At 45.8% G+C, this 920,000-nt stretch overlaps 2 protein-coding genes across 3 annotated transcripts in view; both read left to right on the forward strand.

Moving 5' to 3' along the window:
- Positions 1-105,782: 105,782 nt before the first annotated feature.
- myo10 (myosin X) lies at positions 105,783-719,389 on the forward strand. Its single transcript, XM_068058429.1, has 41 exons — positions 105,783-106,155; positions 203,584-203,682; positions 326,056-326,214; positions 366,900-367,087; positions 409,761-409,895; positions 412,096-412,220; positions 412,590-412,603; positions 412,746-412,830; positions 449,102-449,205; positions 462,207-462,336; positions 464,115-464,233; positions 481,543-481,689; positions 481,906-482,006; positions 482,658-482,724; positions 487,856-487,948; positions 493,766-493,834; positions 493,999-494,081; positions 505,830-505,938; positions 516,975-517,055; positions 562,299-562,423; positions 584,014-584,128; positions 586,641-586,747; positions 587,417-587,629; positions 593,978-594,017; positions 604,437-605,336; positions 612,697-612,820; positions 614,802-615,045; positions 615,176-615,271; positions 625,751-625,844; positions 630,048-630,103; positions 631,959-632,101; positions 648,435-648,629; positions 649,429-649,586; positions 653,023-653,146; positions 654,661-654,958; positions 677,266-677,470; positions 677,830-677,966; positions 688,958-689,075; positions 710,344-710,799; positions 711,178-711,369; positions 717,074-719,389. The coding sequence occupies exons 1-41, from the start codon at positions 106,135-106,137 to the stop codon at positions 717,182-717,184; spliced, it is 6,180 nt and encodes a 2,059-aa protein (XP_067914530.1). The 5' UTR covers positions 105,783-106,134; the 3' UTR covers positions 717,185-719,389.
- A 152,698-nt stretch (positions 719,390-872,087) lies between these two features.
- Positions 872,088-920,000, forward strand: part of retreg1 (reticulophagy regulator 1) — a 305,262-nt gene continuing 257,349 nt past the window's right edge. The window contains exons 1-3 of one of the 2 annotated variants that reach the window (XM_068058442.1): positions 872,088-872,414; positions 873,134-873,240; positions 892,897-892,927. In XM_068058442.1, the coding sequence (XP_067914543.1) occupies positions 872,137-872,414; positions 873,134-873,240; positions 892,897-892,927 (416 nt within the window). In that variant the 5' untranslated portion in view covers positions 872,088-872,136. The remainder of the gene's footprint in view (positions 872,415-873,133; positions 873,241-892,896; positions 892,928-920,000) is intronic. The other variant, XM_068058450.1, reaches the window with a different exon arrangement.

Consider the following 920,000-nt stretch of genomic DNA (forward strand, 5'->3'; position numbering starts at 1 on the left):
AGAGAAAGTGTGAGGGGGAGAGAGAGAGAGTGAGGGGGAGAGAGAGAGAGTATGAGAGGGAGAGACAGAGAGAGTGAGGGGGGAGAGAGAGAGAGAGTGAGGGGGGAGAGAGAGAGAGTGAGGGGGGAGAGAGAGAGAGTGAGGGGGGAGAGAGAGAGAGAGTGAGGGGGGAGAGAGAGAGAGAGTGAGGGGGGGGAGAGAGAGAGAGTGAGGGGGGAGAGAGAGAGAGAGTGAGGGGGGAGAGAGAGAGAGAGTGAGTGGGGAGAGAGAGAGAGTGAGGGGGGAGAGAGAGAGAGTGAGGGGGGTGTGAGAGAGTGAGGGCGGTGTGAGAGAGTGAGGGGGTGTGAGAGAGTGAGGGGGGTGTGAGAGAGTGAGGGGGGTTTGAGAGAGTGAGGGGGGTGTGAGAGAGTGAGGGGGGTGTGAGAGAGTGAGGGGGGTGTGAGAGAGTGAGGGGGTGTGAGAGAGTGAGGGGGGTGTGAGAGAGTGAGGGGGGTGTGAGAGAGTGAGGGGGGTGTGAGAGAGTGAGGGGGGTGTGAGAGAGTGAGGGGGGTGTGAGAGAGTGAGGGGGGAGAGAGAGAGAGTGAGGGGGGAGAGAGAGAGAGTGAGGGGGGAGAGAGAGAGAGTGAGGGGGGAGAGAGAGAGAGTGTGGGGGGAGAGAGAGAGAGTGAGGGGGAGAGAGAGAGAGTGAGGGGGAGAGAGAGAGAGTGAGGGGGAGAGAGAGAGAGTGAGGGGGAGAGAGAGTGAGTGAGGGGTAGAGAGAGTGAGTGAGGGGGAGAGAGAGTGAGGGTGGGTGAGAGTGAGAGAGTGGGGGAGAGAGTGAGAGAGTGAGGGGAGAGAGTGATGGGGGAGAGAGAGAGAGTGAGGGGGGAGAGAGAGAGAGTCAGTGAGGGGGAGAGAGAGTGAGGGGGAGAGAGAGAGAGAGTGAGGAGGGGAGAGAGAGAGTGAGGGGGGAGAGAGAGAGTGAGGGGGGAGAGAGAGAGTGAGGGGGAGAGAGAGAGAGTGAGGGGAGAGAGAGAGAGAGTGAGGGGGAGAGAGAGAGAGTGAGGGGGAGAGAGAGAGTGAGGGGGAGAGAGAGAGAGAGTGAGGGGGAGAGAGAGATAGTGAGGGGGAGAGAGAGATAGTGAGGGAGAGTGAGGGAGAGAGATAGTGAGGGGGAGAGAGAGATAGTGAGGGGGAGAGAGAGATAGTGAGGGGGAGAGAGAGAGTGAGGGGGAGAGAGAGAGAGTGAGGGGAGAGAGAGAGAGTGAGGGGGAGAGAGAGAGTGAGGGGAGAGAGAGAGAGTGAGGGGGAGAGAGAGAGTGAGGGGGAGAGAGAGAGTGAGGGGGAGAGAGTGGGAGTGAGGGGGGAGAGAGAGTGTGGGGGAGAGAGAGAGAGAGTGAGGGGGGAGAGAGAGAGAGAGTGAGGGGGGAGAGAGAGAGAGAGTGAGGGGGGAGAGAGAGAGAGAGTGAGGGGGAGAGAGAGAGAGATTGAGGGGGGAGAGAGAGAGAGAGAGTGAGGGGGGAGAGAGAGAGTGAGTGGGGGGTGTGAGAGAGTGAGGGCGGTGTGAGAGAGTGAGGGGGGTGTGAGAGAGTGAGGGGGGTGTGAGAGAGTGAGGGGGGTGTGAGAGAGTGAGGGGGGTGTGAGAGAGTGAGGGGGGTGTGAGAGAGTGAGGGGGGTGTGAGAGAGTGAGGGGGGTGTGAGAGAGTGAGGGGGTGTGTGAGAGAGTGAGGGGGGTGTGAGAGAGTGAGGGGGGAGAGAGAGAGAGTGAGGGGGGAGGGAGAGAGAGTGAGGGGGAGAGAGAGAGAGTGAGGGGAGAGAGAGAGAGTGAGGGGAGAGAGAGAGAGTGAGGGGGAGAGAGAGAGAGTGAGGGGTAGAGAGAGTGAGTGAGGGGGAGAGAGTGAGAGAGTGAGGGGGAGAGAGTGAGAGAGTGAGGGGAGAGAGTGAGAGAGTGATGGGAGAGAGAGAGAGAGTGAGGGGGAGAGAGAGAGAGAGTCAGTGAGGGGGGAGAGAGAGTGAGGGGGAGAGAGAGAGAGAGTGAGGGGGAGAGAGAGAGAGTGAGGGGGAGAGAGAGAGTGAGGGGGAGAGAGAGAGTGAGGGGGAGAGAGTGGGAGTGAGGGGGGAGAGAGAGTGTGGGGGAGAGAAAGAGAGAGTGAGGGGGGAGAGAAAGAGAGAGTGAGGGTGGAGAGAAAGAGAGAGTGAGGGGGCAGAGAGAGTGTGTGTCAGAGAGAGAGTGTGTGTCAGAGAGAGAGTGTGTGTCAGAGAGAGTGTGTGTCAGAGAGAGTGTGTGACAGAGAGAGTGTGTGACAGAGAGAGTGTGTGACAGAGAGAGTGTGTGACAGAGAGAGCGACAGAGAGCATTTGAGAGAGTGACAGAGAGCGACAGAGAGTCTCAGAGAGTGTCAGAGAGCATTTGAGAGAGTGACAGACACGTAAGAGAGCGTCAGAGAGCATTTGAGAGAGTGTCAGAGAGCATTTGAGAGTGTGTCAGAGAGTGTGTCAGAGAGTGTGTCAGAGAGTGTGTCAGAGAGTGTGTCAGAGAGAGAGTGTGTCAGAGAGAGAGTGTGTCAGAGAGAGAGTGTGTCAGAGAGAGAGTGTGTCAGAGAGAGAGTGTGACAGAGAGAGAGTGTGACAGAGAGAGAGTGTGACAGAGAGAGAGTGTGACAGAGAGAGAGTGTGACAGAGAGAGCGACAGAGAGCGACTGAGAGCATTTGAGAGAGTGACAGAGAGTGACAGAGAGTGACAGAGAGTGACAGAGAGTGACAGAGAGTGACAAGGAGTGTCAATGAGTGTCAAAGAGTGACAGAGAGCATTTGAGAGTGACAGAGAGTGTCAGAGTTTGCCAGAGAGTGTCACAGAATGCCAGAGAGTGTCAGTGAGCATTTGAGAGAGTGTCAGAGAGCATTTGAGAGAGTGTCAGAGAGAGTGTCAGAGAGAGTGTCAGAGAGAGTGTCAGAGAGAGTGTCAGAGAGAGTGTCAGAGAGAGTGTCAGAGAGAGTGTCAGAGAGTGTGTCAGAGAGTGTGTCAGAGAGTGTGTCAGAGAGAGTGTCAGAGAGAGTGTCAGAGAGTGTGTCAGAGAGAGTGTCAGAGAGAGTGTCAGAGAGAGTGTCAGAGAGAGTGTGTGACAGAGAGAGAGTGTGACAGAGAGAGAGTGTGACAGAGAGAGAGTGTGACAGAGAGAGAGTGTGACAGAGAGAGCGACAGAGAGCGACTGAGAGCATTTGAGAGAGTGACAGAGAGTGACAGAGAGTGACAGAGAGTGACAGAGAGTGACAAGGAGTGTCAAAGAGTGACAGAGAGCATTTGAGAGTGACAGAGAGTGTCAGCGTTTGCCAGAGAGTGTCACAGAATGCCAGAGAGTGTCAGAGAGTGTCAGTGAGCATTTGAGAGAGTGACAGACAGTGTCAGAGTGTGTCAGAAAGCGTCAGAGAGAGCGTCAGAGAGAGCGTCAGAGAGAGCGACAGAGAGAGCGACAGAGAGAGCGACAGAGAGAGCGACAGAGAGAGCGACAGAGAGTGTCAAAGAGTGACAGAGAGTGTCAAAGAGTGACAGAGAGTGACAGAGAGTGACAGAGAGCATTTGAGTGTGTCAGAGAGAGTGTGAGAGAGAGTGTGAGAGTGTCAGAGAGAGTTTGAGAGTGTGACAGAGAGTGTGACAGAGAGAGTGACAGAGAGAGTGACAGAGAGAGTGACAGAGAGAGTGACAGAGAGAGTGACAGAGAGAGTGACAGAGAGTCTGACAGAGAGTCTGACAGAGAGTCTGACAGAGAGTCTGACAGAGTGTCTGAGAGAGTGTCTGAGAGAGTGTCTGAGAGAGTGTCTGAGAGAGTGTCTGAGAGAGTGTCTGAGAGAGTGTCTGAGAGAGTGTCTGAGGGTTTCAGAGAGCGGCAAACAGTTACAGAGAGTGACAGAGAATGACAGAGAATGACAGAGAATGACAGAGAGTGTCAGAGAGCGTCAGAGAGCGTCAGAGAGCGTCAGAGAGCGTCAGAGAGCGTCAGAGAGCATTTGAGAGAGTGACAGACAGTGTCAGAGAGAGTGACAGAGAGAGTGACAGAGAGAGTGACAGAGAGAGTGACAGAGAGAGTGACAGAGAGAGTGACAGAGAGAGTGACAGAGAGAGTGACAGGGTGTGTCAGAGAGTGACAGAGAGCGACAAAGAGTGTCAGAGAGCATTTGAGAGAGTGGCAGAGAGTGACAGAGAGTGACAAAGAGTGACAAGGAGTGTCAATGAGTGTCAAAGAGTGACAGAGAGCATTTGAGAGTGACAGAGAGTGACAGAGAGTGACAGAGAGTGTCAGAGTTTGCCAGAGAGTGTCATAGAATGCCAGAGAGTGTCATAGAATGCCAGAGAGTGTCAGAGAGTGTCAGTGAGCATTTGAGAGAGTGACAGACAGTGTCAGAGTGTGTCATAGAGCGTCAGAGAGAGCGTCAGAGAGAGCGTCGGAGAGAGCGTCAGAGAGTGACAGAGAGTGACAGAGAGTGACAAAGAGTGACAAAGAGTGACAAAGAGTGACAGAGAGTGACAAAGAGTGACAAAGAGTGACAGAGAGTGACAGAGAGTGACAGAGAGTGACAAAGAGTGTCAAAGTGTGTCAAAGAGTGACAGAGAGCATTTGAGAGTGTCAGAGAGAGTGTGAGAGAGAGTGTGAGAGTGTCAGAGAGAGTGTGAGAGTGTGAGAGTGTGACAGAGAGAGTGACAGAGAGAGTGACAGAGAGAGTGACAGAGAGAGTGACAGAGAGAGTGACAGAGAGAGTGACAGAGTGTCTGAGGGTTTCAGAGAGCGGCAAACAGTTACAGAGAGTGACAGAGAGTGACAGAGAATGACAGAGAATGACAGAGAATGACAGAGAATGACAGAGAATGACAGAGAGTGTCAGAGAGCGTCAGAGAGCGTCAGAGAGTGTCAGAGAGCATTTGAGAGAGTGACAGACAGTGACAGAGAGAGTGACAGAGAGAGTGACAGAGAGAGTGACAGAGAGAGTGACAGAGAGAGTGACAGAGAGAGTGACAGAGAGAGTGACAGAGAGAGTGACAGGGTGTGTCAGGGTGTGTCAGAGAGTGACAGAGAGCGACAAAGAGTGTCAGAGAGCATTTGAGAGAGTGGCAGAGAGTGACAGAGAGGATCAGTGAGGGTCAGAGAGTGACAGAGAGTGTAAGAGGGTGTCGCAGAGGATCAGAGAGTGACAGAGTCTCTAAGAGAGTGTCGCAGAGGGTCACAGAGGGTCACAGAGGGTCACAGAGAGTGTCAAAGAGTGTCAGAGAGCATTTGAGAGAGTGACAGACAGTGTCAGAGTGTGTCAGAGAGCGTCAGAGAGCATTTGAGAGAGTGTCAGAGTGCGTCAGAGAGCGTCAGAGAGCGTCAGAGAGCGTCAGAGAGCGTCAGAGAGCGTCAGAGAGCATTACAGAGAGCATTACAGAGAGCATTACAGAGAGTGACAGAGAGTGACAGAGAGTGTCAGAGAGAGAGTGACCGAGAGAGAGTGACCGAGAGAGAGTGACCGAGAGAGAGTGACCGAGAGAGAGTGACCGAGAGTGACCGACAGAGAGAGTGACACAGAGAGTGACACAGAGAGTGACACAGAGAGTGACACAGAGAGTGACACAGAGAGTGACAAACAGTGACAGAGTGTGACAGAGAGTGTCAGAGAGCATTTGAGTGACAGACAGTGTGAGAGAGAGTGACAGAGAGAGTGACAGAGAGAGTGAGAGAGAGAGTGAGAGAGAGAGTGAGAGAGAGAGTGAGAGAGAGAGTGAGAGAGACAGTGTCAGAGTGTGTCAGAGTGTGTCAGAGAGCATTTGAGAGAGTGACAGACAGTGTCAGAGAGAGTGTGACAGACAATGTCAGAGAGAGTGTGACAGAGAGTGTGACAGAGAGTGTGACAGAGAGAGTGACAGAGAGAGTGACAGAGAGAGTGACAGAGAGAGTGACAGAGACAGTGTCAGAGTGTGTCAGAGTGTGTCAGAGTGTGTCAGAGAGCATTTGAGAGAGTGACAGACAGTGTCAGAGAGAGTGTGACAGAGAGTGTGACAGAGAGAGTGACAGAGAGTGACAGAGAGAGTGACAGAGAGAGTGACAGAGAGAGTGACAGAGAGTGTCAAAGAGTGACAGAGAGTGACAGAGAGTGACAGAGAGCATTTGAGTGTGTCAGAGAGAGTGTGAGAGAGAGTGTGAGAGTGTGAGAGAGAGTGTGAGAGTGTCAGAGAGAGTTTGAGAGAGTTTGAGAGAGTGTGACAGAGAGAGTGACAGAGAGAGTGACAGAGAGAGTGACAGAGAGAGTGACAGAGAGAGTGACAGAGAGAGTGACAGAGAGAGTGACAGAGAGAGTCTGAGAGAGTGTCTGAGAGAGTGTCTGAGAGAGTGTCTGAGAGAGTGTCTGAGAGAGTGTCTGAGGGTTTCAGAGAGCGGCAAACAGTTACAGAGTGTGACAGAGAATGACAGAGAATGACAGAGAATGACAGAGAATGACAGAGAATGACAGAGAGCGTCAGAGAGCGTCAGAGAGCATTTGAGAGAGTGACAGACAGTGTCAGAGAGAGTGTCAGAGAGAGTGACAGAGAGAGTGACAGAGAGAGTGACAGAGAGAGTGACAGAGAGAGTGACAGAGAGAGTGACAGAGAGAGTGACAGAGTGACAGAGAGAGTGACAGAGAGAGTGACAGAGAGAGTGACAGAGAGAGTGACAGGGTGTGTCAGAGAGTGACAGAGAGCGACAAAGAGTGTCAGAGAGCATTTGAGAGAGTGGCAGAGAGTGACAGAGAGTGACAAAGAGTGACAAGGAGTGTCAATGAGTGTCAAAGAGTGACAGAGAGCATTTGAGAGTGACAGAGAGTGACAGAGAGTGTCAGAGAGTGTCAGAGAGTGTCAGAGTTTGCCAGAGAGTGTCATAGAATGCCAGAGAGTGTCATAGAATGCCAGAGAGTGTCATAGAATGCCAGAGAGTGTCATAGAATGCCAGAGAGTCTCATAGAATGCCAGAGAGTGTCAGTGAGCATTTGAGAGAGTGACAGACAGTGTCAGAGTGTGTCATAGAGCGTCAGAGAGAGCGTCAGAGAGAGCGTCAGAGAGAGTGTCAGAGAGTGACAGAGAGTGACAGAGAGTGACAGAGAGTGACAGAGAGTGACAGAGAGTGACAAAGAGTGTCAAAGTGTGTCAAAGAGTGACAGAGAGCATTTGAGAGTGTGAGAGTGTGAGAGAGAGTGTGAGAGTGTGAGAGTGTGAGAGTGTGAGAGTGTGAGAGTGTGAGAGTGTGAGAGTGTGACAGAGAGAGTGACAGAGAGAGTGACAGAGAGAGTGACAGAGAGAGTGACAGAGAGAGTGACAGAGAGAGTGACAGAGAGAGTGACAGAGAGAGTGACAGAGACAGTGTCAGAGTGCGTCAGAGAGCGTCAGAGAGCGTCAGAGAGCATTACAGAGAGTGACAGAGAGTGACAGAGAGTGACAGAGAGTGACAGAGAGTGACAGAGAGCATTTGAGAGTGTCAGAGAGAGAGTGACCAAGAGAGAGTGACCGAGAGAGAGTGACTGAGAGAGAGTGACCGTGAGTGACCGACAGAGAGAGTGACAGAGAGAGTGACACAGAGAGTGACAGAGAGAGTGACAGAGAGAGTGACAGAGAGAGTGACACAGAGAGTGACACAGAGAGTGACACAGAGAGTGACAAACAGTGACAGAGTGTGACAGAGAGTGTCAGAAAGCATTTGAGTGACAGACAGTGTGAGAGAGAGTGACAGAGAGAGTGACAGAGAGAGTGACAGAGAGAGTGACAGAGAGAGTGACAGAGAGAGTGAGAGAGAGAGTGAGAGAGACAGTGTCAGAGTGTGTCAGAGTGTGTCAGAGAGCATTTGAGAGAGTGACAGACAGTGTCAGAGAGAGTGTGACAGACAATGTCAGAGAGAGTGTGACAGAGAGTGTGACAGAGAGAGTGACAGAGAGAGTGACAGAGAGAGTGACAGAGACAGTGTCAGAGTGTGTCAGAGAGCATTTGAGAGAGTGACAGACAGTGTCAGAGAGAGTGTGACAGAGAGTGTGACAGAGAGTGTGACAGAGAGAGTGACAGAGAGAGTGACAGAGAGAGTGACAGAGAGAGTGACAGAGAGAGTGACAGAGAGAGTGACAGAGAGAGTCTGAGGGTTTCAGAGAGCGACAAACAGTGACAGAGAGTGTCAGAGAGTGTCGCAGAGAATCAGAGTGTCAGAGTTTGACAGAGAGTGACAGAGAGTGTCAGAGTTTGCCAGAGAGTGTCATAGAATGCCAGAGAGTGTCATAGAATGCCAGAGAGTGTCATAGAATGCCAGAGAGTGTCAGAGAGCATTTGAGAGAGTGACAGACAATGTCAGAGTGTGTCAGAGAGCGTCAGAGAGCATTTGAGAGAGCGTCAGAGAGTGACAAAGTGTGTCAAAGAGTGTCAAAGAGTGTCAAAGAGTGTCAAAGAGTGTCAAAGAGTGACAGAGGGCATTTGAGAGTGTCAGAGAGAGTGAGAGAGAGAGCGTGAGAGAGAGCGTGAGAGAGAGCGTGAGAGAGAGCGTGAGAGAGAGCGTGAGAGAGAGCGTGAGAGAGGGAGTGAGAGAGGGAGTGAGAGAGGGAGTGAGAGAGGGAGTGACAGAGGGAGTGAGAGAGGGAGTGACAGAGGGAGTGACAGAGGGAGTGACAGAGGGAGTGACAGAGGGAGTGACAGAGGGAGTGTCTGAGGGAGTGTCTGAGGGAGTGTCTGAGGGAGTGTCTGAGGGAGTGTCTGAGGGAGTGTCTGAGGGAGTGTCTGAGAGAGTGTCTGAGAGAGTGTCTGAGAGAGTGTCTGAGAGTTTCAGAGAGCGACAAACAATTACAGAGAGTGACAGAGAGTGTCAGAGAGCATTTGAGAGAGTGACAGAGAGAGTGTGTGTGAGAGTGTGTGTGTGAGAGTGTGTGTGAGAGAGAGAGTGAGAGAGAGAGAGTGAGAGAGAGAGTGAGAGAGAGAGTGAGAGAGAGAGTGAGAGAGAGAGTGAGAGAGTGAGAGAGAGAGTGAGGGAGAGAGTGAGAGAGAGAGTGAGAGAGAGTGTGAGAGAGAGTGTGAGAGAGAGAGTGTGAGAGAGAGAGTGTGAGAGAGAGAGTGAGAGAGAGAGTGAGAGAGAGAGTGAGAGAGAGAGTGAGAGAGAGAGTGAGAGAGAGAGTGAGAGAGAGAGTGTGAGAGTGTGTGACAGAGTGTGTGACAGAGTGTGTGACAGAGTGTGTGACAGAGTGTGTGACAGAGTGAGTGACAGAGAGAGTGACAGAGAGAGTGACAGAGAGAGTGACAGAGAGAGTGACAGGGTGTGTCAGAGAGGAACAGAGAGCGTCAGAGAGTGACAAAGAGTGTCAGAGAGAATTTGACAGAGAGGATCAGTGAGGGTCAGAGAGGATAAGAGAGTGACAGAGAGTGTCAGAGAGTGTCGCAGAGAATCAGAGAGTGTCAGAGTTTGCCAGAGAGTGTCAGAGAGTGTCAGAGAGTGACAGACAGTGTCAGAGAGCGTCAGAGAGCATTTGAGAGAGTAACAGAGTGACAGAGAGTGACAGAGAGTGTCAGAGAGCATTTGAAAGAGTGACAGAGAGTGTCAGAGAGTGCGAGAGAGAGTGCGACAGAGAGAGCGACAGAGAGAGCGACAGAGAGAGCGACAGAGAGAGTGACAGAGAGAGTGACAGAGAGAGTGACAGAGTGTCTGAGAGAGTGTCTGAGGGTTTCAGAGAGCGGCAAACAGTTACAGAGAGTGACAGAGAGTGACAGAGAATGACAGAGAATGACAGAGAGCGTCAGAGAGTGTCAGAGAGCATTTGAGAGAGTGACAGACAGTGTCAGAGAGAGTGACAGAGAGAGTGACAGAGAGAGTGACAGAGAGAGTGACAGAGAGAGTGACAGAGAGTGACAGAGAGTGACAGAGAGCATTTGAGAGAGTGGCAGAGAGTGACAGAGAGGATCAGTGAGGGTCAGAGAGTGACAGAGAGTGTAAGAGAGTGTAAGAGGGTGTCGCAGAGGATCAGAGAGTGTCGCAGAGTGTCGCAGAGTGTCGCAGAGTGTCGCAGAGTGTCGCAGAGGGTCAGAGAGGGACAGAGAGGGACAGAGAGGGACAGAGAGGGACAGAGAGGGACAGAGAGTGACAGAGAGAGACAGAGAGTGACAGAGAGTGTCGCAGAGTGTCAGAGTTTGCCAGAGAGTGTCATAGAGCGTCACAGAGCGTCACAGAGCGTCAGAGAGCGTCAGAGAGTGACAGAGAGTGACAGAGAGCGTGAGAGAGTATTTGAGAGAGTGACAGAGAGTGACAGAGTGACAAAGAGTGACAGAGCGTGTCAGAGAGTGACAGAGCGTGTCAGAGAGTGACAGAGCGTGTCAGAGAGTGACAGAGCGTGTCAGAGAGCATTTGAGAGAGTGACAGACAGTGTCAGAGAGCGACAGAGAGCGACAGAGAGCGTCAGAGAGCGTCAGAGAGCGACAGAGTGTGACAGAGGGCGACAGAGGGCGACAGAGGGCGACAGAGGGCGACAGAGAGCGACAGAGGGCGACAGAGAGCGACAGAGAGCGACAGAGGGCGACAGAGGGTGTCTGAGTGTGACTGAGTGTGACAGTGTCAGCGAGTGTCAGCGAGTGTGGCAGAGTGTGGCAGAGTGTGGCAGAGTGTGGCAGAGTGTGGCAGAGTGTGGCAGAGTGTGGCTGATGGTTTCAGAGAGTTTGAGAGAGCGACAGACAGTTACAGAGAACGACAGACAGTTACAGAGAGTGTCAGAGAGGGACACAGAGGGACAGAGAAGGACAGAGAGGGACAGAGAGGGACAGAGAGGGACAGAGAGGGACAGAGAGGGACAGAGAGGGACAGAGAGGGACAGAGTGTGCAAGAGAGTGTCGCAGAGAATCAGAGAGTGACAGAGTCTATAAAAGAGTGTCGCAGAGTGTCGCAGAGGGTCGCAGAGGGTCACAGAGGGTCACAGAGGGACAGAGAGGGACAGAGAGGGACAGAGAGTGTCGGTGAGCGTCAGAGAGCATTTGAGAGTGTGTCAGAGTGTGTCAGAGAGTGTCAGAGAGTGTCAGAGAGTGTCAGAGAGTGTCAGAGAGTGTCAGAGTGTGTCAGAGTGTGTCAGAGTGTGTCAGAGTGTGTCAGAGTGTGTCAGAGTGCGTCAGAGAGCGTCAGAGAGCATTACAGAGAGTGTCAGAGAGTGTCAGAGAGTGTCAGAGAGTGACAGAGAGTGACAGAGAGTGACAGAGAGTGACAGAGAGCATTTGAGAGTGTCAGAGAGAGAGTGTCAGAGAGAGAGTGTCAGAGAGAGAGTGTCAGAGAGAGAGTGTCAGAGAGAGAGTGACCGAGAGAGAGTGACAGAGAGAGAGTGACAGAGAGAGTGACACAGAGAGTGACACAGAGAGTGACAGAGTGTGACAGAGTGTGACAGAGTGTGACAGAGTGTGACAGAGTGCATTTGAGTGACAGACAGTGTGAGAGAGTGACAGAGAGAGTGACAGAGAGAGTGAGAGAGAGAGTGAGAGAGAGAGTGAGAGAGACAGTGAGAGAGACAGTGTCAGAGTGTGTCAGAGTGTGTCAGAGTGTGTCAGAGTGTGTCAGAGAGCATTTGAGAGAGTAACAGACAGTGTCAGAGAGAGTGTGACAGAGAGTGTGACAGAGAGAGTGACAGAGAGAGTGAGAGAGACAGTGACAGAGTGTGACAGAGTGCATTTGAGTGACAGACAGTGTGAGAGAGTGACAGAGTGACAGAGAGAGTGACAGAGAGAGTGACAGAGAGAGTGACAGAGAGAGTCTGAGGGTTTCAGAGAGCGACAAACAGTGACAGAGAGTGTCAGAGAGTGTCGCAGAGAATCAGAGTGTCAGAGTTTGACAGAGAGTGACAGAGAGTGTCAGAGTTTGCCAGAGAGTGTCAGAGTTTGCCAGAGAGTGTCATAGAATGCCAGAGAGTGTCATAGAATGCCAGAGAGTGTCAGAGAGTGTCAGAGAGCATTTGAGAGAGTGACAGACAATGTCAGAGTGTGTCAGAGAGCGTCAGAGAGCATTTGAGAGAGCGTCAGAGAGAGCGTCGGAGAGAGCGTCAGAGAGCATTTGAGAGAGTGACAGAGAGTGACAGAGAGTGACAAAATGTGTCAAAGAGTGTCAAAGAGTGTCAAAGAGTGACAGAGGGCATTTGAGAGTGTCAGAGTGAGAGAGAGAGCGTGAGAGAGAGCGTGAGAGAGAGCGTGAGAGAGAGCGTGAGAGAGAGCGTGAGAGAGAGCGTGAGAGAGAGAGAGCGTGAGAGAGGGAGTGTCTGAGGGAGTGTCTGAGGGAGTGTCTGAGGGAGTGTCTGAGGGAGTGTCTGAGGGAGTGTCTGAGGGAGTGTCTGAGGGAGTGTCTGAGAGAGTGTCTGAGGGTTTCAGAGAGCGACAAACAATTACAGAGAGTGACAGAGAGTGTCAGAGAGCATTTGAGAGAGTGACAGAGAGAGTGAGAGAGAGAGTGACAGAGAGAGTGACAGAGAGAGTGTGTGTGAGAGTGTGTGTGAGAGTGTGTGTGAGAGTGTGTGTGAGAGTGTGTGTGAGAGTGTGTGTGAGAGTGTGTGTGAGAGTGTGTGTGAGAGTGTGTGTGAGAGTGTCTGAGAGAGTGTCTGAGGGTTTCAGAGAGCGACAAACAATTACAGAGAGTGACAGAGAGTGTCAGAGAGCATTTGAGAGAGTGTGTGTGAGAGTGTGTGTGAGAGTGTGTGTGAGAGTGTGTGTGAGAGTGTGTGTGAGAGTGTGTGTGAGAGTGTGTGTGAGAGTGTGTGTGAGAGTGTGTGTGAGAGTGTGTGTGAGAGAGAGTGAGAGAGAGAGTGAGAGAGAGAGTGAGAGAGAGAGTGAGAGAGAGAGTGAGAGAAAGAGTGAGAGAGAGTGTGAGAGAGAGAGTGAGAGAAAGAGTGAGAGAGAGAGTGAGAGAGAGAGTGAGAGAGAGAGAGAGTGACAGAGAGAGTGTGTGTGAGAGAGTGTGAGAGAGTGAGAGAGAGTGTGTGAGAGAGTGTGTGAGAGAGTGTGTGAGAGAGTGTGTGAGAGAGTGTGTGAGAGAGTGTGTGAGAGAGTGTGTGAGAGAGTGTGTGAGAGAGTGTGTGAGAGAGTGACAGAGAGAGTGACAGAGAGAGTGACAGAGAGAGTGACAGAGAGAGTGACAGGGTGTGTCAGAGAGGGACAGAGAGCGTCAGAGAGTGACAAAGAGTGTCAGAGAGCATTTGACAGAGAGGATCAGTGAGGGTCAGAGAGGATAAGAGAGTGACAGAGAGTCTAAGAGAGTGTCAGAGAGGGTCAGAGAGTCTCAGAGAGTGACAGAGAATGACAGAGAATGACAGAGAGTGACAGAGAGTGACAGAGAGTGACAGAGAGTGACAGAGAGTGACAGAGAGTGTCAGAGAGTGACAGAGAGTGACAGAGAGTGACAGAGAGTGTCAGAGAGTGTCGCAGAGAATCAGAGAGTGCCAGAGTGTGTCAGAGAGTGTCAGAGAGTGTCAGAGAGTGACAGAGAGTGACAGAGAGTGACAGAGAGTGACAGAGAGTGAGAGAGAGTATTTGAGAGAGTGACAGACAGTGTCAGAGAGCATTTGAGAGAGTAACAGAGTGACAGAGAGTGACAGAGAGTGTCAGAGAGCATTTGAAAGAGTGACAGAGAGTGTCAGAGAGAGTGTCAGAGAGAGTGTCAGAGAGAGTGAGAGAGAGAGTGACAGAGAGAGTGACAGAGAGAGTGACAGAGAGAGTGACAGAGAGAGTGACAGAGAGCATTTGAGAGAGTGACAGAGAGGATCAGTGAGGGTCGCAGAGGATCAGAGAGTGACAGAGAGTCTAAGAGAGTGTCGCAGAGGGTCAGAGAGGGTCAGAGAGGGTCAGAGTGTGTCAGAGTTTGCCAGAGAGTGTCAGAGAGTGTCAGAGAGTGTCAGAGAGTGTCAGAGAGTGTCATAGAATGCCAGAGAGTGTCATAGAATGCCAGAGAGTGTCAGAGAGTGTCAGTGAGCATTTGAGAGAGTGACAGACAGTGTCAGAGTGTGTCAGAGAGCGTCAGAGAGAGCGTCAGAGAGAGCGTCAGAGAGAGCGTCAGAGAGAGCGTCAGAGAGAGCGTCAGAGTGACAGAGAGTGACAGAGAGTGACAAAGAGTGTCAAAGAGTGTCAAAGAGTGACAGAGAGCATTTGAGAGTGTCAGAGAGAGTGTGAGAGAGAGTGCGAGAGAGAGTGTGACAGAGTGACAGAGAGAGTGACAGAGAGAGTGACAGAGAGAGTGACAGAGAGAGTGACAGAGAGAGTGACAGAGAGAGTGACAGAGTGTCTGAGAGAGTGTCTGAGGGTTTCAGAGAGCGGCAAACAGTTACAGAGAGTGACAGAGAGTGACAGAGAGTGACAGAGAATGACAGAGAATGACAGAGAGCGTCAGAGAGTGTCAGAGAGCATTTGAGAGAGTGACAGACAGTGTCAGAGAGTGACAGAGAGAGTGACAGACAGTGTCAGAGAGTGACAGAGAGAGTGACAGAGAGAGTGACAGAGAGAGTGACAGAGAGTGACAGAGAGTGACAGAGAGTGACAGAGAGTGTCAGAGAGCATTTGAGAGAGTGGCAGAGAGTGACAGAGAGGATCAGTGAGGGTCAGAGAGTGACAGAGAGTGTAAGAGGGTGTCGCAGAGGATCAGAGAGTGACAGAGAGTGTCGCAGAGTGTCGCAGAGGGTCAGAGAGGGTCAGAGAGTGACAGAGAGTGACAGAGAGGGACAGAGAGGGACAGAGAGTGACAGAGAGTGACAGAGAGTGACAGAGAGTGACAGAGAGTGTCGCAGAGAATCAGAGAGTGTCAGAGTTTGCCAGAGAGAGACAGAGAGTGACAGAGAGTGTCGCAGAGTGTCAGAGTTTGCCAGAGAGTGTCACAGAGCGTCACAGAGCGTCAGAGAGTGACAGAGAGCGTCAGAGAGTATTTGAGAGAGTGACAGAGAGTGACAGAGTGACAAAGAGTGACAGAGCGTGTCAGAGAGTGACAGAGCGTGTCAGAGAGCATTTGAGAGAGTGACAGACAGTGTCAGAGAGCGACAGAGAGCGACAGAGAGCGTCAGAGAGCGACAGAGTGTGACAGAGGGCAACAGAGAGCGACAGAGGGTGACAGAGGGTGTCTGAGTGTGACTGAGTGTGACAGTGTCAGCGAGTGTGAGAGAGTGTGAGAGACTGGCAGAGTGTGGCAGAGTGTGGCAGAGTGTGGCAGAGTGTGGCAGAGTGTGGCAGAGTGTGGCAGAGTGTGGCTGATGGTTTCAGAGAGTTTGAGAGAGCGACAGACAGTTACAGAGAACGACAGACAGTTACAGAGAGTGTCAGAGAGGGACACAGAGGGACAGAGAGGGACAGAGTGTGCAAGAGAGTGTCGCAGAGAATCAGAGAGTGTCAGAGTTTGCCAGAGAGTGTCATAGAATGACAGAGAGTGACAGAGAGCATTTGAGAGAGTGACAGACAGTGTCAGAGAGTGACAGAGAGTGACTGAGAGCGTCAGAGAGCGTCAGAGAGCGTCAGGGACGTCAGAGAGCGACTGAGCTTCTCTTAGCTTCTCTTACCCTCGCTGAAACATCTTGAGCTTCATTTACAATCTCTGATGAATCTTGAGCCTCGCTGACAATCTCAGATACATCTTGAGCATCCCTTACCCTCTCTGATACATCCTGAGCATCTCTCACAGTCTGGTACATCTCGATGCCCTGTACCATGACAGATAAAGGCTGATCGCTCCTTTCACTGTCTGATGCATCCCGACTATCTCTAACACTCTCACATACATCCTGATCATGCCTGCTACCCTCTCTCATACATTCTGAGTTTCTCTCACCTTCTCTGAGATACTGACTGCCCCTTTCCCTCTGATGCATCCTGAGCATTCCTTGCCCTCTCTGATACTTTCCGTTCGCCCATTAATGTCTCTGATATATCATGAATGCCCTTTCCCTATGATACATCCTGATCATCCCTCACCTACTCTCAAACATCAGGAGTTTACCTTAACCTCTCTGATACATCCTTACCGTCCCTACACTCTCTGACACATCCTGAGAGTCCATTACCATCTCTGATTATCCTAAGCACCCCTTAAACTCCCTGACCCAAGTCCGACCAGGCCCGAGTCCTTCCATTTTTCTCCGCGCCCGACCCGATCATAGTGTACTCACTGTACTTACCACTTTGGATGGATGGAATGGAAGGAAGCTGCACTGATGTCACAGAGACACTCGTTCGCTCACTGTGCAGACTCAGAGTCCGCAGAGTACCGTGTCCCCGGCCCGGACCCAAGCCCGAAAGCCGAACCCAGAACAGCAACCCGACCTGAACATGTCGTCGGGTCCCGTCAGGTTTGGGTCGGGTGGCAGCCTTTATTCTGATCCCTCTGATACATTCTGAGTGCTCTTTCTGATCTCTGATTCTTCTGAGCAGCCATCACCCACTCAGATACATGCGGAGCGCTCCTTTCCCTCTCTTGTACATGTTGCACCTCACTTAGACTTTCCGAGCTGGGTGACACAATTTATGTGACTCATCCAGTTCAGTTTCTGGTCAATGAGAACTCCCAGGATGTTGATAGCGGGGGATTCAGTGATGGTAATGCCATTGAACCCACTGCCTTGTGGGCATCTCAGGAGAGACCAAGGCTAAGGGAGTAAACCCTAACAGAAAATCCGGAGCAGAACCCTGAAGGCGGTCATGTGTCACCTTTGGCATGTCTCCGGCAGTTCCTGCAGCCGTACCGGTGCCAAACGCCGTGCTCTACACTCCTTTGGACCCCACCAGAAAGGCCAAGAGGCGGGTTTTGACGCTTGGGCAACTCACAACCTCCATACATCGCCCAGGCATGCACCATGGAGAGGTCACTCCATAGTCGCCATGGAGGCAGCAGTTACAGGTGATAAGTCCAGCTCAATTGGCGTAGAGATTGGGCGCCACAGGTTGCCTTTGTCGGTGGGAGAGGTTATCGCATCTCACTGGACAGCTACCGCCTGCCTCAAACCGGGCAGCCCCCGGTCAGTAAGGTTCTATCCCGCCATAGTCCACCTGCTTCAATGGGTGCTTGAAGCTCAGGGTCATTGCCCGACAAGTGGACTGTAACACCGCACCAAACAGCACGACAAAAAAAGGAAAGAAAGTACCAGCCCTTCGCTTTGCAAGCTGGAATGTCAGAACTCGGTGTCCTGGCCTGTCGGAAGACCTTACACAAATCAACGATTCTCGGAAGACCGCCATCATTAACAACGGGCTCAGCAGACTCAATGTGGACATTGCAGCACTTCAGGAGACACGTCTCCCTGCGAGCGGATCTCTAAGAGAGCAATACTACACCTTCTTCTGGCAGGACAGGGATCCTGAAGAACCAAGACAGCATGGAGTGGGCTTCGCCATCAGAAACTCTTTGCTCAGCATGATAGAGCCACCCTCAAATGGCTCAGAACGCATCCTGTCCATCCGACTATTCACCGCCTCTAGTCCAGTACACCTACTCAGCATCTTTGCTCCAACACTCTGCTCCCCACCTGAAGCCTTACCAGTCTTTACCAGTTCTACGAGGAACTCCATAATATCATTAGTAGCATCCTCCATACCAAACACCTGTTCCTGCTGGGGGACTTCAATGCCAAGGTTGGGGCCGATCATGACTCATGGCCCTCCTGCCTTGGGCGCTGTGGCATTGGAAGGATAAATGAGAATGGACAGAGACTGCTTGAGTTGTGCACCTATCATAACCTCTGCATCACCAACTCGTTCTTTCACACTCAACCCTGTCACCAGGTTTCTTGGAGGCATTCTAGATCACATCGTTGGCACCAGTTGGACCTCAGCGTCACAAAGCGAGCCTCTTTTTAGCAGCGTTCAAATCACACGCAGCTTCCACAGTGCAGACTGCGACACCGACCACTCCCTGGTGTGCAGCAAGGTTAGACTCAAACCAAAGAAGCTGCATCACTCCAAGCAGAAGGGCCGCCCGCGCATCAACACTAGCAGAATCTCTCATCCACAGCTGTTACACAGGTTTCTAAATTCACTTGAAAAAGCCCTTCAAAACACTCCTACAGAGGATGCAGAGACCAAGTGGGCCCACATCAGACGTCATCTATGACTCAGCAATGACCACTTATGGCAAACGTGTGAAGCGGAATGTAGACTGGTTTCAATCTCACTTTGAAGAGCTGGAACCTGTCATAGCCGCATTGCACTGCTGAACTACAAGAAAGCCCCCAGCGAGTTAACATCCGTAGCACTGAAAGCAGCCAAAAGCGCTGCACAAAGAACAGCCAGGCGCTGCGCAAATGACTACTGGCAACACCTATGCAGTCGCATTCAGTTGGCCTCTGACACCGGAAACATCAGAGGAATGTATGACGGCATTGAGAGCTTTTGGGCCAACCATCAAGAAGATCGTCCCCCTCAAATCTAAATCAGGAGACACAATCACTGACCAACGCAAGAAAATGGACCGCTGGGTGGAACACTACCTAGAACTGTACTCCAGGGAAAATGTTTTCACTGAGACTGCCCTCAATGCAGCCCTGTCTCTGCCAGTCATGGACAAGCTGGATGTTCAGCCTTCCCCCTGGGAAGGAGGGCATTACCCCTGAAATAATCAAGAGTGCCAAGCCTGCTATACTCTCAGCACTCCATGAACTGCTTTGCCTGGGCTGGGGCGAGGGAGCAGTACCACAAGACATGCACGATGCCAATATCATCACCCTCTGTAAGAGCAAGGGTGACCACGGTGACTGCAACAACGACCTTGGAATCTCCCTGCTCAGCATAGGGTGGAAAGTCTTCACTCGAGTCACTTTAAACAGGCTCCAGAAGCTGGCTGAGTGTGTCTACCCTGAGGCACAGTGTGGCTTTCGAGCAGAGAGATCCACCATTGACATGCTGTTCTCCCTTCGCCAGCTACAGGAGAAATGCCATGAACAGCAAATGCCCCTCTATATTGCTTTCATTGACCTCACCAAAGCCTTTGACCTCGTCAGCAGACATGGTCTCTTCAGACTCCAAGAAAAGATCGGATGTCCACCAAAGCTACTAAGTATCATCACCTCATTCCATGACAATATGAAAGGCACAATTCAGCATAGCGGTGCCTCATCAGACCCCTTTCCTATCCTGAGTCGCATGAAACAGGGCTGTGTTCTTGCACCTACACTGTTTGGGATCTTCTTCTCCCTGCTGCTCTCACATGGTTTCAAGTCTTCTGAAGAAGGCATTTTCCTCGACACAAATCTGGTGGCAGGTTGTTCAACCTTGCCCGTCTAAGAGCGAAGACAAAAGTACAGAAAGTCCTCATCAGGGAACTCCTCTTTGCTGATGCTGCTGCATTAACATCTCACACTGAAGAGTGTCTGCAGAGACTCATCGATAGGATTGCAGCTGCCTGCAACGAATTTGGCCTAACCATCAGCCTCAAGAAAACGAACATCATGGGAAACGACGTCAGAAATGCTCCATCCATCAATATTGGCGACCACGCTCTGGAAGTGGTTCAAGAGTTCACCTACCTAGGCTCAAATATCACCAGTAACCTGACTCTCGATGCAGAAATCAACAAGCGCATGGGAAAGTCTTCCACTGCTATGTCCAGACTGGCCAAGAGAGTGTGGGAAAATGGCGCACTGACAGGGAACACTAAAGTCCAAGTGTATCAACCCTGTGTCCTCAGTACCTTGCTCTATGGCAGCGAGGTCTGAACAACGTATGTCAGCCAAGAGCGACGTCGCAATTCATTCCATCTTCACTGCCTCCAGAGAATCCTTGGCATTAGGGCGGCACAGTGGGGCAGTGGTTAGCACCGCAGCCTCACAGCTCCAGCGACCCGGGTTCAATTCTGGGTACTGCCTGTGTGGAGTTTGCAAGTTCTCCCTGTGTCTGCATGGGTTTCCTCCCACATGCCAAAGACTTGCTGGTTGATAGGTAAATTGGTCATTATAAATTGCCCCTAGTATAGGTAGGTGGTAGGGAAATATCGGGACAGGTGGGGATGTGGTAGGAATATGGAATTAGTGTAGGATTAGTGTAAATGAGTGGTTGATGGTTGGCACAGACTCGGTGGGCCGAAGGGCCTGTTTCAGTGCTGTATCTCTAAACTAAACTAAGGTGGCAGGACCGTATCTCCTGCTTCACAAACCACTGACCACCTCCAGGTGCTTACCCATTGTCATTCGAGACAAGGAGGCCAAAGAAGAAGAAGAAGAATGCCATTGAACATTAAGGGTTACATTCTCTGTTGTTTGAGATGGTCATTACCTGGTTCTTGCATGGCATGAATGTTACTTGCCACTTATCAGCCCAAGCCTGGATGTGGTTCAGGTCTTGCTGCATCTGGTCATGGGCTGCTTCAGTATCTCAGGAGTCGCAAATGGTGAACACTGTGCAATCATCAGCAAACATCCCAGTTCTGACCATATGATAGAGGGAAAGTCATTGATGAAGCAGCTGAAAATGGTTGGGCCTAGGTTGTTGTGCAGTGTGGAGAAAACACGCCATTTTTTAATATGCCTATAATCATTTTCCTGGGTTGCTTGCATTTACATCTGGGAGATTAATCTTTCATTCTTGAAGACTCAAGCACAATCCTAGGGGATAGGCAACTCTCCCATCTAGTCTCCCGAACTGGACCTTGTTCCACTTAGTGCACCTGCTTCCCACATTGTGCACAAGTCATTTTTCCCCCCCTCTTTTTAATTGATTTTTTTTTGGTCTTGCAACAACAAACTAATAGAAAGTGGCCTACCCTGCTGACAGTATTAGTATATGGCAGCAGATCCATTTATCTGCCTTTGCAATTTCAGCATATCGGAGCCTGGATTATGATGTCTATATCATAAATGGTAATGAATGCACTTACACATAACATATGAAATTCCCCAAATGAATGTGTCGAATAAAAACGTTAATACCTAATCGTATTTTAAATTAGGTTCAATAGGATTCTTGTTGATGGAGACGTTCATAATTATCGAAAATTGTAGAATAAAATGTAGGTATAACATACAAATATCATTCATGTTTATTCTTTTCACCGCCTTTTGCATTGCACCATCATACCTTCTGTCATTTAATCTCTCCTGTTTAACCTGTCAGATCTCTAACCTTTTCCAGTTCTGATGAAAGGTCACGGTCCTAAAACGTTGGGCAGGATTTTCCTGCGGGCTTTAGGACATCGATTTCAGGACCAAATGGGAATCATAATTTTACCAGAGGTGGACTCCTAATTGGCCGTCTTCATGCTTGCAGTCCGATTCAGGATGGCTGGTGGGGTCCCGATGCTGCCAGCCTAAATACAAGGCTCTGCAGCCAGGTCTGCTATCGCGAGGGCGCCTCAAAATGGAGGTCCCCTCGAGGGGTGGGGTGGGTAAAAATAATTAAATATTTTAAAAAGGGGAAAGGAACTGGCTCCACAGAATGGAGGAGAAAGCACGCCAGGGGAATTGTTGGGACCACAAGGTGACCCTTCTTCCTGCGGCCCCGTCAATGGGACTCGGATCCTCCGACTCCGATACACTTCTCGGCTGCTGCAGGGACAATGGTTTCCAATGAGCTGGCAGCCTCCCCACACAGTGAATGGGGGTTGTTCCGTCACTGGCAAAATGCCGGCTAGTCCGAAACTTCACCTCCAATTGGGGCCTTAATTATTTAAAATAAAAACAGCAAGTGCTGGAAATACTCAGCAGGTCATGCAGTATCTGTGGGGAAAAAAGCAGAGTTAACGTTTGAAGTCAGTGAACTTTCACCTTTAATTATTTAAATTGCTTCCCACTGCCGTGGAGCTCACAGCTGATACGCATCCTGGGAAATTTTCCTGGCAGTGAGACTGCATCAGGGAGTCATCCCGATCTGGCCCCCCGACCCCCAGCATTTTCCCGACCAACTCTCCGCCGCCTCCGCCCCATCTGCAAAGGACCAAGAAAATTTTGCCTATTAACTTTGTTTCTCTCTCCATAAATGCTGAGTACATCCAGCATTTTCTGTTTTTATTTCATTTTTTTCAGCAGAACATTTGTTTTGCATTCATGTTTATTCTTTTTAAAATAACACTGGCAATATTCCAATATCTCCCTGTTATGACTGTTAATTGATGCCCTTCAGATAATAGGCAACAGCTTTTCCTGCAGTTGTGCAAGCAACCATGGGCTGAATTTTGTTACGCTCCCGATATTGGGCTCCATGGAAGAGGCGGGCCAGAAGATCAGAGTGGCAGCGGCCCGTCATGGAGCACGACGCCGGGATCGGTTGTGGTGAGGCTCCGTGGTGCCCTCTCCGCCACTCAGCGACAGGACCCAAATTTAAATGTTTAAATAAACTCTATGAATACATTAGCATTTAGTTATCCAAGATCTTGCCATTGGATCCGGATCTTCCATGTGATGGTCAGCACTCACTTTCCCGTCCAGGGAAAGCTGGCACCACCGTGATGACGAAGGGGGCATCTCAGGATTTTTAGTGTAGTGGGGGGAGGGTCAACTCTGCATTTGTTATGTGGTGTGGGGAGAAGTGGTGATCTCTGCACTTTGTTCATTTGGCGGGGGCGGGAGGGAGAGGGGTGATCTCTGCGCTGTGTGCAATTGAGGGGCGAAGGAACTCTGCAGTCCAAGTGTTTTGATGGAGGGGAATGGGGTCAACATTTAATTTCAGTGTTGTTGGGGAGGGTGCAGGGTCCAACTCTGTGTTCTCTGAGCAAGACTGGCACCCCTTTAAAAATGGCGGCAGCAACTGCGCAGAGACAGCTGATGCTGTTCACGGTGTTGCTGTGGCCGTCCCCTCCATGCGATTGGGGGGCAGCATGGTGGTGCATGACCCGTGCATGACAGCCACAAGGAACCATGCCATGCCCAGTTTATTCTTTCCCCTCCTGAGCAAGTGAAGATGGGCTGGATTTTGTAACCCCACCTCTGCCGTTTCGTGCCCCCCACCCCCTGCGGTCTTTTTAAACAAAGTTTCAAGAGCCAGGATCCGCATCCTTTAAAGACGGGGATCCCACCTCCAAGCGCTGCCAACCAAACAGAGGGCTGGCAGCTCAGCAGTATTGGCAGCGCCACGAGGAGCAGTGGCTGTTGCCAGTACTATAGAACCCCAGACCCAGGTCCAGTGCTGGAACCCCAGCCCAGAGATAGATGAAGCGGGGTCGCCAGGGCCAGTCTGGAAGGTCCCAGCAAAGGGGGAGAGAGTGCGGGGGTGTGATCGTGCACTCCAGGTGATCCCGGTGCTGGTCTTCCCGCCCTCGGGAAGATCGCTGGGCGACAGGAAGGCGACGGGTCCTTCGCACCCCCACCACACCCCCACCCCACCACACATCTCGATAGTTCATGTACCCCCGCCTCAGAAGGCCACACAAAATCCTAGCCGATATGTGGCCTTTAGATCAGCAGTTGTTTATCAGCAGCAGTTACTGGAACCTGGATTTCTGTTGCAATGCTTTTATGTACTGTGAAAAAGATGTTGGTATTACTAGTTTACAAAAGAGATGAAATTCCTCATGATACTGTTTTTATGTAAACTTGTGCATGCAATGTCAGACAGATTTCTATGATAAAACATCGATGAGGTCAATTTTCATCTTCATCACATTGCAGAACCTGCCAGATTTTCATTCCATAGGGGGAACAAACATTGATTGCCCAGATGGTGAATACAAAAAAAATTACCTCAATGTATTTGACTACCTTGGCACTGAAGTCTCGCAGCCACTTTAAATTAAAAAAAACAAAGAAAATTACAGCACAGGAACAGGCTCTTCGGCCCTCCAAGCCTACGCCGATGCAAATCCTCTATCTAAACCTGTCGCCTATTTACTAAGGGTCTGTATCTCTTTACTTCCTGCCCATTCATGTATCTGTCCAGATACATCTTAAAAGACGCTATCGTGCCCGCGTCTACCACCTCCGCTGGCAACACGTTCCAGGCACCCACCACCCTCTGCGTAAAGAACTTTTCACGCATATCCCCCCTAAACTTTTCCCCTTTCACTTTGAACTCGTGTCCCCTAGTAATTGAATCCCCCACTCTGGGGAAAAGCTTCTTGCTATCCACCCTGTCTATACCTCTCATGATTTTGTACACCTCAATCAGGTCCCCCCTCAACCTCCGTCTTTCTAATGAAAATAATCCTAATCTACTCAACCTCTCTTCATAGCTAGCGCCTTCCATACCAGGCAACATCCTGGTGAACCTCCTCTGCACCCTCTCCAAAGCATCCACATCCTTTTGGTAATGTGGCGAAAAGAATTGCACGCAGTATTCCAAATGTGGCCGAACCAAAGTCCTATACAACTGTAGCATGACCTGCCAACTCTTGTACCCAATACCCCGTCCGATGAAGGAAAGCATGCCGTATGCCTTCTTGACCACTCTATTGACCTGCGTTGCCACCTTCAGGGAACAATGGACCTGAACACCCAAATCTCTCTGTACATCAATTTTCCCCAGGACTTTTCCATTTACTGTGTAGTTCACTCTTGAATTAGATCTTCCAAAATGCATCACCTCGCATTTGCCCTGATTGAACTCCATCTGCCATTTCTCTGCCCAACTCTCCAGTCTATCTATATTCTGCTGTATTCTCTGACAGTCCCCTTCACTATCTGCTACTCCACCAATCTTAGTGTCGTCTGCAAACTTGCTAATCAGACCACCTATACTTTCCTCCAAATCATTTATGTATATCACAAACAACAGTGGTCCCAGCACGGATCCCTGTGGAACACCACTGGTCACACGTCTCCATTTTGAGAAACTCCCTTCCACTGCTACTCCCTGTCTCCTGTTGCCCAGCCAGTTCTTTATCCATCTAGCTAGTACACCTTGGACCCCATGCGCCTTCACTTTCTCCATCAGCCTGCCATGGGGAACCTTATCAAACGCCTTACTGAAGTCCATGTATACGACATCTACAGCCCTTCCCTCATCAACCAACTTTGTCACTTCCTCAAAGAATTCTATTAAGTTGGTAATGTTAGGATTTGCTGTCTGCTTCCTTAAGCTGCAAGGAATCCACATTCTCGTCTGGTATGCCTTATACCATTTGCATTGATATGTCATTGTTTACTTGCCTTCCATGATTGGAAACATCATTTTTTATTATTTAGAGATACAGCACTGACAGAGGCCCTTCGGCCCACTGAGTCTGTGCCGACCATCAACCACCCATTTATACTAATCCTACACTAATCCCATATTCCTACCACATTCCCACCCGTCCCTATATTCACCTACCAATACTCGGGGCAATTTATAATGGCCAATTTACCTATCAACCTGCAAGTCTTTGGCTGTGGGAGGAAACCGGAGCACCTGGCGAAAACCCACACAGACACAGGGAGAACTTGCAAACTCCACACAGGCAGTACCCAGAATTGAAGTTCCGAAGAAGGGTCACTAACCCGAAACGTTAACTCTGCTTCTCTTTCCACAGATGCTGCCTGACCTGCTGAGTGATTCCAGCATTTCTTGTTTTTGTTTCAGATTTCCAGCATCCGCAGTATTTTGCTTTTATTACCCAGAATTGAACCCGGGTCGCCGGAGCTGTGAGGCTGCAGTGCTAACCACTGTGCCACTGTGCCGCCCATCATCTGGGGTGAGACTATGCATATTCAATTTACTTTGATCTGTGCAATCTTTCAAGGAATATCTTTGCTTGTATTGCACCAAATTAGCAGTCGTTCTGAAACCAACAGGGCAAGTCAGAGATTCTTTTGTGGCATCTATAATGTAAGGAGCTATGTGGTTGAATTTCCAACAGGCTCTCCCAATTGTCTGTGATGACTTCTCTGGGATTTCTATTGATTTTCTGTCAAAAGTGTGGTAGGAAATTGGGGACAAAAACTCTGGAAATTCAACCCCCTTTTTCAAGACTCTCATTTATGTTGAAGGTCAGCAATGAAGAACTGACCTTGTTATTTTCAATAGCACAAGGAGAATAGTAAAACCTTTAAATTACTGTCAGACTAGCTTGGATTTAGCTATGTACCTGTTTCATAGAGTCATAGAGAGATACAGCACTGAAAACAGGCCCTTCGGCCCAACAAGTCCATACTGACCATCAAACACCCATTTATACTAATCCTACATTAATCCCATTTTCCCTCCCACATCCCCACCTTCCCTTAATTCTCCTACCACCTACCTTACACTAGGGGCAATTTTTACAATGGCCAATTTACCGACCTACCAAGTCTTTTGCATGTGGGAAGAAACTGGAACAGCCGGAGGAAACCCACGCGGTCACAGGGAGAACTTGTAAACTCTGCACAGGGAGTACCCAGAACTGAACCCGGATTGCTGGAGCTGTGAGGCTGTGGTGATAGCCACTGTGCCACCCAGTTCAACAAGCCTGTCCAGCAGTTTTTAGCTTAAGCCATTGTATGAAAACTTATTTATTCTTTTGCCTACTGTCATGATAACCCACATGCCAAATGGGAAATATTAATTTCATTGGTTGGACTTTTGCTGGAAATTCTTACAAATAACCTATTTAAAAAAGAGTAACCTGGCAGCCAAGATGGCCACTGAAATTTACATTTGAAACACCAAAGGATTAGATGGGAAACAACATGACTGATTCAATCTAGCCAGAACAGTGGGTGCTGTCTGATTAAATTACCTGAAATGGCTTTATCAACATGGTCATCAAGAGCCATCGACACTTTGAAAGAGCCAACTCCCTCAAAGTGTGATTGAACAGCTTAAGGTGTGGCATCTTGAATCTCAGAGAAGATTCCCAAAGAGGTTTGGGAATGACTTGTGACTGCTGTACAGATCTGGAGAGGCGAAGCTTTGTCAGTGAGAAAGCAGAGGAGTAACTGAAAGCCATCATAGAGGCAGCTCTCTCTCTCTCTCTCTCTGTCTCCAGTAAAGATCCAGAGAGGTCTCGGCTGCAACTGCTAAAGCCTCAAGCCTACAGACCAGCACAACCGGCAATGAGGGAACAAGGATCAAACCCCCTCTTCTGCCATCCGGAGCCTGAGAAGCAAGATAGCAACTGTGCATGTGGCCCAGCGAGGACTTTGGGACCACAATTTCAACTAAGGACCCTGGGATTGATATTCAGTATTTAAATTCCATTTATTCCAGACTCTACTTCAACCACCCTACTCTGTTTTTTCCTCTGTAATCTATTTGTATGTGTATGAGACTCTTGTGTGAATGTATGCGTGGATGTGTAGCATATTTTAGTAATTTTAATCAGTTTAGAGTGTTAAGGATAATAAACTTAGACCTTTCTTATTGATTGATTCTTTGGCAATTATATATTCGAGGAACAGAAGTAAGCACTCACTGAAGTGATAAGTTCAATCACTGTGTAAAAAGGATAAACCCTGTTGTGGTCAAACCAGAGAAGGAGCGAAAGGAGGAGCCTGGGACCCCTTCCTCACCTGGCCGTAACAGAAAGTTGAGGGCTCTAGTCCGTGATTGTAATCCACAGACAAACAAGAAATTGGAAGTGGGAAACCAAATTGATCCCGAGCAAAAAAAACCTTCAATTTTCTTGTGGTTTTGTTGCTCGAATACTAACCTGTCTGCATCTGAGGCCAGTACCTTCCCAAGCCAGGGTGAAGTAACTTGGGATAAATTAAAGGCCCTATCTTTGGAAGAGTTGGAAGAATGTAGCGGGGCAGTTTAAGATTACTTTCCATGCAAAAGCTAAGAAATCCGAAATCTTAAGACTTGAAGCCTACCATTTTTCACTTAACCCTGAAGATTCAGAGACAGGGTTGGAATCAGACGAAGACAGGGTAATATTAGCAAAAATACAATTAGAACAGAGGAAACTTGAATTGGAAGAGAGAGAGAGAGAGAGAGAGAGAGAATTTTCCAGAAGGAGCAGGAGGAAAGGGAGCTAAAGTACTTTGAATTATCTAGGGGGCAACATGGTAACCCCAGTGAAAGCATGGCCAATATGGAAGCTACACCTATCTTAGGGACATGTGCTGAGCTCTTAAAGTTCTCCCAGTTGATTCCAAAGTTCAATGAGGGAGATGTGGAAGCATTTTTTGGCACATTTGGAAAGCTCGCAAGACAATTAAAATGGCTGGCTGAAAGCTGGACCTTACTGCTGCAAAGCAAGCTAACAGGAAAAGTCCATGAAATTTATTTACTGGTGTCAGATTCATCGGACTATGAGTTGACTAAAAGTGCCATCCTCAGGGCATATGAGCTACTACTAGAAGCATACTGCCAGAAATTCTGAACCCTCCAGAAACAGTCTGATCAAACTTACCGCTAGTTTAAAAGACGTAAACAGCTGGCTTTTGACCAGTGGTTAAGAGCCCTTACAGTATAGGCCACATATGAAAACCTCAGAGCAGTGATTCTTCTTGAGGAATTTAGAAACTCGCTTCCCCTTCTATAAAAACCCATATGGAGGAACAAAAAGTTCAAAGAGCCAGGCAAGCCGCAGTTTTGGCTGAGTTCACTCTCATATACAAGTCCGTACCCCAAGGGAAACCCTTCCCTGGTCATCCCACCATGATCTCTACCATGGTCAGCCATTGTTGAATATTCCGCAGCACTTTTGAAAATAATCCCAGCACCCATGCCAGCCACAATGCTCCTCCCATTTAAGAGGTGCAAGTTGGCTTTAAATAGTGTGAGTCCCTTGGGATATCGGGCCACTGCTGATGTGTGCAACCAATAAACAGCACAGCGAGCACTGACTGTAGGCAGCAATAATTTAGAACAGCAGTCATCACAAGTTTCACTTCCTGCCATCATCGCAGAAAACAGATGCGGGTTCATCAGGCATCACGAACCCTGTAACCATTTTCATGGATTCTCCATTTTGACGCCCTAAGTATTTCAGTGAGGATTCTTCAATTTGTTTGGTTAAAGAGCCTCGTTTTTGCTTGCCCTGCTTTCAGTTGCCACAGATTCCGTCCAGAGGCTGTCGTGCTGGATGAGATTACCAATGACAGCAAATTTACACTGTGAAAACTCAGTGGGCGGGTGTCAGCATGGCTTCCATGTTATCTGACATTGTTAAAGATTCTCAGTTTCATCTCTCTCTCTTTCAAATCTGCCATCATCATCTGGTTCCATTCTGATCGAACCAATTGTAGCCACAGAATCCATCAATGGCTTCTCTTCCCATTCCCACAAACTTACCTCTGGAGTCCCCAAAGGATCTATCCTTAGACCCCTCCTATTTCTCATCTGCATGCTGCCCCTCAGTGACATTATCCAAGAACACAATGTCAGTTTCCAAAGGTATGCTGACGACAGCCAGCTTTGTCTCACCATCTCTCTCAACCCCTCCACTGTCTCTAAACTGTTTGTCCCACATCCAGTACTGGATGAGCAGAAATTTCCTCCAATTAAATATTGGGAAGACTGAAGATATTGGCTGAATTTTCCCAGCCCCGTGGAAACAGGTTTGCAGGTGGTGGAGGTGGCTGCTGGGAAAGTAGCAGGAAACCCCAAAAGGACAGCTACCTGCTGCTGTCCCATCTCTGGTCAATTTTCCCAGGGGCAGGCTGCCACAGGAATCGGCAGCCTGCTCCACGGAAACAGGCAGCCAATAGCTCCAATACGGGCCCCAATCAAGGGCCATTATCCCACATTGATGGAACTTCCCCAGCATCGGACAGGCCCCAGCTGAGTTTGGAACCTGTAAACTGCATAGAAGTGGTCTCCTGGAGGGATATGCCTGCTACCCGACCCAAACCCAACGGGACCTGACGATATGTGTCGGGTTCAGGTCGGGTCGCACTTCCGGGTCCGGCATTTGGGCTCGGGTCAGGCCGGATCGGACTCGCTCTGTCACCACCTCGGGGAAGTGACTTTTCTGCTAATTTACTATTTGGATTTTCAAGGTATTTTTGCTACAGTTATTTTAAGCTTGTGCAGGTAAGGAACAAAGTGAAAAACCGAAGGTAGGTTAACTGATGGTTGGGTTGGGTCGGGTCAGGCGTGGGAAAAAATGGAAGGATTCGGGCCGGGTCGGACTCGGGGTCGGATGGGGTTCTGTTCGGCTCGGGTCGGGTCTTATTTGCAGACCTCTAAAATAACCAATAATAGAGCCACAAGGCTGAAATGGCCGCAGCTGCGGCCACAATCATTCCCATCAAGGGCCTCCCCCTCCACACTGAGGACCTTAAAACATCTGGGCTTTTTTTCAGAAAACATGTTCAGCAGACATCAGAAAGCATCTCCATTTTGAAGCCTCACAACTTGCTTACCTCCCTCAGCAGCACCCACCTCTCCTGATGAGACTGCTGGCTGTCCAGTCCTTCAGGCTCTCTCACTGGTCCTCCCGTAACGTGTTCCTGTCCACCGTCCTTAATTGGATGGCGAATGCAGAGGCAGCCAATTAGGGGACTGCCTCACCTAAGGTTGCTCCAGCGGGCCATGTGTGGGCTTGGGACCAGCATATGGCCCCGATGTCGGGATTCCAAAGCCCATGGGAGAATTCAACCAATTATATATACCAGGAATATAAAGAAAGTAGGAAGGAACTTAAGCAACTTAGTCCGGCACAGTGGCGCAGTGGTTAGCACCGCAGCCTCACAGCTCCAGCGACCCAGGTTCAGTTCTGGGTACTGCCTGTGTGGAGTTTGCAAGTTCTCCCTGTGTCTGCGTGGGTTTCTGCCAGGTGCTGCGGTTTTCTCCCACAGCCAAAAACTTGCAGGTTGATAGGTAAATTGGCCATTGTAAATTGCCCCTAGTGTAGGTAGATGGTGGGGATATGGTAGAGAATATGGGGTTAATGTAGGATTAGTATGAATGAGTGGTTGTTGGTCGGCACAGACTCGGTGGGCCGAAGGGCCTGTTTCAGTGCTGTATCTCTACAAAAAAACAAGGCTAAAGTCAGGAGGGTAAAAGGGGTCATGAAAAGTCATTGGGAAACATGATTAAGGAGAATCCCAATCCTTTTTATACGTATATAAAGAGCAACAGGGTAACCAGGGAAAGGGTTGGCCCACTCAAGGACAAAGGAGGGAATCTATGCGTGGAGCCAGAGGATATGGGCGAGGTACTAAATGAGTACTTTGCATCAGCAATCACCAAAGAGAAGGGAGTTTCGACAGCCTGGGACATGTCGTTATCAAAAGGAGGAGGTGTTCGGCATCTTGCAAAGCATTCAGGTAGATAGGTCGCCAGGGCCTGATGGGATCTACCCCAGAATACTGAGGGAGGCGAGGGAAGAAATTGCTGGGGCCTTGACAGAAATCTTTGTATCCTCATTGGCGACAGGCGAGGTCCCAGAGGTCTGGAGAATAGCCAATGTTGTTCCTTTGTTTAAGAAGGGTAGCAAGGATAATCCAGGAAATTATAGGCCGGTGAGCCTTACGTCAGTGGTAGGGAAATTATTAGAGAGGATTCTTCGGGACAGGATTTACTCCCATTTGGAAACAAATGAACTTATTAGCGAGAGGCAGCATGGTTTTGTGAAGGGGAGGTCGTGTCTGACGAACTTGATTGAGTTTTTTGAGGAAGTGACGAAGATGATTGATGAAGGAAGGGCAGTGGATGTTGTCCAGGTGGACTTCAGTAAAGCCTTTGACAAGGTCCCTCATGGCAGACTGGTACAAAAGGTGAAGTCACATAGGATCAGAGGTGAATTGGCAAGATGGATACAGAACTGGCTTGGTCATAGAAGACAGAGGGTAGCAGTGGAAGGGTGCTTTTCTGAATGGAGGATTGTGACTAGTGGTGCTCCGCAGGGATCAGTGCTGGGACCTTTGCTGTTTGCAGTATATATAAATGATTTGGATGAAAATGTAGCTGGTCTGATTAGTAAGTTTGCGGACGACACAAAGGTTGGTGGAGTTGCGGATAGTGATGAGGATTGTCAGAGGATACAGCAGGATATAGATCGGTTGGAGACTTGGGCAGAGAAATGGCAGATGGAGTTTAATCTGGACAAATGTGAGGTAATGCATTTTGGAAGAACTAATACAGGTGGGAAGTATACAGTAAATGGCAGAACCCTGAGGAGTATTGACAGGCAGAGATATCTGGGCGTACAGGTCCACAGGTCACTGAAAGTGGCAACACAAGTGGATAAGGTAGTCAAGAAGGCATACGGCATGCTTGCCTTCATCGGTCAGGGCAGAGAGTATAAAAATTGGCAAGTCATGCTGCAGCTGTACAGAACCTTGGGTAGGCCACACTTGGAATATTGCATCCAATTCGGGTCGCCACACTAGCAGAAGGACATGGAGGCTTTGGAGAGGGTACAGAAGAGGTTTACCAGCATGTTGCCTCGTCTGGAGGGCATTAGCTATGAGGAGAGGTTGGATAAACTCTGATTGTTTTCACTGGAATGACGGAGGTGGAGGGGTGACATGATAGAAGCTTACAAAGTTATGAGTGGCATGGACAGAGTGGATAGTCAGAAGCTTTTTCCCAGGGTGGAAGCGTCAGTTACGAGGGGACATAGGTTTAAGGTGCGAGGGACAAAGTTTAGAGGTAATGTGCGAGGCACACAGAGGGTGGTGAGTGCCTGGAACCTGCTGCCAGGGGAGGTGGTGGAAGCAGGTACGATAGCGACGTTTAAGAGGTATCTTGACAAATACATAAATAGGATGGGAATAGAGGGATACATTCCCCGGAAGTGCATAAGGTTTTAGTTTAGACAGGCATCAAGATCGGCGCAGGCTTGGATGGCCGGATGGCCTGTTCCTGTGCTGTACTGTTCTTTGTTCTTTGTTCAATTGTCTTCAATCCTCACCACAAACTCTGCTTCCTCACCACCGATTCCATCCCCCTCCCTGACAACTGTCTGAGGCCGATCTATACTCTTCACAACCTCAGTGTCAGATCTGACCCCGAGATGAGCTTTCAACCACATATCCACACCATCACTAAGGCCACTTATTTCCACCAACTCTGCCTGTGCCTCAGCTCAGCTGCGTAAGAAAACTTCATCCATGCCTTTGTTAACTCCAAACTTCTAACATACTCCTGGCCTGTTTCTCACCTCTTACCCTCTGTAAACTTGAGGTAATCCAAAACTCTGCTGCCCATTTCAAGTCCTGTTCACCATTATTCCTGTGCTCACTGACACACAAGGGCACCCTGTTATGCAACTTCTTGATGCTAAAATTCTCATCCTTATTTTCAAATCCCTCCATGTCCTAGCTCCTCCCTATCTCTGCAATCTCCTTTAATTCTAGAACCTTCCAAGATATCTGTGCTCCACAAAGAACAGCCAGGCGCTGTGCAACCCTATGCAGTTGTATTCAGCTGGCCTCCGACACCGGAAACATCAGAAGAATGTATAATGGCATTAAGAGAGCTTTTGGGCCAACCATCAAGAAGATCGCCCCTCTTAAGTCTAAATCAGGGGACACGATCACTGACCAACGCAAGCAAATGGACCGTTGGGTGGAGCACTACCTGGAACTGTACTCCAGGGAAAATGTTGTCACTGAGACTGCCATCAATGCAGCCCAGTCTCTCCCAGTCATGGATGAGCTGGATGAACAGCCAACAAAATTGGAACTCAGTGATGCCATTGATTCTCTAGCCAGTGGAAAAGCCCTTGGGAAGGATGGCATTACCCCTGAAATAGAACAAAGACAAAGAACAAAGAAAATTACAGCACAGGAACAGGCCCTTTGGCCCTCCAAGCCTACGCCGATCCAAATCCTCTATCTAAACCTGTCGCCTATTTTCTAAGGGTCTGTATCTCTTTACTTCCTGCCCATTCATGTATCTGTCCAGATACATCTTAAAAGACGCTATCGTGCCCGCGTCTACCACCTCTGCTGGCAAAGCGTTCCAGGCACCCACCACCCTCTGCGTAAAGAACTTGCCACGCATATCCCCCCTAAACTTTTCCCCTTTCACTTTGAACTCGTGTCCCCTTGTAATTGAATCCCCCACTCTGGGAAAAAGCTTCTTGCTATCCACCCTGTCTATACCTCTCATGATTTTGTACACCTCAATCAGGTCCCCCCTCAACCTCCGTCTTTCTAATGAAAATAATCCTAATCTACTCAACCTCTCTTCATAGCTAGCGCCCTCCATACCAGGCAACATCCTGGTGAACCTCCTCTGCACCCTCTCCAAAGCATCCACATCCTTTTGGTAATGTGGCGACCAGAACTGCACGCAGTATTCCAAATGTGGCCGAACCAAAGTCCTATACAACTGTAACATGACCTGCCAACTCTTGTACTCAATACCCCGTCCGATGAAGGAAAGCATGCCGTATGCCTTCTTGACCACTCTATTGACCTGCGTTGCCACCTTCAGGGAAACAATGGACCTGAACACCCAAATCTCTCTGTACATCAATTTTCCCCAGGACTTTTCCATTTACTGTATAGTTTACTCTTGAATTGGATCTTCCAAAATGCATCACCTCGCATTTGCCCTGATTGAACTCCATCTGCCATTTCTCTGCCCAACTCTCCAATCTATCTATATTCTGCTGTATTCTCTGACAGTCCCCTTCACTATCTGCTACTCCACCAATCTTAGTGTCGTCTGCAAACTTGCTAATCAGACCACCTATACTTTCCTCCAAATCATTTATGTATATCACAAACAACAGTGGTCCCAGCACGGATCCCTGTGGAACACCACTGGTCACACGTCTCCATTTTGAGAAACTCCCTTCCACTGCTACTCTCTGTCTCCTGTTGCCCAGCCAGTTCTTTATCCATCTAGCTAGTACACCTTGGACCCCATGCGCCTTCACTTTCTCCATCAGCCTACCATGGGGAACCTTATCAAACGCCTTACTGAAGTCCATGAAAATGACATCTACAGCCCTTCCCTCATCAATCAACGTTGTCACTTCCTCAAAGAATTCTATTAAGTTGGTAAGACATGACCTTCCCTGCACAAAACCATGTTGCCTATCACTGATAAGCCCATTTTCTTCCAAATGGGAATAGATCCTATCCCTCAGTATCTTCTCCAGCAGCTTCCCTACCACTGACGTCAGGCTCACCGGTCTATAATTACCTGGATTATCCCTGCTACCCTTCTTAAACAAGGGGACAACATTAGAAATTCTCCAGTCCTCCGGGACCTTACCCGTGTTTAAGGATGTTGCAAAGATATCTGTTAAGGCCCCAGCTATTTCCTCTCTCGCTTCCCTCAGTAACCTGGGATAGATCCCATCCGGACCTGGGGACTTGTCCACCTTAATGCCTTTTAGAATACCCAACACTTCCTCCCTCCTTATGCCGACTTGACCAAGAGTAATCAAACATCTCTCCCTAACCTTAACATCCGTCATGTCCCTCTCCTCGGTGAATACCGATGCAAAGTACTCGTTTAGAATCTCACCCATTTTCTCTCACTCCACGCATAACTTTCCTCCTTTGTCCTTGAGTGGGCCAATCCTTTCTCTAGTTACCCTCTTGCTCCTTATATATGAATAAAAGGCTTTGGGATTTTCCTTAACCCTGTTTGCTAAAGATATTTCATGACCCCTTTGAGCCCTCTTAATTCCTCGTTTCAGATTGCGCCTACAATCCAGATATTCTTTCAAAGCTTCGTCTTTCTTCAGCCGCCTAGACCTTATGTATGCTTCCTTTTTCCTCTTAGCTCGTCTCACAATTTCACCTGTCATCCATGGTTCCCTCATCTTGCCATTTCTACCCCTCATTTTCACAGGAACATGTCTCTCCTGCACGCTAAAATAATCAAGAGTGCCAAGCCTGCTATACTCTCAGCACTCCATGAACTGCTTTGCCTGTGCTGGGACGAGGGAGCAGTACCACAGGACATGCGCGATGCCAATATCAACACCCTCTATAAGAACAAGGGTGGCCGCGGTGACTGCAACAACTACCGTGGAATCTCCCTGCTCAGCATAGTGGGGGAAATCTTCACTCGAGTCATTTTAAACAGGCTCCAGAAGCTGGCTGAGCATGTGTACCCTGAGGCACAGTGCGGCTTTCGAGCAGAGAGATCCACCAGTGACACGCTGTTCTCCCTTCGCCAGCTACAGGAGAAATGCTGCGAACAGCAGATGCCCCTCTACGTTGCTTTCATAGATCTCACCAAAGCCTTTGACCTTGTCAGCAGATATGGTCTCTTCAGACTACTAGCAAAGATCGGATGTCCACCAAAGCTACTAAGTATCATCACCTCATTCCATGACAATATGAAAGGCACAATTCAGCATAGCGGTGCCTCATCAGACCCCTTTCCTATCCTGAGTGGTTTGAAACAGGGCTGTGTTCTCACACCTACAGTGTTTGGGATCTTCTTCTCACTGCTGCTCTCACATGCGTTCAAGTCTTCAGAAGAAGGAATTTTCCTCCACACAAGATCAGATGGCAAGTTGTTCAACATTGCCCGTCTAAGAGCGAAGACCAAAGTACGGAAGGTCCTCATCAGGGAACTCCTCTTTGCCGACGATGCTGCATTAACATCCCACACAGAAGAGTGTCTGCAGAGACTCATTGACAGGAATGCGGCTGCCGGCAACAAATTTGGCCTAACCATCAGCTTCAAGAAAACGAACATCACAGGACAGGATGTCAGAAATGCTCCATCCATCAACATCAGCGACCACGCTCTGGAAGTGGTTCAAGAGTTCACCTACCTAGGCTCAACTATCAACAGTAACCTGTCTCTCAATGCAGAAATCAACAAGTGCATGGGAAAGGCGTCCGCTGCTGTGTCCACACTAGCCAAGAGTGTGGGACTGACACGGAACACAAAAGTCCAAGTGTATCAAGCCTGTGTCCTCAGTACCTTGCTCTACGGCAGCAAGGCCTGGACAACGTATGTCAGCCAAGAGCAACGTCCCAATTCATTCCATCTTCGCTGCCTCCGGAGAATCCTTGGCATCAGGTGTCAGGACTGTATCTCCAACACAGAAGTCCTCGAGGCGGCTAACATCCCCAGCATATACACCCTACTGAGCCAGCGACTCTTGAGATGGCTTGGCCATGTGAGCCGCATGGAAGATGGCAGGATCCCCAAGGACTCATTGTACAGAGAGCTTGTCACCGGTATCAGACCCACTGGCCGTCCATGTTTCCGCTTTAAAGACGTCTGCAAACGCGACATGAAGTTTTAGTTTGGTTTAGTTTAGTTTAGAGATGCAGCACTGAAACAGGCCCTTCGGCCCACCGAGTCTGTGCTGACCATCAACCTCCCATTTCTACTAATCCTACACTAATTCAATATTCCTACCACATCCCCACCTGTCCCTATATTTCTCTGCTCGAAAGCCACACTGTGCCTCAGGGTAGACACGCTCAGCCAGCTTCTGGAGCCTGTTTAAAGTGACTCGAGCGAAGACTTTCCACCCTATGCTGAGCAGGGAGATTCGACGGTAGTTGTTGCAGTCACCGCGGTCACCTTTGTTTTTATAGAGGGTGATGATATTGGCATCGCGCATGTCCTGAGGTACTGCTCTCTCGTCCCAGCACAGGCATAGCAGTTCATGTAGTGCTGAGAGTATAGCAGGCTTGGCACTCTTGATTATTTCAGGGGTAATGCTGTCCTTCCCAGGCACATGGAAAGCATAAATGGAATTGGACAAAGTCAGCATGGGTTTACGAAAGGGAAATCATGCTTAACAAATCTACTGGAGTTTTTTGAGGATGTAACTGGTAGAATAGATAAGGGAGAACCAGTGGATGTGTTGTATTTGGATTTTCAGAAGGCTTTTGATAAGGTCCCACAATAAGAGGTTAGTGTGCAAAATTAAAGCACATGGGATTGGGGGTAATATACTGGCATGGATTGAGAATTGGTTGACAGACAGGAACCAGAGAGTAGGAATAAAGAGGTCTTTTTCTGGGTGGCAGGCAGTGACTAGTGGGGTACCGCAGGGATCAGTGCTTGGGCCCCAGCTATTCACAATATATATTAATAACTTGGGTGAGGGAACTAAATGTAACATTTCTAAGTTTGCAGAAGACACAAAGCTGGGGGGGAATGTGAGCTGTGAGGAGGATGCAAAGAGGCTCCAATGTGATTTGGACAAGCTAAGTGATGGGCAAATGCATGGCAGATGCAGTATAACGTGGATAAATGTGAGGTTATCCACTTTGGTTGTAAAAACAGAAAGGCCGATTATTATCTGAATGGTGATAGATTGGGAAAGGGGGAGGTGCAACGAGACCTGGGTGTCCTTGTACACCAGTCGCTAAAAACAGGCATTCAGGTGCAGCAGTTAGGAAGACGAATGGTATGTTGGCCATCATTGCAAGAAGATTTGAATACAGGAGCAAGGATGTCTTCCGGCAATTATGCAGGGCCTTAGTGAGACCACATCTGGAGTATTGTGTGCAGTTTAGGACTCCTTATCTGAGGAAGGATGTTCTTGCCATGGAGGGAGTGCAAAGAAGATTTACTAGACTGATCCCTGAGTTGGCATATGAGGAGAGATTGGGTCGACTAGGCCTATATTCACTAGGGTTCAGATGAATGAGAGGGGATCTCATAGAAACCTATAAGATTCAAACAGGACTGGACAGGCTAGATGCAGGGAGGATGTTCCTGATGGCTGGGGAGTCCAGAGCCAGGGGTCACAGTCTCAGGATACGTGGTATGCCATTTAGAACCGAGATGAGGAGAAATTTCTTCACTCAGAGGGTGGCGAACCTGTGGAATTCTCTACCGCAGAAGGTAGTGGAGGACAAATCATTGAATATATTCAAGAAGGAGATAGATATATTTCTTAATGCCAAAGGGATCAAGGGATATGGGGAGAAAGCGGGAACAGGGTACTGAATTAGATGATCAGCCACGATCTTTTTTGAATGGCGGAGCAGGCCCGAAGGCACGCAATTTTCTATGTTTCTATGCTTAATTTTCTATGATTCAGTCTGTGTTGCAAGAACTGGAGGGCATGCTGAATATCAACAATGATCTTCTCATCAACGGTCGCATTGAAATTGAACTCGAGATATGCCTACATGCATGCCTGCAATGTCTTAGAGAATGCAACCTCATCCTGAACAAAGAAAAGTGCCTGTTCAATGAAAGCAGAATTGAATTCTTTGGTCATGTATTCAGTGGTGAAGGAGCACCACCTGATCCACAGAAAGTTAAAGCCAGTGCAAATGCTGCAGATCCGACAAACACACGAAGTCTGGAGTTGGCTTGGGTTCATCGCGTACTGTAGTCGTTTAATTCCTGACCTCGTTACACTGTCTGCCCCCCTATACGATCTGACAAAAGAGACCATCAAGGACAAGCAAGGAACAAAATAAGGTAGAATGTCTAGATTGGAAGTGGGCTAATTTCAACATAATGAGAAGGGATCTAGCCAGGGTAGAATGGAACCAAAAACTGGCAGGAAGAGCTGTATCAGAACAATGGGTTATCTTGAAGGAGGAGATACTTCAGGTACAGACTAGGAACATTCCAACAAGGGTGAAAGGTCAGGAACCAAGAACAGGGCCCCTCAGTTGACGAGGGAGAAAGAGATGATGATGAAATTAAAAAAAAGAGGGTGTATGATGCATGTCAAGTGAGCTCATCAAGTGAGAACCAAGCCGTATGCAATACATACAAACATATAGATTAGGAGCAAAAGCAGGCCACTTGGCCCCTCGAGCCTGCTCTGCCATTCAACAAGATCATGGCTGATCTAATTGTAACCTCAGCTCCACATTCCCATCTACTGTCGATAACCATTCAGCCTCTTGCTCATCAAGAATCTATCTCGGCCTTAAAAATATTCAAAAACTTTTGAGGAAGAGAGTTCCAAAGACTCACAACCCTCTGAGAAAAATAAATTGTCCTCATCTCTGTCTTAAATGGGCAACGCCTTATTTTTAAACAGTGACCACTAGTTTAGATTTTTGAGATACAGCACTGAAACAGGCCCTTCGGCCCACCGAGTCTGTGCCGGCCATCAACCACCCATTTATACTAATCCTACACTAATCCCATATTCCTACCACATCCCCACCTGTCCCTATATTTCCCTCCCACTGACCTATACTAGGGGCAATTTATAATGGCCAATTAACCTATCAACCTGCAAGTCTTTTGGCTGTGGGAGGAAACTGGAGCACCCGGAGGAAACCCACGCAGACACAGGGAGAACTTGCAAACTCCACACAGGCAGTACCCAGAATTGAACCCGGGTTGCTGGAGCTGTGAGGCTGCGGTGCTAACCACTGCGCCACTGTGCCGCCCAAGTCCTGTGACATTGATCACAAGTCGTGGGAGTCGTGGGTGCCAGTGATCGCTAGAGCTGGCGGACAGCCATAAAGGCAGGGCTAAACAGTGGCGAGTCGAAGAGACTTAGCTGTTGGCAGGAAAAAAGACTTATGGAGAAAGTCAGGAGGCATGGGATAGTGGGGAATGTGGCCAGTTGGATTAAGAATTGGCTAACTGATAGAAGGCAGAGAGTGGTCTTAGATGGTAAATACTCAGCCTGGAGCCCAGTTACCAGTGGCGTGCCACAGGGATCAGTTCTGGGTCCTCTCCTGTTTGTGATTTTTATTAACGACTTGGATGAGGAAGTCGAAGGGTGGGTCAGTAAATTTGCAGATGATACAAAGGTTGGTGGAGTTGTGGATACCGAGGAGGGCTATTGTCGTCTGCAAAGGGACTTGGATAGGTTGCAGTGCTGGGCTGAAAAGTGGCAGATGGAGTTTAACCCTGAAAAGTGTGAGGTCGTCCATTTTGGAAGGACAAACACGAATGCAAAATACTGGGTTAACGGTAGGGTTCTTGGGCATGTGGAGGAGCAGAGAGACCTTGGGGTCTATGTGCATAGATCGTTGAAAGTTGCAACTCAAGTGGATAGGGCTGTGAAGAAGGCATATGGGGTGTTAGCGTTCATTAGCAGAGGGATTGAATTTAAGAGCCGTGAGGTGATGATGCAGCTGTACAGGACCTTGGTAAGGCCTCATTTGGAGTACTGTGTGCAGTTCTGGTCGCCTCATTTTAGGAAGGATGTGGAAGCCTTGGAGAGGGTGCAGAGGAGATTTACCAGGATGTTGCCTGGAATGGAGAATAAGTCTTACGAGGAAAGGCTGAACATTCTAGGCCTCTTCTCATTAGAACGGAGAAGGATGAGGGGTGACATGATAGAGGTTTATAAGATGATCAGGGGAATAGATAGGGTAGACAGTCAGAAACTTTTTCCCCGGGTGGAGCAAAGCGTTACAAGGGGTCATAAATTTAAGGTGAAGGGTGGGAGATATAAGGGGGATGTCAGGGGAAGGTTCTTTACCCAGAGAGTGGTCGGGGCATGGAATGCCTTGCCTGGGGAAGTTGTTGAGTCAGAAACTTTAGGGACTTTCAAACGGCTTTTAGATAGGTATATGGATAAAGGAGAATGATGGGGTATAGATTAAATTGTCCTTGACAGAGGACAAAGGATCGGCACAACATCGTGGGCCGAAGGGCCTGTTCTGTGCTGTATTTTTCTATGTTCTATGTTCTAAGCGCAAGGAGAGAGCCAACTGTGTAACAGCCCCGACAACCAATTTTATCTGCAGTGCCTGTGGAACAGTCTGTCACTCTAGAATTGGCCCTTATAGTCACTCCAGGCGCTGCTTCACAAACTACTGACCACCTCCAGGCGCTTACCCATTGTCTCTCGAGACTAGGAGGCCAAAGAAGAAGACTAATTCCAGCCTCTTGAACATCCCTGATTTTAATAGCTCAATCATTGGCGGCTTTGCCTTCAACTGCCCAGACACTCTGGAATTCCTCCCTTAACCTCTCCGCCTCTCTACCTCATGTATTATTTTATTTTTTACAGCCTCTGTTACGTTTAAGGCTTTATAAAATTACAAGTTGTTTTTGTTTTGAATGACGAATGTCATTCCTTCACCGGTGACTGTGAAATCTGGCCCATTATGTCGTACACATGACCATGATTTGTGTGCAGTAATGAGACTCCTGTGTGGTTCAGGCCAGAGAATGTGGGGCCACCTACAACCTACTGTTGGTTAAAGATAAGTTAAAAGGGGAATTTAAAATTGGAAGTCAGGCGTCGGGTGCCTTTAAATATATCAGGTTAGTCATTAATCAGAACAGGTCAGGATTAATCTTGAATCAACAATCATATCTAGAAAGTGTTAACTGCATCTCTAAACTCGGGCATCTGTAGAAATTAAGAGCTGGGAAATTAAAATTTTCAATTGGGTAGGTCTTTAATAAGATTGTTAGCACAGTGCAGGTCTAGAGGCATTAGTTAAACTTAATATTTGAAACAAGATACTAATTAGAATGCAAAGAAGAGAATAGGGATTTTTTCATCTTGGATGTGCATCTGAGACCTCTTGCTGCAATTCCTGCGCCATGTGGGAACTGCAGGATACTTCTCGGAAGAGTCTGCAGTTGCTTGATTTCGAGCTCAGGATTTCCAATCTTGAGGACTTCAGTAAAGCCTTTGACAAGGTCCTTCATGGCAGCCTGGTACAAAAGGTGAAGTCACACAGGATCAGAGGTGAGCTGGCAAGACGAATACAGAACTGGCTTGGTCATAGAAGACAGAGGGTAGCAGTAGAAGGGTGCTTTTCTGAATGGAGGCTGAGATTAGTGGTGTTCCGCAGGGATCAGTGCTGGGACCTTTGCTGTTTGTAGTATATATAAATGATTTGGAGGAAAATGTAGCTGGTCTGATTAGTAAGTTTGTGGGCAACACAAAGGTTGGTGGAGTTGCAGATAGTGATGAGGATTGTCAGAGGATAGAGCAGGATATAGATCGGTTGGAGAAATGGCAGATGGAGTTTAATTCAGACAAATGTGAGGTAATGCATTTTGGAAGATCTAATACAGGTGGGAAGTATACAGTAAATGGCAGATCCATGAGGAGTATTGACAGGCAGAGAGATCTGGGCGTACGGGTCCACAGGTCACTGAAAGTGGCAACGCAGGTGGATAAGGTAGTCAAGAAGGCATACAGCATGCTTGCCTTCATCGGTCAGGGCATCGAGAATAAAAATTGGCAAGTCATGCCGCAGCTGCACAGAACCTTAGTTAGTCCACACTTGGAATATTGCATGCAATTCTGGTCACCACACTACCAGAAGGATGTGGAGGCTTTGGAGAGGGTACAGAAGAGGTTTACCAGGATGTTGCCTGGTCTGGAGGGCATTAGCTATGAGGAGAGGTTGGATAAACTCAGATTGTTTTCACTGGAACGACGGAGGTGGAGGGGTGACATGATAGAGCTTTACAAAGTTATGAGTGGTATGGACAGAGTGGATAGTCAGAAGCTTTTTCCCAGGGTGGAAGAGTCAGTTGCGAGGGGACATAGGTTTAAGATGCGAGGGGCAAAGTTTAGAGGGGATGTGCGAGGCAAGTTCTTTATACAGAGGGTGGTGAGTGCCTGGAACATGCTGTTGAGGGAGGTGGTGGAAGCAGGTACGATAACAACGTTTAAGAGGCATCCTAACAAATCCATGAATAGGATGGGAAGAGAGGGATAGGGACCCCAGAAGTGCAGAAGGTTTTCGTATAGACAGGCATCAAGATTGGCGCTGGCCTGGAGGGCCGAATGGCCTGTTCCTGTGCTGTATTGTTCTTTGTTCTTTGAGGGGCAATTGGCATCGCTGCAGTGCATCAGGGAGGATAAGAGTTTCATGGATCATGTATTCCAGGAGGTGACCACCCCACAGGTCATATGACTTCAGAGTCGTAGATGGGTGGCCATCTGGAAAATTAGGAAGAAACAGGAAGTGCAGGAGTATTCAGGGTGTGTGCCACTCTCAAACCGATACTCAGCATTGGAGACTGCTGGGAGTGACAACACCTTGAAGGAGTGCAGTCCAGACCATGGCGCCAATGAGCAAGGGCTGCACAAGGGGAAACAGCAAAGAGCAGAAATGCAGTCATTATAGGAGAATCCATAGTAACAGGGGGACAGACAGACACTTCTGTATCCATCATCGTGAGTCCCGTATAGTGTGCTGCCTCCCTAGTGCCAGGGCAAAGGACATCAGGAGAAGGTGGAGAATATTCTGCAGGGAGAACGAAGTGAGCCAGAAGTTGTGGTACACATCAGTACCTATGACATAGAGAGCAGATATTGATGATGTCCTACAGTCAGATTTTCAGGGGCGATGGAGGAAGTTAAAAAGTAAGACCTCCAAGGTATTAATCTCTGGATTACTACCACTGCCACGCATCAGCGAGAGTAGAAATAGGAAGATAGGGGGGATCAATGAGTGGCTTGAGGCACGGTGCAGGAGGGAGGGCTTCAGATTCTTGGGGCATTGGGACCAGTTCTGGGGTCGGAGGCACCTATTCAAAAGGTACAGTCGCACCTAAACAGGACAGGGACCAATGTCCCCATGGCGAGGTTCACTGGTGTGGCTGGAGACAGTTTAAACCAAATTGGCGGGGAGTTAAGCAGCAGTATATCGAAGTAGAAAAACGGAATAAAGTGCATAAAGTGGGAGTTTTGGAACGGAGTAGTACCATATTAGATAGGAGCAGCTAAGATGGACGAGTAATAGAAAGACAGGTTTACAACGTTGTGTGTAAACGCACAAAGTGTGGTGAATAGGTTGGTGAGCTACATGCACAAATCGCTGAGTGAGAATATGATGTGCTGGCGATAACGGTAACATGGTTTAAAATGATGGGGACTGGATGCTTAATATTCAAGGATATAAAGTGTTCAGAAAAGATAGGGAAGGGAAAAAGGGAGGTGGGCTGGCAGTACTGATTAGGGAAGACATTGTAGTGTTGGAAAGAGAAGAGGTCCTTGAGGGGGCAAGGACAGAATCCATTTGGTGAGAGTTGAGAAGCAAGAAGGGTATGATCACGCCACTGAGGGTATTCTGTCGGCGTCCAAATCGTGAAGGAGATAGAGGAGCAAATCTGCAGGGAAATCACAGAGCAGTGCTAGAGTGGTGATATTGGGGGACTTTAATTTTCCAAATACCAATTGGGGGTATTGTCAGTGTCAAGGGTAAGGTGTTCAGGACAACTTCCTTGACCAGTATGTTCTCGGTCCAACTGGGAACGAAGCATTGCTGGATCTGTTGCTGGGGAATGAGGTGTGTCAAGCGGACCAACTGTCTGTGGGGGAACACTTGGGTAAGAGTGATCATTGTCTCATAAGGTTCAGACTGGTAATGGAGGAGAACAAGGAACAGTCGAAAATAGAACGTCTACATTTTAGAATGTGAGGGGACCTAGGCAGGGTACAATGGAACAGAAGACAGACAGAAAAATTTGTAACATAACAATGGGCAACCTTTAAGGAAGAGATGCTTCAGGTACAGGCTAGATATGTTCCAACAAGAGCAAAAGGTATGGGAACCTTGGATGATGAAGGAAATAGATAATATAATGAAACAAAAAAGAGAGTGCATGATACATGTCAATTAAATTCTTCAATCGAGAACCAGACCAAATATAACACGTTGAGAGAGGAAGTGAAAAGGAAACTAAGACTGGCAAAGGCAGAATATGGGAATAGAATGTCAGTTAACATTAAAAGGGAAGCCAAAAATCTTCTACCAGCATATGAATAGTAAGATAAAAGCAAAATACTGCAGATGCTGGAAATCTGAAACAAAAACAAGAAACGCTGGAGTCACTCAGCAGGTCTGGCAGCATCTGTGGAAAGAGAAGCAGAGTTAACGTTTCGGGTCAGTGACCCTTCTTCGGAACTGACAAATATTAGAAAAGTCACAGATTATAAACAAGTGAGGTGGGGGTGGGGCAAGAGATAACAAAGGAGAAGGTGCAGATTGGACCAGGCCACATAGCTGACCAAAAGGTCACGGAGCAAAGGCAAACAATATGTTGATGGTGTGTTGAAAGACAAAGCATTAGTACAGATTAGGTGTGAATACACTGAATATTGAACAGCAGCAAGTGCAAACCTGAAGAAAAACAACCTGAAAAAAACAGTGGGTAAGCAAACTGAACAAACTAAGATGAAATGAAATAAATGCAAAAAAAGATTGTAAAAAATGTAAAAAGGAATGTAAAAAAAAAAGGAAGAAAAAATAACTAAAAATGAAAGTAAAATGGGGGGCTGTCATGCTCTGAAATTATTGAACTCAATGTTCAGTCCGGCAGGCTGTAGTGTGCCGAATCAGTAGATGAGATGCTGTTCCTCGAGCTTGCGTTGATGTTCACTGGAACACTGCAGCAATCCCAGGACAGAGATGTGAGCATGAGAGCAGGGGGGAGTGTTGAAATGGCAAGCAACCGGAAGCTCAGGGTCCTGCTTGCGGACTGAGCGGAGATGTTCCGCAAAGCGGTCACCCAGTCTGCGCTTGGTCTCCCCAATGTAGAGGAGACCACACTGTGAGCAGCGAATACAGTATACTACATTGAAAGAAGTACAAGTAAATCGCTGCTTCACCTGAAAGAAGTGTTTGGGGCCTGGGATAGTGAGGAGAGAGGAGGTAAATGGGCAGGTATTACACCTCCTGCGATTGCAGGGGAAGGTGCCCTGGGACGGGGACGAGGTGGTGGGGGTAATGGAGGAGTGGACCAGGGTGTCGCGGAGGGAACGATCCCTTCGGAATGCTGACAGGGGAAGGGAGGGGAAGATGCGACTGGTAGTGGCATCACGCTGGAGGTGGCGAAAATGGCGGAGGATGATCCTTTGGATATGGAGGCTGGTGGGATGAAAAGTGAGGACAAGGGGAACCCTGTCACGGTTCTGGGAGGGAGGGGAAGGGGTGAGGGTAGAGGTGCGGGGAATGGGTCGGACACGGTTGAGGGCCCTGTCAACCACAGTGGGGGGAAATCCTCGGTTGAGGAAAAAGGAGGTCATATCAGAAGCACCGTCATGGAAGGTAGCATCATCAGAGCAGATGCGTCGGAGACGGAGAAACTGGGAGAATGGAATGGAGTCCTTACAGGAGGTAGGGTGTGAAGAAGTGTAGTCGAGGTAGCTGTGGGAGTCAGTGGGCTTATAATGGATATTGGTAGACAACCTATCCCCAGAGATGGAGACAGAGAAGTCGAGGAAGGGAAGGGAAGTGTCAGAGATGGACCATGTAAAGGTGAGAGAAGGGTGGAAATTGGAAGCAAAGTTGATAAAGTTTTCTAGTTTGGGACGGGAGCAGGAAACGCCACCGATACAGTCATCAATGTACCGGAAAAAGAGTTGGGGGAGGGGGCCTGAGTAGGACTGGAACAAAGAATGCTCGACATATCCCACAAAAAGACAGGCATAACTAGGACCCATGCGGGTACCCATAGCGACACCTTTTACTTGAAGGAAGTGCATGGAGTTGAAGGAGAAGTTGTTCAATGTGAGAACAAGTTCAGCCAGGCGGAGGAGGGTGGTGGTGGATGGGGACTGGTTGGGCCTCCGTTCCAGGAAGAAGCGGAGAGCCCTCAAACCATCCTGGTGGGGGATGGAGGTGTAGAGCGATTGGACGTCCATAGTGAAGAGGAGGCGGTTGGGACCAGGAAACTGGAAATTGTCAAAATGACGTAGGGCGTCAGAAGAGTCACGGATGTAGGTGGGAAGAGACTGGACAAGCGGAGAAAAGATAGAGTCTAGATAGGAAGAAATAAGTTCAGTGGGGCAGGAGCAGGCTGACACAATGGGTCTGCCGGGACAGTCCCGTTTGTGGATTTTGGGAAGGAGGTAGAAGCGGGCTGTCCGGGGTTGTGGGACTATGAGGTTGGAAGCCGTAGAGGGAAGATCTCCAGAGGAGATGAGGTCAGTGACAGTCCTTTGGACGGTGGCTTGATGTTCGGTGGTGGGGTCATGGTCCAGAGGGAGGTAGGAAGAGGTGTCTGTGAGTTGGCGTTGAGCTTCTGCAAGGTAGAGGTCGGTACGCCATCCAACAACAGCACCACCCTTGTCTGCAGGTATGAATAGTAAGAGATGGGTTGAGTCCTATTAGGGCCCAAAGAGGGCGAGAAATGCTTGGTGACACAATGCGAGGCGACAATACCTAATGCATACTTGTGTCAGTATTTACTAAGGAAGAGGATGCTGACAAAATATTGGTAGAAGCGGAGATGGTAGAGGGAATGGATGCGGTGAAAATTGAGAGACAGAAGATACTAGAAAGGCTGACCATGCTTGGAGTGGATATGTTGCCTGGTCTGGATGACTTGTTTCCCAGGTTGCCCAAGGAAGTTGGGGTGGAGAGAGGAGAAGGGCTTGCTATAATCTTCCAATGTTCCCTGGATACAGGGGAGGTGTCAGAGGATGGAGAGTGGTAAATGTAAAACTCTAATCAAGAAAGGGTGCAAGGGCAGTCCCAGTAACTACAGGCCAGTCAGTTTAACATCAGTGGTGAGTAAGGTTTTAAAAATAATAATCAGAGATTAAAAATCAACAGGCATTTGGAGAGGTGTGAGTTAATTAAGGATAGCCAACATGGATTTTTAAAAGGAACATCATGCTTCGCTAACATAATTGAATTTTTTGATGAAGTAACAGAGAAAGTTGATGAAGGAAATGCAATGGATGTTGTCTGTATGAATTTTAAGAAAGTGTTTGATAAAGTACCGCATAAAAGGCTGGTTAATAAAATTGAGGTTCATGGAATAGGAGGGTCAGTGTTAGCGTGGATCAAAAATTGGCCTCAGGAGAGAAAACAGCGATTTATGGGAAATGATTATTTTTCTGACTGGAGGATGTAGACAGTGTGTTCCCCAAGGATCAGTACTTGGACCACTCCTTTTTTGAGATATATAAATGATTTTGATGTTGGAATACAGAGTAAAATTTCAAAATTTGCCGATGATACCAAAATTTGTGCGTAGATCTTTGAAAGTGGCAGGAAATATTGAGAGAGTGGTTCACAAAGCATATGGAATCTTGGGCTTCATCAATAGAGGGGTTGAGTATAAAAGCAGGGAAGTTATGCTGAACCTTTATAAAGCTCTAGTTCGGCCAAAACAAGAATGTTGTGTTCAGTTCTGGTCACCATACTTTAAGAAGGATGTGAAGGTGTTTGAGAGGGTGCAGAGGAAATTTACCAGAATAGTTCCAGGGGGTGAAGGATTTTAGCTACAAGGTTAGATTGCAGAAGCTGGAGTTGTTCTCCTTGGAACAAAGGAGATTGAGGGGAGATTTGATAGAAGTGTACAAGATTTTTACAGGTTTTGCTAAAGTAGTCAAGGAAAAACTGTTCCGATTACTTTACAGTACAAGGACTAGGGGACACAATTAAATTTTTGGACACGAGATGCAGGGTGAATGTGTGGAAGAACTTTTTTAAGCAGTAAATGGTAATGACCTGGAACTTGTTGCCTACATGGGTGGCAGATTTCAATGATTTCAAAAATAAATTGAATGGGCACTTGAAGGAAGTAAACTTGCAGTGCTACAGGGATAGAGCTGGGGAGTGGGACCGACTGGATTGCTCTAGGGAAAGCCAGCATAGACTTGATGGGCCAAATGGCCTCCTTCTCTGCTGTAAATGACTCTATGATTCTATGATTTTATCTCATTCCTCTGAACCAGATCCAGCAATGGCTTCTTCCTTGTTGGCCTACTCCTGCTCCTATGTTACACAGAAACATAGAAAATAGGAGCAGGAGTAGGCTCGTCGGCCCTTCGAGCCTGCACAGCCATTCAATACGATCATGGCTGATCATCCAAAGACAGTACTCTGTTCCCGCTTTCTCCCCATATCCATTGATTCCTTTAGCCCTAAGAACTATATCTAACTCTTGACGATATTTAATGATTTGGCCTCAACTGCTTTCTGTGGTAGAGCCCTCCACAGGTTCACCACTCTCTGGGTGAAGAAATCCCTTCTCATCTCAGTCCTAAATGGCTTACCCATTATCTGTGACTCCTGGTCCTGGACTGCCCCACCAGCAGGAACATCCTTCCTGCATCTAGTCTGTCCAGTCCTGTTAGTATTTTGTAGGTTTGTATGAGATCCCCTCTCATTCTTCGAAACTCTGGTGCATACAAGCCTAATCGACCCAATTTCTCTTCATACGTCAGTCCCGCCATTCCAGGAATCAGTCTGGTGAACCTTCGCTACACTCCCTCCATCGCAAGAACATCTTTCCTCAGATAAGGAGACCAAAACTGCACACAATACTCCAGATGTGGTCTCACCAAGGCCTTGTATAATTGCAGCAAAATATCCTTGCTCCTGTTCTCGAATCCTCTTGCTTTGAAGGCCAACATACCATTTGCCTTCTTAACTGCCTGCTGCACTTGCATGCTTACTTTCAGCGACTGGTGCACAAGGACACCCAGGTCTCGCTGCCCCTTCCCCTTTCTCAAACTATCGCCATTCAGATAATAATCTTCCTTTCTGTTTTTGCCACCAAAGTGGATAACCTCACATTTATCCACATTATACTGCATCTGCCATGTATTTGCCCACTCCCTCAACCTGTCCAAATCACACTGGAGCTTCTCTGCATCCTCCTCACAGCTCCCACTCCCACCCAGCTTTGTGTCATCTGCAAACTTGGATATATTACATTTATTCCCTCATCTATATCATTAATATATATTGTGAATAACTGGGGTACAAGCACTGATCCCTGTGGTACCCCACTAGTCACTGCCTGCCACTCAGAAAAAGACCCATTTATTCCTACTCTTTGTTTCCTGTCTGCGTCCCAGTTCTCTATCCATGTCAGTACCTTATCCCCAATCCCATGTGCTTTAATTTTGCATGCTAATCTCTTATGTGGGACCTTATCGAAAGCCTTCTAAAAGTCCAAATACACCACATCCACTGGTTCTCTCATCTATTCTAGTAATTAAATCCTCAAAAAATTCCAGCAGATTTGTAAATTTTGTAAACTCATGTTGACTTTGTCCAATCCTGTCACTGTTTTCCAAGTGCTCTGCTATTACATCTTTTATAATGGATTCCAACATTTTCCCCACAACTGATGTCAGGCTATAATTCCCTGTTTACTCTCTACCTCCTTTTTTAAATAGCAGGGCTACATTAGCTACCCTCCAATCTGTTGGAACTGTTCCAGAGTCTATAGGATTTTTGAAAAATGACCAGCAATGCATCTACTATTTCTTGGGCCACTTACTTCAGTAATCTGGGATGTAGATTATCAGGCCCTGGGGATTTATCGGCCTTCAATCCCATCACTTTCCCTGACACCATTTCCCTACAAATACTGATTTTGTACAGTTCCTCCTTCTCACTAGACCCGATGTTCCCAACATTTCTGGGAGGTAATTTGTATCCTCCTTTGTGAAGACAGAACCAAAGTCTGTATTTAATTGGTCTTCCATTACTTTGTTCCCCATTATAAATTCCCCCATTTCTGATTGTAAGGGACCTATATTTGTCTTCACGAATCTTTTTCTCTTCACATTTCTATAGAAGCCTTTACAGTCAGTTTTTATGTTCTCTGCAAGCTTACTCTCATACTCTATTTTCCCCTTCTTTATCAATCCCTTTGTCCTCCTTTGCTGAATTCTAAACTGCTCCCAATCCTCAGGTTTGCTGCTTGTTCTGGCCATTTTATATTTTTCCTCCTTGATCTAATACTATCACTAATTTCTTTTGTAAGCCACGGTTGAGCCTGTTTTATTTTTGTCGCAGATGGGGATGAACAATTGTTGTAATTCATCCATGCACTCTTTGAATGCTAGCCATCGCCTTTCCACTGTCAACCCTTTCCCTTTCACTGTCAAACCTTCCCCAATCTATCAAAGAACAACAAAGAACAGTACAGCACAGGAACAGGCCATTCGCCGATATTGATGCATGTCTAAACTAAAACCTTCTGCACTTCCAGGGTCCGCATCCCTCTATTCCCAACCTATTCATGTATTTGTCAAGATACCTCTTAAACGTCGCTATCGTACCTGCTTCCACCACCTCCCCCAGCAGCAGGTTCCAGGCACTCAGCACCCTTTGTGTAAAAAACTTGCCTCACACATCCCCTCTAAACTTTTCCCCTCGTACCTTAAACCTATGTCCCCTAGTAACTGACTCTTCCACCCTGGGAAAAAGCTTCTGACTATCCACTCTGACTATGCCACTCATAACTTTGTAAACTTCTATCATGTCACCCCTCCACCTCCGTTGTTCCAGTGAAAACAATCCGAGTTTATCCAACCTCTCCTCATAGTTAATACCCTCCAGACCAGGCAGCATCCTGGTAAACCTTTTCTGTACCCTCTCCAAAGCCTCCACATCCTTCTGGTAGTGTGGCGACCAGAATTGTAAGCAATATTCCAAGTGTGGCCTAACTAAGGTTCTGTACAATTGCAGCATGACTAACCTGTTGCCTATTTTCTAAGGGTCTGTATCTCTTTACTTCCTGCCCATTCATGTATCTGTCTCGATACATCTTAAAAGACGCTATCGTGCCCGCGTCTACCACCTCCGCTGGCAATGCATTCCAGGCACCCACCACCCTCTGCGTAAAGAACTTTCCACGCATATCCCTCCTAAACATTTCCCCTCTCACTTTGAACTCGTGTCACCCTGTAATTGAATCCCCCACTCTGGGAAAAAGCTTCTTGCTATCCACCCTGTCTATACCTCTCATGATTTTGTACACCTCAATCATCTCCCCCCTCAACCTCCATCTTTCTAATGAAAATAATTCTAATCTACTCAACCTCTCTTCATAGCTAGCGCCCTCCATACCAGGCAACATCCTGGTGAACCTCCTCTGCACCCTCTCCAAAGCATCCACATCCTTTTGGTAATGTGGCGACCAGAACTGCACGCAGTATTCCAAATGTGGCCGAACCAAAGTCCTATACAACTGTAACATGACCTGCCAACTCTTGTACTCAATACCCCGTCCGATGAAGGAAAGCATGCCGTATGCCTTCTTGACCACTCTATTGACCTGCGTTGCCACCTTCAGGAAACAATGGACCTGAACACCCAAATCTCTCTGTACATCAATTTTCCCCAGGACTTTTCCATTTACTGTATAGTTCACTCTTGAATTGGATCTTCCAAAATGCATCACCTCGCATTTGCCCTGATTGAACTCCATCTGCCATTTCTCTGCCCAACTCTCCAGTCTATCTATATTCTGCTGTATTCTCTGACAGTCCCCTTCACTATCTGCTGCTCCACCAATCTTAGTGTCGTCTGCAAACTTGCTAATCAGACCACCTATACTTTCCTCCAAATCATTTATGTATATCACAAACAACAGTGGTCCCAGCACGGATCCCTGTGGAACACCACTGGTCACACGTCTCCATTTTGAGAAACTCCCTTCCACTGCTACTCTCTGTCTCCTGTTGCCCAGCCACGTCTTTATCCATCGAGCTAGTACCCCTTGGACCCCATGCGCCTTCACTTTCTCCATCAGCCTACCATGGGGAACCTTATCAAACGCCTTACTGAAGTCCATGTATACGACATGTACAGCCCTTCCCTCATCAATCAACGTTGTCACTTCCTCAAAGAATTCTATTAAGTTGGTAAGACATGACCTTCCCTGCACAAAACCATGTTGCCTATCACTGATCAGCCCATTTTCTTCCAAATGGGAATAGATCCTATCCCTCAGTATCTTCTCCAGCAGCTTCCCTACCACTGACGTCAGGCTCACCGGTCTATAATTACCTGGATTATCCCTGCTACCCTTCTTAAACAAGGGGACAACATTAGCAATTCTCCAGTCCTCCGGGACCTCACCCGTGTTTAAGGATGCTGCAAAGATATCTGTTAAGGCCCCAGCTATTTCCTCTCTCGCTTCCCTCAGTAACCTGGGATAGATCCCATCCGGACCTGGGGACTTGTCCACCTTAATGCCTTTTAGAATACCCAACACTTCCTCCCTCCTTATGCCGACTTGACCTGGAGTAATCAAACATCTGTTCGTAACCTCAACATCCGTCATGTCCCTCTCCTCGGTGAATACCGATGCAAAGTATTCGTTTAGAATCTCACCCATTTTCTCTCACTCCACGCATAACTTTCCTCCTTTGTCCTTGAGTGGGCCAATCCTTTCTCTAGTTACCCTCTTGCTCCTTATATATGAATAAAAGGCTTTGGGATTTTCCTTAACCCTGTTTGCTAAAGATATTTCATGACCCCTTTTAGCCCTCTTAATTCCTCGTTTCAGATTGGTCCTACATTCCCGATATTCTTCCAAAGCTTCGTCTTTCTTCAGCCTCCTAGACCTTATGTATGCTTCCTTTTTCCTCTTAGCTAGTCTCACAATTTCACCCGTCATCCATGGTTCCCTAATCTTGCCATTTCTACCCCTCATTTTCACGGGAACATGTCTCTCCTGCACGCTAATCAACCTCTCTTTAAAAGCCTCCCACATATCAAATGGGGATTTACCTTCAAACAGCTGTTCCCAATCTACATTCCCCAGCTCCTGCCGAATTTTGGTATAGTTGGCCTTCCCCCAATTTAGCACTCTTCCTTTCGGACCACTCTCATCTTTGTCCATGAGTATTCTAAAACTTACGGAATTGTAATCACTATTCCCAAAGTAGTCCCCTACTGAAACTTCAACCACCTGGCCGGGCTCATTCCCCAACACCAGGTCCAGTATGGCCCCTTCCCGAGTTGGACTATTTACATACTGCTCTAGAAAACCCTCCTGGATGCTCCTTACAAATTCTGCTCCATCTAGACCTCTAACACGAAGTGAATCCCAGTCAATGTTGGGAAAATTAAAATCTCCTATCACCACCACCCTGTTGCTCCTACATCTTTCCATAATCTGTTTACATATTTGTACCTCTATCTCACGCTCGCTTTTGGGAGGCCTGTAGTACAGCCCCAACATTGTTACCGCACCCTTCCTATTTCTGAGTTCTGCCCATATTGCCTCACTGCTCGAGTCCTCCATAGTGCCTTCCTTCAGCACAGCTGTGATATCCTCTTTGACCAGTAATGCAACTCCTCCACCCCTTTTTCCTCCCTCTCTATCCCACCTGAAGCATCGATATCGTGGGATATTTAGTTGCCAATCATGCCCTTCCCTTAACCAAGGCTCAGTAATAGCAATAACATCATACTCCCAGGTACTAATCCAAGCCCTAAGTTCATCTGCCTTACCTACTACACTTCTTGCATTAAAACAAATGCACCTCAGACCACCAATCCCTTTGCATTCATCATCTGCTCCCTGTCTACTGTTTCCCTTAGTCACGCTGAATAGGATGGGAATAGAGGGATGTGGTCCCTGGAAGTGCAGAAGGTTTCAGTTTAGACTGGCATCAAGATTGGCGCAGGCTTGGAGGGCTGAATGGCCTGTTCCTCTGCTGTACTGTTCTTTGTTCTTTGACTGTCCACTCTGTCCCTGCCATTCATAACTTTGTAAACCTCGATCATGTCGCCCCTCCAGCTCCGTCGTTCCAGTTAAAACAATCTGAGTTTACTGAGTACTAAGTCATCAGCTGAAGGAGGGCAGTCTGAGGTAATCAGTAGGAGGTTACCTTGCCCATGTTTGACCTGATGCCATGAGACTTCATGGGGTCCGGAGTTGATGTTGAGGACTCCCAGGGCAACTCCCTCCCTACTGCATAGTACTGTGCCACCACCTCTGGTGGGTCAGTCCAGCCGGTGGGACAGGATATACCTGGGGATGGTGATGGCAGTGTCTGGGACATTGTCTGTAAGGTATAAGAATGAAGAACAAAGAAAATTACAGCACAGGAACAGGCCCTTCGGCCCTCCATGCCTGCACCGATCCAGATCCTCTACCTAAACATGTCGCCTATTTTCTAAGGGTCTGTATCTCTTTGCTTCCTGCCCATTCATGTATCTGTCTAGATACATCTTAAAAGACGCTAGCGTGTTCGCATCGACCACCTCCGCTGGCAACGCGTTCCCTCAATCCTTCTTCGTAAGACATGCCCTCCATCCAGGCAGCATCCTGGTAAATCTCCTCTGCACCCTCTCTAATGCTTCCACATCCTTCCTATAATGAGGCGACCAGAACTGAACACAATATTCCAAGTGTGGTCGAACCAGGGCCTTATAGAGCTGCAGCATAACCTCACGGCTCTTAAACTCAATCCCCCTGTTAATGAAAGCCAACACACCATACGCCTTCTTAACAACCCGATCAACTTAGTGGGCGGCACAGTGGCGCAGTGGTTAGCACCGCAGCCTCACAGCTCCAGCGACCCGGGTTCAATTCCGGGTACTGTCTGTGTGGAGTTTGCAAGTTCTCCCTGTGTCTGCGTGGGTTTCCTCCGGGTGCTCCGGTTTCCTCCCACATGCCAAAGACTTGCAGGTTGATAGGTAAATTGGCCATTAGCAATTGCCCCTAGTATAGGGAAATATAGGGACAGGTGGGGATGTGGTAGGAATATGGAATTAGTGTCGGATTAGTATCAATGGGTGGTTGATGCTCGGCACAGACTCGGTGGGCCGAAGGGCCTGTTTCAGTGCTGTATCTCTAAAACTAAAAAACTAAAAAAACTAACTTGGGTGGCAACTTTGAGCGATCTGTGGACATGGACCCCAAGATCCCTCTGTTCCTCCACACTTCCAAGAATCCTGTCTTTAAGCCTGTATTGTGCATTCAAATTCGACCTTCCAAAATGAATCACTTCACACTTTTCCAGGTTGAACTCCATCTGTCACTTCTCAGCCCAGCTCTGCATCCTGTCAATGTCCTGTTGCAACCTACAACAGCCTTCCACACCATCCACAACTCCAGCAACCTTCGTGTCATCGGCAAACTTGCTAACCCAGCCTTCCACTTCCTCATCCAAGTCATTTATAAAAATCACCAAGAGCAGAGGTCCCAGAACAGATCCTTGCGGAACACCAGTGGTCACCGAGCTCCAGGCTGAATACTTTCCATCTACTACCACCCTCTGTCTTCTATGGGCTAGCCAATTTTGTATCCAGACAGCCAACCTCCCCTGTATCCCATGCTTCCTCACTTTCTGAATGAGCCTACCATGGGGAACCTTATTAAACGCCTTGCTAAAATCCACATACTCCACATCCACTGCTCTTCCTTCATCAATGTGTTTTGTCACATCTTCAAAGAATTCAATTAGACTTGTGAGGCATGACTTGCCTCTCACAAAGCCATGCTGACTGTCTCTAATCAAACCATGCTTTTCCAAATAATCATAAATCCTGTCTCTCAGAATCCTCTCCAATAATTTGCCCACTACCGACGTAAGACTGACTGGTCTATAATTCCCAGGGTTATCCCTATTCCCTTTCCTGAACAAGGGAACAACATTGGCACCCTCCAATCATCTGGTACTACTCCAGTGGACAGTGAGGATTCAAAGATCATCGCTAAAGGCGCAGCAATCTCTTTCCTCGCTTCCCCTAATATCTTTGGTTATATCCCGTCTGGCACCGGGGACTTATCTGTCCTCCTATCATTCAAAATTTCCAGCACATCCTCCCTCTTAACCTCAACCTGTTCGAGCATATCAGCCTGTTCCACGCTGTCCTCACAAACGACCAGGTCCCTCTCACTAGTGAATACTGAAGCAAAGTATTCATTTAGGACCTCCCCTACCTACTCCGACTCCAGGCACAAGTTCCCTCCACTATCCCTGATCAGTCCTACCCTCACTCTGGCCATCATTTTGTTCCTCACATAAGTGTAGAACGCCTTGGGATTTTGCTTAATCCTACTCGCCAAGACTTTTTCATGTCCCCTTCTCGCTCTCCTAAGTCCATTCTTCAGTTCCTTCCTGGCGACCTTGTAACCCTCTGGAGCCCTGTCTGATCCTTGCTTCCTCAACCTTAAGTAAGCTTCCTTCTTCCTCTTGACGAGCTGTTCCACATCTTTAGATTTAGATTTAGATTTAGATATACAGCACTGAAACAGGCCCTTCGGCCCACCGAGTCTGCGCCGACCATCAACCACCCATCTATACTAATCCTACACTAATCCCATATTCCTACCACATCCTCATCTGTCCCAATATTCCCCTACCACCTACCTATACTAGTGATAATTTTATAATGGCCAATTTACCTATCAACCTGCAAGTCTTTTTTCGGCTGTGGGAGGAAACCGGAGCACCCGGAGGAAACCCACGCAGACACAGAATTAGAATTAGAATTAGAATATTACAGCGCAGTACAGGCCCTTCGGCCCTCGATGTTGCGCCGAGCTGTGAAACCATCTGACCTACACTATTCCATTTTCATCCGTGTGTCTATCCAATGTCCACTTAAACGCCCTTAATGTTGGCGAATCTACTACTGCTGCAGGCAGGGCATTCCACGCCCTTACTACTCTCTGAGTAAAGAAACTACCTCTCACATCTGTCCTATATCTATCACCCCTCAACTTGAAGCTATGTCCCCTCGTGTTTGCCATCACCATCCGAGGAAAAAGACGCTCACTATCCACCCTATCTAACCCTCTGATTATCTTATATGTCTCTATTAAGTCACCTCTCCTCCTCCTTCTCTCCAATGAAAACAACCTCAAGTCCCTCAGCCTTTCCTCGTAAGACCTTCCCTCCATACCAGGCAACATCCTAGTAAATCTCCTCTGCACCCTTTCCGTAGCTTCCACATCCTTCCTATAATGCGGTGACCAGAACTGCACGCAATACTCCAGGTGCGGTCTCACCAGAGTCTTGTACAGCTGCAGCATGACCTCGTGGCTCCGAAACTCGACCCCCCTACTAATAAAAGTTAACACACCATATGCCTTCCTGACAGCCCTATTAACCTGGTTAGCAACCTTCAGGGATTTATGCACCTGGACACCAAGATCTCTCTGCTCATCTACACTAACAAGAATCTTCCCATTAGCCCAGTACTCTGCATTCCTGTTACTCCTTCCAAAGTGAATCACCTCACACTTTTCCGCATTAAACTCCATTTGCCATCTCTCAGCCCAGCTCTGCAGCCTATCTATGTCTCTCTGTACCCTACAACATCCTTCGGCACTATCCACAACTCCACCGACCTTAGTGTCATCTGCAAATTTACTAACCCACCCTTCTACACCCTCTTCCAGGTCATTTATAAAAATGACAAACAGCAATGGCCCCAAAACAGATCCTTGCGGTACACCACTAGTAACTAAACTCCAGGATGAACATTTGCCATCAACCACCACCCTCTGTCTTCTTTCAGCTAGCCAATTTCTGATCCAAAGCTCTAAATCACCTTCAACCCCATACTTCCGTATTTTCTGCAATAGCCTACCGTGGGGAACCTTATCAAACGCCTTACTGAAATCCATATACACCACATCCACTGCTTTACCCTCATCCACCTGTTTGGTCACCTTCTCGAAAAACTCAATAAGGTTTGTGAGGCACGACCTACCCTTCACAAAACCGTGCTGACTATCTCCAATGTACTTATACAGGAGAACTTGCAAACTCCACACAGGCAGTACCCAGAATTGAACCCGGGTCGCTGGAGCTGTGAGGATGCGGTGCTAAACACTGCGCCACTGTGCCGCCCTCGCCATCATCCAAGGTTCCTTCACCCTACCATCCCTTCCTTGCCTCATCGGGACAAACCTATCCAGCAGTCGCAGCAAGTGCTCCCTAAACAACCTCCACATTTCTTTCGTGCATTTCCCTGAGAACATCTGTTCCTAATTTATGCTCAGCTCCCCAGTTCCTGCCTAATAGCATTGTAATTCCCCCTCCCCTAATTAAATATTTTCCCATCCCGTCTGCTCCTGCCCCTCTCAATGACTATAGTAAAGGTCAGGGAGTTGTGATCACTATCACCGAAATGCTCTCCCACCAAGAGATCTGCCATCTGGCCTGGTTCGTTGCCAAACACAAGTCCAACATAGCCTCCCCTCTTGGGGAGCATTAGAGTGCTAAAGTGGGAGTTTTGTGACTGAGGGTAATTAAGGGTTAGTTTTATTTAGCAAATTAACTTAACAGTTGCTGTTTGGTTTGGAGAAAGTGAGTTTTAGACCAGCTTTCAAAGAACAAAGAACAAAGAACAAAGATAATTACAGCACAGGAACAGGCCCTCCAGCCCTCCAAGCCTGCGCCGATCCAGATCCTCTCTCTAAACATGTCGCCTATTTTCTAAGGTTCTGTATCTCTTTTCTTCCTGCCCATTCATGTATCTGTCTAGATACATCTTAAAAGACTCCATTGTGCCCGCGTCTACCACCTCCGCTGGCAACGCGTTCCAGGTGCCCACCACCCTCTGCGTAAAGAACTTTCCACGCATATCCCCCCTAAACATTTCCCCTTTCACTTTGAACTCGTGTCCTCTCGTAATTGAAACCCCCACTCTGGGAAAAAGCCTCTTGCTGTCCCCCCTGTCTATACCTCTCATGATTTTGTACACCTCAATCAGGTCCCCCCTCAACCTCCGTTGTTCTAATGAAAATAATCCTAATCTACTCAACCTCTCTTCACAGCTAGCGCCCTCCATACCAGGCAACATCCTGGTGAACCTCCTCTGCACCCTCTCCAAAGCATCCACATCCTTTTGGTAATGTGGCGACCAGAACTGCACGCAGTATTCCAAATGTGGCCGAACCAAAGTCCTGTACAACTGTAACATGACCTGCCAACTCTTGTACTCAATGCCCCGTCCGATGAAGGAAAGCATGCCGTATGCCTTCTTGACCACTCTATTTACCTGCGTTGCCACCTTCAGGGAACAGTGGACCTGAACACCCAAATCTCTCTGGACATCAATTTTCCCCAGGACTTTTCCATTTACTGTATAGTTCACTCTTGAATTGGATCTTCCAAAATGCATCACCTCGCATTTGCCCTGATTGAACTCCATCTGCCATTTCTCTGCCCAACTCTCTAATCTATCTATATTCTGCTGTATTCTCTGACAGTCCCCTTCACTATCTGCTACTCCACCAATCTTAGTGTCGTCTGCAAACTTGCTAATCAGTCCACCTATACTTTCCTCCAAATCATTACAACAGAGTTTACTCAGGCTCTGCTTGCAGCTGCACCTTTTTAATTCGCTAATTGGCTTAAACCAGTTTTCAGGGGCTAGAGTCAGACAGTATAAAAGTAGACAGTGCTGACTTGGGTTGCACTGGAGTGCTGACTTGGGAGTTTGGTGACTGAGGGAGCGAGGAGCTCCTTTCATTTCTTACTTGTCCTCAAAGAGCGTGAGGGGAGCCGAGAGTTTCCACAGAGCATAGCTGACTGGTGAGTAAGTCCTGGTGGGTATTTTTCAAGCTGGATTGAATTGTAAGTCATTGTTTGAGCAAGACTTAATTGATTTATTTTTTTACTATAATAGTCTTCTAAAGTTTTAAATTTAAAGGGTTTAGTCATGCAGGAGAGTGTAAAGCCGTGGTTTGCTCCTCTTGCTGCATGTGGGAATCTGGGAACATTTCCAGTCCTTGGGACCAGCATGTGTGCAGGAAGTGTGTCCAGCTGGAGCTCCTGGAACCTCGGGTTTCAGAGCTGAAACGGCGGCTGGAAACACTGTGGAGCATCTGTGAGTCTGAGAGCATCATGGATAGCACGTTTCGAGAGGTAGTCACACCGCAGCTGAAGGGACTTGAAGGAAGGGAATGGGTGACCACCATGCAGTCCAACAGCATCAGGCAGATAGTTCAAGAGTCCCCTGGGGTCCCCCTTGCAAATCGATATTCCATTTTGGAGGCTGATGAGGCAGGTTCCTCCTGGGAGTGCGGACAGAGCCAAGCTTCTGGCACCACAAGCAGCCTGTCTGCACAGGAAGGGGGAAAGAGAGGAAGAGCAATCGTAATAGGGGGTTCTATAGTCAGGGGAACAGATAGGCGCTACTGTGGCCATCAACGTGACTCCAGAATGGTGTGTTGCCTCCATGGTGCCAGGGTCCGGGATGTCACTGAACGGCTGCAGGGAATCCTGAAGGGGGAGGGTGATAAGGCAGAGGTCATGGTACATGTTGGTACCAATGACATTAGTAGAAAGAGGGATGAGGTCTTGCATCAAGAATTCAGGGAGCTAGGCAGCAGACTAAAAAGCAGGACCTCTCGGGTTGTAATCTCTGGATTACTCCCAGTGCACGTGCGAGCGAGTATAGAAATAGGAGAACAGCACAGATGAATGCGTGGCTGAAGAGTTGGTGCTGGAGGGAGGGTTTTAGATTCATGGACCACTGGGACCATTTCTGGGGAAGGTGGGACCTGTACAAGAGGGATGGTCTACATCTGAACCAGAGGGGGACTAACATCCTTGCTGGCGGATTTGCTAGTGCTGTTGGGAGGAGTTTAAACTAATTTGGCAGGGGGAGGGGACGCAGGCTCCTAGCAGAATAGGGACACAGCGAAACACAGGAAAGCAAACAAGTCAGAGGGAATACAATGGAAGTAAGTTTCAAGGGAGAAAGACCAGGATGGACGTGGCGTCTACTTTAATGTCAGGAGTATTACAGGTAAAACGGATGAGTTAAGGGCAAGGATTGACACATGGAATTGTGATATAGTAGCCATCACGGAGACAAGGTTGAGGGAGGGGCAGGATTGGCAGCTCAATATCCCGGGATATCGAATCTTCAGGCAAGACAGAGGAGGGGGTAAAAGAGGAGGGGGCATTGCAATATTAGTTAAGGAGTCAGTTACTGCAGTAGGAGAGATGATATCTTGGATGGGGCATCAAATGAAGCTTTATGGGTTGAGTTTAGGAATAAACAAGGGACAGCCACATTGCTAGGTGTTTATTATAGACCCCCAGATAGTCAGCGGGAAATTGAGGAGCAAATATGTGTGCAATTCACAGAGCTGTGTAAAAATAATAGGGTAATTATATCAGGTGATCTCAACTTTCCCAACATTAATTGGGATAGTCATCGTGTTAAGGGCTTAGATGGAGTGGAGTTCTTAAAATGTATACAGGAGAACTTTTTAGCTCAATATGTAGAGGATCCAACAAGGGAGGGTGCAGTGCTGGACCTAATTCCGGGGAATGAAACCGAACAGGTGGTTGATGTGTTGGTGGGGGCGCATTTTGGTGAGAGCGACCACAACATGGTCCAATTTAAGCTTGTTATGGAGAAAGAAATAGACAAGTTGCAAAAAAAGGTTTTGGATTGGGGGAGAGTCAATTTTAGTCAAATAAGGCAGGATCTGGCTAAGGTAGACTGGAAAGAGTTACTTTTCGGGAAATCTACAAAAGAGCAGTGGGGGGCATTCAAAAAGGAAATGGGGAGGGTACAGGCCCAACATGTTCCCTCTAGGGTAACAGGTAGGAGAAACATGCCCAGAGAACCATGGATGACCAGAAACATTCAGGGTACGATGAGAAGGCGGCACAGTGGCACAGTGGTTAGCACCACAGCCTCACAGCTCCAGCGACCCGGGTTCAATTCTGGGTACTGCCTGTGTGGAGTTTGCAAGTTCTCCCTGTGTCTGCGTGGGTTTCCTCCGGGTGCTCCGGTTTCCTCCCACATGCCAAATGACTTGCAGGTTGATAGGTAAATTGGCCATTATAAATTGCCCCTAGTATAGGTAGGTGGAAGGGAAATATAGGGACAGGTGGGGATGTGGTAGGAATATGGGTAGTGTGGGACTAATATAAATGGGTGGTTGATGGTCGGCACAGACTCGGTGGGCCGAAGGGCCTGTTTCAGTGCTGTATCTCTAACTAAAAAAAAAAGAAGTAAAAGAGAGGCTTTTGGCAAATACAAGGAGAGCAAATCAACGGAAGCATTAGTGGTGTACAGAAAGTGTAGGATTGAGCTTAAGAAAGCAATTAGGAGAGCAAAGAGGGGATATGAGAAAGCTCTGGCTGGTAAAAGTAGGAAAATTCCCAAGATATTCAATAAGAATATCAATGGGAAGAGGATAACCAGGGAAAAACCAGGACCCATTAGAAACCAAGGGGGAAATCTGTGGGTGGAGCCAGAGGACATTGGTTGGGTGTTGAACGAACACTTCACATCTGTCTTCACCCAAGAGAATGAGGATGTAGATCTGAGCAAATTGTCACAGTGAGTGACAAGGTATTGGGGGTTTTGGAAGGCTTAAAAGTGGACAAATCTCAAGGTCTGGATTTGTGTCCCAGGATGCTGTGGGAGGCGAGGGCGGAGTTTGCAGCGGCTCTGACCCTAATTTTTAATTACTCTCTGGCCACGGGGGAGGTGCCAGAGGACTGTAGAACAGCTAATGTGGTCCCACTATTTAAGAAAGGTTGTAGAGATAAGCCAGGGAACTATAGACCAGTGAGTCTCATGTCGGTGGTAGGGAAACTATTGGAGAAAATTCTGAAGGAGAGAATCTATCTCCACTTGGAGAGGCAAAGTTTGATTAGGAATATCAGCATGGCTTTGTCAGAGGGAGGTCATGCCTAACAAATTTGATTCAATTTTTTGAGCATGTGACCAGGTGTGTAGATGAGGGTAGTGCAGTTGATGTAGTTTCCATGGATTTCAGCAAAGCCTTTGACAAGGTCCCACATGGGAGACTTATCAAGAAAGCAAATGCACATGGGATACAAGGTAACTTGATAAGGTGGATTCAAAATTGGCTTAGCTGTGGGAGACAGAGTGATGACAGATGGCTGTTTTAGTTACTTGTCGCCAGTGTCCAGTGGCGTACCACAGGGATCTCTGCTGGGTCCCCTATTGTTTGTCATTTATATAAACGACATAGATGACTATGTGGGGGGTAGGATCAGTAAGTTCGCGGATGACACAAAGATTGGCCGAGTGGTTAACAGTGAGGTTGAGTGTCTTGGGTTCCAGGAAGATATAGACGGGATGGTGAAATGGGCAGAAAAGTGGCAGATGGAATTTAACCCTGAAAAGTGTGAGGTGATGCACTTTGGAAGGAGTGATGTGACATTCAATGAATGGCCTGACACTAAAAAGTTCAGAGGAACAAAGGGACCTTGGCGTGTTTGTCCATAGACCTCTGAAGGCAGAAGGGCAGGTTAATAGGGTGATGAGAAAGGCATATGGGACACTTGCCTTTTTAAATCAAGGCATAGATTACAAAGAAAGAACAAAGAACAAAACAGCACATGAACAGGCCATTCAGCCCTCCAAGCCTGCGCCGATCTTGATGCCTGCAGAAACTAACACCTTCTGCACTTCCAGGGCCCATATCCCTTTATTCCCTTTCTATTCATATATTTGTCAAGATGTCTCTTAAACGTCGCTATCATATCTGCTTCCACCACCTCCCCCGGCAGGATCAGTAGTGGTACTACTGAGCCACACTTGGTGATGGACATTGAAATCCCCCACCCAGAGTCCATTCTGCACCCTTGCCACTGTCCTCCAAATGTGATCAACATGGAGGAGTACTGATTCATCAGCTGAGGGATAGCAGTAGGTGGTAATCAGCAGGAAGTTTCCTTGCCCATGTTTGACCTGATTCCCATGAGACTTCATGGGGTCCGGAGTTGATATTGAGGACTCCCAGAGCAACTCCCTCCTGACTGTATACCACTGTGCCACCACCACTGCTGGGTCTGTCCTGCCGGTGGGACAGGACATATCCGGGTATGGTGATGGCAGTGTCTGGGACATTGTCTGGAAGGTATGATTCCGTGAGTATGACTATGTCAGGCTGTTGCTTGAATAGTCTGTGGGACAGTTCTCCCAAATTTGGCACAAGCCCCAGATTTTTATAAGGAGGACTTTGCAGGGTCGACAGGGCTGGGTTTGCCATTGTCGTTTCCGGTGCCGAGGTCGATGCCGAGTGGTCTGTCCGGTTTCAAAGAACAAAGAACAGTACAGCACAGGAACAGGCCATCCAGCCCTCCAAGCCTGCACCGATCTTGATGCCTGCCTAAACTAAAACCTTCTGCACTTCCGGGGACCGTATCCCTCTATTCCCATCCTATTCATGTATTTGTCAAGATGCCTCTTAAGTGTCGCTATCGTACCTGCTTCCACCACCTCCCCGGCAGCAAGTTCCAGGCACTCACCACCCTCTGTGTAATGAACTTGCCTTGCACATCCCCTCTAAACTTTGCCCCTCTCACCTTAAACCTATGTCCCCTCGTAATTGACTCTTTCACCCTGGGGACTACCACTCTGTCCATGCCACTCATAACTTTGTAAACCTCTATCATGTCGCCCCTCCACCTCCGTTGTTCCAGTGAAAACAATCCGAGTTTATCCAACCTCTCCTCATAGCTAATGCCATCCAGACCATGCAACATCTTGGTAAACCTCTTCTGTACCCTCTCCAAAGCCTCCGCATCCTTCTGGTAGTGTGGCGACCAGAATTGAATGCAATATTCTAAGTGTGGCCTAACTAAGGTTCTGTACAGCTGCAGTATGACTTACCAATTTTTATATTCTATGCCCCGACCGATGAAGGCAAGCATGCCATATGCCGCCTTTACTACCTTATCCACCTGCGAAGCCACTTTCAGTGACCTGTGGACCTGTACGCCCAGATCTCTCTGCCTGTCAATACTCCTAAGGGCTCTGCCATTTACTGAATACTTCCCACCTGTATGAGATCTTCCAAAATGCATTACCTCATGTTTTTCCAGATTAAACTCCATCTGCCATTTCTCCGCCCATGTCTCCGACCGATCTATATCCTGCTCTATCCTCTGACAATCCTCATCACTATCTGCAACTCCACCAATCTTTGTGTCATCCGCAAACTTACTATTCAGAGCAGCTACATTTTCCTCCAAATCATTTATATATACTACAAACAGCAAAGATCCCAGCACTGATCCCTGCGGAACACCACTAGTCACAGACCTCCATTCAGAAAAGCACCACTGCTACCCTCTGTCTTCTATGACAGAGCCAGTTCTGTATCCATCTTGCCAGCTCACCTCTGATCCCGTGTGACTTCACCTTCAAGTTAGTGAGACACGACCTCCCCTTCACAAAACCATGCTGCCTCTCGCTAATAAGTTCATTTGTTTCCAAGTGGGAGTAAATCCTGTCCTGAAGAATCTTCTCTGATAATTTAAGGGCGGCACAGTGGCGCAGTGGTTAGCACTGCAGCCTCACAGCTCCAGTGATCCGGGTTCAGTTCTGGGTATTGCCTGTGTGGACTTTGCAAGTTCTCCCTGTGACCGTGTGGGTTTCCACCAGGCGCTCCGGTTTCCTCCCACAGCCAAACACTTGCAGGTTGATAGGTAAATTGGCCATTTTAAATTGCCCCTAGTGTAGGTAGGTGGTAGGAGAATGGTGGGGATGTGGTCGGGAATATGGGGTTAATGTAGGATTCGTATAAATGGGTGGTTGTTAGTCGGCACAGATTTGGTGGGCCGAAGGGCCTGTTTCAGTGCTGTATCTCTAAATAAATAAATAAATTTCCCTACCACTGACGTAAGGCTCACCAGCCTATAATTTCTTGGATTACCCTTGCTCCCCTTCTTAAACAAAGGAACAACATTGGATATTCTCCATTCCTCTGGGACCACAATCGACAATGGTTTCATGGCCATCATTAGACTAGCTTTTAATTCCAGAATTTTTTCTTAATTGAATTCAAATTCCACCTTCTGCTGTGGCGGGATTCAAACCCATTTCCCCACAGAAATACCCTGGGTCTCTGGGTTATTAGTCAAGTGACAATACCACTATGCCACCGCCTCCCCGAGGGGGAATTTTATGTAGTCCGCCACAGCAGATATATTGGCGTGCGGGGAGATACAATTAGGCGGGATATTTTAGAGGAATGAAGTCGTGGCGGTTTGTGGCGTTCAGGGGTGGCGCATTGCAACTTTGTATTCATTTACATGCCATGAATGCTCATTACCCTTGGAATAGTCAAGATTTAGTCCTACCTGCCAGATTAACTGAATGGCGAGCGATATTCCCGTGCCACCAGGTTCACGAATGTTTCAACTTGGCATGCAACAATCAGGGATCAGTGCTGGGCCCTCTGTTGTTTGTCATATATATCAATGACTTGGATGTGAATGTAAGATGATTAGTAGGTTTGCAGATGACACCGAAATTGGTGGTATAGTGGACAGTAAAGAAGGTTGTCTAAGGTTACAACAGAATATAGATCAACTGGGAAAGTGGACAAGGGATTGGGCAAATGGAATTTAATGCAGACAAGTGTGAAGTGATGCATTTTGGGAAGTTAAACCAGGGCAGGACATTTTCAGTGGATGCCAGGGCCCTGGGGAGTGTTGTTGAGCAGAGACACCTTGGGGTGCAAGTACATAGTTCCCTGAAAGTGGCAACACAGGCAGACAGGGTGGTGAAGAAGGCGTATGGCATGCTTGCCTTCATTGGCCAAGGCATTGAGTACAAGAGTTGGGACGTCATGTTACAGTTGTACATGACGTTGGTTGGGCCGTATTTGGAGTATTGTGTGCAGTTCTGGTCGCTGCACTACAGGAAAGATGTGATTAAGCTAGAGAGGGTGCAGAAAGGATTCACAAGGATGTTGCCTGGTTTGGCGGGCTTGAGTTATAAAGAGAGATTGGATAGGCTGGGTCTGTTTTCCCTGGAGCGAAGGAGGCTGAGATGGGACATGATAGAGGTATATAAAATTATGAGATAGGGTAGATAGCCAGAGTCTGTTTCCCATGGTAGGGGTGACTAAAACTAGAGGGCATAGATTTAAGGTGAGAGGGAGGAGGTTTAAAAGGGATCAAAGGGATAAATTTTTAACGCAAAGAACAGTGGGTCTCTGGAATGAGCTGCCTGAGGAGGTGGTGGAGGCAGGAATAGTAGCGAATTTTAAGAGGTATCTGGACAGGTACTTGAATGAGCAAGGCATTAATGCAGGCAGGTGGGATTAGTATAGATAGGCATTATGGTCGGCATGGACGCGGTGGGCCCAGATGAGATGTATGCCAGGCTGTTATGTGAGTCAAGGGAGGAGATTGCAGGGGCTCTGACACAAAATTTTCAAATCCTCTCTGGCCACAGGATAGGTGCCAGAGGACTGGAGGACAGCGAATGTGGTGCAAGAAGGGTAGCAGGGATAAACCAGGTAATTACAGGCCAGTGAGTCTAACATCAGTGGTAGGGAAACAATTGGAAAAGATTCTGAGGGACAGGATTAACCTCCACTTGGAGAGGCAGGGATTAATCAAGGCTTTCAGTGCAGCAGCTTTTTCGGGAGCAGCGTGTGAGCGAGTGAGCAGCTGGGAAAGTCAGTTTGAAAGTAAATTTAATTTCCTTTTGTTTTTCGGCGGAGGCCAGGGGGCTGCTGGGTAAGTAAAACACTATATATTTGGGCGGTTTAAAATAACCTTCCTTTCAGTGCAGCAGCTTTTTCGGGAGCAGCGTGTGAGCGAGTGAGCAGCTGGGAAAGTCAGTTTGAAAGTAAATTTAATTTCCTTTTGTTTTTCAGCGGAGGCCGGGGGCTGCTGGGTAAGTAAAACACTATATATTTGGGCGGTTTAAAATAACTTTCCTTTCAGTGCAGCAGCTTTTTCGGGAGCAGCGTGTGAGCGAGTGAGCAGCTGGGAAAGTCAGTTTGAAAGTAAATGTAATTTCCTTTTGTTTTTCGGCGGAGGCCAGGGGGCTGCTGGGTAAGTAAAACACTATATATTTGGGCGGTTTAAAATAACTTTCCTTTCAGTGCAGCAGCTTTTTCGGGAGCAGCGTGTGAGCGAGTGAGCAGCTGGGAACGTCAGTTTGAAAGTAAATTTAATTTCCTTTTGTTTTTCGGCGGAGGCCAGGGGGCTGCTGGGTAAGTAAAACACTATATATTTGGGCGGTTTAAAATAACTTTCCTTTCAGTGCAGCAGCTTTTTCGGGAGCAGCGTGTGAGCGAGTGAGCAGCTGGGAAAGTCAGTTTGAAAGTAAATTTAATTTCCTTTTGTTTTTCGGCGGAGGCCAGGGGGCTGCTGGGTAAGTAAAACACTATATATTTGGGCGGTTTAAAATAACTTTCCTTTCAGTGCAGCAGCTTTTTCGGGAGCAGCGTGTGAGCGAGTGAGCAGCTGGGAAAGTCAGTTTGAAAGTAAATTTAATTTCCTTTTGTTTTTCGGCGGAGGCCAGGGGGCTGCTGGGTAAGTAAAACACTATATATTTGGGCGGTTTAAAATAACTTTCCTTTCAGTGCAGCAGCTTTTTCGGGAGCAGCGTGTGAGCGAGTGAGCAGCTGGGAAAGTCAGTTTGAAAGTAAATTTAATTTCCTTTTGTTTTTCGGCGGAGGCCAGGGGGCTGCTGGGTAAGTAAAACACTATATATTTGGGCAGTTTAAAATAACTTTCCTTTCAGTGCAGCAGCTTTTTCGGGAGCAGCGTGTGAGCGAGTGAGCAGCTGGGAAAGTCAGTTTGAAAGTAAATTTAATTTCCTTTTGTTTTTCGGCGGAGGCCAGGGGGCTGCTGGGTAAGTAAAACACTATATATTTGGGCGGTTTAAAATAACTTTCCTTTCAGTGCAGCAGCTTTTTCGGGAGCAGCGTGTGAGCGAGTGAGCAGCTGGGAAAGTCAGTTTGAAAGTAAATTTAATTTCCTTTTGTTTTTCGGCGGAGGCCAGGGGGCTGCTGGGTAAGTAAAACACTATATATTTGGGCGGTTTAAAATAACTTTCCTTTCAGTGCAGCAGCTTTTTCGGGAGCAGCGTGTGAGCGAGTGAGCAGCTGGGAAAGTCAGTTTGAAAGTAAATGTAATTTCCTTTTGTTTTTCGGCGGAGGCCAGGGGGCTGCTGGGTAAGTAAAACACTATATATTTGGGCGGTTTAAAATAACTTTCCTTTCAGTGCAGCAGCTTTTTCGGGAGCAGCGTGTGAGCGAGTGAGCAGCTGGGAAAGTCAGTTTGAAAGTAAATTTAATTTCCTTTTGTTTTTCGGCGGAGGCCAGGGGGCTGCTGGGTAAGTAAAACACTATATATTTGGGCGGTTTAAAATAACTTTCCTTTCAGTGCAGCAGCTTTTTCGGGAGCAGCGTGTGAGCGAGTGAGCAGCTGGGAAAGTCAGTTTGAAAGTAAATTTAATTTCCTTTTGTTGTTCGGCGGAGGCCAGGGGGCTGCTGGGTAAGTAAAACACTATATATTTGGGCGGTTTAAAATAACTTTCCTTTCAGTGCAGCAGCTTTTTCGGGAGCAGCGTGTGAGCGAGTGAGCAGCTGGGAAAGTCAGTTTGAAAGTAAATTTAATTTCCTTTTGTTTTTCGGCGGAGGCCAGGGGGCTGCTGGGTAAGTAAAACACTATATATTTGGGCGGTTTAAAATAACTTTCCTTTCAGTGCAGCAGCTTTTTCGGGAGCAGCGTGTGAGCGAGTGAGCAGCTGGGAAAGTCAGTTTGAAAGTAAATTTAATTTCCTTTTGTTTTTCGGCGGAGGCCAGGGGGCTGCTGGGTAAGTAAAACACTATGTATTTGGGCGGTTTAAAATAACTTTCCTTTCAGTGCAGCAGCTTTTTCGGGAGCAGCGTGTGAGCGAGTGAGCAGCTGGGAAAGTCAGTTTGAAAGTAAATTTAATTTCCTTTTGTTTTTCGGCGGAGGCCAGGGGGCTGCTGGGTAAGTAAAACACTATATATTTGGGCGGTTTAAAATAACTTTCCTTTCAGTGCAGCAGCTTTTTCGGGAGCAGCGTGTGAGCGAGTGAGCAGCTGGGAAAGTCAGTTTGAAAGTAAATTTAATTTCCTTTTGTTTTTCGGCGGAGGCCAGGGGGCTGCTGGGTAAGTAAAACACTATATATTTGGGCGGTTTAAAATAACTTTCCTTTCAGTGCAGCAGCTTTTTCGGGAGCAGCGTGTGAGCGAGTGAGCAGCTGGGAAAGTCAGTTTGAAAGTAAATTTAATTTCCTTTTGTTTTTCGGCGGAGGCCAGGGGGCTGCTGGGTAAGTAAAACACTATATATTTGGGCGGTTTAAAATAACTTTCCTTTCAGTGCAGCAGCTTTTTCGGGAGCAGTGTGTGAGCGAGTGAGCAGCTGGGAAAGTCAGTTTGAAAGTAAATTTAATTTCCTTTTGTTTTTCGGCGGAGGCCAGGGGGCTGCTGGGTAAGTAAAACACTATATATTTGGGCGGTTTAAAATAACTTTCCTTTCAGTGCAGCAGCTTTTTCGGGAGCAGCGTGTGAGCGAGTGAGCAGCTGGGAAAGTCAGTTTGAAAGTAAATTTAATTTCCTTTTGTTTTTCGGCGGAGGCCAGGGGACTGCTGGGTAAGTAAAACACTATATATTTGGGCGGTTTAAAATAACTTTCCTTTCAGTGCAGCAGCTTTTTCGGGAGCAGCGTGTGAGCGAGTGAGCAGCTGGGAAAGTCAGTTTGAAAGTAAATTTAATTTCCTTTTGTTTTTCGGCGGAGGCCAGGGGGCTGCTGGGTAAGTAAAACACTATATATTTGGGCGGTTTAAAATAACTTTCCTTTCAGTGCAGCAGCTTTTTCGGGAGCAGCGTGTGAGCGAGTGAGCAGCTGGGAAAGTCAGTTTGAAAGTAAATTTAATTTCCTTTTGATTTTCGGCGGAGGCCAGGGGGCTGCTGGGTAAGTAAAACACTATATATTTGGGCAGTTTAAAATAACTTTCCTTTCAGTGCAGCAGCTTTTTCGGGAGCAGCGTTTGAGCGAGTGAGCAGCTGGGAAAGTTAGTTTGAAAGTAAATTTAATTTCCTTTTGTTTTTCGGCGGAGGCCAGGGGGCTGCTGGGTAAGTAAAACACTATATATTTGGGCGGTTTAAAATAACTTTCCTTTCAGTGCAGCAGCTTTTTCGGGAGCAGCGTGTGAGCGAGTGAGCAGCTGGGAAAGTCAGTTTGAAAGTAAATTTAATTTCCTTTTGTTTTTCGGCGGAGGCCAGGGGGCTGCTGGGTAAGTGAAACACTATATATTTGGGCGGTTTAAAATAACTTTCCTTTCAGTGCAGCAGCTTTTTCGGGAGCAGCGTGTGAGCGAGTGAGCAGCTGGGAAAGTCAGTTTGAAAGTAAATTTAATTTCCTTTTGTTTTTCGGCGGAGGCCAGGGGCTGCTGGGGAAGTAAAACACGATATATTTGGGCGGTTTAAAATAACTTTCCTTTCAGTGCAGCAGCTTTTTCGGGAGCAGCGTGTGAGCGAGTGAGCAGCTGGGAAAGTCAGTTTGAAAGTAAATTTAATTTCCTTTTGTTTTTCGGCGGAGGCCAGGGGGCTGCTGGGTAAGTAAAACACTATATATTTGGGCGGTTTCTGAACCCGAGACACCACACTTGTAGTGTCTCCCACCCGCCCTCCTCCTCTAACCAAAAAAAAAAGGACTCTGGTTTTATTGTGATTGGTAAAAACTTTTCGTTCCTTTTTCATTTAACTAAGTTTAAACTTAAGATTAAAAATGGCAGGAGATCTCAGACCCGTATCATGCTCCTCTTGCTCAATGTGGGAGCTCAGGGACATGGCTGATGACCCTGTCTCCTTCACGTGCAGGAAGTGTGTCCAGCTGCAGCTCTTGTTAGACCGCATGACGGCTCTCGAGCTGCGGATGGACTCACTTTGGAGCCTGCGCGATACTGAGGAGGTCGTGGATAGCACGTTTAGTGAATTGGTCACACCGCAGATTGGGATTGCTGAGGGAGAAAGGGAATGGGTGACCTAAAGGCAGAGAAAGAGCAGGAAGGCAGCGCAGGAGTCCCCTGCGGTCATCTCCCTCCAAAACAAGTATACCGTTTTGGATACTGTTGAGAGAGATGGCTCACCAGGGGAAGGCAGCAGTAGCCAGGTCCATGGCACCGTGGCTGGCTCTGCTGCTCAGAAGGGCGGGAAAAAGAGTGGAAAGGCTATAGTCGTAGGGGATTCGATTGTAAGGGGAGTAGACAGGCGGTTCTTTGGTCGAAAACGAGGCTCCCGAATGGTATGTTGCCTCCCAGGTGCACGGGTCAGGGATGTCTCAGATCGGCTGCAGAACATTCTAAAGAGGGAGGGTGAACAGCCAGTTGTCATTGTGCACATAGGCACTAATGATATAGGTAAAAAACAGGATGAGGTCCTACAAGCAGAGTTTAGGGAGTTAGGAGCCAAGTTAAAAAGTAGGACCTCAGAGGTAGTAATCTCAGGATTACTACCAGTGCCACGTGATAGTCAGAGTAAAAATGAAAGAATCGTCAGGATGAATGCGTGGCTTGAGAGATGGTGCAGGAAGGAGGGGTTCAGATTTTTGGGACATTGGGACCGGTTCTGGGGGAGGTGGGACTATTACAAATTGGACAGTCTACACCTGGGCCGGACTGGAACCAATGTCCTTGGAGGTGCTTTTGCTAACGCTGTTGGGGAGGGTTTAAACTAATGTGGCAGGGGGATGGGAACCAATTGAGGTCAGTTGACAGTGAGGAGGTAGTAACAAAAGCCTGTAAGAAACTAGATAATGAAGTCAGTGTGACTAAGGGGAAGAGCAGGCAGGGAGCAGATGATGAATATAAAGGGACTGGTGGTCTGAGGTGCATTTGCTTTAATGCAAGAAGTGTAGTTGGTAAGGCAGATGAACTTAGGGCTTGGATTAGTACCTGGGAGTATGATGTTATTGCTATTACTGAGACTTGGTTGAGGGAAGGGCATGATTGGCAACTAAATATCCCAGGATATCGATGCTTCAGGCGGGATAGAGAGGGAGGTAAAAGGGGTGGAGGAGTTGCATTACTGGTCAAAGAGGATATCACAGCTGTGCTGAAGGAGGGCACTATGGAGGACTCGAGCAGTGAGGCAATATGGACAGAACTCAGAAATAGGAAGGGTGCGGTAACAATGTTGGGGCTGTACTACAGGCCTCCCAACAGCGAGCGTGAGATAGAGGTACAAATATGTAAACAGATTATGGAAAGATGTAGGAGCAACAGGGTGGTGGTGATAGGAGATTTTAATTTTCCCAACATTGACTGGGATTCGCTTAATGTTAGAGGTCCAGATGGAGCAGAATTTGTAAGGAGCATCCAGGAGAGTTTTCTAGAGCAGTATGTAAATAGTCCAACTCGGGAAGGGGCCATACTGGACCTGGTGTTGGGGAATGAGCCCGGCCAGGTTGTTGAAGTTTCAGTAGGGGACTACTTTGGGAATAGTGATCACAATTCCGTAAGCTTTAAAATACTCATGGACAAAGACGACAGTGGTCCTAAAGGAAGAGTGCTAAATTGGGGGAAGGCCAACTATACCAAAATTCGGCAGGAGCTGGGGAATGTAGATTGGGAGCAGCTGTTTGAAGGTAAATCCACATGTGATATGTGGGAGGCTTTTAAAGAGAGGTTGATTAGCGTGCAGGAGAGACATGTTCCTGTGAAAATGAGGGATAGAAATGGCAAGATTAGGGAACCATGGATGACAGGTGAAATTGTGAGACTAGCTAAGAGGAAAAAGGAAGCATACATAAGGTCTAGGCGGCTGATGAAAGACGAAGCTTTGAAAGAATATCGGGAATGTAGGACCAATCTGAAACGAGGAATTAAGAGGGCTAAAAGGGGTCATGAAATATCTTTAGCAAACAGGGTTAAGGAAAATCCCAAAGCCTTTTATTCATATATAAGGAGAAAGAGGGTAACTAGAGAAAGGATTGGCCCACTAAAGGACAAAGGAGGAATGTTATGCTTGGACTCAGAGAAAATGGGTGAGATTCTAAATGAGTACTTTGCATCGGTATTCACCGAGGAGAGGGACATGACGGATGTTGAGGTTAGGAACAGATGTTTGATTACTCTTGGTCAAGTCGGCATAAGGAGGGAGGAAGTGTTGGGTATTCTAAAGGGCATTAAGGTGGACAAGTCCCCAGGTCCGGATGGGATCTATCCCAGGTTACTGAGGGAAGCGAGAGAGGAAATAGCTGGGGCCTTAACAGATATCTTTGCAGCATCCTTAAACACGGGTGAGGTCCCGGAGGACTGGAGAATTGCTAATGTTGTCCCCTTGTTTAAGAAGGGTAGCAGGGATAATCCAGGTAATTATAGACCGGTGAGCCTGACGTCAGTGGTAGGGAAGCTGCTGGAGAAGATACTGAGGGATAGGATCTATTCCCATTTGGAAGAAAATGGGCTCATAAGTGATAGGCAACATGGTTTTGTGCAGGGAAGGTCATGTCTAACCAACTTAATAGAATTCTTTGAGGAAGTGACAAAGTTGATTGATGACGGAAGGGCTGTCGATGTCATATACATGGACTTCAGTAAGGCGTTTGATAAGGTTCCCCATGGCAGGCTGATGGAGAAAGTGAAGGCGCTTGGGGTCCAAGGTGTACTAGCTAGATGGATAAAGAACTGGCTGGGCAACAGGAGACAGAGAGTAGCAGTAGAAGGGAGTTTCTCAAAATGGAGACGTGTGACCAGTGGTGTTCCACAGGGATCCGTGCTGGGACCACTGTTGTTTGTGATATACATTAATGATTTGGAGGAAAGTATAGGTGGACTGATTAGCAAATTTGCAGACGACACTAAGATTGGTGGAGTAGCAGATAGTGAAGGGGACTGTCAGAGAATACAGCAGAATATAGATAGATTGGAGAGTTGGGCAGAGAAATGGCAGATGGAGTTCAATCAGGGCAAATGCGAGGTGACGCATTTTGGAAGATCCAATTCAAGAGTGAACTATACAGTAAATGGAAAAGTCCTGGGGAAAATTGATGTCCAGAGAGATTTGGGTGTTCAGGTCCACTGTTCCCTGAAGGTGGCAACGCAGGTAAATAGAGTGGTCAAGAAGGCATACGGCATGCTTTCCTTCATCGGACGGGGCATTGAGTACAAGAGTTGGCAGGTCATGTTACAGTTGTATAGGACTTTGGTTCGGCCACATTTGGAATACTGCGTACAGTTCTGGTCGCCACATTATCAAAAGGATGTGGATGCTTTGGAAAGGGTGCAGAGGAGGTTCACCAGGATGTTGCCTGGTATGGAGGGTGCTAGCTATGAAGAGAGGTTGAGTAGATTAGGATTATTTTCATTAGAAAGACGGAGGTTGAGGGGGGACCTGATTGAGGTGTACAAAATCATGAGAGGTATAGACAGGGTGGATAGCAAGAAGCTTTTTCCCAGAGTGGGGGTTTCAATTACTAGAGGACACGAGTTCAAAGTGAAAGGGGAAAAGTTTAGGGGGGATATGCGTGGAAAGTTCTTTACGCAGAGGGTGGTGGGCACCTGGAACGCATTGCCAGCGGAGGTGGTAGATGCGGGCACGATGGAGTCTTTTAAGATGTATCTAGACAGATACATGAATGGGCAGGAAGAAAAGAGATACAGAAGCTTAGAAAATAGGCGACATGTTTAGAGAGAGGATCTGGATCGGCGCAGGCTTGGAGGGCCGAAGGGCCTGTTCCTGTGCTGTAATTATCTTTGTTCTTTGTTCTTTGATAGTCAGCCTGGCTTTGTGGGGGGGGGGAGATCATGTCTAACAAATGTAATTGAGTTTTTCGAGGAGGTGACGAGGTGTGTAGATGAGGGTAAGGCCGTTGATGTAGTCTACATGGACTTCAGTAAGGCTTTTGATAAGGTCCCGCATGGGAGATTGGTCAAGAAGGTAAGAGCACATGGGATCCAGAGCAATTTGGCAAATTGGATCCAAAATTGGCTTAGTGGTCGGAGTATTAGGTTGATGGTTGAGGGTTGTTTTTGCAATTAGAATCCCGTGACCAGTGGTGTACCACAGGGATCAGTGCTGGGTTCCTTGAGGTTTGTAGTGTACATTAATGACTTAGACGTGAATATAGGAGGTATGATCAGTAACTTGGCAGATGACATGAAAATTGGTGGTGTCGTAAATAGTGAAGAGAAAAGCCTTAGATTACAGGACGATATAGATGGGCTGGTAAAATGGGCAGAGCTGTGGCAAATGGAATTTAATCCTGAGAAGTGTGAGATGATGCATTTTGGGAGGACTAACAAGGCAAGAGAACATACAAGGGATAATAGGACCCTAGGAAGTACAGAGGGTCAGAGGGACCTTGGTGTACTTGTCCATAGATTACTGAAGGCAGCAGCACAGGTAGATAAGGTGGTTAGGAAGGCATATGGGATACTTGCCTTTTTTAGCCACGGCATAGAATATAAGAGCAGGGAGGTTGTGATGGAACTGCATAAAACGCTAGTTGGATCACAGCCGGAGCACTGTGTACAGTTCTGGTCGCCACACTATAGGAAGGATGTGATTGCACTGGAGAGGGTGCAGAGGAGATTCACCAGGATGTTGCCTGGGCTGGAGCATTTCAGCTATGAAGAGAGACTAAAAAGGCTCTGGTTGTTTTCCTGAGAGCAGAGAAGGATGAGGGGGGACCTGATTGAGGTATACAAAATTATGAGGGGCATAGATAGGGTAGATAGGAAGAAACTTTTTCCCTTAGCGGTGGGGTCAATAACCAGGGGGCATAGATTTAAGGTAAGGGGCAGGAGGTTTAGAGGGGATTTGAGGAAAAACAATTTCACCCAGAGGGTGGTTGGAATCTGGAGCACACTGCCTGAAGGGCTGGTAGAGGCAGGAACCCTCAATGTTTAAGAAGTATTTAGATGAGCACTTGAAACGCCATTGCTTATAAGGCTGAGGCCAAGCGCTGGAAAATGGGATTAGAATAGCTTGATGGCTGGCACGGACACCTTGGACCCAAGGGCTTGTTTCTGTGGTGTATAACTCTATGACTCTATGACGTCAGGGAGCTGTGGGGAAAATTGAGGGTACTGGCTAGCAGACGGAATGGTCACAGTCAATGGATGCAAATTGATTCTGTAAGGGAGGAAGGTCAAAACAAATAGGTAGGTATTCGACAACTTCATATGGAAGGGAAAGGGACTTGGCAACAATGGTCAGTTCAATGTAAGGAGGGTCAAGGATAAGAGTCAGCATGATGATGGTAACAGGAGTAGGAACCAGGGGAGGGATGGCATGAATACATTGATGATTACACTGTGCATGGCAATGGGGGGAGGCTCAGTGGTAATGGAGGGAAGGGTAACAGTAACATTGGGTGGGCCAAGAGTGAGAGGTTCAAGCTGAAAGGTTGCAGGAGGAGGCCGGAAGGTGGGGAGACTTGCCCTGAATTCCACGCGCACCATTTTCTCCAATAATGCAAACCATGTGACCAGACAGAGTCAACATGGTTTTACGAAAGCAAAATTGTGTTTGACAAATTTATGAAGAGCTTTTTGACGATGTAACTATTAGGGTAGATAAAGGGAACCAGTCGATGTAGTATTTTTGGATTTCCAAAAGGCATTCGATAAAGTGCCACACAAAAGGTTAATGGACAAGATAAAGGCTCAGAATTGGGGGTAATACATTATCATGGATAGAGGATTAATTAATGGACAGGAAGCAAAGAATAGGGATAAATGGAGCATTTTCAAATTGGCAGGCTGTGACTAGTGGAATGCTGCAAGAAGCAGTGCTGGGGCCTCAGCTATTAACAATCTATATTAATGACTTAGATGAAGAGACAGACAGTAATGTGTCTAAATTTGCTGACATTACCAAGCTTCGCTGGGAATGTAAACTGTGAGGAGGACACAAAGAGGCTGCAAAAAGGTACAGACAGATTAAGTCAGTCGGCAGCAACGTGGCAGATGGAGTATAATGTGATGAAGTGAGTTTATTCACTTTGGTCGAACAAAAAGAAAAGCAGAATATTTTTGAAAGGCATGAAACTTGTAAATATTGATGTTTAGCATGCAGGTACAGCAAGCACTTATGAAGGCAAATGGCATGTTGGCATTTGTTGCAAGAGGATTGGAGTATAAGAAGAAGGAAGTCTTGCTGCAATTATACAGTGCTTTGGTGAGACCACACCTGCACCTGTGCACAGTTTTGTTCTCCATATTTTAAGTCCCTATGCCCATTGCCACTTCGCTAATTTTCATACAAAATCACTTGGGAAACAAGATTTGTGGCAGAAGCGGGAGTTACAACAACTTTCGGTCCCGCCATCAGGAATGCCACGGCACTTATAAGATTCCACCTATGGTTACAAGGTGACCAAGGTTGAGAAATAAATATTTCAAGAAGACAGACGGAATGGAAAAGGAGGAGCAGTATCCCTAATATTAAAAGATGACAGAAGGGTAGTAGTGAGAAAGGATCTTGACTCAGAAGATCAGGAAGTAGAACCAGTATGGGTAGAGATTAGGAACAGAAAAGGTCAGAACATGCTGGTGGGAGTAATTTGTAGGCCCCCTATACTGTTGGAAAGAGCATTAAGCAAGAAATTATTGGAGTGTGTAACAAAGGCAATGTAATAATTATGGGGGACATTAATCTTTATATTGACTGGACCAATCAAATTGGCAAGGGTGGTCTGAAAGATGAGTTTGTAGAATGCTTTTTAGTTTAGTTTAGTTTAGAGATACAGCACTGAAACTGGCCCTTCGGCCCACTGCCGACCATCAACCACCCATTTATACTAATCCTACACTAATCCCATATTCCTACCACATCCCCACCTCTCCCTATATTTCCCTACCACCTACCTATACTAGGGGCAATTTATAATGGCCAATTTACCTATCAACCTGCAAGTCTTTTGGCATGTGGGAGGAAACCGGAGCACCCGGAGGAAACCCACACAGACACAGGGAGAACTTGCAAACTCCACACAGGCAGTACCCAGAATTGAACCCGGCTCGCTGGAGCTGTGAGGCTGCAGTGCTAACCACTGCGCCACTGTGCCGCTTTTGTGACAGTTTTCTGGGACAATGCATTGTGGAACCAACTAGGGATAAAGCTATTTGAGATCCAGCATTGTGCAATGAGGCAGGGTTAATTAGTAATCTCATAGTAAAGGATCCACTGAGAAAAATGAATCATATTACAATTGAATTCCACATTAACTTTGAAAGCAGTCCCAAACACAAATCTTAAAATTAAACAAAGCCAATTCCTTCGGTATGAGGGGAAAGCTGCCTAAGGTTGACTGGGTCGATAGACTAAAAGGTATGGCAGTAAATCAACAGTGGGAAACATTAAAAGAAACAATTCAAAATGTTCAACAAAAGCACATTCCATTAAAATACAAAAACTCAGCAAGAAAGATCCATCCATGGTTTACTAAGGAAATTAAAGATAGTATTGTCATGAAGGTGTTTCCATTATTAATATTTTTTGAAGACTTGTGTTTAAAAGACTGTGAAATACCTGCGGAGATCCAGCGATCTGCTTTTTTTTAAAAGTGTCACCGGAAGGACATTTAGGACTTTGTTTAAAAACACTTACTGGAAGTCACATGACTTAAGCTACGTTAACAGCCAGAGCCTTATGGACTGTGGAACTATTTGGAGTTGTTTGCAGAGAAGTCACATGTCTAGATTTATGGAGTTAAGGAATTTTGGTTTCATTTTTGAACTGTTTGAATGGTCAGTTGGTGTGTATCCTGCTAAGAAAGAAGCCACCCAACTCATCATTTGCCACTTGTGTTGAAAATTCTTCTGAGAATCCAGTGTGATAGCTGAACCCACTGATGCAGTAATTCTCCCAAAAAGCCTGCAAAACTTACTCTCAACATCTCCTGAATGAACTGCTTCAGAAAAGATCCCAGTGACAACCGCATGTATTTAATGACTTCCATCTACATGTACCAGGACGCCAGACCGAAAGTCATATTAAACATTTCATATCTTATCCTTTTTTCTGCAAGAATTACCAATTATTTGGCCAAAGTATTTTTTGGTTTTGTAAAGTTGATCTCTTTATTTTTTCTTTAATCGGTGTGTGTGTGTTGGGTTATTTGAAAGGGAATGTATGTATACTTTCATATTTCAACCTGTGTGTTAATAAGCTTTACAACTTTATTGAATAAGTATTATTTTATAATAAATTAATAATTTTGTTGTTTATTGAAGAAACCTGTCCAGTGGGGTGGGGTGGTTGAAATTTGTTTTCTGAATAGATAGATAAAAGTATATAATTGGCCATATCCATAACTGGTTAAAATATTTTTAAATATATGTTGCGACCAGTGGAGTAGTGGGACTGGAGGGAGACATTGCACCCCTCCAACATCGGTCGTAACATTATTTGATTAAAAGAGGCGTAGAATGTTGCAAAGAATAGGAGTAAGTCTGAAGATTGGGAGGGTTTTAGAAACCAGCAAAGCGCTACCAAAAAGTTGATAAAAAGGGAAAAAATAGAATGAGGGTAAATTAGCCAAGGATATAAAAACAGATTGTAAGAGCTTTTAAAAGTATGGAAAAAGGAGAGCAGCTGAAGTAAATGTTTGTCCTTTGGAGCAGAGACAGGAGAAAATATTATGGAAAATGAGGAAATGTCAGACATTTAACAAATATTTTATGTCTGCCTTCACAGTCGAAGAAACCAGTTACATACCAAAAATAGAGGGTAACCTAGGGGCTAATAAGAGAAATTAAGGTACTTGATCTCAGCAGACAAAAGGTATTGGAGAAACTTAAGCAACTAAAATCTGAGGCCTACATCCCAGGGTTCTAGAAGAGGTAGCTGCAGAGACAGTGGATGCACTAGTTATGATTTTCCAAAATTCCCGAGCTTTTAGAATGGTTCCATCAGATTGGAAGTTAGCAAATATAACACCGCTATTCAAGACAGGAGGGAGAGAGAAAACGGAACCACAGGTCAGATAGCCTGACATCATCATCATCGGGAAAGTGCTGGAAGGCACTTAGGAAATCATAGTATGGAAGTCAACATGGTTTTACGAAAGTGTTTTACAAATTTATTACAGTTTTTGAAGATGTAACAAGGAGAGTAGATAGAGGTGAACCAGGAAATGTAGTACACATGTATTTCCAAAAGACATTCGATAAGGTGTCATACTAAAGGCAAGATAAGAGCTCATGGAGTTGGGGGTAATATATTAGCATGTATGGAGGATTGGTTAATGAACAGGAAGCAAAGAATATGGATAAATGGGGCATTCTCAAGGTGTCAGGCTGTAACTAGTGGACTGCCAAAGGATCGCTGCTGGGGCCTTAGCTATTTGCTATCTATATTAATGACTTCGACGAAGAGGGTAACAAAGAACAAAGAACAGTACAGCACAAGAACAGGCCACGCCGATCTTGATGCCTGCCTAAACTTAACACCTTCTGCACTTCCGGGGCCCATATCCCTCTATTCCCTTCCTATTCATGTATTTGTCAAGATGTCTCTAATGTATCTATGTTTGCTGATGATACAAAGGTAGGTGGGAATGCAAGCTCTGAGAAGGACACAAAGATGCTGCAGAGATACAGACAGTTTAAGTGAGTGGGCAACAAGGTAGCAGTTGGAGTATAATGTATGGAAGTGTGAGGTTCTTCACTTTGATCGTAACAATAGAAAAGCAGAATATTTTTTGAAAGGTTGATGTACAGAGAGACTTGGATGGACTTGTACCAGGAACTCAGAAAGTTAACATGCAGGTACTACAAACAAATAAGACCTTTATTGCAAAGTAATTGAAGTACAAGAATAAGGAAGTCTTGCTGAAAATGATATCGTGCTCTGGTGAGACCACACCTGGAATACTGTGCGCAGTTTTATTCTCCATATTTAAGGAAGATATACTTATCTTGGAGGTGGTATAGCAAAGGTCGACTGGATTGGTTCCTAGGACGAGAGGGTTTTCCTGTGATGAGAGGCTATGTAAATTGAGCCGATACTCTCTGGAGTTTAGAAGAATGAGAGATGATCTCATTGAAACATCAAGATTCTAAAGGAGCTGATAGGGTAGACACTGAGAGGTTGTTTCCCCTGGCTGGGGAATCTAGAACACGGGGGCACTGTCTCAGGATAAGGGTGTGATCATTTAGATGAAGATGATGAAGAACAATTTCTTCACTCAAAGGGTTGTGAATCTTTGGAATTCTCTACTCCAGAGGGTTGTGGATGCTCTACCGTTGAATATATTTAAGGCTGAGGTAGACAGACTTTTAGTCTCTCAGGGGATCAAGGGATATGGGGAGTAGGCGAGAAAGTGGAGTTGAAGCCGAAGATCAGCCATGATCATATTGAATGGCAGAGCAGGCTCGACAGGCTGCATGGGCTACTTCTGCTCCTATATCTTATGTTTGTATGTGTGCATGGCCTGCAAAAAAATTTGCAGGGACTGTACACTGAGAAAACAGACTGCGCACAGTAACTAAATTTTAAAAGAAATATTGTTCCTGAGCACTGGAAAATCTGTGTAGCAGCAGTGAATTGTAATCGGGATTCCAATTGCACTGTTTTTCTCACCATAAATGCTGCCTGACCTGCTGAATATTTCCAGCACTTTTGTTGCTCTGTCGGAGCACAATTTAAATATGCAATGAAGTATTGGCCAGTCCATGGTGGAACAGACAGAAGACCTGATATCCGCTGCTGAAAAAAGATAGAAAATACATGTGCAACGTGCTGGGAATGCTTTTTCCATATTTAAGTTTGAATTGAACCGCTTCCATCCGTAAATGCTGTCCTAGCCAGTGATCCCCACATTCCATGAATGAGTTTTTAAAAAATTTTATGGGGTGTCAATATTAAGGTAAATGCTTACAAATGAAATTGCAGCGGGATAAAATGTAATTAGTGAAGAGTTATGATTGCAGAACCAAACTAGAGTTGATTATATGGGGTGCGTGGGTGAGAGAGGGCTGTGTGCCATTTGAGGCACTTTAAGACTATCATTTTAGATTTACTAGAAAGATACAAGAACACAGGTTAGCACCACAGCCTCACAGCTCCAGCGACCCAGGTTCAATTCTGGGTTCTACCTGTGTGGAGTTTGCAAGTTCTCCCTGTGTCTGCGTGGGTTTCCTCCGTGTGCTCCGGTTTCCTCCCACATGTCAAAGACTTGCAAGTTGATAGGTAAATTGGCCATTATAAATTGCCCCTAGTACAGGTAGGTGGTAGGGAAATGTAGGGACAGGTGGGGATGTGGTAGGGAATATGGGATTAGTGTAGGATGAGTATAAATGGGTGGTTGATGGTCGGCACAGACTCGATGGGCTGAAGGGCCTGTTTCAGTGCTGTATCTCTAAATAAAATAAAAATAAATAAAAAATAAACTGAGAAGTGGGTTTCCACCACGTGCTCTGGTTTCCCCCCACAGCCAAAGACTTGCAGGTTGATAGGTAAATTGGCCTTTGTAAATTGCCCCTAGTATAGGTAGGTAGAAGGAGAATTGCGGGAAGGTGGGGATGTGGTAGGGAATATGGGATTAATGTAGGATTAGTATAACATGTTGGTCAGCACAGACTCGGTGGGCTGAAGGGCCTGTTTCAATACTGTATCTCTCTATGACTCTAAGTTATAACTACCAGGAAAGTTTTATTTTTTTTACAGACCAATCATAAAATTTCTCAATTGGAGAACGGCTAACTTTACTCAGCTGAGATGTGATTTAGCTCGAGTGGACTGGAAACAGTTACTTGAAGGTAAATCTGTGCCAGATCAGTGGAGGCATTCAAGGAAGAGATAGTGATGGTTCAGAACCTGTTCCATTAAAGAAAAAGGGTGAGACTAACAAACCAAGAGCCCCCTGGTGTCAAGGAGCTTAAAGGATTGAGCAAAAAAGCAAAGCTGATGACAGATACTGAGGCCTCAATACCACAGAAAACCTAGAAGAATATAAAAAGTGTAGGGGTGAAATTCAAAAGAAATTTGGGAAAGCAAAGACATGAAAAATATTGGCAAATAAAATTAAAGATAACACAAAGATTTTTTATAAATATATAAAGAGCAAGAGGATAACTAAAGAAAGAGTCGAGCCTATTCGGGCCCAAAAGGGTAACTGGTATGGGGAGGCGGAGGATGTTGGTCTGCTTCTTCATAAATACTTTGGCTGAGATATATGCTGGTGATGAGGATCTCGACATCCAGAAAAGGCGACGCTGAGAACCCCGTGTCACCTCTTCTCTGGAAGGCCTGCCGAATCGAGTGCCAATCTGGCACTTAATTGTACAGTGGTGGGACTTCAAGAACTCCATAGCCGGAAGTCTGGCCCTTGGAGAGCTGACAGCCAATTACAGGTTGGCAGCTGTTCTACTGCACAGAGCCACCATGCAGGTAGTGGCTGCTTCCGCAGGAGCACCTACCAGAGGCGCAGGAGTGGCACTGGACCTAGGCCACAGGTAGGTCAGGACAGGAGGGGTTTCACGGGATGGGGGTCATGGGGGAGGGTGGTCGGTAGCAAGGGCAGGTGTGTGGCTCTTAGTGGGCTCCCCCCACCCCAGAGCTGGGAAGCAGCCTGCATGGTTTATCATGCCGTGCTCCTTGTGTGGGGACCAGGCCACCCACTGCATGGCTAATTGCGGTGGCGACGGGATGAGGACCTTAATTGGGGATTAATTGCCCAGTTAAGAGCCTCAATGAACAGTGGGGTGGGAAGGCTATTCACAGGCTTCCCTGCCCCAGACTAGATTTTGGTGGAGGCGGAATGGTGGCGAGAATCCCCCCTCCTCCCCCCACCTACCATCCCACCCAATTTTATGCTCTCCCTGCCTCCAAACCCGCCACAGGGTAGACCTAAAATTCCCCAGTTTGCATTGGTTTTCACAAAAGAGAGGGACGATACAGACATTGCTACTAGGGAGGAGGAGTGTGAAATATTAACACAGTGAGAGAGGATGTATTAAGGAGTTTGACATCATTGAAAGTGGATAAATCCCCAGGCCTGGAGGAAATGTATCCTAGGCTGTTAAAAAAAGCCACAAATAGTGGTGGCTCTGACCAATACTCTCTGGATACAGGTGTGGTGCCAGAGGACTGGAGAACAGCTAACATTATACCATTGTTTAAAAAGGGAGAAAGGGATAGACTGAGTAATTAAAGGCCAATCAGCCTAACCTCAGTGATGGAAAAATTACTGGAAAAATTCTGAGGAAAAGGATAAATCTTCATTTAGAAAGACGAGGATGAATCAAAGACAGCCAGCATAGATCTGTCAAGAGAAGATTGTGTCTGACTTTCATTAGAAACACGGAGGTTGAGGGGGGACCTGATTGAGGTGTACAAAATCATGAGAGGTATAGACAGGGTGGATAGCAAGAAGCTTTTTCCCAGAGTGGGGGATTCAATTACTAGGGGTCACGAGTTCAAAGTGAGATGGGAAAGGTTTAGGGGGGATATGCATGGAAAGTTCTTTACGCAGAGGGTGGTGGGTGTGAGTGTGAGTGTGAGAATGCATTTGTGGAAGGCTAACAAGGCAAGGGATACACAATAAGTGGGAGGATACTGAGAAGTGTAGAGGAACAGAGGGATCTTCGAGTGCACGCCCACAAATCCCTGAAGGTGACAGGACAGGGAGATAAAGTGGTCAAGGAGGCATCCGGGATACTTGCCTCTATTAGCTGAGGCATAGAATATAAGAGCTGGGAAGTTATGCTGGAACTGTATAAAACATGAATTGGGCCTCAGCTGGAATACTGCGTGCAGTTCTGGTCACTGCACTATAGGAAAGATGCGATTGCACTAGAGAGGGTGGACAGGAGAGAATGTTGCCTGGACTGGAGAGTTTTAGTTATAAGGAAAGATTAGATTAGGCGAGGGTTGTTTTCTTTGAAACAGAGGAGGCTGAGGGGAGACCTAATTGAAATATATAAAATTATGTTGGGTCGAGATAGAGTGGATAGGAAGGCCCTTTTCCCATTGTTTGAGAGGTCCAGAACAAGGGGGCATAGATTTAGGGTAAGAGGCAGGAGTTATAGAGGGGCTTCAAGGAAAGATTTATTTCATCCGGAGGATGGTGGGGTTCGAGAACTCACTGCCTGAAAGGATTGCAAAGGCAGACACCCTCATAACATTTAAAAAGTACTTGGATATGCACTTGATATGCCGTAACCTACAAAGCTATGGACGAAGAGCTGGAATGTGGGATTAGGCTGGATGGCTATTCGTCAGCCGGTGTGGACACTATGGGTCGAATGGCCTCCTTCTGTGCTGTACATTTCTAGGCTTCTATGAATGTGGGCATTCTGGCAAGACCAGCATTTATTACCCATCGCAAATTGCCCTTGAGAAGATTGTGATGAAGGTTGGCTTCTTGAACCGCTGCAGTCCATATGGTGTGGATCCACCCATCGTGCTGTTCAGGAGGGAGTTCCAGGAGTTTGAATCAGCAATGGAGATATAGTTCCAAGTCAGGATGCTGTGACTTGGAGGAGGACTTTCAGGTGGTGGTGTTCCCATGTGTATTGAGGATACAAGTAACATCCCAATATTAGCTGTAAGTCAGGAAATGGAAGGGAGGGAGGAACTCAAGAAAATGTCAATCACCAGGGAAGTGGTGCTGAACAAACTGTTGGAGCTGCGGGCTAACAAGTCATGATGGACTTCATCCTAGGGTGTGAAAAGAAGTGCTAGTGAGATAGTTGATGCGTTATTTTTAATTTTCCAAAATTCCCTAGATTCGGGCAGGTTCCTTTAGATTGGAAAAAAGCAAATGTAACTCCTTTATTCAAAAAGGGGTGGAGACAGAAAACAGGAAACTACAGGCCAGTTAGCTTAACATCTGTCTGAGGAAAAATGTTAGAAGCTATTATTAAAGATGTTATAGCAAGGCATTTAGAAAAATTCAAGGTAATCAGGCAGAGTCAACATGGTTTTGTGAAAGGGAAATCGTGTTTCACCAATTTATTGGAGTTCTTTGAGGGAGTTACATGTGCTGTGGATAAAGGGGAACCGGTGGATGTTTTGTACTTAGATTTCCAGAAGGCATTTGATAAGGTGCCACATCAAAGGTTATTGTAGAAAATAAAAGCTCATGGTATAGTGGGTAACATATTGGCATGGATAGAAGATTGGTTAGTTAAGGGCAGCACAGTGACACAGTGGTTAGCACCGCAGCCTCACAGCTCCAATGACCCAGGTTCAATTCTGGGTACTGCCTATGTGGAGTTTGCAAGTTCTCTGTGTGTCTGCGTGGGTTTCCTCCGGGTGCTCCGGTTTCCTCCCACAACCAAAAGACTTGCAGGTTGATAGGTAAATTGGCCATTATAAATTGCCCTTAGTACAGGTAGGGGAATATAGGGACAGGTGAGGATGTGGTAGGAATATGGGATTCGTGTAGGATTAGTATCAATGGCATTAAGAGAGCTCTTGGGCCAACCATCAAGAAGATCGCCCCCCTCAAATCTGAATCAGGGGACATAATCACTGACCAACGCAAACAAATGGACCGCTGGGTTGAGCACTACCTAGAACTGTACTCCAGGGAGAATGTTGTCACTGAGACTGCCCTCAATGCAGCCCAGCCTCTACCAGTCATGGATGAGCTGGACATACAGCCAACAAAATCGGAACTCAGTGATGCCATTGATTCTCGAGCCAACGGAAAAGCCCCTGGGAAGGACAGCATTACCCCTGAAATAATCAAGAGTGCCAAGCTTGCTATACTCTCAGCACTGCATGAACTGCTATGCCTGTGCTGGGATGAGGGAGCAGTACCTCAGGACATAGAACATAGAACAGAGAACAGTACAGCACAGTACAGGCCCTTCGGCCCACGATGTTGTGCCGAACCTTTAACCTACTCAAGATCTAAGTAACTACCGACCCTTCATTCTACTGTCATCCATGTACCTATCCAAGAGTCGCTTAAATGCCCCTAATGTATCTGCTTCTACTACCACCGCTGGCAGCGCATTCCACGCACCCACCACTCTCTGTGTAAAGAACCTACCTCTGACATCTCCCCGAAACCTTCCTCCAATCACCCTAAAATTATGCCCCCTGGTGAATGCCCTTTCCGCCCTGGGAAAAAGTCTCTGACTATCCAAACTATCTATGCCTCTCTATCTATGCCTCTCATCATCTTGTACCCCTCTATCAAGTCACCTCTCATTCTTCTTCGCTCCAATGAGAAAAGCCCAAGCTCCCTCAATCTTTGTTCGTAGGACATGCCCTCCAGTCCAGGCGGCATCCTGGTAAATCTCCTCTGCACTCTCTCTAAAGCTTCCACATCCTTCCGATAATGAGGCGACCAGAACTGAACACAATATTCTAAGTGTGGTCGAACCAGGGCCTCATAGAGCTGCAGCATAACCTCGTGGCTCTGAAACTCAATCCCCCTGTTAATGAAAGCCAACACACCATACGCCTTCTTAACAACCCGATCAACTTGGGTGGCAACTTTGAGCGATCAGTGGACATGGACCCCAAGATCCCTCTGTTCCTCCACACTACCAAGAATCCTGTCTTGAAGCCTGTATTCTGCATTCAAATTCGACCTTCCAAAATGAATCACTTCACACTTTTCCAGGTTAAAATCCATCTGCCACTTCTCAGCCCAGCTCTGCATCCTGTCAATGACCCGTTGCAACCTACAACAGCCTTCCACACTATCCACAACTCCAGCAAAGTTCGTATCATCGGAAAACTTGCTAACCCAGCCTTCCACTTCCTCATCCAAGTCATTTATAAAAATCACAAAGAGCAGAGGTCCCAGAACAGATCCTTGTGAAACACCACTGGTCCATGCTGAATACTTTCCATCTACTACCACCCTCTGACTTCTATGGGCCTGCCAATTTTGTATCCAGACAGCCAACTTTCCCTGTACCCCATGCCACCTTACTTTCTGAATGAGCCTACCATGGGGAACCTTATCAAACGCCTTGCTAAAAGCCATATACACCACATCCACTGCTCTTCCTTCATCAATGTGTTTTGTCACATCCTCAAAGAATTCAATAAGGCTTGTGAGGCATGACCTGCCCCTCACAAAGCCATGCTGACTGTCTCTAATCAAACCATACTTTTCCAAGTAATCATAAATCCTGTCTCTCAGAATCCTCTCCAATAATTTGCCTACTACCGATGTAAGACTGACTGGTCTATAATTCCCAGGGTTATCCCTATTCCCTTTATTGAACAAGGGAACAACATTTGCCACCCTCCAATCATCTGGTACTACTCCAGTGGACAGTGAAGACGCAAAGATCATCGCCAAAGGCGCGGCAATCTCTTCCCTTGCCTTGGGTATATCCCGTCTGGCCCCGGGGACTTATCTGTCCTCATATCATTCAAAATTTCCAGCACATCCTCCCTCTTAACCTCAACCTGTTCGAGCATATCAGCCTGTTCCATGCTTTCCTCACAAACGACCAGGTCCCTCTCACTAGTGAATACTGAAGCAAAGTATTCATTTAGGACCTCCCCTACCTCCTCCGACTCCAGGCACAAGTTCCCTCCACTATCCCTGATCGGCCTTACCCTCACTCTGGCCATCCTCTTGTTCCTCACATAAGTGTAGAACGCCTTGGGATTTTCCTTAATCCTAATTCATTGCAGCAGCTTATTCGGGAGCAGAGAGTGCGAGCGAGTGAGCAGCTGGGAAGCTTATTCGGGAGCAGAGAGTGCGAGCGAGTGAGCAGCTGGGAAGGTCAGTTTCAGCTTAAACATAATTTCCTTTTGTTTTCAGCGGACCAAGGGGCTGCTGGGGAAGTAAAACCCTATATATTTGGGCCGTTTCTGAACCCGAGACACTACACGGGTAGTGTCTCCCACCCGCCCTCCTCCTCTAACCAAAAAAAAAAGGACTCGGTGGTGTGTAGATAAGGTAAGGTTTTTTCTACTTAGTTTTTTATCGTGTGATTGGTAAAAACTTTTCGTTCCTTTTTCATTTATCTAAGTTAAGCTTAAGATTAAAAATGGCAGGAGATCTCAGACCCGTGTTATGCTCCTCTTGCTCAATGTGGGAGCTCAGAGACATGGCTGATGTCCCTGACTCCTTCACGTGCAGGAAGTGTGTCCAGCTGTAGCTCTTGTTAGACCGCATGATGGCGCTAGAGCTGCGGATGGACTCACTTTGGAGCATCCGCGATGCTGAGGAGGTCGTGGATAGCACGTTTAGCGAATTGGTCACACCGCAGATTAGGGTTGCTGAGGGAGAAAGGGAATGGTTGAACAAAAGGCAGAGAAAGAGCAGGAAGGCAGCGCAGGTGTCCCCTGCGGTCATCTCCCTCCACAACAGGTATACTGTTTGGGATACTGTTGAGGGAGATGGCTCACCAGGGGAAGGCAGCAGTAGCCAGGGGTTCATGGCACCGTGGCTGGCTCTGCTGTACAGAAGGGCGGGAAAAAGAGTGGAAGGGCGATAGTCATCGGGGATTCGATTGTAAGGGGAGTAGATAGGCGGTTCTGTGGTCGAAAACGAGACTCCCGAATGGTATGTTGCCTCCCAGGTGCACGGGTCAGGGATGTCTGAGATCGGCTGCAGAACATTCTGAAGGTGAACAGCCAGTTGTCGTTGTGCACATAGGCACCAAAATGATATAGGGAAAAAACGGGATGAGGTCCTACAAGCAGAATTTAGGGAGTAAAGAGCCAAGTTAAAAAGTAGGACCTCAGAGGTAGTAATCTCAGGATTGCTACCGGTGCCACGTGATAGTCAGAGTAGAAATGAAAGAATAGTCAGGATGAATGCGTGGCTTGAGAGATGGTGCAGGAGGGAGGGGTTCAGATTTTTGGGACATTGGGACCGGTTCTGGGGGAGGTGGGACTATTACAAATTGGACGGTCTACACTTGGGCCGGACTGGAACCAATGTCCTTGGGGGTGCTTTTGCTAATGCTGTTGGGGAGGGTTTAAGCTAATGTGGCAGGGGGACGGAAACCAAATGAGGAGGTCAGTGGACAGTAAGGAGGTAGTAATTAAAGCCTGTAAGGAACGAGATAATGAAGTCAGCGTGACTAAGGGACAGAGTAGGCAGGGAGCAGATGATGAAAGCAAAGGGACTGGTGGTCTGAGGTGCATTTGTTTTAATGCAAGAAGTGTAGTAGGTAAGGCAGATGAACTTAGGGCTTGGATTAGTACCTGGGAGTATGATATTGCTATTACTGAGACTTGGTTAAGGGAAGGGCATGATTGGCAACTAAATATCCCAGGATATCGATGCTTCAGGCGGGATAGAGGGGGAGGAAAAAGGGGTGGAGGAGTTGCATTACTGGTCAAAGAGGATATCACAGCTGTGCTGAAGAAAGGCACTATGGAGCACTCGAGCTGTGAGGCAAGATGGGCAGAACTCAGAAATAGGAAGGGTGTGGTAACAACGTTGGGGCTGTACGACAGGCCTCCCAACAGCGAGCGTGAGATAGAGGTACAAATATGTAAACAGATTATGGAAAGATGTAGGAGCAACAGGGTGGTGGTGATAGGAGATTTTAATTTTCCCAACATTGACTGGGATTCACTTAGTGTTCGAGGTCCAGATGGAGCAGAATTTGTAAGGAGCATCCAGGAGGGTTTTCTAGAGCAGTATGTAAATAGTCCAACTCGGGAAGGGGCCATACTGGACCTGGTGTTGGGGAATGAGCCCGGCCAGGTGGTTGAAGTTTCAGTAGGAGACTACATTGGGAATAGTGATCACAATTCCGTAAGTTTTAGAATATTCATGGACAAAGACGACAGTGGTCCTGAAGGAAGAGTGCTAAATTGGGGGAAGGCCAACTATATCAAAATTCGGCAGGAGCTGGGGAATGTAGATTGGAAGCAGCTGTTTGAAGGTAAATCCACATTTGATATGTGGGAGGCTTTTGAAGAGAGGTTGATTAGCGTGCAGGAGAGACATGTTCCTGTGAAAATGAGGGGTAGAAATGGCAAGATTAGGGAACCATGGATGACAGGTGAAATTGTGAGACTAGCTAAGAGGAAAAAGGAAGCATACATAAGGTCTAGGCGGCTGAAGAAAGAGGAAGCTTTGAAAGAATATCTGGATTGTAGGCGCAATCTGAAACGAGGAATTAAGAGGGCTAAAAGGGGTCATGAACTATCTTTAGCAAACAGGGTTAAGGAAAATCCCAAAACCTTTTATTCATGTATCAGGAGCAAGAGGGTAACTAGAGAAAGGATTGGCCCACTCAAGGACAAAGGAGGAATGTTATGCGTGGAGTCAGAGAAAATGAGTGAGATTCTAAATGAGTACTTTGCATCGGTATTCACCGAGGAGAGGGACATGACGGATGTTGAGGTTAGGGACAGATGTTTGATTACTCTAGGTCAAGTCGGCATAAGGAGGGAGGAAGTGTTGGGTATTCTAAAAGGCATTAAGGTGGACAAGTCCCCAGGTCCGGATGGGATCTATCCCAGGTTACTGAGGGAAGCGAGAGAGGAAATAGCTGGGGCCTTAACAGATATCTTTGCAGCATCCTGAAACACGGGTGAGGTCCCGGAGGACTGGAGAATTGCTAATGTTGTCCCCTTGTTTAAGAAGGGTAGCAGGGAAAATCCAGGTAACTATAGACCGGTGAGCCTGACGTCAGTGGTAGGGAAGTTGCTGGAGAAGATACTGAGGGATAGGATCTATTCCCATTTGGAAGAAAATCAGTGATAGGCAACATGGTTTTGTGCAGGGAAGGTCATGTCTTACCAACTTAATCGAATTCTTTGAAGAAGTGACAAAGTTGATTGATGAGGGAAGGGCTGTAGATGTCATATACATGGACTTCAGTAAGGCGTTTGATAAGGTTCCCCATGGTAGGCTGATGGAGAAAGTGAAGTCGCATGGGGTCCAGGGTGTACTAGCTAGATGGATAAAGAAGTGGCTGGGCAACAGGAGACAGAGAGTAGCAGTGGAAGGGAGTTTCTCAAAATGTACACGTGAGACCAGTGGTGTTCCACAGGGATCCGTGCTGGGACCACTGTTTGTGATATACATAAATGATTTGGAGGAAAGTATAGGTGGTCTGATTAGCAAGTTTGCAGACGACACTAAGATTGGTGGAGTAGCAGATAGTGAAGGGGACTGTCAGAATATAGATAGATTGGAGAGTTGGGCAGAGAAATGGCAGATGGAGTTCAATCAGGGCAAATGCGAGGTGACGCATTTTGGAGGATCCAATTCAAGAGTGAACTATACAGTAAATGGAAAAGTCCTGGAGAAAATTGATGTCCAGAGAGATTTGGGTGTTCAGGTCCATTGTTCCCTGAAGGTGGCAACGCAGGTCAATAGAGTGGTCAAGAAGGCATACGGCATGCTTTCCTTCATCGGACGGGGTATTGAGTACAAGAATTGGCAGGTCATGTTACAGTTGTATAGGACTTTGGTTCGGCCACATTTGGAATACTGCGTGCAGTTCTGATCGCCACATTACCAAAAGGATGTGGATGCTTTGGAGAGGGTGCAGAGGAGGTTCACCAGGATGTTGCCTGGTATGGAGGGCGCTAGCTATGAAGAGAGGTTGAGTAGATTAGGATTATTTTCATTAGAAAGACGGAGGTTGAGGGGGGACCTGATTGAGGTGTACAAAATCATGAGAGGTATAGACAGGTTGGATAGCAAGAAGCTTTTTCCCAGAGTGGGGGATTCAATTACAAGGGGACACGAGTTCAAAGTGAAAGGGGAAAAGTTTAGGGGGGATATGCGTGGAAAGTTCTTTACGCAGAGGGTGGTGGGTGCCTGGAAGGCGTTGCCAGCGGAGGTGGTAGACGCGGGCACGATAGCGTCTTTTAAGATGTATCTAGACAGATACATGAATGGGCAGGAAGTAAAGAGATACAGACCCTTAGAAAATAGGCGACATGTTTAGATAGAGGATTTGGATCGGCGTAGGCTTGGAGGGCCGAAGGGCCTGTTCCTGTGCTGTAATTTTCTTTGTTCTTTGTTCTTTAAACCTTCTCTGTACTGCCTCCAATGCATTTACATCCTTCCTTAAATGAGGAGACCAGTACTGTACACAGTACTCCAGATGTGGTCTCACCAATGCCCTACTTTTGTATTCAATTCCCCTCGCGATAAACGATAAGATTGTTTAGAGATACAGCACTGAAACAGGCCCTTCGGCCCACTGACCATCAACCACCCATTTTTACTAAGCCTACACTAATCCCATATTCCTACCACATCCCCACCTGTCCCTATATTTCCCTGCCACCTACCTATACTAGTGGCAATTTATAATGGCCAATTTACCTACCAACCTGCAAGTCTTTTGGCTTGTGGGAGGAAACCGGAGCACCCGGAGAAAACCCACACAGACACAGGGAGAACTTGCAAACTCCACACAGGCAGTACCCAGAATTGAACCTGGGTCGCTGGAGCTGTGAGGCTGCGGTGCTAACCACTGCACCACTGTGCCGCTGTTAGCATTCCTAATTATGTGCTGTACCTGCATACTAACCTTTTGCGATTCATGCACTAGGACACTCAGATCCCTCTGCATCTCAGAATTCTGCAATCTCTCACCATTTAGATAATATGCTACTTTGTGAGGCAAAGGAAGTGATAGCAGGGGCACTGACACAAATTTTCAGATCCTCTCTGGCCACGGGAGAGGTGCCAGAGGACTGGAGGACAGTGAATGTGGTACCATTATTCAAGAAGGCTAGCAAGGATAGACCAGGTAATTACAGGCCATTGAGTCTAACATCAATGGTTGGGAAACTATTGGAAAAAATTCTGAGGGACAGAATTAATCTCCACTTGGAGAGGTAGGGAATAATCATGGATAGTCAGCAAGGCTTTGTCAGGGGGAGATCCTGTCTAACTAACTTGATTGAATTTTTCAAGGAGGTGACTAGAAGTGTAGATGAGGGTAAAGCAATTGATGTCGTCTGCATGGACTTCAGTAAGACTTTTGATGAGGTCCCACATGGGAGACTGGTCAAGAAGGTAAGAGTCCATGGGATCCAGGGCAATTTGGCAAATTGGATCCAAAATTGGCTTGATGGCAGGAAACAGAGGGTAATGGTCGAGGGTTGTTTTTGCGAGTGGAAGCCTGTGACCAGTGGTGTACCACAGGGATCGGTGCTGGGACCCTTGCTGTTTGTAGTGTACATTAATGATTTAGAACAAAGAAAATTACAGCACAGGAACAGGCCCTTCGGCCCTCCAAGCCTGCGCCAATCCAGATCCTCTATCTAAACATGTCGCCTATTTTCTATTTAGACGTGAATATGGGAGGTATGATCAGTAAGTTCGCAGATGACACGAAAATTGGTGGTGTCGTAAATAGTGAGGAGGAAAGCCTTAGATTGCAGGATGATATAGATGGGCTGGTAAGATGGGCGGAGCAGTGGCAAATGGAAGTTAATCCTGAGAAGTGTGAGGTGATGCATTTTGGGAGGACTAACAAGGCAAGGGAATATGCAATGGATGGTAGGACCCTCGGAAGTACAGAGTGTCAGAGGGACTTTGGTGTACTTGTCCAAAGATAACTGAAGGCAGCAGCACAGGTAGATAAGGTGGTTAGGAAGGCATATGGGATACTTGCCTTTATTAGCCGAGGCATGGAATATAAGAGCAGGGAGGTTATGATGGAGCTGTATAAAACGCTTGTTGGGCCACAGCTGGAGTGCTGTGTACAGTTCTGGGCACCATACTATCGGAAGGATGTGATTGCATTGGAGAGGATGCAGAAGAGATTCATCAGGATGTTGCCTGGGCTGGAGCATTTCAGCTATGAAGAGAGACTGAAAAGGCAGTGGGTTGTTTTCCTCAGAACAGAGAAGGATGAGGGGGGACATAATTGAGGTATACAAAATTATGAGGGGCATTGATAGGTTAGATAGGAAGAGACTTTTTCCCTTAGCGGAGGGGTCAATAACCAGGGGGCATAGATTTAAGGTAAGGGGCAGAAGGTTTAGAGGAGATTTGAAGAAAATTTTTTAAAACATTTTTTTAGACAGGGTGGATAGCAAGAGGCTTTTTCCCAGAGTGGGGGATTCAATTACTAGAGGACACGAGTTCAAAGTGAAAGGGGAAAAGTTTAGGGGGGATATGCGTGGTACGTTCTTTACGCAGAGGGTGGTGGGTGCCTGGAATGCGTTGCCAGCGGAGGTGATAGATGTGGGCACGATGGCGTCTTTTAAGATGTATCTAGACAGATACATGAATGGGCAGGAAGAAAAGAGATACAGACCCTTAGAAAATAGGCGACATGTTTAGATAGAGGATCTGGATCGGCGCAGGCTTGGAGGGCCGAAGGGCCTGTTCCTGTGCTGTAATTTTCTTTGTTCTTTGTTCTTTTGTTCACCCAGAGGGTGGTTGGAATCTGGAATACACTGATGTGGTAGAGGCAGGAACCCTCACAACATTTAAGAAGTATTTAGATGACCACTTGAAACGCCATAGCATACAAGGCTATGGGCCAAGTGCTGGAAAATGGGACCAGAATAGCTAGGTGCTTGATGGCTGGCAGAGACACGATAGGCAGAAGGGCCTGTTTCTGTGCTGTATGTATCTATGACTGTATGATGGGCTGCCTTATGAGGAAAGATTGGACAGGCTTGGCATGTATCTGCTGGAAATTAGAAGAGTAAGAGGTGACTTGATTGAGACATATAAGATCCTGAGGGTCTTGACAGGGTGGATGTGGAAAGGATTTTTTTTTGATTTAGAGATACAGCACTGAAACAGGCCCTTCGGCCCACCGAGTCTGTGCCGACCATTAACCACCCATTTATGCTAACCCAACACTAATCCCATATTCCTACCACATCTTCACCTCTCCCTATATTCCCCTACCACCTACCTATACTAGGGGCAATTTATAATGGCCAATTTACCTATCAACCTGCAAGTCTTTTGGCTGTGGGAGGAAACCGGAGCACCCAGAGGAAACCCACGCAGTCACAGGGAGAACTTGCAAACTCCATACAGGCAGTACCCAGAATTGAACCCGGGTCGCTGGAGCTGTGAGGCTGCGGTGCCAACCACTGCGCCACTGTGAGGATGTTTCCTCTTGTGGGAGAATGAGAACTAGGGGTTTCTGTTTAAAAATAAGTGGTCACCCATTTAAGACAGAGATGAGGAGAAATTTTTTTTTCAGATGGTCATGAATCTTTGGAATTCTCTTCCTCAAAAAGCAGTAGAAGCAGAGTCTTTGAATATTTTTAAGGCAGGGGTAGATAGATTCTTGATAAGCAAGGGGGTGGAAGGTTATCGGGGATAGATGGAAATGTGGAGTAATCAGTTCAGCCATGAACTTATTGAATGGCGGAGCAGGCTCGAGGGGTCGAGTGGCCTACTCCTGCTCCTAATTCGTATGTTCGTCTGTTGCCTATTCTCCTCGGTGGTCGAGGTCACATGTTTGGAAGATGCCTTAAAGGAACCTTGACGAGTTGCTGCAGTGCATCTTGTAGTTGGTACACACTGCGGGCACTGTGGACCACTTGTGGAGGCAGTGAATGTTCAAGTTGATGGATGGGGTGCTGAAAAAGTGGGCTGCTTTGTCCTGGATGGTGTTGAGCTTCTTGAGTGTTGCTGGAGCTGCACTTATCCAGGCAAGTGAGAGTATTCCAACAAATTTCTAACTGGCGCCTCGTAGATGGTGGACAGGCTTTGGAGAGTCAGGAGGTGAGTTACTTGCCACAGAATACCCATGACTTGACTTTGAACCACCACCAGGGCCAAGATCGGAGGTGGGCAGCAGATGCTAAAAATAGTGCCGCTGGCTCGTGTGCCAATTCCCTGGCTCCATCCTATCCCCTGGGCTATTTTCATGGAGGCAGCATGTAGTGGGTGGGGGTGGCAGAGCTACCTGCCCACACGTATCGTGTAGCCAATCCGGCTCTTTAAGCGCCACTTAAGGTCAATTAAAGGAGGCTGACTGGCCCTCCCTGCCTGCCTTGGTGCTGCAGCAGCCACAGGCTACCCTGTAGAGGGGCTACCCCCAAACGCCACCCCCCACCATTTTTGACTGGCTGCAAAAGCCAGTTTTAATTTAAACTTTTATAAAGTTAGAGAGAGGGCACTTCCATTTTGAAGTGTCCTCTCCCTCACTTACCTTCTGCATCCTGCAGTTGCTTACGATCTGGAAGGCCTCTGATTGGCCCTCCAGCATCTAGAGCCCACCCACCATCTTTAATTGGGCATCGAGCCTGCCACCTGGCCATTATTTGGCTGCTCTGGTGAAAATCACATTCGGTAATTGTTTCCCACACGGTGTGGGCTTCTGACACCGATTGGAGCCTGCCGGCGGGGCTCAGAAGCCCAAAGGGAAAATCCTGCCCCCAGTCTCTGACCTGCTAGGTCAGAGGGTAACTAGAGAAAGGATTGGCCCACTCAAGGACAAAGGAGGAAAGTTATGCGTGGAGTCAGGGAAAATGGGTGAGATTCTAAATGAGTACTTTGCATCGGTATTCACCGAGGAGAGGGACATGACGGATGTTGAGTTTAGGGACAGATGTTTGATTACTCTAAGTCAAGTCAGCATAAGGAGGGAGGAAGTGTTGTGTATTCTAAAAGGCATTAAGGTGGACAAGTCCCCAGGTCCGGATGGGATCTATCCCAGGTTACTGAGGGAAGCGAGAGGGGAAATAGCTGGGGCCTTAACAGATATCTTTGCAGCATCCTTAAACACGGGTGAGGTCCCGGAGGACTGGAGAATTGCTAATGTTGTCCCCTTGTTTAAGAAGGGTAGCAGGGATAATCCAGGTAATTATAGTGAGCCTGACGTCAGTGGTAGGGAAGCTACTGGAGAAGATCCTGAGGGATAGGATCTATTCCCATTTGGAAGAAAATGGGCTTATCAGTGATAGGCAACATGGTTTTGTGCAGGGAAGGTCATGTCTTACCAACTTAATAGAATTTTTTGAGGAAGTGACAAAGTTGATTGATGAGGGAAGGGCTGTAGATGTCATATACATGGACTTCAGTAAGGCGTTTGATAAGGTTCCCCATGGTAGGCTGATGGAGAAAGTGAAGTCGCATGGGGTCCAGGGTGTACTAGCTAGATGGATAAAGAAGTGGCTGGGCAACAGGAGACAGAGAGTAGCAGTGGAAGGGAGTTTCTCAAAATGGAGACGTGTGACCAGTGGTGTTCCACAGGGATCCGTGCTGGGACCACTGTTGTTTGTGATATACATAAATGATTTGGAGGAAAGTATAGGTGGTCTGATTAGCAAGTTTGCAGACGACACTAAGATTGGTGGAGTAGCAGATAGTGAAGGGGACTGTCAGAGAATACAGCAGAATATAAATAGATTGAAGAGTTGGGCAGAAAAATGGCAGATGGAGTTCAATCAGGGCAACTGCGAGGTGATGCATTTTGGAAGATCCAATTCAAGAGTGAATTATACAGTAAATGGAAAAGTCCTGGGGAAAATTGATGTACAGAGAGATTTGGGTGTTCAGGTCCATTGTTCCCTGAAGGTGGCAACGCAGGTCAATAGAGTGGTCAAGAAGGCATACGGCATGCTTTCCTTCATAGGACGGGGAATTGAGTACAAGGGTTGGCAGGTCATGTTACAGTTGTATCAGACTTTGGTTCGGCCACATTTGGAATACTGCGTGCAGTTCTGGTCGCCACATTACCAAAAGGATGTGGATGCTTTGGAGAGGGTGCAGAGGAGGTTCACCAGGATGTTGCCTGGTATGGAGGGCGCTAGCTATGAAGAGAGGTTGAGTAGATTAGGATTATTTTCATTAGAAAGACGTAGGTTGAGGGGGGACCTGATTGAGGTGTACAAAATCATGAGAAGGATAGACAGGGTGGATAGCAAGAAGCTTTTTCCCCAGAGTGGGGGATTCAATTACTAGGGGTCACGAGTTCAAAGTGAGAGGGGAAAAGTTTAGGGGGGATATGCGTGGAAAGTTCTTTACGCAGAGGGTGGTGGGTGCCTGGAACGTGTTGCCAGCGGAGGTGGTAGACGCGGGCACGATAGCGTCTTTTAAGATGTATCTAGACAGATACATGAATGGGCAGGAAGCAAAGAGATACAGACCCTTAGAAAATAGGCGACATTTTTAAATAGAGGATCTGGATCGGCGCAGGCTTGGAGGGCCGAAGGGCCTGTTCCTGTGCTGTAATTTTCTTTGTTCTTTGTTCCTTGCTCTTGTAGCCACAGTATTTATATGGCTAGGCCATGTAAGTTTCTGGTCAATGGTAACCCCCAGAATGTTGATGGTGGGGTAATTCAGCAATGGTAATGCCATTGAACATCAAGATGGTTAGTTTCTCTCTTATTGGAGATGATCATTGCCTGGCACTTGTGTGGTGCGAATGTTACTTTCCAATTATGAGCCCAAGCCTGAATGTAGTCCAGGTCGGGCTGCATGTGAGCATAAACTGCTTTAGTGTCTGAGGAGTCGTGAATGGTACTGAGCACAGTGCAATCACCAGCAAACAACTCCAAATCTGACCTTATGATAGAGGGAAGGCCATTGATGAAGCAGGTGAAGATGTTTCGGTTTAGAACATGACCCTGAAGAACTGCTGCAGCCTTGTCCTGTGGCCTCCAACAACCACAATCATCTTCCTTTATGCTAGGCATGATTCCAACCAGTGGAGAATTTTCCCCCTGACTCCCATTGACTTCAATTTTGCTTGGGCTCTTTGATGCCACACTCAGTATGCTGGGGCACGTTTTTCTAGAAAAGATTGGACTGAGGGGAGATTTGACGGAGGTGTCTAAGATTATGAACGCATTTGATAAAGCAGTCATAAAGAAGGTGTTTCTACTTGCGGGTTAGACCAGAACTAGGGTACATAAATATAAGACTAAATCCAACAGGGAATTCAAGAAAAATTTAATTACTTAAAGAGTGGTGCTACAGCCACATGGTAAGGGGTGTATGTGGTTTCCACTGTTCAACTCTCAACTGACTACAGCTATTGTTTTTGTTGCAAGGGTTTATACGCCTTTCGTTTTATTTGTCAAATAAACAGATAGCAGCAGGTTTTCTTGTAGGTTTAAAACTTAAGATTAACTATTTATTGAGCGATATGCATTCCTGAAATAGTCACAACCGCACCCACACATAGAACATGGAACAGTACAGCACAGTACAGGCCCTTCGGCCCACAATGTTGTGCCAAACCTTTAACCTACTCTAGGATCAAACTATCTACATACCCTTCATACTATTATCGTCGCTTAAATGTCCCTAATGTATCTGCTTCTACTACCACTGCTGGCAGTGCATTCCACGCACCCACCACTCTCTGTGTAAAGAACCTACCTCTGATATCTCCCCGAAACCATGCTCAAATCACCTTAAAATTATGCCCCCTGGTGATAGCCCTTTCCGCCCTGGGAAAAAGTCTCTGGCTATCCACTCTATCTATGCCTCTCATCACTTGCACACACACGTACACACACATGCATAAGAACAGACAGATAGACAGGAAAAGGAGTAGGTGGTTTGAATTGAGGTAGGTTTTTGGGGTTCATGGTAAACCTGTTGAATCTTCTCGGAGGTCAATTTCTCTCTTAAAGTTGCAGGCCTGGGTTTTGTAGATTTTTCTGGTAGCTGAGATTTCAATCTAGAGATGGGGAATCACTTTCAAGTGCGCAAGCTGAAGTGTAGAACTCACAGCAGGGCATGTTGTTTGGCTTTTGCTGAATTTCTTCCAGCTCTCAGCTGGACAGGCTTTCACGATGTTTGTCTTGGTTCTCTCTGTCTCTGTCAGTGTCTCCCTTCAGAGAGCTACTTTTTAAGGTCAAAATGGTACCTCTGTTGGGAGATGCAGAGCTCTTTCCCTGTAATGATCGGCAATGGCCCAGGCTGTGGTTACTTCACACCTTCTTTGTTTGAGAAGAACTCATTCAATTGTAAAATGTGTCTTGATGGGTTCAGGATGGGTGTCATAGACCACCCCCTCCCCCCCCTCTTAATTTGTAATGTATACTTTTGTCCTTACTGGACAGTAAGACAGTTTGAATGTACAGCTGGACCTTTGGTGGCCATTTTGCAGCACCTCGTCCACTTTTTAAAGGGAAAGCCAATTTGCATAATTCTAGAGAATGGGTTCTGTATTTCAATTGCTGCACGTCACATGAGCCTAACACCTCCCCCAAAAGGGAAAAAATTAAATTCTTTGGATTTCATTTTTATGGTGTTTGGTTTTCTTTGGGAAAGGAAGGAAGGATGTATGTATATATGAATGGGGTCACACCACTGCACACATGACACCCGCACTTCAATCTTAAAACTGCCACAGCTGGCATTGTCTGTAACAGCCATTTCTTGTTCAATTCTGAGTTTTACATCATTCTTTCTTTGAATGAGGAACAATTATAATGGAATTTCCTTTTTGGGCATTGAAGGTTTGCCCAGGAAAGCTTAAATCTTTAATTTAAATTTTTTTGCCCAGTCGTGCTGTAATTTAAAGGGGCCAACTTCTGGAGTTGGAATGCACTGGGCCCTTTGCTACTGCCAGTGTTTCAGAGCTGGGGAGTTTTCTGTCTTTTTTACCTCTAGCATTTTGCCACTGTTTCTGTTTGTGGTGGCTGTTTTTTCTTGCCCACCTGCATTTCATGAAGGGCAGCTGTTATTGTTTGTTTGAGGTATGAGCTGTCTCTTGCCATTAGTTTTGGTGGGAGCTTTTACCAATTTTTTGGTCTTGTTCTTTGCTCTTAACCATCTACCAGTCTCCCAGTTGTTCCCCTGCTGCTGCCTCGTACATCAACAACCTCTTCAATCGAAGAAGCTGAGGGCTAGTATTCAGAGTTTGGCAATTTGGTGCAAAAATTTTCCCTTTCTTATTGCTTGCCATGTCTTCCTTCTTGTTGCCTTGGTAGGGGTACGAGTGCTGGTCTCCTGTTTACTGCTCCTTCTTTAATCGCCTGTGCATTGGTGACACCACATTTTATGGAGACCTTATAGAGATATCCAATGTCAATATACAGGTTGCATTGCTTACTCTCCTTGCTATCCTTTGGTGGCCTTCCTGTTTGCAATTCCTGCAGAAGGTTGCGCTGCAATTTGTCGCTACGTTTACAGACTTGCCACAGGTATGACACACTCTGATTGTCCTACATACACGAAGTACACTCTACTTCCTCCAACGGCAAAGCTGCATGCGGGGGGAGGGGGCGGGTGGGTGAAAGATGCCTCCCTTGGCGTCCACTTTCAGGGCCACCTTCATCTGTTGCTTGGTGATCCAGATCCTAAGCAGATTGTTCACCATGATGCTGTTTCCAGACACCTCAATGTACCAGGTGAGGAACATTAGTGTGTCCACAACAGAGATCTGGGAGTTATACATATGTATTGTCACAATATGATTCCTTTGCATCAACAGGGTAAATAGCAGCTCTGCAGTTAGGATTGACAACAACGCCTTGTTCCCTTTCTCTTTGCCTGCAAAAACTTCAGGCATCCCATCATAACAGTTTTACATGTTGCATCGAAATATCCACTGCTGGGAAAATCCTGTTTAGAAGATGTCTGCAGCTTGAAAACGGCAGCAGTCGAACAGAACCATTTTCAGGAAGAAGATGTGGTCTACAGGTGTACCTTCTTCTGCTTTCTTCACTGTCACTCTGACAGTGTACCCCCTGGCTTGCTGCTTGGGTTTTGTTTCTCATCATATTGCTGCATTTGAACCTTCTTCTGTAACTGATATTAGGCCAGAGCCAGCATAGAGATCTACCGATCACAGAGAAGCTTGCAAGACGGAAGGGCATTAGGCTAAAGCCAGCATTGAGATCCACCCAACTAAAAAAGATTGAAGATTCACAACTCAGAATCAACTAAGAACAACAGATACTGCACTTGATCTTAGAAACAATCCGACTGAGTCTTTTGTTTGTTGTTCAAAAACAGTAGCCAAAACCTGTGGTCCAAAGATCTCTTTGGACTCAGAAAGCAAAAGGTTCCGCTTACCTTTTTCAATCTCCAGGGGATGAATGCCTATCCCTCCCAGGTAGTCCAATCTTACAGGGCATGCCATCAGGCCTAATGCCTGCTACTCCTGGGCACCCTTCCATATGGGCACTCACTTAAGAGGAAAACAAGACTGAAAATTCAGTTAGGGACCTCCCATTTCACGTACATAGCTGCAGACTTTCAGATTAATGACCCAACACGAGTCAACACTTTCTTGGAAAGCCCTACTGCATGAAGAAATAAAACGAAAGTTCTGGAAATGCACAGCAGTGCGGCAGCATCTGCGGAGAGAGAAGCACAGCCTATGAGAACAAAGATCTATTAACCAGAACTTGAGATCTGAAACGTTAATCTGAAACATTAACTCTGTCTCTCACTCTCTACAAATGCTGCCAGACCTGCTGAGTATTTCCAGCATTTTCTGTTTTTTATTCAGATTTCCACCATCTATAATATTCTGCTTTTGCATGAAGAAATACTTACATAATTCCACTTTATGTTTAAATATTTGAAAAAAATTACCAGAATTTGGGGAAATATCGTCATCATTTATCTGTAAATCCAATCTCAAATGACTCAGCTTCCAATGACTGTTGTTATAATCAAACAAATGTATTTTAAATATTTGTGTTCAATATTTTAAACTCAACATAACAGCAGTGCTCGTATTGTCAGATTTACTGCTCAATACTTTACAATGGCTGTTAAACTATACGGCAGAATTTGCATGAGCTGATAAACTCCTGAAGTTAAAACATGGCCCTTCTCAGGCACACGAATGTGGTTTACATTTTAATCTCTGAAGTGATGAGGAACCAATTCCCTTATATGGTTCAGTGCTGGGGGCTGGGCTGTCGGAACTGGGTGGAGTTTTATTAGTCACCAGGGAGTGTAAGTCTTTTAGGTCAGTGTGCGTGTGTTGGACAAAGTAGATGAGTTTTAATAGAAGTAAAACTTTTTCATTGTGAAGGAGTTGAGCTTTTTTCCACCTTCACTTTAAGAGGATTGTACATCAAGTAAACAGCCATGAATGAGTGCCTGTTTCACAATCTGCTCGATTTAAGGAAACACTAAAACAAAGGATTCAGTGTGAATGCGTCCTGATCTAAAGACTGGTGGGAACGTGGAGTAACTGAAACCTGAGAAGTGGAATACCTCCTTTATTTGTTGCAAATATTAACACATGGTTAGCCTGTGTGTTTTGTCGGCAGTAAACTTTTACACGCTGGATTACAATTAAAAAATGGACAACTACTTTACTGAGGTGAGTACACTTTATTATCTTTTTAAATTTTTTATCTGGTTGAATAGTTTAATTATTATCTTTAACTCGACTGTATGTAATGTGAAGTGGGGTGGGGGTGGTGGCGGCGGCGGCGAATGTAACAACGATTAAAAACCCTTTATATATCGAAGCATACTTGTCTTTCATGTTAACCAGGATATGGCGAGATGCCTGGATTCTCACTGAGAGGTCTGGTATTTCCTTTCAAAAGTTCGAGGCTTCCTGCAAGAGACAGCACTTTTTGCGCAGAACTGGACTCAGCAAGGAAATGAATTGCACTTAAAACATGTTACATGAAAATATTTAGATAAACCGACACAATTCTATCTGAAAACTTAAATCTAACATTGCTTGAGGATTCTGGGCGATATTAAGTCGATAATCACAAGTGCAGACTTGTGTCTTTGCTAAGTAGAATAACACAGAGGCTGATTCCAGGTAACCGTTTACTTTTGTCCAATTGTGTTCCTGTATTTACAAACTAAAAATGGTTGCAAGCAGGTATGATAAATAGAACTGCGATCTAATTTCAAGAAAACTCTCGGCTGTTTATACAGTTGTTGTTGTAAAACAAAGGTGTGGTCTCCTTATGAAGGGTCGGGGTAGTTTTTCTTTTCTCCAGGAGTAATTTGTTTTAAATGCTATGATAGTGTGCAGAAATCTCGGATGTTGGGTTACAATGACTAGGAAAGTACTGACCGGTAATATTTATTTAGCTATATAAAAGTCTGTGATACTAAATTAAATTATTTAGTTATTTCTCCATTGATTGCTTTGTTTTAGCGGTTAAAACAAAGAAACTGATATTGAAAACAACTTTGATCCTGGTCGTCAAAAGGAAGAATTTTAAATGTGAGCCAAAATATAATTGAATTTTACCCCCTACTGTCCCCTGTACGTGTACTGAACTTTTAGTAGCTCTTTTGAACCCTTTAGTGAGCACTTTGTGCTGATCAGGAAATTTTATGCTAATTATTTGACAACAATCTATGCAGACAGTACAGTAGATTGGTGTTGGCTGGAGACAGACTGAAACTGGTTGCACCAGAACTGGCAAGGTTTGTTTCCGGCTCCTGAACACATTAATCGGTCTCTCCCTCCTGTGTGTTAATAGTATAATTGACTGTGATTCATTAAAGGAGTAGATCAGTTGTTTTGAAATGCATAATCTCATTCGGGGCTATTCCCTTGATGAAGCATTTTTCCTCCACTAATTATATCCAATCAGGGCAGCGCAGTGGTTAGCACCGCAACCTCGCAGCTCCAGCGACCCGGGTTCAATTCTGGGTACTGCCTGTGCGGAGTTTGCAAGTTCTCCCTGTGACTGCGTGGGTTTTCGCCAGGTGCTCCAGTTTCCTCCCACAGCCGAAGACTTGCAGGTTGATAGGTAAATTGGCCATTATAAATTGCCCCTAGTATAGGTAGATGGCAGGGGAATTGTGGGGATGTGGTAGGAATATGGGATTAATGTAGGATTAGTATAAATGGGTGGTTGATGGTTGGCACCGACTCGGTGGGCCGAAGGGCCTGTTTCAGTGCTGTATCTCTTAAAAAAAAAATTGTGTAAATTATCTAGATTTCATGAATGCTGTAAGGGTGGATAGAAGTAGAGGCAGTCAGAATTCTCTGAACAAAAATTGCACTTTCAGTTAATTAAAAGATTAGTTATTTAAAATCATTTAAAAGTTATTTAAAATCTCATTAGTGTTTGTTTATCCCAATCTTTCTATTTAAACACAAAAGAGGGTTTACTTTTTTTTTATTGTGGGCTTTGGTCTTCAAAAATATAAATAAATTCAGATGTTGCAATTACTAAGTTTTCACATACAGTTTCAATATAAAAAGGAAATTATGCTGACCATTAAGTTGACATTCACATAAAATAAAATGTTAATCAAATCACATTGCCTTTCCTTATTTATTGCATCAAAAGTGGATCATGTTATTCTGCAGTATGCATATGTGATTATTTTTTTCAAAAAAACTTAAAAAATATAATGCAAGTTGTAAGAAATCTGACATTTGAACACATTTAAAAAATCATACTAACCCATGGATGCCCATTAGAAACTGGATTTAGAAAAACATTTCTAAGGTATGTGTTTCTCCCGCATTGTCAGTGAATGATTTCCATTTTCAAGCTATATATTAATTACTTGTGTTGGTAGCTGGCCCAGTCACAAGAGCTGCACTGAGCTAATGAGAATACATGCTTACCCATGTCTGTGTGTGTTGGTTGAAAGGAGGGAATTTTGGATATGTGTAGGGAAAGTTAATAGTGAGAATGTTATTTTATATCTCTGCACAATTGTCCTGTAGTTTCTACTTTTTCTTTGCTGCTTACATAAAGCTAAGAGTGGTCTTCAAATTCAAATTTTTGGGGAGTAGCTAACATTATGGAACATTTTTTGAGTACTTTTTAGCTGTTGCCTACCTCAAAGTTATGGCTCTAATTGGCGGTGAAGACGATGTCAGAGGGGCAAGTGCACAAATTAGTCATTCCAGAAGGTGTCATCCTTCACTTCCCCCAGCCCAAATAAATAATTTGAATAACTGAAAAAGGACAGAACTTTCAAGACTGAGATTTTTGTAAGGTATTAGGGATATGGAGCAAAAATGAGTAAATGGAGTTGTTGTGCAATTCAGCCATGATCTAATTAAATAGTGGTGCAGGCTTGAAGGACTGGGGGGGGAAGGGGGAGATGTTACTGAATGGCAGTATACCAACACCATGGTTCTTTTTTTTTACCTTTTTACACCTCTTAGCTGCTTACAGACTCTCTGTGCCTTGCATGTGATTTTAATATGTTTTATGTTCCTATCATGACTGGCATTTATCTATCTCCTTTCCCCATGTTGGCGCAGGCCATTCTGTTGTCTTTTTTTGGGTTTGTGTAATTGTTTCCACCTCCCACTTTCTGTTGTTTCTCTTCCTTCTTAAGTACTGTTCAACTGACAGTTCTGAAGGAGGGTTTTCACCCAAAACATCAACTCTTGACCTCTTGACAGATGCCACCTGACCATTCAAGCATTCTCTGTTTTTGTTGCAGAAGTGTATTGCCCTCATTCTGGTAAATCAGGGAATCTGAGATCTGCTGATGTGTACTTAAAGAGGCTTTACTCACTGGTCTCAAACTGCTTTTTTAGATTTTAGATTTAGAGATACAGCACTGAAACAGGCCCTTCAGCCCACTGAGTCTGTGCTGACCATCAACCACCCATTTATACTAATCCTACATTAATTCCATATTCCTACCACATCCCCACCTATCCCTATATTTCCCTACCACCTACCTATACTGGGGGCAATTTATAAAGGCCAATTTACCTATCAACCTGCAGGTCTTTGGCATGTGGTTGTTTCTGATTGTTCAGAAGAAAGCTGACTACCTCTTTACTACCATGAAGAAGGTGGTCAAGTTTAAAACATTGGCTTTGTCCCAGTTGCTGCATTTGATGCACCGCTGACATGATGTGAGATTGCCTTTAGCACTCGATATGAAATGTTGAATTGATGTCAGTTTGGCTGCAGTTATACTTGCGCTGTGGTGTTGCAAGGTTTGCAATGTACAATCAACATTGGGGGTTTCTATGTGTAAATTGTAAACAGCGGCTGTATGTTGGTAAATCATTTTTGTTCCCCTTCATCTCAAAAATTAAATGTAGCTCCTCCTCATTTTTCACACTGCCATTTGGGAGTTTGGGACTGTTCCATACCTCTGCAGTCTGACCCATTTTGCTTCCCCACACCCCAATCCATTTAACATCACTTATCTTTTGATATGAATTGACCTGAAATAGTAATGGGTAACACTGGGAGCGAGGACATTGAGGCTGAACTCTCTTGATTCTTTGCTCTAAACTTAAAACTTCCAAAGGTTAGACTAAGTAAACTACCACTTTCATTTGCGCAATCAGGTGGTTTCAATCACGAAGGAACTCTGCCCCGATCTGACTAGGGAATACCCAAGTGATAAGACCCCTTGAGAAGGCCACACGACTTAAGTCTTGTATAACTCCAATACAGTGTTGAATCTATTTAAAAAAAAATGTTCAGCCAATTTGTTGAAACTTCTGAGCAATTTATGTATTTAATTTGAATGTTTTCAGGAAGTTGACAATTCTGCCCATGTTCTTAAAACATTAACATTTACCAAACAGGGAGCAGAGTTTTGCACGTATGGTGAATGCACCTTACATTCTCTGACAGCTGCTGCAGTAAACTGAAGGCAAAAACAAAATTATGCTGTGGCATTAATGCAGTTTTTTTTGGACCCTATCTCCCCAGTTCAACCAGCAAGCTATCCTTCTGGAATACACCGTGATCACTATTTTGTCAATACTGGAATAGAAAATCCAATTTTTCCAAACATTTTGGAGAACATATTTCTTTTTTTGAGTAGAAAATAAACATTGTCCTTGAGTTTACATTTTTTTCTTTGATAATCAATGCTAATTTTACACCATTTGTTTGTTTGCTAGCTGAAACCTGTGCAGTGGGACAAACTAATGCTTTTTGTGGGTTGCTTTGGCATGAGTAAATGGCTAACAGCAGTAAAATTTTGTTGTTGACCTGTATACTTGTAAATTTTATGTAATTAATTAGAGATACTCTTAATACATTCTTATGCTGGTATGCATCCAATGAGATATCAGTGCTTCAATTAGATATCTGGAAGCTGACTTTGCAAAACATTGTCAAAACATATATTAATCATGTGGCACTCAAATTATAAAAAGATTATTACTTGCACTGTCACCACTCCCGCAACCGAACCAAGAAAACCTTGAGTGAAAAGCAGTAATTCCTCTAAATTTTCTTTCTTGTGTGTGTTCTGTTGACTTCAGTCGGTGGCTTCTTTAAATTTGTTTGCAGTGACCACATGGTATCTTAAAGGGGACAGTTTGTGAGCAGCCTACAGGTTACCTTCACGATTGCTGCACAGCCAAGCAGGTGCGAAGCAGAGAGGGGCATTGGTGAAGAGATAAAAGTAATTGAAAGTTTTTTTTTGCATTTTATTATGTTCTAAACTGTAACTCTGAGGTTATATTGTGCAAAAAATTGAGGTCAATATGTCATGTTGTGATATGTTTATAGGATTTTCATTCCCATTGAGTGTTTTTGCTTTGTAGCCTAATTGTAATCCCTTTACCTTAAAATAATCATAGGATAGCCCCTAATAGCAGTGTGGTTGACCCTTACATGCCCTCTGAAATGGCCTAGCAAGCCACTCAGTTGTATCTAACCGCTACGAAGTCAATAAAAAGGAATGAAACTGGACGGACCACCTGGCATCGACCTAGGCACCGGAAACGACAACGGCAAATCCAGCCCTGTTGACCCTGCAAAGTCCTCCTTACTAACGTCTCGGGCTTGTGTCAAAGTTGGGAGAGCTGTCCCACAGACTAGTCAAGCAACAGCCTGATATAGTCATACTCACGGAATCATACCTTACAGACAATGTCTCAGACACTGCCATCACCATCCCCGGGTATGTCCTGTCCCACCCGCAGGACAGACCCACCAGAGGTGGTGGCACAGTGGTATACAGTAGGGAGGGAGTTGCCCTGGGAGTCTTCAATATTGACTCTTCAATATTGAAGTCTCATGGCATCGGGTCAAACATGGACAAGGAAACCTCCTGCTGATTACCACCTACCGCCCTCCCTCCCTCAGCTGATGACTCAGTACTCCTCCATGTTGAACAGCACTTGGAGGAAGTACTGAGGGTGGCGAGGGCACAAAATGTTCTCTGGGTGGGGGACTTCAATGTCCGTCACCAAGAGTGGCTCGGTAGCACTACTACTGACCGAGCTGGCCGAGTCCTGAAGGATATAGCTGCGAGACTGGGTAAGCGGCAGGTGGTGAGGGAACCAACAAGAGGGGACAACATACTTGACCTCGTCCTCGCCAATCTGCCTGCCGCAGATGCATCTGTCCATGACAGTATTGGCAGGAGTGACCACTGCACAGTCCTTGTGGAGACGAAGTCCCGTCTTCACATTGAGGAGACCCTCCATCGTGTTGTCTGGCACTACCACTGTGCGAAATGGGATTGATTTCGAACAGATCGAGCAATGCAAAACTGGGCATCCATGAGGCACTGTGGGTCATCAGCAGCAGCATTGTACTCAACCACAATCTGTAACCTCATGGCCTGGCATAACCCCCACTCTACCATTACCATCAAGCCAGGAGACCAAACCTGCTTCAATGAAGAGTGCAGGAGGGCATGCCAGGAGTAGCACCAGGCATACCTCAAAATGAGGTGTCAACCTGGTGAAGCTACAACACAGGACTATCTGCGTGCCAAACTGCTTACGCAGCATGCGATAGACAGAGATAAGTGATCCCATAACCAAAGGATCAGATCTAAGCTTTGCAGTCCTGTCACATCCAGCCATGAATGCTGGTAGATAATTAAACAACTAACGAGAGGAGGTGGCTCCACAAATATCCCCATCCTCAATGAGGGGGGAGCCCAGCACATCAGTGCGAAAGATAAGGCTGAAGCATTTGCAACAATCTTCAGCCAGAAGTGCTGAGTTAATCCATTTCGGCCTCCTCCTGAAGTCCCCAGCATCACAGATGCCAGACTTCAGCCAATTCGATTCACTCCACCTGATCAGAAGGCACTGGATACTGCAAAAGCTATGGGCCCTGACAATATTCTGGCAATAGTACTGAAGACCTGTGCTCCAGAACTTGCCGTGCCCCTAGCCAAGCTGTTCCAGTACAGCTACAATACTGGCATCTACCCTGCAATGTGGAAAATTGCCCAAGTATGTCCTGTACACAAAAAGCAGGACACGTCCAACCCGGCCAATTACCACTCCATCAGCCTACTCTCAATCATCAGTCAAGTGATGGAAGATGTCATCCACAGTGCCATCAAGCGGCACTTGCTTAGCAATAACCTGCTCAGTGACGCTCAGTTTGGGTTCCGCCAGGGCCACTCAGCTACTGACTTCATTACAGCCTTGGTTCAAACATGGACAAAAGAGCTGAATTCAAGAGGTGAGGTGAGAGTGACTCCCCTTGACATCAAGACAGCATTTGACTGAGGATGGCATCAAGGAGCCCGAGCAAAACTGAGGTCAGTGGGAATCAGGGGGAAATCCCTCTGCTGGTTGGAGTCATACCTAGCGCAAAGGAAGATGGTTGTGGTTGTTGGAGGTCAATCATTGAGCTCCAGGACATCACTGCAGGAGTTCCTCAGGGTAGTGTCCTAGGCCCAACCATCTTCAGCGACCTCATCAATGACCTTCCTTCAATCATAAGGTCAGAAGTGGGGATGTTTGCTGATGATTGCACAATGTTCAGCACCATTCGTGACTCCTCAGATACTGAAGTAGTCCGTGTCGAAATGCAGCAAGACCTGGACAGTATCCAGGCTTGGGCTGATAAGTGGCAAGTAACATTCGCGCCACACAAGTGCCAGGCAATGACCGTCTCCAGCAAGAGAGAATCTAACCATCTCCCCGTGACATTCAACGGCATTACCATCACTGAATCCCCCACTATCAACATCCTAGGGGCTACCATTGACCAGAAACTGAACTGGAGTAGCCATATAAATACCGTGGCTACAAGAACAGGTCAGTGGCTGGGAATCCTGAGGTGCGTAACTCACCTCCTGACTCCCCAAAGCTTGTCCACCATCTACAAGGCACAAGTCAGGAGCGTGATGGAATACTCTCCACTTGCCTGGATGGGTGTAGCTCCAACAACATTCAAGAAGCTCAACACCATCCAGGACAAAGCAGCCCGTTTGATTGGCATCCCATCTGCAAACATTCACGCGCTCCACCACCAACGCACAGTGGCAGCAGTGTGTACCATCTACAAGATGCATTGCAGCAATGCACCAAGGCTCCTGAGACAGCACCTTCCAAACCCGTGACCTCTACCAACTGGAAGGACAAGGGCAGCGAATACATGGGAACACCACCACCTGCAAGTTCCGCTCCAAGTCACAGACCATCCTGACTTGGAACTATATCACCGTTCCTTCACTGTCGCTGGGTCAAAATCTTGGAACTCCCTTCCTAACAGCACTGCGGGTATACCTTCCCCAAATGGACTGCAGCGGTTCAAGAAGGCAGCTCGCCACCACCTTCTCGAGGGCAATTAGGGATGGGCCGTAAATGTTGGCCTGGCCAGCGACGCCCACATCCCATGAATGATTTTTTAAAAATGACCATATGTTCGATTAGTTGTCAATCTAGTTCTCAACTTGCCTGTCAGTAGATGTCATAATCTTTTCAGATGGAACTTCAAATTTGCTGTGGTTGCAGAAAAATGCTAAATTTGGGATAACAATAGTTTACTTTCGTAACAAAATTTTCTTGTCTTGCCTTCTTACATTTGTTGATTTTTAAACTTGGCCCTAAGCTAGAGTTTTATTTTTGCAAATATTTATGTCAATCCTTTCTAAATTAAGGGGTCTTCTAACTTTGAAACTATGGGTGGCACAGTGGCGCAGTGGTTAACACCGCAGCCTCACAGCTACAGCGACCCGGGTTCAATTCTGGGTACTGCCTGTGTGGAGTTTGCAAGTTCTCCCTGTGTTTGCGTGGGTTTCCTCCGGCTGCTCCGGTTTCCTCCCACATGCCAAAGACTTGCAGGTTGATAGGTAAATTGGCCATTAGCAATTGCCCCTGGTATAGGTAGGTGGTTCGGGAAATATAGGGACAGGTGGGGATGTGGTAGGAATATAGGATTAGTTTAAATGATGGTCGGCACAGACACGGTGGGCCGAAGGGCCTATTTCAGTGCTGTATCTCTAAACTAAACTACACTAAAATTATGCCCCAATTTCAATGGAAGTGGTGTATTTTGGTTTCATCTGTCATTTTGGACATTTAGATACGAATATCCTTGGCTCAGTTGTATCTTGGGTTTTATTTTTAGAATTTCTGCAATTTTCTTTGTTTTCATTTCCAAGAAGTTAATTATTAATTTTAGGAAAGGAAGTCTTCCTTGTTGTATCTTTTCTTTGAGGTACAGAAATTGTAGAAGTTGTATGCCTGAAAGATAATTTCCTTTTATAATCCTGTGTAGTATTGTTTCCTTGGACTGCTTTGTCTATCATTAACTACTGTTGGTATACTTCTTTCCCATGTGCTCTTTATTGTTAGTGGGGTAAATGGAACAATAAATATCCAAATACTCAGCCAGTGTTTTTGGATTTACAAACCAAAAATGCCAAGGAAATAATTGGTAATCAAATTTTTTTGGGAACTGCAACAGAATTTTGTATCTGAGTTTGTAATAAAATGAAATTGAAATAAAGCGGCAAATGAAAGGCAATTGGATTTAAACTAAACCAGAACAATTATGGACAAAATCCCATAAAGTTAGATTAAAAAAATCTGCAGATAAAGCCCAAATAAAGTTGGATGAGCCAGATACCTGGATGCATGACATTTTCCAGATGATCAAAATCCAAACTTTTCCCAATGGTGAGTCTGCTGTTCATGGAGAGAAGGAGACTTTACCATTGATGCAGTGTGAGAATTAGAACAAAATTCCGAAACCAGAGTTTGCTAAACAAATCTGATTTGAATTAAATACTATGTCTTCCTCTGGTTTCCCCCATCCGAAATAATTATAGGAATGATGTTCCAAGTGAATTGAATGATGTTCTGCAGTCATGTCTAGGGAATAACTAGCGGTGTCTGATGCAATTTTTCCCAAGTGTTTTATTTACTGCCTGTTTAGGCTGGATTGCAGGGAATGTTGCCCAATCAAATTAGTAAGTTGCAAACTATTTGAAATCAGTTTAAACAGCGTTTTCTTCAACTGTTGGACTGAAATTAGTTACTTGAAATAAAATTGTCATATCCAAGACTTGGATGCTGTTGATTTTATGTAATTTGCTTTTGATCATTGTGTTGAGGCTGGAGTCTTGTTCTGCGATTAGTGGCGGTGTCATTTTATTTCAGTATTTTTTTAGCGTATTAGCCCCAGGACACACAAGAACATTGCTCTTTCTGCTGGTGGGTGGTAATGGGGGAAGAATTAAATCAGGCTGTTAGTCCCATCCTACAGGTCAACAATGTTAAAGCATATTGGGCATAATAAGTACTGCAGGAGGAGGTGACTGTGTTAGACTCTTGAAGGGAGGAGTGCTGTATTCTTTGTGCATGCATCTTGATCTTTCACAGGAAATAGCAGTACCTGGAGTCTGGCTTTGGATTCTGGACTGTAATTGCAGTGATTAGCCAGAATTGCACTTTTTGTTGCACACTTATAACTATACTTAACCAGTTAATAGTAGAGGGAGAGATGGGGTACCATATCGGAAAGACGGTTTAAAAATTATAGTTGGATATCATGATGATTTATTGAATGAAGACATTTTAGTTCTTTTATGGGATGTGGATGTCACTGGCAGGCAAGCATTTGTTGCCCATCCATAATTGCCCTTGAAATGAGTGGCTTGTTAGGCCATTAAGAGTCAACCACATTGCTGTGCATCTGGAGTCACATGTATGACAGACCAGGTAAGAACAGCAGATTTCCTTCCCTAAAGGGCATGAGGAAAGCAGATGGGTTTTTACGACAAGTGATAGTTTCATGACGTTGCTTTTAATTCCACATTTTTTTTTACTAATTAGTTGAATTTACATTCCACCAGCTGCTGTGGTGGGTTTTGAATCCATGTCCTCAGAGTATTAGACTGGGACTCTGGATTAGTATTCCAGTGACGTTACCACTACACCACTGTTTTCCCCCTCAGATGCAGCACTAAGCAATAGAAAGTCATTGTCGACAGGAATAGTGCCGGAAGACTGGAGGATAGCAAATGTTGTCCCCTTGTTCAAGAAGGGGAATAGAGACAGCCCTGGTAATTATCGACCTGTGAGCCTTACTTCGGTTGTGGGTAAAATGTTGGAAAAGGTTATAAGAGATAGGATTTATAATCATCTTGAAAAGAATAAGTTCATTAGAGATAGTCAGCACGGTTTTGTGAAGGGTAGGTCGTGCCTCACAAACCTTATTGAGTTTTTTGAGAAGGTGACCAAACAGGTGGATAAGGGTAAAGCCGTGGATGTGGTGTATATGGATTTCAGTAAGGCGTTTGATAAGGTTCCCCACGGTAGGCTATTGCAGAAAATACAGAAATATGGGATTGAAGGTGATTTAGAGCTTTGGATCAGAAATTGGCTAGCTGAAAGAAGACAGAGGGTGGTGGTTGATGGTAAATGTTCATCCTGGAGTTTGGTTACTAGTGGTGTACCGCAAGGATCTGTTTTGGGGCCACTGCTGTTTGTCATTTTTATAAATGACTTGGATGAGGGTGTAGAAGGGTGGGTTAGTAAATTTGCGGATGACACGAAGGTCGGTGGAGTTGTGGATAGTGCCGAAGGGTGTTGTAGGGTACAGAGGGACATAGATAGGCTGCAGAGCTGGGCTGAGAGATGGCAAATGGCGTTTAATGCGGAAAAGTGTGAGGTGATTCACTTTGGAAGGAGTAACAGGAATGCAGAGTCCTGGGCTAATGGGAAGATTCTTGGTAGTGCAGATGAGCAGAGAGATCTTGGTGTCCAGGTATATAAATCCCTGAAAGTTGCTACCCAGGTTAATAGGGCTGTTAAGAAGGCATATGGTGTGTTAGCTTTTATTAGTAGGGGGATTGAGTTTCGGAGCCACGAGGTCATGCTGCAGCTGTACGAAACTCTGGTGCGGCTGCACCTGGAGTATTGCGTGCAGTTCTGGTCACCGCATTATAGGAAGGATGTGGAAGCTTTGGAAAGGGTGCAGAGGAGATTTACTAGTATGTTGCCTGGTATGGAGGGAAGGTCTTACGAGGAAAGGCTGAGGGACTTGAGGTTGTTTTCGTTGGAGAAGGAGGAGGAGAGGTGACTTAATAGAGACATATAAGATAATCAGAGGGTTAGATAGGGTGGATAGTGAGAGTCTTTTTCCTCGGATGGCGATGGCAAACACGAGGGGACATAGCTTTAAGTTGAGGGGTGATAGATATAAAAGAACAAAGAACAAAGAAAATTACAGCACAGGAACAGGCCCTTCGGCCCTCCAAGCCTACGCCGATCCAAATCCTCTATCTAAACCTGTCTCCTATTTTCTCAGGGTCTGTACCTCTTTACTTCCTGCCCATTCATGTATCTGTCTAGATACATCTTAAAAGACGCTATCGTGCCCGCGTCTACCACCTCCGCTGGCAAAGCGTTCCATGCACCCACCACCCTCTGCGTAAAGAAATTTCCACGCATATCCCCCCTAAACTTTTCCTCTTTCACTTTGAACTCATGTCCCCTTGTAATTGAATCCCCCACTCTGGGGGAAAAAGCTTCTTGCAATCCACTCTGTCTATACCTCTCATGATTTTGTACACCTCAATCAGGTCCCCCCTCAACCTCCGTCTTTCTAATGAAAATAATCCTAATCTACTCAACCTCTCTTCATAGCTAGCGCCCTCCATACCAGGCAACATCCTGGTGAATCTCCTCTGCACCCTCTCCAAAGCATCCAGAACTGCGACCAGAACTGCACGCAGTATTCCAAATGTGGCCGAACCAAAGTCCTATACAACTGTAACATGACCTGCCAACTCTTGTACTCAATACCCCGTCCGATGAAGGAAAGCATGCCGTATGCCTTTTTGACCACTCTATTGACCTGCATTGCCACCTTCAGGGAACAATGGACCTGAACACCCAAATCTCTCTGTACATCAATTTTCCCCAGGACTTTTCCATTTACTGTCCAGTTCACTCTTGAATTGGATCTTCCAAAATGCTTCACCTCGCATTTGCCCTGATTGAACTCCATCTGCCATTTCTCTGCCCAAATCTCCAGTCTATCTATATTCTGCTGTATTCTGTGACAGTCCCCTTCAGTATCTGCTACTCCACCAATCTTAGTGTCGTCTGCAAACTTGCTAATCAGACCACCTATACTTTCCTCCAAATCATTTATGTATATCACAAACAACAGTCGTCCCAGCACGGATCCCTTTGGAACACCACTGGTCACACATCTCCATTTTGAGAAACTCCCTTCCACTGCTACTCTCTGTCTCCTGTTGCCCAGCCAGTTCTTTATCCATCTAGCTAGTACACCTTGGATCCCATGCGCCTTCACTTTCTCCATCAGCCTACCATGGGGATCCTTATCAGAAGCCTTACTGAAGTCCATGTATATGACATCGACAGCCCTTCCCTCATCAATCAACTTTGTCACTTCCTCAAAGAATTCTATTAAGTTGGTAAGACATGATCTTCCCTGCACAAAACCATGTTGCCCATCACTGATAAGCCCATTTTCTTCCAGATGGGAATAGATCCTATCCCTCAGTATCTTCACCAGCAGCTTCCCTACCACTGACGTCAGGCTCACCGGTCTATAATTACCTGGATTATCCCTGCTACCCTTCTTAAACAAGGGGACAACATTAGCAATTCTCCAGTCCTCCGGGACCTCACCCGTGTTTAAGGATGTTGCAAAGATATCTGTTAAGGCCCCAACTATTTCCTCTCTCGCTTCCCACAGTAACCTGGGATAGATTCCATCCGGACCTGGGGACTTGTCCAGCTTAATGGATATACGAATATAGGACAGATGTCAGAGGTAGTTTCTTTACGCAGAGAGTAGTAGGGGCGTGGAACGCCCTGCCTGCAACAGTAGTAGACTCGCCAACTTTAAGGGCATTTAAGTGGTCATTGGATAGACATATGGATGAAAATGGAATAGTGTCGGTCAGATGGTTTCACAGGTCAGCGCAACATCGAGGGCCGAAGGGCCTGTACTGCGCTGTAATGTTCTATGTTCTAAAGTTCGAGGTTTGATTCCTATTCCGTGTTGCATTGCTGGCCCTAGCTAGGGCACCAATTTGCTTCTATAAATTGGCTTTATTACCCTGGGCATAGTAGGAGAAAACTTGGCCAGGGTTCCTGCTCCTGATCACTATCCAGTTATTAGAAAACCTGCAGTTTAGGTTGTTGGGTGAGAGAGGGATTACTCTCCATTGTAATCCCCTTCCCTTTCCATAGACGATCAGGATGGTGTCACTGATCGTGTGAGCTCAGACATTCTTTTTTAAAATTGCCTGTTTTGCAAGGCATCAAAGAACTGTGGATGTCTGTTGAGCTGAACCCATATCTATGTAGGAAGGTAGGAATGTACAGACCACCCTCCCTTTTCTATATTGGGGGGAGTTGGGATTTCAAATTGGAAAAGGGGGAAATGTAAGCAGTTGATCCATTGATAAAACTGTATTTACAACAGGATGACTAAAGGATAATGTACAACTCTGATGAGAATTGCAAAAGCCAGTGACATAGATTGAAATCAAAACCTCTATTTCAACTTTGTGATCACTTAGAAAATCAACATTCCACATCCGATTATCGAAGATTTAATGGATAAAAGCCAATAGAACATAGAACAGTGCAGCACAGTACAGGCCCTTCGGCCCACAATGTTGTGCCGAACCTTTAATCTACTCTTAAGATCAAACTACATACATACCCTTCATTCTACTATCATCCATGTACCTATCCAAGAGTCGCTTAAATGTCCCTAATGTATCTGCTTCTACTACCACCGCTGGCAGTGCATTCCACGCACCCACCACTCTGTGTAAAGAACATCCCTCTGACATCTCCCCGAAACCTTCCTCCAATCGCCTTAAAACTATGCCTCCTGGTGATAGCCCTTTCCACCGTGGGAAAAAGTCTCTGGCTATCCACTCTATCTATGCCTCTAATCATCTTGTACCCCTCTATCAAGTCACCTCTCATCCTTCTTCGCTCCAATGAGAAAAGCCCTAGCTCCCTCAATCTTTCTTCGTGGGACATGCCCTCCAGTCCAGGCAGCATCCTGGTAAATCTCTTCTGCACCCTCTCTAAAGCTTCCACATCCTTCCTATAATGAGGCGACCAGAACTGAACACAATATTCCAAGTGTGGTCGAACCAGGGCTTTATAGAGCTGCAGCATAACCTCGCGGCTCGAAAACTCAATCCCCCTGTTTTAGTTTTAGTTTAGAGATACAGCACTGAAACAATGCTGAAACAGTTAATGAAAGCCAACACACCATACGCCTTCTTAACAACCCGATCAACTTGGGTGGCAACTTTGAGCGATCTATGGACATGGACCCCAAGATCCCTCTGTTCCTCCACACTACCAAGAATCCTGTCTTTAAGCCTGTATTCTGCATTCAAATTCGACCTTCCAAAATGAATCACTTCACACTTTTTCAGGTTGAACTCCATCTGCCACTTCTCAGCCCAGCATCCTGTCAATATCCCGTTGCAACCTACAACAGCTTTCCACACTCTCCACAACTCCAGCAACCTTCGTGTCATCGGCAAACTTGCTAACCCAGCCTTCCACTTCCTCATCCAAGTCATTTATAAAAATCACAAAGAGCAGAGGTCCCAGAACAGATCCCTGCGGAACACCACTGGTCACCGAGCTCCAGGCTGAATACTTTCCATCAACTCCCACCCTCTGTCTTCTCTGGGCCAGCCAATTTTGTATCCAGACAGCCAACTTTCCCTGTATCCCATGCCTCCTTACTTTCTGAATGAGCCTACCATGGGGAACCTTATACGTCTGGAACAATAAGCTAGCATGAGTAAGGATGAAAATACCATACTGTTGCCTTGCTAAAATCCATATACACCACATCCACTGCTCTTCCTTCATCAATGTGTTTTGTCACATCTTCAAAGAATTCAATAAGGTTTGTGAGGCATGACCTGCCCCTCACAAAGCCATGCTGAATGTCTCTAATCAAACTATTCTTTTCCAAATAATCATAAATCCTGTCTCTCAGAATCCTCTCCAATAATTTGCCCACGACCGACGTACGACTGACTGGTCTATAATTCCCAGGGTTATCCCTATTCCCTTTCTTGAACAAGGGAATAACATTTGCCACCCTCCGATCATCCGGTACTCCTCCAGTGGACAGTGAGGATGCAAAGATCATCGCCAAAGGCGCGGCAATCTCTTCCCTCACTTCCCGTAATATCCTTGGGTATATCCCGTCTGGCCCCGGTAACTTATATGTCCTCATATCATTCAAAATTACCAGCACATCCTCCCTCTTAACCTCAACCTGTTTGAGCATATCAGCCTGCTATCCAGCAGTCGCAGCAAGTGCTCCCTAAACAACCTCCACATTTCTGTTGTGCATTTCCCTGAGAACATCTGTTCCCAATTTATGCTCCCCAGTTCCTGCCTGATAGCATTGTAATTCCCCCTCCCCCAATTAAATATTTTCCCATCCCGTCTGCTCCTGTCCCTCTCCATGACTATAGTAAAGGTCAGGGAGTTGTGATCACTTTCATGGAAATGCCCTTCCACCGAGAGATCTGCCACCTGGCCTGGCCAATTATCAAGTAGTATGCTGCTGCTGGATGTGGTGGTGTTCCCATGTGCTTGCTACATTGACCTTCTAAGTGGGAGAGGTCATGTGTTTGGCGGGTGCTGTCAAAGAAGCTTTGGTGAGTTGCTGCAGTGCGTCTTGTAGATGGTACACACTGCTTCCTCTGTGTGCCAGTGGTGGAGGAAGTGAACGTTTAAGGAAATGGATGGGATACCAATCAAGCGAGTTGCTTAGTCTTGGATGGTGTTGAGCTTCTTGTGTTGTTGGAGCTGCACTCTTCCAGGCAAGTGCACACTTGTAGGCGTTGTAAAGACTTTGGGGAGCCAGGAGGTCAGTTACTCTCTGCAGAATACGCAGCCTCTGACCTGCTCTTGGAGAGGATTTATGTAGCTAGTACAGTTGAGTTTCTGGTTGATGATGGCCCCAGGACAATTGATAGTGGAAGCTTTGACAGTAGGAATGTTGCTGAATGTCAATGAGAGGAGGTGATGAGACTGTCCTTTGTTGGAGATGGTCATTGCCTGGCATTTGTTTTTCTTTATTCATGGGATGTGGGCATCGCTGGTATGACCAACATTTATTGCCCATCCCTTATTGCACTTGAGGAAGTGGTGATGAGCTGTTTTCTTGAATGGCTTGCTGGGCCATTTCAGGGGCAGTTAAGAGTCAATCACATTGCTGTAGGTCTGGAGTCACATATAGGCCAGATTGGGAAAGGATGTTGGAGTTCCTTCCTTAAAGAAGATTAGTTAACCAAATTGGTTTTTGCAACAGTATGGTATTTTCATCCTGACTCATGCCAGCTTATTGTTCTAGACGTATTTAATTAACTAAATTTAAAGTTCCCAGCTACTGTAGTGGGGTTTGAACTCGTCTTTGGATCATTAGTTCAGTATTGTAATGACTGTGCTACCGTACCTCATACAAATATGTTCATGTCCACTGAATAATTTGATCAAGGCTCTGATGATGTCCATGAAACTGAATCTTAATCAGTTTTTATCAGTAAAACCCAAAGTTCAAATTATTGCTCTAAACTTGATGAGCTTTTTTTAGTCTTTTTAAAATTTTTTTTTGAATAACATGTCATTGTGCTAAGGGCTATTATCCTCAATATGAAGATTTATTTTCCCATTTTGATTGCCTACGCAGTGCCTCAACAAACGCTAAATCTTCCAGCAATCCATATCTTTTAAAGTTATATTACATTGTCTTTTGCAGAGTTAATTTTATTAAAAATAAATAGAGCTGTGAGAATGCATTTAAGTTGGGAAAGGTGATGTCTGAAAGTAAAGATGGTCAAATATTTGAAACATTTTCAGTAGATGCATTTGATGAGTATGAACATTATTTTTTCTTTTCAAATGAATTTAATTGTCCCAGCTAATGATATGAAATAGTGTTACTTAAGTATGTATTTGGTGAGGTCTAGTCATAATTATTGTCATGACTGTATGTGTTCTTGCAATCCCTACATGTTCTTTCATGTCATATGGATGGCAGTGTTTTTGGTAATCATAGGCGTATACAATTCTACTGTCTTAGAAAAAAATCTTGAGTGGAACTTGTCTGCTGGAGGTTGTCTCGGTTTAAAGCCACAATATAATTGGGTGCCTTTTATTAAACTGACTTTTTTTGTTCTCCGCTCTTTCTTTTGAAGACAACCATTTCTTGATGGAAGTTGATGTTTATGACTATTGCTGTTTTCAATTTTAATGCATAATTTTTCATATTAAATGGTGTCTAAATTGAGCTTTTTAAAAAAAGAATAAAAACTTCTGTAATGTATCCTTATGCTATCACGTGTTGTAAGAAGAGGTTGCTACCTCTGGGTCAGTAGGATGCAGGTTCAAGTCCCACTCCAGGACTTGAACACACACGTCAAGGATGACACTCCCTCCACTGATGGAATGCTGCACAGTCAAAGGTGCCATCCATCAGATGAGATGTTAAACCGAGGCCCCACCTGCCCTCTCAGGTGGATGCGAAAGGTTCCATGTCACTAATTCAAAGACGAGCAGGCAAGTTATCCCAGGTGTCTTGGCCAATATTCTTGAACCAACGTCACCAAAACAGATTATCTGATCATGATCACATTGCTGTAAGTGGTAACTTGCTGTGCGCAAATTGGCTGTCATGTTTCCTACATTTCAAAAGAACTTCATTGGCTGTAAAGTACTATGGGACATCCGAAGGTTGCAAAAGGTGCTGCACAAATGCAAATTTTATCCAGTCTGAAAGGAACAGTGGTACATTAAAGAAACAAAATAGTTAAAACTAAGAATGCCATTAAATGTCAGGGCCAGGAGTTTCCATTTTAGGCGCAATTAACGATCTGGCTGCAAATTGCACTTACACTTTGCAAAATGAGTACTTTTTTGATGTATTTTTTTTACTCAAGTTTCCACTGAAATCATTTGTATATTGGTGAATATAATATCTTCCATGAACCAGCACAATCAGGCTGTGTTAGAATTAGAATTAGAACATTACAGCGCAGTACAGGCCCTTCGGCCCTCGATGTTGCGCCGACCTGTGAAACCATCTGACCTACACTATTCCATTTTCATCCATATGTCTATCCAATGACCACTTAAATGCCCTTAAAGTTGGCGAATCTACTACTGTTCCACGCCCTTACTACTCTCTGAGTAAAGAAACTACCTCTCACATCTGTCCTATATCTATCACCCCTCAACTTGAAGCTATGTCCCCTCGTGTTTGCCATCACCATCCGAGGAAAAAGACGCTCACTATCCACCCTATCTAACCCTCTGATTATCTTATATGTCTCTATTAAGTCACCTCTCCTCCTCCTTCTCTCCAACGAAAACAACCTCAAGTCCCTCAGCTTTTCCTCGTAAGACCTTCCCTCCATACCAGGCAACATCCTAGTAAATCTCCTCTGCACCCTTTCCATAGCTTCCACATCCTTCCTATAATGCGGTGACCAGAACTGCACGCAATACTCCAGGTGCGGTCTCACCAGAGTTTTGTACAGCTGCAGCATGACCTCGTGGCTCCGAAACTCGATCCCCCTACTAATAAAAGCTAACACACCATATGCCTTCTTAACAGCCCTATTAACCTGGGTAGCAACCTTCAGGGATTTATGCACCTGGACACCAAGATCTCTCTGCTCATCTACACTACCAAGAATCTTCCCATTAGCCCAGTACTCTGCATTCCTGTTACTCCTTCCAAAGTGAATCACCTCACACTTTTCCGCATTAAACTCCATTTGCCATCTCTCAGCCCAGCTCTGCAGCCTATCTATGTCCCTCTGTACCCTACAACATTCTTCGGCACTATCCACAACTCCACCGACCTTAGTGTCATATGCAAATATACTAACCCACCCTTCTACACCCTCTACCAGGTCATTTATAAAAATGACAAACAGCAATGGCCCCAAAACAGATCCTTGCGGTACACCACTAGTAACTAAACTCCAGGATGAACATTTGCCATCAATCACCACCCTCTGTCTTCTTTCAGCTAGCCAATTTCTGATCCAAAGCTCTAAATCACCTTCAACCCCATGCTTCCGTATTTTCTGCAATCGCCTACCGTGGGGAACCTTATCAAACGCCTTACTGAAATCCATATAGACCACATCCACGGCTTTACCCTTATCCACCTGTTTGGTCACCTTCTCGAAAAGCTCAATAAGGTTTGTGAGGCACGACCTACCCTTGACAAAACCGTGCTGACTATCTCTGGATCGGCGCAGGCTTGGAGGGCCGAAGGGCCTGTTCCTGTGCTGTAATTTTCTTTGTTCTTTGTTCTAATGAACTTATTCTTTTCAAGATGATTATAAATCCTATCTCTTATAACCTTTTCCAACATTTTACCCACAACCGAAGTAAGGCTCACAGGTCTATAATTACCAGGGCTGTCTCTACTCCCCTTCTTGAACAAGGGGACAACATTTGCTATCCTCCAGTCTTCCGGCACTATTCCTGTCGACAATGACGACATAAAGATCAAGGACAAAGGCTCTGCAATCTCCTCCCTAGCTTCCCAGAGAATCCTAGGATAAATCCCATCTGGCCCAGGGGACTTATCTATTTTCACACTTTTTTAGACTAATTTAAAAAAATGTATTTTTGCCTTAATAAATATTTCTCTACGTTTAAGATCGGTAGCCTAGTGCAGTTTCATTGCAGGTGAAAATGGGTTTTGGACAAAACAATAAGCATTTTCAAATTGTTGTGTCAGGACAGAAGGTAAAATTCAAAAAATTTGAAATGGGACCTGTGGAGAGAGAAGCAGAATTAACGTTTCAAGTCAGTGACCTTTCATCAGAACTGGCAAAGTTTGATAATTTAATAGGTTTTAAACAAGTAAAGCGGGGTGGTGCAAAAGAGAACAAAAGGGACGGTATATGATCGGACAGAGGGCCGGAGAGACAAGGAGATCATGGGGCAAAGACACTGTGCTCACGGTGTGATGGAAAACAAAGCATTAGTGCAGAGGGAGTGTAAATGACCGAATAATGAGCCAAAAGCATGAAAAAACAGTCGGCAGGCACATGGTAAAAAGAAAAGATGGAACAAAATAAAATAAAAATAAAAAAGGGCCAGAAATGCTCTGAAATTATTGAACTCAATGTTCAGTCTGGTAGGCTATAGCGTGCCTAATCAGAAAATGAGGTGCTGTTCCTTGAGTTTGCTTTGATGCTCACTGGAACACTGCAGCAGGCCCAGGACAGAGATGTGGGCATGAGAGCAGGGGGCGGCGGCAGTGTTGAAATGGCAAGCGACCAGAAGTTGATGTCATGTTTTCAGACTGAACAGAGGTGTTCTGCAAAGCGGTCACCAGGTCTGCATTTGGTGTCTGCAGTGTATCGGAGACCTCATTATGAGCAGCAAATACAGTATACTAAATTGAAAGAAGTACAAGAAAATCGCTTCTTTACCTGAAAGGAGTGTTTGGGGCCTTGGATAGTGAGGAGAGAGAAGGTAAAAGGGCAGGTATTACACCTCCTGCAATTGCATGGGAAGGTGCCGTGGGAAGGGGACAAGGTATTGGGTAATGAAGGAGTGGACAAGGGTGTCGCGAAGGGAACGATCCCTTCAGAATGCTGACGGGAGGGGAAGGGAAGATACGTTTGGTGGTGGCATCACGCTGGAGGTGGCGGTAATGGTGGAGGATGATCCTCTGGATGTGTTGGCTGGGAGGGTGCAAAGTGAAGACAAGGGGAACCCTGTCACAGTTCTGGGAGGGAGGGGACGGGGTGAGGGCAGAAATGCAGGAAATGGGTCGGACACAGATCAGATTTCCAGCATCCACAGTATTTTGCTTTTATTTTAGTTATAAATTCATTGCGACTTCTCTTCCAATAATGCCAACCTTGAAGAAATACTGCTCTTCTCTCTGACGGGATTTTCATTTGTCTTTTTTACCTTATTCACAGTGGCGGCACAGTGACGCAGTGGTTAGCACCGCAGCCTCACAGCTCCAGGGGCTCGGTTCCAGGGACCCGGGTTTGATTCTAGGTACTGCCTGTGTGGAGTTTGCAAGTTCTCCCTGTGTCTGCGTGGGTTTTCGCCGGGTGCTCCGGTTTCCTCCCACATCCAAAAGACTCGCAGGTGATAGGTAAATTGGCCGTTGTAAATTGCCCCTAGTGTAAGGAGGTGATAGGGAATATGGGATTACTGTAGGGTTAGTTTAGTTTAGTTCAGAGATGCAGCACTGAAACAGGCGCTTCGGCCCACCGAGTCTGTGCCTACCATCAACCACCCATTTATACTAATCCGACACTAATCCTATATTCCTACCACATCCCCACCTGTCCCTATATTTCCCTACCACCTACCTGTATGAGGGGCAATTTATAATGGTCAATTTACCTACCAACCTGCAAGTCTTTTGGCTTGTGGGAGGAAACCGGAGCACCCGGAGAAAACCCACGCAGACACAGGGAGAACTTGCAAACTCCACACAGGCAGTACCCAGAATTGAACCCTGGTCGCTGGAGCTGTGAGGCTGCGGTGCTAACCACTGCGCCACTGTGCTGCCCAGAAATGGGTGGTTGTTGGTTGGCACAGACTCGGTGGGCCGAAGGGCCTGTTTAAGTGCTGTATCTCTAATAAATAAAAAATAAAATAAATAAATAAACTATTCATCTTCATTTTTCCTTCCTGGTGTAAAGGTGCCCATCAAAACCCATTTTCACAGCCACATCTCCTTCCTCAGCAACTGTCTCTGACTCTGGCTTACTCCCCGTGGATTCCAATTGAAGTTCCATCCTTCATGTTTTCAATCCACTCGGGATTACAGGTATCTCCGAGAAATACAACGTTCCTCGGACTGCTGTTCTTGCCGCATCCTGAGATCCAAACTTAGTACCATGCATCGCACTTGTACACACTCGACTTGACTATCCAGAAGCACCTTATCTCAAAGCTGTTCTATTCCGCAGTTTTATTTCATCCTTCATCTTGCCCCTCAAAATCTTGTATGTTTCATTGATGTCACCTCTTATTCTTCTAAACTCAAAAGAACAAAGAACAAAGAAAATTACAGCACAGGAACAGGCCCTTCGGCCCTCCAAGCCTGCGCCGATCCAGATCCTCTATCTAAACATGTCGCCTATTTTCTAAGGGTCTGTATCTCTTACACCAGGAAGGAAAAATGAAGATGAATAGTTTATTTATTTATTATTTATATTATTTTTATTGATTAGAGATATAGCACTTAAACAGGCCCTTCGGCCCACCGAGTCTGTGCCAACCAACAACCACCCATTTATGGGCAGCACAGTGGCGCAGTGGTTAGCACCGCAGCCTCACAGCTCCAGAGAGTTTAGGCCCAATTTACTCAGCCTTTCATCATAGGACTACCCTTTCATCCAGAAGCCAATCTAGTGAACCTTTACTGTACAGCCTCCAAGGCACGTATATCCTTCCTTTAAATATGGAGACCAAAACTGCACCGGGTGTGGTGTCACCAAAGCCCTATACAATTACATAGAACATAGAACAGTACAGCACAGTGCAGGCCCTTCGGCCCATGATGTTGTGCCGAACCTTTAACCTACTCGAAGATCAAACTACCTACATACCCTTCATTCTACTATCATCCATGTACCTATCCAAGAGTCGCTTAAATGTCCCTAATGTATCTGTTTCTACTACCACCGCTGGCAGCGCATTCCACGCACCCACCACTCTCTGTGTAAAGAACCTACCTCTGACATTTCCCCGAAACCTTCCTCCAATCACCTTAAAATTATGCCCCCTGGTGATGGCCCTTTCCACCCTGGGAAAAAGTCTCTGGCTATCCACTCTATCTATGCCTCTCATCATCTTGTACCCCTCTATCAAGTCACCTCTCATCCTTCTTCGCTCCAATGAGAAAAGCCCTAGTTCCCTCAATCTTTCTTCATAGGACATGCCCTCCAGTCCAGGCAGCATCCTGGTAAATCTGCTCTGCACCCTCTCTAAAGCTTCCACATCCTTCCTATAATGAGGCGACCAGAACTGAACACAATATTCCAAGTGTGGTCTAACCAGGGCCTTATAGAGCTGCAGCATAACCTCGCGGCTCTTAAACTCAATCCCCCTGTTAATGAAAGCCAGCACACCATACGCCTTCTTAACAACCCGATCAACTTGGGTGGCAACTTTGAGCGATCTATGGACATGGACCCCAAGATCCCTCTGTTCCTCCACACTACCAAGAATCCTGTCTTTAAGCCTGTATTCCGCATTCAAATTTGACCTTCCAAAATGAATCACTTCACACTTTTCTGGTTTGAACTCCATCTGCCACTTCTCAGCCCAGCTCTGCATCCTGTCAATGTCCCGTTGCAACCTACAACAGCCTTCCACACTATCCACAACTCCAGCAACCTTCGTGTCATCGGCAAACTTGCTAACCCAGCCTTCCACTTCCTCATCCAAGTCATTTATAAAAATCACAAAGACCAGAGATCCCAGAACAGATCCTTGTGGAACACCACTGGTCACCGAGCTCCATGCTGAACACTTTCCATCTACTACCACCCTCTGACTTCTATGGGCCAGCCAATTTTGTGTCCAGACAGCCAACTTTCCCTGAATCCCATGCCTCCTTACTTTCTGAATGAGCCTACCATGGGGAACCTTATCAAACGCCTTGCTAAAATCCATATACACCACATCCACTGCTTTTCCTTCATCAATGTGTTTTGTCACATCTTCAAAGAATTCAATTAGGCTTGTGAGGCATGACCTGCCCCTCACAAAGCCATGCTGACTGTCTCTAATCAAACTATGCTTTTCCAAATAATCATAAATCCTGTCTCTCAGAATCCTCTCCAATAATTTGCCCACTACCGACGTAAGACTGACTGGTCTATAATTCCCAGGGTTATCCCTATTCCCTTTTTTGAACAAGGGAACAACATTTGCCACCCTCCAATCATCCGGTACTACTTCAGTGGACAGTGAAGACGCAAAGATCATCGCCAAAGGCGCGGCAATCTCTTCCCTCGCTTCCCGTAATATCCTTGGGTATATCCCGTCTGGCCCCGGGGACTTATCTGTCCTCATATCATTCAAAATTTCCAGCACATCATCCCTCTTAACCTCAACCTGTTCGAGCATATCAGCCTGTTCCACACTGTCCTCACAAACGACCAGGTCCCTCTCACTAGTGAATACTGAAGCAAAGTATTCATTTAGGACCACCCCTACCTCCTCCCACTCCAGGCACAAGTTCCCTCCACTATCCCTGATCGGCCCTACCCTCACTCTGGCCATCCTCTTGTTCCTCTCATAAGTGTAGACCGCCTTGGGATTTTCCTTAATCCTACCCACCAAGACTTTTTCATGTCCCCATGTTTAGAGACTTTCTTATTCTTGTCCTTTTGCAATAAAGGCCAATATGACATTTGTGTTCATAATTACTTGATGTAGTTGCATGGTAACTTTCGATGTCCCTTGTTCGAGTATACCTCTCTCTGAATGTCAACATTTTAAAGCTTCACACCTTTTAAAAATATTCTGCTTTCCTACTTTTGGTACCAAAATGAATAATGTCACACTTCCCCACATTCTACTCCATCTGTCACCTTGTTGTCCACTCACTTAACCAGTCTATATCTCTTTGTCGCCGCTTTGTTCCCTCCTCACAGCTTACCTTTCCCACCTAGCTTTCTATCATCAGCAAACTTGTATACATTACTCTTGGTCTCTTCATCTAAGTCATCAATATAGATTGTAAATAGCTGAGGCCCCAACACTGATCCTTGTGGCACTCCACGAGTTAAGGCCTGCCAACTTGAAAATGCTTATTTATCCCTGCTCTCTGCTTCCTGTCCATGCTAATATATTACCCCACTAATCCGTGATCCCTTAACTTGTGTGTTAACCTTTTGTGTGGCACCTTAGAACCATAGAAAAATTATGGCACAGAAGGAGGCCATTCAGCCCACCATGTCTGTGCCAGCTGAAAAAACTAGCCACCCAATCTAATCCCACCTTCCAGCACCTGGTCCATAGCCTTGCAGGTTACAGCACTTCAGGTACAGGCCCAGGTACCTTTTAAAAGAATTGAGGGTTTCTGCCTCCACCACTGTTGCTGGCAGCGAATTCTGGACACCCACCCTCTGGGTGAAAAAGTTTCTGCTCCTGTCCCCTCTAATCCTTCTACCAATCACCTTAAGTCTGTGTCCCCTGGTAACTGACCTCCCCACCAGGGGAAACAGGTCCTTCCTGTCCACTCCATCTAGGCCCCTCATAACTTTGTACACCTCAATTTAGTCTTCACTCAGCCTCCTCAGTTCCAGGGAAAACAATCCGAGCCTATTCAATCTTTCTTGAAAGCTGTAACTTTCAAGTCCTAGGAACATTCTTGTAAATCTCCTCTGTGCTCTCTCCAGAGCAATTATGTCCTTTCTGTAATGTGATGACCAGAACTGCACACAATACTCAATTTGTGGCCGAACCAGTTTTTTAAACAGTTCCAGCGTCACATCCCTGTGTTTATATTTATTTGTTTAGAAACACAGCACCAAGTCTGTGCCGACCATCAACCACCCATCCTACCTTAATCCCATATTCCTACCACATCCCCACCTGTCCCTATATTTCCCTACCACCTACCTATACTAGGGGCAATTTATAATGGCCAATTTACCTATCAACCTGCAAGTCTTTGTCTGTGGGAGGAAACCGGAGCACACGGTGACAACCCACACAGTCACAGGGAGAATTTGCAAACTCCGCACAGGCAGTACCCAGAATTGAACCCGGGTCGCTGGAGCTGTGAGGCTGCGGTGCTAACCACTGCGCCACTGTGCTGCCCAATTCTATATCTCAACCAATAAATGAAAGAAATCCATATGCCTTCTTCGCTCTATCTACCTCACATTCCCCTGTATCCCATGGGCTTTCATTTTACTGACCAGTCTGCCATGTGGGACCTTGTCAAATGCCTTACTAAAATCCATGTAGACCACATCCACTGCACTATCCTCATCAATCCTCCTTGTCACTTCCTCGAAAAACTCTATAAAGTTAGTAAGACATGACCTTCCTCTGACTAGCCCTGATTAATCCGTGCCTTTCTAAGTGGCAGTTTATCCTGTCCCTCAGAATTGATTCTAATACTTTACCCAGACTGACTGGCCTATAATTATTTGGCCTATCCCTCGTGCCATTTTTTAAACAATGGTATAATGTTCGCAGACCTCCAATCATCTGATATCTCACCTGCACCTAGTGAGGATTTGAAGATGATCCTCAGCGCATCCTCTTTGGCTTCCTTTAACAACCTGGGATGCAATCCATCCGGTCCTGGTGATTTATCCACTTTCAAGGATGTCAGACCCTCGAGTACTACTTTTCTCATTATGCTTATTGTATCTAATATTTCACACTCCTCTTCAACTACCATGTCTGCATCAACCCTCTCCTTTGTGAAGACAGAGACAAAAAACTCATTAAGAACCCTGTCCACATCTTCTGCATCCACGCATGAGTTCCCTCGTTCTTCTCTGATAGGCCCTACCCTTTCCTTAGTTATCCTGTTGTCGAATTCTTTTTGGAAATGCAAGGTCCCCTTGGCCTAGCTGTAGCCCACTCGTGCCTGGTGATTCACCATGTGCAGAGCCCAATTCTTACTGGCCTTTAAAGTACGTGCAGTGTCAATATCTGAGCTGGTGGCTGTGAGTGTCTGATCAAGTGACCGGGCCTCTTCATGAATGCTGTGGTGTTGCTCTCTCCTCCTCCTCGATGTGCTGTAGCTGGGCAGATAGCAGCTCTTGGGTGTCTGAAAGCAGAAAATCAGAAGGGGGAAGGTTGTGGTGAGGAAAGGGGGTTGGGGTGGAAATCAAGCTGTCCATGGACACACAGTCAACAGCTTGCACATCATGCCAAATAGGTTGAGGGTGAACTGACAGTTGAGAAGGGGCATAATATCATCCTCAATGTTCTCAGCGAGACCAGGTGCCACAGGTTATGTCGCAGCCAGTCCTTTGATGCAATGAACCAACTCCATTGGGCTCAGGTGATGCAAGCATCCTTTGTCCCCTTTTGGTTCTGCTCTGTTCCCAGCAGTTATGGGAAAATTCGTTCTACAAGAGAGAGAACAATGTCTGATTGTATTATACTGTGTTTGGGTGATGTATCTGCCACAGCTGAATAGCTGGAGGTAGATGGGTGCTGTGTGAGAGTCTGGCATCATTGGAATCTGTGTGAGGGTGAGATGGAGTATTTCAATGTTAGGCATGTGCCCTCAGTGCCAGGGATTTCTGCTGGGTGATTGATGAGGGTGTTGTGCATTGAACAGCATGAGGGGTTGATAAAGTTTTGGTTAGGAGATGTCATGTGAAGATACAGTCATTCATCGTGACCACACACAAGTTTATTCAACTTGTTGTGGCACTGCTGCCGTGTCCTCGGGGCCAGATTCCTTGCATTGACCATCCCAGCACCACCTGCTCCCATTCACTCTGGAGGGTGATTCCTGAGGGGTTCCTGCACCACCTGCTTCCCCCGTGGAAACATGACCTCTCTCTCTTCCTGCCAAACTTCCATGCCTAAAGCCTCCAGCGCCACATCTGTCGCCACAGTGAGAAAACATTTCTGTTTTTCCTGGTGGGTCATTGTGCGGCTCCGACGTGCAGCCATTTTCCGTATAGGCAGTCAGAAACACCTCCCTTTCATTGTGTGCAGCTCCCCTTTGAGAGTGGCAGACTGCCTTAAATAGGAGCGATCAGCACACGCTGCTCAGTCCCCTGCTGAGCACTCGGGCAGCCAACAATGCAGGCCCTGCTTGGACCAATGCTTCAGTCAGGTAAGTTTTATATGCTGCCTGACTCAATGACAATGGCGTGGGCAGGTCTTTAACTGTGGTCCCTGCACCTGAAAATGGACCTGATTGAATTTTTAGCCCATTTATTTCTATCTGTACTATTAATTCATCTATTTTGTTGAATTTCTTTGCACATGATTTGGATATTGGAAGACAGAGTTAAATTTCAAAATTTGCCAATGATACTTGGAGGAGTGGCAAACAGTGAGGATGATCCCAATCAACTGCAGCAGGACATGGAAAGCAGAAAGGGCAGACACGTGGCAGATGAAATTTTGTACAGAGAAGTGTGAGGTGATGCATTTTTCTTATTTAGAGATACAGCACTGAAACAGGCCCTTCGGCCCACCGAGTCTGTGCCGACGATCAACCACCCATTTATACTAATCCTACATTAATCCCATATTCCTACCACATCCCCACCTTCCCTCAATTCTCCTACCTATACTAGGGGCAATTTATAATGGCCAATTTACCTATCAACCTGCAAGTCTTTGGCTGCAGAAGAGTTTGGGAGAGGCAATATAGACTAAATGGTGCAGTTCTAAAGAGGGACCTGGGGGTTTGTGTGCATAAATCTTTGAAGGTGGCAGGACATTTAAGAGTAGTTAGCAAAACATATGGCATATTGGGTATAGTCAGGTTCGGTTGGGTAGCCAGGCTTTCCCCTGGACTCCTGCTCAACATTCTGAGCTCATGTTCCTCAAGATGCAGACAGTTACTGCAGATGTGGTTGTCCAGGATCACGATCCTCTCCACACCACCTGCACTGCCATCTCTATGTAACTTTGTTTTATCTTACTAAAATTTTAAAATTAGGGGCTCTTTTTAAAAAAAAACTGCTCCAGATCCTGCTCTTCTATTTTGCTCTGCTCCTTGTTTTTGTTTATCACCACCTTATTATTTTCTTAAAATCTGACAAATAAGTAAAAATTAATTTAATGAAAATTTAGGACTGTTAATTTTAATTTTAAATGCCTAGACCTGATTAGTTAAAGTTTAAACATGCCTGTCTAAACTAAAACCTTCTGCACTTCTGGGGACCGTATTCCCATCCTATTCATGTATTTGTCAAGATACCTGTTAAACTTCATTATCGTACCTGCTTCCACCACCTCCCCTGGCAGCAAGTTCCAGGCACTCACCACCCTCTGTGTAAAGAACTTGCCTCGCACATCCCCTCTAAACTTTGCCCCTCTCAGCTTAAACCTATGTCCCCTAGTAACTGACTCTTCCACCCTGGGAAAAAGCTTCTGACTATCCACTCTGTCCATGCCACTCATAACTTTGTAAACCTCTATCATGTCGCCCCTCCACCTCCATCGTTCCAGTGAAAACAATCTGAGTTTATCCAATATAAAATAAAAACGAGAAATGCTGGAACCACTCAGCAGGTCTGGCAGAATCTGTGGAAAGAGAAGCAGAGTTAATGTTTCGGGTCAGTGACCCTTCATCGGAACTGACAAATATTAGAAAAGTCACAGATTATAAACAAGTGAGGTGGGGGTGGGGCAAGAGATAACGAAGGTGGACCAGGCCACATAGCTGACCAAAAGGTCACGGAGCAAAGGCAAACAATATGTTAATGTGTGTTGAAAGACAAAGCATTAGTACAGATTAGATTAGAGATACAGCACTGAAACAGGCCCTTCGGCCCACCGAGTCTGTGCCGACCATCAACCACCCATTTAAACTAATCCTACACTAATCCCATATTCCTACCAAACATCCCCACCTGTCCCTATATTCCCCTTCCACCTACCTATACTAGTGACAATTTATAATGGCCAATTTACCTATCAACCTGCAAGTCTTTTGGCTTGTGGGAGGAAACCGGAGCACCCGGAGAAAACCCACGCAGACACAGGGAGAACTTGCAAACTCCACACAGGCAGTACCCAGAATCGAACCCTGGTCCCTGGAGCTGTGAGGCTGCGGTGCTAACCACTGCGCCATTGTACCGCCCTAAGCTGTTAATACACTGAATATTAAGCAGCAGCAAGTGCAAACCTGAAAAAAACAGTGGGTAAGCAAACTGAACAAACTAAGATGAAATGAACTAAATGCAAAAAAAAAAAAATTGTAAAAAAGAATGTAAAAAAAAAAGGAAGAAAAAAATAACTAAAAATGAAAGTAAAATGGGGGGCTGTCATGCTCTGAAATTATTGATCTCAATGTTCAGTCCGGCAGGCTGTAGTGTGCCTAATCGGTAGATGAGATGCTGTTCCTCGAGCTTGCGTTGATGTTCACTGGAACACTGCAGCAATCCCAAGACAGAGATGTGAGCATGAGAGCAGGACTGAGTTTATCCAACCTCTCCTCATCGCTAATGCCCTCCAGACCAGGCAACATCATGGGAAACCTCTTCTGTACCCTCTCCAAAGCCTCCACGTCCTTCTGGTAGTGTCGCGACCAGAATTGCACGCAATATTCTAAGTGTGGCCTAACTAAAGTTCTGTACAGCTGCAGCATGACTTGCCAATTTTTATACTCTATGCCCCGAACAATGAAGGCAAGCATGCCACATGTCTTCTTGACTACCTTGTCCACCTGCGTTGCCACTTTCAGTGACCTGTGGACCTGTATGCCCAGATCTCTCTGCCTGTCAATACTCCTAAGGGTTCTGCCATTTACTGTATACTTCCCACCTGTATTAGATCTTCCAAAATGCATTACCTCACATTTGTCCGAATTGAACTCCATCTGCCATTTCTCCGCCCAAGTCTCCAACCGATCTATATCCTGCTGTATCCTCCTACAATCTTCATCACTATCCGCAACTCCACCAACCTTTGTGTCGTCCACAAACGGCACAGTGGCGCAGTGGTTAGCACTGCAGCCTCACAGCTCCAGCGACCCGGGTTCGATTCTGGGTACTGCCTGTGTGGAGTTTGCAAGTTCTCCCTGTGTCTGCGTGGGTTTTCTCCGGGTGCTCTGGTTTCCTCCCACAAGCCAAAAGACTTGCAGGTTGATAGGTAAATTGGCCATGAGCAATTGCCCCTAGTATAGGTAGGTGGTAGGGAAATAGAGGGACAGGTGGGGATGTGGTAGAAATATGGAATTAGTGTAGAATTAGTATAAATGGGTGGTTGATGGTCGGCACAGACTCAGTGGGCTGAAGGGCCTGTTTCAGTGCTGTATCTCTGAACTAAACTAAACAAAACAAACTGAATAGTCAGACCAGCTACATTTTCCTCCAAATCATTTATATATACAACAAACAGCAAAGGTCCCGGCACTGATCCCTGCAGAACACCACTAGTCACATCCCTCCATTCAGAAAAGCACCCTTCCACTGCTACCCTCTGTCTTCTATGACCGAGCCAGTTCTGTATCCATCTTGCCAGCTCACCTCTGATCCCATGTGACTTCACCTTTTGTACCAGTCTGCCATGAGGGACCTTGTCAAAGGCTTTACTGAAGTCCATATAGACAACATCCACTGCCCTTCCTTCATCAATCATCTTCGTCACTTCCTCAAAAAACTCAATCAAATTAGTGAGACACAACCTCCCCTTCACAAAACCATGCTGCCTCTCGCTAATCAGTTCATTTGTTTCCAAATGGGAGTAAATCCTGTCCCTAAGGATCCTCTCTAATAATTTCCCTACCACTGACATAAGGCTCACCGGCTCACCACCTGCTTTTGCTTGCCACCGCACCAAAAAACCTCAGAGTTAATGGGAAGAATGTTGCTGCTTTTGATAAGACACAATAGGGTGATGTCTGATTTCCAAGCTGGAGAGCTTCAGTTTCCTATCTAGATCCACATTCAGCTGGTTACTCTTTTTTTTTTGGTTTTCAACTCCACAAGTGTTGAAAATCCAATCTGATAGTTGTAGGTTATAACAGTAATATACATTTTTTTAAATCAAAAAACATTGTTGTTGCACACAGGAGCTGGTCTGCTTGTGTGACGTCACGCAAGTGGTGGTTTGAGGGTTCTGGCCTGTTCTCTTGTATGGCCTTGGCTGTAGTGTTGCGCGTCAGTGACTTGAATTTTGCACCAGCCTGCGGACCACTGGTAGTTGAGAACCATTGCTCTAAGGTGTACGCATGCGTGGCTGTTCAGCGAACTAGAATATACCGTGCATTGAAATAAATAGGCTGCTCAGAACTTAGTGACAGTTCACTGCCTTTTAAAATGTAAGTTGCCTATGGACAAAAAAAAAGTGTTCAGAGGAGTTTGTAGCCTCTCCAGTAAAAAGAATTTGGAGGGTACCTTGCTTAGCAGGTTAGGCAGTATTCTGAGCAAACTAGGGAAAGGTTTTTTGTATGTAAAAAGTCAATTCTTGTGTTCGCTCAGTGGATGCTGCCTGACCTGCTGAATGTCTCCAGTGTTTTCAGCATCATGATTCTGATTGACCTGAGGACCTATTTAGACCACAGAGGGAACCTAAGAGGTGACTTTGAAGGGACAAGGCCTGCTTATCAGCGAAATGTCACAACCATGTTCTGGGCCCTAAACCAATCTGTGAGTAATATGCAAGAGGTTAATGAATAGATTAGTCCAAGAGTCAATACGGCACAGGATGAGGCTATTCAGCCCATCGAGTCCATGCCAGCTCACTGGAGAGCAATCTGACCAGTCCCGTTTTCCCTGTTGTATTTCCATAGCCCTGCAAGCTTATTTCCCTCAAGTGCCCATCTGATTTTCTTTTGCAATCATTGATCGTCTCCACTTCCACCACTCTCGTAAACAGCAAGTTCTTACCACTCACAGCATAACAAGGTTCTTTCTCAGTCCTCCCCATGCATCTCTTGGCTAAATCCTTCAATCTGTGTCCCTTCGTCCTTGTATGATCAGCTAATGGGAACAGCTTTTCTTTGTCTACCTTATCTAAGCCTGTAAATGTTGTGCACCTTTATCAAATCTCCACTCAATCTCCTTTGCTCTAAGGATAATAACCCCAGCTTCTCCACCCTAACCTGGTAGCTAAAATCCCCCATCCCTGGAACCATTCAGGTAAATCTGCTCCTCTGCACACTCTCAAGGACCCCCTCATCCTTCCTAAAGTGTGGTGACCAGAAGTGGCTGCAAGTAAATTCATTGCAAACAGCCTTCGAACTTGAGTAGGGAAACCCCATTGGATTTTGCATCCAATGCCTTAACCACTCAACCATCAGAGCTGGATTAAAAAGACTATTAATGCTGGATGTAACTCTTTTGGTATTTGACAGTTTCAACGTTCTGTAGAGGAAAATAACAACACAAGCACACAATTAGTGTAAGGAAATGACAGTCAAATGTTAAGCTTGAGTTTTGTTGCCTTAATCAACAGCTGCATGCCTCTGCCCTCCCAGAAACATGCACACAACTTGGAAAAAATTTGAGGAAGGCAATGCGATTACATTGGACATGATTGAAATGAACTAACATTGTTGGAAGGACAAAAACATCAATGTCCTCCCGAGTCTCCTGTAGCCAAACTTTAACTGTGGCTGATCCCAAATCCGTACCATTGTTGCTCCAAGACAGCTGCAAGGCAGGAGCAGGGACTGTGGGAAAGGGAGTCCATCAAAGCTTTTTTTCAGCTTTGAGTTTTTTCTGAACAGCTGCGTGTTTTTTGATGTAGAATTCACCTTGGATTGTTTTGGATATAATTCTGTTTATTCCTAACATCGAGAATTATTGTAAGGAAATTGTAGTAAAATATTGTCTTGGTGCTACACTGTTGTAACCATTGGGGAATGTACCTTATTATTTGAGATTATGTTAAAATACTTCAGGGGAATGGTAGCATAATGGTAATGTTCACAGGGGTGGCGACCTTTTTGCTTGGTGGGGGCCATGTTACAATTTTTGTCTTAAATATAGGGCTGGTGAGACAATTTTGGAAAGATAATGGCATTACAAAATTTATTTTACCTTTAAGCAAAACAACAAATGTGCATTTTTGTGACGAGGCTTTCGATGAGAAGACTGATCTATTGACTTAGAATCGTGTCAGTATGTTGGACACCAACTTGGTGAGATACCTGGCATTTTTGCCTCCACAGTAGTCGATGTTTATCTGCACACTTGTAGCGATGCAGAGTATTCCGGATAGATGTCCATTTGTCAGGAGTGATCTTGATCTCTGTGGGCCATCAGCAGCAGCAGAATTGTATTCAGACACAATTTGTAACCTCATGGCCTGGCATAGCCCTCACTCTACCATTACCATCAAGCCAGGGACCAACTGTGGTTCAATGAGGAGTGTAGGAGAGCATGGCAAGAGCAGCACCAGGCAAGCCTAAACATCAGATGCCAGCCTGGTGAAGCTAGAACACAGGCCGATATGCGTGCTGGAAGTGAAAGTGGCATGCCACAGACAAAGCTAAGTGATCCTACAAGCAATGGATCGGATTAAAGACAAAGAACAAAAGAACAAAGAAAATTACAGCACAGGAACAGGCCCTTCGGCCCTCCAAGCTTGCACCGATCCAGATCCTCTATCTAAACATGTCGCCTATTTTCTAAGGGTCTGTATCTCTTTGCTTCCTGCCCATTCATGTATCTGTCTAGATACATCTTAAAAGACGCTATCGTGCCCGAGTCTACCACCTCCGCTGGCAACGCGTTCCAGGCACCCACCACCCTCTGCGTAAAGAACTTTCCACGCATATCCCCCCCCTAAACTTTTCCCCTCTCACTTTGAGCTCGTGACCCCTAGTAATTGAATCCCCCACTCTGGGGGAAAAAGCTTCTTGCTATCCACCCTGTCTATACCTCTCATGATTTTGTACACCTCAATCAGGTCCCCCCTCAACCTCCGTCTTTCTAATGAAAATAATCCTAATCTACTCAACCTCTCTTCATAGCTAGCGCCCTCCATACCAGGCAACATCCTGGTGAACCTCCTCTGCACCCTCTCCAAAGCATCCTTTTGGTAATGTGGCGACCAGAACTGCACGCAGTATTCCAAATGTGGCCGAACCAAAGTCTTATACAACTGTAACATGACCTGCCAACCCTTGTACTCAATACCCCGTCCGATCAAGGAAAGCATGCCGTATGCCTTCTTGACCACTCTATTGACCTGCGTTGCCACCTTCAGGGAACAATGGACCTGAACACCCAAATCTCTATGGACATCAATTTTCCCCAGGACTTTTCCATTTACTGTATAGTTCACTCTTGAATTGGATCTTCCAAAATGAATCACCTCGCATTTGCCCTGATTGAACTCCATCTGCCATTTCTCTGCCCAACTCTCCAATCTGTCTATATTCTGCTGTATTCTCTGACAGTCCCCTTCACTATCTGCTACTCCACCAATCTTCGTGTCGTCTGCAAACTTGCTAATCAGACCACCTATACTTTCCTCCAAATCATTTATGTCTATCACAAACAACAGTGGTCCCAGCACGGATCCCTGTGGAACACCACTGGTCACACGTCTCCATTTTGAGAAACTCCCTTCCACTGCTACTCTCTGTCTCCTGTTGCCCAGCCAGTTCTTTATCCATCTAGCTAGTACACCCTGGACCCCATGCGACATCACTTTCTCCACCAGCCTACCATGGGGAACCTTATCAAACGCCTTACTGAAGTCCATGTATATGACATCTACAGCCCTTCCCTCATCAATCAACTTTGTCACTTCCTCAAAGAATTCTATTAAGTTGGTAAGACATGACCTTCCCTGCACAAAACCATGTTGCCTATCACTGATGAGCCCATTTTCTTCCAAATGGGAATAGATCCTATCCCTCAGTATCTTCTCCAGCAGATTCCCTACCACTGACGTCAGGCTCACCGGTCTATAATTACCTGGATTTTCCCTGCTACCCTTCTTAAACAAGGGGACAACAGCAGCCTGAAAGAGTGCTCCTTCCACTGATGGAGTGAAGAAACCCCATCATTTTCGACCCAGTACTGTGGCCTTGCGTGAAATTTGGTGATATCAGAAGTCCACAGAGTTGCTGATCAGAAAGCTGCCTTTCCAGTGTCTCGTGTGCGAGATTGCGCAGGACTTCAAAACTGATCTGAGGTTCCAGAGTGCTGCCATTGGGGTGGTGCAGGAAGCCAATGAGGCCTACCTGGTTGGTCTGTTTGAAGACACCATGCTGAAGGACATATAGCTGACCTGTCATATTCAAGGGGAGCGCGCTTAAAAGCGAAAGAGAAGAGAAAAATCGTACTTTACCATGGGTCTTCTATTATTAGTGTCACTACCAGGTGAAAAAGAGGTCTCGAGTTCGCTTTCAGCCTTTACTTGGTATTGCTGCAACAGGGTTTTATTTTTAAACACACCGTGTTTTTCGCTCCCCCTTGGTGAATCCCTGTTCACTGCTTTCCAATTGTAATGCAAATAAACCAGCACAAATGAGCTTTCTTGGGTTTAAAGAGGAAAAGTTGAAATTTATTAAACTTGAACTTCAAGTCTAATTCGGTTGAAGCCTACGGATACACGGCGCGTTCACGCGAGCATGCATACCAATACACATCTACAAATAGAGCCAGAAAAGAGCAGAAGAAAAATCAAGTGGAAAAGTTTGAGGCAGTCTCTGACGAGTTTTTGTTACAGATCTTCGAGCGCACTGTGGAGTCCTTGATTGTAGGTAGATCTTGTTTTTCGTTGGGGCCCAGTATTCTTCTTAAACCTTGTTCGCTGTAGGAGACTTTTCTCTCTTGGTTCGTGTGTCTTCAGTGGATTCAGAGCTTGTGAGAAAGAGATGGGAGCAGACAGGAGAGAGATCTTCTCAGTCCAGGAGCAAACAGACACTGAGTTCAAACTGTTTGTACAATTCAGAAAAACCCAAGTTGCCAAGCTGCTTAGTCATATGACAGCTTGGTTTGTATCACCTTAGCAGTCTCTGGAATGCTTCTCTTACACACAATGTCTGGTGATCAAGTTCCGTTGTGGGTTGAATGTGTCAGGAAATGGTCCTTTGTCCTTCCAAGCACTATCTGCCAATATGCAAATGTCTTTTCCAACCATGGCTGATCTGTTTAACAAGTCCTTTCTTCATTCCAGTAACAGTTTAAAATCAATGTTCATGACAAAATTAATGTGCCTCATTCTTCGCAGGTGGGTGCCTAGTAGGACATTAGTAAAAGGTTATCTTTTTTTAATTCTTATTCATAGGCTGCAACATAAGCATATAATCTTGATTGTTTTGACAAGAAGTTTTAGGTCTTTGGTATTTTTAATGTCCCGGGGGAGGAAAAATAAATCTTTGTGACATTACCTAACTTGCAGTGGTTTTTTTTGTAACATTTGTTTTTTTTCATAACAACCATTTCAAAACAGGGGGAGAATTTATACAGTACATGGTTTTGTAACAAAACCTAATTTATCCTTCAGTACACCAAGCAGGGAACACTCAGACCATCAGGCAATCTGCAACATGCATACAGATCACAATGCATTTTATTTTTGTGTGTTTTCACTTATGTTTGATAATGCTGCATTCTAGGGGAAGGCATGATTTTCTGTTGCAATCTTAAATGTCACAATATGTTTCTTTCTGATTTTTGTCATTTCAAAGTTTTCCCGCGAAAGGTAATATAGACATGAAAAAAGAAGAGTTCCTCATGTCATGTCCTCGGCCCAATCATCTTCAGCTGTTTCATCAATGATATGTCAGAAGTGGGGATGTTGACTGATGATTTCACGGTGTTCAGCACCATTCGCAACTCTTCAGATAATGAAGCAATTCTTAACTTGGACAACATGTTGGCTTGAGCTGATAAGTGGCAAGTAACATTTGCACCTCAAGTGTTAGGCAATGACCATCTACACAAAGAAGAATCTAATCATCTCCCCTTGACATTCGACATGCTTTCACTGAATTCCCCATCATCGACATCCCGGCAGTTACCATTGACCAAAGACTTAATTGTCCCAGCTCCATTATTGAGTACATTCAAGGCTGGGATAGATCGATCTTTGATCTGTCAGGAAATCAAGGGATTTGGGGAGCGAGTGGGAAAGTGGAGTTGAGGCGAAAGGTCAGCCTGATTGTATTAAATGGCAGAGCAGGCTCGAGGGCTATATAGTCTATTCTTGCTCCTGTTTCTTATGTCCTTTTATAATATAATATAACATAAATATATATAAATACTGTGGCTACAAGAGCAGGTCAGAGGCTGAGAATTTTGTGGTGAGTAACTCACTTCCTGTCTCTGTAAAGTCTGTCCACCTTTTACAATGCACAAGACGTGGCTGGATGAGTGCAGCTCAAAAAGCACTGCAGAAGCTGGACCTTATGCAGGATAAAGCAGCCCACTTGATTTGTTTATGGTGCTGGATAGGGGGCCATTGACGCCCTCCACCACCATCTACAAGATACATTGCAGCAACTCCCCAAGGCTTCTTCGACAGTACCTTCCAAACTCACGACCTGTATCACCTCAAGGAACAAGAGCAGCACATGTATGAGAACACCACCACCTGCAATTTCCCCTCCAAGTCACACATCATCCTGAAATTGGCAATATATTGGCATTCCTTCATTGTAGCTGGATCAAAATCCAGGAACTCTCTCCCTAACACCACTGTGGGGATCGGAGCGGTTCAAGAGGGGGCTCACCACCACCTTCTCGAGCAAGTATTTATCAGCAATGAATGCTGATCTTGCCAGAGATGCTCGCATCGCATTAATGAATTAAAAAAAATCATTCCTGAAAACTGTAGAATCATAGTAAGCTTAAGGCACAGAAAGAGGCCACTTGGCCCATCATGTTTGTGCCTGCCGAAAAACAATCCACCTGCTCTCATCCCACCTTCCAGCATTTGGTCCGCAGCCCAGCGGCTCCCGGCACTTGAGGTGCACATCCAAACTCCTTTTGTGTGAGTTGAGGGTCTCTGCCACAACTACCCTTTCAGGCAATGAGTTTCAGACCATCACCACCCTCTGGGTAAAGAGGTTTTTCCTCATCTCCCCTCTAATTTTTCTACCAATCACTTTAAATCTATGCCCCCTTGTCACTGACCTCTCTGCTGAGGTGAATAGACCCTTCACCTCCATTCTGTCCAGGCCCCCTCAAAATATTGCACCATGTTTACATCTTTTCACCTCAGAACATAAGAACAGGAATTTAGCCATTCAGCCCCTTGCTATTCAATGAGACCATGACTGAACTGCACTCTAATTCCATCTACCCACCCCGGCTGTATATCCCTTTATACTCTTGGCTAGCAAAAATCTATCAATCTCAGATTTAAGGTTGAGTTACAAATCTCTGCTACCCTTTGCACTGAAAGCTGTGTCCTAACTTCTGTCCTGAGATGGCCTGATTCTTTGTTATTTTAAGATCTTTTTTTCCTTTTCCCTTGACTGCACCAGCAGAAAAGGTTTATTTTAATCCACCCGATCAATTCCTTCCAAAATCAAATTAAAACCTCAAATCAAATCAACCCAGAGCTGTCGAAATTCCATGGCATAGAAGCCTAGTTGATGTAATCTTGCGCTGTTTTGAAGCTCTTGGACTGCTCCCCTCTCGTGCTGTCCCTTCATCAATCTTCTCTGTTACTTCATCAAAAAATTCAGTTAGATTAGACAAGCTCGATCTGCCTTTTACAAATTCATGCTGGCTCTCCTTAATTAACTCAAGCCTCTCCAAGTGCCCGTTGCTTTACTTTCCCCTGCTTATTGTTGATAAAAAACCTTACCCACCACTGATAAACTGACCGGCCTGTAGTTCCTAAGAATGTCCTTTCACCCTTTCTTGAATAAGGGTGTCACATTCTCCACTTTCCAATCCTCTGGCACCTCCCCTTTATTTAGAAGATTGGAAGATTATGGCAAGCCCCTCTGCTATCTCCACCCCATTTCTGAAGACTTTCTATCCTTGAATTTTAAGTGTCCAGTCCTCACCATTTTTAAGCCGTGTTATCATTATTGTCACCACATCATATTCCCACACCACTACTTGTGCTCATAGCTCACCAAACTTATTCAGCACACATTGTGTATGTAGATACATGCATTCTGAAGCTGTCTTTTTTATTAGTCTACTTCTATCTAATATGGTACTTCTCTAGTACTATCCAACACTCACCTTCTTTAGGTACTTGTATTGCTTGCTTCTACTTCGATATGCCAGTGCTCTAACCCATGCCAATTTAGTGTCAACCTTCTTCAACCAGACTAGTGAACCTCCTCAGTCATGTTGAGATGCAACCAGTCCCTTTCAAATAGGTGTAGCCTGTCCCAGAACTGTCCCAATGCCCCAAGATCCTGAAGCCCTCCCTCCTGCACCATGCCTCAAGCCACGTGTTGATTCTTCCGATTATTGTATCTCTACTAAGAACATAACATAGGAAATAGGAGCAGGAGTAGGCCATACGGCCCCTTGAGCCTGCTCCCCCATTCGATACAATTGTGGTGTCAGCCTCAACTCCACCTTCCTAACCATTCCTCATATCCCATGATTCCCTGAGAGACCAAAAATCTGTCCATCTCTGGGTTAAATGTATTCAGCGATGGAGCATCTACAACCCTCCGGGATAGAGAATTCCAAAGATTCACAACCCTCTTAGTGAATAAGTTTCTTCTCAATCTCGGTCCTAAATGAATGGCCCCTTATCCTGAGACTGTGCCCTCATTTTCTAGATTCCCCACCTAGGGGACCAAACTCTCAGTGCTTGCCCTGTCAGATTTTAGTCCCATAAGTTTCCGAAATACTTTTTCTCTGCTGATATTAATTACCTTACTCTCGCTGGTGCAGGGCACGGGGAGTAATTCAGAGATTGCTGCCTTTTGAGGTCCTACTTTCTAACTTCCACCCCAGCTCCTGAAAATAAGCGCAGGACCACAGTACATGCCCTCTCCACGTTATTGGTACTGAGGTGAACTGGTTTGCGAGTGGCACACATCCTGAAGACACTTCCTACTCTTCCGGTTGGCCATCCTTGTACTACCCTGAACACACTCTCTGTGGAATGACCACCTCCTGAACATACGGTCCAAGAAACTCATCCTCCCTGATGACTCCAGCTGCCTCTCAAGCTTGGAAATCCTGAGTTTGAGCTCCAGCAGCTGGAGATGGTACCTCAAGATACATAGGAACAGAGGAGCAGGAGTAGGCCATTGAGCCTGCCCCGCCATTCAATACGATCATGACTGATCATCCACTTCAATGCCTTTTTCCCACACTATCCTCATATCCCTTTATATCATTGGTACTTAGAAATCTGTCCATCTCTGCTTTAAACATACTTAATGACAGAGCTTCCACAGCCCTCTGGGGTAGAAAATTCCAAAGATTCACAACCCTGAGTTAAGAAATGTCTCCTCATCTCTGTCCTAAGTGGCTTCCCCCTTATTTTGAAATTGTCTGCCCTGGTTCTAGACTCCTCAACCAGCGGAAACATCTTAGCTGCATCTACCCTGTCTATCCCTTTCAGGATTTTGTACGTTTCAATGAGATCACCTCTCATTCTTCAAAACTCTAGAGAATACAGGCCCAGTTTCCCCAATCTCTCTTCATAGAACAATACCGCCATCCAGGGAACAAATCAGGTGAACCTTCGTTGTGCACCTCCTCTCTGGCAATAATAATCTTCCGAAAGTAAGGGGACCAAAACTGCACACAGTACTCCAGGTGCAGTCTAACCAAGGTTCAATACAATTGAAGCAAGGCTTCACTACTCCTGTACTCAAATCCTCTTGCGAAAAAGGGTAACATACCATTAGCCACTTTAATTGCTTGCTGCACCTGCATGTTAGCTAATTATTTATTTTATTTATTTAGAGATACAGCACTGAAACAGGCCCTTCAGCCCACCGAGTCTGTGCCGACCATCAACCACCCACTTTATACTAATCCTACATTAATCCCATATTCCTACCCCATCCCCACCTTCCCTCAATTCCCCTGCCACCTACCTACACTAGGGGCAATTTACAATGGCCAATTTACCTATCAACCTGCAAGTCTTTGGCTGTGGGAGGAAACCGGAGCGCCCGGCGAAAACCCACGTGGTCACAGGGAGAACTTGCAAACTCCGCACAGGCAGTACCCAGAATTGAACCCAGGTTGCTGGAGCTGTGCTGCTAACCACTGCGCCACTGTGCCGCCCTATTGACAAGGACACCCTGTCCCTGTGTCCACTTTCTAATCTCTTACCATTTAAGAAATACTCTGCAGATCTGTTCCTCCTACCAAAGTAGATAACCTCACATTTTTCAACATTATATTCCATTTGCCATGTTTTTGTCTGTCCAAACCCCCTTGAAGCCACTTTTCATCTTCCTCAAAACACACATTCCCACCTAATTTTGTGTCAACCGCGAACTTGGAAATATTACATTTGGTCTCCACATCCAAATCATTGATGTATATTGTGAACAGCTGGAACCCAAGCACTGATCCCTGCGGTACCCAATAGTCACAGCCTGCCAACGCGAGAATGACCCGTTTATTCCTACCCTCTGTTTTCTGCCTGTTTACCAATCCTTAATCCATGCCAGTATATGACCTCCTATCCCATGTGCTTGAATTTTGCAAACCAACCTCCTGTGTGGGACTTTATCAAAAGCCTTCTGAAAATCTATACTATGTCCACCGACTCCCCTTTATCAATTCTGTTAGTAACATCCTCAAAAAAAACACCAACAGGTTCGTCAAAAAAGATTTCCCATTCATAAATTCATGTTGTCCATGCCCAATCAGATCATTATTATCCAAGTGCCCATTTATCGCATTCTTTAGAATAGATTCTAGCATTTTCCCAACGACTGGTGTAAGGCTAACAGGTCTGTAATTCCCTGTTTTCTCTCTCCCTCCCTTCTTAAATAGTGGGGTGACATTTGCAACCTTCCAATCTGCAGGAAACATTCCAGAATCTATAGAATTTTGGAAGATGATCACTAATGCATCCACGATCTCCATAGCTACGACTTTCAACACTCTGGGATGTAGAATATCAGGTCCTGGGGACTTATCAGCCATTAATTTTTCCAATACAACCTTCTTAGTAATACTAATTTCCTTCAATTCCTCATTCCCCCTAATCCCTTGGATCTCTAATTCTGGGAGATTTCTTGTATCTTCCTCAGTGAAGACAGACACAAAGTAATCATTTAGCTTCTCTGCCATTTCTCTATTCTCCATTATAAATTCTCCTGAAATAAAAGCAAAATACTGCGGATGCTGGAAATCTGAAACAAAAACAAGAAATGATGGAAATTCGCAGCAGTTCTGGCGGCATCTGTGGAGAGAGAAGCAGAGTTAACGTTTCAGGTCTGTGACTTCTGATGAAAGGTCACTGACCTGAAACGTTAACTCTGCTTCTCTCTCCATAGATGCTGCCAGACCTGCTGAGTATTTCCAGCATTACTTGTTCGTGCTTCATAAATTCTCCTGACTCTGCCTGTAATGGACCCACATTTGTCTTAGCCAAATGTTTTCCTTTTTACAGTCTGTTTTTCTATTTTTTGCTAGCTCACATTTATATTCTATTCTGGCAGCATCTGTGAAAAGAGAAGCAGAGTTAACGTTTCGGGTCAGTGACCCTTCTTCGGAACAAATGTTCTGAAGAAGGGTCACTGACCCGAAAGGTTAACTCTGCTTCTCTTTCCACAGATGCTGCCAGACCTGCTGAGTGAATCCAGCATTTCTTGTTTTTGTTTCAGATTTCCAGCATCCGCAGTATTTTGCTTTTATATTCTATTCTGCCTTTCTTTATCAGTTTCTTCTTCCTCCTTTTGCTGTATTCTAAAATCCTCCCAATCCTCAGGTTTACTACTATTTCTGGTAACTTTATATGCCTTTTCTTTTATTCTTATACAATCCTTAACTTCCTTTGTTATCCTTTACTTTTGGGATTTTTATGCATTGAGGAATGTATAATTGCTGTAAACTATGTAATATTTGTTTACAAGACCATTCATTGCTTCTGTACTGTCATACCTTTTAATGTATTTCCCAATCCACCTCAGCCAATTTGCCCCTCATACCTTCACAATTTCCTTTGTTCAGATTTAACACTCTGGTTTCAGACTGAACTGCGTCACTTTCAAACATAGAATTTTATGTTATCATATTCTGGTCACTCATCCCTTTTACAACCAGATTATTAATTAGCCCTTTCTCATTACATAATGCCACATCTAAAATAGGCTGGGCATGCAAGCCCCCACCTGCCAATAATGAGGCGCATAAATTTCACCGCACGGACATTACATTTTAAAATTGTTGCTGGGAAAGGAGGTGGGTTGTCAAGCCCCTGGCTGGTAAGACATTTTTTTTCATACCAGCAGACAGTGTTGGAACAAAGCAAACAGTCCCTGCCCCAATACGCAGAAGAGACCTGGTCAAACTAGTCAGTCACGTGACCACCTGCTGGCCAACTAGGGGAGTTTTAAATTGGAAAAACAGAATTTGAACTCAGAAAGCTGTTTGCTCCTGGACTGGAAAAGACCTTTCTCCTGTCTGCTCCTATCTCTCTCACCAGCTTCGGAAACCACGTACGACCTTTGAACCCCCAAGAGAGCAAAGTCTGCTACAGTGCACAAGGTTCAAGAAGAATACTGGGCCCCAACGAAAAGCAAGATCTTCCTGCAAGGAAGGACTACAGCGAGCTCCAAGCACAGTGACAAAAAAAAATCCTCTTCAGAGATTGTCTCAAACCCCTCCGCTATTTTTCTTTTGCTCTTTTCTGTCTCTATTTGCATGTGCGTATCACGTATGCATGCTAGCATGGGGCGCAGCGTGTATCTGTCGGCGTTAACCGAATTAGAGTTAATAAATTTCACTTTTCTTCTTTAAAGCTAAGAAAGCCTGTTTGTGCTCACTTCTTGGCCTTATAATTGGAAAGCGGTGAACAAGGATTCACCAAAGGGAGAGCTCAAAACACTGTGTGTTTAAAAATTAAATCCTGTTACATTAGGACCAGGTGAAGGCTGAAAGAGACCCCTAGACACCTTTCTCACCTGGTCCGAACAGCCTGTTCTCCAGTCAGTTCCTCAACATACCGCTCTCGAAAGCCATCCCTAACACACTCCAGAAACTCATTCTCCACAGCATTAGAGCTCATTAGATTTACCCAATCCAAATGCAGATTGAAGTCATCCATGATTACTGTATTACCCATGTTTCATGCTTCTCTAATCTCCTGATTAATCCCATTCCCCATACTACCACTACTGTTTGGCCTACTTTGCTGTTCCTTAGCTCCACCCAACCAGATTCCACGTTTTCTTCCGATCTGAGATCCTCCCTTACTAATGGACTGATACCATAGCTTATTATCAGTGCAACACCACCTCCTTTTCCTTTTTGTTTTTCCTTCCTAAAAGTCGAACATCCTTGAATTTTCAGTTCCCAGTCTTGGTCACTCTGTAGCCACATTTCCGTTATGGCAATTAGATCATACCCATTTACCACTATTTGGGCCTTTAAATCATCTACCTTGTTGTGAATGCTGTGTGCAGTTAGCTAGAGTGCCCTTAACCTTGTTTTCTTGACATTCTGCTTTCTGAGCCTAGTTGATTCTTGCCTTTGTTTTACCTGCCTTCTAATGTCACTTGCTACTTTTTTACCTCCTGTTACCAGCTTTACTTCCTTCCAATTTGAGCTACCCTTCAGGTTCCCACCCCCCGATAAGCTAGTTTAAACTATCCCCAACAGCGCTAGCAAATCTCCCTGTGAGGATGTTAGTTCCGGTCCTGTTAAGGTGTAGCCCATCTATCTTGTACAGGTCCCACCTGCCCCAGAACTGGTCCCAATGCCTCAGAAATCTGATGCCCTCCCTCCTACACCAATTCTCCAGCCATGTGTTCAATCGAGAAATCCTCCTATTCCAATGCTCATAAGTCCGTAGCACGGGGAGTAATCCTGAGATTACTGCTTTGGAGGTCCTGCTTTTTAATTTCCTTCCTAACTCCCTAAAATCTGCTTTCTGGACTTCATCCCTCTTCCAACTTATGTCATTGGTACCATGACCTCTGGCTTTTCACCCTCCCCTGAAGGATGTCCTGCAGCTGCTTCGTGACATCCTTGACCCTGGCACCAGGGAGGCAACACAGTATCCTGGAGTCTCATTTACTGCAGCAGAAATGCCTGTCTGATCCCCCTGACTATCAAATCCCCGATCACAATTGCTCTTCCACTCTTCTTCCTCCCCTCCAGCGCAGCTGAGTCACCCTTGGTGCCATGGACTTTGCTCTCACCAGTATCCAAGATGGAAAACCAATTAGCAAGCAAGATAGACTAAGGGGACTCCTGCACTGGCTGCCTGGTTGTCTTCAACTATCTGGCAGTCACCCATTCCCTCTCTGCCTGCATGCTCCTAACCTGTGGTGTGACCTCCTCCCTAAACATGCTGTCCACGTAGTGCTCTGCCTCGCAGATGCACAAGAGTGACTCTAGCCACCGCTGGAATTCTGAAAGCTCAAGCTGCTGTAGCCGGTGACACTTCCTGCAGATGTGTTAGTGTCGGGTACGTGGTATATCCTTGACTTTCCACATACCGCAGGACAAAGATTTCACTTGGCTGAGCTGACCTGCCATAACATAACTTCAAAAACTTTTTATTACAGTGAGAAGTAAAATAATTTACCAGTTACTCACCAATCAGCTTCTTCCCCTGTAGCAAAGAGAGAGGCAGCTACTGGAGGCTGAAAAAAGGTGGAAGAAAGAAAGGGCCCCTCCCTCACACACCAAACTCCCACTTAACACTGTGCACTGAGAGTTTCCTGAATTTATATCTGAAAACAATGCTGTGTCAGCTCTGCTTGAGCTCTGCTGGAGTGCAGAAACCAGTTTAAGCTAGCTACCTAATTAACTAGCTACAGCTACTCTCGGACTGTTAAACCCCTGTTTAAAACAGCAAGAAACCTAACTTACCTCTTAACTGAAACAGGAATTTAAATTAATTGCTAGATGTAAACAGAACAAAAACTAGTCTTGAGAGATTAACCCTTAAATTTCACTCACTTACCAAACTCTCATCTTCACACTCTGTGTTCTACAGAAGCACTGTGTGTTCTGAAGTTCTCACATGGTACAGGATTTTAACCAATAGATCTCCGCTGCCTATTCATGATCTAAACAAATCTCTGCCCTCTGGAATCTGGTTAGTACTTTGTTTAAACTATTAATTTTACTTCATGCCTCTAGACCTGCTCTGTGCCGATACACCGACTATTAATTCACTTTCTGTTATACTTACTTGCTCGCTCTGACGCTTTTAGGTTGTTTCTTTAACCTTGCTTCCTGATCCTCTCAGTCTGCTGCTCTGTCCCCGAGCTCCTTCAGCTATGTGCTCCTCACCTAGGGGCTCTCTGAACAGGCAGTTGTCTACCTGCTGTCCTGTGATTTTCACTCCTTGATTTTTTTTTCCCCTGTTGATTTGTTCTCACAGTGGTCTCTCTGACTCCCACCGGTGTGTTTTCTCTCTCTCTCTATCTCTCTATCTCTCTATCTCTCTATCTCTCTATCTCTCTATCTCTTTCTCTTTCTCCTTTCTCCTTTCTCTTTCTCCTTTCTCCTTTCTCTTTCTCTTTCTCTTTCCCTTTCCCTTTCCCTTTCCCTTTCCCTTTCCCTTTCCCTTTCCCTTTCCCTTTCCCTTTCCCTTTCCCTTTCCCTTTCCCTTTCTCTCTCTCTCTCTCTCTCTCTCTCTCTTTCTCTTTCTCTTTCTCTTTCTCTTTCTCTTTCTCTTTTTCTCTCTCTCTCTCTTTTTCTCTCTCTCTCTCTCTCTTTTTCTCTCTCTCTCTCTCTCTCTTTTTCTCTCTCTCTTTCTGCCCTGCTGACTCCCTGCCACCACTTTTATCTTTAGGTCTGCAGAACTGTTTTCCCTCAGTTTCACTTTCTCTGTCTCAAGTTTACAGAATAGTTGTTGGATTATTTCTTGTGGCAATGATGTGCTTTTTAGAAGCTTTTCCATACTGGTTGAAAGTTTCAATAATCTACAGGGAGTGGTCTGGCTGGTATTGAAGTACTTTTTTGTGATTTAAAGGCTTGTGCAGAAACCAGTTACTTTCAGACATGAGTGGCCGAGTGGGCCTTCTTCAGGGAATTGAAATGACTGGGAGAATGAAGAGAGGCTACTCAGAGCAGGAGAATGGAAGGGGGGGGGGGGAAGAAAGGCTTTCTGCTGGACGCCATATCCAAGAGGGTCTTTTGGGAGCAAGTCTTTTATCTGAACTTCATTGACAACCAATGCTCGAGATGTTTGCAATTCACAGAAGGTTGTGTCCGAAATCTACCAACTACTGAAGTTACAACTCCTTGAGAAGGGCAAGGCCTGCATTGTCTGTGGCTGTCAAGATGACCATGGCTCTGAATTTTTATCCATCTGGTTTCTTCCAGGTGGCTGCTGCTGGAGATCTAGGCAATATCTCACAGTGTGCAGTACACTGCTGCATAGGGAGGCCACTGAGGCTCTCTGTATAAAGAGAGATAGCTTCATCTCATTCCCTGTTGCCAGAGTTGTGCAGGTGGAGCAAGCGTTTGTTCGGATTGCAGCTTCCCAATGGTGAGGGTGCAACTGATTGCATGCACCTTGCTTTGTGTGCATCTCATGCCAACTCTGCCATTTTCCCAAACCGAAAGGGATTTCACTCCCTCAATGTGCAGCTCATCATGCCCAGTATCCTGCCAGTAGGCATGATTTGTTCATTCTGCATCAGTCCTTTGGCCAGCTGTATTTGAACCACTGTAAAGTTCATCTCTGCTCTGTTTATCATCAGCGACAAATGTATGAAATTGGAATTGGCAGCCTAATATAACAATTTATGCATGTAGCCTCGAATGTCTGTTTTCAGTCTGTGCTGTGTTTGTTTGTTTTGTACACTTCTAGCATGCTGTTGTACAGCAAAATAGACCCTTACTGAATTTGATCTTGTGGAATATAGTTGTCATTAGTTATTCAATGGAGTTTTAAATAACTTATATTTAAAATAATATATTGCATTGTTTTGTTCTTTCCCACCTTATCCTTATTCTGAAATATGCTAAAAGCAATCAATTGCAATTACATTGACCAGTTGCTATGCCATGTGTCTATGTGTGTGTCTGTGTGTGTGTCTGTGTGTGTGCACTCTGCAGTCCTGCCAATAGGATCTGGACTTTAATTGGCCATCCTGGCTGTGGGTGTAGTTACAGTAAGTGAGAGATTGAACCCATTTATGAGGTCACATCTTTCACAAACAGAATGCTTGTTACATTAAGCCATTAATTGTCTAACAACTAGGAAGCCAAAGTAAATTGTCCTTGGAAGGATTTATCGTTTAAAACCTATTTATCCAGATTGTATAATTTGTGGATACAATGAGAGCATTGCACACTTTTTTATAAATGAGCAAGAGAAGAACATCAGTTCTGGGAAAAAGTATTTTTTGTTTGTGGTACTCCAAGCCCCCGGTCAATAAGGTTCCGTCCCGCCACAGTCCACCTGCTTCAATGGGTGCTTGGAGCTCAGGCTCATTGCTCGAAAAGTGGACTGCAACACCGCACAAAACAACATGAAAAAAGGAAAGAAGGTACCTTCGCTTTGCAAGCTGGAATGTCAGAACTATGTGTCCTGGCCTGTCGGAAGACCTTACACAAATCAACGATTCTCGGAAGACTGCCATCATTAACAACGAGCTCAGTAGACTCAATGTAGACATTGCAGCACTTCAGGAGACATGCCTCCCTGCGAGTGGATCTCTAGCAGAGCAAGACTACACCTTCTGGCAGGGCAGGGATCCTGAAGAACCAAGACAGCATGGAGTGGGCTTCGCCATCAGAAACTCCTTGCTCATCATGATAGAGCCTCCCTCAAATGGCTTGGAACGCATACTGTCCATCCGACTGCTCACCACCTCTGGTCCAGTACACCTACTCAGCATCTATGCTCCAACACTCTGCTCCACACCTGAAGTGAAAGACCAGTTCTACGAGGAACTCCATAATACCATTAGTTAGCATCCCCAACACCGAACACCTGTTCCTGCTGGGGGACTTTAATGCCAGGGCTGGGGCCGACCATGACTCCCTCCTGCCTTGGGCGCTATGGCATTGGAAGGATGAATGAGAATGGGCAGAGACTGCTTGAGTTGTGTACCTATCATAACCTCTGCATCACCAACTCGTTCTTTCTGTCACCAGGTTTCATGGAGGCACCCAAGATCGCGTCGTTGGCACCAGCTAGACCTCATTGTCACAAGGCGAGCCTCCTTAAACAGTGTTCAAATCACACGCAGCTTCCACAGTGCGGACTGCGACACCGACCACTCCCTGGTGTACAGCAAGGTTAGACTCAGTCAAAGAACTTGCCGCGCATCAATATGGGCAGAATTTCTCATCCACAGCTGTTACAAAAATTTCTAAATTCACTTGTAACAGCCCTTCAAAACACTCCCACAGGGGATGCTGGGACCAAGTGGGCCGACATCAGAGACGCCATCTATCTTTGACCACCTACGGCAAACGTGCGAAGAGGAATGCAGACTGGTTTCAATCTCATAATGAAGAGCTGGAACCTGTCATAGCCACTAAGTGCATTGCACTGTTGAACTGCAAGAAAGCCCCCAGTGAGTTAACATCTATAGCCCTGAAAGCAGCCAGAAGCACTGCACAAAGAACAGCCAGGCGCTGCGTAAATGACGACTGGCAACACCTATGCAGTCATATTCAGCTGGCCTCAGACACCGGAAACATCAGAGGAATGTATGATGGCATTAAGAGAGCTTTTGGGCCAACCATCAAGAAGGTCGCCCCCCTCAAATCTAAATCAGGGGACATAATCACTGACCAACGCAAGCAAATGAACCGCTGGGTTGAGCACTACCTAGAACTGTACTCCAGGGAGAATGTTGTCACTGAGACTGCCCTCAATGCAGCCCAGCCTCTACTAGTCATAGATGAGCTGGACGTACACCCAACAAAATTGGAACTCAGTGATGCCATTGATTCTCCAGCCAGCGGAAAAGCCCCTGGGAAGGACAGCATTACTCCTGAAATAATCAAGAGTGCCAAGCCTGCTATACTCTCAGCACTACATGAACTGCTTTGCCTGTGCTGGGACGAGGGAGCAGTACCCCAGGACATGCGCGATGCCAACATCATCACCCTCTATAAAAACAAAGGTGACCGCGGTGACTGCAACAACTACCGTGGAATCTCCCTGCTCAGCATAGTGGGGAAAGTCTTTGCTCGAGTCGCTTTAAACAGGCTCCAGAAGCTGGCCGAGCGCGTCTACCCTGAGGCACAGTGTGGCTTTCGTGCAGAGAGATCGACCATTGACATGCTGTTCTCCCTTCGTCAAATACAAGAGAAATACCGCGAACAACAGATGCCCCTCTACATTGTTTTCATTGATCTCACCAAAGCCTTTGACCTCGTCAGCAGATGTGGTCTCTTCAGACTACTAGAAAAGATTGGATGTCCACCAAAGCTACTAAGTATCATCACCTCATTCCATGACAATACGAAAGGCACAATTCAACATAGCGGCACCTCATCAGACCCCTTTTCCTATCCTGAGTGGCATGAAACAAGGCTGTGTTCTCGCACCCACACTTTTTGGGATTTTTTTCTCCCTGCTGCTCTCACATGTGTTCAAGTGTTCAGAAGAAGGAATTTTCCTCCACACAAGATCAGGGGGCAGGTTGTTCAACCTTGCCCGTCTAAGAGCCAAGTCCAAAGTACGGAAAGTCCTCATCAGAGAACTCCTCTTTGCTGACGATGCTGGTTTAACATCTCACACTGAAGAGTGTCTGCAGAGTCTCATCGACAGGTTTGCGGCTGTCTGCAACGAATTTGGCCTAAACATCAGCCTCAAGAAAACGAACATCATGGGACACGACGTCAGAAATGCTCCACCCATCAATATTGGCGACCACGCTCTGGAAGTGGTTCGAGAGTTCACCTACCTAGGCTCAACTATCACCAGTAACCTGTCTCTAGATACAGAAATCAACAAGTGCGTGGGGAAAGGCTTCCACTGCTATGTCCAGACTGGCCAAGAGAGTGTGGGAAAATGGCGCACTGACACGGAACGCAAAAGTCCGAGTGTATCAAGCCTGTGTCCTCAGTACCTTGCTCTATGGCAGTGAGGCCTGGATAACGTATGTCAGCCAGGAGCGACGTCTCAATTCATTCCATCTTCGCTGCATCCGGAGAATCCTTGGCATCAGGTGGCAGGACCGTATCTCCAACACAGAAGTCCTCGAGGCGGCCAACATCCCCATCTTATACACACTACTGAGTCAGCGGCGCTTGAGATGGCTTGGCCATGTGAGCCGCATGGAAGATGGCAGGATCCCCAAAGACACATTGTCCAGCGAGCTCGCCACTGTTATCAGACCCACCGGCCGTCCATGTCTCCGCTATAAAGACGTCTGCAAACGCGACATGAAATCGTGTGACATTGATCACAAGTCGTGGGAGTCATTTGCCAGCATTCGCCAGAGCTGGCGGGCAGTCATAAAGACAGGGCTAAATTGTGGCGAGTCGAAGAGACTATGTAGTTGGCAGGAAAAAAGACAGAGGCGCAAGGGGAGAGCCAACTGTGCAACAGTCCCGACAAACAAATTTCTCTGCAGCACCTGTGGAAGAGCCTGTCACTCCAGAATTGGCCTTTATAGCCACTCCAGGCGCTGCTTCACAAACCACTGACCACCTCCAGGCGCATATCCATTGTCTCTCGAGATAAGGAGGCCCAAAAGGAGGAGTGTGAATTGTGAAGAAATTGCCTTGCTTTTGTTAAGTGCAGCTGCTGGTATTCCAGAGAAACAAGATGAAGCTGAATTCAGTACTGACTGGAGTTGGTATTTATGCTCTGAGTTCTTCAGCCTTGATCTTTCCTCTCAACCTTTAGTCTCCATTTTTCGAATAAATAACAAAAGAATGCTTGTAGTGCTAATTTAACTGTTCTTATTATTGAACTTGCCACCTGCTGCACTAATGTTGGGCTGAGATTTAACTTTTGCCACCAGTGATGAGCTAGCTCGTGGTCAGTGAAATACCAAACAATATTAGCTTCCTGACTATAGAGTAATTCTGAAAAAATATTTTTTAATAAGCTCCTCTAGCACTGTTCTATATATAGCACTGACCTACAGAATAAAGTTGCCAAGTTTGATCCACAGTTTGTCGAGTTAGCTACTCATTGCTCAGTTGGAGCATTACAGGTGGCCTCTGTACCCATTAGCTATGGAGGGGATATGCAGTGAGTTTCTGGTCTTGTACACAGAGAAAGACTTTATGACATCATTAAAATGTCCCAAAGTACTTCACAATTTGTGAACTGCCAGTATGCCAGTTTGCCGGAGGTTGTGGTAGCACTCGAGCTCTGTTGCAGAGGACTCAGATGAAGATTTCGATGGGGCTGCCTCCAGCATAAGGCTGATGTGTAGTCCACCACTGTGTGGTGCAGTGGCAGGCCTATCAGCCTTTGGTCGCTGTCGAGGAGCATGGAGCAGTCAGAAACCAAAGTGGCTTTGCACAGAGTTTGGAACTATCTGTTCAGCTTTCATTGTAGCACAAGCAGAAGCTACCCAATATCTGGCTGCTGCAGTGGAAGCTCAGATAAAAGTCGTGGAAGTTCAGACAAAAGTCATGTAAGCTCAGCTTGCTGCCATGCAGGCTCAAACTGCTGCCATCATTTGCTGCAGCTACAAGAGTGCAAAGAGGTTTGCAGCATCTCGCCACAGTCCAGCAATCTGCCTGGAGCGCATTGTTAGATGTCATGGTAGGTGCCACCTTGGGTGAATAGCAGTGACACAGTGGAGCACAACCTGCTGTCATCTCTCAGGATGACAGCATTCATCCTCCCACCACTGTCACTGTGCTAGTGCCCTTGCTGTTGCATGCCAGACAGCTAGCGCAGACGGCTGCCACTCATGCCAAGGTGGTGCTGTCTGAAGCCAGGTCTTATTGGCTTGGAGCTGCTTGAAGTTGTCTTGCATGGCAATCTGCAGTTTCCCTCAACGAAAGTTGGCAGCTTTCTGCCAGCCATGTTGTAGCCACTGGGGTAGCACTGAGTATCGCACTACGACAATCAATGGAAGCACATGTCAGACAGGCACTGACAGATTGCAGAAGGGTCATTTGGGCGGCACAGTGGTTAGCACCGCAGCCTCACAGCTCCAGAGACCTGGGTTCCATTCTGGGTCCTGCCTGTGCGGAGTTTGCAAGTTCTCCCTGTGTCTGCGTGGGTTTCTGCCGGGTGCTCCGGTTTCCTCCCACCTCCAAAAAGACTTGCAGGTTGATAGGTAAATTGGCCGTTGTAAATTTCCCCTAGTGTAGGTAGGTGGTAGGAGAATGGTGGGGATGTGGTCGAGAATATGGGGTTAGTGTAGGGTTAGTATAAATGGGTGGTTGTTGGTCGGCACAGACTCTGTGGGCCGAATGGCCTGTTTCAGTGCTGTATCTCTTAAAAGAATTTTTTTTTAAAAAGTTGACTTTGATATGGAATATTGGATGGTTTCATTTTCAAAGTTGGTTTGGAATGTTTTGTGGTGGTTATTATTTCAGCATTGTGGTTAAGAGGACGCATTGATGGTCAGTAACAGATGGGAAGGGAAGATGGGGGCAGGTAGTGAAACTGGAAATGAGGTTGCATTCACAGGTACCACAGTTGAATGAGTTCTTCACGGACTGAAAGGGGATGTGTTGATTCCCTTCTCTTCCTCCTCCTTCTCCTTAGCTGTGTGCTGTATACCTGGGTCAAAGGCTCATGATAAGATTATGCAGCATGCTGCAAATCACTGAATCATGACATGCACTCTGGCAAATACTGCAGGGTTCCTCCAGAGTGGTCACAACAACAGAAGTGTTGTTTAAATAAACTATTGGGATGCTTCATCACATTTTGTGTGGCAGCATGGCTTTCATTACATGAAGCTGCGATGTGTGCATGGATTGGACACTGGAGTCGTGAATCAGGTGGTCAGCGGCTCGCCCTTGTTGCCCATTCTCCCCCCTCTGGTTTGTCAAATGCAGAAGGTACAACAGACTGTTGAGTATTGAAGGCACAGTAATTGCTGCCAAGGAACCAGCTATTGAGGGGCATGATGTGCTGAATATGGTCACATACCAGATGAACTTTGAGCGGTTGGAATCCCTTTCGATTGCAGTACATCTCAGAATTGGCATGTACCACCTTCAATGCAACGTGTACAATTAATGGCACCCAATGCCAAAGGGAAGCCTGCAATCCGAGTGAAGCCGTTTGCTCACTTTGCATGCTTCTCTCTGGCAAGAGAGAATCAAGTGTATTCAGCTCGTTTTGCATACAGAGCCTCAGTGACCTCTCTTATGTTACAGTGAACCATGAACTGGAAGATAGTGCAAATATCGTCTGCTCCAGCCTGAAAGGAATTATGGCCATAATCAACTTCACAGCCACTGGCAATGCCATCCTCATCTTGCTCTGAGACTGCTGTTCGAACTGCAACAGGTGGCAGATTTCATTGGGCATGCAACCTTTGTGAAGCGGATATATCTAATGCACTGTTCTTCATGAAGGTTGAGTTAGGAGAATTATTCCGTGAAGACCCTGGGCCAATATGGCCCCTTGCTGAGAGACCTTCTTCCCTCTTCCTTGTCCCTCTTTGAGCAGCTGTTCCTCTTCTGTGTTGCCTTTGCTCACTCTCCCTGTCACGCTGGAGGCCAAGGGGGATACGAACGACTGCACCCATAACTGAGATTAAGTAGTTTGAGCAGGCCCTTGAAGTCAGAATTGAGGCCTTCAGCGTGGGCCACGCCACTCCCTGTCAACTTAAGGAAACTTTAAATAGCAGTACTAACCATTAAACGCCCCGAACAAACTCAGCAGCAGCTGCAAGAAATCATCAGCAACTAGATGCACTGGTTATGATTTTCCAAAGTTCACTAGATTCTAGAATCTATAAAAGACTTATTAGTGAGGGAGCCACCTGGTTCCAGTGGATTGAAAGTTCGGCAGTATAATTCTGGCTATCAAGAAAGGAGGAAGAAAGAAAACTGGGAATGCGGACCGGTTAGCCTGACATCAGTGATCGGGAAAATGCTGGAATCTGTTATTAAGGAAGTTTTAACAATGCACTTAGAAAATCATAATATGATCAGACAAAGTCAACATGGTTTTACGAAGGCGAAATTGTGTTTGACAAATTTATTGGAGTTTTTTGAGGATGTAATGAGTAAGATAGATAAAGGGAAGCCAGTAGATGTAGTATACTTGGATTTCCAAATGACCTTCAATAAGGTGCCACTGAAAAGGTCAATACACAAAATAAGGGCTCATGGAGTTGGAGGTAATAGATTAGCATGGATAGAGTTATTTTTTATTCATTCACGGGATGTGGGCGCCGCTGGCCAGGCCTTTATTGCCCATCCCTAATTGCCCTTGAGAAGGTGGTGGTGAGCTGCCTTCTTGAACCGCTGCAGTCCATGTGAGGTAGGTACACCCACAGTGCTGTTAGGAAGGGAGTTCCAGGATTTTGACCCAGCGACAGTGAAGAAACGGCGATATAGTTCCAAGTCAGGATGGTGTGTTACTTGGAGGGGAGCTTGCAGGTGGTGGTGTTCCCATGTATTTGCTGCCCTTGTCCTTCTAGTTGGTACAGGTTGCGGGTTTGGAAGGTGCTGTCTAAGGAGCCTTGGTGCATTTCTGCAGTGCATCTTGTAGATGGTACACACTGCTGCCACTGTGCGTTGGTGGTGGAGGGAGTGTATGTTTGTAGATGGAGTGCCAATAAAGTGGGCTGCTTTGTCCTGGATGGTGTCGAGCTTCTTGAGTGTTGTTGGAGCTGCACCCATCCAGGCAAGTGGAGAGTATTCCATCACACTCCTGACTTGTGCCTTGTAGATTGTGGACTGACTTTGGGGAGTCAGGAGGTGAGTTACTCGCCTCAGATTCCTAGCCTCTGACCTGCTTTTGTAGCCACGGTATTTATATGGCTACGCCAGTTCAGTTTTCGGTCAAGGGTAGCCCCTAGGATGTTGATAGTGGGGGATTCAGCAATGGTAATGCCATTGAATTTCAAGGGGAGATGGTTAGATTCTCCCTTGTTGGAGATGGTCATTGCCTGGCACTTGTGTGACGCGAATGTTACTTGCCACTTATCAGCCCAAGCCTGGATATTGTCCAGGTCTTGCTGCATTTCTACACGGACTGCTTCAGTATCTGAGGAGTCGCGAATGGTGCTGAACATTGTGCAATCATCAGCGAACATCCCGACTTCTGACCTTATAGTTTAGTTGAGTTTAGTTTTGAGATACAGCACTGAAACAGGCCCTTCGGCCCACCGAGTCTGTGCCGACCATCAACCACCCATTTATACTAATCCTACACTAATTCCATATTCCTACCACATCCCCACCTGTCCCTATATTTCCCGAACCACCTAACTATACCAGGGGCAATTGCTAATGGCCAATTTACCTATCAACCTGCAAGTCTTTGGCATGTGGGAGGAAACCGGAGCACCCGGAGGAAACCCACGCAGACACAGGGAGAACTTGCAAACTCCACACAGGCAGTACCCAGAATTGAACCCGGGTCGCTGGAGCTGTGAGGCTGCGGTGCTAACCACTGCGCCACTGTGCCGCCCATATGATTGAAGGAAGGTCATTGATGAGCAGCTGAAGATGGATGGGCCTAGGACACTACCCTGAGGTACTCCTGCAGTGATCTCCTGGAGCTCAGATGATTGACCTCCAACAACCACAACCATCTTCCTTTGCGCTAGGTATGACTCCAGCCAGCGGAGGATTTTCCCCCTGATTCCCATTGACTTCACTTTTGCTAGGGCTGCTTGATGCCATACTCGGTCAAATGCTGCCTTGATGTCAAAGGCAGTCACTCTCACCTCACCTCTTGAGTTCAGCTCTTTTGTCCATGTTTGAACCAAGCTGTAATGAGGTCAGGAGCTGAGTGGCCCTGGCTGAACCCAAACTGAGCATCACTGAGCAGGTTGTTGCTAAGCAAGTGCCACTTGATGGCACTGTTGATGACACCTTACATCACTTTACTGATGATTGAGAGTAGGCTAATGGGGCGGTAGTTGGCCGGGTTGGATTTGTCCTGCTTTTTGTGTACAGGACATACCTGGGCAATTTTCCACATTGCAGGGTAGATGCCAGTATTGTAGCTGTACTGGAACAGCTTGGCTAGCGGCACGGCAAGTTCTGTAGCACAGGTTTTCAGTACTATTGCCGGAATATTGTCAGGCCCCATAGCTTTTGCAGTATCCAGTGCCTTCAGTCGTTTCTTGATATCACGCAGAGTGAATCGAATTGGCTGAGGTTTGGCATCTGTGATGCTGGGGACTTCAGGAGGAGGCCGAGATGGATCATCAACTCGGCACTTCTGGCTGAAGATTGTTGCAAACGCACTGATGTGCGGGGCTCCCCCATCATTGAGGATGGGGATATTTGTGAAGCCACCTCCTCCAGTTAGTTGTTTAATTGTCCACCACCATTCACGGCTGGATGTGGCAGGGCTGCAGAGCTTAGATCTGATCCGTTGGTTATGGGATCGCTTAGCTCTGTCTATCGCATGCTGCTTACGCAGTTTGGCATGCAAGTAGTCCTGGGTTGTAGCTTCACCAGGTTGACACCTCATTTTGAGGTATGCCTGGTGCTGCTCCTGGCATGCCCTCCTGCACTCTTCATTGAACCAGGGTTGGTCTCCTGGCTTGATGGTAATGGTAGAGTGGGGGGTATGCCGGGCCATGAAGTTACAGATTGTGGTTGAGTACAATTCTGCTGCTGCTGAGGGCCCGCAGCGCCTCATGGATGCCCAGTTTTGCATTGCTAGATCCGTTCAAAATCTATCCCATTTAGCACGGTGATAGTGACACACAACACGATGGACTGTGTCCTCAATGTGAAGGTGGGACTTGGTCTCCACAAGGACTGTGCTGTGGTCACTCCTACCAGTACTGTCATGGACAGATGCATCTGCGGCAGGCAGATTGGTGAGGACGAGGTCGAGTATGTTGTTCCCTCGTGTTGGTTGCCCCACCACCTGCCGCTTACCCAGTCTAGCAGCCATGTCCATTAGGACTCTGCCAGCTCGGTCAGTAGTGGTGCTATCGAGCCACTCATGGTGATGGATATTGATGTCCCCCACCCAGAGTACATTTTGTGCCCTTGCCACCCTCAGTGCTTCCTCCAAGTGCTGTTCAACATGGAGGAGTACTGAGTCATCAGCTGAGGGAGGGCAGTCGATGGTAATCAGTAGGAGGTTACCTTGCCGATATTTGACCTGATGCCATGAGACTTCATGAGGTCCGGAGTCGATGTTGAGGACTCCCAGGGCAACTCCCTCCCTACTGTATACCACTGTGCCACCACCTCTGCTGGGTCTATCCTGCCGGTGGGACAGGACGTACCTGGGGATGGTGATGACAATGTCTGGGATATTGTCTGTTAGGTATGATTCCATGAGTACGACTATGTCAGGCTGTTGCTTGACGAGTCTGTGGGATAGCTCTCCCAACTTTGGCACAAGCCCCCAGACGTTAGTAAGGAGGACTTTGCAGGGTCGGCAAGGCTGGGTTTGCCGTTATCGTTTCCGGTGCCTTGGTCGATGCCGGGTGGTCCGTCTGGTTTCATTCCTTTTTATCGACTTTGTAGTGGTTAGTTACAACTGAGTGGCTTGCTCGGCCATTTCAAAGGGCATGTAAGAGTTAACCACATTGCTGTGGGTCTGGAGTCACATGTCGGCCAGACCAGTTAAGTACAGCAGATTTCCTTCCCTGAAGGACATTAGTGAACCAGATGGGTTTTTACAATGATCGACAACGGTTTCATGGCCATCATTAGACTAGCTTTTTAATTCCAGATTTTTTTTTTATTCAGTTCAAATTCCACCTTCTGCTGTGGTGGGATTCGAACCCATGTCCCCAGAGGAATACCTGGGGCTCTGGGTTACTAGTCCAGTGATAATACCACTACGTCACCGCCTACCCCCTACCACAAAGAACAGTACAGCACAGGAACAGGCTATTCGGCCCTCCAAGCCTGCGCCGATCTTGATGCCGGCTGAAACTAGCACCTTCTGCACTTCCGGGGCCCATATCCCTCTATTCCCTTCCTATTCATATATTTGTCAAGATCTCTCTTAAACGTCACGATCGTATCTGCTTCCACCACCTCCCCTGGCAGCAAGTTCCAGCCACTCACCACCCTCTGTGTAAAAAAAAAAACTTGCCTCGCACATCCCCTCTAAACTTTGCCCCTCACACCTTAAACCTATGTCCCCTAGTAACTGACTTCCACCCTGGGAAAAAGCTTCTGACTATCCACTCTGTCCATGCCACTCATAACTTTGTAAACCTCTATCATGTCGACCCGCCACCTCCGTCGTTCCAGTGAAAACAATCTGAGTTTTTCCAACCTCTCCTCATAGCTAATGCCCTCCAGACTAGGCAACATCCTGGTAAACCGCCTCTGTACCCTCTCCAAAGCCCCCATGTCCTTCTGGTAGTGTGTCGACCAGAATTGCACGCAATATTCTAAGTGTGGCCTAACTATCAGGTTCTGTACAGTTGCAACATGACCTGCCAATTTTTATACTCTATGCCCCGACCGATGAAGGCAAGCATGCCGTATGCCTTCTTGACTACCTTATCCACCTGCGTTGCCACTTTCAGTGACCTGTGGACCTGTATGCCCAGATCTCTCTGCCTGTCAATACTCCTAAGGGTTCTGCCATTTACTGTATACCTCCCGCCTGCATTAGACCTTCCAAAATGCATTACCTCACATTTGTCCGGATTAAACTCCATCTGCCGTTTCTCCGCCCAAGTCTCCAACCGATCTATATCCTGCTGTATCCTCTGACAATCCTCATCATTCTCCGCAACTCCACCAACCTTTGTGTCTTCCACAAACTTACTAATCAGACCAGCTACATTTTCCTCCAAATCATTTATATATACTACAAACAGCAAAGGTCCCAGCACTGATCCCCGCGGAACACCACTAGTCACATCCCTCCATTCAGAAAAACACCCATCCACTGATACCTTCTGTCTTCTATGACCGAGCCAGTTCTGTATCCATCTTGCCAGCTCACCTCTGAACCCGTGTGACTTCACCTTTTGTACCAGTCTGCCATGCGGGACCTTGTCAAAGTCCATATGGATAACATCCACTGCCCTTCCTTCATCAATCATCTTCGTCACTTCCTCAAAAAAACTCAATCAAATTAGTGAGACACGACCTCCCCTTCACAAAACCATGCTGTCTCTCGCTAATAAGTTTGTTTGTTTCCAAATGGGAGTAAATCCTGTCCCGAAGAATCCTCTCTAATAGTTTCCCTACCACTGACGTAAGGCTCACCGGCCTATAATTTCCTGGATTATCCTTGCCACCCTTCTTAAACAAAGGCACAACATTGGCTATTCTCCAGTCCTCTGGGACCTCACCTGTAGCCAATGAGGATGCAAAGATTTCTGTCAAGGCCCCAGCAATTTCTTCCCTTGCCTCCCTCAGTATTCTAGGATAGATCCCATCAGGCCCTGGGGACCTATCTGCCTTAATGCTTTGCAAGACACCAACACCACCTCCTTTTTGATGATGAGATGACTGAGACTATCTGCACTCCCTTCCCTAAGCTCATCATCCACCAAGTCCTTCTCTTTGGTGAATACTGATGCAAAGTACTCATTTCGCACCTCGCCCATTTCCTCTGGCTCCACACATAGATTCCCATCTCTGTCCTTGAGTGGGCCAACCCTTTCCCTGGTTACCCTCTTGCTCTTTATATATGTATAAAAAGCCTTGGGATTTTCCTTAATCCTGTTTGCCAATAAATTTTCATGACCCCTTTTAGCCCTCCTAACTCCTTGCTTAAGTTCCTTCCGACTGTCTTCATATTCCGCAAGGGATTCGTCTGTTCCCAGCCTTCCAGCCGTTAGAAATGCTTCCTTTTTCTTTTTAGTTTTAGTTTTAGAGATACAGCACTGAAATAGGCCCTTCGGCCCACCGAGTCTGTGCCGACCATCAACCACCCATTTATACTAATCCTACACTAATCCCATATTCCTACCACATCCCCACCTGTCCCTATATTTCCCTACCACGTACCTATACTAGGGACAATTGCCAATGGCCAATTTACCTATCAACCTGCAAGTCTTTGGCATGTGGGAGGAAACCGGAGCACCCGGAGGAAACCCACGCAAACACAGGGAGAACTTGCAAACTCCACACAGGCAGTACCCAGAATTGAACCCGGATCACTGGAGCTGTGAGGCTGCGGTGCTAACCACTGCGCCACTGTGCCAACCTTTTGACGAGGCTCACAATATCCCGCGTTGTCCAAGCTTCCCGAAACTTGCTAAACTTGTCTTTCTTCCTCACAGGAACATGCTGGTCCTGGATTCTAATCAGCTGACGTTTGAAAGACTCCCACATGTCAGATGTTGATTTACCCTCAAACAGCTGCCCCCTATCTAAATTCTTCAGTTCCTGCCTAATATTGTTATAATTAGCCTTCCGCCAATTTAGCACCTTCACCCGAGGACTACGCTTATCCTTATCCACAAGTACCTTAAAACTTACGGAATTATGGTCACTGCTCCCGAAATGCTTCCCCACTGAAACTTCGATCACCTGGCCGGGCTCATTCCCCAATACCAGGTCCAGTACGGCCCCATCCCTCGTTGGACTCTCTACATACTGTTTCAAGAAGCCCTCCTGGATGCTCCTCACAAATTCTGCCCCATCCAAGCCCCTGGCACTAAGTGAGTCCCAGTCAATATAGGGGAAGTTAAAATCACCTACCACCACAAGCCTGTTAGCTTTACATCTTTCCAAAATCTGTCTACATATCTGCTCCTCTACCTCCCGCTGGCTGTTGGGAGGCCTGTAGAAAACCCCTTTCTTTGAGTAAGTAACAAAGTTGATTGATGAGGGAAGGGCTGTCGATGTCATATACATGGACTTCATTAAGGCATTTGATAAGGTTCCCCATGGTAGGCTGATGGAGAAAGTGAAGTCGCATGGGATCCAGGGTGTACTAGCTAGATGGATAAAGAACTGGCTGGGCAACAGGAGACAGAGAGTAGCAGTGGAAGGGAGTTTCTCAAAATGGAGACGTGTGACCAGTGGTGTTCCACAGGGATCTGTGCTAGGACCACTGTTGTTTGTGATATACATAAATGATTTGGAGGAAAGTATAGGTGGTCTGATTAGCAAGTTTGCAGACGACACGAAAATTGGTGGAGTAGCAGATAGTGATGGGGACTGTCAGAGAATACAGCAGAATATAGATAGATTGGAGAGTTGGGCGGAGAAATGGCAGATGGAGTTCAATCAGGGTAAATGCGAGGTGATGCATTTTAGAAGATCCAATTCAAGAGTGAACTATACAGTAAATGGAAAAGTCCTGGGGAAAACTTGATGTCCAGAGAGATTTGGGTGTTCAGGTCCATTGTTCCCTGAAGGTGGCAACGCAGGTCAATAGAGTGGTCAAGAAGGCATACGGCATGCTTTCCTTCATCGGACGGGGTATTGAGTACAAGAGTTGGCAGGTCATGTTACAGTTGTATAGGACTTTGGTTCGGCCACATTTGGAATACTGCGTGCAGTTCTGGTCGCCACATTACCAAAAGGATGTGGATGCTTTGGAGAGGGTGCAGAGGAGGTTCACCAGGATGTTGCCTGGTATGGAGGGCGCAGGCTATGAAGAGAGGTTGAGTAGATTAGGATTATTTTCATTAGAAAAACGGAGGTTGAGGGGGGACCTGATTGAGGTGTACAAAATCATGAGAGGTATAGACAGGGTGGATCGCAAGAAGCTTTTTCCCAGAGTGGGGGATTCAATTACAAGGGGTCACAAATTCAAAGTGAGAGGGGAAAAGTTTAGGGGGGATATGCGTGGAAAGTTCTTTACGCAGAGGGTGGTGGGTGCCTGGAGCGCGTTGCCAACGGAGGTGGTAGATGTGAACACGATAGCGTCTTTAAAGATTTATCAAGACAGATACATGAATGGGCAGGAAGCAAAGAGATACAGACCCTTCGAAAATAGGCGACATGTTTAGGTAGAGGATCTGGATCGGCGCAGGCCTGGAGGGCCGAAGGGCCTGTTCCTGTGCTGTAATTTTCTTTGTTCTTTGTGACTGCACCCTTCCTATTTCTGTGCTCCACCCATATTGCCTCGCTGCATGAGCCCTTTGAGGTATCCTCCCGCAGTACTGCTGTGATATTCTCCTTAACCAGTAATGCAACTCCCCCACCCCTTTTACATCCCCCTCTATCCCGCCTGAAGTTTCTAAAGCCTGGAACATTTAGCTGCCAATCCTGCCCTTCCCTCAACCAAGTCTCTGTAATAGCAACAACATCATATTTCCAAGTACTAATCCAAGCTCTAAGTTCATCTGCCTTACCTGTTATACTTCTCGCATTGGAACAAATGCACTTCAGACCACCAGTCCCGCTGTGCTCAGCAACATCTCCCTGCCTGCTCTTCCTCTTAGTCCTACTGGCCTTATTTACTATGTCCTCCTCATTTATTTCACTAGCTGTCCTACTGCTCTGGTTCCCACCCCCCTGCCACACTAGTTTAAACCCTCCTGAGTGACGCTCGCAAACCTTGCAGCCAGGATATTAGTGCCCTTCCAGTTTAGATGCAACCCGTCCTTCTTGTACAGGTCTGATCTGTCCCTGAAGAGAGCCCAATGGTCCAGATATCTGAAACCCTCCCTTCTACACCAGCTGCTCAGCCACGTGTTTAGCTGCACTATCTTCGTATTTCTAGCCTCACTGGCACATGGCAGAGGGAGTAATCCAGAGATTACAACCCTAGAGGTCCTCTTTTTTTAACTTGCTACCTAACACCCTAAACTCCCCCTGCAGGACTGCATCACTCTTCCTGCCTATGTCATTGGTACCGTTGTGTACCACAACCTCTGGCTGTTAACCCTCCCCCTTCAGAATGCCCCCTGTCCGTTCAGAGACATCCTTGACCCTGGCACCAGGGAGGCAACATACCATCCTGGAGTCTCTTTCACGTCCACAGAAGCGCCTATCTGTGCCCCTGATTATAGAGTCCCCTATAACTATTGCTCTTCTGCGCTTTGTCCCTCCCTGCTGAACAACAGTGCCAGCCGTGGTGCTTCTGCTCTGGCTTCTGCTGTTGTTTTCCCCTGATAGGCCATCCTCCTGAACAGTATCCAAAACGGTATACTTGTTGGAGAGGGGGGTAGCCACAGGGGATTCCTGCACTGACTGCCTGCCCCTTCTAGTGGTCACCCATCTATCCGCCTGCACCTTGGGTGTAACCACTTCTCTAAAACTCCTGTCTATGATGCTTTCTGCCACCTGCATGCTCCAAAATGCATCCAGTTGCCGCTCCAACCAATCCATGCGGTCTGTGAGGAGCTGCAACTGGGTACACTTCCTGCACATGTAGTCGCCCGGAACGCTGGAAGTGTCATGGACCTCCCACATCTCACAGGTGAAGCTCTTCACCCCTCTAACTGTCATTTCTGGCACAAATAGTTAATTAATATAAAATAAATAAATACTTATTAAATCCTTACTAAATTATGATACACTTAACTATATGGTCCCGCGTGCTAGATTTCTGCAATAAATACTAAATGCTAACTAAATGCAGTAATCTCTTCCCTCTGGTTTAGTTACTGGACTTATTAATTAGTTAATTAGTGCTTTATCAATTTTTATCAATTTTATTTTCAAATTCGGTACAGATTCCCTCCCAGCCAATCAGATCACAGCTTTCCTGTGACGTCACTCTTTCAGTTTTTTTTCCCCACCCAAGGTAACTTACCGGTCTGGAACTCCGCCCTCCGAATCTTGAGGAAAGGTTGGACTGGTTGGATTTGTATTCATTGGAAAGATGAGAGGTGATCTTATTGAAACTTAGAAAATTCTGAGGGGACTTGACAGGGTGGATGTTGAAAGGATGTTTCTCCTTGTGGGAGAGACTAAAACTAGGGGGCACAGTTTAAAAATAAGGGGTCTCCCATTTAAAACACAGATGAGAATTTTTTTCTCTGACGGTCGTGGTTCTGTGGAACTCTCTTCCCTGGTGTTTGGTGGAGGCAGGGTCATTGAATGTTTTTGAGGCAGAGGTAGACAGATTCTTGACAAACAAGGGAGTCAAAGGAGGTAGGAAGGAAAGTGGAGTTGAGTCCAGAAACAGATAGTCCATGATCTTATAAAATGGTGCAGCAGCTTCAACGGGCAGAATGGCCTACTCCTGCTGCTAGTTCACATGTTCATATGTAAAGTAAATGTTGGTTCCTTGGAGGATGAGACTGGGGAATTAATAATGGGAAACAAGTATTTTGTATCCCACTTGATGGGAGAAGACACTAAAAGCATCCCAAGAATATTAGAAAATTAGGGCATAAGGGACGTAGAAACTTGACTAATGCGGTTATGATACCACTTCATAACTCTTTGTTTCAGTAGAACCCATTCAATGCAGAATATTTCCGGATGAGTGTAATTGAAAGTTCTCAACCTGCTTCGGCATTTTTGTTCTGAAAGGAGGTGCGTGACAATGTTTGAATACACATGCAGCCATCTTTTGCAACTTTGTCCATTTTTTAAAAAGGTCGTGAGTCTCACGTCAGTGGTAGGGAAACTATTGGAGAAAATTCTGAAGGAGAGAATCTATCACCATTTGGGGAGGCAAAATTTGATTGGGAATAGTCAGCATGGCTTTGTCAGAGGGAGGTCATGCCGAACAAATTTGATTGAATTTTTTGAGCATGTGACCAGGTGTGTGGATGAGGGTAGTGCAGTTGATGTATTTTACATGGATTTCAGCAAAGCCTTTGACAAGGTCCCACATGGGAGACTTATCAAGAAAGCAAATGCACATGGGATACAAGGTGACTTGGTAAGGTGGATTCAAAATTGGCTTAGCTGCAGGAGATAGAGAGTGATGACAGACGGCTGTTTTAGTGACTGGAAGCCAGTGTCCCGTGGCGTACCACAGGGATCTGTGCTGGGTCTCCTATTGTTTGTCATTTATATAAACGGGGGTAGGATCAGTAAGTTCGCGGATGACACAAAGATTGGCCGAGTGGTTAACAGTGAGGTGGAGTGTCTTTGGTTACAGGAAGATATAGACGGGATGGTCAAATGGGCAGACAAGTGGCAGATGGAATTTAACCCTGAAATGTGTGAGGTGATGCACTTTGGAAGGAGTAATGTGACACGGAAGTATTCAGTGACTGGCCTGACACTGGGAAGTTCCGAGGAACAAAGGGACCTTGGCGTGTGTGTCCATAGATCTCTGAAGGCAGAAGGGCAGGTTAATAGGGTGGTGAGAAAGGCATATGGGACACTTGCCTTTATCAATCGAGGCATAGATTACAAAAGCAGAGAGGTCATGTTGGAGTTGTACAGAACTTTGGTAAGGCCACAGCTGGAGTACTGTGTGCAATTCTGGTCGCCACATTATAGGAAGGATGTGATTGCATTGGAGGGAGTGCAGAGGCGATTCACCAGAATGTTGCCTGGGATGGAACATTTAAGCTGTGAAGAGAGGTTGGATAGGCTTGGGTTGTTTTCACTGGAGCAGAGAAGACTGAGGGGTGACCTGATGGAGGTGTACAAGATTATGAGGGGCATGGACAGGGTGGATAGGGAGCAGCTGTTCCCCTCAGTTGAAGGGTCAGTTACGAGGGGACACAAGTTTAAGGTCAGGGGCGGGAGGTTTAAGGGGGATTTGAGGAAGAACTTTTTTACCCAGAGGGTGGCGACGGTCTGGAATGCACTGCCTGGGAGGGTGGTAGAGGCAGGTAGCTTCACATCCTGTAAAAAGTACCTGGATGAGCACTTGGCATGTCATAACATTCAAGGCTATGGGCCAAGTGCTGGCATATGGGATTAGATAGACAGGTCATGTGTTTTAATGCATTGGTGCAGACTCAATGGGCCGAAGGGCCTTTTCTACACTGTGTGATTCTGTGGGAAAGTCAATTTTTTATAACTCTTCCGTTTGAGTCAGTATTTTTTCATCCTCGCACTCCTCGTAAGCGCGATAGTGGGGAGTAAACTTTCTGTGCAGCTTGGATAACATGAAATACTTCACTGGCACACACAGAAGGACAAGGAGGTAAAGGCAGCAGCGACACCAGGAAAAATCAGCAAAAATATCCTGAAACTGCATCAAAGTTGGCTGGCTTAAAAGCTGCTTTCAAACACATGAAAAAAATCCAATTCCGGAAGCAATCTGTTTTCCATTCCCCTGCAATAGGCTTGGAGACGTGGTCTACAAGTCTGCCACCAGGCTGTAGAAAATGGATTCAACAGTAAAAATAATGAGGGCCAGCTTATTAGTGCCAAACAGTATAAGAGCAGATGAGAAGGGAGTGGTTTACAAAATACATGAGACTAGCCTACGAAATACACATCAATAGTGAACGTGAGGTTTCACCTTGCTCAGATGCTTCAGATTACTGTTATTAAAATAACATTATTAACACCTCTTAACAGTTATAAAATATAAATTGAGGCATACCATTCTTAAATAATTATTAGATTCTCTGCGCAAGGTGATCGAAATACTCCATTTTTTTCCCACCCAATCTCTACACCAAATGAGAATTAGCAACAAATAAAGTCTGAGTGATCAGATTTTTGTAATTTGTCTATAATAGAATGAGATTTGGCAAATCAGAACCATCTGTAGTTTGTGGTCTACATTTACAGTTCAAAATTTCTCCAATATCCCCTTCAGGTGAAGTTTCTTTCTCTGACAGGCTAATTAAGACCAGGAACTTGTTGCACAAGAAAGCATAAGGGAGCTTGGGCTTCATAAATAGAGGCATTGTGTACAAAAGCAGGGAAGTTATGCTGAAACTTTATAAAGCTCGTGTTAGGCTAAAGCTAGAGTATTGAGTCCAGTATTGGTCACCACACTTCAGGAAGGTTGTGAAGCTTCTTGAGAGGATGCAGAAGAAATTTACCGAAATGATTCCAGGGATGAGGGATTTTAGCTACAAGGTTAGGATGGAAAAGCTAGGATTGTTCTCCTTGGGGCAAAGGAGGCTGAGAGGAGATCTGGTACAAAATTATGGCAGGTTCAGATAAGATAGACAAAGACAAGGTGTTATGAAAGCAAAATACTGCAGATGCTGGAAATCTGAAATAAAAACAAAGTGCTGGAAATACTCAGCAGGTCAGGCAGCATCTGTGAAGAGAGAAACAGAGTTAACATTTCAGAACTGATGAAAGGTCACAGACAAAGAACAAAGAACAGTGCAGCACAGGAACAGGCCATTCGGCCCTCCAAGCCTGCGCTGTTCTTGATGCCTGCCTAAACTAACACGTTCTGCACTTCTGGGGCCCATATCCATCTATTTCCTTCCTATTCATGCATTTGTCAAGATGTCTCTTAAACGTCGCTATCGTATCTGCTTCCACCACCTCCCCTGGCAGCAAGTTCCAGGCACTCACCACCCTCTGTTTAAAAAAAAAGACCTGAAACATTAACTCTGCTTCCCTCTCCAGAGATGCTGCCTGACCGGCTGAGTATTTCCACACTTTCTGTTTTTATTCAAGAAAAGGTGTTGTTATTAGCTGATGGAACAAGGAAGAGGATGCAGATTTAAGGCTTTGGGCAAGAGGTACAGAGGGGATGCGAGAGAGAAATTTTTGCTGCAGTGACTGGTATTAACCTGGAATTTGCTGGCATTGAAGGTGGTGGAAGCAGAGATGATCAATGATTTCAAAAGGGCATTGGATGGGCGCTTGAGGGAAATAAATTTGCAGGGCTATGGGTTTGGATCGTGGGAATGGGACTGACTGGATTGCTTTACAGAGAGCCAGCACGGACTCGATGGGCCAAATGGCCTTCTGTGCTGTAATGTTTCTAGGACTCCAAATTCTCGGGCCTTGGGCAGCAGCACATTAGCAGTCCCCTTTACTCTTCACTGCAATAGAGAAGAAAATCGGCTGGAGTATGAAACGGTTTGCTGATTTGCAGTTGCCATATTTGCGCATTCAGTCAAAATAGCCCTGAACGGCTTCAGCTTGGGCCCTATTAATCTTGTGCAACTCTTTAGACGAGTTACAGCATGATACTGTGGGTGATTTCGACTGGGTGGGGGAGGGTGGTGTTCTAAGATACTCATAAGCTATGCTGTTGTGAAATTTCAAATAGAAAAACAGTATGACTGTGACTGTTTGAATCTGTTCACTCTAACCGTGCTCAGTTACTGTTTGTGTTTAGAATTACAAAATTGTCACATTGCCTCAGTTTACCTTTATCTCATTCAAATATTGATTGGAAGCAGCAGTACAAATTGTACTCAAAGCCTTTTGCTTCCTAATGCATCACACTCGGTGGGTGTTTTGTATTTCATTTTTCACCAGCTGTGGCAACTGGCAAAAGCTCAAGTTAACTTGTAGCTGTCATTTCATGTTGAGATACACAGTAGCCAAGAATCTGGACATTGATCTTCCCGAGGCACTTGTGATCATTTGTATAGGTAAACTGTATTTGTATCTGTTCGACAAAAGTACCTCATTGCTTTACAATTTTTTACTCAGTTAATATGCTGCTTTTTCTGGCCCACAAGGGTTCGTAACAACATTTTAAAATGACACTGCTAAATCCTGCTAGGCTTCGTTGGACACTTTCCAGGCCTTCTGATTCTGGGAGTTAAAATTGTGTTGTAGCTCCAAGGCCATCCTCACACCATGACTTCTGCATCTTATGTAGGGCCCTGCTTAACTGGAGCAGGCTGCTCTTAACTCCATTTTGCACAGTGGCAGCGAGTGGGCTGCAGTGAGATTTTCCCATTTGCCATTTTAACAACCTACCTGATCCATCTGCATCAGGTGGGCTGAGTTAAAATCCAGGCTACTATTCTTTTTTATTGCTCAGCAATAAGTTTTTATTGTCAGCTGCAGTGGACCTTTGTGCAATTGAGTTTAGGCATTCTCAACCTAGTTTCTCGTGAATATTTTTAAAAAATTCTTTCATGGGATGTGAATGTTGCTGGCAGGGCCAGCATTTGTGGCCCATCCCTAATTGCCGTTGAAAAGGTTGTGGTGAGCCACCTTCTTGAATCACTGCAGCCTATCTGCTGTAGGTACACTGACAGTGCTACTAAGAAGGGAATTCCAGGTTTTTGACCCAGCAATAATGAAGGAACGGCAGTACAGATCCAAGGCAGGATAATGTGACTTGGAGGGGAACTTGCATGTGTCTGCTGCCCGAGGTGGTAGAGGTCACAGGTTTGGAAAGTGCTCTTGAAAGAAGCTTGGCAAGTTGCTGAATTTTATGAATCTTGTGTTGGTCAATTTGTGTGATGAAAACCTTTTGACATCAGTCATAAAGCTTTCTTTTACTATTATTTGTATCCTCTGCCCTTTGGATCTTACTTCCTTGGTAGAGCTTGAAGTCCTGTTTTAAATTGTTTTATCATCATGTATATCTCTATAAAATCCCAGCACTTTCATCTTTCAAGGCCAAGAAGCCCAAGCTCTTGCAGACTTTGTTCCTAACTCATTCTTTGTCTTCTCTGAATACCTTGTGTATGTGGATGTGTTTGTGACTAAAACTTATCACTGTGTTCAAGTTGTGCTCTGACCAGCAGACTATACAATTTGTGCCCACCTTCCTCTAACTTGCATTCACTGTTTTGGCTAGAAGTTTAACATTCTATTTACGTTGCTGGTTTCTTAGAGCATGTTGAGTTTAGTAAAACCCTTATATTTCTGTCTATTTCATCTTGAGCTATTCTGGCACAATTCACGGAGTTACATCGAAATTATAATACAGAAATTTGGTCCAAATGCTCCATTTTGATTTTAATCTTCCACATGAGCGGAGTATTATGTAATATTATGAACCTGTCCAGTAATATCTCTCTTATTTCATTTTCACTCAACCACTTAGCTAATCGCTCCTTATACGTTGCTTTGTTTCAATGACTAATTCTGGTGCTGCATTCCGCTGTATTTATTTAAAGAATAAGTTTCTCCTACTCTCTGTTCTAAATCTATTATATTTAATCTTGTGCCTATGTCCCCTCATTCTATTGCCTCAAATAGTCTATTTCTATTGACTCTGTCCCATCGTTTTCAGGTTCATTGCCATTAATCGCAGCTGTAAGTGGTCTGAGCACCTTGTTTTTATGGTGGTTGATTTTTTAAAAATTCATTCGGAGATGTGGGCGTCACTGGTTCGGCCAGCTTTTATTGCCCATCCCCAATTGCCCTTGAGAAGGTGGTGATGAGCTGCCTTCTTGAACTGCTGTAGTCGTTTGGGTGTAGGTACACCACAGTGTTAGGAAGGGAGTTCCAGGATTTTGACCCAGTGACAGTGAAGGAACGGTGATATAGTTTCAAGTCAGGATAGTGTGTGGCATGGAGGGGAACTTGCAGGGGGTGGTGTTCTCATGCATCTGCGGCCCTCCTCCTCCTAGATGGAAGAGGTCACTGGTTTGGAAGGTGCTGTTGAAGGAGCCTTGGTGCGTTGCTGCAGTGCATGTTGTATATGGTACACACTGCTGCCACTGTGCATCGGTGGTGGAGGGAATGAATGTTAAGGTAGTGAATGGGGTGCCAGTCAAGCCGGCTGCTTTGTCCGAGATGGTGTCGAGCTTCTTGAGTGTTGTTGGAGCTGCACCCATCCAGGCAAGTGGAGAGTATTCCATCACACACCTGACTTGTGCCTTGTAGATGGTGGACAGGCACAGGGGAGACGGGAGGTGAGTTACTCGCCATAGAATTCCCAGCCTCTGATCTGCTCTTGTTGCCACAGCATTTCTGTGGCTGGTCCAATTCAGTTTCTGGTCAATGGTGACCGCTCCAGGATGTTGATTAGGGAGGGTTTCAGTGATGGTAATGCTATTGAATGTCATGGGGAGATGGTTAAATTCTCTGTTGTTTGAGATGGTCATTGCCTGGCACTTGTGTGGCGCGAATGTTACTTTCCACTCATCAGCCCAAGCCTGGATATTGTCCAGGTCTTGCTGCATCTGTCTGCTTCAGTCTCTGAGGGGTTGCGAATCGTGCTGAACTTTGTGCAATCATCAGCCAATATCCCCACTCATGACCTTATGACGGAGGGAAAGTCATTGATGAAGCAGGTGGGCCTAAGACACTATGCTGAGGAACTCCTGCAGTGATGTCCTGGGACTAAGATGATTGACCTCCAACTACCACAATCATCTTCCTTTGCGCTAGGTATGACTCCATCCAGTGGAGAGTTTTCCCCCGCATTCCCATTGACTCCAATTTTATTTATTTATTTAGAGATACAACACTGAAACAGGCCCTTCGGCCCAGCAAGTCTGTGCCGACCAATAGCCTCCCATTTATATTAAATTAAAAGCCAAATACTGCGGATGCTGGAAATCTGAAACAAAAACAAGAAATGCTGGAATCACTCAGCAGGTCTGGCAGCATCTGTGGAAAGAGAAGCAGAGTTAACGTTTCGGGTCAGTGACCCTTCTTCGGAACTGACAAATATTAGAAAAGTCACAGATTATAAGCAAGTGAGGTGGGGTTGGGGCAAGAGATAACAAAGGAGAAGGTGCAGATTGGACCAGGCCACCTAGCTGACCAAAAGGTCACGGAGCAAAGGTCCTCCCATTTATACTAATCCTACATTAACCCCATATTCTCTACCACATCCCCACCATTCTCCGACCACCTACCTACACTAGGGGCAATTTACAATGGCCACTTTACCTATCAACCAGCAAGTCTTTGGCTGTGGGAGGAAACCGGATCACCCGGTGGAAACTCACGCAGACACAGGGAAAACTTGCAAACTCCGCACAGGCAGTACCCAGAACTGAACCCGGGTCGCTGGAGCTGTGAGGCTGCAGTGCTAACCACTGCGCCACTGTGCCGCCCATTTTGTTGTGTCTCCTTGATGCTTCACTCGTTCAAATGCTGCCTTGATGTCAAGGACACCCACTGTCACCTAACCTCTGGAATTTCGCTCTTTTGTCCATGTTTGAACCAAAGGTCAGGAGCTGAGTGGCCCTGGCGGAATCCAAACTGAGTGTCACTCAGCAGGTTATTGCCAATTAAGTGACACTTGATAGAACTGTTGACGAACCCTTCCATCACTTTGCTCATGATCGGGAGTAGACTGATGATTGGTGATTGGCTGGGTCGGATTTACCCTGCTTTTTGTGCGCAGGGCATGCCTGGGCAATTTTCCACATTGCTGGGTAGATGCCAGTGTTGGAGCTGTAGTGGAACAGCTTGGCTCGGGCGCGCGGCTCGTTCTGGAGCACTGTTCTTCAGTACTATTTCCGGAATGTTGTCAGGGCTCATAGCCTTTGCAGAATCCAGTGCTTTCAGTCGTTCCTGGATGTCGCGTGGAGTGAATCGAATTGGCTGGGGACCTCAGGAGGAGGCCGAGATGGATCATCTACTTGGCACTTCTGGCTGAAGATGGATGAAAATGCATCAGCCTTGTCTTTTGCACTGATGTGCGGGGCTCCTCCATCCTTGAGGATGGGGATGTTTGTGGAGCCGTCTCCTCCTGTCAGTTGTTTAAATGTCCACCACCATTCACGACTGGATGTGACACGGTTGCAGAGCTTAGATCTGATCCATTGGTTATGGGATCGCTTAGCCCTATCGATTGCATGCTGCTTCCGCTGTTTGGCATACAAGTATTCCTGTGTTGTAGCTTCACTAGGCTGACACCTTAAATGTCCAGGGCTGCATGCAGAATGATTGCTGATTTCAACCTACGTTTGTATTGGACCGCAATTGTTGACAACGCGATCGGTAGGTGGCGCTGTTTTGGCACATGCGCAGATACATCATGTGCCACGAAAACGTCACAGCCTGCGACTGTTGCAGCTGCCAGGACGAAAGATGGTGCAGCTCAAAAAATCACAGAGATGAAACCTAACAAACACGTGGCAGAATACAATGGCCGGAGTGAGAGAGTGGAGCGGGCCGGGGAGATCAGCGCGGGGGCCGGGGAGATCAGCGCGGGGAGACCAGCGGTCGTGGTGCCGGGGAGGGGGGGGAGAAAGAGGGAGAGGGAGGGGGGGAGGAGAAAGAGGGAGAGAAAGAGGGAGGGGAGGGGGGAGAAAGAGGGAGAGGTAAGGAAGGGGGGAGGGGGAGAGAGAGGGAGGGGGGGAGAAAGAGGGAGAGAAAGGGGGAGGGGGGTGAAAGAGGGAGAGGGAGGGGTAAGGAAGGGGGGAGGGGGAGAGCTGGGGGGAGAGGGAGGGAGGAAGGGGAGAGAGTGGGGGGGGGGGAGCAGCGGAACGGAAGAGGAGTGCCTTTTTCTGTGCATGCGCCATAAACACAACAGCAAAAGACTTACTGGCCAGTCCCTGGACCCGGTGACACCAAGGTCTTCGCACGCTCGCTCCCCGCGGCTCTCTACGGCCTCTCGCTTCCGGCCCCCTCCATTCAGCCGTTCCCTCCAGCTGCGGATGCCCAATCCAGTTGCTTTCTCCCCTACCCAGTTGCTTTCTCTACTTCTCCTCAGTACTTCAGGCATTGCAACTGTTTGGTCCCTGCATTTTGCATGCTCCCTCTCCCCACCCCTCCCCGCACTCCCCACCCCTCCCCCTCTTGACCCACCAAAGTTGAATATCTGAAGTGCAGTTGCAAAGTCGGGGAAATAACATGCAAAACAAAACCTCAACAATTCTGGGTTTAATTATTGAAAAGTTTTATTAAGTTCATTAAGTATCCGAGGAACTGCTGTGCATGGATACATGAGTGTTGTGTCCAGCATTCCCGTTAGACAGACAGGCTGAGTCTCTGCTATGCACAGCTAAAGAGATTGTTCCTGGAGAGTCTTGTGGTGAATAAAAGCTTGGCTCTCTATTCCACTACTGCATTGTCCATGTGAAGAAGGCAAAGTCACAAGTGTCTGAGCTCAGTCTATTCTTGGTGAATGTTCCCCAAGCGCATCCCAATGTGCATTCCCAATTCATCCATAAATACAATGTTCCTTTCCACATCGTGATGAGCTCCGCAGCATGATCCAGTTGCCTTCGTTGCTTGAATGCTGACCTTAAGTCTCAAGGATTGATTTCTCGACGGCATGTTTTACATGAAAAGAAATAAAGCAAATCAGAGTCAGAGCTGCCTCCCTCCATCCACTGAAATTACTGTTGCGCACACCTTTTTAAGTTCTGCAGTGAAGGCACCAATTGATAACGTCGCCAATGAAGCACTTATTACCCACCTCAGATGCAGGAATCATCACATCCTTGCGTCATCTCCTGCACTGCCTCCTTTGCTTGAATGCCGTCCTTAAGTGTCAAGGATGGTTTTCTCAAGGGCACGTTTTACATGAAAGAAAATAAGGAAAGAACATCAGTGTCAGAGCTTCCCTCCCTCCAATGGAATTACTGTTGAGCATGCTTTGTATTCTGCGGTAAAGGCATGTACTGATAACACCGCCAATGAATCACTTAGTACCTACCTCAGCTGTAGGAGGCAGGATGATGTTATTGCCCCTATCTCGTGATGGTTCAATGCTGCTCTCAGGGAAAACATGAATGATGTGAGGGTGCTTGAAAAGAAGCACATTTCTTTTGGGCTATGAACATAAAGCTGTCCATTTAGCCCAGCAGTTCCCTGCTAGTGGTTATGTTAGTCGTGCATCTTCCCATCCATTCCCATTTAATCCTGCCTACTACTATCACCAGTTGTGTTCACAGCAAGAGCATTCACATTTCTGCTACCACTGGACACTGCATGCTTGTTTCTTTTAGTGCTCAGTCTCTTCTTGCTGAATGTTCCCCAGGTGCTTGACCCCTTTGGACGCCCTCTCTGCTTGACAGGCAGCAACTGGCAATTGCGGAGTCTCACAAGGCTCTGCATGGTTGTTTAAACGTTGGATGGGGAAACAGGTAACTGCGTGTCCATGTGCACTGCCCTGATGGGTGTAGGAGCAGGTAACTGTGTGTCCATGTGCACTGCCCTGATGGGTGTAGGAGCAGGTGACTGTGTAACTGAGCAGCAAGGAGAGGATACCGCAGGTAGGGGAAGTGGAGATTTGAACAGGCAGGCATATGTATGGTCCATCAGATCATTAGGCCAGGGGGTGAGACGCTCAGGATCCAGGGTTTGTGACACGTGACTGATGTCCAGCGCGCGGCCACCCTCATCCGAAGGTGTTTCCGGGCAATTGTTGGGCATAGTAAATGGCTCCATCTCATCAGCCAGTCCTTGCTGCCAGCGGAGAGTCTGTTGCCGCAGCCAGTCCAGTCTCCTCATGAATGCTCCCGTTCCACTCTGCAGAACGGCCTGTTGTAGCTGGTACAATTGATCTGAAAGCAAGCGGTATTTTTCATTGTGGCTGTGGCTGAGGGGCCTTGGCTGTTCCTCTGTGATCACAATGGCAGCAGCCATGCCTGTCGTCGTTGGTGTCTGAGATGCACGCCAGAGACAATTGGGGGCGAGCCTGTCCAAAGGCAGACCCAGATGCCTCTGCACAACAAGAGCATGTATGCAGGGCAACAAAGTCTGAATGGAGAAGATGCAGCTGCACGTAGCCTGGCCATCATGTATCTGCAGTGTGTGCTGTTTGGCGCCAGAAATCACAGTCACTGTGCCTTCATGCTGCTACATGCGGTGGCCCAGACAATGGAAATGTTTTCAGAGCAACTTACAACAGGGACTGGAGAACATGCGGTGGCCCAGACAATGGAAATGTTTTCAGAGCAACTTACAACAGGGACTGGAGAACATGCAGTGGCCCAGACAATGGAAATGTTTTCAGAGCAACTTGCAAAGGCAGAGCAACTTACCTTGGAACAATCTCCTGTGTCAAATAAAAATGAAGCAAGTCTCCAAAACGAATAAATAATTCAGATAAAATGCCCGACGAAACCTCCCCTCCTTCCACTTTCAAAAAGTCGCGCCGAAGCTTTGACGCATGCGCAGAGGCCAAACTGGCGCGTCGGCGAGCAAGACGAAATAACGCGATGACGTCATCTGCGCATGCGCACAACCTTACCGGCAGGTCGGACCACAGCGCATGCGCAGAGATGAGGAGACTGTGTGCGCATGCGCGTACCGTGTCGTCTGCGCATGCGCAAAGTGGTCCTGGTAAGCCGGACCGCAGCGCATGCGCAGGGGGCATGAGACCGTCTGCGCATGTGCGCACCGCGGCGCATCCTGATGACGTTGTCCGATGAAGTAGCGTTGTCATGAATAACTTTGTTTGTATTGCTATCCAGATTGGAGCGGGAAGTGACTGTAGACCATTAGCCTTGCTATGCTGTTCCAATTGCGGCAAGTGGCAAAAGAAAATCCAGTCCTATTTTTCTTTCCATGTTGTCTACCTCTACATGAACTATGACCACAGTGTTTCTTCCTGTCTCCTTCAATATAGTCAGGGGCACAGATAGGCGCTTCTGTGGACGTGAAAGAGACTCCAGGATGTTATGTTGCCTCCCAGGTGCCAGGGGCAAGGATGTCTCTGAACGGACAGGGGGCATTCTGAAGGGGGAGGGTGAACAGCCAGAGGTTGTGGTACACATCGGTACCAACGACATAGGCAGGAAGAGTGATGAGGTCCTGCAGGGGGAGTTTAAGGAGTTAGGTAGAAAGTTAAAAGTCAGGACCTCTAGGGTTGTAATCTCTGGATTACTCCCTGTGCCACGTGCCAGTGAGGCTGGAAATAGGAAGATAGTGCAGTTAAACACGTGGCTGAGCAGCTGGTGTAGAAGGGAGGGTTTCAGCTCTGCATCCTGTCAATGTCCCGTTGCAACCAACACCAGCCCTCCACACTATCCACAACTCCAGCAATCTTCGTGTCATCGGCAAACTTACTAACCCAGCCTTCCACTTCCTCATCCAAGTCATTTATAAAAATCACAAAGACCAGAGATCCTAGAACAGATCCCTGCGGAACACCACTGGTCACCAAGCTCCAGGCTGAATACTTTCCATCTACTACCACCCTCTGTCTTCTATGGGCCAGCCAATTCTGTATCCAGACAGCCAACTTTCCCTGTATCCCATGCCTCCTTATTTTCTGAATGAGTCTACCATGGGGAACCTTATCAAACGCCTTGCTAAAATCCATATACACCACATCCACTGCTCTTCTTTCATCAATGTGTTTTGTCACATCCTCAAAGAATTCAATAAGGCTTGTGAGGCATGACTTGCCCCTCACAAAGCCATGCTGACTATCTCTAATCAAACTTTGCTTTTCCAAATAATCATAAATCCTGTCTCTCAGAATCCTCTCCAATAATTTGCCCACCACCGACGTAAGGCTGACTGGTCTGTATTTCCCAGGGTTATCCCTATTCCCTTTCTTGAACAAGGGAATAACATTTGCTGCCCTCCAATCATCTGGTACGACTCCAGTGGACAGTGAGGGCGCAAAGATCATCGCCAAAGGCGTGGCAATCTCTTCCCTCGCTTCCCGTAATAACCTTGGGTATATCCCGTCTGGCCCCGGGGACTTATCTGTCCTCATGTCTTTCAAAATTTCCAGCACATCCTCCTTCTTAACATCAACCTGTTCGAGCATATCAGCCTGTTTCATGCTGTCCTCACAAACGGCAAGGCCCCTCTCACTTGTGAATACTGAAGCAAAGTATTCATTTCGGACCTTCCCTCCCTCCTCCGACTCCAGGCACAAGTTCCCTCCACTATCCCTGATCGGCTCTACCCTCACTCTGGCCATCCTCTTGTTCCTCACATAAGTGTAGAAAGCCTTGGGATTTTCCTTTAATCCTACCCGCCAAGACTTTTTCATGTCCCCTTCTAGCTCTCCTAAGTCCATTCTTCAGTTCCTTCCTGGCTACCTTGTAACCCTCTGGAGCCCTGTCTGATCCTTGCTTCCTCAACCTTGCATAAGCTTCCTTCTTCCTCTTGACAAGCTGTTCCACATCTCTTGTCATCCAAGGTTCCTTCACCCTACCATCCCTTCCTTGCCTCATCGGGACAAACCTATCCAGCAGTCACAGCAAGTGCTCCCTAAACAACCTCCACATTTCTGTCGTGCATTTCCCTGAGAACATCTGTTCCCAATTTAATTAGAATTAGAACATTAAGATCCCCAGTTCCTGCCTAATCGCATTGTAATTCCACCCCCCCCCCCAATTAAATATTTTCCCATCCTGTCTGCTCCTATCCCTCTCCATGACCATAGTAAAGATCAAGGAGTTGTGATCACTTTCAATGCGAGAAGTATAACAGGTAAGGCAGATGAGCTTGGATTAGTACTTGGAAATGTGATGTTTCAATTACAGAGACTTGGTTGAGGGAAGGACAGGATTGGCAGCTAAATGTTCCAGCATTTAGAAGCTTCAGGCGGGATAGAGGGGGATGTACAAGGGGTGGGGGAGTTGCGTTACTGGTTAAGGAGAATATCACAGCTGTACTGCGGGAGGACACCTCGGAGGGGTCATGCAGCGAGGCAATATGGGTGGGGCTAAGGAGTAGGAAGGGTGCAGTCACGATGATGGGGGTTTACTACAGGCCTCCCAACAGCCAGCGGGAGATAGAGGAGCAGATATGTAGACAGATTTTGGAAAGATGTAAAGCTAACAGGGTTGTAGTGGTGGGTGATTTTAACTTCCCCGATATTGACTGGGACTCACTTAGTGCTAGGGGCTTGGATGAGGCAGAATTTGTAAGGAGCATCCAGGAGGGCTTCTTGAAACAATATGTAGATAGTCCAACTAGGGATGGGGCCGTAGTGGACCTGGTATTGGGGAATGAGCCTGGCCAGGTGGTCGAAGATTCAGTAGGGGAGCATTTTGGGAACCGTGACCATAATTCCATAAGTTTTAAGGTACTTGTGGATAAGGATAAGCGTAGTCCTCGGGTGAAGGTGCTAAATTGGGGGAAGGCTAATTATAACACTATTAGGCAGGAACTGAAGAATTTAGATTGGGGGCGGCTGTTTGAGGGTAAATCAACAATTGACATGTGGGAGTCTTTCAAACGTCAGTTGATTAGAATCCAGGACAGGCATGTTTCTTTGAGGAAGAAGGATAAGTTTGGCAAGTTTCGGGAAGCTTGGATAACGCGGGATATTGTGAGCTTCGTCAAAAAGAAAAAGGATGCATTCGTAAGGGCTGTAAGGCTGGGAACAGACTAATCCCTTGAGGAATATAAAGACAATAGGAAGGAACTTAAGCAAGGAGTCAGCAGGGCTAAAAGGGGTCATGAGAAGTCATTGGCAAACAGGATTAAGGAAAATCCCAAGGCTTTTTATACGGATATAAAGAGCAAGAGGGTAACCAGGGAAAGGGTTGGCCCATTCAAGGACAGAGATGGGAATCTCCGTGTGGAGCCAGAGGAAATGGGCGAGGTAATAAATGAGTACTTTGCATCAGTATTCACCAAGGAGAATGACTTGGTGGATGATGAGCCGAGGGAATCTTCTCATTATCAAAAAGGAGGTGGTGTTGGGTGTCTTGCAAAGCATTAAGGTAGATATGTCCCCAGGGCCTGATGGGATCTACCCCAGAATACTGAGGGAGGCAAGGGAAGAAATTGCTGGGGCCTTGACAGAAATCTTTGCATCCTCATTGGCTACAGGTGAGGTCCCAGAGGACTGCAGAATAGCCAATGTTGTTCCTTTGTTTAAGAAGGGTAGCAAGGATAATCCAGGAAATTATAGGCCGGTGAGCCTCACATCAGTGGTAGGGAAATTATTAGAGAGGATTCTTTGGGACAGGATTTACTCCCATTTGGAAACAAATGGACCAATTAGCGAGAGGCAGCATAGTTTTGTGAAGGGGAGGTCGTGTCTCACTAATTTGATTGCGTTTTTTGAGGAAGTGACGAAGATGATTGATGAAGGAAGGGCAGTGGATGTTATCCATATGGACTTCAGTAAAGCCTTTGGCAAGGTCCCTCATGGCAGACTGATACAAAAGGTGAAGTCACATGGGATCAGAGGTGAGCTGGCAAGATGGATACAGAACTGGCTCGGTCATTGAAGACAGAGGGTAGCAGTGGAAGGGTGCTTTTCTGAATGGAGAGATGTGACTAGTGGTGTCCTGCAGGGATCAGTGCTGGGACCTTTGCTGTTTGTAGTATATATAAATGATTTGGAGGAAAATGTAGCTGGTCTGATTAGTAAGTTTGCGGATGACACAAAGGTTGGTGGAGTTGCGGATAGTGATGAGGATTGTCAGAGGAGACAGCAGGATATAGATCGGTTGGAGACTTGGGCGGAGAAATGGCAGATGGAGTTTAATCCGGACAAATGGGAGGTAATGCGTTTTGGCAAGTCTAATGCAGGTGAGAAGTATACAGTAAATGGCAGAACCCTTAGGAGTATTGACAGGCAGACAGATCTGGGCTTACAGGTCCACAGGTCACTGAAAGTGGCGACGCAGGTGGTTAAGATAGTCATGAAGGCATACGGCATGCTTGCCTTCATCGGTCGGGGCATAGAGTATAAAAATAGGCAAGTCATGCTGCAGCTGTCCAGAACTTTGGTTAGGCTACACTTGGAATATTGCGTGCAATTCTGGTCGCCCCACTACCAGAAGGAAGTGGAGGCTTTGGAGAGGGTGCAGAGGAGGTTTACCAGGATGTTGCCTGGTCTGGAGGGCATTAGCTATGAGGAGAGGTTGGATAAACTCGGATTGTTTTCTTAACAGTTCTTAAGAATATTGAGATTGACGGAGTTGGAGGGGCAACATGATAGAAGTTTACAAAGTTATTAGCGGCATGGACAGAGTGGATAGTCAGAAGCTTTTTCCCAGGGTGGACGAGTCAGTTACTAAGGGACATAGGTTTAAGGTGAGAGGTGCAAAGTTTAGAGGGGATGTGCGAGGCAAGTTCTTTACACAGAGGGTGGTGAGTGCCTGGAACTTGTTGCCGTGGGAGGTGGTGGAAGCAGGTACCGTAGAGATGTTTCAGAGGCATCTTGACAAATACTTGAATAGGATGGGAATAGAGGGATAGGACCCCGGAAGTGCAGAAGGTTTTAGTTTAGGCAGGCATCAGGTTCGGCGCAGGCTTGGATGGCCGAATGGCCTGTTCTTTGTTTGTTCTAATAGCTCTTCTAATCTTTCAGCGTGTGCATAATTCTACCTTAAAGCAAATGATTTGTCATCTTCCTGAGGCAAAAGTTCAACACAACTGCAACCTCATTGTATCTTTGTTTGCATTTTCATTCTGATCAGCTTTTCTTGTTTTCTCACGACCTGCTTTCATGGCCTGTTTTCATTCTGATTTTGGAACATTAATGTTGTATCCTATTTCAGGCTTTTTTTTGGATTTCCTATTATTTTTCCTGTCTTATATCATTGAATAACATTCCTTTTTCCAGTGTACCTGTTTGTATTGGCTGTCGGCTATGGTTTCTGATGGCTCAGTCTTACCGTTCAGTAATCGTCTGGCCACTTCACTGAACTTTGGGTAGATCCGAGTATGCTTGGTTTGCTTTGAACAAATCCTTCTGATCTGAGCCCTGCTCTGATGTTGAGCATGTGTTAATCTCAAGAGAATAGCCTAAATTATGCTTGTGCACTTGCCCTCCACTTGGGTGAACAGTTCTTAAGAATATTGAGGTAGAGTTTCTGCTTGGCAAATTGGGCGCTAATTGCGCTTAAAATTATGCTAGTATTTGTAAGTGAGGATGGTGTTCAAGTTCCAACTAAATCATTTGTATAATCTCAAATGTAAGATCTTTCCCATGAACCAGCGCAACCAGGCAGTGTCAGCTTTTGTTATCGTTTCTTGCACTAAGATATATTCTTTCGTACATTTGAGTGGTAACCTGGTGCAGTTTCATTGCAGCTGAAATAAATTTATCTTTAAAGAATAAACATTTTTAATTGAGGGGAGGTGGTCTAGTGGTAATGCCACTGGGCTAGTAATCCAGAGCCTAGGCTAATGCTCTTGGGACATGGGTTCGAATCCCACCATGGCAGATGGTGAAATTTGAATTCAATTAATTTTTTAAAAAGTCTGGAATTAAAATACTAGCCAAATGGTGACCATGAAACCACTTTCGATTGTTGTAAAAACTCATCTGGTTCACAAATGTCCTTTTCGGGAAGGAAATCTGCTGTCCCAACCTGATCTGGCCTACATGTGACTCGAGAGCCACAGCAATGCGTTTGACTCTTAACTGTCCTCTGAAATGGCCTAGCAAGCCACTCTGTTCAAGGGCAATTTGGGATGGGCAATAAATGCTGGCCTAGCCAGCGACGCCCACATCCCACAAACGAATATAAAAAACATTGGAGTATCTAGTCCAGCACCTGTAAGTAACTCAAAGAACAGTACAGCACAGGAACAGGCCCTCCAAGCCTGCACCAATCATGATGCCTGTCTAAATTGAGACCTTCTGCACTGCTGGGGTCTGTATCCCTCTATTCCCATCCTATTCATGTATTTGTCAAGATGCCTCTTCAACGTCGCTATCGTACCTGCTTCCAGCACCTTCCCCGGCAGCAGGTTCCTTGACCTCCCCTTCACAAAACGATGCTGCCTCTCGCTAATAAGTCAATTTGTTTCCAAATGGGAGTAAATCCTGTCCTGAAGAATCCTCTCTAATAATTTCCATACCCTTGCTACCCTTCTTAAACAAAGGAACAACATTGGCTATTCTCCAGTCTTCTGGGACCTCACCTGTAGCCAATGAGGAATCAAAGATTTCTCTCAAGGCCCCAGCAATTTTCTCCCTTGCCTCCCTCAGTATTCTGGGGTAGATCCCATCAGGCCCTGGGGACTGATCTACCTTAATGCTTTGCAAGACACCCAACACCACCTCCTTTTTGATAATGAGATGACTGAGACTATCTGCACTCTCTTCCCTAAGCTCATCATCCACCAAGTCCTTCTCTTTGGTGAATACTGATGCAAAGTACTCATTTAGTACCTCGCCCATTTCCTCTGGCTCCATGCATAGATTCCCTCCTCCGTCCTTGAGTGGGCCAACCCTTTCCCTGGCTACCCTTTTGCTGTTTATATACATATAAAAAGCCTTGGGATTCTTCTTAATCCTGTTTGCCAATGACTTTTCATGACCCCTTTTAGCCCTCCTAACTCCTTGCTTAAGTTCCTTCCTACTTTCTTTATATTCCTCAAGGGCTTCGTCTGTTCCTAGCCTTCCAGCCCTTATGTGTGCTTCCTTTTTCTTTTTGACTAGGCTCACAATATCCCTCACTATCCAAGGTTCCCGAAACTTGCCAAACTTATCCTTCATCCTCACAGGAACATGCCGGTCCTGGATTCTAATCAACTGACGTTTGTCAGATGTTGATTTACCCTCAAACAGCCGCCCCCAATCTAAATTCTTCAGTTCCTGCCTAATATTGTTATAATTAGCCTTTCCCCAATTTAGCACCTTCACCCGAGGACTACTCTTATCCTCATCCACAAGTACCTTAAAACTTATGGAATTATGGTCACTGTTCCCGAAATGCTCCCCTACTGAAACTTCGACCACCTGGCCGGGCTCATTCCCCAATACCAGGTCCAGCATGGCCCCTTCCCTAGTTGGACTATCTACATATTGTTTCAAGAAGCCCTCCTTACAAATTCTGCCCCATCCAAGCCCCGAGCACTAAGTGAGTCCCAGTCAATGTAGGGGAAGATAAAATCACCCACCACTGCAACCTCGTTACATTTACATCTTTCCAAAATCAGTCTACATATCTGCTCCTCTGCCTTCCGCTGGCTGTTGGGAGGCCTGTAGTAAACCCCCAACATCGTGACTGCACCCTTCCTATTCCTGAGCTCTACCCATATTGCCTCGCTGCATGACCCCTCCGAGGTGCATTCCTGCAGTACAGGTGTGATATTCTCCTTAACCAGTAATGCAACACCCCCACCCCCTCTATCCCGCCTGAAGCAACCAAATCCCGGAACATTTAGCTGCCAGTCCTGTCCTTCCCTCAACCAAGTCTCTGTAATAGCAACAACATCATAGTTCCAAGTACTAATCCAAGCTCTAAGTTCAACTGCCTTACCTGTTATACTTCTCACATTGAAACAAATGCACTTCAGACCACCAGTCCCGCTGTGCTCAGCAACATCTCCCTGCCTGCTCTTCCTCTCAGTCTTACTGGCCTTATTCACTAGTTCCCCCTCAGTTCTTTCACTTGCTGACCTACTTCTCTGGTTCCCACCCTCCTGCCACACTAGTTTAAACCCTCCCAAGTGACGCTAGCAAACCTCACAGCCAGGATATTTCAGCCCCTCCAGTTTCGATGCAACCCGTCCTTCTTGTACAGGTCCCTCCTGTCCTGGAAGAGATCCCAATGATCCAGTTATCTGAAACTCTCCCTCCTACACCAGCTGTTTAGCCACGTGTTTAACTGCACTATCTTCCTATTTCTAGCCTCACTGGCACGTGAAACAGGGAGTAATCCCGAGATTACAACCCTAGAGGTCCTGTTTTTTAACTGACTACCTAACTCCCTGAACTCCCCTTGCAGGACCCAGTCACTCTTCCTGCCTTTGTCGTTAGTACCAATGTGTACCACAACCTCTGGCTGTTCACCCTCCCCCTTCAGAATGCCCCCTGTCCGTTCAGAGACATCCTTGACTCTGGCACCAGGGAGGCAACGTACCATCCTGCAGTCTCTTTCACGTCCACAGAAGCGCCTATCTGTACCCCTGATTATAGAGTCCCCTATAACTATTGCTCTTCTGCGCTTTGTCCCTCCCTGCTGAACAACAGTGCCAGCCATGGTGCCACTGCTCTGGCTGCTGCTGTTGTTTTCCCCTGATAGGCCATCCTCCCCAACAGTATCCAAAACGGTATGCTTGTGAGAGAGGGGGACAGCCACAGGGGATTCCTGCGCTGACCACCTGCCCCTTCTAGCGGTCACCCATCTATCTGCCTGCACCTTGCGTGTAACCACTTCTCTAAAACTCCTGTCTATGATGCTTTCTGCCACCTGCATGCTCCGAAGTGCATCCAATTGCTGCTCCAACCGATCCATGCTGTCTGTGTGGAGCTGCAATTGGGTACACTTCCTGCAGATGTTGTTGTCCTGAACGCTGGCAGTGTCATGGACCTCCCACATCTCACAGGTGAAGCACTTTACACCTTGAACTGACATTTCTAATAAATATTTATTAAATCCTTACTAAATTAAGCTACAATTAACAATATTGTCCCTAGCGCTAGATTTCTACTATAAATATTAAATGCTAAATACAGTAATCTCCTCCCTCCGGTTTAGTTACTCATCTACTTATTAAACTAATTAACCCTAACTAACTAATTAATTATCAATGTTTTATTTTCAAATTCAGTGCTGATTCCCTACCAGCCAATCAGTTCACAGCTTTCCTGTGACGTCACTTTTTCAGTTTTTTTTTTCCACCCGAGGAACTTCGTCTCCATCCTCTCTGCGCTCTGCCCTCCAAGTCTTCTCCCAACCAATCACCTTGCAGCTCCCCTCTGACATCACTGTTGGTTTTTTTTTTCAAAACTCCGGTGCACTGGAAGAGCTCCTCTCCGCTCCGCTCCCGGAAATCAATTTGAAATAACTGCAAATTACTTTTAAAACATATGCTATTTTTATTGGCGGACAGTAGTCAATATCATAGTAGATTAAATATATTTTCATAGCTTTTTCAAGGTGCGTAATAGAGCCCTTGCACCTCAAAAAAAAAGCTCAACTTTAACAGTCCCATTGAAGACCCACATACAGGCGCAAGTTGTGGAAACTCCCAATGGTGACTCGTTCCGTCTCGGGGCATGCCCAGTTTGGCTTCCTGCATGATATTTTTTAAAGGTTAAATTTTCTCCAGTTTTTGCACTTGTTTGGCTGACTTCTGGCTAATTAAACTCGTTTAAATATTGGCAAGACTTAAGCCATCATTTTGGTCCCAGCTCCAAACTCTGTTCCCTCTGCCTGGCAATGGTCTGAGACTAAATCAGTCTGTTCACAACCTTGCTACCACATTTGACCTGAGTAAAACTTCTGACCACATAATCATGCCATCAATAAGACCACCTATTTCCATCTCCATAACATAACTCGATTCACCCCTGTCTCAGCTCATCTGCTGCTAAAATACTCGTTCATGCATTTTTTTCACATCGAGACTTGACTATTGCACTGCACTCCTGGCTGGTCTCCCACGTTCTCCCCTTTGTAAACTTGAGGTCATCCAAAACTCTGCTGCCTGTGTCTGAACTTGCACCAAGTCCCGCTCACCTGTCACCCCTTTGTTCGCCGACATACATTGGCTCCCAGTCAAGTATTGTCTTTATTTTAAAATTCCCATCCTTGTTTTTAAACCTCTCCATAGGCTCCCTCCATATCTCTGTAGTCACCTCCAGCACCACAACCCTTCAAGATATCTGTGCCCATCAAATTCTGGTCTCTCGGGCATCCCCGATTTTAGTCGCTCCACCATTGATGGTCATGCCTTCAGTTGCCTAGGCTCTCAGCTCTGGAATTTTCTCCCCATGCTTCTCTGCCTCTCTTCATCACTTCCCTCCTTTAAAACACTCCTTAAAACCTACCTCTTTGACCAGGTATTTCCTTCCGTGGCTCAGTGTCATATTTTATTTTATAATGCTCCGGTGAAATGCCTTTGAATATTTTATTATGTTAAAGGTGTTATACAAATCTAAGTTGTTGAAGAAAAATCCAACACAACCCAGCAAAAGGTTCACCCCTCTATCTTTTGCGTGCATTCTCATCTTTGTTTTCAAACCTTTCCCATGTCCTGGCTGCTCCATTTCTCTGTGATAACCTCCAGGCCTGTCGCCCTCTGAGATATCTGCCTTCCTCCAATTCTGGCCTCTTGAGCATCCCTGATTTTAATCGCTGTACTATTGGTGGCTGTGCCTTCAATTGCCATGGCCCTAAACTCTAGAATTCCTTCCCTAAACTTCTCTACCTCTCTTTGCTCTTTTAAGTTGACCAAGCCTTTGGTCATCTGCCCTAATATCTCCTCATCAAAGCACCCTATAGTTTTTTTCTTGTAGCGCACAGGCCCTTGAAAATTTTCTGCGTGGCCGTGCACACATGCTAACTTAAAGGGGCCATCCTGTGTGCGGCCTGTGTGGGAACTTACAGGTTGCTCCGCAGCCGCACAGCTTAGCGGGAATGTTATTCCATATGTGACTTGGTGTTATATTTTGTTTGATAACACTCTTGTGAAATGCCTTGGAAAGTTTTTTTTTTATTGCGTTAAAGGCACTATATAAATAGAAGTTGTTGTTGAATAGTGTGCACTTAACCTGAAATCTGCAAGAAAACCTATTTTAAGGATGTGTGGTACTAGAACATAGAACATTACAGCGCAGTACAGGCCCTTCGGCCCTCGATGTTGCGCCGACCTGTGAAACCATCTGACCTGAACTATTCCATTTTCATCCATATGTCTATCCAATGACCACTTAAATGCCCTTAAAGTTGGCGAGTCTACGACTGTTCCACGCCCCTACTACTCTGAGTACAGAAACTACCTCTGACATCTGTCCTATATCTATCACCCCTCAACTTAAAGCTATGTCCCCTCGTGTTTGCCATCACCATCCGAGAAAAAAGACTCTCACTATCCACCCTATCTAACCCTCTGATTATCTTGTATGTCTCTATTAAGTCACCTCTCCTCCTCCTCCTCTCTAACGAAAACAACCTCAAGTCCCTCAGCCTTTCCTCGTCAGACCTTCCCTCCATACCAGGCAACATCCTAGTAAATCTCTTCTGCACCCTTTCCAAAGCTTCCACATCCTTCCGAAAATGCGGTGACCAGAACTGCACGCAATATTCCAGGTGTGGCCGCACCAGAGTTTTGTACAGCTGCAGCATGACCTCGTGGCTCCGAAACTCGATCCCCCTACTAATAAAAGCTAACGCACCATATGCCTTCTTAACAGCCCTATTAACCTGGTGGCAACTTTCAGGGATTTATGTACCTGTACACCAAGATCTCTCTGCTCATCTACACTACCAAGAATCTTCCCATTAGCCCAGTACTCTGCGTTCCTGTTACTCCTTCCAAAGTGAATCACCTCACACTTTTCCGCATTAAACTCCATTTGCCATCTCTCAGCCCAGCTCTGCAGCCTATCTATGTCCCTCTGTAACCTACAACATCCTTTGGCACTATCCACAACTCCACTGACCTTCGTGTCATCCGCAAATTTACTAACCCACCCTTCGACACCCTCATCCAGGTCATTTATAAAAATGACAAACAGCAGTGGCCCCAAAACAGATCCTTGCGGTACACCACAAGTAACTAAACTCGAGGATGAACATTTGCCATCAACCACCACCCTCTGTCTTCTTTCAGCTAGCCAATTTCTGATCCAAAGCACTAAATCACCTTCAAACCCATACTTCCGTATTTTCTGCAATAGCCTACCGTGGGGAACCTTCTCAAACGCCTTACTGAAATCCATATACACCACATCCACGGCTTTACCCTCATCCACCTGTTTGGTCACCTTCTCAAAAAACTCAATAAGGTTTGTGAGGCACGACCCTACCCTTCACAAAACTGTGCTGACTATCGCTAATGAACTTATTCTTTTCAAGATGATTATAAATCCTATCTCTTATAACATTTTCCAACATTTTACCCACAACCGAAGTAAGGCTCACAGGTCTATAATTACCAGGGCTGTCTCTACTCCCCTTCTTGAACAAGGGGACAACATTTGCTATCCTCCAGTCTTCCGGCACTATTCCTGTTGACAATGACGACATAAAGATCAAGGACAAAGGCTCTGCAATCTCCTCCCTGGCTTCCCAGAGAATCCTAGGATAAATCCCATCTGGCCCAGGGGACTTATCTATTTTCACACTTTCCAAAATTGCTAAACCTCCTCCTTGTGAACCTCAATCCCATCTAGCCTAGTAGTCTGTATCTCAGTATCCTCGACAACATTTTCTTTCTCTACTGTAAATACTGATGAAAAATATTCATTTAACGCTTCCCCTATCTCCTCTGATTCCACACACAACTTCCCACTACTATCTTTGTTTGGCCCTAACCTATCTCTAGTCATTCTTTTATTCCTGATATACCTATAGAAAGCCTTAGGGTTTTCCTTGATCCTATCCGCCAATGACTTCTCATGTCCTCTCCTCGCTCTTCTTAGCTCTCCCTTTAGATCCTTCCTGGCTAGCTTGTAACTCTCAAGCGCCCTAACTGAGCCTTCACGTCTCATCCTAACATAAGCCGCCTTCTTCCTCTTGACAAGCGCTTCAACTTCTTTAGTAAACCACGGCTCCCTCGCTCGACAACTTCCTCCCTGCCTCACAGGTACATACTTATCAAGGACACGCAGTAGCTGCTCCTTGAATAAGCTCCACATTTCGATTGTTCCCATCCCCTGCAGTTTCCTTCCCCATCCTACGCATCCTAAATCTTGCCTAATCGCATCATCATTTCCTTTCCCCCAGCTTTTATTCTTGCCCTGCGGTATATACCTGTCCCTGCCCATCGCGAAGGTAAACCTAACCGAATTGTGATCACTATCACCAAAGTGCTCACCTTCATCTAAATCTAACACCTGGCCGGGTTCATTACCCAGTACCAAATCCAATGTGGCATCGCCCCTGGTTGGCCTGTCTCCATACTGTGTCAGAAAACCCTCCTGCACACACTGGACAAAAACTGACCCATCTAAAGTACTCGAACTATAGTATTTCCAGTCAATATTTGGAAAGTTAAAGTCCCCCATAACAACTACCCTGTTACTCTCGCTCCTGTCGAGAATCATCTTCGCTGTCCTTTCCTCTACATCTCTGGAACTATTCGGAGGTCTATAGAAAACTCCCAACAGAGTGACCTCTCCTCTCCTGTTTCTAACCTCGGCCCAGACTACCTCAGTAGACGAGTCCTCAAACGTCCTTTCTGCCGCCGTAATACTCTCCTTGATTAACAATGCCACCCCCCCCCCTCTTTTACCATCTTCTCTGTTCTTACTGAAACATCTAAATCCCGGAACCTGCAACATCCATTCCTGTCCCTGCTTTACCCATGTCTCCGAAATGGTACTGTTTAATAAACTCATCCATTTTTGTCCTCTGACCTTAGTGAGTGGGGGGAAAAAAACACAACAATATGGACTTTGTTAAATTCCTCTTTTGCAATGCTGTTACAAAAATGTATTTACAAATCTAGTTATGATTGTTGACGATGTAATAATTTTGCTGCCTGTGACCTGTTCTAGACTTGGCATAACTTGAGCAACCTTCTTTGCATAATAATTGATCTATTTAGTATTTCAGAGTTTGAACCTTTAATCAGGTTGGCTACTTTTTAAAACACGTAATTACTTCAGAGGCGGTACTTTGGATTGATATAATAGTCAGACTTTGCTGAAGCCCAAGTTCTGTGACTTGGAAATTCTCTTGATTACTGATCCTTTTCAGCTTGGAATAATGTTTCGAAGTAGCAATAAGAATTAGGCACCAATTACATGTCAGAAGACATGTACTCAAACAGAAGGTTTTTTTTCTTCAGCTCGTTTTACTGAAACTCATCTTTGAATTCTGTAGAGAAACCTGATGGCATAGGATAATTAATTTAGAACCAATGGTAATAAAAGTTTGCAGTGTGTTGGCTAACTGGCAGTTAGGTTTTTGTTTTCACTATGTACAGTTAAATGGTTGATGTGCAAAGATATGCTTTTTTTTAGAAAAAAAGATCTTTGTATCTGGCAAGGTGTTCAAGGGTCACATTTTATTTAAAAATGTTCACAGCCAATGGCTGTGAACATCATTGCTGATGTACAGTTTAACTGATCAATGATTCATGACAGCTGCAGAAGTGACCTTTGGAACAAAGGCTCTGTTTCTGAACTGTTAATTAGCTGTGACATAATTTTAGACTATACTGTATGTATGGACTGCTGCTTAATTGGAGAGCATTGGGGAGGCATTGGAATTTGGAAGCTGACCAGAAAAAAGGTTTATGCAGAAATCTGAATGTGAGCATGAGTTTATAGTGTATAGTTTTGTGGTAAATACCCTAAGCTATGCATGTGGAAAATAATGAACTGCTTTTGTAGATTGTTACCGGGAGTAAACTTTAAAAACATTCCAAATAGAAAAGTTCCCTCCGCGACACCCTGGTCCACTCCTCCATTACCCCCACCACCTCGTCCCCGTCCCATGGCACCTTCCCCTGCAATCGCAGGAGGTGTAATACCTGCCCATTTACCTCCTCTCTCCTCACTATCCCAGGCCCCAAACACTCCTTTCAGGTGAAGCAGAGATTTACTTGTACTTCTTTCAATGTAGTATACTGTATTCGCTGCTCACAATGTGGTCTCATCTACACTGGGGAGACCAAACGCAGAGTGGGTGAGCGCTTTGCGGAACACCTCTGCTCAGTCCGCGAGCAGGACCCTGAGCTTCCGGTTGCTTGCCATTTCAACACAATCTCCCCCCCCCCCCCTGCGTGCTCTCATGCTCACATCTCTGTCCTGGGATTGCTGCAATGTTCCAGTGAACATCAACAGCATTTCATCTACCGATTAGGCACACGACAGCCTGCCGGACTGAACATTGAATTCAATAATTTCAGAGCATGACAGCCCCCAATTTTACTTTCATTTTTAGTTCTTATTTCTTTTTTGCTTTTTTACATTTTTTACAATCTTTTTTTTTGCATTTATTTCATTTCATCTTAGTTTGTTCAGTTTGCTTACTCACTGTTTTTTTTCATGTTTGCACTTGCTGCTGTTCAATATTCAGTCCGTTAACACCTTATCTGCACTAATACTTTGTCTTTCAACACACCATTAACATATTGTTTGCCTTTGCTCCATGACCTTTTTTTTTATGGCTTTGGTAATGTTTATGTTTAGAGATACAGCACTGAAACAGGCCCTTCGGCCCACCGAGTCTGTGCCGACCATCAACCACCCATTTATACTAATCCTACACTAATCCCATATTCCTACCACATCCCCACCTGTCCCTATATTTCCCTACCACCTACTTATACTAGTGGCAATTTATAATGGCCAATTTACCTACCAACCTGCAAGTCTTTTGGCTTGTGGGAGGAAACCGGAGCACCCGGAGAAAACCCACGCAGACACAGGGGGAACTTGCAAACTCCACACAGGCAGTACCCAGAATTGAACCCCAGTCGCTGGAGCTGTGAGGCTGCGGTGCAAACCACTGCGTCACTGTGCAGCTATGTGGCCTTGTCCAATCTACACCTTCTCCTTTGTTATCTCTTGCCCCACCCCCACCTCACTTGCTTATAACCTGTGACATTTTTAATATTTGTCAGTTCCGAAGAAGGATCACTGACCCGAAACGTTAACTCTGCTTCTCTTTCCACAGATGCTGTCAGACCTGCTGAGTGGTTCCAGCATTTCTTGTTTTTATTTCAAGTAAAAAAGGATTGTATGAAAATCCTAATTGGGGCATCGCCTACAACACAACATTACCAAAAGTTCAGAAAACTGTTCATTAATTGCTTTCATGCTAACTGGATGGTGCTATTTTGACGATGAGCAGGGGAATTATCCCTTGTGTCCAGGACAATATCTTTCAATCAACATCACAAAATCAGAGAATCTGGTCACTATCATATTGTTGCTTATGGGAGCTTGCTGTGTGCAGATTGGCTGCCTCATTTCTTGCATTATCACAGTGACTACAGTTCAAAAAGTGCTTCATTGGCTTCAAAGCACTTTGGGATGTACTGAGTACATGAAAGACGCTATACTTTAAATGCAAGTTTTTGTTTCACAAAATGTTTGGGTTCTTGCTTTAGTCTACCAAGTGAGGGCTTCTGTAAACTGTCTTAGTTTTTGTGATAGAAGAATTTCATTTTGGAAAAATATACATATTTTCTGTCTAATTTTTTTTTGTTTAGCTATCTCATCGTAGCTTTGTGGGCCATCTATCATAGATAGACTTTTGAAGAGGGCACTACATATTTAGGACCAGGCTAAACCAAAACTCATAGGCTGTGGGCAATGCTCCCTGTAAGATGCACGGCTTTGCAATCTGGAAGTTTGTGCGCAGGCTGCACACAAGTCAGCCCCTTCAAGTTACTACGCGTGTGCGGCTAGACAAAAATAATTTAAAGGGCGTGTGCACTTAAACAAATTGCCCACGCACTTTATAAAGGAGAAGTTGGATGTGGCACCTGTACATGCAGAATCAGTACTGGGCCGGAGAAAGACAATGGTAGCCCATCTAAGAGAAATAGGAATCAACAATAAATCTTCTTCAAACTTGATAAAGCTTTGGTACTGCTCTTGAATCAAACGTAGTGGCAGTTTCTTCCTATTGACTTCTAAATCATTGAAATTTTTAACATTTTGTAAAAAAGGTTAAAGAAAACCGACTAATAGCCAGTAGCAGGTCGGAGGCAGTGGTTGCTTGTGATAACAGTTAAAGAGCTGAATAACACAAGCAGGTAAAAATGTAGAATATCTTGGTATTTAATAACCTCTTTCATTGTATTTTTGTCAATCTGTTCTGTTTGCCATAGTGAATGAGCAATTGAAAATGAAATAAAGAAACTAGTATCATTTTGCTTTTAAAGACATGTTGGAGACTACAGCTTTTTCATACTAAACATTGAGTCTACTGAAATTGTTCAAGAATACCATGTTGGTACACGACCTGACTGTAAAATTGATAAAACTAGGACTAGTCAGCATTAAAGGCACGAGTTTACAAAAGCCTTCACATGGTAACTCCAGACGGGACCAAAAAAGACGCTTCAGCGTTTCAGTCAAATTGATATTGCAATCCAATATATTTTTGGTGGTGAAGGCGAGGAAAATTCTCCATATTTTCACTCCTTTTGCTGGTTGCCAAGTGCCAACATTTAGTACCTTGCTTAAAAAGGTTCAACTGATATGAAATTTCACTTCCATTACCTTGAGGATTTTCTGGAAAACGTTTAAAATGCTTCCAACTAACATATATCTGATTTCAGCTGTGGCTCAATTAGTCGCACCCTCACTTCTGAGTTAGAAAGTTTTGGGTTCAAGCCCCACTCCAGGGCTTGAGCACAGCAATCTAGTCTGACAGTCCAGTGTCGTACTAAGGGAGCGCTGTCCTGTCAGCGGTGCAGTGTGGTCTTTTGGATGAGACATTAAACTGAGGCCCTGTCTGGCCTCTCAGATAAATGTAAAAGATCCCATGGTAGTATTTCAAACAAGAGTGGCGAGTTATCCCTGGTGTCATTGCCAATATTTATCCCTCAATCAACATCACAAAAACAGATTATCTGGTCATTATCACATTGTTGTTTGTGGGGGTTTGCTGTGCTCAAATTAGCAGTCATGTCTCCTACATTATGACAGTAACTACACTTCGAAAAAACTTCACTGAGCACTTTGGGACATCTGGTGATTATGAAATGCACAGTGCAATTCCAAGTCTTTCCCTTTTTCTTTTTATTTGCTGACTGCCTTTTTACATGCAGATTGCAACAAATAGTGAATGCAGTTCCTATACATTTTCACTCCCAACATTTAAAAATACAGATTTATCTACCTAACTTTTACATAGTTATTTGATTCGTAAAAGCTGCTACTGGCACTCCTTTTTCTCTCCTCCAGTGTCTCACCATTTTTCTCCCTTTAATTATCCTGTTGTGAAGGTAGAAACTCTTGCTGGGGTTAGAACTGCTTTCTGATATCTACTAAATGGGCATACATAGATGTTTGAGCATTTGTGATCAAAGTCAAGCGCAATCTGGTCCAGTATCCAAATGTGCCCAACTCTAGCAGTTCATGTAGGTTTGCAGAACAGACATAGCCAAGATCTTTCTTGTCTGTGTGGCTTAGTGGCATGCTCTGTCCCCCAAACTGCCACCCAAAAAACCTCACCGTGACTGGAGAATGGTACATTTTACATTTAGTTTGTTACTTAGGATTTTTGGGTTAAATCACAATTGTCAAGTTACCTGGAACAAATGCAAGTTTTTCGTACCCTTTGATTTCCCTTCTTTTCCCCTTCCTTTGCTGCAGGGAACACTGGTCTGGTTACAAGAAAACGAACAGCACCTTCCAACTATTGTTTCAAGTTGTGCAGGTGGAGTGATCAACTTCACTACAGACTATGGTCAGGTGAGTGAAACTGGACAAAGGGTTGACCTGGATCTCTGAATTGGAAACTTTTTTTGTGCTGGATAGTGTTCAATAATAAAGTATGAAAAAACTTTTTCCCCCTCCTTTCAAATCACTAATCATCAGTTTTTGAATACTGCATGAGACATTGAAAATTACCTGTTGTGAAAATGTCTCAGCTGAGACACTAATTTTCAAGCAATGCCATTATACAGAGGGAGGGTGACGGAAGGCAAGCCTCAAAAAGGGGAAGCCTATAGTTTCTTTGTGGGTCTCAGAGGACACAGTTTCAATGCCCTGGGGGCACAGTTTCAAATTCCACCAGGGCCTGGTAATCTACATCCCAGAGTACTTAAGGAAGTGGCCCTAGAAATAGTGGATGCATTGGCGGTCATCTTCCAAGGTTCTATGGACTCTGGAACAGTTCCTACAGATTGGAGGGTAGCTAATGTATCGCCACTATTTAAAAAGGGAGGGAGAGAGAAAACAGGGAATTTTCGACCAGTCAGCCTGACGTCGGTAGTGGGGAAAATTCTAGAGTCCATTATCAAAGATTTTACAGCAGAGCACTTGGAGAACATTGGTAGAATCGGACAGAGTCAGCATGGATTTACGGAAGGGAAATCATGCTTGACAAATCTACTGGAATTCTTCGAGGATGTAACTCGTAGAGTTGATGAGGGGGAGGCAGTGGATGTGGTTTATTTGGACTTTCAGAAGGCTTTTGACAAAGTCCCAAATAAGAGATTAGCGTGTAAAATGAAAGCGCATGGGATTGAGGGTAGTGTATTGCGATGGACAGAAAATTGGTTGGCAGACAGGAAACAAAGAGTAGGAATAAAATGGTCTTTTTCCGAATGACAGGCAGTGACCAGTGGGGTACCGCAGGGATCGGTGCTAGGACCCCAGCTATTCACAATATATATTAATGATTTAGATGAGGGAACTAAATGTAATATCTCCAGATTTGCAGATGAGACAAAACTGGGTGGGAAGGTGAGTTGTGAGGAGGATGCAGAGAGGCTTCAGGGTGATTTGGACAAGTTGAGTGAGTGGGCAAATGCATGGCAGATGCAGTATAATGTGGATAAATGTGAGGTTATCCACTTTGGTAGCAAAAACAGGAAAGCAGATTATTATCTGAACAGCTATAAACTGAGAGAGGGGAATATGCAACGAGACCTGGGTGTTCTCGTACACAAGTCGCTGAAGGTAAGCATGCAGGTGCAACAGGTGGTAAAAATGGCAAATGGTATGTTGGCCTTCATAGCAAGAGGATTCGAGTACAGGAGCAGGGATGTCTTGCTGCAATTATACAGGGCCATGGTGAGGCCATACCTGGGATATTGTGTGCTGTTTTGGTCTCCTTATCTGAGGAAGGATGTTCTTGCTATCGAGGGAGTGCAGCGAAGGTTTACCAGACTGATTCCTGGGATGGCGAGACTGACATATGAGGAGAGATTGAGTTGGTTAGGATTATATTCGCTGGAGTTGAGAAGAGTGAGGGGGGATCTCATGGAAACCTATAAAATTCTGACAGGACTTGACAGGGGAGATGCAGGAAGGATGTTCCCGATGGTGCGGGAGTCCAGAACTAGGGGTCATCGTCCAAGGATCCGGGCTAAGCCTTTCAGGACTGAGATGAGGAGAAATTTCTTCACCCAGAGAGTGGTGAGCCTGTGGAATTCACGACCACAGAAATCAGTTGAGGCCAAAACATTAAATATATTCAAGAAAGAGTTAGATTCTCGGGGACAAAGGGATACGGGGAGAAAGCGGGAACAGGGTACTGAGTTTGGATGATCAGCCATGATTGTATTGAATGGCGGAGCAGGCTTGAAGGGCCAAATCACCTCCTCCTGCTCCTATTTTTCTATGTTTCTATATCTGCCGGACTGGGCTGGTGGCAGGTGGTGAGGGAAAAAACTACTAGACCTTGTGTTCATCAATCTATCTGTTGCAGATGCATCTGTCTGTGACTGTTGTGTTCTCGGGACTCGACTTAGATTAAACGGGTTTAGTAAAAGATATGAGTCTGCATGCTGTTGAAAAGAATGGATTCTTCTTTATTCTTTTAGTTTCACTTTTTCTAGTTAGTTCTGCTGGCATGCGTGCAGATAGTAACTTCAAGTGAACAAAATGCACAATGCAATTTTCGAAACAGTGCAGTGACCTTCCATTAGTAAATGAGAGACATAACAATTTTCAGTGGTTTGTTTCAAAAATAAACAAACATAAATAGGTCACTTCAGAACAGAGTCACTGAAGTATGGTGGATGTTTTCTCTAACGGATAGGATATCATCTGACATCAGGTGTAGTCTCATTTTACTCATGTTCTTCATCAGAGATGTCAATGTCGGAATCAACTTGATGTTAATGAGTGATGTTTTTGGTGCTTTGAAGAATAACTCGTTTCCTGTGATGCTTTGTGAACCATGCTTTTTGTGTAGTCACAACAAATGGTGGATGCCATTAGGGGTTGTTTGCTTTACCGTCCTGTTTCACAAGTACTTTTATCCAAGCTTTAGTGGTGTAGCTCCAAATTTCATGTTTTGCTCTGCGTTTACCTTCATTCAATCCTTCTTTTCTCGATTACATTTGATTACATGTTAATCATTCGCTCCGCAGGGTAAGTCAGGAAGATGTGTACATATAGAGTCAGAGAGTTGTACAGCGTAGAAACAGGCCCTTCGGCCCACCGCGTCCATGCAGACCATAATGCCTTTCTATACTGATACCACCTGCCTTCATTTATTCCATATCCCTTTATGCCTTGCTCATTCAAGTACCTGTCCAGATGCCTCTTAAATGTTCCCACTGTTCCTGCCTCCACCACCTCCTCAAGCAGCCCATTCCAGATAGGATATGCAAAGATGAGTGCAACTGGAAGTTTTCCAGTCGTCGAATGGGGAGTCACTTGTCATTATGGAGAAAGTGTCCCAGCTCTTGCTTCTGTGACTTGTTTTCAGCTGTAGCTGTACGTATCGCTTTATTCAAGGTTCACATAAATCTCTCAACTTCTCCATTAGCTCTTGGCCAACGGATTTTTCTATGAGTGGACAATAGGTACTTGGTGAATTTGCTGAACTCATGGCTGTTGAATGGGGCTCCATGGTGACTTCTTACCGTTTGAGGGATTCCAAACAAGGCGAAGATCTGGTCAAGCTTTGGGATGACTGCTTTTGTTGAAGTTGACACAATTAATTCCACAATTGTGAATCTGCTGTAGTCAGTGACCACAAGCAGGTGTTCACCACGAGGCAAATCTGTGAAGTCAGTGCAAACTTCACTCGATGGTCCTGGAGGTAGTTCAGACTTCTGCAGAGGATCTCAAGGATTTGACATTATGGTTGCGTGACATGGCAAACACTGATTTTGTGTTCCACCATGCGGTCTATTCCTGGGAACCATACCTTTTCATGAAGGCATTCTTTGATTTTTGGCAATTCCCTCATGTCCTTCATGTGCTGTATCGACAGCACATTCCCTCAATGAGTGTGGAATGACAATACAGTTGTTGTGTAATACGAGTTCAGATGTGGTTGTAACGGTGAGCTTATTTTGGACATTGTGAAGACCTTGTGTGTAACGATTTGATTTGCAGACGCTCTCTATTACATCTTTTCAGTTTCGTAATTCCAAGCCTTCATTCGTAGTTGAAAAGCCTCATCTTGTTTCGTTGCTGCTTTGATTTCAGCTAGCTTTAGCAACTTTAGCACCGCATTTATGCTTGCATAGTAAAGATGATGTTCAGCAACCTTTTCCTTGATTAGTAGGACCACCTGTCAGCAACGGATGTCGCGAAAGGTAGTCTGCTGGGTTGAGCTTGCCTGACTGATTATCAACATGGAACTCATACTCTTGCAGTTTGAGTATCCATTGTTCTATTCGAGTGGATTGTTGAACAAGCTCACGAGTGTTTTTTTTTATTCATTCATGGGATGTGGACATTGCTGGCCAGGCCAGCATTTATTGCCCATCCCTAATTGCCCTTGAGAAGGTGGTGGTGAGCTGCCTTCTTGAACCGCTGCAGTGCATGTGGGGTAGGTATACCCACAGTGCTGTTAGAACAAACAACAGTACAGCACAGAAACAGGCCATTCAGCCCTCCAAGCCTGCGCCGATCTTGATGCCTGCCTAAACTAAAAACTTCTGCACTTCCGGGGTCTGTATCCCTCTATTCCCATCCTATTCATGTATTTGTCAAGATGCCTCTTCAACATCTCTATGGTACCAGCTTCCACCACCTCCCTCGGCAACAGGTTCCAGGCACTCACCACCCTCTGTGCAAAGAACTTGCCTCGCACATCCCCTCTAAACTTTGTCCCTCTCACCTTAAACCTATGTCCCCTAGGAACTGACTCTTCCACCCTGGGAAAAAGCTACTGACTATCCACTCTGTCCATGCCGCTTCCACCTCCGTCGTTCCAGTGAAAACAATCCGAGTTTATCCAACCTCTCCTCATAGCTAATGCCCTCCAGACCAGGCAACATCCTGGTAAACCTCTTCTGTACCCTCTCCAAAGCCTCCACGTCCTTCTGGTAGTGTGGCGACCAGAATTGCACGCAATATTCTAAGTGTGGCCAAACTAAGGTTCTGTGCAGCTGCAGCATGACTTGCCTATTTTTATACTCTATGCCCCGACCGATAAAGGCAAGCATGCCGTATGCCTTCTTGACTACCTTATCTACCTGCGTTGCCACTTTCAGTGACCTGTGGACCTATAAGTCCAAATCTCTGCCTGTCAATACTCCTAAGGGTTCTGCCATTTACTGTATACTTCCCACCTGCATTAGATCTTCCAAAATGCATTACGTCACATTTGTCCGGATTAAACTCCATCTGCCATTTCTCCGCCCAAGTCTCCAACCGATCTATCTCCTGCTGCATCCTCCTACAATCCTCATCACTATCTGCAACTCCACCAACCTTTGTGTCGTCCGCAAACTTAAAAATCAGACCAGCCACATTTTCCTCCAAATCATTTATATATACTACAAACAGCAAACGTCCCAGCACTGATCCCTGCAGAACACCACTAGTCACATCCCTCCATTCAGAAAAGCACCCTTCCACTGCTACCCTTTGTCTTCTGTGACCGAGCCAGTTCTGTATCCATCTTGCCAGCTCACCCTTGATCCCATCTGACTTCACCTTTTGTACCAGTATGCCATGCGGGATCTTGTCAAAGACTTTACTAAAGTCCATATAGATAACATCCACTGCCCTTCCTTCATCAATCATCTTTGTCACTTCCTCAAAAAACTCAATCAAATTAGTAAGACACGACCTCCTCTTCACAAAACCATGCTGTCTCTCGCTAATAAGTTCGTTTGTTTCCAAATGGGAGTAAATCCTGTCCCGAATAATCCTGTCTAATAGTTTCCCTGCCACTGACGTAAGGCTCACCAACCTATAATTTCCTGGATTCTCCTTGCTACTCTTCTTAAACAAAGGAACAAAATTGGCTATTCTCCAGTCCTCTGGGACCTCACCTAGAGCCAATTAGGATGCAAAGATTTCTGTCAAGGCCCCAGCAATTTCTTCCCTTGCCTCCCTCAGTATTCTGGGATAGATCCCATCAGGCCCTGGGGACAGATCTACTTTAATGCTTTGCAAGACACCCAGCACCACCTCCTTTTTGATGATGAGATGACTGAGACTATCTGCACTCCCTTCCCTCGGCTCATCATCCACCAAGTCCTTCTCCTTGGTGAATACTGATGTAAAGTACTCATTTAGTACCTCACCCATTTCCTCTGGCTCCACACATAGTCTCCCTTCTCTGTCCTTGAGTGGGCCAACCCTTTCCCTGGTTACCCTCCTGCTCTTTATAGACATATAAAAAGCCTTAGGATTTTCCTTAATCCTGTTTGCCAATGACTTCTCATCACCCCTTTTAGCCCTCCTGACCCCTTGCTTAAGTTCCTTCCTACTGTCTTTATATTCCTCAAGGGATTCGTCTGTTCCTCGCCTTGCAGCCCTTACGAATGCTTCCTTTTTCTTTTTGGCGAAGCTCACAATATCCCTCATTATTCAAGGTTCCCGAAACTTGCCAAACTTATCCTTCTTCCTCACAGGAACATGCTGGTCCTGGATTCAGATCAACTGACGTTTGAAAGACTCCCACATGTCAGATGTTGATTTACCCTCAAACAGCCGCTCCCAGTCTAAATTCTTCAGTTCCTGCCTTATATTGCTATAATTAGCCTTACCCCAATTTAGCACCTTCACCCGAGGACTACTCTTATCCTTATCCACAAGTACCTTAAAACTTATGGAATTATGGTCACTGTTCCCGAAATGCTCCCCCACTAAAACTTCGACCACCTGGCCAGGCTCATTCCCCAATACCAGGTCCAGCATGACCCCATCCCTAGTTGGACTATCTACATACTGTTTCAAGATGCCCTCCTGGATGCTCCTTACATATTCTGCCCCATCCAAGCCCCTAGCACTAAGTGAGTCCCAGTCAATATAGGGGAAGTTAAAATCACCCACCACTACAGCCCTGTTACAAAGAACAAAGAACAAAGATAATTACAGCACAGGAACAGGCCCTTCGGCCCTCCAAGCCTGCGCCGATCCAGATTCTCTATCTAAACATGTCGCCTATTTTCTAAGGTTCTGTATCTCTTTTCTTCCTGCCCATTCATGTATCTGTCTAGATACATCTTAAAAGACGCCATCGTGCCCGCATCTACCACCTCTGCTGGCAATGCGTTCCAGGCACACACCACCCTCTGCGTAAAGAACTTTCCACGCATATCCCCCCTAAACTTTTCCCATTTCACTTTGAACTCGTGTCCTCTAGTAATTGAATCCCCCACTCTGGGGAAAAAGCTTCTTGCTATCCACCCTGTCTATACCTCTCCTGATTTTGTACACCTCAATCAGGTCCCCCCTCAACCTCCGTCTTTCTAATGAAAATAATCCTAATCTACTCAACCTCTCTTCATAGCCTGCGCCCTCCATACCAGGCAACATCCTGGTGAACCTCCTCTGCACCCTCTCCAAAGCATCCACATCCTTTTGGTAATGTGGCGACCAGAACTGCACGCAGTATTCCAAATGTGGCCGAACCAAAGTCCTATACAACTGTAACATGACCTGCCAACTCTTGTACTCAATACCCCGTCCGATGAAGGAAAGCATGCCGTATGCCTTCTTGACCACTCTATTTACCTGCGTTGCCACCTTCAGGGAAGAGTGGACCTGAACACCCAAATCTCTCTGGACATCAATTTTCCCCAGGACTTTTCCATTTACTGTATAGTTCACTCTTGAATTGGATCTTCCAAAATGCATCACCTCGCATTTGCCCTGATTGAACTCCATCTGCCATTTCTCTGCCCAACTCTCCAATCTATCTATATTCTGCTGTATTCTCTGATAGTCCCCTTCACTATCTGCTACTCCACCAATCTTAGTGTCGTCTGCAAATTTGCTAATCAGTCCACCTATACTTTCCTCCAAATCATTAATGTATATCACAAACAACAGTGGTCCCAGCACGGATCCCTGTGGAACACCACTGGTCACACGTCTCCATTTTGAGAAACTCCCTTCTACTGCTACTCTCTGTCTCCTGTTGCCCAGCCAGTTCTTTATCCATCGAGCTAGTACACCTTGGACCCCATGCGCCTTCACTTTCTCCATCAGCCTGCCATGGGGAACCTTATCAAACGCCTTACTGAAGTCTATGCATATGACATCGACAGCCCTTCCCTCATCAATCAACTTTGTCACTTCCTCAAAGAATTCTATTAAGTTGGTAAGACATGACCTTCCCTGCACAAAACCATGTTGCCTATCACTGATAAGCCCATTTTCTTCCAAATGGGAATAGATCCTATCCCTCAGTATCTTCTCCAGCAGCTTCCCTACCACTGACGTCAGGCTCACCGGTCTATAATTACCTGGATTATCCCTGCTACCCTTCTTAAACAAGGGGACAACATTAGCAATTCTCCAGTCCTCCGGGACCTCACCCGTGTTTAAGGATGCTGCAAAGATATCTGTTAAGGCCCCAGCTATTTCCTCTCTCGCTTCCCTCAGTAACCTGGGATAGATCCCATCCGGACCTGGGGACTTGTCCACCTTAATGCCTTTTAGAATACCCAACACTTCCTCCATCCTTATGCCGACTTGACCTAGTGTAATCAAACATCTGTTCGTAACCTCAACATCCGTCATGTCCCTCTCCTCGGTGAATACCGATGCAAAGTACACGTTTAGAATCTCACCCATTTTCTCTGAGTCCAAGCATAACATTCCTCCTTTGTCCTTGAGTGGGCCAATCCTTTCTCTAGTTACCCTCTTTCTCCTTATATATGAATAAAAGGCTTTGGGATTTTCCTTAACCCTGTTTGCTAAAGATATTTCATGACCCCTTTTAGCCCTCTTAATTCCTCGTTTCAGATTGGTCCTACATTCCCGATATTCTTTCAAAGCTTCGTCTTTCATCAGCCGCCTAGACCTTATGTATGCTTCCTTTTTCCTCTTAGCTAGTCTCACAATTTCACCTGTCATCCATGGTTCCCTAATCTTGCCATTTCTATCCCTCATTTTCACAGGAACATGTCTCTCCTGCACGCTAATCAACCTCTCTTTAAAAGCCTCCCACATATCACATGTGGATTTACCTTCAAACAGCTGCTCCCAATCTACATTCCCCAGCTCCTGCCGAATTTTGGTATAGTTGGCCTTCCCCCAATTTAGCACTCTTCCTTTAGGACCACTCTCGTCTTTGTCCATGAGTATTTTGAAGCTTACGGAATTGTGATGACTATTCCCAAAGTAGTCCCCTACTGAAACTTTAAACACCTGGCCGGGCTCATTCCCCAACACCAGGTCCAGTATGGCCCCTTCCCGAGTTGGACTATTTACATACTGCTCTAGAAAACCCTCCTGGATGCTCCTTACAAATTCTGCTCCATCTAGACCTCTAACACGAAGTGAATCCCAGTCAATGTTGGGAAAATTAAAATCTCCTATCACCACCACCCTGTTGCTCCTACATCTTTCCATAATCTGTTTACATATTTGTACCTCTATCTCACGCTCGCTGTTGGGAGGCCTGTAGTACAGCCCCAACATTGTTACCGCACCCTTCCTATTTCTGAGTTCTGTCCATATTGCCTCACTGCTCGAGTCCTCCATAGTGCCCTCCTTCAGCACAGCTGTGATATCCTCTTTGACCAGTAATGCAACTCCTCCACCCCTTTTACCTCCCTCTCTATCCTGCCTGAAGCATAGATATCCTGGGATATTTAGTTGCCAATCATGCCCTTCCCTAAACCAAGTCTCAGTAATAGCAATAACATCATACTCCCAGGTACTAATCCAAGCCCTAAGTTCATCTGCCTTACCTACTACACTTCTTGCATTAAAACAAATGCACCTCAGACCACCAGTCCCTTTACATTCATCATCTGCTCCCTGCCTGCTCTTCCCCTTAGTCACACTGACTTCATTATCTAGTTCCTTACAGGCTTTTGTTACTACCTCCTTACTGTCAACTGACCTCCTCAATTGGTTCCCATCCCCCTGCCACATTAGTTTAAACCCTCCCCAACAGCGTTAGCAAAAGCACCCCCAAGGACATTGGTTCCAGTCCGGCCCAGGTGTAGACCGTCCAATTTGTAATAGTCCCACCTCCCCCAGAACCGGTCCCAATGTCCCAAAAATCTGAACCCCTCCTTCCTGCACCATCTCTCAAGCCACGCATTCATCCTGACTATTCTTTCATTTCTACTCTGACTATCACGTGGCACTGGTAGCAATCCTGAGATTACTACCTCTGAGGTCCTACTTTTTAACTTGGCTCCTAACTCCCTAAACTCTGCTTGTAGGACCTCATCCCATTTTTTACCTATATCATTGGTGCCTATGTGCACAACGACAACTGGCTGTTCACCCTCCCCCTTTAGAATGTTCTGCAGCCGATCTGAGACATCCCTGACCCGTGCACCTGGGAGGCAACATACCATTCGGGAGCCTCGTTTTCGACCACAGAACCGCCTATCTACTCCCCTTACAATCGAATCCCCTACGACTATAGCCCTTCCACTCTTTTTCCCGCCCTTCTGAACAGCAGAGCCAGCCACGGTGCCATGGACCTGGCTACTGCTGCCTTCCCCTGGTGAGCCATCTCCCTCAACAGTATCCAAAACGGTATACTTGTTTTGGAGGGAGATGACCGCAGGGGACTCCTGCGCTGCCTTCCTGCTCTTTCTCTGCCTTTTGGTCACCCATTCCCTTTCTCCCTCAGCAATCCTAATCTGCGGTGTGACCAATTCACTAAACGTGATATCCACGACCTCCTCAGCATCGCGCATGCTCCAAAGTGAGTCCATCCGCAGCTCGAGAGCCGTCATGCGGTCTAACAAGAGCTGCAGCTGGACACAGTTCCTGCACGTGAAGGAGTCAGGGACATCAGCCATGTCCCTGAGCTCCCACATTGAGCAAGAGGAGCATGACACGGGTCTGAGATCTCCTGCCATTTTTAATCTTAAGCTTAACTTAGTTAAATGAAAAAGGAACAAAAAGTTTACATAATTACCTTTACATAATTTCAAAATGTGTCTTTTTATCTGCTCCTCGACCTCTCGCTGGCTGTTGGGAGGCCTGTAGTAAACCCCCAACATCGTGACTGCACCCTTCCTATTCCTGAGCTCCACCCATATTGCCTCGCTGCATGACCCCTCCGAGGTGTCCTCTCGCAGTCCAGCTGTGATATTCTCCTGAACCAGTAATGCAACTCCCCCACCCCTTTTACAAACCCCCTCTATCCCACCTGAAGCTTCTAAATCCTGGAATATTTCGCTGCCAATCCTGTCCTTCCCTCAAAGGAAGGGAGTTCCAGGATTTTGACCCAGCGACAGTGAAGGAACGGCGATATAGTTCCAAGTCAGGATGGTGTGTGACTTGGAGGGGAACTTGCACGTGGTGGTGTTCCCATGCATTTGCTGCCCTTGTCCTTCCGGTTGGTAGAGGTCGCGGGTTTGGAAGGTGCTGTCTGAGGAGCCTTGGTGCATTGCTGCAGTGCATCTTGTATTTGGTACACACTTCTGCCACTGTACATCAGTGGTGGAGGGAGTGAATGTTTGTAGATGGGGTGCCAATCAAGCGGGCTGCTTTGTCCTGGACGGTGTTGAGCTTCTTGACTGTTGTTGGAGCTGCACCCATCCCAGCAAGTGGAGAGTATTCCATCACACTCCTGACTTGTGCCTTGTAGATGGTGGACAGGCTTTGGGGAGTCAGGAGGTGAGTTACTCACCGCATGATTCCTAGCCTCTGACCTGCTCTTGTAGCCACTGTATTTATTTGGCTACTCCAGTTCAGTTTCTGGTCAATGGTAGCCCCTAGGATGTTGATAGTGGGGGATTCAGCAATGGTAATGCCATTGAATGTCAAGGGGAGATGGTTAGATTCTCTCTTGTTGGAGATGGTCAATGCCTGCCACTTGTGTGGCATGAATGTTACTTGCCACTTATCAGCCCAGCCTGGTTATTGTCCAAGTCTTGCTGCATTTCCACACGGACTGCTTCAGTATCTGAAGAGTCACGAATGGTGCTGAACACTGTGCAATCATCAGCGAACATCCCCATGTCTGACCTTATGTTTGAAGGAAGGTTATTGATGAAGCAGCTGAAGATGGTTGGGCTCGGACACTACCCTGAGGAACTCCTGCAGTGATGTCCTGGAGCTCAGATGATTGACCTCCAACAACCACAACCATCTCCCTTTGCGCTCGGCATGACTCCAGCCAGCGGAGGGTTTTCCCCCTGATTTCCATTGACCTTAGTTTTGCTTGGGCTCCTTGATGCCATCCTCGCTTAAATGCTGCCGTGAACTCAAGGGCAGTCACTCTCACCTCACCTCTTGAGTTCAGCTCTTTTGTCCCTGGTTGAACCAAGGCTGTAATGAGCTCAGGAGCTGAGTGGCTCTGGCGGAACCCAAACTGAGTGACACTGAGCAGGTTATTGCGAAGCAAGTGCCGCTTGATGGCACTCTTGATGACATCTTCCATCACTTTATTGATTGAGTGTAGGTTGATGAGTTGGACTTGTCCTGCTTTTTGTGTACAGGACATACCTGGGCAATTTTCCACATTGCCGGGTAGATGCCAATGTTGTAGCTGCATTGGAACAGCTTGGCTGGCGGCACGGCAAGTTCTGGAGCACACGTCTTCAGTACCATTGCCGGAATATTGTCAGGGCCCATAGCCTTTGCAGTATCCAGTGCCTTCAGTCGTTTCTTGATATCACGCGGAGTGAATCTAATTGGCTGAAGTCTGGCATCTGTGGGACTTCAGGAGGAGGCCAAGATGGATCATCAACTCGGCACTTCTGGCTGAAGATTGTTGCAAATGCCTCAGCCTTGTCTTTCGCACTGATGTGCTGGGCTTCTCCATCATTGAGGATGGGGATGTTTGTGGAGCCACCTCCTCCAGTTCGTTGTTTCATTGTCCACCCCCATTCACGGCTGGATGTGTCAGGACTGCAGAGCTTATATCTGATCTGTTGGTTACGGGATCGCTTAGCTCTGTCTATCGCATGCTGCTTACGCAGTTTGGCACGCAGATAATCCTGTGTTGTAGCTTCACCAGGTTGACGTCTCATTTTGAGGTATGCCTGGTGCTGCTCCTGGCATGCCCTCCTGCACTCTTCATTGAACCAGGGTTGGTCTCCTGGCTTGATGGTAATGGTAGAGTGGGGGATATGCTGGGCCATGAGGTTACAGATTGTGGTTGAGTACAATTCTGCTGCTGCTGATGGCCCACAGCGCCTCATGGATGCCCAATTTTGCATTGCGAGATCTGTTCGAAATCTATTCCATTTAGCACGGCGGTAGTGCCACACAACACGAAGGAGGGTATCCTCAGTGTGAAGGCGGGACTTCATCTCCACAACGACTGTGCGGTAGTCACTTCTACCAATACTATCATGGACAGATGCATCTGCGGCAGGCAGATTGGTGAGGACGAGGTCAAGTATGTTTTCCCCTCTTGTTGGTTCCCTCACCACCTGCCGCATACCCAGTCTAGCAGATACGTACTTTTGGACTCAGCCAGTTCCGTCAGTAGTGGTGCTGCCGAGCCACTCTTGGTGATGAACATTCAAGTCCCCCACCCAGGGTACATTCTGTGCCCTTGCCACCCTCAGTGCTTCCTCCAAGTGCTGTTCAACATGGAGGAGTACTGACTCATCAGCTGAGGGAGGGCGGTAGGTGGTAATCAGCAGGAGGTTCCCTCGTCCATGTTTGACCTGATGCCATGAGACTTCATGGAATCCAGAGTCGATGTTGAGGACTCCCAGCGCAACTCCCTCCCTACTGTGTTGCATAGTGCCGCCACCTTTGCTGGGTCTGTCCTGCCGGTGTGTCAGGACATACCTGGGGATGGTGATGGCAGTTTCTGGGACATTGTTTGTCAGGTATGATTCCGTGAGTATGACTATGTGAGGCTGTTGTTTGACTAGTCTGTGGGACAGCTCTCCCAACTTTGGCACAAGCCCCCAGATGTTGGTAAGGAGGACTTTGCAGGGTCGACAGGGCTGGGTTTGCCATTGTTGTTTCCGGTGCCTCGGTCGATGCCAGGTGGTCCGTCCAGTTTCATTCCTTTTTATTGACTTTGTAGCAGTTAGATACAACTGAGTGACTTGCTAGACCATTTCAGAGGGCATGTAAGAGTCAACCACATTGCTGTGGATCTGGAGTCACATGTAGGCCAGACCAGGTAAGGACAGCAGATTTCCTTCCCTAAAGGACTTTAGTCACCAGTGATCTATGATCGGTTATACTTTAAACTCGCTTCCATACACAGAGAGATGAAAGTTTAAGATACCCCATGTGCTTGAGAGTCCTCCTCTTTCTGTTGCAAATAACATTGCTCGACAGGCGTTAACATAGAACAGTACAGCACAGTACAGGCCCTTCAGACCACGATGTTGTGCCGAACCTTTAACCTACTCTAAGATCTAAGTAACTACCTACCCTTCATTCTACTATCATCCATGTACCTATCCAAGAGTTGCTTAAATGTCCCTAATGTATCTGCTTCTACTACCACCGCTGGCAGCGCATTCCACGCACCCACCACTCTCTGTGTAAAGAACCTACCTCTGACATCTCCCCTAAACCTTCCTCCAATCACCTTAAAATTATGCCCCCTGGTGATAGCCCTTTCCACCCTGGGAAAAAGTCTCTCGCTATCCACTCTATCTATGCCTCTCATCATCTTGTACCCCTCTATCAAGTCACCTCTCATCCTTCTTCACTCCAATGAGAAAAGCCCTAGCTCGCTCAACCTTTCTTCGTAAGACATGCCCTCCAGTCCAAGCAGCATCCTGGTAAATCTCCTCTGCACCCTCTCTAAAGCTTCCACATCCTTCCTATAATGAGGCGACCAGAACTGAACACAATATTCCAAGTGTGGTCTAACCAGGGCTTTAGAGAGCTGCAGCATAACCTCGCGGCTCTTAAACTCAATCCCTCTGTTAATGAAAGCCAACACCCCAACGATCTGTTTGCCATCACAACATTTGATGTCTTGTCTTTCTGTACACGAATGCAGCTAAGCCAACCGGGCTTTCATCCACAACTAGCTGGGTGGTTTTCTCAGGGTCAAAATAGGCATTTGTGCAACTTATTGTCAAACGTCCTTTGATTTGGTGTACTGCCTGTTTGTGTGATTTAGTCCATTCCCACTTGGTCTCTTTTGTCAGATCGCATAAAGGGGCAGATAGCCTAGCGAGGTCAGGTATGAAATGGCTGCAGTCTCCAGACTTCTTGCACGTTTATAGGATCCACAACATTTGCAACGGCTTCAACCTTCTGTGGATCAGGTAATACTCCTTCTCCAATGAACACATAGCATACAAGGCTACGGGCCAAGTGCTGGAAAATGGGATTAGAGTAGGTAGGCTTGATGGCCAATGCGGACACGGTGGGCCGAAGGGCCTGTTTCTGTGTTGTATAACTCTCTAACTCGATGATGTGACCAAAGAATTCAATTCTGCTTTCATTAAACACTTGTCTTTGTTTAAGGTGGGGCTACATTCTCTGAAATGTTGTAGGCATGCATGCAGGGGTGTCTTGAGCACCCTTTCAGTGTGACCTTAAATGAGGATGTCTTCACTGATGTTCGGCATGCCTTCAAGTCTTTGAAGTGCAGACTGAATCATGTGCTGAAATACCTCAGCTGCTGAATTGACTCCAAAGTTGAGCCGCTTGTATTGAAACAGTCGCTGTGAGTGGAGAATACAGTAAAATATTTCGATTTGATGGTTGCCTGCATTTAAGTCAAGTTTACCGAAGTGTTTAGCATCATTCACTTTCTCTATATGATCATCGATTATTGGTGTCAAATGTCTTTCTCGTTGTATGGCTCGGGTTGGTCATTGCATGTCAGTGTAGATTCTAATCTGGTTCGTGCTCTTGAGTTTCTTGATGACTTGCATAGGTGAGACCCAAGGGGTAGGCTCATTCCCAACTTTTTCAATGATGTCAAGGTTAGGGAGGTGTTGAAGTTCCTTCTCTGTCTGCTTACTGACATGAAATGGTATTCATTGCTTTTGATGCACAACTGGTGCCACATTAGGGTCTACTTGCAGCTTGCATGTAACACCTTCAGTTTGCCGATATCAGTGAAGCAATGAACATACAGTTCGAGAATGTTTTTGTTCTGCGTATGAATCACATATGTAACTGAAATTATGTGCAGATCTGTTGATGTGTGGAAACTGATGAGCGTCACATTCTCCAGAAATGACATAGAATAGAGCATTCATTGAAACTGGCGTTTCACAAGTCCTGAGAATTCTCATTGCTTTGCCACTGTTAGAAGAGAAAATTTTCGTATTCCCTGGTTTGCAGAGAATGGGGCAGTCCTTAAGTTTGTTGAATGTTTTGTCTCCCATGACATTGACAGAGGCTTTTGTATCAAGGAAAGCATCTACGTCTGAGCAGCCAATGGTCACCATTATATGTTGCTGTTTGTTGTGTCTGAGAGAGAGGGAAAAAGTATGTCGAGGGTCATCCACCTCTAAGTTGGCTACATTCTCTCGCCTTTTGCTATGGTACACATATGTGGCATTCTTTTGTTGGTATTGGTCTTGGTAGTTGATTTTGATGATGGGCAACAAACACAAACAAAGTTTTTCACAAGCTTTACACTGTTTACCAGCAGCAGGACATTCTGGCTGGTGTGGGTAAGCACTACCACTGTGGAAACATTCTTTGGACAAGTCGCAACTCTGTTTGTGGGACAGCTGTTGTTGTTTTGCAGATGGCTTCCTGGCACATGAGCGATGAACAATGTTAACAGCAGTTGAAATTGGAGTGTGGTAGTTACTGTTAGCAGCTCTCGACTCTGAAAGTGACAGTGATCTTGCAATCTCTGACCGCTTTCTGTCCTCGAGTGCTTTTAGGCGTAGTTGGCTAGAGAGACAATCTTCGATTATTTGTGTTTTGATTTCCCATTCAAAATCAGTGAAGTCACATTTGGTTGCTGGATGCCTCAATCACATGCAATATTGTTGCATTTGCTGCTTGCTTAGAGTGTCGAAATACAATAGTTCTGTATATGGTCTATTTTTTGGCTGTAAAGTGGGTTGTCAGCACATTTATTTGCAGAGTCATAGTCACTTTGCTCAGGCGTAAGTGTTTCAAAGATTCTCTAATTCTACACCTCCATAGTGGAGAAGTAAAGCCTTTTTCCTTTTGTTATCTGTGATTGCAAAACCTGCTATCGCACCTTCGAATCGTCACAGCCACTATGCCAAATTGGCAATACAGATGACTGCTCCGAATGCATATCAAAAGGTTGGGCATACATAACGCCATATTGATCAGCAACGCAGTGATAATGCATGATTCAGGACCTTGTTCCTTTCAGAGGGAACTTCTCTGCAATGATCAGAGATTAAAATATTTTTGGATTGGATATTTTGCAGAGATCACTGTCTGCTTCCTGTGTGTGTCAAACACAGTCTCCAACCTAAAATGCTGTCTTCAGAGAGCAGGCAAAAACTTATCAAAAGTTTCATACCTGAAAGCAATGTTTTTCACCATACATTTTCCATTTACCTCGGCGTTATTGTGTTTTTTTCGGGACTGAAATAAGATTTGGCCACATTTAGTGAAGATATGAGACTGCATGCTGTTGAAAACAACGGATTCTTCTTTATTCTTTTACTTTTTCCAGATCCTTCTGCTGGCATGTGTGTGTATAATAGCCTCAAGAAGAGCCATAGTGATAGGTGATTCAATGGTCAGGGGAACAGACAGGTGTTTCTGTGGCCGCAGATGTGAATCTAGGATGGTGTGTTGCCTCCCTGGGATATCACTGAGTGGCTGCAGAGCATCCTGAAGGGGGTGGGTGAACAGCCAACAGTCGTGGCGCACATCGGAACCAACAACATAGGCAGAAAAAGGGATGTGGTCTTGCAGTCAGAATTTAGGGAGCTAGATAAGAAATTGGCAAGCAGGACCTCAAAAGTAGTAATCTCCAGAGTACTCCCAGTGCCATGTGCAAGTGAGTGTCGAAATAGAAGGATAAGACAAATGAATGCGTGGCTATAAAGATCGTGCAGGAGGGAGGGCTTTAGATTCCTGGGACATTGGTACCGGCTCTGGGGGAGATGGGCCAGACGGGTTTCACCTGAACAGAGCTGGGACTGAGTTCCTTGCGGGACGTTTTGCTAGTGCTGTTGGGGAGGGTTTAAACTAGTTTGGCAGGGGGATGGGGACCTGATGGTAGACTCAGCTGGGACAAAATCAGAAATGAAAATGGAAGGCGGAAAATTAATGGATGAGTCTGGAAGACAGAGCAAACAAGGGTTATAAAATATCCTTGAACAGTATGATATCATAGCTATTGCAAAAACATGGCTTAAAGAGGGACAGGAATAGCAGCTTAACATTCCTTGTTACAGGGTTTTCAGACGCAATAGGGAGGGGGATTTGAAAGGAGGGGAAGTGGCAATTTTGGTCAAGGAAACTATTACAGCTGTGAGGAGGGATGATATGTTTGAAGGTTCATCAAATGAGGCCATATGGATTGAGCTAAGGAACAAAAAAGGGGCAATCATACTGCTGGGAGTGTACTATTGACCCCCAAACAGTCAGAGGGAGATAGAAGAGCAGGTATGTAGGCAAATCTCTGAGAAGTGCAAGAACAATAGGGCAGTAATAGTGGGGGATTTTAATTACCCCATTATTAACTGGGATAGTTTTAATGTGAGCAGAATTCTTGAGGTGCATTCAGGAGAATGTTCTTGCCCAGTCTGCAGCAAGTCCAACAAGAGAGGGTGCAGTTTTCGACTTAGTTTTAGGAAATGAGGATGAGCAGGTGGAAGGAGTGGCAGTGGGAGAGCTTTTTGGTGATAATAATTCAGTCAGTTTTAACATAATTAAGGAAAAGGACAGAGATGGAACATGAGTTAGAGTTCTCAATTAGAGCAAGGCCAATTTTACTAAACTGAGGAGTGATTTAGCGAAAGTGGACTGGAAACAGCTACTTGAAGGTAAATCAGTGTCAGAGCAGTGGGAGACATTCAAAGGGGAGATTCAAGGGGTTCAGAGTAAACATGTTCCCACAAAGAAAAAGGGTGAGGCAGCCAAATCTAGATGCGCATGGTTGTCCAGGAGCCTACAGAGTCAGATAAGGCTTACGTCTGACACCGAGAACTCAATACTAGAGAAAGCTGAGAGGAATATAGAAAGTGGAAGAATGAAATTAAAAAGGAAATTAGGAAAGCAAAGAGAGGGTGTGAAAGAATATTGGCAAGCAAAATCAAGATGAACCCAAAGATGTTTTATCGATACATTAAGAGTAAGAGTATAACTAAAGAGAGAGTAGAGCCCATAAAAGACTTAAAAGGTAATCTGTGTCGGAGTGGAAAATATTGATATTGTTCTTAATGAATACTTTGCGTCTGTCTTCACAAAAGAGGGGGACGATGCAGATGTTATAGTTAAGGAGGAAGAGTGTGAAGTATTGGATGTGATGAACATAGTGAGAGAGCAAGTATTAATGGGATTAGCACCCTTGAAAGTTGATAAAACACCAGGGCCAGATGAAATGTATCCTAGGCGTGTCTGCGTGGGTTTCCTCCGGGTGCTCCGGCTTCCTCCCACATGCCAAAAGACTTGCAGGTTGATAGGTTAATTGGTCATTATAAATTGCCCCTAGTATAGGTAAGTGGTAGAGGAATATAGGGACAGGTGGGGATGTGGTAGGAATATGGGGTTAGTGTAGGATTAGTCTAAATGGGTGGTTGATGGTTGGCACAGACTCGGTGGGCTGAAGGGCCAGTTTCAGTGCTGTATCGCTAAACTAAACTAAAAAGAAACGAGAGGAAATAGAATTAGGTCTGACCATCATTTTCCAGTCCTCACTGGATACAGGTGTGGTGCTGGAGGATTGGAGAATTGCTAACGTTGTATCTCTGTTTAAAAAGGGAGCGAAGGATAGACCGAATAATTACAGGCCAGTCGGTCTAACCTTAGTAGTGGGCAAATTATTGGAATCTATTCTGAGAGACAGGATAAACTGTCGCTTAGGAAGGCACAGGTTAATCAAGGATAGTCAGCCAGGAATTAAAACAAGAAATGCTGGAACCACTGAGCAGGTCTGGCAGCATCTGTGGAAAGAGAAGCAGAGTTAACGTTTCGGGTCAGTGACCCTTCTTCGGAACTGACAAATATTAAAAATGTCACAGGTTATAAGCAAGTGAGGTGCGGGTGAGGCAAGAGATAACAAAGGAGAAGGTGTAGATTGGACAAGGCCACATAGCTGACCGGGATTTGTTAAGGGAAGATCTTGTTTGACCAACTTGATCGAATTTTTTGAAGAAGTAACAATAAAGATACATGAGGGTAATGTAGTTGATGTGGTTTACATGGATTTTTGAAAGGCTTTTGACAAGGTCCCACAGGGTAGAATGGGTTAAAAAGAAAATCCCATGGGATCCAGGGAAATGCAGCAAGGTGGATACAAAATTGGCTCAGTGGTATTAAACAAAGGGTAATTGTTGGCTGTTTTTACGACTGGAGGGTTGTTTCCAGTGGCATTCCGCAGAGCTCAGTGCTGGGTACCCTGATTTTTGTGGTCATAGAGTAGTACAGCATAGTAACAGGCCCTTCGGCCCACTGCGTCCATGCCGACCATAATGCCTATCTATACTAATCCAACCTGCCTGCATTAATTCTATATCCCTCTATGCCTTGCTCATTCAAGTACCTGTCCAGGTGCCTCTTAAATGTCGCCTCTGTTCCTGCCTCCACCACCTCCTCAGGCAGCTCATTCCAGGTACCCACTATTTTTTGTGTGAAAATATGCCCCTTTGGTCCCCTTTAAACCTCCTCCCTCACCTTAAATCTATGCCCTCTAGTTTTAGTCACCCCTACCATGGGAAACAGACTCTGGCTATCTACCCTATCTATGCCTCTCATAATTTTATATTCCTCTATCATGTCCCCTCTCAGCCTCCTTCGCTGCAGGGAAAACAGACCCAGCCTATCCAGTCTCTCTTTATACCTCAAGCCCTCCAAACCAGGCAACATCCTTGTGAATCATTTCTGCACCCTCCCTAGCTTAATCACATCTTTCCTGTAGTGCAGCGACCGGAACTACACACAGTACTCCAAATGCGGCCTAACAAACGTTATGTCCAACTGTAACATGACATCCCAACTCTTGTACTCAGTGCCTCGGCCATGAAGGCAAGCATGCCATACGCCTTCTTCACCACCCTGTCTACCTGTGTTGCTACTTTCAGGGAACTATGTACTTGCACCCCAAGGTGTCTCTGCTCAACAACACTCACCAGGGCCCTGCCATTCACTGTATATGTCCTGCCCTGGTTTAACTTCCCAAAATGCATCACTGCACACTTGTCTGCTTTAAATTCCATTTGCCACTCCCTCGGGATCGTATCCCACAGGCTTTCATTTTACTGACCAGTCTGCCATATGGGACCTTGTCAAATGTCTTTCTAAAATCCATGTAGACCACATTTACTGCTCTACCTTCATCAATCCTTCTTGTTACTTCCTCAAAAAGTTACTAAGACATGACCTTCCCTTCACAAATCCATGCTGACTGTCCTTGATTAATCTGTGCCTTTCTAAGTGGCAGTTTATCCTGTCCCTCAGAATAGATTCGAAGAATTTACCCACTGCTGAGGTCAGACTGACTGGCTTCTAATTATTTGGCCTATCCCTCGCACCCTTTTTAAGCAATGGTACAAAGATCGCAGACCTCCAATCGTCTGGTACCTCTCCTGTATCTAGTGAGGATTTGAAGATGATCCTCAGCGCATCTGCTATTTCCTCCCTGGCTTCCTTTAACAACCTGGGATGCAATCCATTTGGCCCTGGTGATTTATCCACTTTCAAGGTTGTCAGACCCTCTCGTACTTCCTCTCTCATTCTGCTTATCATATGATATTGTTTAAACATATTGATGTGACACAGCCGATTCTTTTTCTGGCAATCTGGGGTGTCAATCAAATAATTACTTTACCAATCCTTTTGACTACGCTATATGGTCCATTGAACCATACTTTCAGTGGTTCACCATGTAAAGGCAGTAATACGAACACCTCATCCCCTGGTTGAAAATTTTGGGTCTTGGTATGCTTGTCTGCCCATTTCTTCATGGTTGTTTGGGAAACTTGAAAGTGTTCCTGAGCCACTTTGCAGGCTCTTGTGAGTTGCTCCCAGAACACGGATACATAATCGAACATGCAAGACCCGTCCCTCTGTTCTAAAAACATTGCTTTGATTAGTTTTATAGGACCTCTTACCTCATGTCCATAAATTAATTCAAAAAGACGAAAACTGGTAGACTCATTAGGTGAATCAAACAAAAGAAATTCCAACCCGTTGTCCCAATCATGGGGATATTCATGACAGTATGCCCTGATCATCGTTTTGAGGGTCTGATGGTACTGTTCTAAAGCCCCTTGTGTCTCGAGGCAGAAAACTTCAACTCTGCTATACCCAGATTACTCATAACTTCTTGGAAAATTTTAGACATAAAATGGGACTGAATCTCAATTGGTAATCCAAATCGAGTGAAGGACTGGGTTAACTTTTCTGCCTTAGCAGAAACTGTTCTCAAGGAAATGGCCTCTGGGAACCGAGTAGCCATATCCATAATAGTGAGTATATATTGATGTCCTGCTTTTGTTTTCGGTAAAGGTTCCACACAGTCTACCAACACCCTACTAAATGGTTCCCCAAAAACTGGTATAGAAATTAGAATCATAGAAACTTTAAGGCACAGAAAGCAGCCACTTCACCCATCATGTCCGTGTCAGTCGAAAAACGATCCACCTGTTCTAATCCCACCATCCAGCATTTGGTCCGTTGCCTGCAGATTACGGCACTTGAGGTGCACATGCAGACTCCTTTTGAATGAGTTGAGGGTTTCTGCCTCAACTACCCTTTCAGGCAGTGAGTTCCAGACCCCCACCACCCTCTGGGTGAAAAGGTTTTTCCTCATCTCCCCAGTAATTTTTCTGCCAATCACTTTCAACCAATGCTCCCTAGTCACTGACCTCTCTGCTAAGGTAAATAGACCCTTCACCTCTACTGTATCCAGGTTCCTCAAAATTTTGTACATTTCAATCAGATCTCCCCTCAACCTTCTCTGTTCCAAGGAGAACAACCCCAGCCTATCTAATCAAAGAACAAAGAAAATTACAGCACAGGAACAGGCCCTTCGGCCCTCCAAGCCTGCGCCGATCCAGATCCTCTATCTAAACATGACGCCTATTTTCTCAACCTCTGTCTTTCTAATGAAAATAATCCTAATCTACTCAACCTCTCTTCATAGCTAGCGCCCTCCATACCAGGCAACATCCTGGTGAACCTCCTCTGCACCCTCTCTTGTGCAGTTGCATCCTTTCTGCAATGAGGTGACCAGAACTGCACACAGTACTCAAGTTGTGGGCTAACCAATGAGTTATACAGTTCCAGCATTACCTTCCCGTTCTTGTATTCTATACCTCGGCTAATAAAGGAGAGGATTCCATATCAACCACTTTATCGACCCGTCCTGCTACCTTCAGGGATCTGTCACATTCACTCCAAGGTCCCTCACTTCCTCTGCACTTCTCAGTATTTTCCCATTAATTGGGTATTCCCTTGCTTTGTTTGCCCTCCCCAAATGCATGACCTCACACTTCTCCGGTTTGAATTTCATTTGCCACTTTTCTGCCCATCTGACCAGACCATCAATATCTTCCTGCAGCCTACAGCTATCCTCCTCAGTATCTATCGCGCAGTCAATCTTTGTGGAAGCGGGGGGCGATCGGAAGCCACCTGCTTTTCCTGTGCGGCTTTTGCCGACTTCAGGATGCCCACTTGCCACATGTAAAATCCGTGTGGAGGCTGGCGAAGGCCCTTCAGTAGCTGTTAAATGGCCACTTAAGGGCCTTGATTGGCCAGGGGCGAGCGGACGGTTTTTTCGCCCCACCCCCACCGTACGTAAAGTGGGGTGGAGGTGGGAGCGGGTCCGGAAAGCCTCACGGAGCATCCTGCTCCATTTTATGCCACCCCCTCAGCTTTGTGCTGTAATTCAAGATAGCTTTCGATGTTGACCATGTGGTTGGAGAGAGACCAGGCTGATGTTGATGACTTGATGGCTGAACTGCAAAACAGCAAAGGAGTGGCGCAGTGGTTAGCACTGCAGCCTCACAGCTCCAGCGACCCGAGTTCAATTCTGGGTACTGCCTGTGTGGAGTTTGCAAGTTCTCCCTGTGTCTGCGTGGGTTTCCTCCGGGTGCTCCGGTTTCCTCCCACAAGCCAAAAGACTTGCAGGTTGGTAGGTAAATTGACCATTATAAATTGCCCCTCATACAGATAGGTGGTAGGGAAATATAGGGACAGGTGGGGATGTGGTAGGAATATGGGATTAGTGTAGGATTAGTATAAATGGGTGGTTGATGGTCGGCACAGACTCGGTGGGCCGAAGGGCCTGTTTCAGTGCTGTATCTCTAAACATCTAAACATAAACTCCTTTGTTCTTCAAAATGATTACCTTTCAAGGTGAACTCATTAAATGTTTGTCTTGCCCATGTGAATTTAGGTCTCCGTTCTTGATGGGTTTTTGATGGCCCCATTTTGATAATATGAGGGCTGTTCACACTCTGTTGTGGCAAAGGGTAGTTGGAGATGTAGAGCCTGGGAGTGTCTTTGTTTTAGCTCATTTTGTTTACAGCTCACATCCATGTGTGATGAGTTGTCTCATTTCCATGTAGACAGGGTTCACGAGTCGACATGGATGTGTATTGTAGTGCAGAGGGTGGCATTTGTCATATGACTGTGTTCTTGTTGAAGATAAATGGTACCAATCTTTTAAAATGGTTGTTTTTTAACTCTTCAGTTTATCGTCTATATTTTCATCACTGCACTTCTTGTCAGCATGACACCCTCCATAACCTTAACCTGATCCAAAATGTTGCTGCCTGTATAATAATTCGCACCATGTCCTATTCACCCGTTACCCCTGTGCTTGCTGACCTGTATTGGTTACCGGTTGAGTAATGCTTTGATTTTTAAGTTCTCATTTTTGTTTTCAAATCCCTACATGGCTTCACCCCTCCTTATCTCTGTAACCTCCTCCAGTCTTGCAACCCTCTGAGATATCTACTCCTCCAATTCTGACCTCTTGCACTTTCGCAATTTTAATTGCTCCATGATGGTCTGGCATGCCTTCAGCTGCTGAGGCCTTAAGCTTTGAAATTCCCTCCCTAAAGGGTGCAGAGGAGGTTCACCAGGATGTTGCCTGGTATGGAGGGCGCAAGCTATGAAGAGAGGTTGAGTAGATTAGGATTATTTTCATTAGAAAGACGGAGGTTGAGGGGGGTCCTGATTGAGCTGTACAAAATCATGAGAGGTATAGACAGAGTGGATAGCAAGAAGCTTTTTCCCTAGAGTGGGGGATTCAATTACTAGGGGTCTCGAGTTCAAAGTGAAAGGGGAAAAGTTTAGGGGGGATATGCGTGGAAAGTTCTTGACGCAGAGGGTGGTGGGTGCCTGGAACACGTTGCCAGCGGAGGTGGTAGACGCGGGCACGATAGCGTCTTTTAAGATGTATCTAGACAGATACATGAATGGGCAGGAAGCAAAGAGATACAGACCCTTAGAAAATAAGCGACATGTTTAGATCGAGGATCTGGATCGGCGCAGGCTTGGAGGGCCGAAGGGCCTGTTCCTGTGCTGTAATTTTCTTTGTTCTTTGGAAATCTCTCCGCTGCTCTACCTCTCTTTCCTCCTTAGTCAGCGTGACTAAGGGGAAGACTCGGCAGGGAGCAGATGATGAACACAAAGGGACTGGTGGTCTGAGGTGCATTTGTTTTAATGCAAGAAGTGTAGTAGGTAAGGCAGATGAACTTAGGGCTTGAATTAGTACCTGGGAGTATGATGTTATTGCTATTACTGAGACTTGGTTGAAGGAAGGGCACGATTGGCAACTAAATATCCCAGGATATCGATGCTTCAGGCGGGATAGAGAGGGAGGTAAAAGGGGTGGAGGAGTTGCATTACTGGTCAAAGAGGATATCACAGCTGTGCTGAAGGAGGGCACTATGGAGGACTCGAGCAGTGAGGCAATATGGGCAGAACTCGGAAATAGGAAGGGTGCGGTAACAATGTTGAGGCTGTACTACAGGCCTCCCAACAGCGAGTGTGAGATAGAGGTACAAATATGTAAACAGATTTAGATTAGATTAGAGATACAGCACTGAAACAGGCCCTTCGGCCCACCGAGTCTGTGCCGAACATCAACCACCCATTTATACTAATCCTACACTAATCCCATATTCCTACCAAACATCCCCACCTGTCCCTATATTTCCCTACCACCTACCTATACTAGTGACAATTTATAATGGCCAATTTACCTATCAACCTGCAAGTCTTTTGGCTTGTGGGAGGAAACCGGAGCACCTGGAGAAAACCCACGCAGACACAGGGAGAACTTGCAAACTCCACACGGGCAGTACCCGGAATCAAACCCGGGTCCTTGGAGCTGTGAGGCTGCGGTGCTAACCACTGCGCCACTGTGCTGCCCTTATGTATGGGAAGATGTAGGAGCAACAGGGTGGTGGTGATAGGAGATTTTAATTTTCCCAACATTGACTGGGATTCACTTAGTGTTAGAGGTCTAGATGGAGCAGAATTTGTAAGGAGCATCCAGGAGGGTTTTCTAGAGCAGTATGTAAATCGTCCAACTCGGGAAGGGGCCATACTGGACCTGGTGTTGGGGAATGAGCCTGGCCAGGTGGTTGAAGTTTCAGTAGGGGGCTACTTTGGGAATAGTGATCACAATTCCGTAAGTTTTAGAATACTCATGGACAAAGACGAGAGTGGTCCGAAAGGAAGAGTGCTAAATTGGGAGAAGGCCAACTATACCAAAATTCGGCAGGAGCTGGGGAATGTAGATTGGGAGCAGCTGTTTGAAAATAAATCTACATTTGATAAGTTGGAGGCTTTTAAAGAGAGGTTGATTAGCGTGCAGGAGAGACATGTTCCTGTGAAAATGAGGGATAGAAATGGCAAGATTAGGGAACCATGGATGACAGGTGAAATTGTGAAACTAGCTAAGAGGAAAAAGGAAGCATACATAAGGTCTAGGTGGCTGAAGAAAGACCAAGCTTTGGAAGAATATCGGGAATGTAGGACCAATCTGAAACGAGGAATTAAGAGGGCTAAAAGGGGTCATGAAATATCTTTAGCAAACAGGGTTAAGGAAAATCCCAATGCCTTTTATTCATATATAAGGAGCAAGAGGGTAACTAGAGAAAGGATTGGCCCACTCAAGGACAAAGGAGGAAAGTTATGCGTGGAGTCAGAGAAAATGGGTGAGATTCTAAACGAGTACTTTGCATCGGTATTCACCGAGGAGAGGGACATGACGGATGTTGAGGTTAGGGATAGATGTTTGATTACTCTAGGTCAAGTCGGCATAAGGAGGGAGGAAGTGTTGGGTATTCTAAAAGGCATTAAGGTGGACAAGTCCCCAGGTCCGGATGGGATCTATCCCAGGTTACTGAGGGAAGCGAGAGAGGAAATAGCTGGGGCCTTAACAGATATCTTTGCAGCATCCTTAAACACGGGTGAGGTCCCGGAGTACTGGAGAATTGCTAATGTTGTCCCCTTGTTTAAGAAGGGTAGCAGGGATAATCCAGGTAATTATAGACCGGTGAACCTGACGTCAGTGGGAGGGAAGCTGCTGGAGAAGATACTGAGGGATAGGATCTATTCCCATTTGGAAGAAAATGGGCTTATCAGTGATGGGCAACATGGTTTTGTGCAGGGAAGGTCATGTCTTACCAACTTAATAGAATTCTTTGAGGAAGTGACAAAGTTGATTAATGAGGGAAGGGCTGTAGATGTCATATACATGGACTTCAGTAAGGCATTTGATAAGGTTCCCCATGGTAGGCTGATGGAGAAAGTGAAGTCGCATGGGGTCCAGGGTGTACTAGCTAGATGGATAAAGAACTGGCTGGGCAACAGGAGACAGAGAGTAGCAGTGGAAGGGAGTTTCTCAAAATGGAGACGTGTGACCAGTGGTGTTCCACAGGGATCCGTGCTGGGATCACTGTTGTTTGTGATAAGGTGGTCTGATTAGCAAGTTTGCAGATGACACTAAGATTGGTGGAGTAGCAGATAGTGAAGTGGACTGTCAGAGAATACAGCAGAATATAGATAGACTGGAGAGTTGGGCAGAGAAGTGGCAGATGGAGTTCAATCCGGGCAAATGTGAGGTGATGCATTTTGGAAGATCCAATTCAAGAGTGAAATATACAATAAATGGAAAAGTCCTGGGGAAAATTGATGTCCAGAGAGATTTGGGTGTTCAGGTCCATTGTTCCCTGAAGGTGGCAACGCAGGTCAATAGAGTGGTCAAGAAGGCATACGGCATGCTTTCCTTCATCGGACGGGGTATTGAGTACAAGAGTTGGCAGGTCATGTTACAGTTGTATAAGACTTTGGTTCGGCCACATTTGGAATACTGCGTGCAGTTCTGGTCGCCACATTACCAAAAGGATGTAGATGCTTTGGAGAGGGCGCAGAGGAGGTTCACCAGGATGTTGCCTGGTATGGAGGGCGCTAGCTATGAAGAGAGGTTGAGCAGATTAGGATTATTTTCATTAGAAAGACTGATGTTGAGGAGGGACCTGATTGAGGTGTACAAAATCATGAGAGGTCTCGACAGGGTAGATAGCCTGTTCCTGTGCTGTAATTTTCTTTGTTCTTTGTTCTCTTTAAGAGACTCCTTTAAAGTCTATCTCTTTGGTAAAGCTTTTGGTCATCTGACCAAATATCTCCTTATGTGGCTCACTGTCACATTTTGTTTGCTGCTGTGAAATGCCTTGAGATGCTCCACTCTGTTAAAGGCACTAGATAAATGCAAGTTGTTATTGATGGTGCAAAATATTATTTTTTTGGATTTCTGAAAAGACTGTATAACTGGGAGTGACACAAGAATATTATATATCATTATCGCATTTGGAGATTCAGTTTTTGCAATCTTTAGTGTTAGTACACTCACTCATTGTGCATCCCACCTACTCCTCCCTTCACCTCACTTTTAGTACCTGTGCCTTCAGCAATCTAAACCCCACCTTCTCGAATTTCCTTCTTGAACCCTTCTGCACCTGCATCTTTCTCTGCTTCTTTAAGATCCTTTAACCAAGCTTTTTGGTCGCCCCTCCTTAATCTATCCATTTTAGGCTTGATATCTATTTTTGTCAGTTATTCTACATTAAAAGCACTACATAAATGTAAGTTGCTGATTTTGAAGACATTTTTTTCTGGGCTGGTTTGTGAATCATGTTACAATTGTCCAAAATAAATTATCACCTTGAGTGGAAAAAAAACAATTCTGATGTACAGATCAGTGCAAGGGAATGACTCCTTTCGCCGGTGCTTTTGGGAAATTGGGTTTAGGGCTAGCTGTTTGACACGTAATGAAATTCAGTGATGTTCCATATGTAAAAAGACTCGAGGGAAATCTGTTCAACTTTGCTAATGAAGGATACACTGATATATGCAAGAACATGACAACACGATGACTTACACCATATAAATTGTTGTATATGTAATTGCATGCACAGTTGCAGAGGTAGTTCATTAGCCTACACTGTCAAGTTGTGAGAAGCAAAAAAACCTAAGCATTGAATTGGATATTTTGAATCTAACCAGAAGCTTCTGGTGTGATGTGATTAACTGGTGTAGAATGCCAATAGGCTGTTTTCTCATCTCCCCAAAGAAGCGTAGTATCATCGAAATTTGCAGCATGGAAGGAGGCCATTCAGCCCATTGTGTCCATGCAGGCCGACAAGTAACCATCCAGCCTCATCCCATTTTCCAGCTCTTGGTCCATAGCCTTGTCGGTTATGGCACTTCAAGTGCATATCCAAGTACTTTTTAAATGGTATGTGGTTTTTGCCTCGATCATCATTTCAGGCAGTGAGTTCCAGATCCCCACCAACCTCTGGGTAAAAAAAGGTTTGGTTGAATCCCCTCTAAACCTCCAACCTCTTAGCCAAAATATAAACCTCCTGGTTATGAACCCCTCAACCAAGGGGAATAGGGAATCTACTCTATCTGGACCTCTCAATTTTATACACTTCAATTAGGTCTCCCCTAGCCTCTCCAAACTTTCTCAGAACTAAAATTCTCCAGTCCAGGCATCATCCTTGTAAATCTCTGGTGCAATCACATCATTCCTCCAGTATGGTGACATAAACTGCATGCAGTGCTCCAGCAGCAGCCTAACCCGTGTTTATATAGTTCCTGTGTAACCTCTCAGCTCTTATTAGCCAAGGCATAGAAATATGAAGGCAAGTATCCCGTATGCCTTCCTGACCACCTTCTCTACCTGTCCAGCCATCTTCAGGGATCTGTGGATATGTACTCCAAGGTTCCTCTGTTCTTCTACACTTCTCAGTATCCTACCATTTATTGTCGGCCTGTCCCAAATGCATTACTTTACACTTCTCTGAATTGTACTTCAATTTCCACTGTTTGCCCACCTGACTAGTCCATTGATCTCTTCTCGGAACAGAAATAGGCCATTCAACCCACCAAGCCTGCCCCACCATTCAACATAATAATGGCTGATCCTCCACTTCACATTGGCGGCACATTGGCGCAGTGGTTAGCACCGCAGCCTCACAGCTCCAGGGACCCGGGTTCGATTCCGGGTACTGCCTGTGTGGAGTTTGCAAGTTCTCCCTGTGTCTGCGTGGGTTTTCTCCGGGTGCTGCGGTTTCATCCCACATGTCAAAGACTTGCAGGTTGATAGATAAATTGGCCATTATAAATTGTCACTAGTATAGGTAGGTGGTAGGGAAGTGTAGGGACAGGTGGGGATGATTGGCAGGAATATGGGATTAGTGTAGGATTAGTATAAATGGGTGGTTGATGTTCGGCGCAGACTCGGTGGGCCGAAGGGCCTGTTTCAGTGCTGTATCTCTAATCTAATCTAATCTAAAAATCATTCAATGCCTTTTTCCCCACACTATCCTCATATCCCCTTATGTCATTTGTATTTCGAAATCTGTCAGTCTCTGCTTTAAACATATTTAATGACTGAGCTTCCACAGCTCTGGGATAGAGAATTCCAAAGATTCACAACCTGCTGAGTAAAGAAATTTTTCCTCGTCTCTGTCCTAAGTAGCTTCCCCCTTATTTTGAAATTGTGTCCCTTGGTTCTCGACTCCCCAACCAGGGGAAGCATCTTACCTGCATCAACCCTGTCTACCCCTTTAAGTATTTTGTAGGTTTCAATTATATCACTTCCCATTCTTCGAAACTCTCGAGAATACAGGCCCAGTTTCCCCAATATCTCTTCATAGGACAAAACAGCCATCCCAGGAACAAATCTGGTGAATCTTTGTTGCACTCCCTCTTTGGCAATAATATCCTCCCAAGGTAAGGGGACCAAAACTGCACACAGTACTCCAAGTGCGGCCTACCCAAGGTTCTATCCAATTGAAGCAAGACTTTATTACTCCTGTACTCAAATCCTCTTGCGATAAAGGCTAACATACCATTAGCCTTCCTAATTGCTTGCTGCACCTGCAAGTTAGCTTTCAGTGACTTATTGACTAGGACACCCAGGTCCCTTTGTACATTTACACTTTCTAATCTCTTACCATTTAAGAAATACTCTGCACGTTTATTCCTCCTACCAAAGTGGATAATCTCTCATTTTTCCACATTATATTCTATCTGCCACGTTCTTGCCCACTCACAGTCTAAATCCCCTTGAAACTGCTTTGCATCTTCCTCACAACACACATTCTCATTTAGTTTTGTCATCCGCGAACTTTGAAATATTACATTTGGTCCCCACATCCAAATCATTGAAATATATTGTGACCAGCTGGGGCCCAAGCACTGATCCTTGCGGTACCCAATAGTCGCAGCCTGCCTACACGAGAATGACCCGTTTATTCCTACTCTCTGCTTTCTGCCTGTTAACCAATCCTTAATTCATGCCAGTATGTTACCTCCTATCTCTTGTGCTTTAATTTAGCTAACCAATCACTGTGGGGAACGTTATCAGAAGCCTTCTGAAAATCCAATTGTGCCATGTTCACTGATTCCCCTTTATTAATTCTGTTCGTAATATCCTCAAAAAACTCCAACAGGTTCATCAAACATGTTTTCCCATTCATAAATCCATGCTGACTTTGTCCAATCAGATCATTATTATCCAAGTGTCCATTTATCACATCCTTTCGAATAGATCCTAGCATTTTCCCAATAACTGATGTAAGGCTAACAGGTTTGTAATTCCCTATTTTCTCTCTCCCTCCCTTCTCAAATAGTGGGGTGACATTTGCGACCTTCCAATCTGCAGGAACCACTCCAGAATCGAGAGCATTTTGGAAGATGATCACCAATGCATCCACTCTCTCCATAGCTATCTCTCTCAACATTTTTGGATGTAGAATATCAGGTTTTGGGGACTTATCTACCTTCAGCCCCATTAATTTCTCCAGTACAACCTTCTTACTAATACTAATTTCCTTCAATTCTTCATTCCCCCGAATCCCTTGGATCTCTAATTCTGGGAGAGTTCTTGTATCTTCCTCAGTGAAGACAGAACAAAGTAATCATTTAGCTTCTCTGCCATTTCTCTGTTCCCCTTTATAAATTCTCCTGACTCTGCCTGTAATGAATCCACATTTGTCTGAACCAAACGTTTCCTTTTTCCTATCTGTAGAAGCTTTTACAGTCCATTTTTATGCCTTTGGCTAGCTTACATTCACATTCTGTTCTCCCTTTCTTTATCAGTTCTTTGTTCTCCTTTGCTGTATTCTAAAATCCTCCCAATCCTCAGGTTTACTCCTATTTCTGGCAACTTTATAGGCCTTTTCTTTTAATCCTATCCAATTCTTAACTTCCTTTGTTATCCACGGTTGACTGCCTTTACTTTTGGGGTTTTTGTGCCTTGAAGGAATGTATAGTTGCTGTAAACTATGTAATATTTATTTAGAGAAGCCAGTGTCCAGTGGCGTACCACAGGGATCTGTGCTGGGTCCCCTATTGTTTGTCAATTATATAAATGACATAGATGACTATGTGGGAGGTAGGATCAGTAAGTTCGCGGATGACACAAAGATTGGCCGAGTGGTTAACAGTGAGGTGGAGTGTCTTAGGTTACAGGAAGATATAGACGGGATGGTCAAATGGGCAGAAAAATGGCAGATGGAATTTAACCCTGAAAAGTGTGAGGTGATGCACTTTGGAAGGAGTTTTGTGACACGGAAGTATTCAATGAATGGCCTGACACTGGGCAGTTCTGAGGGACAAAGGGACCTTGGCGTGTTTGTCCATAGATCTCTGAAGGCAGAAGGGCAGTTTAATAGGGTGGTGAAAAGGGCATATGGGACACTTGCCTTTATCAATCGAGGCATAGATTACAAAAGCAGGGAGGTCATGTTGGAGTTGTACAGAACTTTGATAAGGCCACAGCTGGAGTACTGTGTGCAATTCTGGTTGCCACATTATAGGAAGGATGTGATTGCATTGGAGGGGGTGCAGAGATGATTCACCAGGATGTTGCCTGGGATGGAACATTTAAGCTATGAAGAGAGGTTGGATAGGCTTGGGTTGTTTTCACTGGAACAGAGAAGACTGAGGGGTGACCTGATGGAGGTGTCCAAGATTATGAGGGGCATGGACAGGGTGGATAGGGAGCAGCTGTTCTCGTTAGTTGAAGGGTCAGTTACGAGGGGTCACAAGTTTCAGGTGAGGGGCGGGAGGTTTAAGGGGGATTTGAGGAAGAACTTTTTTACCCAGAGGGTGGTGACGGTCTGGAATGCCCTGTCTGGATGGTGTTCGAGGCAGGTTGCCTCACATCCTTTAAAAAGTACCTGGATGAGTACTTGGCACGTCATAACATTCAAGGCTATGGGCCAAGTGCTGGAAAATGGGATTAGGTAGACAGGTCAGGTGTTTTAATGCATCGGTGCAGACTCGATGGGCCGAAGGGCCTCTTCTGCAATGTATTATTTTGTGATTCTGTGATTATCCATTGCCTATCTACTGTCATACCTTTTAATGTATTTTCCGAATCTACCTCAGCCAATTTGCGCCTCATACCTTCATAATTTCTTTTGTTCAAATTTAACACCCTGGCTTCAGATTAAACTACCTCACTTTCAAACATAATGTCAAGTTCTATCATATTATGGTTACTCATCTCTAAAGGTTCTTTTACAACAAGATTGTTAATTAGCTCTTTCTCATTACATAATACTAGACCTAAAATAGCCTGTTCTGTAATCGGTTCCTCAACAAACTGCTCGAGAAAACCATCCCAAACACACTCCAGAAACTCGTCCTCCGCAGCGTTAGTGCTCATTAGGTTTATCCAGTCTATATGCAGATTGAAGTCATCCATGATTACTGTATTACCCATGCTACATGCTTCTCTAATCTCCTGATTACTACCATGCCCTACCCTACCACTACTGTTTGGTGGCCTATAATCAACTCCTGCCAATGTTTGCTGTCCCTTGCTGTTTCTGAGCTCCACCCAAACAGATTCCACATTTTGTTCTTCTGATCTGAGATCCTCCCTTACTAATGTACTGACCCCATCCCTTATTATCAGCGCAACACCACCTCCTTTTCCTTTTTGCCTGTCCTTCCTAAATATCGAATTTCTTTGAATATTCAGTTCCCAGTCTTGGTCACCCTGTAGCCACATTTCTGTTATGGCAATTAGATCATACCCATTTACCTCTGTTTGGGCCCTTAAATCATCTACCTTGTTGCAAATGCTGCGTGCATTCAGCTATAGTGCCCTTAACCTTGCCTTCTTGACATCCTGTTTTCTAAGCCTAGTTGATGCACGCGTTTGTTTCACCTGCCTTCTAATGTCACTTGCTACTTTTCTACCTCCTGTTACCAGCTTTACTTCCTTCCAATTTGAGCTACCCGTCAGGTTCCCATCCCTCTGACAAGCTAGTTTAAACCCTCCCCAACAGCACTAGCAAATCTCCCTGCGAGAATATTAGTTCCGGTCCTGTTAAGGTGTAGCCCATCCATCTTGTACAGGTCCCACCTGTCCCAGAACCAGTCCCAATGCCTCAGAAATCTGATGCCCTCCCTCCTACACCAATTCTCCAGCCACGTGTTCAATCGATCAATCCTCCTATTCCTGTACTCACGTGGCACTGGGAGTAATCCTGAGATTACTGCTTAGGAGGTCCTGCTTTTTGATTTCTTTCCTAACTCCCTAAAATCTGCTTTCAGGACCTCATCCCTCCTCCAACCTATGTCATTGGTACCAATGGAGACCACAACCTTTGGCTGTTCACCCTCCCCCGAAGGATGTCCTGCAGCGGCTCCATCACATCCGTGACCCTGGCACCAGGGAGGCAACACACCATCCTGGAGTCATGTTTAGAATTAGAATTATAACATTACAGCGCAGTGCAGGCCCTTCGGCCCTTGATGTTGCGCTGACCTGTGAAACCATCTGACCTACACTATTCCATTTTCATCCATATGTCTATCCAATGACCACTTAAATGCCCTTAAAGTTGGCGAGTCTACTACTGTTGCAGGCAGGGCGTTCCACGCCCCTACTACTCTCTGAGTAAAGAAACTACCTCTGACATCTGTCCTATATCTATCACCCCTCAACTTAAAGCTATGTCCCCTCGTGTTTGCCATCACCGAGGAAAAAGACTCTCACTATCCACCCTATCCAACCCTCTGATTATCTTATATGTCTCTATTAAGTCACCTCTCCTCCTCCTCCTCTCCAACGAAAACAACCTCAAGTCCCTCAGCCTTTCCTCGTAAGACCTTCCCTCCATAAAAGGCAACATCCTAGTAAATCTCCTCTGCACCCTTTCCATAGCTTCCGCATCCTTCCTATAATGCGGTGACCAGCTGCAGCTGCAGAAACCCCTGTCCGATCCCCCTGACTATTGGATGACCAATCAGTGTTGCTCTTCCACTCTTCCTTCTCCCCTCTTGTGCAGCTGAGCCCCCTGTGGTGCCACGGACTTTGTTTTGGCTGCCCTCCCCCCATGAACCATACCTGTCACCAATATTCAAAATGGAAAACCGATTGGCAAGCAAGGTAGACTCAGGGGACTCATGCATTGCCTGCCTGGTTCCCTTAGCCTGCCTGGCGGTCACCCATTCCCCCTCTGCCTGCATGCTCCTAACCTGCGCTGTGACCACCTCCCTAAACATGCTATCCACATAATGCTCTACCTCGCGGAAGCACAATAGTGACTCCAGCCGCCGCTCGAGTTCCGAAACCCGCAGCTCAAGCTTCTGCAGCCTGTAACACTTCCTGCAGATGTGTTCATCTGGGACACGTGGTGTATCCATGACTTCCCACATACCGCAGGTCGTACATTCCACTTGGCCGAGCTGACCTCCCATAATGTAACTTTAAAAACTTTTTATTACAATGAGAAGTAAAGTAACTTACCAGTTACTCACCATTCAACTTCTTCCCCTGTACAAAAGAGAGAAGCAGCAACTGGAGGCTGAAATAGGATAGAGGAAAGAAAGAAAGAAAGGAGCCCCTCCCTCATGCACCAACTCCCACTTTACATTCAAATTTATTTTCTTAATTTATAGTTCCCCTCCTGACCGAACTCCCTCAATTACCAAACTCCCTTAACACTCTGTGCCCTCCAGCAGCACTCAATATAGAAAAGCGGCACTGAGAATCCCCGCAGTTTATACTCTGAAAACAACGTTGTGTCAGCTCTGCTACAGCTCAGAAGCCAGTTTAAGTTAGCTATCTGATTAACTAGCGACAGCTATGCCGAGAGTGTTAGTATACCCCTGTTTAAAACTTCAAGTAACCTAACTTACCTCTTAACTATAACAGGAATTTCAGTTCATTGCTAGATGTAAACAAAACAAAAATTAGCCTTGAGAGATTAACCCTTAAAACTCACTCACTTACCAAACTCCCTTCTTCATACTTAGTGCAGATCATCTTGTTGTCTACAGATTTCTTCTTCATTATGAACTACACAGCCAATTTTTGAACCATCGGCAAATTTCTTAATCATTCATTGAATCATAGAAAGTTTAAGGCACAGAAAGAGACCACTTGGCCCATCGTGTCTGTGCCGGCTGAAAAACGATCCACCTTCCAGCACTTGGTCCGTCGCCTGCAGCTTATGGCACTTGAAGTGCATATCCAGACTCCTTTTGAATGAGTTGAGGGTCTCTGCCTCACCTACCCTTTTTCAGGCAGTGAGTTCCAGACCCCCACCACCCTCTGGGTGAAAATTGTTTCCTCATTTCCCTTCTAGTTTTTCCACCAATCACTTTAAATCTATGCCCCCTTGTTACTGACCTCTCTGCTAAGATGAATAGACCCTTCACCTCCACTCTATCCAAGCTCCTCAAAATTTTGTACATTTCAATCAGATCTCCCCTCAGCCTTCTCTGTTCCAAGGAGAAGAACCCCAGCCTATCCAATCTTTGCTCATAGCTGTATTTTTCCAGTCCTGGCAACATTCTCGTAAATCTCCTCTGTACTCTCTCTAGTGCAATTACATCCTTTTTGTAATCAGGTGACTAGAACAGCTCACAGTACTCAAGTTGTGGCCTCACAAATGAGTTTTCTTTCCAGTTCCAGCATAACCTCTCTGCTCTTGTACTTTATACCTCAGCTAATAAAGGAAAGGATTCCATATGCCTTCTTAACCACCTTATCGACATGTCCTGCGACCTTCAAGGATCTGCGGACATTCACTTCAAGGTCCCTTACTACCTCTACACTTCTCAGTAGTTTTCCAAGAATCGTGTATTCCTTTGCCTTGTTTGACCTCCCCAAATGATCACCTCACACTTCTCCAAGTTGAGTTCTATTTGCCACTTTTCTGCCCATCTGACCAGACCATCAATATCTTACTGCAGCCGACAGCTATCCTCCTCACTATCGATCACACCGCCAATCTTTGTGTTGTCCGTAAATCTCTTGATCATGCCCCCTACATTTACGTCCAAATCGTTAATATACACCACAAAAAGCAGGGGACCCAGTACTGGGCCCTGCGGAATGCCACTGGAAACAGCCCTCTAGTCGTAAAAACAGCCGTCAACCATGACCCTTTGTTTCCTACCACTGAGCCAATATTGTATGCACCTTGTTGCATTTCCCTGGATCCCATGGGATTTTATTTTTTTAACCAGTCTGCAATGTGGGACCTTGTCAAATGCCTTCCTAAAATCCATGTAGACCACCTCAACAGCACTACCCTCATCTACCTTCCTTGTCACTTCTTCAAAAAATTTGATCAACTTGGTCAAACAAGATCTTTCCTTAACTTATCCATGCTGACCAACCTTGATCAACCTGGGCCTTTCTAAGTGACAGTTCATCCTGTCTCTCAGAATAGATTCCAATAATTTGCACACTACTGAGGTTAGACTGTAATTATTTGGTCTATTCTTTGATCCCTTTTTAAACAGGGGTGTATAAGAACAGAAGAACGTAAGAAATGGGAGCAGGAGTAGACCATTCGGCCCTTCAAGCCTGCCCCGTCATTCAATAAGATCATGGCTGATCATGGCCCCAGACCTCAGCTCCTCTTTCGTGCCAGCTCCTCGTAGCCTTCAACTCGCTGATATTTCAAAAATCTATGTCCCACCTCTTTAAATACTTTGTGATCTAGCCTCCACAACTCTCTAGGCTGGAGAATTCCAAACAATCACTACCCTCTGAGAGAAGAAATTCCTTTGCATCTCATTTTTAAATGAGTGTCCCCTTATTCTGTAACTATGTCCCCTAGTTTGAGATTCCCCCACTCGTGGAAACATCATCTCAACAGCTACCCTGTCAAGCCCCCTCAGAATCTTGTACATTTCAATAAGATCACCCCTCATTCTTCTGAACTCTAAGGAATAAAGGCCTAGCCTGTTTAGCCATTCTTGATAAGTCAACCCCTTCATCCCTGGAATCATCCCAGTGAATCTCTTTTGAACTGCCCTCCAATGCCAGTTTATCCTTTCTTAAATACGGAGACCAAAATTGTGCACAGAACTCCAGGTGCGGCCTCACCAAAACCCTGTACAGTTTTAACAAGACTTCCCTATTTTTAAACTCCAACCCCCTAGCAATAAAGGCCAAAATTCCATTTGCGTCCTTAATTACTTGCTGCACCTGCAAGCTAACTTTTTGAGTTTCTTGCACAAGAACACCCATGTCCCTCTGTACTGCACTTTTTTGGAGTCTCTCTCCATTTAAATAATAGCAATTCTCCAATCCTCTAGCACCAGCCTGCATCCAGTGAGGACTGGAAAATGATGGTCAGACCCATGGAGCCACGGGAAATGGGCGAGGTCTTAAATGAATATTTCTCATCCGTATTTACCGTGGAGAAGGTCATGGAAGCTAGTGAGTTAAAGGGAGGGAACACTGATATCCTGAAGGTTTTGAAGCGCATTAAGGTGGATAAATCCCCAGGGCCTGACCAGCTTTATTCACGGATGCTATGGGAAATAAGGGAGGAGATTGCTGGGGCCCCGGCAGAGATTTTTGTATCATGGTTAGCCATGGGTGAGGTACCGGAAGACTGGAGGATAGCTAATGTTGTGTCTTTATTTAAGAAGGGCAGCAAGGATAAACCAGGGAACTACAGGCCGCTGAGCCTGACATCAGTGGTGGGAAATTTATTGGAAGGGATTCTGAGAGACAGGATTTATATGCATCTGGAAAGGCATGGTCTGATTAGGGATAATCAGCATGGCTTTGTGCGTGGGAAATCATGTCTCATGAATTTGATTGAGTTTTACGAGGAGGTGACCAAGAGGATTGACGAGGGCAGGACGATGGGCGTTTTCTACATGGACTTTAGCAAGGCCTTTGACAAGGTCCCGCATGGTAGGCTGGTCCAGAAGGTTTGAACACATGGGATCCAGGGTGAGCTAGCAAATTGGATACAAAATTGGCTTGGTGATGGGAGGCAGAGGGTGGTAGTGGAGGGTTGTTTTTCAGATTGGAGGCCGGTGACCAGTGATGTGCCGCCGTGATCGGTGCTGGGCCCTCTGTTGTTTGTCATATATATTAATGACTTGGATGTGAATGTAAGGGGTATGATTAGTAAGTTTGCAGATGACACCAAAATTGGTGGTATAGTGGACAGTGAAGAAGGTTGCCTAAGGTTACAACAGGATATAGATCAACTGGGAAAGTGGGCAAGGAAGTGGCAAATGGAATTTAATGCGGACAAGTGTGAAGTGATGCATTTTGGGAATTTAAACCAGGGCACGACGTATACAGTGAATGGCAGGGCCCTGATGAGTGTTCTTGAGCAGAGAGACCTTGGGGTGCTGGTACATAGTTCCCTGAAAGTGGCAACACAGGTTGACAGGGTGGTGAAGAAGATGTATGGTATGCTTGCCTTTATCAGCCGAGGCATTCAGTACAAGAGTTGGGACGTCATGTTACAGTTGTACATAATGTTGGTTCGGCCACATTTGGAGTACTGTGTGCAGCTCTGGTCGCCGCACTACAGCAAAGATGTGATTAAGCTAGAGAGGGTGCGGAAAAGATTCACAAGGATGTTGCCTGGTTTGGAGGGATTGAGTTATAAAGAGAGATTGGATAGGCTGGGTCTGTTTTCCCTGGAGCGAAGGAGGCTGAGAGGGGACATGATCGAGGTAGATAAAATTATGAGAGGCATAGATAGGGGAGATAGCCAGAGTCTGTTTCCCATGGTAGGGGTGACTAAAACTAGAGGGCAAAGATTTAAGGTGAGAGGGAGGAGGTTTAAAGGGGATCAAAGGGGTAAATGTTTCACACAAAGAATAGTAGGTATCTGGAGTGAGCTGCCTAAGGAGGTGGTGGAGGCAGGAACAGTAGTGACATTTAAGAGGCATCTGAACAGGTATTTGAATGAGCAAGGCATAGAGGGATATGGAATTAACGCAGGCATGTGAGATTAGTATAGATGGGCATTGTGGTTGGCATGGACGTGGTGGGCTGAAGGGCCTGCTTCTGTGCTGTGCGACTCTGACCCTTTGCTGTTTCCCCCCTTGCTTCTGTTAACAGCTTAGGATACATTTCATCCAGCTCTGGTGATTTATCAACTTTCAGGGATGCTAATCCCATTAATACTTCCTCACTCACTATGTACATCACATCCAATACTTCAAACTCTTCCTTCTTAACTACAATATCTGCATCGTCCCCCTCTTTTGCGAAGACAGACGCAAGTATTCATTAAGAGCCATACCAATACCTTCCGCTCCTCGGTGTCGGACATAAGCTTTCCTTTTCTGCCTTATCTTACCCTTTAGACTCCTTGACATCCATGAGGCTCCAGATTTGGCTGCCTCACCCTTTTTCTTTGTGGGAACATGTTTACCCTGAACCCCTTGACTCTCCCCTTTGCATCCCACTGATTTACCTTCAATGTTTCTAGTCCACTTTAGCTAAATCACTCCTCAGTTTAGTAAAATTGGCCTTGCCCCAATTGAGAACTCTAACTCCTGTTTTATCTCTGTCCTTTTACATAATTATGTTAAAACTGACTGAATTATGATCACTACCACCAAAATGCTCTCCCACTGCCACTCCTTCCACCTGTCCATCTTTATTTCCTAAACTAAGTCTAAAACTGCGCTCTCTCTTGTTGGACTTGCTACATACTGGACAAAAAATTCTCCTGAATGCACCTCAAGAATTCTGCTCCCTCAATTCCTTTCACACTAAAACTATCCCAGTTAATATTGGGGTAATTAAGATCCCTTACTATTCGTGCACTTCTCAGAGATTTGCCTATATATCTGCTCTTCTATCTCCATGTGATTGTTTTGGGGACAATAGTACACTCCCAGCAGTGTGATTGCCCCTTTTTGTTCCTTAGCTCAATCCATATGGCCTCATTTGATAAACCTTCCAACATATCATCCCACCTACATTCAAGTCAAAATCATTGCTATATACCACAGAAGGCAGGGGACCTCGTACTGAGCTCTGTGGAAACCCCACTGGAAATAGCCTTCCAGTCACTGAAACAACCTTTTACTTCCTGCCTCTGAGCCAATTTTGGATCCATTTTGACACTTTTCCTTGGATCCCATCGGCATTTACTTTTGTGACCAGTCTGCCATGTGGGACCTTATCAAAAGCGTTTCTAAAATCCCTACAGAATGTATCAAATGCACTACCCTCATTGACCTCCCTTGTTATCTCCTCAAAATATTCAATCATGTCAGTCAGACACAATGTTCCCTGAACAAACTCTGTCTTTGATTAATCTGCCTTTCTAAATGAAGATTTATCCTGTTCTACAGAATTTTTTACAGTAATTTTCCCACCACTTTTGGCTGACTGGCCTGTAATTACTTGATCTATCTTTTTCTCCCTTTTTAAACAATGGCACAATGTTAGCCGTCCTCCAGTCCTCTGGCACCACACCTGTAGCCAGGGTGGAATCAAAATGATGGTCAGAGCCTCCACTAATTCTTCTCTTGCTTCCCTAAATCGCCTAGGATATATTTCGTCCGGGCCTGGGGATTTATCCACTTTGAGATGTTAAACCCCTTCATACATCCATGAGAATTCGATTAACATTTTTTTCTGACTACGTAAATCAGTTTTGTTAACTAACAGGATTAACAAGTGTATTGGAATTAATTACAGTTTTAAGAGCAAATGAGCATTCAGTGATGCCTTTACAAATTTAATTTCTGATGCCTCTGTCCGAAACTTCGTTCATATTGGTATCCAAAATAACTCCACTAGCTTTGTAACCAAGATAATAGCTTAGTTGCTCTTTTTAGAATGGAGCATCTCAATTAAGATAAAACTAAGATTTATCAGATTTGTTGAAAAAAGTAATTAAGTGCAAATGCTGGGAAGGAACCAGCATTCTTATCTAAGACATTGTGGACAATGATTGTTTTATGGCTGTAGTGAAATGTTATTCTCTGCTGGAGTTAAGACTCCACTTGACTGCTTGCAAAAGGAATGTCAAACTTGTGCACAGTGGCGCAGTGGTTAGCACCACAGCCTCACAGCTCCAGGGACCCGGGTTCAATTCTGGGTACTGCTTGTGCAAAGTTTGCAAGTTCTCCCTGTGACCGCGTGGGTTTTCCCTGGTGCTCCGGTTTCCTCTCGCCGCCAAAGACTTGCGGGTGATAGGTAAATTGACCATTGTAAATTGCCCCTAGTGTAGGTAGGTGGTAGGGAATACGGGATTACTGTCGGGTTAGTATAAATGGGTGGTTCTTGGTCGGCACAGACTCGATGGGCTGAAGGGCCTGTTTCAGTGATGTATCTCTCAATAAATTGAGAGTCACTTTGGTGGATGTCGGCATAACTTTTTTTTTGTAAGGAATATCTTCTATCCATTATATTTATGCAGACATTACCTTGCTTATTTTTAAGAAATGAACATCCCCAACAGCAGTGACCAAAGAAGTTTCACGTTAGCAGAGTAACCATTTGGCTGTTAAAACATTATTAGCAGTAATTTCTAAGCTATAGATCTCCAAGCAAGTGCCTGTCAGATTTTATAGTTACTTCTGTACTGTAGCTCTTGTTCAAGCATTGCTGTAAGTCTTTTGAGGAATTGGATCCTCTATTTAATACTATGCTTTGTAAATACTGCAAGCTATCACTTCAGGATACTTCATGAGGAAAATATCTCTCTTGGCACACTCTCCTCTCCAAAATGGTAAAGCCAATGTTATATTTGCCAATAATAAAGTTTCTACCTGAAACTGGGATCTAACCAGTTACCAGAAGTAACTGACAGGGTAACATGCCCACTAGAAAAACTGCTACGAGCTCTATCATATGACAGAATGTAGCGGGTGACAGAATGATCCTTTCATTCTCCTTTCTTACTGTTACCTGAAAGGGCGCCCATTATCCTCGAGTCAGGCAAAGGATAGTTTTGTCACTGGTCCAGCCAAAAGTGGAAAATGGAGCTTGTGACATCTGTTGAGTGCTAGTCACACAATGAAGTTGGAGCAGATGTTTCCCATTGTCTGGATAGTGACCAACTGTTCCTGCTCCGAACTATCATTGTCCTTCATTTTTTTGGGTCTCAGACACGTGACCTGTTGGAACAGAAACAATTGAATGAGTTCATGCTTTGAGGATGAACAATAACTGTTCACTGGTATTTATTCTGTTTATTTCCGCCATTTGAAATTCTCTTGAACTGGAATGATTTACATATTAAGAAAAAGAACTTATTTTAAGAAGTATGCATGTAGTGAAAAGGTAGGCAGATTTCCGTAGGCAGGGATGTTTTTGCTAATTTCAGGTTGACTAAAAATTATACAGTAACGATTACTTGCAGAAATTTTGAGCTAACTGTGGCCCTCTTTAAGTAGGCTGTATGCTCGCTTTTGAATTCTTTTGCCAGGATTTTCAGTAGATGACATGGACACAGAATGTGATAATTTCAGCAACATTCTTGTATTGTTTCTATTCATTCCTGATCAAATGAACATGAAATTTTTCAAATGAAAATCTATGTTTGGAAAAATACCATACGAATTCAAATGTGCTGTTTTGAACTGGGCTACTCCTTGTACAACTGAGTTAATTATTTACTAATAACTGTTGATTCACTTCAAATTTTGGGCACGGAGACCATGATTGATGGCGTGCTTGCACCCATTCAGATTGAGATGGATAAGACGCACACTTTCTCCCCACCTCATCTGAATCATTTCACCGCAAGTTCCTAAACCTGCAGCACTGCATTCTTCTCAATGCTGCTCGTGAGGTCTGCACACAGCAGGAAGCCCAAAGAGCATTGCTGCAAACCACATGGTACGGGGAGACTGCTGCTCTTAAAGGCAGACTGTCTCTTCAAGGGAAGCTGCACAAAAAGATTGCTGCAATGGAAATTCTTACATACTGAACACCAAGGCAGACAGGAATCCAGACTGATGGATGTGGTGCTGGAGGCACGGGTGGTGCCAGTAGGCAGGAGGAAATACGCCATTATCCCACAAGGACCAAGAGACCCTCAAGGTCCAACCTCAGAAGAGAGTTGGGAGCAGGTGGCAAGGAAGGTCAACCCCCCCCCCCCCCCCCCCCCCCCGAGTCTGAATCTGATGACCTAACAGCACTGCCACAAGAAGTCTAATGAACTCAAGGGGATGTTCACATGCCATCCCACATACCCACAATACCACCGACTTCTCAATCTGCTCAATGCACCTCACCCTATTCAGTCACCCAGCAGCATTCCCTGACATTCAGGACTCAGATCCAACTTCCAGAAATTCACCCTCACCCTCACACATCTAACAATGCAGCCAACCTCAAACCCACCTCTCACTGCCTCCACATACATCCAGCTTATTCAGCTATGGCAGGCACATCACCCAAACATGATGATTTATAATTGCAAACATTCTGCCTGCTCTGTTGCATGACCAGGTGCAACATTACAGAAGAGAGCAGAGCTGAGCCAAGCCAGAAGGGCCAAGGACATCTGCATCTCCTGAGCTGGACAGAGAGATGGCTCTCAACATCATGGGGGCCAGCTGCGATGGGGCCTGCGGAATTCTGTGTAAATGAGAACATAGAGGATGACTGTGTCTTTATGTTTTATGCTCCTTCTCAACTCCTAGCTCACTCTCATCCTGCTATCTGGCATGATGAGCAAGCTGCAGATGGTGTGATCATGGACTTCTTTCTTCCCATCCCACCCCGCTTCTCTCACCCCAACCTTTCCCTTCTGAGTTTCTGCTTTCAGACAGCCAAGAACTACTGCCTGCACAGGAGCCCCAGGAGGAGAAAAGACAGCAACAGCACAGCACTGACGAAAACGCCGCGTCACTTAATCTGACACTCGCAACCCCCAGTTCGGACACTGGCATTGCACACAGCTTGCGGGCTAGTGTAGAGTTGGGATCTACACATGGTGAATCACTGGCACGAATGGGCTACATCCAAGGCAGGGTCTAAGAATAGTTCATTTGCCAGCCCACCAGAGGTTGAGGTGGCAGATGAGTACTGCTGCAGAGGACTCGAATGAAGACCTTGATGGGCCATTATACAGGAGTGTGTTGAATGGGTATGCCGCCATTGTTGGGAGCTTTGGCTGGCATGCCAGGCAGTTTCCTGTCACTGTCAAGGAGCATGGAGCAATCTGCCTCCAACTTGGCAGAGGGCATGGTGCAAAGTTTGCCCTCTGTGCAGCCTCTGATCTATCTCCCTGTCATGCTGCAGACAAGATCCAGAGGCACTGGCACTGCTGCCCCCATACCTTTTTGTGTGGATAGGACACATACTCCTCTGCCATACCTGTAAGAATGTGGCAATGCTCTCTTGCACATGCCAACAGAACACCCCCAAAAACACTCCCGAGTATTTTCAAATGCTTTCCAATCGAAAATGTTACAAAATTTAACTTGCCTGCAATCACGGTGCCTGGTCCTTTAAATTACACGACTGCAAGGCCCATTTTGCTGTTGCATGCTCCTTTTTCCAGAAGTTATCAAGGCAGCCATTGCCAGGACCTTCGTTGTCCAAATTTGGACTCCTGACATTGCATCAACTGGTTGGGCAGTGTGACATCAAGATAGCACCAATTTAATGTGTTTGGGCACATGCAGTGGATGTAGCTACATACACCCATATCAATGACTGCCGGCCCCTGGAAAAGCAAGCGGCCTGGTACAATGCACTCTGATAAAAATGAGCTCCAAGCTCTACACAAAGCCATGTGCAAGGTTGGTGCCTATCGATACACCAAGCATTTCTGTTGGCACACCCGTCAATCCTACGCAGCAGAGCTCATGTGCAACCTTGCCCTCTGATGAGCTGGCATCTGGGCTACCCTTTTCCCCTGTGCTAGCTTTCGGCTGCTTGTGCCTGGTGTCTCATCATGTGCAGATCCCACCTCTAAACCCTTGTCTAAAGTGCTTCTTTTTTTTACTGTTCTTGGGATATGAGCGTCACTGGCAAGGCCAGTATTTATTGCCCATCCCTAATTGCCCTTGAGAAGATGAGCTGCAGTACATGTGGTGTTGGTACACAGTGCGATAAAGGAGTGAGTTCCACATTTCTGACCCAGGGACAGTGAAGGAATGGTTCTAAATCAGGATGGCGTGAGACTTGGAGGGGATCTTTCAGCTGGTGGCGTTCCCATGTCTGCTGCCCTTGTTCTGGTGGTAGAAGTCATGGGTTTGAAGGTGCTGTCAAAGGAACCTCGGCGAGTTGCTGGTACACACTGCTGCACTGTGCGCCAGTGCTGGAGGGAGTCGATGTTTAATGTGATGGATGGGGTGCCGATCAAGCGGGCTGCTTTGCCTTGGATGGTGTGGAGCTTCTTGAGTGTTGTTGGAGATGCAGTCATTGAGACAAGTGGAGAACATTTCATCACACTCCTGCCTCATGCCTTGTAGATGGTGGGCAGACTTTGGGGAGTCAAGAGATGAGTTACTCACCGCAGAATTCCCTGCCCTTGTAGTCTGGGTCCAGTTAAGGTTCTAGTCGCTGGTAATCACTGGTAACCCCCTAGATGTTGATTGTGGAGGATTCAGCGATGGTAATGGGAGATGGTTTGAGTCTCTCTTGTTGGAGATGGTCATTGCCTGGCACTTGTGTAGCATGAATCTTACTTCCCACTGAACAGCCCGAGTCTGAATGTTGTCCAGGTCTTGCATGCGGGCACGGACTGCTTCAGTAGATGAGGAGTTTGTGAATGGTACTGTAACGCAGTGAACATCAGCGAATGTTGCCACTTCTGACCTTGTTTTGGAAAGAAGGTGATTGCTGTTTTGGGACTGAGATGATTGGCCTCCAACAGCCACAATCTTCTTCATTTGTGCTTGGTCATAGAGTCATAGAGTCGGATATCATAGAAACAGGCCCTTCGGCCCACCGCGTCCATGCCGACCATAATGCCTATCATCCCACCTGCCTGCATTAATTCCATGTCCCTCTACGCCTTGCTCATTCAAGTACCTGTCCAGATGCCTCTCAAATGTCGCCACTGTTCCTGCCTCCACCACCTCCTCTGGCAGCTCATTCCAGAAACCCACAATTCTTTGTGTGAAGAATTTACCCCTTTGATCCCCTTTAAACCTCCTCCCTCTCACCTTAAATCTATGCCCTCTAGTTTTAGTCACCCCTACCATGGGAATCAGACTCTGGCTATCTACCCTATCTATGCCTCTCATAATTTTATATACCTCTATCATGTCCCATCTCAGCCTCCTTCGCTCCAGGGAAAACAGACCCAGCCTATCCAATCTCTCTTTATAACTCAAGGCCTCCAAACCAGGCAACATCCTTGTGAATCTTTTCTGCACCCTCTCTAGCTTAATCACATCTTTCCTGTAGTGCAGAGACCAGAACTGCACAGTTCTCCAAATGTGGCCTAACCAACGTTATCTACAACTGTAACATGACATCCCAACTCTTGTACTCCATGCCTCGGCCGATGAAGGCAAGCATGCCATACACATTCTTCACCACCCTGTCGACCTGTGTTGTCACTTTCAGGGAACTATGTACTTGCACCCCAAGGTCTATCTGCTCAAGAACACTCCCCTGTGCCCTGCCATTTACTGCATATGTCCTGCCCCGGTTTAACTTCCCAAAATGCATCACTTCACACTTGTCTGCATTAAATTCCATTTGCCACTCCCTTGCCCACTTTCCCAGTTGATCTATATCCTGTTGTAACCTTAGACAACCTTCTTCGCTGTCCACTATACCACCAATTTTGGTGTCATCCGCAAACTTACAAAATACCCCTTACATTCACATCCAAGACATTAATATATATGACAAACAACAGAAGGCCCAGCACCGATCCCTATGGCACACCACTGGTCACTGGCCTCCAATCTGAAAAACAAATGGTCATAATTTCTCTTTTTTTTTAGGGGCGGCGCAGTGGTTAGCACCGCAGCCTCACAGCTCCAGGGACCCGGGTTCGATTCCGGGTACTGCCTGTGTGGAGTTTGCAAGTTCTCCCTGTGTCTGCGTAGGTTTTCTCCGGGTGCTCCGGTTTCCTCCCACAAGCTAAAAGACTTGCAGGTTGATAGGTAAATTGGCCATTATAAATTGTCACTAGTATAGGTAGGTGGTAGGGAAATATATAGGGACAGGTGGGGATGTTTGGTAGGAATATGGGATTAGTGTAGGATTAGTATAAATGGGTGGTTGATGTTCGGCACAGAATCGGTGGGCCGAAGGGCCTGTTTCAGTGCTGTATCTCTAATCTAATCTAAACCCTCCACTACCACCCTCTGCCTCCTATCACCAAGCCAATTTTGTATCCAATTTGTTAGCTCACCCTGGATCCCATGTGTTCGAACCTTCTGGACCAGCCTATCATGTGGGACCTTGTCAAAGGCCTTGCTAAAGTCCATGTAGACAACGTCCATCGCCCTACCCTCGTCAATCCTCTTGGTCACCTCCTCGAAAAACTCAATCAAATTCATGAGACATGAATTCCCACGCACAAAGCCATGCTGACTATCCCTCATCAGACCATGCCTTTTCAGATGCATATAAATCCTGTCTCTCAGAATCCCTTCCAATAACTTTCGCACCACTGATGTAAGGCTCAGCGGTCTGTAGTTCCCTGGCTTATCCTTGCTGCCATTCTTAAATAAAGGCACAACATTAGCTATCCTCCAGTCTTCCGGTACCTCACCCATGGCTAACGATGCTACAAAAATCTCTGCCGGAGCCGCAGCAATCTCCTCCCTTACTTCCCAGAGCATCCGTGGATACAGCTGGTCAGGCCCTGGGGATTTATCCACCTTAAGCGCTTCAAAACCTCCAACACCTCCTCCTTTGTAATGTTGATATGCTCCAGGATATCAGTGTTCCCTCCCTTGAACTCACTAGCCTCCATGACCTTCTCCACAGTAAATACAGAAAAGAAATATTCGTTTACGACCTCGCCCATTTCCCGTGGCTCCACACATAGATTGCCACACTGTTCCTTAAGGAGACCTCCTCTCTCCCTAGCTACCCTTTTACTCTTAATATACTTATAGAATCTTTTAGGATTCTCCTTTATCTTATCTGCCAGAGAACTCTCATGGCCCCTTTTTGCCCTCCTAATTTCCTTCTTAAGTGTAGTCCTACATGCCCTATACTCCTTGAGGGACTCACTCGATCCCAGCTGCCTATACCTGCCATATGCCGCCTCCTTTGTCCTGACCAGACCCTCAATATCCCTCATCAACCAAGGTTCCCTAAACTTGCCAGCCTTGCCCTTCCATCTAACAGGAACATGCCGGCCCTGAACTCTTCCTATCTCAGTTTTAAAAGCCTCCCACTTGCCAGACATCTCTTTACCTGTAAACAGCCTCTCCCATTCAATTTTTGAGAGTTCCTGTCTGATGCCATCAAAATTAGCCTTTCCCCAATTTAGGACTTCAACCTGAGGACCAGTCCTATCCTTTTCCATAACTATCTTGAAGCTAATAGAGTTATGATCACTGGTCCCAAAGTGCTCCCCCACTGACACATGAACCACCTGCCCATCCTCATTTCCGAAGAGGAGGTCGAGTGTAGCCCCTTCTCTCGTAGGGCCATCCACATACTGCTTCAGAAAACTATCCTGGACACCCTTAACAAATTCTTCCCTATCTGATCCCTTTGCACGAAGGCAGTCCCAGTCAATATTAGGGAAGTTAAAATCACCTACTATTACAACCCTATAATTCCTACACCTATCTGTGATTTCCCTACATATATGCTCCTCCACTTCCCTCTGACTATTGGGGGGGCCGATAATATAATCCCATTAAAGTGATCACCCCTTTCTTATTTCTAAGTTCTACCCATATGGCCTCGCTGGACATTCCCCCTGGGATATCCTCTCTATGTACTGCCGTGATGTCCTCCATAATCAGTAGTGTAATTCCCCCTCCTCTCTTACCTCCACCTCTGTCAAAGAACAAAGAACAGTACAGCACAGGAACAGCCATTCGGCCCTCCAAGCCTGCGCCGATCTTGATGCCTGCCTAAACTAACACCTTCTGCACTTCCGGGGCCCATTTCCCTCTATTCCCTTCCTATTCATCTATTTGTCAAGATGTCTCTTAAACGTTGCTATCGTATCTGCTTCCACCACCTCCCCTGGCAGCAAGTTCCAGGCACTCACCACCCTCTGTGTAAAAAAACTTGCCTCGCACATCCCCTCTAAACTTTGCCCCTCGCACCTTAAACCTATGTCCCCTCGTAACTGACTCTTCCACCCTGGGAAAAAGCTTCTGACTATCCACTCTGTCCATGCCGCTCATAACTTTGTAAACCTCATCATGTCACGCCTCCACCTCCGTCGATCCAGTGAAAACAATCCGAGTTTATCCAACCTCTCCTCATAGCTAATGCCCTCCAGACCTGGCAATATCCTAGTAAACCTTCTCTGTACCCTCTCCAAAGCCTCCACGTACTTCTGGTAGTGTAGCGACCAGAATTGCACGCAATATTCTAAGTGTGGCCTAACTAAGGTTCTGTGCAGCTGCAACATGACTTGCCAATTTTTATACTCTATACCCTGACCGATGAAGGCAAGCATGCCTTCTTGACTACCTTATCCACCTGCGTTGCCACTTTCAGTGACCTGTGGACCTGTGCACCCAGATCTCTCTGCCTGTCAATACTCCTAAGGGTTCTGCCATTTACTGTATACCTGTCACGCCGGAAGCATTGGTACCCGGAACATTGAACTGCCAGTCCTGCTCATCCCTCAATCACGTTTCCATAATAGCTATAATATCACAATCACTTGTACCGATCCATGCTCTGAGTTCATCTGCCTTACCTGTAAGGCTTCTTGCATTGAAGTAAATGCACTTTAGCCTACCAGACCTTCAATGCTCCTTGTCCTGCCCAGCCTGCCTACTGGACTTGCTTGCTTTAACCTCTACATTTGCCTTAATTATCTCATCAGAGAGACTACTACTTTGGGTCCCATTCCCCTGCAAGACTAGTTTAAACCCTCCCGAGTAGTGCTAGCAAACCTCCCCGCAAGGATATTGGTCTCCCTCCAGTTTAGATGCAACCCGTCCTTCTTGTACAGGTCACCTCTGCACCAGAAGAGATTCCAATGATCCAAGTAGCTGAAGCCCTCCTGCCTACACCAGCTCTTCAGCCACGTATTCATTTGCCTAATCCTCCTATTCCTACCCTCACTAGCACGTGGCACACAGAGTAATCCTGAGATTACAACCCTGGAGGCCCTGCTTTTTAACCTTCTGCCTAACTCCCTATGTTCACTTTGCAGGACCTCATCTCTTTTCTTGCCTATGTCGTTAGTACCAATATGGACCACGACCTCTGGCTGCTCACCCTCCCCTTTCAGAATGTCCTGCAGCTGCACCAAGACATCCTTCACCCTAGCACCAGGGAGGCAACATACCATCCTAGAGTCTCGTTTGTGGCCACAGGAACGCCTATCTGCACCTCTTACGATAGAATCCCCTATCACTATAGCTCTTCCAACCTTTTTCCTGCCCTGTTGTGCAGCAGAGCCCTCCGTGGTGCCACGAACTTCCCCTGGGAGGTCATTCCGCCCTAACAGTATCCAAAGCGGTATATTTGTTTGAGAGGGGGATGGCCACAGGGGACTCCTGCACTACCTGCCTGCGCTTACTACTCCGTCTGGTGGTCTCGCGTCTCTTTTCTGCCTGTGCATCCATTACCTGCGGTGTGACCACCTCACTAAATATGCTATCCACGACTTCCTCAGCATCACAGATGCTCCACAGTGAATCCACCCGCAGCTCCAGCTCCGTAATGCAGGTAGCCAGTAGCTGCAGCTGGATGCACTTCCTGCACACATGGTTATCAGGGACACTGGAAGCGTCCCTGATTTCCCACATGGCGCAGGAGGAGCCTATCACAGGGCTGAGCTCTCCTGCCATGACTTACCCTTAGGTTAATTAGTTACTCCCTCAATTAAAAAATACTAATTACACGAGGGGCCTCATTCTACCCACTTAAATCTAAAGTCCTTAAAAAAAAACACTTTAGTAGTACTCACCTTATCACCAGAGGTTTTATTTTCAACAAACAAAACTTACCCCTTATTTTTTTAAGATATTTTAACAGCTGCTACTCACCAACCTATCACCTTGCAGCTCTCCTGTGATGTCACTGTTGGCTTTATTTTCAAAACTCGGGCGTGCTGTCGCTGGTCTCACTCAGTCTCCTTCTTTCCCGCTGTCGCTGCTTTTTTTAAACACCGCCAGTCTCACTCAATGGAGGAGAAATTTCCTCCTGATTCCCATTTATTTCAATTTTACCGAGCTCCCCAATGCCACTCAGTCAATTACTGCCTTTATGGCAAGGACAGTCACATAAGAACAAGGAGAAGGAGTTGGCTATTCAGCCCTTTGAGCCGACTTCGCCATTCAGTGAGATCATGGCAGATTCTACTTCAACACCATTTTTCTGTACTATTCCCGTAACATTTGATGTTTTTAATATGTAGAAATCTATCAATCTCAGTCTTGAACGTGCTCTGCCCTCTAGGGCAGAGAATTCCAAAGATTCACCACCCTCTGAGTGAAGAAATTCCTCCTCATCTCAGTCCTAAATGGAACGTTCCCTGGATCTGGACTCCCCAGCCAGGGGAAAATCCTTCCTGCACCAACCCTGTCGAGCCCTTTTAGAATCTCACCTCACCTCACCTCACCTCTGAAATTCAGCTGTTTGTGCTGTTATGACCCCCAGGAGACTACCAACAAACTAAAACTACTGAATCTACCAACTGACCCCAATTTAGGAAACAAAAACCAAACGGACAAGATTTCACTTTTATACATGTTACATTAACACTCAAACCAAAACCAACAGCTCATTTCCCGGCGGAGCAGCAGGAGAAGGTAGCGACTCTTCGGTGGGTGAGTGAAGGCATCAGGAGCTGTGTTTTAAAAGTAAGTACTTACTGTTTTACTTACTGTTTTCCTTGTCTTTGAGTTTCTTTTGGCGCCGGAGGAACCGGAAGCTGGTCGGCAGCGAGGACTCCTGGGTAGGTATTTTCCTTAAAGGTGCGGAGCTCCGTGGACTCTGCCTCATTTCCCGGCGGAGCAGCAGGAGAAGGTAGCGACTCTTTGGTGGGTGAGTGAAGGCATCAGGAGCTGTGTTTTAAAAGTAAGTACTTACTGTTTTACTTACTGTTTTCCTTGTCTTTGAGTTTCTTTTGGCGCCGGAGGAACCGGAAGCTGGTCGGCAGCGAGGACTCCTGGGTAGGTATTTTCCTTAAAGGTGCGGAGCTCAGTAAACCCGAGCCACTACAAATGTAGTGTCTCCCACCCATCCTCCTCCTCTAACCTAATAATAAGACCCTTTTTACCCTCCTCCTCTAACCAAAAAGGACTGAGCAGGTAAGCTATTTACTGTTTTTGTTAATATCTATAGTTGTACTTAACTAAGGGGTAATTGAATAAAAGAAATGGCAGCCAGTGTAGTGTATTGCTCCTCCTGCAGAATGTTCGAGGTGAGGGAAACCTCCCGACTTCACCTGCTGGAAGTGCATCCGTCTCCAGCTCCTATCAGACCGTGTTAGGGAATTGGAGCTGGAGCTGGATGAACTGAGGATCATTCGGGAAGCTGAGGGGTTGATAGATAGAAGCTACACGGAGGTCGCTACTCCACAAATCAAAGGCAGCTGGGTAACAGTTAGAGGTGGGAAGAGGTCAGTGCAGGGATCTCCTGTGGTCGTTCCCCTCAACAACAAGTATACAGTTTTAGATACTGTTGGGGGGGACGGCCTATCGGGGGCAGGCTGCAGTGACCGGGCCTCTGGCACGGGGTCCTGCACTGTGGCTCAGAAGGGAAGGAGGGAGAATGGGAGAGCACTAGTCATCGGGGACTCGATGGTGAGGAGTACGGACAGACGGTTCTGTGGGCGCAGGCGAGACGCACGGATGGTTTGTTGCCTCCCTGGTGCCAGGGTCCGTGATGTTTGTGATCGCGTCTTCAGGATCCTTAAAGGGGAGGGGGAGCAGCCAGAGGTCGTGGTGCACATTGGCACCAACGACGTAGGAAGGAAGGGTGGCACAGATGTTAGAAGTGAGTTTAGGGAGTTAGGCTGGAAGCTGAAAGCTCGGACGGACAGAGTTGTTATCTCTGGTTTGTTGCCGGCGCCACGTGATAGTGAGGCTAGGAATAGGGAGAGAGCACAGCTGAACACGTGGCTGCAGGAATGGTGTAGGAGGGAGGGCTTCCAGTTCTTGGATAATTGGACTGCATTCTGGGGAAGATGGGACCTGTTCAAACAGGACGGGCTGCATCTGAACCAGAGGGGCACCAATATCCTGGGAGGGAGGTTTGCTAGTACTGTTCGGGAGGGTTTAAACTAGTTTGGGAGGGGGTTGGGAACCGGACTTGTAATCCAGGGACCAGTGGGTCCACTCAGAAAGACAAAGAGTGTAGTGAGGTATTGGGGAAGGTAGCACTGTCGCAGAGGACAGATGGGCACGGAGAAGGGTTAAAGTGCGTATACTTCAACGCAAGAAGCATCAGGAATAAGGTGAGTGAATTGAAGGCGTGGATGGGCACTTGGGACTACGATGTTGTGGCCATCACTGAAACGTGGATAGGTGAGGGGGAGGAATGGTTTTTGGAGGTACCTGGTTATAGATGTTTTCATAAGATTAGGAATGGTGGTAAAAGAGGTGGGGGGGTGGCATTGTTAGTTAGAAATAGTGTAACAACTGCTGAAAGAATTTTCGAGGAGGATCTGCCGACTGAGGCACTGTGGGTTGAGGTCAGGAACAGGAAAGGAGCAGTCACCTTGATGGGAGTTTTCTATAGGCCCCCCAATAGCAGCAGGGAGGTGGAAGAGCAGATTGGGAAACAGATTTTGGAAAGGAGCAGAAGTCACAGGGTAGTAATTATGGGGGATTTCAACTTCCCAAATATTGATTGGCAACTCTTTAGATCGAATAGTTTGGATGGGGTAGTGTTTGTGCAGTATGTCCAGGAAGCTTTTCTGACTCAGTATGTAGACTGCCCGACCAGAGGGGAGGCAATATTGGATTTGGTACTAGGTAATGAACCAGGGCAAGTGATAGAGCTGTTGGTGGGCGAGCACTTTGGAGATAGTGATCACAATTCTGTAGCATTCACTGTGGTAATGGAGAGGGATAGGTATGTGCAACAGGGCAAGGTTTACAATTGGGGGAAGGGTAGATATGATGCTGTCAGGCAGGAACTGAGGAGCATAAGTTGGGAGCATATGCTGGCAGGGAAGGGCACGGTCGAAATGTGGAACTTTTTCAAGGAGCAGATAGTAGGGGCCATTGATAAGCATGTCCCTGTCAGACAGGGAAGGGATGGTCATGTGAGGGAACCGTGGTTGACAAGAGAGGTTGAGAGTCTTGTTAGGAAGAAGAAGGATGCGTATATAAAGTTGAGGAAAAAGGGCACAGGCATAGCTCTGGAGGGATACAAGATGGCCAGGAAGGATCTGAAGAAAGGGATTAGGAGAGCTAAGAGAGGGCATGAAAAATGCTTGGCGGGTAGGATAAAAGAAAACCCCAAGGCCTTTTACGCGTATGTCAGAAATATGAGGATGACTAGGGGGACCGTAGGTCCGGTTAAGGACAATAGCGGGAGACTGTGTGTTGAGCCGGAAGAGATAAGTGAGGTTTTGAATGAGTACTTCTCTTCGGTATTTACGAATGAGAAGGGGTGTATTACTGAAGAGGACGGTGGGAAGCAGACTGGTAAGCTCGAGGAAGTGCTCGTTAGGAGGGAAGATGTGTTGGGGTTTTTGAATAACTTGAAGGTAGACAAGTCTCCCGGGCCTGACGGGGTATATCCAAGGATGTTATGGGAAGCAAGGGATGAAATTGCAGAGCCGCTGGCAATGATCTTTTCATCTTCTCTGCTGACGGGGGTGGTACCAGGTGATTGGAGGGTGGCAAATGTTGTGCCCCTGTTCAAGAAAGGGAATAGGAACAACCCTGGGAATTACAGGCCAGTTAGTCTTACTTCGGTGGTAGGCAAGTTGATGGAAAAGGTGCTGAGGGATAGGATTTCTGAGCATCTGGAAAGACACTGCTTGATTCGGGACAGTCAGCACGGTTTTGTGAGGGGTAGGTCTTGCCTCACAAGCCTGATTGAATTCTTTGAGCAGGTGACCAAGCAAGTGGATGAGGGTAAACCAGTGGATGTGGTGTACATGGATTTTAGTAAGGCATTTGATAAGGTCCCCCATGGTAGACTTATGGAGAAAGTCAGGAGGCATGGGATAGTGGGGAATGTGGCCAGTTGGATTAAGAATTGGCTAACTGATAGAAGGCAGAGAGTGGTCTTAGATGGTAAATACTCAGCCTGGAGCCCAGTTACCAGTGGCGTGCCGCAGGGATCAGTTCTGGGTCCTCTCCTGTTTGTGATTTTTATTAACGACTTGGATGAGGAAGTCGAAGGGTGGGTCAGTAAATTTGCAGATGATACAAAGGTTGGTGGAGTTGTGGATACCGAGGAGGGCTATTGTCGTCTGCAAAGGGACTTGGATAGGTTGCAGTGCTGGGCTGAAAAGTGGCAGATGGAGTTTAACCCTGAAAAGTGTGAGGTCGTCCATTTTGGAAGGACAAACATGAATGCAAAATACTGGGTTAACGGTAGGGTTCTTGGGCATGTGGAGGAGCAGAGAGACCTTGGGGTCTATGTGCATAGATCATTGAAAGTTGCAACTCAAGTGGATAGGGCTGTGAAGAAGGCATATGGGGTGTTAGCGTTCATTAGCAGAGGGATTGAATTTAAGAGCCGTGAGGTGATGATGCAGCTGTACAGGACCTTGGTAAGGCCTCATTTGGAGTACTGTGTGCAGTTCTGGTCGCCTCATTTTAGGAAGGATGTGGAAGCCTTGGAGAGGGTGCAGAGGAGATTTACCAGGATGTTGCCTGGAATGGAGAATAAGTCTTACGAGGAAAGGCTGAACATTCTAGGCCTCTTCTCATTAGAACGGAGAAGGATGAGGGGTGACATGATAGAGGTTTATAAGATGATCAGGGGAATAGATAGGGTAGACAGTCAGAAACTTTTTCCCCGGGTGGAGCAAAGCGTTACAAGGGGTCATAAATTTAAGGTGAAGGGTGGGAGATATAAGGGGGATGTCAGGGGAAGGTTCTTTACCCAGAGAGTGGTCGAGGCATGGAATGCCTTGCCCGGGGAAGTTGTTGAGTCAGAAACTTTAGGGACTTTCAAAAGGCTTTTGGATAGGTATATGGATAAAGGAGAATGATGGGGTATAGATTAAATTGTCCTTGACAGAGGACAAAGGATCGGCACAACATTGTGGGCCGAAGGGCCTGTTCTGTGCTGTATGTTCTATGTTCTATATGTTCTATGTTCTAACATAGTTCATGTTTAATTTAACGGTTAAATCATGGTTGACATACATATCTTGAAGGTTGCATGTTAATTATCATATGCGGCAAAAATAGTGATTACAAATTCTCTTCGCAGTCCTGTCAGCAAGAGGGTGCCAAGCAGTCCCAAAGTACAACAAAATCAGGAACTTCCTCAGGTAGTTTTCCAGGTCTTGTCCTGCAGAATGCAAACACAGAAGTAATGATGTCCTATCAATAGTGAGTGATGCAGTCTTCCCGTTACTGGTTCAGTCTTGTCACCTCTCAAACAATCTCAGACTTGCCCACAACCGCCCTGATGGTGTGGTTCCACTGATAACTGTTTAAGTCACCGAATTCAGCTGCCTTAAGTCATATTCACTAATTGTCAGCTCTGAGTCCAGGCTCCAATGCCTGCAGCCAGTCTTTTTAAAACAACCAACAACTCCCAGCTTGTCTGTTTAAAACAAGGGCAGGTTGTTTTGCCTCCGTCTACTGCAGAATGTTCTTTTAAAACTCAAACCTGAGCTCCAATTTAGTTTAGTTTAGTTTTGAGATACAGCACTGAAACAGGCCCTTCGGCCCACCGACTCTGTGCTGACCATCAACCACCCATTTAGAATTAGAATTAGAACATTACAGCGCAGTACAGGCCCTTCAGCCCTCGATGTTGCGCCGACCATCTGACCTACACTATTCCATTTTCATCCATATGTCTATCCAATGACCACTTAAATGCCCTTAAAGTTGGCGAGTCTACTACTGTTGCAGGCAGGGCGTTCCACGCCCCTACTACTCTCTGCGTAAAGAAACTACCTCTGACATCTGTCCTATATCTTTCACCCCTCAACTTAAAGCTATGTCCCCTCGTGTTTGCCATCATCATCCGAGGAAAAAGACTCTCACTATCCACCCTATCTAACCCTCTGATTATCTTATATGTCTCTATTAAGTCACCTCTCCTCCTCCTTCTCTCTAACGAAAACAACCCCAAGTCCCTCAGCCTTTCCTCGTAAGACCTTCCTTCCATACCAGGCAACATCCGAGTAAATCACCTCTGCACCCTTTCCAAAGCTTCCACATCCTTCCTCTAATGCGGTGACCAGAACTGCACGCAATACTCAAGGTGCGGCCTCACCAGAGTTTTGTACAGCTGCATCATGACCTCGTGGCTCCGAAACTCGATCCCCCTACTAATAAAAGCTAACACACCATATGCCTTCTTAACAGCCCTATTAACCTGGGTAGCAACCTTCAGGGATTTATGTACCTGGACACCAAGATCTCTCTGCTCATCTGCACTACCAAGAATCTTCCCATTAGCCCAGTACTCTGCATTGCTGTTACTCCTTCCAAAGTGAATCACCTCACACTTCTCCGCATTAAACTCCATTTGCCATCTCTCAGCCCAGCTCTGCAGCCTATCTATGTCCCTCTGTAACCTACAACATCCTTCAGCACTATCCACAACTCCACCGACCTTCGTGTCATCCGCAAATTTACTAACCCACCCTTCTACACCCTCATCCAGGTCATTTATAAAAATGACAAACAGCAGTGGCCCCAAAACAGAACCTTGCGGTACACCACTAGCAACTATACTCCAGGATGAACATTTGCCATCAACCACCACCCTCTGTCTTCTTTCAGCTAGCCAATTTCTGATCCAAAGCTCTAAATCACCTTCAACCCCATACTTCCGTATTTTCTGCAATAGCCTACCGTGGGGAACCTTTATACTAATCCTACACTAATTCTATATTCCTACCACATCCCCACCTGTCTCTATATTTCCGTACCACCTACCTATACTAGGGGCAACTTATAATGGCCAATTAACCTATCAACCAGCAAGTCTTTGGCATGTGGGAGGAAACTGGAGCACCCAGAGGAAACCCACGCAGACACAGGGAGAACTTGCAAACTCCACACAGGCAGTACCCAGAATTGAACCCGGGTCGCTGGAGCTGTGAGGCTGCGGTGCTAACCACTGCGCTACTGTGGTTACACCTCTGATCACAAGACTGTGTGTTTCAAACTGCTTGGGACCAATTTTGCCTTTCCCAAAACTCTCTGGAGCTTTCAGTCTCATTTCCAGTAAATAAATGACTCACTCAGGGAAAAAAAACACAAGCTATAAATCCAAAGTCATAGCACCTAACAGTCTATTCAACATGTCAGCTATATAGAATGCAGTCTGCACACAAGGACTCCATCACAGCCCATTTTCAGACCAAAGCTGTAAGAGATCTGGAACCACGTGGCTCTGGCAGAACCCAAACTGAGCTTAGTTAGCAGGCTGTTATTGAATAGGTGCTGCTTGATAGCATTGTTGACAACACCTTCCATCACTTTGCTGATGATTGAGAGTAGACTGATGGGGATAGTAATTGACTGGATTGAATTTGCCCTGCTGTTTGTGGACGTGACGGGCCTGGGTACTTTTGACATTGTTGGGCTGATGCCAGTGATGTAGCTGTACTGGAACATCTTGGCTAAGGGTGCAGCTAGTTCTGGAGCACAAGTCTTCAGTACTATTGCCGGGATATTGTTAGGGCCCTTAGTCTTTTCTGTATCCAGTACCTTCAGCTGTTTCTTAATATCATGCAGTGCAAGTGTTTGTGCCAATTTTCCATTTCTTGCTATTCCATCCCTGCAGTTCTTCTGTATCTGAAAGGAGAAAGGTGCAAGGTGAAGGGAGGAGGAAAGGAAAAGTTGCATCCTTAAAACATCTGCAGCTCGTAAGTCAGAAAAGATTGTGGGATTTGAGCAGGAGGATATGTGTCGTCATACTGTCATCTTTGAAGTTTTCAGCGCTGCCTCAGTCTTGGCTGCCCCAGTGATGGAAAGCACGATCTCCTCCATTGAGATAAGGACCTGTGACTGTATCCATCCCCTGCTGGTTAGGTGATACTATCTGTGGTTGTGTACCACCTTGACCTGCAAGAGAGATGGAAGTGTGCAGTGAGTATGGTGCAATGTATTTAAGTGCCTGTCAAGGTTGAATAACTGACGGTCTTTTGCAAGCTGTGAGATGTGAATGTGAGGCTTGCAGCAAATCTTAAGAGTGTGAAGGTGAGGTGAGGCTATGAATATGAGATATGAGCTGCGGTTGATGGAGAATCTTGGTAGGTGAGTGGAGGGGTAGCGGTGAATTGAGCAGTGTGTGTGATTGGTAGAGCATTTATAAGAATATGCATTCACTGACCTTGATCACTTCTGTGAGATCATTGGACTTCTTCGGGGACTGTATCAAGGACCTCGGGGCTACACTGCTGGCATTGACCGTGAAGGCTACTGGCTCCCACTACCTTCGCAGTGTCTGTTTAGAAGGTTTTCTGGTCCCTTGTGGATAGAGCACCTCCTTTCTCCTGTTCACCTGTTCACCTCCTGCACCAAGTCCTTCAGTGCTGCGTTGGAGAATCTTGGAGTATGCACTCTGCCCTGATGTGCCATATTCTAGTGTTTTTCTTGCTCAGTCTCTCTTACCCAGCCATTTCCAGCACTTGGTACAACCAGAATGCTGCTCCCTTTTAAGAGATGCAGGCAGACTTTAAGCAGCACAGGCTAGCTTTAAGTGACGGTAGCTTCTCAGAATTTCGCACAACCTACTCAGGTGTGCAGACAATCGCACGCTTAGTGTTGGTTGCACAATTATTTAAATAAGCAGGCAGCGCAAAGTTTGCATGCTGTTACATTGGAAGTAATGTGTGTGGGATAATCGTGCATCGTGATCTTCACATCCATTTTCGGGCTTTACTGAGTTTTGTGGCTTAGGAGTTTGCAAAGGGATATAGACAGGTTAAATGAGTGAGTAAGAAGGTGGCAGTTGGAGTATGATGTTGTGGAAATGTGTAGCTATTCACTTTGGTAGGAAGAATAGTGGATCATACATACTGAAGACTTGTGCTGTAGAACTAGCCGCACTCCTAGCCAAACTGTTCTTGTATCGTGGTGTTAGAATTTTCCAGGATTTTGATCCAGTAACAGTGAAGTAACGGCAATATAGTTCCAAGTCAGGATGGTGTGTGGCTTGGAGGGGAACTTGCAGGTGGTGGTGTTCCCATGCATCAGCTGCCCTTGTTCTTCTAGGCGGTAGAGGTTGCAGATTTGGAAGGTGCTTTCGAATGAGCCTTGGTGAATTGTTGCAGTGCATCTTGTATATGGTACACACTGCTACCACTGTGTGTCAGTGGTGGATGGGGTGCCAATCAAGCAGGCTGCATTGTCCTGGATGGTGTCGAGCTTCTTGAGAGTTGTTGGAGCCTCACCCATCCAGTCAAGTGGAGAGTATTCCATCACACTCCTGACTTGTGCCTTGTAGATGGTGGACTGGCATTGGGGAGACATGAGGTAAGTTACTTGCCCCAGAATTCCCAGTCTCTGACCTGCTGTTGCAGCCGCGGCATTTATGTGGCCTCTCCAGTTCAGTTTATGGTCAGTGGTAACCCCTGAGATGTTGTTAGTGGGAGACTAAGCAATGCTAGTGCCAAGGGGAGATGGTTTGATTCTCTCTGGTTGGAGATGGTCATGGCACTTCTGTGGCATGAATGTTACTCGTCACTTAGCAGCTCAAGCCTGGATGTTGTCCTTGATATCAAAGCAGCATTTGACCAAGTGTGGCATAAAGGAGCCGCAGCCAAATGGGAATCAGAGGGAAAACTCTCCACTGGTTGGAGTCATACTTAACACAAAGGAAGATGGTTGTAGTTGTGAGTAGCGAATCATCTCAACCCCAGGACATTGCTGCAGGAGTTCCTCAGGGTAGTATCCAAAGCCCAACCATCTTCAGCTGATTTTTCAATGACGTTCCCTCTCTCATTAGGTCAGAAGTTCAGATGTTCACCAATGGTTGTATGATGTTCAGTACCATTCACAACTCCTCAGATCCTAAAGCAGTCCGTGTTGATATGCAGCAAGACCTGGACAATATTCAGGCTTGTGCTGATAAATGGCAAGTAATATTTGTGTTGCAGAGGTGCCAGGCAATGACGCTGTCCAATAAGGGAGCATCTTGCTATCTCCCCTTGACATCAGCAGCATTACCATTGCTGAATCTCACACTATAAACTCCTCGGGGCTTTCATTGACCAGAAACCAGGGGTCAGCAATGTGTCCATTCACAGACACCAGTGTCCGTGATAAAAGATTTTGAGATCCATGACTGGTAATTTCAGGGACGAGAAATTTCCCATTGGCTTCTTCTTGCCGACCAGAGCAACTGTAAAAAAAAAAAAAATCACCGTCAGTTTCACAGCTGATAGGTGTTGGGTGCAGGAACGGCACTTCCGAACTGTGGGCAGATTTGGGATTTTCCAGCGGGTTCTGATTTTTTTTTTCAAAAGCCTGCCAAAAAACTGTCGAAAGTTTGGAAGCACCATTCCTGCTCTCAGCAACAGTCAGAGAGAGAAGTTGGGGGGCAGTGGGCAGAGATAGGGGGAAAAAAAGGTTGGGGGAGGGAGAGGGTGGGGGGGAGAGAGAGACAGAGAGGGGCCGCGGGGGGCACAGAGATATGGGTGGGACAGAGAGACAGGGAACGCATGGACTGGGGGAACGACATGGGGGGGAAAATGATACAGAGAGGGGAGGGAACATAGAGGGGGAGAGAGAGAGAGGAGGGAGAGTGATCAAGATTACTTGTGGCAGATGAACATCTTTCCAGAATACTCTGCATTGCGACAACAAGTGGCAAGCATTGACAACTTGTGCAAGCAAAAAAGAATGCTCGGTATCTCACTAAAATCGTGTCCAATGTAGTGGTGAGAAAGTAAGTCTTCTCATTTAAAGCTTCTTCACAAAATGCACATTTGTTGTTTTAATTAATAGTAAGATAAATTTTTAATGCCTTTATCTTTCCAAAATTGTCTCAGCTAGCCCCTCTGCAAGACAAACGAAAACACACGAAAAGGTTGGACACCCCCTGCTCTCTCTCTCACTCTCCATTGTTGGGCCAATGTGTTTTGTTGAATGATAATTTTCTTTGGTCCGCTGACTGGAGATCTGCATTTATATATTTTTTGAAGAAATTTAAAAAGAAGATTTAAAACCGGCGCAGTGGTTGGCACTGCAGCCTCACAGTTCCAGTGACCCGGGTTCAATTCTGGGTACTGCCTGTGTGGAGTTTGCAAGTTCTCCCTGTGTCTGCGTGGGTTTCCTCCGGGTGCTCCGGTTTCATCCCACATGCCAAAGACTTGCAGGTTGATAGGTAAATTGGCCATTATAAATTGCCTCCAGTATAGCTAGGTGGTAGGGAAATATAGGGACAGGTGGGGATGTGGTAGGAATATGGAATTAGTGTAGGATTAGTATAAATGGGTGGTTGATGGTCGGCACAGACTTGGTGGGCCGAATGGCCTGTTTCAGTGCTGTATCTCTAAACTAAAACTAAAACTAAACCGGATGACTGCTGCAATCTATCTCATGATTGTCACCATTTGAAGTTTACTACATTGTATCCTACATAGCAAAGGACTGTGAGGAAGGAGACAAAATGTCTGTGCATTTCCCAGCAAGAACCAAGACCCAGGAAATTTCAAGGAACTATCTGTTCTTCTCAGCAAGCAGAGAAATACAGCTAACTGCTCTGTTTGAATCAGAGTGACTGTCATGTGACAAGCCCCTCCCCATCTGTGATGTTAAGCTGGTGTTTTCTCTGCAGCAGAGGAGAAGCAACTGGAATCTGACATGAGCAGACATTAGGTGGGGGGTCTCTCTCTCTCTCGATCTCTCTCTGTCTCTCTCCCACTCCCACTCCCGAGCAGCTAGGTTATTTTAAAACACTAGTTTCAAGGTTGGTGATATGTAAACTCATTTTTAAATGGCAAAAGTCACTTGGGAAATGTTTTGGTTTCTACACACTGGCACACATTACTTTCACTTGGGACACAAGCTCAGTGACATGTTGAAAGTTGCTGGACTGTCACGATTCCGCTGCTATCCATTTGGAATCATATTATTCCAGAATTTGTATTTAGGGGAAAGCGGGCAAGAAAATTCAAGGAATCTCCAGATGTTAGCACAGCAAATTCCACAAGAATACAAGAGTACGGTGTAATGGAGCTGGGTGATATTGGCAAAAACAGGATGCTGCTGACCTGAATACGATAGTTCGTAAAAGCAATGTCACAGATAGCTTTAATAAACCTGATCTATGAAGAACCGTCTATGATTCCTGAACAAAATCCATGCTGCATTTACAGTTTTAAAAACGGTCAGGGATGATATGGTAAAAATTTATTTTTCAATGACCATATTAGAAACATATTAACAGTTTTTTCTTTGAGAATTGGATTAAAGGACAAGTTTTATAAGTATGTCAAAGATCAGTAACTGCAATGTGCATCATTTACTATCCAGTTTGAGGGTAGATAACCTGACTGGACAATGTCATTTGAAAGTTGTCTGTATCATATAATTACATTAAATTAAAAGTGCATTTTTGCTAATAGGTTTGGCTTGGACATAGATTGCACTCCAGACTAACCAATTTTATAGATAGTGACAAAACAGTTTATAAATGGATAATACATGCAGTAATAACTGCTCAATATTTTGGCAGAAAAGCTTTTTGTTAATTATCTGGTCAAAGTTGAATCGGAATTGACAATGATAGACTGAGATATAGACGTAAGTGAATTTAAGATAAACGCTTTATTAGAGGAACTGAAGGGTGCTCTTTATTTGTAATTGTGTTTATCTAACTTTGTCACTAGCTTTGGTGAGCAAATTATGTTTTGTCCATGAGAGATTTTGTTGTTTCCGTATTTTAGAATCCAGGACCTAGTTTAATAGCCTGTCTTTGCTACCTACTGTTGATCTCTCTGTCCCTTCCTGGCCCACTCTGCTTTTTCTGGACATGACTCGACTGAAGTACTATCTGCTCCATCCTATAACACATTCTGCCACATTCTCCTGATTTGGAAATCACTGCCCTTTTGTTGGATGCTCTGTCTTCAGACACGTATTACAAGCGGGTGGAGAAGTTACACATTGACCATCAAGGGTTAAATTGTCTTGTGACAACAGTAGTGTGAGAAATAGTCTGTCTTCCTATTGCTGGTTTTTCTACTGCCTCACCTCAGTAGCCACAATAACAATCCTCTCCTTCAGTTTCATGGTTTATTGAATGAATTTGCATTCCTGACACATGTGAAACCACCGAGATCATCTGATAAAGTCCATCTCCCACCCTGTGGCTTGGTGTAGCTAGCTCTATTCTGTCAACAAAAGTAATTTGTATTGGCATTTTATACTATTTTGCCTGCTAGCTAGCTAATCCAGGTGTGCTGCTCTCCATTGATATTTGATCAGCGATAGTGCGAGCCAGGGGGCAGCTGGGAAGGTAAGTTTCAGTATAAAGTACTTACCTTGCGATTCGGCGGACATGGGGACTGCTGGGTAAGTAAACTTATATATTCGGGCAGTGGCTAAACCCGAAACACTACACGTGTAGTTCTCCCACCCATCCTCCTCCTCTAACCAAAAAAAAAGGACTCTTGTGTGGAGGGTTTGGTAAGGTAAGGTTTTCCTTTATTTATTTTTTAATCTCTGTTGTCAATTTAGAGCAGAGGGGATGGAAGCTAGGGCAGTTGCATGCTCCTCTTGCAGGATGTGGGAGGTAAGGGTCACCACCTGTGACTTCACCTGTGAGAGGTGCACCCAACTCCAGCTCCTCACAGACCGCGTTAGGGAACTGGAGCTGGATGAACTTTGGATCATTCAGGAGGCTGAGGAGGTGATAGAGAGCAGTTATAGGGAAGGACTGACACCTAAGTTCCAGGATAAAGGTAGCTGGGGTGACGGTCAGGGGAGGGAAAGGGAATAGGCGCACAGTGCAGGGATCCCCTGTGGCCGTTCCCCTCAATAATAAGTATACCGTTTTGGATACGGTTGGGGGGGGGGACGACCTACCAGGGGAAAGCCACAGCGGCCAGGTCTCTGGCACTGAGCCTGCCTCTGCGGCTCAGAAGGGAAGGGGGAGAATAGGAGAGCGATAGTGATAAGAGATTCAATGGTTAGAGGAACTGACAGGAGATTCTGTGGTCGCGAGCGAGACTCCTGGATGGCATGTTGCCTCCCGGGTGCCAGGGTCAGGGATGTCTCGAGCAGAGTAGTAATCTCAGGATTGATACCGGTGCCACGTGCTAGTGAGGCTAGAAACGGAGCGAGTGCAGCTGAACACGTGGCTACAGAGCTGGTGTAGGAGGGAGGGCTTCAGATATGTGGATCATTGGGATACCTTCTGGGGAAGGTGGGACCTGTACAAGAAGGACGGGTTGCATCTGAACTGGAGGGGCACCAATATCCTGGGCGGGAGGATTGCTAGTGCTCTTCGGGAGGGTTTAGAATAGTTTGGCAGGGGGATGGGAACCGGAGCTACGGATCAGTGGATGGGGTAGCTGTTGAACAGGCAGATACAGAGTGCAGAGAGTATGTGAGGAAGGTTAGACAGTTGACAGGGCAAAGTTGCAGCCAGTTTGATGGGATGAAGTGTGTCTATTTTAACGCAAGAAGTGTCAGGAATAAGGGTGATGAATTAGAGCATGGATCAGTACTTGGAGCTACGATGTTGTGGCCATTACAGAGACTTGGATATCACGGGCAGGAATGGATTTTGGATGTTCCGGGGTTTAGATGTTTCAAAAGGAATAGGGAGGGAGGTAAAAGAGGTGGGGGAGTGGCATTGCTAATCAGGGATAGTATCACAGCTGCAGAAAGGGAGGTCGTCGAGGAGGGTTTGTCTACTGAGTCATTTTGGGTGGAAGTCAGAAACAGGAAAGGAGCAGTCACTTTATTGGGAGTTTTTTATAGACCCCCCAATAGCAACAGAGACACGGAGGAACAGATTGGGATGCAGATTTTGGAAAGGTGCAGAAGTAACAGGGTTGTTGTCATGGGTGACTTCAACTTCCCTAATATTGATTGGAACCTCCTTAGTGCAAATCGTTTGGATGGAGCAGTTTTTGTCAGGTGTGTCCAGGAATGTTTCCTGACAATATGTAGATAGGCCGACAAGAGGGGAGGCTATGTTGGATTTGGTGCTTGGCAATGAACCAGGCCAGTTGGCAGATCTCTCGATGGAAGAGCATTTCGGTGATAGTGATCACAGCTCCCTGACCTTTACTATAGTCATGGAGAGGGACAGGAGCAGACGGGATGGGAAAATATTTAATTGGGGGAGGGGGAATTACAATGCTATTAGGCAGGAACTGGGGAGCATAAATTGGGAACAGATGTTCTCGGAAATGCACGACAGAAATGTGGAGGTTGTTTAGGGAGCACTTGCTGCGACTGCTGGATAGCTTTGTCCCGATGAGGCAAGGAAGGGATGGTAGGGTGAAGGAACCTTGGATGACAAGAGATGTGGAACAGCTAGTCAAGAGGAAGAAGGAAGCTTACTTAAGGTTGAGGAAGCAAGGATCAGACAGGGCTCTGGAGGGTTACAAGGTAGCCAGGAAGGAACTGAGAAATGGACTTAGGATAGCTAGAAGGGGACATGCAAAAGTCTTGGCGGGTAGGATTAAGGAAAATCCCAAGGCGTTCTACACTTATGTGAGGAACAAGAGGATGGCCAGAATGAGGGTAGGGTCGATCAGGGATAGTGGAGGGAACTTGTGCCTGGAGTCGGAGGAGGTAGGGGAGGTCCTAAATGAATACTTTGCTACAGTATTCACTAGTGAGAGGGACCTGGTCGTTTGTGAGGACAGCGTGAAACAGGCAGATATGCTCGAACAGGTTGATGTTAAGAGGGAGGATGTGCTGGAAATTTTGAACGATATGAGGACAGATAAGTCCCCGGGGCCAGACGGGATATACCCAAGGATATTACGGGAAGTGAGGGATGAGATTGCCGTGCCTTTGGCGATGAACTTTGCGTCCTCGCTGTCCACTGGAGTGGTACCAGATGATTGGAGGGTGGCAAATGTTATTCCCTTGTTCAAGAAAGGGAATAGGGATAACCCTGGGAATTATAGACCAGTCAGTCTTCGGTCAGTAGTGGGCAAATTATTGGAGAGGATTCTGAGAGACAGGATTTATGATTATTTGGAAAAGCATGGTTTGATTAGAGACAGTCAGCATGGCTTTGTGAGGGGCCGGTCATGCCTCATAAGCCTTATTGAATTCTTTGAAGATGTGACAAAACACATTGATGAAGGAAGAGCAGTGGATGTGGTGTATATGGATTTTAGGTTTGATAAGGTTCCCCATGGTAGGCTCATTCAGAAAGTGAGGAGGCATGGGATACAGGGAAAGTTGGCTGCCTGGATACAGAATTGGCTGGCCCATAGAAGACAGAGGGTGGTAGTAGATGGAAAGTATTCAGCCTGGAGCTCGGTGACCAGTGGTGTTCCGCAGGGATCTGTTCTGGGACTTCTGCCCTTTGTGATTTTTATAAATGACTTGGATGAGGAAGGAGAAGGCTGGATTAGCAAGTTTGCCGATGGCACGAAGATTGCTGGAGTTGTGGATAGTGTGGAAGGCTGTTGTAGATTTTTAAAAATTTTTTTTTATTAGAGATACAGTACTGAAACAGGCCCTTCGGCCCACCGAGTCTGTGCCGACCATTAACCACCCATTTATACTAATCCTACACATGCTCACCTGTCCCTATATTCCCCTACCACCTACCTATCCTAGGGGTAATTTATAATGGCCAATTTACCTATCAACCTGCAAGTCTTTTGGCTGTGGGAGGAAACCGGAGCACCCGGAGAAAACCCAGGTTGCAACGGGATATTGATAGGATGCAGAGCTGGGCTGAGAAGTGGCAGATGGAGTTCAACCTGGAAAAGTGTGAAGTGATACAATTTGGAAGGTCGAATTTGAATGCAGAATACAGGCTTAAAGACAGGATTCTTGGTAGTGTGGAGGAACAGAGGGATCTTGGGGTCCATGTCCATAGATCGCTCAAAGTTGCCACCCAAGTTGATAGGGTTGTTAAGAAGGCGTATGGGGTGTTGGTTTTCATTAACAGGGAGATTGAGTTTTTGAGCCGCGAGGTTATGCTGCAGCTCTCTAAAGCCCTGGTTAGACCACACTTGGAATATTGTGTTCAGTTCTGGTCGCCTCATTATCGGAAGGATGTGGAAGCTTTAGAGAGGGTGCAGAGGAGATTTACCAGGATGCTGCCTGGACTGGAGGACATGTCTTACGAAGAAAGGTTGAGGGAACTAGGGCTTTTCTCATTGGAGCGAAGAAGGATGAGAGGTGACTTGATAGAGGGGTACAAGATGATGAGAGGCATAGATAGAGTGGATAGCCAGAGACTTTTTCCCAGGGTGGAAAGGGCTATCACCAGGGGGCATAATTTTAAGGTGATTGGAGGAAGGTTTCGGGGAGATGTCAGAGGTAGGTTCTTTACACAGAGAGTGGTGGATGCGTGGAATGCACTGCCAGCAGCGGTAGTAGAGCAGATACATTAGGGATATTTAAGCGACTCTTGGATAGCAACATGGATGATAGTGGAATGAAGGGTATCTAGGTAGTTTGATCTTGGAGTCGGTTCAAGGTTCGGCACAACATCGTGGGCTGAAGGGCCTGTACTGTGCTGTACTGTTCTATGTTCTATGTATGCTTAACTACTTTATTTATAGGGGGAAATATGTTTTAAATCGGTCATTGTTTTGATGTTATTAGATTAGCTATACGCTTTGTATGCAGATTAATTGCCCCCATGTCCGTGGCTGAATCAATAATTGTGTCAGATGTTCATGGTGCCTGTCCCTGCCAGAACTGGACTAGCCATAGAAATGTCATGGCTACAGGAGCAGGTCAGAGTCTGGGAATTCTGTGGCGAATAACCCACCTCATGATAACCCCCTGTGCCTGTCAGCCATCTACAAGTAACAAGTTAGGAGTATGTCATGCTCACACAAGAAACAATTGTAAACTATATAATGAACTTATAAAAAAAAAACAAATACTTGAGGCGCGCAATTGAAGTGGCAGCGTGGCATGGAACAATCTGAGCAGAATCTGTGTCGGTTTTAGTTCAGTTGAGTTCAAAAGTTAGGATACCATCTTTTACCAATGAAGAGGAAGGAATCTGCTTAAGATCTCCATCTAAAACTACATGTAGGCAGTGACTGGAACTGGCCTACTCTCCCTACCTGAGATATCGAACCACACTTCCGCAATTGAACTGTAACTGAGAGATAACCAGAGAAGACTACAAGAACAGAACCATCCTCTTGAAACTTGAGTTATTTTTCTTCGAACAAATTTTACAGCGACTTCTTTTTAAAAGAATTAGACCCTAACGCATGTTATCTTTTATCTCTCACTCTTGTGTGCAAGTCTATCCGTTTGTAAGAGAGAGGGTAAAGTTGCATATATTCTTTCAGGTATTTGATAAACATTTATCTTTCTTTTAAACATTAGGGAAAACCCATCATTTGTCTGTTTGTGGACGATTAAAATCTTCAGGGGTTAAAACACTTCTTGAAGGAAAAAAACACTGTCTTAGGTCAGGTTGAGACTTGAAAAAGGGGAAGCCATCCCTGTCATCTCCCACCTGTCCGTAACAGGTGTAATGGAATACTCTCCATTTGCTTGGAGGAGATTGGCTGCAACAATACTCGGGAAGCTCAACAGTCAAAAGGACAACTCAGCCCATTTGATTGGCACCCCAATAACCACCTTAAACAATCACTCCCTCCACCACCACCACCGATGCATTGTGGGAGCAGTGTGTCCCATCTACTAGATGCACTGCAGCAACTCCTTTGACAGCACGTTCCAAACCCATGACCTCTTCCACCTCGAAGAACGGGAGAAGCAGACGCTTGGGAACAACACCATTTGCAAGTTCTCCTCCAAGCCACACACCATCCTGACTTGGAAATGTTTCACCATTCTATCACTGTCGCTGGATCAAAGTACTGGAATTCCCTCCCGAATAATGCTGTGGGTGTAACTGCACCAGATGGCCTGCAGCAGTTCAAGAAGGCAACACACCACCACCTTCTCAAGGGCAATTGGGGATGGGCAACAAATACTGGCCTTGCCAGCGACGCTCATGAAACTCATGTAATAAAAAAAATGATATCATGGCATAAGACATGATTAGCAACCCTCTGACAACGAGGACACTAGATAAGGGAGGAAGAGAGAGAGACGTTAATTGTCAGTCAAATTTTTCAATGCTTGTTTACTGGTTTTATGGTTGGGACAAATTAGAGAACCGTAAGAATATAAATATGGATGCATAGTCACTGTTGGTAAAATAGGTCACCTTTTGAGTTTATTTTAGAGTACAAGATGCAATATTATGGAATAAAGCACATTTAAGGGCACTATCGAGGAAGAGTTTGCAAAATGGCAACTGGCTGTGGAAAGGGACTTCACAGGTTTTCTGTTAAGATTCTCAGCGGCAAAGTCTTAAACTTCTCCAAGTTCAGAGGAATGGTGGTGTTAATTGTAAACTTTGCCTTCCTATGAAGCACACCAACAAGGATTTCCACCACCTGAACGGGCTCTAGAAATGTTACAGCAACCAGGGGTTTGTGATTCTGGGTTTTCCCTGGAATCATTTCTGTTTCCAAGGAAATAAAAACAATAATGAGATTCTTAATGCCTTGGAGTATATCCATCCAGGCAACGGCTTTGAGCCAAATTTTCCTCAGATTGAAAAGACCCTGGTGAATGCAGAAGACACGAATCCAATCTTCACTTTTCTGAAAGAAGTTGCTTGAAACTTACGATGAACCATGCACCTTAATGAATGACCCCAAGTTTATAGTTTCGAGCCCAGTTCATTGGGCTGATATCTCTTGGAACTTCAAAAAATTTCTTTTTTTTCCCCTCTGTTCAGAAATGCGTTCTTGGTAAATGGAAAGGACCCAGATGTTCGCCATATTCCAGAAAGAAGATTCCACAACTATTCTAATGAGCTAAGCTAGTTTGATATGAAGAGTTTTACTGTCTGCTTTTTGAAAAGTCAGCCATCGAGTAGATGATGCAGCCTGTAAAAAATCTAGCTTCTTACAATGCAACTTAAAGTTCGAATAAGGGGCGGCGCAGTGGTTAGCACTGCAGCCTAACAGCTCCAGCGACCCGGGTTCAATTCTGGGTACTGCCTGTGTGGAGTTTGCAAGTTCTCCCTGTGTCTGCGTGGGTTTTCTCCGGGTGCTCCGGTTTCCTCCCACAAGCCAAAAGACTTGCAGGTTGGTAGGTAAATTGGCCATTATAAATTGCCCCTAGTATAGGTAGGTGGTAGGGAAATATCGGGACAGGTGGGGATGTAGTACAGAACATGGGTTTAGTGTAGGATTAGTATGAATGGGTGGTTGATGGTCGGCATAGACTCGGTGGGCCGAAGGGCCTGTTTCAGTGCTGTATCTCTAAACTAAACTAAATCTGTTTTGATAAAGTGAAGAAATCACACTCATCGCAAGACCAAGTACATGGATGTGTTATGGAGGACTGGTGCCACTTCTGTATTGCAGAACATTCCATAACTGCACTGCCCCATTTCAAATTTGAGGCAGTTTCCACAGAAAAATAACTAAAACCACTCTGTATATGCAACCTAATGTATGCAGTAAGCCATTTACAAGTACACCGGCTACTTCTTTGGTCCTCAGACTCTCTGGATGCAGGAGCCCCACATGTTTTCTTAATCTATGCTCCTGCTCTTGGCAGTATTCGGGTAAAATTCGTATGAGGTGCTCAGTTATTTCTTCAACTGTAATTCTGCTGATCTGAACTTCTGCACGAGAAACAAAAGACCTGTTGTCAAAACAATGCCGTACCAAGTTATGATTTTGCGCAAGGTGGCACACCTTTAGACCTGGAGGGAAAACTGCAAGTTGTGACTTGCTGATATGTCTTTTTCTTATTTGATCAGAACCTGTCAAATTCCAATAATCAAAAAACCTTTATTTTGTAAAATTCTCGAATGTTTGGCAAACATTTAATCTTATTTTAGCATAGCAAAGATAATCTTTGTTCTGAGTTTAAAAATGACAATGCAATTAATGTAACCAAAGCAGCAGCACAGCCCAGTCAAATCAGTATATACAGTTCACGCCCAGGAAGGTACACTACACATTCACTGAACCTAACAATGGCCACTCATGTTTGCTCACAAAAAAGTATGAAATAGTTCTACCCTTTGAGTTAATAGTCAAGTCTGGGCAGCACCTTAGTTCTGCTTTCATTTGATAAGTTTGAACAGCTCACAAAAATCAAAAATAACAGCCAAACACGGAAAATGCTGGAAATCTGAAATAAAAACAATACTTTTTCCAGCACTTTGTGTTTTTATTTCACAAAAACCAAATTGTTTTTCCCTTTAATTAGAGAGAAAAAAGAAAACATATGGGTTGGGGGAACTGAGCCATTGGGGTGAATTTTATTTTGTAGGAACAAGTATGGGTGAAAAGCATGGAAATTGACAGTGTGGGGGAAGCTGGCTCCAATCTGTTGACTTCCACATTTAACTGTACCGCGTTAGGCTGCATGCAAGCAAGTCCCTCGGGCGAGGCAGATTGTCCATTTCAATATGTTAATTGCACAATATTAACATGGCTTTTGGAATTTAACTGAGTGCATGCGTTTCCCGGGCGTCCTGAAGCTCGCCAGTGAAATTAAGGTGAGAATGCAACAGCAGTTGAGGAGACTGAAATCATGACAAGGAAGTATGCCAATCAGTACTGAAAACTTCTAGCTGCTCTCTTTCCTGATTGCATGAAAGGTTTTGTTCATAGAAACAATACTGAGAGGTTACTTTCACTACTTTGGAGGTTTGTATGTCTGATCTCCTCTTTGCAGCTCAGATCTGTTAGATCAGCGTGGATGCCACATATATTGTTTTTCTTTGGATTTCAGATGAGGACCAAGATGATAAACAGCATTGGTAAGAGCAGCAGTAACAGTCCCAACATCACCAGCAGGAGCAGCAACAACCTACTCCTTGTAGACCTGCTGCTCCACACAAGAGAGGGAGTCAGCAGAGAGATGCAGCTCGCAAGAGACCATACCAAAACAGGCAGAGGATAAGCTTCCTCAACATTGCTGGCCGTGCAGTGGTTAGCACCGGAACCTCACAACTCTAACGACCTGGGTTCAGTTCTGGTCCTGCCTGTGCGGAGTTTGCAAGTTCCCCCTGTGACCACGTGGGTTTCTGCCAGGTGCTCCTGTTTCCTCCCACAGCCAAAGACTTGCAGGCTAATAGGTAAATTGGCCATTTCCCCTCGTGTAGGTAGGTGGTAGGAGAATGGTGGGGATGTGGTAGGGAATGTGGGATTAATGTAGGATTCGTATAAAATGGGCGTTTGTTGGTCGGCACAGGCTTGGTGGGCCAAATGGTCTGTTTCAGTGCTGTATCTCGAAGATTGCCAATTGCTGGAACAAGACCCGCTGTCAAGTCAGCCTGGTGGCCATGCTTTCCCAGCGCCTGTCGAAATCATAACTGTCCTCAATTTGTTTGCGTCTGCTCCTTCCAGGGTTCTGCCAGAGACACTTGCAGGAGCTTGCAGTTGATGGCACATAAATGCTTGTTTGCCAGGGCAGACAATTATGTTAACTTTGCCACCGATGCCAATCAGTTGGCACTTGGGTTTGTGGCTCTTGCTGGCTTCTCACAGATGCAGGGCATCTTCGACTGCATGCTTGTGGCTGTTAAGGCACCTGAGATCATTCAGGAGTATTCATCAACTCCATCATGGAACCACAAAAAAGATGTTTATGCGGATGTGCACAAGATAATTGGTAGCTGCCAAGATGCTTACATCCAGTGACAGTCCACCCTCCCTAATCTCTTTTCACCTCAGTGCAGATTTACCGGCTGGCAGCTCGGAGACCAGGGATACCTATTTAAAACGTGGCTGATGACATCTATGAGGAACCCAACCAATGAGGTTCAGGAGTAATACAGTGAAACTGTGACAACAAATTGGGACATTGAGCACACCTATCACTTCAGATGCCTGGACAGATGCCTTCTATATGCACCAGCTAGGGACTCCAGAATGATTGTGGTCTGCTGCACTCTGCACAACATAGCACGGCAGTGAAGTTTGAAGTTTGGAAACTGCAGGAGGAACCAAGGCACAGAGCCTTTTCAGGCCAGTCAAGAAGGAGGAGATGAAGTGTGATGTGGCCAAGGCACCACCAGCGGCACACATTTTTATTATTATTGCGAGGTTCAGTTAGGTTCCACCAGTGCACCCATCTGACAACAACACTCTTTTACTACCCGCCCCCCCCCCCCCCCCCGCCACCTCCCAACCCCCAACCCAGAGTAATCCTGCAAACAACCAAGTGTCCCTTTCACAGCCCCCATTCCTTGGCATCAATTCTTGTCTTACCGTTCATCACAAGCAAAAAGGCCACTTGTCAGGCAAAAACCAAAAATGGGCAACATGGAATCATATTAATAATTATCTGGCTCAAAAGTTAAACAGAAACTGAACATTCTAACATTTTGTATCGTATCTATGTGCATACCCTTGTGCAACTACAAATCTTCACTATTCCTCGTCCTAACACGTGTACATGGTGCAATGCCTGTGGCTTCAGTAGAGGTAGACATCAGCTGCTTGCATCCCTGCTCTGACTGCAAAAATGCTTTTGGTTGATGTCCTTTGAATTTCAGAGCCTGTGAAGGCCCTTCTGAAAAATGCTGCACCTGCACCATTGGAACATTGAGATATGTTGCAGCATCTGAGGTATTGACGAAGGTGAGGGCAAGTGAGCAATGGGTGAGAAGTGGAAGCACTTTGAGCCAAGTACCCACTTCCATGTCCGCTTTCACCATTATACCTCACATGGCTCACCTGCACTTCCCTGCTCGCAGTAAGCTGAAAAGTACTTTGCTGTTAATCAGTGATGTGATGAACAGCTAAGGCTGGCTTTCATGAATCCTTTGGTAGAATTCATAGTGTGCAAGCCATCAGTGGGCGGCGCAGTGGCTAGCACCGCAGCCTCACAGCTCCAGCGACCCGGGTTCAATTCTGGGTACTGTTTGTGTGGAGTTTGCAAGTTCTCCCTGTGTCTGCGTGGGTTTTCTCCGGGTGCTCCGTTTTCCTCCCACAAGCCAAAAGACTTGCAGGTTGGTCGGTAAATTGGCCATTATAAATTGCTCCTAGCATAGGTAGGTGGTAGGGAAATATAGGGACAGGTGGGGATGTGGTAGGAATATGGGATTAGTGTAGGATTAGTATAAATGGGTGGTTGATGGTCGGCACAGACTCGGTGGGCCGAAGGGCCTGTTTCAGTGCTGTATCTCTAAAAACTAAAAAAAAAAATCAGTGAGGGCCTGCAAGCCCTTGTTTGTTTGTCGCATTTGATGCTCCATGCACGTGACCATTTTTTCCCTGGATGAAGACGTCATGGCAAAGGCCAGCAACATCAAGCCACTTATGCTTGAGATGAACTCCTCCTGCAATCATGCAAGTGCAGATGGAATTCCTGCCAGTACATCGCACATTGTTGATACTGCTCCAGAGTATCCTCTTTATCGATGGTCCCTGAGGTTCGGTATCTACATCCAACTGAGCAGAGCTTGGAGCCTGCAGCCTCCACCACAGACCCTCAACAGTTGTCCCTCTCTCTCCCATCAACTCTTGCTTACTTAGGATGTGTGATTCACGAGGTGAAAGCCCAATTATCTTCCTTACCAGTCCCACTGAAGTGTGAGTATCTGAGCTGGTTCACGATCTGCATGAGTCTGGCGATGGTGCATCCTCAGAGTGAGTGACGTCCTCTGAGAGGCGTGGTTGATGTCCTCCTGCACCACCTCCTGCTGGGTGCTTGAGGGCATTATGGGAGAATAAAGCAAGAATTAGAACTGATAAATTAAGAATTTCACCGGCGACTGACATCAAGTCAACATGAGTGAATGTTGTATGCGATGTGATTGTGCAATATTTGATTCTGTCGAGGTAGCTGGGAGGCCCCTATCTTTCCATCTCCAATGCGCCACCTCCTCTGCAGCTGTCATTTGTGAGATGGCTGGAGGACCACCTCTGGTTCTCTGCTTTTCCCTTGTGAGGAGTGATGTACTTGACTAGGCTTGAGAAGGCAGAGTAAGGGTGTTGGAGCGATGTACACATCACAATATGGTCGAATGTGCCACGATACTCACCTTTCCTGCCCTGCTTATGTCATTAAACCACTTTCAGTATTAACTTCATAGGCAACCTGCAACCATGCCACCTTGGCTTCTTCCTTCCTGCAGGCTCTTAGTCAAAAGAACAAAGAACAAAGAAAATTACAGCACAGGAACAGGCCCTTCGGCCCTCCAAGCCTACGCCGATCCAAATCCTCTATCTAAACCTGTCGCCTATTTTCTCAGGGTCTGTATCTCTTTACTTCCTGCCCATTCATGTATCTGTCTCGATACATCTTAAAAGACGCTATCGTGCCTGCGTCTACCACCTCCGCTGGCAACACGTTCCAGGCACCCACCACCCTCTGCGTAAAGAACTTTCCACGCATATCCCCCCTAAACTTTTCCCCTTTCACTTTGAACTCGTGTCCCCTAGTAATTGAATCCCCCACTCTGGGGGAAAAAGCTTCTTGCTATCCAACCTGTCTATACCTCTCCTGATTTTGTACACCTCAATCAGGTCCCCCCTCAACCTCCGTCTTTCTAATGAAAATAATCCTAATCTACTCAATCTCTCTTCATAGCTAGCGCCCTCCATACCAGGCAACATCCTGGTGAATCTCCTCTGCACCCTCTCCAAAGCATCCACATCCTTTTGGTAATGTGGCGACCAGAACTGCACGCAGTATTCCAAATGTGGCCGAACCAAAGTCCTATACAACTGTAACATGACCTGCCAACTCTTGTACTCAATACCCCGTCCGATGAAGGAAAGCATGCCGTATGCCTTCTTGACCACTCTATTGACCTGCGTTGCCACCTTCAGGGAACAATGGACCTGAACACCCAAATCTCTCTGTACATCAATTTTCCCCAGGACTTTTCCATTTACTGTATAGTTCACTCTTGAATTGGATCTTCCAAAATGCATCACCTTGCATTTGCCCTGATTGAACTCCATCTGCCATTTCTCTGCCCAACTCTCCAGTCTATCTATATTCTGCTGTATTCTCTGACAGCCCCCTTCACTATCTGCTACTCCACCAATCTTCGTGTCGTCTGCAAACTTGCTAATCAGACCACCTATACGTTCCTCCAAATCATTTATGTATATCACAAACAACAGTGGTCCCAGCACGGATCCCTGTGGAACACCACTGGTCACACATCTCCATTTTGAGAAACTCCCTTCCACTGCTACTCTCTGTCTCCTGTTGCCCAGCCAGTTCTCTATCCATCTAGCTAGTACACCTTGGACCCCATGCGCCTTCACTTTCTCCATCAGCTTACCATGGGGAACCTTATCAAACGCCTTACTGAAGTCCATGTATATGACATCTACAGCCCTTCCCTCATCAATCAACTTTGTCACTTACTCAAAGAATTCTATTAAGTTGGTAAGACATGACCTTCCCTGCACAAAACCATGTTGCCTATCACTGATAAGCAGTCGCCAATATCGTATCCAGGGAGGTGTTAATAAAACAAAACGCAGTCTTTCAGCATGTGCACTCTATTCTGTCACTTCCTTGTGTTCTGCACCCAACCCCAGAATCCATCAAATTGAATATTTGTAATGAAATTGATTCATGTGGGTTGTCGTCATGCCTGCTCAAGCTAATTGGTTGGGAACCCAAAAATAATGTGATAATGCTGGGTTTAAAGAAGCAATGAAAGACATACTTCACTTCCCTCCAGGTTTCCTACGTGCTGCCGGACACCCCTGCACCAGTGTGTTGGCAACTTTAAAAAAAAAGGTCTATTATATGAGGAGCTGGACAGTGTTTCTGTTGGTTCTTGGGGATGAGGGTGAGCAGGAACTGGGAACTAGCTTAGCAATATTTGTCATGATCCACATTGCAATTTGAAGAAAAGAAAGAATTTGTGATTATAATACCACCTTTCACAGCCACAGGATATTCCAAAGTGCTTCGTAGTCAATGAAGTACTTTTGGAATATAGTCACTGTTATAATTGTAGGGAATTACAGCAGCCAATTAGGGCACAACAAGGCACCACGAACAGTAATGACATACATGGCCGGAAAAGCTCTTAAATTATTCTTGCTTTAAAATGTGTTTAAGGTCATATTTTATTCTTGCAACAATGAAATAAGTGTGCTCAGTATTCTAACTATATTGCAGGAAAAACTGTTTTTTTTAGTAGAACTGGGGCTCAAAATGGTACTGTGATTATCATATGTTGCTATATATCTGTTAACATTTAAAGGAAACTAATAATCTGTTAGAGTTTTCAGCTAGGCAAATTTCCCAAAAAGACTTATGGGACGTTTGTTCAACATCCAAAATCTACAAAACCTATATCTATTGCAGTATGAACATTGATGCAGTGTGAAGATTTACTTATTTCTTCATTTACAGATTGTATACATTTTATAAATTCTCAGGTTTTACACTAAATTATTGTAAAAATGTACTCACTGGTCACCCCAAAATTGGACCATATGTCTCCAACAATTCACAGTACACCTTTTACTGCTCAATATCTAATTCGACAACAGTGGAACCAGAGGATTCTTCTGTTTGAAGGCTAATGTGATCTTGCATTTGTTGCCATTTTCTTGTATTTGCATGGAGGGTGGTTAAGACATGGTTGTGAACTCAAAAACGGATTTATTTCATAAACATAACTTGAATGAATTGATTACAGCTTTCAAAGTAAGATCAGTCAATTTCTTACCACTCCTCAATGCATGAAAATTAGCTCAGTTGCCATCATGGGCAAAAGCCTACTTTCAAGACAGCTAATGCCAAGATCCTGCCATATTGGTTACAAACAGCATAGGTTCATTCACCCTTTCTGGTATCTCGGGGAGAGAGAGAAAAGAGTCTCCTCACAGCTACTTTAACTCTGTTTGGTGTTTGGCCTGGCTATCGATCTATACTGATTGTAAAGCTTCCTGTTTGACATTGGAACCTAAGTTGTGTGATTGATTGTTCACTAAGATTATTGTTGGACATAGTAAAGGAACAGGGCCTGATCATCTAGGTATCTGAAAGAATGGGTAGAGCAGGGACAGGAATGGATGTTGCGGGTTCCGGGATTTAGATGTTTCACTAAGAACAGAGAAGAGGGTAAAAGAGGGGGGGGGGGGTGTGGCATTGTTAATCAAGGAAAGTATTACAGCGGCAGAAAGGACGTTTGAGGACTCGTCTACTGAGGTAGTCTGGGCCGAGGTTAGAAACAGGATAGGAGAGGTCACCCTGTTGGGAGTTTTCTATAGACCTCCAAATAGTTACAGACATTTAGAGGAAAGGATAGCGAAGATGATTCTTGACAGGAGCGAGAGTAACATGGGAAGTGGTTATGGGGGACTTTAACTTTCCAAATATTGACTGGAAATACTATAGTTCGAGTACTTTAGATGGGTCTGTTTTTGTCCAGTGTGTGCAGGAGGGTTTTCTGACACAGTATGTAGACAGGCCAACCAGGAGCGATGCCACATTGGATTTGGTACTGGGTAATGAACCCGGCCAGGTGTTAGATTTAGAAGTTGGTGAGCACTTTGGTGATAGTGATCACAACTCAGTTAGGTTTACCTTAGCGATGGGCAGACAGGCATATACAGCAGGGCAAGAATTATAGCTGGGGGAAAGGAAATTATGATGCGATTAGGCAAGATTTAGGATGCGTAGGATGGGGAAGGAAACTGCAGGGGATGGGCACAATCGAAATGTGGAGCTTATTCAAGGAGCAACTACTGCGTGTCCTTGATAAGTATGTACCTGTGAGGCAGGGAGGAAGTTGTCGAGCGAGGGAGCCGTGGTTTACTCAAGAAGTTGAAGCGCTTGTCAAGAGGAAGAAGAAGGCTCATGTTAGGATGAGACGTGAAGGCTCAGTTAGGGCGCTTGAGAGTTACAAGCTAGCCAGGAAGGATCTAAAGGGAGAGATAAGAAGAGCAAGGAGAGGACACGAGAAGTCATTGGCGGATAGGATCAAGGAAAACCCTAAGGCTTTCTATAGGTATATCAGGAATAAAAGAATGACCAGAGATAGGTTAGGGCCAATCAAGGATAGTAGTGGGAAGTTGTGTGTGGAATCGGAGGAGATAGGGGAAGTGTTAAATGAATATTTTTCGTCAGTATTTACAGTGGAGAAAGAAAATGTTGTCGAGGAGAATACTGAGATACAGACTACTAGGCTAGATGGGATTGAGGTTCACAAGGAGGAGGTGTTAGTAATTTTGGAAAGTGTGAAAATAGATAAGTCCCCTGGGCCAGATGGGATTTATCCTAGGATTCTCTGGGAAGCCAGGGAGGAGATTGCAGAGCCTTTGTCCTTGATTTTTATGTCATCATTGTCGACCGGAATAGTGCTGGAAGACTGGAGGATAGCAAATGTTGTCCCCTTGTTCAAGAAGGGGAGTAGAGACAGCCCTGGTAATTATAGACCTGTGAGCCTTACTTCGGTTGTGGGTAAAATGTTGGAAAAGGTTATAAGAGATAGGATTTATAATCATCTTGAAAAGAATAAGTTCATTAGAGATAGTCAGCACGGTTTTGTGAAGGGTAGGTCGTGCCTCACAAACCTTATTGAGTTTTTTGAGAAGGTGACCAAACAGGTGGATGAGGGTAAAGCCGTGGATGTGGTCTATATGGATTTCAGTAAGGCGTTTGATAAAGTTCCCCACGGTAGGCTATTGCAGAAAATACGGAAGTATGGGATTGAAGGTGAATTAGTGCTTTGGATCAGAAATTGGCTAGCTGAAAGAAGACAGAGGGTGGTGGTTGATGGTAAATGTTCATCCTTGAGTATAGTTTCTAGTGGTGTACCGCAAGGATCTGTTTTGGGGCCACTGCTGTTTGTCATTTTTATAAATGACCTGGATGAGGGTGTAGAAGGGTGGGTTAGTAAATTTGCGGATGACACGAAGGTCGGTGGAGTTGTGGATAGTGCCGAAGGATGTTGTAGGTTACAGAGGGACATAGATAGGCTGCAGAGCTGGGCTGAGAGATGGCAAATGGAGTTTAATGCGAAAAAGTGTGAGGTGATTCACTTCGGAAGGAGTAACAGGATTGCAGAATACTGGGCTAATGGGAAGATTCTTGGTAGTGTAGATGAGCAGAGAGATCTTGGTGTCCAGGTACAGAAATCCCTGAAAGTTGCCACCCAGGTTAATAGAGCTGTTAAGAAGGCATATGGTGTGTTAGCTTTTATTAGTAGGGGGATCGAGTTTAGGAGCCACGAGGTCATGCTGCAGCTGTACAGAACTCTGGTGCGGCCGCACCTGGAGTATTGCGTGCAGTTCTGGTCACCGCATTATAGGAAGGATGTGGAAGCTTTGGAAAAGGTGCAGAGGAGATTTACTAGGATGTTGCCTGGTATGGAAGGAAGGTCTTACGAGGAAAGGCTGAGGGACTTGAGGTTGTTTTCGTTAGAGAGAAGGAGGAGAAGAGGTGACTTAATAGAGACATATAAGATAATCAGAGGGCTGGACAGGGTGGATAGTGAGAGCCTTTTTCCTCGGATGGGGATGGCAAACACGAGGGGACATAGCTTTAAGTTGAGGGGTGATAGATATAGGACAGATGTCGGAGGTAGTTTCTTTACTCAGAGAGTAGTCGGGGCGTGGAACGCCCTGCCTGCAACAGTAGTAGACTCGCCAACTTTAAGGGCATTTAAGTGGTCATTGGATAGACACATGGATGAAAATGGAATAGTGTAGGTCAGATGGTTTCACAGGTCGGCGCAACATCGAGGGCTGAAGGGCCTGTACTGCGCTGTAATGTTCTATGTTCTAAAATATTTAATCACAATGGTGTGCACTGCTTAAATTTCTACACAATGATCCTCTTGGGACATTTTATTACATTAAAGGTGCTATATTAATATAAGTTGTTTCTTAATTAACATTCCCAATTTTTATAGTAACTGCTTGGATTCCTTGATGTTCATCTTAAGAAAAGGTGACCTCAGAATCAGGGATAGGCCATTTAAGACTGAGATGAGGAGGAATATTTTCAGACAGAGGGTGGTGAATCTTTGGAATTCTGTACCTTAGAGAGCTGAGGAAGCTCAATCATTGAGCATGTTCAATTCAGAATTCGATCGATATCTGGATACTAATGAGATCAAGGGATATGGAAATAGTGTGGAAAAGTGGCATTGAAGTAGATGGTCAGCCATGATCCAATTGAATGGCGGAGCAGGCTTGACTGGCTGAGTGACTTACTCCTGCTCCTATGTTTCTGTGTGTCAAGACCTTAGAGAGGCTGCAGAGGAGATTTAACAGAATTATACCAGGGCTGAAGGACTTCAGTTATCTGGAGAGACTGAAGAAGTTGGGATTGTTCTCGTAGAGCAGAAAGGGTTAAGGAAAGATTTAATAGAAGTATTCAAAATTATGAGGGATTTTGATAGGGTAAATAAGGAGACATTGTTTCTACTGAAAGGAGGCTGAGTAACTAAAAGAGACAGAAGAACCAGAAGGGGCATGAGAATTTTTTTTTAATCATGCTGGAACAGGTGGCGGAAGCTGATTCAAGAGTAACTTTCAAAATTAAATCGGATATATACCTGAAAAGGAAAAATGTGCAGGCTATGGGGAAAGAGTCGGGCAATGGGACTCAGTCTGTAAGACTCTGATTCGAGAACAAAATGCTGCATGTCCTGGGAATTGGCCCTTAAAAGCTTAAAGTAATACTCTATCAATATCATAACTTTAAAAAAAAAGACCTATATGGGATTACTTGGTTGGATCTCTTGCACAGCCTCTGATTGGAGTGCTTTCTGAAGGTGTTGGCTTGATCTCCCCTCTCTCCAGAGGGCTTCCTTTTTAAAGTAGTTTAGTTTAGTTTAGAGATACAGCACTGAAACAGGCCCTTCGGCCCACCGAGTCTGTGCCGACCATCAACCAGCCATTTATACTAATCCTACACTAATCCCATATTCCTACCGCATCCCCACCTGTCCCTATATTTCTCTACCACCTACCTATACTAGGGGCAATTTATAATGGCCAATTAACCTATCAACCTGCAAGTCTTTGGCATGTGGGAGGAAACCGGAGCACCCGGAGGAAACCCACGCAGACACAGGGAGAACTTGCAAACTCCACACAGGCAGTACCCAGAATTGAACCCTGGTCGCTGGAGCCGTGAGGCTGCGGTGCTAGCCACTGCGCCACTGTGCCGCCCCACAGTGGTAAAGATGGTAAAGATCCATCACATTAGAGTTTCTGTTAGAAGACCACATGGTCCTCTCCCCTCATGTGACCATACAATGGACCAGGATGTGGCGACCATGGCTATTGATTAATGTCTGAAGGGAGACTATTCTGTTAATATGGTGTTACTTCACGCCTGTTCATCTTGGTTTGGGCCAGAGTCAGTCTGTCTGCAGAATCCTTTGTTAGTTCATTATGTCGATAAGAGTCTTTAATATGTAATAGTCCTCCTTTCAATTTCAAAAGAGGTTCTCCCCCAGAAATATTTCAGATGAGGTTAACAAGTTCCATCTTTGCAGACCAGTTTATACAGAAGGGTTACGTGACCGCTACTCCATTTTGACTTTGGTACAAGTGTCCATATTCTTGTGGTTTTGTTTAACAGTTGAGGTTTTAAATTCATAATTCTTCCATCTCATTGTTTATTTCATCACAGCTCCTTCCATGCATGACACTTGCCTTTGAAAAGTGGCAGACTTATAGTCTTAAGTATTTTTACACCTGTATAAAGAAATCTGATGCACTGTTAATCACACTGCCAGATCGTCTTCATTTATGTTGTGCATTAATTTACAGTACTGTCACCCTGGTGAAGATGCTGTAATGAAGTGGCATCTCTGACATGACATTGAGCCGACAGCTCTCCCAGGCTGGCAGTGGTAGCATAAACCATACCCCAGTTTTGTATTGTTGTCCCAGTCTCCATATTCCTCCTGCTTTGTAAAATAGCATGAATTTGGCACAATGGAACTTTATCACATATTCTCAAACTACAACTAGTGCACAGATTCACAATGATGGTATGTTGCCTCCCTGGTGCCCGGGTCAAGGATGTCTCTGAACAGACAGGGGGCATTCTGAATGGGGAGGGTGAACAGCCAGAGGTTGTAGTACACATCGGTACCAATGACAGAGGCAGGAAGAGTGATGAGGTCCTGCAGGGGGAGTTTAGGGAGTTAGGCGGTAAGTTTAAAAAAACAGGACCTCTCGGGTTGTAATCTTTGGATTACTCCCTGTGCCACGTGCTAGTGAGGCTCGACATAGGAAGATAGTGCAGCTAAACACGTGGCTGAGTAGCTGGTGCAGAAGGGAGGGTTTCAGATATCTGGACCATTGGGCTCTCTTCAGGGACAGATGGGACCTGTATAAGAAGGACGGGTTGCATCTAAACTGGAGGAGCACTAATATCCTGGCTGCAAGGTTTGCTAGCGTCACTCGGGAGGGTTTAAACTAGTGTGGCAGGGGGGAAGGAACCAGAGCAGTAGGACAGCTAGTGAAATAAATGAGGAAAACAGAGTAAATAAGGCCAGTAGGACTAAGAGGAAGAGCAGGCAGGGAGATGTTGCTGATCACAGTGGGACTGGTGGTCTGAAGTGCATTTGTTCCAATGCGAGAAGTATAACAGGTAAGGCAGATGAAACAAAAACAAGAAATGCTGGAATCACTCAGCAGGTCTGGCAGCATCTGTGGACAGAGAAGCAGAGTTAACGTTTCGGGTCAGTGACCCTTCTTCCGAAGAAGGGTCACTGACCCGAAACGTTAACTCTGCTTCTCTTTCCACAGATGCTGCCAGACCTGCTGAGTGATTCCAGCATTTCTTGTTTGTGTTTCAGATTTCCAGCATCCGCAGTATTTTGCTTTTAGGTAAGGCAGATGAACTTAGAGCTTGGATTAGTACTTGGAAATATGATGTTGCTATTACAGAGACTTGGTTGAGGGAAGGGCAGGATTGGCAGCTAAATGTTCCAGGCTTTAGAAGCTTCAGGCGGGATAGAGGGGGATGTAAAAGGGGTGGGGGAGTTGCATTACTGGTTCAGGAGAATATCGCAGCTGCACTGCGGGAGGACACCTCAGACATATGGGTGGAGCTCCGGAATAGGAAGGGTGCAGTCACAACGTTGGGGGTTTACTACAGGCCTCCCAACAGCCAGCGGGAGATAGAGGAGCAGATATGTAGACAGATTTTGGAAAGATGTAAAGGTAACAGGGTTGTGGTGGTGGGTGATTTTAACTTCCCCTATATTGACTGGGACTCACTTAGTGCTAGGGGCTTGGATGGGGCAGAATTTGTGAGGAGCATCCAGGAAGGCTTCTTGAAACAGTATGTAAATTGTCCAACTAGGGATGGGGCCATTCTGGACCTGGTATTGGGGAATGAGCCCGGTCAGGTGGTCGAAGTTTCAGTGGGGGAGCATTTCGGGAGCAGTGACCATAATTCCATAAGTTTTAAGGTACTTGTGGATAAGAATAAGAGTAGTCCTCGGGTGAAGGTGCGAAATTGGGGGAAGGCTAATTCTAACAATATTAGGCAGGAACTGAAGAATTTAGCTTTGGGGCGGCTGCTTGAGGGTAAATCAACATCTGATGTGGGAGTCTTGCAAACGTCAGCTGATTAGAATCCAGGACCAGCATGTTCCTGTGAGGAAGAAAGACAAGCTTGGCAAGTTTCGGGAAGCTTGGATAACACGAGATATTGTGAGCCTAGTCAAAAAGAAAAAGGAAGCATTTGTAAGGGCTGGAAGGCTAGGAACAGATGAATCCCTTGCGGAATATAAAGACAGTAGGAAGGAACTTGAGCAAGGAGTTAGGAGGGCTAAAAGGGGTCATGAAAAGTCATTGGCAAACAGGATTAAGGAAAATCCCAAGGCTTTTTACACATATGTAAAGAGCAAGAGGGTACCAGGGAAAGGGTTTGCCCACTCGAGGACAGAGATGGGAATCTATGTGCGGAGCCAGAGGAAATGGGCAAGGTGCTAAATGAGTACTTTTGCATCAGTATTTACCAACGAGAAGGACTTGGTGGATGATGAGCCGAGGGAAGGGAGTGCAGATAGTCTCAGTCATCTCATTATCAAAAAGGAGGAGGTGTTGGGTGTCTTGCAAAGCATTAAGGTAGATAAATTCCCAGGGCCTGATGGGATCTACCCCAGAATACTGAGGGAGGCAAGGGAAGAAATTGCTGGGGCCTTGACAGAAATCTTTGTATCCTCATTGGTGACAGGTGAGGTCCCAGAGGACTGGAGAATAGCCAATGTTGTGCCTTTGTTTAAGAAGAGTGGCAAGGATAATCCAGGAAATTATAGGCTGGTGAGCCTTCCGTCAGTGGTAGGGAAACTATTAGAGAGGATTATTCGGGACAGGATTTACTCCCATTTGGAAACAGAGGAACTTATTAGTGAGAGACAGCATGGTTTTGTGAAGGGGAGGTCGTGTCTTACTAATTTGATTGGGTTTTTTGAGGAAGTGACGAAGATGATTGATGAAGGAAGGGCAGTGGATGTTATCTATATGGACTTCAGTAAAACCTTTGACAAGGTCCCGCATGGCAGACTGGTACAAAAGGTGAAGTCACACGGGATCAGAGGTGAGCTGGCAAGATGGATACAGAACTGGCTCGCTCATAGAAGACAGAAGGTATCAGTGGATGGGTGTTTTTCTGAATGGAGGGATGTCACTAGTGGTGTTCCGCAGGGATCAGTGCTGGGACCTTTGCTGTTTGTAGTAGATATAAATGATTTGGAGGAAAATGTAGCTGGTCTGATTACTAAGTTTGCGGACGACACAAAGGTTGGTGGAGTTGCGGATAATGATGAGGATTGTCAGAGGATACAGCAGGATACAGATCGGTTGGAGACTTGGGCGGAGAAATGGCAGATGGACTTTAATCCGGACAAATGTGAGGTAATGCATTTTGGAAGGTCTAATGCAGGTGGGAGGTATACAGTAATTGGCAGAACCCTTAGGAGTATTGACAGGCAGAGAGATCTGGGCGTACAGGTCCACAGGTTACTGAAAGTGGCAACGCAGATGGATAAGCTAGTCAAGAAGGCATACGGCATGCTTGCCTTCGGTCGGGGCATAGAGTATAAAAATTGGCAAGTCATGTTGCAGCTGTACAGAACCTTAGTTAGGCCACACTTAGAATATTGCGTGCAATTCTAGTCGCCACACTACCAGAAGGACGTGGAGGCTTTGGAGAGGGTACAGAAGAGGTTTACCAGGATGTTGCCTGGTCTGGAGGGCATTAGCGATGAGGAGAGGTTGGAAAAACTTGGATTGTTTTCACTGGAATGACGGAGGTGGAGGGGTGACATGATAGAGGTTTACAAAGTTATGAGCGGCATGGACAGAGTGGATAGTCAGAAGCTTTTTCCCAGTGTGGAAGAGTCAGTTACTAGGGGACATAGGTTTAAGGTGAGAGGGGCAAAGTTTAGAGGGATGTGCGAGGCAAGTTTTTTACACAGAGGGTGGTGAGTGCCTGGAACTTGCTGCCAGGGGAGGTGGTGGAAGCAGATACAATAGCGACGTTTAAGAGACATCTTGACAAATGCATGAATAGGAAGGGAATAGAGGGATATGGACCCCAGAAGTGCCGAAGGTGTTAGTTTAGGCAGGCATCAAGATCGGCGCAGGCTTGGAGGGCCAAATGGCCTGTTCCTGTGCTGTACTGTTCTTTGTTCTTTGATATTCATTGTACCCATCAGACATCAGTAGCTAATGTGGTTTGTCGATCATAATCATGTGAGACATCTGTCTCAGTTGAATTTTTTTTGCCAAGACTACTCCTGTGTCCATTTCGAAGGATACAAGTGTTTTTTTTTATTTCAGACAAATTTGGCAACGGACAAAGAACCAAGAACAGTGCAGCACAGGAACAGGCCATTCGGTTCTCCAAGCCTGCACCGATCATGATGCCTGTCTAAACTAAAACCTTCCGGGGTCCGTATCCCTCTATTCCCATCCTGTTCATGTATTTGTCAAGATGCCTCTTAAACGTCGCTATTGTACCAACTTCCACCACCTCCCCCGGCAGCATGTTCCAGGCACTCACCACCCTCTGTTAAAAAAAAAACTTGCCTCGCACATCCCCTCTAAACTTTGTCCCACGCACCTTAAACCTATGTCCCCTCGTAACTGACTCTTACATCCTGGGAAAAAGCTTCTGACTATCGACTCTGTCCATGCCACTCATAACTTTGTAAACCTTTGTCAGGTCGCCCCTCCACCTCCGTCGTTCTAGTGAAAACAATCTGAGTTTATCCAACCTCTCCTCATAGCTAATACCCTCCAGACCAGGCAACATCCTGGTAAACCTCTTCTGTACCCTCTCCAAAGCCGCCTCATCTTTCCGGGAGTGTGGCGACCATAATTGTACGCAATATTTGAAGTGTGGCCTAATTAAGGTTCTGTTCAGCTGCAGCATGACTTGCCAATTCATATACTCAATGCCCCGACCGATGAAGGCAAGCATGCCGTATGCCTTCTCGACTACTTTATCCACATGCGTTGCCACTTTCAGTGATATGTGGACCTGTACGCCCAGATCTCTCTGCCTGTCAATACTCCTAAGGGTTCTGCCATTTACTGTATACCTCCCACCTGTATTAGACCTTCCAAAATGCATTGCCTCACATTTCTCCAGATTAAACTCCATCTGCCATTTCTCCGCCCAAGTCTCCAACCAATCTATATCCTGTTGTATCCTCTGACAATGCTCATCACCATCCGCAACTCCACCAACCTTTGTGTCGTCAGCAAACTTACTAATCAGACCAATTACTAATGCTTTGAGATACTTGGATTGTTTTCGTACGAGTGCATTAGCTCATCTGGCACAGTTTGTTTATACTGGTGAACTTTAGATCACTCTCAGGCACAGGGAAGTGCATGATGTTTATTTTTAAAATTTTTTTTGTTCATTCATGGGATGTGGGCGTCGCTGGCCAGGCCAGCATTCATTGCCCATCCCTAATCGCCCTTGAGAAGGTGGTGGTGAGCTGCCTTCTTGAACCGCTGCAGTCCATGTGGGGTAGGTACAGCCACAGCTCTGTTCGGAAGGGAGTTCCAGGATTTTGACCCAGCGACAGTGAAGGAACGGCGATATAGTTTCAAGTCAGGATGGTGTGTTATTTGGAGGGGAACTTGCATATGGTGGTGTTCCCATGCATTTGTTGCCCTTGTCCTTCTAGTTGGTACAGGTCGTGGGTTTGAAAGGTGCTGTCTCATGAGAAAAAGCTACTTTAATTAGAGCAATACTCAAAACATGTCACACTAGATTGTATTTTATTTGTGTAAGGAAGAAGTCTTATTTTCAGCCAATAGGTCACTGGGAAATATTTCAGCACCGATGGGCTGAGTTTTATGGGCCCCCCGAGAAGGGTTGGGAGGTGGGAGGGCCCATAGCAATGCGACTTTTGTCATGGGCAGGATAGGCCGATGACAGCCTTCCCAGCCAGAGGCAATTGAGGCCCTTAAGTGGACTATTAAGGGCCACATAAAGGTCTCTTCCTGCTGCCGCTGGGATTAATCAGTGGCGGGGCCGGGCATTCCTCCGCCTTGCAAGAAGGTCACCCAGTAAAATGAGGCAATCTCCCTGTGGGCTTCGGGTGGGGGCCCTCCTCCATCGGCAATCTGTGCCCCACGGAGGGCCTCGCTGGGAAAAAGTGTACCCCTGTACTTTCCCCCTGCCCCCCCCCCTGTTTTCCCTTTCACTTAGCTTGGATCCTGGCTTCAGCACTGGGCCTGAGTCCAAGGCCTCTTGCAATACTGGCCACTGCTTCCAGTGGCGCTGCTGATACCACTGAGCTGCCAGCCCTGTGATTAGCCAGCAGCTCTTGGAGGCACATCTCCATCTTTAAAAGGGATGGGGATCCCATGTGATTGGACTGCAGATCTTGGAGACAGGATACCCACCTATTAAAAGGATGGGAATCCCGGGTCCGAGATGTTACTTGCCCAGCGCCGTTAAATCACTCCCGGGGGGACGGCTCCAGCTGGCTGAGGCAGGATTCCCCCTGCCATTTTGGCCCAGCGCTGGGAGCCCCACTGTGGGCACAAAACCCAGCCCAATGTGTTTGATATTTTTATATAAGCTGACTGCTGCAGCAAAGGTGTTATTGCTGCACATTAGGAACATAGGAGTATAGGAACATGGGAGCAGCAGTAGGCCATTCAGACCATCGAGCTTGCCCTGCCATTCAATATGATCATGGCTGATCTTCCACCTCAGTGCCTTTTTCCCACACTATACTCATTATTGTCTTTTGTATTTAGAAATCTGTCAATCTCAGCTTTAATAACTGAGCTTCCACAGCCTTCTGAGGTAGAGAATTCCAAAGATTCACAACCCTCTGAGTATAAAAATTTCTCCTCACCTCTGTCCTAAGTGGCTTCCCCCTTATTTTGAAATTTTGTCCCCTGGTTCTAGACTCCCCAACCGGAGGAAACATCTTAGCTGCATCTACCCTGTCTATCCCTTTCAGTATTTTCTAAGTTTCAATGAGATCATCTCTCATTCTTCAAAACTCCAGAGAATGCAGGCCCAGTTTCCCCAATCTCTCTTCATAGGACAGTCCTGCCATCCTGGAGCAAGTCTGGTGAACCTTCATTGCACTCCCTCTGTGGCAAGGTAAGGGGACCAAAACTGCACACAGTACTCCAGGTGCAGTCTAACCAAGGTTCTATACAATTGAACCAAGACTTCGCTACTCCTGTACTCAAATCCTCTTGTGATAAAAGCTGACATACCATAATTGTTTGCTGCACCTGCATGTTGGCTTTCAGTGACTTATTGACAAGGACACCCAGGTGCCTTTGTACATCTACACTTTCTAATCTCTTACCATTTAAGAAATACTCTGCACATCTATTCCTCCTTCCAAAGTGGATAACCTCACACTTTTCCACATTATGTTCCATTTGCCACATTCTTGCCTACTCACTCAGTCTTTCCAAATCCCCTTGAAGCCACTTTTCATCTTCCTCACAACACACATTCCCACCTAATTTTGTGTCACCCGTGAACTTGGAAATATTACGTTTGGTACCCCCATCCAAATCATTAATGTATATTGTGAACAGCTGGGGTCCAAGCACTGATCCCTGCGGGACTAGTGAGGTCCCGCAGGGATCAGTGCTTGGACCCCAGCTGTTCACAATATACATTAATAATTGCGAGAATGACTTGTTAATTCCTACTCTGTTTTCTGCTTGTTAACCAATCCTTAATCCATGCCAGTATATTACCTCCTATCCCATTTAGTTCAGAGATACAGCACTGAAACAGGCCCTTCGGCCCACCGAGTCTGTGCCGACCATCAACACCCATTTTTACTAATCCTACACTAATCCCATATTCCTACCACATCCCCACCTGTCCCTATATTTCCCTACCACCTACCTATCCTCGAGGCAATTTGTAATGACCAATTTACCTACCAACCTGCAAGTCTTTTGGCTTGTGGGAGGAAACCGGAGCACCCGGAGAAAACCCACGCAGACACAGGGAGAACTTGCAAACTCCACACAGATTGAACCCGGGTCGCTGGAGCTATGAGGCTGCGGTGCTAACCACTGCGCCATGTGATTTAATTTTGCTAACCAACCTCCTGTGAGGAGCTTTATCAATGGCCTCTTGAAGATCTAAGTATACCATGTCCACCGACTCCCATTTATCAATTTTGTTAGTAACATGCTCAAAAAAACACCAACAGTTTCATCAAACATGATTTCCCATTCATAAATCCATGTTGACTATGCCCAATCAGATCATTATTATCCAAGTGCCTATTTATCACTTCCTTTAGAATAGATTCCAGCATTTTCCCAATGACTGATTTCAGGCTAACAGGTCTGTAGTTCCCTGTTTGCTCTCTCCCTCCCTTCTTAAATAGTTGGGTGACGTTTATAACCTTCCAATCTGCAGGAACCGCTCCAGAATCTATAGAATTTTGTAAGATAATCACCAATGCATCCACTGTTTCCATAACTACAAGAGATTCGAAAGACTGGCAGGGAACTTAAAGGGAAATGGTAAAGAATTTTTTTTTAAAATGGGCGGCGTAGTGGTTAGCACCGCAGCCTCACAGCTCCAGGGACCCGGGTTCAATTCTGGGTACTGCTTGTGTGGAGTTTGCAAGTTCTCCCTGTAACCGCATGGGTTTTCGCCGGGTGCTCCGGTTTCCTCCCACCGTCAAAGACTTGCAGGTGATAGGTAAATTGGCCATTGTAAATTGCCCCTAGTGTAGGTAGGTGGTAGGGAATATGGGATTACTGTAGGGTTAGTATAAATGGGTAGTTCTTGGTCGGCACAGACTCGGTGGGCTGAAGGGCGTGTTTCAGTGCTGTATCTCTAAATAAAATTAAAATAAAAAATAAAACTACCTCTTTCAACACTTGGCAATGTAGAATATCAGGTCCTGGGGACTTATCAACCTTCAGCCCCATTAATTTCTCCAATACAACCTTCTTACCAATGCTAATTTCCTTCAGTTCCTCATTCCCCCTAATCCCTTGGATCTCTAATTCTGGGAGAGTTTTTGTATCTTCCTCTTTTAGCTTCTCTGCCATTTCTCTATTGGCCATTATAAATTCTCCTGACTCTGCCTGTAATGGACCCACATTTGTCTTGGCCAAACGTTTCCTTTTTCCGTTCCTTTAGAATCTTTTACAGTCTGTTTTTATATATTTTGCGAGCTTACATACATATTCTGTTCTCCCTCTCTTTATCTGTTTCTTTGTCCTCCTTTGCTGAATTCTAAAATCCTCCCAATCCTCAGAATTACTACTATTTCTGGCAACTTTATAGGCCTTTTCTTTTATTCCTTAACTTCTTTTGTTATCTACAGTTGACTGCTTTTACTTTTGGGGTTTTTGTGCCTTGAAGGAATGTATAGTTGCTGTAAACTATGTAATATTTATTTCAAGAAAATCCATTGCTTATGTACTGTCATAACTTTTAATATATTTTCCTAGTCCACCTCAGCCAATTTGCCCCTCATAACTTCAAAATTTCCTTTGTTCAAATTTAACACCCTGGCTTCAGATAGAACTACCTCGCTTTCAAACATAATGTAAAATTCTATCATAGTATGGTCACTCATCCCTAAAGGTTCTTTGACAACAAGATTATTAATTAGCCTTTTCTAATTGCATTATATTAGATCTAAAATAACCTGTTCTGTAGTCAGTTCCTCAACATACTGCTCTAGAAAACCATCCCAAACACACTTCAGAAACTCGTCCTCCACAGCATTAGTGCTCCTTAGGTTTACCCAGTCTATATGCAGATTGAAGACATCCATGATTACTGTATTGCCCATGCTATATGTTTCTCTAATCTGATTAATGCCGCGCCCCACTCTACCACAGCAGTTTGTCCTATAAACAACTCCTACCAATGTTTTCTGCCATTTGCTGTTTCTTAGCTCCACCCAAACAGATTCCACATTCTGTTCTTCCGATCTGAGATCCTCCCTTACTCATGTACTGATCCCATCCCTTATTATCAGCGCAATACCACCTCCTTTTCCTTTTTGTCTGTGCTTCCTAAATGTTTTGGTTATGGCAATTTGGTCATCTGCATTTGCCTCTATTTGGGCTTTTAAGTCATCTACCTTGCTGTGAATGCTGCGTGCTTTCAGGTAGAGTACCCTTAACCTTGTCGTCTTGACATTCTGCATTCTAAGCCTCGTTGATGGTCGCCTTTGTTTCGCCTGCTTTCTAATGTCACTTGCAACTTTTCTACCTTCTGTTACCAGCTTTACTTCCTTCCAACTTGAGCTACCCCTCAAGTTCCCATCGCCCGACAAGCTAGTTTAAACCCTCCCCAACAGCACTAGCAAATCTCCCTGCGTGGAGAGGGTACAGAAGAGGTTTACTAGGATGTTGCCTGGTCTGGAGGGTATTAGCTATGAGGAGAGGTTGGATATACTCGGATTGTTTTCACTGGAACGACGGAGGTGGAGGGGCGTCATGATAGAGGTTTACAAAGCTTTGAGTGGCATGGACTGAGTGGATAGTCAGAAGCTTTTTCCCAGGGTGGAAGAGTCAGTTACTAGGGGACATAGGTTTAAGGTGCGAGGGGCAAAATTTAGAGGGGATGTGCGAGGCAAGTTTTTTTACACAGAGGGTGGTGAGTGCCTGGAACTTGCTGCCGGGGGAGGTGGTGGAAGCAGGTACGATAGCGACATTTAGGAGGCATCTTGACAAATACATGAATAGGATGGGAATAGAGGGATACGGTCCCCGGAAGTGCAGAAGGTTTTAGTTTAGACAGGCATCAAGATCGGCGCTGGCTTGGAGGGTTGAATGGCCTGTTCCTGTGTTATACTGTTCTTTGTTCTTTGAAGATATTAGTTCCGGTCCTGTTAAGGTGTAGCCCGTCCATCTTGTACAGGTCTCACTTGCCCCAGAACTGGTCCCAGTGCCTCAGAAATCTGATTGCCTCTCTCTTACACCAATTCTCCAGCCACATGTTCAATCGATCAATCCTCCTATTCCTGTACTCACTAGCACGTGGCACTGGGAGTAATCCTGAGATTACGGCTTTGGAGGTCCTGCTTTTTAATTTCCTTCCTAACTTCCTAAAATCCGCTTTCAGGACTTCATTTCTCTTCCTACCTATGTCATTGGTACCAATGTTGACCACGACCCCTAGCTGTTCACCCTCCTCCAGAAGGATGTCCTGCAGCCGCTCCTTGACATCCGTGACACTGGCACCAGGGAGGCAACACCCTATCCTGGAGTCATGCTTACTGCCGCAGAAACGCCTGTCTAATCCCCTGACTATCGAATCCCCTATCACGATTGCTCTTACACTCTTCTTTCTCCTCTCCTGTGCAGCTGAGCCACCCCTGGTGCCACGGACCTTGCTGTGGCTGCAATCCACTGAGGAATCATTGCTCTTGTCAGTATCCAAAATTCAAAACCGATTAGCAAACAAGATAGACTCAGGGGACTCGTGCATTGCCTGCCTGGATATCTTCGACCGCTTGGCGGTCACCCATCGCCTCTCTGCCTGCATGCTCCTAACCTGCCGAGTGACCACCTCCCTAAATGTGCTATCCATGTAGTCCTCCACCTCGCAGATGCCTAACAATGACTCCAACTTGGAATTGTTGGAATTCTGGCAACAAATCTGCCACTCAATCTCCTGGTAGCAGAGTTCAATGCCAAAATTCAGGATAGAGTTCAATTTTTGAGAAGAGATAGATATAAGTGTGAAAGCAAAATTGAGAAGTAGCTCCTTAAAAAAAAAATCTGATATGACAAAACTCTTAACTACTCTGCACTGAGTGTGAAGAAGGGAGTTTGCGAAGTGAGTAAATTTTAAAGATTAATCTCTCAAGATTAGTTTTTGTTTTGTTTACATCCAGAGTTCCGAAACCAAGAACTCAAGCTTCTGCAGCAGGTAACACTTTCTGCAGATGTGTTCGTCTAGGACACATGGTGTGTCCATGACTTCACACATACCGCAGGATGTACATTCCACTTGGCTGAGCTGACCTGCCATAATGGAACGGAGGTGGAGGGGCGACATGATAGAGGTTTACAAAGTTATGAGCGGCATGGACAGAGTGGATAGTCAGAAGCTTTTTCCTAGGGTGGAAGAGTCAGTTACTAGGGGGGCATAGGTTCAAGGTTGAGGGGAAAAGTTTAGAGAGGATGTGCGAGGCAAGTTCTTTACACTTAGGGTGGTGAGTGCTTGGAACTTGCTGCCAGGGGAGGTGGTGGAAGCAGGTACGATAGTGACGTTTAAGAGGCATCTTGACAAATACATGAATAAAGAACAAAGAAAATTACAGCACAGGAACAGGCCCTTCGGCCCTTCAAGCCTGTGCCGATCCAGATCCTCTATCTAAACATGTCGCCTATTTTCTAAGGGTCTGTATCTCTTTGCTTCCTACCCATTCATGTATCTGTCTAGATACATCTTAAAAGACGCTATCGTGCCCGCGTCTACCACCTCCGCTGGCAACACGTTCCAGGCACCCACCACCCTCTGCGTAAAGAACTTTCCACACATATGCCCCCTAAACTTTTCGCCCCTCACTTTGAATTCGTGAGCCCTAGTAATTGAATCCCCCACTCTGGGGAAAAGCTTCTTGCTATGCACCCTGTCTGTACCTCTCATGATTTTGTACACCTCAATCAGGTCCCCCCTCAACCTCCGTCTTTCTAATGAAAATAATCCTAATCTACTCAACCTCTCTTCATAGCTAGCGCCCTCCATACCAGGCAACATCCTGGTGAACCTCCTCTGCACCCTCTCCAAAGCATCTACATCCTTTTGGTAATGTGGCGACCAGAACTGCACGCAGCATTCCAAATGTGGCCGAACCAAAGTCCTATACAACTGTAACATGACCTGCCAACTCTTGTACTCAATACCCCGTCCGATGAAGGAAAGCATGCCGTATGCCTTCTTGACCACTCTATTGCCCTGCGTTGCCACCTTCAGGGAACAGTGGACCTGAACACCCAAATCTCTCTGTACATCAATTTTCCCCAGGACTTTTCCATAGGAAGGGAATAGAGGGATATGGTCCCCGGAAGTGCAGAAGGTTTTAGTTTAGGCAGGCATCAAGATCAGCGCAGGCTTGGAGGGCCGAATGGCCTGTTCCTGTGCTGTACTGTTCTTTGTTCTTTAAAAACTTTTTGTTACAATGAGAAGTAAAATAACTTACCAGTTACTCACCAATCAACTTTTTTCATTGTACCGGAGAGGCAGCTACTGGAGGCTGTAAAATGCCGAAAGAAAGCAAGAATGGAACCCCCTCCCTCTTGCACCAAACTCCCACTTTACACTCTGTGCACTTAAATTTATTTTCCTAATTTATTGTTCCCCTCCTTACCAAACTCCCTCAATGACCAAACTCCTTTCTTCACACTCTGTGCCCTCTAGCAGCACTCAGTGCAGAGAAGCAGTACTGAGAGTCCTCTGAATTCATATTCTGAAAACAATGCTGGGTCAGCTCTGCTAGAATTCAGAAACCAGTTTAAGCTAGCTAGCTAATTAACTAGCTACAGCTACTCTGAGTGTTACTATGCTCCTGTTTAAAACTGCAAGAAACCTAGCTTATCTCTTAATTGAAACAGGAATTTCAATTAATTGCTGGATGTAAACAAAAAAAAAACTAGTCTTGAGAGATTAACCCTTAAAATTCACTCACTTATCAAACTCCCTTCTTCACACTCAGTGCACAGTACTTAAGAGTTTTGTCATATCAGAGTATTATTTTAAGGAGCTACTTCTCAATTTTGCTTTTACACCTATTTCTATTTCTTCTCAAAAATTGAACTCTTTCCTGAATTTTGGCATCCAAAATTCTGGGTACTGCCTGTGTGGAGTTTGCAAGTTCTCCCTGTGTCTGCATGGGTTTTCTCCGGGTGCTCCGGTTTCCTCCCACAAACCAAAAGACTTGCAGGTTGGTAGGTAAATTGGCCATTATAAATTGCCACTAGTATAGGTTGGTGGTAGGGAAATATAGGGACAGGTGGGGATGTGGTAGGACTATGGGATTAGTGTAGGATTAGTATAAATGGGTGGTTGATGGTCGGCACAGACTCGGTGGGCCGAAGGGCCTGTTTCAGTGCTGTATCTCTAAACTAAACTAAAACTAAAATCGAACTCTGCTTCTAGGAGCTTGAGTGGCAGACCTTTTGCCAGAATTCCAACAATGATTTGAGTAACTGGCGTCGGGCTGGATTTTGTGCCCACAGTGGGGCTCCCTGCGCTGGGCCGAAATGGCAGTTGGGGGCGGGGGGAGCCTGCCTCGGCCTGCTGGAGCCCCCCTGGAGTGATTCAGTGACACAGGAATGTATCCTCTGATTTTTTTTTTCTTTTTCCTCCAGAAGATGCTGTGGCCCTTGCTCAGTGTAACTCAAAAAAGGGTACTGAACACCAGAGCGCTGAAATCCATCCTCATTCTAAGCAATAGTGTCCCAGGGGTCCCTAACCCCTGCTTTTCTGATTCCATTAACAGTTGAACTGATTAATTGCTGTCATGATGTTTTTCCAAATGCATTGCATTATTCATGTCACTTTTAAAAAAAAATGCTTTGTCATTACTTTTCTTCTCACTAAGTCACTATGTATTAGTTTGCATGATTATAAATAATTCAATAAATGTTGCAACTTTTCTTGTCGAAGTGCCTCAGAGAACTTCACACATCGAATTGTTTCAGAGGTACAGCAAACGTTGTTTTGTAGGCAAATTCAGCAATACTATTGTTTCAATGAGGAATGTTGCCCTGTACGCTTAGTGCCAAGGTCTTTAATATCCACTTGAATCATAAACAAGCAAATGGTGGTGGTGGGGGGAGAGCTCAGTTTAACATCCTTATACAAAGATGGCACCTGCATAAAATGGCATCACTTTCAGTAATGTAGTGCACACTCAGCACTGAATTGGAGTGCTGGTCTAGATTGTGCTCAAAGCCAGAAGTACAAATGATAACAATTAAGTTAAACTTGCAATGCACAATGTCTGGGTAAACCAATTTCTAACTAAATTTTGGGTGTTACTGACCTCTTACTATTGTGCTTCACAGTGAAACATTTTATATGTATTTTATAACTATACATCATTTTTTGTGGTGGAAGATAATGACAGGAGATGAAATTATATTGTGCCAGATATCAAATCACCATTTAACTGCTTAGAGTTGAAGGATAAATTGTCTTTAAATTATTCTCTGTGCAAACAGTTATAATAAATTTTCCAGTAAGTGTTTCATTTAAAATGAACAAATTTCCTTTAACCGAACACAAAGTGGGACCATTCGAAGGTTGTGAAATCCTCTAGTTAGCTGCATGGTGAAATTGCTAGACTTTTCTGAACCACCCAGTGAGAAGTTTGCTACTTTTTAAAATTCAAAATACATTGGACTACTACAGCTTGGCACTTGTACTGGACATAGTTAAAGGGAAAAAAACGTCATGGCATGAGTACAATGTCTCAGTAAAGAGGAGACGTAAAACTGCTTAGGAAAAATTGCTTGCATTGTGGCCTACATTGTATTTATCTCCCAGTCCTTCCTGGAGATTTGTGGTGAGGAAGCCACTGAAGATACAACATGATTAATAATAAATGGGGAAAAATAAAGAAATATTCACCTTGAATAAATTTATATGAACTGCAGACTTCCAAAAAACTTATTTACATTATATACAATTGAAGCTATCGAGTGAATTCCATGAATTTGAAATATATACCTAACCATGGAGCAATGCATAGTTACATATATATACTCCACGACCATTGTCACTTCTTAAAAATATATATATGAATTAGTAACAAGAAATGCTGGAACCACTCAGCAGGTCTGGCAGCATCTGTGAAAAGAGAAGCAGAGTTAACGTTTCGGGTCAGTGACCCTTCTTTGGAACTGACAAATATTAGAAAAGTCACAGGTTATAACCTGCATTTCTTGTTTTTATTTCAGATTTCCAGCATCCGCAGTATTTTGCTTTTATATAAATTAGTAATCTGGTAAAATGCAACTTCAGGAATGGCATGTGTCTCAACACTCAGACACACATTGCATTTAATCTAATATTGGGTCCTCTGAATAGCCCTTTTCAATACCCTATCAGTCCACAGTGCAATGTTAGTGCTTGCATAAACCGATTCCCAATTTTAGGCAACCTTGCTCATTGTGTATGGGGTGTGCTTCATAGAGGAAAAGTCAGAAAGGTTTGCCAAACTGAAGACTTAACACTAATTACTTATGAGAAGCAGTCAATTTTTAGAATTTAAATTAGTCACAGCAAAGCTGCTATTTATCATTCTGAATATTTCTTTCTGAATGGCCAAGGTATCACTTACTACTCCTTCTGGAGCACTTCGTTGGAGCACCAATTGGGAATGCAAAGGTCATTTTGCAAGTGTTGTATAAACAGCACTTCAATTTATGCAGAATAATGACCACCTTTGTTGAAGTGTCAAACTAGTAATTTCTTCAACTAGAAAGACTATGTAGATAAAGCTGTCTGACTGTGCAACAGAACAGCTGCAATGAGCATCTATTGAAGCAAATTGGGTTCTAATCAGGGCATCCTAGGTGCACACATTATCAAATCAGCTTAATTAAAGAATTGCTTCTGGGTTTATGCTACATCTATCAGATATGGATGTAGTGTCAAGTAAACAGTAGCACAGTACATATTTTTTAACCACAACGTTTTTTTTTACAAGAGCAAATAATTTTCTTCCCCAAATTGCCCATTTCAATGTGGTTGGCATGCATAAAATCAGTCACTGAGCTGTTGCACAATATTACCCAGAAGTGTCTCCTCTTTGAAAAATATTTTGTTCAGAACTTAGCCTCACCATGTCTACTTTTTTTACCAAAGGTTTTCAGTTTTTCGATTTTATTTGCTCATATGCACTGGTTTTCGGATTAGTCAGTTATCTTCATACTTTTGTTATTTCTCAAATTAGATCAGTGATAATGAGGCACAGTTGGGAGTATTATAGATGTCACCATTGTTAAGATCAGGTGAGGAGGGCTCCACTCTTGTCCTTCTCCTTGTTTGACCACAACAGGGTTTGTTCATTTTTAAAACAGTGGATGTTTAACCTTTGTTGTGATCATAAGAACCAATCGGACAGGATTTTCTTGAGTTGAACCAAGAAAGAGATGAGTTTATTGTATTTAACCAGAAATCCGATGTCAGTAAAAGAATAAACTACGCTATACTTTCATTCACACACGCACACACACACGAAAATCATACACACAAATAGATTAGAGTGGAGAGGAATAGTGATTGGCATAGTGTTTGGATCAAATAAAAAGAATATACAGTCTGTGTCTGTTAATTCAGTTGTCTTCCGGCTGAATCTGGAGTCCTGAAGTTCTTGGTAGACATTGGAGCAGGTGGTATTCTTCCCACGGGTCTTTGTCTTGGATTTTTTCAGCCAGCAGGCAAACTTCAAATGCCCCAAGTTCACCTAGAGAGACACACACACACACACACACACACACACACCCCCTTTGGGTTCTGCACATTTCAAAGTCTCAAAAGCTTGTCCCTTTGTAGTAAAAGACTGCTAGTTTTTCACAGATGGAAGGTGATCGTGTGATTGTCCAGTGACTTCATTTGCAATTTAATTAGATTCAAGTCTAGGAATTCCCAATCTCTCCTGGGTCTCATTGTTTCAATGTTTACCCCTGGAGGGGTTTATCTTCCACTGTTAATGTTGCAAGATGGCTTTGAGTGTTTTGCCATTAGAAGTGCAGCTGGTCGCTCATTCTAAATTCATGAGTTCTCATGGTGTCCAGCTCAGACATCTGTCTCTCCTTTGATACCTTGATGGGTAAGGTATTCAGATGCAACTGGTGGCAACCATTTTTAGATATTTAGCAGTGACATTTATCAGTTTCTTTCTGTCTCTTGTTTTTAAAAGATTTATCTAAGTTTTCAACTGATGGATTAAAAATCCTCATTTGGCACAGCATGTTTTCTTGCTAGCATCCTTTCAAGAAGTCCAGACACATGCAATTCTTGGAACAGTCTTCTTCGAAAACCTCAAAGACATTACTGTGGCTGCTGCAATGAATATGATACATTTTGCCATTCTGTTTTAATTTTATTGAACAACGTATAATACATAAATGAAGTGGTTATTTTTAGCAGGAAACATAAAACCATGGATACTGGAAGTCTGAAACAAAAACAAACTGCTGGAAACTTCAATTCATTAAACGCCTGCGGAGAAAGCAGATGAATTCAAGTCTTGGGTGTGAGTCCTTTAAAGGGTCCATATCTGGAATGTTAACTCATCTGTTCTCTCCACAGTTACTGAACATGACATTTTTTGTCCTCATGAATGAATTGTAGAATGTTTCCAGTATTCGCTCTTTTTGCTCCTCATTTTTAACATTTATTCAATGAGTCATATACACTCCACATAACATAGTTCAAGAGGGAAAGTTTAATTATCTATTACAATCTATTCATGAGCAAGATGGTTTCCCATTTGAACTTTGTTGCTTGTGGGTTTGTTTTTATTTAGTTTTGTTTATTAGAAACCCTTGGATTCGGTATTTGTTGACTGCAGAAGGGACAAGGATATTTTATTTATTTTAGAGATACAGCACTGAAACAGGCCCTTCGGCCCACCGAGTCTGTGCCAACCATCAACCACTCATTTATACTAATCCCATATTCCTACCACATCCCCACCTTCCCTATATTCCCCTACCACCTGCCTATACGAGGGGCAAATTATAATGGCCAATTTACCTATCAACCTGCAAGTCTTTGGGTGTGGGAGGAAACCGGAGCACCCGGTGAAGTTCTCGCTGGAGCTGTGAGGCTGCGGTGCTAGCCACTGTGCCACCCTCTGGTCAGTTGGTAGTATAGTCCAGCATTGTAACTCTTGGCTGAATTTTGTTATGTGCTTGGAGGTGGGGGAGGGCACAGAAAATGACAGAGGGTGCCATTCCCGACGTTGTCCGGGCCTCCAGCCATTTTGTTCAGGACAGGGAAGGCCGTGGATGGCCTTCCCACCCCAGCCAACCGAGATCCTTAAGTGGCCAAGTAATGGCCACTTCAAAGTCCTTTTCCCATTTCAAATTTGCGGAAGGCGGAGGGGCATAGTGCCACATGGAGATGCTGCCAGGTCAAGCCTGGTGGCCTCCTCATGGGTCAGGGGGCTGTTACTCCCGGCCCAATCCAGAGCCCCCGGAGGAACCCTGCTGGCAGTGATTGCTGGCCCACCCACCGGGAAGACCTCACCACCCTACCCAAACTGTCACCAAGGCCTGCCCGAATGGCCCTGGCGACCCAACCCCACTTCCCTCTCCCGGAGTCGTCTTCACTCTTCTCTGCAGAGCCTCCTGCAGTACCGGCAGTGGTCAATGCTCCCAGTGGCACTGCCTGTACTGCAGAGTTTTGAGCTTTCTGATTGCTCAGCAGCCCAGGAGGCGGGAGCTTGTCCCTTAATGGGATGTCGTCCTGGATGGCAGGCAGTTAATTGGCTGGCTGCTGATATATAGCTTCAGGAGTCCGATGGAGGGCCGAGGCAGGTTCTCCCCCCCCCTCCCCCCCTCCCCCCGCCCTCTCAACCACGCACCACCCACCCTCAACCTCTGGCCCGCAACCGGGACACCCGTTGCCGGATTAAAATCCGTCCCTATATTTTCTAATACATCCTGTCTGATGGAAGGCAGCTAGTGCAAGGGCTAGAGTGGCATGCAGTTGTAGATCCAGTGGTCTATTGACTTGTTAGTGTAACAAAGGTGCAAAGTCGACTCCAAGTGGAGCTGGATCTAAGATTGTAAGAAATGCAGATGCACAAATGTCTATAATTGAGATTTATTCTGAGATCGAAGCCCCTCTTCCTTCTCTCTCTTCACTCTTCCCCCACTCGTCTATTTCAACTGGCTGCTCAAAAATGTGTTCTTTCTAAAAACAACAAACAGAAACTTGTTTCTTCTAGGAGTAGCCTTAAGCTGTCCTTTGAAGGACCACTAGTTAACGCCACTCAACATCTAATACCAGTGAATGGAGCACGTGTGGTGCACATTCTACACACTGGCATGTCAAAATTGAGTTGAGGTCATTTTCACCAGGCTTCTGCCTGAAGCTGGTGGCCAACTGGGCTGAAATAAAAACAAAATGCATGAAAGTCAGGCATCATGTCCAGAATGAAGAAGGTAGAATTAATGGTTTTAGCGAGAAGTCTTCAACCTGAACCATGAACAGCTTGAGAGACACAAATGAAAATCACATCAAAGAGAAGAGCAGAACTTCAAGGTGAGGCCTGACAGAAACCTGAAACATGAAGCCAACTTTACCCCCTCCGCAAGTGCTGCCTGACTGCCTGAGTGCTTCCAGCATTTGTTTTTATTTCAGATTTCCAGCATCTGCCAGAGTTAGCTTTTATCCTGGCCGCCTCAACTCACCACATGGATTACCCAATGAACATGCCAGCGGGCAGATTGTGAGTGGGAACAAGGTACTATGTTCAGCCCCCTCATTGTTTTGGAGCCTTGTTCCTGGCAGAAAGTAGAGACGAAAATTGCTCCTATTATCTCATGCTGATACAACAATTATCTGATCCCATAGTTTAAATGATTTGTTCAGTTTTTTTTCATTGTTTGAATTGATAACAAGGCACAACACGCAAAACTTGCTCAAAACCTATTGCATTTCTAACTTTTCCCAGTTCTGATGAAAGGTCACAGACCTGAAACATTAGGCAGGATTTTCCCATTGGGACCTCAACATCCAGATCAAATGCGGGTCCCCACCCTGTACTGTGTCAGGAGGAACCCGACAATTAGTTTTGCAGGATTGGCCAATTAGACGCCAGAAGGTCTTCTCGCCGCCCAATTAAGGACGGCGAGAGGACTCTCCAAGGTGGAGGGCCAATAGGAGGCCCTCCAGCACCGAAGGAGCTGCAGCCGGCCATTGCAGGTAAGGGAGAGAGAGGGCACCCCCACCTTGAGGCGGTGTCTCAGCATTTTCAAAATATTTGAAATTGACGATGGCCACAGCTACAGGGCCACCATTGTGGAGGAGAAACCCCTCCACAGTGCGGTCAGTGGTTGCAGTTGTGGCTCAGTAGGTATGGTGACTGCAAGGTGGGGGGGTCCTCAAATTTACTTTGGAGCGCTGCACCACCCTCCTCCCCCACTCCCCCCCCCCCCCCCCAAACCCCGGTCTGCCATCGGGAGGTCACCTCCAGGCATCTGCCATGCTCCTGAGTCCCTGGGTGGCTCGCAGGTTGACTGGAAAATTTCTCTGATCAATGGCCTTAATTGGCCTTTCAATGGCATTAATAAGCTCCCTGCTGCTTGCAGGTGGGTAGCCATTCCTTGCCTGATCTCCTGATCTGGACTCCAGGAAAATCATTGGGAGTTGGGACCGTGGGGGTGAACCGACATGCTGGCCAGCACCGGGAAATTCGTGCCTGCCCACCTCCGTTCCTACCCCCATATCAGCACCAAAATCCTTTCCGTTAACTCTGCTTCTCTCTCCACAGATGCTTCCTGACCGGCTGAGAATTTCCAACATTTTCTGTTTTTATTTCAGGCATCAGCAGTATTTTACTTCTTTATTAGTTTTTAATTCACTGCCTCTTCTCTTCCAGTAATGCTCACTTTAAAGGTTGCTTCTGCGAGTAGAAGCCTGGGACCACTGGTGTAGCACAGGGATCGGTGCTGGGACCCTTGCTGTTTGCAGTGTACATTAATGATTTTGACATGAATATAGGAGATATGTTCAGTAAGTTCGCGGATGACACGAAAATTGGTGGTGTCGTAAATAGTGAGGAGGAAAGCCTTAGATTACAGGACGATATAGATGGGCTGGTAAGATAGGCAGAGCAGTGGCAAATGGAATTTAATCCTGAGAAGTGTGAGGTGATGCATTTTGGGAGGACTAACAAGGCCAGGGAATATACAATGGGTGGTAGGATCCTAGGAAGTACAGAGTGTCAGAGGGACCTTGGTAATTCAGGTAATTATAGACCAGTGAGCCTGACGTCAGTGGTAGGGAAGCTGCTGAAGAAGATACTGAGGGATAGAATCTATTCCCATCTGGAAGAAAATGGGCTTATCCGTGATAGGCAACATGGTTTTGTGCAGGGAAGGTCATGTCTTACCAACTTAATAGAACTCTTTGAGGAAGTGACAAAGTTGATTGATGAGGGAAGGGCTGTAGATGTCATATACATGGACTTCAGTAAGGCGTTTGATAAGGTTCCCCATGGTAGGCTGATGGAGAAAGTGAAGGCGCATGGGGTCCAAGGTGTACTAGCTAGATGGATAAAGAAGTGGCTGGGCAACAGGAGACAGAGAGTAGCAGTGGAAGGGAGTTTCTCAAAATGGAGAGGTGTGACCAGTGGTGTTCCACAGGGGTCCGTGCTGGGACCACTGTTGTTTGTGATATACATAAATGATTTGGAGGAAAGTATAGGTGGTCTGATTAGCAAGTTTGCAGACGACACTAAGATTGGTGGAGTAGCAGATACTGAAGGGGACTGTCAGAGAATACAGCAGAATATAGATAGACTGGAGAGTTGGGCAGAGAAATGGCAGATGGAGTTCAATCAGGGCAAATGCGAGGTGATGCATTTTGGAAGATCCAATTCAAGAGTGAACTATACAGTAAATGGAAAAGTCCTGGGGAAAATTGATGTACAGAGAGATTTGGGTGTTCAGGTCCATTGTTCCCTGAAGGTGGCAACGCAGGTCAATAGAGTGGTCAAGAAGGCATACGGCATGCTTTCCTTCATCGGACGGGGTATTGAGTACAAGAGTTGGCAGGTCATGTTACAGTTGTATAGGACTTTGGTTCGGCCACATTTGGAATACTGCGTGCAGTTCTGGTTGCCACATTACCAAAAGGATGTGGATGCTTTGGAGAGGGTGCAGAGGAGGTTCACCAGGATGTTGCCTGGTATGGAGGGCGCTAGCTATGAAGAGAGGTTGAGTAGATTAGGATTATTTTCATTAGAAAGACGGAGGTTGAGGGGGGACCTGATTGAGGTGTACAAAATCATGAGAGGCATAGATAGGGTGGATAGCAAGAGGCTTTTTCCCAGAGTGGGGGATTCAATTACGGGAGGACACGAGTTCAAAGTGAAAGGGGAAAAGTTTAGGGGGGATATGCGTGGAAAGTTCTTTACGCAGAAGGTGGAGGGTGCATGGAACGCATTGCCAGCGGAGGTGGTAGACGCGGGCACGATAGCATCTTTTAAGATGTATCTAGACAGATACATGAATGGGCAGGAAGTAAAGAGATACAGACCCTTAGAAAATAGGCGACAGGTTTAGATAGAGGATTTGGATCGGCGTACGCTTGGAGGGCCGAAGGGCCTGTTACTGTGCTGTAATTTTCTTCTTTTTACTTTGGTGAACTTGTCCATAGATCACCGAAGGCAGCATCACAGGGAGATAAGGTGGTTAGGAAGGCATTTGGGATACTTGCCTTTATTAGCCGAGGCATAGAATATAAGAGCAGGGAGGTTATGATGGAGCTGTAAACAACGCTAGTTAGGCCACAGCTGGAGTACTGTGTACAGTTCTGGGCAGCACACTATAGGAGGGATGTGATTGCACTGGAGAGGGTGCGGAGGAGATTCACCAGGATGTTACCTGGGCTGGAGCATTTCAGCTATGAAGAGAGACTGAAAAGGCTAGGGTTGTTTTCCTTGGAGCAGAGAAGGCCTAGGGGAGACATGATTCAAGTATACAAAATTATGAGGGACATTGATAGATTAGATAGGAAGAAACTTTTTCCCTTAGCGGAGGGCTCAATAACAGGGGGGGCATAGAACGAAGATATGAGGTTTAGAGGGGATTTGAGGAAAACGTTTTCACTCAGAGGGTGGTTGGAATCTGGAACGCACTGCCTGAAGAGGTGGTAGAGGCAGGAATCCTGACAACATTTAAGAAATATTTAGATGAGCACTTGAAATGCCATAGCATACAAGGCTACGGGCCAAGTGCTGGAAAATGGGATTCGAATAGGTTGGTGCTTGATAGTTGGCACGGACATGATGGGCCGAAGGGCCTGTTCCTGTGCTGTATGTATCTATGACTTTAAGAAGTTCTGCTTTTCTGTTCAATGGATTTCTGTTTGTCTCTTTTATCTTGTTCAACTTCATCTGTCATCCAAAAACAACAAAAAATGGGAGCAGATATTATGATATGAATTGTTGAACTCAATGTTGAGTCCAGAAGACAGCAAAGTGCTGAATTGAAAGATTGAGGAGCTTAATTGAAACAGTGTGGGAGACCAAGATCAGAGTGAGAGAGAAGCCGAGAATTAAAATAAGTGATTGGAAGCTCAGGGTCACGTGGTCATGCTTGCGAACTAAACACAAGTGTTCCACAAAATGTCACCCAATCGACGTTCAGTTTCTGCAATGTAGAGGAGACTACATTGTGAACAGTGAATACAGTACTACTTTCAGTTTGGTGTACAAGTAAATCACTGTTTAACATGGAAAGAGAAGGGAGGAGGTGAAGGGCTTGCATGGGAAGATGCCATGGGATGAGGTGAAGTTGTTTCGTGTGAAAGAGGAGTAGACTAGGGTATCGCAGAGGGAACGATCCCTTCGGGATGCTGAAAGGGGAAAGATATGCTTGGTAGTGCCATCATGCTGGAGGTGTTGGAAATAGTGGAGTGTGATGTATTGAATGTGGAGCCTGGTAGGGTGGAAGGTGAGGACAAGGGGAATCCTATTCTGGTTTTGGGTATTGGGGGAAGGGGTGAGCGCAAAAGTGTGGGAATTAGAATGAATACAGTCCAGGGCTATCACACATGGTGACAGGGTGTGGGTGAGTCCTCGCTTTACGAAAAAGGAAGACATATTGGAAGCGATGGATGGAATTTTACATGGTCAGAACAGATGTGACAGAGAAACTGGGAGCTTGGAATAGAGTAGGGTGTGAGAAAGTGTAGTTGAGGTAGCTGTCAGAGTCAGTGGGCTTATAGTGAATATTGATCAATAGCCTGTCCCCAGAAATGAAGACAGAGAAGTCGAGGAAGGGAAGGGTCAGAGATGGGCTGTGTGAAGGCGATTGAAGGGTGAAAACTGGAAGCAAATTAGATGAAATTTTCCAGTTTAGGGTGAGAACAGGAAACAGCATCTATGCAGTCATCAGTGCCATCAAAGGGGCATGGGAGGTGGCTGAGTAGGACTGGAACAAAGAATGTTCCACATATCCCACAAAAAGGTAGGCATAGCTGTAATGAGTAGCTTTTTATGTTGTCTGATGCAACATAAATAAGATGCATGGAGTTCAGTTGATTGAAGATCTCAAACAGGTTTATTAACAGCTAACTAATCTATACAGTGTAGAGCTATCTATTTACAGGACTTGCCCCTTGGTGTTACAGTTAAGAGCATGACTGGCTTGTAGTCACATGATTGCATCCTGGTACTCAGCTCATTAGCATACCAAGATCTTAAAGGTACATTACTCTTAAAGGCAATACACACAATTATAGCTAGGACCTATATGGGTTCCTATAGCAACACCTTTAATTGGAGGAAGTGAGTGGAGTTGAAGAAGTTGATGTTCAATGTGAGGATAAGTGTAACCAGGCAGAGGAGGGCGGTGGTGGATTGGGACAATGCCAGAACAAGACTGTCAGTGGTGCAGTGGTTAGCACCGCAGCCTCATAGCTCCAGAAACCCGGGTTCAGTTCTGGGTACTGCCTGTGTGGAGTTGGCAAGTTTTCCATGTGACTGCATGGGTTTCCGCCCCGTGCTCCGGTTTCCTCCCACAGCCAAAGACTTGCAGGTTGATAGGTAAATTGGCCATTGTAAATTGCCCCTAGTGAAGGTAGGTGGGAGGAGAATGGTGGGGATGTGGTAGGGAATATGGGATTAATGTAGGGTTAGTATAAATGGGTGGTTGTTAGTCGGCACAGACTTGGTGGGCCGAAGGGCCTGATTCAGTGCTGTATCTCTCTCTGACTATTACAGAGAGAGCAAGTGGAAACTATAAAGAATTGTTCAACTCGGTAACAATGTAAATGAGAATGCATTTATTTTTAAAATGTTGGCAGTTACTCTTGAATGCTGCAGAACACATTTCATTGCTATGTTTTAAAAGATTGGCCAGGAAATATTAGCCAAATGATTCAGGCCAAATTTCTCAACAAGGCTAGTTCAGAGCAGAAGGGAAATGAGGAGACTGATGAAGATCTAATTATTGTTAGCATTAGTTGATTGATTTGAAGCCCTTATTTACCAGAAACAGTACATATTTAGTTAATTAAGGTTTCTGAGCACTGTTTCTGCAAGGCACAGAAGATATACTTTTCATAAAAGCAAAATACTGCAGATGCTGGAAATCTGAAATAAAAACAAGAAATGCTGGAAATACTCAGCAGGTCTGGCAGCATCTGTGGAAAGAGAAGCAGAGTTAACGTTTCGGGTCAGTGACCCTTCTTCGGAACTGGGGAAGAAGGGTCACTGACCCGAAACGTTAACTCTGCTTCTCTTTCCACAGATGCTGCCAGACCTGCTGAGTATTTCCAGATATGCTTTTCACTATGGCAGATGAAGGACAAATAATGGCTGGGAGTTTATGCCAGTGACGGAGGTCTCTATGTTGGACAAAGCAATGCTGAGAACCCTGTAAAGCCTCTTCTCGGGAAGGCCTGCCAAATCTAGTGCCAATCAGGCAGTTAAATGGACAGTGGCAGGCCTTCCACGGAATCAAGGACCCCTCGCCTGAAGTCCCACTCTTGGAGAGCTACCAGTTAATCAGGGGCGGTGGCTGCTCCTGGGGGAGCACTTACCCACAGGCCCAGGAGAGCACTGGACCCAGGTCACAGATAGGTCAGGGTGGGAGGAGTCTCGTGAGGTGGTGGTCACAGAGGAGGGGGTCGGGAGCAAGGGCTACCTCAGCAACCCCTCTTTCCTGATGCTGGGTCCCTCGTTCAGGCACCAAGTGCCTTTTAGGGAGGGAGCGGCACCCACCCATCAACGAGTGCTGGCAGCCCTTTAAATATGGTACCTGCACCTCCAGCAGCATCATTTGACGCTGCATTTGTTGCCTCACTGACGGCCTCCTCTCCCTGACTAGTCAGCTGTCCGTGCCTGCTGGCAGTTAATTGGCTGGATGCCTCAAGATTGTTTCCTCCCAGTCGCTCACTTTGCAAGTGGCACCGGCACCTGATTCCAGTCCTGCTCTTGGGCCTACCCACAAAATCCAGCCCCAGGTAACGGACTCCTTCATTCTGTATGACTCATATCCATAATGTTGTCAATTTAGTGCGGAGGGGATGGAAGCTAGGGCAGTTGCATGCTCCTCTTGCAGGATGTGGGAGGTAAGGGTCAGCACTTGTGTCCCTACTGACTTCACCTGTGAGAAGTGCACCCAACTCCAGCTCCTCGCAGAGCGCGTTTGGGAACTGGAGCTGGATGAACTTCGGGTCATTCAGGATGCTGAGTGGGTGATAGCGAGCAGTTATAGGGAAGTAGTGACACCTAAGTTACAGGATAAAGGTAGCTGGGTGACCGTCAGGGGAGGGAAAGGGAATAGGCGCACAGTGCAGGGATCCCCTGTGGCCGTTCCCCTTAATACGTATACCGTTTTGGATACGGTTGAGGGGGACGACCTACCAGAGGAAAGCCACAGTGGCCAGGTCTCTGGCACTGAGCCTGGCTCTGCGGCTCAGAAGGGAAGGGGGGAGCATAGGAGAGCGATAGTGATAGGAGATTCAATGGTTAGAGGAACAGACAGGAGATTCTGTGGTCACGAACGAGACTCCCGGATGGTATGTTGTCTCCCGGGTGCCAGGTTCAGGGATGTCTCGGATCGAGTCTACAGGATTCTTAAGGGGGAGGGGGAGCAGCCAGAGGTCGTGGTACATATCGCAACCAATGTCATAGCGAGGAAAAGGGATGAGGACCTGAAAAGCGAATATAGGGAGTTAGGTTGGAAGCTGAAAGGCAGGACGAGCAGAGTAGTAATCTCAGGATTGTTACCGGTGCCACGTGCTAGTGAGGCTAGAAACAGGGAGTGAGTGCAGCTGAACACGTGGCTACAGAACTGGTGTAGGAGGGAGGGATTCAGATATGGGATATCTTCTGGGGAAGGTGGGACCTGTACAAGAAGGACGGGTTGCATCTGAACTGGAGGGGCACCAATATCCTGGGCGGGAGGTTTGCTTGAGCTCTTCGCGAGTGTTTAAACTAGTTTGGCAGGGGGATGGGAACTGGAGCCACGGATCAGTGGATGGGGTAGCTGTTGACCAGGCAGATCGAGTGCAGAGAGTCTGTGAGGAAGGTTAGACAGTTGACAGGGCAAAGTTGCAGCCAGTATGATGGGTTGAAGTGTGTCTATTTTAACGCAAGAAGTGTCAGGAATAAGGGTGATGAATTAGAGCATGGATCAGTACTTGGAGCTACTATGTTGTGGCCATTACGGAGACGTGGATATCACAGGGGCAGGAATGGATGTTGGATGTTCCGGGGTTTAGATGTTTGAAAAGGAATAGGGAGGGAGGTAAAAGAGGTGGGGGAGTGGCATTGCTAATCAGGGATAGTATCACAGCTGCAGAAAGGGAGGTCGTCGAGGAGGGTTTGTCTACTGATTCATTATGGGTGGAAGTCAGAAACAGGAAAGGAGCAGTCACTTTGTTGGGAGTTTTCTATAGACCCCCCAAGAACAGAAGAGACCAGGAGGAACAGATTGGGAGGCAGATTTTGGAAAGGTGCAGAAGTAACAGGGTTGTTGTCATGGGTGACTTCAAGTTCCCTACTAAAACAAAGAACAAAGAAAATTACAGCACAGGAACAGGCCCTTCGGCCCTCCAAGCCTACGCCGATCCAAATCCTCTATCTAAACCTGTCGCCTATTTTCTAAGGGTCTGTATCTCTTTACTTCCTGCCCGTTCATGTATCTGTCTAGATACATCTTAAAAGACGCTATCATGCCCGCGTCTACCACCTCTGCTGGCAAAGCGTTCCATGCACCCACCACCCTCTGCGTAAAGAAATTTCCACGCATATCCCCCCTAAACATTTCCCCTTTCACTTCGAACTCGTGTCCCCTAGTAATTGAATCCCCCACTCTGGGGAAAAAGCTTCTTGCTATCCACTCTGTCTATACCTCTCATGATTTTGGACACCTCAATCAGGATCCCCCTCAACCTCAGTCTTTCTAATGAAAATAATCCGAATCTACTCAACCTCTCTTCATAGCTAGCGCCCTCCATACCAGGCAACATCCTGGTGAATCTCCTCTGCCCCCTCTCCAAAGCATCCACATCCTTTTGGTAATGTGGCGACCAGAACTGCACGCAGTATTCCAAATGTGGCCGAACCAAAGTCCTATACAACTGTAACATGACCTGCCAACTCTTGTACTCAATACCCCGTCCGATGAAGGAAAGCATGCCGTATGCCTTCTTGACCACTCTATTGACCTGCGTTGCCACCTTCGGGGAACAATGGACCTGAACACCCAAATCTCTCTGTTCATCAATTTTCCCCAGGACTTTTCCATTTACTGTGTAATTCACTCTTGAATTGGATCTTCCAAAATGCATCACCTCGCATTTACCCTGATTGAACTCCATCTGCCATTTTTCTGCCCAACTCTCCAATCTATCTATATTCTGCTGTATTCTCTGACAGTCCCCTTCAGTATCTGCTACTCCACCAATCTTAGTGTCGTCTGCAAACTTGCTAATCAGACCACCTATACTTTCCTCCAAATCATTTATGTATATCACAAACAACAGTGGTCCCAGCACGGATCCCTGTGGAACACCACTGGTCACACCTCTCCATTTTGAGAAACTCCCTTCCACTGCTACTCTCTGTCTCCTGTTGCCCAGCCACTTCTTTATCCATCTAGCTAGTACACCTTGGACCCCATGCGCCTTCACTTTCTCCATCAGCCTACCATGGGGAACCTTATCAAACGCCTTACTGAAGTCCATGTATATGACATCTACAGCCCTTCCCTCATCAATCAACTTTGTCACTTCCTCAAAGAATTCTATTAAGTTGGTAAGACATGACCTTCCCTGCACAAAACCATGTTGCCTATCACGGATAAGCCCATTTTCTTCCAGATGGGAATAGATCCTATCCCTTAGTATCTTCTCCAGCAGCTTCCCTGCCACTGACGTCAGGCTCACCGGTCTATAATTACCTGGATTATCCCTGCTACCCTTCTTAAACAAGGGGACAACATTAGCAATGCTCCAGTTCTCCGGGACCTCACCCGTGTTTAAGGATGTTGCAAAGATATCTGTTAAGGCCCCAACTATTTCCTCTCTCGCTTCCCACAGTAACCTGGGATAGATTCCATCCGGACCTGGGGACTTGTTCACCTTATTATTGTCCACCTTATACTATTGATTGGAACCTCCTTAGTGCAAATAGTTTGGATGGAGCAGTTTTTGTCAGGTGTGTCCAGGAAGGTTTCCTGACTCAATATGTAGATAGGCCGACCAGAGGGGAGGCTATGTTGGACTTGGTTCTTGGCAATGACCCAGGCCAGGTGGCAGATCTATAGGTGGGAGAGCATTTCGGTGATAGTGATCACAACTCCCTGACCTTTACTATCGTCATGGAGAGGGACAGGAGCAGTTGGGATGGGAAAATATTTAATTGGGGGAGGGGGAATTACAATGCTATTAGGCAGGAACTGGGGAGCATAAATTGGGAACACATGTTCTCAGGGCACGACAGAAATGTGGAGGTTGTTCAGGGAGCACTTGCTGCGACTGCTGGATAGGTTTGTCCCGATGAGGCAGGGAAGGGATGGTAGGGTGAAGGAACCTTGGATGACGAGAGATGTGGAACAGCTAGTCAAGAGGCAGAAGGAAGCTTACTTAAGGTTGAGGAAGCAAGGATCAGACAGGGCTCTAGAGGGTTACAAGGTAGCCAGGAAGGAACTGAAAAATGGACTTAGGAGAGCAAGAAGGGGACATGAAAAAGTCTTGGCTAAGATTAGGGAAAATCCCAAGGCGTTCTACACTTATATGAGGAACAAGAGGATGGCCAGAGTGAGGGTAGGGCCGATCAGGGATAGTGGAGGGAACTTGTGCCTGGAGTCGAAGGAGGTAGGGGAGGTCCTAAATGAATACTTTGCTTCAGTATTCACCAGTGAGAGGAACCTGGTCGTTTGTGAGGACAGCGTGGAACAGGCTGATATGCTTGAACAGGTTGAGGTTAAGAGGGAGGATGTGCTGGAAATTTTGAATGATATGAGGACAGATAAGTCCCCGGGGCCAGACGGGATATATCCAAGGATATTACGGGAAGCGAGGGAGGAGATTGCTGCGCCTTTGGCGATGATCTTTGCGTCTTCACTGTCCACTGGAGTGGTACCGGATGATTGGAGGGTGGCAAATGTTCCCTTGTTCAAGAAAAGGAATAGGGATAACCCTGGGAATTATAGACCAGCCATTCTTACGTTGGTAGTGGGCAAATTATTGGAGAGGATTCTGAGAGACAGGATTTATTATTACTTGGAAAAGCATGGTTTGATTAGAGACAGTCAGCATAGCTTTGTGAGGGGCAGGTCATGCCTCACAAGCCTTATTGAATTCTTTGAAGATGTGACAAAACACATTGATGAAGGAAGAGCAGTGGATGTGGTGTATATGGATTTTAGCAAGGCGTTTAATAAGGTTCCCCATGGTAGGCTCATTCAGAAAGTGAGGAGGCATGGGATACAGGGGAAGTTGGCTGTCGGGATACAAAATTGGCTGGCCCATAGAAGACAGAGGGTGGTAGTAGATGGAAAGTATTCCGCCTGGAGCTCGGTGACCAGTGGTGTTCCACAAGGATCTGTTCTGGGACCTCTGCTCTTTGTGATTTTTATAAATGACTTGGATGAGGAAGTGGAAGGCTGGGTTAGCAAGTTTGCCGATGACACGAAGGTTGCTGGAGTTGTGGATAGTGTGGAGGGCTGTTGTAGGTTGCAACGGGACATTGACAGGATGCAGAGCTGGGCTGAGAAGTGGCAGATGGAGTTCAACCTGGAAAAGTGTGAAGTGATTCATTTTGGAAGGTCAAATTTGAATGCGGAATACAGGTTTAAAACAGGATTCTTGGTAGTGTGGAGGAACAGAGGGATCTTGGGGTCCATGTCCATCGATCGCTCAAAGTTGCCACCCAAGTTGATAGGGTTGTTAAGAAGGCGTATGGTGTGTTGGCTTTCATTAACAGGGGGATTGAGTTTAAGAGCCGCGAGGTTATGCTGCAGCTCTATAAGGTCCTGGTTCGACCACACTTGGAATATTGTGTTCAGTTCTGGTCGCCTCATTATAGGAAGGATGTGGAAGCTTTAGAGAGGGTGCAGAGGAGATTTACCAGGATGCTGCCTGGATTGGAGGGCACGTCCTGCAAAGAAAGATTGAGGGAGCTTGGGCTTTCCTCATTGGAGCGAAGAAGGATGAGAGGTGACTTGATAGAGGGGTACAAGATGATGAGAGGCATAGATAGAATGGATAGCCAGAGACTTTTTCCCAGGGTGGAAAGGGCTATCACTAGGGTGCATAATTTTAAGGTGATTGGAGGAAGGTTTCGGGGAGATGTCAGAGGTAGGTTCTTTACACAGAGAGTGGTGGGTGCGTGGAATGCGCTGCCAGCGGTGGTAGTAGAAGCAGATACATTAGGGGCATTTAAGCGACTCTTGGATAGGTCCATGGATGATAGTAGAATGAAGGGTAGGTAGTTACTTAGATCTTAGAGTAGGTTAAAGGTTCGGCACAACATCGTGTGCTGTACTGTTCTATGTTCTATAACATAGAATTGAAAAATTTGAGGATGAAAAAGGCATTCTTTGTACATTTGAATTTAATTCTATACTTGAATTTATCGTGCGTTTAGAATCTCAAAACTATCTGAAGTGAAAAGGGTTCCGTATGACCTTTCAGCTTGCTCATTTTCCCAGTGCAGGCTAAAGCACTTGCTAACTAATTTGTTTTCAATTCCTGTTGTTGCTAACATAATCCTGCTCTTTGACCTTCCCTGTAAATCTTCCCAAAGTTCAGGCACCTTTCTGGAGCAGGAAATTAGGTTTGTAACTCACATTTGAGACCTGGCAAATATAAAAACATTTTTGGTGTTTGGAGACTGAGGCTGACATTGGAAAGTATTTTGCAATACACATCCTGTAAATTGTGCAGTGCTTACAAACCCATTTTACATTTGCCTTTTATTGCTTGTTTTAAACGATCAAATGCCTTTAGTTATAAAGTGAAACTTCAGGAGCAGCAGTCAGGCGAGTGATGACTCAGCTGGAACATTATTAGTAATTCCTACCTCATGTTTGGTATAATTTCAAGAGCACAAAAGACCATTATGTTCAGAACCAAGGCTGCTGGTTATTTTAAAGCAGTTTTAATTTATTCCATGTAATGCCACCTTGTTAGGTTGTCTGGTACAAATGTAAAATATGAGCCAAGTTGAGGATAGGTTTTGATGAAAGGTCACTGACCTGAAACATTAACTTTGCTTCTCTCTCCACTGATGCTGCCAGACCTGCTGAGTATTTCAAGAATTTTTTGGTTTTATTGAGGATAAGACTGTTTACCAAAAGTCTCAGCACTGTCAGCAGCAGTGTTGAAATCAAAATTCTGCTCCTGGTTAAAAGTTGCAAATGATTCGATTGTATGCTTACAAAATCGTAGGATTTTGCTCAACCACTGATTTGTTGATGCTTTTGAGACCTAGCTGTTGAGCTTGCTCTGCCCCTCACGGAGTTTTGCTTTGTTGTCGGCAAATTCAAGTTAGTACAAGATGAGCAAGTTTGCAGCTACTTTACCTGTGTCATTATGAACTATACATCTTGTATGTTTTGAGTTGAGGTTACATTAGTTCTTGAATTAGTTGTTGAGTAGTACAGTATTGAGTAAATTGAATCATTGCACTTTGACAGTTATGGAATGCCACATTCCAAAGCCTGCGAGGGACCTTTTCATACTTAGATCTGCACTCTCTTGGATGGTGTTTAGCCGCCTTTCATGAGTTGGACATGCAAATTCTAAACTTTTTTGGTGAATGCATACAAATTTTATTCAAAAGAAAACCTCTGTAATGCCAATATTGAAATTAAAACCGTTGATATACCAGAAATCATCAGGAGCTATCTGCAGAAACTTTGTAATAATTCAGATAGGCAGGCAGCTTCAAGATTATTGGCATGTTAGCCAAATAGTTGCAATTTAAATGCTAATTCTGTTTATTTGTTTAGTTTAGAGATACAGCATTGAAACAGGCCCTTCGGCCCACCGAGCCTGTGCCGACCATCAACCACCCATTTATACTAATCCTACACTAATTCCATATTCCTACCACATCCCCTCCTGTCCCTATATTTCCCTACCACCTACCTATACTAGGGGCAATTTATAATGGCCAATTTACCTATCAACCTGCAAATCCTTGGCATGTGGGAGGAAACCGGAGCACCCGGAGGAAACCCACGCAGACACAGGGAGAACTTGCAAACTCCACACAGGCAGTACCCAGAATTGAACCCGGGTCGCTGGAGCTGTGAGGCTGCGGTGGGCCCCTTTCAGAGATACAGCACTGAAACAGGCCCTTCGGCCCACCGAGTCTGTGCCGACCATCAACCACCCACCCATTTATGCTAATCCTTTTCGCCAGGTGCTCCGGTTTCCTCCCTCAGCCAAAGACTTGCAGGTTGATAGGTAAATTGGCCGTTGTAAATTGCCCCTAGTATAGGTAGGTGGTAGGGAAATAAACGGACAGGTGGGGATGTGGTAGGAATATGGAATTAGTGTAGGATTAGTATAAAAGTGTGGTTGATGGTCGGCACAGGCTCGGTGGGCTGAAGGGCCTGTTTCAGTGCTGTATCTCTTTAAAAAAAAAAGAAATAAAAAGTAAGGGTCAAATGAACAAGGCTCATTGTAAAATGTGTGAACTCATTTGAGAACATAGGAATGGAGGAAGCAGACAATGTAAAGCTGGTTTCAGAATCCGAAGTATATTTTCGGTGTGTTTTCACTATATGGAAGTGCAAGCTTCTGATCTTGATCATGGAATTTTTCCCTAGTTTAAAATTGGTGACTAAAATCCGCATGATGCTGTTTATGTATGTTTGGTATTAAAAATCCCACAATGTCTCAAAGGAAAAGGAAAGTCTGAGGGACTACTTAGTACTAATAGCAGTTCCTCCTCTCCCCTGAGGTTTTCTTCAATTGAAACAAACTGTCACTCAATATCCAGCAAGGTTTGATTTCACTTAAAATTCCAAGAACATTTTGAACAGCTTGGAAATTTTTCTCTTTCTTTCTCTTCTTTTGATGATCATCTTGAGATGGTGGTGGGCAGGTTAGCTGCCCCCATGCTCTGTGGGTGAGGGGGTGTCTTTTTATGCTCTGCTCTGTCTAACATTCATAAAACTAATCTAAGATTGTACATGAAGGCATGCAATTTTTTCGACTGTGATCCCAGCAATTACGCTAAGCTAGTGCTTTCTGGTGGCCTCTGCCATTGTCCCATGCCACTAATGGCACATCTTTGGTGCCTACCTATATAAATGCTAGAAAACGTGGCATTGGTATCTGCGCTGGGGGAGTTGGAGGACCACCCCTGCTGCTGTAACAGGAGCTTTCAAGACTGAGATCAATAGGTCTTTGTTAGGTAAGGATACCGAGGAGTATCGAGCAAAGGTGGGAAATGGAGTTGAGATCATCCATGATCTAATTGAATGGCAGAATAGGCTTGAAGGACTGAATGACCTACACCTGCTGCTATATTACTAAGCACTTAAAAAAAAAAGTTGGCCCTCTGTGAGGGGCTCCAGACACGGAACCAACAAGCCTGAGAGACTGGGAAGCAGGGAACTCCTTATGTAAGGAGTCCCTTGGACTAGACTTTGCTATGTCTGACACCACAGGCCTTCGAAGGATCTGGTGGAGGATTTGCCATTACAAAACCTATGGGAACTCTGACATTTAAGTCAGGCTGTTTTTGGACTTTCTCCAGTTTATTTGGATCTTTCTGAGTAAAATAACTAAGCTACTATTTATGAACGTGGGAGTGCAACATCAACAAGGGGCGGCGCAGTGGTTAGTACCGCAGCCTCACAGCTCCAGCGACCCGGGTTCAATTCTGGGTACTGCCTGTGTGGAGTTTGCAAGTTCTCCATGTGTCTGCGTGGGTTTTCTCTGGGTGCTCCGGTTTCCTCCCACAAGCCAAAAGATTAGATTAGATTAGAGATACAGCACTGAAACAGGCCCTTCGGCCCACCGAGTCTGTGCCGAACATCAACCACCCATTTATACTAATCCTACACTAATCCCATATTCCTACCAAACATCCCCACCGTCCCTATATTTCCCTACCACCCTACCACCTACCTATACTAGTGACAATTTATAATGGCCAATTTACCTATCACCCTGCAAGTCTTTTGGCTTGTGGGAGGAAACCGGAGCACCCGGAGAAAACCCACGCAGACACAGGGAGAACTTGCAAACTCCACACAGGCAGTACCCAGAATCGAACCCGGGTCCCTGGAGCTGTGAGGCTGCAGTGCTAACCACTGCGCCACTGTGCCGCCCTGGGTTGCAGGTTGGTAGGTAAATTGACCATTACAAATTGTCCCTGGTATAGGTAGGTGGTAGGGAAATATAGGGACAGGTGGGGATGTGGTAGGAATATGGGATTAGTGTCGGATTAGTATAAATGGGTGGTTGATGGTTGGCACAGACTCGGTGGGCCGAAGGGCCTGTTTCAGTGCTGTATCTCTAAACTAAACTAAACTAAACTGCAACTGTCTCAAAACATCTTTACGGATGGTGAGAGAGAGGCAGATGTCATGCTTTGAAGTAATGAAAAATTATATTAAATAAATAATGCATTGCTTGTGAGATCACCATTTTCATTTCAAATTGATGGCATAGAAGGTTAACTTTCATCAAGCCAATTCAGCACTGTCATTTTTGAATGCATTTATGTTTCCACCATGCTCACATTTTTGATTTGTTTACATAATTTTGTTTTTTCTTTCTTTTGAACAGGTGTACACTTATAAACTAAACGCCTTAACCAGGGAAAAAGTGGTGGCCATGCATCCAACCAGTATTGAGGGTGTTGAGGATATGGCAACACTGGCAGAGCTGCACGAAGGGGCAATCATGCATAATTTACACATTCGCTATAAACAGGACAATATCTACGTAAGTTCAAAGTAGCACATTGGTGTTGAAATACAGTTTCTGCTGTACAGCCATTTTTTGATTGTCACTTTTGATCAATAATGTTAAAATCTCAAAATAGACATGAGCATGTATGTGACCAGGTCATACTTATGAAATGCATCATCTAGACTGGACAGATTGCCTTGGCAGCTCCTGGAAAAGAATTGCACCTGACAAGGGAGCTTGTTTGTAGAATTAATACTTCAAGGACTGGCACTCCTAAACAGTAAAAGGACTTGTTTTTATATCGTGCCTTTCACAACCTCAGGACGTACCAAAGCACTTTACGGCCAACAAAATACTAGTCACTGGTGTAATGGAGGAAATGTGGCAGCAAATTTGTCCGCAGCAAGCTCCCAGAAATAGCATTGTGAAAATGACCAGATAATCCATGTTTCGTGGTGTTGGTTGTGGGGTAAATATTGCCCAGGATACCAGGGATAAGTTACCTGCTTTGAAATACTTTTACATCAACCTGAACGAGCAGATGGGGCCTTGGTTTAACATCTCACCTGAAAGTCAGCACCTCTAACATTGCAGCACTCCCTCAGTACTGCCCTGGAGTGTCAGCCTAGATTTTTGTGCTCAAGTCTCTGCAGTAGACTTTTGACTTAGAGGTGAGAGCGTGCTACGGCTCTCTCAGGACTATAGTGGAGTAATTTTACATTGTTGTGTCACAAATTAAGTTTATCAAATAGCACATTTCTCTGCAGAGAGAGATCTTTGAGAGATCAGAATTACAAAACAAAATCTTTCTCTGAACACTTCTATTTTAGCATCAATGAAGATCAATTGCAAATTGGGTACTCGGTTGTGTTCATAGGAGAATTCACTACAAAACTAAACTTATCTTTCTTTCCTGATTTGAAATTTGTGTCCAGTTTTGGTCTGTACACACAGTGGCGAATATTGAAGCTTTGAAAATGGTGTAGAGGAGGGCCACTGGATTACTTCTTAGTTTGCAGTACCTGAGCAGCTCATGATTCAAGAGTTAGGTCTGTACGGTTTAGAGAAGTATAGAACCTGGGACAATTTGATTGAGACTTACATAATAATAAAGGATTAGATTGTTTACATGTGTACAAATTATTTCAAATGGATAGGTTCGGGAGGACCAGGGATCACGTTTACAAGTTACATAATGGCAGGACTAGGTTGGATGTTCGGTGGTTCTTTTCTCAGAGAATAGTAGACCCTTGGAACAGGTGGGACACTGATTTGCTGTACAACTTCAAGGATATGCTGGTCCTGTTTCTGGTTGGGACAGAAATCACCTTATATAGGAGTTAGATACCCTGTAATATAACTGAGTCCATCTCGTCTCCTGAGCAAGTTTCTAAAGGACACAGAGAGGAATTTTCCTGATTATTCGTCCTAAACCTTCCGAGTATCATAAAGTTTCGGTTGGCAATGGAAAATAGCAAGGAGCAAGCCAGGTTAAAAATACTTAATTGGGGGAGGGTCAACTTCAATGGGTTGAGAACGGATTTGGCCCAGGTAAATTGGAATCAATGCTCAGCAGGCAAAACTATAACAGAACAATGGGCTGCCTTTAAAGAGGAGATAGTTCAGGTACAGTCAAGGTACATTCCCACAAGGGGAAAGGTCGGGCAAACTAAGCCGGAGCTCCCTGGATGATGAAAGAGAGTAAGGTGAAGCAGAAAAAGAGTGCATGTGACGGATATCATGTTGATGATCCAATTGAGAACCAGACTGAATATAGAAAGTTTAGAGGGGAAGTGAAAAAACTAATGAGAGCAGCAAACAGAGAGTATGAGAAGAGATTGGTAGTGAACATAAAGGGAAATCAAAAACTCTTCGATAGGCATATGAATAGTACAAGGGTGGTAAAAGGAGGAGTGGGATTAATTAGGGACCTAAAAAGAGATTTACACATGGATGTAGGGCCAGAGGTACTAAATGAGTGCTTTGCAAGTGTCTTTACCGAGGAAGATGCTGCCCAAGTCATAGTGAAAAAGGAGGTACTTGCGACACTGGATGAGCTAAAAATTGATAAAGAGGAGGGATTAGAAATGCTGGCTTTATGAAAAGTTGATATGTCACCAGGACCAGATGAGATGCATCCTAGAATACTGAGGGAAGTAAGTGTGGAAATTGCAGAGGCACTGGCCATAGTCTTCCAATCCTCCTTAGATACAAGGTTGTTACACCCTTGTTCAAAAATAGTGTGTAAGGAAGAGCTCAGCAACTACATGTCAGTCTATTTAACCTTGGTGGTGGCAATGCTTTGAGAAATGATAATTCGGGACAAAATTAACAGTCACTTGGCCAAATGTGGATTAATTAAGAAAGTCAGGTTGGATTTGTTGAGGCCAAATCATGTTTAACTAAATTGCTGGGGCCTTGACAGAAATCTTTGTATCCTCATTGGCTACAGGTGAGGTCTCAGAGGACTAGAGAAGAGCCAATGTTGTTCCTTTGTTTAAGAAGGGTAGCCAGGATAATCCAGCAAATTACAGGCTGGTGAGCCTTACATCAGTGGTAGGGAAATTATTGGCGAGGATTCTTCGGGACAGGATTTACTCCCATTTGGAAACAAATGGACTTATTAGCGAGAGGCAGCATGGTTTTGTGAAGGGGAGGTCATGTCTCACTAACTTGATCGAGTTTTTTGAGGAAGTGACGAAGATGATTGATGAAGGAAGGGCAGTGGATGTTGTCAACATGGACTTCAGTAAAGCCTTTGACAAGATCCCTCATGGCAGACTGGTACAAAAGGTTTATTTTAGTGAGTTCAGTGATGCAGCACTGAAACGGGCCCTTCGGCCCACCAAGTCTGTGCCGACCATCAACCACCCATTTATACGAATCCTACACTAATTCCATATTCCTACCACATCCCCACCTGTCCCTATATTTCCCTACCACCTACCTATACTTGGGGCAATTGCTGCTGGCCAATTTACCAATCAACCTGCAATTCTTTGGCATGTGGGAGGAAACCGGAGCACCCGGAGGAAACCCACGCAGACACAGGGAGAACTTGCAAACTCCACACAGGCAGTACCCAGAATTGAACCTAGGTAGCTGGAACTGTGAGGCTGCGGTGCGAACATGGTGAATTCACATGGGATCAGAGGTGAGCTGGCAAGATGGATACAGAACTGGCTCGGTCATAGAAGACAGAGGGTAACAGTGGAAGGGTGCTTTTCTGAATGGAGGGCTGTGACTAGTGGTGTTCCGCAGGGATCAGTGTTGGGACCTTTGCTGTTGGTAGTAATTATAAATAATTTGGAGGAAAATGTAGCTGGTCTGATTAGTAAGTTTGCGGACGACACAAAGGTTAGTGGAGTTGCGGATAGTGATGAGGATTGTCAGAGGATACAGCAGGATACAGATCGGTTGGAGACTTGGGCGGAGAAATGGCAGATAGAGTTTAATATTCACAAATGTGAGGTACTGCATTTTGGAAGATCTAATAAAGGTGGGAAGTATACAGTAAATGGCAGAACCTTTAGGAGTACTGACAGGCAGAGAGATAGAACATAGAACAGTACAGCACAGTACAGGCCCTTCGGCCCACGATGTTGTGCCGAACCTTTAACCTACTCTAAGATCTAAGTAACTACCTACCCTTCATTCTACTATCATCCATGTACCTCTCCAAGAGTCACTTAAATGCCCCGAATGTATCTGCTTCTACTACCACCGCTGGCAGCGCATTCCACGCACCCACCACTCTCTGTGTAAAGAACCTACCTCTGACATCTCCCCGAAACCTTCCTCCAATCACCTTAAAATTATGCCCCCTGGTGATAGCCCTTTCCACCCTGGGAAAAAGTCTCTGGCTATCCACAGATCTGGGCGTACAGGTCCACAGATCACTGAAAGTGGCAACACAGGTGGATAAGGTAGTCAAGAAGGCATAGGCATACAAAGAACAAAGAAAATTACAGCACAGGAACAGGCCCTTCGGCCCTCCAAGCCTACGCCGATCCAAATCCTCTATCTAAACCTGTCGCCTATTTTCTGAAGGTCTGTATCTCTTTACTTCCTGCCCATTCATGCATCTGTCCAGATACATCTTAAAAGACGCTATCGTGCCTGCGTCTACCACCTCCGCTGGCATGCTTGCCTTCATCGGTCGGGGCATTCAGTATAAAAATTGACAAGTCATGCTGCAGCTGTACAGAACCTTAGTTAGGCCACACTTAGAATAGTGCGTACAATTCTGGTCGCCACACCACCAGAAGGATGTGGAGGCATAAGAGAGGGTACAGAAGAGGTTTACCAGGATGTTGCCTCGTCTGGAGGGTATTAGCTATGAGCGGAGGTTGGATAAACTCGGATTGTTTTCACTGGAACGACGGAGGTGGAGGGGCGACATGATAGAGGTTTACAAAGTTATGAGCGGCATGGACAGAGTGGATAGTCAGAAGCTTTTTCCCAGGGTGGAAGAGTCAGTTACTAGGGGACATAGGTTTAAGGTGCGAGGGGCAAAGTTTAGAGGGGATGTGCGAGGCAAGTTTTTTTTTTTTTTACACAGAGGGTGGTGAGTGCCTGGAACTTGCTGCCGGGGGAGGTGGTGGAAGCAGGTACGATAGCAACGTTTAAGAGGAATTTTGACAAATACATAAATGGGATGGGAATAGAGGGATATGGACCCCGGAAGTGCAGAAGGTTTTAGTTTAGACAGGCATCATGATCGGTGCAGGCTTGGAGGGCCAAATGGCCTATTCCTGTGCTGTACTGTTCTTTGTTCTTTGTACTTGAGTTTTTTGATGAGGTGGTAGAGAGTAATGCAGTTGACGTGAAATACATAGACTTTCAACAGGCATTTGATAAAGTGACACTTAACAGCTTTGTTGGCAGAGTTAGAGCCCATGGAATAACAAGGCAGCACGGATATGAAATTGGCTGAGTGACAGGCAAGAGGGTAATAGTGAAGTAATTGATTTGAAGTCTGGAGGAAGTTATACAGTGGTGTTCCCCAGGGGTCAGTATTAGGATTCCTGCTTTTCTTGATATATATTAATGACCTGGACTTGGGTGTACAGGGCACAATTTCAAAATTTGCGAATTACACAAAATTTGGAAGTGTTGTGAACTGTGATGAAAATGGTGATAGAACAAAGAACAAAGAAAATTACAGCACAGGAACAGGCCCTTCGGCCCTCCAAGCCTGCGCCGATACAGATCCTCTATCTATACCTGTCGCCTATTTTCTAAGGGTCTGTATCTCTTTGCTTCCTGCCCATTCATGTATCTGTCTAGATACATCTTAAAAGACGCTATCGTGCCCGCATCTACCACCTCCGCTGCCAACGCGTTCCAGGCACCCACCACCCTCTGTGTAAAGAACTTTCCACGCATGTCCCCCCTAAACTTTTCCCCTCTCACTTTGAACTCGTGACCCCGAGTAATTGAATCCCCCACTCTGGGGAAAAAGCTTCTTGCTATCCACCCTGTCTATACCTCTCATGATTTTGTACACCTCAGGGCGGCACTGTGGCGCAGTGGTTAGCACCGCAGCCTCACAGCTCCAGCGACCCGGGTTCAATTCTGGGTACTGCCTGTGTGGAGTTTGCAAGTTCTCCCTGTGTCTGCGTGGGTTTCCTCCGGGTGCTCTGGTTTCCTCCCACAGCCAAAAGACTTGCAGGTTGATAGGTAAATTGGCCATTATAAATTGCCCCTAGTATAGGTAGGTGGTAGGGGAATATAGGGACGGGTGAGGATGTGGTAGAAATATGGGATTAGTGTAGGATTAGTATAAATGGGTGGTTGATGGTCGGCACAGACTCGGTGGGCCGAAGGGCCTGTTTCAGTGCTGTATATCTAAATCTAATCAGGTCCCCCTTCAACCTCCGTCTTTCTAATGAAAATAATCCTAATCTACTCAACCTCTCTTCATAGCTAGCGCCCTCCATACCAGGCAACATCCTGGTGAACCTCCTCTGCACCCTCTCCAAAGCATCTACATCCTTTTGGTAATGTGGCGACCAGAACTGCACGCAGTATTCCAAATGTGGCCGAACCAAAGTCTTATACAACTGTAACATGACCTGCCAACTCTTGTACTCAATACCCTGTCCGATGAAGGAAAGCATGCCATATGCCTTCTTGACCACTCAATTGACCTGCGTTGCCGCCTTCAGGGAACAATGGACCTGAACACCCAAATCTCTCTGTCCATCAATTTTCCCCAGGACTTTTCCATTTATTGTATAGTTCACTCTTGAATTGGATCTTCCAAAATGCATCACCTCGCATTTGCCCGGATTGAACTCCATCTGCTATTTCTCTGCCCAACTCCAATCTATCTATATTCTGCTGTATTCTCTGACAGTCCCCTTCACTATCTGCTACTCCACCAATCTTAGTGTCGTCTGCAAACTTGCTAATCAGACCACCTATACTTTCCTCCAAATCATTTATGTATATCACAAACAACAGTGGTCCCAGCACGGATCCCTGTGGAACACCACTGGTCACATGTCTCCATTTTGAGAAACTCTCTTCCACTGCTACTCTCTGTCTCCTGTTGCCCAGCCACTTCTTTATCCATCTAGCTTGTACACCCTGGACCCCATGCAACTTCACTTTCTCTATCAACCTACCATGGGGAACCTTATCAAACGCCTTACTGAAGTCCATGTATATGACATCTACAGCCCTTCCCTCATCAATCAACTTTGTCACTTCCTCAAAGAATTCTATTAAGTTGGTAAGACATGACCTTGCCTGCACAAAACCATGTTGCCTATCACTGATAAGCAGTCGCCAATTTTCTTCCAAATGGGAATAGATCCTATCCCTCAGTATCTTCTCCAGCAGCTTCCCTACCACTGACGTCAGGCTCACCGGTCTATAATTACCTGGATTATCCCTGCTACCCTTCTTAAACATTAGCAACTCTCCAGTCCTCTGGGACCTCACCCGTGTTTGAGGATGCTGCAAAGATCTGTTAAGGCCCCAGCTGCTTCCTCTCTCGCTTCCCTCAGTAACCTGGGATAGATCCCATCCGGACCTGGGGACTTGTCCACCTTAATGCCTTTTAGAATACCCAACACTTCCTCCCTTCTTATGCCGACTTGACCTGGAGTAATCAAACATCTATCCCTAACCTCAACATCCGTCATGTCCCTCTCCTCGGTGAATACCGATGCAAAGTACTCGTTTAGAATCTCACCAATTTTCTCTGACTCCACGCATAATTTTCCTCCTTTGTCCTTGAGTGGGCCAATCCTTTCTCTGGTTACCCTCTTGCTCCTTATATATGAATAAAAGGCTTTGGGATTTTCCTTAACCCTGTTTGCTAAAGATATTTCATGACCCCTTTTAGCCCTCTTAATTCCTCGTTTCAGATTGGTCCTCCATTCCCGATATTCTTCCAAAGCTTCGTCTTTCTTCAGCCGCCTAGACCTTATGTATGCTTCCTTTTTCCTCTTAGCTAGTCTCACAATTTCACCTGTCATCCATGGTTCCCTAATCTTGCCATTTCTATCCCTCATTTTCACAGGAACATGTCTCTCCTGCACGCTAATCAACCTCTCTTTAAAAGCCTCCCACATATCACATGTGGATTTATCTTCAAACAGCTGCTCCCAATCTACATTCCCCAGCTCCTGCCGAATTTTGGTATAGTTGGCCTTCTCCCAATTTAGGACCACTCTCGTCTTTGTCCATGAGTATTCTAAAACTTACGGAATTGTGATCACTATTCCCAAAATAGCCCCCTACTGAAACTTCAACCACCAGGCCGGGCTCATTCCCCAACACCAGTTCCAGTATGGCCCCTTCCCGAGTTGGACTATTTACATACTGCTCCAGAAAACCCTCCTGGATGCTCCTTACAAATTCTGCTCCATCTCGACCTCTGACACAAAGTGAATCCCAGTCAATGTTGGGAAAATTAAAATCTCCTATCACCACCACCCTGTTGCTCCAACATCTTTCCATAATCTGTTTACATATTTGTACCTCTATCTCACGCTCACTGTTGGGAGGCCTGTAGTACAGCCCCAACTTTGTTACCGCACCCTTCCTATTTCTGAGGACATAGACAGGCTGGTGGAATGGGTGGACAATTGGCAGAGGAAATTTAATGCAGAGAATTGTGAAGTGATACGTTTTGACTGGAAGAAGGAGGCGATGCAATTGGAAACAGACAGTACAATTCTCCAAGTGATGCAGGAGCAGAGGGACCTGGGGGTCTATGCGCACAAATGATTGAAGGTGGCAGGGCTGGTTGAGAAAGCAGTTCATAAAGCATTTGGTTGTTAGAAGTAGGGACATAGAGTACAAAAGCTGTGTAAAACCCTGGTTCGACCTCAGCTGGAGTATTGTGTCTAATTCTGGGCACCACACTTTAGGAAGGATGTGAGGGTGCTGAAGAGATTCACAAAAATGGTTCCAAGGATGAGCAACTTCAGTGATGTGGATAGATTGGAGAAGCTGAGGCTGTTCTCGGAGAAGAGAGGATTAAGAGGAGATTTGATAGAGGTGCTCGAAATCATGAGGGTTCTTGACAGAATAGATAGGGAGAAACATTGGTAGAAGGATCAACCAGAGGGTACCAATTTAAGGTGATTAGCAAAAGAAGCAACGGTGACAAGAGGACATTTTTTTTAACCCAGCCAGTAGTTAGGATCCTGAGTGCCCTGCCTGACAGTGTGGCGGAGGCAGATTAAATTGTGGCTTTCCAAAGAGAACTGGATAATTATCTGAATCGAAAAAATTTGAGGGGCTGCAGGGAAAGGGAGAGTGGGAGTCGGTGAGTTGCTCTTGCAGCGAGCTGGCACAGACATGATGGGCCAAATGGCTGCTTTCTGTGCAGTCACCATTCTATGATTGGGCTGGTATTGTTCACTGCTCTTTCCCTTTCCCAAGAGATTACATGGCTGTGGATGGGTATGGAGTGTTTGTATCATGAGATATACATCATTAACAACAACGACCTGCCTCTATAGAGCACCTTTAATGCAGTAAAACATCCGAAGTTGTTCCACAGGAATGTTATGGGAAAACAAATTGACACTGAGCTAAAGAAAGGTACCTAAACAATTGGTTAAAGAGGTAAGTTTTTTGCGGTTTGTTAAAGGAGGAAACAAAGGCAGAGACGTTTGGAAAGGAATTCCAGAGCTTCGGGCCTCGACAGCTAAAGGCACAGCTGCCAATGTTGGGGGCAAAGGAAGTGTCAGATGCACAGGAGGACAGAGTTGTAGGAATACAGAGTTGTAGGAACGCAGAGGTCTACAGAGGGTTATAAGATTAGCGAGGTTACAACATGGAGAGGTCATGGAGAGATTTGAACACAAGGATGCGAATTTTAAAATGCAGGTGTTGGTGGGCTGAGACTCAATGTCGGTTAGTGAGTGCAGGGGCATGGGTGAACAGAACTTCCCAAGGTCAGAGGGCATCATGATTGTACAGAACAGGCTGAATAGACCAGTTGGCCTTTTCTTGGCTGCAACTTCAGGGTGTCCATGTGTTTATATTGCAGTTTATTTTATTTCTTCCTGAAAACATCTCCCAACAAAAAATGAAAGAATTACTATATCAAAATTGCTGGTGTAAATGTGCAAATTATTTTATTTTCATGGAAAATATCTTCTAGTGTTATTTATTAACATACTTGCATAGATCCTGCGTTAGATATTAAATAAAATGGCTTTTAAACTTAATAAAAGTATTAACGCAATTTTATTGTTTGTTGCTGTACATTTTGTTTGTAGCAAGGTATGGCTTGCTATTGTTGATGATTAGGAATATTGCTTGAAGCTGGCGCAGTTTTCAGTCACTTTATTGGCATGCTAGGGTTCTAGTAAACAGACTAATTTGCTACTGATTCTTGATCTTATCTCGTATTGCACCGCATCTAACGAAGCATCTTACTCGTGATCAATCATTTTAAATAGTATGTTCTTATTTCAGTGAATGTGAATGCAGGGGGCATGATTATTAAGTTTGCAGATGACACCAAAATTGGTGGTTATAATGGACAGTGAAGAAGGTTGTCTAAGGTTACAACAGGATATAGATAAACTGGGAAAGTGGGCAAGGGATTGGCAAATAGAATTTAACGCAGACAAGTGCGAAGTGATGCATTTTGGGAAGTTAAACCAGGGCAGGACATTTACAGTGAATGGCAGGGCCCTGGGGAATGTTCTTGAGCAGAGAGACCTTGGGGTGCAAGTACATAGTTGCCTGAAAGTGGCAACACAGGTAGGCAGGGTGGTGAAGAAGGCATATGGCATACTTGCCTTCATCGGCCGAGGCATTGAGTACAAGAGTTGGGACGTCATGTAACAGTTCCTTGACCTTTCCTGACAACTCACTGACCTTTACTATAGTCATGGAGAGGGATAGGAGCAGACGGGATGGGAAAATATTTAATTGGGGGAGGGGGAATTACAATGCTATTAGGCAGGAACTGGGGAGTTCAAATTGGGAACAGATGTTCTCAGGGAAATGCACGACAGAAATGTGGAGGTTGTTTAGGGAGCACTTGCTGCGACTGCTGGATAGGTTTGTCCTGATGAGGCAAGGAAGGGATGGTAGGGTGAAGGAACCTTGGATGACAAGAGATGTGGAACAGCTAGTCAAGAGGAAGAAGGAAGCTTATGTAAGGTTGAGGAAGCAAGGATCAGACAGGGCTCTAGAGGGTTACAAGGTAGCCAGGAAGGAACTGAAGAATGGACTTAGGAGAGCTAGAAGGGGACATGAACAAGTCTTGGCGGGTAGGATTAAAGGAAAATCCCAAGGCGTTCTACACTTATATGAGGAACAAGAGGATGGCCAGAGTGAGGGTAGGGCCGATCAGGGATAGTGGAGGGAACTTGTGCCTGGAGTCGGAGCAGGTAGGGGAGGTCCTGAATGAATACTTTGCTTTAGTATTCACCAGTGAGAGGGACCTTGCCGTTTGTGAGGACAGTGTGAAACAGGCTGATATGCTCAAACAGGTTGAGGTTAAGAAGGAGGATATGCTGGAAATTTTGAAAGACATGAGAATAGATGAGTCCCCGGGGCCAGACGGGATATACCCAAGGTTATTAAAGGAAGCGAGGTAAGAGATTGCCGTGCCTTTGGCAATGATCTTTGCGTCCTCACTGTCCACTGGAGTAGTACCAGATGATTGGAGGGTGGCAAATGTTATTCCCTTGTTCAAGAAAGGGAATAGGGATAACCCTGGGAATTATAGACCAGTCAGTCTTCGGTCGGTGGTGGGCAAATTATTGGAGAGGATTCTGAGAGACAGGATTTATGATTACTTGGAAAAGCATGGTTTCATTAGAGACAGTCAGCATAGCTTTGTGAGGGGCAGGTCATGCCTCACAAGCCTTATTGAATTCTTTGAAGATGTGACAAAACACATTGATGAAGGAAGAGCAGTGGATGTGGTGTATATGGATTTTAGCAAGGCGTTTGATAAGGTTCCCCATGGTAGGCTCATTCAGAAAGTGAGGAGGCATGGGATACAGGGATATTTGGCTGTCTGGATACGGAATTGGCTGGCCCATAGAAGTCAGAGGGTGGTAGTAGATGGAAAGTATTCAGCCTGGAGCTCGGTGACCAGTGGTTTTCCGCAGGAATCTGTTCTGGGACCTCTGCTCTTTGTGATTTTTATAAATGACTTGGATGAGGAAGTGGAAGGCTGGGTTAGTAGGTTTGCCGATGACACAAAGGTTGCTGGAGTTGTGGATAGTGTGGAGGGCTGTTGTCGCGGGACATTGACAGGATGCAGAGCTGGGCTGAGCAGTGGCAGTTGGAGTTCAAGCTGGAAAAGTGTGAAGTAACAAAGAACAAAGAAATTTACAGCACAGGAACAGGCCCTTCGGCCCTCCAAGCCTACGCCGATCCAAATTCTCTATCTAAACCTGTCGCCTATTTTCTAAGGGTCTGTATCTCTTTACTTCCTGCCCATTCATGTATCTGTCTAGATACATCTTAAAAGACGCTATCGTGCCCGCGTCGAATTTGAAAGCGGAATACAGGCTTCAAGACAGGATTCTTGGCAGTGTGGAGGAACAGAGGGATCTTGGGGTCCATATCCATAGATCGCTCAAAGTTGCCACCCAAGTTGATAGGGTTGTTAAGAAGGCGTATGGTGTGTTCGCTTTCATTAACAGGGCGATTGGGTTTAAGAGCCGTGAGGTTATGCTGCAGCTCTATAAGGCCCTGGTTAGACCACACTTGGAATATTGTGTTCAGTTCTGGTCGCCTCATTATAGGAAGGATGTGGAAGCTTTAGAGAGGGTGAGGAGGAGATTTACCAGGATGCTATCTGGATTGGAGGGCATGTCTTATGAAGAAAGATTGAGGGAGCTGGGGCTTTTCTCATTGGAGCGAAGTAGGATGAGAGGTGACTTGATAGAGGTGTACAAGATGATAGGCATAGATAGAGCGGATAGCCAGAGACTTTTTCCCAGGGCGGAAAGGGCTATCACCAGGGGGCATAATTTCAAGGTGATTGGAGGAAGGTTTCGGGGAGATGTCAGAGGTAGGTTCTTTACACAGAGACTGGTGGGTGCATGGAATGCACTGCCAGCGGTGGTAGCAGAAGCAGATACATTAGGGACATTTAAGCGACTCTTGAATGGGTACATGGATGATAGCAGAATGATGCATTTTGGAAGATCCAATTCAAGAGTGAACTACACAGTAAATGGAAAAGTCCTGGGGGAAATTGATGTACAGAGAGATTTGGGTGTTCAGGTCCATTGTTCCCTGAAGGTGGCAACGCAGGTCAATAGAGTGGTCAAGAAGGCATACGGCATGCTTTCCTTCATCGGATGGGGTGTTGAGTACAAGAGTTGGCAGGTCATGTTACAGTTGTATAGGACTTTGGTTCGGCCACATTTGGAATACTGCGTGCAGTTCTGGTCGCCACATTACCAAAAGGATGTGGATGCTTTGGAGAGGGTGCAGAGGAGATTCACCAGGATGTTGCCTGGTATGGAGGGCGCAAGCTATGAAGAGAGGTTGAGTAGATTAGGATTATTTTCATTAGAAAGACGGAGGTTGAGGGGGGACCTGATTGAGGTGTACAAAATCATGAGAGGTATAGACAGAGTGGATAGCAAGAAGCTTTTTCCCAGAGTGGGGGATTCAATTACAAGGGGACACGAGTTCAAAGTGAAAGGGGAAAAGTTTATGGGGGATATGCGTGGAAATTTCTTTACGCAGAGGGTGGTGGGTGCATGGAACGCTTTGCCAGCGGAGGTGGTAGACGCGGGCACGATAGCGTCTTTTAAGATGTATCTAGACAGATACATGAATGGGCAGGAAGTAAAGAGATACAGACCCTTAGAAAATAGGCGACAGGTTTAGATAGAGAATTTGGATCGGCGTAGGCTTGGAGGTCCGAAGGGCTTGTTCCTGTGCTGTAATTTTCTTTGTTCTTTGTTCTTTTGTTTTTGAGACCTGGTGAGACCGCACCTGGACTATTGCGTGCAGTTCTGGTCACCGCATTATAGGAAGGATGTGGAAGCTTTGGAAAGGGTGCAGAGGTGATTTACAAGGATGTTGCCTGGTATGGAGGGAAGGTCTTACGAGGAAAGGCTGAGGGACTTGAGGTTGTTTTCGTTGGAGAGAAGGAGGAGGAGAGGTGACTTAATAGAGACATATAAGATAATCAGAGGGTTAGGTAGGGTGGATAGTGAGAGTCTTTTTCCTCGGATGGTGATGGCAAACACGAGGGGACATAGCTTTAAGTTGAGGGGTGATAGATATCGTACAGATGTGAGAGGTAGTTTCTTTACTCAGAGAGTAGTCGGGGCATGGAACGCCCTGCCTGCAACAGTGGTAGACTCGCCAACTTTAAGGGCATTTAAGTGGTCATTGGATAGACATATGGATGAAAATGGAATAGTGTAGGTCAGATGGTTTCACAGGTCGGTGCAACATTGAGGGCCGAAGGGCCTGTACTGCGCATCACAAAACCGTGCTGACTTTCGCTAATGAACTTATTCTTTTCAAGATGATTATAAATCCTATCTCTTATAACCTTTTCCAACATTTTACCCACAGGCTCACAGGTCTATAATTACCAGGGCTGTCTCTACTCCCCTTCTTAAATGAGGGGACAACATTTGCTATCCTCCAGTCTTCCGGCACTATTCCTGTCGACAATGACGACATAAAGATCAAGGACTAAGGCTCTGCAATCTCCTCCCTGGCTTCCCAGAGAATCCTAGGATAAATCCCATCTGGTCCAGGGGACTTATCTATTTTCACACTTTCCAAAATTGCTAACACCTCCTCCTTGTGAACCTCAATCACATCTCGCCTAGTAGTCTGTATCTCAGTATTCTCCTCGACAACATTTTCTTTCTCTACTGTAAATACTGACGAAAAATATTCATTTAACGCTTCCCCTATCTCTTCTGATTCCACACACAACTGCCCACTACTATCCTTGATTGGCCCTAATCTAACTCTAGTCATTCTTTTATTCCTGATATACCTCTAGGGTTTTCCTTGATCCTATCCGCCAATGACTTCTCGTGTCCTCTCCTTGCTCTTCTTCGCTCTCCCTTTCGATCCTTCCTGGCTAGCTTGTAACTCGCAAGCGCCCTAACTGAGCCTTCACGTCTCATCCTAACATAAGCCGCCGCCTTCCTCTTGACAAGCGCTTCAACTTCTTTAGTAAACCACGGCTCCCTCGCTCGACAACTTCCTCCCTGCCTCACAGGTACATACTTATCAAGGACACGCAGTAGCTGCTCCTTGAATAAGCTCCACATTTCGATTGTTCCCATTCCCTGCAGTTTCCTTCCCCATCCTACGCATCCTAAATCTTGCCTAATCACATCAGAATTTCCTTTCCCCCAGCTATAATTCTTGCCCTGCGGTATATACCTGTCCCTGCCCATTGCTATGGTAAACCTCACTGAATTGTGATCACTATCACCAAAGTGCTCACCTACATCTAAATCTAACACCTGGCCGGGTTCATTCCCTAGTACCAATTCCAATGTGGCATCGCCCCTGGTTGGCCTGTCTACATACTGTGTCAGAAAACCCTCCTGCACACACAAAAATTGACCCATCTAAAGTACTCGAACTATAGTATTTCCAGTCAATATTTGGAAAGTTAAAGTCCCCCATAACAACTACCCTGTTACTCTTGCTCCTGTTGAGAATCATCTTCGCTATCCTTTCCTCTACATCTCTGGAACTATTCGGAGGTCTCTCGAAAACTCCCAACAGGGTGACCTCTCCTCTCCTGTTTCTAACCTCGGCCCAGACTACCTCAAACGTCCTTCCTGCCGCTGTAATACTCTCCTTGATTAACAATGCCACCCCCCCCCCCTCTTTTACCATCTTCTCTGTTCTTACTGAAACATCTAAATCCCGGAACCTGCAACATCCATTCCTGTCCCTGCTCTACCCATGTCTCCGAAATGGCCACAACATCGAGATCCCAGGTACCAACCCATGCTGCAAGCTCACCCACCTTATTCCGGATGCTCCTGGCGTTGAAGTAGGCACATTTTAAACCAAGTTCTTGCTTGCCAGTGCCCTCTTGCGTCCTTGTAACCTTATCCCTGACCTCACTACTCTCAACATCCTGTACACTGGAGCTACAATTTATGTTCCCATCCCCCTGCTGAATTAGTTTAAACCCCCCCCCCCCCTGAAGAGCACTAGCAAATCTCCCCCCCCAGGATATTGGTACTCCTCTGGTTCAGGTGAAGACCATCCTTTTTAATAGTTTATTGTTGCCAGGTTTAAAAAGATTCCAAGATGCTTATCAGCATTAAAGGAATTTACTTCATGTAGAAAGCCATGCTTTGATGTCATTTACTGAGTTACTGTTTTGGAAGTTAGATTCAAGTGACACAGGTTAAGATATGAAAACAAGAAATACTGGAAATACTCAGCAGATCTGGCTGTATCTGTGGAGAGAGATACAGAGTTAACGTTTCAGGTCAGTGACCCTTCAATAGAAAGCATTTCTGATGTAGGGTCACTGACCTGAAATGTTAACTCTGCTTCTCGCTCTACAGATGCTGCCAGACCTGCTGAATATTTCCAACATTTCTTGTTTTTATTTCAGATTTCCAGCATCTGCAGTATTTTGTTTTTATATTATTATGCCACAGGTTAAGACATGTTTTGGAATGTACCATAGAACCAAAGAACCATAGATAAGTTACGGCACAGAAAGAGGCCATTCAGTCCATCGCCTCTGCACCAGCTGAAAAAACTAGCAGCCCAATCTAATCCCCCGCTCCCCTCCAGCACCTGGTCTGTAGCTTTGCAATGTAAAATGATTATTTAAAAATCAGTTCCCATAATCACAATATATAATTTGAATTGAGTGCAACATGTTCATCACACAGCTCATGTATTTAATATGTTTAATAAAGGCTTAACCATTGATTTAAAAAAAGACTTTTAAGTAAGCTGAAATTTCTTAAGTTTTATTACGCATAAAGATTAGTTATAATTTCAAAATATTTTATTTGCACATAGATCCGAGGAATTTTCATTCTCTTTCGTGCTGCTGTTTTTCTTTATATATGGTTGTCGCCAGGATCTTAGTGAAGCATAATGTTGGGCATTGTCTTCTGGTGGCACCATCTAATAGTGTACGTCAGTGCTGAGTATTGCACAGAAGACCACTTCAGAAGTGGGCTGTTTTAATCATTATTGGATTTGAGAATAATGCCGGAGGACTGCAGGGTTGCTAATGGTGTATCGCTATTCAAGAAAGAGGAGAGGGATAAACCAGGAAATTACAGGCCCGTCAGCCATGGTGAATTCAATGGAAACCAATGTCAGGGACAAAATAAGCTTTCATTTGGAAAAGCGTGGGTGAACCAAAGAGAGCCAACATGGATTTGTTAAAGGCTAATTGATTTCTTTGATTAGTTAACAGTGCAAATTGGTGAAGGTAGGCAGCAAATGCAGGCATTTTGGCAAAAGGATTGGGAAATGCAATATAGACATAATGGCACCATTTTAAAGAGGAAGTACAGGGAAAGTGAGACCTGGGGCTTCATTTGCGTCGATCTCTAAAGGTGAGAGTAGTTAGCAAAGCATATGGGATCTTGGCGTTCATAAATAGACAGATTTGAGTAAAAAGCAGTACAAAATCACAATCTACTGTCCTCCCTCAGTTGATGAATCAGTATTTCTTCATGTTCAGCACCACTTGGAAGGAGCACTGAACGGTGACAAGGACCCAGAATGAACTCTGGGTGGGGAACTTCAATGTCCATCACCAAGGTTGGCTCAGTAGAACCGCGATTGACCGGGCGGACAGAGACCTGAAGGAATTTTCTGCCAAACTGCGCCTGCGGCAGGTGGTGAGGGAATTTACTCGACCTTATCCTCACAATCTACTTGTTGTCGTATTGGTAGGAGTGACCATAATAATAAAGGCATGCAGCATTGCCGACAGTGCGCTGCAGATGCTCTCCGAGCCATCTCCCGCGGGCGCTTTGAAGTTGCGGCCGGGGGGCCGTTCGTGGATTTTTTGGGTGTTCGGGGCACCTTTTCTCAAGACTTCCCTAGGGTCCCGCTGCTCCTTCTTCACCTTTACCGCACGCCGTGGCTGCAGACACTCTGGCCGGTGAAGACAGCAGGATCAGAGATTAAGGTATCGACAGCTGTGCTCTTCAGTTTCGTCCGGATCAGTTTCGTTGAGAAAACAAAGAGCAGGTGTGGCTGGGGGAGGGCAGTGGATCCAGGTAAAATACACTAAACTAACTGTTAGCTTTTGGTTAGGGCTAAAGTGAACTGATTTCAAGAGCCAGGGGAGTTTAAACAGTTTAAGAGGGTAGATTGGGGGAGAAAACACTAGGAATGGGAGCAGATGGCCATGGATATCGTTGAACAGCAAGGGAGCTTCCGAGGGAGCTTACAGCCCAGGAGCCATCTTGAAAGATGGTGGGCACTGAGGAAATGGCTTATTACCTGCACCCGCTTTTCCCCCACCCCCATTTTCCCCCCCTTCCACCCCCCCGTCCCCTTCCCTGCTCCACCCTCTCAGCTCACCCCCTCACAACCCCGTCCCAGCACCCTTCTCGCACCATCTTCCCCCTGCACCCCCCCCCCCACCCCCTTCGAGCCCCCTTCCCAGCTCCCCCTCGCACCCCCCTCGCTCGCATCCCCTCCTCCCACCGGCACCATCCTACACCTGTGTAGGGGCCCTAACAACCCCACTGCCTTGTGGGCGTCTCTGGAGAGACCAAGGCTAAGGGAGTAAACCCTAACAGATAATCCGGAACGGAACCCCGTAGGCGGTCATGTGTCAACTTTGGCATGTTTCCGGCAGTCCCTGCAGTCATACCGGTGCCAAACGTCGTGCCCTGCACTCCTTTGGACCCCACCAGAAAGGCCGAGAGGGGGGTTTTGACGACTGGGCAACTCTCAACCTCCATAAATTTGCCCAGGCATGCGCCATGGAGAGGTCACTCCATAGTTGCCTCACAGCGACTGAAACAACACGGAAGGCAGCAGTTACGGGTTATAATTCCAGATAAATTGGCGTAGAAACTGGGCGCCACGGGTTGCCTTTGTCGGTGGGAGAGGTCATTGCACCTCACTGGACAGCTACCGCCTGCCTCAAACCAGGCAGCCCCCGGTCAATAAGATTCTGTCCCACCACAGTCTACCTGCTTCAATGGGTGCTTGGAGCTCAGGGTCATTGCCCGAAAGGTGGACTGATACACCGCACCAAACAACACGAAAAAAGGAAAGAAGGTACCAGCCCTTCGCTTTGCAAGCTGGAACGTCAGAACTATGTGTCCTGGCCTGTCGGAAGACCTTACACAAATCAACGATTCTCGGAAGACCGCCATCATTAACAACGAGCTCAGTAGACTCAATGTTGACATTGCAGCACTTAAGGAGACTCGCCTCCCCGCGAGTGGATCTCTAGCAGAGCAAGACTACACCTTCTTCTGGCAGGGCAGGGATCCTGAAGAACCAAGACAGCATGGAGTGGGCTTCGCCATCAGAAACTCCTTGCTCAGCATGATAGAGCCTCTCTCAAATGGCTCGGAACGCATACTGTCCATCCGACTGTTCACCACCTCTGGTCCAGTACACCTACTCGGCATCTATGCTCCAACACTCTGCTCCCCACCTGAAGCGAAAGATCAGTTCTACGAGGGACTCCATAACATCTTTTGCAGCATCCCCAACACCAAACACCTATTCCTGCTGGGGGACTTTAATGCCAGCGTTGAGGCCGAACATGACTCATGGCCCTCCTGCCTTGGGCGCTATGGCGTTGGAAGGATGAATGAGAATGGGCAGAGACTGCTTGAGTTGTGTACCTATCATAACCTCTGCATCACCAACTCGTTCTTTCACAATAAACCCTGTCATCAGGTTTCATGGAGGCACCCAAGATCGCGTCGTTGGCACCAGCTAGACCTCATTGTCACAAGGCGAGCCGCCTTAAACAGTATTCAAATCACACGCAGCTTCCACAGTGCGGACTGCGACACCGACCACTCACTGGTGTGCAGCAAGGTTAGACTCAGAACAATGAAGTTGCATCATTCCAAGCAGAAGGGCCACCCGTACATCAACACAAGCAGAATTTCTCACCCACAGCTGTAACAAAAATTTCTAAATTCACTTGTAACAGCCCTTCAAAACACTCCCACAGGGGATGCTGAGACCAAGTGGGCCCACATCAGAGACGCCATCTATGAGTCAGCTTTGACCATCTACGTCAAAAGTGCGAAGAGAAATGCAGACTGGTTTCAATCTCATAATGAAGAGCTGGAACCTGTCATAGCCGCTAAGCGCATTGCACTGTTGAACTACAAGAAAGCCCCCAGCGATTTAACATGCGCAGCACTTAAAGCAGCCAGAAGCACTGCACAAAAAACAGCCAGGCGCTGCGCAAACGACTACTGGCAACACCTATGCAGTCATATTCAGCTGGCCTCAGACACCGGAAACATCAGAGGAATGTATGATGGCATGAAGAGAGCTCTTGGGCCAACCATCAAGAAGATCGCCCCCTCTCAAATCTAAATCAGGGGACATAATCACTGACCAACGCAAGCAAATGGACCGCTGGGTTGAGCACTACCTGGAACTGTACTCCAGGGAGAATGCTGTCACTGAGACTGCCCTCAATGCAGCCCAGCCTCCACTAGCTGAGGATGAGCTGGACATACAGCCAACCAAATCGGAACTCAGTGATGCCATTGATTCTCGAGCCAGCGGAAAAGCCCCTGGGAAGGACAGCATTACCCCTGAAATAATCAAGAGTGCCAAGCCTGCTATACTCTCTGCACTACATGAACTGCTATGCCTGTGCTGGGACGAGGGAGCAGTACCCCAGGACCTGCGCGATGCCAATATCATCACCCTCTATAAAAACAAAGGTGACCGCGGTGACTGCAACAACTACCGTGGAATCTCCCTGCTCAGCATAGTGGGGAAAGTCTTTGCTCGAGTCGCTCTGAATAGTCTCCAGAAGCTGGCCGAGCGCGTCTACCCTGAGGCACAGTGTGGCTTTCGTGCAGAGAGATCGACCGTTGACATGCTGTTCTCCCTTCGTTAGATACAGGAGAAATGCCGTGAACAACAGGTGCCCCTCTACATTGCTTTCATTGATCTCACCAAAGCCTTTGACCTCGTCAGCAGACGTGGTCTCTTCAGACTACTAGAAAAGATTGGATGCCCACCAAAGCTACTAAGTATCATCACCTCATTCCATGACAATATGAAAGGCACAATTCAACATGGTGGCTCGTCATCAGAGCCCTTTCCTGTCCTGAGTGGCGTGAAACAGGGCTGTGTTCTCGCACCCACACTTTTTGGGATTTTTTTCTCCCTGCTGCTCTCACATGTGTTCAAGTGTTCAGAAGAAGGAATTTTCCTCCACACAAGATCAGGGGGCTGGTTGTTCAACCTTGCCCTTTCAAAGGCGAAGTCCAAAGTACGGAAAGTCCTCATCAGGGAACTCCTGTTTGCTGACGATGCTGCTTTAACATCTCACACTGAAGAGTGCCTGCAGAGTCTCATCGACAGGTTTGCGGCTGCCTGCAACGAATTTGGCCTAACCATCAGCCTCAAGAAAACAAACATCATGGGGCAGGACGTCAGAAATGCTCCATCCATCAATATTGGCGACCACGCTCTGGAAGTGGTTCGAGAGTTCACCTACCTAGTCCAAACTATCACCAGTAACCAGATGCAGAAATCAACAAGCACATGGGAAAGGCTTCCACTGCTATGTCCAGACTAGCCAAGAGAGTGTGGGAAAATGGCACACTGACACGGAACACAAAAGTCCGAGTGTATCAGGCCTGTGTCCTCAGTACCTTGCTCTATGGCAGCGAGGCCTGGACAACGTATGTCAGCCAAGAGCGACGTCTCAATTCATTCCATCTTCGCTGCCTCCGGAGAATACTTGGCATCAGGTGGCAGGACCGTATCTCCAACACAGAAGTCCTCGATGCGGCCAACATCCCCAGCTTATACACACTACTGAGTCAGCGGCGCTTGAGATGGCTTGGCCATGTGAGCCGCATGGAAGATGGCAGAATCCCCAAAGACACATTGTACAGCGAGCTCGCCACTGGTATCAGACCCACCGGCCGTCCATGTCTCCGCTTTAAAGACGTCTGCAAACGCGACATGAATTCCTGTGACATTGATCACAAGTCGTGGGAGTCAGTTGCCAGCGTTCGCCAGAGCTGGCGGGCAGCCAAAAGGATGGGGCTAAAATGTGGCGAGTCGAAGAGACTTAGTAGTTGGCAGGAAATAAGACAGAGGCGCAAGGGGAGAGCCAACTGTGCAACAGCCCCGGCAAACAAATTTCTCTGCAGCACCTGTGGAAGAGCCTGTCACTCTAGAATTGGCCTTTATAGCCACTCCAGGCGCTGCTTCACAAACCACTGACCACCTCCAGGTGCATATCCATTGTCTCTTGATATAAGGAGGCCAAAGAAGAAGAGGAGTGACCACCGCATAATCGTTGTGAAAATGAAGTCCCATCTTCACACTGAGGATTACTTCCACCGTGTTGTGCGGCACTATCACCGTGCTAAATGGGATAGATTCAGAACAGATCTGGCAGTTCAAAATTAGCATCCATGAGGCACTGTGGATCATCATCAGCAGCAGAACTGTATTCAAAGGCTATCTGTAACCTCATGACCGGGAATATCCCTCATTCTACCATTACCATCAAGGCAGGGGATCAACCTTGGTTCGATGAAGAGCACAGGAGAGAATGCCAGGAGCAGCACCAGTCATATCTAAAAATGAGGTTTCAACCCGTTGAAGCTACAACACAGTACTTGCATGCCACACAGCAGAAACAACATGCAATAGACAGAACTAAGCAGGTCCACAATCAACGGATCAGATCAAAGTTCTGCAGTCCTGCCACATCCAGTCGTGAATGGTGGTGCACATTAACAACGAACAAGAGGAGGTGGCTCCACTAATATCCCCATTAATGATGGGGTGCCCAGCAAATCAGTGCGAAAGACCAAGGCCAAAGCATTCGCAACCATCTTCGGCTAGTGGTGCGGAGTGGATGATCCATCTTGGCCAACTCCTGAGATCCCCAGCATCATAGAAGCCAGTCTTTAGCCAATCCGATTCACTCCACGTGATATCAAGAAAAGGCTGAAGGCGCGGGGTACTACAAAGGCTGTAGGTCCTGACAACGTCCCAGCTGTAGTACTGAAGACTTGTGCTGCAGAACTAGCCCTGCCCCTAGCCAAGCTCTTGCAGTACAGCTCCAACACTGGCATCCACCTGACAATGTGCGGGATTGTCCAGCTATGTCCTATCCACAAAACGACAAATCCAATCTGGCCATCAGTCTACTCTTGATCATCAACAAAGTGATGGAAGATGCTGTCGACAGTGCTATTGAGTGCCACTTAAAAAGCAATAACCTTCTCACTGACCTCAGTTTGGATACTGCAAGGGCCACTCGGCTCCTGACCTTATTACAGCCTTGGGCCAAACATGGACAAAAGAGCTGAACTCTCGAGGTGAGGTGTGAGTGATTGCCTTCGATATCAAGGCAGTATTTGACCAAGTGTGGCATCAAGGAGCCCTAGCCAAATTGAAGTCAATAGGAATCAGGGAGAACACTCTCCACTGGTTGGAGCCGTGCCTAGCACAAAGTAAGATGGTTGTGGTTGTTGGAGGCCAATTATCTCAGCCCCAGGACATCGCTGCAGGAGTTGCTCAGGGTAATGTCCTAGCCCATCTTCAGCTGCTTCATAAATGATCTTCCCTCCATCATAAGATCAGAAGTGAGGATGTTCGCTGATTGTACGATGTTCAGTACCATTCGCAACTCCTCAGAAACTGAAGTAGTCTGTGTCCATATGCAGCAAGACCTGGACAAAATTCAGGTTTGGGCTGATAAGTGGCAAGTAACATTCGTGCCACACAAGTGCCAGGCAATGACTATCTCCACTCAGAGAGAGTCTAACCATCTCCCCTTGACATTCAGCGACATTAACATTGCTGAATCCCCCACTATCAACATCCTGGGGGTTTACCGTTGACCAGAAACTGAACTGGAGCAGCCATATAAATACTGTGACTACAGGAGCAGGTCAGGTGCTGGGAATTCTGTGGCCAGTAATCCTCCACCTGACTCCCCAAAACTTTTCCACCATCTACAGGCACAATTCAGGAGTGTGATGGAATACTCTCCACTTGCCTGGAAAAGTGCAGCTCAACAGCGCTTAAGAAGCTCGATACCATCCAGGACAAAGCAACCCACCTGATCGGCACCCCATCCATCACCTTAAATATTCACTGCTTCCACCACTGATGCACAGTGGTAGCTGCAGCAACTCACCAAGGCTCCTTCAACAGCATCTTCCAAACCCGCGACCTCTTCCACCTGGAACGACAAGGGCAACAGACGCATGGCACACCACCACTTGCATGTTCCCCTCCAAGCCACACACCATACTGACATGGAAATATATCACCGTTCCTTCACTGTCGCTGGATCAAAGTCCTGGAACTCCCTCCCTAACAGCAAAGTGGGTGCACCCCACCCCAAATGGACTGCAGAAGTTCAAGAAGGCAGCTCACCACCACCTTCTCGAGGGCAGTTGGGGATGAGCAATAAATGATGGCCTAGCCAGCAATGCCCACATCTCATGAAAAGAATTTTAAAAATGATTGTTATCATCATCATCAATATTATAATTTATTTACATCAGTAAATGTCACAGAAGACATAAAAACAGACATAAAGGTAGGAAAGCATGGTGGGGGGTGATCAAAAGCTTGGTCGAAAACAGGTGGAAAGGCAGAGAAGTTTCGAGAGAGAATTCCAAAGTGTAGTCAGTTGAAGACTCTGCCGCCAATGGTGGGGTGACAAGGCTAGTGTCGGACTGCCAAGATAGGATGAGGTGAGGCCATGCAGGTGTGGTATAGAATCATAGAAATTGTATGGAACAGAAAGAGGCCATTTGGCCCATCGTGTCAGTGCTGGCTGAAAAAGGGTCCACCTATTCTAATCCCACCATCCAGCATTTGGTCCGTAGCCCTGCAGATTACTGCACTTGAGGTGCATATCCAGACTCATTTTGAATGAGTTCAGGGTTTCTGTCTCAACTACCCTTTCAGAAGTGAGTTCTGGACCCCCACCACCCTCTGGGTCAAATCCTACACTAATTCCATTTTCCTACCACCTACCTATACTCGGGGCAATTGCTAATGGCCAATTTACCTATCAACCTGCAAGTCTTTGGCATGTGGGAGGAAACCGGAGCACCCGGAGGAAACCCACGCAGACACGGGGAGAACTTGCAAACTCCACACAGGCAGTACCCAGAATTGAACCTGGGTCGCTGGAGCTGTGAGGCTGCGGTGCTAACCACTGCGCCACTGTGCCGCCCTAGTGCACCTTCTCTAGTGCAATTACATCCTTTCTGTAATGAGGTGACCAGAATTGCACACAGTACTCCAAGTGTGGCCTAACCAATGATTTATACTGTTCCAGCATAACCTCCCTGCTCTTATATTCTATACCTCAGCTTATAAAGGAAAGGATGCCTTCTTAACCACCTTTATCGACCTGTCCTGCTGCTGTCAAGGATCATGGTGTATTGTCATATCATTTGTATAGTGCCTCTCTGCTGCCCTCTCTATTGTCAAGTATAACTAAAAGTTTCCAACATGGCTGCTCTCAGTGAAGACCTCGTGTTAGTATTCTTTGATAAATACACAACACAGGGTTTTAAAATTGGGCATTAAGGAAAATGAGCAATGTAGGTCAGCAGTAACCACAATTATGGACAACTGGGATTAAGTGCATGGCAAGGTACATACAGTACCGAAGAAGTTCCGAAGAAGGGTCACTGACCCGAAACGTTAACTCTGCTTCTCTTTCCACAGATGCTGCCAGACCTGCTGAGTGAATCCAGCATTTCTTGTTTTTGTTTCAGATTTCCAGCATCCGCAGTATTTTGCTTTTATTAAGGTACATACAGCACAGTTTTAGATGAACGTGAGTTAGTGGCGGGGAGGCGGGGGTGAGTTGGAGGGGAACAAGGAGAGCATAGGAGCAGTTGAATTTTGAGGTGAAGGCAGACTGACTGAAGTGAAGCAAAATGAGACTACCTCATCGAGGGAGTCTTGTTTCTTGATCCTTGATCCCCTTTTCAGGCTTGATTTACAGTTTAGGCAGTGTCTGTGCAAAGTTGAATCACTTTGCAGCAATGCTGTAGTTGACGTATGAATCAACCCTAAATGTTTTACATGGTTTCTTTGTTTGGGTTAGTTACATACAATGTAGTCATATTTGTCCCCATAATTTGAAACACTGTTGTCGTTATCTTGTTACTTGCACTTTCCATTGGTTTCCTTGAAGGTTTGTAACATTTCTGTACTTTGCAGATCTGACTATCATAAAAAAAAACCAGGAAGTGAGTTGCATTTAAAGGACACTAGATTGCTAACTATCTTCATTCTAATGTAGCAAACACAATATATCGTGGGGTGCTTTAAGTGCCTGGTGACAGCCCTGTTTTAGCTATTTTTGTTTTTGATCAATTAAATGTCAGGCACACATAAATTCATCATCAGGGTTAAAGAGAATCCCCACCAAGGGCTGGATTTTCAATCTGGGGTCCTGATCCCGCACTGCATCAGCGTCACTGATGCAACGCAATTTGTAAAGGAAAAGCTCTATTTGGCCTGCAGCTGGAGTTTGGTGCCCAATTAGTGGCATCCGGCATGGGCTGCAGGTGGGAACTGGTGACGGAGGGTGGTTTTAAAAGGCAAATAGCAGTTATGACTGGGCTTGCTGTTGCCTTTGAAAATGAAGCAGCCGGGTGAGTAGAGGGCCAGCAGTGACCTGGCAGGTGACCCCACGTTTCTGTTATCCTCCCTTGAGGCATTGACTGATGCTGTTGCAGAGAGGAGATCTGTGCTCTTCCCTCCTTCTGGAAGAAGAAATCATCCCAAACAGACCAAAAAGGCATGGATAGAGGTGGCTGCGGAGGTCAGCAGCCGGAAAGTCATTAGGAGGATGTGGATCCAGTGCTGAGAGCGCTTTAATGATTTTCTTAGGTCTGGCAAGGCGAGTAGCAAGCCACATCCGGGTGATTGGCCTCTAACTCTGTGTACACTTGAGCTGAGCAGACTGAATGCCCAAAGTTCTCCATAACATTGACAGATCAAGTGGCCAGTGGCATCACTGAGGCTTCAGCAACCATCACATATTGAGCACGAATGAGCGGGGAGTATCACTGAGGAAGGCAACATCTCATGTGAATGTCATGCTGGAATTGGTGAGGGAGGGCAGCTTTGTCGTAAATCACTCTCTCTTCATCCTGTTGTTGAAGACAGTGCATAATTTTCAAGAAATATCTTGGATGGGTGGTGATGTGCCACAGCTCATCATACTGAGCGCCATGGAGGAGGCAGCCCTGGAGATGGTGAAGGTGCCATCACGTCAAGCTGTGGGCAATGGCGAGATGGGAGGTTGTGCAGGACAGGTTTTTTGATATCTCAATCTGCAAATGCAGGGCATGGAGGTCACTCCTGCCCAATGCATACTATGGCTATACAACCACTGTCATCTATTGGGTTGGTTGCGCTGAAGAACCTGCTGAGTAGGCAGAGTTCTCATGTCTACCTTCTTGTCTTTCCCACGCAGAGCCAGTTGCAGTGGGGTAGCAAGCTGCACCAGTTCAGTCGTCACCTATTCCTTGGTGGGGAAAGATGTCCCTGAAACTGCACCATCACATCATTCCTGAGCATCTTCTACCAACACAGACACACTCACCTTGGTTGGGCCTCAGTCAAGCTGAGAACAGGTGTCACTAGATGAAGTGCATCTCACGCATGAGCAGGAGGAGGAGAGTGAGGCAGAATGAGCTGTGGTTAGTCCCCCTCAGAGGACAGATGCCACCATGCTCTGCTGGACAGAGATGCTGGGCCTTGGTTGGCGAACACAAGGAGGGTCTTTCTGGAGAAGTAGAGGCAACTGTGTTCCCATGTGTCGGAGACCCCTGAGGCATTGCAGAGCCATGGGCAGGCAATGGAGGAGTCCATTCACCACATGTGCTCCATGATGTCTCGGGGCTTTGAGTGTATGAGCTCCTCCATTGAGAGAGTGGCCAACCTCTTGAAGAACCATATGCAGCACCACTCTGAATGCATGTACGATCAGCGCACTAACATGCACAGAAAGTGATGCTCTCTGTCGCATTGACCACTCATTGTTGCTGATGGTGCAGAAATGCATGGAGTGGATGCCAGTTGTGTCTCAGCTGGTGGCCTCATCCAGCATGCAAGGACACTGTGAAAGGACTGAGGCAGTCGAGGAGGAAGATGAGGAGCCACTCCTCAGGGGGCACCAGCATCATCCTTCACTTCCTCTGCCTCTCTGACTGAGGAACCATCCATGCAGTAAGACCCTGTGACAGAGGCTGTTCCTGCAATGATGCAGGCGGAGCAGCCCGTGGAGGAGCCCCCACAGAGATGTGCATGATGAGGACGGAATCCACAGAAATCTCGGCCGCATGCAGAGATGAGGGAGCAGGTTGCCTCCACCTCATCCTCAGGGTAAGTACCCCATAGGAGTGGTTGTGAATGCAAGGCACCACTTCATTAAATGCACTTAATGGGTCACTTGGGTGATGTTTTTTGAGTTTGTTTGTTCATTATCTTACACTTCATTGTATTATTGATTATGTCAACGAACAGACTTGTTTGTTATCATTGCTTGATGTCTATAAGGCCGTAGAGTGAGGGGCCGGGGTGGGGTGTTAGGTTTCATGTCAAGGTATGTGTTGAGCGAGACTGTTGGCCGTGGAGACTCAAGTTTCATTCAGTGTGGGTGGCAGTGGGATTATTCAGATAGATGTGCTTCTTGGATAATTTTTTTCCTCTGATGTAAGGTGAGTGACAGTGTCATCTGTCATATGGGCTGAGAGTTGCTTCAGTGAAATGTTGCTGAATTAGTCTGGCCCTTGCATCCCTCCTGGCCTTGCTGATCGCTGTGAGCCCTGGGACAGTCTCGGTAGAGTTCCTCCAATGCCTGGGCACAAGGATCCTCTGGGACAATCCCTTCATTCTCCTCTTACTTGATCTCCTCTAAGGAAGGGTGGCATTCCAGGTCTTCCTCTTCATTTATCATTGTCGTGTTGTACAACGTGCGGCAGACGACTTCAATACAAGACACGCTGGCTGGCTTGTACTAGCTGACCGGTCAAGGCAATGGTCTGTTCAGTGCTGGTACATTTTAGTAGATGATGCTGGTTGTACACAAGAACACAATATTTAGGAGCAGGAGTACACCATATGGCCCATCAAGCCTGCTCCACCATTCATTAAGATCATGGCTAATGGTAAAGGATAGGACTGGTCCTCGGGTTGAAGTCCTAAATTGGGGGAAGGCTAATTTCGATGGCATCAGACAGGAACTCTCAAAAGTTGAATGGGAGCAGCTGTTTACAGGTAAAGGGACATCTGGCAAGTGGGAGGCTTTTAAAAGTGAGATAGGAAGAGTTCAGGGATGGCATGTTCCTGTTAGATGGAAGGACAAGGCTGGCAAGTATAGGGAACCTTGGTTGACTAGGGCTATTGAGGGTCTGGTCAGGACAAAAAAGGAGGCATATGTCAGGTATAGGCAGCTGGGATCGAGCGAGTCCCTCGAGAAGTATAGGGGATGTAGGACTATGCTTAAGAAGGAAATTAGGAGGGCGAAAAGAGGCCATTCGATTTCCCTGGCAGATAAGATAAAGGAGAATCCTAAAAGATTCTATAAGTATATTAAGAGTAAAAGGGTAGCTAGGGAGAGAGTAGGTCCCCTTAAGGATCAGTGTGGCAATCTATGTATGGAGCCACGGGAAATGGGCAAGGTCTTAAATGAATATTTCTCGTCCGTATTTACCTTGGAGAAGGTCATGGAAGCTAGTGAGTTCAAGGGAGTGAACAGCGATATCCTGGAGCATATCAACATTACATAGGAAGAGGTGTTGGAGGTTTTGAAGCGCATTAAGGTGGATAAATCCCCAGGGCCTGAACAGATGTATCCCAGGATGCTATGGGAAGCAAGGGAGGAGTTTTCTGGGGCCCTGGCAGAGATTTTTGTATCATTGTTAGCCACGGGTGAGGTACCAGAAGACTGGAGGATAGCTAATGTTGTGCCTTTATTTAAGAAGGGCAGCAGGGATAAGCCAGGGAACTACAGGCCGATGAGCCTTACATCAGTGGTGGGAAAGTTATTGGAAGGGATTCTGAGAGACAGGATTTATATGCATCTGGAAAGGCATGGTCTGATTAGGGATAGTCAGCATGGGAAATCATGTCTCACGAATTTGATTGACTTTTTCGAGGAGGTGACCAAGAGGATTGACGAGTGCAGGGCGATGGATGTTGTCTACATGGATTTTAGCAAGGCCTTTGACAAGGTCCCGCATGGTAGGCTGGTCCAGAAAGTTCGAACACATGGAATCCAGGGTGAGCTCGCAAATTGGATACAAAATTGGCTTGGTGGTAGGAGGCAGAGGGTGGTAGTGGAGGGTTGTTTTTCAGATTGGAGGCCGGTGACCAGTGGTGTGCCGCAGTGATCGGTGCTGGGCCCTCTGTTGTTTGTCATATATATTAATGACTTGGATGTGAATGTAGGGGGCATGATTAGTAAGTTTGCAGATGACTCCAAAATTGGTGGCATAGTGGACAGTGAAGAAGGTTGTCTAGGTTATAACAGGATATAGATCAACTGGGAAAGTGGGCAAGGGGGCGTATGGCATGCTTGCCTTCATTGGCCGATGCATTGAGTACAAGAGTTGGGACGTCATGTTACAGTTGTACATAACGTTGGTTAGGTCGCATTTGGAGTACTGTGTGCCGTTCTGGTCGCCGCACTACAGGAAAGATGTGGTTAAGCTGGAGAGGGTGCAGAAAAGATTCACAAGGATGTTGCCTGGTTTGGAGGGCTTGAGTTATAAAGAGAGATTGGATAGGCTGGGTCTGTTTTCCCTGGAGCGAAGGGGGCTGAGAGGGGACATGATAGAGACATATAAAATTATGAGAGGCATAGATAGGGTAGATAGCCAGAGTATGTTTCCCATGGTAGGGGTGACTAAAACTAGAGGGCATAGATTTAAGGTGAGAGGGGATCAAAGGGGTAAATTTTTCACACCAAGAATAGTGGGTATCTGGAATGAGCTGCCTGAGGAGGTGGTGGAGGCAGGTACAGTAGCGACATTTAAGAGGCATCTGGACAGGTAATTGAATGAGCAAGGCATAGAGGGATATGGAATTAATGCAGGCAGGTGGGATTAGTATAGATAGGCATTATGGTCGGCATGGACGCGGTGGGCCGAAGGCCCTGTTTCTATGCTGTGCGACTCGATGACTCTATGGCTGATCTTGGGCTTCAATTCCACTTTCCTGCCCACAACCCATATCCCTTGATTCCCTGCAAGACCAAAAATCGATCCAGCCTTAAATGTATTCAATGATGGAGCATCCACAACCCTCTGGGGTAGAGAATTCCAAAGATTCACAACCCTTTGAGTGTAATAATTTCTCCTCATCTCAATCCTGAATGATTGGACCCCTTATCCTTATCCTGGACTGCCTTTCTGCATCCGTGTCTGGATACCGGATGGGCATCAGGAGCCATTCATCAGGGGATAACCGTCATCGCCCAACAGCCACCCACAGAGTCTAGATGTTGGCTTGAAGATGGGTCTCTTGGAGGATAAAGGAGTCATTACAGCTCCCTGGGAACTGAGTGCACAACTGCCAGATGTGCTTTATATGGTCATAGACCAGCTGGACATTCATTGAGTGGAAGCCTTTTCTGTTCAGGAATCTGGCTGGCTAGTTTGTAATGGCTTTGATGGCTACATGAGTATAATCGTTGACCCTCTAGATCTGAGGGAAGCCATCGATGGCGGCAAAGCCCATCTGTGTCCTAATGGATGTCATTCCCCCGACCTCTGGAATAGGGCATCTATAACTTCCCTGATAGCGTGATGAGCTGCCACCAGTGAAATGCCATCCAGGTCTGCAGCAGATTCTGGAACAACCCAGAAGCTTAAAAAATCAGCACCACAGTGACCTTGACAGCTGCAGGCAAGGCACTGCCATGGTTACAGCGAGGCCTCTCAGGTTATTGTGTGCAAGAGCACAAATGTCAGCGACCATCTGCCTGGAGTCTCGTACAGCACTGGTGCTCTCATTTGTAGGTAGCTGACTCTTGAGAGGTACACCTGATGTTGTGGGCAGCACCTTCTTCCCCTTGTAGCCCCTCGCTCTGCTGCACTGGCCTCCTCCTGACTAGGAGGATGCATCTGCTGATGCTGCTCCTTGCTACTCACTCCAATGTCAGAGTAGCCTGCTCCCATTTCACAGCTTCACCTGTTGCTCATTGGTTTACCAGGGTTTCCTTAACCCACCTCTGATGCCCAAGTGATGCCAGCAGCCTCATGTACCTCTCAAGCGTCCAAACGCTCACTCCTCACAAAGGCAAGCCTCTCCGTACCAGTGATGGCAACTCTGTACCACTGCATGAGCAACTGAATTTAAATCTCCCATTTCCTACAACTTGTAAACACTGCAGTCATGAGGACTCATGGCTCCCTGTTGTGTTCCCAACAGCTATGCCCTAACATGTCCCAAACCTTCCGTTATCCCCATAATTCTCAATTGAAAATTCAAACTTTTGCTCCCCGGGGGCGGCGCAGTGGTTAGCACCGCAGCCTCACAGCTCCAGCAACCTGGGTTCAATTCTGGGTACTGCCTGTGTGGAGTTTGCAAGTTCTCCCTGTGTCTGCGTGGGTTTTCACCAGGTACTCTGGTTTCCTCCCACCACCAAAAGACTTGCAGGTTGATCGGTAAATTGGCCATTATAAATTGCCCCTAGTATAGTTAGGTGGTAGGAGAATATAGGGACAGGTGGGGATGTGGTAGGAATATGGGATTAGTGTAGGATTAGTATAAATGGGTGGTTGATGGTCGGCACAGACTCGGTGGGCCGAAGGGCCTGTTTCAGTGCCGTATCTCTGAATTAAAAAAAAATTAAAAATTAAAAAAAAACTTCTAATGAGCTCAACAAACAATTAATCGGATGCTTGTGGGTTGCTGGCTCTCCTTTCCTCCCCTCCCTGTGAAAATTGCATCGCATTCCTGAGGCATTGGGAACCAGTGACACTTTCGGAGTACAAGGTTTTCTGGACCTTTCTGTACCTGAACCCCCAATGGACGGTTGAAAATTCAGCCCCAATTTATTAAGAAATCCATGCAGATAGAGTTTCTACTTGCCAAATATGCAGTGCACACAGTTTCCCTGTAGGGACACATAGGGTGCTAATTGGCAAGAGCCAAGGCCTAGGGATCTCAAGTGCTATATGAGTGCAGTTGAAGTTTAACTGGCAGATAGCACTGGCAAACTTCCTGCTGCTTGTCCATCCAGGACCACCCTACCAGGTAAAGGCATTGGTTTGCAGACTTATCTGAGACTAAGTAGAGACAATCTAAGTGACAAGCTTACCCTTCCAAATACCGTTAATAAGTCAGCTGGCTAGTCAATAAACTGTGCCTTAAAATAGTGCAGCCCTGCTTGTCTCAACGTTGGATTACCAGTTTGCCACAAGTTTGACTTGATTCCAGTTTTCTATCATTGGGCATATTGCCTTCAAGCCATCTTGACTCCAATGATGCCCTTACCATTAGTTGGTTATTGAATAGCTGAAAAGTGCAAATTTCAGCTATCGTTATGTGGTTCGTTATGTAAATACCAGGAGCTTCTCACAAATAAGATGGTGATCAGCACAATTGACCACAAAATGAACACAATTCGGTTATAATAGATGAAAATAAAGTTCAACTGGGGAAGAATTAATTTAATTAGCACTTTAATGGGGCCAAGCCTGACTGGTATTTGGAAGGGTAGAAATGAACCAGACTTTGCATTGCTGGAAACTGTGGCCAGTGTTTTACGAGGACACAGCAGCCCCACCCACTGACTGGAAAGCTGGGGGCTGAGCCCGCCTCCACCTGTCCTAAAAGCCATGACCATATGTTTTGATGACAGTCATGGTTTCCACCCCTCTGAAGCAGGATGTCCCGCCTCCTAGAGCTACTAGCTCTAATCAGAGGGTCAGCAGCTCTTCAGTCCCAGCAGCACCACCAGGAGCAGTGGCCACTGCTGGGATTGCACCAGCAAGCAGAGGAACTGTGGATGTCTGCCTCAGAAGCAGGTAAATGGGGTCAGGTCTCACGGAGCCAATCAGCTAGATCCCCGCAAGGGGGAGGGGGGTCGATGGAGAGGGTGGGGTCGGGGAGCCTCCCAGTGGGTACAGCCTGTGCCGCAGGGGTGGGTGGGGCCTTCCGTGGGACACAGTGCCTGATTAGGAGGTCACCCCCACCCCCCCCCCCCCCTCCCCCAGCCTGCAGAGAGGCTGCCAGGTTTAACTGGGCAGCCTCCCAGGTGCCAAAGTGCCCATCTGCTGCTGGTAAAATACAAGTGGCAGCAGGAAGAGGCCCTCATATGTCCATTAATTGGTCACTTAAGGGCCTCAGTTAGCCTAACGGCAGGCCGCCTTTCACCCTCCCCTCCCCCCACCCCACCGCCACTGGCAAAATACCAGCGGGGTGGGTAGGCAATGAGAATGGCACCCTACCATCCCACCTAATTTTACGCTCCCCTTCCTCTTAGACGCTCCTACCCCTCTCCCGGGATACGGAGGGCATAAAATTCTGGCCTATACTTGTATTTATGTCTGGTGAGAACATATTTGAGCTCTGAGTCAGAAGATTGTGGATTCAAGTTCCACTCCAGAGACTTAAGCACAAAAATGTCGGCTGATACTCCAATGCAGTACTGAGGGAATGTTGCAACGACGGAGGTGCGATCTTTCAGATGTCATTTCATTTTCCTTGATCCATTTTAAATGGGCTTGGCTATATAAATCAAATTCGCTTGAGGTTAGCTTGGGATTTACATCAACACTCAGCATTTTAAACACATCATGTTAGAAAAATATGCAGTTTGTACTGATTCTTAAGCTTGTCCTGTCCACTGTATCTGTCTAATTTTCTAACCCCGTGGGAGCCTCATGTTTTGAAATAATGAGTGCTCAGTAGCAGATAGTCATGATATTAATGCTGGGGTATCAAGACCATCGACTGTTGTCTTGCAGAAAAGGCTGGATTCATATTTGTGCTTGGCAGCCAGTCAGCGTTAAGAAAATGGTCAATGGGGAGAGGAAGTTATTGATATTTTGCAGAGGCCATTTCATAGCCTTACTACATGGTACTGATTATAGCCATCTGCTTGTCATTAATCAACCAAGTAAGCTTTCAAATTATCCAGCCTTTTGTACTAGCACCTAAACAAGGCCTCAAAATCAGCTGTTAACAGTAGCAATTCTGGAATAAGCTTTCAATTTTTTCTCTTACTCCTTGGAATTCTGCTCTGTAATCTGAGGAATTTGGCAGAACTCTTTATTTTAATGTAAAGCAACTTATTCAACAGCTGTAATTCAAAATTGCACATTTTGATAGTTATGAATAGTTTTAACTGTAAAATACATAATTTTTAGTAACAGTAACATAGGAGCAGGAGCATAGGCCACTGAGCCCTTCAATGAGATCTTGACCGATCTGTGACCTACCTCCATATATTTAAACATATACATATGTATAAATACACACACAAGTATTTTGTGTAAACAAACCTACTTACAGGAGTTTAAAATCCTTGTCTGTTCATCTTCAGCATCCACAAATATTTAACCAACTTGTTAATGTTTGTTACATTTCATGATGAATTCCTGTTTTGAAAGACTTCGGGGTAAAAATTAGAATATGATGCACCCATTTTTCAGGCATAAAACAGGCACAAAGCTGTGCAATCTGCGCAGATGTTGATCCAACTGCCAAATTCAGGGGCCCATTTTAATAGGCATCCCGGGCAGGCATCTAAAACAGGTGTTGGGCTCCTTGAGTATATAGATTAGGAGCCCAACGCCTGTTAAAGGATCCAGTTGCTTTCCCCATTCATGATTCTTCAGTGCCCCACCCCCCGCCAAAACACATTTTACAAATTTTTTTCCTAAAAATACCTACCTCTGGAGTGCCACCCAACTCTACATGAGTTGCAATTGCTCACTGAGTGTAATTTCTTAACTCCTGCAGAGAATCATAGAATTTTACAGCACTGACAATTCCCATTGAGCTTAATATGCCTATGCCAAACTTCAGACATGTCATCTCGAGCATCTTGCAAGAGGGTGCTGAAAATTTCGGTTTTTCATAAGTCCTTTCGCAGATGTACACCCGATTCGTCATGTTCAAGCATGCGCCTATACTCCAGAGTGCTGACTGCAGAGAAAATTGGAACTGCGGACTGGTGAAGCATCTTGGAGCATGAGTGCAACTGCCTGTCATACAGATTTCCATAGAATCACAGAAAGTTTAAGGCACAGAAAGTGGTCTCTTGGCCCATCGTGTCTGCGTGGGCCAAAAAGCGATCCATCCATTCTAATCACACCTTCCAGCATTTGGTCTGTAGCCCTGCAGATTACAGCACTTGAGGTGCATATCCAGACTCCTCTTGAATGAGTTGAGGGTTTCTACATCAACTACCCTTTCAAGTAGTGAGTTCCAAACCCCCACCAACCTCTGGGTGAAAAAGTTTTCCTCATTTCCCCTCCAATTTTTCTACCAATCACTTTAAATCTATGCCGCCTCGTCACTGACCTCTCTGCTAAGGTGAATAGACCCTGCACCTCCACTCTTTCCAGGTCCCTCAAAATTTTGTACATTTTAATCAGATTTCCCCTCAGCCTTCTCTGTTCCAAGGAGAACAACCCCAATCTTTTCAATCTTTGTTCATAGCTGCATTTTTACAGTCCTGGCAACATCCTTGTAAATCTCCTCTGTACCCTCTCTAGTGCAATTACATGCTTTCTGTAATGAGGTGACCAGGACTGCACACAGTACTCAAGTTGTGGCCAAACCAATGATTTATACAGTTCCAGCATAAACCTCCCTGCTTTTATATTCTATACCTCGGCTAATAAAGGAAAGGATTCCATATGCCTTCTTAACCACCTTATCGACTTGTCCTGCTATCTTCAGGGATCTTTGGACACTCCCTCCAAGGTCCCTCACTTCCTCTACACTTCTCAGTATTTTCATAGAGTCACAGAGTTATCCAGCACAGAAACAGGCCCTTCGGCCCATCGTGTCCATGCCGGCTACCAAGCACCTAACTATTCTAATCTCATTTTCTGCCACTTTTTTCCCATTAATCCTATATTCCTCTGCCTTGTTTGACCTTCCAAAATGCATCAGCTCACACTTCTCTGGGTTGAATTCCATTTGTCACTTTTCTGCCCATCTGACCAGACCATCAATATTTTCCTGCAGCCTACAGCTGTCCTCCTTGCGATCTACCATGCGGCCAATCTTTGTGTTGTCCACAAACTTCTTGATCATGCCCCCTAAATTTGAGTCCAAATACATAAATAAAAAGCAGGGGCCCCAGTACTGAGCCCTGCGGAATGTCAGTGGAAACAGCCCTCCAGTCATAAAAACACCCGTCATCAAATTACCCTTTGTTTCCTGCCACTGGGCCAATTTTGTATCCAACTTGCTGCATTTCCCTGGATCCCATGGAATTTTACTTTTTTTAACTAGTCTATCATGTGGGACCTTGTCAAAAGCCTTGCTAAAATCTATGTAGACCAGATCAACTGCACTAGCCTCATCTATCTTCCTTTTTACTTTTTCAAAAAATTTGATCAAGTTGATCAAACAAGATCTTCCTTTCACAAATCCCTGCTTACTATCCTTGATTAATCCGTGCCTTTCTATGTGACAGTTTATCCTATCTCTCAGAATAGATTCCAATAATTTGCCCACGACTGAGGTTAGACTGACTGGTCTGTAATTATTCGGTCTATCCCTCACTCCCTTTTTAAACATAAGTACAATGTTAGCAGTTTTTTTTAATTTTATAGATACAGCACTGAAACAGGCCCTTCGGCCCACCGAGTCTGTGCCAACCATCAACCACCCATTTATACTAATCCTACATTAATCCCATATTCCTACCACATCCCCACCTTCCCTCAATTCCCCTAGTGGATAGTCAGAAGCTTTTTCCCAGGGTGGAAGAGTCAGTTACTAGGGGACATAGATTTACGGTGCAAGGGGCAAAGCTTAGAGGGGATGTGCGAGGCAAGTTCTTTACACAGAGGGTGGTGAGGGCCTGGAACTTGCCGCCAGGGGAGGTGGTAGATGCAGATACGATAGCGACGTTGAAGAGGCATCTTGACAAATACATGAATAGGAAGGGAATAGAGGGATATGGGCCCCGGAAGTGCAGAAGGTGTTAGTTTAGGCAGGCATGGAGGTCCGAATGGCCTGTTCCTGTGCTGTACTGTTCTTTGTTCTTTGTTTGAAACTTGTGTATTACTCTCCACCCCATCCAAAAACCATATGATCTCTTGGGAAAGGTGAAAAACCAGAAAAAAAAACCAGGCCAATTTGGGGGAGAAATAGCTGAGAAATTCCTCTCTAGCCCCCATAGGTGATTGAAACTAGTCTTGGAGATCACTGTGGCCCTGATAATGCTGTGCAGTACCCACGTTTTGTTAGAGATGATTTCCACTCTAGCCAGAAATGGGTCCAGCTCTCACTTGAAGGAATTCAGTGAATCAGTATCCACCACACAGGCTTGTTCCAGAGATCCACTATTCTCTTGGAAAAGAACACTGAGATATAGAAACATAGAAAATAGGAGCAGGAGTAGGCCATTCGGCTCTTTGAGCCTGCTCGCCATTCATTATGATCATGGCTGATCATCCAACTCAGTAACCTGTTCCCGCTTTCCCCCCATATTCTTTGATCCCTTTAAACCCAAGAGCTATATCTAATTCCTTCTTAAAAACATACAATGTTTTGGCCTCAGCTGCTTTCTGTGGTAGCGAATTCCACAGGTTCACCACTCTCTGGGTGAAGAAGTTTCTACCCATCTCAGTCCTGAATGGTTTACCCTGTAAACTTAGGTTCTGGACTCCCCACCATCAGGAACATCCTTCTGTCAAGTCCTGTTAGAATTTTATAGGTTTCTATGAGATCTCCCCTCATTCTTCTCAACTCCAGTGAATGTAATCCGAACCAACTTGATCTCTCCTCATATGTCAGTCCTGCCATCCCAGGAATCAGTCTGGTAAACCTTTGCTGCACTCCCTCTCTAGCAGGAACATCCTTCCTCAGATGAGGAGACCAAAACTGCACACAATATTCCAGGTATGGCCTCACTAAGGCCCTGTATAACTGCAGCAAGACATCCTAGCTCCTGTACTCGAATACTCTCGCTATGAAGGCCAACATACCATTTGCCTTTTTTGCTGCCTGTTGCACCTACATGCTTACCTTCAGTGACTGGTGTACGAGAACACCCAGGTCTCGTTGCATATTCCCCTCTCTCAGTTTATAGCTGTTCAGATAATAATCTGCCTTCCTGTTTTTGCTACCAAAGTGGATAACTTCACATTTATCCACATTATACTGCATTTTCCCACTCACTCAACTTGTCCAAATCACCCTGAAGCCTCTCTGCGTCCTCCTCACAACTCACCCTCCCACCCAGTTTTGTGTCATCTGCAAATTTGGAGATATTACATTTCGTTCCCTCATCTAAATCATTAATATATATTGTGAACAGTTGGGATCCTAGCACCGATCCCTGCGGTACCCCACTAGTCACTGCCTGCCATTCGGAAAAAGATCCATTTATCCCTACTCTTTGTTTCCTGTCTGCCAACCAATTTTCTATGGCCGTATACAACTTGAAGTTGTGATCACTGGTCCTCTCAAACCTATTTAATTGGAGCAAACTGTCAACTTGAAAACAATCTCTTCCCTTCATTATCGTAAACCTCAATGAAATCACCCCTCAAAAGTGCAGAGTCCCAGTTATTTGAGCCTATCTTGATAACTAAGATGTTTTAAACTGGGAATTCTGCACCCTTTCCAAAACCTGAGTATGACCACCATGTGAGGAACCCAAAGCAATATTCCAAGTAAAGCCTGACAAAGGTATTGTACAACAACAAAATGGTATGCATAGTCTTACCAATTGTCTTATGAATGCAGCCCAACACACTATTCGCTGCAGCTATTGGTTCATGAAATTTTTCAGGAGCCTTTAGCGATCTATGCATCAGAGCACCCAGATTTATTTCTTTGTCCACTTTTTTTAATGCTAATCCCTGAAGGATATATGAATTTTGAGCATTCGCCCTATCCTCATGGATAATACTGCGCTTTTCCAAATTAAAAATCATTTGCCAGTCAAGAACTAAATCCCCAAGGTCTGCTTGAAGCAGTAGAGCATTGTTTACAGTCCTAACACTCTCAGAGCTCTTAGTCATCTACAAATTTTCAAATTATGTCCCCAACACTTGCATCTAGGTCATTTTTTTTAAAGGTGAAGCAACAATCCCAATATCAATCGCTGTGGGACACCATTGGCGGCTGGTCTCTAAACAGGTGCAAATACACGTATAACTACTTTCTGCCGATGTCCTTGCAGCCAATTCTCAATCCAGCTCAATACATCACCCTTGCACCATAAGCTTCAATCTTGTAGAGTAGCCTTATCAAAGGTGTGGGACCTTATCAAAACTTTTTGGAGTGTTTGTAATATCAACAGGGTATCCATCATCCACCAGGCTGGTGACTTCTTCAAAAAATCAAATTTGTGAGCCATTTTTTTTTTTTTTTGAAGCCTGTTGGGTGTCCCTAATATGTCATCTGTTATCCAAGTAATCATATCATGCATCCTGAATGATTCCCCCAAGTATCTTTCCAACTGTTTATGCCAATTAATGGGTCCGTGGTTATCTGGGTCCATCTTGTCACCTTTTTAAAAGATGGGGACTATTTTGGTTCCCAGAAACTGGAAGGAAGCTAGGGGACAGTGAGCTATTAAAAATAAGGGCAACAGATTTGCACAACACGTGTCCCATTGCTCTGAGGACTTTTGGGTTGATATCAGCCCAGCCTGACTCTTCTCTCTACTTTCAGGTTCTTAATTCTATCTAAAACAATATGTTAATCTATGTTAATAAGATTAGCTTTATTATTATCTAATCATCATTAGATTTTAACAATCGAGCATTGTCTTGCAGAGTGAATGCATTAGGATGTGTAACAGAATATAACCAGTTCTTTTTTTGATTCATTTCTAGACATATATAGGCTCCATCTTGGTCTCGGTGAATCCCTACAAACTGATTTCTGGACTTTATGATAAAACTACCATGGAGCAATACAGCAGTTATCACCTGGGTGAAACAACACCTCATATTTTTGCCATTGCAAACGAGTGTTATCGCTGCCTTTGGAAACGCAACGACAATCAATGTGTCCTTATAAGGTAAGATGCCACTATTTGAAAATAAATGGAGTTGCCTTTTTGAGTGGAGGTTCAATCATTGTTGAGTACGTCCTTTGCAGATTCATAAAACTGCTCATCTAGTATGATGTGAATTGCACCAGCTAGTGTGGTGCACACAAAGCCTTTGACATTGACACTTCTTTAATAGTACTAATATATGAAATATAAATATACTCATTGGTTAATGGGAGCCTTGAATTGCAATGATGTGGGAAGAGTTTTCTTTTTCTCAAAAGTCAAACTAAACATCCATTTGGTTAAATTGCAGAGAGGAATGGATATCTAAGAGTAATTACGAGGACGTGTTCTAATTAGGAGTTTGAATGACATTGCTCCAAAACAAAGCTCCAATATTAGATTAATGCCTTGAAATCCCTTCCTGCTTTAGTATACAGTATATACCAATCCCATTTAATGTGTGGGCTTCAATCAGCTTCTCTGCAACCAGTAAGTGTTGGTGCAAATGGTGACTGTGCTTCAAGTCATGATATGCAATGACACTTTTTTTATTCTTTCACGGGATATGAGCATTACTGGCACCCTAATTGTTGGCCACCCTCATTGCCCTTGAGAAGGTGGTGATGAGCCGCCTTCTTGAACTGCTGCAGTCCATCTGATGCATGGACTTCCACAGTGCTGTTCGGAAGGGAGTTCCAGGTTTTTGACTCAGCAACAGTGAAGGAACAGCAATACAGATCCAAGTCGGGATGGTGTGTGACTTGGAGGGGAACTTGCAGATGGTGGTGTTCGCATGTGTCTGCTGCCCTTGTACTGCTCGATGGCAGAGGTCGGGGGGTTTGGAAGGTGCTGTTGAAGGAGTCTTGGCGAGTTGCTGCAGTGCATCTTGTAGATGGTACACACTGGTGCCACTGTCTGCAGATGGTAGAAGGAGTGAATGTTTAAGGTGCTGGATTTGGTGCCGGTCAAGTGGGCTGCTTTGTCTTGGATGGTGTTGAGCCTCTTGAGTGTACCTATCATAACCTCTGCATCACCAACTCATTCTGTCACACTAAACCCCGTCACCAGGTTTCTTGGAGGCACCCAAGATCATGTCGTTGGCACCAGCTGGACCTCATCGTTACAAGGTTGGTGGAGTTGCAGACAGTGATGAGAATTGTCAGAGGATACAGCAGGATATAGATCGGTTGGAGACTTGCGCGAAGAAATGGCAGATGGAGTTTAATTCGGACAAATGTGAGGTAATGCATTTTGCAAGATCTAATGCAGGTGGGAAGTATACAGTAAATGGCAGAACCCTTATTAGTATTAACAGGCAGAGAGATCTGGGCGCACAGGTCCACAGGTCACTGAAAGTGGCAAAGCAGGTGGATAAGATGGTCATGAAGGCATACGGCATGCTTGCCTTCATCGGTCGGGGCATAGCGTATAAAAATAGGCAAGTCATGCTGCAGCTGTACAGAACCTTAATTAGGCCACACTTAGAATATTGCATGCAATTCTGGTAGCCACACTCCCAGAAGGACGTGGAGGCTTTGTAGAGGGTACAGAAGATGTTTACCAGGATGTTGCCTCGTCTGGAGGGCATTACCTATGAGGAGAGGTTGGATAAATTCGGATTGTTTTCACTGGAACGACGGAGTGGTTGGAGCTGCACTCATCTAGGGAATTGAACAAAGAACAGTACAGCACAGGAACAGGCCATTCGGCCCTCCAAGCCTGCGCCGATCTTGATGCCTGCCTAAACTGAAACCTTCTGCACTTCCGGGGACCATATCCGTCTATTCCCATCCTATGCATGTATTTGTCAAGATGCCTCTGAAACGTCATTATCGTACCTGCTTCCACCACCTCCCCCGGCAACAGGTTCCAGGCACTCACCACCCTCTGTGTAAAGAACTTGCCTTGCACATCCCCTCTAAACTTTGCCCCTCTCGCCTTAAACCTATGTCCCCTAGTAACTGACTCTTCCACCCTGGGAAAAAGCTTCTGACTATCCACTCTGTCCATGCCGCTAATAACTTTGTAAACCTCAATCATGTCGCCCCTCCACCTCCGTCGTTCCAGTGAAAACAATCCGAATTTATCCAACCTCTCCTCATAGGTAATGCCCTCCAGACGAGGCAACATCCTGGTAAACATCTTCTGTACCCTCTACAAAGCCTCCACGTCCTTCTGGGAGTGTGGCTACCAGAATTGCATGCAATATTCTAAGTGTGGCCTAATTAAGGTTCTGTACAGCTGCAGCATGACTTGCCTATTTTTATACGCTATGCCCCGACCGATGAAGGCAAGCATGCCGTATGCCTTCATGACCATCTTATCCACCTGCTTTGCCACTTTCAGTGACCTGTGGACCTGTGCGCCCAGATCTCTCTGCCTGTTAATACTAATAAGGGTTCTGCCATTTACTGTATACTTCCCACCTGCATTAGATCTTGCAAAATGCATTACCTCACATTTGTCCGAATTAAACTCCATCTGCCATTTCTTCGCGCAAGTCTCCAACCGATCTATATCCTGCTGTATCCTCTGACAATTCTCATCACTGTCTGCAACTCCACCAACCTTGTAACGATGAGGTCCAGCTGGTGCCAACGACATGATCTTGGGTGCCTCCAAGAAACCTGGTGACGGGGTTTAGTGTGACAGAATGAGTTGGTGATGCAGAGGTTATGATAGGTACACAACTCAAGCAGTCTCTGTCCATTCTCATTCATCCTTCCAATGTCAAAGCGCCCAAGGCAGGAAGGCCATGAGTCATGTTCGGCCCCAACCCTGGCATTAAAATCCCCTAGCAGGAATAGGTGTTAGGTGTTGGGGATGCTACGAATTATATTATGGAGTTCCTCATAGAACTGGTCTTTAGCTTCAGGTGGGGAGCAGAGTGTTGGAGCATAGATGCTGATTAGGTGTACTAGAACAGAGGCGGTGAACAGTCGGATGGACAGTATGCGTTCCGAGCCATTTGAGCGTGGTTCTATCATGCTGAGCAAAGAGTTTCTGATGGCGAAGCCCACTCCATGATGTCTTGGTTCTTCAGGGTCCCTGCCCTGCCAGAAGAAGGTGTAGTCTTGCTCTCTTAGAGATCCGCTCGCAGGGAGGCGTGTCTCCTGAAGTGCTGCAATGTCCACATTGAGTCTACTGAGCTCTTCGTTGATGATGGCGGTCTTGCGAGAATCGTTGATTTGTGTAAAGTCTTCCGACAGGCCAGGACACACAGTTCTGATGTTCCAGCTTGCAAAACGAAGGGCTGGTACCAAAAGGTAACCTATGTGTAGAGGCAGAAGATGTTGGTGGTGTTCTTAATGAATACTTTGTGTCTGTCTTCGCAAAAGAGGGGGACGATGCAGATCTTGTAGTTGAGGAAGAGGGGTGTGAAGTATTGGATGTGATAAACATAAGAAGAGAGGAAGTATTATTGGGATTAGCATCCTTGAAAGTTGATAAATCACCAGAGCTGGATGAAATGTACCCCAGGCTTTGAAAAGAAGCAAGAGAGGAAATAGCGTAAGGTCTGGCGATCATTTTCCAGTCCTCACTGGATACAGGTGTGGCGCTGGAGGATTAGACGACTGCTAATGTTGTACCTCTGTTTAAACAGGGAGCGAGGGCTAGACCAAATAATTACAGGTCAGTCAGTCTAACCTCAGTAGTGGGAAAATTAGTGGAATCAATTCTGAGAGACAGGATAAACTGTCTCTTAGAAAGGCACAGATTAATCAAGGATAGTCAGCATGGATTTGTTAAGGGAAGATCTTGTCTGACCAACTTGAGCGAATTTTTTGAAGTAACAAGTAGATAGATGAGGATAGTGCAGTTGATGTGGTCTGCATGGATTTTAGCAAGGCTTTTGACAAGGTCCCACATGGCAGACTGATTAAACAACTAAAATGCCATGGGATCCAAGGAAAAGCAGCAAGGTGGATACAAAATTGGCTCAGTGGCAGGAAACAAAGGGTAATTGTTGACGGGTGTATATGTGACTGGCGGGCTGTTTCCAGTGGCATTCCGCAGGGCTCAGTGCTGGGTCCCCTGCTTTTTGTGGTATATATTAACAATTTTGGACGTACATGTAGGGGGCATGATCAAGACGTTTGCAGACGACACAAAGGTTGGCCATGTGGTAGATAGTGAGGAGGATAGCTGTTGGCTGCAGAAAGATATTGATGGACTGGTGTGATGGGCAGAAAAGTGACAAATGGAATTCAACCCGGAGAAGTGTGAGGTGATGCTTTTGGGGAGGTCAAACAAGGCAATACATGATTAATGGGAAAAAACTGAGAAGTGTAGAGGAAGTGACGGACCTTGGAGTTCACAGATCCCTGAAGGTGGTAGAACAAGTTGATAAGGTGGTTAAGTAGGCATATGGAATCCTTTCCTTTATTGGCTGAGATGTAGAATATAAGAGCAGCGAGGTTATGCTGGAACTGTTTAAATCATTGGTTCAGCCACAACTTGAGTACTGCGTGCTGTTCTGGTCACCTCATTACAGAAAGCACTAGAGATGGTACAAAGGAAATTTACGAGGATGTTGCTGGGACTGGAAAAATGCAGCTTTGAGGAAAGATTGGATAGACTGGGTTTGTTCTCCTTCGAACAGAGAAAGCTGGGGGGAGATCTGATTGAAATGTAAAAATTTTGAGGAGCAGTGACTCGGAGGCATAGATTTAAAGTGCTTGGTAGAAGGATTTAGAGGGGAGATGAGGAAAAAATGTTTTCACCCAGACCAAAGTGCTGGAAGGTGGGGTTAGAATGGGTGGATCTTTTTTCAGCCATCACAGACACGATGGGCCAAGTGGCCTTTTTCTGTGCCGTAAACGTGCTTTGATTCTATGACTTCGCTCTGTCTTTTCCTTCCTGCTGCCTCTCATTTGATTTCATCATCTGAACACCTGTGCTTTTCCACCTTGCTTCCTGTATGGAAAGCTTAGAGCGATAAGAAGTTAAACTGTTTCTGGAGTCATGGCTAGGAATGCCATAGGCCTTACTTGTGCTGGAGTTTGCATCGAGATGGAAGGGCAAGGCTGGCTTGGTTGACGAGGGATATTGAGGGTCTGGTCAGGACAAAGAAGGAGGCATATGTCAGGTATAGGCAGCTGGGATCGAGCGAGTCCCTTGAGGAGTATAGGGGATGAAGGACTACACTTAAGAAGGAAATTAGCAGAGCGAAAAGGGGCCATTAGATTTCCCTGGCAGATAAGAGAATCTTTTAGGATTCTCCTTTATATCAGTATATTAAGAGTAAAAGGGTAGCTAGGGAGAGAGTAGGTCCCATTAAGGATCAGTGTGGCAATCTATGTGTGGAGCCATGGGAAATGAGCAGAGATTTTTGTATCATCGTTAGCCACAGGTGAGGTACTGGCAGACTGGAAGATAGCTAATGTTGTGCCTTTATTTAAGAAGGGCAGCAGGGATAAGCCAGGGAACTACACCCAGGTCGGTGAGCTTTGCATCAGTGGTGGAAAAGTTATTGGAAGGGATTCTGAGAAACAGGATTTATATGCATCTGGAAAGGCATGGTCTGATTAGGGATAGTCAGCATGGCTTTGTGCGTGGGAAATCATGTCTCACGAATTTGATTGAGTTTTTCAAGGAGGTGACCAAGAGGATTGACGAGGGCAGGGCGATGGACGTTGTCTACATGGACTTTAGCAAGGCCTTTGACAAGTTCCACATGGTGGGCTGGTCCAGAAAGTTCGAACACATGGGATCCAGGGTGAGCTAGCAAATTGGATACAAAATTGGCTTGGTGATAGGAGGCAGAGGGTGGTAATGGAGGGTTGTTTTTCAGATTGGAGGCCGGTGACCAGTGATGTGCCGCAGTGATCGGTGCTGGGCCCTCTGTTGTTTGTCATGTATATTAATGACTTGGATGTGAATGTAGGGGGCATGATTAGTAAGTTTGCAGATGACTCCAAAATTGGTGGCATAGTGGACAGTGAAGAAGGTTGTCTAGGTTATAACAGGATATAGATCAACTGGGAAAGTGGGCAAGGGAGTGGCAAATGGAATTTAAGGCAGACAGTTGTGAATTGATGCATTTTGGGTAGTTAAACCAGGGCAGAACATGTACTGTGAATGGCAGGGCCCTGGGGAGTGTTCTTGAACAGTGAGACCTTGGGGTGCAAGTACATAGTTCCCTGAAAGTGGCAACACAGGTAGACAGGGTGGTGAAGAAGGCGTATGGCATGCTTGCCTTCATTGGCCGATGCATTGAGTACAAGAGTTGGGACGTCATGTTACAGTTGTACATAACGTTGGTTAGGTTGCATTTGGAGTACTGTGTGCAGTTCTGGTCGCCACACTGCAGGAAAGATGTGATTAAGCTAGAGAGGGTGCAGAAAAGATTCACAAGGATGTTGCCTGGTTTGGAGGGCTTGAGTTATGAAGAGAGATTGGATAGGCTGGGTCTGTTTTCCCTGGAGCGAAGGAGGCTGAGAGGGGACATGATAGAGTTATATAAAATTATGAGAGGCATAGATAGGGTAGATAGCCAGAGTATGTTTCCCATGGTAGGGGTGACTAAAACTAGAGGGCAAAGATTTAAGGTGAGAGGGAGGAGGTTTAAAGGGGATCAAAGGGGTAAATGTTTCACACAAAGAATAGTGGGTATCTGGAATGAGCTGCCTGAGGAGGTGGTGGAGGCAGGAACAGTCGCGACATTTAAGAGGCATCTGGTCAGGTACTTGAATGAGCAAGGCATAGAGGGATATGGAATTAATGCAGGCAGGTGGGATTAGTATAGATAGGCATTATGGTTGGCATGGAAGCGGTGGGCTGGAGGGCCTGTTTCTGTGCTGTACGTCTCTATGACTCTATGACTTTCACAGACTTGAGTTGGTAAGGGTGTCTTAATTTCAAAATATGCACTTTAAACAGGATAACTATAACAGGATTCTCAGCACAATGCATCAAAAGCACTTCTGTTAAATTTCTTGTGTGTGCTAATGGTGGGGGAAGACAGGAAATTTATGAACTTTACAGCCTTCATTCTCCTTCACCCCTCCCCTTGACCTCTCCAAAAATACTGTGAACATCCCAAGATTACGACAGTTGAGCACCCCTCCCCCTATAGTTCCGTACTCTGCTCTTCTGATCCTTCTGTACCTCTCAGACTTCTCCCAATGATTCCACATCCTTGTACTACTTGCAGTGCATGACCTCTCTTCCTCCACCAACAATTGTGCCAAACCATAAGATCACTCTCCCACCTCTTCTGGTCCCTCAACCCCGAGCCCTCCAGCCCCCTCCCATTGTTCCCACCCTCAGGATCCCAATCATAGGAACAGGAGTAGCTTTTCCCCAATTGAGAACTTTCATTCCTTGTCTATCTTTGTCCTTTTCAATAACTACCCTAAATCTAATTGAAACGGATCACTTCCTCCAAAGTACTCCCCAACTGATACCCCTTCCACCTACCCAGCTTCATTCTCTAAAACTAAGTCCAGAACTGCCCCTCTCTTGTCAGGCTTGCTCCGTACTGGCTTAAAAAGTTCTCATGAGAGCATTTCAAGAATTTTGCTCCCTCTTTGCCTTTCACACTAATTCTATCCCAGTTAATATTAGGATAGTTGAAATCCCCCACTAAAACTGCCCTATTGTTTTTGCACTTCCCGGAGATTTGCTTACATATTTGTTATTCTCTGTCTCTTTGCGGATCACTGCCAGTAATGTGATTGCCCCTTTTTGTATTCTTTAGTTAAACCCATAAGGTCTCATTGATGATCGTTCTAATATGTCATCCCCCTTCACAGCTGTACTTGCTTTTGAAATCAATATTGCAACTCCCCCCTGCTTTTTTATCTCAATGTCTGTCTTGTCTAAAAATCCTGTAACCAGGAATATTGAACTGCCATTCTTGCAACAAGATGGCAGATGGAGTGTAATGTCAGGAGGTCACTTTGAATATTCACTTTTTAAGGAAAGCAGAAAGTTAGCATGCAGGTCCAGCAAGCAATTAGGAAGGCAAATAGCTTGTTAGCCTTTATTGCAAAGAGATTGGAGTACAGGAATAAAGAAGTCTTGCTGCAATTATGCAGGGTTTTGGTGAGACCACATCTGGACAACTGTGTGCAGTTTTGGTCTCCACATTTCAGAAAGGCGTTACATTGCATTGGAGGTGATACAGTGAAAGTTCACTAAGTTGGTCCCTGGGATGAGGGCATTGTCCGATGAGAGGCTGAGGAAATTAGTCCAAGACGCTGGAGTTCAGAAGAATGAGAGACGATCTCATTGAAACAAAGAAGATTCTGAAGGGGCTGGATAGAGTGACACTGAGAGATTGATTCCGCTGGCTGGGGAATCTAACACATGGGGGCACAGCCTCAGGATAAGTTAGGATAATTTAGTTGAAGAGACTTAGTAGTTGGCAGGAAAAAAGACAGAGGTGCAAGGGGAGAGCCAACTGTGCAACAGCCCCGACAAACAAATTTCTCTGCAGCACCTGTGGAAGAGCCTGTCACTCTAGAATTGGCCTTTATAGCCACTCCAGGCGCTGCTTCACAAACCACTGACCACCTCCAGGCGCGTATCCATTGTCCCTCGAGATAAGGAGGCCCAAAAGAAAAAGAAGAATTTAGGACTGTGATGAGGCGAAATTACTTCACTCAAACGGATGTGATTCTTTGGAATTCTCCACCGCAGAGGGTTGTGAATGCTCCCTTGTTGAATACATTTCAGACTGAGATAGAACAAAGAACAAAGATAATTACAGCACAGGAACAGGCCCTTCGGCCCTCCAAGCCTGCGCCGATCCAGATCCTCTCTCTAAACATGTCGCCTATTTTCTAAGGTTCTGTATCTCTTTTCTTCCTGCCCATTCATGTATCTGTCTAGATACATCTTAAAAGACGCCATCGTGCCCGCATCTACCACCTCCGCTGGCAACGCGTTCCAGGCACCCACCACCCTCTGCGTAAAGAACTTTCCACGCATATCCCCCCCTAAACTTTTCCCTCGTTGTTCCCACTTTGAACTCGTGTCCTCTAGTATTTGAATCCCCCACTCTGGGGAAAAAGCCTCTTGCTATCCACCCTGTCTATACCTCTCATGATTTTGTACACCTCAATCAGGTCCCCCCTCAACCTCCGTCTTTCTAATGAAAATAATCCTAATCTACTCAACCTCTCTTCATAGCTAGCGCCCTCCATACCAGGCAACATCCTGGTGAACCTCCTCTGCACCCTCTCCAAAGCATCCACATCCTTTTGGTAATGTGGCGACCAGAACTGTACACAGTATTCCAAATGTGGCCGAACCAAAGTCCTATACAACTGTAACATGACCTGCCAACCCTTGTACTCAATACCCCGTCCGATGAAGGAAAGCATGCCGTATGCCTTCTTGACCACTCTATTTACCTGCGTTGCCACCTTCAGGGAACAGTGGATCTGAACACCCAAATCTCTCTGGACATCAATTTTCCCCAGGACTTTTCCATTTACTGTATAGTTCACTCTTGAATTGGATCTTCCAAAATGCATCACCTCGCATTTGCCCTGATTGAACTCCATCTGCCATTTCTCTGCCCAACTCTCCAATCTATCTATATTCTGCTGTATTCTCTGACAGTCCCCTTCACTATCTGCTACTCCACCAATCTTAGTGTCGTCTGCAAACTTGCTAATCAGTCCACCTATACTTTCCTCCAAATCATTAATGTATATCACAAACAACAGTGGTCCCAGCACGGATCCCTGTGGAACACCACTGGTCACACGTCTCCATTTTGAGAAACTCCCTTCTACTGCTACTCTCTGTCTCCTGTTGCCCAGCCAGTTCTTTATCCATCTAGCTAGTACACCCTGGACCCCATGCGACATCACTTTCTCCATCAGCCTGCCATGGGGAACCTTATCAAACGCCTTACTGAAGTCCATGTATATGACATCGACAGCCCTTCCCTCATCAATCAACTTTGTCACTTCCTCAAAGAATTCTATTAAGTTGGTAAGACATGACCTTCCCTGCACAAAACCATGTTGCCTATCACTGCTAAGCCCATTTTCTTCCAAATGGGAATAGATCCTATCCCTCAGTATCTTCTCCAGCAGCTTCCCTACCACTGACGTCAGGCTCACCGGTCTATAATTACCTGGATTATCCCTGCTACCCTTCTTAAACAAGGGGACAACATTAGCAATTCTCCAGTCCTCCGGGACCTCACCCGTGTTTAAGGATGCTGCAAAGATATCTGTTAAGGCCCCAGCTATTTCCTCTCTCGCTTCCCTCAGTAACCTGGGATAGATCCCATCCGGACCTGGGGACTTGTCCACCTCAATGCCCTTTAGAATACCCAACACTTCCTCCCTCCTTATGCCGACTTGACCTAGTGTAATCAAACATCTGTCCCTAACCTCAACATCCGTCATGTCCCTCTCCTCGGCGAATACCGATGCAAAGTATTCGTTTAGAATCTCACCCATTTTCTCTGAGTCCAAGCATAACATTCCTCCTTTGTCCTTTAGTGGGCCAATCCTTTCTCTAGTTACCCTCTTTCTCCTTATATATGAATAAAAGGCTTTGGGATTTTCTTTAACCCTGTTTGCTAAAGATATTTCATGACCCCTTTTAGCCCTCTTAATTCCTCGTTTCAGATTGGTCCTACATTCCCGATATTCTTTCAAAGTTTCGTCTTTCATCAGCCGCCTAGACCTTATGTATGCTTCCTTTTTCCTCTTTGCTAGTCTCACAATTTCACCTGTCATCCATGGTTCCCTAATCTTGCCATTTCTATCCTTCATTTTTGCAGGAACATGTCTCTCCTGCACGCTAATCAACCTCTCTTTAAAAGCCTCCCACATATCACATGTGGATTTACCTTCAAACAGCTGCTCCCAATCTACATTCCCCAGCTCCTGCCGAATTTTGGTATAGTTGGCCTTCCCCCAATTTAGCACTCTTCCTTTAGGACCACTCTCGTCTTTGTCCAAGACTTTTGGTCTCTTGGAATTGAGGGCTATGGCAAGTGGGTGGGAAAATGGAGTTGAAGCCTAAGATCAGCCATGATCGTATTGAATGACGGAGCAGACTCGACGGGCCATATGGTCGACTCCTGCTCTTAGTTCTTGTGTTCTGCCCTTCTTTCAGCTATACCTCAGTAATAGCGATATCATACTCCCACTTGTCAATCTTTGCTCTCAGCTCATCTGCTTTATCCCCTAGACATCTTGCATTGGAGTACATACCTTTTAACACTGACAAATTCCCTTGTTGCCTAGTTTCTAGGCTTTATTTCCTCTGCCTTCTAAACATGTTTATTAATTTTCTGCCTTACATTTCCAACTTTTCTTCTCTCCATTATAAATCTACTCTCAGGTTTTCAGCCCTTACCAACAGCACTAGCAACCCCCCCCTGCGAGGATTCTGGTCCTAGCCTGTTTCGATGCACCCCATCTGGCTTGTCCAGGCCCCACTTCCCCCAGAAGTGGTCCCAATACCTCAGGAATCTAAAGCCCACCATCTCTCATCATCATGTACCATCGCTCCACCCATGTATTCATCAGCTTTATCTTTCTATGGCACTGGAAGAAATCAGGAGATTGTTACCTTCGAGTTCCTGCTTTTCAGTCTCTCACCTCGTTTCCTAAACTCTGCTTTCGCGACTTCATCCTCTTTCTGCCTATGTAATTGGTGCTGATATGGACATGCACTGCTGGCTGTTGATCCTCCCCACTCAGAATGTCCTGTAGCTGCTCAGAAACATCCTTGACCCTGGCACCAGGGATGAAACATACCATCCTAGAGTCTGCAGCTACAGGTATCCCTGGCCCTATCGAATATCCTACCACTATTGCTTTCCTCCTACTCTTCTTCCTCCCCCTCCCCACCCCAACCCCACACCTTTCAACTGAGCCACCCAAGGTGTCATGGACTTGGGTCTTCCTGCACTCCCCAGAGGAACCATCACTCATCCATTTTCAGTACGAAATACAAGTTGGAGAGCGAGATGCACTCAGAGGATCCCTGCCCTGTCTACTTGGTCCTCCTCATCCTTCTGGCGGTCTCCCATTCCCTCTCTGCCTGCAGATTTTTAAGTTGCAGGGTGACCACCTCCAGAAACACGTTATCCAAGAAGCTCCCTGCCTCGTGGATGCCCCACAGCAACTCCAGATGCTGGTCAGAAACCTGGAGCTTGAACTGCCCTCGCTGGCGATTCTTCCTGCACATGTGGTCGTCCAGGCCATGAGAAGCATCCAGGATTTCCCACATGGCACAGGATGTGCATTCCACAGGGCTGAGGTACCCTGCCATGCCTTTACTTTCTAGACTATTAACTAGAAACACTTTCCAGCTATTCACCAACCGGCTCCTTCCCTGGTTGTGATGCCACTGTTTTGCAGATGTTGCTTTTGTTGTTGGTGATGTCGCTGGAGACTTTCTCCCCTGCTTTAACTCCTCAGTTGCTGTGCTCAGCCTTCACTTACATCTGCTGCCACTGCTGCTGCCTCTGAGTCTCTGGGCTGCCTCTCTCTCCGTTGCTTTTCTATAGCTAACCTAAACCTTATGAAACTCTTATCATTGTCCTTTAAATGTTCCCCTACTGACACTTGATGCACATCATTCGCTAGTACCAGGTCCAGCAATGCCTCCTTCCTCATTGGGACAGAAATGTACTGATCTGGAAAATTGTCCTGAAACCACACAGAAACTCTTGTCCCTCTCTGTCCTTTACACTGGTACTATCTCAGTCTATATTAGGCTAATTCAAGTGCCCCATTATAACTACTACATAGCTATTGCACCTCTCTGTAACTTCCTTGCAAATTTGTTCCTCTATATCTTTCCCATGAGTTTTTTTTTTATTCGTTCATGGGATGTGGGTGTCACTGGCTAGGCCAGCATTTATTGCCCATCCCTAATTGCCCTTGAGAAGGTGGTGGTGAGCCGCCTTCTTGAAACGCTGCAGTCCTTGAGATGTAGTAGGTACACCAATAGTGCAGTTAGGGTTCCAGCATTTTGACCCAGCGACAGTGAAGGAATAGCAATATAGTTCCAAGTCAGGATGGTGTGTGTCTAGGTGGGGAACTTGGGTGGTGTTCCCATGCATCTGCTGCCCTTGTCCTTCTAGGTGGTAGAGGTCGCGGGTTTGTAAGGCGATGTCGAAGGAGACTTGGTGAGTTGCTGCAGTGCATCTTGTAGATGGTACACACTGCTGCCACTGTGCGTTGGTGATGGAGGGAGTGAATGTTGAAGGTGGTGGATGGGATGCCAATCAAGCGGGCTGCTTTATCTGGATGGTGTCGAGCTTCTTGAGTGTTGTTCGAATTGCATCCATCCAGGCAAGTGGAGAGTATTCCATCACACTCCTGACTTGTGCCTTGCAGATGGTAGACAGGCATTGGGGAGTCAGGAGATGAGTTACTCGGTGCTTAATTCCCAGCCCCTGACCTGCTCTTGTAGCTGCAGTATTTATGTGGCTGGTCCAGTTCGGTTTCTGGTCAGTGGTAACCCCCAGGATGTTGGTAGTGGGGGATTCAGTGATGATAAAGCCATTGAACATCAAGGGGAGATGGTTACATTCTCTCTTGTTTGAGATGGTCATTGCCTGGCACTTGTATGGCATGAATGTTACTTTCCACTGATCAGCCCAAGCCTGGGTGTTGCCCAGGTCTTGCTGCATCTCGACCTGGGCTGCTTCAGTATCCGAGGAATCGCGAATGGTACTGAAAATTGTGCAATCATCAGCAAACATACCCACTTCTGACCTTATGATGGAGGGAAGGTCATTGATGAAGCAGCTGAAGATGGTTGGCCCTAGGAACTGCTGCAGTGATGTCCTGAGACTGAGATGATTGACCTCCAGCAACCACAGCCATCTCCTTTTGTGTGAAGTATAACTCCAACCAGCGCAAAGTTTTCTCCCTGATTCCCATTGACTCCAGCTTTGCTAAGGCTTTTTGATGCTGTACTTGGTCAAATGCTGCCTTGATTTTCAGGGCAGTCATTCTCACTTCACTTCTGGAGCTCAGCCTTTTTGTCCATGTTTGGACGAAGGCTGTAATGAGGTCAGGAGCCAAGTGCCCCGGCGGAACCCAAACTGAGCGTCAGTGAGCAGGTTGTTGCTGAGCAAGTGCCACTTGATAACAGTTTTGATGACCCCGTCCGTCACTTTGCTGATGATCGAGAGTCGACTGATAGGGCGGTAATTAGCCAGGTTGGATTTGTCCTGCTTTTTGTGTACGGGACATACTTGGGCAATTTTCCACATTGCCGGGTAGATGCCAGGGTTGCAGCTGTTCTGGAACAGCTTGGCTAGGGACGCGGCAAGTTCTGGAGCACAAGTCTTCAGTACAATTGCTGGAATGTTGTCAGGGCCCATAGCCTTTGCAGTATCCAGTGCCTTCAGTCATTTCTTGATATCATGTGGAGTGAATCGGATTGGCTGAAGACTGGCATCTGTGATGCTAGGGACCTGAAAAGGACACCAATTTGGATCATCCACTCGGCACTTCTGGCTGTAGATGGATGCAAATGCTTCAGCCTTGTCTTTTGCACTGATGTACTGGGCTCCCCCGTCATTGAGGATGGGGATATTTGTGGAGCCTCCTCCTCCCGTTAGTTGTTTAATTGTACACCACCATTCCTGACTGGATGTGGTCGGACTGCAGAGTTTAGAGTGGGATTGCTTCGCCCTGTCTATCACATGCTGCTTCTGCTGTTTGGCATGCCTATAGAATACACACAGTAGTGTAATGGTACCTTTATTGTTTCTTAGCTCTAACTAAATAGATTCTGTCCTTGACCCTTGTGTCTCCAGCACTGTAATATTATTCATAATCAAAACCGCCACCTGCCTAATCAATACCACCTTTCTTTCCTTCCCTATCTTTCCTGAATACCTTGTATCTAAGGAATATTTAGTACCCAGCCCTGCTTTTTTTTGAGCCAGGTCTCTGTTATCAGCACAACATCATATTCCAATATGGCTGTCTGTGCCTGGAGCTCATCAACCTTATTCACCACACTCTGTGTGATCACATACGCGTGTTGTAAACCTAATTTAGATTAGCTACTTACCATTCAGCTGCTTTCCTTGTTCTGATGTCACTTTATTTTATAGGGAGTTAACGTAAATGTTTTAATTAACATTAATTTAATGTGGACGGCACAGTGGTGCAGTGGTTAGCACCACAGCCTCACTGTTCCAGGGACCCGGGTCCGATTCTGGGTAGTGCCTGTGTGGAGTTTGCAAGTTCCCCCTGTGTCTGCGTGGGTTTTTGCCAGGCGCTCTGGTTTCCTCCCATATCCAAAGACTTGCAGGTGATAGGTAAATTGGCTGCTGTAAATTGCCCCTCGTGTAGGTAGGTGATAGGGAATATGGGATTACTGTAGGGTTAGTATAAATGGGTGGTTGTTTGTCGGCACAGACTCGGTGGGCCGAAGGGCCTGTTTCAGTGCTGTATCTCTAAATAAATAAATAAACTCCATATACCTGCCTTCAGCCCATTTCCCTAAACACCTTTGGATAACAGAAATTTATCAATCGCAAAATTTAGATTAGCAATTGCCTTTTGTGTAAGACAGTTCCAAATTTCTACCACCCTTTCTATGCAGAAGTATTTTTAAATTTCACTTTTGAAAGGTTTGAATCTAGATTTTACGCTAGACTCATCAATCAGCAAAAATAGTTTCCACCTATCGACTGTATTTGTTCCCCTTAGTATCTTGAAAACTTGTATCAAATCACCCCTTAACATTCTAAATACCAGGGAATACTCTCCCAGTGCTCCCATACCCCAGCATCCATCCGTTTCTCCCATAACTCCTCCACTCCTTACATGACCCTGTTGCATTGCTCCCAGACCTTTTTACAGCCCCTCCCGATACGAACAAAGAACAGTACAGCACAGGAACAGGCCATTCGGCCCTCCAAGCCTGCGCCGATCTTGATGCCTGCCGACACTAAAACCTTCTGCACTTCCGGGGCCCATATCCCTCTATTCCCATCCTATTCTTGTATTTGTCAAGATGTCTCTTAAACGTCGCTATCGTATCTGCTTCCACCCCCTCCCCCGGCAGCAAGTTCCAGGCAGTCACCACCCTCTGTGTAAAAAAAACTGGCCTCACACATCCCCTCTAAACTTTGCCCCTCTCACCTTAAACCTATGTCCCCTAGTAACTGACTCTTCCACCCTGGGAAAAAGCTTCTGACTATCCACTCAGTCCATGCCGCTCATAACTTTGTAAACCTCTATCATGTCGCCCCTCCACCTCCGCCGTTCCAGTGAAAACAATCTGAGTTTTTCCAACCTCTCCTCATAGCTAATGCCCTCCAGACCAGGCAACATCCTGGTAAACCTCCTCTGTACCCTCTCCAAAGCCTCTACATCCTTTTGGTAGTGTGGCGACCAGAATTGCACGCAATATTCTAAGTGTGGCCTAACTAAGGTTCTGTACAGCTGCAGCATGACTTGCCTTTTTTATACTCTATGCCCCGACCGATGGAAGGCAAGCATGCCTTATGCCTTCTTGACTACCTTATCCACCTGCGTTGCCACTTTCAGTGACCTGTGGACCTGTACACCCAGATCTCTCTGCCTGTCAATACTCCTAAGGGTTCTGCCATTTACTGTATACCTCCCACCTGCATTAGACCTTCCAAAAATTTTCCTTTTACTAACAATGTACATAATCCTCCTCCCACCCCAATATCTCTGCGCACCTACACCGACTTGCAGGATTGCAACCTGGATCATCATCCTTATGACCTTGGAGGATCCTGGACTTTTTTTTTAAAAAAGGAAAGTAAGCTGTAAATTGAGTACATAGCCAAGCAAGTATAAATATTGCAAGATTTATGTTTTCCAAGAAAATGTGCACAAATTTTATTTTATTTTTTATTTTATTTAGAGATACAGCGCTGAAACAGGCCCTTCGGCCCACCGAGTCTGTGCCGACCATCAACCACCCATTTATACTAATCCTACACTAATTCCATATTCCTACCACATCCCCACCTGTCCCGATATTTCCCTACCACTTACCTACACGAGGGGCAATTTATAATGGCCAATTTACCTATCAAACTGCAAGTCTTTGGCTGTGGGAGGAAACTGGAGCACCCGGAAGAAACCCACGCAGACACAGGGAGAACTTGCAAACTCCACACAGGCAGTACCCAGAATCGAACCCGAGTCGCTGGAGCTGTGAGGCTGCGGTGCTAACCACTGCGCTACTGTGCCGCCCCCTGTGCCATTATGGTGCAATATAAGTACAATTTCATTTTGTGGCATAAATTGCTGGTCTGATATCATATTGTACATTACATTGCATTAGGTGGACAATCTAGTAATACATAGTTTTTATTGCTTTATTATGAAATCCACCATTAATAATTAACAGTTGAATAATTGTGCCACTCAAAGATAACCCTGTTAATAGGTGCTAACATAACCTGTTGGGTAGAACTACTTTAATGTCGGTAGACACTGGAATGTTTTAATTTAAACTTGGATAAACTGCAGCCCTCTGAGAAGAATCTGTTGAAATTAAATGCTGCTGTTTATCAAGTAAATGAAAAGTATCCCTTAAGCTTCTCCCTGCCCTAGTCCTCAATCTGCTTCTCCAGTTTCTTCTCATCTCCCTACATCACCTCTCTCAGCTCATCTCATTCATGAGAGGTATCTCATAATCAAATAATCCCATTCGATTTGAACTGCAACACCAAACCCTGCACATCCATATTTCTTGTGCTCACCGAATCACAAGGCACTTGGTTTCTTAATGCTTCCAATATAAAACTTTTTTCCTGGCCTCACCCCTCCCTATCTCCAGCTTGACAATCTTATTACCTGAACTCACCATTCCTCTTCATCTGGCCTCTTGTGCTTCCTTCCCTCCGTTCACTCTACCGCTCTGGAATTCTCACCTAAACACCTCTCCTCTCCGCATCACTTCCTCCCAGAACATCCTTCTTAAAACTACCTCTGTTGCAAAGGCTTTGGACACTTCTAATATAACCACATTTAGCTTGGCATCCATTTTTTTTTGAGTATGTCTTTGGGACATTTTTCTCCAAGTTATGCTGGTGATGTAATTGATAACCATTTAGTCCACAGAAAGTAGGCATGGACTTGATGGGCTGAATGGCCTCCTTCTGTGCCGGAATGACCCAATGACTCTTCCAACCTACCCCTTTGACCAAACCTTTGGTTGCCTGTCCTAATATCTTAGGAGAGCTAGAAGGGGACATGAAAAAGTCTTGGCAGGTAGGATTAAGGAAAATCCCAAGGCGTTCTACACTTATGTGAGGAACAAGAGGATGGCCAGAGTGAGGATAGGGCCGATCAGGGATAGTGGAGGGGACTTGTGCCTGGAGTCGGAGGAGGTAGGGGAGGTCCTAAATGAATACTTTGCTTCAGTATTCACTAGTGAGAGGAACCTGGTCGTTTGTGAGGACAGCGTGGAACAGGCTGATATGCTTGAACAGGTTGATGTTAAGAGGGAGGATGTGCTGGAAATTTTGAATGATATGAGGACAGATAAGTCCCCGGGGCCAGATGGGATATACCCAAGGATATTACAGGAAGCGAGGGAAGAGATTGCCGCGCCTTTGGCGATGATCTTTGCGTCTTCACTGTCCACTGGAGTAGTACCGGATGATTGGAGGGTGGCAAATGTTATTCCCTTGTTCAAGAAAGGGAATAGGGATAACCCTGGGAATTATAGACCAGTTAGTCTTACGTCGGTAGTGGGCAAATTATTGGAGAGGATTCTGAGAGACAGGATTTATGATTACTTGGAAAAGCGTGGTTTGATTAGAGACAGTCAGCATGGCTTTGTGAGGGGCAGGTCATGCCTCACAAGCCTTATTGAATTCTTTGAAGATGTGACAAAACACATTGATGAAGGAAGAGCAGTGGATGTGGTGTATATGGATTTTAGCAAGGCATTTGATAAGGTTCCCCATGGTAGGCTCATTCAGAAAGTAAGGAGGCATGGGATACAGGGAAAGTTGGCTGTCTGGATACAAAATTGGCTGGCCCATAGAAGGTGGTAGTAGATGAAAAGTATTCAGCATGGAGCTCGGTGACCAGTGGTGTTCCACAAGGATCTGTTCTGGGACCTCTGGTCTTTGTGATTTTTATAAATGTCTTGGATGAGGAAGTGGAAGGCTGGGTTAGCAAGTTTGCCGATGACACGAAGGTTGCTGGAGTGGTGGATAGTGTGGAAGGCTGTTGGTTGCAACGGGACATTGACAGGATGCAGAGCTGGGCTGAGAAGTGGCAGATGGAGTTTAACCTGGAAAAGTGTGAAGTGATTCATTTTGGAAGGTCGAATTTGAATGCGGAATCCAGGCTTAAAGACAGGATTCTTGGTAGTGTGGAGGAACAGAGGAATCTTGGGGTCCATGTCCATAGATCGCTCAAAGTTGCCACCAAAGTTGATAGGGTTGTTAAGAAGGCGTGGGCTTTCATTAACAGGGGGATTGGGTTTAAGAGCCACGAAGGTTATGCTGTAGCTCTATAAGGCCCTGGTTCGACCACACTTGGAATATTGTGTTCAGTTCTGGTCGCCTCATTATAGGAAGGATGTGGAAGCTTTAGAGAGGGTGCAGAGGAGATTTACCAGGATGCTGCCTTTACTGGAGGGCATATCTTACAAAGAAAGGTTGAGGGAGCTAGGGCTTTTCTCATTGGAACGAAGAAGGATGAGAGGTGACTTGATGGAGGGGTACAAGATGATGAGAGGCATAGATAGAGTGGATAGCCAGAGACTTTTTCCCAGGGTGGAAAGGGCTATCACCAGGGGGCATAATTTTAGGGTGATTGGAGGAAGGTTTCGGGGAGATGTCAGAGGTAGGTTCTTTACACAGAGAGTGGTGGGTGCGTGGAATGCGCTGCCAGCGGTGGTAGTAGAAGCAGATACATTAGGGGCATTTAAGCGACTCTTGGATAGGTACATGGATGATAGTAGAATGAAGGGTAGGTAGTTACTTAAATCTTGAGTAGGTTAAAGGTTCGGCACAACATCGTGGGCCGAAGGGCCTGTACTGTGCTGTACTGTTCTATGTTCTATCTACTTATGTGGTTCGGTGTCAAATTTTGTTTGCGTACGCTCCTGTCAAGCATCTTGGGATGTTGTACTGCATTCTTCTACTGCATTAAGGGTGCTGTATAAATGCAACTTGCTGTTGTTGTCAATGCCTGCTCTAACCTATTTGTGAGTCTGGCCCAACATGATGGTTTATTCTTAACTTCATTCTGAAGTTGCCTTGCACAGTTGAATCAAACCACTTGCAGCAGTTCAAGAAGGCGGCCTGCTGGTACATTCTTAGCGGAATTGTTGTCCTAGCTAGCGAAGTCTGTATGCTGAGAATTAATTAAGTTTTGAAAATTGCAGTTCTGCTGATTTTTCACTAAATTAAAAATTTGAGGTGTGTACTGCCGTTACATCGCTAATTGCTATTCAGTTATATTAATCTGAAAAAGCTACACGCGCTTGGTTGAATTCTAACTCCTGGTTCAGAAATTAGGGTGCTAATCAAGAGAAAATTGACCAAAACTGGCAACAGGTGCAGTCGGTAGGGGAATGGCAGCATAGTGGTAATGTTACTGAACTGCTAATTCAGAGGCTCATATTAATGCTCTGGAGACATGTGTTCAAATTCTATCACAGCAGCTGGGGCAATTTAAATGCAATTAATAAATCTGGAATAAAATGTTAGTCTTATCAATATTGATCTCATGAAATTACTGAATTGTCATAAAACCCCATCTGGTTCACTAATGTCCATCGGGGGAAAGACTGCCATCCTTACGCGGATGTGAAGTCTTTGGAGAGGGTACAGAGGAGGTTTACCAGGATGTTGCCAGGTCTGGAGGGCATTAGCTTTGAGGAGAGGTTGGAAAAACTTGGATTGTTTTCAATGGAACGACGGAGGTGGAGGGGCGACATGATAGAGGTTGACAAAGTTATGAGCGGCATGGACAGAGTGGATAGTCAGAAGCTTTTTCCCAGGGTGGAAGAGTTAGTTACTAGGGGACATAGGTTTAAGGTGCAAAGTTGAGAGGGGATGTGCGAGGCAAGTTTTTTACACAGAGGGTGGTGAGTGCCTGGAACTTGCTGCCGGGGGAGGTGGTGGAAGCAGATACGATAGCGACGTTTAAGAGACATCTTGACAAATACATGAATAGGAAGGGAATAGAGGGATATGGGCCCCGGAAGTGCTGAAGGTTTTAGTTTAGGCAGGCATCAAGATCGGCACAGGCTTGGAGGGCCGAATGGCCTGTTCCTGTGCTGTACTGTTCTTTGTTCTTTGTTTGTTTTGTTCTTACCCACGTCTCGCAGACGTACGGCAATGTGGTTGACTGTCAACTGTCCTCTGAAATGGCCTAGCAAGTTACTCAGTTTTATCAAAGCACTAACTTAATAGAATTCTTTGAGGAAGTGACAAAGTTGATTGATGAGGGAAGGGCTGTCGATGTCATATACATGGACTTCAGTAAGGCGTTTGATAAGGTTCCCCATGGCAGGCTGATGGAGAAAGTGAAGGCGCTTGGGGTCCAAGGTGTACTAGCTAGATGGATAAAGAACTGGCTGGGCAACAGGAGACAGAGAGTAGCAGTAGAAGGGAGTTTCTCAAAATGGAGACGTGTGACCAGTGGTGTTCCACAGGGATCCGTGCTGGGACCACTGTTGTTTGTGATATACATTAATGATTTGGAGGAAAGTATAGGTGGACTGATTAGCAAATTTGCAGACGACACTAAGATTGGTGGAGTAGCAGATAGTGAAGGGGACTGTCAGAGAATACAGCAGAATATAGATAGATTGGAGAGTTGGGCAGAGAAATGGCAGATGGAGTTCAATCAGGGCAAATGCGAGGTGATGCATTTTGGAAGATCCAATTCAAGAGTGAACTATACAGTAAATGGAAAAGTCCTGGGGAAAATTGATGTCCAGAGAGATTTGGGTGTTCAGGTCCACTGTTCCCTGAAGGTGGCAATGCAGGTAAATAGAGTGGTCAAGAAGGCATACGGCATGCTTTCCTTCATCGGACGGGGCATTGAGTACAAGAGTTGGCAGGTCATGTTACAGTTGTATAGGACTTTGGTTCGGCCACATTTGGAATACTGTGTACAGTTCTGGTCGCCACATTATCAAAAGGATGTGGATGCTTTGGAGAGGGTGCAGAGGAGGTTCACCAGGATGTTGCCTGGTATGGAGGGCGCTAGCTATGAAGAGAGGTTGAGCAGATTAGGATTATTTTCATTAGAAAGACGGAGGTTGAGGGGGGACCTGATTGAGGTGTACAAAATCATGAGAGGTATAGACAGGGTGGATAGCAAGAGGCTTTTTCCCAGAGTGGGGGTTTCAATTACTAGAGGACACGAGTTCAAAGTGAAAGGGGAAAAGTTTAGGGGGGATATGCGTGGAAAGTTCTTTACGCAGAGGGTGGTGGGCACCTGGAACGCATTGCCAGCGGAGGTGGTAGATGCGGGCACGATGGAGTCTTTTAAGATGTATCTAGACAGATACATGAATGGGCAGGAAGAAAAGAGATACAGAAGCTTAGAAAATAGGCGACATGTTTAGAGAGAGGATCTGGATCGGCGCAGGCTTGGAGGGCCGAAGGGCCTGTTCCTGTGCTGTAATTATCTTTGTTCTTTGTTCACTACAGAAAAATCAAATAAGAATAAAACTGGACCGATAACCTGGCATCAACTAGATACCAGAAACGATAAAGGCATATTCTGCTCAGTCGACCATGCAAAATCCTCCTCACTAACATCTGGGGCCAAAATTGGGAGAGCTGTCCCATAGATTAGTCAAGTAACAGCCTGGCATAGTCATACTCGCCGAATCATACCTCACCGTCAGTGTCCCAGACTCCTCCATCACCATCCCTGGGCATGTCCTGTCCCACCTGGAGGACAGAGCCACCAAAGGTGGAGAGAGTGACTCTGGGAGTCCTCAATGTTGACTACTGTTCCTATGAAGTCTCATGGCATCAGTCCAAACAATGGCAAGAAGTGCTCCTACTGATTACCACCTACTACTGCTTTCTGTCAGCTGATGAATCAGTCTTCCTCCATGTCGAACGCCATTTGGAAGGAGCACTGAGGATAGCAAGGGCACAGAATGTACTCTGGGTGGGGAACTTCAATATCAATCACCAAGAATAACTCGGTAGCACCACTACTGACCGAGGCCAAGCCTGAAGGATGTATCTGCCAGACTTCGTAAGAGAAACAACAAGAAGGAATAACCTACTTGAACTCATCCTCACCAATCTACCTGTTCCATGACAGAATTGGTAGGAATGACCACCACAAAGCTCTTGTGGAGGCCATGGAGAGTCATAGAGAATCATAGAGTTATACAGCACAGAAACAGGCCCTTCAGCCCATCGTGTCTGTGCTGGCCGTCAAGCACCTAACTATTCTAATCCCATTTTCCAGCACTTGGCTCGTAGCCTTGTATGCTATGGCATTTCAAGTGCTCATCTAAATACTACTTAAATATTGTGAGGGTTCCTGCCTCTACCACCTCTTCATTCAGTGCGCTCCAGATTCCAACCACCTTCTGGGTGAAAACATTTTTCCTCAAATTACTTTAAATCTATGCCCCCTGGTTATTGAACCCTCCGCTAAGGAAAAAAATTTCTTCCTATCTAACCTCTCAATGCCCCTCATAATTTTGTATCCCTCAATCATATCTTCCCTTAATCTTCTGTCCTCTGAGGAAAACAACTCTCGCCTTTTCAGTCTCTTTTCATAGCTGAAATGCTCCAGCCCAGGCAACATTTTGGTGAATCTCCTCTGCACCCTCTCCTGTGCAATCACATCCTCCTTGTGTGGTGCCCAGAACTCTACACAGTACTCCAGCTGTGGCTTAACTAGCCGAGTCCTGTCATCACACTGAGGACACCATCCATCGTGTTGTGTGGCACTTCAGCATGCTAAATGAAATAGATTCAGAACAGATCTAGCAGCTTAAAACTGGGCATCCCTGTGGCGCTGTGGGTCATCAGCAGCAGCAAAATTGTATTCAGCCACAATCTGTAACGGCGTGCTTTCCTTCATCGGACGGGGTATTGAGTATAAGAGTTGGCAGGTCATGTTACAGTTGTATAAGACTTTGGTTCGGCCACATTTGGAATACTGTGTGCAGTTCTTGTCGCCACATTACCAAAAGGATGTAGATGCTTTGGAGAGGGTGCAGAGGAGATTCACCAGGATGTTGCCTGGTATGGAGGGCGCTAGCTATGAAGAGAGGTTGAGTAGATTAGGATTATTTTCATTAGAAAGACGGAGGTTGAAGGGGGAACCTGATTGAGGTGTACAAAATCATGAGAGGTATAGACAGGGTGGATAGCAAGAAGCTTTTTCCCAGAGTGGGAATTACTAGGGGTCACGAGTTCAAAGTGAGAGGGGAAAAGTTTAGGGGGGATATGCGTGGAAAGTTCTTTACGCAGAGGGTGGTGGGTCCCTGGAACGCGTTGCCAGCGGAGGTGGTAGACGCGGGCACGATAGCGTCTTTTAAGATGTATCTAGACAGATACATGAATGGGCAGGAAGCAAAGAGCTACAGACCCTTAAAAAAATAGGCGACATGTTTAGATAGAGGATCTGGATCGGCGCAGGCTTGGAGGGCCGAAGGGCCTGTTCCTGTGCTGTTATTTTCTTTGTTCTTTGTCACCTCATGGTCCAGCATGTCCCTCACTCTACCATTACCATCAAGCCAGTGGACCAACCATGGTTCCATGAGGGGTGTAGGAGGGCATGCCAGCAGCAGCACCAGGCATACCTCAATATGAGGTGCCAAACTGATGAAGCTGCAACACAGGGCGACATGTATGCAAAAAAGCAAAAGCAGCATTCTATGCGATCCCAAAACTAACAGATCAGATCAAAGCTCGGCAGTCCTGCCCAGTCCAGTCATGAATCGTGGTGGACAATTGAACAACTAATGGGAGAAGGCAGCTGCAAAAACATTCCCATCCTCATTGATGGGGGAGCCCAGCATGTTGGTGCAAAAGTCAAGGCATTTGCAGCCAGAATTACCGAGTTGTTGATCCATCTTGACGTTTAAGAGGCATCTTGACAAATACATGAATAGGATGGAAATAGAGGGATACGGACCCTGGAAGTGCAGAAGGTTTTAGTTGAGACAGGCATCATGATCGGCGCGGGCTTGGAGGGCCGAATGGCCTGTTCCTGTATTGCACTGTTCTTTGTTCCTCCTGAGGTCCCCACCATCATAGATGCCAGTTTTCATCTATTCGATTCACTCCACATGATATCAATAAAAGGCTGCAGGTACAAGATACAGCAAAAGCTATGGGCTCTGACAACATCCTGGCTGTAGGACTGAAGACATGTGCTGCAGAATTAGCTGCGCCCTTCGCCAAGCTATTCCTGTATAGCTACAAAATTGGCATCTACCAGACAATGTGGAAAATTGCCTAGGAATGTCCTGTTCACAAAAAGCAGGACAAATCAAATCTGGACAATTACCGCCCAATAAGTCTACTCTCAATCATCAGCAAAGTGATGGAAGGTGTTGTGGACAGAGCTCTCAAGCGACACTTACTCAGCAACAACCTGGAACAACCAACATTGATGTGCAGTTTGGGTTCCAGCAAGGCCACTCAGATCCAGACCATATTACAGCCTTGGCCCAAACATGGCCAAAAGTGCTGAATTCATAGCTGAGATGAAAGTGATTGCCCTTGACAGCAAGGAAGCATTTGACCAAGGTTCGCATCAAGGAGCTCTGGAAAAATTTAATTCCATGGAAATTAGCAGGTGGTGGAGGGGGGTGGGGGGTGCGAGATCGGAGGGGAGCGGGGAGGAGTCTTCGATGGTCGGAGTCATACCTGGCACAGAGTAAGATGGTTGTTGGTTTTGGAGGCCAATCATCTCAGCCCCAAGTCATTGATGCAGGAGTTCCTGAGGGTAGTGTAGTTCCAACCATCTTCAACTGCTCCACCAATGACCTTCCCTCCAACACAAGGTCAGCAGTGGGGATTCTTGTTGATGATTGCAGTCTTCAGTTCCGTTGGCTATTCCTCAGATACTGAAGCAGTCTGTAGCCACATGAAGCAAGATCTGGACAAAGTTCAGGCTTGGGCTGGTATGTGGCAAGTAATATTTGTGTCATACAAGTGCAAGGCAGTGACCACCTCCAACAAGAGAGAATCTAACCATCTCCCCTTGACATTCAGTACCATTGCTGAATTTCCCAGCATCAACATCTGGGGGTTACCATTGACCAAAAACATAACTGGACCAGCCATATAAATACTGTGGCTATAAGAGCAGGTCAGAGGCTGGGAATTCTGTGGTGAGTAACTCACCTCTGGACTTCTCAAAGCCTGTCCACTATTGTAAGGAGTGTTATGGAATACTCTCCACTTGCCTGGATGAATGCAGCTCCAACAACATTCAAGAAGTTCTGATCAGCACCCCATCCACTACCTGAAACATTCATTCCCTCCACCACCAGCGCACATTGGCAGCAGTGTGTACCATCTACCATTTGCAAAGGCTGCTTCAACAGCACCTTCCAAACCTACACCTGGAAGGACAAGGACAACAGACACATGCAAACAATACCACCTGCCAGTTCCTCTTCAAGCCACACACCATCCTGACATGTAACTGTATCATTGTTCCTTCACTGTCGCTGGATCAAAATCCTGGAACTCCCACCCTAACAGCATTGTGGGTCTACCTGCACCATATGGACTGCAGCGGTTCAGGAAGGCGGCTCACCACTGCCTTCTCAAGGGCAATTAAGGATGGACAATAAATGCTGGCCTTGCCAGCAATGTTCAGATCCCAAGAATGAATAAAGTAAAAGAAAATTTCAAATGGGACATTCTTGTATACACGAGAATCTGTGTGTCAAGGGGCGGCACAATGGCGCAGTGGTTAGCACCGCAGCCTCACAGCTCCAGCGACCCGGGTTCAATTCTGGGTACTGCCTGTGTGGAGTTTGCAAGTTCTCCCTGTGTCTGCGTGGGTTTCCTCCGGGTGCTCCGGTTTCCTCCCACATGCCAAAGACTTGCAGTTTGATAGGTAAATTGGCCATTATAAATTGCCCCTAGTATTGGTAGGTGGTAGGGAAATATAGTGGGGATGTAGCAGGAATATGGAATTAGTGTAGGATTAGTATAAATGGGTGGTTGATGGTCAGCACAGACTCGGTGGGCCGAAGGGCCTGTTTCAATGCTGTATCTCTTAAAAACTAAAAACTAAACTGAAAAAAATCTGAAATATTTGTAAATTTGTTTTGGCAGCTGATGCTAAATAATACTGAACGAATGCCAAAAACCCTTGAGGTTGCCCAATTTTCCTCCTTTGAGGATTTGCCAAGAAGGAAGTTAATAAAATGAAGCTTTTCACCAATTTAACAAGAAGCTAATTGGGCACTCTACATAATCACATTTAGAAATGTTGTAAAAACTGTTGCAAATCTGAGATTTTAGTAGTAATATTTTGGTAGGCTGGAGCAAATTAAAATTTTATTTCAAGGATGGCTATAAAGCAACCAGATGCACAATTTTTAAAAAATAAAAACAAGAAATGCTGGACCCACTCAGCAGGTCTGGCAGCATCTATGGAAAGAGAAGCAGAGTTAATGTTTCGGGTCAGTGACCCTTCTTTGGAACTGACAAATATTAGAAAATTTTTATTTCAGATTTCCAGCATCCGCAGTATTTTGCTTGCACAATTTTTTTTGTTGTCAGGGGAGCTGACCTTTGGGTCACATAACAGTAATTCAGAGATAGAGCCTCCACATAGTCCTGATGTGTGTTGTCAGTGGGATAAGGCTCCTGACTTCACAAAACTTCTGATATCTTGGATTTTGACACTTTGGAGACACAAATAAGAAAGAATATGTGGAGCAACATGCTGACTGAAGATTAGGTACTGTAATGTGCTGGTGAGAGAAGTGTCCTTTCTGATATAAAAACCAGAAATGCTGGAAATGCTCAGCAGGTCTGGCAGCATCTGTGGAGAGAGAAGCAGAGTTAATGTTTCAGGTCAGTGACCCTTCTTTAGAACTGACAAATATTAGAAATGTAAAAGATATTAAGCAAGTAAAGCGGGGTTGGGTGGGGGTGGGGCAAGAGACAACAAAAGAGGTGTTGATAGGACAGGCTCACAGAGAATCAAACGGCACAGTGGCGCAGTGGTTAGCGCTGCAGTCTCACAGCTCCAGCGACCTGGGTTCAATTCTGGGTACTGCCTGTGTGGAGTTTGCAAGTTCTTCCTGTGACCGTGTGGGTTTCTGCCGGGTACTCTGGTTTCCTCCCACAGCCAAAGACTTGCAAGTTGATAGGTAAATTGGCCATTGTAAATTGCCCCTAGTGTAGGTCGGTGGTGGGAGAATTTGGGGAAGATGGGGATGTGGTAGGGAATATGGGATTAATGTAGGATTAGTATAAATGGGTTGGCACAGACCCGGTGGACTGAAAGGCCTGTTTCAGTGCTGTATCTCTCTAACTCTAACCAGGAGGGAAATAGAAAGCAATGAAGGTGAACAAGGTAAAAGAGACAAATGAAAATCCTGTTCGAGAGCAGAGCAAAACTTCTTCAAGGTAGGCATTCCTGGAAGAGAAGTGGCAGTGCATTAAGCACTAAAATAAAAGCAAAATACTGCATTGTTTCTTTTACCTTGTTCACCTTCATTGCTTTCTATTTCCCTTCTGGTGTTTGATTCTCTGTGACCCTGTCCTATCAACACCTCTTTTGTTATCTTTTGCCCGATCCCCCCGCTTTACTTGCTTAAAATGTTTTACATTTCTAATATTTGTCAGTTCTGAAGAATGGTCACTGACCTGAAATGTTAACTCTGCTTTTCTATCCACAGATACTGCCAGACCTGCTGAGTATTTCCAGCATTTCTTGTTTTTATTTCAGATTTCCAGCATCTGCAGTATTGTGCTTTTATTTTTGTCCTTTCTGATGGTCGTATTAAGGTGTAGCAAATATTTGCTGCCATTCCAGTACAATTGATTAGAGATACAGCACTGAAACAGGCCCTTCGGCCCACCGAGTCTGTGCCGACCATCAACCACCCATTATACTAATCCTACACTAATCCCATATTCCTACCACATCCCCACCTGTCCCTATATTTCCCTGCGACCTACCTATACTAGGGGCAATTTATAATGGCCAATTTACCTACCAACCTGCAAGTCTTTTGGCTTGTGGGAGGAAACCGGAGCACCCGGAGGAAACCCACGCAGACACAGGGAGAACTTGCAAACTCCACACAGGCAGTACCCAGAATTGAACCCGGGTCACTGGAGCTGTGAGGCTCCGGTGCTAACCACTGTGCCACTGTGCAGAACAAGAATAGGAAGTATTTAATTCAACAAAGGGTGGTCAGCAACTGAAGTCAGGAAGGTGATTGAGGCCAGGATTCCAGACTCATTCTAGAAAAAAAATGTAGATACAGTACTGGAAAGATGTTACTGTTAGTTTTCTGGAAGGATGAAATTAAATGGGCTGAATGCCTATCTTTATCATCTTGATCTCTGAAAGTGTGAGGCAAAATTACTGTTGCAAAATCAGTTTTAGGTAAAGTTGTGAAAATTCTCAGATTGAAGCAGATGCATTCAGATGTTACAGAGTTACATCAATCGTTGGTTTTAAGCTACAGTTTGTGGTTGCCATGAGATCCAGAAAGAGGCTATCAAGGTCATCAGCTCTCTTGACGTATCCTGTATTTGCTGACATACCAGAATGTTATTTATGTTGCTGGATACAAATAAAGCTCATATACTGTAATGATGGAGCTGTTTACCTTTGGGTTTCTGCTTTGGTCTTTTGGAAATTAGGATAAGGGATCAATATTTGCAGTGGTTCTTTACACACTAAAGCTTGAAAACTACAGGCATAAAGCGATGATTTGCAATGATTTCTTCAGTATAGATAGTTTTTCTTGTTGGACAAGCAATTCATAGCCATGTAGCAGCCCAACTGGACTGGTTAGCAGTATGTTGTGCATTAATAAAGCAATTTAATTCATTAACAGGTATTATGTTTCATATTTGCTTTGATGCTTGCCTGAATGGAAGGAACAGTGTAATTTTACTGTCACTTTTATGAGTTTTATAACAGTTAATGAGAACACTTCTGTGTTTGGGAAGTGCACAAGTGTCTTAGTGATTTTATTTTTAATAACTAGAACAGTATGACAAAGAAGGAAAACATGATCATATGACAGGACCTACAGTGTACCTTTCAACTACTGAAAGGTTGTATCAGAGTTGAGCTTTAGAATTTGGCACTTGATCTATAATTCCAAATTAGAACAATAATTATTAAATAAACATAGCCAACATTTAACAACTAAATGAGACAATGTAATTAGAATAGTTATCATACATTGTTTTCCATTTAGCCTCTCTCCATGTATCAACAGAATTTGAAGTTTTCATATTTATTTCAGGATGGAGTCTTGATAATTCCAGATCCAGATCCGGTTTTTGGGCTTTTTCTGCTCTCCTTTCACTGGTGTCCAATATTGTGTTATTGCAAGACTGTCGAGATATGAATGCATTAATTACTTGCCATGTTAATTTTACTTCCTGGTCACCGCATTGTGTCGGGTGGAATTTTCAACTTTGTTCGGGGCATAAAATGGCAGTAGTGAATTGACTGACCATTCTGTATCCCACTCAATTTTCCTGGAAAATTGTAGCTAAAATCTTTGCATTTGTTTGGTGCCTGTACTTTGCTTTTGTGTTTACTGTTTTATATAAAAAAAATTTTACGAAATATTCTTACTGGTACAGCTCAGAAGAAGATTTCTAAACAACTCCTGGCTGATGGATGTTTGCAAGGAAAACTTTGAGAGTGAAATTAAAACACTATATCGAAATTAGTGAAGTATAGATTTTCAGTTCTACAACTAAAATGGGCAGAGCTCAAATCACTTATGAGTTGTCTACATTGAAAATTTAAATGAGTTGCATTCTGCATGCCAATCCTTCATAAGGGTTATTGCTCTCTTGTTCCTGATTTTGTAAAATTAAAATGATAAGAGTCATTGCTGTGCCTCTGTGTTGCAGGAACTATATATGACTCGGGGGCTGGGAGAATTTCTGCGGCATCATGGTGAAGAAGTTGATGGTTGTTTTCAGTGGGTCACTGCACCCTTTCTAGTAAAAAACCAGTTGAGAAGATCACATCAGGTGCAATTAGTAATAGAGGAGAAAAAAGGCATGGAAAGGTTGAAAGAAATCATGAGTGATTACATTAGACCAGTGAGAGCATTGGTGGAAGACAGCTGTTTGCAAATGTCTGGTGTGCTTGGACCACCCTCTGTTACTGAAACAAATGAAATACCTCTGGCACTGCTCATGTTTCAAATATATTTCCTAGAAATAACTTATATTTTTAACTAGAATGTTTAGTGACTAAATTTGATATGATTATTTCTTCCTCCGTATTCTAGCTCTGTTAAGCGATACACATTCAAAGATATTTAAATAGATTAGCTGTACTCATTTTCCTGAAAACAGATTTGCTGAGTACAACCAATGATCATTTGAAATGCAGTTCAGTGCAGCACATCCCTGATGGTGGTATGGATAAAGTTTGTATCTTTTAAAGTTGCTGAACCTGTGATTATGTTGGATGCAATGTTCACTTTAAAACAGTAGGTTTCAATAGTTTTGTGGACCAAATGTACTGGAACTATCACAACTTTACCTTTTCTATTCCCTAAATTAAAAAAAATAGCCACAGGGAATGCTTTATAATAATGCCAGGTTTGGAGAAAACTTAAAAGTACACGGTAGCAAGAGGTACATTTTGCAAGCATTGGCATTAAAATTATTACCAGCACTTTCAAATGGGGATTTGTGAATGTTGTTACTTTGTGCATGTGGATTTCCATCTTCCCACTTCAGATTGTGGTTATCAATTCTCAGCACTCAAGCAAGTAAACCAGAGTGAAATTAGTTTATTTTATGGTGATGTCTTATTCTGAGAGATGTTAATCCTAAATCATTTTATCATAACATCTGGTATTACTGTTGGAAAAGCTGAGCACCTGCATCTGATAAAAATGATGAAGTATATGCATGTGTGAACTTTGTGTGAAGTAGCACTTCGCTGACATTGACAAAAAGTAGCCGTGCCTTTACGATATCTATTGGAAAAAGTTGTAATTTCAGTAATAAGCAGGAAGTGAGAAAAAACGGTTTTTAAAAAAATCATTAGATGTTACAAGTGTTTCCAAAGAATAAGAAAGAGTATTCTTTTAAACAGTTTTTCCCATTTTAATAACATCAGCTCTCTGTTAAATGCAGTGCGGAGTTGACTTGGAAGCAAAGTAAAGCAAACCAGTTCAAGGCATTCCTAAGTGAATTTATTTCTTTTAGAAATTGGATGTGAAATGATCATTTATTTTTGGCAACCTTATTGCAACGTGGAAATAAAGCACAGCGAGAAAATGTGTAATGGGAAACAGATTTGAATTTTCTGCACCAAACTAAAGGAAAGTTTGCTCTGAATCTGGTAATGAGCGTTAAGACAGAAACTTGGCTAATCGAAGTGCAAGCGGAAGAATCACAAGATATGAAGTGATTGTAATGTCGTACCTTGGTCTTTTGATAGATGTTCTCTGGTCTTTGCAAGCCGAACGCACCATCAAGTAGAAGTGGTTAACATTCTTAATATGCAGCAGCATTCTTTCAGATTCATATAAGAAAAGGATCTGAATATGTTTCAGATTTTGGGAGGAAGGGAGAGGGGCAAGAACTGGGTTATGAACTTTAAAAGTACTTTGGAGAGCATAAGTATTATAGAAGTGCCAAGTGTAAAACATTCCAACTTTGCAAATGGTTATTGGCAATGAAAAATGTCTGTTGTTAGACAAGTGCCAGCAGATAATGACTATTCTTGGAACTTTTAAATTAAAATGACAATCCCCAGCATTTATTAGTCATCCCTAATTGCCCTTCAGAAGGTGGGGGTGAGCCAGCTTTTTGAACCACTGCAGTCCATGTGAGGTAGGTACACTCACAGTGCTGTTAGGAACGGAGTTCCAGGATTTTAACCCAGTGACAGTAAAGGAACAGTGATATAGTTACAAGTCAGGGTGGTGTGGGGCTTGGAGGGGAACTTGCAGATGGTGGTTTTTGCATGCGTCTGTTGCCCTTGTTCTTCTAAGTGGTAGAGAACGCGTGTTTGGAAGGTGCTTTCGAAGGAGCCTTGGTGCGTTGCTGCAGTGCATCTTGTAGATGCTACACTTTGCTGCGACTGTGCACTGGTGGTGGAGGGAGTGAATGTTGAAGGTGGTGGATGGGGTGTCGATCATGCTGACTGCTTTGTTCTAAATCGTGTTGAGCTTTTTGAGTGATGTTGAAGCTGCACCCATCCAGGCATTCCATCACACTCCTGTCTTGTGCCTTGTGGTGGACAGGCTTTGGGAAGTCAGGAGGTGAGTTACTTGCCACAGCCTCTGAGCTGCTCCTGACGTCACAGTATTTATCTGGCTGGTCTAGTTAAGTTTCTGGTCAATGGTAATGATGTTGGTGGGGAATTCAGCGGTGATAATGCTGTTGAACGTCAAGGGGAGATGGTTTAGATTCTTTCGTGTTGGAGAATGTCATTGACTGCCACTTGTGTGGCGTGAATGTTTAGTTTAGTTTAGAGATACAGCACTGAAACAGGCCCTTCGGCCCACCGAGTCTGTGCCGACCATCAACCACCCATTTATACTAATCCTACACTAATCCCATATTCCCACCTGTCCCTATATTTCCCTACCACCTACCTATACTAGGGGCAATTTATAATGGCCAATTAACCTATCAACCTGCAAGTCTTTGGCATGTGGGAGGAAACCGGAGCACCCGGAGGAAACCCACGCAGACACAGGGAGAACTTGCAAACTCCACACAGGCAGTACCCAGAATTGAACCCGGGTCGCTGGAGCTGTGAGGCTGCGGTGCTAACCACTGCGCCACTGTGCCGCCCTAGTTTCTTGCCACTTATCAGCCAAAGCCTGAATGTTGGTCAGGTCTTGCTGCACGTGGGCATGGACTGCTTCAGTTTCTGAGGACTTGCAAATGGTACTGAACACTGTGCAATTGTCAGCGAACATCCCCACAAAAACAGCTGCTTTTACGGTCACTTGGAAATTACCGGATTTATCAAATTCAATTTCGCAATTTGCTATGAACTCATGACCTCTGGGTTTGTTAGTCCCATGCCCTAACCAGTAAAAGCATTCCTGGATATCGCAGTAGGATTTAAGTCTTGGAGAAACTTGAACTTTGTTTCCTTCTCTTATAGATTTAAAATATATCGTTACTTTCCTCCCTTCACCCGATCCAAGAAAGTTAGAGAGGCCTTGCCTTTGCAATCCAGACTGAATGCCACAAATTTAACTCTTAACAGTTGACATTAGGAATGCTAAATAATAAAAGCAAAACACTGCAGATGCTGGAAATCTGAAATAAAAACAAGAAATGCTTGGAATGCTAAATTTTGACTTCACCTTAAAATGATTGTTGTATAGTGCTCCACCTAGTGCTGAGACAACATGATGACACTCGGCACAATTGCTTGAATGCTGGACAGCATGTGAGGAAAACGTTTTACTTTTATTTATTTATTTTATTTTTTTGGAATAAGATTTTTAAATTATGTGTGAAATATAAGTTAGACATATTTTAAAAACCTTTTATTGGCTCATCATCTCCCATATTTTCGTGAAAATCTTGAACCAGGAAGCCGTGTAAATACTGTGACGATAAGAGCAGGTCAGAGGCTGGGAATTCTGCGGTGAGCAACTCACCTCCTGACTCCCCAAAAATTCCACTTGCTTGGATGAATGCAAAACCAGTAACACTCAAGAAGCTCAATACCATCCAGGACAAAACCGCCTGCTTGATCAGCACCCTAACCAATACTTTAAATCTTCACTCCCTCCACCACTGGTGCAACATGGTAGCAGTGTGTACCATCTACAAGATGCAGCAGTTCAAGAAGGCAGCTCACCACCACCTTCTCAAGGGCAATAAATGGCAATAAATAGTGACCTTGCCAGTGATGCTCACATCCCAGGAATGTATAGACAAAAGTGGTCAGATGACCTGATCTCACTACTTTATAAATGGAATCTGGCAGTGGTTTTGCACTTTTTAAGGCTAGATGGTGAGTGTGCTCACTGCCTAGTGCAAATGGGTGTGAATTTAAGCAATCTCCATCCATTTACTAGCCCAAGCAGACCTTAAATGTCAATGGGGCAACAGAGGTGACCATTTCCCCCCTCCCCACCCCCTCCAAAACACAGATTTTTCAATTGTTAGTTTGTCTGTTTTTCATGCCAGAAATGAGCAGCCAGCAGTTGAAAATCATGACCATCATTTCAGTCTGCAATTTATTTTTCCCCAAATGCGGCTGTTATTCAAGTAAATTCTTTTACATGAGCTGGCAGTACGGCAACAAGTACCTCTTCTTCAATCCTTCCAATGTTAACATCACCTAAGATGCTATTTTAGTATCTTTTTCTTGTGTACTTAGAAACTTGAAAATAAATAATTTTCTTACTTGGAGATATAGTTATGTTACTAGGTAGATGAGCAAAAATTATATAACCTTGCAAATTTCAGGTGCACTGAACCAGCTAATGCTGCTGAGTATCCACCCTAAATTATCAGACTGCTTGTCTGACATCCAATACTGGATGAGCAGAAATTTTTTCCAGTTAAATATTGGAAAGATGAATTCTCTTCAGTGCCCGGCACAAACTCCAATGTCTCTCCCTGCTAACTGTCTGAGACTGAACCAGACTTTTTGCATGTTTGAGCCTGAGATGAGCTTTGGGCACATACTCGTGCCATAACTAAGGCCACCTATTTCTACCTCCATAAAATTGTCTGACACTGCCTATCTCAGCTCTTCTGCTGTTAAAACCCTTTGTTACCCCTAGACTTGACTATTCCAAGGAACTCCTGGATGACCTCCCACATTCTGCTCGCTTTCAACTTGAAGTGATCCTTAACTCTGCTGCCTGTGACCTTACTCACACTAAGTCCCATTCACCCATCACCCCTGTGCTCACTGACCTATATTGGCTCCGGGCTAAGAAATGCCTTAGTTTAAAATTCTCATTCTTGTTTTCACATCCCTCCATCGCCTCACCCCTCCTTATCACTGTAACCCTCTGCAGTCCAACAACTCTCAGATACCTACAGTCCTCTAAATCTGGGCTTCTTGAACATTCCTGATTTTAATTTCTCCATCATAGGTGGCCATTCCATCAGCTGCCAAGGCCCTAAGCTTTGGAATTCCCTCCCTAAACCATCCACCTCTATTTTCTCTTTGTCTTCATCTGGCTTAATACTTCCTTATGTGGCTCGGTGTCAGATTTTGCTTAATAACATTCTATTGAAGTACCTTGGGATGTTTTATTCCGATAAAGGTGCCATTTGTATGCAAGTTGTTATTTGAAGAAACTGATGCTCGGATTGCATGTGGGTGGGGGCGAGTTGCATTTGTCCTCTTGGAGCCTGACATAATAAAAGACCAGAGGAATGGTGTCACCTGCTGGAATTCCACTAGTCTTAACTCCTGTACCCCAGCATTCCAAATGATGTCAATTTAGAGGTGCACAGCACCTGCTGTTGGTGGGGCCCACAAAAACGGTCCAAGGTGTGTCTGTGGTCTGGAACATTGAGGAACCATTCTTCTGGCTCTGGAGCAATTTATAGTCCTGTAAAGGGGCCAACTTCAATCTTTGTTCAAAAAAAATCCTCTTTGCAATCAGGTGCCACATTTCAATGGTATCCCAGCCTGGCAGCTGTTCACGGTACACTGATACTGGCACTCGTGTGTGCCAGCATTATGCACGTGAGATCAGGCATTTGATTACCATGGGGTGCAACTTGTATCGCACCATAATAATGGCTGAGGACCGGGTCGCTGGTTTTTGATGCCAAAATATTGTAAGCTAACTCAGTTTGTGAAGTTGAGCAGGTTCTGTTTAATGTAAATAATAATGAAGGACAAGGGTGTGACTGCAAAATAGTTGTCAGGGTGGGGTAAAACAACATCATTAATTCTCAGAATGATGCTCAAGAACCTTCAAGACTAAATTTTCCATCACGTAGTTCTGTTTGTATTATTTTTAACATTTTGAGGTTTGTTTTATGGGTATTTGTGGGTTATTGGTATTTTATCGTATTTGTGGGTTGTTTTTTGCCATTGATTTCAATCTGCTTGATGATCACTTTGGAAGATTAATAGTTGCAACATCATCACTGCAAATTAATAGAAAACTAACCTGCATTCAACCAGGAGCATGACAGTGTATTTTTAACTGATTTTATTTTTAATATTGCTTTTAATGTATGATAATGGAGAATATTTATTAGATGATCTATACAATTGTGATTGATACAGTTATCCTTCCTGGAAAGTTTGAGCTGTATTTAAATGCTACATTTAAACCAGACAAATTCAATTTAGACATATTTATGGCACAGAAGGAGGACATTCAGCCGACTCTCCACAGAATTGTGCTGTCAGTTCCACTCCACGGCTCGATCCCCATCTTTCTCTCAGGTGGCCACCCAACTTCCTCTTGAAGTCATTGATCATTGTTTCCACCACCCTTGTGGACAGTGAGTTCCAGCTCATTACCACTCGCTGTGTAAAAAAGTGCTTCCTCATATTCCCTCTGCATCTTTTGCCCAAAACATTCAATTTGTGTACTCTAGTCTTTGTGTCATTTGTTAATAGGAACAGCTTTTCCTTGTCTAATATTCTAAGCCTGTCATAATCTTGTACAGTGGCGCAGTGGTTAGGGCGGCAGCCTCACAGCTCCAGCGACCCAGGTTCAATTCTGGGTACTGCCTGTGTGGAGTTTGCAAGTTCTCCCTGTGTCTGCGTGGGTTTTCTCCGGGTGCTCCGGTTTCCTCCCACAGCCAAAAGACTTGCAGGTTGATAGGTAAATTGGCCATTATAAATTGCCACTAGAATAGGTAGGTGGTAGGGGAATATAGGGACAGGTGAGGATGTGGTAGGAATATGGGATTAGTGTAGGATTAGTATAAAGAGGGTGTTGAATGGTCGGCATAGACTCGGTGGGCCGAAGGGCCTGTTTCAGTGCTGTATCTCGAAATCTAAATCTCCCCTCAATCTCCTTTGATCAAAGCAGAACAAACCCAACTTTTCCAACCTAACCTTGGAACTAAAGTCCTGCATCCCTGGAACCATTCTGGGAAATCTCCCCTGTACCCTCTCAAGGACCCTCACATCCTTCCTGAAGTCTGGTGACCAGAACTGGACGCAACACTCTAGTTGGGGCCTAACCAGAGCTTTATTAATGTTCAGCATAACTTCCCTGCTTTTCTACTCGATGCCGACGGATATACGACGCTCCCACGTTAGCCTGCACATATGATACATGCATGCAGATAGGGACAGAAAAGAGGAGAAGAAAATATAAGGTTTGAGGCAGTGTCTGAAGGGTGTTTCCAGTTGCTTTTTCTGTGGTTCCAACTTTCTGTATAGTCTTTGATTGTAGGCAGCTCTTACTTTTCATTGGGGCACAGTATTCTACTTAAATGTTGTTCACCGTAGGAGACTTTTCTCTCTTTTGAGGTTCTCATGTCCTCAATGGTTTCCAAAGCTGGTGTGAGCGAAATGAGAGCAGACAGGAGAGAGATGTTCTCGAGCCAGGAGTTTTCTGAGTTCAGATCCCTTGTTGGAATTTCAAATCTCAACAGCCAGCTGGTCTTGTGACTGAAACTGGTCTGACCACTTCTTCTGTGTTTGTGGATTCTGCTATCATAGCAGTCAACCTGGAATACTAGCTCATCCCACCTTCAATGTCTGGTAATCAAAAGTTCATTGTTGGTTGAATGGGTCAGGGCATGGTCCTTTGTCCCTTGTTCCAACTTTGCTAGTTATTATGCAAATGTCTTTCCAGTGAGGGGCTTGCAATTTTAAGTTTTAATGTTCATGTGGCGAAATCATGTGTGCCTCAGTCTTGGCAGGTGGGGGGCTTGCCTGACACACTTATCAGGTGAAGAATGTCTCAGAAATGAGAACTGAAAGTGCCAGAAATACTCAGCAGGTGTGGCAGCATCTGTGCAGAGAGAAACAGAGTTAACGTTTTGGGTCTGTGACCCTTCATCAGAACTGGCGAAAGTTAGAAATCTTAACAATCTTTGAACAAATGAAAGGGGGGAGCGGGGAAGAAGAACAAGAAGGAAGGACTGTGATAGGATGGAGGGGGGAGAGATTAAATGACAGATGTCATGGATCAGAGTGCAAATAGTTGTAGCAAAAGACAAAGCATGAGTCCAGAGAGAATGTTAATGGCAGAATAATGAACAACAGCAAAAACGTGAAAAATAGGTTTAAAACTAGCACATGGTTAAAACATAAATAAAATCTATAAAAATAATAAATAAACAAAAAATAATGGGGCTCATGGTCTGAAATTGCTGAACTCAATGTTCAGTCCGGCAGGCTGCAGAGTGCCTAATTGGTAGATGAGGTGCTGTTCCTCGAGCTTGCATTGATGTTCACTGGAACAATGCAGCAGACCCAGGACAGAAATGTGATCATGAAAACAAGGTGGTGAATTAAAATGGCAAGCAACTGGAAGCTTGGATCACATTTGTGAACCGAGCAGAGATGTTCCCCAGTGTAGAGGAGACCACATTGTGATCAGCGAATACAGTGTACTAAATTGAAAGAAGTAAATCAATGCTTTACCTGGAAGGCGTGTTTGTGGCCTTGAATGGTCAGGAGAGAGGAGGTAAAAGGGCAGGTATAACACCTTCTGCGATTGCATGGGAAGGTGCTGTGGAAAGGGAAGAGGTGTGGACCAGGGTGTCTCAGAAGGAACGATCCCTTCGGAATGCTGACGGGGAGGGGAGGGGAAGATGCGTTTGGTGGTGGAATCACGTTGGAGGTGGCGGAAATGGTGGAGGATGGTCCTTTGGGTGTGGAGGCTGGTGGGGTGGAAAGTGAGAATAAGGGGAAGCTTGTGGTTCAGGGAGGGAGGGGAAGGGGTGTGGGCAGAAGTGCGGAAGTGGGTCGGACACGGTTGAGGGCCCCGTCAACCACAGTGCGGAGGTACCCTCAGATGAGGAAAAAGAAGTCATATCAGAGGCGCTGTTGTGGAAGGTGGCATCATCAGAACAGATACTTTGGAGATGGAGAAACTGGGAGAATGGAATGGAATCCTTACAGGAGGCAGGGTGTGAGGAAGTGTAGTCAAGGTAGCTGTGGGAGTCGGTGGGCTGATAAATACTACAGGACAGCCTATCCCCAAAGAAGCTTTAGAGAGGTTGCAGAGGAGATTTACCAGGATGCTGCCTGGACTGGAGGGCATGTCCTACGAAGAAAGATTGAGGGAGCTAGGGCTTTTCTCATTGGAGCGAAGAAGGATGAGAGGTGACTTGATAGAGGGGTACAAGATGATGAGAGGCATAGATAGAGTGGATAGTCAGAGACTTTTTTCCCAGCGTGGAAAGGGCTATCACCAGGGGGTATAATTTTAGGGTGATTGGAGGAAGGTTTCGGGGAGATGTCAGAGGTAGGTTCTTTACACAGAGAGTGGTGGGTGCGTGGAATGCACTGCCAGCGGTGGTAGTAGAAGCAGATACATTAGGGGCATTTAAGCAACTCTTGGATAGGTACATGGATGATAGTAGAATGAAGGGTAGGTAGTGTTACTTAGATCTCAGAGTAGGTTAAAGGTTCGGCACAACATCTTGGGCCGAAGGGCCTGTACTGTGCTGTACTGTTCTATGGTGGTAGAGAAGTTGAGGAAGGGAAGTATCAGAGATAGACCATGTGAAGGTGAGAGAAGTGGGGGAAATTGGAAGCAAAGTTGATGAAGTTTTCCAGTTTGGGGCGAGAGCAGGAAGCGGCACCAATACAATCATTAGTGTACCGGAAAAAGAGTTGGGGAAGGGGGATGTCTCACAGAATCACAGAATAATACAGTGCAGAAGAGGCCCTTCGGCCCATCGAGTCTGCACCAATGCATTAAAGACCCCTGACCTGTCTACCTAATCCCATTTGCCAGCACTTGGCCCATAGCCTTGAATGTTATGACGTGCCAAGTGCTCATCCAGGTACGTTTTAAAGGATGTGAGGCAACCCGCCTCTACCACTCTCCCAGGCAGTGCATTCCAGACCGTCACCACCCTCTGGGTAAAAAAGTTCTTCCTCAAATCCCCCTTCAACCTCCTGCCCCTCACCTTAAACGTGTGTTCCCTCGTAACTGACCCTTCAACTGACGGGAGCAGCTGCTCCCTGTCCATGCCCCTCATAATCTTGTACATCTCGATCAGGTCACCCCTCAGCTTTCTCTACTCCAGCGAAAACAACCCAAGCCTATCCAACCTCTCTTCATAGCTTAAATGTTCCATCCCAGGCACCATCCTGGTGAATCGCCTCTGCACCCCTCCAGTGCAATCACATCCTTCCTATAATGTGGTGACCAGAATTGCACACAGTACTCCAGCTGTGGCCTTACCAAAGTTCTGTACAACTCCAACATGACCTCCCTGCTTTTGTAATCTATGCCTCGATTGATAAAGGCAAGTGTCCCATATGCCTTTTTCACCACCCTATTAACCTGCCCTTCTGCCTTCCGAGATCTATGGACAAACACGCCAAAGTCCCTTTGTTCCTCAGAACTTCCCAGTGTCAGGCCATTCATTGAATACTTCCATGTCACGTTACTCCTTCCAAAGCGTATCACCTCACAATTTTCAGGGTTAAATTCCATCTGCCACTTTTCTGCCCATTTGACCATCCCGTCTATATCTTCCTGGAACCCAAGACCCTCAACCTCACTGTTAACCACTCGGCCAATCCCCCCACGTAGTCATCTATGTCATTTATATAATTGACAAACAATAGGGGACCCAGCACAGATCCCTATGGTATGACACTGGACACTGGCTTCCAGTCACTAAATCTCAGGATGGATTGTCGGGTTTGGGCAATTAGTGTTTGCACAGGAAGCCAGAGTCAGAGGACTTGAGCTGGCTTGTATTTATTTATTTAGAGATACAGCACCGAAACAGGCCCTTTGGCCCACCGAGTCTGTGCTGACCAACAACCACCCATTTATACTAATCCTACATTAATCCCATATTCCCTACCACATCCCCATCATTCTCCTACCATCTACCTACACGAGAGGCAATTTAACAGTGGCCAATTTACCTATCAATCTGCAAGTCTTTGGCTGTGGGAGGAAACCGGAACATCCGGCAGAAACCCACGCAGTCACAGGGAGAACTTGCAAACTCCACACAGGCAGTACCCAGAAGCGAACCCATGTTGTTGGAGTGTGCGGCTGCGGTGCTAACCACTGCGCCACTGTGCCGCCCTGTAGAGTAGAAATTTCAGAGGCCCTGGGGAATTTGCAACAGAGGACAAGGGTTTTGGATTCTGTGAACAGGGTAATAGGATGTTGGTGCAGGCCGATGACGGCAGGGCTGTTGGATGAATAGGATTTGTTGCAGGACAAGATGCAGGCAATGGCATCTTGACCAAGTTGGGGTTTGTGTAAGGAAGAGTTTGGAAGCTGTATCTTGGGGTAATGAAATTATGGGAAATGGTTCCAATGGCATTGGGAATGAAGTGGGTCAAAATGTTAAAGTAATAGTTTATTGAACATTCCTGTCATGTTTTATTAGTGTTAACCTTATCTATTGTTCTGCTCTCAGTGGAGAAAGTGGTGCCGGAAAAACAGAAAGCACAAAACTTATCCTGAAATATTTATCAGCAATGAGCCAACATTCCCTTGATGCACCCGCAAAGGAAAATATCTCTTATGTTGAACAGGCTATTTTGGAAAGCAGGTAAAATGATAAGTGATGAAATGTTATTTCATTGAAAGTTTGCAAATTAGTAAATTTGTTGTAACTATATTGTTTTGATGCTTTTTAAAATTAAGCCCTCCCATCCTTGTGCTTTTTTAGCCTTTTCTTCTGCCAGGAGGAGCAAATTGTCCAAATGCAGAGTATTTTTTATGACCATTCCATTAAATGCAGCCTTTTCTTTTTGCACCACTCCCCTCTTCCCCCCTCCCCCCCCTACTTTATCCCTCCTCTTCTGAAACTAATGACTCAAGTTAGGATATGGTCCCATGTGCCCCAGAACCCTTCCAGTACCTTGTTCAAATTACCATTTTTTTTAACCTGTGAGTCTTGACATTGAGTTTTAGTGTATTATTCTACCATGTGGAAAGGCATAAAAGCTGAGTCCCCTTAACCTAATATGAGGCTGGGAAGGTCACAGGCTAGCAGTCTGGAGCTGAAGTTCTATCCAATGTATTTCCTCTCTCTCAGCCCTAGGACCACTAAGACCAATGGTAGTGTTCACATTCCCAACCAAAATATGAACATACGAAAATCTGCTTAATCACAGATTAGGGATGAAACCTGGGATCTTCCTGATCAATAAAGTTGATGCTTACGTGAGTTAGCTGCTTTTTTGCTTGCTTCTGCAAATGTTGTCCACTACTGGTATATATTGGCCAGTTGAAAGCAGACAAAGCAAAGCTGTAAATACCTCTTCATATTTCCACCACTAAATTTGTTTTTTTCTTCCAGAGGCAAAGTTATAGATCTGAAAGAATTGAGTTCTATAATTCTACTGCTTGGTCTAGGGTCCTTAATCAATCAGTGTAAAGGCTGGCAACTGGATTACAGCTGCTAATCTCACAGCCTCGGAATAAACATAACTCCAGTCTATGGAGGCTACATTTCACCCTTGTGGGTTGGTGACTGTGCCTATACTGGATTTCGTCTGTAGTTAGAAATTATTACTTTTACTACTGAGGTCAATCATCTCAGCTCCAGGACATCACTGCAGGAGTTCCTCAGGGTAGTGTCCTAGGCCCAACCAGCTTCAGCTGCTTCATCAATGACCTTCCTTCAATCATAAGGTCAGAAGTGGGGATGTTCGCTGATGATTGCACAGTGTTCAGGACTCCGCAGATACTGAAGCAGTCCATGTAGAAATGCAGCAAGACCTGGACAATATCCAGGCTTGGGCTGATAAGTGGCAAGTAATATTTGCAGCACACAAGTTCCAGGCAATGATCATCTCCAACAAGAGAGAATCTAACCATCTCCCCTTGAGGTTCAATGGCATTACAGTCACTGAATTCCCTACTATCAACATCCTGGGGGTTAACATTGACCAGAAACTGAACTGGTGTAGCCATATAAATACCGTGGCTACAAGAGCGGTCAGAGGGTAGGACTCCTGTGGCGAGTAACTTACCTCCTGACTCCCCAAAGCCTGTCCACCATCTACAAGGCACAAGTCAGAAGTATGATAGAATACTCTCCACTTGCCTAGATGGGTGCAGCTCCAACAACACTCAAGAAGCTCGACACCATCCAGGACAAAGCAGCCCACTTAATTGGCACCCCATCCATAAACATTCACTCCCTTCACCAGCGACGCATAGTGGCAGCAGTGTATGCCATCTACAAGATGCACTTCAGCAAAGCACCAAGGCTCCTTAGACAGCACCTTCCAAACCTGTGACCTCTACCACCTAGAAGGACAAGGGCAGCAGATGCATGGGAACACCACCACCTGCAAGTTCTCCTCCAAGCCACACACCATCCTGACTTGGAACTGTATCGCCGTTCCTTCAGTGTCGCTGGATCAAAATCCTGGAACCCCCTTCCTAACAGCACTGTGAGTGTACCTACTCCAAATGGACTGCAGTGGTTCAAGAAGGCAGCTCACCACCACCTTCTCAAGGGCAATTAGGGATAGGCAATAAATGCTCGCCTAGCCAGTGACACCCACATACCAAGAATAAAAAAAAAATCACAATTATTATGCTTGGTAATTGTACTAAACTTCTCACAAGCAATTTGACTCCATGTATTTTAGATATTTTAACTAGTTTTTTTCTTATACCTCATTCTAAAAAAAAAGGATTAAAAGCAAGTCATTAATTAGTCTGTGTGTGTCATTATTTTATGTCGTGTCTCAACTTTTACTGCATTGAGTTTTGATCGATCTTTGAATCAACAGCCCCATCATGGAAGCATTTGGTAATGCGAAGACTGTCCACAACAACAACTCCAGTCGATTTGGAAAGTTCATTCAGCTGAACTTCTGTCAGAAAGGCAATATTCAGGGAGGCAGAATCATAGATTGTATCCTTTACTGTGATGAGCTTCAGAATGCAACTTCACTAACAATTTTTAACAACATGCCCTAGTTTAAAGACTGTTTATTTTGTGAAAACACTTTGCAAATACTTACTTTTCTCCAATCTTTAAGAGCAATGAAAAAATATTTATAAAAGCCAAACCAAATATGGTCTACTCGAAGAAAATTGAGACTTGTATTCCATTTAGAGGAAAAATGGCACTCTGAAGGGACTAAGAGCACTGTTTTGTCAATTGCCATAAACGTCAGATATTTCATATTTAATTTTATTGGAATTTAATTATCTGTTTTCGTACAACAATAAAGGAGCTGTGCCATAAACTGTTTTTCTTAACTAATCTTTCTAAATAAAGATTTATTAGAAAAGGTAAGGACATTTCATGATTGAAGCACTGAACTATCATTGCTTTTCATGCAGTTTTAATTTTCCTAGCAACAAAATGCTAGTTGTTCATTCCATAGTGTGCCAAGATTCAGGCAATGAAAATGTTCCTTTTACTTTTTTGTAGAACCGTGTAGTCAGACAGAACCCCGGGGAGAGGAATTATCACATTTTCTATGCACTACTGGCTGGAACAGATGCAGAGCAGAAAGGTGAATAATGAACCAACTCCTTGTAAGCAGAGTTTGAAAGTAGGTGTAATCGCTTAGTAAAATCACAGCAAAGATTTTACACAAGATACTCTGCTCCAGCTTTTCTTAACCACTGCAACCCTGTTGATTTCCAGTGATGTCTGTGCATTTGTCACTCTGATGCGTTTGCACGGATAAAGTTTTGGTTTTTACCATTTCCCATTGCTAAACACAGTGAAATTTCTCTCAAGAGCAAGGGTGCAAGATGAAATGATTAGGTCAATTCACCAATGATCTTATTGAATGGCGGAGCAGGCTCGAGGGCCAGACGGCCTACTCCTGCTCCTAGTTCTTATGATCTTATGACCAATCCTGCACTCCCAGTTGAGAGCCATGTTTGAAGGGCATGAAGATCAGCAAATTGGTGTTGCACTGCTGTAGCTTTTTCTCTAACTTGTACTTCTTCAAATACCACGTGCTGCTGGCAACATGGGATCATATGAAAACAGAAGTTTGTTGAGCACAGTTAGGTTTTGGGATTTGCTATGGCCAGCTTTCTTTATGGAAAGGATTTGGAATTTTTAGATGAAGTTTATTCTAGTGATTTAAAAAAAAAATTAAACAAACTTGATGAAATGTGGTTAATATGCTTTATGGAAGTTGTTTTTCCCAGAGACTAAACAATAAACACTTTATAGCATGTCAAAAACTCCTCAAGTCAGTTGTGTTGAAAAGTCAAGCAAAAACAAGAAATGCTGGATTCACTCAGCAGGTCTGGCAGCATCTGTGGAAAGAGAAGCAGAGTTAACGTTTCGGGTCAGTGACCCTTCTTCGGATCTGCTTCTCTTTACACAGATGCTGCCAGACCTGCTGAGTGAATCCAGCATTTCTTGTTTTTGTTTCAGATTTCCAGCATCCGCAGTATTTTGCTTTTATTTTTGTGTTGACAAGTCCTTTGGTCCTGTCTGTCGGAGGTTAAAAAAGAGGAGCTTTTATGTGGAGATAGGCAAAAACTGTCAAGCTTTTAAACAGAGTTATGAAAGATTTAGAATGAGAAATGCTGGAGGAACAGTTAATAATTCATTCATGGGATATGGCCGTCGCTGGCTCGGACAGCATTTATTGCCCATCCCTAATTGCCCTTGAGAAGGTGCTGGTTCGCCACCGCCTTGAACCGCTGCAGAAAACATCAGCCTGGATTTTGTTGCAATAATAACGGTGAGGCTATCGGCGCTCGCTGCTATTACAGGATAAATCTGACAGAAACTTCTGGTTGCCACACATGCGCAGTCAGACACAAAAACACAGAAGCTGCTGTCAGATACCCTGCCCCTCCATAGGGTGCAATGATGTAGTGCTCACTGATAGACTAGACATTGAAAGATTGACCCACTAGTTCTTACTAAGGACAGCTGAAAAAATTAGGACAAGTGCATTCAGGAGTAAGTGAGTTTTTGACAGTGTAATAAGTGATAATTACTGCTGAGCAACCTCTCTGGCCCTAAAATATTAATATGGAGTCTGATTTCTTCAGAAGAAAATTAACATTACAGATTTTTTAAAAAAAATTAAAATCAAAATACATTATTTTTTCTGTTTTTCTCCTTTAATTCCATCTGTGTGTCCTCATTTTTATTTTGATCCCTGTACATGATTTGCTTTTTTTTATTTCTTGATATGCAGTCTGCATGTCTATGAGGATCTTTCAAACTGATTGGTTGAAGAGCCTCACTATTATTTGTCAGGTCATAGATGCCACAGATCCCAAATAGGGGGCAGCATGAAAGATCAGGCACCCAATTAGTGGGCAGTCCCACTGACTCCAGTTAATGGAAATTTTCACTGACCAATCGCACCAAGTCTCTGGCCAACAGTACTTGAGATGAATGTAGAAAGTAGTTCCTTCGCCGCTGAGAGCAGAATCTGAGCCATATTATAAAAGCAAAATACTGCAGATATTGGAAATCTGAAATTAAAACAGAGTGCTGGAAATACTCAACAGGTCTGGCAGTATCTGTGGAAAGAGAAACCGCGTTAACATTTCAGGTCTGTGACTTTTCATCAGAACAGGCAAAGGTTAGAAAGGTTACAGGCTTTGAGCAGTGAAACGTGGGGTGCGGGGGGGGGCGGGGAAGAAGAATAAAAGGGAAGGTGTGTGATGAGGCAGAGGGCAGGAGAGATTAAATGACAGAGATGTCATGGAACGAAGGCAAAGGGAGTGCTAACAGTTCTAGTAAAAGATAAAGCATTCGTCCAGGGAGAGTGTTAATGGCAGAATAGTGAACAGGTCTGTGCAAAAGCAAAAACATGAAAAACAAGGTTAAGGCAAGCACATGGTTAAAATATGAAATAAAATAAATTAAAGGCAGTCATGTTCTGAAACTGTTGAACTCACTGTTGAGTCCAGAAGGCTGTAGAGTGCCTAATTGGAAGACAAAGTTCTGTTCTTCGAGCTTGCGTTGAGATTCACTGGAACACTGCAGCACGCCAAGGACAGAAATGTGGGCATGAGAACAGGGTGCTGAATTAAAATGGCATGCAACCGGAAGCTTGGAGTCATGCTTGCAGACTAAGCAGAGGTGTTCCGCAAAGCAGTTACCCAATCTGCTTTTGGTCTCCCCATTGTGGAGGCGACCACATTGTGAGCAATGAGAATACAGTACACTAAATTGAAAAAACTACAAATAAAATCACTGCTTCACCTGGATGGAGTGTTTGGGGCCTTGGTTGGTGAGGAAGGAGGAGGTAAAGGGCAGGTATTACACATCGTGTGATTGCATGGGAAAGTGTCGTGGGAAGGGGGTGAGGTGTCAGGGGTGATGGAGAAGTGGACCAGGGTGTCATGGAGGGAATGATCCCTTCGGAATGCTGACTGGAGGAAATGGGAAGATGTGTTTGACAGTGACATCACACTGGAGGTCCCGGAAATGGCGGAGGGTGATCCTTTGGATGTGGAGGCTGATGGGGTGAAAAGTGAGGACAAGGGGAACGCTGTCACAGTTCTGGGAGGGATGGGAAGGAGTGAAGGCAGAAGTGCGAGAAATGGGTCAGATACGGTTAAGGGCCTGTTAACCACAGTGGGGGAGGGCTCCTCAGTTGAGGAAAAAGGAAGACATATCAGAAGCGCTGTTGTGGAAGGTTGCCTCGTCAGAACAGTTGCATTGAGACTGAGAAACTTGGAGAATGGAATGGAGTCCTTACAGGAGGCAGGGTGTGAGGAAGTGTAGCCGAGGTAGCTGTGGGAGTCGGTGGGCTAATAATGAATATTAATAGACAGCCTATTCCCAGAGATGGGGAAACAGAATTTGGGGAAGGGATGTATCGGAGATGGACATGTGAAGGTGAGAGAAGGGTGGAAATTGGAAGCAAAGTTGATGAAGTTTTCCAGTTTGGAGCGGGAGCAGGAAGCAGCACCGATTATAGTCATCAATGGACAAGAGAAAGAGTTGGGGGAAAGGGAGTAGGACTGGAACAAGGAATGTTCGACATACCCCACAAAAAGACATGAAGTATGCCCCTAACTGGAAAACCTCATCAACTTTGCATCCAATTACCACTCTTCTCTGATATTCACATGGTCCATCTCTGACACTTGCCTTCCCTTCCTCAAAATCAGCCATGAAATTATGCTGATCTGCAATCTAACTCCATATTGACCCATATTCATGAATAACTTTGGATAATTTTTAGACTATGCCCTTATTCCTGGACTCACCAACTAGTGGAAGTGGTTGCTCCCTATCAACCCTATCTGTTTCCCTTAATATCTTGAAAACTTTAAGCAAATCACCACTTACCTTCTAAATTCAAGGGAGTACAATTCTAGTTCGTTTATTCTCTCCTCATAGCTTAACCTTTGCAGTCCAGGTGTCATTCCAGCAAATCTACGCTGCACTCCTTCCAAGGCCGATATTTTTGTATTTGTTTTTTGTGGGATGTGTACATAAACCACATTGCTGTGGGTCTGGAGTCGCATGTAGGCCAGACCAGGTGAAGACGACAGATTTCCTTCCCTAAAGGACATTAGTGAACCAGATGGATTTTTACAATTAATCGGCAAAGGTTTGATGGTCAAACTACGGCAGTTGCATGCTCCTCTTGCAGGATGTGGGAGGTAAGGGTCCCTGCTGACTTCACCTGTGAGATGTGCACCCAACTCCAGCTCCTCACAGACCGTGTTAGGGAACTGGAGCTGGATGAACTTCGGATCATGCGGGAGGCTGAAGGGGTGATCGAGAGCAGTTATAGGGAAGGACTGACACCTAAGTCACAAGATAAAGGTAGCTGGGTGACCGTCAGGGGAAAGAAAGGGAATAGGCGCACAGTGCATGGATCCCCTGTGGCCGTTCCCCTCAATAATAAGTATACCGTTTTGGATACGGTTGGGAGGGACGTCCTACTGGGGAAAGCCACAGCGGCCAGGTCTCTGGCACTGAGCCTGGCTCTGCGGCTCAGAAGGGAAGGGGGGATAATAGGTGAGCGATAGTGATAGGAGATTCAATGGTTAGAGGAACAGACAGGAGATTCTGTGGTCACGAACGAGACTCCCGGATAGTATGTTGCCTCCCGGGTGCCAGGGTCAGGGATGTCTCGGATCGAGTCTACGGGATTCTTAATGGGGAGGGGAGCAGCCAGAAGTCGTGGTACACATCAGTACCAATGACATAGCTAGGAAAAGGGATGAGGACCTGAAAAGCGAATATAGGGAGTTAGGTTGGAAGCCAAAAGGCAGGACGAGCAGAGTAGTAATCTCAGGATTGATACCGGTGCCACGTGCTAGTGAGGCTAGAAACAGAGAGCGAGTGCAGCTGAACATGTGGCTGCAGAGCTGGTGTAGGAGGGAGGGCTAGTTATGTGGATCATTGGGATAGCTTCTGGGGAAGGTGGGACCTGTACAAGAAGGACGGGTTGCATCTGAACTGGAGGGGCACCAATATCCTGGGCGGGAGGTTTGCTAGAGCTCTTCGGGAGGGTTTAAACTAGTTTGGCAGGGGGATGGGAACTGGAGCTACGGATCAGTGGATGGGGTAGCTGTTGACTAGGCAGATACAGAGTGCAGAGAGTCTGTGAGGAAGGTTAGACAGTTGACAGGGCAAAGTTGCAGCCAGTATGATGGGATGAAGTGTGTCTATTTCAACGCAAGAAGTGTCAGGAATAAGGCTGATGAACTTAGAGCATGGATCAGTACTTGGAGCTACGACGTTGTGGCCATTACGGAGACTTGGATATCACAGGGGAAGGAATTGATGTTGGATGTTCCGGGGTTTAGATGTTTCAAAAGGAGTAGGGAGGGAGGTAAAAGAGGTGGGGGAGTGGCATTGTTAATCAGGGATAGAAACACAGCTGCAGAAAGGGAGGTCGTCGAGGAGGGTTTGTCTACTGAGTCATTATGGGTGGAAGTCAGAAACAGGAAAGGAGCAGTCACTTTATCGGGAGTTTTCTATAGACCCCCCACAAGCAACAGAGACACGGAGGCACAGATTGGGAGGCAGATTTTGGAAAGGTGCAGAAGTAAAAGTGTTGTTGTCATGGGTGACTTCAACTTCCCTAATATTGATTGGAACCTCCTTAGTGCAAATCGTTTGGATGGAGCAGTTTTTGTCAGGTGTGTCCAGGAATGTTTCCTGTCTCAATATGTAGATAGGCCGACAAGAGGGGAGGCTATGTTGGATTTGGTGCTTGGCAACGAACCAGGCCAGTTGGCAGATCTCTCGATGGAAGAGCATTTCGGTGATAGTGATCACAGCTCCCTGACCTTTACTATAGTCATGGAGAGGGACAGGAGCAGACGGGATGGGAAAATATTTAATTGGGGGAGGGGGAATTACAATGCTATTAGGCAGGAACTGGGGAGCATAAATTGGGAACAGATGTTCTCAGGGAAATGCACGACAGAAATGTGGAGGTTGTTTAGGGAGCACTTGCTACGACTGCTGGATAGGTTTGTCCCAATGAGGCAAGGAAGGGATGGTAGGGTGAAGGAACCTTGGATGACAAGAGATGTGGAACAGCCAGTCAAGAGGAAGAAGGAAGCTTACTTAAGGTTGAGGAAGCAAGGATCAGACAGGGCTCTAGAGGATTACAAGGTAGTAGCCAGGAAGGAACTGAAAAATGAGAGCTAGAAGGGGACATGAAAAAGTCTTGGTGGGTAGGATTAAGGAAAATCCCAAGGCGTTCTACACTTATGTGAGGAACAAGCGGGTGGCCAGAGTGAGGGTAGGGCCGATCAGGGATAGTGGAGGGAACTTGTGCCTGGAGTCGGAGGAGGTAGGGGAGGTCCTAAGTGAATAATTTGCTTCAGTATTCACTAGTGAGAAGGACCTGGTCGTTTGTGAGGACAGCGTGAAACAGGCTGATATGCTCGAACAGGTTGATGTTAAGAGGGAGGATGTGCTGGAAATTTTGAAAGACTTGAGGACAGATAAGTCCCCGGGACCAGACGGGATATACCCAAGGATATTAAGGGAAGCGAGGGAAGAGATTGCGCGCCTTTGGCGATGATCTTTGCGTCCTCACTGTCCACTGGAGTAGTACCAGATGATTGGAGGGTGGCAAATGTTATTCCCTTGTTCAAGAAAGGGAAGAGGGATAACCCTGGCAATTATAGACCAGTCAGTCTTAAGTCGGTAGTGGGCAAATTATTGGAGAGGATTCTGAGAGACAGGATTTATGATTATTTGGAAAAGCATAGTTTGATTAGAGACAGTCAGCATGGCTTTGTGAGGGGCAGGTCATGCCTCACAGGCCTTATTGAATTCTTTGAAGATGTGACAAAACACATTGATGAAGGAAGAGCAGTGGATGTGGTGTACATGGATTTTAGCAAGGCGTTTGATAAGGTTCCGCATGGTAGGCTCATTCAGAAAGTAAGGAGACATGGGATACAGGGTAAGTTGGCTGTCTGGATACAGAACTGGCTGGCCCATAGAAGACGGAGGGTGGTAGTAGATGGAAAGTATTCAGCCTGGAGCTCGGTGACCAGTGGTGTTCCACAGGGATCTGTTCTGGGACCTCTGCTCTTTGTGATTTTTATAAATGACTTGGATGAGGAAGTGGAAGGCTGGGTTAGCAAGTTTGCCTATGACACGAAGGTTGCTGGAGATGTGGATAGTGTGGAAGGCTGTTCAACCTGGAAAAGTGTGAAGTGATTCATTTTGGAAGGTCGAATTTGAATGCAGAATACAGGCTTAAAGACAGGATTCTTGGTACTGTGGAGGAACAGAGGGATCTTGGGGTCCATGTCCATAGATCGCTCAAAGTTGCCACCAAAGTTGATAGGGCTGTTAAGAAGGCGTATGGGGTGTTGGCTTTCATTAACAGGGGGATTGAGTTTAAGAGCCGTGAGGTTATGCTGCAGCTCTATAAAGACCTGGTTCGACCACACTTGGAATATTGTGTTCAGTTCTGGTCGCCTCATTATAGGAAGGATGTGGAAGCTTTAGAGAGGGTGCAGAGGAGATTTACCAGGATGCTGCCTTTACTGGAGGGCATGTCTTACAAAGAAAGGTTGAGGGAGCTAGGGCTTTTCTCATTGGAGCGAAGAAGGATGAGAGGTGACTTGATAGAGGGGTACAAGATGATGAGAGGCATAGATAGAGTGGATAGCCAGAGACTTTTTCCCAGCGTGGAAAGGGCGATCACCAGGGGGCATAATTTTAGGGTGATTGGAGGAAGGTTTCGGGGAGATGCAAGAGGTAGGTTCTTTACACAGAGAGTGGTGGGTGCGTGGAATGCACTGCCAGCGGTGGTAGTCGAAGCAGATACATTAGGGACATTTAAGCGACTCTTGGATAGGTACATGGATGATAGTAGAATGAAGGGTATGTAGGTAGTTTTATCTTGGAGTAGGTTAAAGGTTCGGCACAACATCGTGGGCCAAAGAGCCTGTACTGTACTGTTCTATGTTCTATACTCCCTAAGGTGTGCCCAGAATTGCTCACGGTTCTCCAGGTGTGGTCTCACTAAGCTTTTGTACAGCTGAAGCATGACTTCTATTCTATTTCTGAAATGTGTTCAGGAGAACTTGATCAATATGTTCTCGGTCCAGCTAGGAAGAAGGCATTGCTCGATCTGGTGCTGGAGTATGAGGTGCATCAAGTGTCTGTGGGGGAACATTTGGGGAAGAATAATCATTGTATCATAAGGTTTAGATAAGCAATGGAGAAGAGCAAGGAACAATCTAAAGCATAAGCTCTAAATTGGAAGAGGGCTAGCTAACTTCAATCGGACGAGAGGGGATCTTGACAGAGTAAAATGGAACCAAGGGTTGACAGGAAAATCTGTAACGGAGCAATGGGTGATCTTTAAGGAAGAGATGTTTCAGGTACTTTCTAACAAGGGCGAAAGGTGGAGGAACCAAAGTCAGAACTCCTCGGATGATGAGGGTAATAGAGAATATGATGAAACAAAAAAAGATGATGTACGATGCATATCAGATGAAATCTACAAGCGCGAACCAGGCCAAATACAATAGGTTTCGAGTAGAAGTGAAGAAGAAGTACTACTGGCAAAGAGAGAATACGAGAATAGATTGGCAGTTAACATAAAAGGGAAGCCAAAAATCTTCTCCTGACATATAAATAGTAAGCAGGCAGTAAGAGCTGGAGTGGGGCCTGTTAGGACAAAGAGGATGATATATGCTTTGAGGCAGAGGACAAGGCTAGAATACTTAACCAGTACTTAGTATTGGTGTTTACGAAGGAAACAGATGCTGACAAAATATCGGTCGAAGAACAGATGGTAGAGGTAATGGATGAGGTGAAAATTGATGGGGGGATGTTCTGAAAAGGCTAGCTATGCTTAGAGTGGATAAATTGCCTGGTCCGGATGCTTTGCATCCCAGGTTGCAAAAGGAAGTGGGAGTGGAGATAGCGGAAGGGCTTGCCATAATTTTCCAAAGTCTCTAGATATGGGGAAGGTGCCAGCGGATTGGAGAGTGGGAAATGTGCCATCGTTATTCAAGAAAGGGTATAAGGGCATTCCTAGTAATTACAGGCTGTCAGTTTAACATCTGTGTTGGGTAAGGTTTTAGAAACAATAATTAAGGGGAAAAATCAGCAGGCACTTGGAGAGTTAGTTAGTTAGTTCGAGATACAGCACTGAAACAGGCCCTTCGGCCCACCGAGTCTGTGCCGACCATCAACCACCCATTTGTACTAATCCTACACTAATTCCATATTCCTACCACATCCCCACCTGTTCCTATATTTCCCTACCACCTACCTATACTAGTGGCAATTTATAATGGCCAATTTACCGATCAACCTGTAAGTAAAAGCAAAATACTGCGGATGCTGGAAATCTGAAACAAAAACAAGAAATGCTTTTATCACTCAGCAGGTCTGGCAGCATCTGTGGAAAGAGAAGCAGAGTTAACGTTTCGGGTCAGTGACCCTTCTTCGGAACTGACAAATATTAGAAAAGTCACGGATTATAAACAAGTGAGGTGGGGGTGGGGCAAGAGATAACAAAGGAGAAGGTGCAGATTGGACCAGGCCACATAGCTGACCAAAAGGTCACGGAGCAAAGGCAAACAATATGTTGATGGTATGTTGAAAGACAAAGCATCAGTACAGATTAGGTGTGAATACACTGAATATTGAACAGCAGCAAGTGCAAACCTGAAGAAAAACAACCTGAAAAAAACAGTGGGTAAGCAAACTGAACAAATTAAGATGAAATGAAATAAATGCAAAAAAAGATTGTAAAAAATGTAAAAAGGAATGTAAAAGAAAAGGAAGAAAAAATAACTAAAAATGAAAGTAAAATGGGGGGCTGTCATGCTCTGAAATTATTGAACTCAATGTTCAGTCCGGCAGGCTGTAGTGTGCCTAATCGGTAGATGAGATGCTGTTCCTCGAGCTTGCGTTGATGTTCACTGGAACACTGCAGCAATCCCAGGACAGAGATGTGAGCATGAGAGCAGGGGGGAGTGTTGAAATGGCAGGCAACCGGAAGCTCAGGGTCCTGCTTGCGGACTGAGCGGAGATGTTCCGCAAAACGGTCACCCGGTCTGCGCTTGGTCTCCCCAATGTAGAGGAGACCACACTGTGAGCAGCGAATACAGTATACTACATTGAAAGAAGTACAAGTAAATCGCTGCTTCACCTGAAAGGAGTGTTTGGGGCCTGGGATAGTGAGGAGAGAGGAGGTAAATGGGCAGGTATTACACCTCCTGCGATTGCAGGGGAAGGTGCCCTGGGACGGGGACGAGGTGGTGGGGGTAGATTAGATTAGATTAGAGATACAGCACTGAAACAGGCCCTTCGGCCCCACCGAGTCTGTGCCGAACATCAACCACCCATTTATACTAATCCGACACTCATCCCATATTCCTACCACACATCCCCACCTGTCCCTATATATTTCCCTGCCACCTACCTATACTAGTGACAATTTATAATGGCCAATTTACCTATCAACCTGCAAGTCTTTTGGCTTGTGGGAGGAAACCGGAGCACCCGGAGAAAACCCACGCAGACACAGGGAGAACTTGCAAACTCCACACAGGCAGTACCCGGAATCGAACCCGGGTCGCTGGAGCTGTGAGGCTGCGGTGCTATCCACTGCGCCACTGTGCCGCCCACCTTTTTTTTTTTTTTTAGTGTTTGCCCCCTGCCTCTCACTGCTACTTCCAGTGTTTGCCCCTCCCTCTCACTGCTGCCCCCAGTGTTTGCTCCCCTCCCTGGAGGAGTGGACCAGGGTGTCGCGGAGGGAACGATCCCTTCGGAATGCTGACAGGGGAAGGGAGGGGAAGATGCGACTGGTAATGGCATCACGCTGGAGGTGGCGAAAATGGCGGAGGATGATCCTTTGAATATGGAGGCTGGTGCGATGAGAAGTGAGGACGAGGGGAGCCCTGTCACGGTTCTGGGAGGGAGGGGAAGGGGTGTGGGTAGAGGTGCAGGGAATGGGTCAGACACGGTTGAGGGCCCTGTCAACCACAGTGTGGGGAAATCCTCGGTTGAGGAAAAAGGAGGTCATATCAGAAGCACCGTCATGGAAGGTAGCATCATCAGAGCAGATGCGTCGGAGACGGAGAAACTGAGAGAATGGAATGGAGTCCTTACAGGAGGTAGGGTGTGAAGAAGTGTAGTCGAGGTAGCTGTGGGAGTCAGTGGGCTTTTAATGGATATTGGTAGACAATCTATCCCCAGAGATGGAGACAGAGAAGTCGAGGAAGGGAAGGGAAGTGTCAGAGATGGACCATGTAAAGGTGAGAGAAGGGTGGAAATTGGAAGCAAAGTTGATTAAGTTTTCTAGTTCGGGGCGGGAGCAGGAAACGGCACCGATACAGTCATCAATGTACCGGAAAAAGAGTTGGGGGAGGGGGCCTGAGTAGGACTGGAACAAAGAATGCTCGACATATCCCACAAAAAGGCAGGCATAACTAGGACCCATGCGGGTACCCATAGCGACACCTTTTACTTGAAGGAAGTGCATGGAGTTGAAGGAGAAGTTGTTCAACGTGAGAACAAGTTCAGCCAGGCGGAGGAGGGTGGTGGTGGATGGGGACTGGTTGGGCCTCTGTTCCAGGAAGAAGCGGAGAGCCCTCAAACCATCCTGGTGGATGATGGAGAGCCCTCAAACCTGCAGACAAGGGTGGTGCTGTTGTTGTATGGCGTACCGACCTCTACCTTGCAGAAGCTCAACGCCAACTCACAGACACTTCTTCCTACCTCCCTCTGGACCATGACCCCACCACCGAACATCAAGCCACCGTCCAAAGGACTGTCACTGACCTCATCTCCTCTGGAGATCTTCCCTCTACGGCTTCCAACCTCATAGTCCCACAACCCCGGACAGCCCGCTTCTACCTCCTTCCCAAAATCCACAAACAGGACTGTCCCGGCAGACCCATTGTGTCAGCCTGCTCCTGCCCCACTGAACTTATTTCTTCCTATCTAGACTCTATCTTTTCTCCGCTGGTCCAGTCTCTTCCCACCTGCATCCGTGACTCTTCTGACGCCCTACGTCATTTTGACAATTTCCAGTTTCCTGGTCCCAACCGCCGCCTCTTCACTATGGACGTCTAATCGCTCTACGCCTCCATCCCCCACCAGGATGGTTTGAGGGCTCTCCGCTTCTTCCTGGAACAGAGGCCCAACCAGTCCCCATCCACCACCACCCTCTTCCGCCTGGCTGAACTTGTTCTCACATTGAACAACTTCTCCTTCAACTCCATGCACTTCCTTCAAGTAAAAGGTGTCGCTATGGGTACCCGCATGGGTCCTAGTTATGCTTGCCTTTTTGTGGGATATGTCGAGCATTCTTTGTTCCAGTCCTACTCAGGCCCCCTCCCCCAACTCTTTTTCCGGTACATTGATGACTGTATCGGTGCCGTTTCCTGCTCCCGCCCCGAACTAGAAAACTTAATCAACTTTGCTTCCAATTTCCACCCTTCTCTCACCTTTACATGGTCCATCTCTGACACGTCCCTTCCCTTCCTCGACTTCTGGATCGGCGCAGGCTTGGAGGGCCGAAGGGCCTGTTCCTGTGCTGTAATTTTCTTTGTTCTTTGTTCTCTGTCTCCATCTCTGGGGATAGGTTGTCTACCAATATCCATTATAAGCCCACTGACTCCCACAGCTACCTCGATTACACTTCTTCACACCCTACCTCCTGTAAGGACTCCATTCCATTCTCCCAGTTTCTCCGTCTCCGACGCATCTGCTCTGATGATGCTACCTTCCATGACGGTGCTTCTGATATGACCTTTTTCCTCAACCGAAGATTTCCCCCCACTGTGGTTGACAGGGCCCTCAACCGTGTCCGACCCATTCCCCGCACCTCTCCCCTCACCCCTTCCCCTCCCTCCCAGAACCGTGACAGGGTTCCCCTTGTCCTCACTTTTCATCCCACCAGCCTCCATATCCAAAGGATCATCCTCCGCCATTTTCGCCACCTCCAGCGTGATGCCACTACCAGTCGCATCTTCCCCTCCCTTCCCCTGTCAGCATTCCGAAGGGATCGTTCCCTCCGCGACACCCTGGTCCACTCCTCCATTACCCCCACCACCTCGTCCCCGTCCCAGGGCACCTTCCCCTGCAATCGCAGGAGGTGTAATACCTACCCATTTACCTCCTCTCCTCACTATCCCAGGCCCCAAACACTCCTTTCAGGTGAAGCAGCGATTTACTTGTACTTCTTTCCATGTAGTATACTGTATTCGCTGCTCACAGTGTGGTCTCCTCTACATTGGGGAGACCAAGCGCAGACTGGGTGACCGCTTTGCGGAACATCTCCGCTCAGTCCGCAAGCAGGACCCTGAGCTTCCGGTTGCTTGCCATTTCATGCTCACATTGCCATTGCCCTGCTGTCATGCTCACATCTCTGTCCTGGGATTGCTGCAGTGTTCCAGTGAACATCAACGCAAGCTCGAGGAACAGCATCTCATCTACCGATTAGGCACACTACAGCCTGCCGGACTGAACATTGAGTTCAATAATTTCAGAGCATGACAGCCCCCCATTTTACTTGCATTTTTAGTTATTTTTTCTTCCTTTTTTTTACATGCCTTTTTACATTTTTTACAATCTTTTTTTGCATTTATTTCATTTCATCTTAGTTTGTTCAGTTTGCTTACCCACTGTTTTTTTCAGGTTGTTTTTCTTCAGGTTTACACTTGCTGCTCAATATTCAGTGTATTCACACCTAATCTGTACTAATGCTTTGTCTTTCAACACACCATCAACATATTGTTTGCCTTTGCTCCGTGACCTTTTGGTCAGCTATGTGGCCTGGTCCAATCTGCACCTTCTCCTTTGTTATCTCTTGCCCCACCCCCACCTCACTGCTTTATAATCTGTGACTTTTCTAATATTTGTCAGTTCCGAAGAAGGGTCACTGACCCGAAACGTTAACTCTGCTTCTCTTTCCACAGATGCTGCCAGACCTGCTGAGTGATTCCAGCATTTCTTGTTTTTGTATCAACCTGTAAGTCTTTGGCATGTAGGAGAGGTTTGAGTTAATTCCGAAGAGCCAGCACGGATTTGTAAAAGGCAGCTTGTGCTTGACTATTTGATTTTTTTGATGAAGTAACAGAGAAGGTTGATGAAGGGAAAGCAATGGAAGTTGTACATATGGATTTTGAGAACGCCTTTGACAAAGTACCACATAAAAGGCAGGTTACCAAAAGTGAGGATCATAGAATAGGAGGGTCTGTGTCAGCTTGGATAAACCAATTAGTTTAAGGACACAAAACAGCCAGTTGTGGTAAATTAGAACAGAACGTGTTGGAAATACTCAGCAGGTGCAGAGAGAACCAGAGTTCATGAATGAAGAACAGTATAGCACAGCAACAGGCCATTCGGCCCTCCAAGCCTACGCCGATCTTGATGCCTCTCTAAACTAAAATCTTCTGCATTTCCGGGATCCGTATCCCTCTATTCCCATCCTATTCATGTATTTGTCAAGATGCCTCTTAAATGTCGCTATTGTTCCTGCTTCCACCACCTCCCTCGGCAGCAAGTTCCAGGCACTCACCAACCTCTGTGTAAAGAACTTGCCTTGCACATCCCCTCTGAACTTTGCCCCTCTCACCTTAAACCTATGGCCCCAAGTAACTGACTCTTCCACCCTGGGAAGAAGCTTCTGACTATCCACTCTGTCCATGCCACTCAAAACTTTGTAAACCTCTATCATGTCGCCCCTCCACCTCCGTCGTTCCAGTGAAAACAATCCGAGATAATCCAACCTCTGCTCATAGCTAATGCCCTCCAGACCAAGGAACATCCTGGTAAACTTCCTCTGTACCATCTCCAAAGCCTCCACGTCCTTCTGGTAGTGTGGCGACCAGAATTGCACGCAATATTCTAAGTGTGGCCTAACTAAGGTTCTGTACAGCTGCAGCAGGACTTGCCAATTTTTATACTGTATGCCCCGACCGATGAAGGCAAGCATGTCACATGCCTTCTTGACTACCTTATCCACGTGTTGCCACTTTCAAATGACTTGTGGACCTGTACGCCCAGACCTCTCAGTCTGTCAATACTCCTAAGGGTTGTGCCATTTACTGTATACATCCCACCTGCATTAGATCTTCCAAAATGCATTACCTCACATTTGTCCGGATTAAACTCCATCTGCCATTTCTCCGCCCAAGTCTCCAACCGATCTATATCCTGCTGTATCCTCTGACAATCCTCATCACTATCCGCAACTCCACCAACCTTTGTGTCGTCCGCAAACTTCCTAATCAGACCAGCTGCATTTTCCTCCAAATCGTATATCTATCCTCCAAACAGCAAAGGCCCCAACACTGATCCCTGCGGAACACCACTAGTCACATCCCTCCATTCAGAAAAGAACCCTTCCACTGCTACCCTCTGTCTTCTGTGACCGAGCCAGTTCTGTATCCATCTTGCCAGCTCACCTCTGATCCCGTGTGACTTCACCTTTTGTACCAGTCTGCCATGAGGGACCTTGTCAAGGGCTTTACTGAAGTCCATACAGACAACATCCACTGCCCTTCCTTCATCAATCATCTTCATCACTTCCTCAAAAAACTCAATCAGGTTAGTGAGACACGATCTCCCTTTCATGAAACCATGCTGCCTCTCGCTAATCAATTCATTTGTTTCCAAGTGGGAGTAAATCCTGTCCCGAAGAATCCTCTCTAATAATTTCCCTACCACTGACGTAAGGCTCACCGGCCTACAATTTCCTGGATTATCCTTGCTACCCTTCTTAAACAAAGGAACATCATTGGCTATTCTCCAGTCCTCTGGGACCTCACTTGTAGCCAATGAGGATACAAAGATTTCTGTCAAGGCCCCAGCAATTTCTTCCCTTGCCTCCCTCAGTATTCTAGGGTAGGTCCCATCAGGCCCTGGGGACTTATCTACCTTACTGCTTTGCAAAACGCCAAACACCTCCCCTTTTTGATAACGAAATGTCCCAGACTATCCACATTCCCTTCCCTAGACTCATCATCTCCCAAGTCCTTCTCTTTGGTGAATACTGATGCAAAGTACTCATTTAGTACCTCGCACATTTCCTCTGGCTCCACATATAGATTCTCTCCTCTGTCCTTGAGTGGGCCAACCCTTTCCCTGGTTACCCTCTTGCTCTTTATATACGTATAAAAAGCCTTGGGATTCTCCTTAATCCTGTTTGCCAATGACTTTTCATGACCCCTTTTAGCCCTCCTGACTCCTTGCTTAAGTTCCTTCCTACTTTCTTTATATTCCTCAAGGGCTTCATCTGTTCCCAGCCTTCTAGCTCTTACGAATGCTTCCTTTTTCTTTTTGACTCGGCTCACAATATCCTTCGTTATCCAAAATTCCCAAAACTTGCCAAACTTATCCTTCTTCCTCACAGGAACTTGCTGGTCCTGGATTCTAATCAACTGACGTTTGAAAGACTCCCACATGTCAGATGTTGATTTACCCTCAAACAGCCGCCCCCAATCTAAATTCTTCAGTTCCTGCCTAATATTGTTATAATTAGCCTTCCCCCAATTTAGCACCTCCACCCGAGGACTCCTCTTATCCTTATCCACAAGAACCTTAAAACTTATGGAATTCTGGTCACTGTTCCCGAAATGCTCCCCGACTGAGACTTCGACCACTTGGCCGGGCTCATTCCCCAATACTAGGTCCAGTACGGCCCCTTCCCTAGTTGGACTATCTACATATTGTGTCAAGAAGCTGTCCTGGATGCTCCTTACAAATTCTGCCCCATCCAAGCCCCTAGCACTAAGTGAGTCGCAGTCAATATAGGGGAAGTTAAAATCACCCACCACTACAACCCTGTTACTTTTTCATCTTTCCAAAATCTGTCTACATATCTGTTCCTCTCCCTCCTGCTGGCTGTCGGGAGGCCTGTAGTAAACCCCCAACATCGTGACTGCACCCTTCCTATTCCTGAGCTCCACCCATATTGCCTCGCTGCATGACCCCTCTGAGGTGTCCTCCTGCAGTACAGCTGTGATATTCTCTTTTACCAGTAATGCTGCTCCCCCACCCCTTTTACATCCCCCTCTATCACAGAATAATAGTGTAGAAGAGGCCCTTCGGCCCATCGAGTCTGCACCGATGCATTAAAGACACCTGACCTGTCTACCAAATCCTATTTGCCAGCACTTGGCCCATAGCCTTATTTATTTATTTATTTTTATTTATTTATTTAGAGATACAGCACTGAAACAGGCCCTTCAGCCCACCGACCATCAACCACCCACAATCCTACACTAATTCCATATTCCGACCACATCCCCACCTGTTCCTATATTTCCCTACCACCTACCTATACTCGGGGCAATTTATAATGGCCAATTTACCTATCAACGTCCAAGTCTTTGGCATGTGGGAGGAAACTGGAGCACCCGGAGGAAACCCACGCAGACACAGGGAGAACTTGCAAACTCCACACAGGCAGTACCCAGAATTGAACCCGGGTCGCTGCAGCTGTGAGGCTGCGGTGCTAACCACTGCGCCACTCTCAATATCCTCCTGTTTATTGTGTATTCCCTCACTTTATTTGCCGTTCACAAGTGCATTACCTCACACTTTTCAGGACTGAATTCCATTTGCCATAGCCTTGAATGTTATGACGTGCCAAGTGCTCATCCAGGTACTTTTTAAAGGATGTGAGGCAACCTGCCTCTTACCACCCTCCCAGGCAGTGCATTCCAGACCGTCACCACCCTCTCGGTAAACATGTTCTTCCTCAAATCCCCCTTAAACCTCCTGCCCATCACCTTAAACTTGTGTCCCCTTGTAACTGACCCTTCAACTAATGGGACAGCTGCTCCCTATCCACCCTGTCCATGCCCCTCATAATCCTGTACACCTCGATCAGGTCACCCCTCAGTCTTCTCTGCTCCAGCGAAAACAACCCAAGCCTATCCAACCTCTCTTCATCGCCTAAATGTTCCATCCCAGGCAACATCCTGGTGAATCGCCTCTGCACCCCCTCCAGTGCAATCACATCCTTCAAAAATGTGGTGACCAGAATTGCACACAGTACTGCAGCTATGGCCTTACCAAAGTTCTATACAATTCCAACATAACCTCCCTGCTTTTGTAATCTATGCCTCGATTGATAAAGGCAAGTGTCCCATATGCCTTTTTCACCACCCTATTAACCTGCCCTTCTGCCTTCAGAGATCTATGGACAAACACGCCAAGGTCCCTTTGTTCCTCGGAACTTCCCAGTGTCAGGCCACTCATTGAATACTTCCATGTCACATTACTCCTTCCAAAGTGTATCACCTCACACTTTTCAGGGTTAAATTCCATCTGCCACTTTTCTGCCCATTTGACCATCCCGTCGATATCTTCCTGTAACCTAAGACACTCCACCTCACTGTTAACCACTTGGCCAATCTTTGTGTCATCCGCGATTTTACTGATCCTACCTCCCACATAGTCATCTATGTCATTTATATAATTGACAAACAATAGGGGACCCAGCACAGATCCCTGTGGTACGCCACTGGACACTGGCTTCTCTAAATAAATATTACACAGTTTACAGCAACTATACATTCCTTCAAGGCACAAAAACCCCAAAAGTAAAGGCAGTCAACCGTGGATAACAAAGGAAGTTAAGAATTGGATAGGATTAAAAGAAAAGGCCTATAAAGTTGCCAGAAATAGGAGTAAACCTGAGGATTGGGAGGATTTTAGAATACAGCAAAGGAGAACAAAGAACTGATAAAGAAAGGGAGAACAGAATGTGAATGTAAGCTAGCCAAAGGTATAAAAATGGACTGTAAAAGCTTCTATAGATAGGAAAAAGGAAACGACCCAGCACAGATCCCTGTGGTATGCCACTGGACACTGACTTCCAGTCACTAAAACAGCCGTCTGTCATCACTCTCTGTCTCCTACAGCTGAGCCAATTTTGAATCCACCTTACCAAGTTACCCTGTATCCCATGTGCATTTGCTTTGTTGATAAGTCTCCTATGTGGGACCTTGTCAAAGGCTTTGCTGAAATCCATGTAAAATACATCAACTGCACTACCCTCATCTACACGCCTCAAAAAATTCAATCAAATTTGTCAGGCATGACATCCCTCTGACAAAGCCATGCTGCCTATTCCTAATCAAATTTTGCCTCTCCAAGTGGAGATAGGTTCTCTCCTTCAGAATTTTCTCCAATAGTTTCCCTACCACTGACGTGAGACTCACTGGTCTATAGTTCCCTGGCTTATATCTACAACCGTTCTTAAATAGTGGGACCATATTAGCTGTTCTCCAGTCCTCTGGCACCTCCCTAGTGGCCAGACAGGAATTAAAAATTTGGGTCAGAGCCCCTGCAATCACCACCCTCTTCTCCTCCCACAGCATCCTGGAATACAAATCGTCCAGACCTGGAGATTTGTCCACTTTTAAGCCTGCCAAAACCTCCAATACCTTGTCACTCCCTTTGACAATTTGCTGAAGAACCTCACAGTCTCTCTCTCTGAGTTCCATATCTACTTCCTCATTCTGTTGGGTGAAGACAGATGTGAAGTATTCATTCAACACCCTACCAATGTCCCCTAGCTCCAACCACAGATTTCTCCCTTGGTCCCAAATGGGTCCGACTCTTTCCCTGGTTATCCTCTTCCCATTGATATTCTTATTGAATATCTTGGGATTTTCCCTACTTTTACCAGCCAGAGCTTTCTCATGTCCCCTCTTTGCTCTCCTAATTGCTTTCTTAAGCTCCATCCTACACTTTCTGTATTCCACTAATGCTTCCATTGATTTGCTCTCTTTGCATTTGCTAAAAGCCTCTCTTTTCCTACTCATCGTACCCTGAATGTTTCTGGTCATCCATGGTTCTCTGGGCTTGTTGCTCCTACCTATTATCCTAGAGGGAACATGTTGGGCCTGTACCCTCCCCATTTCCTTTTTGAATGCCCCCCACTGCTCTTTTGTAGATTTCCCGACAAGTAACTCTTTCCAGTCTACCTTGGCTTGATCCTGCCTTATTTTACTAAAATTTGCTCTCCCCGAATGCAAAACCTTTTTTTGCAACTTGTCGATTTCTTTCTCCATAACCAGCTTAAATTGTACCATGTTGTGGTCGCTCTCACCAAAATGCGCCCCCACCAACACATCAACCACCTGTCCGGCTTCATTCCCCAGAATTAGGTCCAGCACTGCACCCTCCCTTGTTGGATCCTCTACATATTGAGCTTAAAAGTTCTCCTGTATACATTTTAGTAACTCCACTCCATCTAAGCCCTTAACACGATGACTATCCTAATTAATGTTGGGAAAGTTGAAATCACCTAATATAATTACCCTATTATTATTTTTACACACCTCTGCGAATTGCACACATATTTGCTCCTCAATTTCCCGCTGACTGTCTGGGGGTCTCTTGTAAAAAAAAACCTAGCAATGTGGCGGTCCCTTTTTTATTCCTAAACTCTACCCATAAAGCTTCATTTGATGCCCCCTGCAGGATATCACCTCTCCTTACTGCAGTAACTGATTCCTTAACGAATGTTGCAATGCCCCCTCCTCTTTTACCCCCTCCTCTGCGTCGCCTGAAGTTTCGATATCCTGGGATATTGAGCTGCCAATCCTGCTCCTCCCTCAACCATGTCTCCATGATGGCTACTATTTCACAATTCCACGTGTCAATCCTTGCCCTTAACTCATCCGTTTTACCTGTAATACTCCTGGCATTAAAGTAGAGGTCATCCATCCTGGTCTTCCTTCCTTGAAACTTACTTCCGTTCTTTTCCCTCTGACTTGTTTGCTTTCCTGTGTTTAGCTGTGTCCCTATTCTGCTAGGAGTCTGCGTCCCCTCCCCCTGCCAAATTAGTTTAAACTCCTCCCAACAGCACGTGCAAACCGGCCAGCAAGGATGTTAGTCCCCCTCTGGTTCAGATGTAGACCGTCCCACTTGTACAGGTCCCACCTTCCCCTGAAACGGTCCCAGTGGTCCAGGAATCTAAAACCCTTCCTCCTGCACCAACTCTTAAGCCACGCATTCATCTGTGCTATTCTCCTATTTCTATACACTCTAGCACGTGGATCCAGAGATTACATCCCGAGAGGTCCTGCTTGTTCGTCTGCTGCCTAACTCCCTGAATTCTTGATGCAAGACCTCATCCCTCTTTCTGCCTATGTCATTGGTACCAACATGTACCATGACCTCTGCCTTATCACCCTCCCCCTTCAGGATGCCCTGCAGCCGTTCAGTGACCTGGAGCTTCTAAATCCCGGAATATTTAGCTCTGGCTGCTTCTGTTGTTTTCCCCTGATAGGCCATCCCCCCCAACAGTATCCAAAATGGTATACTTGTTAGAGAGGGGGACAGCCAGAGGAGATTCCTGCACTGACCGCCTGCCCCTTCTCGCGGTCACCCATCTGTCTGCCTGCACCTTGGGTGTAACCACTTCTCTAAAACTCCTGTCTGACGCTTTCTGCCACCTACATGCTCCTAAGTGCATCCAATTGCTGCTCCAACCAATCCATGCACTCTGTGAGGAGCTGTAACTGGGTACACTTCCTGCAGATGTAGTTGTCCGGAACGCTGGAAGTGTCATGGACCTCCCACATCTCTCAGGTGAAGCACTTTACCCCTCTAACTGACCTTTCTAGCACTAATTAATACATTAATTTAAAATAAATAATTAAATACTTTTTAAATCCTTAGTAAATTAAGTTACAATTAACTATATGGTCACTAGTGCTAGATTTCTGCTATAAATATTAAAAGGGGCGGCACAGTGGCGCAGTGGTTAGCACTGCAGCCTCACAGCTCCAGCGACCCGGGTTCAATTCTGAGTCCTGCCTGTGTGGAGTTTGCAAGTTCTCCCTGTGTCTGCGTGGGTTTTCTCCGGGTGCTCCGGTTTCCTCCCACAAGCCAAAAGACTTGCAGGTTGGTCGGTAAATTGGCCATTATAAATTGCGCCTAGCATAGGTAGGTGGTAGGGAAATATAGGGACAGGTGGGGATGTGGTAGGAATATGGGATTAGTGCAGGATTAGTATAAATGGGTGGTTGATGGTCGGCACAGACTCGGTGGGCCGAAGGGCCTGTTTCAGTGCTGTATCTCTAAACTAAACTGAACTAAATACAGTAATCTCCTCCCCCCGGTTTAGTTACTCCTCTACTTATTAATTAATTAGCTCATTAGGGTTTTAACCAATTTTGATCAATGTTTTATTTTCAAATTCAGTACAGATTCCCTACCAGCCAATCCGGTCACAGCTTTCCTGTGCCCTCCCTTTTTCAGTTTTTTTTTTAGGTTTTTTTTCCACCTGAGGTAACTTACCGGCCCGGAACTCCGCCCTCTGAGTCTTCTCCCTGGATGCAGGCCGCGAATCCCCGAGGTAAGTTTTTTATACTTACTGGTCCAGAACTCCGCCCTCCGAGTCTTCTCCCTGGATGCCGGCCGCGAATCCCCGAGATAGGTTTTTTATACTTACTGGTCTGAACTCCGCCCTCCGAGTCTTCTCCCTGGATGTAGGGCTAGATTTAATGGGCTAGATTTTATGGGCCGCCCTGAGGTTGGCGTGGCGGGGGGGGGGGGCCGCCCATTATCAAGTGATTTTGTTGGAGGTGGGATCAGCCGATGATGGCCTTCCCATCCAAAGGCTAATTGAAGCCTCTTCTCCCCGCTGCTGGGATTTAGCCTCACCCAGTAATACAAGGTGCCCTCCTTGTTGGTTTGTGGCGGGGGGTAGGATCCTCCTCTGTGGGAAATCTGTGGCCCCTAGAGGACCCCCACGGGAAAAGCTCCACCTCCTTAGACCTCCCTCCCCTTGCACTACACGTCCACCCTCCCACCCCAGCTTGCCCGAGAGTTCCGGACTGGCCCCAGCAACCACAACTCATTTACGTGAGGTCAAAGTCTCCAACGCTGAGCCAGGTTCCAAGGCCTCTGCAGCACCAGCATTGGTCACCGCTCCACGTGACGCTGCCGAAACTGCTTAGCTGCCAGCCCTGTGATTGGCTGGCAGCTCTTGAAGGCAGGATCCCCGTCTTTAAAGGGAGCCACGCCAGCGCCACAAAATCCAGCCCAACGTTCGGTCGTAAGACTGAGTCATATCCGACTCAAAACCTTAACTCTGTTCCTCTTTGCATAGATGCTGCCAGACCTGCTGAGTATTTCTAGTACTTTGTTTTTATTTCGGATTTCCAGCATCTGTGGTATTTTGCTTTTCTTTGATTTGTGGTAAATGAATGTTTTTCAGACCGGAGGCTGGTCGGCTGTGATGTTGCCCAGGGTCCAGTGCTAGGACCACGGCTTTTTTGATAACATAAATGACTTGGATCTTGGAATGCAGAGTAAAATTTAAAAATTTGCCAGCGATACAAAACTTGACATTGAGGCAGACAGTGTAAACGACACCAATCAACTGCAACAGGACATGGATAGACTACAGAACGGGCAGATAAGTGGCAGATGGAGCTTCGTACAGGGAAATGTGACTTGATGCATTTTGATGTAAAGTGTTAGGGAGAGGCAATATAGACTAAATGGTACAGTTCTTAAGAGTGTACAGGGACAGAGGGACCTGGGGGTTCACGTGCATAGATCTTTGAAGGTGGCAGGACATTTTGAGAGAGTAGTTAGCAAAGCATGTGGGATCTTCGGCTTCTTAAATAGAGGCATTGAGTACAAAAGCAGGGAAGTTCTGCAGAACATCTATAAATTTCTGGTTAGGCCCCAACTGGGGTCGAGTCCTGGTCACACTTTAGGAAGGATGTGAAGGTCCTTGAGAGGGTGCAGAGAAGATCTACCAGAATGGTTGCAGGGATAGGGGTTTTAGTTACAAGGTCAGGTTGGGAAAGCTGGAGTTTTTCTCCTGGAAGCAAAGGAGAATGAGGGGAGATTTGGTAGAGGTGTACAAGATTATGATGGGTTTAGATAAGTTAGACAAGGAAAAACTGTTCCCATTAACTAATGGTCCAAGGAATGGGGGACATGAGATGCAGGGAGATGAGAGGAAGAACTTTTTCACGCAGCAGATGCTAATGACCTGGAACTCGCTGCCCACGAGGGTGGTGCAAGCAGAGACAGTCAATGATTTTGAAAGGAAAGTGGATAGCCACATGTAGGAAATAAATTTGCAGGGCGACTGGGATCAGGTGGAGGAGTGAGACTGACTGGACTGGACTCTTTCTGTGCCATAAATGACTCCCAAGGTTCCAAAGAGATATTGTTAGATTTATTGAATGGGTAAAATAGTGGCAAATGAATTTCAATGTAGGCAAATGTAAGGTCATCCACTTTGGACCTAAAATGGATACAACAGTCTACTTTATAAATGGTGAAAAGCTCCAAACACTGGAGGTCCAAAGTGACTCAGGTGCCCAGGTTCATAGATCATTAAAAAGTCTTAAAAGAAGTGACAAAGTTGATTGATGAGGGAAGGGCTGTAGATGTCATATACATGGACTTCAGTAAGGCGTTTGATAAGGTTCCCCATGGTCGACTGATGGAGAAAGTGAAGGCGCATGGGGTCCAAGGTGTACTAGCTAGATGGATAAAGAACTGACTGGGCAACAGGAGACAGAGAGTAGCAGTCGAAGGAAGTTTCTCAAAATGGAGACGTGTGACCAGTGGTGTTCCACAGGGATCCGTGCTGGGACCACTGTTGTTTGTGATATACATAAATGATTTGGAGGAAAGTATAGGTGGTCTGATTAGCAAGTTTGGAGACGACACTAAGATTGGTGGAGTAACAGATATTGAAGGGGACTGTCAGAGAATACAGCAGAATATAGATAGACTGGAGAGTTGGGCAGAGAAATGGCAGATGGAGTTCAATCAGGGCAAATGCGAGGTGATGCATTTTGGAAGATCCAATTCAAGAGTGAACTATACAGTAAATGAAAAAGTCCTGGGGAAAATTGATGTCCAGAGAGATTTGGGTGTTCAGGTCCATTGTTCCCTGAAGGTGGCAACGCAGGTCAATAGAGTGGTCAAGAAGGCATACGGCATGCTTTCCTTCATCGGACGGGGTATTGAGTACAAGAGTTGGCAGGTCATGTTACAGTTGTATAGGACTTTGGTTCGGCCACATTTGGAATACTGCGTGCAGTTCTGGTCGCCACATTACCAAAAGGATGTGGATGCTTTGGAGAGGGTGCAGAGGAGATTCACCAGGATGTTGCCTGGTATGGAGGGCGCTAGCTATGAAGAGAGGTTGAGTAGATTAGGATTATTTTCATTAGAAAGACTGAGGTTGAGGGGGGACCTGATTGAGGTGTACAAAATCATGAGAGGTATAGACAGAGTGGATAGCAAGAAGCTTTTTCCCAGAGTGGGGGATTCAATTACAAGGGGACACGAGTTCAAAGTGAAAGGGGAAAAGTTTAGGGGGGATTGGTGGAAGTTTCTTTACGCAGAGGGTGGTGGGTGCATGGAACGCTTTGCCAGCGGAGGTGGTAGACGTGGGCACGATAGCGTCTTTTAAGATGTATCTAGACAGATACATGAATGGGCAGTAAGTAAAGAGATACAGACCCTTAGAAAATAGGCGACAGGTTTAAATAGAGGAATTGGATCGGCGTAGGCTTGGAGGGCCGAAGGGCCTGATCCTGTGCTGTAATTTTCTTTGTTCTTTATTCTTTAATGAATGCCATGAATAGTTGATGCCCCAACAGGGATCATTGCAGAATTCTAATTGACAAGATGTTCCTGCACATTATCCCTACTCTCTGTCTCCTTCCACGCAGCCAGTTTCCTAACCAGGTCAGTCATTTGCTTTCAGTTCCATGGGTTTCGACTTTAGCTCACAGTCCCTTATCAAATGCCTTCTGGAGATCTATTTAAGTAACATCCATAGGCATTCCCCTGTCCACTATTCATCAGGTATGATCTCCCCTTTACAAATCCATGTTGGCTCTCTCTGACAACTGGAGATTTTCAAGCTTGTTCACCTTTAATCTTGTAAAAATTTCCTGATAGCCATTAGGCTAACTGATTTCTAATTCCCTGGATCCACACTCTCTCCTTGGTGACATGCATCATTTTTCAATATAAAAAGGAATGGTTCAAAAATCGAGAAAACTTTGGAAGATTATAGTTAAGGTATCTGCAATGTCCTACTTCCTTGAAAATCCTGGGATGAAAACCATCTGATCCTTGGGATTTGTCGCTCTTTAGTGCCATTAATTTCTCCATTGCTGTTATCTTGCTTATGTTAATTTTGTTGAGTTCCTTTCCCTGATTCAGTAATAGTTTCCTTGGGTGGTTTGGCATTCTGATCTCTTCCTCCACTATAAATATTGATGCAAAGTAATTGTTCAGCCATTTCCTTATTTTCATTGACAACATCACCATTATCAGTTCTTCATGGGGCTCTCATTGCTTCTGACCACCCTCTTTTCTCGTAATGCAATTGTAAGAGTTGTATGAGTGTTGATTTTGATATCGCTTGCAAGTTGCCTTTCATATTCCCTTTGCAGTCGCTCTTATAAGCTTTTTCACTGCTTGGTGTTCTTTGTGTCTTTTCCATTTGCCAAGACCTGTGTGGATTTTTTTTTTGTACAGTCTTCTTTCTCTGACTCTCTCTTTCTCTCTTGCTTTCTTTTGTTGCCTGTCTGTCTGCTTTCTTTCGTTCTTTTATTCTTTCTCCTCAGTCTGCCTTCAGATATTGAAGGAACACATGTGCAAAAGATTCAACTTTCCAGTCCATGTCACAGGTGTTGATATTATTTAATGTCTAGGTTCCACCATTGTACAAGTAAATTCCCACTGTGTGAGCCAAATTCCAGAACAATATGCTCGGGCTGCTTATGAGACACCATTGAGCTTGAGAAGTTAACTACAGCAGACTTGAAATATTTGAAGTATCCTGGTTACATTATGTTCATATGCATATCAAATAACTTAAAAAGCTACTGTAGAATAAAGTCCTCACTCATTTGACTGGCATGTACACCCCATCAACTCATTAAACAAGCATGACTCCCTGTGTGGTGGGAGGGGGGGTGGGGGGGTGGGGGTGGATGGGGATGGGGGAGGAGCTGACATGTTTCATGTCTTTCCTAGGCTCAGTCATGATGTTCTATCACTTGGCCTTTATTTCAAGTGTCCTACCTACATTGCTATCATTGAACAGCGTGGTGTTGGCTTTCTGCTCCTGAACTTGAAGAAATAATAGTAGGAAGATTATGGACCTGATCAGTTGGCAGCATCCTTATCATTTGTTTGGACATTTTAAAAATGTCTTTTGAAAATAGTCCAAAGGGTGCATTTGTCAGATGAAGAGCCAAGAAGAAGATTATTTTTGGGCCCAAAAACAAGGGCTTTTTGAATATCAGTATTGTTTCAAGTATTTGAGAAGGCATTCAAGCTCTACATACCAGTTGTGCAGCGATCTTTGGTCTACTTTTGACATAAAGTATAAAAGCGGAAATATATTTGCATATTGTAAGCCAATTAACTTTGAAATATCAGAGTATTACAGTTGCTACTATTTGTGATGGCCTGGAGTTTTTGCTCAATTGCATTGTTTTTATTCCACAAAATTTCCCTTGATAGAGTAACCAGTGCAAACGTTTGTGAAGCTTTAAACACCAATGGTGTTCAGGGAAACTTTAGTTTCCAAGATCTTTTCCACTAGTTTTAAAACCATTGCACTAAAAACAGGCCCCCCACCCATAAAACTGGCCCAGTTCACCAAGGGTGAATTAATCGCCATTATGAGTTTCTGTTAATTGCACTCATTTACAGGCCTTTGAGGAGACTCCAAAAATTAAGCAGCATCTTTTGGGTGCAAGGACACCAATAGGTCTGTTAGGAAAAGTTTTGAAGGAATTTGTTTTAAAATTTACGAAGCAACTGATTACTGTACCCCAGTCTTAGTAGAAGAAAGACATTTTTCAGTATTTTAAAATCGGGTTACTCAAATTGGGCATTTGACGATGTGATTTAAAATGTTTACTTTTTGTGATAAATACTTGAATTTTAGCAAGTAATCACTTTTGAATATATCAAGAAATATTTTTAAGCAAAAATTTGCATTGGTCATGGTGGATTTTGCTTTCAGTGATATGCGAATGAGTTTGAGCAAAAAACTGGGGTGGGTGGGGGAGGAATTCCACTCTTCAAAATGGGTGGAATTTACATTGGAATTGCCAATTTGCACCCAAAGCAGAAAGTCTACCCCATGATCTATAATAAGACTGTTGACATTGACACAAATCCATGTTTACAAGGGAATGATGGTGTACTGGACTAGCAATAGAACCATAGAAAAATTGCAGCACAGAAGGAGGCCATTCAGCTCATCGTGCCTGTGCCAGCTGAAAAAGCTAACCGGCAATTTAATCCCACCTTCCAGCACCTGGTCCGTAGCCTTACAGGTTACAGCACTTCAGGTGCATGACCCGGTATCTTTTAAATGAGTTGAGGTTTTCTGCCTCGACTACCGTTCCTGGCAGTGAATTCCAGACACCCATCACCCTCTGGGTGAAAAGGTTTTTCCTCATGTCCCCTCTAATCCTTCTACCAATCACCTTAGATCTGTGCCCCCTGGTAATTGACCTCTCCACTAGGGGAAGCACGTCCTTCCTGTCTACTCTATCTAGGCCCCTCACAACTTTGTATGCCTCAATTAAGTCACCCCTCAGCCTCCTCTGTTCTAAGGAAAACATCCCTAGCCAATCCAGTCTTTCCTCATAGCTGCAACTTTCAAGCCGTGGCAACATTCTTGTAAATCTCCTCTGTACTCTCTCCAGAGCAATTATGTCCTTCCTGCAATGTGGTGACCAGAACTGTACGCAATACTCCAGCTGTGGCCTAACCAGTGTTTTATACAGTACCAGCATTACATCCCTGCTTTTGTATTCTATATCTCGGCCAATAAAGGAAAGCATTCCATATGCCTTCTTCACCCCTCTATCTACCTGTCCTGCCACATTCAGGGACCTGCGGACATGCACTCCAAGTTCCCTCACTTCTTCTACCCTCTCAATATCCTCCCATTTATTGTGTATTCCCTTGCTTTGTTTGCCCTCTCCAAATGCATTACCTCACACCTCTCCGGATTGAATTTGATAGGTCACCTTTCTGCCCATTCAACCAAAATATTGATGATATTCTGCAGTCTGCAGCCATCTTCTTAACTGTCATGGCCAATTTTTGTGTCATCAGCAAATTCCTCAATCATGCCTCCCAAATCAGCCTCCCAAGTCCAAATCATTAATATATACAACAGAAAGGAAGGGACTCAACACTGATCCCAGTGGAACGCCACTGGAAACTGCTTTCCATTCGCAAAAACATTCGTCGACTACTACCCTTTGTTTCCTGTCACTGAGCCAATTCTGGATCGAACCTGCCGCATTCCCCTGTATCCCATGGGCTTTCATTTTTCTAACCAGTCTGCCATGCGGGACCTTGTCAAATGTCTTACTAAAAGCCATGTAGACCACATGCACTGCACTACCCTCATCAATCCTCCTTGTTTCTTCCTCAAAAAAATCAAATCAAGTTTGTGAGACATGACCTACCTTTAACAAATCCATGCTGACTATCCTTGATTAATCCATGCCTTTCTAAGTGGCAGTTTATCCTGTCCCTCAGAATTTATTCTAATAATTTACCCACCATCGAGATCAGAGTGACATAATTATTTAGCCTATCCCTCGCACTATTCCAGAGGCCTGGATTGGTGCACCAGAGAAACGAGTTAAAATCCTACCACGGCAGCTTAGGGAATTTGTGTTCAATTAGGAATAAAATGCTGGTCTCAGTAATGGTGTCCCATGAAATTACCAGATTGTCTTAAAAACCGATCTGATTCACAAATGCACTTTAGGGAAGGAAATCTGCCGTCCTTACCTGGTCTGGCCTACTTGTGACTCCAGATCCACAGCAATCTGATTTGATTCTTAACTGCCCACTAAAATGGCCTAGCAAGCCACTCAGTTGTATGAAACTGCTACAGGAAAGTTGAAAAAGAATAAAACTGGATGGACCACCTGGCATTGACCTAGGCACTGGAAATGACAAAGGCACACACTGCCCAGTCAACCTTGCAAAGTCTTCCTTACTAAAATCTGGAGACTTATGCACAAATTGCAAGAGCTGTCCTGCAGGCTGATCAAGCAACAGCATGACATGGTGGCACAGTGGTATACAGTCGGGCGGGAGTGGCTTTAGAGTGTTCAACATTGACTCCATTGCCCATGAAGTCCCGTGGCATCAGGACAACCATGGGCAAGGGAACCTCCTGCTGATTACTGCTACTAACCTCCCTCAGCTGATGAATCAGTACTCCTCCATGTTTAATATCACTTGGAAGAAGCACAGAGGGTAGCAAGGGTACAGAATGTACTCTGGGTGGGGGATTTCAATGTCCATCACCAAGAGTGTTTCAGTAGCACCATTACTGATCAAGCTGGCCAAATGCTGAAACACACAGCTGCCAGACTGGGCTTGAGGTAGGTGTGAGAGAACCAACATGGGGGAAAAACATGCTTGACCTCACCAATCTACCTGTTGCAGGTGCATTTGTCCATGACAGTATTGGTAGAAGCGACCACCCCACAGTTCTCCATCATGCCATGTGGGACTCCCATTGTGCTAAATGGGTTAGATTCAGAACTGATCGAGCAGCTCAAAACTGGGCATCCATGACGCAATATGGGCCATCAGCAGCAGCAGATTTGTACTCGAGCACAATCTGCAACCTCATGGCCTGGCATATCCCTCACTCTGCCATAACTATCAAGCCAGGGGATCAGCCCTGGTTCAATGAGAAGTGCAGGAGAGCATGTCAGGAGCAGCAGTGGCATACCTAAAAATGAGGTGCCAACCTTGTGAAGCTACAGCACAGGACTGCATACATGCTAAACAGCAGAAGCAGCATGCGATACTACTATGATAAGAGCTAAGCAATCCCACAACAAATGGATCAGAACAAACCTCTGCGATCTGCCACATCCAGTTGTGTATGGTGGTGGACAATTAAATAACTAAGCGGAGGAGGAGGTTCCACAAATATCCCCATTCTCAATGATGGGGGAGCCCAGTACGTCAGTTCAAAAGGTAGGGCTGAAGCATTTGCAAACATCTTCAGCCAAAAGTGTCAAGTGGATGTTCTGACTTGGCCTCCTCCTAAGGTCCCCAACATCACAGATGCCAGTCTTTAGCCAATTCGACGTGATATCAAGAAACAACTGAAGGCACTGGATACAGCAAAGTCTATGGGGCCTGACAACATTCTGGCTAACGTACTAGTGATCCAGAACTAGCCACGTCCCTAGCCAAGCTGTTCTGGTGTAGCTGCAACACTGGCATCTACCCAACAAAAAGTGGACAAGTCCAATCTGGGCAATTACTGCCCCATCAGTTTACTCTCGATCATCAGCAAAGAGATGGAATGCGTCACCAACAGTACGATCAAGAGGCACTTAGACAGCAATAATCAGCTCATCGATGCTCAGTTTGGGTTCCAATCAGGGCCACTTGGCTCCAGATCTCATTACAGCCTAGGTCCAAACATGCACAAAAGAGCTGAATTTCAAAGGTGATATGAGAGTGACTGCCCTTGACCTCATGGCAACACCTGATTGAGTGTGACATCAAGAAGCCCTAGCAAAATTGAAGTCAATGGGAATCAAGAGGAAAACTCTGCACTGGTTGGAGTCATACCTAGCATACCTAGTCGAGTGGTTAAAAAAAAAACAAAGAACAAAGATAATTACAGCACAGGAACAGGCCCTTCGGCCCTCCAAGCCTGCGCCGATCCAGATCCTCTCTCTAAACATGTCGCCTATTTTCTAAGCTTCTGTATCTCTTTTCTTCCTGCCCATTCATGTATCTGTCGAGATACATCTTAAAAGACTCCATCGTGCCCGCATCTACCACCTCCGCTGGCAATGCGTTCCAGGTGCCCACCACCCTCTGCGTAAAGAACTTTCCACGCATATCCCCCCTAAACTTTTCCCCTTTCACTTTGAACTCGTGTCCTCTAGTAATTGAAACCCCCACTCTGGGGAAAAAGCTTCTTGCTATCCACCCTGTCTATACCTCTCATGATTTTGTACACCTCAATCAGGTCCCGCCTCAACCTCCGTCTTTCTAATGAAAATAATCCTAATCTACTCAACCTCTCTTCATAGCTAGCGCCCTCCATACCAGGCAACATCCTGGTGAACCTCCTCTGCACCCTTTCCAAAGCATCCACATCCTTTTGATAATGTGGCGACCAGAACTGTACGCAGTATTCCAAATGTGGCCGAACCAAAGTCCTATACAACTGTAACATGACCTGCCAACTCTTGTACTCAATGCCCCGTCCGATGAAGGAAAGCATGCCTTCTTGACCACTCTATTTACCTGTGTTGCCACCTTCAGGGAACAGTGGACCTGAACACCCAAATCTCTCTGGACATCAATTTTCCCCAGGACTTTTCCATTTACTGTATAGTTCACTCTTGAATTGGATCTTCCAAAATGCATCACCTCGCATTTGCCCTGATTGAACTCCATCTGCCATTTCTCTGCCCAACTCTCCAATCTATCTATATTCTGCTGTATTCTCTGACAGTCCCCTTCACTATCTGCTACTCCACCAATCTTAGTGTCGTCTGCAAATTTGCCAATCAGTCCACCTATGCTTTCCTCCAAATCATTAATGTATATCACAAACAACAGTGGTCCCAGCACGGATCCCTGTGGAACACCACTGGTCACACATCTCCATTTTGAGAAACTCCCTTCTACTGCTACTCTCTGTCTCCTGTTGCCCAGCCAGTTCTTTATCCATCTAGCTAGTACACCTTGGACCCCAAGCGCCTTCACTTTCTCCATCAGCCTGCCATGGGGAACCTTATCAAACGCCTTACTGAAGTCCATGTATATGACATCGACAGCCCTTCCCTCATCAATCAACTTTGTCACTTCCTCAAAGAATTCTATTAAGTTGGTAAGACATGACCTTCCCTGCACAAAACCATGTTGCCCATCACTGATAAGCCCATTTTCTTCCAAATGGGAATAGATCCTATCCCTCAGTATCTTCTCCAGCAGCTTCCCTACCACTGACGTCAGGCTCACCGGTCTATAATTACCTGGATTATCCCTGCTACCCTTCTTAAACAAGGGGACAACATTAGCAATTCTCCAGTCCTCCGGGACCTCACCCGTGTTTAAGGATGCTGCAAAGATATCTGTTAAGGCCCCAGCTATTTCCTCTCTCGCTTCCCTCAGTAACCTGGGATAGATCCCATCCGGACCTGGGGACTTGTCCACCTTAATGCCCTTTAGAATACCCAACACTTCCTCCCTCCTTATGCCGACTTGACCTAGAGTTATCAAACATCTGTTCCTAACCTCAACATCCGTCATGTCCCTCTCCTCGGTGAATACCGATGCAAAGTATTCGTTTAGAATCTCACCCATTTTCTCTGAGTCCAAGCATAACATTCCTCCTTTGTCCTTTAGTGGGCCAATCCTTTCTCTAGATACCCTCTTTCTCCTTATATATGAATAAAAGGCTTTGGGATTTTCCTTAACCCTGTTTGCTAAAGATATTTCATGACCCCTTTTAGCCCTCTTAATTCCTCGTTTCAGATTGGTCCTACATTCCCGATATTCTTTCAAAGCTTCGTCTTTCATCAGCCGCCTAGACCTTATGTATGCTTCCTTTTTCCTCTTAGCTAGTCTCACAATTTCACCTGTCATCCATGGTTCCCTAATCTTGCCATTTCTATCCCTCATTTTCACAGGAACATGTCTCTCCTGCACGCTAATCAACCTCTCTTTAAAAGCCTCCCACATTTCACATGTGGATTTACCTTCAAACAGCTGCTCCCAATCTACATTCCCCAGCTCCTGCCGAATTTTGGTATAGTTGGCCTTCCCCCAATTTAGCACTCTTCCTTTAGGACCACTCTCGTCTTTGTCCATGAGTATTTTAAAGCTTACGGAATTGTGATCACTATTCCCAAAGTAGTCCCCTACTGAAACTTCAACAACCTGGCCGGGCTCATTCCCCAACACCAGGTCCAGTATGGCCCCTTCCCGAGTTGGACTATTTACATACTGCTCTAGAAAACCCTCCTGGATGCTCCTTACAAATTCTGCTCCATCTGGACCTCTAACATTAAGCGAATCCCAGTCAATGTTGGGAAAATTAAAATCTCCTATCACCACCACCCTGTTGCTCCTACATCTTTCCATAATCTGTTTACATATTTGTACCTCTATCTCACGCTCGCTGTTGGGAGGCCTGTAGTACAGCCCCAACATTGTTACCGCACCCTTCCTATTTCTGAGTTCTGTCCATATTGCCTCACTGCTCGAGTTTGTTGGAGGTCAATCCTCTCGGCCCCAGGACATTGCTGTAGGAGTTACTGGGGGTCACGAGTTCAAAGTGAGAGGGGAAAAGTTTAGGGGGGATATGCGTGGAAAGTTCTTTACGCAGAGGGTGGTGGGTGCCTGGAACGCGTTGCCAGCGGAGGTGGTAGACGCGGGCACGATAGCGTCTTTTAAGATGTATCTAGACAGATACATGAATGGGCAGGAAGCAAAGAGATACAGACCCTTAGAAAATAGGCGACATGTTTAGATAGAGGATCTGGATCGGCGCAGGCTTGGAGGGCGAAGGGCCTGTTCCTGTGCTGTAATTTTCTTTGTTCTTTGAGTTCCTCAGGGTATTGTAAGGTCTGAAGTGGGGATGTTTGCTGATGATTGCACAGTGTTCAGTACCATTTGCGACTCCTCAGATACTGAAGCAGTCTGTGCCTGCATGCAGCAAGAACTGGACAACATTCAGGCTTGGGCGAATATGTGGCAAGTAACATTTGCGCTACACAAGTGCCAGATAATGTCAATTCCAACAAGAGAGAATCTAACCATCTTCCCTTGACATTCAACATCCTGGATGTTACCATTGACTAGAAACCTAACATGACCAGCCATATAAAAACTGTGGCTGCCAGAGCAGGTCAGAGGCTAGGCATTCTCTGGTGAGTAACTCACCTCCTGACACCCCAAATCTACAAGGCACAAGTCAGAAGTGTGATCGAATACTCTCCACTGCCTGGATGAGGGCAGCTGCAACAGCACTCAAGAAGCTCAACACCATCCAAGAGAAAGCAGCCCTCTTAATTGGCACCCCATCCACCATCTTAAGCATTCAGCCCTTCCACCATAGTGGCAACTGTGTGTTGCATCTATAAGATACACTGCAGCAACTCGCCAAGCTTTCTGACAGCACCTTCCAAACCCATGACCTCTACCACCTAGCAGGATAAGGACAGCAGTCGCATAGGAACACCCCTATTTACAAGTTCCCCTCCAAGTCATACAACATCCTGACTTGGAAATATATCACCCTTCATTGTCGCTGGGACAAAAACTTGGAACTCCCTTCCGAACAGCACTGTGGTGTACCGACACCACATAGATGAGATTAGAGATACAGCACTGAAACAGGCCCTTCGGCCCACCGAGTCTGTGCCGACCATCAACCACCCATTTATACTAATCCTACACTAATCCCATATTCCTACCAAACATCCCCACCTGTCTCTATATTTCCCTACCACCTACCTATACTAGTGACAATTTATAATGGCCAATTTACCTATCAACCTGCAAGTCTTTTGGCTTGTGGGAGGAAACCGGAGCACCCGGAGAAAACCCACGCAGACACAGGGAGAACTTGCAAACTCCACACAGGCAGTACCCGGAATCGAACCCGGGTCCCTGGAGCTGTGAGGCTGCGGTGCGAACCACTGCGCCACTGTGCCGCCCGACATAGACTGCAGGGGTTCAAGAAGGCGGCTCACTACCACCTTCTCAAGGACAGTTAGGGATGGGAAACAAACGATGGCCTTGACAATGAGGCTGATATCCCATGAAAGAATAAATAAAAACTTGTTAACTGCAGCTGGGCATGCTGGTCTGGCCTTGTAGAAACAACATTTTATAGTTGGGGTTCTTTTAAACCCCTCATTACAGGGACTAAAAATGATGGAAATACACAGCAGGTCAGTCAGTATCTGTGGAGAGTACTTTGGTTCACATTTCAGTAAACTGTCTCTTCAGAATTTTTTGTTCTGCGGGAAGAATTTGCCAGGAATATTGAGTTGTCTTTTCGATGCACAACTGCTGACTAGTCCATATATTTTCAACAGTTACAGTTTTTTCTTCTCACAAATTAATTCACTGGTACTTTGAAGCAGGGATGTGTTCTTAATTTTCCAGTGCTATCACGAGTAACATGAACTTATAAGAAATATATTTCCAACTGTGGAGAGGACAATTAAATCACAATACATTTGGAAAAATACAAAGATACTTGATAATTGAGGAAATCATCAGTACTAATCAGAGTTCAATGCATTCTATTTTTTATTCTGCAGAGATGTGTTATTTATCAGAAGCAGAGAATTACTGTTACTTGAGACAGTCTGGATGTAGCATGGACAGTACAATTAATGACCAACAGACCTTTCAGGAAGTCATGGTAAGATGTTGAAGATTCTTGGTGAAAAAACTATATATTAATGACTATTCTTAGTCACCTTACTGCAGAATAATAAAGATTCTATTTACTACCAGAATTGTAAATGAAGTTCCAAGTTCCTTTTAATCAGAAGAACCACTCAGGAAGCTTTGGTTCACTGTTTGGATTGAAGTGTCACTCAGATTTATTGTTGTGCACATTTAGCTTCTGCTTTTCAATAGTAGCTGAGATTTCAATTAAGAATTTCAAGTCTAACTCTTACTATTGCTTGCCATGACTGCTTAATAAAGTAGTTAGCACCGCAGCCTCACAGCTCCAGTGACCCGGGTTCAGTTCTGGGTACTGCCTGTGTGGAGTTTGCAAGTTCTCCCTGTGACTGCGTGGGTTTCCGCCGGGTGCTCCGGTCTCCTCTCTCAGCCAAAGACTTGCAGGTTGATAGGTGAATTGGCCATTGTAAATTGCCCCTAGTATAAATCCCTGAAAGTTGCCACCCAGGTTAATAGAGCTGTTAAGAAGGCATATGGTGTGTTTGCTTTTATTAGTCGGGGGATCGAGTTTAGGAGCCACGAGGTCATGCTGCAGCTGTACAGAACTCTGGTGCGGCCGCACCTGGAGTATTGCGTGCAGTTCTGGTCACCGCATTATAGGAAGGATGTGGAAGCTTTGGAAAAGGTGCAGAGGAGATTTACTAGGATGTTGCCTGGTATGGAGGGAAGGTCTTACGAGGAAAGGCTGAGGGACTTGAGGTTGTTTTCGTTAGAGAGGAGGAGGAGAAGAGGTGACTTAATAGAGACATATAAGATAATCAGAGGGTTAGATAGGGTGGATAGTGATAGCCTTTTTCCTCAGATGGTGATGGCAAACACGAGGGGACATAGCTTTAAGTTGAGGGGTGATAGATATAGGACAGATGTCAGAGGTAGTTTCTTTACACAGAGAGTAGTAGGGGCGTGGAACGCCCTGCCTGCAACAGTAGTGGACTCGCCAACTTTAAGGGCATTTAAGTGGTCATTGGATAGACATATGGATGAAAATGGAATAGTGTAGGTCAGATGGTCGGCGCAACATCGAGGGCTGAAAGGCCTGTACTGCGCTGTAATGTTCTATGTTCTATGTAGGTAGAAGAATGGTGGGGATGTGGTAGGGAATATGGGGGTTAATGTGGGATTAGTAATAATGGGTGGTTGTTGGTCGGCACAGACTCGGTGGGCCGAAGGACCTGTTTCAGTGCTGTATCTCTTAAAAAAAAAAGAGTTCAGATACAATACAGGGAGTACAGATAATGCATTTTTTCTGGGTCTTAAATGATTCATTGTTTGATGAGACTTTGTTTTAAAAAAATCACTTGTCCTAAAGTTTTTTTTTTAATTACTTTTTTGCATAGTTTGCTTTCAAGCACAGTAGTGATGCTGACGCATCAGAGTCAAGGGATTGGCTTATACAGCTGTGGAAGGTGGGCATAAGGCACAGTGATGATTCACACTATAGCACAGTTCAACTGCATGGTGCTTTCTCTCTCTCAATTTTCCTTTATTTATACCAATGCTGAAAATTAAACTCACGCTTTGAGGGCGGCAGCACGGTGGCGCAGTGGTTAGCACTGCAGCCTCACAGCTCCAGGGACCCGGGTTCGATTCCGGGTACTGCCTGTGTGGAGTTTGCAAGTTCTCCCTGTGTCTGCGTGGGTTTCCTCCGGGTGCTCCGGTTTCCTCCCACAAGCCAAAAGACTTGCAGGTTGACAGGTAAATTGGCCATTATAAATTGTCACTAGTGTAGGTAGGTGGTAGGGAAATATAGGGACAGGTGGGGATCTTTGGTAGGAATATAGGATTGGTATAAATGGGTGGTTGATGTTCGGCACGGACTCGGTGGGCCGGGGGGCCTGTTTCAGTGCTGTATCTCTGATCTGATTGGTTCTTTTTACTTTGAATTTTCATGGAGATCCAATAGATCACATCCATCTCCAATGAAATGAGTTCTCACCAGACTGCATCTGAAACCTAGAAATACAAATACTAAAGGGAGGAGCTGGTCCAAAATTGCTGCACAACCCTCCCTTTCCAATTGTGCTACTCTGACAGTCTGGAAATACTTCACCGTGGCTCTTTGCTGAACAAGTGGCTCCAGTTGAGATAGTGAGCAACTAACTAACCTTGTCTTTGACAAGGTCCCTCATGGCAGACTGGTACAAAAGGTGAAGTCACATGGGATCAGAGGTGAGCTGGCAAGATGGATACAGAACTGGCTCAGTCATAGAAGACAGAGGGTAGCAGTGGAAGGGTGCTTTTCTGAATGGAGGGATGTGACTAGTGGTGTTCTGCAGGGATCAGTGCTGGGACCTTCGCTGTTTGTAGTATACATAAATGATTTGGAGGAAAATGTAGCTGGTCTGATTAGTAAGTTTGTGGACAACACAAAGGTTGGTGGAGTTGCGGATAGTGTTGAGGATTGTCAGAGGATACAGCAGGATATAGATCGGTTGGAGACTTGGGCGGAGAAATGGCAGATGGAGTTTAATCCGGACAAATCTGAGGTAATGCATTTTGGAAGGTCTTATGCAGGTGTGAAGTATACAGTAAATGGCACAACCCTTAGGAGTATTGACAGGCAGAGAGATCTGGGCGTACAGGTCCACAGGTCACTGAAAGTGGCAACGCAGGTGGATAAGGTAGTCAAGAAGGCATACGGCATGCTTGGCTTCATCGGTCGGGGCATAGAGTATAAAAATTGGCAAGTCATGCTGCAGCTGGACAGAACTTTAGTTAGGCCACACTTAGAATATTGTGTGCAATTCTGGTCGCCACACTACCAGAAGGACATGGAGGCTTTGGAGAGGGTACAGAAGAGGTTTATCAGGATGTTGCCTGGTCTGGAGGGCATTAGCTATGAGGAGAGGTTGGATAAACTCTGATTGTTTTCACTGGAATGACGGAGCTGGAGGGGCGACATGATAGAGGTTTACAAAGTTATGAGCGGCATGGACAGAGTGGATAGTCAGAAGCTTTTTCCCAGGGTGAACAAAGAACAAAGAAAATTACAGCACAGGAACAGGCCCTTCGGCCCTCCAAGCCTACGCCGATCCAGATCCTCTATCTAAACCTGTCGCCTATTTTCTAAGGGTCTGTATCTCTTTACTTCCTGCCCATTCATGTATCTGTCTAGATACATCTTAAAAGACGCTATCGTGCCCGCGTCTACCACCTCCGCTGGCAACGCATTCCAGGCACCCACCACCCTCTGCGTAAAGAACTTTCCACGCATATCCCCCCTAAACTTTTCCCCTTTCACTTTGAACTCGTGAACTAGTAGGGGCGTGGAACGCCCTGCCTGCAACAGGAGTAGACTCGCCAACTTTAAGGGCATTTAAGTGGTCATTGGATAGACATATGGATGAAAATGGAATAGTGTAGGTCAGATGGTTTTACAGGTCGGCGCAACATCGAGGGCCGAAGGGCCTGTACTGCGCTGTAATATTCTAATTCCCCTAGTAATTGAATCCCCCACTCTGGGGAAAAAACTTCTTGCCATCCACTCTGTCTATACCTCTCATGATTTTGTACACCTCAATCAGGTCCCCCCTCAACCTCCGTCTTTCTAATGAAAATAATCCTAATCTACTCAACCTCTCTTCATAGCTAGCGCCCTCTGTTCCAGGCAACATCCTGGTGAACCTCCTCTGCACCCTCTCCAAAGCATCCACATCCTTTTGGTAATGTGGCGACCAGAACTGCACGCAGTATTCCAAATGTGGCCGAACCAAAGTCCTATACAACTGCAACATGACCTGCCAACTCTTGTACTCAATACCCCGTCCGATGAAGGAAAGCATGCCGTATGCCTTCTTGACCACTCTATTGACCTGCGTTGCCACCTTCAGGGAACAATGGACCTGAACACCCAAATCTCTCTGCACATCAATTTTCCCCAGGACTTTTCCATTTACTGTATAGTTCACTCTTGAATTGGATCTTCCAAAATGCATCACCTCGCATTTGCCCTGATTGAACTCCATCTGCCATTTCTCTGCCCAACTCTCCAGTCTATCTATATTCTGCTGTATTCTCTGACAGTCCCCTTCACTATCTGCTACTCCACCAATCTTAGTGTCGTCTGCAAACTTGCTAATCAGACCACCTATACTTTCCTCCAAATCATTTATGTATATCACAAACAACAGTGGTCCCAGCACGGATCCCTGTGGAACACCACTGGTCACACTTCTCCGTTTTGAGAAACTCCCTTCCACTGCTACTCTCTGTCTCCTGTTGCCCAGTCAGTTATTTATCCATCTAGCTACTACACCTTGGACCCCATGCACCTTCACTTTCTCCATCAGCCTACCATGGGGAACCTTATCAAACGCCTTACTGAAGTCCATGTATATGACATCTACAGCCCTTCCCTCATCAATCAACAGGCCCTTTGGCCCACCGAGTCTGTGCCAACCATTAACCACCCATTTATACTATTCCTACACTAATCCCATATTCCACCACATCCTCACCTGTCCCTATATATTCCCCTACCACCTACCTATACTGGGGGCAATTTATAATGGCCAATTTACCTATCAACCTGCAAGTCTTTGGCTGTGGGAGGAAACCGGAGCACCCGGAGGAAACCCATGCAGACACAGGGGGAACTTGCAAACTCCACACAGGCAGTACCCAGAATTGAACCCGGGTCGCTGGAGCTGTGAGGCTGCGGTGCTAACCACTGCGCCACTGTGCCGCCCAAAGCGAGAGGATTCGAGTACAGGAGCAGGGATGTCTTGCTGCAATTATCCAGGGCCTTGGTGAGGCCACACCTGGAATATTGTGTGCAGTTTTCGTCTCCTTATCTGAGGAAGGGGTAGGCAATGAGATACAGGTCTCTGGTGCAGAGTCTGTCCCTGTTGCTCAGAAGGGAAGGGGTAAGAGGAGCAGAGCATTAGTCATTGGGGACTCCATAGTTAGGGGAACAGATAGGAGGTTTTGTGGGAACGAGAGAGACTCACGGTTTGTGTGTTGCCTCCCAGGTGCCAGGGTACGTGATGTCTCGGATCGTGTTTTTGGGATCCTCAAGTGGGAGGGGGAGCAGCCCCAAGTCGTGGTACACATAGGCACCAACGACATAGGTAGGAAGACAGATGGGGATTTCAGGCAGAAATTCAGGGAGCTAGGGTGGAAGCTTCGAGCGAGAACAAACAGAGTTGTTATCTCTGGGTTGTTGCCCGTGCCATGTGCCAGCGAAGTGAGGAATAGGGGGAGAGAGGAGTTGAACACGTGGCTGCAGGGATGGTGTAGGAGGGAGGGTTTTGGTTTCCTGGATAATTGGGGCTCTTTCTGGTGTAGGTGGGACCTCAACAAACAGGATGGTCTTCACCTGAACCAGAGGGGTACCAATATCCTGGGGGGGAGATTTGCTAGTGCTCTTCGGGGGGGGGTTTAAACTAATTCAGCAAGCAGGGGGATGGGAACCTAAATTGTAGTTCCAGTGTGCAGGATGTTGAGAGTAGTGAGGGCAGAGATAAGGTTATAAGGACACAAGAGGGCACTGGCAAGCAAGAGCTTGGTTTAAAATGTGTCTACTTCAATGCCAGGAGCATCCGGAATAAGGTGGGTGAGCTTGCAGCATGGGTTGGTACCTGGGATCTCGATGTTGTGGCCATTTCAGAGACATGGGTAGAGCAGGGACAGGAATGGATGTTGCGGGTTCCGGGATTTGGATGTTTCACTAAGAACAGAGAAGATGGTAAAAGAGGGGGGGGGTGTGGCATTGTTAATCAAGGAAAGTATTACAGCGGCAGAAAGGACGTTTGAGGACTCATCTACTGAGGTAGTCTGGGCCGAGGTTAGAAACAGGAGAGGAGAGGTCACCCTGTTGGGAGTTTTCTATAGACCTCCAAATAGTTCCAGAGATGCAGAGGAAAGGATAGCAAAGATGATTCTTGACAGGAGCGAGAGTAACAGGGTAGTGGTTATGGGGGACTTTAACTTTCCAAATATTGACTGGAAATACTATAGTTCGAGTACTTTAGATGGGTCTGTTTTTGTCCAGTGTGTGCAGGAGGGTTTTCTGACACAGTATGTAGACAGGCCAACCAGGGGCGATGCCACATTGGATTTGGTACTGGGTAATGAACCCGGCCAGGTGCTCGATTTAGATGTAGGTGAGCACTTTGGTGATAGTGATCACAATTCGGTTAGGTTTACCTTAGCGATGGGCAGGGACAGGCATATACAGCAGGGCAAGAATTATAGCTGGGGGAAAGGAAATTATGATGCGATTAGGCAAGATTTAGGATGCGTAGGATGGGGAAGGAAACTGCAGGGGATGGGCACAATCGAAATGTGGAGCTTATTCAAGGAGCAGCTACTGCGTGTCCTTGATAAGTATGTACCTGTGAGGCAGGGAGGAAGTTGTCGAGCGAGGGAGCCGTGGTTTACTAAAGAAGTTGAAGCGCTTGTCAAGAGGAAGAAGAAGGCTCATGTTAGGATGAGACGTGAAGGCTCAGTTAGGGCGCTTGAGAGTTACAAGCTAGCCAGGAAGGATCGAAAGGGAGAGATAAGAAGAGCAAGGAGAGGACACGAGAAGTCATTGGCGGATAGGATCAAAGAAAACCCTAAGGCTTTCTATAGGTATATCAGGAATAAAAGAATGACGAGAGATAGGTTAGGGCCAATCAAGGATAGTAGTGGGAAGTTGTGTGTCGAATCGGAGGAGATAGGGGAAGTGTTAAATGAATATTTTTCGTCAGTATTTACAGTGGAGAAAGAAAATTTTGTCGAGGAGAATACTGAGATTCAGGCTACTAGGCTAGATGGGATTGAGGTTCACAAGGAGGAGGTGTTAGCAATTTTGGAAAGTGTGAAAATAGATAAGTCCCCTGGGCCAGATGGGATTTATCCTAGGATTCTCTGGGAAGCCAGGGAGGAGATTGCAGAGCCTTTGTCCTTGATTTTTATGTCGTCATTGTCGACAGGATTAGTGCCTGAAGACTGGAGGATAGCAAATGTTGTCCCCTTGTTCAAGAAGGGGAGTAGAGACAGCCCTGGTAATTATAGACCTGTGAGCCTTACTTCGGTTGTGGGTAAAATGTTGGAAAAGGTTATAAGAGATAGGATTTATAATCATCTTGAAAAGAATAAGTTCATTAGAGATAGTCAGCACGGTTTTGTGAAGGGTAGGTCGTGCCTCACAAACCTTATTGAGTTTTTTGACAAGGTGACCAAACAGGTGGATGAGGGTAAAGCCGTGGATGTGGTCTATATGGATTTCAGTAAGGCGTTTGATAAAGTTCCCCACGGTAGGCTATTGCAGAAAATACGGAAGTATGGGATTGAAGGTGAATTAGTGCTTTGGATCAGAAATTGGCTAGCTGAAAGAAGACAGAGGGTGGTGGTTGATGGTAAATGTTCATCCTGGAGTATAGTTTCTAGTGGTGTACCGCAAGGATCTGTTTTGGGGCCACTGCTGTTTGTCATTTTTATAAATGACCTGGAAGAGGGTGTAGAAGGGTGGGTTAGTAAATTTGCGGATGACACGAAGGTCGGTGGAGTTGTGGATAGTGCCGAAGGATGTTGTAGGTTACAGAGGGACATAGATAGGCTGCAGAGCTGGGCTGAGAGATGGCAAATGGAGTTTAATGCGAAAAAGTGTGAGGTGATTCACTTCGGAAGGAGTAACAGGATTGCAGAATACTGGGCTAATGGGAAGATTGTTGGTAGTGTAGATGAGCAGAGAGATCTTGGTGTCCACGTACATAAATCCCTGAAAGTTGCCACCCAGGTTAATTGAGCTGTTGAGAAGGCATATGGTGTGTTAGCTTTTATTAGTAGGGGGATCGAGTTTAGGAGCCACGAGGTCATGCTGCAGCTGTACAGAACTCTGGTGAGGCCGCACCTGGAGTATTGCGTGCAGTTCTGGTCACCGCATTGTAGGAAGGATGTGGAAGCTTTGGAAAAGGTGCAGAGGAGATTTACTAGGATGTTGCCTGGTATGGAGGGAAGGTCTTAAGAGGAAAGGCTGAGCGACTTGAGGTTGTTTTCGTTAGAGAGAAGGAGGAGAAGAGGTGACTTAATAGAGACATATAAGATAATCAGAGGGCTGGACAGGGTGGATAGTGAGAGCCTTTTTCCTCGGATGGTGATGGCAAACACGAGGGGACATAGCTTTAAGTTGAGGGGTGATAGATATAGGACAGATGTCAGAGGTAGTTTCTTTACACAGAGAGTAGTAGGGGCGTGGAACGCCCTGCCTGCAACAGTAGTAGACTCGCCAACTTTAAGGGCATTTAAGTGGTCATTGGATAGACATATGGATGAAAATGGAATAGTGTAGGTCAGATGGTTTCACAGGTCGGCGCAACATCGAGGGCTGAAGGGCCTGTACTGCGCTGTAATGTTCTATGTTCTATGTTCTTGCTATAGAGGGAGTGTAGCAAAGTTTTACCAGACTGATTCCTAGGATGGCGGGACTGACGTATGAGGAGAGATTGAGTTGGTTCGGATTATATTCGCTGGAGTTGACGAGTGAGGGGGGGAATCTCATAGAACCCAGAGTCTACAAGGTTATGAGTGGCATGCACACGGTGGATAGTCTGAAGCTTTTTCCCAGGGTGGAAGAGTCAGTTACTCGGGGTTAAGGTGCAAGGGGCAAAATTTAGAGGGGATGTGAGAGGCAAGTTCTTTACACAGAGGGTGGTGAGTGCCTGGAACTTGCTGTCGGGGGAGGTGGTGGAAGCAGGTACGATAGCGACGTTTATGAGGCATCTTGACAAATACATGAATAGGATGGGAATAGAGGGATACGGTCCCCGGAAGTGCAGAAGGTTTGAGTTTAGACAGGCATCAAGATCAGCGCAGGCTTGGAGGGCCAAATGACCTGTTGCTGTGCTGTACTGTTCTTCTTTTGTTCTTTGTAAACCCATAAAATTCTAACAGGACTTGACAGGGCAGATGCAGGAAGGATGTTCCCGATGGTGGGGGAGTTCAAAACCAGGGATCATAGTCTAAGGATATGGGTAAACCTTTCAGGACTGAGATGAAGAGAAATTTCTGCACCCAAAGAGTGGTGAGCCTGTGGGATTCGCTACCACAGAAAGCAGTTGAGGCCAAAACATTGTATGTTTTCCAGAAGGAGTTAGATATTGCTCTTGGGTGTAAAGGGATCAAGTGACTTCAACTTCCCTAATATTGATTGGAACCTCCGTAGTGCATATAGTTTGGATGGAGCAGTTTTTGTCAGGTGTGTCCAGGAAGGTTTCCTGACTCAATATGTAGATAGGCCGACTGGAGGGGAGGCTATGTTGGACTTGGTGCTTGGCAACGAACCAGGCCAGGTGGCAGATCTCTCGGTGGGAGAGCATTTCGGTGATAGTGATCACAACTCCCTGACCTTTACTCATGGAGAGGGACAGGAGCAGACGGGATGGGAAAATATTTAATTGGGAGAGGGGGAATTACAATGCTATTAGGCAGGAACTGGGGAGCATAAATTGGGAACAGATGTTCTCAGGGAAATGCACGACAGAAATGTGGAGGTTGTTTAGGGAGCACTTGCTGCGACTGCTGGATAGGGTTGTCCCGATGAGGCAAGGAAGGGATGGTAGGGTGAAGGAACCTTGGATGACAAGAGATGTGGAACAGCTAGTCAAGAGGAAGAAGGAAGCTTATGTCAGGTTGAGGAAGCAAGGATCAGACAGGGCTCTAGAGGGTTACAAGGTAGCCAGGAAGGAACTGAAAAATGAGAGCTAGAAGGGGACATGAAAAAGTCTTGGCGGGTAGGATTAAGGAAAATCCCAAGGCGTTCTACACTAATGTGAGGAACAAGTGGATGGCCAGAGTGAGGGTAGGGCCGATCAGGGATAGTGGAGGGAACTTGTGCCTGGAGTGGGAGGAGGTAGGGGAGGTCCTAAATGAATACTTTGCTTCAGTATTCACTAGTAAGAGGGACCTGGTCGTTTGTGAGGACAGCGTGAAACAGGCTGATATGCTTGAACAGGTTGATGTTAAGAGGGAGGATGTGCTGGAAATTTTGGAAGACGTGAGGACAGATAAGTCCCTGGGGCCAGACGGGATATACCCAAGGATATTACGGGAAGCGAGGGAAGAGATTGCCGTGCCTTTGGCGATGATCTTTGCATCCTCACTGTCCACTGGAGTAGTACCAGATGATTGGAGGGTGGCAAATGTTATTCCCTTGTTCAAGAAAGGGAATAGGGATAACCCTGGGAATTATAGACCAGCCAGTCTTACGTCGGTAGTGGGCAAATTATTGGAGAGGATTCTGAGAGACAGGATTTATGATTATTTGGAAAAGCATAGTTTGATTAGAGACAGTTAGCATGGCTTTGTGAGGGGCAGGTCATGCCTCACAAACCTTATTGAATTCTTTGAAGATGTGACAAAACACATTGATGAAGGAAGAGCAGTGGATGTGGTGTATATGGATTTTAGCAAGGCGTTTGATAAGGTAGGCTCATTCAGAAAGTAAGGAGGCATGGGATACAGGGAAAGTTGGCTGTCTGTATATAGAATTGGCTAGCCCATAGAAGACAGAGGGTAGTAGTAGATGGAAAGTATTCAGCCTGGAGCTCTGTGACCGGCGGTGTTCCGCAGGGATCTGTTTTGGGACCTCTGGTCTTTGTGATTTTTATAAATGACTTGGATGAGGAAGTGGAAGGCTGGGTTAGCAAGTTTGCCGATGACACGAAGGTTGCTGGAGTTGTGGATAGTGTGGAAGGCTGTTGTAGGTTGCAACGGGACATTGACAGGATGCAGAGCTGGGCTGAGAAGTGGCAGATGGAGTTCAACCTGGAAAAGTGTGAAGTGATTCATTTTGGAATGTCGAATTTGAATGCAGAATACAGGCTTAAAGACAGGATTCTTGGTGGTGTGGAGGAACAGAGGGATCTTGGGGTCCATGTCCATAGATCGTTCAAAGTTGCCACCCAGGTTGATCGGGTTGTTGAGAAGGCGTATGGTGTGTTGGCTTTCATTAATAGGGGGATTGAGTTTAAGAGCCATGAGGTTATGCTGCAGCTCTATAAGGCCCTGGTTAGACCACACTTGGAATATTGTGTTCAGTTCTGGTTGCCACATTATAGGAAGGATGTGGAAGCTTTAGAGAGGGTGCAGAGGAGATTTACCAGGATGCTGCCTGGACTGGAGGGCATGTCTTATGAAGAAAGGTTGAGGGAGCTAGGGCTTTTCTCATTGGAGCGAAGAAGGATGAGAGGTGACTTGATAGAGGGGTACAAGATGATGAGAGGCATAGAGAGAGTGGTTAGCCAGAGACTTTTTCCCAGCGTGGAAAGGGCTATCACCAGGGGGCATAATTTTAAGGTGATTGGAGGAAGGTTTAGGGGAGATGTCAGAGGTCAGTTTTTTACACAGAGCGTGGTGGGTGCGTGGAATGCACTGCCAGCGGTGGTAGTAGAAGCAGATACATTAGGGACATTTAAGCGACTCTTGGATAGGTACATGGATGATAGTAGTATGCAGGGTATGTAGGTAGTTTGATCCTAGAGTAGGTTAAAGGTTCGGCACAACATCGTGGGCCGAAGGGCCTGTACTGTGCTGTACTGTTCTATGTTCCATGAAAGCGGGAACAGGTTACTGAGTTGGATGATCAGCCATGATCATAATGAATGGCGGAGCAGGCTCAAAGGGCTCCTCCTGCTCTAGATTTTCTCTGTTTCTATGTTGATGTCAAGGGCAGTCACTCTTGCTTCAATATAGAGTTAATGGCACAGTTATTAAGAGTTTGCTAGGACAGCGGGACCTGGGGGTTTAGTTTAGAGATACAGCACTGAAACAGGCCCTTCGGCCCACCGAGTCTGTGCCGACCATCAACCACCCGTTGACACTAATCCTACACTAATTCCATATTCCTATCACATCCTCACCTGTCCCTATATTTCCCTACCACCTACCTATACTAGGGGCAATTTCTAATGGTCAATTTACCTATCAACCTGCAAGTCTTTGGCATTCATATGCATTTGTCGTTGAAGGTGGTAGGACATACTGAGAGAGTAATTAGCAAAGCATATGGGACCTTGTGCTTCATAAATAGAGGGAGTGAGTACAAAAGCTGGGAAGTTATGCGAAAAATTTATAAAGCTATGGTGAGGCCACAACTAGAGTATTGTGTCCACTTCTGGTCACCACACTTTAGCAAGGATATGAAGGTCCATGAGACGGTACAGAGGAGATTTATCAGAATCATTCCAGGAATGAAGGATTTTAGCTACAAGGTTAGGTTGGAGAAGCTGGTGGTGTTTGCCTTGGAGCAAAGAAGATTGAGGGGTGATTTGATAGTGGTGTACCAGATTGTGACTGGTAGGCAAAAAAAAGCTGTTCCCATCAGCTGATGGCACAAGGATTCGGAGACACAGATTTATGGCTTTGGGCAAGAGATGCAAGCGGGATGTGAGGAAGAACTCTTTTGTGCAGCAAGTGTTAAGTGCCTGGAACTCTCTGCCTTCAAGGGCGGTGGAAGTGGAGACAATGAATGATGTCAAAAGGAAATTGAATGGGTGCTTGAGGGAAATAAATTTGCAGGGCTATGAGGAAAGAGAAGGGGAATGGGACTGATTGAATTGCTCTACTTCGAGCCAGCATGGACTTGATGGGCCAAATGGCAGCCTCCTGTGCCCTAATGATTCTCCCACTGTTTTCTATTTGCACATAGTTAGAATCGAATATTGTGAAGAAATTGACTGGGTAACTCCTGGAATTCATTAGATGATAAAATGCAGTATTTGTCTCCTGATCGTGTCATTTTTTCTACCCTTACAGTAAATTAATTTGTGGTACAGAATAATGTGCATTTGGCTGCATGAATATTTCATAAATCAGCCACGCATACTGTGAGGTGGAGCGGAAAATATTTAGGGTATGATTATGAAACAGCTGTATATGTATATTTACTAACACTGAATTGTTTAAACCCCAGCACAATTTGTTTGATATTGATTTTCTTTTAATTGCATACATCTTTGTGCCCCATTCCAGACTGCCATGAGAGTAATGAAGTTCAGTGCTGAAGAGACTCAGGAGGTGCTGAAGCTACTCGCTGGTGTCCTACATCTCGGGAATATCAAATTTGTAATTGCTGGAGGGGCACAGGTTTCCTCAAAAATGGGTAAGTATTATTTCTAAATAGATTCCTGCAAGAGGAAAAGGAAATGTCAGCTAGCTCAATGTGGTGATGGTGTGTTATGAATATTTCAGAAGTATAGATGATCTGTAATTTATGAGTATTAGCACACAGCAGATCTAGAGGCATTTTCATTAAAATTAATAGCTGATACAAGGGACTAACTAGATTACAAAAGAGGGAAGAGAGATATTTTTCTTCGATCATGGATGGGCAGCTGAGAACTGTCGCATGCAATTCTTGTGCTATCTGGGAACTTCTGGACACTTCATGTGTCTCGGAGGTCCACGTGGGTAGGAAATGTCTCCAGCTGCTTGATCTTGACTCAGGATTTCCGAGCTTGAGGGGCAGATGCAGTCACTACAGAAAGCATCAGTGAGCAGGAGCATTTCCTGGTTTGTACATTCCAGGAGGTGCTCACCGCACAGGCAGAGAGAGTTCAGGAGAGTAGATGGATGGCCATCCGGAAGAGTAGGAAGAGGTTCAGTGCTCGGACTGCTGCTTTTTTTGATAAACCCAAATGACTTGGATATTGGAATGCAGATAAAATTTTAAAATTTGTGAATGATACCAAACTCTGAGCTGTGGCAGACAGTGAGGATGATACCAATCAACTACAGCAGGAAATAGATGGTCTAGGAGAACGGGCAGATAAGTGGCAGGTGGAATTTAATACAGAGAAGTGTGAGATGTAGTATTTTGGCAAAAAGGATGGGGAAAGGCAATACAGAATAAATGGCACAGTTCTAAAGAGCATACAGGGACAGAGGGCCCTGAGGGTTCATGTGCATAGATCTTTAAAGGTGATCAGACATATTGAGAGAATTTTAATAAAGCATATTGGATCTTGAGCTTCATAAATAGACGTATTGAGTATAAAAGCAGGGAGGTTATGCTGAACCTTTATAAAGCTCTGGTTCGGCCGCAACTAGAGTATTGTGTCCAATTCTAGTCACCACACTTTAGGAAGGGTGCAGAGGAGATTAAGTGGAATGGTTCCAGGGTGAGGGATTTTTATCCACAAGATTAGGTTGGAGAAGGGGTTGTTCTCCTTGGAGCAAAGGAGATTGAGGTGAAATTTGATAGAGGTGTAAAAGATTTTGACAAGTTTGGATAGGATAGACAAAGAAAAGCTGTTCCCATTAGCTGATGGTACAAGGTACAGATTTAAGGTTTTGGGCAAAAGATGCAGGGGGGATGTGAGGAAGAACTTTATTTGCGCGGTGAGTGGTAATGACCTGGAACTCGCTGCTTACGAGGGTGGTGAAAGTGGACATGATGAATGATTTCAAAAGGAAATTAGATGGGCATTTGAGGGAAATAAAGCTACAGGTATAGAGTGGGACTGATTGGATTGCTCTGCAGGTGGCTGGCACGGACTGAATGGGCCAGTTGGCCTCCTTCTGTGCTGTTATGACTCTGTGACTATGACGCTATGTGAGAAAAACATCTTGTGAATGTGATGGGTTTTGTATTACAATTTGAAAATTTTAGAAAAGTCTGTAGAAATATTCTGGAACATGATTTTTCATTCCTGCAGTGAGTTATGATATGGCTGAGCAGGCAAATTACATATCATATATAATGGGTTCTGTTTGAAACCAAAACCTTCTTGACAAAGTAATTGTAATATTGTGTAACTGTATATTCTGATTGATTATAGATTAGAAAAAATAAATGAAGATATACCCTGCCAAATGGGAATGATGCATAAATCAAATTTATTGAACTCTCATAATTCTTATGTATTTTTTCCTCTTTAGCATTGGGGAACGCAGCAGAGTTGCTTGGGCTGGACTCCTTGCAGCTCACAGAAGTGCTTACTCACCGGTCCATGATTCTCAGAGGTGAGGAGATTAGCACACCACTCACAGTAGAACAGGTAAGAATGGAGAATCCATTGATGTCATAACTTAATTTTCAAATCTTCTATATAAGCCTTGTTACATTGGCAGATATACAAACCAGTCTGAAAAGACAAATGAAATTAGCTTTAGAATCACAAAGCTATTGGTAACCTAAACTAGTTTTAAGCTCCATAGTTAGATGGATGTCTCAGTTGAAATATAGATATAATTGTATTTCACACATGTGAAGCTTCATGCAGCTTGTGAATCTATTACATTGGAGAGTACCATTGTGAGCTGCAAATACAATTTAAAACTTACATTCTCAAGTTTCAAATGTGAGTCCAATAGAAACAGCTGACTCGCCACAGGTGTGGCTACAGTGACACCTTTGTAGCCACATTTTAGTGGAAAATGTCTTACACACATTGCGGCTAAATATACTTCACTTGTATGTTTATTTAATAAATGTCGGTCACCATACAGTGTAAAATTTGCAGTCTTTCCAGCCTAAGGTAGCAAATGTTTCCCCACTGTTTAAGAAGGGAGGGAGAGAGAAGATGGGGAACTACAGATCTGTTAGCCTTACATCAGTAGAGTCATAGAGTTATACAGCACAGAAACAGGCCCTTCGGCCCATTGTGTCTGTGCCGGCCATCAAGCACCTGTCCTAATCCCATTTTCCAGCACTTGGTCTGTAGCCTTGTATGCTATGGCGTTTCAAGTGCTCTTCTAAATACTGCTTAACTGTTAAAGTCATAGCGTTATCAGAACAAAAACGGGCCCTTCAGCCATCGTGTTCATGCCAGCCATCAAGCACCTATCTATTCTAATCCTATTTTCCAGCACTTGGCCCATAGCCTTGTATTCTATGGCGTTTCAAGTGCTCATCTAGATACTTCTTAAATGTTGTGAGGGTTCCTGCCTCTACCATCCCTTCAGGCAGCGTGTTCCAGATTCCAACCACCCTCTGGGTGAAAAAATTTTCTTCAAGTCCACTCTAAACCTCCTGCCCCTTAGCTTAAATCTGTGCCTCCTGGTTATTGACATCTACCCTAAGGGAAAAAGTTTCTTCCCATCTATGCCCCTCATAATTTTTTATACCTCTGTCAAGTCTCCCCTGAGCCTTCTCTGCTCTAAGGAAAACAACCCTAGCCTATCTGGTAGTAGGGAAAATGTTAGAATCTATTCTGAAGGATGTGATAAATGGACACTTGGATAATAATGATCTGATTGGGCATAGTCAACATGGATTTATGAATGGGAAATCATGTTTGATGAGCTTGCTGGAGTTTTTTGAGGATGTTGGCGGCACAGTGGCGCAGTGGTTAGCATCACAGCTCCAGCGACCTGGGTTTGATTCTGGGTACTGCCTGTGCGGAGTTTGCAAGTTCTCCCTATGACCGCGTGGGTTTCCGCCAGGTGCTCCGGTTTCCTCCCACAGCCAAAGACTTGCAGGTTGATAGGTAAATTGGCCATTGTAAATTGGCGCTAGTGCAGGTAGGTGGTAGGAGAATGGTGGGGACGTGGTAGGGAATGTAGGATGAGTATAAATGGGTGGTTGTTGGTCGGCACAGACTCAGTGGACCGAAGGGCTTGTTTCAGTGCTGTATCTCTATGACTATGACTATGAGAATTAATAATCGTTGGATGTAGAATATTTGGATTTTCAGAAGGCTTTTGATAAAGTCCCCCACTGGAGGTTGGTTAACAAAATTAAAGCACATGGGATAGGAGATAATATACTGGGATGAATTAAGGATGGGTTAACAGGCAGAAAACAGAGAGTAGGAATAAACGGGTCATTCTCGCGTTGGCAGACCGTGACTGGTGGGGTAGCACAAGGATCAGTGCTTGGACCCCAGCTGTTCACAATATATATCAATGATTTGGATGTGGGGACCAAATGTAGTATTTCCAAGTTTGCCTTTGACACAAAACTAGGTGGGAATGTGTATTATGAGGAAGATACAAAGTGGCTTCAAGGCGATTTGGACAGACTTAGTGAGTGGGCAAGAACATGGCAGATGGAATATAGCGTGGAAAAATGTGAGGTTATCCATTTTGGTAGGAGAAACAGATGTGCAGAGTATTTCTTAAATGGTAAGAGATTAGAAAGTGTAAATATACAAAGGAACCTGGGTATCCTCATCAATAAGTCACTGAAAGCTAACATGCAGGTGCAGCAAGCAATAAGGAAGGCTAATGGTATGTTAGCCTTTATCGCAAGAGGATTTGAGTACAGGAGTAATGAAGTCTTACTTCAGTTGTATGGAAGCTGAGTTGGACTGCACCTGGAGTACTGTGTGCAGTTTTAGCCCCCTTACCTTAGGAAGGATATTATTGCCATCGAGGGAGTGCAAAGAAGGTTCACCAGACTTATTCATGGGATGGTGGGACTGTCCTATGAAGAGCAATTGGGGGAATTGGGCCTGTAATCTCTAGAGTTTCGAAGAATGAGAAGTGTTTAGTTTAGTTTAGAGATACAGCACTGAAACAGGCCCTTCGGCCCACCGAGTCTGTGCCGACCATCAACCACCCATTTATACTAATGCTACACTAATCCCATATTCCTACCACATCCCCACCTGTCCCTATATTTCCCTACCACCTACCTACACTGGGGGCAATTGCTAATGGCCAATTTACCTATCAACCTGCAAGTCTTTGGCATATAGGAGGAAACCGGAGCACCCGGAGGAAACCCACGCAAACACAGGGAGAACTTGCAAACTCCACACAGGCAATACCCAGAATTGAACCCGGGTCACTGGAGGTGTGAGGCTGCGCTACTAACCACTGCGCCACTGTGCCGCCCAAGTGCTCTTATTGAAACCTATAAAATACTATAAGGGATAGACAGTGTAGATGCAGGTAAGATGTTCCCTCTGGTTGAGGAGTCTAGAACCAGGGGACACAATTTCAAAATAATGGGGAAGCTACTTAGGACCGAAATGAGGAGAAATTTCTTTACTTAGATGTTTATGAATCTTTGGAATTTTCTACCCCAGAGGGCTGTGGAAGCTCAGTCATTAAGTATGTTTAAAGTAGCGATTGACAGATTTCTAAATACCGATGACATAAAGGGATATGGGGATAGTGTGGGAAAAATGGCAGAGCCGGCTCAACGGGCTGAATGGCTTAATCCTGCTCCTATGTTCCTCCCAAATATGTGTGATCCCAAATTTCTGGGCCCAGGTTTATGTCCAACTGTTTTGAGTGGTAATTTGACTTCATCAGAGTGATTGCTGAGAATGTTGACTCGTACAATGATACGTGCCAGACCAGCCCCTGCTCTCCATCCAGAACAGTTGGACACTTCTTTGCTTTCATCTTTGGTTGGGCTTGCTTTCTTCTGCTGGCGAGGATCAGCTATTCTGATTTGTTGAGGTGGCCACGATGCGCTTCCCCTCTAAGAGGTGATCTCACTGAAACCTATAAAATACTTAAAGGGATAGACAGTGTCGATGAAGGTAAGATGTTCCCTCTGGTTGGGGAGTCTAGAACCAGGAGACACAATTTCAAAGTAAGGGGGAAGCCACTGAAGACAGAGATGAGGAGAAAGTTCTTTACTCAGAGGATTGTGAATGTTTGAAATTCTCTACCTCAGAGGGCTGTGGAAGCTCCGTCATTGAGTATGTTTATAGAGTCATAGAGAAATACAGCACTGAAACAGGCCTTTCGGCCCACCGAGTCTGTGCCGACCATCAACCACCCATGTTATACTAATCCTACATTAATCCCATATTCCCTACCACATCCCCACCTTCCCTCAATTCTCCTACCACCTACCTACACTAGGGGCAATTTACAATGGCCAATTTACCTATCAATCTGCAAGTCTTCGGCTGTGAGAGGAGTCCGGAGCACCCGGCGGAAATAACGCGGTCACAGGGAGAACTTGCAAACTCCACACAGACAGCACCCAGAACCAAACCCGGGTCACTGGAGCTGTGAGGCTGCGGTGCTAACAATAGAGATTGACAGATTTCTAAATACAAATGACATAAGGGGATATGAGGATAGTGTGGGAAAAAGGCATTGAAGTGGATGATCAGCCATGATGGTATTGAATGGTGGAGTAGGCTTGATGGGCTGAATGGCCAACTCCTGCTCCTATGTTCCTATGACTCCCTCTAGTGGCTACACCAAACATGTACAGTGGCCTCAAATGAACAATAAACTGCATATCAAATGAACAATAAATGAACATTACACGCCATTAGTAATTAATGACTGCTAGAAAGAAAGATGTTAGTTTTGTTCAAGAGGAAGAGAGGTAGAATATTGTACAGTTATCAATGAATTATTGGATAGTTTTTATGCATTCGTGCAATGCCCTGTACACACATTAACGATTGTTTATAGAAATCTATATTGGAGGTGCTAATTAAATCTAACACATTTTTGTCACAAAATTTGGTTCCATAGCGCCTGTATTTTCGGCGCCATAGGTGCTGTTTCGCATCCAAAATAGCATCTGTGGTTGCGCTCATACATTTCTACTATGGGCAGTTGCAGATGCTATTTTTGGTAGGTCAGTAGTGCCGGCACCAGAAGTATATGTGTAGAGTAGACAGATTGTGACGTCAGTAACACTGATTTGACTCCAGCAGTGTCATTCTTTGACCTCAGTGCTGCAGGTAGCGCTCTCTCTAAACCTCACACAGCTGAGCATGCATTCAACAGCAGAAAGGACTGCACCTCCCATCTCCCCTAACCAGCGCTGTTTAAAGAGATCTCTCAGGTTAGTAGCTGATTGATTTCTACTGGCTACTGCTGAGTGAGTAGAATCAATTGGTGGTTTGCACTGTCATTTAAGCTTGGTGGAGTCCAAAGGGGTATGTGGTAAAGCTGCTGCATGTGGTAAAGACCTTGATTCTGACTTAGAACAACAAAGAACAGTACAGCACAGGAACAGGCCATTCGGCCCTCCAAGCCTGGGCCGATCTTGATGCCTGCCTAAACTGAAACCTTCTGCCCTTCCGGGGTCCGTATCCCTCTATTCCCATCCTATTCATGCATTTGTCAAGATGCCTCTTAAACGTCTCCATGGTACCTGCTTCCACCACTTCCCCCGGCAACAAGTTCCAGGCACTCGCCACGCTCTGTGTAAAGAACTTGCCACGCACATCCCCTCTAAACTTTGCTTCTTTCACCTTAAACCTATGTCCCCTAGTAACTGACTCTTACACCCTGGGAAAAAGTTTCTGACTATCCACTCTGTCCATGCCGCTCATAACTTTGTAAACCTCTATCATGTCGCTCCTCCACCTCCGTCGTTCCAGTGAAAACAATCCGGGTTTATCCAACCTCTCCTCATAGCTAATGCCCTCCAGACCAGGCAACATGATGGTAAACCTCTTCTGTACCCTCTCCAAAGCCTCCACGTCCTTCTGGTAGTGTGGCGACTAGAATTGCACGCAATATTCTAAGTGTGGCCTAACTAAGGTTCTGTCCAGCTGCAACATGACTTGCCAATTTTTATACTCTATGCCCCGACTGATGAAGACAAGCATGCCGTATGCCTTCTTGACTACCTTATCCACCTGCGTTGCCACTTTCAGTGACCTGTGGACCTGTACGCCCAGATCTCTCTGCCTGTCAATACTCCTAAGGGTTGTGCCATTTACTGTATACTTCCCACCTGCATTAGATCTTCCAAAATGCATAACCTCACATTTGTCCGGATTAAACTCCATTTGCCATTTCTCCGCCCAAGTCTCCAACCAATCTATATCCTGCTGTATCCTCTGACAATCCTCATCACTGTCCACAACTCCACCAACCTTTGTGTTGTCCGCAAACTTACTGATCAGGCCAGCTACATTTTCCTCCAAATCATTTATATATACTACAAACAGCAAAGGTCCCAGCACTGATCCCTGCGGAACACCACTCGTCACATCCCTCCATTCAGAAAAGCACCCTTCCACTGCTACCCTCTGTCTTCAATGACCGAGCCAGTTCTGTATCCATCTTGCCAGCTCACCTCTGATCCCATGTGACTTCACCTTTTGTATCAGTCTGCCATGAGGGACCTTGTCAAAGGCTTTACTGAAGTCCATATAGATAACATCCACTGCCCTTTCTTCGTCACTTCCTCAAAAAACTCAATCAAATTAGTGAGACAGACCTCCCCTTCACAAAACCATGCTGCCTCTTGCTAATAAGTCCATTTGTTTCCAAATGGGAGTAAATCCTGTCCCAAAGAATCCTCTCTAATAATTTCCCTACCACTGACGTAAGGTTCACCGGCCTATAATTTCCTGGATTATCCTTGCTCCCCTTCTTAAAGAAAGGAACATCATTGGCTATTCTCCAGTCCTCTGGGACCTCACCTGTAGCCAATGAGTATGCAAAGATTTCTGTCAAGGCCCCAGCAATTTCTTCCCTTGCCTCCCTCAGTATTCTGGGGTAGATCCCATCAGGCCCTGGGGACTTATCTACCTTAATGCTTTGCAAGACACCCAACACCACCTCCTTTTTGATAATGAGATGACTGAGACTATCTGCACTCCCTTCCCTAGGCTCATCATCCACCAAGTCCTTCTCCTTGGTGAATACTGATGCAAAGTACTCATTTAGTACCTCGCCCATTTCCTCTTGCTCCACACATCGATTCCCTTCTCTGTCCTTGAGCGGGCCAACCCTTTCCCTGGTTACCCTCTTGCTCTTTATATATGTATAAAAAGCCTTGGGATTTTCCTTAATCCTGTTTGCCAATGACTTCTCATAACCCCTTTTAGCCCACCTGACTCCTTGCTTAAGTTCCTTCCTACTGTCTTTATATTCTTCAAGTGCTTCGTCTGTTCCTCGCCTTCCAGCTCTTACGAATGCTTTTTTCATTTTGACTCGGCTCACAATATCCCGTGTTATCCAAGGTTCAAGGTTTCTGCTCAGACACATGCTCCCAGTTATAGGTGCTGTAGTTTTCATCCCCTTGGCTTGCAGCGTGGCAGGCAGAATGAACAGAGTTGACAAAGGAGGATGGGGGGAAGGGATCTCAGCAGGAGGCCATATCCAGTTAGGATCTTTTGGGATCAAATCTCCTACCTCAACCTCAGTGAGGGGCAGTGCGCTAGACAACTCTGTTTCACTATGGAAATGCTCACTGAAATCTGCCACTTGTTGCAGGCAGACCTGCAGACTCAACACGGTGAGGATAGCACTGTCAGTGGCTGTGAAGATGAATTTCTTCACATCAGGCTTCTTCCAGGCTAGACAGAAGACATCGTGGGTTGTCGTCCACTGTTGTATAAAGGAAGTGACTGAAGCACTGTATGCGAAAAGAGGGGAATAAGTTGCCTTCTATCTTTCCAGAGAGAAGCTGGTGGAGGGTGCCATTGATTGCACTAACATTGTTTTGCGGGTGCTGCATCTAAATTCAGAGATGTACCAAATCTGCAAAGTGTTCCAATCCCTCAATATGCAGCTGGTCCAAGCTCAATGCATTATGCAGGTCAATGCCTGCTTTCTTGGTGGCAATCATGATGCTTTTATTCTGTGCCTGTTCATTAGCATTTGATCCACTATGAAAGACCAGATGGTGGCTATGAAATGACAAGGGCTCACCACCTGACTCATGACTCTGGTGCGCAACACACGCACACATAGGTGTCATGCTGCCCTGTCATCGAGCAGGCCATTGGAGGTGTTTAAGCAAAGCTTCCACTGCCTGAACCACTCTGGAGGAACCCTGCAGTACCTGCCAGAATGCATCTCATGCTCTATTGTGGTCTGCTGCATCCTGCACAGCTTCACCATCATGGGGGTGCAGCCCTTGCCATCAAGTATATAGTGAGCAGCGAAGGAGAAGAAAGAGAAGGAGGAAACCATTCCCTTTCTAGGCGGGCTGTCAATGATCGGCTCATCTGACTGCTGTGGTACCAGTGACACAACCCCAATTTCCCCATTCAACAACAGTCCCAAACATTACCATGTCCCATCACAGTGTCCTCTTGGCTGGAATGCTGAAGTAAAAGGCATTACGAAACAAAGATTGCAAACTAATGTGACGACCGAGGTGGGAGGCGTGCACTGTCTTTTGTAATTCCACTTCTCCACAAGTCACAACATATATTTAAATGTTTACCCAGTTACTGATACGGTCAATCACTATCCCTGAATAAGATATACCTACCAGGTTTCTTCAATAAACAACAAAACTATCAGTTTATTGTAACACAAGACCTATCCGGTAATGAAGCAAAGCATCAACACACAGATTGAAATATGAAATTCCACACACACACTGGTTAACTGAAAAATAGAGATTTTCTCTGCACAGCTCTTTTTAAAAAAAAAAACTTAAAAAAGGAATTTTTGGCCAAATACTTGTTGATTCTTGCAGAAAAAAGAAAAGATATGAAAAGATAAGGGGCGGCACAGTGGCGCAGTGGTTAGCACCGCAGCCTCACAGCTCCAGGGACCCGGGTTCGATTCCGGGTACTGCCTGTGTGGAGTTTGCAAGTTCTCCCTGTGTCTGCGTGGGTTTTCTCCGGGTGCTCCGGTTTCCTCCCACAAGCCAAAAGACTTGCAGGTTGGTAGGTAAATTGGCCATTATAAATTGTCACTAGTATAGGTAGGTGGTAGGGAAATATAGGGACAGGTGGGGATGTTTGGTAGGAATATGGGATTAGTGTAGGATTAGTATAAATGGGTGGTTGATGTTCGGCACAGACTCGGTGGGCCGAAGGGCCTGTTTCAGTGCTGTATCTCTAATCTAATCTAATCTATGATGTCAGTTGTCTCTTTTGGTCTGGCGTCTGGGTAGATGGGTCACTGGGATCTTTTCTGAATTTGTTCTTTTCAGGCGGTGTCAAGGATTAATATGGCAAGCTTTCGAGAAGAAATGTGGCATCAGGGGTTTCAGTTATCCCACTTTGGATTCTCAGATTTTTCAAAGAGGTAGAGATAGAGGAGCTGACACACTGGATTTCTCCGGATCTCTTGGAGAGGTGCAGGGAAGATGAGCTGGGTATTTCTCTCTTGGCAGGTTGATCGCTAACTGCTTTCAAACACAGTCCAGACCCCAACCAGAAAGTCAAAACAATATCCCAAATCCGACCTCCTGGCCATCATAAATTGTGACATGTCACTTCTCTGTAAACATCGCCCCCTAAGTCACCAATGTTTCTGTTTGTTGAACTTAAGGCATGTGACAGCCAGTAAAGATTTGTTTTCACACAAGACCTCTCAGTGATCCTTGTAAAAAAAAAAAATCCATGGAGTCTTTTCCGTTTTCCCAAATAAACCAAAGTCCATAATTCTAAAATAGAAATCCTTGAACAAAATTTAAAATAGAAGCACTTTCATAACACCAACTTTATCAAACAAACAATCCACTATTTCATATATGAGTCAAAGAACAAAGAACAGGACAGCACAGGAACAGGCCATTCGGCCCTCTAAGCCTGCGCCGATCTTGATGCCTGCCTAAACTAACACCTTCTGCACTTCCGGGGCCCGTATCCCTCTATTCCCTTCCTATTCATATATTTGTCAAGATGTCTCTTAAACATCGCTATCGTATCTGCTTCCATCACCTCCCCTGGCAGCAAGTTCCAGGCACTCACCACCCTCTGTGTAAAGAACTTGCCTCGCACATCCCCTCTAAACTTTGCCTCTCGCACCTTAAACCTATGTCCCCTAGTAACTGACTCTTCCACCCTGGGAAAAAGCTTCTGACTATCCACTCTGTCCATGCCGCTCATAACTTTGTAAACCTTTATCATGTCGCCCCTCCACCTCCGTCGTTCCAGTGAAAACAATCAAATAATGCATTCCCTTCGTGCCGATTTTCTGTGCCGTTTGCCTGGCCGAGTGCTGTAGCATGACTGGCGGAAAACTGCTGTCTTTCAGTGGAGGAGACTGCAAATGGCTTTGTAGGATGACCTCACACAGCTCTGGCCCCAGAAGGCCCAGCTTGTGACTACGCCACCTTGGCATGGGCAGCAGCAGTCTGGGTAGTCTAGCTGATAGGCAACAGTAGGAGCACTTGTGGGGGCGGGGGGCAGTGCAGTGGTGGGAGGTTGATTGCTGTCATCCTGAAAGAGAGCAGCAGATTCATGTTGCATTGCGCCACTGCTGCTCTCCCGGGGCGGCAACTCAACAATCCTAGTAAGGTGTTGGAGAAGAGATTGCTGAACCTATGAGAGACCCTGCAAGCTCTTTTGGAGACTCGTCATGATGGCTACAGTTGGAGCTTAAATGATTTTCAGTCTGAGATTCTCCAGTAGCATTCAGATGTTGGGTGGAATCTGAGACATCAATGATCAGACCCATGATGTGCTAATGGAGTTGGCCACCACTTCCACGCTGGAAAGGACGGGCTCCAAAGTCTGTGCAAAATCATGTGCCAAGTTGGTGCTGGACTCCTCCATACATCTAGACAGTGAAAGCAGGCTTTCTGGCAGGCTTACCAACACACAAGGCATTTCTGTGTGCATATCCATTAGCCTTTTCCTGTACACCACTCCATCGAAGTCCTCATCTAAGTTCAAAGCACCAGAACTCATGTGCAGCCTTGCCCTCCAGCAAACTGACACCTGTACTACCTTTTCTCCCTGCCCTGGCTGCTGGCTATTCATTTCTGATGTCTCACCACATCCAGATCCTGCCTTGACACTGCCCTGTAAAGAGTCACTATCTGAGCTGATAGCTGTGAGTGTGAAATTGAGTGATGGTGTTCCATCAACATCAGCCTCTTCTTCCTCTTGTACTTAAACCATATGCAGTTTGTCATTCAGTTGAGGTTTTGGGATGAGGGGGAAATGGGATTTAAAAAGGAGAATTAGGTAGAAGCATACTTTCATCTTCAATGCTTTCAGCCCTGCTGCTGATCACGACCTCAGTCATGGCCACTTCAATGTTGGCAAGCATGATCTCCTCCATAGGAGTAAGGACAGGCAGCCATGCCTGTCTACCGCTACCTGTAGTTGTACACTACCTTGTCCTGCAAGTGAAAGGGAGGTGTGTCAGTGAGTGTGGTGTAATGGGTGATGTGGCTGTCTTGGTTGAATAACTGGCAATATGTACGAGTGGTAGGGTGTTGGTGTGAAGCTTGCAGCACTGCTGAGTGTGTGAGGGTGAGGTGAAGCTATGAATGTGAAGTATGATTTGTGATTGATAGATTTTTAGTAGGTGAGTGATGGAGGTTTATTTATTTATTTAGAGATACAGCATTGAAACAGGCCCTTCGGCCCACCGAGTCTGTGCCAACCATCAGCCACCCATTTTGTGGTGTGGTGAATTAAGCAGAGTGTGAGGCTAGTGGTGCAGTTGGTGACGAATAGCATTTGAAAATGCCTTCACTGATCTTGACAACTCGCATGAGATCATTGAACTTCTTTTGGCATTGCATCCAGGTCCTCCAGATTATACTGCCTGCATTGACCTCCATGGCTATCTGATCCCACTGCCTTCTCAGAGTTTGTCTGGAGGGCCTCCTGGTCCCTTGTGGATAGAGGACCTCTCTCCTCCTGTCCACCTGGACTACTGCATCAGAGAACCTTTGAGCATGCTGTCTGCCATATTATGCCATTCCTGTGTGTTTTGCCAGGTCAAACTGACTTCTAGAATGACTTCCAGCACCTGCTCAAGCCAAAATGCACCCCTCCTTTAAGAGGGAGGCATTAAGTAGTGCAGGCTAGATTGAACTTGTGCTAACATCTCCATTTTGCAGTCCCTGCTTAGGAATGGTGCCACTCAACAGTGCACTTAGCTTTGCTGGCTGCACAATGAAATGAAACATGAAGTTTGCATGTTGCCTGCATTGGAAGCAACGGACATGGGTTAATTGCATATGGTGATCCTGTGCATATTTTCGGGTGCTATCAGGTTTTGCTGCTTTTGATCAGATTTAAATTTGAACTGTAGAGTTCAGGAAAATGGAATTTATAGTTCTTCTATAAATCCCTGAAAGTTGCTACCCAGGTTAATAGGGCTGTTAAGAAGGCATATGGTGCGTTAGCTTTTATTAGTAGGGGGATCGAGTTTCGGAGCCACGAGGTCATGATGCAGCTGTACAAAACTCTGGTGAGGCCGCACCTTGAGTATTGCGTGCAGTTCTGGTCATCGCATTATAGGAAGGATGTGGAAGCTTTGGAAAGGGTGCAGAGGAGATTTACTAGGATGTTGCCTGGTATGGAAGGAAGGTCTTACGAGGAAAGGCTGAGGGACTTGGGGTTTTTTTCGTTAGAGAGAAGGAGGAGGAGAGGTGACTTAATAGAGACATACAAGATAATCAGAGGGTTAGATAGGGTGGATAGTGAGAGTCTTTTTCCTCGGATGATGATGGCAAACACGAGGGGACATAGCTTTAAGTTGAGGGGTGAAAGATATAGGACAGATGTCAGAGGTAGTTTCTTTACGCAGAGAGTAGTAGGGGCGTGGAACGCCCTGCCTGCAACAGTAGTAGACTCGTCAACTTTAAGGGCATTTAAGTGGTCATTGGATAGACATATGGATGAAAATGGAATAGTGTAGGTCAGATGGTCGGCGCAACATCGAGGGCCGAAGGGCCTGTACTGCACTGTAATGTTCTAATTCTAATTCTTCTTTGGCCTCCTTGTCTCGAGAGACAATGGGTAAGTGCCTGGAGGTGGTCAGTGGTTTGTGGAGCAGCGCCTGGAGTGGCTATAAAGGCCAATTCCAGAGTGACAGACTCTTCCACAGGTGCTGCAGAAAAATTTGTTTGTAGGGGCTGTTACACAGTTGGCTCTCCCCTTGCGCTTCTGTCTTTTTTCCTGACAACTGCTAAGTCTCTTCGACTTGCCACACTTTAGCCCCGCCTTTATGTCTGCCCGCCAGCTCTGGCGATCGCTGGCAACTGACTCCCACGACTTGTCATCAATGTCACAGGACTTCATATCGCGTTTGCAGACGTCTTTGAAGCGGAGACATGGACGGCCGGTGGGTCTGATACCAGTGGTGAGCTCACTGTACAATGTGCCTTTGGGCACATCTTCCATCTTCGATGCGGCTCACATGGCCAAGCCATCTCAAGCACCGCTGACTCAGTAATGTGTATAAGCTGGGGATGTTGGCCACCTCGAGAGCTTCTGTGTTGGAGGTACTGCCACCTGATGCCAAGTATTCTCCGGAGGCAGCGAAGATGGAATGAATTGAGACGTCGCTCTTGGCTGACATACGTTGTCCAGGCCTCACTGCCATAGAGCAAGACACTGAGGACACAGACTTGATACACTCGGACTTTTGTGTTCCGTGTCAGTGCACCATTTTCCCACACTCTCTTGGCCAGTCTGGACATAGCAGTGAAAGCCATTCCCATGCACTTGTTGATTTCTGCATCTAGAGACAGGTTACTGGTGATAGTTGAGCCTAGGTAGGTGAACTCTTGAACCACTTCCAGAGCGTGGTTGCCGATATTGATGAATGGAGCATTTCTGACGTCCTGTCCCATGATGTTAGTTTTCTTGAGGCTGATGGTTAGGCCAAATTCGTTGCAGGCAGCCGCAAACCTGTCGATGAGACTCTGCAGACACTCTTCAGTGTGAGATGTTAAACCAGCATCGTCAGCAAAGAGGAGTTCTCTGATGAGGACTTTCCGTACTTTGGTCTTCGCTCTTAGACGGGCAAGGTTGAACAACCTGCCCCCTGATCTTGTGTGGAGGAAAATTCCTTCTTAAGTCTTGAATGCATGTGAGAACAGCAGGGAGAAGAACATCCAAAACAGTGTGGGTGCGAGAACACAGCCCTGTTTCACGCCACTCAGGATAGGAAAGGGGTCTGATGAGGTCCCGCTATGCTGAATTGTGCCTTTCATATTGTCATGGAATGAGGTGATGATACTTCGTAGCTTTGGTGGCAATCCGATCTTTTCTAGTAGACTGAAGAGACCACGTCTGCTGACGAGGTCAAAGGCTTTGGTGAGATCAATGAAAGCAATGTAGAGGGGCATCTGTTGTTCGCAGCATTTCTCCTGGGTCTGATGAAGGGAGAACAGCATGTCAATGGTCGATCTCTCTGCTTGAAAGCCACACTGTGCCTCAGGGTAGATGTGCTCGGCCAGCTTCTGGAGCCTGTTTAAAGCGACTCGAGCAAAGACTTTCCCCACTATGCTGAGCAGGGAGATTCCACGGTAGTTGTTGCGGTCACCGCGGTCACCTTTATTTTTATAGAGGGTGATGATATTGGCATCGCGCATGTCCTGAGGTACTGCTCCCTCGTCCCAGCACAGGCAAAGCAGTTCATGTAGTGCTGAGAGTATAGCAGGCTTGGCACTCTTGATTATTTCAGGAGTAATGCTGTCCTTCCCAGGGGCTTTTCCGCTGGCTAGAGAATCAATGGCAGCACTGAGTTCCGATTTTGTTGGCTGTATGTCCAGCTCATCCATGACTGGTAGAGGTTGGGCTGCATTGAGGGCTGTCTCAGTGACAACATTCTCCCTGGAGTACAGTTCGAGGTAGTGCTCAACCCAGCGGTCCATTTTCTTGCGTTGGTTAGTGATTTTGTCCCCTGATTCAGATTTGAGGGGGGCGATCTTCTTGATGGTTGGCCCAAAAGCTTTCCTAATGCCATCATACATTCCTCTGATGTTTCCGGTGTCTGAGGCCAGCTGAATATGACTGCATAGGTGTTGCCAGTAGTCATTTGCGCAGCGCCTGGCTGTTTTTTGTGCAGTGCTTCTGGCTGCTTTAAGTGCTACGGATGTTAACTCGCTGGGGGCTTTCTTGTAGTTCGACAGTGCAATGCGCTTAGCGGCTATGACAGGTTCCAGCTCATGTTGTCATGGGTGACTTCAACTTCCCTACTATTGATTGGAACCTCCTTAGTGCAAATAGTTTGGATGGAGCAGTTTTTGTCAGGTGTGTCCAGGAAGGTTTTCTGATTCGATATGTAGATGGGCCAACTAGAGGGGAGACTATGTTGGACTTGGTGCTTTGCAACGAACCAGGCCAGGTGGCAGATCTCTCAGTGGGAGAGCATTTCGGTGATAGTGATCACAACTCCCTGACCTTTACTATAGTCATGGAGAGGGACAGGAGCAGATGGGATTGTTCAGGGAGCACTTACTGAGACTGCTGGATAGGTTTGTCCGGATGAGGCAGGGAAGGGATGGTAGGGTGAAGGAACCTTGGATGACAAGAGATGTGGAACAGCTAGTCAAGAGGAATAAGGAAGCTCACTTAAGGTTGAGGAAGCAAGGATCAGACAGGGTTCTAGAGGGTTACAAGGTAGCCAGGAAGGAACTGAAGAATGGACTTAGGAGAGCTAGAAGGGGACATGAAAAAGTCTTAGCGGGTAGGATTAAGGAAACTCCCAAGGCGTTCTACACTTATGTGAGGAACAAGAGGATGGCCAGAGTGAGGGTAGGGCCGATGAGGGATAGTGGAGGGTACTTGTGCCTGGAGTCGGAGGAGGTAAGGGAGGTCCTTAATGAATACTTGGCTTCAGTATTCACTAGTGAGAGAAACCTGGTCGTTTGTGAGGACAGCGTAGAATAGGCTGATATGCTTGAACAGGTTGAGGTTAAGAGGGAGGATGTGCTGGTAATTTTGAATGATATGAGGACAGATAAGTCCCCGGGGCCAGACGGGATATACCCAAGGATATTACGGGAAGCGAGGGAAGAGATTGCCGCGCCTTTGGCGATGATCTTTGCGTCTTCACTGTCCACTGGAGTAGTACCAGATGATTGGAGAGTGGCAAATGTTATTCCCTTGTTCCAGAAAGGGAATAGGGATAACCCTGGGAATTATAGACCAGCCAGTCTTACGTCGGTAGTGGGCAAATTATTGGAGAGGATTTTGAGAGACAGAATTTATGATTACTTGGAAAAGCATGGTTTGATTAGAGACAGTCAGCATGGCTTTGTGAGGGGCAGGTCATGCCTCACAAGCCTTATTGAATTCTTTGAAGATGTGACAAAACACATTGATGAAGGAAGAGCAGTGGATGTGGTGTATATGGATTTTAGCAAGGCGTTTGATAAGGTTCCCCATGGTAGGCTCATTCAGAAAGTAAGGAGGCATGGGATACAGGGAAAGTTGGCTGTCTGGATACAAAATTGGCTGGCCCATAGAAGTCAGAGGGTGGGAGTAGATGGAAAGTATTCAGCCTGGAGCTCGGTGACCAGTGGTGTTCCACAAGGATCTGTTCTGGGACCTCTGCTCTTTGTGATTTTTATAAATGACTTGGATGAGGAAGTGGAAGGCTGGGTTAGCAAGTTTGCCGATGACACGATGGTTGCTGGAGTGGTGGATAGTGTGGAAGGCTGTTGTAGGTTGCAACGGGACATTGACAGGATGCAGAGCTGGGCTGAGAAGTGGCAGATGGAGTTCAACCTGGAAAAGTGTGAAGTGATTCATTTTGGAAGGTCGAATTTGAATGCGGGATACAGGCTTAAAGACAGGATTCTTGGTAGTGTGGAGGAACAGAGGGATCTTGGGGTCCATGTCCATCGATCGCTCAAAGTTGCCACCCAAGTTGATAGGGTTGTTAAGAAGGTGTATGGTGTGTTGGCTTTCATTAACAGGGGGATTGAGTTTAAGAGCCGCGAGGTTATGCTGCAGCTCTATAAGGCCCTGGTTCGACCACACTTGGAATATTGTGTTCAGTTCTGGTCGCCTCATTATAGGAAGGATGTGGAAGCTTTAGAGAGGGTGCAGAGGAGATTTACCAGAATGCTGCCTGGACTGGAGGGCATGTCCTACGAAGAAAGATTGAGGGAGCTAGGGCTTTTCTCATTGGAGCGAAGAAGGATGAGAGGTGACATGATAGAGGGGTACAAGATGATGAGAGGCATAGATAGAGTGGATAGCCAGAGACTTTTTCCCAGGGTGGAAAGGGCTAATACCAGGGGGCATAATTTTAAGGTGATTGGAGGAAGGTTTCGGGGAGATGTCAGAGGTAGGTTCTTTACACAGAGAGTGGTGGGTGCGTGGAATGCGCTGCCAGCGGTGTTAGTAGAAGCAGATACATTAGGGGCATTTAAGCGACTCTTAGATAGGTACATGGATGATAGTAGAATGAAGGGTGGGTAGTTACTTAGATCTTAGAGTAGGTTAAAGGTTCGGCACAACATCGTAGGCAGAAGGGCCTGTACTGTGCTGTACTGTTCTATGTTCTATTTTCAAAATGAGATTGAAACCAGTCTGCATTCCTCTTCGCACGTTTGCCATAGGTGGTCAAATGTGACTCATAGATGGCGTCTCTGATGTGGGCACACTTGGTCTCTGCATCCCCTGTGGGAGTGTTTTGAAGGGCTTTTGCAAGTGAATTTATAAATTTTTGTAACAGCTGTGGATGAGAAATTCTGCTCGAGTTGATGCGCGGGTGGCCCTTCTGTTTGGTTTATATGATATTGCTTACTCCACAGGCAGTAGATTCCAGAGATTCAATGGCCATGGCACTTTACTCCCAATGTTTTGCTTGGATCATTAGAAAAATCAACAAGAGAGTTAAAGGAAAGGAGGACTACAAATCTGTAGGCGTCCTTGATATATTTGGATTTGAAAACTTTGAGGTATAGTAGATAGAAGTATATTTTATTCACAATGCTGTTGTGAAAAATTATTTCTTCACTTTCTCTTTTTATTGCTCTTTATACTTATCTCGTAATCACTCGCTTACTTTCTGGCTTGCTTTCTTGCTTTCTTCACTTTTTCTGTACTTTTTGAACATTTTCTTTTTCTCTTTTTTTTATTTAATTTGTATTTGATGACTACATACTTGTCAACAGGTAAATCGGTTTGAACAATTCAATATCAATTATGCAAATGAAAAACTTCAGGAGTATTTCAACAAGCACATATTTTCCTTGGAGCAGCTAGAATACAACAGGTAAACAACATGTGTTAGTTGCACTTCAAAAATAAATGATTAAAGTTGAACCATGGTTAAGACTGGATTCATGCTTTACTCAGTGGATACTCCAAACAGTGTGATGCTGCCTCCTAACATGTGTCCCACACCCCTAGAACTTTAGTGTCTTCTGTTGTCTCCTGGGTTGAACTGCCATTTGAGCATTGATGCACACCAAAAATCACAATATATATATATATACACATGTAAAAATGGCAGGAGAGCTGTGCCTTAAAGAGACGTAGTCGCAAGAAAGAGTTAGATTCTGAAATGCATCTTATCATTTCACCACCATTTTAATCGCTTCTGTTAGGCATCATTGCTCATTTTTGCTGTGACATATTCAGAATTTAAAAAAGTATATATTGTTTTCAATCTTTTGCTGAGTGGTTTCAAATTAAGGGCTAGCGGGCCACTTTGCCCAAAAATCTGGAGAGAAATTCTCAAGAACTGGCTAGTGGAGAATGCCATTGGCAAAATATGTTACAGAAGTTCAGCAGCTAATCGGAGCCTTTTAAAAATCTTGCACTGTTAATACTTTAATATTTGCAGTAATAATCAGCCCTGTTAGCAAATTGCAAACCTTGTGTGGATGTGTTTATTTCATTGATCAAGATTTTTTTTCACTAGAGATGGATTGGTCTGGGAAGACATTGATTGGATGGACAATGGGGAGTGCTTAGATCTCATTGAAAAGGTAACATCTACATTTTATTGATATCACTACATGGGAGTCATGTAGATACGAGAGTAACTCTGTGAGGCCGAGAAACCTTGCTCGGTGAGAGTGCGAATTGGAGATTGAACTGCAAATCTAAAAGAACTGATTAATGGTCGGAAGTGATTGGTTGGAGCCAGGTTGTCTGATCACTGTTCTAGTTTCACTGTCTGGTCATGTACTGCCACTGAAGCTTGAGTGTTTATTATACTGAGTTTCGCTTATGTTAAAAATATTTAAATGCTCTTCAATGTTTCATTAGCATATTGATTTTTCTGGTCATGAAAGGCACCAGATAAATGCAATTCTGTCATTCTTCCTATTAACGGTTCAGAAGATTTCAGAAAGGGCTATAATGTCTTAAAACTATGTGTGCATGTGTGTGGCACAGATCTTCACCCACCAAAGGAAATTACAGGAATGCGACCCATCATTTTCCTTCCATTCATTTTAATGGCTGGAAAATCATGGGTTGTCTGTTCAGCATTTCCTGATCTGTACTCTTGACGATGGAGGCTTCACACCACGAGTGCACAATGTGAACTCAGGCCCTTCTACCTCTTCTGAGTAGATGAAATTCAGCAGATTAATGAGTAAAAGTTAAAATGAGAGCTCAAATTTTAGAACATGCAGTAAACCTGAACTTCAGATCTTCAATGTAATCTTCAAATCAGATGAATTTAGAGGATAGATGATAATTGGACAAGGGTGTACTGACATAATTCAGTCCTCATGTTCCAAAGACAGGTGGGTTGGGGTTAGTTGGGAGCTGAAAAATTTTAAATCTCAAAATTGACTGCAACTTCTGGTTTTAACAGAGGTGGTTGGTTGGGGTAGGGCAACCAACTTGGTCTCAGGGCGCAGGTCAGTCATTAAAAGCTTTTAAGGAGGCTACCTGCCTCCACTTTAACAAATGGAACGTCATGTTACAGTTGTACATAACATTGGTTAGGCCACATTTGGAGTACTGTGTGCAGTTCTGGTCGCCGCACTACAGGAAAGATGTGATTAAGCCAGAGAGGGTGCAGCGAAGATTCACAAGGATGTTGCCTGGTTTGGAGGGCTTGAGTTATAAAGAGAGATTGGATAGGCTGGGTCTGTTTTCCCTGAAGTGAAGGAGGCTGAGAGGGGACATGATAGAGGTATATAAAATTATGAGAGGCATAAACAGGGTAGATAGCCAGAGTCTGTTTCCCATGATAAGAGTGAGTAAAACTAGAGGGCACAGATTTAAGGTGAGAGGGAGGAGGTTTAAAGGGGATCAAAGGGGTAAATTTTTCACACCAAGAATAGTGGGTATCTGGAAAGAGGTGGCGGAGGCAGGAACAGTAGCGACATTTAAGAGGCATCTGGACAGGTACTTGAATGAGCAAGGCATCGAGGGATATCGAATTAATGCAGGCAGATGGGATTAGTATAGATAGGCATTATGGTTGGCATGGACGCAGTGGGCTGAAGGGCCGGTTTCTATGCTGTAAGGCTCTGTCACTCTGACTCCAAGATATTTCTTTTTATCCCATGGGGGCTGGGTTTCTGGGGCTCGGAGGGGAGCAGGTAAGGGCATACACAGCACTGTTTGGGGCCAGGAAGAGCAGCAGTACTACTCTAACCCCCCAGTCTTAGCTCTTTTGAGACCTCACATTTCTAACCCCTGCCTGCCCTCTTAGTGACGTCTGGCTACCCCCACATCTGCCCCCCTCCTCCTTTTCACCCCCCCCCCCCCCCGATCACAATCTCTGAGTTCCCCCAGTCTGTCAATAGCTGGCTGTCAGACAGAAAACCTGTTGAGAAAATTTCAGCAGGACTTGCGGGAAACCTGCACTTCTGGGTCTCCCATCCAGGAATCTTCCTGCCTTACCCACCTCTCCCCAACTCTCTTTAACACCCCAAGCAAATATCAGGGCCAAACCTTCTGCTTTTATTTTGATATAACACCTTGATTTTATGTTGCTGCTTATTGTTCAAAGCAAAACGTATTGCAGTTTGGGGAAGAGCAAAGCAGTTATTTGGAGCATAGCTTTTTTCTCTTCAATGCAGATTAAGAAACACCCAAAATACAGGCACTTACAGTGCTACCAGAAGCTGGAGGTGCACTTAAATTGTGATAAGTTTACATAGGTAGTTTCCATTATATTTGGACATGTGAATTAATATATGACTAAAATGTGACAAGAAATGGGGTTTTGTAGACTGTGTATGCAGCCATCATATCTGTTAATAAATTAGAGATTTTTGTGAGCTTTTAATGATCAATGGCCATAACCACATTCAAAGACCCAAACTTTGTCATCATGCTCTATAAGTAGTTAATCTTCTTAAGGACCTGCAATGCTAGAAATTCTGAATCTGTAAATGGATGTAACTAATAGAGTTGATGAGGGGGAGCCAGTGGATGTGGTTTATTTGGACTTTCAGAAGCCTTTCGACAAAGTCCCACAAAAGAGATTGACATGTAAACATAGAAACATAGAAAACAGGAGCAGGAGTAGGCCATTCGGCCCTTCGAGCCTGCTCCGCCATTCATTTTTCTCATGGCTGATTATCCAACTCAGTAGCCTGTACCCGCTTTCGCCCATACCCTTTGATCCCTTTAGACCCAAGAGCTATATCTAACTCCTTCTTGAAAACATACAATGTTTTGGCCTCAACTGCTTTCTGTGGTAGCGAGTTCCACAGGCTCACCACTCTCTGGGTGAAGAAATTTCTCCTCATCTCAGTCCTGAAAGGTTTACCTGCCTCATACTATGACCCCTGGTTCTGGACTCCCCCACCATCGGGAACATCCTTCCTGCATCTACCCTGTCAAGTCCTGTTAGTGTATTGTGATGGATAGAAAATTGGTTGGCGGACAGGAGACCAAGAGTAGGGATAAATGGGTCTTTTTCTGAATGGCAGGCAGTGACTAGTGAGGTACCGCAGGGATTGATGCTAGAACCCCAGCTATTCACATTATATATTAATGATTTAGATGAGGGAACTAAATGTAATATCTCCAAATTTGCAGATGACACAAAACTGGGAGGGAGGGTGAGTTGTGAGGAGGATGCAGAGAGGCTTCAAGGTGATTTGGACAAGTTGAGTGAGTGGGCAAATGCATTGCAGATGCAGTATAATGTGGATAAATGTAAGGTTATCCACTTTGGTAGCAAAAACAGGAAGGCAGATTATTATCTGAACAGCTATAAACTGAGAGAGGGGAATATGCAACGAGACCTGGGTGTTTTTGTACACCAGTCGCTGAAGGTAAGTATGCAGGTGCAATAGGCGGTAAAAAAGGCGAATGGTATGTTGGCCTTCGCAGTGAGAGGATTCGAGTACAGGGATGTCTTGCTGCAATTATACAGGGCCTTGGTGAGGCCACACCTGGAATATTGTGTGCAGTTTTGGTCTCCTTATCTGAGGGAGGATGTTCTTGCTATAGAGAGAGTGCAACGAAGGTTTACCAGACTGATTCCTGGGATGGTGGGACTGACTTATGAGGAGAGATTGAATCGTTTAGGATTATATTCGCTGGAGTTCAGAAGAGTGAGGGGGATCTCCTAGAAACCTATAAAATTCTAACAGGACTTGACAGGGTAGGTGCAGGAAGGATGTTCCCGATGGTGGGGGAGTCCAGAACCAGGGGTCATAGTCTCAGGATACAGGGTAAACCTTGCAGGACTGAGATGAGGAGAAATGTCTTCACCCAGAGAGTGGTGAGCCTGTGGAATTCGCTACCACAGAAAACAGTTAAGGCCAAAACATTGTATGTTTTCAAGAAGGAGTTAGATATCGCTCTTGGGTCTAAAGGGATTAAAGGGTATGGGGCGAAAGCGGGAACAGGCTACTGAGTTGGATGATCATCCATGATCATAATGAATGGCGGAGCAGGCCAAAGGGCCGAATGGCCTACTCCTGCTCCTATTTTCTATGTTTCTATGGATGAAGGGCAGCAATTTAGTCATCATACGTATGCCCCATGTAAAAGGGTATATCAGGACATGTGCATGGGCACACGATCACCTAGGCTCAACTATCACCAGTAACCTGTCTCTAGATGCAGAAATCAACAAGCGCATGGGTAAGGCTTCCACTGCTATGTTCAGACTGGCCAAGAGAGTGTGGGAAAATGGCGCACTGACACGGAACACAAAAGTCCGAGTGTATCAGGCCTGTGTCCTCAGTACCTTGCTCTACGGCAGCGAGGCCTGGACAACGTATGCCAGCCAAGAGCGACGTCTCAATTCATTCCATCTTCGCTGCCTTCGGAGAATACTTGGCATCAGGTGGCAGGACTATATCTCCAACACAGAAGTCCTTGAAGCGGCCAACATCCCCAGCTTATACACACTACTGAGTCAGCGGCGCTTGAGATGGCTTGGCCATGTGAGCCGCATGGAAGATGGCAGGATCCCCAAAGACACATTGTACAGCGAGCTCGCCACTGGTATCAGACCCACCGGCCGTCCATGTCTCCGTTATAAAGACGTCTGCAAACGCGACATGAAATCGTGTGACATTGATCACAAGTCGTGGGAGTCAGTTGCCAGCATTCGCCAGAGCTGGCGGGCAGCCATAAAGACAGGGCTAAATTGTGGCGAGTCGAAGAGACTTAGTAGTTGGCAGGAAAAAAGACAGAGGCGCAAGGGGAGAGCCAACTGTGCAACAGCCCCAACAAACAAATTTCTCTGCAGCACCTGTGGAAGAGCCTGTCACTCCAGAATTGGCCTTTATAGCCACTCCAGGCGCTGCTTCACAAACCACTGACCACCTCCAGGCGCGTATCCATTGTCTCTCGAGATAAGGAGGCCCAAAAGAAAGAAGAAGAAGAAAGAACGTATGCCCCATGTAAAAGGGTATATCAGGACATGTGCATGGGCAGCATCTTACTATCTGGCCATTGGAAATGCAACTGCTAAAGGTAGAAGCAATTTTCCAGAAATAGAAATTTTATTGACTTGGTTGGTCTACTGATTGATTAACTGAGGAGAGAAAAATTTGGCTGTGCATTTGCTGAAATAGTTTAATGTTTTTCTGTGCATTCAAGAAAATATTTATTTTTCATCAAATAAGGCTTTTGACGTGTAAAACGTAATTATATATAAGTCCTAATTTTAATATTTTTTTCTAGAAAATGGGCATTCTGGCCCTTATCAATGAGGAGAGCCATTTTCCAAAGGGGACGGACAGTACTCTACTGGCAAAGTTGCACAGTCAGCATTCGGTAAGTGTTATGCTGACATAACAAAAGTTTCAATGAAAATCAGGACTGAATAAATTACATGACTCTATATTTTTTTTTAGAATTAGAACATTACAGCGCAGTACAGGCCCTTCGGCCCTCGATGTTGCGCCGATCATCTGACCTACACTATTCCATTTTCATCCATATGTCTATCCAATGACCACTTAAATGCCCTTAAAGTTGGCGAGTCTACTACTGTTGCAGGCAGGGCGTTCCACGCCCCTACTACTCTCTGCGTAAAGAAACTACCTCTGACATCTGTCCTATATCTTTCACCCCTCAACTTAAAGCTATGTCCCCTCGTGTTTGCCATCATCATCCGAGGAAAAAGACTCTCACTATCCACCCTATCTAACCCTCTGATTATCTTGTATGTCTCTATTAAGTCACCTCTCCTCCTCCTTCTCTCTAACGAAAACAACCCCAAGTCCCTCAGCCTTTCCTCGTAAGACCTTCCTTCCATACCAGGCAACATCCTAGTAAATCTCCTCTGCACCCTTTCCAAAGCTTCCACATCCTTCCTATAATGCGGTGACCAGAACTGCACGCAATACTCAAGGTGCGGCCTCACCAGAGTTTTGTACAGCTGCATCATGACCTCGTGGCTCCGAAACTCGATCCCCCTACTAATAAAAGCTAACACACCATATGCCTTCTTAACAGCCCTATTAACCTGGGTGGCAACTTTCAGGGATTTCTGTACCTGGACACCAAGATCTCTCTGCTCATCTACACTACCAAGAATCTTCCCATTAGCCCAGTACTCTGCATTGCTGTTACTCCTTCCAAAGTGAATCACCTCACACTTCTCCGCATTAAACTCCATTTGCCATCTCTCAGCCCAGCTCTGCAACCTATCTATGTCCCTCTGTACCCTACAACACCCTTCGACACTATCCACAACTCCACCGACCTTCGTGTCATCCGCAAATTTACTAACCCACCCTTCCACACCCTCATCCAGGTCATTTATAAAAATGACAAACAGCAGTGGCCCCAAAACAGAACCTTGCGGTACACCACTAGTAACTAAACTCCAGGATGAACATTTGCCATCAACCACCACCCTCTGTCTTCTTTCAGCTAGCCAATTTCTGATCCAAAGCTCTAAATCACCTTCAACCCCATACTTCCGTATTTTCTGCAATAGCCTACCGTGGGGAACCTTATCAAACGCCTTACTGAAATCCATATACACCACATCCATGGCTTTACCCTCATCCACCTGTTTGGTCACCTTCTCAAAAAACTCAATAAGGTTTGTGAGGCACGACCCTACCCTTCACAAAACCATGCTGACTATCGCAAATGAACTTATTCTTTTCAAGATGATTATAAATCCTATCTCTTATAACACTTTCCAACATTTTACCCACAACCGAAGTAAGGCTCACAGGTCTATAATTACCAGGGCTGTCTCTACTCCCCTTCTTGAACAAGGGGACAACATTTGCTATCCTCCAGTCCTCCGGCACTACTCCTGTCGACAATGACGACATAAAGATCAACAACAACGGCTCTGCAATCTCCTCCCTGGCTTCCCAGAGAATCCTAGGATAAATCCCATCTGGCCCAGGGGACTTATCTATTTTCACTCTTTCCAAAATTGCTAACACCTCCTCCTTGTGAATCTCAATCCCATCTAGCCTAGTAGGCTGTATCTCAGTAATCTCCTCGGCAACATTTTCTTTCTCTACTGTAAATACTGACGAAAAATATTCATTTAACGCTTCCCCTATCTCCTCTGATTCCGCACACAACTTCCCACTACTATCCTTGATTGGCCCTGTTCTAACTCTTATCATTCTTTTATTCCTGATATACCTATAGAAAGCCTTAGGGTTTTCTTTGATCCTATCCGCCAATGACTTCTCGTGTCCTCTCCTTGCTCTTCTTAGCCCTCCCTTTAGATCCTTCCTGGCTAGCTTGTAACTCTCAAGCGCCCTAACTGAGCCTTCACGTCTCATCCTAACATGAGCCTTCTTCTTCCTCTTGACAAGCGCTTCAACTTCTTGAGTAAACCACGGCTCCCTCGCTCGACAACTTCCTCCCTGCCTGACAGGTACATACTTATCAAGGACACGCAGTAGCTGCTCCTTGAATAAGCTCCACATTTCGTTTGTGCCCATCCCCTGCAGTTTCCTTCCCCATCTACACATCCTAAATCTTGCCTAATCGCGTCATAATTTCCTTTCCCCCAGCTATAATTCTTGCCCTGCGGTATATACCTGTCCCTGCCCATCGCTAAGGTAAACCTAACCGAATTGTGATCACCATCACCAAAGTGCTCACCTACATCTAAATCGAACACCTGGCCGGGTTCATTACCCAGTACCAAATCCAATGTGGCATCGCCCCTGGTTGGCCTGTCCACATACTGTGTCAGAAAACCCTCCTGCACACACTGGACAAAAACAGACCCATCTAAAGTACTCGAACTATAGTATTTCCAGTCAATATTTGGAAAGTTAAAGTCCCCCATAACCACTACCCTGTTACTCTCGCTCCTGTCGAGAATCATCTTCGCTATCCTTTCCTCTACATCTCTGGAACTATTTGGAGGTCGATAGAAAACTCCCAACAGGGTGACCTCTCCTCTCCTGTTTCTAACCTCGGCCCATACTACCTCAGTAGACGAGTCCTCAAACGTCCTTTCTGCCGCTGTAATACTTTCCTTGATTAACAATGCCACACCCCCCCCCCCCCTTTTACCCTCTTCTCTGTTCTTACTGAAACATCTAAATCCCGGAACCTGCAACATCCATTCCTGCCCCTGCTCTACCCATGTCTCTGAAATGGCCACAACATCAGGATCCCAGGTACCAACCCATGCTGCAAGCTCACCCACCTTATTCCGGATGCTCCTGGCGTTGAAGTAGACACACTTTGAACCAAGTTCTTGCTTGCCAGTGCCCTCTTGCGTCCCTGTAACCTTATCCCCTACCTCACTACTCTCAACAGCCTGTACACTGGAACTACAATTTAGGTTCCCATTCCCTTGCTGATTTAGTTTAAACCCCCCCGAAGAGCACTAACAAATCTCCCCCCCCAGGATATTGGTACCCCTCTGGTTCAGGTGAAGACCATCCTGTTTGTAGAGGTCCCACCTACCCCAGAAAGAGCCCCCATTATTTCTGTCACTTCTGTCAGTTGTCCATTTGTGTTCACTAACATCTGTGGTTTATTAGAACCCATTGTTTAGACTGCAATGAGTCAAAATCCAAGTGGCATCGTATGCAACAACCTTGCTACTATTAGTTTTGAGTGGGGCTTACCTGATTGTTGGATGGCAACCATTGGCAGAATTCAGTGAGTAAGGATTGGGAAATTGGATGATTAGTGCTTTGGCTGAGTTTTCCTGAAATGCAGCCTGGGCAAGTGTAAAGTCATGTAATTTATTCAGTCCTGATTTTCATTGAAACTTTTGTTGATTATGCATTGCTGATACAAATGGTGGCCTTCAGCAGGCCTTTTGATATTTATGATGTTTGGGTGGAAGACCAATGGCATTCAAGCCATTAAAAACAGGCATAAAAGGCAAAGGAGCTTAAAGTCTCAATTTACAAAGATAGAAACTATCAATTTATGATGCATTACCTTTTAGATGTTATATCCTATATAAAGTTTAAAATGTATTGAATTGTACAGGTAATTTACAGTGCAGTAGTTTTTGTTTTGCAGGCTGAAGTTTTGCACCATAAAGCCTTTTAAAGGCATACCTGCATTTATAGTTTAGTTTAATTTAGAGATACAGCACTGAAACAGGCCCTTCGGCCCACCGAGTCTGTGCCGACCATCAACCACCCATTTATACTAATCCTACACTAATCCCACATTCCTACCACATCCCCACCTGTCCCTATATTTCCCTGCCATCTACCTATACTAGGGGCAATTTATAATGGCCAATTTACCTACCAACCTGCAAGTCTTTTGGCTGTGGGAGGAAACCGGAGCACCCGGAGAAAACCCACGCAGACACAGGGAGAATTTGCAAACTCCACACAGGCAGTTCCTAGAATTGAACCCGGGTCGCTGGAGCTGTGAGGCTGCGGTGCTAACCACTGTGCCGCCCATATAATAAATCGAACCTTTGTAAAAGAGTACCTAAATATGTGTCCTGATATATCTGGTTGCTTGGCATTAAATTTGCCCATAATACCTTTGTGCAACTTCAAGATTGCACTTGTGCTCACTTTGTCCCTCCCACCCCCAACACTTGGCCAAGTCTACCACCATGCCAGTCCCGGCCGGACCATGGAAATTGAAGGACGCATATGTTTCATCTTATGGTTCTGTCTTCTGATTAAAGAATTCATCAGGAGTTTGGTTCCTTGTTATTAAGCCATCAGATTAAATAAAAATAAAAAGTGCATAATAAAAAAAAGCTACAGTTTTAAACTTTTGCATTAATATTGTTTGAACTGTCTGTCACATCTCTGAATGTGGTTTGTAGAATCCGGTTCCACTACAGCAGGTAAATGATATGTACATCTGTTGATTTTGATTTGATATGCTCAAATTGCATTTGTGGATCTGTGATGTGAGGAGCTCTTTGAGGAGCTTGTTGACGTGCTGGGGAGGGCTAGAAGAGCATTTTCAAAGAGGAGAGCGAGAGGAGCGAATGGTTTGGTGCAAATTAGTGATTAGCTATCAGGAGCAATGCGGTTGGACATTGTTTGATAATTATTCAAAGAAATCAAATAAAATTTGATTGAAATATAGCACCTTCCTGTTCACTGTTTGGCCATTTGTCTGCACTGTAATGTTGTTAGCCCTCTGAGCTGCTGCCTGCACCATTCTGCGAGCCCTGACATGCTGCCATCTGCCTTTCAACATTGCAATCTGGAGACGCTTCTCGACTCCATACTTAACCTGGCACCGCTGATTGTGTGCCACACTCACCCCCGGCCCAAGTTAGTTTGCATTTGAAGATTGCGTTGTGCCAGCCATGCTGATGCAGTACAGGGTGGGGACCCGGAAATTATCCAGGAGTTGGGGTCTCGACCCTGGAATGAAAATCTTGTCATTTGGGTTAGATGACCAAAAGCTTAGTCCAAGAGGTAGATTCCAAGTAGTGTTTTAAAGGAGGAAAGTAAGGTGAAGAGGTGCAGTGAGGAAATTCCGAGCTTGGGGCCTAGGCAACTGAAGGCATGGCCACCACTGGTGTAAAAAATAAAATCAGGGATGCTCAAGAGGATGGAATTAGATGAGTGCAGAAATTTTGGAGGCTTGTGGGGTTTTGGAGCTTACAGAGACTGGGAGGGGTCAGGTCATGGAGGGATTTGAAACAAGGATGAGAATTTGAAGATCAAGGCATTGCTTGACTGGGAGCCAATGTAGGTCATCAAGCACAGGGGTGATAGGGGGACGGGACTTGGTGCAAGTAAGGATACGGGCAGCAGAGTTTCACGTTTACGGAGGGTAGAATATGGGAGACCAGCCAGGTGTATGATGGAATAGTTAAGTCTAGAGGAAACAAAGGTTTGGATGAGGGTTTAAGCAGCTCATGAACTGAGGCAGGGCGAAGTCAGGAGATGTTACAGACATAGAAATAGGTGGCCTTAGTGATGGTGTGGATATGTAGTCAGAAGCTCATCTTTGGTTCAAATATGACACCAAAATTGCCAACAGTGGTCTAGTCTCAGACAGTTGCCAAGGAGTTGGATGGAGTCGGTCGCTTGGGAACAGTGTTTGGAGCGGGGACCACAAACAATTGCTTTTGTCTTCCCAATATTTAATTGGACTACTTAATTCCATCAGTAACTTAATCAATGTTGCACTTTTTTTTCCTAGAACAATCCCTTTTATGTGAAGCCCAGAGTCATTGACCATTATTTTGGAGTGAAACACTATGCTGGAGAGGTATTTATGCTGTATCACATCAAATTTTCATCTTGTTTTCAACAGCAGTTTTCATGTGACGATTAGTAATTGACTGAGGAAAGCTTCACAAATCTCTTAACAGCTTTGTTCTATCAATTGTCCTCTTCCTTCTCAGTTATAAACAGACTGTATTTTTTCCTAAGGTTTTATATCATGTAAAGGGGATTCTAGAGAAGAACAGAAACACATTCAGGCATGATGTACTAAACTTGTTACGCGAAAGCAGGTACTTTGAATCAAATATATTTTACTGTTGACTTTTTTGGTGGGGTTATGGGGAGGGAGTAAACCTAAACCATGTATGGGATTTTTTTGGTGAAGTGTGGGGGAGGGGAGGACAGGAACATGGAAAGAATGTAAGATAAGAGTAATCCCAAACCATGTATTGGATTTTTTTCTCCATTCATTTCTACACAAGCAGAAATTGTTTTCACTGCAGTTATATTCTAAAATAGTTTTAATCTTTTGGTTTAATGAAACCACAGTGAGATAGTTTGCTTATGGACAGACTCATTTTCATTCAATTTCTTGGATGCAGTTCGAATCATTGCAGCACAGGAGGCCATTCGACCTGTCAAGTCTCTGCGGCTCTTTGCAAGAGCAATCCAACTAATTCCACTTTCCCACCCTTTCCCTGTAGCCCTGCAATTTTTTTCCTTTCAAGTACTTATCTAATTCCCTTTTGAAAGCCATGACTGAATCTTCCTGCACCAGTCTTTCAGGCAGTTGAATGCTGGATCATAACCACTCACTGCGTAAAAAGTTTTTCATCATGTTGACTTTGCTTCTTTTACCAATTGCCGTAAACCTGTGCCCTCTGGTTCTAGGTGCTTCCACCAATGGGAACAATTTCTCTCTATCTACTCTGTCTTTTGAACACCGTTATCAAATCTCCTCTCAACATTCTCTGCTGTAAGGAAAACAACCCCAGATTCTCCAATCTATCCACATAATTGAAGTTCCTCATCCCTGGAACCATTCTTGTAAATCTTTTCTGCACTCTCTCTAAGGCACTCATCCTTCCGAAAGTGCAGTTCCCAGAATTGGGCACAGTGCTCCAGTTATGGCCAAACCAGTGTTTTCTAAAGACTCATTGTATTCTATGCCACGATATGTAAAGCCCAGGATCCCATATGCTTTTTAAACCACTTTCTCAACCTGCCTTGCCGCCTTGAACGATTCCTAAGATTCGCAGCCCTTTGAGTGAAGAAATTTCTCCTCATCGCTGTCCTAAATGATTGAACCCTTATCCTGAGGCTGTGCCCCACATGTTCTAGATTCTCCAGCCAGAGGAAACAACCTCTCAATGTCTACCCTGTCAAGCACCCTCAGAATCTTGTACATATCTCATCAGAACATAAGGAGGGCAGTGGAGGGGGATGAGGGACAAGAAGGCAACGGAGGCGATAACCTCAGCATAGGATCTATCACCAAAAATGGAGTTACCTGGATATGTCAGAGAACCAGTGCTGCAGGAGATTGCGCCTATCCAGGCAGATGGTCACTGCGATTTGTGCCCTCGTTATGGAAGCCCTCTCACCTCACAGCACTGCCTTCCATGCCCTGCTGTCAGAGTCACTGTGGTCTTGAGCTTCTTCACCTCTAGCTGCTTCCAAAGATCAACTGAGGACTTTGGTGGCGTCTCATGAACAGCTGCACAACATTGCATCTCGCAGGTCACTGATGCCCTATTTGTAAGAGCTGGGCTGTACATTCAATTCCAGAGAAATGGGGCCTCCCTGGCACAAAGAACAGTGGGTTTCGCTGCCATCACTGGATTCTCGCAGGTGCAGGGTGTCATCAATTACACCCATGTGGCCACCAAGGCGCCGAGTGATAGGCCAGTGAGATCCATCAACAGGAAGGGCTTCCATTCCCTCAACATTCAACTAGTCTACAACCACAACAAGAGCTTCCTGCATGTGTGCGCTTGCTTTCCTGGCAGCTGCATGATTCCTTCATCCTTCGACAGTTCAGGGTGCTGCAGCTCTTCATTCTACTCCCCAAACTCTGCAGATGAATTCTAGGGGACAAAGGTTATCTCTTGAAGTGACGGCTATTCACCCCTTTACATGAACCCAAGACAGAGTCTCAGAGATGCTGCACAAGGACCACCATTGGGCTTCTGAAGATATGCTTGACTGGTCAGTTGGCGGAGTACACTCCTGTAAGGGTCTCCTGTGTTGTGGCGGTCTACTGTGCTCTCCATAACATGGTCCTTCAAAAAGGTGTGAATCTTGAAGAGGATGAGGCCTTGGAATGACAAAGTTTATCAGAAGAAGAGGAGCAGCAGGACTTGGAAGAGGACTCAGAAGATACAGAACACAGAGGAGCCCCGGCTGCACAGGTCGGTGGCCGGGTCAGGCGCAGGACTCGAGGGTCTCCTCAGGATGCCATCAACGTCAGGGATCATCTGATCCAGGCACATTTCAGTTGAGCACTTCTAATCCAGGTCTGGAATTTACTTTGGGCTGCCTTTGAGAACACTTTCTTTGAAGATTAAGCCTGGAGTATTTGAACTCTTAGTACCAATGAATGATTCAGGTCTTTCCATTGCTTTCATGTCCGCTTCATGGACCCTTACTTCCCTTTACCACCTCTTCCCTCTTTTCCAGTGTCACCATTAAAGGTTTGGCATCATGTGAAAATATTTACATGGTGTCAAATAAGAAACAAGTACACATTTACAGGTGAAAGAAACCCCAGTGAACCATGCATAGCTCTGCCAGACATGGTCGCCTCCACTGTCAGCCACTTCTACATGGTGCTTCTCTTGTGGCCTTGAATGAGGTGGAGGCAGCCTGCTCGCTTGTGTCTGCTTGCGGCTGAGATGCAAGTGGCAGTTGTTCTCATCGTGGAGGTGCCAGTGGGAGCACCTCCAGAGGCTGCTGCACTGGCGTCACTGCCGGGGCAGCTTCTGTCACAGGTCCCTGCTGCATTGATGGTCCTCAATCAGTTGTGGCACCCATAACGTCTTTGGCGACTGCCTCTGCCCGTGGATGGTGCTCCGGATAGCTGAAGGGGAGCAGCAACTGAGACGCAACATATCTGTGCCGTCAATGCTACAGAGCGTTGCATGCATTCTGTGCATGTCAGTGCACTGCTCCTGCATCCACTCCGAGTGTTGCCACAAAGGGCTCTCCATGAGATTGACCACTCTCTCAGTGGAGGTGCTCATGCACTCAAAGCCTTGAGCCACTGTGGGGATGCACAAGCTGGATGGACTCCTCCATTCTCAGCCCATGACCTTGCACTGTCTCAGGGAATTCTGACATGTGGGAACTCATCTGTTGCTGATCTAGAAGATACCCATTTCTTCTAATTCCCGAAGCCCTGCATCTGCGCACAGCTGCGCAAGGCTGTGTAGAGCATGGCTACCCGAACCCAACGGGACCCAATGACGTGTCGGGTTCGGGTTGGGTTGGACCGCTGTTCCGGGTCTGGCATTTGGGCTGGGTCAGACACACTCTATCACCACCTCCGGTACTTGACTCCAATCTTAATGTAGTTTTTAAACAACCTTTCAAGTCCAGTTCCAGTTTTTGTTGCTTATCAGCACAAGCTTAAAAAGTGAAAAAACGGAAGCTAGGTTAACTGAACATTCCGGTGGTCAGGTTGGGCCTGGGAAAAAATGAAAGGACTCGGGCCAGGTCGGGCTTGGGCCAGATGCGGTTCTGTCGGGCTCAGGTCAGGTTTTATTTGCAGACCCAAGCAGGCCTTTATGGCTGTGTCTGTCCTGCATCCTCCAAGGGGGAACTGCCCATAGCTGCTTCTGCCTCTCTCACCACCTCCTGCTCACTAGTACCATGCTGTTCACCCAGTGCCACCCTATCTGATCGCATGCAAGAACTCACCAATCTGTGCTGGCAGAACCTGCGTTTGTATGATGTAATGGTGCTTGCTCTGATATGCCTCTGCTTCCAGCACTTGCCCTGGTGCCATCACAGGACTCTGTCCTTCTCCCTCCATGTCAGAACCGGTGGGAGACACAAGAAGAGATCATGAGAACTAGCCTTGGAAAGCAGATGTTTTTGCAGTGCTGAGGCCTCCCAATGTAGCTGAGTCTTTGACATGCTGTTGGATGGGGAGGAGTGCACTGCACCCCTTCATCTACAGATAGCAATATATTTTCAGGAATTCCCATCTCGCCTCCCCAACCTGCTCCTCGGGGCCACCCTGGTGACCTCCATGGCTCCCTTCTAAATGGCAGTGACGATGTGTAGATGGGGCACTCCTCCTCTTGTCAGCACCTTTCTCGGGCATTATGAACCCTTTCTTCCTGCAAGGACAAAAGAGAGAGAGAGATAAGGCACTGCTGGTCTCAGTGGCCTATGCCAGCGACTCATTAATGTAGGAAGCTGCAAGTATCCTCTTCTTAGGAAATGAGGCTGGGCAGTTGGTTGATGTATCAGTGGGGGAGCACTTTGGGACCAGTGACCATAACTCAGCTTCAAGATAAAGAACAAAGAACAGTACAGCACAGCACAGGAACAGGCCATTCGGCCCTGCAAGCCTGCGCCGATCTTGATGCCTGCCTAAACTAACACCTTCTGCACTTCCGGGGCCCATATCCCTCTATTCCCTTCCTATTCATGTATTTGTCAAGATGTCTCTTAAACGTCGCTATCGTATCTGCTTCCACCACCTCCCCTGGCAGCAAGTTCCAGGCACTCACCACCCTCTGTAAAAAAAAAAAAACTTGCCTCGCACATCCCCTCTAAACTTTGCCCCTCGCACCTTAAACCTATGTCCCCTAGTAACTGACGCTTCCACCCTGGGAAAAAGCTTCTGACCATCCACTCTGTCCATGCCGTTCATAACTTTGTAAACCTCTATCATGTCGCCCCTCCACCTCCATCATTCCAGTGAAAACAATCCGAGTTTTTCCAACCTCTCCTCATAGCTAATGCCCTCCAGACCAGGCAACATCCTGGCAAACCTCCTCTGTACCCTCTCCAAAGCCTCCACGTCCTTCTGGTAGTGTGGCGACCAGAATTGCACGCAATATTCTAAGTGTGGCCTAACTAAGGTTCTGTACAGCTGCAACATGACTTGCCAATTTTTATACTCTATGCCCCGACCAATGAAGGCAAGCATGCCATATGCCTTCTTGACTACCTTATCCACCTGCTTTGCCACTTTCAGTGACCTGTGGACCTGTACGCCCAGATCTCTCTTCCTGTCAATACTCCTAAGGGTTCTGCCATTTACTGTATACTTCCCACCTGCATTGACCTTCCAAAATGCATTACCTCAGATTTGTCCGGATTAAACTCCATCTGCCATTTCTCCGCCCAAGTCTCCAACCGATCTATATCCTGCTGTATCCTCATACAATCCTCATCATTATCCACAACTCCACCAACCTTTGTGTCGTCCGCAAACTTACTAATCAGACCAGCTACATTTTCCTCCAAATCATTTATATATACTACAAACAGCAAAGGTCCCAGCACTGATCCCTGCGGAGCACCACTAGTCACATTCCCCCATTCAGAAAAACACCATCCACTGATACCCTCTGTCTTCTATGACTGAGCCAGTTCTGTATCCATCTTTCCAGCTCACCTCTGATCCCGTGTGACTTCACCTTTTGTACCAGTCTGCCATGCGGGACCTTGTCAAAGGCTTTACTAAAGTCCATAGAGATAACATCCACTGCCCTCCCTTCATCAATCCACTGAACTATTTCTTACTCCAGTCCTATCTGCATCTCCCAATCCTTTGTGCACCTTGTTTCTCCTTTTTAATGGCACCTCTTGGTTCCCATCCTCCTGCTAAATTTGTTGACACCCTCCACAACAGCACTAGTGAATCTCCCTGTGTGGACCTTGCTCTGTTGAGGTGCAAACCGTCTGGCCTGCACAGATCCCACCTTCCCCAGAACTGGTTCTAATAGGCCAGGAATCTAAAGCCCTCCCTTTTGCATCATCTCTCCAGCTATGCATTCACCTTCTCTGTCCCCTTATTTCTGAACCCACTAGCACGTGGCACCAGGAGCAATCTGAAGATTACTACCTTTGAGGTCCTTATTATTTCCTACCTATCTCCCTAAAATCTACTGGCGGGACCTCATACCTCTTTGTACCCATGTCGTTGTTACCAATATGGACCACAATCTCTGGCTGTTCATCCTCCCCCCTTCGGAATGTTCTGCAGCCACTCGGTGACATCTTGGACCCTGATATAAGGGAGGCAACATACCATCCTGGATTCATGTCTGCAGCTGCAGAAACTCCTGACTATTGAATCCCCTATCATTATTGCATTCCCAATCTTCCTCCAGAGACCATTCAGCCCGTCATCTCTGCGCTAGCTCTTCGAAAGTGAAATTTATCTAGTGCCGTTCCCCCACCTTTCCCCGTAGTGCGACATATTCTTCCTTTTCAGGTAACAATCTAATTCCCTCTTGAATGCCTCAATTGAACCTGCCTCCACCAGACTGTCAAGTGGTGCAATCCAGGTCCTAACCACTTGCTACGCGAAAAGGTTTTTCCTCAGGTCAGCATTGCTTCTTTTGCCAACTGTCTTAAATCTGTGCTCTCTTGTTTGCAATCCTACCACTAATGGGAACAGTTTTTCCAAAAGAAAAGAACAAAGAAAATTACAGCACAGGAACAGGCCCTTCGGCCCTCCAAGCCTGCGCCGATCCAGATCCTCGACCTAAACATGTCGCCTATTTTCTAAGGGTCTGTATCTCTTTGCTTCCTGCCCATTCATGTATCTGTCTAGATACATCTTAAAAGACGCTATCGTGTTCGCATCTACCACCTCCGCTGGCAACGCGTTCCAGGCACCCACCACCCTCTGCGTAAAGACCTTTCCACGCATATCCCCCCTAAACTTCTCCCCTCTCACTTTGAACTCGTGACCCCTAGTATTTGAATCCCCCACTCTGGGAAAAAGCTTCTTGCTATCCACCCTGTCTATACCTCTCATGATTTTGTACACCTCAATCAGGTCCCCCCTCAACCTCCGCCTTTCTAATGAAAATAATCCTAATCTACTCAACCTCTCTTCATAGCTAGCGCCCTCCATACCAGGCAACATCCTGGTGAACTTCCTCTGCACCCTCTCCAAAGCATCCACATCCTTTTGGTAATGTGGCGACCAGAACTGCACGCAGTATTCCAAATGTGGCCGAACCAAAGTCCTATACAACTGGAACATGACCTGCCAACTCTTGTACTCAATACCCCGTCCGATGAAGGAAAGCATTCCCTATCTACTCTGTCCAGACAACTCATGATTTTGAGGGTGCTATAGGCTTGGCTCTAACTGTACTCCCTAGGAGAATCAACAGAACTGAATGCCAGTTAGAGAGCAAGATGCAACCAGGGAACTCTTGCACGACCTGCCTGGTCTTCCTTGTCTGTCTGGCAGTCACCCATTCCCTCTCTGCCTGTGTACTGCAAGATGACCACCGCCTGAAGCTGCATGTAGCTCTCAGCCTTGTGGATGTACTGCAGTGACACCAGCTGCTGTTCAAGTTCCGAAACCCGGAGCTTGAGCTCCTCTAGCTGATGACAGGTACTGCACATGTGGTTGGCCAGGATGTGAGAAGCACCCTGGAGTTCGTACATGGCACATGGCTGTGCTCTCTCTCCTTTTATCCCAGCCACCCTCAGTCACTGTTCCTGCTCTCGCTGTACTCTTGCTCCTTTTATTCCTCCTGCTCTCAGTCACAGTTCCTGCTCTCGCTCCTCTTATCCCAGCATCTCCCAATCATTGGTTAAACTCTCACTGTGCTCTCGCTCCTTTCATCCCAGCTACTTTCGGTCACTGTTCCTACTCTCACTGTGGTCCTGCTTCCTTTATTCCAGCAGCTCTTGGTCTCTGGTCCCGCCCTTGCTCTTTTTATCCCAGCCATTCACGGTCACTGGTTGCGCTATCGCTGTGCTCTCCCTCCTTTTATCCCAGTCGCTCTCGGTCACTGCTCCTGCTCTCGCTATGTTCTTGCTCCTTTTATCGCAGCCGCTGTCATTCACTTCCTAAGAATAGAACCATGCAGGATAGGAGGCAGCCATCCAGCCCATCAACTGTGTGCTGCTTCATTGAAAGCGCTACCCAATTAATCCCACGCCTGCTCTTTTGCCATAGCCTTCCAAATTTACCTGTTACAAGTATACGTTCAATTCCATTTTGGAAGTTACTTTTGCATCTGCTTCTGCTATGCTTTCACAGAATAATAAAGTGCAGAAGAGGCCCTTCGGCCCATCGCTTCTGCGCCGATGCATTAAAGACACCTGATCTGTCTACCTAATCCCTTTCAGGTGGTACATTTCACATCAGCATAACACGCTGCATAAAAAATAATCTTCGCCTCTCCCTGGCTGTTTTGCTGTTTAACTTAAGTCTGTGTCCTATGGTTTTTGATCATCTTGCCAGTGAAAAGAGTTTCTCCTTATTTATTGTATCAAAACACTCCATAATTTTGAACACCTTCATCAAAGCTTCCCTAAAACTTCTCTGTGTGAAGGAGAGTAATGATTTGGTAAGCAGAACGTTTGCCCTTTTGGGATATGAACTGGTTAAATTTTTATTGAACATGTCCCTCTGACATTTTCCCATTAATGGATTTGCCCAGTTGACTGTGGACAGTCTCTGTCTCATCCCATTACAGGTAGCCTTACCTAAAGCTAGAATCTTGGAATCTGTTTCACATTTCTTCCTTTTAAATGCTTTGTTGAACGTGATCATATTATGATCGCTGTTTGATAAATGTTTACACACTGTTAAGCTCTTAACTAAACCTAATATGTCCTGCCCCCTTGTTGGTTCTAGGACATATTGTTGCACAAAACTATCACATTCAAGAAATTCACTAACTTTCTGACTTGTGCTAATCTGCTTATCCCAATATCTACGAAAGTTAAAAATTCCCAACTAAAACCACTCTGCCTTTCCTACATGTTAGTCTAATTACAGCATTTATACAAGCTGCCACTTCTCAGCTGCTATCAGAGGGACCTATACACAACTCCCACTGCAGTCTTAAATCCTTTTCAATTTCTTAATCCTACCCATAAATTTTCCACTCTCTCATTGTATCCTCTCTTGTCATTGATGTGATTTCATTCTTAATCTCCTCCCCCTTCACCATTTTTCTGTAGACCATATAAGCTGGCGTATTTAGTTCCTAGTTCTGACTGTCTTGTAGTTAAGTGTTAGCATGACTACCATGTCATACTCTCCAGTTGAACTTATGCCTGCAATTCATTCAATTTTTCACTTATACTCTGTGTATTTATATGAAGGATGCTTATTTGGGCCACCCTAACTTTTCCTTCTGCTCCGTTTTACTCACATGTTTCCTATTTGTTACGACCAAGTGAGGAGGGGGTCACAGTCTCTCCCCTCTTGCCCTTCCTTTTATTTGACCAGAACAGGGTTTATTTCTTTTTAAACAGTGGCCATGTTCGCCACCTCCATGAGTGTTTTACCTTTTCCCTTCACTGTGATCATGAAAGAACCAATCGGATAGATTTTCTTGAGTTTAAACAACAGAGAGGTAAGTTTATTATACTTAACACTCTAACCCTGATTTAAAAATACTGAAGAATATGCTACACATTCGCACACACATTCACATGAGAATCACACACACACAAATAGATTACAGAGAAAAAAACAGATTTGGTGGTTGGATTTGGCGGCGCAGTGGTTAGCACCGCAGCCTCACAGCTCCAGGGACCCAGGTTCGATTCTGGGTACTGCCTGTGTGGAGTTTGCAAGTTCTCCCTGTGTCTGCGTGGGTTTTCGCCGGGTGCTCCGGTTTCCTCCCACATCTAAAAGACTTGCAGGTGATAGGTAAAATTGGCTGTTGTAAATTGCCCCTAGTGTAGGTAGGTGGTAGGGAATATGGGATTACTGTAGGGTTAGTATAAATGGGTGGTTGTTGGTCGGCACAGACTCGGTGGGCCGAAGGGCCTGTTTCAGTGCTGTATCTCTAAATAAAAAAAATAAATAAATAAAATCCAGAATAAATGGAACTCTTCCATTGTTTTTGTGGACGGCACAGTGGCGCAGTGGTTAGCACCGCAGCCTCACAGCTCCAGCGACCCGGGTTCAATTCTGGGGACTGCCTGTGTGAAGTTTGCAAGTTCTCCCTGTGTCTGCGTGGGTTTCCTCCCACATGCCAAAGACTTGCTGGTTGATAGGTTAATTGGCCTTTATAAATTGCCCCTAGTATAGGTAGGTGGTAGGGAAATATAGAGACAGGTGGGGATGTGGTAGTAATGTGGAATTAGTGTAGGATTAGTATAAAATGGGTGGTTGATGGTCGGCACAGACTCAGTGGGCCGAAGGGCCTGTTTCAGTGCTGTATCTCTAAACTAAACTCAAGTAACTTTTGAACTATCATCAATTCTACCATTTCCACCTGTGGCTTCCCCTACTTATGAATTTAAAGTCCTTGTGACTGCCTTATTTATCCTTTCCACTTTACCCTGGACTCAGCCTGTTCACATGAACCCCTTCCCAGCAGTAGAGTTCCTTCCTTTCCCAGTACTGAAGTGGACCCCCTCTTTCCCACACCACTCCTTCAGCCACCTATTCACCTCTCCAATCTTCTTATCTCTATGCCAGTTTGCATGTGACTCTTAAACAGATCCTCTGTGACTCACTCTCTCTTCCAGAGTTTATAACCCTTGAGGTCCTATCCTTTACTTTAGCTCTTAGTTCCTGTACTCTGCAGAGAGAACCTCTTGCCTATTCTTTCCTATGTTATTGGTCTCAACATGGATCACCATGACCGAATCCACCCCCTCCCTCGCCAATATCATTTCAAGCCAGTTTGAAATGTCCAGCACCTTGACAAAGGTAGGCAACATGCCACTTGGCACTCGATCCTGCTTACAAAGGATGCTATCTATCCCCCTAATTATTGAATCCTTTACAACTACCACGTTAGGCTTTCCTTCTTCCTCCCCTTTGGGCAACCTCCTGCTCCAAAGCTGCCGTAGTCTGTGTTCTAGTTGTCTTTCTGACAGTCTTTATCCTTATCCTCACAGGTAGCATGGACATTGTACCTGTTGGATAGGATCAGTTTCTGTGGTTCCTTGTTCTTTATCTCACCAGGGTTACCTATACTCTGTACACTAATGGTCACACCAACCCTGTTCTGAACCTGTACCTCTCTTTGAGATGTGACGGAAGTCTGGAGCAAACTGTTCAGATACTGCTCCGCTTCATGTGTGTGTCAGAGTGCCTCCAACTCCCAATGACTCTGAGTCAGAGAGATTTGTGATGGAGACATCTACTGCAGATGTCTTCACTCAATGTCCATAAACACTCTCATACTGAAATGACATTACCTCCTCTGCCATATCTTGGTCTAAATTATAAATATCTAGATTTTAGTTTGTTGTATGTTTCTTTTTTCTTTTCCTACGCCCTAACTTGCACTAAGCATTGGACAAAAACATTAAATAGTCACTGCCTCAAACTTAGAATTATAGAATGGTTATAACTTACACAGACCACTGCAGGTATTGGAGGTAAGAAAAAAAGCAACACTTCCTTTCCCCTCTGCACTGAGTTTCCACTTGCACCACACTCCTGACTTTAGCACTCTATTAATGCTGCACTCTTTTCACAACCACTCTGTGCTACCACTCTCAGTTTTTATCTCCCAGAACATTATTTTTTTATGTAAAGGTGACTGATTTATTTTGATCTTGCATGGCATTTTTATTACTTCAACATCAATTTACATGTGTTTCTTCAATTTTATTGATAATGTTTGTCATGTGATGGTTTCAAGTGTTAGATTGGGTGCTCGTTAAATTGAATCTACACTTCCTCCATTAGAATCCCACATCCCATGAATGAATAATAAAAAAAATTTTAGAAACCATGCTACAGCTAACTGGAGCTGCTTTCCATTCAGAATAGCATTATTGTAGCGATGATCACCCCGTCCAAAGTATAGGTATTCCCAGTCATTGGCATTAATTTATATTCATGGTTTCAGACTGGATTTCATCTATGACTTATTTGAGCATGCATCAAACAAGAACAATGAAGAGATGCTTAAATCTGGAACCAAACATTGGAAGCCAACTGTAAGCTCTCAGTTCAAGGTCAGTATCATCCCTTGCAGTGTTTGAATTGCTGTTTTTTACAGATTGTTTTTGAATGAAGATACAGAATGTTACAGTTGCTACCTAGTCATTCTTATGAATCATGGGTGATTATTAGTGCCAGCCTGTCAACATCCCATTTAAACTGCACCTTTGAGTTGAGCTGAGCAAAAATTAGATCTTTTATCACCATAGGTTTCCACGGTGTCAGTTCTGTTGAATTGTTTCTTGAATCCTGCATCTTTCATGTTCCATCATTCTACTTTTCTCTTCCACTTCATCTGAAACAGCTCTGAAGGGGGCATCTTGTGTTTGTATATCTGCGTATGCATGTTTGTATGTATGGGTGTATGTATGTGTGTATACACACTCATATAAATATAGTTAGTATTATATATTCGGGTAGCTACTCTGGTTCAGTGGTGTTAGTCAGTATTTGAAGCAGTCTGGTTCTTTTCTCTTTACAGAAGTTGACTTCCACTGCTATATATTTTACTGGTAGTAGTGGAACCCTTGTGCTGTTGACTGGATTTTAGTGTCTTATGCACATACACTCCTTCAATCTCTCTGAAGGCAGAACAGGTTAACACGAGGGAGACAACATTCGGTTCTATTTGTAAGCTGTTCTATTCCACAATAGGCAAGACATATAGCTCTTTTTCCTCTCCAAGGGACCTACAGTCTTCATTGTATGAGAGGGATCTAACCAAGGTAAAATGGAACCCAAGACTGATGGGGGGAAAAGCTTTCATAGAACAAAGGGTGATCTTTAAGGAGGAGATGTTTCAGGTACTTTCCAAAATGAAAGTAGGGGGAACCAAAGCCAGGGCTCCTTGGATGAGGAAGGAGACAGAGGATTTGATGGAACAAAAAAAAAAGTGTGTATGATGCATGAAATTGTGGACAGTTGCCTTCGACCTGAGGTAGTGATAGAGAGGGGGAATGAATCAGTGCCAAGTATATGAATGTGTAGCAGAGACTGATGATGATGACTTTGGTCTTTCCATTGTCTAACTAGAGAAATTTGCAGCTCATCCAGGACTGGATTTGGACAAGCAAGTTGACAACAAAGAACAGCACAGCACAGGAACAGGCCATTCGGCCCTCCAAGCCTGCGCCAATCTTGATGCCTGTCCAAACTAAAACCTTCAGCACTTCCGGGGACCGTATCCCTCCATTCCCATCCTATTCATGCATTTGTCAAGATGCCTCTTAAACGTCGCTATCGTACCTGCTTCCACCACCTCCCCCGGCAGCAAGTTCCAGTCAGTTTACACTCTGTGTAAAGAACTTGCCTCACACATTCCCTCTAAACTTTGCCCCTCTCACCTTAAACCTATGTCCCCTAGTAACTGACGCTTCCACCCTGGGAAAAAGCTTCCGACTATCCACTCTGTCCATGCCGCTCATAACTTTGTAAACCTCTATCATGTCACCCCTCCACCTCCGTCGTTCCAGTGAAAACAATCCGAGTTTATCCAACCTCTCCTCATAGCTAATGCCCTCCAGACCAGGCAACATCCTGGTAAACCTCTTCTGTACCCTCTCCAAAGCCTCCACGTCCTTCTGGTAGTGTGGCGACCAGAATTGCACGCAATATTGTAAGTGTGGCCTAACTAAAGTTCTGTACACCTGCAGCATGACTTGCCAATTTTTATACTCTATGCCCTGACCGATGAAGGCAATCATGCCGTATGCCTTCTTGACTACCTTATCCACCTGCATTGCCACTTTCAGTGACCTGTGGACCTGTATGCCCAGATCTCTCTGCCTGTCAATACTCCTAAGGGTTCTGCCATTTACTGTATACTTCCCACCTGTATTAGACCTTCCAAAATGCATTACCTCACATTTGTCCGGATTACACTCCATCTGCCATTTTTCCGCCCAAGTCTCCAACCGATCTTTATCCTGCTGGGCAGCACAGTGGCGCAGTGGTTAGCACCGCGGCCTCACAGCTTCAGCGACCAGGGATCAGTTCTGGGTACTGCCTGTGCGGAGTTTGCAAGTTCTCCCTGTGACCGCGTGTGTTTTCGCCGGGTGCTCCGGTTTCCTCCCACAGCCAAAGACTTGCAGGTTGATAGGTAGATTGGCCATTATAAATAGTATAGGTAGGTGGTAGGGGAAGGTGGGGATGTGGTAGGAATATGGGATTAGTGTTCTTCTTTGGCCTCCTTATCTCGAGAGACAATGGGTAAGCGCCTGGAGGTGGTCAGTGGTGTGTGGAGCGGCGCCTGGAGTGGCGATAAAGGCCAATTCCAGAGTGACATGCTCTTCCACAGGTGCTGCAGAAAAATGTGTTTGTCGGGGCTGTTACACAGTTGGCTCTCCCCTTGCGCTCTTGTCTTTTTTCCTGCCAACTGCTAAGTCTCTTCGACTCGCCACACTTTAGCCCCACCTTTATGGCTGCCCGCCAGCTCTGGCGATCGCTGGTAACTGACTCCCACGACTTGTCATCAATGTCACAGGACTTCATATCGCGTTTGCAGACGTCTTTGAAGCGGAGACATGGATGGCCGGTGGGTCTGATACCAGTGGCGAGCTCGCTGTACAATGTGTCTTTTGGGGATCCTGCCATCTTCCATGCAGCTCACATGGCCAAGCCATCTCCAGTGCCGCTCACTCAGTAGTGTGTATAAGATGGGGATGTTGGCCGCCTCGAGGACTTCTGTGTTGGAGATACGGTCCTGCCACCTGATGCCAAGTATTCTCCGAAGGCAGCGAAGATGGAATGAATTGAGACGTCGCTCTTGGCTGACATACGTTGTCCAGGCCTCGCTGCCGTGGAGCAAGGTACTGAGGACACAGGATTGATACACTCGGACTTTTGTGTTCCGTGTCAGTGCGCCATTTTCCCACACTCCCTTGGCCAGTCTGGACATAGCAGTGGAAGCCTTTCCCATGCACTTGTTGATACTGGTGATAGTTGAGCCGAGGTAGGTGAACTCTTGAACCACTTCCAGAGCATTTTTGACGTCCTGTCCCATGATGTTCGTTTTCTTGAGGCTGATGGTTAGACCAAATTCGTTGCAGGCAGCCGCAAACCTGTCGATGAGACTCTGCAGGCACTCTTCAGTGTGAGATGTTAAAGCAGCATCGTCAGCAAAGAGGAGTTCCCTGATGAGGACTTTCGGTACTTTGGACTTCGCTCTTAGACGGGATTAGTGTAGGATTAGTATAAATGGGTGGTTGATGGTCGGCACAGACTCGGTGGGCCGAAGGGCCTGTTTCAGTGCTGTATCTCTAAATAAATAAATAAAGTATCCTCTGACAATCCTCATCACTATCCGCAACTCCACCAACCTTTGTGTCGTCCGCAAACATACTAATCAGACCAGCTACATTTTCCTCCAAATCATTTATATATACTACAAACAGCAAACGTCCCAACACTGATCCCTGCGGAACACCACTAGTCACATCCCTCCATTCAGAAAAGCACCCTTCCACTGCTACCCTCTGTCTTCTATGACCGAGCCAGTTCTGTATCCATCTTGCCAGCTCACCTCTGATCCCGTGTGACTTCACCTTTTGTACCAGTCTGCCATGATGGACCTTGTCAAAGGCTTTGCTGAAGTCCATTTAGATAACATCCACTGCCCTTCCTTCATGAATCATCTTTGTCACTTCCTCAAAAAACTCAATCAAATTAGTGAGACACAACCTCCCCTTCACAAAACCATGCTGCCTCTCGCTAATAAGTCCATTTGTTTCCAAATGGGAGTAAATCCTGTCCCGAAGAATCCTCTCTAATAATTTCCCTACCACTGACGTAAGGCTCACCGGCCTAGAATTTCCTGGATTATCCTTGCTACCGTTCTTAAACAAAGGAACAGCATTGGCTATTCTCCAGTCCTCTGGGACCTCACCTGTAGCCAATGAGGATGCAAAGATTTCTGTCAAGGCCCCAGCAATTTCTTCCCTTGCCTCCCTCAGTATTCTCGGGTAGATCCCATCAGGCCCTGGGGACTTATCTACCTTAATGCTTTGCAAGACTCCCAACACCTCCTCCTTTTTGATAATGGGATGACTGAGACTATCTGCACTCCCTTCCCTAGGCTCATCATCCACCAAGTCCTTCTCTTTGGTGAATACTGATGCAAAGTACTCATGCAAAGTACATTGACGCAGTGAAGGGATGTGGAGAGGTAGAGCTAGGTATCATCAATGTACATGTAGAACATGAAACCAAGGTTTCACAAGGTATATTTGAGCCTGGGCATAAAGGCACTCCTATGGAATTAGACGAGGTGAGGCAATGGAGAAGGATGGAATGTTTAATTATATCAAACTGCACAGTAAGCTGGAGGAGAGTAATGATGGTTAATACACTGTGACCAAGTTTTGAAGTCTTGATACTGTGAGCAGGTTGAAAGCTGGACTGAAGAGATTTGAATAGAGCCCCTTGGGAGAAATGGCCGTGGACCATTTGAGGACCTTGAGCACTAAAGGAAGTTAGAAATGGGACAGTAGTTGGAAAGTATGGATGGGTTGTTTGAGGATGTGTGATGGTAGTTTTGGAAGGGAGAGGGAACATGCTGAATGAAGGGTATAATTAACAATGTTGGCAGCTTTGGAAGCTAGTTGAGTGGGGAGGGTTTGAGTGAGTAGAATATGGGTCTCCTAGAAGAGATGAGCTTGGAGAGCACAATGAGGGGGAAGATTGGTCAGTAGATACAGAACAATGTGGGAGATCAAATGTCGAGAGGAGACTGAAGGGAAGGTAGCAGCAGAGGCAAGATAGCTTCAGTATTTGTGACAGTGAAATTCTTGAGGTCTTCTACTTGGTATTGCCAAGCGAGAGTGAAAAGGCAAGGTAAGAGGTTAGAGCAATCAATTTGTCATGAAGAAAATTACATTTTCATGGTGATTCTGGAATAGTAGGAAGATTTGACCATGAAAAGAGTGAAGCACAGTACATCTGATTTTTCAAGATCTGCTGATGAATGGTTAGATCAGTGTGCAGCAGATACAGTCAGGTTTCTGGATTGAGAAGGGGTTCCCTGGCTGCTTATTCACTAACTATCCTGGGACACTGAGGCCAATTGTAATGTTCTATCGCTGCTCTATCTGATTCCCGATTAAACGATGACTTTGGGGAAATTTTATGCTGTCCTCCACAGTGGGTTTGGAGGTTGGGAGAGCATAAAATCGGATGGGATGGTGGCAGGGGGGGACGCCGTCACTTTCCTGCCTCCGCAGAAATTAAGTCCAGGGCGGGGAGGCCAGTGAATAGCCTTCCCGTCACACTGCCAATTGAAGCCCTTCAGTGGCAATTAAGGGCCACATCCCGCCACCACAATTAGCCGAACGACGGACGGGCCTGTCACCGCACAGGAAGCACGGCAAGAAAAACTGTGTGGGTTGCTTGCCAGCTCCAAGGAGGGTGGGGGGGGGTGGGGACCCTCATTAAAAGGCACTTAGTGACTGGACGAAGCATGTGGCATCAGGAAGGGGGGGCCCACTAGAGCCCTTGCTGCTGGTTCCCCTACAATCTTCTCCCCAGCGACCCACACCTCCCGAGACTCCTCCCGCCCTGACCTACCTGTGGCCTGAGTCCAGCATCGTTCCTTGGCTTCGGTTGGGTGCTCCATCCGCGGTGGCGCTGCTCAGTTAAAGAGCTGTCTGGCCGGCAGCTCTCAGAGGGCGGGACTTTTGTTGCTGGGGTCCTTGATCCTGTGGAAGGCCCACCGTTGTCCAGTTAAGTGCCTAATTGGCCTCCCACAGAAGGGGCGACACGGAGTTCTCGTGGCACTTTTGCTGGACATAGAGACCCCCATCACCCAGATAAAATCCCGACCTTTATGTTCTGTACCAGTCTTGTGCTTCGTGCTGCATTTACCCACTAAGAAACCAGCTGTTGTGATATACATAAATGATTTGGAAGAAAATATACGTGGTCTGATTAGCAAGTTTGCAGACGACACTAAGATTGGTGGAGTAGCAGATAGTGAAGGGGACTGTCAGAGAATACAGCAGAATATAGATAGATTGGAGAGTTGGGCAGAGAAATGGCAGATGGAGTTCAATCAGGGCAAATGCGAGGTGATGCATTTTGGAAGATCCAATTCAAGAGTGAACTATACAGTAAATGGAAAAGTCCTGGGGAAAATTCATGTCCAGAGAGATTTGGGTGTTCAGGTCCACTGTTCCCTGAAGGTGGCAACGCAGGTCAATAGAGTGGTCAAGAAGGCATACGGCATGCTTTCCTTCATCGGACGGGGTATTGAGTACAAGAGTTGGCAGGTCATGTTACAGTTGTATAGGACTTTGGTTCGGCCACATTTGGAATACTGCATGCAGTTCTGGTCACCACATTACCAAAAGGATGTGGATGCTTTGGAGAGGGTGCAGAGGAGGTTCACCAGGATGTTGCCTGGTATGGAGGGCGCTAGCTATGAAGAGAGGTTGAGTAGATTAGGATTATTTTCATTAGAAAGACAGAGGTTGAGGGGGGACCTGATTGAGGTGTACCAAATCATGAGAGGTATAGACAGGGTGGATAGCAAGAGGCTTTTTCCCAGAGTGGGGGATTCAATTACTAGAGGACACGAGTTCAAAGTGAAAGGGGAAAAGTTTAGGGGGGACATGCGTGGAAAGTTCTTTACGCAGAGGGTGGTGGGTGCCTGGAACGCGTTGCCAGCGGAGGTGGTAGATGCGGGCACGATGGCGTCTTTTAAGATGTATCTAGACAGATACATGAATGGGCAGGAAGAAAAGAGATACAGAACCTTAGAAAATAGGCGACATGTTTAGAGAGAGGATCTGGATCGGCGCAGGCTTGGAGGGCCGAAGGGCCTGTTCCCGTGCTGTAATTATCTTTGTTCTTTGTTGTTCTATAGATAGACTGGAGAGTTGGGCAGAGAAATGGCAGATGGAGTTCAATCAGGGCAAATGCGAGGTGATGCATTTTGGAAGATCCAATTCAGGAGTGAACTATACAGTACAGGGCGGCACAGTGGCGCAGTGGTTAGCACTGCAGCCTCACTGCTCCAGGGACCCGGGTTCGATTCTGGGTACTGCCTGTGTGGAGTTTGCAAGTTCTCCCTGTGTCTGCGTGGGTTTTCTCCGGGTGCTCCGGTTTCCTCCCACAAGCCATTATAAATTGTCACGAGTATAGGTAGGTGGTAGGGAAATATAGGGACAGGTGGGGATGTTTGGTAGGAATATGGGATTAGTGTTGGATTAGTATAGATGGGTGGTTGATGGTCGGCACAGACTCGGTGGGCCGAAGGGCCTGTTTCAGTGCTGTATCTCTAATCTAATCTAAAAAAAATCTAATCTAAATGGAAAAGTCCTGGGGAAAATTGATGTACAGAGAGATTTGGGTGTTCAGGTCCGTTGTTCCCTGAAGGTGGCAACGCAGGTCAATAGAGTGGTCAAGAAGGCATACGGCATGCTTTCCTTCGTCGGACGGGGTATTGAGTACAAGAGTTGGCAGGTCATGTTACAGTTGTATTGGACTTTGGTTCGGCCACATTTGGAATACTGCGTGCAGTTCTGGTCTCCACATTACCAAAAGGATGTAGATGCTTTGGAGAGGGTGCAGAGGAGGTTCACCAGGATGTTGCCTGGTATGGAGGGCACTAGCTATGAAGAGAGGTTGAGTCGATTAGGATTATTTTCATGAGAAACACGGAGGTTGAGGGGGGACCTGATTGAGGTGTACAAAATCATGAGAGGTATAGACAGGTTGGATAGCAAGAAGCTTTTTCCCAGAGTGGGGGATTCAGTTACTCGGGGTCACGAGTTCAAAGTGAAAGGGGAAAAGTTTGGAATTAGAATTAGAACATTACAGCGCAGTACAGGCCCTTCGGCCCTCGATGTTCCGCCGACCTGTGAAACCATCTGACCTACACTATTCCATTTTCATCCACATGTCTATCCAATGACCACTTAAATGCCCTTAAAGTTGGCGCGTCTACTACTGTTGCAGGCAGGGCGTTCCACGCCCCTACTACTCTCTGCGTAAAGAAACTACCTCTGACATCTGTCCGATATCTTTCACCCCTCAACTTAAAGCTATGTCCCCTCGTGTTTGCCATCATCATCCGAGGAAAAAGACTCTCACTATCCACCCTATCTAACCCTCTGATTATTTTGTATGTCTCTATTAAGTCACCTCTCCTCCTCCTTCTCTCTAACGAAAACAACCCCAAGTCCCTCAGCCTTTCCTCGTAAGACCTTCCCTCCATACCAGGCAACATCCTAGTAAATCTCCTCTGCACCCTTTCCAAAGCTTCCACATCCTTCCTATAATGCGGTGACCAGAACTGCACGCAATACTCAAGGTGCGGCCTCACCAGAGTTTTGTACAGCTGCATCATGACCTCGTGGCTCTGAAACTCGATCCCCCTACTAATAAAAGCTAACACACCATATGCCTTCTTAACAGCCCTATTAACCTGGGTAGTAACCTTCAGGGATTTATGTACCTGGACACCAAGAACTCTCTGCTCATCTACACTACCAAGAATCTTCCCATTAGCCCAGTACTCTGCATTGCTGTTACTCCTTCCAAAGTGAATCACCTCACACTTCTCCGCATTAAACTCCATTTGCCATCTCTCAGCCCAGCTCTGCAGCCTATCTATGTCCCTCTGTACCCTACAACACCCTTCGACACTATCCACAACTCCACCGACCTTCGTGTCATCCGCAAATTTACTAACCCACCCTTCTACACCCTCATCCAGGTCATTTATAAAAATGACAAACAGCAGTGGCCCCAAAACAGAACCTTGCGGTACACCACTAGTAACTAAACTCCAGGATGAACATTTGCCATCAACCACCACCCTCTGTCTTCTTTCAGCTAGCCAATTTCTGATCCAAAGCTCTAAATCACCTTCAGCCCCATACTTCCGTATTTTCTGCAATAGCCTACCGTGGGGAACCTTATCAAACGCCTTACTGAAATCCATATGCACCACATCCATGGCTTTACCCTCATCCACCTGTTTGGTCACCTTCTCGAAAAACTCAATAAGGTTTGTGAGGCACGACCTACCTTTCAAAAAACCGTGCTGACTATCGCAAATGAACTTATTCTTTTCAAGATGATTATAAATCCTATCTCTTATAACCTTTTCCAACATTTTACCCACAACCGAAGTAAGGCTCACAGGTCTATAATTACCAGGGCTGTCTCTACTCCCCTTCTTGAACAAGGGGACAACATTTGCTATCCTCCAGTCTTCCGGCACTACTCCTGTCGACAATGACGACATAAAGATCAACAACAACGGCTCTGCAATCTCTTCCCTGGCTTCCCAGAGAATCCTAGGATAAATCCCATCTGGCCCAGGGGACTTATCTATTTTCACACTTTCCAAAATTGCTAACACCTCCTCCTTGTGAATCTCAATCCCATCTAGCCTAGTAGGCTGTATCTCAGTAATCTCCTCGACAACATTTTCTTTCTCTACTGTAAATACTGACGAAAAATATTCATTTAACGCTTCCCCGATCTCCTCTGATTCCACACACAACTTCCCACTACTCCGAAGAAGGGTCACTGACCCGAAACGTTAACTCTGCTTCTCTTTCCACAGATGCTGCCAGACCTGCTGAGTGAATCCAGCATTTCTTGTTTTTGTTTCCCACTACTATCCTTGATTGGCCCTGTTCTAACTCTAGTCATTCTTTTATTCCTGATATACCTATAGAAAGCCTTAGGGTTTTCTTTGATCCTATCCGCCAATGACTTCTCGTGTCCTCTCCTTGCTCTTCTTAGCCCTCCCTTTAGATCCTTCCTGGCTAGCTTGTAACTCTCAAGCGCCCTAACTGAGCCTTCACGTCTCATCCTAACATAAGCCGCCTTCTTCCTCTTGACAAGCGCTTCAACTTCTTTAGTAAACCACGGCTCCCTCACTCGACAACTTCCTCCCTGCCTGACAGGTACATACTTATCAAGGACACGCATTAGCTGCTCCTTGAATAAGCTCCACATTTCGTTTGTGCCCATCCCCTGCAGTTTCCTTCCCCATCCTACACATCCTAAATCTTGCCTAATCGCGTCATAATTTCCTTTCCCCCAGCTATAATTCTTGCCCTGCTGTATATGCCTGTCCCTGCCCATCGCTAAGGTAAACCTAACCGAATTGTGATCACTATCACCAAAGTGCTCACCTACATCTAAATCGAGCACCTGGCCGGGTTCATTACCCAGTACCAAATCCAATGTGGCATCGCCCCTGGTTGGCCTGTCCACATACTGTGTCAGAAAACCCTCCTGCACACACTGGACAAAAACAGACCCATCTGTTTAGGGGGGATATGCGTGGACCGTTCTTTACGCAGAGGGTGGTGGGTGCCTGGAACGCGTTGCCAGCGGAGGTGGTAGACGCGGGCACGATAGCGTCTTTAAAGATGTATCTAGACAGATACATGAATGGGCAGGAAGTAAAGAGATACAGACCCTTAGAAAATAGGCGACATGTTTAGATAGAGGATCTGGATCGGCGCAGGCTTGGAGGGCCGAAGGGCCTGTTCCTGTGCTGTAATTTTTTTTGTTCTTTGGTGTGATCTTTTTCAGATAAAATCTAGTGCTCTGACTATTATCCTGATTCATTCAAATCAGGTAGAGTTTACTAAAATGATTCTTGATTCCACTGGAAACATAAATAGAACTCATGCCAAACTGAATGGGGAAAGAGAGGGATAATTTCAGCATCTAAGTGTGCTAAACCATAGATATGGAAACTGCATTTATATTGTGTGTCAAATGAAAAATCACATCCATTATTCTTTAAGCTCCAGGCTATTGCCCCCCGCAACTGGTCTCCTCTGTGGGCTCGCCATATGCTTTGCCATGTTTCTGCCTGGCGGTTAACATCAAGGTGCAGCAGTTAAATATTTTTGAGGGAACAAATTTTAATGCAAATGCACAGCCCAGAAAGGTGTCTCGGAGAATACTTTTTGAAGGAAATGCATAGCAAATTTTAAGTTATTTTTTAATGATTAACTTTGTGAAATCTGCAAGACAAATTAATTATGTTGAAAACCATAACTGCATTTTCTTCTAATTTTTCCAGAACTCCCTTCATTCCTTAATGGCAACATTAAGCAAGTCAAATCCATTCTTTGTCCGATGCATCAAACCCAATACTCAGAAGGTAAGTTTAAATTGAACTTGATCCCAACCAGTATTTGTGAGTTCCGTGTTCACACATCTATCATAACTTGTAATGGTTTATGTGAAACATTTAACACAATATTCATCCCTCAGAAATAACAGTATTCTTCACGGTAGCCATTATTGAAAAAATGAACCAATTTCAGTCATTCTATAGTCAGGTGACAGTGACTGCCCTTGACTTCAAGGCAGCATTTGACAGAGAGTGTCATCGAGGGGCCCCAGTAGAATTGAAATCAATGGGAAAGCTCTCAAATGGTCGGAGTCATACCGAGGAGAAAGAAAGATGGGTTTGGTTTTTGGAGGCCAGTCATCTCAGGATCAGAACATCACTGCAAGAGTTCCTCAGGATGTTTGTTGATGATGGCAGTGTTCAGTATCAGAGAGTAGTAAGGGCGTGGAACGCCCTGCCTGCAGCAGTAGTAGATTCGCCAACTTTAAGGGCATTTAAGTGGTCATTGGATAGACATATGGATGAAAATGGAATAGTGTAGGTCAGATAGTTTCACAGGTCGGCGCAACATCGAGGGTCGAAGGGTCTGTACTGCGCTGTAATATTCTAATTCTAATTTGGAACTCCTCAGAAACTTAAGCAGTCCATGCCCACATCAGGCAAGACCTGGACAACATTTGGGCTGATAAGTGGCAAGTAACAGTCACACCACATAAGTGCTCGTCAAATGACCATATCTGACAGAGAATCTAACCATGTCCACTTGACGTTCAATAGCATTACTGTCACTGAATGCTGCCCCATCAACTTCCTGGGGATTACCGTTGACCAGAAACTTAACTGAACCAGCCATATGAATACTGTAGCTCCAAGAGCAGGCCAGAGACTGGGAATTCTGTGATGAGTAACTCACCTCTTGACTCCCCAAAACCTATCCACCATCTGCAAGGCACAAGTCAGAAGTGTGATGGAATATTCTCCACTTGCCTGGATAAGGGCAGTTCCAACACTACTCGAGAAGCTCGACCCTGTCCAGGACTAAGCGTGCATGATCGGCACCCAAACCACCACCTTAAGCAATCATTTCCTCCACCACTGGCACACAGTAGCAGCAGCGTGTACCGTCTACAAGAGGCACTGCAGCAACTTTCCATGGCTTCTTCAGCAGCACCTTCCAGACTTGTGGCCTCTACCACCTAGAAGGACAAGTGCAGCAGAAGCATGGGAACAACTGACTTGTAACTATAAGGCTGTTCCTTCACTGTCGCTGGATCAAAAACCTGGAACTCCCTCCCTAAGCGCTGTGGGCATACCTACACCACATGGACTGCAGTGGTTCAAGAAGGCGGTTCATCGCCATCTTCTCAAGGGCAATTAAGGAAAGGTGATAAATGCTGTCCTTGCCAGCAATGCTCACATCCCGTGAATGGATAAAAAATGTATGTTAACCAATTCCTCAGAGCAAGTAATAAGTTTTATATTTTTAATATCTCCTGAGAACATTACTTTTTAATTGTATGGTATAACTTTATGAAAGCTGCCTATTTGGTGTTGCTTCATTACATTGGACAAGTCCTATTTTAATAACTCTGACAAAATAATAATCGGGTGGAGGGGAGCCCATCTCTCACATCCAGTTGATCGGATGTAATAAGTTTGCAGGTTTATACAAATTCCAAATTCCTTCCAGTCACAAGTTTTACCAGAATTAGGGTTTCAGTGGCATGGTGCAGCCTCTGTCAATTCATCCCCAAACAGCTCAACAGATGTTGAGGTCCAATGAGCTTTGTAAGGGCTGACGCCACATGAAATATCCTCAACTCCTGGCTTGTTTGTTTGCTGTATTGTGGGAAGAACTCTTGTACTGCTGTGATTGTGTGGACAGAAAAATAGCAATAGCCTGGAGCACAGGCTTTTTTGTTTGATGCTTTGCCATTCTCATAATATATAGGTAATTGTTAAAAATGAAACCACAGATGCTGGAACTGGAAATAAATGCAGAAAATGCTGACGATGCAAAACGTGTCAAATTATGTATGAAATGGAAGGAAAGACAAATGCTTTTGGTGTGGCTGTTAGTCAAAAATCTGATTTGATATACAGTGCAGCAGCTTTGCCTGGCATTTGCTCTGTTAACTTTTGTACAGCTGTGACGACCTCAACATTTACATGTGTAAACTTTTTAACAGTTTTTTTTAATTGGATATGAAAGTTTAATGAGATTGCAATTAACATTCAATCTGGGAGGAAACACTGCTAAAGTTCTATCTCCAACAGCCAAATAAGTTTCTGCAGAAGTTTCTTCCACTGTCTTAACTTATTAAAAAAATATTTTTTCGATCTTTGCTGAAGAGGCACCATCTGAACCCAGTAGCACATTATAAAAATGAGAAATAGGAGTAGGTTATAACGTCATCAGTTCTGCTGCACCATAGGGATATGGTAATAAATGCCAGCCCATCCAGCGACGCCCACATCCCTGAATGAATAAAAAATTCAATAAGATCATGCTGAACTTCAACTTCATCTCCACTTTCCAGCCCTATCCCCGTAACCTATGATTTGTAGGAACAAGAGTAGGCCATTTAGCCCTTAAGCTTGTTTGGCCATTCACTGAGATCATACTGATCTGCAACCTAACTCCACATACCAACTTTCTCCCTATAATCCTTTGGATAACAAACACCTATCAATCACATTGATCTAGCATCAGTTGGCATTTTCAGAAGAGTTCCAAAATTCCTTTAGTCTCCAAAAATCTACCAATCTCATTCTTGAATATAATCAACAACTGAGCATCCACAGCATTCAGGGTAGAGAATTATGACGATTTGCAACCATCTGAAATGTCTCCTCATCCCAGTCCTAAATTGCCAAACCCTTATCCTGAGACAATGGGCTGGATTTTAGGTTGGGTGGACGGGAACTGGCTGCCGATGTAAAAGTTGGTGGAGGACTCACTTCCGCTTAGCCTGGGCATCCGTCCCGTATTTTACGGGTCCCCAAGCTATAATTGTTCCGAGGCACAACCTCCACCCGCTTGAGGGAGGAAGTCCTGCCTCATTGAGCTGCTGGCCAATCATCGGGCCGGTAGCTCTTAGTCCCAGCAGCGCTACCGGGAGCGGTGGTCACTGCTGGGACTGCAGCCCAGCCGGGGACACGGAGCCAGGACTGCCGTAAGTTTGGGTTGCCTCACGGCGGGTAATCGGTTGTGCCCCGGCAAGGCAAGGGTGGTTATTTGGCGGGTTCGGGGGGTGGGGTGCGTCTTGGGTCCTTGGGGTGGTTGGGGCAGCTGATTGAGGGCCTCCCCCTCCCCACCTTCTGCCGGGGCACGGAGAGGCCGACAACTTTCACCAGGCGGCCTTTCCTGTACAGCTGCAGCATGACTTGCCAATTTTTATACTCTATGCCCCGACCAATGAAGGCAAGCATGCCACATGCCTTCTTGACTACCTTATCCACCTACGTTGCCACTTTCAGTGACCTGTGGACCTGTACACCCAGATCTCTCTGCCTGTCAATACTCCTAATGGTTCTGCCATTTACTGTATACTTCCCACCTGCATTAGATCTTCCAAAATGCATTACCTCACATTTGTCCGGATTAAACTCCATCTGCCATTTCTCCACCCAAGTCTTCGACCGATCTATATCCTGCTGACCGAGCCAGTTCTGTATCCATCTTGCCAGCTCACCTCTGATCCCTTGTGACTTCACCTTTTGTACCAGTCTGCCATGAGGGACCTTGTCAAAGGCTTTAATGAAGTCCATCTTGACAATATCCACTGCCCTTCCTTCATCAATCATCTTCGTCCCAGCTCTCGGACGCCCACTTGCCACGGGTAAAATCCACGTGGAGGTGGGCAAAGGCCCTTAAGTGGCCATTAATTGGCCACTTAAGAGCCTTGATTGGCCTGGGGTGGGCGGCCCATTTTCCTCCCGCTCCATTTTCCCTGATAATAATTGGACAGCAGAGATAAGTAAAGGGGATAAGGGAATGGAGTTTCTAAAATGTGTACAGGACACCTTTCTAGCCCAATACATAAAAAGCCCAGCAAGGGAAGATTTGGTATTGGATCTGGCAATGGGAAATGAACTAGAGCAAATAAGAGAAGTAGAAGTTCCAAAGAAGGGTCACTGACCCGAAACGTTAACTCTGCTTCTCTTTCCACAGATGCTGCCAGACCTGCTGAATGGTTCCAGCATTTCTTGTTTTTATTTCAGATTTCCAGCATCCGCAGTATTTTGCTTATATAGAAGTAGGGGAATATCTAGGTAATAGTGACCATAATAGTGATAGAGTCATAATGGCACAGATTCTTTCCATTGAGTTCATGCTGGCTCACTGTAGAGCAATGCAATCAGTCCCGTTCCCCAGCTCTAACCCTGTAAGTTTATTTCCCTCAACTGCCCATCCAATTTCCTTCTAAATCATCCATTATCTCCACTTCCACCACCCTCATAGGCAGTGAGTTCCAGGTCATTACCACTCGCTGTGTAAAAAAGTTCTTCCTCACATCCCTTGCCCAAGAACTCAGATCAGCTAATGGGATCAGCTTTTCTTTGTCTGCCCTATCCAAACCTTTCAGAATCTTGTACACCTCTATAAAATCTGCCTCAACCTTCTTTGCTCCAAGGAGAACAGCCCCAGCTTTTCCCACCTTGCCTTGTAGCTAAAAACTCTCAACCCTGGAACCATTCTGGTACATCTCATCTGCACCCTTTCAAGGATCCTCACACCGTTCCTAAAATGTGACCAGACTGGATGTGATACTCTAGTTGTGGCCCAATCGTTCAGCATAAACTCCCTGCTTTTATACTTAACACCTCTATTTATGAAGTTTAAGACCCTGTATGCTTTCCTCACAATTCTGTCAATATGTCCTGCCACCTTTACACATCTCTGCATATGAACCTCAGGTCCCTCTGTCCCTGTACACTCTTCAGAACTATACTATTTAGCTTATATTACCACTCCCTATCCCTTTCTCCAAAATGCAGCACCTCACATTTCTCTGTATTAAATTCCATCTGCTGTTTGTCTGCCCACTCTGCTAGCCTATTGATGTCCTGTTGCAGTTCATTGGTATCATCCTCACTGCCACACCTCCCAGTTTGGTATCATCAGCAAATTTTGAAATTATGTTCTGTTTTCCAATGTCCAAATCAATTATGTATATCAAAAAAAAAACTGTGGTCCAAGCATTGAACCTGGAGGAACACTGCTGTCATATCAGCTTCCATTCTAAAAAAAATAACCATTTACCATGACTCGCTCTTTTCTGTCCTTCAGCCAATTTTTTTATCCAGGCTGACACTGACCCTCCTATTCCATGAGCCTCAATTTTGTTAACCAGCCTTTTAATCCTTCTTAAAATCCATATAGACAAGCACCCATTGCTTTCCCTTCTCTGTTACATCAAAAAAATCCATTCGATTAGTCAAGCACGATCTGCCTTTTACAGTTGTGTGCTGACTCTCCATAATTAGTTCAAACTTCTCCATGTGCCTTTTGATTTTTTTTCCTCTGATTAGTGTTTCTAAAACCTTACCCGACCACGGATGTTAAACTGGCCTGCAGTTATTAGGAACTCTTTCTTGAATAAGGGTGCCAGATTTTCCACTCTCCAATCCTCTGGCACCTTCCCCCTATTTGGGGTAGATTATGGCAAGCCCTTCCACTACCTCCACTCCCACTTCCTTTAGCAACCTGGGATGCAAGCCATCCGGACCAAGCAACTTCTCCACTCTAACTTTACAGACCTGTCATTCTAACCTCAATAGTGGGCAAATTATTAGTATCTATTCTGAGAGACAGGATAAACTGTCACTTTGAAAGGCACAAGGATAGTCAGCACGGATTTGTTAAGGGAAGATCTTGTTTGACCAACTTGATCGAATTTTTTGGAGAAGTAGCAAGAGAGATAGATGAGGGTAGTGCAGTTGATGTGGTCTACATGGATTTTAGCAAGGCTTTTGACAAGGTTCCACATGGCAGATTGGTTACGAAAATAAAATCCCATGGGATCCAGTGTAATGCAGCAAGGTGGATACAAAATTGGCTCAGTGGCAGGAAACAAAGGGTAATTGTTGATGGGTATTTTTGCGACTGGAGGGCTGTTTCCAGTGATGTTCCGCAGGGCTCAGTACTGGGTCCCCTGCTTGTTGTGGTATATATTAACGATTTGGATGTAAATGTAGGGCGCATGATCAAGACGTTTGTAGACGACTCAAAGATTGGCCGTGTAGTAGATAGTGAGGAGGATAGCTGTCGGCTGCAGGAAGATATTGATGGTCTGGTAAGATGGGCAGAAAAGTGGCAAATGAAATTCAACCTGGAGAAGTGTGAGGTGATGCATTTGGGGAGGTCAAACAAGGCAAAGAAATAGACGATTAATGGGAAAATACTGACGTGTAGAGGAAGTGAGGGACCTTGGAGTGGATGTCCGCAGATCCCTGAAGGTAACAGGACAGGTCGATAAGGTGGTTAAGAAGGCATATGGAATCCTTTCCTTTATTAACTGAGGTGTAGAATACAAAAGCAGGGAGGTTATGTTCTGAAGAAGGGTCACTGACCTGAAAAGTTAACTCTGCTTCTCTCTCCACAGATGCTGCCAGACCTGCTGAGTATTTCCAGCATTTTTTGTTTTTATTTCCGATTTCCAGCATTCGCAGTATTTTGCTTTTATTTTAGGTTATGCTGGAACTGTATAACTCATTGGTTAGGCCACAACTTGAGTACTGTGTGCAGTTCTGGTCACCTCATTACAGAAAGGATGTAACTGCACTAGAGAGGATGCAGAGGAGATTTACGAGGATGTTGCCAGGACTGGAAAGATGCAGCTGTGAGGAAAGATTAGATTGGTTGGGGTTCTTCTTGGAAGAGAGAAGGCTGAGGGGAGATCTGATTGAAGTGTACAAAAGTTTGAGGGACCTGGATAGAGTGGAGGTGAAGAGTCTGTTCACCTTAGCAGAGAAGTCCGTGACAAGGGGGCATAGATTTAAAGTGATTGGTAGAAAAATTAAAGGGGAGATGAGGAAAAACCTTTTCACCCAGAGGGTGGTGGGGGTCTGGAACTCATTGCCTGAAGGGGTAGTTGAGGCAGAGACACTCAACTTATTCAAAAAGGAGTCTGGATATGCACCTGAAGTGCTGTAATCTGCAGGGCTACAGACCAAATGCTGGAAGGTGGGATTAGAATAGGTGGATTGTTTTTTGGCTGGCACAGACACAATGGATCAAGTGGCCTCTTTCTGTGCCTTAAACTTTCTATGATTCTAAGGACAGTCAGGCTTTCCAATACATCCTGCCTATCAATTTTCACCCATTCCATTACTTCTACCGTCTCCACTTCTACTGATATTCTGTCAGCATCCTCTTCCTTACTAAACACTGATACAAAATACTCATTAAGTTTTCTAGCCTTGTCCTGTGCCTCTAAGCATATATCATCCCCTTTGTCCCTAATAGGCCCCGCCCCACCTCTTACTTGACAGTATAACATTTTTGGCTTCCCTTTTATGTTAATTGCCATCCTAGTTTCATATTTTCTCTTTGCCAGTCATATTTTCCTCTTCACTTACCCTCAATTTATTGTATTTGGCCTAGTTCTCACTGAAGAATTCACCTAAAATGCATCATACACCTTTTTTGTTTCATCATATTCTCTAGCGCCCTCAGCATCCATGGAATGTACCTGAAACAATATCTTCTTAAAGATCACGCATTGCTCTGTGACAGTTTTTCCTGTCATTCTTAGGTTCCATTTTTCCCCGACTAGATCCTCTCTCATCCCATTGAAGTTATCCCTCTTCCAATTTAGAAGTTCTACTTTAGATTGTTCCTTGCTCTTCTCCATTGCCGATCGAATCCTTATGATACAATTTTTTTAGATTAGATTAGAGATACAGCACTGAAACAGGCCCTTCGGCCCACCGAGTCTGTGCCGAACATCAACCACCCATTTATACTAATCCTACACTAATCCCATATTCCCAACAAACATCCCCACCTGTCCCTATATTTCCCTACCACCTACCTATACTGGTGACAATTTATAATGGCCAATTTACCTATCAACCTGCAAGTCTTTTGGCTTGTGGGAGGAAACCGGAGCACCCGGAGAAAACCCACGCAGACACAGGGAGAACTTGCAAACTCCACACAGGCAGTACCCGGAATCAAACCCGGGTCCCTGGAGCTGTGAGGCTGCGGTGCTAACCACTGCGCCACTGTGCAGTGCACTGATCACTCTTACCCAAGTGTTACCCTACAAACACGAGGTCCACTTGGCGCACCTCATTCCCCCACGACAGACCCCAGCAATGTTTCATTCCCTAGTTGTTCCAAGAACATACTGGTCAAGGAAGTTCTCCTGAACACATTTCAGAAATTCCTCCCCATCTTTTTCCTTTACTGTAACATTATCCCAATTGATATTCGGGTAACTTTAGTCCCCCAGTATCACCACTTTATAGTTCTTGTATATCTCTGTCACTTTCCTGCAGATTTGCTGCTCTATCTCTCGCCCACTATTTGGAGGCCTATAGAATGACCCTGTAGCGTGATCATCCCCTTTTTGTTTCTCAACTCTAACCAAATAGATTCTGTCCTTGCCCCCTCAAGGACATCCTCTCTATCCAATAATGCAATGTCTTCCCTAATCAGTATTGTCACCTCACCACCCTTTTTTCCTTCCCTATCTTGTCTGAACACTTTGTATTATTCGATATTAAGTGCCCAGACGTCACCATTTTTAAGCCACGTTTCCATTATTGCCACGACATCATCTTCCCACATGGCTATTGATGCTTGTAGCTCACCAATCTTATTCACCACACTGTGTGTTTACATACTTGCATTATAAACCTGTCATTGTATTCTCGTAGTCCTTCGTAGTCTGCTCCTATCTAATCTGGTAATACTTCCTTCTCTCGTACTCCTTAATGCACCTTATTCCTCTCCTCTTTTCTTCTATATGCTGGTGCCCATCCCCCTGCCAATTTAGTTTAAACCCTCCCCAACTACACTAGTGAACTTCCCCATGAATAGCTGCCTCCTGCCCAGAACTAGTCCCAATGACCGAAGAATCTGAAGTCTTCCCTCCTGTACCATGCCTCAAGCCACATATTGATCCTCCCTATCTTCCTATTTCTACTCTTACTGGAGCGCTGCACTGGGAGTAATCCAGAGATTGCAACCTTTTGAGATCCTACTTTTTAACTTCCTTTCTAACTCTTGTAAATCTGACCGTAGGACCTCAATACCTGCCCTTTCGATATCGTTGGTACCAGAAGAATGTGATTATGACTTGGAAGGTGTGAGTCTAGGTGGGGTAGAGGGATAAAGGGATCTCAGAATACAAATAACCAATCAATAAAAGTTGCACCACTGACTAGCGAGGCCATAAAAAAGCAAATCAAATACTAGGCTTTATATCTACAGGGATAAAATTGAGAAGTAGGGAAGTTATGCTAAAATTGCATCGAACCTTAGTTAGACCACACTTGTAGTTCTGTGTGCAGTCTGGTCACCATATTATGAATAGGATGTATATGTACTGGAGAGGGTGCAGAGAAGATTTATCAGGATGATACCAGAAATACGTGGGTATACAGATCAGCAAGAGGATAAACCGGCTGCATCTCTTTTCTCTTGAATAAAGAAGGCTGAGAGGGTGATCTACTGGAGGTCTTTAAAATTAGCAAAGGTTTTGATAGAGTAGATACAGAGAGAATGTTTCCACTTGTGGGGAATAGCATAACTAGATGTCATCCCCAAGAAATCCAATAGAGTATTCAGAAGAAACTTCTTTACCCAAAGAGTGGTGAGAATGTGGAACTCGCTACCACAGGCAGTGGTTGAAGTGAAAAGTATAGATGCATTTAAGAAGAAACTAGGCAAGCATATGAGGGAGAAAGGAACAGAGGGTTATGATGATAGATTTAGTTGAGGAAAGATGGGAGGAGACTCAAGTGGAGCATAAAGGCTGGCATGGACTGGTTGGACCGAATGGCCTGCTTCTGTGCCATATATCCTATGTAACCTCTCATCCCAGCAATCAATGTAGTGAACCTTCAATGCATTGCCTCCAAGGTAGGTATAGGGATCAAAACTGTGCTCTAGGTCTGACCAAAGCCCTATATACTTGCAGCAAGAATTTCTTAGACTTGTGCTCCAATCCCCTTGCAATAAATACTAACTACCATTTCCCTTCCTTACTGATAGCCATACCTGCATGTTAACTTTCAGTGATTTGTGTACTAGGACACCCAAATCATTCTGAATACCAACATTTACTAGTCTCTCACCTTCTAATAAATAATTTGCTTTTCCATTCTCCTACTAAAGTGGACAGTTTTACATTTCCCCATGGTAGCATAGTGGTTGTGTTCGTGGACTAGTAATCCAGAAGTAATTAAAACAGAAAGTGCTGGAAATACTCAGCAGATCTAGCAGTATCTGTGGAGAGAGAAACCGAGTTAAAGTTGATGACCCTTCATCAGAACTGGTAAAGGTTAGAAATGTTGTAGGTCTTGAGTAAATGAAAGGGGGGAGGAAGAACCAAAGGGAAGGTCTATGTTGGCATGGAGGGCGGGTAGAGATTAAATGGAATAAAAGGCAAAAGCAGTGCTATTAGTTGTAGTAAAAAAAGTAAAGCATTTGTCCACAGAGAGTGTTAATGGCAGAATAATGAACAATTCTGTCTGAAAGCAAAAGCTTGAAAACAATTTTAAGACCGGCACATGACTTAAAAAAAAAATTGACAGGAGCCATGGTCTGAAATTATTGAACTCAATGTTGAGTCCAGCAGGCTGTAAAGTTCCTAATTGGAAGATGAGGTGCTGTTCCTTGAACTTGCGTTGAGCTTTAGTGGAACACTGGAGCAGGCCGAGGTCAGATATGTGGGCATTAGAGCAAGGTGACGAATTAAAATGGCAAGCAACTGGAAGATCAGAGTCAGCCTTGTGGACTGAGCGGAGGTGTTCCACAAAGGGGTCACCCGATCTACGTTTGGTCTCCCCAATGTAGAGGAGAGTGCATTGTGAGCAGCAAGTAATCCAGAGGCTTGGGCTTCGGCGACATAAGCTCAAATCCCACTACTGAAGTTGATCAATTTAAATTCAATTAATTAAATAAATCTGGATTGGAAAGCTAATATCATTAAGTGGTGACCCTGAAACTACTGGATTGTCAAAAAACCTAGTGTTATAGTCCAGAAAACCAGTTGGTGAAGGATATAACTGGAGCCAATCTTTGCAAATGTTTATAAACATTTATTTACAAATTAAAGATTACAAGCAAGCACCTCCTAACCTAACAATCACAATTTAAGTCTTTGTCTATTTATAGGGGCACAAGTTAACATGCACTACCTGCCTACAAGTAAACACAATTATATGGAATTAACAGATTTCCTTCTATCGAGCCAAAAATGTAAAACAAATTAAATCAAAAACCTCCATATTCTGTACTTAGTGTTACATTGCAAGACTCCATTCTTCGAGGACCACCAACAATTTTTTCGTACATGCATTTCTTTTTGGTAAAACAATCTGACAGTTGATGATTTGCATCCACCCATTTAAGTTTAGAGAATTCCTTTTTCTACAGCATTTGTTTTAAGCCAGCAAGGTCAATTCCTATCTTTTTCTCACCCACAATTTTTGAAGCATGTGCATTCCACAAGAAACGATTATCTACCTAACTGTTATTGGATATGCTATATTCAGTATGCCCATTGTGCAGAATCTCACTTAAAATATTTCAACATTTGGAGAGTGTGAAGAAGAGATTTACTAGAATGCTTGCCGGGATGAGGGGTTACAGTTACGTAGAAAAGCTGGACTTGTTTTCCTTCAAGCAGAGAAGGCTAAAAGGAGATTTAATCGAAGTGTTTAAAATCATGAGTTAAGGTAGAGTAAATAAAGTAAAACTTTTACCAATGACTGAAGAACACAGATTTAAGGTGATTGACAAAAGAACCAAGGTGACATGAAGAAAAATTATTTTAATGCAACAAGTGTTTGGATTTGGAATGCACTTCCTAATACAAATTCAGTTGTGGCCTTCAAAAGGGAATTGGACAAATACCTGAAGGAGAAAAAAAAATTGCAGGAATATGTCTCACTGCTTCTTTACATCATCCTTCATTTTCAGGGCTTTACACTCTCTTTTGCAATTTTGCCTATGTTTTCTAAAAGGTATTTAGTTTCTAACCTAGGTCATCTGCAATTATGGGGGGAATTTTAATCCCACACATGATAGACATGATAGAGGTATAAAAAATTATGAGAGGAATAGATAGGTAGATAGCCAGCGTCTGTTCCCATGGTAGGGGTGACTAAAACTAGAGGGCATAGATTTAAGGTGAGAGGGAGGAGGTTTAAAGGGGATCAAAGGGGTAATTTTTTCACACAAAGAATAGTGGGTATCTGGAATGAGCTGCCTGAGGAGGTGGTGGAGGCAGGAACAGTAGCAATGTTTAAGAGGCATCTGGACAGGTACTTGAATGAGAAAGGCATAGAGGGATATGGAATTAATGCAGGCAGGTGGGATTAGTATACATAGGCATTATGGTCAGCATGGACACGGTGGGCCGAAGGGCCTGTTTCTATGCTGTACTGTTCTGTGCTGTATGACTGTGACATCATGAATTTGGATTGTGTTCATAAATAAACTCAGCACCGATTCTAATACCCACAACATCTCAAGCTTATTAAGAATCTCAATCCCAATCATTACTCATCATTAATGGTTTTAATTTGTGTGGTTTTCGCTGAACAATTCTTAGTATGAAGCTTGACCTCTGGTCATCAGGAGTTCATTAATGTCCAATATCTATCTTTCGTCAACCGCACGTCAGAAGCTTTCTCCCAGGGTGGAAGAGTCAGTTGCTAGGGGATATGGGTTTAAGGTGAGAGGGGCAAAGTTTAGAGGAGATGTGCGAGGCAAGTTCTTTACACAGAGGGGGTGAGTGCCTGGAACTTGTTGCCGGGAGAGGTGGTGGAAGCAGGTACCATCGAGACGTTTAAGAGGCATCTTGACAAATACATGAATAGGATGGGAATAGATGGATACGGACCCCGGAAGTGCAGAAGGTTTTAGTTTAGGCAGGCATCAAGATCGGCGCAGGCTTGGAGGGCCAAATGGCCTGTTCCTGTGCTGTACTGTTCTTTGTTCTATATGTTTTTTGGCTCAGCATCAATTTTTGTCAGATTACGCTTCTTGGTGCATTGCTTGTACATTAAAGGCACTATATCAATACAAATTGTTATAAACATAGCTTTAACTAGAAGCAAACACTTTAGTTACATTAGGGTGGGGGACTAGTTTACAATTCATTTTACCCTTTGATTTTCTCTTCTAATTAGCAATCTAATTTCCTCTTCCTTTCTGGCCTTACACTTTTGGAATGCCACCATTAATGACATGTACATCAACATCTGACATGTGGGAGTCTTTCAATCGTCAGTTGATTATAATCCAGGACCAGCATGTTCCTGTGAGGAAGAAGGATAAGTTTGGCAAGTTTCGGGAACCTTGGATAACACGGGATATTGTGAGCCTAGTCAAAAAGAAAAAGGAAACATTCGTAAGGGCTGGAAGGCGAGGAACAGACCAATCCCTTGAGGAATAGAAAGACAGTAGGAAGGAACTTAAGCAAGGAGTCAGGAGGGCTAAAAGGGGTCATGAAAAGTCATTGGCAAACAGGATTAAGGAAAATCCCAAGGCTTTTTATACGTATATAAAGAGCAAGAGGGTAACCAGGGAAAGGGTTGGCCCACTCAAGGAAAGAGAAGGGAATCTATGTGTGGAGCCAGAGGAAATGGGCGAGGTACTAAATGATTACTTTGCATCAGTATTTACCAAAGAGAAGGACTTGGTGGATGAGGAGCCTAGGGAAGAGAGTGTAGATAGTCTCAGTCATCTCATTACCAAAAAGGAGGAGGTGTTGGGTGTCTTGCAAAGCATTAAGGTAGATAAGTCCCCAGGGCCTGATGGGATATACCCCAGAATACTGAGGGAGGCAAGGGAAGAAATTTCTGGGGCCTTGACAGAAATCTTTGTATCCTCATTGGCTACAATGGTGAGGTCCCAGAGGACTGGAGAACAGCCAATGTTTTTCCTTTGTTTAATCCAGGAAATGATAGGCCGGTGAGCCTTACGTCAGTGGTAGGGAAACTATTAGAGAGGATTCTTTGGGACAGGATTTACTCCCATTTGGAAACAAACAAACCTATTAGCGAGAGGCAGCATGGTTTTGTGAAGGGGAGGTCATGTCTCACTAATTTGATTGAGTTTTTTGAGGAAGTGACGAAGATGATTGATGAAGGAAGGGCAGTGGATGTTATCTATATGGACTTCAGTAAAGCCTTTGACAATGTCCCTCATGGCAGACTGGTACAAAAGGTGAAGTCACACGGGATCAGAGGTGAGCTGGCAAGATGGATTCAGAACTGGCACAGTCATAGAAGACAGAGGGTAGCAGTGGAAGGGTGCTTTTCTGAATGGAGGGATGTGACTAGTGGTGTTCCGCAGGGATCAGTGCTGGGACCGTTGCTGTTTGTAGTATACATAAATGATTTGGAGGAAAATGTAGCTGGTCTGATTAGTAAGTTTGCGGACGACACAAAGGTTGGTGGAGTTGCGGATAGTGTTGAGGATTGTCAGAGGATACAGCAGGATATAGATTGGTTGGAGATTTGGGCGGAGAAATGGCAGTTGGAGTTTAATCTGGACAAATGTGAGGTAATGCATTTTGGAAGGTCTAATGCAGGTGGGAAGTATACAGTAAATGGCAGAACCCTTAGGAGTATTGACAGGCAGAGAGATCTGGGCGTACAGGTCCACAGGTCACTGAAAGTGGCAACGCAGGTGGATAAGGTAGTCAAGAAGGCATACGGCATGCTTGCCTTCATTGGTCGGGGCATAGAGTATACAAATAGGCAAGTCATGCTGCAGCTGTACAGAACTTTAGTTAGGCCACACTTAGAATATTGCGTGCAATTCTGGTCGCCACACTACCAGAAGGACGTGGAGGCTTTGGAGAGGGTACAGAGGAGGTTGACCAGGATGTTGCCTGGTCTGGAGGGCATTAGCTATGAGGAGAGGTTGGATAAACTCGGGTTATTTTCACTGGAACAACGGAGGAGGAGGGGCGACATGATAAAGGTTTATAAAGTTATGAGTGGCATGGACAGAGTGGATAGTCAGAAGCTTTTTCCCAGGGTGGAAGAGTCAGTTACGAGGGGACATAGGTTTAAGGTGAGAGGGGCAAAGTTTAGAGGGGATGTGCGAGGCAAGTTCTTTACACAGAGGGTGGTGAGTGCCTGGCACCTGCTGCCGGGGGAGGTGGTGGAAGCAGGTACAATAGCGACGTTTAAGAGGCATCTTGACAAATACATGAATACGATGGGAACAGAGGGATACGGTCCCCGAAAGTGCAGAACAAAGAACAAAGAAAATTACAGCACAGGAACAGGCCCTTCGGCCCTCCAAGCCTGCGCCGATCCAGATCCTCTATCTAAACATGTTGCCTATTTTCTAAGGGTCTGTATCTCTTTGCTTCCTGCCCATTCATGTATCTGTCCAGATACATCTTAAAAGACGCTATCGTGCCCGCGTCTACCACCTCCGCTGGCAACGCGTTCCAGGCACCCACCACCCTCTGCGTAAAGAACTTTCCACGCATATGCCCCCTAAACTTTTCCCCTTTCACTTTGAACTCGTGACCCCTCGTAATTGAATCCCCCACTCTGGGAAAAAGCTTCTTGCTATCCACCCTGTCTATACTTCTCATGATTTTGTACACCTCAATCAGGTCCCCCCTCAACCTCCGTCTTTCTAATGAAAATAATCCTAATATACTCAACCTCTCTTCATAGCTAGCGCCCTCCATACCAGGCAACATCCTGGTGAACCTCCTCTGCACCCTCTCCAAAGCATCTACATCCTTTTGGTAATGTGGCGACCAGAACTGCACGCAGTATTCCAAATGTGGCCGAACCAAAGTCCTATACAACTGTAACATGACCTGCCAACTCTTGTACTCACTACCCCGTCCGATGAAGGAAAGCATGCTGTATGCCTTCTTGACCACTCTATTGACCTGCGTTGCCACCTTCAGGGAACAATGGACCTGAACACCCAAATCTCTCTGGACATCAATTTTCCCCAGGACTTTTCCATTTACTGTATAATTCACTCTTGAATTGGATCTTCCAAAATGCATCACCTCGCATTTGCCCTGATTGAACTCCATCTGCCATTTCTCTGCCCAACTCTCCAATCTATTTATATTCTGCTGTATTCTCTGACAGTCCCCTTCACTATCTGCTACTCCACCAATCTTAGTGTCGTCTGCAAACTTGCTAATCAGACCACCTATACTTTCCTCCAAATCATTTATGTATATCACAACAGTGGTCCCAGCACGGATCCCTGTGGAACACCACTGGTCACACGTCTCCATTTTGAGAAACTCCCTTCCACTGCTACTCTCTGTCTCCTGTTGCCCAGCCAGTTCTTTATCCATCTAGCTAGTACACCCTGGACCCCATGCGACTTCACTTTCTCCATCAGCCTACCATGGGGAACCTTATCAAACGCCTTACTGAAGTCCATGTATATGACATCGACAGCCCTTCCCTCATCAATCAACTTTGTCACTTCCTCAAAGAATTCTATTAAGTTGGTAAGACATGACCTTCCCTACACAAAACCATGTTGCCTATCACTGATAAGCCCATTTTCTTCCAGATGGGAATAGATCCTATCCCTCAGTATCTTCTCCAGCAGCTTCCCTACCACTGACGTCAGGCTCACCGGTGTATAATTACCTGGATTTTCCTTGCGACCCTTCTTAAGCAAGGGGACAACATTAGCAATTCTCCAGTCCTCCGGGACCTCACCCGTGTTTAAGGATGCTGCAAAGATATCTGTTAAGGCCCCAGCTATTTCCCCTCTCGCTTCCCTCAGTAACCTGGGATAGATCCCATCCGGACCTGGGGACTTGTCCACCTTAATGCCTTTTAGAATACCCAACACTTCCTCCCTCCTTATGCCGACTTGACCTAGAGTAATCAAACATCTGTTCCTAACCTCAACATCCGTCATGTCCCTCTCCTCGGTGAATACCGATGCAAAGTACTCATTTAGAATCTCACCCATTTTCTCTGACTCCACGCATAAGGTTTTAGTTTAGGCAGGTATCAAGATCGGCGCAGGCTTGGAGGGCCGAATGGCCTGTTCCTGTGCTGTACTGTTCTTTGTTCTTTGTACATCAAATTCCCTCTGTTTCTCTGCTTCCTTTTTAATCCTTACCATTTGAGATGTGTTTCTGCATCCTCTTGTTCCTGGAAGCAGGCATAAGTATGGAAGAAATATGGAATGGAAAAGTTAATGACAGGAGGAATGAGGATGAAAGCACCTTTAGCAGGTCTGACTAATTACAGTGGAAGACAGAATTGGAACAGCAATCATAGGTGAATGACTCCCAGGAATGCCCAAGGAACAGTTAATAGGTGCGTCAGATGTGACTCAAGGTATCATTATGCAGTGAACTGCCCAAAGCGGAGGGGCAGAGTCCTCAAAATAACACACGAAGCAGAGGACTTTGAGGCAGAAGAGGAAGATACTGACGAATCTAAACGAATTGTGCTTGTTCCAAGGAGTGTTAGTTTTGGATTCATTCAGCTGTGCTATATTAGATAATTAGACAGTATATGGAACTGATTGATGATAACTGGATTCACTTCGTAGTGAGGATTGACACAAGGTTAAGGAGTATAAAAGTACTATCAGCTTTAGGTTTGGTGATGACAACACATTGAAGTCACTGAAGAGAGTCGTAATTCCATGTAAAATAGTTGGAGTAAGCCACTTTATCCGTACTGATGTAGTCTCAAGTGAGATACCTATACTGTTGAGTAAGCCTTCAATGAAAAAGGCTCAAATTAAACTTCATATGGAGCATGATAAGGAAGTTGGTTTTGGAAAGTCAGTGAATTTGCAGTTTACCCAGTCAGAGCATTATTGTATCCCCTTAACAAAACATGATGTTTCTCGTCAGAGAGTTAGAAGAGTAGTAATGGTATCAGGTATTAAGAATCAGAGAGATAGAAAGCAAATTGTCTCAAAGTTACACAGACAATTTGCTCACCCTTCTTGTCAGAGATTAAAAACCTGCTAAAGGATGCAGGTGTGATTGATGAAGAGTATACGAGGATAATGGAGATTAGTGAAAAGTGTAAAATGCGTAAAAAGTGTCGGAGGACACCATCACATCCTTTGTCAGCCTTCCATTGGCACATGACTTTAACGAGGTAGTTGCCATGGATTGAAAGGTGTGGGACAAAGACAAGAATATTTTTATTCTACATTTTATAGACCTAGCAACTAGATTTAATCTTTCTACAATACTACATAGCAAAGACAAAAGGGTGATTATGGACAAAATTATAGAGAAATGGACTGGAGGGACTGGACTTGGGCCACCAGCTAGCTTTCTGACTGATGATGGAGGGGAATTTGCCAATGACCAGTTCAGAGACATGTGTAAAATGAACATTATGGTTATGAATACTGCAGCTGAAAGTCCTTTCAGCAACGGGCTCTGTGAAAGGAATCACGCAGTGGTTGATGAGATGCTGCATAAAATCTTAGCTGACCAGCCAAACTGCAAGTTGATAACTGCCCTGGCATGGCAGGGCACACAGTGAGATGGGCTGTCATCAAGACTGAGGTCTCTGAGAAAATTCAGAGAGCTCTGAGGCATCGAACAAGGCAGAATTTAATTCAGGAGAGTGGGTGTACTATAAAAGAGAGGTCCTGAGGAACAAAATGAGGTAGATCAAGAGTTGGATAGCAATGTGAGGGATCATAATGCTCAAGAAAGAGCTACTGCATCCAAAGGGCAATTGCCCCAAGTAGGTACTCGGGTGACATATTTTCCAGAGGGGTGCAACAATTGTGGGATGTGCAGGAAGATCTACAGGCAAGTTTAAATATTGGTTAAATGTTCAAAATGATGGCCAAGAAGCCAGAGCCATGGACTGGCAGAATGGGGTGAAAGAGTGGAGTGTAAGAAAGCACAGTGCAAGTTCTAATAATGGGTCTGGAAGTAACTCTTGCGTAAGGAAGTGATTACGTACTGGAGAAAGAGCCTCCGATAATGTGCGAGGGAGATCTTCCAGCAGTAGTCCTGAAAGACATCAATGTGCTAATAGAGGCCATAGTTTGAGCAGGTTCCACGATGAAACTAAGGCTAGAGAGCAGTCTCGGAATAGAACTAGAAGCAGAAGTCCTATTGACTGTGAAGTTTTCGTGGCCACTGATAAACTTGAGGATTAAGTAAAAAAAGAAGCAAAACATAAGGAATTAGAGAGTTTGGAGTTTATTCTGAGGTACCAGTTAGGGGACAGCCAGCCTTGTCACATGGAAGGATTTGTACTGAAAAGGTCCTTCCCGATGTAACTTGTAAGGCGAAAGCAAGGCTCGTTGCAAGGGATTTTGAAGAATGACTGGGTGATACCGATGTCAGAGTGGACACTCCTACAGCTGGAAAAGTAATCTTGAAAGTCTTTTCAGCTCTTGTGGCCACATATTCATGGGAGTGTAGATCCATTGACAGAAAAGCCACATTTCTGCAGGGTAATACTTTTCAGAGAGAATTCATAGAGTCTTACAGCATCGAAACAGGCCCTTCTGCCCACCGCGTCCATGCAGACCATAATGCCTATCTATACTAATCCCACCTGCCTGCATTAATTCCATATCACTCTATGCCTTTCTCATTCAAGTACCTGTCCAGCTGCCTCTTAAATGTTGCTACTGTTCCTGCCTCCACCACCTCCTCAGGCAGCTCATTCCAGATACCCACTATTCTTTGTGTGAAAAAACTACCCCTTTGATCCCCTTTAAACCTCCTCCCTCTCACCTTAAATCTATGCCCTCTAGACCCAGCCTATCCAATCTCTCTTTATAACTCAAGCCCTCCAAACCAGGCAACATCCTCGTGAGTCTTTTCTGCACCCTCTCCAGCTTAATCACATCTTTCCTGTAGTGCGGCGACCAGAACTGCACACAGTACTCCAAATGCAGCCCAACCAACGTTTTGTACAACTGTAACATGACGTCCTAACTCTTGTACTCAATGCCTTGGCCGATGAAGGCAAGCATGCCATACGCCTTCTTCACCACTCTGTCTACCTGTGTTGCCACTTTCAGTACTTGCACCCCGACGTCTCTCTGCTCAACAACACTCCGATGGGCTCTGCCATTCACTGTATATGTCCTGCCCTGGTTTAACTTCCCAAAATGCATCACTTCGCACTTGTCTGCGTTAAATTCCATTTGCCAATCCTTTGCCCACTTTCCCAGTTTATCTATATTCTGTTGTAACCTTCGGCAACCACCTTCGCTATCCACTATACCACTAATTTTGGTGTCATCTGCAAACTTACTAATCATGCCCCTGACATTCACATCCAAGTCATTAATATATATGACAAGCAACAGAGGGCCCAGCACCGATGCCTGCAGCACACCACTGGTCACCGGCCTCCAATCTGAAAAACAAACCTGCACTACCACCCTCTGCCTCTTGTCACCAAGCCAATTTTGTATCCAATTTGCTAGCTCACCATGGATCCCATGTGTTCGAAACTTTCTGGACCAGCCTACCATGCGGGACCTTGTCAAAGAACAAAGATACTTACAGCACAGGAACAGGCCCTTCAGCCCTCCAAGCCTGCGCCGATCCAGATCCTCTCTCTAAACATGTCGCCTATTTTCTAAGGTTCTGTATCTCTTTTCTTCCTGCCCATTCATGTATCTGTCTAGATACATCTTAAAAGACGCCATCGTGCCCGCATCTACCACCTCCGCTGGCAACGCGTTCCAGGCACCCACCACCCTCTGCGTAAAGAACCTTCCACGCATATCCCCCCTAAACTTTTCCCCTTTCACTTTGAACTCGTGTCCTCGAGTAATTGAATCCCCCACTCTGGGAAAAAGCCTCTTGCTATCCACCCTGTCTATACCTCTCATGATTTGGTACACCTCAATCAGGTCCCCCCTCAACCTCCGTCTTTCTAATGAAAATAATCCTAATCTACTCAACCTCTCTTCATAGCTAGCGCCCTCCATACCAGGCAACATCCTGGTGAACCTCCTCTGCACCCTCTCCAAAGCATCCACATCCTTTTGGTAATGTGGCGACCAGAACTGTACGCAGTATTCCAAGTGTGGCCGAACCAAAGTCCTATACAACTGTAACATGACCTGCCAACTCTTGTACTCAATACCCCGTCCGATGAAGGAAAGCATGCCGTATGCCTTCTTGACCACTCTATTTACCTGCGTTGCCACCTTCAGGGAACAGTGGACCTGAACACCCAAATCTCTCTGGACATCAATTTTCCCCAGGACTTTTCCATTTACTGTATAGTTCACTCTTGAATTGGATCTTCCAAAATGCATCACCTCGCATTTGCCCTGATTGAACTCCATCTGCCATTTCTCTGCCCAACTCTCCAGTCTATCTATATTCTGCTGTATTCTCTGACAGTCCCCTTCACTATCTGCTACTCCACCAATCTTAGTGTCGTCTGCAAACTTGCTAATCAGACCACCTATACTTTCCTCCAAATCATTAATGTATATCACAAACAACAGTGGTCCCAGCACGGATCCCTGTGGAACACCACTGGTCACACGTCTCCATTTTGAGAAACTCCCTTCTACTGCTACTCTCTGTCTCCTGTTGCCCAGCCAGTTCTTTATCCATCTAGCTAGTACACCTTGGACCCCATGCGCCTTCACTTTCTCCATCAGCCTGCCATGGGGAACCTTATCAAACGCCTTACTGAAGTCCATGTATATGACATCGACAGCCCTTCCCTCATAAATCCTCTTGGTCACCTCCTCAAAAAAACTCAATCAAATTCGTGAGACATGATTTCCCACGCACAAAGCCATGCTGACTACCCCTAATCAGACCATGCCTTTCCAATTGCATATAAACCCTGTCTCTCAGAATCCCTTCCAATAACTTTCCCACCACTGATTTAAGGCTCACTGGCCTGTAGCTCCCTGGCTTATCCTTGCTGCCCTTCTTAAATAAAGGCACAACATTAGCTATCCTCCAGTCTTCCGGTACCTCACCCGTGGCTAACAATGATACAAAAATCTCTGCCAGGGCCCCAGCAATCTCCTCCCTTGCTTCCCATAGCATCCTAGGATACACCTGGTTAGGCCCTGGGGATTTATCCACCTTAATGCGCTTCAAAACATCCAGCACCTCCTCCTTTATAATGTTGATATGCTCCAGCATATCACTGTTCCCTCCCTTGAGCTCCCTAGCTTCCATGACTTTCTCCATGGTAAATACAGAGGAGAAGTATTCATTTAAGACCTTGCCCATTTCCCGTGGCTCCACACATAGATTACCATACTGATCCTGAAGGGGACCTTCTCTCTCCCTGGCAACCCTTTTACTCTTAATATACTTATAGAATCTTTTAGGATTCTCCTTTATCTTATCTGCCAGGGAAATCTCCTGGCCCCTTTTCACCCTCCTAATTTCCTTCTTAAGTGTACTCCTACATCCCCTATACTCCTCGAGGGACTCGCTTGATCCCAGCTGCCTATACCTGACATATGCCTCCTTCTTTGTCCTGACCAGACCCTCAATATCCCTCATCAACCAAGGTTCCCTAAACATGCCAGCCTTGCCCTTCCATCTAATAGGAACATGCCGTCCCTGAACTCTTCCGATCTCACTTTTAAAAGCCTCCCACTTGCCAGACGTCCCTTTACCTGTAAACAGCCTCTCCCATTCAACCTTTGAGAGTTCTTGTCTAATGGCATCGAAATTAGCCTTCCCCCAATTTAGGACTTCAACCTGAGGACCAGTCCTATCCTTTTCCATAACTATCTTGAAGCTAATGGAGTTATGGTCACTGGTCCCAAACTGCTCCCCCACTGACACATCAACCACCTGCCGGTCCTCATTTCGGAAGAGGAGTTCGTGTGTAGCCCCTTCTCTAGTCAGGCCATCTACATACTGCTTCAGAAATGTATCCTGGACACACTTAACAAATTCTTCCCCATTTGATCCCTTAGCACTGAGTCCCAGTCAATATTAGGGAAGTTAAAATCACCTACTATTTCAACCCTATAATTCCTACACCTATCTGTGATTTCCGTACATATATGCTCCTCAAATTCCTTCTGACTTTTGGGGGGACTATAGTATCATCCCATCAAAGTGATCACCCCTTTCTTATTTCTAAGTTCTACCCATATGGCCTCGCTGGACATTTCCCCCAGGATATCCTCTCTAAGTACTGCTTTGATGTCCTCCCTAATCAGTAGTGCAACTCCCCCTCCTCTCTTACTTCCACCTCTGTCACACTGGAAGCTTTGGTACCCCGGAACATTGAGCTGCCAGTCCTGCCCATCTCTCAACCACGTTTCCGTAATAGCTATAATATCACAATCCCATGTATCGATCCATGCTCTGAGTTCATCTGCCTTACCTGTAAGGCTTCTTGCATTGAAGTAAATGCAGTTTAGCATACCAGACCTTCCACACTCCCTGTCCTGCTCCTGTCCGGCTGCCTACTGGACTTGCTTGCTTTAACCTCTACATTTGCCTCAACTATCTCATCGGAGAGACCACTTCTTTGGGTCCCACCCCCCTGCAAGACTAGTTTAAACCCTCCTGAGTATTACTAGCAAACCTCCCTGCAAGGATATTGGTCCCCTTCCAGTTCAGATGCAACCCGTCCCTCTTGTACAGGTCACCTCTGCACCAGAAGAGATCCCAATGATCCAAGTCGCTGAAGCCCTCTCACCTACACCAGCTCTTCAGCCACGCATTCATTTGCCTTATCCTCCTATTCCTACCCTCACTAGCACGTGGCACAGGGAGTAATCCTGAGATTACAACCCTAGAGGTCCTGCTTTTTAACCTTCTGCCTCACTCCCTATATTCACTTTGCAGGACTTCATCTCTCTTCCTGCCTATGTTGTTAGCACCAGCATGGACCATGACCTCTGGCTGCTCACCCTCCTCTTTCTGAAACCACCCAAATAGGCAGCACATGGAAACTGAACAAATGCATCTGTGGCCTGAATGATGCTTCTTGGGTGTGCTATTTCTTGGTGTGATCGATTTTGTTGAAAATAGGTTGTGTTCAACTAAAAGCAGATCCTGCAATGTTTTGTTGGTTTCATAAAGGAAAACCTTCAGGCATCTTCACAATGCATGTTGATGATTTCTTATGGGGTGGTACTGCGGATTTTGAGTAATATATTATCAGTAAGATTAGGGCAGAAATTAAGATTGGGAGTCAGGTATTGGGGCCTTTAAAGATATTGGTTTAGATATTAAGCAGACTAAGTCTGGAATAACTTTAAATCAACAATCCTATTTAGAGAGTGTTACTCCCATCCCAGTTAATCGTGTTATGTCATCACAGAAAGATGATATATTTAAAGCAGAGACTGAGCAATTGTGAGCTTGATTGGTCAATTAAACAGGTTGTGCTCTCAAACTAGGCCTGATGTAGTTTTGATGTGCTGGAGTTAAACATGATGATGAAACATCCAAAAGTTGAGAATGTTTTAAAGGCAAATAAAACATTGAAAAAACTAAATCTGGAGAAATGTGTACTGAAGTTCTCATACTTAGGTGACCCAAAGAACATGAAGCTAATAATTTTTAGTGATGCTTCACATGCTAATCTTGCTAACAGATATTTGAGTGCAGCTGATTTCATAATATTTCTGATGGGTGAAAATGGGAAATGTTGTCCTTTAGCTTGGGAGGCTAAGAAAATAAAATGGGTCGTTAAAAGCACTTTAGCTGTGGAATTACTGGGGCTTGTGGAGGCAGTGAATGTGGGGTTCTATTTGTCAAATATTGTGGGTGAAATTCTGATCAAGGGACAGACTGAAGGGAGGATACCCATTGAATGCTATGTGAATAATTGTTCTTTCTGGGACAATGTACACCCTACTAAAAGTGTGTGTGAGAAAAGACTATGGCCGGAATTTTACGCCACCCCAGTGAGCCGGAGGCTCTGGGAGGCCTTCCTGACCCGCTCCCACTAACCTTACGGAGATCGGGGTTGGGGGGGACCAGAAACGGGTCGCCCGTCCCAGGCCAAACAAGGCCCTTACTTGGCCATTTAACGGCCACTTAAGGGCCTTCACCCACCTTCACGGGTATTTTGCCTGTGGCAAGCGGGTGTGCTGGGGACGTGAAGGGCCGACCAGTGAGAGCTGCTGGCCTCTCCGTGCCCCGGGATGCCCTGGCAATCGGGTACAGGATGCCCGATTGAGGGCCACCCCTGCCTCCTAACCCACTCCCAGGACCCAAGATGCCCCCCCCCCACGCTTGCCTCACTGGGGCATGACCCATCCCCCTGGAGTCCTGGCTCCATGTCCTCGGCTGAGCGGCAGTCCCAGCAGTGGCCACCGCTCCCGGTGGCGCTGCTGAGTCTAATAGCCGCCAGCCCGATGATTGGCTGGCAGTTCAATGAGGCAGGACTTCCTCCCTCAAGCGTGTGGAGGTCCTGCCTTGGGGCATTTAAAGCCCGGGGACCCATAAAATGCAGCGTCTTCCTGTCGGCATTTCAATTTTACACGGCGGTGGCGTGAAACAGCCTGCCTGCTGCAGGCCAATCAACGCCCTTAAGTTGCCAATTAACCGGTACTTAAAGGTCTTCTCCCGCTGCTGCGAGTATTTTACTGGCAGCGGCCGGATGCAAAGGCCCCAAGAACACCGCCAGGTAAAACCTGGTGGCCTTCCTGCGGACTGGGGTGGGGTGGGTGGGGGGCCTCCTGATCGGGCACTCTGTTTGCCCCATGGAAGGCCATTCCCAAAGCCCCAACTGCCCCCACCATACACCACTCTGTCCACTAACGTCCCCCCTACCACAACCGATGCCCCTTGCCTCGCTGGCACCTGGCCGATCGTCCCTGGCGAGGCCCCAGAAGCCTACTTGGTTCTGGGCCTGCCTTGCTCTTGCTTCTGTTGGCTGGGTGTAGTTCCAGCAGTGGCCACCACTCCCAGTGGCACTGCTGGGAATAAGAGCTGCCGTCCCACTGATTGGCTGGCAGCTCCATTAGGTGGGACCTCCTGCCTCAAGGAGGTGGAAGTCCCGTCCTAGGCCAATTAAGGCCCTGGGGAGTGAAAAATTTGGGCATGGCTTTCCAGGCCCAGTGTTTCGGCTGGTGGTCGGGGCCTCCTGCCCAATGTAAAATTCCAGCCTCGGAGAGTGAAACCCATTGTTCTTCAGGTGTTACAAACATGCCTTCTGCTTTTAAAAGGGTCTTTGATCTGTGTTCCTGGTTTGCATGGCTTGATTTTGGGCAGATTTGATGTGAGGTCACTAGTAAAGATCACAATTTTTAAAAACATAATCATGCCACAAATTCGAACGCTCATAACACACCCGAAGAATGCCTTCATTTTTGAATTCACACAGTGCAAATTTATAGTATCATAAAAGAATCATGTTTTGTACTTCCTCCCCATGTTATAAACTATCCTTCTTATTTTTCTTCCAGTATCCCTTATGCTATACACTGAGGTCTGGCAGTCCTCTCCTTAGGCTATATTCCATATTTAGCCACCTTCCAGGAGACAATTTATTTTTCTTTTAATACCTATGGACTATGGGAATTGACCAACTGGTTACATTGGAATCGCACCCATTTGTGCCATCCAGCACTGACCCATTAGTGTTTTCAGGTTCAGTTGGTGGGCACCAAATTTGCGTGGAGCAGATTGGCACAGGTGCTATTGCAAGCACATCTTCTGCAACTGTCTGTCCCTTATGGTCAGGAACTTGGGCACCCACCCACCATTTGGGGTTGGATTGGTGCCCATGCTGAACACCCTACTCTCCTTTCTCGCCCCAAATCATGTTCCTCTTTGCCCTTTGGGTAGGGGGATCAGTTAGTAATAAAATCTTCAGGGATCCAGGATAACACTGGTGGGGCCAACATTTACATCTGGAATTTAGTACAAGGAAAGTAGGAAACTCTTGGAAATGGCAGAAGCCCAAAGCAACTGGATTTTCGGCAAGGATTTGGTGCGAAACCGCCAATGTCCTGAGGAATTTCTACCCCAGTAAGTTAATTTCAGGATTCGGGTTTTATTGTGTAGTTATCTGGTATTGAGAACTGGCACATAGAGCAATGTATTTGGGATGGAAATAGCGTTGAAACTTGCATTATATTTCCAATTTTTGCTGGTGCATGACCCATATAATGGTGAATGGGTGAAATGGAATGGGAAATGCAACAATTTATTATTCAGATTTTGAGGTGCTGAGGTACATGTGTTGAAGGACCAGGCTGCAGTAAAGGTGCAACTTATATATTGTATTTCTGTGTCATTTCATGCACATCTTTCTTTTGGCTTAAAAAAAAATTTAATTACATTTTCAATTTCTTTTCATTCCCGAACTTAAACAAATTCAGAGAGCACTGAACCTTCCATTTTTCATGACATAGGACTAATGAGGCTAAAGCTACAGACCAAAAGTAACACTTTTTTTTGTTCTGAAGTCCCCAAACTTTAGCTGAATTTCTAGACATCAGAAATGCTAATGATCACATAAATTAAATTGCTCTTTCCCCTGTTGCCTTGGAAACTGGAGACAGAAAACTATGCAAGCCCATGACAATACCTTCATTGGAAAGCGAAATACAACAGAGCGGAAGAGTCCACTCATTGCGTGTGTTTGCAGTTTGCTGCAAAATCTTTAGCTCAGTATTCCTTTTTTAAAATTTTGATTTTTGAAAATGTTGTCTTGTTACTTTATCAGGAAATTATTTGGCACTAGAAATCAGGTGTTTATATTGACAGTATGAAGCGTGAGAGATTCAAAGGCAATTCTGGCATGTTAGAAAAGGCAACTTCAGTTATCATTGAGCCAGTCCACATTGACTTCCTTTCAGCAGGAAAAGGAATGAAATAAAGACGATCTAGGCAGGAAATCGTATGAAAGAGCTGAAATACCAGCTCCTGATGGATTTTTAGAACCGGTCTGTCGTGCTGTAACGTTATAGACAGCAAATACTGATGGAAGAAAGGGTATGTGTGTGTTGGTGCCATAGAAAGTGTAATGTTAATATTTACAAATAATGTGAAGTTTTGGCTTTGTTTGAGGCAGGTGGGGTGTTGGTGTTCGGGGGGCTTGGCAGAATTGTAGTTTTATTGCAGCCTGTTAGCCTATGTGAAGATGCCTGTTGATGTAACTTGATAATATTTGGTGAAGGCACTGTTGTTCTGACATTGTTCACGTTTTCTTTCAAAATTCTTAACCACTTTATTTATGACCCTGTAGAAATTTTGCAGAAATACTTTGTCATTGAACTGTATCACTGATACATTGACTAAATACCTTCTTCACTACAAGATGATTCCTATCTTTTGTTAGCTGGTGCTTCCCTTTTGTAAATTGCAGAATACAAACTTTTTTTTTACATTTGCTCTGTAACCACTGGACCACTACAATGCCTGGTTAAAGGAAAATTAAATTTGAAGCACTAACTTTTGGCTACTGGTACATTTGAGTATCAAAGTTTAAATAAATTATTGAAGGTTTTGTTGCAACTTTTGACGAGTGAAAAAGGTAATTTAGTTAAGTGACATAAGGTAGATTTCTAAAATAGATTACCACATGTTGCAAAAGTAAAAAAGTCCATAGGAAAGTAAATTTATTTCATAATTTTACTAGGTTTAATGAATGGATTTATTCTCCATGTTTGCTATTTATTTATTTTTCCTTGTTCAGTTTTCTCCTCTTGAAGGCAGTGATTCGGAAGGTTCCATGACAGTGGCTGCCCACTGGCACTTTTCCATTTCATGTATGAGACTGCACAGTAAGCAACGATGTGCTAATAGACAATAGTGGTTATCGTACTTTAAGCTACTGTCACCAATCAAGTTTGCATGTAAACTTTGCAAGAATTGCTGAATAGCAATCAGAGTCGGGAGCTGCATGAGTTGTGTCATTTGTTCTCTTACCAGGGACAATGAGGCCAAATATAGTAACTTCACTGCAAGCTGAGAGATCAAGCTAGGTCCTCCAGTCTCAGTCACACAGAACTGCAAAGTTACCCACTCATGCACAGGGGAGGTACATGTCTACTGATCAATCATATTGCAAATCAATAATTAAACGCACAAAAATCTATTTTAGCTGAGTCTTTATCACATTTTGAACAGGGTTGCAAATGTGGAGATGAAAAACGATCTGCTATTCCTATTAAGTGATGTTAAAAGGCGCTGTAAGAACTTAGATTGAAGAATTTAGATTGGGGGCGGCTATTTGAGGGAAAAATTTAGATTGGGGGCGGCTGTTTGAGGGTAAATCAACATCTGACAATTGGGAGTCTTTCAAACATCAGCTGATTAGAATCCAGGACCAGCATGTTCCTGTGAGGAAGAAAGACAAGTTTCGGGAAGCTTGGATAACACTGGATATTGTGAGCCTAGTCAAAAAGAAATAGGAAGCATTTGTAAGGGCTGGAAGGCTAGGAACAGACGAAGAACTTGAGGACTATAAAGACAGTAGGAAGGAACTTAAGCAAGGAGTCAAGAGGGCTAAAAGGGGTCATGAAAAGTCATTGGCAAACAGGATTAAGGAAAATCCCAAGGCATTTTATACATACATTTCGAGCAAGAGGGTAACCAGGGAAAGGGTTAGCCCTTTCGAGGACAGAGATGGGAATCGATGTGTGGAGCCAGAGGAAATGGGCCAGGTGCTAAATGAGTACTTTGCATCAGTATTCACCAAAGAGAAGGACTTGGTGGATGATGAACCTAGGGAAGGGAGTGCAGATAGTCTCAGTCATCTCATTATCAAAAAGGAGGAGCTGTTCGGTGTCTTGCAAAACATTAAGGTAGATAAGTCCCCAGGGCCTGATGGGACCTACCCTAGAATACTGAGGGAGGCAAGGGAAGAAATTGCTGGGGTCTTGACAGAAATCTTTGCATCCTCATTGGCTACAGGTGAGGTCCCAGAGGACTGGAGAATAGCCAATGTTGTTCCTTTGTTTAAGAAAGGTGGCAAGGATAATCCAGGAAATTATAGGCTGGTGAGCCTTACGTCAGTGGTAGGGAAACTATTAGAGAGGATTCTTTGGGACAGGATTTACTCCCATTTGGAAAGAAACGAACTTATCAGCGAGAGACAGCATGGTTTTGTGAAGGGGAGGTCGTGTCTTAGTAATTTGATTGAGTTTTTTGAGGGAGTGACGAAGATGATTGATGAAGGAAGGGCAGTGGATGTTATCTATATGGACTTCAGTAAAGCCTTTGACAAGGTCCATCATGGCAGACTGGTACAAAAGGTGAAGTCACATGGGATCAGAGGTGAGCTGGCAAGATGGATACAGAACTGGCTTGGTCATAGAAGACAGAAGGTATCAGTGGATGGGTGTTTTTCTGAATGGAGGGATGTGACTAGTGGTGTTCCGCAGGGATCAGTGCTGGGACCTTTGCTGTTTGTAGTATATATAAATGATTTGGAGGAAAATGTAGCTGGTCTGATTAGTAAGTTTGCGGACGACACAAAGGTTGGTGGAGTTGTGGATAATGATGAGGATTGTCAGAGGATACAGCAGGATATAGATCGGTTGGAGACTTGGGCAGAGAAATGGCAGTTGGAGTTTAATCTGGACAAATGTGAGGTAATGCATTTTGGAAGGTCTAATGCAGGTGGGAAGTATACAGTAAATGGCAGAACCCTTAGGAGTATTGACAGGCAGAGAGATCTGGGCGTACAGGTTCACAGGTCACTGAAAATGGCAACACAGGTGGATAAGGTAGTCAAGAAGGCATACGGCATGCTTGCCTTCATCGGTCGGGGCATATAGAGTATAAAAATTAGCAAGTCATGTTGCAGCTGTACAGAACCTTAGTTAGGCCACATTGAGAATATTGTGTGCAATTCTGGTCTCCACACTACCAGAAGGACGTGAAGGCTTTGGAGAGGGTACAGAGGTGGTTTACCAGGATGTTGCCTGGTCTGGAGGGCATTAGCTATGAGGAGAGGTTGGAAAAACTTGGATTGTTTTCACTGGAACGACGGAGGTGGAGGGGTGACATGATAGAGGTTTACAAAGTTATGAGCGGCATGGATAGAGTGGATAGTCAGAAGCTTTTTCCCAGGGTGGAAGAGTCAGTTACTCGGGGACATATGTTTAAGGTGCGAGGGGCAAAGTTTAGAGGGGATGTGCGAGGCAAATGTTTTACACAGAGGGTGGTGAGTGCCTGGAACTTGCTGCCAGGAGAGGTGGTGGAAGCAGATACGATAGCGATGTTTAAGAGACATCTTGACAAATACATGAATAGGAGTGGAATAGAGGGATGTGGGCCCCAGAAGTGCAGAAGGTGTTAGTTTCGGCAGGCATCAAGATCGGCGCAGGCTTGGAGGGCCGAATGGCCTGTTCCTGTGCTGTACTGTTCTTTGTTGTAATTGGGGGCAATCCTGTGCTATCTGTTTTCATGGCTGACAGAATATCAAATATGAAGGGAGTTGTAATCTTATACCATGCAATACAAGATATTCCCTCTTGTGGTAGAAGCAATATTTTTATAGATGCATGAAGATATTTTGGATAAACCCTTGACCAAAAGACCAACCCTTCACCACACTGTACTTGGAAACTACTGCCCCATCTCAATCTCCATTTTATTTCCAAAGTCCTTGAACATTGCCTTCCAAATTCATGCCCATCTTTCTTGGAACCCCTCCAATCAGGTTTCTACCCCTGTAAAGAACCGAAACTGTGCTTACCAAACTCACAAATGACATTGTATGTGATAGTGGCAAAGATAACTATCCCTCCTCATCCTTCTCGATCTGCCTGCAGCCCATGATTGGGTTGGCCACACAGCTTAGTTCCTGCTGCTTAGAGATTTGATTTTTCAATAGCATAATTATCATAAGATTACAAATGAAACACAAACAAATTATAACTTTTTAATTAGTTATTGTCCTGATAGGAAACATGATACCTGCTTCCTCCAGCTAATGCTCAGCAGCTCCAATGCATATCCTATAAATTAACCAGTAACAGAATACTTCTGTTATGAAAAATTTGTGGATGAAATGTCTTCCAACATCATGCAGAGTAAATTGTTAATGAAAAATTACTATTTTTCACCTTCCAGTTCATATTTATGCATTAAAGACCAGTAATTAATGGTTCTCATGATGTAGGCCTTTTTTTCTTACTCTTCCTTGATTTTTAGAAACTTAATGCCACTGATAAGTTTCCATAAGATACTTAAATGAAATGTGTAGTGTCTTCATAAACTTAGCATTCAAAGGCTTGAAATGTAAATTCATCAGTGTTTATGCACCTCACCTGCATTTTTTTGTACTTCTATGATTTCACCTTAGTTTAGTTGAAAATCTGGATTGAACAAATAGGAGAGAACAGTAAACCAAGAGTTCTATCATTTATATAATTCCAACACAAGGGAACATGAAGGTGCTTCTGAAATATGATTCTTTGGATTTTCATTTTCAGTGTTGTTGAAGGTGTTGAGTAGAAACATGATCATTCTTTGATATATTTTGTTGCTGAATGTTTATTTTGAGTGTTTTTCATCTAAAGGCAATCTGTTTTGGGTTTGTATAAGGTAACAGCAATTTCTAAAATCTGTGTCTCTGAAGTGGGTGGAGCAGTAACTAATCTTAGTAGTTTTTGTGTAAATCTTGAAGAATTTCAGTGTAAGTAGGTGGTGACACTTACATTTCAAAGGGTAGCCTGAAAATTGATTTTACTTTTACCCTTTCATCATATGCAGTTTCCCAAGGGTGGGAATATTCTGGACTCAGTGCTGCTTGACCTCTGGTTTCCTAGGAACATGAGGCAGTTCAGGAGAGTATTTTAAAAGCTGTCTTACATTACACATATCTCTCATTGGCTCTGAGGGTGAAGATGATAGTATTCCCATGACGACTTCCAGTCATTTTCCCATTGACGATGTTAAGCTAACGAAAGGTCTTTGTGGACATGAAGGATGTTTCAACCATAATGCAATTAACTTTTAGATTTATTCTATTTATTTTAGAAAGGCACCCTAGATACTCTAAACGTTGTCATGATTCATTGCAGTTGATAGTCAGTTAAGGGAACAAAACTGTTCATTAAAATGAATAGCTAAAATGTCTGATTCCTGTGGGATAGAGTTTTGAAGAGAGAAGAGAAGTGCGGCAATTTTTTTGGAGTATCTTTTTCCCACAGGCCCCACATCATGCTTCAATGTTTGTTACAGATGCAAAGTAATGGTGCAGATGCAAAACAATGGTTGTAGATATAATCTGGGTGCAATTCCGGGGCTTGTTAAGCCAATGGCAGGAACAGGGAAAATTGGTCTACCAGCTTTAATTGTTTATTATTGGTGGCAGCTGGCTGGTTAGATTCCTGAGGGCATCAGTAGAGTCCAGAGTGGAGAGGGCTTATGGGATTACATGGTAAATAGCTCCTCTCATATGAACAAACAAATTACGAGCAGAAGTAGGCCATTCGGCCAGTTGAGCCTGCTCCACCATTGAACAAAATCATGGCTGATCTGTTTGTGTCTCGAATTCCACACTCCCATCTACTCCCGATAATCTTAGATTCCCTTGCCTAACAAGAATCTATCTACCTCAGCCTTCAAAATATTCAATCTCTATCACCTTCTGAGGCAGAGAATTCCAAAATTGCACAACCCTCTGAGAGAGAAAATTTCTCCTCGTCTCTGTCCTAAAAGGGCGACCCCTAATTTTAAAACAGTGCCCCCTAGTTCTGGACTCACCCACAAGAGGAAACATCCTTTCCACATCCACCTTGTCAAGACCGTTCAGGATCTTATATACTTCAATCAGGTCTCCCCTCACTCTTCCAAACTCCAATGAAAACAACCCCCAGACTGTCCAACCTTTCCTCATAAGACAACCTGCTCATTCCAGGTATCAATTTAGTAAACCTCCTCTGAACTGCCTCCAATGCATTCGCATCCTTCCTTAAATAAGGAGACCAAAACTGCACAGTATTCAAGATGTGGTCACACCCTCTATAACTGAAGCATAACATCCTTACTTTTATTTTCAATGCCTCTCATTAAGGATAGAATTCCATTAGCCTTCTTTATTACTTGCTGTGTTTACATACTTACTTTGTGACTCATGCACGAGAATACCGAGATCCCTCTGCACCTTGGAATTTTGCCGTTTAAGAAATACTCTGCTTTTTTTATTCTTCCTGCCAAAGTGAACAACTTTACATTTTCCCACATTATACTCCATCTGACAGATTTTTGCCCACTCACTCAACCTATCTATATCGGTCTACACCCTGCTCATGTCCTCTCCACAACATACTTTCCTGCCTATCTTTGTGTCATTTGCAAATTTTGCTACCATGCCATCGCTCCCCTCATCTAAGTCATTGATGTAAATTGTAAAAAGTTGAAGCCCCAGCATAGACCCCAACGGGACTCCACTCATCACATCCTGCCTATCAGAATTAGAATTAGAACATTACAGCGCAGTACAGGCCCTTCGGCCCTCGATGTTGCGCCGACCTGTGAAACCATCTGACCTACACTATTCCATTTTCATCCATATGTCTATCCAATGACCACTTAAATGCCCTTAAAGTTGGCGAATCTACTACTGCTGCAGGCAGGGCGTTCCACGCCCTTACTACTCTCTGAGTAAAGAAACTACCTCTCACATCTGTCCTATATCTATCACCCCTCAACTTGAAGCTATGTCCCCTCGTGTTTGCCATCACCATCCGAGGAAAAAGACGCTCACTATCCACCCTATCTAACCCTCTGATTATCTTATATGTCTCTATTAAGTCACCTCTCCTCCTCCTTCTCTCCAACGAAAACAACCTCAAGTCCCTCAGCCTTTCCTCGTAAGACCTTCCCTTCATACCAGGCAACATCCTAGTAAATCTCCTCTGCACCCTTTCCATAGCTTCCACATCCTTCCTATAATGCGGTGACCAGAACTGCACGCAATACTCCAGGTGCGGTCTCACCAGAGTTTTGTACAGCTGCAGCATGACCTCGTGGCTCCGAAACTCGATCCCCCTACTAATAAAAGCTAACACACCATATGCCTTCTTAACAGCCCTATTAACCTGGGTAGCAACTTTTCAGGGATTTATGCACCTGGACACCAAGATCTCTCTGTTCATCTACACTACCAAGCATCTTCCCATTAGCCCAGTACTCTGCATTGCTGTTACTCCTTCCAAAGTGAATCACCTCACACTTTTCCACATTAAACTCCATTTGCCATCTCTCAGCCCAGCTCTGCAGCCTATCTATGTCCCTCTGTACCCTACAACATCCTTCGGCACTATCCACAACTCCACCGACCTTAGTGTCATCTGCAAATTTACTAACCCACCCTTCTACTCCCTCATCCAGGTCATTTATAAAAATGACAAACAGCAATGGCCCCAAAACAGATCCTTGCGGTACACCACTAGTAACTCAACTCCAGGATGAACATTTGCCATCAACCACCACCCTCTGTCTTCTTTCAGCTAGCCAATTTCTGATCCAAAGCTCTAAATCACCTTCAACCCCATACTTCCGTATTTTCTGCAATAGCCTACCGTGGGGAACCTTATCAAACGCCTTACTGAAATCCATATACACCACATCCACTGCTTTACCCTCATCCACCTGTTTGATCACCTTCTCGAAAAACTCAATAAGGTTTGTGAGGCACGACCTACCCGTCACAAAACCGTGCTGACTATCTCTAATGAACTTATTCTTTTCAAGATGATTATAAATCCTGTCTCTTATAACCTTTTCCAACATTTTACCCACAACCGAAGTAAGGCTCACAGGTCTATGATTACCAGGGCTGTCTCTACTCCCCTTCTTGAACAAGGGGACAACATTTGCTATCCTCCAGTCTTCCGGCACTATTCCTGTCGACAATGACGACATAAAGATCAAGGACAAAGGCTCTGCAATCTCCTCCCTAGCTTCCCAGAGCATGTTAGGATAAATCCCATCTGGCCCAGGGGACTTATCTATTTTCACACTTTCCAAAATTGATAACACCTCCTCCTTGTGAACCTCAATCCCATCTAGTCTAGTAGCCTGAATCTCAGTATTCTCCTCAACGACATTTTCTTTCTCTACTGTAAATACTGACGCAAAATATTCATTTAACACTTCCCCTATCTCCTCTGATTCCACACACAACTTCCCACTACAATCCTTGATTGGCCCTAATCTAACTCTAGTCATTCTTTTATTCCTGATATACCTATAGAAAGACTTAGGGTTTTCTCTGATCCTATCCGCCAATGGCTTCTCGTGTCCTCTCCTTGCTCTTCTTAGCTCTCCCTTTAGATCCTTCCTGGCTAGCTTGTAGCTCTCAAGCGCCCTAACTGAGCCTTCACGTCTCATTCTAACATAAGCCGCCTTCTTCCTCTTGACAAGCGCTTCAACTTCTTTAGTAAACCACGGCTCCCTCGCTCGACAACTTCCTCCCTGCCTCACAGGTACATACTTATCAAGGACACACAGTAGCTGCTCCTTGAATAAACTCCACATTTCGATTGTTCCCATCCCCTGCAGTTTCCTTCCCCATCCTACGCATCCTAAATCTTGCCTAATCGCATCATAATTTCCTTTCCCCCAGCTATAATTTTTGCCCTGCGGTATATACCTGTCCCTGCCCATCGCTAAGGTAAACCTAACCGAATTGTGATCACTATCACCAAAGTGCTCACCTACATCTAAATCTAACACCTGGCCGGGTTCATTTCCCAGTACCAAATCCAATATGGCATCGCCCCTGGTTGGCCTGTCTACATACTGTGTCAGAAAACCTTCCTGCACACACTGGACAAAAACTGACCCATCTAAAGTACTCGAACTATAGTATTTCCAGTCGATATTTGGAAAGTTAAAGTCCCCCATAACAACTACCCTGTTACTCTCGCCCCTGTCGAGAATCATCTTCGCTATCCTTTCCTCTACATCTCTGGAACTATTCGGAGGTCTATAGAAAACTCCCAACAGGGTAACCTCACCTCTCCCGTTTCTAACCTCTGCCCATACTACCTCAGTAGACGAGTCCTCAAACGTCCTTTCTGTCGCTGTAATACTCTCCTTGATTAACAATGCCACACCCCCCCCTCTTTTACCATCTTCTCTGTTCTTACTGAAACATCTAAATCCCGGAACCTGCAACATCCACTCCTGCCCCTGCTCTACCCATGTCTCCGAAATGGCCACTACATCGAGATCCCAGGTACCAACCCATGCTGCAAGCTCACCCACCTTATTCCGGATGCTCCTGGCGTTGAAGTAGACACACTTTAAACCAGGTTCTTGCTTGCCAGTGCCCTCTTGCGTCCTTGTAACCATATCCCTGACCTCACTACTCTCAATATCCTGTACACTGGCACTACAATTTAGGTTCCCATTCCCCTGCTGAATTAGTTTAAACCCCCCCGAAGAGCACTAGCAAATCTCCCCCCCAGGATATTGGTACCCCTCTGGTTCAGGTGAAGACCATCCTGTTTGTAGAGGTCCCACCTACCCCAGAAAGAGCCCCAATTATCCAGGAAACCAAATCCCTCCCTCCTGCACTATCCCTGCAGCCACGTGTTCAACTCCTCTCTCTCCCTATTCCTCGCTTCGCTATTACGTGGCACGGGCAACAACCCAGAGATAACAACTCTGTTTGTTCTCGCTCTAAGCTTCCACCCTAGCTCCCTGAATTTCTGTCTTAAATCCCCATCTCTCTTCCTACCTATGTCGTTGGTGCCTATGTGGACCACGACTTGGGGCTGCTCCCCCTCCCCCTTAAGGATCCCAAAAGCACGATCCGAGACATGACGAACCCTGGCACCTGGGAGGCAACATACCAACCGTGAGTCTCTCTCGTTCCCACAGAACCTCCTATCTGTTCCCCTAACTATGGAGTCCCCAATGACTAATGTTCTGCTCCTCTTCCCCCTTCCCTTCTGAGCAACAGGGACAGACTCTGTGCCAGATACCTGTACCCCATTCCTTACCCCTGGTAAGTCGTCCCCCGCAACAGTATCCAAAACGGTATACCTGTTGTTGAGGGAAACGGCCACAGGGGATCCCTGCACTGCCTGCTGGTTCCCTCTCCTTCCCCTGACGGTAACCCATCTACCTACTTCTTTTACCTGAGGTGTGACTACCTCCCCATAACTCCTCTCAATAACCCCCTCCGCCTCCCGAATGATCCGAAGTTCATCCAGCTCCAGCTCCAGTTCCCTAACGCGGTTCTCGAGGAGCTGGAGTTGGGTGCACTTCCCACAGATGCAGTCAGCAGGGACACTCTTGGCGACCCTTACCTCCCACATTCTGCAGGAGGAACATACAACTGCCTTAACCTCCATTCCCACTATTCTAAATTCCCAACAAATCTACTGAAAAAACAAAAAGTCAAAACTTGTTCGCAAAAGAGGTTAGCAATCCAACGGACAGAACTTCTTAAAAAAAAAAGCTTACCTTATCAACACACCAGAGTCCTTTTTTTTTGGTTAGAGGAGGAGGGTGGGTGGGAGACACTATACGTGTAGTGTCTCGGGTACAGCCACCACACAAATATATACTTTTTACTTACCCAGCAGTCCCCTGGTCCTCCGAAAACAAAAGGGAATTCACTTTTAAACTTACACTGAAATTGACTTCACAGCTGTAAGCCCGCTCCCGCACCTCCGTTACTATCAAAGCTGCAGTCACCGAAACTAAAACAGAAAAGGACTCATTTATGCATACTCTGTTTTCTGCCAGTCAGCCAGTCTTATATCCATGCTAAGATGTTACCCCTTACACCATGAGATCCTACTTTGCGCAATAACCTTTTATATGGCACCTTGTCAAATGCCTTCTGGAAATCCAAGTACAGTACAGTGGCGCAGTGGTTAGCACCGCAGCCTCACAGCTCCAGCGACCCGGGTTCAATTCCGGGTACTGCCTGTGTGGAGTTTGCAAGTTCTCCCTGTGTCTGCGTGGGTTTCCTCCGGGTGCTCCGGTTTCCTCCCACATGCCAAAGACTTGCAGGTTGATAGGTAAATTGGCCATTAGAAATTGCCCCTAGTATAGGTAGGTGGTAGGGAAAATATAGGGACAGGTGGGGATGTGGTAGGAATATGGGATTAGTGTAGGATTAGTATAAATGGGTGGTTGATGGTCGGCACAGACTCGGTGGGCCGAAGGGCCTGTTTCAGTGCTGTATCTCTAAACTAAACTAGTACATCAACGGGCTCCCCTTTATCCACAGTGCATGTTATTCCTTCAAAGAACTCCAATAAATTGGTTAAATATGATTTCCCTTTCACAAAAGCATGCTGACTATTCCTGATTACCTTGAGTTTTTCTAAATGCCAAGCTATAGCATCCTTAATGATCGATTCTAACACAATTGTTTTCACTGGAACGACGGAGGTGGAGGGGCGACATGATAGAGGTTTACAAAGTTATAAGTGGCATGGACAGAGTGGATAGTCAGAAGATTTTTTCCGGGGGGGCGGGGAGGAAGAGTCAGTTACTAAGGGACATAGGTTTAAGGTGAGAGGGGCAAAGTTTAGAGGGGATGTGCGAGGCAAGTTCTTTACACAGTGGGTGGTGAGTGCCTGGAACTTGTTGCCGGGAGAGGTGGTGGAAGCAGGTACCATAGAGACGTTTAAGAGGCATCTTGACAAATGCATGAATAGGATGGGAATAGAGCAATATGGACCCCGGAAGTGCAGAAGGTTTTAGTTTAGGCAGGCATCAAGATCGGCGCAGGCTTGGAGGGCCGAATGGCCTGTTCTTGTGCTGTACTGTTCTTTGTTCCCACGACAGACGTCAAGCTAACTGGCCAAAGTTACCTGCTTTCTGACTGTTCCCCCTTCTTGAATAGAGGGGTTATATTTGCTACTTTCCAGTCTGATGGAACCTTTCCAGAATCTAGCGAATTTTGAAAAATTAACACCAATACATTAGCCACCTCTTTTAAGACCCGAGGATGAAGCCCATCAGGACCTGGGGACTTGTCAGCCCACAGCTCCATCAGTTTGCTCAGTACTGCTTCCCTGATGATCGTAATTTCACCAAGTTCCTCTCTTCCTTCCACGTCCTGATTTACAGCTATAACTGGAATGTTTTTGTATCCTCTATAGTGAAGACAGAAGCAAAATATTTGTCATTTCATCCGCCTTTTCTTTATTTATTTAGAGATACAGCACTGAAACAGGCCCTTCGGCCCACCGAGTCTGTGCCGACCATCAACCACCCACAATCCTACACTAATTCCATATTCCTACCACATCCCCACCTGTCCCTATATTTCCCTACCACCTACCTATACTAGGGGCAATTTATAATGGCCAATTTACCTATCAACCTGCAAGTCTTTGGCATGTGGGAGGAAACCGGAGCACCCGGAGGAAACCCACGCAGACACAGGGAGAACTTGCAAACTCCACACAGGCAGTACCCAGAATTGAACCCGGGTCGCTGGAGCTGTGAGGCTGCGGTGCTAACCACTGCGCCACTGTGCCGCCCTTATCTACTATTACCTTCCCATTCTCAATCAGTAGAGGACCCATACTCACTTTATTTACTCTTTTCCTTTTTAAATTTCTGTTGAAACTCTTGCTATCCATTTTTACATTTCTAGCTAGCATCCACTCCATGCTTCATTGTGCCATTTACGCCCCTAGCTGGTCAATGCTGCAGACTGTGGCATGCATGTCAGTGCGCTATTCCTGCATCCACATGAAGCCGCACTCTCTCATTGGAGGAGCTCATGTGCTCAAAACACTGAAACATTGTGAAGCACATAAGATGAATAGTCTCCTCCATTTTCATCCCATCACTCTGCAGTGCCTCAGGTAACTCCAAGACGTCGGCACACATCACACTCTGATTTTCCAGGTCGAGCCACCTGTCCTCCATCCTCCGAGAGGAACTGCCCACAGCTGATTGTGCCTCCCCTGTCTCTTCCTGCTCTTATTTTTTATTTAGAGATACAGCACTGAAACAGGCCCTTTGACCCACCGAGTCAGTGCCGACCATCAACCACCCATTGGTACTAATCCTACATGAATCCCATATTCCTACCACATCCCCACCTTCCCTCAATTCCCCTACCTACTTGCACTAGGGGCAATTTATAATGGCCAATTTACCTATCAACCTGCAAGTCTTTGGCTGTGGGAGGAAACAGGAGCACCCGGCGAAAACCCACGCAGACACAGGGAGAACTTGCAAACTCCACACAGGCAGTACCCAGAATTGAACCCGGGTCGCTGGAGCTGTGAGGCTGCGGTGCTAACCACTGCGTCACTGTGCTGCTCTGAAGTACCATCATCCTGTGCCACCATTTCTAATACTGCACAAAGACCCACCAAGGTGCGAGTGTCTGCGCTGGTGGAGGGTGCGCAAGTAAGATGTGATGGTGCAAGCTCTGATGTATCTTCCTCCTCGGACTCCTTCAGAACACGTTGGCAGTGTGTCAACTCTTACTCTCTGTCCCTGACCCTGTGGGTGACATCATAAGAAAAGGCGGTCATGAGAAATCATCACAATCAATAGATGCTTCTGCTGCTTGTTCCATGAGGAGGATTGCCATGTATCCCCTGAACCTGAGGATGTTGAGATATTTTCATCCTGTCTATGCTGAACTCTCGTTTCTCTGTCTCCAATGTCCTGGTGGCTTGCCATTCTGGCCAGATCACGGGCCAGCTCCTCCAAATGTGTTAGTGACATGAGCTGGGAGACCTTGCCATCCAAACGTTGCCCTCTTGCTCTCCCTCGCCATTGTTCTCCTATTTGGCTTGCGAGGTGAAGAAAAATACCATTAGGACAATGCCTCTCTCTCTCACCACCTGCAGCTTTTCATTCACATAAGATGTTGCAGTCTTTACTGTAACCTGCTGTCCAATTGGATTATGAACTATGCTTATGGGGCATTAATGCTGCAGTGCATATATCTCCTATGGCCAGGAGAATTCTATGCGCCCTAAAGATGCCCCTCTCTTTTGTATTCTGGTGACTACTGGCCAAGAGGCATGCCATCTGCGTGTATCTTTGACTCACCTGCCAAACCTAAGCAAGTCATTGAAACATTTGCTGCAGTGGACCGAGTTCCTCCTCTGCGAATGACCTCATGAGCCACCTCCAGCTCTGCCACCTTAGTCTGCTTTGCAGGCTTTCTCATACCACTGGCAGTGAAAAGGATATTTCTCTATGATGCCACTGCCTCCAGCAGCACCTTAAGTGAAGTGTCAGAAAAGCGAGGGACGGTTGCCCTGGCACGGGGCCTCTCCTTGCCCACTGCCCTCTGCTCAGCTTCTCCTTTCATTATTGAGGCAAACAACAGCTACAGCAATGGTTGCTGTTGGCCCTTTAAGTGAGGCTCACTGCTTTATGTGTCCTGTACCTGTGGCAGCTAATTGAACAGTGAATGTGGTGTGGGGTCGAGAACTGGAAATGAACACGACATCAGGGTCCTGACTTCTGAATTGAAATTCTGCCCAATGCATCTTCATGGTAAAATTAACTGCCTGTACCAGCCTGTTTATTCTGCCCAAAATGTACAACTTTTTAAATGTCCTTATAACTATTATTGCATTCTATAATCATGCAACATACATAGAGTCATGGAGTTGTACAGCCTAGAAACAGGCTCTTTGGCCCACCGTGTCTATGCTGACCATAATGCCTATCTATACTAATCCCACCTGCCTGCATTAGTTCCATAGCCCTCTATGCTTTGCTCATTCAAGAACTTGTTCAGATGCCTCTTAAATGTTGATACTGTTCCTGCCTGGCACCACCTCCTCTGGCAGCTCATTCCAGATACCCACTATTCTTTGTGTGAAAAATTTACCCCTTTGATGACCGTTACTTTTCATAATAAATTTTTGAAATGTAGAAAATCATGGAGATCTGGGTAATGATTGGAGATGAAATGCTAGAGCAAATCATTTATTTGGTAAGCTTGCTAGAAGAAGCAGTCAGCTAGATCTCACTCGATCTTTCTCTCTCCCTAAAATTGGTGTGAACACCATAGTAGGTTTGTCTCAGTAGGTGACTTGTTGAGGTTCAGCCTTTCAGTGGTTGAGTATTGGCCACTGCTGCTCTTGTTGCAGTCCACTGGCCCTCTCAGTACATGGCACCAATTAGCCTCAGCATAGAAAGTGTTGCCATAGAAACTGGCCACTTTTAACTTGCTAGACTGACTTTGGTATTGTTCAGTTTATCTGCATCTCTGAATGAGGTCAAGATAGTCACTCCCTAAGCCTTTCTGTGTGGAGTTCACTTTAACCTTTAAAGGAAAAGGAATGGTGAAGAATTTATGCTAGGTCCGCAACATGGTAAGGTTTTAAATTTGTTTCATAAAACCAATAGAATTTCACATTATTTTGTTGGCAAATTCTGTTGACAGTTGTTCTTTTTTAAAAAAAGAGAGATTTGTTGGCACAATAAGTTCCTAAAAAGTATGTGTTGTACTCTTCCCTTCTAGCAGTAGTCAAACAAACTTAAAACTTTAAACTATTTAAATGATGGAAGGGTAGATCTGGTAGCTTAAGCTTTTCGCAACCCAGTGGGTTTTATTCACTGTCGAGTGCCAGGGCTCTCGGTCATTCTAGTTTATTTGTCTCTTGAGAGTGTTCCAGCATTTCTTCCAGGCTAGTGGATGGAATATTAGATGCCAAGAAGTGAGACATTCCTTTTTTGGTGATGGGGGCTGGGAGAAGAGAGAGAGAGAGAGGTAAGTTGTTACAATGATCAGTTCGCCCAGTTGAAGAGTCAGCTTCTGCAGTGGGTAATTGATGGTAGGTGTGTAAATCTGCATCCAAACCATCTTACTATCACAGGTAGGAAAGAGGCTCTTGCGAATGCAGTTTAGGGAAGGCATTCATTGTAACGTGACCTCTGTCTTCTGGGTTGCAGTATGTTAGAAGACTGAATGCTTCATTTTGAGATTGAGTTCAGATTTTAATGTTCTGTTAAATAATTGCAACTAAATAAAAAATCGAGGATGATGCTACCACTAGCTGCTGACTAACCGAAGTATGTTCAGGTGCCCATTAATGAGTTTACACATGTGACTTTGGGTGCTCGAAGGTAGGTCAGAGGATTCACTATTTCTGTAGTGAAAATGTGGAGAGAAAATGCACAGCAACAGCCGGATTATCAATCTGAATGTATTGTTACCCAAACAGGCAAAAGAGTTAAGAAAATTAAAATCTTGTGAAAAATTTGAGATTTGTTAGATTTTGTGTGCAAGGTGTTGTTGAATTACATGAGCTTTCATTATGCTGCCAGGCTTATTGTGTACTTAAGTTATCTTTCTTAGTGAGCAGTAATGGCACATCTATTGACAGAGAAATTATTTTTTTCCCCTCTGAGGCACTGTGTGCACAGCAGAGCTTTGGACAATGGTTTGTTTTCCTGGCACAGTCACTTACTATAAGCAGGTTCAAGTCCTTTGTTTGTCTGATTGATTGCATTGGTCAATGAATAATGGAATGCTAATCGGGTACAGAAGGGAGAATGATGGATAAATGGCTGTGAAACAGTGAAGAGAGAAAAAAATTCCAATTGTTTATTACCATTAACATTTGCAAATTTAAAAGCTATTGCTGTGCGGCTAGTGCCTAGTTTCTCTTTCCCGATGCAAACGGGCTTTTTGTTTATTTTTGCATCCGTTCAAGCATCTTAATTTACATTTCTAAAGTTCATACTGAACATGCGTGACTTCTTCGAAGAATCTTCAATCTACCACAAATAACTTGCACATTTTAAAGGGATAATGCACCCTATTGGGATGTTTTACCAATCCTGCTTTTGTTTGTTTTGATATCTGCTCTGGTGCAAATTTTATAGGTCAATTATCTGAATTTGTTTTTAATATCATTAAAAGCATTAAATTCTGATTTGAAAGCAAATTGTAACGTCATGATGTAGAATTTAGTGACACAGTAACATTGCCATTCCTTCCTCTGTATACCAGCATAATGAAGTGTCATGTTCTCATTTCCATGTCAACACTGCCCTTTTACACAATGTGTGGTTGGCTAAGGAAGTAAAAATCCTTTAGTAGCCGGCATACTTCAAATTACAGGAGATTGATGGACAATTATTATTTCCTATTGCTGTTAGTGTTACTGCACTATTTCTGCCAAATATGATAATCCTCTGTTCTCACTTTCTCTGAATTCAGATGCCAGATCAGTTTGACCAAACAGTGGTGCTAAACCAATTGAGATATTCAGGAATGTTGGAAACTGTGAAAATACGACGAGCAGGATTCCCAGTCAGGAGGCACTTCCAGAACTTCTATGCAAGGTATTATTTGTAGATCAAGATTTATACACAGGACCGTTTGATCACTCCATATGTTTTGGAGATTAATTCTATACATACTTATCTCAGTTGAGCCTGAAAAAAGTCACTTGTTTCACAGTGAACCAAACTGACTTGATTCCATACATAATACAACAACTTGCATTTATATATTTAGAGATACAGCACTGAAACAGGCCCTTTGGCCCACTGAGTCTGTGCCAACTAACAACCACCCATTTATACTAATCCTACATTAACCCCATATTCCCTACCACATCCCCACCATTCTCCTACCACCTACACTAGGGGCAATTTACAATGGCCAATTTACCTATCAACCTGCAAGTCTTTAGCTGTGGGAGGAAACCGGAGCACCCGGTGGAAACCCACGCAGTCACAGGAAGAACTTGTAAACTCCGCACAGGCAGTACCCAGAACTGAACCCGGGTCGCTGGAGCAGTGAGGCTGCGGTGCTAACCACTGCGCCACTGTGCCGCCCTTTAAACATTAGCACCTTTTAACATAATAAAACATCCCAAGGCGCTACACGGAAAATATATCAGACAGAATTTGACACAGGTACTTAGAGATATTAGAAAAAGTAATAAAAAGCTTGGTAAAAGAGGCAGATTTTAAGGAACGACTTAAAGGAAGAGAAAAATAGTAGAAAGGCCTGAATTGGAAGAACCGTAGAAAGCTCAAAGGGTTGTAGTGCTGGAAGGGGGGTCACAGAGATCAGGAAGGGTGATGCTATGGAGGGTTATAATTTGAGAATTTTAATTTTGGATGAGTACTGTGAACATCCCGTAAAACAGCTCTGCTACCGAGTCCCCATGCTACTGGTTAGCTATGAGTGAAGGTACTCCAAGTACACTTACATGTATGTTAAATTTTGGTATTCATTTTATATTTAAGAAAATAATCCTTAAAGCTTGAGAGACGAGTGTTGCTAGAGTTTGTAATTAATGATATTTGCATATAATGAAAATATTGATCCAGAGTGTACCTGTTACAAGTCCATTCACCAAAGTCGACCACCAGCAGCAACAAAGAACAGAAATTGGCAGACATGGTTCATATGTGGCTTGAGGCCTGTATAAAAGGACTAATGCCATTGCCGACAGGCCCTGCAAGCACAGCTTTCCTGCTGGAATTGCAGAATAATTCAACTATATTTAGATATGTGTGTGGAACAATCATGGGATTTGCTATTTTCAAAATGCTACAATAGCTTTAAATGAGACCTCTCCAGATCATTAACTCTGAGGAGTCATAGAGTCATTATGGCACAGAAAGAGGTGCTTTGGCCCATCGAGTCCATGCTGGCTCTCTGTAGAGCAATCCAATCAGTCCCATTCACCTGCTCTATCCTCATTGCCCTGCAAGTTTCTTTCCCTCAATTGTCCATCCAATTTCCTTTTGAAATCATTGATCATCTTTGCTTCCATCATAGTTAAGCAACAGCCTGACATAGTCATACTCAAGGAATCATACCTTACAGACAATGTCCCAGACACTGCCATCACCATCCCCAGGTATGTCCTGTCACACCGGCAGGACAGGCACAGCAGAGGTAGCGGCACAGTGGTATACAGTCGGGAGGGAGTTGCCCTGGGAGTTCTCAACATCGACTCCAGACCCCATGAAGTCTAATGGCATCTGGTCAAACATGGGCAAGGAAACCTCCTGCTGATCACCAGCTACCGCCTCCCTCAGCTGATGAATCAGTACTCCTCTATGTTAATCACCACTTGGAGGAAGCACTGAGAGTGGCAAAGGCGCAGAATGTACTCTGGGTGGGCGACTTCAATGTCCATCACCAGGAGTGGCTCGGTAGCACCACTACTGACCGAGCTAGCTGAGTCCTAAAGGATATAGCTGCTAGACTGGTTATGCAGCAGGTGGTGACGGAACCAACAACAGGGAAAAACATACTTGACCTCGTCCTCGCCAATCTGCCTGCTGCAGATGCATCTGTCCATGACAATATTGGTAGGAGTGACCACTGCACAATCCTTGTAGAGACGAAGTCCTGCCTTCACATTGAGGATACCCTCCATCGTGTTGTGTGGCATTACCACTGTGCTAAATGGGATAGATTTCAAACAGATCTAGCAATGCAAAACTGGGCATCCATGAGGCGCTGTGGACGATCAGCAGCAGCAGAATTGTACTCAACCACAGTCTGTAACCTCAGGGCCTGGCATATCCCCCACTCTACCATTACCATCAAGCCAGGAGACCAACCCTGGTTCAATGAAGAGTGCAGGAGGGCATGCCAGGAGCAGCAACAGGCATACCTCAAAATGAGGTGTCAACCTGGTGAAGCTACAACACAGAATTATTTGCGGGTCAAACTGCAGAGGCAACATGCGATAGACAGAGCTAAGTGATCCCATAACCAACGGATCAGATCTAAGCTCTGCAGTCCTGCCACATCCAGTCGTGAATGGTGGTGGACAATTAAACAACTAAGTGGAGGAAGTGGCTCCACAAATATCCCCATTCTCAATGATGGGGGAGCCCAGCACATCAGTGCGAAAGATAAGGCTGAAGCATTTGCAACGATCTTCAGCCAGAAGTGCAGAGTTAATGATCCATCTCGGCCTCCTCCTGAAGTCCCCAGCATCACAGATGCCAGACTTCAGCCAATTCGATTCACTCCGCGTGATATCAAGTAACGACTGAAGGCACTGGATACTGCAAAGGCTATGGGTCCTGACAATATTTCGGCAATAGTACTGAAGACTTGTGCTCCAGAACTTGCTGCGCCCCTAGCCAAGCTGTTCCAGCACAGCTACAACACTGGCATCTACCTGGCAATGTGGAAAATTGCCCAGGTATGTCCTGTACTCAAAATGCAGGACAAGTGGGGCGGCACAGTGGCGCAGTGGTTAGCACCGCAGCCTCACAGCTCCAGGGACCCGGGTTCGATTCCGGGTACTGCCTGTGTGGAGTTTGCAAGTTCTCCCTGTGTCTGCGTGGGTTTTCTCCGGGTGCTCCGGTTTCCTCCCACAAGCCAAAAGACTTGTAGGTTGATAGGTAAATCGGCCATTATAAATTGTCACTAGTATAGGTAAGTGGTAGGGAAATATAGGGATAGGTGGGGATGTTTGGTAGGAATATGGGATTAGTATAGGATTAGTATAAATGGGTGGTTGATGTTCGGCACAGACTCGGAGGGCCGAAGGATCTGTTTCAGTGCTGTATCTCTAATCTAATCTAATCTAAAGTCAACCCGGCCAATTACTGCCCCATCAGTCTACTTTGAATCATCAGTAAAGTGATGGTAGGTGTCATCGACAGTGCTATCAAGCAGCACTTGCTTAGCAATAACCTGCTTAGTGACACTCAGTTTGGGTTCCGCCAGAGCCACTCAGCTCCTGACCTCATTACAGCATTGGTTCAAACATGGAAAAAAGAGCTGAGCTCAAGAGGTGAGGTGAGAGTGACTGCCCTGGACATCAAGGCAGCATTTGACCATCAAGGAGCCCTAGCAAAACTGAAGTCAATGGGAATCATGGGGAAAATTCTCTGCTGGTTGGAGTCGCACCTATTACAAAGGAAGATGGTTGTGGCAGGTCGATCGTCTGAGCTCCAGGACATCGCTGCAGGAGTTCCTCAGGGTAGTGTCCTAGGCCCAAGCAGCTTCAGCTGCTTCATCAATGACCTTCCTTCAGTCATAAGATCAGAAGTGGGGATGTTCACTGATGATTGCACAATGTTCAGCACCTCCTCAGATACTGAAGCAGTCCATGTATAAATGCTGCAAGACCTGGACAATATCCAGGCTTGGGCTGATAAGTGGCAAGTAACATTCACGCCACACAAGTGCCAGGCAATGTCATCTCCAACAAGAGAGAATCTAACCATCTCCCCTTGACATACAATGGCATTACGATCGCTGAACTCCCCCACTATCAACATCCTGGGGGTTACCATTGACCAGAAACTGAATTGGACCGGCCTTATAAATACTGTGGTTACTAGAGCAGGTCAGAGGCTAGGAATCCTCCGGAGAGTAACTCACCACCTGACTCCCCAAAGCCTGTCCACCATCTACAAGGCACAAGTCAGGAGTGTGATGGAATATTCTCCACTTGCCTAGATGGGTGCAGCTCCAGCAACACTCAAGAAGCTCGACACCATCCAGGACAAAGCAGCCCGCTTGAATGGCACCCCATCCACAAACATTTATTCCTCCACCACCGACACACAGTGGCAGCAGTGTGTACCATCTCAAAGATGCACTGCAACAATGCACCAAGGCGCCTTCGACAGCACCTTCCAAAACCATGACCTCTACCAACTAGAAGGACAAGGGCAGCAAATGCACGGGAACATCACCACCTGCAAGTTCCCCTCCAAGTCACACACCATCCTGACTTGGAACCATATTGCTGTTCCTTCACTGTCGCTGGGTCAAAATCCTGGAACTCCCTTTCTCACAGCACTGTGGGTGTACCTACCTCACATGGACTGCAGCAATTCAAGAAGGCTGCTCACCACCGCCTTTTCAAGGGTAAATAGGGATGACAATAAATGCTGGCCTGGCCAGCAATGCCCACATCCCATGAATGAATAAATTTAAAAAGAGTTCCAAGTCATTATCACTCTCTGTGTAAAAATAAAAGGTTCTCTCTCACATCTCCCTTGCATATCTTGCTGAAAACTTAAATCTGTATGCCTCGGTCCTTGTACGATCAGCTAATGGGAACAGCTTTTTTTTGTTTACCTCATCTAAACTTGTCATAATCTTGTACACCTCGATCAACTCTCCCCTCAATCTCCTTTGCTCCAAGGAGCACAATCGCAGTTTCTGCAACATAACCTTGTAGCTAAAATCCCTCATCCCTGGAACCATTCTGATAAATCTCCTCTGCACCCTCTCAAGGACCCTCACAACCTTCCTAAAGCGTGGTGACTAAAACTGGACACAGTACTCTGGTTGTGGCCTAACCAGAGCTTTGTCAGGGGGCAGCATAACTTCCCTCCTTTTGTACTCTGTGCCTCTATTTATGAAGCTCAAGATCGCATACGCCTTGCGAATTAATCTTTCAATATGTCCTATCACCTTCAAAGATCTATGCACATGAACCTCCAGGTTCCTCTGTTCCTCTACTCTGTTTAGAACTGTGCCATTAGTCTAAACTGTCTTTCCCTATCCCTTCTGCCAAATACATCACCTCACACTTCTCTCTAATAAATTCCACCTGTCACTTGTCTGCCCATTCTGCTAGCCTAGTCCTGCTGAAGTCGAGTTGTATCATCTTCACTGTTTTCCAGACCTCCAAATTTTGTATTTTTCTATCTTCCAATATCCAAATCATTCATATATATATCAAAAAAAAAGCAGTGGTCCCAGCATTAAACCTTGGGGAACACTCCTGTCTACCATCCTTCAGTCTGATAAACAACCCCAAAGTTCTGCTCTTCTCTCTGACGGGATTTCCGTTTGTCTCTTTTATCTTGTTCATCTTCATTGCTTTCTATTTCTCTCCTGGTGTTTGATCAGGTGTTTACCAAACCTTGTTTCACAGCCACATCTCCTTAAGTGACTGTCTCCGGCTCCGACTTAATCCACGTGGATTCCAACTGAAGGTCCATCTTTCATGTTTCGAATTCACCCAGGATTACTGGTATCTCCAAGACATACAACGTTTCTCGGACTGCTGTTCTCACCGCATCCTGAGATCCACACTCAGTGCCATGCGCCACCGCATGTACACACTCAACCTCTCTCCAGCCGCACCGGCTCACCCTATCTCAAAGCTGTCCTGCTCCGTAGTTGCATTTCAACCTTCGTCTTATCCAACGCATTAGCAAAAAACTTTTTCTCTTCCTTTTAGGTAGTAAGGAACACGAGCTCCAGAAGCTCATGGGTAACAATGCCCTTCCAGATCCTTCTTCCCCTGCACTTCACTCTGACCCCTTGCCGTGTATTCACTATACCCATGACCTTCCCCTCTGATGCTGAATGATCTGTACTCAGCAAAGGACTTGCTTTTATCCCCTTACGCCCCCACTTCAATGAATTTCGCGCTCGGTATGATATTGAGCTCCTCTTCTGTTGCCTTCACCTCGGGGCTCACTTCTTTGACCAGGAGTCCTCCCCCCAACCAGCAGACCTATTTACCCGCCTCCAGCATTCGCCCTCCGCCTGGTCCCTTCCCTCTGGCCTCTTACCCATTCTTAAGCTTTTCCTTGTGAACTGTCAGCATGACATTGGCCACCTTAATTTCTCTGCTCCCTTCACTCACTCTAACCTGTCTCGCTCTGAACATGCTGCACTCCGTTCTCTCAGGACTAACCCTGATATTGTGATCAAACCTGTTGACGGGTGGTGGTGTTATTGTATGGCGTACTGACCTCTACCGTGCAGAGGCTGAATGCCAACTCTCAGACACTCCTTCCTACCCACCCCTGGATCATGACCTCACCACCGAACATCAAGCCACTGTCTCCAGAACTGTCATTAACCTCTGGAATTCTTCCCTCTACAGCTTCCCACCTCAGAGTCCAACAACCCCAAACAGCCTGCTTCTACCTCCTTCCCAAAATCCACAAACAGGACTGTCCTGGTCGATGCATCGCTTTGGCCTGTTCCTGCCCCACTGAACTTATTTCTTCCTGTCTTGACTCTATTTTTTCTCCCCTTGCCCAGTCCCTTCCCACCTATAACCGTGACTCTTCTGCTGCCCTGTGCCATTTTGACCATTTCCAGTTTCCTTCCCCTAACCGCCGCCTCTTCGCTATGGACGTCCAATCTCTCTACACCACCATCCCCCACTGGGACGGTCTGAGGGCTCTCCATTTCTCCTTTGAACAGTGGCCCAACGTGTCTCCATCCACCACCACCCTCCTCCGCCTAGCTGAACTTGTTCTGATATTGACAACTTTTCCTTCAATTCCACTCACTTCCTCCAAATAAAAGGCATCGCTATGGGTACCTGCCTGCCTTTTTGTGGGGTATGTCAAACATTCCTTGTACCAGTCCTACTCAGGCCCCCTCCTCCAACTCTTTTTCTGGTACATTGACGACTGTATTGGTGCCGCTTCCTGCTCTCGCCCCGAACTGGAAAACATCATCAACTTTGCGTCCAATTTCCACCCTCCTCTCACATTCACTTGGTCCATCTCCGACATTTCCCTTCCCTTCTTCGACTTCTCTGTCTTCATTTCTGGGGTTAGGCTGTTATTCATTCGAAGTCCACTGACCCCCTCACAGCTACCTTAACTACACGTCCTCACACTGCATTCCATTCTCTGTTTCCGTTGCATCTGTTCTGACGATGCAACCTTCCATAACAGAGTTTCTGATATTTTTTCCTCAACCGAGGATTCCGCCCCACTGTGGCTGACAAGGCCCCTCAACCGTGCCCGACCCATTTCCTGCACTTGTGCACTCACCCCTTCCACTTCCTCCCAGAACTGTGACAGGGTTCCCCTTGTCCTCCCTTTCTACCTCACCAGCCTCCACATCCAAAGGATCATCCTCCCTAATATCCGCCACCTCCAGCATAATGCCACCACCAAACACATCTCCCCCTCCTCTCCCCGTCAGCATTCCAAAGGGACTGTACCCTTTGCCACACCCTGGTCCATTCCTCCAACACCCCCGTCACCTTGCCCCTTCACAAGGCATCTGCCCATGCAGTCGCAGGAGGTGTAACACCAAGGAACGTAAGAAATAGGAGCAGGAATAGGTCATTCGGCCCATCGAGCCCGCTCCGCCATTCAAACTGATCATGGCTGATCAATCTCTATGCCATTTTCCCCCACTATCCCCACATCCCTTGATGTCATTAGTATCCAGAAATCTATCGATTTCTGTCTTGAACATGCTCAATGATTGAGCTTCCACAGCCCTCTGAGGCAGAGAATTCCACAGATTCACCAACCTCTGAGTAAAGAAATTTCTCCTCATCTCAGTCTTAAATGGCCTGCCCGTTATTCTGAGACTGTGTCTTCTGGTTCTAGGCTCACCAGACAGAGGAAACATCCTATCCACATCTACCCTGTCATGCCCTGTAAGAATTTTGTAAGTTTCAATGAGATCACTTCTCATTCTTTGAACTCTGGAGAATACAGGCCCAGTTTCTGCAAACTCTCCCCATAAGACAATCAATCCCCCCATCCCAGGGATTAGTCTGGTGAACCTCGCTGCACTTCCTCTATGGCAAGCATATCCTTCCTTAGATAAGGAGCCCAAAACTGTGCACAGTACTTCAGGTGTGGGTCTCACCGTGGCTCTATACAATTGGAGCAAGACATCTTTACTCCTGTACTCAAATCCCCTTGCAATGAAGGCCAACATACCATTTGCCTTCCTAATTGCTTGCTGAACCTGCATACTAGCTTTTCGTGACTTTTAGGACACCCAGGTCCCTTTGGACATCAACACTTCTCAACCTCTCACTGTTTAAGAAATACTCTGCCTTTCTGTGTTCTTTTAATCAAAGTGGATCACCTCACAGTTATTCACATTATATTTCATTTGCCATGTTCTTGCTCATTCACTTAGCCTGTCCAAGTCTCCCTGAAGCCTCTTTGCATCCTTTTCACAACTTACATTCCCACCTTGTTTGTGTCATCAATAAATTTGTAAATGTGGTCCCCACATCCAAATCATTTATATAGATTGTGAACAGCTGTGGCACCAGCACTGATCCTTGCGGTAACCCACTAGTAACAGCCTGACATTCTGAGAATGACCCATTTATTTCTACACTCTGCTTTCTGTCTGTTAACCAATTATCAATCCATAGCAGTATATTACCCTTGGTGGCTGCTATGAGTATATTACCCATGTGATGTAATTTTGTTCACTAACCTCCTGTGTGGGACCTTGCCAAAAACATTCTGAAAATCCAAATACACCATATCCACTGCTTTTCCGTTGTCTATGCTACAAGTAACATCCTCAAAAAACTCCAACAGGTTTGTCAAACATGATTTCCCTTTCATAAATCCATGTTGACTCTGCCCAATCGTATCATTATTCTCCAAGTGTACAGTTATCACATCCTTTATCATAGATTCTAACATTTTACCTATTACTGACATCAAACTAACAGGTTTCTCCATTTTCTCTCTCGCTCCCTTCTTAAATAGTGGGGTTACATTTGCTCCTTTCCAGTCTGCAGGAACCCTTCCAGAATCTATAGAATTTTGAAAGATAACCACCAATGCATCCAGTATCTTTATAGCCACCTCCTTCAATACTCTGTGATGCAGTTCATCTGGTCCAAGGGATTTATCAACTTTCAATCCAGTTCACTTTTTGAGTACTACTTCGTTATTGATACTAATTTCTCTCAGTTCCTCATTTTTGCAAGTCCCTTTCTTCCCTAATATTTCTGGGACATTTTCTACATCTCCCTCCTTGAAGACAGACACAAAGTAATTGGGCGGCACAGTGGCGCAGTGGTTAGCACCGCAGCCTCACAGCTCCAGGGACCCGGGTTCGATTCCGGGTACTGCCTGTGTGGAGTTTCTGCGTGGGTTTTCTCCGGGTGCTCCGGTTTCCTCCCACAAGCCAAAAGACTTGCAGGTTGATAGGTAAATTGGCCATTATAAATTGTCACTAGTATAGGTAGGTGGTAGGGAAATGTAGGGACAGGTGGGGATGTTTGGTAGGAATATGCGATTAGTGTAGGATTAGTATAAATGGGTTGTTGATGTTCGGCACAGACTCGGTGGGCCGAAGGGCCTGTTTCAGTGCTGTATCTCTAATCTAATCTAATTGAGTAGTCTCTCTGTCATTTCCCCATTCTCCACCACAAATTCTGCTGTCTCCGCCTGCAATGGACCTACATTTGTCCTTGCTATTCTTTTCCTTTTCACATACCTAAAGAAGCTTTTACAGTCCACCTTTATGTTTCTCGCCAGCATGCATTCATATTCTCTTTTCCCTTTCTTTATCAGTTTCTTGGTCCTCCTTTGCTCGATTCGAAATTGTTCCCAATCCTCGGGTTTACCACTTTTTCTGGCAACCTTACAAGCCACTTTCTTCAATCTAATGCAATCTTTAACTTCTATTGTTAGCTGCTGTTGATTCACCTTTCTTGTTGGGTTTTTGTATAACAAAGAACAAAGAATATTACACCACAGGAACAGGCCCTTCGGCCCTCCAAGCCTACGCCGATCCAGATCCTCTATCTAAACCTGTCGCCTATTTTCGAAGGGTCTGTATCTCTTTACTATCTTGGAGAAATGCACCTTTTTTGTAAACCGGATAATGCTTCTTTAAATATGAGCCCTTGCCTGTCCACCTTAGCCAACTTGTCCCTCATCACAGAATCACAGAATAATACAGTGCAGAAGAGGCCCTTCGGCCCATCGAGTCTGCACCGATGCATTAAAGACATCTGACCTGTCTATCTAATCCCATTTTCCAACACTTGGCCCATAGCCTTGAATGTTATGACGTGCCAAGTGCTCATCCAGGTACTTTTTAAAGGATGTGAGGCAACCTACATCGACTACCCTCCCAGGCAGGGCATTCCAGACCGTCACCACCCTCTGGGTAAAAAAGTTCTTCCTCAAGTCCCCCTTAAACCTCCCGCCCCTCACCTTAAACTTATGACCCCTCGTAACTGACCCTTCAACTGACGGGAACAGCTGCTCCCTATCCACCCTGTCCATGCCCCTCATAATCTTGTACACCTCCATCAGGTCACCCTTCAGTCTTCTCTGCTCCAGTGAAAACAACCCAAGCCTATCCAACCTCTCTTCATAGCTTAAATGTTCCATCCCAGACAACATCCTGGTGAATCGCCTCTGCACCCCCTCCAATGCAATCACATCCTTCCTATAATGTGGCGACCAGAATTGCACACAGTACTCCAGCTGTGGCCCTACCAGAGTTCTGTACAACTCCAACATGACCTCTCTGCTTTTGTAATCTGTGCCTCGATTGATAAAGGCAAGTGTCCCGTATGCCTTTTTCACCACCCTATTAACCTGCCCTTCTCCCTTCAGAGATCTATGGACAAACACGCCAAGGTCCCTTTGTTCCTTGGAACTTCCCAGTGTCAGGCCATTCATTGAATACTTCGGTGTCACATTACTCCTTCCAAAGTGTATCACCTCACACTTTTCAGCGTTAAATTCCATCTGCCACTTTTCTGCCCATTTGACCATCCCGTCTATATCTTCCTGTAACCCAAGACACTTCACCTCACTGTTAACCACTCGGCCAATCTTTGTGTCATTCGCGAACTGACTGATCCTACCCCCCACATAGTCATCTATGTCGTTTATATAAATGACAAACAATAGGGGACCCAGAACAGATCCCTGTGGTACACCACTGGACACTGGCTTCCAGTCACTAAAACAGCCGTCTGTCATCACTCTCTGTCTCCTACAGCTAAGCCAATTTTGAATCCACCTTATCAAGTTATCTTGTATCCCATGTGCATTTGCTTTCTTGATAAGTCTCCCATGTGGGACCTTGTCAAAGGCTTTGCTGAAATCCATGGAAACTACATCAACTGCACTACCCTCATCTACACACCTGGTCACATGCTCAAAAAATTCAATCAAATTTGTTAGGCATGACCTCCCTCTGACAAAGCCATGCTGACTATTCCTAATCAAATTTTGCCTCCCCAAATGGTGATAGATTCTCTCCTTCAGAATTTTCTCCAATAGTTTCCCTACCACTGACGGGAGACTCACTGGTCTATAGTTCCCTGGCTTATCTCTACACCCTTTCTTAAATAGTGGGACCACATTAGCTGTTCTCCAGTCCTCTGGCATCTCCCCTGTGGCCAGAGAGGAGTTAAAAATTAGGGTCAGAGCCCCTGCAATCTCCACCTTCACCTCCCACAGCATCCTGGGACACAAATCGTCCGGACCTGGAGATTTGTCCACTTTTAAGCCTTCCAAAACCTCCAATACCTTGTCACTCCCTATGACAATTTGCTCAAGAACCTCACAGTCTCTCTCTCTACGTTCCATATCTACATCCTCATTCTCTTGGGTGAAGACAGATGTGAAGTATTCATTCAACACCCTACCAATGTCCTTTGGCTCCACCCACAAATTTCCCCCTTGGTCCCTAATGGGTCCTACTCTTTCCCTGGTTATCCTCTTCCCATTGATATACTTATAGAATATCTTGGGATTTTCCCTACTTTTACCAGCCAGAGCTTTCTCATATCCCCTCTTTGCTCTCCTAATTGCTTTCTTAAGCTCCATCCTACACTTTCTGTATTCCACTAATGCTTCCATTGATTTGCTCTCCTTGTATTTGCTAAAAGCCTCTCTTTTCCTTCTCATCATACCCTGGTCATCCATGGTTCTCTGGGCTTGTTGCTCCTACCTATTACCCTAGAGGGAACATGTTGGGCCTGTACCCTCCCCATTTCCTTTTTGAATGCCCCCCACTGCTCTTCTGTAGATTACCCGACAAGTAACTCTTTCCAGTCTACCTTGGCCAGATCCTGCCTTATTTTACTAAAGTTCGCTCTCCCCCAATCCAAAACCTTTTTTTGCAACTCATACTTTCATAGTTTCCTTTGTTCAGATTTAGGACCCTGGATTCAGAATGAACTATATCTCTTTCAGACTTAATGTTAAGTTTGTCATCTTGTGATCACTATTTCCTAATGGCTCCTTTACAGCAAGATTATTAATTATCCCTTTATTATTACATAATACTAAATCTAAAATAGCCCGATTTCTAGTTGGTTCCTCAACATACTGCTCTGGAAACCCATCTCACACATACTCCAGGAATTCATTTTGCACAGCATTAATGCTAATTAGCTTTACCCAGTCTTTATGTATATAAATTGAAGACATCCATTAATTCTATATTGCCCAGGCTCTAATTTTCTGATTTGTACCGTGCCCAACATTACCACCACTGTTTGGCCTTTCAACAGCTCCCACCAATGTCTGCTACCCCCTGCTGTTTCTTAGCTCCACCCAAACTGATTCTACATCTTGCTGCTTCGATCTAAGATCCTCTCTCACTAATGTACTCGTCTCTTATTAACAGTGCTCCCCCACCTCCTTTTCCCCTCCGCCTATCCTTCCGAAATGACGAATATCCCTGAATATTCAGTTCCAAGTCCTGGTCACCCTGTAACCACGTCTCCGTAATAGCAATTAAATCATACCCATTTACCTCTATTTGTGACTTAAAATCATCTACCTTGTTGTGAATGCTGCGTGCATTCAGATAGAGTGCCCTTAACTTTGTCTGAACATTATTCCTCATTTTGTTCCTATTTGATGTTTACCATCATTTTGTCTGCCTTCTAATTTTGTTTACTGCTTTTCTGCTTCCTGTACCACTTTTGCTTCTCTCCAATCTGAGCTCCCTGTCAGGTTCCCATCCCCCTGCCAATCTAATTTCAACCCTCCCCAACAGCACTGGCAGATCTCCTTGGTTAGTCCCAGTCCTGCTAAGGTGCAACCCTTGTATAGGTCCCACCAACCCCAGGACAGGCCCTTTTTACCTTCTCTCCTCACCACCCAAGGCTCCAAATGCTCCTTCCAGGTAAAGCAGCGATTGACTTGTACTTCTTTCAATTTAATATATTGTATTTGCCGCTCACAATGTGATCTCCTCTACACTGGGGAGACAAACGCAGATTGGGTGACTGCTTTGCGGAACAGCTCCATTGAATCAGCAAACATGACTCGAGCTTCCGGTTGCTTGCCGTTTTAATTCACCATCTTGGTCTCATGCCTACATTTCTGTCCTCTGCCTGCTGCAGTATTCCAGTGAAGTTCAATGCAAGCTTGAGGAACAGCACCTTATCTTCAGATTAGGCACTCTCGCCCTCTGAACTCAACATTGAGTTCAACAACTTTAGACCATGACCAACATTTTAATTGTGTTTTTTTTTACCATGTACCAGTCGTAAGCTTGTTTTTCATGTTTTTGCTTTCGGACAAAGCTGTTCATTATTCTGTTATTAACACGCTGTCTGGACAAATGCTTTGTCTTTTACTATGGCTATTACTACTCCTTTTGCCTTTTATTGCATGGCATCTTTGTCATTTAATCTCACCTGCCCTCCGCCCTATCTCAGATCTTCCCTTTTGTTCTTCTTCCCCCCGCCACCGCCCCCCACTTTCAGTTGCTGAAAGCCTATTACATTTCAAACTTTTGCCAGTTCTGATCAAAAGGTCACAGACCTGGAACGTTAACTCTGTTTCTCTCCTCACAGATGTTGCCAGACCTGCTGAATATTTCCAGCATTTGGTTCTTATTTAACCATTTACCCCGGCTCACTGTTTTCTGTCCTTAAGCCAATTTTTTTTATCCAAGCTGACATTTACCCTCCTATTTCGTAAGCCTCAATTTTGTTAACCAGCCTTTGATGTGGCACTTTGTCAAATGCTTTCTTAGTTTTTAGTTTTAGTTTTAGAGATACAGCACTGAAACAGGCCCTTCGGCCCACCGAGTCTGTGCCGACCATCAACCACCCATTTATATACTAATCCTACACTAATTCCATATTCCTACCACATCCCCACCTGTCCTTATATTTCCCGACCACCTACCTATACTAGGGACAATTTATAGTGGCCAGTTTACCTATCAACCCGCAAGTCTTTGGCATGTGGGAGGAAACCGGAGCACCCGGAGGAAACCCACGCAGACACAGGGAGAACTTGCAAACTCCACACAGGCAGTACCCAGAATTGAACCCGGATCGCTGGAGCTGTGAGGCTGCGGTGCTAACCACTGCGCCACTAGAATCCATATAGATAGCATCTATTGCATTCCCTGCATCGACTTTCTCTGTTAGTTTGTTCTTACCCCCTTTCTTGAATAAGGGTGTCACATTTACCCTTCTCCAATCCTCTGACACCTTCCTCTTATCTAAGGAAGACTGGAAGATTATGGTAAGCTTTCTGCTATCTCCACCCCCACTTCATTTAGCAATCTGCGATGCAAGCCATCTGGACAATGTAACTTATCCTCTCGAAGCATAGCCAGCCTTGGTAGTAAATCCTGCCTCTCGATTTTCACCCCATCCATTGCCTCCACCATCTCTGCTTCTGCCCTATTTTGTCAGCATCCTCTCCCTTAGTAAACACCAATACTCATTAAGTATTCTCATCTTGTTCTGCACCTTTAAGCATATATCACCCTCTTTGTCCCAAATAGGTCTGACCTTGCCACTTACTATTTACAGGCCAGTAGAAGATTTTTGGGTTCTCTTTTATGTTCACTGCTATTCTATTTTCATATTCTCTCTTTGCCAGTCTTATTTTCCTCTTCACTTCCCCTCTCAACTTATTGTATTTTGGCCTGGTTCTCGCTTAAAGAATTCACCTGACATGCATAATACACCCTCTTTTTTTTTTTGGTTTCATCATATTTTCTATCTCCCCCATTATCCACATTCCTGGCTTTGGTTCCCCGACCTTTCACCTTTGTTGGAATGTACCTAGCCTGTACCTGAAACATCTCTTCAATGATCACCTGTTCTGTGACAGCTTCTCCTGTCAAACTTTATTTCCATTTTACCCTGGATAGAATCCCTCTGATCCCATTGAAGTTAATTCTCTTCCCTTTAGATTAGATTAGATTAGAGATACAGCACTGAAACAGGCCCTTCGGCCCACCGAGTCTGTGCCGAACATCAACCACCCATTTATACTAATCCTACATTCCCTCCAAACATCCCCAGCTGTCCCTATATTTCCCTACCACCTACCTATACTAGTGACAATTTTTTTTTTTCTAATGGCCAATTTACCTATCAACCTGCAAGTCTTTTGGCTTGTGGGAGGAAACCGGAGCACCCGGAGAAAACCCACGCAGGCACAGGGAGAACTTGCAAACTCCACACAGGCAGTACCCGGAATCGAACCCGGGTCCCTGTAGCTATGAGGCTGCGGTGCTAACCACTGCGCCACTGTGCCGTTCTACTTTAGATTGTTCCTTGCTGTTCTCCATTACTAATCTAAACCTCATTCCCCAGCACCAGATCCAACAATACCTCCTTCAGAGAACAAAGAACAGTACAGCACAGGAACAGGCCATTCGGCCCTACAAGCCTGCGCCGATCTTGATGCCTGTCTAAACTAAAACCTTCTGCACTTCCGGGGACCGTATCCCTCTATTCCCATCCTATTCATGTATTTGTCAAGATGCCTCTTAAACCTCACTATCGTACCTGCTTCCACCACCTCCCCCGGCAGCAGGTGCCAGGCACTCACCACCCTCTGTGTAAAGAATTTGCCTCGCACATCCCCTCTAAACTTTGCCCCTCGCACCTTAAACCTATGTCCCCTAGTAACTGACTCTTCCACCCTAGGAAAAATCTTCTGACTATCCACTCAGTCCATGCCACTCATAACTTTGTAAACCTCTATCATGTCACCCCTCCACCTCCGATTGAGTTTTTTGAGGAAGTGACGAAGATGATTGATGAGGGAAGGGCGGTGGATGTTGTCTATATGGACTTTAGTAAAGCCTTTGACAAGGTCTCGCATGGCAGACTGGTGCAAAAGGTGAAGTCACACGGGATCAGAGGTGAGCTGGCAAGATGGATACAGAACTGGCTCGGTCACAGAAGATAGAGGGTATCAGTGGATGGGTGTTTTTCTGAATGGAGGGATGTGACTAGTGGTGTTCCGCAGGGATCAGTGTTGGGACCTTTGCTGTTTGTAGTATATATAAATGATTTGGAGGAAAATGTAGCTGGTCTGATTAGTAAGTTTGCGGACGACACAAAGGTTGGTGGAGTTGCGGATAATGATGAGGATTGTCAGAGGATACAACAGGATATAGATCGGTTGGAGACTTGGGCGGAGAAATGGCAGATGGAGTTTAATCCGGACAAATGTGAGGTAATGCATTTTGGAAGATCGAATGCAGGTGGGAGGTATACAGTAAATGGCAGAACCCTTAGAAGTATTGACAGGCAGAGAGATCTGGGCGTACAGGTCCACAGGTCACTGAAAGTGGCAACGCAGGTAGATAAGGTAGTCGAGAAGGCATTCTGCATGCTTGCCTTCATCGGTCAGGGCATAGAGTATAAAAATTGGCAAGTCATGTTGCAGCTGTACAGAACCTTAGTTAGGCCACACTTAGAATATTGCGTTCAATTCTGGTCGCCACACTACCAGAAGGACATGGAGGCTTTGGAGAGGGTATAGAGGAGGTTTACCAGGCTGTTGCCTGGTCTGGAGGGCATTAGCTATGAGGAGAGGTTGGAAAAACTCGGATTGTGTTCACTGGAACGACGGAGGTGGAGGGGCGACATGATAGAGGTTTACAAAGTTATGAGCGACATGGACAGAGTGGATAGTCAGAAGCTTTTTCCCAGGGTGGAAGAGTCAGTTACTAGGGGACATAGGTTTAAGGTGCGAGGGACAAAGTTTAGAGGGGATGTGCGAGGCAGGTTTTTTACACAAAGGGTGGTGAGTGCCTGGCACCTGCTGCCAGGGGAGGTGGTGGAAGCAGATACGATAGTGACATTTAAGAGACATCTTGACAAATATATGAATAGGAAGGGAATAGAGGGATATGGGCCCGGAAGTGCAGAAAGTGTTAGTTTCGGCAGGCATTAAGATCGGCGCAGGCTTGGAGGGCCAAATGGCCTGTTCCTGTGCTGTACTGTTCTTTGTCGTTCCAGTGAAAAGAATCCGAGTTTATCCAACCTCTCCTCATAGCTAATGCGCTCCAGACCAAACAACATCCTGGTCAACGTCTTCTGTACCCTCTCCAAAGCCTCCACGTCCTTCTGGTAGTGTGGCGACCTGAATTGCACGCAATATTCTAAGTGTGGCCTAACTAAAGTTCTGTACAGCTGCAACATGACTTGCCAATTTTTTATACTCGACTTCCCGCTGGCTTTTGGGAGGCTGTAGTAAGCCCCCAACATCGTGACTGCACCCTTCCTATTCCTGAGCTCCACCCATATTGCCTCGCAGTACAGCTGTGATATTCTCCTTAACCAGTAATGCAACTCCCCCACCCCTTTTACATCCCCCTCTATCCCGCCTGAAGCTTCTAAATCCCGGAGCATTGAGCTGCCAATCCTGTCCTTCCCTCAACCAAGTCTCTGTAATAGCAACAACATCATAGTTCCAAGTACTAATCCCAGCTCTAAGTTCATCTGCCTTACCTGTTATGCTTCTCGCATTGAAACAAATGCACTTCAGACCACCAGTCCCGCTGTGCTCAGCAATATTTCCTTGCCTGCTCTTCCTCTCAGTCTTACTGGCCTTATTTACTGGTTCCCCCTCATTTATTTCACCTGCTGTCCTACTGCTTTGGTTCCCACCCCCCGTCACACTAGTTTAAACCCTCCCGAGTGATGGTAGCAAACCTTGCAGCCAGGATATTTGTGCCCCTCCAGTTTAAATTCAACCTGTCCTCCTTGTACAGGTCCCACCTGTCCCTGAAGAGATCCCAATGATCCAGATATCTGAAACCCTCCCTCCTTCACCAGCTGTTCAGCCACGTGTTTAGTTGCACTATCTTCCTATTTCTAGCCTCACTGACACGTGGCACAGGGAGTAATCCAGAGATTACAACCCCAGAGGTCCTGTCTTTTAACTTTCTACTTAACTCCCTAAACTCCTCCTGCAGGACCTCGTCACTCTTCCTGCCTATGTTGTTGGTACCGATGTGTACCACAACCTCTGGCTGTTCACCCTCCCCCTTCAGAATGCCCCTTGTCCGTTCAGAGACATCCTTGACCCTGGCACCAGGGAGGCAACATACCTTCCTGGAGTTTCTGTCATGTCCACAGAAGCACCTATCTGTGCCCCTGATTATAGAGTCCCCTATAACTATTGCTCTTCTGCGCTTTGTCCCTCCCTACTGAACAACAGTGCCAGCCATGGTGCCACTGCTCTGGCTGCTGCTGTTTTCCCCTGATAGGCCATCCCCCCCAACAGTATCCAAAATGGTATACTTGTTTGAGAGGGGGACAGCCACAGGGGATTCCTGCACTGACTGCCTGCCCCTTCTAGCGGTCACCCATCTATCTGCCTGCACCTTGGGTGTAACCACTTCTCTAATACTCCTGTCTATGACACTTTCTGCCACCTGCATGCTCCTAAGTGCCTCCAATTGCTGCTCCAATCGATCCATGCGTTCTGTGAGGAGCTGCAACTGGGTACACTTCCTGTGGATGTAGTCGTTCGGAACGCTGGAGGCGTCACGGACCTCCCACATCTCACAGGTGAAGCATTTTACCCCTCTAACTGACATTTCTGGCACTAATTAATAAATTAATTTAAAATAAATAAATACTTATTAAATCCTTACTAAATTAAGTTACAATTAACTATATGGTCCCTAGTGCTAGATTTCTACTGTAAATATTAAATGTTAACTAAATAACATCTCCTCCCTCTGGTTTAGTTACTCTACTTATTAATTAGTTAATTAGGGTTTTAATCAATTTTTATCAATGTTTTATTTTCAAATTCGGTACAGATTCCCCACCAGCCAATCAGGTCACAGCTTTCCTGTGACGTCACTTTTTCAGTTTTTTTCAGGTTTTTTTTCACCAGAGGTAAGTTTTTTTTCATACTTACCGGTCCGGATCTCCACCCTCCGAGTCTTCTTCCTGGAGTAGGCCATATGGCCCCTCGAGCCTGCTCCACCCTTCAATATGATTATGTTTGAACTTCAATATCAACACCATTTTCCCTCTTTATCCCCATATCCCTTGATTGCCTTAAAGATATTGGTCAGTTTTGAATATAGAAAATAGGAGTAGGCTATTTGGCCTCTCGAGCCTGCTCCGCCTTTCAACTTGATCATGGCTGATGATCTACCTCAATGCCATCTTCCTGCACTGGGCTGGTATACTGATCAACAGAGCATCCACAGCCCTCTGGGGTGGAGAATTGCAAAGATTCCCAACCTTATGAGTGAAGCGATTTCTCCTCATCTCAGTCCTAAATGGTTGACCCCTCATCCTAAGACTATGATCCCTAGTTTTAGACTCTCCATCCAGGTGAAACAACCTCACAGCATCTATTCTATCAAGTCCTCTAAGTATTTTATATGCTCATTCTTCTGAACTCCAGCAAATATAGACCCATTCTAGTCAATCTCTCCTCGTAGGACAGCCAGCTTATCACAGGCAATCAATCTGGTGAACCTTTATTGCAACTTCAAAGCAAGTATAATGTTCCTTAAATAAGAAGACCAAAATTGTACACAATGTTCCAGGTATGGTCTCACCAAAATCCTATTGCAGCAAGACTTCCTTACTCTTGTGTTCCATCTTACCCTTGCAATAAAGGCTAACAAACCATTTGCCTTCCTAATTGCTTGCTGTACTTGCATGTAATCTTTCTGTGATTCTTGTAATCGTACTCCCAAATCCCTTTACATACCAACATTTACTAGTCTCTCATCTTCTGATAGATATTCTGCTTTTCCATTCTTCTTTCCACTCCCCTCATTATGCACCATCTTGCCCAAACACTTCACCAATCTGTATCCCTTTGCAGTCTGTTTATGTCCTTCTCACAGCTTACTTTCCCACTTAGCTTTTTATCAACAGTAAACTTCAATATATTGCATTTAATCCCTTCATCTAAGTTGCTAGATAACTGAGGCCCAAGCACTGATCTTTGCAGTATTCAACTAGTTACACCCTGCCATCCTAAATATGACCCTGTTTACTCCTGCTCTTTTTTCTGTCCGTTAAGCAATTCTCAATCCATGCTAATGTATTACCTACAATCCCATGAGCCCTAATCTTGTGTAACAATCTCGTGTGGCACCTTATCAAATGCCTTCTGAAAATCTAAGTACATTCCCCCTTATCTATCCTGCTAGTTGTACCATCAAAAACTCCATTGGATCTATCGAGCACAACTTCTCTATCATAAATAAAAACAGAAAGTGCTGGAATTACTCAGCAGGTCAGGCAGCATCTGTGAGTTAACGTGTCAGGTCTGTGACCTTTCATCACTTCTCGTTCATAAAACTGTGTTGATTCTGTGTAATCATAATTGCCAATGTGTGTATTGTTTTTATTTATTTATTTAGAGATACAGCACTGAAACAGGCCCTTCGGCCCACCGAGTCTGTGCCGACCAACATTATAAACCACTATAAACCACCCATTTATAGTAATCCGACTACTATTCTACTAATCCTACTATTCCCTACCACATCCCCATCTTCCCTCAATTCTCCTACCACCTACCTACATTAGGGGCAATTTACAATGGCCAATTTACCTATCACTTGCAAGTCTTTGGCAGTGGGAGGAAACCAGAGCACCCGGCGAAAACCCACACGGTTACAGGGAGAACTTGCAAACTCCGCACAAGCAGTACCCAGAATTGAACCCGGGTCCCTGGAGCTGTGAGGCTGCGGTGCTAACCACTGCGCCACTGTGTAAATTGTGAAAGCAGCATAAAAAAAACCCTGAGATGTCTGGGGCTCTGCCAATCATTTGCCATAAATTTGATGGAAACCCTGGAGAAATCGTGTAAATGGCCATCTACATCATTTCTCTGCAGTAACTGCTGAAGTTACAATGGATGATCAAGAGTTCCCTGTGGAAGTTCCAAGTGATACAAGATGATGTAATAGAAAAAAAAAATTATTTGTTGGTTTCTCTCCTCAGATATAAAGTCTTGATGAGGAATCTCTCTCTACCTGATGATTTAAGGGGAAAGTGTGCTGCATTACTTTATTTCTATGACAACACGAATACAGACTGGCAGCTGGGGAAAACAAAGGTAAATTTGGTTGGGGACATCTTTTTTCCTGTGAATTGTGTTCTGCCATCCAGTGAACAACAGTAAAATTAATATCTAGCTTCCATTTTTAAAAATTATTGACACTCAACTTTCCAAGCAAAACACCTCCTCTTAACTCCTTCACAAATGCATGTTTGCCTTGCAACACGGTCTGTCTTTTATGATAAATTATTTGCCCACAATTAAAATCTGACGTAGCTGAACTTTGGTTCAGTATTTCAGTAAATTTAAAAACACTTTTTGTCACCACACCTTTTTTATACTTCTACTCATCTTGAGGAGTTACACTTGGTTAATCTAAAATACAGGAACCAGACAAATTTCAGAGAAATTCTGCTGTTATTTGACATTTATCCAACTGATTCGTTTTAATTAATATTGGCAAGACTTGGGGAAAGCTGGAGGTGGCTGCTATCACTGGACAGTTAAATTTATTTGCAATTTATGTGATCCATCCCAATATACTGATGCCAAGCTCAGCTCACAAAAGTTTTCAAATGCTTGGCTTACTGGATAAACCTAGATCTTCGTGTGTAACTCAACATGTTCTATTCCCAGTCCATGCTGTTAGTTGAATTTAGTGTAGGTTATTTTTATTTTATTTTTGGAGATACAGCACTGAAACAGGCCCTTCGGCCCACCGAGTCTGTGCCGACCATCAGCCACCCATTTTTTCTAATCCTACACTAATCCCATATTCTTACCACATCCCCACCTGTCCCTATATTTCCCTACCACCTACCTATACTAGGGGCAATTTATAATGGCCAATTTATCTATCAACCTGCAAGTCTTTGGCTGTGGGAGGAAACCGTAAGCACCCGGCAAAAACCCACTCAGTCACAGGGAGAACTTACAAACTCTGCACAGGCAGTACCCAGACTTGAACCCGGGTCACTGGAGCTGTGAGGCTGCGGTGCTAACCACTGTGCCACTGTTCACTTCACTATTCCAGTTTGGGAGGGAAAAAAAATCAGCCAAGGTCTGTTTTGCTGCTCTTAAAATGCATACACGTAGAGGTGAATTATAGAATCATAGAAATTTGCAGCACAGAAGGAGGCCATTCAGTCCATCGTGCCTGTGCTGACTCTTTGAAAGAGCAGTTGGTGCTTAGTCCCACATTCCCACTTTTTGTCCGTGAACTGAAAATTACTTATCCTCAAGTACCCAAGGTGTGACAAGTCTGGCCTCAGTGGTGATGCCACCTGTGGACCTGGTTACACTGACTAAGCTCAAACATGTGTGAGACATGGGAGGGTACTGCCTCATTATGAAATTTCAAGACCTTCAAGGGTGGAGGGGGAGAAAACATTGTTGCGATACTCACCAATCTTCAAACATTCTGCCGATCAGAATACCTTCAACAAATTAGTGCATATTTTTAAGGCAACCTTAAATCACTTTTTTGGCTTTCAGTCTATGAGAATTGTATGAAAGCAAACTCTTAAACCGACTGAAATGTTTAGATGTCAGCTGCACCCAGCCCTGGACCAGCCATTGAGGAGACCCCGGAATGCAGATAAGTGGAGTCGGGGTTCGCTGGGCCCTGGCGAGGGAAAAGGGGTTGATGGTGAGGGCAGGGTGGATTTTACAGCAGGGCTGGCCCATGCCATTGGGGAGTCCCTCCATGGTGCACACGGTACCGTAACAGGAGGCCTCTATACCCCCACCAAGTCGCTAGGACGCCGCCAGGTTTAACTGGGTGGGCCTCCCAAAGTACCACTAATTAGCTTCTTAAGGGCCTCAGTTGGCCTTAGGGTGGCAGGGCACCTTCTACCTCCCCCACCGCTCGTAAAATACCAGCGGGGGCGGTTAGGCAACAAGCACGGCAACCCCATCATCCCACGCGATTTTATGCCCACCAAACCCCCACCTCCTCCCAGCCTGCTGCTGGGCAGGACATAAAATTCCGACCATTGTGTAAAAAGGCAATAACTGAGAGATCCCATGTGGTTTGTCATCATATAGAATATGACATGTATTTCTGTCATGAACCAATCCCCTCTGTTTTTTTTAAACTCCTTCATGGTATATATTTATTTTATTTAGAGATATAGCACTGAAACAGGCTCTTCGGCACACCGAGTCTTTGCTGACCAGCAACCACCCATTTATACTAATTATGCAATAATCCCATATTCCCTACCACCTACCTACACTAGGGGCAATTTACAATGGCCAATTTACCTATCAACCTGCAAGTCTTTGGCTGCGGGAGGAAACCAGAACACCCAGTGAAAACCCACGCAGTCACAGGGAGAACTTGCAAACTCCACACAGGCAGTACCCAGAATTGAACCCAGGTCCCTGGAGCTGTGAGGCTGCGGTGCTCACCACTATGCTACCCTCAGCGCCACATATTATGAAACTTAGGACTGGAGTGATCCATCAGTCAAAGAAAATGAACATTTTTCCACCTGCTTAAACCGTAATGACAGGAAGGTCTTTTGGTGGGGAGTAACATGTCCTGCATATACTCCACTCTGCACAGGTTTTCATACGGGAGTCCCTTGAACACAGGCTAGAGAAACAGCGTGAAGTTGAGGTTTGCAAAGCTGCTATGATCATACGGGCTCATGTCCTTGGCTATCAGGCAAGGTAAGCATAAAAATGTTGCATGCTGAAACATGCTTTATTTAGTAATATCTGGATGGCCTGAACTTGTTTACGTTTTATCGGCAATTTAAGTCCATGTTCTAACCAGATGATACAATATAACTTTATTTATTTTTTATTTTTTTATTTTTATTTAGCGATACAGCACTGAAACAGGCCCTTCGGCCCACCGAGTCTGTGCCGACCATCAACCACCCATTTATACTAATCCTACACTAATCCCATATTCCTATCACATCCCCACCTGTCCCTATATTCTCCTACCACCTACCTATACTAGGGGCAATTTATAATGGCCAATTTACCTATCAACCTGCAAGTCTTTTGGAGGTGGGAGGAAACCAGAGCACCCGGCGAAAACCCACGCAGACACAGGGAGAACTTGCAAACTCCACGCAGGCAGTACCCAGAACTGAACCTGGGTCGCTGGAGCTGTGAGGCTGCGGTGCGAACCACTGCGCCACTGTGCCGCCCGTTTGATCCTTTCTTCTATAGTAAGATGGGAGTCAATGCATCATTCAGATATATCAATATTGCAAAATATATTTCCAGTAACTTTGTTTATAACTTTTTTTTTTACAAATTAAGTTTACTCTGTGAACTGGTGTACTTACATATTTTTTAAGCAAAAGGTTTTCTCACCCCAAACAGGAAACAATACAGGAAGGTTCTTGCCATGGTTGTCATAATTCAGAAAAATTATCGAGCTTTCTTCTGGAGAAAAAGGTTCCATCGTGTGCGGAAGTCCACAATAATATTACAGACACACCGACGAGGTCAGCTGGCACGCAGACACTATAAACAACTACTTGAACACAAAAGACAGGAAGAAGAGGAGCAGCGAAGGAAAGAGCAGGAAGAAAGGTTAGCACTTTGATGTATGCCTTCTTGCCTCAGCAGCCAACAGATTTTTCAAATTTACTTTTAAAAATAATATTTGAAAAGGAAAAGTAGTGAAACTTCAGTGTGTGATTGTCAATGCTTTATGATGATTGAATAAGTTAACCTCTGTTTCAATTGCATGGGATTCTGGGATCTTTATCACATTCCATAGTTCAGTTATTCTTGCGTGAGAGGCATAAGCCTTGATAATTACACATTACACACCTGCAGGAGTTCCTCAGGGTAGTGAACCATCTTCAGCAGCTTCATCAATGACCTTCCTTTAATAATGTCAGAAGTGGGGATGTTCACTGATGATTGCACAATGTTCAGCACCATTTGCGCCTCCTCAGATACTGAAGCAGTCTGTGTAGAAATGCAGCAAGACCTGGACAATATCCAGGCTTGGGCTGATAAGTGACAAGTAACATTGGCGCCACACAATCAATGACCATTTCAAACAAGAGAGAATCTAACCATCTCCCCTTGACATTCAGTGGCATATTGATCGCTGAATCCCCACTATCAACATCCTGGGGGTTACCATTGACCAGAAACTGAACTAGAGTAGCCATACAAATACAGTGGCTATAAGAGCAGGTCAGACACTAGGAATCCTGCGGCGAGTAACTCCCCTCCTGACTCCCCAAAGCCTGTCCACAAGGCACAAGTCAGGAATGTGATGGAATACTCTCCACTTTCCTGGATGGGTGCAGCTCCAACAACACTCAAGAAGCTCGACACCATCCAGGACAAAGTAGCCCACTTGATTGGCACCCCATCCACAAACATTCACTCCCTCCACCACCGATGCACAGTGGCAGCAGTGTGCACAAGATGCACTGCAGCAATGTACCAAGGCTCCTTAGACAGCACCTTCCAAATCCACGACCTCTATGACCTAGAAGCACAAGGATAGCAAATGCATGGGAACATCACCACCCACAAGTTCCCCTCCAAGTCACACACCAGCCTGACTTGGAACTATATCACCATTCCTTCACTGTCGCTGGGTCAAATCCTGGAACTCACTTCCTAACAGCACTGTGGGTGTACCTACCCCATATGGACTGTAGCGGTTCAAGGTGGCAGCTCACCACCACCTTCTCAAGGTCAATTAGGGATGGGCAATAAATACTGGCCTAGTCAGCGATGCCCACATCCCATGAATGAATAAAAAATAATAGTATAAGCATTTTAAGTCCATTGTAGCATAGGTCCTGTAGAAGATATCCTTAAATATACTTATAGTTTGTCGAATAATGCCACCATATTTGGTGAGGCTTAAAAAAACAACTATACTTATATTGTGAAATGTGTATTTATTATTCACATGGTGATGTACATTGAAAGCATTAATTTCTCACAGTAATTCTCCTGTGATTTAAGAGGCTGGTTTCCCTGATGGTTCACTAGCTGGTTACAATCACTGCCATGAGGACCTTTGCCACAAAATTCTGTTCTGTAGTACAGGCATTTTCAGTGCTTTGGGTGCTGCTTCAGTTCCAAAATAGTGTCTGGTGCTGGCTGCGCCGGATGCCATTTTGGTGCGGGCGTTAGTGCAGGTGTAGGGAGCATGTGCCAAAAGGATGCAGAGTAGGCAGATTGTGATGTCATTCACGTGACATAGCCAGCTGTGCCATTTTTGTCCTCAACACTCCAGCTAATGCCCGATCTTAACCTTACACAGCTGAACATGTGTTCAGCAGCAGAAAAGATTCCCCACCAGCGCCATTTAAAGGGGTCATCAACTACTTTCAGGTTAGTTGCTGATTAGTATCTGCCGGCTACTGTTATGTTTATAGCAATGTTTGTTGGTTTGTACTGCTGTTTAACGTTGCTCAAATCTACATGTGCTGAAGGACTTGATCCTGACTTCAGGTATTCTGCAAGGACCACTTGATCCTAGACATAGATAGGGGCATTAGTTTGTATCCACCTTGGCCTAATAGGGAGCATGGGCAGAAGTGACACATCTGCTCATAGAGGGAGGAGGAAGGAGAGAAGGGCTCTCGGATGGTTGCCATGCATCCTCAGGATCTTAGGGAGCTATTCTCCTACCTCAACCTTAGCAAGGAATGTTGCGACAGCTATCTCCACTTCACTGAAAAGGTGCTCGCTGATATCTGCCACCTGGTGCAGCCAGAACTACAGCCTCAGAGCAGGGCAAGGAGTCATTGCCAATGGTTGTGAAGTGATTGTGCCCATGAACTATCATGTGCCAGGCTCCTTCCAGGTTGCAGTATGCGATATTTGCAACATCTTCTAGTTCACTGTCTACTGTTATGTAAGGTCATTGAGGCTGTACATGCAAAGAGAACTAAATACATTTCATTCTCTCGTCAGAGAGAAGCAGGTGGAGCGAGCATGTGGCTTTGTCAGGATAGCAGGCTTTCCCCATGGTGCAGGGTGCCATTGGCTGCCCATTTATGGGCGGCACAGTGGCCCAGTGGTTAGCACCACAGCCTCACAGCTCCAGCGACCCAGGTGCGATTCTGGGTACTGCCTGTGCGGAGTTTGCAAGTTCTCCCTGTGAACGCGTCGGGTTCCTCCCACTGCCAAAGACTTGCAGGTGATAGATAAATTGGCCATTGTAAATTGCCCCTAGTGTAGGTAGGTGGTAGGGAATATGGGGTTACTGTAGGGTGAGTATAAATGGGTGGTTCTTGGTCGGCACAGACTCGGTGGGCCGGAAGGCCTGTTTCAGTGCTGTATCTCTAAATAATAAAAATAAAAATAATATGTCACTTTGCATGTAAATGCCATATGTAAATTCTGACATGAACCACAACCGAGAGGAATTCCACTCCCCAATGTGAAGCTGGCATGTCATGCAGGTCAACGCTCAGTATCCTGGCAATCATGATGCCTTCATTTCTGAGGAGAACCGCTTTCTGGCAGGATTGCCTGTGATTGACTCATTCAACTGCAGTGCCAGTAACCCCTATTCCCCATTTACCAACAGTCCCACACCTTACTAGCTTGGCTAGCTGAAAGAAGACAGAGGGTGGTGGTTGATGGCAAATGTTCATCCTGGAGTTTAGTTACTAGTGGTGTACCGCAAGGATCTGTTTTGGGGCCACTTCCATTTGTCATTTTTATAAATGACCTGGAAGAGGGTGTAGAAGGGTGGGTTAGTAAATTTGCGGATGACACTAAGGTCGGTGGACTTGTGGATAGTGCCGAAGGATGTTGTAGGGTACAGAGGGACATAGATAGGCTGCAGAGCTGGGCTAAGAGATGGCAAATGGAGTTTAATGCAGAAAAGTGCGAGGTGATTCACTTTGGAAGGAGTAACAGGAATGCAGAGTACTGGACTAATGGGAAGATTCTTGGTAGTGTAGATGAACAGAGAGATCTTGGTGTCCAGGTGCATAAATCCCTGTAGGTTGCTCCCCAGGTTAATAGGGCTGTTAAGAAGGCATATGGTGTGTTAGCTTTTATTAGTAGGGGGATCGAGTTTCGGAGCCAAGAGGTCATGCTGCAGCTGTACAAAACTCTGGTGAGACCGCACTTGGAGTATTGCGTGCAGTTCTGGTCACCGCATTATAGGAAGGATGTGGAAGCTATGGAAATGGTGCAGAGGAGATTTACTAGGATGTTGCCTGGTATGGAGGGAAGGTCTTATGAGGAAAGGCTGAGGGACTTGAGGTTGTTTTCGTTGGAGAGAAGGAGGAGGAGAGGTGACTTAATAGAGACATATAAGATAATCAGAGTGTTAGATAGGGTGGATAGTGAGAGTCTTTTTCCTCGGATGGTGATGGCAAACACGAGGGGACATAGCTTTAAGTTGAGGGGTGATAGATATAGGACAGATGTCAGAGGTAGTTTCTTTACACAGAGAGTAGTAGGGGCGTGGAACGCCCTGCCTGCAACAGTAGTAGACTCGCCAACTTTAAGGGCATTTAAGTGGTCATTGGATAGACATATGGATGAAAATGGAATAGTGTAGGTCAGATGGTTTCACAGGTCAGCGCAACATTGAGGGCCGAAGGGCCTGTACTGCGCTGTAATGTTCTAATTCTAATTCTTACCTTGCCTGTTAGTGACCGTCATAACACTCAAACAAAAATCACCCCAAAGCAAACACCCCAAACCAACTTTATAAATCAAACCATTTAATTATCAATATAAAAGTCAACTAATCACCCTTGTGCATTCCTTTGAGACCTGTCTTCCAAGTATCTTTGCCTTACCTAGTGCTCCTACACAGTGCTACCTCCAGTGGCGACTACGTGGCCGGTAGAAGGCTGCTGACTTTCTGTGGGGATGACTGCAAATGGCCTTGCAGGTTGACCTCGAGCAGCTCTGGGTCTAGAAGGCCCAGCCCCAGATTACACACCTCTGTCTGGGCAGCAGCAGCCTGAGGGATTGGAAGCACAAAGGACATCCTGAGATAGTACAGCAGGTTCATGCTCCACAACCTCACTGCCTCCCCTGTGTGGGTGTCGGGGGGTGTGTCGCCTCAGCACTCTTTGAAGAACAGATTGCCCAACTAGTGTGAGACACTACAAGCTGCTTTGCACACTGGTATCTACAACTATGATGCAACAGCAAGGCGTGGCAGCAAACTGACCTTACAAGACTTCAGTCTGAACCTCCATTTCAGCACCCAGACTCTGGGTGGCTTCTGCTTGTGCTGCAATGGAAGCAGGGACATTGACTATATGATATTACATCATTGTTGAGTTCTTGTGGAGTTAGTCACCACTTCCACACTGGAAATAATGCGCTCCAAGCATCACACAAATCCTTGTGTCAAGTTGGTGCCAGTCTCCTCCATGCTTCTTGGCATTGACTACAAATTTTCCTGCCAATGCACCAAGCATTAAATTGTGCATATCCATCAGTCTTCCCATCAAAGTCCTCATTTGAGTTCTCTGCAACAGAGCCTGTGTCAGCCTCGCCCTCTGGTGAGCTGGCAAACACGCTACCCTTGTCCCCTGCCCTGGCTATAGGCCACTCGTGCCCGGTGTCTCCCCATGTGCTGATCCTGCCTCCAGTGCCCTCTAACATTGGTGCAGTGTCAGTATCTGATCTGGTGGCTACGAGTGTTAAGAGCAAGTGATGGTGTTTCTTCTTCACTTGCTTCCTGCTCTTCTACCTCTTTTCCATGATTGCCTGGTCAGGTGACAGTTCTTGTGTATTTGAAAGGAGAAAGGTAAGTGTAAGATTTTCCTGAGATGAGAGGGTGAGCAAACATAGGGTTGTGTTGAGGGGAGGGGTGAAATCAAGAGCTGCACACTATGTGCAGCTTGTAAATCAGAAGCGATTGGGGGCTGAAGGAAGTGAGATGTGAGAAGGACAATTAGGTATGAGTATATCATCATCTTCCATGGTTTCAACTCTGCCGCTGGCCACAGCCATGGCGACTCCATTGATGGTGAGCACCATCTCATAAGGACGTGCAGCCGTGCCTGTCCCCCGCCTGTGAGGTGCTGCTGCCGATGGTCATGCCCCACTTTGTCCTGAAAAAGAGGGGGAAGTGTGTCAGCGAGTGAGGTAGAATGGATTTGTTTCAATAGCTGGCAGCGGGTACAAGCTGTGAGAAGCAGCTGTGAGGCTTGCAGCAGTGCTAAGTGGGCGAGGGTAAGGTGGAGATTTGAATGTCAGGTATGAGTCGTGATCGCTAGAGATTGTTGGGTGAGTGAAGGGGTGTGGTGCATTGAGCAGTGTCGAAGGCGAATGGTTCATGAATTTACTGACCTTGACCACTCACGTGAAATCATGAAAATTCTTGTGGCACGGCATCCAGCTCCTCGGGGCTACACTGCTTGCATTGGCCAAGCTGGCTATCTGCTTCCATTGCCTTCTCAGAGTTTGTGGATAGAAGGACCTCCCTCGTGCTGTCCAACTCCTGCACTAAGACCTCTGATGCTGTATCTGAGAAACTTGGAGCCCATTTTCTGCCCTATTGTGCCACTTTTCAGTGTTCTTCCTGCTCAGAATGTCTTCCCCAGCCACTTGCAGCACCTGCTGCAGCCAGAATGCACCTCCCCTTTAAGAAGTGCAGTCTTATTTTAAGTAGTGCAGGCTGGCCTTGCACGAATTTGGACACCTGCTGAAGCATGCAGCTGCTCAACAACACATTTGGCACGAGGCTGCATGCTACCATCATTGAAGTTAGCAGACAGCATGGCGCTTGCATCAGAAAGAATTGGCATTTTAGGGTGCTCGGGAATTTTGTCCCCCTTCATTTTCCATCCATTTAATTGAACTGACACAAAATCAGAGTTTTGGGTTCACAAGTTACCAACCAGCAAGCACCATAATCAGTCTTTATATGTTTTGCTAATGCCTTGTTAAATTTTAAAAACCTTTCTTTTGCAGGGAAAGGCAAAAGCAAGAAGCAGACCTCCTCATACAACAGGTAACAAATAATATATTGCTTCATTTTCCATGATGAATTTCCAAACTTCAAGTTCATTTTCTTCTGACCTTTTGATATGTGTGGATGGGGTAGCTGTTGAACAGGCAGATACCGAGTGCAGAGAGTCTGTGAGGAAGGTTAGACAATTGACACGACAAAGTTGCAGCCTGTATGATGCGTTGAAGTGAGTGTATTTTAACGCAACAAGTGTCAGAAATAAGGGTGATGAACTTAGAGCATGGATCAGTACTTGGAGCTACGATGTTGTGGCCATTACGGAGATGTGGATATCACAGGGGCAGGAATGGATGTTGGATGTTCCGGGGTTTAGATGTTTCAAAAGGAATAGGGAGGGAGGTAAAAGAGGTGGGGGAGTGGCATTGTTAATCAGGGATAGTATCACAGCTGCAGAAAGGGAGGTCGTCGAGGAGGGTTTGTCTACTGAGTCATTATGGGTGGAAGTCAGAAACAGGAAAGGAGCAGTCACTTTATTGGGAGTTTTCTATAGAAACCCCAATAGCAACAGAGACACGGAGGAACAGATTGGGAGGCAGATTTTGGAAAGGTGCAGAAGTAACAGGGTTGTGGTCATGGGTGACTTCAACTTCCCTAATATTGATTGGAACCTCCTTAGTGCAAATAGTTTGGATGGAGCAGTTTTTGTCAGGTTTCCTGACTCAATATGTAGATAGGCTGACTGGAGGGGAGGCTATGTTGGACGTGGTGCTTGGCAACGAACCAGGCCAGGTGGCAGATCTCTCGGTGGGAGAGCATTTCGGTGATAGTGATCACAACTCCCTAACCTTTACTATAGTCATGGAGAGGGACAGGAGCAGACGGGATGGGAAAATATTTAATTGGGGCAGGGGGAATTACAATGCTATTAGGCAGAAACTGGGGAGCATAAACTGGGAACAAATGTTCTCCGGGAAATGCATGACAGAAATGTGGAGGTTGTTCAGGGAGCACTTGCTGCGACTGCTGGATAGGTTTGTCCTGATGAGGCAAGGAAGGGATGGTAGGGTGAAGGAATCTTGGATGACGAGATGTGGAACAGCTAGCCAAGAGGAAGAAGGAAGCTTACTTAAGGTTGAGGAAGCAAGGATCAGACAGGGCTCTAGAGGGTTACAAGGTAGCCAGGAAGGAACTGAAGAATGGACTTAGGAGAGCTAGAAGGGGACATGAAAAAGTCTTGGCGGGTAGGATTAAGGAAAATCTCAAGGCGTTCTACACTTATGTGAGGAACAAGAGGATGGCCAGAGTGAGGGTAGGGCCGATCAGGGATAGTGGAGTGAACTTGTGCCTGGAGTTGGAGGAGGTAGGGGAGGTCCTAAATGAATACTTTGCTTCAGTATTCACTAGTGAGAGGGACCTGGTCGTTTGAGAGGACAGCGTGGAACAGGCTGATATGCTCGAACAGGTTGAGGTTAAGAGGGAGGATGTGCTGGAAATTTTGAATGAAATGAGGACAGATAAGTCCCTGGGGTCAGACGGGATATACCCAAGGATATTACGGGAAGCGAGGGAAGAGATTGCTGCGTCTTTGGCGATGGTCTTAGCCTCCTCACTGTCCACTGGAGTAGTACCGGATGATTGGGGGGTGGCAAATTAGAGAAACAGCACTGAAACAGGCCCTTCGGCCCACCGAGTCTGTGCCGAACATCAACCACCCATTTATACTAATCCTACACTAATCCCATATTCCTACCAAACATCCCCACCTGTCCCTATATTTCCCTACCACCTACCTATACTAGTGACAATTTATAATGGCCAATTTACCTATCAACCTGCAAGTCTTTAGGCTTGTGGGTGGAAACCGGAGCACCCGGAGAAAACCCACGCAGACACAGGGAGAACTTGCAAACTCCACACAGGCAGTACCCGGAATCGAACCCGGGTCCCTGGAGCTGTGAGGCTGCGGTGCCAACCACTGCGCCACTGTGCCGCCCACGAAGGAAATGTTATTCCCTTGTTCAAGAAAGGGAATAAGGATAACCCTGGGAATTATAGGCCAGTCAGTCTTAGGTCGGTAGTGGGCAAATTATTGGAGAGGATTCTGAGAGACAGGATTTATGATTATTTGGAAAAGCATGGTTTCATGAGAGACAGTCAGCATGGCTTTGTGAGGGGCAGGTCATGCCTCACAAGCCTTATTGAATTCTTTGAAGATGTGACAAAACACATTGATGAAGGAAGAGCAGTGGGGATGTGGTGTACATGGATTTTGACAAGGCGTTTGATAAGGTTCCCCATGGTAGGCTCATTCAGAAAGTGAGGAGGCATGGGATACAGGGGAAGTTGGCTGTCTGGATACAAAATTGGCTGGCCCATAGAAGACAGAGGGTGGTAGTAGATGGAAAGTATTCAGCATGGAGCTCGGTGACCAGTGGTGTTCCGCAGGGATCTGTTCTGGGACCTCTGCTCTTTGTGATTTTTATAAATGACTTGGATGTGGAAGTGGAAGGCTAGGTTAGCAAGTTTGCCGATGACACGAAGGTAGCTGGTGTTGTGGATAGTGTGGAAGGCTGTTGTTGGTTGCAACGGGACAGGGACAGGATGCAGAGCTGGGCTGAGAAGTGGCAGATGGAGTTCAACCTGGAAAAGTGTGAAGTGATTCATTTTGGAAGGTCGAATTTGAAAGCAGAATACAGGCTTAAAGACAGGATTCTTGGTAGTGTGGAGGAACAGAGGGATCTTGGGGTCCATGTCCATAGATTGCTCAAAGTTGCCACCCAAGTTGACAGGGTTGTTAAGAAGGCGTATGGTGTGTTGGCTTTCATATACAGGGGGATTGAGTTTAAGAGCCGCGAGGTTATGCTGCAGCTCTATAAGGCCCTGGTTCGACCACACTTGGAATATTGTGTTCAGTTCTGGTCGCCTCATTATAGGAAGGATGTGGAAGCTTTAGAGAGGGTGCAGAGGAGATTTACCAGGATGCTGCCTGGACAGGAGGGCATGTCTTACGAAGAAAGATTGAGGGAGCTCGGGCTTTTCTCATTGGAGCGAAGAAGGATGAGAGGTGACTTGATAGAGGGGTACAAGATGATGAGAGGCATAGAGTGGATAGCCAGAGACTTTTTCCCAGGGCGGAAAGGGCTATCACCAGGGAGCATAATTTTAAGGTGATTGGAGGAAGGTTTCGGGGAGATGTCAGAGGTAGGTTCTTTACACAGAGAGTGGTGGGTGCGTGGAATGCGCTGCCAGCGGTGGTAGTAGAAACAGATACATTAGGGACATTTAAGCGACTCTTGGATCGGTACATGGATGATAGGAGAATGAAGGGTAGGTAGTTAGTTTGATCTTAGAGTAGGTTAAAGGTTCGGCACAACATCGTGGGCCGAAGGGCCTGTACTATGCTGAACTGTTCTATGTTATCTGTTAAACGTGGGAGTAATTTTCTCACCTTAATGTGCATTTTCCCACATTCGTTGTTGTGAAACTTTTTCAATGTAATTTGTTTTGGAAATTGGCTTTGCTGAAACTCTACAGGATAAGACAGCAAAGATAAATTAAGGGGCTGTGTATGCCTTTTAAAAGAATATTGCTGATGACACCTTAATTGTCTATCCATTAGAATTAGAATTAGAATATTACAGCGCAGTGCAGGCCCTTCGGCCCTCGATGTTGCGCCGACCTGTGAAACCATCTGACCTACACTATTCATTTTTCATCCATATGTCTATCCAATGACCACTTAAATGCCCTTAAAGTTGGTGAGTCTACTGCTGCTGCAGGCAGAGCGTTCCACGCCCCCACTACTCTCTGAGTAAAGAAACTACCTCTGACATCTGTCCTATATCTATCACCCCTCAACTTAAAGCTGTGTCCCCTCATGTTTGCCATCACCATCCGAGGAAAAAGACTCTCACTATCCACCCTATCTAACCCTCTGATTATCTTATATGTCTCTATTAAGTCACCTCTCCTCCTCCTTCTCTCCAACGAAAACAACCTCAAGTCCCTCAGCCTTTCCTCGTAAGACCTTCCCTCCATACCAGGCAACATCCTAGTAAATCACTTCTGCACCCTTTCCAAAGCTTCCACATCCTTCCTATAATGGGGTGACCAGAACTGCACGCAATAGTCCAGGTGCGGTCTCACCAGAGTTTCGTACAGCTGCAGCATGACCTCGTGGCTCCGAAACTCGATCCCCCTACTAATAAAAGCTAACACACCATATGCCTTCTTAACAGCCCTATTAACCTGGGTAGCAACCTTCAGGGATTTATGTACCTGGACACCAAGATCTCTCTGTTCATCTACACTACCAAGAATCTTCCCATTAGCCCAGTACTCTGCATTCCTGTTACTCCTTCCAAAGTGAATCACCTCGCACTTTTCTGCATTAAACTCCATTTGCCATCTCTCAGCCCAGCTCTGCAGCCTATCTATGTCCCTCTGTACCCTACAACATCCTTCGGCACTATCCACAACTCCACCGACCTTAGTGTCATCCGCAAATTTACTAACCCACCCTTCTGCACCCTCTTCCAGGTCATTTATAAAAATGACAAACAGCAGTGGCCCCAAAACAGATCCTTGCGGTACACCACTAAGTAACTAAACTCCAGGATGAACATTTGCCATCAACCACCACCCTCTGTCTTCTTTCAACTGGCCAATTTCTGATCCAAAGCTCTAAATCACCTTCAACCCCATACTTCTGTATTTTCTGCAATAGCCTACCGTGGGGAACCTTATCAAACGCCTTACTGAAATCCATATACACCACATCCACTGCTTTACCCTCATCCACCTGTTTGGTCACCTTCTTGAAAAACTCGATAAGGTTTGTGAGGCACGACCTACCCTTCACAAAACCGTGCTGACTATCGCTAATGAACTTATTCTTTTCTAGATGATTATAAATCCTGTCTCTTATAACCTTTTCCAACATTTTACCCACAACCAAAGTAAGGCTCACAGGTCTATAATTACCAGGGCTGTCTCTACTCCCCTTCTTGAACAAGGGGACAACATTTGCTATCCTCCAGTCTTCCGGCACTATTCCTGTCGACAATGACGACATAAAGATCAAGGACAAAGGCTCTGCAATCGCCTCCCTAGCTTCCCAGAGAATCCTAGGATAAATCCCATCTGGCCCAGGGGACTTATCTATTTTCATACTTTCCAAAATTGCTAACACCTCCTCCTTGTGAACCTCAATCCCATCTAGCCTAGTAGCCTGAATCTCAGTATTCTCCTCGACAACATTTTCTTTCTCCACTGTAAATACTGATGCAAAATATTCATTTAACGCTTCCCCTATCTCCTCTGATTCCACACACAACTTCCCACTATTATCCTTGATTGGCCCTAATCTAACTCTAGTCATTCTTTTATTCCTGATATACCAATAGAAAGCCTTCGGGTTTTCCCTTATCCTATCCGCCAATGACTTCTCGTGTCCTCTCCTTGCTCTTCTTATCTCTCCCTTTAGATCCTTCCTGGCTAGCTTGTAACTCTCAAGCGCCCTAACTGAGCCTTCACGTCTCATCCTAACATAAGCCGCCTTCTTCCTCTTGACAAGCGCTTCAACTTCTTTAGTAAACCACGGCTCCCTCGCTCGACAACTTCCTCCCTGCCTGACAGGTACATACTTATCAAGGACACGCAGTAGCTGCTCCTTGAATAAGCTCCACATTTCGATTGTTCCCATCCCCTGCAGTTTCCTTCCCCATCCTATGCATCCTAAATCTTGCCTAATCGCATCATAATTTCCTTTCCCCCAGCTATAATTCTTGCCCTGCGGTATATACCTGTCCCTGCCCATCGCTAAGGTAAACCTAACCGAATTGTGATCACCATCACCAAAGTGCTCACCTACATCTAAATCTAACACCTGGCCGGGTTCATTACCCAGTACCAAATCCAATGTGGCATCGCTCCTGGTTGGCCTGTCTACATACTGTGTCAGAAAACCCTCCTGCACACAGGACGAAAACTGACCCATCTAAAGTACTCGAACTATAGTATTTCCAGTCAATATTTGGAAAGTTAAAGTCCCCCAAAACAACTACCCTGTTACTCTCGCCCCTGTCGAGAATCATCTTCGCTATCCTTTCCTCTACATCTCTGGAACTATTCGGAGGTCTATAAAAGACTCCCAACAGGGTGACCTCACCTCTCCTGTTTCTAACCTCTGCCCATACTACCTCAGTAGACGAGTCCTCAAATGTCCTTTCGGTCGCTGTAATACTCTCCTTGATTAACAGTGCCACACCCCCCCCCCCCTCTTTTACCATCTTCTCTGTTCTTACTGAAACATCTAAATCCTGGAACCTGCAACATCCATTCCTGCCCCTGCTCTACCCATGTCTCCGAAATGGCCACTACATCGAGATCCCAGGTACCAATCCATGCTGCAAGCTCACCCACCTTATTCCGGATGCTCCTGGCGTTGAAGTAGACACACTTTAAACCAGGTTCTTGCTTGCCAGTGCCCTCTTGCGTCCTTGTAACCTTATCCCTGAGCTCACTGCTCTCAACATCCTGCACAGTGGAACTACAATTTAGGTTCTCATTCCCCTGCTGAAATAGTTTAAACGCCCCCCGAAGAGCACTAGCAAATCTCCCCCCCAGGATATTGGTACCCCTCTGGTTCAGGTGAAGACCATCCTGTTTGGAGAGGTCCCACCTACCGCAGAAAGAGCCCCAATTATCCAGGAAACCCAAACCCTCCCTCCTGCACTATTCCTGCAGCCACGTGTTCAACTCCTCTCTCTCCCTATTCCTCGCTTCGCTATCACGTGGCACGGGCAACAACCCAGAGATAACAACTCTGTTTGTTCTCGCTCTAAGCTTCCACCCTAGCTCCCTGAATTTCTGTCTTAAATCCCCATCTCTCTTCCTACCTATGTCGTTGGTGCCTATGTGGACCACGACTTGGGGCTGCACCCCCTCCCCCCTAAGGATCCCAAAAACACGATCCGAGACATCACAAACCCTGGCACCTGGGAGGCAACACGCCAACCGTGAGTCTCTCTCGTTCCCACAGAACCTCCTGTCTGTTCCCCTAACTGTGGAGTCCCCAATGACAAATGCTCTGCTCCTCTTCCCCTCAAATGTTTGTGGTCAATTTTTTTTTAAACAGTACTGTTTGTTTTTTAACTGTGAAATAGTTGTCTCCCACTTGTCACCTTTGCAGCACTCCTATGTAAACACACTTTGGCACTTCTTCGCTGTGGCGCTCCTTGCTGCTCACGAATTTCAGTGGACCAAGAAGCTGGTAGGCATGTGATTTGGAAAGAAATATATAGATACAGGGGTGTTTTCCCAAAGCAATAGTAGGGCCTCAAAGCATTGTCCTTTGTTGGATAGTCATTGCAAGCAGAATGTGGAGATTTGAGTTTGGTGAATGGCAAGTTGGATGAAGGAGGAGGAGGTGCTCCTTTTTTCTACTTTTATCACCCTTCAGTATTTGTTTCTTGCTTTGGTGAAGTGGAAGGAGCTGATTGGTGAGTAACTGGTAAGCTATTCTACTTATAATAAATAGTCCGTAAAGTTAAGGTATGGCCGGGCAGCTCAGCCGTGTGGAATGTACAGCCTGTGGCATGCGGGAGGTCATGGACGCACCATTTTTCCCAGACAAACATATCTGCAGGAAGGCAGGGATTAAGAACAAAGAACAGTACAGTACAGGAACAGGCCATTCGGCCCTCCAAGCCTGCGCCGATCTTGATGCCTGCCTAAACTAACACCTTCTGCACTTCCGGGGCCCATATCCCTCTATTTCCATCCTATTCATGTATTTGTCAGGATGCCTCTTAAACGTCTCTATGGTAACTGCTTCCACCACCTCCCCCGGCAACAAGTTCCAGGCACACACCACCCTCTGTGTAAAGAACTTGCCTCGCACATCCCCTCTGAACTTTGCCCCTCTCAGATTAAACCTATGTCCCCTAGTAACTGACTCTTCCACCCTGGGAAAAAGCTTCTGACTATCCACTCTGTCCACGCCGCTCATAACTTTGTAAACCTCTATCATGTCGCCCCTCCACCTCCGTCGTTCCTGTGAAAACAATCCGAGTTTATCCAACCTCTCTTCATAGCTATTGCCCTCCAGACCAGGCAACATCCTGGTAAACCTCTTCTGTGCCCTCTCCAAAGCCTCCATGTCCTTCTGGTCGTGTGGAGACCAGAATTGCACGCAATATTCTAAGTGTGGCCTAACTAAAGTTCTGTACAGCTGCAACATGACTTGCCAATTTTTATACTCTATGCCCTGACCGATGAAGGCAAGCATGCCGTATGTCTTCTTGACTACCTTATCCCTCTGCGTTGCCACTTTCAGTGACCTGTGGACCTGTATGCCCAGATCTCTCTGCCTGTCAATACTCCTAAGGGTTCTGCCATTTACTGTATACTTCCCACCTGTATTAGACCTTCCAAAATGCATTGCTTCACATTTGTCCGGATTAAACTCCATCTGCCATTTCTCCGCCCAAGTCTCCAACCGATCTATATCCTGCTGTATCCTCTGACAATCCTCATCACTGTCCGCCACTCCACCAACCTTTGTGTCGTTCGCAAACTTACTAATCAGACTAGCCTGCTGGAGGAGCGTGAACAGCCACATTGTCACCAATTACATAGGTAGGAAGAGGGATGAGGTCCAGAAAGCAAATTTTAGGGAGCTAGGAAGGAGATTAAAAAGCAGAACATCAAAAGCAGCAATCTCAGGATTACTCCCAGTCCCACGTGCGGCTGAGCATTGGAATCGGAGAATTGAGCAATTGAACACGTGACTGGAGAACTGGTGTAGGAGGGAGAGCATCGGAGTTCTGGGGCAGGTGGGACCTGTACAAGATGAAAGGGTTGCACTTTAGCAGGACTGGGTCTAATAACCGTGCAGGGAAATAAAGGGTACAATTCTAAAGCGGGTGCAGGAGCAGAGGGACCCGTGTGTATATGTGCATAAGTCATTGAAGGTGGCAGGACAGGTAGAGAAGCGGTTAATAAAGCATACAGTAATAATAGGGGCATCGAGTACAAGAGCAAGGAGGTTATGTTGAACTTATTTAAGACACTAGTTTGGCCTCAGCTGGAGTAATGTGTCCAGTTCTGGGCACCGCACATTAGCAAAGACGTACATGGCCAACTGGCCTCAATCTGTCCATTACAATTTGTATACTGCAGTCCTTACTGATATTCAGTGCTGTGAAAAGATGAAACATTGTTCTACCAATGGCTTTGTCAACATAGGACTCAAACTTTCCAAAGCTATCCTCACTTGGCTCCCAAGCTCCACCCTGCATGTTTAGCTCTTCCAGGATTCCCCATCTGCATCCTACCTGTTCATGTTTGGCCATTGTTCTTGTCGGCCTCCGCTGGTTTCTTATTCCTTGCCTAATTGATTTCAAAACTCTAGTCCTCTTCTACATATCCTTGAGCTTGAGTGCTTCACTTCCTCTGCAGTCTCTTCCACTCACACCGTTAACTCTTCTAACTATTGTCCATTGTGCATTTCCCTATTCCCTACACATTACCATTTTGACTGATCAGTAATCTTCGACCACATTTTGAAATTCTCCTCCCAAACCGCTTCATCTCTCTCCACCTTCAAAATCTTCCTTAAAACCTACCTCTTTAATAGTACCTACAAAAGCACATAAGATAAAAATAGGAGTAGGATTATGCCATACAGCCCCTTAAGCTTGCTCTGCCATTCACTAAGATCATGGTTAAACTTCTGTATCAATTCCACTTTCCTGCCTTATTCCCATATCCCTTGTTTCTCTTAATACCCAAAAATCTATTAATCTCAGTCTTGAATATACTCGTCATCTGAGCATCCACAGCCCTCTCAGGTAGAGAATTCCAAAGATTCACAACCCTCTGAGGGAAGAAAGTTTGTCTCATCTCAGTCATAAATTGCTGACCCCTGTCCTAAGACTAGACCCCTAGTTCTAGACTCTCCAGAAGAAACAGTCTCTAGCATCTATCCTGTCACACCCTGTAAGAATTTTATGCATTGCGATGTGATCACCTCTTATTCTTCTAAACTTCAAATAATATAAACGCTTTCTACTCAGTTTTTCCTCATAGGCCAGCCCTGTCACCCAGGAATCAATCTAGTGAACCTTTGTTGCACCCCCTCTAAGAAAAGTATATCCTTCCTTAAGTAAGGAGACGAAAATTGTACACAGTACTCCAGATATGGTGTCACCAAAGGCCTAGATAATTGCAGCAAAACTTGCTCACTCTTATACTCCAACCCCCTTGCATAAAAAGCTAACATAGCATTTGCCTTCCTAATTGTTTGCTGTACCTATAAAACTACTTTCCCTTAAAAAGAATACTTCGAAGGAGATCATGAGATATTGTTCCTGTTTCAATTATTTGGCCTTCCACTTTTTTGGCGTTTCTATTTATTTAACCAAACATCTAACTTTATAATTCATTTTGGAATTACAGGCTAAGGAAGCCCAGAGGCAACAAGAGCAAGCAACCATTCTGGAGGCTCAGAAGAAAGCAGTACAAAATATCCAGCTGGAAAAACAAGAGAATAGGCAAGTGGAGGAGATTCTGCGGCTCGAGAGAGAGATTGAAGAGCTTCAACGTCAGAAAGAGCGTCATGAATCAACACTCACCCAGAGGTCACTTACACAACTCCAGCAACTTCGAGATGAGGAGTTGAAGCGACTGGAGGATGAAGCATGCAAAGCAGCTCAGGAGTTTCTGGAATCCCTGAACTTTGATGAAATTGACGAATGTGTCCGTAATATTGAAAGGTCTCTTTCTGTCGACGGCAAATACAAGCTGAATACCTCAACTGTACCGGATCCTGTTGGAAAGCCTACCTTTAACTTTAGTCAGCCTTATCCTGAAGAAGAGGAAGATGAGGGCTTTGATGCAGATGATGATGCATTTAAGGACTCACCAAATCCAAGTGAGCATGGCCATTTTGATCAGCGTACTAGTGGAATCCGGACAAGTGATGACTCTTCAGAAGAAGACCCTTACATGAATGATGTGGTGGTGCCTGTCATTACAAATGATGTGAGTTCTGCTCTGCCTATCATTGCTCCAGATCCAATAAGTAACAGCAAATCAACAAGTGATGACTCTACCTATTGCATACCGGAACAGGTAGATGATGGACAGGAGAACCCTGTGGACCTTATTCCTCCAGATGAAGAATCTGATTATGATCAGGATGATTATGAAGACGAAGCCATTACCTCTGGCAGCAGTCTAGCTTTTTCGAATCCTCGCAGCAGCCAGTGGTCACCAGACTGTCCATATCGTTATTCTGTGGGGACCTACAATAGCTCTGGAGCATACAGGTTAAGCTCTGAAGGACCACAATCATCAGTGAGTAATTTATACATCCTACTCTAGTTGTGAATAACCTCAATGTGATATCAATAAAACCAAGGGGGGAATTTTATGCTGTCCTCCACAATGGGTTTAAAGGCGGGAAGAGCATAAAATCAGTTGAATAGGTGGCTGGGAGGGTTCCCGCCATCATCCTGCCTCCACCAAAATGTAGTCCGGGGCAGGACAGGCTTGTCCTGCCCCGTCACCAATTGAGGCCTTTAACTGGGCACTTAACCCCAATTAAGGGCCTCTTCCCGGCGCAGCCGCAATTAACCATGCGCCCGGCAGCCTGTCGCCGCAGGGAAGCATGGCATGATAAACCTTGTGGTCTGCTTCCTTGCTCCGGTGGTGGGGTCCCTCATTAAAAGGCAGTTACTGCCTGAATGAGGGACCCAGCATCGGGAAGGCAGGGGGTCTGCTGAGAGCCATCTCCCTGCCCTTGCTAGTGATCCCCCTACACCACCCTCCCCAGCTAGACCCCTCCTGCCCTGACATACCTGTGGCCTGGGTCCCGTGACACTCCTCGGCCTCTGGCCAGTGCTCCTCCAGCAGCAGTCACCCCCTCGGCAATGGGGCCCTTGATGCTGTGGAAGGCCCGCCGCTGTCCACTTAAGTGTCTGATTGGCACTAAATTCAGCGGGTATTCCAGAGAAGAGGCGACACGGGGATCTCAGCGTTGCTTGTTCTGGATGTCAAGACCCCTGTCGCCAGAATAATATCCTGGCCCAGGAATCTTAACTTTGAAAAACTCCTGACTGTTCCACTACATGATATAATTGAAATTTTTTTTGTTGCTTTCAGTGTGCATGCAACTATTTGAAATAGTCATATGTCTGCAGCTAATGCATATGATATAGACCACAGGGATTTAACCTTTTCGCTTGAGGGGCCACATTACAATTTTTGTCCTGCGTAGCGGGCTGGTGAGGAAATGTTGGAAAGGTGAAGGCCTTATAATTGCGAACCTCTTTCCAACAATTCCTCCTTCGCCCACCATGTACCAGGAGTGGAAGCACACTGCTGCTCAGCACCGTCCCGCACTCTGAATAGTGTAGCACTGCCCCCGTGTCAGCATGCTCAACCACCGCCCCCCTATCTCTTTGTGGTCACCCGCTCCCCCACAGTGTCTTGTGCACACCAGCCTCCGCCCCCTGATGCCCCCCATTGATCAGCACCCCTCATCGATGGTACCAGTCTTCCCAGCAAGACTCGCATCCCCTATTTGATTAAGGTCCACATGCAGGAAAATTTCACACTTTTGATTGGTGAGCTTCCACGTCAGTCGCAAGAGCATTCTCTCCCCATCAACCCATTTACTGCCGCTCGCTACAGGAAGTGAAGACAGGTGACTGCTCAGGTACAGACTGCACTGCACCAACTCTCCGCTCACTTACTGCTAACAACTGGGGGACACAAATGGAACAGAATCAATCTCGCCCCTTTCTGCACACAAGTTAGGAAGGATTGGTGGGCCAGATTGAAAACTTTGGTGGACTGGATTCTGGCCCGCAGGCCATATGTTGGATAACCCTGATATAGACAGATAGACAGTGTGCATACCAGTCACTGTGACACCTACTTCATCATAAAAAAGTAGAGAGCATCCAGTGATGTACTGTAAAAGGCACTTGCCAACCAAGGAGTGATAAAGTACTGTTTTACTCAGACCTCCACTCAAACAAAAAAACCACTTCGCCACCAGGAAGTATCTCCGAGAACAGCATGATGTGCTTTGAACGATGCCCTGGTAATTTAGTTTATGAGTACTTGAAAATGGTGGGAATTTACCATATCTCTGTCCAACAGCCCAAACCCTTAGAACCTGGTTGCCTCAGGATTTCCTCAACTTGGTTGAACTGTTACTAAGCATGACCTGGGCAGAAAGATAGGTCAGTAGCAATGAGTGTGTCTCAAGGAAGCCTTGAGCACATCATACAATCCTTGATACTGGTTGGCTTTGTTCCAATTAGATTAGTTTTGTCTTTTACGTAAGAACATAAGAAATAGGAGTAGGCCATTCAGCCCCTTGAGCCCACTCCACTATTCAATCAGATCATGGCTGATCTGATTGTGGCCTTGACTGCACTTTCCTGTTTATGCCTCTTAACCTTTTACAATCCAAATGCAATTCGAAGAACATAGGAACTGGAGTAGGCCATTTAACCCCTGGAGCCTGTTCCATCATTCAATGAAACTGAACTCCATATCCATATGCAGTGGATGTGGTCTACATGGATCTTAGTGAGGTTCTTGACAAGGTCCCGCATGGCAGACTGGTCAGTAAAATGAAAGCCCTTGGGATAAAGGGGAATGTGGCAGGTTGGATCCAAAATTGGTCCAGTGACAGGAAACAAAGGGTAGTGGTCGACGGATGCTTCTTCCAGTGGCGTTCCACAGGGCTCAATGTTGGGTCCCTTGCTGTTTGTGGTATATATTAATGATTTGGACTTAAATGTGGGAGGCATGATTGAGGAATTTGCTGATGACACAAAAATTGGCCGTGACAGTGATAGCTGTAGACTCTAGAATGATATCAATGGTTTGGTTGAGTGGGCGGAAAAGTGGCAAATGGAATTCAGTCCAGAAAAGTGTGAGGTAATGCACTTGGGAAGGGCAAATAAAGTGAGGGAATACACAATAAACAGGAGGATATTGAGAGTGGCGCAGTGGTTAGCACCGCAGCCTCACAGCTCCAGCGACCCGGGTTCAATTCTGGGGACTGCCTGTGTGGAGTTTGCAAGTTCCCCGTGTGTCTGTGTGGGTTTTCTCCGGGTGCTCTGGTTTCCTGTCTCATGCCAAAGACTTGCAGGTTGATAGGTAAATTGGCCATTATAAATTGCCCCTAGTATAGGTAGGTGGTCGGGAAATATAGGGACAGGTGGGGATGTGGTAGAAATATGTAATTAATGTAGGATTAGTATAAATGGGTGGTTGATGGTCGGCACAGACTCGGTGGGCCGAAGGGTCTGTTTCAGTGCTGTATCCCTAAATAAAATAAAATAAAGGGGTAGAAGAAGTGAGAGACCTTGGAGTGCCTGTCCACAGGTCCCTAAAGGTGGCAGGACAGGTAGATAAGAGTGGTGAAGCAGGCATATTGAATGCTTTCCTTTTATTGGCCGAGATATAGAATACAAAAGCAGGGATGTAATGCTGGAACTGTATAAAACACTGGTTAGGCCACAGCTGGAGTATTGCATACAGTTCTGGTCACCACATTACAGGAAGGACATAATTGCTCTGGAGAGAGTACAGAGGAGATTTACAAGAATGTTGACAGGGCTTGAAAGTTGCAACTATGAAGAAAGATTGGATTGCTAGGGTTGTTTTTCCTTGGAAGAGGAGGCTGAGGGGTGACTTAATTGAGGTGTACAAAATTATGAGCGGCCTAGATAGAGTAGACAGGAAGGACGTGTTTCCCCCATTGGAGAGATCAATTCCCAGGGGGCACGGATTTAAGGTGATTGGTAGAAGGATTAGAGGGGACATGAGGAATAACTTTTTCACCCAGAGGGTGGTGGGTGACTGGAATTCACTGCCAGGAATGGTGGTGGAGACAGAAACCCTCAGTTCTTTTAAAAGGTACCTGGACATGCACCTGAAGGCTGTAGACCTTAAAGTGGGATTAAATTGGGCGGCTAGTTTTTTTGGCTGGCACGGATATTGGGCTGGCTGAATTATCTCCTTCTGTGCCATAAATTTTCTGTGCTTCTATCCCTTAATACCTTTTGCTAACAAAAATCTATCAATCCCAGTTTTAAAATTAACAATTGATCTAACATAAATTAGAGAGTCATAGAGTCGTACAGCATAGAAACAGGCCCTTCGGCCCACCGCGTCCATGCCAACCATAATGCCTATCTATACTAATCCCATCTTCCTGCATTAAATCCATATCCCTCTATGCCTTGCTCATTCAAGTACCTGTCCAGATGCCTCTTAAATGCCGCTACTGTTCCTGCCTCCACTACCTCCTCAGGCAGCTCATTGCAGATGCCCACTATTCTTTGTGTGAAAAATTTACCCCTTTGATCCCCTTTAAACCTCCTCCCTCTCACCTTAAATCTATGCCCTCTAATTTTACTCACTCTTACCATGGGAAACAGACTCTGGCAATCTACCCTATCTATGCCTCTCATAATTTTATGTACCTCTATCATGTCCCCTCTCAGCCTCCTTTGCTCCAGGAAAACAGACCCAGCCTATCCAATCTCTTATAGCTCAAGCCCTCCAAACCAGGCAACATCCTTGTGAATCTTTTCTGCACCCTCTCTAGCTTAATCACATCTTTCCTGTAGTGCGGCGAACAGAACTGCACACTGTACTCCAAATGCAGCCTAACCAACGTTATGTACAACTGTAACATGACGTCCCAACCCTTGTACTCAGTGTCTCGGCCGATGAAGGCAAGCATGCCATACGCCATTTTCACCACCCTGTGTTGTCACTTTCAGGGAAATATGTACTTGCACCCCAAGGTCTCTCTGCTCAAGAACACTCCCCAGGGCCCTGCCATTCACTGTATATGTCCTGCCCTGGTTTAACTTCCCAAAATGCATCACTTCACACTTGTCTACGTTAAATTCCATTTGCCACTCCCTTGCCCACTTTCCCAGTTGATCTATATCCTGTTGTAACCTTAGACAATCTTCTTCACTGTCCACTTTCCCACCAATTTTGGTGTCATCTGCAAACTTACTAATCATGCCCCCTACATTCACATCCAAGTCATTAATATATATGACAAACAACAGAGGGCCCAGCACCGATCCCTGCAGCACACCACTGGTCACTGGCCTCCAATCTGAAAAACAACCCTCCACTACCACCCTCTGCCTCCTATCACCAAGCCAATTTTGTATCCAATTTGCTAGCTCACCCTGGATCCCATGTGTTTGAACCTTCTGGACCAGCCTACCATGCGGGACCTTGTCAAAGGCCTATCATTTGTGGAAGTGAATTGCAGACCTCTACCACCCTTTGCGTGAAGACGTGTTCCCTAATTTCACTCCTGAAAGGTCTGACTACAATTTTTTGACTATTCCCCCTAGTTCTAGACTCCACAACCAGCAGAGCTAGTTTCTCCCAATCTACCCCTATCTGTTCCACTTAATTCTTGAAAACTTTGATGAAAAATCACCCCGTATCCTTCTAAATTCAAGGGAGTACAACTCTATTCGTTAGCCGTGGCTCAGTTGGTAGCCCTTTCGCCTCTGAGCCAGAAGGTTTGGGTTCAAATCCCACTCCAGGACTTGAGCACAACAACCTCAGTTGGCACTCCAGTGCAGTACTGAGGGAGTGTTGCCCTGTCAGAGATGCTATCTTTTGGATGAGGCATTAAACTGAAGCCCAATCTGCCCTCTCAGGTAGATGTAAAATGATCACTATTTTGAAGAAGAGCAGGGGAGTTGTCCCTGGTGTCCTGGCCAATATTTATCCCTCAATCAACATCACAAAAACAGCTTATCTGATCATTATCACATTGCTGTTTGTGGGAGTTTGCTGTGTGCAAATTAGCTGCTTCAAAAGTATTCATTGGTTGTAAATCCTTTGGGACGTCCAGTGGTCATGAAAGCCACTATATCAATGCAACTCTTCTTTTTTTCCAGTTTGTTTAGTCTCTCCTCGTAGCTTCACCCGGAGTCTAGGTATCATTCTAGTAAATCTATGCTGTACTCCCTCCAGGGTTAATATATTCTTCCTAAGATGTGGTGCCCAGAATTATTCTCAATACTCCAGATATGGTCTTACCAGTGCTTTGTATTGCTGAAGCATGACTTTTACCCTCTTGTATTCTATTTCTCTAGATATAAAGGACAGCATTCCATTAGCCTTTTTGATTATTTTCGGTACCTGTTCATGTCATTTTAATGATCTGTGTACCTGGACCACCAGTGGCTTCTTTGGACCTCCACTGTTTCATGATTTAGAAAGTACCCTGTTCTATTCTTTTTCGGCCCAAAGTGCGTGACATCACATTTTTCGGCGTGGCAATTCATTTATCACAATTTTGCCCATTCACTTAATCTATCAATATCTCTTTGTAATTTTACGCCTCTATTTACACTACTTTCAATGCCACCTATCTTTGTGCCATTGGCAATTTTGGATATGTAGCTTTCCACCCCATCATCTAAGTTGTTAATGAAAACATTGAATAGTTAAAGCCCCAACACAGATACTGGAGAATCACCTACTAGTCATTAATTCTGCTAATGATGCCTAGCTCCTTTTATTTAGATAAATATTTAGAATATGAGAATTTCTTGCTGTACCTGTCACGCAGGTAGGAGACTCTTGAAGGGGAGCTGCCAAGGGGAAAATTTAATAATATATGGGGTTGGAAAACAAACTGAAGTAATCTAAAATTGAATGTTTTTTTTTAAAAAAAAGACTTTCTTTCCAAGTGCTGGGTGTGTGTTTAAGTTAATCTCTTCAAATAATAGCATGGCCTAGTGAACATATTTGTGTGTTTGTGTACACGTTTTACCCTACAGGTGAGTGTTGCATCTTTTATCACTATGTCAGATTCTGCATTCAGGCTCTGATCAGATATGGGATTGAACACCACTTTGAGATCAATTCAGAAGTATTCCAACACTTGAAGTGGACCAAAAAGTACCTATCAGTGACATAGTGATGGAAGGTTAAATCACCACATACTCCACACATTGCTCTGGTAGTTTAGTTTAGTTTAGAGATACAGCACTGAAACAGGCCCTTGGGCCCGCCGAGTCTGTGCCGACCATCAACCACCCACTTATACTAATCCTACACTAATCCCATATTCCTACCACATCCCCACCTGTCCCTATATGTTCCCTACCACCTACCTACACTAGGGGCAATTTATAATGGCCAATTAACCTATCAACCTGCAAGTCTTTGGCATGTGGGAGGAAACCGGAGCACCCGGAGGAAACCCACGCAGACACAGGGAGAACTTGCAAACTCCACACAGGCAGTACCCAGAATCGAACCCGGGTCCCTGGAAGCTGTGAGGCTGCGGTGCTAACCACTGCGCCACTGTGCAGTTTTGTGTGCCTGTAAAAGTGCCAGTCCTTGATGTCTGCAAGAGCAGCAGTGGTTCATTTTGACAATGCAGATGGCAGCTGTGCCTCTTCTTGACCAATCTCACTTGAATGAAGTCAGACACTTTTATCCCAGCTAATTGTAACACTGTCCCAACCCACCAAGTCCCAAATGACAGGTCCCTAAATTGCAGTCAGGTAGTCTGAAATGCAGATTATCAGTATTACCTTTTAACAAACATATTCAAATAATAAAATATTTCGTTTTAGAAAAATCCTGTTGCTATTATCATCTATTATTAACAATTTCTTCTCCTTCGCTGTAGTTTGACGAGAGCGATGATGATTTGGATTCCAGATTTGACACAGACGATGAGCTGGCTTACCGACGAGATTCAGTCTACAGCTGTGTCAGTCTGCCATATTTTCACAGTTTCCTATTTATGAAAGGTAAAATCAAATTTGCCAATAGTGTGAAATAAGCAAAAGCTATTTATAACAACCTAAACCACCTTCTGAACTATTGACCTGCTGTTTTCATCATTCTCGTGTTTTTTAAAAAGTGAGCAGTAATGCTGCTTATGCCAGTGTGGATTCAAGCCCAACTCCAGAGTCTTGAATACATAAATCTCTATTTTAACTTATTCAGTGTGGAGTCAAGTTTGCCAACATGAGTCCTGGTCCATTTTAACTTGTGGATTTCATTAACATGGTTTAGGCCCAATTCCTGCCTGAGCCCAGAAGGAGCTGGTGAGTGGCAGTGGGGTCAGAATGGTAGAAGGTTGCCATTGGTGACCTGTGGGAATGGTCCCCGGTAGTCAGCTAACTGAATCGAAGACACTCCAATCAGTACTGAGAGAGTGCCATCTTATGGATAAGTCGTTAAACCAAGGCCTTGTCTGCATTCTCGGATAGATGTAAAAGACCTGATTCAACAATTTGAAAAACAGCAGAAATGTTCTTCTGTTATTCTACCCAACATCATTAAAACAAACCATCATGCTATTTATCACAGCTATTTCTGGGATTTTGTTAAATATAAATATCCCATTTTTCAATACATTGAAACAGCAATTAAACTTCAAAATTATTTCAATCATTTTTAAGTACCTCAAGTGTCAGCTGTGGCTCAGTTATTTATGTATTTATTTATTTTATTTAGAGATACAGCACTGAAACAGGCCCTTCGGCCCACCGAGTCTGTGCCGACCAACAACCACCCATTTATACTAACCCTACATTAATCCCATATTCTCTACCACATCCCCACAATTCTCCTACCACTTACCTACAGTAGGGGCAATTTACAATGGCCAATTTACTATCAACCTGCAAGTCTTTTGGAGGTGGGAGGAAACCGGAGCACCCGGCGGAAACCCAGTTGGTAGCACTCTCACCTATGAATCAGATGGTTGTGGGTTTAAGTCCTACTCCAGGACTTGAGCACAAAAATCAAGACTGCTAGTGCAGTGGAGGTGCAATCTTTCAGTAGCAATGCTAAACTGATGCCCTGCCCGCCCTCGCAAGTGGCCGTAAAAGATCCCATGGCACTATTTTGAAGAACAGGAGAGTTACCGCTGGTGTTCTGACCAATGTTTATCCTACAATCAACATTTTTAAGACAGGTTATCTGCTCATTATCATATTGCTGCTTGTAGGACCTTGCAGTATATTACACCAGTGACTACACTTCAAAAATACAATACAGCACTTTGGGATGTCCTATGGTTGTGATAGGCACTTAACAATTGCAGTCTTTTTTTTGGGATGTTCTGAAGATGTGAAAAGTGCTATAACTTTCTATTTACTGTGATTATTTTAAAGAAAAGTTCACATGGTTGAAGATCTCAGTGTGAAGAATTGCACATGGAATACTTAAGACCCTAACTTGCCCCAAGTCCCGTTCACCATCATCCACATGCTCGCGGACCTTGCTTTCAAATTTCTCCATGACTTTGCCCCCTCCCTATCTCTATAACCGGCAATCGCCCGACAAACCTCCAAGATCTCTGTGCTCCTCCAGATCTGGCCCCTTGCACATCCCTGATTTTTATTGCTCCACCATTTGCAGCCATGCTTTTAACTGCCTAAGCTATGGAATTCTCTTCCTAAATCTCTTGGGCCTTCACTCCTCCTTTAAAACTCTCCTTAAATCTGCTTCTTCAGCCAAGCTTTTGATCACCTGTTATCTCCTTATGTGGTTTGATGTCAAATGTGAAGCACCTTAGAATGTTTTGCTACATATTAAAGGTGTTATAGAAATGCAAGTTATTGTGTTTATATAAAAATTGCACAGTGGAAAGTATATTCAAGTTAACTATACCCCTCTGAGATATTGTACCTTTTTGTTCAAGTTGAAGAGTTTCTATTTCTTGGTTTTGAGTCAATTCCTTTACAAAGTTGGGTAGAAGTTCCTGTATTTGTTTCTCAGGAGGCCTGATGAATACATGGAAACGCCGATGGTGTGTTTTAAAGGACGAAACCTTCATGTGGTTCCGTTCAAAACAGGAAGCCTTGAAGCTAGGCTGGTTGCACAAGAAAGGTGGCGGCACATCAACCTTATCAAGACGCAACTGGAAAAGACGCTGGTTTGTTCTGAGAGAGAGCAAACTAATGTATTTTGAGAATGACAGTGAAGAGAAGCTAAAAGGAACCATTGATATCAGATCTGCAAGGTAATGTTCAATTTAATAAAGTCATACTGTTAAAGCTGCTGGTAACAACGTACCTTAAGTGACCTGTTCCTCTGCACCAGCACTGTTAAAATAATTGCATAACATTCTGTAGTTTTGTTTTCATTTTTAGAGAGATTATTGATGACGCTGGCAAGGAGAATGGCATTAATATAGTAATAGAAGATCGTATCTTCTACCTTATTGCGGAGACAGCGGAAGATGCCAGGTAATTGTTTTGTTGTCAGATTCAATTAGCATTGATGGACCATGTTTTTTTCGTTCATTCATGGGATGTGAGCATCACTGGCAATGCCAGCATTTGTTGCCCATCCTTGAGAGGTGGTGGTGAGCTCCCTTCTTGAACCGCTGCTGCCTACGTGGTGTAGGAACACTCGCAGTCCTATTGGGAAGGAAGTTCCAGGTCTTTAACCCAACTACAGTGAAGGAACGGTGATGTTGTTGTAAGTCAGGATGGTGAGTGACTTGGAGGGGAACTTGCAGGTGGTGGTGTTCTCATGCATCTGTTGCCTTTGTCCTTCTAGGTGGTAGAGGTTGCAGACTTGGAAGGTGCTGTCCAAGGAACTTTGGCGAGTTGCTGCCATGCATCTTGCAGATGGTACACTCTGCTGCCACAGTGTGCTGGTGGTTGAGGGGGTGAATGTTTAAGGTGGTGGATGGAGTGCCGATCAAGTGGGCTGCTCTGTCCTGGATGGTGTTGAGCTTCTTAAGTGTTGTGGTCGCTGCACTCATCCAAGCAAGTGAAGAGAATTCCCTCACACTCCTGACTTGTGCCTTGTATATGGTAGAAAGTCAGGGGGCGAGTTACTTGACTCAGAATTCCCAGTCTCTGACCTGCTCTTGTCGTCACAGTATTTATATGGCTGTTCCAGTTAAGTTTCTGGTAAATGGTGACCCTCAGGATATTGTTGGTGGGGAATTCAGTGACAGTAATATTATTGAATGTCAAGGGGAGATGGTGAGATTCTCTCTTGTTGGAAATGGTCATTGACCGCCACTTGTTATTTGCCACTTATCAGTCCAAGCATGAATGATGTCCTGGTCTGGCTGCCATGTGGGCATCTCAGGTGTTGCGAATGGTACTGAACGCTGTGTAATCATCAGCAAAATACCCACTTCTGACCTCATGTTGGTGGGAAGGTCATTGATGAAGTGGCTGAAGATTGTTGGGCCTCGGACACTACACTGAGGAACTCCTGCAGTGATTTCTTTTTAAGAGATACAGCACTGAAACAGGCCCTTCGGCCCACCGAGTCTGTGCCGACCATCAACCACCCATTTATACTAATCCTACACTAATCCCATATTCCTACCACATCCCCACCTGGCCCTGTATTTCCCTACCACCTACCTATACTAGGGGCGATTTATAATGGCCAATTTACCTGCCAACCTGCAAGTCTTTTGGCTTGTGGGAGGAAACCAGAGCACCCGGAGAAAACCCACGCAGACACAGGGAGAACTTGCAAACTCCAGACAGGCAGTACCCAGAATTGAACCCGGGTCGCTGGAGCTGTGAGGCTGCGGTGCTAACCACTGCGCCACTGTGCCGCCCTGATGTCCTGGGCCTGAGATGATTGGCCTCCGGCAACCACAACCATCTTCCTTTGTGCTAGGAATGACTCCAATCAGTGGAGAGTTTCCCCGCTTCCCGTTGACTTCAATTTTGTTAAGGCTCCTGATGCCACATAATGTTGCCTTCATGTTAAGGGCAGTCACTCTTGGCTCACCTCTGGAATTCAGCTCTTTTGTCCATGTTTGGACCAAGAATGTAATGAGGTCTGGAGCCAATTTTGGGTAGACTGATGAGGTGATAATTGGCTGGATTGGATTTGCCCTGTTTATGTGGACGGGACATACCTGGGCAATTTTCTACATTGTTGGGCAGATGCCAGTGTCATAGCTGTACTTGAGCAGCTTGGCTAGGGTGCACAGCTGGTTCTGGAGCGGCACAAGTCTTCAGTACTACAGGGCCTGTAGCCTTTTCTGTATCATGTGTTACATATCATACCAGGTTCATTGTATTAACAAAATAATTTCTAACATTAGAAGTGGTTTAGACTTTGTACCTTAATAACCTGAAATGGACAGGCACAGTGTTCTCCTTGTGTCAGTGCCAATACAAAGTGGAATTCAGGGCTTGATGGCATATTAAAAAAAAAAACTTCTTGTTTTGCCTATTTGAAAAATGTTCTGCTGCCTATTGTTATGGCCAGATGAGGAGGGGTCTCAGGCTCCCCTTTCGCTGTTCCTCTTATTCGCACAACAGGGTTTATTCCTTTTAAACTGTGGTTGTGCTTACCACTTCCGTGAGTGTTTTACCTTTTTCCTTTACTGTGACTGTGAAAGAACCAATCAGACAGGTTTTCTTGAGTGTAAACAAGAAAGAGGTAAATTTATTATACTTAACACTTTAATCCCAATTTAAAAATACTAAACAAATACGCTACACGTTCCCGTGCATGCTCACGCGAGAATTACGCACACACAAATAGATTAGAGAGGGAAAAATGGTTGAATTAAAATCCAGAATAAGTGGAACTTAAATATAGTCTGTGAAGTGGATGATCCGGTAGTCCTCGGCTGAGCTGTATTCTTGAAGTGTTCGCTGATCAAAGTTCACTTTGGCTGGCTTGCTTTGCTCAGGGTTTCCCTGAAGGCTGAATTGTAGTCAGCTGTCTTCCCCTGTTTGCTGGCTGTAGCAAAGGAGGGTCCCGCAGTCGCAGACGGTTTTCAAACTTGATGATTTCTGGGGGGAGAGAGAGAGAGAGAAAGGGAAACCTGCAATCTTCCCTGCTGCTGCACACTCAGTTACTGCTTGTCTCTTTGGCTGTAGAACAACTCCCAGTTTCTTCTGAGATGGACAGACGGTCACATGGTACTCTAAATCCCCTTTGTTTTAATAAGGTCCCAAGTCTAAAACCCAAAACATTTCTCAGGTGGGGCTTGTCAAGGTTTACCCACTGAAGGCCTTCACCGTTTATGAATGCCTCAAGATGGTTTGGAATGTCCCGCTAATGAGGGTGATCTGGCTAATTACTTAGTTTTTTAAATTCATTCGGGGGATGGGGGCAACGCTGGCTATGCCAGCATTTATTTCCCAAAACTAATTGCTCTTGAGAAGGTGGTGATGAGCTGCCTTCTTGAACCACTGCAGTCCTTGGGGTGTAGCCCACAGTGCTGTTAGGAAGGGAATGCCAGGATTTTGACACAGCGACAGTGAAGTAACAGCGATATAGTTCCAAGTCAAGATGGTGTGTGGCTTGGGGGAGAACTTGCAGGTGGTGATGTTCCCATGCATCTGCTGCCCTTGTCCTTCCAGTAATCCAGCCCTAGGCTAATGCTCTGGGAACATGGATTCGAATCCCACCATTGTAGATGTTGAAATTTGAATTCAATAAATAAAAATCTGGAATTAAAAAAGCTAGTCTAATGATGACCATGAAACTATTCGTCGATTGTTGTTTAAAAACCCATCTGGTTCACTAATGCCCTTTAGGGAAGGAAATCTGCCATCCTTACCTGGTCTGGCATATATGTGACTCCAGACCCACAGCAGTGCGGTTGATTCTTAAAGTGGCCTAGCAAGGGCAATGAGGGATGGGCAGTAAATGTTGGTCTAGTCAGAGATGCCCACGCCCTATAAATAAATAAAATATAAATGACGTGGATATTGGAATATTAAGTAAAATTTCAAAATTAGCTGATAATACCAAACTTGGAGGTGTGGCCAACAGTGAGGATGATATCAATCGATTGCAACAGGACATAGATAGGCTAGCGGATTTGGGCAAACAAGTGATGGAATTTAGTACCAAGTGTGAGGTGATGCATCTTAACAGAAGAGATAGAGAGAGGCAATAGAGACTTAAAGACAGTGTTAAAGAGTGTGCAGGGATGGTGAGACCTGGGGCTCATGTGCATAGGTCTTTGAAGGTGTCAGAAAATATTGAGAGAGTAGGTAACAAAGCAAGAGGGATCTTGGGCTTCATAAATAGAGGAACGAGTACAAGAGCAGGGAAGTTATGCTGAATCTTTATAATTAGAATTAGAATTAGAATATTACAGCGCAGTACAGGCCCTTCGGCCCTCGATGTTGCGCCGAGCTGTGAAACCATCTGACCTACACTATTCCATTTTCATCCATGTGTCTATCCAATGACCACTTAAATGCCCTTAAAGTTGGCGAATCTACTACTGCTACAGGCAGGGCATTCCACGCCCTTACTACTCTCTGAGTAAAGAAACTACCTCTCACATCTGTCCTATATCTATCACCCCTCAACTTGAAGCTATGTCCCCTCGTGTTTGCCATCACCATCCGAGGAAAAAGACGCTCACTATCCACCCTATCTAACCCTCTGATTATCTTATATGTCTCTATTACGTCACCTCTCCTCCTCCTTCTCTCCAACGAAAACAACCTCAAGTCCCTCAGCCTTTCCTCGTAAGACCTTCTCTCCATACCAGGCAACATCCTAGTAAATCTCCTCTGCACCCTTTCCATAGCTTCCACATCCTTTCTGTAATGCGGTGACCAGAACTGCACGCAATACTCCAGGTGCGGTCTCACCAGAGTCTTGTACAGCTGCAGCATGACCTCGTGGCTCCGAAACTCGACCCCCCTACTAATAAAAGCTAACACACCATATGCCTTCTTGACAGCCCTATTAACCTGGTTAGCAACCTTCAGTGATTTATGCACCTGGACACCAAGATCTCTCTGCTCATCTACACTGACAAGAATCTTCCCATTAGCCCAGTACTCTGCATTCCTGTTACTCCTTCCAAAGTGAATCACCTCACACTTTTCCACATTAAACTCCATTTGCCATCTCTCAGCCCAGCTCTGCAGCCTATCTATGTCTCTCTGTACCCTACAACATCCTTCGGCACTATCCACAACTCCACCGACCTTAGTGTCATCTGCAAATTTACTAACCCACCCTTCTACACCCTCTTCCAGGTCATTTATAAAAATGACAAACAGCAATGGCCCCAAAACAGATCCTTGCGGTACACCACTAGTAACTAAACTCCAGGATGAACATTTGCCATCAACCACCACCCTCTGTCTTCTTTCAGCTAGCCAATTTCTGATCCAAAGCTCTAAATCACCTTCAACCCCATACTTCCATATTTTCTGCAATAGCCTACCGTGGGGAACCTTATCAAACGCCTTACTGAAATCCATATACACCACATCCACTGCTTTACCCTCATCCACCTGTTTGGTCACCTTCTCGAAAAACTCAATAAGGTTTGTGAGGCACGACCTACCCGTCACAAAACCGTGCTGACTATCTCTAATGTACTTATTCTTTTCAAGATGATTATAAATCCTGTCTCTTATAACCTTTTTCCAACATTTTACCCACAACCGAAGTGAGGCTCACAGGTCTATAATTACCAGGGCTGTCTCTACTCCCCTTCTTGAACAAGGGGACAACATTTGCAATCCTCCAGTCTTCCGGCACTATTCCTGTCGACAATGACGACATAAAGATCAAGGACAAAGGCTCTGCAATCTCCTCCCTAGCTTCCCAGAGAATCCTAGGATAAATCCCATCTGGCCCAGGGGACTTATCTATTTTCACACTTTCCAAAATTGCTAACACCTCCTCCTTGTGAACCTCAATCCCATCTAGCCTCGTAGCCTGAATCTCAGTATTCTCAACAACATTTTCTTTCTCTACTGTAAATACTGACGCAAAATATTCATTTAACACTTCCCCTATCTCCTCTGATTCCACACACAACTTCCCACTACTATCCTTGATTGGCCCTAATCTAACTCTAGTCATTCTTTTATTCCTGATATACCTATAGAAAGCCTTAGGGTTTTCCCTGATCCGATCCACCAATGACTTCTCGTGTCCTCTCCTTGCTCTTCTTAGCTCTCCCTTTAGATCCTTCCTGGCTAGCTTGTAGCTCTCAAGCGCCCTAACTGAGCCTTCACGTCTCATCCTAACATAAGCCTTCTTCTTCCTCTTGACAAGCGCTTCAACTTCTTTAGTAAACCACGGCTCCCTCGCTCGACAACTTCCTCCCTGCCTGACAGGTACATACTTATCAAGGACACGCAGTAGCTGCTCCTTGAATAAGCTCCACATTTCGATTGTTCCCATCCCCTGCAGTTTCCTTCCCCATCCTACGCATCCTAAATCTTGCCTAATCGCATCATAATTTCCTTTCCCCCAGTTATAATTCTTGCCCTGAGGTATATACCTGTCCCTGCCCATCGCTAAGGTAAACCTAACCGAATTGTGATCACTGTCACCAAAGTGCTCACCTACATCTAAATCTAACACCTGGCCGGGTTCATTTCCCAGTACCAAATCCAATGTGGCATCGCCCCTGGTTGGCCTGTCGACATACTGTGTCAGAAAACCCTCCTGCACACACTGGACAAAAACTGACCCATCTAAAGTACTCGAACTATAGTATTTCCAGTCGATATTTGGAAAGTTAACGTCCCCCATAACAACTACCCTGTTACTCTCACCCCTGTCGAGAATCATCTTCGCTATCCTTTCCTCTACATCTCTGGAACTATTCGGAGGTCTATAAAAGACTCCCAACAGGGTAACCTCACCTCTCCTGTTTCTAACCTCAGCCCATACTACCTCAGTTGACGAGTCCTCAAACGTCCTTTCTGTCGCTGTAATACTCTCCTTGATTAACAATGCCACACCCCCCCCTCTTTTACCATCTTCTCTGTTCTTACTGAAACATCTAAATCCCGGAATCTGCAACATCCATTCCTGCCCCTGCTCTACCCATGTCTCCGAAATGGCCACTACATCGAGATCCCAGGTACCAACCCATGCTGCAAGCTCACCCACCTTATTCCGGATGCTCCTGGCGTTGAAATAGACACACTTTAAACCAGGTTCTTGCTTGCCAGCGCCCTCTTGCTTCCTTGTAACCATATCCCTGACCTCACTACTCTCAACATCCTGTACACTGGCACTACAATTTGGGTTCCCATTCCCCTGCTGAATTAGTTTAAACCCCCCCGAAGAGCACTAGCAAACCTCCCCCCCAGGATATTGGTACCCCTCTGGTTCAGGTGAAGACCATCCTGTTTGTAGAGGTCCCACCTACCCCAGAAAGAGCCCCAATTATCCAGGAAACCAAATCCCTCCCTCCTGCACCATCCCTGCAGCCACGTGTTCAACTCCTCTCTCTCCCTATTCCTCGCTTCGCTATCACGTGGCACGGGCAACAACCCAGAGATAACAATTCTGTTTGTTCTTGCTCTAAGCTTCCACCCTAGCTCCCTAAATTTCTGTCTTAAATCCCCATCTCTCTTCCTACCTATGTCGTTGGTGCCTATGTGGACCACGACTTGGGGCTGCTCCCCCTCCCCATTAAGGATCCCAAAAACACGATCCGAGACATCACGAACCCTGGCACCTGGGAGGCAACATACCAACCGTGAGTCTCTCTCGTTCCCACAGAACCTCCTATCTGTTCCCCTAACTATGGAGTCCCCAATGACTAATATTCTATTCCTCTTCCCCCTTCCCTTCTGAGCAACAGGGACAGACTCTGTGCCAGATATCTGTACCCCATTGCTTACCCCTGGTAAGTCGTCCCCCGCAACAGTATCCAAAACGGTATACCTGTCGTTGAGGGAAACAGCCACAGGGGATCCCTGCACTGCCTGCTGGTTCCCTCTCCTTCCCCTGACGGTAACCCATCTACCTACTTCTTTTACCTGAGGTGTGACTACCTCCCCATAACTCCTCTCAATAACCTCCTCCGCCTCCCGAAGAAAGCTCTGGTTAGGTCACAACTAGAGTATTGCATCCATTTCTGGTCACCACACTTCAGGAAGGATGTGAGGGTTCGGAGGAGATCATGGAATGGATATTAAATGAAAGGAAGCCATTTGGCCCTTCTTGTTCATGCCGGCTCTCTGCAACAGCAACTTGTCTAGTTCCGCTACCCTGCCTTTTCCCCGCAGCCTGCAGTTTTTTTCTATTCAGGTAATTATCCAATTCTCTTTGGAAAGCCACTATTTAATCTGCCTCCACCATATCCTCAGGCAGTGCATTCCGGATCCTGACCACTCATCGCGTAAAAAAGTTTTTCTTCATGTCACTGTGGCTTCTTTTGCCAATCACCTTAAATTAGCGCCCTCTAGTTCTTGATCCTTCCACCAATGGGAACAGTTTCTCCCTATCTACTCTGTCCAGACTCCTCATGATTTTGAACACCTCTATCAAATTGCCTCTTAATCTTCTCTTCTCCAAGGAGAACAGACCCAGCTTCTCCAATCTATCTACATAACTGAAATTGCTCTTCCTTGGAACCATTCTCATGAATTCTTTCTGCACCCTCTCTAATGTTTTCACATCCTTCCTAAAGTGTGGTGCCCAGAACTGAACACAAGACTCCAGTTGAGGCCGAACCAGGGTTTGTTACAGGTTTATCATAACTTCCTTGCTTTTGTATTCTATGTCCCTCCCTCTAATGCCCAGGATTTCATATGCTTTATTATCTGCTTTCTGAACCTGCTCTGCCACCTTCAATTATTTGTGCACATATAACCCCTGGTCCCTCTGCTGCTGCACTCCCTTGTCATGAAAACCCTAAATGCCAAATGGGAAATATAAATTTCATTGGTTGGAATCTCGCAATTGACTTTTACTGGAAATTCTTACAAGTAACATTTTTAAAAAGTAAACTGGCAGCCAAGATGGCCGCTGCAATTTACATTTGAAATGTCAAAAGATCAGTCTGGCGATGACATGCCTGACTCAACCTAGCCAGGATAATGAGGTGCTCTTGCTGATTAAATTACCTGGAATGGCATTATCAGCACGGTCGTCAAGGGCCATCTACCCCCATTGACTATGAAAGAGCCAACCCCCTCCAAGTGTGACTGGACAGCTTGAGGTGTAGCAACCTGAATCTCAGAAAAGATTCCAGAAAGACCTCATTCAAACAACAAAGGGGCTTGATAATGTCATGTGACTGCCTGCGCAGCTCTGGAGAGACTGTAAGCTTTTTCACATAGAAAGCAGACAGGAGTAACTGAAGAGCCATCAACGGTCTCTCTCTCTTTCCAGTAAATATCAAGAGAAAACCCAGCTGCAACTGGAAACAGGCTCCCTCAACCAGCAACTAGGGGACAAGAATCGAACCCCTGTCCTGCCTTCAGGAGCCCTGAGAAAAGCAAGCTCACCAACGAGGACTTCAGGAATACAACTTCAGCTTAGGACTTGAGAATTAAAACTGTATTTAAATTCCATTTATTCTGGATTTTACTCCAACCACCAAATCTGTTTTCCCTCTGTAATCTATTTGCATGTGTGTGACTTTTGTGTGAAGGTGTACGTGAATGCTTAGTGTATTTTGGTAATTTTAACTGGTTTAGAGTGTTTAGAGTAATAAACTTACATTTTTCTTGTTTAAACTGAAGAAAACCTGTCTTGACTGATTATTTTGCAATTACATTAGAGGAACAAGAGCAAGCGCTCACTGAGGTGATAAATTTACTGTGTTAAAAAAGGATAAACCCTGTTGTGGTCAACCCAGAGAAAGGGTGAAAGAGGAGCCTTAGACCTCCTAGTCACCTGGTCGTAACACCCTTTAAAATTGTAAATTAAAGTAACGTTTATTTTCTATTGCCTCTCCTCCACCTCCCCACCAAAATAAGTCACTTCACAATCCTCTGCATTAAATTTCCTCTGCCGGTTGTCTGCCTATGTCCTCTTGAAGGCTAACACCATCCTTGTCACAGTTCACAATACTTCCAAGTTTTATGTCATTCATAAATTTTGAAATTGTGCCCTGTTCACCCAAGTCTAGTTCATTTATATATAAGGAAAAGCAGGAGTCATAATACTGACCCCTGGAGAACCCCACTGTATATGTTCTTCCAGTCTAAAAAACAACCGTTCGCTACTACTCTGTTTCCTGCCACTGAGCCAAGTTCATATCCATGCTTTTATTCCATGGGCTCTAACTTTAACAACAAAGCTGTTATGTGGCACTTTATCAAGTGCATTTTGGATGTTCATGTATGCTGCATCAACTTAACAGAATGGTTCCAGGGATGAGGGATTTTAGCTACAAGGTTAGGTTGGAGAAGCTGGTGTTGTTCACCTTGGAGCAAAGGAGATTGAGGGGTGATTTAATAGAGGTGTACAAGATTATGGCAAGTTTAGGTAAGTAGACAAAGAAAGGCTGTTCCTATTAGCTGATGGTACTTTGACTAAGGGACACAGGTTTTCGGCAAGAGACGCAGGGGGAAATGTGAGGAAGAACATTTTTACAGTGCGAGTGGTAATGATCTGGAATTCACTGCCTGCGAGTGTGGTGGAAGCAGAGATGATGAATGATTTCAAAAGGAAACTGGATGGCACTTGAGGGAAATAAACTTGCAGGGTCATGCGGACAGAGCAGGGGAATGGGACTGACTGGATTGCTCTGCATGGACTTGATAGATGAAATGGTCTCCTTCTGCATAGAATAAATCTATGACTGAATCAACAAAGGCCTGAAGCACAAGATTAGAGAACTTTTTCTTGAGTAAAGCAGTTTGACAGTGGAAAGTTTGTCCAACTGTGTCTAAAATTTTCAAGCAAATCTAATCTAACCTAATGAACTTATTACACTGGAACAGAAATTTCTTTTAGCTAGCATGGTTCCATCTCTCATTTTTGTGATGCAGCCAGTGGTTCAGCATCCTAAGCCAAGTTCATGGATCAACTGAGCAAGAGATTAGAGAAATGCATGATGAGCAAGCAAACCCACATAATGCAGTGGTGAGTTATTTGTTCTTTTCTGACATTGATGATAAAGTGTTGTCATTTGTTTTGTCGTGTGTTTTAAAAGGATGAGTTATCTGACACAAAGAAGGAGTTTTTTCTGTCCACTGTTTCACATTGTATTTGTAAAATATTGCACTTTCACTTTAAAGGACAAAAAGTCATTTTGTCAATATGTTTAGCAATGACATAAATGTACCTATGAAGATTGCTTTTGCTTAGTTTTTGGGGCAAATTGTCAACCTGATTTTTTAACAAATCACATTTTCGATTTCACTATAAATACAGAGCAGGCTCATTTACAGAGTGACCGGAGGATTCCCTAAGCATTTTGGGTGCTCTTGCACACTGTTTTGGAAATTTAAGGAAAGTTTATTCAACATTGGTGCTCCCTTTTCAAAGCAGGATAAGTGCTTCCATTAAATGTTTACATGAGTAAAATACCGTACATGCTGGAAATCTGAAATAAAAACAGAAAATGCTGGAGATAGTCTGTCTGCCAGCATCTGTGGAGAGAGAAACAGTTAACATTTCAGGTTGGTGATCCTTCATCAGATCTGGGAGTACTTAGAAATGTAACAGTTCTGAAGCAGGGAGAGGGGAGGTAAGAGCAAAAGGGAAGATTTGATATGGGGGGAAGGCAGGAGAGATGAAATGGCAAAAGGGATGATTGTGCAAGGCTAAAGCTGATGGTAATGGAACAAATAAAGAAATAAAAGATGTGTCCAAAGGGGGTGTAAATGGAATATCAGAATCATCATGAATGGATGTTGTCCAAAAAAACACTAAAAGTGGGGGGCAGTGGTTACAATCTGAAATTATTGAACTCATTGTTGAATCCAGAAGGCTGTCAATTATCTCGGTGAAAGATGAGGTGCTGTTTCTCAAGCTTACATTGAGCTTCATTGGAACAGTATAGAAGGCCAAAGATGGGGAGTTCAAAGTGTGAGTGGAGTGGAAAATTTAAATGACCGGTGACTGGAAGCTCAGGATCACACTTACTGACTTAACGGAGATGTTCTGCAAAGCAGTCAACCAGTCTGCGTTTGGGCTGCTTGGTGTAGAGGAGACTGCGTGAGCAGCAAATACAGTATTCTAATTCAAAAGAAGTACAGTAAATCGCTGTTTGGGGCCTTGTACGTTAAGAAGGGAGGAAATAAAAGGATAGGTGTGCATCTCCTGCACTTGCATGGGAAGGTGTCATGGAAAGGGGAGGGGGTGTTTTTAGAATTAGAATTAGAACATTACAGCGCAGTACAGGCCCTTCGGCCCTCGATGTTGCGCCGATCATCTCTGACCTACACTATTCCATTTTCATCCATATGTCTATCCAATGACCACTTAAATGCCCTTAAAGTTGGCGAGTCTACTACTGTTGCAGGCAGGGCGTTCCACGCCCCTACTACTCTCTGCGTAAAGAAACTACCTCTGACATCTGTCCTATATCTTTCACCCCTCAACTTAAAGCTATGTCCCCTCGTGTTTGCCATCATCATCCGAGGATGTTGGGGGTAACTGAAGAGCAGACGTGTATTAAGCAGGGGACATTCCCTTTGAAAGGCTCGGAGGGGAGGGGAAGATGTGTTTGGTGGTGGCATCACACTGGAGGTGGCAGAAATGGCAGAGGATGATCTGTTGAATGCAGAGCCTGGCGGGTAGGTATGTGAGCACAAAGGTATCATGGTTTTGGGAAGGGGTGAAAGCAGAGGTGTGGGAAATGTAATGAACACAGTCGAGCACCCTGTCAACAATGATGAGAGGGAATCTCGGTTGAGAAGCACTGGTATGGAAAGTTACATTGTCAGAACTGCTGTAACAGAGACAGAGAAACTGGAAGAATGAAATGGTCTTGCAGGACACTGGGTGTGAGTAAGTGTAGTCAAAGTAGCTGTAAGGGTCAGTCGGCTTCTAATGAAAATGAGTCGATAGCCTATCCCCAGAAATGGACACAGATAAGTCAAGGAAGGAAAGAGGGGCGGCACAGTGGCGCAGTGCTTAGCACCGCAGCCTCACAGCTCCAGGGACCCGGGTTCGATTCTGGGTACTGCCTGTGCGGAGTTTGCAAGTTCTCCCTGTGTCTGCGTGGGTTTCCTCCGGGTGTTCCGGTTTCCTCCCACATGCCAAAGACTTGCAGGTTGATAGGTTAATTGGCCATTATAAATTGCCCCTAGTATAGGTAGGTGGTAGGGAAATATATAGGGACAGGTGGGGATGTGATAGGAATATGGGATTAGTGTAGGATTAGTATAAATGGGTGGTTGTTGGTCGGCACAGACTCGGTGGGCCGAAGGGCCTGTTTCAGTGCTGTATCTCTAAAACTAAAAAAAAACTAAGAAGAGTCAGAAATGGACTACGTGAAGGCAATAGTCGGTTGGAATTTGGAAGCTAAGTTTTAATTTTTTATTTATTTAGAGATACAGCACTGAAACAGGCCCTTCGGCCCACCGAGTCTGTGCCGACCATCAACCACCCATTTATACTAATCCTACATTAATCCCATATTCCTATCACATCCCCACCTGTGCCGATCACCTACCTATACTAGGGTTAATTTATAATGGCCAATTTACCTATCAACCTGCAAGTCTTTGCCATGTGGGAGGAAACCGGAGCTCCCGGAGAAAACCCACGCAAACACGGAGAACTTGCAAACTCTGCACAGGCAGTACCCAGAATTGAACCCCCGGGTCCCTGGAGCTGTGAGGCTGCGGTGCTAACCACTGCACCACTGTGCCGCAGTTGATGTAGTTTTCTAGTTCAAGGTGAAAGCAAGAAATGGCACCGCTACAGTCATCAAAGTACCGCAATCTCTGTTTGCCTTGAACCATCATCCCTTTTGTCATTTAATCTCTCCTGCCTTCCAACCTCTCACAGAATCTCTCAGACCTTCCTGTTTCTTCTTTCCTCCCCTCTCCCCAAATTTTCCTGCCTTGCATAAAAGCTGTTACATCTCTAAGTACTCACAGTTCTGACAAAGGGTCATCAAATTGAAATGTTGGACTGGATTTTATGGAAGAAGCAGGGGTCCCCCACTGAAAGCGAGGGGGAAAAGCCGCTTTGGTGGTCAGCGGGACCGGAGCCACTGCTGGGGCCGCGCCTGCAGGATAAGGGTGGCAGTGTGCCCTCCAAGGCACGTAAATGGGATCTGGGGGTGCTGGAGCCAGTCAGGCAGGCCCTGGGATTTGTGGGGGGGGGGGGTGCATGGGAGGGGTGATAGTGGGGGGTGATTGTGGTGTAGGGTGTTGCTGAGGGCAGGTGGTGCCAGTGCCAGTGGGAGGCCGTTGCTGCCAGGGGGCCCCTCATGGGCCAAAGAGTGCCTGAAAAGGAGATCCTTCTCGCAGATCCCACCAGTGGCCGCCAGGGTTTACCTGGTCATCATGGCAACAGGAAGATGACGGGTATGCCACCTGCTGCCTTCCTGCACCATTTTGCCAGCCTTCCCGCCTCCCCAGCCGGTCCTCAAAGGGCTGGTAAAATCCAGCGTGTTAACTCTGTTGCTCTCTCCACAGATGCTGACAGATCTGCTGAGTATTTCCAAAATTTTCAGTTTTTATTTCAAATGTTTACATGAGTTTTATTTCTGGATGAGTAAGCTGCAGGAGCAACAATTAATCAAACTATAATTCATTGAAGTATAGTATTTCTGACACTATTTTCTTAACAAACAACTGAGCTAAAGGGCGGCACAGTGGCGCAGTGATTAGCACCGCAGCCTCACAGCTCCAGGGACCCGGGTTCGATTCCGGGTACTGCCTGTGTGGAGTTTGCAAGTTCTCCCTGTGTCTGCGTGGGTTTTCTCCGGGTGCTCCGGTTTCCTCCCACAAGCCAAAAAGACTTGCAGGTTGATAGGTAAATTGGCCATTATAAATTGTCACTAGTATAGGTAGGTGGCAGGGAAAATATCGGGACAGGTGGGCATGTTTGGTAGGAATATGGGATTAGTGTAGGATTAGTATAAGTGGGTGGTTGATGTTCGGCACAGACTCGGTGGGCCGAAGGGCCTGTTTCAGTGCTGTAAAGCTTTTACTAATTTATTTGTGTTTTTAAAGTCTGTATATAATGAAAGATTTTGATGCAAATTGTAAAAATGTTTGAATTTGTAGTTACAAAAGCTTTGTTCAGAATGTTCCTATCCATACAATATTAGGTCAACTTATGGTCAGTCTATTTATATTAAAACAAATCTTTTTTTTGGTTTAGGGTACATTGGATGTAGGTCTGATCGACTCAGTCTGTGCTTCTGATTGTCCTGACAGGTAATTGTTTAATTTTTTTTCTAGCAAACTTGGGGGAAGGGATGCTGTTGAAGGGAGGCCACCTCCAGCCATCTGCTGAGATTCTGCCTCAGTGGGAGCCCGTCCACCACCACTAACTTGCTACCCACTGCTGCCGGATGAGTAGCTGTTGTTAGTATAACCCCCGCCTCAAGCAAGATCGCTCAGAGGCAGGAATGCGTCAGGCCACCGACCCAATGCCTTCATGGTGAAGTTTGCTCCCGGTCCCGCCTTCAAACCTGCCTCGGCGAAACCAGGGAGACTCCACTCATTATGTCCAATATTCCTCACCCCATTGGAGGGAAGACCTCCTGCATTTTTGCACTGTGTTTACCTAATGTCAAAAGATTTTAAAATAATATAAAAAGGTGCTTAATGCCAACTGAACTGATCTCCATCAGCCCCTTCTCACTTCGGAGGTGTTGGTTGTAAATCTGTAATATATAATAATGATGATGAAAATTAAAAGGTCTCTAAATGCGACAGCACGTTTTACCAGAATATTTGTTGGCTGTTTTCATAGAAAAGTTTACACATTTTATCTGCCTAAAGTTGATAATGTAGTATGTACGTGTTCAACTACAATACATACTATCTATAAACACACAGTCGGCAGGTTTGGAACCTTAACAGTTGTGGCGTAGATTAATGCAATACACACACATTGTGGGTAATTGTAACTTGCATCACTGGCATCAAATGAGCAATAGTTCATTCGCAGTCCATTTCACAGCTTATCCAATTTTCTGCAACGGAAAAGAAAGTCAGGCAAGGTGTAAGACAGAAACAAAAACAAGAAATGCTGGATTCACTCAGCAGGTCTGGCAGCATCTGTGGAAAGAGAAGCAGAGTTAACGTTTCGGGTCAGTGACCCTTCTTCGGAACCCTTCCGAAGAAGGGTCACTGACCCGAAACGTTAACTCTGCTTCTCTTTCCACAGATGCTGCCAGACCTGCTGAGTGAATCCAGCATTTCTTGTTTTTGTTTCAGATTTCCAGCATCCGCAGTATTTTGCTTTTAATTAAGGTGTAAGACAGGCTGCTTATTGACTATCAATACTTGCTCACCAAGTTATAAAAGATAATACCCCTTTTTTTAAAGAAAGAAATATCCAAGATTAAGTATATATTGAAAGGGGGTTAGTGTTTATTTCTGATTAAATTTCTAAGATAAAAATGTTACTGACCTAGTAGCAAAGTTTAATGGCTGTCTCCTTAATGGGGGAAAATTGGTTGTGGCAGATTTCATTCGTGAGCACCTTTCACAGCACCATGGTACAGCTGAGTATCCTTATTGTGCTGTAGTATTAGTCTCAGAGTCTGGTAACATTTCATAATTCATCTGAAACCACAGAATGGAAAGTGATACCCAGCGGCTAAACCATTAAAATTAATCTGTGATTGTGATGTGTCCTTTGCATTGGTTCACAGGCAGATTAGTCTTTGTATATTTATGCACACTACTGTGAATGGGGAATTATTCAAGAACATAGAAAGTGTCAATTAATCTTAGTTTTATCCTTGTAATCAGTATTGAAGGACAGTGGGAATTCTAACAGTTAGCAGTTGAACCAAAAATCTGTTACATTTGTAAACTTTATTATACAGTCAAATTGATTTCAGTGTGTTTCAAGGATTATTTAGGAAAACAATCATAAACGTGGATTTCTAAATTCAAAATATCGATTGACATTTAATAGTAAAGGGGCATGGAAAGAATTGTTTCCGTGAAATAGCAAGGTGGAAATAAGTACATTTTTAAAACCTCACCACATTGTTTTATTTCATATAACTTATCCAAAATATCATCATACATAACCAGTGAATTTTTATTTTAGACCCAATTCATTCGTGATTATTACTGCAAACCGCATCTTGCACTGCAACGCAGATACACCAGAGGAGATGCATCACTGGATAACATTACTGCAAAGAATCAAGGGAGACACAAGAGTGGAAGGTCAGGAATTCATTGTCAGAGGTAAGGGTGTGTGAACAGCTAACATTTTGAAGGAAAGTAATCATCAGCCATCACTTTAAACTACAAATTTATCTTGCTCTTGTGAATCAAATTTGTAACATAATTTAACCTGATTTTCCCAAATCACAGTTAGCACTGCCAGTTAATGGAGTTCTCTCACCATCAGATGTGCTTACTAGATATGCTTTTTGTGGCTGCGATGCGATTTTCAAATTATACAAACATAAACTATGGTATAACTGCATTTCCCTGCGAACAAACTGGAAACAATGTTGACTTGCTGAAGTAATGTCAAGCTATCTGGAAATGGCAGTCTCTTGTAGCCTTGGTTGTATAAATTAAATGGTTTTTTTTAGTTATTCCTGTTAGGAGATGACATTTCTCCCAAAACCTTTAGCTGTGTTCACTGCAAAAAGACAGTTTCCATGAATTGACAAACACTCCTATGGACACTACAGTACAGAAACAAGCCTTTCAGCCCAACCAGTCCATGCCAGTGTATTTGCTCCATTCACGTCTCCTCCTTTTCCTCATCTAACTCTTTTCCCTTCTCCCTCATATGCTTCATCTTCAATACTTCTATGCTATTTGCTTCAACCACTCCCTGTTGTACCAACTTCCACATTCTCACCACTCTTTTTGTGCAGACGTTTCTTCTGAATTCCTAATTAATTTCTTGATGACAATCTGACAACAGCTGCCGAGCGGTCCATTCACCGCGCCCGCCCGGCTTCCCACAACCTCCCCCAGAGCTGGGGCCCTCTCCACATGTTGAACTCAGCCCCAGGTCCCAGCTCAGGGTTACAGCCTGTTCCAAGTGGTATGTAAAATGACTACCACCAAAAGCCTTTATTTACATATCATGACATCAGAGGTCACGTGTATGGCAAGCCCAGGTACTTATACAAACATTCCCCTTTTCATAAAAAAATATCGTCATTCTTGTCCTTTCAAATTTGTCTGTCCCGACACACATGTTTGACACATAATCTTTAAAGCGTTCAGGTTGTTTTATGATAAGTGTGAATTGTTGGCTGTTCATCTGGTGTCTGGTGGTTGCTTGGGTGATGTTGCTGGTGTTCCTTCTCTGGGGAATGTTGTTGCTGTGGTGATTGTTGCTGCTTATCTGTTGCATTGACTGGAGTATGTTTGACCTCTGGGACTGATGGTTGTTCAGTTCCTTGTTCAGTTGGCGAACTCAGATCTATCACATCAACCATTTGCTGTGAAGGAGCAGGTTCTCCAATTGAGCATAGATGTCTGCGGTTGCAAGGATAAAGCTGGTCATTCACCTTCATCTGATATGATCGAGGTGACAACTTCTTCATGCAAGTTTCACGTTGTCAAGTGGGTTCATTTTTCTTGAGTGTGGTGAATGTTTGCACTCTGGCCGGCTCTCCAACTCTCAACTCTGGCAACAATTTGGCAGTGTTACCAAAGTGACATTTGACTTTCTGTCATTTCACTCTGATCTTGTCCCTCACACCTGTTACTACTTCTAGCTTCAGTGGTTTCTTATCTGTTGGAAGCGTTGTCTGGGTGCAGTGTGATATTAGTCACATCTGGACTACTTTCCATGCCTTCAATGGGTGTGTTTCTCCAAATTGCCTTGTACACATCTGTGCCGGATCTAGTAGATTTCTTTATTATCCTTTTGGCAATTTTCACCATTGTCTCAGCCTTTCCGTTTGACTGGGGATAGTGCGAAGATCTTGCATAGTGCTGAATTTCCCAATGGTTCATGAAGCGTCTGAATTCTTCACTCGTGAACTGAAGGCCGTTGTCACTCATCACAATGTCGGGAATGCTGCAATGACTGCGTGCTTTCAAGCATTCTACGATCTCATAGGTAGTTGTTGATGACAGCTGGTCTAACTCTCAATAGTCTGAATAGTAGAATACTGTGTCAAGATAATCAGTTCTAATGAGAGTGAAGAAGTCTACTCCAAGCTTCATCCATGGTCTGTCTGGCATGTCATGCATAATGAGGGGCTCTTTAACTTGCTCAGCTGGATGTTCATTTCAAGCACTGCACTGGCTGATGTCCTTAATCTCATTGCTCATGTTTGGCCAGTGGATCACTTCTCTTTTGTTCCTCAGACTAGCCTCGATTCTTTGGTAGCTTGCATGGACACACTTCAGCATCTCTTCTGTCATCCCTTAAGGGATGATAACCCTTGTCCCTTTGTACAAGATGCCATCTTGGGTGGTCACTTCATCTCTGTATATTCTGTTACAGCAACAGGTGTGTCCTTGATTGCTTTAGGCCATCCTTTCATCGCAACTTCCTGTAGCACTTGAAGAGTTGCATCGCGTTGTGTAGTTTGCTTTATCTAAGCAAGATGCTTGTCTGTCAGATTCAGTGTCTCTGCTGGGTTGATGACATCCAGAGCATGTTGTGCTGATGCTTCTTGTTGAATCTGGAAGATTTTTCACTCTGTACCAGCATCATCAGCTTCCTTCAAAGGGAGGCGCAGCTCTCAACAGCATGTTGACGATGTATATCTGCTTCTCTTGCTTGTACTTCACTTCCGAGTGATATCTCTGCAAATGATATCTTTGTAAACGCTTTGGAGCAGACAGTAGCGGTTTGAGAAAGATGCTTTGAAGTGGCTTGTGGTCAAACTCTACCATCACTTTCTCTCTCTGAAACAAATACTGTTTGAAATGCTCACAAGCAAAGACTTGCTAGGCAAGGCACTCTTAATCTGTGTATAGCATGGTTCAATTTGTGTTAACTCTTTGGATGCAAATAAAACTGCCTTTACTTCATGAGGGTGGCTCCAGGTCCTGTTCACTGGCATCACACTTAGGGTGCCTTCCTCATTGACATATTAGTACGTCAGCATTGGCATTGTAGTCACTGTTTGATGTGAGTGAAAGCTGCTTGTTCTGTGCGCCAATACCATTGAACATCCTTTGCAGTGAGAAACAGTTTGGGCAGAAACTTGGCTAGGTAGTTCACAGATCCACCCAGTCATTGAACTGCCATCACATTTGTTGGTTGTTACATCTCTGCGACAGCTCACACTTTATCAGGATCAGGGCGAAGTCCTTTAGCTGTCAGTACATGCGCTATGTGCTTGACTTCAGTCATCTTCAGCTGCAAATTTTTCTTGTTCAGTTTCAGGTTGATCTGGCGAGTTCTCTTCAGCAATCTCACGAGATTCTGATAGTCTGCAATGGCATCTTCCATCGTATTTCCACATCCATTGACTAGAAGATCATCCACAATCAGTTCCACTCCTGCTAGACCATTTGACTATCTCATCCTGTCTGTGTTGGTACTCTTCTGAGCAGTAGAAATGCCAAACAGCATGCACAACCATCTGTAGCTCCCAAATGGCGCCAGGAAGTAGTCAGAAAGCTGCTGCCTTCATCCAACTTCACTTGTCAGTATCCATCCTTAGCATTTAGGGTGATAAAGACCTTTGCTTTGGCAAGTTGGTATGGGGTAGTGAGATCTCTTCACAGCTTTATTGAGGTCCTTTGGATCTAAACACACTCTCAACTTTCCAGATTTTTTCACTGCTGTCATGCTGCTAATCCAGTCTGTAGGAGTTATCACTTCCTTGTTATACTCCCATGTTTTCAAGCTCCTCTATCTTGTCTTTCAGGCTGAACTTGAGGGCAGCTGGATCTCTCCTTGGAAGATGATGAGTTGGCCTCACTCTTATCTACCTCGAGAAGATAGTCACCAGAAAGGCATCCAAGACCTCTGAAAACACCTTTGTAATATGTCAGGATTTGTTCAGCAGTTAATAGTTTGGTTTCATGTGAAACACTGAAAATCTCTTCTGGTATGTGGAGATTTACCAGTTCAGGCTTTTGACTTGTTTCAGCCGAGATGAGGGGAGTTTGCGTAGTGACCACAATCTGGAACAGAATTTCTTTCTTCCCTTTGCATTGGACTTAGCATTCCATCACAGAGCCTCACCTTTTCCTTCGACGGCTTCATATTCAGGTCACCATCTTGAACTATTTCACACAAGTCTGCGAAGCTCATGATATTGTACATAGAACAAGACAGCTTGTTATTTAATCTCTCCTGCCTTCTGCCCTATCACACACCTTCCCATTAGTTCTCTTCCCCAGCTTCACTTGCTTAAAACCGAATTATTTTCTAACCTTTGCCAGTTCTGATGAAAGATCTGAAACATTAACTCTGTTCCTCTCTCCACAGATGCTGCCAGATCTGCTGAGTATTTCCAGCACTTTCTGTTTTTACTTTGCTTTCTTTCTTCTTGACACTAAGCTCAGTCACTCCTTTCAGCTGCACCACTTGGTACTTGGCCATCTTCCCGGAGATGTATAGTGACATCTATAAGGCTGAAGCAGGTTTTGATTCGGGGGTTAGTTATTGAGGGGGTTTAGTGCTGAGGTGGGGTTTATCTGAGGGGGATTAGTGCTGAGATTGTTGAGTTTTCGGGCATGAACTGGTGCTTTGAGACGGCGACAGAGGAGGAAGAAAGTATGCGGCTGCTGCTGTAGGTAGCCTGTGTCACGGAGGACACCACCACCCAACCCACCCCACCACCCAACCCACCCCATCATCCAGCAGCAACGAATGACCAAGTAGCCATCTTTAGGGATAGCACTGCTTGCTCCGAATGGAGATGGGCCTAGTAAAGGTGGCCCAAACATTGCTTATCTCAACTCACATGGTTGGCTTACATGGCCAATGGGTATCTCCTACACTGGTGTAAAAGAAAGAAAAAAAGAGACAAAACATCTTAACTTGCATGCTGGAATGTGCACACAATGTCAGATCAGATAACCACAGACATCTTGAAAGATGTTCTGCACTCATCGCCAGAGAGCTTGCCTGGCTGGACTTTGACATTGCAGCACTCAGTGGAGTTCATTTCGCAGAGCAAGGATCATTGACAGCATGGAGCAGTTTATACACTTTTCTGGTCAAGGAAAGGTAAAGATGAACAACGTCTCTCAGGTTTTGGATTTATAATTAAGAACCCCAGTGCAAGAGGCTTCAGAACCTCCCCATTGGTTTTTCTGATTGACTCATATCCCTACAACTACCAATCCAGAACAACCAGTTCTCCATCATTATCAGCATTTATGCTCGTACCCTACAAGCCAATATAGTAACCAAAGAAGGCTTCTACCATGACCTGCACAATGTTTTACTGGAGGTTGACTCCATCATACTTGGAGATTTCAATGCAAGAGTTGGGTGTGACCAAGAGCAATTGACAAGGTGTCTTGGGCAGACATGGCATTGGCTGCTGTAATGCCAATGGCCAGCTTCTGCTGGAATTCTGCATGGAACTTAACATCGCTAATTCTCTACTCCAGCAGAAAGCCATATTTAAGACCAACTGGAGGCACCTTTTGGATGTACTAGTGGGACGTACTACACACCAGAGTTATGCCCAGTGCTGATTGTTACAGGGTCAAGCTAATCTTGCCTTCAGAATCAAACCATCACCCAAAAAGGAAAGGCCCACAAATAAGGAAACTACAAGTCCACAGACTTTATTTACCAGAAGTAAAAGCAGTTTTCCAGAGCAAGCTTGAAGTCAGACTCCACAGTGACCCGACTGCAGACAGTGATATGAACCCAGCAGTGCAATGGCAACGATTGAAATCCATCCTACAAGAAACAGCTGCAGAAGTGGTTGGCTTCTCAACCAGAAGAAATCTAGATTAGTTTGATGAAAATGACATGGAAATCCAAGATCTTTTTCGAAAAGAAACACTCCTGCCACAATACTTACATGCCCTGATGACCAGGCTACAAAAACTGCATGTAAGGAAGCCTGCAGCACTCTGCAAACCACCCTCTGAATCATCCAAAACTATAGCCAGAGAGGATTGGAAAATGATGGTTAGAGCCTTCGTTATTTCCTCCCTTGTTTCTCGTAATAGCCTGCGATACATTTCATCCAGGCTTGGTGACACATCTACTTTCAAAGCTGCTAAACCCCTTAATATATCTTCTTTCACTATGTTTATACCCTCCAATATTTCACATTCCTCCTCAACTGTAATTTTTTAGAACATTACAGCGCAGTACAGGCCCTTCGGCCCTCGATGTTGCGCCGACCTGTGAAATCATCTGACCTACACTATTCCATTTTCATCCATATGTCTATCCAATGACCACTTAAATGCCCTTAAAGTTGGCGAGTCGACTACTGTTGCAGGCAGGGCGTTCCACGCCCCTACTACTCTCTGAGTAAAGAAACTACCTCTGACATCTGTCCTATATCTATCACCCCTCAGCTTAAAGCTATGTCCCCTCGTGTTTGCCATCACCATCCGAGGAAAAAGACTCTCACTATCCACCCTATCTAACCCTCTGATTATCTTATATGTCTCTATTAAGTCACCTCTCCTCCTCCTCCTCCTCCTCTCCAACGAAAACAACCTCAAGTCCCTCAGCCTTTCCTCGTAAGACCTTCCCTCCATACCAGGCAACATCCTAGTAAATCTCCTCTGCACCCTTTCCAAAGCTTCCACATCCTTCCTATAATGCGGTGACCAGAACTGCACGCAATACTCCAGGTGCGGCCTCACCAGAGTTTTGTACAGCTGCAGCATGACCTCGTGGCTCCGAAACTCGATCCCCCTACTAATAAAAGCTAACACACCATATGCCTAATGTCTGAACAAAGAACAAAGAAAATTACAGCACAGGAACAGGCCCTTCGGCCCTCCAAGCCTGCGCCGATCCAGATCCTCTATCTAAACATGTCGCCTATTTTCTAAGGGTCTGTATCTCTTTTCTTCCTGCCCATTCATGTATCTGTCTAGATACATCTTAAAAGACGCCATCGTGCCCGCATCTACCACCTCCGCTGGCAATGCGTTCCAGGCACCCACCACCCTCTGCGTAAAGAACTTTCCACGCATATCCCCCCTAAACTTTTCCCCTTTCACTTTGAACTCGTGTCCTCTAGTAATTGAATCCCCCACTCTGGGAAAAAGCCTCTTGCTATCCACCCTGTCTATACCTCTCATGATTTTGTACACCTCAATCAGGTCCCCCATCGTCCCCATCTTTTTTGAAGACAGATACAAAGAGCAGGATTTTTGGGCCCCACTAGGGGTGGGAACGGAGGCGGACAGAACCCAATGATACTGGCACTGACCATGTTTGAGGAGGCAGGATCAGGGCCAGCAGGGCTACCTGCCCCACCACTCCCCCTCCCCCCAGGTAACTGATTAGGCTTGTTAAGGCCAATTAAAGGAAGCCAACTAGAATTTTCCAGTTGGCCTCTAGTTTTCCACACCGGAGTGGGCCAGGTTAGATGCCTGGAGGTGAGCAACAGGCAAAGGGGCTTCGAGCCCAGACTGCCTGTCTGGGTGTGAGAGCAGCCACATTGCTGCCCGATAGAGAGGCTCCCTGCAACCTTCCAACAGTGGTGGGCTGGCTGAAAGATCCATTTCATAATTACAGTTTTAGAAAGGATGGTGAGAGAGCACCACCATGTTCAAGCACCTTCTCTGTTACTTACCTGCCATCACAGTCTGCTGCTCCTCTCAAGCTGGAAGGCCTCTAATTGGCCCTCCAGTTTTGAGGGCCCACCCACTGCCCTTAATTGGCCAGGAAACCTGTCTCCATGACAATTAAGGGAGCACCAACATGAAAATCTCAATGAGTGACTGTTCCCCACCACCCCACGGGGGTGAGTTCGGGACCCAAAAACAGTACCAACTCCTATTTCCTGCACCCATAGGGAAAATTCAGCCTAAAGTATTCTTTAGAGAACCATGCCCAAATCTTCCATCTCCACACACAGGTTACCTTTTTTGATCTCCAATAGGCCCTATTAGGAAACCCTTGCTCTTTATGCATTTATAAAACATCTTTGGGTTTTCTTTGGTTTTATTTGCCAATATTTTTTCCTGCCCTCTCTTTCCTACCTTCCTTTTTAATTTTTCCCCCACACTTGCTATATTTCTCTTGGCTTTCTGCTATTTAAGGTTTCAGTATCTGACATAAACTTCCCTTTTTTGCCTTATCATACCCTGTATACTCCTTTAAACCAGCAACCTCTGGACTTGGGAGCCACAACCTTTTGCTTTGGGGGAACATATTTGTTCTGAGCTTTCACTATCTCTTCCTTGAATGCCTCCCACTGTTCTGATACTGGTTTACCTTCTAGTCGTTACTTCCAGCCCACTGTTGCTAAAGCACATTTCAGCTTAGTAAAATTGGTCTTTCCCCAATTGAGAACTTCTATTCCTGATCTATCTTCATCCTTTTCCATATCTATGCTAAATCCAACTTGAATTATGGTCCTTACCAACAAAATGCTCTCCCACTGATACTCCTTTCACCTGCCTTATTTCATTCACTAAAATTAAGACCAGTACAGTACAGTATCTGCATTCTAAAATAATGGCTCTTCCCATTAACATTCAGTGTTTAATTCAACAAAGATATGCATTAAGTGACTTGTTTGAGTTCATTAATTGTGTACCAAAACATAATACCAAGTAGGAAGTTAGTCTGTAGGAAATTGAAGGAAAATTAAGAGATCAGATTCAGAAACGTTTAGAACTGGTTAACATAATGTTACAACCAGGTGAGAAAGGTGTCCAGGGGTCTCCCTCAGCCTTCACCTGGTCTTGTTGTAACAGGGTTTGTATTGTAAACACACTGTGTTTTAGCTCCCCCTTGGTGAATCTTTGATCACCGCTTTCTAATTATAAGACAGGGTGGCGCAGTGGTTAGCACTGCAGCCTCACAGCTCCAGCGACCCGGGTTCAATTCCAGATACTGCCTGTGTGGAGTTTGCAAGTTCTCCCTGTGTCTGTGTGGGTTTCCTTCGGGTGCTCCGGTTTCCTCCCACATGCCAAAGACTTGCAGGTTGATAGGTAAATTGGCCATTAGCAATTGCCCCTAGTATAGGTAGGGAAATATAGGGACAGGTGGGGATGTGGTAGGAATATGGAATTAGTGTAGGATTAGTATAAATGGGTGGTTGATGGTCGGCACAGACTCGGTGGGCCGAAGGGCCTGTTTCAGTGCTGTATCTCTAAACTAAACTAAATGAGCACGAACAGGCTTCCTTAAGTTTAAAGAAGAAAAATGAAATTTATTAAAACTTAAACTCTTATTCCGTTAATGCCTACGGATACATGCCGTGCCCCACGCTAGCATGCACACGCGATACGCACATGCAAATAGAGACAGAAAAGAGCAGAAGAAAAATAAAGTGAAAAAGTTTGAGGCAATCTCTGAAGGGGGTTTGTTACTGTGCTTCAAGCTTGCTGTAGAATCCTTGATTGTAGGTAGGCTTGCTTTTTGTAGGGGCCCAGTATTCTTCTTAAACCTTGTTCACTTTAGGAGACTTTTCTCTCTTGGGGTTCATGTGTCTTCAGTGGGTCTTCAGTTCCGTGAGAAAGAGATAGAAGCAGACAGGAAAGAGATGTTCTCAATCCAGGAGTCAGGTGCTTTCTGCCAGTTTAAAACTCTGTGGCAAGTTCAAATTCAAAAAACTCCTACAGTCAGTTAGTCATGTGACTAAACTGGTCTGACCACATCTGTTTGTGTATTGGGGCAAACACTGTCTACGAGTATAAAACAAATGTTTTTCTAACCAAGGGCTTGGCAACCCTTTGTAACAGGCCCTCTTTTCTTCCCAGCAACAGTTTTAAAATTTAATGTCCATGTGGCGAAATATATGTGCCTCAGTCTTGGCAGGAGGGGGCTTGCATGACACCTCCACAGCCAGGGCAATGAAATGCGATTTGGGAAAAAAAGGTGCATTTAATTAAAATGTTTGAAATATAAAATACAGAAAGAAAACCCATGCATTTCTATTCATTCATAAATTTTTAAAGCTTATTAAAATTGTCTTTTCTGGGTGCCAGTGCTGCTTTAATTTCCCCTTTGTGGCATCCCAGTAACCATGTGGTTCTTTGGGAAAGCTTGCCCATTGCCATAACTGCCTAGGCCTGCTGAGGTAATGTTTTTTCAGGAGAGTTAGTAGTGGGCGGGTCTACCTGAATTCTCTTTCAGTGCTTTGCTGAGTCATGCAAAGGCTTGTTACTTCAGGTGGTTCCCTTTTCCTCTGACGCTAGGGGAGGATACTTTGTTAATCTCCCCTTTGTTCTCTGGGACATTACTGCCTGCAGGTATTTGTGCAGATTTGACTGCACTCTCCTGTGGCACTTCGACTACGTGAGGCATCGCCCTCACAGTTTCTGTGCCCCCTAGAGGTCTCTCTTTGTCTCTGCATGTTCCTGTAAATGCTGTTAGCAACTCTGGTGAGGTGTTTCTGGAATATGCATTTACATAGGAGGATGTGGGGTCTAACCTTTCACATTTTTTGGGGTTGGCTGACTGGACACGAGGGGTTTTCTTCCAGGATTCCTCCCTGGCTTCCTTTAACCTGCCCTCTTGGACACTTTTTCCCCTTCTCTTTGTAAACTTTTGCCAGCCGTGTGCCTGCCTGTCCCTTTTTGTTCTCGGCGGGGGTCCCTTACAGTTCACCAGCCCTCAGCTGGATGGTCCTCCTCACACCAGTACAGGACTTAGGGGTGCAGGTTTCACTGTAGGTTGGGGTTTCCCCTCAACTTGGCACATGTGGCAACTCCTGCAGTACTTCACCACATCTTTGTGGAGTTTTGGCCAGCCAAACTGCTGTCTTATGCGGGCTTTGGTCTTTCGTATACTGCCATGTACGGCCACTGTAGTATCGTGGGCCCTTCTAAATATTTCTCCCAGGTACATCTGTGGCACCACTAACTGGTGAACTACTGTCCACTCCTTGCCTTCAGGTCTGTGAGGAGAACTCTACTTCCTCATCAGTACCTCATTCTTTAAATAGTAGCAGTCAGGGACTCCCTCTGCTTCACTTTCAGACTGGGCAGTCTGTGCTAACTTTTGCAATACTGGGTCGGCTCGCTGAGCCTCAGCTAGGGAAAATCCATTTAATTCATTCCCTAGGTCTCCTAACTTTCCAAAGAAAGTCTCAGACAGACAGACCTCATGGTCATCTGCCTGCAGTGCTAATTCAGTCCCCTCTGGGGGAGCTGGTTTGATCATGGCCTGATCCACTACACATTCAGGGAAACTGCAGTGAACCGTCTCCGGCCACTGGCCTGTTTCTCTGACCTCCTGCAGTCCTTCTTTCACTACTGGTGGTGCTACTACCTTCACCCCCGCCAGATCATTACCGAGGAGCAGGTCAACCCCGTCCACAGGCAAACTAGGGACAACCCTTACCGTCAACGGTCCCAAAATTAGGTCGCACTCCCGGTGCACCCGGTGTGCAGATACAGGCATACACTGCCCTCCAATACCATTCACCACCATTTTGGTGTTTACTCCACTCTCTGGGGAAAAGGTCAGGCCTTTTCCCAGTGAAAGGGATCGAGTGGCCCCTGTGTCCCTGAGAATCACTATGGGCTTTTGGTCAGCTATGTGGCCTTGTCCAAACTGCACCTTCTCCTTTGTTATCTCTTGCCCCACCCCCACCTCACTTGCTTATAACCTGTGACATTTTTAATATTCGTCAGTTCCGAAGAAGGGTCACTGACCCGAAACGTTAACTCTGCTTCTCTTTCCACAGATGCTGCCAGACCTGCTGAGTGGTTCCAGCATTTCTTGTTTTTATTTTAATCACTATGGGCTTGCTTGTCCCACTCGAGGGGTATGGGGTTACTTTCCCTTCAGACACAAAACCATGATGACCTTCAGGAACAAAGAACAGTACAGCACAGGAACAGGCCATTCGGCCCTCCAAGCCTGCGCTGATCTTGATGCCTGCCTAAACTAAAACCTTCTGCACTTCCGGGGTCCGTATCCCCCTATTCCCATTCTATTCATGTATTTGTCAAGATGCCTCTTAAACGTCTCTATGGTACCTGCTTCCACCACCTCCCCCGGCAACAAGTTCTAGGCACTCACCACCCTCTGTGTAAAGAACTTGCCTCGCACATCCCCTCTAAACTTTGCCCCTCTCACCTTAAACCTATGTCCCCTAGTAACTGACTCTTCCACCCGGGAAAAAGCTTCTGACTATCCACTCTGTCCATGCCGCTCATAACTTTGTAAACCTCTATCATGTCGCCCCTCCACCTCTGTCGTTCCAGTGAAAACAATCCGAGTTTATCCAACCTCTCCTCATAGCTAATGCCCTCCAGACCAGGCAACATCCTGTACCCTCTTCTGTACCCTCTCCAAAGCCTCCACGTCCTTCTGGTAGTGTGGCGACCAGAATTGCACGCAATATTCTAAGTGTGGCCTAACTAAAGTTGTGTACAGCTGCAGCATGACTTGCCTATTTTTATACTCTATGCCCCGACCGATGAAGGCAAGCATGCCGTATGCCTTCTTGACTACCTTATCCACCTGCGTTGCCACTTTCAGTGACCTGTGGACCTGTACGCCCAGATCTCTTTGCCTGTCAATACTCCTAAGGGTTCTGTCATTGACTGTATACTTCCCACCTGCATTCCAAAATGCATTACCTCACATTTGTCTGAATTAAACTCCATCTGCCATTTCTCCGCCCAAGTCTCCAACCGATCTGTATCCTGCTGTATCCTCTGACAATCCTCGTCACTGTTAGCTTTTCCTGCACTGGCCATAGTAAGCTTCCTGGGTTGCACTCACTGCAGTTAAAGCCACAGCTTGTTCTGCTGGGCTTTCCATCAGGGTTCCATCTTCACTGAGCGGGTGTGCCATAGAAACATAAAAAATAGGAACAGGAGTAGGCCATGCGGTCCTTCGAGCCTGCTCCGCCATTCATTATGATCATGGCTGACCATCCAACTCAGTAACCTGTTCCCGCTTTCACCCCAAACCCTTTGATCCCTTTAGACTCGAGCTATATCTAACTCCTTTTTGAAAACATACAATGTTTTGGCCTCAGCTGCTTTCTGTGGTAGCGAATTCCACAGGCTCACTGCTCTCTGGGTGAAGAAATTTCTCCTCATCTCAGTCCTGAAAGGTTTACCCTGTATTCTTAGACTATGACCCCTGGTTCTGGACTCCCCCACAATCGGGAACATCCCTCCTGCATCTACCCTGTCAAGTCCTGTTAGAATTTTATAGGTTCCTCACTCTTCTCAACCCAAGCAAATATCATCCTAACGGACTCAATCTCTCTTCATACGTCAGTCCCGCCATCCCAGGAATCAGTGTGGCAAACCTTTGCTGCACTCCCTCTATAGCAAGAACATCCTTCCTCAGATAAGGAGACCAAAACTGCACACAATATTCTAGGTGTGGCCTCACCAAGGCCCTGTATAATTGCAGCAAGACATCCTGTTCCTGTACTCGAATCCTCTCGCTATGAAGGCCAGCATACAATTTGCCTTTTTTACCACCTGTTGCACCTACATGCTTAGCTTCAGCGACTGGTGTACGAGAACATTCAGGTCTCGCTGCATATTCCCCTCTCTCAGTTTATAGCCGTTCAGATAATCTGCTTTCCTGTTTTTGCTACCAAAGTGGATAACCTCACATTTATCCGCATTATACTGCATCTGCCATGCATTTGCCCACTCACTTAACTTGTCCAAATCACCCTGAAGCCTCTCTGCATCCTCCTCACAGCTCGCCCTCCCACCCAGCTTTGTGTCATCTGCAAATCTGGAGATATTACATTTAGTTCCCTCATCTAAATCATTAATATATATTGTGAATAGCACCGATCCCTGTGGTACCCCACTAGCCTGCCATTCGGAACAAGACCCATTTATCCCTGCTGTTTGTTTCCTGTCTGCCAACCAATATTCTATCCATTGCAATACACTACCCCCAAACCCATGCGCTTTAATTTTACATGCTAATCTCTGATGTGTGGGACTTTGTCGAAAGCTTTCTGAAAGTCCAAATAAACTGCATCCACTGGATCCTCCTCATCAACTCTACTAGTCACATCCTCGAAGTCACATGCCCTGATTAACCCCACCGGTTTTCCCTTTGGTTTCCAGCAGTCAGCCTTTAAATGCCCTGCCTTATTGCAATGGAAGCACACAGGTCTCTGGGACTCACTCTTGCTCACAGCAACTTCTATTTGGCTGGAGGAGGGCCCTGTGTCTCCTGCTTTCCTTTCTCTCCCAGGACTGCCTGGGCGGAGATCACCTTAACACCCTTTGTCCTTTTCCGATTTGTGGGGGTCATTAGGAAAGGTTCTCCCCTGGGAAACTGACATAAATCAAAGCAAACTCATCGGCCAGAAGGGCTGCTTGCCGGGCTCCCTGAAACCGCTGCTCCTCTACGTGGGTCTTTATTGGGAATGGGAGAGAGTTTTTAAATTCCTCTAACAGAATTACGTCTCTGACACTCTCATAGCTGAGCTGTATTTTTAAAGCCCTCAGCCAGGTCAAAAGCCAGCTACTTACTTTCAAACTCCAGATAAGTTTGATTGGCTTGCTTTTTGAGGGTTCTAAACTTTTGGCAGTAGACTTCGGGTACCCAAGGATGGCATTTTTGGTCAGTTCATAATTTGATGAACTGGCAACAAGGCATAAACCTCATGGGCTTTTCCAGTTAGCTTGCATTGTATTAAGAGACCAAGTCTCAGCTGCCTTGCCAGTTTCTCAAAAGACACAAAAAACTCTTCACATCTTTCTCATTGAATTTTGGAACTAGTTGGGTGAGTTTTCGCAATTTTGTACCCAACCCTGAATTATGCTCCTCCATATTGGCCATGCTTTCACTAGGGTTACTCTGTTGCCCCCTAGTTAACTGAAGCTGCTTCAACTCTCTTTCTTCACATTCTTTCTGGAAGCTTCTTTCTCTCCTGCCTCTCTCTTTCTTTCTCCTGTCTTTGTTTTTCTTCGCATTCCATCTGGAAGGCTCTCTCTCCCTCTCCTGCCTCTGTCTCTCTTTTTCTCTTTCTTCGAATTCAAGTTTCCTCTGTTCCAGTTGTATCTTTGCTAACAGTATGCTGTCTGATTCTGCTTCTAACCCTGATTCTGCGTCTTCTAATTCAAGGGAAAAATGGTTGGCCACTAGCCTTAGGAGTTCAGACTTCCTAGCCTTGCCACGTACAGTGATCCCACACTGCTCAGCCACTTTCCTCAACTCCTCCATACTTTTAACTTGTCCCAAGTTACCTCACCCTGGTTTGGAGAGCTACTAGTTTCAGTTGCAGACATGTTAGTATTCAATCACAAACAACCACAAGAAAACCTGTATTAATCGTGCTCTTTATTAATTGGGAACAATTTGGCTTCACACTTTCAATTGCTCTTGTTTGTCTGTGGGTAAAATTCCAAACACCAGCACCCAAATTTCTCTAACAACCAGGAGAGAAAGATGTCTAGGGGTCTTTCTCAGCCTTCACCTGGTCTTATTGTAACAGGGTTTATGTTTTAAACACACTGTGTTTTAGCTCCCCCTTGGTGAATCCTTGTTCACTGCTTTCCAATTATAAGGCAAAGAAATGAGCACAAACAGGCTTCCTTAGCTTTAAAGAAGAAAAGTGAAATTTATTAACTCTAATTCGGTTATTGCCTATGGAGACACGCCGTGCCCCACGCTAGCATGCACACGCGATACGCACATGCAAATAGAGACAGAAAAGAGCAGAAGAAAAATAAAGTGAAACGGTTTGAGGCATTCTGTGAAGGGGGTTTGTTACTGTGCTTCGAGCTCACTGCAGAGTCCTTGATTGTAGGTCGATCTTGCTTTTCGTTGGGGCCCAATATTCTTCTTAAACCTTGTTCACTGGAGGAGACTTTTCTCTCTTGGGGTTCATGTGTCTTCAGTGAGTCTTCAGTTCCCTGAGAAAGAGATGGAAGCAGACAGGAGAGCGATGTTCTCAATCCAGGAGTCAGGAGCTTTCTGCCAGTTTAAAACTCTATGGCAAGTTCAAATTCAAAAAACTCCTACAGTCAGTTAGTCATGCGACTAAACTGGTCTGACCATGTTTGTTTGTGTATTGGGGCAAACACTGTCTGTTAGTATATTTTTTAAAAAGTCTTTCCAGCCAGGGGCTTTTTGTTTCTTCCCAACAATAATTTTAAAATTTCATGTCTATGTGGCGAAATATATGTGCCACATTCTTGGCAGATGGGGGCCTGCATGACAATAATGAAAGTAATGTTTGGCCATGTACTTGCAATCTTTGAAAGCAGTTGTAATCATTGGAATATTCCACTTTTAGTGAATTACGTGTTGGAGAATCTTACAAGTTAGAGGATGATTATTGGTCACCTCTGCCTTTATTGATTTTCTTTTCCTTCAAAATGGAATAGTGTAGGTCAGATGGTTTCACAGGTCGGCGCAACATCGAGGGCTGAAGGGCCTGTACTGCGCTGTAATGTTCTATGTTCTAATGAACTGTACTTCGTATCTCATTCTGTGAAAGTATAAAACAGTTTTTCTGTATTTGGAAAGGATGGCTGCATAAAGAAGTAAAAAATGGTGGGAAATCCAATTCCTTGAAGTTGAAGAAGCGTTGGTTTGTACTGACCTATAACTCACTAGACTACTACAAGAACTCTGAAAGGAATATGGTCAAGCTGGGAACCCTGGTAGTGAATAGTCTCTGCTCTGTTGTGCAGCCTGATGAAAAGATTTTCAAAGAAACTGGTAGGCAACTATTGTCCCAGTCATTTCTATTGTGAATTTAATAGATTATTTTAGTATGCAGATTTTAATTAAATTTATATTTTTAGAGTTGTGGTATATTAAGTACTGTGGTTGAATCCATGTCTTGCGACATCTTAAATTACATGTATGATAACATAATTAACAACATCACAAGGTTCTGCATTATTGTTTACAGTAAAATAATTGCGTATTTACGATTAATCAGAGTCTAAATCATCGTAGGCACAGCAGTATTTTAAATGTATCACAGTGGGGGTAATTTTAACCTCATTTGCCCAGAGGTGAATCCAAGGGATCAGGCGTAATGCCAGATTTACACCACCACCAGCGTTACTTTGTTGACTTCAAAACTCTGGCAGGATGTAATATTAGCATTGAACCCAATCCTGCCATTTTCCCAATGGGTGGATCAGAAAAACATTTCTCCCAATGTCTCAGCATTGTTGGGTACTGCTTCATAATTTTTACCCCAGTATGTCCAAATAACTTTTTTGCCAAATGTGGACATCCCAGGTTCAAGGATATCAAATCACATAAAATATGTTTGACACCTGGCTTACACAGAAATTCATGATGAATTCTAGCAAATTACAGTGCTTTTGGTATCAAGTTCGTTCAAACTTACTCATGTCCAAAACACTTGAGGAATAGGTATTTCCTCACATGAATTGCTTCTATGTGATCTGAATAAAACCCCAGTTCGTTACATCTCTGTTTTGCTGCTGTACATGTCCGATTATATCTTTAATATCATTTATTTGTTGTTGTTGTTTGACAGGTTATTGGAATGTCACCATATATGGTCGTAAACATTGCTATCATCTTTATACAAAGTTGCTGAATGAGGCGACAAGGTGGGCAAATGCCATCCAAAATGTTATTGACACCAAAGCACCCATTGATACACCCACACAGCAACTTATTCAGGACATCAAGGTAAAGAAACAGCTGAAAAATCACTCAACGTAACAATATATAAATGTGTGCAATTTACGCTGTCTTACTATAGGGAGTATCATAAATATTATACTATATATTATGGAATTGAAACTAAGCAAAAGTTACAGAAATTAGTATGTATAATTTTGAGTTCTGACATTTTATGTGCTTAAATATATTGCCAATAAAATTAAGTGTATTTCCTCTGGGAACTAATGTTGACTGAAAGTTGTTTCCCCCATTACTATCTATTTGCTAATTCAAGCAATAAGTAATATACCCCATTCAATTACATGATGATACGATTGTCGTTGATTTTTGGGTATCCTTCTTCACTTTTTCACTGTCGTAATTTCTTAGTGGATGGAGTATGTTTTCATAGTGCTTCTTCCCCTCTGGACTGGGTGTGTTTTCATAGTGCAGTTTCCCCTTTGGAATGGGGTATCTTCTAAAGTGCTGTTTCCCATCTGGGCTGAGTGTGTTTTCATGGTGTTGTTTCCCCTCTGGGCTGGGTATGTTTCCATAGTACTGTTACCCTCTGGAATGTGGTATGTTTTCATATTCCTGTTTTCCCTCTGGAGTGTGTGTGTTTTCATAGTGTTGTTTCTCCTTTGGAATGTGGTATATTCCATAGTGCAGTTTCCCATCCGGGGACTGAGTATGTTTCCATCGTACTGTTTTCTGTCTGGACTGGGTGTGGCTTCATCGTGCCATTTCCCCACTGGGCTGGGTATGTTTTCCTCGTGCTGTTTCTGGTATGGGTTGGTTGTGTTCCTATAATGCCTTTTCCCCATTGGGCTGTGTGTGTTTTCATTGTGCAGTTTCCCCTCTGTACTGGCTTTATGATCCTAGTGCTGTTTTCCCATATGGCTGGCTATGTTTTGAGAATGCTTTTTCCCCACTGGTGCCTCACCCTAGTGGTGAGTCGTCATTTAAATGCCAATTTTTTTTAGTGGTGGCTGGAATCATAATTGAACCAAATCGAGTTTGCACACAACTTTCACATGTGCATGGTTTCCAGCATGGATCACCAGATACTACACAGGAGCAACAACCCGATGAATGCCAAGTGTACTTTTACTGTCTTGGCGGACATTAACCAACTCTGTATAGACTAGGGTTTGAACTTTGCAATTTCTGGATTGCAAGGCACAGCTACTTACTACCTACGGAAGAACATGGATAAGGCATTAGGCCTTTCGAGGCTAGTCTGTCATTCAATTAAGTCTATGTTGACCTCTATCTTAACTCCATTTACACGTCCTGGGAGAAATTGTCTGCTCTCGCTCGCAGTGGATTTGGAGGCGGGGAGAGCATTTAATCAGGCAACATTGTGCTGGAGGGGGGACCCTGCCACCTTCCCATCTCCACCCAAATTAAGTCCTGGGCGGGAAGGCCTGAAAATAGTCTGCCCCCCATGCCACCAATTGAGGCCCTTATGTGGGCAATTAATGACAAATTAAGGGCCTCAGCCCACCTCCACCAATATTATCCCTGTGACAAGCGGGCCTGTCGCTGCAAGGGGAGCACGCCAAGCAAAACAGTGCGGGTTGCTTGCTGACTCCGGGGGGTGGGGGTGCTCGTTAAAAGGCACCTAGGGCCTGATTGAGTGACCAGCATCGGAAAGGGGTGGGCCCTTGCTGCTGACCCCCCCACGCCTCTCTCCCCTGTGACCCCCACCTTGCAAAACCCCTCCCGCCCTGACTCACCTGTGTCCTGTGTCCCTTGGCAATCCACAATATTGGTGAGTCCAGTACCGGCAGCAGCCACTGTCTCTGTGGCGGTGCTGCTCTGGAAAAAAGCTGCAGGCCTCTGGTTAGCTGGCAGCTCTCAGCAGGCGGGCCTTCCGTTGCTGGAGTCCTTGATCCCAGGGAAGGCCCACTTTTCTTTGGCCTCCTTATCTCGAGAGACAATGGGTAAGCGCCTGGAGGTGGTCAGTGGTGTGTGGAGCAGCGCCTGGAGTGGCTATAAAGGCCAATTCTAGAGTGACAGGCTCTTCCACAGGTGCTGCAGAAAAGTTTGATTGTCGGGGCTGTTACACAGTTGGCTCTTCCCTTGCGCCTCTGTCTTTTTTCCTGCCAACTGCTAAGTCTCTTCGACTTGCCACATTTTAGCCCCCTCTTTATGGCTGTCCGCCAGCTCTGGCGAACGCTGGCAACTGACTCCCACAACTTGGGATCAATGTCACAGGATTTCATGTCGCGTTTGCAGACGTCTTTAAAGTGGAGACATGGACGGCCGATGGGTCTGATACCAGTGGCGAGCTCGCTTTACAATGTGTCTTTGGGGATCCTGCCATCTTCCATGCGGCTCACATAGCCAAGCCATCTCAAGCGCCGCTGACTCAGTAGTGTGTATAAGCTGGGGATGTTGGCCGCCTCGAGGATTTCTGTGTTGGAGATACGGTCCTGCCACCTGATGCCAAGTATTCTCCGGAGGCAGCGAAGATGGAATGAATTGAGACGTCGCTCTTGGCTGACATACGTTGTCCAGGCCTCGCTGCCATAGAGGTACTGAGGACACAGGCTTGATGCACTCGGACTTTTGTGTTGCTCCTGCCCACTTAAGTGCCTAATTGGCATGTAATGTGGCAGGCCTTCCGCAGAGGAGGCAATGTGGGGCTCTCACTGGCACCTTTGCAGGTGGCTGAGACCCCCATAGCCCAGATAAAATCCCGGCCTTGATTCCCGTATCTCTTAACTCTCTTACCTAACCAAAATCTATCGATCTCAGTCTTTAAATTGCCAATTGCCAAAACATATTTTTGGGATGAGATTTTGTGGGCAGTGAGGGTGAAGAATTACAATGCTTAGTAGCATTTCCCTGAACAGCCTACCTCAATTTTATGGTTCTGGATGCCCCTCACCAGAGGGGCATCTACCCTACAAATGCTTCAATCATTTTTAACACCTCTGTCAGATCACTTTTTAATCTGTGGGAAAATCCAAAGCTAGTCTGTACAACCAGCCCTCATAATTTAATCCTTTTAGCCCAGATATTTTGGTTAATCTATGCTGCACCCTCTCCAAGGCCTTTATAAAGCCTTTCTGAGTTGCGGTGACCAGAACTGAATGCATTACTCCAGATGCGGTCTAACCAAAGGTTTGTGCAACTGTAGCGTAACTTCCATCCCTCATCATAAAGGAATTCAAAATGTTAAATGTGAATTTGTCTTTTAATTTTTCATTGCTCAAAACATTGCAAGAACTGTTAGAACAATTTCAGTGATTCTGCATTTTCAGCAGGAAACCTTCCTGGATAGGAGCACAGTTCGGAGATAGTGCTCCCATCCTGTAGTATTGCATCTCTGAACCACATTACTGTCAAGCAAGGTTCTGTAATAATAGTATAAGAGAAAACATAGTACGAGTCATCTGGTATATTTTTGATAACTGGAGAAAGACATTTAATTTGTCTGCATTCTGTACATTAGGAAAATTGCCTGAATATCGAAGTTGTGGAACAAATCTACAAAAGGAACCCAATTCTACGTTATACATATCACCCTCTGCACTCCCCACTTCTTCCACTGCCATATGGAGACATCAATTTAAATTGTGAGTAGGGTAACTTTATTGTATTATAAAGCTCACAACAATTTTCATTCGGTATAGCATCTTTAATATAGCAAAATGTCCCAAATGCTTCAAAGAACAAAACAAGAAAAAAGAACAGTACAGCACAGTACGGCCCTCCAAGCTTGCGCCGATCTTGATGCCTGCCGAAACTACCACCTTCTGCACTTCCGGGGCCCATATCCCTCTATTCCCTTCCTATTCATATATTTGTCAAGATGTCTCTTAAACGTCGCTATCGTATCTGCTTCCACCACCTTCCCTGGCAGCAAGTTCCAGGCACTCACCACCCTCTGTCTCAAGAACTTGCCTCGCACATCCCCTCTAAACTTTGCCCCTCGCACCTTAAACCTATGTCCCCTAGTAACTGACTCTTCCACCCTGGGAAAAAGCTTCTGACTATCCACTCTGTCCATGCGGCTCATAACTTTGTAAACCTCTATCATGTCACCCCTCCACCTCCGTTGTTCCAGTGAAAACAATCAGAGTTTTTCCAACCTCTCCTCATAGCTAATGCCCTCCAGACCAGGCAACATCCTGGTAAACCTCCTCTGTACCCGCTCCAAAGCCTCCACGTCCTTCTGGTAGTGTGGCGACCAGAATTGCACTCAATATTCTAAGTGTGGCCTAACTAAGGTTCTGTACAGCTGCAACATGACTTGCCAATTTTTATACTCTATGCCCCGACCGATGAAGGCAAGCATGCCATATGCCTTGACTACCTTATCCACCTGCGTTGCCACTTTCAGTGACCTGTGGACCTGTACGCCCAGATCTCTCTGCCTGTCAATACTCCTAAGGGTTGTGCCATTTACTGTATACTTCCCACCTGTATTAGACCTTCCAAAACGCATTACCTCACATTTGTCCAGATTAAACTCCATCTGCCATTTCTCCGCCCAAGTCTCCAAGTGACCTTTAATTTGATTTGCTCATCAGTGTGCTGAATGCAGTTGTACTCTTCCCTTTGATATGACATGGGTTTTTGAAGTTTATTTTTACCCATGTTTATTGTTCAGTAGCTTATTGGTATGGGAGGTGGAATCCTGAAAATTACATAGGTGCTAGTGTATATTTCTCTCACCCAGAGTTTACTTTAAGGTACATATAATTCAAATTACACTAAGGGGGGGATGACTTTACAATTTTTAGCTCTGGTGTGGCACTGCAGCCACCAACTAACCCTAATAATTAATTGTTGCCACACCACCCGTGATATTCTATTTATATTAACACCAAGAAAATTGAGGAGATTCCTTAATAGGTGTGTTTACTGATCCATTCAATTCTCCAATATCCAGTCCGTCTATATTGTCCAGTGCAACTGGGCACAAACCTAAGAAACTCTCCCGATGGCCTCGGACCATGACATTAGTGTAGAGCCAGTATACCTCCCTGTACAATTATATTTGTGGCTAATGTCTCCAACATCTGTTACCTATATTGGCTTCTACAAAAATTAACCCTACCTTTCTGTTCCATGTTTTTCTTTCTAGTGTTGAAAGAAAAAGGCTACACAAATCTACAGGATGAAGCCATCAAGCTCTTCAATTCTTTACACCAGATGGAGTCTGTCTCTGATCCGATTCCCATCATACAAGGCATTCTGCAGACTGGGCAAGATCTGCGACCTCTACGGGATGAACTCTACTGCCAGCTTGTCAAACAGACAAACAAAGTGCCTCAGCCAGGGAGTGAGTGCAGCTTGCGCAATTGGCAACTACTTACCTGTATGAGTTGTACATTTGTGCCAAGCCGCACGATCCTGAGATATCTCAAATTCCACCTCAAAAGGTACAATCCATATTCTCTATTCAGTTAACATAAGATAAGAACATAACATAAGAAATAGAAGCAGGAGTAGGCCATATGGCCCCTTGAGCCTGCTCCACCATTCAGTAAGATCATGGCTGATCTGATCTTGGCCTCAGCTCCACTTGCCTGCCTGTACTTCATAACCCTTGATTCACCTGTAGTTCAAAAATCTGTCTACCTCACCCTTGAGAATATCCTTTAGGAATGGGGATCATGCCTCCAAGACCTGCCAGCCAATCAGAGGGCCAGGAGCTCCACCAGCACTGGTGCCCACTGCCAGTATCACACCAGATCTGGGACTAGGCCCATTGCTGGAGCGCCAGACCCCAGGTGAGTGTGGTGGGGTGGGTGGGGCCAGTCCGGCAGGCCTCAGTGAGAGGGTGGGGGAGAGTGGTCTTTGAGGGTGGGGGAGGTTGCGGAGGGGCAGCCTTTTCTTCTGGGGGCCCTCTATGTGCCACAGATGCCCCATGGTGGAGGCCACCCCCTTGCCCCACCCGCAGGTAGGTGACCTTGTTTTACTGGGTGAGCTCCCCACGTGGTGGAGGCTCCCCCCACGCCACTGATGTAATTCCAGTGCTGGCGGGAAGAGGCCCTTAAGTGGCTAGTGATTGGTCACTTAAAGGCCTCAATTGGCTTCTGGGCTGGAAGGCTGCCTTTGGCCTTTCCCATCTCCAACTTAATTGCAGTGCAATGGGAAGGCAACGGGCCCTTCCCCCCCCGCCCCCTCCTGCCTTCTGTCGCAATTCTATGGGCCCCCCTGCCTCCTAGCCCATCCCCCGGTGGGCCATTACATTCCCCCCATTAGTTTCCTGCTTTCTGTCTCCCATCTTTCTTGAATAGAGGTATCACATTTGGAGTTTTCCAATCCACTAGGATTTCCAGAATCTGAGGAATTTTGGAAGATTACAAACAATGCATTCACTATCTCTGCAGCCAATTCTTTTAAGATCCCAGGCAGCAAGCCATCAGGTCCAGGGGACTTGTCAGCCATTATAGAATCATAGAGTCATAGAATCGTATGGCATAGAAACAGGCCCTTCGGCCCACCACGCCCATGCCGAACATAATGCCGATCTATACTAATCCCACCTGCCTGCATTAACTCCATATCCCTCTGTGCCTTGCTTGTTCAAGTACCTGTCCAGATGCCTCTTAAATGTCGCTACTGTTCCTGCCTCCACCACCTCCTCTGGCAGCTCATTCCAGATACCCACTATTCTTTGTGTGAAAAATGTACCCCTTTGATCCCCTTTAAACCTCCTCCCTCTCACCTTAAATCTATGCCCTCTAGTTTTAGTCACTCCTACCATGGGAAACAGACTCTGGCTATCTACCCTATCTATGCCTCTCATAAATTTTTATACCTCTATCATGTCCCCTCTCAGCCTCCTTCGCTCCAGGGAAAACAGACCCAGCCTTTCCAATCTCTCTTTATAACTCAAGCCCTATAAACCAGGCAACATCCTTGTGAATCTTTTCTGCACCCTCTCTCGCTTAATCACATCTTTCCTGTAGTGCGGCGACCAGAACTACACACAGTACTCCAAATGCGGCCTAACCAACGTTATGTACAACTGTAACATGACATCGCATCTCTTGTACTCAGTGCCTTGGCGGATGAAGGCAAGCATGCCATACGCCTTCTTTACTACCCTGTCTACCTGTGTTGCCACTTTCAGGGAACTATGTACTTGCACCCCAAGGTCTCTCTGCTCAACAGCACTCCCCAGGGCCCTGCCATTCACTGTATATGTCCTGCCCTGGTTTAACTTCCCAAAATGCATCACTTCACACCTGTCTGCATTAAATTCCATTTGCCAATCTCTTGCCCACTTTCCCAGTTGATCTATATCCTGTTGTAACCTTAGACAACCTTCTTCACTGTCCACTATACCACCAATTTTGCTGTCATCTGTAACCTTACTAATCATGCCCCCTACATCCAAGTCATTAATATATATGACAAACAACAGAGGGCCCAGCACCGATCCCTGAGGCACACCGCTGGTCACTGGCCTCCAATCTGAAAAACAACCCTCCAGTACCACCCTCTGCCTCCTATCACCAAGCCAATTTTGTATCCAATTGGCTAGCTCACCCTGGATCCCATGTGTTCGAACCGTCTGGACCAGCCTACCATACGGGACATTGTCAAAGGCCTTGCTAAAGTCCATATAGACAACGTCCACAGCCCTGCCCTCGTCAATCCTCTTGGTCACCGCCTCAAAAAACTCAATCAAATTCGTGAGACATGATTTCGCACGCACAAAGCCATGCTGACTATCCCTAAACAGACCTTGCCTTTCCAAATGCATATAAATCCTGTCTCTCAGAATCCCTTCCAATAACTTTCCCACCACTGATGTAAGGCCTGTAGTTCCCTGGCTTATCCCTGCTGCCCTTCTTAAATCAAGGCACAATATTAGCTTTCCTCCAGTCTTCTGGGTCCTCACCCATGGCTAACGATGAAACAAAAACCTCTGCCACTCGTCCCATTAGTTTGCCTCGTACTTTTTCTCTCGTGATAGTGATTATTTCAAGTTTATCCCTTCCTTTTTCCCCCTGATTTTCTACTATTATTGGGATCCTTTTAGTATCTTCTATCTTGAAAATAGATACAAAATAGTTGTTTAAAGTCTCAGCCATTTCATTGTTCCCCATTATTATTTCCCCAGTCCCATCCTCTAAAGGACCAAAGTTTTCTTTACCTACTTGTTACGACCAGGTGAGGAAGGAGTCTCAGGCTGCCCTCTTGTCACTCTCCTAGTTTGGCTGCAACAGGGTTTATCTTTTTAAACACAGTGGGGGGGGTGTGGCATTGTTAATCAAGGAAAGTATTACAGCGGCAGAAAGGACGTTTGAGGACTCGTCTACTGAGGTAGTCTGGGCTGAGGTTAGAAACATGAGAGGAGAGGTCACCCTGTTGGGAGTTTTCTATAGACCTCCAAATAGTTCCAGAGATGCAGAGGAAAGGATAGCAAAGATGATTCTTGACAGGAGCGAGAGTAACAGGGTAGTGGTTATGGGGGACTTTAACTGTCCAAATATTGACTGGAAATACTATAGTTCGAGTACTTTAGATGGGTCAGTTTTTGTCCAGTGTGTGCAGGAGGATTTTCTGACACAGTATATGGACAGGCCAACCAGGGGCGATGCCACATTGGATTTGGTACTGGGTAATGAACCCGGCCAGATGTTAGATTGAGACAAAAACAAGAAATGCTGGATTCACTCAGCAGGTCTGGCAGCATCTGTGGAAAGAGAAGCAGAGTTAACGTTTCGGGTCAGTGACCCTTCTTCGGAACTGAGATGTTGGTGATTGAGATGTTGGTGAGCACTTTGGTGATAGTGATCACAATTCGGTTAGGTTTACCTTAGCGATGGGCAGGGACAGGCATATACAGCAGGGCAAGAATTATAGCTGGGGGAAAGGAAATTATGATGCGATTAGGCAAGATTTAGGATGCGTAGGATGGGGAAGGAAACTGCAGGGGATGGGCACAATCGAAATGTGGAGCTTATTCAAGGAGCAGCTACTGCATGTCCTTGATAAGTATGTACCTGTCAGGCAGGGAGGAAGTTGTCGAGCGAGGGAGCCGTGGTTTACTAAAGATGTTGAAGAGCTTGTCAAGAGGAAGAAGGCGGCTTATGTTCGGATGAGACGTGAAGGCTCAGTTAGGGCGCTTGAGAGTTACAAGCGAGCCAGGAAGGATCTAAAGGGAGAGATAGGAAGAGCAAGGAGAGGACACGAGAAGTCATTGGCGGATAGGATCAAAGAAAACCCTAAGGCTTTCTATAGGTATATCAGGAATAAAAGAATGACTAGAGATAGGTTAGGGCCAATCAAGGATAGTAGTGGGAAGTTGTGTGTGGAATCGGAGGATATAGGGGAAGTGTTAAATGAATATTTTTCGTCAGTATTTACAGTGGAGAAAGAAAATGTTGTCGAGGAGAATACTGAGATACAGACTACTAGGCTAGATGGGATTGAGGTTCACAAGGAGGAGGTGTTAGCAATTTTGGAAAGTGTGAAAATAGATAAGTCCCCTGGGCCAGATGGGATTTATCCTAGGATTCTCTGGGAAGCCAGGGAGGAGATTGCAGAGCCTTTGTCCTTGATCTTTATGTCGTCATTGTCGACAGGAATAGTGCCGGAAGACTGGAGGATAGCAAATGTTGTCCTCTTGTTCAAGAAGGGGAGTAGAGACAGCCCTGGTAATTATAGACCTGTGAGCCTTACTTCGGTTGTGGGTAAAATGTTGGAAAAGGTTATAAGAGATAGGATTTATAATCATCTTGAAAAGAATAAGTTCATTAGAGATAGTCAGCACGGTTTTGTCAAGGATAGGTCGTGCCTCACAAACCTTATTGAGTTTTTTGACAAGGTGACCAAACAGGTGGATGAGGGTAAAGCCGTGGATGTGGTCTATATGGATTTCAGTAAGGCGTTTGATAAAGTTCCCCACGGTAGGCCATTGCAGAAAATACAGAAGTATGGGATTGAAGGTGAATTAGTGCTTTGGATCAGAAATTGGCTAGCTGAAAGAAGACAGAGGGTGGTGGTTGATGGTAAATGTTCATCCTGGAGTTTAGTTACTAGTGGTGTACCGCAAGGATCTGTTTTGGGGCCACTGCTGTTTGTCATTTTTATAAATGACCTGGATGAGGGTGTAGAAGGGTGGGTTAATAAATTTGCGGATGACACGAAGGTCGGTGGAGTTGTGGATAGTGCCGAAGGATGTTGTAGGTTACAGAGGGACATAGATAGGCTGCAGAGCTGGGCTGAGAGATGGCAAATGGAGTTTAATGCGGAAAAGTGTGAGATGATTCACTTCGGAAGGAGTAACAGTATTGCAGAATACTGGGCTAATGGGAAGATTCTTGGTAGTGTAGATGAGCAGAGAGATCTTGGTGTCCAGGTACATAAATCCCTGAAAGTTGCCACCCAGGTTAATAGAGCTGTTAAGAAGGCATATGGTGTGTTAGCTTTTATTAGTAGGGAGATCGAGTTTAGGAGCCACGAGGTCATGCTGCAGCTGTACAGAACTCTGGTGCGGCCGCACCTGGAGTATTGCGTGCAGTTCTGGTTAGCGCATTATAGGAAGGATGTGGAAGCTTTGGAAAAGGTGCAGAGGAGATTTACTAGGATGTTGCCTGGTATGGAGGGAAGGTCTTGCGAGGAAAGGCTGAGGGACTTGAGGTTGTTTTCGTTAGAGAGAAGGAGGAGAAGAGGTGACTTAATAGAGACATATAAGATAATCAGAGGGTTGGACAGGGTGGATAGTGAGAGCCTTTTTCCTCGGATGGTGATGGCAAACACGAGGGGACATAGCTTTAAGTTGAGGGGTGATAGATATAGGACAGATGTCAGAGGTAGTTTCTTTAATCAGAGTAGTAGGGGCGTGGAACGCCCTGCCTGCAACAGTAGTAGACTCGCCAACTTTAAGGGCATTTAAGTGGTCATTGGATAGACATATGGATGAAAATGGAATAGTGTAGGTCAGATGGTTTCACAGGTCGGCGCAACATCGAGGGCTGAAGGGCCTGTACTGCGCTGTAATGTTCTATGTTCTAATGTTCTATGTTCTATTTTAGCTTACCACCTCAGTGAGCCCTTGCTCACTGCACTCTAATTACAATTGCAAATGAACCAATCAGACAGGTTTTCTTAAGTTTAAACAAGAAAGATGTAAGTTTATTAGCCTTATCACTCTACCCAGTTAAAATTACTAAAATATGCGATGCAGCCACACCCGCATACATACGAGAGGCACGCACACACAAATCGATACAGAGGGGAAGAAAGAATTGGGGGGTTGGTGGTGGTTGAAGCAGAGGTTGTAATAAATGGAATACAGGTACAGTTCTTAGTGTCCTTGCGGTGGTGTGCTTGATTGAGGGGATGGTCTTGGAGTCTTCGCTGGGGCCAGATGCACAATTCCAGGCTTCATACTCTGGTACCAGAAAGCTAAAGAGGGGTTTTGTCTGTAGCCTTGAAGTTTATCCTGCCACCGTGGGTTCCCTGGGACTTTGCTGGAGAGAGAGACTTTTCTTCTGCCAGTCCAATTGCCATCTGTACCTTTCGGTGTGGCACAATTCAAAAACTCCAGTCTGGCCAGCAGCTAGGTCATGTGACCATCTCTTTATTTGAAACAGCCACTTCTTGGAGGGTTGTTGGATTTCAAAGCTTTCCAGACACACACTGTGAAGGGTGGAGTTCTGGCTCTTACACAGTCGAAGGATGTTGAACACCAGTATTGATAAAACCCATCTCACTAATTGAATCAGTGAACACTCCCATGTTCTCTCTATTCGGCTGTCTCTCAGCTATTCCTTGTCTTCTCAGAATGCAAATGTGCAACCATGTTTTCAGCTGGTCCGTCTGCTTTTTTTAAACAAGCTATTTGCAATGTGCGGTAAAAAGCTTGAAGCAGTGTCCCAGATGATGAAATTATATTTTCCTTTCTTCCTATCCTCACAAAATGTCAAGTACCCTGGATATTCAGTTCCCAGCCTTGATCACCCTGCAACCATGTCTCTGTAATGGCTGTCAGATCATACCATTTATTCCTATTTGTCATAGAGTTATACAGCACAAAAACAGGCCCATCGACTCCATGCTGGCCATCAAGCACCTGTCTATTCTAATCCCATTTTCCAGCACTTGGCCTGTAACCTTGTATGCTATGGTGTTTCAATTGCTCATCTAAATACTTCTTAAATATTGTGAGGGTACTGGCCTCTACCACCCCTTCAGGAAGTGTGTTCCAGATTCCAACCACCCTCTGAGTGAAAAGAGTTTTCCTCAAATCCCCTCCAAACCTCCTGCCCCTTACCTTAAATCTATGCCCCCTGGTTATTGACACCTCCACTAAAGAAAAAGGTTTCTTCCTATCTCACCTATCAATGCCCCTCAATCATATTTCCCCTCAGCCTTCTCTAATCTAAGGAAAACAACCCTCGCCTTTTCAGTCTCTCTTCATAGCTGAAATGCTCCAGCCCAGGCAACATCCTGGTGAATCTCCTCTGCACCCTCTCCAGGGTAATCATATCCTTCCTATAGTGTGGTGCCCAGAACTGTACACAGTACTCTAGCTGTGGCCTTGAGTTTTATGCAGCTCCATCATAACCTCCCTGTTCTTATATTCTGTGCCTCGGCTAATAAAGGCAAGTATCCCATATGCCTTCCTAACCACCTTATCGACCTGTGCTGCTGCCTTCAGTGATCTACGGACAGGTACACCAAGATCCCTCTGACCCTCTGTACTTCCGAGGGTTCTACCATCCATTGTATATTCCCTTGCCTTGTTCGTCTTCACAAAATGCATCATCTCGCACTTCTCAGGATTAAATTCCATTTGCCACTGCTCTGCCCATCTTACCAGCCCATCTATATCGTCCTGTAATCTAAGGCTTTCCTCCTCACTATTTACAACACCGCCAATTTTCGTGTCATCTGCGAACTTACTGATCATACCTCCTATATTCACATCTAAATCATTAATGTACACTACGAACAGCAAGGGGCCCAGCACTGATCCCTGCTGTACACCACTGGTCACAGGCTTCCACTCGCAAAAAAAACCCTCGACCATCACCCTCTGCCTCCATCAATTCATCTATCTTGTTATGGATGCTGGGTACATTCAGATAAAGAGCCTTTAATTTTGTCTTTTACCATTTTCCCTCCTCTGATCCTATTTGCTGGTGCACTGTTACGTTTGTATGCTCTGTTCCTTCCTGTCACACTTTAGGGGAATTTTATCCTGGCAGCGGGGGTCTCGATGTCCAGAGACACCTGAGATCCCTGCGTCGCCTCTTCTACGGAAGGGTCATCGAATTTAGTGCCAATCAGGCACTTGTTTGGAAAGTGGTGGGCCTTTCATGGGATCAAGGCACCTGCGCTGGACGTCCCAACCTTGTGGAACCAGGCCACTGCGGGAGGAGTCCCATGCGGTGGGGTTCGCGGGGGACGAGTGGGGAGGGGTTCTCGGCAGCAAGGGCAGTGTGGTGGCCCTTAGTGGGCTCCCCCTTCCCGATGCCATGACCCACATTTAGGCACTGTGCCTTTTCATGAGAGACCCCACCCCAATGCACCCCCTCCCCCACCCTCGGGAGCCGGGAAGTAGCCCGCACGGTTTTCTGTGGTGTGCTTCCATTTGGCGACAGGTCCGCCAGCCACGTGGCTAATTGAGGCTGCGGCAGGAAGAGGCCCTCAATTGGGCAATAATTGCCCACTTAAGGGCTTCAATTGGTAGCAAGGCGGTAAGGCTATTCACAGGCCTTCCCTACCCGGACTGAATTTCGGTGGGGGTGGGAACCCCCTGCCACCATCCTACCCAATTTTATGCACGCCCTGCCTCCAAACCTGCCGTGGGGGAGAGCGTAAAATTCCCCCTCTGGTTTTCATTACCTGTATCACTATGCTGCATTATTGCCTTATCCTTTCTCGTTAACTTTCTAAATTTCGGCTCACCTGAATCCTCCCCGCCCCCCACCATTTAGTTTAAAGTGCTACCTCCAGCATTAGTTACTCGATTCACCAGGACACTGGTTTAAGTGAAGCCTGTCCGAACAGAACAACTCCCTCTTTCCCCAGTATTGGTGCCAGTGCCCCATGAGTTGAAACCCATATCTCCCACGCCAGTTTGCTCCAGGCTCAGGTAGTAATCCAGAGACTATTATCATTGTGGTTCTGTTCTTTAATTTAGCCCCTAGCTACTCATATGCCCACAGCAGAACTCTTTCTTCATCCTACCTCTGTCATTGGTACCTATGTGGACCACGAAAACTGGATCGTCCCCTCCAAGATCCTCTCCAGCTTGTGTGTCAGACTGGTGTCCGTCAGCTCACACATGCTGCAGCTGCCACACATCACCTGCTCTGCCATCTCTATTGTATTTTATTTAACTAATTAGGTTTTCACATTTTGAAAACTGCAGTTTTTAATCGAAGTAAGAACCCTTCTAATTTATTATAATTGGTTATATGCTTTAGGTCTTCACTGTAACTTAGTCTGCAGTCCTAATTTAACCCGATGTGTTTTTTTTATATATCAAGCAGCACCTCTTACCACCCCCCCCCCCCCCCCCCACCTCACCAAATTCCTGCACTCGCTCATTTCCCTTGCCCTCTGGTGAAATCTGCACTCAAGTGAAACAGCTTTGTGCTAGCATTCATTATTAATTTGCTTACGGTTTTGTTTACCTTGGTTGATATTTTTAATTTCTTGGCTGAGTTTAAACTAATGCTCTAATTTAGTGAGAGAACAAGAGAGTGGGCGGCACAGTGGCACAGTGGTTAGCACCGCAGCCTCACAGCTCCAGCGACTCGGGTTCAATTCTGGGTACTGCCTGTGTGGAGTTTGCAAGTTCTCCCTGTGTCTGCGTGGGTTTCCTCCGGGTGCTCCGGTTTCCTCCCACAAGCCAAAAGACTTGCAGGTTGGAAGGTAAATTGGCCATTATAAATTGCCCCTAGGTTAGGTAGGTGGTAGGGAAATATAGGGACAGGTGGGGATTGGGGGAAGGCAAATGATAACAATATTAGACAGGAACTGAAGAATTTAGATTGGAGGCGGCTGTTGAGGGTAAATCAACATCTGACATGTGGGGGTCTTTCAAACGTCAGTTGATTAGAATCCAGGACCAGCATGTTCCTGTGAGGAAGAAGGATAAGTTTGGCAAGTTTCGGGACCCTTGGATAACGCGAGATATTGTGAGCCTAGTCAAAAAGAAAAAGGAAGCATTCGTAAGGGCTGGAAGGCTAGGAACAGATGAAGCACTTGAGGAATATAAAGACAGTAGGAAGGAACTTAAGCAAGGAGTCAGGAGGGCTAAAAGGGGTCATGAAAAATCATTGGCAAACGGGATTAAGGAAAATCCCAAGGCTTTTTATACGTATATAAAGAGCAAGAGGGTAACTAGGGAAAGGGTTGGCCCACTCAAGGGCAGAGAAGGGAATCTGTGTGTGGAGCCAGAGAAAATGGGCGATTTACTAAATGAGTACTTTGCATCAGTATTTACCAAAGAGAAGGACTTGGTGGATGATAAGCCTCGGGAAGGGAGTGTAGATAGTCTCAGTCATCTCATTATCAAAAAGGAGGAGGTGTTGGGTGTCTTGCAAAGCATTAAGGTAGATAAGTCCCCAGGGCCTGATGGGATCTACCCCAGAATACTGAGGGAGGCAAGGGAAGAAATTGCTGGGGCCTTGACAGAAATCTTTTCATCCTCATTGGTTACAGGTGAGGTCCCAGAGGACTGGAGAACAGCCAATGTTGTTCCTTTGCTTAAGAAGGGTAGCAAGGATAATCCAGGAAATTATAGGCCGGTGAGCCTTATGTCAGTGGTAGGGAAATTATTAGAGAGGATTCTTTGGGACAGGATTTATTCCCATTTGGAAAAAAACAAACTTATTAGTGAGAGGCAGCATGGTTTTGTGAAGGGGAGGTCGTGTCTCACTAATTTGATTGAGTTTTTTGAGGAAGTGACAAAAATGATTGATGAAGGAAGGGCAGTGGATGTTATCTATATGGACTTTAGTAAAGCCTTTGACAAGGTCCCTCATGGCAGACTGGTACAAAAGGTGAAGCCACACGGGATCAGAGGTGAGCTGGCAAGATGGATACAGAACTGGCTCAGTCATAGAAGACAGAGGGTAGCAGTGGAAGGGTGCTTTTCTGAATGGAGGGATGTGACTAGTGGTGTTCCGCAGGGATCAGTGCTGGGACCTTTGCTGTTTGTAGTATATATAAATGATTTGGAGGAAAATGTAGCTGGTCTGATTAGTAAGTTTGCGGACGACACAAAGGTTGGTGGAGTTGCGGATAGTGTTGAGGATTGTCAGAGGATACAGCAGGATATAGATCGGTTGGAGACTTGGGTGGAGAAATGGCAGATGGAGTTTAATCCGGACAAATGTGAGGTAATGCATTTTGGAAGGTCTAATGCAGGTGGGACGTATACAGTAAATGGCAGAACCCTTAGGAGTATTGACAGGCAGAGAGATCTGGGCGTACAGGTCCAGAGGTCACTGAAAGTGGCAACGCAGGTGGATAAGGTAGTCAAGAAGGCATACAGCATGCTTGCCTTCATCGGTCGGGGCACAGAGTATAAAAATTGGCAAGTCATGCTGCAGCTGTACAGAACCTTAGATAGGCCACACTTAGAATATTGCGTGCAATTCTGGTCGCCACACTACCAGAAGGACGTGGAGGCTTTGGAGAGGGTACAGAAGAGGTTTAGCAGGATGTTGCCTGGTCTGGAGGGCATTAGCTATGAGGAGAGGTTGGATAAACTCGGATTGTTTTCACTGGAATGACGGAGGCGGAGGGGCGACAGGATAGAGTTTTACTAAGTTATGAGCGGCATGGACAGAGTGGATAGTCAGAAGCTTTTTCCCAGGGTGGAAGAGTCAGTTACTAGGGGACATAGGCTTAAGGTGAGAGGGGCAATGTTTAGATGGGATGTGCGAGGCAAGTTCTTGAGACAGAGGGTGGTGAGTGCCTGGAACTTGCTGCTGGCGAAGGTGGTGGAAGCAGGTACAATAGCGACGTTTCAGAGGCATCTTGACAAATACATGAATAGGATGGGAATAGAGGGATACGGTCCCCGGAAGTGCAGAAGGTTTTAGTTTAGGCAGGCATCAAGATCGGCACAGGATTGGAGGGCCGAATGGCCTGTTCCTGTGCTGTACTGTTCTTTGTTCTTTGCTCCTCAATGGCATTTGGGGATTGGCAATAAATGCTGGCCTTGCCAACAATGCCAACATGCCATGACTGAATAAAAACAAGTATAAAATCTAATGATCTTCATCTTCACTGTCTTCTGTAGTTTGTGTGTCAGAAGAGCTTGGGATGAGGGAGAAGTGAGATGAGGGAAGAATTAGATATGCATATACCCTTATCATTGATCTCTCTAGCCCCACCAGTGGCCACAACTTCAGTGATGGGCAGCACTATGCACTCTATGGTGGTTAAAACAGGCAAGCACGCTTGTCCTCCTCCAGTTCTTGCCTGCTCTTATGGGTCACCGACTGGATGAAAGTGGGAAGTGTGTCAGTGAGTGTCGTGCAGTGCGTTTGGTTGAATGGCGTGAACTGTGGGTGCGAGGCTTGCAACAGTGCTAAATATATGAGGATGAAGTAAAGCACAGGACTTTTAATGTTGAGAACTAATTGACAGCAGTTGATAATATTGTTCACGGTTCTCTCTCCTCATGTTCTGTCCCCCTTTCCTTCAAATCTGCTGTCATCACATCTCTCTTCAAAAAAATGAGCATTGACCCCCTCCATATTTGCAAGTTTCTACCCCATCTCTGACCTCCCTTTCCTCTCCAAAGTCCTTAAATGTATTGACACCTCCCAATTTTGTGCATGGCTTTCCTGGAACTAGGTGCTTGAATCCTTCCAATCAGGTTTCCACTCCTACCACAGTACCTAGACAGCTCTTATCAAAGTCACAAATGACATCCTGTGTAATTGTGACAAAGGCAAACTAACTCTCCTCATTATTCTCAACCTGTCTGCAGCCTTTGATACAGTTGGTCATACCATCCTCCTCCAATGTCTCTCCACCATCGTCTAGCTGGGTGGGACTGCATTCGACTGGTTCTATTCTTATCTGTTGAATCATAGCCAGAGAATCACCATCAATGATTTCATTTCCCATTCCCCCACAATTACCTTTGGTGTCCCACAAGGATCTATCCTTCGACCCTTCCTATTTCTCAGCTGCATGCGACCCCTCTGCAACATCATTTGAAAATACAGCATCAGTTTCCACGTGTATGCTGATGACACCCAGCTCCACCTCACCACCACCTCTCTCGACCCTTCCACTGTCTCTGAATTATCAGACTGCTTATCTGACGTCCAGTACTGGACAAACAGAAATGTCCTCCAATTAAATACTGGGAAGACTGAAGTTATTGTCTTAAGTCCCTGCCACAACTTCCACTCCCTCACCGCTGGTACCATCCCTCTCCATGGCAACTGTATACTGCTAAACCAGACTGTTCCCAACCTCAGTGCTGAGATGAACTATTAAACACATATCCGCACTGTCGCTAAGACTGCCTATTTCCACCTGCGTAATATCACCTGTTTCTGCCCCTGCCTCAGCTCTTCTGCTGCTGAAACTCTAATCTATGCCTTTGTTATTTCCAGACTCGACTATTCAACGCATTCCTGGTCGGACTCCCACAATCGACCCTCCGTAAACTTGAGGTCATTCAAAGCTCTGCTGTTTGTGTCCTAACTTGCACAAAATGCTGTTCATCCATCAGCCCTATGCTCACTGACTTGCAGTTATACAATGCTTCGATTTTAAATAACATAGAACAGTACAGCACAGTACAGGCCCTTCGGCCCACGATGTTGTGCCAAACCTTTAACCTACTCTAAGATCAAGCTACCTTCATTCTACTATCATCCATGTGCCTATCCAAGAGTCGCTTAAATGTCCCTAATGTATCTGCTTCTACTACCACCGTTGGCAGTGCATTCCATGCACCCACCACTCTCTGTGTAAAGAACCTACCTCTGACATCTCCCCTAAACCTTCCTCCAATCACCTTAAAATTATGCCCCCTGGTGATAGCCCTTTCCACCCTGGGAAAAAGTCTCTGGCTATCCACTCTATCTATGCCTCTCATCATCTTGTACCCCTCTATCAAGTCACCTCTCATCCTTCTTCGCTCCAATGAGAAAAGCCCTAGCTCCCTCAATCTTTCCTCGTTAGACATGTCCTCCAGTCCAGGCAGCATCCTGGTAAATCTCCTCTGCACCCTCTCTAAAGCTTCCACATCCTTCCTATAATGAGGCGACCAGAACTGAACACAATATTCCAAGTGTGGTCGAACCAGGTCTTTATAGAGCTGCAGCATAACTTCGCGGCTCTGAAACTCAATCCCCCTGTTAATGAAAGCCAACACACCATACGCCTTCTTAACAACCCTATCAACTTGGGTGGCAACTTTGAGGGATCTATGGACATGGACCCCAAGGGTGGCGCAGTGGTTAGCACCGCAGCCTCACAGCTCCAGGGACCCGGGTTCGATTCCGGGTACTGCCTGTGTGGAGTTTGCAAGTTCTCCCTGTGTCTGCGTGGGTTTTCTCCGGGTGCTCCGGTTTCCTCCCACAAGCCAAAAGACTTGCAGGTTGACAGGTAAATTGGCCATTATAAATTGTCACCAGTATAGGTAGGTGGTAGGGAAATATAGAGACAGGTGGGGATGTTTGTTGGGAATATGGGATTAGTGTAGGATTAGTATAAATGGGTGGTTGATGTTCGGCACAGACTCGGTGGGCCGAAGGGCCTGTTTCAGTGCTGTATCTCTAATCTAATCTAATCCCTCTGTTCCTCCACACTACCAAGAATCCTGTCTTTAATCCTGTATTCTGCATTCAAATTCGACCTTCCAAAATAAATCACTTCACACTTTTCCAGGTTGAACTCCATCTGCCACTTCTCAGCCCAGCTCTGCATCCTGTCAATGTCCCATTGCAACCTACAACAGCCCTCCACACTATCCACAACTCCAGCAGCATTCGTGTCATCGGCAAACTTGCCAACCCAGCCTTCCACTTCCTCATCCAAGTCATTTATAAAAATCACAAAGAGCAGAGGTCCCAGAACAGATCCCTGCGGAACACCACTGGTCACCGAGCTCCAGGCTGAATACTTTCCATCTACTACCACCCTCTATCTTCTATGGGCCAGCCAATTCTGTATCCAGACAGCCAACTTTCCCTGTATCCCATGCCTCCTTACTTTCTGAATGAGTCTACCATGGGAAACCTTATCAAACGCCTTGCTAAAATCCATATACACCACATCCACTGCTCCTCCTTCATCAATGTGTTTTGTCACATCTTCAAAGAGTTCAATAAGGTTTGTGAGGCATGACCTGCCCCTCTCAAAGCCATGTTGACTGTCGCTAATCAAACCATGCTTTTCCAAATAATCATAAATCCTGTCTCTCAGAATCCTCTCCAATAATTTGCCCACTACCGACGTAAGACTGACTGGTCTATAATTCCCAGGGTTATCCCTATTCCCTTTCTTGAACAAGGCAATAACATTTGCCACCCTTCAATCATCTGGTACTACTCCAGTGGACAGTGAGGATGCAAAGATCATCGCCAAAGGCGTGGCAATCTCTTCCCTCGCTTCCCGTAATAACCTTGGGTATATCCCGTCTGGCCCCGGGGACTTATCTGTCCTCATGTCTTTCAAAATTTCCAGCACATCCTCCCTCTTAACATCAACCTGTTCGAGCATATCAGCCTGTTTCACGCTGTCCTCACAAACGACAAGGTCCCTCTCACTAGTGAATACTGAAGCAAAGTATTCATTTAGGACCTCCCCTACCTCCTTTGACTCCAGGCACAAGTTCCCTCCACTATCCCTGATCGGCCCTACCCTCACTCTGGCCATCCTCTTGTTCCTCACATAAGTGTAGAACGCCTTGGAATTTTCCTTAATCCTACCCGCCAAGACTTGTTCATGTCCCCTTCTAGCTCTCCTAAGTCCATTCTTCAGTTCCTTCCTGGCTCCCTTGTAACCCTCTAGAGCCCTGTCTGATCCTTGCTTCCTCAACCTTAAGTAAGCTTCCTTCTTCCTCTTGACTAGCTGTTCCACATCTCTTGTCATCCAAGGTTCCTTCACCCTACCATCCCTTCCTTGCCTCATCGGGCCAAACCTATCCAGCAGTCGCAGCAAGTGCTCCTTAAACAACCTCCACATTTCTGTCGTGCATTTCCCTGAGAACATCTGTTCCCAATTTATGCTCCCCAGTTCCTGCCTGATAGCATTGTAATTCCTCCTCCCCCAATTAAATATTTTCCCATCCCGTCTGCTCCTGTCCCTCTCCATGACTATAGCAAAGGTCAGGGAGTTGTGATCAATATCACCGAAATGCTCTCCCACTGAGAGATCTGCCACCTGGCCTGGTTCGTTGCCAAGCACCAAATCCAACATAGCCTCCCCTCTCGTCGGCCTATCTACATATTGAGTCAGGAAACCTTCCTGGACACACCTGACAAAATCCGCTCCATCCAAACTATTTGCACTAAGGAGGTTCCAATCAATATTAGGGAAGTTGAAGTCACCCATGACAACAACCCTGTTACTTCTGCAACTTTCCAAAATCTTCCTCCCAATCTGTTCCTCCGTGTCTCTGTTGCCTGTGGGGGGTCTATAGAAAACTCCCAAAAAAGTGACTGCTCCTTTCCTGTTTCTGACTTCCACCCATAATGACTCAGTAGACAAACACTCCTCGACGACCTCCCTTTCTGCAGCTGTGATACTATCCCTGATTAGCAATGCCACTCCCCCACCTCTTTTACCTCCCTCCCTATTCCTTTTGAAACATCTAAACCCCGGAACATCCAACATCCATTCCTGCCCCTGTGATATCCAAGTCTCCGTAATGGCCACAACATCGTAGCTCCAAGTACTGATCCATGCTCTAAGTTCATCACCCTTATTCCTGACACTTCTTGCGTTAAAGTAGACACACTTCAACCCATCATACTGGCTGCAACTTCGCCCTGTCAACTGTCTAACCTTCCTCACAGACTCTCTGCACTCTGTATCTTCCTGTTCAACAGCTATCCCATCCACTGATCCGTAGCCCCGGTTCCCATCCCCCTGCCAAACTAGTTTAAACCCTCTCGAAGAGCTCTAGCAAACCTCCCGCCCAGGATATTGGTGCCCCTCCAGTTCAGATGCAACCCGTCCTTCTTGTACAGGTCCCACCTTCCCCAGAAGGTATCCCAATGATCCACATATCTGAAGCCCTCCCTCCTGCACCAGCTCTGTAGCCACGTGTTCAGCTGCACTCGCTCTCTGTTTCTTGCCTCACTAGCACGTGGCACCGGTATCAATCCTGAGATTACTATTCTGCTCGTCCTGCCTTTTAGCTTCCAACCTAACTCCCTATATTCGCTTTTCAGGTCCTCATCCCTTTTCCTAGCTATGTCATTGGCACCGATGTGTACCACGACTTCTGGCTGCTCCCCCTCCCCTTTAAGAATCCTGTGGACTTGATCCGAGACATCCCTGACCCTGGCACCCGGGAGGCAACATACCATCCGGGAGTCTCGTTCGCGACCAAAGAATCTCCTGTCTGTTCCTCTTACCATTGAATCTCCTATCACTATCACTCTCCTATTCACCCCCCTTCCCTTCTGAGCCACAGAGCCAGGCTCAGTGCCAGAGACCTGGCCATTGCGGTTTTCCCCTGGTCGGTCGTCTCCCCACCCCCCCCCCCCCCAACCGCATCCAAAACGGTATACTTATTATTGAGGGGAACCCTCCACTGTGCACCTATTCCCTTTCCCTCCCCTGACGGTCGCCCAGCTACCTTTATCCTGCAACTTAGTTTAGTTTAGTTTAGAGATACAGCACTGAAACAGGCCCTTCGGCCCACCGGGTCTGTGCTGACCATCAACCACCCATTTATACTAATCCTACACTAATCCCATATTCCTACCACATCCCCACTTGTCCCGATATTTTCCTACCACCTACCTATACTAGTGGCAATTTATAATGGCCAATTTACCTACCAACCTGCAAGTCTTTTGGCTTGTGGGAGGAAACCAGAGCACCTGGAGAAAACCCACGCAGACACAGGGAGAACTTGCAAACTCCACACAGGCAGTACCCAGAATTGAACCCGGGTCGCTGGAGCTGTGAGGCTGCGGTGCTAACCACTGCGCCACTGTGTCACTACTTCCCTATAACTGCTCTCTATCACCCCCTCAGCCTCCTGAATGATCCGAAGTTCCTCCAGCTCCAGTTACCTAATGCGGTCTGTGAGGAGCTGGAGCTGGGTGCACGTCTCACAAGTGAAGTCAGCAGGGACACAAGTGGTGACCCTTACCTCCCACATCCTGCAAGAGGAGCATGCAACTGCCCTTACTTCCATCCCCTCTGCTCTAAATTGACAACAGAGATTTAAAAAAAAAATAAAGGAAAACCTTACCTTACCAAACCCTCCACACAAGAGTCCTTTTTTCCCTTATTTTCAGATCCCTCCATGGCCTTATCCCTCCCTGTCTCTGTGAACTGATCCAGCCCTATAACCCTGCAGGATATTTCCACTTCTCTAATTCCGGCTTCTTGAGCATCCCCAATTTTTGGCTGTGCCATCAGCTGCCTAGGCCCTAACCTCCGGAATTCCCTCTCTGCCTCTCTACTCCTTTAAGACACTCAACAAAAGCTACTTCTTTGACCATGTTTCGATTACCTGCCCTAATATCTCCTTATGTGGCTCGGTGTCATATTTTGCTTCATATTGCTCCTGTGAAGTGCCTTTTATAACATTTTATTACATTAACAGTGCTATATAAATACAATGTTGGTAAAGGTTGTTGGTAGTTGAATAAATGGACTGGAGTAAATTGAGCAGTGGATGAAGGTAATGATGCAGTTGATAGGATGTGCCATTTGAAGATGAACTCACTCACCTTGACACTTTGGGCTGAATTTTATAGAGGCCTCAACATCGAGATCTGTGGGGGGAGGGGCATGAAGATCAGCCTGGATGAGGCGCACCACCAACCTAGCGCCGGCAGGGCCTGTCCCGTTCTTGACAGCGGCAGTGAGGCCTCGTGGCAGCCCTCTGCTGCTCGGCAACAGGACCTCAATTTACATATTAAAATAAATTAACTTACCTGCATTAATGAAGTTCCCATCGCCTCCCGATGAGCCACCGCGATCTTCATCCCATCCAGGGATATGAGGCGCGATGCCTGTGGGGACGGGGGAGGAGGTAATTTTCGCAGGGGGGAGGGGGTGGAGCGGGGTCAAACTTACCTGATTGGTCGAGGAGGTGATTTTTTTTTAATTCATTCATGGGATGTGGGCATCGCTGGCCAGGCCAGCTTTATTGCCCATCCCTAATTGCCCTTGAGAAGGTGGTGGTGAGCTGCCTTCTTGAACCGCTGCAGTCCATTTGGGGTAGGTATATCCACAGTGCTGTTAGGAAGGCAGTTCCAGGATTTTGACCCAGTGACAGTGAAGGAACGGCGATATAGTTCCAAGTCAGGATGGTTTGTGACTTGGAGGGGAACTTGCAGGTGGTGGTGTTTCCATGCATTTGCTGCCCTTGTCCTTCTAGTTGGTAGAAGTCGTGGGTTTTGAAGGTGCTGTCTAAGGAGCTTTGGTGCATTGCTGCAGTGCATCTTGTAGATGATACACATTGCTGCCACTGTGCGTTTGTGGTGGAGGGAGTGAATATTTGTAGATGGGGTGCCAATCAAGCGGGCTGCTTTGTCCTGGATGGTATTGAGCTTCTTGAGTGTTGTTGGAGCTGCACCCATCCAGGCAAGTGGAGAGTATTCCATCACACTCAGGTGGGGATGTGGCAGGGATATGGAAATAGTGTAGGATTAGTATCAATGGGTGGTTGATGGTCGGCACAGACTCAGTGGGCCAAAGGGCCTGTTTCAGTGCTGTATCTCTAAACTAAACTAAACTCCTGACTTGTGCCTTGTAGATGGTGGACAGGCTTTGGGGAATGAGGAGGTGAGTTACTCACCTCAGGATTCCTAGCCTCTGACCTGCTCTTGTAGCCACTGTATTTATATGGCTACTCCAGTTCAGTTTCTGGTCAATGGTAGCCCTTAGGATGTTGATAGTGGGGGATTCAGTGATGGTAATGCCATTGAATGTCAAGGGGAGATGGTTAGATTCTCTCTTGTTGGAGATGGTCATTGCCTGGCACTTGTGTGGCACAAATGTTACTTGCCACTTATCAGCCTAAGCCTGGATATTGTCCAGGTCTTGCTACGTTTCTACACGGACTGCTTCAGTATCTGAGGAGTCACGAATGGTGCTGAACATCCCCACTTCTGACCTTATGATTGAGGGAAGGGGTAAAGGACAAAGGCTTTGAATTTTGTGGGGGGGTGGTGGCGGTAAGGTCAGGTACTGAAGGTAAGCATTTTTGTGGGGGAGAGGGCAGGAATGGGGGTGGGAGAGGGGCTGGAAAGATTTTTTAAATTGTTTTTAATACTTTTAAAAATGCAAACTGTTATTTAGGGCTCTAAGCTCTAAACCCTTTACAAATGGTGCCTGCCCCCTCCACGCCATCAGGCGGGGTGATCCACCCAGGTCATGTTAATGAGCCGCTGTGTTTAAGATCACGGCAGCACCGCGGAGTGAATGTCGTGCGAGCAGGTCGCCATCTTTTACGGCTGCCGCCACACTCGGCAACAGCCACATAAAATCCAGCCCCTCATGTCAAATCATTAAACTTCTTCACATTGATGTGACGGTTGCACTAAAAAAGGAGAGGCAAGTTATGGATGGGATAGTAATAGATAGAGAAGACATACTAAAAAGATTAGCATGAATTTTCAGTGAGCAACATTGCTGGTATTGACCTTGTTCCCACTGCCTCCTGGGCATTTGGAGGGCCTCCTACCTTCTCTTGGATACAGAACATCTCTCTTTTCCACCAGTACATTCTCTAAAAACCTTGGTGCTCACTCTCTCGCATGTTCAGCCATTGTCTAAATTATCAGAGCCCAGACTGACTTTTGAAAAAACTGGCACCACGTCTTGTAGCCATGGTGCACTTCTGCTTTAAGAGGTGCAGGCTGCCATTAAGTAGAGCTAGCCATTCGCAATAGCATGCCCCCTGCTGATGGGTGCAGCAATGAAATGCTGGCTGCATGCCGCAATAATTTAAAAGTGTGAGCAGCACCAATTTAACATGCTGCCTGCAACTCAGTGAATGGCCACGGGTAATTCGCGTGTCCATTTTCAGGGGTTAGCCAACTTCTGCCCCTAAAGAACTTCATAAGTGAAATAGATGATGTGATGGTTACACTAAAAAAGGAGAGGTAAGTTAGAGATGGGATAGTAATAGAGGAGACATACTGAAAAGATTAGCATTACTGAAAGTTGATGTTACTGATGGAATGCATCTTGGTTTTCTGAAAGAAGCCAGGGCCTAGTTGGTAGCACTCCCATCCTGAGTCACCAAGGTTGTGGGTTCAAAGATTTGAGGACAAAAAAAATCTAGGCTGACACACCAATGCAGTACTGAAGGAATGCTGCACTGTTGGAAGTGGTGTCTTTCAGATGATAATTTAAACGGAGACCCTGTTTGCCATCAGGTGGATGTGTAAGCTTCAGGATGACATAGATAGGATAATGAAATTGGCAGGTGGGCTTCAATGCAGAGTAATGTGAAGTGATACACTTTGGATGGACTAAAATGTAGGGAGAGAATACTATAAATGGCATGATTTGTAAAGGGTCAACAAGCAGAGAGATCTTGGTGTGATATGCACCAATCCTTGAAGGTGGCAGGGCAAGTTGAAAAGGTCGTTAAAAAGCCTATAGAATTAGAACATTACAGCGCAGTACAGACCCTTCAGCCCTCGATGTTGCGCCGACCTGTGAAACCATCTGACCTACACTATTCCATTTTCATCCATATGTCTATCCAATGACCACTTAAATGCCCTTATAAATAGAGGAATAGAGTGTAAAAGTAAAGAGATCTTACTGGAACTTTATAAATCATAGGTTAGTCTGCAGCTGGAGTATTGTGGACAATTTTGGGCACTGCATACAGGAAATATGTAGAAAGGATGCAGAGGGCAGAGCATGGGATGAGGGACTTCAGTCATGAGGAAAAGTTGGAAAAGTTAGGACTGCTTTTCTTGGAACAGAGAAGGTGAAAAGATGACTGAATAGAGGTTCTTTAGATAATGAGAGGTTTTGATAGAGTAGGTAGAAAAAAATTATTCGCTGTGGCGAGTGTGTCAATAACTAGAGGTCATAGATTCAAAAACATAGGCAAAAACTTTCGAGGGAAGATGAGAATTTTTTTCACTCAAAGTTGTCAGGATCTGGAATGTACTACCTGAAAAAGTGGTGGAAGCTGGTTACATATATAATTTTAAAAAGGAGTTGGACAGGCACTTGGAGAGGAACTTACAGGGTTACAGGTAAGAAGTGTGGATGTGGGATTAAGCATGACTGGTCTTTCAAAGAACCAGCACAGGCACGATGGGCTGAACAGCCTCCTGTGCTGTAAGTTTCTATAATTCTAAATATGGAATAAGGATACAAAATGTTGAATTTGTACGAACTGATTAATATCATATAAATCTTCATACTTTTTTTTACAAATTGTAAGTGCTGAACATTTCAGTTATTTTAATGTATCTTGATTGTGATTTGTGTACAGCTCACCTCTGTAAACAGTGCCATAATGATATCTGCACAAGATGACGCAACTATTACAATTTGTTTTCGCATCTAGGATACGAGACCAATTTCCAGGACAGTTGGAGAAGTATGCAGTATTCATATATGAATCACTAAAGAAAACTAAAACCAGGGAGCGTGTGCCTTCTCGGGAAGAAATAATAGCCTTGATCAACAGGCAAGAAATGACCTCTACAGTTTATTGCCACGGAGGAGGTTCCTGCAAAATCACAATTAATTCTCATACCACTGCAGGGGAGGTAAGGTTTCACAACAGAAGAGGGCTTGTCAGGTTCATTTTTTGTGTTGAGGTCCACAGTAGTCCTAGACAGATTGGAGCATGAATCAACCTTACCACAAATTGGTAGAATGGGGTCTTTCTTGTCTGCAGTGTGCCTAATGTCTGAATCTTAGCAATTGTGGTAGGGGTGTTTCTGCAGGCTGTGCAAAGTAAATGTGAGCCCACTGTAAAATGCTCTTGTGTAAACCTCATGGTCGTAGACGATAGGGAGGCTTGCCCCCTCTTTGGGGGCCATGTGTCGTAATGGCAAGAAGTAAAAATGCAAAATAATGCAAAAATGGGAAAGAAGAAAGTAAACCTTATTTTTTGTCATTGTAGGTTGTTGAGAAATTGATGCGTGGACTGTCTATGGAGGACAGTAGAAATATGTTTTCTCTCTTTGAACATAAGGGTGCTATTGATAAAGCAATTGAAAGCAGAACAGTTGTGGCTGATGTTTTGGCAAAATTTGAAAAGTAAGTGCAAGCTCCCTTTGGATTATCCTGTTGCATTATAATTTCCTTCTGATCTCTTTTGGCTAATGTACAAGGCATATTTCATGTCAATTAGTTTTTATTTGGAATGTAATATATTAATCCGACAATGTGCTGCTTGTGCTGGTACTGCACTGCAAGCTTTAGACATTCCCATCTTTGTCTTTGTGCTGAAAGAACCATCATATAAACCAGCAGAGTTCTTGGCCCTGATATTTACTGGGTCAGGATTTCAGGGCGGTGGCAGGGTGGGAAGGGAGGGTAGTTTTAACTCCACGACATGTGTTTTTTTTTCTTTTTAAGACCCAATTCCCCACCCAGAAGCAAGTCTGATTGATAGACTTGTATGTCTGTCAGCAGGGAATGTTTCAAATATGGCTGCAGCCCAAGAGCAGGCAAATTTAGTGGCCGTTGGAGGTAGAGACTGTGGGATAAGTATACCATCATTGGGAGGGTCTGAGGCAATGTTGCATCTAACTTTTTTTTGTTTTGTGCTGCCTTCCCATTTAAGTGCACAGTGTTATAAATTTTTTTGCGCACAACTTAAAGGGACCAACTTGTGCTTACCTGCGTGGGAACTTCCAGATTGCTACGCAGCTGAGTGGGAACATTGATGTGTGGTAATCATGAAGGGGGAGAAGATCGTGGGGGGTGGGGAGAAAAGAGTAGGGGTCTGAGATCAAGGACAAAGATGGAGTGGATCAGGGGTGATTGTGGAGGTTGGGGATGGTTTACAGGGTAAGTTTGTTGGGGCTAGAGTAAACATTCCTGCTCCTCCTGGCCCACAAGCAGTTCTGTAAATGCATTTGTCTCAGGAATTCTGCCCTTATTGCTCCTTTTACCTGAGGTGATGGAAACTCAGCCAACATGGGATAAAAATAGAAATCCTGTTAAAATGAAGGTGCGTAGCCTTCTTAAAAGGTTTCGAGAACCAGTCCACTCCTGAGTAGGGGTAGATTGCTCACCCTTCAATCCGCAGAATTGTTTAAGAGGCATCTTGACAAATACATGAATATGATGGGAATAGAGGGATACGGACCCCGGAAGTGCAGAAGGTTTTAGTTTAGACAGGCATCAAGATCGGCACAGGTTTGGAGGGCTGAATGGCCTGTTCCTGTGCTGTACTGTTCTTTGTTCTTTTTTGTTATTGTGCAGAAGGAGGCCATTCGACCCATCGTGTCTGCACTGGCTCTCTGAAAGAGCAATTTACTCCGTTCCATTCCCCCGCCTTCTCCCTGTGGCCCTGCACATTCTTCATTTTTATATCACAGTCTAATTCCCTTTTGAATGCTTCAATTGAACTTGCCTCCACCACATTCTCAGGCAGTGCATTCTAGACCTCAACCGCTCTCTGCGTGAAAAGTTTTTCCTCATGTCACTTTTGCATCTCTTACCAAATACTTTAAATCTGTGCCCTCTCGTTCTTGATCCTTTCATGAGTGGGAACATTTCTCTCTATCTACTCTGTCCAGACCCGTCATGATTTTGAATACCTCTATCAAATCACCTCTCGGCCTTCTCCAAGAAAAACAGTCCTAACTTCTCCAATCTGTCTTCATAACTGAAGTTCCTCATCCCTGGAACCATTCTTGTGAATCTTTTCTGTACTTTCTCCAATGCCATCGCAGGTTTCCTAAAGTGTTGTGCCCAGAACTGGACGCAATACTCCAGCTGAAGCTGAACTAGTGTCTTATACAAGTTCAACATAACTTGCTTGCTCTTGTTCTCTATGCCCCTATTAATGAAGCCAAGGACACTGTATGCTTTATTAACTGCTCTGTCAACCTGGCCTGCCACCTTTAATGACTTATCCACATCGATACCTAGGTGCCTCTGCTCCTGCACCCCTTTTAGAATTGTACCCTTTATTTTATATTATCTGTCCATGTTCTTCCTACCAAAATGAATCACTTCACATTTCTCTGCATTGGACTTCATCTGCCACCTGTCTGCCCATTCCACCAACTTGTCTATGTCCTTTTGGAGTTCCACACTATCCTTCTCACAGTTCACAACGCTCCCAAGTTTCGTATCATCTGCAGACTTTGAAATTGTGCCCTGTACACCAAGGTCTCGGTCATTAATATATATCAGGAAAAGCAAGGGTCTCAACACTGACCCCTGGGGAACTCCAATACAAACTCCAGCCTGAAAAACATCCATTAACCAGTACTCTTTGTTTCTTGTCGCACAGTCAATTTCATATCCATGTTGCTCCTGCCCTTTTTATTCCATGAGCTATAAGTTTTCTCAGCAGTCTGTTTTGTGCACTGTATCAAATGCCTTTTGAAAGTCCATGCACACATCCACCCTCTCTGTTCCCTCCTCAAAAATAACTCCAGCAAGTTAGTTAAACATGATTTTCCCTTAGGAAATCCATGCTGGCTTTCCTTAATTAACCTGCATTGGTCCATGTGACTATTAATTTTGTCCCGAATTATTTTTTCTAGACGTTTCCCCACCACTGAAGTTAAACTGACTGGCCTGTAGTTGCTGGGCTTATCTTTACACCCTTCTTTGAACAAGGGTGTAATGTTTGCAATTCTCCAGTCCTCTGGCACCACCCTCGAGTCTAAGGAAGACAGAAAAAATATGTCCAGTGCCTCTGAGATTTCCACCCTCACTTCCCTCAGTATCCTTGGATGCATCTCATCTGGTTCTGGTGCTTTATTCACTTTAAGTACAGACAGCCTATCTAATACATCCTCTTAATCAATTTTAAACCCCTCTGTTGTCTTAAATTCCATCTCTTTCACCATTGCCTGGGTTGTATCATCTTCCTTGGTAAAGACAGATGCAGAATATTCATTTAATACCTCAGCTATGCCCTCTGCCTCCATGTATAAATCCCCTTTTTGATCCCTAATCGGCTCCAAGCTTCCTTTCAGCAACCTTTTGCTATATATATGTCTATAGAAAACTTTGGAATTTCCTTTAATGCTAGCTGCCAGTCTCTTTTCGTGCTCTCTCTTTGCTTCTCTTATTTGCTTTTTCACTTCCCCTCTGGGCCTTCTATATTCAGCCTGGTTCTTAATAGTATTTATTTATTTAGAGCTACAGCACTGAAACAGGCCCTTCGGCCCACCGAGTCTGTGCCGACCAACAACCACCCATTCATACTAACCCCATATTCTCTACCACATCCCCACCATTCTCCTACCACCTACCTACACTAGGGACAATTTTTACAATTGCCAATTTACCTATCAACCTGCAAGTCTTTTGGAGGTGGGGGGAAACCGGAGCACCCGGTGGAAACCCACGCAGACACAGGGAGAACTTGCAAACTCCGCACAGGCAGTACCCAGAATCGAACCCAGGTCACTGGAGCTGTGAGGCTGCAGTGCTAACCACTGTGCCGCCCAGTATTTTCTACCTGGCATCTATCATGAGCACAGTTTTACTTCTTTATCTTAATCTCCACCTCTTTTGTCATCCAAGGAGCTCTGGATTTGTTTGTCCTACATTTCCCCTTTGAGGGAATGTACCTTGACTGTGCCGGAACTATCTCCTCTTTGAAGGTAGCCCATTGTTCAGCTACCGGTTTTCCTGCCAACTTTTGACTCCAGTTTATTCGCCCCAGCTTAATTCTTACCCATTGAAGTTGGCTTTCCCCCAGTTAATTATTCTTACTCTGGATTGCTCTTCGTCCTTTTCCATAGTCAGCCTAAACCTTATGCTACAATGATCACTGTCCCCTAAATGTTCTCCTACTGGTACTTGATCTACTCGGCCCACCTCATCCCCAAGCACCCTGTCTAGCTGTTGCTCCTTTCTTGTTGGACGAGAAACATACTGCTGTAGAAAATATTCCTGAAAACACTCTAGGAACTCTTGCTCCTCACTGCCCTTTATACTACTAATATCCCAGTCTATGTTTGGATAATTAAAGTCCCCCAATGTAACTACCCTATAATTGTTGTACGTCTCTGTAATTTCCTTGCAAATTTGTTACTCCACATCCTTCCCACTAGCTGGTGGCCTATAGACAATACTGAGCAATGTAACTGCACCTTTTTTGTTCCTTAGCTCTAGCCTAATTGATTCTGTCAAAGAATCGTTACAGTGTAGAAGGAGGCCATTCGGCCCATCGTGTCTGCACCGGCTCTCTGAAAGAGCAACTCCCTCAGTTCCATTTCTCTGCCTTCTCCCCATTCTTCCTTTTCACATAACTGTCTAGTTCCCTTTTGAATGTTTCAATTGAACCTGCCTCCACCACATTCTCAGGCAGCACTTTCCAGACCTCCTCGACCCCTCTGTGACATCCTTTTTCTCCAGCACTGCAATGCTCTCCTTAATCAAATGTGCCACCCCTCCTTTTTTTCCCTTTCATATCTTGCCTGAACACCTTGTATCCAGGAATATTTAACACCCAGTCTGGTCCTTCTTTGAGCCAGGTCTAGCCACAACATCATATTTCCACATGACAATCAGCGCCTGTACCTCACCAATCTTATTAACCACACTCCATGCATTCACATACATTAACCCTAGTTTAGATTAGATTAGAGATACAGCACTGAAACAGGCCCTTCGGCCCACCGAGTCTGTGCCGAACATCAACCACCCATTTATACTAATCCTACACTAATCCCATATTCCCAACAAACACCCCACCTGTCCCTATATTTCCCTACCACCTACCTATACTGGTGACAATTTATAATGGCCAATTTACCTATCAACCTGCAAGTCTTTTGGCTTGTGGAAGGAAACCGGAGCACCCGGAGAAAACCCACGCAGACACAGGGAGAACTTGCAAACTCCACACAGGCAGTACCCGGAATCGAACCCGGGTCCCTGGAGCTGTGAGGCTGCGGTGCTAACCACTGCGCCACTGTGCCGCCCTTTTATTACTTTCTCCCTTACTCTGACCCCACCTAATAATGTACTATTCCCTACTCTAGCGCTATCTATCTCCCCCCAGTATTCTGTGGACCTTGGTATTCCTCTCTGATTTCTGCTCCTTGTTCCCACGCCCTTGAAAGGTTACCAGTTTTGGTTCCCTCCAATCAGAGCTCCCTCTTAGATTCCCATCCCCAAGCCATCTAGTTTAAATCCTCCCCAACAGCATTAGCAAATCTCCCTGCAAGGATATTAGTCCCAGTCCTGCTCAAATGCAAACCATCCATCTTGTACATGTCCCATAGCCTCAGAAATCTGATGCCCTCCTTCATACACTAGTTCTGCAGCCACATGTTCAATCCCTCAATTCTCCTATTCCTATGCTCACTGCACGTGGGACTGGGAGTATTCCTGAGATTACTGCTTTTGAGGTCCTGCTTTTTAATTTTCTTCTTAGCTCCCTAAAGTCTGCTTTCAGGACCTCATCCCTCTTCCTACCTATGACCTCTGACTGTTCGCCCTTTCCCAGAAGAATGTCCTGTAGCCATTCCATGAAATCCTTGACCCTGGCATTGGGGAGGCAACATACCATCCTGGAGTCCATCTACAGCTGCAGAAACGCCTGTCTATGCCCCTAACTAACGAATCCCCTACCGCTACTGCTCTTTCACTCTTCTTCCTCCCCTCCTGTGCAGCTGAGCCACTTGTGGTGCCACAAACTTGGCTCTGACTGCACTCCTCTGAGGAATTATCACCCTCACCAGTATCCAAAACGGAAAACCGATTAGCGAGCAAGATTGTCTCAGGGGTACTCCTGCACTACCTTCCTGGTTCTCTTAGACTGCCTGGCGGTCACCCATTCCCTCTCTGCCTGCACCGCCATTAAAACAGAAAGTGGGTGGGTTCAAGGCGGCACAGTGGCGCAGTGGTTAGCACCGCAGCCTCACAGCTCCAGTGACCCGGGTTCAATTCTGGGTACTGCCTGTGTGGAGTTTGCAAGTTCTCCCTGTGTCTGCGTGGGTTTTCTCCGGGTGCTCCGGTTTCCTCCCACAAGCCAAAAGACTTGCAGGTTGATAGGTAAATTGGCCATTAGCAATTGCCCCTAGTTTAGGTAGGTGGTAGGGAAATATAGGGGCAGGTGGGGATGTCGTAGGAAAAAAAATGGGATTAGTGTAGGATTAGTATAAATGGGTGGTTGATGGTCGGCACAGACTCGGTGGGCCGAAGGGCCTGTTTCAGTGCTGTATCTCTAAACTAAAGACGATTGGATTCTTGTTTCAGATGTTTTAAAACTTAACTCTCCACTCAGCCTTGAACCCACCCATATTTGGGTGATTAAAATGACCCCCTTTGTGTCTATGGAGCACATTCAGTCATGGGATATGGATATAATTCATGCTTTCGTTTAGATTGCGATATGGTAGTCAAAACTATAATGGAACAATGGGCTGCCTTTAAAGAGGAGATAGCTCAGGTACAGTCAAAATGCATTGCCACGAGGGGAAAGATAGGACAAACAGAGGCGGAGTTCCCTGGATGACGAAAGAGATAGAGAGTAAGATGAAGCAGTAAAAGGATGAGTATGATTAATGTAAGTTTGATAATACAAGTGAGAACCAGGCTGAATCGAGAAAATTCAGAGAGAAAATAAAAGAATAAGAGCAGCAAAAAGAAATTATACAAAGAGACTGGTAGTCAACATAAAGGGAATCAAAAAGTCTTCCATAGCCATATAAATATAAAGGGGTGGCAAAAGGAGGAGTAGGGCCAAATAGGGAGCAAAAAGGGGATTTACGCATGGAGGCAGAGGGCATGGCTGAGGTGCTAAATGAGTACTTTGCATCTGTCTTCACCAAGGAAGAAGATGCTGCCAAAGTTGTGAAAGAGGAGGTAGTTGAGATGCTGGATGGACTAAAAATTGATAAAGCAAAGAGGTATTAGAAGAATTGGCTGTACTTAAAGTTTGTAAGTCAGCAGGACCAGTTCAGATTCTTCTGAGGATACTGAGGGAAGGATGAGCCCAGTCGGTTTAACCTTGGTGGTGGGAAAGCTTTTAGAAATGACTTTCTGGCACAAAATTAACAGTCACTTGGAAAAATGTGGATTAATTGAAGAAGACCAACACGGATTTGTTAACGGCAAATCATGTTTAACGAATTTGATTGAGTGTTTTGATGAGGTAACAAAAAGTGTTCATGAGGGTGATGTGGTTGATGTGATGTGCATGGACTTCCAAAAGGCATCTGATAAAGTGCCACAAAGCAGGCTGTCAGCAAAGTTGAAGCCCATGGAAGAAAAGGGAAAAATATGAATGGATACAAAGTTGGCTGAGTGACAAGAAACAGAGAGTGGTAGTGAACGGTTGTTTTTTGGACTGGAGGAAGGTAGGGTTCCCCAAGGGTCAGAATTAGGACCACTGCTTTTCTTGATCTACATTAATGACCTAGACTTGGGTGTGCAGGGAACAATTTCAAAATTTGCAGATGACAACAAAACCTGGAAGCATTGTGAACTGTGAGGAGGATAGCGATAGACTGTAAGAGAGCATAGACAAGCTGGTGGAATTGCTAGAAATATGTCGGATGAAATTTAATGCAGAGAAGTGTGAGTGATGTATTTTCACAGGAAGAGCAAGAAAAGGTAATAAAAAATAAAGGGTACAATTCTAAAGGGGATGCAGGAGCAGAGGGACCTGGGAGTATATGTGCATAAATAATTGAAGGCAGCAGGGCAGTTTGAGAAAGCGTGTAATAAAGCATAGGGGATCCAGGGCTTTATAAATAGAGGCATAGAGTACAAAAGCAAGGAAGCTATGGTGAACCTTTATATAAAACACTGGTTCAGCCTCAACAGGAAGACTGTGTCCAATTCTGGGCACCGCACTTAAGGAAGGATGTGAAGGCATTGGAAAGGGTGTGGATAAGATTTATGAGAATGGTTCCGGGAATGAGGGACTTCAGTTTCAAGGATAGATTGGAGAAGCTGGGGTTGTTCTCCTTAGAGAAGTGAAGGTTGAGTAGAGGTGTTCAAAATCATGAGGGGTCCAGACAGAGTAAATAGGGAGAAACTGTTCCCATTGGTGGAAGGGTCGAGAACCAGAGAACACCAATTTAAAGTGATTGGCAAAAGAACCAGAGGCAACATGAGGAAAAACGTTTTTTTACGCAGGGAGTGATTAGGATCTAGAATGCTCTGCCTGAGAGTGAGGTGGAGGCCGATTCAGTCGTAGCTTTCAAGGGAATTGGATAATTATCTGAAGAGAAAATATTTGCGGGGCTACAGAGAAAAGGCAGGGGAGTGGGACTAGCTGAGTTGTTCTTGCAGAGAGCCAGCATGCACATGATGGGCCGAATGACGACCTCCTGTTCTATAACCATTCTATGATTGTATGATTTTGGAGGTTAATTTAGTATCAGTATCATGACTATGTCAGTCAAGCCTCAACCATAATACAATGGAGCCCAAATTCCACAGGCGTTTAGACTTTCTTCCACTGTACCTCCGGTGGTAAAATTGCAGTGTTGGATCTCCACTGTTTGTGGTAGTTTCTTTCACAGAGTCAGAGTCATAGACTGATGGATAGAAATTCTGAAGTAAATAACTGCAGTGGGAGGTGTTGTGGGCACCCTCAGCCAGGAGTTCTTATCTTGAGCCTGGAGGGGACCCAGTACATCAGTGGAGTCCTATATGCTAAATGAATGGAAGGCATACCGACCTTCACAATGGCATTTTCCAGGTCTAAGCCAGGCAAGCAACCTTTGACCACCCCACTCCCCCATCAAATAGGCAGCATTGTCAGGTGGGTGATCGAGATGCACCCCAAGTGGCTCATGCATCCACCTGACCTATGCAAAGTAGGTGCCTACCCACTGACCCCTCAAACTCATGCCAGGTTAGCACCTTAGTGTAACCAGTGGGATCACAACCTGATTAATTTTAGGGCCAGTATGTATGTTATAGCTTGCAATGCATAAGCTAGTTTGAACAGCATTTTTTTAGTATTCAAATTTTTCTGATGGACTGTTGAATAATCTGAGTCATAGGGCTGAATTTTGCATGCATGGGCCACGCACTGCCATATTCTTGCGTGCGGCGGCTCATTTAAATATGCAGGGCAGCCGCCCACCCTGATCACGTGGTGGGGGTGGCCTCAGCAAAGCCGTGAACGGTGCCAGCTGTCTCTGCGCCAGTGCTGGCGCCATTTTTAAAGCGCTGTCAGCCCTGTTCAGTGAATGCAGCGTTGAACCTTGCACCCACCTCCCCCCGGTGCCCCCCCTCCACCCCCCCCACACTAACCGAAAATAAATGTTGGCCCCGTTCGCCCCCTCCCCAATACATTGAAATTGAAGAATTGACCCCTTCACCCCAACAATTGCACAAAGTGCAGAAATCACCCCTCTCACCCTACAACTGAACAAAATGCAGAGGTCACCTCTCCCCCTCCCCGCCCCGCATTACAAATGCAGAGTTGACCCTGTCCAACCCCCACTACACTTAAAAATCCTGAGTTTCCCCCCTTCCCCCCCGCCCCCCCTTTCGATGGCACCAGCTTTCCCTGGACGGGAAAGTGAAGGCGCATGAGTGCCGCCTGTCGCACATAAGATCCGGATCCAATGGTACGATCGCGGTTAATTCAATTTACATGAATTCATAGAGTTTATTTAAATATTTAAAGTCAGGTCCCATTGCCGACTGGCAGAGGGGCCACCATAGAGCCTCGCCACCACCGGAAAGATCGGGCCCGGCAATGCCGGCATTGGGCTCCGTGGCGGGTCGCTGCCGCTCTGAACTTCCAGCCCCCCTACCCCCAACCATGGAGCCCGACGTCGGGAACTGAACAAAATTCAGCCCATTGAGTATAACAGCGCGAAGGAGGCCATTCGGCCCATCGAGTCCATGCTGGCTCTGTAATATAATGCAATCAGTTCTATCCCTGTTGCCCTCAAGTGCAAATCAAATTTCCTTTTGAAATCATTCATTGTCTCCACTTCCACCACCCTCGTAGGCAGTGAGTTCCAGCTCATTACCACTCACTGTGCAAAAATAGTTCTACCTCACATCCCCCCCTGCATTACATGTTCTCTAGTCCTTGTACCATCAGCTAATAGGAACAGCTTTTCTTTGTCTACCCTATCCAAACCTTTTATCTTGTACCCCTTTATCAAATCTCCCCAAAAATGCATCACTTCATATTTCTCTGTGTTAAATTTCATTTGCCACTTTTCTGCCCATTCTGTTAGCCTATCTATGTACTGTTGCCATTAATTGGTATCATCCTTGCTGTCTGCCACACCTCCAAGTGTATATCACTGTCAAATTTTGGAATTTTACTCTGCATTCCAATATCATAGTCATTTATATATAATCAAAAAAAGCAATGGTCCTAGTACTGAACCTTGGGGAACACCACTGTCTACAATCCTTCAGTCTGAAAAACAACCCTTTACCACGATTCTGCTATTAACATTCCCTCTGGACTAATGTTTTGTCTTTCACCACAAGCGTTAACACACTCTTTGCCTTTGTCCCAGGACAGCTTTGTTGTTTAATCTCTCCTGCCTTCTGCCCTATCAAACACCTTCCCCTTTGTTCTCTTCCCCTCCCCTCCACCCACTTAAAACCTAATTCTTTTCTAACCTTGGCCAGTTGAGAGGAAAGGACACAGACCTGACACGTTAACTCTGCTTCTCTCTCCACAGATGCTGCCAGACCAGCTGAGTATTTCCAGCCCTTTTTGTTTTTATTTCAGATTTCCAGCATCTGCAGTATTTTGCTTTTAATTTACCATGACTCGTTGTTTTCTGATCTTAAGCCAATTTTTATCCAAACTGACACTGACTATTCCAGGAGCCTCAGTTTTGGTATCCAACCTTTTATGTGGTACTTTGTCAAATGCTTTCTTAAAATCCATATGGACAACATCCATTGCTTTCCCTTCATCAACAATTTCTGTTACTTTATCAAAAAAATCAATTAAATTAGTCAAGCACAATATGCCTTTTACAAATCCGTGCGTGCTGGCTCTCCTTAATTACCTCAAACATCTCCAAGTGCCTGTTGATTATTTTCCCTGATTATTGTTTCTAAAAGATTACTCACCAATTGTGCTCACTTTTCTTTGTACACAGAATTGCTGCCACTTCAGAAGACAATAACTCATGGAAATTCTACTTCAAACTCTACTGTTTCCTTGACACCGATAATGTTCCCAAAGACAGCGTGGAATTTGCTTTCATGTTTGAACAGGTACGGCAGAAGGAATCTTTAAAATATTAGATTAACAGAAAAGCAAAGAATTGTTTGAAAGTTTTCTTCTCCAGATATAAAATTACTGCAAGAATGTGTAACTATGTTAATGCTACTTAAGAAATGGATATAACTGCTTAGTACTTAACTGTTGTGGACACTTCTTAAATACTTTACATAGACGATTCAGATACATGAGCAGGAATTTTAACTCACCTCACCTGGCAGGCAAAGGAATGCAGGAGTAGTTAAAATAGCTGCACAAAGACTTCCCACTCAATTCGAATCTGCCAGCACCTTTACTGGACTCCAATTTAAGGCAGCTGGTGTAAGCTTTTAACCCATTACTAACTCAGGATTGACATGATTTAGTAATCTGGCTAGTTCTAAAACAGATTTAATAAAAGAGAGTGAAAAGAAGTTCACGCAATCAATTGTTACAAACTTGGGCAGTGATCTACAGAGCAACCCGAGCTATATACTTCCTGTGCTGTAGCTAAATGGCAGAGCGCACTTTCTCTTCTCGTAACTTTTTTATTTTATTTTATTTTATTTAGAGATACAGCACTGAAACAGGCCCTTCGGCCCACTGAGTCTGTGCTGACCAACAACCACCCATTTATACTAACCCTACAGTAATCTCATATTCCCTACCTACACTAGGGGCAATTTACAATGGCCAATTTACCTATCACCTGCAAGTCTTTGGCTGTGGAATGAAACAGGAGCACCCCACGAAAACCCACGCGGTCACAGGGAGAACTTGCAAACTCCACACAAGCAGTACCCAGAATTGAAACCGGGTCTCTGGACCTGTGAGGCTGCGGTGCTAACCACTGCACTTGTCTTCCCTTCCTCTTTCTGGCTTGCTTCTCTGATGGTTCTGCTCCTCTGTACAGATCCAGAATGGACAGCCCCATATTATGTCTGTGCTCTGCTGGCCACTCCTTTTGTGGCCACTCAAAACTTTCCAGATGTATATTACAAGTGTAACCTGCAATCCTTAGCCAATCAGGAAGTTGTGCATGTGAACAATGCCTACGCATCAGCTTGACAAATCGGAAATGCAGCAAGTCATGATCCTTAACAACACATCTTGAGCAGGTCATCCTGCTTCTTGTTTTTCCCCAAATCTTGTGGTCTTCTAATCTCACGCCATTTTCTAATTTAATCAGCCTGACTTCACAGTTTGTCTTAAACAACGGCAGCTGTAGTTCTAAAACTATGTAGGCAGTAAAACAATCACAAAAGAAATCACTAAAGGGACTATGCGGCGCAGTGGTTAGCACCGCAGCCTCACAGCTCCAGCACCCGGGTTCAATTCTGGGTACTGCCTGTGTGGAGTTTGCAAGTTCTCCCTGTGTCTGCGTGGGTTTCCTCCGGGTGCTCCGGTTTCCTCCCACATGCCAAAGACTTGCAGGTTGATAGGTAAATTGGCCATTAGCAATTGCCCCTAGTATAGGTAAGTGGTAGGGAAATATAGGGACAGGTGGGGATGTGGTAGGAATATGGAATTAGTGTAGGATTAGTATAAATGGGTGGTTGATGGTTGGCACAGACTCGGTGGGCCAAAGGGTCTGTTTCAGTGCTGTATCTCTAAACTAAACTAAACTAGTTTAAGCAGTACAGTGAGCAGGCAGAATACTAAGGTAGTATGTCAAGCATTGTGCCAGTTTAGCCCCTTCCACTACAAATTCCCACTTTGAGCAGGAGTAATCTTTTCCAACCCCTTGGGCAGCGATCTACAGAGCAACCCGAGCGAGATACTTCCTGTGCTGTTGCTAAATGGCAGAGTGCACTTTCTCTTCTCGTAACTTTTATTTTATTTTATTTAGAGATACAGCACCGCAACAGTCCCTTCAGCCCAACAATTCCGTGCTGGCCCTCAACCACCCATTTATACTAATCCTACATTAATCTCATTTTTTCCCGTCACATCCCCACCTTCCCTCAATTCTCCCACCACCTACCTACACTAGGGGCAATTTTTACAATGGCCAGTTTACCTATCAACCTGCAAGTCTTGGCATGTGGGAGGAAACTGGAGCACCCAGAGGAAACCCACGCAGTTACATGGAGAACTTGCAAATTCTCCACAGGCAGTAATCAGAACCGAATCCGGGTCACTGGAGTTGTGAGGCTGCGGTGCTAGCCACTGTGCCACTGTACTGCCCATTTTTATTTCTGTTTAAGCAAGGTGACCAACTCTAGGGCTTTCATCTTCCACTTCAACCCCTATACTAAACATTTTAAGTAACGCAAAGTAATACTATTTATGATAACCGTGATAGCCTACATTCGGATTGCCAGCATAGACGCTCTCTTAAGCCATGGTTGCTGGCCTACATTGTATACCGTTTCCCACCATAGATGCTTTCCGAGTTCTTCTATCTCCTCCCTCCATCTAGTATTATCCTGCCACATTTTGATCAGATGTTTCTGGGCCATAGTGGTCCTTTCTGATGGACCGGAGACTCAGGTGGGGTTCGATGGGATGTTTGAATTTTGCTACAGTTCGAAAGGCCTCGTTACGCGCAGAGAGATTTACCCTTAATTCTGTGATGTGTACCGGTATGGGGAACAGGATGTGGCTTCTTAACGTTATGGTCTGAGTGGGCTTAAAGCAAAAGGTAGGGTTCAAAATGGGTTATAGTTTGTTTCTATGCCTCGTTGCACGGGCATTAGTGATAATGCAATGCATCTCCAGGTGTAGGCAGATGTACTTAGCACTATCTTCTCCTCACCTGTGGACACTCATATCACACGTGAAGGAGTCCTGGTCTAGGGTAAAGTCAAAGGCTGCCTGTCCCAGGTTTCTTGCATCACCACGGCACAGGTAAGCTACTCCTCTGTCGAGCAGCATTCAGTCTTAGGGCTATGCCAGGTCTGAATTTGGCTGATCAAAAGTGGTGGTTGAGTTACAAATGATGTATGTATGTTCTCATCCATCATTCCAATGGACTACACCTTGAACTCTTCCCATTCATCTTCATCCTGCAGGCAAGGCAACCATAGCACTATTGGTACAAAATCTGCCTTTCCAGGTCTTGGTCGCCGGTTACCAAATAGGGAACCCATGCTGTCGTGCCCCCTTTGTGTCCTAATGATCTGTAAACCATTTGCTAATCATACTATCATTCACAAAGGATGGGGTTTGGTTATTCTTACTGTCGTTAAGCCCGGCCATTATTTGATCAAGCATATAACACCCAGAGATAGAACAGGCAATAGCCTTGGATATATTCTTATCAGCCTGATATCGAGGACACGGCCCCTTAGGTGGAGCGCGACAGTCGCGCACCATATGGCCTGCTTTTTCAGAGTTATAACAGAAGCCTGGTGAGCCCCTTGGCCAGGGACCCCTACATCTGGGTCCTTCTACCACTTTTTTGGGTTCCCCTTTTGATTATTCAGGCTTCCCTTCATGTGTTCGTATGCACATTGGCAGTTTTCTAACATATCATCCCACGGGGTATCCTTGTGAGTGGTGAACTCTAAGGCTGTCCTCATCAAGCTCTGTAAATGGTGCTAAAAATATTTGTTTAAAAACATCATGATCTTTACCATAATAATAAAAGCAAAATACTGCGGATGCTGGAAATCTGAAATAAAAACAAGAAATGCTGGAACCACTCAGCAGGTCTGGCAGCATCTGTGAAAAGAGAAGCAGAGTTAATGTTTCGGGTCAGTGACCCTTCTGATCTTTACCATTCTCGTCTGGGGTCGTTCACGGGGTCGCTCATACAGGTCATATAACCTATTGACAAAGGCACAGGGGTCTCATCATTTCTTTGGAAGATCTAGCTACAGAGTAACATCAAGTTAACGCTATCTAATCCCGGATGATCTCGGCTCGCTTGTATCACTATGTCGGGGCCCAGATGTGTGTGGCATATGGTCTCATCAAAATCGGCCTTAATGTTAGTGGCCAAAGCGCCAAGAAGGACTCTCTTCAAATATTCATCCTTCAGTTCTGAGTGGGCTCACTTAAAATATGCCCACTGTTGGTTTACTGCAATGGGATCATCCCAGTCTTTAATAATTCTTTGCTAATTCTCTAGCAAAGAAGTCCACTTCAGGGTTGGTCAGTGGCTTGCGCTTGATCCTATCACCAATCCGGTGACTCTGGTTGTCATAACTGGAGTAGGTAATCATGACATTTACAGGGGCTGGGCCACCTTGTGGTGGAGGGAAAGCATAATTATTGTTACTGTGAGAGTGGGATGCTTCCCATTCTAGCCGCCCTCAATCTACGCTGTGACCAATACGGATCATGGATGTCTGACTGATTTCCCCTGTAATTCATATATCTTAAGCTGACACTGTGAGTGGTCAGCCTTATCACAGTTCATGATTTCTCTAATGGCACCCCTCACGTCCTCTAACCCTTGTTTGAGATGTTCATTCGCTTCAGTTTTATGTTTCAATTTTTTTTTTCTTTTTGTTTCTTGAGCATCAATCATAGTTGCGCCGACGCTCAAGTTAGAGATATGTTGTTGCTGGAGCATTGATGTGGCATTCTGACAGCGATCCTTTGATCTTTAAAGAAATGCTTCATTTGTTCGGTCTCTTGTTTGGCCAAATGACTTGTTTCCAACTTCTAATTCTATATACGTAATGTTTATTCAAAATGTTAGTTTTCTGCACTACAGGATACCACATACTGTATGTTAAATGCATACTTTGAATCGTGAATGTTTTTAACAGGTCCTATTATATATAGCTAACTGATCTATTACCTTGTCATCACACTGGGCATGGAAATGCACAGCGTATATTAATACATTCTTGCTTTATTTGCCTTAAGTTTCTTAATGTCTACCTTCCCTTTGTTCGGGGAAATTGTTTCACCCAGAGGGTGGTAGGAATCCGGAACTCACTGCCTGAAAGGGTGGTAAAGGCAGAAACCATCATAACATTGAAAAAGTACTTGGATTTGCACTTGAAGTACCATAACCTACAAGGCTGTGGACCAAGAGCTGGAAAATGGGATTAGGCTGAATGGCTGCTTGTCTTTTGGCATGGGCCAAATGGCCCCCTTCCATACTGTAAACTTCAATGATTCTATGAATGAATAAAGAACAAACTCACATTTAAACCCACGCCCAATCAGTGCTTTACTTAACCTTTGGCCTCTCCTCCTGATGCTCAATTGTCTTCCCTATTCCACCAACCTCCTTTTTTTTATTCTTTCATAGGATGTGGGTGTTGCTGGCAAGGCCAGCATTTGTTGCCCATCCCTAATTGCCCTTGAACTGAGTGGTTTGCTGGGCCATTTCAGAGGTCAGTTAAGAGTCAACCACATTGCTGTGGGTCTAGAGTCATGTGTAGGCCAGACCAGGTAAAGACAGCAGAGTCCTTCCCGGAAGAACTTTAGTGAACGAGATCATCACATCATCAGTGGGAATGGTGATTAAAAACCTCTACCTACCCATAGTGCAAATTAAAAAGTGCAAAGAACATCTTAAAACTATGTACAGCGGCTCGAATGTCGTTATTTCAGTCCAGTTTCTAATACATAAATCCACACCATTTTTTATGACAATCGATGGTAGTTTCATGACTGAGACTAGCTTTCAATTCCAGATTTTAAAAAATTAATTAATTGAATTTAAATTCCACCAGCTGTTGTGGTAGGATTTGAACCCAGGGCATTATTTTGAGCCTCTGGATTAATAAGCTAGTGACATTGCCACTGTGCCACCGTCTCTCCTCAAGAGTCCAAATGGCTCTCTCAACCCCTGGCCTAGACCGCCCCCCACCCCCTTACCCTCCCATTTGCCATGCCGACAATCCCCAACTCAGTTCTGGACCCACTTATCTCAGGGTACAAGCAGTAGCCTGGTTTTTCCATGATTCTTTCCAGCTCCATTATGATGTTAGCCCCTTGCCCAATATCTAAGGACCCTCTAACTTCATCGCTCTGAGACATGGTATGTACCCTGTGCCCCATCCTGCCCACACAAAACTTGGCACTCATGAATTTCTGGGTTACTCGGTCAACATTTAGATAGTTGAAGGAAAAGGGATATGGGGACAGGGCATGCATATTAGATTAGGACCAGTGCTTGTGTGGAGGATAAACACCAATATGAACTTGTTTGGCCAAATGACTTGTTTCCAACTTCTAATTCTATATACGTAATGTTTATTCAAAATGTTAGTTTTCTGCACTACAGGATATGTTATATGCACGCTTTGAATCGTGAACATTTTTAACAGGTCCTATTATATATAGCTAACTGATCAGAGGTTCATTTTCATTGAGTTCTGACCTCTTTTTGAAAGAGTGCAGTTGTTTTAGAGATAGCTAGCAAGAGACTTGTACTGGCAGAAATTATTACAATGACATTTAATAAAATTCAAAGAGAAAATTTTCATTGGTTTATGTTGTCTGACTAGTTGCAATCCCAAACAAGGGATGCTTCGCACACCGATTAACTACATGTGCAACTTAATAAAGTGCTTATAGATTCTCACAGTTCTGTACTGTTTACTTTCCCTAAATCATTCAGTGAATTTATTTGTCTCCTGCGACTAGTAAACTTTGGGTGCCATTCTCCATTTTGCCCAGGAGACAAAATAGGTCAAATCAGTAAATCAATGCTGCGAGTTTTTCTTGGTTTGTATTGAATTCAGCGGGATCAGCAGTAGAATTAGAGTGCATAAATAAGATTGTGATATAATTGATATGTGATGATGTAAAAAGTTGGAAATTAAAATTTAAGATTTACTCATTTTTATGAATAAGGAAATTCCACTTAGATTTTTGCAGTTGAATAAAGAACGAACAAAGAACAGTACAGCACAGGAACAGGCCATTCGGCCCTCCAAGCCTGCGCCGATCTTGATGCCTGCCGAAACTAACACCTGCACTTCCGGGGCCCATATCTCTCTATTCTCTTCCTATTCATATATTTGTCAAGATGTCTCTTAAACGTCGCTATCGTATCTGCATCCACCACCTCCCCTGGCAGCAAGTTCCAGGCACTCACCACCCTCTGTGTAAAAAAACTTGCCTTGCACATCCCCTCTAAACTTTGCCCCTCGCACCTGAAACCTATGTCCCCTAGTAACTGACTCTTCCACCCTAGGAAAAAGCTTCTGACTATCCACTCTGTCCATGTCACTCATAACTTTGTAAACCTCTATCATGTCGCCCCTCCACCTCCATCGTTGCAGTGAAAACAACCCGAGTTTTTCCAACCTCTCCTCATAGCTAATGCCCTCCAGACCAGGCAACATCATGGTAAACCTCTTCTGTGCCCTCTCCAAAGCCTCCACGTCCTTCTGGTAGTGTGGAGACCAGAATTGCACGCAGTATTCTAAGTGTGGCCTAACTAAGGTTCTGTACAGCTGCAACATGACTTGCCAATTTTTATACTCTAAGCCCCGACCGATGAAGGCAAGCACGCCGTATGCCTTCTTGACTACCTTATCCACCTGCGTTGCCACCTTCAGTGACCTGTGGACCTGTACGCCCAGATCTCTCTGCCTGTCAATACTCCTAAGGGTTCTGCCATTTACTGTATACCTCCCACCTGCATTAGACCTTCCAAAATGCATTACCTCACATTTGTCCGGATTAAACTCCATCTGCCATTTCTCCGCCCAAGTCTCCAACCAATCTATATCCTGCTGTATCCTCTGACAATCCTCAATCGTGTTTTTGGGATCCTTAAGGGGGAGGGGGAGCAGCCCCAAGTCGTGGTCCACATAGGCACCAACGACATAGGTAGGAAGAGAGATGGGGATTTAAGACAGAAATTCAGGGAGCTAGGGTGGAAGCTTAGAGCGAGAACAGAGTTGTTATCTCTGGGTTGTTGCCCGTGCCACGTGATAGCGAAGCGAGGAATAGGGAGAGAGAGGAGTTGAACATGTGGCTGCAGGGATGGTGCAGGAGGGAGGGTTTTGGTTTCCTGGATAATTGGGGCTCTTTCTGGGGTAGGTGGGACCTCTACAAACAGGATGGTCTTCACCTGAAACAGAGGGGTACCAATATCCTGGGGGGGAGATTTGCTAGTGCTCTTCGGGGGGGTTTAAACTAATTCAGCAGGGGAATGGGAACCTAAAATGTAGTGCCAGTGTACAGGATGTTGTGAGTAGTGAGGTCAGGGATAAGGTTACAAGGACGCAAGTGGGCACTGGCAAGCAAGAACCTGGTTTAAAGTGTGTCTACTTCAACGCCAGGAGCATCCGGAATAAGGTGGGTGAGCTTGCAGCATGGGTTGGTACCTGGGATCTCGATGTAGTGGCCATTTCGGAGACATGGGTAGAGCAGGGGCAGGAATGGATGTTGCGGGTTCCGGGATTTAGATGTTTCAGTAAGAACAGAGAAGATGGTAAAAGAGTGGGGGGTGTGGCATTGTTAATCAAGGAGAGTATTACAGCGACAGAAAGGACGTTTGAGGACTCGTCTACTGAGGTAGTATGGGCCGAGGTTAGAAACAGGAGAGGTGAGGTCACCCTGTTGGGAGTCTTTTATAGACCTCCAAATAGTTCCAGAGATGTAGAGGAAAGGATAGCGAAAATGATTCTCGACAGGGGTGAGAGTAACAGGGTAGTTGTTATGGGGGACTTTAACTTTCCAAATATCGACTGGAAATACTATAGTTCGAGTACTTTAGATGGGTCAGTTTTTGTCCAGTGTGTGCAGGAGGGTTTTCTGACACAGTATGTAGACAGGCCAACCAGGGGCGATGCCACATTGGATTTGGTACTGGGTAATGAACCCGGCCAGGTGTTATATTTAGATGTAGGTGAGCACTTTGGTGATAGTGATCACAATTCGGTTAGGTTTACCTTAGCGATGGGCAGGGACAGGTATATACCGCAGGGCAAAAATTATAGCTGGGGGAAAGGAAATTATGATGCGATTAGGCAAGATTTAGGATGCGTAGGATGGGGAAGGAAACTGCAGGGGATGGGAACAATCGAAATGTGGAGCTTATTCACGCAGCTACTGCGTGTCCTTGATAAGTATGTACCTGTGAGGCAGGGAGGAAGTTGTCGAGCGAGGGAGCCGTGGTTTACTAAAGAAGTTGAAGAGCTTGTCAAGAGGAAGAAGAAGGCGTATGTTAGGATGAGACGTGAAGGCTCAGTTAGGGCGCTTGAGAGTTACAAGCCAGCCAGGAAGGATCTAAAGGGAGAGCTAAGAAGAGCAAGGAGAGGACACGAGAAGTCATTGGCGGAGAGGATCAGGGAAAACCCTAAGGCTTTCTATAGGTCTATCAGGAATAAAAGAATGACTAGAGTTCGATTAAGGCCAATCAAGGATAGTAGTGGGAAGTTGTGTGAGGAATCAGAGGAGATAGGGGAAGTGTTAAATGAATATTTTGCGTCAGTATTTACAGTAGAGAAAGAAAATGTTGTCGAGGAGAATACTGAGATTCAGGCTACTAGGCTAGATGGGATTGAGGTTCGCAAGGAGGAAGTGTTATCAGTTTTGGAAAATGTGAAAATAGATAAGTCCCCTGGGCCAGATGGGATTTATCCTAGGATTCTCTGGGAAGCTAGGGAGGAGATTGCAGAGCCTTTGTCCTTGATCTTTATGTCGTCATTGTCGACAGGAATAGTGCCGGAAGACTGGAGGATAGCAAATGTTGTCCCCTTGTTCAAGAAGGGGAGTAGAGACAGCCCTGGTAATTATAGACCTGTGAGCCTTACTTCGGTTGTGGGTAAAATGTTGGAAAAGGTTATAAGAGACAGGATTTATAATCAGCTTGAAAAGAATAAGTTTAATAGCGATAGTCAGCACGGTTTTGTGACGGGTAGGTCGTGCCTCACAAACTTTATTGAGTTTTTTGAGAAGGTGACCAAACAGGTGGATAAGGGTAAAGCAGTGGATGTGGTGTATATGGATTTCAGTAAGGCGTTTGATAAGGTAGGCTATTGCAGAAAATACGGAAGTATGGGGTTGAAGGTGATTTAGAGCTTTGGATCAGAAATTGGCTAGCTGAAAGAAGACAGAGGGTGGTGGTTGATGGCAAATGTTCATCCTGGAGTTTAGTTACTAGTGGTGAACCGCAAGGATCTGTTTTGGGGCCACTGCTGTTTGTCATTTTTATAAATGACCTGGAAGAGGGTGTAGAAGGGTGGGTTAGTAAATTTGCGGATGACACTAAGGTCGGTGGAGTTGTGGATAGTGCCGAAGGATGTTGTAGGGTACAGAGGGACATAGATAGGCTGCAGAGCTGGGCTGAGAGATGGCAAATGGAGTTTAATGCGGAAAAGTGCGAGGTAATTCACTTTGGAAGGAGTAACAGGAATGCAGAGTACTGGGCTAATGGGAAGATTCTTGGTAGTGTAGATGAACAGAGAGATCTTGGTGTCCAGGTGCATAAATCCCTGTAGGTTGCTCCCCAGGTTAATAGGGCTGTTAAGAAGGCATATGGTGTGTTAGCTTTTATTAGTAGGGGGATCGAGTTTCGGAGCCAAGAGGTCATGCTGCAGCTGTACAAAACTCTGGTGAGACCGCACTTGGAGTATTGCGTGCAGTTCTGGTCACCGCATTATAGGAAGGATGTGGAAGCTATGGAAATGGTGCAGAGGAGATTTACTAGGATGTTGCCTGGTATGGAGGGAAGGTCTTATGAGGAAAGGCTGAGGGACTTGAGGTTGTTTTCGTTGGAGAGAAGGAGGAGGAGAGGTGACTTAATAGAGACATATAAGATAATCAGAGGGTTAGATAGGGTGGATAGTGAGAGTCTTTTTCCTCGGATGGTGATGGCAAACACGAGGGGACATAGCTTTAAGTTGAGGGGTGATAGATATAGGACAGATGTCAGAGGTAGTTTCTTTACTCAGAGAGTAGTAGGGGCGTGGAACGCCCTGCCTGCAACAGTAGTCGACTCGCCAACTTTAAGGGCATTTAAGTGGTCATTGGATAGACATATGGATGAAAATGGAATAGTGTAGGTCAGATGATTTCACAGGTCGGCGCAACATCGAGGGCCGAAGGGCCTGTACTGCGCTGTAATGTTCTAATTCTAATTCATCATTATCCGCAACTCCACCAACCAGTATTATTGGTAATAAAAACTGAAACTGCAGTATTACTGCAAATTTCATATAGCACATTCGAAAAATGAGAAGGTGAGTTGTTCAATATTCCCAGACCTTAGTCAGTGATGCCTTGAGTTAGCCATCAGGTTGTACTTTATAGGGGTCCAGGGATGACCTTCCCTTCATCTTCGTTCCTGCATCTCTTTCTGTTATGAGAAGAAGTGTGGCTCCTCCATTTAGTACTTTTCCAGAGCATCTTTTTCGGCATCTTGAGGTATCAAACCCATGTTTCCCACTACTGTAGTGCAATGTGTCTTTCCCGTAATGCAGCATGTCAATTCAGACTATGCCACTGCAGATGGACAAGTTCCATCCTCATCTGCTATCTACACAATTGGACAATGCACGAGGAGTCACCAGGTAGTAATCAGGAGCAGCAACTCTGGTAGACTTTTTATCCTTCAGTAGGCCCGTAGGAGCTAGGATGGCGGGTGGACTCTCTGAACTAGAGAGCCCTCCAGCACGGAAGGAGCTGCAGCTGGCTGCTGCAGGTAAGGGAGAAAGAGGGCACCTCCATCTTGAGGCACCCTCTCAGAGCTTTTAAAAGATTTGAGGTGAAAAAAATGGCCACAGCTACCAGACCACCAGTGTGGAGAGGAAAGCCCTCCACAGGGCGGCCTGCGCTACAGCTGTGGCCAGGGAGGCGGAGGGGCCTTGGAATCATCCTGGAGTGCTGGCCCCCCCCCAGCCTGCCACTGGGAGACCGCCTCCAGGCAGCTGTCGCACTCCCGATGCCCCAAGCAGTTGTCCTTTAATGGAGTTAATTGTGTTACTACCTCAGTAGAAACTGTTAACTTTTAAACAAGAGATATAAACTCCCCAGATGGATTAAAGAATTACACAACAAGGTTTCATGTTTCAAGACTTTTACGATAACAACTAAACTAAGAGTCAAAATTAACAAAACAGTACTTCGTATGTCGCCAATACATTAAATTACAGAAAAAGGTATTTCCCATTAACTTAATAACACACTTAAAAACTCCACACCACATTTATGCGTTACACAGTGTTCCCATTGAAAAGGTATCCTTGTGAACTCCTCCCAGTTACAATGGGTTGGATTTCCCAGTCCTTCTCAAAATCAATGTCCTCTTCGCTCACTTCTCCCGAGCATATTTGACTGGTCTTCCGTTAATAAGTTCTGGTGATCCCGTTGGTCTTTTCTCCTCCACAAACCTCAAATTTCGAATCGTGTTCAAGTTCTATCAGCTTTTTTCTGTATCAGTAAGCTGAGAGGAGCTGTTTCTCTCTCTCTCTCTCTTTCTCTTAGGCTGCACAGCTCTGCTTGCTGGTCTTCCTTTCTTCCTTTCAGCCTGCCTTCTGACCTTGGAAAGCCTGTTGAATTTATCCAGATCAAAAAGTCAATAGCCTTTTACAATTCTCAGAGACCATAAGTCTAACCATAGCAAAAACACCATTGTTTCCAGGTGTTAATAATTGCAACTCGAATTTGCATTTCAGAATCCCTGGCTCCCTGTTTACAGTCTGAGACTCTGGGAGAACGAAACCCGTTGTCCTTTAGGTGTTCCAATCTTGCACCCTGCTTTCAAAGGGGTCTTTTATTTGGCTTCCTTGTTTCCATGGTAGCCAAGATCCCTGGCTTGTCTCTGAGAATAGTTGTGAATGAGGTCACATGTTTCCTCTGAATCTCCATTTTACACTGCATTAAAGATCACATAACCATAATACAAAGACCAGCATTCAGAACAATAGCTGATTTGGCCCTAAGCTTTCGATTTCCCTCCCGAAACCTCTCTGTGTCTCTGATCCTTTGAGATGCCCCTTTAAAACCTACTTCTTTGACGAAGCTTTTGGTCATCAGTTCTAACATTTCTGTAGCTCGGTGTCAAATTTTTTATTGTAACAATCTTTTTAAGTACCTTGGGACGATTTGCCATATTAGAGGTGCTATATAAATGCAAGTTTTCATTGTTGTCTTTGGGCTGATTTTAGTATCCATATTGTGTTGGAAATCCTGAATTTTACAATTCTCAAAGACCATAAGTCTAACCATAGCAAAAACACCTTTGTTTCCTGGTGTTAACAATTGCAACTCGAATTTGCATTTCAGAATCCCTGGCTCCCTGTTTACAGTCTGAGACTCTGGGAGAACGAAACCCGTTGTCCTTGAGGTGTTACAATCTTGCACAGATGATGAGAACAAAGAGCAAAATATAGCAAATCCTACAAATCTGAAACAAAAACAGAAAATACCAGAAATATTCAGCTGGTCCGGCAGTATTAAACAGTACAAAGAACAAAGAAAATTACAGCACAGGAACAGGCCCTTCGGCCTTCCAAGCCTGCGCCGATCCAGATCCTCTATCTAAACATGTCGCCTATTTTCTAAGGGTCTGTATCTCTTTGCTTCCTGCCCATTCATGTATCTGTCTAGATACATCTTAAAAGACGCTATTGTGCCCGCGTCTACCACCTCCGCTGGCAACGCGTTCCAGGCACCCACCACCCTCTGCGTAAAGCACTTTCCACGCATATCCCCCCTAAACATTTCCCCTCTCACTTTGAACTCGTGACCCCTAGTAATTGAATCCCCCACTCTGGGGAAAAAGCTTCTTGCTATCCACCCTGTCTATACCTCTCATGATTTTGTACACCTCAATCAGGTCCCCCCTCAACCTCCATCTTTCTAATGAAAATAATCCTAATCTACTCAACCTTTCTTCATAGCTAGCGCCCTCCATACCAGGCAACATCCTGGTGAACCTCCTCTGCACCCTCTCCAAAGCATCGACATCCTTTTGGTAATGTGGCGACCAGAACTGCATGCAGTATTCCAAATGTGGCCGAACCAAAGTCTTATACAACTGTAACATGACCTGCCAACCCTTGTACTCAATACCCCGTCCGATGAAGGAAAGCATGCCGTATGCCTTCTTGACCACTCTATTGACCTGCGTTGCCACCTTCAGGGGACAATGGACCTGAACACCCAAATCTCTCTGGACATCAATTTTCCCCAGGACTTTTCCATTTACTGTATAGTTCACTCTTGAATTGGATCTTCCAAAATGCATCACCTCGCATTTGCCCTGATTGAACTCCATCTACCATTTCTCTGCCCAACTCTCCAATCTATCTATATTCTGCTGTATTCTCTGACAGTCCACTTCACTATTTGCTACTTCACCAATCTTAGTGTCGTCTGCAAACTTGCTAATCAGACCACCTATATTTTCCTCCAAATCATTTATGTATATCACAAACAACAGTGGTCCCAGCACGGATCCCTGTGGAACACCACTGGTCACACGTCTCCATTTTGAGAAACTCCCTTCCACTGCTACTCTCTGTCTCCTGTTGCCCAACCAGTTCTTTATCCATCTAGTTAGTACACCCTGGACCCCATTCGACTTCACTTTCTCCATCAGCCTACCTTGGGGAACCTTATCAAACGCCTTACTGAAGTCCATGTATATGACATCTACAGCCCTTCCCTCATCAATCAACTTTGTCACTTCCTCAAAGAATTCTATTAAGTTGGTAAGACATGACCTTCCCTGCACAAAACCATGTTGCCTATCACTGATAAGCCCATTTTCTTCCAAATGGGAATAGATCCTATCCCTCAGTATCTTCTCCAGCAGCTTCCCTACCACTGACGTCAGGCTCACCGGTCTATAATTACCTGGATTATCCCTGCTACCCTTCTTAAACAAGGGGACAACATTAGCAATTCTCCAGTCCTCCGGGACCTCACCGGTGTTTAAGGATGCTGCAAAGATATCTGTTAAGGCCCCAGCTATTTCCTCTCTCACTTCCCACAGTAACCTGGGACAGATCCCATCCGGACCTGGGGACTTGTCCACCTTAATGCCTTTTAGAATACCCATCACTTCCTCCCTCCTTATGCCGACTTGACCTAGAGTAATCAAACATCTGTCCCTAACCTCAACATCCGTCATGTCTCTCTCCTCGGTGAATACCGATGCAAAGTACTCGTTTAGAATCTCACCCATTTTCCCTGACTCCACGCATAACTTTCCTCCTTTGTCCTTGAGTGGGCCAATCCTTTCTCTAGTTACCCTCTTGCTCCTTATATATGAATAAAAGGCTTTGGGATTTTCCTTAACCCTGTTTGCTAAAGATATTTCATGACCCCTTTTAGCCCTCTTAATTCCTCGTTTCAGATTGATCCTACATTCCCGATATTCTTTCAAAGCTTCGTCTTTCTTCAGCCTTCTAGACCTTATGTATGCTTCCTTTTTCCTCTTTGCTAGTCTCACAATAAACTTGGTATTTACAGCACAGAATCCAGCCATTCAGTCCCACAGGTGCATGTCAGTGTTTATGCTCCACATGAGCCTACTCTCACCTTTCTTAAGTAACTTTATCAGCATACCACCCTTCTCCTCCCCTCTCTCTCATGTGTTTACCCAGCTTCCCCTTAAATGCATCTAGGCTATTCACCTCAAGTATTCCTTGAGTTAGCACATTTTATATTCTAACCGCTCTCTCGGGAAAGAAGATTCTCCTGAATTTCCTATTGCATTTGTTAGTAACTGTCTTGTTTTATGGCTCCTCATTCTGGTGTTCCCTGCAAATGGAAACATCATCTTTACATCTACTCCATCAAACCCTTTCATATTCTTAAATCTAAACAGCCATTTCAACCTTTCCTGATCGGAATAACCTCTCAGATCTGGTATTATCCTAATAAATCCTTTTTGCACCTTCTCCACCTTATTCCTTTCTCTAATATAGAGACCAGACCTGTTCCAAGTTCTCCAAATGTGGTCTAACCAATGTTGTATATAAATTTTACATAACTTCTTTGCTTTTCAATTCTACCGCTCTAGAAATGAACTCCAGTATTTTGTTTGCTTTTTGATGGCTTTACTAACTAACGTCACCACTTTTAGTGATTTGTGTAGCTGTACCCCTATATCCCTTTGCTTCTCTACCCCATTTAGACCCATTATCCAAGAAGTATGTGGCCTCCTAATTCTTATTTTGAAAATGCACCACCTCACATTTAATTATATTGAAATTAATTTTCCAATGACATGTCCATCCTGCAAGTTTATTAATGTCTTCCTGTATTTTGCAACAGTCCTCCACTGCACCAGCTATATCACACAATTTGGTGTCATCTACAAATTTTGAAATTGTGCTTTAGCAACTTAAGAACGTGACTAGTCACAAAACTTTGGTAAATGAATTTCAATATAGGAACAAAAAGACTTGGGGATCTCTTCTTTTTTTTCTTTTTGGGCCTCCTTATCTCGAGAGACAATGGATACGCGCCTGGAGGTGGTCAGTGGTTTGTGAAGCAGCGCCTGGAGTGGCTATAAAGGCCAATTCTGGAGTGACAGGCTCTTCCACAGGTGCTGCAGAGAAATTTGTTTGTTGGGGCTGTTGCACAGTTGGCTCTCCCCTTGCGCCTCTGTCTTTTTTCCTGCCAACTACTAAGTCTCTTCGACTCGCCACAATTTAGCCCTGTCTTTATGGCTGCCCGCCAGCTCTGGCGAATGCTGGCAACTGACTCCCACGACTTGTGATCAATGTCACACGATTTCATGTCGCGTTTGCAGACATCTTTATAACGGAGACATGGACGGCCGGTGGGTCTGATACCAGTGGCGAGCTCGCTGTACAATGTGTCTTTGGGGATCCTGCCATCTTCCATGCGGCTCACATGGCCAAGCCATCTCAAGCGCCGCTGACTCAGTAGTGTGTATAAGCTGGGGATGTTGGCCGCTTCAAGGACTTCTGTGTTGGAGATATAGTCCTGCCACCTGATGCCAAGTATTCTCCGAAGGCAGCGAAGATGGAATGAATTGAGACGTCGCTCTTGGCTGGCATACGTTGTCCAGGCCTCGCTGCCGTAGAGCAAGGTACTGAGGACACAGGCCTGTGGGATCAATGACTTGGGGATCAATGTCTATAGATCATTAAAATATCATGGACAAGGACAAGACAAATCAAAAAGGCTAATGGAATGCTGACCTTTATATCTACAATGTTAGAGTATAGCATAGAAACATAGAAAATAGGAGCAGGGGTAGGCCATTCGGCCTTTCGGGCCTGCTCCGCCATTCTAAAAAGGTCATGGCAGATCATCTAATTCAGTACCCTGTTCTTGCTTTCTCCCCATATCTCTTGATCCCTTTGGCATTAAGAAACATATCTATCTCCTTCTTGAATATATTTAATGACTTGGCCTCCACTGCCTTCTGGGGTAGAGAATTCCACAGGTTCTCCACCCTCTGAGTGAAGAAATTTCTCCTCATCTTGCTTCTAAATGGCAAAACCTGTATCCTGAGACTGTGACCCCTGGTTCTGGACTCCCCAGCCATTGGGAACATACTCCCTACATCTAGCCTATCAAGTCCTGTTAGAATTTCATAGGTTTCTATGAGATCCCCTCTCATTCTTCTAAACTCTAGTGAATACAGGCCTAGTCGACCCAATCTCTCTTCATACGTCAATCCTGCCATCCCAGGAATCAGCCCAGTAAGTCTTCTTTGCACTCCCTCCATTGGAAAGAACATCCTTCCTCAGATAAGGAGACCAAAACTGCACACTATACTCCAGATGTGATCTCACCAAGACCCTGTATAACTGCAGTAAGGGGTTAGAAGTCATACGACAGTTATTCAAAGCACCGGTTAGACCATAACTGGCATACTGTCCTCAGTTCCGGGTCTTGGCAAAACACTTTCTCCTTTCAACTCATACTTACTGAACTCAGAAAATACAATGTTACGCCCACCAATATGCTGGAAAACACTTGCTATTCTATTTCATTTTGTTACTTTAAATGCCAGCATACGCGGACATCCATTGTAACAAGCTCAAAAATGAATATTTAACAAGCTCATGTTACACAATCTAACATGTGTATTTGGGTAAATTATGCTACATGATTCCACTAGGGTTACATGATTCTTTACTGACCTCACGATTCACTATGATAACTCAGGTACATCCTGTTCAGTGATTCCAGCATAACTATAACATAAAATGGTGCACTCAAAACTCTTACACCAATTCTTCCTCTGATCGCTCCATTTCTTACATAATACCAATAAACTACAACACATCAAAACGGAGTCACATCAAACAAACAACATGGAGCTAGGATGATGCATCTCAAACTTTCCTAATGATTCTGTTACCATGGTTATATGGTCCACTTAAGTGCTTTATTACTATAAAAACAGTGACCAGAACATCTTCCCAGACCCTCAGGACATGGAAGAATGACCTTCACACTTTCCTTAAATTCCTCATCCTTGCTTCACAAAGCATCCCTGTTAAGCAAAGCTGAAAGCTGTTTGAACTCATCGGCTGCTGAACCCACATTTACACATGGGAGACGGGACACATGAGCAGACGGGATGGGAAAATATTTAGTTGGGGGAGGGGGAATTACAATGCTATTAGGCAGGAACTGGGGAGCATAAATTGGGAACAGATGTTCTCAGGGAAATGCACGACAGAAATGTGGAGGTTGTTTAGGGAGCACTTGCTGCGGCTGCTGGATAGGTTTGTCCCGATGAGGCAAGGAAGGGATGGTAGGGTGAAGGAACCTTGGATGACAAGAGATGTGGAACAGCTAGTCAAGAGGAAGAAGGAAGCTTACTTAAGGTTGAGGAAGCAAGGATCAGACAGGGCTCTAGAAGGTTACAAGGGAGCCAGGAAGGAACTGAAGAATGGACTTAGGAGAGCTAGAAGGGGACATGAACAAGTCTTGGCGGGTAGGATTAAGGAAAATCCCAAGGCGTTCTACACTTATGTGAGGAACAAGAGGATGGCCAGAGTGAGGGTAGGGCCGATCAGGGATAGTGGAGGGAATTTGTGCCTGGAGTCAGAGGAGGTAGGGGAGGTCCTAAATGAATACTTTGCTTCAGTATTCACTAGTGAGAGGAACCTGGTCGTTTGTGAGGACAGCGTGGAACAGGCTGATATGCTCGAACAGGTTGATGTTAAGAGGGAGGATGTACTGGAAATTCTGAAAGACATGAGGACAGATAAGTCCCCGGGGCCAAACGGGATATACCCAAGGATATTACGGGAAGCGAGGGAAGAGATTGCCGCGCCTTTGGCGATGATCTTTGCGTCCTCACTGTCCACTGGAGTAGTACCAGATGATTGGAGGGTGGCAAATGTTATTCCCTTGTTCAAGAAAGGGAATAGGGATAACCCTGGGAATTATAGACCAGTCAGTCTTACGCCGGTAGTGGGCAAATTATTGGAGTGGATTCTGAGAGACAGGATTTATGATTATTTGGAAAAGCAGAGTTTGATTAGAGACAATCAGCATGGCTTTGTGAGGGGCAGGTCATGCCTCACGAGCCTTATTGAATTCTTTGAAGATGTGACAAAACACATTGATGAAGGAAGAGCAGTGGATGTGGTGTATATGGAGTTTAGCAAGGCATTTGATAAGGTTCCCCATGGTAGGCTCATTCAGAAAGTAAGGAGGCATGGGATACAGGGAAAGTTGGCTGTCTAGATACAGAATTGGCTGGCCCATAGAAGATAGAGGGTGGTAGTAGATGGAAAGTATTCAGCATGGAGCTCGGTGACCAGTGGTGTTCCGCAGGGATCTGTTCTGGGACCTCTGCTCTTTGTGATTTTTATAAATGACTTGGATGAGAAAGTGGAAGGCTGGGTTAGCAAGTTTGCCGATGACATGAAGGTTGCTGGAGTTGTGGATAGTGTGGAAGGCTGTTGTAGGTTGCAACGGGACATTGACAGGATGCAGAGCTGGGCTGAGAAGTGGCAGATGGAGCTCAACCTGGAAAAGTGTGAAGTGATTCATTTTGGAAGGTCGAATTTGAATGCGGAATACAGGCTTAAAACAGGATTCTTGGTAGTGTGGAGGAACAGAGGGATCTTGGGGTCCGTGTCCATAGATCGCTCAAAGTTGCCACCCAAGTTGATAGGGTTGTTAAGAAGGCGTATGGTGTGTTGGCTTTCATTAACAGGGGGATTGAGTTTAAGAGCCGCGAGGTTATGCTGCAGCTCTCTCAGGCCCTGTTTTGACCACACTTGGAATATTGTGTTCAGTTCTGGTCGCCTCATTATAGGAAGGATGTGGAAGCTTTAGAGAGGGTGCAGAGGAGATTTACCAGGATGCTGCCTGGACTGGAGGGCATGTCCTACGAAGAAAGATTGAGGGAGCTAGGGCTTTTCTCATTGGAGCGAAGAAGGATGAGAGGTGACTTGATCGAGGGGTACAAGATGATGAGAGGCATAGATAGAGTGGATAGCCAGAGACTTTTTCCCAGCGTGGAAAGGACTGTCACCAGGGGGCATAATTTTAAGGTGATTGGAGGAAGGTTTCGGGGAGATGTCAGAGGTAGGTTCTTTACACAGAGAGTGGTGGGTGCGTGGAATGCACTGCCAGCGGTGGTAGTAGAAGCAGATACGTTAGGGGCATTTAAGCGACTCTTGGATCAGTACATGGATGATAGTCGAATGAAGGGTAGGTAGTTAGTTTGATCTTAGAGTAGGTTAAAGGTTCGGCACAACATCGTGGGCAGAAGGGCCTGTACTGTGCTGTCCTGTTCTATGTTCGAATGACATATTTTGTACAGTTTGTGATACTGTAATTGATTAATCCTAATAATTGACCAAATCTCGCATCTGATTACTGCTTGATCATCTCAAGATTTATTGTGTGCATGTGTATCACACTGATAGACTCCAACTTGTAAGAGACAGCTTAAGGCACTTACTCCTCTGTCTAATATGGTCCTGTGCAGGATGGAAATTGCAAACAGGAAGTTGTGCCATGCTCTGTGAATAGCCAGTCCTTCTGTCAATCAAATGTAAAAATTCTGGTGCTTTAAACAAACATTCTGCTTTTTAGATTGAACAACAATGATAAGTTCTCTCAGATTCCCCCAAAAATTCCCTCAACAGTGTCATCACAGTTTTCCACTTCCTCGGCATTGTTAAACAGGTAAGTCCTCACTTCTTTCAGAGTGTGGTTTTCATTTTTAAATTTGTATTCTCCTTAGCTGGAAGTGAAACCACACTAAACATGACATTTTCCACGTCAAACCCCAAACTGTCCATGAGCAATGCCAAAGGAGGTGATGGAATGTTGAATCATTCCTTCAAAATGAGCAGGAACAGAAATCTGAGAAAAGAATGTATTAATTACCAACTAATAGGCATTACAGAATGTTTTTGATTTTAATTTTCTTTTGTTTATTTTGATTGTTAGGCTCACGAGGCTGTCATTCACGGTCACTATCCTGCCCCTGAAGACACTCTTCAGTATTTTGCTGCCTTGCGACTTCAGTTCCTGCAGGGAGATTACAACTCACATGTTACCACACCAGAAATGGAAGAGGTATTTCCAACAGAGAGATTAAAGGCACGAATCATGCAATCAACCAAGATCTTTGCTCCTTCTGGTGACAGGAATGACAAAAAACGATCCAGCTTCTTGGAAGGAACATTGAGACGGAGCTTCCGGGGTGGCTCTGTCAGTCGGATGAAATCTGAGGATGAGCAGATGATCGACATGTGGGTTAAGGAGGAGATTTCATCAGTTAAAACCAATATTATTGATAAGTGGAAAAGGATGCAAGGAATGACCCAAGAACAGGCCATGGTAAAGTACATGGCTCTGATCAAAGAATGGCCTGGATATGGCTCAACTCTGTTTGATGTGGAGGTGAGTACAAACAATTGACAGCTCATTTATTAAGATGAAGCATACATATACATAATGAATTACAGATAAAGGTTGTTTTAGATGAAGCACAGTAAACAAATGCAAGACAAGATTTCTGAAAATGGAGTTCTTCGAGCAAGCTAATTTATCTCCGCACACTTAAATTAATGTGGTTTGCTGCGAATAATAGATATTGGCCACACATTCTCTGGACCCAATGCATTCAGCATGTAACTCTGGCATTGGCGAATTAACTGTGCTTCAAATACTCAGATATTTTTGTACCTTTTTTACACTTCTGTTAGCTAACTTAAAAGGACCCTTTCCTGGAATTTGAGAGAGAACTAATGGATTTATGCATATAATCTTTTTTTGCAGTGCAGAGAAGGTGGTTTCCCACAAGAACTCTGGCTGGGAGTCTGTGCTGAATCTGTCTCTGTGTACAAGCGCAGAGAGGCCCGACCACTGGAGATATTCCCATATGAAAGCATCCGGTCATTTGGAGCTCCTCAGTCAACCATGTATAAAATTGTGGTGGATGAGAGGGAGTTGCTATTTGACACTGCAGAGGTAAGCAGCTCCTGGAATGTTAATGAACCAAATTGGCTGTTGTTGTATTTGCAGATATTGTTTAAGGACATTTTTTTAAAATTTATTTTATTTAGAGATACAGCACTGAAACAGGCCCTTCGACCCACCGAGTCTGTGCTGACCATCAACCACCCAATTAACTCAGTTTTTACACAGCAAAATTGGCTGGCCCATAGATGGAAAGTATTCAGCATGGAGCTCGGTGACCAGTGGTGTTCCACAAGGATCTGTTCTGGGACCTCTGCTCTTTGTGATTTTTATATTGGATGCAGAAGTGGAAGGCTGGGTTAGCAAGTTTGCCGATGACACAAAGGTTGCTGGAGTTGTGGATAGTGTGGAAGGCTGTTGTAGGTTGCAACGGGACATTGACTGGATGCAGAGCTGGGCTGAGAAGTGGCAGATGGAGTTCAACCTGGAAAAGTGTGAAGTGATTCATTTTGGAAGGTCGAATTTGAATGCGGGATACAGGCTTAAAGACAGGATTCTTGGTAGTGTGGAGGAACAGAGGGATCTTGGGGTCCGTGTCCATAGATCGCTCAAAGTTGCCACCCAAGTTGATAGGGTTGTTAAGAAGGCGTATGATGTGTTGGCTTTCATTAACAGGGGGATTGAGTTTAAGAGCCGCGAGGTTATGCTGCAGCTCTATAAGGCCCTGGTTCGACCACACTTGGAATATTGTGTTCAGTTCTGGTCGCCTCATTATAGGAAGGATGTGGAAGCTTTAGAGAGGGTGCAGAGAAGATTTACCAGGATGCTGCCTGGACTGGAGGGCATGTCTTACGAAGAAAGATTGAGGGAGCTAGGGCTTTTCTCATTGGAGAGAAGAAGGATGAGAGGTGACTTGATCGAGGGGTACAAGATGATGAGAGGCATAGATAGAGTGGATAGCCAGAGACTTTTTCCCAGGGTGGAAAGGGCTATTACCAGGGGGCATAATTTTAAGGTGATTGGAGGAAGGTTTCGGGGAGATGTCAGAGGTAGGTTCTTTACACAGACAGTGGTGGGTGCGTGGAATGCACTGCCAGCGGTGGTAGTAGAAGCAGATACATTAGGGGCATTTAAGCGACTCTTGGATAGGTACATGGATGATAGTAGAATGAAGGGTATGTAGGTAGTTTGATCCTAGAGTAGGTTAAAGGTTCGGCACAACATCGTGGGCCGAAGGGCCTGTACTGTGCTGTACTGTTCTATGACAGAAATGAACATAGAACATAGAACATTACAGTGCAGTACAGGCCCTTCAGCCCTCGATGTTGCGCCGACCTGTGAAACCATCTGACCTACACTATTTCATTTTCATCCATATGTCTATCCAATGACCACTTAAATGCCCTTAAAGTTGGCGAGTCTACTACTGTTGCAGGCAGGGCGTTCCACGCCCCTACTACTCTCTGTGTAAAGAAACTACCTCTGACATCTGTCCTATATCTATCACCCCTCAACTTAAAGCTATGTCCGCTCGTGTTTGCCATCACCATCCGAGGAAAAAGGCTCTCACTATCCACCCTGTCCAACCCTCTGATTATCTTATATGTCTCTATTCAGTCACCTCTTCTCCTCCTTCTCTCTAACAAAAACAACCTCAAGTCCCTCAGCCTTTCCTCGTAAGACCTTTCCTCCATACCAGGCAACATCCTCGTAAATCTCCTCTGCACCTTTTCCAAAGCTTCCACATCCTTCCTATAATGCGGTGACCAGAACTGCACGCAATACTCCAGGTGCAGCCGCACCAGAGTTCTGTACAGCTGCAGCATGACCTCGTGGCTCCTAAACTCGATTCCCCTACTAATAAAAGCTAACACGCCTTCTTAACAGCTCTATTACCTGGGTGGCAACTTTCAGGGATTTATGTACCTGGACACCAAGATCTCTCTGCTCATCTACACTACCAAGAATCTTCCCATTAGCCCAGTATTCTGCAATCCTGTTACTCCTTCCGAAGTGAATCACCTCACACTTTTCCGCATTAAACTCCATTTGCCATCTCTCAGCCCAGCTCTGCAGCCTATCTATGTCCCTCTGTAACCTACAACATCCTTCGGCACTATCCACAACTCCACCGACCTTCGTGTCATCCGCAAATTTACTAACCCACCCTTCTACACCCTCATCCAGGTCATTTATAAAAATGACAAACAGCAGTAGCCCCAGAACAGATCCTTGAAGTAAATGAATACATGTTCAAGGCATTTTTCAGCGTCTTTCTGAATTGGGCGCAAGCAAATTCGTAGCATGAGTGGTTCTTGTTGTCTCAATCTGCACTCCTTTGTGGCAAAAAAAATTTCAAACATAGAAAGCTAATGTTCCATAAGCTGCTAGCACAAGAGCAATCTAGAGATATAGGGAACAAGAAAGAGGTGACTATACTGGAGCTGGATGCACCACAAATTCACCCTCACGTTCTTCTTGCCATTTTATGAGTTATGGAGTTTGTTGAATTCCATCAGACCTTAGGCCTATAATCATTATTTTGTTTTTGGATTAGTAAATATGAGAGTTTTCTCTTCTATCTTTAAAAGCTCAACAGGCACATTGCTCATTAGTACAAAACAATAGACAGGTTATTATGTTAACTTAAGTAAGATAGTTGATTAAAAATAGGGAATGCTGGAATATTCAGCAGGTCAGGCAGCATCTGTGGAGCGAGCAACAGAGTTAACGTTTCAGGTTGATTGACCTTTCATCAGAAGAAAGATAGGTGCTTTTTATACTTGGTGTTTTTGTAGTTCAGGTCATGGGAAAGTGATGTTCAGGTTTACATGGCTGAAACCACCATCTTGGCTCCAGATAACTAGGCCCAGGTGGAGACACTGAGTAGTTGCACCACTCGGATTTCCAGTCGCAGCTGACATTTTGATCTCAGCCATGGCAGTGACACACGTGCAATGATTGATTCTAGCATTCCTGGGTTCCCATTCCTGATAACTGGAAGTATGTGTCTGAAAAGGGGAAAAGCTAATGAACAAGTAAAATATCCTGGAGATTTAGATTTAAAATCAATTTTTAAAATATATATTCGAAGGTCACAACTTTGATTGCCATAGCTGTGGATCTCAGCCATGACTGCAGTTGTTGCACAACATTTGGTCTCATTTGGCCTTGCCATCAAAGCATTAGGGCGGCGCAGTGGTTAGCACTGCAGCCTCACAGCTCCAGGGACCCGGGTTCGATTCCGGGTACTGCCTGTGTGGAGTTTGCAAGTTCTCCCTGTGTCTGCGTGGGTTTTCTCCGGGTGCTCCGGTTTCCTCCCACAAGCCAAAAGACTTGCAGGTTGATAGGTAAATTGGCCATTATAAATTGTCACTAGTATAGGTAGGTGGTAGGGAAATATAGGGACAGGTGGGGATGTTTGGTAGGAATATGGGATTAGTGTAGGATTAATATAAATGGGTGGTTGATGTTCGGCACAGACTCGGTGGGCCGAAGGGCCTGTTTCAGTGCTGTATCTCTAATCATAATCATTTCATGTTGTTCTGAGAGCAGTCCTATTATTGTTGGAGGTCAGCACTGTCCAGATCCCGAGCATGAATGGGATCAGAAGTGTCGTCTGCTGGAGGACCTGGAGCTCTGGGCTTTGGAGCTTGAGCAACAAACAGCTGACATCATTGCAGTCCATCGGTGAGGATGTGTGTTTTGTGGAGACTAGGTGATTGTAGAAAAAAAAGAGCAGTCATGTAGTTCAGGGGACCCCTAAAGCATTTTGCTTTCGAACCAGCATTTGGTTCTGAATACTGATGGAGGCGTGCAGCCAGAGCCAAGACCTTCGCACCATGAGTGGCTCAGCTATACAGGGAGGGAGGCAAAAGGTATAGGGGATTCCATAGTTGGGGGAGCAGACAGGCATTTCTTTGGTAACAGATGATTCCAGGGTGATATGTTGCCTCCCTAATGCCAGGGTCAAGGATATCATCAAGCAGCTGTAGGACATTCTGGAGGAGGCAGGTGAACAACCAGAGGTAATGGTCCATACTGGTACCAATGACATAGGTAGAAAAAGGTTAGAGGTTTTAAGAAGTTAGGGAAAAGATTAAGAAGCAGGGCCTCAAAGGTAGTAATCCCAGTGCCACACGCTAGTGAGTACAAAAATGGGATAGCTGGGGAGATGGTGCAGGAGGGAGGGCTTTAGGTTCTTGAGACTTTGGGACCGGCACTGGGGAAGGTGGCATCTGTACAGGCTGGACAGGTTGTGCCTCAACCAGCCCGAGGCCAATACGCTCGCAGGCAGGTTTGCTAGAGCAGGCCAGAGGCTGGGAATTTGGCGGTGAGTAACCTGTTTCCCTAAAGCTTGCCCACTATCTACAAGCCGCAAGTCAGGAATGTGATGGAATACTCTCCACTTTCCTGGATGAGTGCGGCTCCAACAACCCTCAGGAAGCTCAACACCATCCAGCACAAAACAGCCTGCTTGATTGGCACCCCATCCACAATCTTAAACATTCACCCCCTCCACCACTGGCGCACAGTGGCAGCAGTGTGTACCATCAACATGATGCACTACCACAATGTACCAAGAGTCCTGCGACTGCACCCTCCAAACCCACACCTCTAACGCATGGAAGGACAAGGGCAGCAGACGCATGCAACCACCACCACAACCTGCAAGTTCCCCGCTAAGCCACATGCTATCCTAACCTGGAACTGTTCGTTCACTGTCGCTGGGTCAAAATCCTGGAACTCCCTCCCGAACAACACTGTGGGAGTACCTATCCCACATGGACTGCAGCGGTTCAAGAAGGCGGCTCACCACCACTTTCTCAAGGGCAATTATGGATGGAAAATAAGTGCTGGCCTAGCCAGCAATGCTCACAACCCATGAATGAATAAAAAAAAAGTGGGTAATAACTTACATTTGGTCGGTAACCAGAGGTCGTAGATGTAAAATAATTGGTAAAAGCCTGAGACAGGAAATGAGATTTTTTTCACATGGAGGATGGTTGAGATCTAAAACATGATATCTGAAAGGGTGGTGAAATTAGATTCCGTAGGAACTTTTTAAAAAAAAAAGGACATGTATTTGAAAAGAATTGATTTGCACAGTTATGGGGAAAAAGCTGGAGTGTTGAACCAAATTGGACAGCTCTTTCAAAGAGCTGACACGGGCACAGTGGGCCAAATGGCCTCCCTCTGTGCTGTAAGATTTCTATACTTTATTTCATTTGATTTGGGGAAGTGTTTGGATGGAATCTGATCAACCATGTCTGTTATAAGTGGAATACGTTTTACTAATATAAACACCAAACTTGAAAATTTAAGTGACAAAATCTATACTTCTCAAAACTGAATCAAGGTTTTACTACTTCTGTCCAGGTTTTTAAACAAATTTCATCAAAATGAAGTTTGTGTTGGGTTGGGGGAGGGGAGACAGTTTCTGGTTTTGTGTTGACATTAAGAGTTAAGTTTACGTTTTCTGTACATTAGTGGTTAAAAGCAGTGGAACGCTAACTATTCCTCTTCCAACCAAAGGCTTTGACGCCAATTGTAGTGTCCTCAATGTACTCAACACAGAGACTCCCAACCTTCAACGTCTGATCTGTAATACTCTTACTGACTTTACGGATGGAGTCATGGGGAGCTAGAAATAGCTTCTTAAATAATGTGTTTGAAAATAGGAGAGTTCTGGCAAAAATACAGTTTTAAATCTATGCCTTCAGCAAGTTTTTAATTGCATTTTTTTGTTACACAGGTGGTGGAGCTTGCTAAACTCATGAAAGCTTATATCAATATGATTGTAAAAAAGCGGTACAGTACTTCATGTTCAGCAAGCAGTCGGGGAAGTCAGTGTGGCAGCAGGTGAAATCAATTCTACCAATGATGTTCCTTCTATGAATTGTTTCCTATTCCTGTGCGCTTCAATCACAGACTTATCATTGAAAGTACTCTATACAAGCCATAGTGGTGGAATAGAATAGCGAATTCTGTTTAAGGCCAACAAGCATTCAACCTGCTACCATGAGAAATACTGGGATCTTCAACAAGGACTTTTCTATTCCAAAAGAGTATTATATTTTTGTCATAGTTTCTCAGGCCTCCAAGCCTTAATCTGTGTTCATACTTTACGCCTTAACATGCACTATCTTTAAGCAGAAAAGTGCCTTACTGTAAAAACTCATCTTGCTATTAAAGGGCTGCTTTAAACAACGAGTGCTGGAATGAAAAAAATGAGGTTGGAGGGAGAGCAGCTTTATATGTTAAATTGCTCGAGTGTTAAGTGGCTAAAAGGGTCTCTATGTGTTACAATTATCACTCAGGCAATCATGTGCTCAGTAAGACTTTGCCTGAGGAATAAAGTTGATGCATGGAGCAACTTCTGGCTAAAAGTGTTAGCTATTTTTGTGCACTAAAATAATACCTTGTCCTGAGAATAATAATAAAAGGTAAATAATTGGAATGCTGCTGGCAGCCTTCCTCAAAGACTACAGTGACACTTCCCATTGGTAATCCATATTTTCACAGCATTATCTTGCTGAGGGAAATTTAATGTCCAATGTCGTTTACAATGTATGTCAACATTTTTAGTAGCAAGATTAGTTTGTACTTTAATCTGGACTGTTAATTTTAATCAAGCATTTGTTCCTGAACTAATTCAAAGTATGTGACTTTTTAATTGGATTTTTATGAATTTTGGGCTACATTCATCCTGCAGTATGCTATACCTGTTGTAGCTAGCTCAGCCTTCAGTTTAGACCAGATGTTCTCGGAAGTTGTACTTAACCTAAATAAAATATTTATACAGTTGCAAACAATTTTACATGTTAAGGTTAAATATAATAGAGGATATGTTTGTCTTTTATGTTTTTTTCCAAGTACCATGAGCAATGATCCAAAAAGACCTGTTACAACAGGAGCAACAACTTGAATTCATATAGCACCTTTTACTTAGATAAACATCCCATCATGCTTCATGGAGCCATTAAAGAAAAAGAAATGCCAAGCCAAAGAAAGAGAGATTAGGAGGGGTGCCCAAAAGCTTGGTCAAGGAGGACGTAGATTTTAAGGAAGGTCTTGGAAGAGAGAGAAGTTGAAAGGATCAAGGAGGGAACTCCAGAGACTCTGGGGCCTGGGTAATTGAAGACATGGTCTATATTGGTGGAACGATGGGAAGGAGGTATGTCCAAGAGGTTGGAGTCAGAGGAGTGGCGAGTCTGGTGGGAATTTGCATCCAAAAGTACAAAAAGACTGACCGGAAAAGACCAGCTGGTCCATGGAGCCTGTCCCAAACAGTCATTTTTAATGAAGTGGATAAAAACGCTGGACCAATTAAGAAAAAAAGAATATGGGAAATTCCTTTCCAACCTGGTATGGTTTTAGAGCTGAAGAAAGTTATAAAGAGAACAGTGAGGCCCTACGAGGTTTTAAACATGAGTATGAGGATTTTAAATTTGAGCTGAAGGTGACTCTTACTCCACATAAGTCAGCAAGAAAAGGAATGATGGATGAGCAGAACTTGGTAGGCAATAAGACATGGGGAGCAAAGTTTTGGCTGAGCTGAGGTTTACTTAGGGAAGCCAGTCAGGAAAGCAGTCGAGTTGTTGAAGCTGCAGGAGATAAAGATGAGAATGAGCATTTCAGTTGACTAAGGAAGGGGCAGAGAGAGGCAATATTACAAAGGTGGATGCAGGTGGTCTTAAAATCACAGAAGAAGGCCATTTGGCCCATCAAGTATGTGCCAGCTCTTTCGAAGACCAATCCAGTTAGTCCCAGTGCCTCACATTTTCCAGAAATCCTGGCTGTTTCCCTATATCCATGCTATTCTCCAAGTACTCATCCAATGCCCTTTTGAAGGCTACACTGGAAATTGTATCCACCACCCTGACAGGTAGTGCATTCCAAATCCTAACCATCGTGTTAAAGTGTTTTTCCTCATGTCGCCTCTTTTTTTCCCCCCAATCACCTTAAATCTGAGACCTCTGGTTATTGACCCTTCAGCCATGAGCAACAGTTTCTCTTTATGATCGAGATGATATAGAGTCATAAATGTTACTTGGAGTCAAACAAGGCAGTAAGTTTGCAAATGGTTCCTTTAAGGACATATTTTGTTGTTCCATGATGCAATCTCATATGCCCCTTTAACTTTTTAGTTCCTTTTTAACTTTTCATTGACGTGTATTTATGTTGTTTTCTCACGTCCTGAGACTGCTTTTGACTAAGGGTGTGAGATGATATACACTTATCTTCATCTATCAGTCTCCGCAGTTAAATGAGATCATTTGCATCTTCACAGGCAAAAGCACATGAGTTCATTGTACCTTTAAGAATTTTGTGTCCATTATCATCAGACCTAGGGTTGTCTATTAGTTTGTGCATTAGCACAAATCCAAAAGGTTTCGTTGGGTCGAGAACCTGATGTGATCCTATCCACTTCCGGATTTAACCTGAGTGGGTTTGCAGATGAGCAGGGAACCCCCATAGAGCTGTAAGGTAACTAATTAAAATATTCAATGAGGTAACTAACTGAGAATTTAGCTCAGCATTCTGGCTTTACCAGCCAGCGCACAGGCTTCCTGAGCTGCGTGGAACTTGCCAGGGTCAACAAGATGAAAGCGCAGCAGAGAGTTGTTGAACAATGAAACTAACAGGTGAAATCTTTAAAGAGTGAAATCGCAAAGCTTATGGCCAGCCTCAGTGACAACCCTGTGCTTACAGGATTTGTTCTGAGAGCTTGATTTCACTGCTTTAAGGGTCATTTCAAGTTTTTGGAAGTATTTTCACCTACCTTCGAGTTTACTCACCTTCATCTTAACTTCCCTACTGTCAGCCTTTGCTGCAGCATGGGAGTAACGTATGCAGCAGTACTTTGAATCCCTGATGAGGAGCAACAGGAGCAGCCACACCAACAGCTGCAGCACGAGGAGAATCAATAACACCAACAGGAATTTCCTTCTGTACAACCACATGCAACTCCACGGGACAGAGGGGATGGACACAGAGGCCCAGCTTGAAGGAGGGTGAGCTTCTTCAACATGACGGAGCAACAGTGTCTCAGGAGGCTAAGGCTTGCACAGCAGGTGTCTTACACACGATGTCCCAGACACAACCATCAGGATCCCTGGATATGTCCTGCCCCACCGGCAGGACAGATCCAGCAGAGGGGGCGCCACAGTGGTATGTCAGGAGGGAGTTGCCCTGGGAGTCCTCAACATCGACTCCAAACCCGATGAAGTCTCATGGCATCAGGTCAAATATGGGCAAGGAAACCTCCTGCTGATTACCACCTACCGCTCTCCCTCAGCTGATGAATCAGTATTCCTCCATGCTGAACTCCACTTGGAGGAAGCGCTGAGGGTGGCAAGGGCGCAGAATGTACTCTGGGTAGGGGACTTCAGTGCCCATCACCAAGAGTGGCTTGGTAGCACCACTACTGACCGACCTGGCCGAGCTCTAAAGGACATATTTGCTGGGACTGGGTCTGCGGCAGGTGGTGAGAGAATGAACAAGAGGGAAAACCATACTTGACCTCATCCTCACCAATATAGCTGTCACAGATGCATCTGTCCATGACAGTATTGGTAGGAGAGACCACCGCACAGTCCTTGTGGAGACGAAGTCCCGCCTTCACATTGCGGATACCCTCCATCGTGTTTGTGTGGCACCAATACCGTACTAAATGGGATGGATTTCAAACAGATCTAGGAATGCAAAACTGGGCATCCATGTGGACCATCAGTAGCAGCAGAATTGTACTCAACCAGAATCTGTAACCTCATGGCCCGGCATATCCCCCACTCTACCAAGCCAGGGGATCAATCCTGGTTTAAGGAAGAGTGCAGGATGCCATGTCAGGAGCAGCACCAGGCATACCTCAAAATGAGGTGACAACCTGGTGAAGCTACAACCCAGGAGTACTTGCATGCCAAACAGCGTAAGCAGCATGTGATGGAGCTAAGCGAACCCACAACCAACGGATCAGATCTAAGCTCTGAAGTCCTGCCACATCCAGTTGTGAATTGTGGTGCACAATTAAATAACTAACAGGAGGAGGTGGCTCCACAAATATCCCCATCCTCAATGATGGGGGAGCCCAGCACATCAGTACAAAAGATAAGGCTGAAGCATTTGCAACAATCTTCAGCCAGAAGTGCTGAGTGGATGATCTATCTCAGCCTCCTCCTGAAGTCCCCAGCATCACAGATGTCAGTCTTCAGCCAATTCGATTCACTCTGCGTGATATCAAGAAACTGCTGAAGGCACTGGATACTGCAAAGGCTATGGGCCCTGACAACAGTCCAGCAATAGTACTGAAGACCTGTGCTCCAGAATTTGCTGCGTCCCTAGCCAAGCTGTGCCAGTACAGCTACAACATTGGCATCTACCCGGCAAGGTGGAAAATTGCCCAGGTATGTCCTGTACACAAAATACAGGACAAATCCAACCCAGCCAATTACCCATCAGTCTACTCTCGATCATCTGTAAAGTGATGGAAGGTGTCATTGACAGTGCTATCAAGTGGTACTTGCTGAGCAATAACCTGCTCAGTGACGTTCAGTTTGGGTTCCGCCAGGGCCACTCAGCTTCTGACCTCATTACAGCCTTGTTTCAAACATGAACAAAAGAACTGAACTCAAGAGGTGAGGTGAGAGTGACTGCCCTGGACATCAAGGCGGTAGTTGACCGAGTATGGCATCAAGGAGTCCTAGCAAAACTGGAGTCAATGGGAATCGGGGGAAAACTCTCTGCTGGTTGGAATCGTACCTAGCGCAAAAGAAGATAGAATCATAGAAAGTTTAAGGCACAGAAAAAGGCCTCTTGGCCTATCATGCCTGTGCCGGCTGAAAAACGATCCACCTATTCTAATCCCACCTTCCAGCATTTGGTCCGTAGCCCTGCAGCCTACAGCACTTGAGGTGCATATCCAGACTCCTTTTGAATGAGTTGTGGGTCTCTGCCTCAACTACTCTTTCAGGCAGTGAGTTTCAGACATAAAAGCAAAATACTGCGGATGCTGGAAATCCGAAGAAGGGTCACTGACCCGAAACGTTAACTCTGCTTCTCTTTTCACAGATGCTGCCAGACCTGCTGAGTGGTTCCAGCATTTCTTGTTTTTATTAGTGAGTTTCAGACCATCACCACCCTCTGGGTGGAAAGGTTTTTCCTCATCTCCCCTCTAATTTTTCTGCCAATCACTTTAAATCTATGCCCCCTCATTGCTGACCTCTCTGCTAAAGTGAATAGACCCTTCACCTCCACTCTATCCAGGCCCCTCAAAATGTTGTACATTTCAATCAGATCTCCCCTCAGCCTTCTCTGTTCCAAGGAGAACAACCCTAGCCTATCCAATCTTTCCTCCTAACTGCATTTTTCCAGTCCTGGCAACATCCTCGTAAATCTCCTCTGTACCCTCTCTAGTGCAATTACATCCTTTGTGATGAGGTGACCAGAACTGCACACAGTATTCATGTTGTGGCCCAACCAATGAGTTATACAGTTCCAGCCTTTCTCTTGTATTCTATACCTCAGCTAAGAAAGGAAAGGATTCCATATGCCTTCTTAACCACCTTATCGACCTGTCCTGCTACCTTCAGGGATCTGTGGACATTCACTCCAAGGTCCCTCATTTCCTCTACCCTTCTCAGTATTTTCCCATTAATAGTGTATTCCTCTGCCTTGTTTGACCTCCCCATATGCATCACCTCACACTTCTCCAAGTTGAATTCTATTTGCCACTTTTCTGCCCATCTGACCAGACCATCAATATCTTCCTACAGCTATCCTCCTCGCTATCTACCACACAGACAATCTTTGTGTCATCTGCAAACTTCTTGATCATACCCCCTACATTTACGTCCAAATCATTAATATACATCACAAAAAGCAGGGGACCCAGTACTGAGCCCTGCGGAACGTCACTGGAAACAGCCAGGTAGTTGTGGTTGTTGGAGGTCAATCCTCTTAGCTCCAGGACATCACTGCAAGAGTTCCTCAGGGTAATGTCCTAGGCCCAACCATCTTTAGCTGCTTCATCAATGACCTTCCTTCAATCAAAAGGTCAGAAGTGGGGATGTTTGCTGATGATTGCACAATGTTCAGCACCATTCGCGACTCCTCACATTCTGAACCAGTCCGTGTAGAAATGCAGCAAGACCTGGACAATATCCAGGCTTGGGCTGATAAGTGACAAGTAATATTCACGGCACACAAGAGCCAGAAACTAACCATCTTCAACAAGAGAGAATCTAATCATCTCCCCTTGACATTCAACGGCATGACAATCACTGAATTCCCCACTATCAACATCCCGTGGGTTACCATGGACCAGAAACTGAACTGGGGTATCCATATAAATATCGTGGCTGCAAGAGCAGGTCAGAGGCTAGGAATCATGCGGCGAGTAACTCACCTCCTGACTTTCCAAAGCATGTCCACCATCTACAAGGCACAAGTCAGGGGTGTGATGGAATATGCTCCATGTGCCTGGATGGGTGCAGCTCCAACACTCAAAAAGCTCGACACTATCCAAGACAAAGCAACCTGCTTGATTGGCACCCTGTCCACAAATATTCACTTGCTCCACCACAGTGGCTGCAGTGTGCATCATCTACAAGATGCACTGCAGCAACACACCAAGGCTACTCAGGCAGCACCTTCCAAACCCACGACCTCTACCACCGAGAAGGACAAGTCGATGCGTGGGAACACCACCACCTGCTAGTTCCCCTCTAAGCCACACACCATCCTAACTTGGAACTATATTGTTGTTCCTTCACTGTTGCAGGGTCAAATTCCTGGAACTCCCTTCCTAATAGCACTGTAGGTGTACCTACCCACCATGGACTGCAGCAGTTCCAGAAGGCAGCTCACCACCACCTTCTCATGGCAATTAGGAATGGGCAATGAATGCTGACCTGGCCAGCGACGCCCACATCCCATGAAATGAAAAAAAAGGTTGTTGCAGACATCTGCAACCTCCTAAAACAAGACCTCTTTCCAACAGGGCCAGATGCACGTTCATTAACAGTGGTCATCAAGATCACCACAGGCTGATTTTTTTTTTGCCTCCTCCTTCCAGGGATCTGCTGATGACATCACCAGGATTTCACATCTTGTTGCCCACAAGTACATACGATCATAAGAATTGGGAACAGGAGTAGGGCATTTGGCTCCTTTGACCCTGCTCTGCCATTTAGTAAGATCATGGATGATCTGATTGTGGCCTCAACTCTCCTTTCCCGCCTACCCCGACACCCTTTGACTCCTTTGTTAGTCAAGAATTTATCTACATCTGCCTTAAAAATATTCAATGTCCCTGCCTCCATCGCTTTCTGGGGAAGGGGTCTAAAGACTCTCACCCATCTGAGAGAAAAGAAATGTCCCTCATCTCTATCTTAAATGAGTGACCCCTTATTTTTAAACTCTGTATTTTTAGTCTCTCCCACAAGAGGAAACATCCTTTCAGCATCCACCCTGTCAAGTCCCCTGTCAAGTGATCATGAGAGGCTGAGTAAATTGGGCCTATAAGTCTCTGGAGTTTAGAGGAATGAGATGTGATCTCATTGAAACATGCAATGTTCTGAAGGGGCTTGACAGGGTAGACACTGAGAGGTTGTTTCCCCTGGCTGGGGAATCTAGACCACGGGCACATCCTCAGGATCAGGGGTCGAATATTTCAGACTGAAATGAGGAGAAATTCCTTTACTCAAAAGGTTGTGAACCTTTGCAGTTCTTTGGCATGGAGGGTTATGGATGGTCCATCATTGAGTTTATTCAAGGCTCCGATAGATTGATTTTTGATCTCTCAGGGAATCAAGGGATATGTGGAGCAGGTGGGAAAGTGGAGTTGGGACAAAAGATCAGCCGTATCGTATTGGATAGCGTAGCAGGCTCGAGAGACCAAATGGTCCACTCTTGCTTCTGTTGTCTTCTTAATTACATCTCCCAGGTCACTTATGCCTTGTTTTCCAAGGGTCCCACTTATGCCACCTTTGCCATGGATGAAACCAACCAAACACAGAGGGCTATTGGTTTCACTGCAGTGGCTGAGTTCTCCCGCAGGTTTTCACTGCTCCACACAATATCAATAGCTGTCACCTGGAGACTAGGGCTATCATCTCAAGACCTGGCAGCTGACTCCTGTAACGTAAGAACCTAAGAAATAGGAGCAGGAGTGAGCCATTTGGACCCTCGAACCTGCTCCGCCATTCAATAAGTTTATGGCTGTTTGGATTCTGGCTTTTACTGCCTGCCACCATAACCTTTTACTCCCCTGTAGATCAAAAGTCTGTCAAACTCAGCCTTGAATATATTCAATGACCCAGCCTCCACTGCTGTCTGGGTAGAGAATTCCAAAGATTAACTACCCTCAGAGAAGAAATTCATCCTCACCTCCATCTTAAATGGAAGATCCTTATTTTGAAACTGTGCACCCTGGTTCTAGATTCCCCCATGGGGGCAAACATTCTCTCAGCATATACCCTGTCAAGTCCCCTCACAATCTGAGATGAAAAAGAACAACGAACAGCACAGCACAGGAACAGGCCATTCAGCCCTCCAAGCCTGCGCCGATCTTGATGCCTGTCTAAACTAAAACCTTCTGCACTTCCGGGGTCCGTATCCCTCTATTCCCATCCTATTCATGTATTTGTCAAGATGCCTCTTAAATGTCACTATCGTACCTGCTTGCACCACCTCCCCCGGCAGCAAGTTCCAAGCACTCAGCACCCTCTGTGTAAAAAACTTGCCTCGCACATCCCCTCTAAACGTTGCCTCTCGCACCTTAAACCTATGTCCCCTAGTAACTGACTCTTCCACCCTGGGAAAAAGCTTCTGACTATCCACTCTGTCGATGCCACTCATAACTTTGTAAACCTCTATCATGTCGCCCCTCCACCTCTGTCGTTCCAGTGAAAACAATCCGAGTTTATCCAACCTCTCCTCATAGCTAATGCCCTCCAGACCAGGCAACATCCTGGTAAACCTCTTCTGTACCCTCTCCAAAGCCTCCACATCCTTCTGGTAGTGTGGCAACCAGTAAGGTTCAAAAAGGTCTCCTTGTGTAGTAACCTTTTATATAGTACCTTATCAAATGCCTTTTGGAAATGCATGTACACTACATCTACTGGTTCCCGTTTATCGAACCTGCTTGTTACATCCTCAAGGAACTCTAATAAAGTTGTAAAACACGATTTTCCATTCACTAAACCATGTTGCCTCTGCTTGATTGTATTATGATTTTCTAAATGTCGTGTTACTACTACTTTAATAATGGATTCCAGCATTTTCCCAATGATAGATGTAAGGCTAACTGGCCAATAGTTTCCTGCTTTCTGTCTCCCTCCTTTCTTAATAGAGCTGTTATATTTGAAGTTTAAGGAACCTGACCAGCGAAGAGATATGACAGAAGCCACAAGGACAATGATAGAGCAATCGGTTGCTCAAGATGCGCTTCAGATTTGCAACAGATCTGATGGTGTCCTTCAATATGCCCTATTAAGGCCTCCAGAATGATAATGTTCTGCTGTGCCCTACACAGCATCACACTGCAGAGAGGAGTGAAGCTGCAGGAAGAGGAAAGTGCAAAACGTTCGGCATCCTCCAAGGCAGAGGAGGAGGAGCAGGGGTCACATGTGGCCATGGTGCCTGCATTCACTCACCTGGCTAGCAGAGAAGCCTGTGACGCCTCCTGCAGGTACGCTTTACCGAACCTGAGTGCCTGAGGGCATCTGGCAGTGTAATCATAAACCCTAGACCCTCCACCTCAACTGCCTCTGCCCCCGAACCCCACATCACCTCACCAACCACAATTCAGTCCAACAATCAAAAATCCAACCATCACATTCAAACCCTTTCCTTCTCATAAAACCTGGTTGTATCATTCACCTGAAGGCTATTGTCCAGGGTGACTCACGGATACAAGAATGTAGATGCCAGGAGAATGAGGAATCAAATAAAGTCTTTCATTCACTGAAATAAATATTATCATACCACCATAATCATTGCTACGCACGCCCAAGTGAATTCCCTTGTGCAACCAATAAATCTTTCTTAACCGCTTCCTCTTACATGGTTTGACCCCTTCTTCACCAGTGCTGGAGGCTGGCTGCTCGTTCCCCAGCTCTGACAGATGAGATGCCCATAGCAGACATTCCATGGGTTTAGGAGCCCATGAAGGCCTGCCAAAGACTGCCCTGCCTGCACCTGTGCATGGTCAAATTTGATCATGGGGCAAGAGGCAGAATGTGCAGTTCTGTCTTTGGGAAGCAAGGGATGAGAAGTGGAAGTGCCTTGAGAAAAGCCCCCTTTCTCCATCTTTCCTCTCATGCCCCACCTGTACTTCCCTGCTAGTCAAGAGCTGGAGAGCAGTTGGTTGCATTTCAGTGAGGCGTTGAGCCACCAATGTGAGGCTTGCTCCATCCTATGAAAAGTGACAAACTGGGCTGTATTTAGTGCCACCGGTGGGGCTCCCAGCGCTGGGCCGACAAAGCAGGGGGAATCCTGCCTCGGCCCTTTGGGACATCAGAGGGCCAGCAGCTCAGTAGCAGCGGCAGTGCCACCAAGAGCAGTAGCCACGACTAGTACTGCACCAGTCTTGGACTCAGGCCCATTGCTGCAGACTCAGCCCTGAGGTAAGTGAGATGGGGTCGCTGGGGCCAGTACAGCAGGTCCCAGCGATGAGGGGGTTGGGAGGGTATTGTACAGGGGGAGGGGTGTCCAGGGAGGTGAGATGTTTACTGGCAGGGGCCCTCCATAAGACCACAGATTTTCCATGGAGGAGGGCACCGCTCTCCCAAGCCCACAAGGACGTTGTCTCGTTTTACTGGGCAACCTCCTTGCGTGGCGGAGGCCGCCCCCCACCTGCAATTCTCTGGGACCCCTGCCTTCCAGTCTGTTTCCGGGGGGCCCATAAATTTCAGCCTACAGGCCAATGGTCTGGGCCAGCATACACACAGTGGTCTACTGCGTTTGATTCTCCATGCAGGTGGCCACTCTTTACATGGAGGTGGATATCAGCACAAATACTACTTGTGCTAGAGATAGACTCCTCCAATCTCACTCCATGGGAGATTTCCTCTGGAAATGCTGACAGAAGCACACACATTTCCCATTGCTGCTCCACAAGTTCCCTTTTCATGGATATCTCTTGGTGTCCAGCTGAGCAGAAGTTGGAGCATCCTGTGCCCTCCAACAGGGTCTCTCCACTGCTGTCCCTGTCTCGAGCATCTGCCCCTCAAGCATCTGCCTTCTCACATTATGTACCCCTCACTATGTGACAATCTAGCTATCTCTACTCCACCGAGGTGTGTTTATCTGTACTGACGGAGGGTGTGCATGTGTCATGCAACAGTGCAACCTCAGAGGACTTCCTCGCCTTCCTCTGAGGACTTCTCTGCCTCCTCCCTCATCAATTCCTCGATCAGCCTTGAAGGACCTGTGGGAGATCAAAGACAGGAGTTAGTGCAGACCTGGGGAAAGAAACATGTCAGATGACACAAAATTGGAAGTATTGTGAACTGTCAGGAACGTAGTGGTAAATGTAAAGCAGACATAGACAGGCTGGTAGAATGGGTGTACAAGTGGTAGATGAAATTTAATTCAAGAAGGTGTGAAGTGATGCATTTTGATAGGAAGAATGAGGAGAGACAATGTAAACTGAAAGGAACAATTCTAAAGGGTGTTGCAGGAACAGAGACACCTGGGGTATATATGTGCACAATTCATTGAAGGTGGTAGGACAGTGTCATGTTCAGAAGGAGCAGTGATGAAATAAACAATAAACGGGAAGAATTATGAAATAAAAGTCAACTGTTGAACTGAACCACAAGAAAATGGGCACGTTTGTACCACAGACAAAGTGGAGTAGAGGTCAGGTGACTCCCTCCCGGACTGTCAATAAACAAGCCTGTCAGCAAAGTCAAAACTCATTGTGTCTGAATTAGCTCCGGGGAGCGCCCAATGATATTGAAAGGAGCTCATTATATTTTGATGACTTCTATCGACAGGAATGAACTAACAAGGGTTCTGTGGACAGACTAACTCCACAGCCCAAACCAAGTGAATTGGAGTGAATTAGCACCATTGTACCAAAATGGTTCCCATCCAGACGCCAACAGATAGCAATGATTTCCGTATCCTGGACCATTGCATGGCTATACCATGGAAGAGGGCTCTTTGTCACCTGACAGAGACTCAAATGTAATGGATTTTTACCTAAAAGGTAGCCCTCTGGAGAGAGAGGGGTGATCAGCCAAAGAAGACACTGAAAGCCGCTTTCCAGCAAAAGGCTGTGAGATCAGTCCCGCTAACTTCCGCTATATTGACCGGGACTCACTTAGTGTTAGGGGCTTGGATGGGGCAGAATTTGAAAGGAGCATCCAGGAGAGCCTCTTGAAATAATATGTAGATAGTCCAACCAGGGAAGGGGCCGTACTGGACCTGGTATTGGGGAATGAGCCCGGCCAGGTGGTCAAAGTGTCAGTCGGGGAGTATTTCGGGAACAGTGACCATAATTCCATAAGTTTTGAGGTACTTGTGGATAAGGATAAGAATAGTCCTCGGGTGAAGATGCTAAATTGGGGGAAGACTAATTATAACAATATTAGGCAGGAACTGAAGAATTTAGATTGGGGGCAGCTGTTTGAGGGTAAATCAACATCTGACATGTGGGAGTCTTTCAAACGTCAGTTGATTAGAATCCAGGACCGGCATGTTCCTGTGAGGAAGAAGGGTACGTTTGGCAAGTTTCGGGACCCTTGGATAACGAAGGACATTGTGAGCCTAGTCAAAAAGAAAAAGGAAGCATTCGTAAGGGCGAGAAGATTGGGAACGGATGAAGCCCTTGAGCAATATAAAGAAAGTAGGAAGGAACTTAAGCAAGGAGTCAGGAGGGCTAAAAGGGGTCATGAAAAGTCATTGGCAAACATGATTAAGGAGAATCCCAAGGCTTTTTATACGTTTATAAAAAGCAAGCGGGTAACCAGTGGAAGGGTTGGCCCACTCAAGGGCAGAGGAGGGAATCTATGTGTGGAGCCAGAGGAAATGGGCGAGGTATTAAATGAGTGCCTTGTATCAGTATTCACCAAAGAGAAGGACTTGGTGGATGATGAGTCTAGGGAAGGGAGTGTAGACAGTCTGGGTCATGTCGTTATCAAAAAGGAGGAGGTGTTGGGCGTCTTGCAAAGCATTAAGGTAGATAAGTCCCCAGGGCCTGATGGGATATACCCCAGAATACTGAGGGAGGCAAGGGAAGAAATTGCTGGGGCCTTGACAGAAATCTTTGTATCCTCATTGGCTACAGGTGAGGTCCCAGAGGACTGGAGAATAGCCAATGTTGTTCCGTTGTTTACGAAGAGTAGCAAGGATAATCCAGGACATTATAGGCCTGTGAGCCTTATGTCAGTGGAAGGGAAATTATGAGAGAGGATTCTTCAGGACAGGATTTACTCCCATTTGGAAACAAATGAACTTATTAGTGAGAGGCAGCATGGTTTTGTGAAGGGGAGGTCGTGTCTCACTAACTTGATTGAGTTTTTTGAGGAAGTGATGAAGATGATTGCTGAAGGAAGGGCAGTGGATGTTGTCTATATGGACTTCAGTAAAGCCTTTGGCAAGGTCTCTCATGGCAGACTGGTACAAAAGGTGGAGTCACACGGGCTCAGAGGTGAGCTAGCAAGATGGATACAGAACTGGCTTGGTCATAGAAGACAGAGGGTAGCAGTGGAAGGGTGCTTTTCTGAATGGAGAGCTGTGACTAGTGGTGTTCCGCAGGGATCAGTGCTGGGACCTTTGCTGTTCGTAGTATATATAAATGATTTGGAGGAAAATGTAGCTGGTCTGATTAGTAAGTTAGCGGACGACACAAAGGTTGGAGTTGCAGATAGTGATGAGGATTGTCAGAGGATACAGCAGGATATAGATCGGTTGGAGACTTGGGCGGAGAAATGGCAGATGGAGTTTAATCCAGACAAATGTGAGGTAATGCATTTTCACCATTCAGGTCCATTGTTCCCTGAAGGTGGCAACGCAGGTCAATAGAGTGGTCAAGAAGGCATACGGCATGCTTTCCTTCATCGGACGGGGTATTGAGTACAAGAGTTGGCAGGTCATGTTACAGTTGTATAAGACTTTGGTTCGGCCACATTTGGAATACTGCATGCAGTTCTGGTCGCCACATTACCAAAAGGGTGTAGATGCTTTGGAGAGGGTGCAGAGGAGATTCACCAGGATGTTGCCTGGTATGGAGGGCGCTAGTTATGAAGAGAGGTTGAGTAGATGAGGATTATTTTCATTTGAAAGACGGAGGTTGAGGGGGGACCTGATTGAGGTGTACAAAATCATGAGAGGTATAACATAGAACATAGAACATTACAGCACAGTACAGGCCCTTCAGCCCTCGATGTTGCACCGACCTGTGAAACCATCTGACCTACACTATTCCATTTTCATCCATATGTCTATCCAATGACCACTTAAATGCCCTTGAAGTTGGCGAGTCTACTACTGTTGCAGGCAGGGCGTTCCACGCCCCTACTACTCTCTGTGTAAAGAAACTACGTCTGACATCTGTCCTATATCTATCACCCCTCAACTTAAAGCTATGTCCCCTCGTGTTTGCCATCACCATCCGAGGAAAAAGGCTCTCACTATCCACCCTGTCCAACCCTCTGATTATCTTATATGTCTCTATTAAGTCACCTCTTCTCCTCCTTCTCTCTAACGAAAACAACCTCAAGTCTCTCAGCCTTTCCTCGTAAGACCTTCCCTCCATACCAGGCAACATCCTAGTAAATCTCCTCTGCACCTTTTCCAAAGCTTCCACATCCTTCCTATAATGCGGTGACCAGAACTGCACGCAATACTCCAGGTGCGGCCGCACCAGAGTTCTGTACAGCTGCAGCATGACATCGTGGCTCCTAAACTCGATCCCCCTACTAATAAAAGCTAACACACCATATGCCTTCTCAACAGCTCTATTAACCTGGGTGGCAACTTTCAGGGATTTATGTACCTGGACACCAAGATCTCTCTGCTCATCTACACTACCAAGAATCTTCCCATTAGCCCAGTATTCTGCAATCCTGTTACTCCTTCCGAAGTGAATCACCTCACACTTTTCCGCATTAAACTCCATTTGCCATCTCTCAGCCCAGCTCTGCAGCCTATCTATGTCCCTCTGTAACCTACAACATCCTTCGGCACTATCCACAACTCCACCGACCTTCGTGTCATCCGCAAATTTACTAACCCACCCTTCTACACCCTCATCCAGGTCATTTATAAAAATGACAAACAGCAGTGGCCCCAAAACAGATCCTTGCGGTACACCACTAGAAACTATACTCCAGGATGAACATTTACCATCAACCACCACCCTCTGTCTTCTTTCAGCTAGCCAATTTCTGATCCAAAGCACTAATTCACCTTCAATCCCATACTTCTGTATTTTCTGCAATAGCCTACCGTGGGGAACTTTATCAAACGCCTTACTGAAATCCATATAGACCACGTCCACGGCTTTACCCTCATCCACCTGTTTGGTCACCTTGTCAAAAAACTCAATAAGGTTTGTGAGGCACGACCTACCCTTGACAAAACCGTGCTGACTATCTCTGGATCGGCGCAGGCTTGGAGGGCCGAAGGGCCTGTTCCTGTGCTGTAATTTTCTTTGTTCTTTGTTCTAATGAACTTATTCTTTTCAAGATGATTATAAATCCTATCTCTTATAACCTTTTCCAACATTTTACCCACAACCGAAGTAAGGCTCACAGGTCTATAATTACCAGGGCTGTCTCTACTCCCCTTCTTGAACAAGGGGACAACATTTGCTATCCTCCAGTCTTCCGGCACTATTCCTGTCGACAATGACAAAATAAAGATCAAGGACAAAGGCTCTGCAATCTCCTCCCTGGCTTCCCAGAAAATCCTTGGATAAATCCCATCTGGCCCAGGGGACTTATCTATTTTCACACTTTCCAAAATTGCTAACACCTCCTCCTTGTGAACCTCAATCCCATCTGGCATACTAGTCTGTATCTCAGTATTCTCCTCGACAACATTTTCTTTCTCCACTGTAAATACTGACGAAAAATATTCATTTAACACTTCCCCTATCTCCTCCGATTCCACACACAACTTCCCACTACTATCCTTGATTGGCCCTAACCTATCTCTAGTCATTCTTTTATTCCTGATATACCTATAGAAAGCCTTAGGGTTTTCTTTGATCCTATCCGCCAATGACTTCTCGTGTCCTCTCCTTGCTCTTCTTATCTCTCCCTTTCGATCCTTCCTGGCTAGCTTGTAACTCTCAAGCGCCCTAACTGAGCCTTCACGTCTCATCCTAACATAAGCCTTCTTCTTCCTCTTGACAAGCTCTTCAACTTCTTGAGTAAACCACGGCTCCCTCGCTCGACAACTTCCTCCCTGCCTCACAGGTACATACTTATCAAGGACACGCAGTAGCTGCTCCTTGAATAAGTTCCACATTTCGATTGTGCCCATCCCCTGCAGTTTCCTTCCCCATCCTACGCATCCTAAATCTTGCCTAATCGCATCATAATTTCCTTTCCCCCAGCTATAATTCCTGCCCTGCTGTATATGCCTGTCCCTGTCCATCGCTAAGGTAAACCTAACCGAATTGTGATCACTATCACCAAAGTGCTCACCAACTTCTAAATCTAACACCTGGCCGGGTTCATTACCCAGTACCAAATCCAATGTGGCATCGCCCCTGGTTGGCCTGTCTACATACTGTGTCAGAAAACCCTCCTGCACACACTGGACAAAAACAGACCCATCTAAAGTACTCGAACTATAGTATTTCCAGTCAATATTTGGAAAGTTAAAGTCCCCCATAACCACTGCCCTGTTACTCTCGCTCCTGTCAAGAATCATCTTTGCTATCCTTTCCTCTACATCTCTGGAACTATTTGGAGGTCTATAGAAAACTCCCAACAGGATGACCTCTCCTCTCCTGTTTCTAACCTCGGCCCAGACTACCTCAGTAGACGAGTCCTCAAACGTCCTTTCTGCCGCTGTAATACTTTCCTTGATTAACAATGCCACACCCCCCCCCTCTTTTACCCTCTTCTCTGTTCTTAGTGAAACATCTAAATCCCGGAACCCGCAACATCCATTCCTGTCCCTGCTCTACCCATGTCTCTGAAATGGCCACAACATCGAGATCCCAGGTACCAACCCATGCTGCAAGCTCACCCACCTTATTCCAGATGCTCCTGGCGTTGAAGTAGACACATTTTAAACCAAGCTCTTGCTTGCCAGTGCCCTCTTGTGTCCTTATAACCTTATCCCTGACCTCACTACTCTCAACATCCTGCACACTGGAACTACAATTTAGGTTCCCATCCCCCTGCTGAATTAGTTTAAACCCCCCCGAAGAGCACTAGCAAATCTCCCCCCCAGGATATTGGTACCCCTCTGGTTCAGGTGAAGACCATCCTGTTTGTAGAGGTCCCACCTACCCCAGAAAGAGCCCCAATTATCCAGGAAACCAAAACCCTCCCTCCTACACCATCCCTGCAGCCACGTGTTCAACTCCTCTCTCTCTCTATTCCTCACTTCACTAGCACGTGGCACGGGCAACAACCCAGAGATAACAACTCTGTTTGTTCTCGCTCTAAGCTTCCACCCTAGCTCCCTGAATTTCTGCCTTAAATCCCCATCTGTCTTCCTACCTATGTCGTTGGTGCCTATGTGGACCACGACTTGGGGCTGCTCCCCCTCCCCCTTGAGGATCCCAAAAACACGATCCGAGACATCACGTACCCTGGCACCTGGGAGGCAACACACCAACCGTGAGTCTCTCTCGTTCCCACAAAACCTCCTATCTGTTCCCCTAACTATGGAGTCCCCAATGACTAATGCTCTGCTCCTCTTGCCCCTTCCCTTCTGAGCAACAGGGACAGACTCTGCGCCAGAGACCTGTATCCCATTGCCTACCCCTGGTAAGTCATCTCCCCCAACAGTATCCAAAACGGTATACCTGTTGTTGAGGGAAACGGCCACAGGGGATCCCTGCACTGCCTGCTGGTTCCCTCTCCTTCCCCTGACGGTAACCCATCTACCTTCTTCTTTTACCTGAGGTGTGACTGCCTCCCGATAACTCCTCTCAATAATCCCCTCCGGTATAGACAGGGTGAATAGCAAGAAGCTTTTTCCCAGAGTGGGGGATTCAATTACTCGGGGTCACGAGTTCAAAGTGAGAGGGGAAAAGTTTAGGGGGGATATGCGTGGAAAGTTCTTTACGCAGAGGGTGGTGGGTGCCTGGAACGCGTTGCCAGCGGAGGTGGTAGATGCGGGCACGATAGCGTCTATTAAGAAGTATCATAGAACATAGAACATTACAGCGCAGTACAGGCCCTTCAGCCCTCGGTGTTGCGCCGACCTGTGAAACCATCTGACCTACACTATACCATTTTCATCCATATGTCGATCCAATGACCACTTAAATGCCCTTAACGTTGGCGAGTCTACTACTGTTGCAGGCAGGGCGTTCCACGCCCCTACTACTCTCTGTGTAAAGAAACTACCTCTGATCTGTCCTATATCTATCACCCCTCAACTTAAAGCTATGTCCCCTCGTGTTTGCCATCACCATCCGAGGAAAAAGGCTCTCACTATCCACCCTGTCCAACCCTCTGATTATCTTATATGTCTCTATTAAGTCACCTCTTCTCCTCCTTCTCTCTAACGAAAACAACCTCAAGTCCCTCAGCCCTTCCTCGTAAGACCTTCCCTCCATACCAGACAACATCCCAGTAAATCTCCTCTGCACCTTTTCCAAAGCTTCCACATCCTTCCGATAATGCGGTGACCAGAACTGCACGCAATACTCCAGGTGCGGCCGCACCAGAGTTTTGTACAGCTGCAGCATGACCTCGTGGCTCCTAAACTCGATTCCCCTACTAATAAAAGCTAACACACCATATGCCTTCTTCACAGCTCTATTAACCTGGGTGGCAACTTTCAGGGATTTATGTACCTGGACACCAAGATCTCTCTGCTCATCTACACTACCAAGAATCTTCCCATTAGCCCAGTATTCTGCAATCCTGTTACTCCTTCCGAAGTGAATCACCTCACACTTTTCCGCATTAAACTCCATTTGCCATCTCTCAGCCCAGCTCTGCAGCCTATCTATGTCCCTCTGTAACCTACAACATCCTTCGGCACTATCCACAACTCCACCGACCTTCGTGTCATCCGCAAATTTACTAACCCACCCTTCTACACCATCATCCAGGTCATTTATAAAAATGACAAACAGCAGTGGCCCCAAAACAGATCCTTGCGGTACACCACTAGAAACTATACTCCAGGATGAACATTTACCATCAACCACCACCCTCTGTCTTCTTTCAGCTAGCCAATTTCTGATCCAAAGCACTAATTCACCTTCAATCCCATACTTCTGTATTTTCTGCAATAGCCTACTGTGGGGAACTTTATCAAACGCCTTACTGAAATCCATATAGACCACATCCACGGCTTTGCCCTCATCCACCTGTTTGGTCACCTTGTCAAAAAACTCAATAAGGTTTGTGAGGCACGACCTACCCTTGACAAAACCGTGCTGACTATCTCTGGATCGGCGCAGGCTTGGAGGGCCGAAGGGCCTGTTCCTGTGCTGTAATTTTCTTTGTTCTTTGTTCTAATGAACTTATTCTTTTCAAGATGATTATAAATCCTATCTCTTATAACCTTTTCCAACATTTTACCCACAACCGAAGTAAGGCTCACAGGTCTATAATTACCAGGGCTGTCTCTACTCCCCTTCTTGAACAAGGGGACAACATTTGCTATCCTCCAGTCTTCCGGCACTATTCCTGTCGACAATGACGACATAAAGATCAAGAACAAAGGCTCTGCAATCTCCTCCCTGGCTTCCCAGAGAATCCTAGGATAAATCCCATCTGGCCCAGGGGACTTATCTATTTTCACACTTTCCAAAATTGCTAACACCTCCTCCTTGAGAACCTCAATCCCATCTAGCCGAGTAGCCTGAATCTCAGTATTCTCCTCAACAACATTTTCTTTCTCTACTGTAAATACTGACGCAAAATATTCATTTAACACTTCCCCTATCTCCTCTGATTCCACACACAACTTCCCACTACTATCCTTGATTGGCCCTAATCTAACTCTAGTCATTCTTTTATTCCTGATATACCTATAGAAAGCCTTAGGGTTTTCCCTGATCCTATCCGCCAATGACTTCTCGTGTCCTCTCCTTGCTCTTCTTAGCTCTCCCTTTCGATCCTTCCTGGCTAGCTTGTAACTCTCAAGCGCCCTAACTGAGCCTTCACGTCTCATCCTAACATAAGCCTTCTTCTTCCTCTTGACAAGCGCTTCAACTTCTTTAGTAAACCACGGCTCCCTCGCTCGACAACTTCCTCCCTGCCTCACAGGTACATACTTATCAAGGACACGCAGTAGCTGCTTTTTGAATAAGCTCCACATTTCGATTGTTCCCATCCCCTGCAGTTTCCTTCCCCATCCTACGCATCCTAAATCTTGCCTAATCGCATCATAATTTCCTTTCCCCCAGCTATAATTCTTGCCCTGCGGTATATACCTGTCCCTGCCCATCGCTAAGGTAAACCTAACCGAATTGTGATCACTATCACCAAAGTGCTCACCTACATCTAAATCTTAACACCTGGCCGGGTTCATTACCCAGTACCAAATCCAATGTGGCATCGCCCCTGGTTGGCCTGTCTACATACTGTGTCAGAAAACCCTCCTGCACACACTGGACAAAAACTGACCCATCTAAAGTACTCGAACTATAGTATTTCCAGTCGATATTTGGAAAGTAAAAGTCCCCCATAACAACTACCCTGTTACTCTCGCCCCTGTCAAGAATCATCTTCGCTATCCTTTCCTCTACATCTCTGGAACTATTTGGAGGTCTATAAAAGACTCCCAACAGGGTAACCTCACCTCTCCTGTTTCTAACCTCGGCCCATACTACCTCAGTAGACGAGTCCTCAAACGTCCTTTCTGTCGCTGTAATACTCTCCTTGATTAACAATGCCACACCCCCCCTCTTTTACCATCTTCTCTGTTCTTACTGAAACATCTAAATCCCGGAACCTGCAACATCCATTCCTGCCCCTGCTCTACCCATGTCTCCGAAATGGCCACTACATCGAGATCCCAGGTACCAACCCATGCTGCAAGCTCACCCACCTTATTCCGGATGCTCCTGGCGTTGAAGTAGACACACTTTAAACCAGGTTCTTGCTTGCCAGTGCCCTCTTGCGGCCTTGTAACCTTTACCCTGACCTCATTACTCTCAACATCCTGTCCACTGGAACTACAATTTAGGTTCCCATCCCCCTGCTGAATTAGTTTAAACCCCCCCGAAGAGCACTAGCAAATCTCCCCCCCAGGATATTGGTACCCCTCTGGTTCAGGTGAAGACCATCCTGTTTGTAGAGGTCCCACCTACCCCAGAAAGAGCCCCAGTTATCCAGGAAACCAAAACCCTCCCTCCTGCACCATCCCTGCAGCCACGTGTTCAACTCCTCTCTCTCCCTATTCCTCACTTCGCTATCACGTGGCACGGGCAACAACCCAGAGATAACAACTCTGTTTGTTCTCGCTCTAAGCTTCCACCCTAGCTCCCTGAATTTCTGTCTTAAATCCCCATCTCGCTTCCTACCTATGTCGTTGGTGCCTATGTGGACCACGACGTGGGGCTGCTCCCCCTCCCCCTTGAGGATCCCAAAAACACGATCCGAGACATCACGAACCCTGGCACCTGGGAGGCAACATACCAACCGTGAGTCTCTCTCGTTCCCACAGAACCTCCTATCTGTTCCCCTAACAATGGAGTCCCCGATGACTAATGCTCTGCATTAGAAACCACCCAAGTATATAGTTTTTACTTACCCAGCAGTCCCCTGGTCCTCCGAAAACAAAAGGGAATTAACTTCTAAACTTCCACTGAAATTGACTTCCCAGCTGTTAGCTCGCTCTCGCATTTATAAGGAGCAACTAAGGGAAAGAGTAGGCAGGGAGCAGATGATGAACGCAAAGGGACTGGTGATCTGAGGTGCATTTGTTTTAATGCAAGAAGTGTAGTAGGTAAGGCAGATGAACTTAGGGCTTGGATTAGTACCTGGGAGTATGATGTTATTGCTATTACTGAGACTTGGTTGAGGGAAGGGCATGATTGGCAACTAAATATCCCAGGATATCGATGCTTCAGGCGGGATAGAGAGGGAGGTAAAAGGGGTGGAGGAGTTGCATTCCTGGTCAAAGAGGATATCACAGCTGTGCTGAAGGAGGGCAACATGGCGGACTCGAGCAGTGAGGCAATATGGGCAGAACTCAGAAATAGGAAGGGTGCGGTAACATTGTTGGGGCTGTACCACAGACCTCCCAACAGCAAGCGTGAGATAGAGGTACAAATATGTAAACAGATTATGGAAAGATGTAGGAGCAACAGGGTGGTGGTGATGGGAGATTTTAATTTTTGCAACATTGACTGGGGTTCACTGAGTGTTAGAGGTCCAGATGGAGCAGAATTTGTAAGGAGCATCCAGGAGGGTTTTCTGGAGCAGTATGTAAATAGTCCAACTCGGAAAGGGGCCATACTGGACCTGGTGTTGGGGAATGAGCCCGGCCAGGTGTTTGAAGTTTCAGTAGGGGACTACTTTGGGAATAGTCATCACAATTCCGTAAGCTTTAAAATACTCATGGACAAAGACGAGAGTGGTCCTAAAGGAAGAGTGCTAAATTGGGGGAAGGCCAACTATACCAAAATTCGGCAGGAGCCGGGGAATGTAGGTTGGGAGCAGCTGTTTGAAGATAAATCCACATTTGATATGTGGGAGGCTTTTAAAGAGAGGTTGATTAGCGTGCAGGAGAGACATGTTCCTGTGAAAATGAGGGATAGAAAGGGCAAGATTAGGGAACCATGGATGACAGGTGAAATTGTGAGACTGGCTAAGAGGAAAAAGGAAGCATCCATAAGGTCTCGGTGGCTGAAAAAAGACGAAGCTTTGAAAGCATATCGGGAATGTAGGACCAATCTGAAACGAGGAATTAAGAGGGCTAAAAGGGGTCATGAAATATCTTTAGCAAACAGGGTGAAGGAAAATCCCAAAGCCTTTTATTCATATATAAGGAGCAAGAGGGTAACTAGAGAAAGGATTGGCCCACTCAAGGACAAAGGAGGAAAGTTATGCGTGGAGTCAGAGAAAATGGGTGAGATTTTAAATGAGTACTTTGCATCGGTATTCACCGAGGAGAGGGACATGAAGGATGTTGAGGTTAGGAACAGATGTTTGATTACTCTCGGTCAAGTCGGCATAAGGAGGGAGGAAGTGTTGGGTATTCTAAAATGTACTAAGGTGGACAAGTCCCCAGGTCCAGATGGGATCTATCCCAGGTTACTGAGGGAAGCGAGAGAGGAAATAGCTGGGGCCTTAACAGATATCTTTGCAGCATCCTTAAACACGGGTGAGGTCCCGGAGGACTGGAGAATTGCTAATGTTGTCCCCTTGTTTAAGAAGGGTAGCAGGGATAATCCAGGTAATTATAGACCGGTGAGCCTGACGTCAGTGGTAGGGAAGCTGCTGGAGAAGATACTGAGGGATAGGATCTATTCCCATTTGGAAGAAAATGGGCTTATCAGTGATAGGCAACATGGTTTTGTGCAGGGAAGGTCATGTCTTACCAACTTAATAGAATTCTTTGAGGAAGTGACAAAGTTGATTGATGAGGGAAGGGCTGTAGATGTCATGGACATGGACTTCAGTAAGGCGTTTGATAAGGTTCCCCATGGTAGGCTGATGGAGAAAGTGAAGGCGCATGGGGTCCAAGGTGTACTAGCTAGATGGATAAAGAACTGGCTGGGTAACAGGAGACAGAGAGTAGCAGTGGAAGGGAGTTTCTCAAAATGGAGACGTGTGACCAGTGGTGTTCCACAGGGATCCGTGCTGGGACCACTGTTGTTTGTGATATACATAAATGATTTGGAGGAAAGTATAGGTGGTCTGATTAGCAAATTTGCAGACGACACTAAGATTGGTGGAGTAGCAGATAGTGAAGGGGACTGTCAGAGAATACAGCAGAATATGGATAGACTGGAGAGTTGGGCAGAGAAATGGCAGATGGAGTTCAATCAGGGCAAATGCGAGGTGATGCATTTTGGAAGATCTAATTCAAGAGTGAACTATACAGTAAATGGAAAAGTCCTGGGGAAAATTGATGTACAGAGAGATTTGGGTGTTCAGGTCCATTGTTCCCTGAAGGTGGCAACGCAGGTCAATAGAGTGGTCAAGAAGGCATACGGCATGCTTCCCTTCATCGGACGGAGTATTGAGTACAAGAGTTGGCAGGTCATGTTACAGTTGTATAGGACTTTGGGTCGGCCACATTTGGAATACTGCGTGCATTTCTGGTCGCCACATTACCAAAAGGATGTGGATGCTTTGGAGAGGGTGCAGAGGAGGTTCACCAGGATGTTGCCTGGTATGGAGGGCGCTAGCTATGAAGAGAGGTTGAGTAGATTAGGATTATTTTCATTCGAAAGATGGAGGTTGAGGGGGGACCTGATTGAGGTGTACAAAATCCTGAGAGGTATGGACAGGTTGGATAGCAAGAAGCTTTTTCCCAGAGTGGGGGATTCAATTACTAGGGGTCACGAGTTCAAAGTGAGAGGGGAAAAGCTTAGGGGGGCATATGCGTGGAAAGTTCTTTACACAGAGGGTGGTGGGTGCCTGGAACGCGTTGCCAGCGGAGGTGGTAGACGCGGGCACGATAGCGTCTTTTAAGATGTATCTAGACAGATACATGAATGGGCAGGAAGTAAAGAGATACAGACCCTCAGAAAATAGGCGACATGTTTAGATAGAGGATCTGGATCGGCGCAGGCTTGGAGGGCCGAAGGACCTGTTCCTGTGCTGTAATTTTCTTTGTTCTTTGTTCTTTGTTCTTTATCTCCTGCAGAGCAGGTTTAAATAATTTCACCAGCAGGGATTAGCCCCATGTTGTTTCCCAGGTAATGACTGTTATTTCTTAGTTAAATATTTAATCAAAGCACCAGTGTGATCATGCATTTATTTTTCTCACAGTACATTAGTCTCTATTGTAAAGGTTGAATTCATCCCAGCCTGTAAATATGTTGCACTGTTTTTGACATTTAAGGTACAGAATTTAATTGTATCAATGAAGCACTTTTAAAACATTTTAAAGGGCTATGTTTGTATCAGTAGCTGAAACATTACTTTAACTTAGCTTGGCCCTCTTGCCTCTTTTCAGATCATTGCAACAGGTGTGATGGTGAATTATTCTGCCTATGGCAGCCCATGAAATGGGAGTCAGGTTGTTGAGGGGCAGGAATACACAGCTACAGTCATCTCAACGAATCCATTTGAAAATGACAGATTATTGGTAACTTCTCCAGTGACGAGTGAATCCATTTATATGTGATTCTGTTTCAAACAGCTCCATTTAGGGAATATTCGTGTAGGAATTGATATAATAATGAATCCATAACAAATTTATTCGCGTATTGCTTAAAAAAGCAACATGCTACTGAAGCTTTTCTGTCTTGTGAATGGACAGATGCAAGAATGCCAAATTTCAAAGGGAGCAAGAATTTATACTGCATGAAAAAAGGGGTGGCTAACTGGTTGGCAAGTCGACTCTGGTTGTGGCATTGCCATGGAGAATGCAGCTGGGAACCTTTGTTCCCCACGCTTTCTTTAATTCAAAAAAGGTGCAATGATTGGGCATGTTCCTTTTGCCTGCAGAGGATAGGTTCCTGCATATGAATATATGTAGCTTCTAGTAAGTGTTAAGTGAGCCACATTGTGAACCCAAACTGATAATCTTAAATAGGTTGTTGGTGTAATTCTTAGCACACTCGGGATTGTTCAGTAAGTGCTGTCCAATTGTGGAATCACATCTAACGTTAGACATCGTGTTCTGAGTTTTGCAAGTGCGGGCTTGTTGAGTATGGTCAATACTCTGCCTATTGCGAACAGCTAAAGGGACGTAAAAATAAGAAATGCTGGAAATACTCAGCAGGTCTGGCAGCATCTGTGGAGAGAGAAGCAGAGTTAACGTTTTGGGTCAGTTCCGGAACCAGTTCCGAAGAAGGGTCACTGACCCGAAACATTAACTCTGCTTCTCTCTCCACAGATGCTGACAGAACTGCTGAGTATTTCTAGCATTTCTTGTTTTTATTTCAGATTTCCAGCATCCTCAGTATTGTGCTTTTATTTTAGCCAAAGGGACATGCTGTTTGACATGATCCACCAGTCGTTGAGACGTATGGCCTCCGTGCCTGGCATTGCATTGAATTCATATACAACATTATTCATTTGTGTGGTAGACAGAACAACGGCAGCCAAAAGGCTGTCAAGATGCTGGTTTAAAACAAAAATGTGTATTTGGAGTAACAGCAATTAATGATAAATGATAGGTGTGTTTCACTCATTATTGCAAAGTATCAATGTCTAATACTGTGACACCAATTTATATGTATTTAGATTGCATCTTATTGTCTAATATTTCAATACAATGTCAGGTCATGTTTTTTGGCAGTTAATAGCTAGCTGGATTTTATTGTGTACAATGGAATCCAGGGGCTGAATTTTATTCGCGCGCTGCATATTACATGGGGAGAGGTGGGACATACAGCGCAATTAGGGACCTTTTGTCATCTGTGTCGCATGTGCTGGGGCCCTATTTAAAGCGCCCCAGCACCTGCTTCCTGACAGTTGCCAAAGAAGTATTTACCTCACTGTTCAAGAGTGGGGCTGCTGTCAATCTGGACCAAGTTCACTGATCTAAAAGTTAACTCTGCTTCTCTCTCCACAAATGCTGTCTGACCTGCTGAGTTACCCCAGCACTTTCTGCTTTGCTGCTACATACTTGCCTTGCTGCGTCCCAGTGTCTTGTGAAGTTGCGATCATCTTCTTCCACTGAAGTGTAACATTCCTTCTTGTAGGCGTGCCACACCTGGGTGAATAATCTTAATTTCGCACATTCCAGGACGTGAGACTTAAATGTACCATCAAAGGCAAATACACAACAGAAATAAAACCGTAATTGAAGAATATCTACATACTGTGAGCTTCTAATTATCTGACAGTGAAAAGCCGCAGACTAATATGCATTTGGAATCTGTATTCATTTCTCTGCTAACGGTCTTGCGAAAATACATGTAATTGCAATTAAATGATCTTTGTAAAAACCTGGAAAATATGTTCATATTCTCGCTGCATTGCCAACTAGAAATATTACACCAATAATTATGATCAGCTGCTGCAGAAGCGTTGATGTGTAATAGATGAAAAACCATGACAACAGCACAGATTTCCTCACTAGTCCTGTACTCGTTATCAAACGTGCAAGACAAACCTTGCAGCCAGAAGTTAGAGCAGTTACATGGTAGAGTCACCTTTGCATTTGAAGGACCACACCAAAAACTGAGGATGGCAGAGGGGTGCTCTAGGGTGGCCCCACAGTTCAGCGAAGCCTCCCTGGTCAATCTCCTTCCAGGCTGTGCGGGCAAGGCGGGAGGTTCTTTTCCCCAGCCATGGTAAGAAGAGGCCCTCCCGCCTGACCAAGGCAGCCTGGCTGGAGGTGGCAGAGGAGGTCAGTAGCTGTGGGGCCATCTGGAAGCGTTTGAATGATCAGTCTCCCAGCCAGCCGGGCCCTCTAGGCCTCATGCGCACAGGGTATGACTGCCAAAGTCAACCACAGCCAAAGGCCAACCATATCAGCAGCTTTCCTACAGTCATGCTGCTAGCGCAGAAGTAGCACTGCGTAGGAGCATCCACGAGCATTTCCAAAAAGCGCCGGACCTGCATGGGTGACACAACAATGTAGAAAGACCGAAATCAAAATCATCTTCACTAACAGAACAGTGGGTATCTGGAATGAGCTGCCTGAGGAGGTGGTGGAGGCAGAAACAGTAGCAACATTTAAGAGGCATTTGGACAGGCATTTGAATGAGCGAGGCATAGAGGGAGATGGAATTAATGCAGGCAGGTGGGATTAGCATAAATAGGCATTATGGTCGGCATGGACGCATTGGGCTGAAGGGCCTGTTTCTATGCTGTACGACTCTATGACTCTATAACATGTGCGTTGCTTTTACTGTGTGAATGAAATGTGCCAGCATGTACCGACTGTGTCTCCACCCATTATATCATTGGCCTTTCAGAACTGCCAATGTATGGAATAACGTCATTGCCATGCCAGTATCACCCATGTACGTCTCTGTGGATGCAGTAACATGGACAGTGGTTCAGTCTGCTGCTGCCAGTAACGGTGGATGCAAAGATGTTGCATATACGGACTGCTGCACAACAGGTGAACAAGGCTGCTGTGTGGCTTGCAGAGCCCATGGTGGTTCCTATGGTGTGGAGAACCTTTGATCAATGAGGTGCTGCTGTGCATCCATAGCTCACTTCTCGCCCTGCATGCAGTGCCTGGATGCTCTCTGTCCTCCCATGTGCCTTTCCTGCTGTAAGTTCTCAGCATCCTCATCGTCCGCGGATGAGTCCTGCTCATGTCTCTCCTCGTCCTGCAAGGCATCCCCCCTTTTGAGTGTGTAGTTGTGCAGAGCACAGAAGACAGCAACGATATGAGCTACCCTTTCTGGCTCATACTGCAGGGCACCACTCGATCTATCCAGGCAGCATTTTTAGCATGCCAATCGCCTGCTTAATGGTGGCTCTTGTAGCTCCGAGGCTGGCATTGTATCTTTCTTCTGTAACAGTGGTGGGGTGTCTCACTGGTGTCAGGAGCCATGTATGCAAAGGGTAGCCCTTATCTCCAAGAAGCCACCCCTCCATCTGAACCACTTCAGCGAACAGCAATGGCAGCTGGGATTGGCGCAGGATGAAGGCTTCATGGCAGCTGCCTGGAAAGTGGGCACAAATTTGCATGAATTGTTTCTGTAGCACATACGAACTGCACGTTGATTGAGTGGAAGCCCTTACAGTTTACTTATGTAGCTGTTCGCTAAGCAGGAGCCTTGATGACCACATGGGTGCAATCTATGACCCCTTGCACCTGTGGGAATCCCACGATGGAGCTGAAACAGGTGGCCCTCTGGGCCTGGCTTTTAGGGTCCATCGTGAAGTGGATATAGTCACCAGTCCTGCAGAACAGGGCATCGGTGACCTCCCTGATGCAGCGGTGCACTGCTGACTGTGTGACCCCACAAAGGTCTCTGGTGGGCCCCTGAAATGATGCAAAGGTGTAAAAATTGAGAGCCGCTGTCACTTTGAGGGACACAGGCATAGGATGTCCCTCGAAAGGGCACAGAGATGTGTCACCGTCTCTCTTGACATCCACAGTCGCCTCTGACACTGGCCATCTGACATCTGCAAGTATGTCATGCGGGACCTGTAGATGAGCGGCAATCTGTAGTGGTGAGCTCTCCTTAGGTACTGCTGCTCACGACCGAGGGCCTCTTATGTGGGCTGCAACTGCCTGTTGGTTTTGCCTGTGGCTCATACGGATCCTCACAAGAAGCGCATCAATGAATATAGGGTGAACCATCCCCATCTCCAAGTTACAATTCAACTCGGTTCCTTCACTTCTTCGAAGGTTCCTGACAGATGTTGAGTGTACATCAGCTGCTTTCATGCAGGCATTGCCCATCTTGGCTCCCACTAAGAGTGGCACCACATGACCACATAAAGATTGTACAAGCTGCATCGATTGGCCCACCAGAAATATAAGCTTCACACACCTACCATTTCTGGCACTCTCCCTACATACAGGGTGACTCGAGTGCCATTGCTCCTTCACTCACAGAGGCAATCACTGGCACAGAGCTCACAACCTTTACGAAGGGCGGAATCGCAGTGGTTCCCTGCACGTCTGCAGACGTGGCCCCTGTAATCCCATCCCCCTCCCTCCTCCCTTCCAGCATGCAGAGTTCAGACACCTGTAATACTCCCTCCCTCTTCCCTTCCAGTTTGCAGAGTTCAGACACCTGTAATCCCCCCCCTCCCTCTTCCCTTCCAGTATGCAGAGTTCAGACCCCTGTAATCTCCTCCTCCTTCCTCCCTTCCAGTATGCAGAGTTCAGACCCCTGTATATCTGGACCTACCATCACTGTTCAGTACTCCTGCTTCCGATGTCCCGTCGGCTGAGTGGTTCCAGCATTTCTTGTTTTTATTTCAGATTTCCAGCATCCGCAGTATTTTGCTTTTATCTGAAAGACTATAGTTAGGGCATCTACAATGTGCTCCCCTACTTCCTTTAACACCCTCCGATGGAAACCATCAGGTCCTGGGGATTTCTCACTCTTTAGTTCCATTAATTTCCTTGTTACTGATGTTTTACTTACATTAATTGTATTAAGTCCCTGTCCCCTATCGGCTATTAATTTTTTCGGGATTTCCGGCAAGTTATCCTCCTTTTCGACTGTAAATATTGAGGCAAAGTAATTGTTCAACATGTCTGCCATTTCCCCATTATCAATGACAATATCTCCAATTTCAGCTTTTAGTGGGTCTACATTGCTCTTTACCACCCGCTTTCCCTTTATGTAACTATAAAATTTCTTCTTATTGATTTTGATGTCCCTTGCAAGTTTCCTTTCATAATCTCTTTTAGTAGCTCTTATAAGCTGCTTTGTGACCCTTTGCTGGTCTTCGTATCGATCCCATTCGGCTGGATCTGTGCTGCGTTTTGCATTTTTGTAAGCCCTTTCTTTCAGTTTTATACTATCTCTAATCTCTTTAGTTGTCCATGGCTGTTTTTTCTGTGAAGTGGAGCTTTTTCCTCTTGCTCTGTATTTCGTTAAATGTTTCTTTAAATATTCTCCACTGTTCTTCAGTCGTTTGACCCATTAACAGATCTTCCCAGTTTACCGTGGACAGTCTCTGTCTCATCCCGGTAAAGTCAGCCCTATCCAAGTCTAAAGTTCCAGTAGCTGATTCATGCTTTTCACTTTCAAACGCTACCTTGAATTCGATCATGTTGTGATCACTATTTGATAAATGTTCACGCACAGTTAGGCTACTAATTAAATTTGGCTCATTACTCATAACTAAATCGAATATTGCCTGTCCCCTTGTTACATCTAGGACATATTGTTGTTGGAAACTATCACGGACACATTCCAGAAATTCACTACATTTCTGGCAGGTTCTCGTCTGCCTCTCCCAATCTACGTGTAAGTTAAAATCCCCCATTAATACTACTCTGCCTTTGTTACACACTTGCCTAATTTGTGCATTTATACAATTGAACAGTGCAGAACTGCTACCAGGGGGTCTATACACAACACCCATTACAGTTTTAGATCCTTTCCTGTTCCTCAATTCCACCCATAAGGTCTCCACTGGATGCTTTCCCCTCATTATATCCTCCCTCACCAATGAGGTGATATTATTTCTAATCAGTAAGGCTACTCCACCCCCTCTGCCATTTTCCCTGTCCCTCCTGTAAACTTTATAACTTTATGTTCATGAATGGGACGGCACGTGATGGCCGCCCATTCAATGTAAACTGCAGAAGTGTGGAGCGAGAGGCATAATCAGGAGAGGTAAGTAGCGTATGGTAATTGGGGTACCGCTGGCGAGTAGCAGGGGGGCTACACTGAGGTCCCCCCTCCACTGGTAATATGCGACGGGCCCTTCTCAAAGTCAGGGGTCAAGGCGGGCCTCTCCTGGCAGAATTTTAGCTATGAGGAGAGGTTGGATAAACTCGGATTGTTTTCACTGGAACGACGGAGGTGGAGGGGCGACATGATAGAGGTTTACAAAGTTATGAGCGGCATGGACAGAGTGGATAGTCAGAAGCTTTTTCCCAGGGTGGAAGAGTCAGTTACTAGGGGCATAGGTTTAAGGTGTGAGGGGCAAAGTTTAGAGGGGATGTGCGAGGCAAGGTTTTTACACAGACGGTGGTGAGTGTGTTGTGGAATAAACAGCACAGTGAGTACTCGCAACCTACTTTATTAACTTGTGCACAAGGAGAACAAACACAGTGGAGCTCACATTGAGACTCAGTGCAATGTTCTGAAGAATTTCAGTAAAACAATGGCAATTATACTATTCTGCAACCAATAATCTTACAACAATAGTTCAATCCTTAATTTGCATTCTAAAGCACCAATATTACAATTCAGTTTTTGCTCTAAACGAATAAGATACAGTAATTTTCAATCCTTCGTTTACATATCTATCTCACCATTGGCCTTGCAGCTGGTACAGCGCAATAACAGAAAGAGACATTATGCTTCAACAACACTCTTCTTATCTCATCACCCAGACATGGCACATTCCTAAGGAACAGTTAGTGTGAGATACATACTGACCAGGCAAACCCACACTCCTTGTCCAAGGATGGCTCACTTCAGGTTTCACACTTCCCCCCTTTTGTCCTAAAAGGACAACTTCCAGTCCTCACTCAAGTTCTATGTTTGCTAGCCGCTGGGCTTCATCCTTAGTGGGGTCATGGTTCTTGAGGAGAGGGAGGAGATGGGTTGTTGGACTGCCACCAGGACCCTGGAGGTTCTGTGACCAAAAAACGGAGTGGACGCAAAAGGGGAGAATTCGGATAACAATATATAGGATGAGGAGCAAGACAAGACCCAGGACAAGATATTTGAGGACAGTTTTAAAAAGGCTCCCAAACCACCCACCGACATCGGGAAGCCACCCCCACCAGTCAAAGGGCTTTTCTTGAGCCACCGAGTGAAGGAGGCGTACTCCGTCTTGAATGGCATGCACATTTGTCTCAATCCTCTGATCCTCATTGAAGTAGAAACAACATGTCTCATTAATAGCTGCACAAACTCCCCCCTGTGCCGCCAACAAAAAATCAAGAGCCATTCGGTTCTGGAGCACTACCTTAGACAGAGATGTAACTTCCGACTGCAGACCCTGAATAACATCCACAGTTTTATTCTCAATAAATTCCATGGTAGCGGAGATATTAACAATGGCCTTTTCCAGCTCTGACACCCCTAGGCCCGGGATGAGGTCCCGGACAAACTGGTGGAACCAGGAACTATGGGTAACTTAAAAGCAAAATACTGCGGATGCTGGAAATCTGAAACAAAAACAAGAAATGCTGGATTCACTCAGCAGGTCTGGCAGCATCTGTGGAAAGAGAAGCAGAGTTAACGTTTCGGGTCAGTGACCCTTCTTCGGAACTCCGAGAACTCCGGAACCAGGAACTATGGGTAACTAATGGGTTCGGGGCCGATCGTTTACGACGCTCTGCAGGTCCTAGGTGGTTATGACGGGAGTGGATGGTAAGGTGCTTAACTCCAAAGGCCTCAGGAACAATATTGCCAAGGATGCCCAGTCGACGGGGAGGGTCTTGTATGCCCTGTCCCCGCAAAGCCAGAACGAGGCATTGCGAACAAGGTTTGGGTACCAGTACGTAAAATTCTGGCAAAAGTTACGCCACTTCCAGACAGGAGAAGAATTCACCTGGGCATACCAGCGGGTGCGACAGGTCCGGCTGAGCTGCAACGCCCTCAGCGCCAGCAAGTCGGGGCACCCGGACTGGTTCTTGTAATTGCAAGGACTAGACCCACCAGCATCGTAGCCATTAGAGGTCCATGTGGAGGTGTAATTATTTAAGCTGAGATTGTATGATTGCTGACAGTCACACCCGCTCTTACTAGAATATGTGAGATTGACCTCAGAGCTAGGGGCTTGCGAGAGACATGCTAACTCATTACCCTTACACTCCCAAAAGGAGGCCATAGGGCCAGATTGATTGTGGAACCAGAATCGAGCTTCCCGGTAGTCGTAATCTGCAAGGTAGGCACAGGAACCCAAAGGCAACTCACCCACCCAAGTACTATCCCCAGTGTAGTTCCTTCTGACACATAACCAGGCTGGTCCCTTAACGGCCACCAGAGTGGGTTGTCGCCTCCAAGTGGGCGCATGGCAAACGAGAGCTCCCGTATTACCTTGGGAGAATGTGGAAGCTGAGGGGAGAGCCAGAAAACGCATCTCTGAAGAGGAGGGGTTAGTGGGACCGCAGAATTGTCAGTCCATGCTCTTACAAAGGCCACACAGAATAAGGTCAAGATCACAGTCCACATTCTGACGACGTAGTCAAAGTTCTTGCGCCCTCTCCTCCGTCCACAGTCGGCGCCCGCTTCACGTGTGAGGCATGGATCCACAAAGGTCGCCCCTCGACTTTCACGGCCGTGTGCATGGTCAGTAGCACTTAGTAAGGGCCTTCCCAGCGAGGTTCCAGGCAGTGCTTCCTTCGAAAGACCTTTACGAGGACCAAATCTCCTGGCTGGTACTGGTGGCACCCTTCAGTGGTAGTCCCCTTCTGTGCCTCAGCAACCTGGGAATGCAAACTTTTGATAGACCTAGTCAACGCTATGCAATAACCCAACATTCCCTCATCCATCAAGTGGATGTCCATTTGCTGAACAGTAAGGGGTGGAGAAACGGAGGCGCATGGGATGTCCCATAACTATCTCATAAGGTAACAGGAAGGTAATACGGGATGTGAGCGCATGGTCATAAGGGCCAAAGGGAGAGCCTTAGGCCACTTCAGACCCGTTTCTTCACACAACTTTGCTAGCTTGTTCTTCAGTATCCCATTCTGTCTCTCCACTGCCCCCGTAGACTGAGGATGGTAAGGGCAGGAGAGGTGGTCTGTACACTGTAATGCCTTCAATAATTCTCGTACCACCTTCCCCGTGAAATGGGGACCAATTGTCACTCGACATGATTTCAGGAATTCCAAACCTAGGCACATATTCACGTAACAGCAACTTAGCTACAGTCACAGCATCATTTCTTCTGGTCGGGTATGCTTCTACCCATCGTGAAAACAAAAGCACAACAACAAGCACATAGTTGTATCCCATACATTTAGGCATTTGCATAAAGTCCATTTATAAATGCACAATAGGGCCCCATGGCTGTGGGCCCACTGCTGCAGTCATTGGAGGTACCTTTCCGGGATTATGGCGTTGGCAGAGCAGGCACTCAGCGGCCACCCTTTCTGCCATGGTGGAAAATCCTGGTGCAAACCAGGTCTGCTGCGCCATCCTGGTCATCCCCCCTCTGCCTGCATGGGTAAACGCATGTAACATGCGGGCAAGCCAGGGCAGGAGTGAAACAGGGGCCACAGCACGCCCATCAGGGGAACACCAGAGACCGTCGGAACGCTGGACACGTTGAGCTTGCCGCCATGCATCCTGTTCTGAATGAGAAGCTTGTGATTGTAAACAAATAACATCAGACAATTCAGTAAATGGGGGAGGGGTGGCAGCCTGATAACAAAGGGGAACCACGCACCCGGAAGGATCGGCCGCTGCTGCCCGTGCGGCACGGTCCGCCCGATCATTACCTTGAGAAATTTAAGTCATTACTGTTGGTATGGGCCGCACATTTAATAACGGCGAGAGAGGATGGTAGTTGAATAGCCGAAAGGAGGTTAGCAATCAATTGTCCATGTCGAATCGGGGTACCAGACGAAGTAAGGAAGCCACGGAGCTTCCACAACTGTCCAAAGTCATGGGCGACTCCAAAAGCATAGCGAGAGTCAGTGTAGATATCAACAGATTGTCCCGAAGCCAGGACGCATGCTCGCGTGAGGGCAAATAGTTCGGCAGCTTGTGCAGAACAAGTAGCTGGTAGTCTGGCAGATTTAACGACAGAGTGGGGGTCACAGACGGCGTATCCCATCTGGGGCTGGCCATTTGGAGCTCGAATAGAGGAGCCATCAACGAAGAGGACAAATTCGGGGTTCGACAATGGGTGATCCTGCAAATCTGGTTGAGGGAGGGTGGAAAAGTGGACAACTTTCTCGCAATCGTGAGAGTCACCGTCATTCCCCCGTAGGCAGGAGGGTCGCAGGGCTGAGAGTAGCGCAGCGGACAATGGTCAGGGAGGGGTCCCCCAAGAGCGCGGTCTCATATCTGGTGTCCCCGAATGCCACACGTAAAACAAGTACCTAAATAACTGCCCCGAGAGACCTGCTCGTCTCTACCGTGTCCACCATTCCGACCCCATCGCGGCTGACGCCTACCAGGCCCTGATGAACCGGCATATAAGACCATGCCGGCGCCTTTATCTCCCGGCTTAGGCTTCTGATACTGAAGTTGACGCTCACAATGCTGAAGAGCACTAACAATTTCAGGCAAATTCTGCTTGCCCTCCCACCCAACACAGGTCAGGGTGAACATTTTCCGAAGGTCAGGCTGCAACCCCTGTACAAGAGCATTAACAAGTGCTGGCATACCAGCGTCAGTAGCAATACCGGAACATTTAATGAAAACCGAGTGAAAGCGTTCAACATAATCCCGCACACCTTCATCAGACTTTTGAGTAGTACTGTGGATCTTATGCCAGTCCACAGCATCAGGGAATGACTTATGTAAAGCCTCACAAAGACGCACCCAGAGTTGGCTCAGACCGTCTGCATCAATGTCCCCTGCGGGCCACTGAGCCTGGTCACGAATCGGCCTCCACTTGTGCGTACCCAAACACTCATCTAGAACAACATCCATATCATCTTTAGTAGGACTGTGACATTTCCTAAGAATTTCGGATTTCTGAAAAAATCTTTCAACACCCTCCTTAGGGTCGGGGGTGGCCTCAACAATAGCCCGTAGTTCTGAGGGCGTCCAAGGACGATAAACATGCACAGGTTCTCCCTGAGGTCCGGGGAAGGCACGGAGGGGCATTTACCTAACATAAGCCCGAGACCTGGTGCCCTGCGAGGGCCCCGTGCTGCCCGAAGTACTGTCAGGGGAGGGCAAGTTCGATGGGGGGGCTGAGGGCAAGGTGGCATTTCCCGGGTGGGAAGTGGTGACCAATCCTCTTCCACCTACTCCTGCTCAACAGGAGGTTCAGACTTCTTAGGAGCCGGCCCCTTTTGTGTTTGCGCGACCAGGATCCTGGCTTTGGATGCTTGTCTCACTTCCTCAGACCTTCGTGCACTTTCCTGACTCTTCTTCCACGAGTCATCTAAGCGCTTCTGCATTTCCCTTTGCCACGTAAGATACGCAGACCAACCTATGCCCTTTTTGCCACTTTTCTCCATCTCCCCCAAAACGCATCCCAAACTCTCAATTTGGTCCTTATTAAAGGGACCGTCGGGCGGGAACATCTTTTCCCTACCCTGCGTCCACTTCACCCATCTCGGGACATATATAATGCTTTCAGGCTCATAACGTATGTACATATATGCATTAGGTGTTCCCTTGGGGGGGGGAACCCCAGTCCCCTTTGTTAACGAATTTCCCATAATTACAACAAAAGCTAATCAGACTTTACCTTGCTGGCCGGCTTCCGAATTACCTACCAATCTCGTCGACCTGGTTCTGACAAACAAAGAACAAGAACAAAGAACAGTACAGCACAGGAACAGGCCATTCGGCCCTCCAAGCCTGCGCCGATCTTGATGCCTGCCTAAACTAACACCTTCTGCACTTCCGGGGCCCATATCCCTTTATTCCCTTCCTATTCATGTATTTGTCAAGATGTCTCTGAAACATCGCTATCGTATCTGCTTCCACCACCTCCCCCGGCAGCAAGTTCCAGGCACTCACCACCCGCTGTGTAAAAAACCTGCCTCGCACATCCCCTCTAAACTTTGCCCCTCGCACCTAAAACCTATGTCCCCTAGTAACTGACACTTGCACCCTGGGAAAAAGCTTCTGACTATCCACTCTGTCCATGCCGCTCATATCTTTGTAAACCTCTATCATGTCGCCCCTCCACCTCCGTCGTTCCAGTGAAAACAATCCGTGTTTTTCCAACCTCTCCTCATAGCTAATGCCCTCCAGACCAGGCAACATCCTGGTAAACCTCCTCTGTACCCTCTCCAAAGCCTCCACGTCCTTCTGGTAGTGTGGCGACCAGAATTGCACGCAATATTCTAAGTGTGGCCTAACTAAGGTTCTGTACAGCTGCAACATGACTTGCCAATTTTTATACTCTATGCCCCGACCGATGAAGGCAAGCATGCCGAATGCCTTCTTGACTACCTTATCCACCTGCGTTGCCACTTTCAGTGACCTGTGGACCTGTACGCCCAAATCTCTCTGTCTGTCAATACTCCTAAGGGTTCTGCCATTTATTGTATACCTCCCACCTGCATTAGACCTTCCAAAATGCATTACCTCACATTTTTCCGGATTAAACTCCATCTGCCATTTCTCCAACCGATCTATATCCTGCTGTATCCTCTGACAATCCTCATCATTATCCGCAACTCCACCAACCTTTGTGTCGTCCGCAAACTTACTATTCAGACCAGCTACATTTTCCTCCAAATCATTTATATATACTACAAACAGCAAAGGTCCCAGCACTGATCCCTGTGGAACACCATTAGTCACATCCCTCCATTCAGAAAAACACCCATCCACTAATACCTTCTGTCTTCTATGACCGAGCCAGTTCTGTATCCTTCTTGCCAGCTCACCACTGATCCCTTGTGACTTCACCTTTTGTACCAGTCTGCCATGCGTGACCTTGTCAAAGGCTTTACTAAAGTCTATATAGATAAAATCCACTGCCCTTCCTTCATCAATCATCTTCGTCACTTCCTCAAAAAACTCAATCAAATTAGTGAGACACGACCTCCCCTTCACAAAACCATGCTGTCTCTCACTAATAAGTTTGTTTGTTTCCAAATGGGAGTAAATCCTGTCTCGAATAATCCTCTCTAATAGTTTCCCTACCACTGACGTAAGGCTCACCGGCCTATAATTTCCTGGATTATCCTTGCCACCCTTCTTAAACAAAGGCACAACATTGGCTATTCTCCAGTCCACTGGGACCTCACCTGTAGCCAATGAGGATGCAAAGATTTCTGTCAAGGCCCCAGCAATTTCTTCCCTTGCCTCCCTCAGTATTCTAGGGTAGATCCCATCAGGCCCTGGGGACTGATCTACCTTAATGCTTTGCAAGACACCCAACACCTCCTCCTTTTTGATAATGAGATGACTGGGAGTATCAGCACTCCCTTCCCTCGGCCCATCATCCACCAAGTCCTCCTCTTTGGTGAATACTGATGCAAAGTACTCATTTAGCACCTTGCCCATTTCCTCTGGCTCCACACATAGATTCCCATCTCTGTCCTTGAGTGGGCCAACCCTTTCCCTGGTTACCCTCTTGCTCTTTATATATGTATAAAAAGCCTTGGGATTTTCCTAATCCTGTTTGCCAATGACTTTTCATGACCCCTTTTAGCCCTCCTAACTCCTTGCTGAAGTTCCTTCCTACTGTTTTTATATTCCTCAAGTGCTTCATCTGTTCCTAGCCTTCCAGCCCTTACAAATGCTTCCTTTTTCTTTTTGACTAGGCTCACAATATCCTTCGTTATCCAAGCTTCCCGAAACTTGCCAAACTTGTCTTTCTTCCTCACAGGAACATGCTGGTCCTGGATTCTAATCAGCTGATGTTTGAAAGATTCCCACATGTCAGATGTTGATTTACCCTCAAACAGCCGCCCCCAATCTAAATTCTTCAGTTCTTGAATAATATTGTTATAATTAGCCTTCCCCCAATTTAGCACCTTCACCCTCGGACTACTCTTATCCTGATCCACAAGTACCTTAAAACTTATGGAATTATGGTCACTGCTCCCGAAATGCTCCCCCACTGAAACTTCCTGGCCGGGCTCATTCCCCAATACCAGGTCCAGAATGGCCCCATCCCTAGTACTGTTTCAAGAAGCCCTCCTGGATGCTCCTTACAAATTCTGCCCCATCCAAGCCCCTAGCACAAAGTGAGTCCCAGTCAATATTGGGGAAGTTAAAATCACCCACCACCACAACCCTGTTACCTTTACATCTTTCCAAAATCTGTCTACATATCTGCTCCTCTATCTCCCGCTGGCTGTTGGGAGGCCTGTAGTAAACCCTCAACATCGTGACTGCACCCTTCCTATTCCTGAGCTCCACCCATATTGCCTCGCTGCATGACCCCTCTGAGGTGTCGTCCCGCAGTACAGCTGTGATATTCTCCTTAACCAGTAATGCAACTCCCCCACCCCTTTTACATCCCCCTCTACCCCGCCTGAAGCTTCTAAAGCCTGGAACATTTAGCTGCCAATCCTGCCCTTCCCTCAACCAAGTCTCTGTAATAGTAACAACATCATATTTCCAAGTACTAATCCAAGCTCTAAGTTCATCTGCCTTACCTGTTATACTTCTCGCATTGAAACAAATGCACTTCAGACCACCAGTCCCGCTCTGTGCTCAGCAACATCTTCCTGCCTGCTCTTCCTCTTAGTCCTACTGGCCTTATTTACGATGTCCTCCTCATTTATTTCACTAGCTGTCCTACTGCTCTGATTCCCTCCCACCTGCCACACTAGTTTAAACCCTCCCGAGTGACGCTAGTAAACCTTGCAGCCAGGATATTAGTACCCCTCCAGTTTAGATGCAAACCGTCCTTCTTGTACAGGTCCCATCTGTCCCTGAAGAGAGCCCAATGGTCCAGATATCTGAAACCCTCCCTTCTACACCAGCTGCTCAGCCACGTGTTTAGCTGCTCTATCTTCCTATTTCTAGCCTCACTGGCACGTGGCACAGGGAGTAATCCAAAGATTACAACCCCAGAGGTCCTGTTTTTTAACTTACCACCTAACTCCCTAAACTCCTCCTGCAGGACCTCATCACTCTTCCTGCCTATGTCATTGGTACCGATGTGTACCACAACCTCTGGCTGTTCACCCTCCCCATTCAGAATGCCCCCTGTCCGTTCAGAGACATACTTGACCCGGGCACCAGGGAGGCAACATACCATCCTGGAGTCTCTTTCACGTCCACAGAAGCACCTATCTGTGCCCCTGATTATAGAGTCCCCGATAACTATTGTTCTTCTGCTCTTTGCCCCACCCTGCTGAACAACAGTGCCAGCCGTGGTGCCACTGCTCTGGCTGCTGCTGTTTTCCCCTGATAGGTCATCCCCCCCAACAGTATCCAAAACGGTATACTTGTTAGAGAGGGGGATAGCCACAGGGGATTCCTGCATTGACTGCCTGCCCCTTCTGGCGGTCACCCATCTATCTGCCTGCACCTTGGGTGTAACCACTGCTCTAAAACTCCTGTCTATGACGCTTTCCGCCACCTGCATGCTCCTAAGTGCATCCAGTTGCCGCTCCAACCGATCCATGCGGTCTGTGAGGAGGTGCAACTGGGTACACTTCCTGCAGATGTAGTCGCCCGGAATGCTAGAAGCTTCACGGACCTCCCACATCTCACAGGTGGAGCACCTCACCCCTCTAACTGACATTCCTAGCACTAATTAGTTAATTAATATAAAATAAATAAATACTTATTAAATCCTTACTAAATTGTTACAATTCACTATATGGTCCCCAGTGCTAGATTTCTACAATAAATACTAAATGCTGTCGAAATACAGTAATCTCCTCCCTCTGGTTTAGTTATTCTACTTATTAATTAGTTAATTAGTGTTTTAATCAATTTTTATCAGTTTTATTTTCAAATTCAGTACAGATTCCCTGCCAGCCAATCAGGTCACAGCTTTCCTGTGACGTCACTTTTTCAGTTTTGTTTCCCCCACCCGAGGTAACATACTAGTCTGGAACTCCGCCCTCCGAGTCTGCTCCGAGAATCCCCGAGGTAAGTTTTTTATACTTACCGGTCCGGAACTCCGCCCTCCGAGTCTGCTCTGAGAATCCCCGAGGTAAGTTTTTTATACTTACCGGTCTGGAACTTTGCCCTCTGAGTCTGCTCTGAGAATCCCCGAGGTAAGATTTTTATACTTACCGCTCTGGAACTCCGCCCTCCGAGTCTGCTCCGAAAATCCCCGAGGTAAGTTTTTTATACTTACTCTTCTGGAACTCCGGCCTCCGAGTCTGCCAGTGTGAGAGCATTTAGGGGACAGTGATCATTGTAGCATAAGATTTAGGCTGACAATAGAAATGGACAAAGAACAATTTAGAGTAAGAATAATTAACTGGGGGAAAGCCAACTTCAATGGGGTAAGAATGGAACTGGGGCAAATAAATTGGAGTCAAAGGTTGGCAGGAAAACCAGTGGCTGAACAATGGGCTACCTTCAAAGAAGAGATAGTTCTGGCACAGTCAAGGTAGGTTCCCTTGAAGGGAAAAGGTAGAGCAAATAAATCCAGAGCTCCTTGGATGACAAAAGAGGTAGAGATTAAGATAAAGAAGAAAAAGTGTGCTTCTGACAGATGTCAGGTCGAAAATACTATTGAGAACCAGGCCAAATAAGAAGGTCCAGAGGGGAAGTGAAAAAGAAAATAAGAGAAGCAAAGAGAAAGCATGAGAAGAGACTGGCAGCTAGTATTAAAGGAAATCCCAAAGTTTTCTATGGACATATAAATAGTAAAAGGGTTGTAAAAGGAGGGGTGGGGCCAAATAGGGACCATAAAGGGGATTTACACATGGTGGCAGAGGGCACAGCTGAGCTATTAAATAAGTACTTTGCATCTGTCTTTAACAAGGAAGAAGATGCAACCCAGACAATGAGGAAAGAGGAGGTAATTCAGCCACTAGAAGGGTTCACAATTAGCAAAGAGGATGTATTGGATAGGCTGTCTGAACTATAAATGGTTAAAGCACCAGGACGAGATGCATTCAAGGATACTGAGGGAAGTGAGGATGTAAATCGCGGAGGCACTGCCCATAATTTTTCAGTCTTCCTTAGACTCAGGGCTGGGGCCAGAGGACTGGAGAATTGCAAACGTTACACCCTTGTTCAAAAAGGGTTCAAAAATAAGCCCAGCAACTACAGGACAGTCAGTTTAACTACGGTCATGGGGAAACTTCTAGGAAAAATAATTCGGGATAAAATTAGTCACTTGGACAAATGAGGGTTAATTAAGGAAAGCCAGCGTGGATTTCTTAAGGGAAAATCATGTTTAACTAACTTGCTGGAGTTTTTTGAGGAGTTAACAGAGATGGTTGATGAGGGCAATGCTCTTGATGTGGTTTACATGGACTTTCAAAAGGCATTTGATACAGTGCCACACAACAGACTTGTGAGCAAACTTATAGCTCATGGAATAAACGGGACAGTAGCAACATGGATATGGAATTGGCTGAGTGACAGGAGACAAAGAGTATGAATTAGAACATTACAGCGCAGTACAGGCCCTTCGGCCCTCGATGTTGCGCCGACCTGTGAAACCATCTGACCTACACTATTCCATTTTCATCCAAATGTCTATCCAATGACCACTTAAATGCCTTTAAAGTTGGCGAGTCTACTACTGTTGCAGGCAGGGCGTTCCACGCCCCTACTACTCTCTGAGTAAAGAAACTACCTCTAACATCTGTCATAGATCTATCACCCCTCAACTTAAAGCTATGTCCCCTCGTGTTTGCCATCACCATCCGAGGAAAAAGACTCTCACTATCCACCCTATCTAACCCTCTGATTATCTTATATGTCTCTATTAAGTCACCTCTCCTCCTTCTCTCCAACGAAAACAACCTCAAGTCCCTCAGCCTTTCCTCGTAAGACCTTCCCTCCATACCAGGCAACATCCTAGTAAATCTCCTCTGCACCCTTTCCAAAGCTTCCACATCCTTCCTATAATGCGGTGACCAGAACTGCACGCAATACTCCAGGTGCGGCCTCACCAGAGTTTTGTACAGCTGCAGCATGACCTCGTGGCTCCGAAACTCGATCCCCCTACTAATGAAAGCTAACACACCATATGCCTTCTTAACAGCCCTATTAACCTGGGTAGCAACTTTCAGGGATTTATGTACCTGGACACCAAGATCTCTCTGTTCATCTACACTACCAAAAATCTTCCCATTAGCCCAGTATTCTGCATTCCTGTTACTCCTTCCAAAGTGAATCACCTCACACTTTTCCGCATTAAACTCCATTTGCCATCTCTCAGCCCAGCTCTGCAGCCTATCTATGTCCCTCTGTACCCTACAACATCCTTCGGCACAATCCACAACTCCACCGACCTTCGTGTCATCCGTAAATTTACTAACCCACCCTTCTACACCCTCATCCAGGTCATTTATAAAAATGACAAACAGCAGTGGCCCCAAAACAGATCCTTGCGGTACACCACTAGTAACTAAACTCCAGGATGAACATTTGCCATCAACCACCACCCTCTGTCTTCTTTCAGCCAATTTCTGATCCAAAGCTCTAAATCACCTTCAACCCCATACTTCCGTATTTTCTGCAATAGCCTACCGTGGGGAACCTTATCAAACGCCTTACTGAAATCCATATACACCACATCCACTGCTTTACCCTCATCCACCTGTTTGGTCACCTTCTCGAAAAACTCAATAAGGTTTGTGAGGCACGATCTACCCTTCACAAAACCGTGCTGACTATCGCTAATGAACATATTCTTTTCAAGATGATTATAAATCCTGTCTCTTATCACCTTTTCCACATTTTACCCACAACCGAAGTAAGGCTCACAGGTCTATAATTACCAGGGCTTCCTACTCCCCTTCTTGAACAAGGGGACAACATTTGCTATCCTCCAGTCTTCCGGCACTATTCCTGTCGACAATGACGACATAAAGATAAAGTAGTGGTTAATGGATGTTTTTCAAGCTGGAGGAAGGTTTGCAGTGGGGTTCCCTAGGGATCAGTGTTGGGAATCTTGCTTTTCCTGATATATATGTTAATGTCCTAGATCTTGGTGCACAGGGCACAATTTCAAAGTTTTCAGATGATACGAAACTTGGAAGCATTGTGAACTGTGACAAGGATAGTGTAGAACTTCAAAAGGACAAGTTGGTGGACTGGGCAGACAGGTGGCAGATGAAGTTCAATGCAGAGAAATGTGAGGTGATTCATTTTAGTAGGAAGAACATGGAGAGACAATATAAAATAAAGGGTGCAATTCTAAAGTGGGTGCAGGAGCAGAGGGACCGAGCTGTATCTGTGCATTGAAGGTGGCAAGACAGGTTGAGAGAGCGGTTAATAAAACATACAGTATCCTGGGCTTTATTAATAGGGGAATAGAGTACAAGAGCAAGGAAGTTGTGTTGAACTTGTATAAGACACTAGTTCGGCCTCAGCTGGAATATTGCATCCAGTTCTGGGCGCCGCATTTTAGGAAAGACATGAGGATATTAGAGACAATACAGATTCTTCGGGACAGGATTTACTCCCATTTGGAAACAAAAGAACTTATTAGCGAGATGCAGCATGGTTTTGTGAAGGCGAGGTCGTGTCTCACTAACTTGATCGAGTTTTTTGAGGAAGTGACGAAGATGATTGATGAAGGAAGGGCAGTGGATGTTATCTATATCGACTTCAGTAAAGTCTTTGACAAGGTCCCTCATGGCAGACTGGTACAAAAGGTGAAGTCACACGGGATCAGAGGTGAGCTGCAAGATGGATACAGAACTGGCTCAGTCATAGTAGACAGAGGGTAGCAGTGGAAGGGTGCTTTTCTGAATGGAGGGATATGACTAGTGGTGCTCCGCAGGGATCAGTGCTGGGACCTCTGCTGTTGTAGCATATATAAATAATTTGGAGGAAAATGTAGCTGGTCTGATTAGTAAGTTTGCGGATGACACAAAGGTTGGTGGAGTTGCGGACAGTGATGAGGATTGTCAGAGGATACAGCAGGATATAGATCGGTTGGAGACTTGGGCAGAGAAATGGCAGATGGAGTTTAATCCAGACAAATGTGAGGTAATGCATTTTGGAAGATCTAATGCAGGTGGGAAGTATACAGTAAATGGCAGAACCCTTTGGAGTATTGACAGGCAGAGAGATCTGGGTGTACAGGTCCACAGGTCACTGAAAGTGGCAACGCAGGTGGATAAGGTAGTCAAGAAGGCATAATGGCATGCTTGCCTTCATCGGTCGGGGCATAGAGTATAAAAATTGGCAAGTCATGCTGCAGCTGTACAGAACTTTAGTTCGGCCACACTTAGAATATTGCGTGCCATTCTGGTCGCCCCACTACCAGAAGGACGTGGAGGCTTTGGAGAGGGTACAGAAGAGGTTTACCAGGATGTTGCCTGGTCTGGAGGGCATTGGCTATGAGGAGAGGTTGGAAAAACTCGGATTGTTTTCACTGGAACGACGGAGATGGAGGGGCGACATGATAGAGGTTTACAAATTTATGAGTGGCATGGAGAGAGTGGATAGTCAGAAGCTTTTTCCCAGGGTGGAAGAGTCAGTTACTCGGGGACATAGGTTTAAGGTGAGAGGGGCAAAGTTTAGAGGGGATGTGCGAGGCAAGTTCTTGACACAGAGGGTGGTGAGTGCCTGGAACTTGCTGCCAGGGGAGGTGGTGGAAGCAGGTACGATAGCGACGTTTAAGATGCATCTTGACAAATACATGAATAGGATGGGAATAGAGGGATACAGTCCCCGGAAGTGCAGAAGGTTTTAGTTTAGGCAGGCATCAAGATCGGCGCAGGCTTGGAGGGCCGAATGGCCTGATCCTGTGCTGCACTGTTCTTTGTTCTTTGTACAGAAAAAGTGCTGGAAAATGAGATTAGAATAGTTCGGTGCTTGATGGCTGGCACAGACACAATGGGCCGAAGAGCCTGTTCCTGTGCTGTATAACTCTTTGAGAAAAGATTCGCGAGAATGGTTCCAGGGATGAAGATCTTCAGTTATGAAGGTAGATTGAGAAGTTAGGACTGTTTTCCTTGGAGAAGAGAAGGCTGAAAATTGATTTGTTACAGGTATTCAAAATCATGAGGGATCTGGACAGAGTAAACAGAGGGTTACTGTTCCCACTCGTGAAAGGATCGAGAATGAGATTTAAAACAGATTTAAAGTATTTGGTAAGAGATAAAAAAGTGGCATGAAGAAAAGATTTTTCACGTACAGTGGTTACGGTCTGGAATGCACTGCCTGAGAATGTGGTGGAGGCAGGTTCAATTGAAGCATTCAAAAGGGTTATATGAAAAGGAAGAATGTGCAGGGTTACAGGGAGAAGGCGGGGGAATGGAACTGAGTGAATTGCTCTTTCCGAGAGCCGGTGCAGTCACGATGGGCCAAATGGCCTCCTTCTGCACTGTAACAATTCTGTGATTCTGTAATATTTCAACCTGTGTGTTAATAAGATTTGCATCTTTATTCAATAAGTCTTATTTTATAATAAATTAATAATTATGTTGTTTATTAAAGAAACCTGGTGGGTGGATTTTATTCTGAAACTAAAATGGATAAAATATATAACTGCCCGTATTGGTAACTGGGTATAACATTTAAATTTATATAACAACCCATGAAGAAGTGGAACTAGAGAAAGACAGTGCACTTCTCCAGCCTCGATCGTAACACTCTAAATGGTCACATTGCTTGTCCAATATCCAGCACTGGATGACCAGGAATTTCCTCCAGTTTAATATTGGGAAGACTGAAGCCATTGCCCAGGATGTTATCTGGGCGACAGGGGTCTCGACCTCTGGCAAAAGCACCATCGAGAACCTCGTGTCATGCTTCTTAACTAGAGGGCGGTGGGCCTTCCACAGGATCAAGGACCCTGGCGATGGAAGTCCCGTGCTTTGAGAGCTGCCGGACAATCAGAGGCCGGCAGCTCTTTAACTGAGCAGCACCACTGGGGAGGCGGTGGTTGCTGCCAGTGGAAAACGCACCCAAGACCAAGGAGTGGTGCTGGACCCAGGCCACAAGTAGGTCAGGGCAGGGTGCCGGTCATGGGAGATGGGGATCGGCAGCAAGGGCAGCGATGTGGCTCTGAGTGGGCCCCCCTTTTCAGATGCTGGGTCCCTTGTTCAGGTACTGTGTGCTTTTTAACGAGCGATCCCCACCGGAGCTTTAATTGTCCCTTAAGGGCCCCAATTGGCGGTGGAGGCGGAAAGATGGCAGGGCCCCTCCCACTCTGCCAACATCCCACCCAATTATATGCTCTCCCTGCCTCTAAATCCATCATGGAGGAAAGCATAAAATTTCCCTGATCGTCTTTGGTTCCCACAACAATCTTTGTTCCCCAGCTACTGACTCAATCCCTCTTCCTGAAACCTGTCTGATACTAAACCAAACTGTTCTCAACCTTAGTGTCATATTTGACCCCAAGATGAGTTTCCAAACATAGTTTTTGATTGGATACTCTCCTTGACTGCCTTTGTTAACCACCGGTGGTTCATCCTTCTCATCGAGTCCTTCTTTTTGACTGGGATAAATCTTTGCTGAGCATTAAGAAATATCTGTTTAAATGTCTGCCACTGCTCATCTCCTTGGTCTATTTTCCCAGCCCGCCTTAGACAACTCTTTCTTCATACCTCCGTAATTGCCCTTGTTTAAGTTGAGGACACTGGTTTGAGACACGAGTTGCTCGCCCTCAAACTGAATTTGAAATTCTACCATGTTGTGGTCGCTACCCCATAGAGGATCCTTAACGACAATATCTCTTATTAATCCTCGTTCATTACACATTACTAGATCCAAAATTGCCTGTTCCTGGATAGGTTCTGCAACATATCGCTCTAAGTAATAATCCCTGATGTATTTTTTGTTTAGTTTAGAGATACAGCACTGAAACAGGCCCTTCGGCCCACTGAGTCTGTGCCGACCATCAACCACCCATTTATACTTATCCTACACTAATCCCATATTCCTACCACATCCCCACCTGACCCTATATTTCCCTACCACCTACCTATACTAGGGACAATTTATAATGGCCAATTTACCTACCAACCTGCAAGTCTTTTTGGCTTGTGGGAGGAAACCGGAGCACCCAGAGGAAACCCACGCAGACACAGGGAGAACTTGCAAACTCCACACAGGCAGTACCCAGAATTGAACCCGGGTCGCTGGAGCTGTGAGGCTGCGATGCTAACCACTGCGCTACTGTGCCGCCCACAAATTCATCTTCCATGTTACCTGTGCCAATCTGATTTGTCCAGTTAATCAGCAGATTGAAATCACCCATGACAATTGTAGCACCCTTCTTACACACCTCCATTATTTCCAATTATTATTTGTCCTACAGTCAGACAACTCTTCGGGGGCCTATAGACAACTCTCACCCATGATGTCTTCCCCTTGCTATTCCTTATTTCCACCCAAACTGATTCCACATCACAATCTATTACACCTATATCACTACTCACCACTACCTTCCTTTGTTAACAAAGCTCCTTTTTGACTATTTTTCCAGAATGTTGAAGACCCTTGAATATTGAGTTCCCAGTCTTGGTCACCCTGCAACCACATCTCTGTAATCGCTATCAAGTCATATTCATTTATTCCTATTTGTGCCATCAACTCATTGAAGTCATGGAGAGATACAACACTGAAACAGGCCCTTTGGCCTACCAAGTCTGTGCTGACCATCAAACACCCATTTATACTAATCCTACATTAATCCCATATTCCCTACCACATCCCCACCATTCTCCTACCACCTACCTGCACTCGGGGCAATTTACAATGGCCAATTTACCTATCAACCTGCAAGTCTTTGGCTGTGGGAGGAAACCAGAGCACCTGCCAGAAACCCACAGTCACAGAGAGAAGTTACAAACTCTGCACAGGCAGTAACCAGAACTGAACCCAGGTTGCTGGAGCTGTGAGGTTGCAGTGCTAACCACCACACCACCCTATCTTGTTATAAATGCTGTGTGCATTTAGATAAAGAGCCTTAAGCTTTGATTTTTTTTTGCCATTATTACTCATTCTGGTTCTAATTTCTGCTGCACTGTTCTGCTTATATTTTCTGACCCTTCCTGTCATTACCATTCACCTCTTCACGACCCTGCACCTCTGCTCTCTCGTTTCTTTTTGATTTTTTAAACGTCCCTTCAATTGAACCCTCCTCCCACTAATTAGTTTAAAGTCCCATCTACAACCTTAATTATACGATTCGACAGGACACTGGTCCCAGCATGGTTCAAATGAAGCCTGTCCCAACGGAACAGCTCTCTCCTTCCCCAGTACTGGTGTCACTGCCCCATAAATCAGAACCCATTTCTTCCACACCAATCTTTGAGCCACGCGTTTACTTCTCGAATCTTATTTACCCTATGCCAATTTGCAGGTGGCTCAGGTAATAATCTGGAAAGTATTACCTTTGAGGTTCTGCTTTTTAATTTAGCGTTGAGCTGCTCATAGTCCCTCAGCAGAACCTCTTTCCTAGTCCTATCTATGTCATTGGTACCCTCGTGGACCACAACAACTGGATCCTTCCCCTCCCACTCCAAGTTCCTCTCCAGCCCAGAAGAGATGTCCTTGGCACCAGGTAGGCAACACAGCCTTCGGGACTCCCTGTCTTTGCTGCAGAGAACAGTATCTATTCCCCTAACTATGTTATCCCTATTACTACGACATTTCTCTTTTCTCCCACCACTTGAATGACGCTCTGAACCACGGTGCCGTCTGTGCCCTCATCCACACCGGCAGCAAGAACCTTGTACCGAGTGGCTTAGGCTCCTCAAAAGCTAAATTCTGGATCCCCTTACCTGCCTCACTCGCGGTCACACCTTCCTGTCCCTGACCACGGTCCAAATTTGATGTAATTAAGGGGTGTGACTGCCTCCTGAAACACAGTGTCCAGGTAACTCCCCACCTCCCTGATGTGTCACAGTGTCCACAGTTCAGACTCCAGCTCATCAACTCTGAGCGGAAGGTCCTCAAGCAGCCAACACTTGCTGCAGATGTGGATCGCACTGGTGTCTACCAGCACCCAGGTACTGCAGCTGCAACACATCGCCTGCCCAGCCATCTCTATTCTATTTGATTAATTAAATTGTATGTTAAATGTTTGGTTGTTTGATGCTATGTTTGATTTAAATTAAATTAAATTAAAAGTACCTGTTGAAACAATCGGCTGTAATTAATACTGGGTGGCACAGTGGCGCAGTGGATAGCACCGCAGCCTCACAGCTCCAGGGACACGGGTTCAATTCTGGGTACTGCCTGTGCGGAGTTTGCAAGTTCTCCCTGTGTCTGCGTGGGTTTCCTCTGGGTGCTCCGGTTTCCTCCCACATGCCAAAGACTTGCAGTTTAATAGGTTAATTGGCCATTATAAATTGCCCCTAGTATAGGTAGGTGGTAGGGAAATATATAGGGACAGGTGGGGATGTAATAGGGATATGGGATTAGTGTAGGATTAGTATAAATGGGTGGTTGATGGTTGGCACAGACTCGGTGGGCCGAAGGGCCTGTTTCAGTGCTGTATCTAAAAACTAAACTTCTAGTCTTGCTCTGTGTTTATACTCTTATTGTATCACTTACTGTTACCCTACCATGACTGAAAACATTTTAATTACCCAGCTCCTAATTTGAACCAATATCCTCCCTGCTAGTCCCTCTCTCTCGCTATATAGATATATGTCCATTATATGGTAAATTATAAAATCCGCCTTAGTTATTTGTTTTTATACTAATGAATCAATCAAGTCTTATTTTGTATTTGATTAACTTAGATTAAATTAAAAGCTTACTCACCCCGGTCTGCTTTCTGTTTCGCCGCAACTCCCTGTTGATTGTGACGTCACTTTTGCCTCCGAACTTCCCACTCCTCTCCCGCTGCTTCTCTCTGAATCTCCGAGGTTCTGCCATGCTTTTTAAATGCTCTCCTCTCCCGCTGCTTCTCTCCAGGTTGCGTTTTTTCTGAAGCGCTTCTCTCTCGCTGCATTCTGCTTCTGTTGCTCTGCCTTCAGCCTGCAAATATACTCTGTTGCATTTCTCAAGATTACCACTTTTGAGGCCATGTCATTCTTGGGAAGTTCCAACAGCTCGTCTCAAAGAACCAATGAGCAATACTTCAACTCATTCCTCCTCTGCCTCTTCAGGACTTTGCCTGTCCTTCAGCTCTCCTCATCCTCCACATCTGAAGGCCTGGGGCTCAAGGCCGAGGACTGGTTGGGGGAGGAGTGACTTGGCCTCTTGGAGATACCTGTCCATTTCAGCTCGTTGTGGTGCTGGCAGTTCTCTCGAGAGCAGAAGTGAAGGTGCGGCATAGATGTGATGTTGTTGGGTTTCCAGACTGCACTATTTGATGTTGTCAGAGATTGTGAGCGGTTCCAGTCCTTGTAGATTTCACCTTGGCAATGCTCCCCACTTGGCTTTGCTTCTCAGTAGTTACAGCGTGAATCTGTTAGTCATAGAGTCATAGAGTCATACGACATAGAAATAGGCCCTTTGGCCCACCGCATCCATGCCGACCATAATGCCTATCTATACTAATCCCACCTGCCTGCATTAATTCCATATCCCTCTATGCCTTGCTCATTCAAATACCTGTCCAGATGCCTCTTAAATGTTGCTACTGTCCCTGCCTCCACCATCTCCTCTGGCAGCTCATTCCAGATACCCACTATTCTTTGTGTGAAAAATTTACCCCTTTGATCCCCTTGAAACCTCTTCCCTCTCACCTTAAATCTATGCCCTCTAGTTTTAGTCACCCCTACCATGGGAAACAGACTCTGGCTATCTACCCTATCTATGCCTCTCATAATTTTACGTACATCTGTCATGTCCCCTCTCAGCCTCCTTCGCTCCAGGGAAAACAGACCCAGCCTATTCAATCTCTCTTTATAACTCAAGCCCTCCAAACCATGCAACATCCTTGTGAATCTTTTCTGCACCCTCTCTAGCTTAATCACATCTTTCCTGTAGTGCGGCGACCAGAACTGCACACAGTACTCCAAACGCCGCCTGACCAACGTTATGTACGACTGTAGCATGACGTCCCAACTCTTGTACTCAATGCCTCGGCCGATGAAGGCAAGCATGCCATACGCCTTTGTCACCACCCTGTCTACTTGTGTTGCCACTTTCAGGGAACTATGTACTTGCACCCCAAGGTCTCACTGCTCAACAACACTCCCCAGGGCCCTGCCATTCACTGTATATGTCCTGCCCTGGTTTAACTTCCCAAAATGCATCACTTCGCACTTGTCTGCATTAAATTCCATTTGCCAATCCCTTGCCCACTTTCCCAGTTTATCTGTATCCTGTTGTAATCTTAGTCAACCTTCTTCACTGTCCACTATACCACCAATTCTTCTTCTGAGTCGCTGGAGTGTGAGGAAATACTACCTGTTGACAAAGAACTTTCACCATCTGAGTTTGAATCTTCATTCTTTTTGTGTGGCTTCTCTGAGAAGGGGCTGATACTATCCAAACCAGAACTACTGAGATCCTGGAGGAGCTGTGACTCAATGCGGGTACCCTTGGTCTCCTGCTGTAATTGGTACCTTGGTGACCTCGTGGATAGTTATGATGTTGAGGTCCTTACATGATGGTAATCCTGCCACTGCTGGTCCGCTCGTGTCTACCAGGTAGAATCTTTCTGGTTTCCATGCTGACTTGCCATCGCTGCATTGCATTATTAGTGTGCCACAGAGGGTGACCATGCAGATAACTTTGCATTTGTCGGTTGTACCGAGGATTTCCAATGACTCTGGTACATATACTTCAGGAAATTGAATTGGTAAGATATTTACACTAGCTCCGGTGTCAATCTTAACTCTGAGTGTATGTTTGCCAGCTTTCTTTGGGCACATGATGTTAACAGTGGTGAAAGCTTCCAGTTGTTTGAGTTCATCAACATGATGTGTCAGGTCCGCAATGTGAAGCACCAGCTCATCTTCTGGCTGAGAATCACTCTTCTCTGAGTTTTGTCTCAGGTTTGTTTCCCTATGGACTTCATATGGCTTGCGTTTATGCAGGTCTCTGGTGCTTTCCTTGCTGCTGTTGCTCTGTTGCTGTACCTATCTCCTGTTTGCTTGTGTCCTACTGTGACATCTGGCTGCTTCTTTGGGACCATCTTTCTTGCATAGGCGGGCCCAATGTGCTTTGCATTACACGACTTGCACAGGTTGTGAAATACAGGACAACTTCATGGTGGGTGGGAACAACCACACCGACCAGACAGCTTGCCTACTGTTTTTGACCTGGTTATCATGCCAATACTGTTGGCTGCACCGAGTGCTTGCAGAGGCTGTTGTCCAGCTACAATGGCATCGTATTTCCTGCCATCTTCTAGCAGCACATCAATGCCGCGACCTTTTTCCCCAAGAGGTCTTTCTGAAATGCTTCTTTGGGTGCTGAGACAATCACCAGCTCCATTATTCAGTCTGACAGCTCAGTTTCTGAAAAATTGCATTTGTTGCCCTTACTACGGCATCTGCTGATGAACTGATCTATTGATTCCTGTGGCTTCCAGGCGGTGAGTTCAAAATTCACTCTTAACTGGAGCTCATCTTCCAGCACTTTCCACATCTTTGTGGGATCTTTCTGGTCCTCTTCAGATAATCCAGAGGTATTGATTCTATGTAATCCCTCATTTCGAAATGCTATCAGTATCTTAAAGCCCGTTTTTCTGGTTCTGCAATCACTTGGTCTGTGAAGCATAACTGCAATCTTTGTTTGGAAAATTGGAACTTGGATAAGATATCCATGGCCATCCAATTCATGCTGGGAAACTTGGTATCCATCTTTCTGTTGTTCTTTTGCTTAAAACTTGCTTTAAGATTTGTTCTATGACTCTGCACTGTTTCCCTTTTAAGAAACTCTGTTATTTAGACTAGCTGCTTGGATTGAGAGGGGCAGGTGTTTGACAGTGATCTGTGTTTATCTTGCTTGCAGCACTTAAGCTGTCAGTTTGCACAGCTGTTCACTCAGCAGTTCAATTGCATTAAACTTGCTAGAGTTTGTTTGTGTCCTTCACAATCAAGTGGTTTAATTATTTTTATAGCTGTGGCTGCATGAATGGAAGCTCTTCTTCACGTTCGAGTGGTTTAATTACTTTTTTTAAACTTTGGCTGCGTGAATAGAGACTCTGCAGTGACCAGGCTTTTCCCATGTTTTTTGCAATCGGACACCTCCTGTAATGGCACCGACCTCGATCAGCCAGGGAAAAGAGTTGGGTGAGGAGGGGGCCTAGTGATTGGTTGTGTGTGGTGCCTGTTTGTGTTGTGAGGAGAGAGCGGGATGTGAGTTTCAGTTGGCCGTGAGGCGGCGGCGGCGTTTAATAGTCGGCAGGGATTGCAAGGGCAGCGCCGCCAGGTTATTTATTTGCTTACTTAAGGTTGAGGAAGCAAGGATCAGACAGGGCTCTAGAAGGTTACAAGGTAGCCAGGAAGGAACTGAAGAATGGACTTAGGAGAGCTAGAAGGGGACATGAAAAAGTCTTGGCGGTAAGGATTAAGGAAAATCCCAAGGCGTTCTACACTTACGTGAGGAAGAAGAGGATAGCCAGAGTGAGGGTAGGGCCGATCAGGGATAGTGGAGGGAACTTGTGCCTGGAGTCGGAGGAGGTAGGGGAGGTCCTAAATGAATACTTTGCTTCAGTATTCACTAGTGAGAGGGACCTGGTCGTTTGCGAGGACAGCGTGGAACAGGCTGATATGCTCGAACAGGTTGAGGTTAAGAGGGAGGATGTACTGGAAATTTTGAATGATATTAGGACAGATAAGTCCCCGGGGCCAGATGGGATATACCCAAAGATATTACGGGAAGCGAGAGAAGCGATTGCTGCGCCTTTGGCGATGATCTTTGCGTCCTCACTGTCCACTGGAGCAGTACCGGATGATTGGAGGGTGGCAAATGTTGTTCCCTTGTTCAAGAAAGGGAATAGGGATAACCATGGGAATTATAGACCATTCAGGATTTATGATTATTTGGAAAAGCATGGTTTGATTTGAGACAGTCAGCATGGCTTTGTGAGGGGCAGGTCATGCCTCACAAGCCTTATTGAATTCTTTGAAGATGTGACAAAACACATTGATGAAGGAAGAGCAGTGGATGTGGTGTATATGGATTTTAGCAAGGCGTTTGATAAGGTTCCCCATGGTAGGCTCATATAGAAAGTGAGGAGGCATGGGATACAGGGAAAGTTGGCTGTCTGGATACAAAATTGGCTGGCCCATAGAAGACAGAGGGTGGTAGTAGATGGAAAGTATTCAGCCTGGAGCTCGGTGACCAGTGGTGTTCCACAAGGATCTGTTCTAGGACCTCTGCTCTTTGTGATTTTTATAAATGACTTGGATGAGGAAGTGGAAGGCTGGGTTAGCAAGTTTGCCGATGACACGAAGGTTGCTGGAGTTGTGGATAGTGTGGAAAGCTATTGTAGGATGCAACGGGACATTGACAGGATGCAGAGCTGGTCTGAGAAGTGGCAGATGCAGTTCAACTGGAAAAGTGTGAAGTGATTCATTTTGGAAGGTCGAATTTGAATGCAGAATACAGGCTTCAAGACAGGATTCTTGGTAGTGTGGAGGAACAGAGGGATCTTGGGGTCCATGTCCAGAGATCGCTCAAAGTTGCCACCCAAGTTGATCGGGTTGTTAAGAAGGCGTATGGTGTGTTGGCTTTCATTAACAGGGGGATTGAGTTTAAGAGCTGTGAGGTTATGCTGCAGCTCTATAAGGCCCTGGTTCGACCACACTTGGAATACTGTGTTTAGTTCTGGTGGCTTCATGAGAGGAAGGATGTGGAAGCTTTAGAGAGGGTGCAGAGGAGATTTACCAGGATGCTGCCTGGACTGGAGGGCATGCATGTCTGAACAAAGAAAGATTGAGGGAGCTAGGGCTTTTCTCATTGGAGCGAAGAAGGATGAGAGGTGACTTGATAGAGGGGTACAAGATGATGAGAGGCATAGATAGAGTGGATAGCCAGAGACTTTTTCCCAGGGCGGAAAGGGTCACTGACCCGAAACGTTAACTCTGCTTCTCTTTTCACATAAACTATTTATGGAACCTTCCTCCAGGTGTTACAGTTGCAGAGTGACTCTGGCTTGTCGTCACAATGCCTGCCTCAGCTCATCTGCTGCTGAATGCCTTTGTTACCTCCAGACTTGACTATTCCAATGCATTCCTGGCTAGCCTCCCACATGCTACCCTCTGTAAACTTGTGGTCATCCAAAACTTATTCTAACTCGCCCCAAGTCCCGTTCATCTATCACTTATGAGTACACTGACCTATATTGACTTCCCATTAAGCAATGCCTCAATTTTAAAAAATTCATTTTTGTTTTCAAAACCCCCAATGGTCTCGCACCTCTCGACCTCGGTAATCTCCTCCAGGCCCACAAGTCTCTGAGATATCTACACTCCTTTAATTCTGGCTTCTTGAGCATCCCCAAATTTAATCACTTCAGTATTGGTGGCTGTGCCCTAACTGGAATTTTCTCTCCAGATCTCTCCACCTCTTTACTTTGCTTTACTCCATTAAGCCGCTCCTTAAAACCTACCTCTTTGATCATTTTTTTGGTCATTTGCCCCAATATCTCGTTATATTGGTGGCAAATGCTTCTCCTGTTGCTAATGTTCTTCCCTCTGTCACTCTCTGTGTCAAACCACTTTCAGTTTAGTTCAGCCTCCCTGGCATTAAATGAAATTTAGTGCAGAGAAGTGTTTCAAGTTTTGCATCTTGCAGGAAAAATGAGGAGATCGAAGCAACATAAACTAAATAGTACACCAACAGATGTAACTCGCCATATATTCCTGTTTAGCTAATTCATAGCATTTGGAAAGTTTGTTTCTCACACTATCTCAAATTCTCTGGACTCCTCTGCTGCTTCACAGCCTTTTCTTATTCTGATTGGTTTGATGGTATGTCTGTGTCCAATCAGTATGGAGATGTCTGAGTAACCAGGAGCATCTGCTGTTTTAATTTTTTTTTAAAATCCAATAGCTGGATCATTTCTGCTGCTAAAGTGGAATGCCCATCTCTTACCAGTCACGATACCAACTAGGGAGCACCTGGATACAAGTAACATCCCAGTATTAGCTGTAAGTCAGGAAATGGAAGGGAGGGAGGAGCTCAAGAAAATTAAAATCACCAGGGAAGTGGTACTGAACAAATTGTTGGAGCTGCGGGCTGACAAGTCCCCGAATCCTGAAGGACTGCATCCTAGGGTGTTAAAAGAAATGGCTAGTGAGATAGTTGCTGCGTTAGTTTTAATTTTCCAAGACTCCCTAGATTCGGGGAAGGTTCCTTTAGATTGGAAAATAGTGAATGTAACTCCTTTACTCAAAAAGGTAGGGAGACAGAAAGCAGGAAACTACAGGCCAGATAGCTTAACATCTGTCTTAAGGAAAATGTTAGAACAAAGAACAGCACAGGAACAGGACATTCGGCCCTCCGAGCCTGCGCCGATTTTGATGCCTGCCTAAACTAACACCTTCTGCACTTCCGGGGCCCAATTCCCTCTATTCCCTTCCTATTCATGTATTTGTCAAGATGTCTCTTAAACGTCGCTATCGTATCTGCTTCCACCACCTCCCCTGGCAGCATGTTCCAGGCACTCACCACCCTCTGTAAAAAACGTGCTTCGCACATCCCCTCTAAACTTTGCCCCTCGCACCTAAAACCTATGTCCCCTAGTAACTGACTCTTCCACCCTGGGAAAAAGCTTCTGACTATCCACTCTGTCCATGCCGCTCATAACTTTGTAAACCTCTATCATGTCGCCCCTCCACCTCCGTCGTTCCAGTGAAAACAATCCGAGTTTTTCCTACCTCTTCTCATAGCTAATGCCCTCCAGACCAGGCAACATCCTGGTAAACCTCCTCTGTACCCTCTCCAAAGCCTTCTGGTAGTGTGGCGACCAGAATTGCACGCAATATTCTAAGTGTGGCCTAACTAAGGTTCTGTACAGCTGCAACATGACTTGCCAATTTTTATACTCTATGCCCCGACCGATGAAGGCAAGCATGCCGTATGCCTTCTTGACTACCTTATCCACCTGCGTTGCCACTTTCAGTGACCTGTGGACCTGTACGCCCAGATCTCTCTGCCTGTCAATACTCCTAAGGGTTCTGCCATTTACTGTATACCTCCCACCTGCATTAGACCTTCCAAAATGCATTACCTCACATTTGTCTGGATTAAACTCCATCTGCCATTTCTCCGCCCAAGTCTCCAACCGATCTATATCCTGCTGTATCCTCTGACAATCCTCATCATTATCCGCAACTCCACCAACCTTTGTGTCGTCCGCAAACTTACTAATCAGACCAGTTACATTTTCCTCCAAATCATTTATATATACTACAAACAGCAAAGGTCCCAGCACTGATCCCTGCGGAACACCACTAGTCACATCCCTCCATTCAGAAAAACACCCATCCACTGATACCCTCTGTCTTCGATGACTGAGCCAGCTCTGTATCCATCTTGCCAGCTCACCTCTGATCCCGTGTGACTTCACCTTTTGTACCAGTCTGCCATGCGTGACCTTGTCAAAGGTTTTACTAAAGTCCAGATAGATAACATCCACTGCCCTTACTTCATCAATCATCTTCGTCACTTCCTCAAAAAACTCAATCAAATTAGTGAGACACGACCTCCCCTTCACAAAACCATGCTGTCTCTCACCATGTTCCTGTTTCCAAATGGGAGTAAATCCTGTCCCGAATAATCCTCTCTAATAGTTTCCCTACCACTGACGTAAGGCTCACCGGCCTATAATTTCCTGGATTATCCTTGCCACCCTTCTTAAACAAAGGCACAACATTGGCTATTCTCCAGTCCTCTGGGACCTCACCTGTAGCCAATGATGATGCAAAGATTTCTGTCAAGGCCCCAGCAATTTCTTCCCTTGCCTCCCTCAGTATTCTTGGGTAGATCCCATCAGGCCCTGGGGACTTATCTATCTTAATGCTTTGCAAGACACCTTTTTGATAATGAGATGACTGAGACTATCTGCACTCCCTTCCCTAGGCTCATCATCCACCAAGTCCTTCTCTTTGGTGAATACTAATGCAAAGTATTCATTTAGCACCTCGCCCATTTCCTCTGGCTGCCTGCACAGATTCCCATCTCTGTACTTGAGTGGGCCAACCCTTTCCCTGGTTACCCTCTTGCTCTTTATATATGTATAAAAAGCCTTGGGATTTTCCTTAATCCTGTTTGCCAATGACTTTTCATGACCCCTTTTAGCCCTCCTAACTCCTTGCTAAAGTTCCTTCTTACTGTCTTTATATTCCTCAAGTGCTTCATCTGTTCTTAGCCTTCCAGCCCTTTACAAATGCTTCCTTTTTCTTTTTGACTAGGCTCACAATATCCTTCGTTATCCAAGCTTCCCGAAACTTGTCAAACTTGTCTTTCTTCCTCACAGGAACATGCTGGTCCTGGATTCTAATCAGCTGACGTTTGAAAGACTCCCACATGTCAGATGTTGAGTTACCCTCAAACAGCCGCCCCCAATCTAAATTCTTCAGTTCCTGCCTAATATTGTTATAATTAGACTTCCCCCAATTTAGCACCTTCACCCGAGGACTACTCTTATCCTTATCCACAAGTACCTTAAAACTTATGGAATTATGGTTACTGCTCCCGAAATGCTCCCCCACTGAAACTTCGACCACCTGGCCGGGCTCATTCCCCAATACCAGGTCCAGAATGGCCCCATCCCTAGTTGGACTATCTACATACTGTTTCAAGAAGCCCGCCTGGATGCTCCTCACAAATTCTACCCCATCTAAGCCCCTAGCACTAAGTGAGTCCCAGTTAATATAGGTTAGAAGCTATTATTAAAATTATTATAGCAGAGCATTTAGAAAAATTCAAGGTAATAAGGCAGAGTCAACATGGTTTTATGAAAGGGAAATCATGTTTAACCAATTTATTGGAGTTCTTTGAGGGTGTTACATGTGCTGTGGATAAGGGGGAACCGGTGGATGTATTGTACTTGGATTTCCAGAAGGCATTTGATAAGGTGTCACATCAAAGGTTATTGCAGAAAATAAAAGCTCATGGTGTAGGGGGTAACATATTGGCATGGATAGAAGATTGGTTAGCTAACAGGAAACAGAGAGTATGCATAAATGAGTCATTTTCTACTTGGCAAGATGTAACGAGTGGTGTGCCACAGGGATCTGTGCTGGGGCCTCAACTTTTTAATTTATATAAATGACTTGGATGAAGGGACCAACGATATGCTTGCTAAATTTGCTGATGACACAAAGATAGGTCGGAAAGTAACTTGTGAAGAGGACATAAGGAGGCTACGAAGTGATATAGATAGGTTAAGTGAGTGGGCAAAGACCCGGCAAATGGAGTATAATGTGGGAAAGTGGGAAATTGTCCACTTTGGCAGGAAGAATAAAAAAGAAGCATATTATGTAAATGGTGAGAGATTGCAGAGCTCTGAGATGCAGAGGGATCTGGGTGTTCTGGTGCATGAATTGCAGAAGGTTAGTATGCAGGTACAGCACGTAATTAGGAATGCTAATAGAATATTATCATTTATCACGAGGGGAATTGAATACAAAATTAGGGACGTTATGCTTCAGCTAAACAGGGCATTGGTACATCTGCAGTATTGTGTACAGTACTGGTCTCCTTATTTGAGGAAGGATTTAGATTTAGATTTTTGATTTGGAGATACAGCACTGAAACAGGCCCTTTGGCCCACCGAGTCTGTGCCGACTATTAACCACCCATTTAGACTAATCCTATATTAATCTCATATTCCTACCACATCCTCACATATCCCTATATTCCCCTACCACCTACCTATACTAGGGGCAATTTATAATGGCCAATTTATCTATCAACCTGCAAGTCTTTTGGCTGTGGGAGGAAACCAGAGCACCCGGAGGAAACCCACACAGACACAGGGAGAACTTGCAAACTCCACACAGGCAGTACCACAGAATTGAACCCGGGTCGCTGGAGCTGTGCGGCTGCGGTGCTAACCACTACGCTACTGTGCCACCCATGTAAATGCTTTGGAGGCAGAACAGAGAAGGTTTACTAGACTAATACCTGGAATGGGCGGCTGTCTCATGAGGAAAGATTGGACAGGCTAGGCATGTATCCGCTGGAATTTAGAAGAGTAAGAGGTGACTTGATTGAAACATGTAAGATCCTGAGGGGTCCTGACAGGGTGGATGTGGAAAGGATGTTTCCCCTTGTGGGAGAATCTAGAACTGGAGGTCACTGTTTAAAAATAAGGGTTTGCCTATTTAAGACAGAGTTGAGGAGAAATTCTTTCTCTCAGAGGGTCGTGAGTCTTTGGAATTCTCTTCCTCAAAAGGCAGTGGAAACAGAGTCTTTGAATATTTTTAAGGCAGAGGTAGATAGATTCTTGATAAGCAAGGAGCTGGAAGGTTATTGGGGTAGGTGGAAATGTGGAGTAATCAGTTCAGCCATGAACATATTGAATGGCGGAGCAGGCTCAAGAGGCCGAGTGGCCTACTCCTGCTCCTAATTCGTATGTTCGTCAAGAAGTGCCCTCCCCTCTCAGTCCTCCGAGCTCCTTTGTGCAGGCCTGGAAGGACTCTGTGAAGATCTACACTATGTTTAACACAGTCAGCTGACTAGGATGTTTGGTTTCTAACCTTTGCCAGTTCTGATGAAAGACTTGAAACATTAACTCTGCTTCAATCTCCACAGATGCTGCCAGATCTGCTGAGTATTTCCAGTACTTTCTGTTTGTATTTCAGATTTCCAGCATGCACAGTATTTTGCTTTTATTTTGGTGCCTAGGAAGTTGCTGGTTGTGACGTCACAGGCACTGCAACTGCGCATGTGTGGGAAGTGCACCCTCTGCAGTTGCAGCATCAGTAATACAGCCATACAGACATCCCCCTTCCGCCAGGACCTCCAGTGTTATTTCCGAGAAACTGTGAGCCCATTTGCTCGATCCTTGAGCTATCATGATATGTGCTGTTGCATATATGAGTGGCGCAGTGGTTAGCACCGCAGCCTCACAGCTCAGCGACCCGGGTTCAATTCTTGGTCCTGCCTGTGTGGATTGTGCAAGTTCTCCCTGTGTCTGCGTCGGTTTCCTCCCACAGCCAAAAGACTTGCAGGTTGATAGGTGAATTGGCCATTATATAAATTGCCACTAGTATAGGTAGGTGGTAGGGGAATATAGGAACGGGTGAGGATGTGGTAGAAATATGGGATTAGTGTAGGATTAGTATAAATGGGTGGTTAATGGTCAGCACAGACTTGGTGGGCCGAAGGGCCTGTTTCAGTGCTGTATCTCTAAATCTAAATAAAAAATCCCATACCTTCAGTGGAAGGTTTGCAAAAATAACAACTTTATTCAAGAAAGGGTGTACGGACATTCCGAGTAACTACAGGCCAGTCAGTTTAACATCAGTAGTGCGTAAGGTTTTACAAACAATAATCAAGGAAAAAATCAATAGGCACTTGGAGAGGTTTGAGTTTATTAAGGAGAGCCAGCATGGATTTGTAAAAGGCAGATCGTGCTTGACTAATCTAATTGAATTTTTTGATGATATAACAGAGAAGATTGATAAAGGGAAAGCAATGATGTTGCCTATAAGAATTTTAAGGAAGCATTTGACAAAGTGCCACTTAAAAGGCTGGTAAAACAAATTGAGACTCATGGAACACGAGGGTCAGTGTCAGCTTGGATAAAAAAATTGGCTGAAGGACAGAAAACAGTGAGTCATGGTAAATAGTTGTTTTTCAGACCAGAGGATGGTAGACAGTGATGTTCCCCGGGGTTCAGTGTGAGGATAATTTTTTTGATATATATAAATGACTTGGATATTGGAATACAGAGTCCAATTTCAAAATTTGCCCATCATACCAAACTTGGAGGTGTGGTAGACAGTGAAGATGATACCAATTGACGGCAACAGGACATATATAGACTAGCAAAATGGGCAGACAAGTGGCAGATGGAATTTTATACAGAGTAGCGTGTCATAGAGCACTGAAACAGGCCCTTTGGCCCACCTAGTCTGTGCTGACCAACAACAACCCATTTATACTAATCCTACATTAATCCCATATTCCCTACCACATCCCCACCATTCTCCTACCACCTACCTACACTAGGGACAATTTACAATGGCCATTTACCTATCAACCTGCAAGTCTTTGGCTGTGGGAGGAAACTGGAGCACCTGGCAGAAACCCACATGGTCACAGGGAGAACATGCAAACTCCACACAGGCAGTGCCCAGAACCGAACCCGGGTTGCTGGAGCTGTGAGGCTGCGTTGCTAACCACTGCACTGCCCCTATGAGGTGATGCAATTTGGTTAAAGGGAGAGGGAGAGGCAATATAGACTTACTAGCACAGTTCAAAGTAGTGTACAGGGACAGAAAGACCTTGAAATCCATGTACACAGTTCCTTGAAGATGACAGGACTATTGCGAGAGTAGTGAGCAAAACACTTGGAATATTGGGCTTCATGAATAGAAGTATTGAGTACAAAAGCACTGAGGTTATGCTGAACCTTTATAAAGTTCTGGTTAGGCCAGAACTAGAGTATTGCATCCTGTTCTGGTCACTTTAGAAAGGATGTGTGGGTCCTTGAGAGGTGCATAGAAGATTTACTAGAATGGTTCCAGGAATGAGGGATTTTAGCTACAAGGTTGGGTTGGAGAAGCTGGGGTTGTTCTCCTTGGAGCAAAGGAGGTTGAGAGGATATTTGATAGAGGTGTACAAAATTATGAAAGGTTTAGATAAGGTAGACAAAGAAAAGCTGTTCCCATGAACTGATGGTCTAAGGACCAAGGGACACAGATTTAAGGTTTTGGCCAAGACTGGGGCAGCACAGTGGCGCAGTGGTTAGCACCGCAGCCTCACAGCTCCAGTGACTCTGTGGGCCAAAGGGCCTGTTTCAGTGCTGTATCAATAAATAAAATAAAAAGATGCAGGGAGGATGTGAAGAAGATGTTTTAAAGCAGCGACTGGTAATGGCCTGGAACTCGCTGCCTATAAGCATGGCAAAAGTGTAGCCGATGAATAATTTCAAACTTGCAGGGCTATGGGGATAGTGTGGGGTAATGGGACTGACTGGATTGATCTACAGAGAGCTGGCATGGACTTAATGGGCTAAATTTACAATTTAGATTAACGATTTGCACTCAGGAATCAAAAGTACAATTTCAAAATTTGCGGATGACACCAAATTGTGGGGTGCAGTTAATACAAAGGAAAAATGTGACAAAATACAAGATAATATAGTTGAAGAATAGGCGCATAATTGACCAACTAATTTCAATATAAATAAGTGTGAGTCAATGTATTTTGGTAGGATGAATAAGGAGGTCACATAGTGCTTAGATAATAAGAGTCTAAGTGCGGTAGAGAGGCAGAGGCATCTGTAGTGTTGTGCTGTGTTCTTAAGTCTTCATTAAATGATAACTGCAAACTTTACAATTGGATTCAACACACAGTTTATTTTCTTACTTGTCTACATTGCATGATCTCAGGTCCAGGTCTTTTCCTCACTGGTATGTGATTGCTCTTTGCAAACCATATGTTAAGTGGGTCTCTCAAAATGGTTGTCTCCTCCTGATACATGTATGATGATGTCCTCAGTCGCATCAGTAGCCTGGTCTCTTAAAGGTAAAGTTTCTTTGAGATGAAGTCACCACTGCACTATTATACAGGATCTGGGTTACAGATACACAAATCACAGTGTCACAGGTTAATAAGGCCATAGCAATAGCAAAGCAAGCATTAGGGTTAATTTTTAAAGGGCCTCTTTCTGTGCTGTATCATTCTACAATTCTATATTAAACTTGTAAAGAACCTTGCTTAGACTACACTTGGAGTACTGTGCAGAGTTGCATTTCCTTACCACAGAAAGGATATAGAGGCATTGGTGACGGTATGAAAAAGATTCACAAGGATGTTATCAGTACTTAGAGGTTATAAACTCTCAGACATCACTGAATAGAGTGGGGCTCTTTTTTCTGCTGACCGTCTGCAGTACCTCATGGCTGGCTAGTTTTGAGCTGACAGATCTGTTCTGAATCTATCCCATGTGGGAACATAGGAACAGGAGTACGCCATTCAGCCCATTGAGCCTGTTCCACCATTCAATATGATCATGGCTGATCATCACTTGATCATCAATGATGATATGAACATCACTTCAATGCCTTTTTCCTACACTATCCTCATATCCCCTTATGTCATTTGGAACAGGAACATTTAGCACTGTGGTAGTGCCACACAAAATGATGGAGTTGCAATGATCCTCTGTGTGAGGATTGTGCGGTGGTCACTAACACTGTCATGGACAGATGCATCCGCAACAGGTAGATTGGCGAGGACATGGTCTAGTAGGTTTTTCCCTCCTGTTGGTTCCCTCACCATCTGCCGCAGGCCCAATGTGGCAAATATGTCCTTCAGGACTCAGCCCGTTCGGTCAGTAGTGGTGCCACCGAGCCACTCTTGGTGATGGACATTGAAATCCCCCACCCAGAGTACATTCTGTGCCCATGCCACCCTCAGTGCTTCTTCCAAGTGCTGTTCAACATGGAGGAGTACTGATTCATCAGCTGAAGGAGGACAGTAATCAGTAGATTACACCACCAATGCTCAGTGGCAGCAGTGTGTACCATATACAAGATGCACACCAGCTACTCACCATGCCTCCTTTGACAGCACCTTCCAAACCTACAACCTCTTCCACCTAGAAGGACAAGGACAGCAGACGTATAGAAACATCAACACCTGCAAGTTCCCCTCCAAGTCACACACCATCCTGACTTGGAAATATATCGCTGTTCCTTCACTATCGCTGGTCAAGATCTTGTAACTCCCATCTTCACAACACTGTGAGTGTACCCGCACCTTCTCAAGGTCAATTAGGGATGGGCAACAAATGCTGGCCGAGACCAAATGCCCACATCCCATGAAAGAATTAAAAATTGTCATGAATAAAGCCAAAAGGGAATTCAGGAGAAACTTCTTGATCCAAAGAGCGGTAAGAATGTGGCACTCCCGACCATAAGCATGATCCACTTTTTACAAACCTGCGCTAGCTCTCCTTAATTAACTCAAACCTCTAAATATCTTAAAAAAGTAAGGGGAAAGTGTTTTTTGTTGAAAAAATAACCTCTGGTGATAAGGTGAGTACTACTATGGTGTTTTTTTTAAGGACTTCAGATTGAAGTGGGTAGAACAAGGCCCCTAGTATAATTAGTATTTTTTAATTAAGGGAGTAACTAATTAACCTAAGGGTAAGTCATGGCAGGAGAGCTCAGCCCCGTGATATGCTCCTCCTGCGCTATGTGGGAAATCAGGGACACTGGAAGTGTCCCTGATGACCATGTGTGCAGGAAGTAAAAAGCGGGATGAGGTCCTACAAGCAGAATTTAGGGAGTTAGGAGCCAAGTTAAAAAGTAGGACCTCAGAGGTAGTAATCTCAGGATTGCTACCAGTGCCACGTGATAGTCAGAGTAGAAATGAAAGAATAGTCAGGATGAATGCGTGGCTTGAGAGATGGTGCAGGAGGGAGGGGTTCAGATTTTTGGGACATTGGGACCGGTTCTGGGGGAGGTGGGACTATTACAAATTGGACGGTCTACACCTGGGCCGGACTGGAACCAATGTCCTTGGGGGTGCTTTTGCTAACGCTGTTGGGGAGGGTTTAAACTAATGTGGCAGGGGGATGGGAACCAAATGAGGAGGTCAGTGGACAGTAAGGAGGTAGTAACTAAAGCCTGTAAGGAACTAGATAATGAAGTCAGCGTGACTAAGGGGAAGAGAAGGCAGGGAGCAGATGATGAACGCAAAGGGACTGGTGGTCTGAGGTGCATTTGTTTTAATGTAAGAAGTGTAGTAGGTAAGGCAGATGAACTTAGGGCTTGGATTAGTACCTGGGAGTATGATATTGCTATTACTGAGACTTGGTTGAGGGAAGGGCATGATTGGCAACACAGTGGGCGGCACAGTGGCGCAGTGGTTAGGAGATTTTAATTTTCCCAACATTGACTGGGATTCACTTTGTGTTAGAGGTCTGGATGGAGCAGAATTTGAAAGGAGCATCCAGGAGGGTTTTCTACAGCAGTATGTAAATAGTCCAACTCGGGAAGGGGCCATACTGGACCTGGTGTTGGGGAATGAGACCGGCCAGGTGGTTGAAGTTTCAGTAGGGGACTACTTTGGGAATAGTGATCACAATTCCGTAAGTTTTAGAATACTCATGGACAAAGGCGAGAGTGGTCCGAAAGGAAGAGTGCTAAATTGGAGGAAGGCCAACTATACCAAAATTCGGCAGGAGCTGGAGAAGGTAGATTGGGAGCAGCTGTTTGAAGGTAAATCCATATGTGGGAGGCTTTTAAGGAGAGGTTGTTTAGCGTGCAGGAGAGACATGTTCCTGTGAAAATGAGGGATAGAAATGGCAAGATTAGGGTACCATGGATGACAGGTGAAATTGTGAGACTAGCTAAGAGGAAAAAGGAAGCATACATAAGGTCTAGGAGGCTGAAGAAAGATGAAATTTTGAAAGAATATCGGGAATGTCGGACCAATCTGAAACGAGGAATTAAGAGGGCTAAAAGGGGTCATGAAATATCTTTCGCAAACAGGGTTAAGGAAAATCCCAAAGCCTTTTATTCATATATAAGGAGCAAGAGGGTAACGAGAGAAAGGATTGGCCCACTCAAGGACAAAGGAGGAAAGTTATGCGTGGAGTCAGAGAAAATGGGTGAGATTCTAAACGACTACTTTGCATTGGTATTCACCGAGGAGAGGGACATGACGGATGTTGAGGTTAGGGACAGATGTTTGATCACTCCAGGTCAAGTCGGCATAAGGAGGGAGGAAGTGTTGGGTATTCTAAAAGGCATTAAGGTGGACAAGTCCCCAGGTCCGGATGGGATCTATCCCAGGTTACTGAGGGAAGCGAGAGAGGAAATAGCTGGGGCCTTAACAGATATCTTTGCAGCATCCTTAAACACGGGTGAGGTCCCGGAGTACTGGAGAATTGCTAATGTTGTCCCCTTGTTTAAGAAGGGTAGCAGGGATAATCCAGGTAATTATAGACCGGTGAGCCTGACGTCAGTGGTAGGGAAGCTGCTGGAGAAGATATTGAGGGATAGGATCTATTCCCATTTGGAAGAAAATGGGCTTATCAGTGATGGGCAACATGGTTTTGTGCAGGGAAGGTCATGTCTTACCAACTTAACAGAATTCTTTGAGGAAGTGACAAAGTTGATTGATGAGGGAAGGGCTGTAGATGTCATATACATGGACTTCAGTAAGGCGCTTGATAAGGTTCCCCAAGGTAGGCTGATGGAGAAAGTGAAGTCACATGGGGTCCAGGGTGTACTAGCTAGATGGATAAAGAACTGGCTGGGCAACAGGAGACAGAGAGTAGTAGTGGAAGGGAGTTTCTCAAAATGGAGACGTGTGACCAGTGGTGTTCCACAGGGATCCGTGCTGGGACCACTGTTGTTTGTGATACACATAAATGATTTGGAGGAAAGTATAGGTGGTCTGATTGGCAAGTTTGCAGACGACACTTAGATTGGTGGAGTAGCAGATAGTGAAGGGGACTGTCAGAGAATACAGCAGAATATAGATAGATTGGAGAGTTGGGCAGAGAAATGGCAGATGGAGTTCAATCAAGGCAAATGCAAGGTGATGCATTTTGGAAGATCCAATTCAAGAGTGAACTATACAGTAAATGGAAAAGTCCTGGGGAAAATTGATGTACAGAGAGATTTGGGTGTTCAGGTCCATTGTTCCTTGAAGGTGGCAACGCAGGTCAATAGAGTGGTCAAGAAGGCATACGGCATGCTTTCCTTCATCGGACGGGGTATTGAGTACAAGGGTTGGCAGGTCATGTTCCAGTTGTATAAGACTTTGGTTCGGCCACATTTGGAATACTGCGTGCAGTTCTGGTCGCCACATTACCAAAAGGATGTAGATGCTTTGGAGAGGGTGCAGAGGAAGTTCACCAGGATGTTGCCTGATATGGAGGGCGCTAGCTATGAAGAGAGGTTGAGTAGATTAGGATTATTTTCATTAGAAAGATGGAGGTTGAGGGGGGACCTGATTGAGGTGTACAAAATCATGAGAGGTATAGACAGGGTGGATAGCAAGAAGCTTTTTCCCAGAGTGGGGGATTCAATTACTAGGGGTCACGAGTTCAAAGTGAGAGGGGATAAGCTTAGGGGGGATATGCGTGGAAAGTTCTTTACGCAGAGGGTGGTGGGTGCCTGGAACGCGTTGCCAGCGGAGGTGGTAGACGCGGGCACGATAGCGTCTTTTAAGATGTATCTAGACAGATACATGAATGGGCAGGAAGCAAAGAGATACAGACCCTTAGAAAATAGGCGACATGTTTAGATCGAGGATCTGGATCGGCGCAGGCTTGGAGGGCCGAAGGGCCTGTTCCTGTGCTGTAATTTACTTTGTTCTACTTTGTTCTAAGTGTATCCATCTGCATCCACTGGCTACCCGCATTACGGAGTTGGAGCTGCGGGTGGATTCACTGTGGAGCATCCGCGATGCTGAGGAAGTCATGGATGGCATGTTTAGTGAGGTGGTCACACTGCAGGTAATGGCAGAAAAGGGATGGGTGACCACCAGATGGAGAAGTAGGCATAAGCAGGTAGTGCAGGTGTCTCCTGTAGCCATCCCCCTCTCAAACAGATATACCGCTTTGGATACTGTTGGGGGGGGATGGCCTCCCAGGGGAAAGCAGCAACAGCCAAGTTCGTGGCACCATGGAGGGCTCTGCTGCACAGGAGGGGAGGAAAAGGGGTGGAAGAGCTATCGTGATAGGGGATTCTATCGTAAAGGGTGCAGATAGGCGTTTCTGTGGCCGTAAACGAGACTCCAGGATGTTATGTTGCCTCCCTGGTGCTAGGGTCGAGGATGTCTCGGAGCGGCTGCAGGACATTCTGAAAGGGGAAGGTGAGCAGCCAGAGGTCGTGGTTCATATTGGTACTAAAGACACAGGCAGGAAGAGAGATGAGGTCCTGCAATGTGATTATAGGGAGTTAGGCAGAAGGTTAAAAAGCAGGACCTCTAGGGTTGTAATCTCAGGATTACTCCCTGTGCCACGTGCAAGTGAGGGTAGGAATAGGAGGATAAGGCAAATGACACAAAGGTTGGTGGAGTTGCAGATAGTGATGAGGATTGTCAGAAGATACAGCAGGATATAGATCGGTTGGAGACTTGGGCGGAGAAATGGCAGATGGAGTTTAATCCGGACAAATGTGAGGTAATGCATTTTGGAAGGTCTAATGCAGGTGGGAAGTATACAGTAAATGGCAGAACCCTTAGGAATATTGACAGGCAGAGAGATCTGGGCGTACAGGTCCACAGGTCACTGAAAGTGGCAACGCAGGTGGATAAGGTAGTCAAGAAGGCATATGGCATGCTTGCCTTCATCAGTCGGGGCATAGAGTATAAAAATTGGCAAGTCATGCTGCAGCTGTACAGAACTTTAGTTAGGCCACACTTGGAATATTGCGTGCAATTCTGGTCGCCACACTACCAGAAGGACGTGGAGGCTTTGGAGAGGATACAGAAGAGGTTTACCAGGATGTTGCCTGGTCTGGAGGGCATTAGCTATGAGGAGAGGTTGGATAAACCCAGATTGTTTTCACTGGAACAACGGAGGTGGAGGGGCGACATGATAGAGGTTTACAAAGTTATGAGCGGCATGGACAGAGTGGATAGTCAGAAGCTTTTTCCCAGGGTGGAAGAGTCAGTTACTCGGGGACATAGGTTTAAGGTGAGAGGGGCAAAGTTTAGAGGGGATGTGCGAGGCAAGTTCTTTACACAGAGGGTGGTGAGTGCCTGGAACTTGTTGCCTGGAGGTGGTGGAAGCAGGTACCATAGAGACGTTTAAGAGGCATCTTGACAAATACATGAATAGGATGGGAATGGAGGGAAACGGACCCCGGAAGTGCAGAAGGTTTTAGTTTAGGCAGGCATCAAGATCGGCGCAGGTTTGGAGGGCCAAATGGCCTGTTCTTGTGCTGTACTGTTCTTTGTTCTTTTGTTCTTTTTGAATGCATGGCTGAAGAGCTGGTGTGGGCAGGAGGGCTTCGAGTGCAGAAGTGACCTGGACAAGAAGGACAGGTTGCATCTGAACTGGAAGGGGACCAATATCCTTGCAGGGTGTTTTGATCGTACTGCTCGGGAGGGTTGAAACTAGTCTTGCTGGGGGGTGGGACATAAAGTAGTAGTCTCTCCGATAAGATAGTTGAGGCAAATGTAGAGGTAAAAGCAAGCAAGTCCAGTCGGCAGGCCAGGCAGGGGCAGGACAGGGAACGTAGAAGGTCTGGTAGGCTAAACTGCATTTACTTTAATGCAAGAAGCTTTACAGGTAAGGCACATGAACTCAGAGCATTGATCGGTACATGGGATTGTGATATTATAGCTATTACGGAAACGTGGTTGAGGGATGGGCAGGACTGGCAGCTCAATGATCCGGGGTACCGATGCTTCCGGCGTGACACAAGTGCAGGTAAGAGAGGAGGGGGAGTTACACTATTGATTATGGAGGACATCACGGCAGTACTTAGAGAGTATATCCTGGGGGGAAGGTCCAGCCAGGCCATATAAAGAACAAAGAAAATTACAGCACAGGAACAGGCCCTTCAGCCCTCCAAGCCTGCGCCGATCCAGATCCTCTATCGAAACATGTCGCCTATTTTCTAAGGGTCTGTATCTCTTTGCTTCCTGCCCATTCATGTATCTGTCTAGATACATCTTAAAAGACGCTATCGTGCCCGCGTCTACCACCTCCGCTAGCAACGCGTTCCAGGCACCCACCACCCTATGCGTAAAGAACTTTCCACGCATATCCCCCCTAAACTTTTCCCCGAGAAAACCTAGAAATAAAAAAGGGGTGATCCCTTTGATGGGCCCCCCAATAGTCAGAGGGAATTGGAGGAGCATATATGAACAAAGAACAAAGAACAAAGAAAATTACAGCACAGGAACAGGCCCTTCGGCCCTCCAAGCCTACGCCGATCCAAATCCTCTATCTAAACCTGTCGCCTATTTAGGGAAATCACAGATAGGTGGAGGAATTATTGGGTTGTAATAGCAGATGATTTTAACTTCCCTAATATTGACTGGAACTGCCTTCGTGCTGAGGGATCAGATGCGGAAGAATTTGTTAAGTGTGTCCAGGATAGTTTTCTGAAGCAGTATGTGGATTGCCCATACGAGAGAAGGGGCTACACTCGACCTCCTCTTAGTAAATGAGGCTGGGCAGGTGATTGATGCGTCAGTGGGGGAGCACTTTGGGACCAGTGACCATAACTCTATTAGCTTCAAGATAGTTATGGAAAAGGATCGGACTGGTCCTCAGTTTGAAGTCCTAAATTGGGGGAAGGCTAATTTCGATGGCATCAGACAGGAACTCTCAAAAGTTGAATGGGAGAGGCTGTTTACAGGTCAAGGGTCGTCTCGCAAGTGGGAGGCTTTTAAAAGTGAGATGGGAAGAATTCAGGGCCGACATATTCCTGTGAGATGGAAGGGCAAGGCTGGCAAGTTTAGGGAACCTTGGTTGACGAGGGATTTTGAGAATCTGGTCAGGACAAAGAAGGAGGCATATGTCAGGTCTCGGCAGCTGGGATCAAGCGAGTCCATCATGGAGTATAGGGGATGTAGGAGTACACTTAAGAAGGAAATGAGGAGGGCGAAAAGGGGCCATGAGATTTCCCTGGCAGATAAGATAAAGGAGAATCTGAAAAGATTCTATAAGGGCGGCATCGTGGCACAGTGGTTAGCACCGCAGCCTCACAGCTCCAGGGACCCGGGTTCGATTCCGGGTACTGCCTGTGTGGAGTTTGCAAGTTCTCCCTGTGTCTGTGTGGGTTTTCTCCGGGTGCTCCGGTTTCCTCCCACAAGCCAAAAGACTTGCAGGTTGATAGGTAAATTGGCCATTATAAATTGTCACTAGTATAGGTAGGTGGTAGGGAAATGTAGGGACAGGTGGGGATGTTTGGTAGGAATATGCGATTAGTGTAGGATTAGTATAAATGGGTGGTTGATGTTCGGCACAGACTCGGTGGGCCGAAGGGCCTGTTTCAGTGCTGTATCTCTAAATAGTATATTAAAAGTAAAAAGGTAGGCAGGGAGCAAGTAGTTCCCCTTAAGGATCAGTGTGGTAATCAATGTGTGGAGCCACGGGAAATGGGCGAGGTCTTAAATGATTATTTCTCGTCCGTATTTACCGTGGAGAAGGTCATGGAAGCTAGTGAGTTCAAGGGAGGGAACAGTGATATCCTGGAGCATATCAACATTACAAAGGAGGAGGTGTTGGAGGTCTTGAAGCGTATTAAGGTGGATAAATCCCCAGGGCCTGACCAAGTATATCCTAGGATGCTATGGGAAGCAAGGGAGGGTTTTTTTTTGCACTGGAGTGCTGACTTGGGTTTCATTAGAGTGCTGCAGTGGAAGTTTGGTAACTGAGGAAAATTAAGGGTTAATTTTATCTTAAATGGTTAATTTTAGGTTAAAGGGTTAATTTTATCTGCTTGCACCTTGTTAATTAGAGAAGTGGCTTAAAGCAGTTTTCAGGGGGCGAGAGTCAGTCAGTATAAAAGTGAGCCATCTTACAGTGCTGACTTTGTTTGCACCAGAGTGCTAATTTGGGAGGTTTGGTAACTGAAGAAGTTTGGTAAGGAGGCTGCGAGGAGCTCCTTTCATTTCCTACCTGTCCTCAGTGGGGGGAGCTTCGAGCTTCCAAACAGCACAGCTGACTGGGAGAAGACTCGGAGGGCGGAGTTCCGGACCGGTAAGTATAAAAAACATACCTCCGGTAAAAAAGCTGAAAGTGATGTCACAGGAAAGCTGTGACCTGATTGGCTGGTAGGGAATTTTTTTCCTGAATTTGGAAATAAAACTGATGAAAATTGAATAAAACCCTAATTAACTAATTAATAAGTAGAGTAACTAAACCAGAGGGAGGAGATTACTGTATTTAGTTGGCATTTAATATTTATATGTAAGTCCATTGAGGTGAAGAAGGAGCTGCGGGACCCGAGAGAAGTCCTGTGAAAAGGTGCCCCGAACACCCAAAACATCCACGAACGGCCCCCCCGGCCGCAACTTCAAAGCGCCCGCGGGAGATGGCTCGGAGAGCATCTGCAGCGCACTGTCGGCAATGCTGCATGCCTTTATTTAAACCACTGCAAAAAAAAAACCCTTAGCAAATGTAATCACCTCTAAGTCTGCCAAATGATGCTTCACCTCCCGAAGGACGTGGATGAGCTTTCCGGACGTCGATGGTGGGCACTGAGGAAATGGCTTATTACCTGCACCAGATTCCACCCCCCCTCCCCCCCCTTTACCCCCCTTCCACCCCCCCCACCCCCGTCCCCTTCCCTGCTCCACCCTCTCAGCTCACCCCCTCACAACCCCGTCCCAGCCCACCCCCCCCTCGCACCATCTTCACCCCGCACCCCCTTCCCCTGCACCCCTCCCTCTACCCCTCCCCCTTGCATCCCCTCCTCCCACCGGCACCATCCTACACCTGTGTAGGGGCCCCAACAACCCCACTGCCTTGTGGGCGTCTCGGGAGAGACCAAGGCTAAGGGAGTAAACCCTAACAGAAAATCCGGAGCGGAACCCCGTAGGCGGTCATGTGTCACCTTTGGCATGTTTCCGGCAGTTCCTGCAGCCATACTGGTGCCAAACGTCGTGTCCTGCACTCCTTTGGACCCCACCAGAAAGGCCGAGAGGGGGGTTTTGACGACTGGGCAACTCTCAACCTCCATAAATTTGCCCAGGCATGCGCCATGGAGAGGTCACTCCATAGTTGCCTCACAGCGACTGAAACAACACGGAAGGCAGCAGTTACGGGTTATAAGTCCAGAGAAGAGCCTGTCACTCCAGAATTGGCCTTTATAGCCACTCCAGGCGCTGCTTCACAAACCACTGACCACCTCCAGGCGCGTATCCATTGTCTCTCGAGATAAGGAGGCCCAAAAGAAAAAAGAAAAAAAGAATATTTATAGTAGGAATCCAGCACTTGGGACCATATAGTTAATTATAACAATTTAGGAAGGATTTAATGAGTATTTATTTATTTTTAATTAATTAATTAATTCGTGCTAGAAATGTCAGTTAGAGGGGTGAAGTGCTTCACCTGTGAGATGTGGGAGGTCCATGACACTTCCAGCGTTCCGGACAACTATATCTGCAGGAAGTGTACCTAGTTGCAGCTCCTCACAGACCACGTGGATCGGTTGGAGAGGCAACTGGATGCACTTAGGAGCATGCAGGTGGCAGAAAGTGTCATAGACAGGAGTTTTAGAGAAGTGGTTTAGAGAACTGCCAAGGTGCAGGCAGATAGATGGGTGACTGCTGAAAGGGGCAGGCAGTCAGTGCAGGAATCCCCTGTGGCTATCCCCCTCTCGAACAAGTATACTGTTTTGGATACTGTTGGTGGGGGGGATGGCCTATCAGGGAAAACAGCAGCAGCCAGAGCAGTGGCACCATGGCACTGTTGTTCAGCAGGGAGGGACAAAGCGCAGAAGAGCAATAGTTATCGGAGACTGTATAGTCAGAGGCACAGATAGGCGCTTCTGTGGACGTGAAAGAGACTCCAGGATGGTATGTTGCCTCCCTGGTGCCAGAGTCAAGGATGTCTCTGAACGGACAGGGGGCATTCTGAAGGGGGAGGGTGAACAGCCAGAGGTTGTGGTACACATTGGTACTAACGACATAGGCAGGAAGAGTGACGAGGTTCTGCAGGGGGAATTTAGGGAGTTAGGTAGAAAGTTAAAAGACAGGACCTCTAGGGTTGTAATCTCGGGATTACTCCCTATGCCACGTGCCAGTGAGGCTAGAAATAGGAAGATAGTGCAGCTAAACACGTGGATGAACAGCTGGTATAGAAGGGAGGGTTTCAGATATCTGGACCATTGGGATCTCTTCAGGGACAGATGGGACCTTTACAAGAAGGACGGGTTGCATCTAAACTGGAGGGGCACAAATATCCTGGCTGCGAGGTTTGCTAGTGTCACTCGGGAGGGTTTAAAATAGTGTGGCAGAGGGGTGGGAACCAGAGCAGTAGGACAGCAAGTGAAATAAATGAGGGGGAACTAGTAAATAAGGCCAGTAAGACTAAGAGGAAGAGCAGTCAGGGAGATGTTGCTGAACACAGTGGGACTGGTGGTCTGAAGTGCATTTGTTTCAATGCGAGAAGTATAACAGGTAAGGCAGATGAACTTAGAGCTTGGATTAGTACTTGGAACTATGATGTTGTTGCTATCACAGAGACTTGGTTGAGGGAAGGACAGGATTGGCAGCTAAATGTTCCAGGATTTAGAAGCTTCAGGCGGGATAGAGGGGGATGTAAAAGGGGTGGGGGAGTTGCATTACTTGTTAAGGAGAATATCACAGCTGTACTGCGGGAAGACACCTCGGAGGGGTCGTGCAGCGAGGCAATATGGGTGGAGCTCAGGAATAGGAAGGGTGCAGTCAGGATGTTGGGAGTTTTCTACAGGCCTCCCAACAGCCAGCAGGAGGTAGAGGAGCAGATGTGTAGACAGATTTTGGAAAGATGTAAAGGTAACAGGGTTGTAGTGGTGGGTGATTTTAACTTCCCCTATATTGACTGGGACTCACTTAGTGCTAGGGGCTTGGATGGGGCAGAATTTGTAAGGAGCATCCAGGAGGGCTTCTTAAAACAATATGTAGATAGTCCAACTGGGGATGGGGCCGTACTGGACCTGGTATTGGGGAATAAGCCCGGCCAGGTGGTCGAAGTTTCAGTAGGGAAGCATTTCGGGAGCAGTGACCATAATTCCATAAGTTTTAAGGTACTTCTTGATAAGAATAAGAGTAGTCCTTGGGTGAAGGTGCTAAATTGGGGGAAGGCTAATTATAATGATATTAGGCAGGAACTGAAGAATTTAGATTGGGGGCGGCTGTTTGAGGGTAAATCAACATCTGACATGTGGGAGTCTTTCAAACGTCAGTTGATTAGAATCCAGGACCAGCGCGTTCCTGTGAGGAAGAAGGATAAGTTTGGCATGTTTCGGGAACCTTGGATAACGCGGGATATTGTGAGCCTAGTCAAAAAGAAAAAAGAAGCATTCTTAAGGGCTGGAAGGCTAGGAACAGACAAATCCCTTGAGGAATATCAAGACAGAACAAAGAACAGTACAGCACAGGAACAGTCCATTCGGCCCTCCAAGCCTGCGCCGATCTTGATGCCTGCCGAAACTAACAGCTTCTGCACTTCCAGGGCCCATATCCCTCTATTCCCTTCCAAAAAAAAAAGGAACTTAAGCAAGGAGTCAGGAGGGCTAAAAGGGGTCATGAAAATTCATTGGCAAACAGGATTAAGGAAAATCCCAAGGCTTTTTATACGTACATAAAGAGCAAGAGGGGAACGAGGGAAAGGGTTGGCCCACTCAAGGACAGAGAAGGGAATCTATGTGTGGAGCCAGAGAAAATGGGCAAGGTACTAAATTAGTACTTTGCATCAGTAGTCACCAAAGAGAAGGACTTGGTGGATGATGAGCCTAGGGAAGGGAGTGCAGATAGTCTGTCATCTCATCAAAAAGGAGGAGGTGTTGGGTGTCTTGCAAAGCATTAAGGTAGATAAGTTCCCAGGGCCTGATGGGATCTACCCCAGAATACTGAGGGAGGCAAGGGAAGAAATTGCTGGGGCCGTGACAGAAATCTTTGCATCCTCATTGGCTACACGTGAGGTCCCAGAGGAATGGAGAATATCCAATGTTGTTCCTTTGTTTAAGAAGGGTAGCAAGGATAATCCAGGAAATTATAGGCCGGTGAGCCTTACGTCAGTGGTAGGGAAATTATTGGAGAGGATTCTTCAGGACAGGATTTACTCCCATTTGGAAACAAATGGACTTATTAGTGAGAGATAGCATGGTTTTGTGAAGGGGAGGTCGTGTCTCACTAACTTGATTGAGTTTTTTAATGAAGTGATGAAGATGATTGATGAAGGAAGGGCAGTGGAAGTTGTCTACATGGACTTCAGTAAAGCCTTTGACAAGGTCCCTCATGGCAGACTGGTACAAAAGGTGAAGTCACATGGGATCAGAGGTGAGCTGGCAAGATGGATACAGAACTGGCTCTGTCATAGAAGACAGAGGGTAGCAGTGGAGGGTGCTTTTCTGAATGGAAGGATGCGACTAGTGGTGTTCTGCAGGGATCAGTGCTGGGACCTTTGCTGTTTGTACTATATTTAAATGATTTGGAGGAAAATGTAGCTGGTCTGATTAGTAAGTTTGCGGATGCCACAAAGGTTGGTGGAGTTGCGGATAGTGATGAGGATTGTCAGAAGATACAGCAGGATATAGATCAGTTGGAGACTTGGGTGGAGAAATGGCAGATGGAGTTTAATCCGGATAAATGTGAGGTAATGCACTTTGGAAGGTCTAATGCAGGTATACAGTAAATGGCAGAACCCTTAGGAGTATTGACAGGCAGAGAGATCTGGGCGTACAGGTCCACAGGTCACTGAAAGTGGCAACGCAGGTGGATAAGGTAGTCAAGAAGGCATACGGCATGCTTGCCTTCATCGGTCGGGGCATAGAGTATAAAAATTGGCAAGTCATGCTGCAGCTGTACAGAACTTTAGTTAGGCCACACTTAGAATATTGCGTGCAATTCTGGTCGCCACACTACCAGAAGGACGTGGAGGCTTTGGAGAGGGTACAGAAGAGGTTTACCAGGATGTTGCCTGGTCTGGAGGGCATTAGCTATGAGGAGAGGTTGGATAAACTCGGATTGTTTTCACTGGAACAACGGAGGTGGAGGGGCGACATGATAGAGGTTTACAAAGTTATGAGCGGCATGGACAGAGTGGATAGTCAGAAGCTTTTTCCCAGGGTGCAAGAGTCAGTTACTAGGGGGCACAGGATGAAGGTGCGAGGAGCAAAGTTTAGAGGGGATGTGCGAGGCAAGTTCTTTACACAGAGGGTGGTGAATTCCTGGAACTTGCTGCCGGGGGAGGTGGTGGAAGCAGGTACGATAGCGACGTTTAAGATGCATCTTGACAAATACATGAATGGGATGGGAATAGAGGGATACTGACCCCAGAAGTGCAGAAGGTTTTAGTTTAGGCAGGCATCATGATCGGCGCAGGCTTGGAGGGCCGAATGGCCTGTTCCTGTGCTGTACTGTTCTTTGTTCTTTGAGATTGCTGGGGCCTTGGTAGAGATTTTTGTATCATCATTAGCCACGGGTGAGGTACCGAAAGACTGGAAGATAGCTAATGTTGTGCCTTTATTTAAGAAGGGCAGCAGGGATAAGCCAGGGAACTACAGGCCGGTGAGCCTTACATTTGTGGTGTGCAAGTTATTGAAAGGGATTCTGAGCGACAGGATTTATATTGTTGGCCAAGGGCTGCGAGAAGTACAGAATCTGTTCCAAAGTGCTGGATAGTTCATCAACTAAAGTAACCTGAGCTCAGACACTGGCCTGTGCTGGTAAAGACCAGTTTGAACTCATTAAGTTATGTGACAAGACAAGGGAGAGATCACAGGAATAGAGCCTTATTTGGACATGGTGTGATATCGGAGTCTTTGGGCCTGGGCCAATAAGGAGAAGATACGAACGAGGTGAGCAGGCCTAAAACCAACTGGAAAGAAACAGCACAGCTTGAAGAGATAAGAAAGAGAATAAGTATGGAGAATCTCAGGCATAGAGGCAGCGAGAAACTCCGGAGACCAACCATTGCGGAAGTGGAAGACCCTGCGTGAGCATCGCGGCGACGACGTAAAAGAGAGAGAACTGAACGCTTGGCCAGCATCAGCTCTCCCCTTTTTCGGGTATTATCCTTTTTTTTTCTGTGACTAGGTCAGGGAAAGGTCAGAGGAATCTAGTGGGTGTGCTTATCGATTCTAGCTAGCTTTGTTATTAACTGTATAACCCAGTTTGAGTTGCATGCTTTTGTCTAACCAAGTGTATAAGCCTTATTCTTACATTGTACAATAACGTGAATAAAGTAAATTGATAGTTAAAGAAAGGACTGAGTTTCCTCTTCTTTGTACCAAGCCATTAACTGTAGCCTGTGGATTAGGTGGAGGGTGGCTGTCCTGTAACGCCAATATCCTGAACACCCAGCCTGAACCTGAATTAAGAGGACTTAGTCCTACGTGACGGCCAGGATCAAGTGGGTGAAGGGAATAAAGGGGCCAAGGGGGAGTTGACTCCGCGCCACGGTTTACAAAATTGGTGTCCCTGGGTGGGCACGAGTATCAAATTCTCCATTGAATCAGCGGGAGACTCGAGCCGAACCAAATTGGCAAAGTCCAGAGAGAACAGAAACTTAGGGGTTAATTTGTAGCTACTAACATAAGATGACAAATCAAAGGGAATCTCCAAGCCCTGCAGACTTGGATTGTTTTGATTGGAAGGGATTCCTCCAAAGATACATAATAGGGAAGTGGCTGCAATACGGGGAATATGCAGGTCACACTAGCGACAAGGGAAAACCCGTAGGAGAAGCCCTTTGGAAGATTGCACAAGCAAAGATGTCAGCTAGGAAATTTAAAAAAAAAATACAGAAGTCAGTAGCTATCGGCTGTTTATTTGATGAATGGATAGAATGCCAACAGCAGGCTAAAAAAGAGCAGAACAGACTCGAGGAAGAGATTAAAAAACTCCGTGAGGAGGCAGCCCGCCTTAATGAAAAAGTAACTGATTTGCAGGGACAGAGAAGTGCGGATTTGATGCATATGAACCAATATCAGTTGGTGTGAAAAACTAGTTACGGATAAAAGTAGGCGAGAGGGAGAAGCCCAAGTAGCTAAAGCGGAGATGGAAGAATGGAAACAACAATGTAGTGATTTAAAAACTGCCATGAATGTGATTCAGAAAGCAGCTCAGGAAAAGAGAAGTAATGCAGGTGATCACACAAAGTGTCAAAAATACATAGCGAGGCTGCAAGAGCAGCTAGCCGCACAGAGGTATAATCTATGCTTTTGCACCCGAAGGAAGTGAGGAGAACGGTGAAGGGGACATAAATTGGAACGAGTTAGCAGACGAAGCGGCTAGATATGGCCATGATGACGGAGACCCTTTACCCGAGGATCCTCCGCCAGCATATGAGCCAGAGCCAAAGGAGCCGTCTGCCCCCATGGCCCCCCCTTGTGACCATTAGGGCAGCGATAGGGGCAGATGGCCAGGTGGCAGCTGGCCCGCGTATGACATATTCCACTCCAATGGGGGTACAGCAATTGAGGGATATTGCGAAAGACATTGGGACGTGCGCACCCGGGGATGATCCTAGGGAGCTGTTCCAAGCGGTCAGTCAACAGAGCGGAATACACGGCTTAGATGATGCTGAAGAAAGAAAATTAATTATAATGTGCCTACACCCACACATACACTCCGCACTACCAGAGGAGCAAAAATTCGGTAGAGGCACAAATGAGGCTTTAAAAGATCAAGTATTAAACGTCATGGGTGCTAACAGGGGACCCAGTGGAGGCACTAACAAAATGCTATCAAAGAAAAGGTGAACACCCTGTCGCGTTTGCGGCCCGCATCTGGGCGGTGTTTCAAGGGGTATATGGCGCAAACCTAGATAGAGCCAACCCAACGCCAGAGATTAGAAACCGATGGCTGAGAACGTTGGTGTCGCATGGCACTGAGGAGTCAAGAAGGGCACTGAATCAATTTGATCTCTCTGATGACACGCACACAGAGGCTTGGGTACTCAGGAGGATGGTTTTGGGTCCTGAGGAATAAAGGCCCCCTCGACATAAAATATTTTTAAAAAGGTTACACTGAAAAAAAAAGAAAAAAAAAACGGGGTTAGATACAAAGTAAAGCTACACTGTCCCCATCAAAAAGAAAGAAAAAAAAAAGAATTTAAAAAAAAAAAGGATGGGAGAAGGAAACAACAAAATTTTCCAAGGCCCCTGGGGGAAAAGGCGATGCCTGTCAAAGATCAGACAATAACCTGGAGAAATGAAGGGAGGGGAACTACACAGGGGGCATCCCACCCAGTCTTTCAGACAGGAGGAAGGGGTAGAGGTATCTGGAGAGGAACCGTCCCAGGAACGGGGAGAACTCCGGGTGGGCCGACCCACTGCTATAACTGTGGCCAGGAGGGACATTTCAAAAGAGAATGCCCAAAACCGAGACGAGAAAATGTAGGTCGGGGAGGAGGCCAGAACAAACCCCAGAGCCTACCTGTGGAAGGACAGAATAGGTCAAATCCTCAATGTGATATACTAGAGATAGCACCGTCTTCGGGGTTGTACCCCGAACCACAATGACGGTCGCAGGCCTCTCCATTATGGGTATGTGACACGCGGTGGGATAACACAGGGAGACACCTAGTGAATGGTCGGGTTGGAAGCCACCCTGTCACGTTCCTTTGGGACACTGGAGGATCCCGAACCACCGTAAACACCACCAATGTTGGTAAAGTAGATTGGAAAATTCAAAGTAAACTTGTTTTAAGCGGATTCACAGGACATTCACAAGTGGGATATGTGAGCGTACCGTTGGAAGTCAGTGTGGGGGAGGTAGCAATAGAGCACTCAGTGGTTCTCATTAAGTTACCCAGAGAACATATGATTATATGTGTGATTATATGGCTAAAGCAGGACTCTGTTTTGACCCTGTTAATTGTGCGATTTGGCAAATGCCCTTGGGCATGGGTAGTATAGATCACACATCCATCCCGGTGGGGGAATACCAGGATAGGATATGCACGTTCGGGGAAATGTGGACAAGACCAGAAGAAATGAGTAGCGATCGTGAAGTACAACAAATTATCACACGGAATTCAATAGTATTTGCTTAACATAAACATGATAGTGGGAAAATGACCGGGAGTGTGTGTTTTCAGGGTTCAGACCCCAAACCACAGAAGCAGTATGGTTTTCTGAAACAGGCAGAAGAGAAGGTGGGAAAGGTGATAGGTTTTGCTGCTGCAAGGGATACTAAGACCGTTAGCCTCCACCAACAACTCGCCTATTTGGCTGGTGACGGTAGCTGATGATTAATGATAGACTACTGAGAATTAAATAAGGTAACCCCGTTAACGGCCCCCACTGTAGCAACTAGCCCAGAGACGGTAATTAAACAAAATGAGGATGCACAGTGGTTCACGGTTTTAGACATAAGTAACGGTTTTTGGTCTATTCCATTGGAGAAAGAATGCCAATATAAATTTGCATTTACCTTCCAAGAATAACAATATATATGGACCATCCTGCCACAGGGATTTCATAATTCCCCATCTATATTTCACCAACGTTTAAGGGAAGGGTTAAAAGGGTTCTCAAAACCTGAATGTCTGGTGCAGTATGTAGACGACTTACTTCTACCAACTGAAATGGAAAAGGAACATTGTCAGCTACTAAGTGAATTACTACAATTGTTACACGAATTGGGACTAAAAGTAAACCCTAAAAAAGTGCAGGTAATGAAACAGAAGGTGACTTACTTGGGAATGATCTTGATACCGGGAAAGAGAAATTGACCAACGAAGGGTAGTAGCGGTTGGCAGACTCCCTGTCCCATGGGATGTAAAAGGGTTGAGATCCTTCCTGGGTTTGGTGGGATATTGCAGGGACCACATTGACGGTTTTGCTACAAAAGCGGCCCCATTAATGGAGCTATTGAAAAAGAATGTGGTGTGGGAGTGGAAAACTGAACACACACAGGCCATTTCAGATTTAAAGCAGGTACTAGCTGCTGCGCCTGCTCTGAAAACCCCAAATCAAACTGAGTCGTTTTCATTGGAGGTAGCTACCACAGACACCACCCTCTCGGCAGTTCTGTTACAGGAGACACATGGGAAAATGAGACCAGTAGCGTACGCCTCGCGTATGCTTTCACCGGTAGAGCAGGGGTATACGATGTGCGAGAAACATTTGTGAGCAGTTTTTTGGGCAGTACAGTATTTTACTTACACAGTGGGACTGAACCCACTTACAATATTGACAGAACACACCCCCGTACAGTTACTATTAGACGGTAGGATCGAAGACTGGTCAGTAAGTCAGAACCGAATTGCTAGGTGTACACTATTGTTGCGAGGAAGAAACATAAGCGTAAAAGGGGTAAAAACTACCACTATGTTGGCAGACAACCTAGTGTATCAAGGAGAGAAACATGAGTGTCATGTCATGATAGCAAATGATCCCAAGGGACCATTTGTATCAAAACAAAGAGGAGGGGAGAAGGAGTGGATTGGAGAAAGCAACGGGGCCCGAAAACAAAGATGCACAGGGAAAAGAAGAACCCCACTTAAAATTTTTGTGGATGGTTCCTCATCAGTACAGGATGGCGAGAGGAAAACTGGGTGCGGGATATATTTAGAAGACGAACACGGTCAGGAAAAATTTAGCGCAGCCTTAAAATTGCCTAAAACTATGAGCGCGCAGGCGGCAGAATTAGCAGCCATCGCATATGTGGTTGGCCACCCGGAATACTTCCCGCCCAGATCAGTTATATATTCTGATAGCATGTATGTCTGTAATAGCCTCACGGAACATTTGCCCTTATGGGAGGCAAGAGGTTTTGTCTCAGCAGATGGGAAGCCCCTTCCATCGGCCCCATTATTAAGATACATCTTTGAAGGAGCACAGGGGAAAGGATATGGGATCACGAAGGTAAAAGCTCATTCAAAACTTACTCCGGAAGGGAACAGGAAAGCGGATGAGCTAGCCAAACCAGGTGCTTTTAGTGGGCAGGAATGGCAGCCACCGATTGAGGACATTGGGGAACAGAAAGGGAAACAGGTTAAGGTAATGGATTTAACAGAGGAGCGGAAGAAAGATGGAGAATTGAAAAAACTGATAGAAGGAGTAGCGTCAGACACATACAAAGAGTACAAGGGGGTCTATATTCAGGATGGAGTGGTTTTATGTTAAAGAAACTTCGTAGTGCCAGAGGGGGGACGAAACCAAATAATCCACTGGTACCATGATTTATGAGGACATAAAGGGACAGAGTACCCTGGAAAGGATAAAGGAGGTGTGCTGGTGGCCTGGGATGAAAGGTGACATGGAACACTACTTCAAGAATTGTTTAATCTGTGCACAACACAACCCCGAATGGAACCCCCTGATGGGCGGCACAGTGGTTAGCACCGCAGCCTCACAGTTCAATTCTGGGTACTGCCTGTGTGGAGTTTGCAAGTTCTCCCTGTGTCTTCGTGAGTTTTCGCCGGGTGCTCCGGTTTCCTCCCACCACCAAAGACTTGCAGGTTGATAGGTAAATTGGCCATTATAAATTGCCCCTAGTATAGGTAGGTGGTAGGGGAATATAGGGACAGGTGGGGATGTGGTAGAAATGTGGGATTAGTGTAGGATTAGTATAACTGGGTGGTTGATGGTCGGCACAGACTCGGTGGGCCGAAGGGCCTGTTTCAGTGCTGTATCTCTAAATAAAATAAAAAGAATGTCAAGAAAGGGGCCCTCCGACATACTAGACCAGTAGAAGGGCCTTGGACTAATTTACAGATAGACTATGTAGGACCCTTATCCCCCACTCCAGGAGGCTTCAAGTACATTCTAGTCATAGTAGATACGTTTACCAAATGGGTGGAAGCTTTTCCAACCAGAACAAATACAGCCAAAATCATCGCACAAATTCTCTTAGAAAGGGTATTCACTTGGTGGGGTTTACCCCGAAGCATAGAATCAGATCAGGGAACACATTTTACAGCCCAAGTAATGCAAAATGTAATGACCCTCTTCGGGGTCAAACAGAAATTCCACATACCCTATAGACCACAGTCCAGTGGAATTGTGGAAAGGATGAATCGGACATTGAAAAACATAGAACATAGAACAGTACAGCACAGTACAGGCCCTTTGGCCCACGATGTTATGCCGAACCTTTAACCTACTCTGAGATCAAAAATGGTACAGCAGCACAAGACGACCTGGCAGGTTGTTCTGCCCTACGTGTTGATGGTAATCAGGAATACCACAGCTTCATCAACAGGCTATACTCCCTATAAACTCATGACGGGAAGGGACATGAGAGGAATGGAGGGGTTGGTAGGTTTGGACTTGTCCGAACCCGAGGTGGACAGTATTATATCAGAAAAATGGGTGCAACAACTAGTAGAAGCAGTGAGAGAAGCAAATTACGTAGCAGCTCACCAACAAGGAAAGAAGAGACAGCAAAGCAAGGCTTATTTCGATGCGAAAGCCAGCCTGATAGAGTTGGACCCCGGACAAAGGGTAATGATCAGAATATACCAGCCCACCTCATTCTTGAGTCCAAAGTTCACCGGTCCCTATGAAATAGTAGATAAAGCTAGTCCATCTGTATACAAATTATTGACTGCACCAGATAAGTGTGGCTGGGATCACATTAATCAGTTGAAGTTAGCAGGAGAAAAACAAGATAATCACAGTTGGCATGTGATGCCAACTGTTTCAACCGAAGGTCAGGGAGATCAAGAGCAGGATCAACTGCGGATTCAAGCGGAAGTGTTTGAAAGACAACCTGATGTTGTACATCCAAAAGAGAGAAATCGAGGGAAAAAAACGAAAGAAAAATAAAGAAAACAGGGGAAGTAAGTGGGCAAGAAGAAATGGATGGTTAGAATCAGAAACAAATTGGGAACAAGATATAGACAGTCTGGCTCAGTGTATGGAGAGATTGGACCTGCCACGAGGTCATGCTGCAGCTGTACAAAACTCTGGTGCGGTATGGAGGGAAGGTCTTACGAGGAAAGGCTGAGGGACTTGAGGTTGTTTTCGTTGGAGAGAAGGAGGAGGAGAGGTGACTTAATAGAGACATATAAGATAATCAGAGGGTTAGATAGGGTGGATAGTGAGAGTCTTTTTCCTCGGATGGTGATGGCAAACACGAGGGGACATAGCTTTAAGTTGAGGGGTGATAGATATAGGACAGATGTCAGAGGTAGTTTCTTTAATCAGAGTAGTAGGGGCGTGGAACGCCCTGCCTGCAACAGTAGTAGACTCGCCAAGTTTAAGGGCATTTAAGTGGTCATTGGATAGACATATGGATGAAAATGGAATAGTGTAGGTCAGATGGTTTCACAGGTCGGCGCAACATCGAGGGCCGAAGGGCCTGTACTGCGCTGTAATGTTCTATGTTCCAAAAGAAAGAAACAGTAAATAAGAGCAGAAATTACACTTGTATATTACAGGTCCAGCCCACAATGAACAGGGTGATACATTTCATTGCTATTGGATTGACCATATTTGGGACGATAGGTGAACCCGCATCGGAGCTGTCACGACGAATGAACGCACCTGAAGCAGTGTCAATGCGGGAAGACTATCCCGTGGCCAGAAACAACTTTGCTCCGCAGATCAAGATAGTTAGAATTTGCTACAACTCAATACACAAAGTTCCAGACTTGGAGTCGGATGAACAGTTAAAGAAGTGGGTTGGAGAAGAGATACCCCTGTGTCACCTCAGAAGTTTGACCTTAACGAACAGAGTGTTAGGTACCTGTGATGAGGATAGAGGAAGATATTATGTTTCAGTGTTTCATATTCCCTGACTCTGTTTAAAGAGAGTCCATAACGTGGGCAAGTACCGAGAGGGTATTTGGATATCTTTCAGTAACCCATCATCTCATGCTATTGTAATGGATTAGATTAGAGATACAGCACTGAAACAGGCCCTTCGGCCCACCGAGTCTGTGCCGAACATCAACCACCCATTTATACTAATCCTACACTAATCCCATATTCCTACCAAACATCCCCACCTGTCCCTATATTTCCCTACCACCTACCTATACTAGTGACAATTTATAATGGCCAATTTACCTATCAACCTGCAAGTCTTTTGGCTCGTGGGAGGAAACCGGAGCACCCGGAGAAAACCCACGCAGACACAGGGAGAATTTGCAAACTCCACACAGGCAGTACCCGGAATCGAACCCGGGTCCCTGGAGCTGTGAGGCTGCGGTGCTAACCACTGCGCCACTGTGCCGCCCCATGGTGTTGAGAAACGGGTAGATTTGTCAAAATGTCATCAAGGGGGGAATCACTGGGCCTGTCGGGAAGAGATAAGGAGACAGAAACTTACAAATTGCGGGCTCAGCACTTATGAAAATTGTTCATTGTCCATTCTGACTGTTAATAACCAGACCTTTTTACAATATGCCCTTGTGGGGCAAACGTATTACATAGCCACGGCTGCTATGAACTACAACAAGGGATGGAAACAGTGCCCTCTGGAGGGACACAATGTAGCCATTCACAATGTAACCCTAGACTTGGTTGTTGGTGGACAAGTCCTGCCTTTCATTGCAGCAGCTTATTCGAAAGCAGAGAGTGCTGAGCGAGTGATCAGCTGGGAAGGTCAGTTTCAACTTAAACTTAATTTTCCTTTTGTTTTCGGTGGACCAGGGGGCTGCTGGGTAAGTAAAAACCTATATATAGGTAAAAAACGGGATGAGGTCCAACAAGCAGAATTTAGGGAGTTAGGAGCCAAGTTAAAAAGTAGGACCTCAGAGGTAGTAATCTCAGGATTGCTACCAGTGCCACGTGATAGTCAGAGTAGAAATGAAAGAATAGTCAGGATGAATGCGTGGCTTGAGAGATGGTGCAGGAAGGAGGGGTTCAGATTTTTGGGACATTGGGACCGGTTCTGGGGGAGGTGGGACTATTACAAATTGGACGGTCTACACCTGGGCTGGACTGGAACCAATGTCCTTGGGAGTGCTTTTGCTCACGCTGTTGGGGAGGGTTTAAACTAATGTGGCAGGGGGATGGGAACCAAATGAGGAGGTCAGTGGACAGTAAGGAGGTAGTAACGAAAGCCTGTAAGGAACTAGATAATGAAGTCAGCGTGACTAAGGGAAAGAGTAGGCAGGGAGCAGATGATGAACGCAAAGGGACTGGTGGTCTGAGGTGCATTCGTTTTAATGCAAGAAGTGTAGTAGGTAAGGCAGATGAACTTAGGGCTTGGATTAGTACCTGGGAGTATGATGTTATTGCTATTACTGAGACTTGGTTGAGGGAAGGGCATAATTGGCAACTAAATATCCCAGGATATCGATGTTTCAGGCGGGATAGAGAGGGAGGTAAAAGGGGTGGAGGAGTTGCATTACTGGTCAAAGAGGATATCACAGCTGTGCTGAAGGAGGGCACTATGGAGGACTCGAGCAGTGAGGCAATATGGGCAGAACTCAGAAATAGGAAGGGTGCGGTAACAATGTTGGGGCTGTACTGCAGGCCTCCCAACAGCGAGCGTGAGATAGAGGTACAAATATGTAAACAGATTATGGAAAGATGTAGGAGCAACAGGGTGGTGGTGATAGGAGATTTTAATTTTCCCAACATTGACTGGGATTCACTTAGTCTTAGAGGTCTAGATGGAGCAGAAATTGTAAGGAGCATCCAGGAGGGTTTTCCAGAGCAGTATGTAAATAGTCCAACTCGGGAAGGGGCCATACTGGACCTGGTGTTGGGGAATGAGCCCGGCCAGGTGGTTGAAGTTTCAGTAGGGGACTACTTTGGGAATAGTGATCACAATTCCGTAAGTTTTAGAATACTCATGGACAAAGACGAGAGTGGTCCTAAAGGAAGAGTGCTAAATTGGGGGAAGGCCAACTATACCAAAATTCGGCAGGAGCTGGGGAATGTAGATTGGGAGCAGCTGTTTGAAGGTAAATCCACATTTGATTTGTGGGAGGCTTTTAAAGAGAGGTTGATTAGCGTGCAGGAGAGGCATGTTCCTGTGAAAATGAGGGATAGAAATGGCAAGATTAGGGAACCATGGATGACAGGTGAAATTGTGAGACTAGCTAAGAGGAAAAAGGAAGCATACATAAGGTCTAGGAGGCTGAAGAAAGACGAAGTTTTGAAAGCATATCGGGAATGTAAGACCAATCTGAAACGAGGAATTAAGAGGGCTAAAAGGGGTCATGAAATATCTTTAGCAAACAGGGTTAAGGAAAATCCCAAAGCCTTTTGTTCATATATAAGGAGCAAGAGGGTAACTAGAGAAAGGATTGGCCCACTCAAGGACAAAGGAGGAAAGTTGTTGAAGAAAATCCAGATTGTTCCCAATTGTTGAACAAATTCTCCGGACTCAGACGTTCAGAATCAAACCCTTTATTGCATGATATCATGGGGGAGCACACCTTACCTAAATGCGGTCCAGCGCTACTCCCAAAGAGCTACAGATCGCCGTGGACTTATATAGTATAAAAAAGGCAGAGCTAACAGTTTCACAATTAGAGAAGCACCCACAAGACTGCCTACGTAACGGTGCACCATGCAGGGTCCGAGGTCAGCGAAACATCAGTTTCAACAATAACAAGCTACTTCCTGAATTCAATGCCCACTCCAGACACCATATCTGGCCGTAATTAGAATTAGAATTAGAACATTACAGCGCAGTACAGGCCCTTCGGCCCTCGTCTGATTGTGGTTAGCTGCTCTGTCTACAATTTATGACCGTTGGTTGTGGTTAGATTAGCTACAAGCTGTGTCCTGCTTTTCTGCTTCCACAAAGTTATGTAATAATTAGCAAAGCTCAGAAAGTTTCTCCAACAAAAGTTATGCGTGGAGTCAGAGAAAATGGGTGAGATTCGAAACGAGTACTTTGTATCGGTATTCACCGAGGAGAGGGACATGACAGATGTTGAGGTGAGGGACAGATGTTTGATTACTCTAGGTCAAGTCGGCATAAGGAGGGAGGAAGTGTTGGGTATTCTAAAAGGCATTAAGGTGGACAAGTCCCCAGGTCCGGATGGGATCTATCCCAGGTTACTGAGGGAAGCGAGAGAGGAAATAGCTGGGGCCTGAACAGATATCTTTGCAGCATCCTTAAACACGGTTGAGGTCCCGGAGGACCGGAGAATTGCTAGGGCGGCACAGTGGCGCAGTGGTTAGCACCGCAGCCTCACAGCTCCAGGGACCCGGGTTCGATTCCGGGTACTGTCTGTGTGGAGTTTGCAAGTTCTCCCTGTGTCTGCGTGGGTTTTCTCCGGGTGCTCCGGTTTCCTCCCACAAGACAAAAGACTTGCAGGTTGATAGGTAAATTGGCCATTATAAATTGTCACCAGTATAGGTAGGTGGTAGGGAAATATAGGGACAGGTGGGGATGTTTGATAGGAATATGGGATTAGTGTAGCATTAGTATAAATGGGTGGTTGATGTTCGGCACAGACTCGGGTCGAAGGGCCTGTTTCAGTGCTGTATCTCTAATCTATGTCATCTAATAATGTTGTCCCCTTGTTTAAGAAGGGTAGCAGGGATAATCCAGGTAATTATAGACCGGTGAGCCTGACGTCAGTGGTAGGGAAGCTGCTGGAGAAGATATTGAGGGATAGGATCTATTCCCATTTGGAAGAAAATGGGCTTATCAGTGATGGGCAACATGGTTTTGTGCAGGGAAGGTCATGTCTTACCAACTTGATAGAATTCTTTGAGGAAGTGACAAAGTTGATTGATGAGGGAAGGGCTGTAGATGTCATATACATGGACTTCAGTAAGGCATTTGATAAGGTTCCCCATGGTAGGCTGATGGAGAAAGTGAAGTCGCATGGGGTTCAGGATGTACTAGCTAGATGGATAACAGGAGCAACAGGAGACAGAGAGTAGCAGTGGAAGGGAGTTTCTCAAAATGGAGACGTGTGACCAGTGGTGTTCCACAGGGATCTGTGCTGGGACCACTGTTGTTTGTGATATACATAAATGATTTGGAGGAAAGTATAGGTGGTCTGATTAGCAAGTTTGCAGATGACACTAAGATTGGTGGAGTAGCAGATAGTGAAAGGGACTGTCAGAGACTAGAGCAGAATATAGATAGACTGGAGAGTTGGGCAGAGAAATGGCAGATGGAGTTCAATCAGGGCAAATGCGAGGTGATGCATTTTGGAAGATCCAATTCAAGAGTGAACTATACAGTAAATGAAAAAGTCCTGGGGAAAATTGATGTACAGAGAGATTTGGGTGTTCAGGTCCATAGTTCCCTGAAGGTGGCAACGCAGGTCAATAGAGTGGTCAAGAAGGCAAACGGCATGCTTTCCTTCATCGGACGGGGTATTGAGTACAAGAGTTGGCAGGTCATGTTACAGTTGTATAGGACTTTGGTTCAGCCACATTTGGAATACTGCGTGCAGTTCTGGTCGCCACATTACCAAAAGGATGTGGATGCTTTGGAGAGGGTGCAGAGGAGGTACACCAGGATGTTGCCTGGTATGGAGGGCGCTAGCTATGAAGAGAGGTTGAGTAGATTAGGATTATTTTCATTAGAAAGACGGAGGTTGAGGGGGGACCTGATTGAGGTGTACAAAATCATGAGAGGTATAGACAGGTTGGATAGAAAGAAGCTTTTTCCCAGAGTGGGGGATTCAATTACTCGGGGTCACGAGCTCAAAGTGAAAGGGGAAAAGTTTAGGGGGGATATGCGTGGAAAGTTCTTTACACAGAGGGTGGTGGGTGCCTGGAACGCGTTGCCAGCGGAGGTGGTAGACGCGGGCACGATAGCGTCTTTTAAGATGTGTCTAGACAGATATATGAATGGGCAGGAAGTACAGAGATACAGACCCTGAGAAAATAGGCGTCATGTTTAGATAGAGGATCTGGATTGGTGCAGGCTTGGAGGGCCGAAGGGCCTGTTCCTGTGCTGTAATTTTCTTTGTTCTTTGAACCAGGGCCTTATGGAGCTGCAGCATAACCTCATGGCTCTTAAACTCAATCCCCCTATTAATGAAAGCCAACACGCCATACGCCTTCTTAACAACCCTATCAACTTGGGTGGCAACTTTGAGCGATCTATGGACATGGACCCCAAGATCCCTCTGTTCTTCCACACTACCAAGAATCCTGTCTTTAAGCCTGTATTCCGCATTCAAATTCGACCTTCCAAAATGAATCACTTCACACTTTTCCAGGTTGAACTCCATCTGTCACTTCTCAGCCCAGCTCTGCATCCTGTCAATGTCCCGTTGCAACCGACAACAGCCTTCCACACTATCCACAACTCCAGCAACCTTCGTGTCATCGGCAAACTTGCTAACCCAGCATTCCACTTCCTCATCCAAGTCATTTATAAAAATCACAAAGAGCAGAGGTCCCAGAACAGATCCTTGTGGAACACCACTGGTCACCGAGCTCCATGCTGAATACTTTCCATCTACTACCACCCTCTGACTTCTATGTTATCCTTCACTATTATCCTATGTTTTCTGTGACTAGGTCAGGGAATGGTCAGAGGAACCTAGTGGGTGTGCTTATCGATTCTAGCTAGCTTTGTTATTAACTGTATAAACCAGTTTGAGTTGCATGCTTTTGTCTAACCAAGTGTATAAGCCTTATTCTTACATTGTACAACAACGTGAATAAAGTAAATTGATAGTTAAAGAAAGGACTGAGTTTCCTCCACTTTGTACTAAGCCATTAACCGTATCCGGTGGATTAGGTGGAGGGTGGCTCTCCTGTAACCCCGATATCCCGAACACCCAGCCTGAGCCTAAATTAAGAGGACTTAGTCCCACGTGACGGCCAGGATCAAGTGGGTGAAGGGAAGAAAGGGGCCAAGGGGAAGTTGACTCCGCGCCACGGTTTACAATATGCATTTGGAAAGGCTTGGTCCGATTAGGGATAGTCAGCATGGCTTTGTGCGTGGGAAATCATGTCTCACGTGTTTGAAGGAGTTTTTCGAGGATGTGACCAAGAGGATTGATGAGGGCAGGGTGATGGACTTCAGCAAGGCCTTTGACAAGGTTCCCTCCTGGTAGGCCGGTCCAGGATCCAGGGTGAGCTAGCCAATTGGATACAAAATTGGCTTGATGATAGGAGGCAGAGGGTGGTCGCGGAGGGTTGTTTTTCAGATTGGAGGCCGGTGACCAATGGTGTGCCGCAGGGATTGGTGCTGGGCCCTCTGTTGTTTGTCATGTATATTAATGAACAAAGAACAAAGAACAAAGAAAATTACAGCACAGGAACAGGCCCTTCGGCCCTCCAAGCCTACGCTGATCCAAATCCTCTATCTAAACCTGTCGCCTATTATCTAAGGGTCTGTATCTCTTTACTTCCTGCCCTTCATGTATCTGTCGCGATACATCTTAAAAGAGCAGTGGCCCCAAAACAGATCCTTGCGGTACACCACTAGTAATTAAACTCCAGGATGAACATTTACCATCAACCACCACCCTCTGTCTTCTTTCAGCTAGCCAATTTCTGATCCAAAGCACTAATTCACCTTCAATCCCATACTTCTGTATTTTCTGCAATAGCCTACCGTGGGGAGCTTTATCAAACGCCTTACTGAAATCCATATAGACCACATCCACGGCTTTTCCCTCATCCACCTGTTTGGTCACCTTGTCAAAAAACTCAAGGTTTGTGAGGCACGACCTACCCTTCACAAAACCGTGCTGACTATCTCTAATGAACTTATTCTTTTCAAGATGATTATAAATCCTATCTCTTATAACCTTTTCCAACATTTTACCCACAATCGAAGTAAGGCTCACAGGTCTATAATTACCAGGGCTGTCTCTACTCCCCTTCTTGAACAAGGGGACAACATTTGCTATCCTCCAGTCTTCCGGCACTATTCATGTCGACAATGACAACATAAAAATCAAGGACAAAGGCTCTGCAATCTCCTCCCTGGCTTCCCAGAGAATCCTAGGATAAATCCCATCTGGCCCAGGGGACTTATCTATTTTCACACTTTCCAAAATTGCTAACACCTCCTCCTTGTGAACCTCAATCCCATCTAGCCTAGTAATCTGTATCTCAGTATTCTCCTCGACAACATTTTCTTTCTCCACTGTAAATACTGACGAAAAATATTCATTTAACACTTCCCCTATCTCCTCCGATTCCACACACAACTTCCCACTACTATCCTTGATTGGCCCTAACCTATCTCTAGTCATTCTTTTATTCCTGATATACCTATAGAAAGCCTTAGGGTTTTCTTTGATCCTGTCCGCCAATGACTTCTCGTGTCCTCTCCTTGCTCTTCTTATCTCTCCCTTTCGATCCTTCCTGGCTAGCTTGTAACTCTCAAGCGCCCTAACTGAGCCTTCACGTCTCATCCGAACATAAGCCTTCTTCCTCTTGACAAGCTCTTCAACTTCTTTAGTAAACCACGGCTCCCTCGCTCGACAACTTCCTCCCTGCCTCACAGGTACATACTTATCAAGGACACGCAGTAGCTGCTCCTTGAATAAGCTCCACATTTCGATTGTGCCCATCCCCTGCAGTTTCCTTCCCCATCCTACGCATCCTAAATCTTGCCTAATCGCATCATAATTTCCTTTCCCCCAGCTATAATTTTTGCCCTGCGGTATATACCTGTCCCTGCCCATCGCTAAGGTAAACCTAACCGAATTGTGATCACTATCACCAAAGTGCTCACCAACTTCTAAATCTAACACCTGGCCGGGTTCATTACCCAGTACCAAATCCAATGTGGCATCGCCCCTGGTTGGCCTGTCTACATACTGTGTCAGAAAACCCTCCTGCACACACTGGACAAAAACAGACCCATCTAAAGTACTCGAACTATAGTATTTCCAGTCAATATTTGGAAAGTTAAAGTCCCCCATAACCACTGCCCTGTTACTCTCGCTCCTGTCAAGAATCATCTTTGCTATCCTTTCCTCTACATCTCTGGAACTATTTGGAGGTCGATAGAAAACTCCCAACAGGGTGACCTATCCTCTCCTGTTTCTAACCTCGGCCCAGACTACCTCAGTAGACGAGTCCTCAAACGTCCTTTCTGCCGCTGTAATACTTTCCTTGATTAACAATGCCACACCCCCCCCCCCCCCCCTCTTTTACCCTCTTCTCTGTTCTTAGTGAAACATCTAAATCCCGGAACCCGCAACATCCATTCCTGTCCCTGCTTTACCCATGTCTCTGAAATGGCCACAACATCGAGATCCCAGGTACCAACCCATGCTGCAAGCTCACCCACCTTATTCCAGATGCTCCTGGCGTTGAAGTAGACACATTTTAAACCAAGCTCTTGCTTGCCAGTGCCCTCTTGTGTCCTTATAACCTTATCTCTGCCCTCACTACTCTCAACATCCTGCTCACTGGAACTACTGAATTAGTTTAAACCCCCCCGAAGAGCACTAGCAAATCTCCCCCCCAGGATATTGGTACCCCTCTGGTCCAGGTGAAGACCATCCTGTTTGTAGAGGTCCCACCTACCCCAGAAAGAGCCCCAATTATCCAGGAAACCAAAACCCTCCCTCCTACACCATCCCTGCAGCCACGTGTTCAACTCCTCTCTCTCCCTATTCCTCACTTCGCTAGCACGTGGCACGGGCAACAACCCAGAGATAACAACTCTGTTTGTTCTCGCTCTAAGCTTCCACCCTGAATTTCTGCCTTAAATCCCCATCTGTCTTCCTACCTATGTCGTTGGTGCCTATGTGTACCACGACTTGGGGCTGCTCCCCCTCCCCCTTGAGGATCCCAAAAACACGATCCGAGACATCACGTACCCTGGCACCTGGGAGGCAACACACCAACCGTGAGTCTCTCTCGTTCCCACAAAACCTCCTATCTGTTCCCCTAACTATGGAGTCCCCAATGACTAATGCTCTGCTCCTCTTACCCCTTCCCTTCTGAGCAACAGGGACAGACTCTGCGCCAGAGACCTGTATCCCATTGCCTACCCCTGGTCAGTCGTCTCCCCCAACAGTATCCAAAACGGTATACCTGTTGTTGAGGGAAACGGCCACAGGGGATCCCTGCACTGCCTGCTGGTTCCCTCTCCTTCCCCTGACGGTAACCCATCTACCTTCTTCTTTTACCTGAGGTGTGACTGCCTCCCGATAACTCCTCTCAAAGATCCCCTCCGCCTCCCGAATGATCCGAAGTTCCTCCAGCTCCAGCTCCAGTTCCCTAACGTGGTCCTCGAGGAGCTGGAGCTGGGTGCACTTCCCGCAGATGCAGTCAGCAGGGACACCCTTGGCGACCCTTACCTCCCACATTCTGCAGGAGGAACATTCAACTGCCTTAACCTCCATTCCCACTATTCTAAATTCCCAAGTTTTTAACCAATCCCACGATAAAACAAGAAGAGAAATAGAAAAAGCCTTACCTTACCTACACACAACCGAGTCCTTTTTTTTTGGTAAGAGGAGGAGGGCGGGTGGGAGACACTACAAGAGTAGTGTCTCGGGTTCAGAAACAGCCCAAATATATAGGTTTCTACTTACCCAGCAGTCCCGGCTCCACCGAAACTCCCGATGAAATTGACTTCCCAGCTGTTCACTCCTCGCTCGCAATGCCTGTGCTCCTGGAAAAGCTGCACAACGAAATCATCAATATACCAGAAAAAGATTTGGTGCAGGGTGGGGAGCCTGAGTAGGACTGAAACAAGGAATGTTTGACATACCCCACAAAAGGACAGGCATAACTAGGACCCATGTGGGTCCCCATCACAATGCCTTTTATTTGAAGGAAGTGAGTGGAGTTGAAGGAGAAGTTGTTCAATGTGAGAACAAGTTCAGCCAGGCGGAGGAGAGTGGTGGTGGATGGGGACTGGTTGGGGGCCTCTGTTCAAGGAAGAAGTAAAGTGCCCTCTGGCTGTCCTGGTGGGGGATAGAGGTGTAGAGAGATTGGACGTCCATAGTGAAGAGGAGACGGTTAGGGCCAGGAAACTGGGAATTGTTGAAATGACGTAGGGCGTCAGTAGAGTCACAGATGTAGGTGGGAAGAGACTAAATCAGGGGAGAAAAGATAGTGACTGGAATTTTATGGCTGCCGGCGGCTCCAGGGCGGGTGGGTTGATAGCAGCTGAGAAAACTGAATCCGCTCCGCGCCACCCGCACACCGGCATCACATGTGGGGCTGCCAATTAGTGGCCTCTCGGCATATTCGGCACCCCACAGGGTGCGCGTGGCCGGCTGAATATGTGGATTTGGGGGCAGGGCTAATATCAGCCGTGTAAAAAGGCAGGCAGCAATACATAGATGTGGGGGTGGGGCCAATGTCAGCACTTTATGAAGGCAAACAGCAGTACAATGGAGCATATGCTCAGGGGAATACAGCGGAGGAGAAGTTGTCAGAGTAACTGCCGAGGTGACCAGCTGACTCGAAAGTGAAGAAGTCAAGGAAGACTGACAGTGCCCAGGGGCAGGAAAGGGGCCAACATTTGCAGACAAAATCCAGAGCGATGGAGGGGAGAATGTTCACCACAGCCCCCGGATTCTCAGAGGAATCTCTGCAGGTCGATGGGCGGAGGAAGACCCGCAGAAGTGACCAAGAGGGCTGGAGGTCACCGAGGAGGTCAGCAGCCACTGTGTGGTACGGAGGACATGGCTCCAGTGTCGCAAGCGGCTCAATGACCTGCTTCGCTGTACACAGGTAAGGGGTACTTCTCATTAATCTCATTGTGAAGGGTCAGTCTGTCCTAACGATGCAAGGTGGAAACCAGCAATGAGCAGTCCTTGCCTGCTGCATTGTATTGGGACGCAGCATGGGCAGGTCTGGGATGCATGGTGATCCAATAGTGTTTATATTGGGCACTGCATTGCAGTCGCGCTGAAATGCAACAAATCCAATGGGTGAGGGCGTGAGAGACCAAATCATATGTCTAAACTTGTTTAAGTAGGAAAAGAGGGCTCACAATGCCCGAGAGAGGTTCCGGACCAGTGGTGGCCAGAGTAATCAGGCATACCTGACCAGTATGGAGGAGGATGCCTTGATGCTGACAGGGGAGGATGGAGGATGCGCCGTGGCAGATAGCAAGGTTAGCGGCCCTGGTCGTCAGAGTTAGTGACCCATAATGTGGTGGGAGGGTATGGTGGGGTGTTGGGGGTCAGTTGAAGTGATGATTGTCTCATGCCCTTAGCTGTGCTAATTAGGGGTGATTCACACAAATGTGTGCAAACTGCAGTTAGGGACATGTGCTGCAATCTGTGGTGCTGATCAAACTGATCAATCTGGTTTTCCCTGCAGGTGAAACACATCAGCGGCCAGGAGGGGTCGGGGCTCAACAGTCCACTTCTGATGATGAGGGGATCGCCTCAGAGGGTGCACCATCACACCTCACCAAGCGCCAGCGCAGATACTTCCACCAAGGTTGGGATTAATGTCTCCGCGGAAACAATGTCACTTACGGTGTCAGCACAGCACAGTCACTGGGCCAGCCACCAGAAGCAGAACCGGCCGATGCCTCACACACTCAGAGTAGTGTGGGAGGCCAGGCCAGTGCAGAGCCGCAAGCTGATAGCACACCTCTGAGAACATCCAGTCGGTGGGAGATTATTTTTTATTTTTTTAAGATTATTTAGAGATACAGCACTGAAACAGGCCCTTTGGCCCACCGAGTCTGTGCCGACCAACAACCACCCATTTATACTAACCCTACACTACCCCCATATTTTCTCCCACATCCCCATCATTCTCCCACACTAGGGGCAAATTACAATGGCCAATTTACCTATCAACTTGCAAGTCTTTTGGAGGTGGGAGGAAACTGGAGCACCCAGCGGAAACCCACGCAGACACAGGGAGAACTTGCAAACTCCGCACAAGCAGTACCCAGAATCGAACCCGGGTCGCTGGAGCTGTGAGGCTGCGGTGTTAACCACTGCGCCACTGTGCCGCCCATGTTGCAGGTTCAACATGCATTGCATGTAGGCGCGTCTCCTAGCATGTGTTCGCTCTCGCCCGACTCTGCCACTTGCACTCCCTCCCACATAACGGGGAGCCACTTGACCAGCTGCTTGCGCCTGCCCATGCCCAGTTGTCCTCTGTCCCTGATTGGGGCATGGTCCTCCTCCTCTAAAGTACTGCCTCCAGAATGCACAATTCCCATTGTTGGACTAGTTACCAGATGCAATGATTAAATCTCTTAAGCTCCAGGCACACAACCCCTTTCCTTCCACTCACTGACTCAGGACAGATAGTTCCGGAGCTGCAGTGAGTCAGACTCAGATGGAGCCCTCTGCACAAGCTACAAATGGCACACATTTATATGGCACACAAAAACTCTCACAGATAAGCAACACCAAAAACTTTACCTCCAACACCAACACTGATTGCCTGCCTTCCGCCCTTTTATAGCTGTCGGGTCCCCGACATGATCTGCGACACGATTTATGGCCGTAAAATCAAATGGCCACGTAAATTTCCAGTCAATTGGCTTCTCAATTGCTTTAAGTGCCTTGAAATTACTTGCGGTTGGGCATGCGAGCAGCGACTCATTCGCCCGACTTCCTGGATTGTGAAATGGCGTCTGTGTGTGATGACACCGGGGACCCCATCCGGCCCATCGACATCGGATGCCATTTTACCATCCGGTTGCCTCCGAACAGACCCGATTAAGGTAGGTAAAATTCCAGCCAGAGTCAAGGTAGGAAGAAATAAGTTTAGTGGGGCAGGAACAAGCTGAAACGTCTCTTCCAGGAATGCCTACCTTGAAGAAGTTTTGCTCTTCTCTCCGACGGGATTTTGGTTTGTCTCTTTTACCTTGTACGCCTTCATTGCTTTCCATTTCCCTCCTGGTGTTTGACAAAGTGTCTACTAAACCTCGTTTTCACATCTCCTTCCTCAGCGCCTGTCTCCAGCTCCGACTTATTCCACGTCGATTCCAACTGAAGGTCCATCCTTCATGTTTCGAATCCACCCAGGATTATTGGTATCTCTGAGACATACATTTCTCGGACTGCTGTTCTTGCCGCATCCTGAGATCCACACTCAGTGCCTCGTGCCACCACATGTACACACGCGACCTCTCTCTCCAGCAGCACCAATTCATCCTATCTCAAAGGTGTTTTTTTTTAGAGTTACAGCACTGAAACAGGCCCTTCGGCCCACCGAGTCTGTGCCGACCATCAACCACCCACTTATACTAATCCTACACTAATCCCATATTCCTACCACATCCCCACCTGTCCCTATATGTTCCCTACCACCTACCTACACTAGGGGCAACTTCTAATGGCCAATTTACTTATCAACCTGCAAGTCTTTGGCATGTGGGAGGAAACCGGAGCACCCGGAGGAAACCCACGCAGACACAGGGAGAACTTGCAAACTCCACACAGGCAGTGCCCGGAATTGAACCCGGGTCGCTGGAGCTGTGAGGCTGCGGTGCTAACCACTGCGCCACTGTGCCGCCCCACTGCTTCAAAGCAGTGCTCCACTGCTTCATTTCATCCTTCATCTTAGCCGACACATTAACAAAAAACCTTTTCTCTTCCTTTCAGGTGTTAAGGACTGCAAACCCCAACAGCTCATGGATACTAATGCCCCTCCAGAACCTTCTTCCTTTTCGCTTCCTTCTGACCCCATCCCTTCTGCTAATCTGACCCTTTGCTGTGTATTCACAATAACCACTGACCTTCCCGTCTCTGATGCTGAACAATCTTACTTAACAAAGGACACAGTTTAATCGCTTTACGCCCCCACTTCAATGAATTTCACACTCGGCATGACGCTGAGCTCTTCTTCCATCGCCTTCTCATCCGGGCTCACTTCTTTGACCAGGAGTCTTCCCTCTGACCAGCGGACCCATTCACCCGCCTCCAGTATTTTCCCTTCACCTGGACCCCTCCCTCTGGTCTGTTACCCGCTCTTGATCTTTTTATTGAGAATTGTTGGTGTGACATCCATGGTCTCAATTTCTCTGCTCCTCTCACTCACTCTGACCCAGGGTTGTCCAACCTTTTCCCATGGGGGTCCACATTATAATTTTTGTTTTACATGGGGGGCGGGGGGCAGTGAGACAATTTCAGAAGGATAAAGGCATTAAAAATTTATTTTACCATTAATCAACACAACAACAAATATGCATTTTTGTGAAGAAGCTTTAAATGAGAAAATTAATTTATTGACTTACTTTCTCATCACTATGTAGGACACTGATTTAGTGAGTTATGTGGAGTTTTTTTTGCTTGCACAAGTAGTTAGTGTTTGCCGGCGTATTTGTTGTCGCGATGCGGAATATGACAGATAGATGTCATCTATCAGGAGTGATCTTGATCTCTCTCTCTGTATCTCTCACTGTCTCTCTCTCTCTGACTCTCTCTTTCCTTGTTCCCCCCTTTCTGTGTTGTTTCCCCCATCTCTATGTTGTTCCCCCCATGTTGTCCTCGCTCTCTGCATCCGCCTTTTTCTCTCTCTGTCCCCACTGTTTGCTCCCTCTCTCTCTCTCTGACTGCTGCAGTGAGCGGGAGCGCTCAGCACAGCAGCTTTATGGTTGGTCAGTGTTTTTAAAAATCGCAGAGTTTCAGAGCTGACAGCTGCTGGGAGCGGGAACAGCAGTTTCCCAGCTTCGGACAATTCAAGGTTTACCGGCAATCTTTTAAAAAAAAAAGTTGGGAAAGCCCAAATCTGTCCGAAGTTGGGAAACTGCTGCTACTACTCTCATGAAGGCAACATGGGAATGGTGTAGTGTAAGCTCAGAACCATGTCAACTGTGCACTGGATAGGCATATACAAAGATATCAAAAATATGGTGTCTACATGCAATGTATGCCAGAAGTACAGCAGAAAGAGGAGATGATAGCAACTGAAGTACCACCCAGACCATGGCATACCAATTTATTCACACACAGTCAAGAATGATATCTCATAGTTGTAGATTACTACTCAAAGTTCCCTTTTATCTGGAAGGTGAAAGACAACAATCCACTCAGCAGTACGAGTTCTGTTTGCTGAGCAAGGGATTCCTGAAAGATTTATATGTGACAATGGCACCCAGAGAATTTAATGAATTCACTGAACATTATGGGTTCAACACCATCATCTCATCAGCATGGGGAAACGGGTTTATAGAAAGACATATCCAGACAGTCAAACGAACCTTGCAAAATGCAGAGAGACAAAAGAAGATGCAAACCTTGCCTTATCGTCACTCTGATCCACACTTCTCAAGGCTCTAATGAAATCACCTGCAGAGCTGTTGAATGGAAGAAGGTACAAGGCAACTCTGCCGAGCAAAATACATCCTCCAAGTGACCAGGGGTAAGTGAGACAACAACTCAGTAAAGCACATGCTAAATCCCAACTTGAGCTGTTGAAAAAACAAACTGTACATGTATAGGATCCAATCATGAAAACCTGGAGCCCAGCAAAAGTTTTTGGTGAAGCTGAGACTCCATCATTGAGACTGAAACCGGAAAGCAAATGGGAAGGAACAGAATCCATATTCGACATACACCTGAGCTGGACAAACAGAAAAGACCATCAACACCACTGGAAACATCACTATCCAGTGAGACAACAATAATGTCAATAGCAAGTGACACAACAGCAAGCACGACACCTGCAACTCCAGGAGCAACAAGCACAACATCGCCTGTGCAGTGTGCCAACTCACCACTGAGAGCAGCAAATGCTTAGATGGAAGCGCACCATCTTTTCACCTAAGCGATACGTGAATAATATTTTTCGAAAAGAATACATACTATAAAAGACTTGAAAAGGGGTTTAGTTTATTTCTAAAATTCAATTGTTAATTTTCTTTAGTTAGAAAAAAACGTTAATGATTGGAACAGTTATATTCATGTAGAGGCATTGTATTTTTTAAAAGAGGGATGTTATATATTGTTATATTATCTGTAAAGAGCTAGGAACTCGTTGTTCTGTGTAAGTAGGTGGTGGCGTAGTGGTATTATCACTGGACTAGTAACCCAGAGACCCAGGGTATTTCTCTGGGGACATGGGTTCGAAACCCGCCACAGCAGAAGGTGGAATTTGAATTTAATTAATAAATCTGGAATTAAAAGCTAGTCTAATGATGGCCATGAAACTATTGTCGATTGTTGTAAAAACCCATCTGGTTCACTAATGTCCTTTATGGAAGGAAATCTGCTGTCCTTACCTGGTCTGGCCTACATGTGACTCCAGACCCACAGCAATGTGGTTAACTCTTACATGCCCTCTGAAATGGCCTAGCATGCCACTCAGTTGTACCTAACTGCTACAACGTCAATAAAAAGGAATGAAACCGGACGGACCACCCGGCATCGACCTACGCACCGGAAACGACAACAGCAAACCCAGCCCTGTCGACCCTGCAAAGTCCTCCTTACTAACATCTGGGGGCTTGTGCCAAAGTTGGGAGAGCTGTCCCACAGACTAGTCAAGCAACAACCTGACATAATCATACTCACAGAATCATACCTCACAGAAAATGTCCCAGACACTGCCATCACAATCCCAGGGTCTATCCTGTCCCAGCGGCAGGACAGACCCACCAGAGGTGTTGGCACAGTAGTATACAGTAAGGAGGGAGTTGCCCTGGGAGTCCTCAACATTGACTCCGGACCCCATGAACATAGCATCAAGCATCTCATAGCATCAGGTCAAACACGGGCAAGGTAGCCTCCTACTGATTACCGCCCTCCCTCAGCTGATGAGTCAGTACTCCACCATGTTGAACATTACTTGGAGGAAGCACTGAGGGTGGCAAGGGCACAAAATGTACTCTGGGTGGGGGACTTCAATGTCCATCACCAAGAGTGGCTCAGTAGCACCACTACTGACCGAGCAGGCCAAGTCCTAAAGGACAGAGCTGCTAGACTGGGTCTGCGGCAGGTGGTGGGGGAACCAACACAAGGGAAAAACATACTTGACCTCGTCCTCACCAATCTGCTGGCTGCAGATGTTTCTGTCTATGTCTGTATTGGTAGGAGTGACCACCGCACAGTCCTTGTGGAGACAAAGTCCCACCTTCACATTGAGGATACCGTCCATTGTGTTGTGTGGCACTATCACCGTGCTAAATGGGATAGATTTCGAACAGATCTAGCAATGCAAAACTGGGCATCCATGAGGCGCTGTGGGCCATCAGCAGCAGCAGAATTGTACTCAACCACAATCTGTAACCTGGCATATCCCCCACTCTACCATTACCATCAAGCCAGGAGACCAACCCTGGTTCAATGAAGAGTGCAGGAGGGCATGCCAGGAGCAGCACCAGACATACCTCAAAATGAGGTGTCAACCTGGTGCAGCTACAACACAGGACTATCTGCATGCCAAACTGCGTAAGCAGCATGCGATAGACAGAGCTAAGCGATCCCATAACCAACGGATCAGATCTAAGCTCTGCAGTCCTGACACATCCAGCTGTGAATGGTGGTGGACAATTAAACAACTAACTGGAGGAGGTGGCTCCACAAATATCCCCATCCTCAATGATGGGGGAGCCCAGCACATCAGTGCGAAAGATAAGGCTGAAGCATTTGCAACAATCATCAGCCAGAAGTGCCGAGTTGATGATCCATCTCGGCCTCCTCCTGAAATCCCCAGCATCACAGATGCCAGACTTCAGCCAATTCAATTCACTCTGCGTGATGTCAAGAAACGACTGACGACACTGGATACAGCAAAAGCTATGGGCCCTGACAATATTCCGGCAATAGTACTGAAGACCTGTGCTCCAGAACTGGCCGCGCCCCTAGTCAAGCTGTTCCAGTACAGCTACAACACTGGCATCTACCCTGCAATGTGGAAAATTGCCCAGGTATGTCCTGTACACAAAAAGCAGGACAAGTCCAACCCGGCCAATTTCCGCCCCATCAGCCTACTCTCAATCATCAGTAAAGTGATGGAAGGTGTCATCCACAGTGCCATCAGCGGCATTTGCTTAGCAATAACCTGCTCAGTGACGCTCAGTTTGGGTTCCGCCAGGGCCACTCAGCTCCTGACCTCATTACGGCCTTGGTTTAAACATGGACAAAAGAGCTGAACTCAAGAGGTGAGGTGAGAGTGACTCCCCTTGACATCAAGGCAGCAGTTGACTGAGTATGGCATCAAGGAGCCCTAGCAAAGCTGAGGTCAATGGGAATCAGGGGGAAAGCCCTCCGCTGGCTGGAGTCATACCTAGCGCAAAGGAAGATGGTTGTGGTTGTTGGAGGTCAATCATCTGAGCTCCAGGACATCACTGCAGGAGTACCTCAGGGTAGTGCCCTAGGCCCAACCATCTTCAGCTGCTTCATCAATGACCTTCCTTCAATCATAAGGTCAGAAGTGGGGATGTTCACTGATGATTGCACAATGCTCAGCACCATTCGTGACTCCTCAGATACTGAAGCAGTCCGTGTAAAAATGCAGCAAGACCTGGACAATATCCAGGCTTGGGCTGATAAGTGGAAAGTAACATTTGTGCCACACAAATGCCAGGCAATGACCATCTCCAACAAGAGAGAATCGAACCATTTCCCCTTGACATTCAAATGCATTACCATCGCTGAATGCCCCACTATCAACATCCTAGGGGCTACCATTGACCAGAAACTGAACTGGAGTAGCCATAAAATACCGTGGCGACAACACCTTCCAAACCCGCGACCTCTACCAACTAGAAAGACAAGGTCAGCAAATACATGGGAACACCACCAGCTGCAAGTTCCCCTCCAAGTCACACACCATCCTGACTTGGAACTAAATTGCCATTCCTTCACTGTTACTGGGTCAAAATCCTGGAACTCCCTTCCTAAAAGCACTGTGGGTATACCTACCCCAAATGGACTGCAGCGGTTCAAGAAGGCAGCTCACCTTCTCAAGGGGAATTAGGGATGGGCAATAAATGCTGGCCTGGCCTGCGTCACCCACATCCCGTGAATGAATAAAAAGTGTTCCAGGGGATATATTCACACTGCACTTGAGAGTCACTTGACACATAACACAACACCAGTCTACAGGCAGTCCTTATCAGGCAGCACGGAAGCTGAATGAAATAAACAAAGAGCTCCAGTATTTTTAAGCTTAAAGTGTCTAACTAAGGGGAACCAAAAGACAACCAGAAGATATAACAGGCGGGCTCAACAGAGTCAAACAGACAGGCCCTGACGAGGGATTGGAGGTATGGGTTGGTGAGAGCAGGGGATTGGTGTTGACACAGGGGGACCTCTGAAGGGCTCTCACTCCCCCCTCCGCCACCCCAGCTCATACAAAGACTGCCTGATGTTATTGCGCAACCTCCCTACATGGCAGGGTAAAATACCAGTCGTGGAAGTAAGAGGTCCTTAAGTGGCCATTGGCCTCTGACAAAATTGGATAGCATCAAAGAACAAAGAACAAAGAACAAAGATAATTACAGCACAGGAACAGGCCCTTCGGCCCTCCAAGCCTGCGCCGATCCAGATCCTCTCTCTAAACATGTCGCCTATTTTCTAAGGTTCTGTATCTCTTTTCTTCCTGCCCATTCATGTATCTGTCTAGATACATCTTAAAAGACGCCATCGTGCCCGCATCTACCACCTCCGCTGGCAACGCGTTCCAGGCACCCACCACCCTCTGCGTAAAGAACTTTCCACGCATATCCCCCCTAAACTTTTCCCCTTTCACTTTGAACTCGTGTCCTCTAGTAATTGAATCCCCCACTCTGGGAAAAAGCCTCTTGCTATCCACCCTGTCTATACCTCTCATGATTTTGTACACCTCAATCAGGTCCCCCCTCAACCTCCGTCTTTCTAATGAAAATAATCCTAATCTACTCAACCTCTCTCCATAGCTAGCGCCCTCCATACCAGGCAACATCCTGGTGAACCTCCTCTGCACCCTCTCCAAAGCATCCACATCCTTTTGGTAATGTGGCGACCAGAACTGGACGCAGTATTCCAAATGTGGCCGAACCAAAGTCCTATACAACTGTAACATGACCTGCCAACTCTTGTACTCAATACCCCGTCCGATGAAGGAAAGCATGCCGTATGCCTTCTTGACCACTCTATTTACCTGCGTTGCCACCTTCAGGGAACAGTGGACCTGAACACCCAAATCTCTCTGGACATCAATTTTCCCCAGGACTTTTCCATTTACTGTATAGTTTACTCTTGAATTGGATCTTCCAAAATGCATCACCTCGCATTTGCCCTGATTGAACTCCATCTGCCATTTCTCTGCCCAACTCTCCAATCTATCTATATTCTGCTGTATTCTCTGACAGTCCCCTTCACTATCTGCTACTCCACCAATCTTAGTGTCGTCTGCAAACTTGCTAATCAGTCCACCTATACTTTCCTCCAAATCATTAATGTATATCACAAACAACAGTGGTCCCAGCACGGATCCCTGTGGAACACCACTGGTCACACGTCTCCATTTTGAGAAACTCCCTTCTACTGCTACTCTCTGTCTCCTGTTGCCCAGCCAGTTCTTTATCCATCTAGCTAGTACACCTTGGACCCCATGCGCCTTCACTTTCTCCATCAGCCTGCCATGGGGAACCTTATCAAACGCCTTACTGAAGTCCATGTATATGACATCGACAGCCCTTCCCTCATCAATCAACTTTGTCACTTCCTCAAAGAATTCTATTAAGTTGGTAAGACATGACCTTCCCTGCACAAAACCATGTTGCCTATCACTGATAAGCCCATTGTCTTCCAAATGGGAATAGATCCTATCCCTCAGTATCTTCTCCAGCAGCTTCCCTACCACTGACGTCAGGCTCACCGGTCTATAATTACCTGGATTATCCCTGCTACCCTTCTTAAACAAAGGGACAACATTAGCAATTCTCCAGTCCTCCGGGACCTCACCCGTGTTTAAGGATGCTGCAAAGATATCTGTTAAGGCCCCAGCTATTTCCTCTCTCGCTTCCCACAGTAACCTGGGATAGATCCCATCCGGACCTGGGGACTTGTCCACCTTAATGCCCTTTAGAATACCCAACACTTCCTCCCTCCTTATGCCGACTTGACCTAGAGTAATCAAACATCTGTTCCTAACCTCAACATCCGTCATGTCCCTCTCCTCGGTGAATACCGATGCAAAGTACGCGTTTAGAATCTCACCCATTTTCTCTGAGTCCAAGCATAACATTCCTCCTTTGTCCTTCAGTGGGCCAATCCTTTCTCTAGTTACCCTCTTTCTCCTTATATATGAATAAAAGGCTTTGGGATTTTCTTTAACCCTGTTTGCTAAAGATATTTCATGACCCCTTTTAGCCCTCTTAATTCCTCGTTTCAGATTGGTTCCCGATATTCTTTCAAAGCTTCGTCTTTCATCAGCCGCCTAGTCCTTATGTATGCTTCCTTTTTCCTCTTAGCTCGTCTCACAATTTCACCTGTCATCCATGGTTCCCTAATCTTGCCATTTCCATCCCTCATTTTCACAGGAACATGTCTCTCCTGCACGCTAATCAACCTCTCTTTAAAAGCCTCCCACATATCACATGTGGATTTACCTTCAAACAGCTGCTCCCAATCTACATTCCCCAGCTCCTGCCGAATTTTGGTATAGTTGGCCTTCCCCCAATTTCGCACTCTTCCTTTAGGACCACTCTCGTCTTTGTCCATGAGTATTTTAAAGCTTACGGAATTGTGATCACTATTCCCAAAGTAGTCCCCTGCTGAAACTTCAACCACCTGGCCGGGCTCATTCCCCAACACCAGGTCCAGTATGGCCCCTTCCCGAGTTGGACTATCTACATACTGCTCTAGAAAACCCTCCTGGATGCTCCTTACAAATTCTGCTCCATCTAGACCTTTAACACTAAGTGAATCCCAGTCAATGTTGGGAAAATTAAAATCTCCTATCACCACCACCCTGTTGCTCCTACATCTTTCCATAATCTGTTTACATATTTGTACCTCTATCTCACGCTCGCTGTTGGGAGGCCTGTAGTACAGCCCCAACATTGTTACCGCACCCTTCCTATTTCTGAGTTCTGTCCATATTGCCTCACTCCTCGAGTCCTCCATAGTGCCCTCCTTCAGCACAGCTGTGATATCCTCTTTGACCAGTAATGCAACTCCTCCACCCCTTTTACCTCCCTCTCTATCCCGCCTGAAGCATCGATATCCTGGGATATTTAGTTGCCAATCATGCCCTTCCCTCAACCAAGTCTCAGTTATAGCAATATCATACTCCCAGGTACAAATCCAAGCCCTAAGTTCATCTGCCTTACCTACTACACTTCTTGCATTAAAACAAATGCACCTCAGACCACCAGTCCCTTTATATTCATCAACTGCTCCCTGCCTGCTCTTCCCCTTAGTCACACTGACTTCATTATCTAGTTCCTTACAGGCTTTTGTTACTACCTCCTTACTGTCAACTGACCTCCTCAATTGGTTCCCATCCCCCTGCCACATTAGTTTAAACCCTCCCCAACAGTGTTAGCAAAAGCACCCCCAAGGACATTGGTTCCAGTCCGGCCCAGGTGTAGACCGTCCAATTTGTAATAGTCCCACCTCCCCCAGAACCGGTCCCAATGTCCCAAAAATCTGAACCCCTCCTTCCTGCACCATCTCTCAAGCCACGCATTCATCCTGACTATTCTTTCATTTTTACTCTGACTATCACGTGGCACTGGTAGCAATCCTGAGATTACTACCTCTGAGGTCCTACTTTTTAACTTGGCTCCTAACTCCCTAAACTCTGCTTGTAGGACCTCATCCCGTTTTTTACCTATATCATTGGTGCTTATGTGCACAATGACAACTGGCTGTTCACCCTCCCCCTTTAGAATGTTCTGCAGCCGATCTGAGATATCCCTGACCCGTGCACCTGGGAGGCAACATACCATTCGGGAGCCTCGTTTTCGACCACAGAACCGCCTATCTACTCCCCTTACAATCGAATCCCCTACGACTATAGCCCTTCCACTCTTTTTCCCGCCCTTCTGAACAGCAGAGCCAGCCACGGTGCCATGGACCTGGCTACTGCTGCCTTCCCCTGGTGAGCCATCTCCCTCAACAGTATCCAAAACGGTATACTTGTTTTGGAGGGAGATGACCGCAGGGGACTCCTGCGCTGCCTTCCTGCTCTTTCTCTGCCTTTTGGTCACCCATTTCCTTTCTCCCTCAGCAATCCTAATCTGCGGTGTGACCAATTCACTAAACGTGCTATCCACGACCTCCTCAGCATCGCGCATGCTCCAAAGTGAGTCCATCCGCAGCTCGAGAGCCGTCAGGATGGCAATGGGCACTCCACCCCTGCCTTCTCTCATTATTTTATGGGCCCCCACGCCACCCTGCCCAACTCTAGAGGACTGATAAAATTCAGCCCTTAAATTTAAAGGTGCTATATTTGAATGCATGAAGACCGATGAATTAATGACACAAATAGAGGTTAATGGGTTTGATATAGCAGCCATTACTGAGACGTGGTTAGAGTCATAGAGTCATAGAGTTTTACAGCACACAAACAGGCCCTTCGGCCCAATGCTCCTGAGCTGACCATCAAGCACCTGTCAAATCTAATCCCATTTTCCAGCACTTGGCATGCAGTCTTGAATGCTATGGCGTTTCAAGTGCTCATCTAAATACTTCTTAAATGTTGTGAGGGTTCCTGCCTCCACCACCCCTTCAGGCAGTGTGTTCCAGATTCCAATCACCCTCTGGGTGAAAATGTTTTTCCTCAAATCCCCTCTAAACCTCCTGCCCCTTACCTTCAATCTATGTCCCTTGGTTATTGACCCCTCTGCTAAGGGAAAAAGTTTCTTCCTATCTATCCTATCAATGCCCCTCATAATTTTGTATACCTCAATCAGGTCCCCCCTCAGCCTTCTCCACTCCCAGGAAAACAACCCCAGCCTATCTAGTCTCTCTTCATAACTGGAACTAAATCTTTCAGGGTACTTGACTTTTAGAAAAGATAGTCAAAAATAGAAAAGGAAATGGGGTAGCCCTGACAATAAAGGATGAGACAGGCAGTAGTGAGAAATGAACTTAACCCAGAAAATCAGGCTTTAGAAACAGCATGGGTAGAGCTGAGAAATGAAAAAGGGTAGAAAACACTGGTGGGAGTAGTTAATTCCTCTACCCACCCCCATCCTCGCCACCCCAACAATAATCATAGTGTTGGACAGCGTATAACACAGGATATTAGAGGAATACATAGCAAGGGCAATGCAATAATTGTGAGGGACACTGATCTTCACATAAACTGGGCAAACAAAATTGGCAAAACTAGATTGGAGAATGAGCTCATGGAATGCACTGGAATGAACCAACCAGAGAACAGGTTATTTTATATGTAGTTCAATCAGACCCCTTTCCGAAGAAGGGTCACTGACCCGAAACGTTAACTCTGCTTCTCTTTCCACAGATGCTGCCAGACCTGCTGAGTGGTTCCAGCATTTCTTGTTTTTATTTCAGACCCCTTTCCTATCCTGAGTGGTGTGAAACAGGGCTGTGTTCTCGCACCTACACTGTTTGGGATCTTCTTCTCCCTGCTGCTCTCACATGCGTTCAAGTCTACAGAAGAAGGAATTTTCCTCCACACAGGATCAGGTGGCAGGTTGTTCAACCTTGCCCGTCTAAGAGCGAAGACCAAAGTACAGAAAGTCCTCATCAGGGAATTCCTCTTTGCTGACAATGCTGCATTAACATCTCACACTGAAGAGTGTCTGCAGAGACTCATCGACAGGATTGCGGCTGCCTGCAATGAATTTAGCCTAACCATCAGCCTCAAGAAAACGAACATCATGGGACAGGACGTCAGAAATGCTCCATCCATCAATATCGGCGACCACGCTCTGGAAGTGGTTCAAGAGTTCACCTACCTAGGCTCAACTATCACCAGTAACCTATCTCTCGATGCAGAAATCAACAAGTGCATGGGAAAGGCTTCCACTGCTATGTCCAGACTGGCCAAGAGAGTGTGGGAAAATGGCGCACTGACACGGAACACAAAAGTCCGAGTGTATCAAGCCTGCGTCCTCAGTACCTTCCTCTATGGCAGCGAGGCCTGGACAACGTATGTCAGCCAAGAGCGACTTCTCGATTCATTCCATCTTCACTGCCTCCGGAGAATCCTTGGCATCAGGCGGCAGGACCGTATCTCCAACACAGAAGTCTTCGAGGCGGCCAACATCCCAAGCATATACACCCTACTGAGCCAGCAGCGCTTGAGATGGCTTGGCCATGTGAACCACATGGAAGATGGCAGGATCCCCAAGGACACATTGTACAGCGAGCTCGTCACTGGTATCAGACCCACCGGCCGTCCATGTCTCCGCTTTAAAGAGGTCTGCAAACGCGACATGAAGTCCTGTGACATTGATCACAAGTCGTGGGAGTCAGTTGCCAGCGATCGCCAGAGCTTGCGGGCAGCCAGAAAGGTGGGGCTAAAGTGTGGCGAGTCGAAGAGACTTAGCAGTTGGCAGGAAAAAAGACAGAAGCTCAAGGGCAGAGCCAACTGTGTAACAGCCTCAACAACCAACCTTATCTGTAGCACCTGTGGAAGAGTCTGTCACTCTAGAATTGGCCTTTATAGCCACTCCAGGCGCTGCTTCACAAACCACTGACCACCTCCAGGCGCTTACCCATTGTCTCCCGAGACAAGGAGGCCAAAGATTGTGTAATGAGATAGTATTAAATGGTAATCCTATGGTAAAGGATCCTCTTATGGTAATGTGATCATAATATAATAGAATTTCATAATATGTTTCGGAGTGAAGTGGTTAAGTGCGAAACTAGAGTCTTAATTCGAAACAAAGCCAATTACACAGGTATGAGGGGTGAGTTGGCTTTGGCAGATTGGGAAATTAGATTAAAAGATATACCATGATAGATGAGCAATGGCAAACATTCAAAGACATAATTAATTTTCTTGGGGAATAAAAACTCCACTGGATGACAAAAGAAATAGAGATTAAGATAAAGAAAAAGTGTGTTGATGACAGATCCCAGGTAGAAAATACTATCGAGAACCAGGCTGAATATAGAAGGTCCAGAGAGGAAGTGAAAAAGCAAATAAGAGAAGCAAAGAGAGAGCATGAGAAGAGAATGGCAGCTAGCATTAACGGAAATCCCAAAGTTTTCTATAGGCATATAAGTAGTAAAAGGAGGAGTGGGGCTGGTTAGAGACCAGAAAGGGGATTTATACATGGAGGCAGCGGGCGTAGCTGAGGTATTAAATGAATACTTTGTATCTGTCTTTACCAAGGAAGAAGATGCAACCCAGGCAATGTTGAAAGGGGAGATAAGTCAGACATTAGAGGGGTTTAAAATTGATAAAGAGGAAGTATTAGGCAGGCTGTCTGTACTTAAAGTGAATAAAACACCAGGACCAGATAAGATGCATCCAAGGATACTGAGGGAAGTGAGAATTGTAATAGCAGAGGCACTGGCCATAATTTTTCAGTCTTCCTTGGACTCGGGTGGTGCCAGAGGATTGGAGAATTGCAAACGTTACACCCTTGTTCAAAAAAGTGTGTAAAGATAAGACCAGCAAGTACAGGCCAGTAAGTTTAACTTCAGTGGTGGGAAAACTTCAAGAAAAAATAATTCAGGACAAAATCAATAGTCACATGGACAAATGCAAGTTAATTAAGGAAAGCCAGCATGGATTTCATCAGGGAAAATCATGTTTAACTAAGAGAGGGTTGATGAGGCCAATGCTGTTGATGTGGTGTACATGGACTTTTCAAAGATAAAGTGCCACACAACAGACTTGTGAGCAAACTTGCAGCTGAACACGTGGCTAGAGAACTGGTGCAGGAGGGAGGGATTCAGATATGTAGATCATTGGGATACCTTCTGGGGAAGGTGGGACCTGTACAAGAAGGACGGGTTGCATCTGAACTGGAGGGGCACCAATATCCTGGGCGGGAGGTTTGCTAGAGCTCTTCGGGAGGGTTTAAACTAGTTTGGCAGGGGGATGGGAACTGGAGCTACGGATGAGTGGATGGGGTAGCTGTTGAACAGGCAGATACAGAGTGCAGAGAGTCTGTGAGGAAGGTTAGACAGGTGACAGGGCAAAGTTGCAGCCAGTATGATGGGTTGAAGTGTGTCTATTTTAAGGCAAGAAGTGTCAGGAATAAGGGTGATGAACTTAGAGCATGGATCAGTACTTGGAGCTACGATGTTGTGGCCGTTACGGAGACGTGGATATCACAGGGGCAGGAATGGAAGTTGGATGTTCCGGGGTTCAGATGTTTCAAAAGGAATAGGGAGGGAGGTAAAAGAGGTGGCGGAGTGGCATTGTTAATCAGGGATAGTATCACAGCTGCAGAAAGGGAGGTCGTCGAGGAGGGTTTGTCTACTGAGTCATTATGGGTGGAAGTCAGAAACAGGAAAGGAGCAGTCACTTTGTTGGGAGTTTTCTATAGACCCCTCAATAGCAACAGAGACATGGAGGAACAGATTGGGAGGCAGATTTTGGAAAGTTGCAGAAGTAACAGGGTTGTTGTCATGGGTGACTTCAACTTCCCTAATATTGATTGGAACCTCCTTAGTGCAAATAGTTTGGATGGAGCAGTTTTTGTCAGGTGTGTCCAGGAAGGTTTCCTGACTCAATATGTAGATAGGCCGACTAGAGGGGAGACTATGTTGGACTTGGTGCTTGGCAACGAACCAGGCCAGGTGGCAGATCTATTGGTGGGAGAGCATTTCGGTGATAGTGATCACAACTCCCTGACCTTTACTATAGTCATGGAGAGGGACAGGAGCAGACGGGATGGGAAAATATTTAATTGGGGGAGGGGGAATTACAATGCTATTAGGCAGGAACTGGGGAGCATAAATTGGGAACAGATGTTCTCAGGGAAATGCACGACAGAAATGTGGAGGTTGTTTAGGGAGCACTTGCTGCGACTGCTGGATAGGTTTGTCCCAATGAGGCAGGGAAGGGATGGTAGGGTGAAGGAACCTTGGATGACAAGAGATGTGGAACAGCTAGTCAAGAGGAAGAAGGAAGCTTACTTAAGGTTGAGGAAGCAAGGATCAGACAGGGCTCCAGAGGGTTACAAGGTAGCCAGGAAGGAACTGAAAAATGGACTTAGGAGAGCTAGAAGGGGACATGAAAAAGTCTTGGCGGGTAGGATATCAGGAAAATCCCAAGGCGTTCGACACTTATGTGAGGAACAAGAGGATGGCCAGAGTGAGGGTAGGGCCGATCAGGGATAGTGGAGGGAACTTGTGCCTGGAGTCGGAGGAGGTAGGGGAGGTCCTAAATGAATACTTGGCTTCAGTATTCACTAGTGAGAGGGACCTGGTGGTTTGTGAGGACAGCGTGGAACAGGCTGATATGCTTGAACAGGTTGAGGTTAAGAGGGAGGATGTGCTGGAAATTTTGAATGATATTGAGGACAGATAAGTCCCCGGGGCCAGACGGGATATAGAACATATAGAACATAGAACATAGAACAGTACAGCACAGTACAGGCCCTTCGGCCCACGATGTTGTGCCGAAACTTTAACCTACTCGAAGATCTAAGTAACTACCTACCCTTCATTCCACTATCATCCATGTACCTATCGAACAGTCGCTTAAATGCCCCTAATGTATCTGCTTCTACTAGCACCGCTGGCAGCGCATTCCACGCACCTTCCTCCAATCACCTTAAAATTATGCCCCCTGGTGATAGCCCTTTCCACCCTGGGAAAAAGTCTCTGACTATCCACTCTATCTGTGCCTCTCATCATCTTGTACCCCTCTATCAAGTCACCTCTCATCCTTCTTCGCTCTAATGAGAAAAGCCCTAGCTCCCTCAATCTTTCTTCGTAGGACATGCCCTCCAGTCCAGGCAGCATCCTGCTAAATCTCCTCTGCACCCTCTCTAAAGCTTCCACATCCTTCCTATAATGAGGCGACCAGAACTGAACACAATATTCCAAGTGTGGTCGAACCAGGGCCTCAGAGAGCTGCAGCATAACCTCGCGGCTCTTAAACTCAATCCCCCTGTTAATGAAAGCCAACACACCATACGCCTTCTTAACAACCCTATCAACTTGGGTGGCAACTTTGAGCGATCTGTGGACATGGACCCCAAGATCCCTCTGTTCCTCCACACTACCAAGAATCCTGTCTTTAAGCCTGTATTCCGCATTTAAATTCGACCTTCCAAAATGAATCACTTCACACTTTTCCAGGTTGAACTCCATCTGCCACTTCTCAGCCCAGCTCTGCATCCTGCCAATGTGCCGTAGCAGCATGGATACAAAATTGGCTGAGTGACAAGAAACAAAGACTAGGGGTGAATGGATGTTTTTTGGGCTAGAGGAAGGTTTGTAGTTGAGTTCCCCAGGGATCAGTGTTGGGACTCTTTCTTTTCCTGATATATATTAATGACCTAGATCTTGGTGGACAGGGCACAATTTCAAAGTTTGCAGATGATATGAAACTCGGAAGCATTGTGAACTGTGAGGAGGATAGTGTGGAACCTCAAAAGGACATAGTTAGGTTGGTGGAAAGGGTGGCAGATGAAGTTCAATGCAGAGAAATATGAAGTAATTCATTTTGGTAGGAAGAACATGGAGAGACAATGTAAAATAAAGGGCACACATTCTAAAGGGGTGCAGGAGCAGAGGGACCGAGCTGTATATGTGCATAAGTCATTGAAGGTGCAGGACAGGTTGAGAGAGCAGTAAATAAAGCATAGAGTATCCTGGGCTTTATTAATAGGGGCTTAGAGCACAAGAGCAAGGAAGTTCTGTTGAACTTGTATAAGACACTAGGTTGGCCTCAGCTGGAGTATTGCGTCCAATTCTGGACGCCACACGTTAGGAAAGAAGTGAGGGCATTGGAGGGAGTACAGAAAAGATTCATGAGAATGGTTCCAGGAAGGGTCTGGACAGAGTATATAGAGAGAAACTGTTCCCACTCGTGAAATGATCGAAAACGAGAGGGCACAGATTTAAAGTATTTGGTAAGTAAAGCAAAAGTGACATGAGGAAAAAATTTTTTACGCAGCAAGTGATTACGGCCTGGAATGTGCTGCCTGACAAAGTGGTGGAGGCAGGTTCAACTGAAGCATTCAAAAGGGAATTAGAAGGTTATATGAAAAGGAAGAATTTGCAGATGACACCAAAATTGGTGGTATAGTGGACAGTGAAGAAGGTTGTCTAAGGTTACAACTGGGAAAGTGGGCAAGGGATTGGCAAATGGAATTTAATGCAGACAAGTGCAAAGTGATGCATTTTGCGAAGTTAAACCAGGGCAGGACATATACAGTGAATGGCAGGGCTCTGGGGAGTGTTGTTGAGCAGAGAGACCTTGGGGTGCAAGTACATAGTTCCCTGAAAGTAGCAACACAGGTAGACAGGGTGGTGAAGAAGGCGTATGGCATGCTTGCCTTCATTGGCCGAGGCATTGAGTACAAGAGTTGGGACGTCATGTTACAGTTGTACATAACGTTGGTTAGGCCACATTTGGAGTACTGTGTGCAGTTCTGGTCGCTGCACTACAGGAAAGATGTGATTAAGCTAGAGAGGGTGCAGAAAAGATTCACAAGGATGTTGCCTGTTTTGGAGGGCTTGAGTTACAAAGAGAGATTGGATAGGCTGGGTCTGTTTTGCTTGGAGCGAAGGAGGCTGAGAGGGAACATAATAGAGGTATATAAAATTATGAGAGACATAGATAGGGTAGATAGCCAGAGTCTGTTTCCTATGGTAGGGGTGACTAAAACGAGAGGGCATAGATTTAAAGTGAGAAGGAGGAGGTTTAAAGGGGATCAAAGGGGTACATTTTTAGCACATAGAATAGTGGATAACTGGAATGAGCTGCCTGAGGAGGTAGTGGAGGCAGGAACTGTGGCAACATTTAAGAGGCATCTGGACAGGTACTTAAATGAGCAAAGCATAGAGGGATATGGAATTAATGCAGGCAGGTGGGATTAGTATAGATAGACATTATGGTCGGCATGGACGCGGTGGGCCGAAGGGCCTGTTTCTATGCTGTACGACTCCATGACTGGACTGAGGAAAGCCAGAGCGGATACGATGGGCTGTATGGCCTCCTTCTGCGCTGTAACAATTCTGTGATTCTGTGGAATAGTTATACAAGAGCACCTTGAGAAGAGTCCCCACTGCTATGTGTCCTTTCTCCATCTTCTGTCTCATGGTCCATCTTCCCTGATACCTAACAGCTCTGACAGATGAGATGCCCATGGCATTCATCCTCTGGATTTTGAAGCCTGTGAGAGCCCTGCCAAAAACTGCCCTACCTGCACCCATTGGGTGTGCGCTGGCTGTTAAAGTCAGAATACTGAACTAAATCCTAAGTATCCTCAGTGGATTTATATATTTTATTTCTATATGTATATTATTTATATATATCTTTTATATACAAATATATATTTTATAGATATATATATTTTATTTATATATTTTAATTACTTACTGGACAGCTCCATGGCGGCTTCCCGCTCGCCTGCAAACCTGTCTGGGTTAAACCCGGAAGTGGGCGGGATCATGTCAGGTTCCTGTCCTGATGCCACTTTTTGGGGCCTTAATCCTCTGCCCGCATCTGAACCCACCCCATGGCAGTTAAAATTCTGCCCGTTGGTTCTGCTTCCAGAATTCCCTAAGTTACAGAATGGTTCCTGTGAATTGAAAGGTAGTAAATGTAACCTTGCTGTTCAAGAAAGGAAACAGAGAGAAAACAGGAACCTGTAGGCCAGTTTGTAGGTGGAGTAGACAATGGGTGAACCAGTAGATTTTTTTTTATTGGCATCCTTCCATCTATGAAAGATGATGGACACACAGCAAACGATCCATTTAGGTGGGGTGTCGTCTCTTGTGCATCTTTGCTGATGGCTGTGAAGGCCAATCCTTCAGATGCAGGTTCTGCCACAAGTGCTGCATGTGACGCTGCCAAGTAACACTGTGAGTTGTTGTTTTAGGCGTTGGCGCCTGTTGCCAAACTGCTGTAGCTGCTGGTCGTTGTGATAATGCATGCCAGTCCAAAGGATGTGTCGCCATTTCCCTCCTTTGCCAGCTAGTGACTCCCAGGTGCAATAGTCAACATTTAGGGCCTCATGTCACACTTGCAAGCATCCCTGAAGCAGAGCTTTGGGCGCTGCACTGGTCATCTGGCCCTGGCTACCTCACCATATAGAAGGTCCTTGGGTATGCGACCATCTTCCATCCTGCAGACGTGTCCACTCCACCGAACTCGTGCCAACACACTTGGGAGCTTTGTCTTTGAGAAGACTGTTGCATTTGTTATTTTGTGCTGCCAGGATATACCCATAATGCACCACAGACAGCAAAGATGGAAATTATTGAGCTTCTTTTCCTGGCAGCTGTAATTTGCCCATGTTTCACAGCCATACAGCAAGGTGCTGAGAACACAGGCCTTAGAAATTATCAGCTTGGTCCTAAGGGTCAGCCTAGTGTTATCCCATGTGCCTTTCACAAATCTGCCAAAGGTGGTGTCTGCTTACCCCTATGCGTGTATTGAGCTCTGCATCGAAGGACAGATTGAACCCAAGGCAGCTGAATTTGATGACCACTTCCAGTGGGGTGTTATTTAGTGTGATCAGGTGCAGAGATGCAACACCTTGTCCCATGACTACAGTTTTCTTGATGTTTATAGTCAAGGAGAACAAGTTACAGGCATGGGAGAGACTGTTCATGAATCTTTGTAGCTGAGTGTCTCCGTGTGAATGACCAATGTACCATCATCAGCATAGAGGAGTTCTTTGATCAGGATGCAACGTGTTTTTGTCTTCGCTTTCAGCCTTGATAGATTGTAGAGCTTGCTATCTGACCTAGTGTGCAAGTAGACTCCTTCCATATCTGCAGGGAAGGCAAAGGTCAGGAGCATGGAGAAGATGCCAAACAGAGTGGGAGCTAGGAAACAACCCTGTTTCACTCCATTCTTTACTCCAAAACTGTCAGAAGTGGAGCCATTAAATTGTACATTGCACTGCATGTTGTCATGGAAGGAGTATATTTGGATTTTCAGAAAGCATTCACGAAGGTATCACACTAAGGTTGTAGAAGATTAGGGCTCATGGATGTTTGAGCATGGATTGAGGATTTGTTAATGGACAGAAATCATGGAGTAGGAATAAATGGGAAATTTTCAGGATGGTAGGATTTAATGGAACGCCACAAGGATAGGTGCTTGGGTCTTAGCTGTTAACAATCTACATCAATTACTTAGATGAGGGGAATGGGTGTAATATAAACAAGTCTGATGATTGGTGGGAAAGTAAGTTATGAGAAGGACGCAAAGGGGCTGCAAAGGGATCCAGACTGGTTCATTGATTGGTTAAGAAGGTGGCACATGGAATATAATGTGGGGAAGTGTGAAGGTGGATACCTTGGTAGGAAGAATAGAAAAGCAGAAAATTTGTTTACGGGTGAGAGACTAGTAAATATCAAGGATAGTAGTGGGAAGTTGTGTGTGGAATCGGAGAAGATAGGGGAAGTGTTAAATGAATATTTTTCGTCAGTATTTACAGTGGAGAAAGAAAATGTTGTCGAGGAGAATACTGAGATACGGACTACTAGGCTAGATGGGATTGAGGTTCACAAGGAGGAGGTGTTAGCAATTTTGGAAAGTGTGAAAATGGATAAGTCCCCTGGGCCAGATGGGATTTATCCTAGGATTCTCTGGGAAGCCAGGGAGGAGATTTCAGAGCCTTTGTCCTTGATCTTTATGTCGTCATTGTCGACAGGAATAGTGCCGGAAGACTGGAGGATAGCAAATGTTGTCCCCTTGTTCAAGAAGGGGAGTAGAGACAGTCCTGGTAATTATAGACCTGTGAGCCTTACTTCGGTTGTGGGTAAAATGTTGGAAAAGGTTATAAGAGATAGGATTTATAATCATCTTGAAAAGAATAAGTTCATTAGAGATAGTCAGCACGGTTTTGTGAAGGGTAGGTCGTGCCTCACAAACCTTATTGAGTTTTTTGACAAGGTGACCAAACAGGTGGATGAGGGTAAAGCTGTGGATGTGGTCTATATGGATTTCAGTAAGGCGTTTGATAAAGTTCCCCACGGTAGGCTATTGCAGAAAATACAGAAGTATGGGATTGAAGGTGAATTAGTGCTTTGGATCAGAAATTGGCTAGCTGAAAGAAGACAGAGGGTGGTGGTTGATGGTAAATGTTCATCCTGGAGTATAGTTTCTAGTGGTGTACCGCAAGGATCTGTTTTGGGGCCACTGCTGTTTGTCATTTTTATAAATGACCTGGATGAGGGTGTAGAAGGGTGGGTTAGTAAATTTGCGGATGACACGAAGGTCGGTGGAGTTGTGGATAGTGCCGAAGGATGTTGTAGGTTACAGAGGGACACAGATAGGCTGCAGAGCTGGGCTGAGAGATGGCAAATGGAGTTTAATGTGGAAAAGTGTGAGGTGATTCACTTCGGAAGGAGTAACAGGATTGCAGAATACTGGGCTAATGGGAAGATTCTTGGTAGTGTAGATGAGCAGAGAGATCTTGGTGTCCAGGTACATAAATCCCTGAAAGTTGCCACCCAGGTTAATAGAGCTGTTAAGAAGGCATATGGTGTGTTAGCTTTTATTAGTAGGGGGATCGAGTTTAGGAGCCACGAGGTCATGCTGCAGCTGTACAGAACTCTGGTGCGGCCGCATCTGGAGTATTGCGTGCAGTTCTGGTCACCGCATTATAGGAAGGATGTGGAAGCTTTGGAAAAGGTGCAGAGGAGATTTACTAGGATGTTGCCTGGTATGGAGGGAAGGTCTTACGAGGAAAGGCTGAGGGACTTGAGGTTGTTTTCGTTAGAGAGAAGGAGGAGAAGAGGTGACTTAATAGAGACATATAAGATAATCAGAGGGCTGGACAGGGTGGATAGTGAGAGCCTTTTTCCTCGGATGGTGATGGCAAACACGAGGGGACATAGCTTTAAGTTGAGGGGTGATAGATATAGGACAGATGTCAGAGGTAGTTTCTTTGCACAGAGAGTAGTAGGGGCGTGGAACGCCCTGCCTGCAACGGTAGTAGACTCGCCAACTTTAAGGGCATTTAAGTGGTCATTGGATAGACATATGGATGAAAATGGAATAGTGTAGGTCAGATGGTTTCACAGGTCGGCACAACATCGAGGGCTGAAGGGCCTGTACTGCGCTGTAATGTTCTATGTTCTATGTTCTATTTGTAGTCAGAGGGATGTGGGAGTCCTTGCACATGAATCACAGAAAGTTAACATGCAGGTAGAGAAAGCAATTAGGAAGGCATATGATATGTTAGCCTTTATTGCAAGGCAGTTGGAATATAAGAGTAAGGAGGTCTTGCTGCAATTATATAGGGCTATGGTGAGACCACACTTGGAGTACTGTGCACAGTTTTGGTCTCCTTATCTAAGGAAGGCTATGCTTGCCCTATAGGTGGTACAACGAATGTTCATTAGATTAACATAGAAATATAGAAAATAAGAGCAGGAGTAGGACATTTGGCCCTTTGAGACTGCTCTGCCATTCATTATGATCATGGCTGATCATCCAACTCAGTAGCCTGTTCCCGCTTTCACCCTTTAGACCCAAGAGCTGTATCTAACTCCTTCTTGAAAACATACAATGTTTTGGCCTCAACTGCTTTCTGTGGTAGTGAATTCCACTAGCTCACCACTCTCTGGGTGAAGAAATTTCTCCTCATCTCAGTTCTGAAAGGTTTACCCCATATCCTTAGACTATGACCCCTGGATCTGGACTCCCCCACCATTGGGAACATCCTTCCTGCATCTACCCTGTCAAGTCCTGTTAGAATTTTATAAGTTGATTCCTGTGATGAGAGGGCTTCCCTATGAGGAGAAATTGAGTAGAATGGGCCTATATTCTTGAGAGTTTGGGAGAATGAGAGATGATCTCACTGAAAGGTGTAAAATTCTGAGAGGGCTTGACGGGGTAGATGCTGACAGGCTGTTTCCTACGGTTGCAGAGTCTTGGACAAGGGGTCATAGGCTCTCAGGACAGGGGTTGGCCATTTAGGACTAAGATGAGGAGGAATTTCCTCACTCAGAGGGTTGTGAATTTTTAGAATTCTCTACCCCAAGGGCTGTGGATGCTTAGTCAATGAGCGTATTCAAGGCTGTGATCAATGGATTTTTGGGCGATAAGGGGATCAAAGGATATGGGGATAGGATGGGAAAGTGGACTGATGTAGACGTTTGCCCATGATCTTAGTAAATGGCAGAGTAGGCTCCTATTTCTGTTGATTCATCAATTGCCGCATTCTTTGGGTTCTCGACATTTGCTTCACCTGAAAGAGGAGAGTCAGGGATTAGTATTCAGTGTGAAAGAGAGGCTGAGGTAAATGAGTAGCTGATGAAAGTGGCTGCACTTTGTCATACATAGTGTGTGAGGGTGAGATTTCAGTAAGATGAGACAATGTGTAAGATAGCCAAGAACCCTGCTGGTCCTATCCTCAATCTTCCACATTGCTACATCCCTGATGCAACTCATTCCCACAATCTCCATGATGTCCTCCTTAACTTGGGAGAGAACTTCAATGGTGCTGTATCTCCTTCTGTCCTTGCCTCATCTGTACTATGGCTTGTGAGCTTTCCCTGCAAGACAGAAGGCACAGTGTCAGTGGGAGCCCAGTGAGATGCTTCGAGGCAATGCATGTGAGGGGAATTTATTATGGGGAAATGGCTGACCAACGAAATGCATACTTTGGTTCTGTCTTCACAAAGGAGGACACAAATATCATACCAGAAATGTTGGGGAACACAGGGTTTAGTGAGAGTGAGGAACTGAAGGAAATCAGTATTAGTAGAGAAATGGTGTTGGGGAAATTGATGGGATTGAAGGCTGATAAATCGCCAGGGCCTGATGGTATGCATCCCAGAGTAGTGGCCCTAGAAATAGTGGATGATCATCTTCCAAGATTCTATAGACTCTGGAACAGTTCCTACAGATTAGAGGGTAGCTAATGTAACCCCACTATTTCAAAAGGGAGGTAGAGAGAAAGCAGGGAATTATAGACCAGTCAGCCTGACGTCGGTAGTGGGGAAAATTCTAGAGTCCATTATAAAAGACTTTATAGCAGAGCACCTGGAGAACAGTGGTAGAATCAGACAGAGTCAGCAAGGATTTACGAAAGGGAAATTATGCTTGACAAATCTACTAGAATTCTGTGAGGATGTAACTGGCAGAGTTGATAAGGGAGAACCAGTGGAAGTGGTTTATTAGGACTTTCAGAAGGCTTTCGACAAAGTCCCATGTAAGAGATTAGCATGCAAAATTAAAGCGGATGGGATTGGGGGTAGTGTATTGCGATGGATAGAAAATTGGTTGGCAGATGAGAGATAAAGAGTAGGAATAAACGGGTCTTTTTCTGAATGGCAGGCAGTGACTAGTGGGGTACCGCAGGGATTGGTGCTAGGACCCCAGCTATTCACAATATATATTAATGATTTAGATGAGGGAACTAAATATAATATCTCCAAATTTGCAGATGACACAAAACTGGGTGGGAGGGTGAGTTGTGAAGAGGATGCAAAGAGGCTTCAGAGTGATTTGGACAAGTTAAGTGAGTGGGCAAATGCATGGTACATGCCATATAATGTGGATAAATGTGACATTATCCACTTTGGTAGCAAAAACAGGAAGGCAGATTATTGTCTGAACGGGTATAAACTGAGAGAAGGGAATATGCAACAAGACCTGGGTGTTCTCGTACACCAGTTGCTGAAGGTAAGCATGCAGGTGCTATGGCCTTCATATGGCCTTCATAGTGACAGGATTCGGATACAGGAGCAGGAACAGGGCCTTGGTCAGGCCACACCTGGAATATTGTGTGCAGTGTTGGTCTCCTTATCTCAGGAAGGATGTTCTTCCTATAGAGGGAGTGCAGTGAAGGTTTACCAGACTGATTCCTGGGATGGCGGGACTGATGTATGAGGAGAGATTGAGTCGGTTAGGATTATATTCACTGGAGTTCAGAAGAGTGAGGGGGGATCTCATAGAAACCAATAAAAATCTGACAGGGTGGATGCAGGAAGGATGTTCCTGATGGTGGGGGAGTCCAGAACCAGAGTCATAGTCTAAGGATACCTTTCAGGACTGAGATGAGGAGATATTTCTTCACCCAGACAGGAGGGGTGAGCCTGTGGAATTCGCTACCACTGAAAGCAGTTGAGGCCAAAATATTGTATGTTTTCAAGAACGAGTTCGATATAGCTCTTGGGCTGAAAGGGATCAAAGGATATGGGGGGGAAAGCGGGAACAGGTTACTGAGATGGATTATCAGCCATAGAGAGATACAGCACTGAAACAGGCCCTTCGGCCCACTGAGTCTGTGCCAACCAACAACCACCCATTTATGCTAATCCTACATTTAATCCCATATTCCCTACCACATCCCCACCTTCCCTCAATTCTCCTACCACCTACCTACACTAGGGGCAATTTACAATGGCCAATTTACCTATCAACCTGCAAGTCTTTGGCTGTGGGAGGAAACCGGAGCACCTGGCAGAAACCCACGCGGTCACAGGGAGAACTTGCAAACTCCGCACAGGCAGTACCCAGAACCGAACCGGGTCGCTGGAGCTGTGAGGCTGCGGTGCTAACCACTGCGCCACTGTGCCGTGATCATAATGAATGGGGGAGCAGGCTCGAAGGGCTGAATGGCCTACTCCTGATCTTATTTTCTATGTTTCTATGTTAGAAGAGGATGATGATGTGTGCAGGGTGGCAGAGATGTGAGGAGGTGAAGGATGTAATAATGAGGAGAAAAGCAGGTGCATTTGTAGCAGAAGGAGGTGGAGTGAAGTGTTCTACAGTGACCGGAGGAGTGTGCAGGTAATTGGGGCAGAGAAGGGTGAGTGCTGGAGTTACAGGCAGTGGAGGGTTAAACAGGGATTAAAGCGAGACTTGAGTTCGGCTTGGTTACCAGGAGGTGACCAAGGATTGACGAGGGCAGGGCGATCGACGTTGTCTACATGGACTTTAGCAAGGCCTTTGACAAGGCCCTGCACGGTAGGCTGATCCAGAAGGTTCGAACACATGGGATCCAGGGTGAGCTAGCAAATTGGATACAAAATTTGCTTGGTGATAGGAGGCAGAGGGTGGTAGTGGAGGGTTGTTTTTCAGATTGGAGGCCGGTGACCAGAGGTGTGCCGCAGGGATTGGTGCTGGGCCCTCTGTTGTTTGTCATATATATTAATGACTTGGATGTGAATGTAAGGGCATGATTAGTAAGTTTGCAGATGACACCAAAATTGGTGGTATAGTGGACAGTGAAGAAGGTTCTCTCAGGTTACAACAGGATATAGATCAACTGGGAAATTGGGCAAGGGATTGGTAAATGGAATTTAATGCAGACAAGTGTGAAGTGATGCATTTTGGGAAGTTAAACCAGGGCAGGACATATACAGTGAATGGCAGGGCCCTGGGAGTGTTGTTGAGCAGAGAGACCTTGGGGTGCAAGTACATAGTTCCCTGAAAGTAGCAACACAGGTAGACAGGGTGGTGAAGAAGGCGTATGGCATGCTTGCCTTCATCGGCCGAAGCATTAAGTACAAGAGTTGGGACGTCATGTTACAGTTGTACATAACGTTGGTTAGGCCGCATTTGGAGTACTGTGTGCAGTTCTAGTCGCCGCACTACTGGAAAGATGTGATCAAGCTCGAGAGCGTGCAGAAAAGATTCACAAGGATGTTGCCTGGTTTGGAGGGCTTGAGTTATAAAGAGAGATTGGATAGGTTGGGTCTGTTTTCCCTGGAGCGAAGGAGGCTGCGAGGGGACATAATAGAAGTATATAAAATTATGAGAGGCACAGATAGGGTAGATTGCCAGATTCTGTTTCCCATGGCAGGAGTGACTAAAACTAGAGGGCATAGATTTAAGGTGAGAGAGAGGAGGTTTAAAGGGGATCAAAGGGGTAAATTTTTCACACAAAGAATAGTGGGTATCTGGAATGAGCTGCCTGAGGAGGTGGTGGAGGCAGGAACAGTAGCGACGTTTAAGAGGCAGCTGGACAGGTACTTGAATGAGCAAGGCATAGAGGGATATGGAATTAATGCAGGCAGGTGGGATTAGTATAGATAGGCATTATGGTCGGCATGAACGCAGTGGGCCGAAGGGCCTGTTTCTATGCTGTGCGACTCGATGACTCTATATTAGCAACTATGGTCAGGTCATTAAACCCTCTCTGCCACCTCTGCCTACAGCTGCTCAGCAGCTTATCATAGAGATAACAGAAATTTACATCACAGAAGGAGGCTCTTCGGTCCATTGTATCCACGCAGGTCAACAGGTAGCCATCGAGACTAAACCCACTGTTCAGCTCTTGGTCCATAGCCTTGTATGTTACGGCACTTCAAGTGCACATCCAAGTACTTATTCAACATTATGAGGATTTCTGCCTCTACCACATTTTCATGCAGTGAGTTCTGGATCCCCACCACCCTCTGGGTGAACAAATGTCCACTCGAATCCCCTCAAAACCTCTTACCCAAAATTCAATGCTTCTGGACCACTCAACAAAAGGAAAATAGGACCTTCCTATCCACTCGATACACATCAATGAGGTCTCCCTTCTGTTCCACCACCATGAGCACTCTGGGAGTTACTATTGACCAGAAACTTAACTGGACCAGCCATATAAGTACACCGGCTACAAGAGCAGGGCAGAGGTTGGGTATTCTGTGGCAAGTAACTCATCTCCTGACTTCCCAAAGCCTGCCCACCATCTACAAGGCACAAATCAGGAGTGAGATGGAATACTGTCCACATGCCTGGCTGAGTGCAGCTCCAACAACACTCAAGAAGCTCAACACCATCCAGGAGAAAGCAGCTTGCTTAATTGGCAACCATCCACCACCTTAAATAGTCACTCCCTCCAACACAGTGGCAGCAGTGTGTCGCATCTGCAAGATGCACTGCAGCAACACGTCAAACCTCTTTCCACAGCACTTTCCAAATTCACAACCTCTATCTCCTAGAAGGACAAGGGCAGCTCCACACCTCCACCTGCAAGTGCCCCTCCAAGTCATACATCATCCTGAATTGGAACTAAATCATTGTCGCTGGGACAAAAACCTGGAACTTCCTCCCTAACAGCACTGTGGGTGTACCTACACCAGATGAACAGCAGCGATTCAAGAAGGCAGCTCACCATCACCATCTTCTCAATGGCAATTAGGGATGGGCAAGAAATGTTGGCCTTGCCAGCAACACTCATCCCATAAAAAATACAAAAAAGAAAACAACCCTGGCCTATCTAATCTTGTCTCAGAACTAAAATTCTCCAGTCCAGGTAGCATCCTCGTAAATCTACCCTGTAACCTGTTACGGCCGACGCGGGAGTAATGCACTGTCAATTCAGTCCCAAAACTTCACAGGTCGCAGTATATTATTAAAGTTTTCCCACCCACCGAAAATTAGCCAAATTAAAACACTTTAGTTACCCCCAGAATAAAACAAACCTAACCAGGTATCGTTAAATAACAACAAATATGGAATGAAACTGGACGGACCACCCGGCATCGACCCAGGCACCGGATACGGCAATGGCAAATCCAGCCCTGTCGACCCTGCAAAGTCCTCCTTACTAACACCTGGGGGCTTGTGCCAAAGTTGGGAGAGCTGTCCCACAGACTAGTCAAGCAACAGCCTGACATAGTCATACTCATGGAATCATATCTTACAAACAATGTCCCAGACACTGTAATCACTATTTCTGGGTATGTCCTGTCCCACCGGCAGGACAGACCCACCAGAGGTGGCGGGACAGTGATATACAGTAGGGAGGGAGTTGCCCTGGGAGTCCTCAACATCAGCTCTGGATCCCATGAAGTCTCATAGCGTCAGGTCAAACATGGGCAAGGTTTACTGATTACCACCTACCGCCCTCGATCAGCTGATGAGTCAGTACTCCTCCATGTTGAACACCACTTGGAGGAAGCACTGAGTGTGGCAAGGGCACAAAATGTACTCTGGGTGGGGGACTTCAATGTCCATCACCAAGAGTGGCTCGGTAGCACCACTACTGACCCAGCTGGCAGAGTCCTAAAGGACATAGCTGCTAGATATAAATATATATACATAGCATATATAAATGATTTGGAGGAAAATGTAGCTGGTCTGATTAGTAAGTTTGCGGACGACACAAAGGTTGGTGGAGTTGCGGATAATGATGAGGATTGTCAGAGGATACAGCAGGATATAGATCAGTTGGAGTCTTGGGCGGAGAATTGGCAGATGGAGTTTAATCTGGACAAATGTGAGGTAATGCATTTTGGAAGGTGGGAGGGATACAGTAAATGGCAGAACCCTTAGGAGTATTGACAGGCAGAGAGATCTGGGCGTACAGGTCCACAGGTCACTGAAAGTGGCAACGCAGGTGGATAAGGTAGTCAAGAAGGCATACGGCATGCTTGCCTTCATCGGTCGGGGCATAGAGTATAAAAATTGGCAAGTCATGTTGCAGCTGTACAGAACCTTAGTTAGGCCACACTTAGAATATTGCGTGCAATTCTGGTCGCCACACTACCAGAAGGACGTGAAGGCTTTGGAGAGGGTACAGAGGAGGTTTACCAGGATGTTGCCTGGTCTGGAGGACATTAGCTATGAGGAGAGGTTGGAAAAACTTGGATTGTTTTCACTGGAACGACGGAGGTGGAGGGGCAACATGATAGAGGTTTACAAAGTTATGAGCGGCATGGACAGAGTGGATAGTCAGAAGCTTTTTCCCAGGGTGGAAGGGTCAGTTACCAGGGGACATAGGTTTAAGGTGAGAGGGGCAAAGTTTAGAGGGGATGAGCGAGGCAAGTTTTTTACACAGAGGGTGGTGAGTGCCTGGAACTTGTTGCCAAGGGAGGTGGTGGAAGCAGATACGATAGCGACGCTTAAGAGACATCTTGACAAATACATGAATAGGAAGGGAATAGAGGGATATGGGCCCCGGAAGTGCAGAAGGTGTTAGTTTAGGCAGGCATCAAGATCGGCTAGGGCTCCTTGATGCCATACTCAGTCAAATGCTGCCTTGATGTCAAAGGAAGTCACTCTCACCTCACCTCTTGAGTTCAGCCCTTTTGTCCATGTTTGAACCAAGGCTGTAATAAGGTCAGAAGCTGAGTGGCCCTGGTGGAACCCAAATTGAGCGTCACTGAGCAGGTTATTGCTAAGCAAGTGCCGCTTGATGGCACTGTTGATGACACCTTCCATCACTTTGCTGATGATTGAGAGTAGACTGCTGGGGCGGTAATTGGCCGGGTTGGACTTGTCCTGCTTTTTGTGTACAGGACATTCCTGGGCAATATTCACATTGCCGGGTAGATGCCAGTGTTGTAGCTATACTGGAACAGCTTGGCTAGCAGTGCAGCACGTTCTGGAGCACAGGTCTTTAGTACCATTGCCGGAATATTGTCAGGCCCCATAGCCTTTGTAGTATCCAGTGCCTTCAGTAGTTTCTTGATATCACGCAGAGTGAATCGAATTGGCTGAAGTCTGGCATCTGTAATGCTTGGGAATTTCAGGCACTTCACGCTGAAGATTGTTGCAAGTGCTTCAGCCTTATCTTTCGCACTGATGTGCTAGGCTCCCCCATCATTGAGGATGGGGATATTTGTGGAGCCACCTTCTCCAGTCAGCTGTATAATTGTCCACCACCATTCACGGCTGGATGTGGCAGGACTGCAGAGCTTAGATCTGATCCGTTGGTTATGGGTTTGCTTAGCTCTGTCTATTGCACACTGCTGATGCAGTTTGGCATGCAAGTAGTCCTAGGTCGTATCTTCACCAGGTTGACACCTCAAAGAACAAAGAACAAAGAAAATTACAGCACAGGAACAGGCCCTTCGGCCCTCCAAGCCTACGCCGATCCAAATCCTCTATCTAAACCTGTCGCCTATTTTCTAAGGGTCTGTATCTCTTTACTTCCTTCCCATTCATGTATCTGTCTAGATACATCTTAAAAGACGCTATCGTGCCCGCGTCTACCACCTCCGCTGGTAATGCGTTCCATGCACCCACCACCCTCTGCGTAAAGAACTTTCCACGCATTTCCCCCCTAAACTTTTCCCCTTTCACTTTGAACTCGTGTCCCCTTGTAATTGAATCCCCCACTCTGGGAAAAAGCTTCTTGCTATCCACCCTGTCTATACCTCTCATGATTTTGTACACCTCAATCAGGTCCCCCCTCAACCTCTGTCTTTCTAATGAAAATAATCCTAATCTACTCAACCTCTCTTCATAGCTAGCGCCCTCCATACCAGGCAACATCCTGGTGAACCTCCTCTGCACCCTCTCCAAAGCATCCACATCCTTTTGGTAATGTGGCGACCAGAACTGCACGCAGTATTCCAAATGTGGCCGAACCAAAGTCCTATACAACTGTAACATGACCTGCCAACTCTTGTACTCAATACCCCGTCCGATGAAGGAAAGCATGCCGTATGCCTTCTTGACCACTCTATTGACCTGCGTTGCCACCTTCAGGGAACAATGGACCTGAACACCCAAATCTCTCTGTACATCAATTTTCCCCAGGACTTTTCCATTTACTGTATAGTTCACTCTTGAATTGGATCTTCCAAAATGCATCACCTCGCATTTGCCCTGATTGAACTCCATCTGCCATTTCTCTGCCCAACTCTCCAGTCTATCTATATTCTGCTGTATTCTCTGACAGTCCCCTTCACTATCTGCTAATCCACCAATCTTAGTGTCATCTGCAAACTTGCTAATCAGACCACCTATACTTTCTTCCAAATCATTTCTGTATATCACAAACAACAGTGGTCCCAGCACGGATCCCTGTGGAACACCACTGGTCACACGTCTCCAATTTGAGAAACTCCCTTCCACTGCTACTCTCTGTCTCCTGTTGCCCAGCCAGTTCTTTATCCATCTAGCTAGTACACCTTGGACCCCATGCGCCTTCACTTTCTCCATCAGCCTACCATGGGGAACCTTATCAAACGCCTTACTGAAGTCCATGTCTATGACATGTACAGCCCTTCCCTCATCAATCAACTTTGTCACTTCCTCAAAGAATTCTATTAAGTTGGTAAGACATGACCTTCCCTGCACAAAACCATGTTGCCTATCACTGATAAGCCCCCACCTCACTTGTTTATAATCTGTGACTTTTCTAATATTTGTCAGTTCCGAAGAAGGGTCACTGACCCGAAACGTTAACTCTGCTTCTCTTTCCACAGATGCTGCCAGACCTGCTGAGTGAATCCAGCATTTCTTGTTTTTGTTTCAGATTTCCAGCATCCGCAGTATTTTGCTTTTATTTTAGTGTTTAATTCACTGCCACTTCTCTTCCAGGAATGCCTACCTTGAAGAAGTTCTGCTCTTCTCTCCGACGGGATTTTCGTTTGTCTCTTTTACCTTGTTCACCTTCATTGCTTTCTATTTCCCTCCTGGTGTTTGCCAATCTGCACCTTCTCCTTTGTTATCTCTTGCCCAACCCCCACCTCACTTGTTTATAATCTGTGACTTTTCTAATATTTGTCAGTTCCGAAGAAGGGTCACTGACCCGAAACGTTAACTCTGCTTCTCTTTCCACAGATGCTGCCAGACCTGCTGAGTGAATCCAGCATTTCTTGTTTTTGTTCCATTTTCTTCCAGATGGGAATAGATCCTATCCCTCAGTATCTTCTCCAGCAGCTTCCCTACCACTAACGTCAGGCTCACCGGTCTATAATTACCTGGATTTTCCCTGCTACCCTTCTTAAAGGGTAGCAATTTTCCAGTCCTCCGGGACCTCACCCGTGTTTAAGGATGTTGCAAAGATATCTGTTAAGGCCCCAACTATTTCCTCTCTCGCTTCCCACAGTAACTTGGGATAGATCCCATCCGGACCTGGGGACTTGTCCACCTTAATGCCTTTTAGAATACCCAACACTTCCTCCCTCCTTATGCCGACTTGACCTGGAGTAATCAAACATCTGTCCCTAACCTCAACATCCGTCATGTCCCTCTCCTCGGTGAATACCGATGCAAAGTACTCGTTTAGAATCTCACCCATTTTCTCTGACTCCACGCATAATTTTACTCCTTTGTCCTTGAGTGGGCCAATCCTTTCTCTAGTTACCCTCTTGCACCTTATATATGAATAAAAGGCTTTGGGATTTTCCTTAACCCTGTTTGCTAAAGATATTTCATGACCCCTTTTAGCCCTCTTAATTCCTCGTTTCAGATTGTGCCTACAATCCCGATATTCTTTCAAAGCTTCGTCTTTCTTCAGCCTCCTGGACCTTATGTGTGCTTCCTTTTTCCTCTTAGCTAGTCTCACAATTTCACCTCTCATCCATGGTTCCCTAATCTTGCCATTTCTACCCCTCATTTTCACAGGAACATGTCTCTCCTGCACGCTAATCAACCTCTCTTTAAAAGCCTCCCACATATCACATGTGGATTTACCTTCAAACAGCTGCTCCCAATCTACATTCCCCAGCTCCTGCTGAATTTTGGTATAGTTGGCCTTCCCCCAATTTAGCACTCTTCCTTTAGGACCACTCTCGTCTTTGTCCATGAGTATTCTAAAACTTACGGAATTGTGATCACTATTCCCAAAGTAGTTCCCTTCTGAAACGTCAACCACCTGGCCCGGCTCATTCCCCAACACCAGGTCCAGTATGGCCCCTTCCCGAGTTGGACTATTTACATACTGCTCTAGAAAACCCTCCTGGATGCTCCTTACAAATTCTGCTCCATCCAGACCTCTAACATTAAGTGAATCCCAGTCAATGTTGGGAAAATTAAAATCTCCTATCACCACCACCCTGTTGCTCTTACAGCTTTCCATAATCTGTTTACATATTTGTACCTCTATCTCACGCTCGCTGTTGGGAGGCCTGTAGTACCCTTCCTATTTCTGAGTTCTGCCCATATTGCCTCACAGCTCGAGTCCTCCATAGTGCCTTCCTTCAGCACAGCTGTGATATCCTCTTTGACCAGTAATGCAACTCCTCCACCCCTTTTACCTCCCTCTCTATCCCGCCTGAAGCATCGGTATCCTGGGATATTTAGTTGCCAATCATACCCTTCCCTTAACCAAGTCTCAGTAATAGCAATAACATCATACTCCCAGGTACTAATCCAAGCCCTAAGTTCATCTGCCTTACCTACTACACTTCTTGCATTAAAACAAATACACCTCAGACCACCAGTCCCTTTGCTTTCATCATCTGCTCCCTGCCTACTCTTTCCCTTCGTCACGCTGACTTCATTATCTAGTTCCTTACAGGCTTTAGTTACTACATCCTTACTGTCCACTGACCTCATTTTGTTCCCATCCCCCTGCCACATTAGTTTAAACCCTCCCCAACAGCGTTAGCAAAAGCACCCCCAAGGACATTGGTTCCAGTCCGGCCCAGGTGTAGACCGTCCAATTTGTAATAGTCCCACCTCCCCCAGAACCGGTCCCAATGTCCCAAAAATCTGAACCCCTCCTTCCTGCACCATCTCTCAAGCCACGCATTCATCCTGACTATTCTTTCATTGCTACTCTGAGTATCACGTGGCACTGGTAGCAATCCTGAGATTACTACCTCTGAGGTCCTACTTTTTAACTTGGCTCCTAACTCCCTAAATTCTGCTTGTAGGACCTCATCCCGTTTTTTACCTATATCATTTTGGTGCCTATGTGCACAACGACAACTGGCTGTTCACCCTCCCCCTTCAGAATGTTCTGCAGCCGATCTGAGACATCCCTGACCCGTGCACCTGGGAGGCAACATACCATTCGGGAGTGTCGTTTTCGACCACAGAACCGCCTATCTACTCCCCTTACAATCGAATCCCCTATGACTATAGCCCTTCCACACTTTTTCCCGCCCTTCTGAACAGCAGAGCCAGCCACGGTGCCATGAACCTGGCTACTGCTGCCTTCCCCTGGTGAGCCATCTCCCTCAACAGTATCCAAAACGGTATACCTGTTGTGGAGGGAGATGACCGCAGGGGACACCTGCGCTGCCTTCTTGCTCTTTCGCTGCCTTTTGGTCACCCATTCCCTTTCTCCCTCAGCAATCCTAATCTGCGGTGTGACCAATTCGCTAAACGTGATATCCACGACCTCCTCAGCATCGCGGATGCTCCAAAGTGAGTCCATCCGCAGCTCCAGAGCCGTCATGCGGTCTAACAAGAGCTGCAGCTGGACACACTTCCTGCACGTGAAGGAGTCAGGAACATCAGCCATGTCCCTGAGCTCCCACATTGAGCAAGAGGAGCATGTCACGGGTCTGAGATCTCCTGCCATTTTTAATCTTAAGCTTAAACTTAGTTAAATGAAAAAGGAACGAAAAGTTTTTTACCAATCACACGATAAAAAAAAAGAGAAAGAGAAAAAGCCTTACCTTATCTACACACCACCGAGTCCTTTTTTTTGGTTAGAGGAGGAGGGCGGGTGGGAGACACTACAGGTGTAGTGTCTCGGGTTCAGAAACGGCCCAAATATATAGGGTTTTACTTACCCAGCAGCCCCCTGGTCTCCGCCAAAAACAAAAGGAAATTAAATTTACTTTAAACTGACCTTCCCAGCTGCTCACTCGCTCGCACTCTCTGCTCCCGAAAAAGCTGCTGCAATGAAAGGCAAGTTATTGTAAACATCCCAAATATATAGGGTTTTACTTACCCAGCAGCCCCCTGGTCTCCGCCGAAAACAAAAGGAAATTAAATTTACTTTAAACTGACCTTCCCAGCTGCTCACTCGCTCGCACTCTCTGCTCCCGAAAAAGCTGCTGCAATGAAAGACAAGTTATTTTAAACGGCCCAAATATATAGGGTTTTACTTACCCAGCAGCCCCCTGGTCTCCGCCGAAAACAAAAGGAAATTAAATTTACTTTAATCTGACCTTCTCAGCTGCTCACTCGCTCGCACTCTCTGCTCCCGAAAAAGCTGCTGCAATAACCTGGCAGTCAGGCGGAGAGGGCCATCAGCTTCAGGGCGTTTGGATCCCCCCAGGTGCAAGATGTCATCAATTGCACACATAAGGCCATCAAGGCTCCCATGGAGCAGCCAGCGGCCTTCATCAACAGGAAAGGCTTCCGTTCCATCAACATACAACTGGCCTGCGACCACCGAAAGCATTTTCTGCAGGTGTGTTCCTGCTTCCCAAGCAGCAGCATTGGTGCCTGCAGACTTCAGCAGTCCCAGGTGCCACACCTTTTCCGAACTGCCTGCTTCCCTCGCCTTCAGGGATGGATTCTCGGGTACAAGGTTTACCCATTGAAGACATGGCTATGGAAAACCTGTGAAGAACCCTCTTACTGCAGCAGAGGAGAGGTACAACACCTGCCATGGGTGCACCTGAGCGACCATTGAGCAGGCCATTGGGCTGCTGAAGATGAGATTCTGGTCCCTGGATCAATCTGGTGGAGCCCTGTAGTATGCCCCAGCGAGGGTCTCGTGTAACATGGTGGTCTGTTGTGCTCTGCACCACCTACCATTGCAGAGCAGGGAGGCCTTGCATCAAGAGGACATGATTAAACACTACTCATCTGATGAGGCAGATGTGGAGGAGAATGCCGAGTGAGGTTCATTGAGAGACATGCATGGGAGGCTGGGGACAATCTCATAAGAACATAAGAAATAGAATCAGGAACAGACCATATCGAGCCTGTCGAGCCTGCTCCCCCATTCAATACGATCATGGCTGATCTTCGGCTTGAACTCCACTTTTTTGTCCGCTTCCCAGATCCCTTGATTCCCTGAGAGACCAAATAGCTGTCGATATCTCAGGCTTAAACACATTCAACAATGGAGCATCCACAACCCTCTGCGGTTCACAATTCCAAAGATTCACAACCCTTTGAGTAAAGAAATTTTTCCTTATCTCAGTCTCCTTATTTAAGGAAGGATTTAGATTTAGATTTTTGATTTAGAGATACAGCACTGAAACAGGCCCTTTGGCCCACCGAGTCTGTGCCGACCATTAACCACCCATTTAGACTAATCCTATATTAATCTCATATTCCTACCACATCCTCACATATCCCTATGTTCCCCTACCACCTACCTATACTGGGGGCAATTTATAATGGCCAATTTACCTATCAACCTGCAAGTCTTTGGCATGTGGGAGGAAATCGGAGCACCAGGAGGAAACCCACGCAGACACAGGGAGAACTTGCAAACTACACACAGGCAGTACCCAGAATTGAACCCGGGTCGCTGGAGCTGTGAGGCTGCGGTGCTAACCACTGCGGCACTTTGCCCCCATGTTCTAGATTCCCCAGCCAGGGGAAACAAATTCTCAGTGTCTGCCCTGTCAAGCTCCTTCAGAATCTTATATGTTTCACGTGCCTCTTATTTTTCTAAACTCCAGATATCGGGGGACTTTAAGTACTGAAGTATCGATTGGGATAATTTTAGAGTAATGGGTAAGGGGAGGGGGGGGGGAATTTCTAAAATGTGTTCAGGAGTCTTTCTTAATCAGTATGTTTTTAGCTGAATAAGGTTGAGCTACAAGCACAAATAGCAATGTGGGAATATGAAGTAGTGGCAGTAATGACAGCGTGGCTTAAAAATCGTGAAGATTGGGTGCTTAACAAGGATATAAAGGGCTGAATTGCCGATCTCGGCAGTGAGCTTCTGAGATCGCGGCCCGCAAGCGTGGGTTTCACTCTGCGGAGCAGCCACGATATCAAGCGCGGCAGCTCATTTACGTGACTGGAGATGATGTGGAGGGGGTGGGTGCTCCATCCCTGGCAACGGCAACGGCAACTGTGCAGGTGCCAGCGCCATTTTTAAAGGGCTTAGAGCCCTAAAAGGCAATTTAAATTTTTAAAGAAGCAGTGGATTTAAAAGCATTAAAAATAATTTTAAAAACTTTTCATCCCCTCTCTCACCCCCCCAATAGCCTTACATATCATTCCTGCTCTCTCCCCCCACAAAATACTTACCTTCAGTACCTGACCTTTCTCCCCCACAAAGTTCAGAAACTTTTATCTTTATCACTTCCCATCACCCCCTCGATCAATCAGTTAAGTTTGACCCCGCTCCCCTGCTTCCACACTGAAATATTTACCTCCTCCCCCCTCTTATCAGTGTGCTGCATCGGATCTCCGGTTGTGATCCGACAGTGCAGGAGTGCCAGTCACCGACTGTAATACCGGAGAGGGACGGTCGTCGGGACGAGGAAAGTAATTATTCCTTCATTTTAATGTTTTAACATATTCAAATGGTGTCCTGTTGCTGAGCTACAGGGAGACCGCCACGAGGCCTTGGCGTTGCCATTAATATGGGGCGGGGCCTTCCTGGCATCAAAGCCCATGGCAGGCCTCTCTTGGAAGCATTTTCCGGGCCCCCCGCCACAACCCCATCGTCAGGGGGCTGGTAAAATCCAGCCCAAAGTGTTCTGAAAAGATAGAGAAGGTAAAAAAGGAGATGGGGTGGCAGTCCTGATTAGGGAAGGCATTGCAGTGCTGGAAAGGAAGGATGTCCTTGAAGGGGCAAGGACAGAATCCATTTGGTTAGAGTTGAGGAGCAAAATGGGTATGATCATATTATTATGGGTATTCTATGGGTCTCCAAATAGTGATCAAGAGATAGAGGAGCAAACCTGCAGGGAAATCACAGAGATATGCAAGAACTAGAGAGTGGGGATATTTTACTGAGGGAATAGAGACTGACAAAATATTAGTAGAAGCAGAGAGAGTAGAGGCAATGGATAGGATAAAAATTGAGAGGAGGAAGGTACTAAAAAGGCTGACTATGCTTTGGGTGGAAATATATATCACCTGGTCCAGATGGCTTGCATCCCAGGTTGCTAAAGGAAGTGGGGATGGACATAATGAAAGGGTTGCCATAATCTTCCAATCTTCCCTGGAGGTGCCAGAGGATTGGAGAGTGGCAAATGTGACACCATTATTCAAGAAAGGGTGTAAGGACAGTTCTGGCAACAACAGGCCAGTTGGTTTAACATCAGTGGTGGGTAAGGTTTTAGAAACTACAATCAGGGAAAATATCAACGGACACTTGGAGAGGTTTGATGTTATGAAGGATAGTCAGTACGGATTTGCAAAAGACAGATCATGTTTGACTAATCTAATTGAATTTTTTGATGAAGTAACCGAGAAGGTTGATGAAGGGAATGTGGTGAAGGTTTATATGGATTTTAGGAAAGGATTTGATAAAGTACCACATAAAAGGCTGGTTAAGAAAATAGGAGCTCATGGAATCGGTCAGTCAGTGGTCAATTGGATAGAAAACAGCGAGTCATGGTTGCTTTTCAGACTGGAGGATGGTAGACAGTGGCGTTCCTCACGGCTCAGTGCTGGGACCACTGCTTTTTTGATATATTCAATGACTTGGATCTTGGAATACAGAGTAGAATCTCAAAATTTGCTGATGACACCAAACTTGGAGGTGCGGCAAACAGTGAGGATGATATAAACTGCCTGCAACAGGACATAGGCTAGCAGAAAGGGCAGAGAGGTGGCAGATGGAATTTAATACTGACAAGTGTGAGGTGATGCAGTTTGGCAGAAGGAATAGGGAGAACCAATATATACTTAATGGCACCGTTCTAAAGAGTGTGCAGGAACAGAGGAACATGTGCATGGCGGTGGGCGGGTGGGGGGAGGTGGGGGCATGTGTATTGATCTTTGGAGGTGGCAGGACATATTGGTTTTGTGAAAGGGAAATCACGTTTAACCAATTTGTTGCAGTTCATTGAAGGAGTGACATGTGCTGTGGATAAAGGGGACCCTGTTGACGTACTGTACTTGGATTTCCAGAAGGCATTTGACAACGTGCCATATAAAAGGTTATTGTGCAAAGTAGGAGCTCATGGTGTAGGTGGTAACATATCAGCATGGATAGAAGATTGGCTAGCTGGCAGAAAACAGAGAGTATGCATTAATGGGTCCTTTTCTGATTAGCAGGATGTGATGAGTGGAGTCCCGCAGGGGTCTGTGCTGGGGCCTCAATTTTTTAGAATTTATATCAATGACTTAGATGAGGTTGCTAAATTTACAAATGACAAAAGATAGGTAGGAAAGTATGTTGTGAAGAGGACATAAGGAGGTTGCAGACCAACATAGATAGGTTGAGTGAGTGGTCCAAAACATGGCAGATGGAGTATAATGCGGGAAAATGTGAAGTTGTTCACTTTGGCAGGAAGAATAAAAAAGCAGAGTATTACTTAAACGGAGAACGACTGTAGAATTCCGAGGTGCAGAGGGATCTAGGTGCATGAGTCACAAAACGTTAGTATGCAGGTACAGCAAGCAATAAAGAAGGCTAATGGAATGCTATCCTTTACTATGAGAGACATTGAAAATAAAAGTAAGGATGCTATGCTTCAGTTATACAGAGCATTGGTGAGACCACATCTCAAATATTGTGTGCAGTTTTGGTCTCCTTATTTAAGGAAGGATGTAAATATGTTGGAGGCGGTGCAGAGGAGGTTTACTAGATTGATACCTGGAATGTGCGGGTTGTCTTATGAGGAAAGGTTGGACAGACTGGGCTTGTTTTCACTCGAGTTTAGAAGAGTGAGGGGAGATGACTGAAGTTTATATGAACCTGAACAGTCTTGACAAGGTGCATGTGGAAGAGATGTTTCCTCTTGTGGGTCAGTCCAGAACTAGGGGTTACTTCTTAAAAATTAGGGGTCGCCCTTTTAGGACAGAGATGAGGAGAAGCTTTTTCTCTCAGAGGGTTGTGCAACTTTGGAACTCTCTGTCTCAGAAGGTGGTGGAGGCAGGGTCATTGAATATCTTTAAGGCGGAGGCAGATAGATTCTAGTTAGGCAAGGGGAACAAGGGTTATCAAGTGTAGATGGGAGTGTGGAATTTGAAACACAAACAGTTCAGCCACGATCTTATTGAATGGCAGAGCAGGCTCGAAGAGCCAAATGGCCTACTTCTGCTCCTAATTTGTATGTTCGTATTGAGAGAGCGGTTGGTAAAGCATATGGGATATTGGGCTTCATAAATAGAGGCATTGAGTACAAAAGGAGGGAAGTTATGCTGAACCTTTATAAAGCTATGGTTAGGCTCCAACTGGAGTATTGCGTCCAGTTCTGGTCACCACACTTCAGCAAAGATGTAAGGGTCCTTCAGAGGGTGCAAAGGAGATTTGTCAGAATGGTTCCAGGGATGGAGGATTTTAGTAACAATGTTACGTTGGAAAAGCTGGGTTTTTAGAACTAAGGAGATTGAGGGGAGATTTAATAGAAGTGCACAAGATTATGACAGGCTTAGATTTGTTAGACAAGGAAAAGCTGTTTCCATTAACAAATGGTACAAGGACTAGGGGACACAGATTGAAAGTTTTGGGTGAAAGATGCAGGGGGAATATGAGGAAGCACTTTTTTATGCAGCGAGTGGTAATGACCTGGAACTCGCTGCCCACAGGGTGGTGGAAGCAGTGACGATCAATGATGTCCAGATGAAGTTGGATGGCCACCTGAGACAAATAGACTTGCAGGGCTACGGGGATCGAGCCGAGGAGTGGGACTGACAGCATAGCTCCGTTGAGAGCCGGCATGGACTCGATTGGCTGAATGGTTTCCTTCTGTGCTGTAAATGTCTCAATGACTCCCTATGACTCTATGACAGAGAATATAGACTTAATTTACTCAGCCTCTCATCATAGGGCAACCCTCTTATCCCAGGGACCAATCTAGTGAACATTTGCTGTGCTGCCTCCAAATCAAGTATATCCCTCCTTAAATATGGAGACCAAAATTGCTCATAGTACTCCAGGTATGGTTCACCAAAGCCCTGTACAATTGTAGCATGACCTCTTTATTCTTGTACTCCAATCCCCTTGCAATAAAGCCCATCTCATGCATTACTGGTTCCTGCCACCTTGATCTCATCTCAGTCCCATCACTGCAGGAGTTCCTCAGGGTAGTGTCCTAGGCCCAAATATCTTCAGCTGCTTCGTCAATGACCTTCCCTCCATCATAAGGTCAGAAGTGGGGATGTTTGCTGATGATTGCACAATGTTCAGCACCATTCATGACTTCTCAGATACTGAAACAGTCCGTGCCCATATGCAACAAAATCTGGGCAACATTTAGGCTTGGGCTGATAAGTGGTGTTACATTTGTCCCAGGCAATGACCATCTCAAACAAGAGAGAATCTAACCATCTCCCCTTGACATTCAATGGCATTACCATCGCTGAATCCCACATGGGGTTACCATTGACCAGAAACTGAACTAGACCAGCCATATAAATATGGTGGCTGCAAGAGCAGGTCAGAGGCTGGGAATTCTGTGGTCAGTAACTCGTGTCCTGACTCCCAAAGCCTGTCTACCATCTACAAGGCACAAGTCAAGAGTGTGATGGAATACTCTCCACTTGCCTGGATGAATGCAGCTCCAACAACACTCAAGAAGTTCGACACCATCTAGGACAAAGCAGCTGCTCAATTGGCACCCCATTCACCACCTTCAATATTCACTCCCGTCACCACTGACGCACAGTGGCAGCAGTGTGCAACATCTACAAGATGCACTGCAGCAACTCACCAAATCTCCTTCGACAGCACCTTCCAAACGTACCTCTACTAACTAGAAGGACAAGGGCAGTAGATGCATGGGAACATCATGACCTGCAAGTTCCCCTCCAAGTCACACACCATCCTGAACTATATCGCTGTTCCTTCACTGTCGCTGGGTTGAAATCCTGGAACCCCCTTCCTAACAGCACTGTGGATGTACCTACACCACATGAACTGCAGTGGTTTAAGAAGGTGGCTCACCACCACCTTCTCAAGGGCAATTAGGAATGGGCAATAAATGCTGGCCTAGCCAGCAACACCCACATCCTGTGAATGAATAAAATAAATTTATGCCTGTTCCAAGTGAACTCAATAAATACTCACCTCACTGTATTCCATGTGTCACTCCTTTCCTATCTCACTCCCTTGCCTTGTGCCCAGGCTCACCAGGAGCACGCACAGAGCTGAGAAGGTGACTATACGTGGCCTGCCCCTGCACTGGGCAGTTGTTTGAGGGAGCAAGGGTGAAGGTAGCATCTGACAGGGCACAGGGAAAGTATGAGAGATTTTTAGAAAAGTGACCTCCATTTATTTAAATGCTCACAATATCCAATAACAAGACCAAGTTGCACAAACCTGTGAAATCTCAATTGTGTCTAGGCGCTCTTCTTCCTGTGCTTCTGTGAGCTTCTATGAAATGCTCCCCATGCGCCGGAAGCTGAGGTGAATGCAAGCTACTGACCATGCTACCCTCTAGCCTCGGATGATTTTGGTGGGCATCCTCTGCCTGCCTGAGGCTTGGAGTGCGCCAGCTGGCTGAGGGGTTGCTGCACAGATGCAAGAGCCTCCTCAGTTGTCATAGCTCCTGGTGGTGGGGTCACTGGCAGAGGAGCCAGTGTCCACAATCAGATAGGCCTGAGGGGAGCCCCAGGTGTGGAGATCAGCCTCTCCTCCCTCCTTTTCAAGGCCCACTTAAACCTCCCTGCTGACCGTAGAAGGACGAGGACCTGAAGAGGACTCCAGGTGGCTTGTCCTCCTCTCACCTTGCCACTTCTGCATTAAGCTAATGGCTAATGCAAGGGTATGCAGGTCTGTGCGCATTTCTGGGATCTGGCTCTCCAGGAGGGTCACTCTCGATGGCGGAAGCCATGTGCTCACATGTCTGAGACATGGCAGAACTCAAGGCATAGATGGACTCTTCCATCATCCGTGCCTGGCTGCGCATTGCCTCTGGCAGCTCCACCAGATGTTCCCTTACCTCTCTCTGCAACTCCAGCTGCTGACAGAGTTTGGTCATCAGCCTGGGGCTGCCTGTGACTGTCACAGCCTCTGTCAGGTGCTCAGAGGCGTGTGTTGAGCTCCTATCCGCTTCTGAGTGTGCATTTAATTCCAAGCGTAAACCCATCGATGTGGGAGTATCTGCGCTGATGGAGGGTGCAGGGGAACGGCCTGATGGTGCACCCTCTAAGGATTCTTCCTCCTCATCCTCAGAGGATTACAGCTGTGCCAGCAGATGATCTTCCCTTCAAGGTGCCACGACCTTCATGAGAAAACACAAACATTTAGGGGTTCTGCTGCATGGATCTGCCCATGCCAACCATGTGTGATGTGGTTCTCTAAAAAAATCATTGGTCAGCACATGACCACAATGCCTCCTCACTCTCTTGGTGGACACTTCAGTCTCTCCATCTGCTGTGGATCGGCTGCCCTGGGAGCCTGCTACTTCCGGGGCCTCCTCCTCTGCTGCGGTCAGTTCTCAGATGTCCAGGATCCCACCTTCAGTCTTCGACCTTTCCCATGAATTGTGGGCCAGTTTCTCCTGCGAGCAGAAAGAGGGACACTGTTAGACTTCCCACGAAGAGCAGCAGGACATTTGTCCTGCTGGCAGCTCTCCGACCCCTGATAGAAGTTCTCAAATGCCTCCTCCTCATGTCCGCTCTCAAGGGACCTTCAAGGGGCAAGCTGGAACAGAAGGCCGACTGTCTTGTAGATGTGGCTATGCATCTGACATGATCTTCTGTTGCCTCAGCCGCTTGCCTCCCACTTTGCAGCCACTCCCTGACCATGTCATGCTCCCTCCCCTCTGGCAACATGCAAGCCGGCAGGATGAGATGGGCATGGAAGACTCACCTTGGCAGAGCGAAGGAGGTCATTGACCCACTTGCGGCACTGGACCCAGTTTCGGAGGGTGAATCCACGGCTGTTGACCTTCTACACGATTTCCATCCAGCCTTGCTGGTCAGACGGGAGGGTCTCTTCCTGCTGTCCCTTGGGAAGAGGAGCTCCTGCCTTTCCCTTACAGCCTGGAGGAGAATACACAGGTAGGCATCGGTAAACCGTGTGACCAACTGGTGTCTTCTATCTGACATGGATCCTCTTGGGTCAGCTCCTGGCCTTATGAGGCCTTGGTCAGCATGCAGCAGAACAGAGACTCCAGCCAGGGGATTCAGCAGCACAGGGTCTACAGTCAGCAGCACAAGAGCACTGCAAGCACAAAGGCAAAAAAGCATTAAACTCAACAAGTGAAGCAGCAGTTGAAGCAGGGCTGGCAGCGCTTTAAATATGGCGCCAGCGCCTACATTCGCCTCAGCTGACAACGCCATCCATGTCTTGTTGCTTGCCACCGTCCTTCAATGGGATGGGCTCCGCACCTCCTGCATTCAAATGGGATGGCCGCCTGTGATTATGGTCGGACGGTTACACACATGGTGTGTGGCAATGCCACCCTCATTTGGTGCAACCGCTGGGACCTGCAACGGGCTGATAAAATTGAGCCCCTCATCTGTAGCATTCAACTATGACAGACACATTGTCAAAACAGTTCACAAGGCAGTCACTAACACACTCCCTTCATTTTTGCAGGGAAAGGTCACACAGAACGTAATGCTGCGGATGGTGATCAGAGAAGCCAGAGGCTTACTGACCACTTTATGCCCATTTGAGGAGAGCATGCTGAACATCAGGGGTGGGGACTGAGTCATGGTCATGGCAAGTGCCAATGCTGGAGGAGGCAACACTCAGGGGCTCTTCGCACCTTATGCTTTTTTCCCTTCTCACTTCTATCGGACCCTACTTACTTTGCTTTACAAAGCACAGCTGCTTGCAGCAACCACTCATCTCTCTCTCTGAATGTCCTTTACACTAAAAGCTAACCCTCTTCATTTCTTTCATTTCAGGTGCTGAAAATGTTAATGCTCTTGTGCCAGTGCAGGGAGAAAAGGGTAGCCTTCCTGAAGATGTAACATTACTCGATCTGACTGCAGTACGCACTTGCTTAGATCTTGACACCATGTGTACTTTACAGCATAGTTTAAAGGAGGGGTCCTCACATGGTGAATCACCATGCAGAATGTGTAGGAGCTAGGGCAGGGTAATAGGACATCACAGGACATCACCAGAGAGCAAGATCACATACTATCTGTGTTGCAGTGGAGTCTTATGCTGACTTTGAATGCCCAGGCTGATGGACATACATCAGGAAATGCTCGTTGTATTCAGCCAGAGAGCTTGCACATAATGGCTGTGAGCATGGTGGACTCCAGCTCCAAATTGTGCTTGGGCTTCTGGGAGAGCACAGAAACCATTTTATTCAACATGGAGGGAGTGGTCAGCTCAATGTACACAGCAGTAAAACCCACCACAGTGGAGCCTCTGCTGACAGCTTCTATGGAAGATCACACTGATGCCACCTTGGCTCTGGGGATAGTGTTCACAGAGGCTTCCAGAGCTTCATTTCAGTCCTGAGCTCCGTTGCCACGCAGAGCCATAGGAGTGATGAAGTGCAACTCCAGGAAAGTGGCATTGGCTTCATAGGAGAGTCACCTTGTGTCCTCTTTCAGGATGATAGCATGTTTGCAGCCCTGCCAGCTACTCTGCCGGTGCTCCTGCAAGGCTACACAGCCAGCTGGACCATTCTGTCCCAGCCGATATGCTGCAGTCTGTAGCAGGACCCGCAAGGCCAAGAGATGCTCAAGATCACCTACAAGGCCACCTGAAATGTCCTCAATGGTAGCTCGGTAGCCTTCTACCTCCTAAGCTAAAGCCACTGGGGCACACTTCATAGGAGTTCTAGGATAGGTAAACAAGCACGGAAAACAGACAGTAAGTATTTGAAGATGGTTAATTCTTACTTCAGCAAGGTAATTGTTTTATAAATATGAATGAGTTATTGAAGTAAAGTTTTTTGTTCTGGATTTGTTGTTCATGTAAGTATTTGTAATGAAGGGAGGGCAAGATCAATAAGGCAAGAAGGCAATTAGATGGTGGTTGTGAGGATGGTGGTTATAATGATGGCAGAACTGTTTGTGTATTGGGGAGGGGAAGGATGGTTCATGTTGGAAACATAGAAAATAGGAGCAGGACTAGGCCATTCAGCCCATCGGGCCTGCTCCGCCATTCAAAAAAGATCATGGCTGATCGTCTAATTCAGTACCCTGTTCCCGCTTTTTCCCCATATCCCTTGATCCCTGATGTATCCGTTGTTCCCTAAGCTCAGGGAGCCAGGGGCTCTGGTAGTTGATTCTGCTCCTGCTCTTCTTCCTGCTTCTCCTCCACTTCGTGCAACCCAGCCATTTACATATTTTTTTTAGCTGTCCAGCCAAACAAAATTATGTTTTTAAAGTCTTTCCCTCAGCATCACAGCACTGGTGTGAGACAAAAACAAAAAATGCTGGAAATACTCAGCAGGCCTGGCAGCATCTTTGGAGAGAGAAGCAGAGTTAACGTTTCAGGTCAGTGACCTTTCATCAGAACTGGCAAAGGTTAGAAATGTAATAGGTTTTAAGTGAATAAAGTGGGGGTGGGGCAAAAGATAACAAAAGGGAACGTGTTGATAGGACAGAGGGTCACAGAGGATAACGGTGGCGCAGTGGTTAGCACCGCAGCCTCACAGCTCCAGCGACCCGGGTTCAATTCTGGGTACTGCCTGTGTGGAGTTTGCAAGTTCTCCCTGTGTCTGCGTGGGTTTCCTCCGGGTGCTCCGGTTTCCTCCCACATGCCAAAGACTTGCAGGTTGATAGGTTAATTGACCATTATAAATTGCCACTAGTATAGGTAGGTGGTAGGGAAATATAGGAACAGGTGGGATGTGGTAGGAATATGGAATTAGTGTAGGATTAGTATAAATAGGTGGTTGATGGTCAGCACAGACTCGGTGGGCCGAAGGGCCTGTTTCAATGCTGTATCTCCAAACTAAATTGACCAGAAGGTCATGGAGCAAAGGCAAAGGGTGTGTTAATTCTGTGGTGAAAGACAAAGCGTTAGTGCAGAGAGGGTGTTAAATGACTGAATAATGAACAGCCCTAGCCAAAAGCACAAACATGAAAAAAACAGTGGTCAGGCACATGGTAAAAAAATGAATGATGAAACAAACTAAAATAAAATACAAATAAAAAATAGAAAATAAAAAATAAAAGTAGAATTAAAAAAGGGGTGGCCAGTCATGTTCTGAAATTATTGAACTCAATGTTCAGTCTGGCAGGCTGTAGTGTGCCTAATCGGTAAATGAAGTGCTGTTCCTCAAGTGTGCGTTGGTGTTCACTGCAGCAAGTCCAGGACAGAGATGTAGGCATGAGAGGAGGGAGGTGTGTTGAAATGTCAAGCGACAGGAAGCTCGGGGTCATGTTTTCAGACCGAGCGAAGGTGTTCCGCAAAGCGGTCACCCAATCTGCGTTTGGTCTCCCCAATGTAGAGGAGACCGCATTGTGAGCAGCGAATACAGTGTACTAAATTGAAAGAAGTTCAAGTAAATCACTGCTTCACCTGAAAGGAATGTTTGGGGCCTTGGATAGTGAGGAAAGAGGAGGTAAAAGGGCAGGTATTACACCTCCTGCGATTGCATGGGAAGGTGCTGTGGGAAGGGGATGAGGTGTTGGAGGTAATGGAGGAGTGGACCAGGGTGTCGCGGAGGGAATGATCCCTTTCGAAATGGTGACAGGGGAGGGGAAAGGAAGATGTGTTTGGTAGTGGCATCACGCTGGACATGACAGAAATGGCGGAGGATGATCCTTTGGATGTGGAGGCTGGTGGGGTGGAAAGTATTTCTGAAATGTAGTGACCACAGCAACCAATTTGCCCAATGGGCAGATAATCTGTTTTTAATGATATTGGTTGAGGGCTAAATGTTGACCAAAGCACCAGGGAACTCTCCTTTCCTTCTTCAAAATAGTGCCGTGGGATCTTTTATATTACCTGATGGTGTCTTAGTTTAGTGTTTCAGCTGAAAGATGACACCTCCAACAGTACAGTCCCTGGAGTGGGACTTGAACCCACAAACCTCTTACTTAGGGACACGAGTGCTATATGGATCAACGCCACAGGGAGAGTGAAATGAGATAACAACGAAGGGAGCAGTGAGATGAGCTTCGAAGGGAGTTGCAGAGAGATGGGTCAGATTTTTCCTTCATTCCATCATCGGGGCCTGATACATGGGGCTTATTGTGTCATTAGTAAGAATTGTAGTGCACTTGAGATTTTTCAAATAATGCGTGCGAGCCTCGGACTTCTGCATATGCCGCCTGGGGAGAAACGGGAAGGGGGGAGAGGAGTTAGAGAAAGAGACACAGGCAAATGCCGTGGGGCCACTGTGAGCCATACCATGGAAACTGTATTATTGTGAAAGTTGTAACTGTAGATTATTCTTTTGGGCCTCCTTATCTCGAGAGACAATGGATACGCGCCTGGAGGTGGTCAGTGGTTTGTGAAGCAGCGCCTGGAGTGGCTATAAAGGCCAATTCTGGAGTGACAGGCTCTTCCACAGGTGCTGCAGAGAAATTTGTTTGTTGGGGCTGTTGCACAGTTGGCTCTCCCCTTGCGCCTCTGTCTTTTTTCCTGCCAACTACTAAGTCTCTTCGACTCGCCACAATTTAGCCCTGTCTTTATGGCTGCCCGCCAGCTCTGGCGAATGCTGGCAACTGACTCCCACGACTTGTGATCAATGTCACACGATTTCATGTCGCGTTTGCAGACGTCTTTATAACGGAGACATGGACGGCTGGTGGGTCTGATACCAGTGGCGAGCTCGCTGTACAATGTGTCTTTGGGGATCCTGCCATCTTCCATGCGGCTCACATGGCCAAGCCATCTCAAGCGCCGCTGACTCAGTAGTGTGTATAAGCTGGGGATGTTGGCCGCTTCAAGGACTTCTGTGTTGGAGATATAGTCCTGCCACCTGATGCCAAGTATTCTCCGAAGGCAGCGAAGATGGAATGAATTGAGACGTCGCTCTTGGCTGGCATACGTTGTCCAGGCCTCGCTGCCGTAGAGCAAGGTACTGAGGACACAGGCCTGATACACTCGGACTTTTGTGTTCCGTGTCAGTGCGCCATTTTCCCACACTCTCTTGGCCAGTCTGAACATAGCAGTGGAAGCCTTACCCATGCGCTTGTTGATTTCTGCATCTAGAGACAGGTTACTGGTGATAGTTGAGCCTAGGTAGGTGAACTCTTGAACCACTTCCAGAGCGTGGTCGCCAATATTGATGGATGGAGCATTTCTGACATCCTGCCCCATGATGTTCGTTTTCTTGAGGCTGATGGTTAGGCCAAATTCATTGCAGGCAGACGCAAACCTGTCGATGAGACTCTGCAGGCATTCTTCAGTGTGAGATGTTAAAGCAGCATCGTCAGCAAAGAGGAGTTCTCTGATGAGGACTTTCCGTACTTTGGACTTCGCTCTTAGACGGGCAAGGTTGAACAACCTGCCCCCTGATCTTGTGTGGAGGAAAATTCCTTCTTCAGAGGATTTGAACGCATGTGAAAGCAGCAGGGAGAAGAAAATCCCAAAAAGTGTGGGTGCGAGAACACAGCCCTGTTTCACACCACTCAGGATAGGAAAGGGCTCTGATGAGGAGCCACCATGTTGAATTGTGCCTTTCATATTGTCATGGAATGAGGTGATGATACTTAGTAGCTTTGGTGGACATCCGATCTTTTCTAGTAGTCTGAAGAGACCACGTCTGCTGACGAGGTCAAAGGCTTTGGTGAGATCAATGAAAGCAATGTAGAGGGGCATCTGTTGTTCACGGCATTTCTCCTGTATCTGACGAAGGGAGAACAGCATGTCAATAGTCGATCTCTCTGCACGAAAGCCACACTGTGCCTCAGGGTAGACGCGCTCGGCCAGCTTCTGGAGCCTGTTCAGAGCGACTCGAGCAAAGACTTTCCCCACTATGCTGAGCAGGGAGATTCCACGGTAGTTGTTGCAGTCACCGCGGTCACCTTTGTTTTTATAGAGGGTGATGATGTTGGCATCGCGCATGTCCTGGGGTACTGCTCCCTCGTCCCAGCACAGGCATAGCAGTTCATGTAGTGCTGAGAGTATAGCAGGCTTGGCACTCTTGATTATTTCAGGGGTAATGCTGTCCTTCCCAGGGGCTTTTCCGCTGGCTAGGGAATCAATGGCATCACTGAGTTCCGATTTGGTTGGCTGTATGTCCAGCTCATCCATGACTGGTAGAGGCTGGGCTGCATTGAGGGCAGTCTCAGTGACAGCATTCTCCCTGGAGTACAGTTCTAGGTAGTGCTCAACCCAGCGGTCCATCTGTTTGCGTTGGTCAGTGATTATGTCCCCCGATTTAGATTTGAGGGGGGTGATCTTCTTGATGGTTGGCCCAAGAGCTCTCTTCGTGCCATCATACATTCCTCTGATGTTTCCGGTGTCTGAGGCCAGCTGAATATGACTGCATAGGTGTTGCCAGTAGTCGTTTGCGCAACGCCTAGCTGTTCTTTGTGCAGTACTTCTGGCTGCTTTAAGTGCTGCGGATGTTAAATCGCTGGGGGCTTTCTTGTAGTTCAAAAGTGCAATGCGCTTAGCGGCTATGACAGGTTCCAGCTCTTCATTATGAGATTGAAACCAGTCTGCATTTCTCTTCGCACTTTTGCCGTAGGTGGTCAAAGCTGACTCATAGATGGCGTCTCTGATGTGGGCCCACTTGGTCTCAGCATCCCCTGTGGGAGTGTTTTGAAGGGCTGTTACAAGTGAATTTAGAAATTTTTGTAACAGCTGTGGGTGAGAAATTCTGCTCGTGTTGATGCGCGGGTGGCCCTTCTGCTTGGAATGATGCAACTTCTTTGGTCTGAGTCTAACCTTGCTGCACACCAGGGAGTGGTCGGTGTCGCAGTCCGCACTGTGGAAGCTGCGTGTGATTTGAACAATGTTTAAGGCGGCTCGCCTTGTGACAATGAGGTCTAGCTGGTGCCAACGACGTGATCTTGGGTGCCTCCATGAAACCTGGTGACAGGGTTTAGTGTGAAAAAACGAGTTGGTGATGCAGAGGTTATGATAGGTACACAACTCAAGCAGTCTCTGCCCGTTCTCATTCATCCTTCCAACGCCATAGCGCCCAAGGCAGGAGGGCCATGAGTCATGGTCGGCCCCAACCCTGGCATTAAAGTCCCCCAGCAGGAATAGGTGTTCGGTGTTGGGGATGCTGCTAATGATGTTATGGAGTTGTTCATAGAACTGGTCTTTAGCTTCAGGTGTTGGAGCATAGATGCTGAGTAGGTGTACTGGACCAGAGGTGGTGAGCAGTCGGATGGACAGTATGCGTTCCGAGCCATTTGAGGGAGGCTCTATCATGCTGAGCAAGGAGTTTCTGATGGCGAAGCCCACTCCATGCTGTCTTTGTTCTTCAGGATCCCTGCCCTGCCAGAAGAAGGTGTAGTCTTGCTCTGCTAGAGAGCCACTCGTGGGGAGGCGAGTCTCCTGAAGTGCTGCAATGTCCACATTGAGTCTACTGAGCTCGTTGTTAATGATGGCGGTCTTCCGAGAATCGTTGATTTGTGTAAGGTCTTCCGACAGGCCAGGACACATAGTTCTGACGTTCCAGCTTGCAAAGCGAAGGGCTTTCAAGATGGCTTTCAAGATGGCTCCTGGGCTGGAAGCTCCCTAGGAAGCTCCCTTGCTGTTCAACTCTATCCATGGCCATCTGCTCCCATCCCTAACGTTTTCTCCCCCAATCTGCCCTCTTAAACTGTTTAAATTCCCCTGGCTCTTTAAATCAGTTCATTTTAGCCCTGTCTAAAAGTTAACAGTTAGTTTAGTGTATGTTACCTGGGCCCACTGCCCTCCCCCAGCCACACCTGCTCTTTGTTTTCTCAATGAAATTGATCCGGATGAAACTGACGAGCACAGCTGCCGATACTTCAATCTCCGATCCTGCTGTCTTCACAGTCCAGAGTGTCTGCAGCCACGGCATGCGGTAAGTCCATTGAGGTGAAGAAGGAGCTGCGGGACCCGAGAGAAGTCCTGTGAAAAGGTGCCCCGAACACCCAAAACATCCACGAACGGCCCCCCCGGCCGCAACTTCAAAGCGCCCGCGGGAGATGGCTCGGAGAGCATCTGCAGCGCACTGTCGGCAATGCTGCATGCCTTTATTTAAACCACTGCAAAAAAAAAACCCTTAGCAAATGTAATCACCTCTAAGTCTGCCAAATGATGCTTCACCTCCCGAAGGACGTGGATGAGCTTTCCGGACGTCGATGGTGGGCACTGAGGAAATGGCTTATTACCTGCACCAGATTCCACCCCCCCTCCCCCCCCTTTACCCCCCTTCCACCCCTTTACCCCCCTTCCCTGCTCCACCCTCTCAGCTCACCCCCTCACAACCCCGTCCCAGCCCGCCCCCCCCTCGCACCATCTTCACCCCGCACCCCCTTCCCCTGCACCCCCCCCACCCCCTCCCTCTACCCCTCCCCCTTGCATCCCCTCCTCCCACCGGCACCATCCTACACCTGTGTAGGGGCCCCAACAACCCCACTGCCTTGTGGGCGTCTCGGGAGAGACCAAGGCTAAGGGAGTAAACCCTAACAGAAAATCCGGAGCGGAACCCCGTAGGCGGTCATGTGTCACCTTTGGCATGTTTCCGGCAGTTCCTGCAGCCATACTGGTGCCAAACGTCGTGTCCTGCACTCCTTTGGACCCCACCAGAAAGGCCGAGAGGGGGGTTTTGACGACTGGGCAACTCTCAACCGCCATAAATTTGCCCAGGCATGCGCCATGGAGAGGTCACTCCATAGTTGCCTCACAGCGTAGATTATATGAAAGGAATATCCCAATCCTGCCAGATTTCACTTTCAAAATGATTCACCCTTCTTCCAATAATGACATCATCACTCACCACCCCTTCCCATGACGTCAGTTGAATAGGTCCCTCATCCACCAATAGAAAGGCAGGTTGCAACCTTCCCCGCCCAACAATGACATAGTCACGTGACAAACAGGCGGACCAAACCCATAACAGTGGGTGACGTCAAGGCGCAGGCAGTTGCACAAGTAAACAAATGTGGAAAAGAAAAGATAAGATGGCGAGTGTGGGGGTGTGGTGGTCGCTGGGCAGCAGTGATGGGCAGCAGCAGAAGCACACTGCAGACTCCTGCGATCCCATCCCCGGTGACACCCCGGAGGAGCCGGAGCTCCGCGGTCTGGGCCACAATGAGCAGGGGTCGGATGATGCAGATTCGCTCTGCTGCTTGCTGCTGAATTACATGGAGACCGCTTTAACCTGGTACAGACCGGGCTACAGCATTGCAATGTTCATATGCTGCAACGCTCTCTTTTGGTAAGGATAAAAGCAAAAATAAAAGCATTTCTTGCTAACAACCAGGACGGAAACAGGCTTGGACATAGCTGACTTTGCAGTCTGCACAAGCTTACTGCTTATTTTTGTTAACTGAATTTGATTTACATTTGATGTATCATTATATCAGCTTCACTCATTGACAAATGAGCTCCTGGACTTGTTCCATTTGATAAGGGACTTGTGGCCGCAGCGTCCAGTGTTATTGTTTTCTGTTATAGTGTAGGCCTGTCGCATACTTTTCATTTCGCAGTCGGTTAGAATCCTCGATTTTAAGTCTTTTTCCTCATGTTAAAATGCATATTGACGATTATGGCTTAATTTGGATGATACATCTCAATGTGACATTACTAATTCGATTATTATTCACATTGTGAAAACAGCCGAAATAATTCTCAAATGTTCACTGGGAACCATTATGCCCTGTTTGAGTGGCGAATGGATTCGAGTTTTATGCAATGTACACCCAAAATTCTGTTGGTTAAATTGTGATTATAACGGGCAGCTTAAATGTTAATTAAATGTTAAAAAGTGAAAGCTCGATTGCGCAACATACACTTCAAAGCAATTAAATAACGAATATATTGGGCGAGTCTTAGGTGACGGCCGATCTGAAATACAGTCAGCAACGCAGCCTTTGAAATAATTGCTGATTTTTTTTTTAATCTTCCTCTCTCTCCTATCCGTCTGTGCTTTTCCAGGTTTCTAGCTTTAACGCCTTGGAGGTTGTATTCCCTTGTTGCTTTGGGCTTCCTTTTGTTGGTTGTTGTGGAAAATGTAAAGGCTTTCATTTTGTTCGTCATGAAAGGTAAGGAAGACAAGACAACAAGTGCCATAAGAGATAGCCGTTACGAATTGCAGTACCAAGGTTTGCAAGAGACAGTATTTTAATACCGATAATTCATGGCTTACCTGTATTTAGAAGTCTGAGAAGGCTAATGTAAATGCCACAACCAAAAGCCTGAGTTTATCAACTAAGCCCTGGGAAAACTAAACAGTGCATTTTGTGTGTGCCACACACATGGCTCCCTCAAAGCGTTTTGAAGGGGAAATGCTTGCCTAGTTTAAACATTTTAAGCCTGGAATTTCCTGCGTGGGCGCAGCTACTAAGTTGTACCCGAAATTACGCCAATTCTGCCGATGTTGAATTACACTCACATTTCCTGCAGATCTCATTAGAATTAACCCGGACACACAAATGGACATAAATCAACATAAACTCAAGTATAAGGCTTTGTAACCTGGGGGTGGGCTCACATTTTATGGGCGGAGACGTTCTGGCAGAGTGATTGTGACAGCATTGTGACAGATCACGGCGATTTGGATATCTCGCAAAATTTGCTCGTAACTTGCTCAAAATCCTGCCATATTTTAGGCTGTGTCCGAGTCTGAACTCAAATATGCAGGAATTTCGAGGCCTTGTATTTCAAAAATTGCCCGTGTTTCTGCATCAAATTTTCTAGCTAATTCAAAAGTGTTTTTCACTTTGCTTGGATATTTAACCTGCAGAAATACTCCGGTCTGATGGATTCGTTATTTCTTTTGATTGCTCATGCCGACAATAAAACTACAGACCGTGCTTTACAAAGCTGTTAAAGTTCATGTACTTTAATATAGATTTCCTGTATTTAGTTGGTTACGGTAATCTTTCTCTTTCCGTTTGTTTACAATAGTATTTATCAGTACGGAAATCATGTATATAAGATTTACTTAAATAAAAGCAAAATACTGCAGATGCTGGAAATCTGAAATCAAAACAAGAAATGGTGGAACCACTCAGCAGGTCTGGCAGCATCTGTGGAAAGAGGCAGAGTTAACGTTTCGGGTCAGTGACCCTTCTTCGGAACTTCGGAATTCACAGATGCTGCCAGACCTGCTGAGTGGTTCCAGCCTTTCTTGTTTCTATTTATTATATAAGATTTACTTCCCTACTTTCATTTTAAGTATCTGTACTGACAGGCACATCGGATTTTTAAGAAGCACTTTTCAATTTGCCTGACGATAGTAGGTGTTGAACTTGATCACATTTTTGACCTTTTTTAGTGTAAGAATTTTTTCTGGAACACACTTTGTTTTAAGTGTTTAAGAAAATGGGGCAGAGTCAGGATTTTGGGAAATTTGTTTCTGCTCAAACAAAAACTCTGGGGAAAAAAAGCTGGAAAATTGCGGGTCAAAAGAAGAGCATCACATTTGTGAGGAAGTGCCCAGATAAGCGGTAGTTCATTTTGGCACCATAACATTTTGTGTCAGCACGATGTTTCTGATGTAACTGGTACTATTGTCATGTGAAAAATGTTTCTGGTCATTTACTTACAAATTTCTTTTCTTTTGGGCCTCCTTATCTCGAGAGACAATGGATACGCGCCTGGAGGTGGTCAGTGGTTTGTGAAGCAGCGCCTGGAGTGGCTATAAAGGCCAATTCTGGAGTGACAGGCTCTTCCACAGGTGCTGCAGAGAAATTTGTTTGTTGGGGCTGTTGCACAGTTGGCTCTCCCCTTGCGCCTCTGTCTTTTTTCCTGCCAACTACTAAGTCTCTTCGACTCGCCACAATTTAGCCCTGTCTTTATGGCTGCCCGCCAGCTCTGGCGAATGCTGGCAACTGACTCCCACGACTTGTGATCAATGTCACACGATTTCATGTCACGTTTGCAGACGTCTTTATAACGGAGACATGGACGGCCGGTGGGTCTGATACCAGTGACGAGCTCGCTGTACAATGTGTCTTTGGGGATCCTGCCATCTTCCATGCGGCTCACATGGCCAAGCCATCTCAAGCGCCGCTGACTCAGTAGTGTGTATAAGCTGGGGGTGTTGGCCGCTTCAAGGACTTCTGTGTTGGAGATATAGTCCTGCCACCTGATGCCAAGTATTCTCCGAAGGCAGCGAAGATGGAATGAATTGAGACGTCGCTCTTGGCTGGCATACGTTGTCCAGGCCTCGCTGCCGTAGAGCAAGGTACTGAGGACACAGGCCTGATACACTCGGACTTTTGTGTTCCGTGTCAGTGCGCCATTTTCCCACACTCTCTTGGCCAGTCTGGACATAGCAGTGGAAGCCTTACCCATGCGCTTGTTGATTTCTGCATCTAGAGACAGGTTACTGGTGATAGTTGAGCCTAGGTAGGTGAACTCTTGAACCACTTCCAGAGCGTGGTCGCCAATATTGATGGATGGAGCATTTCTGACATCCTGCTCCATGATGTTCGTTTTCTTGAGGCTGATGGTTAGGCCAAATTCATTGCAGGCAGACGCAAACCTGTCGATGAGACTCTGCAGGCATTCTTCAGTGTGAGATGTTAAAGCAGCATCGTCAGCAAAGAGGAGTTCTCTGATGAGGACTTTCCGTACTTTGGACTTCGCTCTTAGACGGGCAAGGTTGAACAACCTGCCCCCTGATCTTGTGTGGAGGAAAATTCCTTCTTCAGAGGATTTGAACGCATGTGAAAGCAGCAGGGAGAAGAAAATCCCAAAAAGTGTGGGTGCGAGAACACAGCCCTGTTTCACACCACTCAGGATAGGAAAGGGCTCTGATGAGGAGCCACCATGTTGAATTGTGCCTTTCATATTGTCATGGAATGAGGTGATGATACTTAGTAGCTTTGGTGGACATCCGATCTTTTCTAGTAGTCTGAAGAGACCACGTCTGCTGACGAGGTCAAAGGCTTTGGTGAGATCAATGAAAGCAATGTCGAGGGGCATCTGTTCACGGCATTTCTCCTGTATCTGACGAAGGGAGAACAGCATGTCAATAGTCGATCTCTCTGCACGAAAGCCACACTGTGCCTCAGGGTAGACGCGCTCGGCCAGCTTCTGGAGCCTGTTCAGAGCGACTCGAGCAAAGACTTTCCCCACTATGCTGAGCAGGGAGATTCCACGGTAGTTGTTGCAGTCACCGCGGTCACCTTTGTTTTTATAGAGGGTGATGATGTTGGCATCGCGCATGTCCTGGGGTACTGCTCCTTCGTCCCAGCACAGGCATAGCAGTTCATGTAGTGCTGAGAGTATAGCAGGCTTGGCACTCTTGATTATTTCAGGGGTAATGCTGTCCTTCCCAGGGGCTTTTCCGCTGGCTAGGGAATCAATGGCATCACTGAGTTCCGATTTGGTTGGCTGTATGTCCAGCTCATCCATGACTGGTAGAGGCTGGGCTGCATTGAGGGCAGTCTCAGTGACAGCATTCTCCCTGGAGTACAGTTCTAGGTAGTGCTCAACCCAGCGGTCCATCTGTTTGCGTTGGTCAGTGATTATGTCCCCCGATTTAGATTTGAGGGGGGTGATCTTCTTGATGGTTGGCCCAAGAGCTCTCTTCGTGCCATCATACATTCCTCTGATGTTTCCGGTGTCTGAGGCCAGCTGAATATGACTGCATAGGTGTTGCCAGTAGTCGTTTGCGCAACGCCTAGCTGTTCTTTGTGCAGTACTTCTGGCTGCTTTAAGTGCTGCGGATGTTAAATCGCTGGGGGCTTTCTTGTAGTTCAAAAGTGCAATGCGCTTAGCGGCTATGACAGGTTCCAGCTCTTCATTATGAGATTGAAACCAGTCTGCATTTCTCTTCGCACTTTTGCCGTAGGTGGTCAAAGCTGACTCATAGATGGCGTCTCTGATGTGGGCCCACTTGGTCTCAGCATCCCCTGTGGGAGTGTTTTGAAGGGCTGTTACAAGTGAATTTAGAAATTTTTGTAACAGCTGTGGGTGAGAAATTCTGCTCGTGTTGATGCGCGGGTGGCCCTTCTGCTTGGAATGATGCAACTTCTTTGGTCTGAGTCTAACCTTGCTGCACACCAGGGAGTGGTCGGTGTCGCAGTCCGCACTGTGGAAGCTGCGTGTGATTTGAACACTGTTTAAGGCGGCTCGCCTTGTGACAATGAGGTCTAGCTGGTGCCAACGACGTGATCTTGGGTGCCTCCATGAAACCTGGTGACAGGGTTTAGTGTGAAAGAACGAGTTGGTGATGCAGAGGTTATGATAGGTACACAACTCAAGCAGTCTCTGCCCGTTCTCATTCATCCTTCCAACGCCATAGCGCCCAAGGCAGGAGGGCCATGAGTCATGGTCGGCCCCAACCCTGGCATTAAAGTCCCCCAGCAGGAATAGGTGTTCGGTGTTGGGGATGCTGCTAATGATGTTATGGAGTTGTTCATAGAACTGGTCTTTAGCTTCAGGTGCGGAGCAGAGTGTTGGAGCATAGATGCTGAGTAGGTGTACTGGACCAGAGGTGGTGAGCAGTCGGATGGACAGTATGCGTTCCAAGCCATTTGAGGGAGGCTCTATCATGCTGAGCAAGGAGTTTCTGATGGCGAAGCCCACTCCATGCTGTCTTGGTTCTTCAGGATCCCTGCCCTGCCAGAAGAAGGTGTAGTCTTGCTCTGCTAGAGAGCCACTCGCGGGGAGGCGAGTCTCCTGAAGTGCTGCAATGTCCACATTGAATCTACTGAGCTCGTTGTTAATGATGGCGGTCTTCCGAGAATCGTTGATTTGTGTAAGGTCTTCCGACAGGCCAGGACACATAGTTCTGACGTTCCAGCTTGCAAAGCGAAGGGCTGGTACCTTCTTTCCTTTTTTCATGTTGTTTGGTGCGGTGTATCAGTCCACCTTTCGGGCAATGACCCTGAGCTCCAAGCACCCATTGAAGCAGGCAGACTGTGGCGGGACAGAACCTTATTGACCGGGGGCTGCCCGGTTTGAGGCGGGCGGTAGCTGTCCGGTGAGGTGCAATGACCTCTCCCACCGACAAAGGCAACCCGTGGCGCCCAGTTTCTACGCCAATTTATCTGGACTTATAACCCGTAACTGCTGCCTTCCGTGTTGTTTTAGTCGCTGTGAGGCAACTATGGAGTGACCTCTCCATGGCGCATGCCTGGGTAAATTTATGGAGGTTGAGAGTTGCCCAGTCGTCAAAACCCCCCTCTCGGCCTTTCTGGTGGGGTCCAAAGGAGTGCAGGACACGACGTTTGGCACCAGTATGGCTGCAGGAACTGCCGGAAACATGCCAAAGGTGACACATGACCGCCTACGGGGTTCCGCTCCGGATTTTCTATTAGGGTTTACTCCCTTAGCCTTGGTCTCTCCCGAGACGCCCACAAGGCAGTGGGGTTGTTGGGGCCCCTACACAGGTGTAGGATGGTGCCGGTGGGAGGAGGGAATGCAAGGGGGAGGGGTAGAGGGAGGGGGTGGGGGGGGGGGGGTGCAGGGGAAGGGGGTGCGGTGTGAAGATGGTGCGAGGGGGGGGCGGGCTGGGACGGGGTCGTGAGGGGGTGAGCTGAGAGGGTGGAGCAGGGAAGGGGGGTAAAGGGGGGGGGAGGGGGGGTGGAATCTGGTGCAGGTAATAAGCCATTTCCTCAGTGCCCACCATCGACGTCCGGAAAGCTCATCCACGTCCTTCGGGAGGTGAAGCATCATTTGGCAGACTTAGAGGTGATTACATTTGCTAAGGGTTTTTTTTTTTGCAGTGGTTTAAATAAAGGCATGCAGCATTGCCGACAGTGCGCTGCAGATGCTCTCCGAGCCATCTCCCGCGGGCGCTTTGAAGTTGCGGCCGGGGGGGCCGTTCGTGGATGTTTTGGGTGTTCGGGGCACCTTTTCACAGGACTTCTCTCGGGTCCCGCAGCTCCTTCTTCACCTCAATGGACTTACCGCATGCCGTGGCTGCAGACACTCTGGACTGTGAAGACAGCAGGATTGGAGATTGAAGTATTGGCAGCTGTGCTCGTCAGTTTCATCCGGATCAATTTCATTGAGAAAACAAAGAGCAGGTGTGGCTGGGGGAGGGCAGTGGGCCCAGGTAACATACACTAAACTAACTGTTAACTTTTAGATAGGGCTAAAATGAACTGATTTAAAGAGCCAGGGGAATTTAAACAGTTTAAGAGGGCAGATTGGGGGAGAAAACGTTAGGGATGGGAGCAGATGGCCATGGATAGAGTTGAACAGCAAGGGAGCTTCCTAGGGAGCTTCCAGCCCAGGAGCCATCTTGAACAACCAAAAAAACTTACAAATTGTACCTGAGAAAATGTGTGGCGCAGTGGTTAGCACCGCAGCCTCACAGCTCCAGTGATCCGGGTTCAATTCTGGGTACTGCCTGTGTGGAGTTTGCAAGTTCTCCCTGTGTCTGCGTGGGTTTTCTCCGGGTGCTCCGGTTTCCTCCCACAAGCCAAAAGACTTGCAGGTTGGTAGGTAAATTGGCCGTTATAAATTGCCCCTAGTATAGGTAGGTGGTAGGGAAATATATAGGGACAGGTGAGGATATGGTAGAAATATGGGATTAGTGTAGGATTAGTATAAATGGGTGGTTAATGATTGGCACAGACTCGGTGGGCCGAAGGGCCTGTTTCAGTGCTGTATCTCTAAATCAAAATAAATATTCATATTTTAAGACCCATCCTCCTGGTTATTTTAATATTTGAAAGTAGTGAAAATTGCTGAATTAAAGTAATCTCTCATAGTTTATCTCACATAGTCACATATTCTGAGTGATTTTGAAAATAGAGCTTATTGCAACTAAGCTGAGTGAAACTCGTGAGGATTCGAACTTTAATTGATTAGATTAGATTAGAGATACAGCACTGAAACAACCACCCATTTATACTAATCCTACACTAATCCCATATTCCTACCTATACTAGTGACAATTTATAATGGCCAATTTACCTACCAACCTGATTCCTGTGTTATATTTTTCTAACGTAGAATTGGTAGTGGGGAACAAAGAACAAATCTTTGGTACCAAATAACAGGCTGTTTAATCACTGATTTATATGGTGTAATACAGTAAACAGAACTGTTATATATTTCTGTTATAATTCTGCATAGTTATAAATGGTATAAAGATTGTAATCTGATATTGGGGTTCAGATAACTTACAAACTGTTTGAGCTTTACTCGTATTATTTGGCACCCGCAATCTCTTGATTACATAACGACATTGTAATTGCTCCTGGGTATCTGTTATTCTCTACAACCAATTTGATGTAAGTGCTTACTGCTCGACCACCTATTCAGAATGATGATACATGGAGTGGCATTAATAAAGCAGCCTGGTATTGATTGTCTCCTAGACCTATTGCTTATTATTCTTCCTAATGGGTTCAAGCAGGATCAAGTTATGTCCTTTTAAAAATGTTGTCATTGTTTTAATTGTTTTATAAAAACATATAAATTGGCTCTGAATGGACAGGGGGCATTCTGAAGGGGGAGGGTGAACAGCTAGAGGTTGTGGTACACATCGGTACCAATGACATAGGCAGGAAGAGTGATGAGGTCCTGCAAGGGGAGTTAGGTAGTAAGTTTTTAAAAAAAACTGGACCTCTAAGGTTGTAATCTCTGGATTACTCCCTGTGCCACGTGCCAGTGAGGCTAGAAATAGGAAGATAGTGCAGCTAAACACGTGGCTGAGCAGCTGGTGTAGAAGGGAGGTTTTCAGATATCTGGACCATTGGGCTCTCTTCAGGGACAGATGGGACCTGTACAAGAAGGATGGGTTGCATCTAAACTGGAAGGGCACTAATATCCTGGCTGCAAGGTTTGCTAGCGTCACTCGGGAGGGTTTAAACTAGTGTGGCAGGGGGGTGGGAACCAGAGCAGTAGGACAGCTAGTGAAGTAAATGAGGAGGACATAGTAAATAAGGCCAGTAGGACTAAGAGGAAGAGCAAGCAGGGAGATGTTGCTGAGCACAGAGCGGGACTGGTGGTCTGAAGTGCATTTGTTTCAATGCGAGAAGTATAACAGGTAAGGCAGATGAACTTAGAGCTTGGATTAGTACTTGGAAATATGATGATGTTGCTATTACAGAGACTTGGTTGAGGGAAGGACAGGATTGGCAGCTAAATGTTTCAGGCTTTAGAAGCTTCAGGTGGGATAGAGGGGGATGTAAAAGGGGTGGGGAGTTGCATTACTGGTTAAGGAGAATATCACAGCAGTACTGCGGGAGGACACCTCAGAGTGGTCATGCAGCGAGGCAATATGGGTGGAGCTCAGGAATAGGAAGGGTGCAGTCACGATGTTGGGGGTTTACTACAGGCCTCCCAACAGCCAGCAGGAGGTAGAGGAGCAGATATGTAGACAGATTTTGGAAAGATGTAAAGGTAACAGGGTTGTGGTGGTGGGTGATTTTAACTTCCCCAATATTGACTGGGACTCACTTAGTGCTAGGGGCTTGGATGGGGCAGAATTTGTGAGGAGCATCCAGGAGGGCTTCTTGAAACAGTATGTAGATAGTTCAACTAGGGATGGGGCCATTCTGGACCTGGTATTGGGGAATGAGCCCGGCCAGGTGGTCGAAGTTTCAGTGGGGGAGCATTTCGGGAGCAGTGACCATAATTCCATAAGCTTTCAGCTACTTGTGGATAAGGATAAGAGTAGTCCTCTGGTGAAGGTGCTAAATTGGGGGAAGGCTAATTATAGCAATATTAGGCAGGAACTGAAGAATTTAGATTGGGGGCGGCGGTTTGAGGGTAAATCAACATCTGACATGTGGGAGTCTTTCAAACGTCAGCTGATTAGAATCCAGTGCCAGCATGTTCCTGTGAGGAAGAAAGACTAGTTTGGCAAGTTTCGGGAAGCTTGGATAACACGGGATATTGTCAGCCGAGTCAAAAAGAATAAGGAAGCATTTGTAAGGGCTGGAAGGCTAGGAACAGATGAAGCACTTGAGGAATATAAAGACAGTAGGAAAGAACTTGAGCAAGGAGTTAGGAGAGGTAAAAGGGGTCATGAAACGTCATTGGTAAACAGGATTAAGGAAAATCCCAAGGCTTTTTATACATATATAAAGAGCAAGAGGGTAATCAGGGTTGGCCCACTCAAGGATAGAGATGGGAATCTATGTGTGGAGCCAGAGGAGATGGGCGAGGTGCTAAATGAGTACTTTGCATCAGTATTTACCAAAGAGAAGGACTTGGTGGATGATGAGCCTAAGGAAGGGAGTGCAGATAGTCTCAGTCATCTCATTATCAAAAAGGAGGAGGTGTTGGGTGTCTTGCAAAGCATTAAGGTAGATAATTCCCCAGGGCCTGATGGGATCTACCCTAGAATGCTGAGGGAGGCAAGGGAAGAAATTGCTGGGGCCTTGACAGAAATCTTTGCATCCTCATTGGCTGCAGGTGAGGTCCCAGAGGACTGGAGAATAGCCAATGTTGTGCCTTTGTTTAAGAAGGGTGGCAAGGATAATCCAGGAAATTATAGGCTGGTGAGCCTTATGTCAGTGGTAGGGAAACTATTAGAGAGGATTATTCGGGATTATTATTACTTACTCCCATTTGGAAACAAACAAACTTATTAGCGAGAGACAGCATGGTTTTGTGAAGGGGAGGTCGTGTCTTACTGATTTGATTGAGTTTTTTGAGGAAGTGACGAAGATGATTGATGAAGGAAGGGCGGTGGATGTTGTCTATATGGACTTTAGTAAAGCCTTTGACAAGGTCCCGCATGGTAGACTGGTGCAAAAGGTGAAGTGAAACGGGATCATAGGTGAGCTGGCAAGATGGATACAGAACTAGCTCTGTCATAGAAGACAGAGGGTATCAGTGGATGGGTGTTTTTCTCAATGGAGGGATGTGACTAGTGGTGTTCCGCAGGGATCAGTGCTGGGACCTTTGCTGTTTGTAGTGTATATATAAATGATTTGGAGGAAAATGTAGCTGGTCTGATTAGTAAGTTTGCGGACGACACAAAGGTTGGTGGAGTTGCGGATAATGATGAGGATTGTCGGTTGGAGACTTGGGCGGAGAAATGGCAGATGGAGTTTAATCCGGACAAATGTGAGGTAATGCAATTTGGAAGTTCTAATGCAGCTGGGAGGCATACAGTAAATGGCAGAACCCTTAGGAGTATTGACGGGCAGAGAGATCTGGGCGTACAGGTCACAAAGTGGCAACGCAGGTGGATAAGGTAGTCAAGAAGGCATACGGCATGCTTGTATTCATCGGTCGGGGCATAGAGTATAAAAATTGGCAAGTCATGTTGCAGCTGTACAGAACCTTAGTTAGGCCACACTTGGAATATTGCGTGCAATTCTGGTCGCCACACTACCAGAAGGACGTGTCGGCTTTGGAGAGGGTACAGAGGAGGTTTACCAGGATGTTGCCTGGTCTGGAGGGTATTAGCGATGAGGAGAGGTTGGAAAAACACGGATTGATTTCACTGGAACGACGGAGGTGGAGGGGCGACATGATAGAGGTTTACAAAGTTATGAGCGGCATGGACAGCGTGGATAGTCAGAAGCTTTTTGTCAGTGTAGAAGAGTCAGTTACTCGGGGACATAGGTTTCAGGTGCGAGGGGCAAAGTTTAGAGGGGATGTGTGAGGCAAGTTTTTTTTTTTACACAGAGCGTGGTGAGTGCCTGGATCTTGCTGCCATGGGAGGTGGTGGAAGCAGATACAATAACGATGTTTAAGAGACATCTTAACAAATATATGTATAGGAAGGGAATAGAGGAATATGGGCCCCGGAAGTGCAGAAGGTCTTGGTTTAGGCAGGCATCAAGATCGGCGCAGGCTTGGAGGGCCGAATGGCCTGTTCCTGTGCTGTACTGTTCTTTGTTGCATCTCATTTCATTTTGTAATGAAACGGTATCTAATTTTGAAATACTTCGGAAGTGCTTAGTGATGACCTGAAATAAATCACTTGATTATTACATAAATTCCCCAACTATGTAACCAAATGCATTTCTTTCAGCTTAATAAAAATCACCTGTTTTCATTTTTTGATATCTGCATATGGATTATAACAGGTAAACTCACTATGATTGTGACGTAATCGGTAATCCTTTATAGGGGATGTCATCATCCGCCACTACATGAAGTGCATAAGCTGTTGGTGCATGTCATGACACTTACTGATATTTTTACAAAAACTAAACCTTAATAAAGTTAGCAGTAATGAACATCCAAGATATATCATTATGAACATTTATGTTTTTAATTTATAAAGATACACCAGAGTAATTAAAGTCTGTAATCTGATATGGGGGTTCAGCTAACTTGCAAACTGTTTGAGCTCTTATTCGTATTGTTTGGCACCCGCAATCTCTTGATTAAATAACTACTTTGTAATTGTTCCTGGGATCTGTTATTCTCTGTACAGCCAATTTGATGTAAATGTTTACTGCTGTACCACCTATTCAGAATGATGATACTTGGAGTGGCATTAATAAAGCAGAAACAGATTTCTCTATCATGTTCTCAGCACTATTCCTGATAAACTGATCTTATAAACCTTTATTGTAATCTATAATGTGGGCACGCAAGTATATGTAAATACCATAGAATATGAATAATTAAATCAATATAGCCCAAAGTAGAATAACAATTCATTTGATTCATTGAATGGGTTTTAAGAGAAAAGCAGTATCAAATAGTACTCTAAAATGGGAGTTCTGCAACTGAATGGAATCATTGATCTCTATAAGAAGAATTTGTCTGGTACTTGGATCCAAAAAAAGTACAAGTTCTGTTCTTTGTCTACTCATCTTTTTGTGACTCAGACTGCTTGTGAAATAACTCCAAAAGGAAGTCTATTCCTTGCAGATATTTAATATGTGGATAAGAGACACCAAAAAGAATGTTGAGTGAATCTTATATTAATAATGTCACTATATGTTCACCTCTAGTTCTCATGCATACTAAGAAATTGGAATGTGCAGAAGAATGCACAGAAAAGCTGTATGTTGGGGGTCCTAAAACAGCTTGTTTGATTTCTGTCCATCTGGGGTCGGGCATTGTGAGCGCATTCTCTTAAATTCTGCATTTGTTTGACATACTGGCATAATATTGTATGTATGTGGGTGTGTGTACACAAATGCTTTCTGCAACAAAACACCTTCCTTTGTGTAACTGGCACTGCTTTTCAGAATTTAGGATGGGGGAGCCCTAGATATGTGTCAATATATTTTGGGTTACCAGGAGTGTATTAGTATTTGGGGAAGACTCCACACACAAAAGATTGATAAAGCACTGGAATAACAAGTATAACAGAGCAATTTGACCTTTTCCCAATATTGTAAATGGGCCAAAATTGGATCGAATGCCTGTCATACACCTCCTTGTGATGTTTGTTAAAATTGTATTGGACAGATGGGGGAGGCATTTGAAGTGAAGACACCTGGGAAAGAAGTTTGAGATGAATAGGATTTGGACCAATTGTTTGCTTTATCTACCTGGCAGAATACAACCTACAATAATTTGCAAAATTAATCAAAATGAATACTGGTAACATGCTACAATGTTTTTTGTGCTCCTCTTATCCATCTTAAATAAGACTTCAGCCAAGATTTTGCATTTTCAGATTTGACTTCACAAGTTGAGCAGTCTGATTCATTGGTCGTGCAGTAGTTCTATCTTTTTTTTTTAACTACTGTTCTGAAACCAGAGTAGATTCCTGAGTTGCAGACACTGTCAAATAAAACGAAAACTAAATATTTCATGGATTGGGCAGAATAGTTGCTTTGTAAAATCTTGGTGCTAATCAATACTTGAAAGTTTGCATCACCATAAATGCCCTACAAATAATCTATAACATCTGGCAATATGCTAAACTTGCATACTACTGTACATAAATTTGTCATAACATTCTGGTTAGCAAAGGACTAGGAAAGACTGGCTGCTGTTAAATCCTTTGGTAATGTTGTTCTGAATACAGTAAGTGAACTGCTTTAGTAAGAGTATTGGTGGACATTTCAAAGTTTTCTTTGTTTTGTAACCCCCAATGTCACTGTATTCATCATAAGGTAAAATTGGATGCAACAGTAATGAAATTGAATATTGCTGAAAATGGAGACATATTGTCGAAACTTTTCTTCTTGCACTCAAGACAATCTGAAAGAATACAAATGTAAGGGAAAACAACAACTTTATACTGCATGAGAAGAAAGTGCTGATTGGTTGGCAAGTGAACTTTGGTAGAGGAGTTGCCATAGAGAATGCACCAGTTTACGGTGACTGACAGTTAACTGCCAAGCTTTCTTTGTTTGAAATTTAAACCAGGCAGCTTGACTCTGGTAAAGGCATGGCCTTGAGGAAGGAACCAGCGAATGGCTGGCACTTATTTTCTTTAGCTGAAACAGGTGAAATGTACCTGTGTGTACATGTTCTTTCTGTCTGCAAAGAACAGGGCCCTGTGTATTAATTATATGTAGCTTCCAGTATGTGCAAATGTGTCACACTGCGAGCCCTACTGACAATCTGAAATTGGTTGTCAGTGTAATTGTTAGTACACTATGGATTATTTGGACAATATTTGCTAATCGTGGAATCACATCTAATGTTGGACATTGTTTTGAGTATTGCAAGCACGGGCTGATTGGGTACGGCCTGTACCTTGCCCGTTGTGAACAGTGGAAGGGACATGTTTGATACGGTCTGCCAGTCTTTGGGATGTATGACCTAGATACCTAACATCACACTGGCATTGAAATTCATATGTCACATTACTCATTTGTGTGATAGGCAGGATGTCTTTTTGGCTTGACAACCAGTTTTGAGTAAGGTCTCCACCTACATCGTGTAATATTCATTCACATTTGCGAAGACCATACAGGACTTACATATCAATAGCAATGCTGTGTCCATGTGCTCATTTGACATTGCTAGCTTATTCACCAATGTTATCTACCTTCTCTCTCATCTTTGGCCTCCTTGTCTCGAGATACAATGGGTAACCGCCTGGAGGTGGTCAGTGGTTTGCGGAGCAGCGCCTGGAGTGGCTATGAAGGCCAATTCTAGAGTGACACTCTTCCACAGGTGCTGCAGATAAAATTGGTTGTCGGGGCTGTTACACAGTTGGCTGTCTCCTTGCGCTTCTGTCTTTTTTCCTGCCAACTGCTAAGTCTCTTCGCCACGCTTTAGCCCCGCCTTTATGGTTGCCCGCCAGCTCTGGCGATCGCTGGCAACTGACTCCCACGACTTGTGAAGGACTTCATGTCGCGTTTGCAGACGACTTTAAAGCAGAGCCATGGACGGCCGGTGGGTCTGGTACCAGTGAAGAGCTCGCTGTACAATGTGTCCTTGGGGATCCTGCCATCTTCCATGCGGCTCACATGGCCAAGCCATCTCAGGCGCCGCTGGCTTAGTCGGGTGTATATACTGGGGATGTTGGCAGCCTTGAGGACTTCTGCGGTGGAGATACGGGTCCTGCCACCTGATGCTAAGGATTCTCCGGAGGCAGTGAAGATGGAATGAATTGAGACGTCGCTCTTGGCTGATGTACGTTGTCCAGGCCTCGCTGCCGTAGAGCAAGGTACTGAGGACACAGGCTTGATACACTTGGACTTTAGTGTTCTGTGTCAGTGTGCCATTTTCCCACACTCTCTTGGCCAGTCTGGACATAGTAAAGGAAGCCTTTCCCATGCACTTGTTTAATTCTGTAGCGAGAGACAGGTTACTGGTGATAGTTGAGCCTAGGTAGGTGAACTCTTGAACCACTTCCAGAGTGTGGTCGCCGATATTGATAGATGGGGCATTTCTGACGTCCTGTCCCATGATGTTCGTTTTCTTGAGGCTGATGGTTCGGCCAAATTCATTGCAGGCAGTCGCAAACCTGTCAATGAGTCTCTGCAGACACTCTTCAGTGTGAGATGTTGATGCAGCATCATCAGCAAAGAGGAGTTCCCTGATGAGGACTTTCCGTACTTTGGTCTTCGCTTTTAGATGGGCAAGGTTGAACAACCTGCCACCTGATCTTGTGTGGAGGAAAATTCCTTCTTCTGAGGACTTGAATGCATGTGAGAGCAGCAGGGAGAAGATGATCCCAAACAGTGTAGGTGCGAGCACACAGCCCTGTTTCACGCCATTCAGGATTGGAAAGGGGTCTGATGAGGCGCTGCTATGCTGAATTGTGCCTTTCATATTGTCATGGAATGAGGTGATACTTAGTAGCTTTGGTGGGCATCCAATCTTTTCTAGTAGTCTGAAGAGACCACTTCTGCTGATGAGGTCAAAGGATTTGGTGAGATCAATGAAAGCAACGTAGATGGGGCATCTGTTGTTCACGGCATTTCTCCTGTATCTGGCGAAGGGAGAACAGCATGTCAATGGTGGATCTCTCTGCTCGAAAGCCACACTGCCTCAGGATAGACACACTCAGCCAGCTTCTGGAGCCTGTTTAAAGTGACACGAGCCAAGACTTTCCCCACTATGCTGAACAGGGAGATTCCACGGTAGTTGTTGCAGTCACTGCGGTCACCCTTGTTTTTACAGAGGGTGATGATATTGGCATCGCGCATGTCCTGTGGTACTGCTCCCTCATCCCAGCACAGGCAAAGCAGTTCATGCAGAGCTGAAAGTATAGCAGGCTTGGCACTCTTGATGATTTCAGGGGTAATGCCGTCCTTCTCTGGCTTTTCCGCTGGCTAGAGAATCAATGGCATCACTGAGTTCCGATTTTGTTGGCTGTACGTCCAGCTCATCCATGGCTGGCAGAGACAGGGTTGCATTGCGGGCGGTCTCAGTGACAACATTTTCCCTGCAGTACAGTTCTAGGTAGTGCTCCACCCAGCGGTCCATTTGCTTGCGTTGGTCAGTGATTGTGTCCCCTGATTTAGATTTGAGGGGGGGGGGCAATCTTCTTGACGGTTGGCCCAAAAGAGCTCTCAATGCCATCATACATCCCTCTGATATTTCCTGTGTCAGAGGCCAGCTGAATACGACTGCATAGGTGTTGCCAGTAGTCATTTGCGCAGCGCCTGGCTGTTCTTTGTGCAGCGCTTCTGGCAGCTTTAAGTGCTATGGATGTTAACTCGCTGGGGGCTTTCTTGTTTAGCAGTGCAATGCGCTTAGCCGCTATGACAGGTTCCAGCTCTTCAATGTGAGATTGAAACCAGTCTGCATTCCGTTTCTCACAATTGTCATAGGTGGTCATTGCTGAGTCATCGATGGCGTCTCTGATGTGGGCCCACTTGGTCCCTGCATCCCCTGTGGGAGTGTTTTGGAGGGCTTTTTCAAGTGACTTAGAAACTTGCGTAACAGCTGTGGATGAGAAATTCTGCTAGTGTTGATGTACGGGCAGCCCTTCTGCTTGGAGTGATGCAGCTTCCTTGGTTTGAGGCTAACCTTGCTGCACATCAGGGAGTGGTCGGTGTCGCAGTCCGCACTGTGGAAGCTGCGTGTGATTTGAACATTGTTTAAAGAGGCTCGCCTTGTGACGATGAGGTCCAGCTGGTGCCAACGACGTGATCTAGGGTGCCTCCAAGAAACCTGGTGACAGGGATTAGTGTGAAAGAATGAGTTGGTGATGCAGAGGTTGATAGGTGCACAACTCAAGCAGTCTCTGTCCACTCTCGTTCATCCTTGCAATGCCATAGCGCCCAAGGCAGGAGGGCCATGAGTTATGGTCGGCCCCAACCCTGGCCATAAAGTCCCCCAGCAGGAATAGGTGTTCGGTGTTGGGGGTGCTACTAATGATATTATGGAGTTCCTCATAGAACTGGTCATTAGCTTCAGGTGGGGAGCAGAGTGTTGGAGCATAGATGCTGAGTAGGTGTACTAGACCAGAGGCGGTGAACAGTTGGATGGACAGTATGCGTTCCGAGCCATTTGAGGGTGGCTCTATCATGCTGAGCAAAGAGTTTCTGATGGCAAAGCCCACTCTGTGCTGTCTTGGTTCTTCAGGACCCCTACCCTGCCAGAATGAAAGTGTAGTCTTGCTCTGTTAGAGATCCGCTCGCAGGGAGGCGTGTCTTCTGAAGTGCTGCAATGTCCACATTGAGTCTACTGAGCTCGTTGTTGATGGCGGTTTTCCGAGAATCGTTGATTTGTGTAAAGTCTTCCAACAGGCCAGGACACCTAGTTCTGACGTTCCAGCTTGCAAAATGAAGGGCTGGTACCTTCTTTCCTTTTTTGGTCGTGCTGTTTGGTGTGGTGTTCCAGTCCACGTCGGGCAATGACCCTGAGCTCCAAGCACCCATTGAAGCAGTTGGACTGTGGCGGGACAGATCCTTACTGATTAGGGGCTGCGCGGTTTGAGGCGGGCGGTAGCTGTCCTGTGAGATGCAATGACCTCTCCCACCGACACAGGCAACCCGTGGTGCCCAATCTCTACGCCAATTGAGCTGGACTTATAACCCGTAACTGCTAGCTTCCGTGTTGATTTTGGTCACTGTGACCTCTCCATGGCGCATGTCTGGGCAGATGTATGGAGGTTGTGAGTTGCCCAAGCGTCAAAACCCCCCTCTATGCCTTCCTAATAGGGTCCAAAAGAGTGCAGAGCACGATGTTTGGCACCAGTGTGGCTGCAGGAACTGCCGGAAACATGCCAAAGGTGACACATGACTGCCTTCGGGGTTCCGCTCCGGATTTTCTGTTGGGGTTTACTCCCTTAGCCTTGGTCTCTCCCGAGACTCCCACAAGGCAGTGAGGTTTTTGGGGCCCCTACACTGGTAGGTGGATGCCGGTGGGAGGAGGAGGAGGGGGAAGGGGGTGCCGGGGGTGGGGGTGCGAGGAGGAGGAGTGCGGTGGGAAGGGGTGGAGGGAGGAGGGTGCAGGTGAAGGGGGTGCGAGGGGAGGGGGTGCAGCTAATAAAACATTGCATCAGCTCCCACCATTGTCCCTTTTACAATGGTGTACTACTACTGGCATCGGGATCAGGATCCGGAAGCCAAGCCAGAGTTGTGGGGAAAGTTTGTGTGAAAGCAGCGCGGCGTCGCTGAGTGAGCGGGAGCCGCTGCCGGGACCATGTGGCTGCTCTTCCTCCTGATCGTCGCCGTGGACGGGCTCCCCAAACATTGCCAAGTGGCCTTCCAAGCTTGGCCACAACTGGCAGGGTCTTCATCAGCAGTCCTCTCACGGGTTGCCAGCCGTTCACCCTCTCTCTGCGGTGAATTCCTCTCCCAGCCTTACGCGACCACCGTCCTGGACGCCGCCATCTTCAGGATTCACCAATGTACCACTTACGGAAGCCATAGATATTTGCACAGCAGCACTATATCATGGCAGATCTACATCTGCCACCATTGTGTGAACCTGTATTCATTGAACTTATGAACTCAGCAACCCACGCAGTTGAGTTCAGTTTTAATGACACCATGTATGCCCAAATAGGTGGTGTAGCCATAGGATCTCATCTAGGCCCAGCTCTCGCAAACATCTTTGTTGGGTTCCATGAGAAATGTGTCTTCGAGGGAATGACACCTAACATCCTACCTCTTGCATATTTCTGATATGTAGATGATAACGTTTGCTATATTTGAATCTGCAGCTGTGTGCAGTAATTTCCTTAGACATCTTAATGGGCTCCATCCTGCGCTCACGTTCACCTTTGAAATGGAGCAGCCAGATAAGTTCCCTTTCCTTGATGTACTAGTTGAGAAATCTGCTGAAAGGTTCTTTATCACGGTCTACCACAAACCTTCCTTTGCTGGTCAATACATGAGTTGGGATTCTCAGTTCCACGTGCTATAAGATTGGCCTTATTGGCAACCTCGTAAATCGGGCCTGAGCCATTTGCTCACCATGCAAGCTTGATGCTGAAATAGAGTGAATCAAAGGCATCCTGCTATGTGACCATGGCTATCCTGATCAGATCATTTCTCGCTGTATATCACGCAAACTTATGAATGGATCTAAGGCTGTCATTTTTGGCACTGAAAAGTGCCCAGTCTACTTCAAATTACCCTGGAAGGGTAATGTATCCCAAACATTTGAGCAACAGGTGAAGCTAGCTGTTGCATGCTGCTACTATGCAGTCGCAACACGTGTTGTGTTCGCCACTAACAGGATGCTGCCGTCAAGCCAAAAAGACATCCTGCCTATCACACAAATGAGTAATGTGACATATGAATTTCAGCGCCAGTGTGATGCTAGGTATTTAGGCCGTACGTCCCAAAAACTGGCAGATCGTATCAAACAACATGTCCCTTCCGCTGTTCGCAATGGGCAAGGTACAGGCCGTACCCAACCAGCCCGTGCTTGCAATACTCAAAATACAGTGTCCGACATTCCACGATTGGGCAACATCTGCTAAATAGTCCTCAGTGTGCTAGGAAGTACATTGACAACGAATTTAAGATTGTCAGGGCTCGCAGTGTGGCGCATTTGCGCATACTGGAAGCGACATATATTAATGCACAGTTCTTTGCAGACAAAGAAAATTGCGCCTGTTTCAACTAAACAAAATAAGTGACAGCCATTCGCTGATTGGTCAAGGCATTGCCCTGAGGAATGAATCAGAGTAAAGCTGCCTGGTTTAAATTTCAAACAAAGCTTGGCAGTTAACTGTCAGTCACCATAATCTGGTGCATTCTCCATGGTGATGCCTCTACCAATCAGCGTTCACTTGCCAACCCATCAGCATTCTCTTCTCATGCAGTATAGTTGTTGTTTTCCCTTGCATTGGTATTCTTGCGGATGAGTGCAAGACGAAAAGCTTCGACAACATGTCTCTGTTTTCAGCAATACTCAAGTTCTGTACTACCAAATGACTATTAGTAATGAAATTATAATTCATGTATGATTTTGCTAATACTGCCATTTTTCAATAGGTTGGAAGAAAAGCAAGAGCCTTAATGAAAGGTATGTGTCACAATAAACTCTCCATGCTCTTTGAATTGAAAGAGTGTTAAAACTGCATCATTCTTGCATGAGTGATTTTTTTTAAAAATTGAAATTCAGTTACTCCATTCATGGTGTTTTCCATGTAATTTCTATGTATTTATGTGTATAAGTGTATACATTTATGTGTATATAAAAAAAAAAGGCTGTGTTGGCTGACAACACAACCACTAGGTGGCGCAGTACTCAAATGCAGCCTCATGCACTGAAACATCACTGCCTGTGATGTTTTTGGCAGCTGCCAGTAGTAAAGATGGCGCTGCTCAATTTGTCACAAATATAAGTGAAACTCAAATGGTGAGAGATTGCAGAGCTCTGAGATGCAGAGGGATCTGGGTGTCCTAGTGCATAAATTGCAAAAGGTTAGTATGTAGGTACAGCACGCAATTAGGAAAGCTAATAGAATGTTATCATTTATCGCGAGGGGAATTGAATACAAAAGTAGGAGGTTATGCTTCAGCTATACAGGGCATTGGTGAGACCACATCTGGAGTACTGTGTACAGTATTGGTCTCCTTATTTAAGGAAGGATGTAAATGCATTGGAGGCAGTACAGAGAAGGTTTACCAGACAAATACCTGGAATGGGCAGACTGTCTTATGAGGAAAGATTGGGCTTGTATCCACTGGAATTTAGAAGAGTAAGAGGCAACTTGATTGAAACATGTAAGATGCTGAGGGGTCTTGACAGGGTGGACGTGGAAAATCTAAAATCAAAACCTTGTTGGAGAATCTAGAACTAGGGGTCATTGTTTAAAAATAAGGGTTTGCCCATTTAAGACAGATGTGGAGACATTTTTTCTCTCAGCAGCACAGTGGCGTAGTGGCTAGCACCGCAGCCTCACAGCTCCAGCGACCTGGGTTCAGTTCTGGGTACTGCCTGTTTGCAAGTTCTCCCTGTGATCACGTGGGCTTCCGCCGGGTGCTCCGGTTTCCTCCCACAGCCAAAGAATTGCAGGTTGCCAGGTAAATTGACCATTGTAAATTGCCCCTAGTGTAGATAGGTGGTAGGAGAATTGAGGGAAGGTGGGGATGTGGTAGGGAATATGGGGTTAATGTAGGATTAGTATAAATGGGTGGTTGTTGGACAGCACAGACTCAGTGGGCCGAAGGGCCTGTTTCAGTGCTGTATCTCTTTTTTTTTTTAAAAAGCGTCGTGAGTCTTTGGAACTCTCTTCCTCAAAAGGTGGTGGAAGTAGAGTCTTTGAATATTTTTAAGGCAGAGGTAGATAGATTCTTGATAACCTTTCACCTCCTTGCTTATCAGGGGTAGGTGGAAATTTATTTATTTAGAGATACAGCACTGAAACAGGCCCTTCGGCCCACCTAGTCTGTGCTGACCATCAACCACCCATTTATACTAATCCTACATGAATTCCATATTCCTACCACATCCCCGCCTTCCCCTACCACTGACCTATACTAGGGGCAATTTATATTGGCCAATTTACCTATCAACCTGCAAGTCTTTGGCTGTGGGAGGAAACCGGAGCACCCGGCGCAAACCCACGCGGTCACAGGGAGAACTTGCAAACTCCGCACAGGCAGTACCCAGAATTGAACCCGGGTCGCTGGAGCTGTGAGGCTACGGTGCTAACCACTGCGCCACTATGCCAAATGTGGAGTAATCAGTTCAGCCATGAACTTATTGAATGGCGGAGCAGGCTCGAAGGGCTGAGTGGCCTACTCTTGCTCCCTAACTTGTATGTTCGTAAGTCCCCAGTGGCTGCGAACGCCACCTCCATCCCACCACCCCCCCCCCCCCCAACCCCACCCCTGCTCCCTTGCTTCTCCGCCGCTTCCTCCCATGCCTGTCTGCTGGCCGCTCACTCCCCGCCTCGCTGCTTCTCCCCCACTCACATCATCGCATCCTCCCGCTTCTGCTTCCTGCTCGCAGTCTCCATCCCTTCCCCTGCCTATCTTGCACTTTCTCTCTTCCCCCGCTTCCTCCGTGCGGGGAAGAGAGAAGGCAATCAGGGAGGGAGCGGGGAGCAGAGGCAGAGCCAATGGGTGAGTGAGTGGCCCAAAGGTAGGTTGGGGGGGTGTGAAGTGGGGAGCGAGTGGCGAGCCGACATTGCAGTACGGGATGATGTTTTCACGCACATGTGTGAATTAGTCTGGTACTGATGTAGGCTGCGCATGCGCAGCATCATACTGACAGCAAGAGTCACATGTGCGAAGCTGGGAGTGCTCTGTTGACGTTGGCATTGGGCTGCCTTGTCAGGAGTCACTTCGGGGGAAAAAAAAAAGCAAATGGGATTTTTTTTTTGTATCTAGAGGCTTGGAATATAAAAGCCAGGCGGGAATGTTGAATTTATACAAATTTTAGCCCAAATTTGGAGTACTGTGCATAGTTTTAGATCTCTAAATACAGCGGGAAAAGGCACAGTATCAGTTCACCAGGGCAATAATATAAGAGGGACTTGACGACAAGTTAGGTTTCTTTTCCACTGGAGCTGAGAAGGTTGAGGAGTAGTCTTATGGGAGGTCTTCATGGTTATGATAAAATTGGTTTTACTGGTCATTGAGATGCAATGTGGACGCAAATTTAAGATAGTTATTAAAAGAATGAAAGGGCAGTATATGGCATTTCTTTCCATAGTTTTAATGTTGAATTCTCTGTCACAAACCATTGTTGAAAGAAAGTCAGTATGCCAAATTTTGCCTTCAGATCTAAGTCAGTTCTAAATGATTTGGTACAAATCCCACTTGCAAGGTAACTGCAAATAATACTCAGTTCTCTGATCTAAGCCCAATTGAATAATTATTCACATAAAAGTATTGGGAAAGGAAAATTGCATGTAATATTTAAAAAGATCAGACCGACAGGGAAACAATGAGCAGTGAAGAATACTGAAAATTTTTGAGAAGCTTTGAAAGACGTGAAGCCATCAGCAGCATTTTCCAAGACACACAGGACAGGCAATTAAGATGTGGCAGATACAGCCGAAGAGGAATGGAACCCAATTGCAGATATGAGTCTGCAAATGATCCCTTGTTTAGCTGCTGAACTCTACTTTGTGCTGCATTCAGTACTTGGAAGGAGGTTGACAATTGGCATTCTCCATTGCAGCTTGCATGCAAGGAGGTGCAGCCACGTTTGAGGTCACAGCTGACACTTGCTGTTCCTGCATGTAGCAGCTCTCTGTTATATGAAAGCTACATATATCTTCATAGGAGATGGCACAGCTCTGCTGACTGAGATTCTAAGAAAAAGGTTCGTCACGATCATTGTAAGGTGGTTGTGCCAGAGTCTCCATAAGTGGTTGATGGCATCTTGACAGCTTCAGCCAATCAGTGTTGACAATTCTTCCATTCATGCAATACCATGTAAAACATAATATAATGTGGGGTGATTCTGAAGAACCATCCAGTTTAATGGTTAGTCAGGCATTTCACAGTGAAGCTACTGGGAATCTTATTGTGCACTCCTTCGGGACAATGATCCTCCATTAGCAGCACATCTGCCAAAGTGAAGTAATTTCACTTTGGCTGATTTCTGTTTGCATATACTGGCAACAGGGGCACACAGCATCTCTTGGCATCCCTCTGTAGCTCTCCTGTTCTGAACACTTCAGCTTAGAGGCTTCCAATTGGTATAAAGTAAAGAGAGCTAGAAAAAGACACCAGGCACAAAGCTCATGAAAGCCTCAGCCAGCCGGAACAAAAATGCACAAAACATAAAATTCAAAGAAAGCCTGAGAAATTACCAAAAAATAATAACTATCATCTGAGAATCAGTGGGGGGTTTTCATGCCCAGTTTGAACATGGAACAAAGATCCCACCTGCTTTGGAAGCAAGCTTTTGACGCTCACCCAGGACCAGCATGATGGCAATTGGATGGAAATGATCTCCACCAAATTTTGTGGTCCATAATGGAGTGTGGACAAGATATACCAGATAATCAAATTTTGACTGTAAATTAATCTGAAAGGGAATCTGATCATTTTTATTTAAGAAACTATGTTAAAGGTTATGGGTAGCAAGCAGGTGAGTTGCATTAGACTAGGTGGTTCACGTGGAGAAAATATTGACACAGACTCAATGGCTCAAATAGCTTGTATTTGTACTATAGAATTCTATATTTTATATTTTGAAGTAGACATGAGCTTCAAGCAGGGAATCCTGCTTTATATTTACAAACTTTTCCCCAAAAATAGTGACAGGAGGTTCACATGCTGGATTCCCTGTGAGGACAGTGTCACTATGGAGAAATGATGAGTGGAGACCAGATGCCAACCCAATGGGAGGGGAAAAAAATGGTGAGTCATCCTATCTGGTAATGGAAGCTTTGGGAGCAGGATAGCTGGTCACTCCTTTGACTGAAGCTGGTGTTTTGCCAGGACATAAAGCTAAATGCAAGTATGTGCTTTTTCTTCCCTAGTTCATTTTTTCTTTATTATGGAGGGAAATCTAAAATTACCTGTGGTGGAGTAAATTCCCAGAAGATAATTAGAAAGAAAGAGATACAAACTTTTTAAAGTCCTTTTTAAAAAAAAAAAAGAATTTAAGCCACATAATTTCTTAGGTGATTCATGCAATCACTGTGCTATATCACCCAACTTTATTTATTTTTTGATTTTTGGAGATACAACACTGAAACAGGCCCTTCAGCCCACCGATTCTGTGCCGACCATTAACCACCCATTTAAACTAATCCTACACTAATCCCATATTCCCCTACCACCTACATATACTAGGGGCAATTTATAATGGCCAATTTACCTATCAACCTGCAAGTCTTTTGGCTGTGGGAGGAAACCGGAGCACCCGGAGGAAACCCACGCAGACACAGGGAGATCTTGCAAACTCCACGCAGGCAGTACCCAGAATTGAACCCGGGTTTGTTGATTTTTTTGAAATGAAAGTATTTGATCTTCCTGATTCTTCAGAAGTTACTTCAAAAATATGAAATACTAGAGGGTGCCCTGGATCTGTTTGCAGTGTTAGCATCCATTCCTCCTGGTCCTGAAAATGTCTTGGATTGTTTTAAACACATATGTACTATCCTATGGATAGGGGGAAAAGGGTGTGGCTGGTTCCCACTGTTCACCTTCCAACTGACCAGTCGTGGTTTGTTTTTGTTAAAAATGCTGAGTTAGTCCCTGAGTGTTTTAGGGTCAAATAAACAGACGAATGATAGTTTTTCTTGTAGGGTTTAAAAAAAAGGATAATTACACAATTTTTGAAATGGTCACAACCTCACCCACATACACATTCACACACACGTACACAAGATTAGATAGATAGAGAGAAAAGGTTAGGAAATTTAAAGCCCAAAGTGAAGTAAGTGTTCATAGTAAACCTGTTGAATCTTCTCAAGAGGACGGTCTCTTTTAACGGTGCAGCCTTAGGTATTTGTAGTCTTGAACTTGTTGAGGTGTTGTAGAGTTCTAGTGGCTATAACTCAGCACAAAGCTGGTGGTGTGGATTTTGGTTACCTTCATAGTCTTAAAGTCACTTAGTGATGTCTCTGCTGTAATTGTTGCTTGGCAGGATTCTTCTTGCTTAGCTGGATCTCTTGCACAGCCTCTAACTGGACTGCTTTCTGAAGGTGTTGGCTTGATCTCCCTTCTCTCTCCAGTGAGCTATCTTTTTAAGGTAAAAATCCATCACATTAGAGTTTCTGTTGGGAGACACATGGCTCTCTCCCCTGGTGTGACCACACAATGGACCTGGATGTAGTGACCGTGGCTATTGAGGTGATTTGTATTGAAACATATGAGCTTCTGAGGCTTGACTGGACAAACCCTGAGAGGATGTTTCCCCACATGGGGACTCTAGAACTCTGGAGCACAGTTTCAAAATAAGGGATCACCCTTTTTAAAATGGAGACGAAGGAATTTCTTGAGTCATTTACCTTGGGGAATTTTCTTACCTAGAGAGCAGTGGAGTCTAGGTCATTGAATATATTCAAGGATGAGTTAGACAGATTTTTGATCTACAAGGGAGTCGAGAGTTAATGGGAGGCAGGCAGGAAAGTGGAGTTAAGGCCACAATCAGATCAGCCATGGTTTTATTAAATGGGAGAGCAGTTTCAAGGGGCCGAATGGCCTACTCCTGCTCTAATGTTACAATAATGAGGCTGCAAGCTTCATTGTCATTCAGCTTTTCATGTTTATGGCTGGCCAGGTTTCCCGAGTCTTTCCAGGAATGATGGATATAGGAGGTGAGTGCCTTTATGCCTACCTGCTGAATTCCAGTTTCCCTGCTTGGGCTATCCCTGTGATCAGGCAACCAGCCCCTTTCCAAACACTATCCATTCGGCAACCCCCCACCCCCGGTCTTCAAACCCTTCCCCACCCCATGCTTCCAATCCCCTTCGCAGGTGTTCGATTGCCCCGCTCTAGACAGGCCTATGGGTGAGGAACCGATCAGTAATATCACAGCCATGCTGAAGTGTTAAAACTTCCCAGTGTGAGGGAAAATTCAGACACCCCTGCTTTTGGTGGGGCAGGTAAGTAAAACTCTAGCCATTCAGTTGCTTTAAAAGCTTATGAGGTTGTGGTAGGTGCGTGCATCTGTGCTGGTGAGTATAGGAATAGGAGGATGGAGCAGATGAATGTGTGGCTGAGGAGATGGTGCATGAGGCAGGGAGGGGGGGGGGCTTTAGTTTCCTGGATCACTGGGTCTGTTTCTGGCATAGGTGGGACCTGTACAAGTTGAACGGGTTGCACCTAAACAGGAACGGGACCAACATTCTTGCTGGGAGATTTGCTAGTGCTATTGGGGGGGGGGGGGTTTAAACTAACTTGGCGGGGGGATGGGATACAGAGTGGAGGTACAGTAGAGGGTGATGCTCAGGTACATATAAAAAATAAACTGAGCCATTCTGGAAGGCAGAGCAAATGTAGACCTGATGAGGCACAAGTGAAAAATGCAAGGCTGTATTGCATCTATTTCAATGCAAGGAATCTTGTACTAGTAAGGCAGATGAATTGAGGGTGATGATTAGCACATGGGATTATGATATTATTGCTATCACAGAGACATGGTTGAGGGAGGGGCAGGACAGGCAGCTCAGTATTCCAGGGTATAGAATCTTCAGGCGAGGGGGTAAAAGAGGAGGTGGCATTGTACTGTTTATCAAGGAGTTAATTACTGTAGTAAGGAGTGATGACATCTGAGAAGGTTCCTCAAATGAGGCCATATGGGTAGAACGTAAAAACAAAAAGGAGGCAGTCACTTGGCTGGGTGTGTACTCCAGACCTCTAAGCAGTCAGGAAGAGATAGAGGAGCAGATATGTAGGCAAATCTCAGGTGTAAAAATAATAGGGTAATAATAGGGGATTTCGACTTCCCCAATATTAACTGGGATAGTCTTAGTGCAAAAGGCTTAAAAGGGGTGGAATTCTTCAAATGCATACAGGAGAGCTTTTTGAGCCAGTACGTAGAAAGTCCTACAAGAAAAGGGGCAGTACTGGACCTAATCCTAGGGAATGAAGCCGGTCAAGTGGTAAAAGTGTCAGTGGGGGAGCATTTCGGGGATACTGACCAAGATTTAAGGTAGTTATGGAAAAGGACAAAGATGGACCGGAAATAAAGGTACTGAATTGGGGGAAGGCCGATTTCAATATGATAAAACAGGATCTGGCCAAAGTGGACTGGGAGCAATTACTTGTAGGAAAGTCTACATCAGACCAGTGGGAGTCATTAGAAGAGGAAATAGTGAGAGTTCAGAGCCAACACTTGCCCGTTAAGGTGAAGGGTAGGACCAACAAGTCTAGGGAAAGGGAACCCTGGATGTCAAGGGAGAGAGGATTGGATCAGGAAAAAAGTGGAGGCTTATGGCAGATTGAGTGCTGAAAACAGCAAAGGCACTAGAGGAGTATGGAAAGTGTAGGTGGGTACTTAAAGTACTTAGGAGAGCGAAGAGGGGACATGATAAAACACTGGCGGGCAAGATAAAGGAGTTTTATAAGTATATTAAGGCCAAGAGAATAACCAGGGAAAGAGTAGGGACCATAGTGGCAATCTGTGTGTGTGGAGCTGGAGGACATAGGTGAGGTTTTAAATGATTACTTTTCATCTGTGCATCTGTGTTCACTATGGAGAAGGAAGATGTATATTTTGAGATCGGGGGAGGGGGGTGGAAATTGTGATATACTTGAACAAATTAGCATTGAAAGGGAGGAAGTATTAGCTGTTTTAGCAGGCTTAAAAATGGATAAATCCCAGATGAGATGTATCCCTTGCTGTTATGTGAGGCAAGGGAGGAGATAGCAGGCTCTGACACAAATTTTCAAATCCTTTCTGGTCACAGGCGAGGTACCAGAGGATTGGAGGACAGCAAATGTGGTACCATTATTCAAGAAGGGTAGTAGGGATAAACCAGGTAATTACAGGCCGGTGAGTCCAACATCAGTGGTTGGGAAACTATTAGAAAAATTTATGAGGGATAGGATTAATCTCCACTTGGAGAGGCAGGGATTAATTAGGGATAGTCAGCAGGGCTTTGTCAGGGGGAGATTGTGGCTAACTTGATTGAATTTTTCGAGGAGGTGACTAGATGTGTCGATGACGGTAAAGTAGTTGATGTAGTCTACATGGACTTCAGAAAGGCTTTTGATAAGGTCCCGCATGGGAGATTGGTTAACAAGGTAAGAGCCCTCAGGAACCACGGCAATTTGGCAAATTGGATCCAAAATTGGCTTAGTGGCAGGAGGCAGAGGGTGATGGTCGAGGTTTGTTTTTGCGAGTGGAAGCCTGTGACCAGTGGTATATCACAAGGATCGGTGTTTGTAGTGTACATCAATGATTTTTTAAAAAAAAATTCATTCATGGGATGTGGGTGACGCTGGCCAGGCCAGCATTTATTGTCCAAGCCTAATTGCCCTTGAGAAGGTGGTGGTGAGCTGCCTTCTTGAACTGCTGCAGTCCATTTGGGGTAGATATACCCACAGTGCTGTTAGGAAGGGAGTTCCAGGATTTTGATTCCGCGACAGTGAAAGAACGGCGATATAGTTCCAAGACAGGATGGTGTGTGACTTGGAGGGGAACTTGCAGGTGGTGGTGTTCCCATGTATTTGCTGCCCTTGTGCTAGTTGGTAGAGCTCGCAGGTTTGGAAGGTGCTGTCTAAGGAGCCTTGGTGCGTTGCTGCAGTGCATCTTGTAGATGGTACACACTGCTACCACTGTGCGTCGGTGGTGGAGAGAGTGAATTTTTGTAGATGGGGTGCCAATCAAGCGGGCTGCTTTGTCCTGGATGGTGTCGAGCTTCTTGTGTGGTGTTGGAGCTGCATTCCATCACACACCTGACTTGTGCCAAGTAGATGGTGGACAGGCTTTGGGGAGTCAGGAGGTGAGTTACTCGCCTCAGGATTCCTAGCCTCTGACCTGCTCTTGTAGCCACGGTATTTATATGGCTACTCCAGTTCAGTTTCTGGTCAATGGTAACCCCTAGGATGTTGATACTGGGGGATTCAGCGATGGTAATGCTGTTGAATGTCAAGGGGAGATGGTTAGATTCTCTCTTGTTTGAGATGGTCATTCCTTGGCACTTGTGTGGCACGAATGTTACTTGCCACTCATCAGCCCATGTCTGGATATTGTCCAGGTCTTGCTGCATTTCTACACGGACTGCTTCAGTATCGGTGGAGTCACGAATGGCGCTGAACATTGTGCAATCATCCACGAACATCCCTACTTCTGACCTTATGATTGAAGGAAGGTCATTGATGAAGCAGCTGAAGAAGAACAAAGAACAAAGAAAATTACAGCACAGGAACAGGCCCTTCGGCCTTCCAAGCCTGCGCCGATCCAGATCCTCTATCTAAACGTGTCGCCTATTTTCTAAGGGTCTGTATCTCTTTGCTTCCTGCCCATTCATGTATCTGTCTAGATACATCTTAGAAGACGCTATCGTGCCCGCGTCTACCGCCTCCACTGGCAACGCATTCCAGGCACCCACCACCCTCTGCGTGAAGAACTTTCCACGCATATCCACCCTAAACTTTTCCCCTCTCACTTTGAACTCGTGACCCCTAGTAATTGAATCCCCCACTCTGGGGGGGAAAAAGCTTCTTGCTATCCACCCTGTCTATACCTCTCATGATTTTGTACACCTCAATCAGGTCCCCGCTCAACCTCCGTCTTTCTAATGAAAATAATCCTAATCTGCTCAACCTCTCTTCATAGCTAGTGCCCGCCATACCAGGCAACATCCTGGTGAACCTCCTCTGCACCCTCTCCAAAGCATCCACATCCTTTTGGTAATGTGGCGACCAGAACTGCACGCAGTATTCCAAATGTGGCCGAACCAAAGTCTTATACAACTGTAACATGACCTGCCAACTCTTGTACTCAATACCCCGTCCGATGAAGGAAAGCATGCCGTATGCCTTCTTGACCACTCTATTGACCTGCGTTGCCACCTTCAGGGAACAATGGACCTGAACACCCAAATCTCTCTGTACATCAATTTTTCCCAGGACTTTTCCATTTACTGTATAATTCACTCTTGAATTGGATCTTCCAAAATGCATCACTTCGCATTTCCCCTGATTTGAACTCCATCTGCCATTTCTCTGCCCAACTCTCCAATCTATTTATATTCTGCTGTATTCTCTGACAGTCCCCTTCACTATCTGCTACTCCACCAATCTTAGTGTCTTGGGCCTAGGACACTACTCTGAGGAACTCCTGCAGTGATGTCCTGGAGCTCAGATGATTGACCTCCAACAACCACAAACATCTTCCTGTGCGCTCGGTATGACTCCAGCCAGCGGAGTGTTTTCTCCCTGATTCCCATTGACCTCTGTTTTGCTAGGGCTCCTTGATGCCATACTCAGTCAAATGCTGCCTTGATGTCGAGGGCAGTCACTCTCACCTCACCTCTTGAGTTCAGCCCTTTTGTCCATGTTTGAACCAAGGCTGTAATAAGGTCAGAAGCTGAGTGACCCTGGTGGAACCCAAATTGAGCGTCACTGAGCAGATTATTGCTAAGCAAGTGCCGCTTGATGGCACTGTGGATGACACCTTCCATCGCTTTACTGATGATTGAGAGTAGGCTGATGGGGCGGTAATTGGCCGGGTTGGATTTGTCCTGCTTTTTGTGAACAGGACATACCTGGGCAATATTCACATTGCAGGGTAGATGCCAGTGTTGCAGCTGTACTGGAACAGCTTGGCTAGGAGCGCAGCAAGTTCTGGAGCACAGGTCTTCAGTACTATTGCCGGAATATTGTCAGGGCCCATAGATTTTGCAGTATCCAGTGCCTTCAGTTGTTTCTTGATATCACACGGAGTGAATCAAATTGGCTGAAGTCTGGCATCTGTGATGCTGGGGACTTCAGGAGGAGGCCGAGATGGATCATCAAGTCGGCACTTCTGGCTGAAGATTGTTGCAAATGCTTCAGCCTTATCTTTCGCACTGATGTGCTGGGCTTCTCCATCATTGAGGATGGGGATGTTTGTGGAGCCACCTCCTCCAGTTAGTTGTTTAATTGTCCACCACCATTCACGGCTGGATGTGGCAGGACTGCAGAGCTTAGATCTGATCCGTTGGTTATGGGATCGCTTAGCTCTGTCTATCGCATGCTGCTTACGCAGTTTGGCATGCAGATAGTCCTGTGTTGTAGCTTCACCAGGTTGACACCTCATTTTGAGGTATGCCTGGTGCTGCTCCTGGCATGCCCTCCTGCACTCTTCTTTGAACCAGGGTTGGTCTCCTGGCCTGATGGTAATGGTAGAGTGGGGGATATGCCGGGCCATGAGGTTACAGATTGTGGTTGAGTACAATTCTGCTGCTGCTGAATGCCCACAGCGCCTCATGGATGCCCAGTTTTGCATTGCTAGATTTGTTCGAAATCTATCCCATTTAGCACGGTGATAGTGCCACACAACACAATGGACGGTATCCTCAATGTGAAGGCGGGACTTCGTCTCCACAAGGACTGTGCAGTGGTCACTCCTACCAATGCAGTAATGGACATAAGCATCTGCAGCAGGCAGATTGGTGAGGATGAGGTCAAGTATGTTTTTCCCTCTTGGTTCCCCCCCCACCTGCCGCAGACCCAGTCTGGCATCTATGTCCTTTAGGCCTCGGCCAGCTGGGTCAGTAGTGGTGCTACTGAGCCACTCTTGGTGATGGATATTGAAGACCCCACCCAGAGTACATTTTGTGCCTGTGCTTCCTCCAAGTGCTGTTCAACATGGAGGAGTACTGACTCATCAGCTGAGGGAGGGCGGTAGGTGGTAATCAGTAGGAGGTTACCTTGTCCATGTTTGACCTGATGCCATGAGACTTCATGGGATCCAGAGTCGATGTTGAGGACTCCCAGGGCAACTCCTCTCTACTGTATACCACTGTGCCACCACCTCTGGTGGGTCTGTTCTGCCGGTGGGACAGGAGATACCCCGGGATGGTGATGGCAGTGTCTGGGACATAGTCATACTCACCTTACAGACAATGTCAGGCTGTTGCTTGACTAGTCTGTGGGACAGCTCTCCCAACTTTGGCACAAGCCCCCAGATGTTAGTAAGGAGGACTTTGCAGGGTCGGCAGGGCTGGGTTTGCCGTTGTCGTTTCCGGTGCCTAGGTCGATGCTGGGTGGTCCGTCTGGTTTCATTTTTTATTAACTTCGTAGCGGTTAGGTACAACTGAGTGGCTTGCTAGGCCATTTCAGAGGGCATGTAAGAGTTAACCACATTGCTGTGGGTCTGGAGTCACATGTAGGCCAGACCAGGTAAGGACAGCAGATTTCCTTCCCTTAAGGAACCCGATGGGTTTTTACAACAATCGACAATGGTAGATAGGCTGGTAAGATGGGCGGAGCAGTGGCAAATAGAATTTAATCCTGAGAAGTGTGAGGTGATGCATTTTGGGACGACAAACAAGGGAAGGGAATATACAATGAATAGAGGACCCTAGGAAGTACAGAGGGTCAGAGGGACCTTGGTGTACTTGTCCATCGATCACTGAAGGCAGCAGCACAGGTAGATCAGGTGGTTACGAAGGCATATGGGATACTTGCCTTTATTAGCTGAGGCATAGAATATCAGAGCAGGGAGGTTATTTTGGAGCTGTATAAAACGCTAGTTTGGCCACAGCTGGAGTACTGTGTGCAGTTCTGGTCACCACACTATAGGAAGGATGTGATTGCACTGGAGAGGGTGCAGAGGAGATACACCAGGATGTTGCCTGGGCTGGAGCGTTTCAGCTATGAAGGAAGACTTGTTTTCCTTAGAGCAGAGAAGGCTGAGGAGGGACATGATTGAGGTATGCAAAATTATGAGGGGGATTGATAGGAAGAAACTTTATCCCTTAGCGTAGGGGTCAATAACCAGGGGGCATAGATACAAGGTAAGGGGCAGGAGGTTTGGAGGGGATTTGAGCAAAAATTTTTTCACTCAGAGGGTGGTTGGAATCTAGAATGCACTGCCTGAAGAGATGGTAGAGGCAGGAACCCTCACAACATTTAAGAAGTATTTAGATGACCACTTGTAACGCCGTAGCATAGAAGGCTACAGGTCAAGTGCTGGAAAATGGGATTAGAATAGATAGTTGCTTGATGGCCGGCACAGACACGATGGGCCGAAGGGCTAGTTTCTGTGCTGTATATCTCTATGACTCTAACTGTGCTACATAGCTTCATTCATCTGAGACTAGTTTTATGGTTATCTGTTCTAATGCTGGGAACAGATTGTTACCACATTTATGTTTTTTAATTAAAGAAAATACTCAAAATTGCCACAAGTGCTAAAACCTGCAGAGCTGGAAATCTGAAATAAAAACAAAGTAAGTGCTGGAAATATGCAGCAGGTCTGGCAGCATCTCTGGAGAGAAAAGCAGAGTTTAATGTTTCAGGTCAATGTCCTAGGTTCTGATGAAAGATTTGACCCCCAAAACATTGGGCTGGATTTTGTATTCCCTGGCGATTACGTGGCAGGCGGCCAATCACGTGGCGGGGGCAGCTGAGGCTACGCTGTTTATGGCATCACCTGTTGAAGGAGCAAGTGCTGCCGCCATTTTTAAAGGCTGCCAGTCCTGCAAACAGTGCAGTGTAACGCACAGTTCATCCCGCACCCCCCCCCCCCCCCCCCGACCCCAGTCCATCAGAGTGCAGAGTTCTCCCCTTACCACCTCCCCGCACCACCCATCAGAGTGCACAGGTCACCCCTTCCCCACCTTGGTGGCGTCAGCATTCCTTGGATGGGAAGGTGAAGGCACGAGTGCCGCACGTCATGCTCAGGTTCGGGAACTGAAGGTAAGATCACTGTCGAATTTTATAGGTTTCTGAGATCCCCCCTCACTCTTGTGAACTCCAGCAAATATAATCCTAACCGACTCAATCTCTCCTCATACGTCAGTTCCACCATTCCAGGAATCAGTCTGGTAAACCTTTGCTGCACTCCCTCTATATCAAGAACAACCTTCCTCAGATAAGGAGACCGAAACTGCACACAGTATTCCAGGTGTGGCCTCACCAAGGCCCTGTATAATTGCAGCAAGACATCCCTGCTCCTGTACTCTAATCCTCTCGCTCGGTAGCCAAAATACCATTTGTCTTTTTTACCGCCTGTTGCACCTGCATGCTTCCCTTCAGTGACTAGTGTACAAGAACACCCAGGTCTTGTTGCATATTCCCCTCTCAGTTTATAGCCGTTCAGATGATAATCTGCCTTCCTGTTTTTGCTACCAAAGTGGATAACCTCACATTTATCCACATTAAACTGCATCTGCCATGCCTTAGCCCACTCACTCAACTTGTCCAAATCACCCTGAAGCCTCTCTGCATCCTCCTCACAACTCACCCTCCCACCCAGTTATGTCATCTGCAAATTTGGAGATATTACATTTAGTTCCCTCATCTAAATCATGAATGTATATTGTGAATAGCTGGGGTCCTAGCACCAATCCCTGCAGTACCCCACTAGTCATTGCCCGCCATTCGGAAAAAGACCCATTTATCCCTACTCTTTGTTTCTTGTCCGCCAACCAATTTTCTATCCGCCGCAATACACTACCCCCAATCCTGTGGGGCGACACAGTGGCGCAGTGGTTAGCACCGCAGCCTCACAGCTCCAGGGACCCGGGTTCGATTCTGGGTACTGCCTGTGCGGAGTTTGCAAGTTCTCCCTGTGTCTGCGTGGGTTTCCTCCGGGTGCTCCGGTTTCCTCCCACATGCCAAAGACTTGCAGGTTGATAGGTTAATTGGCCATTATAAATTGCCCCTAGTATAGGTAGGTGGTAGGGAAATATATAGGGACAGGTGGGGATGTGATAGGAATATGGGATTAGTGTAGCATTAGTATAAATGGGTGGTTGATGGTCGGCACAGACTCGGTGGGCCGAAGGGCCTGTTTCAGTGCTGTATCTCTAAAAAACTATGCGCTTTGATTTTGCACACTAATCTATTATGTGGGACTTGGTCGAAAGCCTTCTGAAAGTCCAAATAAACCACATCCACTGGCTCCCCCTCATCAACTCTTCTATTTACATCCTCGAAGAATTCTAGTAGATTTTTCAAGCATGTTTTCCCTTTCGTAAATCCATGCTGACTCTGCCCGATTCTACCACTGTTGTCTAAGTGCTCTGCTATAAAATCTTTGATAATGGACTTTTTTTTAAAAATTTTTTTCTTTTTTTTTCTTTTTTTTTTTTAGAGTTTAGAGACTCTAGAGTTTTCCCCACTACTGACGTCAGGCTGACCTGGTCTATAAATCCCTGCTTTTTCTCTACCTCTGTTTTTAAATAGTGGGGTTACGTTCATAGTCATAGAGTCGTACAGCATAGAAACAGGCCCTTTGGCCCACTGCGTCCATGCCGACCATAATGCCTATCTAAACTAATCCCACCTGCCTGCATTAATTGCATATCCCTCTATGCCTTGCTCATTCAAGTACCAGTCCAGATGCCTCTTTAAATGTCGCTACTGTTCCTGCCTCCACCACCACCTCAGGCAGCTCATTCCAGATACCCACTATTCTTTGTGTGAAAAATGTACCCCTTTGATCCCCTTTAAACCTCCTCCCTCACACCTTAAATCTATGCCCTCCAGTTTTAGTCACTCCTATCATGGGAAACAGACTCCGGCTATCTACCCTTTCTATACCTCTCATAATTTTATATAACTCTATCATGTACCCTCGCAGCCTCCTTCGCTCCAGGGAAAACAGACCCAGCCTATCCAATCTCTCTTTGTACCTCAAGCCCTCCAAACCAGGCAACATCCTTGTGAATCTTTTCTGCACCCTCTCGAGCTTAATCACATCTCAATCTTAATCACATGTAGTGTGGTGACCAGAACTGCACACAGTACTCCAAATGCAGCCTAACCAATGTTATGTACAACTGTAACATGATGTCCCAACTCTTGTACTCAATGCCTCGGCGGATGAAGGCAAGCATGCCATACGCCTTTGTCACCACCCTGTGTCTCCCTGTGGTGCCACTTTCAGGGAATGATGTACTTGCACCCCTAGGTCTCTCTGCTCAAGAACACTCCCCAAGGCCCTGCCATTCACTGTATATGTCCTGCCCTGGTTTAACTTCCCAAAATGTATCACTTCACACTTGTCTGTGTTAAATTCCATTTGCCACTCCCTTGCCCACTTTCCCAGTTGATCTAAATCCTGTTGTAACCTTAGACAACCACCTTCACTGTCCACAATACCACCAATTTTGGTGTCATCTGCAAACTTACTAATCATGGCCCTTACATTCACATCCAAGTCATTAATATATATGACAAACCGAGGACCCAGCACTGTTCCCTGCAGAACACCACTGGTCACCGGCCTCCAATCTGAAAAACAACCCTCCACTACCACCCTCTGCTTCCAATCACCAACCCAATTTTGTATCCAATTTGCTAGCTCACCCAGGGTCCCATGTGTTCGAACCTTCTGGACCAGCCTACCATGCGGGACCTTGTCAAAGGCCTTGCTAAAGTCCATGTAGACAACGTCCATCGCCCTGCCCTCGTCAATCCTCTTGGTCACCTCCTCGAAAAACTCAAACAAATTTGTGAGACATGATTTCCCACGCACAAAGCCATGCTGACTGTCCCTAATCAGACCGTGCCTTTCCAGATTACATATAAATCCTGTCTCTCAGAATCCCTTCCAATAACTTTCCCACCACAGATGTAAAGCTCACCGGCCTGTAGTTTCCTAGCTTATCCCTGCTGCCCTTTTTAAATAAAGGCCCAGCATTAGCTATCCTCCAGTCTTCCGGTACCTCACCCGTGACTAACGATGATACAAAAATCTCTGCCAAAGCCCCAGCAATCTCCTCCCTTGCTTTCCATAGCACCTACGATACAACTGGTCAGGCCCTGGGATTTATCCACCTTAATGCGCTTCAAAACCTCCAACACATCCTCCTTTGTAATGTTGGTATGCTCCAGGATATCAGTGTTCCCTCCCTTGAACTCACTAGCTTCTTTGACCTTCTCCATGGTAAATACGGACGAGAAATATTAATTTAATACCTGCCCATTTCTACCCTCCAATATGTAGTAACTGTTCCAGAGTTTATAGAATCTTGGAATATGACCACCCACTATTTCTAGGGCCACTTCCTTAAGTACTCTGGGATGCATACCATCAGGCCCTGGGGATTTATCGGCCTTCAATCCTATCAATTTCCCGAACACCATTTCTCTACTAATACTGATTTCTTTCAGTTCCTCCCTCTCACCAAACCCTGTGTTCCCCAACATTTCTGGTATGATATTTGTGTCCTCCTTTGTGAAGACAGAACCAAAGTGTGCATTTAGTTGGTCAGCCATTTCTTTTTTTTCTTTATTCCCCATAATAAATTCCCCTGTTTCTGACTGGAAGGGACCTACATTTGTCTTCACCAATCTTTTTCTCTTCACATACCTATAGAAACCTTTACAGTCAGTTTTTATGTTCCCTGCAAACTTGCTCTCCTACTCTATTTTTCCCTTCTTAGTCAATCCCTTGGTCCTCCTGTGCTGAATTCTAAACTGCTCCCAATCCGCAGGTCGGTTGTTTTTCCTGGCAAATCTATATGCCTCTTCCTTGGATCTAATGCTATCTCTAATTTCCCTTGTAAGCCATGGTTTGGCTACCTTTCCCGTTTTACTTTTGCAGCAGACAGGGATAAACAATTGTTGCAGTTCACCCATGCGCTCTTTAAATGTTTGCCATTGCCTATCCACCGTCGTCCCTTTAAGTAACGTTTCCCAATCCGTCATGGCCAACTCGCGCCTCATACCTTTGTAGTTTCCTTTACGAAGATTCAGGACCCTTGTCTCAGAATCAACTACGTCACTCTCCATCTTGATGAAGAATTCTATCATATTATGGTCGCTTGTCCCCAAGGGGTCCAGCACCACTAGATTGTCAATTATTCCTCTGTCATTACACAATACCCAGTCTAGGATGGCCTGTTCTGTAGTTGGTTTCTCAACGTATTGGTCCAGAAAACCATCCCGTATACACTAAGAATTCCTCTTCTGCTGTATTGTGACTAATTTAATTTGCCCAATCTATATGCAGATTAAAGTCACCCATAATTACAGATGTTCCTTTATCGCATGCCTCTCTAATTTCCTGTTTAATGCCATTCCCGACATCACCATCGATATACAACCTATATACAACCCCCACAAATGTTTTTTTTGCCCCGTAGTGTTTCTTAGCACTACCCATACAAATTCCACATAGTCAGAGCCAATATCTTTCCTCACTATTGCGTTAGTTTCCTCTTTTACCAGCAATGCAACTCCACCGCCTTTTACTTTTTGGCTGTCCTTCGTAAATACTGAATATCCCTGGATGTTCATTTTCCATTCCTGGTCACCTTGTCGCCATGTCTCCGTAATCCCGACTAGATCATACCCGTTTACATCTATTTGCGTGATTAATTCATCCGCTTTATTGTGAATGCTCTGCACTTTAAGGCACAAAGCCTTTTTAACATTACTTGTCCCCTTCCCATTATTTTTCACTGTTTGATTCTGGCCCTTGATTTCTCTGCCTATCACTTTTCTTATTCCCTTTACTGTCTTTTGTTGTCTTTGATCCCCCTGCTCTGACCCCTTGCAAAGGTTTCCATCCCGCTGCCATTTTAGTTTAAACCCTTCCCAACCACTCTGGCAAATACTCCCCCTAGGCCAATTCATTCAAAAGAACAAAGAACAAAGAAAATTACAGCACAGGAACAGGCCCTTCGGCCCTCCAAGCCTGTGCCGATCCAGATCCTCTATCTAAACATGTCGCCTATTTTCTAAGGGTCTGTATCTCTTTGCTTCCTGCCCATTCATGAATCTGTCTAGATACATCTTAAAAGACGCTATTGTGCCCGCGTCTACCACCTCCGCTGGCAATGCGTTCCAGGCACCCACCACCCTCTGCATAAAGAACTTTCCACGCATATGCCCCCTAAACTTTTCCCCTCTCACTTTGAACTCGTGACCCCTAGTATTTGAATCCCCCACTCTGGGGGGGGAAAAGCTTCTTGCTATCCACCCTGTCTATACCTCTCATGATTTTGTACACCTCAATCAGGTCCCCCCTCAACCTCAGTCTTTCTAATGAAAATAATCCTAATCTACTCAACCTCTCTTCATAGCTAGCGCCCTCCATACCAGGCAACATCCTGGTGAATCTCCTCTGCACCCTCTCCAAAGCATCTACATCCTTTTGGTAATGTGGCGACCAGAACTGCACACAGTATTCCAAATGTGGCCGAACCAAAGTCTTATACAACTGTAACATGACCTGCCAACTCTTGTACTCAATACCCCGTCCGATGAAGGAAAGCATGCCGTATGCCTTCTTGACCACTCTATTGACCTGCGTTGCCACCTTCAGGGAACAATGGACCTGAACACCCAAATCTCTCTGCACATCAATTTTTCCCAGGACTTTTCCATTTACTGTATAGTTCACTCTTGAATTGGATCTTCCAAAATGCATCACCTCTCATTTGCCCTGATTGAACTCCATCTGCCATTTCTCTGCCCAACTCTCCAATCTATCTATATTCTGCTGTATTCTCTGACAGTCCCCTTCACTATCTGCTACTCCACCAATCTTTGTGTCGTCTGCAAACTTGCTAATCAGACCACCTATACTTTCCTCCAAATCATTTATGTATATCACAAACAACAGTGGTCCCAGCACGGATCCCTGTGGAACACCACTGGTCACACCTCTCCATTTTGAGAAACTCCCTTCCACTGCTACTCTGTCTCCTGTTGCCCAGCCAGTTCTTTATCCATCTAGCTAGTACACCCTGGACCCCATGCGACATCACTTTCTCCATCAGCCTACCATGGGGAACCTTATCACACGCCTTACTGAAGTCCATGTATATGACATCTACAGCCCTTCCCTCATCAATCAACTTTGTCACTTCCTCAAAGAATTCTATTAAGTTGGTAAGACATGACCTTCCCTGCACAAAACCATGTTGCCTATCACTGATAAGCCCATTTTCTTCCAAATGGGAATAGATCCTATCCCTCAGTATCTTCTCCAGCAGCTTCCCTACCACTGACGTCAGGCTCACCGGTCTATAATTACCTGGATTATCCCTGCTACCCTTCTTAAACAAGGGGACAACATTAGCAATTCTCCAGTCCTCCGGGACCTCACCCGTGTTTAAGGATGCTGCAAAGATATCTGTTAAGGCCCCAGCTATTTCCTCTCTCGCTTCCCACAGAAACCTGGGATAGATCCCATCCGGACCTGGGGACTTGTCCACCTTGATGCCTTTTAGAATACCCAACACTTCCCTCCTTATGCCGACTTGACCTAGAGTAATCAAACATCTGTCCCTAACCTCAACATCCGTCATGTCCCTCTCCTTGGTGAATACTGATGCAAAGTACTCGTTTAAAATCTCATCCATTTTCTCTGACTCCACGCATAACTTTCCTCCTTTGTCCTTGAGTGGGCCAATCCTTTCTCTAGTTACCCTCTTGCTCCTTTTATATATGAATAAAAGGCTTTGTGATTTTCCTTAACCCTGTTTGCTAAAGATATTTCATGACCCCTTTTAGCCCTCTTAATTCCTCTTTTCAGATTGGTCCTACATTCCCGATATTCTTTCAAAGCTTCGTCTTTCTTCAGCCTCCTAGACCTTATGTATGCTTCCTTTTTCCTCTTAGCTAGTCTCACAATTTCACCAGTGATCCATGGTTCCCTAATCTTGCCATTTCTATCCCTCATTTTCACAGGAACATGTCTCTCCTGCACGCTAATCAGCCTCTCTTTAAAAGCCTCCAACATATCAAATGTGGATTTACCTTCAAACAGCTGCTCCCAATCTACATTCCCCAGCTCCTGCCGAATTTTGGTATAGTTGGCCTTCCCCCAATTTAGCACTCTTCCTTTAGGACCACTCTCTTCTTTGTCCATGAGTATTCTAAAACTTACGGAATTGTGATCACTATTCCCAAAGTAGTCCCCTACTGAAACTTCAACCACCTGGCCGGGCTCATTCCCCAACACCAGGTCCAGTATGGCCCCTTCCCGAGTTGGACTATTTACATACTGCTCTAGAAAACCCTCCTGGATGCTCCTTACAAATTCTGCTCCATCTCTACCTCTAACACTAAGTGAATCCCAGTCAATGTTGGGAAAATTAAAATCTCCCATCACCACCACCCTGTTGCTCCTAATCTTTCCATAATCTCTTTACATATTTGTACCTCTATCTCACGCTCGCTGTTGGGAAGCCTGTAGTACAGCCCCAACATTGTTACCGCACCCTTCCTATTTCTGAGTTCTGCCAATATTGCCTCACTGCTCGATTCCTCCATAGTGCCCTCCTTCAGCACAGCTGTGATATTCTCTTTGACCAGTAATGCAACTCCTCCACCCCTTTTACCTCCCTCTCTATCGCGCCTGAAGCATCGATATCCTGGGATATTTAGTTGCCAATCATGCCCTTCCCTTAACCAAGTCTCAGTCATAGCAATAACATCATACTCCCAGGTACAAATCCAAGCCCTAAGTTCATCTGCCTTACCTACTACACTTCTTGCATTAAAACAAATGCACCTCAGACCACCAGTCCCTTTGCGTTCATCTGCTTCCTGCCTACTCTTTCCCTTAGTCACGTTGACTTCATTATCTAGTTCCTTACAGGCTTTAGTTACTACCTCCTTACTGTCCACTGACCTCCTCATTTGGTTCCCATCCCCCTGCCACATTAGTTTAAACCCTCCCCAACAGCGTTAGCAAAAGCACCCCCAAGGACATTGGTTCCAGTCCGGCCCAGGTGTAGACCGTCCAATTTGTAATAGTCCCACCTCCCCCAGAACCGGTCCCAATGTCCCAAAAATCTGAACCCCTCCCTCCTGCACCATCTCTCAAGCCACGCATTCATCCTGACTATTCTTTCATTTCTACTCTGACTATCACGTGGCACTGGTAGCAATCCTGAGATTACTACCTCTGAGGTCCTACTTTTTAACTTGGCTCCAGTCTCCCTAAATTCTGCTTGTAGGACCTCATCCTGTTATTTGAATATGCTAAGTTGGGCCCCATCGCAGTGTGGTGGTGGGGCTGCCACAGAGCCTCCCCACCGCTGGGAAGCTCGGGCTGGACAATCCCAATGTCTGGTTCTGTTGCGGCAGCTACAGCTCCATTTTTCTGGCCCCCCCACTCTGCCACGGAATCTGATGTTGGGCGGGGAACAAAATCCAGCCCATTATCTGTTTCTCTCGCTGTGGATGCTGCCAGATCAGCTGAGCATTTTCAGTATTTTCTGTTTTCTGTATCAGCTGAGTTGCCAATTCACTTTTTATGCTTTGTAAAATAAAAATGCCATTGTTTTTTGTATGTTTATTTTCCTATGCACCATACCTTATTCTTGTGCTGCCAGTCCAGCATTTGTATCTGCATCATGTTTCTTGTCAGAACCATAGTTTCTGCCTTAGATCTAAACACTTCAGAACATTTCTTTCATGGGATGTGTACAGTTGGCAAGGCCAGCATTTGTTGCCTGTCCCTAATTGCCCTTGGAAGGTGGCGGTGACACCGTGTGGCTTGCTAGGCCATTTTAGAGAAGTTAATAGTCACCCCCTCCATTGCTGTGGTTCTGGAGTCACATGTAGGCCAGACCAGGTGAAAACGGCAGATTTCTTTCTCCAGAAGACATGAGTGGTCCAAATGGGTTTTTACGACAATCTGATAGTTTTATGGTCACCATTACTGAGACTAGCTTTGAATTCCTGAATTATTAATTAATTGAGTTTAAATTCCATCAGCTGCCATGGTGGGATTTGAACTCATTATCCTGTGCCTTGGGATTCTTCCAGTAAAATTACCACTACGTCTCCGTCGCTGAGTAATCCAACTTGTGTTTTTTCAAGTTAACAACTTTGGCAGTTTGATTGCTCATTTCAAATTAAAGAGCAACAACAATTTGCATTTATATAGCGCCTTTAATGCAGTAAAATGCCCCAAAGCACTTCACAGGAGTGTCATCAAATTTGATACTGAGCTACATGAGATATGAAACCAGGTGTCCAAACTTGATCTAAGAGGTAGGTCTTGAGCAACATCTTAAAAAGAATTGGTGCAAGTTAGGATACAGGCAGCAGAGTTTCGGATGAGTTCAAGTTTACAAAGGTTGCAAATTGGGAGGGAGACTGGCCAAGAGAGCATTGGAATAGGGGAGCAAATGCAGGGATGAGGGTTTTAGCAACAGCCAAGCTGAAGCAGGGGTGGAGAAAGATGGGCCGAAATTTTACGTGCCCCCCCCCCACAGGAGCAGGCTGGAGGCGAGGGGGAAGGGGTCGTTAAATTGAATGGAAGTTGGGGGGGGGGGTGGGTGCTGTTCCCGATGCCTTCGAGCCCCTGCTGCAATTTTACCAGGGGTGGCGAGAAATGGCCTGCCTGCCCCAAGCCAATCAAGGCCCTTAAGTGGCCAATTAACTGCCACTTAAGAGCCTCCTCCCACTGCTGCTGGTGTTTTACCTGCACCCGGCGTGTGCCTTAGACCTCACAGAGGGCCACCAGGTTTCCTCCTTGCCATTTGGGATGTGGTGCCATCCTAATTGGGCACCCTGTGCCCATGAAGGGACCCCCCTGAAGCCCAACTGGCCCCACTGAAATGAAGTCACTCCTTTGTCTCACCCCCCCGACTCCCCGCTTGCCCCATCAGGGCCTGGCCGATTGTTCCCAGCGAGGCCCCAAAACATTCCTCATCTGGGGCCGACGTCCACAATCCTGCTGTTGGTTGGGTGCAGACCCACTGCTCCCGGTAGTGCTACTGGAACTGAGAGCTGCCAGTCCGCTGATTGGCCGACAGCTCTTTGAGGTGGGACCTCCTGCCTCAGCGAGCTGGAGGTCCTGCGCAGCCTGGGAGGAGTCAACGTCGACTCCGGACCCCATGAAGTTTCATGGCATCAGGACAAACACGGGCAAGGATTAGCACCTACCGCCCACCCACCTCTCAGCTGATGAATCAGTACTTCTCCATGTTGAACAGCACTTGATGGAAGGGACACTTGGAGGAACTACTGAGGGTGGCAAGGGCGCAGAATGTACTCTGGGTGGGGGACTTCAATGTCCATCATCAAGAGTGGCTCAGTAGCACCACTACTGACCGAGCTGGCCGAGTTCTAAAGGACATAGCTGCAAGACTTGGGTCTGTTGCAGGTGGTGAGGGAACCAACAAGAGGGAAAACCTACCTGACCTCATTCTCACCAATCTGCCTGCTGCAGATGCATCTGTCCGCTGGTAGGAGTGACCACTGCACAGTCCTTGTCCCGTCTTCACATTGAGGATACCTTCCATCGTGTTGTGTGGCATTGACACTCTGTTAAATGGGATAGATTTCGAACAGATCTAGCAATGCAAAACTGGGCATCCATGAGGTGCTTTGGGCCATCAGCAGCAGCAGAATTGTACTCAACCACAATCTATAACCTCATGGCCTGGCATATCCCCCACTCTACCATTACAGTCAAGCCAGGGATCAACCCTGGTTCCATGAAGAGTGCAGGAGGGCATGCCAGGAGCAGCACCAGGCATACCTCAATGAGGTGTCAACCTGGTGAAGCGATAACCCAGGACTACTCGTGTGCCAAACAGTGCAAGCAGCATGGGATCCCAAAACCAATGGATCAGATCTGAGCTCTGCAGTCCTGCCACTTCCAGCTGTGAATGGTGATGGACGATTAAGTAACTGGAGGAGGTGGCTCTACAAATATCCCCATCCTCAATGATGGGGGAGCCCAGCACATCAGTGCAACAGATAAGGCTGAAGCATTTGCAACAATCTTCAGCCAAAAGTGCCGTGTGGATGAACAACAGTGGCAGCAGTGTGTACTATCTGCAAGATGCACCAAGGCTCCTTAAACAGCACCTTCCAAACCTGTGACCTCCACCAACTAGAAGGACAAGGGCAGAAAATGCATGGGAACACCACCACCTGCAAGTTCCCTCCAAGTCGCACACCATCCTGACATGGAACTATATCGTTGTTCCTTTACTGTCGCCGAGTCAAAATCCTGGAACTCCCTTCCTAACAGCACTGTGTGTACACCTACCCCATCTGGACTGCAGCAGTTCAAGAAGACACCTCACTACCACCTTCTCAAAGGCAGTTAGGAATGGGCAATAAATGCTGGCCTAGCTAACGACGCCCACATCCCATGAATGAAGTTTTAATAAATCCTGGCGTGGCTCCCCAGGCCCAGCAGAGTTAAGCTTGCCCTGACTTTTGGCCGGTGGGTGGGGCCTCCCGCCCAAAGTAAAATTCCGGCTGTGATGTTACACTGCCTAAATTCCATTAGGTTACCAGAATTTAAAAAATCAAGTTGTAGAAGGAACAAGGCTAAACATTTTAAGCAATTTTTAAGACTTAAATTTATGGAAATGCTTGCTTTTCACTTAATGAGACCACTCAAACCCTAAGAAGTAAGCTCAGCAGCCTAAAATCTCACCACCACTTCTAAGTTAAATCTGGTCAATGAAATCTGTGGTCTAGTGATTTAAGTATTAATTATCGAGAGCCATTATAATTTTGAAAGACTTAGTAGCACTGAAATGATTTGCTCAACTTTGTCTGGATTTCATGTTACGACAGATGCCTCACCCTACCCCCACCCCATAAGTGTTATTCTTGCTGTCCTCTGACGTTTCAGGCTAATGTCATTGAATGATTTAATACAATTTGTAGTCATCGTAATCTCTAAATTTGCAGGGGTGATAGAGATGTAAATAGCAACATCCACATCCAATGAATGAATAAAAAGAAAATCATATTTCCCTTGCAGCTAGAGAGCCATAATTCTCTAAGTGTAGGAGTACTCAATTAATGTATATTCCACAAAATGCTAAATTGTTCCCCATTTTTGTAATGGATGTAATATGCTTGTCCATTTGTATGTACCATTTATTCCTGCCTATTTATAAGTTTGTGCATCAGAGAACACTATCTTTGTGCAGTACATCTGATAAGCAGTGTTCTATAAAATTCGGTACAGACGTCCCTTGCTTTCAGGTAAGAAGTTGCTTTGTTAAACACTCCCACCCTTAAAATTTTTGATGCTTACTTGGGCTAGTGTTCATAAAGATTCTGGAAGCTCTGTTTAAATTGGCCTTAGATGTCCCACAATTGAGACTATTCATAACTGTTTATGATCTGTGTCCTGGAGACTGACCACTCATTTGGTTCAGAGTATGATTTATAAATTGAATTTTGGTGGGGTCCACAAAGTTGAGCAAGAGTGTATGGCTTAAATTTACAACCATTCAACTGTTGCTGGGCTCAGATTTATGCTGTTAGGGTTTCGAGAATGTTCTTGGCAGAGCTGCCTTATTCTACTGATCATGTGTATGTTGGCATGCTCAGCAGCATTTCTCCAGCACTTGACTTCCCAAGCACGCTGCCACTGCCCCATGTGTTGACGAATCCTAGAAAGCCACGCAATCCTCAATTTAATGATGGAAGACATTTTGAAGGAGTTGCTTCTCATGTTTCCTATCACTATGCAAGAAACTGAACTCGCATAGAAGAGCACAAGACCTTTCAGATGTAAATATTTTCATACATTTTAGATCGAGACCCCAAATATTTTTATGCAACTCATTAAG

This window comes from Heterodontus francisci, chromosome 2 (assembly GCF_036365525.1).
Source record: "Heterodontus francisci isolate sHetFra1 chromosome 2, sHetFra1.hap1, whole genome shotgun sequence".
Taxonomy (NCBI): domain Eukaryota; kingdom Metazoa; phylum Chordata; class Chondrichthyes; order Heterodontiformes; family Heterodontidae; genus Heterodontus; species Heterodontus francisci.

Excerpts from the sequence above, each read along its gene's own strand:
- myo10 (XM_068058429.1), top strand. The coding sequence starts at position 106,135 with ATGGACAACTACTTTACTGAG. Across the intron at positions 482,725-487,855 it reads GCTTAGATCTCATTGAAAAG|AAAATGGGCATTCTGGCCCT; the intron begins GTAACATCTACA and ends ATTTTTTTCTAG. Across the intron at positions 494,082-505,829 it reads AACTTGTTACGCGAAAGCAG|ACTGGATTTCATCTATGACT; the intron begins GTACTTTGAATC and ends TCATGGTTTCAG.